We start from the raw sequence: 1,141,102 nt of genomic DNA, 5'->3' as shown, positions 1-1,141,102 counted from the left end.
TTATAGGCCGGTGAGCTTGAGGTCAGTGGTAGGGAAGTTGTTTGAGAGGATTCTTAGGGATAGGATGTATGTGCATTTAGAAAGGAATAAACTCATTAACGATAGTCAGCATGGTTTTGTGAGAGGGAGGTCATGTCTCACTAACCTGGTGGAGTTTTTTTAACAAGTGACCAGAATGGTTGACGAGGGAAGTGCCGTGGATGTTGTCTATATGGACTTTAGTAAAGCGTTTGACAAAGTCCCTCATGGTAGGTTGGTGCAAAAGGTTGGATCTCATGGGATAAAGGGGGAGGTGGCTAGATGGGTGGAGAACTGGCTTGGTCACAGAGGGTGGCAGTGGAAGGGTCTTTTTCCAGCTGGATGCCTGTGACTAGTGGTGTTCCGCAGGGCTCTGTATTGGGACCTCTGCTGTTTGTGATTTATATAAACTATCTGGAAGAAGGTGTAACTGGGGTGATCTGTAAGTTTGCGGATGACACGAAAATGGCTTGACTTGCAGATAGTGAGGAACATTGTCAGAGGCTACAGAAGGATACAGATAGGCTGGAAATTTGGGCAAAGAAATGGCAGATGGAGTTCAATCCAGATAAATGCGAAGTGATGCATTTTGGTAGAGCTAACAGAGGGGGGAGCTATATGATAAATGGCAGAACCATAAAGGGTGTAGATACGCAGAGGGACCTGGGTGTGCAAGTCCACAGATCCTTGAAGGTGACGTCACAGGTGGAGAAGGTAGTGAATAAGGCATATGGCATGCTTGCCTTTATAGGACGGGGCATAGAGTATAAAAGTTGGGGTCTGATGTTGCGGTTGTATAGAACGTTGGTTCGGCCGCATTTGGAATACTGCACCCAGTTCTGGTCGCCACACTACCAGAAGGACGTGGAGGCTTTGGAGAGAGTGCAGAGGAGGTTTACCAGGATGCTGTCTGGTATGGAAGGGCTTAGTTATGAGGAGAGATTGGGTAAACTGGGGTTGTTCTCACTGGAAAGACGGAGGATGAGGGGTGACCTAATAGAGGGGTATAAAATTATGAAAGGCATAGATAGGGTGAACGGTGGGAAGCTTTTTCCCAGGTCGGTGGTGACGTTCACGAGGGATCATAGGTTCAAGGTGAGGTGGGGGGGGGGAGGTTTAACACGGATATCAGAAGGACGTATTTTACACAGGGTGGTGGGGGCCTGGAATGCGCTGCTGGGAAAGGTGGTGGAGGCGGACACACTGGGAACGTTTAAGACTTATCTAGATAGCCGCATGAATGGAGTGGGAATGGAGAGATACAAAAGAATGGTCTAGTTTGGACCAGAGAGCGGCATGGGCTTGGAGGGCCGAAGGGCCTGCTCCTGTGCTGTATTGTTCTTTGTTAGTCCAACAGGTTTATTTGCTACCACGAGCTTTTGGAGCGTTGCTCCTTTATCAGGTGAGTGGAGCGTTGGGTTCACAAACAGAGCATATATAGACACAGACTCAATTGCAAGATAATGGTTGGAATGTGACCGGGATCTTGGGTTCATGTCACACTACGCATAACTCCCACCATTTGGCCTGGGCTTGCAAAATCCTACTAACTGTCCTGGCTTGAGATAATTCACACCTCTTTAACTTGTCATTATCCCTCTCTCCACTCGCATTGTCTGTACCTGTAAAGAATTGATTACCTGTAAAGACTCTCGTTCCAACTATTATCTTGCAGTTGAGTCTGTCTATATATGCCCTGTTGTGAACCCAACTCTCCACTCACCTGATGAAGGAGCAGTACTCTGAAAGCTCATGCTACCAAATAAACCTGTTGAACTTTAACCTGGTGTTGTAAGACTTCTTACTGTGCCTACCCCTGTCCAACACTGGCATCACCACATCTTAAATGACGAGTATAAAAATCGGTTCACTGTATGTAATAGCTTAATGACCATTAAGTCAATAAATATGTATTTCTACTTAGCTGCTTAAAATGTTCTGTCCAGGTGAGGAAACATTTGTGACTATGATACAAAGATCGCAGAAACTCGGGCAACAAGATGGGAAGGCTGAATGTATCTGAAGTGAATTAAGATTTTCAACATTTCAATTTGAATTGTACTGGTGTTGGAATTGTATTTAACCTGATGTAATAGCTAATACTGAAATACCATTGATTAAATGGTAGTTTAAATACAGGTGTATTTTAAAAAGTGGTATTGTTCCTCATGTTTGGGTTATTTTTAAAGTGAATGGAATTGGGGTATGATTGCCACTGTTAATCCTTTGTGTAATTTATCGAGGGCCTGATTCCCTAAGCTCACTATTGAATCCCTATGCTAACCAGATGAAAGGTAGGATGAATTGACTGCACTACCCTCATTCTGTAATACATTCTAAAATTTATGCATGCATTCTGAGTTTTGCTACATTGAACCTACCAGAAAACGGTGATCCATTTTCAAAGGTTTGTTTTCAGAATGTGGGTGATTCTGGCAAAGCTGCATTTTCTGTCCATGTCTAGTTGCTCTGCTAAGGTGGTGGTCAACTGTTTTCTTGAATGTTGCAATCATTGTGGTGATGGTGCTCCCATTGAGGTATTTCATACAGTTAAGTTAATTTTGCAATTATGGTAATCTGGTGGAGTACTTAAGGTAAGGGCCTGCACAGAATGAGTCTCACTGGGTTAGGCAATTGGTCAGTGGGAAACTTTTGCAGTTCGAATGAACTGAAAAGAATCCCTTGATAGCTTGTGACTGTTATCTTGTGTACAGTATGGATGGTGGTGACTGTCTCTGGGTACAATGATCTTCCAGAAAAGTAAAATCATTGTATCATTTCTGAGACATGGATATCGCTGCCAGCATTTATTGCCCATTCCTAGTTGCCCTTGAAAGGCAGTTGAAAGTCAACCACATTACTGTGGCTCTGGAGTTGCAGCTAGGTAAGGATGGCAGATTTCTTTCCCCCTAAAGGACATTAGTGAGCCACCTGGCTTTTTCCGGCAACCAAACAATGGTTTCATGGTCATCAGTAGATTCTTAATTCCAGATGTTTGTTATTGAATTCCAATTCCACCATCTGCTCTGGTGGGATTTGAACCCAGATCTCCAGAACATTAGCTGAGTTTCTAGATTAATAGTCTAGTGATAACACTCAAATCTGCACCCCACTCCAATAACCTTGCTTACCAAGAATCTATCTGCCTTAAAATAATATTCACAGTCTCTGCTTCCACCACCTTTTGAGGAGGAATTCCAAAGCCTCCAGACTCCGAATGAAAAAAAAATCACTTGATCTCCATTTTAAATGGGCGATCCCTTATTTTGAAAGAGTGACCCTTCTAGATTTTCCCACAAGAGAAAACATCATCTCCACATCCACCATGTCGATGCCCTCAGGATCCTAAAGATTTTGATCAAGTCACCTCTTTCTCTTGTGAACTCCAGTGGATCCAAGCCTCGCCTGTCCAACCTTTGCTCATAATACAATGCAGCCATTCCAGGTATTAACCTGGTAAACCTCTGAACTGCTTCCAATGTACTTGCATCCTTCCTTAACTAAGATGACCAATATTGTACACAGTACGCAGATGTGGTCTCACTGGTGTCCCGTACAACCGAAGCATAACCTTCCTCTTTTTGTATTGAAAACCCCTCACAATAAACAATAACATTCCGAGCTTTCCCAATTATTTGCTGTACCTGGATGCTAGCCTTCTGTGAGTCATACACTAGGGCATCCAGATCCCTCTGCATCTTCAAGTTCTGTAATCTCTCACCATTTTGATAACATTATTTTTTTTTTAAATTCCTCCTGCCAAAATAGACAATTTCACACTTTCCCACATTATACTCCATTTGCCAAATCTTTGCCCACTCTATCTGGTCTTTCTGTCTTTTGCAGCCTTCTTGCATCCTCTTCGTAACTTACTTTCCTACCTATCCTTGTATCATCAGCAAATTTGGCAACCATCCCTTTCAATTCCTTTATCCAAGTCATTTATATAAATTGTAAACAGTTGAGGTACCAGCTGATCCCTTGTTACATCTTGCCAACCTAAAAACCCATTTATGCCTACTCTCGCCTTCCTGTTAGATAGCCAATCTTCTACCCATGCCAATATGTTGCCCCTATAACATGGCTTTATTTTCTGCAGTAACCTTTGATGAGCACCTTAACAAATGCCTTCTAGAAATCTATGTACATCCACTGGTTCCTCTTTATCCACAGCCCAAATTACTTCCTTGAAGAGCTCCAATAAGTTGATTAAACTTGATTTCTCTTTCACAAAACTATGTTGACTCTACCTGATTACTTTGAGCTTATCCAAATGCCCTGCTATAACTTCTTTAATAACAGCTTCTAGTATTTTCCCTGTGACAGATATTAGGTGAACTAGCCAGTAGTTTCCTGCTTTCTGTCTCCCTCTCTTTCTGAATTATGGCATTACATTTGCCATCTAATGGGACCTTCTCCAGTCTAGGCATTTCTGAAAAATTAAAACCAATGCATCAGCTATCTCGCTAGAAACTTTTTTTTTAACACCCCTCGGGTGAAGTACATCAGGACTTGGACTCTTATCAGCCCTCAACTTCAACAATTTAGTGCCACTTGCGACTAATTTTCCTGAGTTCCTCCCTTTCTTCCAAGTCCCGGTTTATAATTGCTTATGGGGTGTTACTTGCATCCTCGATAGTGAAGACTGATGTAAAATACTTGCTTAATTCATCTGACTTCTCCGTGTTTTCCATTATCAATTCTCCAGACTCACTTTGCCTGAGATGAACATTAACTCTTTAAACTATTTATAAAAACTCTTACTATCTGTTTTTATATTTCTAGCTCGCTTATGGCTATCTAACCTAGTGCTCTAATTTTTCCCTTCTTATTAGTTCTCTAGATATTCTTTCCTGTTCTTTGTATTCTACCCAATTTTCTGATCTGTCACCTTGCACAATTAAATGCTTTTTCTTTATGTATGATACTACTTTAACTTTTCCAGTTGACCATGGATGCTAGGCCTATTCTTTGGAATTTTTCTTTCTTGTTGGAATGTATTTAATCTGTGCATTGAGATATCCCCTTAAACGTGTGGTCCTTTTATGTTCTTTGTTTCCTTCAGAGCAACTATCTAGGGTGACTACTTATGAGAAAATGACTGGGCAATGTCTAGAATTTCCGACTGCAGCCTTCCCAATAATATTGTCTAAGGATGCATGGAATTGTGAAGTATGAGTGGTACATTCATTCTATTAGTCAATTCTCTAGTGTAGGTAGAGAGTGAGGGTTTGCTTCCATACCTATCCTCACTTTGTCTCACTATCTAGTGGCCAGAGTATAATCCCCAGTCCTATAAATGCCTCTGGCTCCTGAACAAGAAGGGTTCAGCCTTCTCAATCACTCGTACTTTTGAGCAGACTACTTTTTAAAAAGTTGTGATGTAGAATCTAATCGGCGCACAACGCATAGACTGAAGTGGAGTCCAGAACCACCTAAACAATGAATTTTATGTCCCAAATGTAGCCAGTATCTGCAAATTAAAGTATTTACTCTAAGGTTCAAAGGACTGTGGATGCTGTGTCATTTGAAGCTTTCATGGTATTGATTTGTAGATGTGTCTTTAATTAAGTAAGGGTATCATGGACTTAAAACAAAGATGATTAAAATGGGGTTGATATATCAGTCATGATCTAACTGAATAGTTGAACAGGCTTGAAAGGCTAGTTCTGTATCTTCCTTCAATTTAATTAGCATTAGATGTGTTTCCCTATTCCTATGTAAACTTTACTGTGCCCTCCTGAAATTGTATTCCCACTCATTCCCGAATGCATTTCCCCAACTACAGCTCTAGACTATGTCTCCATGTTTGAAGCCACCTCAAAAGACAATGCCGAATGATGAATTATTGTTAAAGCATATTTGTCGTAATTAAGTTCTCTGGAGTCCAACAGTAATTTCTCACCTAGTGCTCCTAATTTGCTCTCAATGTTTGGGCTGAAGGTAGATCTGATGGTGTTTGCTATCTAAATATGTAATCGTCATCTCTGCAAATAAAACTGCTCTGTAGGTGTAAGGCTATTACTGTGAGTTGCAATGTTCTCACAAGAAGCTGGCTCTGGGGGAAAAGGGAAGTGATACGATGCTATTTTAAATTACTGACCATTCACTTTAGGAGTATATCTGCTTCCTCACACTCAGGAAATGCAGGCAGTAAAAGTCCACTGTTGACAGCAACTCCCTAAGCATATTGAAAATGGGTAGTGAGCTTTTTGATCTTCTAGAAAAAGACCAGAATAGACGCACACTCCAAAAGGCAAACCTCTTAAAACATTCAGTGATTTGCTTAACTTACAGCAGCAAGCAACTCTTTCAAACAATCTCTTTTTCCTCAGCATTTAATTCATTTTTTTTGTTTGCTTATTAGGCCTGAACTATTGGCTTTCCTATAATAAGGTAAGGTCATCGGTAATGTTTCAGTTGTAGCCACCACCTGCCCCCTTTTATATAAAAAAAAAGGTTGCTGTGTTTACTGACTGCATTAATTCCTGATTATTTTAATACAAGCATAAAAGACTGGAGGAGAATTCCATTATCCTCCTGGCCGGCCTCCCACCTTCTTTAAACTTGAGCTTGTCCAAAACTCTGCTCATATAACCAAGTCCCATTCACCCGGCAAGGCTATGCTTACAAACCTACATTGGGTCCTGATTTGGCAAAGCCTTGCTTTTGAAAACCACTCATCCTTCCATTCAAATGCCTCCACAGTCTCGCACTCCTGGCCCCTCTTTCCTTACGTGGCTCTATGTCTAACTTGGATATTTTGTTCCTTTTGAAACGGAACATTTTTGGAAACATTTGATTATCCTGAAGTTGCTATATAATATAAATGTACATTATTGTTGAATCATGCCTCTTTCCTTCAACCTCTCTGCATTTCAGTCACTGGAGAGGTTGCACCTGAGCGAGATGAAGGTTTGAAAATAACTGATTTTCTGGATCTTTTGGAATATACAAAACGCGAAAAATAATTGGCAGAATTTCTGTGGCCTGTATTATCACGCTGGTTATTGTACTCTGCAAATTTAAAATATTTGGGCCAGAATTTTCCGGCCATTCATGCCCCACAGCTGCTGCCAGCGAGAACACAGCATTTGGTGCTCCGCCAAATCTCCATTCACTGCGGCCAGACCAGGAAATCCCAGCTACGGGCGAGGTCAGAGTCCAGCTCTTGGTGTTCAATGTCATCCACTTAGCTCAGCTCATCTTTCCAAAGTTAAAGCCCACATTATTGTAGCAGCTTAATAATAGAAAATTAGTAAATAGTATTTTATATTTTAAGTATTACAATAGTATCCTGAGGTCTAGAGATAAAAATAGCACACAGCCATATAAATTTAAACAGAGGAAGACCATTGTGTTTCTGCCAACTGTAAATGAAAGCATCCTAAACTACCCTACAGATTTCCCCATCTGATAATCTGTATTATCCTTTACTTAAGCTATATGTTCAATTTTGTCCTAAGGTTGTGATGGACTTTACCTTTGCCTGTGGAAAATAATTCCTCACCCCTAAAAACTGGAAAAGAAATTTCTCCTGACCTCTTTTTCAGTGAATATTTTAATTTGATGATTCATTGACAAGAGGAAATTGTCTTTACCTCTTCATTGTATCAAAATCCTTCATAATTTCAAAAAGATCTCCTTTTCTACACCAATGGAAATATTCCCAATGTTGCCAGTTTCTCTGCAAAACTAATATTTTCCCAGCACTGGCAGCCACCTTGGTCAATCTGTGCTATTGTTGTTTATTAATGGTCAGTCTGTATTGGGGGCACCTAACATTGCTCACATTACACTAATTGTGGGCTAACCAGTGTTTTCTATAAATGCGTCAACGTTTTTACTCTTTATAGCCCCTCTTTTTAAACAAAATCATATTCTGATGACTTTTTGCTAACATATCTTTATTTCTACTTGAGTTTTCAGCGAGCTACTGGTATGTATTTGAACCCTAAATCTTTCTTTGTCTACACTTTTCAAGTCCATACTCCCAATGGCATTCTCACTTATCCTATCTCTGTCTATTTAGTTAACTTTAATCCTTCTATGTTTGGTAAATGTTGAGTTTCCCTTGGGACTTGACTAGGTGGTTTATGTGGTGACAAGCATCAGCTTTAGATTTGATGGTCCAATTTTAAAATGCTATCTTAAATTAATAAAATAATTCTAATATTACTGAAGAGACACATTACTGAAGCTCATCGGGACAAAGGCAAAAATGCCATGAAATTTGGCAATCACAACAATTTACTCCAGGTGAAAAGGGTTGTGATTGGTTAGCAAGTCAACCCTGATTGTCCATGGTGTTGCCATGGAGAAAGCAATGGCTGGTATGGGCTCCCAAGCTCCCTGATATTTCAGAAAAGATTGAATATATTCCTTTTTGCAGGAAAAAGGTCCCTGGGTACGAATGCATGCCAGTTCTAGTGAGTGTAAATTGGCCATGTTACGAGAGACTAATTATTAGATTAGTTATTAATGTAGCTATTCAAGCACTCAGAGAATGTTCAGCAAGGATCACATCCAACAATAGACCTGTTTTGAGTTTGCAAGCATGAACTGGTGGCACAATGGTTAGCACTGCTGCTTCACAGCGCCAGGGACCTGGGTTGAATTCCGACCTCGGGTCACTGTCTGTGTGGAGTTTGCACGTTCTCAGTGTGGGGGTTTCCTCTGGTGTTCTGGTTCCCTCCCATAGTCCAAAGATGTGAGGATTAGGTTGATTGGGCATGTTAAATTGACCCTAGTGTCAGGGGAATTAGCAGGGTAAATATATGGGGTTACGGGAATAGGGCCTGGGTGGGATTGTGATCAATGCAAATTGGATGGGCTGAATGGTGGCCTCCTGCACTGTAGGGATTCTATGATTCTAACTTGTTTGGTACAGTCTGTACTCTGCTTATTACGAACAACGGAAGGAACGTGTCGTTTGATTCAAACAGCCAATTGCCAGGACATATGACCGTATTATCTGGCACTGCACATGCACAACATTGCTCAACTGTATGATAGGTAGAACATCTTTCTGGACTGATTGTAGCATCCTGTTACTGGAAAATATCAATCATATTGCCATTGGATAATAATCTGTTCAGAGAGAATTTTTTTGCAACTTTACACTTTTGATGATGGAAATTTGAAAATCACATTTTAAACTTTAAAATTTTGCAATATTGTTTCATTTTTGACCTTCAGAAAAACATACAGCCTTTTGCCAAGCAGCAAACCAAAATGGAAAGTTGGAGCAATGTCTTCTATAATATCTGGAATTTTATGGAGCAACAAAATTGTGGTGAGAGGTTGCTGATTACAGCCTTGGTTCAGAAAACATAGCGGTTTTGACAAAATAGAACCATTTTGCTGGTTGGAAATAGTTCAGGGGAGTGTCTTCAAAATTCTCCAACTGCGTATCAAAGGCTCCGCACATGGTGCATTATGTGGCAAAAGGGAGGATTAGCTTGTTGGAAAATTAGCCACCATTATGTTGGCTGGAATGCAGATGTGTAATCATGTTTGAGGTTTGCCTATGCAGCTGGCGCTGTTAACTATGCATTTATAATGTCTGATATGTTGCTTATTGTAGAAATGCCGATCACTTGTCATCTTGATCTTAGCCATCAGGTAAAAAATAAATAATACTATACTATCAACAATATATAGAAAAGACAATCAAAACGGCCTGTGGAATTGGTTTCAAGACAATGATCTAATTTTAGTGTTCAGATAATCGTTTTGACCTTTTTAAAGTGTCAGCTTGAACCCTTTAATGAAATTGCTATGTTGTTGTCATCTTTCTGCATATGTTCCTTACAATAGGCGGTGCATTTAGATTTGGGAAATGTCATTTAAAGAAAATTAATTTAAAAAATGCCGTTGGGAGTTATGGCATGGAAAATAGTTTGAAATGGGGACCTGTGATGTGGTTTATTTCATGTGTCGGCACTGCAGACAGTGCTGACATGTTGTATGGTCGTCTCATATTTTAATGCTAAAACTAATTGCTTTAGAATTTGTGCTTTGGGCCCTAGCTAACAGGCCTGAGTGCTTAAGTTACAAAATCTCTAGTTTTAAATAAATACAGTACACCCTTAATTACTAGCTGTTCATTCACTGTCACAATAACACACTCTTTATACTGTCACGTTTTGATGATTAAAATGGAACAGAACAAGACACACAGGACAGTCTTTATTCTATTAGGTGCTTTTACAGGCTTTGATTTTTAAAACATGTGGAAGAGCAAAGCGATTTGGATGTCATTGTACGCAAATCATCAAATGCATAGATACAAAAAGTAATCCAAAAAAAGGTTGGCCTTTATTTCAAGGGAGATGAAATGCAAATGTTAGAAGAGATGCTTTAGTTCTACCAAACCTTGGTCAGACTCCATCCATACTGCATTCAATATTTAGCATTGAACCTTATGAGCTTTGGAGGTTGTACAGTGCAAATTCTTCAGAATAGAGCCTGAGTGAAAGGGGGTAACTTATAAGAACAGCTTGTTCTGATAAGTTCTGATTTTATTTCCATGAGGTGAGAAGGTTGGCAGGAGATTGGAGATATTTAAGGTTGTTAAGGATTGGGTACAGTCACAACTGAAGGAACTATTTTCCTTATTTGGAAAATCCAGAACAAGAAGGTGTAACCTTTAAATTAGAACCAAATGATTTGGGAATGAAATTGTCTTTACATTGGGTATTAAAAATCTAGAATTCTGTCTGCCCACGGCGCCCAAAGCTATGGATGCACAGGCAATCGGATCTTTCAAGATTGTGGTCGATAGATTATTGCTAGGTCATTTTATTGAAGGATTTGGAATAAAGATGGGTAAATGGTGTTAAGATACAGCCCAGCCATGAGCAGAGTGCAGGAACAGGGCTGAAAGGCCTATTTCTGAGTAAGTTTTTATGTAAAATAAGGTGAGCATTGTTATAGTTAATTAGCATACTCTGCTCAGGTTTACAAAACCTTTCTGCCACTGCGTTAGTCAAGTCATCTTCAGTGCCTTTAGTAATGGGTTTATGTAAATGATAGTTGAATCCATGGCATACTTTGGAAGAGAAATAACTTTTCTTAGACTTGTCCCAAAGACCTTCACATACAATAAAACTATTAATTTGGGCACAGTGATGACTCATTAACTGGTCATTAATCGTGTTACCATTTGTCTATACCAATTTTATGTGGAACGTTATCAAAAGCTTTCTGAAAATCCTAATACACCACATGCATTGGTTCTCCCTTATCTATAGTACTAGTTATGTCCTCAAAACTCAAATAGGTTTATCAGACATGATTTCCCTTTCATTAGTCCATGTTGACTTTGTCTAATCCTGTTGATATTTTCCAAGTGTCCTGTTAACACATCCTTTATAATAGACTCTCTCAGTTTCTCTACTACTAATGTTAGGCGAGCTGGTCTGCAACTCCCTGTTTTCTCCCTCCCTCCTTTTTTAAATAGTGGGGTTACATTTTGTCACCCTCCAATCACTAGGACCATTCTAGAATTTGGAAAAAGACAACCACATATTCACTGTTCCCATGGCCACCTCCTTTAGTATTCTGGGATGTAGATTATTAGGCCCTGGGGATTTATTGACTTTCACTCCCATTAATTTCTCCAGCACTATGTTTTTAGTAATACTAACTTCCTTCAATTCCTTTTTCACTAGACCCTTGGTTCTCCAGCATTTCTGGGAAGTTGTGTCTTCCTCAGTGAAGACAGAACTAAAGTAGTTGTTTAAATGCTCAGCCAGTTCCTTGTTCTCTACTATCAGTTATCCTGTTTCAGGTTGCAAGGGACCTACATTTGTCTTCACTACCTTTTTGTTTTTACATACTTGTTGAAGGTTTTACAGTCCACTTTTATGTTATTTGTAAGTTTACTTTCATACTCTATGGTTGGAATTTTAACACTTCTGCACCAAGTGCTGGCTCGGGTAAGAAAACTGGCCTGGAGCTTGCTGGCTGCGCACTCAACATTTCTCTCCAGATAATCCAACACTTGCTGCATCACAAAAAAGGTGTGACCCATGTTGACGTGCTGGAGGGGCGGGGCCCCCAAGATCAGAGTGCCCTTTTTAAAGGGCAACCCAATTTCCAATAACAAAAAAAGAACCCCATTTTCATGGGACACGGGAGCCGCCACTCCCATTGACACAGGAACCCATCCCATGGAGCTCCCCGGAAGGGCCCCCTCACTGTGACTGCCCCTGGCATGCTGGCAGTGCCCAGTGTCTGTGTACTGCCTGGGAATGTCTCTGCCCCCAGGGGTTATACTTACCTGTGTGGCCCTGGCGAGTTCCCTTCACCTGTTTCCCTGTGCGAAGTTTCTTCGGCATTGCCACATCAAAATCCTAGTAATCATTCCCTACAGTACATGGACTTGAGCTGACCTTGCCAGCAACACACTGACCGGAGGCTCATGTTTTTTAAACCCCTCCCTAAAGCCTTTCTCGCCTTTATTGAACCATTGACCAAACTTGTGGTCATCTGACTCTGTGAATCTTCATGTGTGCTTGGGATTTTCCATTGCTGCTGTAAGTTAATGAAGTTTTGACTGGAACGACACATTTTCCATTCTCGTTCACAAAAGGTCCCACCACCGATGAGATGGGAGAATCCCACCCAATATCTCTGTGGTTAATTGTCAAAGTTTGCTTGACTGTGCTCCTGTGAAGCACTCTGTGACACTTTACTGCGTTAAGATGCTATATAAATACAAGTTGGTTTTGTGTTCAAATCCCCAATGACTCAAAGATCAGGGCAACCTGCTTCTCTCTCTTCCCCCTCCCCATACCACACAAGAACAAAGAACAATACAGCACAGGAACAGGCCCTTCGGCCCTCCAAATGGCGAATGTTGTTCCTCTGTTTAAGAAAGGGAATAGAAATGACCCTGGTAATTATAGACCGGTTAGTCTGACTTCGGTGGTTGGTAAATTGATGGAAAAGGTCCTTAGGGATGGGATTTACGACCATTTAGAAAGATGCGGATTAATCCGGGATAGTCAGCACGGATTTGTGAAGGGCAAATCGTGCCTCACAAATTTGATAGAATTTTTTGAGGAGGTAACTAGGTGTGTTGATGAAGGTAGGGCGGTTGATGTCATATACATGGATTTTAGCAAGGCGTTTGATAAGGTCCCCCATGGTCGGCTTATGATGAAAGTAAGGAGGTGTGGGATAGAGGGAAAGTTGGCCAATTGGATAGGTAACTGGCTATCTGATCGAAGACAGAGGGTGGTGGTGGATGGAAAATTTTCGGACTGGAGGCAGGTTGCTAGCGGAGTGCCGCAGGGATCGGTGCTTGGTCCTCTGCTCTTTGTGATTTTTATTAATGACTTAGAGGAGGGGGCTGAAGGGTGGATCAGTAAATTTGCTGATGACACCAAGATTGGTGGAGTAGTGGATGAGGTGGAGGGCTGTTGTAGGCTGCAAAGAGACATAGATAGGATGCAAAGCTGGGCTGAAAAATGGCAAATGGAGTTTAACCCTGATAAATGTGAGGTGATTCATTTTGGTAGGACTAATTTAAATGTGGATTACAGGGTCAAAGGTAGGGTTCTGAAGACTGTGGAGCAACAGAGAGATCTTGGGGTCCATATCCACAGATCTCTAAAGGTTGCCACTCAAGTGGATAGAGCTGTGAAGAAGGCATATAGTGTGTTAGCTTTTATTAACAGGGGGTTGGAGTTTAAGAGCCGTGGGGTTATGCTGCAACTGTACAGGACCTTGGTGAGACCGCATTTGGAATATTGCGTGCAGTTCTGGTCACCTCACTATAAGAAGGATGTGGAAGCGCTGGAAAGAGTGCAGAGGAGATTTACCAGGATGCTGCCTGGTTTGGAGTGTCGGTCTTATGAGGAAAGGTTGAGGGAGCTGGGGCTGTTCTCTCTGGAGCGGAGGAGATTGAGGGGAGACTTAATAGAGGTTTATAAAATGATGAAGGGGATAGATCGAGTGAACGTTCAAAGACTATTTCCTCGGGTGGATGGAGCTATTACAAGGGGGCATAACTATAGGGTTCATGGTGGGAGATATAGGAAGGATATCAGAGGTAGGTTCTTCACGCAGAGAGTGGTTGGGGTGTGGAATGGACTGCCTGCAGTGATAGTGGAGTCAGACACTTTAGGAACATTTAAGCGGTTATTGGATAGGCACATGGAGCACACCAGGATGGTAGGGAGTGGGATAGCTTGATCTTGGTTTCAGATGAAGGTCGGCACAACATCGTGGGCCGAAGGGCCTGTTCTGTGCTGTAATGTTCTATTTTCTATATTTTCTAAGCCCGCGCCGCTCCCTGGTCCAAACTAGACCATTCTTTTGTATCCCTCCATTCCCACTCTGTTCATATGGCTGTCTAGATAAGTCTTAAACGTTCCCAGTGTGTCCGCCTCCACCACCTTGCCTGGCAGCGCATTCCAGGCCCCCACCACCCTCTGTGTAAAATATGTCCTCCTGATATCTGTGTTAAACCTCCCCCCCCCCCCCCCCCCCTTCACCTTGAACCTATGACCCCTCGTGAACGTCACCACCGACCTGGGCAAAAGCTTCCCACCGTTCACCCTATCTATGCCTTTCATAATTTTATACCCCTCTATTAAATCTCCCCTCATCCTCCATCTTTCCAGGGAGAACAACCCCAGTTTACCCAATCTCTCCTCATAACTAAGCCCCTCCGTACCAGGCAACATCCTGGTAAACCTCTTCTGTACTCTCTCCAAAGCCTCCACGTCCTTCTGGTAGTGTGGCGACCAGAACTGGACGCAGTATTCCAAATGCGGCCGAACCAACGTTCTATACATCTGCAACATCAGACCCCAACTTTTATACTCTATGCCCCGTCCTATAAAGGCAAGCATGCCATATGCCTTCTTCACCACCTTCTCCACCTGTGACGTCACCTTCAAGGATCTGTGGACTTGCACACCCAGGTCCCTCTGCGTATCTACACCCTTTATGGTTCTGCCATTTATCGTATAGCTCCTCCCTACATTATTTCTACCAAAATGCATCACTTCGCATTTATCAGGATTGAACTCCATCTGCCATTTCTTTGCCCAAATTTCCAGCCTATCTATATCCTTCCGTAGCTTCTGACAATGCTCCTCACTATCTGCAAGTCCTGCCAATTTTGTGTCGTCCGCAAACTTACTGATCACCCCAGTTACACCTTCCAGATCATTTATATAAATCACAAACAGCAGAGGTCCCAATACAGAGCCCTGCGGAACACCACTAGTCACAGGCCTCCAGCCGGAAAAAGACCCTTCCACTACCACCCTCTGTCTTCTGTGACCAAGCCAGTTCTCCACCCATCTAGCCACCTCCCCCTTTATCCCATGAGAACCAACCTTTTTCACCAGCCTACCATGAGGGACTTTGTCAAACGCTTTACTAAAGCCCATATAGACGACATCCACGGCCCTTCCCTCGTCAACCATTCTGGTCACTTCTTCAAAAAACTCCACCAACTCCACAAGCTTGGATGACCCAACCGCCCCTTCCTTACAATCTCTGCACCATCCCCATTCATGTTCTCTGCCAGTTCTGCTTGTGCCAACCCTATGCTGGGCCCCGACTGTTGGCCAGGGTATGGGACCTCCCGATGCAAGGGGTTTCTGGCCCTGTTACCTCCTGAAATGGTCCTGTAGAAGTGGCCAAAGATTTCATTCACGTAAGTACATTTATATAAGAACAAAAAAATACATTTGGTTCTAACAGAGTTTACAGTCATGATAGACATGCTGCAGAAATCCAACATAACATCAGATCATTTTGGACTCCTTTGTCCAATCTGGATCAACCTTTGTTTTGCTGACATCTACCATCAAATGTCCTATTTCCAGTCGTCATTTTGCTCTCGTGCTGAATGCACATGAATGCAGCATCTTGCATAGGAATGTATGGATATTTTGGTTAGAAAGAACAATTGTAATCCATTTGATTTGGCTCCAGTTCACACACGTGTGCATTAGTAGGATTTATAATTAGGATGTTGATGTTTCAAATATACCCTGACTTCTCTTTTAAGTAGATTAAACAGTAAGAAGCAACAGATTTGACTCGTGGAACAATGGAATGAAGCATCCAGTTCGAAAGCACGTAAGACTGTTCATTGAATTAATGAATTGATAGAAGGAGACCATTCAGTCCATTGTGTCCATGCTACCTCTCTGCAACAGCAATTCAGCCAGTCCAACTACCCAGCCATTTTCCTGCAATTATTTTCTCCATTGTACTTATCCGGTTCCCCTTTGAAAACCATGATTGCCTCCACCACACTCTTGGACAGTGCATTCTCAAGAAATTTGGCACCATCCAGGACAAAGCAGCAGCTTCATTGGCACCTCATTTGCCTTAACCCCGCTTTCAACATTCAGTGTTTGCCATATACATGATGCACTACAACAACCCAACAAGCCTCCTTCAACAGCACCTTCAAAACCTGGAACGTCGCCCACCTAGAAGAACATGGTCAGCAGATGCAAGGGAATGCCACCATCTGCAAGTTCCTCTCCCATACACACACCATCCTTACTTTATTGCTGTTCCTTCACTATTGCTAGGTCAAAACTGAAACTCCCGAATAGCACTGTGGGTGTGCCAAATGGACTGTGCCCATTCGAGAAGGTGGCTCACCTTCACCTTCTCAAGGGAAATTAGGGATGGGGCAACAGATGTTGGCCTTGCCAATGACACTCTGAGTAAATTATAATTTTTTTTATTCATTCGTGGGACATGGGCATTGCTGTTTGGCCAGCATTTATTGCCTATCCCTAGTTGCCCTTGTTCAGAGGGCAGTTGAGAGTCAACCACATTGCTGTGGCTCTGGAGTCACATGTAGGTCAGACCAGGTAAGGACAATAGATTTCCTTCTCTAAAGGACATTAGTGAACCAGATGGATTTTTCCAACAATCGACAATGGTGTCATGGTCATTAGTAGATTCTTAATTCCAGATTTTTTAAAAAATTGAATTCAAATTCCAGCATCTGCCATGGCGGGATTCGAACCCAGATCCCCAGAACATTAACTGAATTTCTGGATTAATAGTCTAGGGATAATACTACTAGGCCACCGCCTCCCCTAAATCCTACTAACTTGCTGTTAGAAGGGTTTCCTCATGGTGTTATTGCTGCTGTTGTTAAACAACTGAAATCTGCCTCCTGTTCTCAACCCTTTATAGTCCATCCCTAATTGCCCTTGAGTGATGGTGATGAGCCGCCGCCTTCAACTGCAGTCTGTAGGCCTACAGTCAGTAATCCAGCTGACTTTTAATTGAACCTTTATCGAATTTTACTTTGTAGATATTGATTTACCACACTGGGTGCACCTACACCAGAGGTACTGCAGCGGCTCAAGAAGGCAACTCACTACCATCTTCTCGGGCAATTAGGGATGGGCAATAAATGCTGGCTACATTCGGCAAAGCCCGCATTTCATGAGCGAATAAAACAAAAGTGCTTTGATTAAGTCAAATAATTAATCCATAGTAATCAGTAGTGATGTTATTAATTGTTTCCCCAATATCTTATTTTTCAGACTAGCCATTCACATCTGGTATTTGGTCAGCATCTTTGTTTTCCCATTTCAAGCTACTAAAATAAAAGTAGCCTTTTGTTCATCAGAAGTCCTTTATCTTGCTGCATTCAATGACCCTTGAACTACAAGCCAGGACAATGAATGCCCTTACACATGGGGCAGTCGATATGGTATGGAATCAGGAGATGGAGTTTGATTAATGGCTGATGGGAGATGCCTTCAAAAGATGCGTAAGCAGCTTGAATATTCCCAAAGTCTGCAAATCCTTGCAGTGCCTGAGAGAGGAATTTGACAAAGATTCTTGTTTTCCAGACTTGTTTTGAGAAAGGCTTGAATGGAGTCAGAAATTTGGCTTAAAGGGATACTGTTTCTAGGATTCGCTGCTGCAGCCAGCATGGAATAGTCACCCACGAGACTATGGAAGGAAGGGTCGGAGGTGGAGTGACTAAATTGCCCACCCAGGTAAGGTTATTCAGAGACTTGGTGATGTGTGGACGAAAAGGAATTTTACCATTTTGGGGAGCCATCCAGAACAGATCAGTTTGGGGTTAACATTTGTAATATGGTATGTGTAATATGTAAGTAAAGATGTCTTTCTTTTTAATGTGCTTTCACCTTTCCATAAAGTATCTTTCTTTTTATATCATCAATTATAATTACTCTCTCACTATTATAATTATCATTATTCAATAAAATTGATGTTTTAATGCAAGAGTTGACATTGTCACTCATTTCTGTTCCATCCGGAGTATGATTCTGAACCCAAGTGAGACTCCATAAGGGACCCTCATGCCCTTACAAGTCCATATGGTGTAGGTTTTGACCAGTGACAGTGAAGGAATGACAATGTAGTTCCAAGTCAGAATGCTGAGTGACTTGAAACTTGCAGGTAATGGTGTTCCCAAGCATTTGCTAGCCTTGTCCTTCAAGGTGGTAGAGGTCATGGGTTTAGAAGGTGTTGTTGAGGGAGCCTGGATGAGTTGCTGCAGTGCATCCTGTAGACGTTACACGCTGCTGTTGCTGGGCAGCAATGGTGGAGGGTGTGCCAATAAATTGGGCTGCTTTGTCCTGAATGGTGTAGAACTTCTCGAGTATTGTTGGAGCTGCACTTATCCAGGCAAGTGGACTTGTGCCTTGTAGATAGTGGGCAGGCTTTGGGGAGTCAATAGGTGAGTTACTCTCGGTAGAATTCCCAGATCATGACCTGCTGTTGTAGCCACAGTATTTATATGGTTGGTCCAGTTAGTGACAAGGAGAGGTGGTTAGATTCCCTCTTGTTGGAGATGATCATTGCCTGGCACTTGTGTGGCGCAAATGTTACTTGCCACATCAGCCTAAGTCTGAATATTTACTCTGTCTCAGCCCTTCATGATTTTGAACACCTCCATCAATTCTTCTCTCAACATTCTCACCTCTAAGGAAACCCTTGAAGAGTATAGTGAAAGTAGGAAGGAACCTGAACATTGAGTTACGAGGGCTAAAAGGGGACATGAAATGTCTTAGTAAATAGGGTCAAGAAGAATCCCAAGATTTTTTATGAATATATTAGGAGCAAGAGGGTTTCAAGAGAGAGTAGGCCCACTCGCGAACAATGGAAGGAAGTTATCCGTGGAGCCACAGGAAGTAGGTGAGATCCTTAATGAGTACTTTGTATCGGTATTCACCAAAGAGAAAGACATGACAGATGTTGAGGTTAGGGATAGGTGTGTGAACGCTCTAGAGAATGTCAATTTATTGAAGGAGGAAGTGTCGAGTATCCTATATTGCATTAAGGGAGACTAGTCCCTGGGGCCAGATGGGATCTTTCCCAAGTTACTGTGGAAGGCGAGGGAAGAAATAGCTGGGGCCTTAACAGATATTTTCATATCTTCTTTGACCTCAGGCGAGGTTGCAGAAGACTGGAGAGTAGCCAATGTTGTTCCCTTGTTTAAGAAAGGAAGCAGGGATAATCCAGGAAATTATAGACTGGTGAGCCTGATGGGGAAGCTTTTGGAGCAGATACTGAGGGACAGGATATATGTACATTTGGCAGAAAATGGACTGGTTAGCGACAGGCAGTTTTGGTTTTGTATGGGGAAGGTCATGTCTCATCAAATTGGTTGAGCTTTTTCAAGAGGTAACAAAGATAATTGATGAGGGAAGGGCTGTGGATGTAGTTTATATGGACTTTAGTGAGCCATTTCCCACATGGCAGACTGGTACAAATACTAAAATCACATGGGATTCGGGGCTAGGTGGATACAGAACTGGCTTGGTTATAGAATAACAGTAAGAAGTTTAACAACACCAGGTTAAAGTCCAACAGGTTTATTTGGTAGCAAAAGCCACAAAAGGACTTTAACCTGGTGTTGTTAAACTTCTTACTGTGTTTACCCCAGTCCAACGCCGGCATCTCCACATCATGGTTATAGAAGACAGTGGCAATGGAAGGGTGTTTTTCAGAATGGAGATCTGTAGCTAGTGGTGTTTTCAGGGATCTGTGTTAGGACCTCAGTTGTTTGTAGTATATATAAATGATCTGGAGGAAAATGTAGGGAGTCTGATTATTAAGTTTGCAGATGACACCGATTGGTGGAGTTGCTGATAGTGCCGGGGATTGTCAGAGGATACAACAGGATATAGATAGATTGGAGACTTGGGCAGAGAAATGGCAGATGGGGTTTAATCTGGACAAATGCGAGGTGATGCATTTTGGAGAATCAAATTTAGGTGTGAATTATACTGTAAATGCAGAACCCTTAGGAACATTAATATACAGAAGGATCTGGGTGTGCAGGTCCACAGTTCCCTAAAAGTGGCAACTGATTAAGCAAGCATATGACCTGCATGCCTTCATCAGCTGGGGCATTGAGTACAAGAGTTGGGAAATCATGTTGCAGCTATATAAACCCTCGGTTAGGTCGCATTTGGAGTATTGTGTGCAGTTCTGGTCACCATGTTACCGAAAGGACGTGGAAGCTTTTGCTTTTCTAAATGCTTTAAGTTCCCTCTTGCACTTCCTAATTCATCTAGGGCTGCAGTTGAATTATTTCCCTTGCTAAAAGACCTTCCTTTTCTTCCTTATCCAGTCCCAATTGTCCTAGGCATCCAAGCTTCCCTAAAATCTTTGCTCCTTCATTTCCCACTCTAGGGAATATGTTGGACCTGTATTCTCCCCATTTGCGTATAGGGATAGGGATGTTTTGCTGCAATTGTATAGGGTGTTGGTGAGGCCACATCTGGAGTATTGTGTGCAGTTTTGGTGTCCTTATCTGAGGAAGGATGTCATTGCTGTAGAGGGAGCACAGCAAAGGTTTACCAGGCTGATTCCTGGGATGGCAAGTCTGTCATATGAGGAAAGACTACGTCAGTTAGGATTATCTTCACTGGAGTTTCGAACAGTCAGAGGGGATCTCGAAGAACAAGGAAAATTACAGCACAGGAACAGAACCTTTGGCCCTCCAAACCTGCACCGACCATGCTGCCCGACTTGACTAAAACCCCCTACCCTTCCGGGGACCATATCCCTCTATTCCCATCCCATTCATGTACTTGTCAAGATTCCCCTTAAAAGTCACTACCACATCCGCTTCCACTAGTTACCCCGGCAAAGAGTTCCAGGCATCCACCACTCCGTTTAAAAAAAAATCTGCCTCGTACATCTCCTTTTAAACCTTGCCCCTCGTACCTTAAACCTATGCCCCTAGTAATTGACTCTTCCACCCTGGGAAAAAGCTTCTGACTATCCACTCTGTCCATGCCTCTCACAATCTTGTAGACTTCTATCAGGTCTCCCCTCAACCTCCATAACTCCAGTGAGAACAAACCAAGTTTCTCCAACCTCTCCTCATAGCTAATGCCCTCCAGACCAGGCAACATCCTGGTAAATCTTTTCTGTACCCTCTCCGAAGTCTCCACATCCTTCTAGTAGTGTGGCGACCAGAATTGAACGCTATATTCCAAGTGCGGCCTAACTAGGGTTCTATTAAGCTGCAACATGACTTGCCAATTTTTAAACTCAATACCCTGGCCAATGAAGGCAAGCATGCTGTATGCCTTCTTGACTACCTTCTCCACCTGCATTGCCACTTTCAGTGACCTGTGTACCTGTACACCCAGATCCCTTTGCCTATCCAGACTCTTAAGGGTTCTGCCATTTACTGTATATTTGCTATCTGTATTAGACCTTCCAAAATGCATTACCTCACATTTGTCCGGATTAAACTCCATCTGCCATCTCTCTGCCCAAGTCTCCAACTGACCTATATCCTGCTGTATCCTCTGATGGTCCTTATCGCTATCCGCAAATCCATCAACCTTTGTGTCGTCTGCAAACTTACTAATCAATCCAGTTGCATTTTCCTCCAAATCATATATATTACAAACAGCAAAGGTCCCAGCACTGATCCCGGAGGAACACCACTTGTCACAGCCCTCCATTCAGAAACGCACCCTTCCACTGCTACCCTCTGTCTTCTTTGACCGAGCCAGTTTTGTATCCACCTTGCCAGCTCACCTCTGATCCCATGCGACTTACCTTCTGCACCAATCTGCCATGAGGGACCTTGCCTCATAGACACTTAGAAAATTCTAACAGGGTTAGACAGAGTAGATTCAGAAAGTAACTTTCCAATGGTGGGGGCGTCCATAACTAGGTATCATAGTTTGAAGATAAGGGGTAAACCTTTTAGAACTGAAGTGAGGAGAAATTTCTTCACCTAGAGGGTGGTGAATGTGTGGAATTAAACTACCACAGAATGTAGTTGAGGCCAAAACATTGTCTGATTTCAAGAAGAAATTAGATGTACTCTTGGAGCTAAAGAAATCAAGGGGAAGGGGGGAGATCAGGATATTGAATTTGATGATCAAAATGTAGGACCAAATGGCCTACCACTGCTTCCAGTTTCTATGTTTCTACTTTGTTTTTGAATGTCCCCCACTGCTCCACTGTAGATTTTCCCGCAAGGAGTTGTTCCCAGTCAACTTTGGCCAGATCCTGCCTTATTTTAATGAAATCTGCCCCCCCCCCCCTTGTCCCCAGTCCAAAACCATCTTTTGCAGGCCATCTTTTTCTTTGTCCATAATCATACTGTGTTGTGGTCGCTGTCACTAAAATGCTCCCCCACTGTCACATTGAACACATGTCTGGCTTTGTTCTCCAGCACTGCTCCATCCCTTGTTGTGCCTTCTACACATTGATACAAAAAACTCCCTGAATACATTTTAAGAAATGTGCCTCCTTTAAGCCTTTACATCCTTTGTGATATATGATTCTTTGACAAAGCAATTATCATGTATGCTGTATACCAGAATCAGGCATTCTAATAGAATAATTAATAAACTTTCTGTTTATTTACTACTGCCATGTTTGGTTTTCAAGATACTCTGTACAATATGACCGAAACCGAGTTCAAAGAAAGAAATCTAATTCTAAACACTTGCTATCATCATCCATTTATAGAGAATACAATGGACAGAATGTTTTTTGGTTTATATAGACTGTCATAAGTCACTTCATATACTCCAGTAAAATCACCTACTCCACTCTTGCACTGAAAATGTGTATTAATCTCTATTATCTACTCCAGTATCAATCTCCATTATTCACTCCATAGATGAGCAGATCTTGATAGGTCCAAAATGATTAAAGAGACCTGTTGTATGTAAAGCACAGTTTCAGAACATTATTAGCAGAGGCCAAGAGCATACCACTCTCTTGGTAAAAAAAGCAAAGTCGCCATAGCCCCAGATGACCATAAGCAGTGACTGATGGCAGTTTAACCTGAGGATCACCACACCTCAGGCAAGGGGCAAGGTTGAGAAGGCCTTCTACACATGAATAACCTCAGCCGACATGGGAATTGAACCTTCTTAGTACTGACTGTTTTGTAGCACAGAAAGACAATTAGAAAGGAGAGGAAAACATGTTAAGAAGAAATTTGGGGGAGCAATGTGTTGACATGTTGCCATTTCAGACAGATGGGAACATAATGTCCTTCCTCTGCTGACAGGCTCAGAGTTGTGGGTATAATAAAATAGGAAATAACCCTTCTGAAATTGGGGCTGAGCTACAATAATTGGGCTAGGTAGAAGAAGCATTACTTTGCATTGTGTCCAGGCTTAACCTATCTTAGAATGGGTGATGCCTACATCAGCATATCAAAATTCAAAGGGTATTCTATTGCTGGGTAGCCCAGCAACAACATACTCCAATGTAATGAACATGGAATGCACCAAAAGAAAGTCTCACTTTTGAAAATGAGTTGGGGAACATCCATTCCAGTTGAACCAAAAGAAAATCTTTTGTTGCGGGTGAAACGCCATTTCTTTTTCACTTACACCTCAGCATCTTCCATCACTGACTGCATCCTTCGTTAAAATGTGGTCCTAGGACAGTTTACTGAAACCAAACGTGTTAGTCAGCAGTGTGGAATCAGCTGACATCGAATATGATCAATCTTGTTTGATAGCCAACAATGTTTCATCAGAAAAGAATTACTTTGCGCTGCCACATTCACACTGTTCAAGGAATAGTGTGCAGGAATTGTGACTAATTTGCCTCTCTCTGCAGGAATACCGACAGTAGCTGCCTCTGCTCTGCTTTGATTATGTTTCAGATAGATCTTTGCAGTTGCATAGTTCATTCAGCAGGTTGGCTTGATTATGTGCACTGGGTTTTTATTTGGAAACTGAGATGGAGGGTGGATGGGTGCTTGAGGACACCATCAAGGTTGAAAGAGTTAAAATGTGAGGAAATCTGAATCAAGAAATAGTTATACTATAAGCTGAGCGTAGGATTTTACAATGGGTGCAGGATTGTAAGGAGGAAGTCTGTGGGTACAATGTGTGTGGGTACAATGACAAAAATCAGGCATGTGGATAGGAACAGAAACTGCAAACCCTTCAAACATGTACATGCATCGTACATGTGACGTAGCAAGCCATAAGCTAAGGAAACTAGTTAAAGATTGAAACACTTTCCAATATGCATTCAGGAACAGGTTTGGAACCAATCTGAAGCTAGTGGTCTGAAAGCTGATTTATAAATTAAGATTCCATTCCAGTTAAGTGGTCCCACACAATTAATGTAGCAAGCAGAAGAAAAAAAATCTGAATTTATACTGAATTAAAAGGCTCCAAATAAACATTGGGTCGAAAGCTTTGAAACCTTTTTTTAATTGCTGCCTAAAATCTACACAATCTCTCTCCAAGTGCGACTGGCTCTTTTTTTTTTGAGGGCTTGTTTGCAATGCTGTATCTTATTTCCAGCAATCTACTTGTCAGCTTTAGGGCAGTTTCTTCAGCTCTGAATCAGCCAACCAATGGCCTCATTGTATTCTGGCTGATTTAGAAGCAAGACTGCATGAAGCAGATTGAGTTTATGTTCTTCAAGCTTATTCTGATTTATTCAGCAGTAAGAGATCCAAAAATGGATCATTAAAAAAAAATGCAGTACAGTTGAACTTGTATGAAAGTACAAAATAATGAAAATATGCTATTTTATTTTCACCACATCAGGCCATGTAGCAGAAATGAAGATTTAGTGTTGTATTACTTCTTTAATCTCGGAGTACTGAAAACTGAGTATGACTCATTAATCCACGTTGTCTAACATATCTGTTACATAGTATTCAAGGGGAATAAAACTTGAAAGGAAAACTGGCCTTTCTCGTGCCCTGACTGCCATTGGTTAAAATGACTTATTAATTCTTCAAATACCTTTACTGTTTAAAATTATCTCCCTTTTCTATAAAATGCCATAAACCTATTTTCCTTTCCTACATTTTAAAATCTGCTTTATTTTACCTTATTTTCAATTTTTTTTGTTCTTGATGTTTCTTTGAGGGAAACCGACCTACAATATACCCACACCTCCCCATCCAATCGAGGCACCTCTCCATGTCCCATACCACTCCCAACTCTCCACCTAATGCTCATTCAGCTGAGGGGGTGAGTGCGAATGGCCTGGGAGCAGTGTGTACCATCTACAAGATGCACTGCAGGAACTCGGGATCCTTCCAAACCCACCACTGCTACCATCTCGAAGAACAAGAGCAGCAGATACCTAGGAACACCACCACCTGGAATTTCCCCTCACTATCCTGACCTGGACATTTATCACCGTTCCTTCACTGTCGCTGGGTCAAAATCCTGGAACTCCCTCGCTAACAGCACTATGGGTGTACCTACACCATATGGATAGCAGCGGTTCAAGAAGGCAGCTCACCGCCACCACCTTGAGGGTAATTAGGGATGGGCAATAAATGTTGGCCTAATCAGAAATTCCCACATCCCACAAATACATAAAGATAAATAATATGCCCTTCGATTTTGACCCCTTCCCAATGACAAAGTTGGCTCTTCTGACTGCACATTAAGATGTGGAAGTGTATTGTGTAGGGCCTGGTGAATGGTGTCTGTCTCCTGGTACTTTGTGATTTTGGAACAATGGAGGAGCTAACAGGTAAAGTCAAGATAGAGTTGCTAATCCTCCTGGAATTGGTGAGAGTCTATTGGATTTGAACTGTACACATGCTCTGAGTGAAGGCTTATGTCCAAGGTGACACATCCAGCATGGAAGGTGAAGGCAGTGGTTAGCTCCACCTGCAAAAGAGGGCAGCCACCCAGTGCTAAGAGTGGATGAATGATCTTTTCCATTCTGCCATGGTAAGTCACTTTTCTCATCACTCTCAACTCTCTCACATTCACAGGGATATCACTCACTGCCAGCTCAAAGTATATCAACACTCTTTCTCCCATACACATCTTTATCTCCCCTGTTGGTCATGTCCTCATTCTGTCCATGGCCCCATTCACCACCCACACATGCCAGGTATCCTTCTCATCTGGCTTGGCATTCGTCCTGCTTACACACTCCATCCGTTTGCATTTTTAAAATTCATTTGTGGGACATGGGTGTCATTGGCTGGCCAGCATTTATTGCCCATCCCTGGTTGCTCTTGAGAGTGACTTGCTAGGCTATTTCAGAGGGCAGTTGAGAGTCAACCACATTGCTGTGGCTCTGGAGTCACATGTTGGCCAGACCAGGTAAGGACAGCAGATTTCTTTCCTAAAGGACACTAGTGAACCAGATGGGTTTTTCTGACAATTGACCATGGTTTCATGGTCACCAGTAGATTCTTAATTCCAGATTTTTTTTATTGAATTCAAATTCCACCACCTGCTGTGGCATGATTCGAACTCTGGTCCCCAGAACATTCGCTGAGTTTCTGGATTAATAGTCTAGCGATAATACACTAGGCCATCATGTTTAACATTCAATTATACTAAAGAGCAGAAGGCAGGATAATAACTTCAAAAGAGCTAAGTTAACTAATAACTGAGGGAAGGAATGAAAACAAAAGATTGGAGGGTGATATTGGTCAACATTTCAGTAGAAGATTTGAACACCCTTTTAAATGATGATGCTGAGCATGCAGTGCAAATACATGGGTTGAAAACAACCAAATGAAATAGATGAAAAAATAGCTCTACAAATACCGCACAAGAGAACGGGTTTAATGGATGCGATGAATCTAGGATATCGCAGGATCATGTCAAAATATTGACTAGAGGGGAAAAGAGAGAAAACATACCCATTTATGTAAAGCATAAGAGTAACACATATTTATTTCCATATAATAGCTCGAGGACTGTCAGAGAAGGAGCGAGCACTTCAAAACATGTAAACTGACGGGCACAATATAGCAAATATACCAAATGATTGATTACTTAAAGTATTCACAAGGAAAGAAGTGGACATCCTGCCCTCCTCAAAAAGAGTAGCACGTCATAATTCAGGATTTTGATTCAAATGAGATGGGGTTTCTCGACTTGTTGAAACGACATCCCTGTAAATAGATGGCCTTTATTTCAGTCTTGAGGGATAATAGCCAGAAGATTTGTGCAGTTCCTGGCGTACTGGATGGAGTTATTAGTCATTCAGGAGCAGATGCCAGAGCAGCAGTCTGATAGCACAGTGGTAAAGGAGGAGATCTGGATGTCTGCTGATGTGTCTGGGCTTTATCTTGTCGAGCAGCACCAGATAGATGAAGAAACCATGGCAGCCAAGAATAGATTCTGGAGGGATTCCTGAGCTGATAGTGCAAGCTGGGCACAAAGACTATTCCCTGGCTGGATTCAGAAAGGTATGAATTAATTGACCCATGTGACAGCAGTATGGAGCTTGAAAAGCTGGAAGACGATATAATCGATTATGTTAAACATTGTAGAGAGATCAAGGAGGCTGAGAAAAGATAATGCCCCAAAGCCACAATATCGTAGGATATGTTTTGCTTGATTTTTGTTCAGGATATTGAACTGCTATGAAATGGTGGAAGCCAGGCTGGAATGATTCAACGGGAAGTTACAGGAATGTCGGATGTGAAGCCGAGAGAAAATGACACATTTATAAAACTTCGATTTGGACCATGCTGAGATACAGAGGCTGACATTTCTTGACTTGTCATTTGAAGAAATAGTCATCAGTCGTGCAGGTTGATTAGAAGCTTATCCGTTCCCCATAGGGATCAGTGCTGGGATCTCAACTATTTACTATCTACATCAATGAAGGGACTGAATGCATGGTGGCTACATGTACTGATGTAAGATGTCAAGAGGAGGCAGAGAGTCTGCAAAGGGATATGGACAGGTTAAGTGAATGGCCAAAAAGTTGGCAGATGGAATACAATGTGAGTAAATGACAACGTGTCCATCTTGGCAGGAAGAATAGAAAATGCGTATGTGATTTAAATGGACAGAGATTGCAGAACTCTGGTACAGAGGGATCTGGGTGTCCTGGTGCATGAATCACAAAGTTAGTATGCAGGTACAGCAAGTGATTAAGAAAGCAAATGGAATGCTGGTGTTTATTGCAAGGAAAATGGAATATAAAAGATGATGTACTGGGCCTTGGTGAGGCCACATCTAGAGTACTGTGTACAGGTTTGGTCTCATTTGAAAAAAAGATATAATTGCTTTTTGAAACCATTTGGGGAAGGTTCACTCAACTCATTCCTGGGATGAAGGGTTATTGTGTGAAGGGAAGTTGAACAGGTTGGGGCTGAACCCACTGGAGTTTAGAAGAATCTTGTTGAAATATGTAAGACCTTGAAGGGGACTTGATAGGCTAAGTATCAGGAGGATGTTTCCTCTTGTGGGGCAGACTGGAATCCAGGGACAGTAAGTAGTCTCACAACATCAGGGTTAAAGTCCAACAGGTTTATTTTGTAGCACAAGCTTTCGGAGCGCTGCCCCTTCATCATCGGGTGAGTGGCACTCGCCTGATGAAGGGGCAGCGCTCCAAAAGCTCGTGCTACCAAATAAACCTGTTGGACTTTAACCCTGATGTTGTGAGACTACTTACTGTGCCTACCCCAGTCGGCAGCTCCACATCATGGAACCCAGGGGCATTGTTTAAGAAGAAGTGTTCTCCTTTTTAAGACAGTTGAGGATATATTTTCTCCAAAAGGGTCATTAGAGTGTGGAATTCTCTTCTCCAGAAGGCAGTGAAGGCTGGGCCTTTAAATTAATTCAAGCCCAAGTTACAGATTTTTGGTTGACGAGGGAGTCAGGGTTACGGGAGGCAGATGGGGAAGTAAAGCTGAAACCACAATCCGATCAGCCTGATTATATTGAATGATGGGACAGGCTCGAAGGGTCAAATGGCCTTGTGTTCAACTGTGTTCAATGTCATTGTGTTTTCTCAATGGTAAAAATTTTTAAAGCTCCTGATCCCTCAATCTCATTGGACTCTGTGTTGGACTAGGCCACCACTGTGGGGATCCAGGTTGAGGCACTGGACTGGACCTCTGTAGGTTTCTTTTAAGTGGCAGCCAGAAATACAATTTTTCTGGAAAGGGAGGTGAGTGAATGATTACATTTCCCCAGGTTCATCATTACTTGTGACAAATGAGAGAAATATTTTCTAGTCGCTGGAGAAATGTCAAGGTAATAACAATAATAACTTGTATTCATGTTAATGCCCCTAACATTAAAAATACTCCAAGGCATCCCACAGATGTAAAGAAGGGAGAGATTAAGAGTGACCAAAAGCTTGATCAAAGACTTGGCGTTTGAGATGGATAGAGAAGGATATACGTGATGAGAAATGCTACTTGTGTTCTGGATAATTATCAACACAGGCCTTTTCATGTTGTCACCTCTGTAATTCTAGGAGATTGGGAGATATCATAGAATCCTACAGTACAGAAGGGTGGCCATTTGGCCCATCGAGTCTGCACTGACCACAATCCCACCCAGGCTCTATCACCGTAACCCCATGCATTTACCCTAGCTAGTCCCGCTGACACTAAGGGGCAATTGAGCATGGCCAATCCACCTAACACACACATCTTTGGACTGTGGGAGGGAACCGGAGCACCTGGGGAAACTCTCGCAGACACGGGGAGAATGTGCAAACTCCACACAGACAGTGACCCAACCGGGTCCCTGGCGTTGTGAGGCAGCAGTGCTAACCAGTGTGCCACTGCGCCGCAGGTGGGGTGAGGCCTCTGGAGCATTTGAATGCAAAGACAAGTCTTGGAGACTTGGAGAATCAATTTAAATGCATGAAAATGGGAAGATTGGAAAGGAGGGCTGAATGTGTGACAAAATATGTGGAGGAGTTTCAAACAAGTTGGCGTTTATGGATAGTGACAGATTGGAAAGCAGGAGGAGAGTATTACAATATCCATGTCTTCAGAAAATGAAGGCATGTGTGAGGTTTTGGTGATGAAAGGAGCTTTGGGGATGAGAAGAGGTCATTCTGCACATATTGGGAATGGTGTAGTTCAGTCTTTGAAGGTGTGCTGCATCGACATAAGACGTGGCCCAAATGGACAAATTCCTTTCCTGAATGTCATGGCCAGAGTTTTCTGAGAACATGTATCTTTTATGGCTATGCCTCTGCGCAGTGCAGGAAGGAAGGAACACAATTACAGTGGGGAACTTTGTACATTGTAATTCCAAGTTCCACTCCGAGTACTGCCAGCAGACACACAGTGTGAGTGCATTTGGAAAGCGTCGGCTTCTGGAACATAGTCAGTGGAAGTGGGAGAATAGTGAGAAACAGGATGTGGGCAGGTTGTGAGCCCACATTGTACATCAACTGTACAGGTAAGGGATTGGTTTGCCTTCAAGTGGCATTTGAAGCAGGAATGAAAGGCATTTGCTATATCTTTTGGAGCTATCGTAAGTGGCATGCAGCAGTTGTCTCAGTAAACATCCAACATCACTGCAGTCCTGTAGACTTTATCCAAATGACCCTCATTCTTAACCTGCAGCATGCTCACTCCACTTAAAATGGCAAAAGTATGCAGCATCTAGCAGCTGGTGATGCTTTTGGAAACTTTGGCTGGGCTGGTGACCAGTACTCTACCTGAGCAGCACAAACAACAAAACTGCTGCTTAATTATCCCCCTAGCATGCTTGACAATAACTTGGCGGTGGGCAAGCGTGATTTCTGTGGTGAGTACTCCTGTGGGGTTTTTAATTAGGGTCATCTGCTTTGGCTGAAAATACAAGTACTGGTCTCCAATAAAACCATCTGTTTGTGCTCTCGGGACCTTCAAATAATGAAGGCAATGTGAACTGTAGCGTGATGAATGCTTTCTGGCTTCTTCTCCGACAACAGACATTAACACGCAGGATCACATTTCTGTGGTCTGAAAAGGTCTGTAATTTTATTCTGCGGTATAAATTCCTGTTCTTGTATATATTGGAGCTGATGGAAAAACTAGCCAGGTGACAAAAGTTCCAAACCCCTCCAGTTAGTGTTTCCACTGGAAAGGAAGAAAGGTTTCTTAGGCAAACATATTGTCAGTTATAGACAAGCACCAACTGCAGAATGGCTTATTGCGCCTGCGTCCCTGACTGTGGTCTGAATTCTGTCAGCTAGTTTTCATAGCAATGGGCAAAGGATATCTAGTCCTTGTCTATAAATTAGCCTGCAGCGAGTGAAATGGAAGTGCTGATAAGACATACCCTGCCACCCAGCAGCTAGGGTTCTTAACCTATAACTACAGGCCTTTGGACATTGGAATTTTAAAAAAAAAGTTTATTCATGGGATGTGGACATCGCTGGTTAGGCCAGCATTTATTGCCCATCCCTAATTGTCCTTGAGAAGGAGCTGCCCTCTGAACTGCTGCAGTCCATGTGGTGTCGGTACACTCACAGTGACTGTAGCGGTTGGATAAAACTGGAGTGGTTTGCTAGACCATTTCAGATGACAGTTAAGAGTCAATCACATTGCTGTGAGTCTGGCGTCACATGTAGGCCAGATCCGATTTCCTTCCCTAAAGAATATTAGTTAACCAGGTGGGTATTTATGACAATCGACAATGGTTTTATAGTCATCATTAAACTCTTAATTCCAGATTTCTTATTGAATTCAAATTTCAGCATCTGACTTAGTGGGATTCAAACCTGGATCCCCAGAGTATTACCCTGGTTCTCTGGATTACTAGTCTAGCTGCATTACCACTACACCACTGTGTCCCCACAATTGAAGTTTCTTGTGTTGTGCCTGCCGCACAATCTGTTTTAACCCTTATACAGTGGACAAAGAATTGAGTAGACTTCTTGTTAGTACAATATTTATTTAAACGCACAATCAATAATCACCCACCCAACCAACAATAAGTTATCTTCCAGAAATACTAAAGTTCAAGTCCAATACTAGACCTTGACTTAACTTTGCTGACTGGCAAGTACCCAGGCAGATATTGGCCTTTATCTGTGCACTGGTCTCACTCGTCCTCTGCGTAGTTTGGTCCTTTGGTCTGGTCTGACACTCTTGGGTGTGATGGCTCTCCTTGTGCCGGTCATTGCTGGTGATGGTCACCGTTGTTGTAGCTTGTTCGTGGGGTCAGAGAGAGAGAGATTCTTGGTTGCGCAGCACCCTTTATACCCTGTTGGTTTTCGCGCCCCTTTTGGCCATTGCCAATCAAGCAATCAGTACTTGATCACCTTGATCGATAAAGTCCAATCGGGTGCTGCCACACCAATCTCTGGGTGTGTCCCCAACAGCCATGTCTGTAGGTGCTGGGGGTACGTAGGACACGCACCTCCCTCCCAAATAAGGGGTTAAGGCGCCCCTATGTCTGGTAAACAACCCAGTTTGACCAGAAAGTCCCCCTTGTCCTGGAGATGGCCCATATCCTGTGTATTCAGTTGTTTGAGTTGCAGCCTGTTTATCTCTGTCTTTTAGGCTGCAGCTTGTTGTTTTAGTTCTTGCCCAATTGTCCCAGGGTGCTTTACAAATCGCCATTTTAGGTGGCCCATTTGGCCACAGTCCCTCCTGTTGATCCTGAACGCAAAGCGTGATAGATCACAAACTCACGACCAGTATCTGTCAGGAATTCCCAGTCACTCAACAGTCAAGCAAGGCCCAGGTATTGGCATGCACAGTAATAATACATCCCTACAACATATTGACATTCCAGAAGCTACAGACAACAACACTCTACAAATACAAACAACCACATATTCTAAACACCATTATTACAATAAGCTAATTACAAACCAAAACATTCAAACAAATGTTACAATAAAGTTTTCGCAGATCTGAGGCACATTTTGATCATAGGATTTCCAACGGCTCATTAGTACAAATCGCAAAATGGCAGGCTTCCTGTAAACATTGCTCTACTGAATTAGAGGGTTCAAGGGCGGACCCTACATCCTGCCTCTGGGTGATCCTCTTTTTCCATCGACTGAATTGGACTGTGAGGATGATTAGATATACCAGAGTGAACAAAATCAGTAATACCGCCAGGTGTGACATTATACGAACAAATGGATGGATTTGGATGTTTGAGCCCCAGTTCCAAAATCATCCCATCAAGAGGTGACTTTAATTTCTTTAATCCTCCTTTTCACCTCTTGGGTCTGCTGTATTACTTTGGTGAAGGTTCTGTGGGCTGTAGCCAATTTTACCCGAATCAGGTTCAACTCCTCCGGCAGGGGTTTTAGGCTTGTGTCATATTTCTCATGGGACTCCCCCAGAGTCTGTCGGAGCTCGTCAGTGGCGTTCAAATCTACCCTCTCCCTCTTATGAATGTCTGTTAGTTGAATGAGGCCCACCCTGGCTGGTATGTCTGGTTTGATGCAGAATGTAGTGTTAGTAATGTTACAATGTGTCGCGCCATACTGATATTGTTTCAGGGAGGTGGTGAGACAGTATCTCCCTGCTCCCTTGTAAGTTTTCCGAGTTATGTCTGTGTCCAGGCTACGAGCTTCTACTGAGCAATTTCGGCTAGTGTTTGTTCTGAAGCCACATAGTGCATACTCATTTAAATAAACTGGGTATGGGCAAGCGATTATTTTGTCAGTTTGCTGACATTTGTCCAGAGCCTATGAGCCTCTCTTCTTTCTCCACTGCGTATGGTAAAGTGCCGTCGTGCCCTATCCAGATATCCTCATGGATAGTCCCTATATTCTCCACTTCAAAGACCCTCAGTCCGACCCGGCCGTCAGTGATTATGGGGAGCCCTAATATCATTCCCAGGGCTTTTCCTGGAGTCCCTTTGCAGTCGTCATTGAACCAGACTTTGGTCAACTGTCGCATCTGGCAGCCAGATAACTCGGGGTGTTTCTTACCCGTAAGTAAGTGTTCCATCTGTTCATCACTAATCCAAGACGGAACCTGTCCACTGCGTACCTGCTCTAGGTTTTCCCTTAACTGTTCTATCATCCACTGTCCATATGCACTACAGAAAGTCCGGTTCTGTTGTCGGTCATCATCCTCTAATTCTTCCCTGATAATTTGATTGATTGTCTTGGTGTGTCCTTCCAATACAGCTACCATGTGGCTGCTGGCTGCGTTCCCAGTCAGTTCCCCTTCAACATCTTGCTGATTGTCCTCATTGATAGAACTCAGTGTCTGTTTAACCCGTTGGGTCAGAATCCTAAGTTTATTGTCCAGGTCGGCTAAATCAAGGGCGTTGATGGTTGCTACCCCTGCCCCGTATGCTGTGGCCATGTCATTGACTAACTCCCTCTTGGATCTTTCCTGTCTTTCGTCCATTCCTACCTTCCGTCCTAACAGTCTGCGAGTTAGGTGGAGGTATAATCTCTTAAGTTGGGGAGAGCACCACTCTGGCAGTTGGGTCCCAGCTATATCCACCACCACAGGTACCAATTCATGGTGGATATTGTTATACAGAGTTTTCCCTGTGTGTTTTAGTATCAATCCATTCTGTGATCATGGGGTGACTTCCGGACAAATCGAGTGGGATGGTTTTGGGGTTGGCTTCGGCCCATTTCTTGTTTTGTACAGTTTAAAGTTCCCCTCTGTGTGTCCTAGGGCACTGCTGCCTGAGCTCCAATCCTTTTTCTGGGCTGTTGGTCAGACATCCAATTTCGGGGCACCCATTATTTGAAAATCCCCACCAATCCCCTGCTATGGTGACACTCATAACATTCAGTTGAACTGCCATTTGGTTTTTTGTATATCAGCTGCTGGTTGTTACACCCAAATATTATACTCTTATCGGAGTGCACCCATAACACACCCTCCTCGTCAGGTGGGGTAAACCATAAATAACCGGGATTCCAAAAGTTAATCTTGCTTGGGGTGTCCTGCGTGCTTATCCCGATGATGAGTCCGATGAGATAAATCCTAGGTTGCATCTTTGTCGTCGTCCGTCATTGTCCTGAGGAGATCAATGTAATTTCTGCTGTTATCGCGTCTAATATTTGATGTCTATACATATATTTAAACTGTCCATGACCCCCCTCCTTTTGTTTTGAACACTATCGACAGTGGTGTGGTCAGGAGGACCTGGATATATTTGCGTGTCGTATTTCTTTCAAATTTTAACTGTGAACCATTGCCGAGCAAATTTTTGTTCAGATCGATAAATGGATGAGTCGTGGAGCGGTCGGAAAAAAGCTTGTTTAACTGGCCAGCATAATCAAGGCGGCCTGTTTTAGTCTAGCAGCAGTCACCATAACCCCAGGGATTCGAATAGCACTGGAGTCGGTCTGTAATGACCTGAAGAGGTGTCCGTTCCATGAGTGTCTAGGAGTTTGAAGGCGGAACGCATTTAAAATTAGCACAAGTGCCTCTAAGAATTTAAAATGTAGCCCAGTTGCCTTGACGATTTGAAATTTTAGCACAGTTGCCTCGATGATCTCAAAGTTTGGCACAGTTGCCTTAATGATTGGTCTTGACTGAAGAAAGGTGACCAAAAAGCACGGTTTCGGACTGTGTAGATAACCCGGTTATACAGTAGGTATGGGAATGAGTTGGTTGTACTCGATCGTGGACATTTTACTGTCGGTCAGTTGGTCACGGTGGACCTGCAGGTTGCGGGGTTTTAAGTGGGTGCTTCCATCAGAGATACCTTGCATTAGTCTGCAAATTTCATCATTTGGAGCACCTTAGATTCCTTCATTCAGCATTTCTGTTAACAAATTGCCCAATCCTCTGAATCATTTGTCTCATGGGGCTCCATCATTACCTTCTCACCTGGCCTCCATGTGGGGGGGTCTGTGTTTGGATCTGGGTTCGTGGGTCTCCCATTCTAATCAATCTGTGTGTCTGGTCCTTTACTCGTGTGGGGGATGCAGCATCGGGTGTCCCCATCAAAGTAACCCGGTGTCGTTTAGTCAGGGCCTCGCTGTTGGGTCTGGGGCTAGTAAGGCTTGTATTTAGGGGGGAATCCATAATGCTGCGAGAGCCGATATCTAGCGAGTCGTGCCAGTCCTCTAGGGTGCGCAAGTCTCCTGTTGTGTCTGGGTCGATCAGTACCCCTAGGGGCACTTCAGGTGTGGACGAGGCTCTGAGCTGTAGCGTGGTAGGGGCTAAGGGTCTGGTCTGAACCTGAAAGTGGATGAGAAGGTGTCCGGGAAAATATGTTGCCTGGGTGAGACCATTCTGGTTACCCAGTGTCATCCTCCCCTATCTCCAATGTGAGATGGTGGAAGTGATTATTCTGAGTCCCGTAAGCTTTCAGTTGATTGACGTGGAACCAACCAGTTTTCCCGTTGGCGATCAGGACCTTCTACACTGAGGGGCTTATTTTGTCGGTGATGGTGTGCGGACCTGCATATCTCGGGGACAAAAAAGAACTGGGGTTGTAGAGGGAAATCATCACCTGCTGGCCAACCATATATACTACCAGGTGTACCCTTTTATCAAAATATGTCTTGCTCTGTTTCTTTTTAACTCCTAATCGGACAGCCGTGGTTAACTGGGCTGCTTTAATGTTTTCGGTTATCTGCTGGACAGCTTTCCTGTGGGTGAGCACTGTGATAGCAGCTCAGTTAAGTCAAACCCCAATAAATATTCAGCTCCTCTCATTGGTAGGCCAGTCATTAATGTGTTGGGGGGGTGAACCCAGCAGAACTAGAAATGGTGTTGCGTACCTTCATGAGGGCAAAGGGAAGTACTGTATCCCAAGTTGTGTTGTTTTGCTGCACTGTCTTTCTAATGATCCCTTTTAGCGTTCGGTTCATGCGCTCTACGATTCCACTGGATTGTGGATGGTCGGCGATATGGAATTTCTGCTTGATGCCAAACACAGCCATAACGTTCTGCATCACCCGCCCAGTGAAATGTGTCTCTTGGTCAGACTCTGTGCTGTGGGGAAGACCCCATCGTGTAAACACCTGCTGGGCTAATATCTTTGCGGTGGCCTTTGCTGTGTTGGATCTAGTGGGGAATGCCTCGACCCATTTGGTGAAAGTGTCTATTATTACTGGGACGTATTTAAATCCATTCCTACATGGCGGTAGTGGGCCGATATAATCAGTTTGGAGATTTGTCCAGGGGCCTTCTACTGGACGTGTGTGTCTTAGCTCCGCTTTTCTGGCATACCTATCGGGGTTGTTCTGGGTACAAATTAAACAATTATCAATATAATGGGTAACATCATCGTGCAGTTCAGGCCACCAACATAGTTCTTTTAATCGCTCGGTTATTGTCTCTATGCCCTGATGGCCATGCCCGTCATGGTACTGGTAGATGAGCTGATTTCTGTCCTGGGTAAGGACCATGTATGTGCCTGCCTTTAATATCAAACCCTCCTGAATCTGTATTTTGTCCTTCCATTTCTCATATGGGGCTGGGTAGACTTCTTCTAAAATTTATTTTAGGGAACTGTCAGTGCGCTGCGCCTGGACCAGGTCGGCTATATTAGTTTGGCAGATGGTCACAGCATTGACTCGCTGTCCTACAGGTGGCTGCCAAAACTGTCCCGTATGGGCACCGGCCTTAGCTAATGCATTGGCCCTACAGTTGCCAGGTGGAGAGGTCCTGTGATGGCTTCTAACCTTAATAATCCCATGTGTGCGCCCTTCAGTGGCCTGCAGAACATATTTTAATAAAGGGGGCTGACGGTAGGGGCTTTCCGTCTGCAGATATGAAGCCTCTGGCTTCCCATAACGGTAGGAACTCAGTCAGGCTGTTGCACACGTACATGCTATCGGAGTGTATGTTGGCGGGGGTTGGGAATAGGTCTGGATGACTCACTACGTATGTGACTGCTGCTAGTTGGGCAGCTTGAGCACTCAAATGGCTGGGTCATTAGACGGAGTTCTATTAGTGGCTGTCCCTGTTGATTTTCCACATAAATGTCACATCCTGTGATTCTGGTCCCATCCTCTATGGTGGATGAACCGTCTACATAAATTCTCATGGCTGAGTCTGTCTGTTGGGTGGCTGTCTGTTTTGTCCCTGATCGTCTCTCCTGTTGTTTCGGGATAAACGGACCTGAGGCGTCCTTTGCGGCGATAACCTGACACTCATGCAGATCTCCCCCATAATTTAAATTATCTGCCAGGGACATGGGCACTTTGGTTCGCTTTACAGTGATGTCCCGACCCTGCAGTAATAGTGTCCAACGGGCAGCGCGGACCCGGCTTACTGAGCCGTCTTTAAGGCGGCCATCCAGCAGAAGCTGGGTCGGGGTGTGTTCAGTGAGGACGGTTATTGGGTTCAGTCCGGTGATATCGGCGAAATGCTGCACAGCCCAAAATACCGCGAGCAGGTGTCGTTCACACCCGGAGAAGCCCTGTTCGACTGGGTCCAATACTCGTGAGGCATAGGCTACTGGGCCTGGTCTAGCATGTCTTTCTTGTAATAATACTGCTGAAAGTGTGTGGTCAGTGGCAGCAACTTCTAAGGCGTATGGTAGATCTGGGTCGGGGACTAGTAAGGCTGGTGCTGTGGCGAGGGCGCGCTTTAAATTGGTTACTGCAGCTGTGTGCTGCTCAGTCCACTTCCAGGTTGTGTTTTTCTTTAGCAATTCGGACAGTGGGGCTGCCTTGGTGGCGAAGCCGTCTCTGGTTCCGACAGTACCCTACTAGACCTAGGAACGATCGGAGGGCACTCACATCTCGGGGCAGTGGGAGGTGCACTAGGGAGTCTATCCTTTTCTGTTCAATCTCCCTCTTCCCATGGGTAATCACTGTACCTGGGTATATAACCTTGGGTTGCAAAATTTGGGTCTTTTTCGGGTTGACTTTGCAGCCTAATGAGTGGAGCAGTGCGAGTAATTCATCCAGCAATGTTATATGTTTCTCTTTGACATTTGTCTGTAACAATAAATTGTCTACATATTGGACCAAGCACTCGAGTCGGGAAAACTTTTCTAGTCGGGTAGCTAGTCGCCTGTGGAAGATGGATGGGGAATTATGGAAACAGTAAGAAGCCTCACAACACCAGGTTAAAGTCCAACAGGTTTATTTGGTAGCAAATACCATAAGCTTTCGGAGCACTGCTCCTTCGTCAGATGGAGTGGAAATGTGCTCTCCAATAGTGCAAACAGCCAAAATCAAGTTGCAGAACTACAGCCAGCCAGGTCTTAAAGGTACAGACAATGTGGGTGGAGGGAACATTAAACACAGGTTAAAGAAATGTGTATTGTCTCCAGACAGAACAGCTAGTGAGATTCTGCAAGTCCAGGAGGCAAGCTGTGGGGGTTACTGATAATGTGACACAAATCCAACATCCCGGTTTAGGCCATCCTCGTGTGCGGAACTTGGCTATCAGTTTCTGCTCAGCGACTCTGCGCTGTCGTGTGTCGTGAAGGCCGCCTTGGAGAACGCTTACCTGAAGATCCAAGGCTGAATGCCCGTGACTGCTGAAGTGCTCCCCCACAGGAAGAGAACAGTCTTGCCTGGTGATTGTCGAGTGGTGTTCATTCATCCGTTGTCGTAGCGTCTGCATGGTTTCCCCAATGTACCATGCCTCGGGACATCCTTTCCTGCAGCGTATCAGGTAGACAATGTTGGCCGAGTTGCAAGAGTATGTACCGTGTACCTGGTAGATGGTGTTCTCACGTGAGATGATGGCGTCCGTGTCGATGATCCGGCACGTCTTGCAGAGGTTGCTGTGGCAGGGTTGTGTGGTGTCGTGGTCACTGTTCTCCTGAAGGCTGGGTAGTTTGCTGCAGACAATGGTCTGTTTGAGGTCGCGTGGTTGTTTGAAGGCAAGAAGTGGGGGTGTGGGGATGGCCTTGGCGAGATGTTCGTCTTCTTCAATGACATGTTGAAGGCTCCGGAGGAGATGCCGTAGCTTCTCCGCTCTGGGGAAGTACTGGACGACCAAGGGTACTCTGTCCACTGTGTCCTGTGTTTGTCTTCTGAGGAGGTCGGTGAGGTTTTTCGCTGTGGCGCATCGGAACTGTTGACCGATGAGTCGAGCGCCATATCCTGTTCTTATGAGGACAACTTTCAGCATCTGGAGGCGTCTGTTGCAATCATCCTCATCCGAGCAGATCTTGTGTACTCGGAGGGCTTGTCCTTAGGGGATGGCTTCTTTAACGTGTTTAGGGTGGAAGCTGGAGAAGTGGAGCATCATGAGGTTATCCGTGGGCTTGCGATACAGTGAGGTGCTGAGGTGACCGTCCTTAATGGAGATGCGTGTGTCCAAGAATGCAACCGATTCCGGAGAGTAGTCCATGGTGAGTCTGATGGTGGGATGGTACTTGTTGATGTCATCATATAGTTGTTTCAGTGATTGCTCACTATGACTCCAAAGGAGTCATTACCTTTTGTCTGTTTGCACTGTTTGAGAGCACATTTCCACTCCATCTGACGAAGGAGCAGTGCTCCGAAAGCTTATGGTATTTGCTACCAAATAAACCTGTTGGACTTTAACCTGGTGTTGTGAGACTTCTTACTGTGTTCACCCCAGTCCAACGCCGGCATCTCCACATCAGAATTATGGAAACCCAGTGGTAGGCAAGTGTATTGCTGTCCCTGGAAGGTAAAGGCAAACTTGTACTGGCAAGACTGATTTAAAGGGATGGACCAGAAACCGTTACTGATATCCAGTACCGTGAAAACCTTTGCCTGGGCTCCCTGTCTCCATGGTGATGGGGCTTGTGGCTACTGTGGAAGCTGTGAGTGGGGTAACCTTATTTAATTCCCGATAATCGATTGTTAACCTCCATGATCCATCTACCTTCTTCACGGGCCATATCGGCGCATTATTTGTGGATGCCACTTGTCTCAGCACCCCCTGCTGTAATAGACTATCAATTACTTTGGCCACCTCCCCCTCTGCCTGTCTGGGGAAACCGTATTGTCTCTGTGGTTTCGGGTCCGGCCCTTCAATTAACACCTCCCCAGGTATCTGGCCACAATCATGTTTATGCTGCGCAAACACCCCATTGTTCCTTTGAAGCTCCTCCCTGATGGCTGGATCACTACTAATCGTTAAGGGATCAAACCAGAATTCCCCTATTGTGCTAACCCTATTAGCATATGTCCCGACTGGAATGATTGATGGCGCTCTGCTAATCGTAGCCATCTGACAAATGCATCGATTAGCTGGATCAAATGAAAGATTACATTTATTCATATTATCGGATCCAAGGATGTGTTCAGTGTCTGGGGGAAGGTCAACGAACACCACCGGTCACATGCCATGTTACCCAGGCGGATCTGTACAGGGGTTGTAATGTGTCCCTCCAGCATGTGTCCTGTGAACCCAATGAGTGTGATTGTCCCTGTAGTTGGCCAAGGGATGTCTGTCTTTAATTTTGATACATTCGGGGTAGTTCGGGAGCCTCCGGTATCCCAAAGGAATTCTACGAGGTGGCCTCTTACCTCACCGTTAACTGGAGGTCTCCCTACGCTATCCCACCTGGTGCTACAGACCCAGGTTGGGGAGGCTGGACACCGTCAATCTAAGGTTCCATAGGCGGGGACAGTTGGAGAGAGTGGTGGGCTAGCGCTTACGGTATGCATGAGGTGACCGGGACCTTCTATCGGTGGTGGGCAATGCTCTCTCTCGTACGTTGGAGCTGGTGGTCTCTGGGATCGTGTATATGGTGACAGGGATCTCCTACAATCTCGGGTGAAGTGTCCTGGTTGCCCACAATTAAAACATGTCCCTCTATCTCTCCCCGGGGCTGATATGTAAGGTGGAGCGGTACCTCTGTGTTGGGGATCCCCTCTACCCTCGTTTCTCCATACTGGACCCTGGCTAGCCCTCGTTGGAAGCATTCTCGCCTCCCTGTCTAACCGTGACATTGGGGGTCCCTGAACTTCCTGTTCCCAGACTCGAGCTAACCGTCGGAGAACCCATGCTTCATTGTGTGTGGTCTCTGCAGGGTCAAACATGAGAAGACTTTGGCGGATAGGGTTAAAGAGAATCCTAAGGCGTTCTATAGGTATGTCAAGAACAGAAGGTTGTTTAGGGCCAGTTATAGATGGCAGAGGGAAGTTATGTGTGGAACTGGAGGAGATTGGTGAAGCATTGAACCAATATTTCTCTTCGGTGTTCACGCAAGGGGACATGAATATAGCTGAGGAGGACACTGGGTTGCAGGGGAGTAGAATAGACAGTATTACAGTTGATAAGGAGGATGTGCAGGATATTCTGGAGGGTCTGAAAATAGATAAATCCCCTGGTCCGGATGGGATTTATCCAAGGATTCTCTGGGAGGCAAGAGAAGTGATTGCAGAGCCTCTGGCTCTGATCTTCAGGTCGTCGTTGGCCTCTGGTATAGTACCAGAAGATTGGAGGTTAGCGAATGTTGTCCCATTGTTTAAGAAGGGGAACAGAGACTTCCCCGGGAATTATAGACCGGTGAGTCTCACTTCTGTTGTCGGCAAGATGTTGGAAAAAATTATAAGGGATAGGATTTATAGTTATTTGGAGAGTAATGAATTGATAGGTGATAGTCAGCATGGTTTTGTGGCAGGTAGGTCGTGCCTTACTAACCTTATTGAGTTTTTTGAGAAAGTGACCAAGGAGGTGGATGGGGGCAAGGCAGTGGACGTGGTATATATGGATTTTAGTAAGGCGTTTGATAAGGTTCACCATGGTAGGCTTCTGCAGAAAATGCAGATGTATGGGATTGGGGGTGATCTAGGAAATTGGATCAGGAATTGGCTAGCGGATAGGAAACAGAGGGTGGTGGTTGATAGTAAATATTCATCATGGAGTGCGGTTACAAGTGGTGTACCTCAGGGATCTGTTTTGGGGCCACTGCTGTTTGTAATATTTATTAATGATCTGGATGAGGGTATAGTTGGGTGGATTAGCAAATTTGCTGATGACACCAAAGTCGGTGGTGTGGTAGACAGTGAGGAAGGGTGTCGTAGTTTGCAGGAAGACTTAGACAGGTTGCAAAGTTGGGCCGAGAGGTGGCGGATGGAGTTTAATGCGGAGAAGTGTGAGGTAATTCACTTTGGTAGGAATAACAGATGTGTTGAGTATAGGGCTAACGGGAGGACTTTGAATAGTGTGGAGGAGCAGAGGGATCTAGGTGTATGTGTGCATAGATCCCTGAAAGTTGGGAATCAAGTAGATAAGGTTGTTAAGAAGGCATATGGTGTCTTGGCGTTTATTGGTAGGGGGATTGAATTTAGGAGTCGTAGCGTTATGTTGCAACTGTACACAACTCTGGTGCGGCCGCACTTGGAGTACTGTGTGCAGTTCTGGTCCCCACATTACAGGAAGGATGTGGAGGCTTTGGAGAGGGTGCAGAGGAGGTTTACCAGGATGTTGCCTGGTATGGAGGGGAGATCCTATGAGGAGAGGCTGAGGGATTTGGGATTGTTTTCGCTGGAAAGGCGGCGGCTAAGAGGGGATCTTATTGAAACATATAAGATGATTAGAGGTTTAGATAGGGTGGATAGTGATAGCCTTTTTCCTCTGATGGAGAAATCCAGCACGAGGGGGCATGGCTTTAAATTGAGGGGGGGTAGTTATAGAACCGATGTCAGGGGTAGGTTCTTTACCCAGAGGGTGGTGAGGGATTGGAATGCCCTGCCAGCATCAGTTGTAAATGCGCCTAGTTTGGGGGCGTTTAAGAGATCCGTAGATAGGTTCATGGACGAAAAGAAATTGGTTTAGGTTGGAGGGTCACAGTTTTTTTTTTAACTGGTCGGTGCAACATCGTGGGCCGAAGGGCCTGTTCTGCGCTGTAATGTTCTATGTTCTATGTTCTAAAATTAACGCAGGCTTTCTTGCCTTCCTCTGTGGTGTGCGAGACTAATGTCCATTTGGATGAATCAGCTTCATTTAATCTGGCCCGATCTAATTCCCCATATACTCCCGTGAAGTGGATCCACAAACAACCGGCAAAGGCAGTCGGATGTTCCCCTTTCCTCTGTCTACATGTATTTAACCCAACTACAGGATCCCCTTTATTAAACCCTACCACGGTCAATATCGCTTCCTTAACTTGTTTAAGGTTCCTTCCCTGACATTTTGAGGGGTTGGCAGGGCAGACCGTATAGACTTGCTTAAGCACATGACTATCAGCTTCACTTCTTCCCTTTGATCTAGCCCATGCATTATCTTCTGCTGCCTAACATTCTCAAAGAAACTGTGTGGATCAGCCGATAGCTCAAAGGTTGTGATTTTATTTGTGATTTTGGCCAACTGTGCCGCTGTAAACGGGGTCGTGTATGTAACAGCTGGGCCCTGAGACACTCCTACCTGACGTTCAGTCGTCACTGGGGGTGAATCTAGGGGCACAATGGGTATGACTTCCCCTGGGAAAGATGGTGGTGGACCCCAATCCTCGGTTTGCGTAACGTAAAGTCTAGCATTCTCCTTTAACTCTCCCCATTCCGCATTCTCTATCTCCTCTTCCTTTACTGTCCCGAAGGTTCACATAAATCCGTTTTGAACCGATAATAGGGATTCCAGCTGTGAAATTTCTCGCTGGCATTTGGAGTGGTCAGCGGTTGCCTGTCTCTGTTCTTTACTGACTTGATGTAGCGCTTTTATTGCTGCCTGCAGATCGGTGCACTTGGCTTCCAATCATGCTACTGCCCGCTCGGCTTCACCTTTCGTCAAGACAGCGCGCTGGGCGTCTCGGTAGGCTCTCCCATACTGGGTTTGAAAATTGCCCAGATGTAATAAATTTGCCTGGTTGGTTCTCTTTAATTCATCTGCCTCTCTGTTCTTTTCGGCTCTTATTTGCTCTATCCTCTCCTGCTGCTGTTCCCTTAGTTTGTTAATCTCCTCCTCCTTTTCCTCCTGTTCTCACTTCGATTTCTCCAGTTCCTTATGAACTGTTTAATTCCTTTTCTGTTCCTAGCAGCTGTCCTAAGCAGCTCACAATGGCAATTTCTTTCTCACATTTGTCTGCCCCTTTTCCCTGAACTTTCCTCAGATCAGCCCAATACTTCTGCCCTCGGGATCCCGGTCCCGTCTCAGTATTGGCACAAGATTCTGCTCATAGGGGCCACCCTTTCTTCTTAATGTATTCTCTGATTTTTGTTTCCCATATGGGACACTTCTCTGTCTCTGTGCCGTTTCCTGCCTTCTATAGGGGTAGGGAGTTGATCAGACTGTGGTTCGGCTTTGGACTATGTTCCGGTCCTAATCCCTCCGGATTCTAATGTAAACCTATGGAGTTTCCCTATCCTCCTTGTTAGTAACAATGCATGCACAATAAACAATTTCCCGAAAGCAGTTATTTGTCCAATAAGGAGTTTACACCTGTTGGCTCTGAGTTTTAAATAATCGTTCAATATAGACCTTTTATTCCCTTTGATTTATTTGAAATCCTGACCGTCACATGGAGCATTTGCCGTCTTAATTCGGGCTAAATTTCCAGGAGTATTAGGTTCTGTGGGATTCGATATCAGAGCAACAAAGTTACTTCTTGTCGACGTCCCATCAGAGTCGCCAATTGTTGTGCCTGCCGCACAGTCTGTTTTAACCCTTATACGGTGGACAAAGAACTGCGAGCAGACTTCTTGTTAGTACACTATTTATTTAAACACACAATCAATAATCACCCACCCAACCAACAAAAAGTTATCTTACAGAAATACTAAAGTCCAATACTAGACCTTGACTTGACTTTGCGTGACTGGCAAGTACCCAAGCAGATATTGGCCTTTATATGTGTGCTGGTCTCTGTAGTCCTCTGTGTAGTCTGGTCTGGCACTCTGGCTCTGGTCTTCCTTCCTTCTCGGGTGTGGTGGCTCTCCTTGTGCTGGTCGTCGCTGGCGATGGTCACCGTTGTTGTAGCTCGTTCGTGGGGTCAGAGAGAGATTCTAGGTTGCGCAGCACCCTTTATACCCTATTGGTTTTCGCGCCCCTTTTGGCCATTGCCAATCAATCGATCAGGACTTAATCACCCTGATCAATAAAGTCCAATCGGGTGCTGCCACACCATTCTCTGGATGTGTCCCCAACAGCCATGTCTGTAGATGCTGGGGGTACATAGGAGACACACCTCCCTCCCAAGTAACGGGTTAAGGCGCCCCTATGTCTGGTAAACAACCCAGTTTGACCAGAAAGTTCCTTTTGTCCTGGAGATGACCCATATCCTGTGTATTCACTCGTCTGGGTTGCAGCCTGTTTATCTCTGTCTTTTAGGCTGCAGCCTGTTGTTTTAGTTCTTGCCCAATTGTCCCAGAGTGCTTTACAAATCGTCACTTTAGGTGGCCCGTTTGGCCATACTTGGGACCTGAAGAAAATATTGTCTTCTTGGGCATCGGGGTTTTTCTGAGCTACAATTTGTACTGAAGCTTTTAATTGCCAAGGAAACAGTGTCTTCACAAAGAGAAAACTCCCATAATAAGACAGCAGTGTGGAAATACATGAAAGTATGCAGGATGTTCGATATACAAACGGAATTACTCACTCCCGCAAATAAACCAGATTTAACAGTGAATAAAATAACAGCAACCTGGTTTTAAAAGACACACCAAATCAAGCCATATAATTGGAATGCAGTGCATGCTGAATGTGGACCCTTAACATTCTTTAAGCATCTGACCCTGTTTCACCCCTTGGGCTCTATTTTCTCCTGCCTTCCCCTAGACCCATCCCAGTTTCTCAGCAAGATAGCTTCCCTTTTTTCCTCCCTCAGCCATGGCATCTGATCTCTATCCATTTCGCATGAAACCTCTGATTACCCAATCTTCACTCTGGATCCCATTCTAGCTGACTCTGCTTCCGTACTTTCACCTCACCCTCGCACTTCAAAAGTTCAGCTGCAACCATTCCATCCTTGCAAATGATCCCAGCTACAACCTCCTTTCCTTTCCTAAAGTCGCTGAATGTTTTGAATCCCCTCAAATCCTTTCAATCAGACTGCCCTTTGGCACAACACACAAACCACCTTAACCAAAGTCATGAATTACACCCTCTGTGATTATCACCATGACCAGGGTACACAATTCCTTCATTATTCTTCTTGTTCACCCAGCAACCTTCGACTCAGTCCACCATTTTTTGCCAGTGACCTTCCTTCGGTTGAATGGGACTATTCTTGCCTGGTTCTACTTTTACCTGTCCAATCATCCAAAATTACTGTTCCTTCTGTAATCCCCATGAGTGGAGGGCCAGCTGAGAGACCCTTTGCTGCCTCTTTCTCACCTCATACAACATCATCTGAAGACACAACATCAAATTCCACAAGTAGTCAATTGATGGCCATCTCTTCCTCTCCATCACTTCTCTCAACCCTCTATTGCCTTATTCCTGCCAGTTTTTGTCTGGTATCCAGTCCTGGACATGCTGCAGGCTCCCCCAGTTAAACATTGGGTAGATCAAAGCCATCATCTTTGGCCTTCACCATAAAATCTGTATTCACACAGTCCTTCCCTAACCATTATCTCGAGTTGAAGCCCACAGTTCGCAATCTTAGCACCTTATCTGAGCCCAATTTGGGCCTTGTAGTATAAGGGTCTAGCCCATGCAGAGTTAAAGTGGGACTGTATCACCCACAGTGATGTAAGAGAGTACATGACCAAGGTTAGTTAAGGATTGGACAGAGTGTGTATACCAGCAAGCATGGAGAAAGCTCCTAGCTTGTATCCTTTACTGTATAGTTGTAAATAGTTCTGAGTCAATAAAGACTTAGTTAACCTATATATGGCCTACCAAACTGTAACCCATCACTCTACCATGTAGTGGCAACTTGTGGAAAAAATCCAAAACATTGCTAAAATGCAGAGAACAACCGAATACTGTAAGTTTGAGGTAAACTTTCGCAAAGTGTTCTGACCTGAAACAAAGCTCTGGGAGCAAAGGAAAAATCGCTAGGAAAAATTTTCAAAGAAAGGTTTGGATGCTGAAGGCAGAAATTTTAAAAATCCTTACTCCAGCAGAAGACTCCAATAAATCTTCTTTGGAACTAAGTGCAGAGTCAGTAGAACTTGCAAGGGTGAGCTAAATAATTTAAATTTCCAGGCTGCAGCAAGTATTGAGAAATCTTTAAAGTAATTCAGAGCCAGAAGTGCAGTTTGTTGCTAAAATCCAATGCCTGAGTCAGATCCTGAACGTACGTTTCCTGAGCTCTTCAGAAACAAAAAGAAAGAGGTGATTAAATATTTCAGGAACAGTGTGACTGTTCAACTAATCATAGAGTCCCTGCAGTGCAGAAGGAGGCCATTCAGACCATCAAGCCTGCACTGACAACAATCCCAGACCCGATCCACGTAACCTCGCGTATTTGCCCTTCTAGTCCACCTGACAAGGGGCAATTTAGCATAGCTCATCCACCTAACCCGCATCTTTGGTGTGAGGGAGGAAACCGGAGCACCCGGGAGGAAATCCACACAGACATGGGGAGGATGTGCAAACTCCACATAGACAGTGATCCAATGCCAGAATCAAACCTGGGTCCCTGGCGCTGAGAGGCATCAGTGTCAGCCACTGTGTCACCCCTAGCAGAAGCTAGAATTCGATGGACTCATAAGTCAAATAAGTAAAACGTTGAACATAAAGTGTGCAAGCAGCTGATCCATCAGCCATTATTTTAAAAATTCAAACTCAGTACCAGCACCATTGTTGCGGAGCCTGGTAAAACCAGCAAGCACAGAAAATCCTTTCGTCTCCGAGTGAATGGTAAAACCATCTTGAAATTCAGACATTTCTTAAAGCGGGACATACACTTTTAAAATTATCAATGTGGATCAGAATTCCACACTTCCAAGTCAATTCAAACTTGGATTCAAAGAGGTTTACGGCATGGAAACAAGCCCTTTGGCTCAACTTGTCCATGCTGCCCAATTTTTACCATAAAGCTAGTCCCAATTGCCCACATTTGACCCATAATCTCTCTATACCAATCTTAGCCATGTATTTGTCTAAATGCTTTTTACAAGACAAAATTGTACCCGCCTCTACTACTGCCTCTGACAGCTCGTTCCAGGCACTCACCACCCTCTGTGTGAAGAAATTGCCCCTCTGGACCCTTTTGTATCTCTCCCCTCTCACCTTAAACCTATGCCCTCTAGTTTTAGATTCCCCTACCTTTGAGAAAAGATGCTGATTATCTACCTTATCAATGCCCCTCATTATTTTATAGACCGCTGAGATTGCCCCTAAGCCTCCTATGCTCCAGGGAAAAAAGTCCCAGTCTATCCAGCCTCTCCTTCCAACTCAAATCATCAAGTCCCGGTAAATTGAACTTATCCAAGACTCGGGCCAATCGCAAAACTGGAGACTTCGGAGGAAAAGATTCTGATGATACAGCATCAGTTCATTTTAAAATAAAAAGTCAGAAGAAGAGCAGGTGAACACACTAGTTTACTCAGTAGGCCCAATTCAGAATGGCATTATTACAAGAGAGGGAATTAATGAATCAGCTTTAAAATTCAAATAGCTACTAAAATCATTCAACATTTATTTAAATCTAAAAAGCAATAAAATACATGACAGAGCTAAATTCAATAAGAGAATCCAACAGCCTGGCAAACCTGTTGATTCATTCATCAATGATCTATACAGGATGGCAGAAGGTTGTGAGTACAGAGATTTAAAATTGGAACATGTCAGAGTGGTAGGAGTTGCGAATAATGCACTCCCTGAGCTCAGGCAAGCAAAGAAAGATCTAGTCCTGGAAAAGGCAATCCAGATATTTAGAACTCTGTGATCAACACAGAACCATTTTAAGAGGAGAAAATGAACTGTGGTGTAGAGACCAGCTCGCAGTTCAGCAAGATTAGAAATTAAAGCACTGGACGCTCCAGAACAGGGAAAGCAATACCTGAGCTGGCCAGCAGAGCAGCTATGTCAATGCTGTGGAGCAAAGCGCCCCCACAGGTGAGATCAATGTCCTGCAATTTCAGCCCAATGTTTTCAGTGCAGCTGGATTGGACACAACGGCAAATTGTGTGGGGCAAACACTCTGGAATGCACAGAAGACCCAAAGATCAACGACAAGGTCAAAATTGCAAGCCCGGAAGGCACACAGCCACGCTCCTTGGCTGAGGTCAAAGATCATAGTTTCTCATTTTGGAATGCAGACACTTCAGTCAATAGCCATTTGACAATTTTTAAAAATCAGACGCAGGATCCAGCGTAACAGTCCGGTCAGACAAAGAACCGTGGCTAAAAGATCTGTGGCTTTGAACAACTGATACACCACTCTGTGGGTCTGGAGGGATCTGACTTCCAGTCATAGACATGATTCTGGAACCACCGAGGTATGGCGACAAACACATCTTCAAGCCAATGTAAATTTTAAGTTTATTAGTTTATTCACTGTCACAAGTGGGCTTACATTAACACTTCAATTAAGTTACTGTGAAAATCCCCTAGTCAAAGCACCTAACCAGCACGTCTTTCGGACCATGGGAGGAAACGGGAGCACCCAGAGGAAACCCACAGAGACATGGGGAGAACATGCAGATTCCATACAGACAGTGACCCAGGCTGGGAATTGAACCTGGGTCCCTGGCCCTGTGAGGCAGCAGTGCTAATCACTGCCACCATGCCCCGATGTCATCCATAACCAGTCTTTCCCTCTCTTGAACAGAGATGTCAGTTTAGACCTGGACCACCTCAAAGCAGCAGAAAATGTGAAGACAACCGCTCTCGTTAATCTTGCAGATCTGCAAGTTCCCAAATACTGAAAAAAAGAGTACCCTTATGGGACTTCAGTTCTGAACTGTCTTCTCTCCTTGCAGAGCAGGTTTATCCATTCTGGTCAGATACACAGCAACTCCCAGCCAGCACGCCAAAGCCAAAGATGCTGGAACCTGGTAGCAGCCACCATGGCCAACAGTGAAATGCAGAGTTGAGCATATCACTAAACCTCATTCTTGTTATAAGAAAGCTCATCCTCTGCCGCAGAGGATGTCGCAACAGTGCACACATGGATAGAAGAAACAACAAGCTAAGGTAGCAACAATCAACCAACGCAACAGCCGAACTGACCAAGTGTGATTCAACTCAAAAGAATGAAATGATATCCAGATGTCAGAACAAACTCCATACCTCTCTACCCATAGGAAGAATCAGCACAGCTTACTCCAACAGGAGTACAAACAAGATATGGAAGGGTTGTGAGGCTTCTAGATCACAACCTTTGAATTTAAGGACTTGAAAGGGGGAGATGGGAAAGTGTTAACATAGTAAAGACAATGTAACTGTATGATAACAATGTGATGTATAAGATAAACTGGGATCACTGAAAATTCATTGGATAGAGCCGTGGAGGAAGGTGCAGCATAAGGGTCTGGCACATAGAGTTAATGAGCCCTCACCTCTCCCCACCCCGATCAGCCCTTCCTTTCCCCTGTCCTGAATCCCTATGCAGAGTGGCAGCAGGACCCCATAACCCCAACCAATCTTTCTCCTCCCCCTCCCCCAAAGGCCCTGTTATTGGGGAGCTGTTGTAAACACCGCTGGAGTGACCCACTCCTGGACAGGAGTGGAATTGGGGGAAGGGTGGTGGTGGTGGTGGTGTTTGGAGGCTAGTGCGCCTGAAGACTTCAGTCCTGGGCCCGCTAATAAGATTTAAGTCACAATTTAAATATTTTAATCATCTCTGCACCGATTTCCGGCAGGGAGCTGACAACGCTGGAAATCCAGGTCCCGGAGTCCGGCAGAGCCCATGGCGCCCAGTGGGGAACCCGCTGGAGCAGCACAGCAGGCTGGGAGAATCGTTCCCAATATCTTTTCCCATAATTTTAGAACCCCCTAATAGCTCCTTCATCTTTAGCTCAGCTTCCAATTTGACAAGGTCCCTCATGGCAGGACTGGTGCAGAAGGTGAATACAAAACTAGCTCAATCATAGAAGACAGAGGGTATTGTGGAAGGGTGCGTTTCTGAATGGAGGGCTGTGACAAGTGGCATTTCTCAGGGATCAGTGCTGGGACCTTTGCTGTTTGTAATATATATAAATGATTTGGAGGAAAATATAACTGGTTTGATTAGTAAGTTTGCGGACGACACAAACGTTGGTGGATTTGCGGATAGCGATGAGGACCATCAGAGGATACAGCAGGATGTAGATCGTTTAGAGGCTTGGGCGGAGATGACAGATGGAGTTTAATCCGGACAAATGTGAGGTATTGCATTTTGGAAGGTCTAATACAGATAGGAAATATACAGTAAATGGCAGAACCCTTAAGAGTCTGGATAGGCAAAGGGATCTGGGTGTACAGGTACACAGGTCACTGAAAGTGGCAACGCAGGTGGAGAAGGTAGTCAAGAAGGCATACGGTATGCTTGTCTTCATCGGCTGGGACATTGAGTTTAAAAATTGGCAAGTCATGTTGCAGCTTAATAGAACCCTAGTTAGGCCGCATTTGGAATATAGCGTTCAATTCTGGTTGCCACACTACCAGAAAGGTGCGGAGGCTTTGGAGAGAAAAGATTTACCAGGATGTTGTCTGGTATGGAGGGCATTAGCTATGAGGAGAGGTTGGAGAAACGTGGTTTGTTCTCACAGGAACGACGGAGGTTGAGGGGCCACCTGATAGAAGTCTACAAGATTATGAGAGGCATGGACAGAGTGGATAGTCGGAAGCTTTTTCCCAGGGTGGAAGACTCAATTACTAGGGGGCATAGGTTTAAGGTGCGAGGGGAAAGGTTTAATGGAGATGTACGAGGCAAGTTTTTTTTTTTACAGAGGGTGGTGAGTACCTGGAACTCGCTGCTGGGGGAGGTAGTGGAAGCAGATACGATAGTGACTTTTAAAGGGCATCTTGACCAATACATGATATGGTCCCCAGAAGAGTAGGGGGTTTTGGTTCAGTCAGGCAGCATGGTCGGTGCAGGCTTGGAGGGCCTGTTCCTGTGCTGTAATTTTCTTTGTTCTTTGTTCTTTAATTACACCGCTGTGAAGCACCCTTTGACTCTTTTGTGAGATGAACATGCTCTAAAACTGCAAGTTAATGTGGTTGTTGTTATTTGCTAATGCCTGCACTCTGAAGTTCTTCCTTGATCCAAAAAGCATCACCAGAAATTAGACATGACACGAATCAATGATTTTCCATCTACCGTCCACGCACAAGCATCATATGCTATTTTTATTGTGGTGATATTACTGCAGATAAAATTATTCCATTGATTCATGTTTGTAAATAAATAAAAATCAGTTTCCCAATATATCTGCTTATCAAATATCAACTGCCTTTTCTTAGTCTACAATTTTCACAGGGCTTCTTTTATACCTTGGCTATGAAGGGGTATGGAACAAAGATGGGTAAATGTCATTGAGGTACAGATAAGTCACAATTTAATTGGATGGTGAAACAAGTTTACTGGACTGAATGATCTCTCCCTATTCCTATGTTCAAAGGCCTAACTGAATTTTCAAATCCAGTTGTGCTGGTTGAGCAAATCTTTGCTTTCTTTTTCAGGAAAGCTCATGTATCTTTGATCACCGAATATTTTTAAGACGGAGGTAGATAGTTTCAGACAAGGGAGTCAAAGGTTATCAAAGGTATATGGGAATGTGGAACTCAACACAAACAGATCAACTGTGATCTTATTGAATGGTGGAGCAGACTCAAATCATTTTCGTATGTCTTTGTCCCACTATCAATGAAATCCTGGGAGATATTTTAACTCCCCGTACTGGATCAGAAAGGAGTGGGTGGGCAATTAATATTGAGCAGTTCTGTTTTCCATTCTGTTCTGGCCGATTTCTGAATTTAATGCTATTGGTTGAGCAGATGAGGCACTGGTCTGACTCAGACCCTTGTATAATTGCTAATTGGGGCGCTATACCATTAATAGGACTAATTGTGACTTGGTCATTAAGGCGGAAGGTGCATGTGACTTTCCTTCTCTGCTGAAACAGCTCAGCATCTGGTGAGGAAGACGAGGAGGCCCTTGAGCCAAGTCAAAAACCTTCTTTTGGGGCCTATCACCTTCGCTTCCTCGCACGGTCTTCCAGACTATCCCTCCCCCATTTCCCCCACTCTCCACTACTTATCGGGAAGTCAGTGGGTAGTCTAAAGTTTGTTTATTTTTTGTCACAAGTAGGTTTACATTAACACTGCAATGAAGTTGCTGTGAAATCCCCCTAGTCGCTACACTCTGGCGCCTGCTTGGGTACACTCTAGGAGAGTTTAGCATGGCCAATGCATCTAACCAGCAATTCTTTCGGATTGTGGGAGGAAACCGGAGCACCTGGAGGAAACCCACACAGACACGAGGAGGACATGCAAAGTCCACACAGACCGTGACCCAAACCAGGTCCCTGACACTGCAAGGCAGCAGTAATAACCACTGTGGCACTGAGCCACTCATAAGGCAGGGAATAAAATATCCTGGGCTCAACATAGACCAGAAAGACCCTTTTAGTCTTTCTCCATTTGCCTGAACCTCACACTGGATTAAAAACAGCCTGCATATATCAACTAATTGTCAGAATACAACACTGCAAACGCCTAAGAAGTCATAAGGACTCAAAACGTTAACTCTGTTTTCTCTCCTTACAGATGCTGCCAAGCTTGTCCTGCATTCTCTGTTTTTGTTATTGCAAAGACCTAGGCTGCTTTGTCTAATTCTTGGCTGCAGGCTGCATAATATTACTTGGACCCTCCACTGGTTCTTTTGCACAATAAGCCTGACATTCATATTGTGTGATAAACAAAATTCTGGATTGGCACCAACTTCGAGTAATTAGGGATTGGTTTGGTTTTTACCCTCTGCTCACTCTAAATTAGGATGGATTCAGTGTAAAGTGTGCAAGATATTTTTCCTTTGGGCACGCACACAATTAGTATTTTGTTAAAATTCCACGTAAAGACGAAATTCCACTGCTAACTATTGGTGATTTTAATTTGCAAGTGTTTATTTTACCTTTATGCCCAGCCTATTAGACCTAAAGGGATAGATCTATTTAAATACAGCATTGGTATTAGTACCACATCTAATTTCTATAACTCTTCATAACTTTGATGAATGTACAGGAGTTATTAACTTAGCCAAGAAGATGCAAGATATTATGTCAAATCAAATATTTTAACAATTAAATTACTGAAGCTGTAAAATCTGATAATAAAATGTTGTCAATATTACAAATCGCAACGCAATGCTGATCTTATTAAGTTGATAAAATACAAGTCAAAAACATACACATTAATACTCCGAACAATATCATTTGCATGAATGTTATCAGTTTGAATGGCTCAGGGCATTGTTATTGAGCCTCAGTGTGTATTTGTGTGTAGACAATAAATGCAATGAGTTGATGTGTATAAAACCCTCCAGAATGCAATCGAGGTTTATCTTTCCTACTTTTCTAATGGGTGTATTTTTTCTGCAAAAGCATATTTTATTCATAAAGTATCTAAAAGAACATTATGAAACATTTCAAAGTGGTCATTACAGAAAGTGTAATGAGATTCAAATTTTTGACAAAGACCATGTTGCATTAGTGAACTGGTGCTTCAATATAATTGTGTATGTGTAATATTCACTCTAGTCATTCAATGTGTGTCATACAGCCCAAGGGGTTCTATAAAGTTTCTAGTCCCTCAGTGTAATATGGTTGAAAGGCTTTAGACAGTGATCTTCCCCCGTTGTGCCTTTATGGCAGCTGCCCGAAGCTTTAGTGCATCCCTCAACACAGAGCCTTGGAATGGGCGGCCCCCAACAGGTTTTGGGCAGACCAAAGAGCATCTTTCACTGAGTTGATGATTCTCCAGTGGCAGCTGATATTTGTCTTGATGTACGTTCCTGAGACCAGCCCATACAGCAGAGTCCAGTGTGACAGAAGTGCCCAGGCTGAACCTTAACAATAAACATTGCTTTTCTCTCCAGACCTTCTTTGCAAAGGCACCTTCCAGAAAGAGGTGAAGAACAGCCTCTTCACCGCCACAACCACCTCGAGGACGATGTGTGGAGGGGGTGAGACTCTGGTCATGTACAGAGGATCTGATGGTAGGGGGTGGGGTTTCTCACCCCAGCCAAACCACGTTGTGATGCATGTTTGAAAGTTCTGGCAATGAGGCATTTTGCCAAATGACTTCAACAGTCTACCGGGGAACCATCCAACAGAATCCACCATCTCCTTTTCCCACAGGGCCTCGAGGACATTACGTGCAGACCACTGTCTGATGGACATTTTGTCAAAGGTGTTTCTCTGCATAAGCGTTTCATGAGGGATTGGTGATACTGCACAGTCCAACTACATAGTGATCCACAAGAAACATGGCCAGACACGTTCTACGCAACATCGGGAACCTGCAGGTAGAACCTCAGCATGCTGTGACCCTTGGGCCAGGATTTTCCCGGATATTGGCAAAGGTTGATGTTGGGTGGGAAAAGAAGTGTTGAAGCTACCGAGGGCAATGGCGACCGTTTAGGAGTCAGAAAAAAAGCTTAAGTGATGGATCCCATGCTGCATTGCTGGCAGGGTGGGCTCTGATTTGCCATTCCTGCCAACAACTTAAAAACTTGATGAGCCAGTGAGCCATTTTTAAAGGCCGTCCCAGCGCACAATGAGCAAACCAGTTCATCCAGATGCATCCCCCTGACGCTGCCTGGGTACTACCCGGGCATGGGTTTCTGCCCTGAGTGATGTACTCACCTGAGCTCCCCTGGAAGGTCTGCTGGCCAGGTGCGTGCCTTCGGAGATCAGTCAGGTTCCACGACTTCTGCCATCGTGACGCTGTGGATGGATTTTTTGATGATGGGGAGGATGATTCCGACGTACAGGCCTGATATGTAAATATATTCAAGTGAGGTTCCTGACGTTGAACGGGGAGGGGACAATCGCGCCATGCATTCACACCGACATAAAGTGTGACTTTGCACATCTCATGATATTTTCCACTCCTGTCTCCAAACCCGCTCCAATACGAATGGGAGCAGCAAGTCCTGGCCTTAGTGTTTGTGTACCGAGGGTCTAAGCACAGCTTGATGCCGCCACACACAAAGGTGGCCCTCAAGATGAGGGCATTTTGGGGTGCGTTTTCCTCCTTTTATTTAAAGGTTTGTGCATCATGTCCCTGCAAATGGATGCATTTTTCATGGAAGTCTTAGCAAAACCAGGGAGATGAATGGGTTCTCCCAGTGGTGAAGTGTGGAACTGCTGATAGGCAGCTCGCTCACACTCATCACAACCCAAACAAACCTCACCAAGAAAGCACAACACTGGTTTTCAATGAAGTAATTACTTCAACTGCTTCTTTGAATGGCACAACATTCCTGGTTGGAAAAGTTGATGGATGTTATTTTTCTCAATGCAGTTGGCATTTTCTTTCCAGTAAGTTTTTATTGATGAGGAAAACTATATGAATTTCATAAAGTAGGTAAATGATAAAAGTGCTGCTGTCAGATCCAGCAGACTGCAGCACTCAATCTGATGGCTGACTGGCTGCTGCAAATATCTCTGGGAAATTTACCCGGCCTTTTGGCTAAGATCAAGTGTAGTACCAACATTCTGCACTTGTTTGAAGTCATGAGGTTACACTGAGGCTTCATTTGAAGCAATTTTTTAAAGCGGCACCTCGGCCTTTTGGCTAAGATGCAAATGAGATCAAGCCTTGGAGAAGGTGCGATGCTTGTTCCAATCAGCTTGGATCATGTAGATCAAGCCCAAGACAGGAAGTGAGAGGCCTGTCTTGTCAGTTTGGATCCGGAATGTCTCACTTGCTGAGACTTTGAATTGGACTTTGATTGGATTGAATTGGATATAAACAAAAAAAAGCTAGGGGCCTCCCAGCCTTTTGGCTAAGATCAAGCTCAAGCCAAGAAAGGATGCAATTCCTTATCTTGTCAGCTTAGATCTTGTTTGTTTCTCTTGTGGGGACCATGAATTGGATTCAATTGGAATTTAAATTTGGTTTATTGAGCAAGCAAGGAATGGATTTGGGTTTGCCCGGTCCACTCTGAGCATTGGCTTTGTAACTTACAGAATGAAGTAAATTTTTTTAAATTTTACCCCACAGGGGCATGCTGGTTCAAGTGTACATTATGAATATCAAATGCTAATGTTGTACTAGACCTCATTTATATCTACCGAGTCTACTGAACTGTTAGCTCTAATAAATACTTCAGTGTGTATTATGCTGGTTAGAGGCTGATATGTGGCAAAGCACTTCAGAAAGCTGAAGCATAAATAGGCTGGAATGTTCATAACAGGCACTTGTAGAAAGGATAATGGCAGGTGAGAGCCAATGATGGTATTTAGAAAATTTCTCTTTTTTTTAAATCTCACAAACCTTTTCCAGATGAGTCAGTGATTAATAATTTGCTGTTACATGGAATGTGAGGAAGTTGATTCTTACCCATGAATCTGAATCAATGGTTTCAGCAGAGAATGGAGCAATTTTATCCCCCAGTTGCTGGTGAGAAGGCAGATACACTACAAAAACATCTTGCATTTATGTGATCGTTTTGGTGGAATAAAACATCCCAAGGACATCTCACAGGATCATTATAAAACAAATATGACACCAGGCCAGGTAAGAACTAGGTCACATGACCCAAGGCATGATCAAAGAGGTCGGTTTTAAGGAGCATCTTGGAGGAAAGGTGAGGTTCAGAGGTGGAGGGGGGGGTATTCCAAAATTTAGGGTCTTGGCAACTGAAGGCACGGTCACCAGTGATCAAAATCGGGGATGCACAAGAGGTTGTAATTGGCGGAGCACAGATATCTTGGAGGGTTGTGGGTTACAGGAGATGATAAAGAAAGGAATGGGTCAAGGCCATAGAAAAATTTGCAAAAAGGGATGAGATTTTCCATGCCCTCCGTGTGGCATGTTTCGTGGTGGCAGAGGCAGCCCACCAATGGCCGGAAGCTGGATCTTCTGGTCCCAGCCCTTTCAATGGGGTTTCCCGTTCTATGCGCTCTCTGCCATCAGGAAACCCATGGCACGGGTGCGCTGTCAGCAATACTGGAAGACCCTACTGGTGAAAATGGCTGGAAAATCCTGGCCAAGGATTTTGGAGAGGGAATGGAAGTTGGAAATGGGAGTTTGCTTTGCAAGGATGGTGATGTTGAAGTTTTGTCAAGGGGTTGGCTTTTTTGAGGAGAGGGATAATGTGACAGATTTAAGGGAGAGAGGGACAATACCTGAAGACAGAGAAATGTTTACAATAGCTTAGCCAGAGGGCTAAATGTATTGGCACACCTTATGGTTGGCACACATTGATGGTTACAGGGGAGTTAGGGACATTTCCTTTATTGTGGAAGAAATAATGTGTTTTTTTTTCACTTTTTTTATTGAATGTTCATGTTAATGCTCAGTGTTGTTTTCACCACTCTAGGGACATGGCTGACTTGCAGGCTCAGATGACGTCCATTTAATGCATTGTAAAGGACATTGTCTGAGACCAATCTCAGTGGGGATAATTGAAATGAAGTTTCTGACCTCAAAGCTCTATCAGGACTCTGTCAGTCAGCACCCTGAGATTTTTGATTTGATTTTTATTGTCACATGTATTAACATAGTGAAAAGTATTGTTTCTTGTGCGCTATACAGACAAAGCATACCATTCATAGAGAAGGAAACGAGAGAGTGCAGAATGGAGTGTTACAGTCGTAGCTAGGGTGTAGAGAAAGATCAACTTAATGCAAGGTAAGGTTGGAGTTCCCTATGCACTAAGCCATTGGGAGATTCTCATTTGCATACAGGCCCAGGGCACTTAATATTTTCTGGTGTATGTCCATGAGCCATCTTTAGTAATAAAACCAGAAAATGCTGGAAACACTCAGCAAGTCAGGCAACATCTGGGGAGAGGGAAACAGAGGATTAGTTTTTCATCCACACAAGAGTTTCGCAGAGTCTGAAGAATTCCCTGCCCTGCGACATATGTAAATGTCTGAGCAAACAGCAGGTTTTGGGGTAGCAGGCTGCGTTAGGAGTTTGGAGCTGGTGACCCCAGAAGTAGTGAGGGGCTGGAGGCAGGCTCAGCACAGGATGGGCAACTTGGGCACAGATTAAAAATGAGCTTTTTGAAAACCCATTTGAGAGGTTGGTTGGCCATGATGAAGTCCCTGTGCCTCAGTGAAAGTGTTAGAAAAAATTTTATATGATGCTTTCTATCCCATTTCCTATTCCATTATGTAAGTTGTTAATAAATATGGTGATTAAGGCCCCAACTCAGATTCTTGCAGGACATTCTTGGACATTCAGGACAGAGATTCTTGGGAGTCTAAAACTAGAGGGCATAGGTTTAAGGGGAGAGGTACAAAAGTGTCCAGAGGGGCAATTTTTTCACAGAGGGTGGTGAGTGTCTGGAACCAGCTGCCAGAGGTAGTAGTAGCGGCGGGTACAATTTTGTCTTTTAAAAAGCATTTAGACAGTTACATTGGTAAAATGGGAATAGTGGGATATGGGCTAAATGCGGGCAATTGGGATTAGCTTGGGGATTTTAAAAAAAAGGGCGGCATGGACAAATTGGGCTGAAGGGCCTGTTTCCATGCTGAAAACCTCTAAGCCCATTCAAAAGTCAGATGGCAGCAGGGAAGAAACTGTTCTTGAGTCAGTTGTTCGTGACCTCAGACTTTTGCACCTTTTTCCCGACCGGAAGAAGGTGGAAGAGAGAATGTCCAGGGTGTGTGGGGTCCTTAATTATGCTGGCTGCTTTGCCGAGGCAGCGGGAAATGTAGACAGAGTCAATGATGGGAGGCTGGTTTGCATAATGGATTGGGCTACATTCACAACCTATTGTAGTTTCTTGCGGTCTTGGGCAGAACAGAAGCCATACCAAGCTGTGATACAACCAGAAAGAATGCTTTCTGGTCGCCGCACTACCAGAAGGACGTGGAGGCGTTGGAGAGAGTGCAGAGAAGGTTTACCAGGATGTTGCCTGGTATGGAGGGTCTTAGCTAGGAGGAGAGATTGGGTAAACTGGGGTTGTTCTCCCTGGAAAGACGGAGAATGAGGGGAGATCTAATAGAGGTGTACAAGATTATGAAGGGGATAGATAGGGTGAACGGTGGGAAGCTTTTTCCCAGATCAGAAGTGACGTTCACGAGGGGTCACGGGCTCAAGGTGAGAGGGGCGAAGTATAACTCAGATATTAGAGGGATGTTTTTTACACAGAGGGTGGTGGGGGCCTGGAATGTGCTGCCAAGTAGGGTGGTGGAGGCAGGCACGCTGACATCGTTTAAGACTTACCTGGATAGTCACATGAACAGCCTGGGAATGGAGGGATACAAACGATTGGTCTAGTTGGACCAAGGAGCGGCACAGGCTTGGAGGGCCGAAGGGCCTGTTTCCTGTGCTGTACTGTTCTTTGTTCTTTGTTCTCTGGTGCATCTGTAAAAGTGATTAAACCCATGTGTGAACAATACTGACTCCACCCTTTAGGTCCCTCATTTTCTTACCTTGACTGACTGTCTCACCACATCCAGATTGTCAGGCCCTTCTCACTTCAGTGCTTCATGCCCCCTACCCCACTCTACTACCCTCCGCATAACCGACTCCCCCTTGCTGGTCCAGAGACTCCACGCAAGCTGCCATTCTCCTGCTCCCCTCCCCAAAGCTGTGGGATTAAACAGGAAAACCACTAGCCTGAGACACAACTGCACAAAGCCAACTGATGTACACCATCTTCAAATGATTGTGAACCGGGTGAGATGCGATGCTCATGCGTCATTGACTTTACCTTGAAATTAGGATGTAATTGAAAAATAAAGTGTAATACATGGCATTCAAATGTATAATGAATGTGAATCTGTTACAGGCTGGCGTAAAGTTGACGCAGTGCAAGCATGTCACTGACTTTATCTCTGCATACCAATCTGGATACTCACTCCCTCTGGTTGACCTGACCCTTACCCATGCTTGCTGGGCCTCCCAGCTCCCTTAGGTCTTCATCCCCCCCCTCCCTTCTGAGCCAGATGCAAGCCCCAGACTGGAGCCTGGGACTGCCATGACACTGGACTCAATTTTGGACCTTCTCCCCAACTCAAGTTGGGTCTGAGTGATGCTGCTACTTGTCCAGACCTTTCCCCTCTTTTCACCAGAGTCCAATGGACTCCCCCCATTGCCAGACCCCAAACCACCATGATGATGGTTGACAGCTGTACGGCAGGAGAGTGGCAGTCAGTGCTGCTGCTCCTTTGTGGCTGGGTGTCAGTGCAAGAGCTCTGATTTGTGCATGCACGGAATTCTTGAGCAGTCTGACCACCTGGAGAAATCCAGGCCAAATGGCATTCCTGGAAGCCCACAACCGGGACACAGGACGGGCAGCCAAATTCTGGGAGAAGCTGAGAAAATCCAAGATGAACATCAGACTCTCTGATTCCCCAAATGGCCTTCCTCGTCTGTTCTCACCTTGTGACTGAAATATTTAAAGAGGAGGAGGGTGGTGGGGGTGGGACGGTCACATGCTTGTTGTGTCGCCAGCTGGAACTGCCCTAAATCATATCTTATCAAATAGGGCACAAAATCAATTGGGTACACAACCTCTGCTGACAAGATTTAAAAATGCATCTTCGTGCTTGCTTTGGTAATCCAAATCTGAAGAAGGGGTTAAAGCTTGTTATATTCATAATTATTCAATTGCTTGAAAATGTTAATAATCATAGCCAGGATAAACATGAGCAAGATACAGAAGAAATGTGCCTTTAATAGAAAGTCATGCAAAATATATTAATAGCTAAAACTATGAAAGGCTTCGAGCCACTAAAAGTGAAAGAATGTTTTCAATAGTTGGCAAATCAGTAACCAGGAGATGTTTGATTTTTTTTAAAATATAGGGTTATTAGAACATGGAATGATTTATCAGAGTGTTTAAAGAGGTGGAAAATATAACACTAATGCATGTGGTGTAAAGCTGAAACTACATTAGGGCAGACTCCAGCTGATACCTATTCTTCAAACGTGAGTCAAGATTGTGAGTATGAGTTGGCTTTTCATTAAGAAGGACATCATAGGGAATTCACACATACATACAATTTCCTGTAGCTCTCACGATATAGCAAGCAGGAGCAGGAAGCCTGATTGCTTTTCCTGTCTGTATTTCTAGATCATTAATGCAAATTGCACCCTGCTTACTGTGACCCAGTTTGATAACAGCTAATTCAACAAACACCACATAGAAAACTTTCCTTGCCTATAGTGACTCAGCTGCTCTCTGTCTTAACCTGGTGAATCATCTGGGGATCCCTATTACTGACCTTCAACATCTATTGTTTTTGTGACAATCTTTCAACGTTTTGCTGTTTTAAACATACAAAAAGGATACTCTCGCTCTCTCCATATTTGTACTGTCACACACAGATTTTGTGTGTTTTCTTATTGTCCACGATCAAAATATTTTCATGTGTGAAGTTAGTGTGTACCTGTAGCCTCAGAATGAAGTGTCCCAATTTAAATATTTTCCAGCAGCAAGCTGTAATGAATTTAAAAATAAAGATTATTTATTAACACACACTTGCCCTGGAGGTTTAAAATGTGACATTGATATGATACTGAGGAAAGATATGAGTATAGTTGATGTGGAATCTGTGTGCGTCGAGTTAAGAAGCAACAAGGGGCAAAAAACATTGGTGGGGGTGATATACAGACCACCATGTAGTGGTAATGTTGGGAAAAGCATTAGACAGGAAATCAGAGGTGCATGTGCTAAAGGACCATCTGTGATTATGGGTGACTTTAATCTGCATATAGATTGGGAGAGTCAAATTCGTCACAGTACAATAGAGGAGGAATTTCTGGAGTGCATGCGGGATGGTTTTCTGGAGCAATACATTGAGGAAGCAAATCCGTGTGTTTCCTAATAGGAAAACATGGATCAACAAGGATATCCACTGCTTGCTGAAGTCCAGGTCTGAGGCGTTCAAGTCAGGTGATCCTGACGTGAGGGGATCTCATAAAAACTTATAAAATTATGACAGGGTTAGACAGGGTAGATTCAGAAAGAATGTTCCCAATGGCAATGGTGGAGGAGTCCAGAACTAGGGGTCATAGATTGTGGATAACCTTTTAGAACTGAGGTGAGGAGAAATTTCTTCACCCAGAGGCTGGTGAATGTGTGGAATTCACTACCGCATAATGTAGTTGAGGCCAAAACGTTGTCTGATTTCAAGAAGAAATTAGATGTAGCTGTTGGGGCTAAAGGGATTATGGGATATGGGGGGGGAAGAGGTGGATCAGGGTACTGAATTCGATGATCAGCCATAATCAAGATGAATGGTGAAGCAGGCTCGAAGGGCCGAATGGCCTATTCCTGCTTCTAATTTCTGTTTCTAAGACATCTCTCAAAAGCTACCATTCACACACATGTTAGATACGGATGAAGAGAAAGCAATACAAATATAGGTCATAATTATTTCAGTCTCTTTTGTAACAGCCTCCAGTTTCTTAGATGAATTAATCCTTTACCCCAGTTGGGGGTTTTGTAAAGTAGAGGATTCTCAGTAATTTGTGAGGATTCCTGTAGTTGACTTGCCAGATGGTCAGCTCTCAGGTGAACTTGAAGATGGAACCGGTTAGGGGAGAATCCTTCTCCCACTTTCAAGATTTAGTTATATTTCCTTGACTATGTTGTTCACATCTGCAGGATGTGTTTGGTGTGGTCACAGACAAGCTGCACACTCAGCAAGTGGTTGTGGTCACTTGTGGTTCACATAGTTCACAGCTTGGTGTCCCGGAGATCTGAGTACCACATGAGTGCAGTCAATGGCACCCTGCACCTATGGAAAGCCCATTATTCTTGTATCCTGGTTTGTCTGAGGATTGCACCTGTCATCTCCTGGATGCACGAGTGTGCGGCGGCTTTGCGAAATCCTGTATAGGCCACCAGTGGATCCCCGGAAGGAGCTACGAGTGTAATAATTGAACACTGCTGTAACCTTTAGTGACACTGGCAGTGGATTTCCTCCAAGTCCCCATAATGCCAAATCTTGCAGAATGTGGCAGATGTGACCAACCAGTTCCCTGCACTCTGCACCCTGGGACTGGCGAAGCACCTCTGAGTGACGGCTCTCTGGGGTTCATCCTCTGTGTGCGGAGCAAGCCCTGCCACCCTCTCCTTTTCAGCGTTCAGCTCCTGCCTTTGGCGAACCAGGTACCTCTGTAAACGTCTTATCTCCTGCCTATAAGCGAGAAGAATGACAGCAAGATCATGTTCCTGACATTGTCCTCACTGCAGTATCAGAGAGACACTTGATGATTAACATTTGTCTCCTAAGGACCACACTTCACCCATTCATCAGCTGAAGTTGCCACTCAAAGCCCACTGACTCATGTTCAGGCCACAACATTGATGCCCAGTTCTTACTTCACATTCTGCTTTGGCAGGACTCCCCACACCCCCTTGCCCATGTCACATGACCAAGTGGCCACAGCTTCGGCCACTCTACTGCATCTGGAGCCCTCATCTGAGATGCAGGCATTGTCCAAAGCTTCACTCCAAGGCATTACGCTCAACCTGATCCATGGGGAGCACTTATCAATATTTACCTCAGCACACAGCCAAAGATTAAGAATGTCCACCTCAGGCAGCATGCCATTGCCAACTCTCTAAGTGAATGTAGTTAACTGGGCTAATGGTACAGAGACATCATGATCGTCAACAATTGTGCAAGTCAGTGTGCTAAGGGTTAAATGCTGAGCAACAATCAGTGATACTCTCTCACATATAAGTGGTGCTTGAACGGGCATAGTTATAGAGTCATGGAGTCAGAGGTTTACAGCATGGAAACAGGCCCTTTGGCCCAACTTGTCTATGCCACCCTTTTTTTTTTAAACCCCAAAGCTAGTCCCAATTGCCCGCATTTGGCCCATATCCCTCTATACCCATCTTACCCATGTAACTGTCTGAACGCTTTTTAAAAGACAAAATTGTACCTGCCTCTACTACTACCTCTGGTAGTTTGGTCCAGACACTCACCACCCTCTGTGTGAAAAAATTGCCCCTCTGGACACTTTTGTATCTCTCTCCACTCACCTTAAACCTATGCCCTCTAGTTTTAGACTCCCCTACCTTTGGGGAAAGATATTGACTATCTAGCTGATCTATGCCCCTCATTATTTTATAGACCTCTATAAGATCACCCCTCAGCCTTCTACGCTCCAGTCTATCCAGCCTCTCCTTATAACTCAAACTATCAAGTCCTGGTAGCATCTTAGTAAATCTTTTCTGCACTCTTTCTAGTTTAATAATATCCTTTCTATAATAGGGTGTATAATATTTCTATAATAGAAATGTCCTGGAGTTCCCTTGTGAAATAGGGTGAGTGCTCCAGCAGGGATGAGAAATTTTTGCGCAGGGGGTGATTTTTTTCCAACATGTATATTTGAAATATAATGCACTTTAACCATTCTAAAAAGAACAAAATACATCTGAGCTTCTAAATGCTAAAACAGGAAGAGAACAAACTTGCTACTGATTCTGTCAGAGCAGGATGTGTGTGTGCAACATGCCTCCCCCTGGCCGCCTGTGCAATGTGTTGACTGTGTGGCTTTGTCAAACGTAGTGTTATGTACTTGCCATTATTTTCAGATAACCTCATGCCATCAGCCCTAATGGACCTAGGCCAGTCATCTGCTCACACCCCTAGAGAATAAGCAGTGTCCACAAATCAAATATTCCCAGTCCTGGGGATTTGCTCAGCAGTTATATTACGCCTATTATAGATTACTTTAGTTAATGAAGTTGACTTGTCTCTTACTCTATGGCTTGCACCCCATTGCAGGATCTGTCTCCATATTGCTCCAAAAACACTTTTTTCAACCACTGTTTGCCATGTCCCCTCGTTTTGCCCATCTATCTTGTTTGTTTTTTCCTAAATGCCTTTGGGAGAAGGAGGTTGGGCTACAGTCAGTCCTGACTTCTGTTTAGTCCTGAGTCACATCAATTAGAACCTGACCCATCCAATTGTTTGCAGCTGGTGTTGATGGGGTACAAGATCGATCAGTGGTGTTCAGTCAGACAGGTCAGTTCAATTTGAAGTGGGTGGGCTGGAGTGAATTAGCTGGTCCAGGTGCAGAATGGAATTAGCCTGGAGGACAGGCCCCTTGTGCTGACTACAACATGAGCCAATGACTAGGAAGCAACCCATTTAGAAATGCAAAGCAAGGTCTGGGGAGGTAGCGGGATTTGGTAGACAGTGAAGGCTCTGAGTTCAGAAGCAGCTTTGCACCAAGGATCCCTGGCATAAAATTGGAGGAGATTTTGGAAGAAAATATTTGCTTATTTTGTAGTATTTGATTTTGATAAAGGGTTATATCTGAAATGTGAATCTGTGTTTCTAATCTTTTTCTAGTTTCTGAAACTCAAAAGTAGTAAACATGCCATAAGTGTTCTAACCAATGCCAACTTGTTACTTCACCAGAAAGATCATTCAAGTTTCCCCCCCGCCCCCCTGGCTTCTTGCTACAATTATCAGAACAGATTTAATACAGGACTGGAGCCTGATGGAACCAATCTATTTTTATACTGTATATCTATATCAATGACTTGGGTAAAGGAACTGAGTGTAACTTCCAAGTTTGCGATATTAGAAAGCTAAGTGGAATATAATAAGCTATGAGGATAATGTAAATAGGCTGCTGGTTAAGTGATTGCACATCAAGGTGACAGATAAATATAATATTGGGAATCTGGTAGGAAGAATTGAAAAACAATCTTATTTAAATGAAGAGGAACTGCTAGAAAGGCCCATGTTAAAGTTTTGCATTGATCTGCTAAAGGGAAAACTAAATGCACACTCTAGGGTGACCAGAACTGAACACAGTGTTCCAAGTGTGGCCTTACCAATGTCTTGTACAACTTCAACAAGACATTCCAACTCCTGTATTCAATGTTCTGACCAATGAAACCAAGCATGCTGAATGCCTTCTTCACTACTCTGTCCACCTGTGACTCCACTTTCAAGGAGCTATGAACATGTACCCCTAGATCTCTTTGTTCTGTAACTCTCCCCAACGCCTTACCATTAACTGAGTAAGTCCTGCCCTGGTTCAATCTACCAAAATGCATCACCTCGCATTTATCTAAATTAAACTCCATCTGCCATTCGTCAGCCCACTGGCCCAATTGATCAAGATCACGTTGCAATTGGAGATAGCTTTCTTCCCTGTCCACTATGCCACCAACCTTGGTGTCATCTGCAAACTTACTAACCATGTCTCCTAAATTCTCATCCAAATCATTAATATAAATGACAAATAACAGTGGATCCAGCACTGATCCCTGAGGCACATCGCTGGTCACAGGCCTCCAGTTTGAAAAACAACCCTCTACAACCCTCTTCTGTCATCAAGTCAATTTTGTATCCATTTAGCTACCTCACCCTGGATCCCGTGAGATTTAACCTTATAAGAACATAAGAACTAGGAGCAGGAGTAGGCCATCCTGCCCCTCGAGCCTGCTCCGCCATTCAATAAGATCATGGCTGATCATTTTGTGGACTCAGCTCCACTTACCCGCCTGCTCACCATAACCCTTAATTCCTTTACTGTTCAAAAATTTATCTATCCTTGCCTTAAAAACATTCAATGGGGTAGCCTCAACTGCTTCACTGGGCAGGGAATTCCACAGATTCACAACCCTTTGTGTGAAAAAGTTCCTCCTCAACTCAGTCCTAAAGCTGCTTCCCCTTATTTTGAGGCTATGGCCCCTAGTTCGAGTTTCACCCACCAGTGGAAACGACTTCCCTTCTTCTATCTTATCTATTCCCTCCATAATCTGATGTTTCTATAAGATCTCCCCTCATTCTTCTGAATTCCAATGAGTATAGCAACAACCTACCATGCGGGGCCTTGCTAAAGTCCATGTAGAGAACATCAACTGCACTGCCCTCATCTATCATCTTGGCTACCCCTTCAAAAAACTCAATCAAATTTGTGAGACATGATTTTCCACTCTCAAAGCCATGTTGACTGTCCCTAATCAGTCCTTCTGTCTCTGAATGCCTGTAGATCCTGTCTCTCAAAATATCTTCCAACAACTTACCCACCACAGATGTGAGGCTCATTGGCTTGTAGTTCCCACGCTTTTCCCTGCAGCTCTTTTTAAACAAAGGCACAACATTTGTCACCCTCCAATCTTCAGGCACCTCACCTATGACTATCGATGATTCAAATATCTCTGCTAAGGGACTTGCAATTTCCTCCCTAGCCTTCCATACTTGGATAGACTTCATCAGGTCCTGGGAATTTATCTACCTTGATGCGCTTTAAGACTTCCAGCACCTCCCTCTCTGTAATATGTACACTCCTCAAGACATCACTATTTATTTCTCCAAGTTCCCTAACATCCATGCTTTTCTCAACAGTAAATACTGATGAGAAATATTCATTTAGGATCCCACCCATCTCTTGTGGATCCGTGCATAGATGACCTTGTTGATCCTTAAGTGGCCCTACTCTCCCCCTTGTTACTCTTTTTCCCTTTATGTATTTGTAGAAGCTCTTTGTTTTGGCAGATAAGACAAAGAAGAATCCAATCTCGTGTCCCCTTTTTGCTCTCTTAACTCTACTCCTATGCCCCCTATACTCTTCAAGGAATTCACTTGATCTCAGCTGCTGATGCATGCTATATGCCTCCTCCTCCTTCTTGACCAGGGCCTTAATATCCCGAGTCATCCAGGGTTCCCTACTTCTGCCAGCCTTGCCCTTCACTCGAAGAGGAATGTGCTTACCCTGAATCCTGGTTAACACATTTTTGAAAGCCTCCCACTTACCAGATGGTTGGGTGACAAGTTTGACTCTGGGCATGTCAGTTGAATTATAGCTGCAATGGAGTAATGATCATTGGCATGTCTTTCCATTAGTCTTGCCTGTGTTAACATCTGCCTCCTTAAGCAAATAACAGTGGATCCAGCTCAGTTTTGAGTAGAACTACCAGTTCTACTCAACTGCCCACCCACCCGCCCACCCACCCACCCACCCACCCACCCACCTACCCACCCACCCACCTACCCACCTACCCACCTACCCACCTACCCACCTACCCACCTACCCACCTACCCACTAGACTGTTTCAGGCTTCCCTTTTCTCTGTGAGGCCCTTTCAAGCAGCCCATGGCCCCAGCAGGAGAAGGCACCCTCAGGAACAGTGCTTCCCCCCTCAATCTCTCCTGATTCACCCACCTGATTAGGCCCCCAGTAGCCTGGAGTTTTCTCCCCAGTCCCTTTCCAATGTTACCCCATTAGCCCCCAGGTCAAGCCAGGTTGTGCATGAGTCAGAGGCTGGTCACCCCACATCAGAGCTGGAACCTGAAGTCGGCCCCATTAATATGTGGAGCTGCTCCATGAGCAGTGCACTCATCTCTGTGCTCTGCTCAGAAGGGTGTTCATCAGATGCACGCCTTTTAAAGCAGCTTGTGATTCACACCATCCTGACATGGTGCTATGGATGGATTTTTTTGATGAGGCTGTATGATTCTGGTGTATGGGCCTGATAATGAGATGCAAATTTATTACAATGAAGTGCCCAATGTTGAACTGTAGGGAACACGACTTGCCACTCTCTCTCTCTCTATTGACTGTATGGGGAGAAAAAGCAACCATTTAAGGAGCCCAGTCCATGCCCTGACCTATAGCCCATCCAACCCTTGCGATGATCAGCAATTGCTGTGCCAGCCATCGCACCGAGCTCCACTCCCTTACAATACCCCAGGCTGGGCAGGACCCCACACCATCCTCTCCCCACTCAACCTGACGACATTAACTTTGAACACTATCCTGAGCCCTGAGGTCGGACAAAAGGTTCAGGTGTCAACCCCACGGTTAACTGTAAGGTCCTATGTGAAAACCTCTCGAGGGTGGGGTGGAGGTGGCCGGTGGGGATGTCACTGCAATATCTATTTGAGCTGGGTGACGGAGTGAGCTCTCAAACTTTTGGCCCTTGTCTTCGACACAGCTATTCTGCTCACCCCGTCAGCGAATGCTGCAGACAAAACTGGGTAGTAATAGAATGGGGAGCTCATTGCCACTCACTGGTTTAACCCTTTACACAGTGGCATCAGCATACATCAAAACTAAGTTACTGGGCATCATTGGCGTCTGTCAAAGCTAAGCAATGTTAATAGATGATTGGGTTTGTGATCTGGCAGGCTCCTTGCTGCCATGGTTCTATATTAATGTTAACATGATTCAGTTATTACATCACAGACAGCAGCCACCCCCCCCCCCCCCCCCCAAACCCCAAATCTGTAGTTCCTACAGATTATTCTGGACACGCAGCCCAGCTGCCTAGGCTTCCCAGACCAATACCAGGGCACTTTGAGAAGGCAAAGGCCGTTCTTCCATGGATTCCGTCCTCCAGGTGGGTGAGCTATACAAATGGCTTTGTTGCCCTTTTGCTGCTGAGTCCTCCCCCTACCTTAAGGGGCCAAACCGTCCCTGAGTCAGTGTCAGGCCAATGGCAACCTCCTCGCAATAGCCCTCCACCCCCAACCCACTTATGCACATTGTCCTTCACCCCCCTGGGCTGGCCCAATGCCTACCCACACCCCCCCCCCCCCCCCCGCCCGCCTTACTGGTTCAACCAAACCTCTTGGATCATCAGTTCCGAGGCCTCCCCAACCTCTGTTGCCCCATTCTGGGCCTGGCATCCCCAAATCCAAACCCCTGCCCCCTGCCGCCGACTCACGGAGCGCAACTCCCTTAGCTGGCTCCCTCACCAGGGCTTTCTGGTGCACTCTCCCCTCATGGAATCCCTGGTGGATAGTGGTGACCTGCGCCCAACTTTCCTGGGCGTGAATCGTGTTCCTTCAATGGTGGGGTGGCAGGGACAACAGTATTATGAGATTCTTGTTTTCTGGCTCTCATGATGTTTTGTGCCCCTTCGCCATTTGCGCCCGTGGCAAATGAAGGCACAAAACTTTTCAATGTCTATACACTTCAGGGTGAAGTGAAAGGCCGGTTGGCTGATGCGTGATCGTCTTGTCCCGTTGCTAGTTTATCTTTAACAAAGGGGCGTGTGAATTTCACAAGTGGCTGTCAATGTCTGAATTTTAACTAGGTATTTGCTTGACTTTCAGGTCTTGTGTGGAACCGATATAGCCAAAGTCACCTGATATGTGGTCAGCCATTTTAAAAGTTGTTGCATCCACTTTAAAATGGTTTTAAAATTTGTAGTATTTTCCTGTCTGTATTGGGCAGTCATGATGTGGAGATGCCAGCACTGGACTGGGGTAAACACAGTAAGAAGTCTCACAACACCAGGTTAAAGTCCAACAGGTTTATTTGGTAGCAACACCTGGTGTTGTGAGACTTCTTACTGTATTGGGCAGAACCATACCTAATATTTTGTTTCATCATTGAGCTGTATTTCTAAATCAAATAATTCCTTTATTCCTTTGAATCATGTCCATGACTTCTTTATCAATCGCTCCTTAACTCTGACCTGTCACTGACTTTCCATTCTGCCCCACCACCGTCTCCAAGTTTATCATTCATCAGATGAGGTGGTGATGGCTCTCATGGTATTATCATTAGCTGAGCTTCTGGAGTAATAGCCTAATGTTCTGAGGACTTGGGTTCAAATCCCGCCATGGCAGACAGTGGAATTTGAATTCGGTTTAAAAAAAATAATCTGGAATTAAGAATCTACTCATGACCGTGAAAATGTTATCGATTGTCGGACAAACCCATCTGGTTCACTTTAGGGAAGGAAATCTGCCATCCTTGCCTGGTCTGGCCTACATGTGGCTCCAGATCCACAGCAATGGGGTTGATTCTCAACTGTCCTCGGACAACTAGGGGTGGACATTAAATTCTGACCGGCCAGCGACGCCCATGTCCCACGAATGAATGAAAAAAAAATTCCTGTCTCTTTTCTGTAGTAAGACCATATGGACTCGAAACATTAACTGTGCTTTTCCCTCCACAGATGCTGCCAGACCTGCTGAGTTTATTCAGCATTTTCTGTTTGTGTTACAGGTTTCCAGCATCTGCAGTATTTTTCATTTAATTCCTTTATTCAATTTTGTTGGATTAACTGAAAAACTTAAATTTGCATCAAATGATCATTAATTTAACTGTATCCGTGTACATTCTATTTGATATCTGGTGCAATTTGCTGTTGTAAGTAACAGAATCATCCACTCTCCAAATCATCAAAATATCAGCTCAGAACTGTTGAATTCGCACCAACAAAATCTGGCAAATACTTGAATAAAAAATCAAACCAAACGAAAACTTTTAAAAGATGGTTATATCAGCTATTTGTTCTTTCCGTGGTTGATAATACACTCTTAATGATTTACAAGTGCTGAATGGGCTTGCTGTATACCGATAATAACCAATTAAAGCAGAGTTGAGGAATGCTGGCAAGAGTGCCAATTGTTTGTATAATCTGTAGGCCGTTTGTCGAGCGTACTCGTCACCTTATCAACCAGAATAAGAAGTTGAACCATTTTTAATATTTCACCAACAAGATATGACTAAATAAAAGGTACTTGGCAAAATTATTCTGAAAAGCGAAAATGCTTCGGACCTTTTTTTTCCCTGAAACTTGAGTTTATGTTGGGAATTGTTATACATTCAAACCCATCCAATATTCTCTTATCAAGGGCTGAATATCAACAAGAGCCAAACTTTTATTTTAAAATTACATCGACGTATTGCTGAAAATACTTTAAAAATATCTTACGCTGCCAGTTTTTGCTAAAACTACTTTTGATAGCCCTCCAAATCTATTAAAGCAGAATCCTTTAAATATTTAAGTAACTGGCTATCTCCTAGAAGACAGAGGGTGGTGATGGATGGAAAATGTTCAGACTGGAGACCAGTTACCAGCGGTGTACCACAGGGACCAGTGTTGGGTCCTCTGCTATTTGTGATTTTTATCAATGACTTGGAGGAGGGGGCTGAAGGGTGGGTCAGTAAATTTGCTGATGACACCAAGATTGGTAGAGTAGTGGATGAGGTGGAGGGCTGTTGTAGGCTGCAAAGAGACATCGATAGGATGCAGAGCTGGGCCGAAAAATGGCAGATGGAGTTTAACCCTGATAAGTGCGAGGTGATTCATTTTGGGAGGACAAATTTGAATGTGGATTACACGGTCAACGGCAGGGTTCTGAGGAATGTGGAGGAACAGAGAGATCTTGGGGTTCTGATGCACTATCAATCATGATACGAGGACTCGAGTGAGTGAGTGAATTAACAGGCTTTTATTCGCAAAGAACAGAAGCACACCCTTGTAGCTGACCTGGCCCAGACTGAGGCGAGGAGGAGGAACCATCACCTTTATACCTCGCTTTGGTGGAAAGGGAGGAGTCTCAGGTGGAAAGGGAGGAGTCTCGGGCCAGGTGCAGCATGTGTGTGTCCAGGCATATACATGTAGTTACAGTGGTTCACCACAGGTTCATATCCACAGATCTCTGAAGGTTGCCACTCGATTGGATAGAGCCATGAAGAAGGCCTATAGTGTGTTAGCGTTTATTAACATGGGGTTGGAGTTTAAGAGCCGTGGGATTATGCTGCAACTGTATAGGACCTTGGTGAGACCACATTTGGAATATTGTGTGCAGTTCTTGTCACCTCACTATAAGAAGGATGTGGAAGCATTGGAAAGAGTGCAAAGGAGATTTACCAGGATGCTGCCTGGTTTGGAGGGTAGGTCTTATGAGGAAAGGTTGAGGGAGCTAGGGTTTTTCTCTTTAGAGGGGGGGAGGATGAGAGGCAACTTAAGAGGTTTATAAGATGATGAGGGGGATAGATAGAGTGGACGTTCAGAGACTATTTCCTCGGGTGGATGTAGCTGTTACTAGGGGGCATAACTATAAGGTTCATGGTGGGAGATACAGGAAGGATGTCCGAGGAAGGTTCTTTACTCAGAGAGTGGTTGGGGTGTGGAATAGACTGCCTGCTTTGATAGTGGAGTCAGACACTTTTTAGGAACTTTCAAGCGGTTATTGGATAGGCACATGGAGCACACCAGAATGATAGGGAGTGGGATAGCTTGATCTTGGTTTCAGACAAAGCTCGGCACAACATCGAGGGCCGAAGGGTCTGTACTGTGCTGTATTGTTCTATGTTCTATTTATATTATTTTGCTGAAGTTCATACTCTAAAACAATCAGAAATACAATGTGAATAGTTCAAGAGTATTATCTTTCACAGAAAATTTGCTTCCAGCGTTTTCTGTTTTTGTTTCATATTTCCAGTATCTGCAGTATTTAGAATCATAGAATCCTTACAGTACAAAAGGAGGCCATTTGGCCCATCAAGCCTAGCCCCACAGCAGTCCCACCTAGGCCCTATCCTGTTAACCCCACTTATTTACCTTGCTAATCCCCCTGACACTAGGGGGCAATTTAGCATGGTCGATCAACCTAACCCGCACATTTTTGGACTGTGGGAGGAAACCGGAGCACCCGAAGGAAACTCACGCAGACATGGGGGAAATGTGCAAACTCCACGCAGTCACCCGAGGCCGGAATAGAACCTGGGTCCCTGGTGCTGTGAGGCAGCAGTGCTAATCACTGTGTCACCGTGCTGCCCCCATTTTTTTGCTTTGATTATACATTGTGTCCCTCAAGTACAAAGCATTTTGGAGAGGATGGAATGAGGGGAGAATGGGGAAAGGGAGAGAGTGAGTTAGGAAAATGAATTTTGCCTCAAGCAGACCAGATCATGTTCTTGCACCACCTTAACCTGCCTAACTCTAATCAATGAGTTTCTACTTTTCAGTCAAACTACCAGCTGGAATACTCTGTGGAATAGATGATACCCTGTGTGGAAACATGAATAACATGTACCTATTTCATTTCCCCTACTACCCCCAACTTCTAAATGATTGTTCTTAATGATATACTTCAGAAGATCAGTGACATTGATGAGCGTCACACCGATGGCCCAAAACATCATTTATCTTGCATTTCTGGTTAAAGGAGCAGGGATTGTTTAAGGGTAAGTGGTATCTTGGGAAGAAACAACATAACTATGAAGTGGCAGCAGAACTTTAGGAATTTAATCACCATGTTGCTCGGTTGCTAGGTGATAATTTGATATTGTGCAACTGATGTCAAATGAAAGGAACAATGATAACGTAAAACAAGATGTAAGAAGAAAAATCAGTATTGGAAAGAAAATATTTCATTACCTTTTGGATTTAGGGGGAAAAATGTGTTTGGGTAGCATCACTTCTAGTGTGAACATTGTAAGTTTATTATACATTCAGGGGATAATGCTGGTCATTATCAGAAGGGCCATTGGTGAGACCATGGCTAGTGGCAGTGCTGAATTCATTGATGGGGACAATATTCTCTTTGTGATCACACCACTATTTAGTCAAGCGATGCCCCTGCTGTGCCTTGCTGCCCCCAAGCAGTCAGCCCTGACTGCAGCTATTCACACCGAGCTTTACAGGCACTCAGCTGCTCGAAGTTGTCCTCAAAGGCCATCTGCAGTCTCCACTAGTGGCCAGCAGCTTATTAAGAAATCTCACAACACCAGGTTAAAGTCCAACAGGTTTATTTGGTAGCAAAAGCCACACAAGCTTTCGGAGCACTGCCCCTTCATCACAACTCCCACTCACCTGATGAAGGGGCAGCGCTCCGAAAGCTTGTGGCTTGTGCTATCAAATAAACCTGTTGGACTTTAACCTGGTGTTGAGACTTTTTACTGTGCTTACCCCAGTCCAATGCCGGCATCTCCACATCATAGCAGCTTATGGCCAGCCACGTTTCAGCTACTGGTGCAGCACTCTGTCAGAGCACTCGGATGGGCAATGGTATGTGAAAGGGAGGACACAAGGCTGGTTAGTTCATTCGAGCGTAACATTGACAAAGTGGTTACAGGTATGCAATATTTTTGATATCATATCAGGTTATTAAGGGTTGTGTTGGCAATTCCAGGTTGGAAAGTGAGATTTCTGAGCAAGAAGAAGGAATCCATGGGTTGATGAAAAGGACTCAGCAAATGCAACAATTAGACCATGAAGCCTGACCAATTTGTGATTGAAGATAAACTTGTATTTACGATTATAATAAATGAAAATGTCAATGTTTGATTGTGTGTGATTACTTAACCACCAATCGCATGGGAGATTAATGAATATTTAAAAGGATCTATTGTATTCATTCCATTGCATTAAACATGGCTCTATAAAAAAGGTTGTATTCTGGTATCGACACTCCTATTAATTGTGTGTTAATTTGTCCACTATTACTGTATCTCAAGAGCAAGCTTATATTTTTCTTCACTTTAAACATTGTTGGACATTTTCTCAGAAATTCCAATTGGGTTTGCATACACACTATGCCAGTTTTAATTGGTATCCAACTAGTAACAAAATGTTTATCACTGTCTTGGTCCCTCTATGCCAATGTTATAGTTAAGAAAGCCAACCAATGTCTCTACTTTCTCAGGAGGCCAAGGAAATTTGGCATGTCCACTATGACTCTCACCAACCTTTACAGATGCACCATAGAAAGCATTCTTTCTGGTTGTATTGCAACTTGGTATGGCTCCTGCTCTGCCCAAGACCGCAAGAAACTACAAAAGGTCGTGAATATAGCCCAATCCATCACGCAAACCAGCCTCCCATCCATTGACTCTGTCTGCACTTCCCACTGCCTTGGAAAAGCGGCCAGAATAATCAAGGATCCCATGCATTCCAGACATTCTCTCTTCCATCGGGAAAAAGGTACAAAAGCCTGGGGTCACATAACAACCGACTCAAGAACAGCTTCTTCCCTGCTGCCATCAGACATTTGAATGGACCTACCTTATATTAAGTTGATCTTTCTCAACACCCTAGCTATGACTGTAACATTACATTCTACACCCTCTTCTTTCCTTCTCTATGTATGGTATGCTATGTCTGTATAACATTCAAGAAGCAATACTTTTCACTGTATGCTAATACATGTGACAATAATAAATCAAATCAAATGTTTATCAATTCTCCTTAGTTTTGCTATGTTACCATTTCCACACACAATCTTGTAAGATCCCATAACATAAGCTGCCCAAGGAACTAGCCACAGACCAAACACTTGAAATTTTCAAGGGCCATCTTTAGATTATTTCCACTGAGGAGTTTTTATTATCAGGAATACAATTTCAGAAGGTCATGTCCGGTTTAGCCAGCGCTACCCATCTAAATGTTGGTGAAATGCAGTTATTAACCTGTGGTGCCCACACAACTAAAGCAGTAGCAGAAGATGATGACTAACTGAGACTGCAAATAGCCTCAACTTAAACAACGCTTCTGAGAATCTTCCTTTGCTTTGTCTGCGACTACTAAAGGAGCTTTTTAATGAATGGACTAATGCATCAACAATACATTAGTGTCTTTCCAATGTGGAAGCATAAAATCACAAAAGGGTTACAGTCCAGAAAATGTACATTTGTCCCATTCTGTCAATGCAGGCTCTCTGTAACATACTCAGCTTGTCCCACTTCCCCTAACCCTGTGAATACTTTCTCTCCAGATAATTATTCAATTATCATTTGGAAGTCATGATTGAATCTACCTTCAACTCACTCAGGCAGTGCATTCCAGATCCTAACTACTTGTTGCATAACTACTACTTGGATCCTTATGCACCCAGTGTCCTTTCAGGACACCATTATGGACTTAAATCCACTCCCCTCCACCTTCCCAAGATGGAAAATGACACTCATCAATGGACCAAATCATTATCAATTAATTGCCTTGAATAAGCATCAGCACAGATTCAATGGGCCTGGGGGATAGCAGGGAATACCAGTGCCTTCTGCCAATGGGAACAGTTTCTCCAAATCTCCTCTGTCCACACCCTTTAACTTTGAATGCTTCTATCCAATCTCTTATCAGCCTTCTTTTCTCTAAAGCAACAACTCTTGCTTTGCCAATCTATCCAGGTAACTCATCTCTAGAAGCATTCTCATCTCTACACTCTCCAATACTGTCAGAATCTCCTGAAAGTGCAATGCCTATATTTTAAATCCTTTTGAATAAAAACAAAGCTTACAATTTATGAAAACATAGTCATCAAACATCTTTACATATGCAGTGTCCGTTGATGAAAAACAAGAAAATCTCTATCAGACACTTCTGGTATTCCCTGCTATCCCCCAGGCCCATTGAATCTGTGCTGATGCTTATTCAAGGCAATTAATTGATAATGATTTGGTCCATTGATGAGTGTCATTTTCCATCTTGGGAAGGTGGAGGGGAGTGGATTTAAGTCCATAATGGTGTCCTGAAAGGCCAAGAGCCTACCTTCCACCTGGACATCCTTTTCACCAGAGAACTAACTGAATGGAAAGCTGTGTGGCATTTCTTACATCGCCTAGATGTCAATGTTTTAGAAAATGAATAATCTAACTATCCTGATGGGGAATTTAGGGGTGGCATAGTGGCTAGCACTGTGCCTCATAGCGCCAAGGACGCAGGTTCAATTCTGGCCTTGGGTGTCTGTCTGTGTGGAGTTTGCACATTCTTCCCGTGTCTGTGTGGGTTTCCTCCGGGTGCTCCAATTTCCTCCCGCAGTCCAAAGATGTACCGGTTTAGTTGATTGGCCATGCTAAATTGCCCCTTGTCAGGGGATTAGCAGGGTAAATATGTGGCGCTACGGGAATAGGGCCTGGGTGGGATTGTAGTCGGTGCAGACTCGATGGGCTGAATGGCCTCCTTCTGCACTGTAGGGATTCTATGAAACTTCAATAATAGTTTATTCCATTATGTTTGGGCCTTCAGATTTCATTAGAGTCAAGGCAGATTGGGTCTGGATTTTCAATGGTGGAGTATCTCCCTGCCCCGTCCCCACTTGCAACTATTCGGAATGTTTGTGGTCATTCCCTTAGCCCAGAAAACTCATCCACATTTTAAGGAATGGAGTTTGTGATTCAGAGCAGCCAGCCAAAGCACCAGCCTTCCATTTCCTGCACTCTGCTGTGAAATTAATGACTTTATCTTTCCTAGTAAGTGTTTGCCTGCAACTTGAGAAATGCAGATAATCACTGTTGTCTCAAGGTTGGACTGTCCAACGCCGGCATCTCCACATCATGACGTCTCAAGGTTGCCCAGGTTTTTTGACACCAGCAGTATAGAGAAATGAATTCCCAGCAGAAAGCAGAGATGATTTTCCATGGAGCAATATTCACGACAAATATTCAAGATTAATGATTATTCACATTCATTCCTAAAAGTGGAAAGCTATGGCTGCTTGTCTTTTTGGGAACTGGTTCAATTTTGTACTCACCTCTTTGGCGCAGTTACCAGGGCAAATTAGGAATATTACACAAAATAGGCAAATATGGGATTGCAGCAAAGCTTTTGATGAACAGTTGCGTTGGAGATTACTCTACATGATTGGAAAGAATGAATTAAGTGTTTTTGAAATGGATCAAATAATGGCTAATGGGGAGAAAGCAAATGGTATAAAGAGCAGGCTTGTCATGGAAGGACTCTAGTCACTTCTGCCTTCCCTCCTCCCTTTGCACCACTGTTGGTAATTGTGTCTTCAGCGGCCAAGGCCCCACACTTCTAATTTCATCCCTAACCCCGCCTTCCCAAACCCCTTTCCACCTCACTTCTTTTCAGACCAAGACCCACCTTTCCGACCAAACTTTTGATCACCCCTTATAATATCTCATTCTTCGGTTCAGCACCTCCGGAAAGTACCTTGGGCTATTTCACTGCATTCAAAGTTGCTGTATAACTGCAAATTGTCTTTTTTGATAGTGAACCCCTGATGTTTTCAGATGATATCAAACTGGAAGGGATTGTAAACAGGAGCTGCCCAATCAGGTACAGGAGGGCCTGCGAATATTGAGGAACTGGGTTAACAAGGCTGTAAATTTAATTTAATGTAAATTCACAGCATTATTATCTTTTCCCAAACAGTAAGATTCTAAAGCAGAGACAACATGGGAAAAGGATTTCAGACACATGGGCGGGATTTCCCCATTCTGCCAGCAGCAGGCATCATGGTAAGTGAACCAGGAAAATTTGGAGTGTGGCCTGGAAATAGGAGGAGATGAAGTAACGGTGGGTAGGATGGATTCCACCATGAGGTACAACATTCTCCTCGTTCATGCATACAAAATGAGGTGAAAAGCAGACAATCTGACGTGGAAAGCTGCCATGTCTGGTGACAGGATTCATGTCACCTTACACAGGAGAAAGACATCCAGTCATGAGAGAACATGCAGGGAGTGAAATCTAAGTTGATGGGTGACATATTGTACATCTGAGTTATGAGGAGTTGCTGCAGAAGCTGGGAGGATTTACACTGCTGGAAAGGTATGGGTAATCCTATAGAAGTATTCAAAATCCAAAAGGACATAGGCAAGATAAATATCAGTGTAGTTGACACAATTGCTATAGTGGCATGGACCTTGAAGAGGGGGCATGATTTGAGGCCACATAACTGGCAAGGACCCTAGCCAAATGTCCATTCACTGCAGCGGGATGTGAACGGTAATGAGATTCCAGCTGAAACCTTTTGACCAGATTGTGGAGCTAGTCAAAAGTCATTTTAACCTCCCCTCGATCATTATGTTGAGATACAAATTGCATACAGCAATCTGTGAGCCAGGGGTGACCGTTTCAGGTTTTGTGGCAAGACTTAAAATTTAAAGTTTATTTAATTTAAAGTTTATTTATTCATTAGTCGCAAGTGGACTTACATTACCACTGCAGTGAAGTTACTGTGAGGGGAAGGAGTGCAGTCGAATGGCCCTTGAACTGGGGGGCTTGTTCCGAGGGCCACGTATCTGGCAAGGAACCTATGGATCACTCCGGTGGGAAACTGAGCCAATTGGCAGGCGGGCACAGACCATGGATCAAGGAGGGGCTGGCAGTTGGAGCCCAGAAGAGCAGTCGTACTTGTAGTCTAGTCTTACCTTGTTGTACATGTATATAATTACTCTGTTGGCAATAAAGCCTTTATAGTCAAAGCTGCATTGAGTTACCCTCGATCTATTACAGTTACAGATTTAACAAGTGCATATAGTCTCAAACGTAGAAGAGAGAGGGTGAAAGAACAGTATAGTTTCAATTATTTCTGCTGTATGTATGGACTGGATTGCCAAGAGGCAGTCAGGATGCTCAGTTAATTCGGCAGCAAGTTGGATAGATCCCAGAGAAACATCTCGCTGGAAGGGTATGAGAGGTATTTATTTTTGATTTGATTTATTATTGTCACATGTATTAGCATACAATGAAAAGTATTGTTCCTTGCGCGCTACACAAACAAAGCATACCGTTCATAGCGACGGAACGGAGAGAGTGCAGAATGTAGTGTTACAGTCATAGCTAGGGTGTAGAGAAAGATCAACTTAATGCAAGGTAGGACCATTCAAAAGTCGGATGGCAGCAGCAAAGAAGCTGTTCTTGAGTCGGTTGGTACGTGACCTCAGACTTTTGTATCTTTTTCCCAAAGGAAGAAGAAGGAAGGGAGAATGTCCAGGGTGCGTGGGGTCCTTAATTATGCTGGCTGCTTTGCCGAGGCAGCGGGAAGTGTAGACAGCGTTGATGGATAGCAGGCTGGTTTGCATGATGGATTAGGCTACAATCACGACCTTTTGTAGTTTCTTGCAGTCTTGGGCAGAGCAGGAGCCATACCAAGCTCTGATACAACCAGAAAGAATGCTTTCTATGGTGCATCTGTAAAAGTTGGTGAGAGTCGTAGCGTACATGCCAAATTTCCTTAGTCTTCTGAGAAAGTAGAGGCATTGATGGGCTTTCTTAATATAGTGTCGGTATGAGGAGACCAGGACAGGTTGGTGATCTGGACACCTAAAAACTTGAAGCTCTCGACCCTTTCTACTTCATCCCTGTTGATGTAGACGCTATCATATCGCTATGATAGTTCCTGGATGCTGGGAGCAGCCAGTTTAATCACAATGCTATTCACAGATCGTGTTCCTATCCTCCCAGATCTACACCATTTTTTGATGTTTTTAATAACACTTTTCTGCATCAACTTGAAAACGCTGAAGTTCTTCTTAGCACTTTCAATTGTAACAGAGCACGACTGTGCTAGATATCGGTGAAAAATACAACTTAGCATTACAAGTATTTTTATTAGTGCTAAAAGGGTTTATTTGTACCAGTTACTGGCATACAGTTCAGTTTACCTATGTTAGGCATGAAGAATATCGAATAGGGCTCCCTGTGTTATCCTACATAAACACCTTTCAATAGTGAGTTTCAGCAGTGCTAATGTAAAGTGAATTAGGCTTTTGTGCAGTGAAGGCACAGGAGGGTCAAGGACCAGCCAAGCTACCATTATAGATACAGTATCCTTAGGAGTGACTACACAAGTGATCCATACACTAAAGCTCACAGCTGTAGCCTGGTGTCTGAAAACAGTAGCAAACAGTTACATTTTTGTATTAGTTGTGACCTCTCATTAGGGTGTCGCTTTCTTGAGGCGAGTTCTTGTGACACAAGAACCCAATGCAGGCAAGTTGAATACTATCAGTCATTATGCTACACATTAGGATTGACTTTGTCAATTGCTGGAGGCGAAATGAAAACAGATAATATGTAATCCGGCAGCAGAATGAGATATGAGACTGGTAAACGGTTCCCCCTGGAATTTTAGACAGTGTCCAATAGTGCATCTGAAATATCTGCAACTTGAGTCAGGAAAACCAACTTCAACTTAACAGAAGACATGAGGGTAAAAATTGGAAGGTTTCTCCCTTTATTGGGTGGACAACTGGCACAGCACGCACCAAATTAACCCGCACCAAATCTGTACAGATGGTTGGTGAAGAATGGGACAGGCCTGATGTTTCAGTAGCTCCAGCAGCTGCTAAAGTAAGGCATGTTAAATGCTCTTTCATTCCTCTGGAGCTGGGAGCTGGGGGCGGGTGGTGGGGGGGGGAGGTGGGGGGGGGGGGGGGGGGGGAGGATAGAGGAATGCCCCACCTTACCTCTACCCACACCCCACCCCTCCTGTAACCTCCTGAAACTTACCGAGGGCAACTACTGGATCCGAAGAGCTGACATTGATCTCTTCATTAAGGTGGGCTGCCTGTGGATGCGAGACCAGCACACTGATATCGTCCAAGGACCACTTTCCAACAATCCTTGATTCTCCCAGTTCCAGCACATGCTCGTCGTGCACTGCATTGTTTAGGCCTAAGCATCCAACATGAGTATTCAGTGCAGTCTCCTTATCTGAGGAAGGATGTTCTTGCTATAGAGGGAGTGTAGCGAAGGTCTACCATCTTGGGATGGCAGGACTGACCTATGAGGAGAGATTGAGTCAGTTAGGATTATATTCATTGGAGTTTAGAAGAGTGAGATGGGATCTCATAGAAATTTATGGAATTCTAACAGGATTAGACAGAGTAGATTCAGAAAGAATGTTCCCAAAGGTGGGGGAGTCCAGAACTAGGGGTCATAGTTTGAGGATAAGGGGTAAACCTTTTAGGACTGAGGTGAGGAGAAATTTCTTCACCCAGAGGATGGTGAATGTGTGGAATTCACTACTACAGGATGTAGTTGAGGCTAAAATGTTGTGTGATTTCAAGAAAGAATTAGAAATAACTCTTCGGGCTAATGGATTAAGAGGATCAAGGGGAGGAAGGTGGGATCAGGGTATTAAATTTGATGATCATAATGAATGGCAGAGCAGGCTCGAAGGGCTGAATGGTCTACTCCTGCTTCTAGTTTCTATGTATGATGGGCGGGGCATCATGTTAGTAAAGGTAGAAGAATAGGTGTCTATGGGCTAACCCTGAAACAGGTCTTAGGCCTCTTACAATAAATACAATTGAGCGGCCTAACAACTGTTTGATACCTCGTTTGCAAAACTGAGTAGCTTGCCTTGGTCTATTTAGGAAAACTGTGTTGACGTTAGATCTATGAAAATGGTAAGCTTAAAAACATACTGAATACTGAGTTGAGAAGAGGAGGAGTATTGGAGCTTGTTATCAGTGCACAACTACCCTCTGATTTCCTAAATCACATCTCCCATTCTAAATTGCTTCCATGCCTCTCCACCCGATTTCCCTGATGCAATAGGCCTAAATTGAAATTTGCATTGTCGGTGAGCCGGATAGGGAAGTCTGCAGCTTGTCTTTCTCATGTAAATTCTTGGAGGAAGTGATTTTCTTCTGAGGAGATGTTGGACAGATTGGGCTTCGATCCATTAGAGCTTAGAAGAATGAGAAATGATCTGGCAAATGGAGTATAATGTGGGAAAATGTGAAATTGTCCATTTTGCCAGGAAATATAAAAAAGATACACATTACCTAAATGTTGTGAGTTTGTAGAGCTCTGAGATGCAATGGGAACCAAATGTCCAAGTGCCTGAATTGCAAAAGCTTAGCATACAGGTACAGCAAGTAATTCAGAAGGCAAATAGAATGTTATTGTTTCTTGCGAGGGGAATTAATTACAAAAGTAGGAAGGTTAGGGAGTTGTACAGGGCATTGGAGAGACCACATAGAACCATAAAATCTCTACACTGCAGAAGGAGGCCATTCGGCCCATTGAGTCTGCACTGACTCTCTGAAAGAGCAGGCCCACCCCCTGCTCTATTCCCGTAACCCTACGCATTTACCACGGCTAATCCACCTAACCTACACATCTTTGGGCACGAAGGGGCAATTTAACATGGGCAATCCATCTAATATCTAGAATATTGTGCACTGTATTGGTCACCTTATTTAAGAAACAATGTAAATTCACTGGAAGCCGTTCAAAGAAAGTTTACTAGACTTATACCTGGAATGGCGTGTTGTCTTATGAGGAAAGGTTGGCTAGGATAGGCTTGTATCTACTGGAGTTTAAAAGAGTAAGAGACAACCTGATTGAAACATGTAAGATCCTGAGGGGTCTTGACAAGCTGGATGTAGAGAGGATGTTTCCTCTTGTGGAAGAATCTAGAATAGAGGTCATTGTTTTTAAAAAAAGGGTTACCCAATTAAGACAGTTGAGGAGCAAAGTTTTCTCTCAGAGGGTTATTGTGAGTCTTTGGAACACTCTTCCTCAAAAGGCTGTGGAAGCAGAGTCTTTGAATATTGTTATGGCAGAGATCGATAGATTCTCGACAGGCAAGGGGGTGAAAAAGGTTATAAGAGGAATGTGGGATTGAGGTTACAATCAGATCAGCCATGATCTTATTGAATGGTGGACCTGGCTCAAGCGGTTAAGTGGCCTACTCCTGTTCTTAACTTGTACATTTGCATGTCATTTTATTGAAATATATAAGAGGGCACTTGGCAAGGTGGAAACTAGGAGGATGTTTCCTCTTATGGGGAAGACCAGAACCAGTGGCCACAGAATAAAGAGATCTCTCGTTTAAGACAAGATAAGGCCACTGGTCTATGGAACTCTCTTCCCCAGAGAAGAGAGTAGGCAGGGTTGTTGAACGTTTGTAGGGCTGAGTTAGATAAATTCTTAATAGGGTGTCAAAAGTTACCATGGGTGGACAGGAAAGTAGAGATCAGGCCACACTCAATCAGCTATTTTTATCAAAAGGCAGAGCAGGCTTGAAGAGCTGAATGGCCTACTGTCCTTACTTTGTATGTTTATATGTATGTTCATAAGATCCTGAGGCCCAATATTGGTTATGCATTTGGTCTATCAGTGTGGGTACAGGGAACCATTTCTGGATAGCACCTAAATTGCTTTGCACTGGCGCCTCATTGAAATACTCTGATGTACTGCAGCCACTGATGTACTACCCATTGTTTAAGGGGCAAGTTATGAAGTTATTAAAAGGCTTTTGTTTTCCTATAAGTCAAACAGATGAATATCTGCAGTGATTATGAACAGACCATGCCATTAGTGATTGTGATGGCATCCAAATTGCTTTATTTGCAGAACAAACTCACCAAAGAGCTTGCCCAAAACCTCATGTGATGTCATATCAGACCATTTAAGGTCATTGGTTATTTTGTTTATGAGATAGTTGATGCCATGGACCTTTAAAGGAGAAACCCCATCCAACGTCTCCATCGCTGCAGTATTTTTTTTTAATGACTTCCTCTGACAATTGTGTACACGAGGGAGGGTCAAAATCCATGGATAGCATAAGGCAGAGGATAAGCAGGAATCTGTGGGATCCATCCATTTACTTTACCTTGGAAGTCTGGAATAGAGAGATTGCAGAGGCCTTTGAGGGCATTTTTAGAAGAGTTCAAGGGCTTTCTGCTGAGCATAACCTCATTAGGCCCAGCTGAGAGCAGGCTTGGTTTCTGTACTTCCCACAGCCTCACATCTCTCTTGGGGATAATGATGCAGCTATATAAGACCCTCGTCAGACCCCACTTGGAGTACTGTGCTCAGTTCTGGTCGCCTCATTACAGGAAGGGTGTGGAAAAGATTGAAAGGGTGCAGAGGAGATTTACAAGGATGTTGCCTGGATTGAGTGGCATGCCTTATGAGGATAGGCTGAGGGAGCTCGGTCTTTTCTCCTTGGAGAGACGTAGGATGAGAGGAGACCTAATAGAGGTGTATAAGATGTTGAGAGGCATAGATCGAGTGGACTCTCAGAGGCTTTTTCCCAGGGTGGAAATGGCTGCTACGAGAGGACACAGGTTTAAGGTGCTGGGGGATAGGTACAGGGGAAATGTTGGGGGGAAGTTTTTCACACAGAGGGTGGTGGGCGAGTGGAATCGGCTGCTGTCAGTGGTGGTGGAGGCAAACTCAATAGGGTCTTTTAAGAGACTCCTGAATGAGTACATGGGACTTAATAGGATGGAGGGTTATATGTAGGCCTAAAAGGTAGGGATATGTTCGGCACAACTTGTGGGGCCGAAGGGCCTGTTTTGTGCTGTAGTTTTCTATGTTTCTATAAAGAGGTGATTACGCCCAATGCAGATGGACTTTCTTTCTCTTTGAGGAATTTATTCAACCTTCAGCCCATTATTGGCTCTATTGACTTAAAATTACCGGCTTTAATTATTACTGATTGAACCTCCAATAACCAGCAGATTGTGAATGAGGGGTGAACGCATAATTTAGGCCCCCTCAGTGAAATTGGATATGACAGAATTAAACAGAAGCCAGCACCTGCTCTGTTTGGGATTGTTAAACAATGAGGAACCAACAGCAAAGGGTAGAGCCATAGAGTCACAGAGGTTTACAGCATGGAAACTGGCCCTTCGGCCCAACTTGTCCATGCTGCCCTTTTTGTTTTAACCACTAAGCTAGTCCCAATTGCCCGCATTTAGCCCATATCCCTCCATACTCATCTTACCCATGTAACTGTCTAAATGCTTTTTAAAAGACAAAATTGTACCCGCCTCTGGCAGCTTGTTCCAGACACTCACCACCCTGTGTGAAAAAATTGCCCCTCTGGATCCTTTTGTATCTCTCACCTTAAACCTATGCCCTCTCATTTTAGACTCCTCCACCTTTGGAAAAAGATGTTGACTATCTAGCTGTTCTATGCCCCTCATTATTTTATAGACCTCTATGAGATCACCCCTAAGCCTCCTACGCTCCAGGGAAAAAAGTCCCAGTCTATCCAGCCTCACCTTATAACTCAATCCATCAAGTCCTGGTAACATCCCAGTAAATCTTTTCTGCACTCTTTCGAGTTTAATAATAAGTTAAAAGAAAGCAAACAGTGGAACCATGAATGTCCGGATTAAACTCCTCCAACTCCACAGTGTCCCGATTACCCAGCCTAATCCCACCCCATACCGAGAGCCACTCCACATCCTCCTCCAGGACTTCAACCTTTGAGCTGCTGCTGGTGAAGCAAGGCTAATTAATATTAATGAGGCTCAGTTTTGGGCCGGCCTCAGGTCTGAATTTTCATCCTCAAGGCAGCCGGCAGCAGTAAGGAAAATTTCTGGCGCAGCCCACCCAGCTTGGGAGAAAATGTCCACGAAGGCGGGACCTTCATTCTCATGGGGCAGGTATAAGTTGGAGTCGAGCCTGCTGACCCAGGAAGAAGTGCAGAGGCAGCCACGAGGGACTGCTGGGGGCGGAGGCGGATTGTTTAAAAGGCTGACTTGGTGCTGTGGGACGTTTCCCAATTAAAATAAAAATGCAATGTCCCTCCTGCCCTCACTCCTCATTCCCCTTCACCCCTACACAACCCCCAGGCCCCATCCATGCCACAATATGCCCCATGCCAGGTTATGCCCCACTCAACCCCCATGGCCCAACATCAAGCTATGGCACTTCACCAACCTCCATGGCTCCTTGTGCCCCCATGTCAAACTATAGCACTTCCATGCCAATTGATCCAGTCTACAGTGCATAGAACCAATTAATCCTACGTTGACAGTAGGATGTATAAAAAAAGCTTTTAAAAAGGTCATTATTACTTCCCACTAGGTTAAAAAAAATGCAAGTTCGCTACAAAGCAATAAAAGTGTTAATAATCCAGGCCCTTTAAAGTATCAAAAACAGAAATCACATCCCTTGAAACCACTTAACCTTGTGTAAATAAACATTGTGAAATTGAAAGAGATCAAAGAGCCTGAGCTCTCTATAAAGCAATGTTTTCTCTGGGGTGCAGCTGTGTCAACAACAATAATTGCTGTCTGGACTCTCAGCCAAGCATACATAATGAGGCGTGAGTTAGTTGGTTTCAAGAGTTTATGGTTTCTGTTATTACTTTAAAGGGCTAAGGGTAGTAGTTAAATGACTTTTTTTTAATGTAGTGGAAAGTAAATTAATGAATAACTTTACTAATTGTAATTCATTTTACACATCTGCCTGTCACGATAGGGTTAATTAGTTCTATACAGTGTACAGTGAGTCAATAAGCCTTAGCTTGGCATAGAGGGCATGTGGATTACTGAGGGGTGGGGTGTGCCATAGTTTGGCATGGGGGACCATGGGGCTGAATGGAATGCCATAACTTGGCATAGGGCATTTGAGGGTCATGGAGGGGGGGTTAGTGGAGTGCCATAGCTTGGCTTAAGGGGCATGGAGGGCTGCGGAGGTGGAGGCATGGGGAGGGGGAGCGCACAGTAGGGGGTGGTCAGTGGCCAATGACTCTGGAGGTCTTTAAAAGTGTTGGGTGGTTCCAGATTCTAGGATTCCTGACCTCATTCCTAGGCTTTTGGATTTTTGGCAGTGCCTTTAATGGGTGCGGGCTGGTTCTTGTCAAAAACCTGCCTGCAGCATTCCCAATCTGGACAGCTCCATTGTAGAGTTAAACATGTCACACTAGTCAACAGTAATCATGGATTCGGGCCAGGTTTTTAAAGAGTTGTAGTTCAGGGCCTCTCAATGAGGCATAAACCCTAGTCTGTATAAGGACATCTTTTAAAAGGTGAGTTCCAAAGGTCATTCTCATGACCCCTATACCAGTAAGGCCCCACCCACCCCATGGCTCCTCTTGCACCATCACCCCTCCCACCTCTCCATGCCAAGCTAAGGTACCTCCTTGCCTATTGACCCACCATACACCATATAGAACCAGTTAACCCGGTTGTGACAGCCCTTAGCATCTGAAATCAAACAATAACAAATTTATACCCCGGGGCCTCTGGCATAGGCCCAGGGCAAACAGGTGCCCATGCGCTGCACCAGAATTCTAGTAATTTCAGGGGGAATCTCAAATTTGCCTGTCGAAGAATATTGGGGTAATTTTATGAACTTACACTTCAATAACAGTAAGGAAATTTATGTATTCACACTGGTGGTGAGGAATTTGGGTGCAGAGGTCAGCAGACCCCGCAGGATTTTCTGTCAAGAATTAATTAAATTCTTCTCTCGAAATAAAGAAGTGAGGGTGTCCAGATGCTGTGATTGCTGGGAACAAACTGTTCCTGGTGCACCAAACTGCAATGAGCAAGCTTTTTGGCATCTATAAGGATATTTATCAGAACTCGCCAGAAGGGCCAGTCCAGGAACTTGCTTCTCCTTCCCATTATTTACTAGTCCCATCTTGCAAACGAATCAGTGACGTGTTACCCCCAGAGAATGTGCACTTACAGAAGTGGATAGAGACGGAATTAAGAGTGGCAAAGTTGTCAACTCGAAACAACAAATGTTACCACATCATTCCCATGGTTTCTAATTCAAAACATCTTCAAATAGCAGCATAAGACAGACAACAGCGTTTCAGTTTGACTCTTGCTATTTGTGGTGAACCATCGTTGGTTCACCACTGGGGTTGTTATTGTGTTACTGTTGGGCTAGGGTGTTGTTGTTATGGGGGTTGTACTATGTTGTTGGGTTAGGGTGTTTACCTGTCCTAAGTGTTATCATGGCACACTCCAGTGGGGTCCCGCCTCCGGTGGCAGGGTATAAGACCCCCTGCTCCGGCAGGACCCCTTCAGTCTGAACGGGTGAATTTGTGTTAGTAGTTTCATTGTTAATGTATTAAAGCCTTCAGTTCTAAAGCCTTGTTTCCGGGTGCTCATTGAGGTGCATCAATTTAATACATTAACTGAGAATATGGAACAGATCCTAAAACCGGATCGTCTGACACTGGACCCACGTGCGGTCGGTGCAGCTAACACGTTCGAACATTGGTGGAAATGCTTCGAGGACTACCTGGCAGCCTCGGTAGCTATCACTACAGACAGTGATAGACTCCAGGTCCTCCACGCAAGGGTAAGCGACACGATTTACCTAGCCATTCGTGCAGCTTCCACTTACCAGGGTGCCGTCGAGCTCCTAAAGAATAGGTACATTACGCCACCCAACGAGATTCACGCTCGTTATCTCCTCGCTACACGACGTCGGCAGTCGGGCGAGACCATAGAAGACTACGCCAATGAACTCCTGCAGCTTGCCAGGGGTTGTGACTGTAAGGATGTCTCCGCCGAGCAGTACATGCAAGACCTCGCCCGAGACGCGTTCGTAGCAGGGGTAGGGTCCTCGTACATCAGACTTAAATTATTAGAAAAGGGGAAACTCAACTTGACCCAGGCAATGGGGATGGCCGTGAGGTTGGAGGCGGCGTCGAAGAGCTTGGCGCTGTACCCCGAGGACCACGTGCAGTCAACGTGGTTGGAGCAAGCTCTGCTCCCTCCTCGCCCCGCGAACCCGCGCTCCCAGATCGATTCGACGACGGCGGCAGCTCCAGGTGGCCAGCGATGCTATTTTTGCGGTGGGGCCAAGCATCCACGGCAGCAGTGTCCGGCAAGAACGGCAATCTGCAGCCAGTGCGGTAAAAAAGGCCACTACGGCAAAGTCTGCAGGTCCAAACCTAAAAACGGCAGTGCAGCTTGTAACCCTCCAGAACGGAGACCATCTCTTTCGGCGCTGCAGTACCCACGAGGTCCGACCACGTGCGATCTCAGGACGGCGCCATCGTGGCAGACAGAGGAGGAGGAAGACCACCAGGAGTCGCTGCGCTTGGAGCCCTCGGCCACATGCGATTCATGGGGGCGGCCATCATGGTCCACGACGACTAGGAGCGACCAGCAGGGGTCCTCAGCATCCACATCGGCAGCATGCAGCAGCGACCAGCAGGGGTCCTCAGCATCCACATCGGCAGCATGCAGTGACGCCCAGGGGCCAACGGTGGCGTCGATCTCTCTGGATCAGACCAGGCATTACAGACTGGAACATTCCATGATGGAGGTAAAGGTTAGTGGCAGAACTGTGAATTGTCTGTTTGACAGTGGGAGCACCGAAAGTTTCATACACCCTGAAACTGCTAAAAGGTGTGGACTCCGGGTTCTCCCTGCCAAACAGACAATTTCCATGGCATCACAGTCCCGGTCTGTACCGATCCAAGGACGATGTATGGTAACTCTTGAGGTACAGGGCACAGTTTACGAGCAATACAGGCTCCTTGTGCTACCTCACCTTTGCGCGCCAATTCTCCTCGGACTAAACTTTATGGCCCACATGAGGAGTGTGATCCTACAGTACGGTGGGCCACTCCCTTCACTGGCAGTAGGGAACCAGCCGCAGCCTCCAAATTGCCCAAAGCGCCCCGCGTGCAATCTATCCACCCTGAAGATCACGACACCATCCCTTTTTAAAAATCTGGTACCTGGCTGCAAGCCCATCGCTACTAAAAGTAGGCGTTACAGCGCTGAGGACCGGATCTTTATTAGATCTGAGGTTCAGCGGCTCCTCAAGGAAGGGATCATACAGGCCAGTGCTAGTCCGTGGAGAGCGCAGGTCGTGGTAGTCAAAAGCGGGAACAAACCTCGGATGGTCATCGACTATAGTCAGACCATTAATAGATACACGCAGCTGGATGCGTATCCTCTCCCGCGCATTTCTGATATGGTCAATCAGATTGCGCAGTACCGAGTGTTTTCTACCATAGACCTTAAGTCCGCCTACCATCAACTCCCCATCCGCCCAGAGGACCGACAATATACGGCTTTTGAGGCGGATGGTCGTCTATACCAATTCCTCAGGGTTCCATTTGGTGTCACCAATGGGGTCTCGGTCTTCCAGCGTGCTATGGACCGAATGGTGGACCAGAACGGGTTGCGGGCTACCTTCCCGTACCTGGATAACGTCACCATCTGCGGCCATGACCAGCAGGACCACGACACGAATCTCCAACACTTTCTACGCACTGCATCTCGCCTGAATCTGACCTATAACAGGGAGAAGTGCGTATTCCGTACGCGTAGGTTAGCCATCCTCGGATACGTGGTGGAAAACGGGGTCATTGGCCCTGATCCAGACCGTATGCGCCCACTCACTGAACTTCCCTTGCCCGCTAGCACGAAAGCACTGAGGAGATGCCTCGGGTTCTTTTCGTATTATGCACAGTGGGTCCCCAACTACGCGGACAAAGCTCGTCCGCTCATTAAGTCCACGACCTTCCCACTTACGCCGGAGGCCCAATTGGCCTTCAAGGTTTTGAAAAGCGACATCTCGAAAGCCACGATGCACGCGGTGGATGAATCCATCCCTTTCCAGGTGGAGAGTGATGCACCGGACTTCGCCCTAGCCGCCACACTAAACCAGGCAGGCAGGCCCGTCGCGTTTTTTTCCCGCACCCTTCAAGGCCCAGAGATTCGGCACTCAGCGGTGGAAAAGGAGGCTCAGGCCATTGTGGAGGCAGTCAGACACTGGCGCCATTACCTGGCAGGTAAGCGGTTCACCCTGATCACGGATCAACGATCCGTGGCGTTTATGTTCAGTAACACGCAGAGGGGCAAGATCAAGAACGATAAGATCTTGCGGTGGAGAATTGAGCTCTCCACCTATAATTACGATATTATGTATCGTCCAGGGAAGCTCAATGAGCCCTCGGATGCCCTCTCGCGCGGAACATGCGCCATCATGCAGGAGGACCGCTTGAAGGCTCTCCACAATGATCTGTGTCATCCTGGAGTCACCAGACTCTACCACTTCATCAAAGCCCGCAACCTGCCCTACTCGGTGGAGGAGGTCAGGTCAGTTACTAGAAGTTGTCGGATTTGCGCAGAATGCAAACCACACTTTTATCGACCAGACCGGGCACATTTGGTCAAGGCCACTCGCCCTTTTGAGAGGCTGAGTGTAGATTTTAAGGGCCCCCTTCCCTCAACGGATCGGAATGTCTATTTTCTTAACATAATAGACGAATTTTCCCGGTTTCCGTTTGTTTTCCCCTGTGCGGACACGTCGACTGCCACCGTCATCAAGGCATTCAGTGAGCTTTTTACCCTGTTCGGGTACCCCTGCTATATTCATAGCGACAGGGGCTCGTCGTTCATGAGCAACGACTTGAGGCAATTCCTGCTCTCATTCGGGATTGCCTCTAGTAGAACCACGAGCTACAACCCTAGGGGTAACGGACAGGTGGAAAGGGAGAATGCTACAGTCTGGAAGGCTGTCCTACTGGCACTGAAATCCAAGGGCCTTCCAGTCTCCCGGTGGCAGGAGGTCCTTCCAACTGCGCTCCATTCTATCCGCTCCCTCCTGTGTACGGCAACCAATGCTACTCCCCACGAGAGGATGTTCTCATTCCCTCGGAAGTCGTCCTCGGGGACCTCATTGCCAGCCTGGTTGACGTACCCAGGACCCGTCCTTCTGCGGCGCCATGTGAGGGCTCGCAAGTCCGACCCCTTGGTCGAACCGGTCCAACTCCTCCACGCCAACCCTCAGTATGCCTATGTGGCATATCCTGACGGGCGAGAGGACACTGTCTCCATTAGAGACCTGGCGCCCGCAGGGGACGTAGCAACTCCTGTCGCTCCTATTCCCCCAGTCACAGATCCACTACTCCTCATTACTTCCCCAGACGTGGCGCGGTCAGCACCGGGACCAGTGCATAACACTTTTACTCCCATGTACAGCTTGCCTGAGACTCGGAGATCGGCGCCACCATCATCACCACCACCACCACCACCAAACGTTCCAGGATCCCCTACACCATCGCCTCATCAGGGCCGGCCGGCCCGGGAGTCTTTGAGGGGACAGCCAGATGTTGCTTTGAGAGAGCCACCGCAAGCACCTGCTCCGGTTTCGCAACCGGTGTTGAGAAGATCGCAGCGTCGGTGTGGTCCTCCAGACCGTCTGGACTTGTGAATCCTGTTATTTTTTTTGTCATTGTCTGTTTTCATCCACCCCGCCACCTTTGGTTCCTAAAGGAGGGGTGAATGTGGTGAACCATCGTTGGTTCACCACTGGGGTTGTTATTGTGTTACTGTTGGGCTAGGGTGTTGTTGTTATGGGGGTTGTACTATGTTGTTGGGTTAGGGTGTTTACCTGTCCTAAGTGTTATCATGGCACACTCCAGTGGGGTCCCGCCTCCGGTGGCAGGGTATAAGACCCCCTGCTCCGGCAGGACCCCTTCAGTCTGAACGGGTGAATTTGTGTTAGTAGTTTCATTGTTAATGTATTAAAGCCTTCAGTTCTAAAGCCTTGTTTCCGGGTGCTCATTGAGGTGCATCACTATTGTTGTTTGCTTTTATTCATCATGTTGGCAAGATGTGATAAACTAAAAATCTATCAGACCAAAACTTTGGATGGTGTGTTGCCACATCAGTACATCCGTAGGCATGAATCTTTCTCTCCGGCATGTTATTTAAATCAGTTACCTCGGGAGACATTATAAATGCATCAATTGTCGAAGAAAGGTTGATACTACTTCAATGTTTCTATCTGTAGTGTTGCATTGCAAAAAAAAACCTTCTGCATATAAATGGTACTTTGATACACATAAGCAGTTCTCCATCTCCCACGCTTGGGAATGTTGCTGCCTGTAAGTGTATTGTCACAAAGTGCAAGGAAACATCCAATGTAGTGATATGAATGGGTTTGTATTAATGTGAAAACTAAAATCGACACTGGTTACTAATTAGTCAATAATTATTTTTTTAAATTCATTTGCAGCATGTGGGTGTCACTGGCTAGGCCAGCACTTATTGCCCATCCTTAGTTGCCCTTGAGAAGCCACAGTAAGAAGTCACCAGGTTAGAGTCCAACGGGTTTATTGGATTTTAACCTGGTGTTGTGAGACTCCTTACTGTGCCTTGAGAAACTGGCGATGAGCTGCCTTCTTGAACTGCTGCAGTCGCTGAGGTGTAGGTACACCGACAGATATTTGATTCTTAAACTGTGTCTCCTAGTTCTAGCCCCCTTCAGGACAGAAAACATCATCCCAGAATCCACCAATCAAGTCCCCTCAGGATCTTATTTGTTTCAAAATGGTACACCTCTAATTCTTCCAAATTCCAATGGGTGCAGGTCCAATCTGTTCAACCTTCTTCTTAAGCCTTTTATGCCATATTTTGTTGTCCAATAAAGTATGGAATGAAAGGTTAAACTTGTTTCTGAGGAACTGAATTACAAACATGTTGTTTTAAAATGCCTGAGTAAAATGCAGATTAAATAATCTGTGACTGAGAGCACTTCTGGAAAGAACAGATTATTTATAAATCACGATAATAATCTGAAAGGGAGAAGAATCAACACTTACTGGTTTACGCCATGCATAAATATAGAATAACGATCTCTTCTAATGTTTGTCAGAAAATTAATATAGTGATAAAATTTCAGTTCATGTGCCTGGGGCTTGGATCCTAAATCTGACAATGTAAGAAATAAATACTTCTTTAATACTTGGGCATAATGTGAGCTGATCTTTGCAAATCAAAGTTCGGAATATCCAAACTATATGGACAGTTCGTCCGTAGAAACCATAGAAAATTACAGCACAGAAACAGGCCTTTTGGCCCTTCTTGTCTGTGCCGAACCATTTTTTGCTGAGTCCCACTGACCTGCATTTGGACCATATCCCTCCACACCCCTCTCTTCCATGAACCCGTCCAAGTTTTTCTTAAATGTTAAAAGTGCCCCCCCGCATTTACCACTTTATCTGGCAGCTCATTCCACACTCCCACCACTCTCTGCGTGAAGAAGCCCCCCCTAATATTCCCTTTAAACTTTTCTCCTTTCACCCTTAACCCAGGCCCTCTGGTTTTTTTCTCCCCTAGCCTCAGCGGAAAAAGCCTGCTTGCATTCACTCTATCTATACCCATCAAAATCTTATACACCTCTATCAAATCTCCCCTCATTCTTCTACGCTCCAGGGAATAAAGTCCCAACCTATTCAATCTCTCTCTGTAACTCAGCTTCTCAAGTCCCGGCAACATCCTTGTGAACCTTCTCTGCACTCTTTCAACCTTATTTACATCCTTCCTGTCACTAGGTGACCAAAACTGTACACAATACTCTAAATTCGGCCTCACCAATGCCTTATATAACCTTATCATAACACTCCAACTTTTATACTCGATACTCCGATTTATAAAGGCCAATGTACCAAAGGCACTCTTTACGACCCTATCCACCTGTGACGTCACTTTAAGGGAATTCTGTACCTGTATTCTCAGATCCCTCTGTTCAACTGCACTCTTCAGAGTCCTACCATTTACCCTGTACGTTCTACTTTGGTTTGTCCTTCCAAAGTGCAATATCTCACACTTGTCTGCATTAAATTCCATTTGCCATTTTTCAGCCCATTTTTCTAGTTGGTCCAAATCCCTCTGCAAGCTTTGAAAACCTTCCTCACTCTCCACTACACCTCCAATCTTTGTATCATCAGCAAACTTGCTGATCCAATATACCACATTATCATCCAGATCATTGTTATAGATGACAAACAACAATGGACCCAACACCGATCCCTGTGGCACACCACTAGTCACAGGCCTCCACTCAGAGAAGCAATCCTCCACAACCACTCTCTGGCTTCTTCCATTGAGCCAGTGTCTAATCCAATTTACTACCTCCCCACGTATACCCAGCGACTGAACCTTCCTAACTAACCTCCCATGAGGGACCTTGTCAAAGGCCTTGACGAAATCTAGGTAGACAACATCCACCGCCTTCCCTTCATCCACTTTCCTGGTAACCTCCTCAAAAAACTCTAATAGATTGGTCAAACATGACCTACCATGCACAAAGCCATGTTGACTCTCCCTAATAAGTCCCTGTCTATCCAAATATTTGTAGATCCTATCCCTTATCACACCTTCCAATAGTTTGCCCACCACCGACGTCAAACTTACTGGCCTATAAGTTCCCAGATTTCTTTTGGAACCTTTTTTAAACAACGGAACAACATGAGCCATCCTCCAATCATCCGGCACCTCCCCCGTGAATACTGACATTTTAAATATGTCTGCCAGGGCTCCTGCAAGTTCAACACTAGCTTCCCTCAAGGTCCATGGGAATACCCTGTCCGATCCTGGGGATTTATCCACTCTGATTTGCCTCAAGACAGCAAGCATCTCTTCCCCTTTAATCTGTAAAGGTTCCATGATCTCCCTACCTGTTTGCCCTATTTCCGTAGACTCCATGCCCGTTTCCTCAGTAAATACAGATGCAAAAAAACCATTTAGTATCTCCCCCATCTCTTTTGGTTCCATACACAGTCTACCACTCTGGTCTTCAAGAGGACCAATTTTATCCCTCACTATCCTTTTGCTCTTAACATACCTATAGAAGCTCTTTGGATTTTCCTTCACTCTGTCTGCCAAAGCAACCTCATGTCTTCTTTTAGCCCTCCTGATTTCCCTCTTAAGTAGCTTCTTGCACTTTTTATACTCCTCGAGCATCTGATCTGTTCCTTGCTGTCTGTACATTTCATACAACTCTCTCTTCCTCTTAATCAGTGTTATAATCTCCCTCGAGAACCAAGGTTCCTTATTCCTATTTACTTTGCCTTTAATCCTGACAGGAACATACAAACTCTGCACTCTCAAAATTTCTCCTTTGAAGTCCTCCCACTTTCCATTTACATCCTTACCAGAGAACAGCCTGTGCCAATCCACACTTCCCAGATCCCTTCTCATTTCATCAAATTTGGCCTTTTTCCAGTTCAGAACTTCAACCCGAGGACCAGATCTATCCTTATCCATGATCAGGTTGAAACTAATGGCATTATGATCACTGGATCCAAAGTGTTCCCTCACACTCACATCCAACACCTGCTCTAACTCATTTCCCAATAGGAGATCCAATTAGTATTACTTTAAGTGGTAATTGATTTATGGTTCTGAGGTCTTACTTTGCAAAGTTCCTTTAAAAACCATTAGGCCTGGTTGATTCTGGAGGTTAGCACAATGTCCTTTCACATATTAGATTTGGATTGGAATCCAGCCCAAGCAGATGGTGTTTGGCAGGTATCATTTTTATATTTGTAAAGTCTGAACTAATTTCCTGTGGATGCAGACCCATACCATAAAGCTGCCTAGAAATGATAAAACAAGTTGGCAATAAATTGACAATTTCACTCATAAAGGATATAAGAACAAACTGAAAAAATGATATAACTTAAGCTTGATACAGTATGTTTGGAAGGCTAACGTTTGTACATATTATGGGATTACAGCTTCTCCGGCATGCTTGATACCAATGCTGACTTGAATAAGAAGGGCCAATCTTTCCATACCTCAACTTTCAATATCAGTTACTTGAAGAATAGCAAAAAAATCATCAAAAGTAAAATAAAGTGTGTAAGGGCCAATTCATTGCTCCCAGTGAGGAATCATTCTCATGAAGAATGCAATGTAAGAAATCATGGGTGTTCACCCTACAATTCTCCATCAATTAAAATTCAGGGATGAAAAATCATGGATGGTATGCCTGAGTTTTCCACTGTGCAGTGCCGTTCCCTCCTCGGAATGCCAAATCACGGAGACTGCCATATAAATGTGAAGAGGTCAAATATCCTCTAATTGACAATTTTGGCAGTGTGATATGTGTGACCCCTTGAATAAAGCCGTGGTGACCTTGGTGACACATTCCAACATATGGATGACTGCATGACTAGTTACATCTCTGCTTGGTAACAGAAGAAACATAAGCTTTACTGTTATGGGTGGTTTGTGACTCCTTTTTGTTCCATTTCTTTAGAGCTTCCTAAATGCCAATTTATCAAGGCGCACCATGTTACCCTGAGGTAGTAGACACATTCATGGTAGTAATTTATTTCCTTTGCTCCTTGCACATTAATTTATGTAGCAATTTTTATGCCCTCAACCATTGAATTACTTTTGATGTGCAGCTAATTTGCAAAATCTTCTGCAAACAGCAGTGAGGTGAACGTAGCTTTGTTGGTTCAGAAGTAAATGTTGGTCAGGGCATCAGGAAAACTCTTCTGCTCTTCCATAAATCAAACAGTGGGACCTTTAAAAAAATTGGTTTATTGTCTCATCTGAAAGAAGGCGTCCCCCCAACAACACTTACTTCCTGAGTACTACACTGATCAAAGTGGAGTGGCTTGAGCTTACAATGAGAGTAGATGAGATAACTATTTGTGAGATAAGGCTGAAACTCAAAAACCAACTTGGAGCCTCTTTAAAACAACCAATAGCGCTTTACACAGCATCATTTTGTTTTTTTAAATTTAGCTTGGCTGCCATTTTTATCTGTGTAAAGGTTCAAACAATCTCTGCAATTACGTTGGAATGAATTATATCTGTGATTCACAATGTGAAATAGGATTCAAGATAATAACTGCAAGTGCAAATGTGACAGAATTGAAAGGAAAAACCTCTGCGGGAGCAACTTACATGTTAGGACATGAGTTTGCTGCAATGCTTGAAAGTTGCCACAGATTTACAAGCCAAGATATGCACGGATTCACAACAGTGATTCGTGATACAGCAAGTTTCAGACATTAACAGTGCCAGTACCAGCCGGCAGCAGGGGCTAAGGCACTTCCTTTGAGGCACAAGGGGAAAAAAAGTCAGGCAACTGAGCTGGATTGGGATATTTTTATATATACCCGGCTGCTGGAAAGGGCTGCAGTGAAAAGGGCCACGACTCTACCAGGGAGCAATGAGGAAAACTGATTAATGCAATTTTGAAAAGATAGTCAGACCCACCCACAGAAGAAACTAAAAAGCCACAAAAATGATTTGCAATGTGGGAATTATTTGCAGACCCAGCTTTAAGGGGAGTTCCTATTTACACAACTCTGAGACCCTTCAAATCTATGGACGTCATATAGAGTCATAAGCTAGTCCCAATTGCCCACATTTGGCTCATATCCCTCTATACCCATCTTACCCATGTACCCATATGGGGAAAGTCTCAGCGTCAAAGTGAAGTCCAGCGATTATGTTTTGTTCTTTGCAAGCAAGAGCTTGAAAAAATAATGTTATTACTTCTTGGCATCAGCATTAAAAGTATGGATAAAGTCAAACATTAAAAAACAACTCATAGGGCAGAAATTAGTGTGGAGTATGTGGTTCCTTCGTGTGGAAGTATAATGTCCATTCCCACCCAGTCCTGACTTCTGTCTGCAATCACATTCTGGCCACCAATTTAATGGCTGGCCAGTGAGAATCATGACTGTAGAAAGGCTTAGGGCAGAGACAGCAATGAGAAGGCGCTCAGGGGCAGAAGAGGCTTGAGGGTTAAAGGGACACTAGCAGTGTTAGTTTACACAAATTGGAGTGACTGGTGGAGAAGGCCAGATGGAACATATAAGTCAGCAAGTGATAGCAAGCTGCAGTCAAAGGAGCTGGTGTAATCCTCTCTGTACCATTGCCCCTCAGTCACTGTAAGCTACTGAAGGCTGAGTAGAGAAGCTCCAGGGATTTCAGAGAGTCAGACTCAAACATATTCCATCAGCAATGGCAGAGAGCATGCATGGATGGTCCCATGGTTCAATGATGACTCCCTTTGAACATTTCTCCAGGCTGTCAGCAAACAGCAAGAGGAGACCTTCCCTTCTGACCAAGAAAGCCTAGATGGAAATGATGTAGGTGGTGCGTGGCTGTGAGGTCATGTGTAAGACATGGCCGCAGTGCAAGAAAAAGGATGATCAAACTTTCACATTCTGCGAGCATGAGTGAGGCAGCTGACTTCAATGCGCTCACACACACAAATGTTGGCCAGCCAGCGTCGCCCACGTCCCACGAATCAATAAAAAACACTTATAAGGAATATGCATGTGGTATTCCTGAGAGGTTTCTGCCAAGAGTGTGGATGTAAGGACCCCGCATGTCCACAATGTCAATTGAAGGAGTCTCAGCACCCTGCAATGCCCTCAGCAGCTGGGGATGGGAGAGACATCTATCAGGAAAGAAGTGCCTCAGTGTGCAGTGCAGAAGAAACAGGGAAGATGGAAGCTACTTGTGCGGCTGATCCACTCAGATATGGAACTCATCAATCTCCCATTGTCTGCACAAGGGAAGAGGACACATAATGCTCATGAAAGGTTCTGACAGGTTCTGGAATGATGGAGGAGGGGCCTAATAGTCAGACACAGGCTGCTGGCATCACCTGAGCTTGCAGTAAGCCACATGTCACTAAGGTTTCCATAGGTTTATTCCAAGTCTTAAATTATCCTGGAATAGTCCAGTCAGCAGGGGCCAGATTGATTGGCAGAGGGGAGGCTACAGCTAGTGCTGGGTGTAATGAGTTTCATACGGACCCTCCACCAGCAATGGGTGTGAAGGAGTGAGATGGAACAGGGGATGGCATAGGTTTGTGGGTGTAATGATTCAAGATTACCGCCTCTGAGCCATACATCATATGTTGTATATCAGTGTTCGAGGTGAAGCTACTTTTACTTGATGTCCTTCCTCATTGTGGATGTGAACTCACTCGTCTTATTCCTTCACTTGGCAGCCAAGTAGACATTGACCCCAAGGAACTGGCGCTAACCTCTGAGGAAGAGGAGGAGACATCAGTGGGTGCACCATCCTATCCTTGCTTTGCAGCTCGCCCAGATACAGGCACCTCAGTGGGTTTGCACATATTGGTGGAAACTGTGGTCTCCTGATGGTTTTTAAAAATTAATTCGTGAGACATGGGCATCGCTGGCTGGCCAGCATTTATTGCCCATCCCTAGTTGCCCTTGTTCAGAGGGTAGTTGAGAGTCAGCCACATTACTGTGGCTCTGGAGTCACATGTAGGCCAGACCGGGTAAGGATAGCAGATTTCCTTCCCTAACAGACATTAGTGAACCAGATGGGTTTTTCCGACAATCGACAATGATTTCATGGTCATCAGTAGATTCTTAACTCCAGATATTTTTTATTGAATTCAAATTTCGCCACCTGCCATGGCGGGATTCGAACCCAGGTCCCCAGAGCATAAGCTGAGTTTCTGGATTAATAATCTACCATTAGGCCATCACCTACCCTCAGGGGTTCCCCCTGCGCCCCTTTGCCAGTGACAACAGCATCCCAGGATGCTGTACAGTATTTGATTGTTAATACTTGGTCTGCGGAGGCAGGAATCCCTCACAATGCCAGGGACCTCATGGCTTCAGATGACCATAAGATGCCTGTCAAGATCATCAGGCATCAAGATCAGCGGCTTGCCTCCAGCGTAGCTGGCAGTGATGTGGGAGGACATTAGCACCATACCCATAATCAAATAAAGAAATCACTCTCAATATAGGGACCATCATTGGTGTTCACTGCATGTGTAATATGTTGCGTTGTTGTTAATCTGATCTTTATTACACATGCCACCTATTGTACAGTATTTGATTGCTAATGTTTGGTCTGGGGACTACTTAAATTAATAGGGCCCACAATACACGACACATGCTGATGAAAATCATAAGACCTCAAGGCAACATTTACAAATGTGAGCCAGTGTGTGCCAGGGCAGAAGTTGGATGGCATCTCCAAAGCCTCAGTTGAACAGCCTAAAAATAAAGGACTCTCTCATGTAATAGCGTCAAGCACAGAAAGAGACTCTTTGGCCCACTGTATCTGTGCTACCCATCAAACACCTATCTCTGCTAATCCCAATTTGTACCACTTGGTCCGTAGCCTTGTATATAATGGTGTTTTAAGTGCTCATCTAAATGCTTCATAAATGTGAGGATTCCCACCTCTGCCACCCTTTCAGGCAGTGATTTCTAGATTCCCACTCTGGATAGCTTGATCTTGGTTTCAGATGAAGGTCGGCACAACATCGTGGGCCGAAGGGCCTGTTCTGTGCTGTACTGTTCTATGTTCTATGTTCTATCTGCTCTCCAGCCTCTTACCTTAAATCAACGGTCCATGGTTATTGACCCCTTTACTAAGGGGGAAAGTTTCTTCCTATTTACCCTATCTATATCCCTCATAATTTTGTACACTTTAATGGGGTTACCCCTGTGGTGAACCATTGTTGGTTCCCACCAGGTAGTACTGAGCCAGGGTCTGGCCAGTACTATGAGTCTGTATATATGTTGCTGTTGGGGTTAGGGTTGGGTTGTTCTACATGTTACTGTTGGGGTTAGGGTTGGGCTGTTCTACCCGTAATATAGTTATTATGGTACATCCCAGTCGGGCTCCGCCTCCTGGGAGAGGTATAAAGGTCACTGCTCTGTCTGGGACCCCTCAGTCTGGGATCGTGTATTATATATGGTAGCTCTATTGTAGTAGTCAATAAAAGCCTTTATTTCCTCGAGCATCTCTAGCCTCGTGAGTTATATCGCGCATCAATTTTATTGACGACTAATTGAACTCTCGTCGTTAAAAAATAAAAGAAAACGATAGAGAGAGCATGGAGCAAATGCTTAAACCCGAACGTCTTACGTTGGACCCACGTGCGGCGGGCGCCTCCAACACCTTCGACCACTGGTTGAAATGTTTTCAGGATTACCTCGAAGCCTCCGCAGCGGTCACCACCGACGACGACAGACTCCGGGTCCTCCACGCGAGGGTAAGCGACGCTGTATATTTAGCGATCTGTGCGGCCACCGACTACAAAGGGGCCCTCGAGCTTCTTAAGAAGCACTACATTAAACCGCCAAACGAGATGCATGCTCGCTATCTCTTAGCCACTTGACGACGGCAGCCCGGCGAAACGACGGAACAGTATGCGTGCGAGCTCCTACAGCTAGCCAGGGGCTGTAACTGCAAAGCAGTGTCGGCAGACCAGAACATGAATGACCTCGCTCGAGATGCGTTTGTGGCGGGAATCGGATCGTCTTATATCCGACTTTGACTGTTGGAGCAAGGTAATCTCGATCTCACTAAGTCTATAGAGCTAGCGGATACGCTAGAAACGGCCTCCAAAAGCCTGGCGATGTATCCCGAAGACCACGTGGAGACAGCGTGGCAGGAGCAGTCACAGACCCCACTTCGTCCAGCGGGTCCAAAAAGCTGCGTGATGGCGTGCCCACACTCGGGCCTGACGACGGCAGCAGCTCCAGGCAGCCCACGGTGTTACTTCTGTGGGGGAGTGAAGCACACTCGGCAGCGATGTCCCGCTAAAGCGGTGTTGTGCTCCGCCTGCGGCAAGAAGGGGCATTATTCGAAGGTATGTCGATCCAAACTTACATCCAGGAACAGCAGTGCGGCCTGCGACTCCCCGGAGCCGGGTTCCTCGTCGTCGGCATCGTCAAGGGTTTCTTCCACGTGCGAGGCCAGGACGTCGCCATTTCTGACGACGGAGTCGCAAGAGACGCGCGACCACCAGGGGTCGCTGATTTTGGCGCCATCGCCCACGTGCGACCTGTGGGAGCAGCCATTTTGGTCGGCACCGACCGCGAATGACCAGCAGGGGCCGCCATCATCCATCTCAGCTGCCTGCAGTGGCGCTCACGAACCAACGGTGGCGTCGATCATCCTGGACCAGGCAAAGCCTCACAGACTCGACAAGTCCATGATGGACATACAGGTAAACCAACGCACGATTTATTGTCTGTTTGACAGCGGGAGCACGGAAAGCTTTATTCACCCAGACGTCGTGAAGCGGTGTGGCCTCCAGATCCAGCCTGTCAAGCAGACAATTTCAATGGCGTCAAGGTCCCGGTCTGTCACCGTGCTAGGGAGTTGCGTGGTAAATCTAATGGTGCAGGGCATGGTTTACGAGAGCTTCAAGCTCCTGGTGTTACCGTACCTTTGCGCGCCAATACTCCTCGGACTAAATTTCATGGTCCACTTGAAGAGTGTAACCCTATAGTACGGTGGGCCACTCCCTCCGCTTTCAGTGGGAGAACAGCAGCCTCCAAATTGCCCAACGCGCTCCACCTGTAGCCTCTCGACGCTTAAGATTACCACACCCTCCTTATTCCAGAATCTCGTGCCAGGCTGCAAGCCCATCGTGACTAAGAGTAGGCGTTACAGCGCTGAGGATCGGATCTTCATTCGATCTGAGGTTCAGCGGCTCCTCAAGGAAGGGATCATACAACCTAGTGCTAGTCCTTGGAGAGCGCAGGTCATGGTGGTCAAGAGTGGAAACAAACCCCGGATGGTCATTGACTATAGTCAGACCATTAACAGATACACGCAGCTGGATGCGTATCCCCCCCCGCGCATTTCTGACATGGTCAACCAGATTGCGCAGTACCGGGTGTTCTCCACCATCGACCTAAAGTCTGCCTACCACCAGCTCCCCATTCGCCCAGAGGACCGACAATACACGGCTTTTGAGGCGGATGGTCGCTTGTACCATTTTCTAAGGGTTCCTTTTGGAGTCACCAATGGGGTCTCGATCTTCCAGCGTGCTATGGACCGAATGGTGGACCATAACGGACTGCGGACTACCTTCCCGTACCTGGATAATGTCACCATCTGCGGCCATGACCAGCAGGACCACGATACCAACCTTCTTAGATTCCTACGCACTGCATCTCACCTGAATCTGACCTACAACAGGGAGAAGTGTGTATTTCGCACGCGCCGCCTAGCTATCCTCGGATACGTGGTGGAAAACGGGGTTATTGGCCCTGATCCAGACCGTATGCGTCCCCTCCTCGAACTTCCCCTGCCCACTAGCGCAAAAGCACTGAGAAGATGCTTAGGCTTCTTCTCTTACTACGCACAGTGGGTTCCCAATTACGCGGACAAAGCCCGTCCGCTCATCAAGTCTACCTCTTTTCCCCTAGCACCAGAGGCTCATTTGGCCTTTGAAAAACTAAAAGCCGACATCGCGAAAGCCACGATGCACGCTATCGATGAGTCTATCCCCTTCCAGGTGGAGAGTGATGCATCTGATTTCGCCCTGGCCGCCACACTTAACCAGGCGGGCAGGCCCGTCGCCTTTTTTTCTCGCACCCTCCAAGGCCCCGAAATTCGACATTCAGTGGTGGAAAAGGAGGCCCAGGCCATTGTGGAGGCCGTCCGGCATTGGCGCCATTACTTGGCGGGAAAACGGTTCACCCTGATCACGGACCAGCGGTCCGTGGCGTTCATGTTCAATAACACGTTACGGGGCAAGATCAAGAACGATAAGATCTTGAGGTGGAGAATCGAACTCTCCACCTATAATTACGACATCATGTATCGTCCAGGGAAACTCAACGAGCCCTCGGATGCCCTGTCGCGTGGAACATGCGCCAGTATGCAGGAGAATCATTTGCAGGCTCTCCACAATGACCTCTGCCATCCAGGGGTCACTCGGCTCTACCACTTCGTAAAAGCCCGGAATCTACCCTACTCGGTGGAGGATGTCAGGTCCATATCTAGAAGCTGCCGGGTATGCGCGGAATGCAAACCGCACTTTTACCGACCTGACAGGGCACAACGCGTTAAGGCCACTCGTCCCTTCGAAAGACTGAGTGTGGACTTTAAGGGCCCCCTTCCCTCGACAGATCGAAATGTGTACTTCCTCAATATCATTGATGAGTACTCACGATTCCCTTTTGTCATTCCCTGTTCTGATACGGCTGCTGCCACGGTTATCAAGGCATTTCGTGATCTTTTCACCCTGTTCGGACACCCCTGTTACATCCACAGCGATAGGGGCTCGTCGTTCATGAGCGATGACTTGAGGCAATACCTGCTTTCATACAGGATTGCCTCTAGTAGAACCACGAGCTACAACCCTAGGGGTAACGGACAGGTGGAACGTGAGAATGCTACAGTCTGGAAGGCTGTCTTACTGGCGTTGAAGTCAAAAAGCCTTCCAGTCTCCCGTTGGCAAGAGGTGCTCCCTGATGCGCTCCACTCCATACGCTCACTCCTGTGTACGGCAACCAACGCTACTCCCCATGAGAGACTGTTTTCATTCCCTCGGAAGTCTTCCTCTGGGACCTCATTACCGTCTTGGTTGACGTACTCAGGACCTGTCCTCCTGCGGCGTCATGTTAGGGCCCGCAAGTCCGACCCTTTGGTTGAACAGGTCCATCTCCTCCACGCCAACCCTCAGTATGCCTATGTGGCATACCCTGACGAGCGAGAGGACACGGTCTCGATTCAAGACCTGGCGCCAGCAGGGGGCTTGGAAACCCCTGTCGCTCCCATACCTCCTGTTAGAGACCCCCCAACTATTGTTTCCCCTCCTGACACGGCGCGGGCAGCATCGGGACCATCACTTAACCCTTTTACTCCCGTGTACAGCTTGCCTGAGTCCAAGAGATGGTCGCCACTTCAAGGCGTGTCCGAGCTCAACGGATTGTCACCACCTCGGGGTCAACCGGCCCGTGAGACATTGGAGGAGCCGTTGGACACCGCCTTGGGGAGAACGCCACCGCGAGTGCCTACTCCGGTGTCATCGCCGGTGTTGAGGAGGTCACAACGACGGTGCGGTCCCCCTGGCCATCTGAACTTATAGACTGATGACCAATTGTTCTGTGTTTTTTTGTACCCCGCCGGCCTTTGTCTTCAAAGGAGGGGTGAATGTGGTGAACCATCGTTGGTTCCCACCAGGTAGTACTGAGCCAGGGTCTGGCCAGTACTATGAGTCTGTATATATGTTGCTGTTGGGGTTAGGGTTGGGTTGTTCTACATGTTACTGTTGGGGTTAGGGTTGGGCTGTTCTACCTGTAATATAGTTATTATGGTTCATCCCAGTCGGGCTCCGCCTCCTGGGAGAGGTATAAAGGTCACTGCTCTGTCTGGGACCCTTCAGTCTGGGATCGTGTATTATATATGGTAGCTCTATTGTAGTAGTCAATAAAAGCCTTTATTTCCTCGAGCATCTCTAGCCTCATGAGTTATATCGCGCATCAACCCCCCCCCCCCCTCAGCCTTCTCTGCTCCAAGGAAAAAACCCAACCTTTCCAGCCTCTATTCAAAGTTTATATGTTCCAGCCCAGGCAACATCCTGGTGAATTTCCTCTGCACCCTTTCTAATGCAATCACATCCTTCCTCTGGTATGGCGACCAGAACTGCACGCAGTACACTGGCTGTGGCCTAACAAACATTTTATACAGCTCCAACATAACCTCCCTGCTCATATTCTGTGCTTTGGTTAATAAAGGCAAGTATCCCATATGCCTTTTTAACCATCTTATCTGCCTAATCTGCTGCCTTCAGTGATCTTTGGACATGCACCCCATTGTCCCTCTGGTCCTCTGTACTTCCTAGTGTCCAACTATTCAGTGTATTCCCTTGCCTCCCAAAATGTATCACCTCACACTTTTCAGGGTTAAATTCCATTTACCGCTGTTTTGCCCATTTGACCAGCCCGTCTATATCATCCTGTAACCTAAAGATTTCCACCTCGCTATTTACCACACCATCAATTTTTGTCTAATCTGCAAACTTACTGATCATACCCTCCACATTCACACCTAGAACATTAATGTACACAACAAACAACAAGTGACCCAGACTCGATTCCTGCTGTACATCACTGGACACAGTCAAAATAAAACAACCTTCGACTGTCACCCTCTGCCTCCTGCCAGTAAGTCAATTTTGGATCCAATTTGCCAAATTGCCCTGGACCCCATGGGCTCTTACCTTCTTGACCAGTCTCCTATGTGGGACCTTGTCAAAGGCCTTACTGAAATCCATGTAGATTACATCAACTGTACTGCCCTCATCCACACACCTAGTCACCTCCTCAAAAAAGTCAATCAAATTTGTTAGCCATGATCTCCACTTGACAAAGCCATGCCAGCCAATCTTGATTAATCCTCGCCTCTCCAAGTGGAGATTAAGTCTGTCCCTCAGAACTTTTTCCAATAATTTCCCTACCACCGATTTGAGACTCATTGGCCTTTAATTACTGTTTTCTTTCCTCCTTCCCTGCTTGAATAATCTCCCTAGTACCCAGTCTCTGCTGCTTTTCTTGTGGGTTGCCATGGTCCTGATCAACATCTTGTTCCTCCTCTGAGTCATTGCTGGATTCATCATGTCCATGTTCTCTTCCACAAGTTCTTCTCCTCTCAGCATTTATTGCCTATTCCAAATTTCCCTTTGGATGGTGATGGTGAGCTGCCTTCTGGAACCATTGCAGTCTATGTGGTGAAGGTACATTCACAGTGCTGTCTGCTTCAGTACATAATGTTAATAACATTTTCAAAATCCAGAATTTGGGCCTATTCCACACTGGACAATGTGGTTGACCCAACACACTACTTATTAGAAGTTCAGTCACTTGCATGTTAAATTATCTGGAAATTTTGAACAGCATTACAATAGATTTAACAATCATTGTGCCACATTGCTCTCTCTGCTTTTTTTAATGTCAGAGTTGAGCCATATAAATAAATGGATTTAAACCTTTGTTACAGTTAGAGTCAAGGAGCTGATTTTATGGTTTCCGGCAGGGTGAGGGAGGCGGAATGGGAAGTGAGTGTTCTGCTCACTCAGGCTCCATTACCACAACATGGCTAATCAAGTGTCAACTGGACGATTAGCGGCTGCCCAGCCAGAAGGCCAGCTCGTTTTGTGACTGGGGGGCACCGCATACAGCACACAACAATGATCAAGGATACATGATCTGGGGTGTATTGCAAGCTGCCAGCAGACTGGTCAAAGCAATGAAACAACATCTTGATCAGGCCTAGGCACCTCTCTCTGGTCGAGGCATGGCTGGCATTGTATCTCTCTTCCACCTGAGACCGTGGATGCCTGATGGACATCATAAGCCATCTCTTTAATGGAGAGTCCTTTTCTCTTATTAACCATCCATAATAATAATCAGAGGGTGAAACAGCTCTGACCTTGGGAGTGCCTGAGGAGATAGATATCATGGCTGCTCACAGGATATGGCACACACACACACTTGAAAGATGCACGGATAGTGACCACATACAAGCTGAATGTGCAGAGAGTGAACATTTTTCTGCTTAACAAAAACCCCTGGCTGGTCCAGTGGGGCATTAATGGCCACATGTGCACAACTGATGGACCATTGCATTTTACAGAAGTCCACCGTGGCCCCAAAGTCTTTTATTCTCCCAGCATGGCTTTCACCGTCAGGGCTAAACTGTGTGTAGGTTTCCACTCTCCTGAACAATGAATCTATCACTAGTTTGATACAGCTAAAGATTGCGAAACACTGAAGACACACCATGAAGTTCCCTGAAAAGATCCTGAAGCCATGGAAGTTAAGGTCCACCAACATTTTCAGTTCCACAGGCATTGGATGGACACCCACACATGTGGAACTTATCTCCCCACCAATCATGTCACATATGGATGTCACTGCCTCCCAGGAGAGATAGAGCCTCTTGTGACATTGGCATTCAGTCATTTGAAGGTAATTGGAGAACTGTCTGTACAAATTTCCCTCATGTTAATGTCATCCCCTGGAATGTACCTGCCCACACTCTGCTCACAGGCCTTCTGGGCCTTCAGCAACAGCATGATACTCATGCTCCTGGAGGGTTGGTTGTTGATGCCTCTGGGCAACAGCCCTTCCTCTTCTCTCTGCTTCATTGAGGAGCCTTCACCTGAATGGACCATTCTCATGGTTTCTGTGGTGCAAATTGTCCTACACTTTCCCCTCCTTGTTTAAAGCCCTTTTTCCAAGTGAGTGCCTCGTAGATGACACCTTTACTCCTTCAGCAGCAAAATCAACCAACAGTTAAAAGACTGGACAGCTTTACTGACTGCTCCTGAAGACTCACTCTTGTGCTTGCTTGTATTCCACACTGCAGTACTTTGAAACAGCCTGCGCCATTCCTGTCCACAACTGTTAAATCACACAGGCTGCATTAAATCTTAAATGGATTGCCGGATTAACTGCCGAAACTACTCCTTAATTGGCCTTCAGCAGAAGGGAGGCTGGCTACTGCCTTGTCGGGCTGATCATCTCCCGTAATTCTGAAGTGTTTGTAATGACATCAGGGGCCTGATCCAATGTCATCACATCCCATTTAATATCTGATTGGGAGGGACATCCATCCACCTCCCATCATAACATTTGGTCCACAAGATACTTTAACATCCCGGCTATAAATCCTTCAGCAATGAAGAGGTAACAATCAAAATGTTGACTTTTCTTTTCTCTTTACAGGTGCTGACAGACTTGTTGAATATTCAGTTCATAATAATAGGAACATTTTCAAAAGCCAATCTTCAGACCTATTGCACACTGGAATATGTGGTGATATGATTGATTCCAATACCCTGCTAACAGATCTGTTGAATATTTCCAACATTCTTTACATCAATGGTATAGATTGGCATTCATTATTAATTTGCTTTTACAATTCAGCTAACATACTCTTAATTTCACTTTTCCTTTATTTGTTCATGGAATGTGGGCATTGCTAGCAAGGTCGGCATTTATCGCTCATTCCACATTTCCCTTAAAAAGGCGATGGTGAGCTGCCTTCTTGAACCATTGCTGTCTATGTGGTGGGGGTGCACCCACAGGGCTATCTGCTTCAGTCTATAACGATAATAACATTTTAAAAGCCAGTCTTCAGACCTGGAATATGTGGTGACATAGTTGACTCCAACACACTGCTGAATGAAAGGTCAGTCACTTACATGTTAAATTATAAAATGATTTAGTCTGGAAATTATTGTAAGCAGCATTATTATAAATTCAACAACCTTGTGCCACATTGCGCTCTCTCTGTTTTTTTAACATCAATTTTGAGCTACTTAAAATCAATGGATTAAAGCCTTTGTTAAAGTCAGAGTCAATAAGTTCTTTCCATATGTTCAGCATTCATAAGATAGCATCACTCTGAGCGATTTCCAGGCTTTTATATAGCTGACACCTAATTTAGCACATGGTTTTTCCAGTTATTGATCAAACCATTATTGGAATGCATAAATGGGGGAAGGAAAATTTTGTTGGCAGAAATAGACACATTAAATAATAACGTTGGACCCACTATGTTATCGTTTTGTTCATTTGTCTTGGTCCATTCATCTGAAGGGATGCACAATAACAGCCAAACTAATGCACATTTTGGTTTAGCTAACAGGAACAATTTTTCCCAACTCGATTGGCCAAGTTTAATGTGGCTCAGTTGTGGTATAGACCTTCTTCCTGGCTTATTTTCTGTTACTTGTCATCACATAATTAATTAGGTAACCTTATGGTTTCCGTGCTCCAATCAACGGTCCACTATTTCATTCTTAAATTCAGTACGAGTAATTATGATTCTGGGTAGGATGTAAAGTGGTTACACATCTCACCCAGTTTTAACTGTAAAAAACCTTCGGACTGCATAACTGTGGGTAACTGTGTAAAAACACCACAAAGTGCAATGTGACAAATGCATGTAGTTTTGACAAAAGAACTTTGGATTATACTGTAATATATGAAATGTTTTTGGACTGAACACTGTAAAATTTGATCTTAAGGAAAATGTAAATACGACCGTTTTTCATTGTTTGTAATGATTGAAAATGCTTTCTGTAATTTCTTTTCAGATTATTTATGCATAAAGTATATTTTTGAAATACAAAAAAAATCTGTTCTTATAATATCTGAAATGTCCCCTATCTGGGTGCCAAATATCAAATTGATTTTTGGGACAGGGCGGTGGGAAAGGGACTTGCTCCTTCTGTTTTCTTTGCATGGAAGCGGTTTCTAGTCAGGCTGAATATAGTAACTCAGTGGAGCTGGTTTTCTAATCTTTCTTTCTAAATGTGAAAATCGGACAAAATAGTTTTGATAAATGCCATAGGGAAAAAAAATCAATAAAAACCTGCAATATACCACAGTCATTCAATTCACAATGAGCATAATTCAAAACCATTTAACATGTTTTGACAAAAAGCTAATAATTGCATGCCAATGCCAGCCTGAGATGTGCATTACGTGACTTTGAGAAAGCAAGTTGAACTTAAATTCTATGGAAATTTTATAGCAAAGAGTCAGTACATTTGGATAAATGCCAGAACTTGGAAACTGCTTAAGATTTTGGTATAGAAATTGTTTCGCACCGATTTTCAGATGCAGAGGTTGTGATTTACAATCTGCACCCATTCCCGTTAAATCAGGTAACATGCAAACTTCATGCCGCCTCCTAATATCCATGATTTCTCTGTGCAGCCCAATATGTGCTGCACTGCTGACTGGCTGCATGCACAACAAAGGAGCTAACATTGTGTGAGGCTGGCATTTGATCCAACTGGCCTTCAGCTCTTAAAGGCAGTCAGTCCCTTTTAAAGGGAAGCTGCACTGAATCAAAAGTTGCTGCTGACTGAGAGTGCTGCAATTGAAGTGGCTGCTGAGCCATGATCGTATTGAATGGTGGAACAGGTTTGATGGGCTGAATGCTGAACTTTGATGAACTCATGGGTTGTCAAAGTCAGTGAATGTATCTTCACATGACATCGCATACCCACTTCACCACCAATCTCTCAAACTGCTCAATGCACTGTACCCCCATCACTCCCTCAACAGCATTCTCTGGCACTCAGGATTCATCCCTAACATCCGGATACTCCACCTCATCTGCACACACCTACCAATGTTCCCAGTCTCACATGCGCTACTCGCTGCCTGTACATACCTCCAGCTATTCAGATATGCCATGCACATCACCCAAACGCAATGCTACTCAATCACTGACATTCTATCCTCTCTCCCACAAGACAAAGTCATACAAAATACCACCCAACAGGGGACAGGCACACCTTCATCCCCTGAACCCGACAGAGTAGATGCAACAGAGCCTCTACCAACCAGCATTGCCAAGAGCATTGATGATGGTAGTATGATACTGCTTTCTGCCTCTTCCTAACTCCCTCCCCACCCTCACCCTGCTAGCTGTCATGAAGTGCAAGCTGCAGGTGGTGCAATTGTGGATCTGTTGCTTTACACCTTACAGCAACACCTTTCCTTTTTATACTTTCAGCCATTGCAGCCCCAGGAGGAAGAGAGAGAGCGACATCACGCCATGATGAAGAAGCACGGACACCTGCTCTGACACTCACAGCCCCCAGCTCAGATGCTGGCATCACACTTACCAGAGGAGCTGGTACAGAGCCAGGGTCTGCAAGTGGTGAGCACAAGTGAGCTGTGGCCAGGCCAGAGGAGAGAATAGTTCATGTTCCAGCTCACTGGAAGATGAGATTGCTGCAGGAGACTCAGATGAAGATGTCGATGGGGCAGAATGCTGATGATGATGCACATCAAGATGCTTAGGGCATTGATGAGCTGCCAGACAGTCTATTGTCACTATGAAGGAACGTGGAGGGTCAAAGTGGCATAGGGCATGGCACAGAGTATGGAGCCATTCCTTTTCAGCCTTGGAGTGTGACCAACTCCCTGAAGACACTTGTGGACCCAGCTGTGATGCAGCATCTGGTTGCTGATCTCTCTACTTCTTCCACAGCACAAGCAACAGCCACCCAAAGTCTCATTGGGAAGTTCAGAGGAAGATCATGAGACCCATGTTGTTTTCCAAAAGATTGCATGGATAGCTGAGGGGCTGCCCCTTGGAAGTACCGGATGCTGTGTGGAGCATGAACATTCTTTCCTCTCTCAGGATGACAGCATTCATGCTCCCATCACTATCACTCCATCAGTGCTGTTGCTGTTGCCTTCCAGACAGACACTCCACACTGCTGCCACCTCTGGTGAACTGGTGCAGTGCGAAGCTGGAAACTTAAGTCTCCCATAGTGAAAGATGGCAGCCTTCCACCAGCCATGCTGCAGCTACTGGGGGCCATTAGGCCAGGCAAGCACTAAGGGAATGTACGGGGTGAAGAGTTCAGTTTTGCTTTTATAATTGGCTGTGTTATTGGATAAAGATGTCAATGAAAAGGTATTATTGGTGTCTTTTGTTGTAAGATGTTGAGATGTTGTAAGACCAAAGGGACCCTGTGGTGGGACATCTCAGATGGATGTTATGGTGATAAAGGGAAATGTCCCTGTGTGAACCAAAGACTCAGCTGACATTTTAAGACAACCGTTTTGGAGTGAAGGGTCCAGATTGTTCCTCTCCTGTTCCCATCTCCTCCTCTTTCTCCTTATCCTCCCCCTCTTCCTCCTTCTCCATCTGAGATGGCCTCCAAAATCCCTGGCACTAATGGCTGCACTCTCATGATGGCGATCTTATGGAGAATCCAGCAGACCACCGCCAACTTGGGCAGCCACTCGGACTGAAGGACATGGCTCAGAAGAGTTGTTTTGGCATCCTGGTGATCTTCTCCATAATGCTCCTGGTGACTCACGGCTCTTGTAATATCCCCACTGTCACCTTCATGTGGTAGAGGGGGATCATCAGCCACATATACAGGGAGCCTTTTTCCCCAAGTAATCATTCGCTAGTTGTTCATGGAGGCTTTTTTTAGCTTATCTATTAGTGTCACAAGTAGGTTTACATTAACACTGCAATGAAGTTACTGTGAAAATCCCCTAGTTGCCACACTCCGGCACCTGTTCGGGTACACTGAGGGAGAATTTAGCATGGCCAATCCACCTAAGCTGCACATCTTTCAGACGGTGGGAGGAAACTGGAGCATCTGGAGGAAATCCACGCAGACATGGGGAGAACGTGTAGACTCTGCACAGATGGTGACCCAAGCCGGGAATTGAACCTGGGTCCTTGGCACTGTGAGGCAGCAGTGCTAACCACTGTGCCACCATGTCACCTATGGCGTGCACATGGCGGGAACTGCAGACAGCCTCAGAATTAAGGCATCATGTCAAGAGAACAGGCATTCACTAACAGGATGTACTGTGCATGGTCGAATAGCAATTGCACCTTGATGAGATGGTGGATCTTATGGTTCCTGTACTTCTCTCCATGAACAAAGGGAGTCTGAAGAGCCAGGTGTTTGCTGTCATTGGCTTCCTGCACCATCTGGGATTTAGCTATTCTGGCAAAGCCACATTCCCTTTTATTCTGCTTCTCCCTTTTGTGTAAGGAATGATGTATTCACCATTCCTGGCATAGATAGCCACTGTCATCTCCCATTGGTGCATTGACGGACAATATACTGGAGGATGTTTGATATGCTGCCTGCTTTCTGCCTGGAAAGATCCAGACACATAGAAGTTTAATGCACTGTGGATATTAAGGTCACTGACAACATTATCCTCCTCCTGGAGTGAGGCTTTAAGTCATGTTGAAGGAGATGGCACAGTCCTGTGACAAACACCTTGTTGAATCTGAGTTACTCGGGTGGAGGTACGAGAAGTGCATAGGGAAGCCCTCTGATGTGGAGCCCTCCTCCTCCTCCTCTCTGCACAGAGCTTCCCCTCTCTGCAGCCTCTGCTACATTTGTTGGTCATGTTGCAATCCTAGAAGCACTGCAAACACAGGCTCCATACTCAGGGGGACGATAATCCTGGACTTTCCAGGACTTTCTCATATTTGAGGTATTTGTCCAACATCCAGGATTGTCCACATCTCGGACGCTGTTGGCCCCGTATTCTCAAGCATCGAATTTTGTGCAGGAACAGTACGCACCTACATACGTGGACTCCTCCTGGCAACCTCCTCCCACAGACTCAGCAGCCCCCACCTTCCCACTCTGATAGATTCACCAGCACACACACTCCCTGGATGGCAAAGTGTCGCTTAATTTATTGCCTGAAGGTTGGTCACCCCGCCCTCACCTCTTGCACAGCTGCGTCACCGGATCCTCTGGTCTGACTGAATGTGTGCAGCAATTCACCACAAAACCTGCAAAATAAAGTCGCTGCACTTATGCTAACGTTGTCACTGCAAAACTAAAAGAGCCCCACCTGCAAGGAGGATGGCTGGCTCTTTAAATAACATTAGTGGTGGGGGTAGGGCAGGAAAGGTCACGAATGTGCTGAACACATGTTCATCTGAGAGTAATCAGCGGTTGGAGCATGCACGGTATATTCGTGCGAATGCCCTGCGCTGCCCAGCAGGGGGCACTGCACAGACTGTGCCAGGATTGGCTGACGGTGCAGCCCACTCCATTTTCTGTGGGCCTTGTGACAGCAGTACAGAGTCCAAAAACGCACAGCCTTTGATTCTGTTCTAATGTAATGACTGGAGGGTACTGGAGCTTTCAAAGCTCAAAGAAAGTTTACTATGTGCAAAGCTCATTGAAATGTTTGTTCAAGAAAGGGATCATCTTCAAGGGCTATTTAAAAAGGCATTTGATGACTTACTTCTGACCTCCAAACCACAAACTTAATAAGCTGCAACCTTCTGAGGAAAAACCTAATTCTTGATCTTTGCTCAAACAACATAGATATTGTAGTCCATCGTGGATACAATTTATTACACATGGCACGGCAATAGTGCAGCATTCTTGTTTCATAACAACACAAAAGATCATACCTCCAAATAAGTAGACTTCAAAAGCATTCATGCTACAACTCCAAAAGTGCTGGCAACTACTAAATATAATTGACAACTGAAAGTAAAACCAATTAAAGGCTGATGACCAAGGCCACTTCTTTAACATGACTGAATAAGTTCAATTCCTTTTTGTTGCATCCGAATTCAGGATCTTTTTGTGAAAACTAAAATACAACAATTTCATGTATGATGCATAAAAAGGAGTTGTTTCAATGGGAGTGCATCGGGACAGAAAAATGCTTTGATGGTTATTGCAGCCAGATCCAATATTCCACCTCTTTCAGGACAGCAGAAAAAGAATAACAGTGTATGAAGCTGCAACATTTACAGTGATGGATTTTCAAACCGAAGTATTGAAAAGAAGAGGGAGAGTGTGGTGTCAATGAGTGCTAGTAAAATTGAAGTCAATGAGAATCAGGGTGTAAACCCGCTACTGATTGAAGTCATAACAAGAACAAAAGAATATGGCTATGGTTGTTAACCTTAACCCCACCACATCGCTGGAGGAGTTCCTTAGGTCAGTGCCCTAGGCCCAGCCACCTTTAGCTCCTTTATCAATGAACTTCCCTCCATCATAAGGTCAGAATTGAGATGTTCATTGACAATTGCACAATGTTCTGTACCATTCGTGGCTTCTCAGATACTGAAGCAGTCCGTGTTTGCATGGAGTTAGACAGCATTCAGGCTTTGGTTGATAAGTGGCGAGCAACATTCACTCCACACAAATGCCAGGCAATGGCCATCTCCAAAAAGGGACAATCTAACCATCTCTTCTTGATATTCAAGGGTGCTAACATAGCTGAAACCCCCACCATCAACATCCTAGAGGTTATCATTGGTCTGAAATGGAACTGGACCAAAGATTTGAATACTGTAGCTACAAAAGCAGGTCAGAGGCCAGAAATTCTGCGGTGAGTAACTCATTTCCTGATTTCCCAAAGCCTGTCCACCATCTACAAGGCAGAATTCAGGAGTGTGATGGAACTCTCCACTTGCCTGGATGAATGCAGATCCAAAAACACTCAGAAAACTTTACATCATCCAGAACAAAGCTGCCTACTTGATTGGCATCCCACCAACAAACATTCACTTCCCCCATCATTGATGCACAATGGCAGCTTTTAGTTGATACAAGGTTAACTGTAGCAATTCACCAAGGCTCCTTCAACAGTACCTTCAAAAACAAAGAAGGACAAGTTCGGCAGATGCTTGGGAACACCAAGTTCCCCTCCAAGTCACTCACCATCCTGACTTGGAACAATATCATCATTCCTTCGCTGTCACTGGGTCAAAATCTGGAAACCACCTTCCAATCAGCTATGTGAGTATATCTACACTACACTGACTGCTGTGAATCATAGAATCATAGAATCCCTACAGTGCAGAAGGAGGCCATTTGCCCCATCAAGTCTGTACCGACCACAATCTGACACAGGCCCTATTCCCATAACCCCACATATTTACCCTGCTAATCCCCTGACACTAGGATCAATTTAGCATGGCCTATCAAACTAACCCGCACATCTTTGGACTGTGGGAGGAAAGCGAAGCACCCGGAAGAAACCCACGCAGACACGGGGAGAATGTGCAAACTCCACACAGACAGTGATCAGAGGCTGGAATTGAACCTGGGTCCCTGACACTGTGAAGCAGCAGCGCTAACCATTGTGCCACCATGCTGCCCATAGTTCAGTGGTTCAAGAAGATGGCTCACCATCACTTTCGCAAGGGCAATTGAGGATGGGTAATAAATCCTGGTCTTGCCAGCGATGCTTGCATCCCGTGAAAACACAGAACTAAAGGGCATTCACGTTGCATTAGCCACTGCTGGTAGAATTCTTGATAATCAAGAATGTCAAAGCTGTAAATGACTTCACCATCGTTTGTGGGCCTTCTCATGATTGAAGAGCCTAATGAAGGATGGACCTGGATGTCCACAGAACAAAGAACAAAGAACAGTACAGCACAGGAAACAGGCCCTTCGGCCCTCCAAGCCTGTGCCGCTCATTGGTCCAACTAGACCATTCGTTTGTATCCCTCCATTCCCAGACTGCTCATGTGACTATCCAGGTAAGTCTTAAACGATGCCAGCGTGTCTGCCTCCACCACCCTACTTGGCAGCGCATTCCAGGCCCCCACCACTCTCTGTGTAAAAAACGTCCCTCTGATATCTGAGTTATACCTCGCCCCTCTCACCTTGAGCCTGCGTGATCGTCACCTCCGATCTGGGAAAAAGCTTCCCACTGGCAGTCCATGTTGTTGTTGGTGTTTGGAGAAACCTCTGCTGCTGCATTACCTCTGGCTTTCCTCTGGACCCATTCATTGTTGCAAGTTTAGCTAATGGTCACTGCAGCATGCGGAACCACATTTCAGTGGTTACCTGCACTTGGGCTGGTCGACTGAAGTGTTTTCAAGAGACAGGTAGTCTTCAATGCGTAGGTTTTAAGGTTTTTGGGGGGATTTCCATGTATCATGGAACTGTACTAATCAGTTTGATGTTGTTTGCCCCAAATAATTCCCTGTAGAAGTTTGTCTTTGGAATTCCGTAGTCATTCATGTGAGAGACATCTATTTTGAATATTGGTGTATGGTCCCTGTGCTGATGAGCCCGGCCACATTGATGGAACTTGTTGTTTGTGATTTTGCCCTTCCATTGAATTCTCATGATAAACCTCAGATGTCTTTGGTGGAAGTATTCCAGGGTTTTGATGTGGCACCTATTGCCTACTCAGCACTATACAGCAGGATAAGGACAATGGACCAGTAGAGTTCAGCTTAATGTCATGCTGCTTCCAGACATGATCATGGAGTCAAGCTATAGGCGGAACTTGCTTTCTAAATGTATGCACTGATATCCTCATCAGTAGAGGCACCTCTAGAGAGCACATTACCAAGGCAACATTAGCCAGTAGATAGAGTAGAAGCAGTAGAAATCAAAACACAGGAACTAATGGCCTCTTTATACTGTCAGTACCAGTTTGGCACCAGCTTTAGTTTAAGAGCATGCAAGCCAGCAGTTCCATGTTAAACTGTTAGGTTGTAATATTTGGGCAAAGATGTGAGGTGCTTTTTCAGTGTGGGTGAACTGGTCGAATGCGCTGAAATATTTAGTTAGAACTGTGCTCACTGATTGGTATCACGCTGTGTATTAAATTTTAAAATAATTATGGTCAGAAAGATGGTTTTACACAGATTGTATTTATACTCAGAGACCATGTGAGGCCCAACCAAAGGGAGATTGCATCCTCAAGATGTTCTGATAATACTTGACAGAATTTGAATTGATCTCAAATTACAACTTCAAACTCTAGTTCTACTGAACTCTGTATGTAGATGTGGCGTGGGAACTGAAGAAACTGCAGCATAATCGCCTGAACAGAGCGGGAACAAGCATTTTATCTCAATTCTCCATGGAAGACATTGTGCTAAAACCCTTACCATTAAGATATGAATGCATGTGTGTGTATACTCAGAACCACAGAATACATATTGGGGTCAACAAAAAAAGTGCATCTCTCTAACAGTGCAACTTTTGAATAAAAACCTCATGCAAATCAGTGGTGAAGCACTACTACAACCTTTTTTTGCACATAAAATGCATTATAACACTGAACAACTGATTTGAAAAATAATGGGGTAAAGTTAATTTCATGTTAATGATGATCCCTACAAACAGCACTGGTGGGTTGTGGGGGTATTGGAGATTCCTCTCTGCTCTGGAATGCATGTTCATCTGTGTGAGGTTAAAAAAAGGCATTAACTATCATGCTGAGGTCACAAACAGAAACGCTGGTGTCAAAACACTGTTACACACTGACTGACATCACAATATGCATACTTCTAGTGCATGTTCCTGAAGCCCACACAAACACCTCCACCAATATACTGTTCAGCATTGGTCATGACAGAAGGATACATACGTGGCATGGATGCCATTTTGGTACCAAGACACCATCTATAATGGCAAAACAATGGATGTTAAGGAGCCTAGATTTGCTGAATGAACTTATTAAGGCCAGTTCAAATGTTCCATGAGCAGAGGCCTCGCAACAAGTTTCCTAGCTACCCTCCCAGGGACTGGAATATGGGCTGATGAAATAATTTACAAAGAAATCCAGATAAATTGTCACTATGAGCAGCACAGATTAAAATCAAAATGACCGAAATCTTCGTTTGACTTCTTTCAAAATAATCCATTACCAATTCACCATGACTGTATTATGCTCAGTGTTTTCCCACGAACAGGCATAGAGAGGACATATATTGTTCAGAGGAACATGAGGGATGTGGCACCCAATCACCCAGGTGACCTTTATGTGAGTTACCATTTAAGTACCTTTTGACAACAGTGTCTTTTGGTGTGTGTTTCTTGCCACACTAAATGAAACATGCAGTTCAGCATTTTGATATAGAGGCATTGTACAATATTAGCATACCCGTGTCTTTAAAAAGATGAACAGTTGACCCATCTTTACAGGACATCCTGCTGCAGGATCCCCAAATCAGTGCTCAGCTCTCCCCAGCACTCATCTGCCCCCTGCCATTCCCACACAGGCCCTCACCTTCCCTCACCTAAAATTGCAGAATAATCCGGTATGCTTTAAAACGTTGCTGTTGCCAGCTAAGCCACCTCCACTTCCAGTGACACTTCAATGTGTTGAGTGACTGGAGTGGCATATATTGATCATAATGAAGTTAGGGTCATATTATGGCATTTTGGGAGCACCATAAGCTGTAGACTTCACTTAAAAAACAAAAATGATCCTGAAATGTATTATCAATCCGGCGGTGTCAGGAATGAAGTGAAGTATGGATTTAAAATAATATCAGATCAGACTGTGTATAGAAATTATATCTAAATTTAAATCAAACTCAATTTAAAGCATTGCAAAAATGGATGAAATGGTACATGAAAATGTTTTAAAAGTGTCTCGCTTAGAATGAAACAATAGAACAGTGACACTGCTGTTTAATTCACAAGAATTCTATGATAATAATACAGGCTGCAACACATCATTTCTCATCCTGAATCCCTTGACTAGTTTAAAGTAGGATCTTAGTCTGGCTTAATTGGCACTGAATTAACTACTACAGGTGTGTACATGTGCTGTATAATATAGCAGCAGGGTCCTGAATGTAACCCTTTGTTCTGTGTTAGTGATGATATGCAAGGATTTACAAAGACTTTATTTTTTATGCTGCTACATATCAAGGTGGAAGATGAAATGGGGGCCGGAATTCTCCAATCCTGTCGGCCACTGAAATTCTAGCGGGCGGGGGACGGACCATGTAAAGGTCCATTGAAGTCGGACGAGAATCTCCGGTTTTCAAGCGAGTGTGGCCGGAGAATAATGACGGGGGTTTATTTTCTCTTTACATTAGAACTAAGTCACACAGCGTTAGTCTGTATTCATTTTACACATTATTCTTAATGATGTGGCCACTGCTTTGTTCAAATTGTGACTATTCTGGATATGTCAATATTAGGTCATGAACTGAGGTGATAGAAGTAGTTTCTGAGGTTGATCTGTCATATGAGGTCTGACTGATTCCTTGGATGGTGACTAGCACGGGGTCACGGCATATTGATAGACCTGTGATCAACAGGCCTTTGGTCTCCACAATGCAGAACATGCGTGGAACCCGGGAGGATTGATTGTATTTGCACTCCAGGACTATGGAATTAGTGGACACTGAAAGTTACATAATAGTAGGATTCAGCATGGTCCTCCATGTTTGTGTCTTTTAGAACTGGCAGGGGTAGTGTCCTGGCACTTTCCCGTGTTGACCTTGGCCAATAATGAGTACTTACCAATTTTCTTAGAACGACTAATTTGAATCTTGACAAACGCTTCAGATGGTGAGATGGCATTTATGTTCTCCAGTGTGAAATGTGTTCACCACTCCATCTCATTTTGCATGTTATAGTTATTTTCCGATTTGCTAATAGATCATAGAATCATAGAAACCCTACAGTACAGAAAGAGGCCATTCAGCCCATCGAGTCTGGACCGACCACAATCCCACCCAGGCCCTATCTCCATATCCCTACATATTTACCCGCTAATCCCTCTAACCTACGCATCTCAGGACACTAAGGGCAATTTAGCATGGCCAATCAACCTAACCCGCACATCTTTGGACTATGGGAGGAAACCGGAGCACCCAGAGGAAACCCACGCAGACACGAAGAGAATGTGCAAACTCCACACAGACAGTGACCCAAGCCGGGAATCGAACCCAGGCCCCTGGAGCTGTGCTAACCACTGTGCTACCGTGATATTCATCTTGAATATGTTTCTGATGGGAAACCAGACATTCACTCTTGTTTCTCGGAGGTCCCTGTTGTGTGTGGTCTTTTTGATCAGTGCACTGTTGTTTGTTGCAGCATCAGTCTTTGCTCCAGCACACTACCATTGCCAATGGCTCTTTCTGCCACATGCTTTGCAAAATTGTTGGAAAGCTGGGCATTTCCATGGTGCATGCAGAAGGTCACACATCCCAAATGACTTGCTAGGTTTGGGTATTTTAGTGAGTGTGTCAATAATTGGGGTTGTGCCTTGGACTTATAAGCTTCTTCGCCCTGTGAGGATCAGTATGAATTAACTTAGGTAATTTGCTAATGCTAAGGTTTAAGTATAATGTTGAGATCCCCCTGAAGCTGCCAAATTAAAAAAAACTCTGTTTTGTTTCCAAGACCATAATGAGGAATTGTAGAAGTAACTTTTTATATTCGATGCATCAGAAAGGCATCAGGCAATGGCCAGTAGTGAAGAGTAATTATACAAATGCATTCCATAGTTTTTAAGAAACGCTGAAAGTTTTCAGAGGCTATACATGTTCTAGCAGTACATAAGTTATCAACAGTGCCTTCTGGATCCCACGCATTGAATAGTTCTGATAATCAGATCTGGATGGTGTAGGAGGGAGGGATTCAGATACGTGGATAATTGGAACACATTCTGGGGAAGGTGGGACCTGTACAAACAGGATAGGGTGCACCTGAACCAGAGGGGCACCAATATCCTGGGAGGGAAATTTGCTACGACTCTTCAGGGGGGTTTAAACTAATTTGTTAGGGGAGTGGGCAAAGGAGTTGTAGTCCAGAAGTCAGTGTTGAGGGTGGTGAGGTACTGGGGAAGGTATCAAGGTCAAGGGTGGGTACCGGTAGACAGGAAGGTGGGTTGAAGTGTGTCTACTTCAATGCAAGGAGCATCCGGAACAAAGTAGATGAACTTGGGGCGTGGATTGGTACTTGGGACTACGATGTTGTGGTCATTACGGAGACGTGGGTAGAACAAGGACAGGAATGGTTGTTGGACGTTCCGGGGTATAGATGTTTCAGTAAGTGTAGGGAAGCTGGTAAAAGAGGTGGAGGAGTGGCATTGTTAATCAAGGATAGTCTAATGGCTGCGGAAAGGCACTTCGAGGGGGATCTGCACACTGAGGTAATATGGGCTGAAGTTAAAAATAGGAAAGAGGCGGTCACGTTGTTAGGAGTTTACTATAGGCCCCCAAATAGTAATAGAGATGTGGAGGAAGAAATTGCTAAGCAGATTATGGATATGTATGGGGGTCACAGGGTAGTTGTCATGGGGGACTTTAACTTTCCAAATATTGATTGGAACCTTCGTAGGTCAAATAGTTCGGATGGGGCAGTTTTTGTGCAGTGTGTGCAGGAGGGTTTCCTGACACAATATGTGGATAGGCCAACAAGAGGTGAGGCCACATTGGATTTGGTACTGGGAAATGAACCGGGCCAAGTGTTAGATTTGGTTGTGGGAGAGCACTTTGGAGATAGTGACCACAATTCGGTGTCTTTTGTTATTGCAATGGAGAGGGATAGGGCCGTACGGCAGGGCAAGGTTTACAATTGGGGGAGAGGTAATTATGATGCGATTAGGCAAGAATTAGGGGGCATAAGATGGGAACAGAAACTGTCAGGGAAAGGCACTAATGAAAAGTGGAACTTTTTCAAGGAACAAATACTGGGTGTCCTTGATAGGTATGTCCCTGTCAGGCAGAGAGGAAATGGCCGACTGAGGGAACCATGGTTCACGAAAGAGGTGGAATGTCTTGTGAAAAGGAAGAGGGAAGCTTATGTAGGGATGAGGAAACAAGGTTCAGATGGCTCGATTGAGGGTTACAAGTTAGCAAGGTATGAGCTGAAAAAGGGGCTTAGGAGAGCTAGGAGGGGACATGAGAAGTCCTTGGCGGGTCGGATCAAGGAAAACCCCAAGGCTTTTTACTCTTATGTGAGGAATAAAAGAATGACCATGGTGAGGTTAGGGCCAGTCAAGGACAGTAGTGGGAACTTGTGTATGGAGTCAGTAGAGATAGGCGAGGTGATGAATGAATACTTTTCTTCAGTGTTCACCAAGGAGAGGGGCCATGTTTTTGAGGAAGAGAAGGTGTTACAGGCTAATAGGCTGGAGGAAATAGTTGTTCGGAGGGAGGATGTACTGGCAGTTTTGAATAAACTGAAGGTCGATAAGTCCCCTGGGCCTGATGAAATATATCCTAGGATTCTTTGGGAGGCAAGGGATGAGATTGCAGAGCCTTTGGCTTTGATCTTTGGGTCCTCGCAGTCCACGGAGATGGTGCCAGAGAACTGGAGAATGGCAAATGTTGTTCCTCTGTTTAAGAAAGGGAATAGAAATGACCCTGATAATTATAGACCAGTTAGTCTTACTTCTGTGGTTGGTAAATTGATGGAAAAGGTCCTTAGGGATGGGATTTACGACCATTTAGAAAGATGCGGATTAATCCGGGATAGTCAGCACGGATTCGTGAAGGGCAAGTCACGCCTCACAAATTTGATAGAATTTTTTGAGGAGGTAACTAAGTGTTTTGATGAAGGTAGGGCAGTTGATGTCATATACATGGATTTTAGTAAGGCGTTTGATAAGGTCCCCCATGGTCGGCTTATGATGAAAGTAAGGAGGTGTGGGATAGAGGGAAAGTTCGCAGATTGGATAGGTAACTGGCGATCTGATCGAAGACAGAGGGTGGTGGTGGATGGAAAATTTTCGGACTGGAGGCAGGTTGCTAGCGGAGTGCCACAGGGATCAGTGCTTGGTCCTCTGCTCTTTGTGATTTTTATTAATGACTTAGAGGAGGGGGCTGAAGGGTGGATCAGTAAATTTGCTGATGACACCAAGATTGGTGGAGTAGTGGATGAGGTGGAGAGCTGTTGTAGGCTGCAAAGAGACATAGATAGGATGCAAAGCTGGGCTGAAAAATGGCAAATGGAGTTTAACCCTGATAAATGTGAGGTGATTCATTTTGGTAGGACTAATTTAAATGTGGATTACCAGGTCAAAGGTAGGGTTCTGAAGACTGTGGAGGAACAGAGAGATCTTGGGGTCCATATCCACAGATCTCTAAAGGTTGCCACTCAAGTGGATAGAGCTGTGAAGAAGGCCTATAGTGTGTTAGTTTTTATTAACAGGGGGTTGGAGTTTAAGAGCCGTGGGGTTATGCTGCAACTATACAGGACCTTGGTGAGACCACATTTGGAATATTGTGTGCAGTTCTGGTCACCTCACTATAAGAAGGATGTGGAAGCGCTGGAAAGAGTGCAGAGGAGATTTACCAGGATGCTGCCTGGTTTGGAGGGTAGGTCTTATGAGGAAAGGTTGAGGGAGCTAGGGCTGTTCTCTCTGGAGCGGAGGAGGCTGAGGGGAGACTTAATAGAGGTGTATAAAATGATGAAGGGGATAGATAGAGTGAACGTTCAAAGACTATTTCCTCAGGTGGATGGAGCTATTACAAGGGGGCATAACTATAGGCTTCATGGTGGGAGATATAGGAAGGATATCAGAGGTAGGTTCTTTACGCAGAGAGTGGTTGGGGTGTGGAATGGACTGCCTGCAGTGATAGTGGAGTCAGACACTTTAGGAACATTTAAGCGGTTATTGGATAGGCACATGGAGCACACCAGGATGATAGGGAGTGGGATAGCTTGATCTTGGTTTCAGATAAAGCTCGGCACAATATCATGGGCCGAAGGGCCTGTTCTGTGCTGTACTGTTCTATGTTCTATGTTTGCACAATTAACCTGCTTTTGTGTCATTTGGTTAAGCAAAGGGCAGGATGGCTAAAGGAACATTAATGTTACTCACTTCTAAGCAACGAAGCAAATTCTAACTTAATACGATCTATCATAAGGAAATTGAATGGCAGAGATCACTTGACTTCTCACAGCTGGAATAGGACATGCACCAGCCACAACCCTCATTCACCCCCATGCTTAGCATAATGAGCATGTAAGGAGTTAAGCATGCAAACAGAAACCATGGGCTGTATTTCACATGTCCCCGCTGGGTGTATTTTGGGTAGGGGGCAGCCATGTAAAATAGGGCAGGTGCCCACCTGTGGTGAACCATAGATGGTTACCACTATGGGTACTGAACCATAGATGGTTATCACTATGGGTACTTGTACATATGTTACTCTTGTTACTGTTGGGGTTAGGGTTGGGGTGTTCGACCTGTTGGTATTGTTCGGTGGTACACTCCGGTTGGCTCCGCCTTCCTATAGGAGTATAAAGGTCACTGCACTTCCTAGTGACCCTTTAGTCTGGGATTGTATTGTTAAGCAGTAAGCTCCATTCTTGTTGCTAATAAAAGCCTTTATTTCCCGGGTACGATCTAGCCTCCCGAGTGAATTAATCGCGCATCAATTTTATTAGCAACAAATTTTGTTGGAAGAAAACAAAACCATAGAGCAAATGTTGAAACCTGATCGGCTTACCTTAGATCCGCGTGCCGCTGGAGCGTCGAACACTTTTGACCATTGGTTGAAGTGTTTTCAGGATTATATCGATGCCTCAACAGCAGTCCAAAACGACGCCGACAGATTGCGGGTCCTCCACGCAAGGGTAAGCGACACTGTGTATGCAACAATCCGTGATTCCCAAGACTACAAAGGGGCCATCGAACTACTTAAGAAGCTGTACAATAAACCGCCAAACGAGATTCATGCTCGGCACCTATTAGCCACTCGACGGCGGCAGCCCGGTGAAACTACGGGACAGAACCTGCGCGAACTTCAGCAGCGAGCCAGAGCCTGCAATTGCAAGCCGGTGTCGGCTACTCAATACACCAACGATCTGATCCGAGATGCGTTCGTGGCGGGAATCGGCTCATCCTATATTCGCCTGCGGCTGCTAGAGCAAGGTAACTTGGACCTGGCTAAGACAGTGGAATTGGCTGATGCGATGGAAACGGCCTCCAGAAGTCTTGAAACTTACCCCACCGACTACGTGGGAACATCGTGGCAAGTACAGCCACCGACTCAATTCTACCCAGCGGCTCCTAGGAACTGCGTGATCGTGCTTTCAACCTCAGACCTGACGGCTGCGGCAGCTCCAGGAGGCCCACGGTGCTATTTCTGTGGATTGGCGAAGCACCCTCGCCAGAGATGTCCGGCCAGGACGGTATTTTGCTCCACGTGTGGGAAGAAAGGGCACTATGCTAAAGTGTGCCGAGCGAAACCACCTTCGAAGCCAAGCAGTGCTGCGTGTGACTCTCCAGGATCTGTCTCCTCATCTCCGGCTTCGTCGAGGTCTTCAACCACGTGCGATTCACGAGCGCCGCCATTCCTGAGGATGACGACGCAAGACACGTGCGACCTGCGAGTGCCGCCACTTTCAACGCCATCGACCACGTGCGATCCATGGGCGCAGCCATTTTGGTCGACACCGACCGCAGACGACCAGCAGGGGTCATCATCATTGACCATCTCAGCTGCCTGCAGTTGCACTCAAGAATCAACGGTGGCATCAATCATCCTGGACCAGGCCAAGCCTCACAGACTCGACAAGTCCATGATGGACATACAGGTAAACGGACGACTGATACATTGTCTGTTTGACAGTGAGAGCACGGAGAGTTTCATTCATCCAGACACCGTGAAACGGTGCGGTCTCCGAGTACAGACTGTCAGACAGACAATTTCTATGGCATCGAGGTCCCGATCTGTTACCGTTCTTGGGAGCTGCGTGGTAAACCTAACGGTGCGGGGCACAGTTAATGAGAACTTCAGGCTCCTCGTGTTACCGCACCTTTGCGCTCCGATACTCCTGGGACTAGACTTTATGGTCCACCTGAGGAGTGCGACCCTGCAGTACGATGGGCCACTCCCTCCACTTTCAGTGGGAGAACAGCAGCCTCCAAATTGCCCAGCGCGCTCCACGTGCAGTCTCTCGACACTCAGAATCACCCCGCCGTCTTTATTTGAAAATCTCGTGCCAGGCTGCAAGCCCATCGCAACTAAGAGCAGGCGTTACAGCGCTGAGGATCGGATCTTTATTCGATCTGAGTTTCAGCGGCTCCTCAGGGAAGGGATCATTCAACCTAGCACTAGCCCATGGAGAGCACAAGTCGTGGTGGTTAAGACTGGAGACAAGCCCCGAATGGTCATAGACTATAGTCAGACCATTAATAGGTACACGCAGCTGGACGCGTACCCTCTCCCACGCATATCTGACATGGTCAATCAGATTGCGCAGTACCGGGTGTTCTCCACCATCGACTTGAAGTCAGCCTATCACCAGCTCCCCATTCGCCCAGAGGACTGAAAATATACGGCCTTTGAGGCGGATGGTCGTCTCTACCACTTCTTAAGGGTCCCCTTTGGCGTCACTAATGGGGTCTCGGTCTTCTCGCGTGCAATGGACCGAATGGTGGACCAAAACGGGCTACGGGCTACCTTCCCGTACCTGGACAACGTCACTATCTGCGGCCATGACCAGCAGGACCACGATGCCAACCTCCTAAAGTTTTTACGCACTGCGTCTCGCCTGAATCTGACCTATAACAGGGAGAAGTGTGTATTCAGCAAGTGCCGCCTAGCTATTCTCGGATACGTGGTGGAAAACGGGGTCCTCGGCCCTGATCCAGACCGCATGCGTCCCCTCCTTGAACTTCCCCTACCCACTAGCATCAAAGCACTGAGAAGATGCTTAGGCTTCTTTTCGTATTACGCACAGTGGGTTCCCAATTATGCGGACAAAGCCCGTCCGCTCATAAAGTCTACCTCTTTTCCCCTGGCAGCAGAGGCTCGCTTAGCCTTTGAAGGGATAAAAGCTGACATCGCGAAAGCCACGATGCACGCTGTCGATGAGTCCATCCCCTTCCAGGTGGAGAATGATGCATCTGATTTCGCCCTGGCCGCCACACTTAACCAGCCGGGCAGGCCTGTCGCCTTTTTCTCTCTCACCCTCCAAGGCCCTGAAATTCGGCACTCCGCTGTGGAAAAAGAGGCTCAGGCCATTGTGGAGGCCGTCCAGCATTGGTGCCATTACTTGGCTGGAAAACGATTTACCCTGCTCATGGACCAGTGGTCCGTGGCGTTCATGTTCAACAACACGTTAAGGGGTAAGATCAAAAATGATAAAATCTTGAGGTGGAGAATCGAACTCTCCACCTACAACTATGATATCATGTACCATCCGGGGAAGCTCAATGAGCCCTCAGATGCCCTGTCGCGTGGAACATGTGCCAGTGTGCAGGAGGACCGGCTACAGGCCCTCCACAATGATCTCTGCCATCTGGGGATCACTCGGCTCTTCCATTTTGTAAAGGCCCGGAATCTGCCCTACTCCGTAGAAGATGTCAGGTCGATAACTCGAAGCTGCCAGGTATGTGCTGAATGCAAGCTGCACTTCTACCGACCTGACAGGGCACACCTCATTAAGGCCACTCGCCCTTTTGAACGACTGAGTGTTGATTTCAAGGGCCCCCTTCCTTCGACAGATCAGAATGTGTACTTCCTCAACGTGGTTGACGAGTACTCCCGATTCCCTTTTGCCATTCCCTGTTCAGACATGTCCGCTGCCACGGTTATGGAAGGCTTGCGGGATCTTTTCACCCTGTTCGGTTACCCCAGTTATATCCACAGTGATAGGGGTTCGTCGTTTATGAGCGACGACTTGAGGCAATACCTGCTCTCTAAAGGGATTGCCTCAAGTAGGACTACAAGTTACAACCCCAGGGGTAACGGGCAGGTCGAAAGAGAAAACGCTACAGTCTGGAAGGCTGTCTTACTGGCGTTGAGGTCTAGGGGTCTTCCAGTCTCCCGTTGGCAAGAGGTACTTTCTGATGCGCTCCATTCAATCCGGTCCCTCCTGTGTATGGCAACCAACGCTACCCCACATGAGCGGATGTTTACCTTCCCTAGGAAGTCTTCCTCTGGGACCTCACTGCCGTCTTGGTTGACGTACTCCGGACCTGTCCTTCTGCGGCGGCATGTTAGGATCCGCAAGTCCGACCCTTTGGTTGAACAGGTCCATCTCCTCCACGCCAACCCTCAATATGCCTATGTAGCATATCCTGACGGGTGAAAGGACACGGTCTCTATCCGAGATCTGGCACCTGCAGGAGACCCCGTCGCTCCTGCACCCCTGGTTAGGGACCCCTTGCCCTTTATCTCCCCTCCTGACACGGCGCGGGCAGTATCGGGACCACCACTTAATCCTCTTACTCCCGTGTACAGCTTGCCTGAGTCCAGGAGATTGTCGCCACCTCGGGGCTTGCCTGAGTCCAGGAGATTGTCGTCACCTCGAGGTCCACCCGTCCGTGAGGAACTGGAGGAGTCACTGGACACCGCCTTGGAGAGAGGGTCATCACGGTCACCAGAACCGGCGCTACCGCCAGTGTTGAGGAGGTCGCAGAGACGGTGCGGCCCTCCGATACGACTGAACTTGTGAATATATGGACAGTTTGTACTGTTTTTTTTGCCCCACTGGCCTTTGTTTTAAAGGAGGGGTGAATGTGGTGAACCATAGATGGTTACCACTATGGGTACTGAACCATAGATGACTATCACTATGGGTACTTGTACATATGTTACTCTTGTTACTGTTGGGGTTAGGGTTGGGGTGTTCCACCTGTTGGTATTGTTCTGTGGTACACTCCGGTTGGCTCCGGCTTCCTATAGGAGTATAAAGATCACTGCGCTTCCTAGTGACCCTTTAGTCTGGGATTGTATTGTTAAGCAGTAAGCTCCATTCTTGTTGCTAATAAAAGCCTTTATTTCCCGGGTACGATCCAGCCTCCCGAGTGAATTAATCGCGCATCACCACCCCACTACCTTGAGGAGGAACTTCTTCACCCAAAGGGTTGCGAATCTGTGGAATTCCCTGCCCTGTGAAGCAGTTGAGGCTACCTCATTGAATGTTTTTAAGGCAAGGATAGATACATTTTTGAACAGTTAAAGGAATTAAGGGTTATGATGAGCGGGTGGGTAAGTGGAGCTGAGTCCATGAAAAGATCAAATGACAGAGCAGGCTCAAGGGGCCAGGTGGCCTACTCCTGCTCCTAGTCTTGTGTTCTAATGTACCTTCCCACCCATGTCCATGCTCACTAGGAGGGTGGGCAGGTGCTGAAATCAGCACCTTACTTAAATAAATAATTTAGGGTCAATTGGGCTTGTTACTAGACTACAGGCTACTTTTTAAAAGATCTTTTTCAAAGGGCAGGAAGGAAGAGTGGCACTATCTATGGGAGGCGCCTTTGTGGATCAGGGGCTGCTGCATTAAGCACAGTACCCCCACGGTGTTGCTCCCAATTAGCCTATTCAAATCAATCGTGCCCCAGACCCAGGACCTAAGTGTCTCCGGAATGCATTGGGCTTTTTTCTTCTTCCTAGTTGCATCCACTAATGTGCCCCCGGACTGATGGAGCTGCCCCCTCATGCAGGACTTCCTCCCCAGCGAGGAACCAACGTCCCACATTGCTTCTGTTTAGCCTGTCCACAGTAATGGCTGCAGGGTGGAATGGCCCAGCCCCGGACTTTGCTTCCAGGTTGAGAGGGGGTGGGTGGCAAGTTATCCATGCCCCACCCTCATAATATTCTGCCCTGTGCCTTCACCTCCTTACTCTCAGTATTTCAATGCTGACCTCCATCCCCCACCAGGACGGTCTCAGATCTCTGACTTCTTCCTTGAACAGAGACCCAACATGGCCTCATCCAACATGACCTTTATCTTTCTGGCTGAACCTGGTTTCATTCTGAACAACTTCTCCTTCAACTCCACTCACTTCCTCCAAGTAAACGGTGTTGCTATGGGTATGCGCATGGGTGCTAGCTTTGCCTGCCATTCTGGGGGATATGTGGAACATTCATTATTCTGGTTCTAGTCTGACTGCCTCCCTCATCTCTTTTCTGGTGCATTGATAGCTGTTTTGATGCTGCCTCCTGCTCTCACCATCAACTGAAAAATGTAATTGACTTTGTTTCTAATTTTCACCCTTCTCTCATCTTCACCTGGTCCATCCCTGACTCTTCTCTGCCCTTCCTAGACTTCACTGTCTCCAGTTCTGTAGATTGACAATAAATTATGTTCACTATAAACCCATGGACACTCACAGCTACCTTGACTACATTATCACACACTCTGCTTCCTGTAAGGACTCCATTCCATTCTCCGTTTCTACCTCTGTCACATCTGTCCTGATGATGCAGCCTTCCACACCAGCATTCTGACACGAAACTCCTTTTTCCTCAAGAGAAGATTCCCACCCAACATGGTTGATATGGCCCTCCACTGTATCTGATCCGTTTCACACACCCCCTCCCTCTCAGAACCATGATAGGGTTCCCTGCATCCTCCACCCCATCAGTCTCCTTATTCAAAGGATCATCCTCTGTCATTTTTGCCAACTTCAGTGTGCACAGTCCTTCCCCTGCCTTCCCCTTTCAGCTGTCTCAATGACTCCTCGGGCCATTCATCAGTCATCCAAAGCACCCCCTCACTTCTCAACAGCACCTTTCCGTGCAAGCGCAAGAAATGCAACACCAGTCCTTTCGCCTCCTCCCTTCTCACCATCCAAGGCCCCAAATACTCCTTCTAAATGAAACAGTGATTTACTTGTACTTCTTTCAGTTTAGTATGCTGAACTTGCTGCTCACGATGTGGTCATCTCTACAGCACGTCACCTTTCAACTCAGCACTCTACAACCTTCTGGATTCAATATTGAATTCAGCTACTTCAGATCATAACGTCTGCCTCCATCTTGTCCTATCTTATTTTTTTTTGCCAGCTTGTTTCTTTCTTTCCTTTCATGTTGCATTCAAGATGGCTGCTATATTGCCATTCATCCCTCATTTGGACACAACCTCTGTTTCTTTACTATATCTATTGTTACTCTCTTTGTCTTTTACATCAATAAAGCTTTTGGTATTTAATCTCTCCTACCCTCCACCCCACTGTGGACCTTCCCTTTTGTTCTTCCTGCCCCCTCAAAACCTCCTTTTACTGACTTAAAACGCTTACATTTCTATCTTCCATCAGTTCTGATGAAAAGTCGAACTGAAACTTTGTTAACTCTGTTTCTCTTCACAGATACTGCCTGACCTGCTGAGTAATTGAGGCCTGTTGAGGCCAAAACATTGTCTGATTTCAAGAAGAAATTAGATATAGCTCTTGGGGCTAAAGGGATCAAGGTATACGGGGGGAAGGGGGCATCAGGGTATTGAATTTGATGATCAGTCATGATCAAAATGAATGGTAGAGCAGGCTCGAAGGGCCAAATGGCCTACTGCTGTTTCTAGTCTCTATGGGCCCAAATTTACCATTGAGTTGCGCTCATTTTCGGGCGCGAAAACTTGGTAAAGACGGGCATGAGGCGAGTAGCAATCTGCAATCTCCGTGTGGGGGGGCGGGGGGGGCGGGTGGGGGGTGGGGGGGGGGGGGGCTCCCACTCTCAGTGGCTGTCAAACTGATGGCCGCTCTGAATTTTTATGCTCCTTCCAGACCCCGAGCGGAGATGTCTGTGGCATTTCCCAGTCTGCTGTGCACACCTGCGTCAGGCAGGTCACGGAAGCCCTGCCCGGGCTGGGCAGTACATCAAATTTAACCTGGACCAGGCCCAGCAGGAGGAGGAGGAGGGGAGGAGGAAGAAGAGGAGGAGCACGCCAAGCAACACCACCCAAGCGCTGGAGGCTGGCAGCTCGAATGTGACACGCGAGGGCGGCGAGGGAGATCCTGATCACCAGGCAGTTCAGTCACTAGGGGCCTGTGTCTGTGCACTTGGGTTCCATTTCTACCCCCCAATTCCAAAGTCCTTCTATCTCCTGCAACATTGTCACACCAGAGTGGTGGGTCTGGGTACTCTGTGTTAGCGAATGTTTTGGCAGGCAGGAGGGTGATGACAACTCACTCGGCACCATTATGATGATGCCCTGCTGCAAACTAGTCTGACTCCTACCTGAGCTCCGCATGCACGTTGGCATCCGGGCCCACATCTGTGTAGTGGGTAAGGGATCTGAAACCCCCATACAGGGCCCTGGGGCAGGTGGGGTGGGGGGGGGGGGGGTGCAGTTGGGAGGGGAGGGAATCACTCGTGGGGTCTGGGGAACCAATGGCTTCCTTTTCTCAGTGACACAGCATTGAGGGGCCTCCCCAACTGACATCAACATGAAGCATCCCTCCGGCGATCATCAGTGGAAGAGGATTCCTGTTTGAGACAAATCTGAGACAAATTAGTTATAGGTGGGTGGTGAAATAACATTTAATGATTACAATAAAGTGTTTAAATAAGACGTTCTAACATAAAAATGTGTAAACGGAAAACATTAAGATGCTTAAATATCTATCTAACTAGTACAGCCCTTCACCCATCCATTTTATTGCAACTACAACTTCCTAACCTTATGTACCCTACCACTGTGTCTCAGAATGTACATCGGAGGTGGAGGGAGCCAGCTGCCTACCTCGCCCCGTTGCCTGTGATGCGCTTGGCATGTATCCTCTGGAGGCTCTGGACCTTGAGGGCCCTGGCCTGCTTCCAGATGTGTGGGATATTTCCATGACACCCTCTTCATCCCGCTGCCCCTGAGATGCCCCGGTGTCAAGAAGGGGGGAGTCAGAAGGTGTTGCCACAGCCACAGTCTCCTGGCTGGAAGGCCCTGGCATGGGCTTGAGCCCTCCCTCCTCCTTTGGGGTTCCTGTAGGCCCCTGGGTCACTCCATGGGATGGCGGTGCTTCTGCAGTGAGCTCCAGAAGCTCCGGCATCACCTGGCCCTGCCAGTCCTGGAGGATCACCTGCGTCCTACCCATGGTGATTGACCCCTCTGCAATGGCCACCTGAGTCGGGGGCCACCTGCCAATGGCCGCAGCAAGTGCCCTCTGGGACTGGGCCACGCTCTGCAGCCCCTCAACCATGGCCCTCTGAGATTGGGCTGCACTCTCAAGGGTTGCTGCCGTAGCCCACTGTGTCTCAGCGCTGTCCATCTGGGTCTCCTGCAAGCTCTCGAGCCTCTCAACCATGGGCCGCAGAACCTCGAGAATCCTGCTCAGTCCCTCAGCTGTGATCTGCTGTGACTCAGCCATCACTTGGAGCCTGCCACTCATGGTGAGAATTCCCTGCCCCAGGCTTTCCACTGCAGATGCCACTCTTGCAGCGTTGGCCTGGGAACCACGCAAGACAGGCAATAGCTGGTCCGCCTGAAAGCTTTGGGACTCCTCCCCACAGCCTCACAGTTGGTCCAGTGTGGCCGTCAGCCCCTCCTGCATTCGCTGGCTCTGTTGCTGCATCTCCAGCAGCTGAGGGAGAAGTGATCTCAGAGGCCCAGCATGAGTCCTCGCCTCCGGCAGGCCCCCGCATGCCAGAGGCCTTGGACGTTCCCTCCTTCACCCGATGTACATCAGCAGATGTGTCGCGCTCACCAGAGAGTGACCCAGAAGCCTCACCACTAACTGGACCCACCGAGGAGTCACTATCTGGGATGATGAGTTGTGAGGTGGAAGCTGACACCAAAACGGTGTCACCCTCAGAGGTCCCTGCACCCATATCCTCCGAGGACCTGTCCAAGCTGTCGGGAGCAGGATGGGCGGGAGCCGCAGTGGGGGCCACGATGCCAGAAGACCCTGGGGCATCTGGATCTGTTGCTGCAACACAGGACACAAGGTTAAGTGCAAGGGAGGGAGAGGAATCCAGGATGCAGAAAACTTGATTCACATTTCCCCATTGAACATAGAACAAAGCACAAAGAAGATTACATCACAGGAACAGACCATTCGGCCCCCCAAGCCAGCAGCGGTCAGGCTGCCCATCTGAATTGTAATGCCCCACCCTTCCGGGGACCATATGCCTCTATTCCCATCCCATTCACGTAGCTGTAAAGACGCCCCTTAAAAGTCACTCTCGTATCTGCTTCCACGACAACTACCGGCAACGTGTTCCAAGCGCTCACCACCCTCTCTGTGCACATGAACATGCCTTGTACATCTCCTTTAAACCTTGCCCCTTGCACCCAAAGCCCATGGCCTCGAGAAGTTGCCTCAAATTGAGTGGAGGATTGACAGGTAGAATAGAATAGAATAGAATAGAAAACCTACAGTGTAGAAAGAGGCCATTCGGCCCATCGAGTCTACACCGACCACAATCCCACCCAGGCCCAACCCCCATATATTTACCCGCTAATCCCTCTAACCTGCCCATCTCAAGACACTAAGGGGCAATTTTAGCATGGCCAATCAACCTAACCCGCACATCTTTGGACTCCAGCCCGACCATGCTGTCGCTAACAGCTCGCACCTCCCTTTCCCTGGACAGCTCTTCAAAGGGGGTGAGGACCCGGAGGTCTGGATCACCACCCCCTGTCTTTGCCCTCTCTCTGGTGTTATGGTCAGTCTCCTCCTGTGAGGACAGAAGGAGCCATGAAAGAAATGATGCATTACTCCTGCCAAGTATCAGGTGGTGGACCTTAGAGGGTAAGCGCAGTGCTACTCTTGTGGGGTAGGAAGGAGGTGCTTGGGGGTCAGGAGCTGGAAGCATGCAGGGTGCTAGGGGTGGGAGGATGTGGGGGAAGATGCTAGATGGAGTGAAGCACTCACCTTTGTTGCCCAGATGAGGTCATTGATGTTCTTGCGGCAATGCTTCCCCATTCTGGGGGCCAGTGCCATGGCACTGATGGAAGTGGCAACTGCCTCCCAGGCTGCATTGCCATCAGTCCCCCTGGGTCTGCATCCCCCTGGGGGGAAGAGGGTGTCCCACCTCGCCTCTGCTGCATCCAGCAGCCTCCCCCAGGTCACCTTCAGTGAATCTGGGGGCTGGTCATGTGCTCATTTTCTACCTGCACTGTCCATCCTTGGGATTTTTATGGAGCTGCCTCTCGTTAGGGCAGATCAGCTGCAGGCAGTTTGGCAGAGCATTCCAGCAAGTTCCATGCAGTTTGCTTGTTAGCATTGGGGGGAAGGCAAGTGAGCACTTGCAGGTGTGCTGATGGGTGGGTGGTGGATCAGTGCCTCACTGATTGGGGACAAAGGAGCGAGAGGGGAGTGTCACACAGCCATCGGAGTCAGGAGGAGATGGGGGACTTGTGCAGGAAGGTCCGGGGTGGGGGAGAGGGGGATCACTCTGCCTGATATCGGTGGGGGGGGAGGGGGGGAGGGGGTCTGCTATCACTCTGCCTGAGATCGGTGGCGGGGAGGGGGAGAGGGGACCGCGATCAGTCTGGGTGGCAGTGGGTGGGGGGATAAGGGGACAGTAATATTGGGGGGTGGGGCAATGTCCGTGGGGGTCAGGGGGAGGCATTATCCAGCCAGGGAGGGATGTGACAGGGGAGCAGAATTCTATCATTCTTTTTGCGCATGCGCAATTGGAAGCTCCAATCAGAGCTGCAGGATTTCGGACACATTAAACCCCGCCCACAGGCTTCTGCAGCACGATTCAGAATCACTGATATTTCTGCAGGCAGAATGCGTATGGTGGCACCTCAGAACGGGCCTAAAAGTCAGATCTGAAACACTCCCAGTTTCAGGTCCACCCAGCACTTAGAATCAAAATGGTAAAAGACTGCCATTCTGAAGACTGTGGAGGAGCAGAGAGATCTTGGGGTCCATATCCACAGATGCCTAAAGGTTGCCACTCAAGTGGATAGAGCTGTGAAGAAGGCCTATAGTGTGTTAGCGTTTATTAACAGGGGGTTGGAGTTTAAGAGCCGTGGGGTTATGCTGCAACTGTACAGGACCTTGGTGAGACCACATTTGGAATATTGTGTGCAGTTCTGGTCACCTCACTATAAGAAGGATGTGGAAGTGCTGGAAAGAGTGCAGAGGAGATTTACCAGGATGCTGCCTGGTTTGGAGGGTGGGTCTTATGAGGAAAGGTTGAGGGAGCTAGGGCTGTTCTCTCTGGAGCGGAGGAGGCTGAGGGGAGACTTAATAGAGCTTTATAAAATGATGAAGGGGATAGATAGAGTGAACGTTCAAAGACTATTTCCTCGGGTGGATGGAGCTATCACAAGGGGGCATAACTATAGGGTTCATGATATAGGAAGGATATCAGAGGTAGGTTCTTTACGCAGAGAGTGGTTGGGGTGTGGAATGGACTGCCTGCAGTGATACTTTAGGAATATTTAAGCGGTTATTGGATAGGCACATGGAGCACACCAGGATGATAGGGAGTGGGATAGCTTGATCTTGGGTTCAGATAAAGCTCGGCACAACATCGTGGGCCGAAGGGCCTGTTCTGTGCTGTACTGTTCTATGTTCTATGTTCTAAAATAGGGCCCTGTGTTTCTATTTCCAGCATTTTGTTTTGACTCCAGTGCAGACATCTTACTTGCAAACCCCAGTCCCTAAGTTCTGCATCTGCTCTTGTCTTTTTTAGGACCATCCCCATGTAAGCCTGTCTGATAGAAATTGTTGACCAGCTTTTGGTATGTCTGTGGTTGTCAGTGTTTTAGCCTCTTTCACTAACATTAATGTGAAACACCTGACACATTCTTACACAGTACATGTGTATGTCCAGTTTATAAAGGACCGCCATTCAGTAACGCATGAACAATGATTGAAAAATAATTGCACACTTTGAATTTCCTGGTACGATTTTATGAACCAACGTGTATACAAAGTCAACGCCCAGTGACAGTGTCTCCTACTCATTTTTTATTTACTAATCAGAAATGCAATTACCCACATCTGGATTTCCAATTAACCCCATGTGGCTAGTGGCTAACATATTTGACAGTACTGGTATGAATAAAAAAAAAGTGACCTTACATTTCTGATTTAGGTGTAAAGATCTTTCTATAAAGCAAAAGAGGCAGTACAAGATTTTTGAATCCAAGTATATTCCAGCTGTCTTATTAACATATTTTGCAATAACCACCTTTCCCTAGATCTAAGGAACAATTATCATTATACAGTAATTAGCAATCTGTACAAAAAATTACTCATCTCTCTGAGCCAAGAAGCTCGGCAGCTGATTAGCCTATTGAGTATTTCTACCTTTGTCTAAAGCTGTGGGGAGGAGGGAAGAAGAATTTAAATTATTCGCCCAATTACTAACCTATTTCAAAAATCCAACTGGTAATATGTATCGATAAAGCATTAAGAATTTTTCATAAAAATCACAATATCTGCCTTAGATTATAACAAAAAAAAACAAGTGTACAATTAACAAACAACTTAATCAGAAATAACGACAGCCTATTCCAGCCCTCAAGAAGTTGAATTCAAAGAAAAGTAAGATTGGATTAAATGAAGAAGGATGTTTCATATGACTGGGACAGGATATGTATTTCTTACCCAAGTTAAATATAAACAGTGAGTCCTGAATCACTCATTTCTCTGCATAGGGTGCAATGCAATTTAGCAATAGATTTCTCAGTTTCAGTTGATTCCTACACTTTTCTTTATACCTGGTGCTCTAAATGTGAAGTAACTACTACTATTAGGTGCCTGCAATGAAGGACCAAGATCCAGTGCTGACGATTCCTTATTAATAGTCATCCAGACAAAGGTACTGAGAATGGAAAATTAATGCTGTGCTGCTGCCTGTAGGATTCCTGGACAATTTCTGTACCAATTCACCTTGCATATAGGTTGCAATTCAATGGAGTTCCATCGAAACCCCACAAAATGAAACTCTTATCACTTCCAAGCTACCCAATACAGAATGTTCTGAATTCAATCTATTGTAACGTTAATGAATATTGTAACTCATATATATAGCAGAATTGAAAAATCAAATGTAACCCATGCCTTTGTATGTGCAGATAGTCAATTTCAATGGAAATTCGTTTACATCCAAACCCTTCCCCCATCCCTCTCCCCCGCTCCATAAATCGCTTGCTGTCACCTTAAAGGAAAGTACTTTATTAAATCCAGAAAAAACACAAGCTGGTATCAGATTCAGAAGCATTTGAACTAAGATACATCACTTTAAGCACAGAGCTGTAAAGAAAGGTGACCGAGTACAGGTTCCATCCATATGCATGTTTGCTGCTGTCTGCACATTGACATGTGAGCAATGACTTAAAAAGAATTCAAGCTCCAACAAATTTTGCACTGTGCATCATTGCAGCCTCTGGGACTGAATTAGGGCAAATCTATTATACAGTTTCCATGGACACCTTAACACAACTACTGATAAGATGTGTGATGTCTCGTAGAATACCCCCCTGCCCCCACACAGCAGCAGCAGAACTATGCTCATGCGCACATGTGTGGGTCGGCAGCTTGGAATGTTGTGATGGAATGCCATACATACACAATGTGAATTTCCAGTCTCTCTCTCTCTCTCACTTTCTCTCTCTCGCTCTCTGTCTATCTCTTTCTGTCTTTTTTTCTGTGTCTCTTTTTGTCTCTTTCTGTCTCTTTCTGTCTATTTGTCTCTCTTTCTATCTCGCAATTTCTTTCTCTCTCTTTGTCTCCGTATCTCCCTCTGTCTCTCTTTATCTATCTCTCTCTGTATCTCTGTCTGACTTCCTCTTCCTAACTCTGTCGTTCTCTTGCTTCCTGCCTCTTTCCTACTGCTACCAAGTCTTTACATTGTTGTTTTTGCAATTTGCCCTGACTCGACATCCTGCACGATAGACGATTGGAGAAATTCAACAGGATTTTGACATTTTTTGTGGAAGTGACCCCAAGGAACCCAAAACATTGAGTGAGCCACAAAATATCGAGGATTTTTAAAATATTGTGCCAAAGTGAGCTTGAATGGAGAAGCATTCAAAATCTAAGTGGGTCCTTGTTGAAACTGAAACTGGAAATCAGGTGCAGCTGAACAAATCTCCCAATAAGGCTTCAGGGTTCATTTGAGACAATTTATCAAATTGACAAAAGAACGAGTATTGTGACAACCCAACTGCGCTAAATACAAATAATAAATGAATTTTTGTTATACCATCACATGATCGGGTCATTTTGGGCCTTCTCGTGTAGGAATGTGTAGAATGAGGAAACCAGGATCATTTTAGGGTCTTTAAAATCATCTGACGGGGGGGTTGGGGCATCTAGTTTTTATCACTGTTGTATATGATGCAGGTCCAGATGGAAGATAAAACATGCATGAGTTGCCTGCAGCTCTGAAAATAATTATACTCATTTACTAGGAATGTAGAAAGTGCATCCAACCAAGCCACCACCTATCATACTGACACTCACTCTGCATATTGATGAAGTTTAAAGCCAGAGACATGGCTTTAGTGGAGGGGGTTGGATATCGCCATTGCTTTTGGATTAATAGTGCCATCATTTTATATTATGCAGCATTTCACTTATGCTGTATATTGAGAAGTGCTTCTGACCGAGTCTTGTGGTGCAGTTCGTCATACTGGCAGCTTTCTGAGACTATTTTTTTTCAGTATTTTCCAGTAATCTGTTAAGTGTGCGAATATAAATACATCATAGCAATCTTTATTCTGTGTAACACTGACGCTTCTTCTCGCATTATGTGAAATATACAGAAACTAATATTCCTTTTTTATTGAGAAAATAATGCAGTGTGTGCATGCTAAGCTATGCTGCCATTGACCAGTAATTGATGAATGGGTGCTGTGAAGTATAGAATAGGAATGAATACCAGAAGGACCCTGGAGGATACACTCATGTGTTATAATCAGTTCTCCTGATAACCTACTGCACTGGCCATACGAATTAGGACAAATGAAGTGATTCTTACCAATCCCAATTCCAATTCCAGGTAACCCTTTTAGCATCAACTCATGATTTTTCTAGACATAAAAAAAATAAAGATTAATATTTTTTATATGTTAAAAGAATTGTTCTGCCAACATTTATCGAGTAGTAATTCCGCCACAGGCAACATATGAGCATAAAATATTCCAAATGCATTTTAAAAAATATAATAAGAAAAAGACACTGGCTATCCCTTCACCGACATACTATTTTTGAGTTTAGCAACTTGGGGAACTACAAATGTGTTTTTTTTTAAATTAACTTCCAATGTAACCAATACACAGACAGATGTGACAGGCTTCTTACCACATTGTTTCTGCATTCAGCTGTACTGGGAAATGAAGCCACCAGCCATGAGCCACCATAGGCTCATCTGCCTATTATTTTCTATTATTTAAAAAAATTGCAAGTTACAAACTTGCAAACTTGCAAGACTGTGAGGAAAAACTTTTTTACCCAGAGGGTTGTGATAGCCTGGAATGAGCTGCCTGGGAGGGTGGTAGAGGTGGCTTGCCTCACATCCTTTAAAAAGTACCTGGGATGGGCACTTGGCGCAGCATGACATTCAGGGCTATGGGCAATGTGCTGGCAGATGGGATTAGGTGGGGGGTTCCGGTGTTTCTAATGTGCCAGTGTCATCTCGATGGGCCGAAGGGCCTCTTCTGCACTGTATGATTCTATAATTCTAAGTTCCAATGGTCCCATAAATGATCCTTAGGTTTAACTTATCATAATTTAAAACAATAGAATGATAGCAGGGAGGAGATAAATCTAGAACTGATTTAAAAAAAGTAAGATGAGAGATATAATAATAGATATTATAATTGATCAGAGGCAACAGAAAATATGTCAAGGCTTGACAGGAAACATCCAACAAGGTAAGACAAAATACTCTGGAAATTATGGCCAAAAATTTCCTAGCCCGCCTGCCCACCAAGGAATCGTAGAGGGGGGAGCAGAAAATTTGGCAGACTATTTAAAGGTCCGTTGAGCTCCTGTCTTGGGGCGCTCATGGCCAGAAAATCCCACCCTGTATGTTATGGTTCTATTGGATGCGTGCTGTAGGATTGGAAAACTAACAGTATATTCCAAAAGGGGACAGGGTTGACCCAGCTAGTTACAGGTCATTTAGCAACATAGGAACAGAGTAGGCCACTCAGCCCAATGAGCCTGCTCCGCCATTTAATACAATCATGGCTGACCAGACACTTCAATGCCTAATTTAACATCGGTGGTAGGGAAAGTTTTTAAATGTTTGAGTAAAGATGAAATTAATAAATATCTAGATGCTGGAAAATGAGTGGGAGCAGCTAAACGGATTTCAGAAAGGCAGATAGTGCTTAACTGTCCTGAGGGGCTGGATTTCATGGTTTCCCCACCGGTATATTTGAAAGCATGGGGGCTTATAAAATAAAATGGTGGCCTTCCAACCACCTTCCCACCCACCTCCAACCTGTCTTCTATATTACAGTGGGTAGGGTAAGCACGTCCTTAAGTGGCCATTTAAGGGCCATTTAAGGGCTTCACACAGCTCAGTGCTGTTTTACAGTGGGGAATGACAGTCTGGGTGGGCGGGGTGGGGGGGGGGGGGGGGGGGTGCCTGGTGTGTGTGGGGTGGGGCGGTACGGAGGCAGAGCACCAAAAGTCTAAATCCCTCTCTGCTTATGCCCCACTATCATCTGTACTCATGATTTTGTGCAAGCCCAGTTTAAATCACATCATCATTGGAGCCTCAGCCCCAAGCTCTGGAATTCCCTCCCTACAACACTCAGCATATTTACCTCACTTCCCTTCTTTAAGACACCCCTTAAAACCTATCTCTTTTGACCATCTGACCTAATAGCACCTCATGTGTCTCAGTGCCATACTATACAATGCTCCCGTAAAGCACATTGGGACAGTTTGTTAAGTTAAAGGTATTATATACATTTAGGTTTTTGTTACTGTTTAAGGTTAAATGTAAAGATTCAGGGCACAGCAAAAAACCTTGGAATACATTGCGGTGATTAAAGCAGAGACCTTGCTTTAGTAATACAATAAATAGGTATTTGAAGGAAATGGGATTAAAGGGACATGGGAATAGGGCAGGCAATAGAATGGGGACTCTGGTTTGTTGAAGGATGAACACCAGTAGAGCTGGTTGGGGCAAGCAGCCTGTTTCCATATAGCAATTTTTTGATTTGATTTATTATTGTCATATGTATTGGCATACTGTGAAAAGTATTGTTTCTTGCACACTATACAGACAAAGCATACCATTCATAGAGAAGGAAAGGAGAGAATGCAGAATGTAGTGTTACAGTCATAGTTAGGGTGTAGAGAAAGGTCAACTTAATATAAGGTAAGTCCATTCAGAAGTCTGATGGCAGCAGGGAAGAAGCTGTTCTTGGGTCGGTTGGTGCGTGATCTCAGACTTTTGTACCTTTTTCCCAATGGAAGAAGATGGAAGAAAGTATGTCCGGAGTGTGAGGGGTCCTTTATTATGCTGGCTGCTTTTCCCAGGCAGCGGGAAGTGTAAACAGCGTCAATGAACGGGAGGCTGGTTTGCGTGATGGATTGGGCTATGTTCATGACTCTTTGTAGTTTCTTGCAGCCTTGGTCAGAGCACAAGCCATACCAAGCTGTGATGCATCCAGAAAGGATATTTTCTATGGTGTATTTGTAAAAATTGTCGAGAGGCATAGCAGACATGCCAAATTTCTATGAATTTTTAAGTAAAAGAATACACTCATTTGGCACAAATTAAATGTATTATGCTATAAATATAACAATCTGGAATACTGCATCCAGTTCTGGTCGCCACACTACCAGAAGGACGTGGAGGCTTTGGAGAGAGTACAGAGGAGGTTTATCAGGATGTTACCTGGTATGGAGGGGCTTAGTTATGAGGAGAGATTGGGTAAACTGGGGTTGTTCTCCCTGGAAAGACGGAGGATGAGGGGAGACTTAATAGAGGTGTATAAAATTATGAAAGGCATAGATAGGGTGAACGGTGGGAAGCTTTTCCCCAGGTCGGTGGTGACGTTCACGAGGGGTCATAGGTTCAAGGTGAAGGGGGGGTGGTTTAACACAGATATCAGACGGACGTATTTTACACAGAGGGTGGTGGGGGCCTGGAATGCGCTGCCAGGCAAGGTGGTGGAGGCGGACACACTGGGAACGTTTAAGACTTATCTAGACAGCCATATGAACGGAGTGGGAATGGAGAGATACAAAAGAATGGTCTAGTTTGGACCAGGGAGCGGCGCGGGCTTGGAGGGCCGAAGGGCCTGTTCCTGTGCTGTATTGTTCTTTGTTCTTTGTTCTTCTTAACCAAAATCTTTTCTGGTCATGTATTTCTAGCCAAATATTTTATTTTAGACTAAGGGCTTGGATTTTCATGGAGTTGGACTGACTCTGGAAGCTTTTAAAATAGAAGGGCACCACCCAATTCCGTGATACCCGTCCCCATTCCTGACATCGGAAACTTTCCTTGACACAGCACAGGTGTGTGGTTAGTGAGCTGGCATCTTGAACTCCCGATCTGCCAGTTTTGTTGTGGGAGTAGGCATCTCACACTTCTCTTCCCAAAACAATTTTCATGGAGTCAGGATGCTTCTTGAAGACAGGTGATTTACTGCTCAACAGAGGAGTCATTAACCAAAGTCTGAATTGGAGAACCTTTTGAAAGGTGTTATTTATGATCCCAGCTATGTTACTACTGGACAAGTCAGATCCTAAAGTGGAACCCGGCTTGATAGATCCTAACTTTTATTTTTTGTTTAGAAACATGGAGGGCGGCAACTGAATAGAGTCACAGAGTCTGCTGATGAACGTGTAACAAAAGAATAAAACATTTATTAAACAAGAAAAGATTAATTAAATTACACTACACCTTCACCCACCACTATAGCTTTACATCTTGGATAACACAAGTTACCAAAATCTATCTTATACTCGAATGTTCACAATAAGTATACCGTCCATCTAAACAAATAGGCAAACTATGCTTGGACACCCCACACTCTAATGCCACCCAACCAGATGCTAGGGATCTCTCGTCAACTTCCCCAGATTCTTGTCACTGTGAGCCAACTGCCCTCACAGAAACCTTGTCTTTTAATTTGGGTTTTCAAAATCCACTCTCAAAGGAATTTACTCCCATATTATGTTTTTACTTGGACATCTTCAACAAGAATTCACCCCCAAGGTTTCAATCTCTCCTTCTGATGTTCCTCTCCCCTGGATTGCTACATACATTCAAGCTTCACCTTCCACACACTCTCTCAAATACTGGTGCCAACAGAACACCACTGCTTCACAGGCCCATAGCAAGGAGTCACCCACCTTTGGCTGTCTCCTTGGATTCTCTGGCTTCGCACATGCCTATTTTGCTTTTGGTCTGCTTCCCGCAGCTGTCTTTTACCTTGGAGCCTTTTCCTCTGCTCCTCACTCTTGACTTCACTTAGCAGGACCTTGGTTAGATTTCTGTTCTTGTTCCTTGACTTAAACGTCTTCCTGGGATTTTCTGTTTAGCCCCCTCCCTGGTTTCTGGACTTTCTTTAGTTTGGGACTTGCCCCTTTGTCCCTTTTCATGTCTTACCTGTTCTGGCACCTTCTTCCAAATGCCTTCAGCCTATTTTGTTTTGTGTCTGTGGGTCCCTGTTGCTAGGCAACAGCATAGATTGTCTACTTCAACAGTCATCAAACCTTATTAGAATGCAGGCAGCTTTAGAAGCTTTAAAACTCAGCTTCCCCCCTTTTATACCACATAAGTATAAATTAAACATAAACTTAAAGCTAAACCTTAAACTTAAATCTATAGCTTATTCCTACTGCCCACAAATACAAATATAACTTATTTCCTCTGGAGTCTGTAACAAAGGTAGTTTTAGAAGGTCTTATTCATGCCCCTCCATGCCCCTCCATGGCCCTCCATGGCCCCCTCCATGGCCCCCTCCATGGCCCCCTCCATGGCCCCCTCCATGCCCCTCCATGGCCCCCTCCATGGCCCCCTCCATGGCCCCCTCCATGGCCCTCCATGGCCCCCTCCATGGCCCTCCATGGCCCTCCATGCCACCCAAGCCACCTTCATGCACCTCATCCTCCTTTCCTGGCCCCAGTGAATCCACCACATCCACCAGTATACATTATAGAACCAATGAGCTCTATAATAACAAATCCTGAAATACACTTTTAAAAGCATTCATTCAAAAACATGTTTCGTAAAAAACAGCTGCTCTTAAAACTCATAAAACCACAGAACCATAGAACCTCTACAGTGCAGGAGGAGGCCAATTAGCCCATCGAGTCTGGACTGACTCTCCGAAAGAGCTCTATCCTTATAACCCTACGCAGTCGCCATGGCTAATCCACATAACCTACACATCCTTGGACACTAAAGGGTAATTTAGCATGGCAAACCCACCTAACCTGCACATATTTGGGAGGAAACCAGAGCTCCCAAAGTAAATCTACATAAGGCACGGTAGAAAGTGCAAACTCCACACAGTCACCTAAGGCCGGAAATGATCCCAGATCCCTGGGGCTATGAGGCAGCAGTGTTAACCACTATGCCACCCACAGTGCTGCTCAAAATGTCAGCCAAAGCCATCATAATATCAATAAAATACACTTTACCTCACTTCACACCTCCTAATCTTGTCCAAATAAACATACTGGAAACAGTTCACAGAAAGAATAACTTTTTACAATCTCATAAAGAAGTTAATAAATCATAGAAAGCATTCCATTTCCAACTGTGAAAACAGATGCCTGCTGAGCTGATCTGTAAAACCGGGAGCTCAACCAAGCATTCATATTAAGGCCATCTGGAAAAACAGATATCAAGCCATCTGTCTCTGTTAATACAGTTCATAAGTGGTCTCATCATGAATGCTTGGTTGAGTTCCAAAACTCACTAATGGCTTAGATCCGAGGTCTGTTTTGACACAAAATACATATCAGGCCAATTAGCATTGGTACAGAGAGACAGTCAATGATTCAGGTCAATGACCTCTTCATCAGTGTGAGAACTGGATGGAGGTATAAGAGACTGAATGTGAAGTACCCTTGCTACCCTCACTTCCTCTTACAAGTGGTTTTCAACCTGGAGAAGTACGGATTCCTAATGCTCATTTTAATTCTTTAACAAAATGGTGCCTGGTGCTAAACATGGACTAAACTGTTATTTCATTTAAGACTCCACCTTGGCCACCTCTTTAGCATCTAATGTTTTTGTGAAAGGTCACCCCCAATAGTACTATATATACGTTCCAAACAAAGCAAGTGAGGCTGCAAATATCTCCGCTATCTGTTTCTAACCTTCAGATGTGTATATTGTATATATTTATTAAAAGATGTTTTTTCTCAAGGTTGAATTGTGAGCATATGCAATGAAAGTTTATCTTGATACATCAGTGACACGTGAGAAATGGTTGTCTCAAGACCTTTTTCAGGACGAAATGTTTTTGATGATTTCCATCTATCTACAATCTATATTAATAACTTGGATGCAGGGATAGAATGTACCATAGCCAAATTTGCAGATGACACTAAAATAGGTGGGAAAGCAAGTTGCAATGAGGAAATAAGAAATTTACAAATGGATATGGATAGGTTAGGTGAGTGAGCCAAAATTTGGCAAATGAAAGTTAGCGTGGATCAGTGTGAGGGTATCATTTTGGTCAGAGGAATAAAAAGGCAACTTATTATCTAAATGGAGAGAAACTTCAAAGTGCTTCGATGCAGAGGAATCTGGGTGTCCTCATGCATGAATTGCAGAAAGTTAGTATGCAGGTGCAGCAGGTAACAAGTAGACAAATGGAATTTTGGCATTCATTTCAAATGGAATAAATATAAAAGTAGGGAAGTGCTATTGCAACTGGGTAGGGCATTGGTGAGAGCAAATCTGGAGTACTGCATACAGTTTTGTTCTGATGTGGAAGACAAACACGGGACACGGTGGACAGAGTACCCTTCGTCGTCCAGTACTTCCCCGGAGCAGAGAAGCTACGGCATCTCCTCCAGAGCCTTCAACATGTCATTGATGAAGACGAACATCTCGCCAAGGCCATCCCCACACCCCCACTTCTTGCCTTAAACAACCACACACCCTCAAACAGACCATTGTCCGCAGCAAACTACCCAGCCTTCAGGAGAACAGTGACCACGACACCACACAAACCTGCCACAGCCACCACTGCAAGACGTGCCGGATCATCGACACGGATGCCATCATCTCACGTGAGAACACCATCTACCAGGTACACGGTACCTACTCTTGCAACTCGGCCAACGTTGCCTACCTGATACGCTGCGGGAAAGGATGTCCCGAAGCATGGTACATTGGGGAAACCATGCAGGCACTATGACAACAGATGAATGAACACCGCTCAACAATCACCAGGCAAGACTGTTCTCTTCCTATTGAGGAACACTTCAGCGGTCATGGGCATTCGGCCTCTGATCTTCGGGTAAGTGTTCTCCAAGGCAGCCTTCACGACACATGACAGCACAGAGTCGCTGAGCAGAAACTGATAGCCAAGTTCCGCACACATGAGGACGGCCTCAACCTGGATCTTGGGTTCATGTCACACTATCGGTAACCCCCACAGCTTGCCTGGACCTGCAGAATCTCACTGGCTGTTCTGCCTGGAGACAATACACATTTCTTTAACCTGTGCCTAATGCTCTCTCTACTCACATTGTCTGTATCTTTAAGACTTGATTAGTTGTAAAGATTCGCATTCTAATCAGTATTCTGTAACTTGAGTTTGTTTCTCTGTGTGCCTTATTTGTGAGCAGATATCCACTCCATCTGACGAAGGAGCAGCGCTCCAAAAGCTAATGGCATTTGCTACCAAATAAACCTGTTGGACTTTAACCTGGTGTTGTTAAAACTCTTACTACAGTTTTGTTCCCCATACTTAAGGAAGGATGTAAATGCATTAGAGGCATTTCAGAGAAGGTTCACTAGATTGATTCCAAGAATGAAGGACTTGTCTTGTAAAGAGGAATTGAGCAGTTTATGTCTATACTCGTGAACTTTAGAAGAATGAGAGGAGACCTACTAAGGTATATAAGATGCTAAAGGGGATTGGCCGGGTAGATATAAAGTGGATGTTTCCCCTTTTTGGACATTCTAGAATGAGAAACCATAGTTTTAGGCTAAGGGTGGCAAATTTAAAATAGAAATCAGGAGGAATTACTTCACTCCAAGAGTTGTGAATCTGTGGAATTGTCTACCCCAGAGTGCAGCAGACGTTAGAACATTAAACAAATTTGAGGAGATAGATAGATTTTTAATTAGTATAGTGATGAAGGGTTTTTGGGAGCGGGCAGGAAGCTGGAAGTGAGGCCAAGATGAGATCAGCCATGATCGTATTGAATGGTGAAGAAGGCTTGAGGGGCTAAATTGCCTAGTTTCCTGCTCCTAGTTCTTATGTTCGACTAGGGGGGTTTATCCAGAGACAGTAGATGACCGAATTAGTCAGAGACACAACACAGAAGGTTTTTTTTAAATAAGGTGGAGTCTTGTTGTCTGTGGCAATTGCTATCTTCAGCAATGTAATACAGCATGCTGTAATGTGAGGTAGAAATAAATTATCCATCCCAAATGGAAGAAGCATATTGAACATCTTAAATATGTCAATACTGACACCTCCTGAGGAATCACAAAGCATCAGAGAATCTATCCACATTATCTTTGCAATGGCGACATGTTCACAAAATATTCATTCTTTATTCACATCAAAAGCTTCCAAATTACATATTTTTTGTTCAGTATTTTAAAATTCAGCATTAAATGACTAATTAGATAAACAGATGTTTACTTCTATCTAGGTCATTTGAAAGAATTAAATGATTAAAACACCTCAAATTGTACTTAAAGAGGGTGACTCCAACAGTTCTTAATGAAGGTGAAGAATGAAGTGCCACTGCACGGTGACACAGTGGTTAACACTGCTGCCTCACAGTGCCAGGGACCCAGGTTCGATTCCCGGCTTGGGTTACTGTCTGTGCGGAGTTTGCAAATTCTCCCTGTGTCTGCGTGGGTTTCCTCCGGGTGCTTTGGTTTCCTCCCACAGTCTGAAAAACGTGCTGGTTAGGTGCATTGGCCATGCTAAATTCCCCCCCCCGGTGTGCCTGAACAAGTGCCAGAATGTGGTGATATGGGGATTTTCATAGTAACTTCATTGCAGTGTTACTGTAAGCCTACTTGTGATACTAACAAATAAACATAAACATATATTGGAATCCCTATAGTTGAGTGCTCTGCCTATAGCATTCTTCACCTTGCTGTGTGTAACTCATAAACGAAACCTGAAAGGCTTTTTATTTTTGGTGGAATGAAAAAGCTAAAAAATTCTTAGTAACCTTTATTGTAAATAATATAACATTAGCACTTTACCAAGATCAGAAATTTCCATGCCAAGCACTTTACACCACAGATTATTTCTTGTGAATGCCTACATTAATAAACCTTCAAAGATTAAAAGTGATTTGATTTGTTTTGATTTGATTTATTATTGTCACATGTATTAATACAAAATAAAAAATATTGTTTCTTGCGTGCTATACAGACAAAACATACCGTTCATAGAGAAGGAAACAAGAGAGTGCAGAAGGTAGTGTTATAGTCATAGCTAGGGTATAGGAAAGATCAACTTAATGCAAGGTAAGTCCATTCAAAAGTCTGACAGCAGCAGGGGAGAAGCTGTTTTTGAGTAAGTTTGTACGTGACCTCAGACTTTTGTATCTTTTTTCTGACGAAAGAAGGTGGAAGAGAGAATGTCCGGGGTGTGTGGGGTCCTTAATTATGCTGGCTGCTTTGCCGAGGCAGCGGGAAGTGTAGAGTCAATGGATGGGGGCTGGTTTGCGTGATGGATTGGGCTACATTCATGACCTTTTGTAGTTACTAGCAGTCTTGGGCAGAGCAGGAGCCATACCAAGCTGTGATACAACCAGAAAAAATGCTTTCTATGGTGCATCTGTAAAAGTTGGTGAGAGTCGTAGCTGACATGCCAAATTTCCTTAGTCTTCTGAGACTTCTTTACCTTGCTGTGTGTAACTCCACTTTACACCACCCGTTGGTGGGCTTTCTTAAATATAATGTCGGCATGGGGGGAAGTGGAAGCACAAAGTGGAGACAATGTGATCTGAGTATGAGTGTTAACTTGGGAAAGTAGTGCCAGAAGAAATAGATACTGTTTTTTATATCTTTATTTCAACCTCTGATAGCTGCCAATTGTTCAAGAGTATTGTTCAAGGTAAGCAGGTAAGTGATTGGTTATTGAGTTCTAAGATGTTATCCCTCTAAATGAGGGCAGTAGTTTAAACCAGTACTGGTTTAGATATACGTACTACATTAAATTGGTAGCTTGACTCGTTAAACTACTTAATCAAACTACAGAAAACAGTTTAGTGATATTTCTAATGTATTGCAGATGTAGCCTGTGGAGAATCATGAACACAATTGTGAGCCACGGCGACCACATCTGCAGTAAGTGTCTGCAGCTCGAGGAACCTTTGCTCAGAGTTGATGAAGTGGAGTCTGAGCTTTGGGCATTGTGATGCACCAAGGAGGGGAAGTTACCTGGACACTTTGTTCCATGAGGCAGTCACATCTCTTAAGTTAGGTTATTGCAGAATTGGTCTGTGGTCAGGGACAGGTGGATGTGACTGATGTGACTGTGAGTGAGGCAATAATGAGGACCCAGAAGTAGCAATGAAAGAGCCTCAGCCCTTGCAATTGTCCAACGGATTTGAGGTTCTTGCAGGGTGTTTGGCTGAGAATAGGGACTGCAGGGTGGATGAACAAACTGACCATGGCACCGTGGTCCAGGGAGCCGTTTAAGTGGGGAGCAAAAAGGAATGTAGTCATAATAGGGGAGAGTAGTTAGGGGGCTTGATACTGTTCTGAACAGTTGTCTGCCTGTCTGATGCCAGGGCTAAGAATATCCCCTCCAGGTTGGCGAGGAACTTGGAGTGGAAGAGGAAGGATCCAGTTTTTGTGATGTACCTGGCTACCAATGACACAGGTAGACTAAGAAAGAGGTTCCTCTGACAGAGTATGAGCAACTAGGGGCTAGATTAAAAAGCAGAACCTCAAAGGTAGTAATCTCTAGGTTATTACCTCAGCCATGAGCAAATTGGCATAGGAGAAATAAGATCAGAGAGTTCAATGCATGTCACGCAGTTTGGTGTGGATTAAATGGGCTTTGGTTCATAGGTCACGGGCACCAATCCTGAGCAAAGAGGTGGCTGTCCTGTTGGGATGGCCTTTATGTGAAGCATGCTGGGGCCAATGTCCTGGCAAATCATTGGAAAGAGCTTCAAGCTAAATAGTGAGCGGGAGGGTTCTTGTGAGGGGAGATCTGGAAAATGAAAGAGATAGGACAAGGCAATAGTGGGTAATGGTAACCAGAAGAAGGGACAGGACATACAATCATGGGAGTGCATCAGCAAATATGGTCAGAGTTGGGAAAAATAACTGAGGGAAAGGGGGGATCAGCTGAAGAGACATTTAGAAACCTAAAGATAAAAGTTCAGGTAATAGAAAAGTACATCGATGAGGGTAAAAAAAGTTGAGTGGGACTGGAAGGAACAGAGTTTAACAATAAAAGTACATCAGAAAGTAAGGTGTATAGAGTGAGTAATAGCAAAAAATAGTCACTTCATATGAATGTAGGTGTAACCTTGCTCTTCAAGAAAGGTGGGAGAGAGAAAAAAGTGAACTGGAGGCTAGTAAGCCTGACATCAGTCATTAGAAAGTGCTGGGATCTATTATTAAGGAAGTCTTATAATCAGGGATGTGCAAGACAGCATTATTGGAAGAATGTAAAGAACTTGAAGACTTGTAGAGGTAGAGGTAGAGCAGGCTGTAGAGATAGGGACAGAAAAGGTCATGAAAAAATTTGAAAAAAAGGATGAGAATTTTAAAATTGCTGTGTTTTTGGAGCAGGAGCCAGTGACTAATGACAATCAAGAAGGAGCAGCCAGAATTTTATTTGATGCTTTACAAACAATGAAAGAGTAATTAATCATAATAAACTCAGAAGTTTTGATAGTTTAACTATGAAGTATGGAACTATTGGACAAAATATCTGAAATCCAGCAAACAAAAGGCCAACTGACAAAGTTTTGATACATCAGTTGCCATTAGAATATCCAGTGAACAAATTGTTTCATCAGTTTAGAGTGTGGGTTATTTTTTGAGAACCAAATCATAATGCCCATGCAGTATTGAGAATGCTGGCTTTAATTGACCATTCAACCCAAAAGAATCCTGTAATCTGCAGCTGTCTTGACCTCTTTGCAGCCTTTGACATGGTCGATTAAACCATCCTACTCCAATGCCTTTTCTCTGATTTCTAAGGGATTGCACTCACGTGATTCAATTTTTATCTGTCTGAACTTAGCCACCACATCTTCAGCAATGCTTTTTCTTCCTGCTGAAGTCTGAAAGTTTTTGTCCTTATCCATCTCCTCTTCCTAATCCGCATGTTTCTTCTTTGCAAAGTCATCCATAGGCAACAGGTCAGTTTCCACATGTACATGGACAAAACCCAGCTCTACCTTGCCACCACTTCTCTATGTTGTGAGACTGCTTGTTTGATATCCAGCCTGGAATGAGCAGCAATTTTCTCTACTTGAACTAACATCTTTAGGAGTTGGCATTGCAACCAATTCAGAAAAATGGCCCAGTAGTTGATACCATCTAATTAATAGAAAAACAAATATGAAGTTAAAGATTGTTTCCTCCCCTTTTTATATATTTGTATGTTCTTGATTTCCTTGATGATACTGAACTATACTTGTCTCATTTGTGGCAGTGGTAAAAATAGATGGTAGTGTATTGACAATCTATTTTTAAAATTTATCCATATGGCATTTATTGCCCATCCCTAATTGCCCATGAACTGAGTGGCTTGCTAGGCCATTCAGAGGGCATTTTTTAAGAGTCAACTACATTGCTGTGGATGTAGAGTCACATGTAGGCCAAACTGGATAAAGATTTCCTTCCCTAAAGGACACTAGTGAACCAAATGAGTTTTTACAACAATCAACAGGGGTTTCACGGTCATCATTAGACTTTTAATCCCAGATTTTTATTGAATTCAAATTTCACCATCTGACCCATTGGAATTCAAATCCAGATCTCCTGGGTCTCTGGATTACTAGTCCAGCGACAACACCTCTATGCCACTGCCTTCCCAATAATCAATTATTCAACTTGCTTTCCCCCACTTGCTGCAGTTAAAATCAGCCCTTCTATCTTTTTCTTGTATTTATTCTTTCATTCCATTTTTTTCCATTAGTGATTTGGATATTAGTCTACTCCCTTGATTCTCAAATTGTATGTCAACAACATCAGCTCTTTCAGCAACTCGCTGTTTTTGATCCTTTCAAGTTGAAGTCATAAAAGTTACTGAATTAATCAGTAATCTGCATTTGAAATGCTTCCAGTCTTCATTCTCACCACTGCACATAGATTCCAGGCTTCATATTCATAGGAACCTGTTGGCCAAATGCAATATTATATTTTCTTGATATGTGTTCTATTGGTCATCAGTTGGACGAGCGGTTTTGCAAGTTATTAAACAGTTGTCTCACATTTGCTACTGATTTTTTTTCATCTCATAATTGCAATTACCATCGTAATTGATTTTATTGCTGAAGTATGCAAATTAATCAATATTTTCATTGAACTGTCATCAGCTGTTAGGAAGGCTTTCAGCCTTTGACATCCACTTTAGTTCAACAGAGGATAACTATTTTCCTTTTCGTGGTATTCATTTTTAGTTTGTATTCCAAGCTCCTATCACTTATTGATTGTGATATCTGTTATAAACGTTCTGCTTACTTTGCAGATTGTTTCATCAGGACACTGTTTGCTACCTGCTACTCCACTCAACCTTGTCATTGGTACCTGTCAATGATTCATGCACAATTTCTGAAAAGGTGGTGTGCAGGAAAGCAGGAAACATGCAGCCTCCCTTAACAAGTGTCTGATCAGTGTCCCATTCATTGGTTTGAATCACTAACTTACTTCCTGTCTTAGTGTAGATTTCAAATGAATTGTGATTAATTTTCTGTCACAATCAATGGATTATAGGGTCCCAATCCATTAATGGTATACTTTACCATGGAAAAATAACGGGGTTTAAAAATACTGCACTGAAATGCAAAAATATGTTCCAAAGATGTTCATTCGAGGAGAATGGGAGACCTGCATTGGAGAAGTGTGAAATAGCTATAGAAATGCTACAATTGAGATTAATTCTAATGAATCAAACTGGACTAATAGATAAACAGGGAAATATGTTAAATGTTGCAATGTAAAACATAGTGTTATTTATAAGTTGGCAGGAAGATCCAATAGAGTTGGTGGTTTTCACCAGTCTCTACCCGACATATGTTTGGGGTCCCTCAGAGAGATGCAGAATTGTTATCTGCAACTTCCATCAACACCTGCTGCATGTTCGAGAGTTGTGTGGGAGATAAAACAACTGAATAAATCCTGTCAATATAAGAGTTTTGGAATTTATCATTCAGAACAGGAGATGGGTGAATGTGAAAGTGTATTTAGGTCATTAAACCGCTTTCTGAACTACATCCAGAAATGTGGCCCTTACTCTCCAGCTGTGGATCTCCTCTTCCACCTCCAATCACACTTTCTTAGTTTTTGCTGAAGATTTTCTCCTCCCATTTTTTGAGAATGGCATTCCCCTCCAGCTCCCCACTGCGGCAGCAGCATATCCAGGGGTGCAGGCTTTGCATGCCTCACTTACATTTTTCTCCTTCATGTTTTTCTCCCAGGATTCCAATCACTTCATATTGCATCTTTGAATTGTCTCTTTTATTTAATTCTTTCATGGGATGTGGGTGTCGCTAGCAAAGCCAATATTTATTGCCCATCCCTAATTGACCATGAGCTGAATAGTTCAGAGAGTTAAGAGGTAGCCACGTTGCTGTGGGTCTGGAATCACACGTGGGCCAGACAGGGGTAAGGGCAGCAGATTTTTCTTTTCCCTAAAGGACATTGGTGAACAAGATATATCTTTCTGACAATCAATGATAGTTTCGCGTTCACCATTACCGAGACTAGCTTTACATTCCATTATTAATTGAATTTAAATTCCACTAGCTGCCTTGGTGGGATTTGAACCCATGTCCCCAGAGCATTAATCTGGTCCTCTGGATTACTAGTTCATTGACGTGAAATCCTGGAACTGAGATCACTTCATATGGGTCCTCATCAAGACCGTTGTTGATTAGACGAGAATGATAACAATGACTGGGTTAAAAATTCACTAAAATTCAGATTCCAGCGTCTGCAGTAATTTGCTTTTATCTATTAAAATATTTCCAGGTTTGCCATGTGATATCGGACCCTCAGCTCCCAATCTGCATGTGAGGCTCAGAGGGCACAAGTTAAAATGATGGAGATTATGATCAGAAGCGAAGTCAAGTGTCATTTTATCAACCAAAAGAATATTTAACAAGTTAGCAGGGAGGAAAATTGAACCAGACAGTATAAAGCCGTTCAAGAAACAATTGAATGTTTTTGTGAAGAGTAAGAAAGCAGCGGAGGTTGGGTCACTGAATTTATTCAAGGCTGTTTTGACAGATTTTTGATAGACAAGGGAGTCGAGGGTTTGGGGGGACGGGGGTGCGCAAACTAGAAATTGAAGTTGAGATTACCACCAGATCAGTCATAGTCTTACTGATTGGTGGAGCAGGTTTAGAGGCCTGAATGGCCTACTCTTGCTCCTATCTCCTGTGTTCCTATTCCAGACCCTGCCGAAACAACTTTAGAATTGTTGAGTAAGATGAAAGGCAATGAAGAGTTGACTAGGTCATTTATCTGTTAGTTCCCTGGATAATATATATGAGTCCTGATATTGGCGACTACCTCACTGGCAGTATTCGTTCCTTTTATGCAACAAAATACTTAATGTTCCACTTAAAATATCTGAATTACTATATGAATCCAGTTGCACTTTTTGATGGCAGTGTCTATCCTTTGGAAAATATCACTGCAATAGAGAAATAGCAACGTAACTAGTATTTTTGTTGTCCACCCAGATGCTGGCATTTTGGAAGTGGATCTAAATGATCCCCTGGTTCTATTTAAAGAAGAGCAGATGTGCTCTCTGTGGTATTATTTATTCTGACAAATATTAATCCCTCAGCCAACATCATTAAAATAGATTATCTGCTCGTTATCATGTTGTGCATTGTGGGAGCTTGCTGTGCGAAACCTGGCTGATGAATTTCCTACAGTACATCCGTGAATACATTTCAGAAGTATTTCATGGGCTGCAAAGCACTTGGGGTGTCCTGAGGTGGTGAAAGGTGCTGTATAAATACCAGGTTAGTATATAAATATTTGTCTTTGCTCGTTGTATTTTCAAAGTGTTATCTGACTGGCCTGTTTCTCTCATCCCTGTCTTCCTGGAGCTCACTATTTGGTTTCACTGTCTATTTAACATTTCCATTTATTTAATCTTTGGTTCTTCTTTGACTTTCTTTTATTTTCTTTGTGTTTGTTTTATTTTTTAAGAAATACTTCTGTAAGTTAGCTTTCTGGGATCATGGAATCACACAGCACAGAATGAGGCTATTTGGTCCTCAGTGCCTGTACTGGCTCTTGGAAAACAGATGCCTTTGTCCCACATCCTCTCCTTTTGTCTGTAACCCTGTAAGCTCTTCATCTTCATGTACCTCTCCAACTCCATTTTAAAATTATTTAGGGAATCAGTTCCCACCACCTTTTCTGGTAGGGTGTTCCTGTCAACTTTCTGAGTGAATAACATCTCTCCTTATCTCCCCTCTCAACATTTTGTCAATTATTTAGTTGTTGACTCAGTTGCCAGAGGGAATGTTTTGTCTCAATCCACTCTGTCAAATTCTCTCATCCTTTGGAAACCTCGGTTAGGTCACCTCTTCACATTCTCTGTTCCGAGTCCGGTCCTAACTTTTTCAACCTTATATTTGAAGACCCTCATCCCTGATAACATCCTGGTAAATCACCTCTGTGCCCATTCTAAGGTCTTTCGAACTTTCTTGAAGTAGGCTGTCCACAATACTCTAGCTGAGGCCAAACCAGTGATTTATAAAGTTATAGAATTATATCTTTGTTTTTACATTCTATTCTCCTATTTATAAACCCAAGCAGTCCATTTGTCTTTTTACCCATCCTATCTACTTGCCTGCCACTTGTATACACATAGAATCATCTCTCTGGTCATTCACACTTTTTAAATTTATTCCATTTATAATAAACTATTTTTTAATATGGGACTTCCTAATGAAAGGACTTTACACTTCTCCTCAGTGAACTCTATCTGCTTCTACCCATTTCACCATCCTGTCTATGTCATTCTGAAACTGACAACTATCCTTATCACTATCTATTATATTGTCAAGATTCAGATCACTTGCAAACCTTATAATACTACTCCCTACACCAAGTAATGAACCCAAAACTAACCCTGAGGAAGATCACTACAAATCATTTCCCAATCTGAAATAAAGCCATCCACACCAACACTGCCACCACTTGTTACATGATACTGAAACAATTTTCTATCCATTCCACCACCCTCCACTTAATTCCATGGATTTCCATCTTCTTAATAAGATGCCTATTTAGCACTTCGTCAAGCACCATCTAAAAGTCCATATATGCAACATCTACTGCACTACCTTGAACAACCTTCGCTGTTACTCTAACAAAGAATTCAATCAAGTTAGCCAATCATGATTTGACTTTAGAAATTCATGCTGGCTCTCCTTGATTAAATCTTTCTAAATGAAGGTTTATTTTTGATTGCCCATGGATTCCCCATCATCGATGTTAAATTGACTGATTTATCTGTTTCTTCTTTCTTAAATGGTGGTATACTATCAACTTGTGTTTTTTTCCCATTTGTGCCTGATTTTATTTCATGCTTTTCATCTTTGTCTGAATTGACAATTGATGTCTTTAAGTCGCCTTGCATTCTGGCAAGACATTCCAATCTGCAAACAGAATGTACTTTCCTGTAGTCCACAGCAGTCCCTGAATACAAGAGATGGGACTGGGCTCCTTCGTAAAGAAACCCATAGCTGGACATGCTTGAGTGCTGCTGTTGGCCTGGCACCTGCAGTGACATTCTAATCAGGAATCACTCTTGTGTGGGTCTTACTCTGGTGACATTGATAAGATCACTTAGGTAATGGCATAATGAAGATGCTAACATTGTGATAATTGCGTGTATTTCATGTGAAGGGTGAAAATCTCACTTGAAATCATTATCTTATAACAAAGAATCCAATACGCAATTTTCCCTATTTTTGCCTTATTTTAATTCAAGGCAATATCCTTTGTATTTTGCTGAAAGTGGAGAGGGAGATAAAGTGATGCACAGAGTCGTTGTGGTGATTTCCCATTTCTGCTGCATTTTCTATTGTGCATTACTGAAGCTGCTAGTGGTCTCATGGTGCAGTCAGATCTCACAAACAGACCCTCAACACACAACAGAAAACGGTTGTGACACAAGTGGTTTTAGATTTCTGTTGTCAACAATAGACCCAAAAAGTCTGTTCAGGAAAAGCCAACCAACTTGCTGAAATATTGTCTGTTTCAACTTGAGGTTTTCCTGCTTATAAAAGATTTTCTTTAGAACAAAAAGGGAAGAGATTTTCAATGGGCACTTGAGATGATGCAAATTTCCTTTGTCTGTAGCATATTGTACTTGTAGATCAGTTAATAATCTTTTCAGACAAGCCATCCTGCAGTAACTAGGCAACAGACAGAACACTTCAGCCAGACATGGTACAGCTGAGGCTGATGTTAAGTTTTCCAACATGTCAACAAATCCTTCATCTAGGTCAGTGAATTCAGAGTAATGAAGTAATCGCCCATCTCATTGCTTATCAGAGTTTAAAATAAGAGGGATTGAAGAAATAAAAATAAAACCCTCTTCTTTCTTCCGAGTAATATAAGGATGTTTATGTCATGGTCTGCTTCACAAAGTCTAATATTTCATGTGAAAACATGAGTTTTCAATTAAAATAAATATTATTTGCTGCAGAAATTCTGTTTTGTTGTTATTTGAAAAAGATTCTTGACCTTGCACTGTTAACGAATAATTCTATTTCAGGAATAGCTTTCGACACAACATACAAGGAGAAAGGAAACACGTCTTTCCAGTTTGCTGATTATTTCTCAGCAACTGATTTATCACTTTCTTTTTAAGTCCGTTGTAAAAAGCTCCCTTCACCTTATGTCAGCAGGGAAGATCAAACTGATTAACCCTTACATACGAATATGGTCACATTACGTCCTTGCTCATATACATTTCTAATAGCCTGTGAATGAAAAATGCAAAGATAACACATTCAGAGCCCGAGGGAAAGATTTAAATATGGAGATTAATCTTGAGAGACAGACAGATCTCTGAACCCTAGAATTGGGTCTTTATAAACATTCATTTATAACTAACTCAAATAAGCTGAACAGAAGGCGTGTTGCATCATGTACATTGACCAGAATGGGTTTGAAAAACAACTTCTCACAGTTGGAGACAAGGTGAAAATGTCTTTTTAAAGTGTGCATTGAATAGCTGGAAACAAACACATCCCTGCAAATGGCAAACTTGGGAATCTAGCCCTGCATATTAGGTCCCACTTGTCATAATTGTGCACAATGTATTCCCAGAAAAAGCAGCAAGTAAGTTCTGAATTTGCTAGAAAATTGAAGCATAGATTTGTGACAGCGCAGAAAGAGGCAATTTAAATATATTGAATATAAACACATGATTGCGCAGAGGTACGTGAAAAGGTTTGAGGCCCTCTAGTGGCTTCTAAGTCTGTATTTGCCATCACCAAAGCAAGTTATTGGATTCCAGACCTGATCCCAAAATCCCTTACACACCACGTTTTAAATTTAAACCCTTTTTTTTCAATCAGAATGTTGTTATGTAAAAGGAAAGTAGTTGAAGTCACAAATGGTGCAGACAAACAAACTTAGCTGAAGGGATGCTGAAAATACCAAATGTCGAAGTTCTGCTTTGCACTGGATTATATTTCAGTGAGCATTACTGAGTAATTTCTAGTTGTACAAGTCACCTTCAAAGACTTTTCTGGCAGTAACAGAACTGCACCGATAGTGAAAGTAGCAGCTTTCAAAAAGGTTGAACCACAAAACATGGAAGGAGGAAGAATGTCTTTCCCACTGAGAATGCCTGTGGCTTTGCATTGGAAGTGGAGCTGCCGGTTATTTCCAAGGTCAGTGTGATCGAGCCAGGGGTCTAGCTTAATTTTCTGAGCTAGAACTCTAGCTGAGCCAATAGAAAAGAAACAACAAATTCCTCCGACAAGGAGGCTTACCAAAGACTGGGACTGAGCCTCTGGGTTTGTGGGCTGGATGTGACTGGCTGTGCATCTCTTTTGATCCACAGTACAGCCCTATTTTCTCCTTTAACTGTGGATTCAGCTTAACATTAAATGAGTGCACTCAGATGAACCCAAGAGTTCCAACTTATAGAATTCAGATTAAATGTAAGGATGTAAGACAATTTTCTCTTCACTTTCTTTTACCGATTCTCTTATGATTTTGTTGCAATTTTTCTTTCACTCTGCGTTCTCTTTGTTCCTTTTGTTCATGTCTAGGCTTTGTTTTTGATTTTTCAACATTTCATACTCGACTCGCCATTCTCCGAACCTTCATCGCCCTGCCACCCCCACCTTCCACTTGCATTTTATCTGTTTTTCTCAGCTACCTCTCCTAGGTTTTTCATGCACCTACCTACAAGCCTCTCAGCACTCTTTGGCACTGCCAATCATATGTTGGCATTTATAGGTTTCGGCATGAATGCCCACATGAATGAATCGAACATCTATTTCCCTCCCCCCAAGGGCATTCACGTCAGGGACAGTCTTCTTCATTACCATTTATTATTGGTCAAGCATGGACCGTGTTTTCCGGATTCTTAAGGGGGAGGGGAAACAGTCACAAGTCGTGGTACACATTGGTACCAACGACATAGGTAAGAGAAGGGACGGGGATTTAAAACAGGAATTTCGGGAGCTCGGCTGGAAGCTGAGAGCAAAGACAAAACATGTGGTCATCTCTGGTACGCTACCGGTGATAGCGAGTTGAGGAACAGGGAGAGAGTGCACTTAAACATGTGGTTGCAGGGATGGTGCAGGAGGGAGGGTTTCAGATACGTGGATAATTGGAACACGTTCTGGGGAAGGTGGGACCTCTACAAACAGGACGGGGTGCACCTGAACCAGAGGGGCACCAATATCCTGGGAGGGAAATTTGCTACGGCTCTTCAGGGGGATTTAAACTAATTTGAAAGGGGAGTGGGAAAAGGAGTTGTAGTCCAGAAGTCAGTGTTGAGGGTGGTGAGGTATTGGGGAAGGTATCAAGGTCAAGGGTGGGTACCGGTAGACAGGAAGATGGGTTGAAGTGTGTCTACTTCAATGCAAGGAGCATCCGGAACAAGGTGGATGAACTTGGGGCGTGGATTGCTACTTGGGACTATGATGTTGTGGCCATTACGGAGACGTGGGTAGAACAAGGACAGGAATGGTTGTTGGACGTTCCGGGGTATAGATGTTTCAGTAAGTGTAGGGAAGCTGGTAAAAGAGGTGGAGGAGTAGCATTGTTAATCAAGGATAGTTTAACGGCTGCGGAAAAGCACTTTGAGGGGGATATGCACACTGAGGTAATATGGGCTGCAGTTAGAAACAGGAAAGGAGCGGTCACGTTGCTATGGATACGTGTGGGGGTCACAGGGTAGTTGTCATGGGGGACTTTAATTTTCCAAATATTGATTGGAACCTTTGTAGGTCAAATAGTTTGGATGGGGCACTTTTTGTGCAGTGTGTGCAGGAGGGTTTCCTGACACAATATGTGGATAGGCCGACAAGGGGTGAGGCCACATTGGATTTGGTACTGGGAAATGAACCGGGCCAAGTGTTAGATTTGGTTGTGGGAGAGAACTTTGGAGATAGTGACCACAATTCGGTGTCTTTTGTTATTGCAATGGAGAGGGATAGGGCCGGACGGCAGGGCAAGGCTTACAATTGGGGGAGAGGTAATTATGATGCGATTAGGCAAGAATTAGGGGGCATAAGATGGGAACAGAAACTGTCAGGGAAAGGCACTGATGAAAAGTGGAACTTTTTCAAGGAACAAATACTGGGTGTCCTTGATAGGTATGTCCCTGTCAGGCAGGGAGGAAATGGCCGAGTGAGGGAACCGTGGTTCACAAAAGAGGTGGAATGTCTTGTGAAAAGGAAGAGGGAAGCTTATGTAGGGATGAGGAAACAAGGTTCAGATGGCTCGACTGAGGGTTACAAGTTAGCAAGGAACGAGCTGAAAAAGGGGCTGAGGAGAGCTAGGAGGGGACATGAGAAGTCCTTGGCGGGTCGGATCAAGGAAAACCCCAAGGCTTTTTACTCTTATGTGAGGAATAAAAGAATGACCAGGGTGAGGTTAGGGCCGGTCAAGGACAGTGGTGGGAACTTGTGTATGGAATCAGTAGAGATAGGCGAGGTGATGAATGAATACTTTTCTTCAGTGTTCACCAAGGAGAGGGGCCATGTTTTTCAGGAAGAGAAGGTGTTACAGGCTAATAGGCTGGAGGAAATAGATGTTCGGAGGGAGGATGTCTTGGCAGTTTTGAATAAACTGAAGGTCGATAAGTCCCCTGGGCCTGATGAAATGTATCCTAGGATTCTTTGGGAGGCGAGGGATGAGATTGCAGAGCCTTTGGCTTTGATCTTTGGGTCCTCGCTGTCCACGGGGATGGTGCCAGAGGACTGGAGAGTGGCAAATGTTGTTCCTCTGTTTAAGAAAGGGAATAGAAATGACCCTGGTAATTATAGACCGGTTAGTCTGACTTCGGTGGTTGGTAAATTGATGGAAAAGGTCCTTAGGGATGGGATTTACGACCATTTAGAAAGATGCGGATTAATCCGGGATAGTCAGCACGGATTTGTGAAGGGCAAATCGTGCCTCACAAATTTGATAGAATTTTTTGAGGAGGTAACTAGGTGTGTTGATGAAGGTAGGGCGGTTGATGTCATATACATGGATTTTAGTAAGGCGTTTGATAAGGTCCCCCATGGTCGGCTTATGATGAAAGTAAGGAGGTGTGGGATAGAGGGAAAGTTGGCCGATTGGATAGGTAACTGGCTGTCTGATCGAAGACAGAGGGTGGTGGTGGATGGAAAATTTTCGGACTGGAGGCAGGTTGCTAGCGGAGTGCCGCAGGGATCGGTGCTTGGTCCTCTGCTCTTTGTGATTTTTATTAATGACTTAGAGGAGGGGGCTGAAGGGTGGATCAGTAAATTTGCTGATGACACCAAGATTGGTGAAGTAGTGGATGAGGTGGAGGGGTGTTGTAGGCTGCAAAGAGACATAGATAGGATGCAAAGCTGGGCTGAAAAATGGCAAATGGAGTTTAACCCTGATAAATGTGAGGTGATTCATTTTGGTAGGACTAATTTAAATGTGGATTACAGGGTCAAAGGTAGGGTTCTGAAGACTGTGGAGGAACAGAGAGATCTTGGGGTCCATATCCACAGATCTCTAAAGGTTGCCACTCAAGTGGATAGAGCTGTGAAGAAGGCATATAGTGTGTTAGCTTTTATTAACAGGGGGTTGGAGTTTAAGAGCCGTGGGGTTATGCTGCAACTGTACAGGACCTTGGTGAGACCGCATTTGGAATATTGCGTGCAGTTCTGGTCACCTCACTATAAGAAGGATGTGGAAGCGCTGGAAAGAGTGCAGAGGAGATTTACCAGGATGCTGCCTGGTTTGGAGGGTAGGTCTTATGAGGAAAGGTTGAGGGAGCTGGGGCTGTTCTCTCTGGAGCGGAGGAGATTGAGGGGAGACTTAATAGAGGTTTATAAAATGATGAAGGGGATAGATCGAGTGAACGTTCAAAGACTATTTCCTCGGGTGGATGGAGCTATTACAAGGGGGCATAACTATAGGGTTCATGGTGGGAGATATAGGATGGATATCAGAGGTAGGTTCTTCACGCAGAGAGTGGTTGGGGTGTGGAATGGACTGCCTGCAGTGATAGTGGAGTCAGACACTTTAGGAACATTTAAGCGGTTATTGGATAGGCACATGGAGCACACCAGGATGGTAGGGAGTGGGATAGCTTGATCTTGGTTTCAGATGAAGGTCGGCACAACATCGTGGGCCGAAGGGCCTGTTCTGTGCTGTACTGTTCTATGTTCTATGTTCTATGTTCATGGTCTATAGATTAATTTGGATCACCAGCCACAACTGTTCATTGTGATTCATTGCCTGAGGTCCAATCACCAGACTTGGTAACTAGATTCAATGTTCACAGGACTGAAGCTTTGCATTTAATTCATTAGCCTCAGTCTTGCATTTAATTCCATGCTGGAGAGCAAGATAAATGCATCTGCATCTTTTTACATTTAATATATTTTCCCCAATTTTTGTTTCATGCTATCAAATATAAAGAGTTTCTAAAAAAAATTTTAAAAGAGGGGAAAGAAAGTCAATTGTTTTTAATGTACAGAGATACCAGTCTGTGCAGGAAAGGAACTTCTGTTTGACTGTAAGGGGACAATTTTCAAGTAGTGTCCAAACAGACACGAAGCCAGTGAAGCAACTGCTTTACCGCTGGTTGGTGCTAACCTGGGCCTGAGCCATTAGGCCCGAGCCTCATTAACATGACACCAGACAACTACAGGCGCCAAGTAAGTGTGCAGTAATGTGGGGGCTGACACCCCTACTGAGCTAACTAACCGAGTTGGTCCTAGGTTTAGGGGGATAGGGTTTAGATGATCTGGGGGAGGTGGTGGGTGAGGGTTGGGTGGAGGGTTGGGGATGGCTTCAAGTGGGAAAGTAGTGAGTTGGACTAAGTTCTACCTGACCCGGTCCTCATATTTTCAGGCAAAATGCAGTTCATCAGCAGGTAAAAGTCATCCTCCTAGGGAGCCCCTTTGCAGAATAGAAAGCCAGCCTGAACTCTAATTGATTAGAATAAGCTGCTTCAGAATAATTGGTTTATAACTGTGCAAAGAATGATTTTAATTTAAAGGTATGCACTGAGGTACACACAGCTGCAGGTTAGCAAAAGAATAATACACTGTATGGTATGATATTTATGTTGCCTGGTAGAATTCTGCTGCCTTTATAAAATGGCATATTCGAGACCCTACTGTGAGCAACACCACAGGAAATCACTAATGTTGTTCACAGTAGGTGTGCATATAACACAATAAAGTAATAATGCAGTGGTGTAAAATTGTATTCCTCTTCTCTTACATCTATTTATAAAAAACATAAATTTATATTTATGTATCTACTCCTGCTGCTGCATTACTAGCAGAAGAATCAATAAAACTTTTGCATGTCAAAACGCAGCTCTCTGTTATTTCACTAAAGTTGTCAAATCAGGCAGACTCGGTAATAGCATAAATTCTGTCCACGTAGTACACTCTCCTCATTACAAGTAGCCCTAGGCTTTAAATGAGGAATACCTTTTAAACTTCATGTTGGTTTTACATGTTCTTTATCTTTTATCATGTTGCAGATTGTTCTCCTCTGACATATGTGGTCTGGTGTAGCCGGATGTTATTTCTATTTGAATGAGCCTCTTTTTGCTTGAGCAGCTAAGAGGTTGGACTCACCAAGGTTCTTGAACTGATGAAAGTGAATACTGGGGAGAAAATAAAAATCTGCTGAATCGCACAGCACAGCAGCTCTCTTGAAGTCATCATTTGTGGGTAGACATAAAGTAATAAATTATTCAGTGGGGTGGTTTACATACAACCCAGATCAACAGGACAGAGGTCTCTCCTCTCTGTTCTTTGTAAAGATCCTTTTAAAAATAGCATCCCTGATCATTGTTGGCACTGAACCACAGTAGAAAACTATTCACAACTCAGGAACTATTTACCCAATGTGGAAACACTCGAGCAACAACCACTTAGTCTCCTGAGTTAAATTTAATTGAGCAAACCTTCATTCTAAAGTAATTATCAATTTCTAAGCATTTTCCAATTTGGTAAAATCTTTTTAATTTACTGAATTAGATTCAACATAAGACACTTTAGAGTTAAAATAATAAATTGTTTAAGTTACAGATGCAATATTCAGAAGATGTTATCCTGATAAAATCAGACTTCCGTTGAGGGAAGTCTTTCATTCATTTTAGAGTTTGATTCTTTGATCTGATTTGATTTATTATTATCATATGTATTGGGAGACAGTGAAAAGTATTGTTTCTTGTGCGCTATACAAAGAATACCGTTCATAGAATACATAGGGGAGAAGGAAAGGAAAGGATGCAGAATGTAGTGTTACAGTCATAGCTAGGGTGTAGAGAAAGATCAACTTAATATGAGGTAGGTCCATTCAAAAGTCTGATGGCAGCAGGGAAGAAGCAGTTCTTGAGTCAGTTGGTATCTGATCTGACTTTTGTATCTTTTTCCCGACGGAAGACGGTGGAAGAATGTATGTCCAGGATGTGTGGTTCTTGATTATGCTGGCTGCTTTTCCGAGGCAGCAGGAAGTGTAGACGGAGTCAATTCTTTCTGGTTTGTCTATCCATCTGGCTATACTGTGGTTTTTAGGTCTGAAAATCAAACCTATGGTTTACATTTTTGAGTTCAGCTTTTCCCCTTCACCGTCCCAAACATCCAGTTTCATGATGCCAGCCATTTCAAGCACTCCTGCATTGGAACAGATTGAGTTAGCTGGAGTATTCAACCATGGAAGTGAATGAGAAAATTAAATACTAAATTGAAATAGAAAATGATTTAATAGCTGTGAACCGAAACTATTAATAAGAAACTTTACAGGATGATTTTAACCTTGCCAACTAGGTGTCAGTTATAATAGTCTATGGGACTTATACAGTGTGGTGGCACAAGGGTTAGCACTGCTGCCTCACAGCGTCAGGGACCTGGGTTTGATGCCTGGCTTGGGTTACTGTCTGTGCGGAGTCTGCACATTCTCCCCGTGTCTTCATGGGTTCCCTCCGGGTGCTCCAGTTTCCTCCCACAATCCGAAAGACGTGCTGGTTAGGTGCATTGGCCATGCTAAATTCTCCCTCAGTGGACCTGGACACGTGCTGAAGTGTGGCAACTAGGGGATTTTCACAGTGACTTCATTGCAGTGTTAATGTAAGCCTACTTGTGACACTAATAAATAAACTCTACTGCATTTCTGTGAGTTCCAATCTTAAATTGCCCTATTGCCTTTCTGAGCAGGCAAGGGGTACTTCAGCTGGAAATAGGCAGGTTCCTTATTTAAATATGCAGATTGGATTTTGATGGGATCGTGAGGGCTTAACTGGAGGGTTGTGTGGGAAAGCTCAGCCTGTCCTGAATGAAAAATAGACCAGATTTTTGACATTTTGATAATAGATTACTACACACTGCCACCTACAGTGTAAAATGTGTTATATCTACCACTTAGGAGCCCTTAATCAATTTTATTTCAAACTATATTTGTGCTCAGTAATCAAAACAGAAAACACTAGAAATACTCAGCAGGTTTTGGCAGCATCTGCGGTGAGAAACAAAATTAAAATTTCAGGTCTGTGACCTTTCATCAGACCTACTTTTCAAAAGCTAACTTATCGAACATTGGAAGCCAATGTAAATAATTTTTAATACATTTTTTCAAATCTGCCTCATTCTTCACTCAAGGAGCCATGATGGCAATCCATTCCCATGCATCTCATTCCAGCAGAGGTATGCTTCAGTGCGCGGAAGGAATTTGTTTGGCCATTTTCTTTACCATGATAGGAGGTCTTTTATGGGCTGAGTGTGCTCGGAGATCAAGGAGAATTCCACATAACAGGCTTGTCAACAAAGTTAAAGCCCGTGGAATAAAAGGGCGTGTGGCAGCATGGATACAAAATTGACTGAGTGACAGGAAAAAGGAAGTAGTGGTGAACAGCTGTTTTTCAGACTGGGTGAGGATATACAGTGAGGTTCCCCAAGGACAGGTACTACATGTCCAAAATCCAGCAGCCTCTGGACCAGGATTTTGGATTTTCCTGATACTTGGACAATAAAATCAGGTAGTCTATCCTAAGCCAAATTCAATGAATAAGCCATACTCAAAATAAAGTATGAAATTCTGGTCGACTTAGAGAGCGTGGGAATTAAACCACGAAACAGTGGAGCTGATAAGGGTGGCACGGTGGCACAGTAGTTAGCATTGCGGCCCCTTGATTAATAAGGGGATCAGGGGTTATGGGGAAAAGGCAAGAGTATGGGGATGAGAAAAGTATCAGCCATGGTTGAATAGTGGAGCAGACTTGATAGGTCAAGTGGCCTAATTCTGCTCCTATGTCTTATGGTCTTATGTTCTCACAGTGCCAGGGACTTGGGTTCAATTCCAGCCTTGGGTGACTGTTTGTGTGGAGTTTGCACGTTCTCCCTGTGTCTGCGTGAGTTTCCTCCGGGTGCTCTGCTTCCTCCCAGAGTCCAAAGATGTGCAGGTTAGGTGGATTGGCCATGCTAAATTGCCCCTTAGTGTCCCAAGATGTGTAGGTTAGATGGATTAGCCAAGGTAAATGTGCAGGGTTACAGGGATAGAGTGCGGGAGAGGGCCTGGGTAAGGTAATCTGCCAGAGAGTCATTGCAGACTCGATGGACTGAATGGCCTCTTCTGCACTGTAGGGATTCTATGGTTCCCGGATTCTATGATAACTAGTCTGGCTCATCACTCAGAACTAGCAGTTAGTCTCCCAGTATTTGGACAATAACTCCAAATTTCATTTAATTGCATATTAAATGAAGTATTTTCAAAAATGTCTAGTTTTCAGACACTTTGGGTTTTCAGACAGCAGATTTTGGACATCCAACCTGTAGAACCACTTGTTTTCTTGATATATATTAATTAGTTAGATTAGACTGCACAGGAAACAATTTCAAAATTTGCAGATGACACAAAACTTTAAAGTAAGGGAACTGTGAGGAGGATAGTGACGGACTTTCAAGAGGACACAGACAGGTTGGTGGAATGGGCAAGCAATTTATAGATGCAATTTAATACGGAGAAGTGTGAAGTGATACATTTTGGGAGGAAGAACAGGGAAAGGCAGCAAAAAATTAAGAATACAATTCGAAAGGGCTGCAGCAACAGAGAGACCAGGGGCAAGCCTGCACAAATCATTGAAGATGGCAGGGCAAGTTGAGAAAGTGGTCAAAAAGATACATAGGATCTTGAGCTTTTTAGAGGCAGAGAGTACAAAAACAAAGATGTTATAATGAACCTTTATAAAACACTGGTTCAACCTCAACTGGGGAATTTTGTCCAATTCTGGGCACCATACTTAAAGAAAGATGTGAAGGCTTCAGAGAGCGTGCAGAAAGACTTCATGAGAATAGTTCCAGAGATGAGCAACTTCAGTTACATGAATGGATTGGAGAAGCTGGCATTGTTTTCCTTAGAGGAGAGAAGGTTAGGATGAGATTTGATCAAGACATTCAAAAGAATTAATTACCAAGATAGAATAGGCAGAGAGAAACTCATCCCAGTGGCAAAAGGAGAATCAGAGTGCACAGATTTAAAGTGATCAGTAAAAGTACCAAAGGCAACATGAGGAGGAACCCTTTGACATGGTGAGTGATTCTGATCTGGAATGCACTGCCTGAGTGAAGGCAGATTTATTCGTGGTTCACTAAAGTTAATCGGAGAAGCACCTGCAGAGAGAAAAATTTCAGGGGAATGAGGCGCTGAGACATTCTTGCAGAGAGCTGGCATAGACACGATGGGCCGAATAACCCCCTTCTATGCTATAACCATTCTATGGTTCTATGATTGTAAATATGGGGTCTGGGTGTCCCGCAGTACCATAACACCCCTAAAAAATATTGTTTGTACATTGTTGATGCAGAGGGCCCCAAGTTTGATTATTTTAGTGGAAAGATTTGTGCAAGTCTCAAGTTATACATATGCAGGTACAATCTTTCTCAAGATTTAGCCAGACACCTCCTCGGATATTCTTATCACTATAATAACTTGGGCTTTAAGTTTATAAATGTAAATTCCATTCATGGCTACAGAGGGGGAGAAGCCAAGGAAACTCCCAATATATGTAATATATCAAATTAAATCAGTTAATGGAAAACAAATTGTTGGGATGAGTTTAAGTGTGTTCACCAAAGATATTCTCCAAGCTTCTCTGATTTGATTTGGTGAAGTTTTAGAAGCATAGAACGAGAGTAAAAGATAGAATTAGAAGGTATGCTGGGCACAGCTTGCAAGAAGTCGCCTCGCTCCGGTGCCATCTTGGAATTATTTTCCATTGCAATGGGAGAAGCTCAGTAGAAACCCCATTTAATGTGTTTTAGTCATTCTCTGTGCTACACATATTTTGAGGAGAAGAGAGGAAAATTGGGAAGACATTACTCTTAATACTGCTGTTGATCTGACTGCCAGGAGGTATTTGGAAATAACTCAAGATTCTCTGATTTTCCCTCTCTCTCTCTCTCGCTTGTTTTCTTTGAGCATATGCCGGCCTCTGCTCACTGCTTCCAAAGACGTTAAGTCAGAGTTCAGGAGCAGAATTTGATAGGTCTTTTTCTTGTTGCCACCCCCAACCTCCCCCCGCACCACCAACCCCATCACCCCCCTCAACCCCTCACCACACCATCTTCCCTTTTCCAGAGTTGCTACTTTCAAGTTCCCCTCCTAACCATAACATCCTGACTTGGAAATATACTATAGATCTCCTACACCAGATGGACTGCAGCAACTCAGGAAGATTACTCCACCTTCTCAAGGACAATTGGGGATGGATAATAACTCCTGATTCTGCCAGCAATGTCCCCACCCTGTGAAAGAATAAGAAAAATGTAACAGTGCAGTTGTCTTCAAACAGATGCCATTTTCGTTACTGGGATGTTCAAAACACAACCCATGGCCTTTAGATATTTGGGGAAAAGGTCTAAAGTTGCCAGAGCTATCTGGAGAAGTAAGGGACCCTTTTGGAAAGGTCCAGCTACCTTTTTGGGAGAGGGAAGGTGCCCTTTGTTATTTTTAAGAGTGGACATGAATGTAGTTTAAAAATGGATAAACAGTGGAATTACCGAACTGTCAAGTTACTTCGATACCCAAGTCCTTAAAATATTTGGAAAAAACAGCTTGCTGTGACTCTGCTTGCAATTTAATTGACTTATTTATTTTGGCATAAGCCAGAGGGCTACCATAATAGGATTATTGCTGCTTAACCCAACAACCCACCATTAATACAGTTTGTGGCCTGAAAGTTCACAGTTTGATTGACAGCTCCAAGCGCTAATAACAAGTTTAGCTGTTTTTGATGTGGGGCTGTGAATCCAAATGTTCTATAAGGAATTAAGTAGTTGGAGGAATTTGAAAGTTTTGAATGCTTTTTATGAATTAGTTTTTTTAAAATAGTGAAGTTTGTTATATACACGTAGAACTTTATCATGTTTAATCTTCCCATGGCTCCTGAGGTCTGCCTTATAGGGTGAGTTGGCATGGAGATTGCAAGGGCAAAGGGTGGGGGAGCATGGGTTGGCATGAATTAGTACTGAGTTGACAGAAGGGCTATAAAATGCCATAGGCAATGGGTAGAGGGGCATTTGTTGGTATGAAGTGTGTGAGGGGCCATGGGGTGAGTGGGTGGCATGAGGTACCATGGATGGGGAATGGGGAGTGTGTAGGGGCTAAGGGCTGTTTTTGGTTTTATTATTTTTTTACAACTGGACCCAAATGTTGGTGCACCAATGCCTTGGCACCTGGTTGCCCCCGTGGTTGTGTCTGAGCTCTTTCTAATGGAAGCGAGTCTGTCTCCAGTTAGCACCCACTCCCTAGGAATGGAAAGCAGAGCATTTGGGGCAGTTTGCAAATCCAGCCCAGAATATGACAGCGTGTTTAAATGCACAGAAATAACATCGGCCAAATAGGTCCATGCCAATGTTTATGCTCCACACAAGCCTCCTCTCACCCATCTCCATTTAACCCGGTCAGCATACCCTTCTACTCATGTCTCCCTCATATACTTATCCAGCTTCCCTTAACTGTATCTAAAACTCCTTTCATTGTAAAGAATAAAAGGTTTGTTTGACCATGTTTGACCAACATCGGTCATGTTTGACCAATCTATTAGAGTTTTTCGAGGAGGTTACCAGTAAAGTGGATGAAGGGAAGGCGGTGGATGTTGTCTACCTGGATTTCATCAAGGCCTTTGACAAGGTCCCTCATGGGAGATTAGTTAGAAAGGTTCAGTCGCTAGGTATACATGGGGAGGTAGTAAATTGGATTAGACACTGGCTCAATGGAAGAAGCCAGAGAGTGGTTGTGGAGGATTGCTTCTCAGAGTGGAGGCCTGTGACTAGTGGTGTGCCGCAGGGATCGGTGTTGGGTCCATTGTTTTTTTGTCATCTATATCAATGATCTGGATGATAATGTGGTAAATTGGATCAGCAGGTTTGCTGATGATACAAAGATTGGAGGTGTAGTGGACAGTGAGGAAGGTTTTCCAAGCTTGCAGAGGGATTTGGACCAACTAGAAAAATGGGCTGAAAAATGGCAAATGGAATTTAAAGCAGACAAGTGTGAGATATTGCACATTGGAAGGACAAACCAAAGTAGAACGTACAGGGTAAATGGTAGGACTCTGAAGAGTGTAGTTGAACAGAGGGATCTGGGAATACAGGTACAGAATTCCCTAAAAGTGACATCACAGGTGGATAGGGTCGTAAAGAGTGCCTTTGATACATTGGCCTTTATAAATCGGAGTATCGAGTATAAAAGTTGGAGTGTTATGGTAAGGTTATATAAGGCATTGGTGAGGCCGAATTTGGAGTATTGTGTACAGTTTTGGTCACCTAGTTACAGGAAGGATGTAAATAAGGTTGAAAGAGTGCAGAGAAAGTTCACAAGGATGTTGCCGGGACTTGAGAAGCTGAGTTACAGAGAGAGATTGAATAGGTTGGGACTTTATTCCCTGGAGCGTAGAAGATTGAGGGGAGATTTGATAGAGGTGTATAAGATTTTGATGGGTATAGATAGAGTGAATGCAAGCAGGCTTTTTCCGCTGAGGCTAGGGGAGAAAAAAACCAGAGGGCATGGGTTAAGGGTGAAAGGAGAAAAGTTTAAAGGGAATATTAGGGGGGGCTTCTTCATGCAGAGAGTGGTGGGAGTGTGGAATGAGCTGCCGGATAAAGTGGTAAATTCGGGGTCACTTTTAACATTTAAGAAAAACTTGGATGGGTTCATGGATGAGAGGGGTGTGGAGGGATATGGTCCAAGTGCAGGTCAGTGGGACTAGGCAAAAAATGGTTCGGCACAGACAAGAAGGGCCAAAAGGCTTGTTTCTGAGCTGTAATTTTCTATGGTTTTTCTATGGTTTACAAGTATGATTGTTTTAAAATTTTTGATCTCAATGTAAATGTAATTTTGCTGTTTTACAGTTCAAGCCATTCCTGTTAACCTATCTGATTTCATTTTCTCCTCATAGTTTACAGTAATTGCAGCTATAGAATCATAGAAACTCTACAGTGCAGAAGGAGGCCATTTGGCCCATGAAGTCTGCACCGATCACAATCCCAGCCAGGCACTATCCCCATAACCTCACATATTTTCTCTGCTAACCCCCTGACACAAAGGGGCAATTTAGCATGGCCAATCAACCTAACCCGCACATCTTTGGACTGTGGGAGGAAACCGGAGCATCTGGAGGAAACCCACGCAGACATGGGGAGAATGTGACAAACAGTGACCCGAGGCAGGAATTGAGCCCGGGTCCCTGGCACTGTGAAGGCAGCAGTGCTAACCACAGTGCCACCGTGCTGCCCATTATTTTGTAGGAGTTGGCAGTCATGCATCTGGGATAAGCCCAATCACATGGACAGTAAAGAATACTTTAAAAACAATAATGTCAACATGAGCTACAATTCTGTTTACATATAAATCGGAAGGATTTACCTGGGCCTTGAGACTCTCAGCTATTTGATGAGTCATTATAGGCTAAAATTATATGCGGAACTGCATTGAATTATTTTCTTGGAGTGCGCAGCTTGTTAAGTGTCTCATTAACCTATTCGCAAAGTGCTCAGATTAATTATAATTGTGCATTCTGACTGGCGAACTATTGCTCATGTCTTCAAGCAAGAACAATTTGCACAGAATTCACACTGCTCAAAATAGTGTGTTCCTGCAATTTTTTACTAGGCCATAGAAGAAAAAAGATCACATTTTTCACCTAAACATAGGAAGTACACTCCAACTGCTGAATTTATTTTATGTTACTTCAACGACCAACTCCTGTATCATGATTCATGCAATAAAGAGTCAAAGTAACAATTGTTTCCTTCCTAACACTTCACTGTAATGCTCTCATTGAGAACCACCCTATACAAATGATCACAAAGTGGGACAGATGTTAGAAACTATTTTTAAAGATGTTATAGCAGGCACTGAGATTAATTCAGGGTAATCAGCAGAGTCAACGTGGCTTTGTGAAGGGGAGATCAGGTTTAACCAATTTATTGGAGTTCTTTGAAGAAGTAACATATGCTGTGGGTAAAGGGGAACTGGTGAATGTACTGTACTTTGGTTTCTAGAGGCATTTAATAAAATGTCATGTCAAAGGTGTTGGGATTTGAAATATAACCTGTGTGATTGACACATCTGGCTTTCCATAGCCATGTGACTGTGCCATGAAGCTGCCTTTGGAGGCAGACATCTTGAGATCAATTCAATAAAACCTCTCACAGAAAGAGACACTGAGGAAGACTGCTGTCCTTATACATGAAACATAATGTATAGAGTGGATAAAAATAGATTTTTGAACCATGCAAAGGGAGCACAGAAGACATTGAGAACACAGAAACACAGAAAGGTTCAAATCTGCAGAAAAGGTACTGAAATGACCAATGGAAAATAAACAGAGGCTGCAAGTGAGAGTACTCAGAAAGGCACATAGAGAATTACAAGTCCACAAACAATAAACAATCTGCCAAGAAAAAGGCAAAAGAATAGCACAGAAAGGCTCCAAGTAAAATTACTGGCTGCAGAGAAAGGAACAAAGGAAAAGCACACACATGCTACAAGTGAATTTTTTTTATTCATTCATGGGACATGGGCGTCGCTGGCTGGCCAGCATTTATTGCCCATCCCTAGTTGCCTGAGGGAAGTTGAGAGACAACCACATTGCTGTGGGTCTGGAGTCACATGTAGGCCAGACCAGGTAAGGATGGCAGATTTCCTTCCCTGAAGGGCATTAGTGAACCAGATGGGTTTTTCCGACAAGTGACAATGGTTTCATGGTCATCTTAATTCCAGAATTCCATTTTTAATTGAATTCAAATTCCACCATCTACCATGGCAGGATTCAAACACAGGTCCCCAGAACATTAGCTGAGTTTCTGGATTAATAGATTGGCGATAATACCATTAGGCCATCACCTCCCCATTAATTACTGGTAGCTGCAGAGAAGATGAAGGAAACACAGACAGAAGCTGCAAATAAATTACTGAGTGAGTAAAAATGGCTGCAGTAAATTTTTCAATCCTGTCTCCAGTCCAATTGAAAAATGATGCAAGACAAAACTGGCAGTTTTTCTGCCACAGTGGCAAAACTATGAGATTGCAACAGACTTAGTTAACATGCCTCAATCAATAAGAATAGCCACGCCCAAACACTGCTGGGAGGGACTGCTACCAAGTGTATAGCTCCCTCAATGTAACAGGTGAGCAAAGACAACAGATCAAAGAACAAAGAACAATACAGCACAGGAACAGGCCCTTCGGCCCTCCAAGCCCGCGCCGCTCCCCGGTCCAGGATTGAATCCTGAATCCAGGATCCCCGCCCAATTTTCCAGCCTATCTACATACCAATATCCTATCCACCGAGCTGTCCCTCACAGCTACGATGCTTTGTTCATTACAACCTATTAACTCACCCCCACCCCCCCATTCCAGACCATGTGATCTCCAGGGAGAGGCGAAAACCCAGAGTGAAAAACCCCAGGGCCAATATGGGGAAAAAAAAATCTGGGAAATTCCTCTCCGACCCCCTGAGGCGATCAAAACGAGTCCAGGAGATCACAATGGCCCTGATCGGAAAATACTTCCCAACCCGTCATTTCCACTTCCACGAACACCATATGAATTCCCTGCCCCCGAGACAGGTTCCCAACTATCCGCAGTCTCGCTCTGTACTGGCACCAGCAAGATGATCATAGAATGAAGCCTTGAAACGAGAAACAAGGAACAATTAGCCCGCGCCGCTCCCTGGTCCAAACTAGACCACTCTTTTGTATCCCTCCATTCCCACTCCGTTCATGCGGCTATCTAGATAAGTCTTAAATGTTCCCAGTGTGTCTGCCTCCACCACCTTGCCCGGCAACACATTCCAGGCCCCCACGACCCCGTGTGTGAAATATGTCCTTCTGATATCTGTGTTAAACCTCCCCCCCTTCACCTTGAACCTATGACCCCTCGTGAACGTCACCACCGACCCGGGGAAAAGCTTCCCACCGTTCACCCTATCTATGCCTTTCATAATTTTATACACCTCTATTAAGTCTCCCCTCATCCTCCGTCTTTCCAAGGAGAACAACCCCAGTTTCCCCAATCTCTCCTCATAACCAAGCCCCTCCATACCAGGCAACATCCTGGTAAACCTCCTCTGTACTCTCTCCAAAGCCTCCACGTCCTTCTGGTAGTGTGGCGACCAGAACTGGACGCAGTATTCCAAATGCGGCCGAACCAACGTTCTATACATCTGCAACATCAGACCCCAACTCTTATACTCTATGCCCCGTCCTATAAAGGCAAGCATGCCATATGCCTTCTTTACCACCTTCTCCACCTGTGACGTCACCTTCAATGATCTGTGGACTTGCACACCCAGGTCCCTCTGCGTCTCTACACCCTTTATGGTTCTTCCATTTATCGTGTAGCTCCTCCCTACATTATTCCCACCAAAATGCATCACTTCGCATTTATCAGGATTGAACTCCATCTGCCATTTCCTTGCCCAAATTTCCAGCCTATCTATATCCTTCTGTAGCCTCTGACAATGTTCCTCACTATCTGCAAGTCCTGCCAGTTTTGTGTCGTCCGCAAACTTACTGATCACCCCAGTTACTCCTTCTTCCAGATCATTTATATAAATCACAAACAGCAGAGGTCCCAATACAGAGCCCTGCGGTACACCACTAGTCACAGGCCTCCAGCCGGAAAAAGACCCTTCCACTACCACCCTCTGTCTTCTATGACCAAGCCAGTTCTCCACCAATCTAGCCACCTCCCCCTTTATCCCATGGGATCCAACCTTTTTCACTAGCCTACCATGAGGGACTTTGTCAAACGCTTTACTAAAGTCCATATAGACAACATCCACGGCCCTTCCTTCGTCAACCATTTTGGTCACTTCTTCAAAAAACACCACCAGGTTAGTGAGGCATGACCTCCCTCTCACAAATCCATGTTGACTATCGTTAATGAGTTTATTCCTTTCTAAATGCGCATACATCCTATCTTTAAGAATCTTCTCCAACAACTTCCCCACCATGGACGTCAAGCTCACCGGCCTATAATTACCCGGGTTATCCTTCCTACCCTTCTTAAATAACGGGACCACATTGGCTATCCTCCAATCCTCTGGGACCTCACCTGTGTCCAGTGACGAGACAAAGATTTGCGTCAGAGGCCCAACGATTTCACCTCTCGTCTCCCTGAGCAGCCTTGGATAGATTCCATCAGGCCCTGGGGATTTGTCAGTCTTTATATTCTCTAACAAACCTAACACTTCCTCCTTTGTAATGGAGATTTTCTCCAACGGTTCAACACTCCCCTCCGAGACACTCCCAGTCAACACATCCCTCTCCTTTGTGAATACCGACGCAAAGTATTCATTTAGGATCTCCCCTACCTCTTTGGGCTCCAAGCATAAGTCCCCACTTTTGTCCCTGAGAGGTCCGATTTTTTCCCTAACAACCCTTTTGTTCCTAACGTATGAATGGCAGAGATTTTGAAAGCCTTGAATGCACATTTTGATCCCTGAGTGAATGTTGCATGTGAATGTTATGTATTCAACATTAAAGTTGACCTGCACGATTTAAAGACCATGGGTGGGATTTTTGAGTCCCACCCACCCTGAATCTAGAAATTCCCACCCGAGGTCAATGGACCATTCAACGGTCCATCAAATTTTCTGTCCGACCTGCAACAATTCCTGTCACGGGCAGGAGTGGAACAGTTACACCAATGTGTGCAATGCATGCGCTGTAACTGACTAGTGCAACAAACAGTGTTAATGCATGAGAACTGTGGGGGTATAGTGGGAGACTTGGGTAACTCACAGTCACACAGGGTCATATATGTAAATGTGTATTTTGTTTGCTAGGAAAAGGAGACAGTTTGTATCTTCTGTTTGAGATTAAAAGGGAGATGTTGGGTTTTGAAATGTAACCAGTCTAATTGACACTTCTAGCTTTCTATAGTCGTGTGACTATGCCATGGGGCTGTCTCTGGACAGTAAGAAGTTTAACAACACCAGGTTAAAGTCCAACAGGTTTATTTGGTAGCAAAAGCCACAAGCTTTCACAAACATTTGCTACCAAATAAACCTGTTGGACTTTAACCTGGTGTTGTTAAACTTCTTACTGTGTTTACCCCAGTCCAACGCCGGCATCTCCACATCATGGCTGTCTCTGGAGGCAGACATCTTGAGATCAGTTCAATAAACACACTGAAGAAGCCCACTGCCCTTATACATGAAACAGCTGGTATGGATAGTGATGATAGATACTCAAACTTTCTTTCCATCAAATGGAATCCCTCCTGTTCTTACTGCCTGCCGTTGGTATGTGTTGGAAGGATTTTTTAGGTTGCTAGTCAACCTGTTTGGATGGATTAAGGACACATCTTCCTTGGCCATTAAGTATTGAGGTGGGATTCAAACCTGGAGCTTCTGACTCAGAGGTAGGAATGCTGTCCACTGCGCCACCAGACTTCCCAATCACTGGCCATTTAACTAACGTTAAAAATTGACACTCCATCAGACTTTAATTGTCAAAATTGTCGTGTTATTTATTTCAAGCCTTTGTTCCATGCATTTTCATACAGGCTAGTGATCTGGAGCAAGATTACTCATTTTGACCAAAAAACTCCATTAAACTGTTTGTCATGTCAATGTTAACTTGTGGTTGGCATGGGCCAGAAGATTAAAAACTCTAATGTTTGTCCCTCTGCCTGTATTGATGAGCACTTTAATTTTCTAATCCCTCAGGTCAATCCAAATGAATTTGAGCATTGTCGAGAGAACTGCATTTATTTTGTTTGCTAACATTTATTACAGTAAAAATTGATGGATGTCTCTGTATCTGCTCTTGACAAAAAGTGGTTTTAAAAGTTCATCAGAGACAATGTTGAACGGATTGAGAATCCTAAAATCATTTATTTTAGATATAGAAAATAATGTATTATATAACTGAATATTAAATGCACAATGCTAAATTAATTGATTAAACTTGTTTGGTTTATCAGCATGGACTATGGCCCATGATTCTTGCATGATTCCTGTTAAAATCAAGCAATAAAAGAGCACATTGTTTGCCATTGAGCCCACTACATCCCATTTAGCACACACTAAACATTAACTTTCTGTTCAAAAGAGGAATAGGCTCGAGTGAAGAACACTGGGAGGGGGGATTTGAGGAAAATCTTTTTTACTCAGAGGGTGATGATGGTCTGGAATGCACTGCCTGGGAGGGTGGTGGAGGCGGGATGCCTCACATCCTTTAGAAAGTACCTGGATGAGTACTTGGCACGCAATAACATTCAAGGCTATGGGCCAAGTGCTGGCAAGTGGGATTAGGTGGGCAGATCATGCGTCAGTGCAGACTCGATGGGTCGAAGGGCCTCTTCTGCACTGTAGTATTCGGTGGTCCATATCATACCAACAGTGTTTCTGTTATCTCATTTGATGTGTTCAGGAATCTAGCTTAGTGAAGACAAGTGCTGAAAACCTACCACCTTGCCCTTCCCGTGAGGTACCAGAATGGAAATCCCGTTGGCCTCGGGTGGGATTTTACGATCTCGCCCAGGCAAGGTTGTAAAATCCTGCCCAAGGTCTCTAAATCATTCTCTCTCCTCATTGACAATGGCCTGGTAACTTTTCCCCGCATCAGATTTGGGAGTTACCTCAAAGGTGTGCCGGGAATCCCATTTGGAAGTTCCCAGGTAAGGGTTTACGTGGCAATTGTGCTGTGCTGGGAACCATTGGAAAAAGGGATTAAAATCGTTAACTTCAGATGGTTCTGTCACTTTTACACTCAGTTACTCTGAAAGAGCTAGAAGAAATAAAATCACTTCTAACTTCAGCGTAACTATTTGAAACACCCAGACTGGTCCCCACATGGGACACACCCACACTCGTGACCCCGCAGGGGTTCCCCCACCACACCCTTCCACTAAGCATCTCACCCCATGGTATTCCCGAACCCCCGACTCGAACAAGATTACCCCCCCCCCCTTTGACTCAAACCCAGCTACACAGCCCCTGACCTGAGCCGACCTCCCCAACCAGACACAACGCCCCAAGCGGACCTGACCCACTTCCCAACCCAACCATACCCTCATCCCCGACCCAACCCAACCACACCCAACCCCCATAAAATGTCCCCCTTCCTGATGTCCAACCCCCACCCCAGATGACTGACCTCCCCATGTCCAAAGCCCCCATGTTCGAGCCCCCCTCTGATGTCCACATATCTGATGCCCCGACTATCCCCATGTTTGACCCCCAGCATGCCTGATCCCCTCCACCCTCCCCTGACATCCGACCCACCCTCTCCTTCCAACACCCCAAACCCATTCACTTATCTCAGACACTCACCTGCACCCTCGCCTGTTATTTTCAAAGGGACTCTAAATACAGCTGCTTTGTGGCAATTAGTGCCATAAAAAGAGGCGTCTCTTTTGAACTCTGAGTTTGAACGCAGTGACCCGCTGTGGTGCCTGAATCCCACCCGGCCTGAGTCAGGAAGGTCGGTCGAGACAGGCAGTTCGGAATTTTAGTGTGGATATGTGGGTGCAGAGTGACAATCCGATGCTGATTGCCCCCCTGAGCAAGTTTATGGTCTGAATCTTCCGAGGAGCAGAAATCACTGTCTGTAGCAGCATCTTTCTCTGCACCTTCCCCAGAGTTAGTAAGAATGTGAGGATTGAAAAACAGCTGGCCAGCCTGGCACTTTCCAGGGCCAGGAGCAGTCTGACAGGGAGGGATTATCCTCATCACAATTTCACTGCCCCCACACCGCCCCCCACTTCCCGGAATTGTTTTTATGCTTCATTTGCAGGATCGACTGCCTCAGAGTCATAACCAGCCCTTGTGTGTTCCACTTCACAGCACCTCAGAGGACTACAGTCTGGATGTTTCTGAGGGTGCAGCATCACACCTGTCTCCCACCTCACCCCCACCCAGCATCAATACACTCACCTCATTGGGGGAGGCAATCGCGTGCCAGCCCAGGTGTTACAATTTGGTGAGCGCCACACAGTCACAGGCGAGGGAGGCGGTGACAGTCAAGGTCACTGACAGGTCAGAGGATTGCTGGAGGGCAGCACTCTGCTGCACTCCCGATTGATGAAGGGTCTCTGATGAGAGTAACACACAGGCTGTTGGAGTTGCAGCAGCAAACGAGGCAATCCGGCAGAACCATCCGAGACTTTTGAGAAGACAAATGGGTGATGGAAGAGTCCATCCATACCAGGCGCTCTGCCATGTCTCAGGTAAACACAGTAAGAGTTTTAACAACACCAGGTTAAAGTCCAACAGGTTTATTTGGTAGCAAATACCATTTGCTACCAAATAAACCTGTTGGACTTTAACCTGGTGTTGTTAAACCTCTTACTGTGTTTACCCCAGTCCAACGCCGGCATCTCCACATCATGTCTCAGGTAGGCAGGCACAATGCTTCTTCCTCACTGCGAGGTTTCCGATAAGCGTCCTCAGCCCAGTGTGAGGAGAATGTTCCTCAGCACCTCCGATCTATTTATTGGTTTGTAGCCTTCACACAAACAAGCACAGCGCCTGCGAATATCGGAGCACATAGACGATTAATTTCTTGTGATCACAGATTAACTTCACAACGAGCAAATGGACTACCTTTCAGTTAATAAACTTAGCTGACTGCTCAGCTGGTGTCCTGATGGCAACATTGGTACAGGTTATTACACCTTGAACACATGGAAGGATGGCCATGGCTGCGAATCCCATTCCCTCTCTGACTGGCTATCCTCATCCATCCGGAATCTTGTGCATTCTCTAGCCCTCCTATACAATGCACATTCCACCTCCCTGATGCAGCAGTGAGTAACTGCACAGGAGATGCTGCAAATGTCACCTATAGACCCTTGGAAAGAACTACTCACAAAGATGTTCAGAAATGCCATAACCTTCAATGCCATTGGTATGGAGTACCCATTGTATTCCAATGGATGCATGATTCTTGAATGATCTGAAGCTTTATAAATTCTCCACTCTTCGAATATGAAAAAAAGTACAAAGCTGAAGCAGTCACTGAGAATTTTTTTAAAAACACTCTGCTTGACTGCTTTGATTGGCAGGCCATCTGATGTAGGTTAGAAAAAACACTACTATCAGATTGTGCAGTTTCAGCATTGTTTGTTGACATTTCCCCAAGGACTATAATTTGTTATTAAGAATGCTTCTAGAAGCTACAATTATCCCAGTGGGGTGTTCTGAGTTTAGTTTGATTGTCATTTTAATGTCACCAAGACAGTATTTTCTGTATTTTATGTGGGATCTGAATACAAGTTCGTTTGTTTTTGGAAGAGATTCACCATTTGAGAAAAGCTTTGAAAGGGCTTCACAAATGGAAGTATTTTCTCAAGTGTGTAAGTGTGAGAGCTATATTAGGTTGTTAGAAGATTTTCTTTCACCCCCTCATGGTGCCCACGGCCTGCCCATGGTGGATACTGGGTTAGTGCCTAAGGAGGTGTCATGGGGATATGAGGGGGCATAGAGGGGTGAGTGGGGGGCATGAATTGGGATAGAAGTGGCATAAAGTATGAGGAGCCGTGAGGGTGAGAGGGACTGTGAGGGGTGAGGGCAGAAAGCTTCTGAAACATTTGAGATAAAGTACCTGAGAATCAAGATGAATCTTCTAACTAGCCCACCTCGGCACTTGCCCACCTCTGTGGCTGCCTAGGATCCGCTTCAGGTCAGCAGACCCGACTCAATTCCATCCCCGCCTCCCGAGAGTGAAAATTGGGTCTGATGGGGCCCTTTAAACTGAAGGGGGTCTGATGTCTTAGGAAATTTCAGTTAGACAGAACTGTCCAATTTACAATATTTTCTGAAACTCCATGAGCCTGCAAGTGGAGACAAATGTATTTGAGTTTGAGGAAAAGCAGACCAAAGAGAGATTTTTAAAAATGTAGTGAATTAAGCTGCAACCAAGAGAAAAATAGCATTTCTGAAATCTTTGATCAAGCTGTCAGAACACTACACTAAATCAACCATGATTGAATGGTGGAGTGGACTCGATGGGCCGAATGGCCTTACTTCCGCTCCTATGTCTTATGGTCTTATGGTCTTACACTCCTTATGGTGACTGCACTGCATTGTGGGAGCAGACATCAGTGCATGGGGTGCGACTCTATTTACATTTCCTTGTTTATACAAACACATTGGCAGATCTTCAGAAACAATCTGAGCAAAGGCCAAAGTAATAAATCCAAAAAAGTAGATTTTAAGGAGATGTGCATAGAACGAGGGTAAGTAAACTGGAAGAATGTACTGCCAAACAGAAATAGAACAGCAATGGTGCAATGAATCAGCAAGCCTGACTGGAAAGGAACATAATTTATTACAGAATGCAAAGTAAAACCACTACTGTAGTGTACACACACTAGTCCCTGCCTGGGTCTACCGTTCAGCAGGCCCAGTCCTGGGCCTGCCTTATAAAAGGCTCAGGTAATGAGTTCCACCTGGGCAGGACACTGCCTGTTACCAGGGGAGCACATGCTCAATAAGTCCCTCAGGGAGATCAATCAGTGATTTCCCCATGGACCTTGTGAAGGTTAATAAGAATGGGAAACATTTAAAATGGTGGTCAATAGAATCCAGGAGAAATGTATCCAACTAGAAAACATAAACCAAGTAGTCAGTAATGACAAGCCATGAATAAAAAACTAAGAGCAAAGTTAAACCTACAAAAGCATACACTAAACATATTGATAATCAGGGAGAGGATGAGAAATGGAATATGAAAAAAAGGCTATAAGTAAAATCAAAATAGGGAGACAAAATTAAACTACTAAAAATAAATTATCGAGGAATATAAAAAGAAACAGCGATATATAAACAAAGAAAAGAAAGAAACAAAACACTGGATCAAAATGCTGTGTTCATAGTCAGAATCACCTACAACGACTCATGCGTTGTTATATCTATTGCCCCTTCAGTAACCTATTCTTGGTCCCGTCCTATTTATAATCTACATGGTGTCCTCACTGACATCATTTGAGAACACAGTCAGTTTCCATATGTTCACTGACACATCGGAGACGAACTTACCAAAAAAATTCAAAGTGCTAAACAAGCATGGAAACGGGACAGAATTTTGGGGGCGAGATAAAAATCAAATCTTACCTCACTCTGTCAAAAACATCATGCCACACCTATTTCTCGCAGGAAGGGAGGGGGCAGGGTCTAGGTCACCGGAAAACCAGTAGATAGCAGCAGAAGGTGCAATTGTGCATGTGCAGATCTCTGTGTTCCATGAACACAGAGATCTAACAGTCACTGCCTTCCCCAGCTATAACTGGCCTCCCAGGGGGGCCTCAATGGCCTCCGGTCATACCGGCGAGGCCATCACGTCTGGTCCCCGGAGAGAACATTCACCGGCGAGGTCACAGTGGCAAATGAGCCCAGACTCACTTGTAATATTTAAATTATATTTGACCTCTTTTGGTTCCATCCCACTTCTAATCTGCATGGCAGATTACTTTCGGATAGGGTCCCCAGCATTAGGCTATTAATTGGCTTGTGGCAAGACTTCTGCCAATGAAATGGTCCCAGCAAAGTCACTGGAGCGGTGGCCAATGCTGGGACTGCAGCAAATTTCAGAGAGAGAAACAGCTGCAATGGAGCCCAGGACTAAGTTCAGTCTAGGATCTTGCTAGGGCCAGGACGGCAGACCCCAGTGAGAGGTGCATTCAGGATGGGGCCTGGATGGACAGGGCAGGAGGGATGAGAAATGTAAGGGACACAGGTGTGGAATATTTTGGGGGTGTCCAATTGGCACAGGGACCCTGGAGTCGGTTCACTCATTCTGGGGATCTGAAGACAAACGTTTTCACCCAGAGGGTGTTGGGAGTCTGGAATTCACTGCCTGAAATGGTGGTGGAGGCAGAGATCTTCATAGCATTTACAAAGTACTTAGATGTCTACTTACAATGCCAAGGCATACAAGGCTATGGGCCAAGTGCTGGAAAATAGAATTAGAAGAGTTAGGTGATTTGTCATTGATCAGCGCAGATTCGCTGGGCCAAAGGGCCTTTTTCTATTCTTTAGACCTCTATGACCCTATGACTCTAATTGCCCAGCCACCAGCCTGTCAAACCTCACTGGGCGGTCTGCTGGACTGTTGGTGCTGGCCTCACCCCATCATGGATAAAATCCCTGTGGAGGTAAAAGGAGGTTCTCCATTGGCCATCCTGACCCCAGAGCACTTTAAAGTTCAGCCTCTTCTTTCTGACAGCCAGTGCAGTATGAGCAAAACTTTCCTCCAATTAAATATTGGGAAGACCAAAGCCAGTTTCTGCAGTTCGTGTCATAAACACATCATGAAGGCCACCTGTTTCTGTCTCCAACTTTGCCTCTGCCTTAGCTCCCCGGCTGCCTTTGTTGCCTGTAGATTGGACTATTCCAATGCACTCTTGGCTTGACCCTCACATTCTCCATGAATATGAAGTCATCCAAAACATTGCTGCTTGTGAACTGCTCCAAATGATTGCTGGAACTGAATGCAGGACAGGATACAGGCAGCAAGGTTACCACAACATACAGACACCAGTACATCAACATCTTACAAATTCTTTGAGGCAGGAACTCTAGCTTTTATTTGTAAAGTTGACCTGGATGTACTGAATAGGCTTCCTCATCTGTACTGAACATTGTCTTTATAGTAGACGTGATGTCAAAAGGTGAACTATTTTAAAGAAGGTCGTTGCATCCACCACAATAATACTGTGATATCTACCCATGTAAAGAATGCCACCAATAAGTGTGGTATACATACAGGAAACAAACGATTGGTCTATCCAATATAGCTGAACTGACTTGGTACCTTGTCAATGATTTGGTGTCAGTATCATGTATGAGTTACATATCATTGACGCAGCATTACTCTCCACATATTCGCTGACAACATCCAACTCTGCCTCACCACCACCTCTCTCAACTCCTCCACATTTGCTAAATTATCTGAATGAGCAGGAATTTCCTCCAATAAACATTAGGAAGACTGAAGCCATTCTTTTAGGCCCCTCCTTCAAATTCCATTCCCTAGTTACCAACTCAATCCCTCTCCCTGGCAACAGTCTGAGATTAAGCCAGTCTCTTCCCAACTTTAATGTCACCTTTGATCCCAGGATGAGCTTCCGATCGCATACTTGTGCCATCATTATAGAACCATTGAATGGTTATAGCACAGAGGGAGCCATTTGGCCTGTCATTTATCTGCTGGTTTTCTGAATGAACAATACATCTAGTGTCGAAGACTACCTATTTCCGTCTCTGTAACATTTTTGATTTGATTTATTATTGTCACATGTATTAGTATACAGTGAAAAGTATTGTTTCTTGCGCGCTATACAAACAAAGCATACCGTTCATAGAGAAAGAAAGGAAAGAATGAAGAATGTAGTGCTACAGTCAAAGCTAGGGTGTAGAGAAAGGTCAACTTAATGCGAGGTAGGTCCATTCAAAAGTCTGATGGTAGCAGGGAAGAACCTCAGACTTTCGTATCTTTTTCCTGACATTGCCTGTCTCCACTCCTGCCTCAGATCATCTGCTGCTGAAACCCTCATTCTTGCCTTCACTGCCTCTAGCCTCGACCATTATAACACATTCCTGACTTATCTCACATAATCTACCATCCAATTCTTGAGGTCACCCAAAACTTTGCTGCCTGTGTCTTAACTCACAGCCAGTCCTGCTCCCCTATCATTCCTGTGCTCGGAGAGATACAAAGGGCCCCAGTCAAGCAACGTCTTGATTTTAAAATTCTCACTCTTGTTTTCAAATCCCTCCATGCCGTCACCTTTCCCTACCTTTGTAATCTCCTCTAGCCCCACAACTCTCCAAGGAAGCTACACTCCTCTACACTTCTTTATGGCAGCATGGTGACACAGTGATTAGCACTGCTGCCTCACTGCACCAGGGACACGGGTTCGATTCCCAGCTTGGGTCACTATCTATGTGGAGTTTGCACGTCCTCGTCGTGTCTGCGTGGGTTTCCTCCGGGTGCTCTGGTTTCCTCCCACCGTCCGAAAGACATGCTGGTTAGGCCATGCTAAATTCTCCCTCAGTGTATCCGAACAGGCGCCGGAGTGTGGCGACTAGGGGATTTTCACAGTAACTTTATTGTAGTGTTAATGTAAGTCTACTTGTGACAGTAATAAATAAACTTTAATTCTGACCTCTTGTGCATTTTCAATTTCAATTGCTCCACCATTGGCGGCTGAGCCTTTAGTTGTCTTGGCTCCAAGCTCTGGAATGGCCCTAGACCTCTCTATCTCACTTAAAACCTCCTTAAAGCCTAACTCTTTGACCAAGCTTTTGGTCATCTGAGATATCTCCTGATGTGACTTGGTGTCATACTTTGCTGTGAAGGACCTGAGCACATTTCATTATAAAGGCGCTGTCGCTTTCATATTTCTCCATTCCACATAACTTCAGTACAGTGTTAATTTAAGCCTACTTGTGACACTTATAAATACCTTAAACTTATCAATTCTATTTATAGATAGGTCATGAAAATGAAACTGATCGAAGCGAGTTGTATATTTGATATTTTAGTGGGAAAGAGATGAATGCACAGTGTTGCAGGATGTTCCCCTCATGTTATTCTGGAAAGCCGGTTTTCACAATAACGTGTGTCCTTAACTGTGATCTCACTTCTGCAAGATAAAACAGATCTCCTGATGCTGTCGAGTGTGGAATGAAATTTCTCAGGATCAGAATATCCTGAATGTATTCTTCCAATTTTCTCTACTATAGCTCATCTTTATTAACATCATCATTCAGAGATCTGAGTGTATGCAATTTTTATATCAAATTCCTTTAAGCTACCACATTAAAATGAGGCCAGACAAATCATTTGCAATGTATTTTACGTGGTGTCAGAAAAGACCTTAAAGGAGTAGTGCATCCTAAATATTATCTGCACTATAATAGCGATTAAAATGTAAGTGAATCAGCTTTGACCATGTGACTCTTACTTGGGCCTGTACTTGAGTCTCATTTATATTTGACCGAAATCACAGAGGTCTACCACTTCAAGTATATTAGAGAAGGGAGACAAGTTCCTTAACCTCATCTCGGCTGCTTATAAATGAAAAAGGCCTCAATCTACATTGTATTATCGCTTCATCAATTATTCCGCTTAAGGTGAAGCTGGAGGAGGCATTTAAGCCATGTTATACACTTTAATCATTTCGGAGTGTATGAGACTAAATTGTTTAATTATTTAAATAAAAGTGCCTGATACCGACTCAAATGGCTTCTGGTATAAATTTGAAATTGGATGAAATAAAAATGGAATGTTCTTTCAAATATTGTAGTAATCAAGCAAACACTCTGTTGTGAAAAAGATGCATTTACCTTCCTGAGAACTATGACGCCTAAGGGCAGCCATCATATTTATCACTTCACAATATTAAATTGAACTAGATTCCCATTCAGTTGCAACACCCTTGCTGAAAGTTACTGCAGAATAAGATATCACCAGCACGCCAAGGAAGAGGGGAGCTGATGGCTGATCTTCTATTGGGAAAGAAATCAGCCATACATTTTGTGTAGGAACTAAGACAAAAAGAGTAAACAAAGAAAGAACTATAAAACCTAATGCCATCTTGTACTGGCAACTGAAAATAAAATTGCAAATTTGTTTAATACTAAAGTAGGTTAGTGAAGAGAAAAACCAAAAACTATAGAACCATAGTCTATGAATTCGGCAAAGACAAAAACTGAGTGGGGGAATCAATGTTTGACCCATTGACCACAATAGGAGCTTTTCACCACACATCAAGGGCAACATGGTGGAAAAACATACAAATTCAGACCACTCGGCCCCTCGAGCCTGCACCGCCATTCGATAAGATCATGGCTGATCTGATTATACTGTCAACCCCACATTCCTGCCTATCCACAATAACCTTTCACCCCCTTGTTAATCAAGAGTCAATCTAGCTCTGCCTTAGAAATATTCAATGACTCTGCTTCCACTGCATTTTGAGGAAGAGTTCCAGAGACTCAGGACCTGCTTTCTGTCTGCCCCGCTTTTTGAATAAAGGAGTTACATTTGTTATCTTCCAATCTATTGGAACCTTCTCCAAATCTAGGGAATTTTGAAAAATTAAAGCCAATGCATCCACCATCCCACTAGCCACTTCTTTCAGAAACTTAGGGTGAAAATTGAGAGGCACGGGTTTCATGTCAAATCACTGGCAGGGCATCCTCTGATCTCAGTCCTTCTGTAATCCGGGTAATATATTTAAAGAGCACCTCTGCACCAACCGAGTATTCTCTAAGAGATCGAAAGCTGGTGGCAAGTCTGGGCTTCCAAAGGAAGGAAACATACTGCTCCCATATTCAGTTCTGCCTCTCTCGGGCACATACTGGACGCAGTGGCAGCCCACCGCCAAGTCCTCTACCCTCACTCTAGGTGAAGAACCTCACCCAAGGTGACTAATCCAGCATGGGAGGCAGTGGCAGCCGTGGTCAGTGCCGATGCCTTACAAAAGAGGATAGCTGCCTAGTGTAGGTGGAGGATGAATGATATCTTCTCTTCCGTCAGGGTAAGTCACTCTTCTCATCACTCTCAACTCACACATTCACATCTTTCCCATCTATCCTGGCGGATGCCTTACTTACACTCTCTCCATCTGTCTTCATGGGAGATGTAATAACTGGAAATGAGAAAATGGCTGAGGCATTGAACAGGTATTTTGTGTCGGTCTTCACAGTGGAAGACACAAATAACATGCCAAAAATTGATGAAGGAAGGCTATGGCAGGTGAGGACCTAGAAACTATTATCACGAAAGAGGTAGTGTGGGGCAAGCTAATGGGGCTAAAAGTAGACAAGTCTCCTGGCCCCGATGGAATGCATCCCAGGGTACTAAAGAGGGACCTGGGTGTCCTTGTGCAAGAATCACAAGGAGTTGGTTTGCAGATGCAGCAGGTAATTAAGGCGGCAAATAGAATTTTGTCCTTCATTACTAGAGGGATGGAGCTTAAAAACAGGGAGGTTATGTTGCAGCTGTATAAGGTGCTGGTGAGGCCACACCTGGAGTATTGTGTATAGTTTTGGTCTCCTTACTTGAGAAAGGATATACTGGCACTGGAGGGGTGCAGAGGAGATTCACTAGGTTGATTCTGGAGTTGAGAGTGTTGGCTTATGAGGAGAGACTGAGTAGACTGGGACTATACTCAATGGAATTCCGAAGAATGAGGGGAGATTTTATAGAAACATATAAGATTATGAAAGAAATAGATAAGATAGAAGCAGGGAAGTTGTTTCCATTGGCAGGTGAAACTAGAACTAGGGGGCATGACCTCAAAATAAGGGGGAGCAGATATAGGACTGAGTTGTGGAGGAACTTCTTCACACAAAGGGTTGTGAATCTGTGAAATTCCCTGCCCAGTGAAGCAGTTGAGGCTACCTCATTGAATGTTTTTAAGGCAAGGATAGATACATTTTTGAACAGTAACGGAATTAAGGGTTTTGGTGAGCGAGCGGGTAAGTGGAATTAGAGAATTGTAAATGTTACATCCTTGTTCAGAGAAGGGTGTAAGGGTAAGCCCAGCAGCTACAGGTCAGTCAGTGTAACCCTGGTGCTGGCGAACCTTCTAGAAATGATAATTCAAGACCGTAACTGTCTGTGTGGAGTTTGCACGTTCTCCCCGTGTCTGCGTGGGTTTCCTCCAGGTGTTCCAGTTTCCTCCCACAGTCCGAAGATGTGAAGGTTAGGTGGATTGGCCATGCTAAATTGCCCCTTAGTGTCCATCTCCACTGTGGATGTACCAAGAAGTAGCAGCTGGGTTAGAAAGATCAGGAAGATGTAGTTGCACAATGTGGACAAGAGTGTTGATCACATGTACAACATTGTAAATTATATCTCCTTGTCTATGGTCCCTTGTTGTGATGAGCACTGTTCATGGATATCTGATACAAAACCTCGGTCCCTGCATGAATTGAAGACAAGTATCACTGTCCAGTGCCTCTCCAGTGCAGTGTGTAATCTTGGTGATTGTTCTGTTTCAGAGTCACTTTCCAGATCAGTGATCCTGCACCTTGATTAGGATTGCATTAGCTGAAAGAATCTTGCACCAAATCACGGCAGCCTTCCGTGATGTTCTCTGTGTGCTCAAAGCACTGTAGACAGATGAAGGTGTGGTGCTAAAGGGAACAGATGAGAATGTCTGTCAATGTGTCAAGTCACCTTAAAGCACATGTGCCCCCTGCAGCATCTCCGTGATATGAGCCTCTTCAACGAGGCAAAAGCAGGATCAATGGGAGGCCAGCTGGTTGAGTCTTGTACAGCTCTGACAGGCAGCTCCATCATTCCCAAGTCACTACGCACTTCCTCAGCATGATTCACGGAGGAACAGTAGGCCGCACACAATTGATTCCAAGCCTTGTGTTATGGCCAATCTCCTGCATGTTGAATCTGGACAGGAGAGACTGCTGTACATTGGGATCTGGCTTCATTAGTTCACATGGAGCTTTTGGTTTGACCCGGATCTGCCAAGTTTCTGTTTTGTGTGAAATTAGTCCAGATGTGAGGGTGGGGAAGAAGCACCTGACCGACATGTATAAGCAGTACACAGGTGATATTACCCTTCCTCATTTCCACCTGATATCTATCCTTCTAAAATGTGCCTGTTTATACAGATATGCTTGTCAGAACCAGGTGCAAGTGGAGTCTCAAAAGCTCTTCTTGAGTAGAAAAGTATTTTGACTATAACGTTGCTTTACCTGCATACTTCAGAAATGTTCCACCCTGTTTATCTGAAGTTTCATCTAAGTCCTCTCCAATGGATTCTAAGCTTTAATTACTTGGCCTAAATTCTGTGAAAGCTGCAAAGTGGGATTACCACTGGGGAATTTCTGATCTATATCAGTGAGAAGAGGAGGAGAAGAAGCAAACACAATCTTGACTGAAGAGTATAAAGCCAACAATTTACTAACAATACAAACTATCAATCCACGCTCCTCCATCAAAAGCCTTTCCAGTTATGGATGAAAACTTAAGGTACAACATTTACAATGAACATTCACTGCGCAAACCCTAGATTGCTTCTTTGCTTTTTTGAAAGCCAGTCAGGCAGGCCTCAGCGATGGCAAGTGTAATCTTAGTGATAGGGACCAGATCAAACACTCCAAGGTATAGTATAAAGTTAGCCTAGACCCCAACTTTTACTTTTGATTTTGGCATTAAGGTGAGCATAAGGTGTTTCACTCCAGGTATGATTCAGTTGACCCACTGGGAAGCTTTTATCAAAACAAACTTTATTTAAGAACACAGTTAGAATGTAACAAAAAGAATTATCATAACTTTTACTAATTAAAATACTTAAACATGACAAAGTATAATTCTTAACAACTAGCTATCTCTACTGTTCCAATTTAGCAGTATTCCACAGACGTACATCCTTACTTCAGAACCAGTTAGCACCAAAAGTAGATATGCTTATGTGGATGCTAGATTTCCAGCCTTTTAACACCTTGTACGTAGATCTAGACAGAAATCTATCTTCTGACTTTCATACAGCAGACTCTCAGAGAAAGATATATCCTCAAACAGCAGAACTTCAGAGAAATAATCCTAGCCTCTGGTAGATCCCAGTCTCCAGACTTCAGAGAAAGCAAGGGCTACCTCTCTCTGCAGCTTCCAAACAGCAACTAACCTTGGGTTCTCTGTGTAAGCCTAGCTCCACCCAGACACCTTATATTACTGTTAATCAACCCAATCAAGTCCTACTCTGCAAAACCCCAGGGGAAATCACTAAAATCTGCAGAACAGAACTAATTCAGGTTAACACAGACATTCCAGCAATTAGGAGCAATTACACTGCTGCAGTAACAACACAAGCTGCCGGTTATAGTCCAAGCGGCACAGGTTAGAACAGTCTGTTAACAGATCCTGCACAAAAAGCATTTCTTAAAGGCACAGACTCATCACATTAGGGTGTTTGAGGCTGTAACGGTTAACGTGGGGCTGGGAAACAACTTCAAAATTATGATGTAGAGAGTCACATGGGAATAGTCGAGTGCAGTGGTGAGTCTGGCAGAGGATGGCATCTAGTCAGGACTGTATCCTGTTTATTTGTAAATAGCTATGTTTTATTAATAAACTGTTATTGCTCAACCATACAAGCTTCTAGACCTCTTCATGAGACAACATACAAACATACGACATTTCTCTTGTATGCTAGCAACGTCTATAGGTGTGTGCACCAATCTCCTGTACATTGGGTGCTTGCTCTCCTTTCCCTTTTTACCATGTTCTGAGGCCCTCTCCTTCATGCGAGATACAATGTAACCCAAATATCTGCCCATAGCTTGCTTGGTTGTGTTCTTCTTTTACATGCTCTTGCACACTTGGCACTGCCAATGTGAACTGCTGTCTTGTGATCAGCAGGCCAGGTGTGAAGGGGATTTCAAGCAGGAGTGGCATCTTTTGTTGTGTAGGGCTACCTGTTGAGCAAAGGTTGCCTGATCAACAAGGAGCCCCCTGCCCACCGCTCCAACCACACCCCAGCCTGCCCACCACCACCCCCGCCCCACCACCCCTCCCGTACCACCATCCCCCCCCCCCCCCACCGCCACCCCCCACCGCCCCCCCACCGAGTCAACAGTCAGTCCATTAGGGAAGTCTGACCACATGGCTTCAGTACCACCACCACCCCCCCCCCCCCCCACCCCCCCACTACTGTTAAAATATTTTCTCAACCACCCCTTGCTGTTACATCTTTAACTTCTCCCAGTTATGATGAAAGATGTTTTCTCTCTGCATGCATTGCCAGGCCTGCTGAATATTTCTAGCATTTTCTTTTTATAATGTAGAGCAATCAAGGTCTGCCACTCCTGCTTGAAATCCCCTTCCCACCTGGCCTGCTGATCACAAGACAGCAGTTCACATTGGCAGTGCCAAGTGTGCAAGAGCATGAAAAAGAAGAACACAACCAAGCAAGCTATGGGCAGATATTTGGGTTACATTGTATCTCGCATGAAGGAGAGGGCCTCAGAACATGGTAAAAAGGGAAAGGAGAGCAAGCACCCAAGCAATCAAGGCGGCACGGTAGCACAGTGGTTAGCACTGCTGCTTCACAGCTCCAGGGTCCTGGGTTCGATTCCCGGCTCAGGTCACTGTCTGTGTGGAGTTTGCACATTCTCCTCGTGTCTGCATGGGTTTCCTCCGGGTGCTCCGGTTTCCTCCCACAGTCCAAAGATGTGCGGGTTAGGTTGATTGGCCAGGTTAAAAATTGTCCCTTATAGTCCTGGGATGTGTAGGTTAGAGGGATTCGCGGGTAAAATATGTGGGGGTAGGGCCTGGGTGGGATTGTGGTCGGTGCAGACTCGATGGGCCGAATGGCCTCCTTCTGCACTGTAGGGTTTCTATGTTTCTATGCTTAGGAGTCATTTTAAAAGCCAATCAATTGTTGTGAATGCATTCTTTTATTTTTGATGCTAGTATTTCCAAGGTTGTGCACTAATTATTGTTTGGAGATATTTTGGGTTCTTGGTGCTGAATTTTCCAAAACACTCATTTTTCCTCTGCCATGGTTATACTTATGGTATCAGATAATGACTTCAATCCAAGAACAGTCGACTATTGAAAATTGTAAGGGATTTATTTGCACTAAAAATATCTTCATTATCTAATAATTAAGATAAGGCAAAAGAATTGTAATATTTGCACATAAAATAAATGCACATAAGGCCATTTGAATGAAGTGACTTTGATTCTCTGCCTGAAGGCAAATCCGACCCTCAGCACTAGAACCCCCCATTATGGAAAAGGTAAGGAGGCAGGCCCGGAATCCACCCTGGCCAGAACGGGGATCAAGCCACATGCTGTTGGGGAGGCGATGGCCCACTGGTATTATCACTAGACGATTAATCCAGAAACTCAGCTAAAGTCTTGGGGACCCAGGTTCGAATCCCGCCACAGCAGATGGTGGAATTTGAATTCATTAAAAAATATCTGGAATTAAGAATCTACTGATGACCATGAAATCATTGTTGATTGTCAGAAAAACCCATCTGGTGCCATATTATCCAATTCCCCCATTCAACCTTTCCTGCCCTATTGTCTCCCTAGAGCAATAAGGAGAATTATGCCTGGAGGTAGGGGCATGGCTGAGGTATTGAATTAATGCTTTGCATTTATCTTTACCAAGGAAGAAAATGTTACCCAGGTCATGGTGAAAAAGGAGATAATTCAGACACTTGAAATATTAAAAATTGATAAAGAGGAGGTATTTGATAGACAGTGTGATCTTAAAAATTGATAAAGCATCATGACCAGAGGAGATGCATCAAAAGATGTTGAGAGACACGAGAGTGGAAATTGCAGAGGCATCTCCAATTCCAGTCTTTCTTAGAATCAGGGGTGGTGCCAGAGAATTAGAGAATTGTAAATGTTACATCCTTGTTCAGAGAAGGGTGTAAGGGTAAGCCCAGCAGCTACAGGTCAGTCAGTGTAACCCTGGTGCTGGTGAACCTTCTAGAAATGATAATTCAAGATCGTAACTGTCTGTGTGGAGTTTGCACTTTCTCCCCGTGTCTGCGTGGGTTTCCTCCAGGTGTTCCAGTTTCCTCCCACAGTCCGAAGATGTGAAGGTTAGGTGGATTGGCCATGCTAAATTGCCCCTTAGTGTCCAAAGATTTGTAGGTTAGATGAATTAGCTGTGGTGAATGTGCGGAGTTACGGGGGTAGGGCAAGGGGGAGAGCCTGTGTAAGATGTTCTTTCGGAGATTCGGTGCAGACCCAAAGGGCTGAATGGCCTCTTTCTGCGCTGTAGGGATTCTGTGGATCTATGAAGACAAAATTAATAGTCACTTGCACAAATGTGGGTTAATTAAGGAAAGGCAACACAGATTTGTTAAGGGCAAATCATGTTTAACTAACTTGCTGGAGTTTTTAGATGACGTAAAGGAGATGGTTGAGAAGGGTAATGCTGTTGCTGTGGTATACATGCACCTCCAAATGGCATTTGATAAAGATTTGTGAGCAAGGTTTATAATTCGTAGAATAAAAGGGACAGCAGCAACATGGGGAGATGTGAAATTGGCTGAGTGACAGCAAATAGAGAGCAGTGGTTAATGTGTGTTATTTGGACTGGAGGAAGACTTTTGGTGGCGATCAGAAACAGAGAATGGTTACAGCACAGAAGGAGGCCATTCAGCCAATCACATCCATGCTGGCTCTTTGCAAGAGAAATTCAACTAGTCCCCTTTCCAAAGCCTTTTTCCTGGAAGACCTGCAAATTGTCTGTATTCAGTTGCTTATGGAATTCCTTTCTTTAAAGCTGCAAATTAATTCTGCCTCCACCGCACTCTCGGGCAGTACATCCCAGATCCCAACCACTTGCTGTGCATAAAGGTTTCTCCTCATTTTGGTTGTGTTGTCATTCACCTTGAAATGGTATCCTCTTATCCTTGGCCCTTATTCCACTGGGAACAGTTTCTCCTGATCTACTCTGTCCAGGCCCTTCATCATTTTGAACACCTCTCCCCAATTTCCTTTAAATCTTCTATTCTCTCAGGAGAATAGCCCCAGCTTCTCCAATCTATCCATGTAACTGAAGTCCCTCATCCCTGGAACCATTCCCTGCATCTTTTCTATTCTCTGTAAAACTTTCACATCCTTCCTGAAGTGTAGCCCCCAGAATTGGATAATACTCCTGTTGAGGTCAAAGCAGTTTTCTGTGAAGGTTAACCAGGCTTCTGTACTGAATTTTTACAGGGGGTAAATTTCTCGTTGACCACCAGCCCCCCCCCCCCAACCCCAGTTGGAAACGTTGGCCGTAAATCGACTGACTTTTTAAAATGCTGACCTGCATAAGCTGCAGTTGGCCTGAACAAGCAGAGAGCGGGACTGCTGCCCCTCAGTGGATGGAAGCCCTGCCCTCGAGCCACCTGCTTTTTGACTAGATTTGATTTATTATTGTCACATGTATTAACATACAGTGAAAAGTATTGTTTCTCGCGCGCTATACAGACAAAACATACCGTTCATAGAGAAGGAAATGAGAGAGTCAAAATGTAGTGTTACCGTCATAGCTAGGATGTAGAGAAAGATCAACTTAACGCAAGGTAGGTCCATTCAAAAGTCTGACAGCAGCAGGGAAGAAGCTGTTCTTGAGTCGGTTGGTATGTGACCTCAGACTTTTGTATCTTTTTCCCGAAGGAAGAAGGTGGAAGGGAGAATGTCCAGGGTGCGTGGAGTCCTTCATTATTCTGGCTGCTTTGCCAAGGCAGTGGGAAGTGTAGACAGAGTCAATGGATGGGAGGCTGGTTTGCGTGATGGATTTGACTATATTCACGATCTTTTGCAGTTCCTTGCGGTCTTGGGTAGAGCAGGAGCCATACCAAGCTGTGATACAACCAGAAAGAATGCTTTCCATGGTGCATCTGTAAAAGTTGGTGAGATGCCAAATTTCCTTAGTCTCCTGAGAAAGTAGAGGCGTTGGTGGGCTTTCTTAACTATAGTGTCGGCATGGGGGGACCAGGACAGGTTGTTGGTGATCTGGACATCTAGAAACCTGAAGCTCTCGACCCTTTCTACTTTGTCCCAGTTGATGTAGACAGGGGCATGTTCTCCTTTACGCTTCCTGAAATCGATGACAATCTCCTTCATTTTGTTGACATTGAGGGAGAGATTATTGTTTCCGCCAGAAACAAGTTCACCAGATTCACCCACTACAGTGGTGTCGTCAGCAAACTTGAATATCGAATTAGAGGGGAATTTGGCCACACAGTCATAGGTATATAAGGAGTATAGTAGGGAGCTGAGAACACAGCCTTGTGGGGCACCGGTGTTGAGGATGATTGTGGAGGAGGTGTTGTTGCCTATCCTTACTGATTGTGTTCTGTGAGTTAAGAAGTTCAAGATCCAGTCGCAGGGAGAGTGCCGAGGCCCAGGCCACGGAGTTTGGAAATGAGTTTCATGGGAATAAAGGTGTTGAAGGCTGAGCTGTCTTCAATAAATAGGTGTCTGACATAGGTATCCTTGTTACCTAGGTGTTCCAGGGTTGAGTGCAGGGCCAGGAAGATGGCGTCTGCTGTGGACTTGTTGCGGCGATAGGCAAACTGTAGTGGATCCAAGTAGTCCGGGAGGCTGGAATTGATTCGTGCCATGACTAACCTTTCGAAGCACTTCATAATGATAGATGTCAGAGCCACCGGCCAATAGTCATTAAGGCACGCCGCTTTGTTTTTCTTTGGTACCGGGATGATGGTCGTCTTCTTGAAGCAGATCGGGACCTCAGATTGTTGTAAAGAGAGGTTGAAGATGTCTGCGAATACCCCTGCCAGCTGATCCACACAGGATCTGAGAGCTCTTCTGGGTACCCCATCTTGACCAGTCGCTTTCCATGGGTTGACCTTCGAGAAAGCTGCTCTGACATCTGCAATGGTGACCCCAGATACAGGTTCATCCAGGGCTTCCAGGATGGAGGGGATGCTCTCGCTGACCTCTTGCTCAAAATGGGCCTAGAATGCATTGAGCTCATCAGGAGGGGTGCATTGGAGCCGGCGATCCAACCTCTATTTGTCAAGACCAGGCTATAATGTGCTTTTTTAATCATTTTCGCAATCTCAACCTGCCCTGCTGCCTTCAGTATATATCCTTCAAGTCTGTTTGCTCCTGAATCTCTATTAGCATCGTATCCTTTACCTTATACTGCTTCTCCTTGTTCTTCCTCCCAAGTGTATCACTTCACACCTCTTTGCATACCGCTCCATTTGCCCTGTGTACACCTATTCCACTAATTTATCTATGTCCTTTTGAAGTCTATCACTATACTCCTCACAATTCACAGTACTTCCAAGTTTTGTCTGAAATTGTGCTTCGTACAGCCAAGTGTAGGTAAATAATATATATGGTCCTAATCCTGAGCCCTCTGGAACCCCACCTTCCATCATTCCACCATTCCAATAAACAATCATTCACACTACTTTCAGTTTCTTGCCATTCGGTCAATTTTGTGTCCATTCTGCCGCTGTCTCTTTTACTCCATGGGCTTTGACTTTGCTGGCAAGCTTATTATTCGGCACTTTATGGAAGTCCATGTACAGCAACCTTACCATCATTAACCTTCTCTGCTAGCTCAGCAAAAATAGTCAGTCAAGTTAAACATGATTTGCCTTTAACAATCCCTGTTGGCATTCTTTAATTAATCCACACTTGTCCAAGTGATTGTTGATTTTATCACATTGTTTCTAAAAGCTTTCTCCCCACTGTGGTTGTACTGACTGACCTGTAGTTGTGAGTTTATCCCTACACTCTTCTTTGAAAAATGATATAACATTTGCTATTCTCCGGGCGGGATCAAGCTATTGAGTTGGATGATCGGCTGTGATCATAATGAATGGTGGAGCAGGCTCAAAGGGCCGAATGCATCCCCCCTCCCCTCCTGTTTTCTATGATTTTCCCTAAACACCTTGTATGTAGGAATATTTAGTCCTTCCCTTTTTTGAACCATAATATCATACTTCCACATGGCCACCTTCAGCTGCAGCTCACCAGCTCTATTTACCATAATCCGTGCTTTCACACACATGCTGTTTAAACCTTATTGTATGCCCTCCTGGTCTGATCCCACTTGATGCTTTACTACGTCTTATCATAGTGCTATCTGTCTCTCCCAATCCTTCGTGTAACTTGTTTCTCATCTCTATGGCTACAACCTGGTTCCCATCCTCCTGCCAAGCTAGTTTAGACAAGGATTAAAGGCTTTCCAGTAATTTTAAGGAACTCATCCTGTGTCGAAATACATAAGAATCAGGAAATTATATAGCATGTGAAAATAACGTTCCATCTATCAAATATCTTCTATTTTCTGTCTCCATCCTGTTTATATTTTAAATTCCTCTGTTGAATTAAGAATCTGCTTATTTCGATGTGGAATTTCACTCCTGAATCAACACACATCGCACTAAGTAACTGTCTATTCCTTGAATGTGAATTGTTCTTCAATTTATATTTATCTAGTCATTTCCTCAGCTTCTTAAAGTAAAGTTTATTTATTAGTCACAAGTAAGGTTTGCATTAACATTGTAATGAAGTTACTGTGAAATTCCCTTAGTCGCCGCACTCCACCGCCTGTTCGGGTCAATGCACTTAACCAGCACGTCTTTCAGACTATGGGAGGAAACCGGAGCACCCGGAGGAAACCCACGCAGACACGGGGAGAACGTTCAAACTCCACACAGACAGTGACCCAAGCCGGGAATTGAACCCGGGTCCCTGGAGCTGTGAGGCAGCATGCTAACCACTGTGCCATCTGATGACCATGAAGTCTGTCCTGTGATGTATCAAGTAGCTTTCAGAATCTGTTGTGCTATATCGGAATGGCAATCAGATAAAGCCCAAAACAATCTTCATTGCTTTTCTTTAATCATTTCCATTGCCTCCAATGTTTTCATCAGTGCGATGAGCAAAATGTTCCATATACGGCTTATCAACATTTGGACAATATCACTGTGTCAGACAACATGGGCCCCATTATTTACAAGGAGGAGAGCAGGGTGCGAGTGAGACCAAAACCAGCCAATGAATTCGGCAAGGCCAAAGGTACAGAAGTCCAGACAATCTTAGTGGAAATTTGTCTGCTCAGACACAATGGGCTGAATGGCCTCCTGTGTAATTATTCTATGATTCTAAAACAGAAAGAGAGTAGATATAAAATTGAAAATTGAAGTAGATATAAAATTGAAGACCCAGGGAATGCTGAACTAAAGAGAAGTTGTAAAGTAGTCAAAAGTAAAAACTTACAAGATGTTACAATTACTAAGTTTTAACCATACAGATCACGGATCTCATTTAGCTAAAATATGGAAAGAGATAAAATTAGACTGTAATTATAACATTAATAATGTATCTTAATTTTAAGACCACATACTGTATAATAAAAGGTTGAATTAAAGAAAATAAGGAAGAAAAAATGAGTTCCACCTTGATCCCTTTTGAAAACTATTATCGAGTCTTGAGTCTTTAATTCATCATGTCCCAGCAGCTATTGACTTGCTAATTCACACTCTATCACCATCCTTGATGCCATCAGCCTCATGGAAGCATTACTCTTTCCTACTCTAACCATTCCCGCTAGAAGAACCCTCACCTTCGCACCCTTAAGTCCAAGGGAGGCAGATATGAGTGTATTTGGCAAACAATTGGTTTAATTAAATCTGGCTAGGCCATTTAAAGCATTATTGGGCTATACTCTTCATCACTGAAATTATCTGTGACTTGTATTTAACTTTCATCCAGGAAAGCAAAGCCCCACCCATTAACCATCCTCTTAAACCTCACTCCTGTGCCTCCTCCACCCTCACCTCCAACAATGAGGTCATATTTGACTCATTTGGTGGAACTCTTTGAGAACATTACGTGTGCGGTGGACAATGGGGAATCTGGAAGTGGTGTACCTGGATTGCACTCCGCCAATTCAGACCATTCCTGAGCATTTCTGATTTGAGTCATTACACCATAGGTGACCCGTACCTTCAGTTTCCTAGGCCCTAAACTGGAATTCCCTCCATAAACCTCTCCATCTCTCTTGCTCTCTTATCTCCTTACTGACGCTCCTTAAACCTACTTCTTTCACCTAACCTTTGGTCATCTGGCCTAGTACTGCCATATGTGGACCAGTGTTAAAATTTGTTCCGTAACACTCCTATAAAATGCTCTGGAATAATTATTACATTAGAGGCACCATATTAATGCAATAAAAGCAAGAAGTGTTGCAAATACTCATCAGGTCAGATAGCATCCGTGGAGAGAAGCAGAGTTAATATTTCAGGTTGATGGTCTTTCATCAGAATTAATGACAGGGTTCTAATGCAAGGTCAATAACCTGAAACATTAACTTTGCTTCTCTCCATACATGCTTCCTGACCTCCTGAGTATCCCCAGAGGTTTTTGTTTTAATTTCAGATTTTCAGTATCTGCAGGATTTTGCTCTTGCACTATATAAATGCAAGGTGTTATTGTACTGTGGATTTCTTTCCACCATTATTTCTGGTAAGGCATTCCATATACTAATAATTCTCTGAGATAAACAAAAGATATTCTAACTTTACATGTTCGCATTTCAAAAGTAGTAGATAATTACAATCTTTAACAAGAGTCTAACCACCTTCACTTGACACTCAACAGCATTATCATGTCTGAAACTCCCACTATCAACATCCTCAGAGCCCTCAGTGACTGGAAGCTGAATGGGACTAGCCATATAAATACTGTGACTACAAGAGCAGGTCAGAGGCCAGGAAATCTGCAGTGAGTGGCTCACCTCCTGACTCCCCAAAGCCTGCCCATGGGCACAGGAATATGATGGAATACTCTCCACTTACTTGGATGAGTGCAGCTCTGAAGAGACTCAAGAAGGTCAAGATTATCCATGACAAAGCCACTTGATTAGCATCTCATACAGCACCTTTAACATTTACTCACTCCACCACCAATGCACAGTAGCATCAGTGTGTACCACCTACACAATATACTACAGAAACTATCCAAGGCTCCTTTGAGAACACCTCCCAAGCTCATAACCTCAATCAGCCAGAACAAAGACACATGGGAACGCCACCACGTTGAAGTTCTCCTACAAGCCACACATCACCCTGATTTAGAACTCTGTCGCCGTTCCTTCTTTGTTGCTGGGTTATAAACTTGGAACTCTCTCCCTAACAGCAGTGTGGGTGCACCTATAGCACAATGATTGCCGCTCAGGAGGTCCACATCCAGTGAATGAACAAAACCAAAGTTGCAGTACCCCACCATCATTCTGGAAATCCAGCTTGGTGCATATTTAAGAATGTCCCAGAACATCCCGGAGTTGTTCAGGAATCTAAAATGCGTCTTCAGTATTCTGATTGTCTGCTCAATGATAGCTCTTGTTGTTAGGTGCCTTTGATTGTATCTCGCTTGTGCATTATTGCTTCTAACCAATTTTCCTCTAAGCTGCGAGTCATCTGGCTATGAAACAAGCTGGAAGTTCCCACACAGACCGAGCTCCCTTAAAGGTACCATGCATGTGCAGTTGTGCAAAAATATTTAAAGGGCTCATGCACTTAAACAAATAGGCATTGCACAAAAAAATTAATTAGAGGGAATGTATCATCAACCATATCTTTCATGGATAATCCTTTTTTCTAAGGAGCCAACTTCTAACTCTGCATCAAGGTGGGAAGAGTGCAGGGAAGCTTGACTGGCACGTTGTGACAGCAACATTGTAATTCCCTAGGAATCTTGCAACCTGCATGATGATCCTTTTACGGTTGCAGGTTTGCTGAACATTGATGGAGTGGAAGCCCTTTCAGTGTTAAAGACTGTCGGGTTATCTTGATTGCCATGTGTGCAGTCAATGATTCCCTGGACCTGTGGGAAGCTGACCAAATCCTCAAAGTCAAGCACTGGCTCAATCAGACTACAGTCATCAGTTGCAAATTACACATAGGGCCCAACTTTACCATCAAGTTGCGCCTGTTTTCGGGTGTGAAAACTTGGTAAAGTCGGGCGTGAGGCGAGTAGCGCGATCCGCACCTGCCTCTGCGCCGATTCCCCCTTTACCAAACACCTAAAATGGCCGCGATCGGGACTGCATGCATTTAAATTGACTTAATAGGCTGGACATCCAAACTTACCTGCATTTCCATGCAGCTGACCCTTTAGCACCGCGTTCGCCCGTCCAGATTCAGTGCGAAACAGACATGGTCCGCAAAAGTCCGATTCGGGTGCTCCAGCTTCTGAGGAGGTAAGTTCAGAACTTCCAGCGGCTCTCTAACTCAGATCGGTGATGGGGGGAGGAGCGAGGCGGGTCAGATGGCTCTCTGGTGAGGGGGGGAGGGAGGCGGGTCAGATCGTTCTCTGGTGGGGGGGGAGGGAGGTGGGTCAGATTGCTTTCTGGTGGGGGGGAGGAGGGAGCCGGGTCAGATGGATCTCTGGTTGGAGTGTGGAGGAGGGAGGCGATCAGATCGTTCTCTGGTGGGGAGGGGGCAGGAGGGGTCTGCTGCCACTCTGCGGGCGATGGGTGGGAGGGAAGGGGGGCAGGGGGCTTCAATCAGTCTGGGTAGTGGGGGGGGTGGGTGGATACGGGGGACAATAATGTTGTGGGGGTGGGGCAAGGTCTGTGGGAGCCGGTAGGGGGGGGGGGGCGGCGGGGGCACCTTCCGACCCCGGAGCGATGTCGCAGGGAGCGTTTTTCAAATTTTTTTTGTGAGCATGCTCAGTTGAAGGCTCCGATCAGAGCAGCAACATTTCAAGTGAGATAAGACCCGCCCACAGGCTTCTGCAGCACGATTCAGGTTAGCTGCTTTTTTTTTCAGGCAGAGTGCGTATGGGGGCACCAGAGAACGGGTCTAAAAGTTGGATCTGAAACACTTCCAGATTCAGCACTTGGAATCAAAATGGTAAAATCGGACCCATAATGTCTGCACTGGCAACCAAGGCAAGGCCATCCCCACACCCCCACTTCTTGATTTCAAGCAACCGCACAACCTCAAACAGACCATTGTCCACAGCAAACTACCCAGCCTTCAGGAGAACAGTGACCACAACACCACACAACCCTGCCACAGCAACCTCTGCAAGACGTGCCGGATCATCGACACAGATGCCATCGTCTCACGTGAGAACACCATCCACCAGATACATGGTACATACTCTTGCGACTCAGCCAACGTTGTCTACCTGTCATGCTGCAGGAAAGGATGTCCCAAGGCATGGTACATTGGGGAAACCATGCAGACGCTACGACAATGGATGAATGAACACCGCTCGACAATCACCAGGCAGGAGTGTTCTCTTCCTGTTGGGGAGCACTTCAGCGGTCACGGGCATTCAGCCTCTGATCTCTGGGTAAGCGTTCTCCAAGGCAGCCTTCACAACACACGACAGCGCAGAGTCGCTGAGCAGAGACTGATAGCCAGGTTCCGCACACATGAGGATGGCCTCAACCAGGATATTGGGTTCATGTCACACTACCTGTAACCCCCACAACCTGCCTGGATGTGCAAAATCTCACTAGCTGTCCTGTCTGGAGACAATACACATCTCTTTAACCTGTGCTTAATGCTCCCTCCGCTCACATTGTCTGTACCTTTAAGACTTGATTAGCTGTAAAGGCTCACATTCCAATCATTATTCATGTAAATTGAGTTTGTGTCTTTGTGCCCTGTTTGTAATCAGAACTTCCACCCACCTGACGAAGGGACAGCCTGTTCCGAAAGCTAGTGGCTTTTGCTACCAAATAAACCTGTTGGACTTTAACCTGGTGTTGTTAGACTTCTTACTGTGTTTACCCCAGTCCAACGCCGGCATCTCCACATCATAACCAAGGCATTGGCCATGTGTGAGATGCTTTTGAGGTCAGCAGATTGCAAGATTCTTCAAATATCTCCTGCAGGTCCCTGGTGTTATGAAACTCAGTTTACCATCATCTTGAGCGTGGAGATTGGGAATTTCATCTCCCAACAGTCTTCAGGCTTCCCATGCATGCACAGGCCAGGAGCGGGCTCACATGTGCAGTTCTGCATCTTTACATTCTTCAAGCACAGGACAGGTACCTGCACATAAAGAAAGAAGGGTATGAAAACCTGGGTCAGGTGACCAGGTGTGGGGTACCATAACCAAGAAGTGTCCCAGGTAAGGCACAGGGGACACGGAAATGTCCCAAATGGAAGTCCCAGGTAAGGGACAAAGACAAGGGAGAGAAACAAGTCCCATTAAGTTAAGGAAAAGAGGAAAACAGGCTCCAAGTTAGAGAAAGGGATGCGGGGAGCAGACTTTAAGTGAAGCGGGCTATTGAGTACCCCTTTGGCGTAGTATGGTCTGCTTGGCACAGGCAAAGATCTGAAGTCGTGCCTGTAATTTGGTGTTTGTGTGTACTCAAGAATCCAAGGAAATGGGATCTCGGAAGACGAGATTGAAATCTTGTACATCACAGAATTCCAGAATTGTTAACATGCAGAAGGAGGCCATTTGGCCCATCATGTATGTACCAGCTCTCTGAACAAGCATCATGACTTAGTGTCATTCCCCAACCTTTTCCCTGTACCACTGCATATTGTTTCTACTCAAGTAACCATCTAATGCCCTCTTGAATGCCTCAGTTGCACCTGCTTCCACCATACTTCCAGACAGTGCATTCCAGGCCTGAACTACTCGCTCTGTGAAAAAGTCCTTTCTCAAATCACTTTAAATCTGTGCCCTTTTGCTCTTGATCCACTGACAAATTGGAACAGTTTCTCCCTATCTGCTCTGGGATGAGAAACTTCAGTTATGAAGATAGATTGGAGAAATTGAAACTTTTCTCCTTAGAGAAAAGAGGCTGAAAAGAGATTTGATAGAGATGTTCAAAATCATGAGGGCTTCTTAAAAAAATTTGATTTATTATTGTCACATGTATTAACATACAGTGAAAAGTATTGTTTCTTGCTTGCTACACAGATAAAGCATACCGTTTATAGAGAAGAAAAGGAGAGAGTGCATTCCCATCCATTGACTCTGTCTACACTTCCCGCTGCCTCGGCAAAGCAGCCAGCATAATTAAGGACCTTGCGCACCCCGGACATTCTCTCTTCCACCATCTTCCGTCGGGAAAAAGATACAAAAATCTGAGGTCACGTACCAACCGACTCAAGAACAGCTTCTTCCCTGCTGCCATTCAGACTTTTGAATGGACTTACCTTGCATTAAGTTGATCTTTCTCTACACCCTCGCTATGACTGTAACACTACATTCTGCACTCTCTCCTTTCCTTCTCTATGAACAGTATGCTTTGTCTGTATAGTGCACTAGAAATGATACTTTTCACTGTACATTAATATATGTGACAATAATAAATCAAATCAAATTTAAAACAAACCCAACCGTCATGATTTTGAACATCTCTATCAAATCTCTTTTCAGCCTCTTTTCTCGAAGGAGAAAAGTTTCAATCTTTCTAATCTATCTTCTTAACTGAAGTTTTTCATCCCTGGAACCATTTCTGCAAACGTCTTCTACGCTTTCTCCAATGTGTTCACATCCTTCCCATAGTGTGGCACCCAGAACCATAGAAAATATTTCAGCTGAGGTGTAACTGGTGTCTTGTATAAATTCAGCATAACCCCCTTGCAATTGTATTCTATGCCCCTATTAATAAACCCTATTAATAAAGTTACCCTAGCTTAATAAAGCTAAATCTCCACCTACCCTGCCATTGTCAAAGATTTATGCACATATACAACAAGGTCTCTCTGCTTCCGCACCTCTTTAAGAATTTTACCCCTTATTTTATATTGTCTCTCCATGTTCTTCCAATCAAAATGCACCACCTTATACTTCTGTGCATTGAATTTCATCTGCCACTTATCTGTCCATTCCATCAACTTGTCTATGTCCTTCTGAAGTATTACACTGTCCTCTTCACAGTTTACAACACTTCCAAGTTTTGTGTCATCCGCAAACTTTGAAATTGTCCCCTGCACACCAAGGTCCAGATCATTAATATATATCAAGAGAAGCAAGTGTCCCATTACAGACCCCTAGGAAACACTACAAACCTTCCTCCAGCCCGAGAGATGTCCATTGACCATTGTTCGGGGAACTTCACAACTACCCAACTACCATGTACTTCACTCTCCTCGAGAGACCAGACGATACTCAGACTTTTCTTTTCAGCCCTTCATTTAAGCTATAGCAGTCTAGCTCTGCACATGGCACACAGACTTACTTGAATAGTACATTGCATTAGTTATTATAGCTTTGATTATCTTACAAGTAATATGCATTTCATTGAAGTCATTGATATCCAACAGTTAATAATTCTGGTTACTTCATCAGGTGAATATAGTTAACCAATTGCAACCTCTATACACTTACCTAATTATAATATTTAATTACCAACAAAGCATACCTACATGATTATCCGATCCAAACACACACATCTGTGACCTTGAATCTCAAACGTTGTCTACTTTAAACAAAACATTCTTAGTCCCTAACCGGATCCCATCAACAATTTTGATCTGGCCAAGTATCACAACACTGGAAGGAGCCAGAAACAAGGAAATTGAGGTGACATTGAAAGCCAGTGATGATGTGTGCTGACCTGTCTTCTTCCAGGAGATTTATTTCTCTTATTTCACGGGATGTGGGTGTCACTGGCTAGGCCAGCATTTTTATTACCCAATCCCTAATTGCCTTTGAGAAGGTGGCGGTGAACCACTGCAATCTATGTCGTGTAGGTACACCCACAGTGGTATTAGCAAGAGATTTCCTGGATTTTGATCCAGTGACATAGAACGAAAAACGATATGGTTCCAAGTCAGGATGGTGTGTGGCTTGGAGAGGAACTTCAGGTAGTGATGTTCCCAAGTGTCTGCTGCCTTGTTCTGCTAGGTTGTAGATGTCAGGGGTTTGGAAGGCATTGTTGAAATGGCTTGGTGAGTTATCGCAGTGCATCTTATAGATGGTATACACTGCTGCCACTGTGCATCAGTGGTGGAGAGAATGGATGTTGAAGGTGATGGGGGGTGGGGGTGAGTTAATAGGTTGTGATGAACAAAGCATCATAGCTGTGAGGGACAGCTCGGTGGATAGGATATTAGGATGTAGATAGGCTGGAAAATTGGGCGGGGATCCTGGATTCAGGATTCAATCCTGGACCGGGGAGCGGCGCGGGCTTGGAGGGCCGAAGGGCCTGTTCCTGTGCTGTATTGTTCTTTGTTCTTTGTTCTTTGTGATGCATGGGGTGCCAATCAAGTGGGCTGCTTTGTCCTGGATTGTGTTGAGCGTCTTGAGTCTTGTTGGAGCTACACTCAATCTGGGCAAGTGGAGAGTATTTCATTATTGTCCTGACTTGTGCATTGTAAATGGTGGACAGATTTTGGGAGTCAAGAGGTGAGTTACGCTGCACATAATTCCCAGCCTCTGATCTGCTTTTGGAGCCACAGTATTTAAATGGCTAGTCCAGTTCAGCTTCTGGTCAATGGTAATTTAAGGATAATGATGGCAGGTGATTCAGCAATGGTAATTCCATTGAATCTGCTGTTGCTGCCTACCTTGTTCCTTACCTGAGGTCCAAAGTATCCAAGATGGATACATTGATATCCAAGATGGTGCCCGAGCATGGCGACTTCTTGCGAGCGGTGCCCAGCATTACCTCTAATTCTATGCTTCTACAACTCTATTCTAATGCTTTTAAACTTATTAAGTTGATCTTCTCTACGCCTTAGCTATGACTGTAATACTACATTCTGCACCCTCTCCTTTCCTTCTCTATGAACGGTATGCTTTGTCTCTATGGCGTGCAAGAAACAATACTTTTCACTGTATGCTAATACATGTGACAATAATAAATCAAATCAAATAGATGAAGCTGCTTAAGCAGCTTCAGTGCTGATCTGATGTTTGGCAAATGAGGAGTATAAATCAGACACACACAAATCCAAACTAGTAGAAATTGCCTCCTAAGCAGTGATAGCACACTCCTAAAATGAAGTCCTGTGAGCAGACCTTTCCACTCCATTCACTTGAGTCTGGGATAAGTATGTACTGCAATTTTAATTCACATCACTAGATGGCGCTAGCACAAGAAAACAGACTTGCAAATCCAGCTAATTTACAGAAATAGAAATTAATACAATACTTTTAAAGAAAACTAATGTAAGCACTTGGACTAAGATGTGGCTCCTGGCAATAGTAGTCCTGCTTTTTACATTTAATTTTTACTTCAGAGGAATAGAAACACCAACCATATTTTCACATAAGACTGCTTTAAGCTGACCTCCTTGTAGTCAATCTCAAATAGAGTGTGATTGATTTGGTGATGCTATGAATAGACTGAATAGTTACTCTTAATAAAAACTGGATATGTGTGTTCATAGAGGCATACAGTTCAGAAATATCCCATTTTTTCTATTATGATTGTGCCCCTTCACTTTCTCTTACATTTCACATAATCCTGCATTTTTTTCCTTTTCAAATATATATCCAATATCCTGTTGAAAGTCACTAGTATCAAAACTCTTTCAGGCAATGCATTCCAGATCACAAAATTCCCTTCTCCTACCTGGTTTAAATCTGTTCAACCAGGAATCTGTTGGAAGCAGAACACACTAAAGCAACAGTTACGTAGTTATAGTTCAAAAGTGAGCACCAAATATATCAGAGAAATGAGCATAGGGACAAATCCTGATGATTGTGTAATAGGACAGGAGTGAACAACAGCCCTCCAGCTCCCTATGTGCACTTTTTCAAAAACTAATTCAAATAATTATTCAAATTCAAATATAGGGCGGTACGGTGACACAGTGGTTAGCACTGCTGTCTCACAGTGCCAGGGACCCGGGTTCAATTCCCGGCTTGGGTCACTGTCAGTGTGAAGTCTGCACGTTCTCCCCCAGTCTGCGTGGGTTTCCTCCCACAGTCCGAAAGGCATGCTGATTAGATGCATTGGCCATGAAAATTCTCCCTCAGTGGACCCGAACAGGTGCCGGAGTGTGGCGACTAGGGGATTTTCACAGTGACTTCATTGCAGTGTTAATGTAAACCTAATTGTGACAATAATAAATAAAGAAACTTTAAAACTTCAACAGAAACATTCTCACATTTGTTTACAATACCACTGAATGTGATGACCACAGAGATTTTTCACCACAGATTAGCTAATGTGTCATTATTTATCTATTTATGATCTCAGGTCTTACATAATGCTTGTTCAATATCATTAAATATTGTATTAGATATTGTAACCCCCACCATTTGGCCTGGGCTTGCAAAATTCTACTAAATGTCCTGACTTGAGATCATTCACACCTCTTTAACTTGTGATTATCCCTCTCTCCACTTGTACTGTCTGTACCTGTAAACACTTGCATTCCAACCATTATTTTGAAATTGTGTCTTTGCCTATGTATGCCATGTTTGTGAACCTACCTCTCCACTCACCTGATGAAGGAGCAGCACTCCAAAAGCTCGTGATTCCAAATAAACCTGTTGGACTCTAACCTGGTGTTGTGAAATTTCTTATTGTGCCCACCCTAGTCCAACACCGGCATCTCCACATCATTAATATTATTAGAGTTCTTGCATCCAATATAGATCAATATACTTGCCAATATCTCATTGACTGAATGTGAACAAAATCAAAAGTAGTTCACTTCAATCACTTGGTGCAATGAAGAATGAGCCGACAACAAAAAACTAAGCAGTTTGGTCAATCTTACTCAAAATGGCCGATCTTGAAATTGCGTGCAGCAGAGACCTACCAATCAAGATGATCAACCAATTCTTATCTCACTATTCAAATTATAAAATCATAGAATGATTGTAGTACAGAGGGAGGCCATATGGCCCGTCAAATCTGTGACAACTCTTTGTAAGAGCAATCCAGCTTGCCCCACTCCGCCCACCTTTTCCCCATAGACCTGCATTTTGTTATCTTGTCAAATACCTATCCAACTCCCTTTTGAGAGGCATAACTGAATCTGCCTCCACCACCTTTCCAGGCTGTACAATCGGACCATAACCACTATCTGCATGAAAAAGATTTTCCTCATGTCATTGTTGGTTCTTTTGCCGATCACATTAAATCAGTGCTCTCTGATTCATGATACTTCCACCAAAGGGATCAGTTTCTCCCTATCTACTCAGCCCATGATTTTGAATCTATTAAATCTCCTCGGAATCCTGTTATAATACAGGTCAGAAACTCCAAGGTATTTTATGAAGTCAGCCTAGATCATTGGTTTTGCACTTGGAATTTGGCTAGGGTAAGCATGAGATGTTTCACTTCGGGTATGATTCAAATGACCCACTATGTTAACACATAGAAAGAAAATTAGCAATAGCTTTTACCAATTACAAACAAGAAAAAAAGCAACTGTGATATTGTATAAATGTTAACAATTAAATGCACTGTTCCAATACAACAAACCTCCTTATAAACATACACCTGTGTCAGGTTTAGCACAGAAAATAAGAATGCTCACGTGATTCTGGAACTTAGTCCTTTCGTCGGAGTATTGAAACTCTGATTTCCCAGCTTTGCAACATCCAGCAGACCCTGAGGTAGAGATAATGCCACTGCTGGTCTCTAGCTTTTAGCCAGCAAACCACTGGAAGAGACAGAGGCAATACTGCTGCTAGTTACTAGCTAGCAGACCACCAACAGCAGAATTTGCACTCCAGGACGGCAAGAAGACCTGCTTCCAGCTAGCCAGCAGAATCTATAATAACAGGGGGAGAGAGACAAAACCTGCCTGCAGCTTGAAAACCAGGACAGCCTCTAACTCGGAATCAAACTGAAAGGAAAAGAATTCCTATCACCTGACCTGTCAATCATCCTTCCCCCTAACAATTCAAAAGGTCGTAAATTCCCAGACGCAGAGAAAAAAATAAACAAAACCCCATTTAAACCATTTAAGCAGCAATAAGGCAGACAGGTCAGCAACAATGAAAACAAACCAGGCTGCTTACAAACTGCAGAGAACATGATTTTAAAAAAATAATTTCTTAAAGGCACAGTACTGTCACAATCCCATGTCTCTAAGTAGATCAAGCCCAGTAGCTCCAATCCATTCATATAGCTGAAGTCTTTTATCCTTGGAATCATTCAATTAAATCTTTACTGTATCCTCTCTGATGCCTTTACATCCTTCCTAAAACATAGTGCCCAGAGTTGGATACAGTACGAGCTTTCGGAGCACTGTTCCTTCATCAGATGAGTGATGAAGGAGCAGCGCTCTGAAAGCTCGTGCTACCAAATAAACCTGTTGGACTTTAGCCTGGTGTTGTGAGACTTCTTACCATCGCTATTTATAAAACGCAGAATCCTGTATGCCACACCAATCCTTAGTCCCAATTTTCCTTCTTGACTCAAGTCAGTGTAGGATTAATATTTATAACCTACCAAATAAGTAACTGCACTATTCTGGATAAAAATTATTAAACTTGCACATGAAATTGTTTATTCAATGTTAGAAATGTTTGAAAGAAATTTGTCTGAAATAAATTAGCCTCTCTGGAGCCTAGAGCATGAGTTTGAGATTTCACATGAGCCTGAAGATTTTCAGCTGTTGTTGATAGCTTCTGCAATAAAAGCAAAAACTGTTGGGAATACTCAGTAGATCTGGCAGCATCCATGTAGAGAGAGAAACAAAGTTAACAGGTGAAGTGTAATGCTGGCTGAGGAACAAGGTGGGGGGATGGGGGAAACGGGGTGTTGACTTATGTTGGCGGCAACATGTCAGTTCTCTGACTTCAGGGTTAAAGAGTTGGATTATCCTGGTGGTGGAGAGTAAACTGGGCAGCAATGCCAATGTCATGCAATGGAATGGTAAACTTAGTGGTTTTCCATATCATTAATATTCATTCAAATCAAACTTACAATGATTCAATGTTACCTTTGTAATGAAGTGTAATGGTGCTCGGGGATCACAGGCCTTCAATATCCTGGCTACATCAAACAGGCAGTGAGCAGGCGAGTGAGTCTATGATGTGGAAGGTGATCCAGTTAGATCTGTCTCCCACTACTTGGACATTTTCTTGGAGGAGGGGAGAGGAGGCAATGAAGCATCAGGAAGTCGAGAGTCACTGTGGGAAGGCCAAGGTCTTTGGTTTTTTGATCTCAGGGAGGTCAAAGGTCACCGTGGGGAAGATGAGGATGATCTCGGGGAAGCTGAGGTTCACTTCTTCAGGGAAGAGGAGGGTCACCGTGGGGTGGTTGAGAGTGAATTCAGGGAGATCAAAGGCAGATTTGACTGGCTGCTGGAACTAATTGGTAAATGTGGAAAAGGCAAATTGACCACAGGCACCATGATCTTGTTGAAGGCCGGGGACCTATTGGAAGACACACCCGAACCAGGATCCAGATCTCTGTTGAGCTTCTGGTGGCAACATGGGTCTCATCCACCAAGTGCTCCTAGAGCCTCAAGTGGAGGAGCAGTGGTTCGGAGGAGGGCTGGAACTGGGTCCACACACACGAGGTGGAAGAAGGCTATCTAGGGACTTAACTTGCGACTAGACCAGATGCTGATGATGGTCAGGAGAGTGCCAGCCAGTCTTGATTTGATTTGATTTGATATATTATTGTCACATGTATTAGCATACAGTGAAAAGTATTATTTCTTGCACGCTATACAGACAAAGCATACCATTCATAGAGAAGGAAATGAGAGAATACAGAATGTAGTGCTACAATTACAGCTAGGGTGTAGAGAAAGATCAACTTAGTGCAAGGCAGGGAAGAAGCTGTTCTTGAGTCGGTTGGTACATGACCTCAGACCTTTGTATCTTTTCCCCGACGGAAGAAGCTGGAAGAGAGAATGTCCGGGGTGCATTGGGTCCTTAATTCTGCTGGCTGCTTTGCCGAGGTGCAGGAATTGTAGACAGAGTCAATGAATGGGAGGTTGGTTTGCGCTCTGATGCAGATCAATGACTACTCCTGAGTCTATTCGTCTCACCTCAACTACCTGTCCGAGAGGCAATGTCAACAACAGCTGAGGATGTCAAGGCAGGCAGTCACTGACCTGTGTGTTCTCCTTCAGGATGACCTGTGGCCCCTGGGATTGAGAAATGACTCAATGCCAGAGGCTTCAAAAGTCACTGCAGCATTAAACTTCTGCACCTGCTCTTTCCAGGCTACATATGTGGCATCTCACAGGGCACTGCTCAGCACTGCATCAAAAAGGTGACAAATACCCTGTTTAAGAGGGTTGGAGAGTTAATGCATACAAAATAGACCCAGAGAGCCACTTTGGAGCCACTGTAGGCTTCTGCCAAGTACAGGGGATTATCAACTTCAGCCATGTGGGTGACCAAATCTTCCTGGGACCGGCCAACAACCTTTATCAACAGAGAAGGATTGCACTCCGTTATTATGGAATTGGTCTTCAGCCACAGGGAATGTAACTTCCAGATGGGCGCTCAATTCCCAGGGAACTCTGCCCTCAGGTGGCCTGGCCTTGCATTTTTAGGTTAGTAAATTTTTTGCACGGCAAGTTGCTGAATGTACGAGTTGGTAATGTGCAGCAAAAGAGACAGCATCAGGAACCTCATCAACAGATCAACTAACTGTCGTTCTCCTTAACCCATCAGGGTAAAGAATTGTGAAATTCACCCCCCAAGGACTGAGAAACAAATGTAAATTAGAGTGGGTGAGTTCAATGCCAAGTCAGGTACAGGAAGAGAAATGAAGAGAGGGAAAGAAAGATTGGGTTAAGGCAGAGATAAAATAAAGAGACAGAAAGAAAAATGTGAAAATCAAAAGAATTTACATTTTACATTTTTAAAAATTTACAACAGTAAATTCCTGAAGGAATGAGATACCACAATTTTTAATTTTCAATGCCAGAGAGGTAGATTGGTTTAAATTAATACTTATCGCATCACTCAAAGGATACTTGGGCTGGAAATAACTTTATTGTAGTGAGTTTAGTTTATATCTACCAACAAATATAGCAAATTCGTGCTGTTTGATGCGTTTCAATGGCGAGACAGACAGCGAGATGCCAGTTTTGCAAAGCTCATGGCAGAGTGCCACAACTCAGCCAGAAACTTTTGGGTATCTGTCTTTAACCTCATATCCGTGTTCACCCGAATACCATTTACGTACCAATAATAGAAAGCACCATTAATCTAATCAATATTTTGACAGGAAAATCTGAACCAGTACTTTAGTAATTTTTTCTGTTTTGTCAGGAAGGTTACACCATATTGTGTTTATACCGCAGTAGACACCAGAAACTGCACTCCAGGTTCATGACAAAATTAGATATTCTGCAAGAGATCCACTGACAAATACTCAACACTTGATTTTTTCTGTTTATTTAGTTGTCAGGGATTGAAATCGTTATGTTTACCTGGGCTGTTGGCCAAATAATCTACTTTAAATTCTCAAAGAAACTTTGCGTAACCATCCTTAAATCAATACATTGTCATAATAAATACTGAACAAACGTTATAAATATTTACATTTTTGTCCTTCAGTGTTTTAATTAGATATTATTTGCATAACGGAACATGTCAAAGTGCACCAACATAAATAATTACTTACAACGTCAACTTTAGTTGCTCATATCTAAGTAAGTAAAACCTTAATTATACTCAGTCGTTTTCACCTTTTGGTATCGGATGGTTTCCAGTCATGAAAATATTCTGGTAAAGTTGTAGGAATAAATGGGTCTTTTTTGAGGTGGCAGGCAGCAACTAGTGGGATGTCACTGGGATGAGTGCATGTGCACCAGCTATTCACAATATACATCAATGCTTTGGATGAGGGAACCAAGAGTAACATTTCCAAATTTGCTGATGACACAAAACCCAGTGGAATGTGAATGGTGAAGAGGATGTTTCAAGGTGATTTAAACACCTCCTACAAGTGGGCAAACACATGGCAGATACAGTATAACCTGGATAAATGTGACTTTATCCACTTTGGATGGAAGAACAGAATGGCAGAGTATTATTTAAGTAGTGATAAATTGGGAAATGTTGACATGCAGAGGTATCTGGAAGACTAGTCACTGAAAAGTACAGCAAGCAATTAGGAAGGCAAATGGTATGTTGGCCTTCTTTGCAAGATGACTTGAGTACAGGAACAAGAATATGTTATGGCAGCTGTACAGGGCCTTGGTGAGACCAGACCTGGAGTATTGTGAGCAACTTTGATCTCCTTATCTAAAAAAGGGTATACTTGCTGTAGAGGGAATGCACCCCACTGATTTCTGGGATGGCAGGATTGCCAAATGAGGAGAGATTGGGTCGACATATACTCACTGGAGTTTAGAAGGATGAGAGGGGATCTAATTAAAACATATAAAATTCTGACAGGGCTGGACAGACTAGTTGCAGGGATGTTGTTTTCTGTGACTGGAAGGTCTAGAACAAGGGATCACAGTCTCAGGATCTGGGGTACATCATTTAGGACTGAGATTAAGGGAAACTTCTTCACTCAGAGGGTGGTGAGCCTGTGAAGGCCAAGTCACTGAATATATTTAAGAAGGAACTAGATAGATTTTTAGATGGTAAAAATGTCAAGGCGATGGGGAGTGCAGGACTTTGGTGTCGAGATAGAGGACCAGCCCTGATCATATTGAATGGCAGAGCAGGCTCAAAGGGCCGAATGGCCTCCTGCTCCAATTTCCAATGTTTCTCTGTCTGGAATGGGGGCAGGCCTAGGGTTTCCTGACTTGGCGATGGAGGGAGAGCATTCTGTGGTAAGAAGCTATCATATCACTGTTCTCTTTATCCAAAGAGTCAAGAAGGAGTGCGATATGCAGGCTGCAGGTAATGCTGCCTTCTTGATAGCTCTGATGCGAGTGAGAAGAAAGAACAGTCACCTTATGGCAGAGCTCAGGGAAGACTGTCACCCTGAGCTACAAGAACCACCGAGGTCTCAGAAAGATTCAGATGCTGACTCTAGAGGGATCAAATCCATGGAAGCGTTTGATGCAACCAAGGGCTTACAGAAAATGCCTCTCATACATAGAGCTGAGTGAAAGACAGTTTCACTGATGCTTTCACTTATCGAGGGATGAGGTGGATTATATCTTCCATGTTTTCAATGGGGACATCGTTCACATGGACTCAAAGATGGAAGATGTGTCCTGAAACCTTCATAACAACATGTTTTCAAGATGAATAAGGTGAAGACAAGTTGATACAAGTGTAGTTCTCCTGTTCCTTAGATACAGGGTAGATATTAAGACTTCTTTGTCATCTTCAACATCTCAATGAAGGTCATCAATCTCAGAATGAATAGTCACCTTCATACGTAATGTTGGCCTCGTCTTTGGAAGGCTAAACACCCTAGAGAGAATGTGGCTGTTCTGTAATGGGATAATCAATCCCCCAGAACTCAATCTGAAGCAAATGGACATGGTGCTTTTACTCACTGTGCCAACATTTCACTGGCCACAGCAGCCTTGGAAGAGGCAGAAACCGTACTGCAAACATCAATGCATTCATGGCAACATGCCAGGAGCCAAGCAAGTTGGCACAAAGAGGAAAATGATCAGCCGCCGATTATCACTTGACCGTCTTAAGATAAATATAAATCTGTACAGCAGCATCTCTCATAATACCAAATCTCATGCATGATTAATGGTGAGACTTCATCCTGATACTGAGTCCACGGGATGACATTGCTCTTCTGGATACTGTGATCTGTCACTCTACAGCATTGAACCAATCCTGTTACCTTTGTAAGCACAGAGAGTGCTTCAGCAGGACCTTGTGTGATCAATGACACAGACTCATGATCCTGCCTTTGTCATATTTGGAAATCTGCTGTCTTACCTGGTCTGGCCTACAAATGACTCCAGATCCACAGCTGTGGCTGATTCTCAAAATGCCGCTCAGTTCCAGGGCAATTAGGAATGGGCAACAAATGTTGGCCTTGCCAGTGACACCCACATCCCATGAAAGAATAAAGAAAATAAATGCAATTGTTCCTGCTGGATTATGGACCACAAACATAGAACCAGAGTTTCACAATATAAACACAGATCACTTCCATTTATTGCAGTTTAGTCATGGGAATTCTATGAACATAAAATAACATTAAAGTTATTAACCAACAATGGGATTGCAATTGTTAAACTTCCGTTTCACCATTCCTCAAATCTATCTGTCTGAGCTGAGATCGAGCGACAGAACATTGACCTGAGGAACACAATGGGAGATACTTGATTAGAAGGGGTACTTGTTACCTTTGGCTGGCCAGAAGACATCCCCAGAATTATGCACACTCATTTTAAAAATGGGCTCCCGTTTGTTGAAATGTCACAGACCTGAAACGTTAAATGTTTCTCTCTACCCAAACTGCTGAGAAAGTTTTTCCAGCACTCTCTGTTCTTCTTTAACATTTAGTGAATCTTGTTGAAGGCGCCAGTCAACCTTTACGGATATAATCACCTGCCCCAAACTTAGTGGCTGAAGCCAAGAACATCCCATTGGAACACATCGAGCATGTGGAGACGTGTGGAATTGCCTTTCTCTATGAGGTGCGTTGAGAAGTCGCTGATGCAATTGTTCCTGCTGGATTATGGACCACAAACATAGAACCAGAGTTTCACAATATAAACACAGATCACTTCCATTTATTGCAGTTTAGTCATGGGAATTCTATGAACATAAAATAACATTAAAGTTATTAACCAACAATGGGATTGCAATTGTTAAACTTCCGTTTCACCATTCCTCAAATCTATGATGCTATTTGCAATACTTTACACCTTTTTAGAAATTACCTCACGATGTTTCCCAAGAGGTTTCGGTTGGTACCAAACCTGTTCAAAGTTTAGAAGTGCGAGGCCATATTTTATCAGTGGTGTGCAGCTGTTAAGTGGCGTTGACACTAAAATCTGTGGCACTAAAACAATATGACAGTATTTTAATCCCATATTAGGTGTGGCAAAGGATGTCGTGGAATGATAGAGGGTTCATCAACATCATTTCACCTTTTAAATGACTTTATGGTAGTGCAATGACCTTTGTACTGTGGTGTCAATAATGACAGCTTGGAGCTTTCTTCAGGCTGGGTGTTGATTTTTGGAGTTCTGCTCACATTGACTTTGTGGCTCCTAATTTGGATATTATAAACAGGCACAAACATAATTGAGATTGAGCCTAATCTGGTCCCACACCAAAGGCAGAATTTTCATCTGCAACTGGTGGTGATAGGATTACTACTGGCGCCAATGCCAATGCGCGCTGAGGTGATTCCGTTCAGTGCATGGAAAACACCCATGGGGGTTCCGGGTCTTCTCATAGAATCATAGAATCTCTGAATCTCCATTCAGCCCATCAAGCCTGCACCGACAACAATCCCACCCAGGCCCTATTCCCGTAACCCCACATATCCACCCTGACACTAAGGGGCAATTTATCATGGTCAATCAGCCTAATCCACACATTATTTGACTGTGGGGGGAAACCGAAGCACCCGGAGTAAACTCACGCAGACACGGGGAGCACGTGCAAACTCCACACAGATGGTCACCCAAGGCTGGAATTGAACACAGGTCCCTGGGGCTGTGAGGCAGCAGTGCTAACCACTGTGCCACCTGTGAATTAACTTTATAAGTATTCAACATGTAAAAAGGCAACTAAAAGCACAGTTATCCCTCTATTCTGGCTGTAACTGCCAGTGCACAGGTTTTGCCGAAACTAGCCAGGGTAAACAAGGTGAGAGCACAACAGGAATTGACAGGACTGGTAAACCGACAGTCTGCTTTCTTACATAGGAACTTCTTCAGAGGGTGCGCTTTCACTGCTATGGGAGATTTCAAAAGGTTTGCACTTAACATAAGAACATAAGAACTAGGAGCAGGAGTAGGCCATCTGGCCCCTCGAGCCTGCTCCGCCATTCAATAAGATCATGGCTGATCTTTTTGCGGACTCAGCTCCACTTACCCGCCCGCTCGCCATAATCCTTAATTCCTTTACTGTTCAAAAATTTATCTATTCTTGCCTTAAAAACATTCAATGAGGTAGCCTCAACTGCTTCACTGGGCAGGGAATTCCACAGATTCACAACCCTTTGTGTAAAGAAGTTCCTCCTCAACTCAGTCCTAAATCTGCTTCCCCTTATTTTGAGGCCATGCCCCCTAGTTCTAGTTTCACCCACCAGTGGAAACAACTTCCCTGCTTCTATCTTATCTATTCCCTTCATAATCTTATATGTTTCTATAAGATCTCCCCTCATTCTTCTGAATTCCAATGAGTATAGCCCCAGTCTACTCAGTCTCTCCTCATAAGCCAACCCTCTCAACTCCGGAATCAACCTAGTGAATCTCCTCTGCACCCCTCCAGTGCCAGTATATCCTTTCTCAAGTAAGGAGACCAAAACTGTACACAGTACTCCAGGTGTGGCCTCACCAGCACCTTATACAGCTGCAACATAATTTTGCTGTTTTTAAATTCCATCCCTCGAGCAATGAAGGACAAAATTCCATTTGCCTTCTTAATTACCTGCTGCACCTGCAAACCAACTCCTTGAGATTCCTGCCCAAGGACACCCAGGTCCCTCTGCACAGCAGCATGCTGCAATTTTTTACCATTTAAATAATAGTCTATTTTGCTGTTATTCCTCCCAAAATGGATGACCTCACATTTACTAACATTGTGCTCCATCTGCCAGACCCTCGCCCACTCACTTAAATTATCTATATCCCTTTGCAGACTTTCAGCGTCCTTTGCACACTTAGCGCTTCCACCCATCTTAGTGTCATCTGCGAATTTTGACACACTACACTTGGTCCCCAACTCCAAATCATCTATGTAAATCGTAAACAATTGCGGTCCCAACACAGATCCCTGAGGCACACCACTAGTCACTGATCGCCAACCAGAAAAACACTCATTTACCCCCACTCTTTGCTTTCTGTTAGTTAACCAATCCTCTATCCATGCTAATACATTACCCGTAACACCGTGCACCTTTATCTTATGTAGCAGTCTTTGGTGCGGCACCTTGTCAAATGCCTTCTGGAAGTCCAGATACACAACATCCACAGGTTCCCCATTGTCCACTGCACATGTAATGTTCTCAAAGAATTCCACCAAATTAGTCAAACATGACCTGCCCTTCATGAACCCATGCTGCATCTTACCAATGGGACAATTTATATCCAGATGTCTCTCTATTTCTTCCTTGATGATAAATTCAAGCATTTTCCCTATTACAGAAGTTAAGCTAACTGGCCTATAGTTACCTGCCTTTTGTCTACCTCCTTTTTTAAACAGTGGCATCACATTTGCTGTTTTCCAATCTGCGGAAACCACCCCAGAGTCCAGCGAATTTTGATAAATTACCACTAGTGCATTTGCTATTTCTCCCGCCATCTCTTTTAGTACCCTGGGATGCATTCCATCAGGACCAGGAGACTTGTCTACCTTTAGCCCCATTAACTTGCCCAACACTACCTCTTTCATGATAATGATAGTTTCTAGGTCCTCACCTGCCATAGCCTTCCTGTCATCAATTTTTGGCATGTTATTTGTGTCTTCCACTGTGAAGACCGACACAAAATACCTGTTCAATGCCTCAGCCATTTTCTCATTTCCAGTTATTACATCCCCCTTCTCATCCTCTAAAGGACCAATGTTTACTTTAGCCACTCTTTTTCATTTGATATATTTGTAGAAAGTTTTGCTATCTGTTTTTATATTCTGAGCTAGTTTACTCTCATAATCCATCTTACCTTTTTTTATAGCTTTTTTTGTGGCTTTCTGCTGATCTTTCAAGATTTCCCAATCCTCCAGTTTCCCACTAATCTTTGCCACTTTGTATGCATTTTCTTTCAATTTGATACCCTCCTTTATTTCCTTAGATATCCATGGCTGATTATCTCTTTTTCCACAGTCCTTCCTTATCACTGGTATATAACTTTGCTGAGCATTGTGAAAGATCGCTTTGAAAGTCCTCCGCTGTTCCTCAATTGACCCACCATAAAGTTTTTGCTCCCAGTCTACCTTAGCCAAATCCTCCCTCATCCCTTTATAGTCTCCTTTGTTTAAGCACAAGACACTGGTATTGGATTTTATCTTCTCACGCTCCATCTGTATTTTAAATTCAACCATACTGTGATCGCTTCTTCCAAGAGGATCCCTAACTGCAAGATCATTAATTATTCCCGTCTCATTACACAGGACCTGATCTCGGATAGCTTGCTCCCTTGTCGGTTCCATTACATACTGTTCAAGGAAGCTATCGCAGATACACTCTATGAACTCCTCCTCAAAGCTGCCTTGACCGACCTGGTTTGACCAATTGATACGTAGATTAAAATCCCCCATGATCATTGCTGCACCATTTTTACATGCATCAGTTATTTCTTTGTTTATTTCTTGCCCCACCATGATGTCATTATTTGGTGGCCTATAGACTACGCCCATCAGTGACTTTTTCTCCTGACTATTTCTAATTTCCACCCAAATGGATTCAACCTTTTTTCCATAGAACCTATATCATCTCTCACTACCGCCCTGATATTATCCTTAAATATCAGAGCTACACCACCTCCCTTACCTTCCTGTCGATCCCTCCGAACAGTTTGATACCCCTGGATATTCAACTCCCAGTCGTGACCATCGTGCAACCATGTCTCTGTAATGGCCACAAATCGTATTCGTTTGCAATGATTTGTGCTGTTAACTCATTTACCTTGTTTTGAATGCTACGAGCATTCAGATAAAGTGCCCTTATGCTAGTTTTTGTACCTTCTTTTTGAATTCTAACACTTCCATTAATAACATCTCCTGAGTTCTCCATCCTTTTAACTTTTTTCCTGATTTTTGATGTAGTTGGAATCCCACAGGTTCCCCTCCCCAACCGCTCTAGCAAACACTCCCCCTAGGACATCAGTCCTAGTCCTGTCCAATTTGTACAGGTCTCACCTCCCCTAGAACTGGTCCCAATGCCCCAGGAATCTGAAACCCTCCCCCTGACACCATCTCTTCAGCCACGTATTTATCCGATATATCCTCTCATTCTACTCTGACTAGCACGTAGCACCAGTAGTAATCCTGAGATCACTACCTTTGAGATCCGATTTCTTAACTTTCTTCCTAGCTCCCTGTATTCTGCTTTTAGGACCTCATCCCTTTTTTTACCGATGTCATTTGTACCAACGTGTACTATGACCACTGGCTATTCACCCTCCCCCTTCAGAATGTCCTGCAACCGCTCCAAGACATCCTTGACCCTAGCACCAGGGAGGTAACATACCATCCTGGAATCTCGTTTGCGGCCACAGAAATTCCTGTCTATTCCCCTTACAATTGAATCCTCTATAACTATTGCACTGGCACACTTTTTACCCCTCCCCTCTGCAGCAAAACGAACCGTGGTGCAATGAGTTTGGCTGCTGCTGCTTTCCCTAGAGAGGTCGGTCCCCTCAACAGTATCCAAAGCGGTATATCTGTTTTGCAGGGGAATGGCCACAGGAGATTCCTGCACTGCCTGTCTATCCCTCTGGCTCTGTCTGGTGATCACCCATTCTCTTCCTGGCTGCGGAGTCTGAGCCTGCAGTGTGACTACCTCTCCATACTTGCTATCCACGATACTCTCTGACTCGTGGATGCTCCACAGTGTCTCCAGCCGCCGCTCCAGCTCTGAAACTCGAGCTTCCAGGAGCTGTAGCTGGAGCCACTTCCTGCACACTTGCTGACTCTGGGGACTGGAGCTGTCCCCAGCCTGCCACATGGAGCAAGAGGAGCAAACCATGGCTGGGAGTTCTCCTGTCATGTCTTACCCCTTTAAATTAAACTTTTGAAAGCTGTTTTGTTTCAGATTATATCCAATTCTCGAGGGCCCTTCTTTCCTGCTCCTTATTACTCCAAATATAACCTTTTCAAACTATAAACCACAGAAATTACACAGAAACATTATAATAGTGTACAACAACTACAATGCCAAGAGCAAAAAGAAAAAACACTGACCAATCAGCACTCTTGCTGTCTGTTTCACCGAACTCCCTGTGTTCATCCAACTCCAAAAGCACTCCTCTCGGTCAGACAGCACTCACCGTGCAGGCCACTTCCCTGCTGTCTGCCTTCACTGAAGCTGAGGAGAAGCTTATTCAGCTCCAGCTTGGACTCCTGATGAGGAACAAGAAGAGCAGCAGTAACAATGGCAACAGCACCAGGAACAACACCAGTCACAGCAACCGTAGCAGCAGTCTCGGCCTTCTCCTCAGCCACATGCCACAACACAGAGGAGATAGACACTGAGGTTCAGCTCCAAGGAGATGATACCCCCAAATCTTATATGCCACCTCTTCTAAACTCCAATGGATACACGCCTAGCCTGTTCAACCTTTCTTTATAAGGCAATCCACCAATTCAGGTACTAATCTGGTAAACCTTCTCTGAACTGTTTCCAATGCATTTACATCCTTCCTTAAACAAGGTGACCCATACTGTACACAATATTCCAGATCTGGTTTCATTAGTGCCCTGTACAGCTGAATTTCACATTTTCCCACATTACACTCAATCTTTGCCTACTCACTTAACCTATCTGTATCCTTCTGTAGCCTCCTTATGTTCTCTTCACAATCTACTATTTTACCTATCTTTATGCCATCAGCAAACATGGCAACCATCCCTTGATTTCCCACATCCAAATCATTTATATAAATCATAAACAGTTGAGGTCCCAGCACTGATCCCTGTGGCACACCACTCATCACATCATGCCAACCTGAAAAAGACCCATTTATGCCTACTCTCTGCTTCCTGTTAACCAGCCAATCTTCTTTCCATGCTAATATGTTACCCTCCAGGTGCCCTTATTTTCTGTAATAATTTTTGATGTGGCACTTACCATAGAACCATAGAACCATAGAAAATTACAGCTCAGAAACAGGCCTTTTGGCCCTTCTTGTCTGTGCCGAACCATTTTTTGCCTAGTCCCACTGACCTGCACTTGGACCATATCCCTCCACACCCCTCTCATCCATGAACCCGTCCAAGTTTTTCTTAAATGTTAAAAGTGACCCCGCATTTACCACTTTATCTGGCAGCTCATTCCACACTCCCACCACTCTCTGCGTGGTGGTTACTTTATCAAATAATTTTTGGAAATCTAGCTACAGTACATCTACCAGTTCCTCTTTATCCACAGCATGGGTAAGTTTTTCAAAGGACTCCAATAAGTTGGGTAAACATGTTTCCCCATTCACAAAATCATGTTGATAATGCCTGATTACTTTGAGCTTATCCAAGTGCCCTACTATAATTTATTCAATAATAGCTTCTAACATTTTCTCTGTGGCAGATGTTAAGCTAACTGGCCTATAGTTTCCCCCTTTCTGCTTTCCTGCCTTTTCAAACAATGGAGTTACATTTTCTAATCTAATGGGATCGTCCCAGAATCTCAGGAGTTTGGGAAAATTAAAACCAATGCATTAACTATCTCCCTGACTCTTCGTTTAAGACCCTAGTTTGAAGTCCATCAGGACCCGACCCCTTGCCAACCCACAGCTCCAGCAATTTACTCAGTACTACCTCTCTGGTGTTTACAATTTTCCTCCCTTCCATTTCCTGGTTTATAGCTGCTTCTGGGACATTACTTGTATCCTCTATAGTGAAGACTAATGCAAAATACCTGTTCAATTAATCTGCTATCTCCTTGTTTTCCATTATCAATTCTCCAGACTCACTTTCTATTGGAGTGCTCACTTTGTTAACTTTTCTTTTTCAAATGTTTATAAAAACACTTACAATCTGTTTTTATATTTCTGGCTATCATTTTCTCATACTCTAAGTTTTCCCTCCTCATTAATCTATAAGTCATCCTTTGCTGTTCCTTATATTCTGTCCAATGTTCTGACCTGCCACCTGTCTTTGCACAATTATATGCTTTTTTCTTAAGTTAGATGCTACCTTTAACCTTCTTAGTTAACCATGGATAGTGGGTCCATCCCTTGGACTTTTTTCTTATTCACTGGAATGTATCTGTATGTATTCAACAAACTCAACTATCAAGGTTCTTTTAAGTTTAAATATTCAAAATATATACCTATATATTAATCACCAGCAAGGGAAGTGAAGTGGCAGAGTGGTAATTTCACTGCACTAATAATCTGGAGGCCCAGACTAATTCTCTGGGGAAATGGGCAAATTTCAGTACGTCAGCTGCTAGATTTTAAAATTCAATTAATAGAAATCTGGAATTAAAAGCTACTTCAGTAATAGTGCCCATGAAATCATTGTTGATTGTTGTAAAAACCTATTAGGTTGATTCATATCCTTTAGGGAAGAAAACCTGCAGACCTTACCTGGATTTGGCCTACATGTGACTCCAGGTCTAATTTGATTGACTCTGAAATGGCCTAGCAAGCCTTTCAGTTCAAGGGATATTAGGGATAGGCAACAATTGCTCTGGCAGGTGGCACAGCAGTTGGGTCCTGGCTGCCTCCCAGCGCCAGTGACCCAAGTTCAATTCCTGGCTTGTGTCACTGTCTGTGCGGAGTCTGCACGTTCCCCCTGTGTCTGCGTGGGTTTCCTCCGGGTGCTCCGGTTTCCTCCCACTGTCTGAAAGATGTGCTGGTTAGGTGGATTGGCCATGCTAAATTCTCCCCCGGTGTCCTTGAACAGGTGCCAGAGTGTGGCGAATAGGGGATTTTCACAATAACTTCATTGCAGTGTTAATGTAAGCCTACTTGTGACACTAATAAATAAACTTTAGAAACCCACATCCCGTGACAGAATAAATTTCAAAACAACAAAATGTACCTGACTATTACCCGGTGTTTATTTTGGTTGCTCTTTTTGCTCTTGGTTGAACATTTGCACTGACAACGTGCAAATTTAAATCTTGGCTTGTGCAGTACTTGCACCTGGCAACAATGTTTCTCTTGACCTATAAAAGTTGTATACTTTGAAACATCATTACACAATGCATATTTTGAGGATCAAGGCCACTCTAACAAGTAGCAAGGTCATTTTCTAATTTTATTGTGCAATGAGCACTCTAACAGCTGCAGGTCTCCAAGAGGTTCAGTGAGTTTCCCTTTTGAAGTACTATATCACAGATTACTCAATTCTTTGACTGTGTGTGTAGCATGTTGTGCAGTGAGAAGGTGAAGTATCTTTTGCTCTTCACATTGCTTGCTTTTGGTGGTTTTCAGGACATAAGCACTGCCGCCGGAATTTTCCAGCCATTCACGCCTGAAGTTTGCAAACCCAAATCTGGCTCACGCCCCACCACTGCTGCAAGTGAGAATGGAGAATTTGGCACTCAGCCAAATCTCCATTCACTGCGGTGGGTCCAGAAAATCCCGCTGGCGCAAACAGCCAGAAAATCCCCCCCCCCCCCCCCCCCCGTATTTTTGGGTGTATAAGTCGATGTGTTGTATAAGTTAAATTAATTAGATTTCCGATCTTTCCGAACTTCATTCATATATAAGTCAAAGCGGTGTATAAGACAAGACCCCAGAAAAACTGGTTCAATTCAAATCTCTTTATTTACATTTATCAATGAAAAAGAAAGGTCCTATAGTACATTTTTATTTTGTAAATCCAAATCTCTTACTAACAATGATAAATCTGTAACAGTCGTAATTTCCAAAATAACTGCAAAACTGTACATGAGCACAAGAATCACTGCGATTGAGTTAAACTTTTGCACTCAAATATTACACAATCCTAAATTTCTATTTGTAAAAAGATAAACTCTTGTTCAATGTATAATATTTATCAACATAGCACTTTATGGGAATAATGGTAGGCACCAAAGAGAAAGTGGGAAGGAAGTTATGGGAAATGACCGAAAGCACAGACAAATGGAATGTTGAAAATGATGTGTGAGATTCTCCAGCCTCCTAGCTGCGTGTTTCCCACTGGTGGGAGGTGGTGCTTTGTTTGTGAGCGATAGGATTCTCTGGTCCCGTACTGTCAATGAGAATTCCCATTGACGTCACGCCACGGGCAGGAGTGTGCTGCTGGCGGGGCCGGAGAATCCCATCGGCATGAACAGCTGGAGAATTCCAGCTTATATAACTGACATTGAATCTCTGGCTCTTCTGTGCCAGTTAGTGGTTGTTACTTTTCCATGGAGATAACTAAAAGTTTGGCAATGTTAAAATTAACAATTAAAACTGTCTGCCCAAATCTTGTGAAGTTTTAGGCAACAATATTGTAATTCTGCAGTACACAAATTAGCCACAGTCAGTACCTCACTGATTATATTGCGCTGCTGCGTATTCCTTGTGGGGAGATGACTAAAAACCCACAGAGGCTACAGACAGGCTAGGGATAACCATCCAAATTAATGTATCAATGCCTGCAGGAAACGGTGCAACAATTGAAATAACTGGAACTAAATATTTTTCATAATTTGGGGCCTTTTAGAATCGTAGAAAGATTACGACACAAAGAGCGGCCACTTGACCCATCATGTCTGTGCCAGTACATGATACATTTTTGTGTCATATTTATGTTTTTACCCGTTTGCTGTAAATTCGCTGAAACTATATTTATTTATTTACCAATGTAGCATGGCCTGAAAAATGCTGCATGATAATACGTCTACTTAACATTTCTATTCATGCATAAGTTTATCAATGATGTAATGTAGAAAGTCACTGTAATGCACTGTACAACATTTAATCGTCTTTAACATTTGTACCAAAGTATAATTGCATTACTTTTAGTAATGTATTGTGTTATTGTTGAATGGTGCACAATAGTTCATTGTAGGAGATCGGGTGGCAAAGTGGGTTGAAACATTGTCCTTTCACCTCTGGAAATTAGTTCAATTCCATCCCAGACTGAGAGGTTGCAAGTATCCTCTCTTCAGCCCTTTTAACAAAGGGTCCTAAGAGAAAGGGTTTGCTGGATACTCAGCTCAGTTACTAATGGATATGTAACTGTCTACGCGGTTGAAAATGTGAGAGTATAAAAAAAATCAAATTTGCAAAATACTTTGAAACACTATTAGGATTTGAAGAAAAAGTGCATTGCAAACAGGCTGAGAAATGATTGAAACTAAACTTCTGGAAAAGCATACCAATTACCAAATAACCCACAAGTGTTTGTTAATCCAGTTATGTAGGAATGCTGGATAGAAGGTGTGAGCACAGGGCATGCGGCAGACAAGAAAGTTCAAGTCCCACGGTCCAGTGTGAAGCTAAGAAACTGATCAAAATGCCAAACTATGTGATTCCAAATGGTGGTAGGTGGTGGTGATGGGTTGTGGGGAAGCGGGTGTAAAATATCCCTTTATAAACTTTCATTAAAGAGTTTGAGTAACAGCCTAAGCAAAATCTGATTTTTAAATACTAATGTGAAATGTGATCCTTTGTATTCTAATTCAAGCTCAGTCCCCCTCTTTCCCTGTGGAGGAAATATTATTCCCTATATAATATTTAATATCATGTTCCTTCAAATTCCACAAAATCCAAGTATTTCCTGGACTAGTTTGAGGGATCACTGGTGGCCTCTAAGAAGCTTGCTAATTTTTTTACTCATTCATGCATCACTGTCTGGGCCAGCATTTATTGTCCATCCCTAGTTGCCCTTGAGAAGGTGGTGGTGAGCTACCTTCTTGAACCACTGGAGTCCATGTGGTGTAGGTACACCCTCAGTGCTGTTAGGGAGGGAGTTTTAGGATTTTGGCCCAGTGACAGTGAAGGAACAGCGGTAATGTTTCAAGTCAGGATGGTGAGTGTCTTAGAAGGGGATTTGTAGGTGGTGGTGTTCCAATGCAACCACTGTCCTTGTCCTTCAAGGTGATAGAAGTCACAAGTTTAGAAAGTTCTATCAAAGGTGCCTTGGCGAGTTCCTACAGTGCATTTGTAAATGGTTCCCACTGTTGCCATTGTGCATCGATTGTAGCGGGACTGAATGTTTAAAATGGTGGATGGGATGCCAGTCAAATGGGCTGCTATATCCTGGCTGGTTTCTCTTCAATAATACATGAAAAGAAATCAAAACTCTGTGTATCAAAGCTTTATTTTTTTTTGCTATTTTAAAATGGACTTTTGCTGAACCACAAGCTGGTTGCTGAAGGTCACATGACTCACAATATTGGCCATCTGTTCTGGAAGCTTTCAACAAAGATTACAAGAATAAGAGAGTTCCAATTTCATCCTTGTGGAATCTAATACCCTATTGTAAGGCCACATTATAATCATGATAATAGGCCACAAACAAACGTACTGACCAAGCCCCCCCATACCCCCCAATCTGGGACGGGAACAAAGACAGAGACCTCGAAACTTGTTATACCCAAAAAGATATTAAGTCACCATTTTGCTCTTAAGGGAAACAATGGATTTTGGGCAGAAACACAGAAACTATTTATGAAGCTGCAATTGACTCATTTTGGGCCAATGGCCCTGATTTCTAGTCATTGCAACAGTTTCAATATTACATTTCTAGCCTCACAGCTCAGTCTTCTGATTTAACACCAACCAGAAAAAACTCCTACAGATCTCCTGGCTGACCAAGCAGCCAGCCACCATCTCTCAACTCCTTGAAGCTTGATTGCTTTTCAAAGTCTCTAATCATTGCCTGCAAGTGATTGAAGTCAGAAACCCCATCATGTTACATTGTCATTCATTTCAAGGATTTTTGTGCATTTGTCTCCAACCAGAAACCCATGTGGACTGACCTCTGCCCTGAAGGAAAAACCCTCTGGACTTTGACTTCTCAGATCATGTGAACTAATATTCATTTCTGTGGTTCTTTTAGTACTGTTATCCATTATTGTAAAAACTCCTTTTCTACCCCACCACTTTACTATGTGTAGTGTCTGTGTGCGTGCGGTTGTGCGTGTGTGTGTGTGGCTGTGCGTGTGTGTGTGTGTGTGCATGTGTCTGTGCATGTATGTGTGCGTGTGTAAGGTTGTGAACAAATCCCCCCTCCCCACCCCCAGGTTTGAATGTGAAATAAACTAACCTTCTGAGATAATCATAGAGACAATTTGCTGCATATTATCTATAAAATTGGACCACATAAACTGAGGGTTTGGGGAAACATGTCACGGATACTTTAATAATAATTTAAAACACCTCTGCTTATGTAGATACAGGGAGAGGGTAAAGATGTTCAGTCTGCCTCTCTTCTGCCTGTAACAATGGTGTCAAACTTCTTGAGTGTTTTTGGTACTGCACGCATCCAGGCAAGTAGACAGACTTCCTGAAACTCCTAACTTGTGCCTTGGACAAGCTTTGGGGAGTCAGGAGGTGAGTTATTACTCTCTGTGGAATTCCCAGTCTCTGACTAGCTCGTGCAGCCACAGTATTTATACGCCTATTCCAGTTCAGTTTCTGGTTAATGGTAACCTCCAGGATGTTGATAGTGGGGAATTCAGCAAACGTAATGCCATTGAATGTCAAGGGATGATGGTTATATTCTCCCTTGTTGGAGATGGGCATCATCAACATCACCAGGTGAGCCTTTCATTGGTCTGAGAAGGTGAAGAAGGAAGCTTTTAATCGCTACTGGTTCTGCAAACACCAATGGAGTTAAAACTGTGGCACTAATTTTACTTGTCACTCGTCAGCCCAAGTCTGAATATTGTCCAGGTCTTGCTACAAAAGGACATAGACTGCTTCAGTACTTGGAAAGTCACGAATGGTGAACATTGTGTAATCATTCACAAACATCCCCATTTTTACATTATGATGGAAAGGAGGTCATTGATGAAGCAGCTGAAGACACCATCCTGAGGAAGTTGGGGCTGCTTGATTTGGAATGAATTGTCAGTCAGTGCTTGCACCTTTCAAATTCTGACTAGGGCAAAGCAATTTGCCAATCCAGATTTCTATTTCCAGAGGCCAGCAGGGTTGTCTAAAAAAAGGCATTTTTAATTTTGCAGTAAGCTCATGGGAGATGTAACCATAAAAAAGACAAAAAGCCTGTGTCACATCTTATAAATAGCAGATAACAAGGAGTGATTTCAAGTTGATCATCTAATCAATGTGTTCCAATGATGATTATGAAACACATCATCAGACCTATACCTGTCAACTGTTCCAAATTAATTAAGAGATATTGATTTTTAGGATGAATTTTATTTTCCTATGTCCTAACTGCAGAGAGGCGTTTCAAAATAATAAAATCTCATTAATATATCCTCCTAGTCTCTATTTAAAATGTCCTGAAAAATTATGATTTCCTTTCCCAGTGACACTTTTTTCCAGATGTGTCTCTCCACTCTTTTCAATTCCACTCCAAGCTGGACTTTTCTCCTTGCCTGAGTCTCCTCTGGGTGCTCCGGTTTCCTCCCACAGTCCAAAGATGTGCAGATTAGGTGGATTGGCCATACTAAATTTCCCCTTAGTGTCCCAAGATGTGTAGGTTAGATGGATTAGCCATGGAAAATGTGTGGGGTTACAGGGATAAGGCGGGGGAGAGGGCCTGGGTAAAATACTCAGTTAGGGAGTCGGTGCAAACTTTATGGGCCAAATGGCCTCTTCTATATTGTAGGGATTCTACACTTCTAAGACTGGATTTCCGCGATACCGGCATCTTTATTCAAATGTCATATCTTCCTTTAAGAAACTTTTAAAATACTTTTGAAAGTGATTTGAATTGTTAACAAAGAACAAAGAACAATACAGCACAGGAACAGGCCCTTCGGCCCTCCAAGCCCGCTCCGCTCCCTGGTCCAAACTAGACCATTCTTTTGTATCCCTCCATTCCCACTCCGTTCATGTGGCTATCTAGATAAGTCTTAAACGTTCCCAGTGTGTCCGCCTCCACCACCTTGCCCGGCAGCGCATTCCAGGCCCCCACCACCTTCTGCGTAAAATACGTCCTTCTGATATCCGTGTTAAACCTCCCCCCCCTCACCTTGAACCTATGACCCCTCGTGAACGTCACCACCGACCTGGGAAAAAGCTTCCCACCGTTCACCCTATCTATGCCTTTCATAATTTTATACACCTCTATTAGGTCACCCCTCATCCTCCGTCTTTCCACTGAGAACAACCCCAGTTTACCCAATCTCTCCTCATAACTAAGCCCTTCCATATCAGGCAACATCCTGGTAAACCTCCTCTGCACTCTCTCTAAAGCCTCCACATCCTTCTGGTAGTGTGGCGACCAGAACTGGGCGCAGTATTCCAAATGCTGCCGAACCAACGTTCTATACAACTGCAACATCAGACCCCAACTTTTATACTCTATGCCCCGTCCTATAAAGGCAAGCATGCCATATGCCTTATTCACTACCTTCTCCACCTGTGACGTCACCTTCAAGGATCTGTGGACTTGCACACGCAGGTCCCTCTGCGTATCTACACCCTTTATGGTTCCGCCATTTATCGTATAGCTCCCCCCTACGTTAGTTCTACCAAAATGCATCACTTCGCATCTGCCATTTCTTTGCCCAAATTTCCAGCCTATCTATATCCTTCTGTAGCCTCTGACAATGTTCCTCACTATCTGCAAGTCCAGCCATTTTCGTATCGTCCGCAAACTTACTCATCACCCCAGTTACACCTTCTTCCAGATCGTTTATATAAATCATTATATATCATAAATCAATCTGGTTAAGTGAGGATCAGAAATCTATAGGCAACTACATTGTTTGAATCCTTTATCTGATGTTAAGAGAATTTTAGAAACTGAAATGATCTATACATAAGACCAGAAGAAATAGGAACAGGAGTAGGCCGTTTGGTCCCTCGATCCTGCTCCATTCAGCACAATCATGGCTGATCCAACTTTCCTCACGTCCACTTTCTTGTCCTTTCCCCGTAACCCTTGATTCCCTTACTAATCAAAAATCTATCCAACTCAGCCTTAAATATACAGAAGGACTCCACTCCCACAGCTCTCTGCGGAAAGGAGTTCCAAAGACTCATAACCCTCTGAGAGAAGAAATTCCTCCTCATCTCAGTCTTACTGTGGCACCATTCCCCCATTGAAAGAAAAATTGCTGAGGAACTCAGGGTATCTTAACTTAAATGTAAGTATCTTGGCTTAAATATTTTTGACATATAGACAAAGAACAAAGAACAGTACAGCACAGGAAACAGGCCCTTCGGCCCTCCAAGCCTGTGCTGCTCATTGGTCCAACTAGACCATTCGTTTGTATCCCTCCATTCCCAGACTGCTCATGTGACTATCCAGGTAAGTCTTAAACGATGCCAGCGTCTCTGCCTCCACCACCCTACTTGGCAGCGCAATCCAGGCCCCCACCACTCTCTGTGTAAAAATCGTCCCTCTGAGATCTGAGTTATACCTCGCCCCTCTCACCTTGAGCCCGTGACCCCTCGTGATCGTCACCTCCGACCTGGGAAAAAGCTTCCCACTGTTCACCCTATCTATACCCTTCATAATTTTGTACACCTCTATTAGGTCTCCCTTCATTCTCCGTCTTTCCAGGGAGAACAAGCCCAGTTTACCCAATCTCTCCTCATAGCTAAGACCCTCCATACCAGGCAACATCCTGGTAAACCTTCTCCTCACTCTCTCTAAAGCTTCCACATCCTTCTGGTAGTGCGGCGACCAGAACTAGATGCAGTACTCCAAATGTGGCCTAACCAGTGTTCTATACAGCTGCAACATCAGACTCCAGCTTTTATACTCTATACCCATCCTATAAGGGCAAGCATACCATATGCCTTCTTCACCACCTTCTCCACCTGTGCTGCCACCTTCAAGGATTTGTGGACTTGCACACCTAGGTCCCTCTGTGTTTCTATGCTCTTGATGGCTCTGCCATTTATTGTATAACTCCCCCCTACATTAGTTCTTCCAAAATGCATCACTTCGCATTTATCTGGATTAAATTCCATCTGCCATTTCTCCGCCCAATTTTCCAGCCTATCTATATCCTGCTGTATTGTCCGACAATGTTCATCGCTATCCGCAAGTCCAACCATCTTCGTGTCATCCGCAAACTTGCTGATAACACCAGTTACACCTTCTTCCAAATCATTTATATATATCACAAATAGCAGAGGTCCCAGTACAGAGCTCTGCAGAACACCACTGGTCACAGACCTCCAGCTGGAAAAAGACCCTTCGACTGCTACCCTCTGTCTCCTGTGGCCAAGCCAGTTTTCTGCCCATCTGGCCACCTCTCCTTGTATGCCATGAGCCTTAACCTTCTTAACCAACCTGCCATGAGGGACTTTGTCAAATGCCTTACTGAAATCCATATAGACGACATCCACGGCCCTTCCTTCGTCAACCGTTTTTGTCACTTCCTCAAAAAACTCCGCCAAATTTGTAAGGCACGACCTCCCTCTTACAAAACCATGCTGTCTGTCACTAATGAGATTGTTCCGTTCTAAATGCGCATACATCCTGTCTCTAAGAATCCTCTCCAACAACTTCCCTACCACGGACGTCAATCTCATTGGCCTATAATTACCTGGGTTATCCCTGCTACCCTTCTTAAATAACGGTACCACATTCGTTATCCTCCAATCCTCAGGGACCTCACCTGTGTCCAACGAAGAGACAAAGATTTCCGTCAGAGGCCCAGCAATTACATCTCTTGTCTCCCTGAGCAGTCTAGGATAGATGCCATCAGGCCCTGGGGATTTGTCAGTTTTAATGTTACCTAAAAAACCTAACACTTCCTCCCTTGTAATGGAGATTCTCTCTAACGGGTCAACACCTCCCTCTGAGACACTCCCAGTCAACAAGGAGGAGGCTGCTCCATCACTTAATAAAATGATGGCTAATCTGAAATTCTCAAATCTACACCCAGCCTACCACTGATAACCTCTCACACTCTTGCTTACAAAGAATCTGTCTACATCTGCCTTAAAAATATTCAAAGGCTCTGCTTCCACCACCTTTTCAGGAAGAGTTCCAAAGACTCACATCCCTCTGAGAGATGAACTTTTGTATCATCTCCATTTTAAATGGGCAACCCCTTATTTTTAAACAGTGAGCCTTAGTTCTAGATTCTCCCACAAAGGAAAACATCCTCTTCACATCCACCCTCTCAAGACCCATCAGGATCTTATATGTTTTAATCAAGTCTCTTACTCTTCTAAACTCCAGTGGATACAAGTCTAGTCTTTCCACCCTTTCCTCATATTAACCAATCTTTAAAATTTATTGTAGATAATATCTAAATATTTAACTTTATTTGTGATTAGTTACATGGGTGTGATTTTCCAGCTGTACCTGCCCCAACACCGAAAATACCCGCCCAAGATCAATGGACCTTTAAATGGTCCGTCAAATTTCCGTCCCGCCCATGACAATTCCCGTGGCGGGCAGGGCCAGAAAATTTATCCCAGGGTTTCTGGCCTGACAGTTCCATCAGGAGCTCCTTTGCTGTGCAACTCAATCCTTAACCATCTGTAACCATTGTCATGAACCCTACTGATGTTACCTGTGAAGGTGTCCCAACTTGGAAATGCCAGTTTGTGGCGGTGTAGAGTGTTGCCTATAGGAATGGTAGAAGGAGTCATGTATGATGCCCAGTGAGAAAGTAACCAACCCAATCATAGTAAAACATTCATTAAAGACTATTTATTACAATAAAGAAAAGACACAAATGCATGAACAGGACTATAAGGATCTAAAACAGTTATGTGCAAGAGACTACTAAACACACCCACATAGTTTAAGTAGGAATTACCCTTTTGATCCAAAGTTCATTTACAAGATCTGAACACTTTCATTTTCCCAAACAACATCCAATCCAATAGATCTATAAGTTAAGGCCAGCTTATAGTTACCACACTGTATACGATTGAGTAGTTATTCTACGGAATGTCTCTTCTTGGTTCAGCAAAAATATTGGTTTTAACTACCTCCACGAAGGTTTTCTGTACTCTTGCTTCTGGTCTGTTAACTAGAACCAGTTTACAAGCTGCTAACTGGACTCTGCACCTCAAGCTGCTGGATGGATACCTGCTTCCACTAAAAGGTTGTCAATTATATCATTGTTTCTCTTTGAAGATTCACTCTATATATTGGTATACTCTGTATATTTGCCCCTGTCCCCGTGGCTTCTGTTAGTGCTAATGTTCACATATGTATGTCTTCCCTGGATGCTGCAAACACATACTCCAAAGTGTTCCCTATTAGCAGGATGATGTGTTCTTTTGGTCTGTCTACACTGCTAATGTTATTGGGACTTCCGTCCTGCGGAACACCTTTTGAAATGCTGGAGGCTTTTAACCTGCTGGCACATTCATGACACCATTCTTCCCCTTCCTCCCCAATCACCTCTCTTCCACTTTTGAAGTTCCTCTGGTTCTAATGCTGGTTGCATTTTTGCCCTAATTACAAGTTCAAGCACAAAATTTAAAGTTGCTTAAGCTCATTAGCTCAAGGCCTGAACTTTGAAGTGTCAGTGTGTTTAATGGCAATGATACACAGTGTGTCCTTGCACATGCACATCACATATAAAATATTTGCGCTTGTGCAACCTATTTCACTCATGCCCAAATGGTCCTTTTTCCTTCGAAAATGCATCACGTTCAAACTTCTCTGCGTCAAATTTCACCTGTTTCGCTTTATTTTGGATGGGCAAAGTGAAACTTCACAGAACATTTTCGCAGCTAATTAGGAAGAGTTAATCAAATCCATAATGACAGCAGCTATCTGCAAACTGTGCAATAGGCTTGATGCGGTAAGCAGACTCTTTTTAATCCTATGATTTAATTTGTATTTACTTCAGCTAAACACTGGATACCTGGCATTTCATCTACAAGATCAGCCATCCCAATTCATGCCAACATACTCTGCTCCCTTCTTACCATATAAAGGTAAGGAGGGATTGCTGGATTTTATTTAGAATTGTTTGATGTTATGAGCATAGAGAGAAATCTGAATGTCTGCCTGTTTTAGCCTTACAGAAGAAAAATCTGGAGAGAAATACTGCTATAAATGAATGAAATAATCTCATAAATGAATTTTTTAAAAAGCAGACATTTTGGACAGAAAGAAAGCCTTTCACATGGAATGTAAAACATGGAAAATTCGCCAGACGGGGTTAAATTTCCTCATAGCTTCTCCTGTTTCATGGCCAGCTGAATTTAAGCAGAAACCCCATTTATGCACATAAACAAGTTTCTGCCAAGGTGATGAAGCACAAGATGCCCTGAAAACAAATTCACCCCAGGTTTTGGAACTGGTTTTGTGCAATGTGCTTCAGTCATTTCATTCTCAAAGTTTTAATAGATAACCCATTGCATTTTTAAAAATTTATTATTTCACGGGATGTGGGCATCACTGGCTAGGTCAACATTTATTGCCCATCCCTGATTATCCTTCAGAAGGTGATGATGAGCCACCTTCTTGAACTGCAGTCCATCTGGTGTAGGTACATCTACAGTGCTGTTAAGAAGGGAGTTGCAGCATTTTGATCCAGCGACAGTGAAGGAACAGCAATGCAGTTGCATGTCTGGATGGTGTGTGACTCGGAGAGGAAGTTGAAGGTGGTCGTATTCACATACATTACTGCCCTTGTCTTTCCAGGTGGTAAAGGCTGTTGGTTTGGAAAACACTGTCAAAGGATCCTTGATAAGTTAAAGCAGTGCATCTTATAGATGGTACACAATGCCATATACTTTGATTCTAATTACCTATTCTTTTGGATTCCCTTTCTTCTTGAAAGGTGTCCTCAAGAATAAATGTGTTTAATGATACACCATGGAAAGCACAGAAAGACACATATGCATCATCTTTACTTTAATCTGACATGAAGGCTATATATATGAAAGAGTAATAGAGGGTTGAATGTAACTATCATCAGGAAAAATCATTTTTATTGCAGATGGTATAGCACATAAGTACCAATAAATATTCTATGCAATAAATAGCTAAATTAGAAATATGTTAATAAAATTAAGAGCAATGGCATCTGGACACAACCATGTCATCAAATGCTGTAAGTGTTAATTTGCTATTACTGTTAAAATGCAGGAGAGTTAGTGGTTCGTAAGATGCAGGAACACAACAGGGTGCAGGAATAGCTCCATTAGAAAGACGATTCATCTTTGATTTGATTAGTGTATGCATTGTGGCAAGTTTGTATTTTTGAGGACAAGTGCCATCACAGTAAAAAGCATTGTAACTCAGAGGGGCCCGAATCCAGTCTGACCATCCGATCTCCTCAAAAGATACGTGTAGCGATCGCCTACAACACTGTATTTGATTTCTCTGACAGTCCTCAGTCTGGCTTTCACGACGTGTGCGGACTTCTTTGAAAACCTTTTGTGTTTCTATTTCCAGTTCTGCTTCAATGGTCACCTTGTCTTTGGGAACATGTTTGTGACTGGAAAACCAGGGAAGCAACTCAAGTTCAAGGCCATAATTTTTCTGTGGGTAGTTTATCCAGTATTCAACTGTTTTTCGAATGTCCAACATTTCAGCCCTCTGACAATTTGACGCAATGACTTTAGAGCCAAGGAAATGGAGCTGAAATTCTTTCCCTTGAATTGCTGGCTTGAGCAACTGATAGATTTTCAACAGCTGCAGATTTGTCGACCTCTGTTTCTGACGTAAATTAGTATTCTGTTGTAAACGTTTGTAGATTTTCAGTTCACCTCTCAAAATCTTTACTTTAGGAAAGACAAGCCTGTTCCTAGCAATGGAAACATTAAAGTAAATTCGCTGTTTATTGCCGGTCAGATCATTTGTTGTTCCACTGGTGTTTTCCAAAACTGTTCCTGTTACAAACATAAAATAAATATACATTATTCAATAGATTATAAGCAGTGGATAAAAGCAAATTACTGCGGATGCTGGAATCTGAAACCAAAAGAGAAAATGCTGGAAAATCTCAGCAAGTCTGGCAGCATCTGTAAGGAGAAAAAAGGGCTGATGTTTCAAGTCCAGACGACCCTTTGTCAAGTGTCTCCTTACAAATGCTGCCAGACTTGCTGAGATTTTCCAGCATTTTCTCTTTTGGATTCAATAGGTCATGGTGAATTTTCCTTGCTATCTTCTATTTCACTTTCTATAGTCTCAATGCTGTGCACCTTTCATGTAGAAAAAGATTGGGCTAGATACGAGCCGATTCCATGGATTTGCAAGTCAACACCTGTCAGTTGAGTTGGTAACTTTCTTGTCTCTGAGTCAGAAAGTTCCATGTTCAAGTCCCATCCCAGGGCTTGAGCATAAAAATGAAGACTCACATAAGACCATAAGACATAGGAGCGGAAGTAAGGCCATTCGGCCCATCGAGTCCACTCCACCATTCAATCATGGTTGATTTCAACTCCATTTACCCGCTCTCTCCCCATAGCCCTTAATTCCTCGAGAAATCAAGAATTTATCAATTTCTGTCTTGAAGACGCTCAACGTCTCGGCCTCCACAGCCCTCTGTGGCAATGAATTCCACAGACCCACCACTCTCTGGCTGAAGAAATTTCTCCTCATCTCTGTTCTAAAGTGACTCCCTTTTATTCTAAGGCTGTGCCCCCGCGTCCTAGTCTCCCCTGTTAATGGAAACAACTTCCCTACGTCCATCCTATCTAAGCCGTTCATTATCTTGTAAGTTTCTATCAGATCTCCCCTCAACCTCCTAAACTCCAATGAATATAATCCCACGATCCTCAGACGTTCATCGTATGTCAGGCCTACCATTCCTGGGATCATCCGTGTGAATCTCCGCTGGACCCGCTCCAGTGCCAGTATGTCCTTCCTGAGGTGTGGGGCCCAAAATTGCTCACAGTACTCCAAATGGGGCCTAACCAGTGCCTTATAAAGCCTCAGAAGTACATCCCTGCTTTTGTATTCCAAGCCTCTTGAGATAAATGACAACATTACATTTGCTTTCTTAGTATTCCAGTAAGGAAGGACTGCTGCACTGTTGAAGGTGCTCTCCTCCATATGAGATAAATTATCGCCCTGTCTGACCTCTAAGGTGAATGTAAAAGATTCCCTAGCACAATTTAAAGAAAGTATCCTAGCCAATATGGATCCCTGAGTTGGCATTGCCAAAAAACAGATTATCTGGTTATTATCACATTGTTGTACGTGGGGGTCTGCAAATTGACTGCTACATTTCCTATATTACAACAATTAGTACATTTCAAAACTATTTCATAGGCTATGAAATGCTTTGAAATGTCCAGTAGTTGTGGAAGTGCTATATAAATGCAATTATCTTCTTTTGAAGGAGTTTTCTTTTTTCCTTCTGTGGCTTTGCTCAGGGTCACTTTGCTCAGACATGTCAGCTGTGGTTTAGTTGACAACACTCCAGAGACTTAAGTGCAAAAACCTAGACTTATGCCCCAGTGCAGTACAGCAAGAGTACTGCACAGTTGAACATGTTAACTGGATGTTAAAGCAAGACTCCGTCTTACCTCTCGGGAGGCTATAAAAGGTCTCGTGCTATTATTTTATTGAAGAGCAAATGAGTTATCTCCAGCAGCCTGGCCAATATTTATTATTTGATCAACTTCACTAAAACAAACCATATCTGGTTATTATCACATTGCTGTTTGTGGGACTTGCTGTGTGCAAATTGGCTGCTGCGTTTCATACCTTCCAACAGTGACTACATTTAAAAGTAATTCACTTGCTGTAAAGCACTTTGGGATGGAATGTCCTAAGTTTATGAAAGGCGCTATATAAATGCCATGATAAATTCCCCCTCAGTGTATCCCAACAGGCGCCAAAGTGTGGAAACTCGGGGAATTTTACAATAACTTCATTGCAGTGTTAACGTAAGCCTACTTGTGACACTAATAAATAAAAAAAATTGCAAGAAAGCCTTTCTTTTTTTTACTTTAAAAAATTTACAGTTGCAGAATCACAGCTGTAAACTTCATTGAGAGGCTCCAATGTCGGGTACACTGAGGGAGAATTTAGCATGGAATTTATATAGCACCTTGTCTGGTCACCATGTTCATTCCTATATGTGTTTAATAGATCATTTGAAATTACTACCTTTGGTAATGAGTCAGATAGATGCATAAAATTAATGGTATTTTGCAGCAACATCATCAGATCAATTTATGGGAAAATCTATCCAAGGAGTTACCCTGTGGTGCAGCTTCCAAATGGAAAGAAATCATGGCCTATCAAATTTTAAAGAGTTGTCAATGTAATGATGTAGGTATTTTTAAACATTTTTCTTCCTTACTCTTCTCTCCTGAGGACATTGTTTCTTAATGAGATCTATTCCACAGATGTTCCATTGCCTTTCTCCTGGATTTTTGTGTGTCACTCATTTAACAGTGAATGTTGAATGACTTCACCAAACAAGCCTGACGCAGCTGAATCTGACATTCCCCCACACATTGATCAAGGGTTAATGATGGTAATGCTGGTCCAGGTAAGATGAACTAACTTGACCATAATGGTCTTTACAGTTCAGTACAATATTGGGTAGTTATTAGACACATTGCTCTAGGATGGGTTATATCTCTATAATATTTGAGTTCTCAACATTTCAAAAGATTTCCCAATCTTTTGTACAAAATAGATTGCGAACATTGATAAATTATATCTCGTTAAATAAATGCAGCTTCTTTAATTAAAACGGAAATGCGCAAGTATAAAGTCATCAAAATGACTTTACATTTTTGCCTGAACATTTGATACAATAGGGTCATGCACAACAGTTTTCTACTTGCTATTTATTTAAGTTTTGAGTTTATCGTTTTGAAACCAAGTACAGTGGAACCCCGATTTTATGCGCCCCGATTTAGCACAAAATCGGATATGACGCGATCACGCGGTGGACCCTTTTTTTTGCTATTTCCGGTTTAGTGATTTAGCGCGACCCCGATTTAGCGTGACCCCGATAACATTCGTGATAACATTTTATGGACCCCAACCATCACGTTAAAACGGGGCTGCACGGTATATGTCAACAGTTAACATTGAAATAACATTAGCTTTTACCAATACGGATAAGCAATGACAATGGGTGGAACTTAATGCCCCCCCTCCCCCCAGAGGTAAGTTCCAAGGCGGGGGTGGGAGTGGGGAAGGTGCAGTAGGAACTGTAGGATCGGACAGAGGATATAAATGGGGAATCCTGCTGCTTCTCTGCCTCATCCCCATTAAGTCTAAGGCAGGAAGGTTTGAAAGTATCCTTCAGTCCTCCTGCTTGGACACCAATGAGGTCCTTTATAAGGATCTCATCCTGCCACTGCCTGTATTCGACCAGTGGTGGGTGGGGTCTCCCTATGCAGGAAGACATAAGAACATAGGTGCAGGAGTAGGCCATTCACCCTGTTGAGCCTGCTTCACCATTCCATTAAATCATGGCTGATCATCGAGCTCAACAGCACTTTCCTGCACTATCCCCACTTACCTTTAAATCATTAATATCCATAAATCTATCGATTTCTGTCTTGAACGTGCTCAATGGTTGAGCTTCCACAACACTCTGGGGTAAACAGTTCCAAAGATTCACCACCCTCCGAGTGAAAAAATTCCTCCTCATCTCAGTCCTAATGGCCAGCTTCTTATTCTGAGATGGTGTCCCATGGTTCTAGACTCTCCAGCCAGGGAAAACATTCCATTTATATCTACCCTGTCGAATCCTGTAAGAATATTGTATATTTCAATGAAATCACCTCTCGCTCATCTAAACTCTAGAGAGTACAGGCTCAGTTTCCTTAATCACTCCGCACAAGACAATCCCCCATCCCAGGGATTAGTCTGGTGATCTTCTATGGTAAGTATGTCCTTCCTTAGATATGGTATCAAAACTGGACACAATACTCCAGAGGCGATCTCCCCAAGGCTCTATACAATTGCAGCAAGGCATCTTTACTACTGTACTCAATTCCCCTTGCAACGGAAGGCCAACATACTACTTGTCTTACAACAACACATATATATACAGGCCGGAATTTTACCACTTCGCCTGCCACGGGAATCAGAGCGGGCGAGGGGCGGACAATGGAAAGGTTTTTACGGTTCTGGAGATGAGCAGGCCGTAAAATCCATCCTATACTATTTGCCTTCCTTGTTGTTTGCTGCAACTGCATGCTAGCTTTTAGTGACTCATTAACAAGTCACCCAGGTCCCTTTGGACATGAACACTTCCCACCTCTTACCATTTAAGAGATACTCTCCATTGCTGTGTTTTTCTACTAAAATGGATAACTTCACATTATTCACATAATATTCCATCTACCAGGTTCTTACCCATTCACTAAGCCTGTCCAAGTCCCCTTGAAGCCTCCTTGCATTTTCCTCACAACCTATATTCCCACCATGTTTTATGTCATCAGCAAATTTGGAAATATTACATTTGGTCCCCACATCCAAACTATCAATATAGATTGTAAACAGTTACTGATCCTTGTGATACCCTAGATCCTTGTGGGGATCACAGACCTTGGGCTCCTCTCTTTAGCAGCAAACCCGGCAGCTGCCACTGACTGGTAAAGCTGCCAGCCAATTAAATCCCACTCCAACCTCATCAACCTGCCCCACAGCACATTATGGTTCATCCCCCGATCCCCACACACACCCCTGCCATGATATTATTCTGCCCCCAGGTTTGGCTGTAACAAGGTTTTTTGTGTCAATTTACAGAGGGTGTACTTTGCTAATGCTGCAGCAATCCCTCTATTTATGCTTTCAAATTGTAAAGAATTAGCCAGACATTTTTTAAAAATTAAACAAAGAGCAAGGTAAGTTTATTGAAACTATTTCCCAAATTAAGAAAAGACTAGGTAAATTGCAACCACCATTCATATGTTGTACACATCTACCTAGGCACATACACATTCCCGCCTGTACAGATGGTAGAATAAGAGGATAGGCTTAAGGACCTTTTACAGTTCATGAAAGAGATAAAACAAAGGAGTTTATGGCTGTTTTTTGGCTGGTCTCAATGTGGTAACGATGCAGCCACTTTGTTCAGTTGTCTTCCTGGGTGAAGTTATATGGAGCAGATTTCCACAGATTTTCATCCCAAAAGATTTCGGTTTGCAGTAGATTTCTCTTCTTGGAATGGTTACTTTGCAAATCCAGGCAAAATACTTCCATGAATGACAGAGAGGGCAAATGGCTTCAGTCTCAGTACAGCATTCTAGATCTCTCTCCTGCTTGGTAAACAATTTCTTAAAGTACTCTGCTGGCTGTATGTTTGGGAGAAATCCTATTAGTCCATGTCTGCCTGCAGTCATTGCTTTAGAACAGATATTGTATTTTGATGTCTCATTTCAGAAACACTTATAAAGTTTCAGGATGGTGTTATGACTCTTGACCAGACCCCAAAGATTTTGGAAAGATTCAGTTAGGGAGTGTTAACGTTTTGTTTAAAGTCAACAAAGTTTGAGATGTAAAACACTTGCTCAATGAATAAAGCCATAAGATTCCATGGGTTTTTTTAAAAAAGCACATCTTAGTAACAGGATGTAGTCTTAGTACTCTTCCTTGGGCTGCAACATCAGAGGGAGATGGAGCAGGGACAGCAAAGAAGAAGTGGGAAGAGGAGGGAGAGAATTGTTGTCAGTAGGATGGCTTATACACCGAGGGTCTTCAGTGACTATCTTTTCTACTTGCACTGTCAGCAACAGTGCATCTGGTGGCTGTGCTTCACCAAGGAGATGATCACAGAACTGTGCCATGTCTTGGAAGCAGAGTTGCGGCCTCAGTACAGGGCAACGGCATTGCTTCCAATGTCTGCGAAGGTGACCAAAGCGACATTAAAAAAATCTCATAACTTACTGTCTGTTACTGCACCATGAGGTCACACAGGCTCCATATGCCAGGAGAGGGGACTTCATTGTCTCCTGCCTGAATGGAAAAGCAAGAGGAGCATGTATGTAGCTTTGCCATGACAACAGGTTCCCTCATGAGGCAGGATGCCATCTATGGCAAAGTTGAGTTGAATCACAAATGCAAAGGTTATCGCTTGCTGAATATGCAGTTGGTGTGCAACCATGCTTAGCACATCATACTTGTAAATGCCTGATATCCGAGTTGCAGTCATGGTTCATTCGTGCTGCGCTAGTCCACAGTTCCAGCACTCCTTCAACCAACATGTCAAATTAGAGGGAAGGAAAGATTTGAAGACTTGCATTTATATAGCACCTTCCATAACCAGGTGCCAGGTGTACATGCAGGATCGGGAACCTAACACCTAGGTGAATTCCATATCCCAGCCCCGCTCCCGAGCTGACTCGCTATTGCAATGCTATTTTAAAATTTTAAAATGGCCTAATTAGTCTGGAGGTAAGCTGGGCATCCAATTACAGGTGTGAGCACCTCTAACAGGTGGCAGCTGCCTACTTTGTATCAGTGGAAAAGACAGGCAGCAGTCCTTGTTTAGGCCACTGCTGTCTTGCTGATTTGAGCAAACAGCTCAACCAGAGTGGATAGAGGAGAACCAGTAGATGTGTTGTATTTGGACTTCCAGAAGGCATTCAACAAGCTACCTCACAAAAGGTTAGGTCATAAGATAAGAGCTCATGTGTTGAAGGTAGCAATATTGGCATAGATAGAGAATTGGCTAATGGGCAGGAAACAGCGAGTTGGGATAAGTATTTTTTTCCAGGCTGGCAACCTGTAACCAGTGGGGTTCCACAGGGATCGTTGCTGGGATAACTGTTTACAATATGTATTAATGACTTGGAGGAAGGAAGCAAATGTACTGTAGCCAAATTTGCAGATGACACAAAAATAGGTGGAAAGGCAAGTTGCAAGAGGGATACAGTTTACAAAGAGATATTGATAGGTTAAGTAAGTGGGCAAAAAGTTGGCAAATGGAGTATAATGTGGGAAAATGTGAAGTTGTTCATTTTGGAATGGAGAACAAAAGAACAGAGTATTATTTGGGGCATAGAGTATAAAAGTTGGGGTCTGATGTTGCAGATGTATAGAACGTTGGTTCGGCCGCATTTGGAATACTGCGTCCAGTTCTGGTCGCCACACTACCAGAAGGACGTGGAGGCTTTAGAGAGAGTGCAGAGGAGGTTTAGCAGGATGTTGCCTGGTATGGAGGGGCTTAGTTATGAGGAGAGATTGGGTAAACTGGGGTTGTTCTCACTGGAAAGACGAAGGATGAGGGGAGATCTAATAGAGGTGTATAAAATTATGAAAGGCATAGATAGGGTGAACGGTGGGAAGCTTTTTCCCAGGTCGGTGGTGACGTTCACGAGGGGTCATAGGTTCAAGGTGAGGGGGGGGAGGTTTAACACAGATATCAGAAGGACATATTTTACACAGAGGGTGGTGGAGGCCTGGAATGTGTTGCCAGGCAAGGTGGTGGAGGTGGGCACACTGGGAACGTTTAAGACTTATCTAGATAGCCATATGAACGGAGTGGGAATGGAGGGATACAAAAGAATGGTCTAGTTTGGACCAGGGAGCGGCGCGGGCTTGGAGGGCCCAAGGGCCTGTTCCTGTGCTGTATTGTTCTTTGTTCTTTATTTAAATGGAGAAAAACTGCAGAAAGCTGTAACATTTTGGGGGACTTGGGGATACTTGTACATGAAGCACAGAAAGCTAGCACACATGTGCAGCATGTAATCTGAAAAGCTAATGGAATGTTGATGCCTATTTCAATGGGTTGGAATATAAGAATAGGGAAGTCTTGCTGCAACTGTACAAGGTACTGGTGAGACCACATTTGGAGTACTGTGAGCAGTTTTGGTCCCCTTATTTAAGGAAAGATATTGGCTGGAATTTTCTGGCTGTTCGCACCCCACCGCCACTGCAGGTGAGGACAGAGAATTTGGCGCTCAGCCAAATCTACGTTCACTGCAGCGGGCCAGAGAATCCCGCCGACATGAACGGTCGGAAAATTTTAGCCATTATTGGCAGTTCAGAGAAGGTTCACTAGGATGATCACCAGTATGGAGGGGTTATCTTATGAGAAAAGGTTAAACAGGGTGGGACTCAATTAAATTTAAGTATGAGAAGTGATCCCATTGAGACATATAGGATTCTTAAGGGGCTTGATGGGTAAACGCTGAGAGGATGTTTCCCCTCATGGGAGAGTCTAAGACCAGAGGCCATAGTCCCAGAATAAAGGAGTATCAATTTAAGACTGAGATGAGGAGGAATTTCTTCTCTCAAAGAGCTGTGAGTCTTTGGAACTCCTTGCCGCAGGGAGCAGAGTCCTTGTGTATATTTAAGGCTGAGAAAGATAGATTTTTGATCAGTTAGATGAATTGAAGGTTACGGGGAAAGGGCAGGAAAGTGGATGTGACGAATTTTGGATCAGCCATGATCCTATTGAATGGTAGAGCAGGCACGAGGGGCCTACTCCTGTTCCAATTTCTTACGATCATATGGTCTTAGCTCCTTGGAAGGCTAAGTCAAAAGCTCCACAGATTTCAACTCATCAGAATTGAAAATCACCAGGTCCCTACAGCACAACACGCACACGTGTTAAAATTCCAAACTCAAAGAGATGGGCCCTTGAATGAGTTAATTAATGAGCTTAAGAGGCTGTTAATCGGTGGTGAATACATTCCCACACCCTCTGTTTCCCACCTCCCCTCCCTCCCAACCCCTCTGCCAGCCCTTTGAAAATATGAAACTTTACCAGAGGATTTGGGATTTCAATACGACCACCGACACCACAATTTTCAAAGCCCGCTCTCACTGGATTCCAATCCCACATCCCATTGAAAATTCCCAGGAATGTCCCAAAGCACTTTACAGAGAATTAAGTAGTTTTGAAATGCACTCACATTTGTGACTCAATCTCATGAGCCTATCCATTCTACACCTCGCTGATGAATCCTATCTGCAACCCGATCACAAATGGCCAGCATTCATAAAATGAGAGTCAAGAAAGCATACGGCATGCTTGCCTTCATCGGTCGGGGCACTGAGTATAAAAATTGGCAGGTCATGCTGCAGTTGTACAGAACCTTAGTTAGGCCCCATTTAGAGTATTGTGGTCACAATTCTGGTCACCACACTACCAGAAGAATGTGGATGCTTTGAAGAGGACACAGAAGAGGATTACCAGGATGTTGCCTGGTCTGGAGGGTATTAGCTGTGAGGAGAGGTTGGATAAACTCGGTTTGTTCTCACTGGAAGGATGGAGGTTGAGGGGTGACCTGATAGAGGTGACCAGAATTGTGACCACAATACTCTAAATGGGGCCTAACTAAGGTTCTGTACAACTGCAGCATGACCTGCCAATTTTTATACTCAGTGCCCCGACCGATGAAGGCAAGCATGCCGTATGCTTTCTTGACTCTCATTTTATGAATGCTGGCCATTTGTGATCGGGTTGCAGATAGGATTCATCAGCGAGGTGTAGAATGGATAGGCTCATGAGATTGAGTCACAAATGTGAGTGCATTTCAAAACTACTTAATTCTCTGTAAAGTGCTTTGGGACATTCCTGGGAATTTTCAATGGGATGTGGGATTGGAATCCAGTGAGAGCGGGCTTTGAAAATTGTGGTGTCGGTGGTCCTTGTGTTTACGTAGTGCAAATATCTCAGTTATTGACTGCAAATGTCCAATTGAGTGAATTTTTCTTCCTCCTCAATCTCTTCCTCAAGCCTTCAGCCTCCCATTCTACTCATTGACCAGACAGCACTTCATGTGTATGTGATACATAAGGGCACAAGGGCATGGTGGGGTGAAGGAAATGGAGGGAAAACAAGGGCTGCCTGGTTCCATCATCTGTAGATTGTAAATCATAACTTATTGTGGAATGAGAACCAAGTGGGATTTGTGAAGGTGCATCAGGTTGGAACATACCGTCATCCTCAATGGATTCAGCGGCACTGCTGGTTTTGGAATGATTGAAGGCTGCTCCAATTACACCCAGCGCCAGCTCTTCCATTGGGATGAAGATATGCAGTCATACCTGACCGCCCCCCCCCCCCCCCCCCCCCCCCCCATCAGTTAGCTGCTGCTGCCTATTATGGGTCACCTTGTCCTGTAAAAGAGAGGAAGTGTGTTAGTGAGTCTGGGGCAATGTGTTTGGGTGATGTGCCTGCCACAGTTGAATAACTGGCAGCGTGTCCAAGCTGTGAGATATAGATACATGTCTTCCAAAAGTGTTATGTTTCTGAGGGTGAGGTAAAGCACACAAATGTGAAGAAATGCGTTGATTGAGATTGTTGGCAGGTGTCTGAAGGAGGTATCGTGAATGAAACAGTGCGTGAGGTGAGCGGAGCAGTTCCTCGGATGTGGCGTGTGAGCATGCATTCACTGACCTTGGCCATTCATGTGAAGTCATTGAATTTTTTTCAGCACCGCATCCCATTCTTCGGGCATTGACTGCTACAGCTGCCTGCTCCCACTCCTTCTCAGCGCTTCAATCAATCAGCAATGCAATCAGTATCTTCCATTTGCTTCCCTTGTTGGATAGACGTGAACTAGCTTCCCCCAAAGACAAGGGATTCTCAAAGAAAAATACACCCATAATGAAGTGCTATGGAACCATTTAAACACCACCCGGGAAATCTCCATATTTCCCTTATGGCCAGTTGACACAAGCGTACTAAAGGAATCAGGCTGAGGCTATTCCAGGCTTTCTCAGGCTATCCCAGCATCCACAAGTGAAAATCTATAAAAGTAAAATTCTCAGCATCTGAGGATAACTGAAATCACTGACCACCAGCACACCACATGCACAGCACGACTAGTGAACCTTAAGCTCATTATAAATTGATCAGTGATCAGTAGCAACAAGACTTGGATTAAAACATGAACAAAGCATCCCTGCAATCCACAGGACAGATCCTACTCTGAAAAGGTGATCGTGGGATCATTCCTTGAAATATTGCAGTTGATATGGTAGTGGTTCTTCCGGAATGGTAAGAAATTTCTGAATACTGACCCGGTGACCCACTTAAGTCACAATATCATCTGACTTGGAGACGATAATGTTCCCATGCGATTGCTCCTTATGTCCTTCTGAGTGGTAGAGGTTGAAAGTAAGGGAGGCACCATCAAAATAAACTTAGTGACTTGCATACGGCACCCTACATAGCTACTGCTGTCACAATATACTGGCAGTGAAGGGGGTGAATATATGAGTACAATTTCCTGATCCATTTTCCTGTCTGAGACATTAAACAAAAATCAATTTTTAATCGTCGACATTCTTCTGCTCTTTCAATGTGTTGAGGTAGCTCTGCTGCAGCACTGCCTGAATTTTCAGAGTTGGCTATGGTGAGTTCCCTCTTGCTTGGGGGGATTTTGTTAGGAACCCTCCCTGAAAACTTAATGAACCCCAACCCAAGAAAATGTGTCAAGATCAGGAGAGCAGGGCTAAGCTGGACTTTACCCTCCAAGGGCTGATTCAGGAAAATTCAACCCTCAATTCTCGATAAGTCTACTCGGTAAGTTGTACCATTATATACATTCACCCAAACGCAATCTTATCTGGATGATACTTATGAACAACTTGAGTTTGACTCTGTCGGTTTAACTTTCCAATGTTTGACCTAAACTGATAAAAACAAATTAAAGCCCTCGCCATGGAAAAGCACTGAAATCTGAGTTTATTTGTTAACATTGAAAAAATAAAGTGCATTTTGCAATTTTTGTGTAATAATTTGTATGTTCTGATCATGTTCCAGAGCATCCTGCAAAGTAATAATAAATTACTGCATTATCACTTGCAGTTGAATCAAATTGTGTGTTTGAAATAAATACAGCTGGTCTCGTGAGGTGAATAAACTTCCATTATTTGCCCTGATATGGACTTGTTTGCAAAAAGCAGCAGAAAACAGTCTCTAAAGATAACCCATCTGGAAAAAATACCAAAATAAACTATAAAATTAGCTGAAGGATAAACCAAGATCAGAAAATGTACTCATAATTAATTTACTATTTATTACTTTTGTCAATCTTTTAACTTGTATTTTCACTTTAGTCACCATATTTTACAACATCCTCCAGTCAACAGGGTAAGTGGTTTAGACTGTGGACAAAGAGGCAGTTAATGGTGCTGACAAAGGGATAGTAGTGTCAGATAGATATTCAGGCTAAAACAGCACTGGAATCAGCTAACGTTTGATGCTGGAAGTAATTAAACTATTTATTTATTACATTTTAAATCATAATTTACTTTCCCCTTCTGAATATAATGGCATAGGCCCATTCATAGAAACAGTTTTTTTGACTGTTATTAAAGTCTACTGTTTGTACACTTCCTCATTCTCTCTCCCACTTCCCATTTTGGATGTTCCTGAAAAAAACAGCCTGGAGATTAAGTCCGAGTGTGAACATCGGTCAAGAATTGATTTAAACTCTGACTTGGATTCGATGGTTGGAAAGCCAGCGCAATGAAGCTGTTCTGAAAATAATTTATTTTATTTGTCATCCCTTCAACTATAAATGCATTCAGGCATTATGTAATAATAATGTCATCAAACAAAACTGTGTGCCTCAGCAATAATTTAATTACCTATTGTAGTCATGGCTTATAAGTGTGTAAATCACCATGATAATTTGCCTATCATGGCTTTCCAGTATTAAAGGAGAAAGAAAACCTAAGATTACGGAGAGATCATTCACGACATAATATTCTTACACCATGCTATTTTAAAACAAGAGTAGTAAGGTATCTCCAAGCTGATTGATCACCATATTTTCCCCTTCATGGACGTGGTCTTTGGTGTCCGTGGAATTTCTCTGGTGTTCTGCTCCAATCCTATACAATACAGAAACATCTCAAATGCATTTTTTGTTCACTCCAAGCAATAACTTAGATGTCAGAACTTCAAACACAGCTGGCTATTAAGTAAGAAGGCCCAAACCCAGAAAATTAGCTTCATTTACAGCAATTGCAGATGGATTACAGCTGGATGGAATGAATAGGAATCAGACGGTACTGGGTGAATACTCAGGCCAGAACTACATTGGAATCAGGGGATTTCTGATTCTGAAAATTATAAAATCATTCATAATCCTATCCTCAAATTACAAAGAACAAAGAAAATTACAGCACAGGAACAGGCCATTTGGTCCTCCAAGCCTGCACCGACCATGCTGCCTGACTGAACTAAAACCCCCTACCCTTCTGGGAACCATATCCCTCTATTTCCATACTATTCATGTATTTGTCAAGATGCCCCTTAAAAGTCACTCTTGTATCTGTTTTTACTACCTCCCCCGGCAGCGGGTTCCAGGCACCCACCACCCACTGTGTAAAGAAGTTGCCTCGTACACCTTTAAGCCTTGCCCCTCGCACCTTAAACTTATGCCCCCGAGTAATTGACTCTTCCACCCTGGGAAAAAGCTTCATAATCTTGTAGACTTCTATTAGGTTGCCGCTCAACCTCCATCATTCCAGTGAGAACAAACCAAGTTTCTCCAACCTCTCCAACCTAGCTAATGCCCTCCATACCAGACCACATCCTGATAAATCTTTTCTGTACCCTCTCCAAAGCCTCCACATCCTTCTGGTAGTGTGGCGACCAGAATTGAACACTATATTCCCAGTGCGGCCTAACTAAGGTTCTATAAAGTTGCAACATGACTTGCCAATTTTTAAACTTAATGCCCCGGCCGATGAAGGCAAGCATGCCATATGCCTTCTTGACTACCTTCTCCACCTGCGTTGCCACTTTCAGTGACCTGTGTACCTGTACACCCAGATCCCTCTGCCTATCGATACTCTTAAGGGTTCTGCCATTTACTGTATATTTCCTATCTGTATTAGACCTTCCAAAATGCATTACCTCACATTTGTCCGGAATTGATTTCATTCCCCACAAATATCCAGAATAATAGATTGTTAGTGTCACATCTTACATCCTTAAAATAATTGTAACATCATATTTGGGTGCTAATTTTAAATTTTTATCAATATTGGAAGGTTCAATCCTAGCAAGTATAAGGTTAGAAACATATATCTTACTCTACTGTCTTTAGGAAACTAACTAAACCCATGAACATTTAGTTAAATGATGTTGTTTAGGGCACAGTGCAGCATATAGAGTGCGCATACGTTGATTTTGGAGAAGAATATAACTACTTCTTGCCACATTTACTGGAGGTATATTGAGTACAATGAGTGTTTAACTGTTCACACACTGTGATCATAGGAGAACCAATCTGACAGGATATCTTGAATTTAATAAAGGAAGAGGTTAGCTTTATTACTGATCTAAGTAAAATAAAATATGGTCCAACTTTAACACACGCACTCTCGAAGTTCGCACACACACATGCATACACCAATGGACTACAGAGTGAAGAAAGATAGATTTGCCACCTTAAAAGTCCAGAGAAAGAAAAGGGGCGTACAGTCTGTAGGTTGGTGGCTATTCTGGCTTCAGGCTCAATTTGGTGGTCTTGCACCTTCCTCTGGTGGTCCCGATGCTTCCAATTACAAAAGATGTAGATGGTTGATTTGGCTGTTCCACTAGAAATGGTAGTGCTGGGCTGAATTCTTTTCAGAAGTCTCTGTCTGCAATAGGGGCATCCCTGGATGGTCACATTCAACAAACAGGCTTTCAAGCTTGCAAGGTGGACTGGAGAGAGATGGAGGAAGGAGGGACCCCACTCAGGCATTCTCTCATCAGTATCTCAGCTGTTTGTCCTCTTACTGCAGAGAAAGCAGGCTTTAAATACACAAAAGGTGGGCCTGGCACATGACTGTCGCCCAGCGATTCAAAATGGTTGTGACTAGTATATTTTCAAACAGTATATTTTCCCTTGTAACTAAATAATTTCATATCAGAGAATCCACTGTTGAACATCCCAGGAGATTGCCTTGATGTCTTCCTAATGGATACAGGATATGTGGCTCACTCATACTCTCCTGGGCCATTGTCCTTGATGAGTCTTTGCAGACATGGTACATCTGTTATTACAATATAAAGAGTACAGTGATGCAAATTACAGTAGCTATCTTTGTTGTGAGCTCAGTCACACTTCTAGTCTATGTTTTGAAGAGTCTCTTTTTAAAAGTGCTGTTTGATTTCCCAGCCAGTGGAATAACTATGGAATAAATCAAAAACTGAAACGGGAGAATCCGTCAAAGAAAGTCACGCAATGTTGGTCTGAGGAATCGGATGATCTCCTGCGGGACTGCTTAGAGTCAGTGGACTGGTCAGTATTTAAAACTCTGCGACCAGCCTGAACGCGTTTGCCACTACAGTAACTGACTTCATTAGTAAGTGTGTAGAAGACTGTGTGCCAAAAAAGCAACAAGGTTTGCCCTCAGCCACTTACTATACTCCTTATACACCCATGACTGTTTAGCCAAATTCCCCTCCAAATCAATTTTCAAATTTGCTGATGACACCACCGTAGTGGGTCGGATCTCAAACAATGACGAGACAGAGTACAGGAAACAGATAGAGAATCTGGTGAACTGGTGCGACGACAATAATCTCTCCTTCAATGTCAACAAATTGAAGGAGATAATCATCAACTTCAGGAAGCGTAGTGGAGGACATGCCCCTGTCTACATCAAAGGGGACGAAGTAGAAATGGTCGAGAACTTCAAGTTTTTAGGTGTCCAGATCACCAACACCTGGTCCTTCCACGCGGACACTATAGTTAAGAAAGCCCACCAACGCCTCTACTTTCTCAGAAGACTAAGGAAATTTGGCATGTCAGCTACGACTCTCACCAACCTTTGCAGATGCACCATAGAAAGCATTCTTTCTAGTTGTATCGCAGTTTGGTTGGGCTCCTGCTCTGCCCAAGACCGCAAGGAACTACAAAGGGTCGTGAATGAAGCCCAGTCCATCACTCAAACCAGCCTCCCATCCATTGTCATGGTCTACACTTCCTACTGCCTTGGAAAAGCAGCCAGCATAATCAAGGACCCCACACACCCCAGATATACTCTCTTCCACCTTCTTCCATCGGGAAAAAGATACAAAAGTCTGAGGTCACGTATCAACTGACTCAAAAACAGCTTCTTCCCTGCTGCCATCAGATTTTTAGAACATAGAACATAGAACAGTACAGCACAGAACAGGCCCTTCGGCCCACGATGTTGTGCCGAGCTTTATCTGAAACCAAGATCAAGCTATCCCACTCCCTATCATCCTGGTGTGCTCCATGTGCCTATCCAATAACCGCTTAAATGTTTCTAAAGTGTCTGACTCCACTATCACTGCAGGCAGTCCATTCCTCACCCCAACCACTCTCTGCGTAAAGAACCTACCTCTGATATCCGTCCTGTATCTCCCACCACGAACCCTATAGTTATGCCCCCTTGTAATAGCTCCATCCACCCGAGGAAATAGTCTTTGAACGTTCACTCTATCTATCCCCTTCATCATTTTATACACCTCTATTAAGTCTCCCCTCAGCCTCCTCCGCTCCAGAGAGAACAGCCCTAGCTCCCTCAACCTTTCCTCATATGACCTACCCTCCAAACCAGGCAGCATCCTGGTAAATCTCCTCTGCACTCTTTCCAGCGCTTCCACATCCTTCTTATAGTGAGGTGACCAGAACTGCACACAATATTCCAAATGTGGTCTCACCAAGGTCCTGTACAGTTGCAGCATAACCCCACGGCTCTTAAACTCCAACCCCCTGTTAATAAAAGCTAACACACTATAGGCCTTCTTCACAGCTCTATCCACTTGACTGGCAACCTTTAGAGATCTGTGGATATGGACCCCAAGATCTCTCTGTTCCTCCACAGTCTTCAGAACCCTACCTTTGACCCTGTATTCCACATTTAAATTTGTCCTACCAAAATGAATCACCTCACATTTATCAGGGTTAAACTCCATTTGCCATTTTTCAGCCCAGCTTTGCATCCTATCTATGTCTCTTTGCAGCCTACAACAGCCCTCCACCTCATCCACTACTCCACCAATCTTGGTGTCATCAGCAAATTTACTGATCCACCCTTCAGCCCCCTCCTCTAAGTCATTAATAAAAATCACAAAGAGCAGAGGACCAAGCACTGATCCCTGCGGCACACCGCTAGCAACCTGCCTCCAATCCGAAAATTTTCCATCGACCACCACCCTCTGTCTTCGGTCAGACAGCCAGTTACCTATCCAATCGGCCAACTTTCCCTCTATCCCACACCTCCTCACTTTCATCATAAGCCGACCATGGGGGACCTTATCAAATGCCTTACTAAAATCCATGTATATGACATCAACTGCCCTACCTTCATCAACACACTTAGTTACCTCCTCAAAAAATTCTATCAAATTTGTGAGGCACGACTTGCCCTTCACGAATCCGTGCTGACTATCTCGGATTAATCCGCATCTTTCTAAATGGTCGTAAATCCCATCCCTAAGGACCCTTTCCATCAATTTACCAACCACCGAAGTAAGACTAACCGGTCTATAATTACCAGGGTCATTTCTATTCCCTTTCTTAAACAGAGGAACAACATTCGCCATTCTCCAGTCCTCTGGCACCATCCCCGTGGACAGCGAGGACCCAAAGATCAACGCCAAAGGCTCTGCAATCTCATCCCTTGCCTCCCACAGAATCCTAGGATACATTTCATCAGGCCCAGGGGACTTATCGACCTTCAGTTTATTTTTGAATGGACCTATTTTGCATTAAGTTGATCTTTCTCTACACCCTAGCTATGACTGTAACACTGCATTCTGGACTCTCTCCTTTCCTTCCCTATGTACAGTATGCTTTGTATAGCATGCAAGAAACAATACTTTTCACTGCATACTAATACATGTGACAATAATAAATCAAATCAAACATCATTATTTGGTATAAAGCATGTTTTCTTAACAGCAGCGTTTCAAAATCAAACCCATTTAGCACTGCACCCAATTTGTCAATCGTGAGCACAGACAGTATATGAACTTACAGCATCCTTCCATGAAATATTCTGGTATACGTTATATTTTCTCATAAGCATCCATATAAAATAGTAATCCAAGCATGCCAGACACTTTGTTATTTAACAAAATAGTTTCAATGAGCACTATAATGATAATGAGATAATGCTGCAGCTTTATAGGACCCTGGTTAGACCCCACTTGGAGTACTGCGCGCAGTTCTGGTCACCTCATTACAGGAAAGATGTTGAAGCCATTGAAAGGGTGCAGAGGAGATTTACAAGGATGTTGCCTGGATTGGGGGGCATGCCTTATGAGGATAGGTTGAGGGAGCTTGGTCTCTTCTCCCTGGAGAGACGAAGGATGAGAGGTGACCTGATAGAGGTTTACAAGATGTTGAGAGGTCTGGATAGGGTAGACTCTCAGAGGCTATTTCCAAGGGCTGAAATGGTTGCTACGAGAGGACACAGGTTTAAGGTGCTGGGGGGTAGGTACAGAGGAGATGTCAGGGGTAAGTTTTTCACTCAGAGGGTGGTGGGTGAGTGGAATCGGCTGACGTCGGTGGTGGTGGAGGCAAACTCGTTGGGGTCTTTTAAGAGACTTCTGGATGAGTACATGGGATTTAATGGGATTGAGGGCTATAGATAGGCCTAGAGGTAGGGATATGATCAGCGCAACTTGTGGGCCGAAGGGCCTGTTTGTGCTGTGGCTTTCTATGTTCTATGTTCTATAACAAAATTCCTAAGAAAATTTGGAAACTATATCAGCACCATTATTTTTTTCTTTTTCCTAATTATTTTTCCATTGCTACTTAGCAAAATTGCACTGGAATTGCTAAATTACTGTTGCCAGCCATTCACTTCAACAGTAGTATGATGAACAATTAAGAAGGCAAATGGCATGTTGCCCGATATTGTAAGGGGATTAGAGTACATGAATAAAGATGTCTTGCTACAATTGTACAAGACTTCGGTGAGACTGAAACTAGAGTACTATGCACAGTTTTGCCTCCACCTTTAAGGAAGGATATACTTACACAAAGGTGGTACAACAATGAGTCACCTAATTGGTTATTGGGGTGAGAAGGTTGTCCTATGATAAAAGTCAGAGTAAATTGGAGCTATACTCTCTGGAGTTTAGAAGAATGTGAGAAATTTTCTTTGAAACATACAAGTTTGTGAGGGGGTTTGACAGAATAGACACTGAGAGGTTGTCCCTCCCTGGCTGAGGAATTTAAAACATGGAGCACAGTCTCAGGATAAGGGGACAATCATTTAGGACAGAGATGAACTGAAATTTCTTCACTTAGAGGGTGAAGAAATTTCTGACATTGTGAATCTCTGACATTGTCAGCCCCAGAAGGTTGTGGATGCTCCATCATTGAGCATATACAATAGACAAGTTTTGATCTTGCAGTGAGTCAAGGGATATAGGGAGTAGGTGAAAAAAGTAGTCAGGGCAAGAGGTCAGTCATGATCGTAATGAATTGCAAAGCAGACTCAAGGCGTGATATAGCCTATCCCTACCCTCATTTCTTATGTTTTTGTGCTCTGGAATCTCTGAAAAGTAATATGACCTGTAGATAAATTGTGGCTTTGGGTGATAGAGTAAGATGGGCAATTTCAATTCAGTAGTTTTTTTTTAATCCATTCATGGACTGTAGGTGTCGCTAGTTGGGCCAGCATTTATTGCTCATCTTTAATTGCCCTTGAACTGGTAGGCTATTCTAGAGAGCATTTAAGAATTGACCACATTGCTGTGTATCTGGAGTCAAATATAGCCAAACTAGGTAAGGACTGCAGATTTCCTTCCACTGGCATGGAGTGGACAGGCCAGATATACTATACAAAATTGCTGAGCTGCTCTCACTGCCGTAAAGTGTGGGCTTAGGAAACCCAATTCTTCCTTTACTTCAGAGTTGCGAGGCCTGTGATACACTCCTGTCCATAGATTGCATTGGTATTTATTCCTGATGTCATTATCTATTTGAATAAAGTAGAGGAGGGGCGGCGCAGTAGCACAGTGGTTAGCACTGCTGCCTCACAGCACTAGGGACCTGGGTTCAATTCCCGGCTTGGGTTACTGCTTGTGTGGAGTCTGCACATTCTCCCAGTGTGGGTTTCCTCTGGGTGTTCTGGTTTCCCCCAGTCCAAAAGACGTGCTGGTTAGGTGCATTGACCATGCTAAATTCTCCCTCAGTGTACCCAAACAGGTGCCTGAGTGTGGTGATTAGGGAATTTTCACTTCATTGCAGTGTTATGTAAGACTACTTGTGACACTAATAAATAAACTTTAAAGGAGCCACAGTCTCAATGTTCAAGTCACCATGCCTTCACTTTAGAGCCATCCCGGTGTTTGCTGGCAGCGGGAAGTTGGAAAAACTGCCTTCCATAACTCATCAAGTTTTCAGAGAGAACACGCTAAAGTGATATTATATTTGATAACGTTAATTTTCTCAAATCTAATTCCTTAAAAATCGATATCCATTTAAAAAAACCTCCCTGTCTGCTCCAGTTCAGTCGAAACATTCACTCACCGAAAATATGTTCTGTCAGTGGATTTTCACAACGCTAGATGATTTAAGTGCGTTGGTAAATTGATACTACCTACCACACGTACATTATGCCATGTTAATAACATGCACACGATATGCACTCGATCGGGCAAAGCGCTTACCCTTCTGAACAAACATGTTGACAGAACTTATTCTGAGAAGTTTCTTGTCCGCCAAGCTAACGTTTTGATCGAATTGGCTCACACGCTGTAGGTAAAGTTGATACATTTTCTCCTCCTCTGATTCAGAAATGTTCATTCCTGAGATGGGGGGTCGCTTTATTCCTAGTTGCTCCACCACTGTTTTCTTGATCGTTTCCATCCGGATTTGTTTCTCGTCTCCCCACCTCAGACTGGATTGAGATTCAGGCTCACTGCTCTTGATGCACGTTAGTGTCAAATAAATAGAAACATACACGGAATAATAGCGGTGCAGTTCCATGCTGTGAAATTGCCGTCTAATTTCCTGGCAAGTCCTGCACCAGGAAGTATCGATGCGGATGGAGGTTCTCTCTTTTCATGCAGCTTTGTCTCCAGTGAGGGTGCGTGGGTTTATATTGAGTCCAAAGTTGACCCTGTTCGCCACCGCCTTTTGTTTATTCGTTTTCCTTTAAGGACAAAGCTACTTTATTAAAAGCACCCGAGAACCAAGTCATTTAGAATTCTACATTTATATTTTGTCATAAGACAAAATAGATAGTGGCACAATAAAGCTCAAACAACACGAGAAAATTCTTCTAACAGGTTTATTTGTAATAGATTAAATAAAACACTTTGTCAGGATATCCAAAGATGTGCGGGTTAGGTGCTAAATTGCTCCATAGTGTCCCGAGATGCGTAGGTTAGAGGAGGGATTAGTGGGGTAAATTTGTGGGGTTATGGGGATAGGGTCTGGGTGGAATTGTTGTCAATGCAGACTCGATGGGCCGAATGGCCTCCTTCTGCACTGTAGAGATTCTATGATCTTCTATGATCTATAAGTCTTTTTAAATTTTCACAGGATGTGGCGTCAGTGGCTAGACCAGCATTTATTGCTCATCCCTAACTGCTCTTGAGAAGGTGGTGTTCAGCTGCCTTTTTGAACTTTGCAGTCCTAGTTGATAAACAGTGTAGCTGTTGGAAAGACTTCTGATTCAACCACACAATAGACTACTTGTAAGATTCCAACAGGCTCTTCTGAGAGTGATTAATGGCAAATAGATATTTCCCATTCTCCAGGAAACCAGGGAAAGTAAGAACTTTACCTGCTGGGCTATTTGTTTTACAAAGCTACTACTAGAGCTTTGGTGAAATAACTATTGCAATCCTGGAAGCTTAAAAGACATTTTGGTTGGGCTGGTGAATTGTAAATCTTAAATATTGAAGACTGCTTTCATTGCACTAATGTTATAATAGAGGCCGTGAGTAGCTGCGAATCTGCATTTCTGTGACCATGAGAGAGGGAAGTCAATGCAAATTATATGCGATTGTTGAAGCTCAGACTGGAACACCCCCTCTAATTCCTTCACATCCTTCCTAAAATGTGGTGCCCAGAATTGGACACAATACTTCAGCTGAGGCAGAGCCAGTATTCTATAAAGGTTCACCATAATCTCCATGCTTTTGTACTGTATGTCTCTATGTATAAAGCCCATAATCCTGTATGCTCTATTAACCACATTTTCAACCAGTCCTGAAAGCTTCATGATTTATACACTTTTAACCCACCCTCCAGTCCCTAGAGGAATCTACTCATTTCATACAATTTATATTCTTATCCACCTCTATAAGGTCTCACCCTTTTCCAGGCTGCACAAGTTAAACTTCTCCAATCTTTTCTTATATCTCTAACATCGGAGCAGCACAGTGGCAAAGTGGTTAGCGCTGTTGCCTCACAGTGTTAGGGATCTGGGTTCAATTTCAGCCCTGTATAACTGTTTGTGTGGAGTTTGCACATTCTCCCCGTGTCTGCGTGTGTTTCCTCTGGGTGCTCCAGTTTCCTCCCACAGTCCAAAGATGTGCCGATTAGTGGATTAGCCATGCTAAATTGCCCTTTAGTGTCCAAAGATATCATAGAATCATACAGTGCAGAAGGAGGCCATTCGGCCCATTGAGTCTGCACCGACCACAATCCCACCCAGACCCTATCCACATAATCCCATGCAATTACTTTTGCGAGTCTCCCTAACACTAAGGGGCAATTTAGCATGGCCAATTCACATCTTTGGACTGTGGGAGCAAACCGGAGCACCCAGAGGAAACTCACGCAGACACGGGGAGAATGTGCAAACTCCACACAGAGTGACCCAAGCCAGAAATCAAACCCCAGTCCCTGGCGCTGTGAGACAGCAGTGCTAACCACTGTGCCACCGTTAGATGGATTATCCACGGTAAATATGTGGGGTTACAAGGATAGGGTGGGGGAAAAGGAACTGGGTAAGATGCTCTGTCAGAGAGTCAATGCAGACTTGATGGGCTGCATGACCTCCTTTTTCGCTGGAGTGATTCTATGATCAGATCCTAGGATTGGCCTTGTAGTCATTCCGAAGAAGTGTCACATTGGACTCGAAAAGTTAATTGTTTTTTTTCTCTCTACAGATGCTACCAGACCTGCTGAGCTTTTCCAGCACTTTTTCTTATTTTAATTTCTTATCCATTCTAATGGTTGGCCCAGATTTCCCACTGCACTTTGTGATTTTCTACAGGGATACAAAAGAGTGGTTTAGTTTGGACCAGGGAGCGGCGCGGGCTAATTGTTCCTTGTTTCTCGTTTCAAGGCTTCATTCTATGATCATCTTGCTGGTGCCAGTACAGAGCGAGACTGCGGATAGTTGGGAACCTGTCTCGGGGGCAGGGAATTCATATGGTGTTCGTGGAAGTGGAAATGACTAGGGTTGGGAAGCATTTTCTGATCAGGGCCATTGTGATCTCCTGGACTCGTTTCGATCGCCTCAGGGGGTCGGAGAGGAATTTCCCAGATTTTTTTTTCCCCATATTGGCCCTGGGGTTTTCACTCTGGGTTTTCGCCTCTCCCTGGAGATCACATGGTCTGGAATGGGGGGGTGGGGGTGAGTTAATAGGTTGTGATGAACAAAGCATCGTAGCTGTGAGGGACAGCTCGGTGGATAGGATATTGGTATGTAGATAGGCTGGAAAATTGGGCGGGGATCCTGGATTCAGGATTCAATCCTGGACCGGGGAGCGGCGCGGGCTTGGAGGGCCGAAGGGCCTGTTCCTGTGCTGTATTGTTCTTTGTTCTTGTTCTATAAGAAACTTTGTCAAATCTTTTTTGTAAGTCCAGGTATGCTACATCACAGGCTTTCTATAGCCCAGTTGAAATATTACTTCCTCAGAATAGACAAGAAAGTTGGTCAGGCAGTATCTTTACTCCTGATTGATTGCATCATTTCACATGGTATTGAAGTAAGACATAATTTATTACAGTCACTTCTCTTTCAAAATGTGTACAGTGTTAGCCTGTTTCCAATCTACTGGTTACTTCTCAGCATTCAAGAAATCTGTCATAATGACTGTCAATTCCATCCTTTACGTATTTTTGAGTGTTCTGGAATAAATGCCAACGAGATTTGAGGATTTATTTGTTTTGAGTAATTTTAAGCTGTCAAAGTTTTCATTCTCATTTAAATTGAAGTTTATTTGAAATTACTTTGTACTACAAGCAAGATAACAAAAAAATATATAATTGGATATAACACAAAAACAGAAATGCTGGAAAATCTCAGCAGGTCTGACAGCATCTCTGAGGAGAGAATAGAGCCAACGTTTCGAGTCTGGATGACCCTTTGTCAGAGGGGAGAGCAAATAGAATCAGTAGAGATTTACACCATGAGGGTGGGTGGAATGGGACATAGGGAATGTAAATGAGGATACAGAAGGCTGAGAAGGTGCTAAAAATGTCCATTAAGTGATCAGAATGAGGGACTGCCTGGGGATTATAGCCCTGAGAGGGGTGGTGATTTGGGGAGAGGGGGGTGGGGGAAGCAAGAAGGAGAGCTGGAATGGAGAAGTAGAACATAGAACATAGAACATAGAACATTACAGCGCAGAACAGGCCCTTCGGCCCACGATGTTGCACCGACCAGTTAAAAAAAAAAAACTGTGACCCTCCAACCTAAACCAATTTCTTTTCGTCCATGAACCTATCTACGGATCTCTTAAACGCCCCCAAACTAGGCGCATTTACTACTGATGCTGGCAGGGCATTCCAATCCCTCACCACCCTCTGGGTAAAGAACCTACCCCTGACATCGGTTCTATAACTACCCCCCCTCAATTTAAAGCCATGCCCCCTCGTGCTGGATTTCTCCATCAGAGGAAAAAGTGGAAACAATGGAAGTGAGAAAGAAGGATGATAATAAGATGAAACAAAATAAATGGAAATGGAGTGAAGGTGGAAGGGAGAGTTCATGCTCTGAAATGGTTGAACACAATGTCCATTCCAGAAGGTTGTAAAGTGTCCAATTGGAAGATGAGGTGCTGTTCCTCCAGTTTGCATTGGGGTTCACCAGAACATTGCAAAATGCCAATGACAGGCATGTGGACAGGAGAGCAGGGTAGCGTGTTGAAGTGGCAAGCGACAGGAAGGTCTGGGTCCTGCTTGTGGATGGACCGAAGGTGTTCAGCAAAAGCGGTCACCCAGTCTGCGTTTAGTCTCTCCAGGTTCCAGCATCTGCAGTGTTTTGCTTTTATATAATTAGATATAAAGTTGGTCTCACACGTAGAGACACCACCTGGAGTGATTGTGTCAAATCTAGAAGTTACAATGAAGTCCAATTTGTGCAGTATGCTGCTGCACAAAAGTCAATTAAACTCTAGCAATATAACACATTAATACCAAGTAAATTTATTCGAGAGACAAAAAGATCCATGAGTGCATTCATAAGATAGATCAGGATACACACATATTAAAACCAGACCAAGAAGATGTTGTATCATGACATTCTTTAATAACATTTGTCTCAAACAATACAGGGTATTGAAATTTAGGATCTCCTCTATGTCAGGATGTTACAGACAAGTGAAAGGACTTTCAGGAGTTTAAAGGAATCTCAGAGATGCATACAGTCGTGAAAATATGTTGCATTAAGATGAAAGGCTAAAATGACGTTTGCTTGATTGGGAAAATGTGAATTTATTAAGAAAAAAAAAGTTTGTGATTTGGGAAGAATGTTTGTCACCAGTGTAAAAGAGGTAAAGTCCATTTAGATCTGATCACCACTACAAGACATCACCATGGTAAGAAGCCAACCAACGATGATTACTTAAGGTACATGTTTTATCTCTAACTTTGTTGCAATTATTAAGCATTATCACTATGTCAGGGGCTAAGATCTCTCTCTATATTTTTTATAACATATCTATATAACATCATAGCTAATTTAGAAAATCGTAAAACTGGATTAAGGTTTTAAAATTACTGAAACCGTGGCTGGCCGTGACTCAAACTAAAGGGATTTTCTGACATTCAGAACTGCTGCAACCTCGTTATCTCTGAAGATGAGCTAATGACCCAGTGACTGCATAATCCAAATTACAAAGTCCATTTACATTTTTAAGGCCAGCCCCATCAATGTGTATCTTTAAAGGTACTGTGGCTTACTGTTAGAATGAATTATGTTTATCACATGAAGTCAGTAATAAATAATTGGTGTGATGAGTGGAGTCTCACAGGGTTTGTTTCGGGGCCTCAACATTTTACAATTTATATTGATGACTTAGATGAGGAAAAAGAAGGCATGGCAGCTATATATGATGGTGACACAAAAATAGGTAGGAAAGTATTTTGTGATGAGGACACAGTGGCACAGTGGTTAGCACTGCTGCCTCACAGCTCCATGGACCTGGGTTCGATTCCCGGCTTTATCACTGTCTGTGTGGAGTTTGCACGTTCTCCCTGTGTCTGCATGGGTTTCCTTTGGGTGCTGTAGTTTCCTCCCACAGTCCAAAGATGTGCCGGTTAGGTGGATTAATCATGCTAAATTGCCCCTTAGTGTCAGGGGACTAGATATAGGTAAATAAATGGGGTTATGGGGATAGGGCCTGGGTGGAATTGTGATCGGTGCTGATTTGATGGGCTGAATGGCCTCCTTCTGCACTGAAAGGATTCTATGATTCTATGACACAGGGAGGTTGCAGATGGATATATATATTGGTTGAGTGAATGGGCTGATGGAGTGTAATATGGTAAAATGTGAAGTTGTTCACTTTGGCGGGAAGAACTGCTGCAGAATTCCAAGGTGCAGAAGGATCTTGATGTTTTCATGCATGAGTCACAAGAAGTCAGTATGCAGGTGCAGCAAGTAATTAAGAATTAATGTTGTCCTTTATTATGAGACAAATTGAACATGAAATAAAACGTTTTTTCTCCATACAGATGCTGTCAAATCTGCCGAGCTCCTCCAGCATTCTCTATTCTTGTTTCAGATTCCATCATCCACAGTATTTTGCTTATTATAAAAGTAAGGATGATATGCTTCCGTTATACAGGGCATTGGTGAGATCATATCTTGAATACTGCGAGTAGTTTTGGGCTTATTTAAGGAATTATATAACTGCATTGAAGACGGTTCAGAGAAGGCTTACTAGATTGGTACCTGGAATGTGTGTGTTGTCTTATGAGGAGTGAGCTTGTTTCCACTGGAGCTTAGAAGAGTGAGGGGTGTTTAGAACCAGAGAACAAAGAACAGTACAGCACAGCAACAGGCCCTTTGGCCCACCAAGTCTGTGCCAACACAGATGCCTCTCTAATCTAATATTTTCTTGCCTCTGTGTGGTCCATATCCCTCTATTCACTGCCTATTATGTATCTATCCAGATGCCTCTTGAACGTTGCTATAGAATCTGCTGCCACCATCTCCTCTGGCAGCGCGTTCCAGGCATTCACCACCCTCTGTGTGAAAGATTTGCCCCTTACATCTCTTTTAAACTTTCCCCCTCTCACTTTCAACCTATGCCCCCAAGTAATTGATCGTTCAATCCTAGGAAAAAGACTTTGACTATCCACTCTATGCAAGCCTGTCATAATCTTGTAAATCTCTATCAGGTCCCCCCTCATCCTCTGACGCTCCAATGAAAACAATCCAAGTTTGTTTAACCTTTCTTTATAATCTATATCCTCCAAATGAGGCAACATGAGGTAAATCTCTTCTGCACCTTTTCCAAGGCATCAACATCCTTCCGGTAGTGCGGCGACCAGAATTGTACACAATACCCCATTTGCGGCCTAACCAAAGTCTTATACAGCTGCAACATGATTTTCCAATTCCTAAACCCAATGCCCTGATCAATGAAGGCCAGCATACCATACACCTTCTTGACCACCTGAGTTGCCGCCTTCAGGGAACTATGGAACTGCATGCCTAGATCCCTCTGTATGCTAATATTTCTAAGGGCTCTACAATTTACTGTATACTTTCCTTCTGCAGTCGACCTTCCAAATCAAATCACCTCACATTTGTCTGGGTTAAATTCCATCTGCCATCTTTCGGCCCAGGTTCCAGCCATCTTATATCCTGCTGTATCCTCTGACAATCCTCCTCATTATCCACTGCTCCCCCAATTTTTGTATCATTTGCAAATTTACTAATTTACATTTTCCTCCAAATCATTTCTATAAATTACAGAGGTCCCAGCACATATCCTTGTGGAACACCACTTGTTACAGACCTCCAGTTAGAAAAGTACACTTCCATTGTTACTCTCTGCTTTCTATGCCCAATAAGAAGTCTCACAACACCAGGTTAAAGTGTCGATATGCGCGATCTTCTTGGAGATCCTCTCCACTTGGAGCCGCAGTTTGCGATGAGACTTCTTACTGTGTTTGCCCCAGTCCAACGCCGGCATCTCCACTTCTACACCCAAACCAGTTTTATATCCATCTTACCAGCTCACCTCATATCCCATATGACTTCACTTTCTGTATCAGCCTGCCATGAGGAACCTTATCGAAGGCTTTACTAAAGTCCATGTATACAATGTCCACTGCCCTGCCCCGGTTAATTTTTCTTGTCACTTCCTCAAAGAACTCAATCAAGTTTGTGAGACACGACCTCCCCTTCACATCACCATGTTGCCTATCGCTAATAAGCCTATTCTCTTCCAGATTTGAGTACAACCTGTCCCTAAGAATCTTCTCCCAATCATTTCCCCACCTCTGATGTAAGGCCCACAGGCCTGTAATTTCCCGAATTGTCTCTTCTATCCTTCTTAAACAGAGGAACAATGTTAGCTACTCTCCAATCCTCTGGTACCTCGCCCGTGGCTAAAGAGCATACAAAGATTTTGGCCAAGGCCTCAGCAATTTCTTCCTTCACCTCTCTCAGTATTCTGGGATAGACCCTATCTGGCCTTAGGGAATTGTCCACCTTAATAGAAACATAGAAACATAGAAAACTACAGCACAAAACAGGCCCTTCGGCCCCACAAGTTGTGCCGAACATATCCCTACCTTTTAGGCCTACCTATAACCCTCCATCCTATTAAGTCCCATGTACTCATCCAGGAGTCTCTTAAAAGACCCTATTGAGTTTGCCTCCACCACCACTGACGGCAGCCGATTCCACTCGCCCACCACCCTCTGTGTGAAAAACTTCCCCCGAACATTTCCCCTGTACCTACCCCCCAGCACCTTAAACCTGTGTCCTCTCGTAGCAGACATTTCCACCCTGGGAAAAAGCCTCTGAGAGTCCACCCGATCTATGCCTCTCAACATCTTATATACCTCTATTAGGTCTCCTCTCATCCTACGTCTCTCCAAGGAGAAAAGACCGAGCTCCCTCAGCCTATCCTCATAAGGCATGCCACTCAATCCAGGCAACATCCTTGTAAATCTCCTCTGCACCCTTTCAATCTTTTCCACATCCTTCCTGTAATGAGGCGACCAGAACTGAGCACAGTACTCCAAGTGGGGTCTGACGAGGGTCTTATATAGCTGCATCATTATCCCCGGACTCCTAAACTCAATCCCTCGATTGATATAGGCCAGCACACCATACGCCTTCTTAACCACCTCCTCCACCTGCGGGGCCGATTTTAGAGTCCTATGGACCCGGACCCCAAGGTCCTTCTGATCCTCTACCGTACTAAGAGTCTTTCCCTTTATATTGTACTCCTTCATCCCATTTGACCTGCCAAAATGCACCGCTACGCATTTATCTGGGTTGAAGTCCATCTGCCACTTCTCCGCCCAGTCTTGCATCCTATCTATGTCCCTCTGTAACTTCTGACATCCCTCCAGACTATCCACAACCCCACCAACCTTCGTGTCATCGGCAAACTTACCAACCCATCCCTCCACTTCCTTATCCAGGTCATTTATGAAAATGACAAACAGCAAGGGTCCCAGAACAGATCCCTGAGGCACACCACTGGTGACCGACCTCCATTTAGAAAAAGACCCATCTATACACACTCTCTGCCTCCTTTGGGCAAGCCAGTTCTGGATCCACAGGGCAGCTACCCTTTGGATCCCATGTCCTCTCACTTTTTCTAGAAGCCTTGCATGGGGGACCTTATCGAATGCCTTGCTAAAATCCATATAAACCACATCTACCGCTTTCCCTTCATCAATGTGTTTAGTCACATTTTCGAAGAACTTCACCAGGCTCGTAAGGCACGATCTGCCTTTGACAAAGCCATGCTGAGTATTCTTGAGCATACTAAACCTCTCTAAATGCTCATAAATCTTGTCCCTCGGGATTTTCTCTATCAGCTTACCAACCACTGAGGTTAGACTCACCGGTCGGTAATTTCCTGGGCAATCCCTATTCCCCTTCTTGAAAATAGGAACCACATCCGCAATCCTCCAATCCTCCGGCACCTCTCCCGTCTCCATCGATGACGCAAAGATCATCGCCAGAGGCTCTGCAATCTCTTCCCTCGCCTCCCACAGTAACCTGGGGTACATCCCATCCGGACCCGGCAACTTATCTATCTTGATGCCATTCAAAGATTCCAGCACAACCTCTTTGTTAAAGTCCATAGACTCAATCTTTTCAGTCCACCGCAAGCCCACAGTACATCCACCCATGTCCTTCTCCTCTGTGAAAACCAAGGCAAAATACTCATTAAGCACCTCTGCCATTTCTACTGGTTCCGTACTGATTTTCCCGCCTTCATCTTTTATAGGCCCTATTCCTTCACGTCTCATCCTTTTACTCTTCACATATTTATAGAACGCCTTAGGGTTTTCCTTAATTCTACTTGCCAAGGCCTTCTCGTGACCCCTTCTGGCTCTCCTAATTTCCTTCTTTAGTCCCTTCCTACAAGCTGTATACTCATCTAGATCCCTATCTTTGCCAAGCTCTCTGAACCTTTTGTACGCTTTCCTTTTCTTCTCGACTAGGTCCCGCACAGCTTTCGTGCACCACGGTTCCTTTAACCTACCAACTCCTCCCTGTCTGCTCGGAACATTGTCCTGTAGAACCCTAGACAGACATACCTTGAAAAACTGCCACCTCTCTTCAGTAGATTTCCCCGAGAATACCTCCTTCCAATCTACTCCTCTAATTTGCTGTCTTATGTCTTCATATTTCCCTTTACTCCATATAAATGCTTTCCTAGCTTGCCTGGTCCTCTCTTTTTCCAATGCAAGCATAAAGGAGATAGAGTTATGATCGCTATCCCCAAGATGCTCTCCCACTGAGAGATCTGACATCTGTCCAGGTTCATTGGTCAGTATCAGATCAAGTACAGCCTCTCCTCTTGTAGGCTTGTCCACATGCTGTGTCAGGAAACCCTCCTGAACACACCTAACGAACTCCTCCCCATCCAATCCCCTTACCCTAGGGATATTCCAATCTATGTTTGGGAAATTAAAGTCTCCCATCACAACTCTGCTATTATTGCAACTCTCCAGGACCTGTTTCCCTATCTGCTCCTCCACCTCCCTGTCACTATTGGGCGGCCTATAGAAAACTCCCAGCAAAGTGATCGACGCCTTCCCACTCCAAACTTCTACCCACAGAGACTCTGTAGACAATCCCTCCACAGCATAAACCTTCTCTACAGCTGTGACACTATTCCTGATCAGCAGTGCCACTCCACCCCCTCTCTTGCCTCCCTCCCTGTCCTTCCTGAAACATCTGAATCCCGGCACCTGAAGTATCCAGTCCTGTCCCCGAGACATCCAAGTCTCCGTAATGGCCACCACATCACACTTCCAGGCATCGATCCACGCTCTGAGCTCATCCCCTTTATTCACTATACTCTTGGCATTAAAGTAAACACATCTCAATCCTTTGGTCTGAGCTCTCCCCTTCTCTAAGAAACTGATGTTTTGAGTCCAGATGACCCTTTGACACCTGGACTCGAAACATCAGCTCTTTTCTCTCCTTACAGATGCTGCCAGACCTGCTGAGATTTTCCAGCATTTTCTCTTTTGGTTCCTGAAATGTATATATGCCTACTTCTTTTTCACTGGGCTCATAATCTCATCATCCAGGGTTCCCGACTCTTGCCATCTTTATCCTTCATTTTTACATGGACATACTTATCCTGAATTGTTAACAGCTGATCTTTTTTTTGTTTATATCCAATTCAATCCAATCAAAGTCCAATTCAAAGTCTCAGCAAGCGAAACATTCCGGATCCAAGCTGACAAGACAGGCTCACCACTTCCTGTCTTGGGCTTGATCTACATGATCCAAGCTGATTGGAGCAGGCATTGCACCTTCTCCAAGGCTTGATCTCATTTGCATCTTAGCCAAAAAGCCTAGATGCCGCTTTAAAACATTGCTTCAAATGAAGCCTCAGTGTAACCTCATGACTTCAACCAAGTGCAGGATGCCAAAACTACACTTGATCTTAGCCAAAAGGCCGAGAACATACTTGTCCTGAATTGTTAACAACTGACTTTTTTAAAATATACTTTTCCAATTCAATCAAATCAAATCCAATTCAGAGTCTCAACAAGTTGAGACATTTCAGATCCAGGCTGACAAGACAGGACGGGAGACCAAACCACCCTGTCCTGGGCCTGATCTACATGAGTCAAGCTGATTGGAGAAGGGGGAGGATCCTCCTCCAAGACTTGAGCTCATTTGCATCTTAGCCAAAAGGCCGAGATGCCGCTTTTAAAAATTGCTTCATATGAAACACATGAAGCCTCAGTGTAACCTAATGACCTCACCCAAGTGCAGGCGGTCCATACTACACTTGATCTTAGCCAAAAGGCCGAGAAGCGTTAACAACTGACTTTTTAAAAATACTTTTCCAATTCAATCAAATCAAATCCAATTCAGAGTCTCAACAAGTTGAGACATTTCAGATCCAGGCTGACAAGACAGGACGGGAGACCAAAACCACCCTGTCCTGGGCCTGATCTACATAAGTCAAGCTGATTGGAGAAGGGGGAGGATCCTCCTCCAAGACTTGAGCTCATTTGCATCTTAGCCAAAAGGCCGAGATGCCGCTTTTAAAAATTGCTTCATATGAAACACATGAAGCCTCAGTGTAACCTAATGACCTCAACCAAGTGCAGGCGATCCATACCACACTTGATCTTAGCCAAAAGGCCGAGAAGCTTTTAAAAGACTCCCACATATCGGATGTGGATTTGCCCTCAAACAGCCATCCCCAGTCTACATTCCCTAGCTCCTGCCTAATACTGTCATAGTTAGCCTTCCCCCAGTTTAGTACTTTCACTCTGGGACTACTTCTATCCTTTTCTACAAGTATCTTGAAACTGTGATCACTGTTCCCAAAATGGTCTCCCACTGAGACATCAGTCACCTGTCCAGGCTTGTTTCCCAGGACCAGGTCTAAGATAGCCCCTTCCTGAGTTGGACTATCTACATATTGCCTCAAGAAGCACTCTTGGGCACACTGAACAAACTCTGTCCCGTCCTAACCTCTGGCATTAAAGGAATCCCAATCTATGTCGGGGAAGTTAAAATTGCCCCTCACACCAACTCTGTTGTTTTTACATCTTCCCATACTCTGCTGACATATCAGTTCCTCCACTTCACGCTGGCTGTTGGGAGGTCTGTAGTACAACTCAACAGTGTGATTGCACCACTCCTGTTCCTGAGTTCTACCCATATGGCCTCACTGCGTGATCCCACCAAGATGTCCTCCCTGTGTATAGCTGTGACATTCTCCCTAATCAGTAAAGCAACATCCCCACCTTTTTTGTCGCCTTCTCTATCTCACCTGAAGCATCTAAATCCTGGAATGCTAAACTGCCAGTCCCGCCTTCTTTCATCTTAGTCTCTGTAATTGCCACAACATCATAGTTCCATGTCGCTAATTCAAGCTTTAAGTTTATCCGCCTTACTTGTCATACTCCTTGCGTTAAAGCAAACACACCTCAGACCATCTGTCCTGTCATGTTTTGTACACTCTCCCTGTGTTTTATTTCTCTTAGCCTTACTGGACTAATTCACTGAGTTCTCCACAGTCTCTGTACTCCCTGACCTACTGCTGTGGATCCCACCCCCTACCTTATTAGTTTAAATCCACCAAACTGCACAATCAAATCTCCCCGCTAGGATGTTAGTGCCCTTCCGGTTAAGAATGTAACCCGTCCTTTTTGTACAGGTCCCATCTGCCGTGGAAGAGATCCCAGTGGTCTAAAAATCTAAACCCTCTCTCCTGCACCAACTCTCAAACCCCCACTTATTAAGCGGCACCAGCTTCCTATTTCTTGCCTCACTACCACGTGGCACAGGGAGTATTCCAGAGTGATACAACCCTGGAGGTCCTGCATTTCAGCTGCCTTCCTAACTCCCTGAACTCATTTTGCAGGATCGCATTTTCCTTCCTACCTATGTCATTAGTTCCAACATGAACCACAACTACTGGTTTTCGCCTTCCTGCTTCAGAATGCCCTGTGCCCACTGAGCGACATCCTTGACCCTGGCCCTAGGGAGGCAACAGACCATCCTGGAGTCTCGATCGCGGTCACGGAAGTGCCTGACTGTGCCCCTTACTTTTGAATCCCCAACTACCATGCACTTTGATCCTCCCTGCTGTACAGCAGTGGTGCCACACTCCTGGCCACTGCTGTCATCGTCCTCTGATATGCTGTCCTCCCCAACAGCATCTAAAACAATGTATCTGTTTGAGAGAGGAGGGGAACAGCCTCAGGGGGTTCATGTATTGACTGCCTACTTTTTGAGACTGTCACCCATCTATCTTCCTCACCCTTGGGTGCAGTCACCTCCCTTTCCGCCATATGTTTCTCCAAAGTGCATCCACCTGACGCTCCAGTCAATCTAAGCGATCTGTTAGGAGCCTCATTTGTACGCACTTTGTGCAAATGTAGTCCTCCGGAATGATTGGACACACACTATACTTCCTTCTTGATTTGATTTATTATTGTCACATGTACTGGTGTACAGTGAAAAGTATTGTTTCTTGTCCATTATACAGACAAAGCATACCATTCATAGAGAAGGAAAGGAAAGTGTGCAGTAGGTCCTCTCCTTTCCGCAGCTTACTAATGTCAATTCTGAATCTATGCTACCCTCTCACCTACGCACAGCGCTAGCGTCTGGGTAAATGGTTGCCAGTGTCAGATTAAGTATTCTTTATCAGAGATTGCTGCTGCTTTGGCTTTTGATGATTAGGCTGCGTTGATTGGCCAGGTAACAAATTTTGGAATCGTGAAAGCAGAATTTCAGAAGGAGGAGTTGGGTGAGGGATGGAGGTGGGGTGAAAAGCTAGGGGTCTATAGTGACTTTATCTGTAGCTCACACTTCATGCTAGATTGAGGTAGGAGACGGAAATGGGATTTGAGAAGGGACATAAGAAAATAACATTAAAATTTAAAGTTTATTTATTAATGTCACCATCGTTGGTTCCCACCAGGTAGTACTGAGCCAGGGTCTGGCCAGTACTATGAGTCTGTATATATGTTGCTGTTGGGGTTAGGGTTGGGTTGTTCTACTTGTTACTGTTGGGGTTAGGGTTGGGCTGTTCTACCTATATTATAGTTATTATGGTACATCCCAGTCGGGCTCCGCCTCCTGGGAGAGGTATAAAGGTCACTGCTCTGTCTGGGACCCCTCAGTCTGGGATCGTGTACTATATATGGTCGCTCCATTGTAATAGTAAATAAAAGCCTTTATTTCCTCAAGCATCTCTAGCCTCGTGAGTTATATCGCGCATCAATTTTATTTACTATTAATTGAACTCTCGTCGTTAAAAAAAAAGGAAAACGATACAGAGAGTATGGAGCAAATGTTAAAACCCGAACGTCTTACGCTGGACCCACGTGCGGCGGGCGCCTCTAACACCTTCGACCACTGGTTGAAATGTTTTCAGGACTACTCGCAGCCTCCGCAGCGGTCACCACAGACGACAACAGACTCCGGGTCCTCCACGCGAGGGTAAGCGACGCTGTATATTTAGCGATCCGTGCGGCCACCGACTACAAAGGGGCCCTCGAGCTTCTTAAGAAGCGCTACATTAAACCGCCAAACGAGATGCATGCTCGACATCTTTTAGCCACTCGACGATGGCAGCCCGGCGAAATGACGGAACAGTACGCGTGCTAGCTCCTACAGCTAGCAAGGGGCTGTAACTGCAAAGCACTGTCGGCAGACCAGAACATGAATGACCTCGCTCGAGATGCGTTTGTGGCGGGAATCGGATCGTCTTATATCCGACTCCGACTGTTGGAGCAAGGTAATCTCGATCTCACTAAGTCGATAGAACTAGCGGATACGCTGGAGACGGCCTCCAAAAGCCTAGCATTGTATCCCGAAGACCACGTGGAGACAGCGTGGCAGGAGCAGTCGCAGATCCCACCTTGTCCCTCGGGTCCGAAAAGCTGCGTGATGGCGTGCCCACACTCGGGCCTGACGACGGCAGCAGCTCCAGGCGGCCCGCGGTGTTACTTCTGTGAGGGAGTGAAGCACACTCGGCAGCGATGTCCCGCTAAAGCGGTGTTGTGCTCCGCCTGCGGCAAGAAGGGGCATTATTCGAAGGTATGTCGATCCAAACTTACTTCCAGGAACAGCAGTGCGGCCTGCGACTCCCCGGAGCCGGGTTCCTCGTCGTCGGCATCGTCAAGGGTTTCTTCCACGTGCGAGGCCAGGACATCGCCATTACAGACGACAGAGTCGCAAGAGATGCGCGACCACCAGGGGTCGCTGATTTTGGCGCCATTGCCCACGTGCGACCTATGGGAGTAGCCATTTTGGTCGGCACCGACCGCGAATGACCAGCAGGGGTCATCATCATCCATCGCAGCTGCCTGCAGTGGCGCTCACGAACGAACGGTGGCGTCGATCATCCTAGACCAGTCAAAGCCTCACAGACTCGACAAGTCCATGATGGACATACAGGTAAACAAACGCTTGATTTATTGTCTGTTTGACAGCGGGAGCACGGAGAGCTTTATTCACCCAGACGCTGTGAAGCAGTGTGGCCTCCAGATCCAACCTGTCAAGCAGACGATTTCAATGGCGTCAAGGTCCCGGTCTGTCACCGTGCTAGGGAGTTGCGTGGTAAATCTAACGGTGCAGGGCACGGTTTACGAGAGCTTCAAGCTCCTGGTGTTACCGCACCTTTGCGCGCCAATACTCCTCGGACTAAATTTCATGGTCCACTTGAAGAGTGTAACCCTACAGTACGGTGGGCCACTCCCTCCGCTTTCAGTGGGAGAACAGCAGCCTCCAAATTGCCCAACGCGCTCCACCTGTAGCCTCTCGACGCTAAAGATTACCACACCCTCCCTATTCCAGAATCTTGTGCCCAGGCTGCAAGCCCATCGCGACTAAGAGTAGGCGTTACAGCGCTGAGGATCGGATCTTCATTCGATCTGAGGTCCAGCGGCTCCTCAAGGAAGGGATCATACAACCTAGCGCTAGTCCTTGGAGAGCGCAGGTCGTGGTGGTCAAGAATGGGAACAAACCCCGGATGGTCATTGACTATAGTCAGACCATTAATAGATACACGCAGCTGGATGCGTATCCCCTCCCGCGCATATCTGTCATGGTCAATCAGATTGCGCAGTACCGGGTGTTCTCCACCATCGACCTAAAGTCTGCCTACCACCAGCTCCCCATTCGCCCAGAGGACCGACAATACACGGCTTTTGAGGCGGATGGTCGCTTGTACCATTTTCTAAGGGTTACTTTTGGTGTCACCAATGGGGTCTCGGTCTTCCAGCGTGCTATGGACCGAATGGTGGACCATAACGGACTGCAGGCTACCTTCCCGTACCTGGACAACGTCACTATCTGCGGCCATGACCAGCAGGACCACGATACCAATCTCCTTAAATTCCTACGCACTGCATCTCGCCTGAATCTGACCTACAACAGGGAGAAGTGTGTATTTCGCACGCGCCGCCTAGCTATCCTCGGATACGTGGTGGAAAACGGGGTCATCGGCCCTGATCCAGACCGTATGCGTCCCCTCCTCGAACTTCCCCTGCCCACTAGCGCGAAAGCACTGAGGAGATGCTTAGGCTTCTTCTCTTACTACGCACAGTGGGTTCCCAATTACGTGGACAAAGCCCGTCCGCTCATCAAGTCTACCTCTTTTCCCCTAGCGCCAGAGGCTCGTTTGGCCTTTGAAAAACTAAAAGCCGACATCGCGAAAGCCACGATGCACGCTGTCGATGAGTCCATCCCCTTTCAGGTGGAGAGCGATGCATCTGATTTCGCCCTGGCCGCCACACTTAACCAGGCGGGCAGGCCCGCCGCCTTTTTTTCTCGCACCCTCCAAGGCCCCGAAATTCGACATTCAGCGCTGGAAAAGGAGGCCCAGGCCATTGTGGAGGCCGTCCGGCATTGGCGCCATTACTTGGCGGGAAAACGGTTCACCCTGATCACGGACCAGCGGTCCGTGGCGTTCATGTTCAATAACACGTTACGGGGCAAGATCAAGAACGATAAGATCTTGAGGTGGAGAATCGAACTCTCCACCTATAATTACGACATCATGTATCGTCCAGGGAAACTCAACGAGCCCTCGGATGCCCTGTCGCGTGGAACATGCGCCAGTATGCAGGAGGACCGTTTGCAGGCTCTCCACAATGACCTCTGCCATCCAGGGGTCACTCGGCTCTACCACTTCGTAAAAGCCCAGAATCTACCCTACTCGGTGAAAGATGTCAGGTCCATAACTAGAAGCTGCCGGGTATGCACGGAATGCAAACCGCACTTTTACCGACCTGACAGGGCACAACTCATTAAGGCCACTCGTCCCTTCGAAAGACTGAGTGTGGACTTTAAGGGCTGATACAACCGCTGCCACGGTTATCAAGGCATTTCGTGATCTTTTCACCCTGTTCGGGTACCCCTGCTACATCCACAGCGATAGGGGCTCGTCGTTCATGAGCGATGACTTGAGGCAATACCTGCTCTCATACGGGATTGCCTCTAGTAGAACCACGAGCTACAACCCTAGGGGTAACGGACAGGTGGAACGTGAGAATGCTACAGTCTGGAAGGCTGTCTTACTGGCGTTGAAGTCAAAAAGCCTTCCAGTCTCCCGTTGGCAAGAGGTGCTCCCTGATGCGCTCCACTCCATACGCTCACTCCTGTGTACGGCAACCAACGCTACTCCCCATGAGAGGCTGTTTTCATTCACTCGGAAGTCTTCCTCTGGGACCTCATTACCGTCTTGGTTGACGTACTCAGGACCTGTCCTCCTGCGGCGACATGTTAGGGCCTGCAAGTCCGACCCTTTGGTTGAACAGGTCCATCTCCTCCACGCCAACCCTCAGTATGCCTATGTGGCATACCCTGACGGGCGAGAGGACACGGTCTCGATTCGAGACCTGGCGCCAGCAGGGGACTTGGAAACCCCTGTCGCTCCCATACCTCCTGTTAGAGATCCCCCAACTATTGTTGCCCCTCCTGACACGGCGCGGGCAGCATCGGGACCATCACTTAACCCTTTTACTCCCGTGTACAGCTTGCCTGAGTCCAGGAGATGGTCGCCACTTCAAGGCGTGTCCGAACTCAACGGATTGTCATCACCTCAGGGTCAACCGGCCCGTGAGACAGTGGAGGAGCCGTTGGACACCGCCTTGCGGAGAACGCCACCGCGAGTGCCTACTCCGGTGTCATCGCCGGTGTTGAGGAGGTCACAACGACGGTGCGGTCCCCCTGACCGTCTGAACTTATGGACTGATGACCAATTATTCTGTGTTTTTTTTGTACCCCGCCGGCCTTTGTCTTCAAAGGAGGGGTGAATGTGGTGAACCATCGTTGGTTCCCACCAGGTAGTACTGAGCCAGGGTCTGGCCAGTACTATGAGTCTGTATATATGTTGCTGTTGGGGTTAGGGTTGGGTTGTTCTACTTGTTACTGTTGGAGTTAGGGTTGGGCTGTTCTACCTGTATTATAGTTATTATGGTACATCCCAGTCGGGCTCCGCCTCCTGGGAGAGGTATAAAGGTCACTGCTCTGTCTGGGACCCCTCAGTCTGGGATCGTGTATTATATATGGTAGCTCCATTGTAATAGTAAATAAAAGCCTTTATTTCCTCGAGCATCCCTAGCCTCGTGAGTTATATCGCGCATCACACTGCAATGAAGTTACTGTGAAAAACACCTAGTCGCCACACTCCGGTGCCTGTTTAGGTGCACTGAGGGAGAATTTAGCGTGGTCAATGCACCTAACCAGCACATCTTTTGGACTGTGCGAGGAAACCGGAGCACCGAGAGGAAACATGCACAGACACGGGGAGAACATGCAGACTCCACACAGATAGTGACCTATGCTAGGAATTGAACCCGGGTCCCTGGTGCTGTGAGGCAGCAGTGCTAACCACTGTGCCACTATCATCCTTCTGATTTTTGCAATGCCAGGTGCAACTGCTCCAGTCACTGCTGAGCTCCTGATTGAGAGCACCAGCTTCTCCAAGGGGCTCAGGAAATGCAAGCATATCATGCACACAAATAAGAACATAAAAACATAAGAAATAGGAGTAGGAGTAGGCCATCTAGCCCCTCGAGCCTGCCCCGCCATTCAATAAGATCATGGCTGATCTGAAGTGGATCAGTTCCACTTACCCGCCTGATCCCTATAACCCCTAATTCCCTTACCGATCAGGAATCCATCTATCCGTGATTTAAACATATTCAACGAGGGAGCCTCCACCACTTCAATGGGCAGAGATTCACCACCCTCTGAGAGAAGAAGTTCCTCCTCAACTCTGTCCTAAACTGACCCCCCTTTATTTTGAGGCTGTGCCCTCTAGTTCTAGTTTCCTTTCTAAGTGGAAAGAATCTCTCCACCTCTACCCTATCCAGCCCCTTCATTATCTTATAGGTCTCTATAAGATCCCCCCTCAGCCTTCTAAATTCCAACGAAAACAAACCCAATCTGCACAGTCTCTCCTCATAATCAACATCCCTCATCTCTGGTATCAACCTGGTGAACCTTCTCTGCACTCCCTCCAAGGCCAATATATCCTTCCGCAAATAAGGGGACCAATACTGCACACAGTATTCCAACTGCGGCCTCACCAATGCCCTGTACAGATGCAGCAGGACATCTCTGCTTTTATATTCTATCCCCCTTGCGATATAGGCCAACATCCCATTTGCCTTCTTGATCACCTGTTGCACCTGCAGACTGGGTTTTTGCGTCTCATGCACAAGGACCCCCAGGTCCCTCTGCACAGTAGCATGTTGTAATTTCTTTCCATTTAGATAATAATCCAATTTGCTATTATTTCTTCCAAAGTGAATAACCTCACATTTGTTAACGTTATACTCCATCTGCCAGATCCTCGCCCACTCACTCAGCCTGTCCAAATCTCTCTGCAGACCTTCTCTACTGCTGTTCTCTACTGCTCCCTGTAGTTATGGGCAACCCCATGCAAATGAGAGGGAAGAATATTTTGGTGAGCTGCCTGCTATATGTGAAGAGCTGTAGGCATGTGGGTGATGCAAGGGGGATTGTGAAGCTGGCAGCATTGGGGTGATGCAAGGGGGTTTGTGAAGCTGGTAGCATTGGGAAGTGTGTGAGGGTGATATAGAGGATCCAAATTTATGCATGAGCTTTTTACATAATATAATCAAGCAGAATCAGCCTGGCTTCATGAAGGAGAAATCATGCCTGACAAATTATTAGAATTGTTTGAGATGGTAACAAGCAGGACAGATAAAGGGGAACTATACATGTAATATACTTGGATTTCCAAAAAGTGTTCAATGAGATGTCGCACAAAAGGCTACTTAATAAGATAAGAGCCTATAAGCAAGGGACAGAGGATTGGCTAACAGATGAAAGACAGAGAGTTGGGATAAGAGGGGCATTTTCAGGATGGCAACCTGTAACTAGTGGAGTGCCACAGGGACCTGTGCTGGGACCACATTTATTTACAATATATAGTAATGACTTGGACGTGGGAAGTGAAAGTACTGTCACCAAATTTGCAGATGATACAACAATAGGTGGGAAGGCGAGTGATGAAGATGACACTAAGAGTCTACAGAAGGATATAGGCAAGGTTAGGTGAGTGATCACATGCTTGGCAGATAGAATATAATTTAGGAAAACGTGAGGTTGTGCATTTTGGTAGGAAGAATAAATGAGCTGAGTATTATTTACATGGGAAAAGACTGCAGAAAACTGCAGCACTTGGCATTGCTCTTCCTCTCAATTTCCTGGACTGTAGCACCCAACACTGCATTTAGGGATCCTCGTGCATTAATCACAAAACGCTAGCATGTATGCTCAGCAGGTAATGAGTAAGGCAAATGGAATGTTGGCCTTTATTTCAAAGAAAATGCAATATAAAAATAGGGAAGTCTTGCTAAAACTATACAAGGCACAAGTTACACCACAGCTAAAATACTGTGAATAAGTTTGGTCCCTTTATCTAAGAAAAGATATACTGGCATTGGAGGCAGTCCAGAGAAGGTTCACTAGGTTGACCCTGCTTATGGAAAGATTTTTAAATGAGGAAAGGTTGTGTAGGTTGAGCCTATACTCATTGGAGTTTAAAAGAATGAGAGGCGACCTTATTGAGACATATCGGATTCTCAGGGGGCTTGACAGGCGAGGTGCTGAGACATAGGAGTCTAGGACCAGATGACATCATCCCAGAGTAAGGAGTTTTCCATTTAAGACAGAGGTGAGGAGGAATTTCTTCTTTCAGAGGGTAGTGAATCTGTGGAATTATTTACCAGAAAGAGCTGTAGAGGTTGGGTAGTTAAGTATGTTCAAGGCTGAGATTTTTAATCAGTAAGGGAATGAAGCGTGATGGGGATAAGGCAGTAAAGTGGAGTTGAAGATTATCATATCAGATCGTTCATGATCTCATTGAATGGCAGAGCAGACTTGATGGACCGAATGGCCTATTCCTGATCTTAGAAATCTTAGAAAATCTTAGAAACCCTACAGTGCAGAAGGAGGCCATTCGGCCCATCGAGTCTGCACCGACCACAATCCCACCCGGGCCCTGCCCCCACATATTTTACCCGCTAATCCCTCTAACCTACACATCCCAGGACTCTAAGGGGCAATTTTTTAACCTGGCCAATCAACCTAACCCGCACATCTTTGGACTGTGGGAGGAAACCGGAGCACCCGGAGGAAACCCACGCAGACAAGAGGAGAATGTGCAAACTCCACACAGACAGTGACCCGAGCCGGGAATCGAACCCTGGACCCTGGAGCTGTGAAGCAGCAGTGCTATCCACTGTGCTACCGTGCCGCCCGGTACCTATATCTTATGGTCTTTTATTGCCAATGGAACTGAGGTGCATTGAACAGTGTAGAGGTTGATGGCGTAATGAATAGGAAGAGTCATTTCAGGATCCATTGGCTGACCTTGGCCACTTGAGTAAAGTTATCAAGCTGTTTCTAGCACTGCTCCCTGGGGGTAGAATTCACTTCCCTTAGGTTCTCATTCCTAAGACCTAGAGGGCCTTCTGGTTCCCTGTGGAAACATGGTATCACTCCTCTTCTTGATTTCCTCAACTGTGGCACCCAACACTGCATTTGAAAAGTGAGAGCCTTCCCTCTGACCTGTTGGTTTCTTTATCAATTTTCTTCTTTCCAATAAATCCTTTCCAATGCTGTTCCACTGTAGCCTGAGCGCACCTTCCCTTTAAAAGGGGCAGGTGGTCTTTAAGAAGCCATGTGTCACACACACACCAATCCTCAGAGCGCAGCCAATCAGCAGTGTGTTTTGCACTGGGCTGGCAGCATGAAGTTTGCATGCTACCTGCCTTAACGGGACCAAACACAGGGCATTGATGCATCACAATCCCCAAACCCAGTAATGTGCATAATCAAGGTACTCCCCCAGTGTCTTTCAGCTGAAGAATGTTCACAGGACATGTGTGGCTGTTTTGGGCACTTATCTTTTTTTTGCATAAATATACTTTATTCATAGAATATCTGAAAGAAAATTACAAACATTCCAACAAGGCAGTCACACGAAGTGCAATAATATTCAGGTGCCTTTCATTCATCAATTCACCTCTGGGGTGCTTCAATACAGTTAAAGAAACATTTCAGGCATGTCAAAATGGTCATTACAATGGTGCAAAGGTATTTAAAAGTTATCTACATAGAACAAATATGTGTGCAGTTCTGGTCACCTCACTATAAGAAGGATGTGGAAGCGCTGGAAAGAGTGCAGAGGAGATTTACCAGGATGCTGCCTGGTTTGGAGGGTAGGTCTTATGAGGAAAGGTTGAGGGAGCTGGGGCTGTTCTCTCTGGAGCGGAGGAGGCTGAGGGGAGACTTAATAGAGGTTTATAAAATGATGAAGGGGATAGATAGAGTGAATGTTCAAAGATTATTTCCTCGGGTGGATGGAGCTATTACAAGGGGGCATAACTATAGGGTTCGTGGTGGGAGATACAGGAAGGATATCAGAGGTAGGTTCTTTACGCAGAGAGTGGTTGGGGTGTGGAATGGACTACCTGCAGTGATAGTGGAGTCAGACACTTTAGGAACATTTAAGCGGTTATTGGATAGGCACATGGAGCACACCAGGATGATAGGGAGTGAGATAGCTTGATCTTGGTTTCAGATAAAGCTCGGCACAACATTGTGGGCCGAAGGGCCTGTTCTGTGCTGTACTGTTCTATGTTCTATGTTCTAACAGCACTCCGAGGTGCTTCAATACAACTGATATACATGTGATATTCACTGTATACATTCAGTATGTTATTCGGCCTTAGGAGGTTCTGCTCCCCTCCATTCACTATCGCTGAAAGGTCTTAGACAGCAACCTTCCTCACTGTGCCTCTGTGACAACTGCCCCAAGCGTTAGTGTGCCGCTCAGCACGTAGTCCTGGACTTTTGGTCGGGAACAACATCTTGCACTGGAAGACCAACCTAAAGGCCCTACAGGAAAAGGAGATGGTGGATCTTGTTGGACGGTTCCCTGAGCAGACTGTCAAAGTCATTCAGTAGAATGCCTCATCATTAGAGCTTTCAAACAAGCACTGGCTGGTGGTGAGAAAGACCCTCCCCGTCAGTTCCTTCCTACATGCCCAGAGTCTCACCCCCTCTGCAAGTTGCCCTCGAGTGACTGTGGTGGGGAAGAGACCATTATCCACCTCCTTGTGGAATGTGCCTTTGCAAAGATGGTTGTGAGAGAGATGAGGTGGTTTTTGCCAAGGTTCATGCTGAACAGTTCCGTGACGCAGGACTCTATGCTCTACGTGCTGTTCCCAGGGACACACACTGAGACAAACATCAGCTGTTGCTGGAGGATCATCAACTCGGTGAAAGATGCTCTTTGGCCTGCTCGTAACCTGTTGTTCTGGGTACCTATCATTTCCAGAATCTCCTACATCAGGCAAGCATGACACAGTATAGCTTTGCATGGTCCCACCATAGTGGTTGATTACCATTTCTCACTTGAGCCAGCCTGATAGATGAAAATAATCCACTTTCAGCACTTTCTCTTACTGGTCTCTTAAATGTAATGGCAAGTTAAATCACCTTTCAATAAATCTTCATATAAAAGCTTAACCCTTAAATATTAATATCCTTTTTGATTTAATGTATTTTGACCTTGCTAGCTTAACATAACTTTTAAGTACTTTTTATAACTGAATGAATTTTCATTTACTGGTTTAATTCTCTTTAAAAATCCACCAATTTTACTGGTACATATCCCATAGGGGACAATTAAATAGTACTGAATGTTAAAAGGTTGAAGAAAGAAACAAAGAATCTATCATCAGCCTCGCAAATGAATTCCTTTTAGCGTATGTTACAGACAGGAAATCTGTAAAAAACAGCAGTCCATTCAAACAGCACTAATTGTTCCTCTAACCACCCATTGGTGAACAGAAAGGTGTTTTGATCTGTTTCTTTTTGAATCAGTGCTGGCGACCATATGTATTGAATGAACACACAGACAGAGGGTCAGCTATCTTAATGGTCTTTGTTCAGCCAAAAGGTCCAGTTTGTTGCAGTAAAACGATTGAAACCACTCAAGTCTGTAAATTGCAGTAACTGAGACTTTATTCAGAATACATAACCCTGCTCCTAGAGGGTGGCAATCTGATACCAAGGCTGTGTAACATATTTATATTTTTTATCACTCTTACACTGGAGAGTGAGAAACAGCGCAGAGAGAGGCGAACCTGCTGAGTTAAAACAGTGGGGGAAGGAAGAGCAGCTTCGGAGCGAGAAACAGCGCAGAGAGAAGCGGACCAGCTGATTTAAAACAGTGGGGGAAGGGAAGCAAACTGTGTGAGAGGAGCTCACCATAAACAGAGTGAAAAAAGAGCGGCATCACAGCAAAACCGTAAGTTCATTAGTTGGTAAGTAACTGCTAATTTGAATTTCCTATTCTAAATTTCTTTCAGATAAAAGTAAATAGGAGAAATATTTCACAGATTAAAAAATTAAAGAGCTGTCAGAAACTAAAAAAAACTATTAGAAACTAATCAAATAAAATAGAGATGTAGGGCCAGGCGACGCGCTGTACTTGCATGATGTGTGAGTTGGTGGACTCCATTGTGGTTCTGAGTGAGCACATCTGTAACAAGTGTTGGTTCCCTGGGGAACTCTGGCTCAGAGTTGATGAGCTGGGGTCTGACCTTCAGACACTGCGACACATCAGGGAGGTGAAGAGTTACCTGGAGTCTGTGTTACAAGGAACAATCACACCCCTTAGATTAATGAATTCAGCCAATAGTCAGGGACAGGAGGGTGTGACTACGAGTGAGGCAGGTAGAGAGAGATCCAGGACATAGGGTTTCAGGAGCCTCAGCCCTTGTTCTTGTCCAACAGGTTTGAGATTCTTGCTCCCTGTGTGGATGAGAGCAGACCTGTAGAGAGAATGAGAAAACTGACCATAGCACCATGGTACAGGGAGCCATTCAATTGGAGGGAGAAAACAGAAATGTAGTTGTAAAGGGGATAGTATAGTTAAGGGCATAGATACTTCTCTGTGGCCAGGATCAAGAGTCCTGATGGCTGTATTGCCTATCTGGTGTGAAGGTTCAGGACATCTCATCCAATCTGCAGAAGAACTTGGAGTGGGAGGGGAAAGATCCAGTTGGCGTGGTCCACATAGGTACTGATTATATAGGTAGAACAAGGATAGAGGTACTGCTGAGGGAATATCAGTTGCATGGGAAATTAGAAAATCAAAGTTAAAGGAGAAGGTAAGAGTGCAGGTGAGTGATGAGGCTGATTGTTACCAGAAAATAAAAGGAAGGAACAGAACATCTGAACATCAAATTGTACCAGGGAATCACACAAGAGTAGGAAAATTTCATAAGAGATCAGTGCTATAGTGATAAATTTGATAAGAGATCAGCACTGTAGTGAGAGATGATACAGGCACTGGAGATCAAGGTGTAGAATCAGTCTGGGTAGAAATAAGAAATAACAAGAGAAAGAGGTCCCTGGTGGAGTAATCTATAGGTCCCCAAACAGCAATTCTGCTTTGGGGCACAGTATAAACCAGGAAACTGGGAGCATGTAGGAAAGATACAGCAATAATCATGGGTGATTTTAATATACATATAGACTGGATTAATCAAATTGGCAAGGGTACCCTCGAAGGAGAATTCATTGAATGTATTAGAGATTGTTTATTGGAGCAATATGTTGTGGAACCAACCAGGGAGCTGGCCATTCTGGATTTGGTATTGTATAATGAGGAGGGATTAATGAATGATCTCACAGTTAAGGTTCCTCGAAGGAAGTGTGATCATAACATGCTAGAATTTCAAATTCGGTTTGAGAGTGAGAAACTGGAGACCCACACTAGCATTCTGGAGTTAAACAAAGGTAATTACATAGGCATGAAGACAGATTTGGCCCTAGTGGACTGGATAGGAAGACTAAAGTAGATGTTTAAGGAGATATTAATTTCCTTCTAACTGAAATATATTCCAGAGAGGAAGAAAGATTGTAAGAGGGAGAAAAACATCAATGGCTAAGCAAGGAAGTTAAAAATAACACAAAGACAAAAATTAAGACATACTACCAGTGCCCCACAAAGCTGTGTCCTTAGCCCCTTACTATACTCCTTATACACCAATGACTGCGTGGTCAAATTCCACTCCAACCTGATTTTCAAGTTTGCTGATGATACCACAGTAGTGGGTAGGATCTCAAACAATGATGAGACGGAGTATAGGAAAGAGATAGAGACTCTGGTGAACTGGTGCAACGCAATAATCTCCCAAAATGTCAGCAAGATGAAGGAGATGGTCATCGACTTCAGGAAGCGTAGTGGAGGACATGCCCTGTCTACATTAATGGGGATGAAGTGGAAATAGTCGAGAGCTTCAGGTTTCTAGGTGTTCAGATCACCAACAACCTGTCCTGGTCCATCCACGTTGATGCTATAATTAAGAAAGCCCACAAACGCCTCTACTTTCTCAGGAGGCTAAGGAAGTTCAGCAGATATAGATAGTCTAAGTGAGTGATACAGATAGTCTAAGTGAGTGGGCGAGGGTCTGGCAGATGGAGTACAATGTTGGTAAATGTAAAGTCATCCATTTTGGTAGCAATAATAGCAAAATGGACTATTATTTAAATGGTAAAAAATTGCAGCATGCTGCTGTGCAGAGGGACCTGGATGTCCTTGTACATGAATCACAAAAAGTTGGTTTGAAGGTGCAGCAGGAATTAAGAAGACAAATGGAATTTTGTCCTTCATTGCTAGAGGGATGGAGTTTAAAAACAGAGAGGTTATGTTGCAGTTGTATAAGGTGCTGGTGAGGCCACACCTGGAGTATTGCGTACAGTTTAGGTCTCCTTACTTGAGAAAGAATATATTGGCACTGGAGGGGATGCTCAGGAGATTCACTAGGTTGATTCCGGAGTTGAGAGTGTTGGCTTATGATGAGAGACTGAGTAGACTGGGACTATACCCATTGGAATTTAGAAGAATGAGGGGAGATCTTATGGAAACATATAAAATTATGAAGGGAATATATAAGATAGAAGCAGGGAGATTGTTTCCACTGGCAGGTTAGACTAGAAATAGAGGGCATGGCCTCAAAATAAGGTGGAGCAGACTTAGGACTGAGTTGAGGAGGAATTTCTTCACCCAAAGGGTTGTGAATCTGTGGAATTCCCTGCCCAGTGAAGCAGTTGAGGCTACCTCATTGAATGTTTTTAAGGGAAGGATAGGTAAATTTTTGAACAGTAAAGGAATTAAGGGTTATGGTGAGTGGATGGATAAGTGGAGCTGAGTCCACGAAAAGATCAGCCATGATCTTATTGAATGGTGGAGCAGGCTCATGGGGCCAGATGGCCTGCTCCTGCTCCTAGTTCCTATGTTTTTATGTCTGCTGAACGCAAGAAACTACAAAGGGTGGTGAACAAAGCCCAGTCCATCACGCAAACCAGCCTCCATTGACTATATCTACACTTCCTTCTGCCTCAGAAAAGTAGCCAGCATAATCAAAGACCCCATGCACCCCGGACATACTCTCTTCCACCTACTTCCGTCAGGAAAAAAACACAAAAGTCTGAGGTCATGTACCAACCAACCCAAGAATAGCTTCTTCCCCGCTGCCATCAGACTTTTGATTGGACCTACCTCATATTAATTTGATCTTTCTCTGCCCCCTAGCTATGACTGTAATACTACATTCTGCACCCTCTCCTTTCCTTTCCTTTGTACAGTATGCTTTGTCTGTATAGCGTGCAAGAAACAATACTTTTCACTGTATACTAATACATGTGACATTAATAAATCAAATCAAATCAAGTCATATTGCAAAGACCAATGGCAGGCTGGGAGATTGGTAAACTCTTAAAGATCAACAAAGGGTTACTAAAAAAGTAGTAATAAAAAGAACAAAGTAAATTATGAAAGAAAACTAGCACAAAATATTTAAAAAAGGATAGCAAAAGTTTATATAAGTATATAAACAAGAAGAAAATAGCTAAAGTGAATGTGGGTCCCTTGGAGGATGAGACTGAGGAGTTAATAGTGGGGATCACTAAATCAGTACTTTTCACAGTGGAGGACACTGGTACCATTCTATAAGGTGTTATGATGTCACACGAAAGGTTAATACACAAGTGTGATCACATGGGGTTAGGGGTAATTTATTAGGTTGGATAGAGGACTGGCTAACCAACAGAATGTGGAGATGCCGGCGCTGGACTGGGGTAAACACAGTAAGAGTTTTAACAACACCAGGTTAAAGTCCAACAGGTTTATTTGGTAGCAACAGAAAGCAGAGTCAGGATAAATGGGTCATTTTCTAGTTGGCAAGATGTAACCAGTGGGGTGCCACAGAGTTCAGTCCTCGGGCCCCAACTATTTACAAGCTATACAAGCATCCAATGACTTGGATGCAGGGATAGAATGTGCTGTAGCCAAATTTTCAGATGGCACTAAAATAGGTGGGATAGTAAGTTGCACTGGGAAATAAGAAATTTACAAATGGACATGGATAGGTTAGGTAAATAGGCCAAAGTTTGGCAAATGGAGTTTAGTGTAGGTAAGTGTGAAGTTATCCATTTTGGTCGGAAAAATAGAAAGACAACTTATTATCTAAATAGAGAGAAACTTCAGAGTGCTTTAGTGCAGGATCTGGGTGTCTTCCTGCATGAGTTGCAGAAAATTAGCATGCAGGTACAGCAGGTAATAAGGAACTCAAGTGAAATGTTGGCTTTTATTGTGAAAGGAATAGAGTATAAAAGTAGGGAAGTGTTGCTGCAACTGTACGAGGCATTAGTCAGAGCGCACCTGGAGTATTGTGTATAGTTTTGGGCTCCTTACTTGAGGACGGATGTAATTGTATTGGAGGCAGTTCAGAGGAGGTTCATAGATTGATTCCAGCGATGAAGGGTTGGTCTTGTGAAAAGAAACTGAGCAGTTTAGGCCAATACTCTCTAGAGTTTAGAAGAATAAGAGATGATCTAACTCAGGTATATAAGATGAGAGGTCATAGTTTTCAGGATAAGGGATAGCAGATTTAAAACAGAGAAAAATAAAACTTATTTCTCTCAATAGGTCATGAATCTCTGGAATTCACTACCCCAGAGTGAGGTGGCTGGCGGGACATTGAGTAAATTTGAGGAGATAGACAGATTTTACTTATCATTGAGTTGAAGGGTTATGGAGAATGGGCAGGAAAGTGGAATTGAGGCCGAGATGAGATCAGCCATGATCGTATCGAATGGTGGAGCAGGCTTGAGGGGCTGAATTGCCAACTCCTACTTCTAGTTCTGTTCTTATAAATCTCCTAGGCAGAATTGTACTGGCTGCAGCTGTTACTCAACTAAATGAAAGCTGAAGTCTGTGCTTCTTATCACACCTTTGCTACCCATTCTGTGAAGGCTATTTAATTTGTGAATTGTTCCTTTCCCACACCAGCGTGCTGAGAAAGGGCTCTAATAGCTATCATTTTAAAGCTTTTAATGCTCATTACTACATTTGCCTACTGCAAAGCTATTCATGTCAAATTATTTCAATTATCCCACAAGTTTAAGATTAAGAAATAGCAATAGGGCCATATTTTTATAAAACTATACAGTGTTAGATTCTATTCCTTCATACATATGTTAAAACTTCACACATTCTCCAAATGTGTAAGTGAGACTAAAGAAGCTTCACTATGAAAAAGTCTTATTGCACCCTCTGTTGTGAAGATACTGAACTTTCGACAGCTTGGTTTGATCTCAGTATATACAGTACTTCACTCTCACTCTGGATTTCCACCTTCTGACTTTGGGTTCAGGCTCTATAAGGTCAGTGGCATGACCACACAAACTGCATGTCAATGAGACTGACTTTCACCGTGCAATGTGGTACATATGCAGAATTATTATTTAATCTGACAGGCAATTCCCCTTTCTCCTTTTATGTAGCATCCTCACTGTCACTGTAGGGCAAGGCAAGAAGGCAGACCCAAAGAATGACTTTCTTTTCAATTTTTATTCAAATCCAAACTCCAATTGAATCCAATTCATGGTCTCCACAAGGAAGGCAAACAAGCTGACAAGATGAGGCATTGCACTCCAAGTACTGATCTGACGCTTTATCTTAGCCAAAAGGCCGAGATGGCTTTGAAAAATTGCATCAAGCAACGCCTCGGTTAAACCTCATCAACTACTCTGATCATTGACGCTACCCCAGCATGGGATAGCAACCCGTCTGATCATTGACTCTCACCTGCCAGTTAAGTATGACCTCCATATTGTTGGCATAATCCTATACCATACTCCAGCCATCTAATCAACTGAACTAATGAACCCCTAATGCCTCCTCACTATATTTAAGATATGGTAATTGCAGCTTAATATTTGGCTTACATATGCATAACCATATCCCATAATTTTATAAGATACATAAATCTGTTATAATGATTAAAGCTAGGACTAAAAAAACATTCCTTTCTCACTATTCTACTGAAGAAAGAAAATCTTTGACATTGCCATTGCTTGCAAGCCTGCTATTTTTGTCTCAAATATTCAACCTCTCCTGAAGGGACAGTTACTCAGGTAATGATTGCCCTCCAGTAACTTACTGGTGACCTTTATTCATGTGTGAGCTTCAAACCATCTCTGTAGTGGAGAACATAAGTGAAGATCCCAAACTTGTCTTCATCCTAAATCCACACACACGCTATTTCAATAAATGATGCTGGAAAACATTCAAAAAGAAGATCCTTGTAGATTCTTCATTTCTACCACTTCTGCAGATTGTCATCATTGGCTGTCCCTCGATTCGAGGATGATGTCCACTCAGTGTCGCGAGATTCTGCCATGGGTCATTACGTGATTGAACAGGCTGATTCTTGGGCCTCAGATCTTTCGGCACATGGGGCAGGATGTGCTATGAAGTAGTGAGATCTGGAATGCAGAATATGCTTCCCTTTCTTTCCTTCTCTGCTGCTGTTCTGCTTCATCATTGAGGCATGCTGGAGTATGGTATAGGATCATGCCAACAAATGTTTTGCAGCTTGATGAACAAATTGTTGCCATTTTTAACAACTGATAGCAAACTCCTCTCAGTCATTAATGTCAATGCTGCTGCACTTCAAAGAGAGCTTCAGAGCATCTTTAAAGTGTTTTCTTTGTCCTCCCCTGGAATGTTGGCTATTTGAAAGTCGGTATAATATTAAAAAATTATCTTGAAGTTCTGTGCTTTGTGTAACTCAATACCTCACCAGATGTTGCACACTCTAACTAAATCATTGAGGTCATCTATTTACTCGACCTTCTTGTTTTAAACCCCTCAGACTGTGTATATTTCTAACTGTGTGCAACTTTATTGAAGCACTGCAGAGTGCAACATGACCAATGCATATAGTTTGTAAAGAATTTTGGAGTTTGTAATGGAAATATTGAAATATATGTAATGTTCTGAAACTGAACTCAGCGTGAATTTTGATCTGAGGAGAAAATGTAAATTTCATCGAACTTTATGTTGCAATAATGTTTTGAAATGTGTTTTTCAGATATTGTATCACTGTGGGAGCCTGCCAACAAGCAAGGAAAGACTCTGAAAAATGGTTACTGTGGCACAGTCTTTAAAACATGCATAGCATTTAAAGCCGAACTTTAAAGTAAACATAGTCACAGAATCAAAATTTGGACTGATCCAAGGACTAGACCAAACACAAAAATGAGAACTTTTGCAGAAAGAATTCTTAAGGTAGCTTCAGGATTTGATAAAAAGACAGAAACTTGATAAGTGAATACACAATTTTATTCAATTCGTCCGTCCAATACTGATGACATTATTACATGGCAAGGAACAATCAAATATTCAGAAAAATTTGATGTGGTTCTAAAATCATTCAGTACATATTGGAGTTGGGGGCCAAGTGTAGTGTGTCAAAATTCGCAGATGACACTAAGATGAGTGGCAGAGCAAAGTGTGCAGAGGACGCTGAAAGTCTGCAAAGGGATATAGATAGTCTAAGTGAGTGGGCGAGGGTCTGGAAGATGGAGTACAATGTTGGTAAATGTGAGGATATCCATTTTGGTAGGAGTAACAGCAAAATGGACTATTATTTAAATGGTAAAAAATTGCAGCATGCTGCTGTGCAGAGGGACCTGGGTATCCTTGTGCAAGAATCACAAGGAGTTGGTTTGCAGGTGCAGCAGGTAATTAAGAAGGCAAATGGAATTTTGTCCTTCATTACTAGAGGGATGGAGCTTAAAAACAGGGATGTTATGTTGCAGCTGTATAAGGTGCTGGTGAGGCCACACCTGGAGTACTGTGTATAGTTTTGGTCTCCTTACTTGAGAAAGGATATACTGGCACTGGAGGGGTACAGAGGAGATTCACTAGGTTGATTCCGGCGTTGAGAGGGTTGGCTTATGAGGAGAGACTGAGTAGACTGGGGCTATGCTCATTGGAATTCAGAAGAATGAGGGAAGCTCTTATAGAAACATTTAAGATTATGAAGGGAATAGATAAGATAGAAGCAGGGAAGTTATTTCCACTGGCGGGTGAAACTAGAAATAGGGGGCATGGCCTCAAAATAAGGGGAAGCAGATTTAGGACTGAGTTGAGGAGGAACTTCTTCACACAAAGGGTTGTGAATCTGTGGAATTCCCTGCCCAGTGAAGCAGTTGAGGCTATCTCATTGAATGTTTTTAAGGCAAGGATAGATAAATTTTTGAACAGTAAAGGAATTAAGGGTTATGGTGAGCGGGCAGGTAAGTGGAGCTGAGTCCACAAAAAGATCAGCCAAGACTCAAGGGGCCAGATGGCCTACTCCTGCTCCTACTTCTTATGTTCTTATATTTAAATCTAAGAAGCAACAACATTTTCTAGAGAGTGAAGTACAATGAAGGTGTCCAATACCTAGAGAGCCGGTTGACTCATTTGGCTGGTGACTGTGACTATAGTGACTTTAAGTTAGACCTCATTACTTATATAATTGTTGTTGGCCTGTCAGGCACACTACAGGCCAAGGAAGATCTGAATCTAGAAAAGGCCATCCAAATAGTCAGTTTGAAATTTGCTCACAGTAGCAGGCCACTTTACATGGTGAAAACAAGCCATGGTACAGAGCAACGCCAACTTTCTAGCTAGTAAAGCAACAAAGGGAAAGAGAGACTCCAGGCCAAAGAAGGTTATATCCAAACTGAACAAAACAGAGTGGACGACCATGTCAGCACAGTGAAACCAAATGATCTCACAGGTGAGAATGATGTCCAGCAATCTTAGTGGAGTGGTTCAACTGCAACAGCTGGGGCACTTCAGAGAGCTATGCAAAGTTAAGACATGCACGTGTGTGGAGGGTCCGAAGACAATCCTTGAGATTGAGGTACCATACCAGGAAGAGATCTGACCATGCATCTTGACTAAGATCAAGGATCCTGCATACTCCTTTTGGAATGCAGACCTCTCAGTAAACGATCACCACACCAACTTCAAATTGGACGCAGGAGCCAGTGTTATGATCCACTTGGACAAGGAACCATGGCTGGTGGCACCATGCCTGATGCCAAAACACAGCTATACAGAGCAGGCGGCATCAAGACATTCGGGTGACATTCCAATACAATAACTGAATATGGCAGAAATTATTCATTGTCCACAATCAAGAATTCTCTCTTATGAGCAGAAAAGCCTGTGTTGACCTCAATGATCTTCAGAAAATTGGCAGAGTCAACCAGCAAGGGTCTGGTTCCAAAGTTAAAAAAAAGTTTCCTAAACTCTTCACTCTTGAGGTGACTGAGAACTGCAAACAGTATTGTATTAAGGTGGATGTCAAGCCTGTTCATTCTATGGAAAATACCACACCCGCTCATGAAGCAACAACTGGACAAGGTGACCAAAATCGGGGTCACCTTCTCCGTCACCCAAACCACTAAATGGTGTTCTGGGATAGTCCCAATTCCAAAACTAAATGGGTCCATCTGTATCCATGTCAACCTGATACAACTCAGCAAGGCAGAAGTGAAAGAAGTCCACCCAATGTCCTTGATGAATGACAGCCTTATCAAGCTCTCCAAAAGTACAATGTTTTTAAAACTTGATGCTAATGGCAGCTTCTGGCAACTTCCACTAGACAAAGAATCTAGACTACTGACTACATTTATTATCATTCTTTTTGGCAGATTCTGTTTCAAACACTAGACGTTCAGCATAGAGGAGGCAGTGGCATAATGATATTGTCATTGGACTGGTAATCCAGAGACCCAAGGTCATGCTCTGCGACTCAGGTTCGAATCTCACCAAAACAGATAAAATCTGTCAATACGATCAATAAAAATCTGGAATTAAAAGTCATTGTCATAAAATTCATTTTGTTCACTAATCTGGCCTGCATGCGACTCCAGACCCACAGCAATGCGGTTGACTCTTAAATGCCCTAGCAAACCACTCAGTTCAAGGGCAACCAGGGATGAACAATAAATGTTGGCCCAGACAGCAATGCCCACATACTTGGCACAAATGAAAAAAAGCATAATCTCAGCATCTGAGATTTTTCAACACATCGTGTTGCCCACTTTGCAGGGCCTGGAAGGTGTCACATGACATATGGATGATGTTTTGATCCATGCCATGACTGTGGAGGCATGTGACAAGGGGATCACAGCTGTCCTAAAATACTTTCAGGAAGCAAGGTTGACATTAAATGAGAACTACGAGTTCTTCAAGGCACTCTCCTCTAGGTGCTGCCAAATCTGCCAGAAGCAGATGTGAGATGAGGAATGTGCCCACATCTGTTGTTACTGTCAACAGACGTGGCCACGGCAGAAGCCAGGGAGCAGAGTCAAGAAAATTTGGTTGGAACAGCAGTAACATTGTACCATGACAAAGGATCTATTGATACACAACAAGTAGTTGGTCATTCTAGAACCTCTTAGGCCAAAGATTCTCCAAAGAATTCACCAAGACCACCTGGGGATTGGGCAGAGCACGTGCTCAATCTGCAGAATCGTAGCCATGAACATTAAGGGCCATTGACGAAAGGATCGCAATCTGCCAAGTATGTGCCCTACACAAACCAAGCCATAGAGAGCCTCTCATCCCCACACAATTCCCTACCAGGCCATGGGAAGAGTTGGGATTCATCTTTAATGGCAAATTATTCTTCATCGTGGTTGACTGCTTCTCCCGCTGAATCAAGGTGGGACAATTACACACGACGGCGACTAAGGTGGTCATGAGATCCTTAATGGAAATGTTAATGAGCCATGGCATCCCAGACCAGGTGGTGTATGATATCAGCCCATAATTCACAAATTAATATTTCGTCCAGTTTGCCATCAGTAACATCTTTCAACAATGTATCATCTCCTCAAGGTATCCAGAATTGAATGAAAAGGCAGAAAGGAGCATAGGAATATAGGAATTAGGAACAGGAGTAGGCAAATTCAGCCCTTCGAACCTACTCCGTCATTCAATCAGATCATGGCTGATCTCTCCTTGGTCTCGAATCCACCTCCCCATATCTCTTTACCCTTTTTTATTAGAAATATTTCTATCTTCTTTTTGAAACCATTTAACGATTCAGACCCCACGGCGCTATGGAGCAGCGAGCTCCATAAATTCATCACCCTCTGCAATAAGTAGTTCCTCCTCATCTCAGTTTTAAATCTACCGTCTCTCAACCTATATCTGTGACCTCTTGTTCGAGATTTCCCCATAAGCATCTGCTCCATTAAAGTTCTTCTAAGAAACAACAATGACTTCCTAATGGTGCTTTTAACTTGTAGATCTACCTTGTTGCAATGTGGATTAACCCCATCACAGAGGTCCTGATAAGCAGAAAACTCCACACTCAAATCTCAATGCTGCCATGGAAACAAAACCAAGGAATACTGAAACATTCAGGCTTCCATTTACAATAGAAAGTACTGCATTAGAAACCTGCCACAGTTACACAAAGGGGACAGGGTGTAGATCCAGGACATTGAAAGAGAGGGCATCGTTTCTGGAGAGACAATGACCAGTCAAGGTCATGGGCCTGATTTTACCATTTTGAGTCTAAGTGCCGAATCTAGGCGTCAAATAGATCCGCGCCCGGAATCCTCTTTGCAGCGCGCCTGTGCACTTTTTGCCGGCTCCAGTCCGATCTGCGCAGTGGGCGGGGCTTAGCGCTGCCAGACCGATCGGAGCTCTGAACTGCACATGCGCAGTTCGAAACAAATCCGAAGCTGCGCGCCCGAGCGTGGAAGGAAAAACAGCAGAGAGAGCAGTGGGGGGGGGGGGGGGGGGGGGAGGATGGACTTGGGAGAATCTTGCAAACTGCAAATAATGTAGCATCTTCTTTGTGCTGCCTAATTATCTATGGGAAAGGTAATTAAACTACAGTATCCTAGTGAGCAATTAGTGACCTGTATAATACATTTGTGATCTGTAACTGGATTGTTGATGCTGAAATGTTCAGAGTCCTGTGGTGAACTTGGCAGAATTGTCCCCGTGGTGGAACTTGGTTGGAAATAAGATTCAAGGAGATTACTAAATCTTGTTTTCATCTGAACATTGCACAGAATTAGAGGAATTCCCTTTGGAAAATAATGTCAAAATTATAATCGCAGGAACTAAAAACCTGACAGTCAAAAATTTAGGAAAATATTTCAAAATATATACCCCCCCCCCACCCATATTTTGAAATATTTTCCCAACTTTTTGACTGTCAGGTTTTTAGTTCCTGCGATTATAATTTTGACATTATTTTCCAAAGGGAATTCCTCTAATTCTGTGCAATGTTCAGATGAAAACAAGATTTAGTAATCTCCTTAAATCTTATTTCCAACCAAGTTCCACCATGGGGACAATTCTTTCAAGTTCACCATAGGACTCTGAACATTTGAGCATCAACAATCCAGTTACAGATCACAAATGTATTATACAGGTCACTAATTGCTCACTAGGACACTGTAGTTTAATTACCTTTCCCATAGATAATTAGGCAGCACAAAGAAGATGCTACATTATTTGCAGTTTGCAAGATTCTCCCAAGTCCATCCCCCCCCGCCACAACCAGAGATCCATCTGAGCCCCCCCCACCCCCCAGTGGACGCCAGCGGAAGGCCAGGAAGGTGCTGCAGACTCTCGAAGGACTACAGGTCGGAAGGATGGTGGAGGGAGACTAGCGATCGAGGTAGGTTGGGGGTGTGTTCTGCCGAGGGGGGCCTGCCTCCCAGGGGGGTCTGATCCCAGGGGGGGCGGGGGGGGGTCTGCCGGGGGGGCCTGCCTCCCAGGGGGGTCTGATCTGGGGGGGGGGTCTGCTGGGGTGGTTAGCGGGGGGGTCCGCGAAGGATGGTCGGGGAGGATGATGACTTCACAAGGGCAGAGAGGGCTTCGAAGATGCCTCTGCAAAATAGAAATCTGCTTCGGATTTTTATTCTGCAGGTCGCTAAAAACGCGGATCCGGATTGGACCTCGCGGTGGTAAAGTTGGATTTGGTGGTAGAGTTGGGCGCGCGGTTCATTAAGTCGATTTAAATGCCTGAATTGGGTGTCGGTAAAGCTCGGATTCGGGTGCAGATCGCGTTAAAGGCCCGATGCTCGATTTTACCGTGAGGCGCGGATTTTTGGTAAAACAGGGCCCCATATCTTGTACATATATCACAAGGTACAAACAGGAGGAGTCTCCTCCTCATCCTTCACGGTGAAAATCCTATGAATCACTTGAGCAAATTAGAATAAGACAACAAAGTGCCAGAAAAGCAGACTAAACACAAACTCCGAATCAACAAAAATTGCCCATATCAACAGATCCCTTCAAACGTGACCAGAATTGAGATCTGGAAGAATTGTCAACCTCCAGATTGTCTGAATTTATGAAGTCAGAGACTTGCAGGGGTTGGTGGGCAGGTGAGGAGAGGGAGAGTAGAGGTAGCATGATTTTAATGCAAATATGTTGGGTAAAATCTTGGGTATATTATAGGAATATATGACATTTCTAGTCCTTCTAGTCCCAGATGGGACATAAGGCCGCAACAATGTTCCACCATCGGGCCCTTCTGCTGTGGCTTGTGCCTCGCCCCGTATATACCCCATCTCTCCCATTGCTGTCACCACAGTCCTACACCATTTTCTTTTTAGGCTGCCCCATTTATGTTTCCCAGCTGGTGTCCATATTAGAGCAACCTTCAGTATCCACTGTTGGGACATCCTTAGCCTCTGTCCAAGACATCTTAACTTGCACTTTTCGATCTCAAGGACAAACAAGGCTGTGGCAGCCAATCTTCTTGTACAGATGCTCAATGGAAATTTTATTTGGCCAGTATATTTTACAGATCTTACATAATCAACTGTTGTGAAAAGCATTGACCTTATCCATGTCTGCCTTCATTATCCTCCAGCAGTCAGATCCAAACAGCAGAACTGACTTTACATCACTGTTGTACCGTCTCATTTTGGTTTTAAGACTGTATTGTTTGGACTTCCAGATGGTTCAAAGTCTGCTAAATGCCCCTCTAGCTATATTCAGATGGGTTTTGGTGCCTTTATTAGCAGTGTTGTAATTGCTGATGAGGTTCCTGAGGTATGTGAAGCCCTCAACATAATCTAGTACTTCACCATCACTAGTATTTGGAGGTGCTGTTGGTGTGTTGACACTCATGACTTTTCTTTCCTGCTTGTTGATGTGCAGACCAGTCTGTTTTGCGTCCATGCTGAGTCTATCAGATTTCTCCTGGAGTTGGATGCATCTTGAAAAGATGGCAGCAAGATCATAGGCAAGGTCCTTCAAGTATGAAAAAAGGGCCCACTGAGTTCCCCTAGGATGGTCTGAAGTTGTTTGACATATGACCCAGTCAAGGGTGATGAGAAATAGAATAGGAGAGAGGATGCCGTCCTGTCACACTCTGAGCTTCACTCTAAATTGCTCAGGCAATCTGTAATAGCAAGGGCTAATATGGGATTGGGAAACAGTGGGGGGGGGGGGGGGGGGGCGGCGATTCTCTCAAAAGTGCTGAATTGGCGAGAAAACTGGTCTAGATCACAACTGTTTTTTCAGTGCAACTTCAGACCTGAATCTCCCCACTCTGTGCAATGCAGAGGTCCCAATCGTGAATATCATTAAAAATCCAAGGGGGGTGGGGCCTATTCGCGCCAGAGGCTGACAGCTCTGGAACTCTGCGCATGTGCAGTGGCCCCGATCTGTCAGTCTCCCCGTTTGCTGGCCACCCTGGGACCCCCACAGTGCTGCCCCTCCTGACAGCACCACAGCCAGATCACGGCCCCCAAGACAATTCTCGGGCCAGCCCCTTTCCTCTGGATCAGTAAATTTGCTGCTGACACCAAGATTGGTGGAGTAGTGGATGAGGTGGAGGGCTGTTGTAGGCTGCAAAGAGACATGGATAGGATGCAAAGCTGGGCTGAAAAATGGCAAATGGAGTTTAACCCTGAAAAATGTGAGGTGATTCATTTTGGTAGGACTAATTTAAATGTGGATTACCAGGTCAAAGGTAGGGTTCTGAAGACTGTGGAGGAACAGAGAGATCTTGGGGTCCATATCCACAGATCTCTAAAGGTTGCCACTCAAGTGGATAGAGCTGTGAAGAAGGCCTATAGTGTGTTAGCTTTTATTAACAGGGGGTTGGAGTTTAAGAGCCATGGGGTTATGCTGCAGCTGTACAGGACCTTGGTGAGACCACATTGGAATATTGTGTGCAGTTTTGGTCACCTCACTATAAGAAGGATGTGGAAACGCTGGAAAGAGTGCAGAGGAGATTTACCAGGATGCTGCCTGGTTTGGAGGGTAGGTCTTATGAGGAAAGGTTGAGGGAGCTGGGGCTGTTCTCTCTGGAGCGGAGGAGGCTGAGGGGAGACTTAATAGAGGTTTATAAAATGATGAAGGGGATAGATAGAGTGAACGTTCAAAGACTATTTCCTCGGGTGGATGGAGGTATTACAAGGGGGCATAACTATAGGGTTCATGGTGGGAGATATAGGAAGGATATCAGAGGTAGGTTCTTTACACAGAGAGTGGTTGGGGTGTGGAATGGACTGCCTGCAGTGATAGTGGAGTCAGACACTTTAGGAACATTTAAGCGGTTATTGGATAGGCACATGGAGCACACCAGGATGATAGGGAGTGGGATAGCTTGATCTTGGTTTCAGATAAAGCTCGGCACAACATCGTGGGCCGAAGGGCCTGTTCTGTGCTGTACTGTTCTATGTTCTATCCTCCCCACCCCCCTCCCCCCTCCACCCCCCACCCCCATCCTGGAGTGCCCCGATCTCCAGGTCCCACATCCCCAGTAGTGGCGATCCCCCCCACCCCCGTCACCATTGCAGACCAACTCCGCCCCCGCCTCCCCGGAGGCAGACCCCCACCTCAGCAGAGCACCCTCACCACCCCCCCCCCTCCCCCCGCAGCTCGCCCTGATCGCTGGCCTACCTCCAGCCCAGACCAATCCCCATACAGATTGGCAGCGGGACCCCCCCACTCCCACCGATTGCCACTATGCCTCACTTACAATAGGCCCCAACCCCTTGGCACTGCCCGCTGGGCAGTAAGGTGCCCCCTGGGCATGGGCACTTTGCCACTTGGGCAGTGCCGGAGGCACAGGCTGGCACTGCCGGGGTGCCCATGCCCAGAGGGTACCACCCCCGCCACCCGACCCCCTGGGGGCCTCAATTGCTCCCCCCTTCACTCCGGCGGCTGGTTCCCCGAACATGGGGAGCTACTCTAAACCCCGCCGGAGTGAAATACTCCTGGCATGGTGGGACATAATGACATTTAAAATAGATTAAAATCACTTACCTCTCTTCCTACTTACTTTGGCGCCCCCTGAATCCTGTTCTTCTGAAGCTGTGAACATTTAGTGAAGGGGGGAGATCATGAGCAGGGAGGCCTGTTAAAAATATTTAAATTTATTAAAATACATTCAAATAAGGTTCCTACCACAATCATTGTGGCACCAGCTAGGGTGGAAAAATTGGGAAACAAGATCGCACCGGTGAGAATCTCGCTTCCCGACTCTGGTGGGATTTTGCACCCACATCACTGTTTACTCTCGCTACGAAAGTGAGTGGAAAATCGTCCTTTTAATGTTCAACCATACAAGAATTAGAACAGTTTTGTGAGACTTACTGAACATATAACATTGCTATCTGCCATTTACAGTAGCAATTAGGAAGATCAGAATAGGAACAGAGTGGGTAAGCCGTCCATTCCATTTTACCCTTGCCAATTTCTGCTTGGTGGGATGGTAGTGGTCAGGTTTTTTTAGCATAACTGAACAAACATTCCTTTTGTTGTATTTCCTCATTATAACTGCTAAAACCATTGTTATAGCAGGACCCAGAGTCTATTTTACTCTATCTATTTATTTAATATAGCTGATTTGCTGTGACATATTTTGACTGTGTTATACTTAACAGAGCTGCAGCTGTATCCTGGTAAACCTAAGGGTTGGTGTTTAGAAGCTAAAAGGGAAGTGTTTTGTTCAGACTCAGTCTTCAAAAATAAAAACTAGGTCAACTAGTTGAAACAAACAATCAGCAGTATTCATGTTTGTTACTCTTATTCTTAATTGTTAGTTAATGATTCAGAAAAAACATAATTGCAAATGCTATTCCTGAACTAAACTGGATCTTCAAACGTGAAAATAGCAATTAAACCGTCTACTATGTCAACGTGGTTAAGTACATGCTTTTTGCAAGTTGTAATTTTTTTTCAGGGCTCAATAGTCTGGGATATATATAATGCAAACTCGAAAAATATTATCAAAATATAACAAATTTTGTCAAACATCATTTATTGTGCTAATTTACATACGCATCCAAAACAAACACATTCTGTGAATCATGCACATGAATTAAAACGCTGTTGCATTTTAAAGTATGATTTTGATTACATACAAAAATTCAAAAATTATATGAAAGTTTTGTTTAGAACTTTGCAAGATCGCAATGTGTCATTTCATCAGTCTGTTAAATATTGACAACATAATCTACGGCTCAACAGAAATGCAAAATGCATTTGTTAGTTACAGGATGAGCAAATCAGTTAAAAAATTCATGGGTCATTAGAAATGACTGGATCTCAGGACCGAGCTGGAAAGCTAACACATGTAGCATACTGGAGGTACATTATACCTATGGTGGAGGAAGAGAACACAATCTCTCTGCCTGGCCACTTCATAGAATCCTACAGTGCAGAAGGAGGCCATTTGGCCCATCGAGTCTGCACTGACCACAATCCCACCCAGGCCCTATCCCCATAACCCCATGCATTTACCCTAGCTAGTCCCCTTGACACTAAGGGGCAATTTAGCATGGCCAATCCACCTTACCCACACATCTTTGGACTGTGGGAGGAAACCGGACCACCCGGAGGAAACCCATGCAGACACGGGAAGAATGTGCAAACTCCACTAAGACAGTGACCCAATGCAGGAATTGAATCCAGGATCCTGGCGCTGTGAGGCAACAGTGCTAACCACAGTGCCACCGTGCCACCCTACTTAGAATCATAGAATCATAGAATCATAGAAACCCTACAATGCAGAAGGAGGCCATTCGGCCCATCGAGTCTGCACCGACCACAATCCCACCCAGGCCCTATCCCCACTTGCATGACATGGACATACCATGCGCAGGTCACATTCTGACAGGCTCCTGCACTAAGATTGAAAGTGGAAACACCTCTGCTTCTGGCCACTTGGTATTGGGCCTTCTGTGAAAGAGTCCAATGATGGTGCTATGTAGGAAAAATTCAAATTCACCTGAAGTGAACTTGTGCCTCTGTCCTCTCAATCCTCTTCAATAACTACCCCAAAACCCAAAATCTCTGTGCTGACTCTGCCTGGAGTATAATAGGCATTCAGATGTTACCAGCCTTGAGAAGGCCCACTACAGTATTCCATCTGAGAAAGGAAGTACATGAAATTCTCTACCATGCTATTTCTGCATAGTCTACATTTTAAATCTTTTCCGCCTCTGCTTTCCAACATCATTTTCTAAATGTGCAAAAGCAAAATACTGCAGGTGCTGCAAATTCAAAATAAAAACAGAAGCTTTGTAGATGCTCAGCAGGATGGGCAGCATCTGTGAAGAGAAATAGAGGTAATATTTCAGGTCACTGACCCTTCATCAGAACCTGTCTCTGACCTGCTCTTGTAACCATGATGTGGAGATGCCGGCGTTGGACTGGGGTAAACACAGTAAGAGTTTTAACAACACCAGGTTAAAGTCCAACAGGTTTATTTGGTAGCAAATGCCATTAGCTTTCGGAGCGCTGCTCCTTCGTCAGATGGAGTGGATATCTGCTCCCAAACAAGGCACACAGAGACACAAAATCAATTTACAGAATACGGATTAGAATGCAAATCTTTACAGCTAATCAAGTCTTAAAGATACAGACAATGTGAGTGGAGGGAGCATTAGGCACAGGTTAAAGAAATGTGTATTGTCTCCAGACAGGACAGCCAGTGAGATTCTGCAAGTCCAGGAGGCAAACTGTGGGGGTTACCGATAGTGTGACATGAACCCAAGATCCCGGTTTAGGCCGTCCTCATGTGTGCGGAACTTGGCTATCAGTTTCTGCTCAGCGACTCTGCGCTATCGTGTGTCGTGAAGGCTGCCTTGGAGAACGCTTACCCGAAGATCAGAGACTGAATGCCCATGACCGCTGAAGTGCTCCCCCACAGGAAGAGAACAGTCTTGCCTGGTGATTGTCGAGCGGTGTTCATTTATCTGTTGTCGTAGCATCTGCATGGTTTCCCCAATGTACCATGCCTCGGGACATCCTTTCCTGCAGCGTATCAAGTAGACAATGTTGGCCGAGTTGCAAGAGTAGGTACCGTGTACCTGGTAGATGGTGTTCTCACGTGAGATGATGGCATCCGTGTCGATGACCCGGCACGTCTTGCAGAGTTGCTGTGGCAGGGTTGTGTGGTGTCGTGGTCACTGTTCTCCTGAAGGCTGGGTAGTTTGCTGTGGACAATGGTCTGTTTGAGGTTGTGCAGTTGTTTGAAGGCAAGAAGTGGGGGTGTGGGGTTGGCCTTGGCGAGATGTTCGTCTTCATCAATGACATGTTGAAGGCTCCGAAGGACTTGCAGAATCTCACTGGCTGTCCTGTCTGGAGACAATACACATTTCTTTAACCTGTGCCTAATGCTCCCTCCACTCACATTGTCTGTATCTTTAAGATTTGATTAGCTGTAAAGATTCGCATTCTAATCAGTATTCTGTAAATTGATTTTGTGTCTCTGTGTGCCTTGTTTGGGAGCAGATATCCACTCCATCTGACGAAGGAGCAGGGCTCCGAAAGCTAATGGCATTTGCTACCAAATAAACCTGTTGGACTTTAACCTGGTGTTGTTAAAACTCTTACTCTGCTCTTGTAGCCACAGTATTTATGTATCTGGCCCAATTAAGTTTCTGGTCAATGTAACTCCCACAATGTTGATAATGGGATATTCAATGATGGTAATGCCATTGAGTGTCAAGGGATTCTGGGTAGAATATCTTTTGTTGGACATGGTCAATACCCTGAGACAAATGTGGCTCAGAGGTTACTTGTCACTTATCAGTCCAAGCCTGAATATTGTCCCAGTCTTGTTACATATGAGCTTCATCATCTGACGAGTTTTGAATGGAATTGAACACTGTGATATTATTAGCAACACTTGCACTTCTGATGAAGCAGTTGAAGATGGTTGGGCCTTGGACACACCTGAGGAACTCCTGAAGTGATACCTGGGGTTGAGATGATTGGCTTTCACAACCAGCTTTTTTGTGTTTGACTGCAACAAGTGGAGGCTTTTCCCTCTGACTCCCATTGGATTTTGCAAGAATTCCTTGATGCGACATTCAGTTAAATTCTGTCTTGCTCTGTTAAGGGCAGTCACTTCCATCTCACTTCTGGAGTTTAGCTCTTTTATCCCTGTTTTGGATGTAATGAGGTCAGGAACTGGGTGGCCCTGCCAGAACCCAGACAGAACATCAATGAGCAGGTTTTTACAGTGTAAGTGCCGCCTGATAGCACTGTCAATGACATCTTTGATTACTTTGCTGTTAATTGAGAGTAGACAGATGGGGTAGTAATTGAACAGATTCAATTTGCTCTGCTTTTTGTGGTAGGACATTGCTTGGTAATTTTCCACATTATGAGTTAGGTTTCAGTGTTGTAGAACAGTAGTTAGAAAGGCAACTAGTTCAGGAGCATAAATCTGCAGGAGTTGTCAGAGCCCATAACCTTTGATTTATCTAGTGCACTCAGCTGTTTCTTGATATTGTCATGATGATGTGATTTGTGCATTAGTGATATTAATTTGTAATTTTACCAGCTGATTAAACATGTATCGAACTGTTTAGATATGACTTTGTAAGAGCAAGAAAAAACATTGACAAAAGATGGCTGCCAAAAGTCACCTGATGACTGGTATTGCAAGTTGATCAGTTTCTGAAAAGTTCCAGTATGGACTACAATTCAAACATGCCACAATATCCTTCCATGGAATTTCACACTTGCTGATGTCAAGAGCTACTTCAAAGGATTTACTCAAACTGCACTGGACCTCACATCTGCAATTCCACAAGGCTGCCTGTCAACAGAGACAGAAAGTCTCATGGACAATAGCTGCATAGAAAGGTGTTCTTCCAGTCTCATCAAGATGGATAATGGATATTCAGGAGTTAATGGCTGGGATGTTACACAATCTAATCACCTCAACCATGAAACAAATGCCACAGTCAGTCCAGGCATCAACTGAGCAAATAACTTTTGAAATCATTATGGGAGAGACGCTGTGTGACTAGAATAGCCATTTTGGAAATCCCTTTTATTATGAGCTGTTGAGTGGTAGACTGGAAAAGGTGGTAATGAGCTCCTTTCTCCTCTCTCTCAAGTTATCTCTCATTATCTCTACTAAAAGAAAAAATCAGCACAGAGATAGAGAAGTTCCATTGAAAGGGACCTCAGGTGCAAAAATCATCGTGTCTTGGAAAAAACAAATTACATTTTAAAAAACAAATTGTTTCCGGCAATTGCAGTTCTATTTGGGTTTCAACTCCTGAAACCTTCAGACCACCATGGAAAAAAGTCTGACACAGCCACAGATTTCAGCAAGGGACTCATAAACAGTGAACTCCCTATTTTTTCTTTTTGCATTGAACTTTAATTTGGCTAAGAAAGTACCTACTATATAACTTGCAATTTTAAGTGTGGGTTGCGAAGGTCAAAAACAGGTTTACCATTTTAAATGTTTTTATATTTTTATCTGGGGGGTTTTTAACTCAACAAATATAAATCCCTTTTTGTTTTGAACCCAAGAAGGCCTGACAAACTAGTTGCTTTACAGCCAGCACATAAATGGTCATTGAGTCAATAGTTTTATCTTTGGTAAATTCACAAAAATCCTGTTATGGGCAGACTTGAGTGATATAATAGGGGAGAGATTTTTACCCCTCCTCTTTTGTCCATAACAATATCATGTGGAGGGAATTGAACTGGTTTAAGACTAATATCTTCAACCAGGAGTGCTAAGTGGATGGTCTATCTCAACCCCCTCCTGAGGTCCACAGCATCACTGATGCCAGTTTTCAACCAACTTGATTCACTCCATGTGGGATATTCATTGATGTTTGCAGTGTTCTGTTCTGTTTGCAACTCCTCAAATAATGAAACAGTCTGTACCCACATAGAGCAAGACCTGGACAACATTCGGGCTTGGGCTATTAAGTAGCAAGTAATATCCTTCTCACAAATTGTCAGGCAATGATCATCTTCAACAAGAGAGAATCTAACAATCTTAATAATCAATAGAATTACCACTGCTGAATCCCCTACTATCAACAACTTGGGGTTTCATTGAACAGAAACTAAACTGGACCAGCCATATAAATACTGATGTTACAAGACCATGTCAGAGACTACATATTCTGTGGTGACTGGCTCACCTCCTGGCACTCCAAAATCTATTCACCATCTCCACAGTGACACAGTGGTTAGCACTGCTGCCTCACAGCACCAGGGACCGGGTTCAACTCTGGCCTCGGGTGACTGTCTGTGCGGAGTTTGCATATTCTCGTCATGTCTGCATGGGTTTCCTCCGGGTGCTCCGGTTTTCTCCCACAGTCCAAAGATGTATGGGTTAGGTTGATTGGCCATGATAAAAAGTCTCTTAATGTCAGGGGGATTAGGAGGGTAAATATGTGGCGTTGCGGGGATAGGACAGGACCTGGGTGGGATTGTTGGCGGTGCAGGCTCAATGGGCCAGATGACCTCCTTCTTCACTGTAGATTCTATGATGATTCTATCTACAAGGCATAAATCAGGAGTCTTGTGAAATACTCTTACTTCTCTAGATGAGTGCAGCTCCAACAATACCCAAGAAGTTCAACACTATCCAGGACAAGGCATTCAGTTGCCACACCACCCACCACCTTAAATAATCATTCCTCAACCACTTGCACTGACAGACAGTGGCAGCAATGCATACCATATACAAGATGCACTGCCGCCATTCATTAAAGCTTCAACAGCATCTTCCAAATCCCCAAGCTCTACCATGTGAAAAAACAAAGGCTGCAGACATTGGGGACATCACCACCTGTGAATTCTTCTCCAATTCACATACCATTCTGACTTCACTGTCACTGGGTGAAAATCTTTGAACTTCCTCCCACCTATATCACATGGACTGCAGTGGTTCAAGAAGGCACTACCACCTTCACAAGGGCAATTAGGGTGGACAATTAATGCTGGCCTTGCTGGTGATTCTCACATCCCAGAAACAAATAAAAAACAAGGTCATAGGAATCTTCCACACTACAATAGTGACTCCATTTCAAAGCACGTCACTGGCTGTAAAGCACCTGGGGGCATCCCGATGTTGTGAAAGCCATATTCATGCAACTTATATTTTCATATGGAAGTCAGGGACAAAATATTTTGAAGCTGTGACAGAATTTGCAGTTGGTTCTTCCAAAATTATACCAGAACACCAAACAATTCAGGGCACATCATGAGTGGGATTCTCCCAAAACAATTCTAAATGAGTAATTCACGTAAAAACTGGAGTAAATCCCGCTAGTTTTTATCAGCGGGATTTTCAAAATGATTCTCCCACACTCTGTGTACTGCAGAGTGCATTAGTGTGAATCACGTGAAAAATCAGGGGGCGGGGCCTATTCCCGCTGGAGAGGCCAGCAGCATAGCGCTGAGCGGGCCACTGCGCATGCGCTGATCTATCAGTGCAGAAATCGGCACACATGCACTAGAACCGCACTGTCGGCCTCCCGATCTCTGCCAGCTTAATCACTGGCCAGCACAGTGACTCTGCATCGCTGGCCGTGTGATCGCCCCCCCCACATCTTGATTGCTGGCCCCCAGGCGTATCCAGGCCAGCCTCAACCCCCACACCACCTTCCCGGCCCGCCCGCATCAATCTCCCTTCCGCGCCACCACCAACAATCCTGATCTCCCCGGTAGACTGATCCCTCCCCTCCCCACCTCAATGGCCAGTCCAGATTGCTGGCCTCCCTCCTCAGCGCTTAGTGCAGTGGCAGAGTGGCAGCGGGACCCCCAACCCCCCTGATTGCACCCCCCAGAGGCCCCGTCCTCTCTAGGCCTTGCCCCCTTGGCACTGCCTGATGGCGGTTGGGAAGTACCAAGGTGCCCCTGGGCATTTTCATTTTGCCCTTAGGCAGTGCCAGAGGGCCAGGCTGGCATTGTCAAGCTGGTAATGCCCAGGGGGCACCCCCCTTACCCCATACCTCCTCGATGTCTCTTCACTCCAGCAGGGTCGGGCCGCCAGCTCCCCACTAGTGGGAGTTATTGCAAAACCTGCTGGAGTGAAACACACCTGGCGGGGGGTGACTCTAGCGGGCCCAGCCACTTCAATCCCAGGCCGCTAATTAGATTGAAATCATGATTTAAATAAATTATACTGCTCCACCCCGATTTCTGGTGCAGAGCTGATGATGCCAAGAAATCCGGGAGCCAAAGATTCGCGGAGGCCGTGGTGCCCAGTGGGAAGTCCGCTAAACGGCCACTGTCTGAGTCTTCTGGCCCACTGCGCTGCTAAAGCAGCACAGCAGGCTGGGTGAATCCCCCTGCACCCCCCCCCCCCCCCCCCCCATATCTTTGCATTTGTCCTGATCTAGATTAGTCCCTATTTGGTGATATTGCTAATAGAAGGTCTTGATTTACAGTTGGTGGTATACCTGCCTCTAAGCCAGAAGTTCCAGATTTAAGTCCCACTCCAGGGCTTGATGGTCACATTCATAACGTGGGCAAACAGGTTGACAATCAACCTGTACATTCTTCCAAAATGCCCATGCCAGGCATTAAGACAGAGTCAACTGGTCAGTCATGATTGATGTGGATGGTGCCCCTCAAGCTATAGCCTCTGATAACAGGCTAGAAACCTGTTCCATGAAAAACTAGCTATGGAAACAAATATAAGCATGTACTTCATCGGCCTCATGCGTCTCTAGTTGCGCAAAGAACACCAGGAACAATATACTGCTAATGGCAATGCAAGAATTAGAACATTATCAGTTGCCTACTAGTGTGCCAAATTTTAACATAATCATCGACATATATAATTAAACAAAAAGTCTAAAATTAAAAATAATCTGCAAATATATTTTCCAACATGTTACATTTGGGTATTACCACTTTCTGTTTTATTTACAGGTTTTGTGATAACGTGTTTTATAATTTACAGCATCATTAAGTATGCCTTATGCTGACCTTCAACTTGCTTAATAGGTTTTCCAATTATTTGATCATTCTGTAGATATTGTACCACATTAATGATGCATGAGTTTACAACAATAATAAAAATCGAGATCTAATGTATACATTCAGCATCCCAGGAAAACTTTAGCTAATTCGACTATTATTGCATAATAGATTCTGACTCGATAGCAATGGCAGCGAATAATGTTAGAAAGTGCAGCTTTCTGCTATGCTCTTTATAATTATTGCTAATTGTCTATTAATGCTGCCTTATTAAAGTCATTTAATATATCCGGTTTTATGGAACAAATACTATTATATTTTTAAAAATAAAATTTGACCTATTTTGAAGCATGTCACCTTTTTTCTTCCATTTTCTCCCCTGTTCTGCTGAAAACACTGAATCATGCCTGGACATGTCCATTTTCATGTGCAAGCCAAGATAGTAGGCTATTTGATCAAGCCTTCTAGACTGCAATAATTCTGTGATCTTGTGTTAGACAACCATAGAAATATGGGATCAATGGATACTGATCAGGAACAAGGTATCTAAACTTACTTTTCTTTCCTAATATAAGAGCGCTAAGTCCCATTATCACTCATACAGCCACACCAGCTGAGCTCAGTTCACTCAGTGCAGACAAGAACTCTTAAAAGAAATCTTAAAACCTGCAAGCAACCTTTCTTTATTTTTACATGCTGAGTTATCATGGGAGCTCTAAATAAACAATTTATATACTGCATATTTGAACATTAGAAAGACAATTTTATTTATCTTGTCCTTTCATTTTTAATGCATCATTACCGCCACTTGTTTTTTCAGAAAGGTCGCTATCAAATGTAGGCCACAATTCACTCAAATTGGCTCGAAGTGCCCACACCAGCAAGAAATCCGGAGTGTTTCCCGCTGGTGTTAGCAATGGCTATCAGGTGGGATTCTAGCCACAAGACCCCCATCCTGGGGGAAGCGTGCCAAAGTCAACCTCTTACCCTCCCAGCCTGAGCCCAACCCCCAGGATCCTTGGGGGACCCTCCCTCCGTAGCCTGGCAGTGGCAGAGGGGCACTTCGGCACTGCACCTATCTCCTTGATCCTCCTTGGTCCACTGCGCCAGTTCCATGATGCTTGTGACCAGCACCAAAATCCGCTTGGTGTAGATCCCGCTGGGGAGGTGGGTGAATGGTAGGAGGGATTTGAATCTGGCTTCAAGCCCACCAGTTACATTCAAATTGGTAGTTCTGCATAATCAATGGGTTCTCACCTGGTCTGGCTGGGAATCTGATCGGCTTGGCTGGCCGGGTAAATGGCAACAAGTTCAATGCCCATTGGGAATCCCATTTTAGCCCCGACGGGATTGCCACCAGCAACAAATGGGGCCAGTGAAGCCCCCCCAACATATTTTCATGAGGGACGATTCTCCGGCCCTGCACGTTCATGTGTGGATCGTGCTGTGTTTGCACAGGGCTGGAGAGTCACGGGGAGGGGGCCATAGTGCGGTCAGCACCGGGGAGAACACCATTTGATTTTCTCCCCATTTCCACTCCCTGACATATTCTAGTTCTTGCCCAGGGAGGGTGTGAACCATATTAGCCTACTTAAATCTGATTTAAATACGCTCTGTCGGTTTTAAGCTGGATACTCCCCGCTCCTGGGATTCTCCAACCCTCTGGGCAGCAGGAATCTGGCGCCAATCACTATTGGTTTCCAAAAACGAAAACCAGTTGTGATGACCACACCCGGGGGCTTGGAGGCCATTGAAGCTCTTGGGTGGTCAAGGAAATTGCTGGGCAGTACCCAGGCACTGTCCTTGGCACTCTACATTGCAAACTGCCAAGGTGTCTGGTTGGCAGTGCCAAAGAGGGGGCCTGAAAAGTGGGGAAATGGGGTGGCATGAATGGGGGAGTCCTGAAAGGGGCACCTGTGGACCTGTGGGAACCCCATAGTGAGGTGTCATTCATTTGGGGGAAATGCTGGTACCAGCAAGTGGGGCGGTCTGATGCCAGCACATGTGGCGGGGGGGGGGGGGGGGGGGCAGAGGGGGTTGGGGGTGATCTTAGCCAGTGAGGAGGAGGGGGTATGTAGAGTTGTCTGGAGATTGGGGCTCCGATCTCCAAGGAGCCAGTCTTGCCAGCATCTTTAGTTCCCTCCTCCAAAAGAAAATTCTCAGGTGGGATAATTCAGTGAGAATCTCCCCAGGCTACAATAACATTTCCAAGTCTGGTTGAATTGCGAACTGAATCACACCATTTCTCCCAACGGGAATTGCTGCAAAACCTCCGGCCTTGTCCATGGCTAGGATTCTCTGGTGCCTCTGCAGTGAATGGAGTTTTGATTGAGCACGAAATTCCCCATTCTTGCTGGCAGCGTGGCAGCCATGATCAAGATTGGAGAATCCCGCCCTTCGAGATTTTTGGGAGAATTTCACCCATCATTCCTGTTTTTGACTGAAAAGGTATAAACCTTTGTAATCTTGCCTGAGCCATCCTTATACAAAGAACAAAGAACAAAGAAAATGACAGTACAGGAACAGGCCCTTCGGCCCTCCAAGCCTGCACCGACCCTGCTGCCCGACTTAACTAAAACCCCCTACCCTTCCGGGGACCATATCCCTCTATTTCCATCCTATTCATGTATTTTTCAAGACGCCTCTTAAAAGTCACTACCATATCTGCTTCCACTACCTCCCCCGGCAACGAGTTCCAGGCACCCACTACTCTGTGTAAAAAATCTGCCTCGTATATCTATTTTAAACCTTGCCCATCGCACCTTAAACCTGTGCCCCCTAGTAATTGACTCTTCCACCCTGGGAAAAAGCTTCTGACTATCCACTCTGTCCATGCCTCTCATAATCTTATAGACTTTTATCAGGTCACCCCTCAACCTCCGTCGTTCCAGTGAGAGCAAACAAAGTTTCTCCAACCTAACCACATAGTTAATGTCCATACCAGGCAACATCCTGGTAAATCTTTTCTGTACCCTCTCCAAAGCCTCCACATCCTTCTGGTAGTGTGGCGTCCAGAATTGAACGCTATATTCTAAGTGCGGCCTAACTAAGGTTCTATAAAGCTGCAACCTGACTTACCAATTTTTAAACTCAATGCCCCAGCCAATGAAGGCAAGCATGCCATATGCCTTCTTGACTATCTTCTCCCCGTGCATTGCCACTTTCAGTGACCTGTGTACTTGTACACACAGATCCCTTTGCCTATCAATACCCTTAAGGGTTCTGCCATTTACTGTATATTTCCTATCTATATTAGACCTTCCAAAATGCATTACTTCACATTTGTCCGGATTAAACTCCATCTGCCATCTCTCCGCCCAAGTCTTCAACCAATCTATATCCTGCTGTATCCTCTGATGGTCCTCATTGCTATCCGCAAATCCACCAACCTTTGTGTCTTCCGCAAACTTGCTGATCAAACAAGTTACATTTTCCTCCAAATCATTTATATATATTACAAATAGCAAAGGTCCCAGCACTGATCTCTGAGGAACACCACTTATCACAGCCCTCCATTCAGAAACGCATCCTTCCACTGCTACCCTCCGTCTTCTTTGACCGAGTAAGAAGTCTAACAACACCAGGTTAAAGTCCAACAGGTTCATTTGGTAGCTTTTGGAACAGGCTGTTCCTTCGTCAGGTGGGTGGGAGTTCTGATCACAAACAGGGCACAAAGACACAAACTCAATTTACATGAATAATGATTGGAATGTGAGTCTTTACAGCTAATCAAGTCTTAAAGGTACAGACAATGGTAGCTTTTGCTACCAAATAAACCTGTTGGACTTTAACCTGGTGTTGTTAGACTTCTTACTGTGTTTACCCCCGTCCAACGCCGGCATCTCCACATCATTCTTTCACCGAGCCAGTTTTGTATCCACCTTGCCAGCTCACCTCTGATCCCATGCGACTTCACCTTCTGCACCAGTCGGCCATGAGGGATCTTGTCAAACGCCTTACTGAAGTCTATGTAGACAACATTCACTGCCCTACCCTCATCAATCATCTTCGTTACTTCCTCGAAAAACTCGATCAAGTTCGTGAGACACCACCTCCCTTTCACAAAACCATGTTGCCTCTCACTAATACATCCACTTATTTCCAAGTGGGAATAAACCCTGTCTCGAAGAATCCTCTCCAATAATTTCCCAACACTGATGTAAGGCTCACCGGCCTGTAATTACCTAGATTATTCTTGCTACCCTTCTTAAACAAAGGAACAACGTTGGCTATTCTCCAATCCTCTGGGACCTCCCCTGTAGCCAGTGAGGATACAAAGATTTCACTCAAGGGCCCAGCAATTTCCTCCCTTGCCTCTCTCAATATTCTGGGGCATATTCCATCAGGCCCTGAGGACTTGTCTACCTTAATGTTTCTCAAGAACTCCAATACCTCCTCCTTTTTGATCTCAACATGACTCAAACTATCTACACGTCCTTTCCCAGACTCATCATCCACCAAGTCCTTCTCTTTGGTGAATACTGACGCAAAGTACTCATTTAATACCTCGCCCATTTTCTCTCGCTCCACGCATAGATTCCCTCCCTTGTCCTTGAGTAGGCCAACCCTCTCCCTGGCTACCCTCTTGCTCTTTATATATGTATAAAAAGCCTTGGGATTGTCCTTAATCCTGCTGGCCAATGATTTTTCATGACCCCTTTTAGCCCTGTACATTACTTAGTGCAGCATATCTGGTTATCTGAAATTACAAAGTTGCAAGTTCTTTGGAAAGGTAAGCATCTGGGCTTGCTCCATTGGTTGAAGTGCAGCAAAGTTTAGCTCGGGGCCTGTACTGTTGACCCTTCCATGAACACCAGCAGCAAAATAAGTTAGTTTTCTGTATCCCATGTAGCCCATTTTATGAGGGAACTTTAAACACAGAGAGGGTCCAAGCCAGGGTTCAGACCTGAGCACTGGTGTGAGTCCCATTTCCATGACTGAAGCAATTTATACATTTTTTCCCTCAGTGCAGGTCCAGGCAAAAAAACTGGTGTGTACCTCACCAGCTTTTCTCTCCACATTTTCCAGCACTTAGTAAAAATGGCACCTCTCCAGATATCATGGGGCAACAATCTAAAAAAAAAGGCCGAGCTCACTCAACCTATCCTCATAAGGCATGCTCCCCAACCTAGGCAACATCCTTGTAAATCTCCTCTGCACCCTTTCTATGGCTTCCACATCCTTCCTGTAATGAGGCGACCAGAACTGAGCACAGTACTCCAAGTGTGGTCTGACCAGGGTCTTATATAGCTGCAACATGAGTATTTTGCCTCGGTTTTCACAGAGAAGGACCTGGGTGGATGTACTGCGGGCGTGCGGTGGACTGAAAGGATTGAGTATGTGGACTTTAACAAAGAGGTTGTGCTGGAATCTTTGAAAATGGCATCAAGATAGATAAGTCGCCGGGTCCAGATGGGATGTACCCCAGGTTACTGTGGGAGGCGAGGGAAGAGATTGCAGAGCCTCTGGCGATGATCTTTGCATCGTCGATGGAGACGGGAGAGGTGCCGGAGGATTGGAGGATTGCGGATGTGGTTCCTATTTTCAAGAAGGGGAATAGGGATAGCCCAGGTAATTACCGACCGGTGAGTCTAACCTCAGTGGTTGGTAAACTCTTGGAGAAGATCCTGAGGGACAGGATATATGAGCATTTAGAGAGGTTTAGTATGCTCAAGAATACTCATCATGGCTTTGTCAAGGGCAGATCGTGCCTTACGAGCCTGGTGGAGTTCTTCGAAAATGTGACTAAACACATTGATGAAGGGAAGGCGGTAGATGTGGTTTATATGGATTTTAGCAAGGCGTTCAATGAGGTCCCCTATGCAAGGCTTCTAGAAAAAGTGAGAGGGCATGGGATCCAAGGGGCTGCTGCCCGGTGGATCCAGAACTGGCTTGCCCAAAGGAGGCAGAGAGTGGGTATAGATGGGTCTTTTTCTAAATGGAGGTCGGTCACCAGTGGTGTGCCCCAGGTATCTGTTCTGGGACCCTTGCTATTTGTCATTTTCATAAATGACCTGCATGAGGAAGCGGAGGGATGGGTTGGTAAGTTTGCCGACGACACGAAGGTTGGTGGGGTTGTGGATAGTCTGGAGGGATGTCAGAAGTTACAGAGGGACATAGATAGGATGCAAGACTGGGCGGACAAGTGGCAGATGGACTTCAACCCAGATAAATGCGTCGTGGTCCATTTTGGTAGGTCAAATGGGATGAAGGAGTACAATATAAAGGGAAAGACTCTTAGTACTGTAGAGGATCAGAAGGACCTTGGGGTCCGGGTCCATAGGACTCTAAAATCAGCCCCGCAGGTGGAGGAGGTGGTTAAGAAGGCGTATGGTGTGCTGGCCTTTATCAATTGAGGTATTGAGTTTAGGAGTCCGGGGATAATGATGCAGCTGTATAAGACCCTCGTCAGACCCCACTTGGAGTACTGTGCTCAGTTCTGGTCGCCTCATTACAGGAAGGATGTGGAAAAGATTGAAAGGGTGCAGAGGAGATTTACAAGGATGTTGCCTGGATTGAGTGGCATGCCTTATGAGGATAGGCTGAGGGAGCTCGGTCTTTTCTCCTTGGAGAGACGAAGGATGAGAGGAGAGAGGTGTATAAGATGTTGAGAGGCATAGATCGGGTGGACTCTCAAAGGCTTTTTCCCAGGGTGGAAATGGCTGCTACGAGAGGACACAGGTTTAGGGTGCTGGGGGGTAGGTACAGGGGAGATGTTAGGAGTAAGTTTTTCACACAGAGGGAGGTGGGCGAGTGGAATCGGCTGCCGTCAGTGGTGGTGGAGGCAAACTCAATAGGGTCTTTTAAAAGTCTCCTGGATGAGTACATGGAGCTTATTAGGATGGAGGGTTATAGGTAGGTCTAGAAGGTAGGGATGTGTTCGGCACAACTTGTGGGCCGAAGGGCCTGTTTGTGCTGTAGTTTTTTTATGTTTCTATGTTTCTATCTCATCCGGTCCCGGCGACTTATCTAACTTGATGTTTTCCAAAGCTCCAACACATCCTCTTTCTTAATATCTACATGTTCAAGCTTTTCAGTCCGCTGCAAGTCTGCACTACAACCACCAAGATCCTTTTCCATAGTGAATACTGAAGTAAAGTATTCATTAAGTACCTCTGCTATTTCTTCCGGTTCCACATAAACTTTCCCACCATCACACTTGATAGGTCCTATTCTTTCATGTCTTATCTTCTTGTTCTTCACATAGTTGTAGAATGCCTTGGGGTTTTCCTTAATCCTGCCTGCCAAGGCCTTCTCATGACCCCTTCTGGCTCTCCTAATTTCCTTCTTACGATCCTTCCTATTAGCCGTATACTCTTCAAGATCTCTAACATTACCTAGCTCCCTGAACCTTTTGTAAGCTTTTCTTTTCTTCTTAACTAGATTCATTACAACCTTTGTACACCATGGTTCATGTAACCTACCACAACTTCCCTGTCTCATTGGAACATTGCTATGCAGAACTCCAGACAAATATTCCCTGAAAATCTGCCACATTCCTTCCGTACATTTCCCTGAGAAAACCTCTTTCCAATTTAAGCCTCCAATTTCCTGCCTGATAGCCTCATAATTCCCCTTACTCCAATTAAACACTTTTCTAACTCCTCTGATCCTATCTCTCTCCAATGCTATTGTAAAAGAGATAGAATTATGATCACTATCTCCAAAATGCTCTCCCACTGAGAGATCTGACACCTGCCCAGGTTCATTTCCCAATACCATCCTGGATTCACGTTCACTCCCACAGAACCGCCTGTCCGTGCCTCTAACCATTGCGTCCCCCACAACTATCGCTCTCCTAAACCCCTTCTTTCCCTTCCGGACCCCTGAGCCTATCTCCGTGGAGGTGATCTGGTCCTCGTGGCTTACCCCTGGAGGGTCATCCCCCTCCACAGAATCCAAAACAATATACCTATTTTGGAGGGGGACAACCACAGGGGATCCCTCCACAGACTGCTCACTCCCTTCCCTTCTCCCGGGGAATGCTCCCTCATTGTTCCACAGGAGCAGGCTGAGGGTAAGAAAGATTGTGTCTGCATTTTATTTATTTTTCAGTTAAATTTGGCTTAAAAATCGGAGATTTTTTCAAAACAGGGAGTAGGCCCAGGAGCAGCCTGGGGAAGGTTTAAAAAGGGCTAATTTAAAAAGGGTTTTTTTTTCAAAACAGGGAGTAGGCCCAGGAGCAGCCTGGGGAAGGTTTTTTGGAGGGTTTAAAAGCAGGCCGCACTTTTGAGCGGGCAGCGTCTGGAGCGGGCAGTGGAGTGAGCAGGGAGCAGAGTGTGAGCTGTAAGGGCTTTGGCTCACAGGGCTTCGGCGAAGGCGAGGAAGGTTGTTTGCTTTTCTTCTGTTACACCCCCTTTTTTTGTTTTATCTCCCATGGCTGGTATGAGTGGGAGGCCAGTATACTGCATTCGGTGTGGGATGTGGGAGTTCCTGGAGACAACTTGCCTCCCGGAAGTCCATATCTGTGCCAGATGTGTGGAACTGCAACTCCTGAAGGATCGTGTAAGGGAGCTGGAGCTGAGGCTCGATGAACTCAGTTTAGTTAGGGAAAATGAGAGATTAATAGATAAAAGTTATAGTCAGGTAGTGACACCAGGGTCTCGGAAGGAAGACACGTGGGTCACAGTTAGGAGAGGTAATAGTCAGAAGGGTGATGTGCCAGAAAGTACCCCAGTGGCAGTCTCCCATAAAAGAAAGGGATGGGCAACAGATAGGAGAAGGGAAGGGAGTGAGCAGTCTGTGGAGGGATCCCCTGTGGTTGTGCCCTTCCAAAATAGGTATATTGTTTTGGATTCTGTGGAGGGGGATGACCCTCCAGGGGTAAGCCACGAGGACCAGATCGCCTCCACGGAGACAGGCTCAGGGGTCCGGAAGGGAAAGAAGGGGTTTAGGAGAGCGATAGTTGTGGGGGACGCAATGGTTAGAGGCACGGACGGGCGGTTCTGTGGGAGTGAACGAGAATCCAGGATGGTAGTCTGCCTCCCTGGTGCCGGGGTACTGGATGTCTCCGAGAGGGTAGGAAGCATATTTAAAAAGGAAGGTAGTCAAACGGATGTGATTATACACATTGGTGAAAATGATGTAGGTAGGAAGAGCAGGGGGGTCATACGAGAGAAATTCAGGGAGTTGGGTGCTGGGCTAAAAAGTAAGGCCTCCAGGGTAGCAATCTCTGGACTGCTCCCGGTGTCTAGTGCAAGTGAGGCTCGGAACAGGGAAATTCTACAGTTGAACGCGTGGCTAAAGGATTGGTGCAAGAGGGAGGGTTTTAAATTCATAGATAACTGGGAAATCTTCAAGTCAGGATGGCAACTGTACAGAAAGGATGGGTTACACCTTAACTGGAAGGGACCAAATATCCTGGCTGGGAGTTTTGCTCGAGTGTTTCGGCAGGATTTAAACTAGTGTGGCAGGGGGGTGGGGAACAAAACAGTAGGTCAGTAAATACTGAAGCTGGGGTTGAGCTGGGGGCCAGGGCAAGGCTAGCTAAGAAGAGGAGCACTCTGGAGGAGGATGACCTGAGTGGGCCTGGAGGTCTGGAGTGCATCTGCTTCAATGCGAGGAGCGTAACGGGTAAAACAGACGAACTTAGGGCCTTAATGCTTATGCGGAATTTGGATGTGGTTGCGGTGACGGAAACTTGGTTAAAAGAAGGACAGGACTGGCAGCTGAATATTCCGGGGTATAAGTGTTTTAGGCGAGACAGAGGAGGGGCTAAAAAAGGTGGGGGAGTAGCGATATTAGTTAAGGAGCATATTACTGCGGTGCAGAGGGTAGACAACTTAGAGGGGTCATGTACTGAGTCGCTGTGGGTGGAACTCAGAAACAGGAAGGGTGCAGTCACTATGCTGGGGGTGTACTACAGACCACCCAACAGCCCACGGGAAGTGGAGGAAAGGATATGTCAGGAGATTCTGGATAGGTGCAGAAAAAATAGGGTTGTTGTAGTGGGGGACTTTAATTTCCCTGGCACAGACTGGAAAGTGCTTAGAGCTGGGGGTCCGGACGGGGAGGAATTTGTAAAATGCGTACTGGAAGGTTCTTTGGAACAGTATGTAGATAGCCCGACTAGAGAGGGGGCTATACTGGACCTAGTTCTGGGAAATGAGCCCGGTCAGGTCGTCAAAGTTTCGGTAGGGGAACATGTGGCAAATAGTGACCACAACTCTGTTAACTTTAGGATAGTAATGGACAAGGATGAGTGCTGTCCTACGGGCAGGGTGCTAAATTGGGGGAAGGCTAACTATAGCCGGATTAGGCAGGAATTGGTGGATGTTGATTGGGAGAGGATGTTCGAGGGTACGTCCGCGTCTGGCATGTGGGAGTCTTTTAAGGAACTATTGATAAGGCTGCAGGATAGGCATGTGCCTGTAAAAAGGAAAGATAGGAAAGGTAGGATTCGAGAGCCGTGGATAACCAGGGAAATTGAGGATCTGATTAAAATGAAAAGGGAGGCGTACGTTAAGTCCAGGCAACTGAAAACAGATGGAGCTCTGGAGGAATACAGAGAGAGTAGGAAAGAACTCAAACGGGGAGTTAGAAGGGCAAAAAGAGGTCACGAGATGTTCTTGGCAGGCAGGATTAAGGAGAATCCTAAGGCATTCTATTCATACGTTAGGAACAAAAGAGTTGTCAGGGAGAAAATCGGACCTCTCAGGGACAAAGGAGGGGAATTATGCTTAGAACCCAAGGGAATAGGGGAGATCCTAAATGAATACTTTGCATCGGTATTCACGAAGGAGAGGGGCGTGTTAACCGGGAGTGTCTCAGAGGGAGGTGTTGACCCGTTAGAGAAAATCTCCATTACAAGAGAGGAAGTGTTAGGTTTTTTAGGGAACATTAAAACTGACAAAGCCCCAGGGCCTGATGGCATCTATCCTCGACTGCTCAGGGAGACGAGAGATGAAATTGCTGGGCCTCTGACGGAAATCTTTGTCGCTTCTTTGGACACGGGTGAGGTCCCTGAAGATTGGAGGATAGCGAATGTGGTCCCGTTGTTTAAGAAGGGTAGCAGGGATAACTCAGGAAATTATAGGCCGGTGAGCTTGACGTCCGTGGTAGGGAAGTTGTTGGAGAGGATTCTTAGAGACAGGATGTATGTGCATTTAGAACGGAACAATCTCATTAGTGACAGACAGCATGGTTTTGTAAGAGGGAGGTCGTGCCTTACAAATTTGGTGGAGTTTTTTGAGGAAGTGACAAAAACGGTTGATGAAGGAAGGGCAGTGGATGTCGTCTATATGGATTTCAGTAAGGCATTTGACAAAGTCCCACATGGCAGGTTGGTTAAGAAGGTTAAGGCTCATGGGATACAAGGAGAAGTGGCTAGATGGGTGGAGAACTGGCTTGGCCATAGGAGACAGAGGGTAGTGGTCGAAGGGTCTTTTTCCGGCTGGAGGTCTGTGACCAGTGGTGTTCCGCAGGGCTCTGTATTGGGGCCTCTGCTATTTGTGATATATATAAATGATTTGGAAGAAGGTGTAACTGGTGTAATCAGCAAGTTTGCGGATGACACGAAGATGGCTGGACTTGCGGATAGCGAAGAGCATTGTCGGGCAATACAGCAGGATATAGATAGGCTGGAAAATTGGGCGGAGAGGTGGCAGATGGAGTTTAATCCGGATAAATGCGAAGTGATGCATTTTGGAAGAAATAATGTAGGGAGGAGTTATACAATCAATGGCAGAGTCATCAGGAGTATAGAAACCCAGAGGGACCTAGGTGTGCAAGTCCACAAATCCTTGAAGGTGGCAACACAGGTGGAGAAGGTGGTGAAGAAGGCATATGGTATGCTTGCCTTTATAGGACGGGGTATAGAGTATAAAAGCTGGAGTCTGATGATGCAGCTGTATAGAACGCTGGTTAGGCCACATTTGGAATACTGCATCCAGTTCTGGTCGCCGCACTACCAGAAGGACGTGGAGGCGTTAGAGAGAGTGCAGAGAAGGTTTACCAGGATGTTGCCTGGTATGGAGGGTCTTAGCTATGAGGAGAGATTGGGTAAACTGGGGTTGTTCTCCCTGGAAAGACGGAGAATGAGGGGAGATCTAATAGAGGTGTACAAGATTATGAAGGGTATAGATAGGGTGAACAGTGGGAAGCTTTTTCCCAGCTCGGAGGTGACGATCACGAGGGGTCACGGGCTCAAGGTGAGAGGGGCGAAGTATAACTCAGATATCAGAGGGACGTTTTTTACACAGAGCGTGGTGGGGGTCTGGAATGCGCTGCCAAGTAGGGTGGTGGAGGCAGGCATGCTGACATTGTTTAAGACTTACCTGGATAGTCACATGAGCAGCCTGGGAATGGAGGGATACAAACGATTGGTCTAGTTGGACCAAGGAGCGGCACAGGCTTGGAGGGCCGAAGGGCCTGTTTCCTGTGCTGTACTGTTCTTTGTTCTAATACCAAATCAAGTACAGCCTCTCCTCTTGTAGGCTTATCTACATACTGTGTCAAGAAACCCTCCTGAACACACCCAACAAACTCCTCCCCATCTACACCCGTTACTCTAGGGACATTCCAATCAATATTTGGGAAATTAAAATCTCCCATCACGACAACTCTGTTATTATACCTTTCCAGGATCTGTTTCCCTATCTGCTCCTCAACATCCCTGTTACTATTGGGCGGCCTATAGAAAGCACCTAGTAAAGTTATTGACCCTATCTTGTTCCTAACCTCCACCCACAGAGACTCCGTAGACAATCCCTCCATGGTGTCCATCTTTTCTGCAGCCGTGACACTATCTCTGATCAACACTCCCCCACCTCTTTTGCCTCCCTCCCTGTCCCTTCTGAAACATCTGAAACCCGGCACTTGAAGTAACCAGTCCTGTCCCTGAGTCATCCAAGTCTCTGTAATGGCCACCACATCATATTTCCAAGTAGTGATCCACGCTCTAAGCTCATCCACTTTGTTCACAACACTCCTTGCGTTAAAATAGACACATCTCAAACCTTCGGTCTGAGCGCTCCCCTTCTCTATCACCTGCCTATCCTCCCTCTCACACTGTCGACAAGCTTTCTCTATTTGTGAGCTAACCTCCTCTCTCCCAGTCACTTCAATTTGATTCCCACCCCCCCAACCATTCTAGTTTAAACTCTCCCCAATCGCCTTAGCAAACCTCCCCGCCAGGATATTGGTCCCCCTGGGATTCAAGTGCAACCCGTCCTTATTGTACAGGTCGCACCTGCCCCAAAAGAGGTCCCAATGATCCAGAAACCTGAATCCCTGCCCCCTGCTCCAATCCCTCAGCCATGCATTTATCCTCCACTTCATTCCATTCCTACTCTCACTGTCGCATGGCACAGGCAGCAATCCCAAGATTACTACCTTTGCGGTCCTTCTTCTCAACTCCCTTCCCAACTTCCTATATTCTCCTTTCAGGACCTCTTCCTTTTTCCTACCTATGTCATTGGTACCAATATGTACCACGACCTCTGGCTCTTCTCCCTCCCACTTCAGGATATCTTGGACGCGATCAGAAACATCCCGGATCCTGGCACCAGGGAGGCAAACTACCATCCAAGTTTCTTCACCGCGTCCACAGAATCGCCTGTCCGATCCCCTCACTATAGAGTCCCTATCACTACTGCCTTCCTCCTCTTTTCCCTACCCTTCTGAGCTACAGGGTCGGACTCTGTGCCGGAGGCACGGCCACTGTTGCTTCCCCCAGGTAGGTTGTCCCCCCCAACAGCACTCAAACAGGAGTACTTATTGTTAAGGGGCACAGCCACTGGGGTACTCTCTAGTACCTGACCTTTCCCCTTCCCCTTCCTAACCGTGACCCACTTGTCTGTCTCCCGTGGCCCCGGTGTGACCACCTGCCTGTAACTCCTCTCTATCACCTCCTCATTCTCCCTGACCAGACGAAGGTCATCGAGCTGCAGCTCCAGTTCCCTTAGGAGCTGCAGCTCGACGCACCTGGTGCAGATATGGACGTCCGGGAGGCTAGGAGACTCCAGGACCTCCCACATCCGACACCGAGAACAACAAACTGGCCTCACACTCATAATTCCCCCTTTCTTCAAATAACACAGGAAACAACTAAGAACTAAACCTACCCTGCCTCGTTGAGCCAAAGCCCTTCAGCCTTCACTCTGCTCCCTCTCACTCCGCCGCCCACTCACAACGCTGCCCGCTGGATAGAGTGGCCTGCTCTTCAAAGGGAAAAAAAAACTTCCCGGGTGTCACCGGGGCCTACTTCCGGTTTTACCCTCCCAGCTGCCTTACAGAAAAAAAACCACTCCGAAAATAGAGTAATTTAAAAACACCTCTTACCCACTAGCTCTCCTCTCCTGAAAACACCACTCTAGCTGCTCCACTGGTCTCACTAAAGCCCTGTACAATTGCAATAAAACTTCTTCATTCTTGTTTTCCAATCCCATTGCAATAAAGGCCAACTTGCCATTTGACTTCCTAATTGCTTGTTGTACCTGCATGCTAACTTTAGCGTTCCTTCCACTAGAGATAGAGAATCTGGTGAACTGGTGCGATGACAATAATCTCTCCCTCAATGTCAACAAAAAGGAGATAGTCACCGACTTCAGGAAGCGTAGTGGAGAACATGCCCCTGTCTATATCAATCAGTACGAAGTAGAAATGGTCAAGAACTTCAAGTTTTTAGGCGTCCAGATCACCAACTTGTCCTGGTCCCGCCATGCCGACACTATAGTTAAGAAAGCCCACCAACGCCTCTGCTTTCTCAGAAGACTAAGAAAATTTGGTATGTCTCAACAACTTTTACAGTTGCACTGTAGAAAGCATTCTTTCTGGATATATGATCGCTTGGTATGGGTTCTGCCCAATCCAAGGCCGCAAGAAACTACGCAAGAACAAAGCCCAGTCCTTCAAACCAGCCTCCCACGCATTGACACTTCCCGCTGCCTCGGAAAATCAGCCAACATAATTAAGGACCTCACGCACCCTGGACATTCTCTCTTCCACCTTCTTCCGTTGGGAAAAAAATACAAGAGTCTGAGGACACGTACCAATCGACTCAAGAACAACGTCTTCCCTGCTGCCATCAGACTTTTGAATGGACCTACCTCCATTAAGTTGATCTTTCTCTACAGCCTAGCTATGACTGTAACATTACATTCTGCACCCTCTCTCCTTTCCTTCTCTATGTATGGTATGCTTTGTCTGTATAGTGCGCAAGAAACAATACCTTTCACTGTATACTAATACATGTGACAATAACAAATCAAATCAAATCAAATCAGCAGCTACACACCTTGAAGTGAAGCCAAGTGCACACCCTTATATACAATCAGGAAACAGACTGTTCTAATTATCCGCTGGCAGGGCACTTAATTTGGAGGGGAACATAATCCTAGTGAGTTGGCCTTTTAATGAGCATTCATGAGATGCAAACAAATACAAGTGTGGTTCCCGACATAGATTAGTGGGAAACTTCACTAGAAGCAGGCGTAGGTCATTCGACCCTTCGAGCCTGCTCCGTCATTCATTTTGATCATGGCTGATCATCAAATTCAATATCCTGATCCCCCCTTCCCTCCATATTCCTTGATCCCTTTAGCCCCTGGAGCTATATCTAATTTCTTCTTGAAATCAGACAACGTTTTGGCCTCCACACATTCACCACCCTCTGGGTGAAGAAATTTCTCCTCACCTCAGTCTTAAAAGATTTACCCGTTATCCTCAAACTATGACCCCTGGTTCTGGACTCCCCCACCATTGGGAACATTCTTTCTGAATCTACTCTGTTTAACCCTGCTAGAATTTCATAAGTTTCTATGAGATCCCCTCTCACTCTTCCAAACTCCAGTGAATATAATCCTAACCGATCTGGTCTTTCCTCATATGACAGACCCACCATCCCAGGAATCAGCCTGGTAAACCTTTGCTGTACTCCCTCTATAGGAAGGACATTAATTCTCAGTTAAGGACAACAAAACTGCACACGATACTCCAGGTGTGGCCTCACCAATGACTCGTCTTTATTTGATTTGATTTATTATTGTCACATATATTGGGATACAATGAAAAGTATTGTTTCTTGTGTGCTATACAGACAAAACATACCGTTCATAGAGTACATAGTGGAGAAGGAAAGGAGAGAGTGCAGAATATAGTGTTACAGTCATAGCTAGGGTGTGGAGAAAGATCAGCTTAATATATGGTAGGTCCATTCAAAAGTCTGGTAGCAACATGGAAGAAGCTATTCTTGAGATGTTGGTACGTGTTTTCAGTCTTTTGTATCTTTTTTCTGACAGAAGAAGGTAGAAGAGAGTATGTCCAGGAGCGTCGAGTCCTTGATTTTGCTGGGTGCTTTCCTAGGCAGTGGGAAGTGTAAATGGAATCCACGGATGGGAGGCTGGTTTGCGTCGCCATCAAAGTGAGGAGAACAAAATTCCAAACTAATTCCCACCAGCGGGAAACTGACATTTGCCATTGTGCCAAATTTTCTGTCTCTACCACGATTCCCACCACTGATTGGAACAGAAAATATCACCCCATTATTCCTTTGTGAATCTTTAATTCCATGCCACATGTTTGAAAACTGTAATAATTCAGCAAATATAATCACTATGGTAAAATCAAGAATGAGAAAGAAGCCAAGAGGAAAGATGGGTTGACTTATCATCTGCAGTGATGAATATGATTTTTGATCATTGTTTCTGATATAGTTACTTAGCTAAATTGCTCTAATAGTTCTATCCAAGGAAATAAAGATCCACCTGCAAAAGTATACATCAAACCAATTATTCAGTAACTTTAAATAAAAACAGAAAATGCTGCAAAATGAAAATGGAGGAATGTGTAACAAGCAACTGATCCAAAATTGCCTTTTTTACACTATTCTCCAAAATCAAAATTATCCCCCTCGGCTACATGAACAAGGCAGAGATTGGGCACTCTGTGATGAGTGGCAAACCTCCTAACCATGAAATCCTATCCACCATGTACAAGTCTTAATTCTGAAGTGTGATGGGATATTGGCCACCTGTCTGCAAATATGCAGACACAAAGGGTGGAATTCTCCCCAAAAAATTCTAAGTGTTGAATTCGTGGAAAAACTGGGGTAATTCATGCCTGTTTTTTCAGTGGAACTTCACACTAAAATCTCCCACACTCTATACACTGCAGAGGCCATCAACGTGAATTGTTAGATTTCAGGGGGTGGGGCCTATTCCCACTGGAGAGGCTGAAACTACTGGGCTTCTGCACATGCACAGTGGCCCTGAATTGTCAGCCTCCAATTTGTTGGTCAGTTCAATAACTGGCCAGCTCGGGGCCCCTGCAGTGCTGCCTCCCCAAACTCCCCAACAGTATTTAAATAATATTTAAAATATCATTTAAATGCTAGCCCTGCCTCTCTGCCGATTTTGAGTATGGAGCAGACCATGCTGGAAATCCAGCACTAGGTGATGCTAGTGGGGTGCGAACTCCCCGCACAATTCTGCTGGCCCACTGCGCTAAAAATGGGAGAATTGCGGCCAATACCTCTCAAGAGGTTTGACGCCGTCTTCAACACTCTAGGTTATTCAATTGATGCTCCTGTGTTCTCCACTACCAACTGGATGCCTTGACAGTGGTATATACAATCTACAGAAATAACTGCAGTTAATCACCAAGGTTACTTCAGTAAGACCTCTTTCCACAGTGATTTTTGCTACCAAAAAGCACAAGAGCTGCAGAAGTGAACTTCACCCACCAAGGTCTTAATGCATGCTGCACACAATTTGCTGGCCTTACTTTTCTGATGGCTGTGTGCAGGCACAACAGCATTTCCAGTATGCACATTCAGTGGTCAAGACTCTGCACCAGGAATGTAAAGTTAGAAACCTACTCCTTAACATATTTTGTTTTGTAATTTATGGAAATAGATCCCGGAAGAACTGCACTTGTAATTCACTGGAGTTAAGTGGCAAATTAACTACTATTCGTTGTGGTTATAACTATGAGGTTTGAGATTATTATATTTTGGGACTATAGCTTTACATTTAGGGTAAATGAAGGGAGTCATATGACCTGTTCTGCTGTCTGCCTGACAGTAAGCCTGTATTGATATCAGTGTACCTTTAAGAGATTTTTAAAAAATCATGATCTCTGTAGCTCTCACAGTCAGTGTTTCTCAGCTCACAGCCTTAGCTGATGTCATTATGTTGCCAGGCTGACTACGATGAGTCCTTTTATTGCTAATTAAGTGGTTTAAATGGGGTTGTTTGTGTTTTCTCTGGGATTAGAAAGAAACCATAGAAACCATAAAAACCCTACAGTGCAGAAGGAGGCCATTCAGCCCATCGAGTCTGCACCGACAACAATTCCACGTAGGCTTTATCCCGTAACCCCACAGAGCCGCTCTGATGAAGGGTCATCCAGACTCGAAACATTGCCTCTATTCTCTCTTCTCATTAGGCTGTCGGACCTACTGAGATTTTCCAGCATTGTTCTGTTTTTATTTCAGATTCCAGCATCTGCAGTATTTTGTTTTTATTTAAGTAAGCCTGTGTAGTTTGATTGTTAGGGATCAAAGGAGAATTCAGATAATTTTACTTAGACGAAGATGCAAGATATTTACACTTGGAGATATGGCATCAGCTTTTGAGTATAACATGAGTAGACACAGGGTTTCATAGAAAGGTGTTTTAGGTCTGGGGTCATAAATAGTAATGCTGTAAATTATTCATTTACTTCTATGATTAAAGGAGTTGGGATTGAAAACAGCTAGTTAGCATTTCTAGCTAGATACAAGACTAATACGTTTCATGTTGCCATGTAGAAGAGAGTAGAGAAAGCCATTTATGAAATCAGGTTACAGGTTTCCCCACAAATTTATGAATATTAAAAACAAGCAACAGTTTGTTTGGAGTGGTCTGCAACCATCTAAGAGACAGTGAGAAGGAAGGAAACATGGGCAACCAGTCCTGAAGCAAAGAAAAAGCTGACTCTCTTGTTCACCACAGAGAGTACAGATAGGATCTCAAGCCAGATTGAAGACCAAGGCTGGAAGATTCACCTAGCATGAGCTAGTTGGAAGGAATCTGCAGTCTAATGTTCACAGTAAAAGACAGTTCTGGGATCAGAAGTTATTGAACTGGGAAATAAATTAAAAAGGAAACAGTCCATTGAAACTTGGGTGAAATGTGAATTGTTTACTATAAGGGCTGCAATTTTGTAGAGTGCAATGTATGATAAGAGGGAGAATGTGCCTTTCTGTAATTTAATGTATAAGTTTCCTACAAAAAGAAAATATTATTTTGCCAATAGTGTTTACTTAGTTACTGCAGTAAAAGTTTTAAAACATGAAATCTTGTTATGTCATCCTTTCAACTAATAAGTGGATGTTTGAATCTCTTTTTAAAACTTGTTGGTCTCTAAGGAGATCATAACAATCGGTAAGATTACAAATGTTGCATTTCTCGATTTAAAAAAAAAGCAGCATTTTTTCTCACTAGTTTTCTCCATTTATTTCTCCTCTCCTACAAATAGTGACTCATGTTGGGGTGTGGTTATAAACTGCAGATTCTGATCTGGTAATGTGATGGTGATTGTACCAGTCTACCAACTCAGAGGTTGTCAGCTCATAGCAATGTGTGAAATTGGATTAATAAATCTGGTAAATTTGTGAACGAGCACCAGTAACATTACCATGCAAGCAGACAGATTGCTGTAAAATAATATTTCTTTTTATATGAGTTTGGACAGTGCAGACAGCAGGATATCCAACTATGGGTCTACATAGTCAATCCTGATGTTATTTTCATCTCACTTCAGCACATACGTACTTCTGGCAAGTATTGCTGGATAGAGGCCAAAAGCAAGGACTTTGGCTAAATAATAGGTGACATTGAGACTCTCTGCTGTCCCCACTTAGCTTGACTAAGTCAGCAAAATCCTGGGATCTTGCCACATCTTTTTGATTGTTGGCCTGGTGGTTTCACAGACACATGGTGTACACAGCTGAGTAAACACAGCTGTATTCAAAACAGAGCCAAAGTTTCTGAAAATTGTAGGAACATATGTTTAATCAGCAAAATTTAAATAAATGAGTGGATATAGCAATTTGTTGATGCAGTATACATCTTACATCTATAAAATGGATACGTAACCATCCAATGTGGTGGGCAGCACCGAGTGTAGAGTATTAGATTGAAATCATCTATAGACATCCAGGGTGCACAACATAAGTAATTAAATACTTATTAAAATATTTGAGAACGGGTCTTATTAAAAGCATGAGTACATCTCATGCACTTTTCAGTTCTATCCTTAAAACCCAACTGTCCTGCAATCATTATCATTGATATCCTTCCTTCAACTAGGCCAGCCTTGCAGATCTTACTGTCATTTCACTAAAAATATTAACACCAAATACAGATTCAAAAAAATTATGCAGCATAATTCCACTTGTGTATAATGCTTAATATGAACAATTAAGAATCACGCTTGGTGGCTATATTTTGAGAGACAGAAGGTTGTTGAACATTTGTTGAGAACACTTCAGATGGCTGTGGTGGACATAATAATAGGACCATAATTTGCAATATTCCTTTATATTTCATGATAGCTAACTGGATGACTTCATAAATATCATTCCTACTGCTTGCCAGCAATCTTGGATTTAATTTTAACGCTGAAAGAAATAAGATTTTGATAGTTTGAAGAATTTATGGTTAAAATTTGGTAATAATTCCAAATAAAGTAATTAATGTTTCAAGAAATGTTAAAGTATTGGTAATATTTGAAGGTTTTTCTTATCATGCTACATTTGTAAAAGCTAAGTTTACTTAATATAAAACCACAGGATTGGCCATGCTAAATTGACCCTTAGTCTCCCAAGGTTTGTAGTCTAGATGGATTAGCCATGGTAAATGTGCGGGTTTACAGGGAAGAGGGTCTGGGTAAGATACTCTGTCAGAGAGTTGGTGCATACTTGATGGGCTGAATGACCTCCTTCTGCATTGTAGGGATTCTATGAACAAATAAAAACAAGAGTTTACCTATGCAATGGTTGCAGTTATTCTGATCATCAGCCAACAGAGGGTGTCACACTATAAGTATGGCACTGTAAATCTCTGGAACATAAAATAGAGACACTGCAACAGAGATGGTCATAAGGAAACCTGACAGGAGTGCGCCGATAGGGGAAATAGGGAAACATTACTTTCACTGGTTGATCAGTCAACAACTACTGATACAGCAATTTAAGATCATCATCAGAACAAAGAGAAGGGTTAGGAGAATGTTTTTAATGCAGAGGGTTATTAATAAATGGAAGGATCTACCAGAAACAGAGATGGAAGCATAAACAAGAACAGCTTTTAAAAGAATAGTACGGAAATACTTGAAATTTAAGGAAAGGTGATTGTAGGCAAATGAGCCTAGGTGAATAGCTCTTTCAAAGAGGTGGCATAGGGTCAAAAGACATCCTTCTATATTGTAAACTTCTATGGCCAGGATTTTACGCTCTTCCAGCGAGTTCTGAGGTGGAGCGGAGCGTGAAATTGAATGAATGGGATTCCCTTTGGCTTCCCACCAACCCCGACCTGGTAGCAAGTTTACACTGGGGTACCGCAGTGCCTTGGAGTGGAAGCTGCCCTCGTCACAATTAAGACCCTTTAATGGTACCTTAGGATGGTTTTCCCGCCCAGCCTTAATTTCTAGGCTGAAGGGTGGATGCCAGCTTAGAGGCAAGGGAAAGTGTAAATAAGTATAGTTGGATCTCGGTAGGAAAGGATGGCAGGGAGTGATGCTTCCATCAGAAGACCCTATTACCATCCACCTCCACATCCTCTGAGCTTATACCTGTTACCATCCCTATTTTCACCCTGACCCTGACTCCTCCTGTTATCCGAGTCACGTGGATAATCTGTTTCCATAATGCCCTTCCCCCCCCACCCCCCAATGAAACCTTTAGCTACCCGACTATCACCCTGGACCACACCTCACTTTCCTCCTCTCGCTATGACTGTTCCCTCCACTGTACCTTCAGTTCAAACCCCAGGATGCCATCACATACAGCATTACCCTCTAGAACCATCTTTTCCATCAGTCCAGCCTGAAAGCGCCTCTCCCCCACCCAGCCAACATGGCCCCCAGACCAAACAAGAAAGCCACATTGCTGCACCCTCGCATTCTCTGCCTGCCTCTCTCCCCACCCCCTTCCTTCCCCAGAAAGCCTCCTTTCCTTCCACCCTTTGCCTGCCTCTCCAGTCCAACCTTTGCTGCACCCTTCCACCATATCCCCTTCCACCCATCACCAGCCCCCCATGTCCAGCCTCCACTCTACCCTTAACCTGCCTCCCCTGACCTACCTCCACTCCATCCATAAGACCACAAGACATAGGAACAGAATTAGGCCACTCGACCCATCGAATCTGCTCCGCCATTCAATCATGGCTGATATTTTTCTCATCCTCATTCTCCAGCCTTTTCCCCATAACCCCTGATCCCCTTATTAATCAAGAACGTATCTATCTCTGTCTTAAAGATACTCAATGACCTGGCCTCTACAGCCTTCTGCGGCAAAGAGTTCCACAGATTCACCACTCTCTGGCTGAAGAAATTCCTCCTCATCTGTTTTAAAGGATCACCCCTTTAGTCTGAGGTTGTGCCGTCTGGTTCTAGTTTTTCCTACTAGTGGAAACATGCTCTCCACGTCCACTCTATCCAGGCCTCGCAGTATCCTGTAAGTTTCAGTAAGATCCCCCCTCTTCCTTCTAAACGCCAACGAATGCAGACCTAGAGTCCTCAATCGTGCCTCACATGACAAGCTCTTCATTCCAGGGATCGTTCTTTTGAACCTCCTCTGGACCCTTTCCAAGGCCAGTACGTCTTTCCTTAAATACAGGGCCCAAAACTGCTCACAATACTCCAAATAGGGTTTGACCAGAGCCTTATACAGCCTCAGAAGTACATCCCTGCTGTTGTATTCTAGCCTTCTCGACATGAATGCTAACATTGCATTTGCCTTCCTAACTGCCAACTAAACCTGCCTGTTAACCTTAAGAGAATCTTGATCAAGGACTCCCAAGTCCCTTTGTGCTTCTGATTTCCCATTTAGAAAATAGTCTATGCCTCCATTCTTCCTTCCAATGTGCACAACCTCACACTTTTCCACATTGTATTCCATCTGACACTTCTTTGACCACTCTCCTGGCCTGTCCAGGTCCTTCTCCAGCCCCCCTGCTTCCTCAATACTACCTGTCCCTCTACATATCTTTGTAATTTCTGCAAACTTAGTGACACTGCCTTCAGTTCCTTCTTCCAAATGTATATTGTATATTATATTGTATATTGTATGTTAATGTATATTGTGAAAAGTTGTGGTCCCAGCACTGACCCCTGAGGCACACCACTAGTCACCGGCTGCCATCCTTAAAAAGACCCCTTTATTCCCACTCTCTGCCTTCTGCCAGTCAGCCAATCCTCTATCCATGCCAGGATTTTACCCTTAACATCATGGACTCTTAACTTATTTAACAGTCTCCTATGCGACACCTTGTCAAAGGCCTTCTGGAAATCGAAATAAATCACATCCAGTGGTTCTCCTTTATCTAACTTCCTCGTTACCTCCTCAAAGAACTCTTAACAGATTTGTCAGACATGACCTCCTGTTGATGAAGCCATGCTGACTCAGTCCTATTTTATCGTGCATTTCCAAGTGCTCCGCAATCTCATCTTTAATAATGGACTCTAAAATCTTGATGTGGAGATGCCAGCATTGGACTGGGGTAAACACAGTAAGAGTTTTAACAACACCAGGTTAAAGTCCAACAGGTTTATTTGGTAGCAAATACCATTAGCTTTCGGAGCACTGCTTCTTCGTCAGATGGAGTGGAAAGGTGCTCTCAAACAGGGCACAGAGGCACAAAATCAAGTTACAGAATACCGATTAGAATGCGAATCCCTACAACCAACCAGATCTTAAAGATACAGACAATGTGGGTGGAGGGAGCATTAAGCACAGGTTAAAGAGATGTGTGTATTGTCTCCAGACAGGATAGCCCGCATCTCTTTAACCTGTGCTTAATGTTCCCTCCACCCACATTGTCTGTATCTTTCAGATCTGGTTGGTTGTAGGGATTCGCATTCTAATCAGTATTCTGTAATTTGATTTTGTGTCTCTGTGCCCTGTTTGAGAGCACATTTCCACTCCATCTGACGAAGGAGCAGCGCTCCGAAAGCTAATGGTATTTGCTACCAAATAAACCTGTTGGACTTTAACCTGGTGTTGTTAAAACTCTTACTCTAAAATCTTGCCAATGACCGAAGTCAGGCTAACCAGCCTATAATTTCCTGTCTGCTGCCTCCCTCCCTTCTTAAACAGTGGTGTTACATTAGCTACTTTCCAGTCCTCTGGGACCCTCCCTGCCTCCAGTGATTCCTGAAAGATCACCACCAATGCCTCCACAATTTCCTCAGCTATCTCTTTTAGAACCCTGGGGTGTAGTCCATCCGGTCCAGATGATTTATCCACCTTCAGACTTTCAGTTTCAAAGAACAAAGAACAATACAGCACAGGATCAGGATCTTCGGCCCTCCAAGCCTGCACCGATCATGTGTTCCTAACTAGACCAACTGTTTGTATCCCTCTATTCCCAGTCTGTTCATGTGGCTATCTAGATAAGTCTTAAATGATCCTAGCGTGTCTGCCTCAACCACCTTGCTTGGTAGTGCATTCCAGGCCCCCACCACCCTCTGTGTAAAATATGTCCCTCGCATATCTGTATTGAACCTTGCCCCCCCTTACCTTGAACTTGTGACCCCTTGTGTTTGTCATTTCTGACCTGGGAAAAAGCTTCCAACTGTTAACCCTATCTATGCCCTTCATAATTTTATAAACTTCTATTAGGTCGCCCCTCAACCTCCGTCTTTCCAGGGAGAACAACCCTAGTTTACTCAATCTCTACTCATAGCTAATACCCTCCATACCAGGCAACATCCTGGTAAACCTTTTCTGCACTCTCTCCAAAGCCTCCACATCCTTCTGGTAGTGTGGCGACCAGAACTGGATGCAGTATTCCAAATGTGGCCTAACCAACGTTCTATATAACTGCAGCATCATATGCCAACTTTTATACTCTATGCCCCGTCCAATAAAGGCAAGCATGCCATATGCCTTCTTCACTACCTGTGCTGCCACCTTTAAAGATCTGTGTACTTGCACACCCAGATCCCTCTGTGTGTCTATACTCCTGATGGTTCTGCTATTTATTGTATAGCTCCCCCCTGCATTAGATCTACCAAAATGCATCACTTCGCATTTATCCGGATTAAATTCCATCTGCCATTTCTCCGCCCAATTTTCCAGCCTATCTATATCCTGCTGTATTCTCTGACAATGTTCATCAATATCCCCAGCACCTTCTCCTTAGTGATAGCCACTGCACTCACCTGTACCCCCTGATTCTCCTGGAGCTCTGGCATCCCACTGGTGTCTTCCACCCTGAAGATTGATGCAAAGTAACTATTCAGTTTCTTTGCCATTTCTTTGTTTCCTATTATTACTTCTCCAGCCTCATTTTCCAGTGGTCCAATGTCTATTTGTGCCTCTCTCTTACCTTTTATATATTGAAAAAAATTCTTCCTATCTTATTTTATATTACTAGCTAGTTTGCATTCATATTTCATCTTCTCCCCCCTTATTGCTTTTTTAATTGTCCTCTGCCTGCTTTTAAAGACTTCCCAATCCTCTCCTAGTGATGGAAAGGGATAGGCATGAACCTCGGGCCAGTGGTTTTAGCTGGGGGAAGGGTAATTATGAGGCTATTAGGAGAGAATTAGGAAACATAGGTTGGACTAGGAGATTACAGGGACTGGGAACGTCCGACATGTGGAGTTTTTTCAAGGAGCAGCTACTGCGAGTCTGTGATAGGTATGTCCCTGTCAGGCAAGGAGGAATTGGTAGGGCTAGGGAACCGTGGTGCACCAAAAAAGTTTCTTTGTTGGTTAAAAAGAAAAAGGAGGCTTATGTTCGGATGAGACGTGAGCACTCGGGTAGTGCACTAGAAAGCTTTAGATTGGCTAAGAGGGAGTTGAAGAGCGAGCTTAGAAGGGCTAAAAGGGGACATGAGAAGACTTTGGCGGATAGGGTTAAAGAGAATCCTAAGGCGTTCTATAGGTATGTCAAGAACAGAAGGTTGGTTAGGGCAAGTTTAGGGCCAGTTATAGATGGCAGAGGGAAGTTATGTGTGGAACCGGAGGAGATTGGTGAAGCATTGAACCAATATTTCTCTTCGGTGTTCACGCAAGGGGACATGAATATAGCTGAGGAGGACACTGGGTTGCAAGGGAGTAGAATAGACAGTATTACAGTTGATAAGGAGGATGTGCAGGATATTCTGGAGGGTCTGAAAATAGATAAATCCCCTGGTCCGGATGGGATTTATCCAAGGATTCTCTGGGAGGCAAGAGAAGTGATTGCAGAGCCTCTGGCTCTGATCTTCAGGTCGTCGTTGGCCTCTGGTATAGTACCAGAAGATTGGAGGTTAGCGAATGTTGTCCCATTGTTTAAGAAGGGGAACAGAGACTTCCCCGGGAATTATAGACCGGTGAGTCTCACTTCTGTTGTCGGCAAGATGTTGGAAAAAATTATAAGGGATAGGATTTATAGTTATTTGGAGAGTAATGAATTGATAGGTGATAGTCAGCATGGTTTTGTGGCAGGTAGGTCGTGCCTTACTAACCTTATTGAGTTTTTTGAGAAAGTGACCAAGGAGGTGGATGGGGGCAAGGCAGTGGACGTGGTATATATGGATTTTAGTAAGGCGTTTGATAAGGTTCACCATGGTAGGCTTCTGCAGAAAATGCAGATGTATGGGATTGGGGGTGATCTAGGAAATTGGATCAGGAATTGGCTAGCGGATAGGAAACAGAGGGTGGTGGTTGATAGTAAATATTCATCATGGAGTGCGGTTACAAGTGGTGTACCTCAGGGATCTGTTTTGGGGCCACTGCTGTTTGTAATATTTATTAATGATCTGGATGAGGGTATAGTTGGGTGGATTAGCAAATTTGCTGATGACACCAAAGTCGGTGGTGTGGTAGACAGTGAGGAAGGGTGTCGTAGTTTGCAGGAAGACTTAGACAGGTTGCAAAGTTGGGCCGAGAGGTGGCGGATGGAGTTTAATGCGGAGAAGTGTGAGGTAATTCACTTTGGTAGGAATAACAGATGTGTTGAGTATAGGGCTAACGGGAGGACTTTGAATAGTGTGGAGGAGCAGAGGGATCTAGGTGTATGTGTGCATAGATCCCTGAAAGTTGGGAATCAAGTAGATAAGGTTGTTAAGAAGGCATATGGTGTCTTGGCGTTTATTGGTAGGGGGATTGAATTTAGGAGTCGTAGCGTTATGTTGCAACTGTACACAACTCTGGTGCGGCCGCACTTGGAGTACTGTGTGCAGTTCTGGTCCCCACATTACAGGAAGGATGTGGAGGCTTTGGAGAGGGTGCAGAGGAGGTTTACCAGGATGTTGCCTGGTATGGAGGGGAGATCCTATGAGGAGAGGCTGAGGGATTTGGGATTGTTTTCGCTGGAAAGGCGGCGGCTAAGAGGGGATCTTATTGAAACATATAAGATGATTAGAGGTTTAGATAGGGTGGATAGTGATAGCCTTTTTCCTCTGATGGAGAAATCCAGCACGAGGGGGCATGGCTTTAAATTGAGGGGGGGTAGTTATAGAACCGATGTCAGGGGTAGGTTCTTTACCCAGAGGGTGGTGAGGGATTGGAATGCCCTGCCAGCATCAGTAGTAAATGCGCCTAGTTTGGGGGCGTTTAAGAGATCCGTAGATAGGTTCATGGACGAAAAGAAATTGGTTTAGGTTGGAGGGTCACAGTTTTTTTTTTAACTGGTCGGTGCAACATCGTGGGCCGAAGGGCCTGTTCTGCGCTGTAATGTTCTATGTTCTATGTTCTCGCTTCCCACTAATCCTCACCACTTTGTATACCTTTTCTTTTGCTTTCATGCTGTCTTTAACTTCCTTCGTCAGCCATGGAAGCCTCCCTTAGCATGTTTCCTCCTCCTTGGGATGAATTTCTGTTGTGCCTCCTGAATAAACCCCCAAAAGATCTTTCCACCCTTGCATCCTTCGTCTGCTACCCTTATCTAGTCTCCATCCTTCCACCCTACCCTAGCTTCTGTTCTTTACCTGTCTCCCCTATCCAGCCTTCAGGCAGCTTGTTCTCCCGCACCTGACATGAGTCAAGATTTGTGAGCAGTCTAAAAGAAAGCCAAAGCAGCATCTACACACCTCAAAGTTGTGAAACTAATCAAACTCAACAGGTGCTCATCACTTATAGAGTAGTAAAAGTGAACATTCTAATTTCTGACTAACAAGGATTGAATTCTGCAGAGGTGGCCTTTTAATGAGCATGCATGACATGTGAAAGAATGCAAACAGGCTTTCCGACATTGTTCTTCAGGAATCACAACCCATCTGTAAAATCCCGAGAGCAGAATTCCTAAAGTTTATCCCACCATCAAGGAACTGAATTTTGGTCTCATGCCAAAATAGGGCCTCATGCCAAAATAGGTTCCCCAGGCAGTCAAACTTCCTGCTGCTGGTGGGACTGGAAGATTCCTCCCACTGTTTGTGGTTACACACCAGCTGGATATTGAGTGAGTGGAATCTGGTTTGTTTGCATATGTCTCAGAGTTGTCTGTGATGCCCACAAAGTGACAGATGTGCAGTCAACAGCAGCATGCACCATGGGGAATCCTGCAATTCTCTTAAACAGAGTGTTCGTTTCACCTGCTTCTCTCTGGCAAGAGAGGATGAAATGTATTCAGTTCTCTTGGAATATAGAATCTTGGTGACCTCACTTACGTTAACAGTGGACAGCAAACTGGGAGATGTTGCAAGTATCACAGCCAGCGTCCATGCCCTGCTCTAAAACTAGTTTTTCTTGCAAAAGATGTCAGATTTCAATGAAAATGTCCTCAGTGAAACAGAGATGTTTGACATAGTGTTCTTCACTAAGGTAGTATTGCTCCCGGGACACCCTGAGCGAGTGCAGCCTGTCCCCTCTTTCACCTCTCTCTTTCAGCAGCTTGTCCTGCTCTATGTCACCTCTGCTCATTCTTCCTGTCACACTGTAGCACGCGGAGGATGCAAGCTACTGTTTTCATGACTGAAAACAAGTCATTTGTACAGAATTTTTGAAGTCAGGCCAAATCTTAAAGTACCGGCCACACCATTCCCTGCAGACCATCTTTAATCAGCTCTTAAAATCACCAAGCATGTCTACAATCACAATAAGGGCCAGGATAAATCAATCAGCAACTAACCTGCAAGTAGTTGACTATGTCTTTAATAGTAGTTGACTATGTCTTTAAATGTCTATGTCTGTGTGGAGTTTGCACATTCTCTACGTGTCTGTGTGGGTTTCCTCCGGGTGCTCCGGTTTCCTCCCACAGTCCAAAGATGTGCGGGTGAGGTTGATTGGCCAGGTTAAAAAAAAACATTGCCCCTTAGAGTCCTGAGATGCGTAGGTTATAGGGATTAGCGGGTAAATATGTGGGGGTAGTGCCTGGGTGGGATTGTGGTCGGTGCAGACTCGATGGGCCAAATGGCCTCCTTCTGCACTGTAGGGTTTCTATGATTCTATGATAGCGCTGGTGATGGGTGCTTCCTGTTGCTGAAGGCATGATTATATGAGCAAGGCTAAGAGACATTAGCTGGAGTGATGAGCTCCAAAATGGTAGCACAGGCATCTATTCAGCATTATACATTGATTGACATACTTCCGCCGGATTCTGCCAGCCTGTGCACTAATACCCTCCCAAAATGAAATCTGTTTGGGGCTACCACCAGGGGTGTTTTTGCTTGCAGCATATGTCATATTTGGGGCAAAAGGCACCTGAAGAACCAAAAATGTAGGGGCTCTGTTGCTAAATGTCACACCCATAGAATCATAAAATGATAAAGCACAGAAGGAGGCCTTTCAACCTTTTATGACTGTCCCAGTTCTTTGGGAGAGCTATGCAACTAGTCCCGCTCCCCTGCTCTTTCCCCAAAGCAGTTTTTCTCTCTCAGATATTTAACCACTTCCCTTTTGTAAGTTATTACTGAATCTATTTCATCAACCTTTCAGGCAATGCATTTCAGCTCACAACTCGCTGTGGAAATGTTTCCTCACATCACCTCTGGTTCTTTTGCTAATCATCTTCAAACTGTATTCTTTGGTAACTGGCCCTTCTACCACTGTAATAAGTTACTTTCTATTGATTCTATCAAAATTGTTTTGAAGACTTCTATAAAATTCCCCCCTAACTTTCTCTACTCCAAGAAGAATAACCTAACTTCTCTAGTCTCTCTACATAACTGAAGTCTATCATTCCTGGTACCATTCGAGTAATTTTTTTTCTGTAACCCCTTGAAAACTTCACCTCCTTTCTGAAGTGTAATTCACAGAATTTAACACAGTACGTAGCTGCAGCCTAATCAGTGTTTTATAAAGGTTTAGCATAACGTTTTAAAAATTAATTTACTGGATGTGAGCATCGCCAGTAAAGACCAGCATTGATTATCCATCTCGAATTGTCATTGAGAAGGGGGTGATGAGCTACTTCTTAAATACAATTGAATGGCTTTCTAGGGTCACCATTACTGATATTCGTTGTGCTATGCCTCCTTATCTTCCTCAATCTTTCTGTAGAAATTGATATGCTTAACCACTCAACTTATACAATTGACTTTTTGCAAGTGTCCAGCTTAATGGGATTGCCCTCACTTGATTCACTCCTAGCTTTCTGATCATAACCTTTGCATCTCCACCAATGACTTACTTTCCCACCAGCACAATGAAACACCCAAGTCTCCAATGATTCTGTTCTTGGTCCCTTCTCTTGTTCAGCTCCATGGTGACATTGTTCATTGGCATAGGATGAGCTTCCATATACACTGATGGCACATTGTTTAAATTCTCCATCATGTCTCTTGATGCCTCCAATAGCTCTATGTTGTCAGATTGCATGTTCAATATAAAGTTATGGATAAGCCACAATTTTCTCTAGTCCTAGGACTGATGCTATGATTAAAATTCCATATCCTTGCCCCCAATTCCATCCTCCATCCTGACCATTTTCTTAGGTTCAAGAAATTGTTTGTAGTCTCTGCATCCATTTCAATCCAAAGATGTATTTCTGACCCCATATATTCTACTATGGGCGTGTTCCGCTGTGGTGGAGGAGACCTGCGCTAATCTTCTGATCCAGAAAATTGTGGCCTATGTCACAAAGATGACACACTTCTATCTTCTCTATCTCTGGCTCAGTTTATCATCCATTGAATCCCTCAATCATACTCTTTTAACCTCCAGACTCTACTGTACTAATGATCTCCCAGCTGGGGCTCCCCCAAATGCCACCCTCCATAAATTTCAACCTATCCTGTTCCCTGTTTTGTATCCTGCACCATGTCTTGGTCACCCATCTATCTTGTTCCTTCTACACAACATTGGTTCCCCCAATTCTCTAATTTAAATTTTTCATCCTTGTGTTCAATTTGCCTCTTGACTTTGCCCTTTCATAATATTCTCCATCTCTGTAATACACCACTGTACCATCCCCCACCATGCATAACTATCCAGTCTTCAGACTATCCTTTTGTGCAATCATTTCTCCTTTCACCTCCTCATCGGTGGCTATGACCTGAGTAATTTGGGCCTCACTCAATGATGTTCCTTCCTGAACCCCCTTTGCCTTCCTAAACCCCTCTTTCATACTCTCCATAAAACTCACCTCCCTGACCAAGCTTTGATCATCTTCCTGATATCTTCTTTGTCTCAGCATCCATTGTTGTCTAATAATGCCTCTGTGAAGCATCTTAGGACAATGTTCTACATTAAAAGGTAGTATACAAATTGCAATAGAAAGGTGTCTGAAAAATAATGGAGGTATATAAGTGGCGAGAGCCACTGATCAAGTTAACCCGAAAAAATTATTTGGTTTCAATTGTAAGAGTAGAACAAAGCAACATTGATTCAAACTGTTAAAAGGTATACAAACATTTGCTTGGTAGTAAAAGACTTGAATATTGCTGAAAAGAGAGATGTGTTGCCAAAGTTTTTCACCTTGTGCCCGTCAGGACAAATATAAGAATGCCAAATTTCAAGTAAGCACAAAACATTTATATTACAGCTGGGAGAAAAAGGTGCTGAATAGTTGGCAAGTCAACTTTGATAAATTTACTCTTGCTGGGAGCAACATGATTAATTTGCAGAAATCCATTCTCTGCAAACAAAGTGTTCCAAACAGGAGACAGATAGGCACACTGCACTGATTTTCTCTCATCACCTGTCCATAAGACAAAGGTGCTTTGAATTAATGTTAAAGTGTGCCAGGGATGCAGATAGTTATGACCTCACCCATAGAACTGGAAATTCAGGCAGACCCTTTCCAAACCATATTCCCATGACTATTAGAAAGATAAGCAGCATGAGACAGGAAAGGTCCTCCACCCAGAAAAGAAAGTACAAATGAGAGTAAGAGGAATTTTCCTCAAGCACGAATGGGTGGACTGGAAATAAAAGTTCTGAATTGGGGAAAGGCTGATTTTAATATAAGACAGGATCTGACCCAAGTGGACCAGGAGTGGCTACTTTTAGGAAGATTCGCATCAGAACAGTGAGAGACATGCAAAAAGAAAATAGAGAATATACAGGGTCAACATGTTCCCGTAAAGGTAAAGGATTGGACCAACAAGTTCAGAGAATCTTGGTTGTCAAGAGATATACAGGATTGGATAAGAAGAAAAAAAAGGCATATGTCAGATATAAGGGGCTCAAAACAGTGGAAGTCTTAGAGTAGAATAAGTGCAGGGGGAGCTTAAAAAATAAATTAGGGGAGCAAAGAAAGGGCATGAATAAACACTGGTAGGCAAAATGAAACACCTTTGGATTTTCCTGTGGCAGTATATTAAGGGCAAGAGGTTAAGTAGGGAAAGAGTAGGGCCCTTTATGGACCAAAGTGGCAAACTGTGTGTGGAGCTGGAAGACATAAGTGAAGTTTTTAAATAAGTTTTTAAAAAAATAAGTCTGTGTTCACCATGAAGAAGGATGCTGTAGTATAGAAGTCAAGGATGGTGACCGTGATATAATTGAACAAATTAGTATTGGGAGGGAGGAGATATTAGTGGCTTTAGCAGGCCTAAAAGTGGATAAATCCCCAGGCAAACTTCAATTCTAGACTTGAAAAAAGTTTATTTATCAGTCACAAATAAGACTTACATTAACATTACAATGAAGTTACTATGAAATTCCCTGCAAACAGGAACAATTAGAGGTAATATAAAACTGAGATTAATTAAATTTGGGGACAGATCAATTTTGTAGGTTGGACAGGTTTCTAGCATGATTTCTTTAAACTAGTGCAAAAAATTGCAGAAATCCAAGTTACATTGGACAAAATTCAGTGCAACAGATTAGGTTACATTTCTTCTATTGAATACTAAAAGATTGATATGCAAAGCATTGTATATTAGGAGATAGAATGAGAAGAAAGGAGTTCAAGTAGGTGTCAGACTGAAGATACAAAAATCCTGAACAGCTCTAAATGAAATGTTGTTAATCCAAAAAGATCTTATAAGTGGTTTTAAATGAAACTAATTTACAAATAGAACTAGAAAATCAAGGTAATTAGCACTCTGATCAAAGTATCTGGGCTGGGTGTTCTTTCCCTCCTGGCAATGATTGGGTGGAGCTTCCATGTGGACTGACAACCACTAGCAAAACAAATAACTAACTGAAGATGGTGATGCACTCTTTCTGTTCAGATGAAATTATCTGCTTGGCCTTTGCTTTTGTGAGTTAAGTCATTTGAACAGTTCAATATACATGTAAACTGTTCATTTTCATGCAATTCTAGAGACTTTACTATTTTAATTCTAGTATTATAGAACAATATTAGCAAAGGAAGCATACTGTATTCTACATCCTGTCTGATGAAGAGGAAACTTGCCCTTATATAACATCATTCATGACTACTGGATGTCCAAATCCCTTCATTATCAATTAATTACTTGTTGAGGTTCAGTGACTGTTGTAGACAAATGTAGAGTCGGTTTTCACATAACAAGTCAAACAAATAGCAGTGAGGCAAATGACCTGATAATCTGTTTCAGTGATGTAGGCTGTGGAATAAATGTTAGCCACCATATCAGCAGAACTCATTTTGCAAATTGCGCCATGGAATCTGTTGCATCCATTTCATAGGACAGACAGGGTGGAGATATTTTTAACATAAAATCTGAGTATAGCAGCACTCCCTTGATACTGAACTTTCAGACTCGATTATGTGTTTATCACTGGGCTTGAACAAATTCCTTTAAAATCAGATACAAGATTTAGCATTGAGACAAGGCCTACACCTAGTAGGGAATGCCCTTATGACAAAAATCATCCAACTTAATAAATAAAAGTTATAAAATTCTTGATGATTATGATTGCAAGCAAAGGAATAATTAACACCAACCACTCCTTCTAGGAATTAAGTAAAATTTAAAAGCCCTACAACAGCTAAGGCCGCTGAATTTATTTAGCATGCTGATATTACTAGCATCCAGCTTTAGCAGTAATGATGGAACATGTGAAAAGTGGGGCTTAATATTTCTGACAGAGACAAGAAACAGGAATTGGGTTTGTTTTCGGATCAGAAACCGCCCTCCAGTGGACAACTGATTTCTAAGTTCATTTTCATGCGGGTAAAACATGAATTGTTATAGATACAGGTTTAATGTCTATTCATGAACAGTGGGGTGAGATGGAGGGGAAACGTCAATAAGACACCCCACAATAGCCATCACTGAGGCTGCTGGTTATCCTGAGGAGAAATATGCAATTTGTGCTAAAGTCTTCCCCTTCACAAAGGAAAGTGAAATGTTACATAGGAATAGTAGTCCTCGCATGTCTGATCCACATTTCACCAATGCCAACCTGGATCTAATGCCATAGGCCGTGAGGGAGAGGATGGTGGTTCTCTTCCCAGAAGATGGCAGGGGAAGGCCATCTTATCAGGCAGGAGAGGTACCTTTCCATTCAATGTCACCTCCTTCCACTACAGCTCCTCCTTCTTGTATCTTACCTCCTGGTTCTCCCTTCTATCTTCCAGGATGTCACCATCTTAAACTTTCATATCTCTTAGGAGAACCATGTTATGGAGAGTGCAGGAGACCACTACAATGACCAAGATTGCAGGAGAATAAAGAAGAGCACCACCCATTCAGTCCAGGCACTTATTCAATGTTGTCCTATTGTTTGATTCACATCTGTGCCCCTGTGTGGGGCTCTTGTCAAGAAGTTATTAGCCATCATTTAGGATCCATTCATGCATTTTGAGAGTTGGAGTGAAAATCTGAGGCAGCCTGGTCTGCAAAGCATGAAAGATTTATGACAGCTGGGATCTGGAGCTGAATAACAGATTCTAAGTTCTGTAAGGAGAAAATGGTACACCCCAACAGGTCCACAGCTGGCACCATCTCCCTGGTTCTGCACTCAACTCTGGAACACCTAGCTAACAAGGGCACCTATGTCAGACTTCTATTTATAGACTATAGCTCAGCCTTCAACACTATTATTCCCACGAAACTCATCTTCAAACTCCATGACCTGGGCCTCGTCATCTCCCTCTGCGACTGGATCCTGAACTTCCTAACTCACAAACCACAATCAGTAAGGTTAAGTAACAACACCTCCTCCATGATCATCCTCAACACCGGTGTCCCACAAGGCTGTGTTCTCAGACCCCAACGATACTCTTTATATACCAAATTCCCCTCCAATTCAATTTTCACGTTTGCTGATGACACCACCATAGTGGGCCGGATGTCAAACAATGATGAGACAGAGTACAGGAATGAGATAGAGAATCTGGTGAACTGATGTGGCAACAATGATCTCTCCCTCAATGTCAACAAAATGAAGGAGATTGTCATCGACTTCAGGAAGCGTAAAGGAGAACATGCCCCTGTCTACATCAATGGGGACGAAGTAGAAGGGGTCGAGAGGTTCAAGTCTTTAGGTGTTCAGATCACCAACAACCTGTCCTGGTACCCCCATGCCGACACTATAGTTAAGAAAGCCCACCAACTCTATTTTCTCAGAAGACTAAGGAAATTTGGCATGTCAGCTATGACTCTCACCAACTTTTACAAATACATCATAGAAAACATTCTTTCTGGTTGTATCAGAGCTTGGTATGGCTCCTGCTCTACCCAAGACTGCAAGGAACTACAAAAGGTGGTGAATGTAGCCCAATCCATCACGCAAACCAGCCTCCCATCCATTGACTCTGTCTACACTTCCTGCTGCCTCGGCAAAGCAGCCAGCATAATTAAGGACCCTACGCACCCCGGACATTCTCTCTTCCACCTTCTTCCGTTGGGAAAAAGATACAAAAGTCTGAGGTCACGTACCAACCGACTGAAGAACAGCTTCTTCCCTGCTACTGTCAGACTTTTGAATGGATTTACCTTGCATTAAGTTGATCTTTCTCTACACCCTAAAAAAAAAGGGATTAGCGGGTAGGGCCTGTGTGGGATTGTGGTCGGTGCAGACTCGATGGGCCGAATGGCCTCCTTCTGCACTGTAGGGTTTCTATGATTCTATGACCCTAGCTATGACTGTAATACTACATTCTGCACTCTTTCGTTTCCTTCTCTATGAACGGTATGTTTTGTCTATTCAGAAACAATACTTTTCACTGTATGTCAATACATGTCACAATAATAAATCAAATCAAACCAAATCAAAGGGGTAGGAGTGGTCTTAGTGATTAAGGATAAAATCACTTTGATAAGGGAGAGCTAAATATTCCAGGACACTTAACTTTTAGAAGTAGTAGGCAAAAGGGAAAATGAGGAGTAGCTCTGATAATAAAGGAAAGGATAAAAACAGTAGAGGGAAACATCTTATCTTACAAAATCAAGTAGATTCAGTTTTGGTGAAGGCAAGAAACAGCAAGGGGCAGAGACCATTGGTGGAAGTTGTTTATAGGCTTCCTAACAGCAGCTGTAGTGTAAGTGTAAATCAAGGAATTAGTGGTGCAGGTAAAAAGGGCTATACAGCAATTATGGGAGCTTTATAATCTTCATGTTGACCTGGCAAAACAAATTTTCAATTTTTCAAGACTCTGCATCTGCACTCAGCTGAGCATAGATGTATCTGTCCTCCGAGAAGGACTGCCCACAAATGCCTCTGTCTTTCTCATCTCTTTCTGCACACTAGTGCCATGCTCATATTCCAATACAAGCCTATGTAATATTGCACAAGGACCCACCAATGTAAGCGTGCTTGCACTAATGTAGGATAAGCTTGTAAGATGTGGCAGTGTTTGCTCTAATATCTTTGTTTACAGTGCTTTTCCTGGTGACATTACAGGATTCTATTGTTCTCCTGTCACTTCCAAACCTTTGGGAGATCCAAGAAGAAATTCAAAGACTTGCCTTTGAGAGCAGTAGCCTCTGCAAAACTGAGGCTTCCAAATGCAGTTGAGTCTTTTGCATACTGGCAGACAAGGAGGAATACAATCCATGCTTTCATCTACAGATTGCAATATATTTTCACCATCATGACAAGGAATGCCCATCTTGTCTCTCCAATTTGCTCCTGGGAAGGTGGGGGAGATAGGGCGCACTGGAGAAGTCAGTGGCCACCCTCCCCCAGGTGCCAATCTGTGCCTTTCCTCTCCCATCATTGGAGCATCCATTCCTTTAGGCACAGAAATGGCTGTTGTGGTGTGTCTAAATGGGGCCCCATACTTGCAAATTCTTGCCTCGTTTCTTGTGGCTTCTTTCAATATGCCCACTATACATTTATCAGCCTACCTTTGTGATAATCAGGTACTGTTATTATTTCCCTACCCATCTACCCTACAACCACCCCTCACCTCACTCCACCCCCCAATTGTTCCAAATGTCAGTTTCCAAACCCTAGAAGAAAAATCAGGTCATTTAGCTTCTAGTTTTGGATACGGCTGGCATCAAAGGGATGAGACAGCGATTGTCCACAGTAAATTGGACAAACTGTTAATGGATGAAATAGCAGAAAAGAACTTGCAACGAATATCAAAATTAGCACAAAACAATTTACAATTCCATTGGGATAAACAGGGTGGTTAGAAGTAAAGTGACATCCTTGAAAATGGATAACTTTGATTTTTTTAAATAGAGGTTTACAGCATGAAAACAGGCCCTTCAGCCCAACTTGTCCACGCCGCCCAATTTTTATCCTTAAGCTCGTCCCACTTGCTTGTGTTTGGCCCATATCCCACTATACCAATCTTACCCATGTAACTATCTAAATGCTTTTCAAAAGACAAAATTGTATCCGCCTCTCTGACCACCTCTGGCAGCTCGTTCTGGACACTCACCACGCTTTGTGTCAAAAAATTGCCCCTCTAGACCCTTTTGTATCTCTCCCCCTCATGCTAAACCCATGCTCTCTAGTTTTAGACTCCCCTACCTTTGGGAAAAGATGTTGACGATCTACCTGATCTCTGTCCTTCGTTATTTTTTAGATCTCTATAAGATCACCCCTAAGCTTCCTACACTCCAGGGAAAAAAGTCCCAAACTATCCAGCCTCTCCTTAAACTCAAACCATCAAGTCCCAGTAGCATCCTAGTAAATTTTTTCTGCACTCTTTCTAGTTTAATAATATCCTTTCTATAACAGGGTGACCAGATCTGTTCACAGTATTCCAAGTGCGGCTGTACCAATGTCTTGTACAACTTCAACAAGATGTCCCAACTCCAGTATTCAATGTTCTGACCAATGAACCTAAGCACGCCGAATGCCTTCTTCACCACCCTGTCCACTTGTGACTCCACTTTCAAGGAGCTATGAAGCTATACCCCTTGATCTCTTTGCTCTATAACTCTCCCCAACGCCCTACCATAAACTAAGTAAGTCCTGCCCTGTTTCGATCTACCAAAATGCATCAACTAGCGTTTATCTAAATTAAACTCCATCCCGCCATTCATCAACCCACTGGCCCAATTGGTCAAGATCCCATTGCAATCCTAGATAACCTTCTTCACTGTCCACTATTTAGAAGTTTATTTGTTAGTCACAAGTAAGGCTTACATTGCACTGCAATGAAGTTACTGTGAAATTCTCCTAGTCGCCACACTCCAGCGCTTGTTCGGGTAAATGTACCTAGCCAGCACGTCTTTTAAGACTGTGTGAGGAAACCGGAACACCCAGAGGAAACCCATGCAGACACAGTGAGAACGTGCAGACTGTGCACAGACAGTGACCCAAGCCGGGAATCGAACCCAGGTCCGTGGCGCTGTGAGACAGCAGTGCTAACCACCGTGCCACCCCCAATCTTGGTGTCATCTGCAAATTTACTAACCACGCCTCCTAAATTCTCATCCAAATCAATGACAAATAACAGTGGACCCAGCACCGATCCCTGAGGCACACCGCTGGTCACAGGCCTCTAGTCTGAAAAACAACCCTCTACAACCACCCTCTGTCTTCTGTCATGTTGTTGATGATAAGGAAATAGCGGACATGCAGAATAATTACTTTGCTCCTGTATTTACAGTAGAAGTTAGCATACCTCATTAATATCGAATAAGGAATGCACCAAATTAATGTCAACAATTACATTATGATCACTTTTTAACCTTATCTCATTATACAACAGAGGATCAAAAATAGCCTTATTTGTGTTAGGTCCATGATATACAGTTTTAGGAAATTGCTTCAAACATCTCTGAACATGACCTCCAGACTACCTTTGCCAATGTGATTTATCCCATCTATATAAAAATTAAAGTCCACCATTATTTTTGTACCTTTGTTACAAGCTTCCATTATACCCACATTAATATTTTGTCCATCGGAACAACTGCTCTTAGGGGATCTGTGAATTTTTACCATCATGTTTTCTGGCCCTTGTTATTCCTCATCTCCACCCATATGGATTCTACAGGACCTTCTGGCCAAGATCCTTTCTCACCACTGCTTACGTCATCCTTTATTATCAGGACTATCTCTCCTCCTTATCTATTCTCCTGTCTTTTCAACAGGCATGGTCTTTTGGACCATATCAAATTACTCAAACAAAATAGCAATATGGGGTGGAATCTTGTTGAGTCAGGTTTCTCACCTGCTGGATGTGGAGTGAGTGAGACACCCTCATGACCTATTTTTTGGGCAGGCCTGCCAGACAAGAAGCCAATTAGGCAATGGCGAAGCTAGCAGTAGGCCTTCCTCTGGAATCAAGACCCTGGGAGTAGAAATTTCAGCAGCGGATGGAAGCTATTATTCTTAGCAGCATCACTGGGGAGGCTGTGGTTGCTGATGGAAGGACAGGCAACCAGAGACCCAGGACTGCAGAGCAACCCAGGTCACAGGTAGGAATTCTATGGGGGGTGGGGGGGCTGTGATTGTCTGTGGATATTGCAGGGGGGTGGGGGTTGGATGGCAGGGCAAAGATGTGAATCTCAGCAGGCCCCCCCAATAATGGAATTTAATACGGATATATGCGAATTGATTCATTTTAGCAGGAAGAACATGGAGAAACAATATAAAGGGTTCAATTCTAAAAGGGGTACAGGAGCAGAGACACCTGCAGGTAAATGTGCACAAACTATTGAAGGTGTCAGGACAGGTTGAGAAAGTGGTTAATGAAGCATATAGGATTCTGGGCTTTATAAATAGGGAAAGCAAACAAGTTACATTAAGCCTATATAAAACTCCGGTTCGGCCTTAACTTGAGTCACCAGGTGGCATCTGTCCATCTCAAGCGTATTATGTCCAATTCTGGACACCACAGTTTGGGAAGGATGTGAAGGCGTTTGAGAGGGTGGAGTAAAGATTCACAAAAATAGTTCCAGCGATGAGAACTTCATCTCTGTGGATAGAATGGGGAAGCTGGAGTTGTTCTCCATGGAGAAAATTATGCGATTTGAAAAGCTTTCAAAATCATGAATGGTCTCGACAAAGTATATTGGGGAAAAAAAACTGTAGGTAGAAGGGTTGAGAAGCAGAAGACATTGATTAAAGGTGATTAACAAAAGAAAGAACAGTGACATGAGGAAAACTGTTTGCACAGTGTGTGGTTTGGATCTGGAATGCTCTGCCAGGGAAGGTGATTCAGGTAGATTCAATTAAGGCCTTCAAAAGGGAATTGGATAATTATCTGAAGTGGAAAAATTTGCAGGGTTTATGTTTATAGTTTAAGTTTATTTATTAGTTTCACAAGTAGGCTTACATTAACACTGTAATGAAGTTACTGTGAAAATTGTTTAGTCGCCACACTCTGGCGCCTGTTCGGGTACACTGACGGAGAATTAAGCATGCCCAATGCACCTAATCAGCACATCTTTTAGCTTGGGAGAGGAAACTGGAACACCAGGAGGAAACCCACACAGGCATGGGGAGAACATGCAAACACTGCATGGACAGTGACTCAAGCCAGGAATCGAACCTGGGTCCCTGGTGCTGAGGCAGCAGTGCTAACCAGTGTGTCGACCTCTGTGTTGTGGGAGGAAAGTTCGGGGAATGGGACTGGTTGAGCTGTTCTTGCACAGCCAGCATGGCCGAAGGCTACTTCATTCTAACCATTTTACTTAATCTAACCATATCAGCACGTCCTTCTAATCCTTCCTGCCTCATCATAAGAAATAGGAGTATGCCATTTGGCCTCTTGATTCTGCTCCACAATTCAATAAGCTCATGGCTGATATGACTGTGGCCTTACCTCCACTTTCCTGCCTGCCCACATAACCTTGAATCACTTGTAGTTCAAAAATCTATCTTAATCTTGAATATATCCAATGATCCAGCCTTCGCTGCTGTCTGGGTAGGAGATTTCCAAAAACTTAACACTCCAAGAAATTCCTCCTCATCTTAAATACGAGATCCCTTATTTTTAAGTTGTGTTCAGATTTCTCGATTTCCCCACAAGGTGAAACAACATCGTCTCAACATTCACCCTTTCAAGTCTCTTCCCTTATATGAGGAAGGATATATTGGCATTGGAGGGAGTGCAGAGAAGGTTCACCAGGTTGATACCGGAGATGAGGGGTTTGGATTATGAGGAGAGGCTGAGGAGATTGGGTTTGTACTCATTGGAGTTTAGAAGGATGAGGGGGGATCTTATGGAGACTTATAAGATAATGCGGGGGCTGGATAGGGTGGAGGCGGAGAGATTCTTTCCACTTAGTAAGGAAGTTAAAACTAGAGGACACAGCCTCAAAATAAAGGGGGGTCGGTTTAAGACAGAGTTGAGGAGGAACTTCTTCTCCCAGAGGGTGGTGAATCTCTGGAATTCTCTGCCCACTGAGGTGGTGGAGGCTACCTCGCTGAATATGTTTAAAGCGCGGATGGATGGATTCCTGATCGGTAAGGGAATTAAGGGTTATGGGGATCAGGCGGGTAAGTGGTACTGATCCACGTCAGATCAGCCATGATCTTATTGAATGGCGGGGCAGGCTCGAGGGGCTAGATGGCCTACTCCTGCTCCTATTTCTTATGTTCTTATGTTCTTATGTTCAGAATCTTACATATTTCAATACGATCACTTCTCATCCTTTTTAACTCCAATAAGTAGAGACCCAACGTGCTCTATTTTTCCTAAGGCAAATCCTTCATCCCAGGAATTAGCCTAGTGAAACTCTGAGCTGCTGCCAATGCAAGTATATTCCTCCTCAACTAAGAAAATCACAATTGTGGGTAGTCTCAAAAACATGCTGTACAGTTGTAGCAAGACTTCACCCTACTTTTATAGTCCACCCCCTTGCAACAAAGGCCAATATTCAATTTCCTAACCTAATTACTTGCTGTTGCCTGCACACGTTTTGTGATTCATCTTAACATCTTATTTCATATTAAATACTTCTATGCTACTTAGAATCATAGAATACCTACAGTGAAGAAGGTGACTATTTGGCCCATCAAGCGTGCACTGACTCTCCGAAAGACTATCTTACCCAGGCTCACCCCATCCCTGTAACACCATACATTTGGAACCGGCTTAAACTTGATGTCTGTGTCGATATACGCGATCTTCTTGGAGATCCTCTCCACTTGGAACTGGCGAGGAAGACAACGAGGAACACTACAGACAGTTACCCACAGATCCGACCAAAGAACACACCCGTCAACTCAACACTCTGATCAAGACCTTTGACCCGGACCTTCAGAGCACCCTCCGTGCTCTCATCCCACGTACTCCCCGCGTTGGAGATCTCTACTGCCTCCCGAAGATACACAAGGCAAACACACCTGGCCGTCCCATCGTATCGGGCAATGGGACCCTGTGCGAGAACCTCTCCGGCTATGTCGAGGGCATCCTGAAACCCATTGTACAAAGAACCCCCAGCTTTTGTTGTGACACTACGACTTCCTACAGAAACTCAACACACATGGAGCAATTAAACCAGGAGCACTCCTCGTCACAATGGATGTCTCGGCACTCTGCACCAGCATCCCCCACGATGATGACATTGCTGCAACGGCCTCAGTACTCAACGCCGACAACTGCCAGTTTCCAGATGCAATTTTACAATTCATCCGCTTCATCCTGGACCACAATGTCTTCACCTTCAACAACCAGTTCTTCATCCAGACACATGGAACAGCCATGGGGACCAAATTCACACTTCAATATGCCAACATCTTCATGCACAGGTTCGAACACGACTTCTTCACCGCACAGGACCTTCAACCGATGCTATACACTAGATACATTGATTACATTTTCTTCCTTTGGACTCATGGTGAACAATCACTGAAACAACTATATGATTGACATCAACAAGTTCCATCTCACCATCAGACTCACCATGGACTACTCTCCGGAATCGTCTGCATTCTTGGACACACGCATCTCCATTAAGGACGGTCACCTCAGCACCTCACTATACCGCAAGCCCACGGATAATCTCACGATGCTCCACTTCTCCAGCTTCCACCCTAAACACGTTAAAGAAGCCATCCCCTACGGACAAGCCCTCCGTATACACAGGATCTGCTCGGATGAGGAGGATCGCAACAGACACCTTCAGACACTGAAAGATGCCCTCATAAGAACAGGATATGGCGCTCGACTCATCGATCGACAGTTCCGACACACCACAGCAAAAAACCGCACCGACCTCCTCAGAAGACAAACTCGGGACACGGTGGACAGAGTATCCTTCGTCGTCCAGTACTTCCCCGGAGTGGAGAAGCTACAGCATCTCCTCCGGAGCCTTCAACATGTCATTGATGAAGACGAACATCTCGCCAAGGCCATCCCCACACCCCCACTTCTTGCCTTCAAACAACCGCACAACCTCAAACAGACCATTGTCCGCAGCAAACTACCCAGCCTTCAGGAGAACAGTGACCACGACACCACACAACCCTGCCACAGCAACCTCTGCAAGATGTGCCGGATCATCGACACGGATGCCATCATCTCACGTGAGAACACCGTCTACCAGGTACTCGGTACCTACTCTTGCAACTCGGCCAACGTTGTCTACCTGATATGCTGCAGGAAAGGATGTCCCGAGGCATGGTACATTGGGGAAACCATGTAGACGCTACGACAACGGATGAATGAACACCGCTCGACAATCACCAGGCAAGACTGTTCTCTTCCTGTGGGGGAGCACTTCAGCGGTCACGGGCATTCAGCCTTGGATCTTCGGGTAAGCGTTCTCCAAGGTGGCCTTCACGACACACGACAGCGCAGAGTCGCTGAGCAGAAACTGATAGCCAAGTTCTGCACACGAGGACGGCCTAAACCGGGATCTTGGATTTATGTCACACTATCAGTAACCTTGCCTCCTGGACTTGCAGAATCTCAGTGGCTGTCCTGTCTGGAGACAATGCACATCTCTTTAACCTGTGCTTAATGCTCCCTCCACTCACATTGTCTGTATCTTTAAGACCTGGTTGGTTGTAGAGATTCGCATTCTAATCAGTATTCTGTAACTTGATTTTGTGTCTCTGTATGCCCTGTTTGAGAGCAGATATCCACTCCATCTGACGATGGAGCAGCGCTCCGAAAGCTAATGGCATTTGCTACCAAATAAACCTGTTGGGACTTTAACATGGTGTTGTTAAAACTCTTTCTGTGTTTACACCATACATTTAGCATGGCAAATCCACCTAACCTATACATCTTCGGACACTAAGGGGCAATTTAGCATGGCAAATCTACCTAACCTGCACATGGCTGGACAGTGGGAGGAAACCGGAACACCCAGAGGAAACCCACAAAAAAACAGGAAGAACGTACAAACTCCACACAATTATCCGAGGCAGGATTTGAACCAGGGTGTTGTGAGGCAGCGGTGCTAACTACTGTGCCACCCAGTTCAGTCAATAAATCATACAATATCTTAGGTTTTATACATTGGGGAATTGAGTTCAAAAGCAAGGAACTTGTTAAACCTAGATAAAACATTCACTTAGCCTCAACTGGAGTGCAATTGTATTCTTTCACCAGATGTGAACTTGAACTTAGGGTGCTAATTTGAGGAGCCCCTGAAGCAATGCTTTGGGATTTGACGGACCTCCAACAACCATCTTCCTTTGTGCGATGATTGTGCCTCTGGACGCTTGGAGCTTCCCTCTTGGGGAATTTGGCGTTACTGCGCAGCAGTCGCGGTGTTAAGGGGGGATAAAAAGCTTGCACCATCGTCTCTTTGAATGGACAGGGCGATTGAGTTGGAGTGGAGCTGGTGCTGTTATTTTGTCGGTGTAGTGTTAAATCAGAAGGCTGAGCAAGAAGCAACCACTTTGCCTTTATATTGATGAGGCGCTGGCTGAGGGGAGGTGACTGGGCATGCGCAGTAGTCTCGGCGTTGCTCTTGTGTCTGGCTGCCCGGTAACTGTGGAGAGCGAATAACGAGGAAGTGTCGGTAAACTTGAAGGGGAGGAATAAAAACATCTACCGTTAAATATATTCCTCCCAACGGCTACATCGTGCGACGAATGGTAGCGGATAAACTATGGCAGTTAATTTTGGAAAAGTCCAGATCGGGATTTATGTCGAAATCAAGCGGAGCGATGGTTAGTATTTTTTTTCTTGTGGCCGCCTCTTTTCAGGATCATTGTTTAGGAGGCGGTTCAAAAAAAACATTAGCAACGGCCGCCTCTGCGCTAAAAGCTGGGGGGCGGCATCTGAAAACATCCTGGGGTGGGTAAGGGTGGCGGTGGTCGGACGGGGACGGAGAAACTTGGGGTTGACAAGATGTTTACCGAGGGTGTAGTTGTTTGGTTGTCTCGGAGACGGTGCCGGCGATGCGGCCGGGTGTTTGCTGCTCCCACCATCAGCGCGCGCTCGTTTGCCCGCCCGCCCGCCGGGAAGAAGCCGTTGGGCGCGAGCGATCCCGCGCCGGCCTGTGTGCGCGAGCCCGCGCGCTGGAAGGAGAGACCGGGGAGGGAGGGGTTGGTGGGTGGAGGGGAACAGCTCGATCTTTTTGCCAACGCCAGTTTGACATTTATTAATGGGAGAAATGCGGTCATTTAAAAAAACATGTCGTTGAAGACAGCCTCGTCCGGCGGTTTTCTTCAAATGAGACATGGGGAGGGAGGAGGTTATTAACAGACCCCCCCCCTCGCGCGCCTCCGCCCGCGTTACCGCGGCGCTGCTGCAGATTGCGCGTGCGCATCGCCTCTCGTTGCATTACTTGGCAGGATCAGGGCCTGGTGCTGATTGTCAACTGGGCGTGAGACTGCTGGAGAGAGGAATATTTGGCTTCTGTACAGGCGTCTCTGTTGGATGACCCATTTGTCAACTCTTTAAATTTATATTCCTCAATTTATCTCCATAGCTAAACTGCTAGACTCGTGAAAAAAGTGGTTGTGATAAAAGATATTTTGTGTTCAGAAGAAAGGATTTGCATGTCTTTCTCTGCCTCAAGACATTCCAAAGCAGCCTGCGAAGTACCTCAGTATAACTACTGTGGAACCCATGCACAGCAATTAGATCACGATGAGATAATCTGTTCATTGTTGGTTGAAGGAAAATACTGGTAAAGACAGTCAGAGAACCCAATTCACTGTGCCATGTATGTCCACCTGTTTAGTGTCTCATCCAAAGGACAGCACCTGAAATTACTGCAGTGAGGTTTCTGATTAGATTGTGTAAAATAATTAAGAGTGGATCTTCAACCCACAACAGCAAAAATCAGAGAGGCAAGAATGTTGATCCTTAGCGGATGCTTGTGGTCGCTTTTGGTAGCAGCCTTCCATTTCATGGGACAATGGTTTGCACCATGGAACCCTAATTTGGCATTGCTCTGTATTTGCTGTAGGGGAAGACAGTGGGCTGAGAAGGTGCATGATTTGCTGGCTTCTGTTTTCTCTGTGCCCTCTTCTCAACCAGCTGAGCTTTTTGTTTTTGCTTGTCTCTTCCAATGTCCTGCTAAACAGTCAGCCTCCAGAAATCTCAATCATCAGCAACTGTTGCCCAGTTGTCAGTGTCAATGTCTGCCATCTTCACATCTTGTTTGCAGGTGTCCTTGTAGTAGAAGTATGAATGCCCAGAGGTCATGACCCAGTGGCCAGTTCACTGTATTGGGTAAGCGGTAATCGTCCATCTGATAGATGTGGCTGAGACAGTGCATACATCATTGGCTTAGCAATGAATATATGCTGTTGGAATTAACAAGCTCCAGAGCATCTGAGTTGGTGTCTTATTCTGCCAAGAGATGCCAGGGATATGTTTGAGATAGCAAAGGTGCAAACTGTTGACCCCTTTCTTCTGCCTAGCACTAGAGGAGTGAGCTGAGGACATAGGCTTGGTAGACTCACAGTTTGGTGTTCTCACTCAGGTTGCAGTTGTTCCACACTGATTCAGCTTTGGCACAATAGCGATGCCTGTATTGATTACAGTATCAAGTGACAATTTGCTGACAAGTGGTGATGGTGGAATTTAAAGATGTGAAGCCATCAACAAACCCCTCCAGCTTACATTGTCAACACTCACAGATGACTGCATGGCAATATCTTGGACCATGAGAGTTGTCTTTCTGATGCTGATGGTCAAACCAAATTCTCTACAAGCATGAGAGAGTCTTTCCATCTGCTGCTGAAGGTATTCCTCGGTATGAAATGTTTATGTGGCATTATCAGTGTAGAGCAACTGTGAGGATTTGGGGCACCTTTGTCTTGGATCTCAGGCAAGCAAGGCTGAAGAGCTCTCTATCTGTTCTGGTATGTAAGTAGACACTCTTTTTAGATAACCTGAAGGCACATGACAGCAGCAAAGAAAAGAACATGCCAAACAAGTGTTGGTGCCAGGACACAACCCTGTTTAAGCCCACCACAGATCTCAAAGAGTTCTGATGTTGCTCAGTCATAGCTGACTATACCCATTATATTGTCATGAAAGAAGAGATCACATTAAGCAGTGTCAGAATTTTCTCTCATAGCTTAAGTGGACCACCTAACAAAAGTAGTCTGAGAGCAACTAAAATTGGTTTGTGAGACAATGGCTTGTGCCATGGTGCGTAACTCTGTTAAGCATCACCTGGTGGGGTTTAGGAGCTCTACCGTGGCATGTCTCAGCATTTGCTACAGAGGAAGACAGTGGGCTGAGAAGGTGCACAATTCTCTGGCTTTTGTTTTCTTTGGTCAAACCCCTTACTGAGGCATTTCTCGCAGCTACTGGACCAAAACGATCATGCCAATAGGTGATCTTCCAGTTATGATATACTGAGGATATGGGATAAATGCGTTCATCCAGGATCTGTATTCTGACCAGGACACTCTGGGCATATGCTTCTAATTGCCATTTAACTACTTTCTTCTTATAAACTTATCTTTTCATTTCTCATTCTGCTGTACACTTGGAGCATCTAAGTAATCTAAGGTGGTTTTCACTATTTTGTCTGCGCTAATTGTTTAATGTTAGGGAAAATGTTTGTCCTATTAAAGACCCAGCAAAGGTAGGAATAGCAGATGCCTTGGTCACAATCTTTCAATCCTCGTTGGATTCAAATGTAGGGTTAGAGGACTGGAGAGTTTCTAATCTTATACTATTCAAGATTGGTGGAAGGGTAAACAAGGAAACTACCAGCCAGTCAACCTAACATCTGAGGTGGGGAAGTTATTGGAATCCATTATCGGGGCAAAATTTTAATTTGGCATGGCATGGGTTAATTAAGAAGAGGCAACATGGATTTGTTAGAGGCAAAGTGTGTCTGACGCATTTGAAGTTTTTGAAGTATCCGAGAAGGTCCATCAAGGTAACATAGCAACTAGAAGCAGGAGTGTGGGCCATTTGGGCCTTCGAGCCTGCTCCGTCATTCATTTTGATCATGGCTGATCATCAAATTCAATTTCCTGATCCCTTTAACTCCTGGAGCTATATCTAATTTCTTCTTAATATCAGACAATGTCTTGGCTTCAACTACATTCTGCTGTAGTGAATTCCACACATGCGCCACCCTCCCGGTGAAGAAATTTCTCCTCACCTCAGTTCTAAAAGGTTTATCCCTTATCCTCAAACTATGACCTCTAGTTTTGGACTGCCCCACCATCGGGAATGTTCTTTCTGAATCTACCCTGTCTAACTCTGTTAGAATTTTGTACGTTTCTATGAGATCCCCTCTCACTCTTCCAAATTCTAGTGAACATAATCCTAACCGACTTGGTCTGTCCTCATATGACAGGAGAGTGCTCTGAATGTTAAATATGTGAACTTTTAGAAAGCGTTCAAGGAACACCACACGTTGAATTGATTTATTATTGTCACATGCATTGGGATACAGTATTCTTTCTTGCGAGCTGTTACAGACAAAACATACCATTCATAGAGTACAAAGGGGAGAAGGAAATGATAGGGTGCAGAATGTAGTCAGGAGGCTTATTAAATAGGAAATGAAAGCGAGTGAAATGAAGGCAAGAGTGGTATGGACACAAAATATATTGGAGGATAGATGTTTTTCACATTGGGAGGGGACTTGCATGAATAAGGGTTAGTTTGGGGTCTATTATCCTTTACTATTTTAATGTATGATCTAGATTTGGGTGTTTCCTATGTCAGGAACAGCATTATAAAATTTGCAGTTAGCACCAAATGTAGCAAAATATTTGATAATGGTGAGGATAGTTAAGATAACCTAGACATTATGGTGAGAAGGGCAGTGATATTGAGTTCTACGAGGAGAAGTGAGGTGCTGCACTTTGAAAGGGCTACTGTGAAGATACATATTATGAATGTTATGATTCTGAAAAGTATAGATAAGCAGAGTGACACTTTTGTGTCCATGTACACCAATTGGCAGGGGAAGCTGATAAGGTGGTTGAAAAATGCACATTATTTACTTGAGTTTATAAATAGAGGAACAGAATTCTGAGCACTATGTCAGGCAAAATGCAGAGGCATTAGAAAGGAAACAGAGAAGATTTACCTGGATGTGACCAGGGATGAGGGACTTCAATTATGAAGAGAGCTTAGAAAAGTTAGGACTGTTCTCCTTTGAACAGCAAAGGTTAGGATATGTTTTCAACACTATAAGTTTTCAAAGGGCAAGTTGGGAGGAAATGTTTCCTCTGGCAAGTGGGTCAATAACTGGAGGTCATGCATTTGAATTTGATCAAAAAGGAAAATGTTTTCACTCAGTTATTGGAATCTGGAATTCTTTGCCTGGAAAGTTGATTCCTTGATGACTTGAAAAGGAGTTGGGACAGCTAGGATGAGATTTATTGACAAAAAGTAGGGATCTGGGTCGATGAACAACTGTTCTTTCCAAGAGCCAGTACAGGCAAGATAGGCTAAACGGGCTGTAAGTTTCTATAGTTCTAGAACTGTGATAGGCAAGTGGGCCACATGAGTCATTTATCATTTCAGTGGGCCACAGGAAAGGGCGACTTGACAAATACATGAATAAGATGGGAATAGAGGGATATGGTCCCCGGAAGGGTAGGGGGTTTTGGTTAAGTCGGGCAGCATGGTCGATGCAGGCTTGGAGGGCCGAATGGTCTGTTCCTGTGCTGTAATTTTCTTTGTTGATTGAAATCAGGCATGTCGATTAACCATGGCCCCATGAATAAAACATTTAATACAAACCAAATATTTCATACAAGTTATAAAAAATGCTTAAACATTCATATATTAATACAATTATCAACTTCAAATGGGAAAAACAAAATAAATATTTACATTTTGGTCACAGAGGGATCACACAGCTCTCTCAGTCAATGCTATGCGCAATCAGTATGCATCTCACTTCTCATGTCCTTGCTTTGTGTGTCACTTTAGTCATACTTGTAGGGGAAAAAGTTACATGGATGGAAACCAGTGGAATCTGGCAACCCTGCACATTGGCAAAGGTCAACAAAATGTCCCTTGGGTCGCGCTTAGAACCTTGATGACCTGCATGTGGCCCCAGGGCAGCAGGTTGCCCACTACTGTTGTAGAACATGGCTGTCTTGAATAATGAGTGAGCTTGCCTGCTAACTTGGTGAACCAATGCACCAAGCATTGTGATACCAGAACTACCGAGACCCACAATATCTGGGGGCCTATCATGCAAGGATTTGCCATGGACATGGTAAACATTTTGAAGCAAGCATGGCTTAGCTAATAAAAAATAACAAGTGCAGCTTTTGTTTTAGTGAATAGTAAGCTGATTGTTGGCTGGAATAGCTGTGCGATTGTTTTAGTGAGCATCATTTGTAAGTTAAACTAGCATGCCAAGGTTACTAATCCTGATTGCTTCTTCCAGGGAGAGTAGGGTAAGATTGTGAATGTGATTGGGCAGAGAATTAACTAAAGACTAACTATGTTCAGTGTTTCAAATCTGGTGAATTTCTATCAGTCAAATTTCTGTGCTGTTAAGAAAAATCAAATGTGTGTAATGCAGATCAGTGAGAAGAAAACACTATGTACCATGAGCCTTCAGTAACTTCTTAAGAATTGTAATATGGGTTTTTAAGATCAGCTCCAAACGCTGGTTAGGCCACATTTGGAGTACTGCGTCCAGTTCTGGTCGCCGCACTACCAGAAGGACGTGGAGGCGTTAGAGAGAGTGCAGAGAAGGTTTACCAGGATGTTGCCTGGTATGGAGGGTCTTAGCTATGAGGAGAGATTGGGTAAACTGGGGTTGTTCTCCCTGGAAAGACGGAGAATGAGGGGAGATCTAATAGAGGTGTACAAGATTATGAAGGGTGTAGATAGGGTGAACAGTGGGAAGCTTTTTCCCAGCTCGGAGGTGACGATCACGAGGGTCACGGGCTCAAGGTGAGAGGGGCGAAGTATAACTCAGATATCAGAGGGACGTTTTTTACACAGAGGGTGGTGGGGACCTGGAATGCGCTGCCAAGTAGGGTGGTGGAGGCAGGCATGCTGACATCGTTTAAGACTTACCTGGATAGTCACATGAGCAGCCTGGGAATGGAGGGATACAAACGATTGGTCTAGTTGGACCAATGAGCGGCACAGGCTTGGAGGGCCGAAGGGCCTGTTTCCTGTGCTGTACTGTTCTTTGATGCATTTAAAATTTTGCTCTATAACATAAGCTGTTAGGTGCACAACTTTATTGCCTTGGCCAGTAAAACTCAGGTTTTTTTCCTTTTACATCTTTATTTTTGCAGTGTCAACCGTGACTCAGTTGGTAACACATTCACCTGTATGTCAGAAGATTAAGAGTTTAAGTCCCATTCTAGAACTGAAGCACGAAACTGTAGTCCAACACTCCAGTGCTGCACAGCCAGTAGTGTAATCTTTCTGATGAGATCTTAAACCCAGAACCTGCCCCCTCTGGTGAATGTAAAATATCCCATGGTCCTATTTGGAAAAAGAACAAGGGGCAGCACGGTAGCACAGTGGTTAGCACTGCTTCTTCACAGCTCCAGGGACCTGGGTTCGATTCCCAGCTTGGGTCACTGTCTGTGTGGAGTTTGCACGTTCTCCCCGTGTCTGCGTGGGTTTCCTCCGGGTGCTCCGGTTTCCTCCCACAGTCCAAAGATGTGTGGGTTAGGTTGATTGGCCATGCTAAAAATTGCCCTTAGTGTCCTGAGATGCGTAGGTTGGAGGGATTAGTGGGTGGATATGGGGGTAGGGCCTCGGTGGGTTTGTGGTCGGTGCAGACTCGATGGGCCGAATGGCCTCTTTCTGTACTGTAGGGTTTCGATTTCTACGAAATTATCCTCAGTAAACTGACTAATATTTATTCCTCAGTCAACATCGCAAAAGCAGTACAAATGGCAATGTGATAATGATCAGCTGTTGTTGCAGCATGCATATTGCGCAGGCCAACAAAGAGAACTGCACTGCACTTGGAAATAATGCCCTGGGATCTTTTCCATTCACATGAGAGGGTAAAGAGGGCTGTTGCTTAATTTCTCAAGCAAAATATTGCAATTCTGAACTGCAGAGTAATGGCGTAGAATTATGTCCTTAGGGTCTCTGGACATGAGCCCACAAGCTTCTGTCTCAACTCAAGAGTTCAACCACTAAGCCAGAGCTGACATCTAATTTTCAAATTAAAAACAGCAAATTTTGGAAATACTCAAAATCATGCAGTATCTCTGGAGAGGGGAACAGAGTTTTGGGTCCATGACCTTTCTTCAGAACTGGGAAACGTTTGTTGGTCAGGTTGGACAAGAACAGAATGTTTTTGATAGGGTTGAAGACAGGCGGGATGGAGTGACGGAAGAGTTTGTTTTTTTCTTTCCCTGTTACAAGGCAGCCACTGCATAATGTCAAACAGCTTGTTTGATCTGTTGTTCAAATTCTTTTTCCGATATTTTGCCATTCCTGGGTTTGAGGTAGACCGGGTACTTTTTGTGTCTGAAGGTGGTGGTCATTGGCAAGTTTGCACGACACACAGCAAGCAATGATCTGATCAGGATAGCCATTGTCCTGCATAATTGCTTTGATGCATTCTATTTGTGACTCAAATGGTAATTTGAGCAACGTCATGTATAAATTTCAGTGCCAGTGTGATGCCCAGCATTTAGGCCATACATTCCAATGATTGACTGTTCGAATCAAGCAACATGTTCCTCCAACTGTTTGTATTAGGCAGAGTATAGACTATACTCGACGAGGCCATGTTTGCAAAACACAAAACAAAATGTCCGCTATTAGGTTCAATTATTTGGCAGCACTTGCTGAACAACCCTAAATGTGCTAATAGCTACATTAACAACCAATTTAAGATAATCAGTTGTTTTTAATAATGAGTTTGTAATTTGGCTCACTTAAGCTCACAAGAAGAGGCATACATTCATATGTAGGGACCTGTTCTTTGCAAACAAAAGGAATATGTTCAGGCCTTGCACTTTTAATTGCCTGAAGTATGCGGGACCTATATTTCCTTGTTGCTTTCTCCATGGCAGCACCTCAATCAGAGTTGACTTTTAATTCTTTCATGGGTTGTGGGCTTCACTGGTTAGCTATCCCTAATTGTCTTGGATAATGTTGTGGTGAGCTGGCTTCTTGAACTGCTGCAGGCCATACATGTGGATTATAGATACAGAGCTGTTAGGAAGGGAGATCCAGGATTTTGATCCAATGACAGTGAAAAAATTGAGATGTAGTTCTGAGTCAGGATGATGTGTGACTTGGAGCCAAATTTGCAGGTTAGAGGTATTCCCATGCATCTGCTGCCCTTGACCTTCTAGGTAGTAGAGGTTATGGGTTTGGAAGGTGCTTCTAAAAGGCCGTGATGAGTTGCTGCACTGCCTCTTGTAGATGGCATAGAAACATAGAAGATAGGAAGCCCTTCGAGCCTACTCCGCCATTCATTACGATCATGGCTGATCATCCAACTCAATAGCCTAATCCTGCTCTTTCTCCATAACCTTTAACCCCATTCACCCCAAGTGCTATATCCAGCCGCCTCTTGAATACACTCAATGTTTTGGCATCAACTACTTCTTGTGGTAATGAATTCCACAGGCTCACCACTCTTTGGGTGAAGAAATGTCTCCTCACCTCTGTCCTAAATGGTCTACCCTGAATCCTCAGACTATGAACACTGGTTCTGGACTTTCCCCCACCATTGGGAATATCCTCCCTGTATCTATTAGAATTTTAAAAGTCTCTGAGATCCCTCTTCGTTCGTTTGAACTCCAGCGAAAACAATCCTAACCTAGTCAATCTCTCCTCATCCGTCAGTCCAGCCATCCCCGGTTTCAGCCTGGTAAACCTTCGCTGAGCTCCCTCGAGAGCAAGAACATCCTTCCTCGAACTGCACACAATACTCTAGGTGTGGCCTCACCAAGGCCCTGTATAATTGCAACAACACACCTCTGCTCCTGTACTTGAAACCTCTAGCAATGAAGGCCAACATGCCATTTACGTTCTTTACCGCCTGCTGCACCTGCATGCTTGCCTTCAGTGACTGGTGCACAAGGACACCCAGGTCCTGTTGCACACTCCCAATTTACAGCCATTCAGGTAGTAATCTGCTTGTTTTTGCTTCTAAAGTGAATAACCTCATACTTATCCAAATTATATTGCATCTGCCATTAATTAGCGCACTCACCCAACCTGTCCAGATCATTCTGAAGGATCTCTGCATCCTCGTCAGAGTTCACCCTCCCACTCAACTTGGTATCACCTGCAACTTTGAGATGTTATGTTTTGTTCCCTCGTCCAAATCATTAATATATATTGTGAATAGCTGGGGTCCCAGCACCGATCCCTGTGGCACCCCACTATTTACTGCCTGCCAATTTGAAAATCACCCATTAATTCCTACTCTGTTTCCTCTCTGCCAACCAGTTTTCTTTCCATCTCGATACACTTCCCCCACGACTGCAGTATACTCGGCTGCTGTCACTAAGTGGTGAAAGGAGATAGGATGATGGATCAAGTGGGCTGTTTTGTCCAAGATGATGTTGATCCCTTTGAATGTTGTTGAAGCTGCCCTCAAGCAGGTAATTGGAGAATATTCCATCACACCTGATTTGTGCCTTGTACATAGTGAACAAGTGTTGGGGAGTCAGGAGGTGAATTACTCACCACAAAATTCCCAACCTCTGACCTGCTCTTACCTCGAGAGTATTTATATAGCTTGTCCATTTCAGTTTCTGGTAGATGATAACCCCCCCAGGGTATCAATAGTGTGGGACTCAGCAGTGGTAAAGCCATTGAATGTCAAGGGGTGATGGTTAGACTCGTGTTGGAGATTTCCTTGCATGGTATTTGTGTGGCACAAATGTAACTTGCCAATTATTAGCACAAACCTGAATGTTGTCTAGGTCTTGCTGCATTTGGACATGGCTGCTTCAGTATCTGCGGAGTCACGAATGGTGCTGGACATTTTGTAATCAGCAGTGAATAACCTCACTTCTGACCTTATGATGGAAGGAATTATAGAATCCCTACAGCGCAGAAGGAGGCCATTCAGCCTATCAAGCCTGCACTTACAGCAATCCCACCCAGGCCCTATCCCTGTAACAGCCTGCTGGTCTCTTTTACTCTAAGGGATAATTTAGCACTGCCAATTCACCTAACCTGCACGTCTTTGGACTGGAAGGTCATTGGCGAAGCAACTGAAGATATGCTTAAGAAACTACCCTGAGGAACTCCTTGCAGTAATGTCTGGGCTGAGATGATTGACCTCCAGCAGCACAACTATATTCCTTTGTGCTAGATGTGATTGCAACCAATGGAGAATATTCCCCTTGATTTCTATTTACTCCAGTTTTGCTCGGGCTCCTTGATGCTGGACCTGGTCAAATGCTATCTTGAGGAAATGCTGTCACCTCACCTCTTGAGTTCACCTGTTTTGCCCATACATAGTTGAAGACTGTAGTGTGGTCTGGAGCATGGTCCTGGCTAAATGAGTGTCTACCTTCCATAACTTTGATGATTGAAAGTGGACTGATGGGGTGGTAATTGGCTGGGTTGGATTTGCCCTGTTTTTAGTGGACAGGACATACATCGGCAATTTTCCACATTGCTGAATAGATGCCAGTGCTTTAGTTGTACTGGAATAACTTAGTGTGGAGTGCAGCCAATTTTGGAGCAAATGTCTTCAGTACTACTGCCACAAAGTTGTCAGGACTCATGGTCTTTGCAGTATCCAGTGTCTTTAGCCATTTCTTGATATCATGTGGCGTGAAACAAATTAGCTGAAGACTAAAATCTAACGGGCAAAACGGTGGCACAGTGGTTAGCACTGCTGCCTCACAGCACCAGGGACCCAGGTTCAATTCCCGGCTTGGGTTACTGTTTGTGTGAAGTTTGCACGTTCTCCCTGTGGCTGTGTGGGTTTCCTCCGGGTGCTCCGGTTTCCTCCCACAGTCTAAAAGACATGCTGGTTAGGTGCATTGGCCATGCTAAATTCTCCCTCGGTGTACTCGAACAGGTGCTGGAGTGTGGCGACTAGGGGAGTTTCACAGTAACTTCATTGCAGTGTTGATGTAAGCCTACTTGTGACAATAATAAAAAGAAAATCTGTGATGCTGAGGACCTCGGGATTAGGCCAAGATGGATCAAGCACTCGGCACTTCTGGCTGAAGATGGTTGAAAATTTACCCTTGCCTTTTGCACTGGTGGAATATTTGTGGAGCCACCTCTTCCTATTAGTTGTTTAATTGTAAACTAGCATTCATGACTGGAAATGGCAGGACTTGGATCTTGTCTATTGATTATGGAAGCACCTTATCTACTGCATGCTGCATCTGCTGTTTGGCATGCAAGTAGCCCTATGTTGTAGTTTTGCCAGATTGACAACTCATTTTTAGGTATGTATGGTGCTACTCCTGGTATACCCCTTTGCACACTTTATTGAACCAGGGTTGATCCCCCCCAACTTGATGGTAGATTGAGGGATATGCTGACATGAGGTTACAGATTGTGGTTGTATAGAATTCTGCTGCTGATGACCCATGTCATCTCATGGATGCCCAGTTTTGAGCTCCTAGATCTGTTCGAAATCTATTCCCTTTAGGACAGTGGTAGCGCCACACAATATGATGGAAGGTATCCTCAATGTGACAATACTGACATGGACAGATGCATCTGTGACAGGCATTTGCAACAGGTAGATTGGTGAGGAGGAAGTCAAGTAGGTTTTTTCCTCACCACCTGCTGTACAAAGAACAAAGAAAATTACAGCACAGGAACAGGCCCTTCGGCCCTCCAAGCCTGCACTGACCATGCTGCCCGACTTAACTAAAAGCCCCTTCCCCTCCGGGGACCATATCCCTCTATTCCTATCCTATTCATGTATTTGTCAAGACGCCTCTTAAAAGTCAATACCATATCTGCTTCCACTACCTCCCCCGGCAACAAGTTCCAGGCACCCACTACTCTCTGTGTAAAAAATCTGCCTCGTACATCTCCTTTAAATGTTGCCCCTCACACCTTAAACCTATGCCTCCTAATAATTGACTCTTCCACCCTGGGAAAAAGCTTCTGACTATCCACTCTGTCCATGCCTCTCAATCTTGTAGACTTCTATCAGGTCTCCCCTCAACCTCCGTCGCTCCAGTGAGAACAAATCAAGTTTCTCCAATCTTTCCTCATAGCTAATGCCCTCCATACCAGGCAACATCCTGGTAAATCTTTTCTGTACCCTCTCGAAAGCCTCCACATCCTTCTGGTAGTGTGGCGACCAGAATTGAACACTATATTCCAAATGCGGCCTAACTAAGGTTCTATAAAGCTGCAACATGACTTGCCAATTTTTAAACTCAATGCCCAGTCTAGAGGTCTCAATGCCCAGTGTAGACCCAGTCTAACAGCTGTTCTCAGTGCTTGGTCAATAACAGTGCAACTGAACCACTCTTGGAAATGGAGTTCCCCACCCAGAGTATTCTTGTGCCCTCAGTGCTTCCTCCACATGGTGTTCAACATGGAGGAGTGCTGATTCATCAGTTGAGAGAGGGCAGTAGGTGGTAATCAGTAGGAGGTTTACTTAATGCTATGAGACTTCATGGGATCCACAGTCAACGTTGTGGACTCTCAGGGCAACTCCCTCCTGACTGTATACCACTGTGCTGCCACCTCTGGTGGGTCCTTCCTGCTGGTTAGACAGAACATAACCATGGATGGTGATTACAGTATCCGGAACATTGTAAGATATAATTTGTTCAGTATGACTATGTTGAATTTGATTAGTCTGTTGGGCTGCGCTCTCAATTTTGACACCAGTCCATAAATATTACCATGGAATACTTCACTGCGAAAACAAAATGAATCTATGAAGGGATATGAATGGAGAAAAAGATGACAGATGGAGTATAATATGGCGAAGATTGTGGTTACACATTTTGTTACGAAGAATAGAAATTCAGATTTTTAAACAGTGAGAAACTTCTAAATGTTAATGTTCAGAGATTTGATCATCCTTGTTCAGGAGACAAAAGTTGCATGCAGGTACAGCAAGCATTTAGAAAGGCAAAGGAAATCATGGCCTTAATTGCAAGGAGGTTGGAGTACAAGAGTAAGGAAGTTTTGATGTAATTGTACGGAGCTTTGTTGAGACCCACCTGGAGTACTGTAAATAGTTTTTATATATTTATCTAAGTTGCACTCTGAAGGTGGCACAGCAAAGGTTCACTGGATTTCTTCCTGAGCTAACATGATTGTTCTAAGAGGAGAGACTGAGTAGAATGGATGTATGCTGTCTGGAATTGCTTCTCGGTCTTTTGGCTAAGATTAAGCCCAAGAAGGGGTGCAATGCCTTATCATGTCAGCTTGAATCTTGTTTGTCTTTCTTGTGGGGACCTTGAATTGGATTCAGTTGGATTTTGAATTTAGTTTTTGGAGCAAGCAAGGAATGGATTTGCCTGGTCCATTCTGAGCACTGGCTTTGTAACTTTAAGAATGGAGTTAAAAAAAACCAGTCTGGAATTGCTTCTTGGCCTGAGATCACATACCAACCGACTCATGAACAGCTTCTTCCCTGCTGCCATCAGACTTTTGAATGGACCGACCATATATTAAGCTGACCTTTCTCTACACTCTAGCTATGACTGTAACACTATATTCTGCACCCTCTCCTTTCCTTCTCCCCTTTGTACTCTATGAGCAGTATGCTTTATTTGTATAACATGCAAGAAACAACACTTTTCACTGTATCCCAATATATGTGACAATATTAAATCAAATTTTGGTGAAGATCAATTCTCTTTCTCCACAAATGCTGCCTTACCTGAGGGTTTCCCGTTTTTATTTCCGATTTCCTATATTCACATTATTTTCTCTTTGTACAGGGGAATTTGGCCTTTTCATCTGCTGTTTCCCCATATCCTTTCAATTTATTTTCAGATATTTATCCATTTTCCTTTGACATTGGATGAGCCAGGCATTTTCTAATTGAATACTGAGGGAAAAACTGAGTATGTTTTATTTTGACTTTCCCAAAATGATGCTGTCAACTATTTGCTTAGGCTGCATTTTACAGTACACAATCACTGTTGGACCACAAAAGTGATAGGATGTTCAGGTTTGAAAGATAATGAAGAGGTAATACTGGTTAGATGAGTGATGGATAATCATAATAGCCTAGTGCAAATCTCCTGCTTTTCCCCTTAGAAAGCTAATCTTTTCAAAAGTTGACAGATTTTGCGTGAAGTTGACATAGTAATACAAGTTGACCAACAAACAATTATATTTTTAAAGATAACTTGTAAAAAGTTTTTGTTTTCAATATCTTAACACTATTCCCATTTGACATACAACTATATTTACCATTATAACAAATTCTTTAACGTGTGAGCTTCTTTATTATTTAATCTATATAATGCCCAGTTATGCCCACAATCAAATATTTGGCGTTTCAATATGATTATGAAGATAAAAGGCATTGTGCATCCCATCACTGGTATTGGCAACTCGCAGAGGAGACAAAACCATATGTTTGGAAACCTTTGCAAATTTTAGGCTAAACTCTGCTATTGTTTTTTTCAGTTCTACTAAACAATCGAGCAGACTGCAGAAGCCTCTGGTTACACATCTCCTAAGTGGTCATAATCTCCCTCGGATGCCTTAAAATCTATAGCTAAGAATGTACAAGAATAGAGGTCGTTGACTTCCCTAGCAGTCTGTGGAGAAAGTAAAGCTGTTTCTTCTCTTAGAATGAATCTGTGTCCACTTGGCCAAAAGCACATGTTGACGTTAACTTGATCCAAGAGATGTTCAATCTATTCCCTTTCAGATCGTCATGCGATCATCTCGTATTTTCTGTTTTTACATCTTAAAGTACCTGGAACCAGGAGTCATATGTACAGTGGCTAAACCACCATGGTTGTAATTTCTATATAATTTGTGAATTTAATTTGTCATCTCATTTAATATGGAATTTTTAAAGATGTCAAAAGTAGGCCACCTGGCTCTCCCTGTCCTTGGTCTTTCATGTATTGGTGTTTCTCTTTTGATAATTGCCTTTTTCTTGACCTTTGAATTCAAATCCTGTAAGGCTGAGGCTGTCCTCAGCTTTATTGTGATTCAGCGATATTCCATATATCATATAATGGTACAAGATTTATTTACTCATGAACATTTCCTTGTCTCTTGTTTTTCCTTGTTGCTAGACAAATTGATCTATACTATAAACCTTTGCATATAGAAAGCTAATGCCAGCCTTATTTCCTGTGATGTTTAACTGTAGCGTTTGAGCTTCATAATTTTTTTCTTCCAATTGGGTAGGAAGGCTGGTAACTGGGTAACAAAGTAAATAATTTTTTAATTCATTCATGGGACATGGGCATTGCTGGCTGGCCAGCATTTATTGTCCATCCCTAGTTGCCCTTGAGAAGGTGGTGGTGAACTGCTGCCTTGAATTGCTGCAGTCCACGAGCTTTGGGTTGACCCACAATGCCTTTGGGGAGGAAATTCCAGGATTTTGACCTAGTGTCTGCGAAGGAATGGCGATATATTTCCAAGTCAGGGCAGTGAGTGCTTTGGAGGGGAACTTGCAGGTAGTGGTGTTCCCATGTATTTGCTGCCCTTGTGCCACATAGGAGACTTGAATAAGTTAAGAGCCCATGGTGTTAAGGGTAAGATTCTGGCATGGATAGAGGATAGGCTGACTGGCAGAAGGCAGAGAGTGGGGATGAAGGGTTATTTTTTCAGGATGGCAGCTGGTGACTAGTGGTGTGTCTGAGATCTGTGCTGGGACCACAACTTTTCACAATATGCATTAACGATTTGGTAGAAGGAACTGAAGGCACTGTTGCTAAGTTTGCAGATGATACTAAAAGCTTTCCCTCTACTGTATTGAGAAAGTAGGGGGGCTGCAGAAGGACTTTGACAGGTTAAGAGAGTGGGCAAAGAAGTGGCAGATGGAATACAATGTGGAAAAGTGTGAGGTTATGCACTTTAGAAGGAGGAATGGAGGCATAGACTGTTTTCTAAATGGGGAAATGCTTAGGAAATCAGAAACACAAAGGAACTTGGGAGTCGTTGTTGAAGGTTAACGTGCAGGTTCAGTCGGCAGTTAGGAAGGCAAATACAATATTAGCATTCATGTCGAGAGGGCTAGAATACAAGAGCAAGGATGTACTTCTGAGGCTGTATAAGACTCTGGTCAGACCCCATTTGGAATATTGTGAGCAGTTTTGGGCTCTGTATCTAAGGAAGGATGTGCTGGCCTTGGAAAGGGTCCAGAGGAGGTTCACAAGAATGATCCCTGGAATGAAGAGCTTGTCATATGAGGAATGGTTGAGGACTCTGGGTTTGTACTCATTGGAGTTTAGCAGGATGAGGGGGGGATCTTATTGAAATTTACTGGATACTGCGAGGCCTGGATAGAGTGGACGTGGAGAGGATGTTTCCACTAGTAGGAAAAACTAGAACCAGAGGGCACAACCTCTGACGAAAGGGACGATCCTTTAAAACAGAGATGGGGAGGAATTTCTTCAGCCAGAGTGGTGAATCTGTGGAACTGTTTGCTGCAGAAGGCTGTGGAGGCCGGGTCATTGAGTGTTTTTAAGAGAGAGAGATAGGTTCTTGATTAATATGGGGAAAAGGCAGGAGAATGGAGATGAGAAAAATATCAGCCATGATTGAATGGCGGAGCAGACTCGATGGGCCGAGTGGCCTAATTCTGCTCCTATGTCTTATGTTCTTATGGAAGAGTTTAAGATAATGTTTTAGCTATTCTCTGTGCAGAGTGTTACTTATTGCATGATCAGTTGGGAAAGCTCAGATGTGGCTATTATTTAAATAAACGAATTAAGAATTAATATGCAGAAAATGCTGCTTTTCCTGTGCAATTCATTATCGTTTGGGTAATCTAGATTTCTTGCTGGTTTTTGAGGGTGGCTTTTCCCAATCTGCTGCTGCTTCATTATATAGCTACGGTTGAACAGTTATTTTGTGAAAAATGGCAAAACATAAATCTTTCCTTCGCCACTAGGACATACAGCATAATGTGTAAATAACCTGATAAAAGGTTACGTATTTTTTAATGTGAGTGGAGAAAATGTCCAAGTTTTGTATTGTGAAATGGAAAGTACAAATGTTTTGTCAAATATGTTCAGGATCATTTGTTTTTGCCTGTTTTGACATTTGTAGATTTGGACACAAATAAATAGTTAAATTGAGTACTGTTATTTGAATTGCCTTTGTCTGATTTTTCTCTGGTTTCAGCTCCCCAGATATTCTGGTTTAAGATTTGATATACTCATATCCCAACTAATGTGTGGGGTGTGGCTAATGTTCAATCTGGAAACTCCAGTTTTTTGTTAGGGTTCAGGTATGGAAGTGTTCACAGGTTTATGGGCTAGCACCTGCTGAAAATATTAGTGAAAAGACTTGTGAAGTAAATTGAAAATGCTTAGCTCCCATTTGTCTGTTATTAGAGAGCTGGTTGCAGTGCATTTGCTAACTTGAAGACGGTTAATGTTTTTAGATTATGTGTTCAGCATTTGTAGCCCAGGTGAAGGGCACAGAGCTTGGAGAGAACAAAAGTATATTATTGACTGCTGTCAGAAATCTAATGGAGAAACAGCAGCAACTGAAAATTAGTATTTCCATTTAGGCAATAAATTTGCCACACAAAATCTTTGAAGTTGAAAAGGAACTGTAAACTTGATGTTTTCACTGATAATTGGCATTGTATATTTTTTTTAAAGTGGGTTTGAACAGTTGTATGGCATTTTAGGAATCTGGGTTCACATTTCGGACACTTACCATGCAATGTATTCTAGAATCCTTAAACAGTCCCATTTAGTCCAAACAGCTGTTTTTAAAGATGTTGGGTTTTAACACCAAGTTCTTGGTTTTGTACTTTGTAATGAGCCTTGAATGATGGGGTGAAATGCCTCATTTTTCTGGAGAAATTCTTTGTTCTGTTTGCCCATTCGTTTATTGTGCTAAATATTTGCAAAATTTGAGAATTCTTCAGGTGTGGAGATAAAGATTTTAGTGGGTCATAAGACCATAAGACATAGGAGCGGAAGTACGGCCATTCGGCCCATCGAGTCCACTCCACCATTCAATCATGGTTGATTTCAACTCCATTTACCCGCTCTCTCCCCATAGCCCTTAATTCCTCGAGAAATCAAGAATTTATCAATTTCTGTCTTGAAGACGCTCAACGTCTCGGCCTCCACAGCCCTCTGTGGCAATGAATTCCACAGACCCACCACTCTCTGGCTGAAGAAATTTCTCCTCATCTCTGTTCTAAAGTGACTCCCTTTTATTCTAAGGCTGTGCCCCCGCGTCCTAGTCTCCCCTGTTAATGGAAACAACTTCCCTACGTCCATCCTATCTAAGCCGTTCATTATCTTGTAAGTTTCTATCAGATCTCCCCTCAACCTCCTAAACTCCAATGAATATAATCCCACGATCCTCAGACGTTCATCGTATGTCAGGCCTACCATTCCTGGGATCATCCGTGTGAATCTCCGCTGGACCCGCTCCAGTGCCAGTATGTCCTTCCTGAGGTGTGGGGCCCAAAATTGCTCACAGTACTCCAAATGGGGCCTAACCAGTGCTTTATAAAGCCTCAGAAGTACATCCCTGCTTTTGTATTCCAAGCCTCTTGAGATAAATGACAACATTACATTTGCTTTCTTAATTACGGACTCAACCTGCAAGTTTACCTTTGGAGAATCCTGGACTAGGACTCCCAAGTCCCTTTGCACTTTAGCATTATGAATTTTGTCACCGTTTAGAAAATAGTCCATGCCTCTATTCTTTTTTCCAAAGTGTACGACCTCGCACTTGCCCACGTTGAATTTCATCAGCCACTTCTTGGACCACTCTCCTAAACTGTCTAAATCTTTCTGCAGCCTCCCCACCTCCTCAATACTACCTGCCCCTCCACCTATCTTTGTATCATCGGCAAACTTGGCCAGAATGCCCCCAGTCCCGTCATCTAGATCGTTAATATATAAAGAGAACAGCTGTGGCCCCAACACTGAACCCTGCGGGACACCACTTGTCACCGGTTGCCATTCTGAGAAAGAACCTTTTATCCCAACTCTCTGCCTTCTGTCTGACAGCCAATCGTCAATCCATGTTAGTACCTTGCCTCGAATACCATGGCCCTTATTTTACTCAGCAGTCTCCCGTGAGGCACCTTGTCAAAGGCCTTTTGGAAGTCAAGATAGATAACATCCATTGGCTCTCCTTGGTCTAACCTATTTGTTATCTCTTCAAAGAACTCTAACAGGTTTGTCAGGCACGACCTCCCCTTACTAAATCCATGCTGACTTGTCCTAATCCGACCCTGCACTTCCAAGAATTTAGAAATCTCATCCTTAACGATGGATTCTAGAATTTTGCCAACAACTGAGGTTAGGCTAATTGGCCTATAATTTTCCATCTTTTTTCTTGTTCCCTTCTTGAACAGTGGGGTTACAACAGCGATTTTCCAATCCTCTGGGACTTTCCCTGACTCCAGTGACTTTTGAAAGATCATAACTAACGCCTCCACTATTTCTTCAGCTATCTCCTTTAGAACTCTAGGATGTAGCCCATCTGGGCCCGGAGATTTATCAATTTTCAGACCTTTTAGTTTCTCTAGCACTTTCTCCTTTGTGATGGCAACCATATTCAACTCTGCCCCCTGACTTTCCTGAATTGTTGGGATATTACTCATGTCTTCTACTGTGAAGACTGACGCAAAGTACTTAAGTTCCTCAGCTATTTCCTTGTCTCCCATCACTAGATTACCAGCGTCATTTTGGAGCGGCCCAATGTCTACTTTTGCCTCCCGTTTGTTTTTAATGTATTTAAAGAAACTTTTACTATCATTCCTAATGTTACTGGCTAGCCTACCTTCATATTTGATCCTCTCCTTCCTTATTTCTCTCTTTGTTATCCTCTGTTTGTTTTTATAGCCTTCCCAATCTTCTGACTTCCCACTACTCTTTGCCACATTATAGGCTCTCTCTTTTGCCTTGATGCATTCCCTGACTTCCTTTGTCAGCCATGGCTGCCTAATCCCCCCTCTGATAACCTTTCTTTTGTTTGGGATGAACCTCTGCACTGTGTCCTCAATTACTCCCAGAAACTCCTGCCACTGCTGTTCTACTGTCTTTCCCACTAGGCTCTGCTTCCAGTCGATTTTTGTCAGTTCCTCCCTCATGCGCCTGTAATTACCTTTCTTTAACTGTAGAACCTTCACATCTGATTCTGCCTTCCTTCTTTCAAATTGCAGACTGAATTCTACCATATTATGATCACTGCTTCCTAAGTGTTCCCTTACTTTAAGATCTTTTATCACGTCTGGCTCATTACATAACACTAAGTCCAGAATAGCCTGTTCCCTCGTGGGCTCCATCACAAGCTGTTCCAAAAAGCCATCCTGTAAACATTCAATGAATTCCCTTTCTTTGGGTCCACTGGCAACATTATTTACCCAGTCCACCTGCATATTGAAATCCCCCATGATCACTGTGACCTTGCCTTTCTGACATGCCCTTTCTATTTCGTGGTGCATTTTGTGCCCCTGGTCCTGACCACTGTCGGGAGGCCTGTACATAACTCCCATTATGGTTTTTTTGCCTTTGTGGTTCCTCAACTCTACCCACACAGACTCCACATCGTCTGACCCTATGTCGTTTAGTGCTATTGATTTAATTTCATTTCTAATTAACAAGGCAACCCCGCCCCCTCTACCCACCTCTCTGTCTTTTCGATAGGTTGTGAATCCCTGGATGTTTAACTGCCAGTCCTGAACCCCCTGCAACCACGTCTCTGTGATGCCTACCACATCATACCTGCCAGTCACAATCTGGGCCACAAGCTCATCTACCTTGTTCCGGACACTGCGGGCATTTAAATATAGCACCTTTAATTCCCTATTGACTGTCCCTTTTTGTTTTCGTAGGGTCAGCTTGTGTGGAGCTTATAGACTGTTGCAAGATCTTAGAAGTAGTGCTTAATTTGGAAGTGTAGAGGAATAGGTTGGACTGTAATGAATTTTGGTAACTCGGTGCTGTATCACCCCGATACTGTGGAAGATAGCTGATCTGTGAATGCTACATATTTGCATTTGAGTACAGCATAGTTTATAGATTGAATACTGCAGCTCACTGTGGTATCTTAATTCCTGTGATGCCAGCAAGTTTCATGACACTAAACAGCAAAATCTACCTGAATTTACCTTTTCTCATCATTGATTTGGGGTACATTTGTTATTGCAAGAAAGGTTACTTAAAGCAACACCAGTTCCCAGGGTATTTCTAACCAACAGTAAACTTGAGCAACAGAAGTAATTTAGGGCTCTGAAAATCTGGAGGTACATCTAATTTATGAATCAGGGTTATTCAATGGATTGTATTTCAATTTATAATTACCGGCAGTCTGACCATTGTTTTGTCTCTCCTTGGGTGTCAGCCTTGGCTTGGTGGTAGCATGCTTGACTGATTTACAAGGTTGTCAAAGTCCCCCTGCGGAGACTTGAGAACATTGTTCAGGCACTGAAAGGCATGCTGCATTTTTTGGGAGTGCTGCTTTCAGATGAGACGTCAAACTGAGGCCAGATCTGCCCCCTCAAGTAGCCATAAAGGATCCAAAGAAAAGCAGGGTCTGGTCAATGTTTATCCCTCAAACAAGACTACCAAAAGCAAGTGGTGTGCCTTTTGCACTAACTACTATTAGCATGTCCTTTCTATATGTAAATTAGCTACTGTGTTGTCTACAATGCCATAGCGGCTACATTTTTGGAGTACCCCCCACATCCTTAGATCCCCTTCGCCTCAAGTGCTATATCTAACTGCTTCTTGAAAACATTCAATGTTTTGGCCTCAACTACTTTCTGTGGTAGCTTAAGAAATCAATTAGGAGAGCAAAGAGGGGATATGAGAGAGCTCTGTTTGGCAGAAGTAGAGAAAATCCTAAGATATTCTATAAGTATATCAATGGGAAGAGGATGGCTAGGGAAAGAGTAGGGCCCATTAAGGACCAAGGGGGAAATCTGTGGGTGGAGGCAGAGGACATTGGTAGGGTGTTAAATGAATACGTCACATCTGTCTTTACCCACGAGAATGAGGAGGTAGTTATGGAACTCTGGGAGAGAGACTGAGGGGTCCTGGAACAAATTGTCATAGGGAGTGACAAGGTATTGGAGGTATTAAAAGTGGATACATCTCCAGGTCTGGATGAATTGCCTCCCAGGCTGTTGTGGGAGGGGAGGGAGGAAATTGCAGGGGCTCTGACCCAAATTTTTAATTCCTTTCTGGCCACTGAGGAGGTACTGTAGTTTGAGAGCAGATTTCCACTCATCTGATGAAGGAGCAGCGCTCCGAAAGCTAATGGTATTTGCTACCAAATAAACCTGTTGGACTTCAACCTGGTGTTGTTAAAACTCTTACTGTGTTTACCCCAGTCCAACGCCGGCACCTCCACATCACTGAGGAGGTGCCAGAGGATTGGAGAACAGCTCATGTGGTCCCACTATTTAAGAAAGGTTGCAGAGACAAGCCAGGGAACTACAGACCAGTGAGTCTCATGTCTGTGGTTGGGAAACTACTGGAGAAGATTCTGAAGGAGAGAATCTATTTCCATTTGGAAAGGCAAGGATTGATCAGAGATAGTCAGCATGGTTTTTGTCAGAGGGAGGACATGCCTAACAAATTTCATTGAATTTTTTTGAGCATGTAACTAAGTGTGTGGATGAGGGTAGTGCGGTTGATGTAGTTTAGATGGATTTCAGCAAAGCCCTTTGACAAAGTCCCGCGTGGGAGACTTATTAAGAAGGCAAATGCACATGGTATACAGAGTGATCTGATAAGGTGGATTGAGAATTGGCTTAGCAGTAGGAGACAGAGGGTGATGACAGACGGCTGCTTCAGTGACTGGAGGTCAGTGACCCGTGGCATACCACAGGGATCAGTGCTGGGCATCACTTTTTATATATAACATGGATGAATATGTGGGAGCAGGATCAGTAAGTTTGCTGATGACCAAAGATTGGCCGGATGGTTAACGGTGAGGTTGAGTGTCCTGGGTTACGGGAAGATATAGACGAGATGGTCAAAGGGATGGATAAGTGGCAGATGGAACTTAACCCTGAAAAGTGTGAAGTGATATACTTTGGAAGGAGTAATTTGACAAGGAAGTATACTATGAAAGGTCTGACACTGGGAAGTTCCGAAGAACAAATGGCATGTTTGTCCATAGGTCTCTGAAGGCGGAAAGGCAGATTAATAGGTTGGTGAAAAAGGCATATGGCACACTTGCCTCTATCCAATTGGGGTATAGATTACAAAAGCAGAGAGGTAATGATGGAGTTGTATAGAACTTTGGTGAGGCCACAGCTGGAGTACTGTCTGCCGTTCTGGTCACCACATTATAGGAAGGATGTGATTGCACTTGAATGGGGTGCAGATTCACCAGGATGTTGACTGGGATGGAACATTTAAGTTATAAGGAGAGGTTGGATAAGCTTGGGTTGTTTTCTCTGGAGCAGAGAAGACTGAGGGGCGACCTGATTGAGGTTTTCAAGATTATGAGGGGCGTGGACAGGGTGGATAGGGAGTAGTTATTCCCCTTAGTTGAATGGTCAGTTCTGAGGGGACACAAGTTGAAAGTCAGGGGCTGGAGGTTTGGGGGAAAAACATTTTTACCCAAAGGGTGGTGACGGTCTGGAATGCACTGCCTGGGAGGGTGGTGGAGACGGGATGCCTCACATCCTTCAAAAAGTACCTGGATGAGTACTTGGCACGCCATGTCATTCAAGGCTATGGGCCAAGTGCGATTAGGTGGGCAGGTCAGGACCTTTCATGCGTCGGTGCAGACTCGATGGGCTGAAAGGCCTCTTCTGCACGTAGTATTCTGTGAATTCCATAGGCTGACCACCCTAGGTAAAGACATTTCTCCTCATCTCTGTCCTAAATGGTACCCTGTATCCTCGGACTGTGATCCTTGGTTCTGGGTACCCCACTATTGGGAACATGCTCCTTGCATCTATCCTGTCTAGTCCTGTTAGAATTTTATAGATTTCTATGAGATCCGTCCCTCATTCTTCTGAACTCCAGCGAATACAATCCTAACTGACTCAATCTCTCCTCGTACATCAGTTCCGTCATCCCAGGAATCAGTCTAGTAGACCTTATCTGTATCCCGCTAGAGCAAGAGCACCTTCCTTAGATAAGGAGGTGTTTTCTGATGTCTTATGTTGTAACAGATATTCTTTCTCTTCAGTTAACCAATGAATTTTGTATTAACCCACAGATCTGAAAATTGACAAAAACTACCACCCTGGTGAAAATAAAGCCAGAATACTGCTGATGCTGGTGATCTGAGATTAAAATGGAAAATGCTGGAAAAACCCAGGTCTGGCAGCATCTGTAGAAAGACAAAGAGCATTAACATTACAAGTCCAATAGGACTCTTCTTTGGAATGGTTAGTTCCAAAAAAGAGTCACACTGGACTCCGTGTTAACTCTCTTTTTCTCTTTCCACAGATGTAACCAGACTGCTGAGTTTTTCAAACATTTCTTGTTCTAACTCGATGAAAATGTTGGCTGTTGTGGGAAGTTTATGAAATGTAGGACAACAAGGCGATTGAAAACTGCTTACCGACAATGGGCTAAAATGAATGGATGAAATTGAACGAGTGGAATTCTTCAGAAGGGAAATGGAACTGAAAACAATGCAATTATGTGGAACAAGATTTATTGGAGAATTTTGAATGTAGTACATTATAGGGAGCTTAGCAAGGTCAAGTGATAAACAGTCAGGGCAGTGCAGGAAAAAGATCCTAAGAGCCTAATAGGGGCAGGAATAGGCCACTCTGCACCTTGAGCATGCTCCACCATTCAATAGGACCATGGCTGGTCTTAACTCTATTTTCCTGCATGCCCGCCTGTAACCCTTGATTCCCTGTTAATCAAAAATACAGGATAATTTTTGGGATGTGACATTCATGGAAGGTCGGTAAGAGCCTGCTTTCAATGCTTGACGGTTAATCTGAGAGAATGCAGTCAATTATTTTATAAATATGTAAAAAAGTAATCAACAGAGAATAACAAACACTGAGCGATATTGAGCGGAGACCAATTCTGGAACATTAAAGCATGGAAGAAATATTTTTGCATTAATCTTTTATGAATAGTGGAAGTGGGAATATAGTACTACTAGAGGAGGATATGAAGCAGTTGTAGAAATGACTAGAAAATTGGTTGTGGGAGGATAAACACTTGGATCTTGATGGTATGCACCCAAGGCTGTTGAAAGAAGTCAGGAAAAGGGAGCAGAATCCTTAACTATTTTCCAGAAAGTTGGTTGAAGGATACCACTGCAGCTCATATTTTACACAACTGGATTTAGTTAACATTACATGCAAATAACTCTTAACGCAATAACCACAATTTTAGTCTGCATTCATCGACAGGCGATTGGTGAATGCCCAATACCTGGATACAGTTCAAAACAACTAATGTACAATTAACAGCCACCCTTCTCTTTTAAATTAAAAAAATAGTTAATATGAACAACCAAAATTTTCAAAACAAATCAATTCAAAATCCTTCCTATAATATATGAAAGCTTTACATTGTGATACATCTTTCTTCTAGGCCCTCCTGACAATTTCTTGTAATTCATTTATTGATGACTTACATCCACCTATTTAATTTTGGAGATTTGCTTTCTTTCCAGCAATTGTTTCAAGCAAGTAAGGTTAATTTATAACCTCTGTTATTCACATTTTTTGATTTGCCTAATCTGTATGCAGATTAAAGTCACCCATAGTTACAGATGCTCCTTTATTGCATGTCTCTAATTTCCTGTTTAATGCCATCCCCAACATCACCGCTACAGTTTGGGGGTCTATGTACAACCCCCACAAACATTTTCTGCCCCTTGATGTTTCAGATTCTAAGACATCGGAGCTAGTATCCTTCTTCACTATTGCATTAATTTTCTCATTAACCAGCAATGCAGCCTGACAACCTTTTCCTTTTTGTCTGCCCTTCTGAAATACTGAATGCCCCTGGATGTTCAGTTCACATTCCTGGTCTCCCTGCAGCCATATTCCATAATCCAGACCAGATCATGCCCATTTATATCTATGTGCACTATTAACTCATCACTTTATTGCAAATGCTCTGCGCATAAAGGCACAAACCCTTGAGACTTGTCTTTTTATCATTTGTGTTCTGTTCCATTATTTTTTCACTGTGGCACTGTTTGATTCGAGCCTTTGATATCTCTGCCTTTCATTTTTTTATCCCCTTTTTGTCTTTTGTTCTTATCCTTGTTTCTCCCTTTTGACTCTTTGCTTAGATTTCCATTTCCCTGTCATTTTAGTTTAAACCCTCCTCAACTACTAACAAATACTCCATAGGACATCAGTCCCCATCCTTCCCAGGTGTAACCCATCCAGTTTGTGCTGTTCCCACCTCCCCAAGAACCAGCCCTAATGTCTCAGGAATCTGAAACCCTCCCCCGCGCGTCATTTCTTCAACCATGTATTCATCTGATATATCCTGGCAATAATCCTGATATCACTACCTTTTGAAGTCCTACTTTTCAACTTGCTTCCTAAATTCTGCAGTCTTGCAGTCTTGTGTGCAGCCACAGAAACATCTATCTGTTCCCCTTGCAATTTAATGCCATATAACTATTGCATTCCCGCACTTTTTACTCCTCTTCCATGCAGCAGAGCCAACTGTAGTGCAACAAATTTTGGCTGTTGTTGCTTTCCCTTGAGAGGTCATCTACTCCATCCCCAACAGTATCCAAAGCTGTATATCTGTTTTGCAGGGGAATGACCACAGGAGATTTCCTGCACTATCTTCCTAATCCTCTTGCTGTGCCTGGTGATCACCCATTCCCTTCTTGCCTGTGGTGTGACCACCTCTCATTACGTGCTATCCATTATACTTGCTGCCTCGTGGATGCTTCACGCTGTCCCCAGCTGCTGCTCCAGCTCCAAAACCCTGGCTACCTGGAGCGGCAGCTGCAGGCACTTCCTGCATGCTGGTCCCAGACACTGGAAATGTTCCTAACTTCCCACGTAGATCAGGAGGAGCACACCATGGCTCTGTGCTCTCTTGCCATGACTTGCCCCTTTTACATTAAACCTTTTGGAAGATGCTTAAAGTCAAATCATACCAAATTAGTCTAGGGCCCTTCTTCCCTAGTCCTTCTTACTGTAGAATGTAGCCCTTACTAACAATAACCACAAAATAAAGACCTTGAAATCTATAAGCAAACGAAGTAGTAAATACTTAATCAGCTGCACCACTTTCCCCGTGTCACTATTGAATCCTGACATCACCTCAGGAGCACCAGGTTCCAAGTTAGCACTCAGATTTCTCGCTGCATTCTTGCACTGTTTTCAGTCTCCTGGCAATCAGCTCTCTCCCTTCGGGTGATGCTAACTGTCTGTCCTGTCTTGGTGTCCTCCTGTCGCACTCTCCATAAGACGCTGTTGACTATGTACCATTGACAAGATGCACTGCAGGAACTCAAAGCTTCCTTAGAGAGCACCGTCCGACCACTACCATCTCGAAGGACACTAGCAACGGGAAGTTCCCCTAAAAGCCAGTCACCATCCTGACTTGGAAATGTATCGCTGTTCCTTCAATGCCGCTGGGTCAAAGCCCTCGAACTTGCTCCCTAACAGCACTGTGGATGTACCTGCACAACATGGACTGCAGTGGTTCAGGAAGGCAGTTCACCACCATCTTCCCGAGGGCAATTACAGATGGGCAATAAATGTTCTCCTAGCCAGCAAAGCCCACATCCCATGAATTAGCTTTTAAAAATTCTCTATGCAAGCTTGTGTTTCAATAGCTAAAGTACTTTTAACAACCCTTTTTTTTAATATTATCAACTTGTATCTGGAGTTTCATGCACTAAGGTGCTATTAGAAATCATAGAAACCCTACAGTGCAGAAGGAGGCCATCCGGCCCATCGAGTCTGCACCGACCACAATCCCACCCAGGCCCTACCCCCACATGTTTACCCACTAATCCCTCTAACCTACGCATTTTAGGATTCTAAGGGGCAATTTTTAACCTGGCCAATCAACCTAACCCGCACATCTTTGGACTGTGGGAGGAAACCGGAGCACCCGGAGGAAACCCACGCAGACACGAGGAGAATGTGCAAACTCCACACAGACAGTGACCCGAGCCGAGAATCGAACCCAGGACCCTGGAGCTGTGAAGCAGCAGTGCTAACCACTGTGCTACCGTGCCGCCCACTAGGCACAGTGGTTAACACTGTTGCCTCATAGTGCCAGCGTCCCAGTTCAATTTTGGCCTTGGGTCACTGTCTGTAAGGAGTTTGTACTTTCTCCCCGCATCTGCGTGGGTTTCCTCCGGGTGTTCCGGTTTCCTCCCACAGTCCAAAGATGTGCGGCTTAGGTTGATTGGCCATGCTAAATTGACCCTGGTGTCAGGGTGATTAGCAAGGTAAATGTGTGGAGTTACAGGAACATAAGAAATAGGAGCAGGAGTAGGCCATCTAGACCCTCGAGCCTGCCCTGCCATTCAATAAGATCATGGCTGATCTGAAGTGGATCAGTTCCACTTACCCACCTGATCCCCATAACCCCTAATTCCCTTACCGATCAGGAATCCATCTATCCGTGATTTAAACATATTCAACGAGGTAGCCTCCACCACTTCAGTGGGCAGAGAATTCCAGAGATTCACCACCCTCTGAGAGAAGAAGTTCCTCCTCAACTCTGTCCTAAACTGACCCCCCTTTATTTTGAGGCTGTGCCCTCTAGTTCTAGCTTCCTTTCTAAGTGGAAAGAATCTCTCCACCTCTACCCTATCCAGCCCCTTCATTATCTTATAGGTCACTACAAGATCACCCCTCAGCCTTCTAAATTCCAACGAGTACAAACCCAATCTGCTCAGTCTCTCCTTATAATCAACCTGGTGAACCTTCTCTGCACTCCCTCCAAGGCCAATATATCCTTCCGCAAATAAGGGGACCAATACTGCACACAGTATTCCAGCTGCGGCCTCACCAATGCCCTGTACAGATGCAGCAAGACATCTCTGCTTTTATATTCTATCCCCCTTGCGATATAGGCCAACATCCCATTTGCCTTCTTGATCACCTGTTGCATCTGCAAACTGGGTTTTTGCGTCTCATGCACAAGGACCCCCAGGTCCCTTTGCACAGCAGCATGTTGTAATTTTTTTCCATTTAGATAATCCAATTTGCTATTATTTCCTCCAAAGTGAATAACCTCACATTTGTCAACGTTATACTCCATTTGCCAGATCCTCGTCCATTCACTCAGCCTGTCCAAATCTCTCTGCAGATCTTCTACGCCCTCCACACGATTCACTTTTCCACTTATCTTTGTGTCGTCTGCAAACTTTGTTACCCTACACTCAGTCTCCTCCTCCAGATCGTCTATATAAATGGTAAATAGTTGAGGCCCCAGTACCGATCCCTGCGGCACGCCACTAGTTACCATCCGCCAACCAGAAAAGCACCCATTCATTCCGACTCTCTGCTTCTTGTCGGATAGCCAATCCCCAATCCACGCTAACACCCTACCCCCAACTCCGTGTGACCCAATTTTCTTCAGCAACCTTTTGTGAGGCACCTTATCAAACGCCTTTTGGAAATCCAAAAACACCGCATCCACCGGTTCCCCTCCGTCAACCGCACTAGTCACATCTTCATAAAAATCCAACAAGTTCGCCAAGCACGACTTTCCCCTCATGAATCCATGCTGTGTCTGCTTAATCGAACTATTCTTATCCAGATGGCCTGCTATTTCTTCTTTAATGATGGATTCCAGCATTTTCCCAACTACAGACGTGAAGCTAACCGGCCTGTAGTTACCCGCCTTTTGTCTATTTCCTTCTTTAAACAGCGGCGTAACATTAGCCGTTTTCCAATCCGCCGGCACTACCCCAGAATCCAACGAATTTTGATAAATAACCACTAACGCATCTGCTATTACCTCTGACATTTCTTTCAGTCCCTGGGATACATTCCATCCTGGCCCGGGGACTTGTCCACCTTCAGTCCCGTTAGTCTACCAAGCACTGCCTCCCTGGTAACATTAATTGTATTGAGTACCTCTCCTCCTACCAACCCTCTATCGTCAATATTCGGTAAACTATTTGTGTCTTCCACCGTGAAGACCGACACAAAGAACTTATTTAAAGTTTCAGCCATTTCCTCATTTCCCACTATTAAATCCCCCCTCTCGTCCTCCAAGGGTCCAACATTCACTCTTGCCACTCTATTTCTTTTTATATATTTGTTAAATATATAATAGGGCCTGGGTGGGATTGTGGGCGGTACAGACTTGATGGGCCAAATGACCACCTCCTGTATTGTAGGGATTCTGTAATTGATAACATTTTGACTGCTTTGCAACTTTTCTTTTTCCAGGGCGGATACATCAGGCTATGGTGACATCATTAAATGAGGATAACGAAAGTGCTACTGTAGAATGGATTGAAAATGGAGATACAAAAGGAAAAGAGGTAAATTTCCCCAACGTAACTTGATTGGAGATTTCAATATACCACAATAAACAATATTTGAAAATTATTGAAAATTTATTTTTAAAGAAGTTATCTTATTTATTGAAGTAATTTTATCCTGCTGCATTTTTATTGAGATTTCATGCAATCGGTGCTTCTGGGGTGTCAGTATTACATGTGTTCTGACACGAATTGTTAAATTTGTGACTGCCAGTCAGTACAATTGTATAATCTCAACTTCTTAATGTCACAAAATCTGTGATTGTTTAATTTCTTTTGTAGAAAATGGGAGTATTTTGCGTTGCGTTTGGCGTCTGCAAGAATGGCAATGCAGGTGCAAAGTCTCCCGAGAGGTGGGAAATGAGATTCTCGACGACAAGATCTCGTTTCCCAATTTTTCCCTGCCCCTTGCCGATGACATTGTGGGTGGGCTCTCATATAAATACATTTTAATGGATTTACATACTATTGAAGAACCTATACGCTGCATGATTCCCCACCCGCCAGAATATTCAAACCTCACCAGCACGATGTCACATCGGCAAGGTTCACAACTTTAGGAAGACAGCAAACAGTTAAGGGGTTCCTGTCGGGGGCATCAAGGTCACCATAGCCCTGGGCAGGGGGGAAAAGGAGCATGCTTTAACACTCTCTCTGGTACTGCCCTATCTGCTCTACTGCTCTATCACAATCTGGCAGTGTCAACTTGTGCTGGGGTGGGCCTCTGGGGAGCCCTCTTGGTGGGGGATTTCCCACTGTGTGTGATTGTGGAGGGGGAGGAAGGTAGGCAAAGAGCGCAGAGGCTTTTGAAGATGGGGGATTTGGCAGTGATGGGAAGTGGTCGTTGAGGGGGTTCTTACATTGAGGGATGGAATGTGCAGTGATTGTGGAGGTAATGGAAACGGGGGGGGGGGGGGGGGGGTAGGGAGGGGCGGGGTGGGGAGAAGTTGCTGTGACGGAGGGGGGAGTGGGCATTGAGGGAAAGGATGGGTGGTGAATCTGCCACAGCGGTTGGGGGGGGGGGGGGGGGAGGAGGATCCTCTGATAATTGTGCAGTGAGGGAAGAGGCCATTTTGTGGAGAGGGGTAGGAAGAATTTGAGGTCAGTTCTGATCAGGGTGCCCTTTGAAAATGATGTCCTGATCTTTGCGGAGCTGGCTTTGCTAGCTCTATCAGGGCACACTCCACCCTTGATTTTTTTTTTGTCAGAGTGCCAGAAAATGTGGTTTGAAAACTCCGCAGTGCATCTGGAGAGAGTCAGAGCCTGACACATTGACAAATTATGGGAAAATTCCACCCATCATTTGAATCTACAGTTGCAATTTTATGATCTGACCACTGGATGTCACCAGTATGTTTAACTTGAGCATTTTGTTGCAAGCAGGCACCATAATTTCTGAAGTTTTATAAAATACAATGGAATACAATTGAACTTGTTTATAATATGTATACTTAGAGATTTCATTATGTAACTTTAAAAATTTAAAAATAAAGTTTCAATCATTAATACTTGAACATAGCATTTTTAGCTAACAAGATATGTTAATATTCTGGATTTATTTATACTGTGCTGTATTTTAAATAATACAAAACAGCTGCTATGCCTTTTTGGACAAGAACAACAATGTACAGACCACATTTAATGAGAGTCTTAAGAGTCAAACGGAAAAGGAGGTGGCTATTTGGCCCATCATATCCATGTCAGTTATCTGTAGAGCAATCTTGTCAGTCCAGTTCCTCCTCCTCATTCCTGTAGCCCTGCAAATGTATTTTCTACAAGTGTTGGTCCAGTAATTTAATGGCCCAGAGACCTGGGTTCAATTCCGGCCTTGGGTGACTGTATGGAGTTTGCATGTTCTTCCCATGTCTGCGTGGGTTTCCTCCAGCTTCTCTGGTTTCCTCTCATAGTCCAAAGATGTGCAGGTTAGATGGATTGATTGGTCATACTAAATTGCCCCTTAGTGTCGAAAGATATGTAGGCTAGGTGGATTAGTCATGGTAAATGTGCAGGATCATGGGGATAGGACAGGGGGGTGGGCCTGGATAAGATGCTCTTTTGGAGAGTCGATGGGCTCAATGGTCTTTCTGTAGGGATTTTATGAAGTGTGATCATAACATGATAGAATTTCACGTTCAGTTTGAGGTGAGAAATTTGGATCTGAAACTTGTGTCTTAATCTTAAATAAAGACAATTACAAAGATATGAAAACAGAATTGGCTACAGTGCACTGGGAAAGTAAGTTCAAAGATAAAATGATAGAGAAGCAGTGGCAGATGTGATATATTTCATAGCTCTCAACAAAGAATTGAAATAGGATATATTTATGCAGAGGATGTACCATCTTTGGCTGGGCCATTGAATATATTCAAGACTAAGTTGGACTGGTTTTCAATCTACACAGATTGGAGGAATTGGAGATGGGGGAGGGCGAGCAGATAGGAAAGCGGAGATACAGCCGTGATCCTATTGAATGGTGGAGGAGGCTTGAGAGACCAAATAACCTAATCCTGCTCTTTTTTATGTTCATATGGACTCTATAAGGCTCTGGTTAAATCACATCTTAGGATCAGACTAAATCCCCTTCTCTTATACACAATGGCTTTATTTATGATACCCAAGATCTGCTTACTGTTCTCAGTATGTCCTGCTACCTTCAAAGATCTATGTGTGAGAATCCCCAGGTCCCTTTGTCCTTGTACTCTCTTTAGAACTGTGCCATTGAGTCTGTATTGACCCCCCTATCCCTTTTACCAAAATGCATTGCCTCACACTTAAATGCTACTGGCTAATAAATGGCTGGGCTGTCATGTCCTGCTGCAGCCGGGTGGCATCAACCTCGCAGTTTGTTGCATCCTCCAAGTTTGCTATCAACAGCACATTTTGACATTCTACATTATCAAAAAAACAGTAGTCCCTAGCACTCACTGTAGGGGAACATCACTGTCTACCATCCTTCAGTCTGAAAGGCAACCATTTATCATTATATGCTGTTTTCTGCCCTTAAGCAAATTTTTTATTTAAGCTGATAATGACCCCCTCCCGCTCCCATTCCATGATCTTCAATTTTATTAACCACCTCTTTGTTTTGGTACTCTGTCAATGCTTGCTTAAAGTCCGTTTCAATAACATCCATCACATGCCCCTCATTAACCTTCTGTTATGGACAGAATTTGCGTGGTTGGACATTTAAAATGCAATGTCTCTATTGTACATCTCACTTACACTATCATACACGGAAATATTAGATGCAAATGAAGTTAATGCCGTAATTATAAGAATTGATTTATAACTCAGTCTCTGCATCAATGCAGGCCTGATGTCGTCTTAGTTGAGTTGATACTTTAGTTGGAGTGAAGGCTTTTAGATACAAAGGATTCTCATGAAGCTGCAAAGCCTTTTGTAGACAAATAGCCAGGAGATTTGTTCTCAGCTAGACTTGGAAGCTGATGCAAGTACACTTTAGCTGCATTGAAAGTCGTTCACTTATGTGGTTCAGATGTTTCTGGCATTTCAAATGTTTTTGGTCAATTTGCTTTTTCAGGATATTTTAAACTGCAGCCCCTGAAAGTTAGTTTCTGCAGCGTAACACTTTTGGGGTCCAGGCAGCAGCACTTGATAATGGTCAGTCACATTTAACTCTGCCCCAGTTTGAACTCAATGTTCCCCTTCATTCATTATGGCATTCGGAGACCAGTAGTCTAGAGATCCCATATGATTGAAACACTGACTCATCATTAAACAGTGACATGTTTAAATTTCTCAGGTGCCTGCAAAATACCCTCATTCAAGTCCATGTTTAATTAAATATTGGCCACAGAATCAAATCTTGTCCACAGTTGATATACAGTCACATGTTGAGTTGCAACTGTCTTAACAGATTTTGTGGCCATTTTCACAAAGTATGATCTTGCAGTCCAGTCCATGATAACCAATATTCTCATGATTGTACTGAGTATGACACCTATGTTATTTCATTAAAAAAAATCAATTAGATTAATCAAATGCAATCTGCCTTTTACAAATCTGTGCTGGCTGTTAATTAAATCACTCCCAATTATGGAGGTGCTCAGCACATTAGTGCAAAAATAAGACTGAAGCATTTGTAATAATCTTCAGCAGGAAGTGCCAAGTGATGATCCAACTCGGCCTCCTCCTCAAGAGGTCCCCAGCATCATAGGTGTCAGTCTTCATCCAATTTGATTCCCTCCACATGATCTAGAGACAATTGAAAGCACTAGATATTGTAAAGGCTGCGGGCCCTGGCAATATTCTGGCAATAATCCTGAAGGCTTGTACTCCAGAACTGGCCGCACCCTTAGCCAAGCTGTTCCAGTACCGCTACAATACCAGTGTCTACCCAGCAATGTTGAAAATTGCCCAGTTATGTCCTGTTCACAAAAACAGGGCAAATCCAACCTAGCCAATTACTGTCCCATCAGTCTACTCCTGATCATCAGCAAAGTGATGGAAGGAGTCTTCAATAGTGCTTTCAAGCAGCGCTTACTCAGCAATAACCTGCTCACAGATGCTCAGTTTGGGTTCCGCTGGGGTTCAGCTCCTGACTTCATTACAGCCTTCGTTCAAACATGGACAAAAGATGAATTCAGGAGGTGAGATGATTGTGACTGCCCTTGACATCAAGCATTTGACTGTGGCATCAAGGAGTAACCTTCCTTCCATCAAGTCAGAAATGAGGGTGTTCATAGATAACTGCACAATGTTCAACACCATGTGCAATTCCTCAGATACTGAAGCTGTTCATGTCCAAATGCAGCAAAACTGGGACAAATATCCAGGCTTGGGCTGTCAAGTGACAAGTAACTTTTATGCCACACAAGTGCAAGGCAATGACCATCTTCAACAAGAGATTATCTAACTGTTGCCCATTAACATTCAATGGCATTACCGTCGCTGAATCCCCCATTGTCAACATCCTGGGAATTACCATTGATCAGAAACTGAACTGGACTAGCCATATCAATACTGCGGCTACCAGAGCAGGTCAAAGGCTAGGAATCCTGTGACAAGTAATTCACCTCCTGGCCCTGCAAAGCCTGTCCACTATCTACAAGGCACAAGTCAGGAGTGTAATGGAATATTCTCCATTTGCCTGGATGAGTGCAACTCCAACAACACTCGAGAAGCTGGACACTATCCAGGACAAAGCAGCCCACTTGATTGCTACCCCTTCCACAAACATTCAATCCCTCCACCACCGACAAATAGTGGCAGCAGTGTGTACCATCAACAAGATGCACTGTAGAGTCTGTGTAGGAAATGGTGCATGTATGTGGACACTGAAGACATTAGTTGTTGTCTTCCTGATGTTTAATTGCAGGAGGTTTGTTCTCTTTTAGGTACATACGAGACAATGGAGGGGATGAGACAGGGTGGTGAAGTAGAATTGTGCTTCACTTAAGGTCCATGCGGAACCTGATTTGTTTTCGGATAATGTGGGGAGTGAGGGGCACGGTTGGAGCTGAGAAATAGAAGTGAGGGGCAAGGATAAATTATTTTGAGACTTCAGAGGGAATGAGTATGGGTGTGGTGGGAAGCAAAGCCACTTCAGTTGGTTTTCTAACTATTTTTGGTTAGATGAATCCAGGTGAGAATTTTCCCACTCGCTGAATTGAGGAGCAGTAGGAAGATGGTTGTGTTAGTCATGAGTGGTGTAAGCTGCTGAGGAAAGATGAGGAATATTTACTCGGTTAGTCACCCGAATGGCCTTTATCAAAGTCATAAATCATATCCTATGACAGGTGGAAAACTGATTGGAGAAATTTGAACATTCAGGAAAGATGGGTATGGATTTGGGAGCCAGCAAGGCATTCAAGAATTTCAGAGATTAAATGATTTGCAAGTGTAACCCCCTGCTGACAACTATATGCTCTGACCAGCTGAGTTAAGTAAAGCTGTACCTGGGATGTGCTTGATGTTATAAGGGGCTACTATGTAAACGTTCAATTAACAGGATCCTGAGTTCTTAGCGGTTGGTGTTGAGCTAGGCTAAATTTCCTATTTACCAATAAATGTCAGTACAGGCGTGAATGAAAAGGATTTGTGTATACAGTTGCAATCTAGAGTAATAACCTATTAATAATAACGCGGTGCCTCCTAAAATGGTAAGTATGTAAACCTTATAATAAGAAAAGGTTCAGGACAACCATGCAAAAGGAATAACAAAAATAAATTAATTTTCTTGCATTGTTGCGTCTCATAAAACAGGTAAAGAGTCCCAAACTAAAGATTTTTCAATTAAACAGTTTCAACCCTGAGAAATGTTCAAAATATTACCAAGCACTTGGATTTATAAACGTTGGGGCCCATACGTTGGTGCACATATGAAGAAAACATGCCCTTGGTGAAAAAGGTTGGATCTCATGGGATGAAGGGGGAGGTGGCTAGATGGGTGGAGAACTGTTGGTGCACATATGAAGAAAACACGCCCTTGGTGAAAAAGGTTGGATCTCATGGGATAAAGGGGGAGGTGGCTAGATGGGTGGAGAACTGGCTTGGTCACAGAAGACAGAGGGTGGTAGTGGAAGGGTCTTTTTCCAGCTGGAGGCCTGTGACTAGTGGTGTTCCGCAGGGTTCTGTATTGGGACCTCTGCTGTTTGTGATTTATATAAATGATCTGGAAGAAGGTGTAACTGGGGTGATCAGTAATTTTGCGGACGACACAAAATTGGCAGGACTTGCAGATAGTGAGGAGCATTGTCAGAAGCTACAGAAGGATATAGATAGGCTGGAAATTTGGGCAAAGAAATGGCAGATGGAGTTCAATCCTGATAAATGCGAAGTGATGCATTTTGGTAGAAATAATGTAGGGAGGAGCTATACGATAAATGGCAGAACCATAAAGAGTGTAGATACGCAGAGGGACTTGGGTGTGCAAGTCCACAGATCCTTGAAGGTGACGTCACAGGTGGAGAAGGTGGTGAAGAAGGCATATGGCATGCTTGCCTTTATAGGACGGGGCATAGAGTATAAAAGTTGGGGTCTGATGTTGCAGATGTATAGAACGTTGGTTCGGCCGCATTTGGAATACTGCGTCCAGTTCTGGTCGCCACACTACCAGAAGGACGTGGAGGCTTTGGAGAGAGTACAGAGGAGGTTTACCAGGATGTTGCCTGGTATGGAGGGGCTTAGTTATGAGGAGAGATTGGGTAAACTGGGGTTGTTCTCCCTGGAAAGATGGAGGATGAGGGGAGACTTAATAGAGGTGTATAAAATTATGAAAGGCATAGAAAGGGTGAACGGTGGGAAGCTTTTCCCCAGGTCGGTGGTGACGTTCACAAGGGGTCATAGGTTCAAGGTGAAGGGGGGGAGGTTTAACACAGATATCAGGCGGACATATTTTACACAGAGGGTGGTGGGGGCCTGGAATGCGCTGCCAGGCAAGGTGGTGGAGGCAGACACACTGGGAACGTTTAAGACTTATCTAGATAGCCATATGAACGGAGTGGGAATGGAGGGATACAAAAGAATGGTCTAGTTTGGACCAGGGAGCGGCGCGGGCTTGGAAGGCCGAAGGGCCTGTTCCTGTGCTGAATTGTTCTTTATTCTTTGTTCAACAACACACTGCTGATACCGTTCAGTGTCTGATAGTATCGTCTCCAGTTACTCACGCAACCACGACACACACAGTCCAGAAGGGTCTGCGAGCGGGAAGATGATGCAGCAGGAAAAAAAATGCAGCAAGCTGTCCGTGTAATGACGCAGGTCCAGTGCGCTGAAGTCTGTCCTCCTTGGCAGTGCTACTTAGCAAGTTAGCTTCAGCTAATCCTCGTTCTCTCCGTCTTCTCAGTGAAAACTACGCCCGGCGTTTATAGCTGACTGTCCCTCACCGGCAGTTTCTAGCAGAAACGTCCACGTTTGAGAGTACACTTTTTCTCAACAGTAATGAAAATAACAAACAGGACTAAACCTTGCTGCCTTTCACTTCAAACTGGAAAAAACGAGTTACTAAAGTGCGACAAACACGAGCTTTAACTGCGCAGTAACATTTGTGCCAATACTGTGAAGTATGTTAGTCTACAAATATTATTTGCCTCGACGTTAAAACTGGGTTTTTACCGCATGGAAACAGCTCCTCTTCCCCACGTGTGTCTCCCCACTGCAGCTTCCTCTGCCTCCCGCCGTTTTTCTTTTTCCCTCCCCCTAAGTAATCTGATTGGCTTAAAGTGCAGCGCTCTAGAAAACGGATTGGCTTAGCTTACATCACTCAAACAAACAGTATCTGTTCACGGTATTTGGTAAGAAGTTTAACAACACCAGGTTAAAGTCCAACAGGTTTATTTGGTAGCAAAAGCCACACAAGCTTTCGGAGCTCTAAGCCCCTTCTTCAGGTGAGTGGGAATTCTGTTCACAAACAGAGCATATAAAGACACAGACTCAATTTACATGAATAATGGTTGGAATGCGAATACTTACAACTAATCAAGTCTTTAAGAGACAAAACAATGTGAGTGGAGAGAGCATCAAGACAGGCTAAAAAGATGTGCATTGTCTCCAGACAAATGGTATTTGGCCCAGTGAACAGGATATTGAAACTCACAAGAAAACAAAGAACAATGGTAAATGTCTTTTTCATTAAATTTGCCCATATTTCAAGAAAACACACTCTTTTCATTTTTCTTTCATTTATCCTTTTTTTCAGGCCCCTACACAAGGATGGGTCAAGGATAGATGTTTTGAATTGGGGTGTGATGACAGTGGATTTGAGGGAGAGAGAGGAAGCAGTACCTGAGGAATTAATAATATCTGCCGAAATGGGGACAGATAAAGAAATTGGGTGTCAGCAGTTTGGTGGGCTTTGGGTTGAGGGGGTGGGCACAAGGAACTCAGATGGCACAAGGGGAGAAACCAGTCATCAAAATGTCTCTTAATCACAAATCCCATTGTTAATTCTATTTCCTAACTTGCTAAATCTCAAATTTGTGGACAAACACCAAGAAGAAGTCACAGGGAAGTATTTGCATTATCATAAACAGGATCTGATTACCTCATTCTGTCCAGCTCACTTTATGTCCTCTGTGAGAGCGACGTGGAAAACAGCAAATTTGTTTTTCTGGTCCCAGTGATAATTTTATTTTTGTCTACATTTGCTTTGTACATTAACAAACTATCTAAAATGTTCGCGCCCTTTAGAATCTGATTACATTGTGGCTATGTAGAGTCCAGAATTCCTAAAATATCAATCTGACCAACAATTCTGCTGTCTGGAGAGTAAAAATACTGTAATTCATTTTTAAAATAATTTCTTGTTCTCTTAGCAATTTAATTCCCTTGCTCTTCTGGGATATTAAGAAGTACAATTCCATGAGTCCTTGTTTATTATTCATGTTCTTTATATAAGCCTAGCTGTGGAATGTCAGCAGACTATTCAAACGTTGATGGGAATCTCACCCAATCTGCACGCATTCCATTTGGATTTCCTGGACAAAATTCTGACTGACTGTGTTTTTCTGCTTGCTACTAACATTGCAACTGAGATCAGCTTTTTGCGTGGGTTGGTGGGGTATATTGTAATTTTTAAAATGTTAATAAAACTGTATACCTCCAAGATTTTATTGTATCTATAATATGTACATTTTTCCCAATCAATAGATTGACCTTGAAAGCGTTTTTGCACTAAACCCAGATCTTGCACCTGATGAAGAAATTGAGCCAAGTCCTGAAACACCACCACCTCCAACACCTTCCATCAAAACTAACAAGATAGTAAAGGTCTGTTTCAATATTTATATATTTGTAGTTAATCTTCTTCACCTTCCATGTACCTCAGGAGTAAACAAAGGTTATCAGTGGAGAGAAATGTGATATCTGTTTTGACATTGAGAGGAGGCTCCTTTGATTTTTCTCCTTAACATGTAATCACTGATTGAAGTTCCTTTCTCTCCCTGACTGGAGTGGTGGTTGTATATTTTTTTTGGTTTTAAATCCAGTTTGGAACTGGTCCCCTTCTGTTTGCTGTCTGTTAAAAGTGCGGTGCTGTAACATCGTTGAAATGCTCTCACACATTAAATTTACTCACACTTGAGAGATGTCTGCAATGTTTCATGTCATGTTACAATATTTCTGGCAGATCTCTATAGTTTTCTGTACCATGTGGGAAATTACTCATAGATTTGTTCCCAAGAGCGGTTATGACATCAGGCAAGTTCTTGCCAGCATCAGTGAAGAACCAATGGATGGATTTGTTTGCACAGCAGTTGAAGACTCTCCAATTGTGATAATGTCCATAACAAAAGTAATTTCCTTTAGAATCATAGATATGGCATAGGAGCAGCCCATTGTGACTGTGCTATCTTTGTGAAAGCTATCCAGTTACCTTCATCCTTTCCCCATTGTCCATCATAATTTTCCTCTCCTAGTTTTCACTCAATCACGTTTGAAAGTTATTAAATCTGTTTCCTACACCCTTTTCAGGCAACACATTTCCAATCATCGTAACTTTCTGCCCAAAAATGTTAAGTCATTGTTTTGCCTCCAATTCTTTATTCAGTTATCTTAAGTTTGTATCCCCTAGTTTTTTTACGTTACTTATTCCATTACAGTTCATGATTTTGAGGAGGTCTTATGTAATCTCTTTCCTTAACCTTCTCTGGTCTAAGGAGAACAGTTCAGCTTTTCTAGTCTCTTCATATAACTGAGTTCCAGTCAATCTTCTCAGCACCCTCTTTATGGTTTTGCACCCTTCCTGAAGTGTGCTGCTGTGCTGTCCAGAGTTACTGTATAGCTGGAAGTCTAACCATTACCTCCTTGAGGGCAGTTAGGGATGGGCAACAAATGATGGCCTGCTCAATGGTGCCCACACACCATGAAAGAATTTTAAAGAAGAGTTATAAGTATTTGGCATACCTTCCTTCCTTTTGTATTCTATGCCTCTGTTTAGAAAGCTAAGGATTCTGAATGCTTTTTAACAGCTTTTATTCACTTGTCTTCCAAGCTTCAAAGGTTTGTGTGATTCTGTTCATGCATCCCTTTTAAAATTGTAACATTAAATTCACGTTACTTCTCATTCTTGTACCAAACTGCATCTGTCCCTTTCACAACTCCTGAAGAATGTAAGTAACCTCCTCAACGTTTACTGCTTTTTCAAGTTTTGTGCCATCTGCAGACTTTTAAATTAGGCCCTGTAAAGCCAAGTCCAAGTTGTTGATGCAATACTGAGTCTGGAGGGCACCACTGAGAAGCAAGTGTTCATCACTACTACTTTGCATTCTGTCTCATTGTATCCATACTGCTACTGCCCATTAATCAATCCTATTATGTGACACTTTATCAATGCTTTTGAAAGTGTACATGGAACTGCATCACGTTAATCAACCCTCTCCATTACTAATTCTTTTCCCCTATGCCTCATCCCCACAACCAATATAGTACAACAACAACTTGTTCTTATCCCTTTGTCATTTCCCCTCTTTTGAGCACCTCACCCTCTACTAACTCTCCATTCTCTCTTTCATTGTTTACATTCTTCAAAGTGTGGTCATGGTCTGGAATGCATTTCCTGAGAGTATGATGGAGGTAGATTCAATCGAAACATTCAAAAGGGAATTGGACTGTTGCTGAAAAGGATGAAAGTGCAATTCTCCTGCCTTCTCCCCTGCACATAGTGAATTGCTCCTTCAGAGAGCCAGTGTAGACCCAAAGGGCTGAATGGCCTCCTGTACTATAACAAGTCTGTGATTCAATGAAACTCCTTGGCTTCCTCTCCCAAAACTCAATTCCTTTAGCCTTTCACAGTCATCCTCATCCTTCGTACCTTCCCAAGTCCTCCTCTCTCTCATCTTTGTCAACCTCGTCCTGCACATAAGCCCCATACCATTTCTTGAAGCACACTAATATGGACTGTAACAATCTTCTGAAATTTCAAGAACCATATCTGATTTTTCCAATTTCCTCACCGTCCATCTCTTGTGTAATATTTCATCACTATCATTTCTGTCATTAAAGAAACGGCCACTATAACGTGACTTGTTAGAAACTGTAGGTTTGGTAGCCTGAGTTACATTTTTTTGTCTTTAATTTATAAAATTCTGACACTGCCAATGCTTTCTTTTAAAGAATCGTCGAACTGTGGCTGCTAAGAATGAAACTCCTTCCAAAGATAACAGAGGTAATTTTAAATTGGGATGATGATGCACTTTCCATTGTGTATATGTATGCTATTATGATATTGTCATGAAAACTGAACATTACAAGATAATTGTTTTAAAATGTTCCCTTTAGCGAAACAAAAAGTTCTGATAAACACCACAGTTCGGGGAAATGCCCGTGTGATTTCAAGTTTCCATGGGGAGAGTCGCTCCAGTAGAAACCTTTTGAGGTGCAGGCTGCCAGTTTTAGCATCTGTCACAGTATCTCACAGAACAAAGGACAGCTTTTGTGGAGACATCGGCAGAAAAAGAATTGGATCTCTCCCAGGAACAGGTCTTGGTTCAATATTTATTTACATTAATGACCTGGAGGAAGGAACAGAATGTAAGGTTTCCAAATTTGCTGATAATATGAAGATAGGTGGAAGGGTATGTTGTGATGAGGATATTTTGATTCTCCAACAAATATAGATAGACTTGGGAAAAACCTGGCAAATGGAGTTTAATGTGGGGAAGTGTGAGGTCATGCACTTTAGTAAGAGGAATCAAAAGGGAGATTATTATCTAAATGGAGAGAGATTCCAGATGAGTGAAGTACAGAGGGATCTAGGTGTTCTAGTGCATGAATCATGACTTTTCACTAATGGAAGTGTCTCGAACAAGGGAATGTAGCTACAAGATAAAGGACCATTCATTTAAAACTGAGGTGCGTAAAAATTTCTTCTCGCAGAGGGTGGTGAATCACTGGAATTTTCTGGCCCAAAATGGAAGCAAGTCCATTAGAAGTATTTAAAGTGGAGGTGGATAAATATTTGATAGATCAAGGAATAGAGGGTTATGGGGAAATGGCACAGAAAAGGAGTTGAGGTCGGCATAGATCAGCCATGATTGTATTGAATGGAGGGGCAGGCTTGAAGGACCTGGTGGCCTACTCCTGCTTCTATTTCATGTGTTGTAGTTATTCTGTAAGAAATGATGAGAAGCAGAAGTAAAACTCATTATGAAGGGGAACGATTTTATTAGAGCCCATTAGACTGTTTATAGGGGTTTTACATTAGAATTTCTGGATTGTCAGGACTGTTGTCACATGAGAACAAAGAACAATACAGCACGGGAACAGGCCCTTCGGCCCTCCAAGCCCGCGCCGCTCCCTGGTCCAAACTAGACCTTTCTTTTGTATCCCTCCATTCCCACTCCGTTCATATGGCTATCTAGATAAGTCTTAAACGTTCCCAGTGTGTCCGCCTCCACCACCTTGCCTGGCAGCGCATTCCAGGCCCCCACCACCCTCTGTGTAAAATATGTCCGCCTGATATCTGTGTTAAACCTCCCCCCCTTCACCTTGAACCTATGACCCCTTGTGAACGTCACCACCGACCTGGGGAAAAGCTTCCCACCGTTCACCCTTTCTATGCCTTTCATAATTTTATACACCTCTATTAAGTCTCCCCTCATCCTCCGTCTTTCCAGGGAGAACAACCCCAGTTTACCCAATCTCTCCTCATAACTAAGCCCCTCCATACCAGGCAACATCCTGGTAAACCTCCTCTGTACTCTCTCCAAAGCCTCCACGTCCTTCTGGTAGTGTGGCGGCCAGAACTGGACGCAGTATTCCAAATGCGGCCGAACCAACGTTCTATACATCTGCAACATCAGACCCCAACTTTTATACTCTATGCCCCGTCCTATAAAGGCGAGCATGCCATATGCCGCCTTCACCACCTTCTCCACCTGTGACGTCACCTTCAAGACGAGAGGGGGATATGTTGAGGTGTGCCTTATTAGTGGCAATTGTATCTGGGCAAACTGGCAGAGTGGAGTGCTGGACGATGGAATTTTCAACCTGATGTGGCAAGAAGAGGTGAACTTGTGCTGGAGAGTTGGGAGTGACTTTGTGTTAGGTATGACTCATGACGGCACAGTGGTTAGCAATCTTGCCTCACAGCGCCAGGAATCCAGGTTCGATTCCCAGCTTGGGTGACTGTCTGTGTGGAGTCTGCACGTTCTCCCCTGTGTCTGCATGAGTTTCCTCCCACAGCCCAAAGATGTGCAGGTTAAGTGCATTGGCCATGCTAAATTCTCCCTCCGTGCACCCGAACAGGTGCCGGAGTGTGGCGACTTGGAGATTTTCACAGTAACCTCATTGCAGTGTTGAGCCTACTTGTGACACTAGTAAATAAATTCTAAACTTTTAATTAGTGAAGCGTTATGTCCCAATGACTTAATTTTGCTTGGGTTCCTTGATGTCACACCTGGTCAGATGCTGCCTTAATCTCAAGAACAACCAATCTAAGTTCACCCATGGAATGTACTCTGTTGTTGAATTTTGGACCAAGGCTGTAATAAGGTCTGTAGCTGAGTGGGGTTGGTGGAACCCAAACTGAGTGTCAGTGAGCGTGTTCTTGCTGAGTGCTCTCAATGACACTTCCGTCACTTTTGGTAATAGTTGAGAATAGACTAATGGGGCTGCAATTGACTGGATTGCATTTGTCCTGCTTTTTGTGGACAGAATATACCTGGGCAAGTTTCCTCATTGGTTAGATGCCAGAGTTGTACTTGCATAGCATTGGACTGGTGCTATAACAGCTTGACTAGGGGCATGGCGAGTTCTGGAGTGATGTTATCAGAGCTTGTAATCTTTCCTGTTTCTAGTGTCTTCAACTGTTTCTTTATCACGTGGAATGAATCAAATTGTTCAAAATGAATCAATGTTCAAATTTTGAATTCATTCAAGGCAGAGTTAGCCAGAGTTTCGATCAATGAGGGAATGGAAGGTTATGGGAGGCCGACAGGAAAATGGAGTTGATTATTGAATGGTGGAGCAAGCTTAAAGGACTGAATGGCCTTCTCCTATTTCTAGGTCTTATGTTCCTACAGCTGAAGACAGGCACCTATAATGCTAGGGACCTTAGCAGGGGGCCAAGATGGCTCACCACTTGGTGTTTTCCTTTGCATTGACATAATGAGCTTTGCCATCATTATTTTTGTGGTGCCATTGCCTCACATTTTGTTTGTCCACAACCATTCATGACTAAATGTGGCAAGACTGCAGAGCTTTGATCTGATTTGTTGGTTGTCGGATCATTGTGCTCTGTCAATAGCATGCTGTTTACCCATGCATGTGGTCCCGTATTGTAGCTTCCTGTATTGTAGCTTCACCAGGTTGGCATGTCATTTTTTAGGTGTGGCTAGATTTGAAATTTAGGTTAAAAATGATTTATATCAATATCAGATAACTTAAAAAAAATAATTTGCATTCTTTTTGTTCTGTCAATGTTCTTTTCATTTAAATACCAGGTTTTGATGTCATAGCAGGTAGTGAAGAAAGCAATCTTGGTCTGTTGATTTTTAGCATGAGTATTAATTCTGTCTTCCATTTGGTCAACTGTTTATTTCAGTTAGTATTAAAAGTTGTCACTTCCTAGGATTTAAATAAGTGCAAAACGTTTTATTTAAATGTTTGGATTTTAGTTTTGCATATTATGCAGTTGCTAATATTTTAAAAAATTATTCAAGAACTAAAATGTCTCCTGTAATGTGTAGAAGCTTTTGTATATTACTGTATTTTGAACTTTTAGAATTAAAAAATGAGGCTACACTTTCGTACTATGCAATTTTTTGTTTTAATGTAACAAAGTGAAAATTCGCTAAAGATTGGGAAGTTTGAAGTATTTGAAAATTAGATGCACTTGTACATAGTACAGGATTCAAATTTATATTTGATACTTTTCCGTTACAATTATTGAAATGTTCATATTAAACTCCAAAACATTTTAATTTTCAAACGTGTTTCATGGTTACTTTTCAGTTTTGAAAATATTTTATATCTGTAAAAACTTGTTTTTCTTCCGTGCCTAAATTAATATGTATCCTATTGCATCTTGCATTTCATTAACTTTTTTCCTGCTTTGAGTCTAAAGAAGTACCAGGCAGCAATCGCCTCCAACAAAGGAGAATCTAACCTAGACATCCAATGGTATTACCATCACTAAATTGCACACCACCCCCCAATCAACATCCTGGGGTTGGATTGATCAGAAACTGAACTGGACTGGTCACATGCAACAACAGTGGCTACAACAGGAGAACATTTTAATTCATTTACAGGATGTGGAGCATCACTGGCTGGATCAGCATTTATTGCCCACCCCTATATGCCCCCCCCCCCCACCCCCAAAGAAGGGTTTTTACGACAATCGACAATGGTTTAATGTTCATTGCTAGGTTTTTAATTCCAGTTTTTGTTATTGAATTCAATTTTCACCCATCTGTCGTGGTGAGATTTGTGCACAGGTCCCCAGATCTTGCCCTGGATCTCTGGATTACTAACCAGTGACAGTACCATGATGCCATCGCATCCTGCAGCGAGTAATTCACCTCCTGACTCCCCAAAACGTATCCACCATTCACAAGGTACAAGTCAGGAGTGTGGCTCTCCATTTGCCTGGATGAGTGCAGTCCAACAATGCTCTAGAAACTTGAGCCATCCAGGACAAAGCAGCCTGTTTGATTGGCGTGCTATCCACAAACACTCACTCCCTCCACCATCAATGCACAGTGTCAGCAGTGTGTAGCATCTATAGAATGCATTGCAGCAGCTCACCAAGGCTCCTTTAACAGCACCTTCCAAACCCAAAACCTCTATTATCTAGAAGGACAAGGGCAGCAGATACATGGGAACAGTACCTTGAAGTTCCCGTCCAAGCATGCACCACTTTGACTTGGAAATATATTACCCTTCATTCACCTGTGACTGTGTCAAGTTCCTGGAACACACTCCCTGACAGCACTGTGGATGTACCTATACCACATAGATTGCGGCGGTTCAAGAAGGCAGCTCACCACTACCTTCTCGAGGGCAATTCGGGGTAGGTAATAAATGCTAACCTAGTGTAGGGTCCATTCATTCCTTTGAATATACAAAGATGGCACGGTTACAGAGTTTAAATGAATTTTTTTTTAACAGAACTTAAAATTAAGTCATTACAAAAGCGAAGAGAAAAGAGAGAGAGAGACTGGCTTCTTCTGCCCATCCTGTACTGATCAAAAACAGAACTCAAAAGCAAAGCTAAACTGGACTGAAAACATAGAGCTGAAACTACAATATATGTTATTCGTTACCGTTGTTATTGAAATTGTTCTGCACATGATGTCTCTAACTTGAAGAAATCGACCTCAGAGATGTTGTTTATGAAAACCTTGTTTGGCTTATGAAAAGCCTGTTTTGCTGGCACAGGACTTTTCAAAAATGCAGTCAGTTTCAAGCTAACCCAGCATGCCTCCTGAGTTTTAAAATGTAGTCAAGTTAAAGCTGGATTAGTTAATTTTTGAAGTTTAGCATTTAAATGTAATTGCACAGGCAGAAATATCTTAAAATTAAGGATTTGCATAATTGAAGCAAACCATACACAGGCTCAACACCTAGCCAGTGATGCCCACATCCCATAAATAAATTACAAAAAAGAATAGTTTGGCAGGAAATTGAGATGGATTTGTGCAAATTTGTATTCCGATTGTACACATAAAAGGAGATAATATTCATCCTTATCTGTTCCTCAACACTTCCCAAAAACAACTACATGAGACTAACCATTGGTCTAATATTGATACTCTGCCAATAAAGAAATATACCAAATAAGGAAGTGTGGTAAGCTGATATTTCCAAGTTTTAACTAGTTGGATCCTAATTTTGGAATTCATCCTTTGAAAGATTAGCTGCATATTACAATGACTACAATTTCAAAGTGCTTCGGGTGTCCAGTGATCCAGTGAAAGATGCTATATAAATGCAAGCTTTTTAAAAATCATGTCAATGGTTTACTTTCGCCGAGATCTTGTTCAGAATAAGTAAGACTTACTTTGGGTTTTTTCACTGTGGTTTATTTATTGCACTGAGAAAATTTACCAAACTGCAATTAATTTTGTTCCTATTCTCACAGTTGCTTCAACCCGATCAAGACCAAGTCAGCTTCCAGAGCATTCTTCAGCTACTCATCAGAATGGCAGTGCTTCTGATATCTCACCCGCCCAGCCTGGAAAAAAAGATTTTGCACCACCATGTAAGTGCAATATAATTATGTGTCTTATATGAAATACACTAACTGGTGTGAAATGCCACAGGGCACCCAAATCAAGGCTCAAGTGATGGTGAACTGGACTATAGGGTGGAGGATAATTGACAACACAGTATGGTTACTTTCAAGTAACACTCAACTGGTCTTAGTTTTATTTATTTTCCATGATAGATTCCTGTGTCCGCAATCATAGTGAAAATGCCTGTGTAAACTCAGTATTCAACATACAAATTAGGAGCAGGAGTGGGCCACCTGGTACCTCAAACTGGCCCCCACGCCAATAACCTTTCATCCCCTTGTTAATCAATAATCTATCTAGTTCTGCCTTAAAAGTATTCAAAGACTCTGCTTCCACTGCCTTTTTGAGGAGGAGAATTCCAGGGACTCTCGACTGTCTGAGAAAAAATTTCTCCTCCTCCTCATCCTCCATTTCAAATGAGTGATCACTTGTTTTTAAACTAGTTACCTCAAGTTCTAGATTATCTGACAAGAGGAAACATCCTCCTCTCATCCACCCTGTCAAGACCCTTCAGGACCTTAAAGGATTTGATCAAATCATCTCTTACAATTGTTATCCAAAGAGCAGCCAGTTAAGGAAACTAGAGAAATGAAGAGAAGTTTCCAAGCAGTCTGCGGTTAAAGGTACTTGAACAGAGGACTGTTCAGTAAAGACAGGCCGAGCTGAGAGTAAGGCTGAAGCTCCATAAAGACATCTGAAGTGATTTTCTGATTTGTGAGATTTTACTACAGCCTGTGGAATGTGAATTTAAATAACTGGGAATCGTTGACTGGATCTCGGAGTTTGTGTAAAAGCAGTTGGGACAAAGGAAATCTAAGGGTGCACATTTAACAGCCAATCCTCTACTGGATTTGCTGTTAAATGTGGAGCGGAACTTTTGTTTAAAAATGTCATTTGAAAATCCTGGACTGGATTTCTGGATGCAAACCACCAAGTGAAAGCATTATTGTGAGAGAAGATTTTAAAGCGTGCTTTTGGGAGTGAAATGTGGAAACTCTTATGTGATAATTATCTGGAGGGATTCTGAGGAGAAATCCATATTCACTAAGATAAAGGCAAAATATTGCAGATGCTGGAATCTAAAACCGAAAATGCTAGAAAAACTCAGGAATCAGGAAACATTGGCTCTATTCTCTCTCCACAGATGCTGTCAAACCTGCTGAAGTTTTTCAGCATTTTCTGTTTTGGTCCATAGACATTAACTTGGGTTCAGGGGGGAGTTTGTGTTTGAGCACCGTCAACTTGTGTACGTCAAAAGGACTTTTTACGTCAAAAAGACCATTGTAACTTCTCATGTCATCTATGTTAATCTTTGTGTATAATTGTGAAGCTAATGGGGGAGTAAAGGAATATTGTATTATAATTTTTTTTTCATGTTTAACAAATGTCTTTTTATTGTTGTTAAAACTAATTAACGGTCCTGTACTCTTCCTCCACATTTGATTGAAAAAATAAATAAAAGTTACAGTTTTTTGAGCCAGGGTTCCATTCTTGGATCTTCCCATCCTGTTAAAATATCAACTGGGAGCATAATACTTCAGACCAGCGTAGAACTCTTTAATACAAAAAGTAACATTTTCAAAATCCCACACAGCACACAAACGTTTGTGTTACCTGCAAATTATAATAGTGGCACAGAGTCCAATGCTGAACAGGTTGTTCACTGAATGCCCACCACAGTAGTTTTAAAAAATGTATTTATTAATGTAAGCCTACTTATGACACTAACACTGCAATGAAGTTACTGTGAAAAGGATACCAAGTTTGTGCAATGTCAGCACCAGCCAAAGGTAACTTGTACAACTTAAAGCTAGAATGCAGAGACATATTTGAAAGACATAGCCCTGCTCCTAATCTTGTCTGACTAGTACCAAGGCTGTGTAATACACTTGTATATTTTGGTTATCATCCTTTCACCTATAAATCCTAATAAGCAGCATTATACAGGTTGCAACTGTAATATATCTAACTGAAGGCTGAAGTCTGTGCTTTTATCACACTTTTGCTTACCCATTCTGTGAAGGTAATTAAGTTTGTGACTGTTACTTTCCCACACCAGCTTGTTGAGAATGGGCCTTAATAACTATTATTTAAAAACTGTTAATGCTCATAAACTACATTTGCCTACTTCAAAGCTATTCATGTTTAATATTGAGTTATTTCAATTACTCTATTTTAGTCCCTCCTTTTGGACCCCTAATTTCTAATGATTGTGACACATAAAGGTTTGTTTTCGATATCTAAGATTGCCATTTGGTATCACATTAGCTCTGCCATTGTTGCAAAGAGCAATGGACCAAATCCTGAGTGGGTTAATCGGAGTCCACTGTTACCTGGATGGCATTCTGGTTACTGGTAAAGATGAACAAGAATGTGATCGGAATCTGGATGCCACTCTTCAAGGATTGGAGATCTATGGACTGAGAATCCACAAAGGCAAGTGCGAATTCTTCAGTCGAGTATTTGGGACATGTGACCTTCAGAAATTTTCTTTGACGATCAAGGCTATTACAGAGGTGTCCGCACCTCAGAAAGTTGATCAGTTGCAATCCTTCTTAGGATTGTCGAACTACTATGAAAGATTTGTTCCAAATTTGGTGACCGTTTTAAAACCATTGCATAACCTGCTGTGCCAAAACAAGAAGTCGAAGTGGTCGTCGGATCAGTGCAACAACTCTTTCGTGCAAGCCAAGAAGGTATTGCTCAAATCTAAAATCCTGACGCATTTAGATCCAAACCTACCTCCGTAGTTAGTGTGTGATGCATCTCCCTATGCTGTTGGAGCAGTGGAATCCCACATCATGCCATCAGGTGAGGAGAAACCCATTGCCTTTGTGTACAGAACATTTGAGCAAAGCTGAAAGTAACTACACACAAATTGAAAGAAAACCCTTAGGAATAATCTTTGGAGTAAAGAGATTCCATCAGTTCCTGTATGGAAGGAAATTTACACTATTGCTGGACCGTCATCCATCAATGACAATCTTTGGACCACATAGAGGAATACCATCATTGGCAGCCAACAGAATGTAGTGATGGTCAGTGCTTTTGTCTGCACACACTTATACCATCAAGTATTGACAATCCAGTCTTCATTGTAATGCAAATGGGCTTTCTTGTTTACCACTACCAAATAGTTTATCAGCAAGTAATTCAAGCGGTCAATTCTTCTACTGAACAGATAGACTTTACATCTGTCACTTCAGGACAAGAAGTATACTTGGAGCAATCTGATACTCTCCAAAGTGATGGAGATGGTGCTAAAAGGCAAGACCTTAAAACCAAAACCTGACTTAACTCCAGTTTTCTAGTGGAGTATGGTTTTATCTGTACAGTCAGGATGTCTTCTTTGGGGGCTCAGAGTAATCATTCCGCCACCATTGAGAAGACACTTGTTGGACAAATTAGACAAGGGCATTGTTGATTTGTGAGAATGAAAGAGATATCAAGGAGCTATATCTGGTCACCTGGATTGGACGCAAAAATAGAGGAGAAGGCTGGAATGTGTTCTTCATGCACGAAGGTGCGAAGCTTGCCACCGTTAGCACTGCTGCATCCTTGGGAGGGCCAGAAGAGGCTTGACAATGGGTGCACGTCAACTACACAGGATCTCTTGAAGGATATATTTTCTTAGTCACAATCGTGCTCATTCAAAGTAGCCAGAAGTTACCATAAAGAAGTTAACTTAATCAGAAAAGACGATCGAGATATTAGGAGAATTCTTTAGTTTCTTTTGATTTATTATTGTCACATATATTAACATACAGTGAAAAGTATTGTTTCCTGCATGCTATACAGACAAAACATACCATTCATACAGAAGGAAACGAGAGCGTGCAGAATGTAGTATTATAGTCATAGCTAGGGTGTAGAGAAAGATCAACTTAATGCAAGGTAAGTCCATTCAAAAGTCTGATGGCAGCAAGGAAGCAACTGTTCTTGAGTCGATTCGTACGTGACCTCAGACTATTGTATCTTTTTCCCGGTGGAAGAGAGAACGCCCAGGGTGCGGGGGGGTCCTTAATTATGCTGGCTGCTTTGCCGAGGCAGCGGGAAGTGTCGGCAGAATTAATGGATGGGAGGCTGGTTTGCGTGATGGATTGGGCTACATTCACGACCTTTTGTAGTTCCTTGCAGACTTGGGCAGAACAAGCTGTGATACAACCAGAAAGAATGCTTTCTATGGTGCATCTGTAAACATTGGTGAGAGTCATGGCTGACATGCCAAATTTCCTTGGTCTTCTGAGAAAGTGGAAGCGTTGGTGGGCTTTCTTAACTATAGTGTCGGCATGGGGAGACCAAGACAGGTTGTTGGTGAAGTGGGCACCTAAAAACTTGAAGCTCTCGACCCTTTCTACTTTGTCCCCGTTGATGTAGACAGGGGCATGTTCTCCTTTATGCTTCCTGAAGTCGATGACAATCTCCTTCGTTTTGTTGACGTTGAGGGAGAGATTATTGTTGCCGCACCAGTTCACCAGATTAGTAGATTTGGATTTCCTAAGCAATTAGTAAGTATCTCAGATTTCTTAAAGGACAGAATTCAACTTACTAGGTCTGCACCATACCATCCTGCTACAAATGGACTAGTAGAATGTTGTGTACAAACAATGAAGCACATATTTAAGGGTAACCAGGGAACAAGGTGCGTTGGCCGAACGTCTAAATCAATTCCTACTCATGTATAGGAATACTGCTCATTCAACAATGGGAATTTCTCCAGCATTACTGATGATAAAGCAACAATTATGTTCAGCATTTGATTTATTGAAATCTCCAAAGACTAACCATAAATGATTTAAAAAAAAGGTCAGATTGAACGGTGAGAAAACCAAACAAAATATCATGTCTTCTGCCAAAAAGAAAAATGAATAATTAAAGTTGTCATGACAAGAAAGCTGGCAACGAGAGCCAAACAAAGGTTGTAGCCACTAGAGGAATTGAAAAATTATCGAGGAATCTGAAGGAAATAACTTTGGAAAGAGGCTTGCCATGGCGTTGCCTGAAACAATCCATAACAGTAATGGGAGTACAGTAAGTAGCAAGTACCCTGCAACAACAAATTTGGACCTGGGGGTTTTGTAAAACATGAAAAGGAAACGGGCTGATTGACAGGTCAGGTGGGACAGTTTTATTCCTCTCCCAAGAGTTTTTTTACTTTCAGTTATGGCTGTTGGCTAGTTAAAAGATGTTTGGACTCCAAGCTGGAGAGAGTGTGTTTGTCTCTCTTCCTGGTATTATAAATTTTGCTAGCTAGCTGGAAGCAGGTTTTCTTGCCTTCCTGGAGGGAAAATTTTGCTGCTGGTGGTTTGCTAGCTAGAGGCCAGCAGTGGCTATAGTTCAACCTCGAGATGCTCGGTTTTCCAGAGCGGAGAATCCAGAGTTTCAATTCTCCAACCAAAGAACTAATTCACAGCAAGTGTTGCAGAGCTGCAAAACCATATGAGCATTCTTATTTTCTGTGCTAAACCTGGGACGGTGTAAGGAGGTTTGTTTGGTTGGAACAGTGCATTACGCTTTTAAGGTTTATACAATATCATGGTTATTATTTCATCTTGTTTGTAATTGGTAAAAGTTATTGCTAATTTTCTTTCTGTTAACTGTATTCTTAAATAAACTTTGTTTGATAAAAGCTCCCTAGTGAGTCATTTGAATTATATCTGGAGTGAAACACTTATGCTTACCTTAGCCAAATTCAAAGTGCAAAACTTATGATCTAGGCTGACTTCATAAAATACCTTGGAATTTCTGACCTAGATTATAACAACCAAGTATTGTCAGTCAAGCTTCATGAAAATGCAGATGGACTTTCCTGACTACTCTTACCCAATAGTTCATCAATAAGTAGTTTGTGTGGAAACTTACAATTTCATGCAAGTAGATAACACTCTTGTAACTGCAGGACAAGTGGAGTCGCATACGAGAAGTGATCCAGTATTGTCAGATATTATGGACATGGTACTTCGAGGCAAGACCTCAGGAGTAACCATATTCCACTTGAAGACTTGAATTATCCATACAAGCAGGTTGTCTCCTCTGGGAAAGGAGAGTCGTCATTCCACCACTACGAGAAACGTATATTAAACCAATTACCTGAAGGCCACTGTGGTATTGTATGGATGAAGAAGATAGCCAGAAGCTATTTTTGGTGGCTAGGGCTTGATATCAAAATTGAGCAGAAGGCAGCAATGTATTTGTCTTTTGCAAAAATAGTGAACCTGCCGGCATTAGCCCTATTACACCTGTGGAAATGGTTAGAAAAGGCCACAGTAAGAAGTCTCACAACACCAGGTTAAAGTCCAACAGATTTATTTGGTAGCAAATACCATAAGCTTTCGGAGCACTGCTCCTTCGTCAGATGGAGTGGAAATGTGCTCTCAAACAGTGCAGACACAGAAATCAAGTTACAGAATACTAATTAGAATGCAAATCTCTACAGCCAGCCAGGTCTTAAAGGTACAGACAATGTGGGTGGAGGGAGCATTCAACACAGGTTATAGAGATGTGTATTGTCTCCAGACAGAACAGCTAGTGAGATTCTGCAAGACCAGGGGCAAGCTGTGGGGGTTACTGATAATGTGACATAAATCCAACATCCCGGTTTAGGCCGTCCTCATGTGTGCGGAACTTGGCTATCAGTTTCTGCTCAGCGACTCTGCGCTGTCGTGTGTCGTGAAGGCCGCCTTGGAGAACGCTTACCTGAAGATCCAAGGCTGAATGCCCGTGACTGCTGAAGTGCTCCCCCCCAGGAAGAGAACAGTCTTGCCTGGTGATTGTCGAGCGGTGTTCATTCATCCGTTGTCGTCGCGTCTGCATGGTTTCCCCAATGTACCATGCCTCGGGACATCCTTTCCTGCAGCGTATCAGGTAGACAACGTTGGCCGAGTTGCAAGAGTAGGTACCGTGTACCTGGTAGATGGTGTTCTCACGTGAGATGATGGCATCCGTGTCGATGATCCGGCACGTCTTGCAGAGGTTGCTGTGGCAGGGTTGTGTGGTGTCGTGGTCACTGTTCTCCTGAAGGCTGGGTAGTTTGCTGGGGACAATGGTCTGTTTGAGGTTGCGTGGTTGTTTGAAGGCAAGAAGTGGGGGTGTGGGGATGGCCTTGGCGAGATGTTCGTCTTCATCAATGACATGTTGAAGGCTCCGGAGGAGATGCTGTAGCTTCTCCGCTCCAGGGAAGTACTGGACGACGAAGGGTACTCTGTCCACCGTGTCCAAGCTCCAAGTAGAAAAGGCCAGGCAGCGCATACATGTTGATTACGTTTTGAAGGGCGTATGTTTCTCATTCTAGCCAATGCTCATTCGAAATGGCCTGAGGTTGCCATAATCAATTCAACATCAGCAGAGAAAGTAGAGAGATTGGGTGAAATCTTCAGATTTATTTACCCTGAATAACCCATAAGGCACAGTTTGTTTTGCAAGAGCTCATACATTACTTGAAGGAGAATGGAATTGAACATGTCCAACCTGTTCCTTATCATCCTGCCACAATGGGCTGGTAGACGTTTTGTACAGACAAGGAAACATTTGTTGAAGGTAACTAAAGAACAAGATTCATTGTCTAAATGCTTGAGTCAATTCCTGCTCACGTACAGAAATACTGCACACTTAGCAACCCAGGTTTCTCGGGCGTTGAGAATGGTTTGACATCAAGTATGCACAGCATTCGATTTGCTTAAAAACAAAAGAATTTTTTGAGGAAAAAGCAGCAGGATCAGGTTATATGGCGGGAGAACAAGTGGTATGTTGTGTTTTTTTTCCAGGTCAAGAAGTTCTAGCAAGGAACTATGCCACAAATGAATACCTGCCACCATCAAAGCGCAGACAGGACAAGTCTCCTACACCATACAAACCCGAGACAATGTAATACGGAGGAGACATGCAATTCAAGTTTCAGCGGCAGGAACTAATTTGCCACAGACAGAGCTGACAGAGAGACCAAATCAAACTGTGCCAAGAGACCATGGACCTTCCTGAGAGCCCCTCACTAACCGAACCAATTGGGGAAAGCAGTACCTTAGTTGAGAACCAGACACCAAGTCAACCTCTGAACACTACGCCAACTCCGATTAAGACAATCGTGAATGACGTCCAAACCCAACCAAAAATACCAGAGGTTGCAGCAAGCAATAAAAAGCAAACATTGGAGGTTCGCTGACAACCACCGAGAACACCGACCTCCAAACCGTTGAATGCTCACGTTATGCTGTTTATTGTGTCAAGGACCTTTGACTACAAGGGGAGGAAATGTTCTGTACGTGTGGTATTTCTAGTGTTTCCTCACTAGCAACCCTGCAGTGGAACAGAGGCATTTTAAGAAACTGATTACATGACATTGGCCGTTTGCACAAGCAACAGGCAGTGTAACATAGCCTGTAGTGTTGACATATTCTAAATAAAGTTCTTTGTTTGTTTGAACCTCTGAGACCTGCAGGCTTAATTTTAAAACCATCACACATTGAGCACTGTATAATATATGCGTGATGATGACATCACAGATCGCTAGTATGAGTAATGATGCAGAATAAAGAAGCAGCCTGTAGTGAACACGCATTAATGAAGCTCTGTTAGTTTGTCAGCCTCTGTGTCTCCTAACATCAATCCTTTGGACACAACAGATACTTTATTCAGAGACATATTTGAAAGACGTAGCCCTGCTTGTAATCTTGTCTGATTGGTACCAAGGTTGTGTAACATTTGATTATTACTCTTTCACTATAAATCTTAATAAGCAATATTATACTGGCTGCAGCTGTAGTTTAACAAACTGAAGGCTGAAGCCTGTTTTTCTTATCACACTTTTGCTTACCCATTCTGTGAAGATCATTAAGTTTGTGAATTGTTACTTTCTCACACCGGCGTGCTGAGAAAGGGCTCTCAGAACTATTATTTTAAAGCTGTTAATGCTCATAACTACATTTGCCTACTGCAAAACTATTAATGTTTAATATCAAATTATTTCAATTACCCCACTTCACCAGTAAGGTGCATTTGCAGTGTATGCTGGTGAAATTCAGACCACATACAAACTAGTTTTTAACTGTTGTAACTATTTATAACTCTGAAACTACAGAAACAACTTGAAATTTGTTATTTTTCAGATTTTTATCCATGTATTGATCCCCTTCTGGTCAATGTAGAAAATTTAGGGGCTATAAAAAAGAATGACCTGAAATAACTAATAGTTTTGTTCTTGTTTTTAAATTTCCTTATTCTGTATTGGAGAAGCTCATATTAGGAACTAGCTGCATGGACAAAAAAATTGTATACCACACTCTGATGTTTTGCCTTGGATATGCACGGATTAATTTTTTTCCACCCCTCCTAGTTTTTGAGACACTAATTTGTTTGCACTTCTAAGTGGCATCGTGTTCTTGTGTGTTGATATTCCTGGAAAAGAATTAATAATTGTGACTGTGTAATTGGTGTGAACTTGTAAATTACCGCACATAATTTTGAGGTCTTTGTGATTGTAATTAGGATCCTTGAAAAATCTATTTGGGTTAGTAAGGCTTTCAACAAGGTCCTTCATGATCGGCTCTTTCGGAAGATTAAAATGCAGGGATCCACGGAGACTTTGTAACTTGGATTCGGAATTGGCTTGCCCATAGAGGTCAGAGAGTAGTGATGGAAGGGTGTTTTTCTGGTTGGAGATTCGTGACTAGTGATGTTCCGCAGAGATCCATACTGGGACCTCTGCTATTTGTAATACATATAAATGACTTGGATGAAACGTAGATGGATGGGTTAGTAAGTTTGCAGATGGCACAAAAATAGGTGGAGTTGTGGATAGTGGTAGAAGGTTGTCAAAGGATACAGTAGGATGTAGATCAGTTGCAGGTATGGCGGGGAAATGGCAGATGCAGTGTAATCTGGGCAAGTGTGAGGCGCTCCACTTTGGGAGATCAAATGTTAAGGGTAAGTATATGTTAATGGCAGGATTCTGAACAGCATTAATATACATGGGGATCTTGGGGTTCAAGTCCGTAGCTCCCTGAAAGTGGCCACACATGTAGATAGGGTGGTAAAGAAGACATTTTGCATGTTTGCCTTTATTGGTCGGGGCATTGCGTACAAGAGTCAGGATGTCATGAACTTTGGTTTGGCTGAAAGTCTTGTGTTCAATTCTGGTCGTCACATTACAGGAAGGATGTGGAGGCTTTGGAGTGGGTTCAGAAGAGGTTTACCAGGATGCTGCCTGGATTAGAGGATATGAGCTGTAAGGAAAGGCTGGACAAACTAGGGTTGTTTTCACTGGAGCAGCGGAAGCTGAAGGGAGACCTGATAGAAGTCTATAAAATTATGAGAGGCATAGATAGGGTTGACAGTCAGAATCTTTTCCCAGAGTTGAAATGTCTAATCCTGGGGGCATGCACTTAAGGTGAGAGGGGGAATGTTCAAAGGAGATGTGAGGAGCAAGTTTTCTTTACACAGTGTTTAGAACGCGCTGCCAGAGGTGGCGGTGCAGGCAGATAAAATAGGGGTGTTCAAGGGGCCTTTAGATAAGCACGTGAATATGCAAGAAATGTAGAGAAATGGACCAAGGGCAGGCAGAAGGGATTAGTTTAATTTGGTGTCATGTTTGGCACAACATCATGGGCCGAAGGGCCTGTCCTGTATGACGTACTGTTCGATGTTCTAAACAAAATGCAAATTAGTTTATTGTTGTATCAAAGCATTAAGTATATGAAACCATAAGTATCTATTTTCATCACTAATCGTGCAGTTTCTTAATATATAGATTTCAATTTAGTCAACCAAATTGTGCTTGCTTACAGTGCGCTAAATAGCTAATTTAGCCAGTTTTATCACATGACTGACCAAATGCATATGTACTGTTCTGATAAATACATCTTTCAGCACGCAGAAAATCAAATTGTGTGAAAGAAGTTGAAAAACTCCAGGAAAAGCGTGAAAAGCGGCGAATACAGCAACAAGAGATGAGAGAAAAAAGAGCTCAGGTTTGCAATCGTTTATGGCACAAAATGCTTTCTTTTTCACCCATTCCCTGAGTTTCAACACAGATTTTAGTTTTGTATCCTGTTTTTTCCATAAGTTACTTATCCACCAGGTGATTGGCAATACTTGATTGATTATATTCAGATGGTAAAAGATACTGTTTTGCTCATGCAATCACTAGGAATTTCTTCTCCTGACTTGTTACCAGAAATTTCTATAGCCATATTGGATCTCAGTAAAATAAACAGGAATATATGGTTACGAAGTAGCAAGATTCATGTGATCTGCACTTTCAGAATTTCTGTTAATTTACTTGATAAAGTCATGTTATGTGATATCTCTTTTAATGATGAAAGTGGATCTGTGCTGTAAAAACCAAGAAAATTCCAAGTTCAATCCCAGGACTCCTTCCTGAGTCAACTGATCTCAACTGGGTAGCATTAGGATATCATGATAGGCCTTGTTGTGCCTGATCTAGGACCGGAGCAAAATGGCCTAGGCTCTACCTAATATAGTCTGATATCTAGATGAAAGTATTTTTAACCCATAATTTCCTCTGATCTTCTAAAGGCTATCACTGAATGCCAACATATGCTGAACAGGAACCTGCAAAGAATGGCAATTTGGGTGAAATATTATAGGACATTTGATACCCCTAAAATCAAACCTATAATTGCTGCTAGTGAGAGTAAAATGAGGTTAAATATTAATACCTTTATTTTTTGTTTCCCCACAGTTTATTATGACTCTAATTCTGTAACTTGCCTCTTAGATGTAGCATTTTCTCATTAGCTTTGACTGCCTTCACAGGAGGTAATGTTGAGAACTATTGGGATCAAATTGGTCTGTTAAGACAATCATTTGTCACTCCAATACCTTAAATTGTTTATTGAGTCCCCATTTTTGCAAACGGTCTTCTGGAAAATATTGTCTGAAGCACAAGATTTGGAAAACCAGTGTTAGAATGCAAATTGTTGTCTACTAAATGTAATCTTGTTATTGTGTATGATTACTTCAATAATTGTGTGTTTGATATAATAGGACGTTGATTCTACAAATCCAAATTGGGAAATTATGTGCATGATAAGAGAATTTAGATCAAGTCTTGATTATCGACCTCTTACAGCTGCTGATCCTGTAAGTTACAAGGTTAAGCTAGTAAACTGTACTGATATAATAGACTGAAAAGTTTGCTTCATGCAATTTTGAATGATTGAATTTAAGCTTTTTGGTATATTTTATTAAAGTTGCACAATACCATGATAGTGGTGTATGTTTTTTTAATATCAAAGTAATTATCACATTTTTACATCTTTCTATGATTATTGTACAGTTTTAACAAATCACTTTTAATAACTTTGTGTTAATATATATTTAAAGTGAAAAAAAGTCTTTGACTTTTCCAGAGGCAGTTTGGTACAGAGTGAAATTCTTATTTAAATACTAACTATTTGTTTAAATTTGTACTTTCATTCAGTCTATACAAGATCATTGATTATGTGATTATAAGACATACGATTGTGAGGCAATAACTCATCTGGGATATAAAGAACCTTAGAGTTACATTTTTTAAAATGTAGTGTACTTGTACTTGTTTCTTTTAAACCCTACGTTCATTTCCTGTAACTTTGCAATAATTTTGCATAGCATTACAGGAAGTAGCCACAATTTTCTTTTCTGTGCCAGTGAGCCGACTGAAGATTTTATATCAAAGTGGTTCTAAGTGACTGCACAGATTAAGTCTGCAAATTTGATTTGCTGGCCTGGAAGCATTTTTCTTATTCACTCAGAAGGTGTGGACATCGCTGGCGAGGCCAGCAATTGTTGCCCATTACTATTTACCATTGAGAAGGTGATGGTGAGCTGTTGCCTTGAACTGCTGAAGTCCATGTGGTTTAGGTGCACCTGATACTTGTGTGGCATGACCGTTACTTGCACGCATGATTAGTACAGCTTGTGCTGCAACTGAAACTTTTTGTTTTCCTTTTAGATCGATGAACAAAGAATATGTGTTTGTGTAAGGAAACGACCACTAAATAAGAAAGGTATAATCTTATTTATTTTAAATCTGCAAATTGATCCTATTATTTCATTCAGACTCTCTCTGATCTCTCATCAAAATATCCTTGAACACAAGACTTTGCAGTACATGCAACTAACTCCATAAACTAATCACACTAAGTTTTGGAGTTTTCATAGTTATTTCCTTGAGTTCAATGCCACTGGTCAGTTTCTGTACTGAGCTACCTCCACTCTCCTGTTCTTTCAAGAATGTGCCATAAAATGTGGTCAGACCCAAGGTCTGAGAATAAAACATTTTATTACTCGACATCACACACAATTACATGATCTTGACTTTGGTGATAGTTTCTTTCATACTGGTTCGGATTAGGTACCACTGGCAATATTGATTGAATATAATGTATCTAAAAGAATACTACCCAGTGTAAAACAGTAATTACAAGAAACGTCTTCCTTTGCTAATGAGTGTCAAAAATTGCAAAGACGCATCCCCTGCGCTAAAGCTCAACAGAAGACTGTTCTCCAAAGTGCAGCTGCTTGATTTCCAAATCACTATTGGTTATTGACTAGACTTGTGCATGATGGCTTCAGACTGACTCGTGAGCTACATACAAATTGAAATTTATAATCCCAGTTGCACACTAACGTTAGCTGTTCTGTCTCCTTTTAAACCAAGCTTGAATCTTCAATAGGTACAACTATCAGTCGAACCTTTATGATGCCACATATTCACAAGCCTCCGCGTAAAAGGTTTGCAGTATCAATGGTTTGCACATGTCTGATTTTGAAATTTGTGGGAACGTTGGTGGGTTTCAGTCTGTAAATTCCTTTGAATCTTGAGTGTTATTTCCACCAACCCTTCTCTAAGGAATAAACATTTTTATGCTCCTGAAGCTCATGGCTCAAATGCCTTTAGTTAATCTTAAGTTTGGCTGATCTCTTTTTTTTCCCAATGCCTGGTGATAATCAGACCATTGGCCAGCAACAGGATCTTTCGGTCCTGTCTTTTTTTTAAACTAATCTTAACACAAATGTTTTTGCTTCCTATGCCTTTACTCTATATTTGTCTGAAATAACTCCATGGAGGCAAAAGCCCCGTCACCAAGCTTCTTTATTTACAAACTATAATATATACACAGAGCTAGCACTCCCGGTAGCTTCCTGCTATGGCACCTGCTTTAAATAGGGAGCATGAGGCTCCCTGATTGGACCATCAATTAGGACTCATCAGGACGTTCATATTCTGGCAAGCCAACCTCATTAGCCTGGCTGAAGTCATCACATTGTCTCCTGTTGTGACAAAACTATTGATGATTTGTATACTCTATGGGGCTGCAACTTATTTCTTTTGCCCACTAGCTCACTGGACTGAAAGATGTATTTTATGTTACTATGTCTCTGTTCTATGTGTCTACTATGACTCAGTTCGTGGCACTCTCACCACTAATTTACAAGCTTCCAAGCTCAGTCTTGGACTTTTAAACAAAAATCACAGCTGATAGTTCAATCTGCCCCCTCAGGTAGATGTAAAAATTCTCTGACACTATTTCAAAGAAGAACAGGGAAATTATTAACCTCAGTGTCCTGGTCAATATGTATTCCTCAATCAGAACAGTGGGAGTACTTGCTAGAGTGGTTGGGGAGAGTTTATACTAATATGGCAGGGGGATGGGAACCTTTGCAAGGATTCAGAGCAGGGGAATTAAGAACAAGAGGAAAAGACAATAAGGAGAATAAGGAAAGTGATAGGCAGTGAAATCAAGGGCCAGGCTCAGATAACGACTGAGTAAAAGATAGTAGGAAAGGGAAAATAAATGTTAAAAGTGCCCACCTTAAGGTTTTGTACCTGAATGCTTGGAGCATGCGAGACAAAATGGATGAATTGGTTGCACAGATAGATGTAAAGGGATATGATATAGTTGGCATTACAGCAACGTGGCTCCAAGGTGAGCAAGGATGGGAATTAAAAATTGAAGGCTATACAGTGTTTAGGAAGGACAGACAGAAAGGAAAAGGTGGTGGAGTTACATTGTTGATCAAAGATGATATTGAGGAAAGATATCAGCATAGATGATGTGGAATCTGTATGGGTTGAGTTAAACAGCAAAGGGCAAAAAACATTGGTGGGGGTGATATACAGACCACCAAACTGCAGTGGTAATGTTGGGAAAAGCATTAGACAGGAAATCAGAGATGCATGTGTTAAAGGAATATCTGTGATTACGGGCGACTTTAATCTGCATATATATTGGGAGAGTTAAATTAGTCACAGTACAATAGAGGAGGAATTTCTAGAGTGCATGCGGGATGGTTTTCTGGAGCAATAAGTTGAGGAACCAACAAGGGAGCAGGTCATCTTGGACTGAATGTTGTGCCATGAGAAAGGATTAGTTGGCAAACTAGTTGAGAGAACCCTTGGGGACGAGTGACCAAAATATGGTAGAATTCTTTGTCAAGGTGGATAGTGATATAATTTATTCTGAGACCAGGGTCCTGAATCTCAATAAAGGTAACTATAATGATATGAGGCATGAATTGGCCATGATGGACTGGGAAACATTACTGAAAGGAAAGACAGTGGACAGGCAATGGCGGGCATTTGAAGAATGAATAGGTGAACTTCAGAAGTTGTTTACTCCTGTTTGGCGCAAGAGTGGTACAGGAGTTGTGGCTAAGCCATGGCTAACAAGGCGAATTAGAGGTAGTATCAGATTCAAGGAAGAAGTATACAAATTGACAAGTAAAAGTAGTAAGCCTGAGGATTGAGAGCAGTTTAAAATTTAGCAAAGAAGGCCCAAGATATTGATTAAGAAGTGAAAAATCAGAGTATGAAAGTAAGCTGGCGGGGAACATAAAAACTGACTGAAAGTTTCTATAAATATGTAATGAGAAAAAGTTTGACAAAAACGAATGTAGGCCCCTTACAGTCAGAAACGGGAGAATTCATAACGAGGAATAAAGAAATGGCTGAGGAAATAAATTTGTACTTTGTTTCAGTCTTCACAAAGGAAGACATAAATAATGCACCAGAAGTGCTGAGAGAAACATGTTTTAGTGAGGAGCTGAAGGAAATCAGCATTAGGAGAGAAATGGTTTTGGGGAAATTGATTGAAATTATTTTCCAAAATTATTTGGACACTGGACTGGTTGCTACAGATTGGAGGGTAGCTAATGTAAGTCCTCTATTCAAAAAGGGAAGTAGAAAGAAAACCGGGAACTATAGATCAGTGAGCCCAATGTTGGCATTGGGGAAGATGCTAGAGCCTATTATCAAGAATTTCATAATTTGGCATTTGGAAGGCAGTGGTATAATCAGGCAAAGTCAGCATGGATTTACCAAAGGGAAATCATGCTTGATAATCTATTGGAATTCTTTGAGGATGTAACCAGTAGAGTTGACCAAGAAGAACCAGTGGATGTGGTTTATTTAGATTTTCAGAAAGCTTTCAACAAGGTCTCACATAACAGACTACAATGTAAAGTTAAAGCACATGGGATTAGAAACATAGAAACATAGAAAAACTACAGCACAATACAGGCCCTTCAGCCCACAAAGTTGTGCCGAACATGTTCCTATCTTAGCGATTACTAGGCTTACCTATAACCCTCGATCTTACTAAGTTCCATGTATTTATCTAAAAGTCTCTGAAAAGACCCTATCGAATCCACCTCCACCACCGTTGCTGGCAGCCCATTCCACACACCCACCACCCTCTGAGTGAAAAACTTACCCCTGACATCTCCTCTGTACCTACTCCCCAGCACCCTAAACCTGTGTTCTCTTGTGGCAACCATTTCAGCCCTGGGAAAAAGCCTCTGACTATCCACTCGATCAATACCTCACAACATCTTATACACCTCTATCAGGTCACCCCTCATCCTTCGTCTCTCCAAGGAGAAAAGGCCGAGCTCACTCAACCTATCCTCATAAGCCATGCTCCCCAACCCAGGCAACATCCTTGTAAATCTCTGCTGCACCCTTTCTATGGCTTCCACATCCTTTCTGTAATGAGGCGACCAGAACTGAGCACAGTACTCCAAGTGTGGTCTGACCAGGGTCTTATTGCAGGTAATGCCTTGAGATAGGTAGAAAGCTGGTTAGCAATTAGGAAACAAAGAGTTTGGCATAAATGGGTCTTTTTCTGAAAGGCATTCAGTGACTAGTGGGGTTCCGCAGGGATCTGTGCTAGGACTTCAATTATTCAGATTATATGTCAGTGATTTGGAAGAGGGAACTGTGAATGTATTATTTCCAAATTTTTGGATGATACAAAGTTGGGTGGGGGGGGGGTGGACCTGTGAGAAGGATGCAGAGATGCTTCAGTGTGATTTGGACCGGCTGTGTGTGTGTGGGCATCTGCATGGCAGATGCAGTATAATGTGGACAAATGTGAGGTGTCCACTTTGGTTGCAATGATAGGAAGACATTACTTGAATGGATGTAAATTGAGAGAGATGGATACTCAACGAGATCTCGATGTTCTCGTGTATCAGTCGCTGAAAGTAAGCATGCAGGTACAGCAGGCAGTAAAGGCGGAAAATGGTATGTTGGCCTTCATAGCGAGAGGATTTGAGTATAGGGATAGGGATGTTTTGCTGCAATTGTATAGGGTGTTGGTGAGGTCACACCTGGAGTATTGTGTGCAGTTTTGGTGTCCTTTATGTGAGGAAGGAAATCCTTGCTATAGTGGGAGTACAGCAGAGGTTTACCAAGCTGATTCCTGGGATGGCAGATCTGTCACACGAGGAGAGACTAAGTCGGTTAAGATTATATTCACTAGAGTTTAGAAGAGTGAGAGGGGATCTCATAGAAACTTATAAAATTCTAACAGGGTTAAACAGGGTAGATTCAGAAAGAATGTTCCCTATGGTGGGGCAGTCCAGAACTAGGGGTCATAGTTTGAGGATAAGGGGTAAACCTTTTAGAACCGAGGTGAAGAGAAATTTGTTCACCCAGAGGGGTGGTGAATGTGTGGAATTCACTACCACAGAATGTAGTTGAGGCTACATTCTGATTTCAAGAAGAAATTAGATATAGCTCTTGGGGCTAAAGAGATCAAGGGATATGGGGGGATCAGGATATTCAATTTGACGATCAGCCATGATCAAAATGAATCGCGGAGCAGGCTTGAAGGGCCCAATGGCCTACTCCTGCTTCTAGTTTCTATGATTAGCATACAAATTAGGAGCAGGAGTAGGCCATTCTGCCAAATTCCTTTCAATAAGATCATGGCTAATCTGATTGTGCCCTCGACTCCACATTCTCACCTAATCCTGATGACCTTTGTTAGTCCAGAATCCACTTTCTATCACATTGTTTGTGAGAACTAGCGCATAATTTGATTGACGTGTTTTCCTACCTTACAACAGTGACTACACTTCAGAAGTGGTAGGGCGTTGGGGAGAGTTACAGAACAAAGATCTAGGAGTGCATGTTCATAGCTCCTCGAAAGTGGAGTCACAGGTGGACAGAGTGGTGAAGAAGGCATTCGGCATGCTTGGTTTCATCGGTCAGAACATTGAATACAGGAGTTGGAATGTCTTGCTGAAGTTGTACAAGACATTGGTAAGGCCACACTTGGAATACTGTGTGCAATTCTGGTCACCCTAATATAGAAAGGACATTATTAAACTAGAAAGAGTGCAGAAAAGATTTACTAGGATACTACCGGGACTTGATGGATTGAGTTATAAGGAGAGACTGGATAGACTGGGACTTTTTCCTCTGGAGTGTAGGAGGCTGAGGGGTGACCTTATAGAGGTCTATAAAATAATGAGGGGCACAGATCAGTTAGGTAGTCAATATCTTTTCCCAAAGGTAGGGGAATCTAAAACTAGAGGGCATAGGTTTAAGGTGAGAGGGGAGAGATACAAAAGTGTCCAGAGGGGCAATTTTTTCACACAGAGGGTGATGAGTGTCTGGAACAAGCTGCCAGAGGTAGTAGTAGAAGCGGGTACAATTTTGTCTTTTAAAAAGCATTTAGATAGTTACATGGGTACGATGGGTGTAGAGGGATATGGGCCAAATGCAGGCAATTGGGATTAGCTTACGGGTTTTTAAAAAAAAAGAGTGGCATGGACAAGTTGGGCCGAAGGGCCTGTTTCCATGTTGTGAACCTCTATGACCTCTTAAGTATTGAATTGGCTGTAAAATACTTTGAGATGCCTGCGGTTGTTTTCTTTGCCCCATACTGCCAGCCACTTGATTTTGATGACTCCATTCTCCTTTGTTAAATGTTGGAAGTACACCTGAGAAGATTACTCTGTATTCTCTGTCTGCATTCAAAACCTAGGTTTTGATGCCATCCTAATAAATTGGTGTTAAGGTCCTTGTATTATTTCTCACCATGTTGTGTGGCTTATTACATAGAAACCCTACAGTGCAGAAGGAGGCCATTCGGCCCATCGAGTCTGCACCGACCACAATCCCACCCAGGCCCCACCCCCACACATTTTACCCGCTAATCCCTCTAACCTACACATCCCAGGACTCTAAGGGGCAATTTTTTTTAACCTACCCAATCAACCTAACCCGCACATCTTTGGACTGTGGGAGGAAACCGGAGCACCCGGAGGAAACCCACGCAGACACGAGGAGAATGTGCAAACTCCACACAGACAATGACCCGAGCCGGGAATCGAACCCGGGACCCTGGAGCTGTGAAGCAGCAGTGCTAACCACTGTGCTACCGTGCCGCCCTAACCACTGTGCTACCGTGCCGCTCCATTACCATGGGGTTGTTTTTATTTGTTTCCCTACAGTATCACTTCTAATCTTGCCTCATGTACATGTCTAGCTCCAGATAAACAGTACAATCATTTGACTCCTGATTCTCATGGCTATCCGCTTGGGAACAAAGAATCACTTGCAAAACAATATATTATGGCCAGCAATCTGCATCTTTTTCCAAACTGACCTCTGGTTTGGAGAATGTTATCCCGGAACATTTTACTTTCTTCAGTGGTGGTATCTGATATTTGTTAATATGATCTCTCAGTTCCTTTTTAGCCAGTCTTAACACAGACGGTTCTGCTTTTTTCAGCTATACCCTATATTTGTCTCCTATTGCAACAATGCTGCTGCCGATTTGTATTCTTCAGCTCCACTTCTTGAAGATTTAAGATATCCTGGCCATAAACACAATTCACTCACCTGCAAAATCCCTTAAAATTTGTCTGCCTTTATAAGTGCTTATACCTTGTTCTACTATGTCACTGATTACCAGGCAACTTAACATCTCTTCACCCTCTTGTATCTATGTTTCTCATTCACACACAATTGCAATCTTAATATGTTACTGTAATCAGTATTTGATAGCCCTCAGAAGACTGAAGACAATCAGTGGGGTGATTATCTCCGTGTACTGTGTCCTTGCTTCATATCCAAGCTTAATGTTTGGTGCTGTATTTTTAAAAAAGTAGCCCTAAATGCAGGGCCTTAGAATGACCCAGATCCAATTATTTAAAAAACGGGTTACACAGCATTTGCTCATTTTCTTCATTCGCTGCATCTGATTTTGCAAGACGATAGATATTTAAAATTGGAGGGAATTAGTTTTCACTGCGGGCTGGGATTCACTGCCCCCAAAAACGTGTTAATTAATTTTTAAAATTCCTGCTTATTTGATCTCACAGTTGATGTACTTGCTTCCCATTGGCCTAGCAATGGGAATCTATAGCAGATGCTCACTAAGTTTCCATCTCGTTTGCTTGTTATTCACACAAATTCCTCTAATTCTGCACTTGATTAGATAGATATATCTCTTTTATCACATTTTCTTTCACATAAAGGTAATTGCTACAAGTTTATTTTTCTATGTTTGCAAGTATCCCTTTGTTTGCCAAGCTGTGCTGTTGTTGAACCAAGTCTCTAATATCAATGGTATTGTAGCCTTCCTCTTCTGCAAATAGCTGTAATCCTTCCATTTTATTTCCAGGACTCCTATCTTCATAAGTGGAACTTGAAAGCAACCTTTAACTTGCACCTTATAGATGTTTGTTTAATTTGTCATTATTTTGTTGTGCTGTCATTACACATTTACCTGCTATATTAGTGCCTTGATAACTTCTACTTAATCATGGTATGACATTGGAAATAATCCTGAGAAGCTGAGACCCCTGAATGGATTCCTGGGACACTCTTACTTGTCATATCCTACCTAAATGAGCATATTCACTTGATCCCTATCTGCCTCCCAATTACTGACACATGTCACAAGCTGCATATAATTATGCGCTATGGTTTTCTCTGAAATAAATACTGCATAAGTTTATCATACAAGCAACAGCTGGTATTTTGGATCTTAAATAAATCTTGTGATTATTTGTAGTTTTGTAGCTAATGGAAGTGATACAAAAATTATATGCTTACATTCCCTCTTCCAGAAACTGTGCCCTTCAGAGCATTAAGACGCAACTGGAGGCAACAGGCATTAAGGAACCAGGAGGCAGGCAGAACCCCATCAGGTAGCAGACAGGAGCTAACAAGGTAGCAGGAAAGTGAGATAGTAGGTAGAATAATAGCAATTTTTGAAAGGAGCCATTTGTATTCCAAATATCAAATTTATTTTAATTTTGGAAATGGAGCAACCTGGAAGTATGTCATGGTGGTGTGAAATTTCATGATATGTTGGTATGACATTACTGAAAGTTTCATCAACACAAGTGGAATTTCTTCCAAAATGCTCACAAAAGGATTTTCTCTCTCACTTTCAAATAATTTGTTTTAGGCTTCCTTGTATTTACTTTTTAATTTTCTATCAAGCGTCGCTGCATAAAACTAAGGTTCCTTTTGATTTGGGATTCTTGATCGCTTTCTAGTTATTGACTGCACAGAGATTACTTTTCATTCTCTGGTGATAATTGAAACTGCTTGATTCTCCCCCCCCCCCCCCCCCCCCCCCCCCCCCCCCCCCCCCCGGGAAAAATTGTGGATATGCTCATTTTAAGATACTTTATTTATACAATATTATGGTAATTGATGGTATTTGCGTGCTTCACTGAAGTGTAATCAAATAAAAATTGACATAAAATCAAAGAAGACATTAGATTAGGTCAGCAAGTACTTGGTTAAAGAGGTTTAAAGTGCAATCTTAAAGTAGGCAAGAAAAGTGACTAGGTTTAGGGAGGGATTCCATACTTTAGGGCCTGTATGACTGAAGACTCAGCTGTCAATGGTGGGGTGATGAAATTGGAGATTTGATAAGAGGCAGATGTTAAAAGAATGGAGAGCTCTTGGAGGGTTGTAAGGCTGGAGGAGGTAAGATTAATTGGAAGGGACAAGACCAAGGAGGTATTTGAACATGAAGAGAATTTTAAAAATTGAAGTAGCAGTGGACTGAGTGTCATTGTAGATAAGCAAGCACTGGACTGGCAAGATCGATAAGACTGGGGTAAAAAGAGAGAAAGACTTGCATTTATATATCACCACCTTTAAATGTCTCAAAGTGCTTTACAGCTAGTGAAGTGCTTCTGAAGTATAGTCACTTTTTGGTAATGTAGGAAATGGCAGTTGAGGTTGCTGTTTGCAAGAATACTGATGGAAACACAGAAGAAAGCTGTGGGCTTGTCTCCAAGGGGCATGAGAATAGAATGAGAAGATCAAGGAATAGAGAAGGGGTTGGGTCGGAATTCTGGATACAAATTGCCAGTGAGAGAATTAAAGTAAGTGTGACTGAGTAGCAGGAAAGTAAGGAGAGAGGAGAGAAGGACCCAATAGGGGTAGAAAGAACATAAGAACATAAATAGGAGCAGGAGTAGGCCATTTAGCCCCTCAAGCCTGCTCCGGCATTCAATAAGATCATGGCTGATCTGATAGTGGGTTCAGTTCCACTTACCCGCCCGCTCCCCATAACCCTTAATTCCCTTAATGGTTAGAAATCTATCTATCTATCTATCTATCTATCTATCTATCTATCTATCTATCTATCTATCTATCTGTGACTTAAACACATTTAACGAGGTAGCCTCTACTGCTTCATTGGGCAGAGAATTCCAAAGATTCACTACCCTCTGGGAGAAGAAGTTCCTCCTCAACTCTGTTCTAAATTGACTCCGCCGTATTTTGAGGCTATGCCCCCTAGTTCTTATTTCCATTGCAAGTGGAAATAACCTCACTGCTTCTACTCTGTCTAGCCCCTTCATTATCTTATATGTCTCTATAAGATCTCCCTTCAACCTTCTAAACTCCAATGAGTACAGGCCCAGTCTACTCATTCTCTCCTCATAAACTAACCCCCTCATCTCTGGAATCAACCTGGTGAACCTTCTCTGTATCCCAAAGCAAAAGACATGGGGAAGTAATGATCCTGTGTCTGGGGTGGCAGCCGAAATGTGCACGCAGATTGACACAAGGACTCTCATGTTACATAGGTATGGCAAAGATCAGGAGAGACGTGCTCTATATTTGTAAATGGAGACTATATACAAGACATAAACGGCCTAGAATTATACAGAGATTCTGTTGTGGATGAAGTTAAATTGTACATAAGGTGGAGTCAACTTGAACTGATGACTGGGTGTGGAGGGCAAGTGAGTCCAGGAGATGTTTGGGAGTAGGGTTGCAGTGGATGAAAAGCTTGAAGCATTTCCACTGAAAATGAAGAGTCAAGGGGCTGGGTAGAATCAACCATAAGCCAATAGTGTTGATCTAGGGGTAAACCCTTTGGAGGTGAGTTAAGGCCTTGCTGATGTACTGCAATAGACCCGGTATAACAACAGCCGACAGAAGAACAGCGTTAAAATAGGAAGGAGGCAAAGAGTGGCAGAATAAAGATCAATTGGCAGCAATGGAACAGAATCCGGAACAGGATGGAAGCCAGCTGAAGCAGTTCAAAGCTAACTCAGCAGAAGAGTGGAAATCCCAGCAATGGAGCAGAAATCTAAATATACCACAGCATACTAGATACTAGAATCTAGATTACTGTGGTGCCTGATCACTTTAAGGGACGATCTCCTGAAAGAGTCACATGACCTGGGCTTATCAATCAAGAACCGAGTTGGGGACAAACTCCAGCTTGTCCCAGCAGTTATATCCTAGAGTCATGTCTTGAATCATTGAATCTGCATCACCCTGTAAATAGTTGTTGTTCGTTAATAAACGTATGTAGTTTGTTCTTAATTGGTAGAGACAAGTCACTACAATGACCGAGCAGAAAATACAGTCTTCATTTAAAACAAAAAGCAGCAGAGTCGGAGGTTGCTATAGAGAAGTACATTGCATGCCTGGAAAGGACAATTCTGGCTGCAGCAGCCAAATAAACTTGAGAAACCAGCAGTGCACTGAAATATTCAGAGGCTCAGCAGCTAACAGCTGAAAGTGTCGGAGATGGATTGTCGGATAGTTGCTTCAGGTTTCAAGCTAACTTTATCTAAGTGGTAAAACAATAACAGCAACCAAGCCTTCAAAAATTGTCCAGTAGAACAGCTTAATCCTGATGACAAAGAAACCCAAGAGTTGGGAAGTCAAATTTGCTCAGAGTTCTTGTAGTTGAAAGGAGCAAATATACACGGTGGCACAGTGATTAGCACTGCTGCTTCATGGCACCAGGGACCCGGTTTCGATTCTGGCCTCGGGTGACTGTCTTTGTGGAGTTTTGCATGTTCTCCCGTGTCTGCCTGAGTTTCCTGTGGGTGCTTCGCTCTCCTCCCACCGTTCGAAAGACATGCTGATTAGGTGCATTGGCCATGCTAAATTCTCCCTCAGTTTACCCGAACAGGGTGCCAGAGTGTGGCGACTAGGGGATTTTCCCTGTAACTTCATTGCAGTGTTAATATTGGCCTACCTGTGACACTAGTAAGTAAATTTCAAAGAAAAACTGGAAGGGTTGGGGATGGGTACTGGATTCTGCATAGGTAAGTTTCAACTTCTAGTTTGGACTCAAGTGCACCCACTATTGGAGCCAAGGGAACTTACAGTTGGAAAAAAATGTTAGCGGAAGAAAGGCCAATGAATGATAACGCATGCATGACCAAGGATAAAGTTAGAGAGCAAGGGAGCTGGCAATGCAGGACCTATATTGGAATCCTCTTAAAATAAGAATTGGGCCATCCCTGGTGAATTCAAGAAAAAGCTCCTTTTACTTTTCTTTAAATCTCTGCCTATGACAACAAAAATAAGGCTGACTGTTCTTTTAGTTCATCACAGGACCACCTTATCTTCAATGAGCACAACCCTTTGTGCAATCATGACATAGCCAAATGTATCCAACTGTGATGATTATTGGTATATTTCATTCTGAGAAATTCCTTTTACTCCTACATTTTTGATTTCTGTTTTTGACCACTTTTCTGCCCCTCTATCCAAAAATACAATATGGCAGAGACTGAAAACCTGAAATAAAAATCAAAAACCTGGAAATATTCGTCAGGCAGCATCTTTGGAGAGACAAATAGTTAACATTTCAGATGATTGGATCACCCTTCAGTTCTCTGGCATGATTTTCTTTTTCAGAGTTTTAGAAATGCTAGACATTGTTCCTGTAATGTCTCCTGTAGTTTCCCGGTCATTTTCTCCCCTTGTCCTACTTAACTGTTCTAATCTCCCTTTTTTGTCATTAGTCTACATGTTTTCTTTATCTTTATTCCAGCTGTCTCTCTTTTCATTCTTTGCCCTGGTAACACGAAATGCTTTGTCGCTAATTTCAGATTTGATCTAACCTTTAACCTTTTTATTCATGTATGGAGCCTATAATGTAATTCTTTGTGTCTAACTTGATTTGTACCCTTTCCACCTCCAGCTCTGGGACAAGCCCACTTCCAAAGTGACAGGCCTAGTAGAGTTGTCAGAAGTTCTATGGCTTTGCCTGGAGCTCGAACTCCATAATGGAATAATCATTTTCTTAAACCCAATGTTCATTTTAATCTGATAAATGAGGAGTTGGTATTTTCACTGGCAAGATGAAATCAATTATCTCCTGTTTTTGGAAATCAGTTGAGGTATATTTAATTTGTACTATGCTGTATACTCGAACTACTTGCCTATTTCAGCCCTGTTCCTGATCTTATATTTGTATCTTTCCTAAAAAAGAAGAAATTCAAGGTAGTATTCAGGACCAGGCAGTTTTCCATAACATTGATAGTAAACAATAAATGTCAGTGGCGGTATTTTCACATAACTGAGCATGTTGTAGAAGATTTTGGAGATTTAATTTCCAGATTCATATGTACCAGTGTGGGGTGCTCCTCTTCGATCTTGGTTTAGTATATAGTTATAAACAGTAAGAATACAACTTGTCTGCAATTACAGTACCTGTATTTTTACTCATGTTTAGGCCATTCACTCATAAGATCTCTGCCAAGGTGTGGCTCAAGCAACATTCAAACAACTGCTTACCTTGATTCAGGAGTTTAGGTTTCCCGACAATGATATTTGAAGCCAAAATAAGAAGAACTATTTGTATGATCCAAGTTTGCTGGTAACAACTGGATGTTCACCAATAGTGGTTAATCATTAAATCCTCGTTGTTAAACCTAATTTTTACCAGTAGTTCCCAAAAATCAACCAATATCTGAACTGGCGGAAGAAATGAGGTCTGCTCAACTTAATGGGAGGTATGGTTCTTCGAAGTAAAATCTCCTTCGAAGGACATTCTGCCATTACTCCCTTCAATGGGGCTGGTGACAAATGCTTTTGTAATACTACTGAATGGCTCAACTCGGGTCTCTTAATCCTGGGCCACTGGACACTGATTAACTTCTATGCTCAAGTAGACCAAAGTCAGCTACACGCTTTCACTGGCACTACGCAAAATCTGATCACTTATCAGCAAATTTGATGGTCATCAGACATGCAGAATAATTCCTCATGATAAGGAACTATTTTAAGAAGCTGACGGACATTGTTTTGGTAAGAAGTTTTGTGTCCAATGAAGAGAGATTTGTTCAATCAACACGGCAGCATTGGAAGTGAAGAATAACTCCTTGCATTAACCTCTTTCAGAAAATGCAATCAGAGACCTTGATGTAATCACAATTCCCAGTAAGGATGTTGTAATGGTTCATGAACCAAAACAAAAAGTGGATTTAACAAAGTATTTAGAAAACCAAACTTTTCGTTTCGACTATGCCTTTGATGAAACTGCTACTAATGAAATGGTTTACAGGTAAGCAACATTTATTGTTTTTCAGGAAAGTTGTTTATTAACTTACAAATGGGTGCCTATGATAATACAAACGGTCAAGCAATAATTTGCACTTGAGCTAAACTGAGCTGACATTAGGTGAATTGATCTAGAATCATAGAAACCCTACAGTGCAGAAGGAGGCCACTCGGCCCATCGAGTCTGCACTGACCACAATCCCACCCAGGCCCTACCCCCACATATTTACCCGCTAATCCCTCTAACCTACGCATCCCAGGACTCTAAGGGGCAATTTATAACCTGGCCAATCAACCTAACCTGCACATCTTTGGACTGTGGGAGGAAACCGGAGCACCCGGAGGAAACCCACGCAGACACGAGGAGAATGTGCAAACTCCACACAGACAGTGACCCGAGCCGGGAATCGAACCTGGGACCCTGGAACTGTGAAGCAGCAGTGCTAACCACTGTGCTACCGTGCCGCCCCAACCACTGTGCTACCGTGCCGCCCCATCATCTCTAAGATGATTTAATTGTTGAAAGTAAATACGGACAAGTATATTATATTTTGTTAATACTTTGAATACCTTTGAAAGATTTGTTTCAAAGTATCACTGCTTTGGTGTAATAGAATCATGAAACATTTTTATCACTTTAAAAGAAGAGTCTGAATCCAAAGTCAGCAGTTGTGCCCTAAGATTTATTTTGTTTTCCTCTCATTGCCGCCACCACGGTGGAAATAACTCCTATAGATACAAAGCAAGCATGGTCCTACTGAATGGCAGAGCAGGCTTGAGGTCCAATCCTGTTCCTACATTTCTGAGGAAAACACAGGAAGGTTTTGGGTAAAGGATAAGAAAAAAAAACAACTGAAGTACCTGAATGTTAAACAGGAATTACAAATCAACTCTGGGAGGGAAGGTACATAGTTTTCAAATATAAATAACTGACAACAACGCTTGAATGCATGATTTTTTAAATTTCATTTTTTGTCTCCAGGTTTACAGCTAGACCTCTGGTGGAGACAATATTTGACAGAGGAATGGCAACTTGCTTTGCATACGGTCAGACTGGAAGTGGAAAAACACATGTAAGTATTTTATTTTTTTACGATCAAGTTCTAATGTATCTTAAAGGCAACATATTGCAGATGCTGGAATTGGAAACAAAAAACAGAAAATGCTATAAAATCTCAGCAGGTCTGACAGAATCTGCAGAAAGAGAATAGAGCCAACGTTTCGAATCAGGTCATCCTGACTTGAAACATTGGCTCTAATATATCTACTTGATTAATCAGCAAATTATAGTTGGAATAGCCTAATTAGATTCCAGAGATGATAAATGAGAGAAGCATAGTTATTACTTGATTTAGACATCTAAATATGAAACCGTTTTACTTGGTCACTGGCAGTTATGGATTTATGTAAGGGATGGGATTTTCCGACCGAGCTCGCCACAAAAAAACCAGATAATCCCGACCAAGGTCAATAGACCTTTGCATGGTCTGGCCCCCGCCCACTATGATTCCCGTGGTGGGTGGGACGGGAGAATTCCCCCTGAGATTTTAGGGTTTTTTGTGTAAAACGCTCCTAATTAAAATTTATAAATTCTAAATGTTTAACACAAAGGTCCTTAGTTTGTCCCAACAGTGTACAAATAACTATAAAATGTGTAAATCAAGCAGAATTTATTAAGCATGGTTGTATATACAAGTAAAGCATGAAGACAAAATGGAAGTCCCTCATCCCTCTGGTTCCTAGGAGTCCTTGAGCATTGCCAGCACAGGTGATATATTTCTGTTCTCTGTCTTTAAAGTGACATTGAACTGTGTTCAAAAGAGAGACACACCTGAAGCCATGGTAATTCTAAGCCAACAAAAATTCTGACTTTCCATGTTTTCTGTTTTTGTTTCAGATTCTAGCATCTGCAGTAATTTGCTTTCACTTAATTTTAAATGTGGTTGAATAATAAAATCCAAGAACATTGCAGACAAACAGCAACCCCTAACAATTAGTAAAATTATCAAAATTTTACAATTTATATAGAAACTTGTATCAAAATTTCCACTTGTGTTGCCTTCCATCGTCTAGTCAGAGGTCTCTAGCCAATGTCACATGTTCAGTTTTCACACCAGCTGACGAATGGGATGAACTGTGAGATTAGGCATGTTATCTTGTCAGTTATTTATTGTGATTGACACTAACTGAAAAATCTTATTTGTCCATTGAACTCGGAGCCCTATTTTACTATTTTGATTCTAAGTGTTGGGCAGACTTGAAACTGGGAGTGTTTCAGATCTGACTTTTGGACCCGTTCTGAGGTGCCCCCATATGCACTCTGCCTACAAAAATATCAGCAATTCTGAATCGCGCTGTAGAAGCCTGTGGGCGGGGCTTAACATGCCCGAAACCCTGGAGCTCCGATCGGTGCCTCCAACTGCACATGCGCAGAATAAAAAATGATAGAATGCTGCTCCCCTGCCACATCCCTCCTGGGCCGGATAATGCCCCCTCCCCTGGCCCCCACAGACATTGCCCCATCCCCACAGACATTGCCCCTCCCCCTTCCCCCTCACGAATCTCAGGCAGCGTGGCAGCGAACCCCCCCCCCCTTTCCCCTCCGCTGATCTCAGGCAGAGTGGCAGCGGAAGTGCTGGTAAAGTTGGGCGTGGAGCCCATAAAGTCAATTTAAATGGCCATCGTGCCCGTTTCTGGTGCGGTCCCAATTGTGGTCATTTTCAGGCCTTGGTAAAGGGGGAACTGGCGTGGAGGCCAAGTTTTTGCGCCACAAAAAAAATTACTCTCAAAAATTACAATTCAGCATATTTATTTTGGTTTTATGTTGTAAAAGGCATGTTTTAATACCTTTATCCATTGAAATGTGTCTGATTTGACATTTCAGACTATGGGTGGCGACTTCACGGGGAAAAATCAGGATTGTTCTAAAGGAATATATGCACTAGCAGGTAAGTATTTTCATAAGTGACTTCTTAAAAATTGAATTTTATAAATGCAGCTTTGTTCTGATATTGTGGGGTAATTTTTTCTCTTGTACGTCACAATCTTTTGTCAACTTTGTTGCAGCGAGGGATGTTTTTCTAATGTTAAAGAAGCCAAATTACAGAAAAATAGAACTCCAAGTGTTTGCAACATTTTTTGAAATTTACAGTGGTAAGGTAAGTGAGACATTTAACTGAAAATTAAAACATTTTCATTATATTTGATAACTAAAATGAATATTTGTACCTATTTCAATGCAGGGGAACTCTTTGTTACAGTTAAAACTTCATCTATAAACGCAAGTTCATCATGATAGAAATGAAATTTGGTTAATTATACATATAAAAAGTCAACAAAAAATGTTTCTATTGATTATTTTTAACAGTGAAATAGTCCATTTATAAGGCCTTTCTGACATTTAAAATATCCCAGGAAACTTGAGAAATTGATGTGGTGAAATGGTCATCAAAGTGATAAATAGAGGTTCAGTTAAGGAGATGGGTTTTGAGATATTTAAAGAAAAAAATATGTTAAGCAGGGAGATTGAGCAAGGGAGGGCCCAAGCAGTTGAGAACTTGGGTGCTGTTAATGGGTTAAAAGAAATGGTGGGAGTCTGAGATGCAAAGCTAAAGTGATTTAAAACTTGGAGAATTCCCCAAGTATTGTGAATGGAGCAGGCTCAAAGGGCCAAATAGCCTCCTCCTGCTCCTATTTTCTATGATTTTTCTAATAAGGAGCCAATAATGACTATGATGATAAATGGATGGGATTTAGTATGGGGCAGGATGTATGTAGTGTTAAAAAGGCTTTGAGGAGGTGGAAGTGGTGGTGAAGCAGACCTTCGAGGGGTACTCCAACGAGGAAATGGGGCTTGTGATGAAGGTGCTCCCCCATCCCCTTCCTGCTCAGGTCGATTAACTGCACAACCTCATCCCTACCTATATCTGATCATCTCTCACAGTCCTCAAACCATTGGTGTAAGGGCCTCCAATTAGGACAAAGGTGAGTGGGCGGGTTGCCCAAGGCCATGACTGTTGCCTGTACATTTCTGACAGGTTGGGGTGGGCAGGTAGGCGGTGGAAAGGCCAGCCAGTGAATGTTATGTTAATTCTTGTCCTTCCTCTCTGGATCATCACCAGCCCTTTTCCTGTAATTGAATATTAGACTTCACTTTGTCCTGATCCCAAAACTTATTAATCAGATTCAAAGACAAAAGGCGCTGGTGATTCTTGTAACCATAACCACCCTCAGAAATAAGAAATTAACTTCAAAATAGTAAACTCTGGCCAGAATTCTCCGACCTCGCCTGCAACTGGGGTTCTCTGGTCCCACTGCAGTGAATGGTGTTTTGGCTGAGTGTCAAATTTTCTATTCTCACTGGCATCGCAGGTGGGTGAACATGATCAGAGAATCACAGTCTCTATTGGCCTGGATTTTGCAGTCAGCGATAAAGCAATAATGGATCCTGCTGACTTTGAAGAAAGCTGCCCACAACGATCTAGCTACCTTTGTGGAATGGATTTCCTCTTTCTTGGTGTTAGCTTGAATTGGGCACCAAAATCAAGAGGATCTTCAGGTAGTTATCAACAGGAATTTCATAAAGCAGCGTAGATGATCGATCACATTGAAGTATTTGTACAAACAACAAACTAGAAAGTAAAATACAATTAGTATCCTTCACTTTTAATTAAATTTTAAAGTCAGTGATTTGAATAATTGGTCCATAAACATGGGATTATGGTAGACGCTAAAATATAATATAAAAATCATTACTTTAAAAATGTTGATTTTTTTTTTAAATCATGATGAAATTTGACCTTCCACAAATAATAAAATTAGTTTTTCCAAGACAAGAAATTTTGCAGTACTAATTAATTTAGCTGAACAAGTTGAAAATCCAGTTACTCATTCAAAAATATATAACGTCTAGGTTTTCACCATGACATTAATGGCATCTTAGACTATAATTAATTAGCAATCCGATAAGAACACATCCTGAGGTGAGGGGACTTCAATAGTACATCCTATAGAAAAGCAAAGGATTGTTGACAGCAACTCTGGATTTCCGTATTTAGCTGTCTCAGTGGAAGAATGACAGCAAAAATGTAGTTTTGTTATCATTATTGTCACAAAATCCAGATGATTAATCTTGCTGCCCATGGGAAGACGTTCATTTTCAACTGTTGACCCAGATCTTCCACTTGGACCCACATAACCTTTTTAATCTTTAGCTGACTGGCCACTGAGAGTAATTATTACAGTTCAGATTCTTGCACTTTCTCAATTTGGTTTCAATGGCATTTGTGGTAGAAGACCACTCTATAGGCCTGCGCATTGCATTGCACTGAAGTATCTGACACATTCTGAGTACTGCCCTATTAGAGTAACTGAAACTATGTCCTGTCACCTTCTGGGTTGGACGCTGAAGATTCCATGGCTGCACTTGAAGATAACCGAGGAGTTTTAGTCTATGTTCTTTCCTCAATTACCAAAACTAGGTTAACCAATCATTGATCACATCACTGTGTGCAAAAAATGAACAGTGTATTTATTTACAAGATTAAGGGGATGATTTTTCCCTTTGCCAGTCATCCCAGACCCCGTTATGGGTCCCATGCTTAGGGTTATGAGCTATGGCCATCGCCAGATCCAATGCATTTTCAGTGGTGATGGCAGAAGAGCTAGAACTTTGAGGGACAATTGTTGCTTACAGGTGGAGGATAATCCTTCGGGAAGCAGACTTGTGCTTTCTTTAAGAATGCATGAAGGCAATGGGAAACCACCTCATGTAATCTTTTCCCTAGTCATATTGCTCTCTACGAACGGTATGTTTTGTCTGTATAGCGCGCAAGAAACAATACTTTTGAATATAGGGACCCGGGATCAATTCTGGCCTCGGGTCACTTTCTGTGTGGAGCATGTGCTACCAGATAAACCTATTGGACTTTAACCTGGTGTTGTGAGATATCTTACTGTGCCCACCCCAGTCCAACACCAGCATCTTCGCATCATGTTTATGGATTTCTTTGATCTCTGGCTTACAGAAATCCAGATAGTAGTAAAGGAATTTAAAGCTAGGGGTGATGCTTATGTCCCAGTTTCTTTTGGATCCGAGTTACAAATGCCTCTTTTGAAAATGTGCATGCTCAGCACAATTTTGCATTCAGGAAGCAGTTGCTTAGTTTCTCGAGCCAGATGATGCTCACGGTGCAAAATATAATGCTGCAGTAGACAAAATGATATGAGCACTTTAAAACTGTGAACCAGTGCCAGGTTACGTTGATTTAGAATATGTTGACAATTTTCTGCATACTAGCCTAATGTCGGGGCCATTGCTCATAACCATCTTCTTGAGAGCAATTGGGGATGAGCGACAAATGAACAATCAGTGACCTTCTCATCCCATGAAAGAATTTTTTAAAATTCTGAGGTTCAGGCCAAATAAAGTGGTGTTCTGAGAGTGGGAACATCCCATTATGCAGAAATGGAATGGCAATAAGATGGCATTCTTATCGCTTATGTTTGTCCATGTTTTTGGATTAAACTACTTCTGGCAGGCCCATTTAATGGTTGGAACATGTCTATATTCAAAGAATGAAGAAGCCCCTTACAACAGGGGTAATTTTTACTTGCATGACTACTTAATTACATGTTGAACAATCTTTCTACAGCCATCTTAAAAAAAATCTATGTTATACATGTTAAGAGGTGAACTGCTCTTTATCAAAAGCGTTTCATACCACTCTAATGTCTTGGGTTTGAATTATTTTAGTAAAATTAATTATTTCAATTTTTAAATGTTTCTTTGTACAAACCTCTGTGTAGCAAAAAAATAATTTTAGTGTACTTTATTATGCAGGTATTTGACTTGCTGAACAGAAAAACTAAACTAAGGGTGTTGGAAGATGGAAAGCAACAAGTTCAGGTGGTTGGGCTTTCTGAACGTGATGTTAAGTGCACAGAAGATGTTTTGAAACTAATTGAAGCTGGTAATAGTTGCAGGTAGGTCTGTATTGAAAAGTATTGTTTGTGTGTAACATCTGTCTGACATTTCTCAAATTTAAGTATAAATTATTTCTGTAATGCCATTATTCCTGATTTCAAATGGAGACCCACCATAATTGGGCTCCAACAAGAAATGATGCCTATGACCTGAAGGAGCTCTCCAGAATTGAGGAGATGGGGGTGGGGAGGAGGAGAAGGAGAAGGAAAAAAAAGCTACTGTCATAGGACATTCGAAGTTAGTTGAATGCTATGATTCAGGGTCGTGGGTTTCCACCTGAACAGGCCAATTCTTAAACCATAGGTCTTTGGGCACATGGGGAGGTCGTCTAATGGGATGGTGTGATCTAGGGTGCAGGGGATGCTCCATTTTCTCCTTCCTTGTCACTGCTCCACCTCATTGTTAAGATGTGGCTCCAGTGTGGTGCATCTTAATGGACAAGTTGTTACCATTTTGAACAATTGGTATCAAGCTCCTCCCGTTATGTCATTCTGTTGCACTTCAAGGGGAGTTTCGGAGTGACTTTGAAGTATTTCCTTTGTCCTCCCCAGGACGTTAGCCATTTGAGAGTTGAGAAAACAGGACCTGTGGGGGGGCACTTCTCAGCAATTCAGTCAGTGTCCATTCCAGCATAGTTGATTTTTCAGGAGATTTGCCTAAATGTTTGTGAAGCTGGATTCAAGAAAGACGCAAGGATTTGTTTAACAGTTTTCCCAGGAGGATGCGGCAGAGGCATTGTTGATGGAATTTTTCTAGCACTCGCGTTGTTGATAATAAAGTCCAGGTTTCACTGCAGTAGAGGAGTGTGGTGATGGCAAATGCTTTGTACACTAGGACTTTTGTTGAGTTGCGGACATCTTCGCTGTCAAACACTCACTGTCGTAGTTTGTGGAAAGCTGAGATGATCTCCTTTGCATCTCCTTTTCAATGGTGGCCTTTTGAGAGAGGTGGCTGCCAAGGTATAGGAAGTGCTCAACATATTCCAGAGTGTTTCCTTCAACATGTATGGGAGGTGGAATATTTGGCTGATCAGGTGGGAGTTGAAATGAATTTAGCCTTGATAACAATTCAAGGATAGGGCAAGTCTCTTATATGCAGAATTGAAGAGCTCAAGAGTGGCTTGCAAATTCGGTGCAGAATGGGCAAGAGACTAGTTATCTGTGAGCTGTCACATGTCTATGGTGGGAGGCAACTGAGGTTAAAGAGTTTTCCATCTAGATGGTGTTTAATACACACATTGAGGGCAGTTGATCTTTGATAAGGTTAGTAGCCACTGTCAGATGGATAGTCCCCATAATATTTACAATCATGCAGCCTTGTTTGTCAGATCCAGATTTTTGAAGGAGTCCATTTCAGATCTCCCATTCAAGATACTTGCAATCATGTCATTATGAAGCAATGACAGAGTTGTGCTGAAGTTTCTTGGACATCCAAATCTTTGGAGCACTATCTACAAAGTCTTGTGAGTTACTGATCAAACAATTTGATTAATTCGATGAATGCAATAGTGTTCTCTACATTTTTCATGGATTTTTCTGGCATAAAGAACACATCAGATGTTCCTCTGTAAGTCCACACTTGTGTGTCTGGAAGGATTTCCTGAGACACAAAGTAGGTGATTCAGAAGAATGTGTGTCAGGATTTTCCCTGGAATGGGCAAGAGAGAATGCCTTTAGTTTCCCTTCTTGAAAATAATTACAATTGTTACATTCCTTGGAGGGGTTCTATTTCCTCCCAAATCCAAGGGAATTTATGCACAGTGACACAGTGGTTAGCACTGCTGCCTCACTGCGCCAGGGACCCAGAATCAATTCCAGCCTTGGGTGACTGTCTGTGGAATTTGCATGTTCTCCTCATGCCTGCATGAATTTCCTCCAGGTGCTCCGGTTTCCTCCCATTGTTCAATGATAAGTAGGTTAGGTGGATTAACCATGGTAAATGTGTGAGGATACAAGGAGAGTGCGGAGGGGAGGGCCTGGATGGGAAGCTCTTTTGGAGAATCGGTGCAGACTCAACAGACTCAATGGCCTCTTTAGTAACTTTGCTGCTAATTATTACTGGCAATTTTAGTTTATATGTATGGAAGTCCTATCCTTCAAAACAATTTATACTTGATAACTCTTTAATTATCAGTTTCTTTGACGAATAGAAATAACTGAAGTTTATGAACTTCCTTCTGTATTATATTTATTAACTGCATTGAATGTGGAAATGCTGAGGTCACTGATAATTTTCCACAAATGTATTGGCCCACACTCTTGACATTAGAAGGTAAAGAGCACTGTGGGTGCACCCACACTACATGGACTGCAACGGTTCAAGAAGGCAGCTCACCACCACCTTCTCTCGGGTATTAGGGATGGATAATAAATGCTGGCCTAGCCAGTGACATTCACATGCCTTGAATGAATGATTAAAACATAATGGAGGGCAAATGAATGTTTTTTCCCACTTGAGCTTAAAACTTTCACCAATTTGAAGTGGCCTATACAATCGTAGGATCTAAACACACAAATGTTGGAGAGGGGAAGAAACCAGGTTTGACAGTCTCCCATTTTGATCCTCTTAGAATGTTTTAATTTTACAAAATATTATTTGCCTCCGCTCATTTAGAAGATGGATTTTTTTTAAGCTATGTTCACTTTGAGAGTTCATTTGTAATATATTGCAAGTGACTGTGATGCACATTTTCTTTAATTCTCTTGCTCAGTTATTCAGTATTTTCAAGACAGATTGATGGATTTTTGGTTCCTATGGGATTCGAGGGATATGAGGATATTGCAGGAATTTGGTAGGACATCAGCCATGATCTTGCTGGTTGGCAGAGCAGGGTCGAAAGGCTGAATGACCTACTCTTATTCATTCTTTTCTTGTTTACCTACATAATTCAATTTTTAGTTAAATTTATTTATTAATTTAATATTTATGCTAAATATTTTGCCTTTGATTTAAAGAAAATTATCTATTTTGAAAATGTTAAAGAAACATAATGATTGTAACCAAACTTGTACATTTTATTTGTGTTATAGAACATCTGGTCAGACTTCTGCAAATGCTCACTCTTCAAGAAGCCATGCGGTGTTTCAGATAATTCTTCGCAGAAAAGGGAAAATGCATGGAAAGTTTTCTTTAATAGATCTGGCAGGTAATGAGAGGGGAGCAGACACTTCCAGTGCAGATCGTCAGACACGGCTTGAAGGTGCTGAGATTAACAAGAGCCTTCTAGCACTCAAGGTAACTCGAAGCAAAAGTTAAAGTTGCAATTTTCAGTCCAAACCAAAGATACACTTTATAGGTCGTTATAAGCTTTGTTGGGACTCTCAGCAAGATGCAATAACCTTTTTTGATGATGTTTGTCCAATTGAACGAGGACATTGCAGTTGCTAATCTTTGGAGTTATCACTAAAGCTGGGAATCCCCCCGTGTTGAGGATCTTCCTGCCCCACCATTTGCGTTGGTCGCTGTCTGTGTCGTTAGGGATCTCTCCGTCAGTCCCTTTCGCGGAACTAGAAGATCCCACTGGTGGGAAAGGCATAATTATTAAAAAGAAGTTACTTGCATTAATTATTTGATGCCGGGCTAAATTTGAGAGTTGAAAAAATACAGGCCCTGTGATTTTCCAGTGGTGTCTTTTCCAATGGTGGATGTGGCTTTCCATTGGCTGCCGGCAGAACCTACTGGTCCCACAGAAGTCTGTAGTGTTTTTAATGGCTCACTGCCCTGTCACCGGGGAACCTGTCGGGGGGGGGTTTGTCTTTGGCGGCACAGGAAGGGCCAGGAAATCCCACCCTAAGAAATGTGCTATGCATTCCTCTGAATATTTTTCTCATTTTAATATTCATTTGTGTAATTGCAGGAATGTATCCGAGCCTTAGGTCGAAACAAACCTCATACTCCATTCAGAGCAAGTAAACTTACTCAAGTGCTAAGGGATTCTTTTATCGGAGAGAACTCTAGAACTTGTATGGTAAGTAACACTATACAGTGTTAAGCATTTTAAGGAAAGGTTCTTGGTATCTATCAGCTATTCAAAAGAAAATGCTGGTTCCTATATGTGCTTCATAGAATTGGTTAGTTTAATTGCCATAAACTAATGCCTTTATTCCCTGCCACATCCCACCAACTGTCATCCCACTCTCTCCTGAAAATTGTGATATGCTGGGGTATGATTCTACAAGAGCTGTTAGCTTTCCAGTGTTGGTGGTCATTCTGCACATGGGAATCTGGACTAAAAAATATTTTATGTAGAGTATGCAGTAAAACACAATTCTGATGTTGCTTAATGTCACACAGTATAAGTTGTGTGGCACTATTAGCTCAGAAGCACTGAAGCTAGTTGTACTATCCCACCACTACATCTGGTTAACAATAATTAACTTAGCATATGCTTGTGATTGAACATTAGCCTTCCTGGAAGTCAGTGGCCCATTGCCTCAGAGGTGAATGCACAGAGCAATGAGAAAACCCCATTCTATTAGTTGTCATTTGATTTTTGGAAGTTATTTTTCTTTCTATTTTTTTAAATTAGCATTCTCCACACTGAGTTAAGCCAGGCTGAATTTAGAACTCAGAGAAAGCCATATGCTAGGTGCAACTCTCAGCGGGTGATGTTTGGCAATGGCAGCAGTTTTTTAATATAATATAAAAGCATTTTATTTTTACTCTGCCAGGGACAACGTTGCTGTATTGTTGGTATCCTGTCTATAGGACTGAATATAATGTCATCCATTTAACCTCGAGTTGTTACAAAAGGCTTTAGAGCCAATTAAATACTATGGTCATGGATTCAGTGTAGGCAACTTGACAGCATGCACTAAGATCCCATAAACAGCAACATGATGAAAATTAGTTTGATGTGTTAGTTGAGAAATGAATATAAGCCAGGTTTCGGCAGATTGATATATTTAAACATTTCATTCTTAACATTTGTTTGCAGATTAGGTTGATTTTTTTTGTTTCAAATTTCATTGAATCATCAATGTTTCTGCTTTTGCCCACTGTTAGCAACTTTCTAACTTCAGGTGCAACCTGATTTATTCTGACCATGAAGTTACAATATTTCAAAGGGATAGCTTATATTTAGTTATAGCTTCATAATGAATCCTGAACTGCAAATTGGTGAATTTTCAACTGTGCAAGAGTTGATGTTTATACATTTTCTGCAACCTTTTAAACTTTATGTACATTCATAGATTGCCACTATCTCTCCAGGAATGGGTTCATGTGAGAACACACTAAATACACTTAGATATGCAAACAGGTATGATTTTTCAAATAAAATGTATATGAAACAAATGTGCCATCTCCATTTTAATCCAAAAGTAAGATCTTGTCTAAGCGTCTTTTAAAGTTATTTATCTAATTTATATTGAAGCTATAAAGTTCTGTCTGTAGAAATGTGAGAATTGTTAATGCATTTTTCATTTAAACTTGAATGTACTTTTGTCTTAAATGTTGCATTCTTTTGGATTAAACTAACAGCTTTACATTGCATGTTTGGTAAATTACTGGGAGTTTGAGAATTTAAATCTGATATGCAAAATATGGAAGTAAAAACAACCATGAAGCTGTTGGATTGTTTTTAAAAACTCTGCTGTCAAGGTAAGGATACCAATTGTCCTTGCCTTTTCTGGCCTCTATGTTACTCCAGAACCATGCCGATGCGATGGACTCTCTAAATGATCAGCAAGCCACTTAGTTATTTCAAACAGCTTTGGGATGCAAATAAATGCTAGCCTTGTCATTGATGCCCACATTCCAAAAATGAGTCTTTTTCCTTAGCAAATTGGATGCTGAGGTTTTTTGAATATGAAAGGTATTATCATGAAGCCTAGTCACTATTAAAAACATTTCAACAGGTTTTTCCAAATAAGTTAAACAGTTCCCTTGCTGCGAATTAAAGTCACATAGCTCATAATCTATTTCAGACAGATGCTGTGAAGATCAGTTAGAACATAGAACATAGAAAAAATACAGCACAAACAGGCCCTTCGGCCCACAAGTTGCGCCGGTCATGTCCCTACCTACCTAGGCTTATATATAGGCTTACCTATAACCCTCAATCCTATTAAGTCCCATGTACTCATCCAGAAGTCTCTTAAAAGACCCTATCGAGTTTGCTTCCACCACCACTGATGGCAGCCGATTCCACTCACCCACCACCCTCCGAGTGAAAAACTTACCCCTGACATCTCCTCTGTACCTACTCCCCAGCACCTTAAACCTGTGTCCTCTCGTAGCAGCCATTTCAGCCCTGGGAAAAAGCCTCCGAGAATCCACCCGATCTATACCTCTCAACATCTTGTACACCTCTACCAGGCCACCTCTCATCCTTTGTCTCTCCAAGGAGAAAAGACCGAGCTCCCTCAGCCTATCCTCATAAGGCATGCCAACCAATCCAGGCAACATCCTTGTAAATCTTCTCTGCACCTTTTCAATCATTTCCACATCCCTCCTGTAATGAGGCGACCAGAACTGAGCACAGTACTCCAAGTGGGGTCTGACGAGGGTCTTATATAGCTGCATCATTATCTCCCGACTCCTAAGCTCAATCCCTCGAATGATGAAGGCCAGCACACCATACGCCTTCTTAACCACCTCCTCTACCTGCGAGGCCGATTTAAGAGTCCTATGGACCCAACCCCAAGGTCCTTCTGATCCTCTACACTGCTAAGAGTCTTACCCTTGATATTATACTCCTTCATCCCATTTGACCTGCCAAAATGGACCACTACACATTTACCCGGGTTGAAGTACATCCAAGACTATAAAATCATTATTTCTGTTTATTCATTCTAAAAATAGCAGAAGATATTTTTCTTAAGCCTTAGCAATGAGGAGGAGAGGTGCCTAATTTTATTGGTAGACCTACTAGTGAATCAATGACTGAGGAATGGGTCAGAACGATACTCCTCCCATGAGTTGGGTACACAGACATGAAAGAGATTAATGCCAGTCAGTTAGCCAACTAGATTTTGCAAGGAAGCCTGGTATAGTGCTTGTGTCAAGACTAGAAGGCTGACTAGAAAACGTTAAGCATACCTGCTAATTAGAGATGGTATTCTCAAAGGTTTCACTAACTGCACAAAGATGATATTGATTACATCTAATATGTTCATTCTGTTTCTACCTGCAACATAAAGCAACTGGTCTTGTTGCATCAGTCTTGTTTCTGGTCCTATTTCTCAGTCCGCCTTCAGAAAGATTGGGGAAACGCACATGAAGACAAATGCATAAGATGCTGAGACAAATGCATCAGATCACGAGGGGGTTCTATTGTTACATTCCTGCAAAATAATTTCATATTGGGCGGTATGGATGCATTCCTGAACATTAGACCCTCTAACATTTTATAGCAGTGACATCACTGCACCCAAGAGAATATTGAGGGGAAGACCCAAACTTGTAATGACTTTCAAAGTTTAATTGTTTAATAGCATGGGTGAACAATTTATTTTCTGACTGTGTTATTGATGTAGTAAACATAAAATACAATACCAGAATAACTTGTATAAAAGAAAATTTGAAATGTAATATGAATCTCAGAATGGTCTTTGCCCTTAAGTTGGTCATTAACATCCTAGTGTTGCAAATCATGCAGTTCAGAATACATATAATAATTTTGCTGGCTTCAACTTGATAATTGACTGCAGGTAGTAGGTGGGATTTACCAAGCACTCAGCACGTGTTTCACAGTGGTGGGAGGTGGCCTGCCATTAGCCAACAGTGGGATCTTCTGCTCAACAGGGCTTCCCATTAGGTGCACCCCTCACTGCTGTGAAGCCCACGGAGGGAAGCGCCATTGGCAGGACCAGAAGACCACACCAGTGTGAATAGCCAGCAAAACACGCCCTGTGACTTTTTTCTTCCAAAGTATTATTTCTAGAATTATATGCCATATTTTCCACAGGTGTTCTGTCTTTCAAAATGTGCTTGTACTGTTCTTCCCTAACTGGGTTTTCTTCCTCTTTGTTCACTCGTTTGCTTAATACTGCAGAGTAAAGGAGTTTGGAATAAGTCCTTCGGACATTCCCTTTCAGCAAGGTGGTGGGAGCCGTTCTGACCTCTCTCCTACCTACCTCGAGTATGATGACTTCCCTCCTTCACCTACCAGGTCTTCTACATCTTTCTATCAATTTCTTTTCTTCCTGCCACCCCTATTCCTTTTATACTGGACTATGCGAACCATCAATTATTACAAACTCTACTACTAAAGCAAAATACAATGTATGCTGGAAATCTTAAATAAAATCAACAAATGCTGGAAATACTCAACAGGTTTTGCAGCATCTGTGAAGAGCGAAACAGGTAGTATTTCTGATGAAAGATCTTTTTCTCTCTGCAGCTGTTGCCAGATATGCAAAGTGATTTCCAGCATTTTCTGATTTTATTAAAAGTTCCACCTTGGTTTAAGTCTCTGAATTCATACACAATACTGTTGCATGTCTTTCTCCTCTTCATTTAATTTTCTCCCATTATTTGTTGGAATCTTTAATGGAAATCTATTTTTGCATGATTATATGTAGATTTTCAGTTGAAGTATTATTTTCAACAGTAGTGTTGTACTTTATCAAAATAACTTTTTGTGCATAGCTCAAAAATTAAACCTGCAGAAATGCCAGACTAGACTAGCTGACAGAAATTGCTATTCTGCAATAGATGATAAAAATGCATTTGCTGATTGTGTTGAGGGCAGTTTTCTTAAATTCTGTAGCGGGAACGATTTGCATATGGTGCAATACAGTACATTTACTGGTCAATCAGACCAGTGATAATTCCACTACAATGATTCTTTACTAAATGTACTGTCTTTAGTGGTGCTAACTTCAAGCTCTGTTAATAGCAGTGTTGCCTGGGTCACTTGTAAATAAAAATGTTCACCATTTCAGTAAGTGAAATGGTCATCATTCTTTATTTTACAATCAAATGTAAATTATTTGTTGGTATGTTTGGTAATTGTGATTTCAGCAAGCATTTCAGATTTTTAAAGAATGTACAATTTGTTGCTATAGTAGTATCATGACGTTATCTGTGCCACTTCATCTTTATGGATTGGCATTCTGTAATTCTGTATTAAATAGTTTTTAGTCATTGAGTTGTTGGAAGTTTTGGGAGATCCAAGATGCAACTGTATTGTTTATATATAATCAGGAAATTTAATCTTTCAAACTCCACAAATACACACTCGCTTCTTCATCCCTCGGGAAGAAAGTACTGTTTTTGAGAAATGCATACCCCTCCCCACCCCACTTACTGTTTAGATTTTCCCCATCAGCAAGATCAAAAAGTTCTTCACTATTTGGTTTTGTTTTTCTATTCGGAGTTTCTTTTCCACACTTCATTTTATATTTCATTTATATTGTTTTGCTAACTTTTTTTGTACTGACCAGAGTTGATTCCAGTCAACGCTGCTCTTCCAACTTTGACTCATAAATTATTTGCCTGAATTGAGCTTTAATCCCAGGGAGGCACTGAATTTCTGAATGTAATTCATTTAGCAAATTCTTTTTTTAAATCTGGTTGGTTGTTGTCTCTGGAAAATATGTTCATAAGTGACTTGCTCACTGAGGTGAGCCATAGAACTAAATTTTGGGAAGAGCTTTGTTGAATGAATGTTTATATTCTATTGTGTACCTTCCTTCTCTGAACTCACTAATGATTATTTTCTCTTTCTTGGATTCCTTCCTCACTTTAATATATCGTGTTCACTTGGGTTTTTGGCCCTTTAATAGCGTAGTCTGGTTGAGATATCACTTTATCATATGTTTCTGTACAAGTTCAGTTGAATCAGATCACGATGCTAGATATGTGTCTTCCCTTTTTGACGCAAGGGACGATTTAGCATGACCAATCCATCTTTGGACTGTGGGAGGAAACCGGAACACCCAGAGGAAACCCACATAGACATGATGCATTACGTGCAGCTAGATGCCTAACTAAAGAGGGAATGTGTTTGCAATAACACATTCATGAGGGGATGGCAGTCTGACCTGAGATGGTATCCTTGATTGGCAGCTTGACAAGCCAGCCCTCCACAAAGAGCTAAGAGAGTTTTCAGAAGTTTCTTTTAGGTGGGGGTGTGCGCGCTGCATGTGGCCTGCAGTGTGAACGGGTAGTGCTGGTTAATCAGCATCTAAACGTGGGGACGATCATTTGGCCATGATGCAAGGGTCATGCTGGAACAGTATTCAGGGATGATGTCCCTTCCCCTAATATGGGATGATGAATGTGTATATATGAAAGTGAGCCTTCATCCCTCGGGAGGAAAGTACTGTTCGTAAGAACCTTCATTTAGCAAATGAAGAAAATCGTAGCTGAGATTTTTAATAAATAATGTTCTGCAGTATTAATTTCAATACAAAGCATGCACAAGCTTAATAGCTAGTTATTGATATTTTTAGATAGTACATTTTTTAAAATTATCATTTGAATGTGACAATTTTATGTGAGCATTACTGCGAAGTTACTAGTTCAGTCTGATATGGCAGTAAAACTGAAATGTGATATCTGTGTGGTAGAGAAATTATCCTTGAGATAAAGATGAACTGTCTTAACAATAGTCTTTTTTTTTCATTTTCACCATATCAAAAATAATACTAGAGTGAAAGAGTTAATTGTAGATCAGAATGGTCCAGGAGAAGGGCGAGCTAATATCCTTGTACCAAATCAGCTTGATGCTTTAGAGGCACAGTGGGGACTTGGAAGCTCTCCTCAGCGAGATGATCTGAAACTCCTCTGTGAACAAAATGTGAGTTTTATTCACTTCTTTCGTTTTTAAACATAACTAATCATAGCAGAAAATATAATTGAACTATCTAAAATATTCTTGTAATTCTAAATGTTTCTGTATATATACAATAATATCGAACAATAATTGTAGTTATCAGTCAAGTATAGTTTAATTAGAAATATGTGATTACTTGTATAATATTCGCACCTCAACTTTTTATCCACTAAAAATCAGTACTATTGGTCTATTTTAAAGTCGCAAGTATCACACAGTAGAAGTGAAGACCATCCTTTTATTTTAGAAATGTAACTAGTTTTAACATATCACTTTTAAACAACTGCATGTATTTAAATGTGTTTTGTAACTTGTTGCTCTTGCTACTCCAGTTTCCCTGGTGTTCACGTATAATTTTCAGTATAGTTATGACATCAAGTGAACATTTGCAACTTGCATTTTCTCTTTTTTTTTGGAGAATTATACTGTAGATTTGGAGGGTTTTAATCCACTTGAGTGTCTAGGTTTTCTGATCAAAATGTGACACATTTTCTATGTCTCAAAGCTTTAAAAGAATGAATGTTTAGGTTTACACAGTACGTGGCAATATGGTAGGGTTGTACACAATACATAATAAGATGAAATTGGACTTTGCCACATAAATTATAGGAGTCTCACAGGTTAGTGGGATTGAATCAGATGGTTTCTTTTCTGAAATTGCACTTGACTTTTTTCTCGTACCCATCAATGTTCCATCTAGTAGAGTCCTAAAAGTTCTGCTAAGCATTTATTTGCATTAAAATACATTTACCATGCTGCATGTTTTCCAAGGATGGCAGTGTTCAGGATTCCAAAAGAACCTTGGTAAATGTACTTGAATGCAAATAAATGCTTACCAGAACTTTTAGGACTGGGAGGTGAGGACCCTACTTTCTAAGCCCACCACCTAACTTAATACTGTTAAACTAGGTTGGTATCTAGTGACCTTCCTCTGAACCCTTTCTGGACCTCTATATTACCTCCATGTGAGGCGGATTGTTTTAAATAAGGCCTAAGCAAAGTCTTGCACAAGAAACTATAATGTCTTTTTATCTTATGCTGTTTGTCCTGATGAAACATCCTGATGTACAATTTGCTTTGCTGTATAGCCCCAGAGCACTGGTTGTGAACTTTTAGATTGGTCTACTTAGCATCCAGGTCTCTCTTTCACTCAACACACTTAACTTCAGAATCCTGCATTGTATTGGCTAAGTTGGCTTTAGCCATACCCATGTGCATAACAGTAAATATAAATGTCATCTGCTAAATGAAAAATTTTCTCTCATCTGATTTGAGTTGTCTTTTTAACTCTCCTAAGGTTTTCGCATTCGCAAAAATCGTTGTGTCATCACAAACTTGGCAGCTGTTCTTTAGACCGTTAACATAGAAAATGAAGAACACAGCAATAGCCCTAACATCAATCCATATGGCAGTTTTCTAGAAACATGTCTCCATATTGAATTACTATCATTGATACAATCCTCTCTACAAGAATTCGACCAATTATTTATCTAACCCAAAGGCAGAATTTGATACTGTGGATGCTGGAATCTGAAACAAAAACAGAAAAGAGAAGGGTTATCCAGACTTGGAACGTTGGTTCTATTCTCTCTCCACAGATGCTGGGATCAGAATTTGATGATCAGCCATGATAATGAATGGTGGAGCAGGCCCGAAGGGCGGAATGGCCCACTCTTAAGAACATAAGAAATAGGAGCAGGAGTAGGCCATCTAGCCCCTCGAGCCTGCCCCGCCATTCAATAAGATCATGGCTGATCTGAAGTGGATCAGTTCCACTTACCCGCCTGATCCCTATAACTCCTAATTCCCTTACTGATCAGGAATCCATCTATCCGTGATTTAAACATATTCAACGAGGTAGCCTCCACCACTTCAGTGGGCAGAGAGTTCCAGAGATTCACCACCCTCTGAGAGAAGAAGTTCCTCCTCAACTCTGTCCTAAACTGACCCCCCTTTATTTTGAGGCTGTGCCCTCTAGTTCCAGCTTCTATTCTAAGTGGAAAGAATCTCTCCACCTCTACCCTATCCAGCCCCTTCATTATCTTATAGGTCTCTATAAGATCCCCCCTCAGCCTTCTAAATTCCAACGAGTACAAACCCAATCTGCTCAGTCTCTCCTCATAATCAACACCCCTCATCTCTGGTATCAACCTGGTGAACCTTCTCTGCACTCCCTCCAAGGCCAATATATCCTTCCGCAAATAAGGGGACCAATACTGCACACAGTATTCCAGCTGCGGCCTCACCAATGCCCTGTACAGATGCAGCAAGACATCTCTGCTTTTATATTCTATCCCCCTTGCGATATAGGCCAACATCCCATTTGCCTTCTTGATCACCTGTTGCACCTGCAGACTGGGTTTTTGCGTCTCATGCACAAGGACCTCCAGGTCCCTCTGCACAGCAGCATGTTGTAATTTCTTTCCATTTAGATAATAATCCAATTTGCTATTATTTCTTCCAAAGTGAATAACTCTTGCTTCTAATTTCTATATGTTTCTATGTATACCGGGGATCATCCCAGAGAATCTTCTCTGAACTGCCTCCAGTGAAATAATATCTTTCCTTAAATAAGGGGACCAAAACTGCTCACAGTACTCCAGATGTGGTCTCATCAGTACCTTGTACAGCTGAAGCAAGACTTCCCTACTCTTATACTCTACCCCCTTGAAATAAGGGTCAACATTCCATTAGCTTTCCTGATTATCTGCTGCAGCTGTGTGCTAGCTTTCTGTGCTTCATGTACAAGTATCCCCAAGTCCCTTTGTGTTGCAGCTTTCTGCTGTTTTTCACCATTTAAATAATACTCGGTTCTTTTATTCTTCTTTCCAAAATGAATAATTTCACATTTCCCACATTATACTCCATTTGCCACCTTTTTGCCCACTTACTTAACCTATCATTACCTCTTTGTAAACTGTATCCCTCTTGCAACTTGCCTTTCCACCTATTTTTGTGTCATCTGCAATTTTGGTGAAAGTACATTCTCTTCCTTCATTAATACATATTGTAAGCAGTTGTGGTCCCGGCACTGATCCCTGTGCAAGGCAGAGAGGTGCGATTTGTGGCTGCAGTAAAAAGGGTAAGGGATTAACTTTATTTTCATTACTTTTTCGCGGGGTTTCTTTTTTACGAGTTTAAGGGAAAAGCAGAAGTAGGCCGGGCGTGGGGCGACCTGGGGGAAAAAAAAGAAAAAAACATTTTTTTTTAAGGGCGCGGAAGGTTTAAAGAGCAGGCTGCACTATCCAGTGGGCAGCATCGTGAGCAGGTAGCAGAGTGAGGGCTGAAGGGCTTTGGCTCAACAGGCTTAGGAGGAAACGTGCGAGGCAAGGTAGGTTTAGTTTTTAGTTGTTTCACCTTTTAAATCTTCAGTTCTTTCCCTGTGGAATCTGAGGAAAAGGGGCATTGTGAATGTGAAGCCAGTTTGCTGTTCTCCGTGCCGGATGTGGGAGGTCCTGGAGTCTCCTAGCCTCGCAGAAGTGCATACCTGCACTGGGTGCGTCGAACTGCGGCTCCTAAGGGACCGAATTAGGGAACTGGAGCTGCAGCTCGAGGACATTCGTCTGGTCAGGGGAAACGAGGAGGTGATAGATAGGAGTTATAGGCAGGTGGTCACACCGGGGCCACAAGAGGCAGACAAGTGGGTCACAGTCAGGAAAGGGAAAAGTCAGGTGGTAGAGAGTACCCCAGTGGTTGTGACCCTTAAAAATGAGTACTCTTGTTTGAGTACTGTTGGGGTGGACAGCCCACCTGGTGGAAGCAGCAGTGGTCGTGCCTCCGGCGCGGAATCCAGCCTTGTAGCACAGAAGGGTAAGGAAAGGAGGAGGAAGGCAGTGGTGATCAGGGACTCTACAGTGAGGGGGTCAGACAGGCGTTTCTGTGGAGGCAGTCGAGAAGCGCGGATGGTGGTTTGCCTCCCTGGTGCCGGGCTCAGGGGTGTTTCTGACCGTATCCAAGAAATGGGCGGCACGGTAGCACAGTGGTTAGCACTGCTGCTTCACAGCTCCAGGGACCTGGGTTCGATTCCCGGCTTAGGTCACTGTCTGTGTGGAGTTTGCACATTCTCCTCGTGTCTGCGTGGGTTTCCTCCGGGTGCTTCGGTTTCCTCCCACATTCCAAAGATGTGCGGGTTAGGTTGATTGGCCATGCTTAAATTGCCCCCTAGTGTCCTGAGATGTGTAGGTTAGAGGGATTAGTGGGTAAAATATGTAGGGATATGGGGGTAGGGCCTGGGTGGGATTGTGGTTGGTGCAGACTCGATGGGCCGAATGGCCTCTTTCTGTACTGTAGGGTTTCTATGATTTAAATCCTGAAGTGGGAGGGAGAGGAGCCAAAGGTCGTGGTGCATACTGGTACCACTGACATAGTCAGGAAAGGGGAAGGGGTTATGAAAAGAGAGTATAGGAAGTTAGGTAGGGAGTTAAGAAGGAACACAAAGGTAGTAATCTCGGGATTGCTGCTTGTGCCACGAGACAGTGAGGGAAGGAACAAAATAAGGTGGAGGATAAATGCGTCGCTGAGGGATTGGAGCAGGGGTTAGGGATTCAGGTTCCTGGATCATTGGGACCTCTTTAGGGGCAGGTGCGACCTGTACAAAAAGGACGGGTTTCACTTAAATCCCAGGGGGACCAATATCCTGGCGGGAAGGTTTGCTAAGGCTACGGGGGAGTGTTTAAACTAGAATGGTTGGGGGGTGGGAATCAAAATGAGGTGACTGGGAGAGAAGAGGTTAGCTTAAAAATAAAAGGGGCTTGTAGACAGTGTGAGATAGGCAGGTGATGGAGAAGGGGAGCGCTCAGACCGAAGGGTTGAGATGTGTGTATTTTAACGCAAGGAGTGTAGTGAACAAAATGGATGAGCTTAGAGCGTGGATCACTACTTGGATGTGTGATGTGGTGGCCATTACAGAGACTTGGTTATCTCAGGGACAGGACTGGATACTTCAAGTGCCGGGTTTCAGATGTTTCAGGAGAGACAGGGAAGAAGGCAAAAGAGGTGGGGGAGTAGCACTGTTGATCAGGGATAGTGTCACGGCTGTAGAAAAGATGGATGCCACAGAGGGATTGTCGACAGAATCTCTGTGGGTGGAGGTTCGCAACAGGAACGCGTCAATAACTTTACTGGGTGTTTTTTATAGGCCGCCCAATAGTAGCAGGGACATGAAGGAGCAGATTGGGAAGCAGATCCTGGAGAGATGTGATAATAACAGAGTGTTCGTGATGAAAGATTTTAATTTCCCAAATATCTATTGGAATATCCCTAGGGTAATGGGTTTAGATGGGGAGGAGTTTGTTAGGTGTGTTCAGGAGGGCTTCCTGACACAGTATGTGGATAAGCCTACAAGAGGAGAGGCTGTACTTGATTTGGTATTAGGGAATGAACCTGGGCAGGTGTCAGATCTCTCAGTGAGAGAGCATTTTGGGGATAGTGATCATAACTCTATCTCCTTTGCATTAGCATTGGAGAGAGATAAGATCAGTCAAGCTAGGAAAGTGTTTATTTGGAGTAAGGGCAATTATGAGGCTATTAGGCAGGAAATTAGAGGCATAAACTGGAAGGAGGTTTTCTCAGGGAAATGTACAGAAGAAATGTGGCAAATTTTCAAGGAAAATTTGTCTGGAGCTCTGCACAGCAACATTCCAATGAGACAGGGGAGTTATGGTAGGTCACAGGAACCATGGTGCACGAAAGCTGTAACGAATTTAGTCAAGAAGAAAAGAAAAGCCTACAAAAGGTTCAGGGAGCTAGGTAATGTTAGAAATCTAGAAGAGTATACGACTAGTAGGAAGGAACTTGAGAGGGAAATTAGAAGAGCAAGAAGGGGTCATGAGAAGGCCTTGGCAGACAGGATAAAGGAAAACCCCAAGGCATTCTACAAGTATGTTAAGAGCAAGAAGATAAGATGTGAAGGAGTAGGACCTATCAAATGTGACGGTGGGAAAGTCTGTATAGAACTGGTAGAAATGGCAAAGGTACTCGATGAATACTTTACTTCAGTATTCACAGTGGAAAAGGATCTTGGTAGTTGCATTGCAGACTTGCAGAGGACTGAGAAGATTGAGCATGTGGACATTAGGAAAGAGGATGTGTTGGAGCTTTTGAAAAGCATCAAGTTAGATAAATCGCCGGGACCGGATGGGATGTACCCCAGGTTACTGTGGGAGGCGAGGGAAGAGATTGCTGAGCCTCTGGCGATGATCTTTGAGTCATCAATAGAGACGGGAGAGGTTCTGGAGGATTGGAGGATTGTGGATGTGGTTCCGTTATTCAAGAAAGGGAGAAGAGGTAGCCCGGGAAATTATAGACCGGTGAGTCTCCCCTCAGCGGTTGGTAAGTTGATGGAGAAGATCCTGAGAGGCAGGATTTATGAACATCTGGAGAGGAATAGTATGATCAAAAATAGCCAGCCTCACGAGCCTAATTGAATTTTTTGAAGATGTAACTAGACACATAGACGAAGAAAGAGCGGTAGATGTAGTTTATATGGATTTCAGCAAGACGTTTGATAAGGTGCCCCATGCAAGGCTCATTGAGAAAGTGAAGGGGCATGGGATACAAGGGGACATTGCTTTGTGGATTCAGAACTGGCTTGCCCACAGAAGGCAGAGTGGTTGTAGATGGGTCATTTTCAGCATGGAGGTCGGTCACCAGTGGAGTGCCCCAGGGATCTGTTCTGGGACCCTTGCTCTTTGTGATTTTTATAAATGACCTGGATGAGGAACTGGAAGGATGGGTTGGCAAGTTTGCTGATGACACAAAGGTTGGTGGGGTTGTGGATAGTGTAGAAGGATGTCAGCAGTTGCAACAAGACATAGATAAGATGCAAGACTGGGCGGAGAAGTGGCAGATGGACTTCAACCCAGATAAGTGTGTGGTGGTTCATTTTGGCAGGTCAAATAGGATGAAAGAATATAATATTAAGGGTAAGACGCTTGGCAGTGTGGAAGATCAGAAGGATCTTGGGGTCCGGGTTCATAGGAGGCTCAAAGCAGCATCGCGGGTAGAGGCTGTGGTTAAGAAGGCTGGCCTTCATCAATAGAGGAATTGAGTTTAGATATCGGGAGATAATGCTGCAGCTGTATAGGACCGTGGTCAGACCCCACCTGGAGTATTGTGCCCAGTTCTGGTCGCCTCATTACAGAAAGGATGTGGAAGCCATAGAAAGGGTGCAGAGGAAATTTTCAAGGATGTTGCCTGGATTAGGTGGCATGCCTTATGAGGATAGGTTGAGAGAGCTAAGTCTTTTCTCCTTGGAGAGGTGAAGGATGAGAGGTGACCTGATAGAGGTGTATAAGTTGTTGAGGGGTATTGATAGAGTGGATTCTCAGAGGCTTTTACCCAGGGCTGAAATGGTTGCCACAAGAGGTCACAGGTTTAGGGTGCTGGGGAGTAGGTACAGAGCAGATGTTAGGGGTAAGTTTTTCACTCAGGGTGGTGGGTGCGTGGAACCGGCTGCCGGTAGTGGTGGTGGAGGCGGATTCGATAGGGTCTTTTAAGAGACTTTTGGATAAGTTCATGGAAGTTAGTAAGATAGAGGGTTATAGGTAAGCCTGGTAGGTAGGGACATGTTCGGCGCAACTTGTGGGCCGTAGGGCCTGTTTGTGCTGCAGCTTTTCTATGTTCTATGTTAATCCTATTGGTTGCAGGTCGCCAACCTGAAACATTATCCCTTATCCCCACTCACTGTTTCCTGCCTATTAGCCAATTTTCTATCCATGCAACTATACTACCTCCAACACCATGAGCTTTTATGTTATGACCTAACCTTTTGTGAGCTACCTTGTCAAATGCCTTCTGGAAGTCCAAATACAGCACATCGACTGGTTCCCCTCTATCCACTCTGATTGAGACTTCCTCAATAAATTAGTCCGACATGATTTCCCTTTAATGAAGCCATGCTAACTGCTTGACTAGGTCATGATTTTTCAAATGTGCTGCTATTACTTAATTGATTCCAGCATTTCAACTGCATCAAGTAAAGAAAGAGGCTGCAAGTAAAAAGGTGAAGACAGTGGAGTGTTTTAGGTGTGGAGAGTCACACTGTGCAAATCATTGCAAGTTTATGCAGCAACAAGGGTCATTTTAGCTTAGAAGTGCCAAGGTCTAAGAGCAAGTCAAAGTCAGGGAGATTCAAATTTGAAAAAGCCCCAGTCAGCAATGCATCACGTGGAAAGCACAGACCAGGTAGAGGAGCAATCTTGCGACTTGTTCAATATGAATGAGGAGTGTGCAGAGACTATGCTATGTGGAGATCGATGGTAAACAAATCAAAATGGAGATGGTCACAGGAGCCGCTGCATTGGTAATCAGTGAGGAGACCTTCAGGAAGACTTGGGATGCTAAGCAGGCACCAGTCCTTACTCAGGCAGAAATCAAACTTTGGATGTATACCAGAGAGACCATACCATTGCTTGGGGCATTAGAAGTGAATGTTGTTTACAACAACCGAGAAGTGAGAGCACGCTCCCTGGTGGTGTATGGGAAGGGGCTGAGTCTATTAGGACGTGACCAGCTCAGAAAAATTCCATTGAACTGTAGTAAGATTAAACACACAAGTGACAGTGGATGTCATCCAGAAAAACCCCGAATTGTTCAAGGATGAGCTGGGTTCATTACATGGTACCACAGTTAACTTGTTCAGGCTACTCACTTTTTCAAACCCAGAACGGTATCCTGCGCTATAAAAGGCAAAGTGGAGGAGGAGTTCGAATGCGAAAGCTTGGAATCATTGAGCCCATTCAGTTCTCTCGTTGGACAGCTCCGATTGTTTCTGTTCTTAAAGGTCATGGTACAGTGCGCATATGTGGTGATTACAAGCTTACCATCAATCAGGCTTCCAAATTGTTCACTTACAACTTGAGGGTGGTAGATCTGTTTTCAACCCTTCCTGGAGCAAAGATGTTTTCAAAGTTGGACATTAGTCATGCCTACCTGCAACTCTTACCAGAGGAGGACTCAATGCAGCATGTCATTAACAACACTCACAAACACTCAATACAACCATCTGTTTTTTTGGAGTATCCTCCAATCCGGCAATCTTTCAAGGACGATGAACACAATCTGTTACAAGGCATTCCTCGTGTGACATTTTATTTGGACAACATCTTAATTACCAGGAAAACTAAGGAGGAGCACCTCAGCAACCTAGATCATGTGTTAGAGGTTTTTAGAAGCAGGACTACATCTGAAGCATAGCGAGTGTGTTTTCCAGCACTGTGTGTGGCATCTCTAGGACGGGGATGGGGGAGGGGCTGAGCTATTAAGGAAGCTCCAAATCCCAGGCATTTGTCAATTTCAGGTCATTTCTGGATATGGTAAATTACTAGGGAAGTTTTTTCAGATCTTTCAACAGTGTTGGTGCCACTGTATCTACTACTTCACAAAGAAACCAAATGGAAGTGAAGGCCAGCACAGGAGAAATCTTTCCAGGATGTGAAAGTGTTGCTACAGTCAACTAATCTGCTGGTTCATTATGAGCAAGACAGGTGACTCTCTCTGTTGTGTGATGCCTTGCAACAAGAAGTGGTTCCTGTTGTACGAGGACTTCCATTAGACCGTACTTCAGGAGAGCGGCACTCATGCACAGATACTCAAGCTACTCCTACACCCACAAGTTCAGCTGACCTAAGTCAAGCATCACCAGAGTTGACAGTCACCAGTCATACTGCACAGACCAGAATGTGGTCACAAAGTTCCTGAAAGACTCGTGTATAGTTAAGATATTAGTTGCATTGTATTCCAGTCCTTCATGAGGATTTAAATTAAGGGGGGGGGGGGGTGTTACAGAGTGTTCTGCATTCTTGCTGTATTATATTTTCATGTTTCTTTGTATATAAAGCAGTTTGAATTTATAAACGTGTTTCACAACCTTTTGTGGCTGAAGTTACCACAGTTTTGATTAACGTCTGGCTTAAAAAAAGCCTTCCGGTGTGTAAAAGGGAGAACTTTTATACTGTAAGTTCTTCCTCCATTGTCTCATCCCCAGACAATGTAAGTTCACACTGTTACTGTTGAATTAACTGATTTGACTTTACAGGGTCGTGGTTAATATCACACAGCATGAAAGGATGCTATTCATTGCGATGTGCCTATGGCAACTCTTTGAAAGTGCTATCCAATTAATTGTACTCCTTCACTCTTTCCTTATAGACCTGTAAAATGTTTTCCCTTCAAGTATTTATCTAAGTATTTTCCTTGTGTGAAATTTAATATTGAATTTGCTTCCACCATCAAATCAGGCAATGTATTCCAGATCACAACAGTGTTTTAAAAAAAATCCAAATGTTGCCTTTCATTCTTTTGCCAATGACCTTAAATCTGTAATCACCTGAAGCACCCCATCTCTATGGAGAAATGTGTGTGCATATTTTTGAGCTGTATGTTTGTCTTGTTTATAATTGATTGAATATACCAAAGCATTGCTTGGGCTTAAGTGGATTTAAGTTTTGTTCTCAGTTTTTAATTGAAAGAATACATTTTTAAAACACTCGTGGCTGATTCAGCCTATTACTTGTGTTTCGAGGAGGAGGAGGTTTCACCTCAGCTGTTCACTTTCCATGAAGCAGTGTCTCAAATGGTCGAAATGGAAGAACAGGTCGTAGAGGACCATCGAGCAATATTCCAGGTAAGAAATAAATTTGTGCACATATTTCCTCAAATAACTCCACAGGAATGTTGTACAATTATGTCAATTTCTAAAGTGATCATCAGTTCATTTCCATTGAGCTACAATTGTTGCAGTAACCTGGGGGACAATTGTCTTTACTTTTTCTGTCCCAAAGTTTCCACTCTACTGCTAGCCAGCTTGACACAGTTTCACTCCTAAACATCCTCTTAACCGTCATCAGTTTAACCTAGCAACTTATGGAATTATTGAATGTAAATTTGGTTATGGGCATAGTAAGAGTTACTATAGTATGATTCAATTAGGATCAACTTTTGTTTGTTTCTAATCATGGTACCATAAACAATTCAAGTTGTACAGAAATTCTTTGTGGGAAAGAGAATCTCTAGTCAATACTTCCAAAAATATTTTTAATGATTTCAAGGGCTGTTTTTGGCTAGTCAGAAATTTGTACACAAAAAAAAACCCACTTCCATATCCATAATGGACAATAGAATTCAAGAACAAATTTAAAGCAAAGACTTTTAGCTAGCAAAGTAGAATATAACATAAGAAAGTAGGCCATTCACCACACAATCTTGCTATGCCATTCAATAAGATCATGGCTGGTTTTCTCCCTCAGTTGGAAACCCTCTTCCACCCCACTTAATAACACTGAGTGAACCTACATTGCATGGGCTGTGACAGTTCAAGAAGGTAGCTCACTACCATTTTCCTCGAGGGCATTTATTTAACCTAAATTCTTTAGCTGTCTCTATGTGCCTTCTTTACAGCTTACTTTCCCACCAAGCTTTATGTCCTCAGTACTTGGCCACCTTGCCCAAGTCATTAAGATACTTCATGACTAGGATTTTTTAGATGGTAGGGTTTCCCACCCCGCTACCCGAAGAAACAACGGGGAACACATCCGCGTAGCGTTAATTGGCTGGAGACTAGATTCCACCCCTCTGAAGTTCTGCGGGTTTATCTGATTGACCGGCAGCCCTATAGTCACTGCAGTGCCAGGACTGGGATTATGAACAGTCTTCAGATTCTAACTCCTGGAGTCCACAACCAGGTAAGTGTGGGGCCAGGCAGTAAGTGATATTGACCACTTAAGGGCCTCATAGGGAGGGTGGTTGTAAGGCTACTCAAGGAATTTTAAGGGCCCTCCCCCTTGTAAACCCACTGGCAGGCAAAAATAAAATTCTGTTCCATAAATAACTGAGGCTTAAGCAATGACCCTTGTGGCACCCCACCCATTGCAGCTAACCAACCTAAAACTAACTCGCTCGTTCCTAATGTCTAATTCCTGTCCATTACCCCCTCACTTCTCACTAACACTAACCTTGTTTTGCCAAATACCTTTTTGTGTGTTACCTTAATAAATTAATGCTTTTTGAGAATTGGGTGGCACAGTGGTTAGCACTGTTGCCTCATAGTGCCAGGGACCCAAGTTCACTTCCGTCCTCGGATCACTGTCTGTGCGGAGTTTGCATCTTCTCCCTGTATCTTAATGGGTTTCCTCTGGGTGCTCTGGTTTCCTCCAAAGATGTGCAGGTTAGGTTGATTGGCCATGCTAAATTGACCCTAGTGTCAGGGGATTAGCAGGGTAAATATGTGGGGTTACGAGAATAGGGCCTGGGTGGGATTGTGGTCAGTACAGACACAATGGGCCGAATGGCCTCATTCTGCACTGTAGGGATTCTATGAGCATAGGGTGTCATGGAACAAGTTGAATTACTTTTAACTTGTATTAATGGTTTGAATTATTTTACTTAAGGATTTACAAAATCAATTAGTTCAAGGACCTAATTATTTTGAATTAACTGCCTAGAAGAGTTTACAACTAGTTATTGTGCAGTATCTACATTTGGTTTGGTTTCATCTGCAGGAATCTATTCGGTGGCTAGAGGATGAAAAATCACTTTTGGAGATGACTGAAGAAGTGGATTATGATGTGGATGCATACTCCACACAGCTGGAAGCTATTTTAGACCAGAAAGTTGAAATTCTAACAGAATTGAGAGGTAGGTTTACAGAAATGTAATCACAATCAATCGGCATTAGAAGTGAATATATCTGTCTAATGCAAATTTGGGCAGCCATTGTTTGACTGATTTCTAGTCACCCTTTTCAGACTGTTTTTAAAAATTCAGTTCTTAAAAGCCCAAGTTTCCAGCCAGTGGATTAAATGCCATTGATTGGTATAAGCACATCTTTATGGCATGATCCCATTGAGAAAATATGTTGCCATTCCTTCATTGACACAACCTCAAAATCCTGGAACTCCTCCCTAACAGCACTGTAGTTGTACCTACACCACATGGACTGCAGTGGTTCAAGAAGGCGGCTCACCAACACTTTCTCTGGGGCAATTGGGAGTGGACAATAAATGCTGGCCTTGCCAGATCCCACGAACAATTACTCATTGTTTTAATGAGTTGATGAACTCATGAACTTTAATGAGTTTAATGTGAGGAATTGAGATTGAAATTTAAAGAATACTTTAAATAATTTCTACCCTTGATTCACAGAAATGGGAAAAATTGTTTGAGTTAATAGATTTCATTTATATTTTGTAAAGAGGTTCAGTTTCTATTACTCACTTTAAACTGGTACTGTTCATTGTTATAAAGCTATCTTTTACAGTGAGTAATACAAATAATTATCCTAATTCATCATATCCTATAGATTTGGCTCTGTTTCTCCTGTGCACATTACTGAGCATATATTGGATGTAAAATATTCACTTTAGCTGTCAGAAAACTTGCAATAGTTATTTTCTTTTCCCACCCACTCCTGCCACCACCCAAAGTGAAAATTACCTTTCTTTTCCTGCAGCATATGAATCTCTTGTATCTTCTGTTTACAGATAAAGTAAAAGCCTTCCGTACAACTCTTCAGGAGGAAGAACAGGCTAGTAAGCAGATCAATCCCAAACGGCCACGAGCTATTTAAATGACAGACCCTGCTAAGGATTAACTGATTCACTAAATCTTTATTACTGAAACTTCCTTACTAATGTCAGCTGTGGTCACCAGAATCCAATCACTGGAGCGCTAAGAACTTTTGGAACTACATCAATTGAAACTTTCTATTCTTTGACTTGAATAATTTTTCTTCTGAACACACTCCCATGGTATTACTACTATTGCTTCTAATCCAACAGCACAAATTCACAGGGTTAGGACTTTATGAAGTACTTTATTTGAAAGTTTTTGGGCTTTGCCAAGAAACTTTGGAAAGAAAATCCTTGCCAACTTTTTTTTAAAAACTGTGTCAAAATAACTGTGGAGATTATGCTTTTAGATACTCTGTATTTTTTATTTTATTTCTAAATTGATGTGGTTACATTTTGTTATCATAGCTGGCTGTTCAGTTTTGAAGTGTGTTTGTATGCATGCACAACCCATTTGTGGTGTGAAGTAACTTCCCATAGACCAGACTGAGCTTTTCCTGTTTTCTCTGTGCCAGAGGCTGATGTCCCCAAAGCAGCAGGTGTCTTCAAACCAGCAGGTGCCCCAACATTAGGCACAGCTATTACTTAATAAAAATGCATTCCTTGTTTCCTGTGTGAATTAATTTATTGTGCTATGTATTTTTCTGTTTTAGTTGTGTGTTTGAGCCATCCTTTGTCTAGTTTGTTCTATTATCTCACAAAATATGTGCCATATCATCAATGTATTTAAAATAGCAGATGATCTGAAATGTCTTGAGATGGTACACAAATGCAGCTTGACATTCCACATACATATCATATATCAATTAAGTCTGTAAGTGTAGCTGTTTTGCAGTGTACACTGAATTTTTAAAATTACTGTAAAATGCTTTACAGCATCTCATTTTACCAGCTATAAAGAATATTGAAACTAAAGTGAACTATTGGGAGGGGTTGTATTTCAAGCAAAGTCAGAACATGCACTAGATGTTATGGTAATTTCTAAATGAAAGAATAGGATTCAATGACAAAGTTTCCTCATTTCAAAGTTTTAATTTGAGCGTTTACTTTTACTAAAAATGATTAATTAAAATATAGATTTAAATGGTGATTACTAACGTATTAATACATTTTGGAGCACTGGTAACTTGAAGCTTACAAATGAGTGTGTGGAATAGTTTACAGTGTTGATGCTTCATGCTGTTCAGATGAACAGTGGAGACATCATTGGGAAACAAAGTTTTAGGAAAACTTTAGTCTGCTTTCCTTAATTCTTTTGATTCCTGTGGCAATGTTTATGTTCAAAATCTCATCAGTTATGTATATTATAAAATTTTCTTCTAAGTTAATTTAAACTTTGTATTTGAAATGTAGTATTAAAGCAACGTAAACCATTGTATTGGTATGATCTGACAAATTCCAGCTGGACAAAAATGTACAAGTTAATGATTTCTCATTTGTAATTACCACTTGTTCTTATCTCATTTGTATACTGACGAAGCAAAATTTCAATCCATTCATTTTGCCAGTTTACCTCCTGCAAGCATCAGTAAAATGTTTCTGAATGTGAAAAGTTAAGTTTAATGCAGCATCTTTCCAATTAATGTAAAATGTGTATTTAATGCAATCAGAACTTCACATAATCCATACATGAGCCACATTGAGATATGATTTAGTACTGTAGATGACAATATAATGTTTGGAGAGCTTTGATAAACTGTTGTGTTCATTGTGATAAGTCGACTGGAAACTGGGCATTTAGAAAAATATATTAACACCTTTGTTTTCAATTAGTCATCAACTTAGGAGAGATAGTTGCTTAACATCAATCGAGAACCCTGATCTTGGCAGCTCAGGACACCCAAATATAATAATTGATATTTTGAAGCATAATATTTTACTTTAAATCATCTTAGTTACAGAATTGTTTGGAATAGTGAAGGGTTGTGTGTAAGATTTACTTTTAAGTACTTTTTGTGATGTTTTGATCTTAAGTTTCTAAGTAGCCTTTTGTAAAATACCGAAAAAAAATTAAAGGAAGCTAGACATGGATGCATGGGTTTTGAAATAGTTTTTGTTTTTCATATATGCTTTTGTAACACGCAGTGCCTTTGTTAACTTAGCAATAGCACAGTGCATCACTCGTTTTGTTTTTTCTTCCAGATATCATGTTGTAGTCTAGATTCTATTCATTTTCAAGTCAGAATTATATTAGTTTTAAATAGCATTTGTTCCTGACATAGAATTGAGATTTGAAAGATGAATTTAATATATAATTTATATTCCTGCCATTTCTGCTCCATTTATGCGTCTCTCAGCTGGTTTGCTCCCTCTTTGATGCTTCATCATTTTTAGGTTGTTTAATGGCCTCGTTAAAACAATTTACTTCCACAGGAACTGAGTACATGAATGTTATAGTAACTAAGAAGAAATATTTGGATAACTCGTACAGCACATTGTTCTATTCAAAAGAATATTTCAATTGTGAATTTAAACACTAATATAGTCTATGTAGCAATACTGTATCCTGTTATCAGCTGATTCTCATTTAGTGTTGGTTTCATTATTCTTTATAAACTTGTAGTGATTTAACTATAATGACTCTTAAATGAATCACAAAAGTATTTTTTGGTCAATGTGGACCATCTGTATTGCAATTAGCAGAGGGCAGACACCAAATAGAACAAAAGTACCCAAGGAATTCTCTTATTTCTAAAAAGAAATTAAATAAAATGGGAATAATTTAAACTGTCATCTCAAAAGCTCAGTTAATGACCACCATGGATTTTTATACTCTTGCAGTTTGTTATAATGTCAGTAAGCAATTCCCATTGCTGAAATCCATTCTATCAAAGAACAGTACAGTACAGGAACAGGCCCTTCAGCCCACCAAGTCTGTGTCGACACAGATGCTTCTCTAATCTAATATTTTCTTGCCTCTGTGTGGTCCACATCCCTCTATTCACTGCCTATTCATGTATCTATCGAGATGCCTCTTGAACGTTGTTATAGAATCTGTTTCCACCACCTCCTTTGGCAGCATGTTCCAGGCATTCACCACCCTCTGTATGAAAAACGTGCCCCTTACATCTCTTTTAAACTTTCCCCCTCACTTTCAACCTATGCCCCCGAGTAATTGACCCTTTGACTCTGGGAAAAAGACTCTGATTATCCACTCTATCCAAGCCTGTCATAATCTTGTAAACCTATATCAGGTCCCCCCTCATCCTCCGACACTCCAATGAAAACAATCCAAATTTGTTCAACCTTTCTTCATTGTCCATATCCTCCAAACCAGGCAACATCTTGGTAAATTTCTTCTGCACCCTTTCCAATGCATCAACATCTTTCCGGGAATGTGGCGACCAGAATTGTACACAATACTCCAAATGTGGCCTAACCAAAGTCTTCTACAGCTGCAACATGATTTTCCAATTCCTATACTCAAAGCTCTGACCGATGAAGGCCAGCAGGCCATACATCTTCCTGATCACCTTGTTGACCAGAGTTGCCACCTTCAGGGAATGTGAATCTGCATGCCTAGATCCCTCTTGTATGCTAGTATTTCTAAGGGCTCTACCATTTACTGTATACTTTCCTTCTCCAGTTGACCTTCCAAATTGCAACATCTCACATTTGTCCAGGTTAAACTCCATCTGCCATCTTTCAGTTCAGGTCTCAACTACATTTTCCCCTCTCTCATATATATAATATATATATATATATATATATAGAAGCCCCAGCACTTATACTTGTGGAACACTGCTTGTCACAGACCTCCAGTTAGAAAAGTACCCTTCCACTGCTACTCTGTTTTCTATGCCCCAGGCAAATTTTGTATCCATCTTATCAGCTCAGCTCAGATCCCATATGACTTCACCTTCTGTATCAGCCTGCCACGAGGAACCTTATCGAAGGTTTTATTAAAGTCCATATCAACAGCCTGGCAGTTAGCATTGACCAGAAAATGAACTGCATCTGCCTGTAAAGACAATGGCTACAAGAGCAGATTAGAGACTGAGAAAGCTGCAGCGATTAATTCGCTCCTGACTCCCTAAAGCCTATCCACCATGTACAAGGCACAAGTCAGGAGTATGATGGAATGCTCTCTCCTTGCCTGGATGGGTACAACCCAAACAACACTCAGGGTCGAAACCATCCAGGACAAAGCAGCTTGCTTGATTGATACCTATCCAATTTCAAAATTCACTCTTCATCACGAATGCACAACTGAAGCATTGTGTACAATCTACAAGATGCACAGTAGCAACTCACCAAAGCTCCTTCGACTGCACCTTCCAAATACTTGACCTCTATCATCAAGAAGGACAAGAACAGCCAAAACATGAGAACACCACCACCTGCAAATAGTTCTTCAAGCTACACACCATCCTGACTTGGAACTGTATCACCATTCCTTCATTGTTGCTGAATTAAAATCCTGGAACAGCCTTCCTAACAGCAGTGTGGATGTACCTACACCACATGGACTGGCACCATTGAAGAAAGTGATTCACCACCAACTTCTCGAGGGCAGTTGGGATTGGGCAATTTGTACTGGTCTAGCCAGGGGGGAAAATGCATGGTGAATTTTCAATGAGAACTGGTTTTGGTTTGGGACTAACCTGTTACATAATGTCCAGGTGTGCTTACTGATAGCTGGGCCAGATATGATCGGGAGTTGGAAGAATAGAAAATGGTGGTTGGGAAGAGAAAAATGAACAGTGCTGCCACTAGTAAATCATTGCAGGTGATCTGAAGATCAGCTGAGAACATTGGCATTAATGTTTGGAAGCGTCTAAATTTTAAACATTCATCAAAGATTTATCAATTTTCTCAGGATTCTTCCTCAGTTTCCACCTTTTATAGGGTTCAATGGAGAAGGGTGTCTGCCTCCAGTTCAGTTATTCTTGACAAACCCAGAAGCATAGGTATGTGTTGTCATGCAACAGCTTAAGAACAGGTTTGTGGTAAATGGTAGGTACGAGGACCTTGTTGCAAATCAAATGGTGAATAGTGCAAGTTGCCATAAAATAGCATATTGCTACTATCTTCCTGCACACCATGGGCAAATTCCAAAACTTAGTGAATGTGTTTTTTTTTGGCCTGGAGCTGCAGTGCTTCAATAATGACTTCTTGCTTTCCATAACTCAATCAAGCTCTAGATTTGTGACTGGATTTTCTGATGGCTGCCAGATCAAGATTTCAGGGTCCACTTGAGGCAGCATGAGTCGCGCTAGCTACTTTGTTGTTGGTAATATGGTGCTCCAATCCAATTCTCCCACTTACCATCTGTCAGTTTACTCTCAACCATCAGCAAAGTGGTGGAAAATATTGTTGACTGTGCTATCAGTTTGGACTTTACCAGTACCACTTGTCTCTAGACCTCATTTCAGCCTTGGTCATAACAAGACAAGACAAAACAAAACTCCAGAGGTGAGCTGAGCGTAATTGTCCTTGACAAACAAGGTGACGTTTTATTGAATCTGATACAAAGGAACACTAATAAAATTGAAGTCAGTGGAGTATGGGAATAACTTCTGGGCTGGAATTGTACCAAGCACAAAAAATTGTGTTAGTGGTCAATCACCTCAGCCCCATGATATTATTGCAGAAGTTCCTCAGGATAATATCATAGACCCATCCAGCTTTAGCTACTAAATCAGTTACGTCTCCATCATCAGATCAGAAAAGGACGTGTGTGCTGATGATTAAACAGTATTTAGTCCATTTTGCAATTGCTCAGGTATTGTAACAGTCAGAAGTAGCACGCAATATGACTTGGTCAGCTTTCAGGCTTGGGCTGATGTGGGACAAGTAACATTCATGCTATATAAGTGCCAAGCAATGATCATCTTCAACAAGAGAGGTTCGAACCACTTCACCTTCACATTTTAATTGCATCACTGTTGCGGAGGAGGCAGTAATGTCATGATATTGTCGCAGGAGTAGTCAGCCAGAGTCCCAGTTCCCTGGAGATCCAGGTTCAAATCTATGGCTGATGGTGAAATTTGAACTCACTAAAAGTCTGGAATTAAAAGTCTAATGATGACCATGAAACCATTGTCGATTGTAGAAACCTATCTGGTTTACTAATGTTCTTTTTCTTTTAGGGGAGGAAACCCACTATCCTATTAATCACAGCAATATGATTGACTCTGAAATGGCCTAGCAAGACATTCAGTTCAAGGGCAATAAATGCTCTCTCCTTCTGAATGAATAAAAAAAAACCTTTGCAGAGTGACCCACCTTAAATATCGTTGGGAGATTACCATTGACTGGTCATATCAGCACTGCAGCCACAAGTGCAGATCAGAGGTTAGAAATTCTGTTTTTATTCATTTGTGTGACATTGGTATCGCTAGTGGGCCAGCATTTATTGCCCATCCTGAATTGCCCTTGAGAAGGTGGTGGTGAGCTGCCTTCTTGAATTGCTACAGTCCACAAGCTGTGGGTTAACTCAAAATGCTGTCAGGGAAGGAATTACAGGATTTTGACTCACTGACTGCAAAGGAACATCGATATATTTCCAAGTCAGGATGGTGAGTGGTTTGGAGGGGAACTTGCAGGTGGTGGTGTTCCCAGGTATGTGATGGCCTTGTCCTTCTAGATGGAAGTGGTCTTGGGTTTGGAAGGTGCTGTCCAAGGATCTTTGATGAATTTCAGCAGTGCAGTGTATTACTGAGCTTCGGTGGTGGAGCGAGTGGATGTTTGTGGATGTGGTGCCAATCAAGAGGGCTGCTTTGTCGTAGATGGTGTCAAGCTTCTTGAATGTTGTTGGAACTGCACTTATCCCAGACAAGTAGGGAGTATTCCATCACACTCCTGACTTGTGCTTTGTAGATGGCAAACAGGCTTTGGGGAGTCAGGAGGTGAATTACTTGCTGCAGTATTCCTAGCCTCTGACCTCTTGTAGCCACCGTGTTTTTGTGGTGAGTCCAGTTGAGTTTCTGGTCAATGGTAACCCCCAAGAATGTTGACAGTGGGGAATTCAATGCTGGTAACACCATTGAATATCAAAGAATGGTGGTTAGATTGTCTTCTATTGGTGATGGTCATTGCCTTGCATTTCTGGTGTGATTGTCACTTGCCACTTGTCAGCCCAAGCCCGGATATTGTGCAGATGTTGTTGCATTTAAACATGGACTGCTTCAGTATCTGAGGAGTCATCAGTAGTGCTGAACATTGTGCAATCATCGGTGAACATCCTCGCTTCTGACCTTATGATGGAGGGAAGGTTATGATGAAGCAGCGATGGTTGGGTCTAGAACACTACCCTGAGGGACTCATGCAGAGATGTCCTGGAGCTGAGATGACTGACCCCACCCCCTCCACCTCCATCCCCTCCACCTCCATCCCCTCCACCTCCATCCCCTCCACCTCCATCCCCACCACCTCCATCCCCTCCACCTTCATCCCCTCCACCTCCACCCCCTCCACCTCCATCCCCTCCACCTCCACCCCCTCCACCCCCTCCACCTCCACCCCCTCCACCTCCACCTCCACCCCCTCCACCCCCTCCACCTCCACCCCCTCCACCCCCTCCACCCCCTCCACCTCCACCCCCTCCACCTCCACCCCCTCCACCTCCACCCCCTCCACCCCCTCCACCTCCACCCCCTCCACCCCCTCCACCTCCACCCCCTCCACCTCCTCCACCTCCACCCCCTCCACCTCCACCCCCTCCACCTCCACCCCCTCCACCTCCACCCCCTCCACCTCCACCCCCTCCACCTCCACCCCCTCCACCTCCACCCCCTCCACCTCCACCCCCTCCACCCCCTCCACCTCCACCTCCACCCCCTCCACCTCCACCCCCTCCACCTCCACCTCCACCCCCTCCACCTCCACCCCCTCCACCCCCTCCTCCACCTCCACCTCCACCTCCACCTCCACCTCCACCACCACCTCCACCACCACCTCCACCACCTCCACCACCTCCACCACCTCCACCACCTCCACCACCTCCACCACCTCCACCACCTCCACCACCTCCACCACCTCCACCACCTCCACCTCCACCACCTCCACCTCCACCTCCACCACCTCCACCACCACCTCCACCACCTCCACCTCCACCACCACCTCCACCACCTCCACCTCCTCCACCTCCACCTCCACCTCCTCCACCTCCACCTCCACCACCTCCACCTCCACCTCCTATCCATCATGTGCAACTCCGGAGTGTAATAGTATACTTTCCATTTGCATGGATGAGTATAGTTCCAACATACAAGAAAATTAACACTTGAAATAAAAGCTGCTGGCTGGATTAGCATCTTAAACATTCACTCCCTCCATTGCTGGCACCAAGACAGAAGTGTACATGATGTATTGCAGCAACACATGAAGACTTTTTTGCCAGCACCTTCCAAACCCACAATCTCTACAACCAGTAGGGATGGCACAGTCTGCAAAAAACCCCTCAAAGTCAATTCTGACTTGGAAATATATTGCCGTTCCTTCATTGACTTGCTGTGTCAAAACCTGGAACTTCCTATCAGCACTATGGGAGCACTTGCATCACAAGCACTGTAGCATTTTAAGACAGCAGCTCATCACCACCTTCTTCATGGCAATTAGTGGATGGGAAATCCCATATCCCATGAATGAATAAAAGGAAATCCAGAGTGCTTTTGTAGATTGCTGCCTAAAGCATCAGAAACACAAACCTTTTATTATTGGTGCAACCCACTGTATTGAAATTCTCCTGTACTATGTGCAAGATGTGACCAAATCTCCACAAATATGACAAAGACTTCTTTCAACCCATGAATGATATATTCAAGATAGTAGACTTTTTATAAATTGGGGGCAACAGTTGAATAATACGAGACCTCTCACTTATTAGAGTAGACTGGAAAGGGATTCATCTTCATGACAGAGGCACAAACTTAAGAACATTGATTAAACTACTACTGATATTCAACTTTGTATGTAGCACTGAACTTAGACAACAACTTCGATGTATATAGCACCGTTTGACTTCCCAAAGTATTTCACAGAAGTACAGAGTTAATATTTTGAGTCTGTCACTCTGAGTCAGCCGGACTGAACATTAACTCTCTCCACAGATGCTGCCAGACCAATGTTTCCCGCATTGTTTTCTACTTCAGATTTTCAGCATCTTCAGTATCTTGCTTTTCATAAGAGGTCCAATATTTTTCATTTGTTTACTGTTGATACCTTCCACCATTTTAGTGTTGATTGAGAGTAGACAGAAAAGGTAGTAATTTACTGGATTGGATATGTCCTGTCTTTTGTAAACGGGGCACATCTGGGCAATTTTCCACTATGATGCCAGCCTAGGTGTGCAGCTAAGTTTTGGAGCACAAGTCTTCAAGCGTTACAGTCTGAGCCCAAAGCTCTTGCTGTGTCTGCTGCACTCATATGGAATGAATTGAATTGGCTGAAGACTGACTTTTGTAATGCAGGGGATCTCAGGAGCTAACTGAGATGGATCGGCCACTTGACACTGCTGGCTGAAGATGGTTGCAAATGTTTCAGCCTTATCTTTTGCACAATGTGCTGGACTGCCTAATCGAGAATGGCGATGTTTTTGGATCCTCCTCTGTTTAGTTGTTTAATTGCCAACCAACATTCACAACTGACTTTAACGGGTCTATACAGCCATTGGTTGTGAGCAGCTCCAATGGCAATGACACTTTCAATTTAGAGAGCCCTAATTTCTCCTCTCATCACCCATCCATACAGAGAAAATGTTTTGATTGGGTTCTCAATTTATAATCAGTGACGTGTTTCCCACACTGTTTTGGTGTGGTCCTGTTTTCTATTAATAACCTCACAGGGTTAGTTTATTCGCACACAAAACGTGTGTGGGGTGGGTGGTGCCTGCACTATGCAGCTCCTTGGGCATTCATACAGTAAAAGTGATGGAGAAAGAAAGATTTACAAGTCAAAGACTATAGAGAGAAGAATTATTATTTCGGGTGAGTCCAGAATCAAAGTCCATTGGTGATTCGTTTCAGAGATCAGCAGGCTGAACTGATGCAGGATAATTCACTTTTCCAGTAGAGAAATGAAATAGGCATGCAAAGATGAATCAATATACGGTGTTGCTGCTGGACATGTGGAAAAATGGTGAGAGATTTTCAGTACAGCAAGACTGTATAGCTGATTCTCCCAGTTAGAGGTTCATGTCACGTGGCTCCCATCTTTCCATGTCACCTTTGACAAAGAATGTGTATTCCTCATCTGGGTTGCAGAGGCTGTTAAATGTCCCAACCACTCAAAATTGAAAGGATGGGTGCATGGTTCTTTGTCCAAGCAGACTCTAGTTGGCCAACCCGAGTTCTAAAATGCAATGGCTTTTGTATAGGAAAGAGTCTTCTCTACAACTTTCATTACACTTTTTTAGGCATACCTTTTGAGAGCAATGATGCTCCTCAGGTCAACTGATACGAATAGTCGGTTATAATGGCAGACGACAACCAAAGAGCTGCTGCTGCATTGAATTTTACATATCCCACTGCTGGAAAAACCGTATTTTCATGAAGTGGATTTTTCTAATTTGGCAGGATATTGCATCGTTTGCACATTTCGATTTTTTTTAAGCAAAAAGATCATTTTTGGACTGAAGCAAAAATGCCTTTTCCAAGAAATCACCTGATCAGCATGGTACTTGAGAGATGAAAAGCTGTGTGCTAGTTTGCACTGTGTTTATTTTAATTGATGTGGAGAAAAACTGGATTAAAGGCAAAGATGTACTTGGACTTGTTTTTTGAATTAAGTTGGGACGGAATAAGTTTTGGACTTGTTTCTTGAATTCGGATGGGACTGAACTGCATGTGAGAAGCTGCCCAGCTAGCATTCTCCATGCCTTGCTTGAAATAGTGGTTAGCAGTATCCAGCTAGGAATCTTCATCTGTGGAACTTGTTGGTCTTTGGGAACCTCAAAAGGCTGAGACAAGGATTGATCTAGCCATAATCTCCTCCACACTGAACCCTCAGATCTCTTCAGGGAGTAGTGATCTGTCTGCACGAGGGAATGTCAGATCAACAGCGTTGAAACCCTGTGACACAATTGCACTGCAAGGCAGAATTTCTGTTCCATGTACTCTATGGGAAATGGATATATATTCAAAAAGGAAACATTTGCAGCAGAGTGGCATTAATTGGATGCTTTGGCACAAACATGATACTGGATGGCTTCCTTCTGTGCTGTATTTTTTAAAATTCCAAATGCAGGAGGTACAAGGAAATAAAAGTAGTGTTAAGTATGGTGGTACAATGGTTAGCACTGCTGCCTCACAGCACCAGGGACCCTGGTTCGAATCCAGGCTTGGGTCACTGCAGAGTTTGCACGTTCTCCCTGTGTCTGCATGGTTTCCTCCCACAGTCAGAAAGATGTGCTGGTTAGGTGCATTGGCCTTGCTAAATTCTCCCTCAATGTACCCAAACAGGCACTGGAGTGTGGCGACTAGGGGATTTTCACAGTAACTTAATTGCAGTGTTAACGCAAGCCTACTTGTAACAATATAAATAAGAACTTCGTACTTAAGCACAGGCACACATGCCACAAATGAACACAGCTCTGACTTTGCCAGGATTATGTTGTAATCACAGGCAACTTCAGATTTAAAGGCAAAATACTGCGGGTGCTGGAATCCGAAACAAAAACAGAAAATGCTGGAGAAACTCAGCAGGTCTGACAGCATCTGTGGGGAGAGGATAGAGCCAAACGTTGAGTCAGGCTGACCCTTTGGCAGAGCTAAAGGCAAAACAAAAATCAGACAAGATTTATACTGAGGATGGGAGGGTGGTGGTAATTGGGCAAAGGGAATGTAAATGGTGAAACTTAGATTGGAAAGCAAAACTTCTGGGGAGATGGAAATTGGTTGAAACCAGATAAAAGGACACATCCATCAGAGCTCAGATGATGATGTCAGTAGTGCAGTCAGTAGGAGAGATGGCAGATGGAGTTTAATCCGGACAAATGTGAGGTAATGCATTTTGGAAGGTCTAATACAGATAGGAAATATACAGTAGATGGCAGAACCTTTAAGAGCATTGATAGGCAAAGGGATCTGGGTTTACAGGTACACAGGTCACAAAGTGGCATTGCAGGTGGAGAAGGTAGTCAAGAAGGCATATGGCATGTTTGCTTTCATCGGCCAGGGTATTGAGTTTAAAAATTGACAAATCATGTTGCAGTTTTATAGAACCTTAGTTAGGCCGCACATGGAATATAGTGTTCAATTCTGATCGCCACACTACCAGAAGGATGTGGAGGCTTTGGAGAGGGTACAGAAAAGATTTACCAGGATGTTGCCTGGTCTGGAGGGCATTAGCTATGAGGAGAGGTTGGAGAAACTTGGTTTGTTCTCACTGGAGTGACGGAGGTTGAGGGGAGACCTGATAGAAGTCTACAAGATTATGAGAGGCATGGACAGAGTGGATAGTCAGAAGCTTTTTCCCAGGGTGGAAGAGTCAATTACTAGGGGGCATAGGTTTAAGGTGCGAGGGGCAAGGTTTAAAGGAGATGTACAAGGCAGATTTTTCTTTTTTCACAGAGTAGTGGGTGCCTGGAACTCGTTGCCAGGGGAGGTAGTGGAAGCAGATACGGTCGTGACTTTTAAGAGGCGTCTTGACAAGTACATGAATAGGATGGGAATAGAGGAATACGGTCCCCGGAAGGGTAGGGGGTTTTAGTTAAGTCGGGCAGCATGGTCGTGCAGGCTTGGAGGGCCGAAGGGCCTGTTCCTGTGCTGTAATTTTCTTTGTTCTTTGCAGTAGACAGGCTGAAGACAGGGTAGATCTAGAAGCTGAGAATAGGCAAATATGAAAGTTGCTTATAAACCTACATACTAGAAATGTTTTGAGGAAGAATGTGTGCGCAAAATCTTCCAAAACCTGATATTATTTAAACCAATTACTGCCACACAGTATATTTACTGAACTGGTAAATGATAAAATAGACCAGGGTTTCCCAAACCTTCCCAGCCATGGAATCCTTTTGACCTCTAAAAAGTAATGAATGAACCGCTGAGAAATATTATGTACTGTGTTAAAAAGCCAAACCACAAAAAGATTGTTTTTGTGCAATAGGTATAAACCTAATTAACAGAAGTATTTTCTATTTCTTATATGTATACATTTACTTTAATTTTAAAAGTTCTCATTTAAAAAAAAACACTCTGGTCTTAGGCTTTGTTGTTTTTAAATGGGAAGAGTATTGCTGCTCCATTGGTTCAAATAGGAAGACTGCTGCTGGAATGTTGGATTCTCATTTTGGACACGCTCACACACCTCTCTCCGAGGCCCAGCTCTCCACCCCTGTCCAGCCCTAAGGCCAGACTTCGCTCCCACTCCATTCTCTCTCTCCCTGCAGGCCCTGCTCTCCCCACACTTCCCCCCCCCCAACAGAGGCTCCACTCTTCCCCCATGACTCCCTTGCCAGCCTGCCCTCTTCCTCCAACCGTCTCACAGGTCCTGTTCTCTTCCCCCACACCCCCAACTTCCCCTCGCAGACCTCACTCTCCCCCACACCACTGGTGACTTCCCCCACCCCACCTCACAGGCCCCAGGGCTCTGTGGAACCCGGTTTGTGAACCCCTGTAATAGATTACACGATGTACAGGACACAGAAAAAATTCAACCTATACAGATGCATAATTTATTTTAGAAATTATATATTACAAAAGTAACATTCAATTTTATGCAGATAGAACAGTTATTCCTTTTCTATCTGTATTTACAATCAGATCTTATTGACAACTAATCTGCAGAACCAATGCCTTCATGAGAAGTGGATTCCTTGTGAATTGAAACCATGAAGCAAGCTGTAGGATAAACACAAGAATGTTAATAAGGTTTCCCCTGAAAACTTATTTCAACAAAAGTCTAATTTCTTGTTTAGGCTTGCATTAATATTTTTTGGCCAAGTACAGTCATAGAGTCAGAGGTTTACAGCATGGAAACAGGCCCTTTGGCCCAACTTGTCCATGCCGCCCATTTTTTAAAAAACCCCTAAACTAATCCGAATTGCCCGCATTTGGCCCATGTCCCTCTATACCCATTGTACCCATGTAACTATCTAAATGTTTTTTAAAAGATAAAATTGTACCCGCCTCTATTACTACCTCTGGTAGCTTGTTCCAGACACCACCCTCTGTGTGAAAAAATTGCCCCTCTGGACACTTTTGTATCTCTCCCCTTAAACCTACAGTAAACTCTCACTGATTGCAGGGACGAATTCTCGCAAAATGTGAAATTGCAAATGGCAAATTTGCGCACGCAAAGAGCCGATGCGTGCAGTGTGTGCTCTCTCTGCGGGGAAAGGTGTTCAAAATTTCAAATCCTGGATGAATGAAGTTTTGGGGTCACAAACTGGGATTACATCGACAACTACATTTGAGCAGGGAACAAATTTGCGATAGAGGGGGTCGTGAACAGTGGGAGTTTACTGTACAAAGGGTTCGCAACTTTGTATGGCAGAAAAATCATTGCAAAATGCGATACAGTGATACGATACAAAGTATTACATGCTACAAATATTATCATATTGCTAAATAATTAGCTTCAAAATTACATCAAAATTCAGTTTTCAAAGCATTTGCACCACTTATTTGAATGCTCAAATCAAATGTCTTCTGAATTTCTGTGGGTATAATGGGTTCTGAAATTAACAGGACCACATTTGATCAAAACATTATTGAGAGAAATGACATTTTTAATTAATACTCCGAAGAATCCTCCAAATCCCCATGAATAGTGGTGGAATATTTGATTCCCATATTGAGGAGCTCCCAATGCCAAACTTTATTATGAAGAGAGAGGAACATCGGAACAGGAATAGGCCATGTCATGCTTCCTCCGTCATTCAATATCCACATTATTCCCACAACCATTTTTGTTACTGTCAATCAGAAATCAATCTCTACTTTAAACATAATCAATGACTGAGCTTCCATGACCCTCTGGGATAGAAACTTCTATCTTGAGAGGCAACTAAGGTTGGGCAATAAATGCTGGTCTAGCCAGCGATGCATACATCTCGTAAAATTTATTTTAAAAATCTACACTTTCTAATTTCTTACCAAATAGGAAATAGTCTGCACATCTGTTCCTTCCACCAAAATACATTACCTCATATTTTTTCACATTATATTTCATCTGCCATGCTCTTAACCACTGTCCAAATCCTCCTATAGCTACTTCACACTTTCTTCACAATATACGTTCTTCCTCGCTTTGTATCATTGCAAACTTGAAAATATTACATTTGGTTCCCACCTCTAAATCACTTATCATGAACAGTTGGGACCCAAGTACTGATCCTTGCCATACCCCACTAATCACAGACTGCCAACATGAGAATGACCTGTTTATTCCTACTCTGTTTTCTGCCTGTTAGACAATCCTTGCCATTAAGTTGCCTCCTCTCCCATGTATTTTATTTTGCTAATCAACTTCCTGTGGGGTATTTTTATCAAAGGCTTTCTGAAAATCCAAATATACCATGTTTATTAATTTTCCTTCATCAATTTTGTTAGTAATATCCTCTGACAAGTTTGTCAAACATGATTTCCCATTTGTAAATCCATCAGATAATGATTAGTCAAGTCTCCATTTATCACATTCTTTATAATAGCTTCTAGCATTTTCCCTCATTTTAATGTACCAATCTTCAGGAACAATTCTAGAATCTAAAGCATTTTGGAAGATGATCATCAATGCGTCCACTATGTAACCCCTTTCAACACTCTGCAATGTATAATATCAAATCCCAGAGGCTATCAATTTTCAGTCCCATTAATTTCCTTCAACTCTTCATTCTCCCTGGTCAATTGGATCTCGACATTTGAGAGATTTTGTGTATGTGTCGGTTTTCACTAAGGAACAAAGTTAATCATTTAGCTTCTCTGCCATTTCTCTATTCCCCATTATGAATTCTCCTGACTCTGCCGGTAATGGACCCAAATTTGTCTTAGCCAAACGCTTCTTTTTGACATGCTTTTATAGAGAGATGTTCTTAAAGTTCTAATCTTAATTAATCAATCTTTGCAACCATGTTAGTCTCATTACCAGTAGATCAGTGACTCATGGGCCTCAGTTGAGTGTTTGTAGTGTTAAGGGATAGGGAAAGGAAGGAAAAGAACAAAATACATGCAGGACCTTAAGCAAGCTAAAGTTTTACAGAGCGATGCTCCTTTACCTCATGAAATCATCAATGTCCATTGTGCGGGCTCGCTTTCCGTTGAAACTAGTTTCTTCCAGGATTTTCTGGATCTTTTCAGTAATGCTAAAGTTTTCTGGAATTTGCTATTCACAAAGAGATTGTTACATGAACAATAAGTAAGTGGTACTTTAATATTTAAAGCCAGTTCTTGAAACATAGGCATTACATGTTGGTATTACTTTGCATGTAAATACTTTTAAATAAGTTATTTTAATGTCCAAGAGATATTTTCTTATTCTAGACATCAATTTCTCGGTTTTAAATTAATGGGTATTTTTCCCCTCAGAAAATGGTTTACTGAGAATTGGGTACTCCTTATCCAGATTGGTTTCAAATATGAATTTTACTTCTATCAATGTCAACTGGATTGAACATTGGTCTCAGAGGTGATGAGATATTTTATTAACTCACTACATCATCTGACTAATGGACAAATGAGGATATAAAATTATGCTATATTATGACTGCACGGTGAGTGCTGCCTGACTGAGAGGAGCGCTTTTGGAGTTGGATGAAAACAGGGAGTTAGGGGAAACAGGCAGCAGACGCTACATTGGTCAGTAAGTGTTTTTTTTGGTTTTGCTCTTGGCATTGTAGTTGTTGTACACTGCAACAGTGTTTCTGTGTAATTTCTGTGGTTTATAGTTTGAAATGATTATATTCGGAGTAACAAGGAGCAGGAAAGAAGGGTCCTCGAGAATTGGATATAATCTGAAACAAAACATCTTTCAAAAGTTTAATTTAAAGGGGTAAGACATGACAGGAGAGCTCCCAGCCGTGGTTTGCTCCTCTTGCTCCATGTGGCAGACTGGGGACAGCTCCAATCCCCAGAGTCAGCATGTGTGCAGGAAGTGGCTCCAGCTACAGCTCCTGGAAGCTTGAGTTTCAGAGCTGGAGCGGCGGCTAGAGACACTGTGGAGCATCCGCGAGTCAGAGAGTATCGTGGATAGCAAGTATGGAGAGGTAGTCACACTGCAGGCTCAGACTCCGCAGCCAGGAAGAGAATGGGTGACCACCAGACAGAGCCAGAGGGATAGACAGGCAGTGCAGGAATCCTCTGTGGCCATTCCCCTGAAAAACAGATATACCACTTTGGATACTGTTCAGGGGAATGACCTCTCTAGGGAAAGCAGCAGCAGCCAAGCTCGTTGCACCACGGTTCGTTCTGCTGCAGAGGGGAGGGATAAAAAGTGTGCCAGTACAATAGTTAGAGAGGATTCAATTGTAAGGGGAATAGACAGGAGTTTCTGTGGCTGCAAACGAGACTCCAGGATGGTATGTTACCTCCCTGGTGCTAGGGTCAAGGATGTCTTGGAGCGATTGCAGGACATTCTGAAGGGGGAGGGCGAACAGCCAGTGGTCATAGTACACGTTGGTACAAATGACATAGGCAAAAAAAGGGATGAGGTCCTAAAAGCAAAATACAGGGAGCTAGGAAGAAAGTTAAGAAATCAGACCTCAAAAGATAGTGATCTCAGGATTACTACTGGTGCTACGTGCTAGTCAGAGTAGAAATGACAGGATATATCGGATAAATGCGTGGTTGAAGAGATGGTGTCAGGGGGAGGGTTTCAGATTCCTGGGCATTGGGACCGGTTCTGGGGGAGGTGGGACCTGTACAAATTGAACAGGTTACACCTGGGCAGGACTGGGACTGATGTCCTAGAGGAAATGTTTGCTAGAGCGGTTGGGGAGGGTTTAAACTAATATGCCAGGAGTCCGAGAAGGAGGCAGCAAGGACAAAATGTGGGGAGAAGGTTCCAACTACATCAAAAATCAGGAAAAAAATTAAAAGGAAGGAGAACTCAGGAGATGTTATTAGTGGAAATGTTAGAATTCAAAAAGGTATAAAAAGTAGCATAAGGGCACTTTATCTGAATGCTCGTAGCATTCGAAACAAGGTAAATGAGTTGACGGCACAAATCATTGCGAACGAGTATGATTTGGTGGCCACAACAGAGACATAGTTGCAGGATGATCATGATTGGGAGTTAAATATGCAGGGTTATCAGACAGTGCGGAGGGACCAAAAGGAAGGTAAGAGAGGAGATGTAGCTCTGATATTGAAGGATGACATCAGGGCAGTAGTGAGAGATGAAATAAGTTCTTTGGAAAAAAAGATCAAATCCATTTGGATGGAAATTAGAAATAGTGAGAAAAAGTCACTGACAGGCGTAGTCCATAGGCTACCAAATAATATCATGGCGGGGCGAAAAATAAACAAAGAAATAACTGATGCATGTAAAAATGGTACAGCAATCATCATGGGGAATTGTAATCTACATATCAATTGGTCAAACCAGGTCGGTCAAGGCAGCTTTGAGGAGGAGTTCATAGAATGTATCCGCGATAGCTTCCTTGAACAGTATGCAATGGAACCTACGAGGGAGCAAGCTATCCTAGATCTGGTCCTGTGTAATAACAGTAAGAAGTCTCACAACACCAGGTTAAAGTCCAACAGGTTGGACTTGTTGGACTTTAACCTGGTGTTGTGAGACTTCTTACTGTGCTTACCCCAGTCCAACGCCGGCATCTCCACATCCTGTGTAATAAGACAGGAATAATTTATGATCTTACAGTTAGGGATCCTTGCGGAAAAAGCATTCACAGAATGGTTGAATTTAAAATGCAGATGGAGCGTGAGAAGGTAAAATCCAATACCAGGAGACTACAAAGGGACGAGAGGGAGGCGTTGGCTAAGGTAGATTGGGAGCAAAAACTTTATGGTGGGACAATTGAGGAATAGTGGAGGATTTTCAAAGCGATCTTTTACAGTGCTCAGCAAACGTATATACCAGTGATAAGAAAGGACTGTAGAAAAAGAAATAATCAGCCATGGATATCTAAGGAAATAAAGGAGGCTTCTACAAATACATAAAGGGCAAAAGAGTAGAGCCTCTTAAGGATCAACAAGGTCACTTATGTGCAGATCCACAAGAGATAGGTGAGATCCTAAATGAATATTTCTCATCAATATTTACTGTTGAGAAAAGCATGGATGTTGGGGAACTTGGGGACATAGATACTGATGTCTTGAGGAGTGTACATATTACAGAGGAGGTGGTGCTGGAAGTCTTAAAGCACATCAAGGTAGATAAATCCCAGGGACCTGATGAAGTGTATCCCAGGACATTTTGGGAGGCTCGGGAGGAAATTGCGGGTCCCCTAGCAGAGATATTTGAATCATCGATAGTCACGGTGAGGTGCCTGAAGATTGGAGGGTGGCAAATGTTGTGCCTTTGTTTAAAATGGGCTGCAGTGAAAAGCCTGGGAACTACAGGCCAGTGAGCCTCACATCTGTGGTGGGTAAGTTGTTGGAAGTTATTTTGAGAGGCAGGATCTACAGGCATTTAGAGACGCAAGGACTGATTAGGGACAGTCAGCATGGTTTTGTGAGTGGAAAATCATGTCTCACAAATTTGATTGAGTTTTTTGAAGGGTAACCAAGAAGGTAGATGAGGGCAATGCAGTTGATGTTGTCTACATGGACTTTAGCAAGGCCTTTGACAAGGTACCGCATGGTAGGTTGTTGCATAAGGTTAAATCTCATGGGATCTTCTGTCATTATGCCTGATGACAGAAGACACAGGGTGGTTGTAGAGGGTTGTTTTTTAAATTGGAGACCTGTGACCAGCGGTGTGCCTCAGGGATCAGCACTGGGTCCACTGTTATTTGTCATTTATATTAATGATTTGGATGAGAATATAGGAGGCATGGTTAGTAAGTTTGCAGCTGACACCAAGATTGGTAGCATAGGGGACAGTGAAGAAGGTTATCTCCAATTGCAATGGGATCTCGATCAATTGGGCCAGTGGGCTGACGAATGGCAGATGGAGTTTAATTTAGATAAATGCAAGGTGATGCATTTTGGTAGATTGAACCATAGAAGATTAAAGCGCAGTACAGGCCCTTCGGCCCTCGATGTTGCGCGACCAGTGAAACCAATCTAAAGCCCCTCTAATCTACACTATTCCAATATCATCCATATGTTTATCCAATAACCATTTGAATACTCTTAACGTTGACGAGTCCACGACTGCTGCAGGCATGCCATTCCACGCCCTTACTACTCTGAGTGAAGAACCTATCTCTCACCCCTCAATTTAAAGCTATGTCCCCTCGTGTTAGCCATCACCATCTGAGGAAAAAGGCTCTCACTATCCACCTTATCTAATCCTCTGATCATCTTGTATGCCTCTATTAAGTCACCTCTCAACCTTCTCTCTAACGAAAACAACCTCAAGCCCCTCAGCCTTTCCTCATACGATCTTCCCACCATACCAGGCAACATCCTGGTAAATCTCCTCTGCACCCTTTCCAGCGCTTCCACATCTTTCCTATAATGCGGTGACCAGAACTGTACACAATACTCCAAGTGCGGCCGCACCAGAGTTTTGTACAGCTGCAGCATGACCTCATGGCTCCGAAACTCAATCCCTCTACCAATAAAAGCTAACACACCGTATGCCTTCTTAACAACCCTATCAACCTGGGTGCCAACTTTCAGGGATCTATGCACATGGACACCCAGATCCCTCTGTTCATCCACACTACCAAGTATCTTACCATTAGCCCAGTACTCTGTATTCCTGTTACTCCTTCCAAAGTGAATCACCTCACACTTTTCCGCATTAAACTCCATTTGCCACCTCTCAGCCCAGCTCTGCAGCTTATCTATGTCCCTCTGTAACCTGCCACTTCCCTCCGCACTGTCTACAACTCCACCGACTTTAGTGTCATCCGCAAATTTACTAATCCATCCTTCTACGCCCTCATCCAGGTCATTTATAAAAATGACAAACAGTAGTGGCCCCAAAACAGATCCTTGCGGTACACCACTAGTAACTGAACTCCAGGATGAATATTTCCCATCAACCACCACCCTCTGTTTTCTTACAGCTAGGCAATTCCTGATCCAAACCACTAAATCACCCTCAATCCCATGTGTCTGTATTTTCTGCAATAGCTTACCATGGGAAACCTTATCAAACGCTTTACTGAAATCCATATACACCACATCAACCGCTTTACCCTCATATACCTCTTTGGTCACCTTCTCAAAGAACTCAATAAGGTTTGTGAGGCACGACCTACCCTTCACAAAACCGTGCTGACTATCCCTAATCAAATTATTCCTTTCTAGATGATTATAAATCCTATCTCTTATAATCCTTTCCAAAACTTTGCCCACAACAGAAGTAAGGCTCACCGGTCTATAATTACCAGGTTTGTCCCTACTCCCCTTCTTGAACAAGGGGACAACATTTGCAGGGCAGGACTTATTCAGTTAATGGTAGGGCACTGGGGAGAGGTACAGAACAAAGTGATCTAGGGGTACAGGTTCATAGCTCTTTGAAAGTGGAGTCACAGGTAGACAGAGTGGTGAAAAAGGCATTCAGCATGCTTGGTTTCATTGGTCAGAACATTGAGTATAGGAGTTGGGACGTCTTATTGAAGTTGTACAAGATATTGGTAAGGCCACACTGGTCACCCTATTATAGAAAGGATATTATTAAACTAGAAAGAGTGCAGAAGAGATTTACTAGGATGCTACCGGGACTTGATGGTTTGAGTTATAAGGAGATGCTCGATAGACTGGGACTTCTTTCTCTGGAGCGGAGAAGGCTGAGGGGTGATCTTATAGAGGTCTATAAAATAATGAGGGGCATAGATTAGCTAGAAAGTCAATATCTTTTCCCAAAGGTAGGGGAGTCTAAAACCAGAGGGCATAGGTTTGAGGTGAGAGATACAAAAGTGTCCAGAGGGGCAATTTTTTCACACAGAGGGTGGTGAGTGTCTGGAACAAGCTGCCAGAGATAGTAGTAGAGGCGGGCACAATTTTGTCTTTTAAAAAGCGTTTAGACAGTTACATGGTTAAAATGCAGGCAATTAGGGCTAGCTTAGGGGTTTAAAAAAAAAAAGGGCGGCTTGGACAAGTTGGGCCGAAGGGCCTATTTCTATGCTGTAAACCTCTGATTCCATGAGGGTATCAAATTGAAAGAAAATGCATACAAAGTGGCAAAGATTAGTGGGAAACTAGAGGATTGGGAAATTTTTAAAGGTCTACAGAAAGCCATGAAAAAAAGCTATAAAGAAAAGTAAGATGGATTATGAGAGTAAACTAGCACAGAATATAACAGATAGCAAAAGTTTCTACAAATATATAAAATGAAAGAGAGTGGCTGAAGTAAACATTAGAGGATGAGAAGGGGGACGTGGAAATGAGAAAATGGCTGAGGCATTGAACAGGTATTTTGTGTCGGTCTTCACAGTGGAAGACACAAATAACATGCCAAAAATTGATGACAGGAAGGCTATGACAGGTGAGGACCTAGAAACTATTATCACGAAAGAGGTAGTGTGGGGCAAGCTGATGGGGCTAAAGTAGACAAGTCTCCTGGTCCTGATGGAATGCATCCCAGGGTACTCAAAGAGGTGGTGGGGGAAATAGCAAATGCACTAGTGGTAATTTACCAATATTTGCTGGACTCTGGGGTGGTTCCTGCAGATTGGAAAACAGCAAATGTGATGCCACCGTTTAAAAAAGGAGGTAGACAAAAGACGGGTAACTATAGGCCAGTTAGCTTAAATTCCGTAGTAGGGAAAATGCTTGAATCTATCATCAAGGAAGAAATAGCGAGACATCTGGATATAAATTGTTCCATTGGTAAGATGCAACATGGGTTCATGAAGGACAGGTCAAATTTGACTAATTTGGTGGAATTCTTTGAGAACATTACATGTGCAGTGGACAATGGGGAACCTGTGGATGTGGTGTATCTGGATTTCCAGAAGTCATTTGACAAGGTGCCGCACCAAAGACTGCTACATAAGATAAACGTGTACGGTGTTACGGGTAATGTATTAGCATGGATAGAGGATTGGTTAACTAACAGAAAGCAAAGAGTGGGGGTAAATGGGTGTTTTTCTGGTTGGCGATCAGTGACTAGTGGTGTGCCTCAGGGATCAGTGTTGGGACCACAATTGTTTACGATTTACATTGATGATTTGGAGTTGGGGACCAAGTGTAGTGTATCAAAATTCACAGATGACACTAAGATGAGTGGCAGAGCAAAGTGCGCAGGGGACGCTGAAAATCTGCAACGGGATATAGACAGTCTAAGTGAAGGGGCGAGGGTCTGGCAGATGGAATACAATATTGGTAAATGTGAGGTCATCCATTTTGGTAGGAACAACAGCAAAATGCACAATTATTTAAATGGTAAAAAATTGCAGCATGCTGCTGTGCAGAGGGACCTGGGTGTCCTTGTACAAGAATCTCAAGGAGTTGGTTTGCAGGTGCAAAGTGCAGCAGGTAGTTAAAAAGGCAAATGGAATTTTGTCCTTCATTGCTAGAGGGATGGAGTTTAAAAACAGGGAGGTTATGTTGCAGCTGTATAAGGTGCTGGTAAGGCCACACCTGGAGTACTGTGTACAGTTTTGGTCTCCTTACTTGAGAAAGGATATACTGGCACTGGAGGGGGTGCAGGGGAGATTCACTAGGTTGATTCCAGAGTTGAGAGTGTTGGCTTATGAGGAGAGACTGAGTAGATTGGGGTTTTACTCATTGGAATTCAGAAGAATGAGGGGAGATCTTATAGGAACATTTAAGATTATGAGGGGAATAGATTAGAAGCAAGGAAGCTGTTTCCACTGGCAGATGAAACTCGAACTAGGGGACAAGGCTCAAAATAAGGGGAAGCAGATTTAGGACTGAGTTGAGGAGGAATTTCTTCACACAAAGGGTTGTAAATCTGTGGAATTCCCTGCCCAGTGAAGCAGTTGAGGCTACCTCATTGAATGTTTTTAAGGCAAAGATAGATAAATTTTTGAACAGTAAAGAAATTAAGGGTTATGGTGAGCGGGCGGGTAAGTGGAGCTGAGTCCACGAAAAGATCAGTCATGATCTTATTGAATGGCGGAGCAGGCTCGAGGGGCCAGATGGCCTACTCCTGCTCCGAGTTCTTATAAAAGTCATTAATAAATAAAAGTCATAAGAATTGTGGCAATTCAAAAATACAACTTTTATACTTACAATATTATGCAAGGAACAGTGTATTCTGTAATTTTTTTCCAGCAACCGTTCAACTGCACTGGACCTATGAAAAAAATCATGCACAAACTTTAAGGTGACAGGCACTGTTTTACTAAATAAATAAATTATTTTGAAGCATAATGTTAAATACAGAATGTTGTGGACCAGAATAAAGAAAATGCAAACAGAAAACATTAGCCAGATTATAAATGAAACAAAGATAGTTTTATGCAACATGTGAAATATGTTCACGTAACACTTTTTTTTTGAGTTCAACAAAAACTTTATTTTTCCATTTCAGAAATTGATTTTAAAACACCCACCAAAATAATATGTAGTTTTTGTCTGTCTGCATTATTCTGATTGGTCAGTGGATTGATTTGTTCACCAATGCAACTATCGGTTATCATAGAATCCCTACAGTGCAGAAGGAAGCCATTCGGCCCATCGAGTCTGCACCGACAACAATCCCACCCACCCAGGCCCCATTCCCCGAACCCCACATATTCACCCACTAATCCCTCCAACCTACGCATCCTGGAACACTAAGGGGCAATTTAGCATGGCCAATGCACCTAACCCGCACATCTTTGGACTGAGGACTGAGTGTACCAAGTACAATTTTTTGATCCATCCGATACAAGGGAGTTGGGTTCGATTCCCGGTTCGGGTCACTGTCTGTGCGGAGTTTGCACATTCTCCTCGTGTCTGCGTGGGTTTCCTCCAGGTGCTCTGGTTTCCTCCCACAGTCCAAAGATGTGCGGGTTAGGTTGACTGCCCATGCTAAAATTGCCCCTTAGTGTCCTGAGATGCGTAGGTTAGAGGGGTTAGCGGGTAAAATATGTAGGGATATGGGGGTTGGGCCTGGGTGGGATTGTGGTCGGTGCAGACTCGATGGGCCGAATGGTCTCTTTCTGCACTGTAGGGTTTCTATGATTCTATGATTTCCTTGATCAGGCTCCTGGAATAAGGTGTAAGATTTTCTATTTACAACTAGATGTGGTTCATCGAATCTCTGCTACATTGTGGTATAAAGGATTAATAGATGGGATATGCTAACGTATGATGTAGATGACGATGCACTGACACCAGTCAGTCATGTGTTAGACGCTCATGAGAGGTTGGAATCATGCTCAAGAGTTACGTGCCTACTCTGAATTGTTTAGTAGTACTAATATACAAATGTTAAGCAGATACCAGAGGATGTCTACAGTTTGTCTAAGAACCAAGTCCTAGGCCGAGTATCCAAGAGAGAACACAATCTTAGCACACACACCAGCTGTTTCAGGCAGGTGGATGCGATCTGCAATTTTAAAAATTCATCATTGCAGATTATGGAACCTTGCCATTCACAAAATACAATTTCCATCGTATCACAGAACTGCACCAGATAATTAATTCTCTGTGCGCTGCTGTAAGACATTAGAAAGGCACAAGACAGAGTGCTAAATAAATGCAAATCTTTGACTTTAGAGAGCCTACAACAGTGCAAACTACAGGGGATTAAAGGGCTTTTCTTATTATATCTTCTCTTATGCAACTAATAATTGAATAAGGAAGGTATGATTAGCCAGTTGAGTGCAAAAAGCTGTGGCATTACTTCAGAGTAATGATAAACTAATAGAGGTGAAAAATGTTTCAGTGAAGTGGTTAACTGCAACTTTATTTTCAGCCAATTCCATTAAATCGCATTCAATTAAACTTTGAGATATTGAGCATCATTCAGAAGGTCTGGCAGCATCTGTGGGGAGAGAAGCAGAGTTAAAGCTTCCAGTCCATAGTACTCTTCTTCAGAGCTTTTGAATGTCTAGACAGTTCTGATTTGTTGTTGGGTGAATTTGGTAGTGGAAGCTGGCATACAAAGAGGCACATAAGCACGCAGAGGAGTGGAGTATGCGATGCACTCGAGGCTGCCAACAGTCTGTGACGGAGGCAGAGTTGGTGGAGAAAAGAACAACCAAAAGTAAGGGGAGTCCAACAACAAAGTTAACCTGGAAGGAAATGGCAGCAGGGAGTGGGGCAAGATGAGGGGAACTGTTGGGAGGAATAGGGGGAATGCCATGGAAGGTACGGAATGAGGATGGCATAGCAAGAAGGGATGGGATAAAAGGAATGGGATGAATATGGCATGAAAGGAATAGCGTGGGTACGATGCAATGGCATGAGATTGGGATTTAAAGAAGTACTGCTGCAAGAAAGACACTAATTTTACCACAAATGTTTTGCAGGGCTCTAAGTACTTACTTAAAAGCTGCAGCCAAAGTCTTGTTTTTTCTCACAAATGCTATCCGGACTAGACCATCCCATTCCTAATATTGAAAAGACCACAAAATTTACAAATGTTGTGGACGTTGGAAATCTACAATAAAAACAGAACGTACTGGAAATCATCAGCAGGTCTGGTAGCATCTACAGAGGGCAAAACAGAGTTAACATTTCGAGCTGAAGATGACTATTCTTCAGAACTGTTCTGAATATTTAGCTCAAAACGTTAACCGTTTCTCTCTCTACAGATGCTGATAGACCTGTTGGAAGATTTAGGAATAGAATATGCCAATATATACAAACGGTTCCACATTTAACACATACTTTTGGAGCCAACATTCAAAGTATTCTTTATATGTCACAAAAGTCAAAAATGTTATAGAAGGAGTCATAATTGCATTTATGTTGCTAGAAATAATGACACTGTCAAAGCTTTTTGTCTTGCACTCATCAGGACAAATGCAAAACTCAAAACAGTGTGATTTTGTGATTGGACATTTGCTAAATAATCTTTAGCCAATTTACGATCATCAGTTCGGCTCAGTGTACTGGAAGCTACATATATTAATACACAAGGCCCTTTTCTTTGCAGACTGAAATAATTCGAACACACATTGTGCTTGTTTCGGTTAAACAAAACAAATGCTAGCCATTTGTTGGTTTGTTTCTCAGGGCAATGCCTTTACTGATTAGAGTCAAGTTATCTGGCTTAAATTTTCAAACCGTGCATGGCAGTTATCCATCAGTCACCATTAATTGGTGCATTCTCTATGGCAATGCCTCGACCAGAGTCCACCTGCCAACCAATCAGCATTCTCTTCTCAGAATATAAAGTTGTAGTTTCCCCTGACATTGATTGTCCTGATGAATGCAAGACGAAAAGCTTTGACAATATGTCTTTTTCTGCAATACTCAAGTTCTGTATTACCAAATGACAAATTGCACTTATTTGTACTATAATAGCTTTCCAGCTATGGAACTGAATTTATGGAATTAAATATAGGGGTAGGGATAGCAGTTCCCAGAATTTGATTTATTTTTAATAATCAAGTTCAGGCTCATTCAGAAATTCATATCACTCATAAAACATCAGCAAATTAACGTATTCAGGTAATGGATGCCACCGCTTTTGGCAATATTCAACATACTGCTATTGTAGAACTTGGGTTCAGGCCAAATTTCTTACAAGTTCTTGATCATAACCATACTACTATTACTATGGCAAGGTGCCAAGTATGAATAAGGAAAATCAGATATACGATCAACTGGACAGAAGACATGGGAGCAATTCTTCAGCCAAATCTTGAGAGACAGAGGTTAAAAAAACTAACTATAAACCTGTTTGTTAAATTTTGTGTACAGAATACATTTCATCCAAATATAACACATACATCCTGTAACACTACACGACACTCAGGTAATACAAGATCAGAACTGGAGAGGCTGATAACAAATTAAGCAAAAACAAAGAAAACTAGCCACGAGGAAATCTTAAGGATTTACAAGAACAACCAATCCTGAATAAAGTAGTACAAGATAAATTATTATTCATACACCGACTCAAAAATCTAAGTCCTTTAGTTTGCCATTTTATCCTTCACTTCAACTTTTGACAAAGAATGTCATGCTATTTGACAGTGGGAAGGACCATAACAGAATTCAATCCTATATTCACCAAATGTGCACACAGTTCTAGCATTTGGGAGTGATTAGGAATCTGATTTTGCCTACCTGAATTCAGGAGGGTCAACGTCAATTGCAGCATCCTTACATCAACCCTGGCACATTTCTGATCAATATTATTTCTCTACTCGTCATTTGAACTGGTTGAACAACCCAGACTAAATATAAATAAATCTATTTTCACCTGGAAGTTCACTGGCGGAGGTGGATTCTTTGGTTCTATCCTAACCACACTCGACTCAACTTTTGGAGGTGGCTTGAAGTTGTTTTTTCCAACCTAAGCAAAAGGTGAAAGTGTATTCAGATTATAAACAGCATTTTTGGAGCTAAACCTGTATCTTTTTATACTTAGAACTGATCTGTTGACTGTACTAATACACATTTTACCAATAACAGGGAAGACAGCCAATCGCATATCTTAGAAGTAACTTGGGGGAAAAAAATACACATATGGTCCAAGAGGAAATGTGGTGGCTATTTCTGGATGGGTGGGCTACTTGGCTTCCCTCAGTAATACCCTGGGAACTCTTACACTGTTTCCTTGCCTTCTATTGTAAGCCTGCATACAACATACAATTAACAGCTGGAGTCGGCCATTCAGCCCCATGGGCTTGCTCTGCCATTCAATAAGATCATGGTTGATTTGATTGTGGTATTAACGCCACATTCCACCTATCCCCAATAACCTCTGACTCCCTTGTTCATCAAGAATCTATCTACCCCTGTCTTAAATTATTTAATGACCCTGCCTTCACCGCTCTCCAGAGTACCAAAGATTCATGACGCTCAGAGAAAAAAGTCTTCTCATCTCCATCTTAAATGAAGTGTGCTTATTTTTAAAGTGTCTCCTAATTCTAGTATCACACAAGGGGAAACATCTTTTCAGCATCCATCCTTTCAAGTCCCCTCAGGATCCTATGCTTGATTAAGATCACTCCTCATTCTTCTGAATTCTGATACAGGCCCAGCTTGTCCAACCTTTCCTCATAAGATAAACCCTCCATCCCAGGCATCAGCTGAGTGAACCATCTCTGAACTTCTTCTTACACATTTATATCCTTTCTTAAATGAGATGTAACCTTTTCTTTTATTCATTCGTGGGACATGGGCGTCGCTGGCTGGCCAGCATTTATTGCCCCATCCCTATTTGCCCTCGAGAAGGTGGTGAGCTGCCTTCTTGAATCGCTGCAGTCCATGTGTTGTGGATTGACCCACAACGCCATTACGGAGGGAATTCCAGGATTTTGACCCAGCGACTGTGAAGGAACGGTGATATATTTCCAAGTTAGGATGGTGAATGGCTTGGAGGGGAACTAGCAGGTGGTGGTGGTGTTCCTATGTATCTGCCGCTCTTGTTCTTCTAGATGGGAGTGGTCGTGTGTTTGGAAGGTGCTGTCTGAGGATCTTTGGTGAATTGCTGCAGTGCATCTTGTAGATAGTACACACTGCTGCTACTGAGCGTCAGTGGTGGAGGGAGGTGATGTTCATAGATGTGGTGCCAATCAAGCAGGCTACTTTGTTCTGGATGGTGTCAAGCTTCTTGAGTGTTGTTGGAGCTGCACCCATCCAGGCAAGTAGGGAGAATTCCATCACACTCCTGACTTGTGTCTTGTAGATGGTGGATAGACTTTGGGGAGTCAGGAGGTAAGTTACTTGCCGCAGTATTCCTAGCCTCTGACCTGTTCTTGTAGCCACTGTGTTTATGTGGTGAGTCCAGTTGAGTTTCTAGTCAATGGTAACCCCAAGAATGTTGAAAATGGGGGATTCAGTGATAGCAACATCACTGAATGTCAAGGGGCGGTGGTTGGAGTGTCTCTCATTGGTGATTGTTATTGCTTGGCATTTATGTGGTGCGAATGTTACTTGCCACTTGTCAGCCCAAGCCTGGATATTGTCCAGATCTTGTTGCATTTTAACATGGACTGCTTCAGTATCTCAAGAGTCGCAAATGGTGCTGAATACTGTAGTCGAGATGTGGTCTCACCAAAGCTCTGTGAACTCTTACAAAACATCTTTACTTTCATATTTCTTTCCTCTTGTAATAAAGAACAAAATTCCATTTGCCTTCCTAATCATTTGGTGTACCTGGATACTAACTTTTCCTGATTCACACAACAGGATACCCAGATCCTTCTGTACCACAGAGTTCTACAATCTCTCTCTATTTGAATAATACACTCCTTTGCTATTTTTCCTGCCAGAGTGGACAAGTTCACTTTTCCCACATTGTACTTACTTGATCTGCCAATTTTTTGCCCACTCACTTAACCCATGTCCCTTTGCAGACTCAGGTCGTCTTCAGAACTTACTTTCCCACCTATATTTGTGTCATCAGCAAATTTAGCAAACATACATTCAATCTCTTCATCCAAGTGATTGTTATAAATTGCAAATGGTTGCTAGCCTCCTTTGAGATACTTCCAGTCAGTAGTTTACGTTTTTATATAAAGACTAAAGGGCTAGTTAGTCTGATTGTAGTTGATCAGAAAATTGAGACCTTTGAAATCATCTCTGATAAATATCACTTTCATCTGCAAGGTAAATGTTGAGTTGAACAAATTGTTTGGAGTGTTTAAAGAGGCAAAGAGGGTCATTTTGGGGAATTAATTTAGTAATACTGGTGTTTATTTCTTGGTTGAATTTCATAATTTAGACCCCAGGTGATATAAGCTTACAGAACTTAATGCCTTCATATCAAATTTATCAATCTGCTATTTTAATGGAGGTGTTTAAAACAGTAAACATGCAAAGTTATTGAATATTTATAATAGTATTATTCAGCAGTATAGTGCCAGGAGTGCTGAGTTACTGCTAGCATAAGAGTGGGAGAGAAATAAGATCCTGACCATTTTCTTCTTCTCCTTCACCTCTTCCCAATGAAAAACAGACTCATCACAAACCTAATACATAAACTTTAACGATATAAGGTAATATATAAAAACAATAAAGTAATACAAAGGGGGAAGTAAAGTGATTTCAAGTCCATCATTTGATTTCAGAATTTGATTGACTATGTGTCAGAGTGGCTCAGTTGGTAGCACTCTCATCTGAGTCACAAAGTTGTTGTGGGTTCAAGTTCCATTCCAGGACATGAGTACAGAAATCAAGGTTGACATTGCCAATGCAGTACGAAGAGTGCTGAGTTGGAGGCGTGGTCTTTCTGATAAATTGTGACCTCTCAGTTGGCAGTATTTTCAAGAAGAACAGGGAAGTTATCACCAGTGTCCTGGCCAATATTTATGAATTAATAGCTCAAAAAGACAGATTGTTTAGGCATTTCACATTGCTGTCTGTTGGAATCTGCTGTGTGCAAATTGGCTGCTGTGTTTCCTACATTACATCAGTGACTATACTACACAAGTATTGCATTGGCTGTAAAGCACTTTAGGACACCGGTAGTCATTAAAGGTGTCATATAAATGCAAGTCTTTCTTTTCTTTGTTGGAGCAAGGGATGCTTTGTCGAAGAGTGTTTGAGACATAGACCACATTTCATTTAAGATTGGGATAATGGGATTTAGGTTTGGACTGCTCTGGCAAAGGGCACAGAGATGCAAAGCCAAATTACAGCCACCTTCTCATGCCTGACAATAATATTGAGATGTTAAAATGAGAGAAATACATTATAAAATGCATTTCCCATGATTTATGTTCCTCTAATCCTGGTTGCATACAGGAATTTCCTGTTTATTGTAAGCATCCAGGTATTTCTGAGGAAGAAATTGTTTAAAATGTGGAAGGCTGCTTCTGCAATGGAACAGAATGTAGATTTCTCTGATGAATTACATGATTGAAACTGGCAGTATCGACATTTAATGCTCAGTTAAGGGAAATGTGGACACTCATATGGGGTAATTGAGGTTGAAGTTCAGCTACGATCTTACTGAATCGCAAGCAGTTTCCAAAAGCTAAATAACCTACTTTCGCTCTTATTTCTTATATTGTAAACACAAGATTACATAGGATAGATGGCACAAAAACGGGTCATTTGGCCCTACCAGTCAATGTCGATGTTTAAGCTCTACTCGAGCCACCTCCCATTTTTCTCATCTGAATCTACCAAATGTAATGATCTATTTCCTTCTCCTTCATATGCTTGTCTAGCTTCCCCTTAAATTCATCTACATTATCCACTTTAACTACGTCCTGTGGTAGCTAATTCCACATTCTCATCACTTTTTGAATAAAGAAGTTCCTTCTGAATTCCCTTTTGGATTTCTTTGCAACTATCTTATATTGGTGGCCTCCATAAGGACGCATTCCCCACCTGTGGTTGCAATACCAGTGACATCACTGCCACCAACATCTGAGGAAGCTGCCTGCTTCACAAAATGGCACTGACTGAATTCTGACTCAAAATCTATTTACTAGTCACCTGAGTATTCCAAGTTTTATATTGCCTTAGGGGTTACCTTAAACCTTCAGCAGGGCTAAGAGAGCCCAATGTACTGCGACGTGTGGTTTGGGGCATAGAAATCATAGAAACCCTACAGTGCAGAAGGAGGCCATTCGGCCCATCGAGTCTGCACCGACCACAATCCCACCCAGGCTCTACCCCCACATATTTACCCGCTAATCCCGCTAACCTACGCATCTCAGGGGCAATTTTAACCTGGCCAATCAACCTAACCCGCACATCTTTGGACTGTGGGAGGAAACCGGAGCACCCGGAGGAAACCCACGCAAACACGAGGAGAATGTGCAAACTCCACACAGACAGTGACCCGAGCCGGGAATCGAACCCGGGACCCTGGAGCTGTGAAGCAGCAGTGCTAACCACTGTGCTACCGTGCCGCATCTTTCACTTCCAGGCCATATCTGTGTGGAGCCCATCAGTCTCTTCCTGTATTTGATGACATATGTTAATTGGCAGATGGGCAGGAGCAGGAATTAAAAAGGAAAGATCCCAAGCATGCTAGGTGATTTGGAGAGAAATTGGGAGGTCTTTGTGGTTAGTACAGTGGAGGATGTAGAAATCTTGGAACAGAGAGGCCCAAGATTTTCGTAGAAGATCAAACCAGCGGAGTAATGGATTGGCGGTGAAAGGAGGGACAATGATGGCTTGAGAAAGAGGTGGCAAAGGGTCAGGCCAGTGGCGAACTAGATAATGTATACACAAATCAGTATTGGCTGCTGTGCGCATGTATCAGTGAATGCAGTGCAGACGGACTGTGCATGCACAACTGTTCCTGGTGCCTGACTGGTCTGTGTCAGGAGTTAGTGTGTCTGGTCTCATTCTTGTAAATCTTCTCTGCACCCTCTCTAGTGCCTCCACATTATTTTTATAAGACAGCAACTAGAACTGCACACAGTATTCTAAGTGTGGTCTAACTAAGGATTAATACAGGTTTAGCATACTTCCCTACTTTCCATTTTCATCCCTTTAGAAATAAAACCTAGTGTTTTTTTTAAAAAATGGCATTGCTAACCTGTGGCGCCGCTTTTATTCATCGGTGTATTTGTGCTGAGAGGTCCCTTTGTTCCTCTTCCCCACCTGGATATGCACTTTCCAACTGACCACCCTATTCTTCCTACTAAAATGAACACCACTACCCACCTTCTGTCACTGTGAATAACTACCCTTTACTCCCACTCTTTGTTTCCTGTCTTGAAGCCAGCTTTCAATCCATTGGGAATGAGAGTCCTATCAGATTTTTCCCCCTCGCTAGTTCAGGCATTCTGAAATTGTCACTTCAGAATCAAACCCAAATCTTTCCTTGTCTTGTAGCTTTGCACCATAACACATGGCTCATGCCTCTTAGAACTATTAGAAAATCTAAAGCACATTTTAATTTTGAGAATTCTGGGTGCTACCTTCATCAGGTGATCTACACGAGCCAATAACTGTGTATTGATTGATAGCCTGCAGTATAGTTTATCCCCTGGTTTTGCAACAAGTCGAAGAGCAAATTCTTGTTGGAACATCAAGACCGCACATCTGTGGGAGGGAAGTAGATAACATATAAAGAATAAAACTAGTTATCTTTTCAATGACCACAATATTCTTTTTGCAATAAAACACACACTTCCACCCTCCCCAACACAAGACAACGCATCAAACTGATCCACTACACTAGCTGATGAAGGATGCAAAATGCTGATGCACACATAGTAGAATCCCCATTTAAATAGGTGACAGCAGAAATCATTGTGTTGAGGGACAGGGGTAGCCATACAAATATCATGTTCACACATCAGGCTTCTCAACTCTCTGCCTCTCCAGAAATCTCTGACTCTACATTGTTTGCTTCCATGATTTTTGCTTGTAACTTATTCCATAACTTTTATCCTTTGTGTGAAAATATTTTGCTCAATTTTCCTCCTTATTTCAGCTCCATGACATTTATTCTAACGCTTACACCATAGCAGAGAAATAGACTGATTTTTCATTTCACAAATGAGCTGGTAGTTCAATCTTTAGACAGGCTTACCTGAAGAATGGTCTGTGTAGCAGTAGTTTAAAAACAAATGGAGATGAGATCTGCCAATAACATTACAATAATTCAAATTACAATTCACCACATACAGTATCATCAATAAACATTTGCCTGTAATTAACATATACAAATCAGCCTATATGAAACCATGACTCAGCTCCCCTGCTGCACATTTATCTTAGTGTGGTGCTAAGCCTGCACTTGCATCTCTCCAGGAACACTCAAGCTACTATTACCCAGTCTACCAGTCAGGACGCAGGATTCAGTTGCGTGTAAGGATTTCACTCAGAGGTATTGTTCTCCATAGAAAGTTTAGCAAAAAGCTATCCAAAGTGTTCACAGAATTCCAACATAGAAAAAGGCCATTCAAAACAACCCACCCATGATGGTGTTTACTATCCAGAAAAACAGCTGTCCTAGTTTCATGAACTTGTTTGTTTTCCTATTTATTTTATTTATCTTTCAAGCACCAATTTACCTTTTCTTATATTTACATGTTCTCTGTTTCAATCACTAACTGAACAGAAATTTATGAGGTTATGCAATGCAACTGGTATATCCCGTTCAGGCTGGCAAATCTGCTGCCCAAACTGCAAACTGATAGTGTATCTGTAAATAGCTCTATAAAAGTAAAGTTTATTTGTTAGTCACAAGTAAGGCTTACATTAACACTGCAATGAAGGAAACAGCTCAAAGTTTTTCACTTTCCTAAAACGGAAACTGGAGGTTCCTCTTATTGTAGTTCAGGTAAGGATCAAAATTATGTTGATTTTAATGATCACCCTGCACACCAATATAATCATCCTACTTATAAGCAAGTTAAATGTGACGCCAAGTTACCTGATATGGCAAGTTTGCCACGCATGCATCAAAAAATGGCAAGTCTGTCTTCAGTACATCTCCAATCATTATTTGAAGTTTACTTGCCATAGGTCTGAAGAAATATACGGAAACAAAAACACAATTTCAGCAACAAAAAGGTGGTTAAAACAAAATTTCAAGCCATTTTCCTTACAACAATTAGTTTTGATTAAGTTCATTAAATTTACAGTTAAATGCTGAACAGTATTTATATTACTTACGTTCCTTGAACTCTCTTCTGCAGTTCAGCAACAAGTCTGGTATCAAGTTCACAAGCAATTACCTAATGCAAATACAGAAACCAATTCCACATTATTATTTTCATATTCTAAAACCAGCAGAATATGACTCCAACATATCTAGAAACGTTTATCAAGCATATGACACACTAATATGACTGAACCATGTGGGAGCACAGCAGCACAAGGACTGAACACACAAGTTGAACAGTTGTTTGGTAGTAACAGAATTGAATATTATTGAAAAGAGATATGCTGCCAAAGCTTTTCATCTTGGATTCATCAGCACAAAGGCAAGATTGCCAAATTTCAAATGATCATAATTTATACTACAGGAAAAAAAGGGTGCTTTCAAAAATATTTAAGTTTAAAACCAAACATACATAGAAAGTTTAGAAAAACTGACAACACAAAAAAAAACATACAACTGAAAAACAACCCCAAGTAAAAAAAATTCCTTTGGGCATCAAAACTTTTGTTAGTGAAAAGTGGTCTCATCTTTAATATAGAATGTGGCAATTAGAGCCAGTAAGCAGCATAAAATGGAAAAGTGAGGCCTTCTAATGCATTAGCCATTGGACTCAGGAGAAGCAAACCAGAGGAGTTGATTCAGATCACAAGTGTAAACAATGTGAACTGGGTCTCAAATACTTCACCTCAGAGAATTATGAGGGGCAGATTGTAATGACTAATTGTTGGACAAACTTAAAAATAAATCCTCCTTGCTGGTTGTGATTTCTAAGCAGCCCACAGATTGTTTATGATAAAGATGCATTGTTTCTTATCTAGATTCAAATTGTTTTTCATGAGTATTTTGGTTAATTTTTAAAATAATTTCATACTGGGCTTGAATAGGTTATCATCTACCACCAACACAGATTTTAAAATGTCCACAAGAGTTGCATTTTGGTTACAAATTCTCATATGACTGAAGACAATGGGATTTTGAGTCATGCATGGTACAACTGCACAGCCTTACACTGGATGAATGGAGTTGCCTCCCAGTTCAGAATTTGAAGACCTAATTCCACTGTAGCATGTGTCAACTGTTTTATTTTCAACTGAAACGGAAAACAATTGACAAGCTTAAAAAATGCAGCATGTAACATTCATTTACAGATTAATTGATTCGTCACTTGCAGAGCTGCAATAATTAAATATTTGACCGACTTTCAGGATTATTCTACATCTTACTTTTACTTATAACTTTAATAATTTATGAAATGGACCTGTAATTGCTTGGGAAAGAGATACGAGTAGGGACACAGTTTAGTCTTTCATTGGCATCATTTGACAAGTGGTGTTCTCCAGGAATCTGTACTGTGGCATTTGATTTTCAACACTATATATAGAATATTATATAAATACACACACACACACTAATGACTTGGATGAAAGAACATAAAGTTGTACATACGAGTTTACAGATGACACTAAGTAAGGAGGCACAGTAAGAGTAGGTAGGAGCAGGATGTTGCAAGGGACATACACAGGTCAATTGTGTGAGCAAAACAATTCAGATGAAGTTCAATGAGGGGTACTGAGAAATACATCGTAATATGTTCTTAATGATGAGAGATGAGGAGTTGTGGAGAGGCAAAGGAATTGTAGGTGTCCAGGCACAAAAATCACTAGAACTAGTACACACATGAAAAAGTAATCAGGTGACTGGAATATTGGAGTTTATCACAAAAAATTGTCTACGTGAAATGTGAATTGAGCTGGGAGGGAAAATTGAAGGATGTGAGTGATATAAAAAATAAAAGATGATACAAGGGAGTTGAAGTAGTAGCTAGAACAAACACAAGCATGTTAAAATTAAAAGTAGGAGACAGCAAGGCCCTAGAAAATTGTGTGGGATGAATGCAATTGAAGCAAAACAGAAATCTACAGAAATGTTTATTTGTGGATCAGAGCATTAGTTTCACTTCAATCTGGCAATTACCTTTTTAGCCTTTTCTAGAAGTTTAACAGTCATGTTACCAGTACCAGGTCCAACTTCCAGAATGACATCTGTTGGTCTAATAGCAGCCTTGATGGAAAAGTAATTACTCATTTAATTATGCAGTCTTTCCATATTGTTACATATGAATATATAATTGGTAGATATTTTATGTGATTTGACTTTATACTTCCTGTAATCAATAGTAAATGAAGTATCAGATTGTCTGTACACCTTGGAGATCCCAGTTTCCCAGGATAGGCCATGTAGGTATTTTAACTGACAACTTTAAAAAGAACATATTACTACAAAAACCATTTGTCATAAATAATTTCACTTCTACATAATTCAATATATACACCGAGCATTGCCTGTGATTTGCCGCAAATGCTCACTGCTAACCAAACCTGCCCCTTTTAGGCACCTACATAGGTATACCATAACACAAGTGGTATTAATAAGTCATGAGATCAAGGTTCTCTGGGCTGTTAGTTAATTGGCTTCGCTTGTTAGCAATGCTTCAAGAAAAAAAACGCAAGGCAATAGATTTGTTTTTACTTTTTTTGTGGTAGAGGAGGGGAGAAAGGGAACTCCATGGCAGAGTGAATTAAAACAGTCATTTCTGATCAAATCTAGCACACATGAATACATAGAAACGTTCATAGAAAATAGAAGCAGTAGGCCATTCAGCCATTCGAGCCTGCTCCACCATTCATTAGATCATGGCTGATCATCAAATTCAATACACTGATTCTCCTTCCCCCTCCCTATCCCTTGATCCCCTTAGAACTAAGAGCTATATCTAATTCATCCTTGAAATCACACAACATTTTAGACTCAACTATTTTCTGTGGTAGTGAATTCCACATATTCACCACCTTCTGGGTGAAGAAATTTCTTCTCACCTCAGTCCTGAAAGGTTTACCCCTTATCTTCAAACTGGTTCTGGACTACCCCACCATCGGGCACATTCTTTCTGAATCTACCCTGTCTAATTCTCTTAGAATTTTATAAGTTTCTATGAGATCCTCGCTCACTCTTCTAAACTCCAGTGAATATAATCCTAACCTTAGTCTTTCCTCAAATGACAGTCCTGCCACCCCAGGGATCAGCCTGGTAAACCTTTGCTGCACTCCTCAGATAAGGACACCAAAACTGCACACAACACTCCAGGCGCGGCCTCACTAACACCATATACAATTGCAGTAAAACGTCCCTATTCCTAAACTCAAATCCTCTATGAAGGCCAACATACCATTTGCCTTCTTTAATGCCCGCTGTACCTGCACGATTACTTCCAGTGACTGATGTACGAGGACACCAATGTCGCGCTGAGTATCCACCTCTCCTAATTTACACCCAAATAATAATCTGCTTTCCTACTATTGCGATCAAAGTGGATAACCTCACATTTATCCACTTCATACTGCAACTGCCATGGACATGCTCACTCACTCAGCCTGTCCAAATCACACTGAAGCATCTCTGTATCCTCCTCACAGCTCACCTTCCCACCAACTTTACACCATCTGCAAATTTGGAGATAATACATTTAGTTCCCTCGTCCAAATCATTAATATATAATGTGAACAATGGGGTCCAAGTACAGATCCCTGCATACCTCACTAGTCACTGCCCGCCAATCAAAAAATGGTCCATTTATTCCAACTCTTTGCTTCCTGTCTGCTAACCAGCTTTCTATCCATCTCAAGACAGCACTCACGATCCCATGCACTTTAACTTTACATAGGTGATCTGCTATGCGAGACCTGTCGAAAGCATGAATAAAACACATCCATTGGTTCTCCCTGGTCAACTCTACTCAATACATTCTCAAAGAATTCCAGTAGATTTGTCGAGCATGCTTTTCCTTTTGTAAATCCATGCTGACTTTCTGTGATTATAGCACTGCTTTCCAAATGCTGTGCTATGAAATCTTTAATAATGGACTCTAGTAACTTCCCTACTACCAACATTAGGCTCACTGGTTTACAATTCCCTGTTTTTTCCGTATCTCCCTTTTTGAATAGTGGGCATATATCAGCTACCCTCCAATTGTAGGAACCATTCCAGAGTTCAAAGAATTTTGGAAATAGCAACCAATGAATCTACTATTTCTAGGGCCACTTCCTTAAGTACTCTGGGATGAAGATAATCAGGCCATGGAGATTTATCCACCTTCAATCCCATCAATTTCCCCAAAACCATTCCTCAATTAATACTAATTTCTTACAGCTCCTCACTAAAACTTATATTTCTCAGGACTTCTGGTACGTTATTCATGTCTTCCTTTGTGAAAACAGAAGCAAAATACAAATTTAGTTCCTCAGCCATTTCTTTGCTCCCTGTTATGAATTCCCGTTTCTGACTGTAAGGGGCCTGCCTACATTTGTTTTTGCCAATCTTTTTCTCTTTACGTACCTCTAGAAACTTTCAGTCAGTTGTTATATTCTCCGCTATCTTATTTTCATATTCTATTTTCACCTCCTTAATCAATCTCTTGGTCTATTTTTGCTGAATTTCAAACTGCTCCCAATCCTCATGTCTATTGCTTTTCCTTGCCAATTTGTATGCTTCTTCTTTGAATCTAATACCATCTCTAATTTCAATTGTTAGCCATGGTTTAGCCACATTTCCCTTTCCACTCGTGTCAAACAGGAACAAACAACTTTGAGTTCGCCAATGAGATGCGCTTCCTCTGGCTAACTGTAGATTCAGTTTGGATAGTCTGAACACCCTTAAGTGCTTAGTATAACACAGAATTGTCTACAAAATGCCTGTATCTCAATCATTGGTGTCAAAAGGATAATTGGTGCGGGAAGCAAAATGGTTCATACTGTTGCATTAAAGGTGTTCTTCTGAGGTTCAGGGAACATTTGCTGTATCTGATCAGCGCAATAACTGACCCAGGAATGCTTAGCATGTTCAAAATGAAAGATTGTTTCATTTTTCAACATGGACTTCAGATTGAAAGAACAACAAAACCTGCAAAGAGGTACATTGCATGGATAATACACAGGACTGTATTTACAATTAGAAAGACAGGACATTGAAGAACATTGGTGACAGAAGAATTTGATATTCATATTCAAAACTTCAATAAACCCAATTTCTAACGAACCCCCACTGTTTTTACTGCAGTTAAGAACCATGCACCTTGGGGTGTGTCAAAATGATAGAAATGACATCCAAATGATACATGATTAGGCTGATCCAGCAATATAATGTACTACACTTTACTGTACCTTCTCGATTATGCTATTCACAATTAAAGGATTCTTCAGAACATGCTGGCCAATTCCAGTGTTGAACACAATACCTAAGCCAAAGTAAAACAGGATCAAAACTGAACTTGTAATACAGCAGTTAAAATATTCTCAATTTCATGTTTATAGCACATAGGGTCGTGTAGGCTAATGCTGCATATTAGCATTTCAATGCTTGTTGTGACACAAATTAAATTTGATTCTTCATACAGATCCAGATCTTAGTAGGGAGAGGCCAAGTCAATATCAAATTTACTACAGCTGCAGAGAGGCAATGTTACTTTAGTGTGCCTCCTCGACATAATCTTCCAAGGAAACTAGCAGATGTATTGGTCCATTCTTGGATAGAGAGAATCGTAGAATGCTTACAGCACTGGAAGTGGTTTTTTGGCACTGGCTCTTTGCAGTTCAACCAATCCTACTCGCTGGTCTTTTCTCTAGGTCCTGCAAATTTGTTACTTTCAAATGGTATCCAATTCCCTTTTCAAAGTCACAGTTGAACCTGCTTCCATCACATTCTCCAGATCTTAACCACTCACGTCACAAGATAATGTTTTCTCCTGTTACTCTTGCTTCTTTTATCATTCACCTTAAATCATTTCCCTCCAGTTCGCGATCACTCCAAGGGGAGCAGTTTCTCCTTATCCATTTTGTCTCAACTCTTATTGATTTTGAACACTTCTATCAATCAAATCTCCTGTCAACGTTCTCAAAAGGAGAACAATCCTAGTTTTACCAATCTATCCTTGTAAATGAAGTCTTTCATCCCTAAAACCATTGTCTCGCCTTGTACTTCCCACCAAACACATTGTTTTTACATTTCTCGGCATTAAATTGAGATTTATCAATATCCTTCCTCCCTTTCTCGAAGTACCATGCCCTGAGAGGGTGTTGATGACCATGGATTTCCATCTTAATCTTGCTCGAGATGTTGTTCATCTTTGTTGTAGGTACATTCATCAAGTTTGCGAGGCTCTTTAAATAGATTATTTTTTCTCTATCTGGATCTCTTTTATCATTGCTCTTCCCATCAGCATCAGACTTTCCAAATCATAAGTTCTTAAGCCCAAGAAATTCTACTGTTTCTTTCGGATCTTGGTCAGCAAAGTTCCGCTAGTCTCAGATTATAGAATCATAGAATCCCTACAGTACAGGAGGTATATTAGCATCTCTTCATTGGTAGTGTGACGTGTCCAAAATATCTTCACTATTCACCTCAAAAACCACAAGTCTGCAGCCTCATTTCTTTACTGATCATCCAACATTCACTTTTGTATGTCAAAATTGTTGTGAAGTAGTATTCCAATATCCCTGGAGTAGTCCTGAAGAAATCATATTGGACTCAAAACAGTAACTTTTTTTTCTTCACTGAAGCTGCCAGACCTGCTAAGTTTTTCCACTATTTTCTGTTTTCATTTGTTACAGGCAAATAATGTTTAACTAATGTTTAAGTTTTTGATAAGATAACAGGTGAGGGTAATACAGTTGCTGTGGTCTATGTGGATTTCAAAAAGGCATTTGACAATAGAAGCCCATGAAATAAAACGGAAAGTGGCAGCATGGGTACAAAACTGGCTAAGTAATACGAAACAGTAGTGATGAATGGCAATTTTGCAGATTGGAGGATGGTATAAAGTGGCGTTTCTCAAGGGTCAGTACTAATTGCTACAAGTTAATGAACTAGATGAGGGCACATTTTTAAAAACTGCAGATGACACAAAACTTGGAGATAATATGAATTACAAAAAAGATAGTGATAGGCTTCAAGATATAGGGTTGGATTATCAATAGCAAGATGGGTAGTTAGGGTTGCAAAATCCCCCTGCTGGCAAAAATGAGATGGCAGGAATTGGTGGAAGGTGGAGGAGAGAGACCTCAGCATCTAAATCCCATCTCCATTTTTAAAGGTCTCTGGAGTAAGTCCTAGTCTGCAAAAAATCCACTCATTGACAATCAGGTGAAATTTAATGCTAAGAAATGTAAAGTGATTATTTTTGGCAGGAAGAACAAGGAAAAATAATATCAAATAAAGCATGCAATTCTAAAGAGGCTCTAGGAGTAGCAAAGCCTGGGTGTACATGTGCATAAGTCACTGAAGGTGGCAGGGTAGGTTGAAAAAGTGGTTATGGCAAACAGGATCCAGGGTTTTATGAATAGCAGTGAAGTACAAATAAAAGTTATGATGAATCTTTACAAAACACTGGTTGAGCCTCAGATGGATCATTGCGTCCACTTCTGGCCGTTGTACTTTATGAAGAATGCAAAAGCATTGGACAGTGAAGAAAAGATTCCACAGGGATGAGGATATATTGGAGAAGTTAGGACTGTTCTGCAGAAGGTGGGTAAAAGTTTTGATGAAGCACTTCAAAATTATAAGGGGCTGGATAGAATAGACAGGAAAAAACTGTTCCCACTCCAGAGAGGGTCCAGAATGAGAGGGCGCAGATTTAATGTAATTGACAATGACAAGAGACACAAGAACCATTTTTCACGCAAGTGGTTAGGACCTGGAATGCATTGCCTGAAAGTCTGGTGGCGCAGCGTCAATCATGGCTTCCAAAAGAGAACTGATCAGCTCTTGCAGAGAGCCGCCACGGACACGATAGGCCGAATGGTCTCCTTCTGTGGGGTGGGTATACTGTGATTGTAAACATCTCCCCGCCCGGCCGCACTTTAACCTCGAATTAAAGCGGCAGCTTGGGCCGGCTAGTCACCGGGCTCCTGTCCTAACCTGAGTGACGGGAACCGGGCCTCACCTTGACTTTGCGCCTGTTTGCGCCCTCCATATTTCTTCTCGCTTTTGACTTTGGGCATTTTCGGAGCGAGCCGCTCGGCTGGAACGTTCTCGAAATTTAAACGTTAAAATCCCAACCGCTGCTCCCGGCACGTGTCACCCCGAACAGATTCCCTGACCGCCAGTGCGCCTGCGCCAAGCTGTGCAACGCCTTCTGGGACTGGTAGTTCTCCATCTCGAGCTGAATTGTCTCCACTGTTAATACGAGTTTCGGGCGTAAAGAGACTGTACATTTGCTAGTCACCTGATTAGTGTAAGAAAGCTTGATCTCCATAATTTGTTGATGAAGTTACAGCTGGGTCTCAAACTTTGATGGCAGCATATTTGGTCGCTCGGAATGACGAGCAGCGAATAAAGAGAAACAGACAAGAGGAGATGCCTTCGCCGAGACTGCCCAGTTTACCGCCGACTGCAGGTGGGACAGAGACATTGACTCAAACAGTTTCCAAATGGATTTCTACATGTTGGTCAAAGTTGCTTCTGCTGCAAGTGACCCCGGGTTTGCCAGCAGCATCTATCAGTTGAGAAAGAGGTTTTGAGTCCATTGTCTCTTCATCAGAACTCCAAAGGAGGGAGAATGTAAAAACTGCAACAAAAAGTAGTAACTTTAAGAACAAAATACAGATAGCAAGTTGTTGGGGGGGGGGGGGGGGTTGCATTGAAGCAATACATTTATGGAATATTAAAAAAAAGAGAAGGGGAGGGGGTTTAAGATGGATGAGAAAGGTCAAAATGTAAAGTTGCTGAACTCAACATTGAGTCCTGAATATCCATTCCATCCTGCCTCAGAAACCTGAAAAGATATTTTTTTAAAGCACTCAAACTGATGGAGACAAAATCCCTGACCCCAAAAGATAATGTCCATGCATTTTAAAATAATCTTGGGAAGAGACAATAGAGGCATTACACATATTTACTAATTCATTCAAAATTTGCCACAGTACTGGCAAATAGCTAATGTTTAAGAAGGAATTTGAAACATATTCACAGACGATATACTCTAACATCAGTGGTAGAAAATAATAGAATCCCTATTAAAGGAGAAAATAGAAAAACATCTGGAAACCAAAAAATATTATAAATGATCAGCATGGATTTCAAAAAGATTAAGTCTTGCTTGACCAACCCCACTGAATTCTTTGAGGGGGTAGACAAGAATAATCTTAATCTAGCAGATGTCAATTATCTGGATTTCCATTAGTCTTGAGGATTACTTTTCGCACCAGCGCACACCTTTTTTTGTGCCTATTTGCAACCTATGACACTTTTGACCACACCATCCTCCTCCGATGCCTCTCCCTTGTTGTCCAGCTGGGTGGGAGTGCTCTCACCTGGTTCCATTCTTGCCTATCTAATCGTAAACAGAGAATCATTTGCAATAGCTTGTCTTCCTATTCTGTCATCTTTACCTCTGGCGTCCCTCAAAGATCTATCCATGGCCTCCACCTTTTCCATCTACAAACTGCCCCTTGGCAACATCATCAGAAAGTCCAGTATTACACCCAACTCTACCTCATCCACACCTCTCTCGACTCTTCCATTGTTGCTAAACCATCAGACTGCATGTCCAACATTCAGTACTGAATGAGCAGATGGGTGGCACGGTGGCACAATGGTACTGCTGCCTCAGTGCCAGGGACCTGGGTTCAATTCCCAGCTGGGTAACTGTGCGGAGTCTGCATGTTCTCCCCATGTCTGCGTGGGTTTCCACCGGGTGCTCCGGTTTCCTCCCATAGTCCGAAAGATGTGCTGGTTAGATGCATTGGCTCAGTGTACCCGAATGGGCGCCGAAGTGTGGCAACTCGGGGATTTTCACAGTAACTTCATTGCAATGTTAATGTAAGGCTACTTGTGACACTAATAAATAAACAAATTTCCTCCAATTAAATATTTGGATGGCTGAAGCCATGACTTTGCGTCCCCATTCCAAAGTCTGCTCCCAAGCTACAGACTTCACCCTCTCCCTGGCAACAATCTGAGATTAAGCCAGAATGTTTGCAACCTTAGCGTCACTCTTTGACCAAGCTTTTGGTCATCTGACCTAATATTGCCTCATGTAATTTGGTGTCATATTTTGCTTCTTAATGCTCCTGTGAAGAGCTTTGTGTTTAATATGTTAAAGACATTATATAAGTTGTTGATTTGTATACATTTACGCCCAAATCTCTTTGCTCTGCCTCTGTTCTACTCTCTCATCAATAGTAAAATATTCTAATTATTGTTTTCTGACCTAGAGTGGATAACTTCAAATTCAATTACATCTCCTATAGTTTTCTCCACTCATTTAATCTGTTGTGTTCTTTTGCTTTCATTCACACTACTTACTGTGTTTCTTAACTTAGTTTTATTTGCAATCTTGGATACACATTTGTCTAGTAGTTCATCCAAGTCTTTAATACATCAGGTGAAAATCGTAAGCCCCCAATACAGATACATGGAAACACTATTTGTCACATCTGCCAATCAGAAAATGAACTGCCCCCTAATGAATTACCAACTATGTCACAGGGTTATCTCCCATTCTGTATGATTTATGCAATGGGAGTTGAAAATTTTGCGAGAAGTCCAAAGTCACGTTTCACGCCAATGTGAAAGCATGACACGATTGTCCCCTCTCCCATCAGTGGTGGGTCACATTTCTACCTCATTGAAATACATTTGCATCTCACTATCAGGTCCATATACAGGAATCCTAATCCCCATCAAAAAAATCCATCACTGGCATTCCGATGAAAGAACGGCGCAAAGCACAATTGGCTTCAAAAGGCATGCACCTGGCAAGGACACCTCTAAGGGGAGCTCTGAGGAGAGCGCTGCACTCACGGAGCAGCTTCATCAATTCAGGAGGGAGACAGTGTATGAGGCAACACTGGGGTGGACACCAGGCTTGACTTTGGGTGTATGGGATAAGACCCGGGGACTCCAGGCTTGACTCGGGAGTACAGGGTTAGATTCGAGGGACACTAGGCTTCACTCGGGGGAGAGGTGGTAAGACTTGGGGAAAACCAGGCTTGACCCAGGGGTTACGGGGTTTGACTCGGGGGACCAGGCTTGACCCGAGGGGTTTGGAGTAAAGTAAGACTTGAGGCTACTGGGATTGACTCTAGGGTACCAGAGTTGGACTCTTTGAGGGTACTGGGGAAACTGTGACCTAGTCAGAGGGTGTGGTTTGACTACACTGAGACCGTGGCTTTTCAGCTCAGAAAGACGGGGGGGGGGGGGGGGGGGGGGGGCTAGTTGAGAACATTGGAGGGGTTGACTTGAAGGGGACTCGGGTGGGGGAGGGTGGGATTGACTTGAGGGATACAAGGAGATCGGGGTTTGATTCAAGGGAGACTGGGGGCCTAGTTGGGGGGAACTGGCGGGGGGGGGGGGGTTGACTTGAGAGAGACAGGGGGTTTGACTTGAGAGAGACTGGGGTGTTTGACTCGTGAAAGACCAGGGTGTTTGGCTGAGCGGTGACCGGGGGTTTACTCAAGGGAGATTGGTGGAGTTTGATTCGGGGGTGTTTGTGGGCCCATATGTGGGAGAATGGGGGGGGTTTGCCTTGAGGGACAACGGTGGGTTTTGACTCGACAGATGTGGGGTTGATTGTCAAATGTGAAAAACACCATTCTTGAGGATGCCTTCTGCTACCAGGCTATGGACTTTGTAGATGGGCAGTGCGGTGGGGATGGCAGGTGGGAAGTCATTATGGAATGACAGTTCCATTACATTTGGACAGGAAGGTGGCTTCTCGAAGTGGGACGTTGACAAGGGCAAAATTAATTTAAAAACATGTCAGTCATCAGTATCTATTGCTGTAACTCAGTTGACATGCTTGGAGTCAAACTTGTTATTCAATCATGCCCACTCAAGCACTACTTATGTGCGAGTGCCACTGACTACTGCTCAGCATTTAAACCTTAGCGCACTGACTTCCAAAAAAGGTGATTACCATGGTGTGGCTGTACCATTGCCTGACTGGGCAAACAACTGCAGAATCCCATAGAATCCCGACAATTCAGAAGGCAGCCATCCAGCCCATTGTGTCTGCACAGAATCTCCGAAAGAGCATCTTACCCAGGCCCAAATCCTGCCCTATTCCCGGAACCCCATATATTTACCATGGCTAATCCACCTAACCTACACATCTTTGGACACCAAGTAGCAATTTAGCATGGCCAACCCACCTAATCTGCATACCCTTGGACTGTGGGAGGAAACTGGAGCACCCAGAGGAAACCCACGCAGGTACAGGACAACATGCAAACTCCGCACAGTCACCTAAGGCTGGAATCAAACCTGCGTCCCTGGCACTGTGAGGCAGCAGTGCTAACCACCATGCCACCTTGTATTCCCTTCGAAAGTTGGCAGTGACACATTGCTTGAGCAGAGCACTTGTAATCCTTGGCTATATGCTGAGGTGCGTATTGATAAGTGTCCCCATTAGAGCAGGTTGAGTGCAAGGTCTTGGAGTGAAGCTTTGGACAATACCTGAATGTGAGATGAGAGTTCAGAATGTAACAGAGTAGCCAAAGCTGTGGCCACTCAGTCACATGTGTGGGCCAAAGGTAGTGTGGGATTGTGCCAAACCAGAATGCAAAGTAAGGACTGGACATCAATGTTGTGACCAGGATATGAGTCAGTGGGCTTTGACTGGCAACTTCAGATGGTGAATGGTCAAAGCGGTCCATAGGGGACAAATGCTAATCGTCAAGTCTCTGTTTTTGATACTGCAGTGAGGAAAACCTCAGGAACTTGGAGCCTGGTGATGTCACTGTCATTATTTTTGCTGAAAGGCAGGAGATAAGAAGTCAACAGTGGTGCCTGGCTCAACAAAGGGAGGAGCAGAACTGTGAAGAGGAAAGGGTGGCAGGGCCTACTCAAAGAGGATGAATCTGAGAGCCATCGCTTGGAGACATCTTGCCAGATTCAGGGTCTACAGACAGCACCTAACATACTTACCGATGTCCGAGAACCAGTGTCACCAAAGACTACGGATGTCCAGAATTGGTCAAATTTGCCACCTTCTGCAAGATTTAGTACCAAGGGGACTTGAAGGGTGAAATCAATGCTACCGAATCATGAATTGCAACAGCCACAATGGTTTTTAGGTCATCCCTTCACTTGTTACACAGCCTGTCAACACTTTACGAATACTGATTATGCTTAACTGCTTGCATTTATCTATTAGCACTTGTGATTATCTGTAAAGACTTGTTATTCAGCTGGCCGACACTACACTACACTGTCTGTACTTATCCATTGACACTCTTGATTACCTGAGAATGTCGGGCTATTGTCACTCTGCCCATATATTCTGTGCTTGCGCGCCTCTCTTCACCAGACGAAGGAGCAGCGCTCTGAAAGCTTGTGATTTCAAATATACCAGGTCAATTATAACCTGGTGTCGTCTGACCTCTCATCTTGTCCAGCCCAGTCCAACACCGACATCTTCACATCATTAAAAAATTACACTTTCTCATCCTCGCTATTCCCCCTGATATGGCCTCATCTCCACTTCCTTGAGTCCAAGGGGCGCAGGCTTGAAATCAAATGGTGGACACCTGGTTTCGCCATTTAAAAAGATCTGGCTGGAATCTCAAAGTTTGATGTGGTCCTGCTGTCATAGAATAAGATGGTTACAGTATAGAATGAGCAATCTGGTCTGCCTTTTCTAAACTGGCTGCAAGAGCAGCTAGTCCCCTTTCCTCACCCTTGCCCGGCAGAATTTTTATTTTTAGAAGCGTTTCCAATTCTATTTTGAAGGCTACGATTAAATCTGCCTCCACTCTCATCTGGACAAACTGTTCACTATTCCAGTATAATTCTGGAACACAAAGATAATTCCCAGCTTCTTTCATCTATTGTAAACAATCTTCTTAAAACCCCTCCTCTTGTCACTTCCACCCTCACCTTCAACAAGTGCAAGAGCTCATGAATTTCTTCTCGTGACTGAGATTATTTGGTTAGCTGCCAGTGTCGTTTTCCTCCCTTCCCCAGACTGTTGGGCTAAACCTCCTCTAAAGTCCTGCCCATGTCTTAGCTTAAATATGCATCTTTCATTAGTTTCTCTCCCATCTTTCCTTATGCCCTCTGAGCTCAATGATACCCATCTCCAGCTGCTCTTACTCTATTCCAAATAAACTGCTAAACAGCCAACTTTCATTCCAGGCTCCGATGTTAGATGGCGTTGTTAACTTGTCTCTCTCCTCAGCTGCTGTACCCCTCTCCTTCACATCTGCTGCCATCATCACTCTCCTCAAGAAACTAACTTACACTATTCCTTGATCTTTCAAACTAACTCATCATCTCTAATCTCCTGTTTCTTTTCAAAGGTTTTAAATATACTGTTGCCTTTCAAATCCCTGGCCATTTTTTCCCTGGAGCTCAATGCTTGAATCTCAACAATCAAGTTTTGCCTTCCACAGTAGTAAAACGGCTCTTATCGAAATCTCAGATTACTTTTTTTATTCGTCCACAGGATGTAAGCATCACTATGTCGTATGAAGAGAGATTAAACAGTTTAGGCCTATACTCTCTGGAATTAAGAAGAATGAGGGGAGATCAATTTGAGATATTCAAGATGATAAAAGGTATGGATAAAGTAGACGTAGAGCAGATGCTTCCGCTGGTGGGGCATTGTAGGACAAGAGGTCATAGTCTTAGGATAAGGGGTAGCAAATTTAAAACAGAGTTGAGGAGAAACTACTTCTCCCAAATCCGTGGAATTCGCTATCCAAAAGTGCAGTGGATGCTGAGACAGTGAGTAAACTTGAGGAGTTAGACAGATTTTTAATTAGTAATAGACTGAAAGGTTATGGGGAGAAGGCAGGAAAATGGGGATGAGGAGCATTTCAGCCATGATCGAATGCCGGAGCGGACTCGATGGGCTGAATGGCCTAATTCTGCTCCTATATCTTTTGAACTTATGAACTAGCAAGGCTAGCATTGATTGCCCATTGTCATTGGGAAGGTCATGGTGAGCTATCTTCTTGAACTGCTGCAGTCAAAGAACAAAGAACAATATAGCACAGGAACAGACCCTTCGGCCCTCCAAACCCGTGCCACTCGTGCCCAACTAGACCATTCGTTTGTATCCCTCTATTCCCAGTCTGTTCATGTGGCTATCTAGATAAGTCTTAAACGATCCCAGCATGTCCGCCTCAATCACCTCGCTTGGCAGTGCATTCCAGGCCCCCTCTGTGTAAAATACATCCCCCTGACATCTGTGTTGAACCTTGCCCCCCTCACCTTGAACCCGTGACCCCTTGTGTTTGTCATCTCCGACCTGGGAAAAAGCTTCCCACTGTTCATCCTATCTATGCCCTTCATAATTTTATACACCTCTATTAGGTTGCCCCTCATCCTCCGTCTTTCCAGGGAGAACAACCCCAGTTTACCCAATCTCTCCTCATAGCCAAGACCCTCCATACCAGGCAGCATCCTGGTAAACCTTTTCTGTACTCTCTCCAAAGCCTCCACGTCCTTCTGGTAGTGTGGCGACCAGAACTGGACGCAGTATTCCAAATGTGGCCTAACCAACGTTCTATACAGCTGCAACATCATATGCCAACTTTTATATTCTATGCCCTGTCCAATAAAGGCAAGCATGCCATATGCCTTCTTGACCCCCCTCTCCACCTGTGCTGCCACCCTTAAGGATCTGTGGACTTGTACACCCAGGTCCCTCTGTGTGTCTATACTTCTGATGGTTCTGCCATTTATTGTATAGCTCCCCCTTACATTAGATCTACCGAAATGCATCACTTCACATTTATCTGGATTAAATTCCATCTGCCATTTCTCCGCCCAATGTTCCAGCCTACCTATATCCTGCTGTATTCTCTGACAATGTTCATCACTATCCGCAACTCCAGCAATCTTTGTGTTGTCCGCAAACTTACTGATCACACCAGCTACATCTTCCTCCAAATCATTTATATATATCACAAACAGCAGAGGTCCCAGTACAGAGCCCTGCGGTTAACCTGGTGTTGTTAAACTTCTTACTGTGAACACCACTAGTCACAGACCTCCAACCGGAAAAAGACCCCCTCCACTGTTACCCTCTGTCTTCTATGGCTAAGCCAGTTCTCCACTCATCTAGCTTGCTCACCTTTTATCCCGTGAGATTTAATCTTTTGCACCAGCCTGCCATGAGGGACCTTGTCAAACGCTTTACTAAAATCCATATAGACGACATCCACGGCCCTTCCCTCGTCAATCGTTTTTGTCACCTCCTCAAAAAACTCAACCAAATTTGTGAGGCATGACCTCCCTCGTACAAAACCATGCTGTCTATCTCTAATGAGATTATTCATGTGATGTCCATGTGATGTCGGTAATGTGAAGGGAATTCCAGGTTTTTGACTAGCAACAGGGAAGGAATGATATATTTCCAATCAAGATGAAGCATGGATTGAAGGGGAACTTGAAGGTGGTGATGTTCCCTTGCATCTGCTGCTCTTGTATTTCTAGGTGGTTGTGAGTTTGGGAGGTGTGTTAAAAGAACCCTGGTGAGGTGCTACAGTGCATCTTGCAGAAAATCTTGTTGCCACAGTGGTGGAGGGAGTAAATGTTTAAGGTTGTGGATGAGGTGTTGCATTATCCTGCTTGCTGTTGGAATTGCACTCACCCAGGCAAGTGGAGAGCATTATATCACTCCTGATCTGTGCCTTGTTAATGGTGGATATGCTTTTAGAAGTCAGGAGCTAAGTACTCACTGCAGATTTCCTAGCCATTGACCTGTTCTTCTAGCCACAGTACTTATATGGCTGGTGCAGTTCAGTTTCTGGTCAATGGTTCCACCATAATGATGGTCAGGATTCAGGGGCAATTGTTGAATCTCTCTAGTCAAGATGCAGGAAAAACTCAGCAGGTCTGGCAGCATCTGTGAAGAGAGAAACAGTTAATGTTTTGAGTCCAATATGACTCTTTAGAAGAAGAAATATTTGAGGCGGTTGTCCTGTGTGCAGATTATATGCTGTCAGGATGGCCTTTGTCCCACATTATTGATTTTTTGTATTATTGCATGTACAGTATGCGCATCCTCATAGCAAGGTCCCAGTCAGAGAAAAATCCTATACCCAGTGTTCCTTATTTTTCCCCGGGAGTTGGCCATCCTAGTAGCCTCGCCATTTATTTAATCTCCCTAGTAATTAACTATCTGAGGCTGAACCAATTCCTGATATTACATCACATTTGACTCAGCTGAAAATGTTATTTTGTGACTCGCCTAACCCATTTACTGATTCAAGTTCCCAGGCTTCCTTATTGCTGCTATGAAAACGTACGACAAGAACTAACAGTGGTCGCAGGTGAGAACAAATTAAAAATACTGAAATGACAAGTCTGAGTAAAGTTTCGGAAAACATACATGCACTACAATTCTCGATATTCTACAGAGACAGAATCTGAAGTGACACATCAGGTGTTGCTGCAAACTTGTATTTCTGGCGCTGTTCTGGGAGTGTCAATTTCAGCAACGCTTTGCCATCACGTCATTGAGCGCGCCATGTAACACTGTGCGCATGTGCAGTGTTGCCTGATGGCGCGGTCCTGGTTGAGGCGTGGAGACGCTGAGAATTGGAGTGAGGAACACTGAGACAGAGCAGGTACAGTTCCACATGGTGCACATTACCGGCTGATCACAGGCCGGACCGGCCTCCCATCTCAATGGCAGAATACATACATTTGCGTGAGCGCAGTGTGTTCAGGTTCCGACACTTGCTGCAGATTTTAAAGCAGAGACAGAGACGGCGGCAGTGAGCGGCCGTCTGGAGTATTTGGGATAACTGAAATCTGATAACTCATTCACCCACTCTTGTCCTGTTTCTCAACAAATATAGATTTTAATTTAAATCACTAAAGAAATAAATAGCCTGGAATAATTGGAACTGGGTAGTTAAATCTATTTTTGGTCAAATCAAATGTATTGTGGAATTTACTGGAAGATGTGGCCTGGAATTTCCTGCGTGTATTCCCTGGGCATAGATCCTGTTTAAAAAATCTTCGCACTGAGTTCTTATATGCTCTCCTCACTTTTGAAAGAAAAGTCTGCATTTATATAGCACCTTTCATGACTGCAGTATATCCCAAAAAATCTTTTCAACCAATGTATTACTTTTGATATGTAATCATTGTTATAAAATAGGAAATGAGGCAGCCAATTTGCACACAGCAAGTTGTCACATTACAGGAGTGTGATAACCAGCCAGATAATTTTTATTAATTTACTGTTAAATATTGTCCAGGACACTGGGCCTATCTTCCCTGTTCTCAGAATAGATACATAGAATTGTTTACACACACCTGAGAACTCAAATGGGGCCGCCTTTTAATGTCTCATTCAAAATATGGTACCTATTTCATTGCAGCACTCCTCCACTGCTGTGTGGAGTGTCAGCCTGGAACTGCTCAATTCTGGTGTGGGACTTGAACCCACAACCTTCTGAGTCAAGAGTGCTACCTACTGAGGTTGGAACTATGTTTAATAAATTGATGATCACCCCAATCATGACTCCTTAATCAGAAAATATCCTTTCCCTATCCACCATATCAAAACCCTCCATAATTTAACAAAAACACCTTTTAAATCTTCATAGCTTTCTCTGCTCTAGTAGCAGTTGTCGTAACTTTTAAAAAAATTGTTCGTGGCAAGTTAGTGTTACTGGTAAATGCTGGCCTTAATTGCCCTTTAGAAAACAGTGGTAAATTGCCTTGAACCACTGTAGTCCATGTGTTGTCAGTGGATGAGGGAGGTTGTGAGATTTTGATCCAGTGACAGTGAATGAATGGCAATATAGTACCAAGTCAAGAGAAAAGTGATCCTGTCAATCCTTTCTTGATATGTATACCTACACATTTCTGGTATGTCTGGTGCGCTATGGCTTAGAGGAGGGTCTTGCGTGTGGTGTTCCATTGCACCTGCTTCCCTTGTGCTAGGTGATAGAGGTCATGGGTTTGGAAGATGCTGTTGAAGGACCCTTGACAAGTTACTGATGTACATCTTGTAGATGGCACACATTGTGCATCTGACGTGGAGGAAGTGAATGTTTAAGGCAGTGGATGGGATGCCAATCAAGCAGGCTGCTGGTGTTGAGTTTCTTGAGTATGATTAGTGTTACCGGCCCAGGTCAGAAACGGAGCAGGTCAAAGTCCCCGTGCTCTTCAGTAGTGGAATAGCACCTGTGAATAGAAACAGCAGTGCAGCCTGACCAATACAGCAAGACACATGTACTATGGCTTGGATATTGTCAGGGCCCATAACCTTTGCAGTAGTAAGTGCCTTCAGTTATTTCTTCTTGATCGAGGATGCCAAAATGGATCATCACTTGGCACTTTTGGCTGAACGTGGTTGCAAATGTTTAATCTTTATCTTTTGCTGGGGTCTGCCATCATTAAGGTTGCGGATGTTTGTGGCATCTCTTTCTGTTAGAAGTTCAAAAATCCACCCACATTCATGGCAGGCTGGGGCATGACTGCAAAGCTTTGATCTGAAAAATTGGTTATTGGATTGCATAGTTATCTGTTTCATGCCGTTTCTATTGTTTGACATGGATGTTGTCTTGTGTTGTAGCTTTACCAGGTTGGTACCTCATTTTTAGGTATGCCTGATACACTTTCTTGTATTCCAGCTGTACTGGAGTCAATGACTGGCTTGACTGTAGTGAGATGTAGGTTGGGCCATGAGGTTACAAATTGTGGTTGAATACAATTCTGCTGCTGTAGATGGTCCACTGCGCTTCCGGTCCTGAGCTGCTGGATGTGTTCAAAATGTATCCCATTTGGCATGGTGGTAGTGTCATGGGATTGAGGCTGTTTTCAATGTGAAGATGGATCTTCCTCTCCACAAGTGATGCGCAGTGGTCATTCTTACCTGTTCTGTCATGAACAGATGCATCTGCAAAAGGTAGATTGGTGTTGGCAAGGTCAAGTAGGTTTTTCTGTCTTGTTAATTCACCATGTGCCACAGGCCCAGGAGGGGAGTTATGTCCTTCAGGACTTGGTCAGTAATGGTGCTGTTGAGCCCTCCTTGTTGATGGATATTGAATCCACCCACATTCATGACTGGCTGAGGCGTGACTGCAAAGCTTTGATCTGAAAAGTTAGTTGTGGGACTGCTTGTGCGATGTTAATGTCCCTTTAAGAAAGTTTTTTAAAAATCGTGGTCACAGCCTTAGGTGATGTCATTGATGGGACAATAAAAAAAACTGTACAGCTCAAGTGACACGGGTTGTTTTTAGTTTTGTTTTGGCTGCAGTGTTAGAAGCATCGCTGAAAGAAGTCTCTCTTTTTTGCTTTGAAAGTTTTACCAGTTAGCTGAAAGAAAGGCTTGTTGCCATGCTGCAGTAAAGAATCATATTTTGGGGAGCTGATGACCACATGCTGCTAAGAGTTTTCAAGATCATTTGAAATGAGCATTCAACCCAGGTAACTGGATTACAGTATTATGCGAGCTTTAGCCTGTGCAGTGATGTATCTTTTTAAAAGGTTTTGTTTATTGGATTTTGGTATTAATTGGAACACATTAGAGCAGTGGTTCCCAAACTTTTTTCATTGGGCTGCACTTTCGGAATAAAAATTTGCTCGCGCCACACCGAATTTTTTATTGATAAGAAATACATTCAAAAACAAAAAAAAACAACTCCTAGCAGTGCTTGATTCATAACATAAAACACAAATACTTTAATCTTCCCGCCACACTTGCCATCCTCTCTCGCCGCACCAGTGTGGCGCGCCGCACCCTTTGGGAACCACTGCATTAGAGATATTTATTTGAAATAATATATTATGGTGGTTGTTTTGTTTCTTGTTTGTAATTGATAAAAGTTCTTGCTAATTTTCTTGCTATACATGTTAACTATTCTTAAATAAACTTTGTTTGCTAAAAGCTCCCTACTGGGTCATTTGAATCACACCTGAAGTGAAGCATCTCATGCTTATCCTAGCCAAATTCAAGATGCAAAACTTATGATTCAGGTAGGCTTCATAAAACGTTTTGGAGTTTCTGACCTGAACCATAACACTTGGTTGTCTGTTTCATGCTGTTTCTATTATTTGAAATGCAGCTATATGAAACCTTGGTTAGGCCGCATTTGGAGTATTGCCTGCAGTTCTGTTCACCACGCTACCAGAAGGAAATGGAAGCTTTGGAGAGAGTGCAAAGAAGGTTCACCAGGATGTTGCCTGGTCTCGAGGTGTTGACTATGAGGAGAGGTTGAATAAACTGGGATTGTTTTCACTGAAAAGACGGAAGCTGAGGGGAGACCTGAGAGAGGTCTACAAAATTGAGAGGCATAGACAGGGTGGATAGTCAGAGGCTTTTTCCTTGGGTGGAAATGTCTATTCCAAGGGGGCACAGGTTCAAGGTGAGAGGGGGAACGTTTAAAGGAGATGTGCGGGGGAAGTGTTTTAAGCAGAGAGCGGTGGGTGCCTGCAACGCGCTGCCAGGGGAGGTGGTGGAAACAGGTACATTAGGAACATTTAAGAGACATCTGGATGGTACATGAGTATGGGAATACAGACCAAGTAAGGGCAGAAGGTTTTTTTTGTAATCTAGTAGAGGCATCGGGCTTGGAGAGCCAAAGGGCCTGTTCTTGTACTGTACTTGTCTTTGTTCTTTGTTGTTCTTGCATGTTCTTGTGTTGTCGCTTTACCAAATTTACCCAAAATACATTCTGTGCCCATGCTACCTCAGTGCTGTTTTTACCCCTCCATCAGAAAATTATGGGTTGAATCCTCACTCCATTATGAAACACTTGTGCAATAGTTTTGAGCAGTATATTTCTTACGTTACCAAAAATTGATGTTGACAACTCGAATAGTGTTTTATAGTATGCCAGAAAATTAATTGGCTCCTGAGTTTGCATTATCCACATGTGGAAAACATGCTTTTAACATTGCCAGTTTGGTAGGCCTAACATTTAAATTGTGTTGGTATCATGGGCAATAAAAAGTTGACATTGTTTTCATGGAGTATAGGAACTGTTTTTAACTAGTTGTAACATTTGAATGGTATCAGAAACAAAATAACATAAAATAGTGGATGAATGTCCGCACTTGGAAAGGAATGAGAGTGAGCTGTCAGAAGATATGATTCTGCAGAGATGTGATTAAAAAGTGCTAAGTTATATGTCTGGGAGTTCATACATGCAGCCATTGCAGTTTGAATATTGAGGTCCCTGGAGATTATATTGTAAATCCTGTGACAATGCCATCTAGTGTTTCCTTTGTGTGACTGCTTGATCTGATTTAAGTCATGAATCTATCTGAGGTGAATGATGACAGGGAAGTTATTAAAGTTTATTTATTATTAGTTTCACAAGTAGGCTTACATTAACAGTGCAATGAAGTTACTGTGAAAATCCCCTAGTTGCCACACTCCAGTGCCTTTTCGGGTACACTGAGGGTCAATTTAGCATGGCCAATGCACCTAACCTGCGCATCTTTGGACTGTGGGAGGAAACTGGAGCACCCGGAGGAAATCCATGCAGAGATGGGAAGAACGTGCAAACTCCGCAGACAGTGACCCAAGCAGGGAATCAAACCCGGGTCCCTGGCGCTGAGAGGCAGCAATGCTAACCACTGTCACCGTGCCGCCCTGTATGGCAGATTATGGCAAATGCATCCGAGATTACGAATCCGAGAATTGCTGGAGTGGAGGAGGAGGCCATTCAGCTTGTAATGATTGCACCATTTCTCTGAATCAGCAATTCACCTCGTGCCATTTCCTCCTCCCTGCACGTGTGGGAACAATTTTTCCATATCTACTGTTCATGATTTTGAATATCTCTATTAGATCTCTCAATCTTCTCCAAGGAAAACGGTCACAACTGAAGTTCCTCATCCCTGGAGCCATTCTCCTGAATCTTCTGTTCACCATAGAATTCCCAACCGCTGACCTGTTCTTGTAGACACGGTATTTATATGGTTAGTGCAGTTAAGTTTGTGGTCAATGGTACTGCAGAATGTTGATAGTGGAGGATGCATCATAGCATGGTATGGCTCCTGCTGTGACCAAGACCGCAAGAAACTACAAAAAGTTGTGAACGCAGCCCAGTCCATCATGCAAATCAGCCTCCCATCCATCGACTCCATCTACACTTCCTGCTGCCTCGGGAAAGCAGACAACATAATCAAGGACCCCATGCACCCCGGACATACTTTCTTCTGTTTTCTTCTGTCAGGAAAAAGGTACAAAAGTCTGAGAACATGTACCAACCGAGTTAAGAAAAGCTTCTTCCCTGCTGCCAACAGACTTTTGAATAGTTTTATCACATATTAAGCTTATCTTTCTCCTCATCCTATGGTAACTGCAACATTATATTCTGCACCCTTTTCTTTCCTCTATGAATGGCATGTTTTGTCTGTATAATGTGCAAGAAACAATACTTTTCACTATCCCAATATATGTTACAATAAATCAAAAAATCAACCTAAAACAATTTGCTGTCTCTTCAATACTCAGCCTGAGCTGCTGAATATTTTCAGCATTTTTTGTGTTTATTTAAAAATATATTTTTGTTAAGGCTTCTAGACTGATGGCAAAGATAATGGAGCATGTAATAATGGAAATGTGAGCACATGCATAAAGAGATGGTAGGAGAGCATAAAGCCAAGAATATTTGTAAAAAGAAGCTTTCTCTGGACTGGATTGATGCGAGTGAATGGTGTTCTATATTGGCTGTTCTGGTTGCTGTAGTATATGTTATTTAGATTTGAGAATTAAAGAAATATATTAAATTTGTGAATAACATCAAATTAGCTGTGGTGAATATAATGAGGGTTGTGAAAGGCTGGGAGAACACAAACTCGTGGGATTGTCAGATGGGCAGAAAATCATTATTATAGAAAAATGGACAAATACTTAGTGGTTGTAGATTGAGTAGAATGTCCCTAAAAGTTTGCAAGTCTACTGATAGTATAATTTCCCATATTTGTCCTGTCTGAGGAAATAAGTGGTCATTAATTTGCTGATTGGTGTTCTGTGACTACACTCTCAGAGATGCTACATAAATGCAAGTTCTCTTTTTCTGCAGTGATGAATCCTGCAGTGTCAAATTAATGTGACAATTTCCCAGAAGAATAGCGAGAATACACCAAAGTGAGCAGTGGCTCAGAAGTGGTATAGTCAAGGGTGGCACAGGTGGCTTCACAGCTCCAGGCAGCTGGGTTCAATTCCCGGCTTGGGCCACTGTCTGTGTGGAGTTTGCACGTTCTCCCTGTGTCTGAATGCGTTTCCTCCGGTTGCTCCGGTTTCCTCCCACGGTCCAAAAGACGTGCTGGTTAGGTGCATTGGCCATTCTAAATTCTCCCTCAATATACCCAAACAGGTGCTGGAGTGTGGCGACTAGGAGGTTTTCACAGTAACTTCATTGCAGTGTTAATGTAAGTCTACTTGTGACACTAATAAATAAACTTTAAACAATGGCTAGATCTTTTGCAATGGGAAAGGTCAGATTCATTATTTTCTGCATAAACTGTTTCCTCAATGTACCCATAGTGAAAGGAAATGCTTTGAGTAAGAGTTCAGTGAATACATAACAACTGTATTCCACATAAGATTTAATAAACAAATTACATGATTATTATTATTGAAATTCAGTTGCCTAGAATTTGCTACAAAGTAATTTTGCTTACTTAGCTGTTTTATTAGTCTCATTCAAAGCCAATAAAATGTATCAATGCAAGTAATTAAATATTGTGTGAAGTGTAAATAATGTGATGATAATAGCAATCATCCCTGGTGATGCATATGTGTTAACACGATTGACAAAATTTGCAAATGTAACCTTATATGTGGTCTGTGACAATATTCCAGTGGGAATATTCAGTAAATATTTTTTGTGGGTTCTGTGTGGGTGGAATCCTCGCTTGAAATTGACTTGGACACTAGCCAAGGGCAGAACCTGCATGGAGCTGAGCTGCAGCTTCAGTCACACAAGAACAAGCTCTTTGCCATTAGTTTAACCAGATTCACCTAGCTGCTTCTGAAGTAGAATGTGTTGTTAAAGCTGCCGTATCTAAAATTGTATGGAACTAATTGAAATAAAATGTAACATAAGGGAACTATTTTAAATTAACCATTCATTGGATGTAAGAGCTAATGGCAAGGCTAGCATTTGTTGCTCATTTCTAATTGCCACTGAAGAAAGGCCAAGGTAATGTTGACACCCCTGTTTTTCTGTAAGCGGTACACCTCAGAAATTAATGGCAGATTTCAACGAAATGTGGTACATGACAGTGTATGGCCCAAAAAGAACCAATTGGTTTTTGGTGAAGATGTAGATCTGAATCCAGTGTCTGTTAATTTCAGCAATTGAGACAGTCCAGAGCATTCTAAAGCAAATAACCACAATATAAATTAAACAAACCACAACATGCTTTAAAAAAGTTATTTGCCTATCTTCTAATGTTAACCAATCCTTTAGAAAATTTCCAGGATCTGAATCAGTTCTTCATTGGACATACCCTACCTGTGTACCAAGTTGTGTTGAAATCCATCCATTAAATTTTGAAATATAATGTTTGTAAATAAATAGACTAAAAGACTAACAAATTAGCGAAAGCAGTAAGTCTGCCCATTATCGTTGGTGGAGGTAATCACAGTTATAAATATGAAGTTTGAGATTTTTGTTTTTTGGGGATAAGAGTTTCTGGGGTTAAGGGTGAGATGGAGGAATGAAGGGGGTCATGTGGCCTGTTCTGAATTCTGCTGAAGAAGGGGCTTGGAGCACTGAAAGCTTGTGTGGCTTTTGCTACCAAATAAACCTGTTGGACTTTAACCTGGTGTTGTTAAACTTCTTACTGTGTTTACCCCAGTCCAACGCCGGCATCTCCACATCCTGAATTCTGCTAACAGCAAGCTTGGATGGTGTGGTTGATAAAGGCGAATGGGGCACACAGATTGTTTTACTGGGAAAAAGGTGAATACATATCAGTAAACAAGTCCAGAGTGGCCGTGTTGATGGTGAATAGACTGTAAGCCTCCCAAGTTCCAGGGAGGTGTTAGGAATGGAAGGTTTTGTAAATGGTTATGCTTTAATCTCTTTCTTTAAGTCTAAGGCAGAATGAGGTTGGGAGTCTAAAAGATAGCTGACATTTCTACCTGGATGTGAGGTCCATGTGATTTACATTGCCATGGAGATGGGCTTTAAGAGGAAGACTCCATAGGAAACTATTGTAGGATTGGGTGCAGGTTTTCCTAAATATCACTGAATCTCAGACAGAGTCAATCAGCAAGAATCAGAGAGAGAGAGGTTGCAATTCTTTCTTGTTCACCATGTAAAATGTGGGTCGGGGCTTCTGTCGGCTTGAAGAGACAAAGGTTTAATGTTTATTTATTAGTGTCACAAGTAGGCTAACAGGCTGTGCGCAATCAGGACCCTGACCTTCCGGTTGCTTGCATTTTAACACACGATCCTGTTCCCATGCCCACATGTCTGTCCTTGGCCTGCTGCAATGTTCCAGTGAAGCTCAACGTCAACTGGAGGAACAGTATCTCATCTTTCGGCTAGGCACTTTACAGCCTTCTGTTCTCAACATCGAATTCAACAACTTCAGATGATTAGCTCTACCCCACCTTGACCCCTTTGTTTTAATTCTATTTTATTAAATTTTTTACAGTTCTCTACCTTTTATTTCTTTATTGTCTGTCGTCTTTTATCTTCCCCCCCCCCTCACTCTTTCCCCATACTTTATCCCCCTTCCGTTACCTTTTCTCCCCCTTTGCTTCCCCTTTTCTAATGCTTTTTCCTTTCCAATCTAAATTCCAATCCCCAAACTGATTTCCAGGGGATGGGATACCCTGGAGAGTCCTCTCTCTGGACAAGTTATCCAGGTTTTTTTAAACCCATGTTCTCCCTATCTCTGCGTGGGTTTCCTCCCACAGTCCAAAAGGTGTGTGGTTAGGTGCATTGGCCATGCTAAATTCTCCCTCAGTGTACCCAAACAGGCACCAAAGTGTGGCAACTAGGAGATTTTCACAGTAACTTAATTACAGTGTTAATGTAAAAGAAAGCATTCCTCCCCCTCCCCCACATCTTCATCTGTCACAGTTTACCCTCTCATTTTAGTTTCTCAGCCGTTTGGTCATTCACACCCTTTATTCTTTCTGTGGACTGCCATTAGCAGCCTTTTCCCCTGGTTTCTGTGGCTATGACTCATCTTTCATTCCCTCACCTTACAGTATAAATATCTCCCACTTTCTATGCCTTTTAGCTTTGACAAAGGGTCATCTGGACTCAACGTCAGCTCTTTTCTCTCCTTACAGATGCTGCCAAACCTGCTGAGATTTTCCAGCATTTTCTCTTACCGCTTACATTAACACTGTAATTAAGTTACTGTGAAAATCTCCTAGTTGCCACACTTTGGTGCCTGTTTGGGTACACTAAGGGAGAATTTAGCATGGCCAATGCACCTAACCACACGCCTTTTGGACTGTGGGAGGAAACCCACGCAGAGATAGGGAGAACATGGGTTTAAAAAAACCTGGATAATTTGTCCAGCGAGAGGACTCTCCAGGGTATCCCATACCCTGGAAATCAGTTTGGGGATTGGAATTTAGATTGGAAAGGAAAAAGAAAGCATTCAATTTGGATCCAAGAATCACTTTGGACTGGTTCCTGGAGAATAAGGTGTCTACTTGAGGGACAGGGTAGAAGGAGATTTTTGGTTGTTTTAAATGTTAAATGGGGAGTTTTTTTCTGTGGCTTGGAGTATAAGTTGCCTACTGAAATAGTATTCAGTCAGTGTTGCTTTTAGTTTGTGCTACATTCAAGTCTTAACTTGAAATCTTGTCGTGTGATCCTTTCAGCAATTCAGTGAAAGTTTGAATTTCTTTTTAAAAGCTGCCAGTATCTATGGGGATTGTAACACCAGACAGAGGAAAAGCCTCAAGCAAGAACTGCATAATTGTAATAACAGCACAATATGGTAGAGATATTCACTCTACTGAGTAACCCCTTGTTATTTAGATGGTGGTCAGGTGAGCTGCTGCCTTGTACCACAGGAGTCCATGTGGTGTAGGTAAACCCAGTGCTTTTAGACAGAGAGTTGCTGGATATGACCCAAAGAACGTGAAAGAAAGGTGATAACATTCTAAGTCAAGATGATTGTGACTTGGGAGTGGTGGCACAAGTTGCTGTTCTGCTAGTAGAATCAGAAGGTGCTGTCGAAGAAGCCTTGATGAGTTGCTGAAATGCATGTGTCGATGGTACACACTATTGCCACTGTTCTGGCGGTGGAGGGAGTAAGTGTTTAAGGTGGAGGAGGGAGTGAATACTCAAGGTGCTGCCAATCAAGCGGGCAGCTTTGGCCTGGATGGTGTCAAACTTCTTGACTGTTGTTGGACTCATCCAGGCAGGTGATGAGTATTGCATCACACTTCCTGACTTGTGCCTTGTAGATGACATAAAATTGTTACCCCCAACCCATGATAGTTTAAGACCATAAGACCATAAGACATAGGAGCGGAAGTAAGGCCATTCGGCCCATCGAGTCCACTCCACCATTCAATCATGGTTGATTTCAACTCCATTTACCCGCTCTCTCCCCATAGCCCTTAATTATGCAAATGTAAATCCTGAATGAGTTGTTCTGAATGCGAACCATCAGATGCTGTGAACAGCAACTGGCACTGATGATATTCTGTCAGCCCTGCTGCTTTGGCAGATAATTGATTTTTTTAAAGCTGTTTCTTTGATGATTCATACTTCATGATCCATTAAATGCTGTCATTTGGACCTGCTAATTCAAAATGCAGGTTTGAACCAGTGAATTTAAAACATTGGTTTATTTGCATCAATAATTGTATTTGAGATGCAAAATATTCATGGTTTTTCCTATTCCTTTTATCATATCAACCATACTGAATCCTTTGGCATCATTCTACAATCTTGCCAATGATTTTAGTGGGAAGTGGAACTATGATGTTTAGCTGCTCAGCCTTATTGGCTGAGGGGAAACATCCTCTCAGCATTTACTCTGTCAAGCCTCTTTAGAATCCTATATGTTTCAATGAGACCATCTCTCATTTTTCTAATATCCAATGAGTAGAATCATAACCTGTTTAAGCTTTCCTCATAAGACAATCCTTTATACCGGGATTATCCTGGTGAACCTTCTCTGAACTGCCTCCAATGAAATATCTTTCCTTAAATAAGGGGACCAAAACTGCTCACATTACTCCAGGTGTGATCTCACTAATACCTTGTATGGTTGCAGCCAGTCTTCCCTACTCATATATTCCAACCCGTTGAAATAAGGACCAACATTCCATTTGCCTTTTCTGATATGTGCTGCACCTGTGTGTTAGCTTTCTGTTCTTCGTGCACAAGTACCCCCACGTCCCTTTGTGTTTCTACAGTTTTTCTCCATTTAAATAATACTCTGTTAGAACCATAGAAATGGTAGAGTGTAGATGGGGGCTGTTTGGCCCATCTTGTCCATGCTGACCCAAAGACACCCAAGTGCCCTTTCTAATCCCATTTTCCTGCATATGGCCCATAGCCCTGCCGCTTACAGCACATAAGGTACAGATCCAGGTACATTTAAAATGAGTTTGGGTTCTCTGTCTCCATCACCAACTCGGGCAGTGAATTCCAGATACTGAGCACCCTCTGCATAAAGACGTTTTTCCTCATGTCCCATCTAATCCTTCTGCCACTTAGTTTGAATCTATGACTCCTGGTTTTTGAACTCTCTGCCAAGGAAAACAGGTTTCTCTTGTCTACTGTATCTCTACCCCTCACAATTTGGTATACCTCAATCATGTCACCCCTCAGCCTTCTCTGTTCCAAGGAAAACAACCCCAGCCTCTCCAATCTCTCCTCATAGCTACAATTCTCCAACTCTGCCAACACTCTAGTAAATCTTCTCTGCAATCTCTCCCAAGCAATTACGTCCTTCTTGTAATGTGGTGACCAGAATTGCATACAACATTCCAGTTGTGACCTCACCAGTGTCTTACACAGTTTCATCATCATTATATCCCTACTTTTGTATTCTATACCCCTGCCAATGAAGGGGTGCATCACATATGCTTTCTTAACAACCTTATCTACCTGTGCTGCTATCTTTAGGGACCTGTGCACTTGCACGCCAAGATCTCTCATTTTATCCACCGCTCTCATTATATTCCCATTTATTGTGTATTCTGTTTTACTGTTTGACCTCCCTAAATGCATCACCTCACATTTATCAGAGTTGAGCTCCATCTGCCACTTTCTTGCCCACTCCACCAACCCATCTATATCATTTTGGAGCTTGCAGCTATCCTCTACACTACGCACTATGCAGTCAGTTTGTGTGGTGTCTGTAAATTTCCCAATCGTGCCCTCACGTTCAAGTCCATAACATTAATATAAAAAAAAGAACAGGGGACCCATCACTAGGTTCTGTGGAACACCACTTGAAACAGCTTTACATTCGCAAGGGCAGCCATCGACCATTACTCTTGTTTCCATATCCACATTCGCTGTTTCCTGCCCATTAGCCAATTCCCTATCCATGCCGATGTACTACCTCCACCACCATCGGCTCTTATGACGTAACCTTTTGTGAAGTACCTTGTCAAATGCCTTGTGGAAGTCCAAATACAACACATCTGCTGGTTCCTTCTATCCACTCTGGTTGAGACTTCCTCAAAAAACTCACATAAATTAGTCAGACACAATTTCCTTTTTATGAAGCCATGCTGACTGCATGATTTCCCAAATGTGCTGCTATTACTTAACAATTGATTCCAACATTTTTCCAACAATAGATGTTAGGCTAATTGGCTTATTTGCCTCCCTCCCTTTTTGAATAGGGAGCAAAGATAAATCTCAGTGCAGAAGTTGGATTATAAGAAAGGGATCAACCATGGTTAACCGAGGAAGTCAAGGATAGTATTAAACTGAAAAAAATGTACAATATGGCAAAGATTAGTGGTAAGCCAGAGGATTGGGAATGGCCTGCTCCTTCCATTTTCTATGTATGTATATGAAGGGCAGAGCAGGCTTGATGGACCGAGTGGCCTATTTCTGCTCCTATGTCTTATGGTCTTACAGTTAAATATCAGCTCCAATTTTATATGGGAACTATAATGTGTCCAGCACAAAAGGAGATCATTCAGCTCATTGTGCCTCTATCAACAATGATTAGTTTTGATTGGCTCCAGTTATTGTCAAATATTTTTGTGCAATTTCATGAAATATGAGAAATAATTTGCGATGTCATTCATGGTATGAAATCTCGTGTGAGATTGTAGAAATCCTGATTTGTATAAATTTGGGCAGCACTTTCTTAATTCTTAATGGATGCACAACTGGTCATATATAATTTTAATTATGTTGCCTATTAAGGACTTTTGGTTTGATTTATTATTGTCACATGTATTAACATACAGTGAAAAGTATTGTTTCTTGCGCGCTATACAGACAAAGCATACCATTCATAGAGAAGGAAACGAGAGAGCGCAGAATGTAGTGTTACAGTCATAGCTAGGGTTTAGAGAAAGATCAACTTAATGCAAGGTAAGTCCATTCAAAAGTCTGACGGCAGCAGAGAAGAAGTTGTTCTTAAGTCGGTTGGTACGTGACCTCAGACTTTTGTATCTTTTTCCTGAAGGAAGAAGGTGGAAGAGAGAATGTCTGGGGTGCGTGAGGTCCTTCATTATGCTGGCTGCTTTGTCGAGGCAGTGGGAAGTGTAGACAGAGTCAATTTATGGGAGGCTGGTTTGCGTGATGGATTGGGCTACATTCATGACCTTTGTAATTCTTGCGGTTTTGGGCATGGCAGGAGCCATACCAAGCTGTGATAAAACCAGAAAGAATGCTTTCTATGGTGCATCTGTAAAACTTGGTGAGAGTCGTAGCTGACATGCCAAATTTCCTTAGTCTTCTGAGAAAGTAGAGGCATTGGTGGGCTTTCTTAACTGTAGTGTCGGCTTGGGGGGAACCGGGACACGTTGTTGGTGATCTGGACACCTAAAAACTTGAAGCTCTTGACCCTTCCTACTTCGTTCCCGTTGATGTAGACAGGGGCATGTTCTCCTTTACGCTTCCTGAAGTCGGTGACAATCTCCTTGTTTTGTTGACATTGAGGGAGAGATTATTGTTGCTGCACCAGTTCACCAGATTCTCTATCTCATTCCTGTACTCTGTCTCGTCATTGTTTGAGATCCGACCCACTACGGTGGTGTCGTCAGCAAACTTGAAAATCAAGTTGGAGGGGAATTTGGCCGCACAGTCATAGGTGTATAAAGAGTATAGTTGGGGGCTGAGAATACAGCCTCGTGGGGCACCGGTGTTGAGGATGATCATGGAGGAGGTGTTGTTACCTATCCTTACTGATTGTGGTCTGTGAGTTAGGAAATTCAGGATCCAGTCGCAGAGGGAGGTGCCAAGGCCCAGGCCATTGAGTTTGGAGATGAGTTTTGTGGGAATAATAGTGTTGAAGGCTGAGCTGTAGTCAATAAATAGGAGTCTGACATGGATGTCCTTGTTATCTAGGTGTTCCAGGGTTGAGTGCAGGGCCAGGGAAATGGCATCTGCTGTGGACCTGTTGTGGTGGTAAGCAAAGTATAGTGGTTCCAGGTAGTCCAGGAGGCTGGAATTGATTCGTGCCATGACTAACCTTTCGAAGCACTTCATAATGATGGATGTCAGAACCACCGGCCAATAGTCATTAAGGCACGCTGCTTGGTTTTTCATAGGTACCGGGGTGATGGTCGTCTTCTTGAAGCAGATAGGGACTTCAGATTATTGTAAAGAGAGATTGAAGATGTCTGTGAACATCTGGAGATATTTGAGGGGTGAAAGTTAATTGCCTCATTACCGATGCTGTTAAGGAAATGAACTTGCAGGAAGCTTTAGATAAAGTTATACACTTTTAAAACTTCATCCCACTTCCTTGCCCCACCAGTCTTTTGGTTGAATCTACCATCTTCTGTGCATAGATTTGTGACTACAGGAGCAAGTAAAGGGCCCTGTCCTGGATGCATCTATTACAATATATTAATTTGTTTTTGTACATTGAGAACTGATTTAAGGCTAGTGATTTCCTGGTATGTGAAGGGTCTCTGCTTTATGAGTCTTTGTGACAATTCAAGGTTTTGTAAAAGTTCTTTCAGGACTTAGATTTTAATAGTGCAGGGTTATGATATACACTTGAATGAACTGTATTCTCGATCAGGCTTAAAGCCTTGGTGTGTTTGACAGCTGATAGACATTAACTAAATGTGATTCTTGATGTGGCTTCTAGATTTCCCTGTGTAGATAATCCATCCTACACACTGTCAGGTCAGATTATCTGGAGATATTCGAGGGGTGAAAGCTAATAGCTTCATTACCAATGCTGTTAAGGAAATGAATTATTTGGATATTCGCATATGGAAAACTATCCATCTTAGAGGGATGAAGTTGTGAGTAATGGAGATGTAAATAAAATTCTGCTACACCGTAATATTTAGTCAATCTGTTGCTAATATTTTTCAAATTACTTTGTTTAGTAAAAGTTACTTAACTGCTGCCTTTGTATGTATAGCTTGGAACTGATGGTAATGAGAACATTTAATGAGCTTTTCTCAGTGAATTCATTGGTTTTGGCTAATAAGATTATTGGCATTCCTGTTAGTTTCTGTCAGGTAATATGATTGGATAGTGGGCAGCTGATGAGGGAAAATGTGCAAAGAATGAGGCTTGTCTAAAATGAAAGCAGGAATACATATTTCTCTAGGATAACAAGGTGGTTGCCAGGATACTAGAGATTAAAATTTGATAAAGAGGGAAGTACTAAAAAGGTTGGCAATGCTTTGTGATTGGCTTGAATCTTCCAATATAGGAAGTGGCGAATGACTTGGCTTAATTCACTGTGTGTAGCACTTAAGTAGACCCCTCCCCCTGACTTTGTCCCAAACATCCAGAGAACCCTCATCTGGTTCTCCTGGGACAACAGACTGCATTGGGTCTCTGCTGAGGTTCTGCATCTCCCGCTTGGGGTGGGCGGTCAGGCGCTGGTGTGCCTTTGCACCCAGGTGGTGACCTTCCGCCTCCAGACTCTGCAGAGATACCTTTACTTCGAGCCTCCTCCATGATGGTGTACCCTGGCGACGTATTTCTTCCACCAGTTGCACGGGCTGAATTATGACGTGCAGCTCCTATACGTAAATCTTCGGACTTCCTTGCAGGCGTAGACCTGTCTTTTACCAAAACCTTCTCAAACTCTGGAACATGGACGCCTTGCGATGTAGCTCTTCCCCGTTAGGAGTAGCAGCTATCATGCGAGAGCCACTGCTCAGGAATCCGCTTCTCTAACCATATAACTTCAGGTGGCTGGCGGAGAGGAGGGCCGTGGACGCTGGGATGACAAGGATCGGGCACGTGCTGGGTGGCGGAGGAGTGGGATGGATGAACCCCCACAAGCTGGCTGAGTGCGCGGGGGTGGCCGTCCAGCATGTGGCCAAAGCCATCCAAGACCTCAGGACAGTCGTGCTCTAACTCGAGGGCACATGTGGTCTCGAGGAGACACAACTGTGTGGTGGGATCCCGCCTGAGCGGGCGGCGGAGGTCCCCAGTGGAGGTCCCTCTACGGAGGGATCTCCCCCCACTATCTTGGGGACCTGGGGTGGAGGGTGCTGTACGTAGCAGTACCGTACAATTGTAGGTTCTTCCAGTTCACGGGCTCCCAAGTGTGCCCTTTCTGCAACCTTGTGGCGTCCGTGGATCATATCTATGTTCAGTGTTATATGCTGCACAACCTTTTCAGTTTCCTTAAAAATCTTTTATTGTTGTTTTGTTTTGTTTGCACTTTAGTCCCACGCTCCTGATCTACGGGCGCCTGGTGCGAAGGGGGGCGAGGAAGGAGGAGGACCTCCACATGGACCTGCTCCTGGGCCTAGCAAGGCATCCCATCAACAGGATCAGGCAGCGGGCAATCGAGGGGGTCGTCCAACGTGACCGTCTGCCCCTCTACTGCGGCTGTATTCGCGGCCAGGTGTCCCTGGAAAGGGAGCAGGCGCCTTCCGTGCCCGCTGAGCACTGCAGGGACTGGGGTGTATTATCGACCCCTTTAATCACATTTTAATTTGATGTTTTAAGTTTCCTTTCCGCTTTGTTTTTGTTTCAGATGGTTCCCCTCCTTTTAGGGAGCTGCCCTTTTTGAGTTGTCCCTAAGTTAATTTGATTTTGTTTATTTGGTTGGTACGCTAAAGTACTTAAGTGGAAGGTTTAAACTTCCACTTGCTCATTTTACACTGCCCAGATTGCAGTACAATTCCTTACCAAAGTGGGACCAGCTGACCAGAACCACAGAGACTATTTACCCTATACTTACCTAGTTTTTTTTTTACATGGATTTGCTGAGAACTATTCCTAACAGATGTAAATAAAGCCTGCTGAAGAGCACAGCTCAAAGTACATCAGCTGGAATGTGAGAGCAGTCTAGTAGTACCCACACATCTCTCTGTTTCAAAGCTGCGCCCAAGAAAACTCATTCTCTTTTTGACAGAGCTCAGTTCCCCTCTCCCCACCCCCTCTGGCGAATATAACATTGGCAGTGGGGAAACAATATTGCAGGAGTAAATATAACCCTTGAACAATCAAAAATTCAGAATTTAAGGGCAAATCATTTTTGACTTGATTGAGTTTTTTTATGAGGTAACAGATTGTGGATGTAGATAGTGCAGTTGATGTGTATATGACTTTCAAAAGGCACTTGCCTGTTAGCAAAATTGAAGTTTGATGGATAAAAGAGATAGTGGCAGCATGGATTCAGGATTCATTGTTTAAGGAATGGAAAACAGCGTTGTGTTGATTGGCTTTATTTCAGATTGGAAGGAGGTATTGCGCAAAGTTCCTAAGTACTAGGCTGTTAATACAAAGAACAAAGAACAGTACAGCACAGGAAACAGGCCCTTCAGCCCTCCAAGCCTGTGCCACTCCTTGGTCCAACTAGACCAATCGTTTGTATCCCTCCATTCCCAGGCTGCTCATGTGACTATCCAGGTAAGTCTTAATACATATTGATAATTGGATTTGGGTTCTAAGGGCATAATGTTGAAATTTGGAGATGATGTAACTTGAAAGTATAGTAAACTGTGAGAAAGATAGTAATAGACGTCAAGAGCATGAACAACATAGTGGGAGGGATTGATGAACATTTAACAGATGGAATTCAATGCAGAAAAATCTGGTTTTGATTGAAAGAAAAAGGAAAGACAATACAACCTAAATGATGAATTTCGAAAGAGATGGAAGAGGAGACCATGGGTGTTTGTGCTTAATCTTTGATGGTGACAGGGCAGTTTAATAAAACTGGGATCCTGGAATTTACAAATTGAGGCATTGATTACAAAATCCAGCATAAACTTGCATTAAAGAAGATAGTTCGGTCACTGCTGGCATATCATGTCCAATTCTCAGAACCATACTTTAGCAAGTGAATGAAGACATTGGTAAGACTACAGAGGGGATTTATTGGAATGGTTCCAGGGATGAGGGATTACATTTGTGTGGATAGTCTGGGTGAAGCTGGAGTTTTCCTTGGTGCAGAAAAGGCTCAGTGAAGATTTTGAAAGAGCTGTTTAGGCCATGTGGGGTTTGGATAGAGCAAATAATGTAAAACTGTTTCCAGTTGCAGAAAGGGGCAGATTTAATACGATTGACGAAAGAAGCGGAGGTAACATGAGGAAAAACTCTTTTATGCAATGGGCAGTTAGAATTTAAATAGTGGTTGTGGATTCAATAGCTTTCAAGAGGGGAATTGAATAAATCCTTGAACAAACAAAAGGACAAAAGCTGTGGACAGTAGGAAAGTATCAATGGTGGGCAGAAAAGCGGGGAATTAAATTCAACCTTGTGAACTGCAAACAAAACAAGGGAATACACAATAAATGGAAGGATACAGGCAAGCAGAGGGTCCATAGAGATTCAGGAATACTAATGTTGTTGAATGTCAAGGAAGATGGTTGGACTGTCTTGTTAGAGATAGTGTTATGGACAGGGGAGAAAGGCCAGCTGAGCTCCTTTAATTTTCCTTGCCACCTGTTTGTAACCAGAGGTGTTTTAACTGTGAAATAGTCTGTGGCATGTTTCTTCAAACCCCCTGTTTTGTGAAGTCAATTTTAAAGTGACTTGCAGCAAACTCTCTTTATGGTTGAATCGGATGTATTGTTAATTCATACATTCAAAACTGGGGGATGATCTTCACAAATACATATACACAAGCAAACAAGAAGGAGGTAAGAAAGAAAATAGTTTTACAAGTAGGAATAACAAAACAAAAAATGACCAAAGACAGAGTAATTAATTCATGTGAATGTTAGTGTCCTGAATATCAGAGTCCTACATTAACTCCTACATGAGCCCTTCCTGTAGGAGTTAAAAGTTCAAGTGCGTTTGACTAGCTGAGGCCAGGAGTTGAGAATTCATTCAAAGTACACAGCCTTGGTTTGCTTGATTTAAACAGTTTATGATCCCTTTCATGTCTTATGGACATGACATTCCTTCTGCCTACTGGGAAAAACGAATTCTGTTTTTTTTAAGGAGTAAAGAGATATTCTTTCATTCACACTTGAAAGTCAAACACACAGCTAGCAGGTGCACTCAGCTCCCTGCTGGGGTCTCAGAGTTTAAACTCTGGTTACGGTGTCAACGATGACATTGTTCTTTCTCTCAATGTGGTAGTTTTTAGGTTGTGATGTGGAGATGTCGGCGTTGGACTGGGGTAAACACAGTAAAAGAGTTTTAACAACACCAGGTTGAAGTCCGTAACAGGTTTATTTGGTAGCAAATGCCATTAGCTTTCGGAGCGCTGCTCCTTCGTCAGATGGAGTGGATATCTTGCTCTCAAACAGGGCATACAGAGACACAAAATCAAGTTACAGAATACTGATTAGAATGTGAATCTTTACAGCTGATCAGGTCTTAAAGATACAGAAATGTTTGTAACAGACAAAGTTACAGGGTTGCAAGAGAAAATTCCAGTGGAACAACCTGGCATTTGTCACTTTGAACTTTTCTAGAAATTTCCAAGGGCGGTCTGTGAATACTGAGGTCTCTTGGTGCCATGGTGAACATTGAATTCAAAATACTGGAGAACTAGAAGGAGACCCAGATTTTCTTCCTTGACCGTGGAGTACCTTTACTGGTGTTCATTGAGCATTTTGGAAAAATAGCCAATTGGAAGCTTTATCCCAGAATCATCATCCTGTTGTAGGATAGCTCTTACCCCTACATCACTGGCATTAATGCCAGTCTAAAAGGTTTACTAAATCTGGGGTAGCTAGTACGGGCTCATTTACGAAGGTGGCTTTCAATTTTGTAAAAGCCTCTTGGTGCGCTCCTGTACACACCGCTTTTTGAGTTTCTTTTTAGTGCATTTATTCATGGGGAGGCGGGGGTGCTAAAGTTCGGGACAACTTTTGGTAGAAACCATACATTTCTAGAAAACACTTGATTTCCCTCTGGTTTTTGTGAGTAAGGAAATTGACTAACGCACATTCCTTGGCTTTGTAAGGTAGCATGATTCCCAGTCCTACTATGTGTCCCAGATCAATCACCTTGTCCTTTGTGAAGCCGCTTTTTGCCAAGTTCACTACAAGGTTTGCCCTTGTCAAATCCTGGAACACTGCCTTCAGGTGCTCTAATTGGTCACCCCAGGTGTCACTGTAACTGTAAGTCATTTAGATACACTACACAACTGCTGACTCCAGCTGTTATCTGGTTTTTCGACCTCTGAAAGGTTGCTAAGCATTTTTAAGGCCATAGGCCATGACCTGACATTGGAATAGGCCATCCGGGGTGACGAGGGCTGAGATTTCTCATGCCCTGGGGGTCATGGGGACTTGCCAGTACCCTTTTAAAAGGTTGATTTTGCTGAGGGAGGAAACATTTTGTCCATACTATCCTCAAGGCGTAGGATTGGGTAGGAGTTTGCTCTGGTTGCTGCATTTACTTTCTAGTAGTCAATGCAGAGCCATTTTGATCCATCAGACTTTGGGACCAGTACAATGGGGTATCTCCAACTACTATGGCTAGGCTCAATTGTAAAATCATTTATGGCATAAAGTGGATTTCCTGCCTGAACTGAGCCAGGCCAGCTGGTAGGAGTTTTGTTTTATCAGTGGGGTGTATCTCACCTCCATGACTGTTGGGATGTGACACCCTGGCTGATCCCTATAGATTTCATTCAATTTTCCAAGCAGAGTGCCGCATCTTCCCGCTGCTGTTTGGTCAGGTGTGTTAACTGAACATTTAAGTCTTGCAACACTGCTGTTTGCCAGCCTAGCAGCCTCCTTCCTTCCTCAGTTCCCCGGCTGCCCTTAGATATTTTCATTCTCTGGCAATCACCCACATGGACTGGACTCTCGGCTGGAATATTTATTGAACAGGTTAAGATGGTATAACCCCGGTGCTTTTTCCTCCCATCAGGTGTGGATTAGGTAATTGACTTAGCTGATCCTTTTGACCACTCAGTACAGGCCTGGCTTGGAAAGCGTCAGTGGGTAGGGGCAGCAGAACTAGGGACTGAGGCCTGTCTGCTTGTTTTTCCATGGGTTTGCTGGGAAACCTTTACACGCCCCTTGGCCACCCAGCAGGCATTAAAGAGCTGTTCCCAGAAGGTGGAAATATGCTCCAAAGTGGAGGTGTCCTCCTTGGAATTCCCTCAAACCTGACAAGAATGGCAAGTTTTGCAGTAATTGGCCACATTGGACCAGAGATGAGGCCAATAAAAATGCTTGCTAATACAGGTTAAGATGGTTTCAGGTCCTCATATGTCCAACCATCAGGATAGCATGTGCACTACGAGTGCGTGTGCTTGTGGGAAGGTTCCTATATTCACTGGACCTGAGTCTAGGTTGCAATATAGAGGGACCCGATGAGGAGGACAGGCATGTATTGTCCTCCCACGCTACTGATCAGTGTCTTGGCTTTCGAGGGGGGGAGGACTTGGGGGAAGTGGGGTTGTTCTCCAGCAGTTCTCTTTTCAGGCTTGGGTAAGGCTTCTTTGACCCTTATTTGTGACTTCCTTTCTGGGTGCAGCTCCCTTCCTATTGGGTTCTCCCTTCTTATCTTTCCAAGGGTTTTGGGTGTGGATTGGAAAGGGTCTGCCTGAGTTGCCAGGCTGATGAGTGAGGTCTGTCTACTGTGACGGCTACATCCTGGGCTGTGAGAACTTACTGCTGCTCCAAGTGCATTCTGAGGTTGAAGGTTAGGCAGTTTTTAAATTCCTTAAGCAATATGATATCTCATAACCCGGGAGGGTGGGAAGGGGTGTGAGGTTGTGCATTGTGATTGTGAAGGGGTGAGTGGGTGAGGTAGTGCAGTGTGATTGGAGGCGGGGTGGAGGGGGGGGGGGGGGGGGGGTTAGAAAATCAGAGTAAACATTTTTTTTTGGCTGGTGGGTGCGTGGAATGGGCTGCCAGCAACGGTGGTGGAGGCGGATTCGATAGGGTCTTTTAAGAGACTTTTAGATAAGTACATGGAACTTAGTAAGATAGAGGGTTATAGGTAAGCCTAGTAATCGCTAAGGTAGGGACATGTTCGGCACAACTTTGTGGGCTGATGGGCCTGTATTGTGCTGTAGTTTTTCTATGTTTCTATGAGACGTGGATGTTGCTGGCTAGGCCAGCATTTATTGCCCATCCTCAATTTCCCTTGGGAAGGTGGTGGTAGTAAGCTGCCTTCTTGAACTGCTGAAGTCTATGTGCTGTAGATACGCCTAAAATGCTGTTAGGAAGGGAATTCTAGTACTTGAACCCAATGATAGTGAAGAAATGGCAATATCGTTCCAATTCAGGATGGTTATATTGCTTGGAGGGGGACTTGATGTCCCAATGCATCTACAACCCATGTCATTCTAGTGGTAGAAGTCCGGGATTTGGAAGGTGCTGTTGAAGGAGCCTTGATGAGTTGGTGTAGTGTATCTTGTAGATTATACAGTGCTGTCATGGTGCATTGGTGATGGAGGGAGTGAATGTTTAAGGTGGTGGGTGGAGTGTGAATCAAGAGGGCTGCTTTGTCCTGGATGGTCTCAAGCTGTTGGAGGTGCACTCATCCAGGCAAGTGGAGAGTATTCCATCGCATGCCTAACTGCTTTGTATATTGTGGACAGGCTTTGGGGAGTCAGGTGATGAGTAACTCACTGCAGGATTCCTAGCCTCTGATCTGCTCTTTTAGCCACAGTTTTATATGGCTGGTGCAGTTCAGTTTCTGGTCAGTGATAACCCCATTAATGTTCATAGTATGGTGGGGTGAAATTCAATGATGATAATACCACTGAACATCAAGGGGAGATGGTTAGATTCTCTTTTTGGAGATGACCATTGCCTGACACCTATGTGAGTGAGAAACTTGGGTCAGAAATAACTGTGCTACACTTAAATAAGGGTAATTATAGAGGAATGAAGGCAGAGTTGGCTGGAGTGGACTGCGAAAGGAGTTTGGCAGGAAAGATGATTGATCAGCAATGGCAGACATTTGTGGGAAAGATTAGTGGTAAGACAGAGGATTTGATTTGTTGTTGTCAGATGTATTAACATAGTGAAAAGTATTGTTTCTTGCGCGCTATACAGACAAAGCATACTGTTCTATGATTTCTATGGGTGGAGTGTGAATCAAGAGGGCTGCTTTGTCCTGGTTGGTCTCGAGCTGTTGGAGGTGCACTCATCCAGGCAAGTGGAGAGTATTCCATCGCATGCTTAACTGCTTTGTATATTGTGGACAGGCTTTGGGGAGTCAGGTGATGAGTAACTCACTGCAGGATTCCTAGCCTCTGATCTGCTCTTTTAGCCACAGTTTTATATGGCTTTTGGATAAGACTTACGATAATACTTACGATTGGATAATTCTACGATATTTCTATGATTTCTATGATTTCACAGAGAAGGAAACGAGAGTGTGCAGAATGTAGTGTTACAGTCATAGCTGGGCTGTAGAGAAAGCTCAACTTGATGCTAGGTAAGTCCATTCAAAAGTCTGACAGCAGCAGGGAAGAAGCTGTTCTTGAGTTAGTTCGTACGTGACCTCAGAGATTTGTATCTTTTTCCCGAAGGAAGAAGTTGGAAGAGGGAATGTCCGTGGTGATTGGGGTCCTTAATTATGCTGGCTGCTTTGCCGAGGCAGCGGGAAGTGTAGACAGAGTCAATGGATGGGAGGCTGGTTTGCGTGATGGATTGGGCTACATTCACGATCTTTTGTAGTTCTTTGCAGACTTGGGCAGAGCAGAAGCCATACCAAGCTGTGATACAAGCAGAAAGAATACTTTCTATGGTGCATCTGTAAAAGTTGGTGAGAGTCGTAGCTGACATGCCAAATTTCCTTAGTCTTCTTGGGATTGGAAAAGTTTAAAAAAAGACAAAAACTAACCAAAAAATTAGAGAAAGAGAAGATAAACTATGTGGCTAAATTCGCAAGTGATGTAAGAATGGAAAGTAAGAGCTTTAAATATATATTTTTTAAAAAGGCCAAAGTATGAGACCTAGGAAATAATAATGGGGAATCAGGAAGTGGTAGAGAGTTAAACAAATATTTTGCATCAGCCTTCATGGTGGAAGGCACTAATAACATTCCAAAAATATTAAAGCAAAGAGTGGGGGAGAGAATAAATACAATAACAGTGACTAGAGGAAAAAGTACTAGTGAAACTGATGGGGCTAAAGACCTATAAGTCCCCTGGACCTAATGGATTGCGACCCAAGATATTAAAGGAAGTAGCTACAGAGATAGTGGATGCACTGGGAGTAATCTTCCAAGCGTCCTTGAATTCTGAAAAAGTCCCTGTGGATTCAAAAACTGTAGTAAGAAGTCTCAACAGTAGGTTAAAATCCAACAGGCTTATTTGGTAGCACAAGAAAGGTAGACTTGTGCTACAAATAAGCCTATAGAATCCTACAGTGCAGAAAGAGGCCATTCGGCCCATCGAGTCTGCACCAACCACAATCCCACCCAGGCCCTGTCCACATATCCCTACATATTTACCCATTAACCCATGCATCCCGGGACACTAAGGGGCAATTTAGAATGGCTAATCTTTGGACTGTGGGAGGAAACCGGAGCACCCGGAGGAAACTCATGCAGACACAGGGAGAATGTGCAAACTCCACACAGACAGCGACCCGAGCCAGGATTCGAACCCAGGTCCCTGAAGCTGTGAAGCAGCAGTGCTAACCACTGTGCTACCCTGCCGCTCTGTTCGACTTTAACCTGGTGTTGTGAGACTTCTTACTGTGCTTACCCCATCTCCACATCGTGATTCAAAAACTGCCAATGTAACACCTTTATTCAAAAAAGCAGAGAGATAAAGAACAAATAACTATAGGTCAGTTCACTTCTGTCATTCGGAAAATGTTATGATCTTATGAAGGGTGTAATAGCAGAGCATTTAGAACTGCATAATATAATAAAGCAGAGTCAGCGTGGCTTCATGAAGGAGAAATCATGCCTGACAAATTTATTAGAATTCTTTGATGTGGTAATGAACAGGATAGATAAAGGGCAGCCAGTACATGTAATATACTTGGATTTCCAACATGGACTTCGATAAAGTACGACACAAAACACTAAAAATAAGAGCCCATGGTGTTGGGGGTAGTATATTAACATGGATAGAGGATTGGCTAACTCGGTAAAGAAGCCAGCAAAATTAAGGACCCCACGCACCCCGAACATTCTCTCTTCCACCTTCTTCCTTCGGGAAAAAGATACAAAAGTCTGAGTTCACGTAGCAACTGACTCAAGAACAGCTTCTTCCCTGCTGCTGTCAGACTTTTGAATGGACTTATCTTGCATTAAGTTGATTTTTCTCTACACCCTAGATTGTAACACTACATTCTGTACTCTCTCGTTTCCTTCTCTATGAATGGCATGTTTTGTCTGTATAGTGCACAAGAAACAATACTTTTCACTATATGTTAAGACATGTGACAATAATAAATCAAATCAAAAGATAGAAGCCAGAGAGTTGGAATAAGCGATGCATTTTCAGCGTGGTAACCTGTAAGTAGAGGAGTGCTACAGGGATCTGTGCTGGAGCTACAATTATTTACAACATATATTAATAACTTGGATGAGGGAAGTGAATGTACTATTGCAAAGTTTGCAAATGACACAAAAATAGGTAGGAAGGCAAGTGGTGAGGATGTGCAGAGTCTACAGAGGGATATGGACATGTTGGGTGAGTGGGCAAAAACTTGGCATACAGAATATAATGTAGGAAAATTTGAAGTTATGCACTGTTAGGAAGAAAATAGGAACTGAGTATTTAAATAGAGAAAGACTGTAGAATTTAAAAAGCGTTTGGATAAGTATATGGATGGGAAAGGATTAGAGGGATATGGGCCAAACGCAGGCAATTGGGACTAGCTGGGAGGGCATAGTCGGTTGGGCCAAAGGGCCTATTACCATGCTGTATTATTCTATGACTCTAAAACTGTAGAACAGGGGTTTGGGGGTCCTTGTGCATAAATCACAAAAAGCTAGGCTGCAAGTTCAGCAGATAATACGAAAGGCAGATGGAATGTTGGCCTTTATTTCAAAGGGAATGGAATAGAAAATAGGGAAGTCTTGCTAAAACTATACAAGGCAGTAAGACCACATTTGGAATACTGTGAGCAGTTTGGACCTCTGATATAATGAAAGATATAGTGGCATTGGAGGTGGGCTAGAGAAGGGCATAATCTCAGAATGAGGGGTTGCTCATTTATAACAGGTGAGGAGGAATTTCTTCTCTCAGAAGGTAGTGAATCTTTGTGGAATTCTTTACCGCAGGGAGCTGTGGAGGCTGAGTCATTCAGAATGTTCAAGGCTGAGATAGACATTTAATGATGTGGAGATGCCGGCGTTGGACTGGGGTAAACACAGTAAGAAGTTTAACAACACCAGGTTAAAGTCCAACAGGTTTATTTGGTAGCAATTGGCTTTTGCTACCAAATAAACCTGTTGGACTTTAACCTGGTGTTGTTAAACTTCTTACTGTATAGACATTTAAACCAGTAAAGGAGTCAAGGATTACGGGGATAAGGCGGGAAAGTGGAGTTGAGGATTGTATCAGATCACTTATGATCTCATTGAATGGCAGAGCACACTTGATGGATCAAATGGCCTACTTCTGCTCCTAGTTCTTATGCTGCAGGTGTCATTTGCCTTGATGTTGTCCAGGCCTTGCTGCATTTGGACATGGGCTGCTTCAGTATCTGAGGAGTCCCAAATGATGCTGAGTATTGTGCAATCATCAATGAATATCCCCACTTCTGACCTTATGATGGAGGGAAAGTTATTAATGAAGCAGCTGAGAATGTTTGGGTCAAAGCAACTATCCTTGAGGATTTCCTGTAGTGATGTCCCTGGACTGATTGACCTCCAACAACCACAACCAAGTTCTTTGTGCTGGACATGACTAACCATCAGAGAATTTCTCCCTGATTCCTGTTGACTTTGTTTTGCTACCACTCCTTAATGCCATACTCTGGTCAAATGCTGCCCAGATGCTAAGGGCAGTCACTCTCACCTAACCTCTTGAGCTCAGTGCTTTTGTCTATGTTTGAACCAATGTTATAATCTGTGTAATTTATTAGATTTATTGAGGGAAATAACGATCAAGATGCATAAAGGGGAACCTGTAGATGTAGGTTTGCTTGGAATTCCAAAATGCATTTGATAAGGTGCCACATTAAAGATTATTGCTAATAAGAACTCGTGGTATGAGGTAACAGCTTGAACGAAGGATTGGTTAACTAAAGAGAGAGTTGGGATGAAGTGTACTTTTTGGGTTGGCAAGCGGTAACTAGTGGAGTGCCACAGAGATCAGTGTCGGGGGCTCAGCTAGTTACAATCTATATAGATGATTTGGAAGAAAGGGCCAAATCTAAGTTTGCTAAATTTGCTGATGGCACAAAATAGGAAGTTGTCAATAGTCTACAAGTGAGTGCGCAAAATTTTGGCAGATGGAATGTAATGTGGGAAAAAGTGGGAACTTTGGTAGGAAGAATAAAAAAGCAAGTGGGTGCTATTAGTAGATCAAGCACATGACTGAAAAGTAAAAGGAAGAAGAAATTGCTTTTCTTACCTAATGTATTTTCTATTATTATTGCATTTTATGCCACTAGATGTCACTGTGTCATCAAGTTTTGCCATCTACTGTTGTATATTTTTAAAAGGCAATATCTTTCAGGTGGTAACATACAATTTAATCTTGTACTTCAGTGACTGTTATAGATACTGTGGCTTTCTTTAATAAATGTGTTTAGCAGCTTTATTTGAACTAATTTCAAATTTCTTTTGATAAGCAACATTAAGCATATTTTGCTACATTGATGCACTTTAGGCCTAAGGAAGCTGAGTATTTTCTAAAAGTTGAGAATCTAAAAATTGTGAATGAGCAGAGTTTTACAATGGTCCATGTATGTGGTAATGGACAGGTACACAAAAGTAATAAAAATGTCGCATGGAATGTTGGTTTTATCTGAGAGGGTTGAAATACAAAGTGGTGACAATTATGCTAGAGCTGTATTAATTAATTTATTAGTGTCACAAGTAGGCTTACATTAACACTGCAATGACGCTATTGTGAAAATCCCCGAGCCGCAACGCTCCGGCTCCTGTTCAGGTACACTGAGGGAGAATTTAGCATGGCCAATGCACCTAACCAGCACATCTTTTGAACTGTGGGAAGAAACCAGAGCACCTGGTGGAAACCCATGCAGACGTGGAGCGAACGTGCAAACTACACGTAGACAGTCACCTGAGACAGGAATCAAACTCGGGTCTTTGGCACTGTGAGGGCAGCAGTGCTAACCACTATGCCACCGTGCCGCCCACATACAGAGCTCTGGTTAGACCCCATCTGATGTATTGCATTCAGCTCTGGGTACTGCACTTCAGGAAGAGTAGATTGGCCTGCAGGGGGTGCTGAGCAGATTCACAGGAATGATGCTGGGGTGAAAAAGATTAAATTAAGAAGGCAGGTTGTATTGACAAAACCTGTATTCCCTTGTGTGTAGAAGATTAAGGGATAAACAAATTGATAATTAAATCAATACCACGTGGTGCCTCGACATAGCTACACTGGCGAGTTTCTGCTCCCTGGACCTAGAATACCTGACGCTAAAATGCCACCCCTACTACCTTCTGCGGGAGTTCACCTCTGTTATCCTGACAGTGGTTTACATCCCACCCCACATGGACGTGAAGACTGCGCTGGACAAAATAATAACCACCACAAATAGCCTTGAGACGAAACATCCCGAGGCCTTATGGGGTGGGTGGGGACTTCAATCAGACCAAGCTCAAGAGTGTACTACCAAGATAGCGTCAACACGTCTCCTGTTCCACCAGAGGCCCAAGCATCCTAGACCATTGCGACACAAATATCAAAAATGCCTATTGCTCTATTGCCTGCCCACATTTTGGTAAATCAGACCACACGGCTGTGCTCCTGCTCCCAGCTTACAAGCAAAAACTGAAATGGGAGAATGCATCAAAGAAAGTCATGCATTGTTGGTCTGAGGAATCGGATGATCTACGGGACTGCTTGGAATCAGTATTTAAAAACTTTGCAACCAGCCTAAACAAGTAGGCTGACTTCGTTAAGTATGTAGAAGACTGTGTGCCAAAGAAGCAAATCCGTGTGTTTCCCAATCGGAAACCATGGATGAACAGGGATATCCACTGCCTGCTGAAGTCCAGGTTAAGGCGTTCAATTTAAGTGACCCTGACCTATACAAGAAACCCAGGTATGATCGACGGAGACCCATCAAAGATGCCAAAAGATAGTACGATCCCAGGCTAGCCACCCGGACTCCTGCCGACTATGGTAAGGTCTGCAATTCGTAACGGGCTACAAGATCAAGGCAGGTAAAATTGCCGGCTCCAAAGCATCCCTCCCCGATGAGCTCAATGCATTCTATGCCCATTTTGAGCAAGAGGTCAGTGAGAAGCCTTGGATGAACCTGTATCAGAGGTCACCGTTGTTGACATCAGAGCAACCTTCTGAAAAGTCAACCCACGGAAAGCAACTGGCCCAGATTGGGTACCTGGACGAGCACTCAGGTCTTGCGTGGACCAGCTGGCGGGGCTATTCACAGACATCTTCAACCTCTCTTTACACCAATCTGAGGTTCCTACCTGCTTCAAGAAGATGACCATCATCCCGGTACCAAAGAAAAGCCAGGCAGCGTGCCTTAATGGCTATCATCCAGTGACTCTGACATTCATCATTATGAAGTGCTTCGAAAGGTTAGTCATTGCACAAATGACTATAAATGCGGGCAATTGGGATTAGCTTAGGGGTTTTAAAAAAAAAAAAGGGCGGCATGGACATGTTGGGCCAAAGGGCCTGTTTCCATGCTGTAAACCTCTATGACTCTCTATAAATCAATTCGTGCCTCCCAGACTGCCTGGATCCACTATACTTCGCCTATCGCCGCAACAGGTCCACAGCAGACAACATCTCCCTGGCCCCGCACTCAGCCCTGGAACATCTAGATAACAAAGAACACCCATGTCAGACTCCTATTCATAGACTACAGCTCAGCCTTTAACACCATTATTTCTACGAGACTTATATCCAAACTTCATGGCCTGGGGCTTTACTCCTCCTCCTGCAACTGGATCCTAGACTTCCTAACCCACAGACCGCAGTCTCTAAGGATAGGCAATAACAACATGTCCACGATCATACTAAACACTGGTGCTTCACAAGGCTGTATCCTCAGCCCTTACTATACTCCTTGTACACCTCTGACTGTATGGCCTAATTCCCCCCCAACTCGATTTTCAAGTTTGCTGATGTCACCACTGTTGTGGGTCGGAACTCAAACAGTGATGGGATGCAGTACAAGAAAGAGATAAAGGAACTTGTGCGACAACAATAATCCCTTCCTCATTATCAATAAAAGGAAGGAGATAGTCATCTACATCAATGGTTGAGAGCTTCAGGTTTTAAGGGCTGCAGATCACCAACAACCTGTTCTGGTCACTCCATGCGGACGCTAGAGTTAAGAAAGCCCACCAACGCCTCTACTTTCTCAGGAAACTAAGGAAATTTGGCATGTCTGCTACAACTCTCACCAACTTCTACAGATGCACCACAGAAAGCATTCTTTCTGGTTGTATCACAGCTTGGTATGGCTCCTGCTCTGTCCAAGACCGCTAGAAACTACAAAGGGTCGTGATCGAAGCTCAGTCCATCACGCAAACCAGCCTCCCATCCATTGACTCTGTCTACACTTCCTGCTGCCTTGGAAAAACAACCAGCATAATCAAGGACCCCACGCACCCCTGACATACTCACTTTCACTTCCTTCCATTGAGAAAAAGGATACAAAAGTCTGAGGACATGTACCAACTGATTCAAACAACTTTTTCCCTGCTGCCATCAGACTTTTGAATGGACTTACCTTGCATTAAGTTGATCTTTCCATATACCCTAGCTATGACTGTAACACTACATTCTGCAATCTCCCCTTTCCTTCCCTATGTGTACGGTATGTTTTGCCTGTTTAGTGCACAAGAAACAATACTTTTCACTGTATGCTACCACAAATGACAAATCAAATCATGATGTGAGGATGTCAGCGTTGGACTGGGGTGGGCACAGTAAGAAGTCTCTCAACACCAGGTTTATTTGGTAGCACGAGCTTTTAAAGCGCTGCTCCTTCATCAGGTGAGTGGAGAGTTGGGTTCACAAACGGGGCATATATAGACACAGACTCAATTGCAAGATAATGGTTGGAATGCACGTCTTTAGAGGTAATGAAATCTTTACACGTACAGACAATGCGAGTGGAGAGGGGGATAATAGGTTAAAGAGGTGTGAATTGTCTCAAGCCAGGACAGTTAGTAGGATTTTGCAAGCCCAGGCCAAATGGTGGGGGTTCCAAGTAGTGTGACATGAACCCAAGATCCCAGTTGAGGCTGTCCTCGTGTGCAGAACTTGGCAATTGGTTTCTGCTCAGCGATTCTGCTTCATGTGTCTTGAAGGCTGCCTTGGAGAACGCTTACCCGAAGATCGGAGGCTGAATGCCCTTGACTGCTGAAATGCTCCCCGACAGGAAGGGAACAGTCTTGCCTGGTGATTGTCGAGTGGTGTCCATTCATCTGTTGTCGTAGCATCTGCATGGCCTCACTGATGTACCATGCCTCGGGACATCTTTTCATGCAGCGTATCAGGTAGGCGACATTGGCCAAGTCGCATGAGTATGTAGCATGTACCTGGCGGATGGTGTTCTCTCATGTGATGATGGCATCCGTGTCGATGATCCAGCACGTCTTGCAGAGGTTGCTGTGGCAGGGTTGTGTGGTGTCGTGGTCACTGTTCTCCTGAAAGCTGGGTAGTTTGCTGCAAACAGTGGTCTGTTTGGGGTTGCGCGGTTGTTTGAAGGCAAGTAGTGGGGGTGTGGGGATGGCCTTGGCAAGATGTTCGTCTTCATCAATGACATGTTGAAGGCTCCGAAGAAGATGTTGTAGCTTCTCCGCTCCTGGGGAAGTACTGGACGATGAAGGGTACTCTGTTGGCCGTGTCCCGTGTTTGTCTTCTGAGGAGATCGGTGTGGTTTTTCGCTGTGGTGTGTCAGAATTATCGATCGGTGAGTCGAACGCCATATCCTGTTTTTACAAGGGTGTCCTTCTGTGTCTATAGGTGTCTGTTGCGTTCCTCCTCATCTGAGCAGATCCTGTGTATACGGAGGGCTCGTCCGAAGGGGATGGATTCTTTAACGTGTTTAGTGTGGAAGCTGGAGAAGTGGAGCATCATGAGGCAGGGCAGGCAGAGAGATGCTATATCTCCTGATAGGGGAAAGCAGAACAAGAGGATTAGACCATTCAGATGAAGTCAGGAAGCATTTCTTAAGTGCAAGGTGTTGAAGATTTGGAACCCTTCAAAAATCTGTTGGGCTAGGTCAAAGCTGAGATTGATTTTTTTTAGGCAGAGGCCTAATTAACATTTAATGTTAATGCTAATATTAATTAAAGTTAATTAATCAGTGTGGGTAGATGGACTTGGATGCAATCATAATCTAATGCAATGGCTGAAATAACTACTTTTGTTCCTAAAGGTGCTCCGCAAGTTATTGTCAATGGGGATCTAGTCATAGAGGTTTATAGCATGGAAACAGGCCCTTCGGCCCAACTTTCCATGCCGCTCTTTTTTCTAAAAACCCCTAAGCTAATCCCAATTGCCCACATTTGGTCCATATCCCTCTATACCCATCGTATCCATGTAACTATCTAAATGCTTTTTAAAAGACAAAATTGTACCTGCCTCTACTACTACCTCTGGCAGCTTGTTCCAGACACTCACCACCCTCTGTGTGAAAAAATTGCCCCTCTGGACACTTTTGTATCTCTCCCCTCTCACCTTAAACCTATGCCCTCTAGTTTTAGACTCCCCTGCCTTTGGGAAAAGATATTGACTATCAAGCTGATCTGTGCCCCTCATTATTTTATAGACCTCTTTAAGATCACCCCTCAGCCTCCTACGCTCCAGAGAAAAATGTCCCAGTCTGTCCAGTCTCTCCTTATAACTCAATCCATCAAGTCCCGGTAGCATCCTAGTAAATCTTTTCTGCACTCTTTCTAGTTTAATAATATCCTTTCTATAATAGGGTGACCAGAATTGCACACAGTATTCCAAGTGTGGCCTTACCAATGTCTTGTACAACTTCAACAAGATATTCCAACTCCTGTATTCAATGTTTTGACCAATGAAACCAAGCATGCCGAATGCCTTCTTCACCACTCTGTCCACCTGTGACTCCACTTTCAAGGAGCTATGAACATGTACCCTAGATCTCTTTGTTCTGTAACTCTCCCCAATGCCCTACCATTAACTGAGTAAGTCCTGCCCTGGTTCAATCTACCAAAATGCATCACCTTGCATTAGTCTAAATTAAACTACATCTGCCATTCGTCGGGCCACTGGCCCAATTGATCAAGATTCTATTGCAATTGGAGATAACTTTCTTCACTGTGCACTATGCCACCAATCTTGGTGTCGTCTGCAAACTTACTAACCATGCCCCCTATATTCTCATCCAAATCATTAATATAAATGACAAATAACAGTGGACCCAGCACTGATCCCTGAGGCACCACTGCTGGTCACAGGCCTCCAGTTTGAAAAACAATTATCTACAGCCACCCTCTTTTATTTATATACCCACTCGCATTTATATATCTCAAATTTAAAAAGATAATGAATGTTTGTCCCAGTATGGACATGTAAGGCATTTATTTTTGTGCTTTGGGTTTTAGGGTCTTGTTTTGGGAATGATCTTTGTGCGGCAGTAACGTATAGCCTTCTGTGTGGTGTTAACTTGGTAACCATCACAAGCAACTTGCAGACTGGTTCTCTGCATTTATTCTGGAAGTCATAATCCAACAACAGATTATAGACGATGTTTACAATGTCCTTGATTCCTGGAACCAGGCCTTGTTCATAGGGGGAGGAATCCTGCACTCTTGAGTTAGCTACATTTCCATGTGTGGAAGCATTCAACAAAGGAGGTTATAAAACTTGCATTCAGAAAATAGAATTTGCACTGCAACTATCGACTTAGCTACATCTCCATGGTGTGGAAGCATTCATCTTCGTTGGAGAAAATATTTATTGAAACAAGGGAGATTATTCAACTTCCATTCAGAAAATAGAACTTGCACTGCAACTGGCTTAAGACAAGTGATTTAGGATACAGGAAGATCTGGCATGCTCTGGGAATGGGAGGTCCTTGTTAATTGAATATCATTAATCAAATATGTCAGTTAACTGAGATGCAAAGTGAGTTCCGTATTTTTGTCCAGTTAGAAAGCTCCAAGATGATCATGTGAGCATTGAGGTCTCATGAAGATGCGGGAGTGCACAAATTTCGCGAGTGGTGCAGCAGGACAGTGGGAGGCTGAGACCAGAGGATAGGTCACTAATAACTTATCAGTGAGTTTGACATCTCCAATCAGAAAACATTCTGGTTGGGAGGGAACTGGAGAAATTTTAGTGTATTATTTATTCTGTTCACTTTGAGTAATTAAGTCAATACCCAGCATAAAAGAGACACGCAAGATCTTTCCAAAAAATGTCATGGCACCCAGGCCTAATGTAAATCATGTGTGTCTGGTGAGCTGTTGGATGTTTTTGTTTTGGGATGTAGGCTCATTCCCTTGTTGCATTAAGAACTTAGTGTGGGTCTGAAATCATTCATACGTCAGACTAGGCCAGGCAAGTTTCATTCCCTGAAAGAAATTATTTAATTGGAATTCATAATTGACTATTTTTGTGATAGCTCGCAGCTGAACAGGCAGCTTGACTGGGTTTACTAGACTAGTATTATAAAAATAAGACAAAGTATTATGAGACTTAAAGAATGTAGATACTGTTCTCCAATCACAGCTATGTAAGAATCTCATTCGTTACTCGCCAAGCAACTCTCCAAGATGCCTTCGACAGTTTCTTCCAAACCCGTGATCTCTACCATCTAGAAGGTCATGGGAACAGCATCACCTGCAAGTTCCCTTTCAGGTCTCACACTATTGATGTGCTTGTGGTGGGAAATTAAGAACTGTTGTTGATCACTTGCCCATAACGTAATTAAAATTCTATTATCCATTCAATATTATTTTTTGAGGAATCTCTAATATGGCAATACTGGCTGTGATACGTATACGATATCTATGGAGTAGTAATCATGGAACTTTTGTCAATGAATCTTTCTGCTTTAGCATCCTTTGTGATGCATTATAAGAAAGTAGCTATTTGTTGTGCTCCCTTGTGTAAACTGAACTTATTCTGTGGGTATTTTTCATTATTTCCTTTTTGAATGCATGCCGATATTTTTGTGTACACAATTAGTTGTGTGGCTGTGTAGTGATGAGCTGCAAAGGTGGAATCAGTCCAATGATCTTGGAACATATTCTATAACAAGTTAGATCTGTATATATGGGGGAAGGAGATGGTGTCTTGAGATTTCTGTCAGCAGTTCCAATGTGAAACAGAAGTTGTTTATGTTTCACAAAACCAAAGGTTGATTGACACCTAACCTTAGATGCTGACTTTTCATCTCTGGAACTTTAATTTGAATCCAATCAGTTTGATGGAGTGGAAGTCTCATGTTTTTAAACTGTGAGGCTTATTCAGAAATATTTTTGGTAAATGCTCAATTCAGTTGTTGATGGGTATAGACCCACAGAACAAAATGAACGCAAATGTGTTCTGACATTACCATTCTTCCTGGGACATGAGTTCCATGTGGAATATGTGAAAAATGCCACACTGATGTTGTGGTGGGTGAATGGATTGTTTTTTAGGATGAAGCAAATTGTGGAGACTTCAGTTTGCATCATATTGTGCCATACCCGGACCGTACTCTGGGTTTTGCCAATGCTATTGCACATGTGCTTATGTGAACCTTCAATCAATGTGCAATTTTCTGCCAGAATTTTCATGAGTAGGTCACTTCATACTGTATCCCACCTGACAATCTTCCAGCTCAATCAAGATTGAACTCAGTTATCTTATTTACATTTCATTCATTCTTTTGCCTTGGGCATTACTGTAATTCTTGCTTAAGGATGACAACAAGTTGCCTTCAATGTAATAAAATGCCCGAAGGTATTTCACAGGAATATATATAAATGATTTGGAAGAAGGTGTAACTGGTGTAATCAGCAAGTTTGCGGATGACACGAAGATGGCTGGACTTGCGGATAGCGAAGAGCATTGTCGGGCAATACAGCAGGATATAGATAGGCTGGAAAATTGGGCGGAAAGGTGGCAGATGGAGTTTAATCCGGATAAATGCGAAGTGATGCATTTTGGAAGAAATAATGTAGGGAGGAGTTATACAATAAATGGCAGAGTCATCAGGAGTATAGAAACACAGAGGGACCTAGGTGTGCGAGTCCACAAATCCTTGAAGGTGGCAACACAGGTGGAGAAGGTGGTGAAGAAGGCATATGGTATGCTTGCCTTTATAGGACGGGGTATAGAGTATAAAAGCTGGAGTCTGATGATGCAGCTGTATAGAACGCTGGTTAGGCCACATTTGGAGTACTGCGTCCAGTTCTGGTCGCCGCACTACCAGAAGGACGTGGAGGCATTGGAGAGAGTGCAGAGAAGGTTTACCAGGATGTTGCCTGGTATGGAGGGTCTTAGCTATGAGGAGAGATTGGGTAAACTGGGGTTGTTCTCCCTGGAAAGACGGAGAATGAGGGGAGATCTAATAGAGGTGTACAAGATTATGAAGGGGATAGATAGGGTGAACGGTGGGAAGCTTTTTCCCAGATCAGAAGTGACGTTCACGAGGGGTCACGGGTTCAAGGTGAGAGGGGCGAAGTATAACTCAGATATTAGAGGGATGTTTTTTACACAGAGGGTGGTGGGGTCTTGGAATGCGCTGCCAAGTAGGGTGGTGGAGGCAGGCACGCTGACATCGTTTAAGACTTACCTGGATAGTCACCTGAGCAGCCTGGGAATGGAGGGATACAAACGATTGGTCTAGTTGGACCAAGGAGCGGCACAGGCTTGGAGGGCCGAAGGGCCTGTTTCCTGTGCTGTACTGTTCTTTGTTCTTTGTTCTTTGAACATGGCTAAACAAAATTTGACACTGATTCCTAGAGATATTAGGACAGATGACCAAAAGCTTAGTTAAAGGGTTAGGTTTTAAGGAGGAATGAGTGGGTAGAAGAGGAGCGGAGAAGTTTAGGGAAAGAATGCCACGCATGCACAGTTTTGTGTGTGACTATCATCTTTATAGGGGGCATTGTACAGCGGGGCACATGCGCAGTGATCTCTCGCCCTGGAATTGGAAATATTATTGTCAACAGCAGAGCCACTCAGGACTTCCACAATTTTTAAAATCCCATTTAATTTCTTTATCATTTCTCTTTTTTGTTTCGTGTTCGTTTGAGATGGTGCATTTCTTCTAATCAACCATCTGGTCATAACAGCATATACCAGTGGTTTGAAAGGAATGGTGTGGAATTAAGCCCATGTTCTATCACCTGCCTGCCCTATTGGTGCTTAAATGTGCTGAGCTGGGGGAAACAAACCCCAGAGCTGAAACCGGAAATATGGCTGTCACCGGGTGGATCAGAAACTTCCCCTCCTTCCCCCAGTCCCGTAATCAGAAGCCTCCCTGCTGCCCATCCTCCATGGGGCTCAGAAACTGAATGAAGCAGCACTGTGCCTCCTACCAGTGATATAGGTTTCTGTGCATGTGTGGCCAAGTGTACATACACAGACATGTATTGATAGCCATCTTGCGTTGGCAGAAGACACAGTGCTTTTAAAACTAGTTGGTATCACCTTACTGTAGCTTCTTTGTTGGCTTAGTGTTTTTACTTATTTGCAATGTGTTCTCCTTCACCTTGCTTTATCAATGTTTGAAAAAAAGACTCATTGTACACTTTGCTCATATATTTGCCTTTAGTGCATTTTGAAGGAAAGCAGTGGCCTGGAAAAATGTAACATTAATGTTTCAGGATCTTGTTTCTTTCAAGTGTTTTGCATTCAGATTTTAATATGCAGACAAACTGAACAAACAAAGATGAACAAATGATTATCATTCACTATTACATTAAATCATTATTTTGTTCATGCAAATTGCATCTGCTTAAATGAGATGTTAATGGTGAACAACTGACCTGGAGTACTTGGAATATTTAAATTGAAAAACTAATATTTGTGATTTGTTTTTCCAATACTGAATGTGCCTTAGTTAAATTTCTGTATACTTTACCTCCCGGATTGTTTGCTTGAAACAATTAATTAGGGGCAATCCTTCCATCTGGATATTTCTGTGAAATTACAAGCCAGAGAAAGGTTAAGTTCATTGTAGTAGGTAAAAATACCTCTTGAGACTGGTATGAGTCAAAATAGAGTAGGCTTTATTCTCACAAGCTTGCGGGAGAACTTGACCCCTTGAAAGCGGAAGCCAAAGTTCTCTCTGAACACAGAAAAGTGGGGATATATATACATTATGGCTCCCAGCACCAGTCACGACACAAACACTGGTCTGGTCATGAATCAAAGTCCATACAACAGTCCTTGATCACGAAGCAGCAGTTCTCTGGCAGCTGTAGTCACGATACAGTCTTAGGTTTCCTGCTCTTCCACGGCCCTTCCTTTGAAGTTACCGGCATAATTGTAGCTGGCCCAGTGGGAGTCCTCCTTTAAACGGCCGTTAGCATGCCCCACATCTTGTAATTGCCTTCCTTCCTCAAACCACACACAAGCTTATCGAAAAGGTAAGACTTTACAAACATAACATTTATATTTAGCTGTCTGTCTTCATAAGAATGAAGTCAAAGAATGAAACCATGAATAAATAACTTGTATTCATGCTAGAAGCAGTATAAACAAGGGGATTAGCCATAAGGAAGGGTCATGCTTGTGATACATTCTAAGTACAAAGTTCAACCTTTTAGGTACAAAAAACATTAACCCTTTCCCTTCTTCATTCATAAAGGAGCAATTGGGGTTCATTTTAGTTGCTGTTTATTGATGCAAGGAAATGATCTGAATTGGAATTCATAGCTGTGAGCTGAACTGTCCTTCGCGAGTACAGGTTCAGTAATATAAATGACCACTGACTCTGCAGACTTGGCTCACTTAAGGGCTGGACTGGGAACTAAATATTCCAGGATGCAAAGTATTTAGGAAAGGTGGTGAATAAAAGAAAAGAGGCAAGGTGGGTGATATTGATTAAGGAGAGCATTAGTGTGCTGGAGAGAGAGGATGTATCAGAGGAATCAAGGGTAAAATATATTTGGTTAGTTAATTGTGGTAAAAACGGGCGTAGGACCAATTAGGGAGTTACAGGGATTTATGTATACAAGCTGAGGCGCATGGCTAAATGAGTACTTTGCATCTTACTTCACCAAAGAAGAGGATGCTGCCCGAGTCAAAGTGAAGGAGAAGGTTGTTGAGCTACTGGATTGTTAAGAATTGATAAAAAGGAGGTCCTGAGGTTGGCTATGCTTAAAGTTGATAAAGGTGCGAGGGGCAAGGTTTAAAAGAGATGCACGAGGCAAGTTTTTTACACAGAGGGTGGTGGGTGCCTGGAACTTGTTGTCGGGGGAGGTAGTGGAAGCCGATGCGATAGTGACTTTTAAGGGGCGTCTGGACAAATACATGAATAGGATGGGAATAGAGGGATATGGTCCCTGGAAGGGTAGGGGATTTTAGTTCAGTTGGGCAGCGTGGTCGGTGCCGGCTTGAAGGGCCGAAGGACCTGTCCCTGTGCTGTAATTTTCTTTGTTCTTTGATAAGTCACCATGAGCTGTATCCAAGGATAGAGAGAGAAGTGGGAAGCAAATTGCTAAGGCACTGGCCACAATCTTTCAATCCTCCATTTTACATGGGTGCTGCCAGAAGATTGGAGAATTGCAAATGTTGCACCCTTTTTCAAAGAAGTGTGGAAGGACAAATGCAGCAACTACAGGCCAGTAAGTTTAACCTCAGTGGTGGGAGAACTTTTAGTTTGATGAAGTGCCATATAACAGGCTTGTCACCAAAGTTAGAGCCCAAGGAATGAAAGGGACAGTAGTGGAATAGATATAAAATTGGCTGTGTGAGGAGGGTAATGATGATCTTCACGAAGGCAGAGGCTGGTGGAATGGACAAGTGGCAGATAAAATTTAATGTGGAGAAGTATGAAGTAATTGGTTGGAAGAACAAGGAGGGGCAATATAAATTACGTTGTACAATTCTAAAGTGGCTGCAGGAATAGGAAGATGTGGGTGTCAGGGGAGGCTGAAAAAGTGATTAATAAAACATGTGGGATCCTGGGCTTTAATTCAGGACAATGCATATAAAAACGAGGAAGTTTTACAAAATATTGGTTTGTCTAGTCGTGGCCACCACATTTCCGAAGGGATGTGGAGAGGGTGCAGAAAAGATGCAAGAGAATGGTCTCGGGGTGAAAAACTTAAGATACATGGCTAGATTGCAGAAGTTGGTCTTGTGGTCCTTGGAGAAGAGAAGGCTAATAGGAGATTCAGTAGAGATATACAAAGCCATGAAGCCTGGAGAGAGTAGATAGGGAGAAACTGCTTTCATTGGTGGAAGGATTCAGAACCAAAGGGAAATGATTTAAGGTGAATGCCAAAGAACGAGAAGTAAAATGAAAAAAAGCATTTTACACAGCGAATGGTGAGGAATTTGGAATGCATTGCCTGTTAGTGTAAGGCAGACAGATTTAATTGAGGCTTTCAAAAGACAATTGGGTAATTATCTGAAGAGAGACCAACTGCAGACCTATGGGGATGAGTGGGACTAGATGAGTTGCTTATGGAGAGAGCTGACACAGGGCGTGCTGAATGGCCTCTTGTGCTGTAACTATTAAATGATGCATTCTGTCGTTTTTTTAAATTTTCCAGTGTGCTTTTAATTGGAACACCTCTGGACTTTCTTCCTTCTCTAAGATGGAATGTTGCCATAGAGTCAATGACTTGCATGGTGGCCAAAATGGGCACCAAATGGTTTGAGAAAACTAACTTCTGTGTAGTAATGCAATTAAGAGGAGGATTTGGATAAGTAATATACTTCTGTGTCTGATTGAGATAACCCAAAGTTTGTTTAAATGTACCTTCATTTTGTTTGTGTAGAATTTAGCTATAATTAACAAAAAGCACAGCAAGTTGCCATTGGATAGGGATAAAAATGGATGTTGTTGGTTGCGACTGTAATTTTTTTCTGCAATCAGGACCCAACTGAGCTGCCCCAATGTATTTTGGGCAGGATTTCATTTGAAAGGAAGTGGTTTAACTAGATAGTGTTATGATCTTGGTAAAAACCAATAACTTTTTTTGAATAGGAGAAATGCAAAATCCCAATTATTTACTACAAGGATAGAGTCACATCACAGTTTAAATCAAGATTTTTACCATATATAAGTCATTAAATCAAAGACTAAATACTATCTATCCTATACTTCATCCAGAATTAACAAGTTAAACATGCATTAACAGTCAAATTGTGGTTGAACATGAATTATAAATTGCAAATTAAATGGTAGCTACAACTAATGCAGATCTGATTAATTGATTCAGCAGTCTACTCAGATTTCGGTGATTACATTCGGTCACCAAATCTTTCAAACTCATCTTCCCCACAAGAAATTTCAGTTCCTCTTCTGGGAGACCCCTTGTCAAAAGCAGTGCATAGCCAACCCAAGTTCCACAGGTATGGTCTTCACCACAAGTTTCACATGTCTGCAGAACCTGCCCAGCTCTGTCTGGATGGTGTAGATGGACCAATGGTATCTTCAAGTAACAGAAACAACTGCAGCACCTTATTCTCTTATTCTCAGCTTCTGTATCTAGCCTCCTCCGCTTGAGCCTTTAGCTTGTCTGATCTGCTGCAGTGGACTCAACAGCTCCTACCGCCTAGCTTGGATTGATTCGTGTCTTTTCAGTTTTGATCTCACAACCTCTGTTTGCTCCCAATTTCCTTAGACTGGGAAATTCAATTTAATTTCTGTTTACCTTTTTCTCCTTTCCTTTCACTTTCATTTGCATTTCAGCTTCTGTTTTGCAGTTGTGTATGTCTCTGAAATTGGCGAACATAAGAAATAGGAACAGGAGTAGGCCATCTAGCCCCTCGAGCCTGCCCCGCCATTCAACAAGATCATGGCTGATCTGAAGCGAATCAGTTCCACTTACCCGCCTGCTCCCCATATCCCTTAATTCCCTTAGCGATCAGAAATCTATCTACCTGTAATTTAAACATATTCAACGAGGTAGCCTCCACCACTTCAATGGGCAGAGAATTCCAGAGATTCACTACCCTCTGAGAGAAGAAGTTCCCCCTCAACTCTGTTCTGAACCGGCCCCCAATTATTTTGAGGCTGTGCCCTCTAGTTCTGGTTTCCCTTCTAAGTGGAAAGAATCTCTCTACGCTATCCAGCCCCTTCATTATCTTATATGTCTCTATAAGATCACCCCTCAGCCTTCTAAACTCCAAAGAGTACAGACCCAATCTGTTCAATCTCTCCTCATAAGCTACACCCCTCATCTCTGGTATCAACCTGGTGAACCTTCTCTGCACTCCCTCCAAGGCCACTATATCCTTTCGCAAATAAGGGGACCAAAACTGCACACAGTACTCCAGTTGTGGCCTCATCAGTGACTTGTATAGTTGCAGCAAGACCTCCCTGCTTTTGTATTCTATCCCCCTCGCAATAAAGGCCAACATTCCATTCGCCTTCTTGATCACCTGCTGCACCTGCAGACTGAGTTTTTGCGATTCGTGCACAAGGACCCCCAGGTCCCTCTGCACAGTAGCATGATGTAATTTTGCTCCATTTAAATAATCCAATTTACTATTATTTCTTCCAAAGTGGATAACCTCACATTTGCCAACGTTATATTCCATCTGCCAGATCCTCGCCCACTCGCTCAGCCTATCCAAATCTCTCTGCAGACTTTCCGCGTCCTCCACGCAATTCGCTCTCCCACTCATCTTCGTGTCATCAGCAAACTTTGATACCCTACACTCAGTCCCCTCCTCCAGATCATCTATGTAAATGGTAAACCGTTGAGGCCCCAGCACCGATCCCTGCGGCACACCACTGGTCACCAACTGCCAACCAGAAAAGCACCCATTTATTCCTGTTAGATAGCCAATCCCCAATCCATGCCAACACCTTACCCCCAACTCCGTGTACCCCAATCTTCTGCAGCAACCTTTTGTGAGGCACCTTATCGAATGCCTTCTGGAAATCTAAAAACACCACATCCACCGGTTTCCCTCTGTCAACCGCACTAGTCACATCTTCATAAAAATCCAGTAAATTTGTCAAACACGACTTTCCCTTCATGAATCCATGCTGCGTCTGCTTGATCGAACCATTCTTATCCAGGTGCTCTGCTATTTCCTCTTTAATGATGGACTCCAGCATCTTCCCAACTACGGACGTTAAGCTAACCGGCCTGTAGTTACCCGCCTTTTGTCTACTTCCTTTTTTAAACAGCGGCGTAACAGTAGCTGTTTTCCAATCAGCCGGCACTACCCCAGAGTCCAGCAAATTTTGATAAATAACTACTAACGCATCTACAATTACCTCAGCCATTTCTTTCAGTACCCTGGGATGCATTCCATCCGGGCCCAGGGACTTGTCTACCTTCAGTCCTATTAGTCTACCAAGCACTACCTCTTTAGTAACAGTAATTGTATTAAGGACCTCACCTCCCACCAACTCTCGATCTCCAATATTCGGTAAACTATTTGTGTCTTCCACCGTGAAGACCGACACACAGAACTTATTTAAAGTCTCAGCCATTTCCTCGTTTTCCACTATTAAATCTCCCCTCTCGTCCTCCAAGGGTCCAACATTCACTCTATTCCTTTTTATATATTTGTAAAAACTTTTACTATCATTTTTTATATTTTGAGCTAGTTTAGTTTCATAATCTATCTTTCCTTTGTTAATCGCTTTCTTCGTCGTTCTTTGTTGTTTTTTAAAGCTTTCCCAATCCACTAATTCTCCACTATTTTTGGCCACTATGTACGCATCTGTTTTTATTTTAATACTCTCCTTTATTTCCTTCGTTATCCACGTCTGGTTATCCCTTTTCTTACAGTCCTCCTTTATCACCAGAATATATTTTTGCTGAGTACTTTAAAAAAATCTCCTTAAAAACCCTCCACTGTTCCTCAGCTGTCCTACCTACCAGTCTGCTCGCCCAGTCTACATTAGCCAATTCAAGTATCAAGCATAAAAGTGTAGATTCTCTCACAATAGCCCTATGCTCAACTGGTTATTCATAGGTAGATGAGACGTGTTTTAAATGCAGGATGAGCAGTTGTTCTGCACAAATCTCAGACAATGTCCTTTCTGTTCCTAATGCCTGGTTATTCAGTAGGTATCCGATGCCTCAATGTTGATAGTTTTTATTATTTGCAGGGAGGCTTTTTAAGAATTCGCAAAGACATTGAAAGTGAGATATTTTCTGCTGCCTTCCCTGAAGGAACAATGGGTTTCACCCTATTGGTGGGACAGAGCGAATCCAACTTAATGAATCCCCTCAACTGAGCTGGTGTCGTGTTCTTTTATATTTGACTGTAGCAATGAATGATTGCACAAAATTAATTTTGCCAGACTATGTTCTCTGATTTTTCTATTGTTGATAAAGCAGCTTTGAACTCAACCAAATGACACTTCATCTAATGTTAACTTGTTCTGCTTTCGCAGAGATTAAAGGAGCATATCTGTTCAACACAGGTCTGGATCACAATTTCATTGTTAAGCTTCTGGGTTCCTTGCAAGCTACCAGATACTAGGTTGTACCTGATAAAATGAGGAATAGTCTTTTTAAAGAAATGATCCACACCATGGAGTCCGAGAAGGTATCTGTGGCAGACCCAAATCTGTAGCAATGGGAAATTTGATTGTACAATAGAACTAAGATTGAACTCTTGTGAAAATTACTAAAGTCTGTATTTCATACATTTCTGAAATGTGCAAAATAGAATAAAAATAAATATTTGCATTAACGGAATGCCTGTCACAACCACTGAATGCCTCAATTAGTATTTTTGAAGTGTGGCCACTGCTGTAATGTAGGAAACTTGGCAACCAATTTGCGCACAACAGGTCTTGCAAGAAAAAATTTGATAATGACCAAATAATTTGTTCTTGTGATGTTGATGAGTGATAAATATTGGAACAAGACACTGGAGAGAATTCCACTTCGAAGAACAAAGAAAATTACAGCACAGACCCCCCAAGTCTGCACCGACCATGCTGTCCGACTGAACTAAAAGTCCCTACCCTTCCGGGGACCATATCTCCCTCTTCCCATCCTATTTGTGTATTTGTCAATACGTCCCTTAAAAGTCACTATCATATCTGCTTCCACTACCTCCACCGGCAGCGAGTTCCAGGCACCCACCACCCTCTTTTTAAAAAAAAACTTGCCTCGTACATCTTCTTTAAACTTTGCCCCTCGCACCGTAAACCTATGCCTCCTAATAATTGACTCTTCCACCCTGGGAAAAAACTTCTGACTATCCACTCTGTCCATGTCCCTCATAATCTTGTAGACTTCTATCAGGTCGCCTCTCAACCTCCGTCGTTCCAGTGAGAACAAATCAAGTTTCTCCAACCTCTCCTCATAGCTAATGCTCTCCATACCAGGCAACATCCTGGTAAATCTTTTCTGTACCCTCTCCAAAGCCTCCACATCCTTGTCGTAGTGTGGCGACCAATACTATATTCCAAGTGCGACCCAACTAAGATTCTATAAAGCTACAACATGACTTGCCAATTTTTAAACTCAATACCCCGGCCGATGAAGGCAAGCATGCCGTATGCCTTCTTGACTATCTTCTCCACCTGTGTTGCCACTTTCAGTGACCTGTGTACCTGTACACCCAGATACTTCTGTACACCCAGATACTTGAAATAACACCATGAGATCATTTATATTCATTTGAGAGAGCCAATGCCTTGGTTTAACCTCTCATTTGAAAGGCGACACCTTTGACAGTGCAATATTCCTGCAGCACTGCGTTGAAGTGTTGGCCTATATTTTTCTGTTCAACTCTCAGGTGTGCGATTTGAGCGCAACCTTCTGACCCAGAGGTGAGAGTGCAGCCAAAGCTGACAAATTGTTTTCACGTCACATTTTAATTCAATTGCATTGAACAGTTTAAATAAATTTGTAAGTTAAAATTATCCACAGTCTGTCTGCACACCTTCTTTAAGAGGGAAAATTCTAATTCTAGTGTTATATTGGATGGACTGTGCAGTTTACGGTGATTTAAATGCAATGGACTGGTTCATCAATTTCACATTTTCCTTCAATAACCTTAACAGTGAGAATGGTGACACGAGTTTCTTCTGGTAGTGTTTCGTAGTACTTTTATGTTGTGTTATTGACCTACCATGTGAAGCTGTTTAATCATGAGAGGAAATGTTATTCTTTGCTTATTTTTGAGAGTTAACTGTTATCTCCATAAATGTTGAAAGTGCTTCTTATTTTCTGGCCAGGTTCTCTATGGATATCAGTAGTGCTAGCACTGTTGTCCTGCAGACTTTGACCCAGGCTGCTAGTCAAGACACTGCTGTATTGAAGCCAGCTGAGGAGCAATTAAAACAATGGGAGACACAACCTGGTTTCTATTCAGCTTTGTTGGTGAGTTGTACTTTCACAGCTGGGTACACACCCCCAGCATAGTTCATAGATAAGCAAATGTAAAAGCTTGATATGCAACTGACAGTTACTCAAGTAATTAGTCTAATTTGCAATCATGGGGTGGTGGTGAGCGGACAACTCCTGAAATTCATTAAATATACATGAAATTTGTTGTTATGCAGCAGTTTTAATATGTATATATTTCTGTTCTCATTGGCATTGGAATATCAATTCAAGACTCCAATTTTATCTTTTTTGAAAGACAAATATTTAGGCTACTGCTGTGAGATGGTGCTTAATCTGCAAATTAAATTGTAGTGTAAATACTTATTTATGCATTACCAAATTTTATGAGCATTTATTCAATTCAGAAGAGTACTTTTAGTATTTCTATGGCTGGTTCAGTTCAGTTTCTGCTCAATGCTACCCCCCCACCCCCAGGACATGGACAGTGGAAGATTCATTGATGGTATTGGCATTGAATGTGAAGGGGCGATGATTAGGTTCTCTTTTGTTGGAGATGGTCATTGCCTGGCACTGGTGTGGTGTGAATGTTACTTGCCACTTAGCTCAAACCTGAAAGTTGTTCTAGTCATGTTGCATATTGATCGACATTGCTTCAATATCGGAGGAGTTCTAAATATGCGATTATCAGTGAACATCCCCACTTTTGCCTTTATGATGGAGGGAAGGTCATTGATGAAGCAGCTGAAGATGGCTGGACCTGTGAAATTACCCTGAGGAACTCCTGCAGTGGTGTCCTAGGGCTGAGATGATTGACATCCAACAACCGCAACCATATTCGTTTGTATTAGATATGACTGCCAAGCAGTGAAGAATTTTCCCCCTGATTCCCATTGAGTCCACTTTTATGAGAGCTCGTTGATGCCACGCTTGGTCAAATCCATATCTAAGGAAAGATGTGCTGGCCCTGGAGGAGGGTCCAGAGGATTGTTTACCCTGGAGGAGGGTCCAGAGGATTGTTTACCCTGGAGGAGGGTCCAGAGGAGGTTCATGAGAATGATCCTGAGAATGAAAAGCGTGATGTATGAGGAGCTTTTGAGGACTCTGGGTCTGTACTCAATGGAGTTTAGAAGGATGAGGGGGGGATCTCATGGAAACTTACAGAACACTGAAAGGCCTGGAAAGAGTGAACGTGGAGAAGATGTTTCCATTAGTAGGCAAGACTAGGATCTGAGGACACAGCCTCAGAATAGAATCATAGAATCCGACAGTGCAGAAGGAGGCCATTCGGCCCATCGAGTCTGCACAGACCACAATCCCACCCAAGCCTTATCTCCATAACCCCATGCATTTACCCGAGCTAGTCCCCCTGACACTAAGGAGTAACTTAGCATGGCCAATCAACATAACCCACACATCTTTGGACGAATAAAGGGATGACCCTTGAGAACTGAGATGAGGCGGAATTTCTTCGGCCAGAGGGTAGGAATTTATGGAATTCATTGCCACAGAAGGCTGTGGAGGTCAGATCATTTGAGTATATTTAAGACAGATAGATAAGTTCTTGATTGGTAAGGGGATCAAAGGTTACAGGAAAAGATGGGAGAATATGATTGACTTGACATGGCTGAAACTTATCAGCCATGTGAAGACATTGACGAAGGGAAAGCGGTAGATGTGGTTTATATGGATTTTAGCAAGGTGTTCGATAAGGTCCCCCATGCAAGGCTTCTAGAAAAAGTGAGAGGGCATGGGATCCAAGGGGCTGCTGCCCTGTGGATCCAGAACTGGCTTGCCCAAAGGAAGGCCGCTGCCCTCGACTTGACATGTATGCGCAAGCCATCAGGAGGTGCGTCAACACCAAATTCATCAGCCGCACTCACAAGACAGCACCGAACGTCACCCAAGCACAACGCAACGCCATCCACGCTCTCAAGACCAACTGCAACATTGTCATCAAACCAGCAGACAAAGGAGGGGCCATCGTCATACTGAACAGAACGGATTACTGCAAAGAAGTGTACCGACAACTGAACAACGAGGAACACTACAGACAGTTACCCACAGATCCGACCAAAGAACACACCTGTCAACTCAACACTCTGATCAAAACCTTTGATCCGGACCTTCAAAGCACCCTCCGTGCTCTCATCCCACGTACTCCACGCGTTGGAGATCTCTACTGCCTCCCAAAGATACACAAGGCAAACACACCCGGCCGTCCCATCGTTTCAGGCAATGGAACCCTGTGCGAGAACCTCTCCGGCTATGTCGAGGGCATCTTGAAACCCATTGTACAAAGAACCCCCAGCTTTTGTCGCGACACTACGGACTTCCTACAGAAACTCAGCGCACATGGAGCAGTTGAACCAGGAGCACTCCTCGACACAATGGATGTCTCGGCACTCTACACCAGCATCCCCCATGATGATGGCATTGCTGCAATGGCCTCAGTACTCAATGCCGTCAACTGCCAGTTTCCAGATGCAATTTTACAACTCATCCGCTTCATCCTGGACCACAGTGTCTTCACCTTCAACCAGTTCTTCATCCAGACGCACGGAACAGCCATGGGGACCAAATTCGCACCTCAATATGCCAACATCTTCATGCACAGGTTCGAACAAGACTTCTTCACCGCACAGGACCTTCAACCGATGCTATACACTAGATACATCGATGGTATTTTCTTCCTTTGGAGTCATGGTGAGCCATCACTGAAACAACTATATGATGACATCAACAAGTTCCATCCCACCATCAGACTCACATGGACTACTCTCCGGAATTGGTTGCATTCTTGGACACTCGCATCTCCATTAAGGACGGTCACCTCAGCACCTCACTGTACCGCAAGCCCACGGATAACCTCATGATGCGCCACTTCTCCAGCTTCCACCCTAAACACGTTAAAGAAGCCATCCCCTACGGACAAGCCCTCCGAATACACAGGATCTGCTCTGATGAGGAGGATCGCAACAGACACCTCCAGACGCTGAAAGATGCCCTCATAAGAACAGGATATGGCGCTCGACTCATCGGTCAACAGTTCCGACGCGCCACAGCGAAAAACCGCACCGACCTCCTCAGAAGACAAACACGGGACACGGTGGACAGAGTACCCTTCGTCATCCAGTACTTCCCCGGAGCGGAGAAGCTACGGCATCTCCTCCGGAGCCTTCAACATGTCATTGATGAAGACGAACATCTCGCCAAGGCCATCCCCACACCCCCACGTCTTGCCTTCAAACAACCGCGCAACCTCAAACAGACCATTGTCCGCAGCAAACTACCCAGCCTTCGGGAGAACAGTGACCACGACACCACGCAACCCTGCCACAGCAACCTCTGCAAGACGTGCCGGATCATCGACACGGATGCCTTCATCTCACGTGAGAACACCATCTACCAGGTACACGGTACCTACTCTTGCAACTCAGCCAACCTTGTCTACCTGATACGCTGCAGGAAAGGATGTCCCGAGGCATGGTACATTGGGGAAACCATGCAGACGCTACGACAACGGATGAATGAACACCACTCGACAATCACCAGGCAAGACTGTTCTCTTCCTGTGGGGGAGCACTTCAGCAGTCACGGGCATTCAGCCTCGGATCTTCAGGTAAGTGTTCTCCAAGGCGGCCTTCGCGACACACGACAGCGCAGAGTCACTGAGCAGAAACTGATAGCCAAGTTCCGCACACATGAGGACGGCCTAAACCGGGATGTTGGATTTATGTCACATTATCAGTAACCCCCACAGCTTGCCTCCTGGACTTGCAGGCTGTCCTGTCTGGAGACAATACACATCTCTTTAACCTGTGCTTAATGCTCCCTCCACCCACATTGTCTGTATCTTTAAGACCTGGCTGGCTGTAGGGATTCGCATTCTAATCAGTATTCTGTAACTTGATTTTGTGTCTCTGTGCACTGTTTGAGAGCAGATATCCACTCCATCTGACGAAGGAGCAGCGCGAAAGCTAATGGCGTTTGCTACCACATAAACCTGTTGGACTTTAACCTGGTGTTGTGAGACTTCTTGCGTTGCCCAAAGGGGGCAGAGAGTGGGTATAGATGGGTCTTTTTCTAAATGGAGCTCGGTCACCAGTGGTGTGCCCCAGGGATCTGTTCTGGGACCCTTGCTGTTTGTCATTTTCATAAATGACCTGGATGAGGAAGTGGAGGGATGGGTTGGTAAGTTTGTCGACGACACGAAGGTTGGTGGGGTTGTGGGAAGTCTGGAGGGATGTCAGGTTACAGAGGGACATAGATAGGATGCAAGACTGGGCGGAGAAGTGGCAGATGGACTTCAACCCAGATAAATGCGTAGTGGTCCATTTTGGCAGGTCAAATGGGATGAAGGAGTACAATATAAAGTGAAAGACTCTTAGTACTGTAGAGGATCAGAAGGACCTTGGGGTCCAGGTCCATAGGACTCTAAAATTGGCCCCGCAGATGGAGGAGGTGGTTAAGAAGGCGTATGGTGTGCTGGCCTTTATCAATCGAGGGATTGTGTTTAGGGGATCTGGGGATAATGATGCAGCTATATAAGACCCTTGTCAGACCCCACTTGGAGTACTGTGCTCAGTTCTGGTTGCCTCATTACAGGAAGGATGTGGAAAAGATTGAAAGGGTGCAGAGGAGATTTACAAGGATGTTGCCTGGATTGAGTGGCATGCCTTATGAGGATAGGCTGAGGGAGCTCGGTCTTTTCTCCTTGGAGAGACATAGGATGAGAGGAGACCTAATAGAGGTATATAAGATGTTGAGAGGCATAGATTGGGTGGACTCTCAGAGGCTTTTTCCCAGGGTGGAAATGGCTGCTACGAGAGGACACAGGTTTAAGGTGCTGGGGGATAGGTACAGGGGAGATGTTAGGGGGAAGTTTTTCACACACAGGGTGGTGGGCGAGTGGAATCGGCTGCCGTCAGTGGTGGTGGAGGCAAACTCAATAGGGTCTTTTAAGAGACTCCTGAATGAGTACATGGGACTTAATAGGATGGAGGGTTATAGGTAGGCCTAAAAGGTAGGGATATGTTCGGCACAACTTGTGGGACCGAAGGGCCTGTTTTGTGCTGTAGCTTTTCTATGTTTCTATGATTGAATGGCGGAGCAGACTCGATGGCTCGATTGGCCTAATTCTGCTCCTATATCTTATGGTCTCATGGTCTAAATACTGTCATGATGTCATGGCAATTACTTTCACCTTATTTCTTGAATTCAGCTCTTTGTCCATGGTTGGAGCAAAGCTGTCGTGTAGCTTGGAGCTGAGTGGTCCTCGATGAACCCAAACTTGAGTATCAGTGAGCAGTATGTTGCTGTTCATGCGGTGCTTGATAGTATTGTTGATGACACCTCCCATCATTTTTTAATGATTAAGAGTAGACTGATGGGGAAGTAATTGGCTGGATTGCTTTTGTGGACAGGACAAAACTGGCCAATTTTCCACATTGCCGGGTGGATGTGATGTCGTTCTACTGTAACAGCTTGGCTAGGGGCATAGCTAGTTCTGGAGCACAAGTCTCCAGTGCTTTTGCTGGAATGTTCTGAGCCTGAACTCATGCTGTGTCCACACATATCACACAGCACGAATTGAATTGGCTGAAAACTGGCATCTGTGGTCGAGAAATCTGAGGACGATGACAAGATGGATCACCCACCCGGCACCTCTGACTAAAGATAGTTGCAAATGCTTTGATCTTTTCTTGCACACTGATGTTTTAAAGTTTATCTATTAGTGTCACAAGGAGGCTTACGTTAACACTGCAAAGAAGTTACTATGAAAATCCCCTCGTCATCACACTCTGGCGCCTGTTCGGGTACAGGTGAGGGAGAATTTAGCATGGCCAATGCACCTAACCAGCATGTCTTTTGGACTGTGGAAGGAAACTGGAGCACCCGGAAGAAACCCATGCAGACACGGGGAAAATGTGCAGACTCCACACAGCCGGGAATTGAACCCGGGTCCCTGGTGCTGTGAGGCAGCAGTGCTAACCTAACTGTGATGTGCTAGGCTCATTCTGGGATGATCCCAGATTGGGTGAACGGCCTCAGCTGATGAGAGCAGGACTTGACCTTGTAACATGTGGTCTAGCCAGAACTGGCACCAGATGCCTATCATAACTGCAAGTTTGCCTCCCTTGTACTTTAAAGGAATGGTGATGAGGGACAGAATAGTCAGCGAGTGAGAATGTCCACTGGTTTTACTGGGGACTGCAATACCGAGAGAGACAAAAACTAGACAGTTGATATGTTGAAAGTGCTTTGGTGTGTTGGGGTATACGTTTTTTTCCAGGGGTGAAGGCAGGAGGCTTGCAGTATAGCAGGGAGATGTGGGTGGAGAGTGTTGCTGAAAATGGAACCATGCTAATGAAGCTTTTAGTCTTGCACTCATCAGTGGAGAGAAATAAAAGGAAGTAAACAAAGATTGCTTTGTTGTTATAATTGAGGTTTACAAGATTATGATGTTTTCAGGTTGTCTTTAGTTTTAGAGTAAAATTAAGGGGGTCATGTGACCTGTGCGGAAGTCTGCAGGTAACGGATCTGGACAATGAGGCTTGTAAAGGTTAAAGGAAAGCCTAGATTGCCATTGTCTGCAAGTGTGAACCTTTTTCCAGTAAAACAAATGCAGCTATATGCCAGCAGATAATACGTCCAAAGTCTCAGAAAAGCATTGCAAATGTCACATTGTAAACAGCTGTGTTTTAAGCTATACATTTAGTTCCAAGGTGATAGAGAGCTGGGCTCTTGAGGATAGCTGATCAGCATTTTTACCGGACTATGAAGCCCATGTGATTCACGTTGCCATGGAAGTTGACTTTGAGGGCAAGGGTTTCTAAGACACCTGAGAACACTTGGATACAGTCAGTCAGGTTCTGGGTGAGGAGGTGTAACCAAATGCAGCAAGGTGTTGTGCTTCATTGTGCTGGAATATGGGTGGAAATTCACACTTGGATTGAAAATATGAAATTTGTGAGGTGTTAAAGCTGGAAAATTCACCAAGCATGTGCTTGAGGGAGGATTTCTAGTAATAATTTCACTGTGAAGAACAGTTCTGGGGATTAGAAGTTATCAGGCTGAGAAAGGAAAAGAACTGAAGTTCACTCTCTGGAGCTAACAATCAAAGGACTGATTTTTGGGAGAATTTAATGTCTATACAAAGGACAGTATATGTATACTTGTGAAATGCATTTTTTTCAATTATGCTAAAAATAGGGAGTATTCCATTCTGTAGTTTGAAGTAAAAGTTGCCTACAAAGAAATTTAGTCAATAATGCTTTTAATCTTTTATTGCAGTAAATGTCTTAACATAAAATGTTGTGTCGTCCTTTCAGCGATTAACTGGAAGTTTGAATTTCTTGTTCAAAGTTGTAGATCACTACAGAGATTCCTTAACATCATCTGGCATGGATATGATGCAAGTACAATGGGAAGATGCATCCGAGTGACATGCCTTATTCTCCATTCTAGTCCCCAAGCCATGGTTTAATGGAATGGAATGCGATTTGGCTGAGTGCTGGTGAAGAAAAATGTGTATAGTTGGCAGAATGACGAACTGTGACAAGCTTTAGTATCAAGATAAAATTATTTTATTTCCTTCATAATGCAGCTGAATTCCAAAGTGCTCTTTCTCTTTAGCAAAACAACTTGTATTTACATAGCATCTTTAACACACTGAAATAAACCAAGATGCTTCAAAAGGAAGGTCAGAAAGCAAAATTCCACACTCTGCCATATAAAGGAACAGTTTGGCATCTAACCTCCAACTTTGTAAGAGGCAGGGTTTCCTAAATGTTTTAAAAGAAGGAAGGGATACGAAGATAATGGCAATTAATGCTCATGTCACACAAATGCAAGGCAATGACCATCTCCAATAAGAGAAAACCTAACCATTTCCCCTTGAGTTTCAATGGCAGAACTATCGCTGAATTTCCCATCATCAATATTCTGAGGGTTACTACTGACCAGAAACTGAACTGGACCAGCAATATAAATACTTTGGCAAATAGAGTAACTCACTTCCTGATTCCCCAAAGCCCCTCCAACATTGACAAGGCACAAGTCAGGAGTGTGATGGGATGCTCTGCCTGGCTGAGTGCACCTCCAACAACACTAGAGAAGGTCGATGCCATCCAGGACAAAACAACTTGCTTGATTAACATACCATCAACCATCTGAAAGATCCACTTCCTGCACTGGCTGTGGCAACAGAATGTACCACTTACAGGCTTCACTACAGCAACTCACCAAGGCTCCTTCGGCTTCCATACACACAATTTCCACCACCTAGAAAGGACAAGCAGACATGTTGGAATGCTACCAAGTTCTCATCTGAACCTCCAACCATTTTGACTTGAAACTATATTGCTATTCCTTCACCGAGTTAAAATACTGGAACTCCTTCCCTAACAGCATTGTGGGTTTACCTACACGCATTGTAGCTGTTCAAGAAGGAGGCTTATCAAACCTCCTTGAAGGCAATTAGGGATGGACAGCAAATGCTGGCCTAGTGATGCTCACATCCCATGAAAAAATTAAGCTGGAGAGGTTTGGGGGCAGAATTTCAGTGCTTTGGATTTAAGTAACTAAAGGCATTGCCACAGGTGGTGGAGCAATTAAAAGTAAGTTTGCTCAAAATGTAGAATTGGTGGAGCACAGATTTCTGAGAAGTCGATAGAATCCCTACAGTGCAGAAGGAGGCAGTTTTGTCCATTTAAGTCTGCACCCGACCCTCTAAACGTTCATCTTGCCCATAATCTACCTAATCTACACATCTTTGGACACTATGAGGCAGTTTAGCATATGTAGTGGGGCTGGAAATTATAGGAATGGGAAGGGGGTGAGGCCGCAGAAAGATTTGAGAGCAAGAATCAGAATTATTTAATGGGGGTGTTGCTGAACAGAGCACCAAACTAGGCCGTTGAGCACGGTGGTGATAGGCTCACAGGACTGTGAATTTAAAAGCCTTAAGTGACATTTTCTTTGGTGGTCGGCATTGATTGAGGCACAATCCTGACATTAGGCATGAGGTGCGACACTTGAATGTGTGTGGCTTGATCCAGTTTAGAGTAGCACTTTGTCTGCAGACAATGTTGTGCTGAAACATCGCCAAACTATTGTTGAAATTGTCCTAACTGTCAAACACCAGGATGTTAAAAATGGAAAAGAAGTGTTTTGTTGAATCAGTTAGAGTAGTGACCATAGACATTTAGCAGTTCAGGAAGGCTGCAAATGGTTCACATGGGAAGCATGAAATGAAAGGGCACAAAAGACACCTTGGAGTGTAAAAAATGGATCATAATTTGGCGGTCCGTATAAACTCAGAAGCGAAATGTACTATGGCGAGAGCAAATCAGTTCCTGACTGTGAAATGTACTATAGCATGGTAAACTTTGGGGAATGATTCTCATCTAGATATGTTTGGAGTAAATAGTGAATCTCTTGAAGAGTATAGGGGGTGTAGGAGTAGAGTTGAGAGAGAAATCAGGAGGGCAAAAAGGGGATAGGCAATTGTTTTGGCAGATAAGGCAAAGGAGAATCCAAAGAGCTTCTACAAATACATAAAGGGCAAAAGAGTAACAAGGGAAAGAGTAGGGCCTCTTAAGGATCAACAAGTTAATCTATGTGCGGATCCAGAAGAGATGGGTGAGATCCTAAATGAATATTATCCCATCAGTATTTACTGTTGAGAAAAGCATGGATGTTAGGTAACTTGGGGAAATAAATAGTGATGTCTTGAGGAGTGTACATATTCCAGAGGAGGTGGTGCTGGAAATCTTAAAGCGCATCAAGGTAGATAAATCCCCGGGACCTGATGAAGTATATCCCAGGACGTTGTGGGAGGCTAGGGAGGAAATTGCGGGTCCCGTACCCAAGATATTTGGATCATCGATAATCACGGGTGAGGTGTCTGAAGATTGGAGAGTGGCAAATGTTGTGCCTTTGTTTAAAAAGGGCTACAGGGAAAAGCCTGGGAACTTCAGGCCAATGAGCCTCACATCTGTGGTGGCTAAATTGTTGGAAGGTATTTTGAGAGACAGGATCTACAGGCATTTAGAGATGCAAGGACTGATTAGGGACAGTCAGCATGGCTTTGTGAGTGGAAAATCATCACAAATTTAATTTGAGTTTTTTGAAGGGATAACCAAGGAGGTAGATGAGGGCAGTGCAGTTGATGTTGTCTACATGGACTTTAGCAAGGCCTTTGACAAGGTACTGCATGGTAGGTTGTTGCATAAAGTTAAATCTCACGGGATCCAGGGTGAGGTATCTAAATGGATACAAAATTGGCTTTTTGACAGGTGGTTGTAGAGAGTTGTTTTTCAAACTGGAGGCCTGTGACCAGCAGTGTACCTCAGGGATCAGTGCTGGGCCCACTGTTATTTGTCATTTATATTAATGATTTGGATGAGAATATAGGGGGCATGGTTAGTAAGTTTGCAGATGACACCAAGATTGGTGGCATAGTGGACAGTGAAGAAGGTTATCTCCGATTGCAATGGGATCTCGATCAATTGGGCCAGTGGGCTGACGAATGGCAGATGGAGTTTAATTTCGACAAATGCGAGGTGATGCATTTTGGTAGATTGAACCAGGGCAGGACTTACACAGTTAATGGTAGGGCAATGGGGAGAGTTACAGAACAAAGAGATCTCGGGGTACATGTTCATAGCTCCTTGAAAGTGGAGTCACAGGTGGACAGAGTGGTGAAGAAGGCATTCGGCATGCTTGGTTTCATCGGTCAGAACATTGAATGCAGGAGTTGGGACATCTTGTTGAAGTTGTACAAGACATTGGTAAGGCCACACTTGGAATACTGTGTGCAATTCTGGTCACCCTATTATAGAAAGGATATTATTAAACTAGAAAGAGTGCAGAAAAGATTTACTGGGATGCTACCGGGACTTGATGGATTGAGTTATAAGGAGAGGCTGAATAGACTGGGATTTTTTTCTCTGGAGCGTAGGAGGCTGAGGGGTGACCTTATAGGGGTCCATAAAATAATGAGGGGCATAGACAAGGTAGATAGTCAATATCTTTTCCCAAAGGTAGGGGAGTCTAAAACTAGAGGGCATAGGTTTAAGGTGAGAGGGGAGAGATACAAAAGTGTCTCGAGGGGCAATTTTTTCACAGAGGGTGGTGAGTGTCTGAAACAAGCTGCCAGAGATAGTAGAGGCGGGTACAATTTTGTCTTTTAAAAAGCATTTAGATAGTTACATGGGTACGATGGGTATAGAAGGATATGGCCCAAATGCGGGCAATTAGAAATAGCTTAGGGATTTTTTTTAAAAAAGGGCGGCATGGACAAGTTGGGCCGAAGGGCCTGTTTCCATGCTGTAAACCTCTATGACTCTAATAAAATACTAAACATTTGTAAAGTATGCACATTCTTGGAGGCAGATGAACTTTGTGAATGGCCGAGTTGATTGGAAAGGATAGATGTGAAGTAGCAATGGTTGGATTCAGATCCGTAACAAAGGAGCAAGCAACTCCAGAGCCGAAGAACCTATCACCAGATAGGATACCATTTTATTAGGAGATCTTGTAGATAAACTGAAGATGAATTCTCAAAAATATTCTTCTTTGAAACTATTTCACTATTTTCCAAATTTTGAATCCTATTAATCACACAATTACCAATGCATGATGACGTCACCATGTGCGCAGGCTGTGGTACTAGTGAATGGGCGTGTTCTGACGATATTACTTGTGGAAGAAATTGCCTACAGGAGGGTGATCCCAGTGCCTTTCAGTTGGCACTAGGAGGCCATGTTCCAAAATTATAAAATGTTGATTCCAGTATGCCAGTGAATAGAAAAAAAAGTTAGGTGACAACAAAATGAAGTGACAAAATTCAGTGTTCAACACGACCTGTTTTTGTGAATGATTTGTTTTTCACCTGATCAATATTACCTTGGGCACCTATTGAAAATATATAGATTGATGTAAATTCATAATTAGTACATTCTTATTTATGTCCTATGTCTCAGGGCCAGAAAAGTACAGAAATGTTTGAAAGAGAAGTGAACAGAGAATGCTTTTAATGTTGTGCACAGTGCAGATTGCTAACTGTTGTGCTCTGTTGGTTAGGTCTCCAGTAGAAAGAAAAACTCCATCAGGAAAGTTTATAATATTACAATTTCCACTTGTTACCTTTATCATTCTGGTAGGGTTCTGGATGGTATCAAATCTAATTCTATAATTAAAAAATATGTTTTAAAAAATCATTCTGAAAAGTAGTTATTGGATTGTGGAAATGTTCTGGAATTGAAGCAGTTCTTTGTATGCCAGAGACGTGTGCATTTTATTTTGAGAGGCACTTATTTGAACTGCATGCTAATCTCATCAGTTTCAGAAATGATTGTCAGCCTTATTTTGCTGCTCAACAGTCACTGACTGATTAGCTGTTAATATAATGCTTTCTTTCTAGGTGGAAATTAACATCACATTTATTCTCAATGGTATTGTGTTAGCTTTTGTTTGTTTTATTGCAACACAAGGAAAGGAGTAGGCCATTCAGCCTGATGAATAGTGAACTGCGGGTAAGTGGAACTGATCCACTTCAGATCAGCCATGATCTTATTGAATGGCGGGGCAGGCTAGATGGCCTACTCCTGCTCCTATTTCTTATGTTCTTATGAACCAGACTAAAAGCAAATTACTGCAGATGCTGGAACCTGAAACACAAGCAGAAAATGCTAGAAAATCTCAGCAGGTCTGAGCATCTGTGGAGAGAGAATAATGCCAACATTTTGAGTCTGGATGATGCTTCATCAGAGCTCTGGGTCATCTAGACATGAAACGTTGGCTCTGTTCTCTCTCCACAGATGCTGTTTTGTTTCAGTTACATCATTGTTGATCTATGTCATTTGATTGTCCTGGTTTTGTAATGCTTAATAGCCTTTCTCACAAAAATCAGTTTAAGTTTGAAAAATTTTGACTGAGCCTCAACAACTTTGGGGGGAAAGAATTCCATTTGTTATTAACCTTTGTGTGGAAAAGTGCTTCCTGACATTTTCCTACAGCTTAACTCAAATTTTGAACTGATGCCTCTTTGGATGACCATGAAGTAATTTATCTCCCCATTCAAATCCTTGAATTACTTTAACTATCTCAATTAGGATTCCTAAGTTACTGCTTTAAACAACAGCTGTTAGTAAATGTTGTTCCAGGTTGTTTTCATCTCTGCTTTTAATATGTTATGATTTGACTTCTTGATAGTGTGTAGTGGAGGCACCTGGTACATAAGGGTTGATGTGGGACTGCGCACAAAGTGATGTTTGAGGACACCTGGCCTCGAGCCAGGGCCAGTCTGGAGATAGACGCAGTTGGGTTAAGAGGTAGACGCGAGTCAGTTTCATGCCTGTATCTCCCATTGTAAATATGTATGTACCTATGAGTTATTAATAAAGGCTTGCTATTAACAAACTCCAGACTACAAGGCCTACTTCATGGTGTCTGAAGCAGGATTCTTAATGGTGGCAGGCTCCGGATTAAAACCCCTATCCTCACAAGAATGCTGAGAAGCTAAGGAAAAGATGCTCAGATAAAAGCAAAATACTGCAGATGCTGGAATCTGAAACAAAAACAGAAAATGCTGGAAAATATCAGCAGGTCTGACAGCATCTGTGGGGAGAGATGAGACCCTTCTGACGAAGGGTTATCTAGACTTGAAATGTTGGCTCTATTCTCTCCGTACAGATGCTGTCAGACCTTCTGAGATTTTCCAGCATTTTCTGTAAGAAAAAGACGCCTCCAATGGATTCCGCACTGAACCTAACTCCCAACTGAAGCTACAGATGCTGAAGAAATTCACCTAAAAGGAAAAAAGAACTCTGGAAGCAAACAAGAAAGGTAGAAGTTTTACTCCAGCAGAAGACTCCCTTGCATTGTCCTTGGAAGCCTCGTTTCAGTCGACAACGCGTGCAGCTTGCAAGGGTGAGATAAAAATTTAAATTCCAGACCCTTTTGGGTTATTCAGTCAAAACCCAATTCCAGACTTTTACCCTTGGTGTATGGCTTCTGAGTCTGGGAAAAAATAGATACATTTTATCTGCTCTGGGTACCTCGTGTCCATTCAGGTGTGAAACAACAAACAAGCCCATAGTGCCTTTCCAAGAATTCTAACTTGTAAACATGAGTCCACCAAATTAACTATGTCAGCAGCCAACCGATTTACGCCACAGTTGAGGTCCCGTGTGCGGCTGTAATAATGAAAAGCCTGCCAAAAACTGACAAGCATGGGAAGATCCTTTGTTTCTGTTGTTCATCAGTAACGGCAGCACCATCTTGGAAGCCTGCTATCTCTCAAAGTTGTACCCACGCTTTTTTAAAACCTTCAAAAAGGAATTGCAGTTTCACATTTTCAGCTCCACTGGGATTCACACATGGCCCAGACCTTTGGAGGAGAGGATTTTAAGATACAGCATTGCTGCAAGTGCGAATGAAAAATCTGAGGCAGAGCAAGTTGGTACAGTTCTTTATTCAATTAGGCCAATAGCAGATGACATAATTACCTGACAGCCTGTTGATGAATCATCTGCCAAATGTGATATTTTGAAATCTTTCGAAATCTATTTCAACTTGAGAGCCAATAAAATAATTTAACAAAAGGGAGTCCAGCTCCCAGGGAACATGTTGATTCCTTCATTAATCTCAGTAGGATGGCAGAAGTTTGTGACTCTGGTGATTTTAAAGTTTGAGCTCATCCTAGACAGAATTGTGGTGGGTGTATGATTCTGTCCTCGACAAGGTATCCAGCTAACTAGACTGAGCTACCTTAATACAGGATCGTCCTAAGAGGCAAGAGCACTTCATGGGACGGAAACCAACCGTCAGTCCATCATATCGTCACAAAAATGCAGGAACCACCCAAGTCAGGGAAAGCAATCCCTGAACCACCCAGCAGAGACACCTTGCCAGCACTGCATTGAGAGATGTTCTCATAGGAAAGATCTGTCCTGTGACTACGGCTCGATGTTTCCATTGCAACAGACAGGGATACTGGTAAACTGTGCAAGTCAAAACTCCAGAGCTACACAGACATCCCTAAGGTAATCCACAAGACTGAGACTGAAGACGTGCAGGCGTTTTTCTTGGGCACGTCAGAGAATGTGGTTCGTAATTTTGGAATTCTGATATCCTGGTAAACAGTCACTTAACAAATTTCAAATTAGATTTAGGTGATAGCGTGATAGCCCTGTCAGTCATGGAACCATGGCTCCAGGCCTTTGGATTTGAATGACAGACACTCCACTGTATGGATCAGAGGGAGTCTGACTCCTGGTGCTCAGCAGGATCCTTGAACCACTGAGGTACAATGACAAACAAATCTTTGAGCAAAGATGTCTGCATAGCTCAATCTTTTCCAGCTGGGGACAACACCAAGACTACCACAGTTGTTAGTTGGCCTGGACAGCATGTTCCTGAGTCCCCAAACACTAAATAATATCCAGACTCTTCTCTTTTTGAGGAACAGCTTTCCCCATCATCATTGTAGGTCCTGGAAAGTTAGACTAACCTACTGCACACAAGATTACCATTAGACCTCCAGTGACAGTGGTACCAGAGAAGGATCAACAGCCCGAGGAACCTCTACCTCCAACTATGAAGATGACCCTGTCAGTTGACACACCAACCACTATGCACATACACCAACTTCCAGCCAGTGTGCCAAAACCACAAGGGATGCTGGAACTTGGTAACATTTGCATAGCAGCAACAACAAAAAGCAGAGGTGAACATGCTACTCAATCTTCTTGCCACAGGAATGCTCTTCCTCGGCATCAGTGAGCTTCCATATGGGCCTAAACAGAAAAGAAAGAAGAAAAATACCAAGTAAATGAATACTATTTTCACCTGCCCCTTAAGAAACAGTCAAGAGTATCAACAGCCATACATAGCCAAACCAACCAGACCAAGCAGGTGTGGTTTAATATAAGCAATGGAAGAAACAGACAAAACCATATTTAAACACCAATCCAACCTCCAAGCCAAGAACAAGTAACACCAGAGCATGGCACTCTCTTGATAGAATGATGAATGAGATGTGGAAGGGTTATAAAGCCTCCAGACCACCTGAACTTCTAACTTCAAGGATGTAAAGGGGGAGATGGGGTAGTGAGAAAGTTATTGATATTGTAGTGGAAATAATGTTAGATTGCATTAAGGCTGTAACAGTGATGTTAATGCACAAGAGCAATGTAAGACTTGGAAGTAAACTAAAGTAACCAAGAAATCCAGGTACGATCTACCAAGATCCATCAAAGATGCCAAAAGGCAGTACCAGACCAAGCTAGAGTCCCAGGCTAGCCACATGGACTCCCACTGACTATGGCAAAATCTGCAAGACATAACAGGCTACAAGATGAAGGCATATAGAATCACCAGCACCAATGCACCCCTCTCCGATGAGCTCAATGCATTCTTTGCCCGTTTTGAGCAAGAGGTCAGCAAGAGCCTGACTTCTGCCCCGGAAGCCTTGGGCAAACCTGTATCTGAGGTCACCATTGCCGACGTCAGATCAACCTTCTCGAAAGTCAACCCACGGAAAGTGACTGGTCCAGATGAGCACTCAGATCCTGTGCGGACCAGCTGACATCTTTAATCTCTCTCCATACCAATCTGAGGCCCCTACCTGCTTCAAGAAGATGGCCATCATCCCTGTACCAAAGTAAAAGCCAGGCAGTGTACCTTAATGACTGTTGCCTGGTGGCTCTGGCATCCATCATTATGAAGTGCTTCGAAAAGTTAATCATGGCATGAATCAGTTCCAGCCTCCCAGATTGCCTGGATCCACTACAGTTTGCCTATCATCACAACAGGCCCACAGCAGATGACATCTCCCTGGCCCTACATTCAACCCCGAAACACCTGGATAGCAAAGCCACCTATGTCAGACTCATATTTATTGACTACAGCTCACCTTCAACACCATTATTCCTATAAAAGTCATCTCCAAACTCTGGCCTAGAGCTCGGCTCCTCCCTCTGTGACTGGATCCTAGACTTCCTAACCCAAAGACTGCAATCAGTAAGGATAGGCAATAATGCCTCCTCCAAGGTTATCCTCAACAATGGTACCCCACAAAGCTGTATCCTCAGTCCCTTACTATACTCCTTATGCACCTATGACTGTGTGGTCAAATTCCTCTCCAACTTGATTGTTGACACCACTGTAGTGGATCAGATCTCACACGATGATGAGACTGAGTACAGGAAAGCAATAGAGAATCTGGTGAACTGGTTTGACGACAATAATCTCCCTCCATGTCATTAAAATGAAGGAGATAGTAATCAACTTTAGGAAGCGCAGTGGAGGACATGACCCTGTCTACATCAACAAGGATGAAGTGGGAATAGTTGGGAGCTTCACGTTTCTTGGTGTCCAGATCATCAACAACCGGTTCCTCCACGCTATAGTTAAGAAAACCCACCAGCGCTTCTATTTTCTCAGGAGACAAAGGAAATTTGGCATGCCCGCTGACTCTCTCACCCAACCTTTACTGATGCACCATGGAAAGCAGATGCACCATAGAAAGCAGATGCACCATAGAAAGCAGTCGTTCTGGTTATCGCAGCTTGGCATGGCTCCTGCTCTGTCCAAAAGACCACAAAAAACTACAAAGGGTCATGAGCAAAGCCTAGTCCATCACACAAACCAGCCTTCCATCCATTGACTCTGTCTATACTTCACAAAGCCTCGGCAAAGCAGCCAGCATAATCAAGGATCCCACGCACCCCGGACATACTCTCCTCCACCACCTTCAGTTGGGCAAAAAGGGGACAAAAGCCTGAAGACATGTACCAACCGACTCAAGAACAGCTTCTTCCCTGCTGCCAACAGACTTTTGAATGGACCTACCTCGCATTAAATTGATTTTTCTTTACACCTATTATGACTGTAACACATTCTGTACCCTCTCCTTTCCTTCTCTATAAATGGTATGCTTTGTCTGTATAGCATGCAAGAAATAATACTTTTCACTGTATAATACGTGTCAATAATCAAATCGGGGGTGCAAGTTTGGGAGGGAAGCGGTGTAGTGGAAGGGCTTGGAACATCAAGGGTTAATGTGGGAGTGAATAGAGTACAGCCCACACAATGATCATAGAATAGAATCATAGAATCCCTACAGTGCAGAAGGAGGCCATTCAGCCCATCAAGTCTGCACCAACCTCAATCCTACCCAGGCCCTATTCCCATAACGCCACATTCTTATCCTGTTAACCCTCTGACATTAGGGTCAATTTAGCATGGCCAGTCAACCTAACCCACACATCTTTGGACTGTGGGAGGAAACTGGAGCACCCGGAAGAAACCCATGCAGATACGGGGAGAATGTGCAAACTCCACACAGACAGTGACCCGAGGCCGGAATTGAACCCATGTCCCTGGCGCTATGAGGCAGCAGTGCTAACCATTGTGCTACCGTGCTGCTCATGATGTAACAAGACACGTGACCCAGAGCCGTGGTCAGTTTGGAGATGTACATTGTTGGATTAAGAATTAGACTGGAGTCAGCTCCACGCTTCTATCCTCTAGTCTAAATATGTACATAGTTATGAGTTGTTTATTATACTGTTAATATACTCCAGACTACAAAGCCTGCTTCATGATGTCGGAAGCAGGATTCTTCCGAATGGACCTTAGTTTATCAATCTATTCAAATCTGTGTAAAACAGAAATATTTTAATGCCTCAAAAAAACCATAATTTTCCAACTGTCTTGTGGAATTGTTACAGCAACTGTTAAATTTTAAACAAAAGCTCTGAAATTAGTGACTTATTTAACAGCCTTGAATCAATGGTTTTAGACATTCATCTGAACTAGAGAGCCATTAAGCCCAATTGCAGAATTTTAGAAACCATAAAATTGCTGGCAGCACCGGGCAGCAAAGGCTTGTAACAAAGAGTTGGAAGGGAAGACTTACGGGGTTGGAGAAATTTATAGTGTTTTGGTGGGCAGAAGGGTTTGGGTTGATGGTGAAGTCATGGACTGATTCAAAACAAGGAGGAGAATTTAAAATTTGAGATATTTGGGAATTTGAAGTCAGTGTCGGTCAGAGGCACCATTGTTTATGGGTGTGTGAGGGATGGGGTGGGGTTGGAAAAAATTATGGGTATAATGATCAAAAGGATTAAAAGGATTGGATTGGAGTAATTGAATTTAGAGGTGACAAAGGCACATTTTTAAAAAATTCATTCATGGGACGTGAGGATTGCTGGTAAGGCCAGCGTTTGTTGCCCATCCCTAATTGCCTTTGGGAAGGTGATGATGAGCTGTCTTTTTGGACCATTGCAGTCCATGTGGTATCTTCACTCTTAGGCAGTCTCTTGGGATGAAGGAGACTTCACTCCAGTTTGACGAGTTCTGAGATGACTTGGCTGATGAGTCCAGTATGCAATCTGCAGAATATGCCAATATGGGCCAGGGAGTGCTTGAATAATTGAGTGGATGGGCTGTTTGGAGGTTTGTGCATAACCTCTGATATCTTGACTTCACTTTGACATGTTCCCACCTAAGACTCTTGATGTGTTCAGTGCCTTCCTGGATGAGGCTTCTCTATTTTGGTCGGTCACAAACCATGATCTATGAAGGATGTTTATCCTCTTCAAGGATCCATCGAGCTTTTCCATTGTTCTCCTCGGAGTGTCTTGCTTTTGCTGAGTTCCGAGTAGAACAGTTGCTTTGGGAGTCTGGTGTCAGGCATATATGAACCACATATCCCACCCAGTGGCGCTGGTTTTAAGTGATTAGCGCCTTGATGCTGGGTGAGGACACTATTGTTCCACAGCTTTTCTTGACATCGGATTTGGAGGACATTGCTGCATACAGCTAGGTGATACTTCTCTAGTGATTTGAGGTGCTTGTTAGGGGTTGTCCCAGCCCCTTCAGAATATAGGAGCACAGGGATTGTTGTTGCTTTGTAAACCATGTTTCAGATGCTGTTTCCTCAATTGTCTGATGGCTGAACTAGCATATTTGAACAAATGATGTATTTCACTGCCCATGTCTGCCTTTGCTGAGAGGAGGCTCCCAAAATATGGAGGATGGTCCATATTTTGGAGGAACACGCCATTGACCTTAATTGTTAAGGGGAGGTGTTGAGCTGTGGGAGCTGGTTGTAGGCCACCTGGTGTAGGTACACTCACAATGCTGTTAGGAAAATGATATTGGCCCAAACAGGCTTGCTCAGTTGTAGAAAGGAAGTGTGACACTAAGACTCATTAAACATGTACTGCTTGACACCTTGCCTCATCACAGTCTCCTACAGGGTTTTTGTACCTTTGATACTGCACCTTTGCAAATAACTTTGCAAATAAGCGCTTATTGGATAGGCACATGGAGCACACCAGGATGATAGGGAGTGGGATAGCTTGATCTTGGTTTCAGATAAAGCTCGGCACAACATCGTGGGCCGAAGGGCCTGTTCTGTGCTGTACTGTTCTATGTTCTAACTAGAAAACTTGTTTTTTAAAATAGTTTTCCACAACGGTTATGAGTTGATTTTGTTTTCTAACCTCCCCTGAATTATTTCGTAAATGTTTTAGAATTAATGATTTTTTTCAGTGGAAGCAACAAGTCATGACTTTGAAACACTCAAATAATTTTGAAGATCTCTGTCAGGGCTGAAAATAGCCAATCATCTCAAATCTCTCCTACTGCTGATTGCTTGTAAAGAGCAAATCACTATTTGATGGTTTCCTGATGCCCTTACTCTGGAATTGTTGTTTACATTTATTTTGATGGATATTTGATGTTATTCAAGTGCGCGGTGGATATATTGGTTAAGTGGAATAATTATCAATTTTTTGGCAGTGTCAGATTCAAATTAGCACAAGTTAGCTGCAAAATAAAACTTATCATAAAATGTCCTCGTGGTGTATTTTGATCCCAACCTCCTGAGATCTTCATTGAAAGACAGTGAAATTTCTATTGATTATCATCTTCTGTTGTGTTAGTTGATCTCAGCCAGTAAAGCCAGGACAGTTGTCCTCTGTCCTTGGTCAGCCAGTCTTCCTGCTTCCAAATAGTGATTTCTGGGAAGTGCTTCATTTGACTGAGGTTTTGATGTGTGCTGAGCAGTGATTCCTTTTCCTTTAAACCGATAAATATATTTGCATTTATCAGGACTGAGGAATTTTTGCCCTTTGGCAGAATTTTTCCTGACTGCTGCCTCTTCCTCTAACGCAGCCAAAGTTGGGAGGTGAGAGTCTCAGCTCCTAAAATCTCTGCTTTGAGCAGACTCGAAGTGTGCCGTCACTCAGTATCGCACAATTCACTCTGGGATAAATCTTCCCTCTCCAGTAAAGCCATAGCAATTGACAAAGCCATTCTTCTTCTCAATAAGAATAGTGCAATTCAGCCTGAAATCCTGTGAGCCTTAACGTCAGCAAATCCTATCGCCCATATCTATCTGTTGATTCAAAATCCCACAAAGAGTCCCTAATTTTATGATCTCGGTAAACACGAGCAACATTTTTATTTTCAAAAAATAAATCCAAAATCCCAGTTATTTACCAAAAGAATAAACCTAGACGATCCCACAGTTGAATCATTTTTACTTACACAAGAGTCAAACAAAGCAACCACTAAATACTATCTCAGTTAACCACCTATATGCGAACACCCAGAATCAATATAAATTAAACATGAATTAACAGGCAAATTGCAATTGATTATAAACTGTTTAAATTCCACATTCAATGGCAGATACAACCAAGTGAGTTCTCATGAATTAACTCGGCAGTCCACATAGCTTATGTCATCAAACTCAGTCAACAAAGCCTTTCAAAACTCTGTCTTCCCCATGAGGACTTTTAGCTCCTCTCTCCTGGGAATCGACAGCACCATGCTGTTCCACGGGCAGAGTCTTCACTACAAATGGCACACTTGATTGCAGAATCTCCTCAACTCTGCTTACAAAAGTTTGGAAGGTGTAGATCTACCAATGTCATCTTCAAGGAACAGAAGCAGCTGCAGCCACTGATGCTCAACTTCTGAACCTGGGCGCTCTCCATCTGCTTGCCTGCATTGCATCACTGGATTCAGCAGTTTCTACTACTGAGCTTGGATGGCCCTGCATTCCTTCTATCACTTCAGCCAGTTTCAGTCTACCCAGCAGTTTTGTTTTCCAAATCTCAGTTCCAGTTTTTGTTTTCTTAGAAACTAGGAGAATTGATTCCTTTTTTGCTTTCCCTTTTGAGTTAAGATTTGTTTTAAGAAACACAAGATTGGCAGCCGTGGATTGCATAATCCAGTGTGGTCATGTTCTGTTAGTGTGGACTTCATCCTGAGTTACATGCGCTAACTGCATCAAAAGCTGAAATCCTGGGGTCACTTTGCTGATTTGATACAAATGTGTTGATCCATAGTTTTGTAATAGAAGGTAAACAAAGGAAAAACTAATGTTTCTACCCACTTGAAGTCTAACATCTCCAGCTATTGAAGTAGCCTAGAAGCATTTTGCATTTCACTGCAGATCATAAGTGTTGAAATTATATGATTCCTTGTCACAAAAAAGACGTTTTTGTCTTCAGCCACTAATTTTCAGATTTTGTTGTTTTTGGCCACTCTCATCCCTGATTTATACATGGACTGATGTTGAAACTTCTTGAAACACTTGACAAAATAAATTGCATTTGAAGTAGTGATTTATAGCCAAAAAGGGACCATAATTGAGTAGTTTCTCAATCCAGATTTTCTTGGCTCACGGAAATGAATAACCATTTTGTAGCCTAAAATTGCGGATCCGAGCATACATTGCTATCTTGGATATAGGTTGGAGAAAGGAGAAATTTAGCAAAGGCTAGTAACAAAGAGTTTGAGAAAGAAGATAAAAATATTCAGAGAATAGCTCACAAAATAAATCAATGACAATCAGCTTGAAATGACTTTCAGCAAAGGAAAAACTTGCATTTGTAGCACAAGAACACGTGTTTCCAGTAACTCAAAGAACTTCAAATATATTTAACTATTTTATTGACAGTTGTGTAAGTAAATTGATCAGCAAAAAGATAAAGTCTGAGGACTCGTACTAATCAACTCAAGAACAACTTCTTCCCTGCTGCCATCAGACTTTTGAATGGACCTACCTTATATTAAGTTGATCTTTCTCTCTACCCTAGCTGTGACTGTAACATTACTTTCTGCACCCTCTCCTTTCCTTTTCCCCATGTACTCTATGAACGGTATTCTTTGTATAGTGTGCATGAAACAATATTTTTCACTGTATACCAATACATGTGACAATAAGGAATCAAATCAAATCCATGTTGTCCAAGAGAAGGTTCCACTAAAAATTGCAACAAAAATGACCAATTAATTTGTTTTTGGTGACAGTTTCGGGAAGAATACTTGCAAGTTGTTGCCTGCTTCTTTTTGAGGCTCTGAGATATTTAAAATTTCCTGAACCACTGGAACAAGCTTAGAAATTGGTTTAACGCCTATCCAACAGAATAGGAGAGGGTTTACAGTGTATAGACAGGTTATTTGGCCCAATTGATTTGTGCTGTGTTTATCCTGCACTTGAACCTCTTTCCATCCTACTTCATCTAATCTTATCTGCATATCATCCTATTCTTTTCTCCCTCATGCACTTATCCATATCCCCTGCAGTTCATTTACACTATTCACCTCAACTGCTTCATGTGGAAATTCAAAGTTACATATTCTAATCACTCTGGATTCAAAAAATGTTTATCCTGAATGGTTTATTGGATTTATCAGTAACTACTATATACTTATCAGACCTGTACATTATCTGCAAATCTTATTGTAAATGTGTAGGACCTTTGCAGATGAATTCAGTGGACCACCTTTTCATACTTGGAGGACCTTGACTTTGCTGATGTTCTTGCTGCCATCTCTTTAAGATATACTCATGTTTGGGGGAAGTCTGACAGACTCAGCATGTACAGAATGCGGACTGGTCTGCATATCAACAAGCAGAAAACACAAGTCATGAGTGTCAACACTCTTGCATCACCTCCAATTACCATTGATAGTGATGTGTCAGAGTATATCGAGGGTTTCACTTACGTCGTGAGATTTGTCAACAATACCTTTTATAACAGTTGCTGATGTAAGATCTACAACATCTACTAGCCAAATTAAATTTCAAGTGAGCATCTGGGCAAGAAGACTGGTTGCTACAACCTTGTCCTTGAGATCAAAAAGCGGCAAATAAGATGTCTTGGACACAAGCAAAGGATGTCCCAAGAGCAAATACTGAAGGTTGTTCTAAGATGGCATGGAGGAGGACTGTGTGACAACTGGAAGTGATCGGGTTTACTGAGGATGCGGCACAAAGTGTAACACGTGCCCAATGAAGGAACATTGCCAAGGCCTTATGTCCCATCTTGAACAGGAAGGATAGCCAACTAACTGTAAACTTATGACCGCTAGTTTTGGACTGTTCCACAACTGGAAATATCTTTTAATTCATAATTACTCTTGGTGATAATTTCATCACTCTTAGTGATGGACTTCAGGTTCCTCTCCTGGATTGCGTTCTGTGCCTTCTACCTGTGGTGCTTGTTTAGGTTGTGTTCAACATGGAGGAGCACTGATTCATCTGATCAGGGAGTGCATGGTAGGAGGTGATCAGCAGGAGGTTTCCTTGTCCATGTTTGATCTGATGCAATGCGTCCTCATGATCTAGTATCTGTGTTTAGGATATTCATGACCAGCCCCTTCTGTCCATAATTGTGCTGCCACTTCTGTTGGGTCTGCCCTGCTGGTGGGGCAGGATATGACATGGGATGAGGATGGTGCTCTATGTGTGACATTGTCTGTAAGTTATGATTCGGTGTGTATGATTGTGTCATGTTATTGCTTGCCTAGTTTGTGGCAGGAGTCGGCTCTCCTAGTTTTGGCACATGTCTTAACAGATATCTTTGGGTCGTAACAGATATCTTCACATCGTCTTTGACCACAGGCGAGGTTCCAGAGAACTGGAGAATAGCCAATGTTGTTCCCTTGTTTTAGAAAGGGAACGGGGATAATTCGGGAAATTATAGGCCAGTGAGCCTGACGGCAGAGGTGGGGAAGCTTTTGGAGAAGATACTGATAGGTCGGCATGGTGGCACAGTAGTTAGCACTGCTGCCTCACAGCATCAGGGACCCCGATTCGATTTGTGGCTTGGGTCACTGTCTATGTGGAGCTTGCACGTTCTCCCCATGTCTGCATGGGTTTCCTCTGGGTGCTCTGGTTTCCTCCCACAGCCTGAAAGACGTGCTGGTTAGGTGCATTGGCCTGAACAGGCGCCGGACTGTGGCGACTAGGGGATTTTCACAGTAACTTCATTACAGTGTTAATGTAAGCCTTACTTGTGACTAATAAATAAACTTTACTTTGAGGACATGATATATGTACATTTGGAAGAAAATGGACTGGCTAGTGACAGGCAGCATGGTTTTGTACAGGGAAGGTCACGTCTCACCAACATGATTGAGTTTTTTGAAGAGGTGACAAAGATAGTTGATGAGGGAAGGACTGGATGTAGTTTATATGGACTTTAGTCAGGCATTTGACAAGGCCCCACATGGCAGACTGGTACAAAAACTAAAATCACATGAGATTCGGGGTGGGCTGGCTAGATGGATACACAACTGGCTTGGTTATAGAAGCCCGAATAGCGGTGGAAGGGTGTTTTTCAGAATGGGGATCTGCAGCTAGTGGTGTTCCGCAGGGATCAGTGCTGGGACCTCTGTTGTTTGTAGTATATATAAATGACCTGGAGGAAATGTGGGTGGTTTGGTTAGTAAGTTTGCGGACAACATGAAGATTGGTAGAATTGCTGATAGTACAGGGGATTCAATAAGAGTTTTAACAACACCGGGTTAAAGTCCAACAGGTTTATTTGGTAGCAAATACCATTAGCTTTCGGAGCGTTGCTCCTTCGTCAGATGGAATGGAAATCTGCTCTCAAAAACAGGGCACAGAGACACAAAATCAAGTTACAGAATACTGGCTAGATGGATACTGGCTAGCCAGTATTCTGTAACTTGATTTTGTGTCTCTGTGCCCTGTTTGAGAGCAGATTTCCACTCCATCTGACGAAGGAGCAGCGCTCCGAAAGCTAATGGTATTTGCTACCAAATAAACATAGAACACAGAACATTACAGCGCAGTACAGGCCCTTCGGCCCTCGATGTTGCGCCGACCAGTGGTACCAATCTAAAGCCCCTCTAATCTACACTATTCCAATATCATCCATATGTTTATCCAATAACCATTTGAATGCTCTTAATGTTGACGAGTCCACTACTGCTGCAGGCAGGGCATTCCACGCCCTTACTACTCTCTGAATAAAGAACCTACCTCTAACATCTGTCATAAATAAACCTGTTGGGACTTTAACCTGGTGTTGTTAAAACTCTTACTGTGTTCACCCCAGTCCAACGCCGGCATCTCCACATCAGTACAGGGGATTGTCAGAGGATACAACAGGATATAAGATAGATTGGAGACTTGGGCAGAGAAATGGCAGATGGCGTTTAATCCGGACAAATGTGAGGTGATGCATTTTGGAGGATCAAATTTAGGTGTGAATTGTATTGTAAATGGCAGAACCCTTTAGAAACATTAATATACAAAGGGATCTGGACGTGCAGGTCCACAGTTCCCTAAAAGTGGCAACACAGGTGGCCAAGATGATTAAGAAAGCACATGGCATGCTTGCCTTCATCAGCCGGGGCATTGAGCACAGCGGTTGGGAAATTATTTTGCAGCTATATAAAACCTTGGTTAGACCACATTTGGAGTATTCAGAGCATTTCTGGTCGCTACACTACCAGAAGGTTGTGAAAGCTTTGGAGAGAATGCAAAGAAGGTTCAGCCGGATGTTGCCTGGTCTCAAGGATGTTGGCTAGATTGTGTGTCTGCAATTTAAGATGTTTTAAGAATCTGTTTCGGGAGAAGTTCAGCATGAAAGACAAATTTCTGACTTAAAATGCCCACCTGAAGCTAATTTATTTATTAAAAATCTGACCATTCAGCCAAATTAATTAATTTATTTGTATTTTTTTCAGAATATCTTCACTAATCATGCACTAGATATAAATGTACGGTGGCTTGCTGTGCTGTACTTCAAAAATGGAATCGATCGTTACTGGCGACGTATTGCTCCACAGTAAGTTTTTCAGTTGTGCATTTGGAATCTCAACGAGCTTCTAATTTTCTTTTCACAAATTTATTGAACACTTTAGAAGTCAGATCTTTGTTTTTATTTCATGGGATGTGGACGTCGCTGGCTAGGCCTGCATTTATTATCCATCCCTAATTGCCCCTGATGGTGGTGGTGACCTGACTTCCTGAACTGCTGCAGTCCATGTAGTGTAGGTGCACCTACAGTGCTGTTAGGGAGGAAATTCCAGGATTTTAACCCAGTGACAGTGAAGGGATGGCGATACTAGTGACTGGTCCAGTTCACTTTCTGGTCAATGGTAACTCTCAGCATGTTGGTAGCGTGGTATTCAGTGGTGGTATTGCTATTGAACGTCAAGTGGAGTTGTTTAGATTTTCTCTGATTGGAGATGGTCATTTCCTGCACTTGTGTGGCGCAAATATTACTTGTCACTTATCAGCCTGAATATTGTTCTGCTGCATATGGAAGTGGACTGCTTCAGTATTTGAAGAGTCATGAATACTGCTAAATATCCCCACTTCTGAACTTATAATGAAAGGGAAGGTCAGTGATGCGGCAGATGAAGTTGAACATTACCCTGAGGACCCCCTGCAGTGATGTCCTGCGATTGAGGTGATTGACCTCCAATAACCAAAACCATCTTCCTTTGTGCCAGGTATGACTCCAACCAATGAAGAATATCCCCCCCCTCCGATTTCCATTGACTTCAGCTTTGCTAGGATTCCTTGGTGTCATACTCAGCCAAATGCTGTCTTGATGTCCAAGGCAGTCAGGCTCACTTCTTGACCAGGTCTTTGGTCCATGTTTAGATAAAGGCAGTAGTGAGGTCAGGAGTTGAGTGGTCCTGGTGGAACACAAATTGAGTGCCCATGAACAGATAATTGCTGAGTGGGTGCTGCTTGATAACACTGTTGGTGACCGTTACCATCACTTAGTTGGTGATCGAGGGTAAACTGGTAGACTGGCGTGGTAATTGGCCTGGTTGGCTGTGTCCTGCTTCTGTGTGCAGAACATGCCAGGCAGTTTTCCACATTGTCAGGTAGATGCCAATGTCATAGCTGTACTGGAACAGCTTGGTTAAGGGTGCAACTAGTTCTGGAGTGCAAGTCTTCAATATTATTGCTGGAATATTGACAGAGCCCATAACCTTTGCAGTAATGCAGTGCCTTTTGCCCTTTCTTGATATCACATGGAGTGAATTGAATTGGCAGGTGACTGGCATCTGGGAGGCCAGGAAGAAGGCGAGATGGATCATCCACTCTGCATTTCTGGCTGAAGCTTGTTGCAAATACTATTTTTCAGAGGTGCTGTGATCGTTTAATTGAAACCCCATGTGTTCTTTCAAGTGGATGTGAAAGAAGATCCCATGGTGCTCATTCAAAGCAAAGCAAGGAGTTTACCCTGATGGTCCTGGACTATATTTATTTGTCAGTGAGAATCATTTAAACAGATTAACTAGTCATCATCTCAGTGTTGTTTGAGAGAATTTGTTGTAATGAAATTGGTTGCTGCATTCTCCACATCACAACAATGATTACTTCAAAAGTACTTTGGCTGTAGAGTGGTTTGCGAAGTCCTGAAGTTATGAATAGTGAGATATAAGTGCACATTTTTTTTCCTTTATCTCATTACATACTTGTGAAACAAAAGGCTGCTGAGAGATCCCATAAAGCAACATGGAGTTCAGAGAGTGAGTGCCCATAAAAAAGCACTGTGTTATGGGAGAGAAAGCCTGTAAAGCAGCGTGGAGGTGAGAGAGCCCGCAAAAGCATGGAGATCAGAGAGAGCCCATAAAGTAGCATGGAGATCAGAGAGAGCCCATAAAGTAGCATGGAGATCAGAGAGAGCCCATAAAGTAGCATGGAGATCAGAGAGAGCCCATAAAGTAGCATGGAGATCAGAGAGAGCCCATAAAGTAGCATGGAGATCAGAGAGAGCCCATAAAGTAGCATGGAGATCGGAGAGAGCCGCAAAGTAGCATGGAGATCGGAGAGAGCCCGCAAAGTAGCATGGAGATCAGGGAGAGCCTGCAAAGTAGCATGGAGATCGGAGAGAGAACCCATAATGTAGCATGGCGGTCAAAGAAAGAGCCCGTAAAGTAGCGCAGAGAGAAAGAGAGAGCCTGTAAAACAGCATGGAGACCAGAGAGAGCCCATGAAGCAGTGTGCCGGTCAGAGAGAGAGCCCGTAAAGCCCTCGCACCTAAATACAGGTGGTTACAAGGATATGGAAGTAGAGCTGGCCAAAGTGAACACCAAAATTGGCTTTAAATGTAGGACAACAGAGATGCAATAGAAGAAGTTTAAGGAGATATTTAGTAACATTCAGCAAAGATTTATACAAATTAAGAAAGCAAGATGCATCATTCATGGCTATATAAGAAGTTAAGGATTGTAACAAATTGAAAGAACTTCAACAAGAGGCAACCGCAGTTAGTTAATTAGGTAGCTAGTTTGAACTAAATTCTCTAGCAAACAGTGCTAACTCATCTCATGAACTTCTGCTAGCATATGTAGTGGTGGTCTTACAGTTGGAGCTTAACTCTTACAGTCTTACACTGCAGCTAGCCAGAGTGTGAGTTACATAGATGAGTGAGGGAATTTGGTGCAATGAGTGAGGAGGTGCTGCTCACGTAACTAGCTACCTTAACTTTGAGTCCAATCAAGCAGTACTTATGGATTTTGGAAAATTACAACGAATGCATCCACTATTTCTGTAGCCGCTACTTTTAGGATCTTAAGATGCAAGCCATCATGGCTAAGGGACATATCTGCCTTTAGCCCCATTAGTTAGTCTAATACTACTTCTCATAGCTAACATGTTCCCAGGACAAGATCGCCTGTATCTGGAGGCCTTAAAAGAAGCGGCTGCAGGGAAAGTGAATTCATCGATTGTCATCTTCCAAAATCCTTGGATTCTGAAAGGGTTCCAGAGGGTTGGGAATGTGCAGATATAACCCTTTTTTAATCAAGAAAGCAGGGAAAGCATAGGCCAGTTAGCCTAACATTTGTCATGGGGAATTTGTGAGAATCCATTATTGAGGAGGTAACAGCAAGATATTAGAGAAAATCATAATGAGATCAGGCAGACTCAACAGACGTTGTGAAAAGGAAATAGCGATTTCCAATTTCTTAGAGTAGATAAAGGGAAATCTATGGTGTACTTGGAATTCTAAAGATATTTGAGAAGGTGCCATGTCAAAGATTACTACACAACGTAAGGTCATAGAGTATAGGGAGTAACGTTATTAGTATGGTTATCGGATTGGTTAGCTAACAGAAAATGAAGAATATCCATAAGTGGATCTTTTTTGGTTCGCAAACTGTAATGAATAGAATGCCGTAGTATCAGTGCTGGGGCCTCAATTATTTACAGTCTATATCAATGACTTGGATGAAGGGGCCAAATGTATGGTTGCCAAATTTACTGATGACACAGATAGCTTGGATAGTAAGTTGGAGGAGGTCGAGTCTGCAAATTGAATGCATAGGTTAAGTGAATGGACAAGTGAAGTATAATGTGGGAAAACGTGAAGTTGTCCACTTTGGCAGGAAGAATAAGAAGTATGCTACTTAGATTGAAAGAGAAGGCAGAACTTGGTACAGAGGAATCTGAATGTTCTGGTACATGAATCACAAGAGGGGCAGCATGGTAGTATAGTGGTTAGCACTGCTGCCTCAGCACCAAGGACCCGGGTTTGATTCTGGCCTTGGGTGACTGTGTGGCGTTTGCACATTCTCCCCGTGTTTGCGTGGGTTTCCTCTGGGTGCTTTGGTTTCCTCCCACAGTCCGAAGATGTGCAGGTTCAGTGGATTGGCCCTGCTAAATTGCTCCTTAGTGTCAAAAGATGTGTAGGTTAGGGAGATTAGTGGGGTGAATACGTGGGGTTGTGGGGATAGGTGGGGCTAGGTAAGATGCTCTGTCGGAGATTCCGTGCAGACTCGATGGGTCGAATGGCCTCCTTCTGCACTATAAGGATTCTATGATTATGCAGGTACAGCAAGTGATTAGGAAGGCGAATGGAATGTTGGCATTTATTGTAAGGGGAATGGAATATTAAAGTAGGGAAGTTTTACTGTAGCTGTACAGGGCACTGATGAGACCACATCTGGAATACAGTAACATTTCACGAACTTGATCTTTAATTAAGTTATCATGGAACATAGCAGCTTTGCATATGGAATATCTCCATAAGGAGCGAGAGAAAGTTAGAATGTGATTCAACATGAGCAACTCTTGGGGAACTTCTGTGCAGTTTCAGTATTTTAATGAGATCTAATCATATGACGACTCTTTTGACAAGCGAGTTGTCTCATTTTTGTTTTTAAATCTTTAGGAAGAGCTGCAAATCTATTCACTTGGTTTTCCTGCATTAAATTAGCAATCATGAATCTGTTTCCAACCACCTCAGGACAGTGTGTTGGTAGCTGACAGCACATATTATGCAAATCATATTCATATGATCGTGTGCACTCTAACTGGCAGGGGCAGGGGTCTGTACTATAACATGTATAAGATATTAGGAAATGTATTAAAGTTGTTGTGAGCAATTGTCCTAAGAATTTCGGCAAGTTCTCTGAAAGCTATGGGTGCTTGGTAATGTGTGGATGTTGTTGGTTATGTACTTTATGAATAAAAAAGAGTAAGATTCGGTGTAAAACAATTTTAGATCATTGATCTATGGTAGAAGTATGCTGTAGCAAACAGTCTGGTTCAGAGTTAGTTGATTAAACTTATACCCAAGCAGAAGAATAGGTTGGGAATCTAATCTGTGACCATTTCTCCTTCAGATGAGACATTAAACTGAGGTCTCTTCTGCTTGTTTAGGTCAATAAATCCAGTCACGGCAATTGAAACACGCAGAATCCTTTAGTTTGGCCAACATTAACCAGTATCACACCAAAAATTAGTGGTTCACCTTTTGTGAAATGGTTAGTGCAGATTTGGCTGCTGGCTAGTTCACCATGTCTGAGAAGTAATGCATTGTGTACTAAGTTATTTTTATATAATTTGAAGCATATTACCATTAAATGGATGACTGCTTATCCTGGAGTGATGCATTAAATGAACAATCTATATAACTGAAAGCTGACACATTGAGTCATCGAGTGTATTTTATTCTGAGTTGTGCTTTAACATCAGGGCTGCTTTGGTTCTGGCATTCTGAATCAAGGGTGCTGAGCTAAATTTTGGAACGTATTTATATCTATTTTGAATGTTGGAAGTTATTTAATTTCAAGATTCTTTCTGTTTTCAAATAATCCTTGAGTAGACAGACTTCAGTCAAGAAAAAGATAAGTAATATGGTTTGACTCTGTGATCTTTGCCATATCAAAATGACAGCAATTGAAATGGGGAATTTGGTGTGCATACAACAGCAAATTGCAGACCTTTACCACGCAGATGACAGCATTAACTGTTTGCATCACTATCTGTGGAAGAAAATGTACAGCAATGAGAAAATGTCAGTTTGAGTGATTCACAGATCATTACAACCCAGAGTTATTAAATTTTGTCTCTGACTTTGGTATTGTGATTTTTTTTAACTTTAAAATGTTTTTTCTCTGCTTTATCAAGCTCTGTTGGTTGGAACAGCTGATCCATCTTAAGATTTCTCCTGGGTTGTTAGCCTCTGGGAGAGTTAATGAGCCATTATTGATTATTCTTCTGGATATTTCTGAAATAAATGATCAGATTAGCATAAAAACTCAACATTATAGAAATATCTTTTTGTTTAGGCTGTAACTTGAACTTGACACGTTGAAAAATACTGGGTTGCATGCATAAATCATGACTTCAGTATTGACAATTTGTTTACTGGCTTTGCCATTTTGAAGAAGCACAGAATAACAAGGGCATTGAATGTACTCTGGGTGAACTGCAGTGTGCTGAAATGCCACAACTGTCCAAGCTGGCCAAGCCTTGGACATAGCCTTCAGATTAGTCTTGTAGGAGTGAGAGCATTAGACAGAAACCTACTTGACCTTGTCCTCAGCAAATCTATCTGTCGCAGATGCATCTGTTCATGATAGTATTAGTAGGAATGACCACTGTGCAGTCATTATACAGAGGGAGTATGGTCTTCATACCAAGGATAACATCTATTGTGCTGTGTGGCACTACCACCATGCTAAATGAATTGACTTAAGACAGACTTACTAGTACAAAACTGGACATCTAGGAGCCACTGTAAGCCGTGAGCATCAGCAGAACTGTAATTAACCACAATCTGAAACCTCACGGCTCAGCATTTTCTTCACTTTACCATTACCATCAAGCCAGGGAATCAACATTGGTTTGATGAGGAGAGCATGCCAGGAGTAGCACCAGGCATACCTAAAACTGAGGAGCCTACCTGGTGAATCTAAAACGCAAGACTATATGCATGCCAAACAGCTGAAGCAGCATGCAGTAGACACAGCTAAGAGATCCCACAGCTAACACAGCAAATCAAAGCTCTGCAGTCTTGCCGTATTTAGTTGTGACTGATGAATAATTGAACAGCTAATTTTCGATGGCAGTGAAGCAACACGTAGGAAGTGCAAAATACAAAGCTGAAGTGTTTAAATCCATCTTCACACAGCAGTGTTGGGTAGATGATCCATCTTGATCACTTCCTGAGGCCCCATTGGCACAGATGTCGGTCTTTAGTCAATTTTATTCACTCCAGGTGATATCAAGAAATAACTTGGTGTGCAGCAGTAACTCACCAAGACTTTGCCAGCAACTCCTAAACTGACAACCACTACCTCCTAGAACAAAAGAACAAGGGCAAAAATGGATGGGAGCCCCACCATCTCCAAATTCTCTTCTGAGTCACCATCCTGATTTTGAAGTATACTACCTTTTTTTTTCGTTGTTACAAGGTCAAAAATCTGGATCACCCTACCTAACAAGATTGTATGAATGCTAGAAGGCATCTCTCCACCATCTCAGGGAACTTAAAAATAGGTAATAAGTGCTGGCCTTGCCAGCTGCACTTGGATCCTATGAATTGTTACAACGCAGAGGTTGTACCCCAATTTGGAAGTAACGTCGAATCCCCCAAAGAGGAATACCTCGCCTCGTAATCTGTTACGTGTGTGGGAAGGTGTGAACTGTTCTTCAGTAATGTTTAGTGGTTAACTAACAGAAATACCTGACACTCGCTTTAACATGAACACATAACAATTTATTTATTTAACTAACCGAGAACTTTAACTCTGCAAGTAACATGCCAAATAATAAGATTCTAATTGAATGCTGTTCAAATAAATGTATTAGTCATTCATTAACCAAAAAAAAATAGAGTTGTCACTCAAGGTGTGCAACCAGGTTTTGTGGCTTTTGGAAACTTTTGAAATTCTTCTGTTGATTCTTCTGTTTGTAAGTTCTTTCTGATTTGGTAACTGTTGCTTGTTAGATGGTGTGTTCTCTTAAGAGATATCTGAAGCTGGCAGAGTTGAGAGCTGCTCGCTCCCTCTCGAGGCTTGAGAGGTGGCAGTTCGTCCATTGGTCTCCTGTTTTTTGCCCTCTGCACTCTTTTTTTCCTGTGATAACTTATCAATTTTCCTACAATAGGATTGGTCTGATATTGTCAACATCATCAAATTCAAATCTCATAGGTTCTTGGTAGCTGAGTGTCTGTTTTAAATTGATTGGGCAAAATTGAAACAAAACAGGTTGTCTTGTCAAGTCTATTGCTTTTTGATACAAATGTTTCGGCTTGAACTCTGGATGTACTTTGCATTTTAAACCTCCAAACACTGAAACAAAACACCAGCTTTTAAAGGGACCAACCACATAAAGTTTCCCTCCCCCCTCGCATTTTTACAATTTTGTACGTCTTTACCAATATCAAATTTCAACTTCTCAAACTCAACTTTGCAACAGAATGAATAAATAAAAAATAAAATGGCAGGCTCTCATTGCAAAGAAATAAAACTAATAGAATACAAAAGAATGTTGTATTGTCAAACAAATTTATTTTTGAGCACTATCCCATTGTGCTAATCTATGCCAACATTGCAAAAACTGCTGCTTTTTTCTGACTGCTTTGATAATTTCCACAATCAAACCATTCTGTACCAAATAAAGATTTTTTTCTTTGTAGGTTTATTGAGTTCCTTTATTGGAGAAAACCACATAAATAGTAGATTTGGTATTGCATGGAAACTATGGTTTTTAGCAAGTTGATTAGCATATGTTCGTGCATAGATTATAGAAAATACTGACTGTTCTGCTACAGTCTTGGGTATGAATAATTACAATGATCTTTTAATGTGAAAATGTCCCATTTTTCAAAGGCAAAAGTAATCAGTGTGACTGGAATATCTGCAATGTCTTGTTCTCCTTGTTCAGTACCCAACATAACTGTCAAGTAGGAGACGCATGCAATGACCAGTAATTTTTAAGATCTCTATATTGAATTCATAGATAGGGTCATCTGCAGAGGATATACAGAATAGATATAGAATATTTGGCCCAACCAGTTCATGCAAGGATTTATACACTTGAGTGTCTGCCCATCTTTTCTCACCTGTGAAATACCATCCACTTGCCTGGATGAGTGCCGATACAACATTACTCAAGAAGCTTGACATTATCCAGGACTAAGCATCCCATCCACAAACATTCACTTCTTCCACTACCACCGATGCTCAGTAGCAGCAATGTGTACCATCTACATGTATCAAATACATGAAGAATAGGATGGGAATAGAGGGATATGGTCTCCGGAAGGGTAGGGGGTTTTAGTTAAGTCGGGCAGCATGGTCAGTGCAGGCTTGGAGAGCCGAAGGGCCTGTTCCTGTGCTGTAGTTTTCTTTGTTCTTTGTACAAGATGCACTGAAGTAACTCACCAAAACCCCTGAGCCACCACCTTCCAAACCCATAACCGTCACCATCTGGAAGGACAAGGGCAACAGATGCATGCAGGCACCACCATCTGGACGTTTCCCTCCAAGCCACTCATCATCCTGTCTTGAAATATATTGTTGTTCTTTCACCGTCATTGGGGTGAGATCATGGAATACCCTCTGTAACTGGACTGTAGGTCTTGAACGTTGACACAGTTTGCCTCAGCTACTAACTCTGTGGCTGAATTCCATGTTCTCTCAACTCTCCATGTGAAGAACTTTCTCTTGTTCTCTCATAAGTCTATGTAACCCTGTATCTATAGTCCTTTAATTGGCACCCATCTTGATCATTTTATGCTCTACTACACTTTGACGCATATTCTTGGTGACTGTTCCTGCAGCATTGAAGTGTTGCTGTGCCTTGTATATCATAATAAACCACTTCAGAGGGTTAACACGTGTGCCTCAAAACACAAACACATTTGATATTCAAATTGGGGTATGCTATGAATTAATGGCACAGTTGACAACATCTTCCATCATTCTGCTGATATTTGAGAATAGGGATGGGGTGATAATTGGCTAGATTGTATTTGCCCTGCTTTTTTTTCCAAATTGTTTGGTAGATGCAGGTGCTGTATCTATACTGGAACATCTTGGCTAAAGGCGCCATTTGCTCGGGAGCACCAGGATCATATCAGAGTCCATAGAATTTGCTGCAACTGTTACATTCACCCATTTCTTGAGTCGCATGGAGTGAAATTAATTGGCTGAAGACTGGTATCTGTGATGCTGGGGACCTCAGGAGGAGGCTGTGATGGACCATCCAGTTGGCACTTCTGGCTAAAGGTGGTTGCAAATGTTTTGGCCTTCTCTTTTGCACTGATGTGCTGGGCTCCACCATCATTTAAGGGATGTTTGTGGAGCCTTTTCTGTTGTTAAATTGTCCACTAGCATTAATGATTGCATGTGGCAGGACTGGAGAACTGATTTGATCTGCTGGTTGTGAGATTGCTTAGCTCTGTCTTGTGTTTGCTACTTTCACTACATAGCATACATGTGGTCCTGTTTTGCAGCTTAACCGGGTGGCCAGGATTTGCTCCTGGCATGCTCTCCTGCACTCGTCATTTAACCTAGGTTAATCCCTCGGCTTGATGTTAGTAGAGCGGGGGATATGCCAAGTCACAAGGGTACAGATAGTGGTTGAATGAGATTTTACTACTGCTGATAGCTACCAGTGCCCATCGGTGCCCAGTTTTAAGCTTAAGTCTGAATCCATCCAATTTAACATGATTGTGAATAGTCAGGATTTTATCTCTACAAGGACATCTATGCTAGTCGCTCAGCAATTTTGCATGGACAGATTTGACAATGACAGGTAGGTTGATGTGGGTGAGGTCAAGTAGGTTTTTTACTCTTGTTGATTTTCTCACTCCCTGCTTGTGACCCAGACTGCCAGATATCTCCTTTAGAGTGTGCGTGCATGTGGTAGTAATAGGAAAGAGGTTTTCTTGCCTGTATTTGACCTGATGCCCAGAGACTTCAGAGTCTTGAGTCATTTTTGACTCCCAGGATCAGTCGCTCTTGAATGTACACCATTGTGCCGTTACCTCTATCTGATGGGATAGGGCATGCCCAGAAAAGTGATTGAAGAGTTTGGGACATTGATTGTAAGGTATGGTTCGATGAGTATGACAAAGTCAGGCTGTTGCTTGTCTAATTTGTGGGGTAGCTCTCCCAATTTTTGTGCAAATTCTTAGATACTAGTAAAGAGCGCGTTATAATCTAATTGCCTTTATGGAGATGGAGCTGCAGGGTGACCAAAGCTGGAAAATAATTATTCAAAGGTGTTTAACATATATGAAGGACAGGTGGTGGGGTAGCGCTAATTATTGGGGATGAAATCAGTACAGTAATGAGTGTGGATCTGAGATCAGAAGAACAAGATGTAGTATCAGTTTGACTGGAGCCACGAAACAGCAAGGGGTAGCAAACATTGGAGGAACTGTTTATAGGCCACCAATCTGTATTGGTAAAGTTTTCAATCTGCATCGACTGGGTAAACCTAATTAGATCTAATGATGTGGAGGATGAACACTTGGAGTGTGTATGAGATGTTTTCCTACAGTAGTATGTTGAGGAACCGAAAGCTGAGCAGGCTATTTTTCATCCAGCATCATACAATGAAAGAGGACGAATTAATAATCTTGTTGAATCCAAAGCTAAAGTCATAAACTGAACCAAAGGCAACTTTGGATAAGTTGGCTGTGGTGGATTGGGAAACTACATTAAGTGATTTGACAGTACACAGACAATAGTTAGTATTTAAAGAGCTAATATATGTTTTACAACAGATGTGCATTCCTTCAAGTCCCAAAAACCCAACAGGAAAATGAGACAACCATGGCTAACAAAATAAGCTAAAGAATGTATCAGATTGAAAGAAGAGGCTTACAGAGCTGCCAAAAAGTAGTAAGCCTGAGGATTGGGAGTGTTTTAGAATTTAGCAAAGGGTGACCACAAAACTGATAAAGAAAGTGAGAACAGAATATGAATATAAACTAACAAGAAACGTAATGGATTGTAAGAGCTTCAATAGCAAGGGCAAATGTGGATTTGATTTGATTTATTATTGTTACATCTATTAGTATACAGTGAAAAGTATTGTTTCTTGCATACTATACAGACAAAGCATACTGTTAATAGATAAGGAAAGAAAAGAGTGCAGAATATAGTGTTGTAGTCATAGCTAGGATATAGAGAAAGATTAACTTGGTGCGAGTTAGGTCCATTCAAAAGTCTGATAGCAGCAGGGGAGAAGCTGTTCTTGAGTCGGTTACATGACCTCAGACTTTTGTATCTTTTACCCGATGGAAGAAGGTGGAAGAGAGAATGTCCGGGGTGCGTGGGGTCCTTAATTATACTGGCTGCTTTGCCGAGGCAGCGGGAAGTGTAGACAGTCAATGGACGGGAGCATGGTTTGAATGATGGATTAGGCTACATTCACAACCTTTTATAGTTTCTTGCAGTCTTGGGCAGAGCAGGAGCCATACCAAGCCATGATACAATCAGAAATAATGCTTTCTATGGTGAATCTGTAAAAGTTGGTGAGAGTCGTAGCTGACATGCCAAATTTCCTTAGTCTTCTGAGAAAGTAGAGGCGTTGGTGGGCTTCCTTAACGATAGTGTCGGCATTGGAGGACCAGGACAGGTTGTTGGTGATCTGGACACCAAAAAACTTGAAGCTCTCGACCCTTTCTACTTTGTCCTCGTTGATGCAGACTGGGGCATGTTCTCCACTACTCCATTACAGGCAAAAACAGAATAGTTTAAAATGGAGGATAGGGAAATGGCAGAGAAGTTATGTAATTACTTTGTATCTGTCTTCGCGCAGGCAAAAGAAATAATTTGTCCAGAAATAATAGCGAACCAAGCACTAATGAGGAACTGAAGGAAATTAGCATGAGTAAAAATGTTGTATTGTAGAAAATCATTTGATTAAAAGTTGAGTTGTGAACCTGTGGCATTCTCTACCACAGAAAGCTGTTGGCAACGGCAAGTTTGTTAAATATAGTCAAGCGGGAACTAGACATGGCCCTTGTAACTAAAGGGATCAAGGTGTACGGAGAGAAAGTGGGAGTGGGATACTGAAAGCTCATAATCAGCCATGATCATATTGAATGGGGGTGCAGGCTCGAAGGGCCGAATGGCCTACTCCACCTATTTTCTGTGTTTCCAGCATTACTCTTCGCAGCGTTTTCCACTGCAGGTATACTTTGTCTGAAAGGTCAGTGGCTTGTAAAAATCACCATGTTGTGCAATCATACAAAAGACATTTCCACAAAACTCTGCTACTCCTGGCTTTTTTAATTATTGCATTTCGAGGATTTTATTTGGCATGGACAACTTTGTAACTAAAATGGGTGCATTGTTATCATTTATTTGTTTCAATATTATTTGTCCAGTTATAGCCTTCATTGCAAACATAATTTTTTTTTATTACAGTGCTTTATCAGAAGAAGAAAAGTCTTCATTGCGTGCAGGGCTCATTGCAAATTTTAATGAACCAGTGAATCAGGTTGGTGATATAATTTTGCATAGATTTCTACCTGTTATTTATGAAAGACAATTTTTTCCCCTTATGTGGAAGAAATTACCATGCTATTTTGTCAGTTTTAAAGCAAGGAAGAAAATTGTGCTGAATGGTAATATAACAGTTGTACTGATAATGAGTGCCTCATTCTGCCAAACAAGAAGTAATGCGAATTGAATTGTTATAATTGTGCAACTAAATTTTTAAATGGTGACATTTCTTTGACTTCTAATACATTTGATTCTCTCTACAAATGTTTTTACGAAAACTGTTTAAATCCACATATCTTAGAACCATAGAATCCCTACAGTGCTCATTGAGTCTGTATCAACTCCAGAAGTTGTTTATTCCTGTTTGGTGCAAAAGTTGTAAGGGAATTTGTGGCCAAACCATGGCTTACAAGGGAAATTAGAGAGAGTTTCAGATTCAAGGTAAAAGCATGCAAATTGGCAAGCGAAAACAATTGCCCTGAGGATTGGGAGCAGTTTAAAATTCAGCAAAGGAGGATCAAGGGATTGATTAAGAAGAGAAAAATAGAGAATGAAAGTAAGCTAACGGGGAAGATAAAAACTGACCGTAGAAGTTTCTATAGATGTGTAAAGTGAAAAGGATTGACAAAACCAAATGTAGGCCCCTTACAGTCAGAAACAGGAGAATTCATAATGGGGAATAAAGCGCAAATGACTCAGGAATTAAACTTGTACGTTGCTTCAGTGTTCACAAAGGAAGACATGAATAATGTACCCGAAGTGCTGAGAGAAACATGTTTTAGTGAGGAGCTGAAGGAAATCAGCATTAGTAGAGAAATGGTTTTGGGGAAATTGATGTATTGAAGGTGGATAAATCTCCAGGTCCTGATAATCTTCATCCAGAGTACTTAAGAAAGTGGCCCTGGAAATAGAAGATCCATTGGTGGTTATTTTCCAAAATTCTTTGGACTCTGGAATATTTCCTGCAGATTAGAGGGTAGCTAATGTATGCCCACAATTCAAAAAGGGAGGGAGAGAGAAAACAGGAAACTATAGACTGGTGAGCCCAAGGTTGGTACTGGGGAAGTTACTAGAGTCTATTATCACCGATTTCACAACTCGGCATTTGGAGGACTGAGGTATAATTCAACAAAGTCAGCATGGATTTGCAAAAGGAAAATAATGCTTGATGACTCTACTGGAATTTTTTGAGGCTGCAACTAGTAGAGTTGACCAAGGAGAGCCAGTGGATGTGGTTTATTTCGACTTTCAGAAGGCCTTCAACAAGGTCTCACATAACAGACTACTATCATAGAAATCATAGAAACCCTACAGTGCAGGAAGAGGCCATCTGGCCCATCGAGTCTGCACCGACCACAATCCCACCCAGGCCCTACCCCTATATCCCTACACATTTACCCGCTAATCCCTCTAACCTACGTATCTCAGGACACTTAAGGGGCAATTTTAGCATGGCCAATCAACCTAACCCGCACATCTTTGGACTGTGGGAGGAAACCGGAGCACCCGGAGGAAACCCACGCAGACACGAGGAGGATGTGCAAACTCCACACAGACAGTGACCCAAGCCGGGAATCGAATCCAGGTCCCTGGAGCTGTGAAGCAGCAGTGAACAAAGAACAATACAGCACAGGAACAGGCCCTTCGGCCTTCCAAGCCCGCGCTGCTCCCTGGTTCAAACTAGACCATTCTTTTGTATCCCTCCATTCCCACTCCGTTCATGTGGCTATCTAGATAAGTCTTAGCAGTGCTAACCACTGTGCCGCCCCATGTAAAGTTAAAGCACATGGAATTGCAGGTAATGTCTTGAGATGGATAGAAAGCTGGTTAGCAGATAGGAAGCAAAGAGTTGGCATAAATGGGTCTTTTTCTGACTGGCAGTCAGTCACTAGTGGAGTTCTACAGTGATCTGTACTAGGACCCCAACTGTTAACATATATTAATGATTTGGAAGCGGGAACTGAATGTATTTTCTACAGATTGGCAGATGCTACAAAGTTGGGTGGGAATATCAGCTGTGAGGAGGATGCAGAGATGTTTCAGCGTGATTTGGGCAGGCTGAATGTGTGGGCATCTGCATGGCAGATGCAGTATAATGTGGATAAATGTAAGGTTATTCACTTTGGCAGCAGTAATAGGAAGGCAGATTATTACTTGAATGGATATAAATTGAGAGAGGTGGATGCTCAACGAGACCTTTGCATCCTCGTGCATCAGTCGCTGAAAGTAAGCGCATAGGTACAGCAGGCAGTAAAGAAGGCAAATGGTGCGTTGGCCTTCATGGTGAGAGGATTTGAATGTAGGGATAAGGATGTTTTGCTGCAATTGTATAGGACATTGCTGAAGTCACATCTGGAATATTGTGTGCAGTTTTGGTGTCCTTATTTGAGGAAGAATGTCCTTGATATAGAGGAAACGGAGTACAGTGAAGGTTCACCAGGCTGATTCCTGGGATGGCGGGTCTGTCATTAGAGACACTAAGTTGGTTCGTATTATATTCACTGGAGTTTTGAGGAATAAGAGGGGATCTCATAGAAACTTATTAAGTTCTAACAGGCTTAGACAGGATAGATTTAGAAAGAATGTTCCCAATGGTGGGGGAGTCCAGAACTATGTGTCATAGTTTGAGGAAAAGGGGTAAATCTTTTAGAACTGAGGTGAGAAGAAATTTCTTCACCCAGAGGGTGGTGAATGTGTGGAATTCACTACCGCAGAATGTAGTTGAGGTCAAAACGTTGTCTGATTTTGAGAAGAAATTAGATAAAGCTCTTCGGGCAAAAGGGATTGAGGGATATAGGGGGAAGGGGGAATCTGGATATTGAATTCGCTGATCAAAATGAATAGCGGAGCAGACTCGAAGGGCCAAATAACCCACTCCTGCTTTTAGTTTCTGCGTTTCTATGTAATGGGGCTAAAAGGATCAAAGGATATGGTGGGGGAGTTGGGGGGGGGGGGGGGGGGAGAAAAGGGAGGGGTACAGGATATTGAATTTGATCAGCCATGATCAAAATAAATGGTGGAGCAGGCTTGAAGGGCTGAATGGCCCACTCCTGCTTCTGGTTTTTATGTTTCTATGTAACTCTCTGCAAAAGCATCTTACCCAGGCCGACCCCTCCCCTATTCCCATAACCCCGCGCATTTACTGTGGCGTCACCTGCAGAATGGACTGTGGGAGGAAACCGGAGGACCTACAACTCTACTCAGTCACCTAAGGCTGGAATTGAACCTCGATCGCAGCCGCCCTGTGGCAGTGGTGCTAGCCACTCTGCCACCATGCAGTCCTGTCTTGTTGTAGAATGGGAACTTAGAATAGTGATGGGTGAAAAAAGATGTAATTTTTCTGATCCTTTGAGAGTGGCAATCAAGATGTCTGTTTGTTTATATGTATGTATTTATGTATTTGAGTTGGTGTATGTGAGCATATATGCGTATTTGATAACTAGTGCCACATTTAACATGCAATGGGCTGCGTGAGCATTTCGATCAGTATTGCTTTGTGGGGAACCACTGCTGGTTGAGAAATGAAGTAGCTGTGAGGTCATGTTTACTTTGTCTATTTGTAACCTTTGTAGCCCCTTGATACTCCCCCTCAAACATTTTGGATGTTGATGATGCAAAAACCTGCTTACCGATAGTATTAATAAATGACCAGACACTTCTTTGCTTTGGAAGAATTGCCACCAGAACACAATCTCTCGCTGTTTGCATATTTCCAGGGGGTTCTTCAAATGCATCCAATCATGGAAATGAGACCCTGGATCACAGCTCATCTGATTGATCTCTGGTTATGTATTTTGGGTTCACTTTGTGCCCAGCTGTCACTTCTATATTTCTGGTTTACTGAGAGTTAGTGAACTCCACAGCCTGGATCATCCTCATTAAGATCCGTCCTCTGCATATTTTTAGTCATAGTTTATTGTGTTCTTCAGAAGCGGAATGCAATTTTCCATCTATTTTGATTTTTAGATTTGTAGAACACAGATATTACTTTTTGAATTATCTTTATCCTTTGGATGCAACCGTGTTGATTAAAATAGAGTACAGGCCCCTGAAAGCGTTCACCTTGTAAGCCAATGCATTTCTGATTTGATGAAATATTTTGCCAATAACCTGTATCTACTTTATTTGTTGGTAATTGAAATTAGTTCGGCAAAAACTTTCTTTAAAATCTGAAAGCTGATTTCTGAAAGCTGCATATATTGGCTTTGTAGAGCATAACATCATTGTTTTGTTTTGTTTTGCACTTCTTTCATGGACTGTTCCTGAATTAAATAATTTGTCTTGTTTGTGCTTTATGTCATTACAGATCGCAACCCAAATTGGAGTACTGATTGCTAAAGTTGCCAGGCTAGATTGTCCTCGGCACTGGCCAGAACTAATTCCCACATTGTTAGAATCTGTAAAAGTGCAGGATGATCTCCGTCAACACAGAGCATTGCTTACGTTTTATCACGTCACTAAGACTCTGTCATCCAAAAAACTGGTAGCAGATAAGAAACTGTTTCAAGATGTAAGTATTTTTAAATGTTCAGTGCTAAAGGCTTATATTCACATGTTTTTCATTTAAAAGAACAGCCCTTGGCACTTATTGGCGGAGGGAGGATTTAAGTCTTGAAACAAATACATGGGCATGCAGTTTTATGGCTCCTTTGGGGTGTGGTGGGATGTTCAAAGGTCCATTGACTTCAGCAAGACTGGAAAACCCCGCTGGTGGGATGGGCCGTAAAATTCTGCCCAGGGTCGAAGGGACGATTCATAGGATTCTTGTGAAGGGAGGAGGGAAGGTAGCAAAATTATTTTGGGAGATAATCCAAGAATTGCACAATGTGAATAGGAATTTAATTTAAAAGTAAAGTGCGGCTAATTAATATCTTTGGATATGGGACATGAACAGGGGAGATGGTGGAATTTAAATTAATGAAATCTGGAATTGAAATCTAGTTTCAGTAATGGTGACCATTAAACTATCAATTGTTGTAAAAACCCATCTGTTCACTAATGTCCTTTAGGGAAGGAAATCTCCATCCTTACATCAGGCCGACATGTGACTCCAGACCCACAGCAATGTGGTTGACTCTTAACTGCCGACTGAAATGAAATTAGCAAGGCACTCATTTCAAGGGCGAATAGGGATTGGCAATAAATGCTGGCTTTGCCAAGCATGCCACACTGACAGAAGAACAAAAGTGGTATTTCCCAGGTGTTATCTTAGTGTTTTATTTCCAATATTTTTTAATGGTTGGGAATTGATTACAGGGAACACAATCAAAATTTGCAGATAGCACAAAAACTGAGCATGTTTGATTGAAGAGGAATGCAAGAGATTTTCAGAGGATGGAAATGTTTGGGTAAATTGATCTTATTTGAAGTTTAATGTAAATGAATGTGAAGCCATCCATTTTAAGTGCAAGCCTAAGGAATGAAAAAGATACGCCAAATGGTGTAGATTTTTGGATCTGATAAATACTTAAGTGACCAGACAAACGGCAATTGTATTTTTTAAGCAGAATATGTGGATTTTTGAGTTTATAAATAGGTTATTTTGTGCAGAAATAATACTAAATCGATATACGTTATCAGTGAGGTGTCAATTGGAATATTCAGTTATGGATGAGTAATGTTGAAAGTGTGCAATAGAGATTCACTAAGGGACAAGAAACTTTATTTATGAGGAGAAATCAAATAAACCTTTGAGTGTTTACTGCCTTTATCAGTCAAGACACAGGGGTACGTTTTCTGGTTCCTCCTGCTGCTGGAGTCATCACAGGTGGAATGGACAATTTGGACAATTTCATGGACCATTTAGATGTCCGTTGACCTTGGGGGGAATTTCAGATCTCTGGGTAGGCAAAATTGGAAAATCCTGCCCATGAAACACAGGCAAGGAAGTTATGCTAAACCTTTATAAATCCTTGCTAAGGAGTACTAGGGAGCATTGTGTCCAAATCTGAGCACTATCCTGCAAAAAGGATCTCAAGGCCTTGAAAATGGTGCAAAGGGAATTTAGAAGAAAGAAAGAAAAACTACAGCACAAAACAGGCACAAGTTGTGCCGAACATATCCCTACCTTCTAGGCCTACCTATAACCCTCCATCCTATTAAGTCCCATGCACTCTTCCAGGAGTCTCTTAAAGACCCTATTGAGTTTGCCTCCACCACCACTGACGGCAGTCGATTCCACTCGCCCACCAAATTTGCTAAAAACTTGGGTTATGCAGGGAGAGCAGAGCACCTGGGATTGTTCTCATTAAGAGCGAAGACAGATAAAAGAAGATTTAATATAGGTCAAGGATTTTGATGGAGTAAATAAGGAGAAACTTCTTCCATTACGCATCTAAGACAAGATGACACTCGGTAGGAGCTTTGCAACGTTGTGTTAACTTAGTGTTATTACAATTGTGGAGTTTTGGCTTTTGTCTGCCTGGTTGATATTCTAATTACAAATCAGGATCAATGTATTTTTTTGTTAAGAGCTTTGATCTCTATGAAGAGGCTTGAGGCCTATCCACATTTAACAACTAGTGCTGATAATGTTGCTCATGTTTTGAAAGCTGTAAAAATATCCTACGGCAATAACTGGGACCACCTACAACATTCTAAAGAAATGAACAATGTTTTAAATCAAATAGCTCACAAAGTTCTTAAAAAAAACCTAATTTCTCGATCTCCCAGTGTTGTTAGATTCTTTTGAAAAATTGCAGGATCTGGATCTGCTCTTTAAAACATTACCTTCAGTGGCAACTATATGACAAAAGATCTGAGGGGAAATGAGATTTTCTTTAAACTGTTTTAATCCAGCTCCCATTGAGGGAAGGCTAAAATTCCATTCGCTTTTTAATTAATCTTTGTATCTGTTCATTGTTATTTTTGTGCATCTTTGTTATTCCATGGTTCATAGCTTCTGACAATTTATACCGTCAGACCATGAGATGTAAGCGAAGTAGGCCATTTGACCCATTGAGACTGCTCCACCCAGATGGATTTATCATGCAAAATTTGATGACACCCCAGAAGAAGGTCATCAAATAAGAGATGGAGTAGGCCATTTCGACCCTTGGGCCTGCCCCATTATTCAGTAAGATTATACCTGATCTGTTTGTGGAATTAAATCCACATTCTTCCCTGTCCCCCATTATCCTAGGCACCATTTTAGTTCAAAAACTGGAACTAAACCTTGAAAATGACCCACAAAGAAAGACATGAATAATGTATTAGAAGTACTGAGAGAAACAGGTTTTACTGAGGAGCTGAAGGAAATCCATATGAGCAAAGAAATAGTTTTGGGGAAATTATCAGGGCCTGATAATCTTCATCCCAGAGCACTTAAGGAAGTGGCCCTAAAATGGTAGATCCATTGGTGGTCATTTTCTAAAATTCTTTGGACTCTGGACTGGTTCCTACAGATTGGAGGTTAGCTAATGTAAGCCTGCTATTCAAAAAGGGAGGTAGAAAGCAAACAGGGAACAATAGACCAGTGAGTCTAACATCAGTACTGGGGATGTTGCTAGAATCCATTATCAAGGATTTCATAGCTCAGCATTTGGAAGGCAGTGGTATACTCAGACAAAGTCAGCATGGATTTAGGAAGGAAATGCTTGATGAATCTACTGCAGTTCTTTGAGGATGTAACCAATAAAGTTGATCAAGGAGAACCGATGGATGTGGTCTACTTAGACTTTCAGAAGGCTTTCGGCAAGGTCTCACATAGCAGACTACGATGTGAAGTTAAAGCGCGTCGGATTGCGGGTGGTGTTTTGAGTTGGATAGGAAGCTAGTTAGCAGACGAAGCAAAGAGTTGGCATAAATGGGGTTTTTTCGGATTGGTAGGCAGAGACTAGTGGGGTATTGCAGGGATCTGTGGTAGGATCCCAACTGTTCACATTATATATTAATGATTTGGAAGAAGGAACGAAATGTATTATCCACAAATTTGGAGATTATGCAAAGTTGGGTGAGAAGATGAGCTGTGAGGAGGATGCAGAGATGTTTCAGTGTGATTTGGATAGGCTGAGTGATTGGGCATATGCGTGGCAGATGTCGTATAATGGGGATAAATGTGAGGCTATCCACTTTGGTCGCAATAAGAGGAAGGCAGATTATTATCTGGGTGTAAACTAAGAGAGGCCGATTCTCAGCGAGATCTTGGTGTCCTCGTGCATTAGCTGCTGAAAATAAGCACACAGGTACAGCAGGCAGTAAAGAAGGTATTCTGGCCTTCATAGCGAGAGGATTTGAGTATAGGAGTAAGAAGGTTTTGCGATTGTACTGGGCGTGGTGAGGCCACACCTTGAGTATTGTGTGCAGTTTTGGTGTCCTTATGAGGAAGGATGTCCTTGTTATAGAGGGAGTATAGCAAAGGTTTATCAAGCTGATTCCTGGGATGGCAGGTATGTCATATGAGGAGAGACTAAATTGGTTAGGATTATTGGCGTTTAGAGTGAGAGGATCTCATAGAAAATTTCAAAATTCTAACAGGGTTACACAGGGTAGATTCAGAAACAATGTTCCCAATGGTGGGGAAGTCCGGAGCTGGGGGTCATAGTTTGAGGATAAGATGATCAGCCATCAAAATGAATGGTGGAGGAGGCCTGAAGGGCTGATTGACCGACTCCTGCTTCTATTTTCTGTGTTTCTATGAACATAGCAGGGATCATACGTGTCAGGTATTATAATCACTTCTGTACTCAGAGAATTTTGACATTGATTCCTTTTCTCCAAATTCTTGGCATGACTTTTTGATGTGCACATATAATAATGTATACATTATACGCATGTGAGTTCATACAACACCTAAAGTAATTCCCCTAATTGAATAAACTGATTTTGACAGCATTCAAAACTGAGGTGGAACATTTTATCTGTTTGTTGTTGTCATTGAAAAAAATAAAAAGATTGTTGGTCTTCAACATGAAATGTGTATTTTTCTGTGATGGTTGTTCTCTGACAGACCTGCCAAAACAACAATATTGAAAAACATGTTTTCTCCAGCTCTGCAGTCCTTAAAGCAGCATAAAATCTGTCTCTTAGATATTTACAAGGTTGTGTAATCCTCCTCCTGGGATAGAGGGAAATATTTCTTGAATTATTTAATATGAGGACACATCAGTGGCAATCATAAATTAAATAGGAAAATATTTCACACTAAATGGTGCAGTGTTTTTCATTTTGATGGAGCACCAGCATCGGATCTTAATTTTGAGTGGAGTAACTGTATAGATCATCTATATTCACAGGAGACTAACATAAACTGTGTTTGAGTCCTCCTTCAGGAATGACTGCCATTGCTTTTCCTGTATGGCGGAAGCAATTTGACAAATATTCACCATTTGCAAAGGCTCTGACCCTTTTGGCACCTCCTGTTTTTTAGTTCAACCCTAAACTCCACTCTTGCATTCTTACATTCCTTCCAAATATTGTCTCTTTCCGAGATCCTGACTGTGCTACAATCGAGACTCATTGCATAACTTTTAAAAATTATTTTCACAGGTGTGGGTGTGGCTGGCTAGGTCACCATCTACTGCCTATCCCTAATTGCCCTTTTGAGAAGATGGTGTTGAGCCATCTTCTTGAACTGCTGCAGGACATCTGTTGTAGTAATACCCATGGTGCTGTTAGGAAGGGAATTCCATGATTTTGACCCATGACATAAAAGCAAAGGTAATATAGTTCCAGGTCAGGATGCTGTGTGGATTGGAGAGGAGCTTGCAGTAGATGGTGTTCCCATGCGTTAGTTGCTCTGGTCTTTCTAGGTGGTAGACATTGTGAGTATGGAAAGTGCTGTGGAAGGAGCCTTGGTGAGTAGTTGTAGTGAATCTTGTAGATGTTACATACACACTGCCTGCACTGTTAATGGTGGAGGGAGTGAATGTTGAAGATGGTGGATGGGGTGCCAATCATGCAGGCTGCTTTGCCCTGGATGGTGCCGAGTTTCTTGAGCATTGGAGCTGCATCCATTCAGGCAAGTGGAGAGTATTCCATTACACTCTTGTGTTGTGCCTTGCAGGTGATGAACATTTTTGGAGCTAAGTTACAGTCCACTTAGTTTCTAGCTTCTAACTTGCTCTTGTAACCACAGCCTTTATATTGGTGATCCAATTTACTTGTTGGTCAACTGTAACTCCCAAGATGTTGAATTTAATTTGATTTATTATTGTCACATGTATTAACATAGTGAAAAGTATTGTTTCTTGCATGCTATACAGACAAAAACATAGAGAAGGAAATGAGAGAGTGCAGAATGTAGTGTTACAGTCATAGCTAGGGTGTAGAGAAAGATCAACTTAATGCAAGGTAAGTTCATTTGTGAAGGGTAAGTCTTGCCTCACAAATTTGATTGAATTTTTTGAGGAGGTAACTAAGTGTGTCGATGAAGGTAGAGCAGTTGATGTCATATACATGGATTTTAGTAAGGCGGGTGATAAGGTCCCCCATGGTCGGCTCATGAAGAAAGTAAGGAGGTGTAGGATAGAAGGAAATTTGGCTGATTGGATAAGTAACTGGCTATCTCATAGAAAGAAGTTTAACAACACCAGGTTAAAGTCCAACAGGTTTATTAGGTAGCAAAAGCCATACAAGCTTTCGGAGCCTTAAGCCCCTTCCTCAGGTGAGTGGAAATTCTGTTCACAAACAGGGCATATAAAGACACAAACTCAATTTACAGAATAATGGTTGGAATGCGAATACTTACAGCTAATCAAGTCTATAAGATACAAATAATGTGAGTGGAGAGAGCATCAAGACAGACTAAAGAGATGTGTATTGTCTCCAGACAGGACAGCCAGTGAGACTCTGCAGGTCCAGGCAAGCTGTGGGGATTACAGATTACAGATAACCCAATATCCCGGTTGAGGCCGTCCTCATGTGTGCGGAACTTGGCTATCAGTTTCTGCTCAGTGACTCTGCGCTGTCGTGTGTCGTGAAGGCCGCCTTGGAGAACGCTTACCTGAATATCAGAGGCCCGTGACCGCTGAAGTGTTCCCCAACAGGAAGAGAACAGTCTTGCCTGGTGATTGTCGAGCGGTGTTCTTTCATCCGTTGTCGCAATCCATAGAAAGCTTGTGGCTTTTGCTACCAAATAAACCTGTTGGACCTTAACCTGGTGTTGTTAAACTTCTTACTGTGTTTACCCCAGTCCAACGCCGGCATCTCCACATCTTATCTCATAGAAGACAGAGGATGGTGGTGGATGGAAAATTTTCAGACTGGAGACCAGTTACCAGCGATGTACCACAAGGATCAGTGCTGGGTCCTCTGCTATTTGTGATTTTTATAAATGACTTGGAGGAGGGGGCTGAAGGGTGGATCAGTAAATTTGCGGATGACGCCAAGATTGGTGGAGTAGTGGATGAGGTGGAGGGCTGTTGTAGGCTGCAAAGAGACATTGATAGGATGCAGAGCTGGGCCGAAAAATGGCAGATGGAGTTTAACCCTGATAAGTGCGAGGTGATTCATTTTGGTAGGACAAATTTGAATGCGGATTACAGGGTCAAAGGTAGGGTTCTGAGGAATGTGGAGGAACAGAGAGATCTTGGGGTTCATATCCACAGATCTCTGAAGGTTGCCACTCAAGTGGATAGAACCGTGAAGAAGGTCTATAGTGTGTTAGCGTTTATTAACGGGGGTTTGAGTTTAAGAGCTGTGGGGTTATGCTGCAACTGTACAGGACCTTGGTGAGACCACATTTGGAATATTGTGTGCAGTTCTGATCACCTCACTATAAGAAGGATGTGGAAGCACTGGAAAGAGTGCAAAGGAGATTTACCAGGATGCTGCCTGGTTTGGAGGGTAGGTCTTATGAGGGAAGGTGGAGGGAGCTAGGGCTGTTCTCTTTAGAGTGGAGGAGGATAAGGGGCAACTTAATAGAGGTTTATAAGATGATGAGGGGGATAGAGTGGACGTTCAGAGACTATTTCCTCGGGTGGATGTAGCTGTTACTAGGGGGCATAACTGTAAGGTTCGTGGTGGGAGATATAGGAGGGATGTACAAGGCAGGTTCTTTATTCAGAGAGTGGTTGGGGTGTGGAATGGACTGCCTGCTGTGATAGTGGAGTCGGACACTTTAGGAACTTTCAAGCGGTTATTGGGTAGGCCCATGGAGCACACTAGAATGATAGGGAGTGGGATAGCTTGATCTTGGGTTAGGAAAAGGTTCGGCACCACATCGTGTACTGTGCTGTACTGTTCTATGTTCATTCAAAAGTCTGAGCAGTAGGGAAGAAGCTGTTCTTGAGTCGGTTGGTATGTACCCTCTGACTTTTGTATCCTTTTCCCGAAGGAAGAAGGTGGAAGAGAGAATGTCCGGGGTGTGTGGGGTCCTTAATTATGCTGGCTGCTTTGCCAAGGCAGCGGGAAGTGTAGACAGAGTCAATGGATGGGAGGCTGGATTGTGAGATGGTCATGGATTTTCTGGTACTTGAGTGTTGTGAATGTTACTTTCACTTGTCAGCCCAAGTCTGAATGGTGTTCAGGTGTTGCTGCATGGACTGCTTCAGCACACCTGGACAATTTTGCACATTGGATGCCTGTGTTGTGGTTGTACTGCAACAGCTTGGTGCAGCTAGTTCTGGTGCATTTTTCTTCAGTACTATTGCTGGAATGTTGTCAGGGCTCCATAGCCTTTGCAATTTCCAGTGCTTTCAGCCAAGTAGTCTGATGGGATGATGATGTTGGTGAATGTTACTGAAGAGGAATTTGCAGGATTGTCAAGGCTCGGGGTTTGCCATTGTTGTTTCTGGTAGCTTGGTCAATAATGCTTGTGGCCAGTTAGGTTTCATTCCTTCTCGAGTTCATAGCGGTTTGATGCCACTGAGTTCTTTTCGGCCATTTCAATGAGCCATGTTGCCGTGGCTTTGGAGTTGCACGTAGGCCACACCAGGTAAGATTAGTAGATTTCCTTCTCTAAAGGACATTGGTGACCCTGATGGGTTTTTATGCTAGTAGACAATGGTGGGATTTGGATCTCTGTCCCCAGAGCTTTAGGCGTAGGTGTCTGGATTGCTAGTCCATCAACATCCCTACTCCTGTGCCTCTCCCCTCTCCTATCCTCATTCAATTTTTTCCAGTTTCCAGAACAGTTGAACTCATTGCATTCCTAGTTATTTCTGTCTTGTATAATTTTCAAACTAAGCCTGTCTCACCACTTTCTATAAATGTTATTGCCTTCTATTTCCATCTTTCAACTTTTCTTTGATTTTCCATCTTGCTTTCTTGGTGAGAGCCTGATGTTGGGGATGTCACAATTGGTTTGTGTCTGCCAGGAATAGAGTGAATCCTCCTTTCATTAACCAGTGATTCCTACTGGAAAGGTGTGTGTCAATTTAGGGCTTTGATTGTTTTATATTTATCTACAGTCTAAATGTCCATTTTACCAAATGAAAAATGAATACTAAAGCGCTGTGCTGGAATTGAGAGGCCACTATCAAGTTATATCTCAGCATCAGGTAATATCTTCAGAAGAGCAGAGTACAAAGTGGAAGGGAGGGGATGAGTTGATGCTGTCATGATGGAGAGTGAGAAGAGAGTGTGTCCTTCAGGTAGTGTCATTTCAGGTAGTGATTTTTACTTGTGAATATGTACTTGTCCATTCCTCTCATATATAGGTCACCAATAAGCTTTTAATTAGACCACTCTTCTTCCTTTATCTGCAATTTAATATCAATATGCCTAAATTGTGTAGGATTATCTGTAAGGTTATTACAGGACTAGAAAGGTCACTTTGGTAAATGAACTGGGTATCAAATGGATTATTCCACAGACCACAAATACTACCCTCTTCATTCACAATGATGTCATAATCACTCTGTGAGTAGGAAGCTTCATGAACATCATCTTCAACCATGGTGGAGCCTTCATTCTACATGAAAGGGGCAAGATTGAAGTGTTTGTAAATATCAGTGCAGATCCAGAGGTTTTCATCATAGATGATATTTTGCAATAAATACTGGTATGTGTCCTATTTGGGCATTCAGTGCACTCCACATGGGAGCACTATACAACTGCAAAGAATATAGTTTCCAGCAAGATCCTGGCTCCAGTTCCATGATGTGGAGATGTCGGCATTGGACTGGGGTAAACACAGTAAGAAGTCTCACAACACCAGGTTAAAGTCCAACAGGTTTATTTGGTAGCAAAAGCCACTAGCTTTCGGAGTGCTGCCCCTTCGTCAGATGAGTGGGAGTTCTATTCACAAACCGGGCATATAAAGACACAAACTCAATTTACAAAATAATGGTTGGAATGCGAGTCTTTACAGGTAATCAAGTCTTAAAGGTACAGACAGTGTGAGTGGAGAGAGCGTTAAGCACAGGTTAAAGAGATGTGTACTGTCTCCAGACAGGACAGTTAATGAGATTTTGCAAGCCCAGGCAAGTCGTGGGGTTACAGATAGAACCGTAGAAAATTACAGCTCAGAATCAGGCCCTTCTTGTATGTGCCGAACCATTTTTTGCCTAGTCCCACTGACCTGCACTTGGGCCATATCCCTCCACACCCCTCTCATCCATGAACCCGTCCAAGTTTCTCTTAAATGTTAAAAGTGACCCTGCATTTACCACTTTATCCGGCAGCTCATTCCACACTCCCACCACTCTCTGCGTGAAGAAGCCCCCCCTAATATTCCCTTTAAACTTTTCTCCTTTCACATGAAAGTGTGACATGAACCCAAGATCCCGGTTGAGGCCGTCCCCATGTGTGCGGAACTTGGCTATCAGTTTCTGCTCAGTGACTCTGCGTTGTTGTGTGTCGTGAAGGCCGCCTTGGAGTATGCTTACCCGAAGATCAGAGGCCGAATGCCCGTGACCGCTGAAGTGTTCCTCAACAGGAAGAGAACACTCTTGCCTGGTGATTGTCGAGCGGTGTTCATTCATCCGTTGTCGTGGCATCTGCATGGTCTCCCCAATGTACCATGCCTCGGGACATCCTTTCCTGCAGCGTATCAGGATTCCAACTCACCTGAAGAAGGGGCTTGGAGCTCCGAAAGCTTGTGTGGCTTTTGCTACCAAATAAACCTGTTGGACTTTAACCTGGTGTTGTTAAACTTCTTACTGCCTATCAGGTAGACAACGTTGGCTGAGTTGCAAGAGTATGTACTGTGTACCTGGTGGATGGTGTTCTCATGTAAGATGATGGCATCCGTGTCGATGATCCGGCACATCTTGCAGAGATTGCTGTGGCTGGGTTGTGTGGTGTCGTGGTCACTGTTCTCCTGAAGGCTAGGTAGTTTGCTGCGGACAATGGTCTGCGGTTGCGCGGTTGTTTGAAGGCAAGAAGTGGGGATGGCCTTGGCGAGATGTTCGTCTTCATCCATGACAATTTGAAGGCTCGGGACAAGATGTTGTAGCTTCTCCGCTCCGGGGAAGTACTGGACATTGAAGGGTACTCTGTCCACCGTGTTCCGTGTTTGTCTTCCGAGGAGGTCGGTGCGGTTTTTCGCTGTGGCGCGTCGGAACTGTCGATCGATGAGTCGAGCGCCATATCCTATTCCATACCAGAACTAACCCCTCCATAGCCAAGCTGTTCCACTGCAGACTTACTTGTGATATCTACTTAACAATTAAGAAGGATATCCTTTCCACAAAAAGACAGAGCAGATCTAAATATCCAACTACTACTCTTATCAACTTTCTCCCAGTCATGAGCAAAGTCATGGAAAGAGTCATCAATAATCCTGTAAAGCAAACCTAGTTACCAAAACCTGCTCATTGCTATTCAGGTTGAGTTTTGCCTGAACTGTTTGGTTCCAGATTGCATCATATCCTTAATCCAAGAGAAGATGTTGAGAGGAGAGATGACATAACTAAGAATGACCCTATGGAGCTCTCGTAAAATTGAACTCAATATATAACTAAGGGAAATTAGTCAGGTTGACTCTCTTGATTGCTGGCAGGCAAAGTCCCTGGACATTGCTTCAGTAGTTTCTTGACTATCTTCAGCTCCTTCATTAATGACCTTCATTACATTAGGGATGGAGCTATTTGCTGATTATTAAAAGTTGTCTAATAATAAAGCGACTCATGTCAGACTACAGCAGGACATGGACAATACAGTGCCAGATATCATTGCACCATATTAGCACAGGCATTAACCACCTTCCCCTGAGCTTCAATCACACCATAATTATCAAAGGTCTCAATATCAACATATGGGGGTGGAGGCCACTCCTGACCAGGTCAAACTAGACTAATCATATCAACCCTGGCTACAAGAGCACGGCTGAAGCTGCAACAAGTTTCTCATCTGTTTCATCAAAGTCTCTACAAATGCCAGGATCGTGCCACTCATGGGGACAGTTGTGGCCGCAACAGCACGCAAGCAACTCAGCACTATCCAGGACAAAACATCCACTTCATTGCCCCTGCTACTGGACTCAGTATATATTCCTCCATCTCAGCTCATGGAATCTGTACCATCTTAAGTTTGTACCATCTACCTACATATTACAGCAATTCATCAAATTTGCTTTAAGTAAGAAAAGAGCCATGGAATGCAATTACTTTGATGTTTCTACCCAGGTCATAATATCCTGATTTTGTCACAAATTATTACTCCTTTGCTATTTGGAATTCCCTTGCTATTGCTGTGTGAGCAGTATCACCACATGCTGCAGTTTAAGGTAAAAGCCACCATCTCCTTCTCAGGACAACAAAGAAGGGACAAGAAATGCTGTCTTGCCAGCATTGTCCATAATCTTTCAGAAAGTGAGAGGAGGAAATTGATAGTAAAAAGGAAACAAAATGTGAATGATAACAAATGACCAACTTCCTTAAACTAATTTCTCTACCAAAGTAAAGTAAAGTTTATTTATTAGTCACAAGTAATGTTTGCATTAATACTGCAATGAAGTTACTGTGAAATTCCCTATGTCATCACACTCCGGTGCCTGTTCGAGTCAATACACCTAACCAGCATATCTTTTAGTGGGAGGAAACCGGAGCACCCGGAGGAAACCCAGATACGGGGAGAACGTGCAAATTCCACACAGACAGTGATCCAAGCCGGGAATCGAACCCGGGTCCCTGGCACTGCAAGGCAACAGTGCTAACCACTGTGCCGCAGTGCCGCAATTGCAAAACAAGTGGAAAAGGTGGGACAAAGCAATATTTTAAAACCTTAATTACCATTCCGTAACTTTCTGCGCAGTATCCTATAAATAAATACTGGTATGTATCCGATTTGGGCATCAGTCAGTAAAAGAGCAATTGAATAAATTAATTAATTTTGTCAACATATATCTTTGAAGGTGATGTATTTCTCTTTCAGTTATTTCCTACTCTAGAGACTAATGTAGGTCCATTTCATAACTTGCTATCAGAAAATATATGAATTTCATATTTTTAATATCCTTTTGCTTGACGTGTCATGTCACAGATGAATGGGCTTTCCTATCTGTTGAAAACTTAATGGAACTACATTAGTACGCAATAAATTGCTTCTAAAAATTATAATATCGTGTTCTGAAAGATAAATAGGAAGGTAGTTGCCTGTTTGTGTTACAGTAGGAAAGACAGAACTTATAATAATATGATGCCTTACACAAACATAGAATTTTCGAAGGCATTGGTTTCACAGCTATTTGTAGACAAATGCAGCCGCCAATTTATTTATGAAAGATGCCAGAAACAGCAGAAGGATAAATAACCAGTTAATTTGTCTTTACTGGAGTTGATTGCTGGATAAATGTTGGCAACTACAGCAGGAAAGAGCCCTTGCTCCACTCCACAATAGATGTGTGAGTTATTTTATATTTGCCTAAATGGGTGGATGGGCCTTGATGTAATGTCTTCTCTCGATTTCTGTGACAATGCAGCACTCCCTCAGTAGTACAGTGAAGTGTCAGACTAATTCATGGGTTTGTAGTCTGCGGCTCCAAAGCCTTGTGGCTGTTCAGCATCTCATTTACTGCTCCCACCCTTTTGCAGTTAGATTTGGTTATCATGAAATAACCTAAAAATAAGTCAAGAAATGTAAGAGCCGTGTTTTTTTAAAATAAGGATAAAAGGCTAATTATTATGCTGCAGTTCACGGTTTCAAATTATTATTTTAATGAAATACATTGTGCTCTAAATAGATTTGTTCGAGTGGTATAGCTATATAATTGTTATAGATGATTGCTTTCATTCGGGCTACAGGTTTTATGCTTGTGATCATTATTGCTTCTAATATAGCTGAGATAAATTATTTTGTGTGATTGGCTTTTTAATCACAAGAATCTATAGCTTAAAAAAAAGTCTTAATTCATAAGAACATAAGAAATGGAACAGGAGTAGACCATACAGCTCATTGATCCAGTTCCACCAATTAATATGATCATGGCTGATGTTCAGCTTCAACTCCCCTTTCCCGACTGCTGCCCATATCCCTTGCTTCCGAGACACCAAAATTGGACCGCCTCTACCTTAAAGATATATAATGAAGAAACATTCACAACACTCTGGGGCTGCAGCCTTCTGTCTCATGAGACAATGGTTTGTGCCATAGTGGCCAGCTCTGTGTTGAGTGCCATCTGTTGTGGCTCAGGATCCCCATTTGCTGCAGAAAACGACAATGGGCTGAGAAGATGCATGGTTTTGTTGCACTTTTTTCTCTGGGCTCTTTTCTTGGCTCGCTGAGAATTTCATTTCTGATTGTCTGTTCCAATGCCCTTCTAAACAGCCAGAGATCATGGCCTTCAGTGACTATCTCCTGATTGTCAGCATAAATGTCAACCATCTTCATATTGTGTTTGCAGGTGTCCTTATAGTGCAGGTATGGACACGCACAAGGTCGTGACTCACTGGCCAGTTTACCATACAGAATGTCTTGTTAGTCAACCGTCCCATGAATCTGACTGAGCCAGTTCACAAACAAATTGTTTAAGAAAGGTAGCAAGAATAATCCAGGTAATTACAGGCCGGTGAGCCTTGCATCAGTGGTAGGGAAATTATTGGAGCGGATTCTTCGGGACAGGATTTATTCCCACTTGGAAATAAGTGGATGTATTAGTGAGAGGCAACATGGTTTTGTGAAGGGGAGGTCATGTCTCACTAACTTGATCGAGTTTTTCGTGGAAGTGACAAAGATGATTGATGAGGGTAGGGTAGTGGATGTTGTCCACATGGACTTCAGTAAGGCCTTAGACAAGGTCCCTCATGGCAGACTAGTGCAGAAGGTGAAGCCGCATGGGATCAGAGATGAGCTGGCAAGGTGGATACAAAACTGGCTTGGTCAAAGAAGACAGAGGGTAGCAGTGGAAGGGTGCATTTCTGAATGGAGGGCTCTGACAAGTGGTGTTCCTCAGGGATCAGTGCTAGGACCTTTGCTGTTTGTAATATATCTAAATGATTTGGAGGAAAATGTAACTGGATTGATCAATAAGTTTGCGGACGACACAAAGGTTGGTGGATTTGCAGATAGCGATGAGGACCATCAGAGGATACAGCAGGATATAGATCAGTTGGAGACTTGGGCGGAGAGATGGCAGATGGAGTTTAATCTGGACAAATGTGAGGTAATACATTTTGGAAGATCTAATACAGATAGGAAATGCACAGTAAATGGCAGAACCCTTAAGAGTATTGATAGGCAAAGGGATCTGGGTGTACAGGTACACGGGTCTCTGAAAGTGGCAATGCAGGTGGAGAAGGTAGTCAAGAAGGCTTACGGCTTGCTTGCCTTCATCGGCCGGGGTACTGTGTTTAAAAATTGGCAAGTCATGTTGTAGCTTTATAGAAGCTTAGTTGGGCTGCACTTGGAATATAGTGTTCAATTCTGGTCGTCACACTACCAGAAGGACGTGGAGGCTTTGGCGAGGATACAGAAAAGATTTACCAAGATGTTGCCTGGTATGGAGGGCATTAGCTATGAGGAGAGGTTGGAGAAACTTGGTTTGTTCTCATTGGAGCGACGGAGGTTGAGGGGAGACCTGATAGAAGTCTATAAAATTATGAGAGGCATGGACAGAGTGGATAGTCAGAAGCTTTTTCCCAGGGTGGAAGAGTCAATTACTAGGGGGCACAGGTTTAAGGTGCGAAGAGCAAGGTTTAAAAGAGATGTACGAGGCAGATTTTTTACACAGAGGGTGGTGGGTGCCTGGAACTCGTTGCTGGGGGAGGTAGTGGAAGCAGATACGGTAGTGACTTTTAAGGGGCGTTTTGACAAGTACATGAATGGGATGGGAATAGAGGGATATGGTCCCCGGAAGGGTAGGGGTTTTTAGTTAGATCGGGCAGCATGGTCGATGCAGGCTTGGAGGGCCGAAGGGCCTGTTCCTGTGCTGTAATTTTCTTTGTTCATTGTTCTTTGTTAAATGGATCCATTGAAAACAAAGACAAGGTGGTAATATCAACTGTAATGAACAGTTGGAGAGATGGGTGGGACGTCTCTAGGATAGAGAATTCCAAAAATCTACAAACCTTTGAGGGAAGAAATTTCTCCCCATTTTAGATCTAAATGATCAGCCCCTTGAGAGTGTGTCCTTGTGTCTTTGCTTCCCTTTGGTTGGGAAATCTATCTGTGTCCACTTTGTCGAGCTCCTTTAGAATCTTGTATGTTTCAATTAGAGCATTCTCATTGCTCTAAATGTCAGAAAATATCTCTGATTCTAGAATATTGATCCAATTTATTCAACCTCTCTTCATAGGACAATACTTTCATTTCGGGGACCAATCTGGGAAATCTTTGCTGTATTGCCTCCAACGAAAGCATGTCATTCATTAAAAATGAAGCCCAAAACTGTACACTACTCCAGGCATGGTCTCACCTAAGCCTTGTACAATTTGTACAAATATTTATTTATTCCTGTACTCCAATCCTCTTGCAATAAAGGTCAACATTATTAATTCATCCTAATTATGGGGAGGTGATAGCTAAGTGGTATTGTCGCTAGACTATTAATTCAGAAACTCAGATAACGTTCTGGAGACCTGGGTTTGAATCCTGCCATAGCAGATGGTGGAATTTGAATTTGATAAAAAAGAAATCTGGAAATAAGAATCTACTGATAACTATGAAACCATTGTCGATTGTCGGAAAAACCCATCTGGCTCAATGTCCGAGAAGGAAAGCTGCTGTCCTTACCTGGTCTGGTCTACATGTGACTCCAGAGCCACAACAACGTGGTTGCCTCTCGACCACCCTCCAAGGGCAACGAGGGAAGGGCAATAAATGCTGGCTAGCCAGTGCCGCCCATGCCCCATAAATGAATTAAAAAAATTGCTTTGTACCAATGTGCTAACTTGCATTAACAAAGAACAGTACAGCACAGGAACAGGCCCTTCAGCCCACCAAGTCTGCCGACACAGATGCCTCTCTAATGTAATATTTTCTTGCCTTAACGTGGTCCATTTGCCTCAAATCCCTGCCTATACATGTATCTATCGAGATGCCTCTTGAATGTTGTTATAGAATCTGCTTCCATCACCACCCACGGCAGCACGTTCCAGGCATTCACCACCCTCGGTGGAAAAACTTGCCCCTTACATCTCTTTTAAACTTTCCCCCTCTCACTTTCAACCTATGCCCAAGACTACTGCTGTGAATTACTAATCAATTTGTTTGGAGATGTGGATGAACAGAATCACAGGACTGCTCCCCCCCACCTTACTTTAAATCTAGTTTTTGTATCTGTCTCTAACTCAAGAGTGCTTTCTCTGCTTTTTACTTGAATTTTCTAGAACAATATCCTACATTTGTCAGTCACTTTTAACTGGTGTATTCTTCATGGCAATGCCTCTACCAGTTCTCTTTCTTTTCAAAATATAAAGTTGTTGTTTCCCCTGAAGTTGGTATTCTTACAATTGTTCTGATGAGTGAAATGCAAAAAGCTTTGACAAAATATATTTTTTCAGCAATATTCAGGAATCGTGTAAAGTTAGTATGCAGGTGCAGCAATTGATTAGCAAGGCAAATGGAATGTTTAAATTTATTGCAAGGGGAATGGAATATAAAAGTAGATAAGTTTTACTTCAGCTGTACAGGGCCTTGGTGAGGCCACATCTGGAATACCTGTACAGCTTTGGTTGTCTTAATTGAAAAAATATATGTAATTGCTTCAGAAGTTGTTCAGAGATGGTTCACTCAATTCCTTGGATGAAAGGCTCATCTTGTGAAAGAAAGGTTGAACAGGTTAGGTCTAGACCCTCTGGAGTTTATAAGAATGAGGTGGAACTTATTGAAATGTATAAGATCCTAAGGGAACCTAATAGGGTGGATACCTAGAGGATGTTTCCTCTTGTGGCAAGGCAAACTAGGGGACAGAAATGGGGAGATTTGTTTCTCTCGCAAAGGGTCATCAGCATGTGGAATTCTCTTCCCCAGAAAGCAGTGGGACTGTGGGAGGAATCTTCTCAAAAATGCACAGTGTGTTGGTTCAGGCGAGAAAGTTGATGTGAAGCTCATCGGGCTTCACAAATGGCTTTTCTCGCTGTATTGAACAACACAGTGCATTTTAAAAGGGGAAACGAGGATCAGGTAATCAGCTGGAGCAGCGGGGCCTGAAGAAGTTAACAAACCAGGAATCGTGAGGTCGGAGCACCCTCTTTAAAGCCAGCCCCGATCTCCAACCTAAATAGCCCACCGCCCCCTCAGGCATCGGGGTAACCCCCCACCCCCCCTTCACAGGCTCTGGCCCAACCCGCCCCTGCAAGCGTTGGGGCAAACCCATCCGCCCAAGAATCAAGGCGCCACCCCTCTTTCACAGGCACCGAGCCCCCCTCAGACCTCAATGCAGGCTACCCTGCCCCATCCCCAAGCTGCCCGATGGCAGTGCCAGGGGCCCCTGTCCTGCACCACCCCAGGGCTATCTCTCACTGTCCACCACGGCCTCGTCTTCACGACTGTTTTCTATTTTGAAAGCCAGTAGTGATTCGCGCTGGTATGACGTCAGCCGGGTGGGTGGGAAGCAGTGGTATTAAGCCCGCTAATCATATTTAAATTTATTATAAAATACGTTAATCAAGCTCACACCTTCATCAGTGGGGCCGGGGAAGATCATGTTTGGGATTCTCACTGACACAAATCCCGCTTTTGGCCACTCGCAAGATTTAATCATAGAAACCCTACAGTGCAGAAGGAGGCCATTCGGCCCATCGAGTCTGCACCGACCACAATCCCACCCAGGCCCTACCCCCACATATTTACCCGCTAATCCACACATCTCAGAACTCTAAGGGGCAATTTTTAACCTGGCCAATCAACCTAACCCGCACATCTTTGGACTGTGGGAGGAAACCGGAGCACCCGGAGGAAACCCACGCAGACACGAGGAGAATGTGCAAACTCCACACAGACAGTGACCCGAGCCGGGAATCGAACCCGGGACCCTGGAGCTGTGAAGCAGCAGTGCTAACCACTGTGCTACCGTGCCGCCCTTTAGCAGCCATTACAGGATTTGCCCCCTTGGCTATTGCTGCCGCTAAATCGCAGTCTCGGTCTTTTAATTTATTCAAAGCTGAGTTGGACAAATTTTTGTAAGGCAAGGGAGTCAAAGGTTACAGGGGGATGTAACCAGACCAGCCATGATCTTGTTGAATGGTGGAGCAGTCTCAAAGGGCCATGTGGTCCTGTCCTGCTCTTATGTTCCTATGTTCTGTGTTGTGCTGCAACTGATTTGAGATCTTGCTTATTTGTGAGAGGAGACGTAGAATAGAAGCGTGCAGGGAAGAAATAAAGAAAACTGATGACTGAAAAGACCAGCTATTGGTATACCAACTGGGAGTTGTATAGATGTACATGATAAATGTCAAAGCAGTTCCTGTATGCAGCTCAGCAATTAAACCTAAAGACAAAAATGGCAACAAATATGATGTATCCACAGTAAATTTTTGTGATCATCTTGTGTTCTAATAGCTTCTAGCTATGATAATAAATGATAACACACAAATTTTATTATGTCTATTGCAGTTGGCATCAGGAATCTACAGCTTTGCCTGCTCCCTGTGGAATCATCATACTGACACATTTTTACAGCAGGTCTATACAGGGGATGCAAGTGCCATCCATTCACTAGAAAGAACTTTACTTTCGTTGAAAGGTACTTTTTGTTATAAATAATCTTGAAATAAATATTCTGGCAATATTGTTGCTATTATAAGATGTCGGTTTTAATCAAATTGCAGAAATTTCTTTCATTTTCAGTTGACATTGACTAATTGTTTTTTGGAGTATTTATATAGGTCATTTTGAACTTTAGGCTGACTGTTCAATATTGTATGAACTGTCCAAGATCTCCACAATAGTGTACATGCAGCGCAATGTCTGAAAATTCATGTTGAAAGAATATGCCAGAGTAATTCACTATCATAAAAGTATTTACCTGAATAGTAATCTCAGTACAGAATTTATAAAAATATTTAATAGAATTGACCAACCTACGCAGCAGGCTTGTCTTGAATTTCAAGATTGCACCTGGACATTTGATTTCATAGAATCCTACAGTGCAGAAGGAGGCCATTCAGTCGATCGGGCCTGCACCGATAACAATCCCACCCAGGTCCCACTCCCATAACCCCACTATTTATCTTGCTTGTTCCCCTTACACAATGGGAAAGTTTACCATGGCCGATCCACCAACCCTGAACATCTTTGGATTTCTTTGGTGTTAGTTCTTACCATTCTGGCTAAAGCTACAAACATTTGCTAATGCAAAAGATTAATTCAAATCAGGATTTTAGCTTTACGTAAAAAAAAAAAGAAAATGCCGGAAATACTTGTCTGTTCAGGCAGCATCCGTGTAGAGAGATACAGGGTACTGAAGTATTTTCTCTCTTTACAGATGCTGCCTGATCTGATGGGCACTTCCAGCATTTTCTGTTTTTTATTTCATATCTCCAGCATCTGTCATATTTTGCTTTTGTTTCCACTTCAGGCCATCAAATTTGGTTTGGTAGTAGCATTTCCACCTCTTATTAAGGCACATAAGCCCCCACCAGAGCGTTGAAGACATAACCTGGGTTGGAATTTGAGTATGCGGCACTGTATTCTCATTAACTTCCAGTAAAGATTTCATGTGATAGGTACAGTAAACTGAAAGAAGAAATTCTGCTCTGTATTTGTAACTTCTGCAAAACCCCCCACTCCCTGGAAGACAGATACTAGTATTCAAATGTCCACACAATCAAAATCCCTTTTGGCTCCAATGATGATGCATTTTGAGTTTTCCAAGAACCCCCTTTTTAGCATACCCATCTTTACACTTCCCTTCTTTGATGACAATAGCAGACAAGTGAGGTTAGCTTCCATGTCATATTTGGCACTCAATTCTACCCTTACAGTACCTGCATCGTGGCCAGTCTGTGTAGCCAGATTTGACTTATTTGCCACTACTGTGATTGAGTAGAGAATTTCCTCCAGCAGAACACACGAACAAAGCTATTATTTTTGACCATGTTGAAAGCTCTGTGCCATTGTCATTGAGCGCATTCCCCCTTTCGGCTACTCCCTCAAGTAGAGCTAAATTACAATACTGCCTTAGCATGCTGTTTGAATCAGACACTCTCCATTAACTCTAAATAGCTTTGCCTTGCACATCTTTTTTCATGCTCATACTTCCTCTTGCATCACCTCTGTCCTTGCTAATTTTTGTTAACCTCTTCTGGCTATTGTTTCCCCCACTGAGTAGAATGTAAAATTCATATCTTAATCTGCACTGCATTGTTTCACTTTATACCTCAAACTTTAATCAGCCTTGTGGCTTCAACCTTGTCCTCTGATCTTTGACTGCCCTTACCACCTTAGGGGTGGCACAGTGGTTAGCACTGCAGCCTCACAGTGCCAGGGACCCGGGTTTGATTCCCGGCTTGGGTCACTGTCTGTGTCGAGTTTGTACGTTCTCCTTGTGTCTGTGTGGTGTGTATGTCTGTATGTCTGTGTGTCTGTCTGGGTGCTCCGGTTTCCTCCCACAGTCTGAAAGGTGTGCTGGTTTGGTGCATTGGCCATATTAAATTCTCCCTCATTGTACACGAACAGGCGCCGGAGTGGTGACTAGGGGATTTTCACAGTAACTTCATTGCAGTGTTAATGTAAACCTACTTGTGACTATTCAATAAACTTTACCTATTTAACCATTGGGTTTCTATTATTTGCAACTTCGTCTTTAAACCTAGGAGCTTTTCCTTTGTTACCTTGAAAAGCCTCCTCAATGATCTATTTGACCAAACCTGTAGTCACTTCTCTTAATTCTCTTGCAAAAGCTTAATTCCACACCTCCTTTCAAGAAACCTTGGGCATTTTCTTTTACATTCAAGATGCAATATAATAGGAAGTTAGTATTGTCAAGGTCGAGACAGTGGTGATAGCAGTAACTACTAGAACACACTGAGTGGCAGTCACTGTACCCCTGTTTAACATATGCAATCCTTAAAGGTCTTGGATTCATTGTACATTGGGGGCAGTGCACCTTGACCAAGGTGCTCACTCTCCAGTTCTTGAATAATTCTGTCCCAGCATTTAATTTTCATACTGCTTCTTTGGAATTAAATATCCAGAATGTATTGTAACAACTAAATTTACAAGTAACAATTCTGAACTGAAAACAGCAAGGAAATAATAAAAATACCTGCAGCTAAGACCACTGAATAGATTTGAACTAATGATGTTTGGATGAGTTTCATTTGCCTCATTGAAGGGGAAGAGGGACCAATGTTTGTACTGGACAGAGGGAGCTCTTTGAGGCACTTTGTTACTGACCACTGACATTGTTACCATGGCTGGTTGGTCTGCCAGGCAGAGAATTTGAAGAATGACCATTTACTTAATTGCAGTTATCAGATATTTGAACCACTTTGGGTTTTGCAACACCAATGATAGCTTCAGCAAAAATTATAAATCCATCATGGGCAGTAGTCCATGGGGAGGGGGGGTTCAACTATTTTTTTAAAAAAAATATTTTGTGGAGGGAAAAAAACAAGTCCTTCAATATATTGGAATATATACTTTGGGAGATGGATCAAAAAATGACTTGAATTTTAAGCAAGTTTTATTAAGTGGCAGGCAAATATTACAAATTTATCTTGGCTTTATCTTTCAGTATTGGAAGGTTGTGCAATTTTTCTTATCTCTACTGAGTCATGACATACTGTTTCAGGAAATTTGCTGTGTTAATGTGTGAAGAATCAAAATGCTGAAAGATATCCAATACAGGGTACAGAGAAATAAATCTATGAAGATGGAGCCTCTCTTTGTGCATACGCTCACCCCATAGAGGGTGCTCCAATTCCAGAGAGATTAGAAATAGATTGGCAACACCAACTGTTTGAGGCTCCAATTATAAATGGGTAACGCTAAAGCTTAACCAGCTAGAACGACACATGCACCTGTAAATTTGAGGTCACCCAAAACTCTGCTACCTGTGTCCTAACTCCAACGAAGTTCCAGTCACCTGCCACCCTGTATTCTCAGACATCATTAACTCCCAGTTAAGCAATGCTTGTTCTCACTTTTTTGTTTTCAAATCTCCCCCTGTTTGTGCAACCTCCACCAGCCTTAATCCTTAACTTCTCCATTTCTAGCGGCTTGAGCATCCCCAATTTTAATTGCCCCGCAATTGGGTCTGTCTTCATCTGCCTAACCCTTAAGCTTTGCAATTCACTCATCAATCTCTCTGCTTGTCTCACTTTCTTTCCTCCTTTATGATGCTTCACAAAATCTGCCTCTTTGACCAAGCTTTTGGTCATCTGCCCTAATATCTCATGATATGGCTCATGTCAAATTTTGTTTGATAATGCTCCTATGAAGTTCCTTGGGCAGTTTTGCTGTTAAAAGCGCAATATAAATATAAGTTGTTGCAAATTAAATTTCTTGCTTAGCCAGGACTATTTTGCTTGTTATGATGTGAATTTGCAGGGTTATTCGTAGCAAAATCTGCACAATCCCAGCCACCAGTAATTGGATTACCATCTCCAAGTTTCACTAATTAACCCAATTAATCATCAAACACCCACAGAGAACCAGGCTTAGTCTGGGTATCAGATTGTCAAGTCTTCTATGAAAGGTTGATTCAGATCCAATCTTCCATCAGCTAGCTTTTCACCTTGTTGCTTTTTTAATTGCAAAAAGATCCTGATAATTTTCCAACATGGTAACTTGTCTTTTTCTTCAGGCCTTCCATGGAACCATAGAATCCCTGCAGTGCAGAAGGACACTATTCAGCCCATTCAGTCCACACCAATTCTCGGAAAGAGCATTTTATCAAGGCCATCCTTCCCCCCAATTCCCTTAACCCCATGCATTTACCATGGCCAATCCACCTAACCTGCACATCTTTGGACTGTAGGAGGAAAGCAGAACACCCAGAGGAAACCCATACAGACACGGAGAATGTGCAAACTCTACACAGTCACCCAAAACCAGAATTGAACCCGGGTCCCTGGCACTATGAGGTAGCAATGCTAGCCACTGTACCGCCAACTTGACTATTGACTTTCTGACCTTTTTGTTGATACATTTATCAGGCATCAACTGTACCATTTTTGGTCCATGTTCTAGTTAATTATTCATTTTGCATATGCCACTTTACTCTCAAAAACAAGATGTGAAAACCCTTCACATAATAGTCTGGTAATTATTGACGATTGAAGCTTCTATCTGTGTCCCTGGGCTGGCTTGATGTATGTTCACATGCTACAGCTGAAGTTTATATTCCTACTTTTTTTTGCTTCAGATTAGTTGCAAACACAACGCAAGCTATTCCATATTTATGTCCAAACTGTGAATGTTCAAAGTACAAAGTTAGTTTTATCTTTGAAGATTTCAGCTGGTTCCTTGTAGCAATATTGTTAAGGGCCTACAGTTATTGTTGAAATTCAAATTTAGACATTTATTTGAGAAAAACATTAGAATTGCGCAATATCTTGCCAGTTTAAGTATGTCTCATTTTATATATTTTTTCTAGTTCTTCGTAAGCTGACAGTGCATGGTTTTGTGGAACCTCACAAGAATTTAGAAGTAATGGTATGTAGTTTTTACAAATTTTCCTTTGCTTGCAGAAATTAATTGGGACATCATATACAATTGCCTAAGTTTGCACCTTGAATGAGTAGAACATCTAACATCACATTAAAAAAAAGTGTCAAGAGGTCAATTTTAGATGCTTTTATGATATGATTAAATCAGTGAGCCTGGTTGATTGCTTGAATTGGAGGTTAACCTTTGCTTTCACCAGGAATGGTGGCATTATGGTAATGTTACTGGGCTTGTAATCCTGAAGCCTGGACTTTGGAGATATGAGTTCAAATCCCACCACGGCAGCTAGTGAAATTTAAGTTTTATGAATTTCTAAATCTGGAGTTAAATGCTAATTGCAGAAATGGTGACCATGAAACTATTGGGTTGTTGTTTGAAAAATAACTTCTGGTTCACTAATGTCCTTCCTTTAGGGAAAGAAAGCACTGCAGGGATTCTAAAGACCATCTTTACTTGGTCTGGCAGAAGAGCAGCAATTTGATTGCCTCTTAACTGCCCTCTGAAATGGCCAAACAAGGCACTCAGTTGTATCAATTCTCTACAGAAAGTCAGAAAAGAATAAAACCAAGCACACCACACCACCTTGCAATAATATGGATAATGTGACTGGACTAGTAATCCTGAAGCCCGGCTTAATGATATGAGTTCAGATCCCATCAAGGAAGCTGGTGGAGTTCAAATCAATTAATAACTCTAATAAATACTAGTTGCAGAAATGGTGACCATGAAAATACAGGTCACTTCTGGTTCACTGATTGGCCCCTACCGCTCTTCCTCAGTTGATGAATTGGTACTCTGCCATATTGAACATAGCTTGGAGGATGCACTGAGGGTGGCAAAGTTACATAATGCACGCTTGATTGGGGGATTTAAATTCCCACCCCAAGATTGGCTTGGTGCACCACCACTAAACTAACAGGCCTGATCATGAAGGACATTTGCACCACAATGGGCCTGCAGCAGGTGATGAGCGAATCAACAAGCCTGAGAAACCTACTTGACCTCGCCTTCTTGAATCTATCTGTCGTAGGTGCATCTGCCCATGACAGATCAAAGATGCTAGTGTTCGGCTAATTTAGTTTACTCCACATGATATCAAGAAGCTGCTTAAGACACTGAATGTAACAAAGGCTATGGACCCTAACAACATTCTGCCTGTAGTACTGAAGACTTCTCCAGAACTAGTCACACTGTAGCTGTGATACTGGCGTCTACCCAACAATGTGAAGAATTGCCCAGGTATGCCCTTTACCAAAAACACAGGACAAATCCATTTCAGCTAATTGCATCTCAATCCACCGTCAATCATCAGCAAAATGATGGAAGGTGTCGTCGACAGTGCTATCAAGCGGCTCTTACTCAGTAATAACCTTCTTACTTCACTTTGGGTTCTGGGCCTTTCAGCTCCTGACCTCATTACAGCACTGGTGCAAATATGGACAAAAGAGCTGAATTGAAAGGTTGAGGTGAAAGTTACTGCTCTTGACATCAAAGCAGCATTTGACTGCGTATGGCATCAAGAAACAAAATTGAAGTCAGTGGGAAACGGGAAAATTTCTCTACTGGTTGGAGTCATACCTAGCACGAAGGAAGATAGTTGTGATGGAAGGAGACCAAACATCTCAGGACATTACTGCAGAAATTGTTGCAGGGATGAAAAATTTCTGTCTTTTTTCAGAATTCTGGCTTTTTTATTTTGGAATTCCACCCTTGAAATTTTTCTTTTAAATATTCTTATTGAGGATTTTTGATTTTTGCAAATAACGCAACAAACTCTCAAAGATTGGTACATCTTCTTCAAAATTATTTTCAAATAAGTCCATGTAGAAAGGGGCAGAAAAAAATAATCAGTACAGTTGGTTCAGATCATTCATTATCCAATGCCTCCCATCGTACAAGTAATGAAAAAACATACTGAAGAATGGAAGGATAACAGGATGCCGCCACAATTGGCTCAGCATTGCAAACCAAGCTTGCAGGATAATGGTGACAGAGCTATAGAACTTGTGGAAAGCAAATCTTTAAAGTAGCTACTGCCATTGCTTATTCAACCATAAATGTACAGGATATTAGCACAGGTAAAATGGCAGTTAAACCACCAAGAATTTTTGCACCACATTTGGATGTGCACCAAAGGATGTTTCCCCCAATCCAGCCACCTTGGAGGCAACAATACAATACAATGTCTTTTCCCAGGATATATAGTCTGTACCACAACAAAATTTAATCAGAGATTCTAACACCCAAAAACACCTGAAATACAAAAAATAAGCAAGTTCATAAGTTCTATGGGGGTTTTTCTCACTCACTGTGAAGACTTGAAGGGCCTACGTACTACCTTCATGTTAAACCTGCAATGGCATTAATCATTTCATCATAAGTGTAATAAAGGATGTATATAAATCTCCCACCATCTCGGAGACATGGATAGAGCAGGGCCAGGAATGGTTGTTGCAGGTTCTGGGGTTTAGATGTTTCAGTAAGTGCAGGGAAGGTGGTAAAAGAGGGGGAGGTGTGGCATTGTTAGTCAAGGACAGTATTACGGTGGCAGAAAGGACATTTGATGAGGACTCGTCTACTGAGGTAGTTTGGGCTGAGGTTAGAAACAGGAAAGGAGAGGTTACCCTGTTGGGAATTTTTTTAAAGACCTCCGAAAAGTTCCAGAGATGTAGAGGAAAAGATTGCAAAGATGATTCTGGATAGGAGCGAAAGTAACAGGGTAGTTGTACTGGGGGACTTTAACTTTACAAATATTGACTCGAAAAGCTATAGTTCAAGTACTTTAGAGGGGTCAGTTTTTGTCCAATGTGTGCAGGAAAGCTTCCTGACGCAGTATGTAGATAGACCAACAAGAGGCGAGGCCACATTGGATTTGGTACTGGGTAATGAACCAGGCCAGGTGTTAGATTTGGAGGTAGGTGAGCACTTTGGTGACAGTGACCACAAATCGATTACATTTACCTTAGCAATGGAACAGGATAGGTATATACCAAAGGGCAAGAGTTATAGCTGGGGGAAAGGAAATTATGATGCGATTAGGCGAGATTTAGGATGCATAGGTTGGGGAAGGAAACTGCAGGGGATGGGCACAATTGTAATGTGGAACTTGTCCAAGGAACAGCTACTACGCGTCCTTGATAAGTATGTACCTGTCGGGCAGGGAGGAAGCAGACGTGTGAGGGAACCGTGGTTTACTAAGGAGATTGAATCTCTTGTGAAGAGGAAGAAGGAGACTTATGTTAAGATGAGACGTGAAGGCTCAGTTAGGGCACTTGAGAGTTACAAGTTAGCCAGGAAGGACCTAAAGAAAGAGTTAAGAAAAGCCAGGAGGGGACATGAGAAGTCTTTGGCAGGTAGGATCAAGGAAAACCCTAAAGCTTTCTGTTGGTATGTCAGGAGTAAAAGAATGACAAGGGTAAGATTAGGGCCAGTCAAGGACAGTAGTGGGAAGTTGTGCGTGGAGTCTGAAGAGATAGGAGAGGCACTAAATGAATATTTTTCGTTGGTATTCACACTGGAGAGGGACAGTGTTGCCGAGGGGAGTACTGAGATGCAGGCTGTTGGACTGGATGGGATTGATGTTCATAAGGAGGAGCTGTTAGCAATTCTGGGAAGGATAAAAATAGACAAGTCCCCTGGGCCGGATGGGATTTATCCTAGGATTCTCTGGGAGGCTAGAGAGGAGATTGCAGAACCTTTGGCTTTGATCTTTGTGTCGTCATTGTCTACAGGAACAGTGCCAGAAGATTGGAGGATAGCAAATGTTGTCCCCTTCTTCAAGAAGGGGAGTAGGGACAACCCTGGTAATTATAGACCGGTGAGCCTTACTTCTGTTGTGGGCAAAGTATTGGAAAGAATTATAAGAGATAGGATTTATAATCACCTGGAAAGGAATAATTTGATTAGGACAGTCAGCACGGTTTTGTGAAGGGTAGGTCGTGCCTCACAAACCTTATTGAGTTTTTGGAGAAGTTGACCAAAGAGGTGGATGAGGGTAAAGCGGTTGATGTGGTATATATGGATTTCAGCAAAGCGTTTGATAAGGTTCCCCATGGTAAGCTTTTGCAGAAAATACGGACACATGGGATTGAGGGTGATTTAGTGGTTTGGATCTGGAATTGGCTAGCTGTAAGAAAACAGAGGGGGGTGGTTGATGGGAAATATTCATCCTGGAGTTCAGTTACTAGTGGTGTACCGCAAGGATCTGTTTTGGGGCCACTGCTGTTTGTCATTTTTATAAATGACCTGGATGAGGGCGTGGAAGGATGGATTAGTAAATTTGCAGACGACACTAAAGTCGGTGGAGTTGTAGACAGTGCGGAGGGAAGTGGCAGGTTACAGAGGGACATAGATAAGCTGCAGAGCTGGGCTGAGAGGTGGCAAATGGAGTTTAATGCAGAAAAGTGTGAGGTGATTCACTTTGGAAGGAGTAACAGAAATACAGAGTACTGGGTTAATGGTAAGATACTTGGTAGTGTGGATGAACAGAGAGATCTGGGTGTCCATGTGCATAGATCCCTGAAAGTTGGCACCCGGGTTGATAGGGTTGTTAAGAAGGCGTACGGTGTGTTAGCTTTTATTGGTAGAGGGATTGAGTTTCGGAGCCAGGAGGTCATGCTGCAACTGTACAAAACTCTGGTGCGGCCGCATTTGGAGTATTGCGTACAGTTCTGGTCGCCATATTATAGGAAAGATGTGGAAGTGTTGGAAAGGGTGCAGAGGAGATTTACCAGGATGTTGCCTGGTATGGTGGGAAAATCGTATGAGGAAAGGCTGAGGGGCTTGAGGTTGTTTTCGTTAGAGAGAAGGTGGTTAAGAGGTGACTTAATAGAGGCATACAAGATGATCAGAGGATGAGATAGGGTGGATAGTGAGAGCCGTTTTCCTCGGATGGTGATGGCTAGCACGAGGGGACATAGCTTTAAATTGAGGGGTGAGACATATAGGACAGATGTTAGAGGTAGGTTCTTTATTCAGAGAGTAGTAAGGGCGTGGAATGCCCTGCCTGCAGCAGTAGTGGACTCGTCAACATTAAGAGCATTCAAATGGTTATTGGATAAACATATGGATGATATTGGAATAGTGTAGATTAGAGGGGCTTTAGATTGGTTCCACTGGTCGGCACAACATCGAGGGCCGAAGGGCCTGTACTGCGCTGTAATGTTCTACGTTCTATGTATGCCAGGATTGTAAATTAAGAAGATGGAAGCTCTAGTACCTCATAACACTCCTCAGAAATGAGAATTACGTTGCGGGATGCATCCTACAAAGGATAAATGGATGTTTCTGGATTCACCAGGACATCAGGATAACAAGCAAAAAATTGCCTCCCTGCTCACTTACAGACCATTACCTATCAATGTGATCATGTAACAGGATCAATTAAGCGATTGTATTGCATGGGATACATTCAAGATTAACATGGATTAACGAAGAGCACAGGATAACAGGTGACAAACTCCTCTGTGCTCTTAAGGATCAACAAAGTCATCTATGTGCGGATCCACAAGAGATGGGCAAGATTCTAAATGAATATTTCTCATCAGTATTTACTGTTGAGAAAGACATGGATGTTAGGGAACTTCGAAAAATAAATAGTGATGTCTTGAGGAGTATACGTATTACAGAGGAGGTGGTTCTGGAAGTCTTAAAGCTCATCAATGTAGATAAATCCCTGGGACCTGATGAAGTGCATCCTAGGATGTTATGGGGGGCTAGGGAGGAAATTGCAGGTCCCCTAGCCGAGGTATTTGAATCATCGACAGCCACAGGTGAGGTGTCTGAAGATTGCAGAGTGGCAAATATTGTGCCTTTGTTTCAGAAGGGCTGCAGGCAAAAGCCTGGGAACTACAGGCCAGCGAGCTTAACGTCTGTAATGGGAAGTTGTTAGAAGGTATTCTGAGAGACAGGATCTACAGGCATTTAGAGAGGCAAGGACTGATTAGGGACAGGCAGCATGGCTTTGTGAGTGGAAAATCATGTCTCATGAATTTGAGTTTTTTGAAGGGGTAACCAAGAAGGTAGATGAGGGCAGTGCAGTCGGCATTGTCTACATGGATTTTAGCAAGACCTTTGACAAGTTACCACGTGGTAGGTTTTTGCATAAGGTTAAATCTCACCAGATCCAGGGTGAGGTAGCCAATTGGATACAAAATTGGCTTAATGACAGAAGACAGGGTGATTGCAGAGGATTGTTTTCAAACTGGATGTTTGTGACCAGCGGTGTCCCTCAGGGATCGGTGCTGGGTCCACTATTGTTTGTCATTTATATTAATGATTTGGATGAGAATTTAGGAGGCATGGTTAGTAAGTTTGCAGATGACACCATAATTGTCATCAGTGAAGAAGGTTATCTAGGATTGCAATGGGCCAGTGGGCTGATGAATGGCAGATGGACTTTAATTTAGATGAACGCAACTTGATGCATTTTGGTAGGTTGTACCAGGGCAGGACTTATTCAGTTAATGGTAGGGCGTTGGGGAGAGTTATAGAAAAGAGATCTAGAGGTACATGGCTCCTCGAAAGTGGAGTCACAGGTGGACAGGATGGTGAAAAATGTATTTGGCATGCTTGGTTTCATTGATCAGAACACTGAATACAGGAGTTGGGATGTTTTGTTGAAGTTGTACAAGACATTAGTAAGGCCACAGTTGGGATACTGTGTACAGTTCTGGTCACCCTACTATAGAAAGGATATTATGAAACTAGAAAGAGTGCAGAAAAGATTTACTAGAATGCTACCGGGACTCAATGGTTTGAGTTATAAGGAGAGGCTGAACAGACTGGGACTTTTTTCTCTGGAGTGTAGGAGGCTATGGGGTGAACTTATCGAGGTCTATAAAATAATGAGGGACATAGATAATGTGAGAGGTAAGCCAATATCTTTTCTCAAAGGTAGGGGAGTATAAAACTAGAGGGCATAGGTTTAAGGTGAGACGGGAGAAATACAAAAGGGTCTTTTCATGCAGAGGGTTTTGAGTGTCTGGAATAAGCTGCCAGATGTAGTAATAGAGGTAGGTACAATTTTGTCTTTTAAAAAGCATTTAGACAGTTACATGGTTAAGATCGATATGAAGAGATATGGGCCAAATGTGGGCAATTGGGACTAGCTTAATGGTAAAAACTGGGCAGCATGGACAAGTTGGGCTGAAGGGTCTGTTTCCATGCGGTAAACCTCTATGACTCTCTATCATTCACCATGTCAGGATAAAAGGCAATATTATGAAATCAGAAGTATAATCACAAAGGAACAAAGTTCAGCCTTAATGATGAACTGTAGGATAACATAACAATTCACAGAGCTCGAAAAGGCCAAAGCCGTGACAGGATCATTGATCAACATCCAGGATCTACCCAGAATTTCACCGAAGCCTTTGCATATCTGCCATGTCGCTGTTCTGAAACTCTGGTAAAGACAAACCGAGGCCCCGGTGGGTGGTGAAGACCCCATTATATCCAGCTGCCTCAGTCCTTCACAATGAATACTGAGGACAAGACAACGTAAGACAAGTGGTTAGAGTCTTTGACCAAACATAAGCCTCAAAGACTGGATATGTGTGCTCCTTCAAACTCAGTGCCCGGTCTTCAAATCAAGATTGTAAAAGCGTGGCATTCAGTCTCAAATTCAGCCAGGTAGTCATCCTCAATTTTCCTCAGGAGACCAGGCACACAGATGTTCGACATACCATGCAGCTGGATTTCCAAGGACAGAAGGTGGGCCACCACTGAGGAAACTGCTCTTTTGACCGACAGGATTCTCTTCTCGGTTTCATCCATTCCCTTTAGGATATCTCGCAGTTCATCAATGTGAGCTGTGCTGGGGAGCTGAGACCGTCGTCCACAACTGCACTCACAATGGCAGTCGTCATCTCGTTGCCTATGGCATCGCTGAAACATAGGCCTGCTTGCCAATGAAACCGCCGCTGCGAACAGTGTCCCACCCAGGCCATCTCCGACCACCTCAGTCAAATGAGGATCTTTTGATTTAACTCTGCTCCCCGTCACCAAATTTAGACAGTAAATAATTATGGACTGTGCATCAGGATGAAAAAGATTAAAAGAGGAGTAGTACCAGAGCTCACAAAAATGCAGCTGCTCCCATGCTTACATCATGTGACCCCCCCCAAAATATTTTTTTGAGATCTGCCCACAGTCCTCGTAGTTATGGCAGAGATGTATTTAAAATACATTGCATTTCAAATGTTTTAAAAAGAATACAACGCATCTTTGAAATTGCAAATGCAACAGCAGAAAAGGAACAAATTTGCTGTTGATTCTGATAGTTGGGGATATGCATCCAGCTTGCCATTTTCTGGCCGACTCTGCAATCTGTTGAGGACTTTGGCAATGGCTTTGCTGGACATGGTGCAGGAACTGCTGGGTGAGGAAGGATTGAATGTGGCATGTGAACGTCACAAACCTTGGATTTTGGGGACAATTCCGAGACAATGTGGCCTGGAGCAGAAGCACCCGGGTGGGATATCCCTGAGCATGGCTGCTAACTTGGAGGAAAGAAGGTGACCAGACGGCTAACTTTGATAGAATGCAGTTTGCAAGCACAATTGCGCAGCTTTTTTATTCCCCTTTATCCTTGCTGATGGCACCTGCATTTCTGGTTCCTCTCTTTCTCTGGCCCCACAATAATCCAAGACTCACTGTGGGCAATGAGTGGCGAGAATGTCCTTTCATACTCTTGTTCCGAGTGCCTCTCTCTCTCGAACGAGTCTTTGTGAGGGGTGAAGTTTTGTGTGCCAAACTCGTTTTCTTGGTTACAAAGCACTGGGTAGTTGGCCGTTCCTCTGCTTGTACTTGAATGTCTGTATTCTCTAAAGTTGCTGAGCTTTATTGACCAACACAGCTGCATAATTGAAAATTAGCATAAACTATAGCGTTAACTGAAGACACAGAATTCAGTTTTTAATTTTGCATTAGCAAACCTTGCAAAATGAGGCAAAAATATGAATTTTATAAACATAGCCACAATCTCCAAACTAATTTTAGCTATCACCATACATTTAGAGAAATAGATAAGTGATTCAAAGGTCTCATGTACATAACAGAAATTTACATTCATAAAGTGGCTCAATGCAATAAAACATCCAAGGTGCTTTATGAGCATTAAAAAGCAAAATATGACACCAAGGCACAGAACAAGATATTAGATGAAAGGACCAAAAACTTAACCAAAAGTAGGTTTTAAGGATCACCTTACAGGAGAGAAGCAAGATAGGGAGGTGGAGCGTTTTAGGAAGAGAATTCCAGAGCTGAGGACCATGGCAGCAAAAGGCACGACCACCAGTAGTGGAATGATTATAATCGGGGATGATGTTCAAGAGGCTAGAATTTAAGGAGCGCAGGCTTTTGCGAATGTTGTGAAGTTTGCAAAGATTATGGAGATAGAAACAGGCTGGACCATGATGGGATATGCAAACAAGGATGAGAATTATAAAATGGAGGTGTTGTTTAACTAGAGCCGATGTGGTTGGTCAAGAGTGCTTGCTGTGATTAAGGGCAGCCAAATTTTGGATCACCTCAAGTTTTGGAGGGTGAAATGTGGGAGGCTGACCCGGAAAACAGTAGAATAGTCAATTCTAGAGGTAACAAGAACATGGATGAGGGTTTCAGCTGCAGGCAGTGGTGGAGATTTCATAGAGGAGAAAATAGGCGATCTTGGTGATGGCACAGATGTGTGGTTAGAAGCTCACCTTGGGGTCAGAACAACCTGGTTCAGCCTTACAAAGGGATGAAATCGGTGGTTCGGGAGCTGAATTTGTCATGGGGACCAAAGACAATAGTTTCAGTCTTCCCAGTATTTAATTGGAGGAAATTTCTACTCCTCTGGCACTGAATGTTAACCAAGCAGTCTGTGAGTTTAGAGACTATGAGGAGGGATTGAGAGAGGTGATGAAGAAGAGCTGTGTTATCTGTATACATGTTGAAACTGACATGTTTATAATGCATTACAGTTAATGTGAAACCTATTTAAGCTTGTGATGTACAACCTCTGCCACTGCAACTGGAGTATCTTCAACTGACTAAGCTGAGTGCAAAGTAAATTGAGTTCAGCATGTTAGATTGTGGCCTGGAGTTTCCTCCAGGGACACACTTAGGAAGTTAGATCCAAAAATGCCTTGCACAGCAATTAGCAGCTTGTTACATAAAAAGATACAAAACGAGTAGCTGTTTTGTATCTGCTGTTCTGGAAACTGATCTAGAAAAATGTACAGCCAGTCTTCTGCACATAGAGATTTTAAAAATTGATATTTTCAACATGCATACTTTGTGGAAACTGTACTTGACATTATTTACAGATCAGTGAATCAAGTGGCAGTAATGAATAGGAAGGAGTGTACGCACCATAACTTAAGTCGTGTGCTTTGTGCTCCGCTTTGCCTTATGTTAAAATTGTTACTTACCCACAGGATGTATTTCCTAACTCGAAGCTTACTTTGACACATGGCTGGATTGTATATTGTTACAATCCTTTTTTGTTATGTGCAGACATTTCCTTCAGTTAAATATTGTGAAGACTAATGCTATTATCTTCACACGTCTGTTTCCTAGATGTGGAATGCATCCTTCTTTCTTGCCACTGTCTGAGGCGGAAGCGGACTATTGCCTGATTTGCTGAGTGCTTCCAGCATTTTCTATTTTTATTTTGGACTGTTTGCAACTGTGGCAACTCATTTGACCCTGAATTGAGTATCTTTCCATCACCAAGATCACCTACCTTCCATCTCTGTAACATCACCTCGCCTTTGCCTCAGTGTACCTGGTGCTGCAACCATTATCAGTGCTTTCGTTACCTCTATACTTTGTCCATAGAACCATAGAATCCCTACAGTGCAGAAGAAAGCCATTTAGCCCATCGAGTCTGCACTGACTCTCCAAAAGAGCACCTCACCAATCCCCACAACCTCATCCATCCACCATGGCCAATCCACCCAACTCACACATCCACCATGACCAATTCACTTACCACACATTCCTGATCACCAGGAGGCAACCAACATGACCAATCCACCTAACCTGCACATCTTTGGACTTAGTCTAGTCTCTACACGCCCTGGTGAACTGGAGCTCATCCAATATTTAGCTTGCTCCAAGTCCCATTTTTCTTGACCTAGATTAGCTTTTGGTCTGGCAACACTTTGATTGTAAAACCTACATTCCATTATTCAAATTCTCCAATGGACATGTCCCTTCCAATCACTGTGACATCCTTTAGTCCTGCGGTCAAGATCTGATGGGACTCCCCTGACCAGATTTCTGACCCCACCCCCCACCATTGCAATGTCCAATTCCTCTCGGTGTCCGATATCTCCATGTCTGGCTGTCCCCCATGTGTCCATTTGATGTCCATCACCCCCCAGATCATATCCATTTATCTTCCCCCTGGCCTGTCTATTTCACTGGACCTTTAAGCTTACCTTGTTTACAATTAGCTAGTGCTGCAAAACAAAAGAGACTTATCCTCCTTCCATTTGACTCTCCTGCACTTTAACGCTGGACATTGGAGACAGCTGTGTTGTCTATATCTCGCCTGGCCTCCGTTGGAAGGTCGGGCGTGTTAGGCACGGATGTAATTTTGTGTATGTAATTGTTCATGGAGTGATAATCTGACACTGATTGCCACTCTGACTTACGCCCCATAAATAATCGCTCCTATGAGCTGTCTTAGGATACCTTAAAAGTGCTATATAAATACATATTGTTCTTTGGATGTTAACTTTGTTTCACTTGTTTACTGGAGTTGTTTCAGATGACTTTTGCACTTAACTTGGGATGAATTTAAAATTTTAGTCTATCCTTATTACCTGAGTGAGAAAAAAATTGCGATTCTTCTGTAAACAAGGAAGAAAGACTTCATTTTGGTTAAGCTATTAAAACAAAAGCCATGATTTGATGTTAAGATTATGTTAATGCAATAAGTCATGAACGAGAGTCATTTGGAGATGCTAGTAATTTTTGATTTGATTTATTATTGTCACATGTATTAGTATACAGTGAAAAGTATTGTTTCTTGTGCACTATACAGACAAAGCATACCATTCATAGAGAAGAAAAGAAGAGTGTGGAGAACATAGTGTTACAGTCATAGCTAGGGTGTAGAGAAAAATCAACTTAATGCGAAGTATGTCCATTCAAAAGCCTGAAAGCAGCAGGGCAGAAGCTGTTTTTGAGTCAGTTGGTACGTGATCTCAGACTTCTGTATCTTTTTCCCGACGGAAGAAGGTGGCAGAGATGAATCATTGGTTAATGCAAAATGCATTAACTGTTGCACCATTCCTGTAAAGGATGATAAGTCTCTTCTTGAGCCCACACATTGTCAGCAGATTTTTTAGCTTGACAGAATTGCTGTAGATAATAAAATCTCATATTACTGATCCTAGCTTGATAATGCTGGGTGTCCAAGCATTTAACTTCAACTATTAGTATTCAGCACTGAATATATTCACTTTTTTGATAAATTGCTGGTCCAAACTCTTAAAAGGGAAGAAAGGCCTAAGATGCTGGTTCAGTATTTTAAGCATTGTTTCAATTTGATTGTAAATGTGTTGATATATTACCTAAAGTCTATATTAATGTAGGAAGCAGTTTCCTTGCACTTTTAGTGTCACAGAGATCTACATCTACAGCGGTACGTTGTAGCAAGTGGCCAAGTCTTTGACAACGCCACTCAAACTTGCTAACTATACCTCCGAGAAGGAGAAAGGCAGCCACTTCATGGCTACACCATCATCTGCAATTTATCCTTCAAGTCACATACGACCCCAGCTTTCAAGTATATCACCATCCCATCATCATTGTTGGATCAAAATCCTGGAACTCCCCACCTACCAGTATTGGGGGAGGAGTTTCACCACACAGACTGCAATGATTCAAGGAAGCTCACCCTCAGTTTCTCAAGGGCAGCTAAGGATGGCCAATAAATGTCAGCCTTTCCAGTGATGCCTGATTCCAAAAATGAATAAAAATAAACTCTTGGCATAGATGTATGGTATTATGGTAAGTAGTATTTTATTTTAACATACAAGATGCACTGCAGGAACTCACCAAGGTTCCTTAGACAGTACCTTCCAAACCCATGATCGCTACCATCTAGAAGAGCAGCAGATGCCTGCGAATGCCACAACCTGGAGGTTCCCCTCCAAATCATTCACCACCCTGACTTGTAAATATATTCCCATTCCTCGCTGTTGCTGGTTCAAAATCCTGGAACTCCCTCCCTAACAGCACTGTGGGTGTACCTACACCTCAAGGATGGCAACGGTTCAAGAAGTCAGCTCAGCACCACCATCTGAAGGTCAATTGGATTGGGCAATAAATGCTGGCCTAGCCAGCAATGATCACAACCTGTAAAACGAATAATAAAAAAAATTAGGAATAAATCTTTATTTTCCCTTCCAGAACCTCACAAAACTGCACTTTACCACAAAATCTGACTAAAAGTTGGAAGGATATGACGTGATAAGAATGCTCAATCATTGAGAAGCACACACTAATATCCTTTTAACTATTTTTGTCAGCATTTTTAGTGTTATGTTGCTGTCTATGTGGGCACTGAGTAAAAGCTCTGAGGGTTTATATTTAATTTTTATCAGAACTAAGATTTATGGGGTTCACTTGTTTGCAATGACACCCATCCAATCTTAAATCACGTAAGATTCTAGAGATTTAACCACATGGCAAGGAAGAACACTTCAAATGATGAATTTAGAAAGTTTATTAACCATTAAAAAGGTAACAAATCAGAAAGTTACAAAGCACAGTATCAATTAACAGTAATTATCAGTAAATAACAGTAGGAGGAGAATGCTTAACTTTAACAATTGAAGAGACGTCTCACTACACTTCTCAGACCAGGTGGTGAAGTGACAATGCTAAAAAAATTCAAACATCTTTTAGCACTCTTCCAAAAACATCACTCTCTTTCCATCTCTCTTCTATGCCTCTCCTAAACATCTCCCCGCCCCCCGCCCCCCCCCCCCCCCCCACTTCCCATATCTTTCTCTTTCCATCTTCCTTCACATCTCTCTCTTCTCTGCCTTTCTCTGTTTCTCTATCTCTACAACCCCCCCCCTATTAATTATGCCTCAGGTTTAAGACATTGCTTCTTCTGAAACTCTTATCTTGAGGTATGCTTGGATCTCCACCAATAACTAATCAATATAGCTGTCTAGCGATTGGAGTTGAGGTCCCTTAGGCAAGGGCCTATTCAGTCCTTCTCCTAGTCAAAGTTAACGTTCATGTTATCTCTTTATTCGGTGGCCTTAGAAGCACACAATCTTTCTCCCACAGCACTTTAAAAGTCTGTATTAAGAACAAAGAACAATGCAGCACAGGAACAGGCCCTTTGGCCCACCAAGCCTGCGCCAATACATGGTTTCTATCCCTCTGTTTCCCTCCCGTTCATATGTCTATCAAGATATACCTTAAACACTTCCGCTGGCATTACGTTCCAGGTATCACCACTCTCTGTGAGAAAACTTTTCCCCACAAAGCAAATGTAATGTTGTCATTTATCTCAAGAGGCTTGGAATACAAAAGCAGGGATGTACTTCTGAGGCTTTATAAAGCACTGGTTAGGCCCCATTTGGAGTAGTGTGAGCAATTTTGGGCCCCACACCTCAGGAAGGACATACTGGCACTGGAGCGGGTCCAGCGGAGATTCACACGGATGATCCCAGGAATGGTAGGCCTGACATACGATGAACGTCTGAGGAACGTGGGATTATATTCATTGGAGTTTAGGAGGTTGAGGGGAGATCTGATAGAAACTTACAAGATAATGAACGGCTTAGATAGGATGGACGTAGGGAAGTTGTTTCCATTAACAGGGGAGACTAGGACGCGGGGGCACAGCCTTAGAATAAAAGCGAGTCACTATAGAACAGAGATGAGGAGAAATTTCTTCAGCCAGAGAGTGGTGGGTCTGTGGAATTCATTGCCACAGAGGGCTGTGGAGGCCGAGACGTTGAGCGTCTTCAAGACAGAAATTGATAAATTCTTGATTTCTCGAGGAATTAAGGGCTATGGGGAGAGAGCGGGTAAATGGAGTTGAAATCAACCATGATTGAATGGTGGAGTGGACTCGATGGGCCGAATGGCCTTACTTCCGCTCCTATGTCTTATGGTCTTATGGTCTCTCCTAAACTTATCACCTCTCACCTTAAACCTGTGCCCTCTTGTAGTCGATCCTTCCACCCTTGGAAAAAGCCTCTGATTATCCAACCTATCCATGCTTCTCATATTTAGACTTCCATCAGGTCGCTCCTCAGCCTCCATCTTTCCAATGAAAACAATCCAAGTTTATCCAACCTCTCCCCATACCGAAAACCCTCCAGACCAGGCAACATCCTGATAAGTCTATTTTGCACCCTCTCCAAAGCACCTGTGTGGCGACTAATACTGCACGCAGTATTCCAAATGTTTCTAACCAAAGTTTTACACAGCCAACTTTTATACTTGATATTAATAATCAAATGTTAAAAATATGCTTATAGTTACTAAAGTCGTAAACATTTGTGTTCAAAATTATATTTCCAGCCTTTCTAACATACCTATTAATGATGTGGAGTTGCGGACATTGGACTGGGGTAGGCACAGTAAGTAGTCTCACAACACCAGATTAAAGTCCAACAGGTTTATTTGGTCGCATGAGCTTTCGGAGCGCTGCCCCTTCATCAGGTGAATGATGACCTGATGAAGGGGCAGCGCTCCGAAAGCTCGTGCTACCAAGTAAACCTGTTGGACTTTAACCTGGTGTTGTGAGACGACTTACTATATCCATTAATGAATTACTTAGCCTTAATTGTGAGACAATTAAAAAATATCTACTTAACTAATCAGGCTGGTTTCCAAAAATACTGGATTAGGTTTTATTAAACTGACTTCTTTCAATTTTGCAGAAAATTCTTAAGAACATGTTAATGTTCACGCTATAACTAGTTATTTTGAAACTAGAACAGAGGGTACTGAATTAAGGGCAGTGGTGTAACTGATCTGCAATGCTCAGCTTCAGTTATGGATGTCTCTTGCACTGACTCTTTTTTAAAAAAACAGAAATGTAGACTAGGTATCGATACAATTTAGAATATCTTGCTTGACCTTCCAATAAATTAATTAACTGAGGCTATGAGATCTGGACAGAAACTGGGAAAGACATAGGTATTGTGAATTGGAAAGTGTGGTACCTTTACAGTGACTGCACACCACAGTGGGTTATCATAAAATAGCTATAATAAAAGCATATATAGTTACCAGTGGCAAATTTTTCAGAAAATGTTCTAGTCTTGAAGATTGACCTGATACAACAAACATCAATATGCTAACATTGCACTAAGGCCTCATTTGTGATGCATTGGCCCTGAAAGAATGGCGGGGAAGTCAAGTACATGACCGACTTCCTAATTTACAGTTCTGCATGTTGTTTGGTGGATGACTTTTTATATGAATATAGGCCCCTTGGGGCTTGAATGTACAGTCACCTCCTTGATGAGGTGACTATCTCTTGTGTCCAATATGAATTAATTCAGGCAGGCAATTAAAATCTGAATACAGGTGGGTGTTAGTTGACAATATTAAGCTATTCATTAAATATGCTGTTAATTGGCATTGACTTTGCAGTCCTGGAAATCGTAAATCAAGGCTTTATGTGAAATGGAATTACCCCTAATGAAATTAGGACTTTTCTCCTTCAATGAACATGTTGCCATAGCTACCTTTTCTAATGGGAGGACTGTGTATCCACAAAAGCACAGATTGCAATGACCTTTTGTGTAGGAACGTATGTAACATGCAAATGTGCTTTTTAAGTATTATGTTTAGACACAAATGCAATCCTGCAAAAGAACTATAATCCTTCCCTCTTGGCCCATGTGTTAAATTTTATCTATTTTGGAAGAAATACATTGATCCATAAAGGGCAGATGGTATATGTCTTAACTGTACAAAGTGTAGAAGCCTTCATTTCTTACATTATGACTTGGATGCATTCTGGGAGAAGTTTTGCACTGTGACTGTTTCTGCTACTTGTAGCTATTCCTATTAGGATATCTGCTGTCATGACATGTCACATGCTTGTCTTGTCTTGCAGCATCCTCAAACATCCACTGTAACTCATCTGCAGCCACTCTGATATTGTCATCCATCTATATCTAGTCGGCCCCTTTTTCTGCTACCCTTTACTTTGCCCTCAAAAAGGTCTCTGCAGCTGAAACATGGTGGCACAGTGGTTAGCACTGCTGCCTCAGGGCCAGGGACCTGGGTTCGATTCCCGGCTTGGGTCATTGTCTGTGTGGAGCCTGCACGTTCTCCTCGTGTCTGTGTTTCTCCTCCGGGTGCTCCGGTTTCCTCCCACAGTTTGAAAGATGTGCTGGTTAGGTGAATTGGCCATGCTAAATTTTACCTCATTGTACCTGAACAGTGCTAACCACTGTGTCGCTGTGCCGCACAAGCACCCCAAAATGAGAAAAGCAATGGTAGTTAACACAAATACATTAGAGGAAACTGGAGTGAAGATTGCAATGGACACTGTCTCATTGTACCCAGGTGCCAGATTGTGGCGACTAGGGAATTTTCACAGTAAGTTCACTACAGTGTTAATGTAAGCCTACTTGTGACACTAATAAATTAAATCTTTCCTGGACGACACTTTTTATTCTTTCAATTTCAGGTACCTCCTCATTGGTCTTATGGTCTGTATATGAAATGTTTAGCATATATCTTAGCACCCACATTTCAAAGACCTTTTTACTTCCACAAATCTTTATTTATTGGATAAAAGTGGATAAAATGTAACATCTTATAAGTTTTTTCCTTGTTCCAAGTTTTCTTGTGAACATATGTTTCACCGTCACAAAATCACTTTTGGCTATCACTTTCATTTTAATTTCAGCAATGCATCTTCCCATCTTCTGTTATCATTTGTCCTAACTAGACAAACATTTCTACTTGTTCCAGTGCGACAGTGTCCATTGCAATCTTCACTCTAGTTTCCTCTGAAATATTTGTGTTAACTACCATTGCTTTTCCCATTTTCGGGTGCTTGGGCAGCACGGCGACACAGTGGTTAGCACAGTGGTTAGTTATTGTCTGTGTGGAGTTTGCACATTCTCCCCATGTCTACGTGGGTTTCCTCCGGGTGCTCCGGTTTCCTCCCACAGTCCAAAGATGTGCGGGTTCGGTTGATTGGCCATGCTAAATTGCCCCTTAGCGTTAGGGGGATTAGAAGGGTAAATGTGTGGGGTTACAGAAGTAGCGCCTTGGTGGGATTGTGGTTGATGCAGACTTGATGGGCCGAATGGCTTCCTCCTTCACTGTAGGGATTCCATGATTATCACTCGTTATAAAGGAATACTTTCTTTTTGGGAGCTGCATGCATTAACAATTCAACTGTTCAGGTCATTCTTCAGAATGAACCTAACTTGTACATCAGGGTAAGTTTTCATTTCCTGAAGCATTTGTCAAACTTATAACTAACAACAACTGTTCTTTCTACATAGTGCATTATAGAAGGGTTATAGGATATGAAATTGTGAGTAATTCTGCCTTCGCAATAATACACATTTACTGAATTTATAATTAATTTTAAAATCTTAACGGGAGACTTTACAAACTATTCCTAAACTGCATTTAGATAGATGGGAAATACTTTCACTGCCAATTTCTAATTCTTTCAGGTTCAAATCTGACTCCTACTCTGGGTAATGTTAACAGAATGTTGGAAATACTATGACGACTATTCCAGTCATGCTAAATTTCTAAGATTATTATAGATTATTGATCCACAAAAGATCTTGACAAACCCCGTCATTCTATAGGGAATAGCAACCAAGCTAATATAGATTGATGACCTACAGACAACTGGACTATTGCAATGTGTTTTCAGTTTCTCTGCTCTCGGAGTTTCTTTACTGTGGAAGTGCTTGGAGTAGTGGTACCCCTGCCTCATCATATAAACATAGATATTCAACCGAGGTTGATATTTTTGACACACAATATTTTGACCAAGTTGATGCACAGAATGGGAAAAAAATGTTAGAGGCTAAAAGTAGTCCTGGTGTGGTTTCCAAAAACAGCCCACCTAATTTTCAGACTATGTTTGAGCTCTTTTCCTAGAGAAGAACGCTTCATTCCTAAAATTGAAAGATCCAGGTTGTTGTTTCAGAGCAATGATTTATTCTTACAAAATAAATTATACAAACTTGGTTATCCCTCATCCTAATCTTTGTTGTCTAACTGGCCAAATGGATCTTTTTATTTTCTTTGAGTCTTGTGCAGATCAGGTATCTCCCCTAAAGATTTCCTTTAAAGTTGCATTTGTATCGTCGATCAAAAGCACCTTCGGTAAATAATTCAAAATATATAGGTTTTTGAAAATTAAACCACAGGGTTCAGATTACTTTTAGCTATAATTCAATTATATATTCCTATTGTGCAATAGTGACAATGTTTTTGTTTTTACACTGGCAGAAAAAGCTTTAAAATGGGAATTTAATGTCAAATTTTCAATGTCGATGCAGCATTTGTGTGATACCTAAATTGAAATTGCTTCTTAATAGCATGCTTGATTTGATTTATTATTGTCACATGTATTAGTATACAGTGAAAAGTATTGTTTCTTGCGTGCTACACAAACAATGACTATGGGTGGCACGGTAGCACAATGGTTAGCACTGCTGCTTCACAGCTCCAGGGACCTGGGTTCGAATCCCGGCTCGGGTCGCTGTCTGTGGAGTTTGCACATTCTCCCTGTGTCTGCGTGGGTTTCCTCCGGTTTCCTTCCACAGTCCAAAGATGTGCGGCTAGGTTGATTGGCCATTCTAAATTGCCCCTTAGTGTCCTAGGATGCATAGGTTAGAGGGATTAGTGGGTAAATATGTAGGGATATGTGGATAGGGCCTGGGTGGGATTGTGGTTGGTGCAGACTCGATGGGCTGAATGACCTCTTTCTGCACTGTAGGATTCTATGAGTCAAAGCATCCGGTTCAGAGAGGAAAAGGAGAGTGTGCAGAATGGAGTGTTACAGTCATAGGGTGTAGAGAAAGATCAACATAATATGAGGTAGGTCCATTCAAAAGTCTGATGGCAGCAGGGAAGAAGCTGTTCTTGAGTTGGTTGGTATATGCCCTCAGACTTTTGTATCTTTTTCCCGATGGAAGAAGGGGGAAGAGAGCATGTCTGGGGTGTGGGGGGTCCTTGATAATGCTGGTTGCATGTAATTTTTGCAGTCTTGGAACCATATCAAGCTGTGATACAACTAGAGAGTATGCTTTCTATGGTGCATGTGTAGAAGTTGATGAGAGTCATTGCGGACATGTCAAATTTCCTTAGCCTCCTGAGAAAGTAGAGGCATTGGTGCGCTTTCTTAACTATAGCATTGGCATGGAGAGACCAGAACACATTGGTGATCTGTACATCTGGAAACATGAAGCTCTCGACCATTCCTACTTTATTTCCGTTGATGTAGAAGGGGGCATATCCTCCATTATGCTTTCTGAAGTCGATGACTATCTCCTTTGTTTTGTTGACATTGAGGGAGAGATTATTGTCGTTGCACCAGTTCACCAGATTCTCAATCTCTTTCCTGTACTCCATCTCATCCTTTTTTGAGATCCCAACCCACTACAGTGGTGTTATCAGCAAACGTGAAATTCGAGTTGGAGGGGAATTTGGCCACACAGTTGTAGGTGTATAAGGAGTATAGTTAGGGGTTGAGGACATGCCCTTATGGGGCACCGGTGTTGAGGATGATCGTGGAGGAGGTTTTGTTGCCTATCCTTACTGATTGTGGTCTGTGGGTTAGGAAGTCTAGGATCCAGTCGCAGAGCTGAGCCCCAGGCCACAGAGTTTGGAGATGAGTAGTCTCATAGGAACAATAATGTTGAAGGTTGAGCTGTAGTCAATACATAGGTGTCTTTGTTGTCTAGGCGTTCCAGGGTTGAGTGCAGGGCCAGGGAGATGCTGTCCGCTGTGGACCTGCTGTGGCGGTAGGCAAACTGTAGTGGATTCAGGCAGTGTGGGAGGCTGGAATTGATTCGTGCCACGACTATCCTTTCGAAGCACTTCATAATGATGGATGTCAGAGCCATCGGACAATAGTCATTCAGGCACGCTGCTTGACTTTTCTTTGGTATTGGAATGATAGCCATCTTCTTGAAACAGATAGGGACCTCATATTAGTGTAAAGAGAGGTTGAAGATGTCTGCGAATACCCCCGCCAGCTGGTCCGCGCAGAATCTGAGTGCTCGTCCAGGTACCCCATCTGGGCCATTTGCTTTCCATGGGTTGACTTTCGAGAAGGCTGATCTGATGTCAGTGGTGGTGACCTCGGGTACAGGTTCGTCCAAGACTTCCAGGGCGGAGGATGTGCTCTCGCTGACCTCTTGCTCAAAACGGGCATAGAATGTGTTGAGTTCGTGAGGGAGGGGTGCATTGGTGCCGGCGATTTTGCATGTCATCATCTTGTAGCCTGTTATGTGTTGCAGACTTGTCTTGCATGTCACGATAGGTGGGAAAATGCAATTCAAAATACTGCAAACAGTAGTCAACTGTTTATGCAAATTGCAGATGCACAAAATGGACATTACCAAAGAAAGTTTTCAATTAATGCTTTCCCCCTAACCATGAACATTTTTGTGCAGAAAACCTGTTTGGTTTGTATTGACTGTGATTAAGTGAAAATTCTAAGTTAGCTTCATTTATTTACCTATAATTAAAAGTTCACATTCTGACCAAAGAAAGAACTTGGTGATGTTTTGCAAAATGTAGCAAAATATTGGAGATCCATAGCTATTTTCATTGTTTTTTTCCCCCAAAGTCTCCAAGTTAGCTATGTTCATATTGCTGCATGCATGTTCTTTTAATGATTGTGATAATTTTACAAAGTGAGCAATAAGGAATGTTTGAGCAAGATATTGAAGCTAAAGCATTCCATGGTTTTGAGTTACTCTGGGCTGAAGTTAGAGATTCATTTTCTGACTAGAGCAACTGAATCCACTTCTCAGCAGAACATTGTTCTGTAGAATTCAACAAAGAAACCTCTAATGATCTCTGAATGATCATCATTAGATTAAGCTGGCTCTGTTGGTTTCTTTATCTTTTCTGAATCTCTTTAGGTTGAGTGCACTGATCTGAAGTTTATCATCCCAAATATTTGTTTATTCTTTTCAGGGTCCAAAAATTCCTAATCTCTACCAAGTTTACTTCATACATTTCAGCTGTGACAGCATTACCAATTTTGCCACTTATAGTGAGGTACCTTATGTTTCCACATTTACAAGTTTTTGCCAATTTACTTATCACAACTTTGGCCTGTTAACTACATGCAGCAGCTGAAATACCTTGGTTTAGTGAACAGATGTTAGAATAGGTTGCTGAAGATCACTTTTGTGAACAAGCTTTGTTCACTAGATTCGCACACAATGAAAGTGATATGATTATGGTATTAATGGAAATGCAGCAGGCTTATTGGATGTCTAGGACCCCCTAGTTTACAATGCTGGATGGAGTGTTTTAGAGGTCAGAAGACCGTTCATTTTTATAACTTTATAGCATGAGATGAAAAAGATGATATAAATGATGATCAAAGCTGAATCTATTTGGTTAAAATTGAATGAGAAGGAAACTGTTATTGGTAGGATATTATAAATTGCTGAACATGGGAAAGAAGATAGAGAAATGACTGGTGCGTAGGATGTTGGCGGAAAGCAATGTAGTATTCAACCTTGATGTCATGCATCCGCGAAGAAATAATTTCTGACTGCATGCTCGTTAATATTTTTGGAAATAAAAGTTGAGCCGGGGTCTGGAGGGTTGCCAAAGTAACACGAGTTGAATTGGGAAAGGATCTATAAAGAAAGAACAAACTTACATTGATACAACAAACTTTCATGGCCTCAGGATATTCCAAAGTACTTGAATGAAGTATTTTTGAAGTGTATTCCCGATTGAAATCTAGGTAAAGGTGCCAGCCAAATCATGCACAGTAAGATGCCACAAATAGAATGTTTACAAGATAATCTACTTTGCTAATCTTGATTGAGGTAAATGGTGCACAAGATTTTTGGACATCTTCCCTGTTCATCCATGAGCATTTACATGGGATCTTTAATGTCCATAATCAAGCAGACTATATCTGGTAAAAATTAAATAAACCTTATGCTAATTTTTAAAATTCTTTCACGGAACATGGGCATCGCTGGCTAAACCAGCGCTTATTGCCATCCGTTAATGCTCTGTGGGAGATGGGGATGAGCCGCCATCTTTGACCACTGCAGTTCATGTGCTGTAGTTAAACTGTAGTTAAACTCACAGTGCTGTATGGGCATGAGTTCCAGGATTTTGACCTGTGACAATGAAAGAATGGCAGATGAAGGCCATTTGGCTCATTGTGTCCGCACCAGGATATACTTCGAAATCAGAGTAACGTGGCTTGGAGGGGAAGTTGCAGGTGGTAGGGTTCTCAAGCATCTCTCGCCCTTGTTCTTCTTTGTGGTATTAGTTGCAGGTTTAGAAGGTATTTGCAAAGGGTCCTTGATAAGTTGCTGCAGTGCATCTTGCAGAAGGTACATATTGTTGCCACTGTGTGTCAATGTGAAAGGAGTGAATTTTGAAGGTGGTGGAAGGGGTGTCAGTTAAACTTTGTCCTGAATGGTGTCGAGCGTCTTGACCCAGTACAAGTGGGGTCAGGCAAGACTGTGTTATTGCACCAACGTTCTTTTCCATCTTCCTCGTCGCACATTCAGCTTTCCATCTCGATAAAGCTGCCTGCCACAAAGGAGCTACTACACAGTTCGAGCAGGAAAGTGTTCAACCGTTCCCACCTCCAGCCTAGAACCAAAACCTCTCAGCTTCTGTCATCAAGCTGCAGTATTCTAACAATGCTTGCGTATGCACACATTTGGAGGCAGAGCTCCAAATTAATATCGATGCAATCATAGAGGTGCATTAAAGAATGGCATTTGGGCTAAACATCCAGAAGACAATGTCCTCTACCGGCAGCAACACTGTTTCCTCGCTGCCGCCGCCAACAAATTGCGCATACCTTGGGAAAGTAACATATTTAAACTTTATTTTGGTGAACCTGAACATTCTGCAGCATATCATTACACAGCTGCTGCGTTTGCTGCAGGACCAATAAAATTAATTTGTCTTTGTTTTGCAACTGTTTTTTGTCATGGGTCTAGTTTTGCCGTTGCAAGAGATGCACCTTTAATTTGCCTACAGGGGCCCTTGCATTTGCATCAGACTTCTGGCTCAAGGAGCTGCCTGCTGTCTTTGGCAAGGTTGTGGCAGCCTCCCAACATGTCTGTTACCTGTCTTTGCCGCTGTCACCAGGCAGGCAGCTTCAGTCTCCTGGAGGTGTTAGATGCTACCATTTGGGTGCTGAACTTACCACCCAACCAATTAGACCATTGGATTTCGAAATAATGGCACAGCTGAAGTGTAGGGTTGGAACCTGGAATTCATCCGGGTTCCTGAACCTTGAAAATCTGGCCATGAATCTCATTGAGGATTCTTCAGTCTGATTGGTTGAAGAACCTCGCTGTTGCTTACACAGCACCGATGTCTCAGATTCCCTGTAGACTGTTTTACATAATGATAAACAGTTTCCACTCCGAGACCAGCAATAAATCTGTGGGCAACTATCAGTATAATAAGTACTATTGGTTTGCCACTACCCGTGACCTCTGACTTCTGTTTACTGTCTTGAGTATGTAGTTAAAATTTTATTGACTTTACCACTTATCTCTAATAGGACATATCCTGTGCATTAACTCTAATAAGTCTCCTTCGATTTTAATCAACTTAATTCTTGTCTGTTTCAGCACCATCATTGAGTATACGTGTGGCCTATTTTTCTGCCATTGAGATATTTTTCATTTGTCCATATTAAATTTAATCTGCTATTCTGCTCGCCTAATTGTATTAAGACCGTTTATAATGTATTTTTTGAATTATCTCCTCTACTTCAACCAACATTGCATATTATCTGCAAATTGGGCCACATGGCATTAATTTTTTTTGAGTCTTAAGTCAGCAATGTGAATTAAGAAGCATAGTGGACCCAATATCATTCCCCATTGCAGTGCAACTCCTAGAGTAAAGGACAGTTTTTTTGTCCCTTTAACCAAATATTTTTCCTAAACCATACCCACAATTTGCTTAGAATCTTCACAGCTTTGAGCTCAACTCGTACGTAGCCTTTCGTGTGGAAATTTTGCCAAATACCTTCGAGAATTTGAAATAAAACATTTCGTTGTTGCATCAAAAAAACCAGGGAGGTTGATCAGGCAGTATGTTCCAAGCTTGAATGCTTTGATTTAAATTATTATTGTAAAGATAATTTTTATACCAGATAGTTAATTCCATTATTTTTTACATGGGATCGAACTAAAACCGGTGGGTTCCTTATTGTCTGTCTCTGCCTTTTTGAACATAAGAATCATGTTACCATGTTTCCAATCTACTGGTCCCCAGTTTGTAAAAACCCTCTTATAATTGTCAATGCCTTGTGGTCTCTCTGAGCACTTTGGGAAAAATACCAATTATCTGAGAATTTATTGTTTTATGACTTCTAATAGTTACACTCAACTTTTCTGCTCAATATAACTGTCTTCCCTTGCGAATACTTAAAAAAAAACACATTCGGAATGTTTATTGGCCTTCGTGCATTATGTTTTCAATCAATTTGTACTTTTTATAGGTTTCCCCTCTTCACTCTTTTATAATGGACATACTTGCTCACTGATACAGTGCACAGCTATGGTTTTTTTCGAATTCTTTCTTTGCCCTTAAAAAATTTGTGTCCTCCAATGAGTCTTCTTTGCAGGATGTTTAGAGAGTTTTTTCCTTATTCATGATCTAATTAAGCTGTATTTATTTACTCTGAATGTCTTGGTTTAGGTATGTATTTTATCTTCTTGCTTACCTGATGCTGCTAAAGTTGTTTCCTCTGATGCCTTCTGAAGTGCTGAATAACCTTTCCCAATCTATTTGTTTAAGTTACTATTTTATTTAAAATTAGCTTTTTTTAAAGTTTTATACTTGGTTTCTGATGTAGAATAACCCATGTTGAACGTAATCAATCTGTGGTTGCTGTTTCTGCGGATGCTATCCATTTTTTCGATATTGGGTCATTTATGAGCGTGAGCCTGAGGTGAACACAATCTTGTCTTCCCTGATGCAAAGGGCCATATTCTGATTTTGAACCGTTTGGGTTTTTGTACTCGGTTGATTCAGGTGACCTATTTAAATGCCTTGTTTCCCTATCATTTCAGACAGTGAACTACCTTAAGCTGATTTAGATCTTTTATTTCAGAGATGTTTAACCAGAGAGGTTTAACTGTTTCCCACTGGAGCATTTATGTAGCTTTTTTAATATGTTTAACATCATCACCTCCCATTCAGTCTATGTTAGAACATAGAACAGTACAGCACAGAACAGGCCCTTCGGCCCACGATGTTGTGCCGGGCTTTATCTGAAACCAAGATCAAGCTATCCCACTCCCTATCATCCTGGTGTGCTCCATGTGCCTATCCAATAACCGCTTAAATGTTCCTAAAGTGTCTGACTCCACTATCACTGCAGGCAGTCCATTCCACACCCCAACCACTCTCTGCGTAAAGAACCTACCTCTGATATCCTTCCTGTATCTCCCACCACGAACCCTATAGTTATGCCCCCTTGTAATAGCTCCATCCACCTGAGGAAATAGTCTTTGAACGTTCACTTTATCTATCCCCTTCATCATTTTATAAACCTCTATTAAGTCTCCCCTCAGCCTCCTCCGCTCCAGAGAAAACAGCCCTAGCTCAACCTTTCCTCATAAGACCTACCCTCCAAACCAGGCAGCATCCTGGTAAATCTCCTCTGCATTCTTTCCAGCGCTTCCACATCCTTCTTATAGTGAGGTGACCAGAACTGCACACAATATTCCAAGTGTGGTCTCACCAAGGTCCTGTACAGTTGCAGCATAACCTCACGGCTCTTAAACTCCAACCCCCTGTTAATAAAAGCTAACACACTATAGGTCTTCTTCACAGCTCTATCCACTTGAGTGGCAACCTTTAGAGATCTGTGGATATGGACCCCAAGATCTCTCTGTTCCTCCACAGTCTTCAGAACCCTACCTTTGACCCTGTAATCCACATTTAAATTAGTCCTACCAAAATGAATCACCTCACATTTATCAGGGTTAAACTCCATTTGCCATTTTTCAGCCCAGCTTTGCATCCTATCAATGTCTCTTTGCAGCCTACAACAGCCCTCCACCTCATCCACTACTCCACCAATCTTGGTGTCATCAGCAAATTTACTGATTCACCCTTCAGCCCCCTCCTCTAAGTCATTAATAAAAATCACAAAGAGCAGAGGACCAAGCACTGATCCCTGTGGCACTCCGCTGGCAACCTGCCTCCAATCCGAAAAGTTTCCATCCACCACCACCCTCTGTCTTCGATCAGACAGCCAGTTACCTATCCAATCGGCCAACTTTCCCTCTATCCCACACCTCCTTACTTTCATCATAAGCCGACCATGGGGGACCTTATCAAACGCCTTACTAAAATCCATGTATATGACATCAACTGCCCTACCTTCATCAACACACTTAGTTACCTCCTCAAAAAATTCAATCAAATTTGTGAGGCACGACTTGCCCTTCACGAATCCGTGCTGACTATCCCGGATCAATCCGCATCTTTCTAAATGGTCGTAAATCCCATCCCTAAGGACCTTTTCCATCAATTTACCAACCACCGAAGTAAAACTAACTGGCCTATAATTACCAGGGTCATTTCTATTCCCTTTCTTAAACAGAGGAACAACATTCGCCATTCTCCAGTCCTCTGGCACCCATCCCCGTGGACAGCGAGGACCCAAAGATCAAAGCCAAAGGCTCTGCAATCTCATCCCTTGCCTCCCAAAGAATCCTAGGATATATTTCATCAGGCCCAGGGGACTTATCAACCTTCAGTTTATTCAAAACTGCCAGGACATCCTCCCTCCGAACATCTATTTCCTCCAGCCTATTAGCCTGTAACACCTTCTCTTCCTCAAAAACATGGCCCCTCTCCTTGGTGAACACTGAAGAAAAGTATTCATTCATCACCTCGCCTATCTCTACTGACTCCATACACAAGTTCCCACTACTGTCCTTGACCGGCCCTAACCTCACCCTGGTCATTCTTTTATTCCTCACATAAGAGTAAAAAGCCTTTTTTTCCTTGATCTGACCCGCCAAGGACTTCTCATGTCCCCTCCTAGCTCTCCTAAGCCCCTTTTTCAGCTTGTTGTCTGAATGTAGTCTTCATTTCCATTTTCTAGGTTCAGCTAAGTTTCCCATTGTCATTTTCTAGTGCCAAGCTATCCAACCACTCACCAGATTCAACTTTTACAATTCTTCTAGCATATGCACACCATAGGATAGGTTGGATTATTGTCAAAATTGCAAGTTTCTTTGCCCCTGAAGTCAGGCATATTTATCCTCACACTGATCCTCCAGTTATCCAGCTTATGAGGATATGAAATTCATATTCCAAATTCAGGGAAGTGAATATAAAATTGTGAACAAAAAAAAATGCTTTGTGTAAAGGGCAGGTAAATGGAAATTAGTTATTTCAGGAAGCTGGCAAATTAACTTCTGTCAATTTGTGCCTTTTGCTACAATTCCACGTGGGAACTTGCCTTTAAGTCTTTGCCAAAATAGTTTTGGAGTTTAGTATGCCTCCTTTACACTGTTACCAGACCTACTTCTGAATTGGTCATTTCATTTTTCAGACCGTTGTAATGTATTTGACTTTAGTGTTGTGTGGTACTTTATTGCCAACATTTTTTATTTAAAAATTATTGAAGAACTGATCTTTGTCCTCACCTGATATTCACTCATTTCAGAGGCCAACATGGAATTGTAATCAGAAATGTTCTTGCTGGTTCTTTGTGTCAGTCCCCACCCCTCTCTTAGCGCATGGTCGTTCAGTCTGATTGTCCCCCATTACAGGAAATCTTCGTCAGTCATCACTCGCTAATAAGTATGATTGTTCAGCTTAGAAACTCTGTGTTACTGGTCATGGGTTCTGTGGGTCCTTGCATGACTGATGAGCATCTTTGCCTGCACACTTGGTATGTGTTTCCAGGAGGTGGGATCAGTTCTTGAACTCTAGATCAATGGTATTCCTTTCTCAAGCTCCTTTTCCAGGCTCCCTTTTGAAGTCGGGTATCCTCAAAGAGTTGTGTCCCTTGAATCAGGAGGTTCCTCCAAGTAGGTCTCTTCTTATATTATATCTATGTTGCATTGCTTTAGGTAAGCCTTCAGTGTATCTTTGAAGCTCTCCTTTGTTCTCCTCTTATTTGGGAGCCTTCCATAAGCCGAAAAAATTTGCTTTGGCAGTTGGGACTCTGACATCCTAAGCACGTGGCCGGCCCAGAGGAATTGGCTTTGGATGATCATGGCCTAGGTACTGGTGCTCTTGGCTCCTTCTAGGACGCTGATGTTGGTCTGCTTGTACTTCCAGTTGATGGAGAAAATCTGTCTCGCGCAGCATTAATGGTACCTCTCCAGGGCCTTGAGGTGGTGTCTGAACGTAGTACAAGTTTCTGAACCACAGAAGAGTTGGGAGGACAACTGCCTTGTATGCGAGGACCTTGGTGTCAGGACGAATGTTGCGGTTATCGAAGACTCTAGCCCTTGGGTATCTGAATGTGGCGTTCGTGGATTGGACATGATGTATGATGGGGGGCACAGTGGTTAGCACTGCTGCCTTACAGTACCAGGGACCTGGGCAATTCCCGGCTTGGGTCACTTTCTGTGAGGAGTCTGCACGTTCTCCCCGTGTCTGCATGGGTTTCCTCTGGGTGCTCCTGTTTCCTCCCATTGTACAAAATATATGCTGGTTCAGTGCTTTGGCCATGCTAAATTCTGCCTCAGGGTACCCGAACAAGCGCCGGAGTGTGGCAACTAGGGGATTTTCACAGTAACTTCATTGAAGTGTTAATATAAGCCTACTTGTGACTAATAAATAAACTTTAACTTTGTCAATCTTAGATGAGGGGTGGCTCTCCAGATAGGAGAGACGTTCCATGTCTGGGAGGGTTTCTCCATTGACTTTGATGGAGGAAGAGATTGGATCTTTCACTGGGGCAGATTGGTAAAGGATTTGCGTCTTCTTGAGGTTGAGGCTGAGACTGATCCTTTGTATATTTCAAGCAGGTGTCAAGCATGATTTGGAAATTCTTTTCTCAGAGGTGATGTCATCTGTGTACTGAACCTCTGTAAGTAATGTCAGTATCATTTTCTTGGATTTCCACTGAAAAGTTTTCCATTCATCCCATGGATGATGCCCACTCCACTGGGAAGCTTGTTCTTAACAAGGTGAAGGATGGTGGCGATGGAGAAAAGGGTGGGGATGATAACACACCCTTGCTTGACTCCAGTCTTGACCTTGTAGGTTTCTGTCTTATTTCCATCAGTGAGGACTTTCGCTGACGTCTTGTCATGGCGGAGATGGAGGGTGTTGATGAATTTCTCTGGGCAGCAGGCTTTTGTCAGGATCTTCCATAGCACTTTCTGACTGACTGAGTCAAAAGTCTTGGTCAGATCGATGAAGGCCATGTAGTATGGTTGGTGTTGCTCCAGGCATTTCTCTTGAAGTTGTCGAGCAATGAAAATCATGTCTGTTGTTGCACAGTGGTTAGCACTGCGCCAGAGACCCTGGTTCTGTATGGAGTTTGCACATTCTCCCGGTGCCTGCATGGGTTTTCTCTGGGTGCTCCGGTTTCCTCCCACAGTCGAATATTGTGTAGGTTAGGTGGACTGAACGGTGCAGGAGGGGGTGCTTTGTGAATCAGCAGACTCATGGTCCTTGACAGAAGGCTGATCCAGTTCCAGTAGCAAGGGATCCTTGACGACTAGGGATCTCCCCAATACTGCAGCCTTCATTGGTCATCACAGCCGTTGATATCCCCTGATCTGTCATTGAGGACTTGTTTTGGATTGCGCTTTGTTTGGTTCCGCCCTCCGACCTCACCATTATGGGTGACCCAGCCAGGAGTTTAAGATTTTCTATGGCATTGCTCTCGTGATCAACGGGATGCCCAAGCCCCTCCACCACGGCAAGGTGGCATTCCAAGGAAAGGCCCATAACAGGAAATATCTTTTGATTAAACATTTTGATTTGGCTTCAGTCCCAAAAGGCAGTAATCAAGAAGGTTATTAAAAATATCCCTTTATGAACTATTGCTTCTAATATTTTTAAGGGATAGATGACAAATAATTGAAGTGAACATGACACAAGGTATGAAACAAAAAAAGTAAATACTGGAAAAAGTCAGCATCTGGGAGAAAAATAGAGCTAATGTTTTGAGTCTGTATGACTCATTGTGTTGTCTTCACTGTTTCTTGTTAAGTAAATGTAAAATCTTGCTTAATAAATTCTACTTGATTCATAAATACTATTTATTCGACTGAGGATCTGAGTGTTAGAAATAAAAAATTCTAATCTTGGTTATGTTGGTCCCATGCATTTGACGCTTTTCCCCCGCACAAAGTAACCTCTTGATTTCCTGCAAGTTTAAAAAAAAATTAATGGAATTGAACCTGGGTTCCTGGCGCTGTGAGGCAGCAGTGCTTAACCACTGTGCCACTAGGCTGCATGAAGCATGGTATTTACTGCTGCCTTATAAACCGTAAGAAGAACAAAGAAAAGTACAGCACAGGAACAGCCCCTTCGGCCCTCCAGACCTGTGCAGATCATGATGCCGAACTAAACTTAAAAGAAACCCTTCTGCCCTTACTCGGTCCGTATCCCTCTATTCCCTCCCTATTTATGTACCCATCCAGATGCCTCTTAAATGTTGCTAATATGCCAGTTTCCACCAACTCCTCTGGCAGCGCAATCCAGCGCATTCACGACTCTCTGCGTAAAAAACTTCCCCCACACATCTCCCCTCCCTTAAACTTTCTCCTTTTACCATGACCCTGTGCTCCCTTGGAATTGACATTTCCACCCTAGGAAAAAGCCTCTGATTATCCACCCTGTTTATTCTTATCATAATTTTGTAGACCTCAATCAGGTCTCCCCTCAGCGTCCGTTTTTCCAATGAAAACAACCCTAGTTTATTCAACCTCTCTTCATAGTCAACACCCTCAAGGCCAGACAATATCCTGGTGAACCTCCTTTGTACTCTACAGAGTTCTGTACTCTGACCAGAACTGCACGCAATATTCCAAATGCAGCCTAACCAATGTTTTATACAGCTGCACCATGATTTCTCAACTCTTGTACTCAGTGCCCCAGCCGATGAAGGCAAGCATGCCATATACCTTCTTAATCACCTTGGCCACCTGTGTAGCCACTTTTAGGGATCTATGGACCTGCACGTCCAGATCGCTCTATGTTAATGTTCCTAAGGGTTCTGCCATTTATAGTATAATTCGCACCTAAATTTGATCCTCCAAAATGCATCACTTCGCATTTGTCCGGATTAAGCTCTACAAGCTGTTTAAGTGCCCAAGTCTTCAATCTATCTATATATCCTGTTGTATCCTCTGACAATCTCCATGCACTATCAGCAACTCCGCCAATCTACATGTTGTCCGCAAACTTACTAATCAGACCACCCACATTTTCCTCCAGATTGTTTATCTATGCAACAAACATTAGAGGTCCCAGCAGTGATCCCTGTGGAACACCACTAGCTACAGATCCCCATTCAAAAAAACACCCTTCCACCACAATTCTCTGTCTTCTTTAACCTAGCCAGTAGTATCCATCTAGCTAGCCCACCCTGCATCCCATGTGATTTTAGTTTTTGTACTAGTCTACCATGTGGAACCTTGTCAAATGCCTTATTGAAGTCCATATAAACTACACTCACCACCCTTCTCTCATCAATTATCTTTGTCATCTCTTCACAAAACTTAATCAGGTTGGTGAGATGTGATTTCCCCATGCAAAAGCATGCTATCTGTCACTAACTAGTCCATTTTCTTCCAAATGTGCATATATCCTGGCCCTCAGTATCTCCTCCAAAAGCTTCCCTACCACTGACGTCAAGCTCACTGGCCTATAATTTCCTCGATTATCTCTGATTCCTTTCTTAAACAAGGGAACAACATTGGCTTTTCTCCAGTCCTCTGGAAACTTGCCTGTGGTCAAAGAGGATGTGAAGATATTGGTTAAGGCCCCAACTATTTCTTCCTTTGCCTCCCACAGTAACCTGGGATAGGTCCCATCAAGCCCCGGGGACTTGTCTATCTTAATGCAATTTAGGATACTCGACACTTCCTCTTTCGATATATTGACATTCTCTAGAGCGTTCACACATGTATCCCTGACCTCAACATCTGTCATGTCTTTCTCCTTGGTGAATAGCGATACAAAATACTCATTAAGGATTTCACCCACTTCCTGTGGCTCCATGCGTTACTTCCCTCCATTGCCCTTGAGTGGGCCTACTCTTTCTCTTGCTCCTAAAATTGAATTTCATTTGCCCCTTTTTTTGCCCATTCCACACTCTTATCAATAACTGCTTGCAGGTCCTTGGAATAGAGACCATAAAAATGTGATGGACATAATTCTCTGGTTCACCGCTTAGAGTTTTTCTCGCTGGTGGGAGGCAGTTTGGCTGCTCTCTGGGTCTGCTGCTGTCGGTGGGATTTCCCTTTGAAGTCACCTCACACTGCCGGGAAACCTGTGGTAGGGGGTGCGCTGCTGGCTGGACCAGAGAATCCTGCTGGCTTAAATGACCAGAGAATTCCGGCTGATATGTCTCACTGAAGAGTTTAATTTTTGTTTTCGATGCCTGATTACTTGAGAAAACGTTTATCGTGCTTCGTAACTCTTTTAGCCAGAATTCTAAATCTGAAATGAGTTCGAGTTAATTAGCTCTTCAGGAAATTCAACAATTCTTGATTTTCAGATAGTAAATTCAGAATCTGTGCCCTGAATCCATACATCCAAAAGATAGACCTATTTCAATATTTAAAAATTATCCTTCGCTTCTGAATTTTTTTAGAACTGACAGATGTAGATTTCATCAAATTTGAAAAAGCTTTAGAACTTTGGTAAACTTTTCTATCAACTGTCTACTAAGTATAGTTTTGAAAGTTTTGTTCTGCATGTATAGTGTTTTAAAAAAATACAGTTTAAAGTGAACATTAATATTTCAAAACTATTCGCTAATGTGAATAGGCACAGGGGTGGCATGGTGGCACAGTGGTTAGCACTGCTGCTTCACAGCGCCAGGTACCCAGGTTTGATACCGAGCTTGGGTCACTGTCTGCGTGGAGTTCGCCTGTTCTCCCTGTATCTGCGTGAGTTTCCTCCGGGGTGCTCTGGTTTCCTCCCACATTCTGAAAGACGTGCTGGTTAGGTGCATTGACCCGAACAGGCGCCGGATTGTGGCGACGAGGGGAATTTCACAGTAACTTCATTGCAGTGTTAATGTAAGCCTTACTTGCGACTAATAAATAAACTTAACTTAGGATCTGATTTTGTTATTGCTGGCCTATGATATTTGTTATTTAGCAGTACTGTAATTGTGTTTTGTCTTCTCCAACAATCCCTTCCCCCTTTTCTTTATTTAGGAATTTCTGAACACGGTTTTTGAGAGGTTAAAACAGTTTCTGGAATGTCGTAAGTACATTTATGGTAAATAGCAGTAAGTTTAAGATTTGTTATGTGGAGTTTCATTTTGCATGCTACATGGAAGAACACTCGAATATACAAAATAAATACTGATTTAATTATTTATGAACGTTTGAAGCTGTTAACCAACGGTTGTTGATGGATCTTGTTTGTGTTAGGATAAAACTTTGCACTAATGTCTTAAGATGCACCATTTTATTAGTGCAAGGCATAATGGCACAGAAAGATGTCATCTGGCCCATTGATTGCATGTGAACTCTTATAGAGCAGTCTGATCAGTCCCATTCCTTCGCTCTACCCCCACAACCCTGCAAGTTTATTTCCTTCAAGCACCTATGCAATTTCCTTTTGAAATCATAGATTGTCTCTGCTTCCGTCATCCTTGTAGGGAGAATGTTCCAGGTTGTTACCAACCAGTGCTTAAAAAGAGTTCTTCCTCATGTACCCCTGTATCATTTTCCCAAGGACCTCTAGTCCTTGTACTATCAGCTATTAGGAACATCTTTTTTTGCTTCAAAGAATTGCATGATACATCTGTATTGTGCAGTGTAGTTTATATGCTGTGTAAACATGGATTCATTCTCAATTCTGCAGCTTGTATTGTAGCTATAGTGGCTCACCTGATGAAGGAGCTCTGAAAGCTCGTGATTCTGAATAAACCTGTTGGATTTTAACCTGGTGTTGTGAGACTTACTGTCTCCAATTCTATGACCAACAGATGTGCCTGAAAGCACAAAATCCAGTCCCCTGTTTCTATTCATGGAAAGAGTTTTAACAACACCAGGTTAAAGTCCAACAGGTTTATTTGGTAGCAAATGCCATTAGCTTTCAGAGCGCTGCCCCTTCGTCAGATGGAGTGGATATCTGCTCTCAAAAAGGGCATACAGAGACACAAAATCAAGTTACAGAATACTGATTAGAATGCAAATCTCTACAACCAACCAGGTCTTAAAGATACAGACAATGTGAGTGGAGGGAGCATTAAGCACAGGTTAAAGAGATGTGTATTGTCTCCAGAAACCATGCAGACGCTACGACAACCGATAAATGAACACCGCTCAACAATCACCAGGCAAGACTGTTCTCTTCCTGTGGGGGAGCACTTCAGCGGTCACGGGCATTCAGCATCTGATCTTCGGGTAAGCGTTCTCCAAGGCAGCCTTCACGACACACGACAGCGCAGAGTCGCTGAGCAGAAACTGATAGCCAAGTTCCACACACATGAGGACGGCCTCAACCGGGATCTTGGGTTTATGTCACACTATCAGTAAACCCCACAGCTTGCCTCCTGGACTTGCAGAATCTCACTGGCTGTCCTGTCTGGAGACAATACACATCTCTTTAACCTGTGCTTAATGTTCCCTCCACTCACATTGTCTGTATCTTTAAGACCTGGTTGGTTGTAGGGATTCGCATTCCAATCAGTATTCTGTAACTTGATTTTGTGTCTCTGTATGCCCTGTTTGAGAGCAGATATCCACTCCATCTGACGAAGGGGCAGCGCTCCGAAAGCTAATGGCATTTGCTACCAAATAAACTGTTGGACTTTAACCTGGTGTTGTTAAAACTCTTACTGTGTTTACCCCAGTTCCACACCGGCATCTCCACATCATGTCTATTCATGGAATGCATAGTTTCATAGATTTTGATTAATGATAGAAGAAAATAAATCTTTTTGATAAGTTCAGAGGAGCAAAATAAGTCAAAACACTGGCAGTGATGACCTACATGCGCATGCCGCCTCCAAGCTCAGTCTGCACACTATCTTGGATCCCACCTTTAATGCACTGTTGTCCTCGAACAACCCTCTTCCCCCCCAAACTTTGCACCTAATTCTTCAACATTTATCTCTTTACACACATTTCATTCATACTTACATTTGTGTTTCTTGAAAATTTAGAATAAGAAAATGTTGTGGCTCGTAATAGCAACTGTTAATTCATTCAAGAATAGAAATATTCTTAACTGTAGCGATCCAAAAATGACGGGGTGTTGGGCCTTTCACTAAAAATTGCACTTTATTCTAGTTTAAGTAAAATTACTTTATGACTCATTCTGGAATTTAGGTTGTTCAATGCAGTTGTGAATAATTAATTTATAGACATTACTCGCAGAAAAAAGTGACAAATTATTCTCCACTGCATTTCCCTGCCTTCTGAAGTAACTTTGAAATTCCAACTTGCTAACAGCAAGAGCTTCCTGCTGTTGTATGATGGGGGTATTCTGCCTATGCTTTGATTGTGGTGTCTCACTGAAGACCCGTGTAAGGCAAAATATAAATTCGTAAGGTTTGGCTTTTGAGTGAAGCAGAGGCTTTTATGTAAGATATCAATTTCTGAAAATGACACATACAATTGATCATAACTTTAATAGCTACGTTTGATGTTTTGCGAATAAGTTTTTTAAGTTTTTTCAAAATTGAGAACCTTACTGAGCATTGGAATCGTCATTCATTTTGGGAAAAATTGGTGACTAAAGGTATTTGAAATTCTTAGTTCACTTTGGCCAGCTTTCCTCTCTAAGCAAATCTGTTTGAGTCCCACTGAGCACATTTATTTATGACTCAATTAACTACAAGAAACATTAGTACCAGATATAAATTTGGATGAGATTAATCATGACTCAAAAGGCATTACAGTTTGATCATGATGGAAATCTTTTTAATATGGTGTGCTGACTCCCGTCATGATAAAATCCGCGAACACAGCGGAATTCCTCAACAGTTAAAGGGATCCAACTAGATAACTATTCCCAAGAAAAATTCACAAAAAAAAGTCGAAATAATTGTTGACTCATGGTAATGGAATTGGATCAAATGTGGATTAACTGTGAAAATAATGGTCCATAACTTCCTGACTCCCCAGCGTGGATTTGGCGAGTTTCCAAAGATATGCTAGGGTGTCTCTCTCAGAATTTCCTAGTTAAGACTTTACATGGTAGTTGTCCAGAGGTGCTAACTTTCCCTGGACAATTGCACTGTGTTGGGAACTATCCAACAAATCAATTTAAATCACTAACTTCGGATGGTTCTACCAATGTTACACCAATAGTTATTCTGAAAAAGTTAGGAGGAATAAAACCACTTTTAACTTCAGTGTAACTTTTTACCAAGCTTGAAACGGACCCCAGTCCCTGACTCACGAACCTGGTCTGGGAGCGGACCCAAACCCCTCCCTCCTGGACCCCATCTCCTGTAGCGGAGCCAACATCCGCCTACTCCCCTCCCACTCAATTTCCCCATGCGCTTACCCGCAAAGCTACCTTCTCCCTGGCCTATCGGGTTCACTGGACCCTTTAAACCTCCCTGCTTCCGGCAGCCATTGTGGGGGGGAAAAAAAGAGATGTGGCCTTCCTGAGTTTGCAGGTGTAGCATCGTGCTGTGGGCTTTGGAGACTATTTTGCTAGTAGCTGCAATAGCTCCACCCAGCGGAGGGTTGAATTAAGTTTTCCAGTGGAGATAAGTGTACTTTAAACTGCGGTAATTCTAGTGGGTCATCACTGTACATTGCTGGTTGCAAGTTATGGAGCAACCTTGCAAGTGGAAGCCAGGATGATTTAAAAGGGGAGGGATTCTGATTAAAACATAGAAAATAGAAGTAGCATTAGACTCCACGAGCCTGCTCCGCCATTCATTATGATCATGGCTGATCATCCTACTCAGTAGCTGTTCCCGCTTTCCTTCATATCCTTTGATCCATAGAATCTCTACAGTGTAGAAGAGACCATTTGGCCCACCAAGTCTGCACTGACCCTCCAAAAGAACATCTTTACCTAAGCCCACCTCCCTGGCGTTTTTCCGAGACCCTGCGCGTTTACCGTGGCTAATCCACCTAACCTAGACATATTTAGACATGGAAGGGCAATTTAGCATGGCCAATTTACCTAACTTGCATATCTTTACTTGAGCCTTTAGCCGATCTTGTAAACATATAGCCGGAATTATCCACTGTGCTTCCCCGTCGCCACTGCCAGCAAGGATGGAGAATTCGATGCTCAGCCAAATCTCTATTCACTACAGTGGGACAGGAGAATTCCAGCTGCAAGCAAGGTTGGAGAATCTGATCACAATGTTTTGGCCTCATCTGTCCTCTGCGGTAGAGAATTCCATAGGCTCACCATTCTTTGAGTGAAGAAATTTCTCCTAATTTCAATCCTAAATGGTTTACCCCATACTTTTAGACCATGACCCCTGTACTGGACTCCCCCACCATCAGGAACATCCTTCCTGCATCTACCCTATCTAGTCCTATTAGAATTTTATAAGTTTCTATGAGATACCTCTTCATTCTTCTAAACTCCAACGAATGTAAACCTAACCGGCTCAATCTCTCCTCTCATATGTGAGTCTTGCCATCCCAAGAATCTGTCTGGTCAACATTCTCTGCACTCCCTCCATAGTAAGAACATTCTTCCTTAGATATCCAGACCAAAACTGCACATAATATTCCAGATGTGGTCTGATCAGACCCCTGTGTAACTACAGCAAGACACCCCTGCTTCTGTACTCGAATCCTCTCACTATGGAGGCCAACATACCATTTGTCTCCTTCACTGTCCACTTCCTGCACCTGCATGCTTACTTGCAGTGACTGGTGTACAAGGACACCCGGATCTAGTTGTATATTCTCCTCTCTCTTACTCTTTAGCCGTTCAGATAATCTGCCTTCCTGTTTTTGCTACCAATTTGGATAACTTCATATTTATTCACATTATACTGCATCTGTCATATATTTGTCCACTCAGCTTGCCCAATTCACACTGAAGCATCTGCCTCCTCCTCACAGCTCATTCTCTCACCCAGCTTTGTCATCTGCAAATTTGGAGATATAACATTTAGTTCCCTCATCTAAATCATTCATATACATTGTGAGTAGCTAAGGTCCTAGCACTGATCCCTGAGGTACCCCACTACTCACTGTCTACCATTTGGAAAAAGGCTTGTTTATCCCCCCTCTTTCCTGTCTGTCAACCAGTTTTCTATCCATCTTAATACATTACCCCCCATTCGCCTCCACTTTGTTGTGGGAAAATTGCCACTTCGGAGTCAGACTTGGAGGTTTCAACAATGCAGTTTTATTTAACGAAGCTTTGTGGAGAAAAGGCACTGGCACTCCGCAGTGCTTTAGGCAGCTACCTTCTCTCAATGATACAGTGGTTCATTTTTATACTTTTCAGACAATGGATAGTCCGGACATTAGCCATTTAACACATCGTTACAGCGGAGTAGGATTGATAGTTAACACATCGTTACAACCAGACATATACAGACATTAGCTTTTGACATCGCATTGTTTCATAGAATGGGTACATTTTCCCTATCAATGACTTGGTTTTGGTCTATACATACAGTAATTGGTTTTCCTTCATTTATGTATTCCCGTTCCCGTTTGTGGCTAACCTCTTTATCAGTCCTTATTGTCCTAGATCTGTCCTTATCTTAAAAGTGCCTCAAGCCCTGGCTGTTTCCTGTAGTATTTGTTCCCTGCATGTTTAACTTTAAATAACTGTCTGTCCTGTATGTTTCAATTTCAAGGAGCTATCTGCATTAAAAGTCAGTGCCTGTTTAATGTCTCTTTCCCAGGTGACTGTTTATGTGCCAGGCAGCCATTTTATGTGTTATGAATCCATCTTTATGTTTTTTCCCACTTCAACTTCAATTTTACATGCTAATATCTTATGTAGAACTCTGTCGAAAGCCTTCTGAAAGTCCAAATAAACCACATCCACTGGTTCCCCTCATCAACTCTACTAGTTATATCCTCGAATTCCAGTCGATTTGTCAAGTATGATTTCATAAATCTATGCCGACTCTATCCAATCCTGCCAAATGTTTTGCTATAAAATCTTCAATAATGGATGGAGGTTGACTGGTTTATAATTCCCTGCTTTCTCTCTACCTCCCAGTTACATTAACTACCCTCTAATCTGTAGGAATTGTTTCAGAGTTTATAGAATCATGGAAAGATGGCCACCAGTGCATCCATTATTTCTTGGCCATTTCCTTAAGTACTCTAGGATGTAGATTATCAGGCCCTGGGGATTTATTAGTCTTCAAACCCATTGGTTTCCCCAACACCATTTCTCTACTAATACTGATCACCTTCAGTTCCTCTCTCTCTCTCTCGCTAAATTGTGTTCTCCAACATTTCTGGTATTTTATTTGCGTCCTCTTTTATAGACGGAATCAAAGTATGTGTTCAGTTGGTCAGCCATTACTTTGTTCCCCATTATAAATTCCTCTGTTTCTGACTAAGGGACCTGCATTTGTCTTCACCAATCTTTTTCTCCCCAGTCATTTTTATGTTCCCTGCAAGCTTACTGTCATACTTTATTTTTCCCTTCTTAATCAATTCTCTGGTCCTCCTTTGTTGAATTGTAAACTGTTCCCAATCCTCAGGTCTGCTATTTTTCTAGTCAATTTGCATGCTGCTTTTTTGAATCCAGTACTAGTTCTAATTTCCCTTGTAAACTGTAGTTCGGTCATCTTTCCCGTTTTATTTTTACGCCACACAGGAATGAACAATTGTTGCAGTTCATCCGTGCACTCTCTGGATGTTTGCCAGTGTCTGTTGTTACGGGGCTAGTGCGATGTTTTTCTTGTTGTAGTGAAAGCTACCTTTCAAAGTAACCAGACAAAGTCACGGAGTGGTTAAAGATGATTTATTGACAACTATAGTGCTATAGGACTTCGACTAAGTAATTCAGACCAGTCAGAGTACCGAATTCAGAAATACGCCAGCAATTATAGTTTCAAATTCGATTACAAGTAATTGGCATATATAAATCAAAGTATGTGTTATCTATTTCTACTCAGTTATTGACTGAGGTTACATCATACATACATTAGGGTATACTGACCAATTATAACTTGTGCATGTCTTCCTAATGTCATCAAGAAATGATAGCTATATCTCTGACTGATCTATCGACCTCCCTTTCCATTGTTTCTTGTGCTAAAGAGCAAAATGAGCTGCAGCTGCACATTGTTCAATTAAATGTTCCTTGACTCCTATCTGGGTTGCCTTAATCAAGACCAACTCTTCACTCACCTGAAGAAGGAACAACGCTCCGAAAGCTCATGTTTCCAAATAAACCTGTTGGACTTTAACCTGGTGTTGTGAGACTTCTTACTGTATTGGTCCAGAGAACCATCCCGTACGTACTCCAGGAATTCCTCCTTTACTGCATTGTTACTAATTTGGAATGAATTTTGAAACATTTTGAATGTTACTTAAAATCAAATAATATCAATTACTCTAGGGCCCTTCATCTCTGGTCTCGTTACCACAGAATTTAGCCCCTACAAACTAAAGCCCACTAAATAAAGATCGTACAAACTATGAGTGATAAAAGTAGTAAATGGGGGAGGCAGTGGTGGATTGTTATTGTTGTTGAACTAGTGATCCAGACTCCCAGCGATCCAGGTTCGATTTTCCCCCCATGGCAGATGCTGAAATTTGAATTCAATAAAAATCTGTAATTAAAAGTCTAATGATGACTGTGCAATCATTGTCTATTGTTGTAAAAACCCATCTGGTTCAGTATTCCTTTAGGAAAGGAAATTTGCCATCCTTACCTGGTCTGGCCGACATGTGATTCCAGATGCACAGCAGTGTTGTTGACTCTTAATTACCCTCAAGGATGGGCTATAAATGCTAGCCCTGCCAGCGATACCAACAGCCCATGAACAAACAAAAAAAAATGCTTACCTGACCATGTTCACCCAATCAGCTGCATCCACTTCCCTTGTGTCACGTTTGAATCCTGATGTCTCTTCAGGAGGCCCAAACACCAAACTCTCATTCAGATTTCTCCTGCAATCTCTCACTGTTTTCAATCTCCTCTAGGTGCTGCTGACTATCTGTCCCGGTCTCCTCCTCTTATGCTCTCTCTAGAGAGTGAACTTTTGATAACCCTATGATATAATGTATCATTCCATAGTTCTATTTGCCGCATAGACTTAAATTAGTGGATATCTGTGGGAAAAGGCCAGATGTGAATAGGAATTGGAAGACAGGAAACATTACATATTGGGGATATACTGAGAGGATTCAAAAACCGAATTTAACTTGGCTAAATTCAAGCTGCCAGACTTGGAAGGAAGTTAATAGTGATGAATTAATCAGAGCTACAGAAGGACAAGTCAATATTTAGGAATGGCAGATGAAATTAATTGCAGAAGTGCAAATTGTACATTAAGGAAAAAGAATGAGGGGACATACTTAATGGTAGTTAGTCAGTTATGGGTGAGAAGCGACTATAACAATCATGCATAGTTATTGGAATACAAAAATCAATATACCATCATTATGAAGTGCTTTGAAAGGTTAGTCATGGCATGAATCAATTCCGGCCTCCCAGATTGCCTGGATCTACTACAGTGCGCCTTTCGCCACAACAACCGCCATCTCCCTGGCCCTGCACTCAATCCTGGGACACCTAGATAACAAAGACACCTATGCCAGACTACTGCTCAGCCTTCAACACCATTATTCCTATGAAACTCATCTCCAGACTCTGTGGCCTAGGGCTCGGCTGCTCCCTCTGCAACTGGATCCTGAACTTGCTAACCCACAGACCGCAATCAGTAAGGATAGGCAACAACACCTCCTCCACGATTATCCTCAACAACTGGTGCCCCACAAGGCTGTGTCCTCAGCCCCTTACTATACTCCTTATACACCTATGACTGTGTGGCCAAATTCCTCTCCAATTTGATTTTCAAGTTTGGTGACGACACCACCGTAGTGGATCGGATTTCAAACAATGACAAGACGGAGTACAGGAAAGAGATAGAGAACCTGGTGAAATGGTGCAACAACAATAATTTCTCCCTCAATGTCAACAAAATGAAGGCGATTGTCATGGCCTTCAGAAAGCATAGTGGAGGACATGGCCCTGTCTACACCAATGAGGATGAAGTGGAAATAGTTGAGAGCTTAAGGTTTTAGGTGTTCAGATCACCAACAACCTGTCCTGGTCCCTCCATGCCGATGCTATAGTTAAGAATGCCCACCAAAGCCTCTACTTTCTCGGAAGACTAAGAAATTTGGCATGTCCACTACAACTTCCACCAATTTTTACAGATGCACCATAAAAAGCATTCTTTCCGGTTGTATCGCAGCTTGGTATGGCTTATGTTCTGTCCTAGACTGCAAGAAACTAGAAAGGGTCGTGAATGAAGCCCAGGCAATCATTTAAACTAGCTTCCCACCCATTGATACTGCCTACACTTCCCGCTGCCTCAGAAAAGCAGTCTGCATAATCAAGGACCCTATGCATCCCGAACATACTCTCTTCCACTTTCTTCCGTTGGGAAAAAGATACAAAATCTGAGGTCACATGCCAACTGACTCAAGAACAGCCTTTTCACTGTTGCCTCAGACCTACCTCCTGTTAAATTATCCTTTCTCTACACTCGAGCTATGACTGCAACACTACACTCTGCACCCCCTCGCCTTTCCTTCTCTGGTATGGTATGCTTTATCTGTATTGCGCGCAAGAAACGATACTTTTCATTGTATGCTAATACATGTGACAATAAATCAAATCAATAAGGGCAAGTTGGACGTGGAATCATTTTTCAATTCATTTGAGAAAACCACTTAACCGGTGAGATGGCTGAAAGGAATCTGAACATTACTTTTACTCATAGCTAAGTCTCGTGAAATGTATGCAGCTCTGTCAGAAGAGCTATCTAGGGAATGTGATGCAGTGTAGAAAGCTGTGTTGTGCTTATGATTTGACATATAGGCAGAAGTATTGAAATACAAGAAAACAGTCTGGATGAACTTGTGTTGAATTTTATGAGGTTAAACAGAGTAATTTTGATAGATGGATAAGAGCATTAAAGATAGAGGGAACCTATGAAACTCTTAGAGAAGTGATTCTTTTGGAAAAATTTGAAGACGCGTTGCCTTCAATGATAACGTACGTGGTGGAACAAAGTTAAAACCGCCAGGCAGGCAACTAAGTTAGCAGGTAACTGAATTCATTCATAGATCAAATCTTTGTTTGACATTCTTTTAGATCAGAGAAAGGTAGAAAATAGCAAGGTGAGAATATAGTAGGTGGTCAGGTAAGAGAAAGGATAGATTTCATCTAAAAAAAAAGGTGCTGAGATTGCAAGGGATGTGAAAAGAATTAGATGCTTTCATTGTAATAAAATGGATCATACACTGTCATCATGCTGGAGAGTAGTGGGCAAATCAGCTGCAATTTTGGGACAAAAATGGATGACAACACTCAAGAAGTATTGCTCGTGACGAATCAGGAAAAGAAGCGGTGTTAAAAGATTCTGAAAGGGACTGTCCTCAAATTGAATTGGGTAATGAGGAAGTACTTAAAAAATGTAAACAAATTTCTTAGTTAACTTGCAGGTAAGAACCGAGACAAATTTAAAGAGCTATTGTGGTCATATTTATATTTATGGGGATAAATTAGATAAAATGGAGGTAGCTATGCAGGATGTAAATGTGGGAAGTACAGTTCCAATGACATAACATCCAAGTCGGTTGAATCCAGTAAGCTCAGGTACTAAAAGAAATTGAATTTATGTTCCAAAATGATCTTACTGAACTGAGTTCGAGTGATTGGAGTTTGCCTATTGTGATGGTATCGAAGTCGAATGGAACCCAAATGCTGTGTGTAAACTACAGGAAAGTGAATTCCATCACCAAGAGGAACTCATTTCCTTTTCCATGGTTGGAGGACTGTATTGCAAAAGTGGGATAGTCAAGGTTCATGTAAAAATATACTTGCTGAATGGATATTGGCAAATACTTCATGGGAAAAGGAGATTTCTGCATTAGAAATGCCAGTGTGGTAGAATTTATCCCAGTTTTCAAAGTAGGTGTGGATGCAGCTGAAACATCCTGAGTGAGATGGAAGCTCTTCATAAAAAATATTTATTTTTCAATTTTGTTGTTGCGTAGCATCAAGGAAGAGCTGCATTACAAGAGAGGAAGTGTTAGGTTTTTTAGGGAACATTAAAACTGACAAAGCCCCAGGGCCTGATGGCATCTATCCTCGACTGCTCAGGGAGACGAGAAGTGAAATTGCTGGGCCTCTGACGGAAATCTTTGTCGCTTCTTTGGACACGGGTGAGGTCCCTGAGGATTGGAGGATAGCGAATGTGGTCCCGTTGTTTAAGAAGGGTAGCAGGGATAACCCAAGAAATTATAGGCCGGTGAGCTTGATGTCCGTGGTAGGGAAGTTGTTGGAGAGGATTCTTAGAGACAGGATGTATGTGCATTTAGAACGGAACAATCTCATTAGTGACAGACAGCATGGTTTTGTAAGAGGGAGGTCGTGCCTTACAAATTTGGTGGAGTTTTTTGAGGAAGTGACAAAAACGGTTGATGAAGGAAGGGCCGTGGATGTCGTCTATATGGATTTCAGTAAGGCATTTGACAAAGTCCCACATGGCAGATTGGTTAAGAAGGTTAAGGCTCATGGGATACAAGGAGAAGTGGCTAGATGGGTGGAGAACTGGCTTGGCCATAGGAGACAGAGGGTAGTGGTCGAAGGGTCTTTTTCCGGCTGGAGGTCTGTGACCAGTGGTGTTCCGCAGGGCTCTGTACTGGGACCTCTGCTATTTGTGATATATATAAATGATTTGGAAGAAGGTGTAACTGGTGTAATCAGCAAGTTTGCGGATGACACGAAGATGGCTGGAATTGCGGATAGCGAAGAGCATTGTCGGGCAATACAGCAGGATATAGATAGGCTGGAAAATTGGGCGGAGAGGTGGCAGATGGAATTTAATCCGGATAAATGCGAAGTGATGCATTTTGGAAGAAATAATGTAGGGAGGAGTTATACAATAAATGGCAGAGTCATCAGGAGTATAGAAACACAGAGGGACCTAGGTGTGCAAGTCCACAAATCCTTGAAGGTGGCAACACAGGTGGAGAAGGTGGTGAAGAAGGCATATGGTATGCTTGCCTTTAAAGGACGGGGTATAGAGTATAAAAGCTGGAGTCTGATGATGCAGCTGTATAGAACGCTGGTTAGGCCACATTTGGAGTACTGCGTCCAGTTCTGGTCGCCGCACTACCAGAAGGACGTGGAGGCATTGGAGAGAGTGCAGAGAAGGTTTACCAGGATGTTGCCTGGTATGGAGGGTCTTAGCTATGAGGAGAGATTGGGTAGACTGGGGTTGTTCTCCTTGGAGAGACGGAGAATGAGGGGAGATCTAATAGAGGTATACAAGATTATGAAGGGTATAGATAGGGTGAACAGTGGGAAGCTTTTTCCCAGGTCGGAGGTGACGATCACGAGGGGTCACGGGCTCAAGCTGAGAGGGGTGAAGTATAACTCAGACATCAGAGGGACGTTTTTTACACAGAGGGTGGTGGGGGCCTGGAATGCGCTGCCAAGTAGGGTGGTGGAGGCAGGCACGCTGACATCGTTTAAGACTTACCTGGATAGTCACATGAGCAGCCTGGGAATGGAGGGATACAAACGATTGGTCTAGTTGGACCAAGGAGCGGCACAGGCTTGGAGGGCCGAAGGGCCTGTTTCCTGTGCTGTACTGTTCTTTGTTCTTTGTTCTTTAATTGTAATAATGTTGGATTAACAGTGTGGCGGAGGTATGCGCTCTGCTGATTGTCTTTTCCACTTGTTCTAAATGTATTCAGGTTTTTCTGTTTTCAGTCTGAACTTGAATGATATGATTAATACTCCTTTGCCTAAAACGCAAATAGGTTATGAAAATTCAACTCTGCTGAAATACATCAAATTAATGTTGTTTTACAATTATTAGTGTTCTCATTCAAATGAGCTAGTAACTCACCCAAATCCTTCTCCGATCATACTTTGAAGTTTTTCCAGTAAGATTTGTTGCCCTGAGACTCCTTTTCCTACTTGTTTTTTCTTTCATGCTCTTTCCTCTCCTCTGGTGGCTGGTAGACCGGATGTGGAGATAGCCGGCGTTGGACTGGGGTAAACACAGTAAGAATTTTCACAACACCAGGTTAAAGTCCAACAGGTTTATTTGGTACCAAAAGCCACTAGCTTTCGGAGCGCTGCTCCTTCATCAGGTGAGTGGGAGTTCTGTTCACAAACAGGGCATATAAAGACACAAACTCAATTTACAAAATAATGGTTGGAATGTGAGTCTTTACAGGTAATCAAGTCTCAAAGGTACAGACAATGTGAGTGGAGAAAGGGTTAAGCACAGGTTAAAGAGATGTGTATTGTCTCCAGACAGGACAGTTAGTGAGATTTTGCAAGCCCAGGCAAGTCATGGGGGTTACAGATAGTGTGACATGAACCCAAGATCCCGGTTGAGGCCGTCCTCATGTGTGCGGAACTTGGCTATCAGTCTCTGCTCCCCAGACCCCCACTTCTTGCCTTCAAACAACCACACAACCTCAGACGATTGTCCGCAGCAAACTACCCAGCCTTCAGGAGAACAGTGACCACGACACCACACAACCCTGCCACAGCAACCTCTGCAAGACGTGCCGGATCATCGACACGGATGCCATCATCTCATGTGAGAACACCATCCACCAAGTACACGGTACATACACTTGCAACTCGGCCAATGTTGTCTACCTGATACGCTGCAGGAAAGGATGTCCCGAGGCATGGTACATTGGGCAGACCATGCAGATGCTACGACAACGGATGAATGAACACCGCTCGACAATCACCAGGCAGGAGTGTTCTCTCCCTGTTGGGGAGCACTTCAGCGGTCACGGGCATTCAGCCTCTGATCTTCAGGTAAGCGTTCTCCAAGGCGGCCTTCACAACACACGACAACGCAGAGTCGCTGAGCAGAGATTGATAGCCAAGTTCCGCACACATGAGGACGGCCTCAACCGGGATCTTGGGTTCATGTCACACTATCTGTAACCCCCATGACTTGCCTGGGCTTGCAAAATCTCACTAACTGTCCTGGCTGGAGACAATACACATCTCTTTAACCTGTGCTTAACCCTCTCTCCACTCACATTGTCTGTACCTTTGAGACTTGATTACCTGTAAAGACTCGCATTCCAACCATTATCTTGTAAATTGAGTTTGTGTCTTTATATGCCCTGTTTGTGAACAGAACTCCCACTTATCTGACGAAGGAGCAGCAAGCGCTCTGAAAGCTAGTGGCTTTTGCTACCAAATAAACCTGTTGGACTTAAACGGGCTGGTAGATCACCAGCCTTCACCCTATGGATGGGCAGTTGCAGATTTAATCTATGCATTTCTGATCTCCCTGTCAATATATGATTGCCCCGGTGCTTTTTCAAAGTACTAAACTGGTCCTTTTTCAAAGTACTGAACCAGGATATTTATTACAATATCAGCAACAATGTTACCGAATGTAATGCAGTAGAACTTTGATCTCTGTAGACTGGTTGTTAATTCTATAGTTCTATCAACCCCTGAAAAATAAATTTGTCAATATTTACCACCTATAAAATAAATCGGGCTGAATCTAATTAAACCAGAACGCAGAGTAAGTTGGACTATAAAAATAACTTGGATTTGTATAGTGTGTTTCACATCAGCAAATGTTTTAGAATATTTATGATGCAGAAAATGAAAAGGTAGATACCTAGCCACGGAGAAAATTTATATGCATGTGGATTGAAAAGGACCATTGTAAAGAGAAATGTCATCTGAAGGTTTGAAAGTAGCAGTGGGAGATGTGAGACAGAGAGGAGTTTAGGGTGGAAATTCCAGAGTGAATTGGGGGCCACATGTGGCCCATCCGGGTTCGTGAGTGTGGCTCACGAAACATTTTGATGGCCAATACCCATGCGCAGGATTGCCACACTCCGCTGATTACCATCCACATAGTTTTTTTTCCTGCTGGTAGGAATACCAGTATGACTGAAGCAATATGCATTTAAAACAAGGGCAAGTGAGGTGAGGTGCATGCTGGGTTACACACTGACTGTGAGAGGTGTGCCCTCCCTCTGCATCCAAAATGTAAAAATTTATTTTGTTTTTACCTTTTGAAGTTGATCGTTCTATTTATATGTATCAATGATTAAACAATTTTTATAACTTGCTATAGGATATTCAGCATGTATTAAATGCATTGAATTCTATCCATGGATCATGGTTAATGAACAAACCTGATTTCAATCTTGTGGCCCACTAAGATGAAGGAGACCCGTTCAAGTGGCTCACTCACTAGTCAAGGTTGCCCATCACTGGTATAAAGCCTGCAAGTGTGCCATGGCTGTGGGGCAGACTCCCAGCATCGATATTATTTTTTTGTATGGTAAAGAAGCATTGGTTCCCCTGTCCCCTCGCCATCCCGCCTCTGGAGATGCCTTTGATCAGATTGCCCGAAGCCATTTACGGCGACACCTTCAGCAGTGCCACTTCTCGCTCATTATCAATTCTCTCTCTCTCTCTCCCTCTCGGCTCTTTCGCCCTCGCCCCCTCGGCTGGCGCCGCCCTCGCCCCCTCGGCTGGCGCCGCCCTCGCCCCCCTCGGCTGGCGCCGCCCTCGCCCCCCTCGGCTGGCGCCGCCCTCGCCCCCCTCGGCTGGCGCCGCCCTCGCCCCCCTCGGCTGGCGCCGCCCTCGCCCCCCTCGGCTGGCGCCGCCCTCGCCCCCCTCGGCTGGCGCCGCCCTCGCCCCCCTCGGCTGGCGCCGCCCTCGCCCCCCTCGGCTGGCGCCGCCCTCGCCCCCCTCGGCTGGCGCCGCCCTCGCCCCCCTCGGCTGGCGCCGCCCTCGCCCCCCTCGGCTGGCGCCGCCCTCGCCCCCCTCGGCTGGCGCCGCCCTCGCCCCCCTCGGCTGGCGCCGCCCTCGCCCCCCTCGGCTGGCGCCGCCCTCGCCCCCCTCGGCTGGCGCCGCCCTCGCCCCCCTCGGCTGGCGCCGCCCTCGCCCCCCTCGGCTGGCGCCGCCCTCGCCCCCCTCGGCTGGCGCCGCCCTCGCCCCCCTCGGCTGGCGCCGCCCTCGCCCCCCTCGGCTGGCGCCGCCCTCGCCCCCCTCGGCTGGCGCCGCCCTCGCCCCCCTCGGCTGGCGCCGCCCTCGCCCCCCTCGGCTGGCGCCGCCCTCGCCCCCCTCGGCTGGCGCCGCCCTCGCCCCCCTCGGCTGGCGCCGCCCTCGCCCCCCTCGGCTGGCGCCGCCCTCGCCCCCGTGTCCCGGGACACGGTGGACAGAGTACCCTTCGTCATCCAGTACTTCCCTGGAGCGGAGAAGCTACGACATCTTTTCCGGAGCCTTCAACATGTCATTGATGAAGACGAACATCTCGCCAAGGCCATCCCCACACCCCCACTTCTTGCCTTCAAACAACCACGCAACCTCAAACAGACCATTGTCCGCAGCAAATTGCCCAACCTTCAGGAGAACAGTGACCACGACACCACGCAACCTTGCCACAGCAACCTCTGCAAGACGTACCGGATCATCGACACGGATGCCATCATCTCACATGAGAACAGCATCCACCAGGTACAGGGTACATACTCTTGCAACTCTGCCATACATTGTCTACCTGATACGGTGCAGGAAAGGATGTCCCGAGGCATGGTACATTGGGGAGACCATACAGACGCTACGACAACGGATGAATGAACACTGCTCGACAATCACCAGGCAAGAGTGTTCCCTTCCTGTTGGGGAACACTTCAGCGGTCACGGGCATTCGGCCTCTGATCTTCGGGTAAGTGTTCTCCAAGGCGCCTTCACAACACTCGACAACACAGAGTCGCTGAGCAGAGACTGATAGCCAAGTTCCGCACACATGAGGACGGCCTCAACCGGGATCTTGGGTTCATGTCACACTATCTGTAACCCCCACAACTTGCCTGGGCTTGCAAAATCTCACTAACTGTCCTGTCTGGAGACAGTACACATCTCTTTAACCTGTGCTTAACCCTCTCTCCACTCACATTGTCTGTACCTTTAAGACTTGATTACCTGTAAAGACTCGCATTCCAACCATTATTTTGTAAATTGAGTTTGTGTCTTTATATGCCCTGTTTGTGAACAGAACTCCCACTCACCTGACGAAGGAGCAGCGCTCCGAAAGCTAGTGGCTTTTGGTACCAAATAAACCTGTTGGACTTTAATCTGGTGTTGTGAGGCTTATTACTGTGTTTACCCTAGTCCAATGCCGGCATCTCCACATCATGTGTTCATGGAGACATTGGATGGGTCAATGTTTTCTGTGTGGACCCGACTGTTCTCATGTATTCCGTTTATTAACTGCAGGAGCCACAACAGTCATTGTACTTCGAAAGAAATTCACCAAGCAAAGCATTTCTTTAAACACATTTTTGCAGATAATTTGCCGCGCAAATGTGAATGCTATTTGCAATGGGTCAACAAGAGGACTTTCACTTTAATAAGCTGTATGACCTGAAGTCCTCTATTTTTTTACAGTTCCTAGTTTTATGTTAAGCATTGCAATGCATGACTAAAGTTCTCCTGTTTACTGAACCTGATAAATGGACTAACCAGTTGGATGTCAAACATGTTTGGAAATCCCAGAAAAACTAAGCTCCCGTAATATGTGAAATGTATTTTGAAGCTTGTGTGCAGTGAACTCTGAACCCATTTCTGTATGTCAGAACATGAAGGACAGCCTGTGATTTTCCAGCTGACTTAAGTAAATGGGCAGCAAATGGCACTTCGTGAGTGGAGGGTGCCAGGGTTGGGAGGCAGTGAGGTATAATATCCTGGCTGAGATTTCTAAATACAGTGAAATAAATACCCACATGCTGTCTTAACTTTAATTCACTCTGCATCCTAACCTCGGGTGTGAACTTAATAATATTCCCACAATACAATTATTCCCACGAAACCCATCTCCAAACTCTGTGGCCTGGGCCTTGGCACCTCCCTCTGCAAGTGGATCCTGAACTTGCTAACTCACAGGCCACAATCAGTAAGGATAGGCAACAACACCACCTCCACGATCATCCTCAACACTGATGACCAACAAGGCTGTGTTCTCAGCCCCCTACTATACTCCTTATACACCTCCGAGTGTGTGCCAAATTCCCCTCCAATTCGATTTTCAAGTTTGCTGACGACACCACGGTAGCGGGTCGGATCTCAAACACTGGTGAGACAGTACAGGAAAGAGATAGAGAATCTGATGAACTGATGCGCGGTAACAATAATCTCTCCCTCAATGTCAACAAAATGAAGGAGATTGTCATCGACTTCAGGAAGCATAAAGGAGAACATGCATCAACGGGGATGAAGTAGAAAGGGTTGAGAGCTTCAAGTCTTTAGGTGTCCAGATCACCAACAACCTGTCCTGGTCCCCCATGCCGACTCTATAGTTAAGAAAGCTCACCAACGCCTCTACTTTCTCAGAAGACTAAGGAAATTTTGCATATCAGCTACGACTCTCTCCAACTTTTAAAGATGCACAATGGAAAACATTCTTTATGGTTGTATCACAGCTTGGTATGGCTCCTGCTCTGCCCAAGACTGCAAGGAACTACAAAAGGTCATGAATGTAGCCCAATCCATCACGCAAACCAGCCTCCCATCCATTGACTCTGTCTACACTTCCTGCTGCCTCAGCAAAGCAGCCAGCATGATTAAGGATCCCACGGACCCTGAACATTCTTCCACCTTCTTCCGTCGGGAAAAAGATACAAAAGTCTGAGGTCACGTACCAACTGACTCAGGAACAGTTTCTTCCCTGCTGCTGTCAGACTTTTGAATGGACTTGCCTTGCATTAAGTTGATCTTTCTCTGCACCCTAGCTATGACTAAAACAGAACATTGTGCACTCTCTCGTTTCCTTCTCTATGAACGGTATGCTTTGTCTCTATAGTGCGCAAGAAACAATACTTTTCACTGTATGTTAATACACGTGACAATAAATCAAATCAAATATTTAGTCACAAGCACCAACAGATTATATTTAGTTTTTGGTGAGCACGTTTGCTGGAAATCACTTGCTGTCCTCTAAGACCAATATGAATTTCAGCAGTTTGTAAAAGGAAAATTAACACATTTAACTGAACAGTTCAGGTCAATTTCTGGATCTATCAGAATATGTTTCTCCTTTTTGAATGCAACAGATTTTGTTGATTTAATTTACGAGTCATGGTTTGTAGTATTTGTCCAATTTCCCTGACCATGACCTTGTTTAATTCAATTTTCTTAATTTAAAACTGGCATTAAATAAAATGTAAATAAATATAATTTGACATTTGTCACTGGTTGTGATACCGCCTTTCCAAATCTTTCTTTTTGAATGGTCTGAAACGGAAAGTATCTGCATGGAACCTGTCAAAAATGTAGCAGACGTCAATGTTTCCATGGAGATGGGACACCAGGTGGCCCTGCTCCTTGTGTGTGATTGGCCACTGTTGGTTTGCTGTTACATTGTGGGGCATTTATGAGCAATCAATTCAGCTGAAAAAAAGTGGTTGTGATGTGGAATTATTTGACTTGCGTGCTGTGCTGCTGAAACCGTTGGGAGCTACTGCTATAGAGCATATTTGCAAAAGAAATACCTAGTAATAGCGATGGGGAGCAAGAAATGGGTCAGTGGGAGGGCTGAAGGAATTTTCCTGAGGTAGTGTGGGCCATAAAAGTATTTGATGCTAATAATTGAAACTGATGTGGAGGGCACAAAGAGTAATTGAAACCTGGAAAACACCAATGGTGACTGAAGTATGGGCCTTAGAGTAGATAAAACCACTGGCGGTGGTATTTGGGATAAGATGAAAGTTTTGAGGGTAGAAGTTGGCAGGACAGCTAAGAAAGCTTGAGATAAGTTTCTTCATGGGCGAGGGGTATGGCTAGGCCATCATTTATTGCCCATCGCTTATTGCCTTTGAGAAGGTGAGATGCTGTCGTGAATTTGCTGCAGTTCATGTGGTGGAGGTTCACACAAAATGCTGTTTGGGAGTTCCAGGATCTTGACTCTGCGATGGTGAAGAATTGGTGATGTCCCGCAGTTTGTGACTTCTTTCCCGATTTTGTTTACCCACAGAAAAGTCCTTGTACACGTGATCTTCCATTGTGGCCTTAAATCTTCACCAATTTGCGATTCAGCAAACAATAAACAATGAGTTCTTGCAACAAGCCAGTTCTTTCTGCGTGTGTGTGTGTGCCACCAATGCAGGGAAGGATGCAGGTTAGCTGTGTATGCGCATACTTTTATGTTGAGATGATAGAATCCCTACAGTGCAGAAAGAGGCCATTTGGCCCATCGAGTCTGTACCGACCACAATCCCACCCAGGCCCTACCCCCTTATCCCTACATATTTACCTGCTAATCCATCTAACCTACGCATCTCAGGACACTAAGGGGCAATTTTAGCATGGCCAATCAACCTAACCCGCACATCTTTGGACTGTGGGAGGAAACCGGAGCACCCGGAGGAAACCCACGCAGACACGAGGAGGATGTGCAAACTCCACACAGACAGTGACCCAAGCCAGGAATTGAACCCAGGCCCCTGGAGCTGTGAAGCAGCAGTGCTAACCACTGTGCTACCGTGCCGCCAATGTTTTTATAAGCAAGAGAAGATAGCCGTGTATGTTTCTCTGATACAAGATAAAAGCAAGTTACTGCGGATGATGGGATCTGAAACAAAAACAGAAAATGCTAGAAAATCTCAACAAGTCTGACAACATTTGTGGAGAGAGAACAGAGCCAATGTTTTAATTCCCAATGACTCTTTGTCAGAGTTTTGAGCAGTGCTCCTGCACTGCAGGGTTTCTATCATACTGGAGTGAAAGGACTCAACTTGGAGCTCAGACCATGCTTTTTTGCTTCAATTTTCTGTCATGATAGAACAAACAAAAATAAATAAGGAGGAAGGGGAGAGCTGAACTGGATTGGAGAGAGAATTGAGTGTAACATTGAAAGGATCAGTTGGTGCCTTCAGTACATAAGTCATGTATTGCAATTCTTAACATAAAACTAGGAACTGTAAAAATATTATCTCGTGGGCTTCAGTTCATACAGTTTATTAAAGTGAAAGTCCTCTTGTTGACCCATTGCAAATAACATCCAAAATTTGGAATGGCTGGAACCTTTCGAAGTCGCTCTCTTTATAAAGTATGTTCACGTTGCTGATTGCACCCTTTAAGAGAATTTGCAGGAAGGTAATGCTCTCGAACGGTGTTACTTTACTGCAGTTCTATGTCATGGTGGCATGTGGTTTGGAGGGGAGCTTCCCAAGAGGTGGTGTTCCAAACCCTTTGTTGCTCTTGTCCTTCCAGGTGATAGAAGTCAGGTTTGGAAGGTGTTGTTGAAGTATTCTTGATGAGTTGCTGTAGTACATCTTGTAGATGGTAGATGGTACACACTGCTGCCACTGCGTGTCAGTGGTGGAGGGAGTTAATGTTTAAGGTGGTTGGTGAGGTGCTGATCAAGCAGGTTGCTTTATCCTGGATGGTGCATTTGTGCTGGGTGTTGTTGGAGCTCCGTGCATCTAGGAAAATAGAGGGTACTTCATCAGACTCCTGATTTGTGCCTTGTAGATGGTGGACAGGTTTTGGGGGGTCAGGAGGTGAGGTACTCATGACAGAATTCTCAGTCTCTGACCTGTTCTTCTAGCCACAATATTTATGTGGCTGATCCAATTCTATTTCTGGTCAATCAAAACCCCCAGGATGTTGACGGTGGAGGATTCAGCAACGGCAATGCCATTGAATGTCATGGGGAGATGGTTAGATTGTCTTTTGTTGCAGAATGAATTGGGATGATAAAGCTGAGATTGTACATGTATAGATCAGAATAGGTTGACAGCTTCAAAGGCGAACATTAATATTACTTCATAGAATCATAGAATCCCTACAGTGCAGAAGGAGGCCATTCGACCCATCGAGTCTGCACCAACACAATCCCACCCAGGCTTTACTCCCGTAACCCCACATATTTACCCTGCTAATCCCCCTGACACTAGGGTCAATTTAGCATGGCCAATCAACCTAACCCGCACATCTTTGGAAGGTGGGAGGAAACCCATGCAGACACGGGGAGAATGTGCAAACTCGACACAGACAGTGATCCGAGGTTGGAATTGAACCCGGGTCCCTGGCGCTGAGGCAGCAGTGCTAACCACTGCGCCACCCTAGCACCCCTGGACGATCTACAATACTTTTGGAACAAATAAGAAATGCATTATAAGAAAATCATGCTGTGCACATGGAGTGTTGAGGAGGAGGATGTGATGATCCATTATATCAAATACAGCAGAAAAATGGGGGAAAGGGGAGGACAAAGCTGCAGCCACGAGCTTATAATTAGTGACTCTGACTCAGACTTTTATGAAATGGACAGGGTAGAAATTAAATTGCAAAGCTTCCATCTGGTGAGAGAGGTTTGCAATTGTGAAGCCACAATGAATCCCAGGACTTTGACAGTGCTAACAGAAAAATGTAGGATATGTTAATTAAGCTTTTAAGAACGTAACGTAAAAACTTGGAGCAGGAATAAGCTGTTTTGCCCCTTGAGCCTGCTCTGCCATTCACTAAGATCATGGCTGATCTTTTCATGGACTCAGCTCCACTTACCCGCCCGCTCACCATCACCCTTAATTCCTTTACTGTTCATAAATCTACCTATCTTTGCCTTAAAAACATTCAACAAGATAGCCTCAGCTGCTTCACTGGGCAGGGAATTCCACAGATTCACAACCTTTAGGTGAAGAAATTCCTCCTCAACTCAGTCCTAAATCTGCTCCCCCTTATTTTGAGGCTATGCCCCCTAGTTCTGGTTTCACCTGCCAGTGGAAACAACCTCTCTGCTTTTATCTTATCTATTCCCTTCATAATTTTGTATGTTTCCATAAGATCTCCCCCTCATTCTTCTAAATTCCAATGAGTATCATCCCAGTCTGCTTAGTCGTTCCTCATAAGCCAACCCTCTCAACTCTGGAATCAACCTAGTGAATCTCCTCTGCATTCCCTTCAGTGCCAGTATATCCTTTCTCAAATAAAGAGACAAAACTGTACACAGTGCAGGTCTCCTTACTTGAGGTGTGACCTCACCAGCGCCATATACAGCTGCAACATAACCTCACTGTTTTTAACTTCCATCCTTCTGGCAATGAAGGGCAAAATTCCATTTGCCGCCTTAATTACCTGCAAACCAACTTTTTGTGATTCATGCACAAAAACACCCAGGTCCCTCTGCATAGCAGCATGTTGCAATTTTTTACCATTTTAAATAATAATCCATTTTGCTGTTATTGCTACCAAAATGGATGACTTCACATTTACCCGCGTTGTACTCCATCTGCCAGACCCTTGCCTACTCACTCAAACTATCTATATACCTTTGCAGACGTTCAGTGTCCTCTGTACATTTTGCTCTACCACTCATCTTAGTGTCATCTGTGAACTTTGACACACACTTGGTACCTAACTCCAAATCAGCTACGTAAATTGGAAAACAATTGCAGTCCCAACACTGATCCCTGAGGCACTCCACTAGTCACTGATCGCCAACCAGAAAAACACCCATTTACCCCCCACTCTTTGCTTTCTGTTCGTTAGTTTTTTAGGTACCTACGGTATCTAAAGTAAGCAGGGATGATGTCCGAGAATATGTATTGGTTGACTATGCTGGCAAGCAGAGACTGAGGAAGCGAAATCTAGGTGACGAGGTTGGAGAAAACTGCATCAAAGGAGAAAATCATGTCTAAAAGACTAAAACCAGAAAATGCTGGAAATACTCAGTAGAGTAGAGAAGCAGAAGTTGGCGTTTCGGGTCTGTGACTTTTCATCTGAACCCTCTGGAACTGACCACAACATTGCATGGGCAGATTATTGGGGAAGATGTGGCCTGTCACTCACTGCTCTGTTACAGGCTGCACTCGAAGACCCAACTCAGAATTAGCAGTCATTGAAATCAGTTGATGTGGTGAGAATTTTCCCTTTTCTGCTCTCAGATTGCATTTTGAAACACCATATTAAGTATGTTCAGTCAAGTGTAACTGGGATTTTAACAGAGATCTAAGTAATAACTATTGCAGAACAAAGCTGGCCACAAAAGATAATTTTATATTTTATTGTTAAATGTTTATGCTTAATTGCTAGATTTTTTAAACTAAATTTTTAATGGAAGTTTTAAAAGTTCCTGATATTTCATCTGCCTTCACGACATGTGCGTGACTCAATCTTTTTGTTCTGTGTAAACATTTTTAGCAAGTGATTTACTTTTGATTTCATTCCATTTCCTGGTTGGCTTCTGTGAGGATTCTTTTGTGATTGGCTGCTTGACTACATCACTGCTGTTCCATGCTAAGATTCACCATTAAACAATCTGCAGCACAGTGAGAGGCAAGTTATTCCCAAAGAGATCCCTGGATCTCAGTGAGGCTTTCTTCATGTCAACGGCCAACACTCTTGCTACACTGATGACTGCACAATCCAAACCGGTGTTTATCTTGAGCAATTTTGCTACAGCAGTCACTATGTGGTCACTATTTCGCTCTTGTTTGTGGGACTTTCATTTGTAAATTGGTTGTCACATTTTCCCAAGCTACAGCGAAGATTAACAACTGTGCAATTTCGAAGTGGCTGCAAATGACTTTGGGATGTTTTTGGGCTGTGAAAGGTGCTACATAAAGTTTTCATCATCCTTTCAACTCTGAGCTCTGGCTTATATTTAGGAGCTAGCTGTAGTTTTAAAAAAAAGGTATCACAGAGTCGACTTTGTCCCTTGCTTTTGGAGACAAGAAACTGAATTCAGTTACTGAAGGTTGATTACTTTTCAGGAGTTCTTTAAAACTTGAAAGAAGGGTTAGTATGGGAAAGTTTTTTAAAGTTTATTTATTAGTCACAAATAGGCTTATATTAACACTGCAATGAAGTACTGTGAAAATCCCCCAGTCGCCACTCTCCGGCGCCTGTTCAGGTACCCTGAGGGACAATTTAGCATGGCCAATTCACCTAATCTGCACATCTTTGGACTGTGGGAGGAAACCGGAGCACCCGGAGGAAACCCACGCAGTCTTAGGGAGAACGTGCAAACTCCACACAGACAGTGACCCAAGCTGGGAATCGAACCTGGGTGCCTGGTGCTGTGATGCAGCCATGCTAGCCACTGTGCCGCCCCCAAATTTAGTGGGTATTCTTTGGTAAAATATTAACAAAATGCAATTTGTAAATGTTTTCAATATGCTGTGGTGCATGTTATTAATATTACCAATATATGATAATTATTGGATGTTAGGATGGTTTAGTACAGGGAGTTTTAAGGCAGCCTGGCCAGCTCAGTTGGTAGTTAATGGGATTTTTAATTCTGGGCCATGGTTTGCGAGCCCCATAATGAGTGATGAATACTTTTGGCAGTATTTCTCAGTGCTTGTAGCCCTGCTGCTTGTATCCCTTGTGCTTGTATCCCTGTCACATCGCGAGTGCCCTTGTTGTTGTTTGTCAGCCAGTCTGCTGAGAACTGTTTCCTGTACTGAGAGTGCAGTTTTAGCTGGGTTTTCAGTGCTGGCTGAAGACATCCTCCAAGGCCATTTGCAGTCTCCTCCCTTAAAGCCAGCAGCCCTCTGTACCACAGCCACAGGGATGGAGTTTTATTGGAGTACTTGGAGAAGCAAATGCACATGGAAGATAAAGGAAGTGCACGAAGGTGGTTAGTTTATTTTTGCATGGAATCATTTCAGTTACACATTTAGATTGGAATGTCTGTTTAATCTTGGCTTTTATTTTTGCATTGTAGGCAAGAGGGATGTGATGGTTTGTATCAGTTGGCTAGTATCCTTCCATCTGCAAGAGATGATGGGATACAGCCTCAGAACTTTGTGGTCAGATGAGATCATCACTGCTTTGGATGGCTGAATAAGCGGATTCTAGAAACACAAAACATGCCACGCATGAAGTTGTCCCTTGCCGGTGTGGGATTATCTCAGCTGACACCTTACCTGTAGGGCGGGTATTTGTTTTGGAGCTTCTGAAATCATATATTGTGGTGGTGAACTTGTACCTGCAGCTGGTGTCACTGTTTGCATCGATCATAAGTTTGAGTTTGTCACTTGTTATGATTTCTGAGGTGTTTCATGTCTCTTTAGGACAGCATCCTTGAGTTGGAGCTTTGCATGCTCTGCTGGTTTCTTTTCACAGGCTTCTTCCCTGTCCAAAATATCCTTTGCTATATGGCCATCCTCATATTCCGAATCAGAAGAATGGTAAGGAGTGTGGAATGAGCAAGTGGGGTTTAAATTACTGTTACCACTCTTAAAGTAGTAGTTTACTTGTGACCCATGAAGAAAGCGACTGTTAGTGTTTCAGCCTCCTCTGTTTCCAGCACCTCAGCATGCTTTCAGCTCTTATTCTGATAGGTGGTGGCAAGCGCCTTTCCGCAATGATGGTAAGGTTGTGCAGCAGAATATTGAGATTGTTCAGTTGAGTTCAGCAGGACTCCTCCAGATTGAAGCCAGCATAATCATTGCTTCAGAGCAGCAGTCGTCTATTCGATCAGAGTCCTTGTGCCAGCATGGTTGTCTGCACGCATGTATGTTGATTTCATACTGGCCATGCCGTCAATGACTTCTTGTCCAATGTCCATTCTTTAATTTACCATGGTGATTGAAATACAGCTGGCACAGAGGACTGCTGCAGAATGAATGCATTGCAACGGCTGTCAGGATTCCAGAGACTAACCTGCATGATGTGCCCACGGTTACATCTGCTGCACATTGAGAGAGTGGAATTTGGTTCAGGCATATGGCAGAGTTGATGTGTGCGTGATTAATGACACCCTGCACCATGGAGAACAATTGTGATGTTGCTAATATCTCTAGCAGCATCCTGATTGGACACAGCTGCATAAAAATTCATTGCCACTGTCGCCTTGACAGTAACTGGCAATGGAATTCTTTCCTTTGAGGTTCTGGTTGTGGATACAACAGATGGTGGATTTCAGTAAGGACCTCTTTAGTGAAGTGCAGATGTCTCAAACATTGCTCCTTGCTGAAGTTAAGGTAGAAGAATTGCTTCCTGCAAACCCTAGGTAGATACAGCCTCCTGCTGAGTGTGCTTCTCCCCCTACTCTAGCAGCTTGTCCTGCTTCTGGGTGGTCTCTGCTCATTCTCCCAGTCATAGTCAATTCCAAGAGAAAGGACTGTTCACGCACCTGTGTCTGGGACCAAGTGAATTGCACAGAAGCCTCGAAATGAGCTAAAAGAGTACATGGGCAGCTGCCAGAAAACTCCTTGTCAATTTTGAAACTTGAAACAAAATATATAGAATTGCAGAAACAGCCAAGGGAAATAAACCAACAACTAATCTGTAAGTGGTTGATTGTTTTAAATTGAGTGACTGGACAGGATTGGGGTGTATGTTTAACTATGCTGCTCGTGTTGAGTTCTGGTTAAGGGTGTCAGCTGAGCGTGGAGATCCAGAATGGCAGCACACATTATTTTATGTCACGATCCATTTGTTCTGTGTGCCTCAGGTGGATTTTGTGTGTAGGTATGCTAATCCCTCCATTAATATGGGGTCCGCTACACTTTGCGGTAGAAGTCCATGCGCGGGTTGTGAGGATTTCTTTTAATCATGCTAACTATATAATTTGATGCATTTTGAGTTACTCCTTGTTATTTTGCCCTGTTTTGTAGGCAGACAAGTCAATCAGGAGAATATGTGCAATGAAAAGCTGGAGAAGACCATTATCCTTTTTACTAAAGTGGTGAGCAACTATAGCTTTTTTTTAAGTTAAGTAAATCAGTTTGACACTTAACAGTAATTATATTTGGGAACAGCAGAGGGTTGAGCAGTGTATACTTCGTTAATTAGCGTTTCTCATCCATTCAAATGTCAACTGATCGGAAGTAATTTCCTAAGGTTTAATTAGAATTTATGCTGTTTCATTTATTCTTGACCTCCTTCTGCAAGAAAATTCTTACAGACCTTTAAAACGTTTTTTTCAGTTCATAGCAGGGTTAAAAGCGCTAAGTGTTTATATTCTAACCTGTGACCATCTTTGTGCTCATTGAGTTTTATTGACTGCCAATCGGGCAGTTTTGAAACATTGTGGGGATTAGCAAGAGCACGAACTTAAGAATTTACAGGAACATAATTATGATGGTCATTAACACATCATGCTTAATTTCCCCAATGTCGAGGACCTGAATTCTCAGATGCAATTCAGTCATTTTATCAGTTGTCACTTTTCCAAACCAACATGTTAAAAAAAAAGTAAAGAAATTGATATTGAATCTCCACTTCAGACTGTTGTGGCACTTTAATCATCTACTATGATGGAGAATTCATCATAATTAGATAACATGATCCAACCCAACCTGACTTGATCCTATTCAAAGTCACAGCCTGCAGCAATCATTGCCCAATTTGAGCAATAGTTGCAATTCAGTGACTGTAGAAATTGCGGCAAAATAATGGGGGCAGCACAGTGGTGAGCACTGCTGCCTCACAGTGCCAGGGACCCAGGTTCAATTCCGGCCTCGGGTGACTGTGTGAAGTTTGCACGTTGTCCCCGTGTCTGTGTGGGTTTCTCCAGGTGCTCTGGTTTCCTCCCACAGTCCAAAGATGTGCAGGTTAGTTTGATTGGCCATGATAAATTGCCCCTTAGTGTCAGGGGGATTAGCAGGGTTGTGGTCAGTGCAGACTCAATGGGCTGAATGGCCTCCTTCTGCATTGTGGTGATTTTATGAAAATGAACATAAAAGACAATCTGAATTTACAGCTTAAAAGTTAAGATGTGACCTTCCAAAACCTTGACTTTAGTTCTGTTTTGCGGATAATCAAGAATTTGTATGATAAGGTGAATAATTAGTGTTATACTACATGAGCTAAATTTACATCGGGAGAGGAAAACACCCTTTGTACATTCATTAACAGTTCCAAGTTGAATAATTTTAGGAAAAGTGCCATTGCTGTTTGGAAGGCACTGAGTACTTTGAACATCACAGTACATAAATGTTAATCTGGAAAATGAGTTATTTGGTCAAATATCTATGAAGTTTAGAACAGCTTGAAGCTTTTTAATCAGATGATTTACACATGAAAGTTGTGAAGCTCGTTCATCTCATTTGCATGTGAATCAAGACAGTTAATTTGGAGGCTTCTAATAGGCAAGGACTCTCATATTTTACATAAGGATGTAAAGAAATTTTAATTTGTGAGTTAATGAAGCCATCTGAAGAAGAGTGAAAGAAGCATTTTCTATGTTCTGTTTTAAAACTAAACAAATTGAACTCCTAGTATGGAGGGGAAAAGTTTGGTCAAAAGATCATCTTTATATTAGCAAATCCTGCGAGAGCAAACTGATTCCATAAGATGCAAAAGGACATTATGTTACTGCACAGCTTATATTGAGCTGAGTTGAGAATGCATTCTGAACTTGACAGAAAATATCATGGTAGGATATCTGAACTTCTTAAAATTCTTTTCCTTCTCTTTTCTCAGTGTTATAATCAGATTAGTGAAGAATTTAACAGATACATAGAATCCATTTGTGGATGATCATACTAATTATTCCATCTGTGAGCTCAGGCAGTGAGGGAGATTGTGTTTTCCTGACTACGCGATGTGTGTTCTGTATAATAGACTTTCTACCCCACAGATGTATTTGAGTCATCTGAACTTATTTACAGTTATGTATCTGTGGAGCTGTTACTTATTGGTATTGCTGCGGCTTAACCGGTTTCAGTCTATTTCACCTTTGGGGGGAAAGAAAGGAATAAGAAAAAGTCATTTATTACTTTGCAGTGTAGCTCATGCGTTTGCACTTTTAGAGAGTGATGAGTACATTGGTGTACATTGCAGGATGGTAATATAATTGAGGAACTCAATGAATGTGTACTGCTAATTGTTTAAATTGTGATATTGTGCTGTTTAACAATCACTTGTAAGGTAAATGATCCATAGCCCACAGAGAAACAATTAATTACATGTAGCTTGAAGGGCACTATTCACAAGCATGGAGCAAGGAGAAGAGACAGGTCTTCATGAACTACAGTAGCTGTTACGTTGGATTGAACCTGTGCTATTGACATCATTCAGCATCACACTCGAACCATCTAGCCAAATGAGCGAAGTAAACTTCATTGTGTAGTATCTTCATGGCAAATATACTAAAGAGTGCAATGTACGATGGTCACTGTCCCAGAAGATTCATGCTACTCCCTTCCCACGACCATCTTGGTATGAAAATTGGACTGAAGGCATTTGAACACAGGGTTTTGAGAGAGGCTTCAGAGAATGTTTTGGTCTTGTTATTTCAAAAAAGATGCATACAAACATTCGAATTAGGAACAGGGTGAGTACATTCGGCCCCTCAAAATCTGCTCCACCGTTCAACAAGATCATGCTGATCTGACTGTGGCCTTAATTCTCATTCCACCTATCCCTTGTAACCCTCAACTCCCTTGTTAGTCAAGAATCTATCTGGCTCAATTTAAAAATATTCAATGATGCTGTCTCCACCACTCTTCCGAGGAGAGTGTTGCAAAGAGTCATGGTTGTCAGAGAAAAACATTCTTCCGATCTCCATCTTAAATGGGAGTCCCCTTATTTTTGAACTTTGTCCCCTTATTTTTGAACTTTGTCCCCTTATTTTTGAACTTTGTCCCCTTATTTTTGAACTTTGTCCCCTTATTTTTGAACTTTGTCCCCTTATTTTTGAACTTTGTCCCCTTATTTTTGAACTTTGTCCCCTTATTTTTGAACTTTGTCCCCTTATTTTTGAACTTTGTCCCCTTATTTTTGAACTTTGTCCCCTTATTTTTGAACTTTGTCCCCTTATTTTTGAACTTTGTCCCCTTATTTTTGAACTTTGTCCCCTTATTTTTGAACTTTGTCCCCTTATTTTTGAACTTTGTCCCCTTATTTTTGAACTTTGTCCCCTTATTTTTGAACTTTGTCCCCTTATTTTTGAACTTTGTCCCCTTATTTTTGAACTTTGTCCCCTTATTTTTGAACTTTGTCCCCTTATTTTTGAACTTTGTCCCCTAGTTCTCTCTTCCACAAGGAGAACCTTTTTTTCTAGCATCCATCCTGTTAGGTCCCTCCAGAACCTTGTGTGTTTCAGTCAAATCAACTCTCATTTTTCTAAACTCCAGCCTTTCCTCATAAGATAACACCCCTGTCCTCCATCCTGGTTATCCTCTGAAGTGCTACTCATACATTTATATCCAATGTCCAAAGATGTGCGGGTTAGGTTGATTGGCCATGCTAAAATTGCCCCTTAGTGTACTGGGATACGTAGATTAGAGGGATTAGCGGGTAAAATATGTAGGGATATGGGGGTAGGGCCTGGGTGGGATTGTGGTCGGTGCAGACGCGATGGGCCGAATGGCCTCTTTCTGTACTGTAGGGTTTCTATGTTCTATGTTTCATATCCTTTCTTAAAAAAGATCAAAACTGTACACAGTACTCCAGATGCAGCCTTGCTGACGCTCTGTACTACTGTAGTAAAATATCACGACATATATATTCCATTCCCCTTGCAATAAGCACCAGCGTTCTATTTGCATTCCTAATCACTTGTATCCGCATACTTACCTTTTGTGATTCATGTACCAGAATACCCAGATCCCTTAAATTTTGCAAACACTCTCATTTAAATAGCATACTGTTTTTCTATTTTTCCTGTCAAAGTGGACAAAATTTTCCTGCATTTATGCTCCATCTGCTAAATTTTTGTCCACTCATTTGACCTTTCTGTGTCCCTTTTCAGATTCCTTCTGTCCTCTTGACAACTCACTTTCCTACCTATCAGCAAATTTAGCAACCATACATTTGGTTCCTTTTGTCGAGTCATTTTTATAAATTGTAAGTAGTTGAGGTCCAAGCACTATTCCCTGTTGCACCCCATTTGTCACACCTTGCCAACTTGATAACCCTTATGCCTACTCTTTCTTTCCTGTTACTTTCCGATCCTCTATCGATGCTAGTGAGGTGATCTTATTGAAATAAGTAAGATCCTGTGGAGACTTGATAGGGTGGAAACAGGGAGGATATTTCCTCTTGCGGAGAGATTAGAACTGGGAGCACAGTTTAAGAATAAGGGAGTCTTCCTTTTAACGTGGGGACGGGCAGAATTTTTTTCTGAAAGGGTCATTAGTCTGTGGAATTCTTATCCCCAGAAAGCAGTAGAGGCTGAGTTATTGAATTTATTTAAGGCTGAGTTAGATAATTCTTTGATAGACAAGGGAGTAAGGAGTCAGGGGTTATGGGGTGAGCAGACAGGAAGTTGGAGTTGATACCACAGCCAGTTCAACCATGATCTCATCAAATGGTAGAGCAAGCCTTCTCTTATGTCCTACATAGATGTTCTTGTATTGAGGATGGGTAACAAGTGTGAGAATATGAGGGAGAAAAAATTTAGCAATGAGGTGGTAGAGAGGACACCTGGGTGACGGATTTTTAAAAAAATGCAGAGTAACCAAAGTTTTGATCATGGGAAGGGTGTTGCGTCAAGACAATAAGTCAGTAAAAATATCAGCTCATATTTTGGCAGAAACAAGGATTGTGGGAGCAAAGTCGAGCAAATATTGAAACCTTGGGAGCAGTGAAACCATGAAAAAGGTGAAGATTAGTGAGTAGCCATCTGTGTAGATAGGTAAGTTTAGGTGGAGCATGAGCTTTAATGGAGAGACATGCACTCCAGTTGCCTGGAAAGTTTACATTTTCTAAGGGGTGATTTGCACTGCCTAGAACCCTTCCCGAATGTCTCTTACATGGATCTCAGTGTTAGAGATTTGGGCTGGATATGCGCCACTTACCCAAATACTTATGCTAGAATTGTTATCCTGTTTAATCTCTGGTGTGATTCAGTGATTAATAGTGTTAACCTTCCCTGACTTGATCGCCCTCTGTCCCGCCATCTCACACATCCATCCTCCCTTTCACATTCTCACTTACAAACTCACTCGGAATCGCTGAATCACAGAATTGTTACAGTGCAGGAGGTGGTCCATCATGTCTGTGCCAGCTCGCTGAATGAGCATTTCACCGAATGTCATTTTCCTGCCTTATCCTGTGAACCTGCAGATTCTTTCTTTTCAAATAATCATCTAATTACCTCTTGATTGCCTCAATTGAACCTATCTCAACCATACTCTCAGGAAGTTCATTCTGAACCCCAAACACTTGCCATGTGAAAACGTTTTTCTCATATTGCTTTTGGTACTTTAAATCTGTGCCCTCTCATTCTTGATCTTTTCATGAGTGGGAACAGAGCCTTCCTATCCACCCACTCACTCACACCCACAGACTCACTCCCACACTGTTATGATCCCCGATGATACCATTGGACAAGTCAGATCCCAGGGTGAAACCCAGCTTGACAGATCCTAACTTTTATCTTTTTGTGGAAGTGGAAGACAGCTACTGAACAGAATCACAGGACTGCCAATGAACTTTTAATAAAAGAATATAATATTTATTAATCGAGAAAATATGAACTGATTTCAGTCTCCACTTTCAAAGTACATGGATTTGAACCTTCTCCCAAACACCATTTTCACTCCGATGTCTTCACCAAAGATCCACCTCCAGGGTTTGAACCTCTCCTTAAGGTTTTCCTCTGCTCAGGATCGCACCCAAGCTTTGCCTTTCACTTTGTCTGTCAGGCACCCAACCATGCCAACACTATACCATTGCTTTGCAGGTCATATTAAACTGTCACTAACCTTGGATGTCTGGCTCCTCATAAGCTGACATCCACAGGTCTGCACCTTGCAGCCCTGTCTTCAACTTGGCGTCTCTCTCTTTGCTCTTCATTATTGAACAGGACCTTTTTTTTTCCAGATTCCTGTTCTTTGTTTCTTTTACGAGAAGCCTTTCTTAAAACTTGATTCTGTGCCTCTGTTTAGAACTGGTTTTTCCCAGTTTCTTCTTTAGTTTCTAGGGCTTGCATTCTGTCCCTGCATATTGTCCTTGTTCCAGCAGTTTCTGTGAAAAACCCCTTGCTTTTGGGTTACCAGCTGTGATCTTGAAGTTGGGGCTATGTCCTCATTGCAACCTTCAATTTACTATACAGCTTTAAAGTTGCTAATTCTCTCTGCTACCTCAAACAAAGGTTGTTTAATAGCCCAAGGAAATTTCAGCTACTCCCAATCTTGTAAGATACATTCATGGAGGATTCTGGGCAAATCACCCCATTGAAAATTTAAACTTCCGAGGCAATTACACGGCATTTGTGCTTATCAGAACTTCTCCAGGGTTTTGACATGCACCACCAGTGTAAGTTCCTTCATTGCTGCTGGGTCAAAATCCTGAAACACCCTTTGTAACAACATTGTGGTGTTCCTACAGCACATGGACTGCATCAGTTCAAGAAGGCAGATCACCACCACTTTTTCAAGGTAAACAAATAAAGAAATATCTGCGAGCACCATGCCCAAGCCTTGTGCTTCATCCTGTTCCCTTTGACCACCTGAACAGGATGAATTATAAATATGCTCTGAAGAAGGAGCAGATATTGATCAACTGAATGACTTCTCTTTTCATGCTTTTGTTTTACTGCAAGACTCCATCAGCTTTTTGAGTGACATGTAAATGAGGTGTGCTGTAAAGGAAATAAGCTTCTTGATCATAAATCAAACATTACATTGACATAACACGGTTTGCTCATTTAAAGCATTTACAGTGCTGACTTTTTGCTGATTTCTAAATGTTTGAGGCTTTTGTTTATCCTGCTCTGGTCATAGCTCTGATGAAGAGTCATCCAGACTTGAAACATTAGCTCTGTTTTCTCTCCACAGATGCTATTAGACCCACTGAGATTTTCCAGCATTTTCTGAATTTATTATGGTGTTTTGTTTACCAGCAATTAAAAATTTGACTTCCCCGTTTTCGTTGATTGCAGCTTTTGGACTTTTTGGACTATCACCCATTTTCGTTCATCTCGTTGATTCAGAGGTCGTTGGAATTTGCTGTTAGCTATGTATTTACAGGTGCTGGTGAAGGTGTGGTGTTTGAGCGGTTCATTGTTCAATGCATGAACCTCATTAAAATGATTGTCAAAAATGAATCTTACAAACCAGCAAAGAACACTGAAGGTACAATTATTTCCATGCATGTTATTTTATTCCCTCCCATCATTCCTTACCTTCATTCTTGTCAATTTGATTGCATTTGATTGCATCTCTGGTTAATTATCTTGTTGAAAATAACTTACAGTTGAATGCACAAGTTTGGTTTATGTTCAGTTACTTTTTCTGGAATTCAACCAATGCTTTTTGTCAATAGAAACATAGAAAACCTACGGCACAAAACAGGCCCTTCGGCCCCACAAGTTGTGCCGAACATATCCCTACCTTTTAGGCCTACCTATAACCCTCCATCCTATTAAGTCCCATGTACTCATCCAGGAGTCTCTTAAAAGACCCTATTGAGATTGCCGCCTCCACCACCACTGACAGCAGCCGATTCCACTCGCCCACCAGCCTCTGTGTGAAAAACGTCCCCCTAACATCTCCCCTGTACCTACCCCCCAGCACCTTAAACTTGTGTCCTCTCGTAGCAGCCATTTCCACCCTGGGAAAAAGCCTCTGAGAGTTCACCCGATCTATGCCTCTCAACATCTTATATACCTCTATTAGGTCTCCTCTCATCCTACGTCTCTCCAAGGAGAAAAGACTGAGCTCCCTCAGCCTATCCTCATAAGGCATGCCACTCAATCCAGGCAACATCCTTGTAAATCTCCTCTGCACCCTTTCAATCATTTCCACATCCTTCCTGTAATGAGGCGACCAGAACTGAGCACAGTACTCCAAGTGGGGTCTGACGAGGGTCTTATATAGTTGCATCATTATCCCCGGACTCCTAAACTCAATCCCTCTATTGATAAAGGCCAGCACACCATACGCCTTCTTAACCACCACCTCCACCTGCGGGGCCGATTTTAGAGTCCTATGGACCTGGACCCCAAGGTCCTTCTGATCCTCTACAGTACTAAGAGTCTTTCCCTTTATATTGTACTCCTTCATCCCATTTGACCTGCCAAAATGGAACACTACGCATTTATCTGGGTTGAAATCCATCTGCCACTTCTCCGCCCAGTCTTGCATCCTATCTATATCCCTCTGTAACTTCTGACATCCCTCCAGACCATCCACAACCCCATCAACCTTCGTGTCGTCGGCAAACTTACCAACCCATCTCTCCACTTCCTCATCCAGGTCATTTATGAAAATGACAAACAGCAAGGGTCCCAGAACAGATCCCTGAGGCACACCACTGGTGACCGATCTCCATTTAGAAAAAGACCCATCTATACCTACTCTCTGCCTCCTTTGGGCAAGCCAGTTCTGGATCCACAGGGCAGCAGCCCCTTGGATCCCATGCCCTCTCACTTTTTCTAGAAGCCTTGCATGGGGGACCTTATAGAATGCCTTGCTAAAATCCATATAAACCACATCTACTGCTTTCCCTTCGTCAATGTGTTTAGTCACATTTTCGAAGAACTCCACCAGGCTCGTAAGGCACGATCTGCCTTTGACAAAGCCATGCTGAGTATTCTTGAGCATACTAAACCTCTCTAAATGCTCATAAATCTTGTCCCTCAGGATCTTCTCCATCAGCTCACTGAGGTTAGACTCACCGGTCGATAATTTCCTGGGCTATCCCTATTCCCCTTCTTGAAAATAGGAACCACATCCGCAATCCTCCGGCACCTCTCCCGTCTCCATCGACGACGCAAAGATCATCGCCAGCGTCTCTGCAATCTCTTCCCTCGCCTCCCACAGTAACCTCGGGTACATCCCATCCGGACCCGGCAACTTATCTATCTTGATGCCATTCAAAGATTCCAGCACAACCTCTTTGTTAAAGTCCACATACTCAATCTTTTCAGTCCACCGCAAGCCTGCAGTACATCCACCCAGGTCCTTCTCCTCTGTGAAAACCGAGGCAAAATACTCATTGAGCACCTCCGCCATTTCTACTGGTTCCGTACAGACTTTCCCTCCTTCACCTTTTATAGGCCCTGTTCCTTCACGTCTCATCCTTTTACTCTTCACATATTTATAGAACGCCTTAGGGTTTTCCTTAATCCTACTTGCCAAGGCCGTCTCATGACCCCTTCTGGCTCTCCTAATTTCCTTCTTTAGTTCCTTCCTACAAGCCGTATACTCATCTAGATGCCTATCTTTGCCAAGCTCTCTGAACCTTTTGTATGCTTTCCTTTTCTTCTCGACTAGGTCCCACACAGCTTTCGTACACCACGGTTCCTTTAACCTACCAACTCCTCCCTGTCTGCTCGGAACGTTGTCCCGTAGAACTCTAGACAGACCTTCCTTGAAAAACTGCCACCTCTCTTCAGTACATTTCCCCGAGAATACCTCCTTCCAATTTACTCCTCTAATTTGCTGTCTTATGTCTTCATATTTCCCCTTACTCCATATAAACGCTTTCCTAGCTTGCCTGGTCCTCTCTTTTTCCAATGCAAGCATAAAGGAGATAGAGTTATGATCGCTATCCCCAAGATGCTCTCCCACTGAGAGATCTGACATCTGTCCAGGTTCATTGGTCAGTATCAGATCAAGTACAGCCTCTCCTCTTGTAGGCTTGTCCACATGCTGTGTCAGGAAACCCTCCTGAACACACCTAACGAACTCCTCCCCATCCAATCCCCTTACCCCAGAGATATTCCAATCTATGTTTGGGAAATTAAAGTCTCCCAGCACAACAACTCTGCTATTATTGCATCTCTCCAGGATCTGTTTCCCTATCTGCTCCTCCACCTCCCTGTTACTATTGGGCGGCCTATAGAAAACTCCCAACAAAGTGATCGACGCCTTCCCTCTCCGAACTTCCACCCACAGAGACTCTGTAGACAATCCCTCCACAGCATAGACCTTCTCTACAGCTGTGACACTATCCCTGATCAGCAGTGCCACTCCACCCCCTCTCTTGCCTCCCTTCCTGTCCTTCCTAAAACATCTAAATCCCGGCACCTGGTATATCCAGTCCTGTCCCTGAGACATCCAAGTCTCTGTAATGGCCACCACATCACACTTCCAGGCATCGATCCATGCTCTGAGCTCATCCCCTTTATTCACTATACTCCTGGCATTAAAGTAAATACATCTCAATCCTTTGGTCTGAGCTCTCCCCTTCTCTATCCCCCGTCCATCCTCCCTCTTGCACTGTCTATAACCCTTCTCTGTTTGCGAGCTAACTTCCTCGCTCCCAGTCACCTCGTCTCGATCCCCTCCCCCCAACCTATCTAGTTTAAACTCTCCCCAGTAGCCTTAGCCTACCTTCCCGCCAGGATATTGGTCCCCCTGGGATTCAAATGCCACCCGTTTTTTGTGTACAGGTCACACCTGCCTCTAAAGAGGTCCCAATGGACCAGGAACCTGAATCCCTGCCCCCTGCACCAGTCCCTCAGCCACACATTCATTCTCCACCTCACTCCATTCCTGCCTTCATCTTCCCGTGGCACATGCAGCAATCCTGAGATTACTGCCTTTGCTTTCCTCCTCCTCAGCTGTCTCCCTAATTCCCTATACTCTCTTTTCATGACCCTTTCCCCCTTCCTTCCCACATGAGCGGTACCAATATGTACCGCTAGCTCTGGCTTCTCTCCCTCCCCCCTCAGGATGTCTGGGACTCGATGAGTGACATCCTGGATCCCGGCCCCAGTGAGGCAGACCACCATCCAAGACTCCCGCGTGCCTCCGCAAAAACGCCTGTCCGACCTCCTTACTGTCGAGTCCCCGATTAACATTGCCTTCCTCCTCTTTTCCTTAGCCCTCTGAGTTACAGGGCCGGACTCCACTCCGGAGACACGGCCACTGCTGCTTCCCCCAGGCGGGCTGTCTCTTCTCTCTCCTCTCTCTCTCTCTCTCTCTCTCTCTTCCCCCCCCCCCCCCCCCCCCCCCCCCAGCAGCAGTACTCAGGCAGGAGTACTTGTTGTGTAGGGGCACATCCACTGAGGTGCTCTCAATCACCCGAGCTTTACCCTTTTTGGCCGTCACCCACTTGGCCTCCACCCGTGGCCCTGGTGTGACCACCTGATGATATCTCTTGTCTATCACCTCCTCATTCTTCGTTAACAGCCTAAGATCCTCGAGCTGCATTTCCAACTCCGTAACACGGTCCCTCAGGAACCGCAGCTCGACACACCCCTCACAGATGTGGAAGTCCAGGAGGCCAGGTGCCTCCAGGACCTCCCACATCCTACACTGGGAACAACACACTGGCTTCACACTCATATTTGACCCTTTATACCAAGGTACACAGAGAAAAGTAAATAAGAATTAAAAACTCAGCCCTGCTCGCCCTGTCCCCTGAAGCCTTGCGAGCCAAAGCCCTTACAGCTCACACTCTGCTTCCCACTCACTACGCTGCCTGCTCCCGACGCTGCCCGCTGCACACTGCGGCCTGCTTTTTAAACCTCCCGCGCACTAAAAAAAAACTACACGCCTTCCCAGATTGCCCCGTGGGCGGCCTACTTCCGCTTTTCTAAAACGAGCCTAAACTTCTAAAAACCTGAACACTCGAAAACCCGCAAGAAAGTAAGTTAAAAAAAATCACTGTCTTATCCTCTTTAGCTGTACTCGCAAAACGCTGCTCTCTCCCTTGCTCCGGTGGAACAAAGAGCATGTTGAGGAATTTGCTTTACAACCTATTAGGAAATTGGTTCTGATTACAGTGTTGTCTGAAGCTACTGCAACATAAATCATAGCCTTAATTTTAGAGCAAGATATTTATTAAATAAAACTGGTCATATTTTTGAGGTCAGGTATTTTAGAGACAACTGGAATAATATCAGTATTCCATTTATTCTGAAGTAAATATTTTGTTGTCTTTCCTTGAAGTGTACCAAATTAATTGAAGTGAAATCAGTAACAAAATGCATGTTTTGCATTTATCTTATTACACTAAGATATTATATCAGTTCTAACAGATCATCCTTTCCAGAGAAAAGTGCTTGAGACATTTCAATCTTTCTTCATACCTATAATTCTTCAGTCCTCACCGTTATTTATATTGACGTTCATTTGCCACTGTCTCCTCAAACAAACAAAACAATTGTTTTCTTTTATTTTTGAAGGTTTGTTCACGAGGATCATATTTTTTCATTTTAGGACTTGTTCCTTCCTGCCTTTCCTTTGAAAGTTTTAATTTCTGTTGTTTTTGCCTTATTTTTCAAACTTCTTTTCCTGTTTCTGTTTTTCTTTTATGTCTGCCAATATATTTTATTTGAAGGTGCACTTTTTCTCCAATCACTCACAAACCTAAAATTTAAGTTTCCCACACTGTGCACTCCATACTACTTCAATCCCTGAAAAATATGCATTATTATATCCACCTTACTTCATTTGCCCACTCAATTACTCAATATTTCTCTTCAGTATTGTGTTTCAAGTACCAACTACTATTCAAATAAAATCTCTATTTTCTTACCAATATTAATTTACTTTCTCCTCCGCTTGTCTCAAAATTAAACTTTCCTATGTAATATACTTCATTCTGCCCCATGGCATATTCACTTCTCGAGAAAATCCTATTCATCAGATATACCTTGAAGATCCATTAGTAATGGGAAACCTGTGCATTTGAAGAAGATGCATCACTGCTTTCTCAAGGATCTCTGAGGATGTCTAGCGACACCCAAATTCTGAAGAATTATTTTTAAAAAGGCATTAATTGCTCCAAATGTTAAGCCAGCATGTAAGATTTCTATTTCGTCTCTTGCTTTCAGCTAAACTATGCTTTGTCCACCAAGATCCTGAAGCATGTTTTTTCTCCATTACAGTGGGCAGTTAATTCTTACGTTTATCAGTGATTGTTAAAATGTTGCCAATTGTATACCTTTGCGTGGCATCTCAGCTGTGTTGAAGTACCTTTTGGTTTAAGACCAAAAACTGGCTGTGAATGTGGGCATAATGTATTATATTGTTGAGAACATTGATCAGAAAGAAAATCCTTAGTAGCTATAAAATTTTGTAACTGATCTGCCATTTTTTATTCCATTTTAGAAAGCAAGCCTGAAACTTTGGAAGCGCATAAGATCAAAATACATTTCTTCAACTATTCAACTTTAACTGAAATTTGCAGAAGATTGGTATCTCATTATTTCCTTCTGACTCCAGAGGAACTGTCTATGTGGGAGGATGACCCTGAGGGCTTTGGTGAGATTTTAATTGAAAAGAAGATTTCTTTAATATGCATGCTTCAGTTACCTATAATTCAATCAAACCTCTTGCTTTTGGTAATTTCCAACTCTCATGAGCTGTTTTGTGGCACTACTAATATGCCATTTTGCATCACTGGTTGAAACCTAAATTATCCAGTGCCCTAACCTAAATGATGCACTAAATGAGCTGTGGGGAGCCCCCGATGCCAGTGGCAGCCCCCTCCGATGTCTCCACGTAAGGATTGCACAGGGAATTTAGACATCCATTGGGCAATTGCTCTGTAAGGGGAAACATCTGTAACTCTGATTTAAATTGCAAACTGCAATGGGCGGCACGGTAACACAATGGCTAGCACTGCTGCTTCACTGCTCCAGGGACCTGGGTTCGATTCCCAGCTTGGGTCACTGTCTGTGTGGAGTTTGCACATTCTCCTCGTGTCTGCGTGGGTTTCCTCCGGGTGCTCCGGTTTCCTCCCACAGTCCAAAGATGTGCGGGTTAGGTTGATTGGCCATGCTAAATTTGCCCCTTAGTGTCCTGAGATGCGTAGGTTAGAGGGATTAGTGGGTAAGATATGTAGGGATATGGGGGTAGGGTCTGGGTGGGATTGTGGTCGGTGCAGACTCGATGGGCCGAATGGCCTCTTTATGTACTGTAGGGTTTCTATGATTTCTATGATTGCAGGTGGTTCTAATTGTCTTACAGAATTTGATACCCAGGAAAGGTTCAAAGGTTTGAGACCACTTGTAACTCCTGGATAACTACTGCCACCCCCTCCAACAGCCATTCTCACCCTCCCACCTAATATCATCCCCAACCACTGACAGCACAACTTCCCCCACTGACCACTTCAGAATTTTGTAGGTTTTGATGATATAGCCTCTCATTCTTCTAAATTTTAGAGAGTATAAGCTCAAATTACTTAGCTTGTCATCATAGGATAACCTCCTCATCCAATGGACCAATCTAATGAACCTTTGCTGTACTGCTTCCAATGTAAGTATAACTTTTGAATGTGGAGATTAAAACTACACACAGTATTCCAGATGGGCGTCGCCGAACCCGGTATATTCGCAGCAAGACCTCATTGTTCTTGTACTCCGATCTCCCTGCAATAAAGACCAGCATGCCATTTCTTGCTGCGCCTGCAAGCTAACCCTGCATTTCTTGTACAAGCACACCCAAATCTTTTTGAACATCACCAGTTAAAATTTCACACCTTTTTAAAAATATCCTGCTTTTCTATTCTTACAACCAAAGTGAATAACTTCACACTTTCCTATATTTATTACACTCCATCTGCCATCTTGTTGCCCACATCGCCTGTTTATATCTCTTTGCAGCTGCTCTGTATCCTCCCCACAACTTATCTTTCCACCACCTTGGTTATCATCAGCAAACTTTGATACATTTGCTCTCTCTCTCTATATATATATTCAAGTCATTAATATAGATTGTAAATAGCTGAGGCAACAATACTGATCCTTGCAGCATTCACTATTTACTGCCTGGCAACTTGATAAAGCCCCGCTTATGCCTACTGTTTACTTTGCCAATCCTCTATCCATGTTAAAATACCATCCCCAATTCCATGAGCCCATTTTTGTCTATTAACTTTTTGTATGGCACGTATCAAATGCTTTTTGGAAATCCAAGTATGCTGTATCGACTGGTACCCCTTCCTCTACTTGTGATATCCTCAAAAAACTAATTAATTTGTCAAACAAAATTTCTTTTTAATAAAACCATGTTGACTTGTTCTGTTCATACCATGCTTTCATAATTGCATTGTTACGACTTCCTTAATAATAGATTCTAGTATTTTCCCAACAACTGATACTCGGCTAAATGGCATGTCGTTCACATTTTTTTCTCTGCTTCCTTTCTTGAAAAGTGGTGTAACATTTGCCAACTTCCAATCTGATGGGACCGTTTTCAAAATTAAGGGATTTTGAAAAATCATAGCTGGCACATCCACTAGCTCTGCAACTCTCTCTTTGTGAATCCCTGGGTGTAGACCATCAGGTCCAGGAGATTTGTCGGATATTAGTCCTTTCAGTTTTGCCAATACATTCTTAAAATTTGTTCACTGGATGCAGGTGTTGCTGGTTAGACCAGCATTTATTGCCCATCGCTAATTGCTCATGAGAAGGTGGTGGTGTGTTGCCTTCTTGAAATGCTGCAGTCCATGAATTGTCGGAAGACCCACAATGCTGTTGCAAAGGAAGTTCCAGGATTTTGACTCCGTGACATGGAACAATATCAATGATTCTTCAAAGTTAGGATTGGAAGGAAACTTGAAAGTGGTAGTGTTTACATGCATTTACTGCCCTTGTTCAGGGTGGTAAAGATTGTGGGTTTGGAAGGTGCTGTCGAAAGAATCTTGGTGAGTTGCTTAAGTGCATCTTGCAGTTGGTACACTGCTGTCAGTGGTAGAGGGAATGAATGTTTAAAGTGGGGAGCGGGGTGCCAATCAGGCGGCCTGCTTTATCCTGAATGTTGTCAAACTTCTTGAGTGCTGTTGGAGCTGTATTTATCCGGGCTGGGGAGAGTATTCCATCAAACTCCTGACTTGTGTTTTATAGCCACGCTTTGGGGACTCAGGGGTTTGCCAGCCTCTGATCTGCTTTTGTAGCCACAGTACTTACTTGGCTGGCCCAGTTCAGTTTCTGGTTAACGGTAATGCCCAGGATGTTAGTGGAGGATTCAGCGATGGTAATGCTATTGAATGTCAGGAGAAGGTGGTTAGATTGCCTCTTGTTGGAGATGGTCATTGCCTGGCACGTGTGTGGCGCAAATATTACTTTTCACTTGTCAGCCCAAACCTGAATATTGTTCTGCCACATTTGGACGTGCACTGCTTCAGTGAGGCGTCGTGAATGCTACTGAACAACCCTACTTCTGATCGTATAATGAAGGAAAGGTCATTGATGAGGCAGATGAGGATGGTTGGGCCTAGGACACTACCCTGAGACCCCCCCCCCCCCTGCAGCACTGTCCTTTGATTGAGATGATTGACTTCCCAATAACCACAACCATCTTCCTTTGTGTTTGTATGACTCCAACTAATAAAGGATTTTCTGTCTGATTGCCATTGACTTGAGTTTTTGCTCGGTGCCATGGTGTGTCAGCTGTGGTCTTGATGTCAACAGTACTCACTCACACCACTCTTTTGTCTATGTTTTGACCAAGGGTATCATGGGGTCAGGATCTGAGTGGCCCTGGTGGAACTCAAACTGAGTGCCAGTGAGCAGTTTTTGCTGTGTAAGTACTGCTTGGTAGCACTGTTGACGGCACCTTCTTTCACTTTGCTGATGATCTGCAGTTGACTGATGGAGCGATGATTGGCTGGGTTGGACTTGTCCTGCATTTTGTAGACAGTATGTACCTGGGCAATTTTCCATATTTTGGGTAGATGCCAGTGTTGTAGCTGTAGTGGAACAGCTTGGCCCAGGGCATGGCTAGTTCTGAAACAAAGGTTGTCAGTACTATTGCCTGAATGTTGTTGGGGCCCATAACCTTTCCAGTATGCAGTGCCTTCAGCTGTTTCTTGATGTCATGGAATGAATCGAATTGGCTGAAGACTGGCATCTTGTGATGCTATGGACCACAGGATGTGTCCAAGATGAATGATCCACCTGGAATTTCTGGCTGAAAATGGTTTTGATTGCTTCAGTCTTTGTGTTGAAGTGCTGGGCTCCTCCATCATTGAGCATGGGGATTTTTGTGGAACCACGTCCTCCAGTGCCACCAGCACTCGCAACTGTATGTTCTTTGTTCTTTGTTCTTTGTATGTGACAGAGCTGCAGAGTTTAGATCTGACCCATTAGTTGTGGGGTTACTTAGCTCCATCCATTGCTTCCATTGTTTGGCATGCAAGTAGTCTTATGTTGTAGCTTCATCAGGTTGACACCTCATTTTCAGGTATGCCTTGTGTTGCACCAGGCATGCTCTCCTGCACTCTTCTTTGAACCATGGTTCATCCTCGGCTTGATTGTAATGGTGGAGTGGGTAGTTGAATAGAATCCTGCTGCTGATGGTCCACACCATCTCATGTATGCCTAGTTTTAGAACATAGAACATCACAGCGCAGTACAGGCCCTTCGGCCCTCGATGTTGCGCCGACCAGTGAAACCAATCTAAAGCCCCTCTAATCTACACTATTCCAATATCATCCATATGTTTATCCAATAACCATTTGAATGCTCTTAATGTTGACGAGTCCACTACTGCTGCAGGCAGGGCATTCCACGCCCTTACTACTCTCTGAGTAAAGAACCTACCTCTAACATCTGTCCTATATCTCTCACCCCTCAATTTAAAGCTATGTCAGCACGGTTTTGTGAAGGGTAGGTCGTGCCTCACAAACCTTATTGAGTTCTTTGAGAAGGTGAAATTTAAAGCTAAAAAATTTAAAATTTAAAGCTAACACACCGTACGCCCTCTTAACAACCCTATCAACCTGGGTGCCAACTTTCAGGGATCTATGCACATGGACACCCAGATCCCTCTGTTCATCCACTCTACCAAGTATCTTACCATTAGCCCAGTACTCTGTATTCCTGTTACTCCTTCCAAAGTGAATCACCTCACACTTTTCCGCATTAAACTCCATTTGCCACCTCTCAGCCCAGCTCTGCAGCTTATCTATTTTGAACTGTTAATCTGTTTGAAATCTATCCCATCCAACATGGTGGTTATGCCACACATGGAGGGTATCCGTGAGGTGAAGGAGGGATTTTGTCTGCACAAGGAGTGTCTAATGATCACTCCTACCAATACTGTCAGAAACAGACGCATCTGCCACAGGTAGATTGGTGAGGACAAGGTCAAGTAGATTTTCCCCTCTTATTGGTTCCCTCACCATCTGCTGCACAACTAGTCTGGCAGCTTTGCCCTTTAGGACTTGACCAGCTCTGTCAGTAGTGGTGCTACTGAGCCACTCTTGATGATGGACTTTGAAGTTCCCACCCTGAGAACGTTCTGTGCTCTTGCCATCCTCAATGCTTCTTCCAATTGGTGTTCAACCTGAAGGTATACTGATTCAGCAGCTGAGGAGGAGTAGGAAGTGATAATCAGCAGGAGGTTTCCTTGCCCATGTTTGACATGATGCTATGAGACTTCATTGCGTCCAGAGTCAATGTTGAGGACTTCCAGGACAACTCCCTCCTGACTGTATACCACTGTGCCGTCACTTATTGTGGGTCTGTCCTGCTGGTGGGACTGGATATACTCAGGAATGGTGATGTTGCATTATCCGTAAGATACGATTCCGTGAGTATGACAATGTCAGCCTGTTGCTTGGCTAGTATATGAGAGATGTCCCCAATTTTGGCACAAGCCCCTAGCTGTTAGTAAGGAGAACATTTCAGGGTCGACAGCATGTCTCTTTTTTCAACTATGTTATCGCAAAAACTTGGTTCCTATGTCTGATAATATTGGAGTTGGTTAAAGATTACAGATCATTTAAAAAAAGGGACAAGAAGATAAATTACAGTAATCAGTTTGCCTTGAATTACCTTTAATACATTCAGAAAATATTAAGAAAGCATTGTCTTTTATGTGACTGCTCATTGTAAACTTCATAAAAATTTGCAAATGACACAGGAATCGGAATTGTGGTCAACTTTGACGGGACAATGCGTAACTTTTGAAGGACATAGACAAGTTAATAAATTGAGTGGAAATTTAATTCAAGGGCATATGAGAAGCACCATATTACACAATTCCCATTGTTCGCCTGCATGCAAACCTAGCAGTTTGCCCCCCACTCTCCAACTGAACTATTTTATCCTCAACGCATACCCTCCTTTTACCTGATAGCACTTTCCCCCCCTCTCTTACAGTGGGTGCCATTGTTAATTGTTTCAACTGAAGTTGAGTATATACAAATGGAGAGCTGTATTACATAGTTACTTGAGCACATGTAAAGAGATATAGAGGTAGAGTGTAGTCAGGACACACACACCTGTAATGTTTCACTGTGACTAAATCTATTCCAAGACTGGCTTTGGTTTTTTTCTTCAGCAACTGGCTATCAGGAGTACAACAGCCACCTTACCTTGCTCCTCACTGTCTTCCCTTCCCTGTCCTCTCCGTTACAGTGCCCTCCTTCTTTCCTTCCCTTTCGTATCCTCTTCCTCTCTGGTTCTCTGAAGGCCATTGCCCTTCCTACCTCCTTTCTATCACAGTACAATTTTTCTGAACTTAAACGCTTGCCTTTCACTGTCCTCCTTGTTGGCCTTTCTTCCTGCCCTTCCCTTTATTGTCCTTGTTCACCTCGTTCTCCCTGGCTCTCTCTCTCTCTCTCGTCCCTCACTTGGCCCTGTCCCTCTCAACTTTTGCTTGGCTCTCTCCCCTTCACAATCCTCGCTTGGCCCTCTCTCAACTTTCACTTGTCCCCCTCCCTTTCAATCCTTGGCCAACTTTCTCTCAACCCTCACTTGGTCCTTCAACTCTCCCGATGTCCTCTTCTCCTCATCCCTTGCTTGGCCCTCACCCCTCACCTGACCTTTTTCCCCATAACCCTCACATTTTCTCCAGCTTAGCCTTCTTAAAAGGCACTAGCATTTATGATCAACTGCTTTCAAACAATATGCCTCTTAGTCCTCCCATGTAACTGATTTGAGTTTGGTTGTCATTTTTACTATTTTGTCTTGAAAACATTTATTAATATTTTAAACCTTTTTTGTATTTCACTAGCTGTGGAAGAGGCTGCAGGGGACTCTTATAAGTACAGTTTAAGGGTAAGTTGGACCAAAATGATTACAAACTTACTCCTATTGAGATGAATGTGTTGTAAAGGAAAATGTATCATTCACTGTAATTGGGAGTCTGAACCTCAGTGTAACCTTACAAAGTATAAGTTTTTCAAGATTACATGTTGTTGCAGCTTTGTTACTTGTGATTTAATGAGTAATGCTTGTAGCTAAAATATTAAATTATTTACCTCTCAACTAGATCTTAGATTCTAATCCCTGCTCTGACTTATTAATCCACAACTTTCTTTCCCTTGTCCCATCCAAATGTGAAGTTTTACCATCTCAGCTAACTTGATTGAATATAGGGAAATGGATTTGGGACAGTAGGAAGCTACTCCTACATTGCTTAAGTGGATATCTTATTTTGATCAACCAAGTACCACATTGTGGAGAAATTATGTGCATGTAATACTTCAATAACATCATGTAACTTAACCAGGCATTTTAAAAGAAATTTATTGGTGTTTTAGTTTAGGAAAAGCGTTTAGTTCAGTCTGTGAAATCCCCATTGCAAATCATTTTTCACAAATATAGATAAACTTGTTCAATTAGACTCGAGGAGGATAAGGAATGAAACCAGGGAAAGGGAAGTGAGAGGGATAGAGATGAAGGCATCGGTGGAAAAGATTGGCAGATTTTTTTTCCACCTATTTTTTTTAAAGTTTATTTTAATTTCTTCCACTGATTCATTTTTCAATTACCCTCCCTTTTTTTTGCATCCCACTTTGCATCTATTGTCCCTTACCACTGGCTCCCCTCCCCACCACACAAGGGCCATCTGTTACCTGTCTCAGGTTGTCCTTTGTCACACTTCTTACCTTTGTTCTGCCGTTAACACATTCTGATCTCTTAACATGTCACGAACAACACCCTTCTTGGACATGATCACCACCGTGTACATTCCCTTTGTCTTTTCATCCTTGACACTTTTGTCAATCTCTCTCCTGCATTCACCTATTGCTGGCCCTCTAACCAGTCCCCACAGTTCCACCCCATCCTCTCCACTTCTCATGGTAACAGTATAAATCTCATCCTATTTTCAATTGTCTTCAGCTCTGATGAAGTCTTCATACAGACTCGAAATGTTGTCTCTATATTCTTTCCACAGATACTGTTAGACCTCCTGAGATTTTCCAGCATTTTCTGTTTTAGTTTCAGAATGCAGCATCCGCAGTAATTTACTTTTATCTGAATGAAACCTTGAAATTCTGTTTAACTTAGAGTTGAGTTTTAAACCTGACATCCTAACCTTCACTTGATATCATCACATCCATTTCTCTGTAATATTTTCTGCCTCCTTCATGGCTTTTAAAGCCTTTAACCACACTTTCCCACTTCTTGCTTTACTTGCAGCCAGTGCAGTTGAGGTTGTGTGCATGGACTTTCAAAAGGCATTTAATAAACTACCACTTATTAGGCAAGTTCATAAACCTGAAGTCCTTCAGATAAAAAGGGCAGTAGCAGCATGGATACAAAACTAGGGGATAGAAAGCAGAGCTATGGTAAATGACTGTAGAGAAGGAGACATACGGTGGTGTTCCCCAAGGTTCAGTACCAGGACGAATGCTGTCCCTAAGATTTGTGAGTTGGCAGTCACTCAACAACCTAGGTGATACCGCGCAGGTCTTGTTCTTCTATAGATAATGTGTGTTTATAGCAGCGCAAAAAATATTTAAAGGAATTGCGCATCGAGGGGAAAAACTAACGTGCACAACAGCTAAATTTTAAATGAAGCATTGATGAGGACCACTGCTGTTCTTGGGACACATTTAATGATTTGAACTTAAAAATGCAGATCACAATTTCAAAATTTGCTAATGGCGCAAAATTTGAAAATGCCATAAACAGTGCCTTTCACACCCAAAAAATGTTCCAAAGTGCTTTGCAGCCAATGTTTTTAATCACTGTTGGAATGTAGGAAAAACAGGGGCCTCTTTGCCCCCAGCAGGGTCCCACAAACAGAAACGTGATATTGGCTAGATAATCTGTTTTCAATCACTGGGGCAAGCTCCTCTTTGAAATTCTTCCTTGGGATCTTCTGTGTGCACCTGCTTGGGCAGACACCTCAACTTGAGGGATGGCATCTCTGATGATGCAGCACTCTGCCAGTACTGCATTGGAGTGTCAGCTTTGCTTTTTGCATCAAATCCTGAAGTGGGACAATTTTCTAACTCAGAGGCGAGAGTGTTACAGGTTGAGTTACAGCTTCCAGAGTGAAGCTGATTCAAGAGGGCCTCAAGCAGATGTTGGAGGGGGTGGTAATGCCAAATACAATTAAATGCAGAAAAGAGTGTTGTTGAGGTGTTTTGAGAGGCAGAATGAGGAGAAAAGCAGAATGAGGAGAAACAATACAAATGAAATGGTACAATTTTAAACAAGAGAGAGACTTAGGGTATTTGTGTGCATATTTTTATAGGTAGCAGGGGCTGTTAACAAAGTAGCTAATAAAGCATATAGGATCCTGAGCTGTATAAATAGAGTAGAAAAGCCAGCAAGTTTTGCTAAAGATACATAAAACACTAGTTCGGCCCCATTGGAGTATTTTGTCAAATTCTAGGCACCCAAATTTTAGGAAGGACATGAAGGCTTTTGAGAGGGTAGGAACAGCGAAACACAGGAAATAGGAGCAGGAATAGACTATTTGAACCCTCAGGCCTGTTCTGCCATTCAGCAATATCATGGTTGATCTTGAACCTCAATGCCATTTTCCCTCACTTTACCATATCCCTTGATATCTTTGATAGCCTCCACCTATGATAGATAATTCTAAAGATTCACCACCCTCTGAGTGAAGATATACCTCTTCATCTTAGTCCTAACTGGCTTACCTCTTATTCTAAGACTATCACCTGATTCTCGACCTCCCAGCCAGGGGAAACATTCTTCCTACATTTACCCTGTCAAGCCCTATATGCATCAATGAGATCACCTCTCATTCTTTGAAACCCTAGAGAATATAAGACCAGGCTCCTCAATCTTTCCTTGTAGGACAATCCCACCATTCCAAGGATCAACTTGGTGAATCTTCGTTGCATTCCCTGTATGGCCAGTATAGGCTTCCTTATGTAAGGAGATCAAAACTGTGCATAGTACTCCAGGTGCAGTCTCAGCAGTGCTCTGTACGTATTATTGCAGCAAGTCATCCTCACCACTGTACTCACAACCTCTTGCAATAAAGGTAAAATACCATTTGCCTCTTTAATTGCTTGCTGCACCTTCATGTTAGCTTTCAGTGACTGACCAAGGACATCCAGGCCTCTTAAGTTATTCATTCAAGAAATGAGAATGTTGCTGACTGGGTCAGCATTTGTTGTCCATCCCTAATTGACCTGGCGAAGGTGGTGGTGAGCTGCCTTTTTAAGCTGCTGCATTCCATGTGGTGTAGGTACACTCACACTGGTATACCTACACCCAACCCAACTACAGTGAAGGAATGGCAGGATAGTTTCAAGTCAGGATGGTGTGAGGCTTGGAGGGGAACTTGCAGTTAGCGGTGCTCCATGTATCTGCTATCCTTGTCCTTATAGGTGACGGAGATAGTGGGTTTGGAAGATGCTGTTGATAGATTAGAGAAACTAGGGTTCTCCTTGGAGCAGAGATTTGATGGAGGTGTTATAATCATGAAGAGTTTAGAATAAACTAAGAAAAGCTGTTTCCAAAGGCTAATCGGCCAATAACCAGAGAACACAGACATAAGATGATTCCCAAAAGAACCAGAGGTGACATGAAAAACTCTTTTTAGCAATGAATGTTTAGGATTTGAGACACTGCCTGAAATGATGATGGATTTAGACTAAATCGTAGCCTCCAGAAGGAAATTGGCTAAATATTTCATGGGAAAAAAACGCATGCATATTGGGAAAGTGTGGAGGGGTGGGATCAACTGAATTGTGCTTTGAAAAAGCTCCACAGACTTTCTGGGCTGAATACCTGCACTCTGATGGATGGTGCTATGACATTCAAAAAGGAAAACCTGAAAAATTCTGACAGATTTGCAAAGACAAAGTATAGACCCAGTTCCTCTACTGCCAAAAACCTTACCTATGTTTCCAACAGTAACCTAACCCAAAAAGTATTTGTTCATTTTTTTTTATCTTTTAGCCATGTACTGAAGTGCTGTTTTTGGACATTTTTCATGAATACAGCCAAACACTTACCCCTGTGCTGTTAGAAATGGTTCAAAATCTACATGGTAAGTTCTCTTTTATTTTTTAAAGAGATGTTTAATTTCAACATAACCTATCTAATGGAATATATATTTTAGGTGTACCTGAAGTCTTTTGAAATCTCTCAAAACTGAAATTTACAGGATGGCAAAACCTGTTCATGCCACATTACGTGGAACTTGAATTCTTTTATAATAGTCAGTCATGTGAATGTTTATTGTACAAAATCATTGGTATTTTTTCTGTATTCTGTATGGCACTGGGATTTAATTTATACTTTTCCTGATATCCAACAGTGTATTAACATAATGAATACAAAATAACTAATTGTAGAGAATAGTGTTCCTATGCATCTGTTGCCTTTGATCTTTTAAGTGGAAGAAATTGTGCAAAGAAGCTTAGGTATATTGCTGCAGTGCATCTTGTAGACTGTCAGCCTGGCAGGTATGAATGGAAGGAGTGCATACTTAAGATCAAGTGGGCTGCTTTCTTCTGTATGGTGTGGAGTTCTTCAATGTTGTTGGAGCTCTTCATATCCAGACAAATGGAAAGTATGATTATGATTTATGTCTTGCAGGTGGTGGAAAGACTTTAGATTGTTAGGTTAGTTTTGAATATTCAGCCTCTGACCTGCTCTTGTAGCCACTGTATTTATGTGATTGGTTTAGCTAAATTTCTGGTCAATGGTGATTCTCAGGATTCAGCATGGTCAAAGGAGTTGGTTAGACTCCCTCCCATTGCAGATTGTCATTGCCTGGCATTTGTCGCAGAAATGTTACTTGCTGCTCATTATCTGAGGATTTGTGAATGGAACTAAACTCTACAAACGTCAGGGAGCAACACTACTTATGAGCTTAGGATACAGAGAAGATTATTGGTGAAGCTTCTGAAGATAGTTGGATTTGACAATGCCCTGAGAAATTCCTGCATGATGTATTGGGACTGAGATGATTGGCCTCCAACAACCACAGCCATCTCCCACTGCACCAGGTCTGACTCCACCCGGTGGCGAGTTTTCCCCTTATCACTTTAACTTTAATTTTACTAGGGCTACTTGATACCGCACTTGGGTCAAATACAGTCTCCCTGTTAAGGGCAGTCACACTCAACTCATCTCTGGAATCGGTTCTTTTTTCCATTTTTGGATCAAGGATATAATGATGTTTGGAGCTGAGTGGTAGTGTTGGAACCCAAAATAAGCAAGTTAATGATGCATAAGTGCCATTAGATAGTCCTGTTGCAGGACTATCTAACATCACTTACTTTACTAATGATTGAGAGTAGATTAATGGGATGGTAATTGGCTGGATTGGTCCAGTCGTGCTCTTTTGTGGGCAGGACATAACTGGACAATTTTTAACTTTATTAGATGGATGCCAGTGTTGTAGCTGTACTGGAGCAGCTTTATTTGAGGCTGCTTCTGGAGAGCAAGTGTTCAGCATTACAGTGGGGTTCTGTCATTGTCCAAAGCTCTTGCTGTTTACTGTATGCTCAACTTTGTCTTGGTAAGTGAGTAAATGGAATTGGTTGAAGACTATAATGTTGCGGACCCTCGGAGATTATTGCAAATGCTTCAGTCTTGTCTTTTTCACTTGTTCTTGTCTATGCACATGGAGGGAGATGTTCATGGTAGCTCGTTTTGCTATTAATTGTTTAATTGCCTACCACAATTTATGATTTGATGTGACAGGACTGCTGAACTTTGATCTGATTCATTCGTTGTGGGATTGCTCAGTTCAGAGCTTTTAATTAATCATTTTCAGTTATGTTGGACACCCTGGAGAGCTACTGGCAACTTCTAAGGATGTATTTCATATTTTGTTTTAGATGTTGAAGTAATCAGGTGATTTATTGGATGATACTTTGCGGGAATAAAATTCTTAATCTTAAAGCAGTGTTAACTGATTAAAGAATTAGCTTTCATCCTTAAATAATAATATGACAGACCATGGGTATCTATTACATTGGGAAGATGTGTTTCAAATTATAACTGCTGGTCAGTTCAGGAACCGGAATTTAACTTCTTGACCCTGTTCCTAAAATCATAGTTGATTTGCAACGTGCTTTCACTCCATTTCCCTTAAATGCTTTCAGTTAGCATTTTATCAATCTGATAATTAAAATACACAATTGACCTAGCATCACTTGCTGTTCGTGGAAGAAAGTTCCAAACTTTTATCACCCTTTGAGTGTAGAAGCATTTCTTAATTTCACTCCTAAAAAGACTGGCTCTAATTTTTAGGCTATGTCCTGTAGTTTTAGACTTCCCAACAAGCAGAAAATATTTCTCTTTATCTGCCCTATCATTGCCCTGAATATCTCAGAAACTTTGCTCAAATCACTCCATAACATTACAAATTCTGGAGAATTCAGCCCCAGTTTATATAATTTCTCCCATTATTCTGGTAAATCTTTGCTGCGCTCCCGGCAACTACAGCAACTTGCATAGCATCCTTAAGGTGGTAAAACATCCCAAGTTGCTTTACAGGACTGCTATTAAACTAAATTGCGTACCAAGCCACACGAGGTATTAAGGCAGATGACCAAGAGCTTGGTCAAAGGTGTAAGTTTTGAACAAGGAACTGGAGTTTCAGAGCTTAGGGGCTAGGTAGTTGAAGGCACAGGCACAAGAGGTGAAGCAATTAAAATCTGGTAGGCTCAGGGTTAGATTGGAGGGTTATAGGGTAGTGACGATTACAGTGATGGGGAGGGGCAAAGCCACAGAGGGATTTGAATGAGAGTTTCAAAATTGAGACTTAACTGGAAACCAACATAAGTCATCAAGTATAAGGTGACTTAGTACATGTGCAGAGTTTTGAATGACCTCAACTTTATAGAAAACATGAAAGTTTGGCTAGAAGTGTCAGAATAGTAATGTCTAGCAAACAAGATAAAAATTTGCATTTATATTATTTCACGATGACAAGAAGTTGCAAAGCTCTAGCTTTGGACGTCCTTCCTTGCCACCCTTGTTGGAATATGTCTGAGTAAAGCTTGCTCCTCTTTGAAGACTTTTGTTTATTCATGTGTTTTTCTGTAATTGGCTTGGAGATTTACTCCTGTATTGTCATGCCACTATTTGGTTGCCTACTGGAGATCTACTATTTAAACTGCTTCTGGATTACTCTTAAATCCTGGCCAAGTAGATTCTGTCTTTGACCCATCAACTATGCCATCACTTTCCAGTGCAGTATTCTTTTTTTATTACTGCCACCCTCTCCTCCATTTTCTTCCTTCTCTATCTTTGCTAACGACTTTAGAAGTGCAGCGCAGAAGGAGTTGCGTCTGCAGAAGTTTGTCATTCCACAAATATAAAATTAGTTTTTCAAAACTGGAGAGACTGAACAGCAATGCTTATGATTTAGTGCGTTATTTAAAAACCAAATTGTATCTCATTCAACAAGATGTAACTTTTTCAAGTACTTTTACAGTGAGAATAATAGTGTAAAAAGTAGAAGTCCACATTAATTCAGGCAATTCCTAACATTTCTATCTGTGAGGGCTTTAACACTGCATCTTGTGGAGGGGCAAACAATCACTGACAGCAAAGAAAGAACAAAGAACAACAAAGAAAATTACAGCACAGGAACAGGCCCTTCGGCCCTCCAAGCCTGTACCGACCATGCTGCCCGACTGAACTAAAACCCCTTACCCTTCCGGGGACCATATCCCTCTATTCCCATCCTATTCATGTATTTGTCAAGACGCCCCTTAAAAGTCACTACCGTATCCGCTTCCACTACCTACCCCGGCAATGAGTTCCAGGCACGCACTACTCTGTGTAAAAAATCTGCCTCGTACATTGGGCGGCACGGCAGCACAGTGGTTAGCACTGCTGCTTCACAGCTCCAGGGACCTGGGTTCGATTCCCGGCTTGGGTCACTGTCTGTGTGGAGTTTGCACATTCTCCTCGTGTCTGCATGGGTTTCCTCCGGGTGCTCTGGTTTCCTCCCACAGTCCAAAGATGTGCACGTTAGGTTGATTGGCCATGCTAAAATTGCCCTTTAGTGTCCTGAGATGTGTAGGTTAGAGGGATTAGTGGGTAAATATGTAGGGATAAGGGGATAGGGCCTGGGTGGGATTGTGGTCGGTGCAGACTCGAAGGGCCAAATGGCCTCTTTCTGCACTGTAGGGGATCTATGATCTCCTTTAAACCTTGGCCCTCGTACCTTAAACCTGTGCCCCCTAGTAATTGACTCTTTGACACTGGGAAAAAGCTTCTGACTATCCACTCTGTCCATGCCTCTCATAATCTTGTAGACTTCTATCAGGTTGCCCCTCAACCTCCGTCATTCCAGTGAGAACAAACCAAGTTTCTCCAACCTCTCCTCATAGCCCTCCAGACCAGGCAACATCCTGGTAAATCTTTTCTGTACCCTCTCGAAAGCCTCCACATCCTTCTGGTAGTGTGGTGACCAGAATTGAACACTATATTCCAAATGCAGCCTAACTAAGGTTCTATAAAGCTGCAACATGACTTGCCAATTTTTAAATTGAATGCCCCGGCCGATGAAGGCAAGCATGCCATATGCCTTCTTGACTACCTTCTCCATCTGCATTGCCACTTTCAGTGACCTGTGTACCTGTACACCCAGATCCCTTTGCCTATCAATACTCTTAAGGGTTCTGCCATTTACTGTATATTTCTTATCTGTATTAGACCTTCCAAAATGCATTACCTCACATTTGTCCGGATTAAACTCCATCTACCATCTCTCCGCCCAAGTCTCCAACTGATCTATATCCTGCTGTATCCTCTGATGGTCCTCATCGCTATCCGCAAATCCACCAACCTTTGTGTCGTCTGCAAACTTACTAATCAATCCAGTTACATTTTCCTCCAAATCATTTATATATATTACAAACAGCAAAGGTCCCAGCACTGATCCCTGAGAAACGCCACTTGTCACAGCCCTCCATTCAGAAACGCAGCCTTCCACTGCTACCCTCTGTCTTCTTTGACCGAGCCAGTTTTGTATCCACCTTGCCAGCTCACCTCTGATCCCATGCAACTTCACCGTCTGCACCAGTCTGCCATGAGGGACCTTGTCAAAGGCCTTATTGAAGCAAGAGCTACAGTTCCACCAGAGTATTAATGGTGAACGTTGACAGTTTTGTTGTCATTACAACTTCAAAATCTGGGCTGAAATGTAATGTAAAAACCTTTCTAAGGCTAATTTCTAACTATACTTCAAGGTATGGTATGAACTTTTACCTGTGTTTGTATATTTCCACTTTTAAGGGGAAAATATTGACAAATATGTGATGTTTATAACACCTAAATCTTCCTTGGTGTTGATTCCCACAAATAGTTAATTTCCTATTTCTTGTCATTTACAAACAAAAGAAAATGAATAATGAAGTCATGTAACTAATTTGAGCTAACATATTGATTAGCATTTCAACTAATTAGCATTAATCTCATACCACAGAAACTTTTCATCATTACTTACAATTATGTCCAATTAGCATGACTGCACAATATAACAGTCAATCACAATTAAATGTGATCTACCTTGGAAATTCCTCTGAAGTGAAACCTGTTCATCACACTAGACCTGTATAGCAAGATAATTTGATCCATCTGTGTGCTGAAAGAAATAAATTATTGAAAGTTAAAGACAAAATGAGGATTCCCACACTGAGCTAAGCGTTTATACTTTCATTGGCTCCATACCTCCAAAATATTTTTATAATGTCTGATCTCTGGTGGGAGGCTGTACCCAGAAACGTCCCCAAAGATGGATTGGGGGACCTCCTATCCTCCGTATCGGGATTACATGTCAATTGCCTGGGAAGTTCGAATTTCAGTTATTGACACCCTCAACTACCATGTTGACCCCCTGCAAATATCCTCCACCTGCTACACTCTGAAACCCTCCTGATTGCCTTCATTCTCCCTCTGTCTGCCCCTCCCCTCAGCCTCCAATCCCCCCACTGAGCCTCAGCGTGCACAGCATCATGTATGCACTTGCAGAAATGTCTTTGTTGCTAATTCCAATGCAATGAGTAGTAAGGTGACACCAGCAGTATAACTTTGCGTCTGCCTGCTATATTTTATACTCAATACAAGTAATAAGTCAGTGCTAAATTTTGTTATCTGTTACACAAAAATACCAAGTTCCCCTTATTGTGGGGTAACTTCTATGTTTTCTATCATTTATTTTTCTTTTATTTATACTGTTGCATTTATACTTGTAGTAAAAATGTTCTTGGTATATTTTTTAGGACCAACCAATGTCGATAATACCGTTGGACTAGTGGTCAAAGATGCTGGTATGTTACGTTTTTATGAAGTTTTGTCTATTTCAATAAAGGACTGTAGTTCTGTTATTGGTTTTCATGCTATTATGACAATAATGTTGTTCTATTATGGTGGAATAGCACGGACAAATGTGAGGTAATGCATTTTGGAAGGCCTAATACAGATAGGAAATATACAGTAAATGGCAGAACCCTTAAGAGTATTGATAGGCAGAGGGATCTGGGTCTACAGGTACACAGGTCACTGCAAGTGGCAATGCAGGTGGAGAAGGTAGTCAAGAAGGCATATGGCATGCTTGCCTTCATCAGCCGGGGCATTGAGTTTAAAAATTGACAAGTCATATTGCAGCTTTATGGAATCTTAGTTAGGCCGCATTGGGATATAATGTTCAATTCTGGTTGCCACACTACCAGAAGGATGTGGAGGCTTTGGAGAGGGTACAGAAAAGATTTACCAGGATGTTGCCTGGTATGGAGGGCATTAGCTATGAGGAGAGGTTGGAGAAACTTGGTTTGTCCTCACTGGAACGACGGAGGTTGAGGGGGTGACCTGATAGAAGTCTATAAAATTATGAGAGGTATGGACAGAGTGGGTAGTCAGAAGCTTTTTCCCAGGGTGGAAGAGTCAATTACTAGGGGGCATAGGTTTAAGGTGCGAAGGCCAAAGTTTAAAGGAGATGCACGAGGCAGATTATTTACACAGAGGGTGGTGGGTGCCTGGAACTCGTTGCCAGGGGAGGTAGTGGAAGCAGATACGATAGTGAGTTTTAAGGGGCATCTTGACAAATACATGAATAGGATGGGAATAGAAGGATATGGTCCCTGGAAGGGTAGGGAGTTTTAGTTAAGCCAGGCAGCATGGTCGGCACAGGCTTGGAGGGCCGAAAGGCCTGTTCCTGTGCTGTAATTTTCTTTGTCCTTTGTTCTTTTATTGTTTTGAGCATGAGACATATTTCATAACATTTTATAATGGGAATTTGTATAAGACTAGGAAATATTGAATACACAATTGATGTCTTATTTAACATTATTTTTAAACTATTATGAAATTAGTTTATATTGTTGATACTTCTTGAATTTCCTCTTGATAGTATACAATGCAATTGGATTGGCAGCCTATGAACTTTTTGACAGCGTGGACTTTGACCAATGGTTTAATAGTCAGTTGCTGGCTGAGTTGCAGGTTACTCACATAAGGTAAGCCATTATTGTTTAAGCAAATTGAAACGGTCTACTGTTCAGAATTTGAATTCAACTTTTTCCAGTAGAACATTAACATATTCACGCAATGTTCTTTAATTTCATATTCTGGCTTTGGATTTGGTTAATGCCTCTTTGGTTATCTTGGTTTCACTTTTTTCTCGCCTTTTACTCTGTTCCACTCTGGCATTCTCTTTCCGAGTTTGGATAATGGAGGGACCAACCCCTCGACATCAGCACAAACATCAATCTTATCTGTCTTATTTGGTACAGTAGGATGATCAATTTTACTTAACGATGTGGTAAATAGGTAATGCTGCTTCTGAAAGTAGCTCTGTATATTCACAGTTTTGCTCTGCTGGTAAAATATTCTTGTTCATGTTGCAAAATCATTTTACCATCATTGGGAAAATGGTAGAACCCAAAAACCATAATGAAAACAAGAATCAACAATCTGTTCTCTGTGTACCAATAGTCAGCGTCTTATTCCTGTAATAATGTAACTGACGTGGCTAAAAACTCTTAGTGATGCTGTTGTTATGGTATTAAATATTTAAAACTATTTTTATAGCGGGCTGGACCTTGAGAAAGTGAAATGTTATGTGCTCTTACGTTGCTATGGATTGAGGCATATAGGTCAACCTGGCATATAAGACAATCCTTGTTTTTGGATGCCAGAATGCATGTCTAGGCTTATACTTGGTGGATAACGCAACCATCATTTTTCAGCTAATAAACGCATGTTTAAGGCTACACATTAAGAGTTAACCTTACTTTTTCAACTCAGATATACATGTTGAGGGTGATACTTGCCTTCTCAGTCTGGGAATGAGAAGTAGGCCATATGGACCTGTTGCCAAGAAGATGCACGGAACTTTAAGACACACCCAAATAGAGTAGATGATATGGCGACAAACAAATGTTTTCACATTTCAAAATGGAAACGACCTACACCAAAACGAGTGGTTCACCTTTTATAGTGTGCAAGTCAACCCAAATTTTTCGAAGGACGTTTCAAAGTTTCGATGGTTGACTTACATACCGTGATCAACGATAACTGTTGTACTATACCATCATCCCCTGGAGCCCCTCTGTTGCATGCATGTAAACTTTTGGCTATATTTGATGGTGTTGTAGGGAGAATAGTTGTGTGCATGTGTTGTAACATCAGCACCAAATCTCAACTGTCGTAAACACGGCCTCCCACCAGTGAATCTATTTCCTCCTTCATCCATTCATTAGATTGTGTGAAACATAATTTTAGCTAATACTTCGTATTTCCACTTCTGCATCATCAATGTCATAGAACCAGTACAGGACAGAAGTAGCATTGAGTTCTTGCCAGGCCCATGTTTGCCCCTTATTCAGAACCACTGCTTTTGAAATCTTTACTTCTATGCTTTTATCACTTATAAACTTCATTATTCAAGAGCTCCCAACTTCCTATTTTGCATAAACTTTCAACTTTTCCTGATTGTATCCTGCCCTGCACAGATTCTTCCTTTGTCCTTTTCATTTGCCCTGGCTGTTACTATCCTAGCATATTAAAGTTAATATACTTGCTCCTATCTTTCCAACTTTTGGCCTCTCCATTCCTTCTTTAAAAAAAATTCTCTAAGCCCATGTTTTCAACAGAGCTGGTTAGTCCAAGCTTCAGTGAGCTTGAACAAAGCATTAGCAAGACAGAAGTATATTTAACACTACTACATGTAGGAAGATTCTAGTGTGAAACGAATGACTGTAGACTGATGCTCCGCTTCAAGTGATTTTTTTCTGCATGGATTAGCATGCACACAGGAAGTTCAGTAGTGAATGTTTAAATAATTCTGCATTGTTGGAATATCTTGTATATAGAGGACCCTAGACACTATCATATTTTGAGATTTTTGACCATTTTGTTCACACTGTATTTGGAAAAAGATTATACTTATCTATTGGGTTTGCATTAACAAGTGGATGTTGCCAAGGGCAACATTTAATGTCTATCCCTAATTGCCCTTGATATCTTTTATATATTAGTAATGATGCTCAGCTAGTTTCTCCTTGTAGCAGAAAATAGTTAATTTGCTAATTTTATCCTAGGCTTTACTTTCATCTCGTTTTATTGCACCGTCTTTGGAACTAGCTGTTTGCAACTTTCAGATTGAATACACCATAAATTGTTTGTCACTTTGATTATGGCCATTTCAGTACTTGGGCAGGGGTGGAAATCTGATTGGCGAGCTTTAAACATGGAGCCGAGGCAAAGAGAGAGACAGATTTCTCAGGTTGCAACATGTTCGAAAAGTTTAGACAGGAAAGTGATGTTGGAGATCTGATAGTTTACAAGGATAGAAGGGTCAAAGATTTTGTTTTAAAGATGGCTGATGATGGCAAAATTGAAAGGGAGGGAATGGAACCTCAGGATGGGGGAACTATTTACAGTATCACCTAATATGGAAAGCTGTGAAGTTAAATTGACTGGCCAGTTTAGTGGCATGCAAATTGAGACAACAGCAAAAGAGTTTCATGGGCAAGATGAGCTTGGGAGAGCATTGGAAAATTTGTTGTTTTCTGTTGATTGTGTTACGATCCCAGTTGATACTGTTGGACGGTAAGTTCCCAGAATGGAACCCTGGCTCAAAAAACCGTAACTTTGACTTTTTTTCAGAAAACTTGAATGGACAAAGTCATCGGACTGCTAATTAGCTTTTAACAACAGAATAAAACATTTATTCAACATGGTAACTTTGACAATAAGAGGGTAGCCAGGGAGAAGGTTGGCCCATTCAAGGACAAGGGAGGGAATCTATGCGTGGAGCCAGAGGAAATGGACGAGGTATTAAATGAGTACTTTGCATCAGCAATCACCAAAGAGAAGGACTTGGTGCATGATGAGTCTGGGAAAGGGTGTGTAGATAGTTTGAGTCATGTTGAGATCAAAAAGGAGGAGGTATTGGAGTTCTTGAGAAACATCAAAGTAGATAAGTCCCCAGTGTCTGATGGAATATACCCCAGAATACTGAGAGAGGCAAGGGAGGAAGTTGCTGGGGCTTTGAGAGAAATCTTTGTATGCTCACTGGCTACAGGGGAGGTCATGATTGCAGATGCCGGCGTTGGACTGCGGTAAGCACAGTAAGAAGTCTCACAACATGTGGAGTTGGTGTTGTGAGACTTCTTACAGGGGAGGTCCCAGAGGATTGGAGAATAGCCAATATTGTTCCTTTGTTTAAGAAGGGTAGCAAGAATAATCCCAGGTAATTACAGGCCGGTGAGCCTTACATCAGTGGTAGGGAAATTATTGGAGAGGATTCTTCGAGACAGGATTTATTCCCACTTAGAAATAAGTGGACGTATTAGTGAGAGGCAACATGGTTTTGTGATGGGGAGGTCATGTCTCACTAACTTGATTGGGTTTTTCGAGGAAGTGACGAAGATGATTGATGAGGGTAGGGTAGTGGATATTGTCCACATGGACTTCAATAAGGCCTTTGACAAGGTCCCTCATAGCAGACTGGTGCAGAAGGTGAAGTCACATGGGATCAGAGATGAGCTGGCAAGGTGGATACAAAACTGGCTCGGTCAAAGAAGACAGAGGGTAGCAGTGGAAGGGTGCGTTTCTGAATGGAGGGCTGTGACAAGTGTTGTTCCTCAGGGATCAGTGCTGGGACCTTTGCTCTTTGTAATATATATCTGGAGGAAAGTATAACTGGATTGATTAGTAAGTTTGCGGACAACACAAAGGTTGGTGGATTTGCAGACAGCAATGAGGACCATCAGAGGATACAGCAGGATATAGATCAGGATACTTGGGCAGAGACGTGGCAGATGGAGTTTAATCTGGGCAAATGTGAGGTAATGCATTTTGGAAGATCTAATACAGATAGGAAATATACAGTAAATGGCAGAACTGTTAAGAGTATTGATAGGCGAAGGGGACCTGGGTTTACAGGTACACAGGTCACTGAAAGTGGCAATGCAGGTGGAGAAGGTAGTCAAGAAGGCATACGGCATGCTTGCCTTTATTGGCTGGGGCACTGAGTTTAAAAATTGGTAAGTCATGTTGCAGTTTTATAGAACCTTAGTTGGGCCGCACATGGAATATAGTGTTCAATTCTGGTCGCCACACTACCAAAAGGATGTGGAGGCTTTGGAGAGGATACAGAAAAGATTTACCAGGATGTTGCCTGGTATGGAGGGCATCAGCTATGAGGAGAGGTTGGAGAAACTTGATTTGTTCTCACTGGAACGACAGAGGTTGAGGGGAGACCTGATAGAAGTCTACAAGATTGAGAGGCATGGACAGAGTGGATAGTCAGAAGCTTTTTCCCAGGGTGGAAGAGTCAATTACTAGGGGGCACAGGTTTAAGGTGTGAGGGGACAAGGTTTAAAGGAGATGTACAAGGCTGCTTTTTTACACCGAGGGTGGTGGTTGCCTGGAACTCGTTGCTCGGGGAGGTAGTGGAAGCAGATATGATAGTGAGTTTTAAGAGGCATCTTGACAAATACATGAATAGGATGGGAATAGAGGGATATGGTCCCCGGAAGCATCGGGGGTTTTAATTAAGTCGGGTAGCATGTTCAGTGCAGGCTTGGAGGGCCGAAGGGCCTGTTCCTGTGCTGTAATTTTCTTTGTTGTTCTTTGTTATAATACAATACACCTTCACTCCCACTTATCTACATAAATGTCTGCAGATTTTAAGGATAACACAGCATTCAAAATATATCTTATGTTGTAATGTATCCAGTAAATACATAGTCCCTATAAGCTACGAGACTAATTGTAGTCAGACACACTCCACTATGAAACCAAGTGGTAGATGCCACCCAGTTGAAACTCTATGGATTCCTCCTCAAATTCCCCCAGATGAATTGCTGAGCAATATTTGGAAGTATGAGTTGGAAAGTATCCTGTTTCATGATGCAAGTTGGGTATACTTGGTTGGTTTGAAGAACTTTGCCTCCAAAAGGAGTTTGTTGTATAAGTTTGGGAGGGAGGTGTCGAAGGAGTTTGCATTTATGGATCGAATATTATTTTACCTGTTCTCATAAGTTTGAATATGCACTTATTTATCTGGAAGATACCACATTGGAAAGCAAATCAGTATTTGTTTTACCCGAGCTTTCCCGGATTTATCAGTCAAGAGAAGAATGCAGTGGCCATTCGTTATTCAGCTATTTTTAAGGAGCAATCAGACCTGGATTGTACTTTTAATTTTCACGAATTTACTAGGCGTGCATTCCGTCATTCTACAAATAGATCTTGAAAGGCACTGTAGCAGCAACTAAATGAATCTAGTAGCTTTTACTTGTCTTTGTTATTCACTGAAGTATTCATTAAAGTTAATTTTGTTAACTTATTATATTAAATCATTTTACTAGTTACTAATATGTAATTGCCTGTTTTTTTTTGATGTACAGATACAAACTTATTCGACGGAGGGTGATTTGGCTGATTGGTCAATGGATCTCTGTAAAATTTAAATCTGAATTAAGACCAATGTTATACGAGGCTATCCTTAATCTCATGCAGGACCAAGACCGTGTGGTATGTTTTCAAATTGCAATTTATTTTATCAGAAATATTTAATTTCCTTGGAGACTTTTAAGCACATATTTATTTCTAACATACTAGCACATCTTTTTGGTGCTCATCAAATTGGGGAACATAATGACGTATGAACAGTTTGTTCAGACTGGAGCAAAATGTTATGGCAGAAGGTTTTGAATCTTTCATTTTGCTGAGCTCCCCTTTGGTGATGCACACCCCAAGTGCCCACTCTTTTTAAGAGAAAATGGGGGTGAAATTCGTCTTTGCTGGTAATGCAAAATGGGTGATGGTGAATTGGGAGGCTGGCTTACGCTTTATCCAGTTTTCTTTTCCATAGAAGTCAATGATCGGGTATGGTGTAAAATTCATGATGAGTCTGTTCATCCTTCCGGTGAAAGCCAATTTCATCCCTGTATATTTGTAAGAAGATTCAATTTTCCTGGCAACCACAATGTATTGCTTGAGGCAGAAAAGAACATAAATAGAAAAGTACCACTACTATAAAACCTGAGTAAACTTGAACACAAAAAGATAGTTGATGTCTGTCACACCTCTTTATAAGTAGGCTGAGTCTGTGTGCCAGTGCACAATTTGTGATAGTTGGGCTAATGTTGGAGAGTTTCCACTTCAAATCAGTATCTGCTTTTCAGAGTCTTCTGTTTTTGATGCAAGTGATGAAAATCACTGTTTATGCAGATATGTTGATGTGAACTGGTCAAGTGTTTCAACTGCACTTTAGGATGCACAGGGAATTCTATTTGAATGGAGAGCCAGAACTAATCAAAAGGCATGCCTTTAAAATTCTGTCTCAAAGCAATAACCAGCAATGTCAATTAAATCCTCCTTTAGACTTGAAGCAGTCTTCGCTTTCTTTTGACAAAGCCCCTCTGAAATAAATTTTGACCACAGGCAAAATCTTGCAATTTATTTACATCTCAGAAAAATATTCACTGAACTCTGTTCAAAGTTGTTATTTTCTCAGAATAGCATTTTTAACTTCTAGTACGAGTGTTTGCAATAATAATAACCATAATAACAGGACAATGTTTGAAGTGTAGTTGCATTGTTCTGCAGCACGTAGCTACTAATCAGGAGCATTTTTGGCCAAGTTATTTTTTGGCAGTGCTTTGTACATTTTCATGCTTGATGAAATGTCACAGTTTTCCACCTCACAAAGTAAGGTTCATTTATAACACCCAATAACTCAATGAAATCTATAAGTACTTGTTGAGGAAAGGATAAAGTGGTGATTCAGCATCAGTTAAAAACATGCAACATTCTTTGACTTCTCATGCTCTTTCTAAAACTTTACCATGAGATGCCTTCAACCTTTTTTGATTCAATTGAAAGGACTCCTTCGTTGAACAAATATCTGTCCAGTTTGCCCTTGAATATATTCAATGATCCAGCCTGTAGTTCTCTTTGTGGAAGAGGACTCCACAGACTGATAGAGAACAATTCCTCCTCCTCCTCATCTTAAATGAGAGGTCCCTTATTTTTAAACCATGCTCCCTTGCTTTAGATTCCCCTGTGAAGGAATATAATAGCATCTTGCTTAAATGGCAGGTCAGAAGATTGGATAGAATATAGGAAACAGCAAAGAATGACTAAAATGTTAATAAGGAGAGAAAAATTAGAGTATGAGAGAAAGATGCCTAGAAATATAAAGGCAGATAGCATGAGTATCTGTAAAGTTAATGAAGTGAGCATTGCTCCTATAGAAAATTAGACTGGGGCGTTAATATTAGAAAATAAGGAGAAGGCAGATGAATAGGTATTTTGCATCCATCTTTACTATAGAGGATACAAGTAACATTCCAGAAATGGCTGAAAATCAGGAATTTGAGGGAAGGAGGAACTCAGAAAGATGACCACCAGGGAAGTGGTATTCTGCAAATTGTTGGAACTGTGGGTTCACAAGTCCCCAGGTCTTGAAGAATTTTAACCGAGATTCTTAAAATTAGTGGCTAGTGAGACAGTTGACGCGTTGGTTTTAATTTTCCAAAACTGACTAGATTCAGGGAAGGTTCCACTAAGATTGGAAAATAGCGAATTTAACTCCTTCATTCAGAAAAGGAGGTAGACAGAAAGCAGGAAACTACAGGCCACTTTGCAGGACATCCGTAATAGGTAAAATGCTAGAAGCTATTAAAGATGTTATAACGGTATATAGATAAAATCAAGCTTTGTGAAAGGGAAATCATGTTTTTATAAAAATGTTTATTCATTCAAGGGATGTCAGCATCATTGACTAGGCTAGCATTTATTGCCCATCACTACTTGCCCTTGGGAAGGTGGTGGTGAGCTGCCTTCTTGACTGCTGCAGTCCATGTGGTGTAGGTACCACCTACAGTGCTGTTAGGTAGGGAGCTTTAAGATTTTAACCCAGTGATTGTGAAGGAACAGTGATATATTTCCAAGTCAGGGTGGCTTGGAGGGGAACTTATAAGTAGTGGTGTTCCCAAATGTCTGTTGCACATCCCCTTTTAGATGTTTGCAGTTATGGGATTGGAAGGTGTTTTCTAAGGAGCCTTGGTGAGTTCTTTCAATGCACTTTGTAGATGATGTACACTGTTACCATTGTGACAGTGGTGGAGGGAGTGAATGTTCATTGATGGGTTGCCAATCAAGTGGGCTGTGTTGTCCTGGTTGGTGTTGAGCTGCTTTGCGTGTTGTTGGAACTGCATTCATTCAACTCAAACAGGTAAGTGGAAATTATTCCATCACACTCCTGACTTGTGCCTTGTAGATGATGGGCAGGCTTTGAAAGTCAGGTGATGAGATGCTGCAGAATTCCCAGCCTCTGACCCGCTCTAGTAGCCACAGTATTTATGTGGCTAGTCAAGTTCAGTTTCTGGTCATTGGTAACCCCCAAGATTTATTGGAGTTTTTGAAGAGGTAGCAGGTGCTGTGGATAAAAGAGAAAAGAGAACCACTCTCTGGAGAAAATGTTTTTCCTCAAATCTCTTCTACACCTCCTGTCCCTCACCTTAAAATTATGCCCCCTTGTTATTGACCCTTCAACTTCCTGTCCACTCTGTTCCCCTCCAAGCCACTCACCTCCTGACTTGGAAATATGTCACCGTTGCTTCGCAGTCGCTGGGTCAAAAACCTGGAATCCCCTCCCTAAAGACATTGTGGGTCAACTCACAGCACGTGGACTACAGCAATTCAAGAAGGCAGTTCACCACCAACTTCTCAAGGGCAACGAGGGATGGGCAATAATTGCTGGCCAGCCAGCGACACCCATGTCTCGCAAAGAATAGAAAAGAAATACCTCTCATAATCTGAGACACCTCAATCAGGTCCCCCTTCAACCTTCTCCGCTCTAAAGAAAACAGCCAGAGTCTATCCAGCCTTTCTTCATAGGTCAAATGCTCCATCCCAGGGAAAATCCTGGTAAATCTTCTCTGCACAGTCTCCAGTGCAAGCACATCCTTCCTATAGTGAGGAGATCAGAACTGCATGCAGTACTCCAGCTGTGGCCGAAACAAAGTTTTGTACAGCTAGAACATAACCTCTCTGCTTGTATAATTTATGATGTGGAGATGCTGGCGTTGGACTGGGGTGAACACGGTAAGAAGACTCACAACACCAGGTTAAAGTCCAACAGGTTTATTTGGTAGCAAATACCATAAGCTTTCGGAGCACTGCTCCTTCGTCAGATGGAGTGGAAATGTGCTCTCAAATAGTGCAAACAGACAAAATCAAGTTGCAGAATACTGATTAGAATGCGAATCCTACAGCCAGCCAGGTCTTAAAGGTACAGACAATGTGGGTGGAGGGAACATTAAACACAGGTTAAAGAAATGTGTATTGTCTCCAGACAGAACAGCTAGTGAGATTCTACAAGCCCAGGAGGCAAGCTGTGGGGGTTACTGATAATGTGACATAAATCCAACATCCCGGTTTAGGCCGTCCTCATGTGTGCGGAACTTGGCTATCAAGTGTGGCGCTCGACTCATCGAACAACAGTTCCGACGCGCCACAGCGAAAAACCGCACCGACCTCCTCAGAAGACAAACACGGGACACGGTGGACAGAGTACCCTTCGTCATCCAGTACTTCCCCGGAGCGGAGAAGCTACGGCATCTCCTCCGGAGCCTTCAACATGTCATTGATGAAGACAAACATCTCGCCAAGGCCATCCCCACACCCCCACTTCTTGCCTTCAAACAACCATGCAACCTCAAACAGACCATTGTCCGCAGCAAACTACCCAGCCTTCAGGAGAACAGTGACCACGACACCACACAACCCTGCCACAGCAACCTCTGCAAGATGGGCCGGATCATCGACACGGATGCCATCATCTCACGTGAGAACACCATCTACCAAGTACACGGTACCTACTCTTGCAACTCGGCCAACATTGTCTACCTGATACGCTGCAGGAAAGGATGTCCCGAGGCATGGTACATTGGGGAAACCATGCAGACACTACGACAATGGATGAATGAACACTGCTCGACAATCACCAGGCAAGACTGTTCTCTCCCTGTGGGGGAGCACTTCAGCAGTCACGGGCATTCAGCCTTGGATCTTCAGGTAAGCGTTCTCCAAGGTGGCCTTCACGACACACGACAGCGCAGAGTCGCTGAGCAGAAACTGATGGCCAGGTTCCGCACACATGAGGACGGCCTAAACCGGGATGTTGGATTTATGTCACATTATCAGTAACCCCCACAGCTTGCCTCCTGGGCTTGTAGAATCTCACTAGCTGTTCTGTCTGGAGACAATACACATTTCTTTAACCTGTGTTTAATGTTCCCTCTACCCATATTGTCTGTACCTTTAAGACCTGGCTGGCTGTAGGATTCGCATTCTAAGCAGTATTCTGCAACTTGATTTTGTCTGTTTGCACTGTTTGAGAGCACATTTCCACTCCATCTGACGAAGGAGCAGTGCTCCGAAAGCTTATGGTATTTGCTACCAAATAAACCTGTTGGACTTTAACCTGGTGTTGTGAGTCTTCTTACCGTGTATAATTTATTACAGTAAGAGTTTTAACAACACCAGGTTAAAGTCCAACAGGTTTATTTGGTAGCAAATACCATTAGCTTTTGGTATTAGCTAATGGTATTTGCTACCAAATAAACCTGTTGGACTTTAACCTGGTGTTGTTAAAACTCTTACTGTGTTCACCCCAGTCCAATGCCGGCATCTCCACATCATGTATAATTTATGCCACAACTCATAAAGGCAAGTGTCCCGTATGCTGCCTTATTGTAACTAGATTTTTGGAAGGCATTTGATAAGGTGCCTCATCAAAGGCTATTGCAGAAAATAAAAGTTCATGGTGTAGGGGGTAACATTTTGGCATGGATAGAAGATTGGCCAGCTAACAGGAAACAGTAGGCATAAATGGGTCTTTTTCTGGTTGGCAGGATATGATGAGTGGTGTGCAACAGGGATCAGTGCTGCAGCCTCAACTCTACAATTTATATAAATTTGGATGAAGGGACAGATAGTATCATTGCTAAATTTGTTGATGACACAAAGATAGGTAGGAAAGTAAATTGTAGAGAGGTCATGAGGAGGCTATGGAAGAATATAGACAGGTTGAGTGAGTGGGCAAATATCTGGTAAATGGAGTATAATGTGTGAAAATGCCAAGTAGTCCATTTTAGTCCAAATGAAAAGGAAGCATATTATCAAAATGGTGACAGACTGCAGAGCTGCAAGATTTAGCGGGATCTGGGTATCATAGCTTTATATGCATGGGCAGCAAGTAATTAGCAAAGCTCATAGAATGTTATTGTTAATGCAAGGGGAATTGAGTACAAGCATAGGGAGGTTATGTTTCAGTTGTACAGGGCATAGCTGAGACCACATTTGGAGCACTGTGTGCAGGATTGGTCTCCTTATTTAAGGAAAGTCGAAAATGCATTGGAAGAAGCTCAGATTTACTAGACTAATACCTGGAATGGATGTGTTGCCTGTCCAACCTTTCCTAATAAGATGAGTCTTGTATCCTTTGGAGTTTAGAAGAGTAAGAGGTGACTTGATTGAAACTTATGAGATCTTGAGGAGTCTTGACAGGGTCAATGTAGAAAGGATATTTCCTCTAATGGGAGAATCTAAAACCTAGGACCACTGTTTTAGGAATAAGGGCTCACCCAACAAAGACAGAGATGAGGAGAAATTATTTTCTCCCAGGGTTGTGAATTTTGGAATTCTCTTCGTCAAAAGGTTGTTGAGGCAGAGTCTTTGGGTATTATTTATTAAGGCAGAGGTAGATAGATTTTTGATGAGCAAGGGGGTGAAATGTTGTCGGGGGAATGTGAATTTGAGGTTGAAAATTAGATCAGCCATGACCTTATTGAATGGCAGAGCTGACTCAAAAGGCCCAGTGGCCTACTCCTGCTCCTAATTTGTATTTTGATATGAAATATCTTCTCAGCATCTACCCTGTTAAACTCGCTTAGGATTGTACATGTTACAATAAAATCACCCCTCATTCTTCTAAACTGCAATAGGCGTAGGCCCAACCTCGTCATAAGACATGTCCTTCATCCCAGGGATCGACCAGTGAACCATTTCTGAACTGCTTTTAAGCAAGTATGTCCCTCCTTGAGTAATGAGCAAAACTGCACAATACTCCAGTAGGTGTAGTCTCACCAATGCATTGTACAGTTGTAGAAAATTGTTGCTATTTTTATACTCCATCCCCCTTGCAATAAAGGGCAACATTGTATCTGCCTTCTTAATTACTTGCTAAATTAATTTATTCTTTGAGAGGATGTGGGCATTGCTGGCAAGGCCAGAATTTCTGTTGCCCATTTCTAATTGCCTTGAATGGATTACTAGGCTATTCCAGAAGCTGGTTAAGAGTCAACCACGTTACTGTGGATTTGGGGTCACATATAGGTCAGACCAGGTAAGGAAGGCAGTTCTTTCTCTCCCTCATGGACAATAGTGAACCAGATGGATTTTTATGACAATTGCTAATAGTTTATTGGTTACCATTACTGAGACTAGATTTTAATTCCAGACTTTTTAATCGATTGAATTTAAATTCCACCAGCTGCTGTGATGAGATTTGTGTCCCCAGAGCAATTAGCCTTATCCTGTGGATTACTAACCCAGTGACATTTCTAGTAAAAGTAAGTAAAGTCGCTATCAGATTTCTGGTGATTTATCCTGAGGATCACCCCCTCCCCCCGGTAAGGCTAATTGCTCTGGAGCATTATTGCTCAGTAGCATTATTGTATGTCTTTTCAGTTTGATACCATCCTTAACTTCTTTAGCGAACCATTATGATGCATCCTTCTTGTCGAGCTGGGGGTATGCCTTGCCGAGTCAGGGGTATGCCTTCTTAAAATCGCATTTAAAACTCTAGTTTCAGATCCACGTTTTTACCCTCAAACATGATTATGAAATTCTGTCAAGTGATGAGCACTCTTGCCAAGAGGATCCTATACTGTGCAATCATTAATAAATACTGTCTGATTGCATGCAAGCAGGTCTAAAAAAAACCTGTTTCCTTGTTGGTTCCAGAACATCATGTTCTTGAAGAAACCTGTCCCTCCTGCACTCTGAGCTCATGCTCCCCGCTACCTTTTCCCCGGATGTACTCCTGATAATGCAAGTGTAAAATAAAAAATAGTAAATGCTGGAAATGCTCATCAGCGGGGAGTGTTAACGTGTCAAGTTGATGACCTTGCAACAAATTCAAAGTACTTCATGGTTCTATGCAAAACCTGGAAAAAAGAAGGAAGTGAGGAAAACAAAAAAAGCATGAAGAAAGCAGAAAGTTGTTCTCGTTTTCATGCTATAAAAAGACATTATAACGCTGGCGAATGTGCGGAAAATATGTACTGGAATGTTACCATAACTGAGGTTTAACATATCGGGAAAGGCTGGGGCTCTTAAAAAGACTGGGAGGTGTCCTGATTTTCAGATTGTTAAGATTATGAAAGAGGTTGATAGCATAGAGAAGATATTTTCTCTTGTAAGCGAGATCAGAATCATAAATATAAGAATCATTAAGGAATTAAGGAGAATGCTCTCTACCTTGAGGGTGGATGTAAAGTGGAACTCAATACCACAAGGAATTAATTGCAGCAAGTAGTATAGATGCATTTTTGGGGAAGACGATAGATGAGGTAGAAAGGAATATGTTGCTTCAGTTGGATGAAGGGTGGGAGGTGGCTTGTGTGGCACATGATCACTGGCATGGGCACGTTGGACTAAATACTTTGTTGCTGTGCTGTGAATAGAATATTATGCAATACTTTAATCAATGATAAATGCTTAATTCTATCAGAATCACTTGCTGAGTGCTGTGTATTCCCCTCTATGTTTGGAGAGATGCATTGTATGACAGTCTTTCCAGGCAACCAGATGCTACCTCACCTCTGATCAGTTAGGCTATCAATCATGAGGAAACCAATTTTTTAGACTTGACATATTTCAATTAGTCTGTTTGGCACTTCATAAAACGATGAGGACAGAGTTGACCTTGATCTAGGAGTCAAGTTTGAATATTTCTTTCATTGCTTGACCATCTTATTGTTATATTAGCAGTGATAGAATGCACTTTCATTATTACAATACCTAGTTTTGCTTTTGCTCCATTGGCTTTGTTCACTGAGTAGATCATATGAATACATTTCTGCAATCATTAATGTTCATTTTTGCACACTTTATTTCTGTTGATCATATCCATAGAATCCCTACAGTGCAGAAGGATGCCATTCAGCCCATCAAGTCTGCACCAACCCTTTGACCCAGGACCCAACCTTAGGACCGTTCCCCCACCTATCCCCAGAGTCCCATGCATTGATCCTGGCCAATCCACTTAACTTACACACCTTTGGACACTAAAGGACAGTTTAGCATGGCCAATTCACCTAACCTACACATCTTTGGACAGTGAAGGGCAATTTAGCGTGGCTAATCTACCTAACCGGCACATCTTTACACTCTGGGAGGAAATTGGAAACACACGCAGACATGGGGAGAATGCGGAAACTCCACGTAGACAGTCACCTATGACAGGAATCCAGGTCGCTGGTGCTCCTAACCATAAAAATGTAAAATGCTCTAGTTTCTTCTTGTCTTGCACTGGTCCTACTTGTATAATGAAGCAAAGTTTTGGGAACAAAATTATTTTCCCAGTGCAAATCTGGCTCTTAAAATGTGAATATGTCTTTGTGTCAGTCACTTCCTCCTATCCCTTTTCCTTTAAACCATTGGTGTCTCAAATTTAACATGTGAGCAGAACCTGCTTTTACATCCTTAGGCTAATAAGCATAAACCACTCTTGCTCTATAAAAATAATTTCATATTTAACATGTTGGCAAATATTAATGTATTGTAAAGATATGGTTGGGAATTTGTTCCTAGCTTTCCTCTTGAAGGAGTCTTAAAGACCATAAATGCCATTGGTTCAATTTGTTGTAGAAAGTTAGCCAATCTGAATTAACATGCGGTGCACCTGGCATTAATATTCGTTGTTTGGAAAGGTGGCAAATCAGACATGATTACAAATCCTAAATGGTATCCAGTAACTCCTGCTGGAGGTGCACAGTGTTCATCTATCACTTGGAAAAACATTTTCTAAGCTAGTCATTGAAAATGATCATTTAAAATTGTTATTTAGGTATGGTACCATAGTGCTGAACTATAATTCAGCATTAGCTAAGCTATCACCATCACTTCAATACTTCTTTCTTGCCTAACATTTCTGACTTATTAAAATTAAAGATACAGACAACTTAGGATTGTTTCATGAGAGTAGAGAAGGTTATGTTGTGGCTTAATAGAGATCTCCCAAGACAATGGTGAGGCGAATAGTGATGGATTATGTTACGCTCAGAGGAGATAAACTGAAACCCCTAATTCCCCTTTCCTTCGGTCCATGATTAGTGTGGTTTATGTTAATTAAAGGCAGATGTGTATATTCCCAAACCCTAGTTAGTGTGCAGTCAATTTAAAAGTCACCAGCAGCTGACTTTCTTGAATTTAAAGAATCATACAGTGCAGAAGAGGTCCTTCAGCCCAATGAGTCTGCACTAACATGTGAAAAACACCTGATGTCCCACCTAATACCATTTACCAACACTTGGCCCACAGCCTTGAATGTTATATCGTGCCTAATGCTCATTCAGGAATTTTTTAAAGCTTGTGAGGCAACTTGTCTCAACCACCCTCCGAGGTAGAGTGTCCTAGACCATCAACACCCTCTGGGTAAAAAGGATCTCTGCTGAGTTTTGGAATAAAAGATTTTCAGTAGCAGAGCAGTTTCAATTATATGATTAATAGCAATTGGTACACAATAGAAGGCAAATGGTGGTCTTTCAGTAGTAAAGTATTAGTTTCAATCACATGACCAAGGGCTATTGACAGGTAAATGGTGGCCTTTTGTACTTTACTAGTGGATAATTTGACACGATAGCCTTCCTTTGTTGCAGCGGAAACCAAGAATGTTTCTTGATTTAATTATGGCTTGCCTATTGATTTCAATATCAATTAGTCAAACCTAAAATATAAGCCTATTTGCACAGGTGTCCAAGGACCCTTTCATTCAGTGTTCCTATTGACCATTGATGAAATTAAAATATCCCGCTACTGAGATTCGCCTTCATAGTAAAACACTGCAAGGTGAATCAGCATGTGTTTAATTCAGGGTAAAATGAAAAAATGTTTATATCAGTTGGAAATAATGTTTGATTGGGAAGAATACAAATTCCCTAATAGTGAGTAAAATTTACTTGTTAATTAAATTTAATGTGATCAGTAAATTAGCTACACATCAAGGATGCAATAATCTAATTAAAAATAGCATTGCAAATTGAAATCTTCTGTAGGTAAGTGGAATGACTGAATACATCTTCTTGCAAGAGAAACTAAACAAATTCCATTTAGACAAAAAGTAATTTAGTTTTAATTTTTTGTTCAGATTTTTTAAATGAAAGTTGTATTTCTGTTTGGACATTCTACGTTCTTGCTATTGCTGCTGCTGAGCTGTCCATTGAGAAGGGTGCTGTGATAACCAATTGTCCTCTCCCATACCTTCTCCATGAAGTTAAATATTTCACCTTGCTGCCTGTCCATGACTAAATATTAAGATTAGGATCCCTCTTTGACTGCAGCTTGGACTTGTGAAGTGTTAGGCCTTGCTGAGGAGGTTTTAAATGAGTAAAGCAAGTATGCTGCATGGATTATAAGGCATGTAAGGCCGATGTGCGATTAAACCATATCTGTACCAGTTATTGCAAAATATAATGCATACATCACACCATTTGGATTACAATTTAAGTTTAGATAACCTTGACATTTGTAAGTCACAAATCAATGTTAAATGGACATAAAAGACAACATTAAAGTTAAATTTAACGGCTAGATTTTATAGTAACTGGTATTGGAAGAATAAGTAATATGTATCCTATTATTTATTCCAAGAGAAATTTTGTTCTTAATTTGGGAGGTTCTTGGTGATTTGTAATATTAAAAATGAAGAATGCATTGTATAATTTCTACGTAATATACTTACAACAGCAATAACATCGTATATGTACTAGGATAACATTATAGGAGTTCATTTTAGGGTCGCAATTATATTTCTAAAATAACAGTTTTTAATTCAGCGCAATCCCTTAATGTCTGGTGGGCATGTGCACCTTTTTGTTTTTGTACTGCGTAGGAAATTGGATATCAGAGCTGTTTTTGAAATAGATCATTATCTCCTGAAATCATCCTGCTTGTTGTGTTTTGAAAAGCTAATGAAAATAATCTTAGCAGATCATAGAATACCTACAGTGCAGAAGGAGGCCATTCAGCCCATCGAACCTGCACTGACAATAGTCCCATCCAGACTCTATCCACATAACCGCATGTATTTACCCTTCTAATCTCCTTGACACTAAAGGGCAATTTAGCATGACCAATCAAGCTAACCCACACACATCTTTGGACTGCGGGAGGAAACCAGAGCACCCGGATGAAACCCTCGCAGACATGGGGAGAACATGCGAACTCCACACAGTCACTCGAGGCTGGAATTGAACCCGGGTCCCTAGGGCTGTGAGGTAGCAGTGCTAACAACTGTGCCACTGTGCTGCCCCTGTTACACTTGCCCGTTTTCTGCTTCTCTTCCCATTGCTCATGACTCCAAACACTGTTCCAGTATAAGCAAAATTTCCATCATGTCCAATCTAGAATACTGTGTTCACGGAGAAATGTGAGGAGATCCAGCATTAGCATCTACTTTGCCTATTTTCTCTGTTTTGACCTGCTCGTAACTCTTCAAATGAAGTGTTCCACAGTGATTTTTCCACCTTTTGTCTCTTGCAGTGTACCATACATGCTTGGTATGATCTTAAAGAAACCAATTTCCTATCTCTGTCCTCATCTTGTCCTCTGGTCTGAACATTGACCCAAATCTTCCTGTCTCTGGACTGTTGGAGATGGGACATATGTTGAGAAATACAAATCAGGTCCCCGTGATGGTCCTAATGCGTGAGCATACATGGGAATTGCCCAGGAATTTTAAGCATCCAATGGTCTGCTTCCCTGCTGTCTGGGACCCTGCATGAATGTTCCAATCCTAAGCATGAGACAGAGATTTAGGCAAGATACATCGGACTTCACCGTGTACTGAACTAAGAATGTTAGATTGTTTAATACCTATTCCGACTCAATGATTAACGTGGAGATTAATTGCGCATCACAAGTAATACCCCATCCACTTCCCTGATAATCCTCTTAAGCACCTCATGAACCCCTGACCAACCGACTGCTTCTGATGACCGTCCCTCACCAACCCAATAAACCACTGACCCAACCTGACTATCAGCCTGACCACTCAATTAAGCCTTTTACCACCTGATTTCCTTCCGACTCGACTTGACCCCATGAACCAACTACTTCCCACGACCCACTCAACCACCTCCCTGACCACCTGACTCTCCTCACCTACCCATCCGAATACCCTCCCAGACCACGCAACTACTTTCCGACCTGACCCAGTTATCCAGCCAACTAACCTCCCCTCTGCTCCTCTCCTCCCCCCCCCCCCACCCCCCAACCCACCCCAAGCTAACCCTTCACTAACCTCCTTCACCACCCGACTACCCTTTATAACCTCCCCAACTATCCACTTACCGACATATCCATTTATTCACTTGCTTACCCATTCACTAACCCGCACTCATTTGTTAAAAGGTTTGGATCTTTAGAAACTTACCTGAATACAGCAGCTAGAGCTGTAAAACGGGGCGTGTCCTCATCTTCCTCTGACCTTACTCTGCTCGCTGGACTTAAGACGAGATACATTGTGCTGCCTGTTTCAATGTCAGCTATGATTGGAAGAACCTGGGAGAAATGTGCAGTAGCACTGGCTCGGTAAATTCTTTATGGGCAGCAAGTGCATTGCCACTGACCGGAAGATCTAGGCCATTGTTTTTTGTACTGTTAGATCGCATCTATCTTTCCCATTCTTTCCCAGGGAAGGACAAGGTATTGGAGGTTTTGGCAGCCTTAAAAGTGGATAAATCTCCAGGTCCAGATGAATTGTGCCCTAGGCTGCTGTGGGAGATGAGGGAGGAAATTGCAAGGGCTCTGACCCAAATTTTCAATTTCTCTCTGGCCATGGGGGAGGTGTTAGACGACTAGAGAACAGCTAATGTGGTTCCGCTATTTAAGAAGGGTTGTAGAGATAAACCATGGAACTACAGACCAGTGAGTCTCACGTCAGTCGTAGGGAAACCATTAGAGAAACTTCCGAAGGAGAGCATCTCCGTGTACCTGACCAGGCGCCGGAGTGTGGCGAGTAAGGGATTTTCACAGTAACTTGCAGTGTGAATGTAAGCCTACTCTGCTCCTCCTTCTGCAACTGGATCCTAGATTTCCTAACCTACAGACAGCAGTCAGTAGGCAACAACACCTCCTCCACAATCATCCTTAACACCGCTGCTCCACAAAGCTGTGTCCTCAGACTCTTACTAAACTCCTTATACACCTTTGACTGTATGGCCAAATTCCCCTCCAACTTGATTTCCAAATTTGCTGATGACACCACTGTAGTGGGTCGGAACTCAAACAATGACGAGACAGAGTACAGGAATGAGATAGAGAATCTGGTGAACTGGTGTGACGACAATAATCTCTCCTTCAATGTCAACAAAATGAAGGAGATAGTCATCGACTTCAGGAAGCATAGTGGAAGGCATGCCCCTCTCTACATCAATGTGGACGAAGTGGAAATGGTCGATAGCTTCAAGTTTCTAGGTGTCCAGATCACCAACAAGCTGTCCTGGTTCCTTCACGTCGATGCTATAGTTAGAAAAGCCCACCAATGCCTCTATTTTCTCAAGAGACGAAGGAAATTTGGCATGTCCGTTACGACTCTCACCAACGTTTACAGATGCACCATAGAAAGCATTCTTTCTGGTTGTATCACAGCTTGGTATGGCTCCTGCTCTGTCCAAGACTGCAAGAAACTACAAAGGATTGTGAATGAAGCCCAGTCCATCACACAAGCCAGCCTTCCATCCATTGACTCTGTACATTTCCCGCTGCCTCAGAAAAGCAGCCAGTATAATCAAGGATCCAGCACACCCCAGATATACTCTCTTCCACCGGAAGATGATCCAAAAGCCTGAAGTCACATACCATAGAACCATAGAAAATTACAGCTCAGAAACAGGCCTTTTGGCCCTTCTTGTCTGTGCCGAACCATTTTATGCCTAGTCCCACTGACCTGCACTTGGACCATATCCCTCCACACCCCTCTCATCCATGAGCCCGTCCAAGTTTTTCTTAAATGTTAAAAGTGACCCCGCATTTACCACTTTATCCGGCAGCTCATTCCACACTCCCACCACTCTCTGCGTGAAGAAGCCCCCCCTAATATTCCCTTTAAACTTTTCTCCTTTCACCCTTAACCCATGCCCTCTGGTTTTTTTCTCCCCTAGCCTCAGCGGAAAAAGCCTGCTTGCATTCACTCTATCTATACCCATCAAAATCTTATACACCTCTATCAAATCTCCCCTCAATCTTCTACGCTCCAGGGAATAAAGTCCCAACCTATTCAATCTCTCTCTGTAACTCAGCTTCTCAAGTCCCGGCATCATCCTTGTGAACCTTCTATGCACTCTTTCAATCTTATTTACATCCTTCCTGTAACTAGGTGACCAAAACTGTACACAATACTCCAAATTCGGCCTCACCAATGCCTTATATAACCTTACCATAACACTCCAACTTTTATACTCGATACTCCGATTTATAAAGGCCAATGTACCAAAGGCACTCTTTACGACCCTATCCACCTGTGACGTCACTTTTAGGGAATTCTGTACCTGTATTCCCAGATGCCTCTGTTCAACTGCACTCTTCAGAGTCCTACCATTTACCCTGTACGTTCTTCTTTGGTTTGTCCTACCGACTCAAGAACAGCTTCTTCCCTGTTGCCATCAGACTTTTGAATGAACCTACCTTTTTTAAGTTCATCTACTGTAGCTAAGACTGTAACACTACATTCTGTACTCTCTCCTTCTCTATGTACGGTATGCTTTGTCTGTATAGTGCACAAGAAACAATGCTTTTCACTATACCAATATATGTGACAATAATAAGTCAAATTCTAAAAAATTTGCAGAGCTATGTGGAAAATGCAAAGGAGCGGGACTTGCTGAGTAGTTCTTACAGAGAGCTAGCAGGGAAATGGCCGAAGTTACCTGTGTTGTAACCATTCTATGATTCTATTATTTAGATGTGATAGGTGGGACATGGATTATACATTTTGAAATGATGCTTAGATAAATGAAGTCATGCATATTCCATCTAGAAGAACAAGGGCAGCAGATACATGGGAAAACCACCACCTGCAAGTTTCCCTCCAAGCCACTCATCCTGACTTGGAAATATATCACCATTCCTTCTCAATCGCTGGGTCAAAATCCTGGAATTCCCTCCCTAATGACATTGTAGGTCAACCCATAGCACATGGACTGCAGTGATTCAAAAAGACAGCTCACCACCACCTTCTCAAGGGCAACTAGGAATGGGCAATAAATACTGGCCATTCAGCGATGCCCATGTCCTACGAATGACTAAAAAATGTTTGTAGGCCAACACAGAATATACTTAGCGTTTTCAGGGAACAGTACGGAGGTTGAGAGAAAACAAGATCTTAATGTTAATGTTTACAGAACTCTAAAATTTCATTACCAAGGTATAAAACTATATTTCAAGCTAACCCTTCAAGAGAAATGAAAGGACACCATTTTGACACTATGCAGGTTGTTGGTTAGACTGCAATAGGGAGACCTGTTTTGATCCTCCTTCATGATGGATGTTAATAGTACCCTTGAAAAATGTCTAAAAGAGAATTACAGGAATAATTCCTATGTTATGTTAAGAACTTTCGTTGCTTGGATAGGCTCAAAGGTCTGTTTACATTAGAAGAACATAAATTTAGATGTGACTTAATAGTGATCTATTAAATCATTAATGGCCTGGATGTATTCATATTTAAACAGGTTGGGGATGACCAGAATACATGAGATCAAACATGGAAGAATAGGGATAAACTGGATATTGGTAGTTCTTCAGAATTGAGTCTCTCTGGAATAGATTGTCAACTGCCATGGTGGGTGTTGACTTGATGCCACGAAGAGGGATTTGGAACAATTCCTAACTTGGGCAGTGATTGTATTGTACTGAAGATAAGTGTCTTTATAGATAACACCTCACCCATGTGATTCTTCTGATATGGTTTTGTTCACCTGAGAGTGTTGGAGAGGCATGTTTTGTGGTATGGGGCCTGTTTGAAGGGCCACCTGGTCTTTCCCTTCCTAATAGTTTTTTTATATTTGTATGTTTTCAGTCTTGTTAATTATAAGTGCCTACGACTATTATAAAGAATAATGCCAAATACAAACCTTTTGATGATCGCTGAAAGTAGAATGATATGATCAGCAAGCTTGCCTTCTCGTTACTGCAATATTCTGTTACATTCTCATGGCAAACTGACATCTTTGTAATTAGTGTCTTGGGATTGCTGTAAGCCTTCTCATGTTCTCCCAGCTTTCAGAAGGGTAAACACTATCAGACTGTGCAACTTCTGCTAAAAATTAGGTCATGACAGTGGTTTAACTTGATGGCAAAATTTTAATTTGCTTCTCATTGCATACAAAAATAGCAAAACAAGCTCAACTTTGTCTGCAAGAAAGAAAACACAGTATATGTCCTGATTGGCATTCCCAAATAATTGAGTCCACTGGGGAAATTTGGAGGATAGAGATTGATTGACAACCATTTGCCCAGCAAGGATGATCTGTTTGATTGCCTTTCTTTTCTTCTCATTCCACTATGCCACTCTGTACAATTAGATGACATGTAACATTTATAGACATTTGTTAAGATTTAGTATTATTAGGAGAGTTAAGCTGACCTTGATAGTCTGGCTTATAGGAGTGAAAAAAATCTGTCGAGAGCTTTTAGGCCTTTACTGTTATAGGCCTAAAACGATTCAATAAGGAATCAGAATAATTGATGCAACTGCTTCCAGCTATCTACTTTAACAAAAGGCAAACCGAGCCACCATAGTGGTAGGTGTGGAGAATAATGGAGAAAATGGATCAGATGAGGAAGAGAGCAGCATAAGCTGAAACAACCATTTTTTTGTAAGTCTGAATGTTGTTGTTCATAGACATAAGATCGTAAGGGATTGTTGGTTCTTAAGAGAGTGGTAGTAACCTCAAGAGTAATGGGATCTTGAGGTTTATAAAAATCTGAAGTACAGCAGCAGGGAAGTTATGTTGAACCTGTATAAACCTCTGGTTAGGCTACTACTAGAGTACTGCATCCAGTTTTGGAAAGATGTGAAGGTCCTTGAGAGAGTGCAGAGGGAATTTACTGGAATAGTTCAAGGAATAGAGGATTTTAACTACAAGATAAGCTTGGAGAAGCAAAATGCGAGGTATGCTGGAATCTGAAATAGAAACAAAAAATACTGGAAAAACTCAGCAGGTCTGGCAACATCATGGAGAGAGAAAATACAGTTAACGTTTCAAGTTCGTAAAAAGACCAAATTCTTCTTCCAAGTTCATAGCAGACCAGGGGATCTTCCTCTTGCTGCTAAACTTTAATGACCTATGTGCAGTGCTGGCAGAGCCCGGAACAGGTTAACAAAGCGTAGGACCGGTTGCTTGCCCCCAATTCCTTACCCGGTACTGGTCAATACTGGTATTGGCAAGAGACGCAGGGGAAATGTGATGAAGGACCTTTAATGCAGTAAATGGTAATGACCTGGAATTCGCTGCCCATGAGGATAGTGGAAGCAGAAAGGATTTCAAAAATAAGTTGAATGGAGAACTGAATAAGCTTTCTGGGCTATGGAGATGGACTGGAGGAATGGGACTGGCCAGTTTGTTCTACAGAGAGCTCGTGAGCACTGCGCCATAAATGAAATTATTAATTTTTTCATGATTTGGACTTGTCGTCTCCTCCTGATTTTAGGTTTTATTTTTAGAAACATTAAATATTTTAAAAGTAAATTGAAATTTTCAGATTATCACCTTTTTAGATTTTTTTAAAAAAGTACAATCATTTCAATTATCAACAGCTGTGAAGCTGACATAAACATTAAGAAAATGATGAGACAGACGCAGAAATGTACTTCAGCAATCAATCACAGAACACCAAATTAAAGAATTGCAGGCATCTCTTAGAAAGTTACAAACCAGTCCAAGGATGACCCTTGGCATTCCTGGATATCATGCTCGTCCCTTCCCCTGATGGGGTGGCACGGTGGCACAGTGGTTAGCACTGCTGCCTCACAGCGCCAGGGACCTGGGTCGATTCCTGGCTTGGTGCACTGCCTATGCGGAGTCTGCACATTCTCCCTGTGTCTGCGTGGGTTTCCTCTAGGTGCTCTGGTTTCCTTCCACAGTCCAAAAGACTTGCTAGTTAGGTGCATTGGCCATGCTAAATTCCCCCTCAGTGTACCCGAACAGGCGCTAGGGAATTTTCACAGTACCTTCATTGCAGTGTTAATGTAAGCCTACTTGTGACGATAATAAATAAACTAATAAACAAAACTGAAAACTAAAACCAGGAATTCCCCAATAGCTCCAACGTCACTTTTTGTGCATATCTCACTTTGTTCTGCTAAACTACACATTGCCTCTTCGCAGTTCCTTTGAAGTTTAACACGTCGCAGGCTCACACTATTTAAGAAATAATTTGTATTTTTGTTCCTCGTACCAAAGTGAATGACCTCACATTTTTCCACATTGCTTCTGCCAACTTTTGCCCACTCACTTAGCCTCTCCAAATCCCCTTCAAGTATTTTTGATTCCTCTGCACAAATTGCACTTCCACTTAGTTTTGTGTCATCTGTAAACTTGGAAATATTACATTCAATCTCCACATAAACTGAATAGTTGGAGCTCAAACAGTGAACCTTGCAGTATTCCACTGCCTGACAATCTGAAAATGCCCTATTTATTCCTACATTCCATTTTCTGTCTGTGTTCTGTACCAAGTTCATAATTACTCCAGAATACACAGATATTTTGGCTAAAGCGACATGAGGAAAAGATTTCTCATGTAGCGAGTGCTTGGGGTCAGAAATGCACTGGCTGAGAATGTTGTGAAGGCAGGTTCAATCGAGGCATTCAAAAGGGAATTAGAGTCTTCTCCGAAAAGGATGAATGTCCAGAATCATGGGGAAATGGCACTAGGCGAATTGCTTATTGGGGGAGCTGGTGCAGAAACAATGAGCTGAATGGCCTCACGCACTCGTAGCAATTCTGTGATTAAAAAGTGAAAGATAAACAGTGGATTTTACTTCCTGCCCTGGCTTGCTGCCTGTGAATAATTTTCAGTGCCTGTTTGATGACCGAGACTTCTTGCAGTTGGCACCAGAATGAAATTATCGTTCAGAAAGATGAAATCTAAGCAATAGAGATCCTAGGATCTTAGTGGGCAGCTTTCTTTGAGGTCAGCAGTGAGCACCGTCCTTTGCTGCTGACTGTAAAATCCAGGCCATGGTCTTTCTCCGCCTCTGGCTGCAGACTGCCTCAAAGTTTTACTTGTCATGCTAAATAGTATTTTCTCACTTGACATGGAACCAGGTAGTAAAGATATCAATTTTGGAAGGTGGTGTTGGACAGAGCAAAATTGTGAATCAGGAAGGGTACAATGAACCCATCATTTTCTATTTAAATTCCTGCTATTGCACCAAAGTTCAGACCAAGCACACAATCCATTACAGCACTATAATTTTGAATAAATTAATCAGATAACTTGCACGTAAATCTTCACTGGTGACAGTGAGCTGGTTTGAGTTTAGAGTGATGAGTGTAACGGCTCTACTATTTCCACTACATTTTCCACTGGTGCGAACTTGTAGGTAAACGGGACTGGCTTTTAAGATGGTTTTTGACTACATAGTTTTTCTTGCATGTGATTTATTTTGGAAATATATGTATTTTTTATTAAGACTTGAAGCATTGACTTTACAGCTTTGATTCAACTGAATGTTGCATAGATTTTGAATGCAGTGAATTTTCTCCCAATGCTATGGAACTGACACCTGCAATTTATTGCAGTTAATTTGCTTGATTCAAAATAAGATAAAATTTAAGTCAATGCCTATTACAGTTAATCAAAATATTAAGAATCTGGTGGAACATATACCCTAATATGTTTTTTTTTTACAGGTACGCATTGAGACAGCTACAACCTTGAAGCTTGATATCCTTTTCAATGTATATAGGAACATATTGTTTTGATGATATAGCCACTTTTGTTTTCTCCTTCTGAAATTACTTTGCCATTTTCCCAGCATTATGTTATCAGAATGATTTATTGTGCAATGAATGAATGAAAGGATTGTTGCTGCGAATGCAGAGCTGTGTGTTAAAATGAATACTGCATATTGTGGGGTAGGGCAGAAGTGACTTAGAGTTTGTAAATAATTTATTTTTGCCTTACTATATGTCGTCTCTATTTTCCTATAAATGTTTCCTTCCACTTCGCGTCATTTTTCCATGTTTATCTCTATCTATAGTACTGAGCTTTCTTTACGACCCATTTCTTTTGTTAGCCAAATTACATTAATACAGTAAGTAAATGCAGTGGAACAAAGGCAAAGTTTCATTTCATCTGCCTTTCCTTGTAAGGGAACAGATGTTCCCAGGAAACAACAGTGGAAAGTACTTCCTTTTTCTCCATGTTAATATTATATATTAATCTCTTCACAATCCCTTACACGAAGCTTTGTGGGTCCCTTGCTTTGAGTTGGGTGGGCTGAAATGACAGCATGACTCCATCAATTTAGAGCTACCATCCATGCTAAGGAATCAGATACTTATACTTACTGCCTTCAGAGGGGAAAATTGTTGTTCCTGACTTTGCAGTAGAAACAGTTGGGGAATTTTATGCTATGGAGGAAAGGGTTAGAGAGTGATTGAAAAGATATGTTTTGAGCAGGTTTTTAAAACTGCAAAGAAAATATAGCAACAAAGTAAGTTCCAGCATTGAGCCAAGGACACAGAATGGTCTACTAAATAGGGTGGTAGGAAATTTAATGGGTCAATGGGCTGAAGGGCGAGTGAATGGGAGGCTGTGGTCAGAAATTGGAGCTTGTAGCAAGGAAATGAAGTAATTGAGGGAAAGCAATAATGGTTTCAGTCCTCCTGATGTTCAAATGAAGTAAGTTGTGACTTTTAAAAGTATCTGGATGAGCACTTGGCACATCATAACATTCAGGGCTATGGGCCAAGTGCTGGCAGATGGGATTAGGTGGGAGTTCAGGTGTTTCTAATATGTTGGTGTGGACTCGATGGGCTGAAGGACCTCTTCTGCGCTGTATGATTCTATGACTAAAATATCATCTGAACAATCTGACAGCATGAAGGCAAGTAATTGCTGGAGATGCTCTGGCATTAACAATGGAATTGTGCAAAGGGAGTGCCATGGAAAGTGCTGAAGAATGGTGTAACTAACTGTACCAAATGTTGATCATATTTTCATAGGATGTCATTCATGATTTTTATTGGGACCATCTTGATACTGTTAGGTTAGAGGAGATGGAGCAGAGAGATTTAAGTAGGATGTTTGTGAGAAATGGGCAAGCAAATGGGAGGTTATGATGTGTTTGAGGACGTTGGAGAGGGAAGAAAGGCTAGAAATGTGCATCAGTTGGATAACTTAGAAGGTCAAGAGACCAACTGTCTTGTTTCTTAGTGCTAACTAATCTGACCAGTTTTAGTTTCATTGATGATTCATGCATAATTGCAAAATCATGGAAAGTTTAGAGACTAGAAAGAGGCCCAGCCTAATCCCAGTTTCTAGCATTTGATCATAGCCCTGCAGGTTACTGCACATGAGATGCATATCCAGTCACTTTTTAATAAGTTGAGGGTTTCTGCCTATATTACCCTTTCAGGCAGTGAGTTCCAGATCCCTACTCTCCTCTGGATGAAAAAGTGTTTCCTGATCTCCCCTCTAATCTTTTTGCCAATCATGTTAAACCTATGCCCCATAGTCACTGACCTCTCTGCTAAGAAAAATAGAACTTTCCCATCCACTCTATCCAGGCCCCTCACAATTTTGTACATCTCAATTAAATCTCCCCTCAGCCCTTCAGTATTCCAAAGAGAACAATCCCAGCCTATCCAATCTTTCCTCATAGCTGAGAATTCCTAGTTCTGGCAATGTCCTCATAAATCTCTCTGTGCAATGGCATCTTTTCTGTAATGAGGTGACCAGAACTACACACAGTACTCAAGTTGTGGCCTAACTAATGTTTTATATAGCTGCAGCATTACCTCCCTCCTCTTCTATTGTATACCTTGCCTAATAAAGGAAAGAACTCTCAATGCCTTCTTAACCACCTTATTGACTTGTCTTGCCACTTTCAGGAGTCTGTGAGCATTCACTGCAAGGTCCCTCACTTCCTCTACACATCTCAGTATCCTACCATTTATTATGTATTCCCTTGTTTTGTCTGACCTCCCCAAATGCATCACCTCTCATTTCTCTGGATTGAATTTCATTTGCTGCTTTTCTGCCCACCTGACCAGTCCATTGATATCATCCTGTGGACTACAGCTATTCTCCTCACTATCAACCTGCAGCCAATTTTTGTGTCCTATGTAAACTTCTTGATCATTTCCCCCTACATTTTTGTTCAATGTATTAATACATAGCACGAAAAGCAGACCACTGAGCCAATTTTGTATCCAGTTTGCTACATTTCCTTGGATCCCATGGGTTTTTTTCCCCATCTTGATTTTTCATTATGACATAATACTAAATCTTTGCTCACATTGTCTTTTTATCTTATGACTGTATCTAGTTGTATATTCAATAGTGATTAAGGGGTATACAAATTCAAGATTTTATTTGCTGCTAATTCGGAAAGCATCTGCCATCCAAGTTTAAAATGTTAGCCTGAATCTTCGCTTTAATGCAAATCTAATTTACTAGATTACATTTAAAGATAATGTAGACGTGACTGCCATCCCAGCACTCTGATACCTGATTGTTTAATAAGTTCCACCATAAAATTATATTTTCTTATCAAAAACAAAATGATTAGAACAATAACTGTTCTGACTGATCAATGACAAATGTGTTTGAATTGTACATCGCAAACATGTCTGGACTTGCACACAAGTTTTATTTTACAGGGTATGTTTAGCTTGTGTGTACATTGAGGTTATGAGGTATTAGTGCAGTACACCTAGAGTTCCAGGGCATTCATCAATTCAGATTTTTCTCTTCTCCTGAAGATGTTGCTGGTTTCTCTCCCAAGTGGCTAATCATCTGTGTCTCAAGGACTCTGAACCTTGGCAGGCTGTTTGACCTGAAGGAGTATTACAGCTGTGCTTCAGTTCTGCACTTACTGAACATCCAGCGATGTGCATTTTCAGCAATTGTCCTGAATAGTGAGTAGGAGTAGATATCCTGGCTTATGTCTACATGCTTCCATTGCCCTAGAGAGTACAGCTGAAACCCATCTTTTTCATATCTGACTTTCTTTTTAATTGTTGTTCTTGGTAATAGTGCATTGCTGGCAGAGCATTTGTTGCCCTTGAGCAGGTGGTAGTGAGCTGTCTCCAACTCAGTGGTTTGATTTGCCGTTGCAGAGGGCAGTTGAGTCAACCGCACTGGTGTGGATCTGGAATCATGTCTGGTCAGACCAGGTGAGGCCATTAGTGAACCAGATGGGCTTTGCAACAATTCTGTAGTTTCATGATCTTAATTAATGAGGCTAGCATTTTTTCCAGACATATTCCTCAAACTGCTGTGTGGGAATTTGAGCTCATCTCCAGGGCATTAGTGGGGTCTTTGGATCACTGGGATTATTAGTTCAGTAACATTACCCCTGTAGTGACAACCCCTTCATCCATTCGGATTAAATTCTTGCTTAATACTCTGTGGCATTGTTGCAGAATACAGATGCGCCATTAGTAACCATTGCCATTTTGTGTATTTGAGAAAATTTATATCAGGAGCTTACACTAGTTCTCTGGATGTAGAGATTGGTTTACTTGGTTAATGCAGCTATCCATACCAACTGCACATACAATCCTTGGCTGGTAATTTGGAGCAGTTTTTGGGCTGTGTTACAGGTCTTTTACCAACGGATTAGTTGGGATACATTTTCTCAAAATCCGATCAAGACTGACAAGACTAACAGTTTAGAACAGAATCGTTTGAACCAGTAAGTACTGTTTTTCTTTTTGTTTTTTCGTTAGCCTTGGCAAAACTGAAAATTGTTTTCAATAGTCAACGTTTTGCATCTTTTTTTGTTACATATGCACGATACAACATACAACTCAGGAGCAAGCGAAGGCCATTTGGCCCATCGACCCTGCTCTGCCATTTGATAAGAACATGGCACATCTGATTGTGGCCACAACTCTACTTTCCTGTCAGCCCCCTATACCCTTTTACTCCCTTGTCAATCAAGAATATATCTCATTCAGCCTTAAAAATATTCATTCACCTGCCTCTACAGCACTCTGGAGAAGAGAATTCCATCGACTAATAGCCCTCTGAAAGAAAAGATGGGCCTGAATATCCAAGGAGTGGCAATCACAATCGGATTACCATTCCACTCCTTTTTTACTTGCACTGGACTGCAGCTGCACAGTTTGTGCCCTAGACTTGGACTTCCTTAGAAAAGTGCAGTGCAGCTGGTTCCCCAAGCCTTCAGTCAAGGGCAGCATAGCTGGATGAAAGAATACGACGGCCACTTTTTATTTTATTTCACTAGCTGCTGTAAAGCAGGTAGGCTTAAAGGTCCCAGCCACTTTGAGAAACCAGAAGGAATGTAAGTGGGAAGGCTTTTGGGGGGGCCAACTGTTGGGTGATGTGTCGGCGATCAATCGGGCTGGTGGAGGATGGGGGTGTCGGGTGATTTGTAGTGGCGGTTGATGAGGCATGGGAATGTCAGGAAAGTAGTCAGATGGTTGAGATGTAGGCAGGAGAGTGATGGTAAAAGTCAGTTTCCCGCCATAAGAAAATTAGTTTGGGATTTGTTCTCCCAACTTTGATAGCAGGTTAAAGATGGGTTGACTTGTTGATCTACATCAGGAACTACATTTGTATTCATTTGCATCTCATGAATACTCATTAAAAGATCAACTCACTGAATCACATTCCCACTCCAAGTTACAGGCCCTGCCAGTGGAAGAGATATTAAAGGAACACAGTGAAGTATTAAAAGACTGTCCTGGGGCAAGAGTTGTAAGATTGTCTAAGGAGAAGTTATAGATTGCACTGGGGCTGAGGCCATGCTGTTGGATGGCGATAGAACAAATTGTCCTGGGGCTGTGTGGGTCATGTTTGAGTGCACTGCATGGCACACATGTCTTGGTCCCTGTCTTGGACAGGCAAAGGCCTCTCTTGATTGTGATGGTCATGTACAAAATAGTGTGTATGTGTGGTCAGAATACTCAGGCATTTTGGCTCTGTGGGTTGGGGTCATTGTACTGGGAAGCAGAAGGCACAGTAACATTGATGGGAGGCATCTGAACTCTGTAAGTCAGTAAATTCAAAATTATTGTGGTTATTGTCTGGTCTCATGGGGTGGAAAGCACACAATAAAGAAGGCAAATGATATTTGGGCCTTCATAGCGAGTGGATTTGAGTATAGGGATAGGGATGTTTTGCTGCAATTGTATAGCACGTTGGTCAGGCCACACCTAGAGTATTGTATGCAGTTTTGGGTCCTTATCTGAGGAAGGGTGTCCTTGCTATAGAGGGAGTACAACAAAGGTTTACCAGGCTGGGATGGCAGGTCTGTCATATAAGGAAAGACTAAGTAGGTTAGAATTCATTGGAATTTAGAAGAGTGAGAGGGGATCTCATAGAAACTTATAAAATTCTAACAGGGTTAGACAAGGTAGATTCAGAAAGAATGTTCCCAATGCTGGGGCAGTCCAGAACTAGGGATCATAAATTGAGGATAAAGGGTAAACCTTTTAGAACCGAGGTGAGGAGAAATTTCTTCACCCAGAGGGTGGTGAATCTGTGAAATTCACTACCATAGAATGTAGTTGAGGTCAAAACATTGTCTGATTTCAAGAAGAAATTAGATATAGCTCTTGGGCCTAAAGGATATGGGAGAAAGGGGGGGTATCAGGATGTTTAATTTGATAATCAGCCATGATCAAGATGAATGGCGGAGCAGGCTCGAAGGGCCAAATGGCCAATCCTGATTCTTGTTTTTATGTTTCTAATTTCTCTTCACCTCCATCTTAAATGTGAGATCCCTTATTGTTAAACTGTGCCCCTAGTTTTAGCCTCCTCCACAAGGAGAAAACATTCACTCAGTATCCACCCTGTTAAGTCTTAAACATTTCAATAAGCTCACCTCTTATTCTTATACATTCCGTTGGATATATGCCTAACTTGTCCACCTTTCCTCACAAGATAACCTCGGAATCAGTCAAGTAAATCTCATCTGAAAGATTTCTAATATATTAATATCCTTTCGTAAGTAGGGAGACCAAAACTGTGCACTGTACTCCATATGTGATCCCACAAGACCCCAGTAAAACAGCAAAATGTCCTTACTTTATATTCCATTCCCCAACAATAAACAACACTCCATTTCCCTTCTTAATGACTTGATACCGGGTACCAGCTTTTTCAGATTCGTATACCTGGACACCCAAATCCCTCTGTACTGCAGAATTCTGCAACTTCTTTCCATTTAAATAGTATATTGCTTTTCTATTATTTCTGCCAAAGGGGACAACCTCACATTTTCCCACATTATGTTCCATCTGTTCAGTCTTTGCCCACTTGTTGATTTTCAGTGGTTGAGAGGAAATATGTTGATGTCAATTGACTGTTATTTTAACTGTTTTCTGGTTTAGATTCATTTCATTTAGGTAGAATTTTACTGTGGGGGAAAGATATTTGCAGAGTGCATGGGGAAACCGTACTAATTCAATGGCTTATTTATGAAGATAAATTTTTGTTGGTAATATTGATGATGTTACAAGAGCAATGAAGACCTTGTTCTTTAACTCGATCACCTGTAGATGACTTTGAGTTTAGAACAGAACAGTTTATACCAGTAAGTATTTTTTTCTATGCATTTTTAAAATTTTGATATGTGAAAGTTTTCAATAATCAATATTTTTCAAGGATTTTTTGTTGATGGTAGAAAGAAAATCATCTCAATAGAGCTAAAACCAAATGACTAAATATTGAAGTATTGACTAAATCTATCAATTATTCTAGATCTCTTAACTAAATTGAATGTGTAACAAATGAATGGTTATTGCTTTTTAAAGTTAGTTGATAACGGTGCATTTTTTAAAGTTATGAGCAGGACAACTGTATAATTGCATTCTTCAGTTTTTTATTTGTTTTCGTTGACAGTGCATTTGATGTATCAATGTGCAGATAGAAATACCCAAACCAATCAGGTTAATCATAATGAGGGCATCAGGGTTTGAACAAAAGTGTTTTGACGAGTGCAAAGATATTTCAACACCAGAATTTTAGAGCTGAAAGAAAGGTTCACCAATTGTTAATCCATGGAATTTTGGTGACCATAAATATTGTTTCATTGATTTGTTCTTCTCTTTCTTCCCGATAAAGAAGTTGTCAATTTCTGTCGGCCTGCAGCCAAAACTGTTGTCATTGTAGAGAAATCAGCTGCGCAGCTGTCAGCTTGTCCTTGTTTCTGTTGTGGAATAGAATTACAGCACAGGAAAAGACCATTCAGCCCATTCAAACCTTGCTGGCCCTGAGTAGAGCAATCCAAGCCCCCATCTCCACATCCCCATAACCCTTCTCATTTATTTCACTCAGGTCCCCATCATTTTTAGGTGTCAATTTGATTTTTATTTTGATTGGCATTGTTCTGTACGCGAGCTATCCTCTGCTATTTTAATATCATCCGAAGTGTTGAATGTAGCCTTGTGAATTGCACAAAAGCAGTTGTACAGACTTTCCAGCTACTATTTAAGAAGCATATTTTTTTGTGTTGTTCTATGGATCCAGCAGTGCAACATAAACTAGTTTAGCACAAGTCAAGTTTGAGATTTCCTGGAAGCATTTCAAGTGCCAACAAGAATAAAAAGAATAAAGTAGGTGGCATGGTAGCACAGTGATGGGCGGCACGGTAGCACAGTGGTTAGCACTGCGGTTTCGCAGCACTAGGAACCCGGGTTCGATTCCTGGCTTGAGTCACTGTCTGTCTGGAGTTTGCACATTCTCCCTGTGTCTGCGTGGGTTTCCTCCGGGTGCTCTGGTTTCCTGCCACATTCTGAAAGACGTGCTGGTTAGGTGCATTGACCTGAACAGGTGCTGGACTGTGGCGACTAGGGGAATTTCACAGTAACTTCATTGCAGTGTTAATGTAAGCCTTACTTGTGACTAATAAATAAAATAAAAATGAACAGACCTCATTTCTAATGCATTTTTATCTTCCAACACCAGTCTGTGTGAACAAGGAAATTTAAAGTTCAAAAAAAGGAAATTAAAAAGGGAATTAAATCTGTGACTAAGATTTAATAAAAATGGCTGAGTTATGTAAAAATATATGTAGGTCCAAGGTCCAAACTATCTTGGGGGGGATGGGGGGGGAGTTGTTGGACAGCACCTTATGACAAACCTGAAAATTCATAATTAGAACATTAATACCATTTATTGTGGCCCCCTTATACATGGTGATTTTCTCATGTATAATTACATTTAGTCTAGCATGACTCTTCCTCTTTATAAATCAATGTTGGAATGCTAGTTCTCCTAATTTAATTTGTGGCTCATAGTGCACATTAATTTCATAAGAGTCTAAAAGTTCATTTACATTTGAACTTAAACTAATTTACTGGTGATTTTTTACTTTATTTTAATATTTATTGTTGGGAGCTGATCTCACTGGCAATTCTGGCACTTATTGGTCGTCCCGAATGGTGGAAGGTAATGGTGGGCCTTTTTCTTAAACCTCTGCAGTTTGTGTGATCTTGTTACTCTTTCTCGTGGTTTAATACAACTGTGTAACTTGCTAGGCTACTTTGGAGGATCATTCAGAGTCAAGCATGTTAATGTGTGACTGCAGTCATATTTGGGCCTCCCTTAGCAAGAGAGGTAGTGTCCTAGGCCAAACCATCTTCAGCTGCTTCATCAATGTCCTTTTCCATCTTAAGTTCAGAAGTGGGGATGTTTGCTAATTATTGCAAAATCTTCAGCACCATTCGTGACTCCTCAGATACTGAAGCAGTCCATGACCAAGTGCAGCAAGACCTGAACATTATCCAGCCTTGGGCTGACAAGTGGCAAGTAACTTTAGTGCCACACAAGCGCAAGGCAATGACCATCTCCAACATGAACGAATCTAATCATTGTCCCTTGACAGTCAATGGCATTGGCATCACTGAATCCCCCTGAGGGTTACCATTGACCAGAAACTTAACTGGACTAGTCATATAAATATCTTGGCTACAAGAACAAGTCAAAGGATAGGAATCTTGTGGTGAGTATCTCACCACCTGATTCCCCAAAATCTGTCCGCAATCTAAAAGGCACAAGTCAGGAGTGTGATGGGATACTTACCACTTGCCTGGATGATTGCAGTTCCAACAACAATCAAGAAGCTTGACACCATCCAGGACAAAACAGCCTGCTTGATTGACACCTCATCCACAAACATTCACTTCCTCCGCCACCGACGCACAGTGGGAGCAATGTGTACCAGCTACAAGATGCACTGCAGAAACTCACTAAGGTTCCTTAGATAACACCTTCCATATTCATGACTGCTACCATCTAGAAGGACATGGGCAAGTAGCAGCTGCATGGCAACTTCTCCTCCAAGCCACTCACCATCCTGATTTTGAAATATATTGCTGTTGTTTCACTGTCACCAGGTCCTAATCTTTGAACTCCATCCCCAACAGCTTTGTGGGTGTACCTACAGCACACATGGACTGCAGCGGTTCAAGATAGATCACAGCACCACCTCCTGTGTAACTGGGGATGGACAATAAATGCTGACCTAACCAGCGAAGCCCGCCTCCTTTGAATGTGAAAGAAAATTCCTAAAGAATGTTCGTGAACTGTCTAGATCTTTGCTACAAACAGCTTCTTGGTCACTTTTGCTGATGTCAGCCTTTCATCACCAATTTTTAAAAACAGATTCCTCAAACTGCCATGATGGAATCCGAACTCTCATCCGCTGAGTTACTGTCCAGTATCATAAGCACTGCTCTACCATACAGAGATTTCCTGGCTAATTCTTGTCCACTTTTGAATTGATTATAACATTTGCCACCCTCCTGACTTTTTACATGAATGCTGTGCCACATTCTTTTGAAAATAGTGTTTAATGCTGTTGCTGTTATATTTCCCCAATCACCTTCACTATTCTGGAATGCATACTTCTGATCCTACTGACTGTTCCATCTTTAGTACTATTTTAGTACTGTGTGGGCGTTTTAATGTTCAACTCCACTGTAAACGGATCAGAGACTAAACAAATTTCAGACTAGTAGATAATGTTGTGACGGGGTATCGGTTCAGAGCGCTTTATTAAGCAACAAAAGTTACACTAAGGCAGTCAGTATCCTAGTTCAGGTGGCTTTTGCTTTCCATTGGCTCTGGCAGGCTTTTGAGGCTCTTCAATCTTGGACCTGGAACAAGCAACAACTCCAACATAAACTTGCATTGTGAATAACCAAAACCCCCAAGAGTGGCACTTCATTACTTTTCCCTGTGTGCTAACTCTTGTTGATACATAAAAAGAAAACTGGCAATGAAAGTCAGAGAAGAAAAAAAATTTCAATTGGATTCAAAGAACAAAAACCCAGCATTTTGGATTGAAAAGGGAACCGAAGGCAAGGACAAGGAACCTCCTATGCACTACAAAAAGGTTTGGCAAAAAAAATGAGTAAGAAGATACAAAGTTTAAACTTGCTTACCATTAAATAAAGTGGGTAGACTTCCAAGCTGAGGAGACTTGTGCATGTGGCGAAGCGAAATGGGCTGTGGGAACAGAGTCTCAGGACAGAAAAAAATTCCGAGATCTTAAAGAAGCTACTACTCTGAAAAAGGAAAAATTCCAGGCAAAAAGAAAATTGTTGAATTGTTAGTTAGGATGATCTCTTGTATTGTGTGAGTAAGAGGGGGAAACTGAAGAAAGTATCAAACCCAGGAGCCAGACCAATAATGGCGGGATAAGATAGCGCTGTGTATATATTTGATGAAGATTGTGAGCCTTGGAACTTACGCAAAGATTCAATATTATCTCCAAGCAAATCAAGTACCAGATTGCCGAAAGGTTATAACATTTCTAATTTTGGTAGGACACAAAACTTTTATGTTACTACAGAGTCTAGGCCATTCAGCACGGCAGGAGTTAAAGCCTATGACAAACTGACTAAGGTCTTAGCAGAGCATTTCTCACTGAAACCGCTCATTATTACAGAAAGATTAGGTTCTACCACCAAAGCCAAGAGGAAGGTGAAAGCATTTCACTGTTCGTGGCAACCTTACGAAAGCTTGCTAAAATACTACAAATTTGGTGTGACGCTTGATGATACTCTTTGTGAAAGGTTGGTATGTAGACTCTGGAATGAAGCCATTCAGAGAAAGCTGTTACTGAAAGAACACTGACTCTTAAATCAGCAGTAGACATTGTAGTGTCAGTGGAGCTGCCTGCTAAAAAGGCTTCACAGATAGTAGCTGGGGAAAAGATCCACAAAATGGAGACTACCAAAAATAAAGCTTCAAAACCACAAGATGTCACCAATGTGCTCAAGTTGGACACTCAGTGGGGGAATGCTGGAGTAAGGAAAACAAGTGCAAAAGTTGTGGCAAAAATGACCAAATTGCTAAAGCATGATGGACATGGTAAACTTCCTGTACACCAAAAATGTGTAAAAACAAGAACACAGTGGAGTCTGCAAGAAGAATCTAAAAGATGACAGGCGAAGATGAAGACACCTTAGAAAAAAATGTGCAGACAAATCCAAGAGCTGAAGCTAGGCGTCTTGTCAGTACATGGTGATTCGCAATGTTTTTGGGTATGCCCAAAACTTGATGTCAAATAAGTCAAAATGGAAGTGGACTTGTATCATGGTTGATATTTTCCAAGGTCTTGGTTTGATTTGATTTGTTATTGTCACGTATTTGTATACAGTGAAAAGTATTGTTTCTTGCGCACTATACAGACAAAGCATACCGTGCATAGTGAAGGAAAGGAGAGAATGGAGACTGTAGTGTTACAGTCGTAGCTAGGGTGTAGTGAACAATCAACTTAATGCGAGGTAGATCCATTGAAATGTCTGATGGCAGCAGGGAAGAAGCTGTTCTTGAGTCAGCTGGTGTGTGAACTCAGACTTTTGTATCTTTACCGACGGAAGGTGGTGGAAGTACATGGGGTCCTTAATTATGCTGGCTGCTTTGCCGTGGCAGCGGGAAGTGTAGACAGTGTCAATAGATGGGAGGCTGGTTTGTGTGATGGACTGGGCTTCATTCACAAACCTTTGTAGTTTCTTGCAGTCTTGGACAGAGCAGGAGCCTTACCAAGCTGTGATACAACCAGAAAGAATGCTTTCTATGATGCATTTGTAGAATTGGTGAGAGTTGTAGCAAACATGCCAAATTTCTTTAGTCTCCTGAGAAAGTAGAGGCGTTGGTGGGCTTTCCTAACTATGGTGTCGGCATGGGGGGATCAGGACAGGTTGTTGGTGATCTGGACACCTAAAAGTTTAAAACTTTGAAGCTCTTGACCCTTTCTACTTTGCCCCGTTGTTGTAGAAAGGGCATGCCCTCTACTACACTTCCTGAAGTTGATGACTATCTCCTTCATTTTGTTGACATTGAGGGAGAGATTATCATCATCGCACCAGCTCACCAGATTCTCTTATCTTTTTACTGTGTCTTGGTCTGACCCACAACGGTGGTGTCATCAGCAAACTTGAAAATCGAGTTGGAGGGGAATTTGGCCACACAGTCAAAGTTGTTTGCTCATTGTGCTGTTACCTGGAATCCAATCCATGACTGGATGCTTTTAATCATAAGTAGTGTAGCCATCATGTCTTTGCCAGTTCTTTGTTTGATCGATCCAAAACTATTGCAACTACTGTACTTTGCATCTTCCTTGACATCAAATAGTTATCCATTTAAAAGATGCAATTTGTGTTTTCTTCAATGGAGTTGCTATAGATGGTGCATGTTCCAACACCTCTGTGCAAAGATGTTTGCTAACCTCTTCACTTTCTTGTTGACCATTTTAAACTGATGATGCTTTGTCATTGGCTCCTCAACCAAAGGAAGCAGTCTTTCCATTTTCACCCAAATAAATGCCATCATGATTTTAAAAATCTTTCCCCTTAGTGAAAGAAATTACAGTATTGCATTTATCTCCTTGTAACTCTGGTTTCTCATGCGTGTTATCAGCCTAGTGAAACTTAACTGTTCTCTACCTAAGGCTTTAATGTACATTATTTATCAAGATGAGTGTTAATATGTCCAAAGTAAAGATAGAAAGTGCTTGAAATACTCAGCAAGTCAAGCAGCATTCGTGGAGAAAGAAAGAATTACTGTTTCAGGCCGATGACCTTTCATCAAACTATGAAAAGTAATAGGTTTTAGACAGATGAAATGGGGGAGGGTGAACATAGAGCAAAAGGGAGGATGTTGTATGAATCAACTTTTTGCACAAGGACTGGTCTGGTCTCTTTCACAGAATCAACCCTGAGTACGTGACCATGCCTCCCAGCTGCTCTGCCGTTGGCAACTTCCTCATCTTCATCCATTTGGGAATTGTCAGAATGGATGGGCCGCCTCCTTGTCATTTTGTAATCTTGCTCCTCCTCAAAAGTTTGAACCTAGCCCATGGTGTTGTCACCATCATCGATTCCTAGACCAATCTGTGGCTCAATTTTGTGCTGCCTGCTGAAAACCACTTCTATTCTTGTTACCCTTGCTAGGACATAATACAGTACTCCACCTGAGCGATTAAGGCAACTGAAGTGCATTTTTAAAATGCCGTTGGCCACCTTGATTGCAATGCTTGTGAGGATATGGCTGTTGTTGTCATTGTGCTCTGCCTCCTAAAGGGGATCATTATCTAGGTTTTAAGTGGTAACCCTTGTTCTCTTGAAGCCAATCAGAGATTTGTGTTGGTGCTAAAATAGCTGAGGGAGTTGGGAATTCCTTTGTATGAAAGAGGTGAGTCAGCTGCCAAGCAGCTGTGCTCACACTTGAAGGAAGACTTTGGGGTTACAAACCAACCATACATTGAGTGGAAGGACTTCCAGCGGATGGAAGGTATCTAATTTATGTTTGGGTGCCTTTACATGGACATGGATGTAATCAATAACATCCTGCCCCTGAGGGAACCTGCTAATTGGTCAAAAACCATAACTATCTGTATCTGAGATGCCAAATCTACAGGGATATTAATGTGATTCCCCCACGTGAGCAAACAAGATATCAATTACTGCCTTAATGCAGCGGGTGGCACAGTGGTTAGCACTGCTGCCTCACGGCGCCAGGGACCCGGTTCAATTCCCGGCATGGGTCACTGTCTGTGTGGAGTTTGCACGTTCTCCTCGTGTCTGCATGGGTTTCCTCTGGGTGCTCCAGTTTCCTCCCACAGTCCAAAGATGTGCAGGTTAGGTTGATTGGCAGTGCTAAATTGCCTTAGTGTCAGGGGGACTAGCTAGGGTAAATGCATGGGGTTATGAGGATAGGGCCTGGGTGGGATTGTGGTGGGGGCAGACTCGATGGGCCAAATAGCCTCCTACACTGCAGGTTTCTATGATTCTATGTGCTGCTGACTGCAATATACCAGCAGATCTCCTGATGATCCCTGGAAAGATCCTGAGGCAGAGAAGTTGAAAACAATGATTTGCAGCAATTGACAGGGCAGGAGGGTTGATGGATTGTGTCTCCACTTGTTGCCGTACCATGCAACGTATGTGTCACCACCTTAACCTCTGCTGCCTTCGACACTAGTTCTTTGGCATCGAGGTAGGATGTCCTATGCCTTTACAACTTTTCCATAGGGTGGTATCTGGTTGCCCTCTCCTCCTCCTCCTACCTGGTGCATGTGGTGCTGCCTCTTCTGACTTTCTGCCCTCTTCTCTGGCCTCCGCTGCTCATGTTGATTGGCTTCTTTTGTGCCAATGTGCAAGGATGCCCTGTCCTTCTAGTATCATCCTTTGCACAAAGGGCAATGTGTTCTTCACAAATGCAAAAGTTTTCCTGGCACCTGAGTTTAGGAGGGGCAGAAAAAATTGCTATGTGAATCCTACATCCTTATGTTAAAGCAAAATAGTTTTTGCCAATTCTGGGTCAGTTGAGACTGAAGGGAATTCCACAGCCGTACTTGCACCTCTCGAAAGGGGTACCCTGGCTAATCAAAGAAGTGAACAAAGTTCAGACCTGCTTCTACCAGGTCCACTCTGCACATGCCACGTTTCAAACATCCGTGAAACCAAAATCCGATTTGAGTGGAGGCAGCAGTCCCCATGAAACACGCATACACTAACCCTGACTGGGCCGATTCCTGCCCCAATTCTGGCCACATCTGCTGTTTTCACTGACGAACAGGCTCTCTACTGTGACAAAACTTCATGATGTGGAGATGCCGGCGTTGGACTGGGGTGAACACAGTAAGAGTTTTAACAACACCAGGTTAAGGTCCAACAGGTTTATTTGTTAGCAAATACCATTAGCTTTCGGAGCGCTGCTCCTTCGTCAGATGGAGATTTCCACTCCATCTGACGAAGGAGCAGCGCTCCGAAAGCTAATGGTATTTGCTAACAAATAAACCTGTTGGACTTTAACCTGGTGTTGGCAAAACTTCAGGCCAGGATGTCCAGTGGGGGCCTGAATAGCAGAACAATGAACAGCTGTTTTCCAAAAGCAAATACAGGAGCAAAGCAAGATTAAGACCAAAACATGCAAAGAAAGGTAAATAGAATGTGGAAGAGTCTACGCTCTGAAGTTGTTGAATTTGCTTTTGTGTCCCAGAAGGATGCCGAGTGCCTATTTGAAAGACACGGTGCTGTTCCTTGAGCTTGCATTGAGGTTTACTGGAATGCCGCAGTAGATTGATGACAGAGCGGTCAACAAAATGGAGAATTAAAATGACAAGTCGTCAGAAGCTTGCGACTGACCAGCGATGTTTCATGAAGCAGTTATCCAATCTATTCCTAGTCTCTCCAATGTAGAACAGAGCACATTGTGAGCAACAAATTCTGTAAATGGATGGAAAGAAGTCAATATAAATTGTTGTTTCACCTGGACAGATTGTTTGGGAGAGAGAGGTTAATGGATTTGTAATGGAGACCAAGGGCACTTCCCAGATCAGATTTTTAAAAAAAATCTAGATCAGCCACAGCTGCCTGGCGGTAATCGTGGAGAGTTGACCCCTGCACAGGATGGCCAGTGGCTACAGCTGACAGCCATGGCAAGTCTGGCAGAGCGGTTCCTCACGGGATTTATTGTGCAGGCATCTTGATCCATGCTTTGTCCCAATGTGCCAAGCCCGCATGCTAACTGGAAATCCTGTCAACATGGGGCCCATTAATTAGCCTTTGGCTCTCTGCTGCTTGCAGGCGGATGACTGTTCTCGCCCCAAACCAACCTCTTTAAGAACGGATTGAGATTGTGGCATCAAACTGGCATGACAGCCAATAGCACGAGATTACGGGACTTGTTACCTCTGATCCCAACTTCATGGCCTACTGAAAATCCCTAAATGCCCAATCTGTTTTTCTGAGCTAATGTAGTCCATGACAGCAGGCATAATCCTGCCTGCTAATTGTATCCCATTATTTGACATTTTCCACCTTCAGAAATAAATTATCCATTTTGACCCTGTTGCTTTTGCCCCTTTGCCCTATACTTTGGGAAATGCCACTCGTGAAAATTTAGATTTTGTCCCCGGCAAAAAGTGCTGAGCGATTTAGTGTTTGATTTCAAAGACTGATGTAACTGATTTGAATTCTATTGTCTCGTGACAATGGCTGTTTACTGCTTTCCTGAGAGTTAATCACAATTTAACATGCCTTTTGACATTCATTAAAAGACATTTATTGAGATTCAAGCTAGTTTCAAAGGTTATGATAAACTGTGGACATTTGTTTTGAAGTAACAAATATCTGTAAGGCCAAGTGTACTATAAACAGTTAAGCCATGATGTATGCAAGTCTGGTGTAAAAGTTAATTAAGGAAGTTAATTGAGTGGAAGTGTGTGTGTGCACAAGGGAGAGTGTACTGCATTTTCCAACAAATGACTAAAGCTGGACATTGGCAAAGAAGTGGGAACAAATTGCCGCCTTATTTTAGCGGAGATGGGCTGGAATATGCTACAGTGATCCCCCAAAAAAATCATTTTGTAGAATTGAAGCATTGGTTAATTTGAGACTTTCCTTTTTGTGTTCATTTGTGTTGACTTAATATTTGATCTTTGCCATAATCATTCCAAATATTCTATTTGTTGCTATCATTTTTGAGTATCTTTAAAATTTCTGTAATTATAGCGCATAATTATTTACTTTGTTTTATAGTACTTGGAAAATATTTTCAGTCTACTCTTCCATTTGCTGCAAGAAGTCACAGAATGTGATACGAAGATGCATGTATTGCACGTCATTTCCTGTGTCATCGAACGAGTTGGAATGCAGGTACTATTTTGCAAAATCCGCTTTTTAAGTCTTTTAGTACCAATTATTCAGTACACATTAGATTACAATTATTTCAATGGAAAACATTATCAAACATACATTCTTCAAGTATGTTTTTTTTCCCAATTGTTTATGCTCTAATCTTTCTTCTTTGATGATAAATGAGCATTTTGAATATTATTCAGTAATAGATCTTCACATCTGGACAGTGAAGTGTTGTGGGTTGTCAGGAAAGAAGACAGCTGATCTTGTCCTCGCCCTATGTGCACTTCTGCACTTGGTCATTATTTTAGACGCAGGATTAGCTATCTTAACTGTGTAAATTTGGAACAGAAAGGTATTAAAGGTTTAGGTGACAGAACAGCAATTCTCTTATGGACAAAGAAGGCTTATTCTGGATTTTTCTATATCACAAACAGGATCAACAACATTAGATTTAAGGCATGGTTCTTAAGGAGAGGCTCCTTAAAAATGCGACTTTCACAATCGGAACAACACTCGGGCATCTAGAAAAACCTCAACTTTGCAATGGACCAGTACTCGTTGATTTCAGTGCACTAACTGCAATCTTCTATGGTCTTATTGCGTGGAATTTGGTATTCTAAATGGTACATGAGTACAAGCTGTCAGTTCATTTATTTAATATTCAGAAGGCTATTAGCTTTGCAGAACATATCTGTTTGGCAGCAAGTCATTTGTTGCATCCTGTCTTTTTTCCAATCTTCAACTTAGTATGGGTGAGTATGCAATTTTCTTGCCAGCTAAATGCTACCATCCAGCAGCTTGTGGTTTCTAAAATCCATCCACTGAAAATGGATCGAATGCGTATTTGAAGCTTAGTTATAGTTTCATTACTACTCATCCAAAACATCTTGAATAACTCTCGTGATCCAATTAAGAAAATGAGAGCTGTTGAACAGGCTCAGCTAGGGAAGCTAAAATAAAATGATAGTCTTGAGATCCATTGGCTTGCTAATACAATTGTTATGGGTTTAGTATAAGAATATAGGCAGCATTAGATGTACTTGGGTAGAAGCAGAACACACAATGCAGGTAAAAAGCATGTGACTAAAAAGGAGATTTTTGTTTGTGTAAAACAAATTACTGTTGACTGAATCTGCAGGGATGTTTGATTTTTGGATGTTCGATGAATTGCATTGAAGAAAATTTTCATAATCTAACAAAGAACAATGCAACACAGGAACAGGCCCTTTGGCCTAGCACACCTGCACCAACACACTGTTTCTATCCCTCTGTTCGCCTCCCATTCATGTGTCTATCAATGTACACTTTGAACGTTGTCAACGTGCCTGCTTCCTCCACTGGCAGTGCATTCCAGGCACCCATCGCCCTCTGTGTGGAAAAACTTTCCATGCACATCTCCGATAATCTAGATTAATAGGTGTGCTTTTAGGTTTTTGTGCAAAACACTTTCTTAAATTCACTAGTACCACGCTCATAAGCACTTTTGCATATCCTGTGGTCGGCTTGTCTTAATGTGCTTATTATCTATTAACTTTTATTGAGATCCAGAGAATGTTCACTTGCTCTATACTCTAGCTATTTGCTGAAAAGTGATTTTCTTTTCACTGAAAAGCAGATTGGGCACATATTCTCACCGGGTTCAAAACCAACAAGTTGTTTATTGAATAATGAATAGGCTACAGTGCGGTGCAGTGACCCTGATTTATCATTGTAATATAGCTGAAATAATCAGCATTCGCTATCATTAAAATTGTGAAACACTCCACAACTTCTGTGGCCCACACATGCACAGTTAAACATAGGAATCCAGAAGTTGTTGGTGGTGCTTCTCTGTTCCTCCATCGGATAGTGTTGAGTTCCAACAGCTGGAAGTCTTTGGAAATCACTTGATTTGCCATGAGTATCTACTTTTATTTTATTAGGCTTGCTGCAAAAGACCTTGAAGGAGTATTGCTGATAACAGACTCCTGTCAAAGCTTTTCACCTTGCACTCATCAGGCAAACAAAGGAATGCCATACTTCAAAGGGACTAATAATACTGCATGAAGAGGTTCAATGAAGAGTGTAAGGGAGCATGCCAGGAACAGCAGCAGGCATTCCGAAAAATGAGTAGCTAACCTGGTGAAGCTGCAACACAGGACTACTTGTATACCAAACAGCATAAGCAACAAGTGATAGAGCTAAGCATTGTCACAACTAAGTTTAATGTTTATTTATTAGTGTCACAAGTAGGCTTACATTAACACTGCAATGAAGTGACTGTGAGAATCCCCTAGTTGCCACACTCTGGCGCCTGTTCAGGTACACTGATGGAGAATTTAGCATGGCTAATGCACCTAATCAGCACGTCTTTTGGACTGTGGGAGGAAACTGGAGCACCTAGAGGAAACCCATGCAGACATGGGGAGAACGTGCAGACTCCACACAGACAGTGACCCAACCCAGGAATCGAACAGATGTCCCTGGCACTGTGAGGCAGCAGTGCAAGCTACTGTGCCACCAGATATTTCAACCAGAATCTTAATCTGATGTATGTTCCTATCTCTATTTTGTTGCCTGTGACCTTATTAAAAAATGAAAGATAATCAATGTTGTTTACTTCCTTGGTTTGCTGATTGTGAGAATTCATCAGTGTGATTGGCTACTTAGCTAGCTCAGTGACATCACTTATTGAAAGCTGGAGATTCTCATGAGCTACTGTTCTACTGAAGTTAACATTGGGAGAGGTGGAATCCACACTGCAGGCATTAATAAAACTCTATGGTTAGTCTTTTGTGTGATCGTTGTCAACTTCAATTGTTTTGCCACTGACTGAAAAATCTAGCCAATTAATCCTTAGACATGGATTTAATCACATGATTTTGGAAAAAGAAGATCTGCCTCTAACCATCTACCTTGATATTTCTTTAGACAATTATATCCCAAATCAATTACGTTTAACTGTGGTTAAGCGGTTAATTACAGTTAAATGACCTCACAGCGCTAGGGACTTGGGTTTGATCCCAGCCATGGGTGACTGTGTGGAGTTTGTACGTTCTTCCCATGTTTGCCTGGATTTCCTTTGGGTGCTCTGGTTTCCTCCCACAGTCCAAAGCTGTGCAGATTAGATGAATTGGCTATGCAATTACTTGGAACAGTTTAGCTAATGGCTGTGTGTGAAACTTGTTCAAGTGGCTTTAGTAATCAAATTAAAGAGAGTACAGTTAGAATCATAGAATTACTTCAGCGTGGAAGAAGACCACTCGGTCCATTCCTTCCGAACCTTCTGAACTTTCTACTCTTCGTTCCCTCAGGTCCAACCGCGACTTTGTCATCAAACCTACCGACAAAGGGGGTGATGTAGTCGTCTGGCGTACTGACCTCTACCTTGCAGAGGCTGAGTGCCAACTCTCAGATACTTCCTCCTATATCCCCCTGACCATGACCACACCACTGAACATCAAGCCATTATCTCCAACAGCGTTACCGACCTCATTTCCTCCAGATGCCTTCCCTCTACAGCTTCCAACCTCATATGCGTATGGTGTGCTGGCCTTTATCAATCGAGGGATTGAGTTTAGGAGTCCGGGGATAATGATGCAGCTATATAAGACCCTTGTCAGACCCCACTTGGAGTACTGTGCTCAGTTCTGGTCGCCCCACTATAGGAAGGATGTGGAAAAGATTGAAAGGGTGCAGAGGAGATTTACAAGGATGTTGCCTGGATTGAGTGGCATGCCTTATGAGGATAGGCTGAGGGAGCTCGGTCTTTTCTCCTTGGAGAGACGAAGGATGAGAGGAGACCTAATAGAGGTGTATAAGATGTTGAGAGGCATAGATCGGGTGGACTCTCAGAGGCTTTTTCCCAGGGTGGAAATGGTCTGCTACGAGAGGACACAGGTTTAGGGTGCTGGGGGGTAGGTACAGGGGAGATGTTAGGGGTAAGTTTTTCTCAGAGGGTGGTGGGCGAGTGGAATCGGCTGCCGTCAGTGGTGGTGGAGGCGAACTCAATAGGGTCTTTTAAGAGACTCCTGGATGAGTACATGGAGCGTAATAGGATGGAGGGTTATAGGTAGGTCTAGAAGGTCGGGATATGTTCGGCACAACTTGTGGGCCGAAGGGGCTGTTTGTGCTATAGTTTTTCTATGTTTCTATAGTCTCCCAACCCCAGACAGCCCGCTTCTACTTACTTCCCAAAATCCACAAAAAGGACTATCCAGATATGCCCAATTTATGTCAGTATGCTCCTGCCCCACTGAACTTATTCCCTTTAATCTTGACTCCATCCTCACTCCTCTGATCTATTCCCTCCCCACCTACATCCGGGCTTCCTTGGATGTTGTGCATCATATTGACAGCTTCCAGTTCGCAGGTCCCAACCGCCTCCTATTCACCATGGATGTGAAATCTCTCCACACCTCCATCCCATACCAGGATGGCCTGAACAATTCCCATCTACCACCACTCTCCTCCGCCTGGCTGAAATCAACAACTTATCATTGAACCCTACAATGCAGAAGGAGGCCACTCGGCCCATCGAGTCTGCACTGACCACAATCCCACCAAGGTCCTATCCCCATAACTCCATGCATTTACCCTAGCTAGTCTCCCGACACTAAGGGGCAATTTAACATGTCCAATCCACCTAACCTGCACATGTTTGGACTGTGGGAGGAAACCGGAGTACCCGGAGGAAACCCATGCAGACATGGGGCGAATGTGCAAACTCTGCACAGACAGCGACTCAAGCCGGGAATCGAACTCGGGTCCCTGGCACTGTGAGGCAGCAGTGCTAACCACTGTGCCACCGTGCCACCCCCTTTCCTTTAACTCATCCCACTTTCTCCAAATCAAAGGTGTAACAAGGGTACTCGTATGGGTCCTAGTTACGCTTGTCTTTTTATGGGGTATGTGGAACATTCCTTGTTCCAGGCCGACATAGGTCACCTCCCACAACTCCTTTACCGGTACATCGATGACTATTTTGGTGCTGCTTCGTGCTCTCGTCTGGACCTGGAACAAATAATCAACTTCACTTCCTGTTTCCACCTCTCCATCACCTTTACCTGGTCCATCTCAAACACTTCCCTTCCTTGACCTTTCTATCTCCATTTCTGGCAATAGACTATCTACCAATATCCATTACAAGCCCACTGACTCCCACAGCTATCTGGATGACAGCTCTTCGCACCCTACATCCTGTAAGGACTCCATCCCTTTCTCTCAGCTCCTTTGCCTCCGTTGTATTTGTTCTGATTGTGCCACTTTCCAAAATGGTGCTTCTAATATGTGCTCCTCCTTCCTCAATCGTGGTTCCCCACCAACAGTTGTCGACAAGGCCCTCAAAAGTGTGCAGTCCAGCTCCCGTGCCTTGGCCCTCACCTGCTCCCCTTCCTCCCAGAACAAGGATAGAGTCCCCCTTCTCACATTTCACCCCATCAGCCTCTGCATGCAAAGCATTTTCGTCAACTCCAGTGTGATGCCACCACCAAACACATCTTCCCTTCCCTCCCTCTGTCAGCATTCCGCAGAGACCATTCCCTCCGGGATAACCTAGTCCATTCCTCCACTATACCCAACACCTTCCCATCACCCATGGCACCTTCCCATGCAATTGCAGAAGGTGTAACACCTTACACCTACCCCTTTACCTCTTCCATGCTTACCATCCAATGTCCAAAACACACATTCCATGTTAAGCAGCATTTTACTTGCACCTTTCAATTTGGTCTCTTGCATTCTATATCGGAAAGACCAAGCAGAGACTGGGTGATCGCTTTGCTGAGCACCTTCGGTCTATGCGCAATCAGGACCCTGACCTTCCTGTTGCTTGCCATTTTAACACACGATCCTGCTCCCATGCTCACATGTCTGTCCTTGGCCTGCTGCAATGTTCCAGTGAAGCTCAATGTAAACTGGAGGAACAACATCTCATCTTCCGGCTAGGCACATTACAGCCTTCCGGTCTCGACATCGAATTCAACTTCACATAATTAGCTATACCCCACCTCGACCCCTTTGTTTTCATTTAATTTTTAACTGTTCTCTACCTTTTACTTCTTTATTGTCTTTCTTTATTTTTCTTTTCTCCCTCCTTGCTCCCCCTTCTCCATTTTATCACTCTCCCACCCATCCCCCCCACCTCCCACTTCTTCAGTTGTCACAATTTATCCTCTGATTTCAGTTTCTCTGTAGTTTGGCCATTCACACCTTTTATTCTCTCTCTGGACTGCCATTAGCAGCCTTTCCCCTTGTTTTTGTGGCTTTGACTCATCGTTCATTCCCTCACCCTGCAATATAAATATCTCCCACTTTCTCTGCCTTTTAGCTTTGACAAAGGGTAATCTGGACAAGAAACGTCAGCTCTTTTCTCTCTTTACAGATGCTGCCAGACCTGCTGAGAATTTCCAGCATTTTCTCGTTTGGTTTCAGATTCCAGCATCCGCAGTAATTTGCTTCTATTCACCTCATACATCAGTTCCGCCATCCCCGGAATCAGCCTGGTAAACCTTCGCTGCACTCCCTCGAGAGCAAGAGGAAACCAAAACTGCACACAATACTATAGGTGTGGCCTCACCAAGGCCCTGTACAGTTGCAACAACACATCCCTGCTCCTGAACTCGAAACCTCTCACAATGAAGGCCAACATGCCATTTGCCGCCTTTACTGCCTGCTGCACCTGCATGCTTACCTTCAGTGACTGATGCACAAGGACACCCAGGTCCTGCTGCATTCTCCCCTCTCCCAATTTATAGCCATTCAGGTAGTAATCTGCCGCCTTGTTTTTGTTTCCAAAGTGAATAACCTCAAATTTATATATCTAAGGAATAAAATGACACTGAGGACTTCTGAGGAGCAATGCATCAGTAATGACTCTTGCATGCCATCCTCATGTAAATTATCTCCATTTTGTGGGAAATAGCTGCTTGTTGTTAGCAACCTTCTGGTTGGACAAAAAGTATTAAGTGTCTGATAAAGGTTAGTCTTCAAAAGTACAGAAAAATGAACTTCCAAGACACAGCATTGCTTCAAATTAGCAAAACAAAAGTTTTTCTTCACACAGTAATTACACATGGAATGGATTTCTGGATGGTGATGGACCAAAAACCCTAGAATTCCTCTATTAAAAACCAATCAGTTTTCTAGTGAGACAATTTGTTGTGCTTCTCTATGAATAAACTAAAATGGTTTGAATGCTTCCTTGTCCGTAATTATCTTTTTGAGTACAAAATTTCCAACAATTGCATTTGATAAACAGTCGTTCACAGTTTCTTGCTCACTTTGAATGTCTTTTATCCCAGTACAATTGCCTCTTCCAGTAAGGTATAGAAATATAGATTATGTAGGGTGGCATGGTAGCACAGTGGTTAGCACTGCTGCCTCATAGTACCAGTGTCCCAGGTTTAATTCTAGCCTTGGATGATTGTCTGTGTGTAGTTTGCATGTTCTCCCTGTGTCTACGTAGGTTTCCTCTGAGTGCTCTGTTTTCCTCCCACAGTCCAAAGATGTGCAGGTTTGGTGGGTTGGCGAAGCTAAATTGCCCCTTAGTGTCCCAAGATGTAGTTTAGGGAATTAGTGGGGTATATATTTGGGGTTATGGGGATAGGGCCTGGAGAATGTTCTCTGCAAGAGAGCTGGTGCAGACTCGATGGGCTGAATGACCCCCTTTTGCACTGTAGGGATGCTATGACTATCAATAACCGAAATGCTAATCTGAGCAAATTGAATGCAATGGTATCTAAGGAATAAAATGACGCTGAGGACTTCTGAGGAGCAACGCATTAGTAATGACTCTTTTGCTTACCATTCTCGTGTAAATTAATTCCATTTTGTGGGAAATAGCTAGTGGCTCCTGTGACCTATTTTAAGCCCTCATAATGTTTTCTGCTAAGTTGCAGTTATATGAAACCTTTAATGTGGGAAAATAGAACATAGAACATTACAGCGCAGTACAGGCCCTTCGGCCCTCGATGTTGCGCCAACCAGTGAAACCAATCTAAAGCCCCTCTAACCTACACTATTCCAATATCATCCATATGTTTATCCAATGACTATTTAAATGTCCTTAATGTTGGCGAGTCCACTACTGTTGCAGGCAGGACATTCTACGCCCTTACTACTCTGAGTGAAGAACCTACCTCTAACATCTGTCCTATATCTATCACCCCTCAATTTAAAGCTATGTCCCGTCGTACTAGCTATCACCATCCGAGGAAAAAGGCTCTCACTATCCACCCTATCTAATCCTCTGATCATCTTGTATGCCTCTATTAAGTCACCTCTTAACCTTCTCTCTAATGAAAACAACCTCAAGTTCCTCAGCCTTTCCTCATAAGACCTTCCCACCATACCAGGCAACATCCTAGTAAATCTCCTCTGCACCCTTTCCAATGCTTCCACATCCTTCCTATAATGCGGTGACCAGAATGGTACGCAATACTCCAAATGCGGCCGCACCAGAGTTTTGTACAGCTGCAACATGACCTCCTGGCTCCGAAACTCAATCCCTCTACCAATAAAAGCTAACACTCCGTATGCCTTCTTAACAACCCTATCAACCTGGGTGCCAACTTTCAGGGATCTATGCACATGGACACCGAGATCTCTCTGTTCATCCACACTACCAAGTATCTTACCATTAGCCCAGTACTCTGAAATCCTGTTACTCCTTCCAAAATGAATCACTTCACGCTTTTCTGCATTGAACTCCATTTGCCACCTCTCAGCCCAGCACTGCAGCTTATCTATGTCCCGCTGTAACCTGCAACAACCTTCTGCACTGTCCACAACTCCACCGACTTCAGTGTCATCCACAAATTTACTAACCCATCCTCCTACGCCTTCATCCAGGTCATTTATAAAAATGGCAAACAGCAGTGGCCCCAAAACAGATCCTTGCGGTACACCACTAGTAACTGAACTCCAGGATGAACATTTCCCATCAACCACCACCCTCTGTTTTCTTATAGCTAGCCAATTCCTGATCCAAACCACTAAATCACCCTCAATCCCATGCCTCCGTATCCTCTGCAATAGGTTACCGTGGGGAACCTTATCAAACGCTTTACTGAAATCCATATACACCACATCAACTGCTTTACCCTCATCCACCTCTTTGGTCACCACCTCAAAGAACTCAATAAGCTTTCTGAGGCACGACCTACCCTTCACAAAACCGTGTTGACTATCCCTAATCAAATTATTCCTTTCTAGATGCTTATAAATCCTATCTCTTATAATCCTTTCCAATACTTTGCCCAGAACAGAAGTAAGGCTCACTGGTCTATAATTACCAGGGTTGTCTCTACTCCCCTTCTTGAACAAGGAGACAACATTTTCTATCCTCCAATCTTCTGGCACTATTCCTGTAGACAATGACGACATAAAGATCAAAGCCAAAGGCTCTGCAATCTCCTCCCTAGCCTCCCAGAGAATTCTGGGATAAATTCCATCCGGCCCAGCAGACTTATCTATTTTCACACTTTCCAGAATTACTAACACCTCCTTATTAACCTCAATCCCATCTAGTCCAATAGCCTGTATCACAGTATTCTCCTCGACAACATTGTCTTTTTCCTGTGTGAATACTGATGAAAAATATTCATTTAGCGCCTCTTCTATCTCTTCAGGCTCCACGCACAACTTCCCACTACTGTCCTTGACTAGCCCTAATCTTACCCTAGTCATTCTTTTATTCCTGACATACCTATAGAAAGCTTTAGGGTTTTCCTTGATCCTACCTGCCAAGGACTTCTCATGTCCCCTCCTGGCTCTTCTTAACTCTCTCTTTAGGTCCTTCCTGGCTAACTTGTAACTCTCAAGCGCCCTAACTGAGCCTTCACGTCTCATCTTAACATAGGTCTCCTTCTTCCTCTTCACAAGAGATTCAACTTCTTTAGTAAACCACGGTTCCCTCACTCGACCACTTCCTCCCTGCCTGACAGGTACATACTTATCAAGGACACCCAGTAGCTGTTCCTTGAACACGCTCCACATTTCAATTGTGCCCATCCCCTGCAGTTTCCTTCCCCAACCTATGCATCCTAAATCTCGCCTAATCGCATCATAATTTCCTTTCCCTCAGCTATAACTCTTGCCCCTCGGTATACACCTATTCCTTTCCATCGCTAAAGTAAACCAAATTGTGGTCACTATCACCAAAGTGCTCCCCTATCTCCAAATCTAACACCTGGTCTGGTTCATTACCCAGTACCAAATCCAATGTGGCCTCGCCTCTTGTTGGCCTATCTATATACTGTGTCAGGAAACCCTCCTGCACACATTGGACAAAAACTGACCCATCTAAAGTACTCGAACTATAGCTTTCCCAGTCAATATTTGCAAAGTTAAAGTCCCCCATAACAACTACCCTGTTACTTTCGCTCCTATCCAGAATCATCTTTGCAATCCTTTTCTCTACATCTCTGGAACTTTTCGGAGGCCTATAGAAAATTCCCAACAGGGTGACCTCTCCTTTCCTGTTTCTAAGCTCAGCCCATACTACCTCAGTAGATGAGTCCTCATCAAACGTCCTTTCTGCCACCGTAATACTGTCCTTGACTAACAATGCCACACCTCCACCTCTTTTACCATCTTCCCTGCTCTTACTGAAACATCTAAACCCTGGAACCTGTAACAACCATTCCTGTCCCTGCTCTATCCAAGGTGAAGCAGAAAAATGAATGCTGTACTAAAGGAGGTGTTAGGATATCGCTAAAAGTTTGATCAAAGAGGCTTTAAGGAGAATGTGCATTTCAGTTAGGCAAGGATGCCACCAAAATTAAATGACATATTCAGTTCGGAAGAAATAGACTGCAGCATCTTTTGCAGCAGCCTACCTATTAATCTTGATTTTAAACATTGCAACTTGCCATGAGTAACTTTCAGTGTAACTTAACCTTTCAAAGTGTACTGTAACCATTCTCGTTCATGTTATTTTAGAATCACGGAATCACTGCCGTGCATAAGGAAGCTCATCAAGTTTGCACCGACTCTCCGACAGAGCATCTTACTCAGGGCCTATCCCCGTAACCCCACATTTCCTCTACCAATCCCTGTAACCTACTCATCTTGAGACAAAGGGGCAATTTAGCATGGCCAATCCACCTAACCTGCACATTGTTGGACTGTGGGAGGAAACCCCCGCTGACACGGAGAATGTGTAAACTCCACGCAGTTCGGGGTCGAACCCAGATCCCTGATACTGTGAGGCAGCAGTGCTAACCACTGTGCCACCATGCCCACCCTACACATTTGATGAACAATCTACTCGTACATAATTAACCTTTTTCATTCTTTCTCCAATTTGTTGCCCTAACAGATTTTGTTTTATTTATAGATTCGGCCATATGTTGGATGTTTGGTGCAATATTTGCCTTTGCTATGGAAGCAATCTGAAGATCACAATATGCTGCGTTGTGCAATTCTCACCACACTAATTCACCTAGTTCAGGTACAACTTTAATAAGCACATTTTCTTTCCACTGGGTTTTGAATTGTAATGAAATCCATTACTTGAACAATTCTGGGAGCCCAGCTGTGCACAATATCAGGAGTACCTGACAATGTTGCAGTAAACTATATGGACGGCTGTTACCATCTAACTCAAGAGAAAAAGAATGTCATCTCGCTATTGAGTCAGTGGTGAGCCATTGCTGCTCATGAACCTGTACTCTTGTGTGAGGCTTTGTTTTCGAAAAAAGAGAAAATTGAGAAAACATATTCTCAGATTACGAGCAATTTGAAATAGTTAAACTATGGTTCATGACCGGACTTCAGGCAAATTCCAGGCCAAGAAACATTATATAGTTTAGGCTGTTAGTTATTGTTGCAATGTTTTCTATTTGCAAGATGCTCATTGGAGAAAGTCTGGTGGTAAATGTTTTCTGTTGCACTCTTCCTTTGGACATAACCATCTTGAGGTTTACAACTCTGAATGCTTTCAGCAGCTCATACCAACCGTCATAATAACTGTATTGATCTTTTGCGATGCGTCAACCAGGGAATTCTCTGTTTAAATTACTGTGTTCTACATTGCTTTCATAGTATATAGCATAAATATCAGTGTGACAGGTACTGCAACGGCAAGGGTAGCTATCAACCAAAGCAGACAATTGCCTTTATTTAGCTCTCAAAGCTCTGAACCAAATGTAAGACAGCTGAAAAGGCAGTGAAAGTATTTGCTGCTCCACAAAATATTTGGAATTGAATAGAATAAGGTACCCTTTTGGTGCATTAAAGTTTGTAATAGAGAATCTTTGTTCTATTAGAGGTGAGCTGCCATTTATGTTGACTAATTGAAGGAATTATATTTTCTGTCACCGGATAAATGGAAGTTAATGGACTTTTCTGAAAAGCTGTTGCTAAAGGATTGTTTGAATCCAATTATATTTTCTTCCACAACTTCAGTTAAGTGATTCTATCTTATTGTGCCTTTCGTTCCCACATTTATCATTTTCACCAAATAATGGTGCTCCTGCATTAGACCTATGATATATCTATTGTTCCAGGCAAAAGAGTGAAGCATTCTATCAAGAAGTTGTAGCATATGCACCAAGTATCCTAGCCAACATTGCACCCTCACCCAAGATCATCAAAGACAAATTGATCTATAAATGAACCCATTTTTGGTGGAATCTTTTGTGTACAAATTAGCTGCTTTGCAAGATAGAAGTACCTTAGACTCAATAGAAGAATTCTTCGGATGTGAAGCATTTTGACATGTCCTGATGACATGATGAACTGCCACGTAAATGCACGTTTTATGTACTATTGCACAGCAGAGAAACAGGTCAATTGATCAACAGACCTATATCAGTGTTAATGGGCCACAGGATCACCCTTCAACGAACCTCAAACATATCCGTCCATTCATTTCTCCCTTGTGTGTCTATCGATCCTCCCCTTAATTGCATCTGTGCTACTCAACTACTGCTTGCAGTAATAAGTTTCACATTCTAACCACTCTCTTGAGGTAAGATGGTTTTTCCTGAATTTCCCATTTGATTTATTAGTGACTATGTTAAATTTATAGACACTAGTTTTCATCTCCCCTAAAATGGAAACATCCTCTTTATTGAACTCTTTCATAATCTTAAAGACCTCAATTGGATCACCCTTCAGTCTTCTCTCTTCTAGAAGATAAAGCCTATTCAAACTTTCTTGATGTATGTAACCTCTAAGTTTTGAAATTCCAGTCAGTCTTTTTTGCATCTTCTAAAGTGCCTCTATATCCAGCTAATTAACATGGAACCTAAACTATTCATGGTATCCCAAATATCATCAAATTAAAGTTTTATACATGTTTAACATAATTCTTTAGGGGAGATGTAAAGAAGTTAACCATAATGCTAAATAAACTTTGTTATGACCTTATTAACCTGTGTTGCTGCTTTTTGTGACTTACATAACTGTACCCAGAGTTCTCTACCCTGATTTAGACACTAAGGGCAGAAATCTCTGACCTCGCCCATGACTGGGATTCTCTAGTCCCGCTGCAGTGAATGGAGATTTGGTTGGGCACCGAATTCTCTGTTCTCACTGGCAGTGGTGGCGGAGCATACATCAGAGAATTCCAGCCTTAATCTTTCTATCAAAATGTACCACATCATGTTTACATATAATGAAATTCATTTGCCAATTACACACAATTTTATTAACACCTGCATTATGTCGCAGCCCTCCTGTCTGAAATGTAATATCCAATTTGGTGTTCACAAATTTTGAAATTATACTTCAGATTTCTGAGTCCAAATCATCAGTAAATGGTGAACAACAATGGCCTCAGTACTGATGCTGGTAGAACACCTAACCTTTTTCCAATTTGAGTAACTACCTTTAACACCTTGCTCTTTCTTTTCTGTTCAGTAGGCAATCCTTTCTGCTACTCATCCCCTGACTACATGTTCTAACAACAAGAACAAGTTAAATTTAGATAGCACCTATAATATAGGATCATTATTGAGCAAAATATGATGCAAACCAGAGTTATTAGGCCAGTTACATAGTTATTATAGTGCAGAAGGAGGCCATTCAGCCTATGAAGCCAATACTGGCTATCTGTAGATCAAATCAATCAAGCTTATTCCCCTGCTCTATACCCTTAGCCCTGTAAGTTGATTACTCTCAAGAGTCTATCCACTAATTAGTTGTCTCTGCCTGGTAGGAATTGAGTGTCAGGTCATTGCACTTGTTGCATATAAAGATTCCTTATAAGAATAAAAGACATAACAGCTGGAGTAGGCTGTTCGGCACTTCAAGCCTGCTCTGCCATTTAATAAGATTAACTCCCGTTTTCTGCCTCCCCCCCCCCCCCCCCCCCCCCCTCACACCCCATATAACCCCCAACTCCCTTGCACATTATCAATCTGTCTAATTCCTCTTGCCTTGAATATTTTAAATGACTCAGCCTCGACTGCTCTCTGGGATAGAGAATTCCAACATTTAATGACCCTTTCAGTGTAGAAATTCCTCCTCAACTTCATAAGAAGATTCCTTATTCTGAAACTGTGCCACACTCTTTCGAGATTCACCCATGAGCGGAAACATCCTCCCAGTATCCACCCTGTCGAGCACCCTCAGAATCATATATGCTTCAATCAGGTCACCTCTCATTCTTCCAACTTGGGTTAAACTTGTCAATCTCGATCATAAGACAAGTCCATCATCCCAGGAATCAACCGACTGAACCTTCTCTGAACTTCCCCCAATGCGTGCATTATCCCTCCTTAAATAAAGAGACAAAGACTGTACACAGCTCTCTTGGTGTGATCTTACCAATGCCCTGCACTGTTGTAGCAAGAATTCCCCTGTTTTATTCTCCATCCCCTTTCTTCGGAAGACATTCATCAAGGACTTGAAACGTTAACTCTGTTCCTCTCTCTGCACGTATTACCAGACATGCCGAGTTTTTCCAGTTTCCAGTTTTTATTTGTTTTCTGTTAGTTAGCCAATCCTCTATCCATGCTAATATATTATTCCTAACCACATGAACTTTGTGTACTCCCCTTTTCTGTGGCACCTCGTTGAATGCAGTTTGGAAATCCAATGCATTACACCTGAGTTGTTGCATCCTCAAAGAACTCTTAATTTGTCAAGCAAAATTTTCCTTTCATAAAACCCTGCTGACTCTGTTTGGTTTTATTACGATTTTCTAAATGTCCTGCTACCGTTTTCTTAATGGATTCAGCATTTTTCCAATGATAGTTGTTAGATGAACTGGCCTATAGCTTGTTGCTTTTGGTCTCCTTTCCTGAATAGGGTGTTATGATCCTGGGCCAGATTCCTAAGTTTTTAGTAAGATCCAGTTAAGGACTTAGTCCGCAAGTTAGGATCGCTGTTCTCCTGAAGGAGAACAGTGACCACAACACCATACAACCCTGCCACAGAAACCTCTGCAAGACGTGCCGGACCATCAACATGGATGCCATCATCACACGTGAGAACGCCATCCACCAGGTACATGGGTATGTACATGAGTATGTACACGGTACATACTCATGCGACTCGGCCAGCGTTGTCTACCTCATATGCTGCAGGAAAGGATGTCCCAAGGCGTGGTACATCGGCGAGACCATGCAGACGCTACGATAACAGATGAACGGACACCGCTCGACAATCACCAGGCAGGAGTGTTCCTTTCCTGCTGGGGAACACTTCAGCAGTCAAGGGCATTCAGCCTCCAATCTTCGGGTAAGCGTTCTCCAAGGTGGCCTTCAAGACACATGACAACGCAGAATCGCCGAGCAGAAACTGACCGCCAAGTTCTGCATGCATGAGGATGGCCTCATCCAGGATCTTGGGTTCATGTCACACGACGTGTAACCCCCACCATTTGGCCTGGGCTTGCAAAATCGTACTAACTGTCCTGGCTTGAGACAATTCGCACCTCTTTAACCTGTGATTATTCCCCTCTCCACTCACATTGTACCTGTAAAGACTTGATTACCTGTAAAGACTCGCATTCAAACCATTATCTTGCAATTGAGTCGTTGTCCATATATGCCCTGTTTGTGAACCCAACCCTTCACTCACCTGATGAAGGAGCAGCACTCCGAAAGCTCGTGATACCAAATAAATCTGTTGGACTTTAACCTGGTGTTGTGAGACTTTTTACTGTGCCCACCCCAGTCCAATGCCGGCATCTCCACATCAGGACTTAATAACATTTTGTTTAAAATAAATAAAGCTTGAGATTCAAGACCATTGCTAAGAGAATAAAGCCACAAGATCCCAAGGATTTTGAACAAACAAAAATGAACTTTACTATACGAGGTCAGAAAGATGAAGCATTTTACAATATCTATTTTGTACTTGAACATTCTGGGTGAATATGAGCTACATGTGAATTAGCAGGCAAACCAATAAATGATAGGTGTGACAAAGACAGATTTCTCAACACCCATCCAGGCATCAGTAAACGCTGCGAGTCAACCAGTCTCATTGAAATTCTCTCTCTCTGATGAGGGATTCCAGTTCTCAGCTTCAAAGATCTCACCTCGGAATTCTCCAAAAGTCCATCCAGTTTGGACAGCCTCAACGGTCGTCCACATCGCAGGATGTCTTGTCTCCTGAGACTCCGTTCCCCTGGATCCCTGAGTCTGCAACAACTCACAAGCACAACTTCAGTTCTTCGGCTGTGCTGACCAGATACTCCAAAGGTGTACCTTTGTCCCGACTACTCATGGCATAGAGACACCGACTACTACTACTTTCTTAGATTTTTGGGCTATGTTTTGGTTATTCCTATTGCACTTGGTTTCTCGCTGTCAATTATTGGCCGGAATTCTTCTGTCCCGCCCGCCACGGGAATTGTAGCAGGCGGGTCGGAACATGCAAAAGTCCATTGAGCTCAGGTGGGATTCTCTGGTTTTGAGGTGAGCGTGGCCGGAGAATGCCGCCCATTGAGTCCAGTTTTATTTGGAATGCAATGCATTTATTTTTAACTGTCCTTTTATACTTCCCTAGTCTACACATCTTTGGACACTAAAGAACCATTTAGCAAAGCCAATCCATCTAAACTGCACATCTTTGGACTGTGGGAGGAAAGGCATAGAGAGAACATGCCAATGTTGCATTTGATTCCTGATTGGCAATGTGAGCCCTTTTTCTTACCTTGATCCGGCAGTTATTTTTGTCTTCTACTTTTACTTTCATGGTTTTTTTTGTGTATGGAAGTCTTGTGGCACAGTGGTAACATTTCTACCTGTGAGCCAGAAGCTCCAGATTCAAACCCCATTTCACGACTTGATGATCACCGAAGGTGCCTCCATTATGTGGCCAAACAAGCAGATTATCAGCCTGTAAATCATTCCAATATACCTCATGGGGAAGGAGAGTTTCCTGATCAGCCATTCTGCAGAAGGTAATGGCAAACCACTGCAGTACTTTGTCAAACTTAATCATGGACAAATCCAATGAAAATCCATGGTTGCCAATGCTTTGTTAGGGTGTGGTACCTGAAGGAGAGGGATGCCTATGTGTAATACATATCCATAATTTTTGAGCAGTTTTTTGAGAAAGTAATGCATGTTATATTTGGAGATGTGAATTATATGTTTGTATGTGCACACGTAGGTATATTTCAATTTTCTCCCACTATGAAATGGAACTGTTTATTCACTTTTCACTCTGCTTACTTACCTCTAGGGTTTGGGAGCGGATAGCAAAAATCTCTACCCATTTTTGCTGCCAGTTATTCAACTGAGTACAGATGTCTCCCAGCCACCCCATGTTTATCTGCTGGAGGACGGTTTAGAGCTGTGGTGAGTACATTTTTTACTGAGATGTGTATACATTCTTTTGCGAAAAGAAGATAACACTAAAGGTTAAATGCTGATGCATCATCACATATTCAGTGTGTCAGTCAGAGAATCCCTCCAGCGCAGAAGAGGCCATTAGGCCCATTCAGTTTGCACCGACTCTCTGACAGAGTATTTTACCCACACATTTACCATGGCTAATCCATCCAACCCACACATCCTGGGACACTAAGTGGCAATTATGCACCGTCATTCCACCTAACCTGCATACCTTTGGACTGTGGGAAAAAACTGGAGCACCTGGAGGAAACCCACGCAGACATGCAGAGTGTGTGCAAACTCCACACAGACAGTGACCCATGGCTGGAATTGAACCCAGATCCCTGGTGCAGTGTTAACCCCAGTTTCTTCAATCTATCCAACAATGTGAAATTCCCCATCTCGGGACCCATTTCCACAGCCTCACTGAAGCCTTCACATCATTCCTCAAGTGTTGTGCCTAGAATTGGCTGCATTACTTGAGTTAAGGACAAGGGAGAATTTAATAAAAGCTCAGCATAACTTTCTTGCTTTTTGTACTCTATGCCTCGATTTATAAAGCCCCAGATGCCGTGTACCTTTTTAACCACTTTCCTTCCTATCTTGCTGTCTTCAGTAATTTGTGCACATAAAACCCCAAACCTCTTTACTCAGTTCATAATATTTCCAAGTTCTGTGTAATCTGCAAATTTCGAAATTGTGCCCTGCACACCCATCTGGGTAATTAAAATATATCATAAATAACAGTTGTCTTAGTACCAATGCAGAGAATTCAACTGTAAATGTGCAATAGAATTTAATATCTTTATCATTTACTGTTTCCCTTTGTCCAGTGTCACAATGAGCTTCCATGGCCAAATTACATGAAATATTAAGTTCTCATGTCATAGCATATAATTTCAGAATACAATGCCTTTTCATTCTAGCTGTGATGATACTTAGTCTGAAAGACGTGCTGGTTAGGTGCATTGACCCGAGCAGGCGCCGAAGTGTGGCGACTAGGGGAATTTCACAGTAACTTCATTGCAGTGTTAATGTAAACCTTACTTGTGACTAATAAATTAACTTTAACTTAACTTCAACTTTATTCCAGCAGTGCTCCAAAAGGTAGAGTTATTGGCTTTGTAGATTTTCAGTGTCAGTATTTGCCCAGGCGACTAACATTGGCTTTGCTGAATTTTGAGGGGGCAAGCAGCCATGGAGGGCGTACAAATTTTGTACCATTGGTCTGTGATCTCCCCCAAATGCTGAAGTGACTAAAAAGTCAGGCCACAGAATCTCAAGCTCAAGGTGCTGGGTCTCCTGCCACCTTGGTTTCAATATTAGAGAAACAAAAATTGGAAACTGATTTTCCCAATGGCCTGGCCACAGTTGGACACCCAGGTGGTCCCCATGTCAACTCTTTCTTTAACTGGTGTACCTGTCCTAATGAGGTATGCTGATACCATTGGTAGGTTGGGTCCTGATCTAACCTGCTGGTGTATTTCAAAGATATAGTGGAATTTGAACAGACCAAAACAGCTGCAGATGTTTAATCATAACATTTTCTTATGTGGAACCTTTGAAAAAATCTACATTAGCTATCCTGTGATGCAAATTTCTGAGCTTCTAAGATAATGGGGTAGAGGCTTTGCTTGTTTATGTCAGCACTATTGGTACAACCCAGGCAGGGTCGGTTGAACACATGCGAAAGATGAAGGAATTTTAAGCAAGAGTTATGGGTCAAAACAACTTTTTGTTTTTTTGCCATCGGTTGTGCTGTTCCAAGGTTCAGTTTGCTTACATCCGGCCTCAGCCACAAAACTGGCCACATCTTGAGTTGAAATCTTGAGGTTATGATTATTGCGGGTTAAGGAAGTCACATTTTCTTACGTGCACAAACACCTTTAAAAGTTGTTAATTTACTAAGAAACTGACTGAAGTTCACTAATTAAGCTATTAATTGTTTTGCACAGTATCTTATAAATCACTTCTGAGAATTTTAAATCGGCTTACTCAAGGTAGAGGACTGGACACGTTAAAAATACTTCTCACAGTTGTTAGTCTTAAATGCATCAAGGGATGCTTTTTAATGGAAAGGCGATAAATAAAAACAGTAACATTATATTATGCTGCTCCATTGCGTTGGTTCCTTGAAGATTTTGTGTTTGTGATTATATTATGTATATAATGCATTTTGTCAGAAACTTCAGAAACTTGATTCGCAATCTAACTAGAGTACGTTCAAGCCTGTTTGAGCGTAGTTTCCTGATTGAACTCAAAGTGGAAACACTACCACATTTATATCTAATTTAACCTGAAAACCATGATAAGTAAGCATTCACAAGATAAGAATTATGTTAATTTGCTTTATTATATGCAAGAAAAATAGATATTCTACGTAAAACAAAATAACAAATGGCTGTAAAGAAGCATAACTGGAAATGCTAGAAATCGGAAACAAATAAACATGCTGGAAATAAATGGCATATTTGAAAAGGCAAAAATAATCATGCCTGAAGATACTTCGTAAGAAGTCTCCAAACACCAGGTTAAAGTCCAACAGGTTTATTTGGTAGCAAAAGCCACTAGCTTTCAGAGTGCTGCTCCTTCATCAGGTGAGTGGGATTTCCATTCACAAACGGGCATATAAAGACACAAACTCAATTTACAAAATAATGGCTGGGATGCAAGTCTTTGCAGGTAATCAAGTCTTAAAGGTACAGACAATGTGAGTGGAGAGAGGATTAAGCACAGATTAAAGAGATGTGTATTGTCTCCAGCCAGGACAGTTAGTGAGATTTTGCAAGCCCAGGCAAGTCGTGGGGGTTACAGATAGTGTGACATGAACCCAAGATCCCGGTTGAGGACGTCCTCGTGTGTGGAACTTGGCTATCAGTCTCTGCTCAGCGACTCTGCACTGTCGTGTGTCATGAAGGCCGCCTTGGAGAGCGCTTACCCAAAGATCAGAAGCCGAATGCCCGTGACTGCTGAAGTGTTCCCCAACACGAAGAGAACACTCTTGCCTGGTGATTGTCGAGCGGTGTTCATTCATCCGTTGTTGTAGCATCTGCATGGTCTCCTCAATGTACCATGCCTCAGGACATCCTTTCCTGCAGCGTATCAGGTCGACGACGTTGGCCAAGTTGCAAGTGTGTGTACCTGGTGGATGGTGTTCTCACGTGTGTTTACCGCAGTCCAATGCCGGCATCTCCACATCATGAAAATACTTCATCAGGATACATTATATATTGTAGCTTAATTACTGATAAACTGTATGGTATATTCTAAATAATTGTACCATTGATTAAAAAGGTATCCAAGATGCCCAATGTTTTTAGAAATGATTTGATTAGTACTTTTAAGAATGATGCAGCCTAAAAGAAAATTCTCTGGATCAGCTTTGTTGCTGGTGATATTAGGTCAAGTCAAATTATTTTAGGGCCAACATGATGGGCCTGATTTTACCATTTTGAGTCTAAGTGCTGAATCTGGGCGTCAAATAGATCCGAGCCCGGAATCCTCTTTGCAGCGCGCCCATACGCGTTTTGCCGGCTCCAGTCCGATTCGCGCTGTGGGCGAGGCTTAACGCTGCCGGAACGATTGGAGCTCTGAACTGCACATGCGCAGTTCGAAAAAAATCTGAAGCAGCGCGCCCGGGTGCGAAAGAGAAAAGCAGAGAGAGCAGGTAGGAGGAGAGGGGGTGTGACATATCATCCTCGGGGCGGGGGGGGGGGGGGGGGGGGGGTGTGTGTGTGACCGATCATCCCCTGGGAGGGGGGGGGGGGGGGGGAGAGGAGGTGTGACGTATCATCCTCTGCGGGAGGGGGGGGAGGGGGGAGGAGGTGTGACCAATCATCCCCTGGGGGTGGGGAGGGGGGCGGGATGAGAGGGGGTGTGATGTATCATTCTCCTGGGGGGAATGGTTCCGCTGCCACTTTGCGGCTGACCCCTCCCATTATTCACCTCAGCGGAACACCCAGCCCCCCCAGGGGCTGGGACATCACACCCCCGACGCCCAACTTTACCGCGATTTTGCGTCCGTTTTGGTAAATTCGGGCCCGTTGTGTCTGAAGAACACTTGGAGAAAGGATGACATTTCAGTAATGTGATCTATCAACTATATTGTATCCCTTTTACCTAATTAAAAGTTTGTTGTTCATATTTAAATCAAATAAATCATGAATTTCTTGAGACTAGTGGCTTGGGCAACATTAGTTTTGACTTCCGGCTTATATATGTATTAGTAATTCAGGCACAATTGCATTGAATAGATACTGCTTCCCTTTGACAGGAAAAATTGAAAGGATTTGATAAAAGGGAACATATTAAAGATAATGTGGGATTACCATTTACTCATGCGTGCAAATGAAGTTTGTTAAAAGATGAGTGAAAAATTAAATAGAACAGTTTTAACCTAAATGATTTTAATGATTTAACATAGTGTCCAACTGCATGCTGAACCAATTATTTTTCTCTTGTTGAAATGTGTGTGTGTGTGAAAAGGTTAGACAAGTATAATGAGAACCTTCGCAGCAAGTCTGATTTAGCTCTTGTTTTTGTGTCAGAAATAATGATTCATTTTTAGGAGGGTCAGCAAATTGATCTATGCTTACCTAGCAGGTTAATTTCACAGTTCTGAAAAAAATTAATCATTAGTGAACAGTGATGTTTGATTTGCTAGTAGGGTATTATTTTGTTACTGAACAACCTGTTGCTTGTGACCAGGAAATAAGTAGTTTTTCATTGCAAAAACTGTCTTCAAAAGGCAGTAATGAGTTGAACAGAAATAGCATCCAAAAACTTGGATCTTTGTGATATGCAATGTAACTGTGAACTTGAAATCACTGGCAACGGAATTTATGTTCCAAATGACATGACTTTTGGCAGCAATATGATTTAAACCCAAGAAATGTCCACTAAATACCAACAATAGCAACTTGTATTTATATAGTGCCTTTAGCATAATGAAATGTCCCAAGGTGCTTCATGGAAGATTTCACAACGTGATATCAGGACAGATCAAAAGCTTGGTCATAGTGTAGATTTTAATGGACATCCTAAAGGAAGTTAGAGAAGGAGAAAGGAAGAGATGTTAGGGAGGAAATGCCAGAACTCAGTGACTAGGTAGCTGAAAGCCAGCCACTGATGGTTGAGCAATTCAAATTGGGGAAGCCAGAATTAGATAAGTTCAAGCATATTGCAGGGTTGTGAGACTGAAGGAGATTAGAGAGATAGGAAGGGATGAGGGACCTGATAACAAGGATGAGAATTTTAAAATTAAGGCATTGCTTGACCAGGAGTCAATGTAGGTCACTGAGCAGAGCCACAACTAGCGAACAGGTCTTGATGCATCTAAGGGCACAGCCGCAGAATTTTGGATTACCTCATGTTTATAGAGAATAATATTAGGGAAGCCAACCAGGAGTATAATAGACACGTCTCAAGCTAACAAAGGCATGGATATCTAATGTATTATTTGTTAAATCGTTGAAAATCTGTTTTCACTGCATTGTTTGTAATGGTGGAAGGCAAACCTTGTTTTAGTTTATTGTTTGTTTGAGGAAGGGAACAAGAGAGGTAATTATCTCGATAATTTCATTCCACTTAATGCAACAATGAATTATAATGCAATTATCATTATTTTAGGTGTGCAAATAAATATCATTTATTTACATATTGATTGTTGGGTATGATCTTATAATGTGGAGATGCCGGCGTTGGACTGGGGTAAACACAGTAAGAGTTTTAACAACACCAGGTTAAAGTCTAACAGGTTTATTTGGTAGCAAATGCCATTAGCTTTCGGAGCGCTGCTCCTTCGTCAGATGGAGTGGAAATCTGCTCTCAAACAGGGCACAGAGACACAAAATCAAATTACAGAATACTGATTAGGATGATTGGCTGTAAAGATTCGCATTCTAATCAGTATTCTGTAACTTGATTTTGTGTCTCTGCGCCCTGTTTGAGAGCAGATTTCCACTCCATCTGACGAAGGAGCAGCGCTCCGAAAGCTAATGGCATTTGCTACCAAATAAACCTGTTGGACTTTAACCTGGTGTTGTTAAAACTCTTACTATGAACTTATAGCCATTAGAGGCGTGGTTACAAGGAGATCAAAGCTGGGAACTAAGTATTCAGAGGTATGGGACTTTTCGTAAGGACAAGCAGAAAGCTAAAGGTGGTATCGTAGGTTTGTTGGGACAAGGTGGAATAAGCACAATAGCAAGAAATGATCTTGGATCGGAACAGGTAGTCTATAGGTCTCTCCTACAGTAGCTACTCTGTAAGAGAAAATAAATCGGGAGCTAATGAGATTATGTAAAAAAGGCAGTACATTAATCACGGGTGACTTTAATCGTTATGTGGATTGGGAAGATCAAATTGGCAGAGGTAGCCTTGAGGAAAAATTCATGATATGTATTCAGGACAGCTTGCGGATTACATAAAAATAAGTGGGAAGGCAAGTGGTGAGGATGACAGAGTCCAGAGGGATGTTCACAGGTTAAGTGAGTGGGCCAAAACTTAGCAAATGGAATATAATGTAGGAAAAAGTGATATTATACATTTTGGTAAGAAGAATAAAGAAGCTGAATATTATTTCGATGGAGAAAGACTGCAGGCAGCTGCAGTACAGAGGGATTTGGAGGCTGCGCGTAAATCACAAAATGCGAGCGTGCAAATACGGAAGGCAAATTTAATGTTGGCCTTTATTTCAAAAGGAATGGAGTATACAAATAGGGAAGTCTTGCTAAAATTATACAAGGCACTAATTAGACCACACTTGAAATATTGTGAACAGTTTTGGTCCCCTTATCTAAGGAAACGTATACTGGCATTGGAGACAGTCAAAGAATGTTTATCCCTGGTATGGAGGGATTTTCTATTGAGGAACAGTTGGGTAGGTTGGGCCGGTAAGCACTGGAGTTTAGAATAATAAGAGGTGACCTTGTTGAGACATATAAGATTCTCAGAGGGCTTAACACGGTGGATACTCAGAAGTTGTTTCCCCTTGTGGGCGAGCCTAAGACCAGGGAGCATAATCTCAGAGTATCGGGTCACCCATTTAAGACGGAATCTATGGAATTATTTAATGTACAGACTGGGTCATTCAGTATGTTTGAGGTTGAAAGAAACAGATTTTTAATCAGTTAGGAAATCAGGGGTTGTGGGGTTAAGGCGGGAAAATGGAGGTTGGTATTATCATAACAGATCAATCATGATCTCGTTGAATGGTGGAGGAGACTTGATGGGCTGAATGGCCTACTTCTGCTCTTATATCTTATGTAATAGTTTATCCTGACAATGGTGCTCCATACTAAGTCTCAATGTTGGTCACGTCAGTTAACACTATTGACAGCAAAGTTGGGTTGAAAATTAAAACCAACTAGGTAATTTTTAATCAGGTCAATTCAGATAATCTCAAAATATGCCCAGTAATACAATATGCAGTAGAGCAACAGGTATTCTCTCTTCAGGTTGAATAAAGTGATCCCAATGCAGTCTCCCCTATATTGGGTAGACTAAACGCAGACTGGGTGATTGCTTTGCTGAACACCTTTGCTCCCTCTGCAAGCATGACCCCAACCTTCCAGTCGCTTGTTATTTCTACTCAGCATCTTGCTCTCAAGCTCACATGTCTGATAATCAGCCATGGATATCTAAGGAAATAAAGGAGGGTATCAAATTGAAAGAAAATGCATAAAAAGTGGCCAAGATTACTGAGAAACTGGAGGATTGGGAAATCTTGAAAGGTCAACAGAAAGCCACGAAAAAAGCTATAAAGAAAAGTAAGATGAATTATGAGAGTAAACTAGCTCAGAATATAAAAACAGATAGCAAAAGTTTCTACAAATATATAAAACAAAAAAGAGTGGCTAAAGTAAACATTGGTCCTTTAGAAGATGAGATGGGGATGTAATAACTGGAACTGAGGAAATGGCTGAGGCATTGAACAGGTATTTTATGTTGGTCTTCACAGTGGAAGACAAATAATATGCCAAAAATTGATGACAGGAAGGCTATGGCAGGTGAGGACCTAGAAACTATCATTATCACGAAAGAGGTAGTGTTGGGCAAGCTAATGGGGCTAAAGGTAGACAAGTCTCCTGGCCCTGATGGAATGCATCCCAGGGTACTCAGAGAGATGGCGGGGGAAATAGCAAATGCACTAGTGGTAATTTACCAAAATTTGCTGGACTCTGGGGTGGTTCCCATCGATTGGAAAACAGCAAATGTGACACCACTGTTTAAAAAAGGAGATAGACAAAAGGCGGATAACTATAGGCCGGTTAGCTTAACTTCTGTAGTAGGGAAAATGCTTGAATCTATCATCAAGGAAGAAATAGTGAGACATTTGGATATAAATTGTTCCATTGGTAAGACGCAGCATGGGTTCATGAAGGGCGAGTCATGTTTGACTAATTTGGTGGAATTCTTTGAGAGCATTACATGTGCAGTGGACATTGGGGAACCTGTGGATGTGGTGTATCTGAATTTTCAGAAGGCATCTGACAAGGTGCCGCACCAAAGACTGCTGCATAAAATAAAGGTGCACGGTATTAGGGGTAATGTATTAGCATGGGTAGAGGATTGGTTAACTAACAGGAAGCAAAGAGTGGGGGTAAATGGGTGTTTTTCTGGTTGGCGATCAGTGACTAGTGGTGTGCCTCAGGGATCAGTGTTGGGACCGCAATTGTTTACGATTTACATAGATGATTTGGAGTTGGGGACCAAGTGTAGTATGTCAAAATTCGCAGATGACACTAAGATGAGTGGCAGAGCAAAGTGTGCAGAGGATGCTGAAAGTCTGCAAAGGGATATAAATAGTCAAAGTCAATGGGCAAGAGTCTGGCAGATGGAGTACAATGTTGGTAAATGTGAGGTCATCCATTTTGACAGGAATAACAGCCAAATGGACAATTATTTAAATGGTAAAAAATTGCAGCATGCTGCTGTGCAGAGGGACCTGGGTGTCCTTGTGCAGGAATCTCAAGGAGTTGGTTTGCAGGTGCAGCAGGTAATTAAGAAGGCAAATGGAATTTTGTCTTTCATTGCTAGAGGGATGGAGTTTAAAAACAGCGAGATCATGCGGTGGACTGAAAAGGAGTATAATATAAAGGGAAAGACTCTTAGTACTGTAGAGGATCAGAAGGACCTTGGGGTCCGGGTCCATAGGACTCTAAAATCGGCCCCGCAGGTGGAGGAGGTGGTTAAGAAGGTGTATGGTGTGCTGGCCTTTATCAATCGAGGGATTGAGTTTAGGAGTCCGGGGATAATGATGCAGCTATATAAGACCCTCGTCAGACCCCACTTGGAGTACTGTGCTCAGTTCTGGTCGCCTCATTACAGGAAGGATGTGGAAAAGATTGAAAGGGTGCAGAGGAGATTTGCAAGGATGTTGCCTGGATTGAGTGGCATGCCTTACGAGGATAGGCTGAGGGAGCTCGGTCTTTTCTCCTTGGAGAGGCGTAGGATGAGAGGAGACCTAATAGAGATATATACGATGTTGAGAGGCATAGATTGGGTGGACTCTCAGAGGCTTTTTCCCAGGGTGGAAATGGCTGCTATGAGAAGACACAGGTTTAAGGTGCTGGGGGGTAGGTACAGGGGAGATGTTCGGGGGAAGTTTTTCACACAGAGGGTGGTGGGCGAGTGGAATCGGCTGCCGTCAGTGGTGGTGGAGGCAAACTCAATAGGGTCTTTTAAGAGACTCCTGGATGAGTACATGGGACTTAATAGGATGGAGGGCTATAGGTAGGCCTAGAAGGTAGGGATATGTTCGGCACAACTTGTGGGGCTGAAGGGCCTGTTTTGTGCTGTAGTTTTTCTATGTTTCTATGTTGTAGCTGTATAAGGTGCTGGTGAGGCCACACCTGGAGTACTGTGTACAGTTTTGGTCTCCTTACTTGAGAAAGGATATACTGGCACTGGAGGGGGTGCAGAGGAGATTCACCTAGGTTGATTCCGGAGTTGAGAGGTTGGCTTATAAGGAGAAACTGAGTAGACTGGGATTATTACTCATTGGATTTCAGAAGACTGTGGGGAGATCTTATAGAAGCATATAAAATTATGAAAGGAATAGATAAGACAGAAGCAGGGAAGTTGTTTCCACTGGCGGGTGAAACTAGAACTAGGGGGCATGGCCTCAAAATAACGGAGGCAGATTTCGGACTGAGTTGAGGAGGAACTTTTTCACACAAAGGGTTGTGAATCTGTGGAATTCCCTGCCCAGTGAGGCAGTTGAGGCTACCTCATTAAATGTTTTTAAGGCAAGGATAGATAAATTTTTGAATATAAAGACTGACAAATCCCCAGGGCCTGATGGAATCTATCCAAGGCTGCTCAGGGAGACGAGAGATGAAATCGCTGGGCCTCTGACGCAAATCTTTGTCTCGTCACTGGACACAGGTGAGGTCCCAGAGGATTGGAGGATAGCTAATGTGGTCCCGTTATTTAAGAAGGGTAGGAAGGATAACCCGGGAAATTATAGGCCGGTGAGCTTGACGTCCGTGGTAGGGAAGTTGTTGGAGAGGATTCTTAGAGATAGGATGTATGCGCATTTAGAAAGGAATAAACTCATTAACGATAGTCAGCATGGTTTTGTGAGAGGGAGGTCATGCCTCACTAACCTGGTGGAGTTTTTTGAAGAAGTGACTAGAATGGTTGACGAGGGAAGGGCCGTGGATGTCGTCTATATGGACTTTAGTAAAACGTTTGACAAAGTCCCTCATGGTAGGTTGGTGCAAAAGGCTGGATCTCATGGGATAAAAGGGGAGGTGGCTAGATGGGTGGAGAACTGGCTTGGTCACAGAAGACAGAGGGTGGTAGTGGAAGGGTCTTTTTCCGGCTGGATGCCTGTGACTAGTGGTGTTCCGCAGGGCTCTGTATTGGGACCTCTGCTGTTTGTGATTTATATAAACGATCTGGAAGAAGGTGTAACTGGGGTGATCAGTAAGTTTGCGGACGACACGAAAATGGCAGGACTTGCAGATAGTGAGGAACATTGTCAGAGGCTACAGATGGATATAGATAGGCTGGAAATTTGGGCAAAGAAATGGCAGATGGAGTTCAATCCAGATAAATGCGAAGTGATGCATTTTGGTAGAACTAACGTAGAGGGGGAGCTATACGATAAATGGCAGAACCATAAAGGGTATAGATACGCAGAGGGACCTGGGTGTGCAAGTCCACAGATCCTTGAAGGTGACGTCACAGGTGGAGAAGGTAGTGAATAAGGCATATGGCATGCTTGCCTTTATAGGACGGGGCACAGAGTATAAAAGTTGGGGTCTGATGTTGCAGTTGTATAGAACGTTGGTTCGGCCGCATTTGGAATACTGCACCCAGTTCTGGTCGCCACACTACCAGAAGGACGTGGAGGCTTTGGAGAGAGTGCAGAGGAGGTTTACCAGGATGTTGCCTGGTGTGGAAGGACTTAGTTATGAGGAGAGATTGGGTAAACTGGGGTTGTTCTCCCTGGAAAGACGGAGGATGAGGGGTGACCTAATAAAGGTGTATAAAATTATGAAAGGCATAGATAGGGTGAACGGTGGGAAGCTTTTCCCCAAGTCGGTGGTGACGTTTACGAGGGTCATAGGTTCAAGGTGGGGGGAGGTTTAACACGGATATCAGAAGGACGTATTTTACGCAGAGGGTGGTGGGGGCCTGGAATGCGCTGCCGGGCAAGGTGGTGGAGGCGGACACACTGGGAACATTTAAGTCTTATCTAGATAGCCACATGAACAGAGTGGGAATGGAGGGATACAAAAGAATGGTCTAGTTTGGACCAGGGAGCGGCGCGGGCTTGGAGGGCCGAAGGGCCTGTTCCTATGCTGTTTTGTTCTTTAGTAAAGGAATTAAGGGTAATGGTGAGCGAGTGGGTAAGTGGAGCTGAGTCCATGAAAAGATCAACCATGATCTTATTGAATGGCAGAGCAGGCTCGAGGGGCCAGATGGCCTGCTCCTCGTTCTTATGTCAGATTGCAGCAAGCTGAAGACAATGTTGAAGCTCAATGTGAACTGGAAGAACAACACCTCATATTCCGATTAGGCATGGTATAGCCCTGTGGACTCAACATTGAGTTCAACAAATTTAGGTTGTGAAGTTTCTGCTCTGGCTTGACTTTCCTGATCTTTCTTGCTCAGTTCATTTAATTAAACTGTTCGCCACAGCTTTAAGTTAATAGAATTTAACTAATGATGTGGTCCTGGAAGTGGTTGCATTAGGAGGAAGTGGCATAGTGGTATTATCGCTGGACTAGTAATCTAGAAACCCAGGGTAATGCCCTGGAGACTGGGGTTCAAATCCCACTGTGGAAGATGGTGACAATTGAATTCAATAAAAATCTGGAATTATAACTCTAATGATGAATATGAAACCATTGCCGATTGAAACAATGCTCTCCGGGATGGGCAATAGATGTTGCCCCCGCCAGCGATGCCCACATCCTATGAACAAATATAAAAAAAGTATCATGTAACAAGATCTCCAGGTGTACATCGGACCAAACTTAGGGATTCTAATGTGGGGCATTATTTCCTGATTTAAAATCTTTCTTTCTTGAATAAAAAAAAAGTTTAGTATATGTTAAACTAATCATGTCCTCGTGCATTCAAGCACCATTTGTACAACATTATGTGTGAGGAACATCCAGCTGTACTGCCTGGTTACACTGCTATATGCAAGAGCAGGTGGAGTGAAGTGATGGAGCTCCATTTTTTTATTCATTTGGGATATGGGTGTCACTGGCTGGACAGCATTTATTGCCCATCCGTAGTTGCCCTTGAGAAGCTGGAGGTGAGCTGACTTCTTGAATTGCTGCAGTCCATATGCTACTGCGAAGGAACGGCGATATATTTCCAAATCAGGATGGTGAGTGTCTTGGAGGGGAACTTGCAAGTGGTGGTGTTCCTATGTATCTGCTGCTCTTGTCCTTCTAGATGGAAGTGGGTCGTGGGTTCGGAAAGTGCTGTTTAAGGATCTTTGGTGAATTGCTGCAGTGCATCTTGTAGATAGTACACACTGCTGCTACTGAGCATCAGTAGTGGAGAGATTGAATGTTTGTAGATCTGGTGCCAATCAAGCGGGCTGCTTTGTTCTGGATGGTGTCAAGCTTCTTGAGTGTTGTTGGAGCTGCACCCAACCAGGCAAGTGGGGAGTATTCCATCACACTCCTGACTTGTGCCTTGTAGATGGTGGGATAGGCTTTGGGGAATCAGGAGTTGAGTTACTCGCCGCAGTATTCCTAGCCTCAGTATCAGTATTTAAACTCGGTTTTTATGCTAGTTTCAAAGAGAATTGATGTTTGATAAGGTTAGAAGAATTGAACAGTCCAGCATGATCATTGCAAATGCATATTTCTAAGCTGGTTTGGGGAAAATAGTACTCGTAATACATCAATCTATGTGCAGTGCAACAATATAATTCATTCTTTGGATGAGAGAAACAGCTGAGCAAGATGAGATTTTTTTTTAGATGATGTGGAGTTGTCAGTGTTGGATTGGGGTAGGCACAGTAAGAAGCCTCAAAACACCAGGTTAGAGTCTTTATTTTGTTTTATTTGGTAGCACGAGCTTTTGGAGCGCTGCCCCTTCATCAAGTGAGTGGAGGATTGGGTTCACAAACAGGGCATATATAGACACAGACTCAATTTACAACATAATAATTGGAATGTGAGTCTGAACAGGTAATCAAGTCTTTACAGGTGCAGGCAATACGAGTGGAGAGAGGGTTAAGTACAGGTTAAAGAGATGTGAATTGTCTCAAGCCAGGACAGTTAGTGAGATTTTCGTTTGTATCCCTCCATTCCCAGGCTGCTCATGTGACTATCCAGGTAAGTCTTAAACGATGTCAGCGTGCCTGCCTCCACCACCCTACTTGGCAGCGCATTCCAGGCCCCCACCACCCTCTGTGTTAAAAACATCCCTCTAATATCTGAGTTATACTTCGCCCCTCTTACCTTGAGCCCGTGACCCCTCGTGATCGTCACTTCTGATCTGGGAAAAACCTTCCCACCGTTCACCCTATCAATCCCCTTCATAATCTTGTACACCTCTATTAGATCTCCCCTCATTCTCCGTCTTTCCAGGGAGAACAACCCCAGTTTACCCAATCTCCCCATATAGCTAAGACCCTCCATACCAGGCAACATCCTGGTAAACCTTCTCTGCACTCTCTCTAACGCCTCCACGTCCTTCTGGTAGTGCGGCGACCAGAAGTGGACGCAGTACTCCAAATGTGGCCTAACTAGCGTTCTATACAGCTGTATCATCAGACTCCAGCTTTTATACTCTATACCCCGTCCTATAAAGGCAAGCATACCATATGCCTTCTTCATCACCTTCTCCACCTGTGTTGCCACCTTCAAGGATTTGTGGACTTGCACACCTAGGTCCCTCTGTGTTTCTATACTCTTGATGGCTCTGCCATTTATTGTATAACTCCTCCCTACATTATTTCTTCCAAAATGCATCACTTCGCATTTATCTGGATTAAATTCCATCTGCCACCTCTCCGCCCAATTTTCCAGCCTATCTATATCCTGCTGTATTGCCTGACAATGCTCATCGCTATCCGCAAGTCCAGCCATCTTCGTATCATCCGCAAACTTGCTGATAACACCAGTTACACCTTCTTCCAAATCATTTATATGTATCACAAATAGCAGAGGCCCCAGTACAGAGCCCTGCGGAACACCACTGGTCACAGACCTCCAGCCGGAAAAAGACCCTTCGACCGCTACCCTCTGTCTCCTATGGCCAAGCCAGTTCTCCACCCATCTAGCCACTTCTCCTTGTATCCCATGAGCCTTAACCTTTTTAACCAACCTGCCATATGGGACTTTGTCAAATGCCTTACTAAAATCCATATAGACGACATCCACGGCCCTTCCTTCGTCAACCGTTTTTGTCACTTCCTGAGATGCCGGTGTTGGACTGGCATTGGCACAGTAAGAAGTCTCTCAACACCAGGTTAAATTCCAACACGTTTATTTGATAGCATGAGCTTTCGGAGTGCTGCCCCTTCATCAGGTGAGTGGAGGATTGGGTTCACAAACAGGACATATATAGATATATATATTTATATAGACTTTTTAAGTGGGGAGAGGGACATACTTGTTACCTAATGAAATTAAAATGAACTGACAATTGTGATCATATTTGTGGCATTATTCTATGTTTCTGATTTTAAAAAAATTACCTGAAGATGATCACCCTCTTAGCAGATGAGCTATGTGATTAAGATGCTATTCTGAATTGCTGATTAGAGCCTTAAGTACCTTAATCAGTGACAGTGTTCAGGTGTTTGATGTTGAAATTACCCTTTGAGGTACTGCAGTATTTTAGATCCATTATCAGTTGATACTGTTCATTTGTTTATTTTGTAACTGCTAAATGTCAATGAAACTCCTCAGCTACTTTTCTTATTGCCACCTTGTAGGTTAGTGACATTGGAAAACAGCCCATCAATCACTCCAGAACTGCTTGGAATTTTTCAAAATATGTCTGCTTTACTTGGTAAGTATAGGTTAGTGTGGATCAGTTGTCTTGCATTGTGAAAGTCGCACATTTATACAGAAATGTTTTTGGAACATTGTTTTCTGCATAATTCAATGTCTCTCAGTTCCATTTCTTTTATTCGTTGGCTAGGCCAGCATTTTTGCCCATCCCTTGTTGCCCTTAAGAAGGTGATTATGAGCTGCCTTCTTAAAACACTGTAGTCCCTGAGGAGTCTTTTCACTTTACCTACTCAGGATAGAGGTTTGTCACTGTTGGTTTCTCTTGCTCAACTAAATTTAGAGGGAGAGGGAATATATAAGATGAAAATAGATTTTTATATTATTTGTAAATAGACCTTCATATGAAATGTAAGCTGATATTTATACCTCCAGCTTTAACAAAAATTCTAACTGGAATGTAAATCACAACCTATGTATTTGTTACTTTTATTTTTAAAATGTTTATTCAGTAACTTATAAACTGCCAAGACTCCAAATATTTATTGATATTGTTCATTTCGGGAAACATTTTTTTTGTTCAATGAGAAATGATTATTTGGCAATCTAGTTGTGAGAGAACCCTTGGGGACGAGTGACCATATTAAGGTAGACTTCTTTGTCAAGGTGGATAGTGATGTAGTTGATTCTGAGACCAGGATCCTGAATCTCAATAAAGGTTACTGTGATGGTATGAAACATAAATTGGCCATGATGGACTGGGAAACATTACTGAAAGGAAAGACAGCAATAGCAGGCAATAGCAGGCATTAAAGAACGAATAGGTGAACTCCAGAAGTTGTTTATTCCTATTTGGCACAAGAGTGGTAAGGGAATTGGCTTACAAACCATGGCTTACCAGGGAAATTAGAGATAGTATCAGATTCAAGGAAGAAGCATACAAATTGGCAAGAAAAAGCAATAGGCCTGAGGATTGGGAGCAGTTTAAAATTCAGCAAAGGCAGACCAAGGGATTGATTAAGAAGTGAAATATAGAGTATGAAAGTAAGCTAGCAAGGAACAAAAAAAGTTTCTATAGATACGCAAAGAGAAAAAAATTGACAAAAACAAATGTACAAACAAATAAACAAACATAACAGACTGTTACGTAAAGTTAAAGTAAAACCTGGGATTGCAGTTAATGTCTTGAAATGAATAGAAAGCTGGTTAGAGTCAGAAATGGGAGAATTCATAAAAGGAAATAAAGAAATGGCCGAGGAATTAAATTTGTTCTTTGCTTCAGTCTTCACAAAGGAAGACATGAATAATGTACCAGAAATTCTGAGAGAAGCAAGTTTTCATGAGGAGCTGAAGGAAATCAGCATTAGTAGAGAAATGGTTTGGGGGAAATTGATGGGATGGAAGGTGGATAAATCTCCAGGTCTTGATAATCTTCATTCCAGTGTACTGAAGGAAGTGGCCCTGGAAATAGTATATCCATTGGTGTTTTTTTTTCCAAAATTCTTTGGACTCTGGACTGGTTCCTACAAATTGGAGGGTAGTTTGGGTAAACCCGTTTTTCAAAAAGGGAGGTAGAGAGAAAACCGGAAACTATAGACCAGTGGACCTAACATCGGTACTGGGGAAGTTGCTAGAGGCTGTTATCAAGGATTTTATAACTCAGCATTTGGAAGATAATGGTATAGTCAGACAAAGTGAGCATGGATTTACGAAAGGGAAATCATGCTTGACAAATCTATTGGAATCCTTTGAGGATGTAACTAATCAAGTTGACTGAGGAGAAGCAGTGGATGTGGTTTAGTTAGATTTTCAGAAGGCTTTCGACATAACAGACTGTTACGTAAAGTTAAAGTAAAACCTGGGATTGCAGGTAATGTCTTGAGATGAATAGAAAGCTGGTTAGCAGTTAGGAAGCAAAGAGTTGGCATAAATTGGTCGTTTTCTGATTGGCAGTTAGTGACTAGCGGGGTTCCGCAGGGATGTGTGCTAGGACTCCAACTGTTCACATTATATATTAGTGATTTGAAAGAGGGAATTGAATCCAGATTTGGAGATGACACAAAGTTGGGTGGGAGGGTGAGCTGTGAGGAGGATGCAGAAATGCTTCAGCGTGATTTGGAAAGGCTGAGTGTATGGGCATCTGCATAGCAGATGCAATATAATGTGGATAAACTAGGATTATTTTCACTGGAAAGCCAGAGGGGGGACCTGATAGAGGTCTACAAAATTTGAGAGGCATAGACAGGGTGAATAGTCAGAGGCTTTTTCCAAGGGTGGAAGTGTCAATTACAAAGGGGCACAGGTTCAAGGTGAGAGGGGGAAAGTTTAAAGAGGATGTGCGGGGGAAGTTTTTCACTCAGTGTGTGGTGGGTGCCAGGAACCCGCTGCCAGAGGAGATGTGGAAGCAGGCACATTAGCAACGTTTAAGAGGCATCTGGAGGGGTACATGAATAGGGAGAGAATAGAGGGATAGGAGTGAGTAAAGACAGAAGATATTTTCTTTAGTTTAGTTAGGGCATCATGATTGGCACAGACTTAGAGGGCCAAAGGGCCTGTTTCTGTGTTGTACTTTTCTTTGTTCTTATGATCATTGCCTGCACTTGTGTAGCACAAATGTTACTTGCCACTTGTCAGCCCAATCCTGGATATTGTCCATGACTTGCTACGTTTGGACTTGGGCTCCTTCAACATCTGAGGAATCATAAATAGTGCTGAACATTGTGCAGCTATCAGTGTACAGTCCCATTTTTGACCTTATGATGGAAGGAAGATCGTTGATTTGATTAGTTATTATCACATATTGTTTCTTGCGGGCTATACTGACAAAACATACCATTCATAAAGAAGGAAAGGAGAGAGTGCAGAATGTAGTGTTACAGTCAAAGCTAGGGTGTAGAGAAAGAATTTAATGCGAGGAAGATCCATTCAAAAGTCTGATGGCACCAGAAAAGAAGCTGTTCTTGACTTGGTTGGTATGTGTCCTCAGATTTTTGTATCTTTTTCCTGACTGAAATGAAAGAGAGAATGTCCGTGGTGCGTGGGGTGCTTAATTATGCTGGCTGCTTTTCAGAAGCAATGGGAAGTGTAGACAGTGTCAATGGGTGGGAGGCTGGTTTGAGTGATGGACTGGACTTTGTTCACGACCCTTTGTAGTTTCTTGCAGTGTTGGATAGAACAGGAGCCACACCAAGCTGTGATACAAGGAGATCCATCAAAGATGCCAAAAGATGATACCGGACCAAGCTAGGGTCCTAGGCTGGCCACACACAACCCCGCTGACTATGGCAAGGACTGCAAGCCATGACAGGCTACAAGATGAAGGCACGTCAAATCGCCGGCTCCAACGCACCCCTCCCCGATGAGCTCAATGCCTGTTTTGAGCAAGAGGTCAGTGAGAGCATGCCCTCCACTCTGGAAGCCCTGGATGAACCTGTATCTGGGGTCACCATTGCAAATGTCAGAGCAGCTTTCTTGAAGGTCAACCCACGGAAAGCGACTAGCCCAGATGGGGTACCGGACGAGCACTCGGATCCTGCGCGGATCAGCTGGCGGGGGTATTCACAGACATCTTCAACCTCTCTACAACAATCTGAGGTCCCTATCTGCTTTAAGAAGATGACCATCTTCCCGGTCCCATGAAAAACCTAGCAGCGTGCCTTAATGACTATCGTCCGGTGGCTCTGACACCCATCATTATGAAATGCTTCGAAAGTCTAGTCATGGCATGAATCAATTCCAGCTTCCCAGACTACCTGGATCCACTACAGTTTGCCTACCGCTGCAACAGGTCCACAGCAGATGCCATCTCCCTGGCCCTGCAACACCTAGGTAACAAGGACACCTATGTCAGACTCCTATTTATTGACTACAGCTCAGCCTTCAACACCATTATTCCCAAGAAACTCCTCTCCAAACTCCGTGGCCTGGGCCTCGGCTCCACCCTCTACGACTGGATCCTGAACTTCTTAACTCACTGACCACAATCAGAAAGGATAGGCAACAACACCTCCTCCACAATCATCCTCAACACTGGTACCCACAAGGCTAGGTTCTCAGCCCCCTAATATACTCCTTATACACCTATGACTGTGTGGCCAAATTCCCCTCCAACTCGATTTTCAAGTTTGCTGAACCTCCTCCACCAGTGAGTTGTGGCAGGACTGTCGAGCCAAAATCTGATCTGTTGGTTATTGGATCGCTTAGCTCTGTCCTTCACTTGCTGCTTATGGTGCTTGGCATGCAAGTAGGCTTCACCAAGTTGACACTTAATTTTTAGGTATGCTTGGTGTTGCTCCTGGCATGCCGTCCTGCATTCTTCATTGAATCAGGGTTGATCCCCTGTCTTGGTGGTAATGGTAGAGTGGGGGATATGGCAGGCCGTGAGGTTACAGATTGTGATCAAGTACAATTCTGCTGCTACTGATGATTCACAGCGCATCTTGGATGCCCAGTCTTGAGTTGCTGGATCTGCTCGAAGTATATATCCCATTTAGCACAGTGGTAGTGCCACAGAGAACAATGGAAGGTATCCTCAATGTGAAAGCAACTTCATCTCCACAAGGGCTGCAATGGTCATGGACAGATGCATTTGTGGCAGACAGGTTGGTGAGGATGAAGTCCAGTTTCTCACGTGTCGGTGCAGACTTGATGGGCCAGAGGGCCTCTTCTGCACTGTATGATTCTATGATTTCAAATATGTTTTTCCTCTCTTGTTGGTTCCCTCACATCTTGTCGCAGACCCACACTAGCAGCTGTGTCCTGGAGCACTCGACTAGCTCAGCCTGTGGTGGTTCTATCAAGCCATTCTTGGTAATGGGTAATGAAGTCCTCCACCCAGAATGAGTGCAATCTGTGCCCTTGCCCCTCAAGTGTTTCCTCCAAGTGATGTTCAACATGCAGGAGTACTAATTCATCAGTGAGGTGGGGTGATGGGAGTCCGCAGTGGTAGATGATAACCAGCAGGTTTCCTTGCCGTGTTTGACCTGGTGCCATCAGATTTCAGGGGGTCCAAAGTCTTTGTTAAAGGCTCCCAAGGCAACTCCCTGACTGTGTACTAATGTGCCGCCACCCCTGCTGGGTATGTCCTGTCCCACTGGCAGAATGGTGTCTGGGACATTGTATGTATCATATCATCATTATGATTGTTAGGCTGTTTCTTGGATAATCTGTGAAACAACTCTCTGGCACAAGCCAGATATTAGTAAAGAAGACTTTGCAGTGTCAACAGGTCTGAGTTTGCCATTGTCTTTTCCAGTGCCCAGGTTGATGCCAGGTGGTCTGTCCAGTTTTATTCCTTTCTGTAGGCATCGTAGTGGTTGAATGCAAGTGTGTAGCTTGTTGGAGTCAACCCTTAAAGGGCAAACCCTTGAAGAGTCAACCATTGCTGTTGGTCTCAAATCACACGTAAGCCAGACCAGGCAAGGACATTAGTGAAACCAGATAAGTTTTTGCAACAATTGACAGTGGTTTCATGGTCATCATCAGACTTTTTATTCCAAATTTTTATTGAATTCAAATTTCATCATCTGCTGTGGTCAGATTTGAACTTGGGTCCTCAGAGCAATAACCCCGAGAATCTGGATTATTAGCCCAGTGACAATACCAATGCACACTACCGCCCCCTAGAATCCTCCTAGAATTGATGAGCGAATATTCATGCAATACCAAACTTAAGAATGGAATAAGATAGTAGAACCTTTTAAAATTATAATATTGCAATTTTGTGTGTTTGAACTTTGCAGTTTGGCCAGTGCATGTTGTTTCTGTGTGTTCAATTCCCTGCTGCATATACATTCTCTGATATTGGCAGGTCAACCCACATATGTGCAGTATTTGTGTTTGGGTCTGAAACTGTCTCACTCCGTTGCTGATTTATAAACAGGTTCTTCTCACAGGATGATTAACGTGAACGGTAGATTTGTGTGCGATTGTGCAGGCACAAACCTCAATCACTTCAGAAACAGTCAAAAGTTATAATGAGAGGCTAGTTTTTTCAGCCAGTGTGAGCAGAGGTGGGTAAAAGAAGCTCACTTATGTAACCTGTGACTATTATGATTGTGAGAAGGAACAGGAATGAAGGATTTAATGAAATATTTTTCCTGTTCATAAAACTTTTAGTGTGAGAGTTATATTAGAGATGAATTCTAATCAGGCATGAAGCATAAAGTTTTGTCAGAGGTTTGATTAATGAAAGATAATCTATGCTCTTGTATAATAAGTGAATTATTACTATACATAGATGGCCTAAGTACTTATCTAGCTGAATAATGGATTATATTTGAAGATTAATATTAAATACATTTTTTAAAAATTTAATTTTGCAGGCAATTTTTATCTTTCCATTAGATTGGAGAAACGGGGGCTATTTTCCGTAGAGAAGGGAAGGTTGGGAGAAAGTTTGATAGAGATATTCAAAATCTCGGAATCTGGATCAAGTAGATGGGAAGAAACTGTCCCCATTGTTGGAACTGTTGCGAACCAGATGAGACCAATTTAACATTTTCAAAAAAGCAACATACAGTCGTAGACGTTTACAGCATGAAAACAGGCCCTTCAGCTCACCTTGTCCATGCTGTCCAGTTTTTACCACTAAGCTATTCCCAATTGCCCACGTAGGCCCATATCCCTCTATACCTATTTTACCCATCTAACTGTCTAAATTTCATTTTAAAAGACAAACAGCTCATTCCAGACACTCACATCCTCTGCGTTTTAAAAAAAAAAAAGCCCCACTGGACCCTTTTGTATCTCTCCCCTCCCACCTCAAAGCTATGCCCTCTAGTTTTAGACTCCCCTACCATTGGGAAAAGATATTGACTATCTACCTCATCTACGCCTCTCATTATTTTATAGACCTCTATAAGATCACCCTAAAGCCTCCTACACTCCAGGGAAAAAAGTCCCAATCTATCCAGCCTCTCCTTATAACATAGAACATAGAACATAGAACATAGAACATTACAGCGCAGAACAGGCCCTTCGGCCCACGATGTTGCACCGACCAGTTAAAAAAAAACTGTGACCCTCCAACCTAAACCAATTTCTTTTCGTCCATGAACCTATCTACGGATCTCTTAAACGCCCCCAAACTAGGCGCATTTACTACTGATGCTGGCAGGGCATTCCAATCCCTCACCACCCTCTGGGTAAAGAACCTACCCCTGACATCGGTTCTATAACTACCCCCCCAAACTACTCAAACCATCAAATCCCGGTAGCATCCTAGTAAATCTTTTCTGCACTCTTTCTAGGTTAATAATATCCTTTCTATAGTAGGTGATCAGAACTGTGCACAGTTTTCGAAGTGTGGCCTTACTAATGTCTTATACAACCTCACCAAGACGTCCCAACGCCTTTATTCAATTTTCTGACCAATGAAACCAAGCATGCCACCATCCTGTCCACCTGTGACTTCACTTTTGAGGGGCTATGAACCTGCACCCCAAGATCTCTTTGTTCTATAACTCTCCCCAACGTCCTACCATTAACTGAGTAAGCCCTGCCCTGATTCGATCTACCAAAATGCATCACCTCTCATTTATCTAAATTAAACTCCATCTGCCACTCATCAGCCCACTGGCCCAATTGATCAAGATCCCGTTGCAATTCTAGATAACCCCCTTCACTGCCACCAATCCTGGTGTCATCTGCAAACTTACTAAGCATGCCTCCATGTCAACAGTGACATAAGAAAAAAAAATTGTAATGCAGCAAGTCGTTTGGATCTGGGATGCACTGCCTGAGGGTATGCCGGAGGCAGATTCAATTGTGGCTGTCAAAAGGAAATTGAATAATTATCTGAAGATAGAATAATTGCTAGACTGTGGGAAATAGGCCAGGAAGTGCGGCAAGTGTAGTTACTCTTACAGAGAGCCAATACAGACATCTTGGATCAAATGGCTGTTACAAGGGTGGCACAGTGGTTAGCATTGCTGCCTCACAGTGCCAGGGACTGGGGTTCAATTCCGGCCTCAGGTCACTGTCTGTGTGGAGTTTGCATATTCTCCCCATGTCTGCTTGGGTTTCCTCCAGGTGCTCCGGTTTCCTCCCACAGTCTAAAGATGTGCGGATTAGGTTGATTGCCATGCTAAATTGACCCTAGTGTCAAGGGAATAACAGGTAAATATGTGGGGTTATGGGAATAGGGCCTGGGTGGGATTGTGGTCGGTGCAGACTCGATGGGCTGAAGGCCTCCTGTACTGTAGGGATTCTGTGATTCTATTTTATGATTCCATTGCTCAAACAAGGGGTTTCGAGCCTGGATGGGCAATCGGAAGATGGAGGGAAAATACCAGGGAGGGGAGAAATGGAAGTTGGCATGATTAGGTGATAAGAAGGAAGAGAGGTAAGAGGCAAGAGCCAAAGAGGTGAAAGATTATCTGTTTCTCACTGATTTATTGATATCTGAATAATTGGCTGCCAAATTTATGTTCGCATGTAAAATGGAGGTTGAAAAGATGATATTCCTTATGAACTTTGGCACATTACAGATAATTATTTTTGCAATTCAGCTATGTTGAAATTGAAAAATGGATGTTATGGAGCTGCTTTATTCTTCCATGAATGGATGTGGCTGTTTTCCTGAGTAGAATGTCAGTATTTGTGATGTGGCAGTTTTTGTTTCCAGAGAAATGGTTAAGGGTGAAAGAGGTTATTAAAATCTGCACTTTTCCTCACAATACATAGAAAATCAGTTTAGATGTTGAAATAAACCGGTTTAACTGAAAATGTTGACTTAATATAATTGACTTATCATGCTATTGCTGTACCAGAATGCCCCAATGCAGATATCTAAGTGCATGTAGATTAAAGGATTGTTTTTGATGTCAGTTAATATTGTGTAATAGGGAAGTGGTACGTAAACCTTCCCTAAATCAGGAGTAATCAGTTCCAACAGTTCATTTGCTGCTTCTGCGCTAACTTTTTCACTTTTCAGAAATCCTCTGTAAAGTTTACTTTTGCTTAGTTACCAGCACTTTTTCTTGAAAAATATTTGCAACGTCTCAGTATTTATTCACCAAGAAGCACCTCAGTTTGTTTGGTGCCATTAATATCCACTTGGGGGTCTGTTGATTTTCAACTTACATGACAAGCTATAGCTAATTTCTGGTGACTGAAAACTTATGCAGTTTTGAGGCATTCCAGAGCTGTTGGTAGTGTCATGCTTTCTACTAGCTTAACAAAAGGTAATACACAGTGTGTGTGTTGTCTGGATGCATGTCCTGTGTACATCATCAAAATTAGCAGAGTCGCAGAGAAACATTGGTTTTAATTTATCCACAAGACATGTATCTATCTTCCAGTTAAGGAAAGTATTGACTGCAGACTTGCATATATTGAAACACCTCAAATATTCAATTAATTTTGAAGTGCTGCACCCTGTTACATAAACAATGCAATAACTATTTATAGCCCTACAAGATTCAAAAATGAGATGAATGACCAGTTTTATTTATTTTGGCTCAAAGAGGAAGTATTTGATTTGATTTATTATTGTCACATGTATTAGTACACAGTGAAAAGTATTGTTTCTTGAGCGCTATACAGACAAAGCATACCGTACATAAGGAAGGAAAGGAGAGGGAGCAGAATGTAGTGTTACAGTCATAGCTAGGGTGTAGAGAAAGATCAACTTAATGCAAGGTAGGTCCATTCAAAAGTCTAATGGCAGTAGGAAAGAAGCGGTTCTTGAGTCGGTTGATACATGACCTCAGATTTTTGTATCTTTTTCCTGATGGAAGAAAGTGGAAGAGAGAATGTCCAGGATATGTGGGGTCCTTAATTATACTGGCTGCTTTGCTGAGGCAGCTGGAAGTCTAAACAGAGTCAATGGATAGGAGGCTGGTTTGCATGATGGATTGGGCGATATTCACGATCTTTTGTAGTTCCTTGCTGTCTTGGGCAGAGCAGGAGCCATACCAAGCTGTGATACAACCAGAAAGAATGTTTTCTATGGTGCATCTGTAAAGGCTGGTGAGAGTTGTAGCTGACGTGCCAAATTTCCTTAGTCTTCTGAGAAAATAGAGGCGCTGGTGGGCTTTCTTAACTACAGTGTCGGCATGGGGAGACCAGGACAGGATGTTGGTGCTCTGGACACCTAAAAGCTTGAAGCGCTCAACCGGCGGCACGGTAGCACAGTGGTTAGCACTGCTGCTTCACAGCTCCAGGGACCTGGGTTCGAATCCCGGCTCGGGTCGCTGTCTGTGTGGAGTTTGCACATTCTCCCTGTGTCTGCGTGGGTTTCCTCCGGGTGCTCCAGTTTCCTGCCACAGTCCAAAGATGTGCGGGCTAGGTTGATTGGGCATTCTAAATTGCCCCTTAGTGTCCCGGGATGCATAGGTTAGAAGGGTTAGTGGGTAAATATGTAGGGGTATGTGGATAGGGCCTGGGTCGGATTGTGGTTGGTGCAGACTCGATGGGCCGAATGGCCTCTTTCTGCACTGTAGGATTCTATGATTTCTATTCCCCGTTGATGTAGACAGGGGCACATTCTTCCCGACGCTTTCTGGAGTCGATGACAATCTCCTTCGTTTTGTTGACATTGAGGGAGAGACTATTGTCACCAGTTCATCAGATTCTCTATCTCATTCCTGTGCTCTGTCTCATCATTGTTTGAGATCCAACCCACTACGGTGGTGTCGTCAACAAACTTGAAAATCGAGTTGGAGGGGAATTTGGCCACACAGTCATAGGTGTATAAGGAATATACAGAGGACTGAGAACACAGCCTTGTGGGGCATCGGTGTTGAGGATGATCGTGGAGGAGGTGTTGTTGCCTATCCTTACTGATTGTGGTCTGTGGGTTAGGAAGTTCAGGATCCAGTTATAGAGGGAGGAGCCGAGGCCCAGGCCATGGAGTTTGGAAATGCGTTTCTTAGAAATAATGGCGTTGAAGGCTGAGCTGTCGTCAATAAAGAGGAGTCTGACAAGAGAACAAAGAAAAGTACAGCACAGGAACAGGCCCTTCGGCCCTCCGAGACCGCTCCAATCATGATGTCTGCCTAAACTAAAACCGTATGCACTTCCAGAGTCCGTATCCTTCCATTCCCATCCTATTCATGTATTTGTCTAGTTTCCCCTTAAATGCCGCAATCGTACCTGCTCCCACCACCTCCCCAGGCAGCACGTTCCAGACAATCATCACCCTTTGTGTAAAATAACTTGCCTCGCACATCTCCCCTAAACTTTTCCCCATGCACCTTAAACCTATGTCCCCTAATCCTTGACTTTTCTACCCCAGGCAAGAGCATCTGACTATCCACTCTGTCCATGTCACTCATAATCTTGTAGAGCCCTATCAGGTCAACCCTCAACCTCCATCGTTACAGTGAGAACAAACCGAGTTTATCCAACCTCTCCTCATAGCTAATACTCTCCAGACCAGGCAACATCCAGGTAAACTTCTTCTGTACCTTCTCCAAAACATCCACATCCTTCTGGTAGTGTGGCGACCAGAATTGTACACAATATTCTAAATGAGGCCTAACTAAAGTTCTGTATAGCTGCAGCAATTATATTCAATGCCCCGACCGATGAAGGCAAGCATGCCTTATGCTTTCTTGACTACCTTTTCCACCTGTGCTGCCACTTTCAGTGATCGGTGGACATGTATGCCCAGATCTCTCTGCCTGTCAATGCTCCTAAGGGTTATAGCATTTACTGTATAGGTGCCTTTGTTATCTAGGTGTTTCAGGTTTGAGTGCAGGACCAGGGAGATGGCGTCTGCTATGGACCTGTTACGGCGATAGGCAAACTGTAGTGGATCCAGGCAGTCCGGGAGGCAGGAATTCGAAGCACTTCATAATGATGGATATCGGAGCCACTGGACGATAGTCATTAAGGCACGCTGCTTGGCTTTTCTTTGGTACTGGGATGAGGTCGTCATCTTGAAGCAGATAGGGACCTCATTATTGTAAAGAGAGGTTGAAGATGTCTGCGGATACCTCCGCCAGTTGATAGGCGCAGGATATGAGTACTCGTCTGGGTACCCCATCCGGCTAGTCACTTTCCGTGGGTTGACCTTTGAGAAAGCTGCTCTGAAATCTGCAATGGTGACGTCAGACACAGGTTCATCCAGGCTTCCTGGGTGGAGAGCGTGCTCTCACTGACCTCTTGCTCAAAATGGGCATGAAATGCATTGATCTCATCAGGGAGGGGTGTGTTGGAGCTGGCGATTTTACATGCCTTCATCTTGTAGCCTGTTATGTCTTGCAGACCTTGCCATAGTCGGTGGGAGAGTCCGAGTGGCTAGCCTGGGACTCTAGCTTGGTCCGGTGCTGTCTTTTGGCATCTTTAATGGATCTCCTTAGATCGTATCTGGCTTTCTTGTATTGTAAGAAGTTTAACAACACCAGGTTAAAGTCCAACAGGTTTATTTGGTAGCAAAAGCCACACAAGCTTTTGGAGCTCCAAGCCCCTTCTTCAGGTGAGTGCGTGGTTTTGCTACCAAATAAACCTGTTGGACTTAAACCTGGTGTTGTTAAACTTCTTACTGTGTTTACCCCAGTCCAACGCCGGCATCTCCACATCATTTCTTGTATTGGTTAGGGTCGCCTGACTTGAATGCCTCAGACCGAGACTTCAGCAAGTAGTGGATATCCCTGTTCATCCATGGGGACAATCCACAGGCAAGTGTTGCCTGTGCACCAGATAAATTCCTTGCTCATTAATTAGTGCAGGGGGATTTTTAAATCATCCTGAACAATCAGTCATGGTCTTATCAAATAATGGAGCAAATGGCCTACTCATACTGCTAAGTTTTATGTTCCTGTATACAGAATTATTACCTCGCAACTTGATATAATTTATTAGAAGGCTAGTAATTAACAAAAAGGACAAGGCGTTTTTAGGAGAGGTGCAAAAACAAGTGCACACCTGAGGAGCTGAATGGCCTCCTTATATGCCATGATATAGAGATGGCGACGTTGGACTGGGGTAAACACAGTAAGAAGTCTCACAACACCAGGTTAAAGTCCAACAGGTTTATTTGGGAGCACAAGCCACTAGCTTTCGGAGCGCTGCTCCTTCATCAGGGAGTACTGTTCGCAAACAGGGCATATAAAGACACAAACTCAATTTACAAAATAATGGTTGGAATGCAAGTCTTTACAGGTAATCAAGTCTTAAAGGTACAGACAATGTGAGTGGAGAGAGGGTTAAGCACGGGTTAAGCACAGGTTAAAGAGATGTGTATTGTCTCCAGCCAGGACAGTTAGTGAGATTTTGCAATCCCCGGCAAGTTGTGGGGGTTACAGATAGTGTGACATGAACCCAAGATCCCGGTTGAGGCCGTCCTCATGTGTGCGGAACTTGGCTATCAGTCTCTGCTCAATGACTCTGCATTGTCGAGTGTCGTGAAGGTTGCCTTGGAGAACGCTTACCCGAAGATCAGAGGCCGAATGCCCGTGACCGCTGAATTGTTCCTCGACAGGAAGAGAACACTCTTGCCTGGTGATTGTCGAGCGGTGTTCATTCATCCAGCGAGTTCACACTGTGGAGAGACTGTTCACCTGCCCTCAGTGCGAGAAGGGATTTGCTCCTCAGAAGACAAACATGGGACACGGTGGACAGAGTATCCTTCGTCGTCCAGTACTTCCCTGGAGCAGAGAAGCTACAGCATCTTCTCCGGAGCCTTCAACATGTCATTGATGAAGACGAACATCTCGCCAAGGCCATCCCCACACCCCCACTTCTTGCCTTCAAACAACCGCACAACCTCAAACAGACCATTGTTCGCAGCAAACTACCCAGCCTTCAGGAGAACAGTGACCACGACACCACACAACCCTGCCACAGCAATCTCTGCAAGACGTGCCGGATCATCGACACGAATGCCATCATCTCACGTGAGAACACCATCCACCATCCATAAGGTACATGGTACATACACTTGCACCTTAGCCAACGTTGTCTACCTGATATGCTGCAGGAAAGGATGTCCCGAGGCATGGTACATTGGGGAGACCATGCAAACGCTACGACAATGGATGAATGAACACCGCTTGACAATCACCAGGCAAGAGTGTTCTCTTCCTGTTGAGGAACAGTTCAGCGGTCATGGGCATTCGGCCTCTGATCTCCAAGGCGGCCTTCACGACACACGAGAACGCAGAGTCGCTGAGCAGAGATTGATCGCCAAGTTCTGCACACATAAGGACGGCCACAACCGGGATCTTGGGTTCATGTCACACTATCTGTAACCCCCACAACTTGACTGGGCTTGCGAAATCTCACTAACTGTCCTGGCTGGAGACAATACACATCTCTTTAACCTGTGCTTAACTCTCTCCACTCGCATTGTCTGTACCTTTTAAGACTTGATTACCTGTAAAGACTCGCATTCCAACCATTATTTTGTAAATTGAGTTTGTGTCTTTATATGCCCTGTTTGTGAACAGAACTCCCACTTACCTGATGAAGGAGCAGCGCTCCGAAAACTAGTGGCTTTTGGTACCAAATAAATCTGTTGGACTTTAACCTGGTGTTGTGAGACTTCTTACTCCTTATATGTTACAAACTTCTATGATTTTAAAGTCCTTCAGCTGATTAATTGTGAATCATACAATCTTGTTTTGATATATAATGTGTAGGAATATACTTTGAGTATCATATGTTTTTTAATGTAAGTTATAAGCATCAACTTTATATTTGTTTGGCATTTATTCAGCATTTATTGCCCATCTCTAATTGCCATTGTGAAGATGCCAGCGAGCCACTATCTTGACAAGTGAGTGGCTGGCTAGTTCATTTCATGGAGCAGTTAACCACAGTGGTGCGTCTGGAATCACCTACTGGTCATGCCACGATAGGGAGGGCAGATTTCCACCCGAAAGAATATTAGTGAATCAGATGGACTGGAACAACAGCATTGTTCTTGTATGGTCTGATGCTGGCTTTTTATTCACGATTTATTTAATTAACTGAATTTAAATTTCCCTTTGTGGGTTTTCAACTCATATCTCCAGGTAGGAGGTGCAGGCTTGTTGATTAATAGTCCAGTAACACAACCATTGAATTACAAACCTCAACATTTTTTTTTTAGTCATTCACACATTTATTCAGCATTTATTGCCGATCCTTAATTATGCTTCCATAAATAGTTAATAATTTTAATCTGGTATTGTCACTGATTCTCTTCCAAAAGCTCAGTGGCTGACTTGTGCTCAAATCAGCCACTGAGCTTTTGGAAGAGAATCAGTGACAATATTTATCCCTCAGCTAATATTAAGTTGGAATATATGTTCATTAAGCATTGCTGCTAATGGGAGATTACTGCACAAATCAACTATGGTGTTTCCTGCATTACACTCGTGACTCCTCTTCAAAAGTACCAAATTGACTGCAAAGCATCTTGATGACATTGTGAAGGTGCTATATAAATGTAAACCTTTTATTGGGTTTCCTCCCCACTCCATCACCAATCTCAACTTTTTGTTATGCTTCCTTAGTCTACTTGGAAAAATGTCATATTTATTTGGTGAGCCCAAATGCTAATTGCACTTACTCTGTGTGTCACGAATCTGATAGATAGATGTTGTCAAATAGCTATCAGGCCAGCAGCTATAGGTATGCCCATTGCTATAAGAATTATAATATTTTTAATCAAAACATAGACATTGCGGTTATAACACAGGAGATAGAACATTTTGTCCCTTCTTGTTCATGTTGGCATTTACCCCTGCACATGGTCAAAACATTTGTGTCACATTTACTTACCCTGATCCCAGATCCTGATTTCTTAATTTAAACCCACCTGCAATACATGTCTTTAATGTTGCCTCAACCCTGGATTCCATCACAACGCTCCAGAAGAAGTTTCCTCTGCACTCTACTCTAAATTTCTTCAATTTAATCTTATATCCATAGCCCCTCTTTCTTGACTCCTCAACATTTTGGGAGAATAGTAACAGAATGGTATACTCTTTTCTATTCCCATTGTTTTATCATTTGAGACATTTCTATCACATCACCTGTAATTAATTGTTTCACTGTTTTAATTGTTCAAGTTTTTTGATGCTTTTATTTCCTCATAGTTCGAATCTGAATGAATCTTTACTATACCATATGTAAGGCTTTAATGTCCTTACTGCCTATAATGCTCCACTCTTTTATTTCCTTTGAGTATAATTACTGCTTTTTTAATCACCAAAATTCATAATCTTACATACACTGACATTGAATTGCATCTGCCATCTTTTAGCTATTCCTCCATTTTCTTTTTCAAATCACTTCTTAGCTTCCTTTTGTCTAATAAGGACTTAACTGTCCATCCTGCTTTTTTATCGCTGGCAATTTTTAATACCATTCCAAATTTTCAAAAGTTTCTGAATGTATTGGCCAAGAAATTGTCAGAGCAGGACATTTCACAATTTGCATTCTAATTAAGATCCTTGACTTCACTCATATTTTTGCAAAGCAAAATTATTAGAAATGTGAATTGATAACGGGGTCATGGTATCTGAAACTTCATGAATGTCAGGTTCAATTATTTATCTATTTAAATAATAAAATTACAGAAAAAAACAGTGGAGGGGAATTGGTGTCAAATTAGAAATAGAATGAGAGATAAAGAGGGCATTGAGAGAAAAATAACAAGGGGCAGAAAGAAGAAGTAAGGAACAAAAATCAAAATTTAAAAACCTCTAGACAATGTTCCCTCTAAGCCGCACAGACTTCACAGCAATCGGGAATGTGTTATAGAGTCTTAGAGCTTTACAGCATGGATGCAGACCCTTCGGCCCAACTTGTCTATGCAGCCCCTTTTTTTTTTTTAACCCCTAAGCTAATCCCAATTGCCCGCATTTGGCCCACCTGAGTTGACAAAATATTTGTTTCATATGGCTGATGAGTGACGAATGTTTCAACAGGGGTCAAGGATAGTTTTGGTCCCATTTTGACCCTCTTGACTCAAGGCTGAAAATTGCTATTCCCCAAAGCTGCATTCCTCCGTATTGTCAAACCCTGGACATTCCTCCTCTAAATTTCCTATTCTCTGAGTCCCCATAAATCCATAGATTGCATTCCTAATGCTCCCTAAGCCCAATCTAGTTTCTAATGTTCCAAGCCTTCTGCCTTCCAGACCTACCCCACTGTTCCTAGAATCACAGAATCCGTTCCAACTGCTCCTGCATCCTGAGATCTACACATCCTCCCCAACACACAGCAGCACCCCCCCCCCCCCCAAAAAAAACCTGCGGTGCGGAGAATCTACTTCTGTGCTTCTGAAACCCAGAGCTGAAAACCTAGTGTAGTTACTAAACAACATAATAACTAACTACAATTTACCATTTGTGTACTCTGGAATTGAGGTAATCTTGGAGATTCAGAAAATCTGGATAATTTCAAAGGAAATGTTGTTTGCTGAAATCATAACTCTCCATAAACAACAATGATCTTCAAACATGCAATGGTCTTTTTGCTATTGCCCTATCAAGAAGGTCATAAGGAGAGTCAAACCAGTGGTTATAAATGGAAATTTATGAAAATTAAAGTCAAAGTGACTACTGGAAACAACTTGGATGCACTCAAAGTAATTCATTGTTCAGACACTACATTGGGGTATTTTTGAGTAATATGATCTGGCATACTAGATTCAAGTTTTGCTTCCAGTGTTCAGTTATTAGAATCTGAATTGTAAGTTTGTAAGATTAAGATTTACTGCAGGACCTAATAGAAGTTGACACTTCTGTGGACTATAGGCAGAATGTTGCATTGATGGAGGTATTGGTGCAGATCTTTCGGTCAGCAGAGATGCCACAGCATTTGACACTGACCGCGATTGTTAGTGTGGCCTTGCCATTTACACTGTTGCAGCCAAGAGTTCTGTCCCAGAGCAAGATATCATGAGCAGGACTGGCAAAGAGTAGCAGCAGCAAGGCCTATGCCCCCTGCTGAAGCCACCAGCTCATGTAACACCCCTTAAGGTCAGCGTGTTTGCAATATTATGATGAGTTTTTTTTAAGATATTAAGGTTTTTAAGACTGTTTCTAATGTTTCAAATACTTCTGTTACTGTAATGAGTTTGTGAGTGGACCTGATGAGCATTGTCGTGAGGGGTAGGGGGATGAGTGTCATCAGAAGTAGGACTGGGAGAGTGAGCATTGTTATGGATGTTGAACAGTGTTGGAGGTTATGGGGGGCGGAGTTGCTGAACATTCATGGGGAAAATGAGGGGAGTTGAATCGTGTCATGCTGGGTTGTGAAGAGTGGTGAGCATTGTCAGGGTGTGGGGTAGGAGTTGTGATTTTTTTTAGGCTTTCCTGATACAGCTTCTGCTCACTGTTAATCATTCTCCTGTGATTAACAGCAGGAGAATCCTTGAGTAATTTTCTGTGTAATTACCAGCATCAAGTTTTAAGTCTCTGTCAGTGAGGTCAGCGTTGGAGACATTCTCGAAGTGGTTCAGGCAGTGTAATTTTGCCCATTAGAAGTTTAAATTTCCCAGGTAAGTGACAAGCGTATGCGTGGCTTGGAACTTCCTCAGGGTCCCATCGCACAAAAGCAATGAATGTCTCAATGTTCGCCACTTGTTGGTATTGGAGGATTAGGGCCAATGTCTATTGATATAATAAAGTGAGGTCCCATCTCCCTGTTCAAGTGCATGTTAAAGATACCATGCCATTATTAACAGAAAAGCAAAGAATTCGGGTGCTTGACTGTAATTATTTCCAGAATCAGCACCTGTTTCTTTCAAAGAAAACCCTGATTAACTAGTCATTCAGTAATTTGCTCTTTGTGGGAACTTGCTGTGCACAACTCACTGCTGCCTACATAATAACTTTGCTTCGGAAGTAATTTGTGGTTGTGAAATGCTTTGTGGATATCTTGAAAATTAAAAAGGCGCTTCATAAACATATATTCTTGTTCTTCCTTTCCAAATTATAATTGTTTTGAAATGATCTGCTAGGTAGGACAAGAGGGACAAGAACATTGCATTCTTGAAGATAATTTTAGTCTGTTGTTTTCAGGGAGTGTTCGGGTCTTGGTGGATGATCTTACATAAAACATATATTCTCTTCTATGCCACAACATTTTGTTGGGTTATCTTTGTTTGCTTGGATGCCTGTCAAGGGTCTTGAAAGAAATCACCAGGTCAGCCAATTTGCATCATTCCAGAGCACAAAACTGCCTATAATTTCATACTAATTTAGCAAGGTACAAAGTTGAAATGTCATTTATAATAGTAATGTAGGTGATCTCTGCATTTTATGTCAGTGCCCCATAGTGACATGACATAAGGTGATATTCTTTTCAGTGTCTTGCATACGCCTTCTCCATAAGTGAGCCAGGGTCATTAGAAATGGCATACCTGATACAATAGTGCCTCTTAATGCCACTGAATATAGTGTAATGAATATTCTATTCTCCAGTACGAAGATGTGAGTATATAACAATGAGGTAGTGGAGTACTGTATCAAAAGCTATGTGACTATTGCTACAAGAATGAATATCTCAATACAGATTATCACAGTGACAACCTAACATGGTCAGCCCTGACATTGTGATTCAAACCGAAACTTTAAGTACTTGTATAGAAAGACCAATCTAGATGCTTATTACGCAGAGGTTTCACTGTATATAGCCAGTGGTTGAAAACCATTGGCTATATCCAAAGGTTGAAATTGAACTTTTTTTATATGCTAAGCATTAAATTAACTTACATAGACAACCTGGCAATATTTCTGAACTTTTGATTCTGATTTGTGCTCCCCCTTGCTCTGTTCTGGATATCCACCTTTGACCTGGTATATGTTTGACTGCCGATTTTACTGCATACAATTTGAATAACTATTTGAAATCCCATTTGGCACATATTCCAACACATATTTGGAAGACATACAGAAGATGGAACTTTCAGAAGGAAGAAGACATATAGGAGGAAAGAGCGAAAATTAAGGATTAGAGTCCAAAATGCAAAGATGGTTAAGAGAGAAAGTGTGGGAGCCATACGGAGCTAGCATGAAGAAATGAAAGATACAATGCAGGAATAATTAGACAGGAGAGCGGGAGAGAAGGTGTTTTATTGAAGAGGAAATCAGCTATTGTCCTACTGTAAATTAATTTACTGATTCAACTACCGTGACTTGAGAAGCAATTTGCATTTTTATTTGCCATAAGTGCCAAAATCTGTACTTCGATAAATATTTCAATCCCAGCAATCCATGGCTGTAATGTTCATTCAAGAATGTGGACAGGAGTTTTCCCGCGGCTTTGGGGTCCAACCTTCAGGCTCAAGTCTGGGTCAGAAACCTCATCTCCAAACTTTATAATTTTAACGTAAAACTATCTTCAGAGTGGCCTGGAACTGATAGCAGATTGGCGTGAAGGGGCCTCTAAGCCAGCATGGAGCACTGGCCCCTCAGTCTGCTGATAGGTAGAGGCTTCCAGGCAGCTGCACTGATCCCTGCTATCTCCTGGGAAATGGAGAATGACTGGAAAATTCCATTTGGCCCTCACATCAGGTCTTTCTTCGCCTTTAACAAGCTGAATTGGCTGGTTGCCACTTGCAGGGGCAGGATGGTGCCAGGAACTGGCAAGGTGGGTTGTTCGTCAATTTACAGACCCACTTGCCTCCACGTTTAGCTTCAGCTTTGCATTTTATTTTTGAAAATTACAATTTCATCTCTGAAGTTGACAACTTAATTAAATCGGGCCAAATTATTTTAGAAAACACAAAAAAGGCAAGGGGACCCCCACTGAGAAAATAATTAATGTTCCTGCCTTTCCCTGCATTAAAAATACTACGATGTGGAGATGCCGGCGTTGGACTGGGGTAAACACAGTAAGAAGTTTAACAACACCAGGTTAAAGTCCAACAGGTTTATTTGGTAGCAAATGCCACTGGCTTTCGGAACAGGCTGTCCCTTCATCAGGTGGAGTGGAGAAATGCTCACAAACAGGGCATACAGAGACACAAACTCAATTTACAGAATAATGATTGGAATGCAGTCTTTACAGATAATCAAGCCTTAAAGGTACAAACAATGTGAATGGAGGGAGCATTAAGCACAGGTTAAAGGGATGTGTATTGTCTCCAGACAGGACAGCCAGTGAGATTCTGCAAGTCCAGACAAGCTGTGGGGGTTACAGATAGTGTGACCTGAACCCAAGATCCCGGTTGAGGCCGTCCTCATGTGTGCGGAACTTGGCTATCAGTTTCTGCTCAGCGACTCTGCGCTGTCGTGTGTCGTGAAGGCTGCCTTGGAGAACGGTTACGTGAAGATCAGTGGCCGAATGCCCGTGACCGCTGAAGTGCTCCCCAACAGGAAGAGAACAGTCCTGCCTGGTGATTGGCGAGCAGTGTTCATTCATCCGTTGTCGTAGCATCTGCATGATTTCTCCAATGTACCATGCCTCGGGACATCCTTTCCTGCAGTGTATCAGGTAGACAACGTTGGCCGAGTTGCAAGAGTATGTACTGTGTACCTGGTGGATGGTGTTCTCACGTGAGATGATGGCATCCGTGTCAGTGATCCGGCACGTCTTGCAGAGGTTGCTGTGGCAGGGTTGTGTGGTGTCGTGGTCACTACCCCTGAAGGCTGGGTAGTTTGCTGCAGACAATGGTCTGTTTGAGGTTGTGTGGTTGTTTGAAGGCAAGAAGTGGGGGTGTGGGGATGGCCTTGGCGAGATGTTCATCTTCATCAATGACATGTTGAAGCCTCCGGAGGAGATGCAGTAGCTTCTCCGCTCCAGGGAAGTACTGGACGACGAAGGGTACTCTGTCCACCGTGTCCTGTGTTTGTCTTCTGAGGAGGTCAGTGCGATTTTTCGCTGTGGCGCGTCGGAACTGTCGATCGATGAGTCGAGCGCCATATCCTGTTCTTATGAGGGCATCTTTCAGCGTCTGGAGGTGTCTGTTGCGATCCTCCTCATCCGAGCAGATCCTGTGTATACGGAGGGCTTGTCCGTAGGGGATGGCTTCTTTAACATGTTTAGGGTGGAAGCTGGAGAAGTGGAGCATCGTGAGGTTATCCGTGGGCTTGCGGTATAGTGAGGTGCTGAGGTGACCGTCCTTAATGGAGATGCGTGTGTCCAAGAATGCAACCGATTCCTGCCCTGTTTGTGAGCATTTCTCCACTCCACCTGACGAAGGGGCAGCGTTCCGAAAGCCAGTGGCATTTGCTACCAAATTAACCTGTTGGACTTTAACCTGGTGTTGTTAAACTTCTTACTATAAAAAACTAACCATTAATGAGAATAAAATGAACATTTCAGCTGAAAAAAGTGTTGAAAAGTACTTGGCTTTAGTTTTTAATTGCTAAACTGACCATTTTAAATCATTAATGTTGTAATAATTTTGAGTTAATGTTTCATAGTAAATAAAATTAAAAATTATTTTTTATACAGAACTGTTGCTGTAACGCTTCATAAATCTGTTCAGAGCACTCTGTTGCAGAAATTGGATAGATCAGCTGATGAAAACATCCTGTTGCCAGTGAGTGTGGCTGGGCTTGCCACTTAAATTGCCACAGCAAAACTCTAACAACTCTCTCTATAATATTTTTTGAAAAGTAGAGGCATGAATTGGAAGCCAATCAGGTCTAACATTGATAGAGAGAACATCCTGAAGAACATTTTAAAACATATTTATCGATTTCCACAAAGCTTCCATGGCATGGATTTACATGATGGATTGCTTCCATTAAATCCAGTAGAGTTATTTTAAAAAGCCAATCTGATGGATGAGAACAAATACAATGGATGCAGTTTACTTGGATTTTTAGAAAGCAATTGAAAATGTTCCATATCTGATGTTTATGAAGAGAATTAAGGGTTGTGATGTCATTGGAAATGAGCTAATATGGTTTCAAAATGGGTTCTGTGATAGACAACAGAATGTGGCGATAAAGGGTAAATAATTAGGGGCTTGTTACAGAGTCTCTAGCCAGCCGAGTACATATGATGAGAATGCTGTACTTTAAAGAATTGGATGAGGGCAATAGACCAGAAGAATGAGAAATTGATAGAATTCAAAGATACCGACACTGTTAAATGCATAGGCTAGGGTTAGCAATTGGATCAAAGGATAATAGATATTAGATGATGCACATTGAAAAACTAATTCTGATAGTAGAGAAGGACCAGGTTTATTGCTCATTCAGTGGTGGTCATTGCATTTGACTTTGTCAAAATTATTTTCTAATCTTGTAAATTGTTAATGATGCCACAATAGAGATATTAGGATGACTCTAATGGCCCCACTCACTGGCCGGAAACCAGTGAACCCTTCTGCAGCCATTTTGGGAGCACCAATAGGATTAAATATCAGTCAGGCAGCCAATTACCTTCATTTGGGATTTTCATGCCTTGAAAGGCAAATAATCTGCCTCTTAAGTCCTGCCAGCCATTTGGAGCATTGGCAGCTCTTCAGTTCCAGCAATGCCACTGAGAATGGATGTGGCCACTGCTGGGACTACAGGACAGCCTGGAACAACAGCAACAGTGGAAGCTGCGGATGAGATGAGTGAACTGTATTTTCCAGGGCCAGTCTGGCATGCAAAGGGGTTGCGGGGAGCGTTGGTCATTAGGAAAGAAACGTGAGGACTGGAGCGGGGGTGGTGTGCTAGGGGATCCCCTTGGAAGGTTCCCAGGAAAGGTTTATACAGCAATTGCCCAGCAGTGCGAACTTCCCCTGGACAATTGCCCTGCACTGGGAACAATCAGAAAAATAATTTAAATCATAAGCTTCAGATTGTTCCAACTGGGTTACATGAATAGCGACCTATAAAAAGTTAGAAAAATAAAAACCTCTTCTAACTTCTGGATAACTATTGCACAGACCCACATTCCATGACCGCCCCAGCAGCCCCCTCCAACCCCCTCATTTAACCCCCCCCAACTGGACTCCCAAACCCTATGGGGACTCTACCCCACCTCTGGTCTGAAGTATTTTTGATGAGGATTGGAAAATCCAGTCAGAAAACAGCTTTTGAAGGATTGTGGCTTTTCTTGGGCATTTGCAAGGGCAAATCCTGGCCAATATTTAGTCATCAACTGACATCACAAAAACAGGTGATCTGGTCAATAACACATTGCTGCTTGTGATGTTTTACAGTGCACAAAACATCTGTAGCTTATCCTACATTACAACAGTGACAACAGTTCAAAAATATTTTTTTCAGGTCATTGACCTGAAAGATTAGTTCTGTTTTCTCTCTCCACACAGATGCAGCCAGGCCTGAATAGTTCCAGCATTTTCTGTTTTTACTGTAACTAATTATTGTAAAGCTCTTTGGAATTATCTGGGCTTATAAAAGGCATTTTATGAATACAAGATCTTTCTTTTTCTTTCCTTCTTTGGTTAGTACTAAAACTTGATCTGTTTGTATTTGCGATTCCATTTATAAGATGAAAGATGGATCATGGAATATTTTCCCACTTTGTGGGAATTATGCATCATGGACTGCTAAGTCAGATATAGTACAGTCTGAGGAAGATAGATTTTTCCAATAATTAAGCAACTTTCAAAATAAGGCTGCAGACACTAGAAACACTATAAAGGACTCCATTTCATAATACTTTTGTATGTCAACTTATTAACACTACAAGTGAAGCAAAATAGAAGCAGATAGGTTAAGTACCAATAATGTAGTTAGTTGCAATGGAGCCTCTGGTCATGCTTTATAAATGTTAAATTGAATACACAGAATGAAAATGCTTCATTTTTTCAAATTGCAGATAATCATATTGTAATTATTTTTACAAGATTTGTTTTATTGCCTGAAAAAGTTTGGTGGTGATGGGGAGTGGGGTGGGCGGGTGGGTGGGGGGAGCGGGCTGTTGGTGGCGAGGCTGCAATGATCTATTTTCACTAAGCAAACTAATGCAACATAAAAATGGGCAAATGGTTTACTTTCTCACAGTTGATAACCAGAATAAAATATTTTCCTGTTTTCCAGCCCTGGAATAGAGTTGCAGACTAACTAAAATGGGGTTTAAATTCTTTGAATTGTTCACTATAATGGCTTGTAAAAACGCAAGACAAAGTTTCAAAACTTGAATGTGATTTAAAGGAGACTATCTTTCCTGGTTTGCTATATTCCCCCTAAATTGGCCAAGTGTTTATCCACAGGACACCCAGTGGAGCTGCTGACTGACGTTACTATATCTGACATTAATGGAGAGGATTCCTACAGAGGAGATCAAAAATAGTGGATCTCCACATGACTGACTAATAGAGGACATCTTTATTTTCATTTCTAACAGCTGAGTGTCCTTGTCAGAGTTATATAGATCTAAATGTGGTGAAGGACGTGTTTGCTTTTTGTTTGTAAAGTATTATTGATGGGTTTTCGATGATACTGCTGTCAGAAACCATAGAAGTGAAATTGGAGCATTCCACTGTCTTCACATCACTGAGCAGCTGACAGGTCTTTTGGGTCCGTGGCTTGACAAGGCTCACCTGTCTGAATGTTTCAAGTGAAGTTGTGATGACTTCGTGTTTTCCAGCTGACTAGGTAGAAAGAGTAAGACAAATTCTTAACCAAGGGCATGTTACCAAAAAGATTCCTGGTGTGAATAACGTATGATTAACGTAAACTGCACAGGTGCATGCTCAGTCATATTCATGAGAAAACAGGGCACTAATACCTTTTGTAGTAGGTGCTCTCTTGTATGCTGAAAGACGTAGGCTGATGTCTCAGAATTCCACATGGAGCAAGACTTATGTTTGCCACCAACATACATTTTCAGAAGCACATAGTTTAGAATAGATGTGTGGAAAAATGTTGCATTACTTTTCACATTTACAGGTGACATTGGGATGGGGTAATACTGCCACTCTAGCTTTGATGCAGTTTTGTATGTGATTAATATGAAAGTGGCAGCATAGTTCCAGAGTCGAAGCGCTCTCAGATTTCGGAACAAATAAAAGTCACGCAAATGTGGGAGAGATTGGTGCTTAAAAATCCTTGTTGTGTACCATCCTTAGCACAAAATTTAGCTTGACAGCCTCCCATTTTTTTCTGCTCAACTTTTATACAGTGTGATTCCTCATCCTGTGATTTGAATCTGTCACACAACTTCCCTCTCTTTGTTGAATTCCTTGCTCACCTGACTTTTTTTTATTCATTCGTGGGACGTAGGTGTCGCTGTCTGGCCAGCATTTATTGCCCATCCCTAGTTTCCCTGGGGGGGCAGTTGAGAGTCAATCACATTGCTGTAGCTCTGGAGTCACATGTTAACCTGGTGTTGTGAGACTTCTTACTGTGTCACATGTAGGCCAGACCAGGTAAGGACGGCAGATTTCCTTCTCTAAATTTGTAAAACAGATGAGTTATTACGACAATCGGCAATGGTTTCATGGTCATCAGTAGATTCTTAATTCCATATCTTTTTTATTGAATTCAAATTCCACCATCTGCCATGGTGGGATTCAAACCCAGGTCCCTAGAACATGAGTTGAGTTTCTGGATTAATAATCTAGCCATAATACCACTAGGCCATCGCCTCTCCTAACAAGCTTCTCCTTCTGCTTATATTTGTCTAGCTGTACTCCTATTACCCTTCTTAACCACTTCATAGGCCTCTACTGGAAGATATCTTTGCTTTCCAAGCACCCTATGGAGGATGGAGAGGTTTAAGGGATGGACTTCTGAAGGTGGGGCCTAGGTAATTCAAGGGAAAGGTGCCGCTAAGATCCAAGGAGCAGTGTATGGAGGACTTGGTTGTGCAAGTGCAGGAAATTACAGAGGTGTGGGGAGATCATACAATGATTGTATAAACGAGAGGATTTTAAATTGGAGACATTGTAGATTGAGGGCCAATGTAAGTTAATAACAATAGGGGCGCTTGGTGAAGAGAATGTGCAATATAGGATAGTTGTGCTGAAGTATTAGTTTGGGTTGAAGGCCCAAGAAGCAAGAAATTGCAAAAGGTCGTGAATGTAGCGCAATCCATCACGCAGACCAGCCTCCCATCCATTGATTCTGTCTACTCTTCCCGCTGCCTTGGCAAAGCAGCCAGCATAATTAAGGACTCCACACACTCCGGACATTCTCTCTACTACCTCTTTCCGTCGTGAAAAAAATTCAAAAGTCTGAGGTCACGTACCAACCGACTCAAGAACAGCTTCTTCCCTGCTGCCATCAAACATTTGTTTTCACCTGGCTGGCTGTAGGATTCGCATTCTAATCAGTATTCTGTAACTTGATTTTGTCTGTTTGCACTGTTTGAGAGCACATTTCCACTCCATCTGACGAAGGAGCAGTGCTCCAAAAGCTTATGGTATTTGCTATCAAATAAACCTGTTGTACTTTAACCTGGTGTTGTGAGACTTCTTACCGTAAAATAAAAGAAGCAGGACAAATCCAACCCAGCTAATTACTACCCCATCAGTCCAAAGCAGACGCCTTGTCCCTGGCCCTGCATTCAACCCTGGAACACCTAGATAACAAAGACACTTGTGTCAGACTCCTATTTATCGACTGCAGCTCAGCCTTCAACACCATTATTTCTGTGAACTCATCTTCAAACCCTGTGGCCTAGGGCTCAGCTCCTTCCTCTGCAACTGGATCCTGAACTTCCTAACCCACAGACCGCAATCAGTAAGGATAGGCAACAACACCTCCTCCACGAACACCCTCAACACCGGTGCCCCACAAGGCTGCCCTCAGCCTCTTACTATACTCCATATACACCTATGACTGTGTGGCCAAATTCCCCTCCAACTCAATTTTCAAGTTTGTTGATGACACCACCCTAGTGGGTTGCATCTCAAACAATGACAAGATGGAGTACAGGAAAGAGATAGAGAAGCTGGTGAACTGGTGCGACAACAATAATCTCTCCCTCAATGTCAACAAAAAGGAGATAGTCATCGACTTCAGGAAGCATAGTGGAGAACATGTCCCTGTCTACATCAATGGGGATAAAGTAGAAATGATAGAGAGCTTCAAATTTTTAGGTGTCCAGATCACCAACAACCAGTCTTGGTCCTTCCATGCCGACACTATAGTTAAGAGAGCCCACCAATGCCTCTACGTTCTCAAGACTAAGGAAATTTGGCATGTCTGTGATGACTCGCACCAACATTTACAGATGCACAATAGAAAGCATTCTTCCTAGTTGTATCACAGCTTGGTGTGGCCCCTGCTCTGTCCAAGCCCGCAAGAAACTACAAAGGGCTGTGAATGAAGCCCAGTCTATCACTCAAACCAGCCTCCAATCCATTGACTCTGTCTACACTTTCCGCTGCCTCGGAAGAGCAGCCAGCATAATTAAGGACCCCACACACCCCAGACCTACTCTCTTCCACTTTCTTCCATTGGGAAAATGATACAGAAGTTTGAGGACACGTACCAACCAACTCAAGAACAGCTTCTTCCCTGCTGCTATCAGACTTTTGATTGGACCTACCTCGCATTAAGTTGATCTTTCACTACACCCTAGCTATGACTGTAACACTACATTCTGCACTCTCCTTTCCTTCTCTACGTACAGTATGCTTTGTTTGTATAGCGCGCAAGAAACAGTACTTTTCACTGTATTAATACATATGACAATAAATCAAATCAAAATCAAAAGCAATGTGATGGAACGTGTTGTGGACAGTGTTCTCGTACAGCACGTACTCAGCACCAAACTGCTCACTGATGCTGTTTGGTTTCCGCCAGAACCACACCGCTCCTGACCTCGTTATAGCCTTGGTCCAAACATGGACAAAAGAGCTGAACTGGAGGTGAGATTAATTGCCCTTGACATGAAGGTAGCATTTGACCCAGTATGGCAGCAAGGAGCCCTAGCAAAACTGATGTCAATGGGAAATGGGGGGGGGAAGCGGTCCGCTGGTTGGAGTAATACCTGGCACAAAGGAGGATGGATATAGTTATTGGAGGTCAATCATATCGACCCTGGGACATCACTGCCGGAGCTGTACTGTCATAGGCCCAACCATCTTCAGCTGCTTCATCAGTGACTTTCCCTCTATCATAACATCAGGGTTAGGGACGTTCGTAAATGCTGAGCACCATTTGTAATCCCACAAATAGTGAAGCAATAAATGATACCGAAACAAGCAGCAAGAGGTTGGCTATATTCAGATTTGGGCTGAAATGTGGCAAGTAACATTCCTGTCCATCAGTGTCAGGCAATGACCATCTCCAACAAATGAGAATGTAGCCATTGCCCTTGAACTTCAGTGGTATTACCATTGTTGAATCCCCTTCCATCAACCATTGACCAGAAGCTGAACTGGATCAAACATGTAAATAATGTGGCTACAAGAACATCAGAGGCAATGAATCATGCAGCGAATAACTTGCCTCTTGATTCCCCTGTCCACCATCTACAATGCACAAGTCAATACTGTCCACTTGCCTGCATGAGTGCAGCTAAAAACAATACTCATGCTTGACATCATCCAGGAAAAAAACAGTCCACTTTCCAAAAGCATCCACTCCCTCTGACGGCACCTTCCAAATCCACTACCTCTACCATCTAGAAGGAGAAGGGCAGCAAATGTATGGGAACATCACCACCTGTAGGTCCCCTTCCTAGGCACAAACCATTAGTCCTATTAGTGTTTCTGGTACTTTTTCTCTAGTGCTCGTGGAATTTTTTTGTGTCTCTACAAAGACCGGTACAAAACATTTCCCAGTTCAGGGACGGGAGAAATTATCAGATGGAATGAAGAAAATGGCAGAGGCATAAATTACAAGCCAGAAATAGGGGATAACAAAGGAGGTAATTAATTTCCACAGAGAAAATGGATTGCAGGAACTTAAGGGACTAAAATTCGACAAATGCTTAGGACCTGATGGTCAACATCCTAGAGTTCTTCTTGAAAAAGTAGCTGCAGAGATAGCGAATGTGCTTTTTAAAATGTTCCAAAATTTCTTAGGTTTTGGAAGGTCATTGTAAAAATGGTAGATAGGAAATGCTATTCAAGGAAGGGGAGAGGAAATAGGCCAGTTTCCCAACTTCACTCATTGGGAAAGTGCTGGATTAATTTTTTCAGGACGTCCTTATCAATCCACTTAATCATAGTATGATCAGACAAAGGCAGCATGATTTTATGAAAGGGATAGCATGTTTAACAAATGTATTAGAATTTTTTGAGGACATAATTAGTTGGATAGGTATGGGGAGCCAGTAACTGTCGTATGCTTGGATTTCAAACAGGCATTTGGTAAGGTGTCCCCTCAGAAGGTTAATACACAAGATAAGGGCTCACGGAGTTGAGGTAATATACTAGCCAGATAGAGGAGTGGTGGACAGGAAGCAAGTTAGTGATAAAGGGCATTTTAAGTTGGTAGGCTTTGACAAGTGGTATGTCACAAAGATCTGTACTAGGGCCACAGCTATTTATAATGACTTAGACAACGAGACTGAGAGCAATATATCTAAATTTGCTGACAGTAGAAAGTTAGGTGAGAATGTAAGCTGTGAGCTACATGTTCGCTACATTCAGCCCCTTCATTCAAGTCATTGATATCATTTGCAAATAATTGAGGCATGGCACTAGTTCCTACGGCAGTCTGGAAGGTTTAATGAATAGAGTGCCATAGGAACCAGTGCTGCTGCCTCAACTATTTGCAATCTATATCAATGACTTGAATGAAGGGGCAGAATGTATGGCTCCTAAATTTGCTGATGACACAAAAATCGATGGGATAGTAAGTTATAAAGAGGACACAAGGAGTTGGCCAAGAAATATAGAGAGGATAATTAGTATGCAAAAAATAGGCAGATGGAATATAATCTGGGAAAATGTGAATTTGTGTACTTTGGCATGAAGAATATTAAAGCAGTTTATTTTTTTAAATGGAGAGAGATTGCACAACTCTGCAGTACTGCGGGATTTGGGTGTCCTGGTGCATTAATCACCAAGAGTTAGAATGTAGGTACAGCAAGTGATCAGGAAGGCAAATGCAATGTTGTCATTTACTGCAAAGGGAATGGAATATAAAAGTAGGGAAGTTTTGTCACAGTTATACAAGGCATTTGTGAGACCATATCGAGAGTACTGTGTGCAGTTTTCATCTTATTTAAGAAAGGGCATAACTTAATTAAATGCAATCTAGAAAAGGTTCTCTTGACTGAATCTTGGGACAATGGGGTAATCTTGTGGGGAGGAAAGATTGTCCACATTTGGCCTTTATCCTTTGGAATTTATGAGATATGATCTTATTGAAACATACACCCTGTCAAGTCCCCTCACAACCGTATGTGGAAAGGATGTCTTTCCTTGTGGGAGAGACTAGAACGAGGGAACATGGTGTAACAATAAGGAGTCTCCCATTTAAGATGGAGATGAGGACTTTTTTTTCTCTGAGGGTTGTCAGTCTGTTGAACTCTTTTCCCCAGTGAGAGACGGAAGCCAGGCCATCAAATATTTTTAAGGCAGAGTTAGATAGATTCTTAGCTAACAAGGGAGTGAAACGGTATAGTGGGTACACGGGAACGTGGAGTTGAGGTTACAGTCAGATCAGCCATGAGCTTCTCAAATGGCAGAGCAGGCTCTAGGGGCCATCTGCCCTACTCCTCATTCCTGCTCCTCAGATATAGACAGGTGAAATGAGTGGGAAACGTTGTGGCAGATTGAATATGATGTGGGGAAGTTGCAGTTTGATTCTAAGAATAGAAAAGCACAATATTTCTTTAAAGACATGAAACATGTAAATATAGATGTTCAGAGGGACTTGGGTGTACTTGTATAAGGAGCGCAACATTATCATGTAGATACACTAAGCAGTTAGGAAGGCAAATAATATATTGTTCTTCATTGCAAGGGGATTTGGGTACAAGAATAAGCAATTGATACAATTGTACAGAGCTTTAGTTGAGATCACATTTGGAGTACTGTGTATAATTTTGATCATAGAACGAAATCATAGAAACCCTACAGTGCAGAAGGAGGCCATTCGGCCCATCGAGTCTGCGCCAACCACAATCCCACCCAGGCCCTACCCCCACATATTTACCCGCTAATCCCGCTAACCTACACATCTCAGGACTCTAAGGGGCAATTTTTAACCTGGCCAATCAACCTAACCCGCACATCTTTGGACTGTGGGAGGAAACCGGAGCACCCGGAGGAAACCCACGCAGACACGAGGAGAATGTGCAAACTCCACACAGATAGTGACCCGAGCCGGGATCTCCGTACCTAAAGAAGGATAAATTTGTTCTAGACGGAATTCCACAGGTTTACTAGACCAATTACTGGACTGAATGGGTTGTCCTTCGAGGTGAGAATGAGCAGAATGAGTTTGCGCACTCTAGAGTCTGGAAGAGTGCAAGCAGATTTCATTGAACATTATGATTTTGTGAGGGTTTTACAGGGTAGATGCTGAAAGGCTCTTTCTATTGGTTGAACAGTCTAAAACCAGGCATTGTAGACTTACACTATAGATGAAAAATTTCTTCACTAAGAATTGTGAATCTTTCACATTCTCAAATGGAGCGCCATAGATGGTCAATTGTTGGGTATTTTCGAGGCTGAGTTTGATAGATTTATGCACTCTAACAAGGGATTATAGGGATTAGACAGGAAAGTGAACTTGAGGTCAAGCTTCAACCATGATCTTATTGAATAGTGGAGCAAGTGCAAGTGCTCCTGTTCTTTATGTTCTTCAAGCTGACTTGCACTATTTGCTATTTTCATTTGTACTGACTTCAGAATATTCCAGTTTTGCACCCAGTTTAGACCATTATTTTGGTCTATATTCATTTTTCTCCCTGTTCTCCAGTCAGTTTATTTTCCCTGAAGTGTTTTCTTTTTATTGTGTGCTCTTAAAATGTGATATTATTGTTTGAAACTGATGTACAAACCCATATTTGGCGTTTGGCGGACGTATCCAAAGTAGTTTGAACATATTCAATCTTTTCTTTATATGATTTGTATGCCCAAGTTTCAAACTCTTGTTTCACTTTTATGACCATAATTTTTTTGAAGGGCTGCTCACTTGCACTAACCGAATTAGAGCACTCATGTCTATTAAAGAATAAATCAGTGAGCAACCTATGGAACCACTGTACACAGTAAAGATGCGGAACTCAGTTGCTGTCCGACTTGCCCTGCTGCTCAAAAAGCTTTGCTGTAATGCTAGCTGGAAAACTCAAGATTCAAATACAATGAAAGATTTAAAGTTTATCATTTACATGATAGATACCCACGAAACATACCAGAAAAAACGATGGCTTCTCCATTCTGCTGTAACTTTTTAATGGCATGTGAAGTCTTAATTACTGCCAATTTAGCATTAAAAATAATTTACAAGTCTCAATCCCTCAGGTTTTAACGACTGTTGGAGATAGATTTGCATATTTTAACTTTCCCTTTGTCTTAATTCTGTCTTCTCTTCTGTTTTACTTCCCTTCCTTTTCTTTCTTAGAACATCATGTTTTTTTTAATCCTTTCATAGAATGTGGATGTCACTGTTATGGCCAGAATTGTTACCCATCCCTAATTGCCTTTGAATTGTGTGGAGCACTGGGCCATTTTAGAGGGCAATTTAGTGGTAACCTCATGTAAACATAGGTCAGATTGGTAAGGACAGCAGGAAGGATCCTTAAAGGAAATTAGTGAACCTTGTGAAATTTTACAACAATCGATAGTTTTATGTCATCATCAGCTTTATATCCCAGATTTATTAATTGAATTTAAACTCTGCCAACCACTGTGGCGGATTTGAACCCGTGCTCTCAGACCATTAGCGTTGGCCTCTGGGTTACTAGTCCAGTGACATTACCACTTTCCATTGTCTCATCATGTCTGCCAGTTGCCTGGTAGAACAGAGCTTCAGTATTGCTGAAAGAGGACAAATACAAGAATGCCAGATTTCAAACTATCATGACAATTGATACTACAGGAGAAAAAGCTATTGATTGGTTGACTGGCCAAGGAGAGCAAAAATGTTTGACTTGATTGGGCAGCACTTGCTAAACAATGCTGAGTGTGAGAATAGCTAGTCTAACAAACCAATTGAAGATAATCAGTTGAACACACAACATGGCTCATTTACGCTTGCTAGAAATGACAAACGTTCATAATCAGGAACCTGGTCTGTGCAAACAAAAGCAATATGCATAAGCCTGTTATGTTTTTCAAATTACCCAGGAGCTTGTGGAGCCTAAAGTTCCCCATTGCTTTTTCTATGTCACACCTTGTCCAATCAGTGTTGCCATGCCAACCAAACAGCACCCCTTTTCTCCTGTATAACTGTTCCGATGGCTTGAAATTTGGCATTCCTGCATTAGTCTTGATGGGTGCAAAACGAAAATCTTCAGCAGCATGTCTCCCTTTTCAGTAATACATGTAAGTAACTGAAGGCCTTAAAATTTTTGTGCTTTCATTTCCATAACTTATTCAATTCCTTCACATACCTGACTGGATCTAACTTTCCTGTCACTGAAATAACTCCCCAAACTAGAAGAACAACAAATTTAGGGGCATTTACTCATTCCTTTACCTGGAATTAATTTCTAGTCAGTCAAAAGTATATATTAATTGTTAAATTAAAATGCTTTGTTGTACTCCCCTTTGCCTCTAATTTGTATTCTGTGTTTTGTTTAATTGCAGAGCTTGGTTCTGAAAATGTAAGGACTTGTTTCCAGATTATAAATGCTTACATTTTCTTGACCTCTTCAGAATTTTTACAGGTAATTATAATTTTTTTAAATTTTAAACTATTAAAGCTTTTTTTCCCACTATTAATACAATTTCAAGAACTAAATTGTTGCATGGAATGATCAGTTTTCAAATTTTTCCCTTGCACTATTACTGATATTTAATTCCGTAATTTTGCTCTGCTCGTTTGCTTTTTGAGCCAATTTCGTAAGAACGTAAGCAAGAACAGTGGTACACCATTCTGCCCTTCAAACCTGCTCCGTCATTTAATAAGATCATGGCTGATCTTCTACTTCAACACCAGCTTCCTGCACTATTCCTAAATCCTTTGATGTTTTAATATCAATCTCAGTCTTGAGACTGAGTCTCCACAGCCCTATTGGGCAGAGAATTCCAAAGATTCACCATCCTCTGAGTGAAGAAATGTTTTCTCATTTCAGCACTGAATGGCCTGCCTCTTATTCTGAGACTGTGTCCTCAGGTTCTATACCACCCCAGCCAGGGAAAACATCCTTCCTCCATCTACTCTGTCAAACCATTAACAATTTTTATGATTAAATGAGATCACCTCTTTTTCTTCTAAACTCCAGAGAATAAAGGCCCAGACTATTTACTCTTTCCAAGTAAGACATTCTCTCCATCTCCGGAATTAATTTGGTAAATCTTCGTGGACTCTCTCCATGGCAAGTATAAGTTTCCTTAGGTAAGGAGGCCAAAACTGCACGCATTACTCCAGGTGTGGTCTCACTAAGACACTATATGATTGCAGTAAAATAGCTTTATTCCTAAACTCATTTGCTGCCTTAATTACTTCCTGTACCTACATTTTAGCTTTCTGTGACTCAAACAAAGACATCAAGTCCCTTTGAAATTCAGCACATCCCTGCTTCACCATTTGGGCAGTGAAAAACATCCATGGCTAAACAAGGAGGTCAAGGACAATATAAAGACAAAAACTAAAGTATACCATATTGCAAAAGCCAGTGGCAGGCTGGAAGATTGGGAAACTTTCAAACATAAACAAAGGGATACTAAAAAAGTAAGAAAAAGAGCTAAGATAAATTACGAAAGAAAACTAGTGCAAAATATCAAGAAGGATAGCAAAAGCTTCTCTAGGTATATAAAAGGGAAAAGAGTCGCTAGGGTAAATGTTGGTCCCTTGGAAGATGAAACCGGAGAGTTAACAGTGGGGAACACTGAAATGGCAGAGATGCTAACTCAATACTTTGCCTCAGTTTTCACGGTGGAGGACACGAGTACCATTCCTATAGGAACGGGCAAGTCAGAGGTCTTAGAAAGGGTAGAACTTAGAACAGTCAACATTGATAGGGAAAAGGTACTCAGCAAACTGGAGATTGAGGGCAGATAAGTCACCCAGGCCTGATGGCCTACATCCTAGGGTATTAAAACAAGTGGTGCCGGAGATAGTGGATCCATTGGTTATAATATTCTAAAATTCCCTGGACTCAGGAAAGGTTCCAATGGATTAGAAAAATGCTAATGTAACGCCCTTATTCAAAAAGGGAGGGAGGCAAAATGTGGGAAATCACAGACCAGTTAGTTTAACATCTGTTGTTGGGAAAGTGTTACAATCAATTATCAAAGAAGAAATATCAGGACATTTGGAAAGGCAAAACACTATCCATCAGAGTCAGCATGTTTTTTGAAAGGCAAATCATGTTTGACTAATATGCCAGAGTTCTTTGAGGATGTAACAAGCAAAGTGGATAATGGGCATCCTGTAGATGTAGTATATCTGGACTTCCAGAAGGCGTTTGATAAGATGCCACACAAAAGGTTAATTCACAAGGTTAGATCACATGGGGTTAGGGGTAATTTATTAACTTGGATAGGCAATTGGCTGATGTACGGAAGACAGAGTCGGGATAAATATTTTTTCCTGTATAGCAAGAAATAACTAGTGGGGTGCCACAGTGTTTGGTCCCTGGGCCCCAGCCATTTAAACTATATTAATGACTTAGATACAGGGCTAGAAGGCTCTATAGCCAGATTTACAGATGACAGTGGGTTTCCTCCGGGTGCTCCGGTTTCCTCCCACAGTCCAAAGATGTGCGGGTTAGGTTGATTGGCCAGGTTAAAAAAATTGCCCCTTAGAGTCCTGGGATGCGTAGGTTAGAGGGATTAGCGGGTAAAATATGTGGGGGTAGGGCCTGGGTGGGATTGTGGTCGGTGCAGACTCGATGGGCCGAATGGCCTCCTTCTGCACTGTATGATTTCTATTCTATGACACAAAAATAGTAAGTTGCAATGAAGAAATAAGAATCTTACAAATGAATATAGTTAGGTTAGGAGAGTGGGCCAAAATGTGGCAGATGGAGTTTAATGTGGAGAAGTGTGAGGTCTTGCATTTGGTTGCAAAAATGGGAAGGCGACTTATTATCTAAATGGAGAGAGACTTCGGGGTGCTCCAGTACAGAGGGATCTGGGTGCCCTCGTTCATGAGTCATAGAAAATTAGCATGCAGGTACAGCAGATAATAAAGAAAGCGAATGGAATTTTAGCATTTATAACCAAAGGAATAAAACATAAAGCTAAAGAAACATTGTTGCAACCATACAAGGCATTGATGAGGCTGCACCTGGAGTATTGTGCACAGTTTTGGTCCCCATATTTGAGGAAAGATGTAGTGGCATTGAAGGCAGTTCAAAGGAGGTTCACTAGATTGATTCCAGAGATGAGGGGTTTGTCGTGTGAAGAGAGATTGAACAGTTTAGGCCTATACTCTCTGGAATTTAGAAAAATGAGGGGAGATCAAATTGAGGTATACAAGATGATAAAAGGTATGGATAAAGTAGACGTGGAGCGGATGCTTCCTCTTGTGGGGCATTGTAGGATGAGAGGTCATAGTCTTAGGATAAGGGGTAGCAAATTTAAAACAGAGTTGAGGAGAAGCTACTTCTCCCAAAGGGTTGCGAATCTGTGGAATTTGCTACCCCAAAGTGTGGTGGATGCTGGGACAGTGAGTAAATTTAAGGAGGAGTTAGACAGATTTTTAATTGGTAATGGATTGAAAGGTTATGGGGAGAAGGCAGGAAAATGAGTATGAGGAGCACATCAGCCATGATCGAATGGTCTAATTCTGCTCCTATATCTTATGAACTTAAAAAATACTCTGCATTTCTGGTTTCCGACTTGAGGATAAGCTCCTATTTCTCCACATTATATTCCATCTGCCAAATTTCTGCCTAACCTCTCTAAATCCCTTTGAAGTATCTTTGCATCCTCCCCACAACTCTCATTTCCACCTAGTTTGGTGTCATCTGCAAACTTGGGGATATTACATTTAATCTCCTTATACAAATCACAGAACAAAGAACAATACAGCACAGGAACAGGCCCTTCGGCCCTCCAAGCCCGCGCTGCTCCCTGGTCCAAACTAGACCATTCTTTTGTATCCCTCCATTCCCACTCCGTTCATATGGCTGTCTAGATAAGTCTTAAATGTTCCCAGTGTGTCCGCCCCCACCACCTTGCCTGGCAGCGCATTCCAGGCCCCCACCACCCTCTGTGTAAAATATGTCCGTCTGATATCTGTGTTAAACCTCCCCCCCTTCACCTTGAACCTATGACCCCTCGTCAACGTCACCACCGACCTGGGGAAAAGCTTCACCCTATCTATGCCTTTCATAATTTTATACACCTCTATTAAGTCTCCCCTCATCCTCCGTCTTTCCAGGGAGAACAACCCCAGTTTACCCAATCTCTCCTCATAACTAAGCCCCTCCATACCAGGTAACATCCTGGTAAACTCTCTCCAAAGCCTCCACGTCCTTCTGGTAGTGTGGCGACCAGAACTGGGCGCAGTATTCCAGATGCGGCCGAACCAACGTTCTATACATCTGCAACATCAGACCCCAACTTTTATACTCTATGCCCCGTCCTATAAAGGCAAGCATGCCATATGCCTTCTTCACCGCCTTCTCCACCTGTGATAGAGATTTTTGCTAATAGTTGGGGCTCAAGCACTGATCCTTGTGGTAGACCAGTCATCACAGTCAGCCTAACCCCACACCTTTTCCCAGCTTCCTGTCCTTCCTGAATGTCATGTACCGTTGAATGTTCAGGTCCCAGCTTTGGTTTCCTTGTAGCTAACAGGGAACAGAGAGTTAGCATAATTTTTTTTTGTGGTTAAGAAGATATAACGATTGGTGTGCCACAGGGATCAATGCTGGGCCCTCAACATTTTAATTTAAACTTGTACAAATGACTTGGATGAAAGGATCAAAGGTAGTGTTTGCTGACAATACAAAGAAAGGTGGAAAGTAAATTGTGAAGTGGACATAAGGAGGTTACAAAGGGACGTAGATAGGTTGAATGAGTGGACAAAGACCTGGCAGATGGAGCATAATGTGGGAAAATGTGAAATGGTCCATTTTGGCAGGTAGAATAAAAATAGCTTATTATCTGTGGTGGGTAAGTTGTTGGAAGGTCTTTTGGGAGACGGGATCTACAGGCATTTACAGACGCAAGGCCAGATTATGGACAGTCAGCATGGCTTTGTGGGTGGAAAATCATGTCTCACAAATTTGATTGAGTTTTTTGAAGGGGTAACCAAGAAGGTAGATGAGGGCAGTGCCGTTGATGTTGTCTGCATGGACTTTAGCAAGGCCTTTGACAAGGTACCGCATGGTAGGTTGTTGCATAAGGTTAAATCTCTCGGGATCCAGGGTGAGGTAGCTAAATGGATACAAAATTGGCTTGATGTCAGGAGACAGAGGGTGGTTGTAGAGGGTTGTTTTCCAAACTGGAGGCCTGTGACCAGTGGTGTGCCTCAGGGATCAGTGCTGAATCCACTGTTGTTTGTCATTTATATTAATGATTTGGATAAGAATATAGGAGGCATGGTTAGTAAGTTTGCAGATGACACCAAGATTGGTGGCATAGTGGACAGGGAAGAAGGTTATCTCGAATTGCAACAGGATCTTGATCAATTGGGCCAGTGGTCTGAAGAATGGCAGATGGAGTTTAATTTAGATAAATGCGAGGTGATGCATTTTCGTAGATCAAACCAGGGCAGGACTTACTCAGTTAATGGTAGGGCATGGGGAGTTGCAGAACAAAGAGATCTAGGGATACAGGTTCATAGCTCCTTGAAAGTGGAGTCACAAGCGGACAGAGTGTTGAAGAAGGCATTCAGCATGCTTGGTTTCATTGGACAGAACATTGAATACAGGAGTTGGGACATCTTGTTGAAGTTGTACAAGACGTTGGTAAGGCCACACTTGGTATAATGTGTACAGTTCTGGTCACCCTATTATAGAAAAGGTATTATTAAATTAGAAAGAGTGCAGAAGAGATTTACTAGGATGCTACCGGGACTTGGTGGTTTGAGTTATAAGGAGTGGCTGGATAGACCGGGACTTTTTTCTCTGGAGTGTACGAGGCTGGGGGGTGACCTTATAGAGGTCTATAAAATAATGAGGGGCATTGATCAGCTAGATAGTCAATATATTTTCCCAAAGGGAGGGGAATCTAAAACTAGAGGGCATAGATTTAAGGGGAGAGGGGAGAGATACAGAAGGATTTTTTCTCACACAGGGTGGTGAGTGTCTGGAACAAGCTGTCAGAGGTGGTAGTAGAGGCGGGTACAATTTTGTATTTTAAAAAGCGTTTAGACAGTTACATGGGTAAGATGAGTATAGAGGGATATGGGCCAATCCTGGCAATTGGGACTAGCTTAGGGGTTTATATTTTTAAAAAAGGGCGGCATGGACAAGTTGGGCAGGCCAGTTTCTATGCTACAATCCTCTATGACTCTCTATCTAAATGGTGAGATATTGCAGAGCTCTGAGATTCAAAGAATTCTGAGTTTCCTAGTGCATGAATCACAAAAGACTACTGTGCAGGTACAGCAAGTAATTAGGAAAGTTAATGAACTGTTATTGTTTATTGTAATTGTATTTCAAAAGTAATCTTCAATGTGGGCTACTGGACAGATGTTAAAGCAGCTAACTGAGCTATGCAGCTCAGCAAGGCAATAGCGAGGCCTGGATAGAGTGGACATGGACAGGATGTTTCCATTAGTAGGGTAAACTAGAACCAGAGGGCACAACCTCACGCTAAAGGGACGATCCTTTAAAACAGAGAAAAGGAGGAATTTCTTCTGCCAGAGAGTGGTGAATTTGTGGAACTCTTTGCCGCAGAAGGCTATGGAGACCAGGTTTATTGAGTGTCTTTAAGACAGAGATAGATGGGTTCTTGATTAATAAGGGGATCAGGGGTTATGGGGAAAAGGCAGGAGAATGGGGATAAGAAAAATATCAGCCATGATTGAATGGCGGGGCAGACCCGATGGGCCGAATGGCCTAATTCTGCTCCTATGTCTTATGATCTAATATTAACTTGGAACTTATGTCACAAGTAGGCTTACATTAACATTACAATGAAGTTACTTTGAAAATCTCCTAGTTGCCACGCTCTGGCACCTATTAGAATATACTGAGGAAAGATTTAGCATGGCCAATGCACCTAACCAGCACATCTTTCGGACTGTGGGAGGAAACCAGAACACCCGGAGGAAACCCAGGCAGCCATAGGGAAAACGCGCAGACTCCGCACAGACCGTGACCCAAGCCAGGAATCGAACCCCGGTCCCTGGCGCTGTGAGGTGGCAATGCTAACTAACCATTGTGCCACCATGTCCAATAAAGATAATTATTTACAAGCCAATGGAATGTGTGGTGTGTATATATCGAATGTTACTAATTTGGACACAACAGGACCTCAACCTGTAACTTTTGTTGATTCAAGAAAACAATGCATTTTTGGTCCACTCCCTAAAATGTTACTGACTTTGCAATTGCACATTAAACACAGCAGCCATATTTTCACATCTTTATCAAAATGTGCTTATTTTGAAATACTTGAATTTGATCACATGGGCACAAATGTGGGGAGTTGTCTATTTCTGCATAACTTTAGTTACTTTTGTTACTGCTTTATATATATCAATTACATCAACGGTGCATGTACCATCGAATCATTGAAACTCTACAGTGCAGAAAGAGGCCATCCGGACCATCGAGTCTGCACTGATGCTCCAAAAGAGCATTTCATCCAGGCCCTCCCTTCCACCCCTCCACCCTATCCCTGTATGTAACCCCATCATTTACCATGGCTAATCTACCTAACCTACATCTTTAGATACTAAGGGGCAATTTAGCAAGATTAATCCACTTAACCTGCACATCTTTGGACTGTGGGAGGAAACAAAAGGAAACCCATGCAGGCGTAGGGAGAATGTGCAAACTTCACAGTCACCGAAGGCCGGAATCAAATCCAGATCCCTGGCACTGTGAGGCAGTGCTAACCACTGTGCCGCCCCGATTTTTGATCATTTCAATAATTTGAATAAATCCAGTAATATGTGATTTAACATTCTTGATAAGATCATCTGAGAAGATTGATAAGTGGCAAACTTCATTCACTCCCAGCGCTCACTAATGATTGCCCAGTAAATATATCGGTCCAAATGTGGGATAACATATTGTTTCAGGAAATGTTATCAAAAAATGTACTTTTGATTTTTTGATGAACAAAACTGATGAAGTACTCAGTAGGTCAGCCATCTGTGGGGAGTCAAATTGAGTTAATGTTTCAGGGCAATGGCTTTTTGCAGTATTTTGACGTGGCATTAAGGTGTTTCTTAATATGGCCTCCTTTTTTGTACAATTGGCACAACCATCATTATCCCCTTTGTTAGAGGGAAATAATGAATATGGTTTATTACAATAATTTCTCAGGGTGAAATCAAGTATAGGTTATTAAGGGATCTCCATAAAGATTAAAAGTCTCATCACAAGGGAATAGGGAATCTATGTTAAACTGTTAGAAAGTTTAAGTAACTTCTATGATCAGGAGAAAAGAACATTTTGATATAAACAAAGGTTACTTATCTGGGTGAACAGCTAGCTAATGTGCCTGGAGACCTCTGCCATACTTAGATGGCCTGACAAAGTTAACAGTGCAAGGTAGCCTGGTAGCCACAAATATTAGGGAAGAGACTGCAAGGAGCCGAAGAGAGATAAGAAAAGCAGATAGTTCTTGGGGCAGTAGACACCCTGCCTTGTGAACATCCACAAATTATTCAATGTAAAACCTGAAACCAGACAGTGTTGGAATGCAAATAATACCTTGCCTATGTGACTTACGATGTATAAATATTGCTGGGTAGAGTCCCCCAGAGACCCTTCTCTGAGGTTGTGCTCTCCCAATGCATTGGCTAATAAATAACCATTCTGTACTGGGTCTCCTGAGATTATTTCATATGATTATCTGCTCCACAACTTCATTTTTTAATAATCTTTATACTCCTGGATAGCATGGTTGCTATTGGTTGGGGGGCTACTTGGAGATACTTCCAGTCAATGATGGCATTTAGAAGGCGAATTAACTCTCGGGCATAAATGTTTGGTTTTTTAACTATTTTCCATGAACAAATTTTCAAAATATGAGGGAATAATTTGAATAAAATGTGTTATCTCTAGACATTTATTTCTTCTTTAAACATCAAAATAAAATCCAAGCAACATTGACATTTATTGAATCTTCTCCAGTTAGCTTGTGCTCCATTCCAATAGTTAGGGCAGAATTTAAAATGTCAGCTGTAAAACTAAGCTTCTCGGCCTTTTGGCTAAGATCAAGTGTAGTATCGACATGCTGTGCTTGGTTGAAGTCATTAGGTTACATTTTAGCTTCATTTGAAGCAATTTCTAAAAGCAGCATCTCAGCCTTTTGGCTAAGATGCAAATGAGATCAAGCCTTGGAGGAGGAGCTATGCCTACTCCAATCAGCTTGGATCATGTAGATCAAGCCCAAGACAGGAGGTGAGAGCCCTGTCTTGTCAGCTTGGATCGGGAATGTCTCAACTTGTTGAGACTCTGAATTGGACTTTGATTGAATTGGAATAAAAATACAAAAAAAAACTAAGCTTCTCATACTAGTCTTTAACTTGTTACAACCATTAGCATAATAGACATCTGTACTTAGTAACCTTTTACAAAGTAACGTTCACTTTTTGGCTTCATGAATAGAAACAAATTTATACCAAAAAGTGGATTTTAGCATTAAAATGCATAACCATACTGAGGCAACAAAGTTTAGTAAATTTAGGTTTTGACACTGAGTTAGTTTTTAGAACTTTCCTCAAAACTGAATCACTAATGCAATTTTTGGTGCCACTTCAGTTCACTGCATTATCTTTGAGGATCAATTAGAACATAGAACATAGAACAGTACAGCACAGAACAGGCCCTTCGGCCCACGATGTTGTGCCGAGCTTTATCTGAAACCAAGATCAAGCTATCCCACTCCCTATCATCCTGGTGTGCTCCATGTGCCTATCCAATAACCGCTTAAATGTTTCTAAAGTGTCTGACTCCACTATCACTGCAGGCAGTCCATTCCACACCCCAACCACTCTCTGCGTAAAGAACCTACCTCTGATATCCGTCCTGTATCTCCCACCACGAACCCTATAGGTATGCCCCCTTGTAATAGCTCCATCCACCCGAGGAAATAGTCTTTGAACGTTCACTCTATCTATCCCCTTCATCATTTTATACACCTCTATTAAGTCTCCCCTCAGCCTCCTCCGCTCCAGAGAGAACAGCCCTAGCTCCCTCAACCTTTCCTCATATGACCTACCCTCCAAACCAGGCAGCATCCTGGTAAATCTCCTCTGCACTCCTTCCAGCGCTTCCACATCCTTCCTATAGTGAGGTGACCAGAACTGCACACAATATTCCAAATGTGGTCTCACCAAGGTCCTGTACAGTTGCAGCATAACCCCACGGCTCTTAAACTCCAACCCCCTGTTAATAAAAGCTAACACACTATAGGCCTTCTTCACAGCTCTATCCACTTGAGTGGCAACCTTTAGAGATCTGTGGATATGGACCCCAAGATCTCTCTGTTCCTCCACAGTCTTCAGAACCCTACCTTTGACCCTGTAATCCACATTTAAATTAGTCCTACCAAAATGAATCACCTCACATTTATCAGGGTTAAACTCCATTTGCCATTTTTCAGCCCAGCTTTGCATCCTATCTATGTCTCTTTGCAGCCTACAACAGCCCTCCACCTCATCCACTACTCCACCAATCTTGGTGTCATCAGCAAATTTACTGATCCACCCTTCAGCCCGCTCCTCTAAGTCATTAATAAAAATCACAAAGAGCAGAGGACCAAGCACTGATCCCTGCGGCACACCGCTAGCAACCTGCCTCCAATCCGAAAATTTTCCATCGACCACCACCCTCTGTCTTCGGTCAGACAGCCAGTTACCTATCCAATCGGCCAACTTTCCCTCTATCCCACACCTCCTCACTTTCATCATAAGCCGACCATGGGGGACCTTATCAAACGCCTTACTAAAATCCATGTATATGACATCAACTGCCCTACCTTCATCAACACACTTAGTTACCTCCTCAAAAAATTCTATCAAATTTGTGAGGCACGACTTGCCCTTCACGAATCCGTGCTGACTATCTCGGATTAATCCGCATCTTTCTAAATGGTCGTAAATCCCATCCCTAAGGACCCTTTCCATCAATTTACCAACCACCGAAGTAAGACTAACCGGTCTATAATTACCAGGGTCATTTCTATTCCCTTTCTTAAACAGAGGAACAACATTCGCCATTCTCCAGTCCTCTGGCACCATCCCCGTGGACAGCGAGGACCCAAAGATCAACGCCAAAGGCTCTGCAATCTCATCCCTTGCCTCCCAAAGAATCCTAGCATACATTTCATCAATTATATTCTCTTCACTGACATATCCATTTCTGTTGACTTTTGGATACAAAATTACACCGTGTGGCTGCTGGAATATGTCATTAACTTATTTTATAGTTTGATGTGAGCATGAAAATCATTTCTTGCAGAATTTTGCAGCTGGTCTGTGCCAATCCTTTTGTGAACTGATGCAAGATATCACCACTGAAGGACAAGTTCAAGTTCTTAAGGTACTGGTTTTATCGCTTGTTAATGTTACGAAAGCTTTCATCCATGCTTATTTTTACAGAAGAGGATTGTTGATTTGAATGTACCATGCAGAAACCTAAATTCCGTTAATATATGTTACATATGTGTATGTATAATATATATCCTGATTCCCAGTATTTCAACCTATCTTGAGTAGTGACCTTTGTGGCACCTTATCAAATGCAGCCTGATAATTCAGATGTCTAGCATCGACAGGTTCTTCCTTAATTCTCTGTCGTGCTGCATTCTGGATGCACTGCTCTCTCTCTCTCTCTTTCTCCCCTCCCCCAATCTCTCCCTCTTGCACTGCTTTATGGATTCACCTTGTTTAAAATATTAGTTAAAAACGTTATAAAGTATTAGACCTATCTAGACCTCTCGATAGGGTACTGTGTACAGCTCGAATTGTGACATAGGAAGGATATGATCACATTAGAAAGACATGGGGAGAAAATTATAAGGATGCTGCCAGGGATGGAAAATTTTAACAATATGGGGAGTTTGGATAGGCTGAGAGTGCTTTCTGTGGATCAGAGGAGACTGATGGTATTTAACCGATCTGTATTAAATTATCAGATACCTAGTTAAAGTCGGTAGGAAGGACTTATTTCTGTTAGCAGAAGGGTAAATAATCAAGATTTAAAGTAATTGGTAGAAGGATTAGAGGAGAGTTGAGGAGAAAGTTTTTCACCTAGAGGGCAGTAGATGTTTAGAAGTCACAGCTTGATAGGATTGGAAAGGCAGAATCCATCACCCACCCATGCATACGCCTTATTTCTCACACTCTCACCCAAGCAACCTTGTTCTGTGGCCACCTCATGCTGATTACCAGATGGGAAACCGATCACTGGCATGACACTGTAGAGATAACATTCCAGGTTTCCTACACTTTTAACAAATCCCTCAATTTTCAGCATGTGAGATAAGTTAAAACCCCAAGCCTTGGAGAGCTGATATAAGATAGACATAAACACACAAAAGAGACTGAAATGGTGAGATGGTGGAAAATGAGTAGTTTCAAGGGAAAAGAAGAGTTTTTTTCTTTTACACTTGTCTTGGTGTAGCACTAAAGAAGGTCAGTAAAACCATATGAAGTTCAGGAGCATAGAGCATGAATGTAGCAACTGCATCAAGAATAATGTGAAATAATTATTTTAATCTCCACCTCTATTCCTGTGCCAACCAGATAATTTGTCGAGGGTTTTGGATCTGTTAAACGAAGTATATATTATTATTTGTGAGTGATGTATGTTATTTGAGCTTTTGCGTTTAAAATCTATGTTTAACTGCATTAGGCTCTGTTCTCTACTGAAATGATTACTTTAAAAATAAATTACCATTTTTATTCCCAAGCACCTGTTATCAATTTATGTCCAGTTTAATTTTTCTTCATTTAAAATCTGCTTTGTGCGGCACACAATTTGTTGCAACACAAATAAACTGAATGAAATAGAGTTTGAGCCACAATTAAGAAACTTGAAAGTTGTGGTGTCTATGTTTCAAATTGCAGTGGATATACAAATCCCTTCTATACTGTGGTAAACCTATCTTCTCTATGCTAATACTATTTACTTCTCTCATTGTCATGAATAACTGCTGTGCAAAACAGCTTACAATTATTTAGCACCTTTAATATGGTAAAGCTCCTTGTAAATGTTTGCTAAGAGTGGAATTAGTCATCATAGTTATTAGTTCTGAGCTGACAATGGCTGTTGGTATTTTTCTCCCTGGAATGGAGTATTCTCAATTTATGCTAAAACGAAACAAAGATTTTAGCCTTTTGTAGGCTTCAGAAAATTATTTTTGAGCGCTGATGATCAGTTGAACTAATGTTCCTAATGCACTTGTCATCTTTTGCTGATGGTCCCAAGTGACATTCAAGAACTCTGATTGTGCACAACGAGACTCCTTTTCTTGCTCTTCCCCCCCCCCCCCCCCCCTTAAAGAAAAACGTCCCTCTGAGTTGCATCTTTCATTATTTTCTGTCTACTGACTTATTGGGCAGAATTTACTGACCCCAACCGGCAGCGAGATTTTCTGGTCCTGCCAAAGGCAGTGAACTTTAGAATACCTGGCTGCATTTTACAGCCCCGCCCCTGCATCACATGGCCATAAAATTCCACCCATTATGTCCTGTCTCAAACAAAACTCCCTTATCACCTGCAATCTTAGAGTAACCTTCAGTTCATGTTGCAACTCTTTTTTAAGATAAAATAAACTATTGATTTGGCTTCATTGCATCGCCAAAGGTATACAGATGACCTTAGTTTGGCAGTATCCCCTATAGAAATGAATAGGGCTACTTCATTGAATTTCTGATTTTTGCATTTCGTGAAAAGTGACCCAAGTAATTGGAGGTCTTTGTGGTTATAACTGTTAATTACTTTTCAGATGCTGTGTTAAATAAACATTTTTTGATACAATGTTCATGTGATTGCAATTAAACATTTCTTCCCCTTTACAAATTGGGCACTGCACATCAGAATCTCTACACTATTCAGGTAAAGCACCGGAGGAGGATAGTAGTAATTCAAAGTAAAGGTGCCCAATAGTTTATGTTAAGCTGGATATCCTACTGCACCACTGTGAGATTTTCATTTTCCACAGCAACCATCCTGATCGCTGACCAAGACTGCAAGCTTGATGGCTATTTGCACCATTTTGTGGATAGTTTTATACAGTACACTATGCCAGTATGGTTGGGACTAGCCAAAGTCATCTTAATCAGCACTGTTAAAACTGGCAGAGAGCAAATACATTCAGATTCAAATCCAGATTCACGCTTAAAAAGAAAGTGTACTGAACTCATCGTACCAAATGTACAGTTACCGTCAAATATGGAAATAATCAGTGTGACATTTGAAAAATAAAAGTTTTAATTGCTTTTTAGATATCTTCAGTTTTAATTTATGAGTGAACTTTAATGAACATAGTACAGCGTTTTTTCCTGGAAATAATTGACTTAATTAACATTTCTTTTCAAAATCAGCTGTAGGTGACGTGGAATTCACTGATTAAAACCAATTAATCAATGAGTGAACAGAGTTCAAACTTTTTTAACACCAGATCAAGCATTTTAACAGCTTCAATTTATATTCAATTGTGGCAATGTCTTCCTTCTTTATTCACAAAACTCTAATTTGCTAATTTTTAACATTTCAGCACTTTCTGTCTATCAAATAACCTGAATAATCTAGAGCAATTTCCAGTGTATCTGAAGATATTGAACCTTTGCCTACCCTCATGCATATATTAGCAATTATGATGTTTAAAGTTTATTATTCATTAGCCATAAGTAGGTTTACATTAACACTGCAGTGAAGTTACTGTGAAAATCCCCTAGTCGCCATACTCCGATGCCTGTTTGGGTACACTGAAGGAGAATTTAGCATGGCCAATGCACCTAACCTGCATGTCTTTCAGACTTGAATTTATGATCAGGAGTTTAGTACCTGAAGAATCACAGGTACAGGCTTGTACTCCATCACGTTGTGGGACAGTACATGAAGGCTGAAATTTTCTGGCCTTTCATGCTAGCAGGATCATCTTATTCCTCCGCCTGATTCCGTGGGGTTCACAGAGCGGCATGCGCGCCATCCATAACCCCCCCTGCACCCAAGGCATACTGGCGATAACAGCGAAGCCTGCAGCCCGAGCCTCTTGTTGGGCCTGGCCCAGCTTGAAATGGATTTAGTGGAATGCTCGAGCATGCAGGATATCTGTAACCTCCCGGATACACTAGAAGTTCAGAGCTGCCATAACCTTCATGGCCACTGAGAGCGGTGTCCTCCTTGCCCATGAGATGCCAGGTCCATGAGGACATGGCACAGGTGCTGCACCTTCTCCCTGCTCAGGCAGAATCTTTGGCGGCACAGTGTCCGGCAGCTCATTATAGGACATGCGTGTCCTGTGCAGCTGAGGTCTCTGTCTCCGTCATCTTCTGGCCCCATCTGCAGGCCGATGGACGGCTGGCTCCTGAGCCTGCCCCTGACGCTGTTGTTCTGGTGCAGCTGTAGCCTCCCTTCACATGATGCAGCACGATGCCTTCTGCACTCCCAGTGCAATTGCATGATCTCTGGTCTATGGCATGGGGCTGTCCCTCCTGTTGGCCAGCCCTACCCAGGTACAGATCCCGATACCACAGGCCATTGGTGGCAGCATGTGACAGACTGGGCTCAGATCTCTGGCGCTTATGTGGAGCATGAGGATGGCTGTGAGAAAGGCCTTCTTCAGAACCCATGCAACATAGATCTGCAGGCACCCACCTGGACGTATGGAGCAAAGTGGCTTCCAGATATGGCGTGCAGTTCAGATGGACAGTGGAACAGCACCCTCTTTATTTCCCTGCGAAGGGTGACCATTGTAGGAAGTGCTGCAGAGTTCATGCAGTGTGAGGAGCTGTGTTAACACTTGCTGAGCTCCCTTGATTGGGGCAACAGCTGCCAGGCCTGATGCTAGTAAATCTTAGTGGGGCCTGAGATGGCATGTCTGCAATAATCCAAATTACCTGTCCAGCGGATGGTTGGCAGGGTAACCAGTGTGACATTGGTGGGGTTTCGAACTCGACCCTATATGAAGTCCCTCGGAGGTCTTTCAGGAGGCAGGGGGAATGTGCGCCACACGAGTCCCAACCTGATGCGCGTTATCACACACGAGGCTTGAAGCTCAGGAAATAAAGGCTTTTATTTGCTGTAACAAGGCAGCTACTAATTATATACACGATCCCAGACTGAGGGGTCCCAGACAGAGCAGAGACCTTTATACCTCTCCCAGGAGGTGGAGCCCGACTGGGATGTACTACAATAACTATAATACAAGGTGTAACAACCCAACCCTAACCCCAACAGCAACAAGTAGAACAATCCATCCCTAACCCCAACAGCAACATATATACATACTTGTAGTACTGGCCAGACCCTGGCTCAGTACTATCTAGTGGGAACCAACGATGGTTCACCACACAACCCAACGGCAACCCCGGCCTGGTCTCCCCCAACGCACTCCATCCCGTATCATGACAGCAACTGAAATGCCCTCTTGCATTCCAGAGATTAGTCCTCAGCAGCACTCACTGACTCACTCGGCCTCTCAAATGTTACACCTGAACCATGCTTCAACGGGCCAATCGTGAGTCGTGTCTGCATGACGTCAATCTCATGCAAATCAGCCTTACACTCGGGGCATGATCCAGTCTGCACCACTAGAAAGCGGCCCGAACAATCACAAACTGCTTGGTGCTGGGCACGGAACTGATTTTTAGATCCACGTGCTATTTTCCTGGATTGGCGCGATCCATACCAAGCTTGTTGAGGTGGGAAAATCGCCCCTATTTCAGGTCAAGAACCTTTCTTAAGAACTGAAGTCCTTGACCTGAAGCATCAAAGCTGTTTTTCTCTCCACCAATGTTGCCAGACTACAGCATTTTCTGTTATTCCAAATTTCCCACATCCACAGTATTTTGCTTTTGCTACTCATCACATTTGTTTCCAATGCTCTTTGATCATTTGTGCGGTTGCACATGCATTTTCTTCTATAGCTAGTTGAACATATGAAACAATTGATAGTTTTGAGACAAAGACAACCTGCCAAACTTCTTGATTCCAGTCTGATGATTATTTTACTATGCTGGGTGGTTTTTTTTAATACTGGTACTGATGCCCTGACAGTATTGCAGTTTTAATTTTGATTCCATTGGCTGTAGTATACGTGACTCTGCTTTCCCCTACTTAGTTTTAAAACTGTGTCGGATATGTTATTTAAATTGTCTTTTTTGGTTTATTCATAAATTTTGAGAATTTTAGCATCGCATTTGTGGGTGCTGCTTGCAGATGTCTGTCATTAAGTCTGAATGAATTCCTTTTAGTCAAGTCAATTTTTCTCCTTTGTTCTTAAATATAAATGAATGCTATACCATCAGATGCAGCAAAACATTTCACACCACCTCTGTAAGTTAACCATTAAACTTCACAAGAGTTTTAGGAGACTGAAGCGCTGAAGATCAAAAATGACAATACTTTAATTGGGTATTCAGATGCTGCTTTAATTCTCAAAAACCTTTAAGATTCAGAGAAGCTCAAACGAAACATACATCATATCTGATATTCTGAGGTGCATCGCTTTTCACGAGAGCCTTGTACAGCTGCCTTTCTTATTCAAATAAAGACCATAGTTTTTCTCACTTACTATCCAATATACTGACTGCTTTACTTCTTGCACCATTACTTCCAAAATCCTAGCATTTGCCTTTATGGAGTGCTTTCCTTCACTTTGTTGATTCACATTGGCAGTATTGAGGCACAAGATTATTATTTTTAAACAGATAGAAGACATTCAATGGTATGTTGTCTATTGCTCACAAATTACAGTCCTTTTGTAAACATATGTGTTTATTGTAAACATATCTGTTTATTGGGCATGCAGGAGTCCTCTTGATTGGTGCGATGTTCAGACTTCAGTCCTCCTTTCTGATATTAGCAGTTTGTTCACATAATCTTGGTGCAATTGTGGCTGTTTATTTTGCAAGGAAACAAACTTTCTGCAGTTTGATGTCATTTTTGCTTAATCAATTTTTGATTTATAAAGTCACCAGTAGTTTGATTTTGATTTGATTTATTATTGTCACATGTATTAGCATACAGTGAAAATTATTGTTTCTTGCAAGCTGTACAGACAAAGCATACCGTTCATAGAGAAGGAAATGAGAGTGTAGAATGTAGTGTTACAGTCATAGCTAGGGTATAGAGAAAGATCAACTTAATGCATGGTAGGTCCATTCAAAAGTCTGACGGCAGCAGTGAAGAAGCTGTTCTTGTGTTGGTTGGTACATGACCTAGATTTTTGTATCTTTTTTCTGACAGAAGATGGAAGAGAGAATGTCCAGGGTGCGTGGGGTCCTTAATTATGCTGCTACTTTGCTGAGGCAGCGGGAAATGTAGACAGAGTCAATGGATGGGAGGCTGGTTTGCGTGATGGATTGGGCTACATTCACGATCTTTTGTAGTTTCTTGCAGTCTTGGGCAGAGCTGGAGCCATACCAAGCTGTGATACAATCACAAAGAATGCTTTTTATGGTGCATCTGTAAAGGTTGGTGAGAGTCGTAGCTGACATACCAAATTTCCTTCGTCTTCTGAGAAAGTGAGAGGCGTTGTAAACACCTCTAAAGTAGAGTCTACAGTTGATCAAAGCTCTTTATTCATTACCCTGTTGTATGAGTTGCATCTCCTTGGAAGCATCTTTTCATTTACCTGTCGTCAAGTTCAGTTGAAATCAACATCCAAAAGAATGATTCTGCACCGGTGAATGACATGCATAGAATCTGCATGTACTGCTTTTGAATTTACATAATTTCCAGAATTGAGATCTTGAACCATCAAAATGAATAGATTTTGTAGACGTGGATAGTCTGCGTGACCTAAATATGTTGGGGATGACCAGAGGATAGCATAGGCTATAGACGTAGAACTGAGATAGATGTCAAGAGGAATTTCTTGTTACAATCATTAAGTGGTAACATAGTGGTTAGAACTGCTGCTTCACAGCACCAGGGACCCAGGTTCGATTCCTGGCTTGGGTCAGTGTGTGTGTGTGGCTGTGTGTGCTGCATGTTTTGCACATTCTCCCCGTATCTGCGTGGATTTCCTCTGGGTCTCCGGCTTCCTCACATAGTTTGAAAGACGTGCTGGTTAGGTGCATTGACCCGAACAGGCGTATGGGGGAATTTCACAGTAACTTCATTGCAGTGTTAACGTAAGCCTTACTTGTGACTAATAAATAAACGTTAACTTTTTAAGGAGTTGCCAGAACATTCACTGAGTGTGGATTTGCAACAGAGGTTCAAAAGATTCAAACTAATTCATAACTGAGGGCAAAAATGTTAAAGCAGTTTGGTTTTGTGTGGCACATGAAATGAAGAGAGGTGCCCTATCGTGCAGCAGGGCATGATTTCCAAGGTAGCTGAATGAATAGAAGTGAAGCCTCTTCTCATGGTTTGTTCAGTTTATGTACTGAGGAGATTAGCCATGCAAATCAGTGGAACAATTCTGAGTTTGGAGTAACACCGGATTTGTAAATAATCAAACAGGGCTTCCGCGCCTGATAAACAAGAATAACTATAGTGCCTTTAACATATTTCTGCTTTAACATGCTCATTATTGGGTGTAATTATTCAGTTCCCCATGCTGGGAGTGTATATGCATTCATATTGTGCAGACAAGATCAGTCTTGATTGTAAAGTCTTGTGGTTTGAGTAGGCTGTTGAAGCTTGTTGTTAAGGCTGTCCAATGAATAATGGCCGCATCCATAAGGTACCTGTGCTATTACTCCCTAAAAATGCTGTTAGGAAAGCAAGGGGCACCAGGAACATTGGAGAGGAAGATAACAGACACAAGGAGAATGTGCAAACTCCAGACATGGAGAATGTGCAAATCCGCACAGACAGTGACAACCCAAGCCAGGAATTGAACCTGGGTCCCTGGAGCTGTGAGGCAGCAGTGCTAACCACTGTGCCACCATGCCACCCTGAACCAGTTACTGGAAAATTCTGGGATCTATTATTAAGTGAGTCTTCACAGTGCTTTTAAAAAATCATGGTATGTTTAGAGTCAACATGGTTTTACAAAAAGGAACTAATGTTTGACAAAATTATTATAGCTTGTTGAGAATGTAATTAGCAGGATAGATTAAAGGAAACAAGTCGGTAAAGTATACTGTTTAAAAAAAAAAGTGCCACACAAAAGGATAATATGCAAAAAAAAGTACTCATGGAGTTGGGGGTGATGTATTAGCTTGGATAGAGAATTGGTAAACAAGGAATTTTCAAGTTGGCAGGCTGTAACTAATGGAATGCTGCAAGGGTTAGTGCTAGAGCCTCAGCCATTGACAATCTATATTCAGACTTAGGCAAAGAGACCAAGAGTAATATGTCCAAGTACTGACAATGCAAAGGGTTGTAAACATGTTAAGTGTGTAGGTAACAAGATGGAAGATGAGGTAAGTGTGAGGTTACTCACATTGGCAGGAAGATCCTCTTACAAGGAACACAAAATTAGCATGCAAGTAGGCAATGGAATATTGGCATTAATTGCAATGGAATAGGAGAACGAGAGTAAAGAAATCTTGCTCTTGTTGCATAGGGCTTTGATGAAAGCACACCTGGAGCATTGTGCGCAATTTTGACTGCATATCTAAGGAATGACATAATTACCTGGATATAATTGCTTTGGGGCTGATACATTAGATTAATACCAGGGATGAGGGGGTTGTCTGGTGAAGATAAATTTGGTCTGTATGCCCTGTAGTTTAGAAATATGAGAGTGGATCTCATTGAGAGACAGAAGATTCTGAACCAGTTTGACATGCTTATACTGAGGGGGGATTGTTTCCCTCAGAGAAACATGGAGTTAGGGCAGGTGATGGATGTGAGTGTGAGGGAACACTTTGGATCCAGTGATCATAATGCCATTAGTTTCAACCTGATCATGGATAGGGATAGATCTGGTCCTCGGGTTGAAGTTCTGAACTGGAAAAAGGCCAAATTTGATTAAATGAGACAGGATCTGGGAAGCGTGGATTGGCACAGGCTGTTCTCTGGTAAGGATGTAAATGGAAAGTGGGAGGCCTTCAAAGGAGAAATTTTGAGAGTGCAGAGTTTGTATGTTCCTGTCAGGATTAAAGGCAAAGTAAATAGGAATAAGGAACCTTGGTTCTCGAGGGAGATTGTAACACTGATTAAGAGGAAGAGAGAGTTGTATGAAATGTACAGGCAGCAAGGAACAGATCAGATGCTCGAGGAATATAAAAAGTGTAAGAAGCTACTTAAGAGAGAAATCAGGAGGGCTAAAAGAAGACATGAGGTTGCTTTGGCAGACAGAGTGAAGGAAAATCCAAAGAGCTTCCATAGGTATGTTAGGAGCAAAAGGATAGTGAGGGATAAAATTGGTCCTCTTGAAGACCAGAGTGGTAGACTGTGTATGGAACCAAAAGAGATGGGGGAGATACTAAATGGTTTTTTTGCATCCGTATTTACTGAGGAAACGGGCATGGAGTCTACGGAAATAGGGCAAACAGGTAGGGAGGTCATGGAACCTTTACAGATTAAAGGGGAGGAGGTGCTTGCTGTCTTGAGGCAAATCAGAGTGGATAAATCCCCAGGACCGGACAGGGTATTCCCACAGACCTTGAGGGAAGCTAGTGTTGAACTTGCAGGGACCCTGGCAGACATATTTAAAATGTCAGTATTCACGGGGGAGGTGCCGGATGATTGGAGGGTGGCTCATGTTGTTCCGTTGTTTAAAAAAGATTCCAAAAGAAATCCGGGAAATTATAGGCCAGTAAGTTTGATGTCGGTGGTGGGCAAGTTATTGGAAGGTGTGATAAGGGATAGGATCTACAAATATTTGGATAGACAGGGACTTATTAGGGAGAGTCAACATGGCTTTGTGCGTGGTAGGTCATGTTTGACCAATCTATTAGAGTTTTTCGAGGAGGTTACCAGGAAAGTGGATGAAGGGAAGGCGGTGGATGTTGTCTACCTGGATTTCAGCAAGGCCTTTGACAAGGTCCCTCATGGGAGGTTAGTTAGGAAGGTTCAGTCGCTGGGTATACGTGGGGAGGTAGTAAATTGGATTAGACACTGGCTCAATGGAAGAAACACAGTAAGAAGTTTAACAACACCAGGTTAAAGTCCAACAGGTTTATTTGGTAGCAAAAGCCACATCTCCACATCAATGGAAGAAGCCAGAGAGTGGTTGTGGAGGATTGCTTCTCTGAGTGGAGGCCTGTGACTAGTGGTGTGCCGCAGGGATCGGTGTTGGGTCCATTGTTGTTTGTCACCTATATCAATGATCTGGATGATAATGTGGTAAATTGGATCAGCCAATTTGCTGATGATACAAAGATTGGAGGTGTAGTGGACAGTGAGGAAGGTTTTCAAAGCTTGCAGAGGGATTTGGACGAACTAGAAAAATGGGCTGAAAAATTGCAAATGGAATTTAACGCAGACAAGTGTGAGATATTGCACTTTGGAAGGACAAACCAGAGTAGAACGTACAGGGTAAATGGTAGGACTCTGAAGAGTGCAATTGAACAGAGGGATCTGGGAATACAGGTACAGAATTCCCTAAAAGTGACGTCACAGGTGGATAGGGTCGTAAAGAGTGCCTTTGGTACATTGGCCTTTATAAATCAAAGTATCGAGTATAAAAGTTGGAGTGTTATGGTAAGGTTATATAAGGCATTGGTGAGGCTGAATTTAGAGTATTGTGTCCAGTTTTGGTCACCTAGTTACAGGAAGGATGTAAATAAGGTTGAAAGAGTGCAGAGAAGATTCACAAGGATGTTGCCGGGACTTGAGAAGCTGAGTTACAGAGAGAGATTGAATAGGTTGGGACTTTATTCCCTGGAGCGTAAAAGAATGAGGGGAGATTTGATAGAGGTGTATAAGATTTTGATGGGTATAGATAGAGTGAATGCGAGCAGGCTTTTTCCACTGAGGCTAGGGGAGAAAAAAACCAGAGGGCATGGGTTAAGGATGAAAGGAGAAAGGTTTAAAGGGAATATTAGGGGGGGCTTGTTCACGCAGAGAGTGGTGGGAGTGTGGAATGAGCTGCCGGATAAAGTGGTAAATGCGGGGTCACTTTTAACATTTAAGAAAAACTTGGACGGGTTCATGGATGAGAGGGGTGTGGAGGGATATGGTCCAAGTGCAGGTCAGTGGGACTAGGCAAAAAATGGTTCGGCACAGACAAGAAGGGCCAAAAGGCCTGTTTCTGAGCTGTAATTTTCTATGGTTCTATGGAAGATAGGCATAGGAGGAGGCCATTTGGCCCTTCGAGCCTGCTCCGCCATTCATTACGATCATGGCTGATTGTCCAACTCAATAGCCTAATCCTGCTTTTTCTCCATAATCTTTGATCCCATTTGCCCCAGGTGCTATATCTAGCCGCCTCTTGAATGCATTCAATGTTTTGGCATCAACTACTTCCTGTGGTAATGAATTCCACAGGCTCACCACTCTTTGGGTGAAGAAATGTCTCCTTACCTCTGTCCTAAATGGTCTACCCTGAATCCTCAGACTGTGACCCCTGGTTCTGGACTCCCCCACCACCGGGAATATCCTCCCTGCATCTACCTTGGCTGGGTTTGCCTCAGGACTTAAGATGAGGACAATATCTTTTCTCTCAGGGTTGTGAATTTTTGGAATTCTCTACCTCAGAGGATTGTGGATGCTTCATCGGTAAGTATGTTCAAGTCAGAAAGATAGATTTGGGGGGATCAAGGGATATGGGGAGTGGCAGGAAATTGGCATTGAAGGAGAAGATCAGGCATGATATTGAATGACAGAGCAGGCCCAAGGGGCCACAAGGTCTTGTGTTTCTTATGTTCTCATCATTAGTCATTGGCCTCAAGGCCTTGTTCAGTCTGGGGCCAATAATTTAATTGACCTGAACTCAATTAGGTTTAGTTGTCTCCTGTGAAAAAAATGAATGCAAAGAAATTTATTTTGAATTTGACATTGTATTTCGATATTAAAATGACTGTGAAGGAGATTTGATAGAACATTTCCTTATAGGGTTTAGCATGAGAGACTGGTTAAATGTATTTCCAAAGATGTAAAATGTCATTGATTTTACCACCATAAATTTCCGAGAAAATGATGGTGTGAATCACACTTCTATGATAGCGTGAATCACTTCCACTTGATTTTTTTGAGCAAAGTGTGGTAGAACCTGGAGAGAAAGCCGACCAGTGAAATGTGCCTTTTTTCTTGCCAGAAACAACACTGCCATTTTTTTGCTAAGATTTTGCTCTGTGACTCGCTACGACTCCAAACCTTGACATAGAACATAGAACATTACAGCGCAGTGCAGGCCCTTCGGCCCTCGATGTTGCGCCGACCAGTGGTACCAATCTAAAGCCCCTCTAATCTACACTATTCCAATATCATCCATATGTTTATCCAATAACCACTTGAATGCTCTCAACGTTGATGAGTCCACCACTGCTGCAGGCAGGGCATTCCACGCCCTTACTGCTCTCTGAGTAAAGAACCTACCTCTAACATCTGTCCTATATCTCTCACCCCTCAATTTAAAGCTATGTCCCCTCATGTTAGCCATCACCATCCGAGGAAAAAGGCTCTCACTATCCACCCTATCTAATCCTCTGATCATCTTGTATGCCTCTATTAAGTCACCTCTTAACCTTCTTCTCTCTAACGAAAACAACCTCAAGCCCCTCAGCCTTTCCTCATACGATTTTCCCACCATACCAGGCAACATCCTGGTAAATCTCCTCTGCACTCTTTCCAACACTCCCACATCTTTCCTATAATACGACGACCAGAACTGTACGCAATACTCCAAATGCGGCCGCACCAGAGTTTTGTACAGTTGCAGCATGACCTCCTGGCTCCGAAACTCAATCCCTCTACCAATAAAAGCTAACACACCGTACGCCTTCTTAACAACCCTATCAACCTGGGTGCCAACTTTCAGGGATCTATGCACATGGACACCCAGATCCCTCTGTTCATCCACACTACCAAGTATCTTACCATTAGCCCAGTACTCTGTATTCCTGTTACTCCTTCCAAAGTGAATCACCTCACACTTTTCCGCATTGAACTCCATTTGCCACCTCTCAGCCCAGCTCTGCAGCTTATCTATGTCCCTCTGTAACCTGCCACTTCCCTCCGCACTGTCTACAACTCCACTGACTTTAGTGTCATCCGCAAATTTACTAATCCATCCTTCCACGCCCTCATCCAAGTCATTAATAAAAATGACAAACAGCAGTGGCCCCAAAACAGATCCTTGTTGTACACCACTAGTAACTGAACTCCAGGATGAATATTTCCCATCAACCACCACCCTTTGTTTTCTTACAGCTAGGCAATTCCTGATCCAAACCACTAAATCACCCTCAATCCCATGTGTCCGTATTTTCTGCAAAAGCTTACCATGGGGAACCTTATCAAACGCTTTGCTGAAATCCATATACACCACATCAACCGCTTTACCCTCATCCACCTCTTTGGTCACCTTCTCAAAGAACTCGATAAGGTTTGTGAGGCACGACCTACCCTTCACAAAACCGTGCTGACTATCCCTAATCAAATTATTCCTTTCTAGGTGATTATAAATGCTATCTCTTATGATCCTTTCCAATACTTTGCCCACAACAGAAACAAGGCTCACCGGTCTATAATTACCAGGTTTGTCCCTACTCCCCTTCTTGAACAAGGGGACAACATTTGCTATCCTCCAGTCTTCTGGCACTGTTCCTGTAGACAATGACGACACAAAGATCAAAGCCAAAGGCTCTGCAATCTCCTCTCTAGCCTCCCAGAGAATCCTAGGATAAATCCCATCCGGCCCAGGGGACTTATCTATTTTTACCCTTTCCAGAATTGACGTGCTGAATTTGTGGAGAGGATGTATCCAGTGAGGTTTTAATTGAAACTGTAACTTCCAATTGCAATGTGTGGGTAGAAAACATGAGCTTTCACTCTGATTCGGATGGATTTGAATTAAACAAATATACATAAATTTAATTATAAATGCATCTAAAAGAAAGCACAAAATACCCGGTGAATGTGAAGTTAATTTGTTGCAATGGTTCATTTTGGAATTGTTACAAAAATGTAACTGAGACATGAATATTTGCACAGAATAATTTCAGTTGCCATTGACGTATTGTACAAACACGATATGGATGTACAAGTAAGGCTGGCCAGTTCTGGTGCATTGTTTCTATGCATGCCATTTGACATCTCAAGATACACGATGTTCGTGAAATTCTAGTGGAAACCCTTATCAAAGTGTTTTAAAAAAGGCAATAATTTAATTTGAATGAATTTACTCAACAGTTCAAACATCTGTTTCAAAATTCTTTTAACTATTTCAGCAGTTAATAATTCCTTTATTTTTACAGGTTGTAGAAAATGTCCTAAAAGTGAACCCTATACTAGGACCTCAGATGTTTCAGCCACTTCTTCCATCGGTCCTTAAAGGAATCTTGGATGGAGAGGTAAGAATTTATGAATATAATTCATATATGATGTATTCAGATTCATTTAAACAATTTAGTAGAAATGTAATGTTAAAGAAAGCAGGTACAGAACAAATACGCTTGCAGTTTATACTTTTGATGTCTGTAAGAATCTCCAGAATTACCTAGAAGCTTAATGAAATTCTTGCAGTAATCATTGAAGTAGTCTGGGAAGTAATTTCTGTTGCTGTTCATTGCCTTCATGATGTTGAGATTGCAAAATATTAAAAAAGGGCAATATATCTTCATACTGACAAATCACTGCTTTAACGGACTTTACATTGCATCTCTCGTGAATACTGCTAATTTGTTTATATCTCTATTAAGAGGTCATTGTATTTACCAGAATTTACCATTAGAAAGTTTATTTACAACATTTGGGTTTTGTATCAACTGTCTAAGACATAACTCCTGGTTAAAATATATTTCTAAGTTCTGATTTCAGGTACTCGGGCAAATTGACTTCCATCGTTATTTTTAAAAAACAAGTTTTTTGAGCTCACAAATTGCATGCTATATTATATTGTGCGACAGGTTATAATGAAGTTACTTAATGAGGGCATTTTGTTTGAGTAGTTTTCTCTAGCTATTGACAGTTAACTGGGAAACTAAATAAGGGATGCTGAATGTTTTTGTGAAACCACGTACAATGTGGTGACAGTATATTGCATAGAGGTCAGCATTTTAAGTAAAATCATGGGAGGCTAGGGAGGAAATTGCGGGTCCCCTAGCAGAGATATTTGAATCATCGATAGTCACAGGTGAAGTGCCTGAAGATTAGAGGGTAGCAAATGTTGTGCCTTTGTTTAAGAAGGACTGCAGGGAAAAGCCTGGGAACTACAGGCCGGTGAGTCTCACATCTGTAGTGGGTAAGTTGCTAGAAGGAATTTTGAGAGATAGGATCTACAGGCATTTGGAGAGGCAAAGATTGATTAGGGGCAGTCAGCATGGCTTTATGAGTGGAAAATCATGTCTCACAAATTTGATTGAGTTTTTTAAAGGGGTAGTCAAGAAGGTAGATGAAGGCAGTGCAGTTGATGTTGTCTACATGGACTTTAGCAAGGCCTTTGACAAGGTAGTTTGTTGCATAAGGTTAAATCTCTCAGGATCCAGGGTGAGGTAGCTAAATGGATATAAAATTGGCTTGATGACAGAAGCCAGAGGGTGGTTGTAGAGGGTTGTTTTTCAAACTGGAGCCCTGTGACCAGCGGTGTGGCTCAGGGATCAGTGCTGGGTCCACTGTTATTTGTCATTTATATTAATGATTTGAATGAGAATTTAGGAGGCATGGTTAGTAAATTTGCAGATGACACCAAGATTGGTGACATAGTGGACAGTGAAGAAAGTTATCTCGGATTGCAACAGGATCTTGATCAATTGGGCCACTGGGCTGACGCATGGCAGATGGAATTTAATTTAGATAAATGTGAGGTGATGCATTTTGATAGATCGAACCAGGGCAGGACTTACTCAGTTAATGGTAGGGCGTTGGGGACAGTTTCAGAACAAAGATCTAGAGGTACAGGTTTATAACTCCTTGAAAGTGGAGTCACAGGTGGACAGAGTGGTGAAGAAGGCATTCAGCATGCTTGGTTTCATTGGTCAGAACATTGAATATAGGAGTTGGGACGTCTTGTTGAAGTTGTACAAGACATTGGTAAGGCCACACTTGGAATACTGTGTACAGTTCTGGTCACCCTATTATAGAAAAGATATTATTAAACTAGAAAGAGTGCAGAAAAGATTTACTAGGATGCTACCAGGACTTGATGATTTGAGTTATAAGGAGAGGGCTGGAAAGATTGGGACTTTTTTCGCTGGAGCGTAGGAGGCTGAGCGGTGATCTTACAGTGGTCTATAAAATAATGACGTGCATAGATCAGCTAGATAGTCAATATCTTTTCCCAAAGGTAGAGGAGTCTAAAACTAGACGGCATAGGTTTAAGGTGAGAGGGGAGAGATACAAAAGTGTCCAGAGGGGCAATTTTTTCACACAGAGGGTGGTGAGTGTCTGACTCATACAAGATGTTTTGCAGTCAACCAGGGAGCAGGCAAGCCACAGTACTGAGAGAAAATTGAGCTGTGCCCTTGGTTTGCACAATTCAAAAGTGCCTTGCATTTTTTACCTTTTGGATTTGATTTGATTTATTACTGTCACATGTATCAGTATAGAGTGAAAAGTAATGTTTCATGCACGCTATACAGGCAAAGCATACCCGTTCATAGAGAAGGGAAAGAGAGGGTGCAGAATGTAGTGTTACAGTCATAGCTGGATGTAGAGAAAGATCAACTTAACTACAAGGTAGGTCCATTCAAAAGTCTGATGGCAGCAGGGAAGAAGCTGTTCGTGAGTCAGTAGGCACGTATCTTTTTCCCGATGGAAGAAGGTGGAAGAGAGTGGAAGAGAGTATGTCTGGAGTGCGTGGTGTCATTGATTATGCTGGCTGTTTTTCTGAGGCAGCGGGAAGTGTAGACATAGTTAATGGATGGGAGGCTGGTTTGCATGATGAACTGGGCTTCATTCACAATTCTTTGTAGTTTCCTGCGGACTTGGACAGAGCAGGAGCCATACCAATATAGTATGGAGAATTGAGAACTTTACAAAGGAAGCCTTCTAAACTTATTTTGCAGCACATTTTTGTGAACATAAATGAGACGTAATTTATTTACACATTTAAAAAAAGTAATGTCACTATTTTTTAAAAATCATGTTTTAATTGTTTTGTTTCCTTGTACTTCAGAAATATCCAGTGGTAATGTCTACATACCTAGGTATCGCAGGACGGGTACTGTTGCAAAATATGGGATTTTTCTCTTCACTTCTCAACCAGATTGCATTAGAACTCAACCAGGAGGTGAGTGTTAATAATTACATTCGTGAAACATGCCCTTTGAAATTGATATCTGCTTACTGAAGCCCATGAGCTTAATTGTGGTATTCTTACCTTTCATCAATGAGCATCAAATAAGTGTATTGGGTTTGAAAATTGATAATTACCTAGAAGATAGGAAAAGTGGAGAGCAACGATGAACAACAACTGAATTATTAGGTATTATTGCAGTTAAATTGTCTGCAAAATAGCAAAGTACAACCTTATACCAACCAAATGTGTGAAGAAGAGGAACAGATTTTTTTCTCTGAATATGTCCACCTCCAATGCCCCAAAAGGGCATTGAGATGCACCTTTGTGCAATAGCTTCCATGACAATTGTTTATTTTTTCATTTCCAACACCACCCAGCAAAAGATTAAATAGGATACAGCTATACTACCATTTTCACAGTTTTTCAAAAGCATATTGGGGTTTGAATTGATTTCCACAAGCATTAAAGCTGCAGAGACGTAAAGCCCACTGCAGGAGTCTGTCTCACCTCCAGTTTGGGATTGCATGCTATGCTGTATGAATCTCGGCTGGTACACAGCCACATTAGCAATTTTACCTCTGGTAGGCTGGTAGTCCTGTCCTTGTTCTCCTAACCTTAATTGTTAGCTGTCTGGGTTTGGAATTCTACACATGCATTTAAACCTCCATGCATAAAGTTCCTTTGTCACTGATCTTGATGTTGGATGCAACAATACATGTCATGCAGTATAAAACTTGGTATTCTGGCATACCTCGCTATCCGCACGCACAATGCAGACTGATAGCTGCAGCAGTCATGAACATTTATAGCTTCAATCAAACACCAAATCCATTTGCTGTACTAGAGATGGGAGGAATATGTAATCATTTTAGGACACCTTTGTAGATTTCACAGCACAATTCACTATTAAGACCATATATTGGGAATGTTAGGCTTGTGGATTGCCAAATTCTTAACATTGCGATTTAAAAGTTATCACTGGAGGAGTTGCACTTAATTCCCTTTTATCTTAAAGCTATATTAAGTGATCCAGATGCACATTGTGGCATAATTCAAGGTGAGGAGAGAACAAACCAAGACAAGGGGTTTGAAAGCAGAACTTGAATTGGAAGCATGAGGTGAAGCTACAGCATTTTGATAAAATGTTTTCCCTTTGATCCTCCAGTACCACATTTGATTTAAATTGTAATCCATAGAAAAGTATATTATAACTAGATGGCACTGTAGCCTTTTCTCATTGTCTTTCTGAAGCTTTACAAAGTCAATTTTACTGTTTGCCTATCTGGTGATAGAATTATTTTGACTAAAAAATTCTCTTCCCTTTGCTTGTCCCGTCTGTGCTAACTTCAGTCATAAGGAAGACATGTTTAATCCCCTGAATACTTTTCTTAAGCAAAGGTTAGGTTCCATGTGATTTGAACCTTGCTTTGCTTTAAGTCTGCCAATCTGTTAGCCGTTTTTTTTAAAAAAAAGGTTTCTTTAAAATCATAAAGCTGCAAAGTGCCTGTGACCTTCCTTATCTATCTAGCCCAATCACTACCTTCGTAATTTTGTGAATCGCTTGCAGTATTTTTAAGTGTGCTATAATTCTGTTTCTCTTCTCAATATATTGGTGTACTTGTAAGAGGACTCATGCTAATCATGTGAATCCAAGGACAAGTCAGAACGGGTATTGATCCATCTTAAATCAAATGACATTCCAAAAGCACACCAAGCACCCTATGTTGAAGAAGATCACACGTGCTTTAAATCTCTCTAAAAAATATTACTTAACCAACTGAATATTCTCAGTACTTTCTGTCTGTATTTCAGATTCCCAGCATCTGCAGTATTTCGCTTTGGTATTATTGTTTAATTCAACGCCACTTCTATCCCAGGGCTTATTCTTATCATAGAAATCATAGAAACCCTACAGTACAGAAAGAGGCCATTCGGCCCATCGGGTCTGCACCGACCACAATCCCACCCAGGCCCAACCCCCATATCCCTACATATTTTACCCACTAATCCCTCTAATCTATGCATCCCAGGACACTAAGGGGCAATTTTAGCATGGCCAATTAACCTAACCCGCACATCTTTGGACTGTGGGAGGAAACCGGGGCACCCGGAGGAAACCCACGCAGACACGAGGAGAATGTGCAAACTCCACACAGACAGTGACCCAAGCTGGGAATCGAACCAGGTCCCTGGAGCTGTGAAGCAGCAGTGCTAACCACTGTGCTACCGTGCCGCCCCAATATCTCCAATAGGATTGCTGTTTGTCTCTTTTATTGTGTTTATCATCATTGCTTTTTGTTTCCCGACATTTAAGTTTATCAGGTAGCTACAAAAACTTGCGTTCCCAGGCCGTAGCGCTTTCTTTGCCAACTGTATCCTGTTCCAACATATTCCACATAGATTCCTACTGAAATCTCACCTGTTCATGTTTCAGACCCACCAATCATTACAGATTTTTTTCATTCATGGGATGGAGACATTGTTGACAAGACCTGCATTTGTTGCTCATCGCTAATTGTCTTGAAACATATGGCTTGCTAGGACATGGCAGAGGACACTTAAGAGTCAACCACATTGCTGTGGGTCTGAAGTCACATGTAGGCCAAACTACGATTTTGACCCAGGAGCAATGAAGGGGCAGTGATAAATTTTTCAAGTCAGAATGGTGACTTAGAGGGGAACTTGCAGTTATTGGTGTTCTTGTGCGCTGACCACCCTGTTCTTCAAAACTGTACCAGTTGTGGGTGTTGAAGATGCTGTCAAGGGGGCTTTTGTGCGTTCCTGCAGTGCATCTTGTAGATGGCACACATGGCTGCTGCTGTTTTGTTGGTGTTGGAGGGAGTGAATGTTTGTGTTGGGGTGCCAATCAAGTGGACTGCTTTGACCTGAATGGTGTTCAGCTTCTTCTTGTTGCTGGAGCTGCACTGATCCAGGCAAATGGAGAATATTCCATCATCGTTTAGGTGCGTGACTAGTTGATGGGAGAAAGGTTTTGGGGAATCAGGAGGTGAAGTGCTTGCCACAGAATTCTCTGCCTCTGACCTGCTCCTGTAGCCACATTGTTTATATGGGTGGTCCAGGTGAATTGCTAGTGAATGTATGATGATGCTTCTAAGGTATCATCTCACCATATATTTTCTGGAGATCTTTCCTTGACAGATGCCAACGCCAGTTTCTCAAACCTGCACAGCCTAATTCTAGTTCCTTCCCACGATCCTGGTGAACCCATTCTAGCCACTCTTCACAGAACAAATGTCTTCACATCTCATTTTTATTTTTTCTGTCCTCATCCCGATTAATAACTGTCCTTGTGTCATTTCCTGCTCTTCATAGAATCCCTACAATGCAGTAGGAGGCCATTTGGCCAAACGAGCCTGCACCGACAACAATTCCACCCAGGCGCTATCCCTGTAACTCCACATTTACCCTGCCATTCCCCCTGACATTTAGCATGGCCAGTCTACCTAACCAGCACATCTTTGGAGTGTGGGAGGAAGCCGGAGCACCCGGAGGAAACCCGCGCAGACACGGGAGAACATGCAAACTCCACACAGACAGTCACCCAAGGTCGGAATCGAACCTGGGTCCCTGGTGCTATAAGGAAACAGTGCTAACCACTGTGCCACCGTGCCATCCTATACTCAGACTCGGAAAGTCACTCAGAGAGATTTGAGTTAAACGGATTTGTAACAGGCTGATTGTGCTTGACTGATCTAATCAAATTTTCTGTTGCAGTAACAGAGAAAGTTGATAAAGAAAAAGCAGTGGATATTGTTTAAATAGATTTTAGGAAAGTCTTTGACAACGTACCACAGGAAAGGTTTATTAACAAAATTGTGCCTCATGGAAAAGGTGGGTCAGTATCAGCTTGGATAAAAAATTGGCTGAAGGACAGAAAACAAAGTTGTGACAAATGGTAGCTTTTCAAACCAGAGGAAGGGAGACAGTTATGTTCCCCAAGAGATGGTGCTGGGGACCACCGCTTTTTTGATTTTTATGGATGACTTGGATTTTGGAATGCAGAGTAAAATTTCAAAGTTTGCCGATGATTCCAAGTTTGGAGGAGTGGCAAATATTGAGGAAGATACCAATCAACTGCAACAGGATATACATAGGCAAATTGGACAGAAAGTGGAAGATGGAGTTTAATACAGAGAAGTGTGAGGTAATGCATTTTAGCAGAAGGAACAAGGTGAGTCAATATAGATTAAATGCCACAGTTCAAAAATGTTCACGTGCATCGATATTTGCCAGGATATATTGAGAGAGCAGTTAGCAAAGCAAGTGGGATCTTCAGCTTCATGAATAGAGGCATTGAGTACAAAAGCAAGTAAGTTATGCTAAACTCGTAGAAAGTTCTGGTTAAGCCACAATTGAAGAATTGCTTCCAGTTCTGGTCACCACAACACTTTCAGAAAGATGTGAGGGTCCCTGAGAGGTTGCAGAGGAAATTTATTAGAATAGTTCCAGGAATTAAGAATTTTAGCTACAAGGTTAAGTTGGAGAAACTAGATTTGTTCTTTGAGCAAAGGAGATTGAGGGGAAAGTTGATAGGAGTGTACAAGTTTATGACAGGTTTAGATAAGGTAAAGCTGATCCCATTAGCTGATAGTACAAGGATAGGGGACACAAATTTAAAGTTTTGGTCAAGAGTTGCAGAAGATATGCAAAATAATATTTTTACACAGCAAATAGTAATGACCTGGAATTTGCTGCATATCAGGCCGATGGTAGTGGAAACAATTAATGATTTCAAAAGGAAATTGATTGGACACTCGAGAGACGAAAACCTACAGGGTATAGAACAGGGAATGGGACTAATTGGTGCAACGCTTCAGCCACCTGTACCATAATGATTCTGTGTGGGTATACAGAACATGATTTCAAAGTTTCTAGATGGTGCTGAATTTAGAAATGTAGCAAACAATAGGAAGGAGAGTAACATACTTCAGGAGGAAATCCACTGGTGAATTAGGCAAAGACCTGGTTGGCTGTAGAGATTCGCATTCTAATCCATATTCTGTAACTTGATTTTGTGTCTCTGTATGCCCTGTTTGAGAGCAGATTTCCACTCCATCTGACGAAGGAGCAGCGCTCCGAAAGCTAATGGCATTTGCTACCAAATAAATCTGTTGGACTTTAACCTGGTGTTGTTAAAACTCTTACTAGAATTAGGCAAACACAGGCTCCCAACCTTGGGTAGCTATTAATTCAGCCCCAAGGAAGCACAAATTGCTGCCTTTTTGCATTCCTCATTTGTTCCCTCCTCCTTAGTCTTGTTTGCACATTCCTCCCTTTTCCAATTGAACTGGCATCACCTTGAGTTGATATCAACATTTCTGCCGCTATCACTTTGTGTACCTATTTTATCATTTGATTCATTGAGAGTACTTATTAGCTCTTTACCACCCACAAAGTTTGATGTTTAATGCATTGATAGCGAGTTTCACTGAATCATTCTACCTCAAGCTTACTATTTTGACAGCTTCATCCAGTTCCATATTGAAATATATGTTCGATTGTCATTATGTTGCTTTATTTATTTTCTTCTCAGTTTTCAACTTGGAGAATAAAACTATACACTGGAAAGATATGGGCCCAAACTTTACAATATTGGCGTAGCAACTAGCACTCACCAATATTAACAAGTAAATCGGACAGCAAGTTCCAGTGGCTGCACCTGCACAGTTCAGTGTGGAAACCAGGAGGTTGTTGTTTGTGTTACCCTGCTCTTCCACTGATGTATTTCCGATTGACTTTTCACTGAAACTCAGGATCCGTGATGTTGTTTTATTTGCATGCCAGTTGAGATTTGTTCATTTTTATGTAAACTTTCACAAACCTGGAATGTTTGTATCTGATAAACTGACTCATTTTAACAAGGTGTGCTCTCGGCTCAGCTGACTAGGAGCATGGGAAAAATATCTATAAAAATCAGCTTTTATGCATGGTCATTCTGTCATCTTCTCTGTAGAGTGAGAAGAAGTCTTTCATTTAGGAACCAGCCGAGTGACAGCAATAAGGAAATGGTCAAGTTAGCAATCTGGATGGACAAGTTTAAATGGGTTGAAGTGCCTCTGCACCCAAGGATATGTTGGTGACCTGTTGGATAAAATATATAAAACTTGTGCATAGATATATATTCAAATTTCAAGAATCAGGTGTGGACTAATCTAGGCAACATGTGCAAGGCTGCACACCTTGGCTATCTTTGACACAGAAGCAGGGCATCTGGCCTGGTAATATAACACCACTCTACATTACTGTAAATAATTGCTTCATGCTGGATTTTGGGAACAGGTTGATGGGATTGCTCATGTTAGACAGCAACCTATTTTTGGATGAAATATAAAAAGAAAATCCTGGCCGCATAACAACAAAACCTATGGTCCATTGAAAAAAATAGGTTCTTCAAAACATGAAGGTGTTGACAGTTCATGTCAAGAAACTAATTTCCCTTTAGACCCGGGGAAGAATTGCCTCATGGAATGATGTCTTCCCATCAAGCTGTAAGCAGGGCCCAGAATGAAAGAACCTCCATGTCACCACGACCTTTTTAACTGAGTCATTGCCACATAAAATTGACTTCTGAGTTTGCCTCCCAAGAAACTGTGATTACACTTTGAAAGTAACTAATTGACGCTAGACTACTTCAGAATTTTTGAAGGATATGATAAGTTACAATATTACAAATAGACTCTCGTGGAGACTGAGGTTTGACAGAGATGCAGTCAATCTTGTCAATCTGTGTGAAAGAGCAGATGGTAGAGAACTATGATCCATATCTTGTTGGTTTTCATCAGAATTTGGGAGGAAGCGTATATCAGGACAGCTCTGGAGATGCAAAAACAAAAATCCTTAATACCAAAGTTTATAAATGATGGAGTTTTTATGATTCATCTAAAGTGTTATTCTTTTTCAAATAACTCACCACCTGACTGCCTAAAGTCTGCGCACTATCGATATGGCACACATCAGGAGGGTGATGAATTACTCTCCACTTGCCTGGATGAATGAGGCTCCAACAGCAGACACGAAGCTCAACACCACCCAGGTCAAAGCAACCTGTTAGGTTCACACCCCATCCACCACCACCAACATTCACTCCCTCCAATATTGACGCACACTGACAGCAGAGTGTACTATAAATAAGATGCACTACTGCAATGCACGGAGACTTCTTTGGCAGCACCTTCCAAACCCATGATCTCACCACCTAAAAGGACAAGGGAAGCAGACACTTTGGGAACATCATCACCTGCAAGTTCCCCTCCAAGCCGCATATCATTCTGACATGGAACTATCACTTTGCGTTTACTATTGCTGGATCAAAATTCTGGAACTCCTTCCCTGACAGGACTCTGGATGTACCTACATCCCATGGACTGCAGTGGCTCAAGAAGGTGCTTACCACAACCTTCGTGAGGGCAGTTAGGCATGGGCAATAAATGCTGATCTTGGCATGCCCAAACTCCGCGAAAGAATTAAAAATGCATTAAGAGCTGCTTCCCTGCACATCTCTTTAGGCGGCACGGTGACACAGTGGTTAGCACTACTGCCTCACAGCGCCAGAGATGCAGGTTCAATTCTGGCCTAGGGTGACTCTATGGAGTTTGCACATTCTCCCCTTGTTTGTGTGGGTTTCTTTCGGATGCTCTGGTTTCCTCGCACAGTCCAAAGATGTGCATTTTAGGTGGATTGGCCATGCTAAATTGCCCCTTAGTGTCCAAAGATTTGTTGGTTAGATGGATTAGCCATAGTGAATGGGTGGGGTTACAGGGACAGGGTGGGGCTTCGACCTGGGTAAGACACTCTTTTGGAGAGTCGGTGCAGATTCGATGGGCTGAATGGCTTCTGCACTGTAGGGATTCTATGGCTCTGTTCCTGCCATATCTTCAATTCTTGACTGTTACGTTTTGTGTTTCAGTATTCTTGATAAATATTTGACTTCATGTACACCAGGATCAGTGAACATTTTCTTTGATTTAACATCAGTAAAGGTTAAGTCACTCTCACCATCTTTTATAACCATCTATATGCCGTTTGCCTCAAATCCATCATTATCCTTAGTTATTGTTATATCCAGAGGTATGAAACTTCAGTGGCCTGTTCAATCATGAGCTGAACTTCCTAATCCTTATCTCGTTCTCTTCCGGCACCACTGGATTTTACCTGCAGAACATTGTCTTCCTGCATTTGGGCCTATTGTCAAAATTTCAATCCAGACTTCCCTGTGCTTCTCACAAGTTAGGTTACTGCTGATTCCATGTTCTCAGCTGTCTGTCATTGCTAATCTTTCTTTCAAGCATCACAGCCTACACTGGAGTTCTGTCATTTTTTCTTTCCTATGCCACCCCTTGTCTCCTAAAGCAACTTTAAAAACCTTTCTGTTCCATTGTGCATTGAGTTTCCCACCCCCAATCGTTGCTCAGTGCCCACTTTACTTTTGTCCTTTTTGACACTGACATATTTTCTTTGAATGAGGAAAGCTGAAGGAACACGACCTGCTTTTATCATGCTAGAAGTCTTAATGCAGCTTTATTTAAACAACGAACTTGAGGCAATGAAGGAAGATTACAAAGCAACCATCTATGCAGGCACAAAAACAGATTTTAAGCATATCTTCCCATGCACCAATCAGCAGAGTGTAGTATCCACCTTGTTAATTTAAATTTATTTAATATATGGAAGCAGGCTATGCTTCAGATTTAGGAGAATGGGAAATTGTCCATTACCCCTGGTGCCAGGGTTAAGGACGTTACAGAGCAGCTGCAAAACATTTTTAAAAAAGATTTTGATTTATTATTGTCACATGTAATAACATACAGTGAAAAGTATTGTTTCTTGCGCGCTATACAGACAAAGCACATTGTTCATAGAGAAGGAAACGAGAGAGTGCAGCATGTAGTGTTACAGTCATAGCCAGGGTATAGAGAAAGATCAACTTAATGCAAGGTAGGTTCATTCAAAAGTCTGATGGCAGCAGGGAAGAAGCTGTTCTGGAGTCGGTTGGTACGTGACCTCAGACTTTTGTATCTTTTTCCCAATGGAAGAAGGTGGAAGAGAGAAATGTCCGGAGTGCGTGGGATCCTTAATTCTGTTGGCTGCTGATTTACGGGATGTGGGTGTTACTGGCTAGGCCAGCATTCATTGCCCATTCCTAGTTACCCTTCAGAACGTGGTTGTGAGCTGCCTTCTTGAACCATTGCAGTCCCATTAGGTGTAGTGTTGTGCTGTTAGGGAGGGAGTTCCAGAACTTTGACTCGTCACCGTTCCTTAACTGTCACTATGTTTCCAAGTTAGGATGGTGAGTGACTTGGAGGGGAACCTCCAGGTGGTGGTGTTCCCAGGTATCTGCTGCTCTCGTCTTTCTAGATGGTGGGGAATGTGGGGTTGGAAGGTGCTGCCTAAGAAACCTTGGTGAGTTCCTGCAGTGCATCTTGTATGTGGTGCACCCAGCAGCCACTGTTCGTTGTTGGTGGAGGGATTGCATGTTTGTGAAAGGGTTAGCAATAAAGCATGCTGCTTAGTCCTGGATGGTGTCAAGCTTCTTGAGTATTGTTGGAGCTGCGCTCATCCAGGCAAGTGGAGAGTATTCTATTACACTCCTGACCTGTGCCTCGTAGGTGGTGGCCAGGCTTTGAGGGATCAGGAGGTGAATTCTTCCTGCAGGATTCCTAGCCTTTGACCTGGTGCCGCAGTATTTATATGGTTAGTCTGGTGTCTGGTGCATATGTGGCACAAATGTTTTTGCCACTTGTCAGCCCAGGCCTGGATATTGTCCCAATTTTGCTACATTTGGACATGAACTGCTTCAGTATCTGAGGAGTTGCAAATGGTGCTGAACGATGTGCAGTTACCTGCAAACATCCCCACTTCTGACCTTATGATGGAAGGAAGGTCATTAGCGAAGAAACTGAAGATAGTTGGGCCTCGGACACTATCCTGAGAAACACTTGGTTTCCTCCCACATTCTGAAAGACGTGCTGGTTAGGTGCATCGACTTGGACAGGCGTCAGACTGTGGCGACTAGGGGAATTTCACAGTAACTTCATTGAAGTGTTAATGTAAGCCTTACTTGTGACTAATAAAGAAACTTTAACTTTACTTTACTCTTGCAATGATGTCTGGAGCTGAGATGATTAACCTCCAACCACCACAACCATCTTCCTTTGTGCCTGGTGTGATGCCACACTCGGTCAAATGCTGCCTTGATGTCAAGGGCAGTCACTCTTACCTCACCTGGGAAATTCAGCTCTTTTTTCCATGTTTGAATCAAGGCTGTAATGAGGTCAGGAGCTGAATGACTCTGGCAGAACCCAAATCTAGCGTCAGTGAGTAGATTATTGTGAAATAATAACCTACATGTGTACAGTTTTCGTCATCTAAGGAAGGATATACTTGCCACGGCGGAAGTGCAACAAAGGTTCGTCAGACTAATTCCTGGGATGGGAGGGACTGTCGTATGAGGAGAGATTGAGGAAACTGTGCCTCTATTCTCTAGAGTTTTGAAGAATAAGAGGTGATCTCATTGAAAATTGCAAAATTCTTACAGGGCATGAGAAGGTGGATGTATGTAGTATGTTTCCCCTGGCTCGTGAGTCTAGAACAAGGGAACATAATCTCAGAACCAGGGATAGGCCATTTAAGATTGAGAGAAGAAGGATTTTTTTTCACTGAGTCATAAATCTTTGGAATTTTCTGTCCTAAAGGGCTGTGGGAGCTCAACCATCGAGCATGTTCAAGACAGAAATCGATAGATTTCTGCATACGACTGACATCAAGGGATATGGAGCTAGTGCAGGAAAGTAGCATTGAGGTAGATGAGCACCTGTGATCTAATTGAATGGCAGAACAGGTTTGATGGGCTGAATGGTCTACTCCTGTTGCTATTTTTCTACGTAAATAATGGAATATTGGAAGTCGGATGCTTTTGGAACTCCAAAATGACAAGTATTGTCTCAATATTTGTAAGTTGGTAGCCGTAAAAATATATTTTTGTGTGCTATATGAATGCAAGTCTTTCTTGGCAACTAGCCAAGCATAATATTAACATATCTCAATGCAAATATGCAATTTATCCTCACCAACTGTAATAAATTGGGCATTTTGTATATTATAACCAATACAGTATTCCAGTGCCTGAGAGTTCATGATGAGTTAATTATATATATTCTTCACTACTGAAGATACTAGGCGAGCATTCGAGAGACTTTTCATTGTTAAACATCTTTATCGTCTGGCATGGCTTCCAAATCATTACACTGACTTGCTTCACAGTTATCATTCTGTCATCTCATAACTACTTTGTATTTATCAGAAACCTGTAGCAGGAAGAAAAAGTGAGCTGAAAACAGGTGCTGCATAAAATATTTTTATTTATTTTCCTATTCCATTTTACTATATTCTATTCTCCAGTGTTCCAGTATTTGATATTGCAAGATTTTTAATATTGTCATCATTTCCAAATCTAACCATAAACCTAAAAAATAAAATACTGAAATCTAGGTAAAATCATAGCTGGTTGAAAATATTGTTAGTGAATATTTGAGGTATTTTCGTATAATTCACCGGAATTATCTTTTAAATCTTGTGCCTTATAAAATCAATGAATGCCTTCAGTATAATTCTCCAGGTTTGCCCTTTTCAGCTAATTTCCAATGCCTTTCAAAGAATTATTGTGCTGAAGAAGCTATATAAATAACAAGTTAATTAATAAAATACTTGGAAGAATGGTACTGATAAATCAACATATAGAACAAAGAACAATACACACAGGAGCAGGCCCTCCAAGCCCGCGCCGCTCCCTGGTCCAAACTAGACCATTCTTTTGTATCCCTCCATTCCCACTCCGTTCATGTGGCTATCTAGATAAGTCTTAAACGTTCCCAGTGTGTCCGCCTCCACCACCTTGCCCGGCAGCGCATTCCAGGCCCCCACCACCCTCTGTGTAAAATACGTCCTTCTGATATCCGTGTTAAACCTCCCCCCCCCCCCCCCCCCCCCTCACCTTGAACCTATGACCCCTCGTGAACGTCACCACCGACCTGGGAAAAAGCTTCCCACCGTTCACCCTATCTATGCCTTTCATAATTTTATACACCTCCATTAGGTCACCCCTCATCCTCCGTCTTTCCAGTGAGATCAACCCCAGTTTACCCAATCTTTCCTCATAACTAAGCCCTTCCATACCAGGCAACATCCTGGTAAACCTCCTCTGCATTCTCTCTAAAGCCTCCACGTCCTTCTGGTAGTGTGGCGACCAGAACTGGGCGCAGTATTCCAAATGCGGCCGAACCAACATTCTATACAACTGCAACATCAGACCCCAACTTTTATACTCTATGCCCCGTCCTATAAAGGCAAGCATGCCATATGCCTTATTCACTACCTTCTCCACCTGTGAGGTCACCTTCAAGGATCTGTGGACTTGCACACCCAGGTCCCTCGGCGTATCTACACCCTTTATGGTTCTGCCATTTATCGTACAGCTGCCCCCTACGTTAGTTCTACCAAAATGTATCACTTCGCATTTATCTGGATTGACCTCCATCTGCCATTTCTTTGCCCAAATTTCCAGCCTATCTATATCCTTCTGTAGCCTCTGACAATGTTCCTCACTATCTGCAAGTCCAGCCATTTTCGTGTCATCCGCAAACTTGGTTGATGTTTGTGCCCCTTTACGTTTAAATTGATTAAATAAGGAAATGGTTCCTTTAATTGACAATCATATGAAATATTTTTTTAGCTATGGATTTTGAAATATGCATTCTCCATTAACAAGGAAGTGTATGCTTGTAACACGTCATAGGATATTATTTGTTTTTTTTGTAGCAAGCTGAAGGTGGTTTTTGTCCGTATGGGCAGGCCATGATGTCCTAATTTTTGTTTGTCTTTTAAATGTATTCTGATGTTACAAAGGCAGGAAGATGCTTTACCAGTTGCACAGCCAGTTGACGTATCTCCCTATCATGGGTGGACTGATGGATATTTTCTGTTGAGAAAAATATAGTTCCTTTGAAATTATCCAAGCTCAAACATGCACTGTAATATTTAAAGACGTTGATAAAATAATATTTAAAATTCATGTTGACATCTGTGATTAATGAACTGAAAACTTGTTTTTCACTGGTTTACATCAAAAAAGCTGTAGGTTTTTTCTAATTTGTAGCAAGGAGTTAAATTGATTATTTGGTTGTGCACAACATTTTTCAATGGGGACATGTTATCGCCATCTACATTTCGTGCATAGAAATATTGCAAAAGTGGTTTTTTTTATATGCAAACTTCAGTTATCAAATTTCTTCTGAAATCAATAATGAAATATCTAATATCTCCGGTTCAGATGCTGTATAATAGTTTTGAGAGAAAAATTGGGAAAATAAATGCAATGAATCAGATACATAAATTAGTCTTGCAGATAGAAAACATTATCAAATGATTTCTGCTACTTAATGGATTAATATTATCATTGCATTCTTCAACAATAAAAAGGTTGGATTGATCATAAGTATCCAGCAATTTTTGCTGCCCAAGTAAAATTGAATTGCTGTTTGGCCAAGTTTTAGATTTATTTTACAAAAATTAAGGCGGCCAATAAAAATTAGTTTGGTTTTAATCTGATGTTGAAAGAAAATATGAACATCAGTGATAATGAGCTTATTTACACCATATCATTACTTCAGCCTAATCCGATAAGATATCAGAATGACATTCCAGTGCAGTGAGCAGGATGTAGGATGAGATGATGCTTCAGTTGAGTCTTAACATCTTGCTTTGGGCAAACGCCAGTGGAAGAAGTGTGCTTCATACCATTTGGCTCAAGAGACTAAAATAGAATATAAGGGAAATGTACTTCTTTCTGAATTTTTTGCCAGTATCATTAGGAACAGGTTCCAATTAGTTCAGTATCTAATTATTAAAATATCTCTTCCCTCATTATGTTGAAGAATGGAATCTGCATATAAATACTTATCTGTAAAAGCAGAGGGTATAAATTTTATTTTGAAGAATACGTATTATGTAAATTTAAATAATTTGCATAAGTTGAGAGCTTCAAGTATGGTCGAGAGCTTCATGTTTTTAGATGTCCAGATCACCAACAACCTGTCCTGGTTCCTCAATGCTGATGCTATAGCTAAGAAAGCCCACCAATGCCTGTACTTTCTCAGAAGACTAAGGAAATTTGGCATGTCCGCTAAGACTCCCTCCAACTTTTACAGATGCACCATAGAAAGCATTCTTTCTGGTTGTTTCACAACTGCTCTGTCCAAACTGCAAGGGACTACAAAGGGTCATTTATGAAGCCCAATCCATCACTCAAATCTGCCTCCCACCCATTGACACTGTCTACACTTCCCACTACCTTGACAAAGGAGCCATCATAATTAAGGACCCCATCTCTCTTCCACCACCTTCCGTCAAGGGAAAACAATACGAAAATCTGAGGACTCGTACCAACCGACTCAAGAACAGCTTCTTCCCTGCTGCCATCAGACGTTTGAACGGACCTACTTCGCATTAAGTTGATCTTTCTCTACACTCCAACTATGATTGTAACACTTCATTCTGCACTATCTCCTTTCCTTCTCTATGTGCAGTATGCTTTGCCTGTAGAGCGCGCTAAAAACAATACTTTTCATTTGTATTAATACGTGTGGCAATAAATCAATTCAAGTCCATAACTCCTTTATTTCCAAATTTTCTCTCTCCCCCCCCCCCCCCCCCCCCCCCCCCCCCCACACACACACACACACACACACACACACACACACACACACACACACACAGGCCCATTCTATTTTGTGGCCACTGGCCCACGCAGCCAATCTTTAAAGCCATTTTAGAAAGTTTCCAAAAGTGCATTTGTTTCACCTATTAGTAAAATGTGACAATGATACCCTGCTTAGAGCATTTTGGACAAGATTGAATTAATCCAAATGGAGTCTGCTCTGTAATCATCTGGTAGGTCCTTGTGCACTGATTTTGCAGCAGAGATCACTGCTGAAGGATTAGTTAATATAACCAGGTTTATAGCTAAGATTACACCTGTACTGTCACAAATGCTTTGTGACTACTATCATATAGATTGCAATGCCTGATTGCACTTATTGAAAAGAACTAAAAGACTCTGAATGTTTCTTGTTAGTGAGTCCAGGTCGCTGTTGCCACAGGAAAAAGAGAAATTTTTAAAGTATGTATCGCTTACAATGTCTTTAATGTCCTAACTAACACATTTCACATTTTTTTTTAAAAACAGCCAAGCAAGACAGTTCACAAATTTATTTTTGCCACAGAAGTGATGGTAATAACTGCACTGTGGAGAATTGGCGGTTTGAGTATTTCACCAGTGCAAATGTAAAAGTTTATTTATTTATTAGTCACAAGTAAGGCTTACATTAACATTGCAATTCAGTTACTGTGAAATTCCTTAGTCGCCACACAGAGCCTGTTCAGGTCAATGCACCTAACCACATCTTTCAGACTGTGGGAGGAAACCAGAGCACCCGGAGGAAACTCATGCAGACACGGGGAGAATTTGCAAACTCCACACAGACAGTGACCCAAGCCGGGAACTGAACCCGGGTCCCTAGCGCTATGAAGCAGCAATGCTAACCACTGTGCTACCGTGCTGCCCAAATGTATGTCGCATTTATGTGGCTTGATGTATATTCAGTGACCAATATGCCTTGTGGAGAAGAATTTGAAAAGATGCAAATCAAAATAAATTGTTTTTCACAAACACAACTGATGAGACACAAAAATTGTCCACAAAAATGTTTGAAGAGCTGAAATAAATGATGAGGTCAGGAAGTTTTAAGAAGTTGAGCCTAAAATTGTCAAAGGTGTGTGTGAGAGGATGGAATTTGGCAGTATAGAGAAAGGGGAATTACCTTTGAGAAAGGCTATTGCTTTATTGAACAATGCTAGCAATTCCCTTTGTTTCTTTTTGCTGAACAGTGCAATTTGTTACAAATTGAATTGTAAAATCTCATGTGACGTGATGTTATCGTACTAAAACGGTGTGCAAGCCGTTCCATTTTTCCTGCAATAGATTCTGAGAAAAACAATAATATGAGCAAGACCAGAAACATGCTGCATTCAGATAGATATACCAACAAGGTAAGCTCAAAGCGGCGTCGCAGGTAGAGGCTGTGGTTAAGAAGGCGTATGGAATACTGGCCTTCATCAATAGAGGAATTGAGTTTAGAAAGCGGGAGATAATGCTGCAGCTGTATAGGACCCTGGTCAGACCCCACCTGGAGTACTGTGCCCAGTTCTGGTCGCCTCATTACAGAAAGGATGTGGAAGCCGTAGAATGGGTGCAGAGGAGATTTACAAATGTTACAAAGGATGTTGCTGGGATTAAGTGGTATGCCTTATGAGGATAGGTTGAGAGAGCTAGGTCTATTCTCCTTGGAGAGGCGAAGGATGAGAGGTGACCAGATAGAGGTGTATGAGATGTTGAGAGATATTGATAGAGTGGATTCTCAGAGGCTTTTACCCAGGGCTGAAATGGTTGTCATGAGAGGCCACAGGTTTAGGGTGCTGGGGAGTAGGTATAGAGGAGATGTTAGGGGTAAGTTTTTCACTCAGAGGGTGGTGGGTGTGTGGAATCGGCTGCCGGTAATGGTGGTGGAAGCGGATTCGATTGAGTCTTTTTAAGAGACTTGGATAGGTTCATGGAGGTTAGTAAGATAGAGGGTTATAGATGAGCCTCGAAGGTAAGGAAATTGTTCAGCGCCACTTGTGGGCTGAAGGGCCTGTTTGTGCTGTAGCTTTTCTATGTTCTATGTTCTAATTTGACGTTGAAAACTATAGCATAAAATATACTGTAATATAGAGAAATCTTTAAATGGGGTCCTGGGCTTTAAAATTAAAATAAATACTACATTCTGTTAGGTAATCATAATGTAGATTGCAGCAAGAAAGGTGCATTGTTTGACAAAGATTCTGCTTGCCAGCTGAATTGCACTCAGTTCATGGTTAAATCAATGTAAATTTATTTGCTGAGTTTTTATTTATCCCTGTTTCCAATTCAATGCATATGCATCGCAGACACATTTGTTCTCAGATGCCAGATTTTAGACAATTTGAATACAACCTCCTGTAAATGTAAGTAAAACATGAAACACTAAAATGCAGCTGATTATTTTAACAAAATCAGATTCATCAGTGAACATATATACTTTCATATATGCTTTCAACAAAAAAACACCTGGCTGCTACTATAGCATGTAACTAGCCCTGTGGAAATTTGCTCACCCTTCTGTTAGTATTAATATCAAAATGAATTGGTGATGATATCTGTTTTGGCAAGACAATTCAGCTTGGATCTCCTATCCCAATTGTATTCAGTTTCATCACTATGTTGCAACTGAATAATAACTAAATTTGACAATTTGCAAAATGTTCTGTGTTCTTAATTATTAAAGGAATGTTGTACGTCTGCTCATTAAAACTGAATTGCCTGGAAGCACTTTGTTTTTAGCTTTTCAGTCTCATTTTAATTTGTATTTTTCCTCCAATTGTGGATTTGCAATAATGTTGTGCACCATATCCATTTATCGTTGATCCTGTATCTCTCCCTAATATTATGCCATTTAGTTGTAAATTGAGCAAGAAGCTCACAGACTTGCTTTTCTTTCCAGATGGAGCAACTCCTTGGTAATATAATCGAGATGTGGGTTGATCGAATGGATAACATTACACAACCAGAGAGACGGAAACTTTCTGCTTTGGCATTGCTTTCACTCTTACCTTCTGAAAACAGGTAATAAGTTTCTCTTTGGTGTAACAGAGGTATCTATTTATAGTATTCCGTGTCCTGATTAAAAATGGTCCTTACTTGAGCCTTCAGTTCAAAGATGTGTGGCATGTTATGTGTGAGGTAGTTAATATGGAAAATGGTTTTGCATTGGAGGCTAATTAAACTGCATGATTGACTCCAAACATTGTTTTTGTCTTTATGATTGCTTGCAATTTACCATTTAAAAATCAATTTTTGAACAAAAATCTGGAGAAGGTGAGGTTGTGAATTTGCGATATGTGTGTTGATTTTTGTGTCAGTTACTACTTTACAATCTTTGTAGATAACATTTAATAAAATATTTGAATTTCCAGTGTCTAATGGCAAGGATCACTCAAGATTTCAGGTTTTAAGATTTTTACTATAATAAACTAAAAATAACATTGAATCACGCTATTCTATTCGGCAACTTATATTCTAAGTCACTGTATGGAAAGGTTTTCCCATTTAACTTCTAAAACAACTGAAAATCCCCCTCCATGATTACACTTTAAACTAGTCCTTGAGAAGGCACTTCATTCTCCAGGAACCAGTCCAAAGCTATTCTCAGCTCCGGAACTCCTAATCCTAAAATTTGCTTCTACTGTGAGGATTACACTGGAGATTCTTTCCCTCTTGCCGAAGCTGGAGAAATCTTCCAGCCTTATTTAGTTCCTCACAAACTAAGTTTCTTTAATCTGAGCATTAGATCCTACCAGCATTTTGCATCATGAAAATAGAGTCGTCATTTGCTTTGCTTCACATGCAAAACTAATTGTCTCCATTTTCTGCTCTTTGCCATTCAGATGGCTGCAAGCTGACTTTTGTATGTGGGTTCTAGGGATATCCTAAAAATCCTGTAACAGATAAAATGGTTTTCTGTAGACTTGCCCCTTCTCAAAGCCTAGCTGCATGGTTATATGAATCACATGAGCTTTGTATCCAGGTAGAAATACTAATTAGCTATCCTTTAGGCCTTCAACTACATTCAGTCTTGGAATTACACAGGCAGTTCAAAGTAAAACCATTTATAAGACATAACATTCCAACTCTGACGAAGAGCCATGCAGACTCGAAATATTGGCCCTTTTCTCTCTCCATATCTGCTGTCAGACCTGCTGAGATTTTCCAGCATTTTCTGTTTTTGTTTCAGATTCCAGCATCCACAGTAATTTGCTTTTATGACATTCCTAACATCTGCCTGAGAAACCTGGAGACTAACAGTCTACCCAAGATCAACAGAACTGCTGTTGCTGTTGTCCACAGAAGTGAACATCTTGAGCTTCTGTAACAAGTCTTTTAACTTTGCCTCCCCTGCCCCATCCTCTTCGCAACTAAACCACCAACGTTTGTTGTCAGACAGAATGCAGAACAGATCACATGACCCTTTTCATTTCCCCATTTCATTTTAAGTTAAATAGAGCACTCCAAAACACAACAATCTTATAAACTTCATAATTGTAACACACAATACATTCCGAATTAGGAACAGCTCTTTAAGATGTAAAGAATAGCTCAAAGAACCAAAGGTGTAAAAATAGCTCTGGTTCTTTTTATGAAATTAGAAAGTATACCTTAGTATCTATAAATAAATGGGTTATACTGCTTCTCTTGATTCCTCATTGTGTTATATTTTATTCATAAAGTCCTGAAATTGAAATAATGATTAGATGATAAAGAAACATTGGTTCAGGTTTTGAGGTCATTGACAAAGCAGTGGAACGCACAGCTGACCCCTTAAGAAAACTGCCAGCAAAGATTTAGTGATCTTTGAGGCAAGCATTTCCCTTCCCCACTATTAATTTGAATCTTGTGCCAAGTCAAGAGGATCTCCAGGTATTCAGCAAGAGTGATGTCATCAAGCAAGGTAAGCAGCCAAATGATACACTGACAATCCTTCACTTGTCATAAATCTTACAATGAGTGGAATAAGGATCTTGGCAAACATATAAGAAGTTGAAATATCATGGAAATACTTCGTTTTTGTTAGTCTAAACTCTGGAGTTTTTCATCATAATGGAAAAAAATGGAACACTACACAAATATGAGATTAATTTTCCAGGACTTGGGAGGTTCTTGAACATAAGTGATGGCTTTGTATTCTGTTACAAGCCTAGTTGCACCTTCAATACTTTTTCTGGAGTTTTGCTGTGATATTGCATCGTTAAAGGGGAATTTCTAGTCAGTTCACTGATTTCTAATGATTGTCATCTGTGGAGACTTCAACAGGGAATTGTCAATGGTGGTGCTTTGAGTTCCATGTTTAACTGCACATGTGTGGATGCCAAACCTTGCAGTTGGTTTCACAAGTTAACGGTGGTGGACGCTAACAGTTTTGTTGTCATTCACAAAATAATGTTAAAAAGATCTGACTAATTTTTGCAAAGAACATAAAAAATAGGAGCAGGAGTAGGCAGTCCGGCCCCCTCATGACTGCTGCACCATTCAATACAATCATGGCTGATCTCGCCTTGGCCTCAACTTCACTTTCCTGCCGGTTCTCTATAATCCTTTTACCCATTACTAATTAAAAATCTGCCTATCTCCAGCATCCACTGCACTCTGGGGTAGTAAATTCCACAGATTCACAACTCTTTGAGAGTAGCAGTTTATCCTCATCTCTGTTTTAAATCTGCTACCCTTTATCCTTGTACTATGACTTCTCATTCTAGATTGTCCAGCAAGAGGCAACATCCTCTCATCTACTTTTTCAATCCCCTTTATCATCTTGTATGCCTCAATTGTATCTCCCCCTCATACTTCTAAACTCCAGAAAGTATAAGCCTAAACTGCTCAATCTTTCTTCATAAGATAAACTCCTTACCTCTGGAATCAGTCTAGTGAATCTCTTCTGAACTGCCTCTAAAGCGACTATATCGCTCCTCAGGTAAGGGGACCAAAATTGTACACACTACTCCAGGTGTGATCTCACTAATGTCTTGTACTATTGCAGCAACACTTCCCTACTTTCATACTCTCATTCCTTTCACAATAAATGCCAAAATTCCATTTGCCCTCCTTATTTCTTGCTGTACCTGCATACTAACTTTCTGTGATTTGTGCCCGAGGGCACCCAGATCCCTTTGCACCAAAGCACTTTGATGTTTCTCTCCATTTAGATAATAAGTTGCCTTTCTATTTTTCCAACCAAAGGAATAACCTCATGTAGGGCACATATAGGAATGTTCTGAGTTGCTATCAGATCATTTTTGGATAATTTGGCACAAGGTTACAATCATGACCGCTCTGGACTCAGTATTGAGTGCAACAATTTTAGATCATAAATCTCTGCCTCCATTTGGTTTCCTTTTTTTGCCAGTTTCTCTTTTTTTTACAGCATCCGCAGTATTTTGCCTTTTTTTCTTGTTTCTTTCTTTACTTTGCTGCTAGACACTTCTCTTGTTTCCTTACTTCACCAGTGTTCAGGTTGGTTGGGTACTCTAGCTGCAACATTATATCTATTTGTTTGCTTCTATTTAATGTAAGCACAGGTAGTTAAACTACGACAATCAGTGTTTAGAGGAATAGAAGTAAATTGAAAATATACTGAAAATATTTATCTCTATGATAATCTGTCACCCTAACTACATATTTAGTCTCGTACTTGGTGAACTGGCAATGTGTAGCATTATAGATGGAGCCGGAAGTGAAAACACATGCAGACAGCTGTTGAAAATAAATAGGGTTTGAGTTTTCCATGTCTATTATTTTATCACTACCTTGAAAGCTGGTGAGATCACAAATGCAGACACTTTGATCTTGTCATGAACCATTGACTGAAATGCATACTAGTTACATCAGTCTGTACTTTGTACTGTCAATGACATTTTTTTGTGATTGAATCCCATAGTTTGACTGATGTTTTTGCATGTTTGTGATGCTAATTAGACTAGCATTGAAGAAAATGCATGTTGGCAACAGGATCAAGATGTGTTGAATTTTGCACAACCTTTTAATCTGTGAGACAATTAAAATAAACTTGATTGTTGATTGAAAGTGATCATAATAGAAATTTTACTTTGCACACTGAATTCTGCAATTGGTTTTGGAGAAGAGTGGTTGTAATCCACAGGCATCAGCGAGAGCTTGTAACTTTTAAAATATTTATTTAACAGGAATTTATAAAGAAAGCCATCAATGCTAAACTCTATGGTGACTTTTGGTTCTTATTCATGCCTTTCATCTCTTTGATCAAGCATCTCTATCATCGAGCATCTTTTATGCATGAAGGAACTGAGGGGCGGCCCCCCCTCATCCCACATGCTGTGGTGTGGCATCATTCACAGGAACGGGGACAGCTTTAATATATATGAGTTTCACTCTTACTTCCAACGCCTCTGTCAGCCACCTCCATGCTGCCATATTGCTTGTCTGATACATGTTCTAGATGGGGTAAAACAATCTTGATCTGAGCATAAGAAAATCAGAGCCTTTGTTTTTGGTGTCTTGACTTCTTTGCTGTTGACTTCATCTATGTTCCCAGCCAGTCACTTAAGATAAAGCAGGCTATTCAAAATCTTCAGGCAAAAATCTGGGTATGCTCTTTTTTTTTGCCTTTCCTCAACACAGTGGGGGCACACTTCCATTTGGAAATATGCAAACACTTTCTGTCCATCATATTGGAGACTGAAAATGGTTGTTGTAATGCCAGATATATCAGCCTTTGGCTGATTTGATGATGAGTTGAACTTTAAGCCCCGTTATATCAGCCGGAAGATGAGATGCTGTTCCTTCAGTTTACGTTGAGCTTCACTGGAACATTGCAGCAGGCCAAGGACAGACATATGGGAGCAGGATCGTGTGTTAAAATGGTAAGCAACGGATAGGTCAGGGCCCTGATTGCGCACAGACCGAAGGTGCTCAGCAATACGTCTGGTCTCTCCGATATAGAGCAGACCATATTGGGAGCAGCGAATGCAATGGACCAAATTGAAGGAGGTGGAAGTGAAATGCTGCTTAACTGGAATGAGTGTTTTGGACCTTGGATGGTACACCTGCGATTGCATGGGAAGATGCCAGGGTGATGGGGGAGGTGTTGGGTATAGTGGAGGAGTGAACTAGGTTATCCCGGAGGGAACGGTCTCTGCAGTTTACTGACAGAGGGAGTGAAGGGAAGATGTGTTTGGTGATGGCATCACGCTGGAGTTTTGCAAAAATGGCAGAGGATTATGCTTTGCATGCAGAGGCTGATGGGGTGAAACAAGGGAGATTCTACCCTTGTTCTGAGAGGGAGGGGAGGGGATGGGATGAGGGTCGTGGCGTGGGAGATGGACCGTATGCTGTTGAGGGCCCTGTCAACAACTGTAGGTTGAGGAAGAAGGAGCTCGTATTAGAAGCACCACTTTGGAAAGTGACATCATTGGAACAAATGTGACGGAGGTGAAGGAGCTGAGAGAAAGGGATGGAGTCCTTACAGGATGCAAGGTGGGAAGAGCTGCAGTCCAGTTAGCTGTGGGAGTCAGTGGGCTTGTAATGGATATTGGTAGATAGTCTATTGCCGGAAATGGAGACAGAAAGGTTAAGGAAGGGAAGGGCAGTGTCTGAGATGGACCAGATGAAGGCGATGGAGGGGTGAAAACTGGAAGAGAAGTTGGTGCATTTTACCAGGTCCAGACAAGAGCATGAAGCGGCACCAATATAGTCATTGCTGTATCCTTTCCCCCTATTTTATTCCCCGTTTCCTTACATTTTCTCCCTCTTTGCTTCTCCTTCCCCCTTTTTCTCAATTTTACCTCTCCCACCCGTCTCCCCCTCCCCCGAAACATTAACTCCGTTTCTCCAGATTCTGCCAGAACTGCTGAGTGTTTCCAGCAATTACTGTTTTTATTCACCCCCACTTTGTTTCCTGTCGCTCAATTTTGTACCATGCTGCCGATGCTCTTTTTTTATTTCATGAGTTCTAATTTGAGCCCACTCACTTCAACTGTCTTTATCCCTATGTAGATGTTCTGTCCTCTGCACAACTTGCTTTCCTCCTACGTCTCTTTGTCTCATCATTAAATTTAGTTACCAAACTTTTCATGTGGCACCTTACCACATGCCTTTTGTAAATTCAAATACACCGCACCGTTTCCCATTATCCACCTTGCTTGTTAACTTCCTCAAAGAACGCTAATAAATTAGTCAAACATGATTTCCTTTTCACAAAACTGTATTGACTCTTCCTGATTGTATTATGATTTTCTTAATGCCCTGCTACTACCTCCTTAATAATGCATTCTAGTATTTTCCTATGATAGATATTAGGCTGACTAGTCTATATTTACTGCTTTCTGACTCACTCCTTTGCGTTGCATTTGCGGTTTTCCAATTCTCTGGGACCTTTCTAAAAGTCATGATGTGGAGATGCCGGCGTTGGACTGGGGTAAACACAGTAAGAGTTTTAACAACACCAGGTTAAAGTCCAACAGGTTTATTTGGTAGCAAATGCCATTAGCTTTCGGAGCGCTGCTCCTTCATCAGATGGAGTGGAAATCAATTTAACACCTGGTTGGCTGTAGAGATTCGCATTCTAATCAGTATTCTGTAACTTGATTTTGTGTCTCTGTGCCCTGTTTGAGAGCAGATTTCCACTCTATCTGACGAAGGAGCAGCGCTCCGAAAGCTAATGGCATGTGCTACCAAATAAACCTGTTGGACTTTAACCTGGTGTTGTTAAAACTCTTACTACCTTTCTAAAATCCAGGAAATTTTGGAAGATCACAACCAATGCACCCATTTTACCAAAACTTCGTGCCCGTTTTCGGGTGCAAAATCGCGGTAAAGTTGGGCATCGGGCCTATACCGCGATCTGCACCCGATTCCGAGCAGATCCCGGCTTTACCGACACCCGATTCGGGCGCGGGTCTGGCATGCATTTAAATCGACTTAATGAACCGCGCACCCAACACTACCGCCAAATCCCACTTTACCGTCTTCTGGTCCATTCCGGATCCGCACTTTTAGCGACCTGCAGAATAAAAGTCCAAAGCGAATTTCTATTCTGCACAGTGGACATCAAGCTCAAGCAGCAGACTGACAAACAGTTGCCTCACAAAGCAGTAAAGGTTGCTTGGGGAACCTTGGAGGATGAATTTGCTCGATTTATGTCCGAGCACAAAGGGAAGGACCATGATGATATCTTTGACAAACTAAAACATGCTGTTAAAATGAAAGTATAAAACGTCACAGATGGGATGAGCAGGCTGAAGACAGTCTGCGAGTCATCCAGCACAATGCTTTAGAAGATCATTCCATATCTGACAAACAGCAGTGGGATGCAGCTATCCATTTCCTGGAAGAAACCTTGCAAACCCGTCTTCGAGATACTGAATCTGTAATTCGTGATATGGTGGGGCCAGATTGGCAAGAAAGATGGTTCTACTGGAAACCACGGTCTCCAGAACAGCATGTTCGAAATGAAATCAAAACCAAACTGGAACGGCTGCTAAAAATCACTGAGGAACATACAGCTTATCTTGCTAACAATGAAGTTACAACAGTTCGTAAAAACCTGGAGGCCAAAGATGTAGATGGGGACACCATTCTGATTAAAGATACTTGGCACCACGTTTACCGAAAACACTTCCTAATGGAATCGCTGAACCATTGTAATCTTTGCAGAAGAGGTTTCTACTATTACCAAAAGCAATTTGTAGATTCTGAGCTTGAATGCAATCACGTTATCCTGTTCCGGCGCATTCAGCGAATGCTAGCTATTACAGCAAACACACTCCGACAACAACTAACAAATACTGAAGTGAGACGCCTCGAAAAGAATGTGAAAGAAGTGTTGGAGGGTTTTGCTGATGACAATGCTAAAAAAATTCAACTGTTGATAGGAAGGCGAGTTCAACTAGCAGAGGACCTCAAAATGGTTTGTGAGATTCAAGAGAAGTTAGTGTATTCATTGAAGCTCTTCATCACGAAAAATAATAGTCTCTCGTCACACACTGCCATACATCCTCCGCCACCCCCCCCCCCCAGGAGGATGATCCGTCACGCCTCCTCTCACCCCACCCCCCCACCCCCAGATGATCTGGGTCGGAGAGCCGCTCTCTCTGCTTTTTTCTCCCCGCCCGGGCTCACTGCTTCAGATTTTTTTTCGAACTGCGCATGCACAGTTCAGGGCTCCGATCGGTCCAGCAGCGCTAAGCCCCGCCCACTGCGCAGTTCGGACTGGAGCCGGCAAAACGCGTATGGGCACACTGGAAAGAGGATTCCAGGCTCGGATCTATTTGACACCCCGATTCGGCACTTAGGCTCAAAATGGTAAAATCAGGCCCATTATGTCTGCAGTCACTTGTTTAGAACCCTAAGGTGCAGACCATCAGGTTCAGGAAACTTGTTTTAAAGTTTATTTATTAATGTCACAAGTAGGCTTACATTAACACTGCAATGAAGTTACTGTGAAAATCCCCTAATCGCCTGTTCAGTTACACTGAGAATTTAGCATGGCCAATGCACCTAACCAGCACGTCTTTTGGGCTTTGGGAGGAAACTGGAGCACCCGGAGGAAACCCAGGCAGACACAGAGAGAACGTGCAGACTCCGCGCAGACAGTGACCCAAGCCGAGAATTGAACCCGGGTTCCTGGTTCTATGAGACAGCAGTGCTAACTACTGTGCCCACCATGCTTGTGGGCCTTTCGTTCCACTAGTTTTCCTGGTACCATTTCCTGATGATAGCGATTGTTTTGAGTTCCTCCCTCCCTTTTCCCACTTAATTTTAAACTATTCTTGGGATGCCTTTTGAGTCTCCTGCTGTGAGGACAAAATACCTGTTCAAAGTTTCTGCCTGTTTTTTGCTACCCATTATTAATTCCAAGTCTCACCCTCTTAAAGGATCAAATGGTCACTTTTGCTACTCTTTTCCTTTATATGAATTTGTAGAAACTCTTACTGTCTGTTTTTATATTTCTACCTTTCTCTCATACTCTTAATATCTCCCTCATTTTTTAATGTCATTCTTTGCTGGTTTCTAAAATGTATCCAATTTTCTGACTTACCATTAATCTTCACAGTTTACTAAGTATTTTATTTAAATTTGATGCTATCCTTAGTTTCCTTAGTTAGCCATGGAAAATGCATCCTTCACCTAGATATATTCCATTGAGAAAGAGAGACTCTTTATTGAGAGTTATGAAATATGCTCCTCAAATGCTTAGCATTGCTGCTCTACCATCCTAGTTTTTTTAACCTATTTTCCCAGTCCTCTTTAACTCTGCGTTCATACCCTAGTAATCACCTTTATTTAAGTTCAGGTTACCAGTTTTAGAACCATGTTTCTCACCCTCATATTGAATGAGAAACTTTGTGCTGTTGGCCGTTATGATCACTGTTGCCCAGATGCTCCTTTACTATGAAATCATTAGCTTCCTTACTTTGAGATCATTAATTAATGCTGTCATATTACACATTACCAGGTCTAAAATTGCCTGTTCCTTCATTGGTTGTCGAATGTATTGATCTAAAAATTGGCCTGGATACACTATGAACTCATCTTTCAGGCTACCTTTGACTATTTGACTAGTCCAATCTATATGAAGGTTATTGGACAATTCCATGATTATTACAGTACCTTTGTTACAGGCTTTCATTTTGTCTGAATGTATACTCTATCATACAATATTGCTACTGTTAGGGGGCCTATAAACTTTCATGATAACACAAATAGCTTAGTCATGAATGCTGCATGTATTGTATTTAGCTTATCAAATCTCCCCTCACGTAATTCTCTCCCTGACATCATTTAGTTTGAAGCCCTCTCTGCAGCCCAAATTATATAATTCAGCAGAACACTGATCGTGGCGCAGTTCAGCTGAATACCATCCAAATGGCATAACTCCCTCTTTACTCAGTACTGGCGCCAGTCCTGCCACTTTAATTAAGTTTTGTTGATTTGGCTTCTTTCTGTAGGTTTTACTGAGTACTGATATTTGATTTATTGTTTCTGTATGCTTTTAATAAATGCTTCTTGAAAGTATGTGTATCTGCTCTCCTCTCATTCGATTCATGTTGGTTACTTGTTCAGCTATAGTTTGGTGTGTCAGGTATGACAACTGAACTGTGAGACTGACACTGATGTACTTGATTTGCAATATTTTATAAATAGAGGAAGGGATGCATTCGTCAACTTCGTCAGGCTTCTTCACATGCTGCTGAATTCCCAGCCATCGATCATTAATAGCAGAATACTGCCTCATCCTTTTACCTGATGCATTGTGTCTATCCTACCACAATGTAACCAAATTCCAGTTCCTCAGCCTGAAGTCAGATAAATCTTCAGATATCATGTTTTCAAAATTTCCCTGGTTTTTCTATAACAATTTATTTACGCCCCAGAAGATTTCTACAAATCAAAATGAATGCTCCTGTTTACACACAGCATCTACATTCACAAGTGTTTCTAAAGGAGTCATAAAATAGTAGCCAGGAGCAGAAACCATAGGTTATATCCATTCTTACAGCCCACAGATATTGAATCATTCTTGAATGCAATCAATTCAGCACAGACCAATGAATGAATCTGGATCTTTTCTATACAAAATTTGACATCGTGGTAACTCCCTTGCCTCTAAGTCACAAGTGAAAGAGTTCATGCCCTAGTTAGGAGATCTGAACATTGGCCGAGGCAGGCATGTTAATGCAGTACTTAGGGAATGCATCTATTGAAGATACTGTGTTTGAATGAGGTTAAAGGTCCCCAACACTATTGATAGAAAAGGAAGTTACCCTAGCTCCTGGATCCAACATTGATCCCTGAATCAACACTAGCAGAACAGATTAACTATGCATTCATTTCATTTATCGTTTGTGAACTCTTGCTTTGTGCGAACTGGCTGCTATATTCATCTACATAACAATAATGACTGCACTTAAAAAAAAAAGTCTGGTAAACTTAGGGAAATTCCACAGATGTTAAAGGTGCTATACTAGTTCCAGTTCTTTTTATGTGGCTCAGTTCCTCAGGGTAGTGCACATTAACATAAATCATTAGGAAGCTGGATCTGATTTAGTTGTACTATTAATCATCATGTACTTCATTGCTTTTGTCAACTTTCCATGCTAAATGTAATTTTCAAGTATTACACCAGTGACAATGTAATTGACACAAACTTCCAGTGATAGGAAACGCAGGTGGCCAGAGGTGCCAGTGGACACTGATGTTATTCAATGTATTATGGTTCTTCCTTTCATTGTGATGCAGGCATAAGGGAGGTGCATTTCTGTATTTTGCAGATCAGGACACAGTTGCCTGAATTTTATGGTCAGCTGTGTTGGAGCAGTACTTACCATTCACCTCAAGCAAAGCTTTAGTGAACTTTTGATGTATAAATTCCTCTATTCCAATGTCACTTGGTTGAGTGTGTGAACAGGATGGGCTGTAGGGAGACTGATCAATCAATTAATTTAAAGAATTTTCACAGACTTCAAAGCTTTTTAAAGCAGAAAATACAAGTTGCATTTAAATAATTGTCTGGAAAGTGATAAGATTGGGGTACACATGGGATTAGGAGGAAAACTTAATATCAAAGCACAAACTGTAAAATAAAATCTGCCATTTTCATTTTGTTGAGTGAGACTCCAATTTTGTAAAATTATTTTTTGAGGGCAAGAGAAGCGGTTAAGTAATTATAATTTGGTATGTCAGTTATTCCTGATTGAACAAGGGTCAAAGTTTTCAACTGGCTTTACAATGAAAATAGTGGGTAATTAGTTTAAGTTGATATCACATCAGTGAGTTCTACTTTAAATTCATCTGCAAAAACTGCAAGAGTGCTGTCTGTGGAGAAGCTGAGAACCTTGTAATAGTGACTTCAGGATTTCTGTGTTTAACTACATATGTGTACATGGTAGAAATTGGTGTCAGTTTTAACCAGTAGTCACAGTGATCCCTGACAGCCTTGCCATCATTGCTACCGCAAATTCAGGGCCACTAATGTTTACATTGTTTCGACCAAAATTTTAGAATTGACGTGTGTGTATATGCTAAGTGCATTTCCTAACAGTTTTATCCCTTGATGCCTTGCTGGCGAACCTGTAATATTACTTTGAATGACTGCCTCAAGGGATATATAACTAGCCAGTCACAAATGCATTGATAATATGCACTTAATGAATCAACATATATGCAGCATGTTTTTTGCTGACCCTAAGGAACTCTTAACAAATAAAAGCAATCTTGGAATTGCAAGTTGTAGCTGCTGTTCAAGCCTTCCAGATTTGAAAACAAAAACTCTGAAACGTGCTTCAGTATTAATCATAATAAAACACATCTGTAGTCTGTATGACTGGCAGTTTAATTACTAGTATGGTGATAAGCATATATTAATATGAAAACATAGCGCACAGTGTCCAGAACACCCACTAATTATCAAGTATTTGGCATTTGAGATGACAAGCTTTAAGTTAATTTTGGAATGTAATTGTTAAAATTCATCCAACCAGTAGACAATTTTTCCCTCTGTTTTATTCACATTAGTAAACTCTCTGCTTCAATTGACGTTTAATCTTTGATTGATATCTGCAATTTCTATCAATTCAATAATTTCAAATGTTGAACATTTGCCAAAATGTGCCATGTTACTTACTTGAATATATCTGCCATATTAGAATAAAACAACAACTCAGTCAACCAAGCCCTGCATGGTGATTTTCTTATCCCAATCCTAGTATCCTCTATATTAAATTAAAAATGAGAATCTGTATTCCGATGACTTAAATAATTTCTGATGTGTACGTCAATGAAACCTCTTAAAAGTCAACAGCCAAATGTCGTAATTGTTAGAAAAAAAAGACATGGTAGACTTCTTACCTATTTTGTGAAAAAGATCTATAGTCATCCTACTTTTTGGGGAAAGGAATACACAAATGTAGGTGAAGAATAATTTTGAATATGATGTTATGGTAAGTAGCTGAGTTAAGAAAACACAACTGAACTTAAAAAAACTAAGAAACCTTTCGAACATAACTACGTTTTACGGTACTAGGGAAATAGTCTGTAATATTGATAAGACACAATGCAATCATTCCAAGAAAAGGCAATCTCCACTTCCTTGGAAAAAATTGTGATGGGCATTTACTGTGACCCTGACAACATTGCTCACACCCTGAGAACAAATAAAATGTACACAAGTGGAAACTGATTACCGATTTTCTATTTCCTCTAATATACAAGGTAGGTTCCATCCAGGTCTGGATTTAACGCAGTTCAAGCTAAAATAATTTCTGATTCAGACAAGACTAAAATGGTGTTTATGTTCAATTAGAGATTCCATACCTGAGTTAAGTCAGCTATAAACTTGATTTCCAGTTTAGCACAGAATTTTACTTAATTTGAAGAAAAAAAATCCACCTACAATTATTAGATTTGAATTTTCCAGGTATTTTTTGATTCTTTGCAGGTTGATTGAGTTGAGAGTTTTGTCCTAATATGGTACCCAAGTTGTTGCTGTTAGCTCTGATTTTCTTATAGCCTACCTTTGCAGCAATTGTTTACAACTGGGTGGTTTTCTAGGCCACTTCAGAAGGGAGTATGACTCAACCACCTACTGTGGGAGTGGAGTCATGTGCAAGCAAGACAGATGAGTAGTGCTGCGCTCCCTGCCCCAATATATATTAATGAACTGTTTGTCTTATTATGACAATCTAGATGCTTTTGCTGTCATTTTTTGTGCTTGTGCAACAAATCACCAGGTTTATTGAAATCAACTTTGTAATGTGCCATGATGAAATTTCAACCAATCTGTCCAGCATCATATCTACATTTTGAATACGCCTATTTTTTTCCTACCTTCACACCATTGACATTCTTCAGAAACATCACATCTTACTGCCCCTGCCGTATACCTGGCCAGGCCTAGATATCCCAATAACCTAGCTACAACATAATTGCTGTCATAACAATGTAAATGAAGACATCCCCTCTAAATTTCCCAGAAGTCACCCCAGTAGCTTAGAAATCTGAAATTCCCTTTTATCCTTTTGCCCTTCTTAAAGTGAAATTTTAAACTTGTGCTTTAAATTAAATGTTTCTAATTTACATTTCTTGGTAATCCAAAGTTTGATAAAATGAGATGAACAACAATTTGAAAACATCTTTAGTAAAATAAGACATTCAAAGGTCCTTCTTAGGAACATTATAAAGTAGAAGCTGCAAGATAATGTTAGAACAGATGTCCAAAAGCTTGGTCAAAGAGGTTTGATTTGACTTTATTTATTATTGTCACATGTATTAGTATAGAGTGAAAAGTATTGTTTCTTGCTCTACCGACAAAGCATACCGTACATAGAGAAGGAAAGGAGAGGGTGCAGAATGTAGATAGACTTGAGGGAGAGAAATAGAGAGGCTTAGAGTGGGATTTCCAGAGTTTGCAGGTTGGACAGCTGAAGGTGAAGCAATTAAAATCAGGGAGGCTCACGAGGCCAGAATTCGATGAGTGCAGATAGCTTGGAGGATGGTTAGAGAGATGGGCAGTGACAAGACCATAGATGGACTTGAAAAGTAGGATGTGTTTTTTTAATATCAGAGCATTTCTTGACCAGGAACCAATCTAAATCAAAGTTGGGAGGCCAGCCAAGAGCACATTAGACTAGTCAGGACTAGAGATGACAAAGGATTGGATGGGGGTTTCTGCAGTGGATGAACTGAGGGAGGGGCTGAGTTGGGTGGTGTTGTAGAGATGGAAATTGCCATCTTAGTGGCTATGTGGTTGGAAACTCATCTGAGTTAAATATCACACCAACATTGAAAATAGTACAGTTAAGCCTCAAAGTTGCCAGGGAGAGGAATGAAGCTGGTAGCTCGGGAATGGAGTTTGTAGAAGGGACTGGACACAATGGTTTCAATCTTCCTAATGTTTAGTTGGAAGAAATTTCTTCTCATCTAGTACTGGATGCTGGACAAGCAGGCTGATAAATTAGCAGCAATTAGTACTGAACTATGAAGACATCCCAGTGTGGACAGTTACAAACAATGCCATGACACAGTAAAGCAAGTTACAAACAGTTTTGCTCTTTATATGAAATCCTATCAAACTTGCTTTAAGAGATCTCTATTGCATTCTTTCTTAATATGTCATTGATTCAAACATCAACTAGAGCTCATGATTACCTATAATCCTGAGCTAAGAGTTTTTCTGTTTGCTCACTTCCTTCAGTGATTTGGAGATGACTCACCATTTTGGATTCCTGGTCACTACTTCAAAAAAGACTGTCAATCAACCTGTTACATAATTTGCATAATCATTTCTTGATTGTTTTCCCTGTTCCAGGTTGCTCTTTTTGCTCAGATAGGCACTTGTGTGTTTCTTATGCCAACACTCACTGAGATACCTTAATTCACCTAAGGGGCATCAAAAACAATACTTAGATAATAAAAATTCAGAAAGGTCACTTGTATGGACATCTGTCATGTTCTGCCTTCTCTATTGATGACCAATTGATTCTCAAACTGTGGGATGACCACCTTCTGGAATATTCCAGAAGGTTTGCCCTTCCTGTATGCAGCAGCTTTTGATATTCTAGTTTAGCATTTTTTTGCTCAATAAATTCAACCTTTTAACGCTTGGTGCGTGTGTGCTCCTCCTGAATATTTGGTGAATCCAGAAGAGCCTTGCTATGCATGCATGCAGCACCTATCACTAGCTTAGCAGCAGCTATTACCATTGTTAAGCGCATCAAGTTCTCTAATACAGATAAATAGTAGTCATAGCAAAAGAAGTCTCAATAACCAGTCCAGTTTATGATGTCAAATTTTGAATTAGTTTGCAGTCCTGCTCTAAAATGTCTCTCATTCTTGTAATTTAAACAGGAACTAAGAGGCAGTGGGGCTGACTGGGAAAAATAATCCAATAATACATTGTTGACGGTTTAGCAAAGATATAACATCATATCCTTCCAATTCTTGCTCCACCCTGGGTCGTTGTATGAAGTCAACTCATGAAATACCATTCTCATCCTCAAATTCTCCTGAAAGCTGATCTATTGAAGCATATTTTGTCAGCTCCCTCACTTTTCTTCTCTTATTGCCACAAATACATTGTATGCTTCTGTGAGGCATTCTTAAATATATAATTAGATTAAAGACGCTGTATTGAATCCATAGAATCCCTACAGTGCAGAAGGAGGCCATTCGGCCCAGAAAAGTCTACACCGACCACAATCCCACCCAGGGTCTATTCTCACGAGCCCACATATTTCCCTGCTAATCCCCTGACACTAAGGAACAATTTAGCACGGCCAATCAAGCTAACCCGCACATCTTTGGACTGTGGGAGGAAACCGGAGCACCCGGAGGAAACCCACGCAGACACGGGATAATGTGCAAACTCCACACAGACAGTGGCCCAAGGCTGGAATTGTACCCGGGTCCCTGGCGCTGTGAGGCAGCACTGCTAACCACTGTGCCAACCATGAATCTAAGTTTTTGATAAAGCCAAGAGAGGTAAATGTATTTCAGCTTATCTGTCCAGGTTGAAGTTAATTTAAGTCTCAAATGAAAGATTAGTGCATCTCATCTCCCAATTTTATATTAATAGATTTTCAGAGAAGTCCATTTCCCTTTTGAAATAGTATAGAGCATCCAATGGAGGTTATTTATTGATGGAAGCGGTGCTAGCAAAGGAATGTTCACTACATGCAAGTTGAAATAGCCATAGAATGAGGTTCTAAAGTCTGTTTTATGCTAGATGGTTACTTTGTATAAAAGAACATAATATCCATCAAAGTGAAAAGTTCTTTGTTCCTTTTCTGTCAAGTAAAGCTCAAATCAAATTCAAGCTGCTTTGTCACTGCTGGGCAATTTATTGAGAAGAAAACATTGATTTTATGCACTCTGACAGATAGTAAGTCTTTTCCAAGGAAAAGATCCACAGCCCAATCAGCCTTTCCTGATAGTTATAACCTCTCAGTTCTGGTATTGCCCTTGTAAATCTTCCTCCAGCACATTTATATCCTTGCTAACACAAATTCAAATAAAATATTCAGAAAATGAACTTCTGAGAAGAAATTATATTGCAGTGGTTTAAAGTTGAATAATTGAAGAGTGGTTTTAAGTCTAAGTAATTTAAAAAGACAACATGTCATTCTTCTGTAAATTGCAGTGATACATTAAGCAGCTGCCCTTAGTATCAGGAGCAGCGGGGAACAGATTAACCAACAGCCGGGAAAACATTAACCAACTTCGGGGGAACTCATTTACCAGTTTCGTGGGAACTCATTAACCAGTTTCGGGGGAACTCATTAACCAGTTTCGGGAAAACATCAACCAAAGGCGGGGAAAACATGAACCAACGGCGGGGAGGCCATTGTCCAACAGGGGGGAGTACATTAAGCAGCTGCCCTTAGTATCAGGAGCAGCGGGGTACACATGAACCAGCAGCCGGGAAAATGCTGCTGCATAAATTTGCCATTTAAAATTATTAAACAATGAATTGAAAAGTAAATGCAACTGTAATACAAACAAGTTATAGTTAGAATTGGCCAATCCATTACAAACAATATAGATAGCGTTTTAACTCAGCTGCTCCAAGTAAATTCAGAAGAATTACTTCTATGTGACAGCTGTCAGCTTCATAATACAAGGTTTTATCAGGCTGAATATACAGCATCCAGAGGAAAAGTGAAGAAGGAAATTAGGGTCAAAGAGATATCAGGACAATAAATTGGCTACCCTGAAAGGAAGTGCGAAGGCCTTCTGAAGACATAATAACAGTAAAAGGGTTGTCAGAGGAGAGATGGGGCCAAAACGGAGATCAGCTGGAAAATTGGGCAGAGAAATGGCAGATGAAATTTATTCCGAACAAATGCGACGTGATGCATTTGGTAGATCCAATTTAGGTGGGAGCCATAAAATAAATGACAGAAGCATCAGGAGCGTAGATGCACAGAGAGATCTGGGAGTACAGGTCCACAGATCCTTAAAAATGGCAACCCAGGTGGAAACAGTGGTGAAGAAAGCATATGGCAGGCTTGCTTCATTGGCTGGGGCATAGAGTAAAAGTTGACGAATTATGTTGCAGTTATATAAAACGGTCGCTGGGCCACATTTGGAATAGTGTGTCTAATTCTGGTTGCCACACTACCAGAAGAACATGGAGGCTTTGGAGGGAGTATAGAACAGGTTTACCAGGATGCTGCCTGGTGTGGAGGGTATTAGCTATGAGGAGAGATTGAATAAACTGGGTTTGTTCTCCCTGGAAAGACGGAGGCTGAGGGGCGACCTGATAGAAGTTTATAAAATTATGAGGGCATGGAAAAGGTGAATAGTTGGAAGTTTTTTCCCCGGGCAGAAATGACAATTACAAGGGGTACAGGTTCAAGATCAGGGGGGAAAGGTTCAGTAGAGATGTGCGGGGGAGGTTTTTTACACAGGGTGGTGGGGGCCTGGAATGCACTGCCAAGTGAGGTGGTTGAGGCAGACATGTTAGTGATATTTAAGATTTATCTGGATAGACACATGAACAGGCGGGGAGTAGAGGGATACAAGTGGTTGGTCTAGATAGGACAATATGATCGGCGCAGGCTTGATGGGCCAAAGGGCCTGTTCCTGTGCTGTTCTGTTCTTTGTTCTTTATCTTTTAAAGTTAATTTATTGTTATCACAGTGGGCTTGCATTAACACTGCAATTAAGTTACTGTGAAAATCTGGAACTAAATGAGTACTTTACACCTGTGTTTATCAAGCAAGAGGATTTTGCTCATGTTATGCTAAATGAAGAGGAAGTCAGGATACTGGGTGACATAAAAATAGCTGAAGGGGAAGCACCAGAAAGGTCAACAATACTCACCTGATTTGAATGTGGTGCATCCTATGTTGCTAAAGGAAGTTAGGGTAAAGAGTACATAGATGCTGTCCACAATATTCCAACCCTTTTTATAGGGGACTAGAGGATTACAAGTGTTACACCCATGTTCAAAACAAAATAGGATAAGCCTGGCAAATACATTTAGCAACGGTTGTGAGAAAACGTTTAGAATAGTCATCCAAGAGAAAATTGACAGCCACTTGAAGCATGGATTAATAAAGGAGGGGCATCAAGGATTTGGCAAGGATAAGCTCAACCGAAGCTTAAGAAAATGTAGCTCATCTTTTGGTTATAACTCATCTTTTGGTTATGCATTTTACAGTCTTCTAGACTCAACATTGAGTTCAACAATTTCAGATTATAGCTACCTTTCCTATTTTTCAAATGGTATTTTTAGGTAATGATTTCACTATTGCCATTTTCATCTTCACCATACATTTTTCCTTCCTTGTCCCATTACCACCCTGCTTTGCCTTGTGCCATCGTTATTGTGTCATTGAACTTTTCCTGCCTTATCACAGACCTTCTCGCCCTTCCTCCCACGCTTCTCTTGGCTCTATACTTAGTTTAATCCTATTGCATTTATGACTTTCTTCAGAGTTTTTGGGACTGGAGGGAGGTATACAGTTATAATGAAATGTCACCAACCTGAAACGTTAACTTTGTTTCTTTCTCCACTTCTTTCTTTTCCACAGATACTGTTTGACCTGCTGAATATTTCCATTGTTTTCTGTTTTTATTTCATATTTGACTAACTTGAGGTTTTCTGAAGAGGCAGAATATAGGCTGGATAAAGGCATTGATGTTCTATAGATGGGCATTCAAAAGGCATTTGATTAAGTGCCATGTAATAGTCTTGTTAACAAAATTCAATGTAGCAGGATAGATAGAGCAGTAGCAGTGTGCAAACAAAATTGACTAAGAGACAGAAAAAAATTGTATAGTTAATGGCTATTTTTGGGACTGGAGGGAGGTATAGTTCTGATGAAAAGTCAGTAAACTGAAATGTCAACTGTGATTCTCTGCATGAATGCTGCTTGATTTGCTGAGTTTTTCCAGCAAAATTTGTTTTTCATTTCAGATTTCCAGTATCTGCAGTATTTTACTTTTATCTACAGGCGTGTTGCTCTAAAGCGGTGGAATACACTCTATCCCTGTGAGCCACCTAGTCTTCCCTAATGTAGTGTGTTCATTTTCAATCTACACAGGTGACTTTCAAGTTTGTCTGAGAGAGGATCCTTCACAGCTGCCTGTTTGAGCCTCGGAACGTTGAGATGCTTCTGGAACTTCATATCTTTGGGGCATTGAGGGGAGCAAGTCTTGATGTTTAGCTTTGAAATCATTAGATGATGGTCAAGTCCAGCAGTCAGTGCTGGACCTGGCCTATACGTACATCCTTCCTGTCAATCTACCCTGTGATGACACAGATGATTATATACCAATACATAGAATTGGGATGCATGCAAGAGGTTTTGTTATGATTAGGGATGCGGAAAATTGTGTTGGTGATTAAGAGCTCATGATCAGCACACTGCAACAGGAGACCATTACTGTTCTAATTTAAACCTCTTTTTTTTCCATGATCCCTTCCAACTCTTGCATTGAGGTCACCAAGAATAATCTGACTTTGGCACAGCCGCATTCAATCAATGTTCAAATCCCCCTTCCTCTAATCCAATTCACGTGCAAATCATGTTTGTCTTTCTATCATCATAAGGGTTTGATGTGAAAGGCTTTCCTTGCCAGTGACACCCATATTCCATGAACAAATTTTTTAAAAGTGTTTTTGGCTCTGTGATAAGACTGCCTAGATGCATTTCACATTAAACCTCACAGTGCCAGATAGAGGAAACTTCTTCCCATCATTGTGTGCTGTGATAGTCTTGGCTTAGAGCCTTATTAAAGAGAAAATAATGAATGGCATAATAGCATAAAAACTGGAGTAAATCACACTGGTTTTTTCAGTGGGATTTTCAGAATGAATCTCCCACACTCTGAGTAGAGTGCACGAGCGTAGATCACTCCAAAAATCAGGGGACAGGATCTATTCTCACTGGAAAGGCCAGCAGCATAACACTGAGCGGGGTCACTGCGCATGCGCTGATCTGTCAGTGCCGAGATTGGCGCATGCGCAGTGGCCCCACACTACTAGCCTCCTGATCGCTGGCCAGCTCAATTGCTGGCCAGCCCCACAACCACGCATTGCTGACCCTCCGACTCTCCCACAGCCCAATCACTGCCCCCCCCCCCGCCCCCGGAATCTGTCCGGGCCAGCCTTGACCCCCCCCCCCCCCATCCTCACCACAGCCCTGATCTCCTGAGCCACCCTCACCCAACCCGATGGCCAACCCCAATCACTGGCTTCCCTCCCTCTGCTTGCAATCCCCTATGCAGAGGGACAGTGGGACCTCCCACCCCCACCAATCTCTAACCCCTTTGCCCATCCCGAGGCCCAACCACCTTGGCACCGCCTGATGGGTGGTGCCAGAGGGCCAGGCTGGCACTGCCAAGGTGGCAATGCCCAGAGGGTACCCCTGACCTTCTGGGGAGCCTTGATTGCCCCCTTCACTCCTGCAAGTGGGGAGCTATTGTAAACCCCGCTGGAGTGAACCACTCCTGGCAGGGGGTGGGAGAGGTTAGTGGACCTGGAGACTTCAGTCCCAGGCCCGTTAATGATGTTTAAAATAGATTTAAATGGTGATTTAAACAAATTAAGCAGTTCCATGCCAATTTCTCGCACAGAGCTGATGCCGATGGAAATCTGGCTGCCGGAGACTCGCGGAGGCTGTGGCAGCCAGCAGGGAGTCCGCAAAAAGGCCTCCGCTTGAGTCTCCCAGCCCGCTGTGCTGCCACCACCCTGATGTTGGAACATTGGGATCAGAAATGAACAGTGATCCAGTGTCCAGTAATCCAGAGCGTGGGGAGAGCAGCAGTTACACAGGATAAAGGCACACGAGGAAAGTGGTAGAAACACAGGATAAAAGAATGCATCAGGGATTACCTTTTAGAGCAGTACGTTGTGGAACCTACCCTGGAATGGGTTATTTTAGATTTGGTTTGGTGCCATGAAGAAGGATTAATAAGAGATCTTGTGGTTAAGGATCCCCTAGGAGGGTAGTGAGCACAGTATGATAGAATTCCAGATACATCGGTCCATAATCAGAGTCTTCAACTTAAATAAGGGCAGTTATAATGATCTAAGATGAACTGGGTAAACAAGTTACGATACAGGTCAGTAGATGAGCAGTGGCAGATATTCAAAAAGCTGATCCAAAATGCTCAGCAGGAGTTTATCCCAATCAAAAAGAGGGATTCCATAAGAAACAGGCAAAATCCATGGTTAACAAAGGAGATCGAGGATAATGTTAAATTGAAAAGCAGGATATACAATGTGGCATGGGATAGTAGTAGACCAGAGGACTGGGAAGTTTTTAGGATCCAGCAGCATAAGAAGGGAGAAATTGAATTTTGAGAGAGAACTTGTGTGCAGCATAAAAAACAGTAAGAGTTTCTATATTCAATCGGAAGTTGGCGGCTAAGGTAAATGTGGGATCTCGACCGAACGAGGCTCATGAATTGATAACAACAAATAAAGGCATGGCAGATATGCTAAATAATTTTTTTTGCATCAATCTTCACGTGGAATACATTGCAATTATCCCTAAGATATCAGATGGCTGATTTCAACTAATATGATTGAACTTACAAAAATTCCCATTACAAGGGGTAGAGTATTCGAGAAACTCAAGGAGTTAAAGGCAGACAAGTTGCCAGAATATGATCAACTACACGCTAGGGGTTTAATCAAAGTGGCTGCAGAGATAGTGGATCCATTAGTTGAAATCTTTTGTAACTTGCTAAATTCCAGGAGGGTACCACAGGAGATTGAAAATCAGCCAATGTGATTCCCTTGTTCAAAAAGGGAGAAAGGCAGAAGGCAGGGAATTATAAGCCTGTTAGTTAACATCGATTACTGGCAAGACGCTGGAGTCAATAATCAAAAAGGAAATAGCTAATCATTTAGGAAAGCTGAATATAATCAAACCTAATCAACTTGGCTTTATTAAAGGTAAATTATGTTTGACAAATTTGTTTGAATTCTTTGAGGATGTAACAGGGAGAATAAATAGAGGGGAACCTTTAAATGTAGTATATTTAGATTTCCAAATGGTATTTGACAAGGTGCCGCATAAGAGGCTGGTGAATAAAGTAAAAGCCCATGGAATTGGAGGAAATGTGTGAGCATGGATTGAAAACGAGCTGTTACATAGAAAACAGAGTTGGAATCAATGTGTCCTTTTCAGAGTGGAAAGATGTAACTAGTGGAGTACCACAGGGATCAGTTCTTGGCCTGCAATTGTTCATTATTTACATTAATGACATGGAGGAGGGAACAGCATGTGAGGTTTCCAAATTTGCTGATGATACAAAGATAGGTGGAAGGGCATGTTGTGATGAGGATATTGTGATATTGCAACAAGATTATAGATGGATTGGGTGACTGGGCAAAAACCTGGAAATGGAGTTTAATGTGAGGTCATGTGCTTTGATAAGACTAATCAAAATACAGATTGTTATCTAAATGGAGAAAGAATGCACGTGAGTAAAGTACAGAGGGATCTAGGTGTTATAGTGCATGAGTCACAAAAAGCTAGCAGGTGGTCCAACAAATAGTTAAGAAGGCAAATGGCATTTTGGCCTTTATTGCAAAGAGTTGGAGTTTAAAAATAGGGAGGTTTTCTTGGAAATGCACAGGTTGTTGGTGAGGCCTCATCTGGAACGCTACATACAGTTTTAGTCCCCTTACCTAAAAGAGGATATAGTAATATTGGAGACCATCCAAAGGAGATTCACCAGGCTAATTCCTGTGATAAGAGGGTTGTCCTAGCAAGAGAGACTAAATAATCTGGGTCTGTATTCTTTGGAGTTTAGAAAAGAGAGGGGTGTTATATTCAAACAAGTAAGATCCTGAGGGGGCTTAACAGGGTAGATGGTGAGATGTTTTCACGAGGGGGAGAGTCTCGAACAAGGGGACAATAACTACAAGATAAAGGGCTAGTTATTTAAAACAGGTTCGTGGAAATTTCTTCTCACAGAGGGTGGTGAATTTCTGGAATTCTCTGCCCCAAAGGGTGGCGGAGGCTGGATCATTAGAAATATTCAAAGTGGAGGTGGATAAGTATTTGATAGATAATGGAATACAGGGCTATGGGGAAATGGCACAGAAAAGGAGTTGAGGCCGGTATAGATCAGCCATGACCATGTTGAATGGCAAGGCAGGCTTGAAGGGCCTGATGGTCGCCCCATGCTTCTATTTCTTGGGTGTCAGTGGATGTAATTTGAAATGCATGGCCATGGAAGGTCTCCCAGATAAGGCTGGGTGAGGTGATAGAAGAGATTTGAAAATGAGGAACGGCTTCATGCAGTTGATGCAGTGAGGTACAGGGAGCTAGACAAGGTTGGGAGTTGAGCACTCTTTTGAGCAAGGGGAGATTTTGATTAGTTATCTATTGCGGTTTATGTGAGGAAAGCATTAGAAAACACAAGCCTCAAGATGATGAAGACAATCAAGTGTTCTTCATAAATAAAAGTATAACCTAATTTTTACCTATGTTCAGAATTTTTGAGACAGTGAAGACAGTGAATGCTTGTTACTCATTTTAAATTTGTTTTCCTTTGTTGTCCCATAGCTGTTGAAAGCATCTGTTTCTTCTGTTGCAAACTGAAAGATAAATGTAGCAATTTGTTTCCTTGCATCCATAACAGTAAATCTCTGTTTATGAGATGAGTTACACAATACTAAACAGATGTTATCATGCATCCCTTCATGCTGCACCTCACTGAGCAGTGTTTTTGAATTAGTCAGGTGTTCACCATACAAGCCGTTGTATTACAAGTCAAGGTTCCTTCTCAGCATGACTACTGTGTAGAGTTAGAATTGCACCATTTAGTAGGATGCAGCACAAACAAATAGCCTGATGATTCGGGTCTTGTTTTATCACTGTGAAAATTAGAATTGACTGTTAAATGACAGACTAAAATCTAGAGCTGCAGAACTCTGAATTCACAAATAGGAAGTTCTGAGTTTAAATCTCAATGTTAATAAAGGATATTGCTCTTGAGATTCCCCAGTGCTTTTCTGATAGATAACAGTGATGACATTTACATAAAGTCATGCAGATCTGTCCCACACCTCTGCCATTGATCTGGTGAGGTAGAACTGTACTAGCTGCCCATGTAAATAATTTTTTTTCTCTCAGGTCCTGTGTAGTATAAATGGTGTGGAGATGCCGGCGTTGGACTGGGGTAAGCACAGTAAGAAGTCTCACAACACCAGGTTAAAGTCCAACAGGTTTATTTGGTAGCAAATACCATAAGCTTTCGGAGCAATGCTCCTTCGTCCGATGGAGTGGTCTCTGTTCTCCATCCAGAGACCACTCCATCTGACGAAGGAGCATTGCTCCGAAAGCTTATGGTATTTGCTACCAAATAAACCTGTTGGACTTTAACCTGGTGTTGTGAGACTTCTTACTAGTATAAATGGAGCAGCTTCAGCTGCAGGATTATGGGTCCTGTGAAACAACTAATGGAATCAGTTTGTCATGTAAACACAGGGCATGTTTGCCTAATTGCAGGGTTACCTACAGTTAAAGGGCAGGCTTCTTTGCAGATAATCTGAAAGTATTAGTAACATTTGTAGAGATGGCCACAGACTGGACAACATTAATTTCTGATCAAAACTTCTGATAAGAGACATTTTTGTTATGATCCAGTGCTGTAGTTGAACATTATGGCAAAAAGAAATGACAACAAATATCAATTTCGGTTCTTGTGAAGAAGCTATCTCTCTTGCTCTTTCACAGTGTCTCTGTATTTGCCTTTACTCCAACCTTTCCTGCCTGCATCAGAGCTCTCCACAAAGTAAAATATGGTATTTCGCAGCAATTTATCTGGTATAGAACCCCATTTTTTCAGCACCAAAATTCATGTTTAGGCCTTTATTAGGTATTAAAATTGGTCTCCTGTGGTTCAGCTAATAAATGCATGTTTTAGGGCTTTGCTTAGTTGGCCTCAACCTTTCAGTGCAGAGATGCATAGTTAGGATTTTATACCCTCCTTATTAATTGATATATGGGATCAAGCAGGCAATACAGTTCATGTTGCCAAAAAGATGCATGAGAGTTTAAGACTTGCTCTCTCATGAAACAGACCATGTTTGGGGATCGGTGGACCAAAGTGAGTCTTCTGGCACCATCACTGGCGATACACATTTTATAAGAACATAAGAAATAGGAGCAGGAGTAGGCCATCTAGCCCCTCGAGCCTGCCCCGCCATTCAATAAGATCATGGCTGATCTGACGTGGATCAGTACCACTTACCCGCCTGATCCCCATAACCCTTAATTCCCTTACCGATCAGGAATCCATCCATCCGCGCTTTAAACATATTCAGCGAGGTAGCCTCCACCACCTCAGTGGGCAGAGAATTCCAGAGATTCACCACCCTCTGGGAGAAGAAGTTCCTCCTCAACTCTGTCTTAAACCGACCCCCCTTTATTTTGAGGCTGTGTCCTCTAGTTTTATCTTCCTTACTAAGTGGAAAGAATCTCTCCGCCTCCACCCTATCCAGCCCCCGCATTATCTTATAAGTCTCCATAAGATCCCCCCTCATCCTTCTAAACTCCAACGAGTACAAACCCAATCTCCTCAGCCTCTCCTCATAATCCAAACCCCTCATCTCCGGTATCAACCTGGTGAACCTTCTCTGCACTCCCTCCAATGCCAATATATCCTTCCTCATATAAGGGGACCAATACTGCACACAGTATTCCAGCTGCGGCCTCACCAATGCCCTGTACAGGTGCATCAAGACATCCCTGCTTTTATATTCTATCCCCCTCGCAATATAGGCCAACATCCCATTTGCCTTCTTGATCACCTGTTGTACCTGCAGACTGGGCTTTTGCGTCTCATGCACAAGGATCCCCAGGTCCCTTTGCACGGTAGCATGTTTTAATTTGTTTCCATTGAGATAATAATCCCATTTGTTATTATTTCCTCCAAAGTGTATAACCTCGCATTTCTCAACGTTATACTCCATTTGCCATATCCTCGCCCACTCACTCAGCCTGTCCAAATCTCTCTGCAGATCTTCTCCGTCCTCCACACGATTCACTTTTCCACTTATCTTTGTGTCGTCTGCAAACTTCGTTACCCTACACTCCATCCCCTCCTCCAGATCATCTATATAAATGGTAAACAGTTGCGGCCCGAGTACCGATCCCTGCGGCACGCCACTAGTTACCTTCCTCCAACCGGAAAAACACCCATTTATTCCGACTCTTTGCTTCCTGTCGGATAGCCAGTCCCCAATCCACTTTAACACACTACCCCCAATTCCGTGTGCCCTAATCTTCTTCAGCAGCCTTTTATGGGGCACCTTATCAAACGTCTTTTGGAAATCCAAAAACACCGCATCCACCGGTTCTCCTCCATCAACCGCCCTAGTCACATCTTCATAAAAATCCAACATGTTCGTCAAGCACGACTTTCCCCTCATGAATCCATGCTGCGTCTGATTGATCGAACCATTTCTATCCAGATGCCCTGCTATCTCCTCTTTAATAATGGATTCCAGCATTTTCCCTACTACAGACGTTAAGCTGACCGGCCTATAGTTACCCGCCTTTTGTCTCCTTCCTTTTTAAAACAGCGGCGTAACATTAGCCGTTTTCCAATCAACCGGCACTACCCCAGAATGCAACGAGTTTTGATAAATAATCACTAACGCATCCACTATTACCTCTGACATTTCTTTCAATACCCTGGGATGCATTCCATCCGGACCCGGGGACTTGTCCACCTTCAGTCCCATTAGTCTACCCAGCACTGCCTCTCTGGTAACATTAATTGTATTAAGTATTTCTCCTGCTGCCAACCCTCTATCGTTAATATTTGGCAAACTATTTGTGTCCTCCACCGTGAAGACCGACACAAAAAACTTATTTAAAGACTCAGCCATATCCTCATTTCCCACTATTAACTCCCCCCTCTCGTCCTCCAAGGGTCCAACATTCACTCTAGCCACTCTATTCCTTTTTATATATTTATAAAAACTTTTACTATCATTTTTTATATTAATTGCTAGCCTAGCTTCATAGTCTATCCTTCCTTTCTTTATCGCTTTCTTAGTCTCTCTTTGTTGTTTCTTAAATTTTTCCCAATCACTTGTTTCTCCACTATTTTTGGCCACTCTGTACGCAGCTGTTTTTATTTTAATACTCTCCTTTATTTCCTTCGTTATCCACGGCTGGTTCTCCCTTTTCTTACAATCCTTGTTTTTTGCTGGAATATATTTTTGCTGAGAACTGAAAAGGATCTCCTTAAAAATCCTCCACTGTTCCTCAGCTATCCTACCTGCCAGCCTGCTCTCCCAGTCTACCTTAGCCAATTCATCCCTCATCCTATCATATTTCCCTCTGTTCAAACAGAGGACACTGGTTTGGGACCAAACTTTCTCCTCTTCCATCTGAATCAGAAATTCGACCATATTGTGGTCACTAGACCCAAGAGGGTCCTTCACAATAAGATCCTTAATTCTACCTACCTCGTTACACTATGTATAAGCTGACCCCCTTTTTACATAAAGCCCAGGATCTCATTTATTTTATTAACCACTCTCAACTTGCCCAACCATCTTCAATGATTTAAGCACATATACCCTCAGAACCCTCTGCTCTTGCACCCTTTGTTTTATGCTATCTCTTCACATTCTTCCCACTAAAATAAATCCCTTTACTCTTTTGTTTCATTATACTATTTCTGCCGCTTGTCATAGAGTCATAGAATCCCTACAGTGCAGAAGGAGGCCAATTCGGCCCATCAAGTCTGCACCAACCACAATACCACCCAGGCCCTATCCCCATAACCCTATGCATTTACCCTAGCGAGTCCCCCAGACACTAAGGGAGAATTTAGCATGGCCAATCCGCCTAACCCACACATCTTTTGGACTGCGGGAGGAAACCGGAGCACCCGGAGGAAACCCACGCAGTCACGGGGAGAATGTGCAAACTCCATACACACAGCAACCCAAGCTGGGAATCGAACCCGGGTCCCTGGCGCTGAGAGGCAGCAGTGCTAACCGCTATGCCACCGTGTCTGCCCATTCAATTAACCTCTATGTACTTTTGAAGTTCTGCACTATTCTCTTTGCAGTTCACAACACTTCCATGTTTTATATCACCCACAAATTTTGAAATTATGCCCTGCACATTGAAGCCTAGGTCATTTGTATTGGAAAAGGCAGGGTTTCTAACAATGGCTCCAGATGGCCTCTACTCTCCAGTCCAAAAAACAACTGTTCACTGCTACTGTTTCCTGTCACTCAACCAATTTCATATCCATGGTAACAACTGTCCCTTTCATTAAATGAGCTCTGTCTTTGCTCACATATTTATTGTGAGGTACTTTATCAAATGCCTGTAGGAAGTCTATAGACACCACATCAACACCATTGCCCTCATCTACCCTCCTCATTGCCTCATAAAAAAGTTCAAGCAAGTTAGTTAAACTTCATTTGCCCTTAAAAAAATCTATGCAGGCTTTCCTTAGTTAACCTTCAGTTGCCCTAGTGACTATTAATTCTATTCCAAATCATTGTTTCAAAAGGCTACCACACCACCAGGGTTAAATGGATTGGTCTGCAGTTGCTGGGATTATCCTTTCATCTTTTTGAACAAGGGTGCAACATTTGCAAGGCTCCAAACACTCTTTTCAGGTGAAGCACCATTTCACTTGCACGTCCTTCATTGTGGTCTACTGTATTTGTTGCTCAGAATGCGGTCTCCTGTCTAATGGGGAGATTAAACAGAATGAGTGGCCACTTTCCAGAACACCTTCACTTAGTCTGCCAGCATGGCTCCAACCTTCCTGTTGCTTGCCATTTTAACTCACCATCTTACTCTCATGCCTACATATCTGTCCTTGACTCTTGCAGTGTTCCAATGAAGCCCAACACAAACTGGAGGAAGAGAACCTCATCTTTTGATTAAGCATATTACAGCTCTCAGGACTCAACATTGGGTTCAATAAGTTTAGATTGAACTTTCTCCTCCATCTTGACCCATTTTTTAATTTTAAAAAGTTGTTCCAGTGCAACCCTCCTGCCAAGGGCCACCTGTCACTTGTTCTTAAGTTTTGCTTTCACTGAGCACTGACCTTTGTTCTCCTATTAACACATTCTGCTATCTCACCTTTATGCCACTATCAGCACTTTCTATAGTCCTTAACACTGTTATTAATACTTCCTTTATCTTTTGACCTAAACATCTTTGTGCAATCTCACCTAAGTCACACCAATCACTGACATTCTATTTTACCTCATCTGCTCCTCCCCCTTTTATACATTTCTCCCTCTCTTTAACTCTGAAGAAGAATCATATTGACTCAAAACGTTAACTCTTTCTCTCTCCACAGATGCTGCCTACACTCTCATTCTGTTCCTGCTGCTGGTCTCACTCTTTACACTACCGAACTCTCACTGTGCTCCTGTTGCTGGTCTCACTCTACACTGCCAACACTCTCACCATTCCTGATGCTGTTCTCACTCTACACTGCCAACATTCCTGCTGTGTTCCCACTGCTAATCCCTTTCTTTACAGTGCCAACACAGTGTTTCTACTGCTGGTCTCACTCTTCACTGCTGACACTCATGCTCTGTTCCCACTGCTGGTCTCGCTCTTTACTCTGCCAGTACTCTTTCTTTGTTCCAGCTGTTGTTTTTCATCATTTATGCTGCCACTGCTCTTGTTTGCCGAACCAAGAACTCCTCTCAGTAATCTCAAAAGAGCACTTCCTAGATCAGTATGTGCCCTGCCAGCCACTTTGATGATGTTTGTAAATGAGGATGCCAATTTAGTTTTGAACTGAAAAACAGTGAGGGGGGAGAAAAGATAAGTATCAACAGAGAAAAGATTAAAAATTCAGACAGGTATTTAACTAACTCTTTTTGTTTTATTTTGCCCAGGCAATATAATTTTTACCTAATCTCTAGAAATGGAGAAGGATTGCAGCCACAGTGATGAAATGCATGTAGCTCTAACTGCATGTTATTGTTACGGTAAAATTTCAAATGTCAGCAACTTGGTCTTAGAGGGAGTTGGTAGTATAGTGGTAATGTCTAATGTCACTGGGTTAGTAGTCAAGAAGCCTAGGCTAATGCTCTGGGGACTTGGATCCAAAGCTCACCACAGCAGCTGTTGGAGTTTAAATTCAATTAGTGAAATCTGGAATTTTAGTAATGGTGCCATGTAAGCCCATTTGCTTTACTAATGTTCTTTAGGGAATAAAATCTTCCACACTTACCTAGTCTGACTTACATATGACTCCAGACCCAGATCAACATGATTGACTCTTAAATGCGCACTGAAATGGCCTAGCAAGTCACTGGCCAAAGGGCAATTATGGATGGGCAATAAATGCTGGCCTTGCCAGCAACACCCAAATCCGATAAAATGATAAAAACAAAGTATTGTGTGTTCCTTTCATCAAGCTGTTTAAAATTCAGACTAAGATAACCTTAAAAGGTTCAGACAAAGGACACAAGAACTTTAAACAGCATGAAGATCAGAGATTGTTAGGCACAAGTGGAAATAAAGATGCAGACAATAGAGATAGAAGTTTATTCACAATGGTGCAGGGTGCGATTAAACAGCTTTTATGTAAGGAGTGTGAGAAACAGTGCTCAACCTGTGCAGACTTCCTCAATATCAATGTTGGTTTGAATTTAGCACATTCTGCTGGGATCTATGGCTTCCAGAAACCAGAAAAGCAGCAGGCAGGCTGATCAACCAATCAGATTGAAGAATTCTTACCCATGGCAAAGCAGGAGTATAATTCATATTTGTCATTTGACACAAAACAAAACAAAAATTGGACCATAGATGTGGTCTTAAAAGAGAAGCTTAAATAAAACACAAACTTAAAATGTTGCAGAATTTACAATTGTTCAAAACTTTTTTGAGGGGATGAGGGATCACATTAATAAAATTAATTTTTCAGGACCAGCAGTTGTTCATTAGTAACAGGCAGGTAAATGGAGTTGAGACATATATCAGCCATAATATAATTGAGTGGTGGGATAGGCTCAAGGTTGCATGGCCTACACTTCTGTCAATTTTTATGTATAGTGCTTTTCACATGCTTGGAAAGTCTTAAAGCACTTGACAGGCAATTAAGTACTTTGAATAGTGTAGCCTGATAACTGAGTAAGTTCTGCCCTGGTTCAATCTACCAAAATGCATCATCTCACATTTATCTAAATTAAACTCCATCTGCCATTCGTCAGTCCACTGGCCCAATTGATCAAGATCCCATTGCAATCCGAGATAACTTTCTTCACTGTCCATTATGCCACCAATCTTGGTATCATCTGCAAACTACTAACTATGCCTCCTGTATTCTCATTCAAATCATTAATATAAATGACAAATAACAGTGGGCCCAGCACTGATCCCTGAGGCACACCGCTGGTCACAGGCCTCCAGTTTGAAGAACAATCCTCTATAACTGAATGGCCTGTAGTAACTAGGAATGCCCTTGCATCCTTTCTTAAATAAGGGTGTCACATTTACCAGTCTTCCAACACCTGGCCCATATCTCAGGAACATTATGGCCTACTGCTATATCCAAACCCAATCCCTTTAGCAAGCTGCAATGCAAGTCATATGGACCAGGCGACTTATCCAGTCTTTCCAGTACCTCCTACCTTTCAATTTTTAGCCCATATATTAATGCAACCATCTATTCATTGTCAGCTTTTGCTAATTTACCAATACAAAGTACTCATTCTATATTTTAGCCTTGTCCTGCAACACTAAGCATTTATCACTCTCTTTGTCCCGAATAGGGCCCACTCGACCATTTGCTATCCACTTACGATTTACCTGCTGGTAGAATATTGTTGGATTCCTTTTTATGTTACTTACCATTCTATTCTCATGCTCTCTTTGCCAGCCTTATTTTCCTCTTCACTTCCCCTGTCAACCATTGGTCTGGTCCTCAGTTCAAGGATTCACTTGACCTGCATCATACGTTCTCTCTTTCTGTCTCATCACATTCTCAGTCTCCATCATTACCCGAGGAGCTCTGGTTTTGTTCCCCGTCCTTTTGTCCTTTTTGGAATGTAACTAGCCTGTACCTGAAGCGTCTTCTCCTTCAAGATCATTGTTCTATTACAGGTGTTCCTGTTAATCTTTGGTTTTAAGATGGCTGGACTCCTTCTCATCCCATTGAAATTAGCCCTCTTCCCATTTATCGACATTCTACATTAGATTGTTCCTTTCCCTTCTCCATTTCTAATCTAAACCTTACAGTTTGATGATAACTCTTAACACTGACACTTGGTCCACTGTGTGGAGCATATTTTAGTAGTAATGGAAATAGAAGTGACAGCTAATACATGTACCAACACTTTAATGTAAATTATGAAGTATTTCAGCTCATGGAGCAAGAATTTCTAAATTGAAATATTTAAATCATGTGCACATTCATTGCTCTGTCCAATTCAATTAAACTCTAGACACCATGCTTTAGGAAGACTAAGAGAGGGTGCAGAAGATATTTATTAGAAATGTAGCAGGGATAAGGGATTTCAGTTATGTGGAGAAGCTGGGATGTTTTCCTTAAGAACAAAGAAGGTTAAGATGATTTTGATTTACTATTGTCACATGTATTAACATAGTGAAAAGTATTGTTTCTTGCACGCTATACAGACAAGACATACCGTTCATAGAGAAGGAAATGAGAGAGTGCAGAATGTAGTGTTACAGTCATAGCTAGGGTGTAGAGAAAGATCAGCTTAATGCAAGGTAAGTTCATTCAAAGGTCTGACAGCACCAGGGAAGAAGCTGTTCTTGTGTCAGTTGGTACGTGACCTCAGACTTTTGTATCTTTTTTCCCGACGGAAGAAGGTGGAAGAGAGAACATCTGGGGTGCGTGGGGTCCTTAATTATGCTGACTGCTTTGCCGAGGCAGCAGGAAGTGTAGACAGAGTCAATGGATGAGAGGCTGGTTTGTGTGATGGATTGGGTTACATTTATGACTTTTTGTAGTTTCTTGCGGTCTTGGGCAGAACAGGAATCATACTAAGCTGTGATACAGCCAGAAAGAATGCTTTCTATGGTGCATCTGGAAAAGTTGGTGAGAGTCGTAGCTGGCAAATTGCCTTAGTATTCTGAGAAAGTAGAGGCGTTGGTGGGCTTTCTTAACTGTAGTGTCGGCATGGGGGGACCAGGACAGGTTGTTGATTATCTGGACCCCTTAAAACTTGAAGCTCTCAACCCTTTCACTTCATCCTCATTGATGTAGACAGGGACATGTTCTCCTCTACGCTTCCTGAAGTCGATGATAATCTCCTTTGTTTTGTTGACATTGAGGGAGAGATTATTGTCACTGCAACAGTTCACCAGATTCTCTATCTCATTCCTGTACTCTGTCTCATCATTGTTTGAGATCCGACCCACTACAGTAGTATCGTCAGCAAATTTGTAAATCGAGTTGGAAGGGAGATGGGCCACACAGTCATAGGTGTATAAGGAGTATAGTAGGGGGCTGAGAACACAACCCTGTGGGGCACCGGTGTTGAGGATGATCATGGAGGTGGTGTTGTTGCCTATCTTCACTGACTGTGGCTTGAGAGTTAGGAAGTTCGGGATCCAGTCGCAAAGAAAGGAGCCGAGGCCCAGACCACGGAGTTTGGAGATGAGTTTTGTAGAACTAATAGTGTTGAAGACTGAGCTGTAGTCAATAAATAGGAGTCTGACATAGGTGTCTTTCTTATCTAAGTGTTCCAGGATTGAGTGCAGGGCCAGAGAGATGGCATCTGCTGTGGACCTGTTGGGGCGGTAGGCAAACTGTAGTGGATCCAGGCAGTCCGGGAGGCTGGAATTGATTTGTGCCATGACTAACCTTTTGAAGCACTTCATAATGATGGATGCCAGAGCCACTGGATGATAGTCATTAAGGCACGCTGCTTGACTTTTCTTAGGCACTGGGATGATGGTCATCTTCTTGAAGCAGGTAGAGACCTCAGATTGATGAGTTATTTTGATGGAATAAATAAGGAGAACTTGTTTACAGTGACAGAATGATGAGGAGCCAGAAGGTGCACATTTATGGTGATTTGCAATAGAACCAGAGGCAATCATAGAATGCTACAGTGCAGGAGACAGCCATTCGGGCCCATCGAGTCCGTACCTAGTCCCTATCCCCATAACCCCATGCATTTACCATAGCTAGTCCTCCTGACACTAAAGGGCTATTTATCATGGCCAATCCACCTAACTCGCACACCTTTGGACTGTGGGCGGAAACCAGAGCACCCGGAGGAAACCCACGCAGACACGGTGAGAATGTGCAAACTCCACACAGACAGTGACCCAAGCCGGGAATTGAACCCAGGTCCCTGACGCTGTGCGTCAGCTGTGCTAACCTCAATGCTACCGTGCTGCCCCAAACAATATTTACACAACAGTCCTGGTGATCAGGAATATATTGCCTGAAAGAGTAATGAAAGCAGATTCATAGCAATATTCAAAAGAGAACGGGATAAGTTCTTGAAGGAATAAGAGCTACAGATCAATGGGAACAGAATCAGGGAGTAGGACTAATTGGATATTTTTTTTAAAGAACTTGCACAGGCTCAAAGAAACAAACGGCCTCCTTCTGGTCATCTGTGATGGCTGGAAAAGAGGAATTTGAATGGTAATCATTTTGCCACTTGTCTGCTGATATATGTTTTCTCCGAGTTGGAAAAGATAAATGATTAGGGATAAAAGGAGGCTTCTTCACCCCGGCTACTTCCACCTTCTCTACTTCATCCTGCCTCAGCTCATCTGCTGTTGTCTCATCCATGCCTTTGTTATCTCTAGTCTTGACTATTCCAATGCATACCTTATCCTGGACTTCAATTTTTCACCCTCCAAAATCTTGAACTCATTCAAAACTCCTAACTTTAAAGTCATAACACTTATTCCAGAAACCTGAAATTCTTGTTTCCCTTTGAGTTAGGTACAGTAATGTCTCAAAAAGAAGTCATTAAAAGCAAAGATAATGCAGACACCCACTCACATGTGCTTCCCCACTGATCTTGCAAACTGCAGATTTCTTCACATTGCTGTTATTGAAATCCAAGGACATGGTACAGAAATTTGCTCACTTAAAATTTTGCCAGATTATAATGACTTCAAAATGTTTTCCTTCTCTAGTTTCAGTGACTGAAGCAACTCCTTTGCCCCATTCTTAAATCTCAATCAGATATCTTATCAGTAGATTTTGTGCATGGAATTATTTCAGTATGAGCTAAATTTTAAGATGTGCAGGAAATCAACAAGGTTATCTATGTGCGGATCCACAAGAGATGAGTGAGATCCTAAATGAATATTTCTCATCAGTATTTACTGTTGAGAAAAGCATGGATGTTAGGGAACTTGGGAAAGTAAATAGTGATGTCTTGAAGAGTGTACGTATTACAAAGAAGGAGGTGCTGGAAGTCTTAAAGCGCATCAAGGTAGATAAATCCCCGGGACCTAATGAAGTGTATCCCAGGACATTGTGGGAGGCTAGGGAGGAAATTGCAGGTCCCCTAGCAGAGATATTTGAATCATCAATAGTCACAGGTGAGGTGCCTGAAGATTGGAGGGTGGCAAATGTTGCTCCTTTGTTTAAAAGGGGCTGCAGGGAAAAGCCTGGGAACTATAGGCCGGTGAGCCTCACATCTGTGGTGGGTAAGTTGTTGGAAGGTATTTTGAGAGACAGGATCTACAGGCATTTAGAGACGCAAGGACTGATTAGGGACAGTCAGCATGGCTTTGTGAGTGGAAAATCATGTCTCTCAAATTTGATTGAGTTTTTTGAAGGGGTAACCAAGAAGATAGATGAGGGCAGTGCAGTTGATGTTGTCTACATGGACTTTAGCAAGGCCTTTGACAAGGTACCACATGGTAGGTTGTTGCATAAGGTTAAATCTCACGGGATCCAGGGTGAGGTAGCTAAATGGATACAAAATTGGCTTGATGACAGAAGCCAGAGGGTGGTTATAGAGGATTGTTTTTCAAACTGGAGGCCTGTGACCAGCGGTGTGCCTCAGGGATCAGTGCTGGGCCCACTGTTATTTGTCATTTATATTAATTATTTGAATGAGAATACAGGAGGCATAGTTAGTAGTTTGCAGATGATACAAAGATTGGTGGCATGATGGACAGTGAAGAAAGTTATCTCGGATTGCAATGGAATCTTGATCAATTGGGCCAGTGGACTGACGAATGGCAGATGGAATTTAATTTAGATAAATGTGAGATGTTGCATTTTGGTAGATTGAACCAGGGCAGAACTCAGTTAATGGTAGGGTGTTGGGGAGAGTTACAGAACAAAGAGACCGAGGGGTACATGTTCATAGCTCCTTGAAAGTGGAATCACAGATCGACAGAGTGGTGAAGAATGCATTCATTGGTCAGAACATTGAATACAGGAGTTGGGACGTCTTGTTGAAGTTGTACAAGACATTGGTAAGGCCACACTTGGAATATTGTGTACAGTTCTGGTCACCCTATTATAGAAAGGATATTATTAAACTAGAAAGAGTGCAGAAAAGATTTACTAGGATACTACTGGGACTTGATGGTTTGAGTTATAAGGAGAGGCTGGATAGACTGGGACTTTTTTCACTGGAGCGTAGAAGGCTGAGGGGTGACCTTATAGAGGTCTATAAAATAATGAGGGGCATAGATCAGCTAGATAGTCAATATCTTTTCCCAAAGGTAGGGTAGTCCTACCCAGGGCATAGGGCATAGGTTTAAGGTGAGAGGGAGAGATACAAAAGGCTATTTTTTCACACAGAGGGTGGTGAGTGTCTGGAACAAGCTGCCAGAGGTAGTAGTAGAGGCGGGTACAATTTTGTCTTTTAAAAAGCATTTAGACAGTTAAATGTGTAAGATGGGTATAGAGTGATATGGGCCAAATGCGGGTAATTGGGATTAGCTTCGGGGTTTGAAAAAAAAGGGCGAAATGGACAAGTTGGGCCGAAGGGCCTGTTTCCATGCTGTAAACATCTATCACTCTGAGTATCAGAGAAAGTGACTTCTGACCTCTGATTAGTTTTTATTCAAAAAAAGCTAAGTTGCCTTCTTTGTTGAAGGTCTTTTTCATTGTTAAGATGCAGTTGAACGAAGGCGTTCAGCTTAGTATTCTATCGCCTCATCGTTATTAGTAATACAAAATCTGGCCAAAGTATTTCCGAACATTTCTAATTCCTCTTACTTCAGCAGTTATAATATTGGTAAGACTTCCACATACCTGGAATGTGGTTGGCTTTTCACAGGTGCAGCTAAGTGATTGAGGCTGCATCACTGCAAGAGGACAGTTACTGGTAATATTCAAGAGCTTTTAGGTTTTATTTTTCTATCAAAATTCACTACTGTTTCATGTTTCATTCACTACTTTTAATATTGCTGTGATGCCACAAATGTTCTGATTATTCGAATGAATTGTAGAACGGGAGGCAGGGTGGCACAGTGGTTAGCATTGCTGCCTCACAGCACCAGGGACCCGGGTTCAATTCCAGCCTCAGGTCACTGTCTGTGTGGAGTTTGCACTTTTTCCCTGTGTCTGCGTGGGTTTCCTCCAGTTTCCTCCCACAGTCCAAAGATGTGCGGGTTAGGTTGATTGGCCATGCTAAATTGACCCTAGTGTCGGGGATTAGCAGGGTAAATGAGGATTACAGGAATGTTTACATGGGTGTGATTGTGGTCGGTACAGACTCAATGGGCCGAACGGCTTCCTTCCGTACTGTCGGGATTCTATGACTTCTATGACAATATATGAGACATATCTTTTGAAGAACATTCGTTTGTTAAAATGTACAATTTTATTTTGTTTTGATCATTTTTAACAACAGTAATCAAGGTTCCATTTACCCTCTCTGAGGATGTGAAAGATTCCACTGCACTATTTGCAGTATACTGCAGAAACCTCCGTCAACCAACCGACATCTCGAACATTTTATCTGCTATTACCCCACTGTTGCTTGTGTGGTTGTAAAGCTGATCCAGATGTTTCAAAATCATGGAAAATTCGGAATAAATGCAACTTGTTTTTATTGAGCCTTTTTCAAGTTTTAAATTTAATCTAGGAATAAATAATTAATAAATAAAGTCCTAGTACTCTTAACACAGAGCTTCTGACTCAGAGGCAGACTCTGCCTACAACGCCACAAGACTTGTCCTGTACAATTTAAGCGCTTTTTTTCTACTCAATTAAAAACAATTGCCTCTGAATATTTTAAATTCCCCCGACTTGCATAGAAATTTAAAACAAACTATTGATTTCTGAAAGATGGAAATTGTGGGTGTATGCCTTTGTCCCCAGAAAGGTTACAATTAACAAATCCTCTGAAAAATAGCATGTTTAGAAACATAGAAAAACTACAGCACAAAACAGGCCCTTCGGCACAACTTGTCGGGCCTGTTTTGTGCCGAACATATCCCTACCTTCTAGGCCATAGAAACATAGAAAAATTTACAATTTCTAATAACTTTGCAAAAAACTATAATTTCTAATAACTTTGTTTTTTTCAAAATCAGCAAATGAGAGCATTCCTGCCTCTTGCCTTGGTTTAGAAATAAAACAGGGAGGAAACCTGGAATTACGATGCATTTATTTATTTTTTAAATCTTGCGATTTGTATGTGCAGGTAGGTTAATTGGCCATGTTAAGTTGCCTGTGGTATCAGGGGACTAGCAGGGTAAACAGGTGGAGTTACGGGGTTTTGGCCTGAGTGGGAATGTTGTCGGTACAGGCGCGTTGGGCCAAATGGCTTCCTTCTGCACTGTAGGGATTCCGTGATTCGAATACAATCAGTTACGAAATGAATGTATCAGTTCAGATGTCGGGATGCAAAAACTTAACCTCTATGGAAAGTAAGTCCTATTTCTTCAACATAACTTCAATAACTTATCACTGTTGTTTACTTTTCTTTTGGCACTGTGATTAAACCTATTGGCTATGCCTATAACAACAATGCAGGTCAGTCTTGCAGCATAAACTAAGTCTAGCTCATGTCAAAGGTCAGTTTTGAAAACTTATTTTAAGATGTCAAATTTTGCAAATTTTGTCGATTGCTATGTATGTATTCTCAATTATGTTTACTGGAAGTGACTCAAAGCTGATAGCGGAGAGTATTTTTATTTGTACTACAATTATGGTTTCAGATGACTGGAGTCATATAAATTAGTTTAAAAATAAAAGATTCAAGTGTTCTGGGAGAATTTCCAGTACAAAGTAATGCTCTTCTTCTTCCTTGTGCCATTGGTTTTCAACGAGAGGACGCTGTACACAGGCTCACATGGACTAATTTGTCTAGACAAGCTCTTCAAAATTAATCTGTGTGCCAGTGGGATAATAAGGAAATGAATGCAAAAATATTTTTAAAGCAAGTGTCATTTACCCTTTCAATATAAATTAAATGGGTTTCTATAAATAGAAAGTCACAGCCAGCTGTGTTGCATAATGTATATTTCCATTTGTGTATCTGACAACTAATTCATGAATTGGCTGGTCAGCCTCGGTTCTGAAAACCTACATAGGTAACTCCCATGTCCTTGGTGTCTACTTGTTTCATGTGGTCTTGCAAAAATCACACATTGGTTTATCCTCTTATTTACTTTCATTTTTGTCTCTGTGAGTTGACAAAATAGTTTTAAAATGATATATCATTTTTGGTAATGCATCTGTTTTTATTAAATCTTGGATCTTTTAATTGACTTAAGTCTTAGAAATTGATTATTTGGCTGTTCACTTTGTTTACTTAGTTGAGTTGATTTTGTGTTGGAAAAGGAATATAGTTTGTGTTGAAAATTCAGCGTTAAACATTTTGGTCTATTTGTATTTATTTTGCTCTTAATCAGTCTTGTCTCCGGCAACCATTATTGCCAGATCCAGGATTCATCATGTTTTGTGTTTTACTGTTCCAATGCACAGTGAATGATCTCCTACAAAACCTGTGGTTTCCAATCAAAGTTGTTGCTTACGATTTGACTGAACTACAGCAACAAATTGTGGTGTTATCAGCCTGTGACCTTGATTGCAGTTTTGATTTTAGACCTACTTTTCTGATCTCAGCAAATTGCTCAGTCAGTCATCACTCTTCCAGTCTTCCATCATGGGTCTTTGATATCGCTCAATCAAGCACCACTTGCGATAGTTCGCATCCGCTCTGCTTCATCTGACTTTGGTATCATTAATTTACACATCACTTGACTTTTGTGTTGTTCAGCCACACGTTCTACTTAGGCTCCCTTTAAAGTGGCTCCTAAAATCATCTAATTTGCTACTTGTCATTTGATTGCTGGTATTTCGCAAGCATTGCCAACTTTCCAAGTTTTAAGCATGCTTTACTTTGAAAATACAATCCTTTGTATGTGTGCAACAGCAATTTTAAGCTGAAAGTTGAAAATACAATGATGCAATACATTTCAAAACAACAGATGCTAATTGCACACGAGAAGATTTGGATTATTTTGGCTCTTAGAAGTTCAAAAGAGCAAATAATTGCTGTTGTTCACATCATGATGCTTTTATTGTTTTTAAAATTCTAATTTTCCATAATTGCTGTGTCTTTATTATCAATTGCAAGCTTTACAAAACACTTTGGCTTCAGAGGGTCTTTTTTCCTTTCTTGATGTCATATGGAAGTGGATACAATTAAGTTTCCTTGTTATCTACTTACTGCTCATTTTTATTGGTACATGAATTAAAAGAGCCTGTAACTGGGTCCCAGTTCATAGCAAATTGTTTACTGTAATCTGAAGCAGACTAGAGAACACACAAAAGTTACAGGTGACTTGTAAGAATGAAAATTTGCGGCAGTTGCCCCCACATTTTTGTGTTGAACAATGATGTATAGAGGGAAGTTAGTCTTCTGTAGCTCTGAAATAATAAAATGTATCATTGAATGGAACTAAAGATATTCCGTCCTTTTTATGTTGAACAATTTATTTTTATGGTTCTGCAGTCAATGCGAGTTTGTAGCTGCAGATTTATAATAAGATGGAAACAGTACAAAGGACTTCAAATGAGACTTTGATGTATATGTACATTGCTATCTCATGTTGCCTTTTGTTGCTGTTGGGACTACTTCCTCCCCTTTTCTGCATTTACTTTCCTCATTCTCCTAAAGTTCTCACATATCCTTGCTTTGCCTTACAGGATAAGCATGTAATCTTCCAAATTTTGTCAATATGATTTCCTAATTGGCTGCTTCGAGGTGTCCATGAGCAGCTTGCCTTACCTCTTTAGATTTTCATAACTATTTCTGGGAAGTGCCTAGCCCCTCCTGCATTTTCATGGCATGGTTGAAGTTGGGAATTTGCAATACAAGGAAAGAAGAAAAACCTTAGTTATATAATACCTTTATTGTGATCAATATTTTATATGGTAACTCCAGAGCCACCTTGCATGCAATATGGTCCAACAAGCAGCAAATAAATGGATAAATGATCAAGTCAGTTGTTTCCTGCTTGTAGTGTAGACCCAAATAATGGCTGCAGGTAGCCAGTGTGCTATTTGCCATTCTTGATCGTAGTTACAAATAGGGCAATCATTTTTTTATTCTCTCATGGGTTGCACACGTCACTGGCGAGGCTAGCATTTGTTGTCGATCCCCAATTGCCCTGAGATGATGGTGGTGAACCACCACATTGAAGTGCTCCAGTCCATCTGAGGCAGGTAGACCCAAAGTGCTATGAGAAAGGGAGTTCCAGGATTTTTAATCTCGTAGGTGAGTTAGTTGTCAACTAATTTCCAGCCTCTGATCTGCTCTTGTAGCTATATGATTAAGATGGCTAATCCAATTCAGTTTCTGGTCAATGATAATACCCAGGATGTTGATGTTGGGGCATTCAGCCATTGTAATGTCATTGAATGTCAAGGGAAAATGGTTAGATTCTCTCTTGTTAAAGATGGTCATTGCGTAGCACTTGTGTGGCACAAATATTATTTGCCACTTATCAGTTCAAGTCTAAATACTGTCTAGGTCCTGCTGCATTTGGAGATGGATTGCTTTAGTCTCTGAGGAGTTATGAATGGCACAATCATCAGCAAACATTCCTACCTCTGACATTATGATGGAGTGAAAATTGTTGACGAAGCAGCTGGAATGCACCCCAGGGTACTAAAAGAGATGGCGGGAGAAATAGCAAATGCACGAGTGGTAATTTACCAAACTTCACTGGACTCTGGGGTAGTTCCCGCAGATTGGAAACAGCAAATGTGACGCCACTGTTTAAAAAAGGTAGTAGACAAAAGGCAGGTAACTATAGGCCGGTTAGCTTAATTTCTGTAATAGGGAAAATGCTTGAATGTATCATCAAGGAAGAAATAGCGAGACATCTGGATATAAATTGTCCCATTGGTAAAATGCAGCATTGGTTCATGAAGGGCAGGTCATGTTTGACTAATTTGGTGGAATTCTTTGAGAACGTTACATGTGCAGTGGACAATGGGGAACCTGTGGATGTGGTGTATCTGGATTTCCATAAGGCAATAGACAAGGTGCCGCACCAAAGACTGCTACATAAAATAAAGGTGCACAGTGTTACGGGTAATGTATTAGCATAGATAGAGGATTGGTTAACTAACAGAAAGCAAAGAGTGGGGGTAAATGGGTGTTTTTCTGGTTGGCGATCAGTAACTAGTGGTGTGCCTCAGGGATCAGTGTTGGACTGCAATTGTTTACAATTTACATAGATGATTTGGAGTTGGGGACCAAGTGTAGTGTGTCAAAATTCGCAGATGACACCAAGATGGGTGGCAGAGCAAAGTCTGCAGAGGACGCTGAAAGTCTGCAAAGGGATATAGATAGTCTAAGTGAGTGGGCGAGGGTCTGGCAGATGGAGTACAATGTTGGTAAATGTGAGGTCATCCATTTTGGTAGGAATAACAGCCAAATGGACAATTATTTAAATGGTAAAAAATTGCAGCATGCAGAGGGACCTGGGTGTCCTTGTGCAGGAATCTCAAGGAGTTGGTTTGCAGATGCAGCAGGTAATTAAGAAGGCAAATGGAATTTTGTCCTTCATTGCTAGAGGGATGGAATTTAAAAACAGCGAAATTATGTTGCAGCTGTATAAGGTGCTGGTGAGGCCACACCTGGAGTACTGTGTACAGCTTTGGTCTCCTTACTTGAGAAAGGATATACTGGCACTGGAGGGGGTGCAGAGGAGATTCACGAGGTTGATTCCGGAGTTGAGAGGGTTGGCTTATGAGGAGAGACTGAGTAGACTGGGGCTATACTCATTGGAATTCAGAAGAATGAGGGGAGATCTTATAGAAACATATAAGATTATGAAGGGAACAGATAAAATAGAAGCAAGGAAGTTGTCTCCACTGGCGGGTGAAACTAGAACTAGGGGCCATAGCCTCAAAATAAGGGGAAGCAGATTTAGGACTGAGTTGAGGAGGAACTTCGCATAAAGGGTTGTGAATCTGTGGAATTCCCTGCCCAGTGAAGCAGTTGAGGCTACCTCATTGAATGTTTTTAAGGCAAGGATAGATAAATTTTTGAACAGTAAAGGAATTAAGGGTTATGGTGAGCGGGCGGGTAAGTGGAGCTGAGTCCACAAAAAGTTCAGCCATGATCTTATTGAATGGCGAAGCAGGCTAGAGGAGCCAGATGGCCCACTCCTGCTCATAGTTCTTATGTTTTTAGGATGGTTGGCCCTCAGACACTGCCCTGAGGAAATCCTGCAAAGTTGTCCGAGGACAGAGATAATTGACCTTCAACAACCACAACTATCTTTCTTTATGCTTGGTATGATTCCAACCCCAGAGGAGAGTTTTCCCCCTGATTCCTATTTACTCCTGTTTTTTTAGGGCTTCTTGATGCCATACTGGGTCAAATACTGCCTTAGTATCAAGGTCAGTCACTCTCACCTCATCTCCTTTGTTCAACTCTTTTGTCCACGTTTGGACTAAGGTTGTAATGAGGTCAGGAGCTGAATGGCCAGGGCAGAAACCAAACCATAAGTCAATGAGCAGGGTATTGTTGAGTAAATGTCTCTTGACAGCATTGGTGGAAACCCCTTCCATCACTTTGCAGATGATCAAGAGTAGACCGATGGACATTAATTGGCTGGATTGGATTTGTTCTGCTTTTTTGTGGGCTGGGCATACCTGGGCATTTTTCCACATTGCTGGATAGATGCTAGTGTTGTAGCTGTACTGGAAAAGCTTGGCTAGGGGTGTGACTGGCTCTGGAGCACATGTCTTCCATGCTATTGCAGGAATGTTCTCCGATCCCGTAGTCCTTTGGAGCGTGTGCATTAATAATCAAGCAGCACTGGTTCAGGGTACATTTAAGATTAAAATACAGTTGCAAAGTTACTTGATGGAGGAAAGGAATGGTTGGAGAGGAAATTATTGGCTATTACTCACTAGCAAGGGTGATTGTCTTCTATGAGTCCAAAGTCCCTCATGGTAGGTTGGTGCAAAAGGTTGGATCTCATGGGATAAAGGGGGAGGTGGCTAGATGGGTGGAGAACTGGCTTGGTCACAGAAGACAGAGGGTGGTAGTGGAAGGGTCTTTTTCCGGCTGGAGGCCTGTGACTAGTGGTGTTCCGCAGGGCTCTGTATTGGGACCTCTGCTGTTTGTGATTTAGATAAACGATCTGGAAGAAGGTGTAACTGGGGTGATCAGTAAGTTTGCGGACGACACGAAAATGGCTGGACTTGCAGATAGTGAGGAACATTGTCAGAGGCTACAGAAGGATATAGATAGGCTGGAAATTTGGGCAAAGAAATGGCAGATGGAGTTCAATCCAGACAAATGCGAAGTGATGCATTTTGGTAGAACTAACGTAGGGGGGGTGCTATACGATAAATGGCAGAACCATAAAGGGTTTAGATACGCAGAGGGACCTGGGTGTGCAAGTCCACAGATCCTTGAAAGTGATGTCACAGGTGGAGAAGGTAGTGAAGAAGGCATATGGCATGCTTGCCTTTATAGGATGGGGCATAGAGTATAAAAGTTGGGGTCTGATGTTGCAGTTGTATAGAATGTTGGTTCGGCCGCATTTGGAATACTGCACCCAGTTCTGGTCGTCACACTACCAGAAGGACGTGGAGGCTTTGGAGAGAGTACAGAGGAGGTTTACCAGGATGTTGTCTGGTATGGAAGGGCTTAGTTATGAGGAGAGATTGGGTAAACTGGGGTTGTTCTCACTGGAAAGACGGAGGATGAGGGGTGACCTAATAGAGGTGTATAAAATTATGAAAGGCATAGATAGAGTGAACGGTGGGAAGCTTTTTCCCAGGTCGGTGGTGACGTTCACGAGGGGTCATAGGTTCAAGGTGAGAGGGGGGAGGTTTAACACGGATATCAGAAGGACGTATCTTACACAGAGGGTGGTGGGGGCCTGGAATGTGCTGCCGGGCAAGGTGGTGGAAGCGGACACACTGGGAACGTTTAAGACTTATCTAGATAGCCGCATGAACGGAGTGGGAATGGAGGGATACAAAAGAATGGTCTAGTTTGGACCAGGGAGCGGCACGGGCTTGGAAGGCTGAAGGGCCTGTTCCTGTGCTGTATTGTTCTTTGTTCTATGTAATTTAATTCTAATTAACTGAAATTAATTCTTAAACAGGCTGTGGGTTCTAAAGCCTAGAAGCAGCTGAAATTGCCTTGATAGGAGCAATCCTCAGTGAACAATCAGATTTTATCCAGTTGCACTGTTTCCTGTTTTTATGGAAATATGTTTTATGTCCAATCGCTGCAGAGGAACAGCAAGAATAGTCAGTTCCTTCCTGACTTCAGATACACACAAAAGGGATGTGTACAATTCCTGAAGTTGACATTTTCCATTTCCCTCCTGCAAGTGAAATCTTTTGTTCATTAACTCAAATCATTCTTTTAAAATAGATGCGTGCTCATTTTCTCTCAACCTTGTTGTAACGGAGCATTTATATTTTAAGGAGCATTATTTGATTCATTCAGGTGAGAATGTAATTTATAAGGTCTCTGTATTTTTTAAGCATATTGAAATTTGTAACTTTGAGTTAGTAGAATCATGATGTGCAGTGTTTTTTTCCCCATTAAAACATTGCTTTCACAATGCATGTTCATGGTGATAAAATACCATCCTAGCAGCTTTGACCTTGACAGCTATTCATCTTTTACTAGGCAGTTAAAAGCTCAGGGCTGAGGTAGGTCTCTACAGTTGATTCTATGCCCTTAGCTTAGAGAGTGAAAAGCTGACCACCATTTTTGCTCTTGACTTACATTCAGGAATTTATATTCAAAAATGTTAGATACTATACTCATGCAAGGAATCAATTCCTTCAATAAGTAAGGGGGAAAGAATGCTCAAAAAACCATGGCAAGAGGAGGAAATGGGGATTAGTTTTAAAAAGGGAGAAATGGGATTCTCGCATGGACTGTAGCTGCAAAATGACATTTTACCAATGTCACTATACTTTTACCATAACTTTTAAGTGCCACAAAAATGGATCATTCTATACAAGAAGATTGTTTTGATATTTTGAGCATTCGGCCATTTGTGCTTTTTAAAATACACCCTGTTGTATTGAAGGTATGTGCAAAATGATTGTCTAATTCTTTAATAATGAGGATTGGAAAGTACACTGTACAGATTCATAGAATGTCTTTACCTTGGAAAACATAACCCAATTGGAATCCTGTTCTGATACCAATGCAAAAATATCAAATAATTGAACTAAGTTTGTTCATTGAGCTGTTTTGTAGAGTGTAACTTTTCTCAACAGTAAGATCCAATATTAGCTTCTTCTTGAAAAGATAGCATAAATTGTCATCACATATCAAAAGAATCTTGCTTACAATGGCTGATTTTACAGCTTCAATCAAAATCTATAGATGTCAAATCAGGCTAATAATTGGATTGCAAACCTATGGTCTCAGAGCCATATTAAAATGTTATTATTTTCTGAGTATTGATCCAGTATTTGTGAGGACCAAATTATTTTTACATATTTCTGGTGGAATCAATGCAGTTAAGAAAATAGATGTCATGTTGCATTGCTATTTTGCCATTTATAAATCATATGTTGAAAATATTTAATGTAAAAATATATTGAATATATATTTAAAACATAGCATCTAATTGCTAAATCTACAAGGTCTCGTATCTAAAAAACCAGATACAGTAATTGCACAGCAGAGCCATCAAAGAAATAGTCAGTTTAGTGTTTTGGTTATAGACCCTTTCTCATATTTTCACATTTTTATTGCTAAGACATATTTAATAGTTACCTACATAAGAACAGAAGGGCAGATTAGTAACCATCTTTTGAATAGTTTAGATATTCAATATTATACATATTTTCATGCAAACATAAATGTGAAGTGTTTGAGGCTGATATAGTTTATTGCTAGGAATAAGACTGCACATATTGATGCTGCTCAGGAAGATTTCTGTAACTTCAGGGGAGAGATTATGATCTGGAATGCACTGCCTGAAACAGTGATGGAAATGGATTCAAAGGGGAATTGAATATACACTTGAAAAAGTGTAATTTGCAGGATTGCGGGCAAGAACAGGGAAAAGAGATTAATTTATGGCAGTTTTGAAGAACATAAGGAAAGACTTGTTATAATCTCCAGATGTTCCAAATCATAGTGAAGATCAAGTATGATCCCTGTTGTAATGAAGGAGCTGGAAAATATACGATGGGCCAATTGGCCTCCCTTCATGTTGTATGATTCTTTGGAGTGAGCTCAGCCCCTGGCTTTGATAACTCCCTCGCCTAGGCTTTCTGCTTGTTTTGGGGATTACAGTACCCTGAGAATTATCTCTCAACCACATCAAATGAACAGAATATCTGGTCATTATCACATTGCTGCTTGTGGAAGCTTGCAGTGTGCAAATTAGTTGTCATGCTTCTTACATAATGACAGTGACTACACTTCAAAGTAGCATTTCATTGGCTGGACAGTACCATGATATCCTGTGGTTGTGAGAGATATATAAATAAATGAACATTTTTTTCTATTTCTAGCTGGCGCTAGTCTGGTACCCATAGAAGGAGAAATTATCAAGAAGTTGAGAGTGAAAAATAATTTATTGATGAGTTACATATGTTGGTGCAGTTGGTGGTGATATGCATTTTTAACTGTTACTAATCCAATGATCTAATGAAAAGAGTTCTTGTGTATCTCTGTGGCTTATGAACATTTATTCAGCTAGGAATTGTGGGGTGTCATTTGCTGCACTCCAAAAAAGAACAGAAAATAAATTTAAAGGGTAAAATATTAAGTAAAGAATTAAAAATTCTATCTAAGTGTAAAATGTAGAAAATAATGGTTTTGTCATTTTGCCATAAGGTAAAAATGAAAAGAAAACGGAACTAGGTCAGCCTCTGGTAACGTGTTGTCTTTTTAATTTGGTGAAACAATAGGCTATAAAGAAGAACTACAAAAGAAAATGTGTGGATTTTACAACATCAACAAATGCTACCTAACCATTGTCAAGCTGCTGGTTTGCATTCTTCTTCAAATGCCTCAAGGCCTTTCACTGGTTTGTCCTTCCACTTGTCAGCGTTGTTCAAGGACTCTGGTTCAGTGCTACAATTTAGGTTTAACATCAGTTCCTCGGAATTTCATAAAAAGCACTTCGCTGATTTACCTTAGCAGGAATAATATTTCTAATATAACAGCCAAGGATTTAGCAGGATTTACCAGACTGTCAACGCTTTTCCTTGACAGGAATGATCTCATCTATATACATCGTCAAGCTTTTATTAGTCTCACCAATTTGTACTACCTGCATTTGAATAATAATCAGATGCAGTACTTCAGTCCGGGGATCTTTGGAGGCCTTTCAAAACTTCGATATTTGCACCTACAACATAATCAAATTCTTTATATTCCAGGAGGATTGTTTTCTGATTTGCCGACCCTTCAATACTTACAACTCGAAGGAAACTCCCTTACCATGCTCAGTGGTCGAATGTTCATGGGCTTGATTAGTCTTCATACACTGCATCTAGCTAACAATAGAATTTCATGGATATCTAATTCCTCATTCTGGCAGCTCACACAACTGGAGTTTCTCAATCTGCAGGGCAACTGCTTGACATGGATCCCATCAAATACTTTTGTTCAGCTTAAGATCCTTAAAAAGCTCATCTTATCCAATAACCCAATAAAGTTGGTCCATCGCTATTCATTCAATGGACTAGAAAGTCTCCGATATCTTTACCTCAGTAATGCCAAAATAAAAGCCGTAGCCAAAGATGGCTTTTCAGCACTGAAGAGCTTAATACATTTAGCTCTAAATAACAATAGCATAATTCATGTTAATTCTGATGCTTTTAAAATCTTGCATCTTGGATATTTGCGGCTTGACCATAACAATATATCCTTCATTGAGCCAGATTCTTTTGAAGGAATGGCTACAACTTTAAAGGTTCTACACTTGGCCAGTAATGATCTTACTAATCTAAGTCCTGAGGTCTTGAGGCCATTGGTTTCTCTAAATCATTTACTAATAAATGACAATCCTTGGGAGTGTGACTGTAAATTGCTAAGTTTGTGCAGATGGTTATTATCATCCTCACTTCGATTAAACATTCGTTGTCACAGTCCACACCAGCTACGTGGTAAGTCCTTGCATTACATCAGTATAAATGAAGTCAACAGATGCAACATGACTTTGGTACCTTTGGGATTAGATACTAAAACGATATCTCCGACTATTAACATAGCGTTGACTTCAATAAAAACAAATACCCCAAATGTTTATTTCAAGCTGGAGCACAATTCTGTATCGGTGCAAGACTTCAAAGATGCAGTTCTTGTCGCAGAGGAAGGCACTGGGCAGTTAACAAGTATGCGACCAGGGCAGCTACCAATTGAATATGCACCTGTAAATTTAACCAGATTTGCAGGTTCCGATATGGCATCAATGTCGATCAAGCCTTTATTGACCTGTGAACAAAATTTAGTAAACCTGAACCAAGCCTTTGATATACTCTTGGCCTTTTTTATCTTGGCGTGTGTGGTAGTTTTAATCCTGATATACAAAATTCATCAACTGCGTCAGAAACTCAAGGATGCTGAAGCCGAAGGAGACCATGTTCTGGAGTATTACAGTGTCTATCCATATGCGCGCTATTATGTGACAGATCATGTGCAGGTTATTCCTCCAGAACCTGTGGCAAATCCAGAAGTAGACCAAACCAGTCTCCTAAAGATATCACAACCTCCTAATCAAGCACAAGTTATTTTTTTTGAGCACTCTGTTTTATGATTGTGTTTATATCTCTGATGTACACTGAATTGAATTATAGCATCCCCACAGTGCAGAAGGAGGACATTCAGCTCATCGAGTCAGCAATGACTCTTATCCAGGCCCTATCTCCATAACCCCGCATTTTTACCCCACTACTCCCCCTAACCTATTTATCTTGGAACACTGAGGGGCAATTTAGCATGGCCAATCAACCTATCAACATTTTTGGAGTGTTGGGGGAAATCAAAGCACCCAGGGGAAACCCATGCAGACACAGGGACCTTTACATCTTCAGTCTAACGCTGTCCCAAATGAGATGTTTTGGCTTATACCATGTAGAAGTTTAACATTTAATGACGATAAATATTTATAATCAGTTAGTTGTGTTTCGAAGTGTGTATGTATCATTGAATTATCCTTCTTTCAAGCAACTCCTGTGTAAAACAAATTTTTTACTAAAGTACATGTTTTTATCCATGTGTACCATAAAACGCCTAATGTTTAAAGTGGTATACTTTACAGCATGGAATCTTCCTTTTGTATTGTATGTAGCCTCCACAGCACCATCATTCAGGAAGTTACAAAATATAACCTGGACTTTTAAAATCACATAGTAGTTAACTTCAACAGCTGTAATAAAGTTTAGGTGGTATGTATTTATTAATTTAATGCATTCAACTATTCAGCAGCTGGCATCCCAGTGGTTTAGCAGAATAGTTCCTTTTATTATAAGAAACAACAGTACACTGTTCATAATTGAGCAATAAATACTCCATGAACAAAAACTGTGTGTGGGTTTCTTGGGTTTTTATTCATATTAATGAACTTGCGATTATGCACCTGTGTCATTTCCATGTTTCAGACAGAAATTTAAGTAGTGGAAAGAGTATATTTCTTTTAGAGATTTTACTGGTCAAAAAGAAGTGATTCCAAATGATTTAATTTAAAATGTACTTTTAATTTTCAAAATAGCATTAGAATGTTGCATTTTGTAAGACACTGAACATCTGAGGTTTCAGTGTTTATAACACAGTCACATCAAATATGATGGTGCTGCTATAAACATGCCATCATGGTTGCTTGTCGGTCCATGATGAATGCATCAAAAGTTTAAAGCAGAATTTCTGAGGAAAACAGTTGTTGGATGAAGTGCATCAGTGATCCAAGAGTGATGGTCTTCTTTATATTACAAACAAGAAGATTTTCTTATAATCTGTCTTGTATTCTGGCATTACTTTCTGACCTTAGAAAAGTAGATGCCAGCTGATGCTAGCTACTAATGTCATAAATATGAATTAAGCAGAGTGCATTATGTAGATTGTTGTTACCCTACATTTTGATTGCGCTTGTCTGACAACTAAAAACTAATCAAAGACATTGTTCTCATCTTTACTTTGGGTCATCTTTTCCAAACTTCATAAAGCTAGGATTACTACAATGCTACTTGTTTGATCAGTTGATGCTAGACTTAGCCCTCATGTATATTTCATCTTTATTTCATTTTTATTATTTTATATAAAATTTTGTTAGGCAGCCTTTTTAACTCTACGTGTTATTGCAATCTTACTCAAATAAAATCAAATTGAAAAGAAACGTGCTTTTCCAGTTGAATCCAGTGTTATCCTGGATTCCTGGCATTATCTCTGATAATGTTTCCTTTTTAGTGCAACTGTGATTCATAAATTAAAGTATGGATTAGTCAATTAAATCACTCTGCTTTTCTACAGTGTTTTCTAAAAAATTTTTTTGGTCAACCTTCAATTAATAGTTTAAATTTAAACAAGGTTTGTCACTCAGATCTTTTTGAAAAGTATTGTTCAGGGCTTTTAAAATTGTGCTTTGAAGCTTATGTATATTTTATGAAGCAGAATGTCTTTTTAGTGCAGAACTTTTATACATTTATTAGCTTTGTGCTCAGAAGTGATCTTTCTTGAAATTATATTTTCTGCTGGTACTGCCTTGTGTTAAGTTTTTAACATGATGTGGATATTGTCACCATAATGAGTTAACCATGATTGAAATTCAAACTAGTTGATTTTGGTTTATATCAAATCCACATTTTGCTTGATTTGTCTATGTCTATGTACTTGTGTCTTTCGTATTTGTGAGCACGACAAAATGTCAGTATTCCTGGTTTTCACCATGCACATTGTTATTTGAAAAATGTTTCAAAGGTTCCTGATGTCAATATCCAGAAGGGAAAGGCTGTAAGTGGATTTGTTGTGAATGTGTGTGTTTGCGAGAGATTTATGGTATGCCTGATCGTTTCCATCACCGCCAGTGGCCTGTCAGTGTGGTTCACTTCTGTGATGCCACCCTCGGGACTCTGGTGGTCTGCTGAAAGGGGACGTTATTGACTCAGGCTATTTGTGATTTTGTTTTTGCAGGGGTTAGGATGGCTGGATTGGGACCACGTTGATCTGTCAAATTTTGTTTTCAGCCAATCTTGCTGAACTTTGTTTGTATATGTACAAATACAAGCTTTACTGTTTGTAGAAGTAAATTAACAGACAGCCTTATTTTAATGGGTAGCCAAGCTTTTCTCATTATTTTAGCATCAAGTCCTTTTGATGGTCTAATTCACAATAAGTGGATTTGGAGTCTTAAATTTTAATCCAAATGCTTGTGTCTCATTACTCCCATAATTAAAAGTAATTTAGATGGAAGTCAGAATGCACCAAGGCTCTTGTACTTTTCTGCCAGAACCTCTTGCACGGTGAGCAAAGCTTAAAATCAGATTATTTAAACCAATATATGTGGAGACCCTGATATCCATCTAACTGCTGTAACACTTTAAATTGCTATTACTCAGTATAGGATTATTTTTTGTGACAGGCTTAATACTGAACATGAATGTTAAGAGATTATACCTGTAAAATTTGATTATAAGCATTCATATCCCTCTAATATATAGTATAGCAATACTGCCTATTTGTGCAAATTTCAAAAGAGATCCCAAAAGAGGACGGTTCCTACAATAATTGTTCTCGGCAATTAAGTAAATGTCAGTTATAGTTTTAACTTTTAACTGTTAATTTGTAGGAAAAAGGCTCATTATTATAAATTAAAAATATATATTTCAAGGTGTGTTTTCTATTAAGGCTTTTAAAATTATTCAGAGAGTATTTGTCCAGCTATGCTTTTGTTTTGCTTCAGGGCAGACTTCCTGTTGCAAACTTCGTGGAGGTCACACAATTTAAGCTGCTTCCTGTTCTTTTACAGTGTCATTCAAGATAAGTTTTGCGGCATTATAAACATTTGTGTGGAAGCATTGCATGACGTCCTGTCAGAGGACCCAGACACAGGAACTTATAAAGAGTAAGTAAGCAGTTCTCACTATGATCGTGAATTAAATCCAAATTATAACAAAGTATTTTATTACATTCCATTAATCGGTAATCATGTGATTGAATGGTTAAGGTTAAGGTATAGCCAATCCACAATACCAGTTTAATGCTTGGGTGTCATATTGAAAATCTACCGCTGTACCTGAGGACTTACATAAACCTTTGTATGAAAAGAAATTATTCAAAGTCCTTATTGCCTTGGGCCATTAATTGACAGGCCACAAAACGTATGATGAGTCTTCTTCATGTACAGGTTGGTTTTCCGAGCCGATTGCATTTCCCAATTTGTTGTAATCCCATTTACCCCAAGGGGGCATTAAGTATGTCAAGTTTATGTTTGAAAAGGGACATCGTAGTGATTTATTGTGCTCAGGTGAGTTTGGTTCTTACACAACTACAAGCCTATTTCACGATTCTTGTAATAAAGTCATGTATTTGCTAAAAGCCTATTCATTATATTGAACTTTGCAAAATATTATTCACCCATTTCAATCTATAATGAATTTTTTCTTTAAAATGCCATTTCCAGTTTTGCACAGTGAATGAAGATATTAGAATTATAGTCATATTTTAAGTTTTATTTTGAGGCGTTTCTTCAAAGTTGTTTGCACTTTAATTTTTATCTACATAAATTTGTATGTGATGATATCAGGGTTTCATTGCCAGAATTTTGTTAAGAGTGAAGTTGGACATTGAGGTGTGGATGAACATCACCAAGCATAACTCCATTTCAGAAATGACAACATTTCCATTTTGCCTAAGTTTAATTTCCAATTGCACTATCAAAAATGTGTGCAACTTTCATGAAAATATTTATGAAGTAACTTTATTGATGTATTTGAGTTTCTCATTCCTGCAATTTTCTGTAATTAATATAAGTATAATTAGTGATTTAAAAAAAAAATTCATTCATGGGATGTGGATATCACTGGCAAGATCAGCATTTATTGCCCATCCCTAATTGCTCTTGAGAAGGTAGTGGTGAGCTGCCTTCTTGAACCGCTGTGGTCCAATTGGTGTAGGTACACCCCCCAGTGCTATTAGGGAAAGAATTTCAGGATTTTGACCCAACAATGCTGAATGAACAGCAATATATTTCTAAATCTGGATGGTGCAAGACTTGGAGGGGAACTTCCAGGTAGTGGTGTTCCCATGTGTCTGCTGCCCTTGTCCTCCTAGATGGTAGTGGTCGTGGGTTTGGAAGATGGTGCCCAAGGAGCCTTGGTGAGTTCCTGCAGTGCATTTTGTTAATGGTGCATACAAGTAGTCATGATGTGGAGATGCCGGCGTTGGACTGGGGTAAACACAGTAAGAAGTTTAACAACACCAGGTTAAAGTCCAACAGGTTTATTTGGTAGCAAAAGCCACACAAGCTTTCGGAGCTCTAAGCCCCTTCTTCAGGTGAGTGGGAATTCTGTTCACAAACAGAGCATATAAAGACACAGACTCAATTTCCTGAAGAAGGGGCTTAGAGCTCCGAAAGCTTGTGTGGCTTTTGCTACCAAATAAACCTGTTGGACTTTAACCTGGTGTTGTTAAACTTCTTACTGTGCATACAAGTAGATCAGTGTATTCGTGGTGGAAGGAGTGAATGTGGAACGAGTGCCAATCAAGCAGGCTATTTTGTCCTGGATGGTGTCAAACTTCTTGAGTGTTGGTGGAGCTGCACCCATCCAGGCAGGTGGACAGATTTCCATCGCACTTCTGACTTGTGCCTGGTAAATGTGGACAGGTTTTAGGGAGTCAGGTGAGTTCATTGTAATAGGATTTGTGGCTTCTGACCTGCTGTTGTAGCCACAGTATGTATATGGTTAGTCCAGTTCCGTTTCTGGTCAGTGGTAACCCCCAGGGTGGTGTTGGTGGGGGATTCAGCGATGGTAATGTCATTTAATTGGATGAACCTATAGTCAATTAAATTAAGTTCATGTCCTTATATTTTGGTCAATAATGATGATAAGGCACAACCTAATTTACTGATGAACTGAAACCACCTTGATAAAGTTTTTTTCTTATTTTTATAATGTTTGTAATTAAATTCTTAAGAGAAAGGTCTTTTAATAGTTACTTATTTTGAAGGAAATTTAAAGATGTTGAATTTGTCAAAATCTTAAAACCTTTAAAACATTTGATTTGCCAAAGTTCATCTTGCTCATTCATTCTCTCTCACATGCTCTCTCTCGTTTCCTCTATTTCTCTATCTCCGACGCTCCACTGCCATTCTCTACCCACTAAACATGACTCAGATGTCCATCTGCAATCCAGTTAGTGATTTGGCCGAGAGGCAGGTCGCGGGGTGTGATTGAAAGATGTTGAGACTGAGTTAAATGGTTCACAGCTTCCACTCGCACATTGCTTGGAGAACAGCTTCACTTCATTTAATTGCAACTCAGTAGTGTCTACCCTGGTTGCAAATCATTTTGAGTCTGTGAAAGGCAATATATGAATGCAAATTTTATTTTCTTAATTATTATTTTGCTGCGAGATGCTAACTGTTACTATCCATGTAATTTTACTCTCGAGTAGTATTCAGATTATCCTTTAATTCCAGGAGGGTTGGCAATCCCAGCTGGATTTAATTACTTGGGTTTATTCTGCATCCACAGGATGCAGTTAGCCCACATGAAATGAATATGCCACGAATCCTGACACCTGGTTTATCCAATTAGCTTTATAAAGGGAATTTATTGTTTGAGACTATATTGAAAGGGCTTAGTTTTTGCAGTTGCAATTATGTTTTGCTCTATGCATTAGTTGGCTTTACTCAGTAGTCTGCTAGTTTTGTTTTTTTTCCCCCTTTACTAATGCTTACATTCATAATTAATGGTTTCCATTACCATATAAATTGTACCATTCAAAACAGAGGATGGGAATTCCTTTCGGGATTCCAATAACATGCATGATTTAATTAAGGAAGATGAGTTCTAGAGAGCACAGACCTACAGATTGAGACAACTGAGATGTTTTATCCACATATTTTATCACTGCCTTGGGACCTATCTGTGTAAACGCCAGTTGAAATATGTGCCACGCTTTTTCCAGGATGCTGTAGATGACACCATGGCCTTCATGAATGGAAATTGTTTGAATACAAGGTTTTGGAGGGGAGGCGGTGGCGCACTGGTATGTCACCTGGCTAGTAATCCAGAGACCCGGCGTAATGCTCTAGAACCCGGGTTCAAATTCTACCATGGTAGATGGTGAATATAAATTGAAAGCCTAATGATGAAGCCATTGTCAATTGTTGTAATGTCCTTATAAGGGAAGGAAATCGGCTGTTACATAGTCTGGCAACTTTATAGTTCACATCCCATGAATAAAAACAATTAATGCTCAGGAATTGACCACAAAAGCGTCATTAAAATGGTCAGTGGCTTGCTCCCAGGAAGAGGTAGTTCATAGTGCATATGTATTTGAAGGGGAGAGAGAATAATAGACCAGGGCTAACATATGTTAACTGCTGTAATGTAGGATGCCGCTTGACAGTGCAGTGGCACCTCAGACAGGAAGTGCATGACAAAGACAGTAAATTGTTCATCTGCCACTGCCTCTGTTTAATAAAAAAAGTCCCAACTTTTTATAAAATTAATTCCCAGGATGTGGGCATCCCAGGCCAGGACGGCATTCTTTGCCCATCCCTACTTGCCCTGCAAAGGTGGTAGTATATGTCCTGTTCCTGAACTATTGTCATGTGTGTTGTAATGCTACTCCCACAATTATGTTAGGTAGGGGCCTCCAGGATTGTAGTGGTTTTGCCAGGCCACTTTATAGGCTGCAATATAAGTCACATATCGGCCAAATTGTGAAAGGGCAACAGAGATCTTTCCCTCGAGGATATCAGTAAACTAGTTTGAATTTTACAAACAACTGGTCATTTTTACAAGCACCATCTTCTTAAAACTGAATTAAAATTTTCAGCTGCCAGGATGAGATTTGAAGTTGCATTCATGGATTATTAGTCCAGATTTTAGATTGTGAGCTAAACATGTTAGGCAAAACAAAAGAGTATAAGCAATGGTTGCATGCCAGATTGAACCTTCTCATTTGCATTCAGGTGGGAGAGACCTGGATGGCTGCTTTGACCCCATCCCTGATCTCCCTGTAGCATTTTGAACCTGCACTTTTATTAGCGAGTGGTCCTCAGCCCCAAATTGCACCTCCTACAACAGGATCACAAACTCTTTAGCATTAAGTGCCCACATATATTTGCAATATTATCATAAACAATTAGCTTCTTTTTGTACCACCAATATCTCTTCCCCTTCAATTACAGAATGCAGCCCTTTAGGAGCTGCTGCCTCTCAAGAATTGCAGCCCTGCTTCGTTGCCCACTCCCCAAGGATAATCTTTTCATGCCAGGCCATTCAAATTAAGTGGAGGCAATCCTATGGCATAATTTACAGTGGCTTTCCCTCTGCATTGCCAGTGCAGGCTATGTCATGGGCACCTCAGTTCTATTTTTCCAAAATTAGAATTTTGAAATACTTATACAGTATTACAAATTAGGCCTGATGCACTTTAATGTTTCATGACAGCACTTTAATGCTTCGTAACTGTAAGTAAATAAAGCCAAATGTTACTTAGTGATAATTGGATTTCAATTTTAGTTTTTATACCTTCATTAAAGCCAAATAACATGAATTGTGTGGAGTGCCCTATTCATTTGTTTGGCATGAGCTCTATTGCTAACAAAAGCACAAGTATGAAAACTTCTCATTTAACCCAAAGATTATATGTTATGCTAAAGTATAGTAATTTACAAGCGAGGTTAGTACCATGTATCCATTATTCTCCACTTGTTTTATAAAATTGATGCAGTGAAAATTTATATTCTGCATCAAATATAATGGAAATGTGATTGCTGCATCGCATTGGGCAAACAATTCAAGGTTTTCAATTGCTGATATGTGTGAAATGGAAAGGTGATTTGAGTATTGCCTAAATAAAGTGTCACGTTTATCCCAGTAATATTGCATTCGTTTCTGTAGAATAGTAACTAGATACAGTGCTAGATGTGCATCTGGAACTAGATGTACAAAGGACTATATTCTACAAGCAGGGGTGTTAAGCTATATTATTGCTGGATGCTAATTCACGTTGCATCATTTTAATTTACAGTAAATCTAGAAAAAAGAGTGCAGTTTTGAAGTATCGTTGATTCTTCAAATTACTCCTGGGCAGTCACGTGATGTAAACGCGAGATATGGCTGCATTTTTGCAAGCTCTGGCGGTACTCCTCTTTTAATCTGTTTTTTATCCTGATGCACAACCCATAATTATCCGATCCTGATGTGTATAATCTGTGTAATGATCCTGGAAGATCCTTGTTAAATTTGGCAAAGGGGAGCAGAGTTAAGTCTAGAAAATCCTTGTTTGATCGAGGTGGTCGGAGATGGCTGGCGTGGGACTCAGTTTGTAGTGGCGATTTCGCTGGTGAGCGGGCCTATGCTTCGGTGTTGCTGTGGACAATGGCCACCAGAGATTTTTGGTTCTCATGTTAGGCACTGCGAGATATCCTAAAAAGAATAGATGAAGCAGAGAAGGGAATCCTGCCAGTCAAGATGGCATTTTCCTCAGTGAAGGCCCACCTTCGGTTCTTGGAAACCCTGCTGCATGGTGCAACATACATCCTGGCAGACTCGGGGAGATGGGGCCGAAGAAGAGGTATCCATGTGCCCAGTCTCTTGAGGGGTGCTAGGGGTCAATTCTCAGCTGAATTTGAGAATTGGCTGCCATGCTTTCACAATCTCGACTTGAGGGCTGGGCACCTGGAGTTCAATGAAGCACAATGTATCCAGTCTTCGAGGTTTGGGGTCAGCCGAAGTCTCCAACCACTGGTCTTGCATTGTGTTGTCCTTGGTGTTCATCAAGAAGGGTTGGAGATGGCTGGGTGCATTAGGTCCTTGACCTGTTTTTCTTTGCTGGGGCTTTGGTATGACAGCACGGTGGAGGTGCAGAGCCTTTGGTGAAACTCTGGGTGGATCCTGGATGTTGCTCAATGATTCTATCACGGCTTTTGTCTTTTCCAGCTCCGTGGATGGTTACATTATCCTGCAGTTCATCATTCATCCTGAACTTTGTTCCCTTTTATAAATTATTTTATAATTTATAATTTTATAATCCCTTTTATAGATTATAAACCCTATTTTGTGATTCTGTCTCGTATCCTGAAAAGGGTGTATGCTATGTGACCACAGAGTCATTTGTTGCCTGTTATCCTGTTTTTTTTAGTGAAAATCAGGGTGTCCATTTTGTTTGTTTAGATGGTATTCGTCCACCTGTGTGCTCTGACAGTGGAACTAGGGAGGCCATAGTTTAATTGTTTGTTGGTCTCCTTCTTTCCATTGGGGAATATGCTGAGTTGGTTGTATGACATGAGGGTTGTGTTTAAAGTTTGAAGTTTATTTATTAGTATCACAAGTAGGCTTACATTAACACTGCAATGAAGTTACTGTGAAAATCCCCTAGTCGCCAAACTCCGGCACCCTGAGGGAGAATTTAGCATGGCCAATGCACCTAAACAGCACGTTTTTCAGAATGTGGGAGGAAACTGAAGCACCCGGAGGAAACCTACACAGATATGGGGAGAACATGCAGAGTCTGCACAGGCAGTGCCCCAAGGCGAGAATCAAACCTGGGTCCCTGGTGCTGTGAGATGTGCTATTTGCTTGGTTTTTTTTCTTTTATGTGCTGTACTCCTTGCTTTTGCACTGAGGGAATGCAACTTTTAATACCCTTCACTTTATTTTTGTGAGTAGAGCCACAGCAGGGTGGTGGGTGGGTGGTTTGGTTTAGAGATGGTTGGTATGGCTTTATAAGTCCTCGTTGTGGATGAGAAAATCCCCTGTTAGAACTATTGGGGTCGCCTTTTTAAAAATATTTTTAATTAAATATCTTGGGATTAGGGAATCCTTCCTTGCTTCCTGAGAAAGTACAGACTAGACCTTCTTTTTTGTGAGCATCTCTGGCGTTGTTGGAGTGGGGGAATTATTTTCTGGTGCACACTTGGGTGTAGTTGACATATTCTTGGGATATCTAGCCTTATTAGATTGATCTTTTATTTTGGTTTGGCTGTGTGGGTAATGGCAATGGTTATTTGATTTCTTGGCTGATAGAACGTACAGTGGACATATTTGGTTATTAGGGTTTTTCTGAAGAGAGGAAATGGGTAGAATCGCAATGATAGCGAGGCATAAATGGCACTTTTGGGGCACCAAGAGAAAGGGGCAGCTTGCTTTGCTCAATATATAGGAGTGATATGACTATTCTTGGTTTGTTGGCCCTTATTTTAGGGTGTCATTAAGCAGGTTAGGGATTTTCACAGTAACTTCATTGCAGTGTTAATGTAAGCCTACTTGTGACACTAATAAACTTAAACTAGTAGTTATGTTTATCTGGGTAGATGATATGGTGGAGGGGGGAGTAGGTTTCCCTCCCCCTCTTGTACAGATAAGAAAGGATACAAAAAAGACAATGGGATCTCAGGATAACAGGATACAATCATGAGCACATGGCCCCATTATGCGTACCTTCCTCCACAGAATAACAAAGTCAGAACTACAGAATATACGGGATCCCTTGTGGGGCAATATACAACCGGGGTCTAATTCAGCATCCCAGGATCTCCAAACATTGAGTACAGCACATAAAAGAAAAAAAAACCTTTTGGGGGCTTCTGGACAGCTCTCTCTTGAAACTGCGGGCCTGAGTGCAAGTGTGGAGGCTTCAGTTCAGCATTATTGGGAGTCTTTCTCATGTGGTGATCTGGTTTATATGGAAACTTCCAACCTATCTGTCTTCTAATCTGGGCTCCGGGGGTGTGGGGTGATTTTGTCTGGAGGTGGAGGGTCGTATTTCTCCACAAGATACTCTGGTACGCTATTGATGGGTGTCTTGCCAACTTCTTTTCTCCTTGTTACAGGGTTTCCTTAGTGGGAAACTGATTACTGATTAACTGATTACAATAGTGCTGGGGAGCCTGATCGTGTGTCTGATATGGCCGGAGAGAAGGGACATTTGTAGTATTGCGAGCCTATACGAGGTGTACAAATCGTTGGCTTGCTGGTTCCTGTACATGAGAGCGTACATTGACAGGCCACATCCTGTACCAATGGTGGTATCCTGAGATCTTCCCCCCCCCCCCCCCCCCCCCCCCCATTTCTGGGTTATCATTTCATTGTTTGGAGATCCTGGGATGCTGAATTAGACCCCGGTTGTATATTGCCCCACAAGGGATCCTGTATATTCTGTAGTTCTGACTTCGTTATTCTGTGGAGGAAGGTACGCATAATGGGGCCATGTGCTCATGATTGTATCCTGTTATCCTGAGATCCCATTGTCTTCTTTGTATCCTTTCTTATCTGTACAAGAGGAGGCGCCGACTGCAATAATTAATAATTGGAATCATTTGTATTAATATTTACTGGTCTTTTCTGTATGTTTATGTGGAATGATAGTCACTACTGTATTAGATTTTGAGGATGTTGCGTTTTGTGAAAAATATAAAATGAAAGTTTCTAATAAAATGTTCTTTTAAAAAAATTACTCCAAAATTTAGGGCGGCAAGGTGGCACAGTGGTTAGCACTGCTGCCTCACATTCGATTCCTGGTTTGGGTCGCAGTCTGTGGGGAGTTTGCATGTTTTCCCCATGTCTGCGTGGGTTTCCTCCGGGTGCTCTGGTTTCCTCCCACAGTCCAAAGACATGCTGGTTAGGTGTGTTAGCCATGCTAAGTTCTCCCTCAGTGTACCCGAACAGGCACAGGAGTGTGGCGGCTAGGGGATTTTTGCAGTAACTTCATTGCAGTGTTAATGTAAACCTGCTTGTGACTAATAATAATTAAACTTTAAAACTTTAAATATTACAAATTCAGAGCAATTTAAACCTTTACTCTGGTAATTTTGACAATCATCTAAATTTTTCACATGTTCACTCTCCTTCACTGTGGCCGCTGTTTCATTGTCAGTGAATTCAAAACAGAATTACATTATTTTTATAATAATATACTTTTATAATTAAATATTTAATTCAGAAAGTGTGTTAATTGCATATTAATTGTGTTTGCTCATATGGAAATGGGTATTAACTTGAGTATTCATTTGAGCCCCTTATAAATAGGCACAGACTCTGGTTGTTGGTTAGGAGGTGCGTGCGTGTAATAAATAAATATAAAGATGTATAAATTTTCTTGAATAATATAAAGTCGGGCTGAAAGTATAAATTGATATCAAAACATCTGCTATTCTTTAAGTTGGAATAGGCAGATTAACTTCATTGATGGGGAGAATCATGGAACAAACCTGGAGCAAGGTAGCTACTTAAGTGAATCTTATTTGCAAATAAAAATATTTTGGATCAAGGGAAGTGAACGACAATGATGACCTCATCATCTTTCTCCTCCTTCCTGTCCTTCTGAAATGTCAATACTCTTGAATATTTAGGTCCCAGACTTGGTTACGTAGCCATTGCAGAGGCTTGATTGCAAACAAATCATACATACTTATATTTTTGCTATCAAATTGTCCATTTTATTATGAATGCTGTTTGCATTCAGATACAGAACCTTTGATATTTTTCTTTCACACTTTGACCTTAACTGCTGGGTTTTTTTTCTCTGTCCCTTCTTGTTACACTCTGGTTATCATATCACTACCCTGCTCTATTGCCTCACCCTTTCTCTTTAACTTTACAAATCTCCCTTCATCTGATTCCCTCCCCTCAAACCTAGTTATACAATTCATAAGGATATTGATTCAGCGCACCATTGACCCATGAATCAAAATCCATTTCTCCCACACCAGTCTTTGAACCACATCTCTCTAATTTTATTTACCCGATGTCAATTCACTCGTGATTCAGGTAGTAATCCAGAGATTATTATCTCTGTGGTTCTGCTTTTTTAATTTGACTCCTAGCTGCTCATAATCCCTAATCAGAAGCTTCTCCATGCTCCTATTTATGTCATTGGTACTCATGTGAACAATACCATCTGGATCCGTGCTCTTCCCCGCCCTCCTGGTACTGAGACATCCCATGCAGCCCTGAGCAGATGTTCCAAACCCTGGCATTGGGCAGGCAACTGGGCGGTCTCCCTGATAACTGGGGACAAAATTAGATACCACATGGCATGTAACAATCACTCATCTTGATTTGCCACCCCCATTACTGTAATGCGAACATTTTTTTGACTCGTTACCTTTTCCCCATTTTAGTTCTAATTCATCTTCCAAGGGCCTTAAAGCATGACACAGAGTGGAGCGGGGGGCAAAGGAGTTCTCAGAGAAGGTTGCGCACTCTGAGAAAGGACCACCACACAATCCCTCTAAATCCTCACCAGCTCAGACACATACAGGTCAGTGTTGGTCCAGGAAGATAGCTATATTGTCACATGGTGAGTCAAACAATACAAGTGAGCATTAACAGGTATTGGAGACAGAAAGAGACAATGGAGAGTTCCCATCAGAGGACACTGGACACTCCTCGGTGTGCTCAGTTGGATGCATATGCGGAGCCTTGGGGATCATCCATGAAGAGGACAACTCTGGAGCAGCAACAGAGAATGTGTGACGTTCTGTCAGCATTTCCAGAGACATTGTCCAATCTTGGAGAGAGATATAGAAGGAATATATCTCAAACATGATGTTAGGCTGATGTCCACCCCCAAGGGAAGAGTTGCCACCTACATGTAAAATCAGCAGCAGAAACCAAGTACATGCTTGCCCTGACCAGTGGGCACCATGACCAAAACACTTATGCTTCCAATCCCACACCTCTTCCCCAACCCACCTACCAACCCCACTCAGTCAGAGCCACATGCTGCTCCCTGCTCCAGAGACCAAGCCTGCCGACCTCCCAACACCCCTGCAACAGTGCAGCTAGGGTGCTCTGCATTATGCCTGAATGAGCCCATCACTGGCTTCTCTGGCAGACTGGTATAGGTGGTGGCAGGCACCTGGTTTCATCAGGTTCCTTCTGCTCCTCCTCTTCTATCTCTGAGGATATAGAGGAGTCATCCCCCCCACCCCCGCAACTCCAATCCTTTCTGCAGCGCTGTGTTATGGAAAGCACTGTAGATCACCATCATTCTGGGCACCCTTGCTGATACAGACTGAAGAGCACCCCCAGATCTGTCCATGCGGCTGAATCGCATCCTCAGGAACCCAATGCTTGCACGATGAGTGACCATGTGCTTCAGTTATACCTTTCTTTTGCATCAGTGCTAGAGCTCCTTAAATTTCTATCAGCCTTGTCCTTGGTGCTTTTGTCTCCACAAAACTGGCTTGGGGGTGTGGAGATCTGTGGGAGATGTGACTGACATGGAATAGAAACTTAAGGGATATATTGTATAAATGTGCATTGAAATCTTCGGTGGTCACATACCAGGTGAATATAGATGGAGTGGAATCCCTTCCAATTGAAAGAGACTCAGGGCACTTGGATTGCCACAAGTGTCAGTTAAGTTTTTTAAGTTTATTTATTAGTGTTACAAGTAGGCTTACATTAACACTGCAAGTTACTGTGAAAATCCCCTAGTCACCACATTCCGGCGCCTGTTCGGGTAAACTGAGAGAGAATTTTAGCATGGCCAATGCACCTAACCAGCACGTTGTTTCGGACTGTAGGAGGAAACCGGAGTACCCGGAAGAAACCCACACAGACACGGGAAGAACATGCAAACTCCACACAGTCACCCAAGCCAGGAATTGAACATGGGTCCCTGGTGCAGTGAGGCAGCAACACTAATTACTGTGCCACCATGCTGCCAAGTGTCACATGATTGCCTGTATTGTGGGAACCCAGCCTTTGCAGAAAAAGCACGTGTCTTCTAGTTCTGACAGTCCTCATCAGTAGCAAAATGGATGCAAGTGACACCACCAGATCCACAGAACAAACTGGAGGAAAAGAAATTCAGCACTCTGGTGGTCTTGACAACCATCGCCAATGCATACTCACCTCATAAGTAGGTCAAGGCAGCTTTCTTTGTCAGCAACAGCCTGCCGTGAAAGCCTGGCCTCCTGAGGCACTGATGCTTAGTTATGTTGCAAAAGCAGATCCTCTGCCTGTGGATCCTGTGTGGGGGTATCATCTCCTTTGAGCTGGATCACTGCATCATCCCCCCATGGTGTAGTATGTGGCTGAGGTACTGCTGCTGCTATTGGTGCTGTTGTTCCTTCTCCTGTTCCTCATAAGCTACTCCCATGCAGCAGTGAAGGCTGACAGCAGGGAAGAGCAAGATGAGTAAAACACAAAATAACTTCAGTGACTTCTAAATGTTTTAAATCTTCAAAGCAACTCCTGTGAGCACAAGCCTTTCAGCTAGGCAAGGATGCTGCTGTGCAGTTTCAGCTTAAAAGACTTTTCAATATGTGAATTTCACAGAGCAGTGAACGCCTGCTATGCTCTCACCTTGTTGACTCTGGTGAGTTGCGCACAGCTTGGAAAACCATTCACCGGCTGTTAAAGCTAGAATCCTGAGTAAAAGTTAGAATGAATTACATCTGAGCACATTTAAATTCAAAACATGGCATCTCCTTGGGGGTTACCCTCGCAGCTCTAAACCTCTCCCAATAAAAGCTGGAGGTGAGCGAGTTCATGCCAGGTTTTCACACATTAGCATTTTTTGAACTTGGTGGGTCAGAAGCCTCTAAAACATTTTCCGGTACCAAGCCAAGCAGATTTGTATTCTTCAGTTTCTGGCCTCACTTTCTTGGACTGACCTCAGAGGGCTAATGAAACAAAATATATTATTAACGCATTTAATGGAGCACATGTTCCTGTCTACATCAACACAGATGAAGTGGAAAGGGTCGAGAACTTCAAGTTTCTAGGTGCGCAGATCACCCAACAACCTGTCCTGGTCCCTCCACACCGATGCTATAGTTAAGAAACCCCACCAACACCTCTACTTTCTCAGGAGGGTAAGGAAATTCAACATGTCCGCTATGACTCTCACCAATTTTTACAGATTCACCATAGAAAGTATCCTTTCCGGATGTATCACAGCATGGTATGGTTCCTGTTCTGACCAAGACACAAGAAACTATAAACAGTTGTGAACGTAGCCCAGTCCATCACGCAAACCAGCCTCCCATCCGTTGATTCTGTCTACGCTTCCCCTGCCTCATAAGCAGCCAGCATAATCAAGGACCCCACGCATTCCGGACATACTCTCTTCCACCTTCTTCCATCGGGAAAAAGATACAAAAGTCTGAGATCACGTACCAGCCAACTTAAAAACGGCTTCTTCCCTGCTGCCATCAGACTTCTGAATGGACCTACCTTATATTAAATTGATGCACCTTCTCCTTTCCTTCTCCCCTATGTATTCTATGAACAGTATGCAAAAAACAATACTTTTCACTGTATCCCAATACATGTGACATCAAATCAAATAAACAGTCCTTACAGTGCAGGATCTGAGAAAAGGGAGAAAGTGGCATGTTTGTTGTTTAAAGGAAAGCATTTTTAGATGCACAAAGTTTACAGAAGAAGAAAACCAAGACTGCTCTGTAAATCAAGATTTCTGTACTGCAACGGATGTGTTTTTGAGAAATTGAAAGCACTATTCTATGTCAATATTTATTAATCACTGGGCATATTTGATAATATCACTGATTTGATCCCAGCTGGAGTATTTGACATGATCTTAGGGGCTAACCACAGGGAAAGAAGGTGGGTGTACTCCTAAAATAGAGCATCATGTCACTGGCAGCATGTCTGCCTTTGGCCTGCAGTCCTGATGCAACTTTACAATCATCAGGTGAAGCACTTAGTGTATTGCCCAGCCATAGTCCAATTGAGGCCCCTTCCCACCTCTGCTCAGATATAACGGGCAGAGTAAGAGGCCAGTGCCCAGTATGAAGTGGGGCAGGTTTGTCCCTGTGGGCTGTTGGCCAGTGAGATGGTGTAGGGGAATTCCTTTCCAGGTCCCCGGTGCAAATTAGAATCTCTAATACAACTTTCCCTTTCTGTGTCCATCCTCTTCCCCTCCTGCTCCAACATGCCCTACCCCCATCTTCCTCGCTGGGGGCTGCTGGATGGCTGGAGGTCTGGGTCCATTATCTCTCATTGGCATAGACCACCACCATTTTTATTTGCCTTGGCATAGAAGCCCTTATGAGTCCCCAGTTTCTGTGATGGGGATGCTGGCCTCTGCTAGGCCAGCGATTCTCTACGAAGGGATCGTCCCCTTGGAGAGCAGTAGAGGTCTTATAAAAAAAAGGAAGGAAATTTACTTTATTAACTGATCATCGACCACTGACAGTGATATTTGGGTCTCATACTGGGATTCTAACTTGGGTAGCAAGTTGGATGCAGAGATAGGCATCACTGTTGTCAGTGCATACATACACGATAAAATATTATCATTCATCGTCATTCAAATCTCCATGGAAATGCTGATGGACTCTCTACATTACCTTTACCCAACAAGCCATCAATGAATAGTTCAAATGGTAATGTTTTCTATTTCAAAGAAGTCGATAACATTCCCGTAACCGCAGGACGGGTTAAGTATACCAGAAACAATCCACTACTGTCAGAAGTTATGGATATGGTACTACATAGCAAGACAACAGGAGCAAACCTGGAATTGAAACCATATGTTACCCAAAGACTCGAACTATCCATACGGGCTGTTTGTCTCCTCTGGGGAATGAAAGTCATTATTTCACCATTGTTCAGGAAATGTGTACTAAACCAACCTCAGGACAGTCATTGTGGGATAGCAAGGATGAAGGAGATATCCAGAAACTACTTTTGGTGGCCAGGACTTGATAGCGAAATCAACGAGAAGGCAAGTATGTATTCGGCTTTTGCAAATGTTCAAAACCTGCCGCCAATAGCGCCATTACACCTATGGGAATGGCCATAAGGGCTATGGTAAAGAGTTCATGTAGATTATGCTGGAATATATTAAGGATAAATGTTTTTCATTGTGGTAGACATGTACTCGAAATGGCCTGAAGTCGCCATTATGAAGACTGTCCTCGGAGAGAACAATAGAAATACTGGGTGAGATTTTTGGCACAATTCGGTTACCATGAACAACTTGCTGATGGCAATGGGCCACAGATTGTTGTCTAAACTAAACCAATTCCTGATGACCTACAGGAATACAAAACCTTCAACAACCCCAAGTTATCTGGCATTATTCATGATGAGACGTTGGGTGTACACAGCATTTGATTTGCTGATGCCGCCAAAGATGAGAACTTGTTGAGAGGAAACAGCAAAGTCAGATTTTGCGATATGAGATCAGGGCTAAATGCTGTGTTTTTCAGAAAGGTCAAGAAGTATTGGCAAGGAACTATACCACCAGTGAGAAATGTATACCTGCCATCATATTAGCACAGACGGAACCAGTCTCCTTCACTGTTCAAACACGGGGGTTGATGTGGTGTGGAGAAGAAAGCTGATCAACTTTTAGCAACTAGAACTAGTTTGCCAGAGACACCCAACTGAGAGTCCGCAACAAACTGTGCCAAGTGAAGACCTAGACATGCCTGAGAACTTGACAATAAAAGACAACTGTGGAAGACAGTACCTCAATTGATGACACTGCAACGCCGAGTAAACCTCCCAATTCTACCACTACTCCGGTTGAGACAACTACAGACGACATCCAAACTCAACCAAAATACCAGGGGTTGCAGACAATGTGAAAAAGCAGACTCCTGAGGTTAGCCAACAGGAATCTTCTGAAATGTCTAACTTAGTGGCTATTGTGTTTATCAATTGCTCATATTGGAAATTTTGATTCTTATCATTACATTATGTTTCAATGCAGGAACTTCTGAGGTAAAGGATAGTGTTATGTATTCATGCATGTTCCAAGTTGGAACAAAGTCACTTTAAGAGTCTGATCACATGATGTACTAATGATGTTATCGGCCATTTGCATTGTCAATCAGGCAGTCTATCCTAATAGCCTGTGGCGCAAACGCCTTGCTGATAATGCTTTTGTTTGTTTGTACCTTTGTGGTCTGCAAGTCTATCCTTTAAAAATAGCATAGTAGGAATGTCAAGGCATTGAAGAAATTAATGATATCAGGAATGAGTATTTTCAATTACGTGGAGACATTAAAGAGCTGGGATTGTTCTCCGTAGAGCAGAGTAGGTTAAGTGACATTTGAGAGAGGTGTTGTAATTCATGAACAGTTTTGATAGAATGAATCATAGAAACTGTTTTCATTGCCAGAGGATTCCATAACCAGAAGTCACCAATTTAAGGTGATTGCCAAAAGAACCAAAGGCAACGTGAGAAAACATTTTTTTTTGCACAGCGATTAGTTCTCCGCAATACTTGCTGATCAGAGTCCCCTGAACGAATTTAAGAAATAACATCCTGCCAAGCACTGCCTAAAAAGGTGGTGGAAGCAGATACATGCAAATAACATGCAAATAGGAATTTGAGCTAGGATATGTGGAAGAAACCAACACTATCACAATGAGTGGAATGTGTTGTGTCATTCTATGAATGGAAGAGATTTTTAGTTTATGTTGGATTTAAACTTTCCTATTATAAGGCTGTTTAAGAACTCTGGCATACACTGCAAACATTTTCAGCTAACACATTTTCATTACCTCATTGAGTTGCATTTCAGAAACCGGCCAGTCGGACCAGCTGGCCCATGCCAATGTTTATGTTCCACATGCGCCTCCTCCAACCCTTCTTCATGTAAACTCACAAGCATTCCCTTTCACACTATTCCTACCTCCAGCACATGCCTACACTGCTTCTGCTTAAATACATCAATACTGTTCACCTCACCACTTAGTTATGGCCGAAAATTCCACATTCTAAAAACTCTTTGGATAATTAGCTTTCTCCAGAATTCCCTATTGGTTCTATTTCTGACTATCTTATATTTATGGCCTTTAGTTTTGATCTCCTCCACAATTTCTCTCCTCCTATCTTATCAAACCCTTTCCTTACCTGAAAGAGCTCAATCACGGTGTCCCTCAGCTTTCTCATTTTTGGAGAGGAGTCCCAGCCTGTTTCTCTTTCTTGACAATTATAACCTCTCAGTTTGGGATATCATTGTTCGGAATTTTCTTTGCATCTTCTCAAGTTTTTATCTAATTTTTATAATATGGATATTGGAACAGTGTGTCATACTCCCAATTGTGGTCAAATCACGGCTTTGTACAAGTTCAAACTAACAACCCTGTTTAAATGTTTGCTTCAATTAAAAAAACATTGTTTGCCTACTGAGCTATACCTTTAGTCCAAGTAACTTGCTGTTTGCAAGTGCTTATTAGCTATAGGGTCCCTGCTGCCACAGGGAAATTGATGAACCATATCAAGTCAGTTCACAAGTCTCTGCTCCCAAAGAACATCTACAAAGTTATTTACCAAAGATCATAAGGAATAGGAGCAGGAGAAGGCCATTCAGCCCATCAGATCTGCTCCGCCATTCAAAAACCTTATGGCTGATCTAACCGTGGCCTTAGCTTTACTTTTCTGCCTGCCCCATAACCTTTCACTCCCTTGTATATTAAAACTCAGCTTGAGCGTTTTTAATGACCCACCCTCCACTGTTGCTGGGAAAGATAATTCAAAGGACGAATTACCTTCTGAGAGAAAACATCCCTCTTCATCTCTGTCTTAAATATGAGATCCCTTATTTTTAAACTGTATCTTCCCTACGAGGGAAATCATCCTCTCAGCATCTACCTATCAAGCTCCCTCAAGATCTCTCGATTATACAGTTTTCGTTGCCCCTGCATAGAAGTCCTTATCAACCCTTGGTTTCCTTGATGTTTAGATGAAATAAATGAATAGCAGCCCCCCATACAAAAATGACCCGTCCTTAAAAATTATTTCATTAAGTTGTGCTTGGATTTCGTGTTGCAACTTGCTTAGGGTCAAGTTAAATTAAGAAATAAATTGAGAATTGCATTCAGACTTGTACATCCTCAGTGTTTGCACAAAGTAATTCAGTATTTTTCCCCTTCGAAAACACCTCTAAGATTCAGACCCCCCCCCCCATACAACCTGGCAACAGATTGTTTTGAGCTCCATCCACAGAGGATTGTTATCTGCACCTGACTCTCATCCCCAGCCTAAAGAGGAAATATTCCGTTTTCCATTCCATGAATTTGATTACGCAGAAATAGTTGGCTTGTTTTCAAAGAACAAAGAAAATTACAGCACAGGAACAGGCCCTTCGGCCCTCCAAGCCTGCACCGACCATGCTGCCCGACTGAACTAAAATCCCCTATCCTTCCGGGGACCATATCCCTCTATTCCCATCCTATTCATGTATTTGTCAAGACGCCCCTTAAAAGTCACTATCATATCTGCTTCCACTACCACCCCCGGCAGCAACTTCCAGGCACCCACCACCCTTTGTGTAAAAAAAAAACATGCTTCGTACATCTCCTTTAAACCATGTCCCTCGCACCTTAAACCTATGCCCCCTAGAATTCATTCTTCCACCCTGCGAAAAAGTTTCTGACTGTCCATTCTGTCCATGCCCCTCATAAACTTGTAGACTTCTATCAAGTCGCCGCTCAACCTCCGTCGTTCCAGTGAGAACAAACCAAGTTTCTTCAACCTCTCCTCATAGCTAATGCCCTCCATGCCAGGCAACATCCTGGTTAACCTTTTCTGTACCCTCTCCAAAGCCTCCACATCCTTCTGGTAGTGTGGCGACCAGAATTGAACACTATATTCCAAGTGCGGTCTAACTAAGGTTCTATAAAGCTGCAACATGACTTGCCAATTTTTAAACTCAATGCCCCGGCCAATGAAGGCAAGCATGCTGTATGCCTTCTTGACTACCTTCTCCACCTGCATTGTCACTTTCAGTGACCTGTGTACCTGTACACCCAGATCCATCTGCCTATCAATACTCTTAAGGGCTCTGCCATTTACTGTGTATTTCCTATTTGTATTAGACCTTCTAAAATGCATTACCTCATATTTGTCCGGATCAAACTCCATCTGCCATCTCTCTGCCCAAGCCTTCAACCGATCTATATTCTGCTGTATCCTCTGATGGTCCTCATCCGCTATCCACAAATCCACCAACCTTTGTATCATCCACAAACTTACTAATCAATCCAGTTATGTTTTCCTCCAAATCATATATATATATATTACAAACAGCAAAGGTGCCAGCACTGATCCCTGAGGAACGCCACTTGTCATAGCCCTCCATTCAGAAATGCACCCTTCCACTGCTACCGTCTGTCTTCTTTGACCAAGATGTGGAGATGCCGGCGTTGGACTGGGGTAAACACAGTAAGAAGTTTAACAACACCAGGTTAAAGTCCAACAGGTTTATTTGGTAGCAAAAGCCACACAAGCTTTCGGAGCTCTAAGCCCCTTCTTCAGGTGAGTGGGAATTCCCACTCACCTGAAGAAGGGGCTTAGAGCTCCGAAAGCTTGTGTGGCTTTTGCTACCAAATAAACCTGTTGGACTTTAACCTGGTGTTGTTAAACTTCTTTCTTTGACCAAGCCAGTTTTGTATCCACCTTGCCAGCTCACCTCTGATCCCATGCGACTTCACTTTCATGAGGGACCTTGTCAAGGGCCTTACTGAAGTCCATGTAGACAGCATCCACTGCCCTACCCTCATCAATCACCTTTGTCACTTCCTCAAAAAACTCGATCAAGTTAGTGAGACACGACCCTTCGAGGGGACACCTCCCCTTCACAAAACCATGTTGCCTCTGGATAATACGTCCACTTATTTCCAAGTGAAAATAGATCCTGTCTCGAAGAATCCTCTCCAATAATTTCCCTACCACTGATGTAAGGCTCACTGGCCTGTAATTACCTGGATTATTCTTGCTACCCTTCTTAAACAAAGGAACAACATTTTCTATTCTCCAATTCTCTAAGATCTCCCCTGTAGCCGGTGAGGATACAAAGATTTCTCTCAAGGCCCCAGCAATTTCCTTCTTTGCCTCTCTCAATATTTTGGGGTATATCCCATCAGGCCCTGGGGACTTGTCTACCTTAATGTTTCTCAAGAACCCCAATACCTCCTTTTTGATCTCAACATGACTCAAACTATCTACACACCCTTTCCCAGATCCATCATCCACCAAGTCCTTCTCTTTGGTGAATATTGACACAAAGTACCAATTTAATACCTTGCCCTTTTCCTCTGGCTCCACGCACAGATTCCCTCCCTTGTCCTTGAGTGGGCCAGTCCTCACCCTGGCTACCCTCTTGCTCTTTATATATGTATAAAAAGCTTTGGGATTTTCCTTAATCCTGCTGGCCAATGATTTTTTGTGAATCTTTTTAGCCCTCCTTACTCCTTGCTTAGGTTTCTTTCTACTTTCCTTGTATTCCACACTTGCTTCATATGATCCCAGCCTCCTGGCCTTGACAAATGCTTCCTTTTTCTCTTTGACCAGGTACACAATATCTCTCGTTATCCAAGGGTCCCAGAACCTTCTTGTTCTTCATTCTTACAGGAATATGCCAGTCCTGAATCCCTATCAACTTATACTTGAAAGCCTTCCACATGCCAGATGTTGATTTGCCCTCAAACATCTGCCCCCAATCTACATTCTTCAGTTCCTCCCTAATATTGTTATAATTAGCCTTCTCCCAATTTAGCACCTTAACTTGAGGACTACACTTTACTTTATCCATCAGTTCCTTAAACCTTACTGAATTGTGGTCACTGTTCCTGAACTGCTCCCCCACTGAAACGCCGACCACCTGTCCGGGCTCATTCCCCAATACCAGGTCCAGTATGGCCTCTTATCTAGTTGGACTATCTACATACTGTTTCAAGAAGCCCTCCTGGGTGCTCCTTACAAACTCTGCCCCATCTACGCCCCTAGCACTAAGTGAGTCCCAGTCAATATAGGGGAAGTTAAAATCTCCCACCACAACAACCCTGTTACTTTTACACCTTGCCACAATCTGCCTACATATCTGTTCCTCTTTCTCCCGCTGGCAGTTGGGTGGTCTATAGTAAACCCCCAACATTGTGACTACACCCTTTCCATTCCTGAGCTCTACCCATATTGCCTCACTGTAAGAGCCCTCTGAGGCGTCCTCCTGCAGTACAGCTGTGATATTCTCCTTAACCAGTAGTGCAACTCCCCCACCCCTTTTACATCTCCCTCTATCCTGCCTGAAACATCTGTATTCTGGAATGTTAAGCTGCCATTCCTGTCCTTCCCTTAGCCAAGCCTCTGTAATAGGAACAACATAGTTCCAAGTACGAATCCAAGCTCTAAGTTCATCTGCTTTATCTGTTACACTTCTCGCATTGAAACAAATGCACTTTAGTCCACCAGACCCTCTTTGATTAGCAACCACACCCCGCCTGCTCTTTCCCTGAGTATTACTGACCCTACTCTCTGGTTCCCCTTCAGTTAAATCACCTTTGCTTTGGTTCCCACCCCACTGCCAAAATAGTTTAAATCCTCCCGTGTGACACTAGCAAACCTCCCGGCCAGAATATTTATGCCTTTCCAGTTTAGATGCAACCCGTCCTTCTTGTACAGGTCCCACCTGCCCCTGAAGAGACCCCAATGGTCCAGATATCTAAAACCCTCCCTCCTATACCAGCTGCTTAGCCATCTGTTGAGCTGTACTGTCTTCCTATTTCTAGCCTCACTGGCATGTGGCACAGGGAGTAATCCTGAGATTACTGAGTAATCCTGAGATTCCTTTGGATAAAGCCATGTGAAGGAATGCCATGATGCCAGGAGTGCGGTGGAATCCATACTTGCAGCAAAATAACACCATCGAAGTGGGAGCACACCCAAAACATTTCACAGTCTGTCGATTCTAATAGTCATGATGTGGAGATGCCGGCGTTGGACTGGGGTAAACACAGTAAGAAGTTGTTGTTAAACTGGTGTTGTTAAACTTCTTACTGATTCTAATAGTATCATTGGGCTTCAGATTAACAGCCAAAAGTGCAAGGGTGCAGAATTAAATCAGCTGAGGTGACAAAATTGATGAAGTTTTCTAACTCTGATAATGATTTCTGCAGCCTGTTTTCTAAATTTCATACATTTAATCTTGTGTCTGTCCTTGTCCCCGCAACCACTTTAAACAGCTTGCTTCTAGCAGCCCTGTCCCATTCTTCCATTATTTTACACATTCCATCATATCATGCTGTACTCTGCATTGTTCAAATGCAATATTATCCTTATAGTGTCGAGCTGAAAATGCAGTTATCAATATCCAATGTGTCTCTTAGCCAGTATAGACAAGTATTTAATGATTTGCCACTTAATATTATCACTCCATTTCTGTGTGCAAGCATCCATAAATATGGGCAGGAATCGAGTGGAAACCGATTTATATCCATTTTGCCAATTTACACTGACACACATAAGTAATGTATCTTAGCAGAAAAATCCTATTTGTATTATATTAAATACATATGCCTATTCTTTTAAACATAGCTGTATGGTGATGTCACATTTTGAAGAGCAAAAAGTAAGTGATGATGAAGAACCCCCAACTGAACAAGACCGAAGGAAGAAGCTGGTAAGTAAATATTTTGCAACCTGTCAAAGCTGCTGGAGAGTTTGAACTGAAAGAAAGAGAATTTAACAGAACTAAAACCTCCACACTTCCACACTAGACATGATATTGGATTTTTTTCCTTATCAATTTTCATTCCTATCATGTACTTCATTTGAAGGTGTGATTCCTGTGACTCCCCATAGGCACCTGTCATCTTCTGAATACCATGCCCAGGTGGTTTTTTGTCATATGTAAGACTTGATTATGAATGTCATTAGGTTAATAGGGACTTTACATGTGTACTATATCTGCTTCTCACTGAGAATCTACATATCCTAGCTTAAATTAGTTAAGTTGGCACACGTTGCAAATAGGACCTTCCTGGACCTTGTAACTCAGCTACTAATTGTCTAACCTTACTGAACCATCAAGAGAGTTTTAGCAGTGTGAGGTTTTAAGACTAAATCTTTACACACCTGGTTTACAAACATTACATTGTCTTTGTGTATTAACAGTTTGTGCAATTGAGTATTAGTGTCTTCATTTCATTATCATTCCTCATATTCAATGAGTTCCCAACTTGTGTCAGCTGCATAGTGCAACAACAAAATGGTTCTCCACACAGGCCATGTATTTATGCTGAACCATTTTAATGCACCTCCAGATGTTCACATCAATATAAAGCACAGACAAAAGCAGAAGTTTGGTTCTCCAGTCAAATATAGAATGGTGCATAGCATTAGAAAATTTAAGAACGTCAATATATCGAAGGAGGAAGTGTTGGGTATCCTAACTTGCATTAAGGTAGACAGCTCCTCAGGGCCGGATGGGATCTATCCCAGGTTACTGCAGGAGGCAAGGAAAGAAATAGCTGGGACCTTAGCAGATAATCCTCATTGACCACAGGCGAGGTCCAGAGGACTGGAGAATAGCCAATGTTGTTCCCTTGTTTAAGAAAGGAAGCAGGGATAATCCAGGAAAATATGGGGCAGTGAGCCTGACATCAGTGGTGGGGAAGCTTTTGGAGAAGATATTGAGGAACAGGATAAATGCACATTTGGAAGAAAATGGATTAGTTACTGACAGGCAGCATGGTTTTTTATGGGAAGGTCATGCATCACCAACTTGATTGAGTTTTATGAAGAGGTGACAATGATAATTGATGAGAGATGGGCTGTGGATGTAGTTTATATGGACTTTAGTAAGGCATTTGACAAGGTCCCACATGGCAGACTGGTACAAAAACTAAAATCACATGGGATTCAGGGTGAGCTGGCTAGATGGATGCAGAACTGGCTTGATTATATAAGACAGAGTAGTGGTGGAGATCTGTAGCTAGTAGTGTTTTGCAGTGATCAGTGCTGGGACCTCTGTTGTTTGTAGTGTATACACGTGATCTGGAGGAAAATGTAGGAGGACTGATTAGTAAGTTTGCGGATGACATGAAGATTGGTGGAGTTGCTGATGGTGCTGGGGAGTGTCAGAGGGTACAACAGGATATAGATAGATTGGAGACTTGGGCACAGAAATGGCAGATGGAGTTAATCCGGACAAATGCAAGGTGATGCATTTTGGAGAATCAAATTTAGGTGCAAATTATACAGTAAATGGCAGAACCCTTAGGGACATTAACATACAGAGGGATCTGGATGTGCAGATCCACAGTTCCCTAAAAGTGGCACCGCAAGTGGCCAAGGTAATTAAGAAGGCATGTGGCATGCTTGCCTCCATCCACCGGGGCATTGAGTACAAAAATAGGAAATCATGTTGCAGCTATATAAAACCTTGGTTAGGCCACATTTGGAGTATTGCATGCAGTTCTGGTTGCTACAGTACCAGAAGGATGTGGAAGCTTTGGAGAGTGCAAAGAAGGTTCAGCAGGATGTTGCCTGGTCTCGAGGGTGTTGACTATGAGGAGAGGTTGAATAAACTAGGATTGTTTTCACCAGAAAGACGGACCTGAGGAGAGACTTGATAGAGGTCTACTAAATTATGAGAGGCATAGACAGGGTGGATAGTCAGACGCTTTTTCCCAGAGTGGAAGTGTCAATTACAAGTGGGTACAGATTCAAAGTGAGAGGGGAAAAGTTTAAGGGAGATTTGCAAGGGAAGTTTTTTACGTGGAGAGTGGTGGGTGCCTGAAACATTCTGCCAGAAGAGGTGGTGTAAGCGGGCACATTAACAACATTTAAGAGGCATCTGGATGGGTGCATGAATAAGGAGGGAATAGAGGGATATAGACCGAGTACGGTCAGAAGGTTATTTTTGTTGTTTAGTTAGGGCATCGTGATCGGCATGAGCTTGGAGGGCTGAAGGGCCTGTTCCTGTGCTGTACGTTTCTTCGTTGTTCTTTTTCTTTGTCAGAGTTAAGAGCAGGAGTAGACTATATAGCCACTTGGGTGTACTCTACCATTCAATACGATTATGATTGATCATCAGTTCTCACTCCACATTTTTACCCACTCATAGCCCTTGATTTCTTGAGAGGTCAAAACTTTGTCTATCTCAGCATAATTATATTTTCACCAATACCGAATTCACAGCACTCTGGGCTAGAGAATTCCAAAGATTACAAATGTAGAAGAATATATTCAATGCTATGAAGTAATGAATGTTCCTGGAACTGGGCAGATCTAAACTCACTGTATATCATGAAAGGATTTGAGCAATTGGCATTCATTTTGCTATATAACATTTACTTGCCATCTTGACTTGATTGAGGTCTTGAGGATTATGAAAGGGTTTGATAGGGTATTCTTCCATTTGTGGGTATGCCCAGAGTTAGGGGCCGTAAATATAAGATGGTCACGAACAAATTCAATAGGGAATTAGGGAGGAACTTCTTTACTCAGGGAGTGGTTAATTTGAGAAACTCACTCTCAGAGGGAATAGGTGAGTGGAATAGCATAGATGCATTTAAGGGGAAACTTGATGAACACATAGGAGGGGAAGGAAATGTTGATGAGGTTTGATGAAAAGGGGTGGGAGGAGGTTCCTGTGGAGGTGGTCAAGGATCTTTTGGGCAGAATGGCCTATTTCTTGTCTGTTAATACTTTAATTGTAAAGAAAAAGAACAGGTAAATTCAAATCTTGATAGCCTCAAACACATTCCTTTATAGCAAGACATTTTTGAATTATTCTGATTCAGACATGAATATTTTCCTGGTTAAACTATTGGAACATTTTCCTAGTTACTCATTTTCTGGGTCCACATTTGAACAATGGAATATTGATGAGTAACCTGCAGGGAATGAGTAGAGGATTTTGTCTGCTTCAGAAAAGCTATGTTTGACTTTGCTGTCTTAGGTTTTGGTAGCCTTTTAAAGTAGCATGACCTTGCAGTGAATGAAACATTTTCATGCTTTGCTGCAATATTTAAAACTATGGAATTTATTTTGTTTACTCTTGATCCTTGAAAGACTGACCACACTTTATGTAATATCCTTACCGACAAAGAGCACATTGTGGACAACAGTCTTGGGATCCTAATTACTGTGTTCTAGTAGTGATCTATTCTGGTAAAGTTTCAGTGCTCCATTTTAAGAATTAACAGCTTTTGAGGAAGGCATAAATATGTTGGAACAATATTGAAGGAAGCATTAAACTTTTAATGTTATCCATAACATGGAAAGATAGGCACGTATTTAGATAAACCAGCTATTCAAAGAGTAGAACAAAATGGAAAGCACCTCAAAGTTAAGTAGGCATATTATTGTGCTTCACTTTTGGGAATAATAACTTTAATTTTCCCAAATTATTCACCCTCTACATAGAAATAAAAATTTAAAATTACTTTCATACATGATTTTTAAAAATCTAACTGAGACACCGACTGTTAAGAATTGTCTGTCTTGGGTTGCCTATTTGATAGATGAGTAGGGTGACCACAGGGGAAGGTAAGTTGAAGGTAGGAAGTCATGTGGTAACATCTCCCAGAATATGTCCTGTCAGAGTTGGCCAACCCTATTAAGACACACAGTTATTGAAGACAACAGTTACAAACCACAGACTTTTGTTTCAGTGACATTTTTATCTAACTTTCTTAAACAAAGCTTTGGTTCAGTTGTTTTGTCACAAGATCCCATAGTCCTCTATTCCGCTTGAATGTTGCTGTAAAACCAATCTCCATTCAGTTCAGGATCACACCTTTTTAGTGCTTCACAAGCTATACTGTCACATTATAGTGGGAGCATACTGATATTTCGATCATATTCCGTAGATCTTGAAATCACTGAAAAGTCCCCAATCAATCTAAATCAGTAACACAATATCCTTTCCTCTGGAACACATTTCAAGCCTTCAGGAAACCGTTTCAGTACTGCCTCAATATCCTGAAATTTTACTAATGTGCTATTTCTGTATTAACGACAATATTCAGTGAAACTGATCTCATGAAAGAAAAGCTGGTGTGATGAAGGCGATCATTGTTGGCGATGCTGTGCTAAATTGCAACATTAATTCTGTCATTGCAGAATGATAATTTAATTCACAATTAAAACATGAGCATCTGTGCTTCATGGTAAAATTTCAAGGTTAAGCTTCAAGAAGAGTATTGTTAACCTGCAATTGTAGCTGATTGTTCTGTAATAATAATGAAGGAGTAACTCAGAACAGTGTTGTTAGCAATCTGCTCTTTAGTTACTGTTGAACGCATGTTCTCAGCAGATTGTGTTATCATGCAGCAGGATTGTATTTATGAGCATTCATCATTGAATATGATTCCCATAAGTGTACGCATTTATATCTGGTAAAAGGTACATCTTGTGTATTATATTCTTCGGTTACAGTTCCAACACCTAGTCCATTTTTATTGATGATTTCCCTAATCGATAAAAAAATTGTAAAGTTTAATAGAAGATTAATTGTGCAATTGAGTTGTCTGCTGGAGGCCAATTGGACCAGTGGGGCAGAATCATCCTAACCTGCAAAATGATTTGATATGGTTTGGTTTGATTTGATTTATTATTGTCAAATGTTATTCAGTGAAAAGTATTATTTCTTGCACGCTATACAAAGCATACCGTTCATAAAGAAAGAAACGAGAGAGTGCAAAATGTAATGTTACAATCATAGCTAGGGTGTAGAGAAAGATCACCTTAATGTCGGTCCATTCAAAAGTCTGACGGCAGGAGGGAAGAAGCTGTTCTTGAGTCGGTTGGTATGTGACCTCAGACATTTGTATTTTTTTCCCAACGGAAGAAAGTGGAAGAGAGAACATCTGGAGTGCATGGAGTCCTTAATTATGCTGGCTGCTTTGCTGAGGCAGCGGGAAGTGTAGACAGAGTCACTGGATGGGAGACTGGTTTATGTGATGGACTAGGCTACATTCACGATCTTTTGTAGTTTCTTGCGGTCTTGGGGAGAGCAGGAGCCATACCAAGCTGTGATACAACCAGAAAGAATGCTTTCTATGGTGCATCTGTAAAAGTTGGTGAGAGTCGTAGCTGACATGTCAAATTTCCTTAGCTTTCTGAGAAAGTAGAGAGGCGTTGGTGGGCTTTCTTAACTGTAGTTAAGAAACTACAGTTTGGCATGGGGGGACCAGGACAGTTTGTTGGTGATCTGGATACCTAAAAACTTGAAGCTCTCAACCCTTTCTACTTCGTCCCGTTGATGTAGACAGGGGCATGTTCTCCACTACGCTTCCTGAAGTCGATGACAACCTTCTTCATTTTGTTGATATTGAGGGAGAGATTATTGTCGCTGCACCAGTTCACCAGATTCTCTATCTCATTCCTGTACTCTGTCTCGTCATTGTTTGAGATCTGTCCCACGATGGTGGTGTTGTCAGCAAACTTGAAAATTGAGTTGGAGGGGAATTTGGCCGCACAGTCATGCGTGTATAAGGAGTATAGTAGGGGGCTGAGAACACAGCCTTGTGGGGCACCGGTGTTGAGGATGATTTTGGAGGGGGTGTTGTTGCCTATCCTTACTAATGTGGTCTGTGAGTTAGGAAATTCAGGATCCAGTCGCAGAGGGAGGAGCCGAGGCCCAGGCCATTGAGTTTGGAGATGAGTTTCTTGGGAATAATGGTGTTGAAAGCTGAGCTGTAGTCAATAAATAGGAGTCTGACATAAGTGTCTTTGTTATCTAGGTGTTCCAGGGTTGAGTGCAGGGCCAGGGAGATGGCGTCTGCTGTGGACCTGTTGCAGCGGTAGGCAAACTGTAGTTGATCCAGGTAGTCCCGGAGGTTGGAATTGATTCGTGCCATGACTAGCCCTTTGAAGCACTTCATAATGATGGATGTCAGAGCCACCGGATGATAGTCACTGAGGCACGCTGCTTGGTTTTTCTTAGCTATTGGGATAATGGTCATCTTCTTAAAGGAGATAGGGACCTCATATTGTTGTAAAGAGAGGTCGATGATGTCTGCGAATACCCCCGCCAGTTGATCTGCGCAGGATCTGAGTGCTCTTCTGGGTATCCCATCTCTGCCAGTCGCTTTCCATGGGTTGACTTTTCGAGAAAGCTGCTCTGACATCTGCAATGGTGACCGCAGATACAGGTTCTTCCAGGGTGGAGGGCATGCTCCTCTTGCTCAAAATGGGCATAGAATGCATTGAACTCATCAGACAGCTTCTTGCAACTGTATAGATGACACATCAGCGAGAGGGACTTCAGGTGCAGGAGTCAATGAGATTGTTAGGAGGAGGGCTGAGAAACAGAGCAGGTACGGAGCACCAGCAGCAGCTTTGATTGAGTGGTAGGTGGCGTGATGTCAGGATGGCCGGGCAGGTAGCTAGGCACCCGAGGATGGTGGTTTGAAAGTTAACCAATCCAACTGCCTTTCCACCTGTCACATGTTTAGAAGGCATCATCACAGCAGTGCAACATTTGGTGCCAAAAAGGTAATGAAAACCTACTTGGAAACATCAAGGGGACAGTGGGGGTGGAGTGGGATACAGGTCTGCTGCATGCAAAGAGTGGATGTTCACTGGGAAGAAGGATGACATTTTACAGGTTTTCTTTCTCCAGTTTATATTGAGCAAGAAGGGAAAAGCTGAAAATCGCGAAATACTCACTGAAAGCAAGCATGCAGGTACAGCAAGCAGTTAGGAAGGCAAATGGTATATTGACCTTTGTTGCAAGAGGGCTTCAGTACAGGAGCAAGGATGGCTTACTGCACCTGTACAGAACCTTACTGAGACCGCCTGGAATATTGTGTACAGTTTTGGTTTCCTTATCTAAGAAAGGATACACCTGTCATAGTGGGAGTGCAGCAAAGGTTCATCAGACCAATTCTTGGTGTGACTGGATTGTCGTATGAGGAGAGATTGGGTTGACTGGGCCTTATTCACTGGAATTTAAAAGAATGAGAGGGGATCTAATTGAAACACACAAAATTCTGACAGGACTGGATGCAGGGATGTTGTTTGGCAAAGGAGTCGAGAACAAGGGTAGAGGTAGCTGAGGGACTTCATTGGTGCATTCTGGGAGAAGTCGGCCCAGCAACATCTAAGAAGTGGGAAGCGAAAGAACCCCTCCAGTGATAAACAGGAGTTAGAGCATATGGTAGAGGTGGCTGAGGGACTTCACTGGTGCATTCTGGGAGAAGTCAGCCCAGCAACATCTACTAAGAAGTGGGAAGCGGAAGATCTGGTGTCAATGAACGGTAAACCCGAAACACTTCATGAGTGTTTCCCTCCCTCCCTCTAACCAAAAGAAAAGGCCACTGTGAGAAGGAAAGAGTGAAGGTAAGTGTTCAATAAAGTTTCTTAAATAATTTAATTGGTGCCAGAAATGTCAGTCAGTGGGGTTAAGTGCTGCATTTCTGAGATATGGGAGATCCGTGATGCTTCCAGTGTCTCGGACAACTATGTGTGCAGGAGGTGCACCCAATTGCAGCTCCTTACAGACCACATGAATAGGTTGGAGCAGCAGTTGGATGCACATAGGAGCATGAAGGTGGCGGAAAGCGTCATAGATAGGAGCTTTAGAGACGTCGTCAGACCCAAGGTGCACAAAGAACAAAGAAAATTACAGCACAGGAACAGGCCCTTCGGCCCTCCAAGCCTGCACCGGCCATGTTGCCTGACTTAACTAAAACCCTCTACCCTTCCGGAAACCATATCCCTCTACCCTTCCGAGAACCATATCCCTCTATTCCCATCCTATTCATGTATTTGTCAAGACGCCCCTTGAAAGTCACTACCGTATCCGGTTCCACTACCTCCCCCAGCAAATGGTTCCAGGCACCCACCACCCTCTCTGAAAAACCTGCCTCGTACATCTCCTTTAAACCTTGCCCCTCGCACCTTAAACCTATGCCCCCTAGTAAGTGACTCTTCCACCTGGGAAAAAGCTTCTGACTATCCACTCTGTCCATGCCTCTCATAATCTTGTAGACTTCTATCAGGTCGCCCCTCAACCTCCGTCATTCCAGTGAGAACAAACCAAGTTTCTCCAACCTCTCCTCATAGCTAATGTCCTCCAGACCAGGCAACATCCTGGTAAATCTTTTCTGTACTCTCTCCAAAGCCTCCACATCCTTCTGGTAGTGTGGCGACCAGAATTGAACACTATATTCCAAGTGCAGCCTAACCGAGGTTCTATATAGCTGCAACATGACTAGCCAATTTTTAAACTCAGTGCCCCGGCCAATGAAGGCAAGCATGCCATATGCCACCTTGACTACCTTCTCCACCTGCATTGCCACTTCCAGTGACCTGTGTATCTGTACACTCAGATCCCTTTGCCTATAAATACTCTGCCATTTACTGTATATTTCTTATCTGTATTAGACCTTCCAAAATGCATTACCTCATTTGTCCGGATTAAACTCCATCTGCCATCTCTCTGCCCAAGTCTCCTGATCTATATCCTGCTGTATCCTCTGATGGTCCTCACCGCTATTTGCAAATCCACCAACGTTTGTGTCGTCCGCAAACTTACTAATCAATCCAGTTACATTTTCCTCCAAATCATTTAGATATATTACAAACAGCAAAGGTCCCAGCACTGATCCCTGAGGAATGCCACTTGTCACAGCCCTCCATTCAGAAACACATCCTTCCACTGCTACCCTCTGTCTTCTATGACCGAGCCAGTTTTGTATCCACTTTGCCAGCTCACCTCTGATCTCATGCGACTTCACCTTCTGCACCAGTCTGGTATGAGGGACCTTGTCAAAGGCCTTACTGAAGTCCATGTAGCAACATTCACTGCCCTACCCTCATCAATCACCTTCGTCACTTCCCCGAAAAACTCAATCAAGTTTGTGAGACATGACCTCCCCTTCACAAAACCATTTTGCCTCTCACTAATACGCCCACTTATTTCCAAGTGGGAATAAACCCTGTCTCGAAGAATCTTCTCCAATAATTTCCCTACCACTGATGTAAAGCTCATCGGCCTGAATCCCTGTCAACTTACACTTGAAAGCCTCCCACATGCCAGATGTGGATTTGCCCTCAAATATCTGCCCCCAATCTACATTCTTCAGTTCCTGCCTAATATTGTTCTAATTAGCCTTCCCCCAATTTAGCGCCTTAACTTGAGGGCTACACTTATCTTTATCCATCAGTACCTTAAAGCTTACTGAATTGTGGTCACTGTTCCCAAAATGCTCCCCTACTGAAAAATCGACCACCTGGCCGGGCTCATTCCCCAATACCAGGTCCAGTATGTCCCTTTCCCTAGTTGGACTATCTACACACTGTTTCAAAAAGCCCTTCTGGGTGCTCCTTACAAACTCTGCCCCATCCACGTCTCTAGCACTAAGTGAGTCCCAGTCAATATAGGGGAAGTTAGAATCTCCCACCACAACAACCCTGTTGCTTTTACACCTTGCCAAAATCTGCCTACATATCTGTTCCTCTATCTCCTGCTGGCAGTTGGATGGCCTATAGTAAACCTCCAACATTGTGACTATACCCTTTCTATTCCTGTGCTCCACCCATATTGCCTCGCTGTATGAGCCCTCTGAGGTGTCCTCCTGCAGTACAGCTGTGCTATTGAAACAAATGTACTTCAGTCCACCAGACCCTCTTTGATTCGCAATCCCACCCTGCCTGCTGTTTCTTTGAGTCTTACCGACCCTACTTTGTGGTTCCCACCCCCCTGCCAAACTAGTTTAAATCCTCCCGTGTGACACTAGCAAACCTCCCGGCCAGAATATTTATGCCCTTCCAGTTTAGATGCAACCCGTCCTTCTTGTACAGGTCCCTCCCACCTGCCCCGGAAGAGACCCCAGTGCTCCAGGTATCTGAAACCCTCCCTCCTACACCAGCTATTCAGCCACGTAATGAGCTGCATTATCTTAATATTCCTAGCCTCACTAGCACGTGGTACAGGGAGTAATCCTGAGATTACAACCCTAGAGGTCCTGCTTTTTAACTTTCTACCTAATTACCAAGTGAAGGTGCTAAATTGGGGGAAGGCTAATTACAACAATATTAGGCAGGAACTGAAGAATGTAGATTGGGGGCAGATGTTTTAAGGGCAAATCCACATCTGGCATGTGGGAGACTTTCAAGTGTAAGTTGATAGGGATTCAGGACCGGCATATTCCTGTAAGAATGAAGGATAAATATGGCAAGTTTTGGGAACCTTGGATAACGAGAGATATTGTGTGCCTAGTCAAAGTGAATAAAGGAAGCATTTGTCAAGGCTAGAAGGCTGGGAACACATGAAGCAAGTGTGGAATACAAGGAAAGTGGAACGGAACTTAAGCATGGAGTAAGAAGAGCTAAAAGGGGTCACAAAACCATTGGCCGGCAGGATTAAGGAAAATCCCAAGACTTTTCATATATATATAAAGAGCAAGAGGGTAGCCAGGGAGAGGGTTGGCCCACTCAAGGACAGAGCAGGGAATCTGAATGGAGCCAGAAGAAATGGGCAAGGTATTAACTGTGTACTTTGCGTCAGTATTCATCAAAGAGAAGGACTTGGTGGATGATGAATCTGGGAAAGAGTGTGTAGATAGTTTGAGTCATGTTGAGATCAAAAAGGAGGAGGTATTGGAGTTCTTGAGAAACATTAAGGTAGACAAGTCCCCAGGGCCTGATGGGATATAGCCCAGAATGCTGCGAGAGGCAAGGGAGGAAATTGCTAGGCCTTTGAGAGAAATCTTTGTATCCTCACTGGCTGCAGGGGAGGTCCCAGAGGATTGGAGAGCAATGAATGTTGTTCCTTTGTTTAAAAAGGGTAGCAAGAATAATCCAGGTAATTACAGGCCGGTAGCCTTACGTCAGTGGTAGGGAAATTATTGGAAAGGATTCTTCGAGACAGAATTTACTCCCACTTGGAAATAAGTGGACATATTAGCGAGAGGCAACATAGTTTTGTGAACCATGTTGCCTCTCAACAATCAAGTCTCTCTAACTTGATCGAGTTTTTCGAGGAAGTGACGAAGATGATTGATATGGGTAGGGCAGTAGATGTTGTCCACATGAACTTCAGGAAAGCCTTTGACAAGGTCCCTCATGGCAGACTGGTGCAGAAGGTGAAGTCACAGGGATCAGAGGTGAGCTGGCAAGATGGATACAGATCTGGCTCGGTCATAGAAGTGGAGATGTCGGCATTGGACTGGGGTAAGCACAGTAAGAAGTCTCACAACACCAGGTTAAAGTCCAACAGGTTTATTTGGTCCCCTTGTAAATGGGTGACTTGCAAATAAACCTGTTGAACTTTAACCTGGTGTTGTGAGACTTATTACTCAGCCATAGAAGACAGAAGGTAGCAGTGGAAGAGTGCGTTTCTGAATGGAGGGCTTCTGACAAGTGGTGTTCCTCAGGGATCACCTTTGCTGTTTGTGATATATATAAATGATTTGGAGGGAAATGTAACTGGTTTGATTAGAAAGTTTGCGGACGACAAAAGGTTGGTGGATTTGCGGATAGCGATGAGGACCATCAGAGGAAAAAGCAGGATTTAGATTGGTGGGAGACTTGGGCGGAGAGATGGCAGATGAAGTTTAATCCAGAGAAATGTGAGATAATGCATTTTGGAAGGTCTAATACAAATAGGAAATATACAGTAAATGGCAGAACCCTTAAGAGTATTGATAGGCAGAGGGATCTGGTGCACAGGTCACTGAAAGTGGCAACACAGGTGGAGAAAGTAGTCAAGAAGGCATATGGCCTACTTGCCTTCGTCAGCCGGGGCATTGAGTTTAAAAATTGGCAATCATGTTGCAGCTTTATAGAACCTTTAGTTAGGCCGCACTTGGAATATAGTGTTCAATTCTGGTCGCCACACTACCAGAAGGATGTGGAGGCTTTCGAGAGGGTACAGAAAAGATTTACCAGGATGTTGCCTGGCATGGAGGGCATAAGCTATGAGGAGAGGTTGGAGAAACTTGGTTTGTTCTCACTGGAGTGACGGAGGTTGAGGGGCGACCTGATAGAAGTCCACAAGATTATGAGGGGCATGGACAGAGTGGATAGTCAGAAGCTTTTTCCCAGGGTGGAAGAGTCAATTACTAGGGGGCATAGGTGTAAGGCGTGAGGGGCAAGGTTTAAAGGAGATGTACGAGGCAAGTTTTTTTACACAGAGGGTGGTGGGTGCCTGGAACTCGCTGCCAGGGGAGGTAATAGAAGCAGGTACGATAGTGACTTTTAAGGGGCGTCTTGACAAATACATGATTAGGATGGGAATAGAGGGATATGGTCCCCAGAAGGGTAGGGGGTTTTAGTTCAGTCTGGCAGCATGGTCGGTGCAGGCTTGGAGGCCGAAGGGCCTGTTCCTGCTGTGCTGTAATTTTCTTTGTTCTAAGGGGGGGGGGGGGCGGGTCACAGTCTCAAGATACGGGGTAAGCCATTTAGGATTGGCGTGGATTGGAGATTGGCTATCCGACAGGAAGCAGAGAGTGGGAATAAATGGGCGCTTTTCTGGTTGGCAGATGGTAACTAGTGGCGTGCCGCAGGGATCGGTACTGGGGCCTCAACTATTTACCATTTATATAGATGATCTGGAGGAGGGGACTGAGTGTAGGGTAACAAAGTTTGCAGACGACACAAAGATAAGTGGAAAAGTGAATCGTGTGGAGGGCGTAGAAGGTCTGCAGAGAGATTTGGACAGGCTGGGTGAGTGGGCGAGGATCTGGCAGATGGAGTATAACGTTGACAAATGCGAGGTTATTCACTTTGGAGGAAATAATAGCAAATTGGATTATTATCTAAATGGAAAAAAATTACAACATGCTACTGTGCAAAGGGACCTGGGGGTCCTTGTGCATGAGATGCAAAAACCCAGTCTGCAGGTGCAACAGGTGATCAAGAAGGCAAATGGGATGGTGGCCTATATCGCAAGGGGGATAGAATATAAAAGCAAAGATGCCTTGCTGCATCTGTACAGGGCATTGGTGAGGCCGCAGCTGGAATACTGTGTGCAGTATTGGTCCCTTTATTTGCGGAAGGATATATTGGCCTTGGAGGCAGTGCAGAGAAGGTTCACCAGGTTGATACCAGAGATGAGGGGTGTTGATTATGAGGAGAGACTGAGCAGATTGGGTTTGTACTCGTTGGAATTTAGAAGGCTGAGGGAGGATCTTATAGAGACCTATAAGATAATGAAGGGGCTGGACAGGGTAGAGGTGGAGAAATTCTTTCCACTTAGAAAGGAAGCTAGAACTAGAGGGCACAGCCTCAAAATAAAGGGGGTCAGTTTAGGACAGAGTTGAGGAGGAACTTCTTCTCTCAGAGGGTGGTGAATCTCTGGAATTCTCTGCCCACTGAAGTGGTGGAGGCTACCTCATTGAATATGTTTAAATCACGATAGATGGATTCCTGATCGGTAAGGGAATTAAGGGTTATGGGGATCAGGCGGGTAAGTGGAACTGATCCACTTCAGATCAGCCATGATCTTATTGAATGGCGGGGCAGGCTCAAGGGGCTAGATGGCCTACTCCTGCTCCTATTTCTTATGTTCTTATGATTGAAATGAGGAAAAACATCTTCACTCAGAGGATGGTGAACCTGTTGGATTCTCTACCACAGAAGGTTGTGGAGGCTAAGCCTCCAAATATATTTAAGAAGGAAATCGATAGATTTGTAGAATCTAAAAGTGTCAAGGTGTATGGGGAGAGCGCAGGAGTTATTTGAAATAAAGGATCAGCCATGATCATATTGAATAGTGGAGCAGGTTCAAAGGCTTACTCCTGCTCTTTTCTATGTTTTTGAGGAAACTATGGAAACATTGGGATTTTTAATGAAAATGCAGAGTCTTCCAACAAAACTGGGAAGTCTGGTCCCTTTGTAAATGGGTGACTTGCATCGCAGGTTGTTAAAGTAGATGTGCTGATATTGGCAAGGCTTGCCACAAGGTTCCAATCTTTTCTAAATATGGGGTTGGTGGCAGAGGATTGGATAGTGGTGAATGTGATACTTCCATTCAAGAATGGATATAAGGACATTTTACAAACTACAGATTGGTCCGTTTAACATCAGTGGTGGGTAAAGCTCTGGAAATTATGATGAGAGAAAAAAATCAGAAGACACTTGGAGAGGTTTTAGTGACTCGGGGAAAGCCATCATGGATTTATAAAAGTTAGATCATGCTTGACTAATCTAATTGGTACTTTGGATAAAGTAACAAGGTTTGAACTAATGGCAATTGTACTAGCAAACCACTTCTTTCAGGAAGAAATATACTTTACAAGTGAGGGAAATGCAGTAAATGTAGTGTGCGCAGACATTAAGAAAACCCTTCATTGGGTATTATGTGTCAGGTTAATCAGTTAATCAGTGATCCAACAGGAAGCAATTTAAGGGAGGGAAGATGACAAACTGGATTTAAAATTGGTTCCAGGGAGAAAACAGAGTAGGAGTTAAGATCAGTATTCAGAATGGCAGCAATGCTGCATAGATTTCAGTCCTAGAGCCACTTCTGTTCACTATGTATATCAGTAAATTAGGTAAAGTGCTTGAGGAAGTGGTAAAATTTGCAAATTATATCAAACTAGGAAGCATAGTTAATTGTATAAAAGATCAAAGAAAGCTGCAAAGGGATTTTCGTAAAACAAAGGAATAATCTAAAATGTGGCAGATGGAATTCAATGTGTGAAGTGATGCATTTTAGTTTCAAAAAGCAGTAATCATACTCTGAAGAGATTCACATTAAAGACAGTAGTTCAACTTGAAATGGCCAGAGAAAGCAAGCTAATGGATTTTCTAGATGTTACTGGATATCAAAAGTCACGAGTTAATGCCAACTTTGTGTAGAATCTTTTTAAGATCTCCATCAAAAGTACTGTGTTCGGTATTAAGTTTTCAGTCTTCATTTTCAAAGAACAAAAATAACAAAGAAAATTACAGCACAGGAACAGGCCCTTAGGCCCTCCAAGCCTGCACTGAACATGCTGCCCAACTGAACTAAAAACCCCTACCCTTCTGGGTACCATATCCCTCTATTCCCATCCTATTCATGTATTTGTCCAGATGGCCCTTAAAACTCACTAGCATATCTGCTTCCACTACCTCCCCCAGCAGCAAGTTCTAGGCACCCACTACCCTCTGCATAAAAAAACTTGCCTCATACATCTCCTTTAAACCTTGCCCCCTCGCACCTTAAACCTATGCCCCCTAGTAATTGACTCTTCCACCCTGGGAAAAACTTCTGACTATCCACTTTGTCCATGCCCCTCATTATCTTGTAGACTTCTATCAGGTCGCCCCTCGACCTCTGTCGTTCCAGTGAGAACAAACCAAGTTTCTCCAACCTCTCCTCATAGCTGCAACATCCTGGTAAATCTTTTCTGTACCCTCTCCAAAGTCTACACATCCTTCTGGTAGTTTGGTGACCAGAATTGAACACTATATTCCAAGTGCGGCCTAACTAAGGTTCTATAAAGCTACAACATGACTTGCCAATTTTTAAACTCAATGCCCCAGCCGATGAAGGCAAGCATGCCATATGCCTTCTTCACTACCTTCTCCACCTGCATTGCCACTTTGTGACCTGTGTACCTGTACACCAGATCCCTCTGCCTATCAATACTTTTAAGGGTTCTGCCATATACTGTATATTTCCTATCTTTATTAGATCTTCCAAAATGCATTATCTCACATTTGACCGGATCAAACTCCATCTGCCATCTCTCCGCCCAAGTCTCCAACCTATCTATATCCTGCTGTATCCTCTGATGGTCCTCATCGCTATCCACAAAAGTCTACTATCGGCAGACCATTACTTTAGAGGGGTACATTGAAAGTCGCAATAGTCCCAGAGGACCATAAACTGCTCCCCGCCCTTTTTACGAGATTGGTGGTGATTTAACCTGAGGGTCACCACAGGCGAGAGGCAAGGTTGAGAAGGCAGTCCTTCATGGATCACCTCAGCCGGTATGGAAATTGAACCTGTGCTGTTGGTGTCACTCCACATCACGAACGAGCTGTCCAGTCAACTGAGCTAAGTTAATTTGTATAAGTATTGCCAAGATAGATGGAAGCAGACTATTTTCAGTTCTTGAGGGATCTAGAAGGAGAGGCCATTGATGCAAACTTCAATACAAAGAACCGATGCAGCAAAAATGTCTTTACATAGTATTGTGAGACTGTTTTGCAGTATTGCTGATTAAGGCAAAAATTGTGCTAATATTCAAGATTAGATTGGATAGGTGAACAAGAACAAAGAGAACAAAGAACAATACAGCACAGGAACAGGCCCATCGGCCCTCCAAGCCCGTGCTGCTCCCTGGTCCAAACTAGACCATTCTTTTGTATCCCTCCATTCCCACTCCGTTCATATGGCTATCTAGATAAGTCTTAAACATTCCCAGTGTGTCCGCCTCCACCACCTTGCCTGGCAGCACATTCCAGGCCCCCACCACCCTCTGTGTAAACTATGTCCTTCTGATATCTGTGTTAAACCTCCCCCCCTTCACCTTGAACCTATGACCCCTCGTGAACGTCACCACCGGCCTGGGGAAAAGCTTCCCGCCGTTCACCCTATCTATGCCTTTCATAATTTTATACGCCTCTATTAAGTCTCCCCTCATCCTCCGTCTTTCCAGGGAAAACAACCCCAGTTTACCCAATCTCTCCTCATAACTAAGCCCTTCCATACCAGGCAACATCCTGGTAAACCTCCTCTGTACTCTCTCCAAAGCCTCCACGTCCTTCTGGTAGTGTGGCAACCAGAACTGGGCGCAGTATTCCAAATGCGGCCGAACCAACGTTCTATACATCTGCAACATCAGACCACAACCTTTATACTCTATGCCCCGTCCTATAAAGGCAAGCATGCCATATGCCGCCTTCACCACCTCCTCCACCTGTGACGTCACCTTCAAGGATCTGTGGACTTGCACACCCAGGGCCCTCTGCGTATCTACACCCTTTATGGTTCTGCCATTTATCGTATAGCTCCTCCCTACATTATTTCTACCAAAATGCATCACTTCGCATTTATCAGGATTGAACTCATCTGCCATTTCTTTGCCCAAATTTCCAGCCTATCTATATCCTTCCGTAGCTTCTGACAATGCTCCTCACTATCTGCAAGTCCTGCCAATTTTGTGTCGTCCGCAAACTTACTGATCACCCCAGTTACACCTTCTTCCAGATCGTTTATCTAAATCACAAACAGCAGAGGTCCCAATACAGAGCCCTGCGGAACACCACTAGTCACAGGCCTCCAGCTGGAAAAAAACCCTTCCACTACCACCCTCTGTCTTCTGTGACCAAGCCAGTTCTCCACCCATCTCGCCACCTCCCCCTTTATCCCATGAGATCCTACCTTTTTCACCAGCCTACCATGAGGGACTTTGTCAAGCCCTTTACTAAAGGCCATGTAGATGACATCCACGGCCCTTCCCTCGTCAACCATTCTAGTCACTTCTCCAAAAAACTCCACCAGGTTAGTGAGACATGACCTCCCTCTCACAAAACCATGCTGACTATCGTTAATGAGTTTATTCCTTTCTAAATGCGCATACATCCTATCTCTAAGAATCCTCTCCAACAACTTCCCCACCACGGACGTCAAGCTCACCGGCCTATAATTACCCAGGTTATCCTTCCTAACCTTCTTATATAACAGGACCACATTAGCTATCCTCCAATCCTCTGGGACCTCACCTGTGTCCAGTGACGAGACAGAGATTTGCGTCAGAGGCCCAGCAATTTCATCTCTCGTCTCCCTGAGCAGCCTTGGATCGATTCCATCAGGCCCTGGGGATTTGTCAGTCTTTATATTCTCTAACAAAGCTAACACTTTCTCCCTTGTAATGGAGATTTTCTCCAACGGTGCAACACTCCCCTCCGAGACACTCCCAGTCAACACATCCCTCTCCTTTGTGAATACCGACGCAAAGTATTCATTTATAATCTCCCCTACTTCTTTGGGCTCCAAGCATAATTCCCCACTTTTGTCCCTGAGGTCCGATTTTTTCCCTGACAACCCTTTTGTTCCTAACGTAATAATAAAATGACTTGGGATTCTCTTTAATCCTGTCTGCCAAAGACATTTCGTGACCCCTTTTTGCCCTTCTAATTCCCCGTTTGAGTTCTTTCCTACTTTCTTTGTACTCCTCCAGAGCTCCCTCCGTTTTTAGCTGCCTGGACCTAACATACGCCTCTCTTTTCTTTTTGACCAGTCCCTCAATTTCCCTGGTTATCCACGGTTCTCGAATCCTACCCTTCCTATCCTTTTTTACAGGCACATGCCTGTCCTGCAGCCCTAACAACTGTTCCTTAAAAGACTCCCACATGCCAGATGTGGATTTACCCTCAAACAGCCTCTCCCAATCAACAGCTGCCAATTTCTGCCTAATCCCACTAAAGTTAGCCTTCCCCCAATCCAACACCTTACCCTTGGGACACCACTCATCCTTTTCCATCACTATCCTAAAGCTAACAGAATTGTGGCCACTATTTGCCACATGTTCCCCTACCGAAACTTTGAAGACCTGACCGGGCTCATTCCCCAATACTAGGTCCAGTATAGCCCCCTCTCTAGTCGGGCTATCTACATATTGTTCCAAAGAACCCTCCTGTTCGCATTTTACAATTCCTCCCCATTCAGAGTCCCAGCTCTCAGCGATTTCCAATCTATACCAGGGAAATTGAAGTCTCCCACTATAACAAGCCTATTTTTCCTGCACCTATCCAGTATCTCCTAACATATCCGTTCTTCCACTTCCCTTGGGCTGTTGGGGGGCCTGTAGTATACCCCCAACATAGTGACTGCGCCCTTCCTGTTTCTAAGCTCCACCCAGAGTGACTCGTTACACAACCCCTCTGAATTGTCCTCCCTCTGCACCGTTGTAATATGCTCTCCAACTAATACTGCTACTCCCCAACCTCTTTTGGCCCCTCCTCTGTCTCGCCTAAAACACTTGTACCCCGGAATATTCAGCTGCCAGTCCTGTCCCTCTTTCAACCAAGTCTCTGTCACCGCAACCAAATCCACAGGTGGATGAAGATTTGGAAAAGTGGTTGGTGAGACCATTTATTTTTCCACATGGAGGAGAAGCGCTAACATTGTTTGCTTAAGTCAAATGGTCTGCATCCATGTTGTGACTTCTGTGCATCTATATGTATAGTATAGGTGGCTTTCCATAATTGACTTCATTTCTTACACATGTCTGGGTAAAGTGATCGATAATGTATTATGCAACTCAATTCATTTTGGCAGTAATTATCTGAAAATGGATGTACCAGGGTTTTTATTCTGATACGGGTATAGGTGTTTCTTGGAGAATATTACTTGTGTTTCCCAGAAAGGAAATGATATAATAATGATATAAAACATGATCTAGCCTTGCTTAATTTAATTTGACATCTAGTCATTAAGGTAAGAAAGGCTTTTAAAGATGGTACAGTTAGCTTTTCTCATGAGATTCATTAATTCAAAGAAAATCTGGTGACAAAAGCATATAACAAATAGCCAGAAAATTAATATTGGAGTTAACTTATGTTCATCATCTCTAATATTAAAGAGGGGTTCAGCTGGCAAAAAAATATTTAATTCCTTTTTTAATCGATTCATAATTTGACAACTTCAGTGCTGTACAATGCAGTTTCCTCATTGTACTCCTTATTTTTGGTAAAAATTTGGGTGTCAATCTTTGCACAGGTATAATGTAGCTTCTTTTGTGCGACTTGCCCTTGTCTGTTTAATTTCTGAGAGCTTTTGCATGGCAAGTTGCTGCAGGTGAAAGATTGAAGCGTGGCATCCGGGAGCAATGTGAATAACAAAAGCAATTGTTAATCGGATTGAAGGATTGCAAAATAAAGGACGTTAAATTAGTGGGTGAATTCGATGTCAAATTGGGCACAAAAACTAGAAATAAAGAGAGGAAAAGAAAGATTGAATTTAGAGAAATCGACAAAGAAAAGGTTAAATTAAAAGATCGTTTTATTTTATATCTTCAACAATTGAAAGCCAAATGAATGAGACCTTGCATTTGTAAAAGTTAATTTGCAGTGCCAGAGAGGTTGTTTGCTAATAACTAAGATTGATCTTGCCATTAGGAATGATACATAAAGCTGAAATGGGAAAAGCTGAACTTTCTGCAGTGAGTTTATATCTACAATCAGATATAGGTACAAGAACTTCTGGCCATTCAATTATTGAATAAGATGGAATGGTGGTGTGGTCGGACAAACATTTTCACACAGACGCTCTTAACCCCCCCAAGATTGTCCACCATCTCAAGACACAAGTCAGGAATGTAATGGAATACTCTCCACTTGCCTGGATGAGTGCAGTTATAACAATGCTCAAGAAGTTTGATACCATCCAGGACAAAGCAACTTGCTGATTGCTAACCCTTCATTCCCTCCAACCAGCCTCCCATCCATTGATTCTGTCTACACTTCCCACTGCCTCAGCAAAGCAGCCAGCATAATTAAGGACCCCTTGCACCCCGGACATTCTCTCTTCCACCTTCTTTCAGGAAAAAGATACAAAAGTCTGAGGTCACATACCCACCGACTCAAGAACAGCTTCTTCCCTGCTGCTGTCAGACTTTTGAATGGACCTACCTTGCATTAAGTTGATCTTTCTCTACAACATAGCTATGACTGTAACACTACATTCTGCACTCTCTCATTTCCTTCTCTATGAACGGTATGTTTTGTCTGTATAGCATGCAAGAAACAATACTTTTCACTGTATATTAATACATGTGACAATAAATGAAATCAAATCAAAAAATGAACAGGTGCAGCCATGTGTACCATCTACAAGATGCATTTCAAGAACTCACCTTGGGCAGCACATTCCGAATCCATGATCACTACCATCTAAAAGGACAACAGAGCAGATACCTGGGAACAGCACCACTTGGTGGTTCCCCTCCAAGTCATTCAAGTTTAATTAATACAGCTTCACACAATGGAGGTGATTCTAGATTACCATGAAGCTGCAGTGGCTTTATGCGTTCCTTTAGTAGTACATTGGTGAAAAGGCTAGCAATGTCAGATGAACACATGGACACGGCATCACTACTGATATGTGAAGTAATCCTTCACCATGTATGTGGAAAACTTGCTCAAAACTGGTTGTAGCAACTCGCTCAACCATTTACATTTGGTATTCTTTGAGAATTGTTCTGAGTACATGTTGAAAAACTTCAGCAACATATGTCTTTCTTTAACAATACTTTGTGTATTTGATAGAACCTGAAATTACTATTAATAACAATTTAAACTTGTGAAATTCCTGGATTGTTTGACAATGAATATTAGGTCTACAAGTGTAGAGGCTGGGGACGAGCTTGGGGCTGGGACAAGGGTGGCAAAGAAGAAGAGCACTCTGGGTGAGGATGACCTCACTGGGCCTGGAGGTCTGGAGTGCTTATACCTCAATGCAAGGAGCGTAGCAGGTAAGACAGACGAACTTAGGACCTTAATGCTCACGAGGAATTTGGATGTGGTTGCGGTGACAGAGACTTGGTTGAAAGAGGGACAGGACTGGCAGCTGAATATTCCGGGGTACAAGTGTTTTAGGCGAGACAGAGGAGGGGCCAAAAGAGGTGGGGGAGTAGCAGTGTTAGTTGGAGAGCATATTACAGCGGTGCAGAGGAAGGACAATTCAGAGGGGTCGTGTAACGAGTCACTCTGGGTGGAGCTTAGAAACAGGAAGGGCGCAGTCACTATGTTGGGGGTATACTACAGGCCCCCCAACAGCCCAAGGGAAGTGGAAGAACGGATATGTCTGGAGATACTGGATCGGTGCAGGAAAAATAGGGTTGTTGTAGTGGGAGACTTCAATTTCCCTGGTATAGACTGGAAATCGCTGAGAGCTGGGACTCTGAATGGGGAGGAATTGTAAAATGCGTACAGGAGGGTTCTTTGGAACAATATGTAGATAGCCCGACTAGAGAGGGGGCTATACTGGACCTAGTATTGGGGAATGAGCCCGGTCAGGTCTTCAAAGTTTCGGTAGGGGAACATGTGGCAAATAGTGACCACAATTCTGTTAGCCTTAGGATAGTGATGGAAAAGGATGAGTGGTGTCCCAAGGGTAAGGCGTTGGATTGGGGGAAGGCTAACTTTAGTGGGATTAGGCAGAAATTGGCAGCTGTTGATTGGGAGAGGCTGTTTGAGGGTAAATCCACATCTGGCATGTGGGAGTCTTTTAAGGAACAGTTGTTAGGGCTGCAGGACAGGCATGTGCCTGTAAAAAAGAAGGATAGGAAGGGTAGGATTCGAGAACCGTGGATAACCAGGGAAATTGAGGGACTGGTCAAAAAGAAAAGAGAGGCGTATGTTAGGTCCAGGCAGCTAAAAACGGAGGGAGCTCTGGAGGAGTACAAAGAAAGTAGGAAAGAACTCAAACGGGGAATTAGAAGGGCAAAAAGGGGTCACGAAATGTCTTTGGCAGACAGGATTAAAGAGAATCCCAAGTCATTCTATTCATACGTTGGGAACAAAAGGGTTGTCAGGGAAAAAATCGGACCTCAGGGACAAAAGTGGGGAATTATGCTTGGAGCCCAAAGAAGTAGGGGAGATCCTAAATGAATACTTTGCGTCGGTATTCACAAAGGAGAGGGATGTGTTGACTGGGAGTGTCTCGGAGGGGAGTGTTGAACCGTTGGAGAAAATCTCCATTACAAGGGAGGAAGTGTTAGCTTTGTTAGAGAATATAAAGACTGACAAATCCCCAGGGCCTGATGGAATCTATCCAAGGCTGCTCAGGGAGACGAGAGATGAAATTGCTGGGCCTCTGACGCAAATCTCTGTCTCGCCACTGGACACAGGTGAGGTCCCAGAGGATTGGAGGATAGCTAATGTGGTCCCGTTATTTAAGAAGGGTAGGAAGGATAACCTGGGTAATTATAGGCCGGTGAGCTTGACGTCCGTGGTGGGGAAGTTGTTGGGAGAGGATTCTTAGAGATAGGATGTATGCACATTTAGAAAGGAATAAACTCATTAACGATAGTCAGCATGGTTTTGTGAGAGGGAGGTCATGCCTCACTAACCTGGTGGAGTTTTTTGAAGAAGTGACTAGAATGGTTGACGAGGGAAGGGCCGTGGATGTCGTCTATATGGATTTTAGTAAAAGGCTTGACAAAGTCCCTCATGGTAGGCTGGTGAAAAAGGTAGGATCTCATGGGATAAAGGGGGAGGTGGCTAGATGGGTGGAGAACTGGCTTGGTCACAGAAGACAGAGGGTGGTAGTGGAAGGGTTTTTTTCTGGCTGGAGGCCTGTGACTAGTGGTGTTCCGCAGGGCTCTGTATTGGGACCTCTGCTGTTTGTGATTTATATAAACGATCTGGAAGAAGGTGTAACTGGGGTGATCAGTAAGTTTGCGGACGACACAAAATTGGCAGGACTTGCAGATAGTGAGGAACATTGTCAGAAGCTACAGAAGGATATAGATAGGCTGGAAATTTGGGCAAAGAAATGGCAGATGGAGTTCAATCCAGATAAATGCGAAGTGATGCATTTTGGTAGAAATAATGTAGGGAGGAGCTATACGATAAATGGCAGAACCATAAAGGGTGTAGATACGCAGAGGGACCTGGGTGTGCAAGTCCACAGATCCTTGAAGGTGACGTCACAGGTGGTGAAGAAGGCATATGGCATGCTTGCCTTTATAGGACGGGGCATAGAGTATAAAAGTTGGGGTCTGATGTTGCAGATGTGTAGAACGTTGGTTCGGTCACATTTGGAATACCACGTCCAGTTCTGGTTGCCACACTACCAGAAGGACGTGGAGGCTTTGGAGAGAGTACAGAGGAGGTTTACCAGGATGTTGCCTGGTATGGAGGGGCTTAGTTATGAGGAGAGATTGGGTAAACTGGGGTTGTTCTCCCTGGAAAGACGGAGGATGAGGGGAGACTTAATAGAGGTGTATAAAATTATGAAAGGCATAGATAGGGTGAATGGTGGGAAGCTTTTCCCCAGGTCAGTGGTGATGTTCACGAGGGGTCATAGGTTCAAGGTGAAGGGGGGGAGGTTTAACACAGATATCAGAAGGACATATTTTACACAGAGGGTGGTGGGGGCCTGGAATGCGCTGCCAGGCAAGGCGGACACACTGGGAACGTTTAAGACTTATCTAGATAGCCATATGAACGGAGTGGGAATGGAGGGATACAAAAGAATGGTCTAGTTTGGACCAGGGAGCGGCATGGGCTTGGAGGGCCGAAGGGCCTATTCCTGTGCTGTATTGTTCTTTGAATGAATTGAGTGTTGCTTTTAGCTACTACATTGCTGATGAGAATTTTAAAAATGGTAAAAAAATAAGTTGTTATATGCTTGTTGAATATGAAGTAAATTTAGTATTTTTTCATGAAGTCAGCAGTGATCAATCTGTAAATTTGCAGATATACAATAATTAAAATTAGAATTGAAAAGTGTGGGGATTGTCTTGTCCAATATGCCAGTGTCATATTGGCTCAGTTGGTGGCGCTATTGTCTCTGAGTCAGAGGTTGTGGGTTCATGCCCCCCCCCCCTCCAGCAGCATTTAAATATGTAATCTAGGCTGATGTTTCAGTGCAGTACAAAGGAGATACTACCATATCAGAGGTTAAATTGAAGCTCTGTCTACTTGATCAGCTGGCTGTTAAACTCCCTTGGCAATATTCGAAGAAAAGCAAGGCGTTCTGACCCTTAAGTAACTGTGCCAAGAAAGATTAACTAATCATTCATCTTGTTGCTGTCTCCAGAACCCTGGCATATGATTTTGTTTTCTACATTTGTCCATATAACATCCACTGCATTTCAAAATTTATTGTACGTTAGTGTCCGGTATTTTGCTATTACAGGTACACAGGCCTATGTAATTGTAGATATTTTCTATGACTTTGGTGCTCCTACTTTATTGAAATAGATGAATAATAGCTTCAAAGTGGAATCCTATAGCTAAGCTTATCATATCAATTAATTCTTCTCAAAATATTGTGCTACTTTAGCAAGCAGGAAATGAAATTTATAGCACTTACCCCATACCATATTTCCCCCTAAATCTATCCAACAAAAATATAATGAAATCTGATAAAAATTAGAACCATTTGCTCTCTATTACAGCTTATAAACATTTGTGTTCCAACAGCCTCAAAAAACCATCAGAATTGATTGTATGATTTTGCTGACTTTGAGTCCATATCATGGTTATGGCATATTTAAACATGTTTTTGAAGAACAGAATAACAGTACAGTAAATAGTCACCAAGGCTTGTATGCTCTTAGGAATCCCTCTAAAGATACTGTTGGAGTTGCTACCACAGGAGTAAACTAAACATTTCAAACTAGATCAGGAGCACCTCAGCAGTAGAAGTATATTTTGCATCATTTATCTTCTACTTGAGTCTTATCGTATATCCCTGAACTTTGTTATTCAGCATCAACTGTCTATGCAATTTCTCAATTATCTTCAGCAACACCTGTTAACATATTACAGCAAAAGATTTTTTCAAACTTTTGTCTGTAAAGTTAGCTCTATACACAGTAATTTTGAGAGCAGTAGAAATGTAATTTATTTGGAATTATATTGTGATGACATCCCTAAACGCACTCAAATCATTATTTGAAATTTGGTCCCCATTTTGTAGGTAAAAGTAGTAACCAGTTTTAATTTAGTAAAGCTCACAAAGAGCAAATTAAATAAAATAAGAACAGAAAATGCTAGAAAAGCTCAGCAGATCTGTCATCTTCTGTGCCTGCGTGGGTTTCCTTCGAGTGCTCCGGTTTCCTCCCACAGTCCAAAGATGTGCAGGTTAGATTGATTGGCCACGCTAAATTGCCCCTTGGTGTCAGGGAGATTAGCAGGGTAAATATGTGGGGTTATGGGGATAGGGCCTGGGTGGGATTGTGGTCGGTGCAGGCACGATGGGCTGAATGGCCTCCTTCTGTACTGTAGGGATTCTAAGAACAGTTAACTTTTCAAATCCGAAATGACTATTAATACAAAATAAAAACTAATTGATCTGTGTTTGGTGTGATGGTGGAGGGAGTAGTGTTAGCTGGAGTGAAAAAATGGCTTGGAATCTTTTATCTCCTGAGCAGCAGATTAAATTTTTAACAACTCATTGGAAAAAATATATTTTAAACAATGTGCACTGCTGAGGGAATGCTTCAGAAATGTCAAACTAGATTGTTTACTCAAGTCCTCAAGTGGAGCTTGAACAAAAATCATCCAACTCAACTAGAGTGTTACAATTAGAGTCAGAGTCATAAAGGTTTACAGCATGGAAACAGGCCCTTCAGCCCAACTTGTCCATGCCGCTCTTTTTTTTGAAAGCTAATCCCAATTGCCCACATTTGGCCCATATCCCTCTATACCCATCGTACCCATGTAACTATCTAAATGCTTTTTAAAAGACAAAATTGTATCCGTCTCTACTACTACCTCTGGCAGCTTGTTCCAGACACTCACCACCCTCTGTGTGAAAAAATTGCCCCTCTGGACACTTTTGTATCTCTCCCCTCTCACCTTAAACCTATGCCCTCTAGTTTTAGACTCCCCTACCTTTGGGAAAAGATATTGACTCTCTAACTGATCTGTGCCCCTCATTATTTTATAGACCTCTATAAGATCACCCCTCAGCCTCCTACGCTCCAGAGAAAAAAGTCCCAGTCTATCCAGCCTCTCCTTATAACTCAATCCATCAAGTCCCGATAGCATCCTAGTAAATCTTTTCTGCACTCTTTCTAGTTTAATAATATCCTTTCTGTAATAGGGTGACCAGAATTGCATACAGTATTCCAAGTGTGGCCTTACCAATGTCTTGTATAACTTCAACAAGACATTCCAACTTCTGTATTCAATGTGCTGACCGATGAAACTAAGCATGCTGAATGCCTTCTTCACTACTCTGTCCACCTATGATTCCACTTTCAAGGAACTATGAACATGTACCCCTAGATCTCTTTGTTCTGTAACTCTCCCCAATGCCCTACCATTAATTAAGTCCTGCCCTGGTTCAATCTACCAAAATGCATTACCTTGCATTTGTCTAAATTAAACTCCATCTGCCATTCGTCAGCCCATTGGCCCAATTGATCAAGATCCTGTTGCAATTGGAGATAACTTTCTTCCCTGTCCACTATGCCACCAATCTTGATGTCATCTGCAAACTTACTAACCATGCCTCCTATATTCTCATCCTAATCATTAATATAAAATGACAAATAACAGTGGACCCAGCACTGATCCCTGAGGCACACCGCTGGTCACAGGCCTCCAGTTTGAAAAACAACCCTCTACGCCAATTTTGTATCCATTTAGATACCTCACCCTGGATCCCGTGAGATTTAACCTTATGCAACAATCTACCATGCGGTACCTTGTCAAAGGCCTTGCTAAAGTCCATGTAGACAACATCAACTGCACTGCCCTCATCTACCTTCTTGGTTACCCCTTCAAAAAACTCAATCAAATTTGTGAGACATGATTTTCCACTATCAAAGCCATACTGACTGTCCCTAATCAGTACTTGCGTCTCTAAATGCCTGTAGATCCTGTCTGTCAAAATACCTTCCAACAATTTACCCACCACAGATGTGAGGCTCACTGGCCTGTAGTTCCCAGGCTTTTCCCTGCAGCCCTTTTTAAACAAAGGCACAACATTTGCCACTCTTCAATCTTCAGGCACCTCACCTGTGACTATCGATGATTCAAATATGCACGGTAGCACAGTGGTTAGCACTGCTGCTTCACAGCTCCAGGGTCCCGGGTTCGATTCCCGGCTCAGGTCACTGTCTGTGTGGAGTTTGCACATTCTCCTCGTGTCTGCGTGGGTTTCCTCCGGGTGCTCCGGTTTCCTCCCACAGTCCAAAGATGTGCGGGTTAGGTTGATTGGCCAGGTTAAAAAAAAATTGCCCCTTAGAGTCCTGGGATGTGTAGGTTAGAGGGATTAGCGGGTAAATATGTGGGGGTAGGGCCTGGGTGGGATTGTGGTCGGTGCAGACTCGATGGGCCGAATGGCCTCCTTCTGCACTGTAGGGTTTCTATGATTTCTATGAAATATCTCGGCTAGGGGACCCGCAATTTCCTCCTAAACTCCCACAATGTCCTGGGATACACTTCATCAGGTCCCGGGGATTTGTCTACCTTGATGCGCTTTAAGACTTCCAGAACCTCCTTCTCTGTAATATGTACACTCCTCAAGACATCACTATTTATTTCCCCAAGTTCCCTAACATCCATGCTTTTCTCAACAGTAAATACTGATGAGAAATATTCATTTAGCATCTCACCCATCTCTTGTGGATCTGCACATAGATGACCTTGTTGATCCTTAAGAAGCCCTACTCTCTAAGGGAGAGACCCTTGTTACTCGTTTGCCCTTTATGTATTTGTAGAAGCTCTTTGGATTCTCCTTTGCCTAATCTGCCAAAACAATCTCGTGTCCCCTTTTTGCCCTCCTGATTTCTCTCTTAACTCTACCCCTACACCCCCTATACTCTTCAAGAGATTCACTTGATCCCAGCTGCCTATGCATGTCATGTGCCTCTTTCTTCTTCTTGACCAGGGCCTCAATATCCTGAGTCATCCAGGGTTCCCTACTTCTGCCAGCCTTGCCCTTCACTCTAAGAGGAATGTGTTTACCCTGAACCCTGGTTAACACACTTTTGAAAGTGTGCCACTTACCAGACGTCCCTTTGCCTTCCCACAGACTCCCCCAATTAACTTTTGAAAGTTCCTGCCTGATACCATCAAAATTGGCCTTGCCCCAATTTAGAATTTTAACTTTTGAGTCAGACCTATCATTCTCCATCGCTATCTTAAAACCAATAGAATTATGGTCACTGGTCCCAAAATGATCCCTCACTAACATTCTGCCACCTGCCCTTCCTTATTTCCCAAGAGGAGGTCAAGTTTTGCCCCTTCTCTAGTCGGGCCATCCACATAATGAGAAATTCCTCCTGAATACACTCAACAAATTTCTCTCCATCCAACCCTCTAATACTATGGCTGATCCAGTCAATGTTAGGAAAGTTAAGATCTCCAACTATTACCACCCTATTTTTCTTGGAGCTATCTGTAATCTCCTTACATATTTGCTAAAAATCTGCAATTATTATATAATTGTGGCAAACTGACTTATTATTTCAAGAAAAGCTATTGTATATCTAAGTGATGTAATTGTGTGAACGAGAAGATTTTGTCATCCAGTAAATACACAAATTCCCAGTCATCAGTCAAGCATTCTCTACATTAAAGTTTGTTTGCTTCCGCAGCTGAGAGGGTATCCCCTCAAGGATCTATCCTTGTCTTCCAACTAGTTATTATCTACGTGCTGATCTTTGGCCATATTGTTCAAAAATACATCAGTTTCCACACACAGGCTGATGACACCGAGCATTACCTCTCCACCACCTCTTTTGACACTTCTATGATCTCTAAATTATGGACAGCTTGCCTGCCTGACATTCAGCACCGATGAATGGAAATTTTCTCCAATTAAATATTGGAAATATCAAGGCATTGTCTTCAGTTCCTGTCACAAACTTTGATCCTAGCCACAAACTCCATCTCTCTTGGCAACTATCTAAGACTAGACCATATTGCTCCCAACTTCGGTGCCATATTTGACCCCAGAATGAGCTTCCAACTGCATATCCACACCATCACTAAGACTGACTGTTTCTTCAACAATCCTCATCACAGTTGGACAACTCCCTCTTAATTTGGTTTTCGCTTCCAGTACATCTACATTAGTGGTTAATAGAAGTGATCTTAACATAGATCCTTGTAGAACGCTACTGGTCACACCTTTCTAGTTGAGAAGTTTCATTTTGCCCCTATGCTTTGGTATCTGCCTTCTATCCACACAAGGCTACACATTTTCCCAAATTCCATGTACCCCATTTAAATCATAAAACTCTTCCAATTGAATGCCTTTTTAAAATCCATAAAAGCTACATTCACTGCATTTCTTTCATCTGTCCTCCCTGTTACTCATGAAGTGTTGTAAGGTTCATCAACAAGATTTGCTTTTTAGACGTCTTGCTGATTAGCTCTAATTACCTCAAATTAGACCAAGTACTTAATAATTTCATTGTGTATTATAGACTCTGAATAATGTGATACTTTGCAGTATGTGATACATAGTTAAGAGATAACTACCTCAGCTGATTGTTGATTGTAAGATCAATTATTCTTGAGATGTTAACACCAACGATCTACCAATTAAAATTCTATAATTGCAAAAAAGACAATTAACATTTATTTTAGCTGGAGTCGTTTACAAAGGCACTAAAACAACTTATCTACATTCCTTTCATAAATCTGAAAAAATAATTTGCCATGCATGATATTTAATATCTTTTAAAAACTTTGCCAGAAGTGACTAACTTTTACATTTACAGTGCTAACCACCTCAGCCCCAGGACATCGCTAAAGGAATTATTCAGGATGGTGCTTAAAACCCAACCATCTTCAAATGCTTATTCAGTCGCGCACGCGCATGCACACACACCACCACCACCACCACCACCCCACCCCACCCCACCACTACCCCCCCTCCCCCCCAATTATGTGGAAACGTTCAATTCCTCAGAATGCAGCAATCCTTGCTGCATGCAACAGAAACTAGACAACATTTAGGTTTGAGCTATTAAGCAGCTAATAACATTCATGCCACACAAGTAACAGGCAATGACAATCTCCTGTGAAAAGAATCCAATCATCTCATTGAGGGGAAAAAAAGAGAGTCAACGTTTTTGTGAAAGGATTCTATCACAGCGCTAGAATTTAAAGATGTGTTAAAATGAAATCCTAATACTAATGGATTTAGTTAAGAGATAGGAAGAGAAACATCTTAATTCTTAGTATGCATTGGAGGCCATTGAACGATGGAGGTAAAATGGAAGTAGAGTTGAATAGTTAGTTCACAGAGAGATGCAAGAATAACAGCAACAATGTTGCCTCGACATTCAACAGCATTGCCATTGCTGAATCTTCTGAATTTGTTTTATATATATATATTTTCTGAATCTTTCACCAACATTCTGAGAAACATATTGAGACCAACCATACAAAAACAGCAGGTCAGAGACTGCATATTCTAAAATGAGTAACTCCCTTCCTGACTCCTCAAAACCTGCTCACTGTTGCAAACAGGGGAAAGAGGCAAAACTGAACTCCTTTACTTTCTCGCCATATGTCCGTAAATAGGCTGTGGCATGTTTCCCCCAAAACCTCTGTTTATGAGATCAATTTTTAAAATGACTCACAGCAACTCTCTTTAGGGTTAAATTCACACATTCAAACCCAAGGAATGATCGTAGCTTCATGCTTGCACATAAGCACACAGTAAGAAAATAGAAAAGAGGAGTTTTTGAAACCACAATTAACTTAAAAGAAAAAGCATCACAAGTAAGGATATCAGTTGATGTGATTGCCAGAGTCCAGAAAGTCAAAGTCCAATGAGGGTTCCTTCACAGAGCAGCTACAGTTCAGGCAGTTCAGCTAGCAGAAACAGGATTTGCAGAATTCCATTTAAGTTGATGGTGATGCAGCAAGATGAGGTTGTTCAGCAGATTATGGCACAAATCTTCCAAAGTAGCAGGCTCTGAGGAGGCTTTGAGTTGATACAGACTGTTGGTCAACCTGAAATCCTGCTTTGACGTTTGCAGACTGGAGTTTAAACAGCAGACTGAATTACAAACCTAAAAATGTAATATTAGAACTTTCCAAAGGCCAGAAGCTTGGATCATGTGATGTTGCCCATTAATAAGTCAGTTTTTAAAAAAATTAATTCATGGGACATGGGCATCGCTGGTTGGCCAGCAATTATTGTCCATCCCTAGTTGCCCTTGAGAAGATCGTGGTGAGCTGCCTTCTTGAAAGGCTGTCGTCCACATGCTGGTGTAATCTAGCAACAGTTTCTATGCCTCGGGTCAAAATTGTCGAAATACACCCTCAGGAGATAGATGGTGACTTAGCACCTCCTCCAGGCATAATGAGTTTCAATGAATCTCCCTTTGTTTCGAACCAGATTGTGGAGACAGGTTTGCTGGACCCTAGTTTTGTTGATTGTCCTCACAGTGAGAGGAATGAGATTCCACAAGATGAAAGTTGAGCTTTTGTTCTTCAAATGCTGTTGTAAATTTCCAGAAACTGTTGCCAACTTGTGAATTATGTGACCTGTAGCAGCCATCTTTTGATCCAGCAAGGTCTACTTTCAACTAAGCAAAAAAATTCTATTTGAACAGCTTATGATCACTTTTAAGTCTTAGAGATATGCCGCCACCAAAATGTGTGATGTAATACTCTCTGCTTGCCTGGTTTAGTGCAGCTCCAACAACAACACTTAAAAAGTCCAACATAATTCGGAACAAAGCTTGACTGCTTGAGTCATACCCCAGCCACCAGTATAAACATTCACTCTTGTTACTGGTGCACTGTGACTGTCAGTGTACCATCTACAAAATGCAATACACCAATTTGCCAAGCATCTTTCAACAGCACCTTCCAAATCTACGACCATTTCCACCTAACAGGATACAGACAGCGGGTGCAGAGAAGACTGCAGTCTGCAAGTTCCCCTCCAAGTCGCACTCCTTCCTGACTTGGAATTTTCTCACAGTTCCTTCGTCACGAGGTCAAAATCCTGGAACTCCTTACCTAACAACACTGTGTGTATCTACCACTCATCACCATCATCCTGATGGTAATTTGGGGTGTGCCACTTCCCACAAATTAATGAGAAACGTATTTAAGCTCTAATTCATGTCTAAGAAACATGAAAAGATGTCAGTTCCTCTGACAAATATGTGAGGGAAAAACAAGTGAAACAAATATCAAAGCTTCAAAACCCTTAAATCCCAAAAGGTATTTCTGAATATTTGTTGCAGTATATTAAAGTTCAGAAATCAGTATAGCAATTGGCCAAGAAAATGAACACATTCCTTTCACTAAACCTTATTTGCAACAAGTTGTAGTTTAGGCATTAGATGTTGACAAGCAAGTTGGTAAAAGATCATCAGCATTCATGCATCACCCAAGATATTCAATAAATATTAAAGACTAAATTTGTCTGTTTACTGAGAAATGCCTTTGTATTTGTGAAATGCAGCACTCCAGCATGGTGAGTTTTAAAAAATTCATTCAAGGGCTGTGGGGGTTGCTGGCTAGACCAGCATGCATTGCCCATCCCTAAATGTCCTTGAGATGGTGGTGGTGGTGGTGAACTGCCTTCTTGAACCGCTGCAGTCCATGTGGTGTCCGTACATCCACAGTGCTATTAGGAAGGGAGTTCAGGATTTTGACCCAGTGAGAGTGAAGGAACAGCAATATAGTTCCAAGTCAGGATGGTGAGTGACTTGATGGGGGATTTGCAGGTGGCGGTGATCCCATGTATCTGCTGCCCTTGTCCTTCTAGATGATAGTGCAGAGGAGAGCATCTTCAGCCAGTTCTCTTAGAATTTTTCAACAGGTTGGTTCAGTGAAGTAGGCAGATTAGATTCTGTAAAACAAAAATCTTACGTTAATGCTTGACATATTAGTTTCCAGACTGCACCAATGTTTCATGCGATATGTCCTGATCTGCCTCCAGCAATAGCATTACCTTCTCAGTTCTGCTGCTGTTCTGTTGTTCACCTTTGTGCAAAATAGTGATATGACACAAGCAACACACCCTGGAATTACAGGGGTCTAGGATTGCACTGCAATTGATCCCGTATTCACGAATCAGGAAATGTATGTATGGTGCAGTTCTGATTATCATGTGCTATTTTTCTGAATTGCCGTCAGTGTAAATAATTATGGTTGGATAGTGCTGACATAATCCAGAAACCTGGGCTAAAGGTCCAGAAACACGAGTTCAAATTCTACCACAGCAGGTGGGAAATTTAAATGTAGTTAATGAAACAAAAATCTGCAATAAAAGCCAGGGGATCAACCCTAGTTCAACAAGGTTTGTAGGAGAACATACCAGGAGCAGCACCAGATAGATGTATGAAAGTGAAGCTGGTAAAGCTACAACCCAGGATTGCATGAATGCTGAACAGTGGAAACAAGGTGGGGGAGTAGCCCCACTACTCTGCTCCTAAAGTGAGCTGGACACGATAGGCCTAATGGCCTCCTGTGCTGTAACAATTCTGTGATATGGGGCATGTGGCAGATGGGGCAAAGCAATCCCTCAACTGTGGATCAGACCAAAGCTCTGGAGCCCTGCTACACCCAGCTGTGAATGGTGGTGGGCAGTTGAACAACCAAAGAGAGGAATGAGCTCAAAGAGCACATGTCCATCGTCAGAGGTGGTAGTGTCCAGTTTGTGAAAACACAAAGGTGAAGCATTTTCAGCCATTTTCAAAGAGAAGTGTGAAATTAATGATCTATTTCAGCCTCCTCCAGTGATCCCCATCTTCACAGCTGCCAGTCTTCAACCAATTTGAATTACTCAACATGAGATCACAAATAGGCTGCCAACACTGGATACAGCAACATTCTAGCTGTAGCGTTTCTTCCCATGCCTCTTTCATTAAGCATTGCGAAAGTGCAGGAGAGGGGTTGGCATAAGACATGTACCCCTTCCCCTGAATTCTTCCAGAAGGATTACTCCTGGCCTGTAAAGTAGCTTTTCATTATGCTGCAATATGTAATTCTACAGTAATATTTCAAGTAAAATTTTGGTCTGATTTTGCCTTCCTTGTGCTATTTTAAGAGCTTAACTCCTTCTTATTTGCAACCTACAACAGATTAAGAGGATTACTGCTTTCCTCATTCATTTGGCAGTCTATGTCAGAAAAATACAGCACAGTATTTTAGTGCACAGATTGAAATCATCGGTACCATGAGAAAACAAATGGGAATAAATCCTTCTAAAACTGGTTTAACTCACAGTTAACTCAAAAGGACACTTTCCAGACTTTAAGATATAACTTAAGTACACACAATTGTAATGAAAGTATTACTTACTGGCATAAAAGAATTTGGATGCTCTGCACATACAGCAAGCTGTGTGTGATTGCATAGGGGATAGTTTATGAAGTGCATCTTGCACTCCTATTCAGTAGGTATATTTGGTTTGAAAAGCTGCTGGTAGTGTGACTATAACAACTTGCACAGAAATGAGCATCCCAAAGCAATATTGCAGAAATATGATTTCTATAGTCATAATTGTGTTATGGATTTGTATTCATTGGGGATTAGACTAAGATTACCAGAAATTGTCTCATTTGTGACACATTTGAAGTACATTACTGAATTTATGTTTATTCTCGAGTTTTCAGAGATTGAAGGTGTTGTTTATTCTTTATTCAGAAACTGAGCACTAAATGTATGATATATTACTAACATTTTCCAGCAGTTACCATCTCAAGTTTGAGTTTTCTCATTGACGATATGGACAGAGTCTGAGCATAAATGGGTCATTTTCTGGCTGGCGAGGTGTAACGAGTGGTGTACCATCGGGATCAGTTCTGGGGCCTCAACCTTTTGCAATTTATATAAATGACTTGAATGAAGGAACTAAAGGTATTGTTGCTAAATTTGCTGATAACAAATGTAGGCAGGATAGTAAGATGTTCATCACCACCACCTTCTCAAGGGCATTTAGTGTTGGGCAATGCATGCTGGTCTAGCCAGCAAGCCCCACAGCCCTTGAATTAATTTTTAAAAACTCACCATGCTGTAGTGCTGCATTTCACAAACACAAACGCGTTTCTCAGTAAACAGACAAATTTAGTCCTTAGTACTTATTGAATACCTTGGGTGATGTATGAATGCTGGATAGTAGGCAGGATACTAAGATGTGAAGAGGACATGAGGCTACAAAGGGATATAGATAAGTTAAGTGAGTGGGCAAAGAAAATTACAGCACAGGAACCGGCCCTCCGAGCCTGCGCCGACCATGCTACCCGACTTAACCAAAACCCCCTACCCTTCCAGGAACCATATCCCTCTATTCCCATCCTATTCATGTATTTGTCAAGACGCCCCTTAAAAGTCACTATCGTATCTGCTTCCACTACCTCCCCTGGCAACGAGTTCCAGGCACCCACCACCCTCTGTGTTAAAAAATCTGCCTCGTACATCTCCTTTAAACCTCACTCCTCGCACTTTAAACCTGTATCCCCTAGTAAATGACTCTTCCACGCTGGGAAAAAGCTTCTGACTATCCACTCTGTCAATGCCTCTCATAATCTTGTAGACTTCTTTCAGGTCCCCCCATAACCTCCGTCATTCCAGTGAGAACAAACAAAGTTTCTCCAACCTCTCCTCATAACTGATACCCTCCATACCAGACAACATCCTAGTAAATCTTTTCTGGATCCTCTTCAAAGCCTCCACATCCATCTGGTAGTGTGGCAACCGGAATTGAACACTATATTCCAAGTGCGGCCTAACTAAGGTTCCATAAAGCTGCACCATAACTTGCCAATTTTTAAACTCAATGCCCCGGCCGATGAAGGTAAGCATGCTGTATGCCTTCTTGACTACTTTCTCCACCTGCGTTGCCACTTTCAGTGACCTGTGTACCTGGACACCCAGATCCCTTTGCCTATCAATACTCTTAACGGTTCTGTCATTTACTGTGTATTTCCTATTTGTATTAGACCTTCCAAAATGCATTACCTCACATTTGTCCAGATTAAACTCCATCTGCCACCTCTCCGCCCAAGTCTCCAACTGATCTATATCCTGCTGTATCCTCATCGCTATCTGCAAATCCACCAACCTTTGTGTCGTCCGCAAACGTACTAATCAATCCTGTTACGTTTTCTTCCAAATCATTTATATATATATATATATATACTACAAGCTGCAAAGGTTCCAGCACTGATCCCTGAGGAACTTGTCACAGCCCTGGTGATTGTCGACAATCACCAGGCAAGACTGTTCTCTTCCTGTTGGGGAGCACTTCAGCGGTCACGGGCATTCGGCCTCTGATATTCGGGTAAGCGTTCTCCAAGGCGGCCTTCGCGACACACGACGGCGCAGAGTCGCTGAGCAGAAACTGATAGCCAAGTTCCGCACACACGAGGACGGCCTCAACCGGGATATTGGGTTCATGTCACACTATTTGTAACCCCCACAGTTTGCCTGGACCTGCAGAGTTTCACTGGCTGTCTTGTCTGGAGACAATACACATCTTTTTAGCCTGTCTTGATGCTCTCTCCACTCACGTTGTTTGTTTCTTAAAGACTGAATAGCTGTAAGTATTCGCATTCCAACCATTATTCATGTAAATTGAGTCTGTGTCTTTATATGCCCTGTTTGTGAACAGAATTCCCACTCACCTGAAGAAGGGGCTTGGAGCTCCGAAAGCTTGTGTGGCTTTTGCTACCAAATAAACCTGTTGGACTTTAACCTGGTGTTGTTAAACTTCTTTGACCGAGCCAGTTTTGTATCCACCTTGCCAGTTCACCTCTGATCCCATGCGACTTCACCTTCTGCACCAGTATGCCATGAGGGATCTTGTCAAAGGCCTTACTGAAGTCCATGTAGACAACATCCACTGCCCTTCATCCACTTCATCAATCATCTTCGTCACTTCCTCAAAAAACCCGATCAAGTTAGTGAGACACGATCTCCCCTTCACAAAACCATGTTGCCTCTCGCTAATACGTCCACTTATTTCCAAGTGGAAGTAGATCCTGTCTCGAAGAATCCTCTCCAATAATTTCCCTACCATTGATGTAAGGGTCACTGGCCTGTAATTACCTGGATTATTCTTGCTACCCTTCTTAAACAGGGGAACAACATTTTCTATTCTCCAATCCTCTGGGACCTCACCTGTACAGTATGAAGTCTCACAACACCAGGTTAAAGTCCAACAGGTTTATTTGATAGCACAAGCCACAAGCTTTCGGAGCACTGCCCTTTATGACCTTTAAGACTTGATTACCTGTAAAGACTCGGATTCCAACCATTATCTTGTAAATTGAGTTTGTGTGTATATATGCCCTGTTTGTGAACACAACTCCCATTCACCTGATGAAGGGGCAGTGCTCCGAAAGCTTGTGGCTTGTGCTACCAAATAAACCTGTTGGACTTTAACCTGGTGTTGTGAGACTTCTTACTATGCTTACCCCAGTCCAATGCCGGCACCTCCACATCATGACCTCCCCTGTAGCCAGTGAGGATACAATGATTTCTCTCAAGGACCCGGCAATTTCCTCCCTTGTCTTTCTCAGTATTCTGGGCTATATCCCATCAGGCCCTGGGGACTTGTCTACCTTAATGTTTCTCAAGAACTCCAATACCACCTCCTTTTTTATCTCAACATAACTCAAACTATCTACACATCCTTTCCCAGACTCATCATCCACCAAGTCCTTCTCTTTGGTGAATACTGACGCAAAGTACTCATTTAATAGCTCGCACATGTCCTCTGACTCCACACACAGATTCCCTCCCTTGTCCTTGAGTGGGCCAACCCTCTCCCTGGCTACCCTCTTGTTCTTTATATATCTATAAAAAGCCTTGGGATTTTCCTTAATCTTGCTGGCCAATGCTTTTTCGTGACCCCTTGTAGCCCTCCTTACTCCTTGCTTAAGTTCCTTTCAACTTTCCTTGTATTCCACACTTGCTTCGTGTTTTCCCAGCCTCCGAGCTTTGACAAATGCTTCCTTTTTCTCTTTGACTATACAATATCTCTCGTTAACCAAGGTTCCCAAAACTTGCCATACTTATCCTTCATCCTTACAGGAATATGTCGGTCCTGAATCCCTATCAACTTGCACTTGAAAGCCTCCCACTTGCCAGACGTTGATTTGCCCTCAAACATCTGCCCCCAATCTACATTCTTCAGTTCCTGCCTAATATTGTTGTAATTAGCTTTCCTTCAATTTAGCACTTTAACTTGAGGGCTACACTTATCTTTATCCATCAGTACCTTAAATCTTACTGAATTGTGGTCACTGTTCCCGAACTGCTCCCCTACTGAAGCATCGATCACCTGGCTGGGCTCATTCCCCAATACCAGGTCCAGTATGGCCCCTTCCCTAGTTGGACTATCTACATACTTTTTCACGAAACCCTCCTGGATGCTCCTTAGAAACTTTGCCCCATCCACGCCCCTAGCACTAAGTGAGTCCCAGTCAATATAGGGGAAGTTGAAATCTCCCACCACAACAACCTTGTAACTTTTACATCTTGCCAAAATCTACCTACAAATCTGTTCCTCTTTCTCCTGCTGGCAGTTGGGTGGCCTATAGTAAACCCCCAAGATTGTGACTATACCCTTCCTATTCCTGCGTTCTACCCATATTGCTTCGCTGTATGAGCCCTCCATGGTATCCTCCTGCTGTGATATTCTCCTTAACCAGTAGTGCAACTCCCCCACTCCTTTTACATCCCCCTCTATCCCGCCTGAAACATCTGTATCCTGGGACGTTAAGCTGCCAATCCTGTCCTTCCCTTAACCAAGTCTCTGTAATAGCAACAACATCATAGTTCCTAGTACTAATCCAAGCTCTAAGTTCATCTGCCTTACCTGTTACACTTCTCGCATTGAAACAAATGGACTTCAGTCCACCAGACCCTCTTTGATTAGCAACCTCACCCTGCCTGCGGTTTCTCTGAGCCTTACTGGCCCTACTCTCTGGTTCCTCTTCAGCTAGTTCGCCTTTGCTTCGGTTCCCCCCCTGCCAAACTAGTTTAAATCCTCCCGTGTGACACTAGCAAACCTCCTGGCCAGAATATTTATCCCCTTTCAGTTTAGATGCAACCCATCCTTCTTGTACAGGTCCCACCTGCCCCAGAAGAGACCCCCAATGGTCCAGATGGAATATAATGTGGCAAAGTGTAGAATTGTCAATTTTGGCAGGAAGAATAATTCGAATAAAAGGAAGCTTATTGTTATATATTTAACTGGTGGCATGATTGCTTTAAGAGATGATCACATGATTTAATGGTGATGTTATTAGGGTGTTTGTGCGGGCTGTTTAGTTTCAGTTTGTACCCTGTACAGGCCAGAGCTCCTAGAATAAATTTGTTGTTGTTAGTTGGAATCTACCTTTGAAACCACACATTTTCTTTTTGTTTAGACCCCACAACCCCTAACATAGTTAGGACATTACATCTATTAACTAAATTATGTGAAATTGCAGAGATCTGAGACATAGAGGATTCCATCTTCACCTTGCTACACTGGTGCACGAATTGCAAAAGGTTAGAATAAGGTTATAGCATATAATTGGTTTAGACTAGGTCGTTATGTGACTATGCGTTGACATGGTCAAGTCAGGCATGGTCATCACCGGCGACATGTTGTCACGTGACAAGTCTGTGTCAGAATTCACCGGGACCTCGGCAGAGCACGTGTTTCTTACAGCTGCGGAGTTAGTTAAATACATTTACTGTTGCCACAGTCTTTGTTGCAGTCAGTGTTTGGTGTCAGAGCTGGCAGCATGGCGTAAGGGCTTTGAACTGTTGACCCATTGATCTTTGATGAAAACATGGCTGACATCTGGGAGAAGTTTAAACAGGAGTGGCTCATCTTCTGCAGGGCAGCATTTACGACCAGCCAAAAATGATACAGATGTATGCTTTGCTGAATTTAGTGGGTCCCAAAGTGGTAGCAAAATTTCGATCACTTACATTCCAAACAAGCTATCAGCATATTTTGCTATTACTTTCTCCCTTATGTTCATCTAGCTCTCTCTTGTAGGCCTCTGTGTTATTTGCCTCAACTGCTCCTAGTGAGTATTATATTCCATATTCTTACCACTTCTTGGATAAAGAAGTTTCTCCTGAATTTCATATTGGATTTATTGGTGACCAAAGAATGTAAACTGCAGAAGATGGTTTCAATTCATTGACCTTTGGGTTATGGACACACCATGCTTGCACTGCTCCACACTTCTGCAAGGTTCTTCTTGCACTGCAGCCTTCCATCCTCTATAAATTCCAAAGGAACAGCTGGTTTTCAAAGGATATGAAATGAACAAAATTAAACATCATGCATTTTTTTATCACAAACATTTGAAGATGTTTTTAAGACATTAAATGTGAGGTCATCCATTTTGGTAGGAATAACAGCAAAATGGACTATTATTTAAATGGTAAAAAATTGCAACATGCTGCTGTGCAGAGGGACCTGGGTGGCCTTGTGCAGGAATCTCAAGGAGTTGGTTTGCAGGTGCAGCAGGTAATTAAGAAGGCAAATGGAATTTTGTCCTTCATTGCTCGAGGGATGGAGTTTAAAAACAGCGAGGTTATGTTGCAGCTGTATAAGTTGCTGGTGAGGCCACATCTGGAGTACTGTGTACAGTTTTGGTCTCCTTACTTGAGAAAGGATATACTGGCACTGGAGGGGGTGCAGAGGAGATTCACGAGGTTGATTCCGGAGTTGAGAGGGTTGGCTTATGAGGAGAGACTGAGTAGACTGGGGCTATACTCATTGGAATTCAGAAGAATAAGGGGAGATCTTATAGAAACATATAAGATTATGAAGGGAATAGATAAGATAGAAGCAGGGAAGTTGTTTCCACTGGCGGGTGAAACTAGACCTAGGGGCCATAGCCTCAAAATAAGGGGAAGCAGATTTAGGACTGAGTTGAGGAGGAACTTCTTCACACAAAGGGTTGTGAATCTGTGGAATTCCCTGCCCAGTGAAGCAGTTGAGGCTACCTCATTGAATGTTTTTAAAGCAAGGATAGATAAATTTTTGAACAGTGAAGGAATTAAGGGTTATGGTGAGCGGGCGGGTAAGTGGAGCTGAGTCCACAAAAAGATCAGCCACGATCTTATTGAATGGCGGAGCAGGCTCGAGGGGCCAGATGGCCTACTCCTGCTCCTAGTTCTTATGTTCTTATGGAGAAGTATTTAACTGATATTTCTTAAATTTTTACATTTTAAAAAATCCACATTAAAAATGACATTTCAGCAAAAATATTTACGTGCTACATTTTGAATTGATTCACATTGAAACGTCTTTTATCACATTTCAGATCTGTTTTCAGAGTAGAAGTGTTTTGTACTGGATGATAACCTGTTTGGTGATAGTCTCATCTGTGACCTTAACTATCTCCTCATCTTAGTACCAACCGCTATAGGGCTATATGATATATTTTCTGTCTGTAAATCATGCTGTTCACTTGTCAGGAAAGATTAACTCTCTTCTGTGTCACCTGCTTCACTGTATGCTGTACATGGAGCTTATAATCCCTTACCCACAAAAACATGTTGAGACTTTGTCATTTTAATTTAAATTTGGTTTTTCATAATATACATATGAGGAGTACACAGTTGCTCAGTGAGAATCTGTCTAAGTAGTTGCATTTTAAGTTTACCTCAAAATGTGCTCATGTTTGTACCTGAGCCAAACAGAAATATCATTCTGAAGAAAGTTCCAGGATTTTAGTTGGTTGGGGTATTCTAAAAGCTTGGGCAAATTTCCACTTTGTCGATTAGATACTGGCATCTATGATCAAAGCTTTGAGGTCCTACTACATCCAGCCCTAAGTGATGGTGGTCAATTAAACAACTAATGGGAGAGGAAACTGTAAGAACAAACATATTTTCAATGATAGCTGTGTTGAATATAAAAGACCATCTCAGCCAGCAGTGCCGTGTAGATGATCTGTCTCGGCCTCCGCCTGAGGCTTTACCGCCAAAAATGCCAGTCTTCAGCCAATTTGATTCACTTGTGATATCAAGGAATAGATATAGCAAAAGTCGTGGGCCCTAATAATATACTGGCTGCATTACTGTAGACTTAGGCTTCAGTATTAGTCAAGCCCCTAGTCATGTTTTCCCAGTAAAACAACAATGCTGGCATCTACCCAACAAAGTGGAAAAAAGCCTGGGTATGCCCTGTCCACAAAAAACAGGACCAATCTAACATGCCAGTTAGTGCCACATCAGTCTACTGTCAGTCATCAGCAAAGCAATGAAAGGTGTCATCAACCATGCTATTAAGTGGCATGTGCACAGAATAACCTGCTCAAATGATCAGTTTGGTTTCCACAAGGGTGATTCAGCTCCTGACTTCATTACAGCTTTGATCCAAACATGCACTAAAGAGCTCAGCATTCTGAGGTCACAAATGAGCAGAAACTTAAATGGACATGCCATATAAATACAGTAGCTACCAAAGCAGGGAAGGGGAATACTCAATCCCTGACTACCCAAAGCCTGTCTACGATTTACAAGGCGGAAGTGATGAGTATGACATAAAACTCTCCACTTGCCAAGATGAGTGCTCCTCCAACAACACTAGATACTGAACACCATCCAGGTCAAAGCAGCCTGGTTATTTAACATCCCATCCACCAACTTAAATGTTCTCTTCCTTCGCCAATGGGACACAGTGGCCGCAGTGTGTATGTAGTGCAGCAACTTGCCAAGACTTCTTCAACAGCACCTGTTAAGTCCATGACTTCTACCAACCAGAAGGATCAGGACAGAAATCGCCACCACCTGCAAGTTTGCCTCCAAGTCATTAATATTTGTAGACCTTAAGCCTACATTTTTGGTCCCTGCTCCAAACTCTGTTCCCTAACTACTGACCCTGTCATTCTCCCTGGCAATAGTCTGAGGTTAAGTCTGTTTGCAAAATTGGTTTCACATTTGATCCTGAGATTAGCTTCTAACTTCCTGTTTGGGTTACCCCAATTACTGTATTTTTCCCACCTCTCTAACATTGTTTGACTATGTCTCTGTCTCAGCTTATCTGTTGCTGAAACCCTCATCCATGTCGTTATTATGCTCACCTTCCAACACACTCTTGACTGGTCTCCCATTTCCTCCATAAATTTCCTCCGGTTTCTTCCCACAGTCTAAAGATGTGCGGGTTAGTTGAATTGGCCATACTAAATTGCCCCTTAGTGTAAGGGGGACAAGCTAGCATAAATGCATGGGGTTATGGGGATAGGGCCTGGGTGGGATTGTGGTCGGTGCAGACTCGATGACCAAATGGCCTCCTTCTGCATTGTAGGATTTTATGATTCTAACTTTATAAACTGTCATTGCCCTCAATATTTACAAAGGATGGGGTATCCAGGAGCAGTCGAAGAACCCGGCAAGACCAGGGGTCCAGGGTCCTGCCGTTAGGTTTGGCAGGACCTCGTTATCATTGTTTTCAGTTCCCCTTCCCACCTAACATCTGAACAGAGGCCAAGTGGGGAAGCCAAAGTCAGGAAGCTGCAGTGGGGGAACCATGGGGACAGTTTATCAGTTTAACAGAGCTGGGGGAAGTTGTGGATGGGTGATGGCATGTGGACTGGAAGTGGAGGGGTGGGTGAAATTTGTCTATGTAAATGAGGAAATTGTTTTGACCAAGGAGTATTGATTTTAATCATTTTAAATTTTTTGTGGTTCAGTTGTATGTCCACCATTTAAATAATGGCGGGAGGAAGAAGAGAGCAAGGCCACTGTCAGTAGGGGATGGCTCAAGGCTTCTTTCAAGGGCCTCAGGGAGCTGCTCCTGCTCTTCTTGGCCAACAAGAAATAATCTTGAGTAGCAACTAACTCCCTCTTCTGTTTCAAAGCAGGTTTTCCAACCTATTGGAAGCCTATGCAGCAGCAGTGTGTTTTAAATCAGGTCCCTAATTACATTCTGGGAACTTGATTTAATTAGGTTAATAACTGGTCCTACCCCTCCATGGCCATATATTTGGATGTTTCAATATATGTGTCAAAAGAAAAGTGGTAGTTCATGTGCGGCGTGATTACCATTTAACAGCTCTTTTGATTTCTCAGTTGGTTATTGCATTGGGATAAAAGTAATTCAGGCGAGTTAGCTATCAAGTTTAATTCAGATACTGCTAGGAATGCTATAGTTGACTTCAATGCTCCTGGGCTGAGGCGGAGGCTATTTGGGTAAGGTTCATTACCTAATGATTCTGGTGTTCCGAGTCTCTGGGAATTGGCCAGGGAGCTCCAAGAATTCATAATTTGTTTCTTACAGATCTGCTGTTTTGCAAAATATACATTTTATGCAATTGCTGTGTTTTGGAATTGTGGCTTTCCATTTAAGGAGTCATCTGACCTGTTCTAAAGTTTGCCAATGTTCATGGAGACGATGGCAACAGCATCTGTGCTTAGAGCGGTTAGACTGCTACTTTCTAAAGTCCCAGTGAAGTGTTGAGAATGTCAAGTTGTAAACTGTTACGCTTTAAATGTCAATTTAGTTCCAAGATAAGAGAGATTTAAGCTTTGGAGGACAGCTAATGAGCAATTCCACCTCGATACAGGACCTATGCGATTCATGTTGTCATGGAGATTGGGTTTGAGAGGGGAAGATTATCTAAGGGACCTCTGAAATGTACAGGAGAGCTATTCTTCCAGGATCCAGGAGAGAGAGCAGCCAGAGGCCAAACGTCTCTTTGGTTCAACACACAAGAATGTTGGTGGGATCTTGTGCTCGGATTGAAAAGATCAAATTTGGGAGGATTTGGAATGAGTCAGGAAGCTTGCACTAGAGGGATAAATCACCAGGAAGCCCCTCACTGTGAATGGGTTTAAAAGTTACCTAGCTGGGAAAAGAAAAGAATGAAAGTAAACCCTCGGGAACTAAGAATAATTTTGGATCAGTTCCAGGCAAATTGATGTCTATTTGAAGGAGAGTGTAAAGTATACCCATGAAGTGGGTTTTTTGGTTATGGAAAAAGTAAAACGGAGAGTTCTGATCTGTAGGTTGAAGTTCAAGCTTCCTGCAAAAGTAGTGTTTAGTCATTTGTACTTTTACTTTGTTACATTAAGTCTTAATATGCAAGTCTTGTCATGTTATCCTTTAAGATATTACCTGGAAACTTTGAATTTTTAACAAAAGTTAATTATCTCTGCGGTGATCATAACAGCTGCAAACAATATGGGAGAAAAACTCAAGTAAGGTGGAGTTCATACTTCTGGATTTGAATGTTCATTTCCTAAGCAAGAATGGCATGTTGATCAATGCTTCTCAGCATTTTGGGCTCATGCTGGTTCAGCTGTGGTCACATCTGCCCCTGTGCTGTATCTGACCAACCAACCACAACACCCACCTGCCTTGATCAACAGCTGCATCATCTAATTACAGACTGTTGTGGTTGGTGTTAGTCAGTAGATCCCATCCTAATGGAGATTCTAACTAAAAGCAAAATACTGTGGATGTTGGAAATTTGAAATAAAAACAGAAAATGCTGGATGAACTCATCAGGAGAATCATTTAGACCCAAAACGTTAACTCTGTCTCTCTCCACAGATGCTGCCAGACCTGCTGAGCTTGTCCAGCATTTTCTGTTTTTACTTCTAATTAATTACCTATGGTTTGTTTTGATGGACAGACCATCTGAGTGATAGTTTTGTGGCTTTGGGATTCCTCAATCAATAGAAAAGTGATTATAGATAGTGTTATAATGCAACTGTTTATTTCTGTAAAGCCTTCTCACCAATTTCATTCCCTCACTCTCCCACATGAGGCCTTTCTAACTGCTGAGTGCCACAGAGTAAAGTTGTGATTCTTGTGTCATGTGCTTAAGAAGTGTTATCTTATAAACTTAGTTACTGCATCTGTCATGTTAACTCCACCCTTGTTTTGAAAAGCACCATGTGCAAGAACAATCTAGAATCCCATTTTCATGATGCAATATGTTTCCAGATCACTTCCCATTGAACTGCTTGTTATTTTAGTTACCTGTCTTTTACCAGTTAAACTATTACTAATGCATGTTGGAATGACACATACGTCAAACAATGCCAATTTTATATCTAATATACGCTACACTAAAATATGCACCCTAGAATTTTTCTAGAAGTACAATGTTTAAAATGTTATTTTATATAATTCTGTCAATGGAGTTGCTTTTTATATTTCTCCTATTCAATTCAACAGCACCACTGTTGGTGGGAATGAATTCAATGTTTAAGTGACATGGTTCTATATTGAAGACAGTTTGCTACACTTGTCCTGTTGAGGTTGTTCTGTGTTTTACTGAGTCAGGACAAGTACCAGGCTCTCTAACTCATACAGGAATAGTGGCAGTTTTGAATATCAGAAGTTTCACTATCGGGAGCAGTGCAAGAATTAAATTTGAGTCATTGAATAGATTAGGTTTATATTCCCTAGAGTTTAAAAGATGAGAAGTGATCTCTTTCGAACATAAAAACAATTTTCGGGGTAGATGCTAGGAAGATGTTTCCCCGGTTGAGGAGTCTAGAACTAGGAGTCACACTTTCCGAGTAGGGATCTGCTATTTCAGACAGATGAGAAATTTCTTCTCTCAGAGCTGTATACAGAATTCTGTATCACTGAGGGTTATGGAGGCTTAGTCATTAAGCCTCAAGGCCAAGACCAATAAAATATTTGAATATTAAATGAATAAAGGAATATGGAAATAGTGCGCGTTGAGGTAGAAGATCAGCCATATTTTTGACTAGTGGAGTAGACCCAAAGGACCGAATGGCTATTCCTGCTCCTATTCCTTATGTTCTTATATGGATACTGCCCTTCCGGGATTGCAGCTATTAAGCAAGATAACAGATGCATATGTCACTGACCTCACTAGTGGCTTACTTCTATTAGGGCAAGTCTTCAAGTCATTAACGTGACTGCAAGTGAGGATTGGACTTCTCACTCTCAGGTGGGACTGGCTAATAGTGGGAGTTTTTAAGAAGTGTTTTGTCAAGTAGTTTTATATACAGTTGTATAGTCTTGCATAGGGTTGTGACCAATTACAGATTAAATAAACCCCTGATGAGGTTTATAAACCACCATGGTTTATGTTTGAAAAGCTCATGATTTTTGTACCAAATCTCTGGACTTTTAAGAGCCTGCCTTTTGATTTAGCAATAGTGGAATTGGCATGTGTACAGATGTGTGGTTTGAAATAGAGTAGCTATTTCATTCTGTTCACAGCTATAGAGCCTGAGGGCACAAATCTGTATTTATTTCCTGTTCCTTCTCTCTCTTCTCTCCGCCCCCCCCCCCCCCCCCCCACTTGATGACACTAACTCTTGCTGGGTATATCTCTGAGTGCAAAGGTACTCATGTACCAAGGGATCCAACTGACCTGTTGTCATATGACCATTGTCATGCAATTGATCACATGATCAATGGTGATGTGATCAAACCTCCGGGAATATACCCAACGAGTCAATAATCCATGTTGAAAATATTGTTGTTGAATAAACATCAGCATTGATGCCTTATGTGTCTTAATAGATCTTTCTTGTTCAAATTTACAATTAAACAATCAATATTTTGGAAAATCAATGTGTGGGGCCCACACTTCCAGAGAGGAGAACATTTGGAATTGCTATTAATTCAGCAGTCTCCTAAAATTTTAGGTCCTAGCTATTATTTTTTAAAGCATTATGAGGGCCATAGCACAGATAATTTATTCAGGGAATTTACAGGAGTCTATCATGAAAATTATTTTCTATTTCTGATATGAAATAATTGGGTAATTAGAATCGTGTACACATAATAACTGAAGGAAATTGACAGCAACTGTTGCTCTTTGTGTTATACAACAACATTTCATTAGGAGCAGCAGATCATATTTTTCATTTTTTCATTGTACTTTATTGGGCCTTGAGTGCACCTAATATTCCTGTGATCTGTCAATTCCCTTCACATCAATATTTTTACCATTTCAAGTTATGCCTGTAAACTGTGCCTCAGTGGAGCAGTGTGCTGTTTCAAGATTGATATGTGACCTGACAACTTTAACAATGTAACTGGTTGGTTGAGGAATTTCATTGTTTCAGTAAATATATGCACATGCCTGGATTTCCCAGTTCATTGCAACACAACTTGATATTTTTTTTAAAATTGCATTTAAACTGACGTTTTGAAATGTGCCATAGAAATGCCAGGATAAATGCTTCATCCAGAAGTTGTGATGCTGTCCTGAATGCATACAGATACAGTAAATGTAAAATAAAACAGGGTCAGAAAAGAGATAGCAAGCCTAGAATGACTCAGATATCATTTGAACATATTATCTAGGCTGGAGCAGCACCTGAACCAATTGTGCTGTTGGTCAAAGGCAGATTACATTCTTCTGTAACAGCTATCACAGTATTTCACAATGCAGTTTATTGTGTATAAAATGTTTTTGAGATGTTTTGAAGTAAAGGTACTATGTAATTGCAAGTGTTATTTCATTTATGGTGGAAACCAGGTTTCTGGCAGATATTCTTGTCAATCATAAATTGTGTTCTGTAGTTAATGTGTTATTGTATATATTCACCTGCAAGATTAAGACTTTAAAGCACTGTTTGAACGTTGAAGTCAGAAAGAGCCTTCTGCAACATTCATTATGTTGGATAGCGTGGTGGCTCACTCTGGGGGGTGCATACCCTGTTCAGCACATCTGTCACTTGCTTAGCTCTGGTTCCTTGTCCTTCCTTGAGTGCTCTCTATTCTCTTGAGCTCTATTTGTCCCACTCGCATCAGGCTCCAGCTTTGCTGCTTGATGTTTGCAGCAGTGGCAGAAAATTGTATGATCAACATGCATAAAGATCTAATTCCTCACTCTGTAAACCAGAATGATTAACCTGACATCCCATGTTTGTGTGAGATCTTGTTCCAGGACTTTGGCTGGAACACAGGAGTGACTTTATAAATGTGTTTTCTTACTCAGAAGTTTAAATGATAATTTTGATCTACAGTATATTTGCAGCTGCTGTTGTTTTTCACATAGTGAGCAACAACCATTATGGACTAGTAAACAGTGGCTGCAATTTTCCTGCACGGTGACTTCATACCCTGGAGGTGTTGAGGAGAAAGGAAAGAATGGGCCCTGTACAGGAAATGTTGAGACAGCCCTGTCAAGGCACAGTAATAGACGGGCAACCTGGGCCTTCTTTCCAGCACCCACCCACAACATGCAGCAGGTGGAAAAGAGCTAATCACTGATACTTCCAGAAAAAACGCAGAGAGGAGATAGGGGAGGCAATGAAGTAGTGGTCATTGGACTAATAATCCAGAGACCCAGGGTAATGCTCTGGGAACCAAGGTTTGAATCTCACTAATTAAAAATCTAATGGTGACAATGAAACCATTATCGATTGTTGTAAAAGCCCATCTGTTCACTAATGTCCTTTAGGGAAGAATATCTGTCACTCTTACCTGCTTTGGCCTATATGCGACTCCAGATCCATAATAACGTGATTGACTCTTAAATGCTTGCCCAGCCAGCAATGCCCGTATCCCATAAATGAAGCGCTACACAAATCTGACCCTTGCCAGTGCAGAATAATCTCTGTTGATGCCTTGTTTAGACGGCTGGCTGTAATTTGGAGCTTGTGGAATTACATGTCACTATGGTGATAAGTCTCAAGCAGTGAGTCAGAGGTGGGCCCAGCAGTGAGGCGGAGGTAGGTCAAGCAGTGAGGCAGAGGTGGGTCAAGCGGTGAGGCAGAGGTGGGCCCAGCAGTGAGGCGGAGGTAGGTCAAGCAGTGAGGCAGAGGTGGGTCAAGCGGTGAGGCAGAGGTGGGCCCAGCAGTGAGGCAGAGGTGGGCCCAGCAGTGAGGCAGAGGTGGGCCCAGCAGTGAGGCAGAGGTGGGCCCAGCAGTGAGGCAGAGGTGGGCCCAGCAGTGAGGCAGAGATGGGCCCAGCAGTGAGGCAGAGGTGGGCCCAGTAGTGAGGCAGAGGTGGGCCCAGCAGTGAGGCAGAGGTGGGCCCAGCAGTGAGGCAGAGGTGGGCCCAGCAGTGAGGCAGAGGTGGGCCCAGCAGTGAGGCAGAGGTGGGCCTAAGCATCTCATTTTCTTGATACTTCAAGTATTGTCACCTCGCCACATCCTGATTTTTGGCAGATCAACAGAGGAACATCTAACCCAGTTTCCCTCGGCGCAACATCGAGGGCCGAAGGGCCTGTACTGCGCTGTAATGTTCTATGGGTCTACACTAACTCTCACCAAAACCCCAATGCCCCATCCCCATAACCCCCGCGCATCTACCTATCCTATGCATCTTTTGGACGCTCGGGCAATTTAGCGCAGCGAATCCACCTAAATGATGCTGTATCTATAATAGGAAGAAAGCATAAGAAGGAAATCAAAAACGGCACTGGATTGTACTCCTCTCTTCATCACACTTGTCATGCAGTTCCTTTTTCTCACGTTTATAAGGATGTATAACTTACACTTTGGAAATGCTGTCGAATTAAAAGGTTTCAAACCTTCTAGACACGCGAGAGCAATTATGTACATTCTATCATGGGATAATTGTGTGGGTGATTGCCTGACCTAACTGTGTGCATTTTTTGGTTTTGAAGAAACTGTGCTATATATCCCACCAGGATTCCTGAGACTGGGTTGCCTGGATAGCCAATCTACAAGTTAAATGTTGCCATTGTAATGTTCTAAATTTGTTAGGGGTTGTGGGTTTAAATAGTAAGAAAAAAATATGGTTTGCACACAGATTCAACCTAACTACAGATTTATTGAAGGATCTGTTGCCTATGCAGAGGACAAACCAAAAGTGAAACAGCAGTCTCTTCAACACCCTAATGATATAACCATCAAATTGTGTGACTGGCTCTTAAAGCAATCTGCAACTACTTAAGTATATAACAGCCGCGACTTACTAAGAACAGGAAAACTTGACCCCAAAACATAATTTACTTTAAGATATTCTAACCAACATCTTTACCAGTGCAAAGTTTCACATTCACATCACTCGCAGCTTGTCCAAGCTTCATTGGATCACCACATCTCAAGGTTTGACTTCAAATTCTTAATCTTCACTCTCAAATCCCTCCATTAACTCTCATTCTTTCTACCAAAATTTATTACCTCATCCTGAATTGAATTTCACCGACCATCTGTCCACTATTCCACAAGTGTGTCTCAATTCTTTTCTGTCTATTACATTGGAACTGGGGTAGGCCATTCAGTCCATCAGGTCTGCTCCGCCATTCATTTAGATCATGGCTAATCCACTACCACAACACCACTTTCCCATGCTATCACCATATCTCTTGATGTCATTGGTCTCCAGAAATCTATCAATTTCTGTTCTGAACATGCGCAATTGTTGAGTTTCCACAGGCCTCTAGGCTAGAGAATTCCCAAGACTCATCACCCCTGAGTGAAGAAATTCCTCCTGATCTCAATCTTAAATGGCTTTTCCTGAGATTATATCCACCAGTTATTGCTGTACTATCTTGCTCCTTGTTTACTACGCCTAGAACTTTAATGTCATATGTAGATTTTAAAATTGTGCCCTTTCCCCCAAATTCAATTTATTAATGTGTATCTCAAACAGTAGTGGCTCTTATACTGAACCCTGAAGAATTCCACTTGTACCTCCTTCTAGTCTGAAAAAGCTATGTCCACCACAACTCTTTTCTAACCCTTAACCAATTTTATATCATGCTGCCACTGCTCCTTTTATCCCATGGGCTTCAATTTTACTACCAAGCTTTAAGATGTGGTACTTTATCAAAGGCCTTTTGAAAGTCATATATACAACATCAACTGCACTGTCCTCATCCTCTTCATCAAAAAATTCTATCCAGTTTGTCAAAAACAATTTGCCCTTAACAAGTTTGTGCTGGCTCTCTCTTCTGAGTCTGTGCTCCTTCAAGTGGCCGGTAGTTTCTCCCAGGTTTTTGTTTCCACGCCACCATCATTGGACTGATTGGTCTGTAATTGTCAGGTTTATCAATGTCCCCTTTTTATGAACAAGACTGTAATGTTTGCAATTCTCCAGCCAACTGGCACCACCACTATGTCTAAGGGTGATTCAAAAATTGAGGTCTACACCTCTAATTTCTACCCTTACTTCCCTCAGCAACCTAGGAGGTATTATGTACAGATCCGGAAACAAGCATGTTCAGTTTTGCCAACTGTTTTAGTACCTGCCCATTATTTTTAATCTCATCTGGTATCCTGCCAACTGCCTTGCTTACCATAGAGGAAATAAATAATTTCCATGATATTGTATAATTTTGTTCTTCCCATTTCCTACTTTAACTTTTGTCTCAGTAAATTTTATTTCACAGCTTTTTCTTTAATATGTATTTCTACAATATGTATTTCTACTCTCATTTTAGATAGGCCTTTGGCAGAAACTTACAGGAATGCCAATAATTTTATTAGCCTAAAACAAATGAATGAATCTAGACTTAATTCTCATTACTATCAGTTCCAAGCAGCACATACAAAAACAGCAGTTATGTAACTTTCACTAAGCACAATAATTTGAAAAATATTAGCAAACTGATTGGCTAAATCAGTGGTGGAGCAGGATTTCATTTACACACTTCCATCACTCAATCAACTTCATCCATCTCAGGTGGAGAGTTTTCAATATGTGAATAGCTAATTAATTCCTTAATGGTCTCATTGACAATGCTATTTTTTTTTTTGATTTGATTTATTATTGTCAAATGTATTAGTATACAGTGAAAAGTATTGTTTCTTGCACACTATACAGACAAAGCATGCCATTCATAGAGAAGGAAAGGAGAGAGTGCAGAATGTAGTGTTACGGTCATAGCTAAGGTGTAGAGAAAGATCAACTTAATGCGAGGTAGGTCCATTCAAAAGGTTGATGGCAGCAGGGAATAAGCTGTTCTTGAATCGGTGTCCTCAGACTTTTATATCTTCTCAACAGAAGAAGGTGGAAGATAGTATGTCCAGGCTGCGTGGGTCCTTAATTATGTTGGCTGCTTTTCCAAGGCAGCGTGTAGATAGTGTCAGTGGATGGGAGGCTGGTTTGAGTGATGGACTGGGTTTTGTTTATGACCTTTTGTAGTTTATTGCGGACTTGGACAGAACAAGAGCCAGGCCAAGTTGTGATACAACCAGAAAGAATGCTTTCTATGGTGCACCTGTAAAAATTGGTGAGAGTTGTAGCGGACATGCCAAATTTCCTTAGTCTCCTGAGAAAGTTGAGGCATTGGTGGGCTTTCTTAACTATTGCATTGGCATGGAGGGACCAGGACAGGTTGTTGGTGATCTGAACACCTAAAAACTTTAAAGTTAAAGTTTATTTATTTGTCACAAAGCTTACATTAACATCGCAATGAAGTTACTGTGAAACTCTGGCGCCTGTTCGGGTGAATGCACCTAACTCTCAACCATTTCTACTTCGTCCCCATTGATGTAGACAGGGGCATGTCCGCCACTATGCTTCCTGTAGTCGATGACTATCTTTACTCTCAAATAATGTTTCTTGATAATCTGACCTGACAGTATATAAATAGGTTCTCTACACACCGAAATCTTGAGCTGCATGACTGAAAAATCACATGTCTATCAGCAGTCAAACACCCCAAAGTGTCCAACCTGATTAAGAATACAATTCATTTAAGTGTAGATCATAACTCTGCACTATTAAATTCCAAGTCCTGAAAGAGCCTTTACAAAACCTTGAATTGCCACAAAGTCTTCCACAGCTGAGACCCTTCACATACCAGGAAATCACTACCCTCAAATTAGTTCTCTCTGCAGAAACAAATTAATATGTTGTAATAAATACATCAATACAACCAAAGAAGGAAGACAGGCTCCTTTTATTTACCCTCTTAGTTCATATTTATGCACGTCACTGACTAAATATACAATTCAATTTTAAGCGTAGACAAGAAACTGGCCTGGAGTTCAAACGTTGAATAGTTTTATTTAAAGCATCCTGCAAGTCCTTAATAGCGGTAATTTAAATTATATATGACCAGCGGGAAGTGTAGATAGTGTCAGTAGATAGTGTCAGTGCATCCACTGAGAACTTGGAAGAACTATCCAAACTTGATTAATCAGGATTTCTTCGGTCACACGGGAGATTTTATACCACGAAAGTCATCTCAAGCTATTTTTCATATTTCAGGAAGGTACCTGCGTAAAAATATTTGAGAAAAATGCTTCAGTGACAGTAACTGGAGACACAAATAACAGCAAGGTTGCAAATAGTCAGGTTCTGCCTCGGACAGTTGCCAAAGAGTGGGATGGACTTAGTGGCTTGGGAATTGAGTTTGTGGCTCAAATTGAACACAATGGCTTATGTCTTCCCAATCTTTAATTTGGGAAATTTTCTACTAATCCAGCACTGGATCTTGGACAAGTGGCCTGACAACTTAAAGACAGCGGAGAGGTCGAGAAGAGGTGGTGATGTACAGCTGAGTGTTGTCTCTGAGTGGGAATTCACACATGTTTTCAGATAATTTCGCCAAGGGTTAACATGTTTTTGAGATTAGGCACCTACTAGAAAGTTGAATTCAAGTAGTAAGAAGCAAAAAGACGAGATATAACTTTCAGAGATTTTAAGGTATGAAAGCCAAATAGGATATATGTTAACAGTCTCGATATAATGAAGAGAATCCAGTTTTGGAAATACAATTCACATCCTGCTGCCTTAATATGAGACAACATTTCAAATGATCAAGCCTATTAGCTCAAGATAGTTTTCTTTATCTTACCTGTATCTTTAATTGGATTAAACTTGGTCCACAACTTCAACCCCCATGTCCCCTCTCATGCAAATTGCCTCTGTTCTTCCCAAGCTCAATCAATGGCCCAGCAAATTAACTCCATTTCCTTCCTTTTCAAATCCTTCCAAAACCTCACTCCACCCTACCAAATTAACCTTCTCTAGTTTTAACTCTGCTTGTATTCACAACTCTGCCTCTGCTTGTTATTGTCAAAGCCGAATGATTGATTCATTATTATTCTAAAATATAGTATAACAAATAGGAGCTGATGAATTCATTCGACAGGCTTCCTGGTACCCTGTCAAACTCACTTTGTATTAGCATCTCCCTTTCTACCTTCCGGGCCTCATTAAAAACACTTGCACCTCTATCTACAAATGTTTTTCTGTTTCCTGCTTGGTGTCCACCTTTTTACCTTGTTCCTTGATTTCAGTAACACTGAAAGGGCAGCAGATACATGGGAACACCACCACCTGTAAGTTCCGCTGCAAGCCACTCACCGTCCTGACTTGGAAATATATTGCCATTCCTTCACAGTCGCTGGGTCAAAATCCTGGAATTTCTTCCCTCATGACATTGTGGGTCAACCCACAGCACGTGGACTGCAGCAATTCAAGAAGACAGCTCCCCACCACCTTCTCAAGGGCAACAAGGTGTGGGCAATAAATGCTGGCCAGCAATGTCCATGTCCCACGAATCAATAAAAAAACCCTATATATATGCAAATTATTGTTCCAAAGATGGCTTTATGGCATATAGACACTGAGTTAATCAAGAAAATCTAAAATATTTATTTTTTTCATGCTTCGCAATTATAACAAGTAACATTTTCTTATGTCTTCTTGGATAATTTCAGGGTTATGGTATGCCATCAGAATACAAATGAAAGTGTCAATCTCTCTCTTCTCTCTCGGCTCTTCCCATGTTACACGGGGCCGTAACAATGTTGGTTTAAAAATGAAGTATCAATCCACCTGAAAAATTGAAGCAGATTGCAAAAATTAACAATGCATTAAACTGATTAAAAGCACATAAGTATTAAAAAGAATTAAGTTATTTACATTATCTGCTTTAACACAGTAACACTGAATTCCCTGACTTTGACTGTTTGACCTGCACTATTAGGGCCTGTGTCACTGATTTTTAAGTTTTCAGGTTGCGCGATATACTTATTTTTTTCTTTCAGGGAATGTTGGCATCAGTGGAAAGGCCAGCATTTGTTGCCCATCCCTAATTGCCACCAGCACTTAGCAAGGGCAAGTAGGGATGGGCAAGTAGGGATGGGCAACAAATGCTGGCCTCGCCAGAGATACCCACACCCCATTAACTATTTTTTAAAAAGTGGTGGTAAGCTGCTGCCTTTGAGCTGCTGCAGTCTGTGTGCTGTGGAGACACCCATGGTGCTGTTAGGAAAGAAATTCCGAGTTTTTGACCCACCATCAGTGAAGGAGCAGACAATAGGCCCGAAACGTCAGAGGATCAGCAATCACTGTTGGAATTGCCATTCTGCCCTTGCCTTTCTGCACCATGCCAGAGCCCCGCATTTCTGGCCAGGACGTCCAATCCCACCTTCTTCAGAAATGAGCCTGCTCCATTATAACACTGGATCCTCGGGAAGACAAGCCATGCCCCCTTTTTGCAGCGAACAGCTGCTGTATTCTGCTGGTGTTCACTAACATACTGAAAAGCTGCAATGTTTAAACAGCTCTTCAAATGTGTTAGTGCGTGGGCCTCTGTGTAAATGGGTGAGTGTATAGGTGGGCCATGTTGGTAGAGTGGCAGGTGGGTGAGGTGGTATATGGGTAAGATGGTGCTGTGGCAGGTGGGTAGAGTAATAGGGTTGGATCAGGGAATCAGTGGGGGGTATTAGTGGGGTGGTGGTGGTCAGGACACCAAGCCACAAGCTATCCTGACTTGGAAATATATCGCTGTTCCTTTACTGTCACTGGGTCAAATTCCTGAAACTCCCTTCCCAACAGCATTAAGGTGTATCTAAACTACATGGACAGCAGCAGTTCAAGAAGGTAGCTCACCATCACCTTCTTGAGAGCAATTAGTGATGAGCATTAAAATGCTGGCCTAGCCAGTGACACCCAAGTCTCATAAGAATTTTTTAAAAGTAGATTAGGTGTCAGGAGGTGGTGAGGTCAGATTGGGGGATTCAGGGGAGATCTGTCCATGGAAACAGTTTTTCCCTATCTGTCCAATGGTTCTGCATGATTTTGAATACCTCTATCAAATTTCTTAATCTTTACCCTCCAAGGAGAATGCCTCCAGCTTCTCCAGTCTGTCCACATAACTGAAGTTCCTCGTCCCTGGAGCCATTCCTGTGAATGTTTTCTGTAACTTCTCTAATGCCTTCACAGGGAGGCATAGTGGCACAGTAGTTAGCACTGCTGCCTCACAGCACCAGGGACCTGGATTCGATTCTGACCTCGAGTGACTGTGTGGAGTTTGCACCTCCTCCGTGGGTTTCCTCCGAGTGCTCCGATTTCCTCCCACAGTCCAAAGATGTGCGGATTAGGTTGATTGGTCATACGGATAGGACCTGGGTGGGATTGTTGTCAGTACAGGCTCAATGGGCTGAATGACCTCCTTCTGCACTGTGGGGATTCTATGATCCTCCTCCAGAACTGGACGCACATACTTAGTTGAGGCTGAACCCGTATTTTATACAGGTCTATCATAACCTCCTTTCTTTCATACTCTATGCTCCTATTTCTAAAACCCAGGATCCTATATGCCTTTTGTGTCATCTGCAAATGTTGAAATTGTGTCCTGTATATCAAAGTCTATGTCATTAATATATATCAATAAAAGCAGGGATCATCACACCAACCTCTGGAAAATTTTCCTGCAGTTTGAGAAAACAACCATTTATCATTGTTCTGTTTCCTGTCACTCAAGCAATTTTGTATCCATGCTGCTGCTGTCCTTTTTCCTCCTTGAGTTCTAACTTTGCTGACAAGGGAAGGATATACAAAGGAAAAGAGGCTTAGAAAGGTGGTTCTACTATTTCTTTACAAGACCAATTTTTTTTGGTTATTATGTCTAACAATTGTGCTGCATTCCCTCTAGTTTTCCCACCCTTCAACTTCACTTGCGAAAGCCAATGCTTTAACATCTCTCCTTGCTGCCCACAGCTAGATGTAAAATGTATAATATTTAGGGATTTCACTATGTTAGAAAACTTATTTTGCACCTTAGATATTTGCCTTTAGAATTCCTACAGTGTAGAAGGAGGCCATTTGACCCATTGAGTCTGCACCAACTCTGAAATAGCTCCTTATCCTGGAGGTCTATAATAGACTTGTATTTCAATTCTATACTAGCTTGTTGATGAATTCAAGTCACACTATTTCATTTTGTGCCCTCGTTTTGAAACATAATTTTGTTTCTTTCACTTGCAAATTATTTGAATGTGTAAAGCTTCTTCCTTTTCTGTCAATCCTAATCTTTCTGAATATGATGTCTCCCTTTATTTTGAATTTGAAAGCTTATGGACAGGTACAAAAAGCAATCAAAAAGACAATTAGATTGTTGGCCTTTATCTCGAAAGTAGTGGAATGCAAATAGAAGCCAGTTACGTTTCAGTTGTTCAGAGCCTTGGTCAGACCCCATCTGGATTACTGAATTCAATTTTGGGCACTGCATTTGTTCTAGATATCTGATTCCATATACAACTTTTCATTTTAGGATTTTTTAAAATTCATTTGTGGGACATGGGTGTTGTTGGCTGGCCAGCTTTTATTGCCCATCCCTAGTTGCCCTTAAGGTGGTGGTGAACTGCCTTCTTGAAATGCTGCACTTCACGTGCTGTGGGTTGACCCACAATGCCATTAGGGAGGGAATTTCAGGATTTTGACCCAGCAACTACGAAGGAACGGCGATATTTTTCCAAGTCAGGATGGTGAGTAGCTTGGAGGGGAACTTGCAGGTGGTGGTGCTCCCATGTATCTGCCGCCCTTTTCCTAAGATGGACCACTAGATGGAAGTGGTCATGGGTTTGGAAGGTGCTACCTAAGGATCTTGGTGAATTTCTGCAGTCCATCTTGTCGATAGTACACATTGCTGCTACTGAACGTTGGTGATGGAAGCAGTCAATGTTGATAGATGTTTTTCCTTTGTCCTGGATAGTGTTAGCGGGAGAGAATCTCAAAGAAATCACTCAACACTCAGGGTTGGCCCTCGCATCAAACGATTTATTTTCGCCGGTGGGGAGATGGCTTCTGTTAAACCCAGTGCCTCTCTCCGACGAACAAAGGAAAAACATCCATTCTTGTACGTTTTTCAAACATCTACACAGCCCATCACCTTGTCCAATAATATTGATTACAGATTACATACAGCAGTCACATATCCAGTGAAAAAGGCATTACGTAAGGTGGGCTTGTGCTTGATCAGCTCGTGGTCTCATGGACACGACTCATAGTACCTCATCAATATTATCTTTCTTTCTCCCATCTGGAGTTCTTGAGTGTACAATACTTCTTGTCCAGTGGGCCTCCTTATCATCTCCCATGACTGTCCTCCCTAATCCTCCATGTCTGGTTTTCATCCAAGACCTCAGATCATAGACTGGTACTAGTCACCAGTATCTGTAGTCTATTGTGCACAAGCTTGTGCTCAAGCCAGCAAATGGTGTTCAGGAATGAGGCTAAAAGCTAGCATCCATCTTGTGTCATTTTACTATCCTGAGCTCCTGTTAATATGGTGGAGTTTTCATGCATGCCCTTTGTGATTGTATAACAGTAAATTCATACATATTTATTATATATTATTTATTCCTAATATAACTTGCTATGCAGGTACCTTTGAATATAAATTGTTATACAGGCACTTAAACCAATGATATTATTCCCTCTAGACCTGTTCTCTAAATCTCCCTTCAATAATAGTGTCAAACGTCTTGAGTGTTGCTGGAGCTACACCCATCCAGGCAAGTGGAGTTTATTCCATCACACTCCTGACTTGTGCCTTGTAGCTGTCGGACAGGGTTTGGGGAGTCAGGAGGTAAGTTACTCGCCACAGTATTCCTAGTCACTGGCCTGCTCTTGTAGCCATTGTGTTTATGTGGTGAGTCCAGTTGTGTTTCTGGTCAATGGTAACCCCAAGGATGTTGACAGTCGGGGATTCAGTGATGGTAACACCATTGAATGTCATGGGGTGGTGGTTAGATTGTCCCTTATTGGTGATGGTTATTGCCTGGCATTTGTGTGGTGCAAATGTTATTTGCCACTTGTCAGCTCAAGCCTGGATATTGTCCAGACCTTTTTGTATTTGAAAATTGGCCGCTTCAGTTTCTGAGAAGTTACAAATAGTGCTGAACATTGTGCAATCATCGGTGAACATCCTCACGTCTGGCCTTATAACTTTTAGTTTGGAGATTGAAGTGTTAAATGTAAGAAATATTGGAAGCATTTGGTTAAGAAACTAGTATATATCTAATGTATTTACACATCAAGCAAGCTTAAGTTAATTACATTTAGACAGTAACTTGTGTTTATCTTACAAGGTAGAGGTAGCAGTGTAAAATTTAAATATTGAAAGACCCATCTCTTGGCTTGTAATGGGGCCAGGAGGTGTATCCTTGTCTCCAAACACTATTATTGAAGGGAGATTTAGAGAATAGGTCTAGAGGGAATAATATCATTGTTTTAAGTGCCTGTATAACAATTTATATTCAAAGGTACCTGTATAGCAAGTTATAATTTGTTTATATATGTTCTTGATGAATAGAAGCTGGAACCATTTTGTAAACCAGGGATTTCTTAATAGGACCAGCAAGTTTGGAGAGAGAGCAATCATATTTATCAGAGATATGAAGCAGACAAAGAAGAAAGAACAGGAACAGGCCCTTCGGCCCTCCAAGCCTGCACTGACCACGCTGCCCGACTGAACTAAAACCCCCTACCCTTCCAGGGACCATATCTCTCTATTCCCATCCTATTCATGTATTTGTCAAGGCGCCCCTTAAAAGTCACCACTGTATCCGTTTCCACTATCTCCCCCGGCAACGAGTTCCAGGCACCCACTACTCTGTGTAAAAAATCTGCCTTGTCCCTTGCACCTTAAATTTGTGCCCTCTAGTAATTGTCTCTTCCACCCTGGGAAAAAGCTTCTGACTATCTACTCTGTCCATGCCCCTCATAATCTTGTAGACTTCTATCAGGTTGCCCCTCAACCTCCGTCGTTCCAATGAGAACAAACCAAGTCTCTCCAACCTCTCCTCATAGCTAATGTCCTTCATACCAGGCACCATCCTGGTAAATCTTTTCTGTACCCTCTCCAAAGCCTCCACATCCTTCTGGTAGTGTGGCGACCAGAATTGAACACCATATTCACATGGGTTTTAGGAAAAAAAGCAGAGTTGTTTTGAAGATAGAAAAACATTGATTTACATTTCTGTTGGAATACCCCAAGTCATGTTGTCGCAGAAGTGAGCTGTTGGGGTTAGAAGGTTCCTTTGTTTAAGTTATCTGGATATTTCCCTCAGAAGACAGTTGCAGTTTTGATCTTGTATAAGCTGCAGCTTACTGAGTTGAGAGAGCAAAAGGTGATAAATATTAAGAAAAGAAAATTCTAAAGTTATTGTTCATAATTGTGGGATGTGGGTGGGGGCTGGAGCTCAACTGGAATTTATGAAGGAGGAAGAAGCTGGAAGATTTGCCTAATGTGAAGCTGAATTAATAAATCTACAGTGGTCCTCACAGAGCCTTTTGATAGAAAGCAGTTATCATGGAGAATGCATTGAAGTCGAATTTTAAGCTGAAAAGTTGACAGTCATGAGGTTTTGAAGAAAATTTGGAGGATTGCTTAGCCAAAAGTTAATGGAATGATCCCTATGAAATTTCATACCTCAGAAAATTGCTGGAACTCTGAGAAGAAGTTAAAGTGAATTCTGGAGTGCTGTGGTTGGTCCCAGAAGAAATGAATGAATGTTACCAAGATTCTTGGAACAAGTAAGGGAGCTGAGTTTAGAGCATAAGTTTTTATGAGCTATAAGGTTAAGTTAATGCTGCTTACTTTGTTTAATTTATCTTTGTTTAAAGACTTGAAGCCTGTGCCTTGATTGTTTCATTCAGGTTTGTATTTGAACATTAGCGACCTCCACAGGGATTGTAACTCTCAGGAAAATATATTTGCCTTTGAAAAGATAGAGTAGATGCACCAAAATTACACTGGGGCTTAGAGTGTTAAATCATGAGAACAGGTTTTATGGAGTGTATAAGTATAAAAGGTTCATCAGGGGATGGCGTGATCAAGGTGTTTAATAGTTTAAAGGATTTAATTGGATCTTAGAAATCCTACAGCACAGAAAGAGGCCATTCGGTCCATCGAGTCTGCACCGACCACAATCCCACCCAGGCCCTACCCCCATATCCCTACATATTTACCAACTAATCCCTCTAACCTACGCATCCCAGGACACTAAGGGCAATTTTAGCATGGCCAATCAAGCTAACCTGCACATCTTTGGACTGTGGGAGGAAACCGGAGCACCCGGAGGAAACCCACGCACTCACGAGGAGAATGTGCAAACTCCACACAGACACGAGGAGAATGTGCAAACTCCACACAGACAGTGACCCAAGCCAGGAATCGAACCCAGGTCCCTGGAGCTGTGAAGCAGCAGTGCTAACCACTGTGCTACCGTGCCGCCCATGGATGGGTGTGAAGATTTCCTCTGGTAGGGAAATCTTGAATTTAGAACCAAAACTATATAGGAGCAAAATCAAAAAATGCTTTTTGACATAAATCTGAAAATCTGTTCCCAAAAGACTGGATTGGAGCTTTCAAGAATAGGATACGCATTTTTTTATTAGGTAAGAGTATCAAAGGATGCAGAAAAAGACAGGGAAATGGAGTTGAGATGCTGTTCAACCATCATCAAATTCAATGGGGATGAATGGTCTTCTTTCTCCCTTTCCTATGTTCCTGCACCTCTCTCTCTGTACAAGCATTCAGTGTCTAAACCTGGGAAAATACAGTTAGATTACTCTCTCTCATTTGAATAATAGCACAAAGTGCCAGGATCTGACTGAAAACCGGCATGTTTCTTCCCAGAGAAACAAGTAATTTTCTCTCCAGATCTTCTGACACTTTATCAAACAAAAGCAGGAGGGTGTGTTTTGGGCAGAGCCCAAACAGGAAGGGAAGATGGTGAGGATGGAGATGGACATGGGGGCAGCGGTAGCGTTGATTCCAGAGTCCATATATAAAGAGAAACTGAGAAGTGGGGCCTAAAGACGCCAGTAAGGCTGACCACCCCCCCCAAGACCCACCCCCCCCAAGGATATCGGGACCGTCAGTAGATAAGGGGAACAGCCTCCACCCTTGTCCACAGAGGGTCAACGTTCCCCTAACACTTAATGAATCTATCACTACCTCCCCTATCACCGCTGACATTGGGGCATCAGAACCTGCCCTTTCCAAACACCCCCCACAATGCAGGCATACCCTCTCCTCCCACCACCACTCTACAACCCCCTCCCCCCAAATGGGGTTCCTTTGAGGCTCGCCCCTTGGCAGTGCCAACTTGGCCAGAGTGCCTGGGCACTGTCCTGAGATGTCCCTGACCACCCAGGGGCTACATTGCTCTCTGCACCCCAGTGTAGTCATCTCAACTGCTCGAGAGCAGGAGCGATACCAGGTGGTAGTGGTGGTGGGGGGAGAGGGGGTGGAGGACACATCTGATGCCCCCGGAAGCAATGGCATTATGCCATTTTGCAATATTTAAATTTATTCAAATTAATGGTAAGCAGATTCACACCCTCACCGGGTGTAAACCTGATGACTTTGCCAGGAGTGCGGGGAAGATGTCATTCTACGATCTCACCAGCGCAAATCCCATTATGCCCTCTTGCAAAAGTTTGCGGCCATAACAGGATGCTCTGAAAATTAGCCCCAAGATAAATTAACTTACTTATGTTATTTATTTTAATGGCCTTTCTTGTAACATATTTCATCTGTCTATTACTGTTTTGAATTTTGGTGGTGTCCCGCACCATGGCTCTTGGACTTCCATTGTGTTGGTGATGGGGAGAGGAGGACTTTCACTACCCATCCAATCAAGGATACCTTGCTATCTGATCCTGAAGCTGAACTGACAGAGATCATTCTTGTCCTTGGCATATTTAGCTTACTGGTGCCAAAATCTGTCAAAAAAAACCAAATCTAATTGTTTCTTGTTTGGTGCTTTGAATCTGCTACTCCAAATTGAATTTGCTACTCCAAATGTCTCACAAATTGACTATTTGCAGACCTGTAACCATCAGCACTTAATTTGTCCCAGTGTTATACATGTCAAGGTGCACATACCGAACAGAACTTGGAGTTTGGAAGAGCAAACCTATACTGTAGATTCCGGCTTGATTTTTATAAATGACCTGGATGAGGAAGTGGAGGGATGGGTTGGTAAGTTTGCTGATGACACAAAGGTTGGAGGTGTTGTGGATAGTGTGGAGGGATGTCAGAAGTTGCAGCGAGACATTGATAGGATGCAAGACTGGGCGGAGAAGTGGCAGATGGAGTTCAACCCAGATAAGTGTGAGGTGGTTCATTTTGGCAGGTCAAATAGGATGGCAGAATATAATATTAATGGTAGGACTCTTGGCAGTGTGGAAGATCAGAAGGATCTTGGGGTCCGAGTTCATAGGACGCTCAAAGCAGCTGTGCAGGTTGAGGCTGTGGTTAAGAAGGAGTATGGTGTACTGACCTTCATCAATCGAGGAATTGAGTTTAGGAGTCGTGAGATAATGTTGCAGCTATATAGGACCCTGGTCAGACCCCACTTGGAGTACTGTGCTCAGTTCTGGTTGCCTCATTACAGGAAGGATGTGGGAGCCATAGAAAGGGTGCAGAGGAGATTTACAAGGATGTTGCCTGGGATGAGGGGCATGCCTTATGAGGGTAGGTTGAGTGAGCTCGGCCTTTTCTCCTTGGAGAGATGAAGGATGAGGGGTGACCTGATAGAGGTGTATAAGATGTTGAGAGGTATTGATCGAGTGGGTAGTCAGAGGCTTTTTCCCAGGGCTGAAATGGTTGCCACAAGAGGACACAGGTTTAAGGTGCTGGGGAGTAGGTACAGAGGAGATGTCAGGGATAAGTTTTTCACTCAGAGGGTGGTGGGTGCGTGGAATGGGCTGCCAGCAACGGTGGTGGAGGCGGATTCAATAGGGTCTTTTAAGAGACTTTTAGATAAGTACATGGGAACTTAGTAAGATAGAGGGTTATAGGTAAGCCTAGTAATCGCTAAGATAGGGACATGTTCGGCACAACTTTGTGGGCTGAAGGGCCTGTATTGTGCTGTAGTTTTTCTATGTTTCTATGTTACATTTGAAGCCTGGAAAAATCCGTTTTGAAATGGGGCTGATGTTGTGAATAGCCAACATCTTTGTTGTTTGCCACAAATGGTCTGTTCTATTTGGATGTCTTTTTCACAACACAGCCCGTATCATCTACTTGATCTCTCACACCCAGGTACAAGGTACGTAAGTAAAATATCCACTTGTGGGGTCAAAAATGCAAGTATAGTATGCCGTGATTAAAGGAAGATTGACTTTGATGCAGAATAGGTGCAAACACAATTTTAGGGGCCAATAAAAACTGGGTTGCATTATCAGCTGAGTTGACTTGTATGCTGTGATCTATGGTAATTTTGGTGCTCGTGTTTTTTGTAGTTCAGTAGCATGAAGATTCCAAATGTCCGTCATTACATTTTACTGAAATTCTTATGGAAAGGACTGCCTCCATGAAAATGTTACCCCTTCCCCTTTAAACAAAACAACAGTGAAAGCATTGAACAAGGAACCTGTTAGTAGCTGAATACCTGTGCAACGATGAGCAGCAAATAATGAGTAAATGGAAAGCAAGGGAAAGAAAAAAAACTTTCAGCAGTGAATAAAGGAAATTGAGTTTCTTTATTTAGATTTCAGAATACAATCAGTGCAGTCGGAGAACTGGCAGTGAATTGTACGCTATGTGATAAAACACTAATCAAACCTACTCCTCTTTCTATGAATTTAATTGCGGTACCTGACATTTTCAGATTGTTATCATTAATTTTGTCAGAGACTTTGATACTGTCTATGCATTTCTTAAAATTTAATGCAGAAATGAAGTTTTACTCGTATGACTCACTGAAGGCTTTCCATGAAACTATATAAACTATCTTTAACCCTCACATAGCTTGTGCAGCATACTCAGTTGCTGACGATGGTGACGAGTTATCTTGTCAATTACGTGGAGACTTTGGGCAGGATTCTCCAGGTTCATCTGTGGTGGGAGCCATTGTGAGCAAGAGCAGAAAATTTGTCATTCCAGCCAAAACTCCATTCACTTTTAGCAGGACTGGAAATTCCCAGCTGCGAACGAGGATGGAACATTTCAGCCTTTGTCTCTGATATTCATGGGAAGCAGAGTAAACTCAGAAATCCAATGGATGCAGAATTCCTGCTGAATTTAACAGCAGAATCTAATACTCTTTTTATATTTAAATATATTTCCTGACCAGAGTGACAGGCTAGCTATCTGCTAGGTTGGAAACCCAGTAACAGGAGGCCACCTGGAAATAAATGCTCTTCAAAAAAAAAGTATATATATATATACATGAGATGTAGCTTTTGTCCACTTGCTTATGAGGAGCTTGATAGTTTCATGCACATCATTTGAGCTACCCATAATTATTTCCTTTCCAGTTCACTGACTTTTACGTCAGAGACATTTACATGACTAAGAACCATTAAAAACACATTTTATTGCAATTAAAAGGCATTTTCAAGCTTAATTTCCAGTTTCAAAAACGAGAGCGAGTTAATTGATTGAAAAATAATTTTTAGAAAATTCTGATAAATTTTTAAGATGTCAGTAAAATAAGAGATTTTTTTTTCTTTAAACAAGTCAAACTTAAATGCATGGCTAATCGGAGTTGGCCTTTGATTGATGACCTCCATCTTCAGGGAAATACCAGTGTAGTAATTGCATTGTTCTCCATCCTCCTATACCCAACTGGGAATAAGAAGTGATGTTTACTGCATTAGAAAGAATACACAGCAGTATCTAAGGCAAACTAGGTCACCTTTATGAAAATCATTTTGCACAGCATTCATTTTTAATTTCTTGCTGAAAATTTGAGTATATTGACATCGCAAATGCAATGTGGTCCTGATTTCTGTTAAGAAATTGAGAGAGAGTTGATTATCTTGCTCAACGTTAGAAAATGCATGAATGTATTGGCAGAAATAGGTTAAAAAAATTATTTTAACGATGCCCTACATATTTATTCAGGTACAGTTCCCAGAAGTTAAATGGTAGGGCAGACAAAGGCAGATCTTCCTGGATGACAAGAAAGACAGAGAAGAAAATAGATGAAGCAGAAAAATGGGTATCAATGACTGAGGTCAGGTTGATAATACAAGTAAGAATCAGACTGAATATAGAAAGTTAAAAGGGCAAGTGAAAAAACAACTGAGAAGCCAAGAGTGAATATGAGGAGATACTGGCACCTAACATAAAAAGGAAGGCAAAAGTTTTCTATTGGCATGTAATTGGTAAAAGGAGGGCTGAGGCTGGTTAGGACCAAACAGGAATTTATACGTGGAGGCAGACAATACTAAAATGAGTAGTTTACATCTGACTTTGCCAAGGAAGAAAGTGCTGTCAAAGTCATCGTGAAAGAGGAGTTAAATGGAACACTGTATGGGCTAAAAATGGATAAAATGGTGGAACTAAAAATAAATGAAACAGAGAACACTGAAAGTACTCAGCAGGTCAAGCTGAATCTATGGAGTGGGAAACAGAGTTAATATTTCAGGTCAATGAACTTTCTCTGGTGCTAGTTGTTGCAACCTGGAAAGTAACAGGAATGTTCTATAACCATAGCTGTACCCTGCAAAGGATTCTTTATCGTATAAGCTTCCAGAAATTGTTTTGAGAGTTAATCTAGTCACCTGCCCACCCGCCCCCCGCCCCCCCACTCCCCAATATTGCTATGGGGTTTGCGATTTATGAACCATATAAGGGGTCCAAAAATCAGAGTGTTTTTTAACATTTAACATTTTATTCCTTTACGTAGGAATTAGGAGCAGAAGTAGGCAAATTCAGTCCTTCAAGCCTGCTCCTCCATTCAATTAGATCATAGTTGATCTCCCACCGGTCTCAAATCCAGCTGTTCCCCATATCCCTTTAACCCATTTTTTAAATAGAAATGTATCTTATCTCCTTATTGAAACCACTTAATGATTCAGTTTCCACTGCGCTATGGAACAGCGAGTTCGACAAATACACCACCATCTGCGAGAAGTAGTTCCTCCTCATCTCAGTTTTAAATCTACCACCTCTGAACCTATACCTCTTGTTCTAGATTGCCCCCATAAGAGGAAACATTTCTACTTAAAGTTACAAAGACAATGTGCAGAGTGGAGAGGGGAAGTCCTTAATCAATCTCCTTGCTTGCTCCAAAAACCAATTGAAATTCAAATTGAATCCAATTCACAGTCCTCACAAGAGAGATATATAAGATCCAAGCTGACAAAGAAATACATTGTGCCTGAACTTGGGCTTGATCTGACACTTGATCATAGGCCGAGAAGCAATAAAAATCTGCCTGTTGGGAGCAACTTGCTTTAACCAGACTGAGTTGGCAAGATTAGGTTATGTATTGTAGATGTTGGAGTTTCAGTACCTGCTCCCCTTAAATTTCTCTCAGAACAAGGCCTGAGTGTACCTTTCTGGCTACTCCATAGCTGTGTACCTGCGCAGCTGAGCAGAAACATTGCTGCAGACTTTGAAATTATTTGATTTGATTTATTATTGTCACATGTATTGTTTCTTGCATGCTATACTGTTCATAGAGTAGAAAAGGAGAGAGTGCAGAATGTAGTGTTACAGTCATAGCTGGGGTGCAGAGAAAGATCAACTTGCAAGGTAGTGTTAGAGAGTTTAAAAGAATTAAAAGTGCTAGAATAAAGTTTTAGCAGCATAGAACAAGAGTAAAAGATAGAATTAGCGGGTATGCTGGGCACAGCTTCTCCGGCACCATCTTGGAATGTCTTCTGTATATCCAAGTCCATGTAATTAATATAAATTAAAAAGCAGTGGTTCCAATGCTGTCCATTGTGGAATATCACTGCAGACTTTCTTCCAGTTTAAAGCATCAACTATTCACCACGAGTGTCTGCTTTCTGTCGCTTGGCTGTGCCATTTGTACCAAGTGTCTTTGTTCCAATGACAATTTTCATGAGAGATTATTAGTGAATAAACTAAGATTGATCTTCACCTAATATCCACCATGCTTTTTCTGGAGTGGGGGAGTTATTGGATAATGATCAGTCTGATTTTATCCCCCTTTATTGTTGATGGGTGCTAGACTGTTACAGACTGCAGCATCCCATACTGCCATTCTACCTTAAATTGGCTCATTCAACACATAATGGAATTGAATCCAAGACATTCTAGTCTGTGTAGTTCACTTGCATGTTGGATTAGCAATTTGTAATAGCTTGGGAAGCTGACATATGAGCATTTTTGGGGCACGTGTAGCTTATTTAGCACCAAAATAAGACGTTTAAGGGGTCTATGCAATCATCAAGTGAACTTCACTATGGGCCTGATTTTACCAAAACTTCGCGGTAAAGTTGGGCGTCGGGCCTTTAACGCGGTGCACACCCGATTCCTAGCAGAGCGCGGCTTTACCAACCCGCACCCGGATCGGGCGGCCCGCCGATTTAAATGCATTTGCATGCATTTAAATTGACTTAATGAAGCGCGCGCCCAACTCTACCACCAGATCTCACTTTACCACCGAGCAGCCCAATCCGTGTCCGTGTTTTCAATGACCTGGTAAATAAAAGTCAGAAGCCGGCGCTTCCTCAGTGAGGGTTGGCGAGGAGGTAGGCGCGTTGCGTTCGGAGGCTCCCCGGTACTTACATGTGTCTTGAGTCACGGCCATTCCACTGTCCCGGGTCCGTGGCGTCTCTGCGAGTGTGTGGGGGGGGAGGAGGGCTGTTGCTGTGCACAAACTCCGATGTCCATGTGGCAGCATGGACCTCGGGTCCTGCATCTGGGATAATATTTCAAAATGTATATCTCCCCATCCATGTTCTGGAATATTATGATGTGGAGATGTCGGCGTTGGACTGGGGTAAACACAGTAAGAGTTTTAACAACACCAGGTTAAAGTCCAACAGGTTTATTTGGTAGCAAATGCCATTAGCTTTCGGAGTGAAAGCTAATGGCATTTGCTACCAAATAAACCTGTTGGACTTTAACCTGGTGTTGTTAAAACTCTTACTGGAATATTATCCCAGATGTTTGACTGTCAGGTTTTTAGTCCCTGCGATTATAACTTTGACATTATCTTCCAAAGGGGATTCCCCTAATTCTGTGCCATGTTCAGATGAAAACAAGATGACAAAGGATCCAAAGCTGCTCCAGAGGCAGAGTAGCTGCACCCAACATTGCCCACGCAAGTCACATTCATCAATAGGGGCACATCTGCCATGGCATGTGAGAAAAGAGTTGCCAATACAAGCTTCTTTTCACTATGGTTGGTTTCCCAGATGTAGTAATCTCCTTGAATCTTATTTCCAACCAAGTTCCACCACGTGGACAATTCTGCCAAGTTCACCATAGGACTCTGAACATTTGAGCATCAACAATCCAGTTACAGATCACAAATGTATTATACAGGTCACTACTTGTTCACTAGGACACTGTGGTTTAATTACCTTTCTCATAGATAATTAGGCTGCACAAAGAAGATGCTACATTATTTGCAGTTTGCAAGATTCTCCCAAGTCCATCCGTCCCCCACTCTCCGCTCTCTCTGCTGTTTTGTATTTCGCGCCTGGGTGTGCTGCTTCGGATTTTTTTCGAACTGCGCATGCGCAGTTCACAATTCAGATCGGTCCGCCAGTGCCAAGCACCGCCGACAGCAGGGATTGGGCCGGAGCCGGCAAACGCGTATGGGCGCGCTGCAAAGAGGATTCCAGGCTCGGATCTGTATTACGCCCGGATCCCACCCTTAGGCTCCGATTGGTAAAATCGGGCCCACTATATCTATGCCTTGGAGCTAGCACAGCCATGTAATTGTGATGTTGCTGTTTAATTAAAAAAATAAGTAAAATTTTATTTGCTCTGGATGAGATTATTTTTATTTTATTTCACTTTGAAAAATAACAATATTAGTACCATGCCCAATTTAAAATGTGATGGATTTGGAAATGCTGTGGATGTGATGTATATAGAATTTCATCAAGCATTTGACAAAGGGCCATACAGGAAACTATTACAAATGGTAATAACATTTTAACTGGCAATTGTAAAGTATTTTTTAGAAAGGGATTTTCTAGTTGTACATTTTATTAAATGATGCTTGCAACAAGCATTGTGTTACACAGTTATGGAAAATTGCTGCATGAATGGTTAGGCAGCAATGGAATACATTTGTTTTGTTTGATTTATATCTATTTGTACTCCATATTTTACTTCAAGATTTTAAAAAATACCTGCAGTACAGTACAGTCGAATACCTGCAGTATCGTACAGTCGAGTACTTTTGCATGATGATCTCTGTTGAATCGTTTAAAATACAAAAAATGCGAGACATTTATCTCATAACCAATACCTGAATTGAATATGAAGCTAGATTTTACTTGGTACTGTCAGTGGATTACATGAAGGAAATTCAACTGGGGAACATCATCTAATTTATATTAATGGGGGAATTCAGGCAAACTCCCTTACGGTTACATAATTTTTTGGTGGGACATTAAAATATTTTTAAAAATCTTTTTTTTAAATTGTACTAACCAACATGTCCTTTTCAAACCTAAGTCCGAGCTGACCTAAAACAAATATATGAAATGTTTACTTCAGCCATTTATATTAAATCAATGTATTAATGCTCCCAGTTTTTCCCCTTAGATTTGAAAACATATATATCAACATTAGCACAAATGTAATTACAGATCGGTAAATTTGTCTAAAAACCAGACCCTCAATATGATGGATTTCACTTACCTGGCTGGTGACGGAGAAAACAAACAGATGTAGCTTTCTATAGCTTATGGTTATTCTAGCACCCAACCTTGCCTATTCTGGACCCAGTGTTTAGTAATGATTGAGGAGTGATACAAAAAGTAAAAGTAGAGGATCATTGATGATCCAATAAAAAAGGAACCATATTAAATAGGCAAATATTAGCAAGCTTTAAGGAAATTGTGAAATCCGCGATTTTGATGGACTATATTCCAGATTGCCAGATATATTAATTAACCTCATCTAGAGCCCCAATTGGCTTTGTTTCAAAGTTAACATTGTGGTTATCATTTGTCTTTTTCATTTAACATGAAACTGCGTGGGGAAATACTAAAATGTATTACGTGGTGAAATTATTTTGTTTATTATCTACATAGTGTCCCCAACTAACTTTAGGACATCAAAATAACACCTAAAGACCAGTTGTGAGATCTGCTTTGTGAAGCTACAGCTAAATGACAAAAGGCATGGCCATTGTTTAAAATTGTAGTGCTGTTTACTAAATGTTCCCAAGTACAGATACAAGTTTATGAAGCTGTGTCTTAAATCTTTCTTATGAGATTCATTTATGCGACCTCATTTCAGTAATGTTGATCAATGAAACTACTGTACAATTAAAATGCCTATGGCACCACTTCACACCCTTTGGGTTTTAAAACCTTGATTGTCAGTGTAAAAAGTGAGCAGTGAAGGCCAGTGTGTTAAAGCCTGTAAGCTTTGCATTCTGATATTGATGTAATTAAATTACGTGCACAATATTGTCACTAGTCATATGTTTTGCTGGTGCAATTCTTAGCACACCTAGGGGAAGTCACTTAAAATTGTATGGCATTGAAGATCTTATAACCTTTTAAACCCTTGTGTTAACTATGCCAGATTGCTATTTAATTATAAAATAATCCATTGGTGACACTAACTTATAAACAAAGAACAAAGAAAATTACAGCACAGGAACAGGCCCTTCGGCCTCCAAGCCTGCACTGACCATGCTGCCAGACTGAACTAAAACCCCCTACCCTTCTGGGGACCATATCCCTCTATTGCCATCCTATTCATGTATTTGTCAAGACGCCCCTTAAAAGTCACTATCGTACCTGCTTCTACTACCTCCCCTGGCAGCGAGTTCCAGGCACCCACCACCCTCTGTGTAAAAACTTGCCTCATACATCTCCTTTAAACCTTGCCCCTCACGCCTTAAACCTATGCCCCCTAGTAATTGACTCTTCCACCCTGGGAAAAAGCTTCTGACTATTCACTCTGTCCATGCCCCTCATAATCTTGTGGATTTCTATCAGGTCGCCCCTCAACCTCCGTCACTCCAGTGAGAACAAACCAAGTTTCTCCAACCTCTCCTCATAGCTAATGCCCTCCATGCCAGGCAACATCCTGGTAAATCTTTTCTGTACCCTCTCCAGAGCCTTCACATCCTTCTGGTAGTGTGGCGACCAGAATTGAACACTATATTCCAAGTGCGGCCTAACTAAGGTTCTATAAAGCGTCAACGTGATTGCCAATTTTTAAACTCAATGCTCCGGCCGATGAAGGCAAGCATGCCATATGCCGCCTTGACTACCTTCTCCACCTGTGTTGCCACTTTCAGTGACCTGTGTACCTGTGCACCCTCTGCCTATCAATACTCTTAAGGATTCTGCCATTTACTGTATATTTCCTATCTGTATTAGACCTTCCAAAATGCATTACCTCACATTTGTCCGGGTTAAATTCCATCTGCCATCTCTCCGCCCAAACCTCCAACCGACCTATATCCTGCTGTATCCTAATCAATCCAGTTACATTTTCCTCCAAATCATTTATATATATTGCAAACGGCAAAGGTCCCAGCACTGACCCCTAAGGAACCCACTTGTCACAGCCCTCCATTCAGAAACGCACCCTTCCACTGCTACCCTGTCTTCTATGACCGAGCCAGTTTTGTATCCATCTTGCCAGCTCACCTCAGATCCCATGTGACTTCACCTTCTGCACCAGTCTGCCATGAGGGACCTTGTCAAAGGCCTTACTGAAGTCCATGTCGATAACATCCACTGCCCTAGCCTCATCAATCATCTTCGTCACTTGCTCAAAAAACTCAATGAAGTTAGTGAGACATGACTTCCCCTTCACAAAACCATGTTGCCTCTCGCTAATACGTCCACTTATTTCCAAGTGGGAGAAAATCCTGTCTCAAAGAATCCTCTCCAATAATTTCCCTACCACTGATGTAAGGCTCACTGGCCTGTAGTTATCTGGATTATTCTTGCTACCCTCCTTAAACAAAGGAACAACATTGGCTATTCTCCCAATCCTCTGGGACCTACCTCCCCTGTAGCCAGTGAGGATACAAAGATTTCTCTCAAAGGCCCAACAATTTCCGCCTTGCCTCTCTCAGTATTTTGGGACATATCCCATCAGGCCCTGGGGACTTGCCTATCTTAATGTTTCTCAAGAACCCCAATACCTCCTCCTTTTTGATGTCAACATGATTCAAACTATCTACATACCCTTTCCCCGAGTCATCATCCACCAAGTACTTCTCTTTGGTGAATACTGACGCAAAGTACTCATTTAATACCTCATCCATTTCCTCTGGCTCCACGTATAGATTCCCTCCCCTGTCCTTGAGTGGGCCAACCCTCTCCCTGGCTATCCTCCTGCTCTTTATATGTGTATAAAAAGCCTTGGGATTTTCCTTAATCCTGCTGGCCAAATAATTGAGAAGTGCTTATTTGTCAAGTTTATTTTCAATACTTGGATGTAAATACAAAAACTGAGCAAAAATCTGCCCTCAAAAGATTGGAAAACAAAATGCAAAAATGATCTCTAATTAAATTATATACGGAGAAGATTAAAATCATTGTTTTCGGACCTCCCACCAAACATCTTTCTTTAGCTACCAACTCCATCTCTCTCTCTGGCAATAGTCAATGCTTGCACCCTTGATGCAACATTTGATCCCATGAATTTCCAACTTCATAGAACCATAGAATCCCTACAGTGCAGAAGGAGGCCATTCAACTTGTTATGGAATATTGCCTACCTTTATAATCTTATATTAGTCAGTATTTGCAGTGGATTCCTTATTATGCTGTGTGTATGTTTAAAATAGCTGACTGGAAATTCATAGATCCAAACAAGTTGCAAATAGTTGTAATAAACCAATCATTGAATTATAATTTTTTTAAAATCACAGTTCCACGTATAATTGTAGTACAAAAAGGTACAGGGGGGAGATTCTCCCCCCAAAAATTGTAAGTGCCGCATTTGCGTAAAAACTGGAGTAACTCCCACAGGATTTTCAAAATGAAACCCCCATACTGAGCACTGCTGAATGCCTTAGCGAGATTCAGTCTGAAAATCAGTGGGTGGGGCCTATTCCCGTTGGAGAGGCCAGCAACTTGGCGCTGAGCGGGCCACCTCACTGCCATCTTCCCGATTGCTGGCCAGCGCCGCAACCCCACATTGCAGCCCCCCTCTCCCCGATCACAGGCCTCCAGGGTGTCTCCAGGCCAGCCCCAATGTGTCATCTCCCTGCTAGCCCTGCCCCTGGCAGTCCCGATCTCCACACCTCCCTCCCCCCTCCATCCCCCTCCCCAACCTGGATGGCTAGTCCCAATCACCTCCTCCCTCCCTCCTGCCACTGGTCCCGACTGCAGCATGGCAGTGGGCCCCCCACCCCTCCCCACCGATCTCTTCTCCTTGCCCCCCCCCCCCCCCCCCCCCCCGCCCCTCCATAAGCTCTGACCCCTCCCCTTGGAACTGCCTGATGCCCAGTGGGCAGTGCCAACGTGCCCCTTGCATTGCCACTTTGCCTCTTGGGCAGTGCCAGGGGCCAGGCCAGGGAGCACTCCGCCCCCCCCCCCCCTTTTTTTTTGCCCAACCAATCCCCACCCTCAGTTAAATTTGTATTCTAGGGTCTTTGAATGTTGTGGGGCTTTTCTATCCAATCCTTTTGCCAATTTAAATAATCAGAAAGATAAAGAGCATTTACTGTAGACTTGTTAATCTTTCCACCCTCCCCTTGCAGAGCATTGCAAGCTGAGCAGGCACTCAATAGCCAGGCCACGGTTTTTTTGTCCAGGTAACAATTAAATAGTAACATGGAACAGGTTACGATGTGAATAAAAACTTTATTTTCCCTTTTGTTGTATATTTACCTCCATGAATTTCATTATTTTTCCAGAAAAATAAATGTTCAGTGCAATTATGCTAAAATATTAAAAGCACTAAATTCTTTAAAAAAAGAACTTAAACATTTTCAAATAGAGGGGGAATAATTCGAACAGCCGCAATGGGATTCTGGAAGTAAAGTCGTCACTATTAAATAATATTGTTGACAGCAGGAGTAGCATCAACACCACACTATCAATTGTAGAAGTGTTCAGTTACATATTGACTATTAACTGAGTCATTTGTGGGGCTAATCTATAAATTTGCACATAAATGAGTTTCTGTGAATGGCTGAGGTGCTTTATTGGTTTTAGTGGAACACTGAGATTGTGCTGGGAGTTCAGCCGGATTGTCGTCAGTGCTCATTCCTGATAACAGGAAAATGATCTAACAGGCAAGTCACTCATTGCAAAGTAAACTTTTATCATTTCTGTCCTCATGGTGGTTAGACGCAGCTCTCCAGAACTGTACAAAACTAGTCATTCTCAATGTGTAAATGCCAAAACACTATTTTTCACCAGCTGTCTGTAATTTTGAGTAGCGTTGCTGAATATTATTAGGGTCTGGAAACCAGTTTGCTCTTTCCGTAGGGCAGGTTGAGGTTTGAAGTTTAGCTTGGAGACAAACTAGGCACTAAATTCTTTATGGTTGGGTCAACCTGAATCAGTGGTATCAGAAGAGTATGGAATCAATGCTGTTTGAACAGAACTTGAGGTTCTTCTGATCATGCTGGTCAGTTTGATAGATTTCTGGATTTCCTCCAGGCAGCCTTCCTTATTCCATAGTCGCCAATACGGATGCATTGCCAAGATGCAGGCTGACCAGAACACTTCTTCCATTTATACTCTACCATTTTAGCTATATATTTCATCATTAGTTTAAAAAGAAAGATTTGCATTTATATAGCACTTTTCATGGCCACCAACAAGCCATTTCAATGCGCTTTGCAGTCAATTAAACACTTTTTGAAGTGTAACGTTGCAATATTGGAAAACATGGTAACAAATTTGCACAGTAAGGAGTCTAACAACACCAGGTTAAAGTCCAATGGGTTTATTTGGTAGCAAACGCCACTAGCTTTCGGAGCGCTGCTCCTTCGTCAGGTGAGTGGGAGTTCTAGTGGCGTTTGCTACCAAATAAACCTGTTGGACTTTAACCTGGTGTTGTTAGACTCCTTACTGTGTTTACCCGAGTCCAATGCCGGCATTTCCACAACATAACAAATTTGCACACAGCAAGTTTCCAAAATCAGCAATATGATCATCTGTTTATGTAATGTTGAGCAAGAATAAATGTTGACCAGAACACTGGGGTTGACTCCCCTGCTCCTCTTCAAAATAGTGCTATTTGATCTTTTGCCTGAGAAATCAGATGGGGTCTATTTTTCACATTGCAATGGCCACTTCATAGATTATCATAGAATCCTATTCCCGCAACCCCACGCATTTTACCCTGCTAATCCGCCTGATGCTAACGGACAATTTAGCATGGCCAATCAACCTAACCCGCACATCTTTGGATTGTGGGAGGAAACCAAAGCACCCAGAGGAAACCCACGCAGACACAGGGAGAGTGTGCAATCTCCACACAGTGACCAAGGCCAGAATTGAACCTGGGACCCTGGTGCTGTCAGGCAGCGGTGCTAATCACTGTGCCACCATGCCGTCCCTACTGTGCCACCGTACTGCCCCTCCTGTGCCACCGCGCCACCTCTGTTTAATGGGTCGCTGTTTAATGTCTCATTTGTAAGATGGCATCTCCAACGCTCCATCATTCCTTCCGTCCCCCTCTCCCTCTGCAATGTCAGCCTTGATTTGTCTTGTTTAAATGCTGTTATAAAGTGATTGGTAGTGTTAAGTGAGAGATATCTAAAGGCAAATAACTTTCGGTGCTTCTGTTATTTGTTTTTCAAATGGTTGAGTCTTTGTGATCTCCATCTTAATGTATTCCTAGCTTGCTCCCAAAGTTATTGAATTGAACAGATCTTGTAAATTAGAAGCAAGAGCGCACAGTGAAACATAATTACACAGCACTTAGCGGATTTTAAGTGTATTAGCAGTCTAGGATTTTTATTTGAATTAAATATTCTGTTTCTTCAAATAGCAATTTCTGAGTGTTTGGAATATTTAACTGTAATTGCTTTTCTGCTAGAAATTTGCATGTGCTAAAGAAATAGAATGATTAAATTTTATTGAATCCTTTGGCCTTTTTCAATTGAAATCTTTATATTTGTGAAGCTGCAAATGGTTATAAATGTAGCTATCCCATCCCATGGATTTTGCCATCTTTTATTGCGTTTGAAAGCCCCGCAACTCGTATTGAGAGGTTATTAATTTTATTTCTTAAAACCACTTTAGCCAGGTAAAAGAAATGATGTTTTGTTTAGAAGTTTTTATTCAAGTGCTCACAATACTGTTCATTCTAATTTTAATTTGTAATCTTCTTGCACTTCCTTGTATTTGTTTTGCAAATGATTATGGAGAGATGCATAGTAATTAAGACCTGTGAGTTCAAACAGAGTTTGAATAATCATTGAAATTAAAAAGTCCTGCACCAAAGACCTAAATAATCTTGTTCAGTGAGATTGTCATCATCTTAAAATCCAAAGAATCATATTGGACTCAAACTGTTTCTGCACAGATCCTGCCAAGCTGCTGAGTTTTTCCAGAACTTTGTCTTCATTTCAGATTTTCAGGATCCATGGTATTTTGCTTTTAGTTTAGGATGTATGGAAGAACTTTTTATGCAACAAACGACAATGACTTGGAACTTGCTGCTCTCAAGGATTGTGGAAGTGGAGATAATCAACGATTTCAAAATGAAATTGGATGAGCACTTGAAGGAAATAAACTTGCAGGGCTATAGAGATAGAGCAGGGTAATGGAACTAACTGATTTGTTTTACAGAGTACCTGCAGGGGCTCAATGGGCCAAATGGCCTCCTCTACATAAATGACTGTAAGATATAATGAAGTACTGCATTGCATGTGGCTTTACCCTTAACGTTTTTTTGCAACCCTGGATAAGCAAAACATAATTTGCTTTGCAAACTCTATTCAAACTATGCAGTGTGCATTCCTGAGTGGAGACCAAATACAGGCAATGCGTGGTTTTATATTAAGAACGTAGCAACAGGGGTAGGCCATTCAGACTCATGAGCCTATTTTGTGATTTAATTAGATCATAGCTGATCTACATCTTAACTCCATCTAGTTAACTTGGTTCTGTAACGACTAATAACATTGGTCAGCTGTAATAGCAACCCTCGGGCAATGTTAAGACACTCCAGGCTTTGTTAGGAACAAAAGGTATTTATTGATAAAGAGAAATCGGTTACAGGGAATAGCAGCCAAGGCTGCCTTAGGGCAGAACCCCCAGTTCTTTCAGCATCTGCAAGGAGAGAAAAGAGCTAATGTTTTGAGTCCAGATGACCCTTTGTCAAAGCTTTGACAAAGGGTCATCTGGACTCGAAGCATCAGCTCTTTTCTCTCCTTACAGATGCTGCCAGACCTGCTGAGATTTTCCAGCTTTGTCTCTTTTGGTTTCAGATTCCAGCATTCACAGTAATTTGCGTTTACCCAGTTCTTTTTTGCTTATTACATGATCCTGCACAAGGGAGCGCTCCACCCTCTGGCGTGATTGGTCCCTCAAGCCAGGTGACCCTCTTCTGCTGACACACCCACAAGCGACTGCCCCAATAAAATTTCTGAGCATCATGTTTTAGGAAGAATTCCAGGCCTTTGCAAGGTACAGATGAGATTTATTGCAAAGGTACCATGGTTTGAGTTATGTGAAAAGACTCTGGTAAATGGGATTGTTCTCCTTAGAGCAGAAAGGATTAAGGGAGATTTAATAGAAGTGTAAAATTGTCTCATTAGCTCCATTTCTCAACTCTCCCCTGCCTTTGCTTTTGTCTCTGATCCTTCCATCCTTTGGACTCATGAGTGAGATTCCCTTTCTACCCACCTAACTGGAGCTAGTAAAATTAAATTGAGTCTTTATGTTCTTCCTCTGGCAACAAAAAAGATTTCTGGAGTGCAAGCAATTGGCAGCCGGTGCCACCTCGACAATGAAACATGCAAGCAATCACTATCCTGAGTCTTGGCTTATAAACATTGTTTTGAATAATAAAAAATAATTCTAATTTCCTGAATTGCTGCAGTTCAATTCTGTTTACAGAACCAACAGGAATCCAAACTGACTTTTCATCTCCTTAGCTTTGAGTATACTACTGCTAAAACAAAGGGTGTTAATGATCACAGTTTGTGTGCTCACTCACCCATCAGGGAAGTCAGTCATTTTTCAAAAATAAAAATGTGTCCAATGTATAATAAACATCCTAGAAACAATTATTTTGAATTATTGTGGCAGTTCAGGTGTGTGATGTAAAGAAGAAAACTAGCATTAACATTATGCTGAACAAATCTATTTTACCTGCTTTTGCAGAACCAAGGTTGGATTGTTTTGCTTTTAAAAGAAATCCTAAAATGATTTTATTGTTTCCATTATTGTCAAATGTTTACCCTTCATATTCATAATCTCGCCAGTGGAAGAGTGTGTTTGCACCTCCATTTGTTCTGATTCAGCTAATTTAACCCATTCCCTGGTTGGATGGTATCTGACACTGGTCTGTGGAATATTCTGGAAGCTGTATCTGAACACGTGCATGTGCAACAGATGGGGAACAACAGCACAGGATAACATACCATTTGGTACCCAGGGATTGAATTGCACTTCTTGGTCATAATGAGACCGAGTTTCATAATCCAACTTCAATGCCATGTTTGCATCAGTATGTTAAGCAACTCCTGAAAACATAAAAGCACTTTTTAGGCTTTGCCTGCATTAATAAGGTGTGCACTTTTCATTATCTCCTTAATTACTAATGAGAGGGAATTAACAATAGGAGGACATTTCTGTGTACAAATCAACAATAGCACATGCCCATGTGAACCTGAACTTGGCTTCAGAAGCAGTTCGTAATCAGGAGCTATTAAAGCTCTTAAAGATACTAAAGTTTTGCAGCTGACATTCAGACTTTTCCAATGGTTTTGTCATAAACCTTTCTATTTTCTTGTAATAAGCATATGTGGCAACTGGCTGAAGCAACAGTTATTGTTCATCTTGTATTCTGTATTTGATCGACCTGAAAGTTGCAATATTAATTGCTATCTTCAGAAAAACTTATACACAAATATGCTCTGCTTCAAAGTACATACTGTAAAGATATGAATTAAGTAGGCACACCCACAACAATTATTGCAGTGTTTCTAAAACCTGAAACAGTAAGTCTTTTGCCATTTTTAAAAACTCGTTCTTGGGATATAATCATTATTAACAAGGTCAGCATTTATTGCCCACTTCTATTTGCCCTTGAGAAGGCAATGTTGAGCTTTTTTGTAGTCCATAAGGTAAACGTTTTTCCACAGTGCTATTGAATAGGGAAATTCTAGGATATTGACATAGTGGGGAAGGAACAGTGATGTTGGTTAAAGTTGGGATAGTGTGCAACCTAGAGGTGATGGTGTTTCAATGCATCATCTGCATTTGCCCATCTAGGCAGTGGAGGGAGAAGATGTGGATTGGTGAGAAGGGTGAAAAGGTCTTGTGGGGGAGGGGGGGGTGCCATCAGACTTGCTGAGGAAGGTCAGCAAGGGAGATAGATAAGGCAGCCACGAGGCTGCTCAGAAGGTAGCAACAGCAACCTTGATGGGCCCTTCAGAAAATGCTGAGATAATCATAGAGTGTAACTGGGTTCTTTTCTAAGAAGAATTCACATTAGGATGTGGGCGGAAGAGTAAATCAGATGAATAGTGATGAATTGGAAGATGAAGTACTGAACATGGGTGAAATGAATGGTGGCATATTTGGGTGGCAAAAAAGAGCGGAAGGACCAAAGAAATAGAAAGCTAGGTGTTATTGGGCTTGGGTTTAATGCATGCAGCCAGAATTTATATGCGAATGGACACGGTAGATTCAGGATATGTACGCAGGGTAGCTTTGTCCATTTCAATCCTAATTGTAAACAAAAGATAAGGAACATTTGATATGACAGAGTCCAGAATAAAAGTCTGATGTTTGCTGTGGACAAAGTTATCATATAGATGGAGTGGAGTTAGCTTGGAGCCATAACACATATTCAGGTTTGGAGCTAGTTATGGAAACAGAATGAAAGCAGGAGTTCAAAGAGCAGTGGACACATCACTGCTTGGGATTTGTGCAGTGGAACCAGAGGGCTGGAGAGAAATGAAGAATCAGTTAAGAACCACAGAAGTTGATCCAGTGTCCAGTGGAGCCAGTAGCCTCAGGTGTTAGCATTACGCACCAGCACATCCAGTACAATAGCAAAGTGGCAAATGGAAGTGAAAGCCAAGGACCAATGGGAGTTAGTTCCAGAGAATCGAGGAAGAGTTGGAGGATTTTTTTAAATTCATTTGTGGGATATGGACGTCACTGGCTGAGCAGAATTTATTGCCATCCCAAGTTGCCGTTGAATGGAATGGCTTGTTAGGCCATTTCAGAGAGCAGTTGAGAGTCAACCACATTGCTGTGGCTCTGGAGTCACATGTAGGCCAGACCAGGTAAGGACGGCAGATTTCCTTTCCTAAAGGACATTAGTGAACCAGATGGATATTTTCAATAGACGACAATGGTTTCACTGTCATCAGTAGATTCTTAATTCCAGATACTTTTATTGAATTCAAATTCCACCATCTGCTGTGGCGGGAACCTGGGCCCCCAGAACGTTAGCTGAGTTTCTGGATTAATAGTCCAGCGATAATACCACTAAGCCATCGCATCCCCCTGACACGGATGATTGTTCTTGCAGCAGAGAATGTTACAAGAAAATTAAATTGGAGTGTTCAAAATTATGAAAGGTTTTGATAAGAATAAATAAAGAAACACGAGCATGAAGATCAGTAATCAGATACTGATAAAGATAATTAGCAAATGAACCAAAAGGTAAATGAGGATTTGTGTTGGATCTGGATTGTACTGCATGGAAGCAGATTCAGTAGTGACTTTCAAAATGGAGTTGGCTATCTTGAGAAGGAAATATTTGCAGGCTATTGGGAAAAGGGCAGGAAAGTGGGACTGATTAGATCACACATGTAGAGAGCCACATAGGCCTGATTAGGCTCGGTGGCCTGCTTCTATACTGTGTGTTTTTACAAGGGAGCTAGTCCAGGAGGGACTGTAGGCAAATGAGCACATAAGATTGCGAACAGCCGTCAGTTTTTGAGGAGCTGGTGCAACCCACTCCATTGAAACATGACAGGGGAGTTTTGAAGGACGAGTGGAGACAATGTCTGCAGGAAATCAGTGGAAAATAATAGAGCAAAGATAATTTGCAGCAATGCAACAAAGTCAAGAGGAAGATGAGAACCTGGAACACCGACAGTCATTTTTTATTAACTTATTCAAGTGGCTGAGCGGAAGGAGCAAATCACTGTGATAATGGGGAATTTTATAACAAATTATTCATCATATTGAAAATGCGTAGTTCATGCCATTTACTTTTCATGTCTGGTACCTATGACATCATATTCAATGATCCAAGCAAAGTCAGGAAAACAATCATTGTTATTCCATTTCAGTAAGGCATTTGACAAAGATTTCAGTAAGGCATTTGACAAAGTCCCACATGGCAGGTTGGTTAAGAAGGTTAAGGCTCATGGGATACAAGGAGAAGTGGCTAGATGGGTGGAGAACTGGCTTGGCCATAGGAGACAGAGGGTAGTGGTCGAAGGGTCTTTTTCCGGCTGGAGGTCTGTGACCAGTGGTGTTCCGCAGGGCTCTGTACTGGGGCCTCTGCTGTTTGTGATATATATAAATGATTTGGAAGAAGGTGTAACTGGTGTAATCAGCAAGTTTGCGGATGACACGAAGATGGCTGGACTTGCGGATAGCGAAGAGCATTGTCGGGCAATACAGCAGGATATAGATAGGCTGGAAAATTGGGCGGAGAGGTGGCAGATGGAGTTTAATCCGGATAAATGCGAAGTGATGCATTTTGGAAGAAATAATGTAGGGAGGAGTTATACAATAAATGGCAGAGTCATCAGGAGTATAGAAACCCAGAGGGACCTAGGTGTGCAAGTCCACAAATCCTTGAAGGTGGCAACAAAGGTGGTGAAGAAGGCATATGGTATGCTTGCCTTTATAGGACGGGGTATAGAGTATAAAAGCTGGAGTCTGATGATGCAGCTGTATAGAACGCTGGTTAGGCCACATTTGGAGTACTGCGTCCAGTTCTGGTCGCCGCACTACCAGAAGGACGTGGAGGCGTTAGAGAGAGTGCAGAGAAGGTTTACCAGGATGTTGCCTGGTATGGAGGGTCTTAGCTATGAGGAGAGATTGGGTAAACTGGGGTTGTTCTCCCTGGAAAGACGGAGAATGAGGGGAGATCTAATAGAGGTGTACAAGATTATGAAGGGTATAGATAGGGTGAACAGTGGGAAGCTTTTTCCCAGGTCGGAGGTGACGATCACGCGGGGTCACGGGCTCAAGGTGAGAGGGGCGAAGTATAACTCAGATATCAGAGGGATGTTTTTTACACAGAGGGTGGTGGGGGCCTGGAATGCGCTGCCAAGTAGGGTGGTGGAGGCAGGCACGCTGACATCGTTTAAGACTTACCTGGATAGTCACATGAGCAGCCTGGGAATGGAGGGATACAAACGATTGGTCTAGTTGGACCAAGGAGCGGCACAGGCTTGGAGGGCCGAAGGGCCTGTTTCCTGTGCTGTACTGTTCTTTGTTCTTATTTTAAATCTATAAATGATTTCAATGCTAATTATCAAACCACTACAATAATGGCTTTCTAAAGTACATCAGTGAAATATGACGTGATAATAGATTCTGAATAGCAAGCATTTTATTTGCATCTAAAACTGTTTATGAAGTATTGGATGGTATTTGAACAGTCGCTATCCACCCACTGTGCAAATAAATAGGCCTGAACTTCCTCTGAGTGGCGGCTGATCTAAACTCTAATAGATACAAACCTAACGTCTCTAACCTTTCCTCGCAAGGCAACCCATCCATTCCTGGTATTAGTCCTTGCTTATGAGTCACAAAAAACCAGCATGCAGATGCAGCAAGCTATAAGGAAAGCAAATGGCTTATTTGCCCTTATTGCAAGAGGAATTGAGTATAGGAACGAAAATGTCTTGCTGCAATTGTGTAGAGCTGTGATGAGACTACACCTGGAGTATTGTGTAGAGTTTTGGGGATCTCCTTATCTAAGGAAGGGTGTACTTGCCATTGAGGGAGAGCAACAGACGTTCACTGGATTAATCCTGGTGGAATTGTCTTATGAGGAGAGATTGAGGGAACGAGCCTTGTATTCTTTGGGGTTTTAAAAAATGAGAGGTGATCTCATTGAAACTTAAAATCTTCTACAGGGCAATGGCAGGGTAGATGTGGATAGGATGTTTCCCCTGGTTGATGAGTCTACGACCAGGGGAAACCGTCTCCGAGTAAGGGGCAGGCCATTTAAGACTGTGATGAGGAGGAAGTTCTTCACTCTTGGTGGTGAGTCTTTGGAATTCTCTACTTCCAAAGCCTATGGAACTTCAATCATTGAGCGTATTCAAGACAGAAATCGATAGATTTCTGGGTACTAATGACATCCAGAGATATGAAAATAGTGGGGGGAAATGACGTAGAGGTAGATGATTGGAAAGCAGAACAGGCTCGATAGATAGATTATTTTTAAATTTGAGATAGATAGATTTTTGTTAACCAATGGCATTAAGGGATATGAGGTACGGGTGGGTATATGGACTTGGAACACAGATCAGCCACGATCTCACTAAATGGTGGAACAGGTTTGAGGGGCAAAAAATGACTTCTTCCAGCTCTGCTAATCTCCTTTTTGTTCCACTAAGACCTTAAAGCTTGAAAGTTTATGTTTTTTTTATTAATGTCACAAGTAGACTTACATTAACACTGCAATGAAGTTACTGTGAAAATCCCCTACTCGCCACACTCTGGCGTCTGTTCGGGTAAACTGAGGGAGAATTTAGCGTGGCCAATCCACCTAAGCAGCTCATCTTGAGTAGTCTAGAAAGTATGTTAGTTCCAATGGAGCAGCTCACTTGTGTAACACAATTTGAAATTGAGTAGTTAGTGTTGGACATTAGTCTTGGAATTTATGAAAATAATTCCATTTTTATTTGCTTTGGGAAAATTTTATCACAGATTCAATTTTAATGATTAAAGATGAAGAGTACACTTCTAAAATTATGTGCATATAAAAAGTAAAATTACTATTGCTTTGACAATTGCTGTTAATCAGGCAATCTTGCTCTAGATGTAGAGCTAAAACTTACTCTAATAAAATGAGATTTTAACAATTTAGCAAAAAGAATTGATCTTTAATTTGTTGAAAAATAACATATGTACTGATGTTCCATGGAGAGAATAGGGAATTTATTTTTGTCAAAATGAGTAACGAAAGTTTACGGGGGCGGGGGGGGGGGGGGGGGGGTCCATTGACCTCAGATGGGATTTTCCAGTTTTGGGGCGAGTGCATCTGGAAAATCCCATCCAATGAATATCTTCCAAAGTAAAATTAGAAAACGGTAAAATGCAGGTATGATCTGTACCTGAAAAAGGAAATGAGATTTAAATGTAGCCCTTTATCAGAAATGATGGTCTTTACCTAAAACAAACTCTTTGCATTTTGCAGATGCCGATCGCCCTTCAGTACATTTTCTGTTTTAGTTTTCACCAATTATGATTTTCCTTTTACAAATAAAAATATTCTGTTACAGCGCCCTAAACATTTACAACACGGGAGAAAATAATTTGGCTCTTCTTGCTAATACTAGCGCTTTGTTCGTACAATTCAAAATTTATCCACTAGCCCAGCTTTCTTTCTTTACCCTGGATTGTCTTCTGCTTATGAGAATAGTCTGTTTGGAACGTGCTCCAGCTGGATTGAATTTGTAGTTTTGGTTGAGATTTCCGATTTTATCTATCAATGTGGATGAATACATTGAAGTAGTGATATGCACAGTTTATTGTTAAAAAAGAAATAAAATAAATGCCTTCATACTTACACAGCCTTATTATGACATTCAGCTGTGTCTGAAATTTTGAAATTGCAGTTGATTACTTTCAAGTGCAGTGACTTATGTAAAGAGACGTGACAAGAAACTATTTTGCAGAAAACCAGATCCCTCAAAATGCAGTAGAGTCTGATTTGATGGTATTAATTAAAAGAAGAATATGGGCCACCTCGAGGAAAGAATGACTTCCTCCTTTTCAGATTGTGCCACTGGCTCATACGTTTGTAGCTGGATCACTGGAACAGCACATGGGATCTCAGTTTATCATCCCTTTTGAAGGATGCTACATCTAACTGTGCAGCACCAATTTTCAGCCACAGCACTCTCACCTTTGAGCCAGAACATTGTGAGGTTAAGTCCTGCTGTAATATCTCAGTGCAAACATCAATGCTGACAGCCCAATGTGGTATTGAGGGAATGCGGCACTGTCGGACCTTCCATTTTTCAAATGAGACAGCAAAACTGAGGCTTCACCTGCCCTCTCTGGTGGATGTGAAAGATTCCATGACATTTTTTAGATAGGCTGCTCCTCAGGCTCTCCACCATCACAGATGCCAGTGTTCAACCCATCTAATTCACTCGTATGCTATCAAGAAACAGCTGAAGGCACTGGATACAGCAAAGGCTAAGGGCCCTGACAGCATCACTGACTTGCTCCAGAACTAGTCGCACCCCTAGTCAATCCATTCCTATGAAAGTGGCATCTACCAACTTTGCTCTTTGAAACAAAAACACGAAATGCTGGAAAATGTCAGCAGGTCTTACAGCATCTGTGGAGAGAGAATAGAGTTAATGTTTTGAGTCTGGATTGCCAACGAGGGAAGAAATGTATTGTAGATTGTATACTGTAAAAGAGGGGGTGGAGCAGCTGGAACAGAGAAGAAGGTCAGTGATTGGTGGGAGCTAGGAGAGATTTGACAAAGAAGTGTTGTTATAAGACAGGAAGTGTTAATGCAAGAGAAGGTGCTAGTAGTGGCATAAAGGTAAGATATCAGAATGTGTTAATGGGAGAATAAAGGTCAGCGCTCAGTGAAAGCAAAACTTAATAACAAGTGACAGATTGCCAGGTGAGGGGGAGGGAAGTTTTTTTAACATTCAAAATATTTGGGATATTAAAAGGGTCAAGATGTAGGAGAAAGGTCACAGTCTAAATGGATCTCCATAACCATCTCCAACAAGAGCAGATCTGATTACCTCCACATGATTTTCAATGGGATTATTGTCACTGAACCCCCTACTATCAACATCCCTGGAAGTTAGCATTGACCAGAAACTGAACTCAATAACCATATAAATACTGTGGCTACAGGAGCAGGTCAGAGACTGGAAATACTATGGAGAGCAACTCGCTGCCTGTTCACTATCTAAAAGACACTAGTCAAGAGTGGGATGGAATACTCTCTAAAGTTAAAGTTTATTTATTTGTCACAAGTAAAGCTTACATTAACACTGCAATGAAGTTACTGTGAAATTTCCCCTAGAAATTCTCTACTTACCTTGATGAATGCAGCTCCAACAACACTTGAGCAACTTGACATCATCTAAGACAAAGCAATTCACTTGATTGACCCCATTTACCATCTTAAACATGCACTTGCTCCAACATCAGTGCACAGTGGCAGCAGTGTGTACCATCTGAAAGCTGCTCTCCACCAACTCACCAAGGCTGTTTCGACTGGATCTTCCAAACCTGCTGCCTCTACCACCTTGAAGGACAATGGCAGAAGAAAGATCACCACTTGAAGGTTCGCCTCCAAATTACACAGCATTCATTGTCTCGGGATCAAAAACATGGAACTGCTTCCCAATGGCACTGTTTGTACACCTACAAGACATGGACTGTAGCGGTTAGATCTACCTTCTCAAGCGTAAGCACAGATGAGCAATAAATATTGGCCTAGCCGCTAACACTCGTATCACAAGAACAAATAAAAAAAGCAGGGGAGTCATTCGCAGTGTACTGGACATTATTTATCTCTCAATCAACATCATAAAATACGATTATCCAGGCATTATCAGACGACTGTTGGAATCTGCTGTATGCAAATAGGCTATCATTTTTACTACATTATATTGCTGACTACACTTCAAAGTATTCGATTAGCTGCAAAGCACTGAGATGTCAGATGCTGGTGAAAGGCACTATGTGCATGCAAGTCTTTTATTTTCCTCAGTGCTGCACAAGCAGCTTGGTTCATGTGATGCAAATCATGAATTCTTACTGAGCTTAAGTGGTCTGTCCAATGCTGTAATTGAAATGCTGACTAAATGGTTCATTAATAATGTTCTACACTGTAATTCACAATGTGGTAAGTACTGGTAGAATTGAGAAAGAAAAATATCTATGGAAATATGTATTGATAGTTTGCTCACAGTAAAGGTAATCCAATACATCATATTGAAATGTCTATTTTTTCAGTGGATTCACATAAACCTTTCATAAACACTTCATACTTTTTATGCAAAGCTATCTACAAGTTCCCTCTTAGCATTGAGCCCTCTAGATAGTGGCAGCTCATTATTTTTGTACTTAAGGAACATGATGATGTAGAATGAAACTATGATAAATCAATATTGATTGTTTCCATAAATTCATCTTTGTGACTACATAACCATTAAGCCAATCTCAATGAAATTTCAATTTAGGTTTCACATTAGTTTGTTCATGTATACACATGGTAATTAAGGATTCTTTCATTTTTATTAATACAAATATTGGGAATGTTACCCCGATGCACACTTGTGATATATTCATGACATTCTACCCTCTAAGTAACAATCAACAATTTTGACCACAATTCTAACCATACATTTGAGGTAAAATGAAACGCTGCTCTATCCTGTTGGATAGCTAACCTGCATTTGAACATATAACTTGTCTTTTATAAGCTTTGGATCTGATGGAATGTGCCACTTTTTAAAATATTTCAGGAAATGTGCAGACATCAAAATACATGTTTTTATTTTATGGTGGTAACTCTTTGGAGTCTTCCTTGACTTGTCCTTTGTGCCCTCTCTCCTGCTAAGAACACCTGGTTATAATGAGTGCATTTTCCCCAGAGATTCTCTTAATGTGTTTAGTTCATCTAATATAGATAAATTACTTAAATTCATACTTGCATAGATAGTTTACGTTGAATTAAGTAATTTTACAATATGCTAAGTCAGTGTTTCACTAACTTTGATTACTGTTTTACTAAATTAATCTAAATGAGGTTTATACTGCCAAAATGATCACTGGTGTGGGATGCTAAATTTAGGGAAAGGAAACTTTTAAAAATAAGTGGTGCTCAGGTGTTCATATGGAAAGAGAGTTTTGATCGGTTACATAATAAAACTTCCTGAATCATAACCTCAGCAAACTTAATTTACCAAGATGCATATTTTTCTATTTCACTTTGCCAGCAAGGGCAGAAGAGTAGAATCCCATCAGCATGAGAGATCAGAGTTGCAGTGGCAGTGTATCTACGCTGCTAATTCACTCACCCACTTTCACATTGTTTGAGACATTAATAGTTAAATTGAAGTTCACATGAAACTTCTTCGTTCTGGAATCTGATTAACTCAGAATTTTACCGTCCCTGCCAGTGGGTTTGCAGATGGGGCACTCTGTAAAGTTCCCCTTGCAGATGGGGCACTCTGTAAAATTCCCCTTGCAGATGGGGCACTCTGGAAAATTCCCCTGGGTGGGGGGGTGGGGGGGTCCCCTTTTCACATTAGGCCCCTCTCCCAAGGTCTGCCCCCCATGGTCCCCCTCTGGTCACTCCTTCATGACCCCATCTGCCCAAACCTTTCATACCAGGTCTCTCCCTCCCTCCCTCTTCTGGGTCCCCTGCTGCACTTGTCTGGTATTGAGATGCAGCTCCTGGAATCTTGTAGACCAAATCCTGTCCACTGCTATCAGTGGCATTGCTGGGACTACAAAGCTGGCAGTCAATAAGATTGTCTGGCATCTCTCTGAGTTAGGTCTTCCTCCCAAGTGGGGGACGGAATTCCAGCTAATCAGACACAGATCAGAGCACTAAATGGCTGCGGAGCTGCCGGGATCAGCAGGCTGCCTTCCCAGTCAACTCTTTGATTGGTGAGGCAGGAAACTCCATCATCTGAAAAATCCTGCCCAATGTTTTCCTCTTTCCTAGTTTTATTTTGTCAGATAGTAAGTAATTGAAGTCCGGCATCATTTGAGGAGGGGAACAGCAGAAGCCACAAAGGGATACTTGAAATTTGGTTTATCAGATTTGCTGGGGCAGTAAGGCGTCTCTGTTTTTGACGCAGTAAAACTTCCCTTTTCAGCAGCAGAAGTGTATCAGACACATTTTGGAACTATTGTATGAAAATAAACAGCAAATTAGATTTTAGCCGACTGACACAAAGAGGAAGAATGACCTGCTCCAGCCTTTTAAAATTGTTTTATTTTCTCTTTGTATGAAGAAATCCCAATGTTGTTAAGTTTTGACAATGAGGATTGTAGGGTGAACAACAATTTGTAAATTGTTGTTCTGTTTCATATTCTCCACACAAATATCATTGTAGTTCCATTAGGTCATTTTAACAGTTGGGTTTTTATTAAAAGAATAACTTGTGGGGCAGATTGCGTGTATAACCTTGTGGGTGGTTTCTCATTTGATCTTTAATTGATGTCCATTAACTGGTGTGGCAAATAGTTGTTTTGATGATCCCATAATCTAAGAGGTAATGTTGGATTAACTGACCATGTTCATAAAGTCAAATGAGACATGAAATGAATTGATAGAGAGAGGTAGGACTGAAATGCACCAAACATTTTTTCTTTCATCTGTCATTTGTGTATAATGTTGTAAATCTGGAAGTTAATGCCACATTTTAATAACTATTAAAACCAAAGACTGAGAGAAAGGCGCTTACAGAATTATTAAGCAGAATTAATTTCTGGTGAAATGTCAGGAGCCACCATGATCAACTGAAGTGGTTGCTTGCAGCGATTCTTAATTATAAAATCTCAAAGAAAAAATCGAATTTTTAATTTAATTCTCCCTTTTCAAAGGTTCTCTTTGTATTCTACCAATACTGGCAGTTCATTTGTTTTTATTTCTGTTGGCCATTCATTATGTGATATACAGTGTGTGCTGATGATCTGTTCCACTGTGAAGCATAGTTGACCCTGATTTTGTCTTCACCAGCCATATAGGTGTGCATTCCCAGCGTCTGTACCAATTGTTATCCATTCAGAACAGAATCTTAACACATCAATGAGAGAAAGTATGTGAGATAGTGTCAGGTCAAATAGGATTAGATTCTGCTGTAATGTCCCCCATGGTCTGCTGGTTCTTGTACTCAAAGCTCAGACATAAGGCATATCCTCTTAAAAGCCTTAATATTTTACTCCAGGAAAAGAGAAAAATAATAGGAGAAAAATAGTGGGAGAAAAATCATTTGTTAGTGATTCAATGCAAAGGCAAATTCAGTCTTTGGCCTTTGTGTCTAGTACAGGGAGCAACATTTCAGTGCCACATAATGTGCATAGCAAAGTGTTATCCAAATATAAGTTGAGTACAACTCGAAAAGAAACCTATGTTAATGCTTTTTTTGAACATTTCTTTTACTTCTCAAATACTGTACTACCGCATAGTTTCAAACAGCACTATTTACACTTAATGCTGTTTCGTGATCATATCTAATCCCATTTACAGTTTGTGGTTAGATTTACTTTTTGCTCAGTTGAATACGTGAAACATACAGAAGCCCAGCACTGTAAGAGTCTCAAAATCTGTGCACACCTGCCTAACATTGGGCGGCACGGTAGCACAGTGATTAGCACTGCTGCTTCACAGCTCCAGGGTCCCAGGTTCGATTCCCGGCTTGGGTCACTGTCTGTGTGGAGTTGGCACATTTTCCTCGTGTCTGCGTGGGCTTCCTCCCACAGTCCAAAGATGTGCGGGTTAGGTTGATTGGCCAGGTTAAAAATTGCCCCTTAGAGTCCTGAGATGCGTAGGTTAGCGGGATTAGCGGGTAAATATGTGGGGGTAGGGCCTGGGTGGGATTGTGGTCGGTGCAGACTCGATGGGCCGAATGGCCTCCTTCTGCACTGTAGGGTTTCTATGATTTCTATGATTTTCTATGAAGTGTACATTCTCTTCCCTTAAGCCTTTTATCCAGTTTCGAAGGACTTGGGCACATAGTGCCAGATCCAAGGTTTAAAACTTCCAATTCTTAGGATTTGCTCAGCTTCCTAGTGTCCTACATTCATTGAATACCTCCTTGTCAAATTACTCTTTCCAGAGTGTATCACCTCATATTTTTCAGGGTTAAATTCCATCTGCCACTTATCTGCCATTTGACCATTCCGTCTATATCTTCTTGTAGCCCATAACACTCCGTCTCACTGATAACCACCCGTCCAATTTTTGTGTCATCCGCAAACTTACTAATCCTACCTCCCACATAGTCATCAATGTCATTTATATAAATGATGAGTAATAGGGGGCCTAACACAGATCCTTGTGGTATGCCATTGGACACTGGCTTCCAGTTACTAAAGCAGCCTTTTGTCATCACCCTCTGTCTCCTACATCTGAGCCAATTTTGAATCCACTTTATCAAATTACCCTGCATCCCATGTGAATTTGCTTTCCTTACAAGTCTCCTATGTGCGACCTTGTCAAAAGTGTTGCAAAGTTGAGTAGAGTAATTGTAGATTGGTGTTGTAAAATTGTGAAATGCCAGGGACAAAAAGCATTGTATGGTCCCTTTAGAAAGGTGGTGCTTTTTCTGTGTTTATAAAATTTAAAAAATACAAGCACATATAGAGTGTCTGAAATGAAACGTTTGTATCGGAAGGCCAAGCAGCAAGGTTACCAAGGCAATAGGCTTTCAGGTTTTTTGAATTTTTTTGAATTCAACCAATCAGTTTGAATTAGGCACTTAGATATCAAGAACCTATTAAATTTAAAAAATCCAATGGTTTTGGCAACCTATGTGGGGGATATTGATTTGTCATCACAGGTATAAAAGGAAGGGGGCAGTGTGACAAAGAAAGAGAGCAACTGCTAACTGCCAGAGTAACAGCTCTTTGCTTCATTTATGTCTTAAGAGAAAACACCATCTTGATAGCAAAGAAGAAAGAAGAATCAATAGAGGAGGCCCAGAATATTCCGGAAGAGTCAAAGCCTGGTTGTAATTTAGAGAGTGACTAAAATTCCATTTTTTGTTAATGAGTGGGAATTGTATTTATCTGACCAGCATTCCATTATAATTGTGTTTTATTCGATTTGTTAATAGTTTAGTTAACTTATTCACTGTTAGTTAGATAAATAGGTTCTTGGTATCTAAGTGCCTAATTCAAACTGATTGGTTGAATTCTAAAAAATTCAAAAAACCTGAAAGCCTATTGCCTTGGTAACCTGCTGCTTGGCCTTCCGATACAAACGTTTCATTTCGGGCACTCTATATGTACTTGCATTTTTTTTTAAACTTTATAAGCACAGATTGACTTTACTTGCTGATTTTAGAGAGTGTCAAGGAGTTATTTTGATTTACCCACTACAAGTTGCTGAAGAGCAGATTGTACCATTTCACACTCACTTTTACAGATTATGAGGCGAGGTATTCCTCTTTGAGTGGTTAGGTGTTAGTTCTCAGAGGGGGGTCCATCTCTGCTTCATAACAAAGGCTTTGCTAAAATCCATATAAGCTGCACTACCCTCATCTACACACCTGGTCACCTCACTAAATTCAATCAAATTTGTTCAGCATGACCTCCTTCTGACAAAGCCATGCTGACTATCCCTGATCAAGCTTTGCCTTTCCAAGTGGAGATAGATGCTCTCTCTCAGAAGTTTCTCTAATAGTTTCCCTACCATTGACATGAGACTCACTGGTCAGTAGTTCCATGGTTTATCTCTACAACCCTTCTTATATAGCAGAACCACATTAGCTGTTCTCTAGTCGTCTGGCACCTCCCCCGTGATGTGGAGATGCCGGCATTGGACAGTAAGCGTTTTAACAACACCAGGTTAAAGTCCAACAGGTTTATTTGGTAGCAAATGCCATTAGCTTTCAGAGCGCTGCTCCTTCGTCAGATGGAGTGGATATCTGCTCTCAAACAGGGCATACAGAGACACAAAATCAAGTTACAGAAGACTGATTAGAATGCAAATCTCTACAACCAACCAGGTCTTAAAGATACAGACAATGTGAGTGGAGGGAGCATTAAGCACAGGTTAAAGAGATGTGTATTATCTCCAGACAGGACAGCCAGTGAGATTCTGCAAGTCCAGGAGGCAAGCTGTGGGGGTTACTGATAGTGTGACATGAACCCAAGATCCCGGTTTAGGCCGTCCTCATGTGTGCGGAACTTGGCTATCAGTTTCTGCTCAGCGACTCTGCGCTGTCGTGTGTCGTGAAGGCCGCCTTGGAGAACGCTTACCCGAAGATCAGAGGCTGAATGCCCGTGACCGCTGAAGTGCTCCCCCACAGAAAGAGAACAGTTCTACTCTTGCAACTCGGCCAAAGTTGTCTACCTGATACGCTGCAGGAAAGGATGTCCCAAGGCATGGTACATTGGGGAAATCATGCAGACGCTACGACAACGGATCAATGAACACCGCTCGACAATCACCAGGCAAGACTGTTCTCCTCCTGTGGGGGAGCACTTTAGTGGTCACGGGCATTCAGCCTCTGATCTTCGGGTAAGCGTTCTCCAGGGCGGCCTTCACGACACACGATAGCGTAGAGTCGCTGAGCAGAAACTGATAGCCAAGTTCCGCACACATGAGGACGGCCTAAACCGGGATCTTGGGTTCATGTCACACTATCAGTAACCCCCACAGCTTGCCTCCTGGACTTGCAGAATCTCACTGGCTGTCCTATCTGGAGACAATACACATCTCTTTAACCTGTGCTTAATGCTCCCTCCACTCACATTGTCTGTATCTTTAAGACCTGGTTGGTTGTAGAGATTCGCATTCTAATCAGTATTCTGTAACTTGATTTTGTGTCTCTGTATGCCCTGTTTGAGAGCAGATATCCACTCCATCTGACGAAGGAGCAGCGCTCCGAAAGCTAATGGCATTTGCTACCAAATAAACCTGTTGGACTTTAACCTGGTGTTGTTAAAACTCTTACTGTGTGTACCTCCCCCGTGGCCAGAGAGGATTTGAAAATTTGGGTCAGAGCCCCTGCAATCTCCTCCTTTGCCTCCCACAGCAGCCTCGGGCAGAATTTATCTGGACTTGGAGACTTATCCACTTTTAAGGCTGCCAACGCCTCCAATACTTTGTCCTTCCCTGTGTCAATTTGCTCAAGAACCTCACAGTCTCTCTCCCTGAATTCCATACCATCGCCTGAATTCTCTTGGGTAAAGATGGATGTGAAGTATTCATTCAACACTCTACTGATGTCCTCTGGCTCCACCCACAGATTGTCCCCTTCATCCCTAATCGGCCCTACTCTTTCCCTGGTTATCCTTTTCTCATGCTAAATGTGTTGTCAGTTTGGAAATAATTTTGACACCTTCAATCTGTACCCTGTTACTGAATGCTGTTTTAAACTGTCTGTTGGAAGATATTGAATGCAGCCATTGATTTTTTTTTTAAGGACAGGAAAAGAAGGCTGACCAGGAAGAACACTCTCTGTGGATTATCATTCCCTTGTTTTGTGCTTCTTGTACAGGATTTGAGCATTTTAAGTATAAAGTTTTCTCATTTCCATGGGATTATATACCTTTTTGGATTAGATGTCATTCACATGCAACTCTTAAGCTCCGATCTTACACAAGTATTATTCCACATTTTAAAAAAATTATTTCACATTGACTGCACAATATGTTACAACAATCTATTTCTAAATCAGCAAATTATTTGTCATCTGTTTAAAGTGAAAACTTTTCCTTCATTTTTTAAATCTCATTAGGATTTTTATTGGATACAGTTCATTGTATGCCAGCAATCCTCTGATATCTTTCTAAGTGGCAGTTCATGCATCAGCAGTGGTGAGTTCATTGTTACTGGACCTCATCACAGGCAAACAGGTATTTGAAGAGGAGCAGGAAAGTTCTCTGAGCAATGTTCATCCTTCAACTAACATCACTAAAAAAGATTTAACTGATTATTTATCTCATTTGTAGCTTATGGAACCTTGCTGTGCACAAATTGGGTATGTTTGAAGTGGCAATGAATGCACATCATAGAATTATACGATGCAGAAAGGGGCCATTTGACCCATCGTGTCTATGCCAGTTCTTTGAAAAAAATAACCATCATTTCCCAATCCAATGCCCTGCAGAATTTTTCTTTTCAAATGCTTATCCGATATCTTCTTGAAAATTAACGTTGAATTTGCCACCACTACCTTTTATGGCGTTACGTTCTCGATCATAGCAGCCTACTGTACAACTTTCCTCACCTCCCCCCACCCCCCAAGTCCTTTTCTAATTACATTAAATCTATGTCTCCTGCTTATTTAGCTTCCCATCGATGGAAACAGTTTATCTCCATGTACCTCTCAAAAAACATCAGCATTTGGAACAGCCGTGTTAAATCTTCCTTCAGCCTTCTCTGCTCTAATAAAAACAATTCCAGCTTTTCTAATCTCCTCATAACTGAAGTAAATGTGGTTACTGTGAAGCACTTTGGGACTTCCTGAGGAACTGGATGATGATATAAAATGCTTTGAAAGTACAGCTGGGATTATATTTATACATTTCTACTACGTTGTTCAATGATTGCTTAAAATCAAATGTTCTGTCTTTTTTTCAGTGCTACTCCATTTTTTTAATGATTGTGAACAGATGCTTCATGATTGTAGAACAAGAGGTTGTTTTCCCTGGTTAGGATTGTGGAAACTATCAAGGCCTGTTCCTGCCTGTGAAAAATATATTAAGTGAATAAAGAATCATTCATAACGACATGGATTAACAGGACTTGTGTGGAAAGGAATGGGAACAGAACAAGTTGGCAATATGATCAGATTAATGTAATAAAAGGACTGCATCTTTATATTTGGTTATTTGCAATACAATTTTTTAATAAGTTGTTTTGGAATTTATCCACTTCTATATGGATTTAAGGTGGCAAAATGGTATTCTCCTTCTCATAACATATTTCCTGACCATTTTGAGGTGGAGCTGGATCCATATTTCAGCTGGTGGAAAAATTACAATATTGTCAGCGTTCGACTTAGCATCTAATAAGCAGATTGTTCTGACTGTTTAATATTTTCTACAGGGAGAGTTAACAGAATAAGTTAAACTTTTGAAAATTTCAAATCATGTTGGGAAAGGATACCATAGAAGGAAAATCGTATCCTTAACACCATAAATTGTTGCCTGACTCTCTCTCCTTTTTATTCCTGCCTGATAATGATGGTTCATATAAGATTGGTTATTTTCAGCTGGATAACCAGAGGATCCATGGTGAGGAGTCACAATTTGATGGACTCTGCGTCGTAGGGGAGGCGGAAAAGGAGCTTTGAGAGAGTTCCAATTAATGCCATTGTTTTGGAGTTCATATTTACTATCACTATGTGCCTCAAGGTTACTTTTATCACAAGAATGACTAACACCTTAATTTCACACAGCATACACTTGTCGTTGTTACATAATCAAAGTCAGGGACTACTAATTAACTTGTTTCTTCTTTCCTATCCTCAATTGTAATTCTACTTTGTAATAGGAGCGAAAGGTCATACAAAGTTACTGTAGAATAGCAATCCTTTGATCCAGTTGTAGGGTGTGTCTTCAATAAAATTTCATTGAACAGATACTTGATTTATATTTATTAAATGAGAGTCAGTGGTCTTGAATTTTTTTATTGATTCATGGGATGTGGGTGTTGCTGGATAAGCCAACATTTAATACCCATGTCTAATTGCCCTTGAGAAGGTGGTTGTGAACTTCTTGAACCACTGGAGTCTGTGGTGTGGGTACACTGATTTCAGTAAGGCAGTGAAAAGAAAATTGCCAGAATTTGAAACAGCAAAGATTGTTGTATGAGTTGTTTATACAACTTCTGATAGAAGTGATGTGTTGGAGGAATGTGTAAATTGAAGTGTAGACAAATGAGGTAATGGATAATGTATGCTCATTAAATACAGGGGCAGGCAAGACTGCCTGAACTCTGGATGGAAAAGGCTTCATGGGCCTTTGTACTTTCTTCCCTCTCTAAAGTTTATATTCTTGGACTTGAGTACTAGGTTCACAATCTCTAGACAGCATACCACTATGTAGTGTGGTGTTTTTGACCATAGTTGGCTTGCTAATTCACCTCATGTACCTCATCCTTACCCTGCATGTTAGATTATAAGATAGATATTGTAAATAGTTTTACCTTTCTGCTCTTGTATAGTAAAATTTATTTTTGTTTGCTCTAAACCCATGAAATATGTGGCTTTCATTGCTGAGTAAGTGTCTTAAACCTCAAATTTTTGCTTACTTAAGGAAAATGTTAATGGTCCCGAACCGGATCTCACCGACAACCTGGGGGTCTGATTAAGGATCACACAGTGGCCCTCTGTTGTATTGATTGATGAACATCCAGGACCACATCGATTTTATACTTGGAAAGCGTTCAACACAAATCACCACAGGAACTGAATTTTAAAATAGGTTTAGAAATCCGGCAGCTTGTCTGGAAATTGATGGGGAAAATGAGCTATACGGCTCATGCATACTGTCTGATTACTGACCCAAGCACAGGAAAGGGGATAGGCTGATAAACCCATTAAGCCTATTCCACCATTATGTTAGAGCATAGCTCTGTACGCTTTGATAGTCTTACTTAACGGAAGTCTGAAGACCAACTTTGATAGAAAAATATTTCTTGTAACTTAATAAAGCAGCATTGATATCAAAATTATAAGTTATTCCATTGATCTTTCACCAGCTGAAGAATGCTTGCAAATTAAATCCATTGAGAGTCAAAGGAGCAAAGCAATGTGGAAATCAGTTAATCTTTTAATAACGTAACAAAAGAAAAAGATTTTTAATATCTCCTTTGACAAAGATATTTTAATATCATACAAGTCTTGCAGATAGTAATGTGTGCAACTAAGAATTCCATGGCAATAAAACGTACTCTGTCGTGTTCTGCAAACAGCCTGGGAATATTGTTATTGTTCAGTGAATTGACAAGCAACAGATGTGCCAGCTGTACAATATGCTACAAAAGAAAAATGTGTTGCCTGTGCTAATAGTTACTCTTTTTTTATTTAATTCCTACAGCTTGCATTAAAGGACCCAGTACACAGTGTGTCGCTGCAGCAGTTTGTCTACGAGAAGCTAAAAGCACAGCAAGAGTTACTTGGAGAACAAGGATTCCAGAGTCTGATGGAATCTGTGGACACTGAAGTTATTAGACAGCTGCAGGGATTTTTACAAAAATTGTGAAAAACTAGGAACCGTTTCTGCTGGTTAAAGAAGTGGAAACATGCAATTGTATTCTTATAGCCAAATGCCACCAAAGCTTCCATCATCACAGTGGCAGCAGCCCTCGTTCACAATATGATGTAACCTGATGAAGAAATCAAGCTAAACATTATTTTGAACTCCACTAAAAAGAAAAATGCAATTTGTGGTAAACTTCACTGAGGGGTAAAAAGCTCCAAGATCCTTGTAGCTTTATTGTTATCCATTGTATTTGAAGACCAGAGGAAGTGTAGTTTTTTTTGTATTATTTGAAAGATTGCAGAAAATTACAGGGTGTGACTATAGAAAGCAGTAAGTCTGATATCAAGTACACAGTAATTGGATGAAAATTGAACTTTTGGGAGAAAAGGTTTTTGCTGCATCAGTACATTTTAGCTACAGCTGCAAAGAGTACAGCTCGGTTTTATACATTATATTAACCAACTCACAGCTAAATGAGCTCCAATGTGTATTTAATGCACAGATATTCACACACAATTGACTAGATTAAATTTTGCCTCAGTCGGGGAATTTTTGCCTTACTGTATGTTATCAGCCTTACCTCAAATGAAAAACCTCCATTTCAGCATTTTAAGTTTTTTTTAAACAAGTTTCAAATGGTGAACTAGTCCTTGCAAAACCCAAGTATACATTTTAAGTATAATGTTCAAACCTATTTGGTTCTGATCCACAATGTTGATGAGCAGCATGGAACTTGAGCATTGACCAACATTCAGTTTTCAGATTAATTACCAAATGCTTTAAGAAGGAAAACCAGTGAAAACAATAAAGTCTTTGTTTAGCAAATGCTTTTGAAATGGGTTTTTGTGGAGCTTCGAATGCTTGAACTAATTTAGACATAAAATTCACTGTCACCAGACCTATGTGACAATTTTGTTCAGCATAAGATTCTGATGTTGCTGTTTGACCTTGTATATCAAGGCACAGCACAGATATTTTATGAGCAGTGAAAGCCGTGAAAAGATTTGCATACAAAATGGAACTTTTGAACCAGCACTCGATTCACTGCACCCAATTTAAGTTGGTTTTACCAGTGTGACAAGGACATCAGAACTTAGTAACAGAGTCTGTTAACATAACATTGTCACTACAAGCATCTAGCAAATTGCAAGATTGAGAATCCCCGTGTTTAATTGCTTAATTAGAATAAATGCTTAATTGAAACATGTATGCACTAGAGTGCTGGTATCCTAAAACATTACTTTTGACCTCAGAATTCTCTGGCTACAGCAGTCAGGAAGTGGTGCAAACTGACAGGATTCAAAGGCAGAAGTGAGACAATTAAGTAATGAGCAGCCAAGCTGAAATTTAATTAAGAGAAGTTGACCATCAGCAGAAAAAGATAGAACAGGAAGCAGGGCTGGCTTTTTGAACAAGGGAATTAAGACTAGGCAGTATAATTAATTGGAATAGGGGCTAAAAGGTGAACTAGCATCTATCTCCAATTCAGGATAAGGGTTCCTCCAGCCAGAATCATTGCCATCAATAGGGTCACATGTCTTCAGTGTAATAATATGCCCCTCTGAATTGCTAAAGTTGCACTGATTTCAAATCCATCAGTCAAAATAAGTGATAAAAGAGAGTTGGGAGACCAGAACAGGAGTAAGCAGGAGCTTTACAGATGTTTTATCCCTATAATTGGCCAATAATATGATGAGTAAAAGCCATTGATTAATCAAGTGGAATGCAATGATTTTGAATTATAGAAAAGAGTATAAGAATGGTCTGGAGTTGTAAAAAAAAAACTTCAGAGGGCGTTTGGGAGACATTCCAAGGATGAGTGGGGACTGGAGCTAGAGGATGCACCTGCATTTAATTGTGATCATCCAGGGCATAAATGAAGTCATATAATTCATTCAAAATTACTGCTCAGATACTGTAAAATATCAAGTCTTGCTTGTGCTGAATAAAGTTTAATCACTGCTACCAATATGTGTCAATGCCGAATCACTTGAGCATCAGGGTTTGTCAAAACCTATTAAATTGGCAACTCCACTGGGATGTTGACCAGCAGTTGATTTTTTTTAAAAATAGTATATTCAGTGTAAAATTGCCTAGTGGGAATGTAGAACCCTGTGACCTACCAGTGACAGTATTAGTGACAGGATACTGAGAATTACAAGTTCGACTGAAGTCGAACATGCTAGGGATAAAGGTTTTGGAAAATTTTATTACAGATTCAGTCATGTTTCTGATTAATCCAAAAGGAGATGTGTAGCAGAAAATGATCTAGTGGATCCAGAGCCAGGTTTCGCTGGCGAAAATTTAGTTAGATAAATGGAAACATTTGCTGACATGCGCAACTCGTTTTTGCAAGCAGCAAAGTGAAGTTAGAGAAGAGAAACATCAAAAAGAGGGACAGTTGACGTTGGAAAGGGAACGATTGGAGAGCTGAGTCAATGCTTCAAGTGCATGATTATTCAAATACAGGCAAGTACTGCAATGGTGACTGCTTATGTTATAGGAGCACAGCTAATGGAAGAAAAAAAATAAGGAATGAGAGAAACTGCTGTCCCAAGTTGGCAGAAAGATCGCTCTAAGTGTAAGCTTAAAGTATATGGGTTGAAGGGCAAGTTAAAATGCCACAAAGTGCTCATGTCCATGTTAACTGCCCAAACTTGAGATGGCGATTAACTGGGATGATCTGAGCAGGGAAGCTATCCATTATAATATTTAATGAGTTAGTAGATACATTGGTGTGAATTTTCCAAAATCTGCTAGATTTTGGAAAGGCTCAAACTGGAAAGTAGCTAATACCCGCTTTATTCAAGAAGGGAAGGAGGCAGAAAACAGGAAGCTATCGGCTTGATATCTCGTGGGTAAGCTACTGGAATCAATCATTAAAGGAGTTGTAGCTAGGCACTTAGAAAAAATAAAGGTTTTGGGAAGAGTCGGCATGATTTTGTGAAAGGGAAATTATGTTTAATTTATTGGAGTTGTTTGAAGGAGTAATATTGCTATGGGTAAAGGGGAGCACGTACTGTACTTGGATTTCCAGAAGGCATTAGATAAGGTGCCACTTCAAGAGTTATTCCAAAATATAAAAGTAAATGGTGTGGGGTTTAACATATTAGTATGGATAGGAGATTGGCTGGCAGAAAACAGAACATGCATAAATTGCTTTTTTTTCTGATTGGCAGCAAGTGATAGTTGGAGTCCCAGAAGGGTCTGTTCTGGGGCCTCAACTTTTTACAATTTAAATCAATGAATTAAATAGGGAAGCAAAGACCTGGTAGTTAAATTTGCCGATGACAGAAAGATAAGTAGAAAGTATGTTCTGAACAAGACATGATGTGGAGATGCCGGCGTTGGACTGGGGTAAACACAGAAGTCTAACAACACCAGGTTGGACTTTAACCTGGTGTTGTTAGACTTCTTACTGAGCAAGACATACAGAGGTTGCAGATGAACATAGGTTAAGTGAGTGGGCAAAAATCTGGCAGATGGAGCATAATGTGGGAGAAGGTGAAGCTGTTCATTTTGGCAGGAAAGATAATAAAAGTATATTACTTCAATAAAAACAGTTGCAGAATTCTGAGGTGCAGAGGGATCTTGGTGTTCTCATGCATGAGTCGCAAAAAATATGCAAGTCCAGCAAGAAACTAAGAAGGTTAATATAATGCTAACAAGAGGAATTGAACATTAAAATAAGGATGTTATGCTTCAGTTATACAGGACGTTGGTGAGACTACATCTTGAATACTGTGTGCAGTTTTGATCTCATTTCAGGAAGAATGTAAATGTATTGGAGGTGGTTCGGAGAAGGCTTACTCAATTGATAGCTGGAATGTTATGAGGAAGTGTTAGACACACTGGGCTTGTTTCCACTGTGATTTAGAAGAGTGGTGACTTGATTGAAGTATAGCCTTGACTAAGTGGGCCTGGAAAGGATGTTTTCTCTTGTTGGTGAGTTCAGAACTAACTTCTAAAATTAGGGGTCGCCCTTTTAGAACAGAGATGAGAAGGCACTGGAGGCAGAATGACTGAATATGTTAAGATGAAGGTAAATAGATTCTTGTTAGCCGAGGAAAGCATAGATTATCAGTGGTACACAGGCATGTGGAATTCAAAACACAAACAGATTAACCATGATCTTATTGATTGGCAGAGCGGGTTTGAGAGGCCAAATGGCCTACTTTTGCTCCTATTTTATATGTTCATAATCCTGGTTGTGAAGATCAGGAATAAGGAGATCCACCATTACTGCCCCAGCTCGGGACACATTGAGACTGGTGATCAGAAAAACTGAGGAAGAAGTTTCATCCAAGTTGAACCAAGCAGGCACTAACTGGGAATTAGGCTCCATTGCATAGCGTAAAAATGGAGCAGGAGTAGGCCATTCTGCCCATTGCGATTGCTCTATCATTAAATAAAATCATGGCTGATCCAATTGAGGCCTTAATTTCCTGCATGCCCCCCAGAACCCTTGACTCCCTTGTCGATCAAAAATCTGTTTGAACTCAGCCTTGAATATATTCAATGACCCCTCCACTGCTTGCTGGAGAAGAGAATTCCAAACACTAACAGTCCTCTGAGAGAATAAATTCCTCGTTGACATCTTAAAGAGGAGACCCCTTAGTTCTAAACTAATTAGAAGTCGAGTTAATCCTTTGGAAATGAGCGCAGCTTGGGAAATCTTTTTAGTGAATCCATACAAAGTTGTAGGCTGGAAACCTAAATATGGTCTTTTAGTTGGTTCTCAGTGAAGACTTACTGTGAAGACACCAGTATTAATCCCAACCTTATAACTAATCATGGAAACACCAATGGCCTCTTTGTTGACATATTACATTTGTTGAGAAGGCTGATGCTTTTTCAAACAGACTCCTTGACTTAGGCAAGCAAACAGCCCACTCCCAATTGAACTAATCCATTTGATAACCAATATTCTTTGAGCGAATGAGACTTAAAAGCAGATATTCTTGGCACAACTACAGTTGCTAGTTAGATAACCCTTTAGTGTGTCTGTCTCAAAGCGCAGTTCTTGGGCAGATATTAGCTGGTGCACCACTCAGCCCTATGGAATGTAAAGGTTGAATTATCCATTGTATTAGAATGAATCCCAACGGCAAGGACCATTGTGAAACAATAGGGTCCAGATCAAGGGAGGTGATTTTTACATTGTTTTTAACCTAAAATCCCAGAAAATGTATCTCCAAATTTGCCTCCGCAATATCGTGCAAATCTATTGGTAGGATAGGTGTACCAATGTGGGCATTCTTTCCCAGGCCAATATCCCCAGTTTAGAGGCACTGGTCAGGTTCAACAAGTCGCAATGAGCGGGCCAAATTGTTTGCATGCCCAATGCAAGACTCCTGAAACAAGTGCTCTACTCTGAGCTCCACAATGGCAAGCGATCACTTGGAGGGCAGAGGAAATGCCACAAGAACACTCTGAAAGCCTCCCTAAATAAATGCAACGTCCCCATCGACGTGGGAATTGTTTGCCTTAGAACGCACAAACAGGGAAGCAGCACCTGCGATCACCTCGGGTGTCACTGGGTCGAGCATGCAGGGGCCAAGTGTAAACAGTGGAAAACATTTGCGACAGAGCCTGTGGCTCCAGGATTGGACTATTCAGCCACCGCAGAACCCAACTCCCTGGAGTGGAAGCAAATCCTCCTCTATCCTGAGGGACTGTCAAAGAGAAAAGGTGAAGAACCACACACCTGTGACTTCTTCAAAGAACTCCAATAAGTTAAACATGAGTTTCCTTTCACAAAACCATGTTGACTCTACGTGATTGACTTGAATTTTTCCAAATGCCCTACTATAACGGGTTTCACTTAAATCCCAGGGGGACTAATATCCTGGCGGGAAGGTTTGCTAAGGCTACGGGGGAGTGTTTAAACTAGAATGGTTGGGGGGTGGGAATCAAAATGAGGTGACTGGGAGAGAGGAGGTTAGCTTAAAAATAAAAGGGAGGATAGGCAGGTGACGGAGAAGGGGAGCGCTCAGACCGAAGGGTTGAGATCTGTGTATTTTAACGCAAGGAGTGTAGTGAACAAAATGGATGAGCTTAGAGCGTGGATCACTACTTGGAAGTGTGATGTGGTGGCCATTACAGAGACTTGGTTATCTCAGGGACAGGACTGGATACTTCAAGTGCCGGGTTTCAGATGTTTCAGGAGGGACAGGGAAGGAGGCAAAAGAGGTGGGGGTGTGACACTGTTGATCAGGGATAGTGTCACGGCTGTAGAAAAGATGGACGCCACAGAGGGATTGTCTACGGAACCTCTGTAGGTGGAGGTTTGCAACAGGAAGGGGTCAATAACTTTACTGGGTGTTTTCTATAGGCCGCCCAATAGTAGCAGGGACGTGGGGGAGCAGATTGGGAAGCAGATCCTGGAGAGATGTGATAATAACAGAGTGGTCGTGATGGGAGATTTTAATTTCCCAAATATCGATTGGAATATCCCTAGGGTAAGGGGTTTAGATGGGGAGGAGTTTGTTAGGTGTGTTCAGGAGGGCTTCCTGACACAGTATGTGGATAAGCCTACAAGGGGAGAGGCTGTACTTGATTTGGTATTAGGGAATGAACCTGGGCAGGTGTCAGATCTCTCAGTGGGAGAGCATTTTGGGGATAGTGATCATAACTCTATCTCCTTTACATTAGCATTGGAAAAGGAATGCTAGGAAAGTGTTTATTTGGAGTAAGGGCAATTATGAGGCTACTAGGCAGGAAATTAGAGGCATAAACTGGAAGGAGGTTTTCTAAGGGAAGTGTACAGAAGAAATGTGGCACATTTTTAAGGAAAATTTGTCTGGAGCTCTACACAGCAACATTCCAATGAGACGGGAGTTATGGTAGGTCACAGGAACCATAGTGCACGAAAGCTGTAACGAATTTAGTCAAGAAGAAAAGAAAAGCCTACAGAAGGTTCAGGGAGCTAGGTAATGTTAGAAATCTAGAAGAGTATACGACTAGTAGGAAGGAACTTGAGAGGGAAATTAGAAGAGCAAGAAGGGGTCATGAGAAGGCCTTGGCAGACAGGATAAAGGAAAACCCCAAGGCATTCTACAAGTATGTTAAGAGCAAGAAGATAAGATGTGAAGGAGTAGGACCTAACAAATGTGATGGTGGGAAAGTCTGTATGGAACCGGTAGAAATGGCAGAGGTACTCAATGAATACTTTGCTTCAGTATTCACAGTGGAAAAGGATCTTGGTAGTTGCAGTGCAGACTTGCAGTGGACTGAGAAGATTGAGCATGTGGACATTAGGAAAGAGGATGTGTTGGAGCTTTTGAAAAGCATCAAGTTAGATAAATCACCGGGACCGGATGGGATGTACCCCAGGTTACTGTGGGAGGCGAGGGAAGAGATTGCTGAGCCTCTGGCGATGATCTTTGCGTCATCAATGGAGACAGGAGAGGTTCCGCAGGATTGGAGGATTGCGGATGTGGTTCCGTTATTCAAGAAAGGGAGAAGAGAGAGCCCAGGAAATTATAGACCGGTGAGTCTAACCTCAGTGGTTGGTAAGTTGATGGAGAAGATCCTGAGAGGCAGGATTTATGAACATCTGGAGAGGAATAGTATGATCAGAAATAGCCAGCACGGCTTTGTCCAGGGCAGATCATGCCTTACGAGCCTAATTGAATTTTTTGAAGATATAACTAGACACATAGACAAGGGAAGAGCGGTAGATGTAGTTTATATGGATTTCAGCAAGACGTTTGATAAGGTGCCCCATGCAAGGCTCATTGAGAAAGTGAAGGGGCATGGGTACAAGGGGACATTGCTTTGTGGATTCAGAACTGGCTTGCCCACAGAAGGCAAAGAGTGGTTGTAGATGGGTCTTTTTCAGCATGGAGGTCGGTCACCAGTGGAGTGCCCCAGGGATCTGTTCTGGGACCCTTGCTCTTTGTGATTTTTATAAATGACCTGGATGAGGAAGTGGAAGGATGGGTTGGCAAGTTTGCTGATGACACAAAGGTTGGTGGTGTTGTGAATAGGGTAGAGGGATGTCAGCAGTTGCAACGAGACATAGATAAAATGCAAGACTGGGTGGAGAAGTGGCAGATGGGCTTCAACCCAGATAAGTGTGCGGTGATTCATTTTGGCAGGTCAAATAGGATGAAAGAATATAATATTAAGGGTAAGACGCTTGGCAGTGTGAAAGATCAGAAGGATCTTGGGGTCCGGGTTCATAGGACGCTCAAAGCAGCGTCGCAGGTGGAGGCTGTGGTTAAGAAGATGTATGGAATACTGGCCTTCATCAATAGAGGAATTGAGTTTAGATATCGGGAGATAATGCTGCAGCAGTATAGGACGCTGGTCAGACCCACCTGGAGTACTGTGCCCAGTTCTGGTCGCCTCATTACAGAAAGGATGTGGAAGCCATAGAAAGGGTGCAGAGGAGATTTACAAGGATGTTGCCTGGATTATGTGGCATGCCTTATGAGGATAGGTTGAGAGCTAGGTCTTTTCTCCTTGGAGAGGCGAAGGATGAGAGGTGACCTGATAGAGCTGTATAAGATGTTGAGGGGTATTGATAGAGTGGATTCTCAGAGGCTTTTACCCAGGGCTGAAATGGTTGCCACAAGAGGTCACAGGTTTAGGGTGCTGGGGAGTAGGTACAGAGGAGATCTCATTCGGGGTAAGTTTTTCACTCAGAGAGTGGTGGGTGCGTGGAATCGGCTGCCGGTAGTGGTGGTGGAGGCGGATTCGATAGGGTCTTTTAAGAGACTTTTAGAAAAGTTCATGGAAGTTAGTGAGATAGAGGGTTATAGGTAAGCCGAGTAGGTAGGGACATGTTCGGCGCAACTTGTGGGCTGAAGGGCCTGTTTGTGCTGTAGCTTTTCTATGTTCTTTGTTCTATAACATCTTTAAAAATGGCTCCTAACATTTTCCCAAATGTTAGGATGTGAGACTAACTGGCCTGTAGTTTCCTGATTTCTGACTTCATCCCTTTTTGAATGAAGGAGTTACATTTACTTTTTTCCAATCTAGTGGAACCTTCTCTGAATCTGGGGAATTTTTAAAAATTAAAACGAATGCATCAGCTATCTGATCAGTCATTTCTTTCAAGACCTGGGGCTGAAGTCCATCTTGATCCTGCAATTTGTCAGCCGACAGACTCAACAATTTACTCAGTACCACTTCCCTGGTGATTGTAATTTTCCTGAGTTCCTCCCTCCCTTCCATTTCCTGATTTATAACTATTTCTGGGAGGTTACTTGTGTCCTGTATACTAAAGACTGAAACAAAGTACCTATTTAATTAATTTGCTCTTACCCTGCTTTCCATTCTCAATTCCCCGGATGCACTTTCTCCAGGACCAATGCTCACTTTGTTAACTCTTGTTTAACCATCGAGAGAAACTCTTAGGGCCTGATTTTACCATTTTCATTCTAAGTGCTGAATCTGGGCGCAATTCAGATCCGACTTGGAAATCTGCTTTCAGGAGCCCCCATACGCACTCAGCCTGAAAAAAACATCGCGAGTCCAAATTGCACTGTGGGCGGGGCTTAGCGTGCCCAAAACGATCGGAGCTCTGAACTGCGCATGCGCAGTTAGAAAAAGAATTGAAAAAGCGTGCCTGTGTCACATCGCTCCCAGGCCGCAAAAAGCAGAGAAAGCGGCCTTACTCCTCCCATTCCCCCCCCTGCCGAGAATGATCTGGCCTCACTCCTCCCCTCCAGGGAATGATCTGGCCTCACCTCCCCCCCACTCCCCACTCCCAGAGAATGATGCGGCCTCACTCCCCCCGCCACCCCCCCGCCCCCCCCCCCCCCCCCAGAGAATGATCTAGCCTCACTCCCCGCCCCCCCCCCCCCCCGAGAATGTCTGGCCTCACTCCTCCCCCCCCCCCCCCCCCCCCCCCCGCAAAGGTACATCTGACCCGCCTCCTCCTCATTCACCCCCCTCACCAGTGAATGATCTGGCCCTCCTACCCCTTCTCCCCACCCACCGCCCCCCCACCCCCCCACCACCACCACCGACCTGAGTCAGAGAGCCGTTGGAAGCGCTGAACTCACCTCTTCGGCAGCTGGAGCACCCGAAACAGACTGTTATTTAGCATGTCCATTTCGGCGCGATTCCGGATCGGCGAATGCGATGGGAACTGCTGATAAAGTTGGGCGGGCAGTTCATTTATTCAATTGAAATGCATGCAAATTCATTTAAATCGCAGTTGCGCCCATTTTGGGCGTGAATCGGATCGCGGCCGTTCCTGGGCCTCGGTAAAGTGGGCATCTGCGCAAACGCGGGCGCAGATTGCGTTAATGGCCTCACACCCGACTTTACCACGTTTTCACGCCCGAAAATGGGCGCAACGCAATGGTAAAATCGGGCCCTTACTGTCCAACTTTATATTAGTGGCTAGCTTTCTCTCATACTCAAGTTTTTCTCCTCTTATCAATCCTTTTGTCATCCTTTAATCTTTATATTTTTTCCAATCTTCTGATCAGCCACTCATCTGCACGAATATATGCTTTTTCTTTAAGTTTAGTACTGGCTTTAACTTTTTTAGTTAACCACGGATTGACAGGCCCTCCCCTTGGAATTTTCCCTTCCCATTGGAATGTATCTATTCTGTCTATTCTGAAATATCCCTTTAACCTGTATCAATCTATCCCATAAGCACATTTGTGAGTTCAATCTAGCTAGCTTCATTTTCATCACTTCATAATTGCCCTTATTGAAGTTTAAAATACTAGCCTTGGGTGCACCCTTCTCTCCCTCAGACTGAATGTAAATTTGATCGTATTATGATTGCTCCTACCAAGCAATGCCTTCACTATGAGTCATACAGCGGAGAAAAGACCCTTCAGCCCATCAAGTCTGCACCCACAATAACTACATTAAAGTTGCACTAATCCCATATTCCTGCACTTATCCCATATCCTTGAAAGTTATGATATTTCAAGTGCTCATCTAAATATTTTTCAAAGTTGTAAGATTAAATGGAGCAAAGGTATTTAAGAGGGCAGTTAAGAGTCGACCACATTGCTGTGGTCGACTCTTAACATTGCATAATATGATCAATATTATGGGCAATAAATGCTGGCACAGCCAGTGACGCCCACATTCCACTTCAATGGATGGATGCTGGCAAATTATGCACTTTAAACACTTAGATACATTCTCAAGGATGGATGGGAAAACAAAAACCCTGTGACAGCTGTGAATCAGTTGGCGGCACTCTTGCCTCTCAATCAGAGTGTTCCTTGTTCAAACCCTACTCCAGGACTTGGGCACAAAAATCAAGGCTAATACTACAGTGCAGGACTCGGAGAGTGCTCCACCGCTGGAGATGCTGTCCTTCACATGAGATGGAGATTCAAATACGTGATTGGATCAGAACATTAAATGTAATTTTGGCCTTAGTGTAGAGACCTGACTATAACTCTGCATCAATTTTCTGGCTTCATTTTGCACTTCAATTAACCTTCCCTGGCTGAAATCTACTGTTCCTTTAATATATTGTAATGAAAAAGTAAAGGAAAAGTTTCCCATAACCTACATATCAGCATAAAGCTGCAAGCATGTTGGAGCATCGACAATTCAGCAATATAACAGAAAGGGTTGACAGCAGAATATTTTCTAAGATAAAAGCAAAATACTGCGGAATCTGAAACAAAAACAAAATGCTGGAAAATCTCAGCAAGTCTGACAGCATCCGTGGGGAGAGAATAGAGCCAATGTTTTGAGTCAAAATGACCCTTTGTCAGAGTTTACAGCAAATAGAATCAACAGAGATTTATACTATCAGGTTGGGGGGGTAGAGTAAACTTTGTAAATTTAGTAAGCTTTGACAAAGGGTCATCTGGACTCAAAACATCGGCTCTTTTCTCGCCTTACAGATGCTGCCAGACCTGGTGAGATTTTCCAGCATTTTCTCCTTTGGTAGGGGAGTCGGGGACTGGAATGGGACAAAGAGAATGTAAATGAGGATACAGAATGTTGAGAAAGGTGCTAAAAGTGTCCATTAAGTGATCAGAATGTGTGAATAGGCAGAACACAGGTACAGGTGGTTAAGGGGCTCCCTGGGGACTATAGCAATTACCCTGAAGGTGGGGGAGGGGGCGCGTGGAGCAAGAAAGAGAAAAAAAGAAAATGCTGGAAAACCTTAGCAGGGCTGACAGAGTCTGTGGGAAGAAAATAGAGCCAACATTTCGAGTTTAAAATATTTTCTAAGGTTGAGCGACCACCTTCAAGGAAAAATACAATCCAGAAAAACTGCGTAACTTTTTGTTTCCTCCAGTTCTTGAATATCTGCAAGGTATTGCAAGAAAACCTGTTTTGTCTGGTGCCACCTCTGTATGCCACAGATCCCACGTTTCATATTCTTTCATGGGTTGTGGGTGTGGATGACGAGGCCGACACTTTATTGCCTATCCCTTTAGCACTTGAGAGTGTGGTGGTTGAGCAATCTTCTTGGACCATGGCCATTCATGCCATGTACGTACACCCACAGGAAAGGATTTCCAGGATTTTGACCCAGTGACAGTGAAGAAACCATAATATATTTCCAAGTCAGTATGGTGAGTGGCTTGGTGGGGAACTTGCAGGCGGTGGTGTTCCCATGTCTCAGCTGCCCTTGTCCTTTTAGATGGTAGAGTTTGTGGAATTATAAGGTGCTGTTGAAGAAGGCTTGTTGTGTTGCTGCAGTGCATCTTTTAGACGGTACACACTGCTACCACTGTGTGTCAGTGGTGAAGGAAGTTGATTTTGAAGGTGGTGGATGCGGTGCCAAGTAGGCTGCTTTGTCCTGGATGGTGTTGAGCTTCTTGAGTGTTGTTGGAGCTGCACCCACCTCAGGCAAGTGGAGAGTGTACCATCAAACTCCTGATTACTGTCATGTTGAAGGTGGGATAGGCTTTGGGGGGTCAGGAGGTGAGTTACTCACCAAAGGATTCCCGGCTCTGACCTGCTCTTGTAGCCACTGTATTTATGTGGCTAGTCCAGCTTAGCTTCTGGTCAATGGTAACCCCCAGGATGTTGATAATGGGGGATTCAGTGATGGTAATGCCATTGAATTTCAAGTGGAGATGATGGGATTCTTTCTTGCTAGAGATGATCATTGCCTGGCGCTTTGTGGCACAATGTTCCTTGCCCCTTATCAGCCAACCCTGAATGTTGTCCAGGTCTTGCTACACATGGGCACAGATTCCTTTAGTATCTGAGGAGTTGTGAATGGTACTGAACATCGTGCAATCATTAGCGAGCATCCCCACTTATAAGCTTATGATGGAAGGAAGGTAAAGGAGTCCGTGCCCATATGTCATTTATGAAATAACTGAAGATAATACCTATTGTCCACTCAGAGATGGTAAGAGCCATGCAGTCTACTTCAGATGAGGACAATGAAATCATTGAGACACAAGCAAGAGTATGTGCAATGGACTATTCTAGGGCTGTCGTGTGTATTATACATGAGAACTTAATACTTTAATTAAAAAGGGGTTCCCTGATTTTGGATCTAATGGAATCCTTACCTTTAAGACAAACTATAAAATGACATGGTTTGGTTTTCTCAGATCCAGTCTCAAAGTGAAGGCAGTCAGATTCTGGTTCCTGTGGTAGCTCATTCTAGAGCCCCTCTGGTAGGGCTGTACCAACCAAAAGAGAAAATAGAAAGAAAAGAGCTGACGTGTCGAGTCCAGATGACCCATTGTCAAAGCTAAAAGGCATAGAACGAATACAAGGTATGAATGGCCAAACGGCAGAGAAGCTGAAATCAGAGGGTAAGCTGTGACAGATGAAGATGTGGGGGGAGAGGGGGAGATGGGTGGGAGAGAGGTAAAATGGAGAAGAAAAAGGGGAGGGGGGAGATTGAATTCAACAACTTCAGATGATTTGCTCTACCCCACCTCGACCTCTTTGTTTTCATTTTATTTAATTTTTAACTGTTCTCTACCTTTTATTCTTTATTGTCTTTCTTTTCCCCCCACTCTTTCCCCCTATTTTGTCTTCCCTTTCCTTACCTTTTCTCCCCCTTTCCTTCTCCTTTCCCCCTTTTTCTCAATTTTATCTCTCTCCCATCCATCCTCCCTCCACCTAAATCTTCATCTGTCACAGTTTACCCTCTGATTTCAGCTTCTCTGCCATTTGGCCATTCACACCTTCTATTCTCTCTATTGTCTGCCATTAGCAGCCTTTTCCTTGTTTCTGTGGCTATGACTCATCTTTCTTTCCCTCACCCTGCAGTATAAATATCTCCTACTGTGAAGTTGTAGGAACGAAGGAATAGCATGATGGGAAAATTGGTCAACTATTTGGTACAATATAAGAACGGCTGACCAAAGCTATTTCAAAATGCCAGACCCCTGTAAGACTTAATAAGGCTGACTCCGTATAACTTAAGATATGAATAAGACCAGAGACGGTCGAGCTATGCCTCACCTCAGGAAGGCCTGATAAGATTGACTCTTCATAAACCTAGGGCTGTATGAATAAGACAAGATAAGGTCAGGGTTGAAGGAGTCACCGACCTTTTTCTGTTCCATCAGAGGACAAGATAAGGGTATGAATGGTGAGACAAAGAGTTCTAGGAGGTCAGCAAGTTATGACATGATTAATGACATTGCTTATGATTCTATTACTAATCGAATTCCTGAATATGCTCTGGTCGCGCAAACTGATAATGATTATGTATAAATACTGAACTGATTCTTTGTGTAATTGCGGACTTGAGGAGAAATTAGCAAGTTGTACCAACTACTTTCTGAACTCAAGTTTTCAGCCAAAACTGCATGCAGTCTTTAGTAAATAAAGACTAAGTTATTTAGTTGGAACGAATTTTGTTGAGTTTTTCTATCACAGTCAAGAAGCAGGAAAGTTTCCACTTCAACATTTGGCGCTGCGAAGCAGAAACCAATACCTTGAGTGAATTCCGTGGGGGACTGAAGAAGTGATCGAGCCACGACCTGGAGGGAAGAGACGGACGCCGGCACAAGGTAAGATTCGCCTTGGTCTCTCTCTCGGATCGGTGCTACGACCCCTCGTCCCTGACGGAGGACACTAACAGGTGACGGTATTCGAATCTAAATTGGACTGTGAGTAGAGTATTTAGGGTCAGGGACCCAATAGTGTGTTTAGGGTCAGGGACCCTATTGTGGCTGGCCTAAGGTCAGGGACCCCTTGATTTCATTTTACATCCAGATCAGGGTTACACAGGCTTAGTTTGGGTCAGGGACCCTGTGATTTGAATAGTCTTGGTCAGGGACCCTGTGATTTGACTTTGGTACCAGGAATTCTTTTTATTAACGTTTTTGCCAGGGGCACAGTATACTGACATTATGGGACAGAGTTTAGACAAAACAGGGGGAAATTCTCCTTTGGTTTTTATGTGTTCTGAGTCCCCCGCTCAGGAGCGTAATTTATGTAGATTAAGTGCCGCATTAAACAGTAAATTGGGTAACGATATTTGGCCACTAGGCGGCACATGGAACATGGATAATTGCACTGCAGCAGAGAAAGCTATTTGGACAAAAAATGCAGGTTCCAAGTGGAAAACTTTAATTTCAAAATGGAAAAAAGAGTCGACGAGGTGGCACGAACAATCGTTATTAATGAGTTGGAGGGATAACGCCCGTAAAAGAGGGATTGATGAATGTGTGGACGGGAAATCGAAAGATTGGGAAACATTAAAATTGGAATGTGAACTTTGGGATAGGAAGCATCATGGGACGAAACGACAGGGTCGGGATAAGAAAACATCGGGTGATAGGCAGGTTGGGCTAGCCCATCAGGTTAAACAACAGGAGGATCCTCCCAGTTGCTCTGGCATGCCGCTGTTTTCCTATTCAGGCGATACTGAGGAATCTCCTCGATGCTGTTCAGCTTCCTCGTCAATTGGCTGTTATTAAATGTGCTGCGCACACGAAGGGGGACACTCCTGTGCAATTAGGGAATGCCCGTGCTGATTCAGCCGCTAAGGCGGCAGCTGTATCGGCCTCTGTGATTGTTCCCATGGGGGGTAATCAGGCTCTAAATCGGGTACCTGCATTGGGGACGAAGGGCATGCCAGAGATGACTGAGGTTCAACGTTTACAGAGAGGGACGCCTCTGGTTCTGAACGCACGCTATGGAAGTCAATGGGGTGTTCGCACTCCTTGGCACGGGACCTCTGGTTTACTCCAGTTGGTCAAGTTTGTATTCCGGATTCTTTATTGCCGGTACTTATTGACTATTTGCATTCTTGTACCCATCTTGGCAAGGAAGGAATGGTACAGCTACTTCTAAAGACTTGGTGGCACCCAGATTTGAATACAGCAGCGCAAACGCGGCTGGATCGATGCCTCATTTGCATGAGAAATAATAAGGGTAAAGGCATTAAATGCCCTCCTGGACCCACTCCCTTGCCAGATGGTCCTTTTGCCTGTATAGAGCTTGATTTTATTGAATTACCAAAAGTAAATTGCTATAAATATTGTTTAGTAATAATCGATGTGTAGTAAATGGATTGAAGCCTTCCCCACCACGAATTGTACTGCACATACGGTGGTGAAGTTATTATTGACAGAGGTTATTTCCCGTTTTGGGGTACCCAAAATGGTGAGTTCAGATAATGGACCACATTTTGTGGCTCGGATCAATACTGAATTGTGCGAAGCACTCGTAATTAAACAACAACTGCACTGCGCGTATCACCCGCAGGCAGCAGGAATTGCGGAAAGAGCCAACGGGACTTTAAAAGAAAAATTATCTAAATTGACTGAAGAAACGGGATTAAATTGGCTAAAGGTATTGCCCTTGGCACTGTTTCACATGCGGGTGACTCCACATTCGCCGTCCGGACTGTCAGCTGCAGAGATAGTCTGCGGTCGGCCAATGAGGACTCTATGGGATGCCCATGAAAAACCCCTGGAGGGAATAGACCTCCATGTGATGGGGGAACAGATGCAGAATTATTTGAAGCAATTAACACTTTCTCTGAAGTTTCTCCACTCACAGGTGAAACAGGCACACCTCCCAGTGACAGCAGGGACAGCCACCCCTCGATATCCAGTGATCGAACCCGGAGACTACGTATCAGTGAAGAACTGGGATAGAAAGAAGCTAGGACAACGCTGGAGCGGACCTTTTCAAGTACTACTGACCACACTGACTTCCGTCAAGCTTGAAGGACGTCCAAGTTGGATACATCTATCCAACTGCAAGAAGATTGTCTCCAACCCAGATACAAACACCGGGTGAAGATCTTCTTTATATTTTTTGGACTTTCTGGACTATTTGGCCTTAATGGCCACTCGGTAGTAAAAAAGCGAACTACCCGGGGACTGCATGCCAATACCTGTTTATATATGTCATATATTTATGCTGAAAAATTGAATGTAAGCAAGTGTTGGGTTTGTACCCACATCCCCGTCCATTCGAGGGAAGGAATACCTCTCCAATCCCTCCCATTCCAGATAGGAGAGACAGTTGAATGGATTCTACGTCAAAACCGAACAGAGTTCGAGGGAGACATGATAGAATGGGAAGCGGCTGGCTATGAAATGACGAGGTTTTCGGATTGGTAGCAGCCTGCTTATAATCACGCCTTGCTTCCACCCTCCCTTACCGTCCCCTCGAGTGATGTGCGAGGTTCCCTATGTTTTAGTAAATCAGGGAAAGGAAAGCTGATGGGGCAAAGTAGATGTAACCTTACAGCTGAGTGGCAAAGACCAGTAGCAAACCTATCCACCAAGGGTATGTTTACTCTTGATTGGTCCAGGGTATGGAATATAACCTCTAATAGTTCATGGGCACATACTTCCCCAATACCCTGGATGACATTGGCTGATGATTTTACGGTCTATAATGGAACATATTTCATATGTGGCACTAAAGCATACTCGTGGCTTCCTACCAATTGGATAGGATCCTGTTATCTGGGATATGTCGTACCCTACATGCACCACCTACCCTCCCTCCAGCATCACCCCTCGTGAGCCAAAAGGACCATTAGTGGAACCGAACGGTTCTTTATGATTGCCTTTCCACTATATGGAACGGGCAGGGCAGCCAATGGACTGATTCTTATGGCCTCAGCATTGGAACAACTGGCAAACGTAACAACAGCGGAAGCCAGGGCAACAGGACAGGCACTGGCCGAGGTCTCAGCTGAGCTGGTGGCTGTCCGGACCGTGGCATTACAAAATCAACTGGCTTTGGATTATCTGTTAGCCTCGCAGGGAGGAACATGCGCCATTGTAGATCAGGAATGCTGTACTTCTATCCCAGATGCCTCTGAAAATATCACCAACCTGGCCGACCATATTAAGAGACAAGCTGATCAAATTCAAGAGATTGGCCGTGAATTTCATGATTATGGTTAGGATGGCTGGGTCACGGATTATTTGATAGGATCTTTAAGGCCTTCATGTTACTACTACTACTGGGGATAGGATTGCTTGGTTGCTTGTGTAAATGCATTTTTAATCAGGTCATGGATATACCTATTTAATTAATTGTCATGATATGACAAAAGGAGGGAATGTGAAGTTGTACGAACTAAGGAATAGCATGATGGGAAAATTGGTCAACTATTTGGTACAATATAAGAACGGCTGACCAAAGCTATTTCAAAATGCCAGACCCCTGTAAGACTTAATAAGGCTGACTCCGTATAACTTAAGACATGAATAAGACCAGAGAAGGTCAAGCTATGCCTGACCTCGGGAAGGCCTGATAAGATTGACTCCTCATAAACCTAGGGCTGTATGAATAAGACAAGATAAGGTCAGGGATGAAGGAGTCACCGACCTTTTTCTGTTCCATCAGAGGACAAGATAAGGGTATGAATGAAGAGACAAAGAGTTCTAGGAGGTCAGCAAGTTATGACATGATTAATGGCATTGAACAAAGAACAAAGAACAGTACAGCACAGGAAACAGGCCCTTCGGCCCTCCAAGTCTGTGCCGCTCCTTGGTCGAACTAGACCAATCGTTTGTATCCCTCCATTCCCAGGCTGCTCAGGTGACTATCCAGGTAAGTCTTAAACGATGTCAGCGTGTCTGCCTCCACCACCCTACTTGGCAGCGCATTCCAGGCCCCCACCACCCTCTGTGTAAAAAACGTCCCTCTGATATCTGAGTTATACTTCGCCCCTCTCAGCTTGAGCCTGTGACCCCTCATGATCGTCACCTCCGACCTGGGAAAAAGCTTCCCACTGTTCACCCTATCTATACCCTTCATAATCTTGTACACCTCTATTAGATCTCCCCTCATTCTCCGTCTTTCCAAGGAGAACAACCCCAGTCTACCCAATCTCTCCTCATAGCTAAGACCCTCCATACCAGGCAACATCCTGGTAAACCTTCTCTGCACTCTCTCTAACGCCTCCACGTCCTTCTGGTAGTGCGGCGACCAGAACTGGACGCAGTACTCCAAATGTGGCCTAACCAGCGTTCTATACAGCTGCATCATCAGACTCCAGCTTTTATACTCTATATCCCGTCCTATAAAGGCAAGCATACCATATGCCTTCTTCACCACCTTCTCCACCTGTGTTGCCACCTTCAAGGATTTGTGGACTTGCACACCTAGGTCCCTCTGTGTTTCTATACTCCTGATGACTCTACCATTTATTGTATAACTCCTCCCTACATTATTTCTTCCAAAATGCATCACTTCGCATTTATCCGGATTAAACTCCATCTGCCACCTCTCCGCCCAATTTTCCAGCCTATCTATATCCTGCTGTATTGCCCGACAATGCTCTTCGCTATCCGCAAGTCCAGCCATCTTCGTGTCATCCGCAAACTTGCTGATTACACCAGTTACACCTTCTTCCAAATCATTTATATATATCACAAATAGCAGAGGTCCCAGTACAGAGCCCTGCGGAACACCACTGGTCACAGACCTCCAGCTTATGATTCTATTACTCATCGAATTCCTGAATATGCTCTGGTCACGCAAACTGATAATGATTATGTATAAATACTGAACTGATTCTTTGTGTATCATAGAACTCATAGAAACCCTACAGTGCAGAAGGAGGCCATTCGGCCCATCGAGTCTGCACCGACCACAATCCCACCCAGGCCCTACCCCCACATATTTACCCGCTAATCCCTCTAACCTACTCATCCCAGGACTCTAAGGGGCAATTTTTTTAACCTGGCCAATCAACCTAACCTGCACATCTTTGGACTGTGGGAGGAAACCGGAGCACCCAGAGGAAACCCACGCAGACACGAGGAGAATGTGCAAACTCCACACAGACAGTGACCCGAGCCGGGAATCGAACCCGGGACCCTGGAGCTGTGAAGCAGCAGTGCTAACCACTGTGCTACTGTGCTGCCCGTGTAATTGCGGACTTGAGGAAGAATTAACAAGTTGTACCAACTGCTCTCTGAACTCAAGTTTTCAGCCAAAACTGCATGCAGTCTTTTGTAAATAAAGACTGAGTTATTTAGTCGGAACGAATTTTGTTGAGTTTTTCTATCACAGTCCAGAAGCAGGAAAGTTGCCACTTCAACACTATTTTCTATGCCTTTTAGCTTTGACAAAGGGTCATCTGGACTCGAAACGTCAGCTCTTTTCTCTCCTCACAGATGCTGCCAGACCTGCTGAGATTTACCAGTATTTTCTCCTTTTGTTTCAGATTCCAGGTCCCAGTTGAGGCCTTCCTCATGTGTGCGGAACTTGGCTATCAGTTTCTGCTCAGCGATTCTGCATTGTCGTGTGTCGTGAAGGCCGCCTTATCTCCAAGTTCCGCACACGTGAGGTCGGCCTCAACCGGGATCTTGGGTTCATGTCACACTATCTGTAACCCCCACGACTTGCCTGGGCTTGCAAAATCTCACTAACTGTCCTGGCTGGAGACAATACACACCTCTTAAACTTGTGCTTGGCCCTCTCTCCACTCACATTGTCTGTACCTTTAAGACTTGATTACCTGTAAAGACTCGCATTCCAACCATTATCTTGTAAATTGAGTTTGTGTCTTTATATGACCTGTTTGAGAACACAAGTCCTCACTCACCTGACGAAGGACCGAGATTCCGAAAGCTTGTGCTGCCAAATAAACCTGTTGGACTTGAGCCTGGTGTTGTGAGATTTCTTACTGTGCTTACCCCAGTCCAACGCCAGCATCGCCACATCATAGATTACAAAAGCAAGGGAGTCATGTTGGAGTTGAATAGAAGTTTAGTAAGGCCACAGCTGAAGTACTGTGTGTAATTCTGGCCGCCACATTATTGAATGGATGTGATTGGAGGGGGTGCAGAGGAGATTCACCAGGGTGCTGCCTGGGATGGAACATGTAAGTTCTGAAGAGAGGTTGCGTAGGTTTGGGTTGTTTTTGTTGGAGCAGAGAAGACTGAGGGGCGACCTGATTGAGGTGTACAAGATTAAGAGGGACATGGATAGTGTGGATAAGGAGCAGCTGTTCCCCTTAGTTGAAGGGTTAGTGACATGGGTTCAAAGTGAGGGGCAGGAGATTTAGGGGGAACTTGAGGAAGAACTTTTTTACCAAAAGGGTGGTGACAGTCTGGAATGCTCTGCTTGGGAAGGTGGTGAAGGCAGGTTGCCTCACATCTTTTAAAGCGTACCTGGATGAGCACTTGGAACATCATAACATTCAGGGTTATGGGCCAAATGCTGGTAAATGGGATTAGGTGAAAGGTCAGATATTTCTTGTGTCTTCGTGCAGACTTGATAGGCCAAAGTTCATCTTTTGCTCTGTATGATTCTAATTTCCCTGCTCCACGCCTGCCCCCAGCTCTTTGTCCTCAGCCTCATGTAGTGTTCCAATGAAGCTCAATGAAAACTTAAGGAACAATAATTCATCTTTTGCTTAGACCTTTTAACTCTGGACTCAAAGCTGAGGGCAACAGTTTCAGATTAGAGCCCCATCTAAACTGATTGTTTTGCTTATCATTGGATGGTAGTTGAGAGTGATTCTGCATTTCTCTATTCACACCTCCTGCAGACAACGCCTGTCACTTTACTCATCCAAATACCATTGGGTTTTGCTTTGCTCCATCACTTTGTTCATCATTTAATCTTTGCTGAATTTCACTCTATCACAGACATCCCCTTTTGACCATTCACTCCCCCTTTCCTCTCCCTGCCTCTGTCTCTCTCACTTAAAACCTCTCAAATCTGTCATATTTTCCAATCCTGTTGATAGGTTAACCTGAGAAGTTAATGCTGTTTCTTTGCGCACTGACGCTGCCAGAACGGCTGAGTACTTACAGCATTGCCTGTTTTTTTAAAAACAGGGAACTTGGCTGGCCCTTGATCTGGAATGCTGTCACCAGATTGGGATTGAGTGGCTACTCAGAGGTTGTGATGCATCTACACAGTCCAGTGTGTGGAGTCTCTACTCCAGTATGTGGAATTTTTACTCCAGTATAACTTAGAAACTCTGAATACCCAATTTTTATGCACAAACTTACGGAAGATTGTATTTCCGCCGTTCTTGAAGGAAACAGCATGGACTTTAAATTATATCATATCTGGCTCGTTATAAGATTGAAATAAAGTTCCTTAATATGCATCAACAAAGGACATTTCTGCATTGCTGATTCCTACACATAAACTGTGTGTCGGCAGTTGTAAGGAGCAATCTTTGACGCTCAGAAGTCATCCTTTTAACAACAATTAGTGCAAACTACGGACTGCCCGATGCCCATTTATTGGAGGATTATTGTAACGTTAAGCTTGTTGATGATGCAAAGATATGTTGGCAAGTAATGAGTAGAAAGAATATTGATTATCTTCAGCAACATGGGCAAATTATAGACCAGTGGGTGAAGAAGCAGAGGATGGATATTTAATGTGGATTTATGTAGGATAATGCAAATGAGAAGAAGTACCAGTAAATGGGTATAATGTGAAAAATATCTCTAACCAGCTGAAAGGGGAAAGAATTTGGGAATGAATATTGCATATAGCCTGAAAACATCAGCATAAAGCAATTATTGATGACAATCTTAACCTGAATCCAAGTCCCTGATCTCCTTATCATCTGCTGCCTTATGATTCCTCAGGTAGTTAGAGGTTGCAGGTTGGAGGGAGAGAGTGGACAGGGTGTTGGCTGGGGGATGTGTTCCAATGCTGTTGCTTTCCCTCACAGTTTCTGTCCTCCAGTAAGGTACAATACAGGTGCATCTATCACCAGGAATCCTGCACTAACCTCAGAATCTCCACGGTCACCACCCAGAATGAATAGATGTGCAAAACATTGGATTCTGGATCAATGCAAGTTATATGGACATTGAACAGATCAATGGGTCAGTTTTGGGTTAAGGAGCTGGACTTTGCCCTTGTGGGTCACTTGCTGCCACTCGGGACAAAGGCAGGAGCCAACACCGTTTTGCCAGATGGCAGGATCCTGGGGCACCATTTTGTCAGGAGTTGCCAGTTAGCAGGCTGCCACTAGGGCTACCACCCAATTGGAGAATGGCAGTTCACCTCCAAGAGCTTTGGCCCAATCAGGGGACCAGTAACTCAGCAGCTTCGGGCAATGCCAGCAGCTCAGCTAGTGGTGGCCATTGCTGGGGTTGAAACTCCAAGGAGAGGACGCCTCAATGCTGAGGCACCCTTGAAGAGTGGCACGTTTGGCTGGGTGAATCCAGGGCTGGGAAGGCAGGCAGGCCCAGGTGACTAGAGCGGTGGGTGGGGTGTAGTTCACTGGCAGCTAATTAGATCCAGGGGATGGCCATTGCTGCCAGGGTAACATGGACCATGGAGTGCCTGGGAAGGAGGAAAACACCTCCCAATCTGCTAAGAGGCCATCAGGGTTTACCTGGCTGTCTCCCCACATGGAGCTTGGTGCTCTCAACCAGGCAAAATGGTCGCTGAGGCAGGAAATTGCCCTTTATTGGCCACTTAAGTGGCTCAGTTGGCTGCTAGGTGGGTGGACACATCACTGCGGTGTCTGGCACTGGCAATATAAGAAAATAAGAGCTCATGGTGTAGGGGATAACATATTGGCATGGATGGAGGACGGGTTCGTTAACAGGAAGCAGAGAATAGGCATCAATGGTTCATCTTTGCGTTCACAATATGTAATGAATGAAGTGCCACAGGGATCAGTGCTAAAGTCTCAACTATTTCCAATCTATTTAGACTATAAAAGCAGGAAATGTTTGCTATGCTCGTCTAAGACACTAAGATGAAATCTGGAGCACTTTGTACAGTTTTGATCTCATAAGAAATTGCATTAGTCGCAGTGCAGAGAAGGTTCACTCGACTGCTTCCTGGGAAGAAGAGCTTGTCTTATGAAGTACTTTTGGACAGGTTGGGTCTGTATCCATTGGAGTTTAGAAGAATGAGATGTGATCTTATTCAGGGGATTTGAAAGGTTGGATATTGACAGGATGATGTCCCTTGCGGCAGGGAGTAGATCCCAGGGCACAACCAACTCAGTAACATGATTGTATTTCAGGACAAAGTGTCTTCCTCAGTGCTGGCTTCCACTTTGTTTTTCTGGTGTTCTCTTTATGCTGCCAGCTGCCTCCGCACTCTGCAGGGGGCCAATCAACATAGTGCAGCCAGCTTGCTCTTCTTAAAGGCAGCCCGTTCCTCTTAAAGGGAAGCTGCAGTCAATAATGTTTCTGGAATTTAAAACATGGAAAATCAAACACCAGGACAGGGGGGGGGGGGGAATTCCAAAGTGACGAATGTGGTGCTGGAGCTATTAATGGTGTGTGAGGGTTGGAGAGCTGCCATGGTCCTGCAGGAGACCAGGAGACCTCAAGGATCGCTCTCAGAAGGGAGGGGGAGAAGGTGAGCAGGATGGCCAACTCCCAGAGTCTGGACATAAGGACCTGGCAGCAGTGACCACAATAAGAAGTCTAATGGCCTCATTCATCCAACTTGAAGGCCAATGAGCTTCACCTCACCCAGGATCTTATCCTCCTCTGATACACCCTCTCTTAGCCGAGCCAGAGGAGGAGGGCCTACTGGTGTGAATTTTGTCAGGTTTTCAGAACTCCAACTTCTCACATGCTCAATACATCACCCCCCCCACCCCCCCCCCCACCCCCACACACCCCCCCCACACTCCCCCCACACTCCCCCCCCCACACTCCCCCCCCCCCCACACTCCCCCCCCACAACACCCCCCCACACCGCCACCCACAACACCCCCCCACACCCCCCCTCACACCCCCCCACACATGCCCCCCAAACATCCCCACACCCCCCCACCCCCCCTACAGACACCCCACACACCCCCACACCCCCACCCCCACACACCCCCACTCCAACACCCCACACACACCCTCACACACCCCTCACCCCCCGCACACCCAACCCCCCCACCCCCAACCCCACCCCCACCCCTAACCCCCCCACCCCCATTCCCAACCCCCCCACCCCCACCATCCCCACCCCCACCATCCCCAACCCCATCACTCACCCAATAGCACGCCCTGACATGCGGATTCAAGCCGAACGTCCAGATACTTCACCTCACTTTCACATACCTAACAATATTGCCATTTTCACACCCACCTCTTGCTGCCTCCACATACCTCCAGCTATTCACTCACATTCTTCTCTCTCTCTTGCAGGACAACAGAAGAGAGCGGAGCAGAGATAGGCCTGCATCTCCTGAGCCCTAAGCACCACATGATTCTCAGCAAGATGGTTCTGGCTGCAACAGAATCCATGTTACCTGAGCATCTCTGAAAATATTGAGGATAAGGACTTTATGCACCTTCTCCACTCCCAGCTCATTCCAATTCTACTATCTGGCATAAGGAACGAGTTGCTGAAGGTGCCACCATGGACCTCTTTGTTTCCCACCACAACGCCCTTCCCTCCCACCAATCTTCTTCCAATTTCCTGCTTTCAGACACCCAAGAACTACTGCTTGCCCAGGTAAAGGCTGCCCCAGGTGAAGGAGAGAGGGAGAGCAACATAACAGATGAAGTAGCTCCATCACATTATCTAACACTTGCGGTCACAGCTCAGATATTGATACTGCGTATACCTTAAAAGTCACAGTCTGCATTGGTGCATCACCTGAGCTGCAGCCAGGCCAGGGGAAAGGATGGTTCATTCGCCAGCTCCATGCAGGGTGAGGTTACAGACACGTTCTGCTGCAGAGAACTTAGATCAGGACCTCGATGGGGTGACATACAAGATGGCATTGATGGGCACGCATGCCAAGATGCTGGGAGCATTGGCAGATCTGCCAGGTAGCTTCCTGTTTGGGAAGAATTAAGTGTTCGGCTCCAGCTTGCCAATGGGCATCCTACATAACTTGCCCTCTCCACAGCCTCTGCTCCATCTTCCTGTAAGATTGCACACCCAGAGGCACTGCTGCTGAAGCTTTCATATTTGCGGGCAGGTCACCTACTCTCCTGTCAGCTGTGAAGATGTAGCAGCGCTCTCTGCCAAATCCTGACACTCAGTACAACACTTCTAATAGCACTCCAGAGGAGTTCTCAACACTTTGCAATAATTGAAGTTCTTAAAGATTACCTGCAATTTGAGTGCACAGATTTGTGCTCCTCTGCTTCACAACATGTAGAAGAATCCCTTGAGTTCCATCAGAAAAACACACCGTTCTATGCCTTCATACACTTGTTAATGAATTCCTGACAACTTATCTCCCTGTTTTTCAGAATTTGCAATCATTTTTGTTCCTTTAAGCTGTTTTTGATCTTAATGTTATAAGGCAGCTCTAAACTTCCTGCCACCAGCTCTTAATCTCAGCCACCAGCTTGCTCACATTATTCCACAGCCACCACCTTGCTCACATTATTCCTATGTGACAGTGCTCAGTTCACTAGCGGTTGGGTGAGTACTTTCCCTCTACCATCCAATCTCAGATCAAGAATACTCCTCTTACTACTCCTCCCTCTTTCTGTTTTCTCCCACTTTCACTCTCTCTTTGTCCCTTCCTCTCCCTCAGTACTTCCCTTCCTGTTTTAAGAACCCCACTGTTGTTAAATGTGAGCCTATTCCAAATAACTTGGAACACTTGTTCTTAGCTTTTTATTTTGCGAGTTGGTATAATGTGAGGAAAGAGATGTGACCCGGTGAGGAAAGTCAAAGTCTTGTTGTAATTAATCAAATAAAAAACATTTATTAACTATAAAACACACAGGAAAGGTAGCAGTATAGAACAAAAATTACACTTAACTACAATAGTGGCTACACACACATAATACTTAAATCAATGCCATTCCAAAGTTTTGTACTTTGCTAAATTCTGATAATATACCTCCCCCAAAACAACATCCATAAATTTTGCCACTCTGGGTGGGATTTTATGGCCTCGCTCAAGCCAAGGCATAAAATCTCTGTATCTTTTGGGAAATTTTCCTCTGGTTTATTGTAACCAACATCTATGGTTTAAACTGCAGTCCCCATGCAAAAGCTTGTTTTGGGAGATAGCTCAGCTTCCAGCTGTGACTGTTCCCACCTGGCAGCTGCTCTTCTCCTACAGGACAAACTGTGCCACTGATATTCTGTTTATCCCTTTTGATCTCATCTTAACTGAAAAACTTGTCTTAGAAGTCCCTCTTACTAGCATTTCCTACTTGAGCTTCCCCTTTTAGCACGCAAGTGTGACATTTGTCCTTATTTCTCCCTTTGAACTCCTACCCTCTGTATCTTAACTCCTGCAATTCTATGCGCTATTGTTCTCCACCCCAATTAGGTAAGTATCTATTTTACCCTGTTACTATGCAATTCTGTACATCAAAGCCCTCCGTGCAGCTGATTCTGTCAATTTCCTTTTGTCCAATTCTTTAATTTTTATTTCATGCCAATTTCTTGATGCTGTTATGAAAGCCCAATTAAAAAGGGTAAGTTTTGGAACTTACAACATGGGATAAAGCAATATAATGATGTTCTACCAGCACGTTTTGATGTAGCTGTGTCGCATTTTAGGATTTCTGTCTATTCCACCATGGTAGATGCTTGGTATACATTTAAGAAAGGTACTGTTTTGTTAAACTTAACTCTCGAGTAGGCCTGTGATATTAAGCTTTGGATTCAGAACAAATGTAGCTTCAGAGAATGGAAGTTACTCTACGCATTCTATTGGCTGTTCAAATCTATTCTGGTCAAAATGACATGACTTGTTTGAGCTCAGCATGGATAGTTGTTCATGTTCCTCCAGTGAGATTCTCCTGCCTGGGGTCAGATGAACAAATAGGAGAGAAAACACCTCACTCAGTGTCAGAGAGTCTGCACCTGGTTTAAAACGGAGAACTCGGCCTGATCATGAAATTAAGATATGACAAGTCAGTATCCTAACCTGAAAGGAAATTGGACAGAAAGCGAACACTCCTACCCTTGAACCCATGAGGATATCTACAGCAGATTTGGAGCATGTAACAAGCACATCAGCACAATCCAAATGCTTTACCACTGTGCTGCTTCAAGCTATGACAGCAGTGTCTGCACTGTTGTCTTCAGTCTAGGAACTGACGTACATCCATGGAAGCACACAGCACAGCTTTCTAGCTGATGTGCTGTCCTCCCAAGCTTGTGCTCCTTTTATCTTTGTAACACAGAGGATGCAGCCAAGATCAGTGAGCATCATTCCTTTCAAGGAACAGGTTCATTCTTAAATAATGCTCTGCCTCATAGTTCTGAGCTGCACACAAAGATTGTGAGTGGGCAGCTAAATGCCACCATGAGGGATGCTTCAATCCCTTCCTGAATGTTGTCCCAAATTAACTTCCTTCCATTCACCATAACACCATCTTGATCCATGAAATGGGAAAAAATCATGAGCAACTCCACTCTTCCCGATCACAAAGACTTGAAAAATCCTCCAATGCATTTAAGGTGAAGCTAGCCAAGCGTGTGAGGAACATCCAACAGTGTAGGAATGAAGGAAGACCAGTTGAAAATTTAACCTGAGGCAGAAAAATAGCATCTACATTTGAATTTGAATTTGAACAGTGACCCAGAAGCCTTTGGAGGGGCTTTGGCAAAGGGTCACCTGGACTTGAAATGTCAGCTCTTTTCTCTTCTTACAGATACTGCTAGACCTGCTGAGACTTTCCAGCATTTTCTCTTTTGGACCCAGAAGCCTGCCTACTCCCACTGAGGTGAGTGTCTGTGCTATGGAGGGTGGGGCTGACAAATATGACACTTCCTCTATGCTGGTCTCTGAGAAGTTTCTCTCGGAGCTGCTCGAGGCTGTGGTCTCCAGAGGGCGTGAGGATGGTCTGGGCTGGTCAGCTATATGCCCTGCAAGGGAAGGGAGATGACATTAATGCATCAGGAAGATAACTGACAGGAGAAAGGTTACTCACCTGAGTCTTGAACCATGACTGCATGTCTTGAGGATTCTCACTTTTGTCTGCTGCACCCACTTCACCCTCTGCACAGATGTGATCCTGCTCCTCACCGGCCAGCTCAAGGGCTCTTTCCTCAAAGGGTGTGAGGCACCTCTACTCAGGCATGACTCCAGCTGGCTGTGCCCACTCACGGCAGTCAAGCTCCAGTTTATCCTGCAAAGAGAACAAAGAACAAAGAAAAGTACAGCACAGGAACAGGCCCTTCAGCCCTCCAAGTCCGTGCTGATCATGATGCCCTAACCAAACTAAAGAAAACCTTCTGCCCTTACTTGGTCTGTATCCCTCTATTCCCTCCCTATTCATGTACCCATCCAGAGCCTTTTAAATGTTGCTCATGTGCCTGCTTCCACCATATCCTCTGGCAGCATGTTCCAGGCACCCACCTCTCTCTGCGTGAAAAACTTTCCCTGCACATCTCCCTTAAACTTTCCTTCTCTCACCTTGAACCTGTGCCCCATTGTAATTGACACTTCCACCCTGGGAAAAAGCCTCTGACTATCCACCCTGTCTATGCCTCTCATAATTTTAGAGACCCCTATCAGGTCTCCCTTCAGCCTCTGTCTTTCCAGTGAAAACAATCCTAGTTTATTCAACCTCTCCTCATAGTCAACACCCTCGAGACCAGGCAACATCCTGGTGAACCTTCTTTGCACTCTCTCCAAAGCTTCTATGTCCTTCTGGTAGTGTGGTGACCAGAACTGCACACAATACTCCAAATAAAGACAGATGGGGAGAGTGCAGGCAGGAGTCCTGCCAGTTCAGATGGTAATGAACTTTGGCATGCATGGGATTTGAGTGGGAGTGGGGATGTGAGGAGCAAATTAATTACTGGGGAACATTGGGAATTGGGATGCATGATTGGTGTTGGGAACCTGTGAGGTGGCTGGGTGAGAGATCACTGTGTAGGTGTGAAGAGTGTGTGAGAGGGTGCAATGGGAGACTGGAGGAGGCAGACTTACCCTGGCTGAGCGAAGATTATTCATCTTCTTGTGGTACTGCTGCTCCATCCTCTTGTGCAGCGAGCTGGCACTCACTCTGAGTCAGAGGTGGTGGTGACCTTGGTTGATGTATGTCTGCGGGACCGCAAGTATAGGACATCCTGCCTCTGCTGCACACCATCCAGAAGTTTGGTCAGGGCTCCCTCAGAATATCTTGTGCTAGTTTCTTGGCGCCATCCCCCCGATTGGATCTGGAACAAGTGCCGGGAGGTGTTTATGTGGAGCTAAATAGAGATTAAGTTGTCCCGGGCGAGCGAATTAGCGGCAGGCCAACTTGTGCATGGTATATTTCACGTGGGCAAGAAAAGATTCTGTGAGGTTTCCCACTGTCGGCGCTGACAAGATTCCCACCAGTTTTTTCACTGGAACTGACACTTGGGAAAAATATGGTAAGATTCCAATCAATGACTTAGCTGAAGAGACAGAGCAATGTGTCACAGTTTGCTGATGATAGGCACCAAGCTAGATGGAAAAATAAGGTATGGGGAGAACTGAGAGACGCTGCAAAGAGATGTAGACAAGTTAAGTGAGCGGGCAACCGGATGGTAGATGGAATGGAATGTAGGGAAGTGTGAAGGCATTCACTTTGGTTGTAAGAATAGAAAAGCTGAATATTTTTTAAATTTTTGAAACCTGTTTGTGTTGATGTTCAAAGAGACTTGGTAACACAGAAATTTAACATGCAGGGACAGCAAGCAGTTAGGAATGCAAATGTCATATTGGCCTTAATTGCAGGGAGATTGTAGTAAGGAATAGGGAAATCTTGCTGCAATTGCACAGGGTTTTTTTGAGACCACATCTAGAATATTGTGTGCAGTTTTGTTCTCCACGTTTGAGAAAAGCTCTACTTGCATTGGAGGTGGTTCAGTGAATGTTCACTAAATTGGCCTCTGGGATGAGGGGGTTGTCCTATGATGAGAGGATAAGTAAATTGGCTTTATATTCTCTGGAGTTTAGAAGAATGAGGGATGATCCCATTGAAACCTACAATATTTTGAATGGGTTTGATCGGGTAAATGGTGAGATTTCTTTTCTATTAGTCGGGGAATCTAAAACAGTTTCAGGATACGGGGCTGATCATTTAGAACAGAGGAGAATTTTTTTCACTCAAAGGGCCCTATTTTACCATTTTGAGCCTAAGTGCCGAATCTGGGCGTCAAATAGATCCGCACCTGGAATCCTCTTTCCAGCGCGCCCATACGCGTTTTGCCAGCTCCGGCCCGATCTGCGCCGTGGCCGGGGCTTAGCGCTGGCGGACCGATCGGAGCTCTGAACTGCGCATGTGCAGTTCAAAAAATATCTGATATAGTGCGCCCGGACTTGAAAAAAAGCAGAACGTGGCTCTCTGACGTTCATCCTCTGGTCGGGGCGGGGGGATGGGAGGGGAGGAGGTGTGACCGATCATCCCCTGTGGGGGGGGGGGGGGGGGGGGGGGAGAAGGGGTGTGACGTCTCATCCTCTGGTCGGGGGGGGGGGGGGTGGTCGACTGCCAGTCTGCGGCCGATGCCTCCTGCCGGAGTGGACGTGCGGCCATGCCATCCCACGAAACCTTCAGGATGAAGCGATTCCTCGCTAAGAAGGTGAAGCAGAACCGGCCGATTCCAGAGTGGCCGATTCCACAGTGTAAAGGGACAAACCATCACTGGTGCACTACCAGCCACAAATTACTCTTCCCTGCAGGGGCAAGAGAGCGGGAGAGATGGCTGTGGCTGGTAGTGTACCAGTGATGGTGTACCAGTGATGGTGTATCCCTTTACACTGTGGAATCGGCTACAGTCGGTTTCCGACTTTTTTTTGCATCTTTAGAAACCTCTTTCTTTGATCTGATACATTCTTTAACCTCTCCTGTTTGCTGTGGTTGGATCACATTGCCAATTGGACTTTTGTGCCTCAAATGAATGTGTATTTGTTGTAAACAATGTATTAATTCTTTAAATGCTAGTCATTGTCTGCCGACCATACTACATTTTAACATAGTTTCCAAATCCACCACAGCTAATTTGCTCCTCATAACTTCATAGTTTCCCTCGTTGAGATTTACGACCTAGTTTTGGATTGAACAACATCACTCTTAAATTTTAATGTACATTTTATGGTCACACTTCCCTAAATGCTCATTTGCAATCACATTGTTAATTCTTCCTTTCTCACTGCACAATACTGGATCTCATATAACTTGTTCTCTGGTTGGCTTGTCAATATACTATTCTAGAAAACCATTATACTTTCCTCGGACTCATCTTCCACAGCATTAGTGCTAGTTAGGTTTACCCAATCCATATGTCAATTGAAGTCCCTTATAGTTACTGCATTACTCTAGTTAGCTCTAATTTCCTGATTTATTCTGTACATTACCAGCACCAGATGATGCCTATAAATAACTCCTACAAATGCTTGCTGCCCCTTGTTTTGTATCTCAGGTCATTAAAATGTTACCCATATTGCATCGTGACCTGAGCACAGTGGTCCTGCTGCTGACATCCACGGTTATTCACAACCATGTCTTCTTGGTCAGTGCAGATATTATCTTCCACTTTAAGGTAAAAGCACATCACTCTTCCTCCTGACTGTGACCACTGTAATTTCTGGCGAGGTATCATTAAACCCTGGGTACTGTTCTTCCTCATGTCCACCATCCATCCTGTCTATCTTCAATTATATTTATGGACTATCCTTTTCACTGAAGCTGAGATTGTGGCTGTGCATCACGCCCACTCCAACACTTGGAGATAACTGAGTTGAGATTGCAGATTCTGACCTATTCAGTTGACTTCTGGGGTTCCTCCATACTTCCACTTCCCCTTCTGGGAAGCTGCCTTCAGATTAATATTGGGGACTATGAAACTCTGCATTGTATGAACCAGCACACAGAGCTGGTGAGCTGTGAGATGTGAGCTGATAATATAGTTGCCACTGGGGATATGCAGTGCAAGAACACAATTAGTATGTGATGAAGAAATGTACAGCAACATTTCAGCAAATGAAGCATAGTCCTCTTTTCATGGCCAGCACATTATAAGCAGCAAGTTAAGCTTTTTTAATGCACTTAAAATGATGAATAGACTGCTCAGCAAGGAAATAAATGTATTTGATGACTGTAATAAGCTGTTAACCTCTCTGAATATTATTGCATTTTGAAACCCTCATTGAAGCCCCTGATTATGCAAAGGTTTGCAATGTGGGTGTTGGACTAACTTTTTTTTTCCAGTGTTTATGATGTTATCTAAATTGAATCAGTGGAGGGCAAGAACATTCAGTTTATACATACTGTGCAAGTCTAAAGAAAAATCAGCATTTCACCAGCTTCTGACAGAAAGATTCTAAGCTTGACATTTTTTTGTGAGACGATTCTCACATATTGGTCTATCACATAAAAACCCTGCAGAAAAAAAACTCTCCTCTATGATCACTGACCTTCCCAACTGCGATATGCGCTTGGGAAAAGGGCACCGCAATGCTTTCCTGCGTCTTCGCCGATGTGTAATGCATTGTCAGGATGTAGCAAATGCTGAAAGATTGGGTGAGTGAGGGTGTGTGTCTGTAAGGACTATGGGATTGTGGTTGGTGTAGACTCGATGGGTCGAATGGCCTCCTTCTGTAGGGATTCTATGATTCTATCTTAGTAAAGTAAAGGCTACTCCATAGACATCCTGGGTGCAAGATTGAAACCAGCATTAGGCTGAATGAGTTTGGAATTAGAGAGCCCATAGCTGCTGATTCAGGCCCCCTTTGCAAAATTCAATTGTGCCTGACCGTGCAAACTGCCGTCAGCTTCTTCAGGCATTAACAACCAAATTAGTGGTCCTGAATGTGATATTTGTTTTTTTAAATAAAAAGTTACCATATTGTGGAGCTGGGAGAAGTGGCAGAACTCACCCTGGATAGCTCCACATTCAAATGTCAGTCAGGATCCAATTTCTAGGCCCTTATTCCTCAATATTGGGCTGAGTTAGGATTTTGTGCCCCAGGCCTAACAATTAGTTACAGAGGCATGAATATATCAGTAGTCCATTAAAAATTATAATTACACCTGATAAACAATTGATGAAAGAAGACATCAACGCAGCAATTTGTCGTGCGTGTTAGAAATGTCTCAAAGTGATTCCATACAAAGAATAGATTTCCAAGAAGACCTGGATATTTTTAGGGCTGGCCTTAAATGTTTGTTTGTGCTTTCTTTAAGTTTTTATAGGTTTATAATATGCCTTCTCTCTCTGTGACACATTCAATCTTCTATGTCTTGAAACATATGCAATCTTGGCACCCAGCTCAGTGCCGGAGAAGCAGCTCACAGGTTTTAGCTCATGTTATTAAATATTCAATTTTTTTCTAGCGTCTGCTGTGAGTTCTCCAGCTATGCTCCTGGTCTGCAGTGCCACAGGAAACTTATTAGATACCATTAATAATTGTGGCTGTCAATTAATCACGGTCAGCTTCTGCGATTAACATGTCAATCTTTTTGGCAATTAATCCTCTTGACATGCGTTAATTGCAAAAGTGATGGGCAGAGTAATCCGAAGCTGCTCAAACCACCCACACATCATGCAACTCTTTGGCACATATACACCTGTTATCTCCTATCGATGTGCAAACATTATCCTAACTCTGTACAAATGCAGATGTTATATTCTGTGCATTCGGTACAAGAGAAGGGGGGATCAGGATATTGAATCTGATGATCAGCCGTGATCATATTGAATGGAGTAGGCTCGAAGGGCTGAATGGCCTCCTCCTGCTTCTAGTTTCTATGAAACTGTTGGAGACATTCAGCATCTCAGGCAACATCTGTGGAGATGGAAGCAGAATTGACTTTTCAGGTTGATCATCAAACAGCATATGTATGATTTGGTTTATACCCTGCAGATGTGCGAGCATTATCCCTCTCTGTACATTTACAGCCTTTGTGTCCCTCTACACAGGTGCACCATTGTTGGAACAAGAGCAAAGTGTGAAGATCGGGATGCCTGTCGGTGCTGCCCTTCATGGAGATTGGGGCAGCTACTCTGCAGATCCCCATTCATGCTTTGAATGAAGTTTAATTATGATTAAAAGCAAGATTAACAGAAATCAAAAAATCATCTTGAGAATAATCGCAATTAATATTTGTAATCACTTGACAGCTCTATTAAGAATGATTTTAATTAATAATGATTAAAATCTATTACTGATTCTGCACCGCCAGGGATAGATTTCAGTTCTCATTACGCAGGGGATTTCTGATCTGTGACAACGAGGCCAGACAGCTGGGATTCCTACTAAATGTATAAAGGGAGAGGTTAGAATGTTTTCCCCAAACATTCCGATAAGAAGCTTTTGAAGCTGGATCATTCAGTATATAAGAGAGAATTAGTTCAGCATTTGAAAAATGATTCAAGGAGAATTGGGAATGAATGCAACGACTTGCTCTGTGAATTAATCGATATGAAACTGGCACAGGTTCAATGGGCTGAATGTCCTTCTTCTGAGCTGAAGTTTCTGTGATTCATTTGGATGATTATAGCACTGTACATGATGTATCGGCTGTGATTCTCTGGCCCCAAGCGTTCATGTGAGATTGTGCTGGGGCCATGCGGAGCTGGCGAATCACGGGGGAGTGGCGACAGCACCTTTAGTGCAGGGCAGAACCCCCTTTGGGATTCTCCCAGTCCCCATGCCCCAGAGAGGGCATGAACCACATTAGCATCTTTAAATAATCAGTTACGTATGCAGAGTCAGTTTGGAGCTGGGTTCTCCCAGTTCCTGTAATTCTCTCACCCTCAGGCACAGCGGGAACCCAGCGCGAATCAGTATTGGTCTGCACAAATGGAAACCAGTTGCAGTGTCCACGCTGTGGCGGGGGTGGGGGGGGGGAGGTGACTCAGACAGCATTGAAGCCCCTGGTCGGGGACATGGCTGGGCAGTACCGATTTGGTGCTGCCAGAGTGGCACTGCAAGGTTGGCACTGCCAGCGTTCCAGGGTGACATTAGCAAGGGGCAGGGCTTGAAAGGGATGCCTGGAAAGGATTCCTGAAGGGGGTGGGGCCTGAAGGAGTGCCTAAAGGGGACAGGGCCTTAGGTAATTCCATAGCACGGTATCGCTCACTTGAGGGGGGTTTGGGGGCAATGTCCCAATGATGGCGAGGATGGATGGAAGGGGGGGCCGGGTCACCCTTACGCCTGCATGATGTGGGGAGTGGGGTTGAACATTCCACCCATCAGAGAGAGTATCATAGAATAGTATAGCCCACTCGTCTCATCAAGTCTGTGCAAGCTTCAACAATTTAGTTGGTCCCATACTCTCATTCTTGCTATGTTACCCTGAAGATTTCTTTTCACTTTCAAGTATTTCTCCTTTTCCCTTCGAAGGTTATCGGGGACTCAAGATCCTAACCACTCATGGTAAAAAGGAGTTTTCTACACGACTCCACTGTTTCTTCTGTGGCTCACATTAAATCTGTGTTCTCTTGTTATTAAACATTGGTAACGTTTCATAGGATATATAGCACAGAGAAAGGCCACTCAGCCAAATCAGTTCATGCTGGCATTAATGCTGCGCTCAATTAATCTTCTTCCCATCTGTCACCATATAAATAGGGAGGTGATGGCCTAATGGTATTATCGCTGGACTACTAATCCAGAAACTCAGCTAATGTTCTGGGGACCCGGGTCCGAATCCTGCCACAGCAGATGGTGCAATTTGAATTCAATAAAAAATATCTGGAATTAAGAATCCACTGATGACCATGAAGCCATTGCCGATTGTCAGAAAAACCCATCTGGGGTTCATTAGCGTCCTTTAGCAAAGGAAATCTGCTATCCTTACCTGGTCTGGCCAACATGTGAGTCCAGAGCCACAGCAATGTGGTTGACTCTCAACTACCCTCTGGAGGAGGACAATTAGGGATGGGCAATAAATGCTGGCCAGCGATGCCCATGTCCCACGAATGAATTTAAAAAATCTATCATCTATTCCCTTCTCCCTTATATGCTTGCCTAGCTCCTTAAATGCAACTGAAATATTTGTTTCAAGCACTCACTATTGTAGTGACTTCCACATTCTCACACATTTAGGGTAGAAATGTTTCTTCTGCTTCTCGATTGGATTTCTTGGTAACTATCGTTCACTGATGGCTTAATTATCCTCTTCCCCAAAAGAGGAGATGTTAGCCAGAATTTTCTGACCTCACCCATGGCTGGGATTCTCCGTTACCACTGCAGTGAATGGAGATTTGGCTGAGCACCAAATTCTCTGTTCTCGCTGGCAGCGGTGGTGTGGTGTACAAGACCGGAGAATTTCAGCTATTATCTCTGAATCCACCATAGCAAAACCTTTCATAATTTTAAAGACGTCAGCCTTCTTTTTTCAGGAGAAAGGAGACCCAGCCTGTCTATCTTTTGCTAATATGTAAACCTACACATTCCTGGTATCATCTTGTAAATCTTCTCTGCACCCTCTCCAATGTCTCCATATTCTTTTTTATAATATGGTGAGCAGGGAGTAGTGCAAGAGCAGCACGCTCCAAAAGCTAGTGGCGTTTGCTACCAAATAAACCTGTTGGACTTTAACCTGGTGTTGTTAGACTTCTTACAATGTTTCAGGGTCCACAGAGGCTGCAGGGTTGATTCCTCGGGGACAAGGGCTACCCACTGAGGCGATGGCTGATAATGCCTGTGTAAAGACCACAGAATGCAGCAGAGGCAAGGTATGATGAGGTTCATGTTACAACTCGCACTTTAATGGAGCAGGCTATAAGGATGCTGATGATGACATTCTGGTGCCCGGGTCAATCTGGTGTCCTCCCCTCCCTTTGGCCACTCTCTTCCCCAGAGGAGGAGGTCCTTCCAGCCGAGTACACAATCCCCATCTGCCGAAATGCAGATGGCACTGCCCCATGCCCTGAAGACTGCAATGTGCAGAAATCCTCCAACCAAATTGCCTAAGAAAAGCCCTCAGAACAAGGCCAACGAAGCAAATAATTCAAATCTCAAAAATAAAGCAACAGTTAACTACAAGAAAAGCTAAAAAAAAAATTAGGATGGCGGCCTGCCTATGTTACTTGTGCATTGACCTAACAAAACACACAGCAACATAAAATTCCAGTTGATTGGCCTTTTAATTTTCTTAACTAACTGAATAATTGTCAGCAGGCATGTTTCCGACTCCCACGTGCACCCACTGAGCAAAGTACCATGCGAGTTTGTGATGACGTTTGGACGGGTGCCTGAAATCTTCTCGCACGCCTTCACTTCCTTCAGGGTCGCAAGTGCACCTGAAAGTGACACGTCAAATTCCAGCCCAAGTTAAGAGATTGGAGAAAAGCTGATTTTCAGGGACTGGGAATAGAACTCGGGAAAACAAAATAGACAGCAACATTGCAAATAATTTTTAAAAAATCAATGGGTGACAACAGAGAGCAGAAAAATATATTGGGAAAAAATGTACTAAACATTAGTGAGACTACATGGAAGAATAAAGACATAAGGGGACAATTGAGAATTGGAAAGAAGCATCCATTAAGTGCACACACAGCAGAAAACTGCACAATCAGAGAAAGTACAGAGAGAGTAGGAGAGAAATTAAAAAGAACAATTAGGAAGGCAAGGAGCAACTATGCAACTAAATTAACAATAAACATAAAACAAAATAGTTAAATATTTTACAGGCACAAGAATTAAAAAAGGAAGTCTGCGAAGGGAATTGGTCCATTAAGGAATAGGCACGATAATACCATTGGTAATGATAGAGAGTGGCAGAAACATGAAATAATTAATTTCCTTTGGTATTTGCAAGGAAAATACAACAGGTAGACATGATGGGTGGGATTTTACGACTTTGCTCGGGCGAAGCTCATAAAGTCCTTCCCGAGGCCAATGGAGAATTCCGTTCTGTGAGCCTCGCCGGCCCCGATTCCAGGGTAGGCAAGGCGGTAAAATTCCACCAACATTAAATGATGCAATGAGATCATTTAAAATAAGAAAATGAATATATTGAATAAGTTAACCAATTTTCCTAATTGCTTTATGGAATGTATGTGTCCTGGCGAGGCCAGCATTTATTGCCCATCCCTAGTTACCCTTCAGAAGATGGTGCTGATCTGCCTTCCAGAACCACTGCCGTCTCTGAAGTGTAAGTACATCCACAGTGCAGTTAGGGAGGGAGTTCAGGATTTTGACTCAGTGACAGTGAAGGAATGGTGACATATTTCCAAGTTAGGATGGTGAGTGACTTGGAGGGGAACCTCCAGGTGGTGGTGTTCCCAGGTATCTGCTGCTCTTGTCCTTCTCGCTGCTAGTGGCTGTAGGTTTGGAAGTTGTTGCTTGAGTCCTTGCAGGCCATCACGTAGATGGTACACACAGCTGCTACTGTTCGTTGGTGGTGGAGGTTTACAGCATGGAAACAGGCCCTTCGGCCCAAATTGTCCATGCTGCCCAGTTTTTACCATTAAGCTGGTTACAATTGCCCACATTTGGCCCATATCCCTCTATACCCATCTTACCCATGTAACTGCCTAAATGCTTTTAAAATGACAAAATTGTACCCGCCTCTACTACTACCTCTGGCAGCTCGTTCCAGACTGAAGTAGGCCATTTTCCAAAAGCCATATTTTTATTATCTCATCAATATTCACCTCATTAAACATATTCATTTATTGGACTGATTGGCACCATTCATAACGTGCCCACAATGCAGAGGGGAACATCCGAATGGACATTCGTTTAAATCCCCTCTGCACAGCTGAGAGACCTTTAATTTCAAAGCTGACAAAAGATCCTTATTCTGCCCAGCAACAGCACGAAGCTGCATTTTAAACCGGCCTTTGGCCAGAAGATCGGGATATCTGCGAGTCAAGACCTGGAGTGGGTTATATGGCATAACCGGACTGTCAATAAAATATTACAGGAATAAAATGGCCAAGGCAGGCAAAGAAACTTAATAAACTAGGACAAAAAGAATAAAAGATTAGATTAAATCCCCCTACGCACAGCAGGACAAAATGACATTAACACCTAATCTCGCAAGCATAGAATACAGACACAAAACAGTAGGGATCGATTTAGATAAGGGGACACATCGAGAGGATAATGGGAAACACATTAAAACACCGGGGCAAGAACAGGCAGTCCCATTAACACGGACACACACCATACAGATGCAAATTGACAAGTCTCTCAGGGAACTTCCTGACCAGACAGGCCACTTTATAAGTATTGTAAAAATGTATGAGCAAATGTTCCCGCTCGAATTTGGATTCCTATAAATATCCAGAGCAAATGTATAACTATTGAGATCAACGTGGCCAAGCACTGTTTCTAAGCTGGCTACAGGGGTCTCCCTGGGATCCCAGTAATTGTACAATAAAGAAAAACGCTTTGAACCTTGCCTTGCGACTCGACTTCCTTGAATGCACTGGTACAAGGGATTTTTCCCTACAACACAGACACTCACCACCTTCTGTGTGAAAAAATTGCCATGGAGTCATAGAGGATGTTTATGGAAGGGGTAACAATCAGGCGAGCTGCTCTGTCCTGGAATATTGTTGGAGCTGCACTCATCCTGGCAAGTGGAGAGTATTCCATCACAATCCTGATTGGTGCCTTGTACATGGTAGACAGGCTTTGGGGGGCTCTGGAGGTGAGTTACTTGTGACAGGATTCCTATCCTTTGACCTGCTGTGCTAGTCACAGTATTGATACGGCTAGTTCAGTTCAGTTTCCAGTCAATGGTAACCCCCAGGATGTTGATCACACACATTGATGACAATAAAATGCCATGACCCCAATGTTGCCTCGCAAACCTGAATAAAGCTTGCTGATTGCTGAATAACTGGGAACTCTTGTTTAGAAGTCCTTATGAGAGATGGAGCGACTACATTGTTTGCACTCTTCTGTCCACCAGACTCTTACCTTCCTCCAAGGTGCTTGCCTCTCTGTGACCGAATTATCTTCCCGTGTTATTGTGATTCATCACTCATTATCCTTTACCTCTATCTGCATGGATCTATTTTTACCTTGCTGGCAGCTGCATCCTTTTTTACCTTGATTATGTTTTTCCTAACAAGTCTAACTACACCACTTGCCCTTTTCCTCTATCTTATATCAATAGCTTATACCTTAATGACTAATCCTAGTTCTGATCTTTTGTAACTGTTTCTCAGTAATCCCTGTTATGTCTGATTCCTCCTAAAGCATGATTGCCTCCAGCTCCCCTGTTTTATTACAGAAACTGTGTGCATTTCTGTCCAGACATTGTGATCATTTTTAATAGCATTTCCTCTCACTATTTGTTTCACCATCTTTTTAGAATCCTTTTCTACAACTCCTTTTGCCATTCACGTCTTTCCTTACTTTATTCTTTCTTTTCTTCTTCTGTTCTGTCCTTTTCACCTTTAGGCCACTTCTGCTTTTTGTAAATCTCTCCCCCATCGTACCCTTAATAGCCCTTTCTGCCCAGACATGGTTCCCAACCTGGTTCAGTTGGAGCCCACCCCATTGGTACAGCTCCTTCCTGCTCCAGAACTGGTGCCAGTGAAAAATAATTCCTCTTTCCCACACCAGAAACATGTTTATTCCCCTGATCTGTCTGCTCCTGTGCCAATTTTCCTGTGGCTCAGGCGATAATCCAGAGATGATTGTTAGTCTTGAGGCTCTGTTTTTTAATTTAGAGTTTGGCAGTTTATCAGCAGGATTTGCGGTGGGCGGAGAGATGGCAGATGGAGTTTAATCCAGACAAATGTGAGGTAATGCATTTTGGAAGGTCTAATACAGACAGGAAATATACAGTAAATGGCAGAACCCTTAAGAGTATTGATAGGCAAAGGGATCTGGGTGTACAGGTACACAGGTCACTGAAAGTGGCAATGCAGGTGGAGAAGGTAGTCAAGAAGGCATATGGCATGCTTGCCTTCATCGGCTGGAGTATTGAGATTAAAAATTGGCAAGGCATGTTGCAGCTTTATAGAACCTTAGTTAGGCCGCACTTGGAATAAAGTGTTCAATTCTGGTCGCCACACTACCAGAAGGATGTGGAGGCTTTGGAGAGGGTACAGAAAAGATTTACCAGGATGTTGCCTGGTATGGAGGGCATCCGCTATGAGGAGAGGTTGGAGAAACTTGGTTTGTTCTCACTGGAGCGACGGAGATTGAGGGGAGACCTGATAGAAGTCTACAAAATTATAAGAGGCATGGACAGAGTGGATAGTCAGAAGCTTTTTCCCAGGGTGGAAGAGTCAGTTACTCGGACAATAGGTTTAAGGTGCAAGGGGCAAGGTTTAAAAGAGATGTACAAGGCAGATTTTTTACACAGAGAGTGGTAGGTGCCTGGAACCCGGTGCTGGGGGTGGTAGTGGAAGTGGATACGGTAGTGACTTTTAAGGGGCATCTTGACAAGTATATGAATAGGATGGGAACAGAGGGATATGGTCCACGGAAGGGTAGGGGTTTTTAGTTAAGTCGGGCAGCATGGTGGTGCAGGCTTGGAGGGCCGAAGGGCTTGTTCCTGTGCTGTAATTTTCTTTGTTCTTTGACCTTCTCCCTGTTCTTAGCTATGTCCGTTTGTTCGAACATAGACAATAGCAACTATATTTAACCCATCCAAAATCTTTCCGAAATCCTCTCCAGCCACTGTGGGAACGGCGATATATTTCCAAGTCCGGCTGGTAACATTGTGTAACACATCCTTTGGGAGTCTCATTTTTGGCTGAAGTGGATGCTATCTATCCCCCCAATAACTATCATCTTTTATTCTGCCTTCCTGTACCAGGGACAGCCTTCTGAGCTACGGTGCCTTGGTCGGTGCATCATGGCTGCCCTCCCTGCAATGTTTCTCCTTGTCTTCAGAGTGAGTACATTGTATCTGTTGGATAAGACCAGTGTCTGTGGGTCCTCGTTCCCAACTCTCCTGAACCCCACGCGATCCAGTCACAAACTCCATTTCCTGAAGCTGTGTTTGTCTCTGGGGTGTGATTGTATTCTATGTTTCAGAACTGTCCAGGAATTCCTCCTCCTCCTTTGACTCTCTTCAAACTCACATTCCAATTCAATGGGCGGAATTTACCCAAAAAATGGCCAAGTATCATCAGGTTCAGATTGAAAACCTACGCGTTTCTCCCTGGGGAAACCGGCAGGCTTTTTTCTCCAGATTTCCTGACACTTTGTCAAAAAAAGCAGGTTGCACCATTATTCCTAAAGAATGGAGCCTGAAGACAACGGCAAGCCTGGCTGCACGGAGATCGGGGTGCCATTTTTAACGGGTGCCTGATCTCAAATTAGAATTTAAGGTGCTCCCCTCCCCCATTATCAATCACTGTCATCAGGGCATCAGAGGCCCCACCCCCTGCATTGCAGGTTTTCCAACCTCCCCCCGACCCGTTGCAATGCAGGTTCCCCCAATCTTCATCCCACCAGAATCGCTGCCCTCCCACCTCCCTCACATGATGGGAAGTCCCATTAGTGTTCTTTGTAAGTCCTAGCCCAGGCAGTGCCAACCTTGGCCCAACGTCTTTGCAAAGAAACAAATCTGACAGAAGTGTTTGGTGTGTGAACCACAAAGGGGTTAGTCGTTACCGAGCTACGGAGCCACCCAGGTAAAGATAGAAAGCACACACTTGTAAGGCAGCTTAATAGAAATGCGAATTATGAGAAACAGTATACTTTTCCTTCATTCTTTGAAATAGTTGTTAACATCACCGTGGCCGGAATTTTCCAACCGTTCACGCCAGTGAGATTTTCCCATCCTGCTGCAGTGAATGAGGGTTTGGTTTGTTGCCAAATTCTCCGTCTTCTCTGCAGCAGGAGTGTGGCGTGAAAGGGCGGTAAGATCGCGCTCAATATGTGAAATTCCATAGGAGGTTGTTTTTAATGTGATTTAATTATAATTCACATTGGAACCTAGAAACTGGGTAAGTCGTAATACCAGATGTCAAGGGATTTGTGGCATAGCGATGAGGACCATGTTGTAGCTTTATAGAACCTTAGTTAGGCTGCACTTGGAATATAGTGTTCAATTCTGGTCGCCACACTATCAGAAGGATGTGGAGGCTTTGGAGAGGGTTCAGAAAAGATTTACCAGGATGTCAGTGTCTTTTCTTGCTTTTTGAAAGCCCATTCTTAAGCAGTTTGATCAGCTGATGAAATTAAAGATTGATATCACACATGCACAAGTCACATCACCATGGCCCTCAGGACAGTCTCACAGTCGAAAAACATCTACTTTCTAGAATCTGCTCTGCTGTATCTCAGACTAGCGTATTTTATTTATTTTGTTCAAGTGTTTTATGATCCCTACCGGTAACTTAAAAAAATGAATTGACTGACATAACAAACAAAATCACATAACAGCATTTCAGATTTTAAGACGGTTACTATGACAAACAAACTGAATATCCCTTACTGTGGTTGACAGGGCCCTCAACTGTGTCCAACACATTTTCTGTACTTCTGACACATTCCTTCCCCTCTCTCCCATTACCACGATAAGGTCCCCTTGTCCTCACTTTCCACCCTGCCACATTCAAAGGATCATTCTCCACCATTTCCGCCAACTCCAGCATGATGCCACCACCAAACACATCTTCCCCTCATCCCCAATGTCAGCATTCTGAAGGGAATATTCTCTCCGTGACCTCCTAGTCTACCTCCTCTATCTTTCCCAAAACCTCATCCCCTTCCCATGGCAATTGCTGGAGGCGTAACACCCGTCTCTTTACCTTCTCCCTTCTCACTGCCCAAGGTCTCAATTTTTTTAAAATTGTGATTCATGGGCTTTGCTGGCTAGACCAGCAATTATTGCCCTTCTCTAGTTGTCCTTGAGAAGGCGGTGGTGAGTTGCCTTAGTGAAACATTGCAGTCCACGTGCCGTGGGTTGACCCCACAATGCCATTTGGGAGGGAATTCCAGCATTTTAACCCAGTGACAGTGAAGGAACGGTGATATATTTCCAAGTCAGGATGGTGAGTGACTTGGATGGAAACTTGCAGGTGGTGGTGTTCCCACGTATCTGCTGCCCTTGTCCTCCTAGATGGAAATGATCATGGGTTTGGAATATTCCTTCCAAGTGAAGCAGTGATATACTTTCAGCTCCTTCAATTTGGTCTACCATGTTCCCTACTCACAATATGATCTCCTCCACATGGGGGAGACTAAACACCGACTGGATGATTGCTTTGTAGAACACCTTCACTCAGTCCACAAGCATAACCCCAAGATACCAGTTCAAATCACCATCTTGATCCCATGTTCACATTTCTGTCTTCGACGTGCCACAATGTTCCAGTGAATTCCCACGTAAGCTGGAAGGACAGAAGCTCATCTTCCAATTAGCACTTTACAACCTTCTGGACTCAACATTGAATACAACAACTACAGACATCAATTCTGTCCTTCATTTTGAATTTTTTTCCACTAAGTGTCAGTCTGTTTTCGAATGTTGCTGACCGTTATTCCTTTATTATTATTTTCCATGGACCAAAGATTTTGGGTCTGATCTTGTCGGCTAATTTAAATATTAACGCAATTGTCTGGGCTCACTTACCTTAGTTCCCTTATCGGTCGAGGTCCTCACCAGCGAGGATCACAGATTGTCCCCACCAATGGGGGACAGCCATCTGTCTAATTTCTGGTCAGCACTGAAGATGAGGAGCTCGGGTTTGGTGTCCTGCACACTATTACCAGTTGGGAGTGCTGTGGATTCCAATCATGAACACAAAGGCCCAGAGTTATATTTTATGTGCCCCTGCTGTGTTCATTTTCAGCAGAAGGAGCACATAAAATAGGGCGGGTGCCAACCCTACCATCTTACCATCCAGCCATGAGCTCACCTCCATAATACAAGAGGTGGGCGGGCACCAGATTGACAGGGCAGCTCCCAAGAGTGGGACCTTCTCCCCAATGAGGAGCACACATCCCAGACTACCTCTACTTAACCAGCCTGTAGTATGTGGAACTATTCACCGTCAGAATCGGTGCAGAGTTGATGGACCGAATGGTCTTCTCCACTGTAGAGATTCTATGATTCTATGACTCTGTAATCTGTGTATGTGCGAACTCTGGCCTGACTCGTTTCCCGCCCCTATGATGAAAAGAAACGCTCTGATCGGGGCTGGGACCTGGGATTTTCAGGCAGTTCCGAGGTTTTCATCATGACCAGGTCATTCAAGAATTAAAAAGTGAAAGATCAGATGCAGGTGAAGTTTATCTTCCAACTTTGACAGGCACTTGCATAAGCTTCAAAAGGTTACTTTTTCTTTGACTACCTGGAGTATGGGTTTAATTAAGCTGCAGCACCAGCCACTTGCCTGAGCTTAACTTCGCAATCAAATTTTCTCTGGAAGTCATAGGAGCAGATCATTACCATAGTGGGAACCAAGAAGAAAAGGGCTCCGGGTCAGAAGATCAGAGGAAACTGCATTGACATAATTTGTTAAATAGAATAGCATATTCGACCAGAAAAAATTATGAATTAATGTAAAATATCTCTTTAAAGGAGGTTTGGAGGCCCTTGATAGTAGAGCAATTTGCATCATTGACCTGTGGGTCTAACGTAGCAGATAATTGTGACTCCAATCTGCTGTCACATTTTTAAAACTCAAGAAGGCTTCATGCCTCCTTCAAAGCCACTTACAAAGCTCACAGGGACAGAGTTGGTGGAATACACAGTGGCTGCATTTTATTAATGCTGTGTCGTTGCTAAATTAGGTGAGCGCTGTATTCCACAGTGCTAATTCACTTTAATGGCAGACAAAAAAACATGTGGTCTTTGATCTGTCCATCAGCCGTCATGCTGTACTGTTTTGAATGGGCAAGAAAGAGCTTTGATTTATACAGTGCCTTTCAGAATGCCTCAAAGCATTTAATCACCAATGGAATATCTTGAAGTCTAACCACTGATGTAATGTGTGTGGAAATACAGCGGCGGATTTATGCACAGCAAGGCCCCACGGATAGCAATGTGATAAATGGTCTGATAATCGAGTTAAAGGATGTTGATTAAGGGATAGGCGTTGCCCAGGATGTGAGGAGAACTGCCTGCTCTTCTTTAAGTAGTACCATGGGATCATTTATATCCATCTAAGAAGTGGCTTGGGCCTCAGTTCAAGGCTTCAGTCAAGAGATAGCACCTCTGTGAGCGCAGAGCTCTCAGTACTGGCACTTGGAGTCAAGGCCAGTGTTATTTGCTCTTCTCTAGGTGTGGGACTTGAACCCAGAAGCTTCTGATCTAAAGGTGAGAATGCTCATATGAAGTCCTGGCTCTCACCTGTTGTATTATGCTGGTACTGCAGGGATCACGACACAATTTTAATATTAATTATTTTTCTGTAGCACAGCAAATCTCAGCCCAACACACTCAGTTACTGGATATCATTTAAAATATATATATTTATAAACTCCTGATCCCAATTAAATGGAAGTCCCATTGGCTTTAGAGATATATGGCTCGGGGAAAGCTGGAGGGAAATAATTAATTGGTGGAAGAAATTGTATCTTTAAACTACTTGTACAGCTGCATAAGAAATCCTTATATCTCAGTCCTGCTAAGGCACATCACAAAGTACATTTAAATTAGGTTATAAATGTTAATTTTGGGACAATTGTCTGTGCTTTTATTTGCTGCCACGTATTGCAGCTGATGACACTGCGAGAATTTCAGCACAAGTTATACAAATGTGTTTTCCTTGGATGCTTTATGTTTTGTTCCAACAATTTTGGTCTGTATAATTAAATAAGTTTTGAGAGTTCATGTAAGTAAATGCATGAGAAGTATAACTGAGACTTTTTCAGTGCCTTTCATAAACAATGAGTTCCACGTTAAAACTTTATCGAAATGCTTTGGTGATTTCAAACAACAACGAAGTGGTGAGGCCGTTTTAGATTGCCCCAGTCAGGTGAAAAAAATCACATCAATCCTCACCTTGTGACCCATAGTTAGAAGGCAGATTTCTCCACATATATTTGGTAAAGAGCTGTCAACTTCGGAATCCTATTTTCTCTTTCACAGAGACAGGCAGCTATTCAGAAGCTTAAATTTATGGACAAGATTTTCCTGTAAATCGTCAAAGACCGATAACGGGTAGAAAAAGCAACGTTAAAGCTGCCGACAGCAATGGTGGCTTCCTCTGTCATATAGTCCAGCATGTTGAAAAAGATACTGCCCGAGAGTGGGGGATGGGTGCAGTGCCCAGGCAGTTCCAGAGGGTTGTATGGCAGGCATGAGCCTCTCCTCCACCCCTCCCTCCCTCCCCCCCCCCCCCGCCCGCCTCTAAGCTCCCCAGGGAGGTCTACTCGCCATGTGCATGCCCTAGGAGACCAGCTGAGTTTCACATCATTCTGCAGTCATGCTGATGTGAATAGTTTTTCTGACAGTCAGGGTGGGGGTGGGTATTGGTGTTTCAGGTGTAAGGTCCTGATGATGATATGTTAATAAATTAAAGAATTAAAATGATGTTCCTGACATGCATGGAGTCTACATCGCCACTTCCAGAATCTTTCTAAAGCATTGCAGACTCGCAACAGACTCAGCAGTGGGACAACTGGAGGAAGAGATCCTTTAGATATAGGACAGCTTCAGATGTGGATAAGGGGGGGACAGAAGAATCAAGTCAATACGTTACTCTATGCGGTAGGGGCGATTGCAGGTGACATAATAGTGCTACAGCGAGTCAATGAGGCTTTAAGCCCAAATGAAAGAAGTCCATGCATATTTTAGTGTTCAAAAAATGCAATTATCAAGGGAGCCAAATTGAATAAGAGGAAACAAGAACTGGGTGAATGCGTGGATTCAATCCTGAATGACCTGTATAAGCTAACACAAAATTGCCACCATGGGCTCCTCAGAGATAAATTAATGCACAATTACTTAGTGGTTGCAGTCTTAAATGAAAATTTGCAAATGAGGAATGATTTAACCCTCACAAAGGCAGTGCAAATAATGTGACAGACTGAGCTTGGGAAGTAAAACAGAATGGCTAATTATGGAGGAAGTGATGTCCCTTGGAAAAGAATGCCTGAAGCCATTCAATATGTCGGACAGAAACCAGAAAGCGCAGTGAAATACAAGCCTACAAATTGGGGAAAAGCACACCAACCGCCATCTTGTAATGCTCTCAATATGGCAGAAAAACCCCGCACAAGTGGGAAGAATGTCCATCAGAGGAGCAGAATGCCACAATTGTGGAACTTAGGACATTTTAAGATTGGCTATCAATCTAAAATATAAGTAGCTCACAGGATGAAAGAGAAAATAACAATGTAAGTCTAATCTAAGAAGTGGAAGAGCTACTGAAAACATAAATAGCATTCCTTGGAGAAGTTAATGAACCATGAAATAATTATTGGTACATTAAATTAGAAATTGATGGTAACCCTACGGAATTCATACTGCCGCATGTGTTTCACTATTATCTGATGAAGTTAAGTGCCTTAGACAAATCACATTATAAGCATCCTCCAGCTAGTTACAAGATCCAGAATGAACGACACTAAAAATAACACTTGGCAAAATTGAGATACAAGGATAAATACATTATGAATCCCTTGAAAGTTTGAACTTTATTTATTAGTGTCACAAGTAGGCTTACATTAACACTGCAATGAAGTTACTGTAAAAATCCCCTAGTCACCACACTCTGGCGCCTGTTCGGGTACACTGAGGGAGAATTTAGAATGGCCAATGCACCTAACCAGCATGTCTTTCAGACTGTGGGAGGAAACTGGAGCACCCGGAGGAAACCCACGCAGACACGGGCACCAGAATTCTTCCAAAAGGCAGTTTTACATTGAAAACAGAAGGATTCCCCTGCTGTTATAAAAGATATGTATTTGTATTTGTTTTTTTTGCTATTCTTTTAAATGGCTAATACTACTGTTATTGGCTCACTCAAACTGTAATTTTAAAATTTATTTTAATTATTGAACATGAGTATTATTTCATTTGTATAAATAAACAAATGTTTTATTTGTTTCAAATTTGTGAAAGTACTATTTAGAGTCATAGGGGCAAATTTTCCCGTTCCACCCAACATGGGAATCATAGAGGGTGAGGGGTAGACCATGGAAAGATCCGTTGACCTTGAGCAGGATTTTCCAGTTTCGGGGTGAACGTGGCCGGAAAACCCCACCCATAGAATCCCTACAGTGCAGAAGGAGGCCATTCAGCCCATCGAGCCTGCGCCGACAACAATTCCCCTCAGGCCCTTTCCCTGTAACCCCATGAATTTACATTGCTAATCCACCTGACACTAAGGGGCAATTTAGCATGGCCAATCAATCTAACCTGCATATCTCTGGAGTGTGGGAAGAAACCGGAGCACCCGGAGGAATCCCATGCAGACATGGGGAGAATGTGCAAACTCCACACAGACAGTGACCTGAAGCCAGAATTGAACCCAGGTCCCTGGATCTGTGAGGCAGCAGTGCTAACCACTGAGCCACCATGTTGCCCTAAATCTGTATTGTATTTTTATGTAACTTTTTAATATGTGTGGCATGCTTATAAGTGTTTGTGTGTTTTAATTTAGAAATCATAGAAACCCTACAGTGCAGAAGGAGGCCATTCGGCCCATCGAGTCTGCACCGACCACAATCCCACCCAGGCCCTACCCCCACATATTTACCCGCTAATCCCTCCAACCTACACATCCCAGGACTCTAAGGGGCAATTTTTAACCTGGCCAATCAACCTAACCCGCACATCTTTGGACTGTGGGAGGAAATCGGAGCACCCGGAGGAAACCCACGCAGACACGAGGAGAATGTGCAAACTCCACACAGACAGTGACCTGAGCCGGGAATCGAACCCGGGACCCTGGAGCTGTGAAGCAGCAGTGCTAACCACTGTGCTACCGTGCCGAATATGGTCAGAACTTCTTGAACTCTGATTTGGAAACCTGCATGAGATTGATCATAGGAGAGTTCACATATTGGGCTGTGGATAATCTGGATATGTTTATCATTAGTATTCTTCTGCTTTGCTTACTTTATTTATATTTATCACATTTAACTGTTCTGCATGTTTCAATAAGGCATTTGTATAATTTCATATTTAAATGTTTGTTTTGATTCAATAAAGCATTGGTAGAATTTTGTAGTTTAATGGAAAGTATTTATTAATAAAAATAATACAAAACTTTGATACCATGTTAACATTTAATTAAACATTTTACTTTAGCAACTGCACTGACATGTTTAATTGCCTTATCTTTTCAAGTTTCTTACAAAATATATTTCTCTAACAACAAGCAACAAAATATCTATACAGTAACACAACAATTCTGTTGTCAATAAACAAGGAGGATGGATATGAGATGGGGAAATGGGAGAAAGAGGGGGAGGGGGAGGGCGGAAAGGGGAGAGCGAAGGGTTTGGATTTGACATGTAGGGCGACTCTTCCATGCCTTCATCAAAGTCTCAAAAAAACTTCAGTTAAGAAACAAGTGAAAAAGAATGATGTTCCAGCGGTGATAGAACGTGACTCCAGATTTTCAAGCTGCACTGGATTCTGTATTACCGAGTTCACATCAGCTTACAAGAGACTTGCATATGTCATTTTATGGGATACACTTTCCTAAAGCATTTGAACTAACCAAGTTGCATAAGGATCAACGTTGCATCACTGAAACTCTGAAAGTAGGGTTAAAAACTACTTAAAAACTATTGCAAAATCCAAATACTGATATTCATTCCAGACACTAACATCCACTTTGTTATATATGAACAAACATTTTTAATGGAATTAGTTGTCATGACAAAGTTGTAAAAAAAAAATTAAAAATCATTCTTTCACTTTCTGTGCTTTACATAGATGTAAAACAACTTTTTAAAACATGTACAAAAAAAACCAACCCAAACACTGTCTGCTGCCTCTACGCACTGCAGCTGGACCAAAAAATAAAAGTGCAAACAAATAAGGGCAAAAACTCACCCAACAACAGCGCAAGTGCCAGAAGTTTCAGCACAATTGCAGCTTAGCGCTTCAGGACTGGCAGTTTCCAGAACACCCTTTGGAGATTTAAAATTGGCGCTTTTTCAGCGCACATGTGCATGGGCTGGGACTTCCGCGATGTCCCACGCACATGTCCGGCACTTAATCAACATTACCCAGCATTTCGGGCCAGATGTTACAGGCCAATGTTGTGCTGGAACTTGGATCAGCAAAATGTTTCTGACAAAATCAAAAAATCTTCTACTTTCAAAAGAAATTCTAGTGTACTATAATCCAGAGTTGCGAACAATTGTAGCAGCATCTACAGGCTTGTGTGCAAGATCAAAAAGATGGACAAAGAAGCCCAGTTTTATACGTTTCAAGATCTCTTAGGAACACAGAGATAAAGTATGCAACCATTGAGAAAGAAGCATTAGTAGCAACATAGGCATGTGAGTTCTCTGATTATGTCATGGGACTAAGGTTTAAAATTGAAACTGACTGCAAATCTTTGGTTACTCTTCTTAGCCTAAAGGAAATTGCAAAAATGCCACCAAGAATTTAATGTTTTAGACTGACACTCACTAGGTACAATGCAGTTATTATGTTCAAGGGAAATACCAGATGACAGCAGATGCATTGTCAAGAATACCAGTGGAAGAAGTCAAATAGAAGATTTAAATTTTATTCAGGAAATAGAATCATGTTCTTTGCTCGTTACTAAACACTTACGGAAAAGGGACTACAAGAGATTAAGCAAAACATCAGCATGGGGAGTGCATCAAAATAAGAGTATTGCCAGAATGGATGGCCAGATTATACTCCTAGCAACCCAATATCATAGAAATCATAGAAACCCTACAGTGCAGAAGGAGGCCATTCAGCCCATCGAGTCTGCACCGACCACAATCCCACCCAGGCCCTACCCCCACATATTTTACCCGCTAATCCCTCTAACCTACGCATCCCAGGACACTAAGGGGCAATTTTTTTTTAACCTGGCCAATCAACCTAACCCGCACATCTTTGGACTGTGGGAGGAAACCGGAGCACCCGGAGGAAACTACTTAGGCAATAGTTTGCAAATAGAAAATATTTCACAATTATTGATGATTCCTCAGGTTTTAACAACAGACTAATTATCCCTAAAACACTTGGACTTGACATTCTCCAAAAAATCCAACAAGGTGGCACAGTGGTTAGCTGCCTCACAGCGCCAGGGACCCGGGTTTGATTCCTGGTTTAGGTCACTGTCAGTGCAGAGTCTGTACGTTCTCCGTGTCTGCGTGGATTTCCTCCGGGTGCTCCGGTTTCCACCCACTGTCCAAAAGACATGGTGGTTAGGTGCATTGGCTGTGCGAAATTCGCCCTCAGTGTACCCGAACAGGTGCCAGAGTGTGGCGAATAGGGGATTTTCACAGTAACTTCATTGCAATGCTAATGTAAGTCTATTTGTTATACTAATAAATAAACTTTACTTTAGGTGGCTTGGAAATAATGAAATGCTAAGCATTTCAGGAAGGACATACTGGCACTGGAGCGGGTCCAGCGGAGATTCACACGGATGATCCCAGGAATGGTAGGCCTGACATACGATGAACGTCTGAGGATCGTGGGATTATATTCATTGGAGTTTAGGAGGTTGAGGGGAGATCTGATAGAAACTTACAAGATAATGAACGGCTTAGATAGGATGGACGTAGGGAAGTTGTTTCCATTAACAGGGGAGACTAGGACGCGGGGGCACAGCCTTAGAATAAAAGGGAGTCACTTTAGAACAGAGATGAGGAGAAATTTCTTCAGCCAGAGAGTGGTGGGTCTGTGGAATTCATTGCCACAGAGGGCTGTGGAGGCCGAGACGTTGAGCGTCTTCAAGACAGAAATTGATAAATTCTTGATTTCTCGAGGAATTAAGGGCTATGGGGAGAGAGCGGGTAAATGGAGTTGAAATCAACCATGATTGAATGGTGGAGTGGACTCGATGGGCCGAATGGCCTTACTTCCGCTCCTATGTCTTATGGTCTTATGGTCTTAAGAGCCCAGCAATCAGCCTGGTGGCCAGGCATCAGTCAATCCATTGAAGAATTCATCTCGAATTACCTTACGTGTGAAATGAATAACCAACAGAAGAGCGAACCTTCACCCCACCTTCCATACTTTGTTTTCTGGTGGCGAAGGCAGCCTATCATTGGCCGGTGGCAGGATCTTCTGCTCCTGCTGCTGTCAATGTGTTTTCCCATTGTTCGCACCCTCTGCCGCTGAGGAACCAATGGTGTAGGATCACCAATGGTCGGACCTTAAGATCCCACCAGTGGGAATGGCCGGAAAATTTTGGCCATTAACTTAGCCCTTTTTAACCATAGCACCTCACCACTAAAAACAGGTTCTCAAGATCAGATCTGGCAATGGGAATGCAGCTGCAAACATAACTTGCAGCTCTACAACAAACACTACACCCTCGCATTACCTCAGCTGACTGTGAGAACATTAGGAAATGTGAGGAGCAATAAACAGAGTCAAGTTGTAATTTCAACTTCAGGCACAGAGCACGAGATTTTGAAGAGTTATAGCCCAGGAAGAGAGTGTGGATACAAGATCAACAGAAAGAAGACATTGTAATAGAAAAAGATTTACAACTGAGATTTTATAGAATTGAGATGGATTAGGGAAATAACAGAAGGAACCAAAAAACCTTGATATCATTTTTGCAGTTATATAATTAAAAGGTGGCGTGGAACAGAGTCATTCACTCACTAATAGATCAGCTCTAATCATTATCCCATCTTAGGTGAGAAGACCCTCCTATTACAATTAGGTTGCCTATTCAATTTCTAAGAAATGTTTCTCTGAATCTATTTTTGAAAAACTAGGACTATGTAATGGTCATGTTGGTCAAACTGGTCATATTACATCGGGAGGGTGAAGAGTAAGATAATAAGATTAAGTTCCTAGGCCGGTATTTTACTACCTCACTTGGGCGAGGCTTGTAAAATCCTGCCCGAGGCCAACAGAGAATTCCGTTCTGCGAGCCGCGCCCGCTGCAATTCCCGGACGGGCATGACGGTAAAACTTTGGCCCCAGTGTTTCTTTATCTGATTGTGGTTTACTTAACCAAACTAGCATTGTACTTTAGTGTGAGTTGCCATTGTAAGGATCCTTAGGATAGTGGTTTCTAGGTGTGTATAATACTGATTGACAATGTCACATTGATGTGAAGGGGGTTGACCATGTATAGGCTTGGTCAACTTTGCTGTTAGAAAATGCAGCTTGCTGTAGGCTTTACTGAAAAGTAATTTTGAAATTAATTTCTTGTATCTATTCCATAGCGTAAAGCCCTAAATCCTTTACAAAACAATGTGTAAAGAAGCATTTGAGCAGATATTGTTACATAAGGGTTTTGATTTTAATACTATTGCTATCTTATCAGTGCTTTTCTTTTACATTGTTCTTTTTTCTCAGTTTGTTTTATGTTTATACTTTATATTTGTCTTTATTCAGGACATGATTGGAATGATTGTACTCAGATAGAGAGCTGACCGTGTCCAAAATCACTTACGAAGCACTTCCAAATATCAACAGGAAAAGCTTTCAAAAAGGAAGGCACTTCAAAAGGCGTTTATAATACAAACCTTCACTGTAAGAATCAGATAACACATGAGTGCAAACTGCAGAGTGTTGTAGTAGTTGATAAGTCAAGTTATAATTAGCGATGGCTTGGTTTAAAAGTGTCTGTAGACGAGTTTATTTTATAAGCAGTTGAAAGGAGACACAAGCGTAAGAGCCAGATTGCCTTTATCAATGACTGTGCCATTTAGACCTCAGAGGGGAGGCGGTGGCTCAGTTGTATTATCGCTCGACTATTAATCCAGAAACTCAGCTAATGTTCTGGGGATTCAGGTTTGAATCCACCACGGCAGATGGTGGAATTTGAATTCAATAAAAAAAATCTAGAATTAAGAATCTACTGATGACCATGAAACCGTGATCAATTGTTGGAAAAACCCATCTGGTTCACTAATTCCTTTAGGGAAGGAAATCTGCCATTCTTACCCGGTGTGGCCTACATGTGACTCCAGAGCCATAGCAATGTGACTGACTCTCAACTGCCTTCGGGCCACTAGGGATGGGCAATAAATGCTGGCCAGCCAGCGACGCCCATGTCCCACGAATTAATTTTTTAAAAAGTACACCAATCTGACTGTGGACATTGCCTCTGCAGGTTTCTGTGTCAGCAAGGAGAACTGAGCCTGGCTGGGGGCCTAACACCTACAATAGATGTTCAGGATATCTGAAAAGTGGTCTGAGTCAATGTCGGGAATCTCCCAGGAAGGAGAGGGCGATTGGGTAATGGGAAATATATTGGGAAGGAGGGACGATCAGACGGGTGAGAATAGATTCAGAAGGAGGGAGCAATTGGGAAGGAGAGAATGATCGGGAGGATGGAGAATGGATCAGAGTGAGGGTGTAATTGGGAATATGGGGGATGGGTTGTTAGAATGTAACCGGTGACAACTTTGTATTGGATGTAATGTGACCAATGGTAACAAGGTGTAAGGGTGAGCTGACCCAGTAAGCCATGTAACCAATTACAGAATGATGTGATGGTCAGTTGACCAGCTGACTCACTATAAATAAGAACCTGTTGGGTATTGTGGGGAACTTGGAGTGGCCCAGGGCGAGGCCCCAAGTTTGGAGTAATGAAGTTTCTTTATTAAACCCTTTCTTTGATTTATAAGTTGGAGTAAGTTTGTTATATTTTTATTGTCTGCATTTGAAGAGTTCCTCCTGATGAAACATGGGTCGGATGGAGGAGGCTATCGAACGTGAGGGAAATAGATTGGAAGAGCTGTTGGAAATCGGGAGGGTGAAGTGATTATTAAGTAAAGGATACAACTGTGAAAGGGAGAGGAGTTTAAAGGAGGGCTGAATGTAGACTTGGCAACAGTCTTTGGCACTGCAGTGAAGCTGGGAGGGGCGGCACGGTGGCACAGTGTTTAGCACTGCTGCCTCACAGCGCCAGTGACCGGGTTTGCCACCCGGCTTGGATCACTGTCTGTGTGGAGTTTGCACGTTCTCCCCGTATCTGCATGTGTTTCCTCCGGGTGCCCTGATCAAAGGTGGAATTCAGGTTTCTTTCTCTGATCAGAGCAGGACTTCATGCACATGACTGGATGTTTAGAAAGAATAAAACAACTCCAGCACAACTGCAAAGTCCTCTGACTAATTCACAACAACTTCAGACTGTGTTGTGTAATGAGCCAAAAACAGAATTTGTGTGTGTTCTACTGACTGCAAACAAATGTACCATCCAACCTGATGTAACAAGAAACTGCTCTAGTTAATTTTTACAGTCACACAATGACATTCAGCACTTTGCCACTGTCATGCCTCATGAATTTCAATTTTTCTTTTTTGCAGAGATAATTTTGGGATTGAGTTATGTATGAAGATAATGCTTTAACAAATGAGTCAGCCTACAAGGCTGCATGGTTCATTAGTTTTTCACATTTTGTTTTGAAGAGAGAAGTCAGATTGAGCTCATAGCATTGTATAACACAGAAGGAGGCCATTTGGCCCACCATGTCCGTGCTGAATTTGTGAAAGAGCTATTCAGTTGGTCCCACTCCCCAGTTCTTTTCCTATAGCTCTGCCAATGTGTTCCTTTTGAAGTAAGGTGTGTATCTATGCAGCCAGTTGTTACCATGTGGAAAGCATTGCCTGAAAGGGAGATGGAAGCAGATTAAATAAGAGCTTGCAAAAGTGAATTGTATATAGACTCGAAAAGGAGACATTTTCAGGGGTACGGTGAAAGAGCAGGTCCGTGAGACTGTTTCATTGGCCAAAATTCTCCGATCGCATCCGCCCAGCTACTGCTGCCAGCGAGGGCAGAGAATTTGGATCTCAGCCAAATCTCCAATCCCTGCAGCAGGACCAGGGAACCCAAGCTGCGGGCGAGGCCGGATAGTTCTGGCCATTGTCTTTCAAAGAGCTGGCACAGACGCAATGAGCTGCATGGCCTGCTGCTGACGATTCTATGGACTGGATTATAACCTGCAGCAGAGTGTAGGTTTGGGAGGGGGTAGTTGGGTAAAGCTAGTGGAGTTGACAGGGCGGTGAGAGGCTGGCTCAATGCTAACGACTGCTGGGTATCACTGCACTTTGATAGGCTGTATGTGAGCAACCTCCTGGGAGAGTGAGAGGCTTAGCTCATTATAATTGCTGAATTCAGATTAACATGGATCTTCAACTTTAACTTTGGGTTGATGGGGTTTCATGGTTTCTGAAAACTTGTCAGTGGGCTCAGGGCAATATGTCAGTAAGCACTCAGTACTTACAACTGTCTTTTATCTGGGTGTGAAAAGGGTTTGGATTGCAGTACCTGTGCTGAGAGAATTCCTTCCATACTTTGAAGTGAAGTGGGCTCAGTCTTTGGCCCTCCTAATTTCATTTCAACAATTCCTTAGACGAGATTCTCTGGCCTCCCCTCAAGGTTTTTCTCAGCAGCGGAAGGCCCTTTGCTGGTGGCGGGATCCTCTGGTCCTACCGCTGTTAATGGGAATTGCCATTGAAGCCACCCCACGCCACTGGGAAACCCGCAGCAGGGGGTGCATCACCAGTGGTACCCAGAGAATCCCAACTGTGTGAATGGATGGACAATTCCGGTCCTTTTCTTTTCCTTTCCCTGCCAACTTTGACTACTTCAGCTTGCATGTTTTAAGTGTCCCATTAAGTAAAGAAGATTGGAACATTAAAAAAATGTGCAGTCCAGCCTGCTCTGCCATTGAATAAGACCACAGCTTATCCAGTTGTGGTCTTAATTCCACTTTCCTGCCTGTGTGCCATAACAATGGGCACCACATTCTGATACTTCATGCCAGCGGGACCTTCTGGTCCTGCCGATGGTGCATCTGCGCTGTGTGTTTTCTGGTGATGTGGGGTGGATTTAATGGGAATTCCCATTGACAGTGGCAGGACCAGAAGATTCCGCCCCCAGCAAATAAGTTCATAAGATATAGGAGCAGAATTAGGCCATTTGGCCCATCGAGTCTGCTCTGCCATTCGATCATGATTGATATGCTCCTCATCCCCATTTTCCTGCCTTCTCCCCATAACCCTTCAACCAACCATCATCCACCGCTGAGAAAAACACTGCAGGGCAGCCAAAGATCCCGGTGCATGATTCCCTTTCTCAATCAAAAGTGTCTCTAATTCTTGAATATCTTCGACAACCCAATGGTCACTGTTGCTGGGGTAGAAAATTCCAACGATTAATGACTCACTGAAAGAAGAAAATCCTTCTCATATCCAACAGATCAGCTAGATAGTCAATATCTTTTCCCAAAGGTGGAGGAGTCTAAAACTAGAGGGCATATGTTTCAGGTGAGAGGGAAAAGATACAAAAGTGTCCAGAGGGGCAATTTTTTCACACAGAGAGTGGTGACTGTGTGGAACAAGTTGCCAGAGATGGAAGTAGAGGCGGGTACAATTTTTTCTTTTAAAAAGCATTAAGATAGTTACATGGGTACGATGGGTATAGAGGGATATGGGCCAAATGCGGGCAATTGGGACTAGCTTAGGAGTTTAATAAAAAGGGCGGCATGGACAAGTTGGGCCGAAGAGCCTGTTTCCATGCTGTAAATCTCTATGACTCTATTACATGGGGGGCCTCTCATTTTGAAACTGGCCCACCCCCTGTTCTGATTCCCCCCATGAAGGGAAACTTTTTCTTAACATCCACTCTGTCAGATCCACTCAGGATCTTGTTTGTTCGATGAGATCACCTCTCATTCTTCTACGTTCCAATAGGTATAGGTCCAACCTGTTCAGCTCCCACACCTCAGGAATCAGCCGAGCGAACCTTATCTAAACTGCCTCCAATGGTGGTGTATCGCACCCTTAAATAAGGAGATTGATACTGTACACAGTACTCCAGGTGCGTTCTTATTAATGCCCTGTGCAATTGTAGCAAGGCTTCCCTACTTTTATATTTCAACCCTCTTGCAGTAAAGACCATCTGCCTTCCTAATTATTTGCTATACTTAAATGCTATTTTTTTGTGATTCATGTACAATGACACCCAGATCCCTATGTACTGCAACATTCTGTAGCCTCTCTTCACTTAAATAATACTCTCCTTCTCTATTTATCCCACCAAAGTGGACAACCGCACCTTTTCTCTCATTATACTCCTTCTGAAATGCTGGAATTGAGACTGCGTCATCACCATGCCCTCTGCCGCTATCTCTAAACCCAGAGATGTTAAGGAGATGCCTGTAATAAGTCACCAGCAAACTGTTCTGCACATATTTCATAGAAACCCTACAGTACAGAAGGAGGCCATTCGGCCCATCGAGCCTGCACCGACCACAATACCACCCAGGCCCTATCCCTGCAACCCCATGTATTTACTCTACTAATTCCCCCTGACACTAATGGTCAATTTAGTGTGCCCAATCAACTTAACCTGCACATCTTCGGACTGTGGGAGGAAACCGCAGCACCCAGAGGAGACCCGCGCAGACACGGGGAGAATGTGCAAACTCCACGCAGATAGTGACCTGAGGCCAGAATCGAACCCAGGTCCCTGGTGCTGTGAGGTAACAGTGCCTGCCACCGTGCCGCCCCCAAATATTTCTGGTTTTCTATGTGCTATTGCATGCATCGCCAACTCCTCGCACATCTGTGCACTAAACCCCAGCCCCATGATTCTGTATATCCAACCCCCTTTTGAAAGATACCATTCAATCTGCTCTCACTATCCTTAAAGTTAGTGAGTCTGTGAAACAAAGCACCTTAATTATGTATTTCCAGTCTTTGCTTGTTGAATGCTTCTCAGTCTATTTTCCAGAATGCACATGTGTGGGCATATGCAAAGTAGACAATATCCAGTTCAGAACAGAAAGGGGTCAGTGCAGCACATCCTTGGATTTCATTATTTTGTGATTAGATATTCGGTAGTCTAGACACATACGTGAATATTGGCTATCTAGACTGCTGCACTAAGATCACTGTACCAAGAGAATATCAAAATAGATTCAAAATTTAAATGAGTTTCCTTGATTTTAGGCTGCAGAAATGCAGAAAGAACATTTTGAACCAAATGGTCTAACTCAATCCTCATGTGTTGCCCTGTGCAAGGGTAGATCACTACATGAAGATGCTCTCCAGAAATTTATGTCGCTGTATGGGAGGCTCGATGGGGGTGAACTTTCACAGGGGCTTTTCCCCTCATGCACCATAACCATGGGTAGGATTACTAAGTTTGCGGATGATACAAAGATTGGCCGGGTGGTTAACAGTGAGGCGGAGTATCTTGGACTACAAGAAGATATTGACGGAATGGTCAATTGGGCAGATAAGTGGCAGATGGAATTTAACCTTGAAAAGTGTGAGGTGATACACTTTGGAAGGAGTAATTTGACATGGAGGTATTCAATGAATGGCAGGATACTAGGAAGTTCCGTGGAACAAAGGGACCTTGGCATGTTCGTCCACAGACCTCTGAAAGCGGAAGCGCATGTTAGTAGGGTGGTGAAAAAGGCATATGGGACATTTACCTTTATCAATTGTGGCATAGATTACAAATGCAGGGAAGTCATGTTGTATAGAACTTTGGTGAGGCCACAGCTAGAGTAATGTGTGCAGTTCTGGTCGCCACATTATCGGAAGGATGTGATTGCACTGGAGGGGGTGCAGAGAAGAATCAGGGCTGACCTGATTGAGGTGTTCAAGATTATGAGAGACAGAGTGGATATGGAGCAGCTGTTCCCCTTAGTTGAAGGGTCAGTCACAAGGGGACATAGGTTCAAGATGAGGGGCAGGAGGTTTAGGGATTTGTGATGAAAAGCTTTTTACCCAGAGGGTGGTGATGGTCTGGAATGCATTGCCTGGGAGGGTGGTAGAGGTGGGTTGCATCACATCCTTTAAAATGTATCTGGATGAGCACTTGGCACATCATAACATTCAGGGCTATGGGCCAAGTGCTGGCAAATGGGATTAGGTGGGAGTTTAGGTGTTTCTAATGTGTTGGTGCAGACTCGATGGGCTGAAGGACCTCTTCTGTGCTGTATGACTCCATAACTGTGAAAATCTAAGCCATTGTGTCCAAATCTGGGCACCACATTTAGGAATATGGAATTGGAGAGAGTACAGAAAAGATTTATGAGATTGATTCCAGGGATGAGGGACTTCAGTTATGTGAATAGATTGACAAAACTGGGGATTTTCTTCTTAGTTAAGAAAAAGTTGAGAGAAGAGGTGATAGAGGTGTTCAAAATTATGAGGGGAAAGGGCCATTTCCCAACCTAATAATTTGTGGTAGAGGAGTAACAGTGGCAGCACTGATGGTCATGAGAATCAAATCGAAGTCTTAACTGTGTCATTAGATTTATATGAATATATTCATTAGGCCCCAGCTTGTTTCTGCTGGGAGTGTGGTCCACCTAAATTAATATCCACCTGAACATTAGGATGGTTAAAACTCCATCAGTAGTTTGTTTTCCATTTGCTGTTTACAAGTAGAATTTGAGAAGCAGCAAAGTGAAACTCAATCTTTTCACACAGGTATTTCAGCTATGAAAATGCTATCAGGTGTACACAATGCAGGAATCCTTTCACTTCTCACATTAACAACCCAAGGACGATGATGTGAGACAGTGGATCAGTAGAGGAGGTGATACCCCACATTCTGGTGGAATGTTACCATCATTCACGGCGGCAAGATTTTCCCATCCCGCTGCAGTGAATGGAGATTTGGCTGGGTGCCAAATTCTCCAACCTCGCTGTGGTGAGAGCACGGTATGAACGGCCGGTAAGTGCCATTACTTTTCCAATTCAAGTGCAGCTCTTTTCTCTCTCTCTCTCTTTCTCCCTCTTCTCACCCAAAACCAATACATCAGGCTTCTGAAACCAATCATTGAATCATTCTGGAACCAAACTTGAATCATTGTCCAGTTAACTCAGTTTGAATGTTGCCATGAATCTGCCATGCGATATAATAAGGTTGGATGCCTGGAACAGGTTATCTTAGAGCTATGAAAGGGTGCTCAGGATGTTAGATGCACTATTATCACACATTGCAGCAACAGAAGTAGGCTATTTGGCCCACTGAGGCTGCTGCACTGTTTTATTAGCTATGACAGCTCTACCTCTTTAAGATTAATTCCCTGCCTGTTCTTCATATTAATTAATAGCCTCACGCTGCAACTGAGCATGTATTACCATTTTAAGCACTTCAATTGCCTTGGCATCTATGGCCCTCTGGAGAGGTTTGATCTGTATTCCCACAATCTTTCGTGTGAAGTAGTTTTACTGCATTCATTTTTAGCTGGTTTGAATTAAATTCCAAGATTATGTTAATTAATTTTAGATTCCTTGAATAAAAAGGACTATTTTCCATCTATATGCGCCTACATTATTTTGAAAACCCTGATCAGATCATATTAATCACCAGGAATACAATCCTAAACTCCCTCAAACAATCACCACGGCTATCTTTCTGAGAGATGATTTCTGTATTTTCTCTGAGGTTTTTGCACCCTTCTTTAGATGAGGCAGCTGAGAGTGAATTCAAAATGTAGAATGTTGTGGGTTCCTTAAGTCACCGACATCAAGGACTTGAAACAAAGGTAATTTATTCCTGAGCTCACTAGCTATATACAACACTTGTGCTCTACCCGCGCTCCCAGGGATAACTCCTGCACTCCAGCCAATTGACCTCATTTGTAGCCATGTCATCACATTTTGAGTGACCACTCAGTCTACACAAAATATGATTGCACAGTGTAATTCCAATAATGCTTTTTTATTTTTATATAATTTCATATATTTAAAAAATATATGGTGGGATTCTTCCAAAAAATATCTATGTGCTGAATTCGAATTTTTCAGCAGGATTTTCAAAATGAATCTCCCACACTCTGTGCACTGTAGAGCGCCTCAGTGTGAATCACATTGAAAAGTTGTGGATGGGGTCTATTCCCGCTGGAGAGGCTGGTAACATAGCGCTGAGTGGGTCACTGCGCATGCGCCGATTTGGCAGAGCGGAGATTGGAGCATGCGCAATAGCTCTGCACATCCGGCCTCCTGATCGCTGGCCAACCCCTCAACCCCGCATTGCTGGCCGTGCAACCCCCTCACAGCCTGATCGCTGGCTTCCTGGACGTGTCTGGGCCAGCCTCAACACCCCTCAACCCTCCACCGACCTGCCTCAATCTCCCCCTCCCACTCCGCCTACAGTCCCGACCCTCCCAACCCACAGCCCTGAACCCCCCCCCGGCAGGCCGACCTCATCCCCATGGCCAGCCCCGATCTCTTGTTTCCCTCCCTCTGTCACCAAGCCTGAGTACAGACAGCAGCGGAATGCTCTGCCCATCTAGCCCCTCCCCCTCTGCCACCCCTTGGCATTGCCTGATGCCCAGTGGGCAGTGCCTAAGTGCCCCCTGGGTGTTGCCACTTTGCCCCTTGGGCAGTGCCAGGGACCAAGCTGGCACTGCCAAGCTGGCAATGCCCTCGGGGCAGCCCCCCTTACCCCTAACCTCCTGGGGGGACTCCATCATCCCCTTCACTCCAGCAGGGTCGGGCCTCCAGCTCCCCGCTAGTGGGAAGCTGTTGTAAACACTGCTGGAGTGAAACACTCCTGCCAGGGGGGAGATGCTAGTGGTCCCGGAGACTTCAGTCCCCGGCCTGCTAATCAGATGGAAACCAGCATTAGAATAATTTATTCAGCTTTGCGCTGATTTCTGGCGTGGAGCTAACGACTCTGGAAATCCGGCGGCCAAAGAAGCATGGAGGCTGTGGCGCCCAGCGTAAAGCCCGCTTCTCGGCCTCTGCTTGAGGCTCCTGGCCTGCTGCACCACTCGAGCAGTGCAGAGGGCTGGGAGAATTATCCCCGTTTTCTTTCAGGATGTGGGTGCCGCTGGTTAGGCTAACATTTATTGTCCATCACTAATTGTCCTTGGGAAGGTGATGATGAACCATCTTCTTGAACCACTGCAGTCCATAGTTGCAGGTACAGCCACAATGCTGTTGAAAAGGGAGTTCCAGGATTTTGACCCAGTGACAGTGAAGGAAAGATGATATATTTCCAAGTCAGAATGGTGAGTTGTTTGGAGGGGAACTCCCAGATGGTGGTGTTCCATGTGTCTGCTGCCTTTGAACCTTCTAGGGCAGCATGGTGGCACAGAGGTTAGCACTGCTGTCTCACAGTGCCAGAGACCCGGGTTCAATTCCAACCTTGGCTGACTGTCACTGTGGAGTTTGCATGTTCTCCCTGTATCTGCGTGGGTTTCCTCTGGGTGGTCCGGTTTTCTCCCACAGTCCAAGATGTGCAGGTTAAGTGGATTGGCCATGCTAAATTGCCCCTTTGTGTCCTGAGATGTGAAGTTTAGGAGGATTAGTGGGGTAAATACGTGGGGTTACAGGGATAGCGTCTGCATGGGATGCTCTATCAGAGAGTCAGTGCAGACTCGATGGGCTGAATGGCCTCTTTCTGTGCTGTAGTGCTTGTATGATAGGTGTCAGAGGTTGGAGGTCTAGAAGGTACCCTAATAAGTTGCTGCAGTGCACTTTGAGGATTTTAAAAAATTATTTTATGGAACATGGGTGTTGCAGTCTGGGCCAGCATTTATTGCTCATCCCTAATTGCCCACATTGCTGTATGGCCTGGAATCATATGTAGGCCGGATTAGGTAAGGATGGCAGCTTTCCTTCTTGAATGGACAACTGACAATGCTTTCATGGTCATCATTCGACTTTTAATTTCAAATTTTCACTGAATTCAAATTTCACCATCTACCATCGTGAGATTTGAACCCAGGTCTCCAGGCCTGCCCAATATGATGCTACAAACTGCAGTGGTGGAAGAGGGAATGAATTTTTAAGTTAGTGGATGGGGTGCCACTCAAGCAGACCACAGGCCATTCTGTGAAGAGCGTTCCCCTTCACAGTGATGGCGGCTGTGGCAACAAATCATCTTTATCAGTTTTGTATATCCTCCAAGGGAGTCACCTTGAAGTGCCCTAAAGACTACACACCAGGTGGCCTTGTGGGCAGGACATGGTGTCAGGCCCTCCCATTGAGATAGCCGGGTACCTGTTCCCTCTGTACTTAATGGGAAGTACTCCCATGGGTAGCTTATTAATTGGTTGCTTCAGGTAAGATTGGACAGGCCAGGCATTACCAATGGGATCAAAACTTGTTTTTGGTCCCAACTTCAAAAAAATCTTCAAAGGCAATAAGATTCTGTCCAGTGTGACACATTTGTATTGGCAGCTCCCATTATTGATTTGATTTAATTTGATTTATTATTGTCACATGTATTGGGATACAGTGAAAAGTATTGTTTCTTGTTCACTATACAGACAAAACATACCATACATGAGAGTACATTGGGGAGAAGGAAAAGGTAGGGTGCAGAATGTAGTGTTACAGTTACAGGTGAAGAGAAAGATCAGCTTCATATATGATAGGTCCATTCAAAAGTCCAATGGCAGCAGGGAAGAAGCTGTTCTTGAATCGGTCGGTACTTGTTCTCAGATTTTTGCATCTTTTTCCCAATGGAAAAAGGTGGAAGAAATATGTCTGGGGAGCGTGGGGTCCTTGATTGTGCTGGCTGCTTTTCTGAGGCAGCGGGAAGTGTAGACAGTGTCAATGGATGGGAGGCTGGTTTGCATGATGGACTAGGCTTCGTTCATAAGAACATAAGAACATAAGAAATAGGAGCAGGAGTAGGCCATCTGGCCCTTCGAGCCTGCCCCGCCATTCAACAAGATCATGGCTGATCTGAAGCGAATCAGTTCCACTTACCCGCCTGCTCCCCATATCCCCTAATTCCCTTATCGATCAGAAAACTATCTACCCGTGATTTAAACATATTCAACGAGGAAGCCTCCACCACTTCAATGGGCAGAGAATTCCAGAGATTCACTACCCTCTGAGAGAAGAAGTTCCCCCTCAACTCTGTTCTGAACCGGCCCCCCCTTATTTTGAGGCTGTGCCCTCTAGTTCTGGTTTCCCTTCTAAGTGGAAAGAATCTCTCCACCTCTACCCTATCCAGCCCCTTCATTATCTTATATGTCTCTATAAGATCACCCCTCATCCTTCTAAACTCCAACGAGTACAGACCCAATCTGTTTAATCTCTCCTCATAAGCTACACCCCTCATCTCCTGTATCAACCTGGTGAACCTTCTCTGCACTCCCTCCAAGGCCAATATATCCTTTCGCAAATAAGGGGACCAAAACTGCACACAGTACTCCAGTTGCGGCCTCACCAGTGCCTTGTACAGTTGCAGCAAGACCTCCCTGCTTTTATATTCTATCCCCCTCGCAATAAAAGCCAACATTCCATTCGCCTTCTTGATCACCTGCTGCACCTGCAGACTGAGTTTTTGCGATTCGTGCACAAGGACCCCCAGGTCCCTCTGCACAGTCGCACGATGTAATTTTTCTCCATTTAAATAATATTCCAATTTACTATTATTTCTTCCAAAGTGGATAACCTCACATTTGCTAACGTTATATTCCATCTGCCAGATCCTCGCCCACTCGCTCAGCCTATCCAAATCTCTCTGCAGACTTTCCGCGTCCTCCACGCAATTCGCTTTCCCACTCACCTTCGTGTCATCAGCAAACTTGAATACCCTAGATTCAGTCCCCTCCTCCAGATCATCTATGTAAATGGTAAACAATTGAGGCCCCAGCACCGATCTCTGCGGCACGCCACTGGTCACCAACTGCCAACCAGAAAAGCACCCATTTATCCCAACTCTCTGCTTCCTGTTAGATAGCCAATCCCCAATCCACGCCAACACCTTACCCCTAACTCCGTGTACCCCAATCTTCTGCAGCAACCTTTTGTGAGGCACCTTATCGAACGCCTTCTGGAAATCTAAAAACACCACATCCACCGGTTCCCCTCTGTCAACCGCACTAGTGACATCTTCATAAAAGTCCAGTAGATTTGTCAAACACGACTTTCCCTTCACGAATCCATGCTGCGTCTGCTTGATCGAACCATTCTTATTCAGGTGCTCTGTTATTTCCTCTTTAATAATGGACTCTAGCATCTTCCCAACTACGGACGTTAAGCTAACCGGCCTGTAGTTACCCGCCTTTTGTCTACTTCCTTTTTTAAACAGCGGCGTAACAGTAGCTGTTTTCCAGTCAGCCGGCACTACCCCAGAGTCCAGCGAATTTTGATAAATTACTACTAACGCATCTACTATTACCTCAGCCATTTCTTTCAGTACCCTGGGATGCATTCCATCCGGGCCCGGGGACTTGTCTACCTTCAGTCCTATTAGTCTACCAAGCACCACCTCCTTAGTAACAGTAATTGTATTAAGGACCTCACCTCCCACCAACTCTCGATCTCTAATACTCGGCAAACTATTTGTGTCTTCCACCGTGAAGACCGACACAAAGAACTTATTTAAAGTCTCAGCCATTTCCTCGTTTTCCACTATTAAATCCCCCCTCTCATCTTCCAAGGGTCCAACATTCACTCTAGCCACTCTATTCCTTTTTATATACTTGTAAAAACTTTTACTATCATTTTTTATATTTTGAGCTAGTTTAGTTTCATAATCTATCTTTCCTTTCTTAATCGCTTTCTTAGTCGTTCTTTGTTTTTCTTTAAAGCTTTCCCAATTCACTAATTCTCCACTATTTTTGGCCACTCTGTACGCATCTGATTTTATTTTAATACTCTCCTTTATTTCCTTCGTTATCCACGTCTGGTTATCCTTTTTCTTACAGTCCTTCTTTATCACCGGAATATATTTTTGCTGAGTACTTAAAAAAATCTCCTTAAAAATCCTCCACTGTTCCTCAGCTGTCCTACCTACCAGTCTGCTCGCCCAGTCTACATTAGCCAATTCCACCCTCATCCCATCGTACTCCCCTCTGTTCAAGCAGAAGACACTGGTTTGGGACCCTACTTTCTCACCCTCCATCTGTATCAGAAATTCCACCATATTATGATCACTCATCCCAAGAGGATCCTTCACAAGAAGATCCTTAATCCTACCTGTCTCATTGCACAGAACCAGATCCAAGATAGCTCGCTCTCTCGTAGGTTCTGTAACATACTGTTCAATGAAACAATCCCGACAGCATTCCAAGAACTCTTCCTCAAGCCCTCCACGTCCAATTTGAGTCGACCAATCAATATGTAGGTTAAAATCCCCCATGATTATTGCCGTTCCACTTTTGCACGCATCCATTATTTGCTTGTTTATAGCCCTCCCCACCCCTAAGTTATTATTTGGGGGCCTATAGGCCACGCCTACCAGTGTCTTTCTCCCCCTACTATTCCTTATCTCCACCCACAACGATTCCACGTTTTGCTCCTTAGAGCCTATGTCGTCTCTCACTACCGTCCTGATATTATCCTTTATTAACAAAGCTACCCCACCTCCTTTTTCTATCTGTCTATCCTTCCTAAATGCCTGATAACCCTGTATATTCAGTTCCCAGTCCCGGTCACCCTGCAACCACGTTTCTGTGATGGACACTAGATCATATTCATTTGTATGGATTTGTGCCATCAACTCATTTACTTTGTTTCGAATGCTTCGTGCATTCAGGCAAAGTGTCTTTATGCCAGCCTTTATCTGGACCCGGTTTGTTGAAGCGCTACTAACATCTCCCAAGCCCTCTCCTCCTTTAGCTAGTTGTTTATTCACTATACTCCTGGCATTAGAGTAGACACCTCTCAATCCTATGGTCTGGCCTCTCCCCTTCTCTGTTCCCAGTCCACCTGCCCTCTTGCATTGCCTATAACCCTTCTCTGTTTGCGAGCTACCTTCCTCACTCTCAGTCACGTCGCTTTGATCCCCTCCCCCCAACCTATCTAGTTTAAACTCTCCCCAGTAGCCTTAGCCAACCTTCCTGCCAGGATATTGGTCCCCCTGGGATTCAAGTGCCACCCGTTTTTAGTATACAGGTCACACCTGCCCCTAAAGAGGTCCCAATGGTCCAGGATATGGGGAGCAGGCGGGTAAGTGGAACTGATTCGCTTCAGATCAGCCATGATCTTGTTGAAAGGCGGGGCAGGCTCGAAGGGCCAGATGGCCTACTCCTGCTCCTATTTCTTATGTTCTTATGTTCTTATGAACCTGAATCCCTGCCCCCTGCACCATTCCCTCAGCCACACATTCATCCTCCACCTCACTACATTCCTTTCCTCACCTTCCCGTGGCACAGGCAGCAATCCCGAGATTACTACCTTTGCTTTCCTCCTTCTCAGCTGTCTCCCTAATTCCCTATACTCTTTTTTCATGTTCCCTTCCCCCTTCTTACCCACATCAGCGGTACCAATATGTACCGCTACCTCCGGCTCCTCTCCCTCCCACCTCAGGATTTCTGGGACTCGCCCAGCGACATCCTGGATCCCAGCCCCAGGGAAGCAGACCACCATGCGAGACTCCCGCCTGCCTCCGCAAAATCGCCTGTCCGTCCCCCTGACTGTCGAGTCCCCGATTAATACCGCCTTCCTCCTCCTTTCCTTAGCCCTCTGAGTTACAGGGCCGGACTCTACCCCGGAGACACGGCCACTGCTGCTTCCC

The 1,141,102-nt window shown here is 42.7% G+C and overlaps 5 protein-coding genes and 1 non-coding gene across 30 annotated transcripts; 4 read left to right on the top strand and 2 right to left on the bottom strand.

Annotated features, from left to right (window-relative positions):
- Positions 1-244,333: 244,333 nt before the first annotated feature.
- On the bottom strand, positions 244,334-266,460 carry LOC144497392 (bone morphogenetic protein 2-A-like). Of its 2 annotated transcripts, XM_078218602.1 has the most exons (3): positions 265,976-266,418; positions 258,147-258,213; positions 244,407-245,327 (listed from the first exon to the last, which is right to left on the bottom strand). In XM_078218602.1, exons 1-3 carry the CDS (start codon positions 266,292-266,294, stop codon positions 245,291-245,293), a joined length of 423 nt encoding a protein of 140 aa, XP_078074728.1. In that variant the 5' UTR covers positions 266,295-266,418; the 3' UTR covers positions 244,407-245,290. The 2 variants fall into 2 exon arrangements, with proteins under 2 accessions (XP_078074718.1, XP_078074728.1); XM_078218592.1 differs by lacking the exon at positions 258,147-258,213 and having other exon boundaries at positions 244,334-245,327; positions 265,976-266,460.
- Positions 266,461-362,467: 96,007 nt separating this feature from the next.
- Positions 362,468-472,250, top strand: LOC144497364 (kinesin-like protein KIF2A). Of its 8 annotated transcripts, XM_078218527.1 has the most exons (22): positions 362,622-362,830; positions 387,366-387,395; positions 393,517-393,611; positions 403,221-403,340; positions 405,684-405,735; positions 411,655-411,774; positions 422,669-422,769; positions 423,809-423,904; positions 424,758-424,812; positions 438,729-438,891; positions 439,870-439,960; positions 441,772-441,835; positions 441,954-442,045; positions 445,729-445,871; positions 448,902-449,106; positions 449,729-449,839; positions 451,065-451,132; positions 453,869-453,985; positions 456,472-456,619; positions 467,178-467,279; positions 469,153-469,288; positions 470,134-472,250. In XM_078218527.1, exons 1-22 carry the CDS (start codon positions 362,770-362,772, stop codon positions 470,217-470,219), a joined length of 2,256 nt encoding a protein of 751 aa, XP_078074653.1. In that variant the 5' UTR covers positions 362,622-362,769; the 3' UTR covers positions 470,220-472,250. The 8 variants fall into 8 exon arrangements, 6 of the variants coding, with proteins under 6 accessions (XP_078074663.1, XP_078074689.1, XP_078074653.1 ...); XM_078218537.1 differs by lacking the exon at positions 387,366-387,395 and having other exon boundaries at positions 362,468-362,830; XR_013498542.1 differs by lacking the exon at positions 453,869-453,985 and having other exon boundaries at positions 467,158-467,279; positions 470,134-471,768.
- Positions 472,251-483,801: 11,551 nt separating this feature from the next.
- On the bottom strand, positions 483,802-523,360 carry dimt1l (DIM1 dimethyladenosine transferase 1-like (S. cerevisiae)). 6 transcript variants are annotated; one of them, XM_078218489.1, is made up of 15 exons: positions 523,283-523,359; positions 522,630-522,796; positions 513,884-514,507; positions 511,107-511,180; positions 507,865-507,951; positions 506,899-506,980; positions 505,902-505,963; positions 505,660-505,753; positions 504,814-504,863; positions 504,197-504,320; positions 498,568-498,660; positions 496,680-496,744; positions 494,436-494,499; positions 486,377-486,483; positions 483,809-484,001 (listed from the first exon to the last, which is right to left on the bottom strand). In XM_078218489.1, exons 8-15 carry the CDS (start codon positions 505,747-505,749, stop codon positions 483,959-483,961), a joined length of 636 nt encoding a protein of 211 aa, XP_078074615.1. In that variant the 5' UTR covers positions 505,750-505,753; positions 505,902-505,963; positions 506,899-506,980; positions 507,865-507,951; positions 511,107-511,180; positions 513,884-514,507; positions 522,630-522,796; positions 523,283-523,359; the 3' UTR covers positions 483,809-483,958. The 6 variants fall into 6 exon arrangements, with proteins under 6 accessions (XP_078074581.1, XP_078074598.1, XP_078074590.1 ...); XM_078218455.1 differs by lacking the exon at positions 506,899-506,980 and having other exon boundaries at positions 483,802-484,001; positions 523,283-523,360; XM_078218497.1 differs by lacking the exon at positions 511,107-511,180.
- A 60-nt stretch (positions 523,361-523,420) lies between these two features.
- ipo11 (importin 11) lies at positions 523,421-1,072,357 on the top strand. 12 transcript variants are annotated; one of them, XM_078218361.1, is made up of 31 exons: positions 523,421-523,520; positions 540,702-540,940; positions 570,869-571,013; positions 598,014-598,114; positions 610,971-611,043; positions 615,355-615,558; positions 634,923-635,052; positions 639,910-639,968; positions 674,573-674,621; positions 702,158-702,228; positions 709,375-709,567; positions 715,499-715,651; positions 722,357-722,400; positions 726,517-726,607; positions 732,810-732,857; positions 733,937-734,042; positions 739,446-739,572; positions 760,254-760,287; positions 767,094-767,134; positions 777,594-777,710; positions 789,013-789,126; positions 795,321-795,436; positions 810,894-810,970; positions 845,429-845,508; positions 856,384-856,464; positions 871,416-871,511; positions 874,274-874,387; positions 892,048-892,169; positions 946,511-946,606; positions 969,028-969,112; positions 1,070,225-1,072,357. In XM_078218361.1, exons 3-31 carry the CDS (start codon positions 570,876-570,878, stop codon positions 1,070,387-1,070,389), a joined length of 2,925 nt encoding a protein of 974 aa, XP_078074487.1. In that variant the 5' UTR covers positions 523,421-523,520; positions 540,702-540,940; positions 570,869-570,875; the 3' UTR covers positions 1,070,390-1,072,357. The 12 variants fall into 12 exon arrangements, with proteins under 12 accessions (XP_078074487.1, XP_078074545.1, XP_078074468.1 ...); XM_078218419.1 differs by lacking the exon at positions 946,511-946,606 and adding an exon at positions 541,717-541,892 and having other exon boundaries at positions 1,070,225-1,072,356; XM_078218371.1 differs by lacking the exon at positions 540,702-540,940 and adding an exon at positions 526,800-526,887 and having other exon boundaries at positions 523,456-523,520.
- On the top strand, positions 854,110-854,308 carry LOC144501517 (U2 spliceosomal RNA). The gene has a single exon (XR_013499126.1). It is a non-coding gene; the product is annotated as a U2 spliceosomal RNA (small nuclear RNA).
- Positions 938,888-944,059, top strand: LOC144497328 (uncharacterized). Its single transcript, XM_078218441.1, has 2 exons — positions 938,888-939,015; positions 941,454-944,059. The coding sequence occupies exon 2, from the start codon at positions 941,480-941,482 to the stop codon at positions 943,304-943,306; it is 1,827 nt and encodes a 608-aa protein (XP_078074567.1). The 5' UTR covers positions 938,888-939,015; positions 941,454-941,479; the 3' UTR covers positions 943,307-944,059.
- Positions 1,072,358-1,141,102: the final 68,745 nt, after the last annotated feature.

Source organism: Mustelus asterias, chromosome 1, assembly GCF_964213995.1.
Source record: "Mustelus asterias chromosome 1, sMusAst1.hap1.1, whole genome shotgun sequence".
In the NCBI taxonomy this organism is placed as follows: domain Eukaryota; kingdom Metazoa; phylum Chordata; class Chondrichthyes; order Carcharhiniformes; family Triakidae; genus Mustelus; species Mustelus asterias.
This window is presented reverse-complemented; position numbering and strand designations above follow the sequence as displayed.

Coding starts and splice junctions, on each gene's coding strand:
- LOC144497392 (XM_078218592.1), bottom strand. CDS start 266,294: ATGGAACTGCACCGCTATTATTCCGTGTATGTTTCTATTTATTTGACA. Junction 245,328..265,975: donor CAACATGTTTGTTCAGAAGG/GTAAGCGCTTTG, acceptor TGTTTGTAACAG/GAACAGTTTTGGAAAACACC.
- LOC144497364 (XM_078218527.1), top strand. CDS start 362,770: ATGGCAGTTAATTTTGGAAAAGTCCAGATCGGGATTTATGTCGAAATC. Junction 387,396..393,516: donor TGACAAAAACTACCACCCTG/GTGAAAATAAAG, acceptor TTCTTTTTCCAG/GGCGGATACATCAGGCTATG. Junction 469,289..470,133: donor AATTCTAACAGAATTGAGAG/GTAGGTTTACAG, acceptor TTCTGTTTACAG/ATAAAGTAAAAGCCTTCCGT.
- dimt1l (XM_078218455.1), bottom strand. CDS start 513,941: ATGCCCAAAGTCAAAAGCGAGAAGAAATATGGAGGGCGCAAACAGGCG. Junction 504,864..505,659: donor TGGCAAACTTGCCATATCAG/GTAACTTGGCGT, acceptor TGTTATTGGCAG/ATCTCATCTCCATTTGTTTT. Junction 494,500..496,679: donor ACTTTGGCTGCAGCTTTTAA/GTAAGTACTTAG, acceptor TTTTTTTCATAG/GTCCAGTGCAGTTGAACGGT.
- ipo11 (XM_078218324.1), top strand. CDS start 570,876: ATGGATATCAGTAGTGCTAGCACTGTTGTCCTGCAGACTTTGACCCAG. Junction 726,608..732,809: donor AATGGTTCAAAATCTACATG/GTAAGTTCTCTT, acceptor TATATTTTTTAG/GACCAACCAATGTCGATAAT. Junction 795,437..810,893: donor GAGGACGGTTTAGAGCTGTG/GTGAGTACATTT, acceptor GCCACCTTGTAG/GTTAGTGACATTGGAAAACA.
- LOC144497328 (XM_078218441.1), top strand. CDS start 941,480: ATGTGTGGATTTTACAACATCAACAAATGCTACCTAACCATTGTCAAG.